Source organism: Lissotriton helveticus, chromosome 12 (assembly GCF_964261635.1).
Source record: "Lissotriton helveticus chromosome 12, aLisHel1.1, whole genome shotgun sequence".
Lineage (NCBI taxonomy): Eukaryota > Metazoa > Chordata > Amphibia > Caudata > Salamandridae > Lissotriton > Lissotriton helveticus.
The window spans coordinates 318,133,157-319,286,589 of NC_136073.1; positions in this window are offsets into that span (position 1 = coordinate 318,133,157).

Consider the following 1,153,433-nt stretch of genomic DNA (forward strand, 5'->3'; position numbering starts at 1 on the left):
TATTTAGCATGGATTGAAAGCAGGTGGTAACCAGGTGCAGGCTATAAAAAAGGCCGCAAAATGCAACAGTTTGACCAGAATGACGGCATTCTACGTCATAGCAAGGCGGCTACGGCTACAGGCAGCAGGAGACAGGGAATGGAGAAGGGAGGAGCAAGTGTACAGGCAGAGGATAACACTCTTCCAACTGACTGACCCGGAGATACTGCAAAGGTACAGGCTACACCCCCAAACCATCCTGGACCTGATCAGGGACCTGCACCCACTCCTGGAGCACCCACCACCAAGGGCGCACGCCATCCCACCCCATGTGCAGGTGCTCTGTAGCAAACACCTGCTTGCATCTGGGAGTTACCAGAGTGTTGTTGCTGCGGTAGGTGGGGTGTCCCAGAGCTGCCTGTCCCGTTTCTTCAGGAAGTTCCTGGATGCCATGATGCAAGGAATGGAGCATTACATCAGCTTCCCAGAAACTGATGCGGAACTGCTCAGGACCAAGCCTGACTTTTACCTAATGGCACATTTCCCACATGTCATTGGCTGTATTGATGGCACCCACATCCTAATATGCCCACCTGCTGCCACAGAGTACATTTACAGGAACAGGAAGTCATCCCACACAATAAATGTACAATTAATCTGTGATGCCAAGTACATTATCACGGACATATTGGCCAGGTACCCAGGAAGCTCCCACGACTCCTACATCTTCCAAAACAGTGGGATCTACACCCGCCTGACAGCGAGGGAATTTGGCGAAGGATACCTGCTAGGTAAATTACTTTGTGACACTCCCTTGATAGATAATGCAGACGTATGTTTATGTGTGCCTGTGAGTAATGGTTTTCTCATTTCACATTAGGGGATAGTGCATATGCCCACCGTTCCTTTGTCCTGACACCCTACCTCAACCCCACACCCCCAGCCAGAGACGATACAATGTGTCCTCACTCCTCTCCCTTTGGGGTGCCCTCTTCTCCCTCTCCTGCATTGTCTTGCGCGAAGTCTCTCCTGTGGACAGATATGGACAGTGGCTTAGTGGTGCTTTCACTGTGTATTTCTATATTAAATGACAAATCATTTGCACTATTTCATGGTCCTCCCCTGTCTCTTATTGCATTGTGTTGCATGCCTGACATTCTTTCATGTTGTCTGCTCTGATGTGAATTCTTATGACTACCACTGGGCAAAAGCATTATCCTTCGTAGAAGACAAAAGGAGATTAGCAAAACGCCGCCATGCTTGGGTTATAATAAATTCATATATAAGCTTAAAACCGCAACCCTATCTAACAGCCCATTTCCGACTGTCACTCAAAAGAAAGTTCATGGCATATAGATTTGATGATTATTGCGCGAAGTACTTAGCCCCTTCCTGGAAAAGTAACCATCAAAAAAAGGCATGTCGTTTATGTGGGTACCATATAGAAACTTTAAGCCACTTACAGTGTGTCTGTGAAACAGTAAAAGCAGAAAGAAGGAATTTGCTAAAAACACCCTTCATTGATTTAAACATTCGCACTTGTAGACATGCGGTGACAAGTTGGATGGGCGCCACATCAAACATTTTAATATGCCGGGGGTAATATTCAAGAAAACTTACTTACGAAAGCTGGAAAAGACTAAAGGTCCGGTGCCGGATAAGAAATTTTAATAGTATTTGTAAATATTTTAATTGAGCGGAAAATGTAACTCTTTTATCCTTTGTATGAAATGAAATGTGTTTTACATGCTTTGTGGTTATGATAAACCAAATAAAGTTAATTTTGACACGCTGACACACACTTATGACTACCACTCCCATAATGCATTGCAGGTGGATACAGAAGCCTGTACTGGAGTTCCTCAACACACAGCCACATTGGGGGAGGGAGACAGGCAAGGGGCGAGGAATGATGGACATGTCCCTTACCTTTCTTTGATGCAGCTCAGGCTGAGCTGTCAGCATCACCGATTCCTAAAACGCTCTCTGGCTCCAGTGTGGACTCCACGACCTCTTCCAGATCCATGAGAGCAGGTGCCCTGTTCTCTCCTCCACCTGTAGCATTGGCCTCTTTCATTCTTGCCGCCAATTTCTTTTTGGTAACGATCCTCAGATCTACCATCTTTTCTTTAGATCGTCCACTTCCCTGGTTGTCACTCCAATGGCGTTCACCTTGGACTGGATCCCCAGCCAGGTTTTCCTCTTCACAGCCTCTGCTACCTGCTGAGACTGCTTTCCGAAAATCTGGGTGTTGTGCTTTACCACCTCCTCCACCAGCACCTTAAGTTCAACTGGGCTGAACTTCATCTTCCTCTTCCTCTCTGGACCTTTCCTCTGGGAGTCTTGGGAATCCATCTTTCAATCCTGCACAGCTCAGCTTCACAACAGCCTGTCAGTGTGTATCTGCTCTCCTGAGTGATCAGTTACTCTGCACCTGCATGGGTGTGGCCACTTCCTGGTTGTTGGGTGGGGTGGATGCACAGGATTGGTTGATTCCTCTGTTGGTTGGCTGAGGGGCGGGGTGGAGGCATGTGATTGGTTGGTAGCTCAACTACTTGCTTTTTTGTATCCCCAATTCGGTATTTACCGAATCGGTAAATCCCATTCATTCCTATGGGCATCCAGGCCCATAGGAATGAATGGGATTTACCGAATCGGTATTTGCCGAATCGGTAAATACAGAATCGGTAAATACTGAATCGGGGATTCCGATTTTTACCGAATCAGTATTTTTTACCGATTTTTTTTCCTACATCCCATTTTCCGTTTCTAAAATACAGAATCGGTAAAATTCTGTATTGTAAAAATGAGTTACCTACATCTGGCCCTTAGTCAGCTGCAGCCGGTAGTAGGTGTAACTGCAGGGCAGTGACGTGGGGAGGGGGAGGGGCAGGGTGGGGGGTAGTAATGTATGGATTACAGACGTTAACAGGTAAGTAAGCATATAAATAAATAAAATGAATTTCGTTGTGTGCACTGCATCACCAAATGCGATGCAGTGTGCGCAACGAAATTCGTTTTATTTATTTATATGTTTACTTACCTGTTAAAGTCCGTAATACATACATTACTACCCCCCACCCTGCCCCTCCCCCTCCCCACGTCACTGCCCTGCAGTTACACCTACTACCGGCCGCGGCTGCATATAGTCCTTGAGCGGAGGGTCTCTAAGGCTTTGGTCATGTCACCCTAGGAGACATTCCCTCCACGTTGATGGTGATGTCACCTAGGCACACACCAGTGAAGAATAAATTTACTTCTGATAGTAATACATATTAAGGTTCTAACTCAGTACCATTGCAAATGCATTAGTCTTCATGCAAATGCATGCATGTGTCTTTGATAGCGACTGGACTGAGCCTGTGGATAGTATTATTCAGCTAATAGTAAGTATTTTGGTCTTTAGACTCAAAGCTACACTTGCAGCGAATTTGTGATTGAAAAACCATGGCAAAACATCAATAGTACCATCACAAGTAATTAAAATTAGCACCCCCTCTAAAAAAAAAGATTCAGCTTCATCACTGGGCCCTGTTGGTGGGGACAGAGCTGCAGCTAGTGTAAGGTGCAGAGGTAAATTGTAATGCAATTTTTTTGTGTGTGATGATGATGCCTGTCAAAGAATGAGATGCCTTCGACCAGCCTGCAAACAACATACTTTCTGCAGCTCTCCCCCAAAATGCAACATAGGGGCAGCCACATGCACATTATCTCAAAATCCAAATGCGGCAAAAGACATATAGTCCTTGAGCGGAGGGTCTCTAAGGCTGTGGTCATGTCACCCTAGGAGACATTCCCTCCACGTTGATGGTGATGTCATCTAGGCACACACCAGTGCAGAATAAATGTACTTCTGATAGTAATACATATTAAGGTTCTAACTCAGTACCATTCCAAATGCATTAGTCTTCATGCAAATGCATGCATGTGTCTTTGATAGCGACTGGACTGAGCCTGTGGATAGTATTATTCAGCTAATAGTAAGTATTGAGGTCTGTAGACTCAAAGCTACACTCCCAGCGAATTTGTGATTGAAAAACCATGGCAAAACATCAAATATAGCGCCTGTTTTTCGATATCTTAAAACCTTCCAACTCACAAATTCATTTCACTGTGTGAGGAGGGGGCTGGGCTTTGGAGGGGGCGGGTACTGTTGATGAGAGCTATCTAAGAGTCACTCTGACCCTCACCAAGCCCCCCACCCCCTCCCAAAAAAAAAAAGGGTCATCGAGGCCATTGCTAGTGTCCTGGGGTGTTACTGTTTTCACACCTTTTAATTGACATCGGATACTTACAGCTTCTGAAAAGGAGCTGGAAATCCACTGTTTACAGTGGTTTTCAGCTAATTTTCCCTTCCAACGTATGATTTTGGCTCCGAAATCGTGTGCCAAACGTTGGCAGGTATGTATCGTTTTTCATAACCTTGGGGCAGGCATGAACAGTCTGCCCCTTCTTCTGTATGAATCAGAAAGTCAGTCATAAAGCGAATGACATCATGGTTGATTTGGTCCAACAGGGAGTCAAAATATTAATTAGCTATTTGGTGCCTAGACTGAAGATGGTCTGCAGGGGAAGTTCTGTTATAAAGAAGTTACAGGCAGAGACAAAACAGCTACTTGGTTGCACTTTTAGATAAGCAAGCAGGCAATGAATTCTCCAGAATTGGCAGCAGTGAGAATCTACCCACATTCCACTACTGGCAGTCTAAAATGCGTGGAGTCCGAGAATTGGAAAAAAAGATTCGCCCTACTGTCAGGCTCGTATGCTAAGTTTTAAAGCTCTTTGGAAATTCATGTGATGTATGCCTGGATATATAATGGAGGCTAAATGCAAAATGGATACTTATGAAAACTGTAGGTCGCCTGGGGAAATGTGCAATATTTGCTTATAATATGTTACCTGGTAATATTCTTTTATCAATATACATATAAGATGTATAGCCTTCTGCTTATCTGTGCAATTTCGATTTATTAGGCACATTGTATATGTGTTATTTCTAAATGTACTCCCCTAAAAAGAAAAAGAAAAAAAATAAGTGTGGCATTTTGTTAGGGCAAGTGCTTGATGATAGTTGGATAAAAATGAAAAAGAGTCAGAAAATGAAGTTTGCATTGGAAGTGGCAAACTTAAAAGGCACACACAATAACATATTACATTGTAAATACCTCTGACAAAGGGACAATATTTATTTTGGATTTCTAAGAAAGCTTATATTCAGTTTTTTACTTTGCCAACAAAAAACTCTGAAAATCTAATCAAACTGTGTTTGAGAAATGTATTTTAGATTGTTGACGTGTTTTAATGTATTTTTTCTAGAATGAAGCAGATAACAGGAGTTACTTTCTTCAGCTTTGTTTCTATAAAATGAAGTAAGGATTTTGACACTAAGGGGTCGATTAGGATGGCGGAAATGTGTACCGTCCGCCGCGGAAGGTGGCAAGATACTCCGGACCTGTCCGTGGAAAATCCGCAACAGCAATTAGGATAAAACATGCAAAAAACGCCGACCGCGGCGTACGGAGCACACCAATCCCCGTCCGCGGCGGTCGGAGTACACCTGAGTCCGCGGCAGGCGGACGGAACAGAAAGAACACCGACCGCCGCGTACGCACATGACGCGTACGCACATGACCGCGAATACATCCACTACCCCCGCGATACCTGCGCAATGTCCGTGTCCGCAATTAGGATAACTCCGCAAGTACCCCGGTAGTCACCGCCATCCACGTCCGCAGCGGTACCAATGCACCGAGAATCCGTGCTCCACAGCGGAACGACAACACAAACAACATCCCTACTGTCAAACCAATGCCATACATTGCCACGGAAGTTATCACCAAACACACGAAAAAAAACGGCCACCCACCGAAAACATCCAAACCAATCACAACACACAATGATCCACCGCCAAGCACCACACAATCCACACCTGGCAACACTCCCACCTAGCACCTGACTGCCAATAACCATTCAGACACGGCCTAGACACACACCATAAAAGAACTCCCACCCACTCCACAACTCCTCTGCATCACTGCATAGCTGCTAGCAGGATACACCACTGAACTGACACCAAAGACATATATCATTCACACAACCCACACCCAAACACACCCACCACACAAAGACCCACCACACCATTCCTACACACCACACACCTGCACCTCCCCATCCACGCAAACCCACACCCCGAGCACCACACACCATGGCACCAAAAAAAAACCCAAAATTCACTGACACCGAGTTAAAGGTTATGGTAGATGAGATTATCCGTGTGGAACCCCACTTATTCGGGGCCCTAGTGCAGCAGACCAGCATAGCCAGGAGAAACAGCATGTGGGACCGGATAGTCACCAGGGTGAATGCCTCCGGGAGCATCCCGAGGACGAAGCAGGACATACAGAGGCGGTGGCATGATCTAAAGACCCGAGTTAAATCCATACGAGCCAAGAACTATCTCCGGGCAAACCACACAGGCGGTGGAACCCCCCCGGAGCCCTTACCCTACACCGAGTGGGAGGACAAGGTGATGACCATCATCCACCCTGAGAGCCTTGATGGACTTCCTGAGGGAGAAGAGGCTGGTAAGTACAAACCAAGCACCACGAGCACAAGTACATGGTGTGCCTCACACAACTGTGAAGACACATCTCCCAGACCCCAACCCATGCATGCAGTCCACATACTCACCAACGTCGAAATGACTCCAACAGGCCCCCATGTCCATAGGGATGGCGGTGGTGGTGGGTGGTGGTGGGTGTGAGGGGATGTAACTACAACTCCCAACATGCCCCCATGTCCATAGGGATGGCGGTGGTGGTGGGTGTGAGGGGATGGAACTACAACTCCCAACAGGCCCCCATGTCCATAGGGATGGCGGTGGTGGTGGTGGGTGGTGGTGGGTGTGAGGGGATGTAACTACAACTCCCAACAGGCCCCCATGTCCATAGGGATGGCGGTGGTGGTGGTGGTGGTGGTGGTGGGTGGTGGTGGGTGTGAGGGGATGTAACTACAACTCCCAACAGGCCCCCATGTCCATAGGGATGGCGGTGGTGGTGGGTGTGAGGGGATGGAACTACAACTCCCAACAGGCCCCCATGTCCATAGGGATGGCGGTGGTGGTGGTGGTGGTGGGTGGTGGTGGGTGTGAGGGGATGTAACTACAACTCCCAACAGGCCCCCATGTCCATAGGGATGGCGGTGGTGGTGGTGGTGGGTGTGAGGGGATGTAACTACAACTCCCAACAGGCCCCCATGTCCATAGGGATGGCGGTGGTGGTGGGTGTGAGGGGATGGAACTACAACTCCCAACAGGCCCCCATGTCCATAGGGATGGCGGTGGTGGTGGTGGTGGTGGGTGGTGGTGGGTGTGAGGGGATGTAACTACAACTCCCAACAGGCCCCCATGTCCATAGGGATGGCGGTGGTGGTGGTGGTGGTGGGTGGTGGTGGGTGTGAGGGGATGTAACTACAACTCCCAACAGGCCCCCATGTCCATAGGGATGGCGGTGGTGGTGGGTGTGAGGGGATGGAACTACAACTCCCAACAGGCCCCCATGTCCATAGGGATGGCGGTGGTGGTGGGTGTGAGGGGATGTAACTACAACTCCCAACAGGCCCCCATGTCCATAGGGATGGCGGTGGTGGTGGTGGTGGTGGGTGGTGGTGGGTGTGAGGGGATGTAACTACAACTCCCAACAGGCCCCCATGTCCATAGGGATGGTGGTGGTGGTGGGTGTGAGGGGATGGATCTACAACTCCCAACAGGCCCCCATGTCCATAGGGATGGCGGTGGTGGTGGTGGGTGGGGTGAGTACCAGTGCAGACAGAATCGGCAACAAAATGAAAACAACCTGTCAAGTCCACATTACTCATCCTCACATTTTGGTTTTGCAGGTCATCCTAATCTGACAGCTGGAAGCAACACCCGCCCTCCAGACTCGCCACTCACAGAAGTCTCAGGGGACGATTGGGCAGCCACCTCCGGGGCAGAGGATGATCCCGGCACAAGCAGGCAGCCAGGGCCATCTGGCTCCCAGGTCACACCTGCACCAACGACTACGGCCTCTGCCATTGTTACAACACCGGCCACTGTGACCTGCACAGCCACCACCAGCACCACCTCCACCACCACCACTACTACCACCACTCCTGCCCCTGCCACTCTGCCCAACCCAACGGCCAACGCCGTGCCAGCGCCATCCCAGCCACGCAGGGAGAGTGTGAGGCAAGGCAGAGATGCAAGGCCAGATCCGGCAGGCAGGAGCATACGCCAAAGACGACACGAGGATACCAACACACCCAATCCTGTGCAACAGTCATTGGAAGCACTGGGCAGGGTGGAGGTGAGCTATCAACGTGGTCAGGCACAGGCAGACCGGGCCCACCAGGACTTTGTAGACAACACTGCAATGTTGGGGGCCATTGAGAGGCGGCTTGGCCAACTAGTGGACATCTTTACCAGGACAACCAACATGCGGATGCCATGTACATCCGCTAACACCAGCCCACAAACAACGCCACCGCCACCGCCACCGCCACCTGCGGCGGATGTGGTACCCGATGCCCCAGCGCAACCAGCTGACTCCGTACCGGCACAAAGACGGAGGGGCCGTCCGAGGCTGGAAGTGGGCGAGAGCAGTGTGGAAGCAGCTGGCACACGCTCCAAGAGGAACCGAAAATGACTGTACCAGTACCTGAGCATGCCATTCACCCTGCCAACTATCCGGTCCCACCTGCCACAGGCCTGCTGTACTAGGCAGACACCACCCTATGTGGTGTCAGCACGGACATTTCATCTGCCATAACCTTCTACTCTCACTCCCCCACCCCTTCACTCATTTGTAAATATGCACCTACACCCATGCACAATTTGTAAATAAAAGCCACTTACTCACTCAATCATGTGTTGCCTCCATGTTTATTCACATGAATGCATCAGAAACAGATGTTACTAGGTACAGGTATCCAACTGGTACAGAATCATGGCGCTGCGGGAGTGACCTAGGGAAAATAGAAACCGCAAAGACACGTCAGGAAACATGATCACACTCATCAGAACACACTGCAGTGCAACATTTAACAACCCACACGCATCACAACAGTAATGGATGAGACGACACACATCATGGAGACGTGCATTGGCCACAATTTAGCACACACACACACATGCATGCATCACATAGCAGAACACAGAGATGAAGCACACCACTATGCCACAACACCAGCACACATTCACAGGGCATACCCAAGCAGCACAAGAGGAGCACACTCACAATCAAGGGAAGTAGCGATCAATGATCTGGCGCCTCTGGTCCACACCTTCCTCCTCACCACTATCCTCATCAGTTGACATGGGTGGGTCGGGAGGGCGAGGAACTTGCAGTTCATCAGGGTCCAAGAGCAGTTCAATGTTATAGCGCACAGCCAGGTTGTGGAGCATGCAGCACGCTATCACGATCTTGCATACTTTGCCTGGTGAGTAAGGCAGGGCCCCTCCAGTCTTATCCAGGCACCGAAACCTAGACTTGAGCAGGCCAAATGTCCGTTCTACCACTCGACGTGTCCTACCATGGGCATCATTGTATCTCATTTCTCCAGCTGTAGTGGGATTGCGTATGGGACTGAGCAGCCAAGGCCTGTTTGGGTAAGCCGAGTCGCCTGTGTTGGTGGAAGAGAGAGAGAGAGAAACATCACAACCTGCATTGTGGGGCACACCATGCCACACAGATATCACTCCTGTCACCACAGCATACTCACCAACAAGCCACGCTTGTGCCGGACGCAGATTAGCCATCAGTTGGGGGACCATGCTGCTCCGCATGATGTGGGCGTCATGTGCAGAGCCAGGGAATCTTGCACACACATGTGAGATGATGTTGTCGGCCTGGCACACCACCTGCACGTTCAGGGAATGGAAGTGTTTCCGATTCCTATACACCTGCTCACGTGCCCGTGGTGCAATGATAGCGATATGCGTGCCATCAATGGAACCCACAACGTGTGGTATACGACCCAGGGCATAGAAGTCAGCTTTGACCGCTGCCAACTCCGCCGCCTGAGGGAAATGTATATAGTCATGCTTGTACAGCATCATGGCTGTCAGTACATCCCGGAGTACCGTGCTGAACATGGCCTGTGACATTCCCCCGGCATCTCCAACTGTGTACTGGAATGTGCCTGTTGCAAAGAAATGGAGTGCCGCCATCACCTTTTGCGTGGGTGTCATGGAACCTGGATAGGTTCTTCGCGGCTGCAGGTGAGGAGACAATAGGGTCACAAGTTCCAACAATCGACGGCGATCCAGCCTGAATTTCCGGATCACCTCCTCGTCCACCATATCCTCCAGCACAGTGTATGGGCGAAGGACATTTGGAGCCCTCCTGTGTGGGAGTAGATGGAATGGAAGTCAATTCACATACAACGCATGTGTGTGCAACTCAATCACATGTCAACGCCCTCTACCAACATGTAGTATCCAGTGTATGCTTGTCATATGTGTGACTCCTCTGATTGTCAGGACAACATGGATTGACGTAGCAACAATGTGCATCCACTAGCAACATGATGTTTAGCAACATGTGCAATGCACAGTGTCTCACCTCAACATCACTGCCAACCAGACATGTGACATGACCCACATGTGTAGGCCCAACATCACATGCACACATGCAAGTACATGCACACATACTAAATTAAACACCCCCCCACCCCCCCATTTCATGATGCACCAATGGCAACACCAGGAATGGTGGGCATACGGACATCACATGCATGGGGACACAATAGGCAACACACATGTACAGTACACAACAGAACCCCCACCATAGTCATCATCTGACACATACCACTCACTGACAACTGATTCACAGGTGCCCATACATACGGGATCTACTGTGTACATGTGAGGTACGACAAACTTGTGTAGGGTACTACCCGATGTGGACATGCACACGTGATGGACACTTGTGGCTCACCGATGGCCATGGTATGGACACACATGGGATGGAGCATGACATGTGTAGCCACGCAATCACGCACACAACCGTGAGCAGGCAGCTGCAGACAATGGTACAAGGTGCATCATCGGCTAAGATGCAAACATTGACCACGCCATGGCGGTGCACTGCATCCGCTGTTTACGTCTGGGCATACGCGGGCCGCCTTCGACATTCACATTGTCTGCACGTGCACAGACCGTCACGCCCACACACCGGCAAGTGCATGTGCAAGGTTCCGGGACGGATGGTCGATTTGCAACAATGTTGTATCACTGGCGCCAACATGGCGGGGCACGTGATCGGCGGGGGACGTGCAGGCCAACACATCCATTAGCTGATGTCAATGCACATGGCAGGTCATGCCCCCCCTTACAGTGCCATTGCATCATCCAGCCTTCACCGGCCGGCCGGCCGGCCGGCCCTGCCCTGCCCAGGACCGCCGTGCCGGCCATGGCAACCACCGCCATTGCACGGCCCTTCCACTACCGCCGTGCCAGGCCCTGCCCAGGACCGCCGTGCCGGCCATGGCAACCACCGCCATTGCACGGCCCTTCCACTACCGCCGTGCCAGGCCCTGCCCAGGACCGCCGTGCCGGCCATGGCAACCACCGCCATTGCACGGCCCTTCCACTACCGGCGTTCCCTGGCGGTCCGTGCAACGGCCGTGGTTTCCATGGCCGGCACGGCGGTTGCTCATGGCCGGGCACGGCGGTTGCTCATGGCCGGCCACGGCGGTTGTTCATGGCCGGGCAAGGCGGTTGTTCATGGCCCGGCCGCTCCGGCCGGTGTACGGTGGATGATGCAAGGTGACTGTAAGGGGGGTCATGAACTGGCATGTCCATTGAGTACATCTACAGGGTGTATAGGCCTCACCTCCCCCGCTGTGTACGTGCACCGCCATGGAGGCGCCAGTGATAGTACATTGTTGCAACTGAAGCATCCGTGCCTGAGGCTTGCACGTGCGGTTGCCGATGTGTGCCCGTGACGGTCCCTGCACATGCAGCCAATGGGAAGAGGGACGCTGGCCGCATACGGCCAATCGCAAGTAGCGGAAGCTGTGCACCGCAACAACAGGGCCAGTCATTGGCCCATTTCACGATCACGCTTCCAGGGCTGACCAATTGCTGGCGACGTATGCCACTGACACGTGCTGAGGGCCCTATATATGTGTGTTGGCCAAAATGAAACTTCCTACCCTGGGGACCAGTGCTGCCTGTGACCATCACCTCGACCTGCTGCTGCTGCTGAGCTGACCACCGACTGCTGCCTGTGACCATCACCTCGACCTGCTGCTGCTGCTGAGCTGACCACCGACTGCTGCCTGTGACCATCACCTCGACCTGCTGCTGCTGCTGAGCTGACCACCGACTGCTGCCTGTGACCATCACCTCGACCTGCTGCTGCTGCTGAGCTGACCACCGACTGCTGCCTGTGACCATCACCTCGACCTGCTGCTGCTGCTGAGCTGACCACCGACTGCTGCCTGTGACCATCACCTCGACCTGCTGCTGCTGCTGAGCTGACCACCGACTGCTGCCTGTGACCATCACCTCGACCTGCTGCTGCTGCTGAGCTGACCACCGACTGCTGCCTGTGACCATCACCTCGACCTGCTGCTGCTGCTGAGCTGACCACCGACTGCTGCTCTAGTGCCATACTCCGTGATCTTGCCATGTCGAGTGGCAAAGAGATCCGGTCTCGACCCTTCACCGCCGCGGAGCTTGATGTCCTCGTGGACGGTGTACTCCGCAACTATGGACCGCTCTACGGCGCACCGGGACGGGTGGTAAGTGCAGTGTGGGACATGTTGGTGTGCATGAGGGGGCCAAATGATCAGGCCTATTTCTATCTCAGCTGTGTAGTGTGGGCTAGACATATGTTCCTGATTGTGCATGGCTGCTGACAGTAACGTCTTGCCCCTATGTGTGTGACAGGCCACCTGTCCACTGACTTAAACCCTTTTGTCTCCCATCATGGTAGGTCAAGCTGCACCTTCGCAAGGACCTGTGGAGGAGCATAGCACGGGAAGTACGGGCATTGGGGGTGTGCAACAGACGACATACACACTGCCACAAACGCTGGGACGACATTTCCAGGCTGAGCAAGAATGTAGCGGAAGTAACACTGGGCCTGATTCCAAGGACGCCCCGTCTGGCCCGACGCTCCATGACCCCTCTCATGCACCGTATCATTGCAGTGACGCATCCTGAACTGGCCGAACGTCTGAGTGCCGATCAACAGCAAACTAGCGGTGAGCATACTGTCTGTGTAGGAAACTTGTGAGTGCTATGCATGTATTGGTGCACAGACACACTATTGAGTTCCGTGTTGCGTATGTATGCCTGTGATGCCATTTTGGTCCCATTGGGTGGTACTCATTTGACATCCAGGTCCGCCATGTTGACACGCCACTTGCTTAGTAGTTGAGTGTTAAAGCACATCCCCTAGTGGTCCATGGCCCCATGGCAGAAAATGTGAGGATGACTGGTAGGGGTGGGCCATGTGCAGGATGAGGGCTCCTAAACCTTTGTCTGCTATGTGATTTGGCTATCCTGTTCCTTCTGTACGTGAGTGTGCCCATGACTCACACATCTTTTCTGTGCATTTCAGCTTTGACAGAGGACACTCAGCCACAGACGGTGGAGAGTAGCCGAGGAAATGAGTCCGGCTCAGACTTCGCACACACGCAGACTGACACGGAGGAGGCCAGCGCCGGAGAGGGGGACAGGACCGTCCCTGAGGACTCGCATGTGGAGACACCATCGTCCTCCTCGTCGGACACTCTTGGTGAGCCTGCACTGTTGTCACAGACTGGGAGTGGGCACTCATCACCTTCTGTCGGAAGACAGCACACAGGGCCCACACTTCCGCCAACTGCACCATGTACTGTTCGTGGCCGGAGGAGTAGGGGGAGCAGAGTGGCGTTCGGTGCAGGCACCGCTGCCCCTGCCACGGTGAGCCAAAATGCACTGTGTGCTGAGGCCGTTGATCTGCTGCGACAGCTGTGTGTGGGGCAGACCAATATGACAAATGCTTTCCAGGACCATGATAGGAAGTTGGGGCAGGTGGTGGCATTCATGGAAGGGATGCATGGCGATCTTGCAGGTCTACACAGGACAGTGCAGTCATTGGCAAGCAGTGTGTCGTCTGCAATAGTACAGTCGAACGAACAGGGTGCTACTTCTGTTTCCCCCATCTACACCGCTGGATGTCTCAGGGGGTAGTGATTATTCTGAGCAGGACTCAAATACAGGTTATTGCACTAGAAGCAGCGTCAGACAGCACGTCAGGGCACGCAGGGCACAGACCCCATCCCCTAGATCAGCTAAATCTGTTCACGTAGACGACGTCAGATGCACTGGAGTACACACACAGGATCCACAAGTGTTGTTGGGGGACATGCCTTCCGGAGCTACACAGGCATTCAACACGAAAGGTACTCCCAAGGCAAGGGATACTCACATGTCCATGGACTGTTCCTTGGACAAGGCCAGTCAGAAGACAAAGGCACCTACTAAGAGCAGGGAGACTCCCAAGAGCAGGCCCACAGCAGAGGTAAGGGACACTCCCAAGGACAGTGAGAAGACTAAGGCACCTACTAAGAGCAGGGAGACTCCCAAGAGCAGGCCCACAGCAGAGGTAAGGGACACTCCCAAGGACAGTGAGAAGACTAAGGCACCTACTAAGAGCAGGGAGACTCCCAAGAGCAGGCCCACAGCAGAGGTAAGGGACACTCCCAAGGACAGTGAGAAGACTAAGGCACCTACTAAGAGCAGGGAGACTCCCAAGAGCAGGCCCACAGCAGAGGTAAGGGACACTCCCAAGGACAGTGAGAAGACTAAGGCACCTACTAGGAGCAGGGAGACTCCCAAGAGCAGGCCCACAGCAGTGGATAGGACCACTCCCAAGGGCAGGGACACACACAGAGAGCAGGTGTCTGCTGGAGACAGGTGCACCACAGACGACAAGCCTGCTGGCAGGAACAGGGCGGCGAGCAGGGCACAGGCTACATCCAGAGACAACACTCCACCTAAGGATAAGGCACATCCTACGGACAAGGCATCTAGCATGGACAATGGCGCTATCAAGGACAGGCATACTTCACCCCTGGCTGCACTGAGGCTGATGTTTTCTACTAAACGCCAAACTGATGTCTCCGCGGCGGAGTCCCCCCATACCTCCACTCCCATCCAGGCCAGTCAGAAGCAGAGGTGGGTGTCCCCTGTTGTTGCATCCCCCATTACACATCATTCCGAGTCCAGGCGGCAGGCACAGAGCAAACGACAAGCAGGCTCCAGCACGTCCCCAGAAACCAGATCCCCGGCAGCAGTTGCTCCACCTATGCTGGGTGGTGATTCTTTGGAGTCCCCACCACTTGGCAGTCCAGTCCTGTCCAGGGTGCACTCACACCTCCCTAAGAAACGCAGACACACACCATTGACACCTGCCAACCCCGATTTGGCTCTAGGTGAGCTATCCCCAGCTCCCAGGCCCACCCTGCCTCCTGGCCCATACAGCCCTGTGGCTCATCATTTCAGTTGTCCCAGTGGCGCTGGTGCAGTTGACTCTCATGTATCAGATGGTGGCACAGTGTCAGTTGTGCCCTCTCCTGTTGCAGATCCTGGCAGGGTATCTGGGTCTATGGCTCACGTGTCAGTTAGGAGATCTGTGGCTGTGTTGCACACTCCTGTTTCTGGTGCTGGCAGTCTGTCTGGGTCAGTGGCTCACGTGTCAGTGACTACATCTGTGGCTGTGTCTCACACTCCTGTTGCTGGTGCTGCCAGTGTGTCTGGGTCCGTGGCCCATGTGTGTGTCACTCGGGCTGTGACTGTGTCTCACACTCCTGTTGCTGGTGCTGCCAGTGTGTCTGGGTCCGTGGCCCATGTGTGTGTCACTCGGGCTGTGGCTGTGTCTCACACTCCTGTTGCTGGTGCTGCCAGTGTGTCTGGGTCCGTGGCCCATGTGTGTGTCACTCGGGCTGTGGCTGTGTCTCACACTCCTGTTGCTGGTGCTGCCAGTGTGTCCGAGGCAGGTAGTTCACGCAGTCCCCCTGATTCTGTGATGTGAGGTGCTGTACACTTCACTCAAATGTTACTTCACATGGTGTGTCCATTGAGAACTGCGTGGCACTCTTGTGGTCCCTGTGACGGGTTGGTAGGGACACGTAGTTGTGCAGCCTCTGATGTACCTGCTCTGTACTGCACAATGCCCTGTTGATGCTCTGATACTGCATACTGCCCTCTCGTTACCTGCTCTGATGTACCTGCTCTGTACTGCACAATGCCCTGTTGATGCTCTGATACTGCATGCTGCCCTCTCGTTACCTGCTCTGATGTACCTGCTCTGTACTGCACAATGCCCTGTTGTTGCTCTGATACTGCATACTGCCCTCTCGTTTACTGCCTATGATGTACCTGCTCTGTACTGCACAATGCCCTGTTGTTGCTCTGATACTGCATACTGCCCCTCTCACGTGCTGCCTCTGATGGGCCTGTTCTGTGCAATGGACTGTTGATGCACTTAGCCCCTCTCACGTGCTGCCTCTGATGGATCTGTTCTGTGCAATGGACTGTTGATGCACTTAGCCCCTCTCACGTGCTGCCTCTGATGGACCTGTTCTGTGCAATGGACTGTTGATGCACTTAGCCCCTCTCACGTGCTGCCTCTGATGGACCTGCTCTGTACTGCACAATGCCCTGTTGATGCTCTGATACTGCATGCTGCCCTCTCGTTACCTGCTCTGATGTACCTGCTCTGTACTGCACAATGCCCTGTTGATGCTCTGATACTGCATGCTGCCCTCTCGTTACCTGCTCTGATGTACCTGCTCTGTACTGCACAATGCCCTGTTGTTGCTCTGATACTGCATACTGCCCCTCTCACGTGCTGCCTCTGATGGATCTGTTCTGTGCAATGGACTGTTGATGCACTTAGCCCCTCTCACGTGCTGCCTCTGATGGATCTGTTCTGTGCAATGGACTGTTGATGCACTTAGCCCCTCTCACGTGCTGCCTCTGATGGGCCTGTTCTGTGCAATGGACTGTTGATGCACTTAGCCCCTCTCACGTGCTGCCTCTGATGGATCTGTTCTGTGCAATGGACTGTTGATGCACTTAGCCCCTCTCACGTGCTGCCTCTGATGGGCCTGTTCTGTGCAATGGACTGTTGATGCACTTAGCCCCTCTCACGTGCTGCCTCTGATGGGCCTGTTCTGTGCAATGGACTGTTGATGCACTTAGCCCCTCTCACGTGCTGCCTCTGATGGGCCTGTTCTGTGCAATGGACTGTTGATGCACTTAGCCCCTCTCACGTGCTGCCTCTGATGGACCTGTTCTGTGCAATGGACTGTTGATGCACTTAGCCCCTCTCACGTGCTGCCTCTGATGGACCTGCTCTGTACTCCACAATGCCCTGTTGATGCTCTGATACTGCATTCTGCCCTCTCGTTTACTGCCTCTGATGTACCTGCTCTGTACTCCACAATGCCCTGTTGATGCTCTGATACTGCATTCTGCCCTCTCGTTTACTGCCTCTGATGTACCTGCTCTGTACTCCACAATGCCCTGTTGATGCTCTGATACTGCATTCTGCCCTCTCGTTTACTGCCTATGATGTACCTGCTCTGTACTGCACAATGCCCTGTTGATGCTCTGATACTGCATTCTGCCCTCTCGTTTACTGCCTATGATGTACCTGCTCTGTACTGCACAATGCCCTGTTGATGCTCTGATACTGCATTCTGCCCTCTCGTTTACTGCCTATGATGTACCTGCTCTGTACTGCACAATGCCCTGTTGATGCTCTGATACTGCATTCTGCCCTCTCGTTTACTGCCTATGATGTACCTGCTCTGTACTGCACAATGCCCTGTTGATGCTCTGATACTGCATTCTGCCCTCTCGTTTACTGCCTATGATGTACCTGCTCTGTACTGCACAATGCCCTGTTGATGCTCTGATACTGCATTCTGCCCTCTCGTTGACTGCCAATGATGTAGCTGCTCTGGTGCCCACTTTGCCCATGCTCACGCATACACTGTGATTATACCCCTATTTTGTACAATAAAGGTAGTCTATCAAGTCTCGTGGTCTGTCGTTGTCATTCCTGCTTGCGTACTACTAATGTGTATTCGTATTTGCTTCTCATCAGTGGTTTCGGTAACATGACACTCCCCCTCCCTACGTCACGTCCCTTACTGGTATTCCCCTGCAGACAGCCAATGGTTTGTGCCTTACCTGCGTCGTCGTCCATGGTGGGCCATGACTAGGACGTGGTGGATCGCGAAGAGCATCGGGAAAGCGTGTAGCGCTGGGTCCATGGTGGTGGTCAGCTTGCGGTGGGTATCTCTGCTATGTCACCTATCTTCGCAGTGGGGATTCCGCCGTGTTCAGACAGGTTGTTTTTCCGCTGCGGTTTTATGTGTATTTTCCGCCATCTTGATTTGGGGGACGGTCTTCGACGTCAGTACGTACGGCGGGGCCTCCGGATGTGTTCCGTCCGCCACGGTCTCGTGTGTAGTTCGGCGGCGGTGCGTGCTTTTCCGTCGCGGACGGAAATTTGACACGTTTTCCTATCCTGATATGGCGGACGGAGTATCCGCGGCAGGCGGACACGGAAAAGGCTTTTTCCGCCTACTCCAGGGCCGCGGTGGCTCTTCCGTCCGCCATCCTAATGAGCCCCTAAGTTAAGAATTACATAAGCACAACAGCTCTGGAACAACATAGACACTCTAAGTGCGAATTTAGGAGGCAGGGCACTTTTCAAATCATTTTTGACTGGGCTATTTTATGTCCTTGGTGGTAAGCTGGGACAGTGCTTGGTGTTTACACCTTTAACCAGCATATTATGAAAGCAGGTTTCTGCAGGTGGTAATGTGTGACAAGAATGTTTGTGCATATTGTGTGCTATTGTGCAGTTGTGGTGTTATGTTCTGTTGTTTTTTTTAACGTCTGTGTTTGTGTACTGTGCTACTGCAGTGTGATGTTATACTGTATTAGGGTTGTTGTGTTGCATTTTATTTTTACTTTTTTGTTTTGTGTCCTGTTATGTTTTAATTGTGATGCTATGTTGCTTAATGCATGTCGTTGTGTTATGTTGCTTTACACATGTCAGCAAATGCAACTACATTTCCAGGTAAAAGGAACAGATGCTTTTTTGTTTCCCTGACAAGCAACAATATACTACTACCCAAGATGTAAAATAGCACTGGTCCAGCTTTTCAACAATTTAAGACAGCAGTCAGCCCAAAACAGTGACAAAGACCATGGGGCTATTTCACATAAAATGAGCACTGCAGTGCTTAACTTGTGACAGTATTTGCTGGAGCTCAGTATCAGCACTTAATTCTTAACACTGGCACTTATTTATGGCAGTCCACCACATTGTGGCTCTGTCTGTGTATTTTTTTTAAAAGACCCCATTAGATTAACAACTAAATACACATTTTAGAAATAACTCCAGTGTGTCCAAGCAATTTTTATAGCTGTAGATGGCCTGAAATTGTGCAAACTGTCACATTTGTAGGAGGGTGTTGCTTAGTAGTTAGCGTTTATACTGGCATTTGGCAGTGATGGTAAGAGCAAGCTGCAGGGGCCTTCTGGGCTGTACCTTGGGCCCTGGCACTTATTGTATCACAAATTAAGCACTGGGGCAGCGAATGTGCTAATTTAGTACATAGAGGCAGATGACAAAACATTTCTGACTGGTACTGTTCATGTCCCTAATGATCACAAATTACCACCACCAGAAACCTGTTTCCATAATACTGTGGCAAACATTGTTTGGAACTAGCACTTCCTTAACTTAGCACCAAGGACATGAAGTTGCACCTGCCAAAGATGTTTGTGATTTGACCCCCGAAGGCAGTGTTATTTTTGGTAACAGCCTAGATATTTGGTAAGAAAACATGATTCTATACTTAAGTTTTCTCACTCCTTCTATTGAACAAGAAATGTAAAATAAATTTAACAGGCATCCACGTAGACAACCGCTTACTCTTTTTCCCCCGACTTCAGTTCGTACACATTACGGCGGGAACACGTTGTTTGAGTCACTGCAATCTTGAGAAATTGTTCACGTTAGTTAATTCTGTGAGTTATTAATACTGTTATACAACATCATTCTATACACATTCTTCGGCAAGTCCTTTACATAATTATCTTTTGTGCACGTAAGAGTATAGGGGGCGGGGTGTACATTTAGGAAGGAGGAACGCATCTCTTCTGAACATCTGTCTTCCATATAATGTTCTGAGCGATGTGAAAAAGAATTTTAAACGTCGTCTCCTGTCACTGGCAGCGGTATAGGCTGCAATAAATCATGCACTCATTAAACATCGGAGTTTAGAAACACAGGAACATGTCCAGAGGTGGTGGCGTCGTCAAAAGCATGAATTAATCCAGATTGTTCTGCAGACTGTAAATAAATGCCTTGCAGCGGGGAACGAGAACAAAGGCGGTAAGCGCACGATATTGTAATTAATGTGCGTTTTGTTGCTTTTAAGATTGCATGTATTGTTTGCTATTTTATTTAATTCGTGGCGTGATGTTGACAGTTGGATGCGGAAGAAATGCACGGAATTCCTGCTCATTGTAAAGGGATAATGTTTAAATGACCGCCTGCTGTTATCTTTTCCCAGGATACAATATAGTTTTTAAAATTGTGATGTAGCATTTCTGCAGAAGCCTTGGATTTTCTGAAAGGGTTGACTATATTTGGTACCAGCAAGCTGACCCTTTTGAAATTGTAATTGTGTGTGTGTATATATATATATATATATTACCTACTGGCGGTCGTAAGTAATGTTTAGATATTTAAATATATGTATTAATGTTTCACTTTGTGTATAAGTGACTGCATGGGTTGGTGAGTAGCTACATGTGTAGGTATATGGGTTATTAGATGTTTTCTTTAATATTAATATGAGTGTCTATATGTTTGGTGGGGGTGTTACTTAGCACATAGATGCATGAATGACTGACTCTCTGTTTGTATGTGTTTTGAATACAGCATATGTGCAGGACTGTATGGGTGGATGAGTGTGTATATGTGTATGTTAGTGAGTGAATGACGGTCTCAGTAGTGTCTTTATCAGTAACTACATATGTTTTAATCTAGTATATGTGAATATTGATGTATATAAGTGAGTATATGTGAGAGTGAGGGATTGTAAGAGTTCCTGTTTAAATTAGTATGTGTTTCTATAAGTGATTGTTTAAGAGAGTAAGTATGTGTAAGTTTCCTTAGAAGTAAAGTGGTAGTGTGTGTATAGCTGTATATGTAAATAAATGGATGTTTAATAGTTTATTTGCATGTGTGAATATGTGTGAGAGTATCTTTTGGATGACTGTCGTTGTGTAACAGGATATATAGGTGTATCACTATATATGATGAGTGAGTATATGTATGAGTGACTACATAGAACTGTTGGTGAATGAGTGGATGTGTATATAGATGGTGGAATTACTGAATTGGTTGTTGTAACTAGTATGGGTATCTCCATTTAAAAAAAAAAAATTGTTTCTATTTTTGAATATGTGTTTCAAAGTTTACATTACAGTGAAAGGAGGTCTGTCACTTTGTCACAAGGATGGTGTCATCAGTGATGTCATGAGTGATGTCACTGACCATGTCATGAGTGATGTAATATGTGACGTCATCAGCAGTGCATTGCACGCGCAAGTTATAGTGAGTCCAAATAACTATAACGTGGGAATTTCAATGGTTTTATGCGAGTAAAATTTCCAGCTAACTATAACTGGTGTGAAACCTATGGTTTTTTCAGTGAATATATATATATATATATATATATATATATATATATATATATATATATATATATATATATATATATTATTTATTTTTTCACTGAAAAAACCATAGGTTTCAGGCCTTATATAGTTAGGAATTAGCTTTTAAAAAACCTTTGAAATTCACTCAAAAAACTATAAGTTTTAGGGGTGTTATAGTTAGCTGGACATTTCACTCATACAAAACCATTGAAATTGCTCCTATATAGTTAGTTGTACTAACTATATTTCGCGCACCCGCAATCCACCGCTGATGATGTCACATATTTCATCATTCATGACATGGTCAGTGACATCACTGATGACATCTCAAATGACATCAATGATGACATCACTGATGACATCATCCAGTGAATGTGGTTTGCTTCGTTATTTAAATTTGCATTATATATATAGCAATTTGCATTGAAGTATGAGTGGATATATAAAAATAAATATTTCGATGGAGGACTTTAACAATGTATAGTGTCTTACTAAATATAGTGGATAGTGACTAAACTGTATAAGGCCTGAAACCTATGGTTTTTTCAGTGAATTTGCAAGATTTTTAAAATGCCAATTCCTAACTATATAAGGCCTGAAACCTATGGTTTTTACAGTGAATATATATATATATATATATATATATATATATATATATATATATATATATTTATATATATATATATTTAGATTTATTACCTAGTGGCGGTCATCAGTAGGTACTAATAGTTAGGACCTAGTTTCCAAACAAAAGTATTTTTTGATTTGCCTACATCTTTGTCGCCGGAGGACAAATCTTCACAAAATTTTCCCAAGAAAAGTGTTCCCGTGGGTCTTATTGTGCATGGAAAGTTTCTGGGTGATCCATCAAGCAGGGGCCGAGAAAAGGAGAGGGACAAAAAAAGTGTGTTTCCCATGTTAATTCTCATAGGGATTTTAAACACAACTACAGCCTGAACCGCAGGATGGAATTACACCAGATTTGGCTAAAGGTATCTTTTTACTCCTTTGAGAGTGGTAATTGGTTGTACGTAGTGGGAACTTTAATGGCACATGATGCTTTTGGATGGAAATATAATAGCATTTGTTGACTTATTTAAAGTAAACAAGCAAACATAACGCCATAAGATAAGCAAAGCAAAATAATAAGAACATAGAACCCTTTTTAGGTCTCGTATAGGGCAGCGCATGCGCTGCCTCTGCGAGGCATGAAGTAATTAGTATTAAGGGTGAAACTCCACCCATTGCGTTTTTTTTGTTGTGTCCCTTGCCATTGGATAAAATCTGGCATTCCTCCTATAAACTCTCTCATTATTGGCTGGTGGGCCGATGCATCACTTCCGTTTTCGAAGGAAGCTGCATCAACCAACTACAATTCCCTGATGCTGCAGGGCAGTGTCTTTCAATTGTAGGGACTACTTTGTTGTTGCCTGGAGCCTCCTCTCACGCCCGGACAGGACCAGGACGCACTTGGGTCGCAGTAGGTCATTTTTTAGCTTTATTGCTCTCTCCACGGACCGTCAGAGCAGCTGGTGTATTAGTGACCGTGAGACAACTTCTGCCGCTTGCGTAGTTCATTATTGCACGGTGCACCTCGAGTCCTGCACCTAGGCTTCGGTGTGGAGAGAATAGCGCCTTCTGGGATCATTAATCAAGGCTAAGTTGCCCGGGTGTCTGCAGTGCTGATTGCCTCAGTCCGAGATGTACACAGCAGCCGTCTCTTCTCCTTTAGATTGGATCAACAGGCCACTTATATTGTCGGGCTGCATTATTTGATAACATTTAACGTTCACCTCTGGCAGCTTCGGAGCTCAGGATCTAGCTTTGATTACAGTGGGGGCTTGCTCAGCGGGCCGAGGTGTTTCACGGGAGCCGCTCTCCCGATCAATAACTCATCGATTCTGCACTGTAATAACATTAATGTTTGATTCCTCGCACAGGGTTGGTTCATCCTAAATCACGAGCCGACATAACATCATATTGAAAAGTCTGCCAGTCACCGGCCGTACGCGGAAACCTGCGCCGCATGAACTTCAACCAGTGACAGAAATACGTCACTACCCTGTGGTGATGATTTCAAGGAATCCTTCAGATAAAAGTGTGGGACGGTTAAGATCACAGTAACAGCATAGCTCTGTTAAATGATGCCAGCACGTTTGAATGCTTTCTATGATTGTGATTGTATTAACAAAGAACCTTTCTAGCTCTCATACAATAATAGAGCACTGAAGTGTGAGTTGTTGTATTTTAATAGCTGATTAAGTGCTTTTCATTAAACAATTAAATACAAATAATGAAGAACGGCTCAAAGGACATGAATCACAAAGCTATTTTTAGTCAGAAATGTACGTTTAGGCTAATGAAAGTCTGTATTTGATGATGCTAGGCGATGGCGGTTCCTACCTATGGACGTTGACCCACTGATATTTTGGCCCCCTTACCCCTCCCCCTATTTTATGTGCATATACATTCAAATTAAAAAACACTGACTAATGGCATTTTATTTCATGTACCTGCAGCCTTTAGCCGGGGCGTTAGCGGTGTGTTTTTAAGTGTGTGAGTTTCGGGCCGGCACGGTGCATACACATTTGAATTTATTTGGTGTACAGGTTTCTGTGGATGCAGGATTGTAAGTATAAGTTGAATTTGGTATACGAGTTTGAGTTTCTAGAAGTACACACGCCATAACTAGTAGAAATGGCCACACATTCTGATATTTGCTCCAAATCCGATTTCTTTTAAATGGCAACAGAAGGAGCAAGCTAGTTTTACACTGCATTTGCATAATTAGAATGGAGAAAATATAAAACAAACGCTATACACTGTTCATATGTGAATGATAGGATTGCTTGTCGCACAATACAAATATGAAAAATCCAATCTGTTTTTATATTGCCGTTCTCTTATTAATTAAAAAATACAGTGTACATTAGACTTCGGCATCTCTGCCGTAAATTAAAATCAACGTCATTGCTATTGGTTGTTATGCCTATTTGAAAGCACGTTCAAAACAAAGGGGCTCATTAGGATGGCGGACGGAAGAGCCACCGCTGCCCTGGAGTAGGCGGAAAAAGCCTTTTCCCGGTCCGCCTGCCGCGGATACTCCGTCCGCCATATCAGGATAGGAAAACGTGTCAAATTTCCGTCCGCGACGGAAAAGCACGCACCGCCGCCGAACTACACACGACCACGTGGCGGACGGAACACATCCGGAGGCCCCGCCGTACGTACTGACGTCTAAGACCGTCCCCCAAATCAAGATGGCGGAAAATACACATAAAACCGCAGCGGAAAAACAACCTGTCTGAACACGGCGGAATCCCCACAGCGAACATAGGTGACATAGCAGAGATACCCACCGCAAGCTGACCACCACCATGGACCCAGCGCTACACGCTTTCCCGATGCTCTTCGCGATCCACCACGTCCTAGTCATGGCCCACTATCGACGACGACGCAGGTAAGGCACAAACCATTGGCTGTCTGGAGGGGAATACCAGCAAGGGACGTGACGTAGGGAGGGGGAGTGTCATGTTACCGAAACCACTGATGAGAAGCAAATACGAATACACATTTGTAGTACGCAAGCAGGAATGACAACGACAGACCACGAGACTTGATAGACTACCTTTATTGTACATAATAGGTGTATAATCACAGTGTATGCGTGAGCATGGGCAAAGTGGGCACCAGAGCAGCTACATCATTGGCAGTTAACGAGAGGGCAGAATGCAGTATCAGAGCATCAACAGGGCATTGTGGAGTACAGAGCAGGTACATCAGAGGCAGTAAACGAGAGGGCAGAATGCAGTATCAGAGCATCAACAGGGCATTGTGGAGTACAGAGCAGGTACATCAGAGGCAGTAAACGAGAGGGCAGAATGCAGTATCAGAGCATCAACAGGGCATTGTGGAGTACAGAGCAGGTACATCATAGGCAGTTAACGAGAGGGCAGAATGCAGTATCAGAGCATCAACAGGGCATTGTGCAGTACAGAGCAGGTCCATCAGAGGCAGCACGTGAGAGGGGCTAAGTGCATCAACAGTCCATTGCAAAGAACATGTCCATCAGAGGCAGCACGTGAGAGGGGCTAAGTGCATCAACAGTCCATTGCACTGAACAGGTTGATCAAAGGCAGCACATGAGAGTGCAGAATGCAGTATCAGAGCATCAACAGGGCATTGTGCAGTACAGAGCAGGTACATCATAGGCAGTAAACGAGAGGGCAGAATGCAGTATCAGAGCATCAACAGGGCATTGTGCAGTACAGAGCAGGTACATCATAGGCAGTAAACGAGAGGGCAGAATGCAGTATCAGAGCATCAACAGGGCATTGTGCAGTACAGAGCAGGTACATCATAGGCAGTAAACGAGAGGGCAGAATGCAGTATCAGAGCATCAACAGGGCATTGTGGAGTACAGAGCAGGTACATCATAGGCAGTAAACGAGAGGGCAGAATGCAGTATCAGAGCATCAACAGGGCATTGTGCAGTACAGAGCAGGTACATCATAGGCAGTAAACGAGAGGGCAGAATGCAGTATCAGAGCATCAACAGGGCATTGTGCAGTACAGAGCAGGTACATCATAGGCAGTTAACGAGAGGGCAGAATGCAGTATCAGAGCATCAACAGGGCATTGTGCAGTACAGAGCAGGTACATCATAGGCGGCACAAGTACGTGTCCCTACCAATCCGTCACAGGAACCACAAGAGTGCCACGCAGTTCTCAATGGACACACCATGTGAAATAACATTTGAGTGAAGTGTTCAGCACCTCACATCACAGAATCAGGGGGACTGCGTGAACTACCTGCCTCGGACACACTGGCAGCACCAGCAACAGGAGTGTGAGACACAGCCACAGCCCGAGTGACACACACATGGGCCACGGACCCAGACACACTGGCAGCACCAGCAACAGGAGTGTGAGACACAGCCACAGCCCGAGTGACACACACATGGGCCACGGACCCAGACACACTGGCAGCACCAGCAACAGGAGTGTGAGACACAGCCACAGCCCGAGTGACACACACATGAGCCACGGACCCAGACACACTGTCAGCACCAGAAACAGGAGTGTGCAACACAGCCACAAATGTAGTCACTGACACGTGACCCACTGACCCAGACAGACTGCCAGCACCAGAAACAGGAGTGTGCAACACAGCCACAGATCTTCTAACTGACACGTGAGCCATAGACCCAGATACACTGCCAGGACCTGCAACAGGAGAGGGCACAACTGAGGCTGTGCCACTACATGATGCATGTCAGCCAACAACAGACACAGTGCCACCATCTGATACATGAGAGTCAACTGCACCAGCGCCACTTGGACAACTGAAATGATGAGCCACAGGACTGTATGGGCCAGGAGGCAGGGTGGGCCTGGGAGCTGGGGATAGCTGACCTTGAGCCAAATCGGGGTTGGCAGGTGTCAATGGTGTGTGTCTGCGTTTCTTAGGGATGTGTGAGTGCACCCTGGACAGGACAGGACTGCCAAGTGGTGGGGACTCTAAAGAATCACCACCCACCATAGGTGGAGCATCTGCAGCCGGGGATCTGGTTTCTGGGGACGTGCTGGAGCCTGCTTGTCGTTTGCTCTGTGCCTGCCGCCTGGACTCGGAATCATGTGTAATGGGGGATGCAACAACAGGGGACACCCTCCTCTGCTTCTGACTGGCCTGTTTGGCGTTCAGTAGAAAACATCAGCCTCAGTGCAGCCAGGGGTGAAGTATGCCTGTCCTTGATTGCGCCATTGTCCATGCTAGATGCCTTGTCCGTAGGATGTGCCTTATCCTTAGGTGGAGTGTTGTCTCTGGATGTAGCCTGGGCCCTGGTCACCGCCCTGTTCCTGCCAGCAGACTTGTCGTCTGTGGTGTACCTGTCTCCAGTAGACACCTACATGGGCCACGGACCCAGACACACTGGGTCCGTGGCGGGCGATCTTGAGAAGGACTTGGAAGCGCTGCAGGGCTGGCTATTGGACAGACTTAACGATCTTGCCCCAGTGATGGCCCCCCGTTCTACTTTGAAACGTGTTTCGGCCCCGTGGTTCACGGCGACACTGGCGACTGCCCGGCAGTCTTGCAGGGCGGCGGAAAGAGCTTGGCGTGCCCAATATGATCCTGAGGCAAAACTGCTTTATAAGTCTGCGGTGAAAGCTTATCAACGGGACATTCGTTCTGGGAAAAGGGTTTACCTTGCTGGGAGAATAGAGGCTGCCTCTAACTCCTGCAAGGAAATCTTTTCCATTGTGAAGGAATTTACAGCTCCCCGCTCGAATGTCGCCCACGATATGCCCTTAAAGTCCTGGGCCGCGGACCTTGCCAAGTTTTTTACTGACAAGATAAAGCTTATCCAGGACTCTCTCCATCTGGTGGTGCCTGCGGGTGTAACCTGTATAAGGGAGGACCTCCACCTGGCTGTTACATCAGGCCCGTCGCTGGCAGTCTTCCCTCTCCTGTCGGCCGCTGAGTCGTTAGGACTTATGGGCGCACTCAAGTCCGGCTCGCCTCTGGACCCCTGCCCGGCAAAGTTTCTTTCTAGAATGGCGGACGTTTTAAATCCCTTGGTCAACCCTCTACTTAATTCATCACTGAGCCAGGGCTTGGTCCCATTAGCGTGGAAACAGGCTATGGTGATCCCCCTGTTGAAAAAGCCTGGCCTTGACCCGGAGGCGTTGGTCAATTATAGACCAATCTCTCTCTTGCCTGCCCTGATGAAAATTTTGGAGAAGCACATTCAAATGGTGCTCTCCAACTTTTTGGAAGTGCATGAGCTTTTGCATGCCTCCCAATCAGGCTTTCGCCCTAATCTCAGTACTGAGACAGTACTCCTGGAGGTGTCGGAAGACATCAAAGGAGTTCTGGACTCCGGAGGCAGGGCCATGCTGGTCATGTTGGACTTGTCGGCGGCGTTCGACACCGTCCCCCATGATGGCCTTCTCTCGAGACTTTTCGAGATAGGCCTCAGGGGGACGGTGCTCAGCTGGTTTTCATCATTTCTAGCCGACCGCCGACAAACGGTCTGGACCCCGCCGGACTCTGCTGTGATGCCGCCACTGGGTGTTGGGGTCCCTCAGGGCTCGATTTTGAGCCCGACCCTCTTTAACATCTTCATGACCCCTTTGGCGGCACTGGCGGAGTCTTTCGGAGCCCGGATCGTGTCCTATGCAGACGACACTCAGCTCCTCTTCTCCTGTGAGAGGGGAGGAGATTTTAACGGGGAGAGCATCCGGGATTGCCTTGGGGCTGTTTTCAGATGGTTTCATTTGAGTGGCCTCAAGTGCAATCCCGAGAAGTCTGAGGTGCTCTTCTTTGGGTGTGCGTCTGACAATGACTGGCATGGCTGGTGGCCTATCAATATGTTTCCACCTTCCTCCCCATCTTTAGTTGCCAAGAATCTGGGGGTTAAGATGGATAAGGGCTTGTCGATGAGAGCCCAGATTCTGGGAGTGACGGGCACCTGCTTCGGTCTCCTGAAGGTACTAAGAAAGTTTCTACCCCTGTTGTCGGAAGAACATCGGAAACTGACTGTGCAGGCTCTGATCGGGTCCAGGTTGGACTATGCCAACGTCCTCTACCTGGGCCTGCCGGAGTATCTGCTTCAGCGCCTCCAGGTGACGCAGAACGCGGCGGCAAGAGCCATTTATGGCTTAAATAGGCGAGCTAGGGTGGCGGGCCTCTTGCAGGCCCTACACTGGCTGCCTATCCGCAAGCATATTATTTTCAAGACGCTGACTCTGGCCTATAAGGCCCTGCACTCTGGAGGCGCAAAGTACCTCCAAAGGAGACTGTCTTTTTACCATCCGGCCCGGGCGCTTAGATCGGAGTCACAGTTTTTGGCTGTGGTGCCGCGCGTTCAAAGAGCCCGCATCGGGGGTCGCTCCTTTGGGTTGCGTGCCCCCCAGCTGTGGAACTCCTTGCCGCTGACACTTCGGGGCGCCACTAGCCTGCTGGCTTTTAGGAAAGGTCTCAAGACTTGGTTGTTTACTCTATAGGCCTTTCTCTCCCCTTTCTATTTTTATTCCCTCTCTGTTTTTATTGTCGTGTTATGTTATTCTCCTGTAGGTCTCGCTGTGAAAGCGCCGGGATACTCTTTTTGAGTCGCCGCGCGCTATACAAAAGAAACATAACATAAACATAAACATAAACACCTGCTCTCTGTGTGTGTCCCTGCCCTTGGGAGATGGACCTTGCTCTGCTGTGGGCCTGCCCTTGGGAGTCTCCCTGCTCCTAGGAGGTGCCTTTGTCTTTTCACTGTCCTTGGGAGATGGACCTTGCTCTGCTGTGGGCCTGCCCTTGGGAGTCTCCCTGCTCCTAGGAGGTGCCTTTGTCTTTTCACTGTCCTTGGGAGTGTCCCTTTCCTCTGCTGTGGGCCTGCCCTTGGGAGTCTCCCTGCTCCTAGGAGGTGCCTTTGTCTTTTCACTGTCCTTGGGAGTGTCCTTTTCATCTGCTGTGGGCCTGCCCTTGGGAGTCTCCCTGCTCCTAGGAGGTGCCTTTGTCTTTTCACTGTCCTTGGGAGTGTCCCTTTCCTCTGCTGTGGGCCTGCCCTTGGGAGTCTCCCTGCTCCTAGGAGGTGCCTTTGTCTTTTCACTGTCCTTGGGAGTGTCCCTTTCCTCTGCTGTGGGCCTGCCCTTGGGAGTCTCCCTGCTCCTAGGAGGTGCCTTTGTCTTTTCACTGTCCTTGGGAGTGTCCCTTTCCTCTGGTGTGGGCCTGCCCTTGGGAGTCTCCCTGCTCCTAGGAGGTGCCTTTGTCTTTTCACTGTCCTTGGGAGTGTCCCTTTCCTCTGCTGTGGGCCTGCCCTTGGGAGTCTCCCTGCTCCTAGGAGGTGCCTTTGTCTTGTCACTGTCCTTGGGAGTGTCCCTTTCCTCTGCTGTGGGCCTGCCCTTGGGAGTCTCCCTGCTCCTAGGAGGTGCCTTTGTCTTTTCCCTGTCCTTGGGAGTGTCCCTTTCCTCTGCTGTGGGCCTGCCCTTGGGAGTCTCCCTGCTCTTAGGAGGTGCCTTTGTCTTCTGACTGGCCTTGTCCAAGGTACAGTCCATGGACATGTGAGTATCCCTTGCCTTGGGAGTACCTTTTGTGTTGAATGCCTGTGTAGCTCCTGAAGGCATGTCCCCCAACAACACTTGTGGATCCTGTGTGTGTACTCCAGTGTATCTGACGTTGTCTACGTGAACAGATTTAGCTGATCTAGGGGATGGGGTCTGTGCCCTGCGTGCCCTGACGTGCTGTCTGACGCTGCTTCTAGTGCAATAACCTGTATTTGAGTCCTGCTCAGAATAATCACTACACCCTGAGACATCCAGTGGTGTAGATGGGGAAACAGAAGTAGCACCCTGTTCATGCGACTGTACTATTGCAGACGACACACTGCTTGCCAATGACTGCACTGTCCTGTGTAGACCTGCAAGATCGCCATGCATCCCTTCCATGAATGCCACCACCTGCCCCAACTTCCTATCATGGTCCTGGAAAGCATTTGTCATATTGGTCTGCCCCACACACAGCTGTCGCAGCAGATCAACGGCCTCAGCACACAGTGCATTTTGGCTCACCGTGGCAGGGGCAGCGGTGCCTGCACCGAACGCCACTCTGCTCCCCCTACTCCTCCGGCCACGAACAGTACATGGTGCAGTTGGCGGAAGTGTGGGCCCTGTGTGCTGTCTTCCGACAGAAGGTGATGAGTGCCCACTCCCAGTCTGTGACAACAGTGCAGGCTCACCAAGAGTGTCCGACGAGGAGGACGATGGTGTCTCCACATGCGAGTCCTCAGGGACGGTCCTGTCCCCCTCTCCGGTGCTGGCCTCCTCTGTGTCAGTCTGCGTGTGTGCGAAGTCTGAGCCGGACTCATTTCCTCGACTACTCTCCACCGTCTGTGGCTGAGTGTCCTCTGTCATAGATGAAATGCACATAAAAGATGTGTGAGTCATGGGCAGACTGACGTACAGAAGGACCAGGATTGCCAAATTACATAGCTGACAAAGATTTTGTAGCCCTCATCCTGCACACGGCCCACCTCTACCAGTCATCCTCACATTTCCTGCCATGGGGCCATGGACCACTAGGGGATGTGCTTCAACACTCAACTACTAAGCAAGTGGCGTGTCAACATGGCGGACCTGGATGTCAAATGAGAACCACCCAATGGGACCAAAATGGCATCACAGAGATACATACGCAACACGGAACTCAATACTGTGTCTGTGCACCAATACATGCATAGCACTCACAGGTTTCCTACACAGACAGTATGCTTACCGCTAGTTTGCTGTTGATCGGCACTCAGACGTTCGGCCAGTTCAGGATGCGTCACTGCAATGATACGGTGCATGAGAGGGGTCATGGAGCGTCGGGCCAGACGGGGCGTCCTTGGAATCATGCCCAGTGTTACTTCCGCTACATTCTTGCTCAGCCTGGAAATGTCGTCCCAGCGTTTGTGGCAGTGTGTATGTCGTCTGTTGCACACCCCCAATGCCCGTACTTCCCGTGCTATGCTCCTCCACAGGTCCTTGCGAAGGTGCAGCTTGACCTACCATGGTGGGAGACAAAAGGGTTTAAGTCAGTGGACAGTTGGCCTGTCACACACATAGGGGCAAGACGTAACTGTCAGCAGCCATGCACAATCAGGAACATATGTCTAGCCCACACTACACAGCTAAGATAGAAATAGGCCTGATTATTTGGCCCCCTCATGCACACCAACATGTCCCACACTGCACTTACCACCCGTCCTGGTGCGCCGTAGAGGCGTCCATAGTTGCGGAGTACACCGTCCACGAGGACATCAAGCTCCGCGGCGGTGAAGGGTCGAGACCGGATCTCTTTGCCTCTCGACATGGCAAGATCACGGAGTATGGCACTAGAGCAGCAGTCGGTGGTCAGCTCAGCAGCAGCAGCAGGTCGAGGTGATGGTCACAGGCAGCAGTCGGTGGTCAGCTCAGCAGCAGCAGCAGGTCGAGGTGATGGTCACAGGCAGCAGTCGGTGGTCAGCTCAGCAGCAGCAGCAGGTCGAGGTGAACAGGCAGCACTGGTCCCCAGGGTAGGAAGTGTCATTTTGGCCAACACACATATATAGGGCCCTCAGCACGTGTCAGTGGCATACGTCGCCAGCAATTGGTCAGCCCTGGAAGCGTGTTCGTGAAATGGGCCAATGACTGGCCCTGTTGTTGCGGTGCACTGCTTCCCCTACTTGCGAATGGCCATATGCGGCCAGCGTCCCTCTTCCCATTGGCTGCATGTGCAGGGACCGTCACGGGCACACATCGGCAACCGCACGTGCAAGCTTCAGGCATGGATGCTTCAGTTGCAACAATGTTCTATCACTGGCGCCTCCATGGCGGTGCACGTACTCAGCGGGGGAGGTGCAGGCCTATACACCCTGTAGATGTACTCAATGGACATGCCAGTTCATGACCCCCCTTACAGTCACATTGCATCATCCACCGTACACCGGCCGGAGCGGCCGGGCCTAGGACGGCCGTGCCCGGCCATGTACACAACCGCCGTGGCCGGCCATGTACACAACCGCCGTGCCCGGCCATGTACACAACCGCCGTGCCCGGCCATGTACACAACCGCCGTGCCCGGCCATGTACACAACCGCCGTGCCCGGCCATGTACACAACCGCCGTGCCCGGCCATGTACACAACCGCCGTGCCCAGCCCTGTACACAACCACCGTGGCCGGCCATGTACACAACCGCCGTGCCCGGCCATGTACACAACCGCCGTGCCCGGCCATGTACACAACCGCCGTGGCCGGCCATGTACACAACCGCCGTGCCCGGCCATGTACACAACCGCCGTGGCCGGCCATGTCCACAACCACCGTGCCAGGCCCGGCGGTTGTGGACATGGCCGGGCACGGCGGTTGTGTACATGGCCGGGCACGGCGGTTGTGTACATGGCCGGCCACGGCGGTTGTGTACATGGCCGGGCACGGCCGTCCTAGGCCCGGCCGCTCCGGCCGGTGTACGGTGGATGATGCAATGTGACTGTAAGGGGGGTCATGAACTGGCATGTCCATTGAGTACATCTACAGGGTGTATAGGCCTGCACCTCCCCCGCTGAGTACGTGCACCGCCATGGAGGCGCCAGTGATAGAACATTGTTGCAACTGAAGCATCCGTGCCTGAAGCTTGCACGTGCGGTTGCCGATGTGTGCCCGTGACGGTCCCTGCACATGCAGCCAATGGGAAGAGGGACGCTGGCCGCGTATGGCCTTTGGGAAGTAGCGGAAGTTGTGCACCGCCATGGCGGCGCCAATTATGTTATCTTGTCAGACGCTGCACCGTGATGTGTTGTGTGCAGTTGCGTCATGAGGGATGTGAGCGTGATAGGGAAAGGTCATATGTCATACAATATAGCATGTGTGTCCATACTATGCCCATCGGTCGGCACACAATGGGCAACAGATGTGCATTTGTACGTGTTGACGTCGGGTGTGACCCTACAGACGCTCTTACATCTTCACAACTACACAGTACATCACGGCTGTATGGCCAAATTATGCATCTGTTGTCAGTGTCTTGTTCTGGCGAGGTGACTACAGTGGTGGTGGTACACATGCATTCCGTGTATGTGTTTTGGACGTTGTGTCACCATGCATGTAATTACCGTATGCACAACATTATTGGTGTTGGCATTTGTGCTTGATGACATGGCGTGTGTATAATTATCGTTTGTGTGCATGCAGTTGCATGTGTGTCTGTGATGTGGCTACTAAACATTAGGGTGAAGACTGAAGTTTTGTCAGTAAGGTTCACATGTGATGGAGTTGTACACGTATGCGTCGTTTGTAAGTTGACCTAAGTTACATCTCTCTCCCACACAGGAGGGCTCCAAATGTGCATCGCCCATACACTGTGCTGGAGGATATGGTTGACGAGGAGGTGATTCGGAAATTCCGGCTGGATCGACGTCGGTTGCTGGAGCTTGTGGCTCAATTGTCTCCTCATCTGCAGCCACGTACGACGTATCCTGGGTCGATTACACCCACTGCAAAGGTCATGGCGGTACTACATTTCTTTGCTACTGGCACATTTCAGTACACAGTTGGACATGCCGGGGGGATGTCACAGGCCATGTTCAGCACAGTTCTTCGGGATGTCTTAACAGCTATGATGCTGTACAAGAATGACTACATACATTTCCTTTCGGCCGGAAGAGTTGGCAGCAGTCAAAGCTGACTTCTATGCACTGGGCCACATACCTCACGTTGTGGGTTCAATTGATGGCACACACATCGCTATCATTCCACCACGGGCACGGGAGCAAGTTTTCAGGAATCGCAAACACTTCCATTCGCTGAACGTGCAGGTGGTGTGCCTGGCAAACAACATCATCTCCCATGTGTGTGCAAGATTTCCTGGCTCCGCACATGACGCCCACATCATGCGGAGCAGCATTGTCCCACGACTCATGGCAAATCTGCGACCCGGTCAAGCGTGGCTTGTTGGTGAGTGTGCAGTGGGGACTCTTGTGATCTCTGTGTTGCATGGGGTACCCACCATATCTTGTTGTGATGTTTGTGTCTGTCATCCCCCTACATAGGCGACTCGGCGTACCCAAACCGGCCCTGGCTCCTCAGTCCCCTACGTAATCCTACAACAGCGGGTGAAATGCGGTACAATGATGCACAACGAAGGACACGGAGAGTCATCGAACGTACCTTTGGACTGCTAAAGTCTAGGTTTCGGTGCCTCGATAAGACCGGAGGGGCCCTGCCTTACTCACCAGGAAAAGTATGCAGGATCGTGATTGCCTGCTGCATGCTCCACAACCTGGCAGTACGCAATGACATTGAACTGCTGTTGGACCCGGAAGACGAAGAAGTTCCTCGGCCTCCCATCCCACCCATGTCGACTGATGAGGATAGTGGTGAGGAGGAAGGTGTGGACCAGAGGCACCAGCTCATAGATCGCTACTTCCCTTGAATGTGAGTAACTACCTCTAGTGGCGGTTGACAATGCCTCATGTATGTTTGCTGGTGTTGTGTGGATGTGGGGTTCATCAGCTGGGTGTTGTTTGTGATGGTTGCATATGTGTGTCTTCATGTCTTTGGACATACAAGTCTCCATGATGTGTGTGCTCTCATCCCATGCTTTTGTGATGGTTGTCGTTTGTGTAATGTTGCTGTGCATTGTGTTGTGATGTGTGTGAATCTGTTTCCTGACGTGTGTTTGCTGTCTCTGATTTTCCCTAGGTCACTCCCGCAGCGCCATGATCATGTACGACTATGATCCCTGAACCTGTTTACGTCTGTTTCTGAAGGCAATCATGTGAATAAACATGGAGGCAAAACATCATTGTGTGTGTAAGTGCAATTTATTTACAGGTTGTGCTTTTGTGCTGGTGAATATTTACAAGTAAGTGGGGTGGAGGGAGTTGGAGTTGAAGGTAATGGCAGATGAAATGTCCGTGCTGACACCACATTGGGGGGTGTCAGGGTAGTCCAGCAGACCAGTGGGAATGATTGTCTGTGGGACAGGATACTTAGCAGGGTGAATGTCTGGCACAGGCAGTGACATTGTCATTGGCGTCCCCTCTTGGAGCGTGTGGATGGCGCTCCAACACTGCTCTCAGCCACTTCCTGCCTCGGCCGGCCCCTCTGTCTCTGAGGTGGAACAGAGTCAGCTGGGAGGGCATGTTGTTGATGGGCCACATCCGTCGCCAGGGGCACAGGTGGTGGTGGCGGCGGTGGAGGCGGAGGTGACGGTGGCGGTGGAGGCGGAGGTGACGGTGGCGGTGGAGGCGGAGGTGACGGTGGCGGTGGCGCTACGACAATTGGTGGAGGGGGGGATTTGTTCCGGCCAACCCATTCCCTCCACATCGTTGCCTGCTGGCCCATGATGTGCACCATCTGGCCAAGGAAGCCAGAGATTTCGCGCAGGATGTTGGTGTTGTCCACTGAGTCCTGGTGTGCACGATCAGCGTTTGCCTGGGACCGGTCGTATGACGCCTGACACCTGGCAAGGGCTTGTAGGGACTCTGCCACTGGATGGGGTAGCTGTCCTTCCTCTGCACGGCGGTGTGTGGCTCGCCTGATTGGCTGATGTCCCGTTGCCTGTGTTTGTGGCCCACTCACCCTGCTTGTGTGTGAGGCCGATGGACCAGCGTCGTGCGCTGGGTTATGCTGGGTGGCACAGGCAGGAGTCGTGGCACTGGTGTTACTGGTGGTACTGGTGGTACTGGTGGTACTGGTGGTGGTGGGGACTGTGCAGATCACAGAGACAGGTTTCGCTGGAGTCACACATGCGACGTTGGTCGGTCCCGGGAGTCCCTGTGAGCCAGATGGCCCTGGCTGCGTGCCTGGTCCCGCTCCATCCTCCGCACCGGAGCTGCCTGTGTCCTCGTCACCAGAGAGTCCTGTATGTGTGGGAGGCGAGGCTGGCGGCCGGGTACTGGTTTCCCCAGTCAGTTGACGATCACCTGAGGGACAAGATAGAGCTGGTCAGTAATGTGGACATTACATGGTCATATAGATTTGTAGACATTTCTGTTTCCTGTCGCACACACCCCACCCTCCACCACCACCACCCTCCCCGTGAACATGTGGGCCTGTTGGGAGTTGTAGTTTGGACCTCTCACACACCCCACCCTCCACCACCACCACCCTCCCCGTGAACATGGGGGCCTGTTGGGAGTTGTAGTTTGGGCCTCTCACACACCCCACCCTCCACCACCACCACCCTCCCCGTGTACATGGGGGCCTGTTGGGAGTTGTAGTTTGGGCCTCTCACACACCCCCACCCTCCACCACCACCACCCTCCCCGTGTACATGGGGGCCTGTTGGGAGTTGTAGTTTGGGCCTCTCACACACCCCACCCTCCACCACCACCACCCTCCCCGTGTACATGGGGGCCTGTTGGGAGTTGTAGCTTGGGCCTCTCACACACCCCACCCTCCACCACCACCACCCTCCCCGTGAACATGGGGGCCTGTTGGGAGTTGTAGTTTGGGCCTCTCACACACCCCACCCTCCACCACCACCACCCTCCCCGTGTACATGGGGGCCTGTTGGGAGTTGTAGTTTGGGCCTCTCACACACCCCACCCTCCACCACCACCACCCTCCCCGTGTACATGGGGGCCTGTTGGGAGTTGTAGTTTGGGCCTCTCACACACCCCACCCTCCACCACCACCACCCTCCCCTTGAACATGGGGGCCTGTTGGGAGCCATGTACATGTTTGTGAGTTGGTGTCCAACGTGCATGGGTTGGGGCGTAGGAGATGTTTCTTCTCAGTTGTGTGAGCCTGACCATGTCGTGCTGATCGTGGTGCTTGGTTTGTACTCACCAGTCTCTTCTCCTTCGTCAAGTCCGTCTAGGCTCTCTGGGTGTAGTATCACCAGCACCTTCTCCTCCCAATCGGTGTAGGGTATGGGCTCCGGGGGTGTGCCACCGCCAGTATGATTGGCTCTAGCAAAGTTTTTAGCTCGGATGCCCTTCACCCTGGTCTTCAGGTCATGCCACCGCCTCTGAATGTCATGCTTCGTCCTCGGCACAGTCCCCGACGCATTCACCCGAGTGACAATCCTGTCCCACATGTGGTTCTTTTGCGCCACAGACGTCTGCTGGACTTGGGCCCCGAAGATGTGGGGCTCAACACGGATTATTTCATCTACCATTACCCTCAACTCTGTCTCCGTGAATTTAGGTTTTTTTTTGGGTGCCATGGTGTGTGGTGCTCAGTGTGTGAGTTGAGTGAGTTGGGGGGTGCAGGTGTGTGGTGTGTGATGTGTAGGATTTGTGTGGTGGGTGTTTGTGTGGTGGGTGTGGTAGGGTGGTGGTTGTGTGTCTTCTATGTGAGTTAGCAGTATCTCGAATAGGGCCTCTTGCTAGCAGCAATGCTGTGATGCAAAGGATTGTGGTAGTGTGTGGGTGTCATTTTATAGTCGTGTCTCAATGGTTGTTGGCAGTCAGGTGGTAGGTGGGCGTGTTGACTAGTGTGCATTATTGGATACTTGGGACGTGTCATGGTGGCTTGTGCTTGGTGTTGGTGTATGGGGGGGCGCTGTCAATGTTCGTATGTTTGCTTTGGACTTGCGGTACACTTTCTAACATTTGTTTGCCGCTAGGGATGTTGCGCGTGTTGGCCTTCCGCAGTGATGCTGTGGTTATCGTTGCATTCTTTCCGCCGCGGACGTGGATGGCTGTGCGTTCCATGGTACGGGCGGATTTATCTTAATTGCGGCCACGGAGTATTCACAGGTATGGCGGTACATGTGTTATTTTCCTCGGTCATTTCCGTCCGCGGCAGTGGTTGTTCATTGGACTCCGTCCGCCGCGGACGGAGTTGGATGTGTTCTGTCCACCGCCATGTGAACCAGAGAGGTGAACCATCTGCTGAAATTCCACAGTATTTCCTTATTGGTCAAAAGGCTTCAGAGGCTCTTTGTTTCCTGTAGGATTGTCATTGCAGCAGGTGGCCCCGAACCTTTTGAGGGTGATTCTTGTCACTCTTGTGAAACACTTTCAAGACACCGCAATGCTCAGAGTTCTAAGAGATGTGCTTTCAAACTCTATGCAGTGTGTGCGTGGACTGCAAGTACGTGAACCTTATGAGCGCATTTGATTGCTCTGTCTACACAGAGCTGTATGCTTGTGTGCATCTGCTTCAGTGTGCCGTGCGTGCCTCGTGCCTTGCACACAGGGATCTGCATCTCTCTTGTTGTCACGTTGTGTGACCCATTGGTTGAATTGGGGTGGGGAATGTGAAAGGCACGACTGTCCCAGTTAAAACACTTCAGCTGAAGTGCAAGGCACGAGTCTCCCGGTGCTGTGAAACCAAGGGAGGGGCAGACAGCATCCCATCCTGCACTCTACCCTCTACCTGATATCAGCCCCACTTCCCCCACACTGTCCTCATTGTTTTCCCTCGACTCTTCCCTAGCCTTGCTCTGTGCTCCTACTCATTCACTCTGTCCCATCATTCACCACTTTGCAGTCTCAGTCTGCCCACAGTGCTGCCCCAGCCCTGCCCTCCGAAGTCAGCCCTTTACTCTGTCCCCAACTAGCCCCTACCGATTCCCCTTTATTCACCCGTGTGAATCCCGTGTGAATTTCCCCTGCCCACAGTCCTGCCGCACCCGTTACTTGGCGACGGTCTGGTTCGGCCCCTGTCCTGCTCAAGAATATTTATTGCATTTTGGGGTGATGCAGATGTTACCAAAGTTCCCCAGAATTTGAAGGTTGAAATTTCTAAATGCAGACCTAACCAGGGGTGCTTTTTTCACACTTCAGTTATCACTATTACCACTAAATATCACGGCCTGGGTCAACGCTCGGTGAAACGTGTGCTGAGTTTTTGGGTGGAATTTAACAATTGGGTTTTGCAATAAGTAGGATATGCATCTTTCGCCAGCTGAGCATTTCCTGGAAGTGCTCCCAGGGTGACCGCCCACTGACCCCTGTGTCCCCTTCACCCACAAACAAGTTGCCGTTTTCCCAATAAAAGACTTCGCTCAAGTCTTTAGACCTGAGTTTATTTTTTGACAGACACTTGAATCTGCTCAGTTTTGATTTTAAAGCAGTTGGCCGATTTTGTGGTTGTTTGGCATACACAGATGACTGGTGGCAGGAATAGTCCAAGCTTTTGGTTTGCAGGCGCAATGAGCAGTGCCGGGCCTAATTTTGGGGCCTTCTGTTGAACTCGAAGTGTGCAGCCAAGCAGATTTAGAGACCTTTTCTCATGGGCAGGCCGCGTGGCCCTAGCCGCCCGCTCTACGCCTGGCTCCTAGTCTTCTGGTGGGACGCTGCTGCTGGAAGCTTCTGGAAGAACCACATCTACTCGAGCTTCATCCAGCAGCCAGAGCGATGCGAGATGCAGCAAGAGATACTCTCCATATTGTGCCTGCCTGGGAGGCCTCGACCCGGGGCCGGGTCCAAGCTTCCTTCCTCCGCCCCCTCTTCATGCTGGACCTCTACCATGCCACAGCCAGCGCTGACCAGCCTCGGCACCCATTCCCCCGTCATCAGTTAGGCGGACACCGTCATGAGTTTTGTGATCATAGGTGAGTAGTACCTGGGTACACTTGGTTGTTTGGGGGGGCTCTATGGGTCTGGGGAAAAAGCTGTGTATGAGGGTGGGTTTGTAAACCACTATGTGTTAGGGCAGTTTGCTTCAAACTGGGGCACCTGAGGGGATATCCAGAGTAATGTGACAAAAATGCCTGGTGTTAGTTTAACCTCTCCACCAGTATTTCTGAAACATTTATCGGAGCCGCTTTTAATCGTTGAAAGTTTGAAATGTTAAATGGTTTCTCATCAAATAAAAAATAACAAGTGACGTCATTTTTTTTTCGAGTCCCTTCCTTCACTTACAATGTATGCCCTGGCCCCTGGCCTTAAAACCCATCACACTGGCACAGTACAAATTTCTATATACATAATACTTAAATATCGAACCAAACCACATTCACTGGATGATGTCATCAGTGATGTCATTTGAGATGTCATCAGTGATGTCATCAGTTATGTCATCCGTGATGTCACTGACGATGTCATGAATGATGTAATATGTGACATCATCAGCAGTGGATTGCGGGCGCGCGAGTTATAGTTAGTACAACTAACTATAACGGAGGAATTTCAATGGTTTTGTACGAGTGAAATGTCCAGCTAACTATAACACCCCTAAAACCTATGTTTTTTTCAGTGAATATATATATATATTCACTGAAAAAACCATAGGTTTCACACCAGTTATAGATAGCTGGAAATTTTACTCGCATAAAACCATTGAAATTCCCACGTTATAGTTAGTTGGACTCACTATAACTTGCGCGTGCAATGCACTGCTGATGACGTCACATATTACATCACTCATGACATGGTCAGTGACATCACTCATGACATCACTGATGACACCATCCAGTGAATGTGTGTCTTTCTGAAAAATAAATATGTGTTATATATGTATATGTAAAAGTTGATGGAAGAATACATGTTTAAATAAGTGTTTACATGGATTTAAAAAAAAAAATTTGATTGGTTAACTGGCTTATTAAGTGTATCTTAGTGAATACATATATTAGTGAGTAATGTTTAAATATTTAAATATATGTATTAGTGTTTCACTTTGTGTATAAGTGGCTGCATGGGTTGGTGAGTAGCTACATGTGTATGTATATGGGTTATTAGATGTTTTTCTTAGTATCAATATGAGTGTTTGTATGGGTTGGTGGGGGTATTACCTAGCACATAGATGCATGAATGACTGACTCTCTCTTTGTATGTGTTTTAAAGACAGCATATGTGCAGGACTGTATGGGTGGATGAGTGTGTATATGTGTGTGTTAGTGTGTGAATGACTGTCTTAATCAGTAACTACATATGTTTTAATCTAGTATATGTAAATATTGATGTATATAAGTGAGTATATGTGAGAGTAAGAGATTGTAAGAGTTCCTGTTTAAATTAGTATGTGTTTCTATAAGAGAGTAAGTATGTGTAAGTTTCTTTAGAAGTAAAGTGGTAGTGTGTGTATAGCTGTATATGCAAATAAATGGATGTTTAATAGTTTATTTGCATGTGTGAGTGTGTGTCAGAGTATGTTTTAGATGACTGTCGGTGTGTAACAGGATATATAGGTGTATCACTACATATGATGAGTATATGTATGAGTGACTATATAGAACTGTTGGTGAATGAGTGGATGTGTATATAGATGGTGGAATTATTGAATTGGTTGTTGTAACTGGTATGGGATACTCCATTTTTTTGAAAATTTTAGTTTCTATTATTGAATATGTGTTTCAAGGGTTACATTACAGTGAAAGGAGGTCTGTCACTCTGTCACAAGGGTGGTGTCATCAGTGATGTCATGAGTGATGTCACTGACCATGTCATGAGTGATGTCATATGTGACGTCATCAGCAGTGCATTGCACGCCCAAGTTATAGTGAGTCCAACTAACTATAACGTGGGAATTTCAATGGTTTTATGCGAGTAAAATTTCCAGTTAACTATAACTGGTGTGAAACCTATGTTTTTTTCAGTGAATTTAATAGGTTTTTTAAATGCTAATTCCTAACTATAACTGGTGTGAAACCTATGGTTTTTTCAGTGAATTTCATAGGTCTTTTAATAGCAAATCTCTATAGGTATGAAATGTAATATTTTTTATAATGAATTTTATATTGTATAATTATGTAATACTATTTTTTTTATGTTTATTTTTTTATTTTTTTGCCCCGGAGCGCTCTCGGGGCACGTACCGATGCGCTCACCGGTGAGCGCAGTGTTACGGCGCGCCCCGGTACGCGTACCGGTGAGCGTCTTGTTAGCGCTATTGCCGCGAACGAAAACGTCATTGTGACGTATCGCGTAGCCGCGTGATGCGTCTTATGACGCACGGCGTAAACGCACCCGGAAGCGCCCGAACGTATACGATCACGCAACGTCCTGATGCGCTTACGCTACGCGCCCCCGGGCGCGCCCCGGGGCGCGTAGCGTAAGCGCGTCGGGTCATGTGACCTGAAAATAACACTTATCATTGGTTCAGATCAGTTTTGGTTTCCAAATGATGAAGGCCCGAGTCATGTGATCTGAAAGTAACACTTTTCATGGTTCAGGACAGTTTTGTTTTCCAAATGATGAAAGCCCCCACCTATTTTCCTCATTCTCACTTTGTACTTTGAGTGAGGAAGACCTGTTGAAAGACCTCTCTGTACCTATTTGTCTGAAAAATGGCTACAGTAGCAGCAGCTGCAGGAGCATCTGCACCACCACCACCACCACCACAAGGACCACCACAACACCACAGTGGTGGAGAACAAGAAGAGGAGGAGGAGGAAGAGGAGGGGAGGTTCCTACCAGAAGATACTACCCCATATAAGCCAAAGGAGCACTTTATCTGGCAGTTTTTTTCCATCCCAAAGGACAAGAAGAAAGTTAATGCACCAAAGGCGACTTGTTTAATCTGTGGCTTTCAACTTTCAAGGGGGAACCCTAACAAAAAATACTCTTTTGGCAACAACACCATGATTCGGCACATGCAACGCCGGCACCCTAATAACTATGCTAGGGCAGAGGTCAGGGAACTGGCCAGAAACCCTGCCCAATCTTCTGCCAGCACCTCCCAAAGTAAAGAACCCACCCCATCGGGTCCAGAGGCAAGGGAGATGATCCCAAACATTCAATCCAAGTTTTCCAATTTTAAAATGGTTTGCATATTTTGTGGAGGGACAATATGCTATGGTGAGCAAAGCATTACACTTATCACCCGTGCTTGGGATCACCACAAGTGCCCGAAGAAACATTAATTTTTTCCTTTTTTTTTTTTTGCTCCAGTTGAGCCATTTACAATTCCCTGTTTTTTGTTTCTCCCCATAAAAAATAAAAAAATATATAAAACTGTTCACAAAAGCCAAAAAAAGTAAAAAAAATTTCCAAAAAACCAATAAAAAAATATAAAACAACAAAAAGAATAAAAAAACAGTTCTTTTTAGAACTACCTCTAATTTATAAAAAAAAATGCTACATTTTTTGGAAACTCTGTCATTCTTTTTTCTCCATGGTACGCTCCCTGGTACGCTCCCCGGTGCGCGTACCGGGCGCTCCCCCCGCGAAAATCGAAAAAAAAAAAATGTTTAACCCGCAAAGCACTTTTATGGCCCCCACATCAAACCTATGGGGTCAGGGCGGGTCTACCCTGCCCCCTTTTAGTCATTTCCCCCTTTGTTTTTGCCACCTCTTGTGTCTCGATCCTACCGACACACAAGATGGCGGCCGCTCCGGACTGTTTAGAATGTTGACAAACACCCGAGAGCCAATCAGCTTTCCGCTCGCGAACTTACGTTACACGCCGGGTGCGCTCCCCGGTGCGCGTACCGGGGCGCGCTCATAGATATATATATTTTTTTAACATAAATTACTCAAAATCCACTGAAGCACATATCTTGAGACATAGCAAAGGCACATCGGGCTACCAGTCCCTACAATTTTGCCAAGTTTGGTGGAAATCCATTCAGTAATTCGGGCTAAAAGTGAGTCCAACCGCCCTATGGAAATTAACATGGGGAAAACACATTTTGGGACCCCACTTTTATACGGCCCCCACTTCACGAATCCCCCCCAAATTTTCAGGGAAGGAGCGGAGTGGAGCGGGCCATCTTCTTTGAGAAATTCGCGAAAATTCGTCCCCGGCGCCAAAGTTATTCCCAATAGAATGTTGCGGATTTCCTATGGAAAACAATCCTAACTATAACTACCTACTGGCGATCGCCAGTAGGTTTTATATATATATATATATATATATATATATATATATATATATATATATATTCACCAAAAAAAACATAGGTTTTACACCAGTTATAGTTAGCTGGAAATTTTGCTGGCATAAAACCATTGAAATTCCCACGTTATAGTTAGTTGGACTCACTATAACTTGCGCGTGCAATGCACTGCTGATGACGTCACATAATACATCACTCATGACATGGTCAGTGACATCACTCATGACATCACTGATGACACCATCCAGTGAATGTGTGTCTTTCCGAGAAATAAATGTGTTATGTATGTATATGTAAAAGTTGATGGAAGAATAAATGTTTAAATAAGTGTTTAGATTTTTTTTTTTTTAATTGATTGGTTAACTGGCTTATTAAGTGTATCTTAGGCAATACATATATTAGTGAGTAATGTTTAAATATTTAAATATAAGGATTAGTGTTTCACTTTCTGTATAAGTGGCTGCATGGGTTGGTGAGTAGCTACATGTGTATGTATATGGCTTATTAGATGTTTGTTTTAGTATCAGTATGAGTGTTTGTATGGTTTGGTGGGGGTATTACTTAGCACATAGATGCATGAATAACTGACTCTCTGTATGTGTTTTGAAGACAGCATATGTGCAGGACTGTATGGGTGGATGAGTGTGTATATGTGTGTGTTAGTGAGTGAATGACTGTCTCACTAGTGTCTTTATCAGTAACTACATATGTTTTAATCTAGTATATGTTCCTGTTTAAATAAGTATGTGTTTCTATAAGTGATTGTTTAAGAGACTAAGTATGTGTAAGTTTCCTTAGAAGTAAGGTGGCTGTGTGTGTATAGCTGTATATGCAAATAAATGGATGTTCAATAGTTTATTTGCATGTGTGAGTATGTGTGTGAGTAACTTTTGGATGACTGTCGGTGTGTAACAGGATGTATAGGTGTATCACTACATTTGATGAGTGAGTATATGAATGAGTGACTATATAGAACTGTTTGTGAATAGTGAATAAGTGGATGTGTATATAGATGGTGGAATTACTGAATTGGTTTTTGTAACTGATATGGGTATCTCCATTTTTTTGAAAATTTTAGTTTCTATTTTTGAATATGTGTTTCAAGGGTTACATTACAGTGAAAGGAGGTCTGTCACTCTGTCACAAGGATGGTGTCATCAGTGATGTCATGAGTGATGTCACTGACCATGTCATGAGTGATGTAATATGTGACGTCATCAGCAGTGCATTGCACGCGCAAGTTATAGTGAGTCCAACTAACTATAACGTGGGAATTTCAATGGTTTTATGCCAGTAAAATTTCCAGCTAACTATAACTGGTGTAAAACCTATGTTTTTTTCAGTGAATTTAATAGTTTTTTTAAATGCTAATTCCTAACTATAACTGGTGTGAAACCTATGGTTTTTTCAGTGAATTTCAATGGTTTTTTAATAGCTCATCTCTATAGGTATGAAAAGTAATATTTTTATAACGAATTTTATATTGTATAATTATGTAATAGTATTTTTTTTTAAAATATTTTTGCCCCGGAGCGCTCCCGGGGCGCGTACCGATGCGCTCACCGGTAAGCGCAGTGCTTCGGCGTGCCCCGGGGCGCGTAACGGTGAGCGTCCCGTTAGCGCTATTCCCACAAACGAAAACAACATCGTGATGTATCGCGTAGCCGCGTGATGCGTCATATGACGCACTGCGTAAGCGCACCCGGAAGCTCCAGAGCGCATACGATCGCACAACGTAAGCGCCGCCGGCCGCGCCCCGGGCGCGTAGCGTAAGCGGGTCGGGTCATGTGACCTGAAAATAACACTTTTGATTGATTCAGAACACTTTTGGTTTCCAAATGATGAGAAAGCCCAGGTCATGAGACCTGAAAATAACACTTTTGATTGGTTCACAACAGTTTTGTCTTCCAAATGATGAAAGACCCCACCTTTTTTCCTCATTCTCACTTTGTTGTTTGAGTGAAGAAGACCTGCATTCATTCTGTGAGAAATGGCTTCACTAGTAGCAGCTGCAGGTGCATCTGCACCACCACCACCTCCACCACCACCACAAGGACCACCACAAGACTACATTGGTGGTCAAGAAAAAGAGGAGGACCAAGAGGAGGAGGAGGAGAGGCACTTTCTGCCTGAGGACATTCCCCCATACAGACCCAAGGAACATTTTATTTGGGACTTTTACAAGATACCTAGGGTGCAAAAAAAGTGAATGCAGCTAAGGTGACTTGCCTCATCTGTGGCGTACAACTGTCAAGAGGGAACCCAAAGAAGAAGTACTCTTTTGGGAACCACACTATGATTCGACATATGCAGAGAAAGCACCCGAACAAATATTCGGCAGCAGAGGTCAGGGAACTGACCAGGAACCCTCCTCATCCTTCTTCTTCAAGCGCCTCCAATCAACCCACTCCATCGGGTGCAGAGGCTAGGGAGATGGTCCCTAATGTACAAACCAGGTTTGCAAAATTTTAATTTGTTTGCATATATTGCAACAGAACAATTTCATATGGTGAGCAAAGCATCACTTTACTCAATTGAGCTGCAGACAACCATCACTGCAGCAAGCAACTTTAATTTGTTTCTATTTTTTTTGCTCCAGTTGAGCTGTTTGCAATTTCCTGTATTTTGTTTGACCCCAGAAAAACTACAAAAAAATATAAAATTGTTCAGAAAAGCCAAAAAAAGTAAAAAATGTTCAAAAAAACAATACAAAAATATAAAACAACAAAAAGAATAAAAAAACAGTTCTTTTCAGAACTACCTTCAATTTATATAAAAATGCTACATTTTTAAAAAACTCTGTCTTTCTTTTTTCTCTCCACGGTACGCGTACCGGTACGTGTACCGGTACGTGTACCGGGCGCGCACCCCCCCCAAAAAAAATAAAAAAAATAATGAGTGTGTGTGTGTGTGGTATGTGTGTGGGGGGGGTGGGTGTGGGGTGTGTGTGTGTGGGGGGTATGTGTGTGGGGTGTGCGTGTGTGTGTAGGATGTGTGGGTGTGTGGGTGTGTGTGTGTGTGTGGGATGTGTGGGTGTGTGTGTGAGGAGTGTGTGTGTGGGTGTGTGTGTGTGTGTGTGTGTGTGAGAGGTGTGTGTGTGGTGTGTGTGTGTGTGTGTGTGTGGGGGGGGTGTTTGGGTGTGTGGGGGTGTGGGGTGTTTGTGTGGGTGTGTGTGTGTGTGTGTGAGAGGTGTGTGTGTGGTGTGTGTGTGGGGGGGGGTGTCAGAGGTGTGTGTGTGTGCGGGGGGGTGTGGTGTGTGTGGGGGATGTGTGGGGTGTGTCTGTAAGGTGTGTGTGTGTGTGGGGGGGTGAGGTGTGTGTGGGGGCATGTGTGGGGGCGTGTGTGGGGTGTGTGGGTATTGGTGGGGGTGTGGGTGTGTAAGTGTGTGTGTGGATGTGGGTGTGTGGGGTGTTTGGGTGTGGGTGGAAGTGTGGGTGTGTAAGGTGTGTGTGGGGGTGTGTGGGTGTGGGGGGTATGTGTGTGGGGTGTGTGTGTGTGTGGGATGTGTGTGTGTGTGTGTGTGTGTGAGGAGTGTGTGTGTTTGGGATGTGTGGGTGTGTGTGTGTGTGGGGGGGTGTGTCTGTGGGGTGTGTTTGTGTGTGTAGGATATGTGGGTGTGTGTGGGGTGTGTATATGGGGTGTGTGGGTGTTTGGGGTGTGTGTGAGAGTGTGTTTGGCGGTGTGGGGGTTTTCAACTATCTGATTTCCAAAATTTTCAGTTTTCAACTATCTGAATCCACCAATCATTGCTTGTGATTCAAGAGCACTGAAACTCCACAGTTTTTTTTGCAAACTTCTACTGTTCCAACTGCCATTTCAATCCTACTCTTCATCTGACTGCACCAGAACCTCCTCTCACCATGTACTCTTTCTGGATAATTGGACATAGCTAGTTTCACTGGGCTCAAAGGTATGCAGCTATCAGAAATTTTCACAACCTTGATTTACCAAATGTGCACATCAAGTGGATTGGCCAAAGAGGATTGAGACCTCATCAATTGATACCATTGGTGAAAACCTTTTACCATCTGCCACACCCTGACCTCATAATTTTGCACTGTGGTGGAAATGACCTAGGCACTTTGACTGGGGTAGGTCTGGAGATGCTTTTAAAGGACACCTTTGGGCAATTGATGACACTTTTTCCACAAACTAACTTGGTATATTCCAATATATGCCAAAGACAGAAATGGAAGTGGTCCAACCAATTTTGTCCACAATTTGAGAAAGCACGGAAACATTTCAATAAATCTGTTTCTGCTTACATGAGAGACTATGGAATGGGTTCAATATACAACAATAACTTGCGTTACAACATGCAAGATATCTACAGAGGAGATGATGTGCACTTCTCAGATGAGGGGAATAGAATATTCCTCCTGAATTTAAGACTGTGCATTGGAACCTACTTGTAGTTACCTAAATCAGCCACAGAACCCAAACGCTCTTTTCAGGGCTATCCTACATCTGATCACTCCAAAAGATTATTTTACTCTAACTTTTTTCAATAATTTTCACCAAAGTACGCTCCCCGGTATGCTCCCCGGTACGCGTACCGGGCGCTTCCCCCGCGTACAATTAATAAAACATTTTTTTTTTTGCCTATATGGGCCTCCTATGCCCCCCTCAGAAAACCTAAGGGGTCAGGGGGTGTCTACCGTGTCCCCTTTTACCCATTCCCAACGTTGTTTGTCCTCCATCTTGTGTCTCAAATCTACCGAAACACAAGATGGAGGACTCCCGTTGCGCTTCCGGTACGCGTACCGGGGCGCTCACCGGTACGCGCTCCCAAAAATGTTTAAAAGTTAATTTACATAAAAACCACTGGGGAGACTTTCACCAAATATAGAATAGGCCCTACTACATACCAGTCCCTACCATTTTCCCAAATTTGGTAGAATTCCATTGAGCCGTTTGGGCTGTAGCCCTGTCTAAATATCCTGAGGTAAATTACATGACAAAAACACATTTGAAGTGTTAGGATTTACAACCAATTAAAATGTTACTTTAATTTTCTACTTTTTTTTCCTGACATTTGATTGGTTATGTACATGAATATATATGAAAAATGAGAGGGAAACACGGCCATTTTGACTACAACTACCTGAGGCACATCTTGGAAGAATTTTCTCCATTTATCTTCATCACCTTTTAATAAGGTAAGTTGTTAATTTGTAAGGGGCACTTTAAGTTAATTTGTAAAAACGTTTTCTGATAGTAATTTACTGTCCCTCTGTTATAGTTATAGATTGAGATAGGCTTCTCTGTTATAGTTATGGATTGATTTAGGCTTCTCTGGTATAATTATGAATTTACTTAAGCTTCTTCACATACACTTTTTTATATTTCTACTTCCTACCTCATACCATACACTGCCCATAGATAACTTCACTGTTAAAAACTCAGAAGTACCTCTCTAAACTCAAACCCAACAGTGCCCTAACTCTACTGATATAGTTATTTTTTATGCAATTTACAGCAAGAAAATGGAAGATACACCACAGACCAACAATATTTCTTTCGAAATAACTGATGAGCAGATTCATTTCGAAATAACTGATGAAGAAATTCTTCAAGAAGATTTATTTGACTTCCTAGATGACTCTCTTGACCAAGAATTCATAGACTGTGTAGATAATATAGAATCACAGAGCGATATTCCCTCACAACCTACTAATTTCTACAAATCATAACTTTTACACTTTCAATAAAGGTTTTGAACACAAGGTGGCTGCATTTACTTTTTCATTTAAGATTATTTTATTTTTTTGTTATTTCTTTGTATTATTCCTTTAAATTCATAACATCATTTTACAAAAGAAGACATATGATTCAGCATTTAGGCAATAAAAATACAGATACCATACAGAGAAAACAGAAACCTAATACACGTTTACCAATATATCATACACACACTTTCATACACGCTACATTCATTCTTAATTCTGTGTCGGAGGGGTCACAAGTTGTTATGTGATCTATTACGCAAGGTTGACGCGTTTTGGTGGGATAAGACCACCTTCCTCAGGACCTCTAGCAGAACAGACGATCTTCCCAAAGAAAATTATATACTCTGTATGGATATCCAGGATACAGAGTTGAAGCAGATCATCACGTCATTTTAGACTTCGTTTTTATCAGTTTGTATATTGAGAGCTGTACCTATAACAATCCAAGTAATCTAATCCGATGGCAGTAACTTCAATAGCATTGGGGAAGCGGAAAGCTGCAACCTTCGCTGTATTAGTATTAGGCTAGCCTACGGGATTACGAACCGAGGTTCTCTGGCATCCACGTCGCTTGAAAATCGAGTCATAAAAATCAGAATGTAGTGGGATGTCCCAGATATATCGAGAAAACGTAGAAGTCATCTGAAGCATATAAATGGATTGTATATGAGCGGCTCTTGTTACTTACAAGAAATTCTTACTCGTCATACTAATACAGCGAAGGTTGCAGCTTTCCCTTACGATGATCCCTCTTTCGGATCCAAATTAGGCGCACCCAAGGGATATTCTTCTTTCTTTTAGTTTATTACCGCAAACAAAAAAAATAATATATATATATATATATATATATATACGTATATATATATATATATATATATATATATATATATATATATATATTATTATGCAATGTTCCTGGTCGCCAGTACACGGCGAGGAAAGTCAGGTGTAGACCTCAAAGTCGCCTCCACACACTCGCAGCAATCGGGACATGGTAAACATTTTTCAAATGAAGAGCAGAGTGAAAATGTATTCAATCCATGACGTGTTTTGCTCCACGAAGGAGCTTGGTCACATGATGCGCCCCAGAGTGCATTGCAAATTTATAGTAAACACAAAAGTAAGCGAGAAAATAAACACACACCTAGAGTGATAAAAATGATAAACAGACTTTTCAAAAACACAGCTTAAATATATATATATATATATACTAGCTTACCAGTCGCGTGTTGCTGCGATCTCCGAAGAATGGAAATTCAAGGAAACTCGTCATGATAACATTCAATTTACATTGTGTCATTTTTATTGAAACTTATTCATTTTAATATGGAAAACATTTCAAAGTGTCGCTTTAATTCTATTTATTTATTCCAGTGCTGGTGGATCCGCGATTTTTTGTTTTTCCGTCTGGTGCGTACATCAGTATTCGAAAGATTATGAGGGCCCTGGGGGGCGATATTTAAAAAAAAATTATGCCAGAAACCTTTGCGGGAGTGTACTCAACAACTTCCCAAAGTTTCCTGGCGATCGGATGAATGGTGTTTTAATTCTATTTATTTATTTGAGTGCTTGTGGATACACGATTTTTTGTTTTTCCGTCTTGTGCATACATCAGTATTCGAAAGATTATGAGGTCCCTGGGGGGCCGATATTTGAATTTTTTTATGGCATAAACTTTCACGGGAGTATACTCAACAACTCCCCAAAGTTTCATGGCGATCGGATGAATGGTGTTTTAATTCTATTTATTTATTCGAGTGCTTGTGGATACACGATTTGTTGTTTTTCCGTCTGGTGCGTACATCAGTATTCGAAAGATTATGAGGGCCTGGGGGGCCGATATTTAAAAAAAATGTATGCCAGAAACCTTCGCGGGAGTGTACTCCACAACTTCCCAAAGTTTCATGGCGATCGGATGAATGGTGTAGTAAAGCATATGCCAGAAACCTTCGCAGGAGTGTACTCGACATCTTCCCAAAGTTTCATGGCGATCGGATGAATGGTGTAGTAATGCATATGCCACAAACCTTCGTGGGAGTGTACTCAACAACTTCCCAAAGTTTCATGGCGATCGGATGAATGGTGTAGTAATGCATAAAGGACAAACAGACAGACAGACAGACATACATTCGTTTTTATATATATAGATATATATGGCATTTACTACCTCTGATGAGGCGTTGAAGCACTTTTTGGAGGGTAGCACGCTATTCTGGAAGCCAAAGGTGGATTAGTAGGGGGTAAATATAAATTGCTATTGGGAGTGGTAGGCATATGAGTCTTGTATTTGGTTGAATAGGATGGAAGATGGTTAGAGGAGGGAAGAGTTTAGAAAGGATTATTTGGGAGTTCATAGTAGTAAAAGACGTTTAGGTTGAAGGAGAGAATGATCGTTGGATGAATAGGATAAAAAATGGCTAGAAGGGATGGTTTGGAAAGAGTTGTTTGGGAGTTCGTGATAGTAGAGGGATTTTTGATGAGAGTGGGGTAGAGGAAATTATGGAAGAGGAAACAATGTTGATTTAAGTCTGGGTACGCGCACTTGGTTGTTGCCTACTGCCGTGAGGGGAACTGCTTTTCTACTTACCCTCCTTCATTTGCTGGTCATCCTCCTGGCTGCTTGGGGCAGGGGCTGAGTGCAAGCCCCCTCTGGATCGGGACCGCCGTGAGGGAAACTGCCATAGTTGAAACCAAGCCGGGGACTACAGATCCCAACAGCCCCTCGGAGGCGCGCGCTGATAGTGTCATCAACAGGCGCCTGCAGCCCTCTTTAGGGCTCCACGCCTACGCAGCGCGGGACGCGCGCGGCCTGCGCCGGGCGAGGCCCGGGCCAAGGGCGGGCCCGTCTGAGCCCGTCAAGGTCAGAAAGGGGCAGGGCCACCCGCCTTGGCCTTTCTTCTCGAGGACTAACTCTAGAGCAGCTGTAAGACCACTGATGACTTTTTGATGACTTTGACTTTTTTACGTGGTCTGCGCCAGCACTTTTCCTATCCTTTTAGAGCTACCTCGCCCTTTATTTTTATTCCCTTGCAGAAACTGACATTTAGCTTGTTTGGACTTAAGTTTGCCCAATTACCTTACATTTAACTGTGATTTTTGTAATTTGGAAATAAGTATGATGGAAAAACGAAAGAGCACTGTGGGCACTTTAGATGCCTTCCTGTGAAGAGCGGAATCCCTTCTCACTCATGAGATCCAACTAACCGAGCGCAGGCTCTCACTAGATCACTCCCAGTTCCCACTAACTAGAGAGGAAGAAACAATTAGAACAACAACCCTAAAGACCAACACTATACAAAACAACTCTAACTCCCCCCTGGTCACTCAGTCCCAATCCCACATGAGTCAGGACAGGGATATTGACAATATTACATCTGTAGGGACAGGGCCCCAAACTCGGAAACAAACTAAATTAATGAAAGGGCCCAGAATAAGCACGAAACAGAAGCGAGATAAGGGGGGTAAGGATGGAATGAAAAAAGACCATCAAGGGACTAGCTCTTTAGGAACTGCCTCAGTAGCAACCCAAACAGAGGCAATTCCCAATCACCTTGAATAACAGTTAATAGCACCCATCTCAAACTTCAAAGAGGGTTCACAAGGCTCTAAGACTCCTATCGAAGATCTTGTTGTAGGACTTTCAGAAACACACACTAGGGCTATGATGACCCAGATGAGTGCACTCATCGATGACAGCTTTGGCCGTATAGAGAGGAAGATTGAGCAGCTGAAAGAGACTGTAGACTCAATCAGTGTTCAACTAGTAAAAACTACCTACACTAATAAGGAATCTACTATTACCGAAAAGGACGGTCATAGGCAATCTACTCAAGAGGCTATGTTTGATTCCTTAAGGGATCCTCAACCAGAAACTGCACCAAGACATGCAGCAGAGAATCCCATACTAAAGGTGTCTGCCAGGGTGGAGCACAAGAGAACTCAAGGGGAGGTTAAAAGGGACAATTTTAGCGAGCTTCTGGTCCAACCCAGTACACATAATTTACATTTATCACCTGCATCCTGTCCTTACGTACTAATTTTAATGGGTGTCCCAGCACTAAAACAGTCGCAGACCGTATCTGGGCCCACCCTTTGCAATAAAGTTGTGGATTGGCTGATGAAATATAAACATTTTAACCCTCAGCACACTAATGACATTTTGATGGCTCGCAGAGTGGGGTGGGTAGGCTCCTCATCAAAGTCTTTCCAGGGAGATTGCATAGTCATACATTTTAGGACGCCCTGACTGGTCCGCTTTCTGTTAAACCAAAAAGAGGTACCTCCTGCTTTACACACCAGTATTACGGCCCTCCCCCTGGGCTTCTTTTCTAAACCTGTCTAAGGGTCCAGAGGAGAAGGTAACGGTTCGGTTATAAACTCTAATAGGTTTGAGCTGCTATCACTCCTAGAGGATGTGGATTGACAACCAACTCCTGTATTTGCGACCACTTCCTGTTCTAATGAAGGAAACACAGTGGGTCAGCCAATAAGTCTCCTTTTTACACCTTCTTTTGCAGTAGATCAGGCAGAAAACGCTGCACCTCCTATCCTCAACTCCACTCTGACTCCTTTGGAACAGGAGCAAGAACCCATGATAGCAAATTCTCGTAATGGATCTAACCAACAGAGCACGCCCATAATAATTGGCCTGGACTCAGGCATGGGTACTTTAAATGATAGAACCTGTTCAAAGGAACAAGGACATCCGACAACACCCTTTCTCCTTGCCGCAAGTCCCACGAGAGGGGTCCCACTTAGTATAATGTTTTGGAACATTGCGGGTCTCCGCTCTAAGATCGATCAACGTGAGTGGCTTCCCTTCGTGAGGACTTATGGTATTCTGTGTTTACAAGAGATGTGGGCTGTTTTACCCATTGACCTAAATGGTTATAAAACCTTTTTTTCTCCTGCAACGCCATCTCCATCAGGGCGTGCAAAAGGTGGCTTAGTGGTTTATATTTCTAACCTAATAAATGTGAGGGAAATTACCACCTTAAAAATGGAGGAAAACTACCAGATAATCGCTTTAGAAATTAACAAACAGGATTTTTTAGTGTTAGTTAATTTCTATAATAATTTACAGCAGCCCCAGTTAATTGCCATCTTGAAGGAAATCCGTTATTTACTCTTAGATTTTAATAATAACCATCAAGGGAAAAATTCTATCATTATCTGGGGTGGTGACTTTAATATACCCCTTTGTGAACGTAATGATAACATCACATGCGGCCTCCTAGATGAGCAAGATAACAACATGACTCACTTTATCCATTCTCAGGCTGGGGTCTGCTTGAACGAGACGCTTTTGATACTATAATTAGTCAGTGCAAACAAATTGATATCGCCCACTGTCCCTTTAACTCCAACATTTAATGGTAGAGGTGCCTCACGCTGCATTGATTTAATTTTTTTGGTAAGCAGGGCCTCATTCCTTTTAGCGGATTTTAAAACTCATGGCTGCGAATTTAGTGCCCATTTCCCTATCTCAATTACCCTTTCTCTTCCGCTGGCACGAGGAGAGGACAAACGGTTGAGTATTTATGAGGATGAATGTTTGGCCATGAACAGATTAAATGGTTACAACCTTAAGTGGGTCAGGGTCGACCCGGAAAAGATTACCGAAAAGGTTGTAAAGAACTCCATGACGGCAATAAGTGTCTGTCTGGCCAATTCATCTTCTCCGCAGGAGATTCTTGACAACTTTATGGTGATAATCAAATCAGTTAATGAAGCCCTAAATGTTAAACCCAAAGGGGAAAGAAAAATCAAAGCTGGATGGTTTAATTCCACCAGTACCAAAGCATACTCAAACATCATAAATGCTCCTAATAAAACCCCAAGAGATAGGGGACAGATAACACAACTTAGGAAGACCTATCACAAGGCCCTAAGACTAAGGAAATCAGATCTGAAAGAGGAACTTTGGGCAGAATTGCATAAAAGCTGTGCAACAAATGATAGCGCTGCTTTCTGGGAGGTCATAAACACTCCATTTTTGTCTGGTCCTAGGGTTAACAGTAAAATTGAAGCCGCAATTGATTAAGCGAGTTGGATAGCTAATTTTTCTCTAATATTTGGAGCACCTCCAAGCTCTTCCGCAGCTCAGGGTTACCCAGGAATGAGCAGCAATGGCAATAGGTCCCCTACTATCTCACTCAACCTAGACTTCGCCTTAGCGGAAGTCGAGCGAGCCTTAAATGCCAGCAAAGTGGGCAATGCTCCAGGCCCTGATGGTGTCCCTGTTGACCTATACAAATTTAAAACGGATCTCTGGGCCCCAATTCTTCTCAGGGTTTTGGAAGCAACCGGTAAACTTGGACTATTAGACTCTTGGTCAGAATCCATTCTGTTTCCAATTTTCAAAAAGGGCGATCGTCTGAGTCCAACTTGTTACTGTCCTATTTCATTGCTCGACTCCCTAGGGAAAGTTGTGGGACGCATCATTTTAGAACGCCTACAGATGTGGACGGAAGACACTAAGATCATATCTGAAATACAGTTTGGATTTAGGGAGAGTCTGGGGACCATAGAGCAGGTTTTATATTTGACCCTAATTAGGGGCAAATATGTGGAAGCTAAGGGTGGGACACTTCACATGGCCTATGTAGATTTCACAGCAGCGTTTGACTGTGTAAGTCACTTGAGGCTCTGGGACATTTTAACAAGAATGGGTCTTGATCCTCTCCTCGTCAACTTCCTTCGTGAAATCTACTCTAATGCCACAGCTAGAGCTAGATTTGGCCTGGGGGCGAATTAACAGCACCATTTAGGGTTGAGCGGGGAGTCAGAGAGGGCTGTGTCCTGGCCCCCTTCCTTTTTACTTTATACACAAATGGCCTGGAAGTTGCCATGTTGGAGGGGTCCCAGGACCTACCGTTAATTAAAAATCACCCAATCCCTGCTCTCTTTACGCGGATGACGCGGTGATTATAGCTCGTACTCCCCTTGAACTTCAACGCTCAGTAAACCGATACAACTCATTCATGTCAAATTTAGACCTAAAAATTTATATCAAGAAAACCTTTCTCATGAATTCAGGTCGAAAACTAAGTAAAAGGAGAGACATTTAAATAAATAACACTAGGGTGGAGAACACCCCTACTTATCCCTATCTTGGAGTTGTAATTGATGAAAAAGGTACCTGGAGAAGAGCTATAGAGGCTCGAAAACTGCTGTGTTTTAATATCAACAATGGCACTAGTAAATTTTACCCAGAGACTAGGCAACCGACCACCTGAGGAAATGATCCGTATACATTAGGCCAACTGCATTAGTACTGCCATCTATGGGGTGGGGGTGTGGGGATACGTACACGCGGAATCCCTCCAAAAGGTGGAGAATAGCTTTTTAAGGTTTCTCCTAGCTGTCCCACAGAGCACCTCTACATTCAGTTGCCATTTAGAACTAGGCCTCCCCTACATCACCGACATTATAAAGCTACAGCCAATTCTTCTATGGCATCGTCTTTGGTCGTCAAATGAGTTAGTCCTTACGAAAACTGTCGTAATGGACTGTCTCTTACTGGAAAATGTTACCAAGATTGGCTGGCTTGAATATGTCAGGAAGTTTCTTTACGATCTCGGGCATGGAGAAATATTTTCATAGCCCAGCAGAATTAGTACAGATTCCAAGAAAATTGCTAAAAAAACAATGCTTAAACCACCTGGCTGATCTCAGTTTAGCGTCTGAAGCCAACAAAATCTCGGCTCAGCACTCTTTGTCAATTCAAATCTCATTGGAGATTCAGCCATATTTAACCTGGAAAGTAAGCACTTATGATAGATACTTGCTGACCCGATTCAGACTTAATATTTTCCATCGAATTGTTACATTCCCAACTGTCAACGATTGGTCAAAGCTGCTATCTCCATGTCCCTGCGATGGTATTTCCCCCCAGTCCCTTCTATATCTGAATCTTTTTTGTAAATTTTATATCGAGCCTAGAAGGCGTTGGCTAGTGCCAATTCAAAAAAGCTTGAGGCTACGCCAATGCTGCCCAGCCTTCATGGTTCTCCAATTCCTGGAGTCTGATTTTCTAGCTTTAAATATAGCTAGGTTTTTTTAATTTTGTATTTGTCACAGAACCAACATATAACTGAAGATTGATACATTTTATATTCTGCAGTATTCTTTTTAAATCCAAATCTTCAAATGCTATTCCTATGTTGTACCTAGTCTACTGTGTTTTTAAGAAATAATCTCATGTTTTTATGGAAAAATGTATTAATTTTGATATGTAAATACTTTTATGGTGTTCTAACAAGTGAAACCGAATAAAGTAAACAAATTGACTGACTGAAGCTTGGGTACGTGTACCCATGTCTCAAACCACATTAACTGCAAGGGATAATGTTTCCCAGGACATTCACTTTTAGTCACCAAATTGACAGGTGTAGGGAATATAACATCACTTCCCTATTTAGTGCGCCAACTGACACCCCAACATGACCCTTTGACTCACCTATGAGTCACAGGACTTGGTATTCCATGACATTTGACCCTGAAACCATTACAGAAGTGACAACACTGAAGTGAAAATGAGAATATAAATGTGGCAAAATTAATAAAATAGTGGGCATATGTCCATCATAATTACCGCCTATAGATAAACTTGAAAGCTGCCGGGATATCCTAGGGTACGGCATTGACATGCCAGGAATACTGCCGTGACATGCCAGGAACGCAGCGATCACATAGATGTGGCTTCGTTAGATTCATGGCTGGAACCTCATATGCCCAACTACGGACTCAAATGATCAATCACAGCAACAGATGCAAAGGCATGGCTTTAAATGTTCAGACACAGTCCTAAATGCCAGAACAAAGACTCCAATGCAATTGCACAATAATGTATCCAGTCCCAGCATCATATGGTCATGCTTGACTAGCATATGCTCATGCCTAAATTCATAATACATTTTCAGATTTTAAGGCACATCCATCATATCCCCAGGCAGCACAGAACCTAATGACCTTCCCCAACTTCAAATAGACATAGCTTTCAATTTCAGGCTTAGCTTAAAATAGCCAGAAACAGAATCCATTTCTGAAGTTCCGCCTCTAGACACACTTATTGGCCCAGGTACAGCCTCAATGGATCAGGCACAGTTTTTTACCTTTCCAGACACAGCCTCTCTTTAACTTTAAGGGGCACTAACCTTAACACAGGATATGTATGGTGGGTTTTCGAGTACAACATCACCCTGACATCATCGCCATGCAAGAGTCCTTGGCCTCGCCCAGCATCAAGAGTCTATTAGCTCATTTTCATTGGTGCCGCGAACTATATGAACAAGAACTACATACGCATGGTCTGGAGAGGTAATGAGGGAGCAATGAGTCAAACTGGTACCAGTCTGAGGAGAAATATCAATGCAATATGAATCCCCTGTCCATGTCTTCTTCCTGCCAACACCAAAACATGACATGTTACAGTTGGGTACAGGACTTGCTATCCCGTTCTTCACCAGACTTAACGATAATATGAGGGAGCTTATGAGGCCACCAGGTACAAGAAGAAGGAACTACTAAAAACCTAAACCTACCTCTTAAATAGTCTAGGATTTGCTATGCTTGAGAATATTTTCAGATGAGGATTCAGTTTCAGAAGCGGCAAAAAGAGGTTACAGTAGAGGGAACGCAAGTGCAGGGGAGGGTGAAATGTTGAGATTGTGGTGGAATAGGTCAGAAGACCATTATATGTTATTTTAGTACATGTGCGCATCCTTGCTGGCTTTGTTTATTGAATCATTGTCACAGGGAGCAGATACAGTCTAGTGAATAAGTTACAGATTTCTGAACCACGTCAAGTGGATTCAAACCCCATCTTTCCCTTTTGACTGAATAGCGTGATCCTGGGTAATTTACTGTCCCCATGAGCCTCACTTACCATATTTAAAAAATGAGGAGCACCTAGAGTCTGTTGAGATTGCAGTGTTTGTTATATGAGATTGTGTATTGACTAGGGGTGGGCGTAACTTGTGCAGTTCAGTGTATCGTAACGACATGGAATCACCAGTGACATTTGTGAGATTACGCTTAATTATGCGAGAAGAGCAATTCTGCATTTAGTGATATTTTTTATCACAAAAATACCTCCCCTTTTCCAAATTGTGTCCAAATTGTCAGCAAGAATGCATTTTGCGCTAAAAAATAGCTGTAAATGCAGCAGAACACAAATAGCTGGTGCAAGCAACCACTCGCACTCAGTAAATGTGCTCTCTCTGTAGGATCCCCGGCAAATTACACATAATTACACGAGCAGGAGTAATTGTGTAATTATCTGTAATTCCTCATCGAAGAGTAATGTGGAATTATCAAAAGTACTCTGATAATTCCACCGTTATTGAAATTAAGTATTCACCCCATGCCCCACTGTGGTAGGAGAGGGAATGTTTGGCCTAAAAGTAATTCTAGACCATGGGTACTCACAAACTTTCTGTCGGGGGGCCAAAATTACAGTGTGGTTGGTGGCCGAGGGCCGCACCGGTGGGGGCGGAGTCAGTGGGTGGGCGGGGTTAGAGTAAACAAAAATCAAACCCGTTTCAAAATCTGTGCTTAGCATAGTTTGCCACCCTACTGGTATAATGCGGTTTGTCATTGTATCCAGATATATGAGATACAACCAGTGACATTATACCTGCAACAAGTCCGGACTATTGGCTTTGCCAATGATTGTTAGTTGCATAAGATAAATAAGCAACCACTACGGCTTTGTTGTAAATATATTATAATATTGAAAATGCTTCACTTATGAGACTATGAAAGAACTAAAACCAGTCTATTTGAATTACATCAAAATCTTTGAGCAGTGATGCTGGTATTGAGATGAGATATTGTTGGTTGACCCGGAGGGCGAAAATGGAGACCCCAATAGTTGTTAGTTGCATAAGATAAATAAGCAACAACTATGGCTTTGTTGTATATAAAATTGAAAATGCTTCAGTTCTGAAATGACAAAACTGTGAAAGAACTAACACAGGCCTATTTGGAATTGCATCAAAGGCTTTGTGCAGCTGTTGAGTTGATATTTATTTAAGGGCGAAAATGGAGACCCCAGTAGTTGTTAGTTGCATAAGATAAATAAGCAAAAACTATGGCTTTGTTGTATATAATAATGAGAATGCTTTAGGTCTGAAATGATGAGACTGAAAGAATGAAAACAGTCGATTTGAAATGACAAAGGCTTTTTGAGCAGTAGTGCTGCTGCCGAGTTGATGTCTATTTTTTTTTCTTCACCCTGAAGGCAAAAATGGAGCCCCAATAGTTACACGTCTCAGCAGCCCGGCTTGCTAACTTGGGGATAACAAACTCGCATAAAAGAGTACATGTCAGCCAAAGATTAACTCACAATTGGTCACAGAATACGCAACAGCGCCATCTACTGTCCAGTGCACTTAAATTAATATGCAAAACCACTCGAAATAAATCGAAAAGAAAAACATACATAACTCTTCTGCCCAAGATTTTAAGCGCCTGGAAAACCCCAAACGATATCTTGACCTTATGTGTGGTGCATGAACAAGGTCTAGAAACAGAAATCCACAAAGTATGGGGGCCCAGGCATAACAATTATGGTATTGTCATATACTTACTGCTTTCGCAGCAATTGGTGCCAGGGGCCAGTGAATCTCGGCTCGGTTTCAACACACTGCTTCCGTCGGCGTCCGAAGTAGGTCCTGCTGCTACGCAAGCCTGAGGTCACGAGGGCAGATGAGGGGGGTGCGCAGGTGAGCATGAATACACTAATTGTCTGCGCATGCCTTTGAACTTTTCTCGCAAATGCGGCCCCAAGGAGACACCACAACAGCAGTAATGGTGCTGAGTCCATGACTGCTGTGGGGGCCGCAAGGAAAGGTCTGGCGGGCCGCAAATGGCCCGCGGGCCGTACTTTGAGTACCGCCGTTCTAGACTGTAGTTAAACCCATTACAACTCTTTGTCCATCAGTTATTAAGAGCTCACTGACAAGAAAATTTTGATCCACTTTTAAATAATTATTCATTGAAGAGCATTGGGCTCGATTAATATTGAGGGAAGGCAGGAAAATAGTTTTTCTAACTAATACTCAATGCTTACAGAGGCTCAATAATGCTGGAATATTTTTTCCCTCCTGCCTCCTTTAAATGTTACCAATTCACCTGCATAGTGCCTTCTGCTCATCAAACACCCAGTCTTTTCATGTCAGTGTTAGATGTCTTTTCAGATGGCAGAATGGTTCCAATTATAATTGTTCTTTGGGTTTCATGATAAATAAAATCAAAACCATCAAAACACCCACTGTTGTAAAGTAGGTAATACATGCTAGCAACCTAAAAGGTAAACATTTTCTGTTGTTCATACAAATAATAACTGTGGTGTTCTGCTTGTCAAGCATCCATCTGTGCCTCCTGAGGGCTTTTCTGACCTGTGTATCAATACTGACAGTTCCTCACACTGTGCTCAGCTGTGGCCCGCCTCCTTGTTACAGTGACAATGGAAGGGAGGTTCCAACAATGAAGAGCACAAGACCGAAGGAAAAACTTAAATTACTGTGGTCTTGCTGCTTAAAGGACCATCTACTCTGCATGCACTCACCACCTGGTTTTCCCCTATCTGCCTGACTCCTCAGCTGTCAGAATGGTGATGTGGTATTTATATATTTCATTTAAAAGTAAAATGAGATTTAGCTGTGCTTTGATGGCTCTGGTGCTCTGTAGAAATGTATCTCTTGCCTTACATATGTATAGACTGTACTAGAAGGCAGTGTAAGGTGTAGCAGAGGCTAGGTGAAATAGAGCGAGAAGATAGTCAGCAGTAGCAGTTTGCTACCAGTGGTAATCACTAAACAACTTCCCTGGCCATTGGTCCTAATTGCGGGAATCTTCCCCAAACATCGTCAAGATTAAGCCACTCTGAGTCATCTTGCTTTTGGAGAAGGTTTAAATTAAAGACTCCTATTATTAGCCAACATTTTCCATGGTTCTTACTTGCTTATGTCAGCTCGGTGTAATCAACTTTGCTTTACATAATGAGGCCAATTTACAGCTACAACAGTCCTACTTATGTACTACAAAATGCGTATTATTAACCTACAAGCGAAGGTCTCTGCCTCCTCCTCTCCTATCTTCTGTGTGGAGAGCTCTACCCCAGCTGTGGAAATCTCTACAATGTATTCCTACATTTTAGTAGTAAAGCAAGATCAGTGCTGCGTTGCTTCCTTCATCAAAGATAGCTATAAGTTCATCAGTAGCTTTGATGAGCACAGTCTCTGTATGGTGATCTGATCTGAAACTGAACTGGGTTGGATCTAACAGATCATGCTCTTTGATAAATTGTGTAAGATCAGTCTTCATAATTTTTTCAACGATCCTGGCAGGAAAATGAAGTCTGGAGATGGGTCAGTAGCTAGACGGGATGTCAGGGTCAAGATTGTTTTTTTAAGGAGAGGAATTTCCATTGATTTCTTACTCTTTACAGACATTTTAAGGAAACTGCATACAGTATACCAAAAATCAGGACTTCTTAACCGCTGAAGATACATTAAGGCATCTCTCCATTTCTCTAAGTCAAGTGGTTTCAGAATATGTTTGAGACAGCCTCAAAACAATTATCTAGAAAATAAAAAATGAAAAAATGCAACTAAGATTGCTCAGCCGACCCATTACAAGGACAGGCCGATATAGTACTGCCCCAGAACTTTTCCCCATAAGAAAAAGGCAAAAGGTGCCAAACAATGCCTGCCCTAAATCTAAAAAGAAGAGTCCTTTTCCACCATTAAAAGTCCAGAGATAAATAAAATGCTGTCTCTCCTGATGCTAAACAAAATAAGATCATTAGGAATAGAGTGCTTACTAAGAAGCTCCTACATTCTTTGGGAGAGACAACAGTCTTCTTGATGGGACTTCACCAGCCTCTTATCAGATTTTCTGGGGCAGTAAACATTGCGGAGAGACCAATATCAGTAAAGAACTTGCAAACATATTTCACCCACGTATTAAAAGACCCTTGTCTAAGCTAAGACAATCTAAAATAACCTTTCTATTAAAACTTGCCTCAGCCTTTGACTACTCACTAACCCAGAGCAGGACTGGGGCCACCTTTACTAAATTGGGAACATATAAAAAATCAAATTCCGAGTGCAAGGTGAAATGTAAGCTAGTCTGAGGAAAATTCAAGAGCCACCCACAAATCCTATTTTCTTCCACCTCTATGGAGGAAGCATTATGAAACTCCTACACTTCAGCTCCATATGACGCTGTAGGAACACACTGCAGGTTATAGATCTTGATATAGGGGGAAATAAAACACTACTTACTCTCTGCAAAAGAGTAAGTAAAGACCGAGCCACCCTGCCTAGTTTCATATAAGTTGCATTACCCGCTTAACCACAACGCGAATTCCGCCGCATTGCGGCTGTTTAATTAGGTGAGAGGGGCAACGTCGGCCAACGGACGTGCGCAGCACTAGGGAGGTAGTGCTTGTGATGGCCGTTAGCCGACAGAAGCAGTGAAGGGGTTAACCTGGGGTTGCCAAGAGCCTGTTGAATCAAAGGTAACACCAAGATAACTAAAATTCTGAAGAGAGGTCAGAGACTGTTTTTTAATCCTTAGGGACGACACATTTCTCCTGACTGGACAACACACCATTAAGTGCAATTTCCCATCATTTGTGGACATGTCTAAGCTACCCAGCAATGAGACAAAGGACTTTACCAAAATATGTAAAGCACTGGGCGTCCTTGCCATTGAACAGTATCATCAGCGTATAGTATCTTCAGGACTAGAAAATTTGAAATTTTCGGTACCTCACTGGTGTTTGCAGACAAGTGGCCACCTAATTCGTTAATATGACACTGCCATGTTGTTTCTCACTCTGTTTTTGTCATGTCAAATAGCTTTATTTCGATAACAAGTTTCAAAAAAGCATCAATCATTCTTACAAACCATCAATAAAAACACAAGTTATCTTTAACACAGTAGTAATAAAAATATGCAAAGCCGTCAGAGCATAACAGGTTGTCACATTGCCATATCAATAACAGTGACAAACTATATCAGACAGGTCCTCAATTCAAAAATAACATTGCTTTGGTTCCTTCCTTAGATACTAAAATAGGACATTTACATTTAAAATAGTTATTTAAAACGAGGGTGCATTATATTTTAGACAAGCTATTTGTGCTCAAATGAAAGATGGGATAAAACCATGATGTTTCGTCAAACCGCCCTGCATAGGGATTTACATCTGATTATCCAGACACAGTTCAGATACTTAGCCACGCCACATGCAAAGAGAGTTCTTGGATCTGACTTCAAACTACGCAAAGCAGCACAATGGTCAGAAGTGCCCAGTTGTCTGCAGATGGGTTTTAGCCATCTGGATCTTGCTGATTTATATGCTGGGCATGCAAACAAGAGATGGCCACACTCTCTTTCGATGCCTCACAACAGGGACAGCCCGCAATTGTCTGGTAGGGGGGGCTCCAGTTTGCAGTTAATTCATGGACCAAAAATGAGCCTACCCTGAACTGTATGTAAAGCGCCCTATCTCGTGGTATTCGGATGAAATCCAGATATCGTTCCAAGGATATGTGCTGCTTAGGTGAGTAAAAATGTTCTGCAAGCCTTCCTGCTTTGTGATTGCTGAGCTCCTGCATGTCAACCCAGGCCCAATAGAGTGTTCTAAGCTCAACCTTGCTGGGAGGGTTTCGACTTTCCCACGATTCCTTAAGGCCAAAGGCGATAAGTGATTTTTCGACATTATTTATCCTGCTGACTCTTTGATTACCATCTAGGTTCCTTACCTCTGAGAGGGCAGCGGCATAGGTAGAAAATTCAGCAGTCCGCCGCAGGGGTTGAGGTTGTTGAGTTCCGTGAGTAGCTAATTATTAATATTATTATTACTTGTGTGTTCTATGTTATTGTAGGCGGACTCAGCAGAGCCAAGGGCGCAGCCTAGCAATGTCTCTAAATGAGCTTCTGCCCATGTCACTCATCAGGGTTTCAGTGGTACATTGCGGGGAAGCATCACTAGGTCTCTCAAAAACTTATGTTCAGATCTGCAGATTTCTTCTACATTGTCGAAACCCCATAGTTCAGCACCGTAAAGGGCAGAGCTAACTGCCTTTGTAGCATAAATCGTGAGAGACGGGGCCACTGGTCTGCTCTGCGAAGAGCGATGTTCTCTGCCTAGTGCCCTGACCGCACGTTTATGGTTCAAAAGCATTTTATCAATGTGAGGTCTCCAATGCATTTTTCCAGAGAGTCGAATACCAAGGTAATCGAACATGCTAACTCTCTCCAGGTGGAGAGGTTATCTCTAAGGTGAGGTTATCTCTGAATGATCTATAGGGGTTAAAACCTGGCTTTTTGATCAATGATACCACCTTCCATTCTGGTTGAATTCAGCAGATACCTAGCGCCGAGATGCCCACGGGCCTTCGTTCGCGCTCTAAAAGTGTTTAAAATAAATAAATAAATAAATAAAATGTCATAAGCTTGGTCTTGGAAGTATTAATGACCAGCCTCCTCGATTTACAATAAAGATGAAATCTATCCAGGAGTCTTTGTAACCCTGCCGCGGTCTTAGAGAGATCAGCAGGGTATCATCTGCAAACAGGAGAGTGGGTACCCTATCTGCTGCCAGGGCCGGGGCATCAGCTGGAACCTCCTGGAGCTAGCTGACCACCCCATTCACGTATAGAGAGAACAGGGTGGGTGCCATAACACAGCCCTGGCGTACCCCCATGTTTACTGGGATCCTGTCTGTTTTCTGTTCTTGGGACCCCCACCTCAATTGTGGATAATTGCTATCGTGTAATCGAATCAACAGGTTGAGGATCAGCGGGGGGATCCCCATCTCACCCAGTATTTGCCACAGCCGTTCACGGGGGACCAGATCAAAGGCAGTCCTTAGGTCAATAAAGGTGAGATGAAGACTGCCCTTGCCAATCACAACTACCTTCCAATAAAGGAGAAGCAGCCTGAATGCCTGGTCGACCGTCCCTGGGTTCCCTCTGTTTATGGTGCTGGGGCCTACTTTTTGATTCGTTTTCAATCTTTTCAATCCTTGTGTTCTAAAACTTTTTTTCCCATCTTTTCTTTTTATTATCTTACCCTTGGCTTTCAAAGTTTGTATTTTCCATTTTTTCCAGTTTTTTGGGGTGTTTTTGGTGAGTTTTGGTGAGTTTTGTACTCTAATTTTTCTCTTGACTTCCTTCTTAATTTTTTTTGCTTCGGTCCCTCTTATTCCTGTTTCTATACTTTCTACATTTTCTCTCTTTCACCCCCCGCAGGATTATGGCAGATAGGGGTGCCTCAAAAAAGACTGCAACAAGGAGCCGCTTTCCTTGCAGAAGTTGGCGTCAGAAAGGGGTGCAGTCCCAGGCCTTGTTTTGGGTGGTTGAAGTGGCAGCGCTAGATTTTTATATTCAAAGAGGACTTCTTCCTACAAATAAAGGGATCTGCGATGGGATGTCCCTTTGCTCCAGAAATGGCAGTGCTATTGATGGCCACGTATGAAAATAAATACATTTACAACAACAACCCATTCATTGACCATATAGCACAATGGTATTGCTACATAGATGATGTCTGGTGCATTTGGAAGGGGAAGGAGGACGTTTTAATTGAATTTCATGAGCCCAGACATCAAATTCAGTTTGTCGCACAACACCAAAAATCTTGCATTTCTGGTTGTAGGGGTCATAGCGTCCCGACCGGATTAATTACCGCTTTGCACACTAAAGTAACAGATAAGATCAATGCTCTATATTATAGCAGTTCCCACCACAGGAATCTGAAAGATAACCTGCCGCACGACCAATTCTGTGGGTCAGGCGAAACTGTACGCAAAGGGAAGACTATGAGCTACATGCGTACAGACTGATGAGGGATAGAGGATAGAGGAAATCCACATAAACTATTGAAACATTCTATAAAGAGAGCATTGTTCACACCCAGAGAACACCTACTAACAAAAAAGAACATCCCATCTCCACATCCCCCAAAAAATCATCCAGATCCAGTGCCCTTACTCTGGTAGTGGTGTAGAGCATTTCATAATGCTTCCTAAAGGCAGTGAGTATGCTCGGTGTCTCCCGGCAGACCCCTCCATCTGGGTCCTCCACTTCCATTACATAAGTGTTACATCTAGGTTTTCCCACATTTTGCGCCAACACCTTACCAGGTCTATCTCCTTCCCCATATTGTCGGGCAGTCCAATGTTACCCTCGGAATTGCACCTCCCTCTGAGCCTCCTCCATATATTCTGTGAGCTTCTCCCTGAATGCTGCCTGCGTGGCACTCTTCGGACTAGCCGCGAGTTCCAACTCCAGTGCTTTCAGTTCCGTTTCCAGGGACCGCAATGTGCGAAGGATGTCCCTAAGAACTCCAGCCCCCTTAGCTATGCAAAAGCCCCTGAGCATTACCTTAAAGGCCTCCCATACAGTCTTCACACTATCAACCGAGCCCTTGTTGTGTACAAAAAAGTCACTGATTTCCGTCCTGAGCTCCTCTTGGAAAACTGAGTCAAGCAAAATGGGGGCATGCAGCCGCCAAGGTCTGCGCGGTGTGTTAAAGTTGGGTGTGGAAAGTCCCAAGTGCATCATCCGAGTAGGTCCTGGCCAGGTGGTACACCCATACTACTGCAGGAGCTGTACCCCTGGACACTAAGAAGTAGTCCAACCTGGCCCAGGATTGTGCCTGTACAGTAAAATGTGTACCTTCCCTCCCAGTAGGGAACTTATGTCTTCAGGCATCTGTCAGCTGATATGCAGTAATTATCTCTTTTAACACTCCCAGTGCTTTAGTGTAATGATGGGGGGGCGGGGTGTGATCTATCCAATCGAGGATTGCAAGTCACATTGAAATCTCCACCCCATATAATATGGGTGGAATTTATCTCAAAAATCTTTGCCCAAAGAGTGTTGAAATACCCAGGGTCATCCGTATTTGGTCCGTAGCAACATGCAAGCGTGATTGATGTTGTACCCAGTCAGCCCCATACTAGGCAATACCTGCCCCCCGGGTCCTCTGCCACACCCTCTATCCTGAAGGGAACTTGCTTTTTAATCAATATCGCCGTTCCCTGTGCATACGTAGAGTAAGAGGAAAATATTCTATGCTCCGCCCATCTAATGGCAAAGGTATGCTGTTTTTTACTAGCCAAATGGGTTTCCTGCAACATAGCTATATGCACATTATGTCTGTCCAGATATGACAGTATCTGCCTTTTCTTCCTAGGGTCGCCTAACCCCCGCACGTTCCATGTAACAGTGTTTAAGGTATCTATGATCGGATTAGCCATAACATCCGCCTTCTGCCAGATTAATATGTATCATGCATGCAACCTGCCCCAAAGCCTGTACCTGCAGACAACATCCTGAAAGACACTCGTCTCCGGTGCCACACTCTGCCTGTCCCTGCTAACCATCCTCCCCTATGGAAAATAACCTCACACATTCCTCCTCTGATAACCTGAACAACCTAACGTGTGCCCCTACCCTTTCCCTCCCACTGAAGCAACCCAACTTTGCCAGCATCCAAATGTCACCCCCCTCTCCCTTCCTTCGGCCGCATCAAACACAGCAGCACATCCCTCCCCAACAGTATGTCATTATCTTTCGTGGGGGAACATCCATGGGGGGTCATATCTAGAGAGCTACGCAGTCTCTCCGCTCCTTTTAAAACTCCCCCCAGCAGCTCGCCGTATATTACGGGGGGGGTTGGAGGCAGAGCCTGGAACATTGTTATCTGCTTAGCAAATGAGCCAGTGTAGGATATCTCACCGCCTTTCATTCTTCAGCTCACCAGTGTTTCTCAGGTATGCACTCAGTTCCAATCAGCACATGTCAGCAATTCTGGGGAATGGTCATTCCATTCTGTCGTCTCCATCATGACGTTCAGGATTCTGGGAGGCCGCTTGTCCCCCTCCACTCCGATTCGCATGCTTCACATAACGGAGAAATTCTTCCGCCTGCTGCGGGTTCGTGAAGAACCTCTGCTTCCCTTGATGACTCACTCTGAGTTTCGCTGGGTACAGCGGTGCGTAGTCAATTTGCACCGCCCGCAGTTTCTTCTTAACATCCACGAACTTCCATCTGTCTTCCTGCACAATAGGAGTGAAATCCGGGTATATCGAAAAAGTGACGCCATCATATGTCAACGTCTGTTTTTGACGCGCCGCTCGGAGAGCCACATATCGATCCCGGTAGTTTAAGAGCCTGGCAATGATGGGGTGAAGGGGGCTGCCCGGCGCTGGGCGTGGACCAAGTGATCTGTGCGCCCGTTCCACTATAAATTGGGAGGAGAACGCCTCTTGTCCAATAGCCGCCAGCAACAACTTCTCTATATAGTCCTCCATTCTGCCGGTATTGGTCAACTCTGGCACGCCTACAAAGCGTATGTTGTTGCGCCTACTGCGGGCTTCCAAATCCTCGTTTTTTGCCGCCACTGACCGCAGTAGTTTTTCCATTCTCGTCAGTTGGGTGGAGTGGCTCACCGTGATGTAGTCCAAATCAGAGATTCTGCGTTCCGCCTCCTTGATACGGTCTTCATGTCTGTCTAGCTTTTGGGCTATAGCGTCCATTCTAGAGGACATCCAGTCTACTTTGTCCACTACTGTTGTGAATCCTTGCCGTATCTCTTGCATGATATTATTCATGTCCGATGCTTGTGACTCGGTCCCTCCACCAGTTTGTTCCTGAAGCTCCATACTTTGGGCATCTTGCGAGGGCCTGGTCACCTTCTTCGCCACGTCAAAGTTCAATTTCGGTTGTCTAGTTTCAGGTTTTCCCATGGTCGCCCTGGTGTGGCAGCTCCGATAGCTGCTACACTCAGTTCACAGCAGTTTTGCGTTCTCCTTACTCCAGTAGCCGTGACAGATCCTGGCCCGCAAGGGCTCTATGGTATCCTAGCCACCCTCTCCACGTAGTGTCCACACGTGCTCTGTAGCGCGCTCGCCCCTCTCCACCACTGCTACTATGTGTGCCTTCGAGCACAATGGCTCTGCAAAATGGACGGCTCCGCCCCTCTCACCCAGGGCTGCTCTCCCCAGCCTGCAGCCGGCAGCGAAAAGTGCAGACCCCCCAATATTACTCTCTTAGCTCACACCCCTCAGGCAGCGTCTCCACTAGTTGCAGATGTCCTCAGGGCACCCCTGTTGACCCTCCTTCTGTGGGGGTGTTGTCCGTCCAGATGTCCACCGGTCCCCAGCACAGGGAGCAGGGGCAGGGAAGAGCAGTGCTCCCTCAGTTGCTCACACAGTCTGCCATATCCTCCTCAGGACAAAGGGGGAGGGGGGAGGGGGTCCGACCACCTCACGATACTCTCTCACTCTCCAGCTGTGTGTAAATATCCCCAGTATGTCTCCTTACTTGCTGCATCAACACTGTGCACGTGAGGATCGATCTCCCGCTGTCCCACTACTGTCCTCTCACTACGTGGCTCCTTATTGCTGCCTCATATGGGACCCAGGCTCCCTGTGCCCGATGCACCAGTCTCCGTGGCGGCGCTCTCTTTTCCGCTCGCTCTCCTCACCGGGAGGGAGGGGGGCCGCCGCTCCCCTCTCGCACCTCGTTGCTCTCCCTCACGTCTCTGCCCCTCTGGCCCTCCCGATCCTCACAGCCGAGGGCCGGCGGTTCGTCCCGCTGCTAGTAACTCAACGGAGGCCTCGTCCCACCTCCTCTCCGCCCGCACACGTGCATTCTCACTGGCAGGCAGCGGTTCGAGGAAAGATCCACACTCGCCGTTCAGTGCCGCGAGTAGTCGCTGCTTCCACCGCAGCTCTGTTGGTCGAGCCCCCCGCCAGGCCGCGCCAGTCCTCCGCCGATCGCTGACAGCTCTCTGTGCCCCACCTCTGGTGCGTGGCCCAGCAGCCGCGTGTGGAGCGCCGGCTTTTCTTTACAGCGGCAGCCGCCTACCAGTTCCTCGCCAATGCAGCCTGCAGCACGGCGCAATCTCCAGGTGTCCAGATGTCGAGTTTCCCCGCAGCAATCTCTCTAAAACTTTCACCGAATGGTGAGGGGGGTTAGATCTTTACATGCCACCCCTTTTAGGCATAGGATAATTGCAGGATAATGGTACCAGGACGCAGGAGCCTCACAGCAGTTCTCATTCTGCGTGCGCGCTTTCTAGCGCCCCCTTCTATGGGTTTAAATTTCACTCTGCATTGCCATGGTTTGGTTGCACTCCACAAGTTTCACAATTGGGGCTCTGCAAGCTACTTTATTGGACATTACCTTTGATAGTGAATGCTTCTTCAGTTAGACAGCCAATTATTCCTTGCCACAATTCAGAAACATTCATTAAATGGCACACTCAGTGAGTCTTAACATAATAGCCCCATTAGTTAATATCTGATCTAAGCACCCAAGCAGATGCATCACTCCTTTTGGGGCAGGGGTGGATGTAGGGGGTGTGATCATTAGCAACAGTATAAGCTCCAGTTCCTGCCATCTTCTGATAGCTCTGCTTCCTCAGCACCCCACTTTATGCCACCAGCTTATGGTGGGGGTATAATCGATCATTTCTCCCCAAGTTTGGAGATGATCATGACAGGGCGCTGGGAGATCCTACGTATCCACAAGGGCTGTGCCTTACCCTTTTCTTCTTCTCTTCAGAACTGCCCTCCTTCCAATCAGATGTGCTCTCCAGCACACACCTGAATTTTGAGGCAGATGTTCTTGCCCTACTAAATAAAGGTGCCACAGAGGTAATACCCTTTGAGGAAAGGGACACAAGATATTACTCTCTTTACTTAAAAGCTCCCAAGAAGGAGGGAGGCTTGATACCAATCCTGAAGCTCTGCCTCTTGATTCGGTCCATTCAGCAGAACAAGTTCCAAATACTGTCCTACAGCCAGGTGTGGTTGGCCATCAAGGTAGGAAAATGTCTAGTGGAACTGAACCTCTGGGGTTCTAACTTTGGTCTACTAATCCTAGCTGCTCAGAGGTGCTTTCAGTGGTTTACTCTTGGGTCTTAGCTAAATAAGTTACAGTATCTACCATTTGGTCAGCCAGCCTCAATAGGAGTGTCCTCAAATGTGCTGGTGGTGGTTGTGTCGGTATCACTATGGAGGTCAGAAATCCAACTATTTCCATACTCAAATCACTGACTGGTAAACGTGGGATCCTCTGTGCTAGTCAATGAATATCTTTAGTGCACCCTGACTCAAATTCGACTTTACATTGGATACTCACAAGTGCCACCTAGTCCCCATGCCGAAGTTGATCTTCATGGATACAGTGCTAGACACAAACTGTGTGAAGGAGTTTCCTTCTCCTCAGAAAATTACCCATATTCAGGATATTATTTCAATGTTTCTGGCTCAGACTCCAGTTCTGAATGTCCTACTCATGTTATGTCTCATGGTCTCATGCATTTTGTTGGTGCTGCAAGCCAGATGGCGAAAGAGGTCACATCAGTGGTGCTTGAAGAAAGAGTGGCTCCAGAAAAAGGGAAGTCTCGGCTCTAATGCAGATTGTCCTCTTCCAATTTATTGTTGGCCATCCTTTCAGCCATCTGCAGCCATGGACAACTAGAGTTATGGATGCTTCCTCATCCGAGGTTGAGTGGTCATTTGGGCGACATCACATCGAGGGGCCTGTGGTCACTGTCAAAGTGAAGCCTGCACTAAAATGTGCTAGAACCGGTGGTACTACTTGCAGTTAAGGTCTTCCTTTCTTCTATCTCAGGAAGCGCCATTCAAGTTGCTTTGGACAACACAAAAGCAACTCATTAACTCATTAAAAAACAGATAGGGTTGAGTGGGGTCTTGGATCCTGTGTTTGGAGGTGATATGGTAGTGACTCTGGGTTCTGCATTAAGGCATTGTCCCAATTGTAGATTACCAGACACAATAAAAGTGAGGGCAGATGCTTTAAGCATCTCTCCTCAAAGGACCATTTGTGGAGCTTCACCCAAAAAGAGTATTTTTAGCATGAGCCTGAAAAGGAAGTGTCCTCATTTTTTAGCAATCAACTTTCCCCCTGTGCTACCCTAGGGGATAACTTAATTTTTTATTTGTCTCAGGCCTACTTTATGCATTTCTGACATTCCTGTTTCTGTTGATAGTCCTACAGAATGTCCAGGAAGATTGAGCACAATGTATTGTCTTTGCCCCAGATTGGGTGATAGGATTTGGTATGCATTCAGACCCCTTTTCTTCTCCCACATGGACGGGACCTGCTATTCCAGTAGGGTGCTTGTGTCCTTCACCTAAACCCTCGGAGGCTGCAGCAGCATGCATGTAGATTTAAAGGTGCCAACAGTAAACCTGTTTACCTACAAAAGTAAAAGACATTATCTGGCTGATAAGAAATCTGCCCTGATGCTGTAATCAAGAGGCAGTGGTAAAAGGTACAGAGTTCTAAAAGCCAACAAAAACTGGTTCAGAAAACAGGAGGGTGAAGGCAAAATGTTTGGTGATTACCCTGTTAAAAGGCCAAGTCCAAAAGTTATTGTCTCATGTCTCAGGCTCTCAGAGGCAGATACTTTGCCAGTTTTGTGATGCATGACTTTCATGGTTAATCACCACTGCTACTTGTCACCTCCCAGGGATATTGCTTTGGGACTCATTCATAAGGTGAGGGATCTATAAAAAGAAGATTAATGAGAAGAAAAAGTTATTTGCCTTCGGCATTGATATTTCTGGTGGACAATATATCTTCTCACAGATTCCTCATGGGCCTTTGTCCTACTCTTTGAGTTAGTGCCTTTATTAAAAGATACAAAGACGTGCATTGTGTTGTCTACTTTTGTGTTACACCTGGCTTGGGTTTCCCCTATATTGTTTGCCTTTACCTTCTGTGTTTTTCCAGTGTGTTGGACTCCGTTTTTGATGGTCTAGATTCCTTGGGCACTTTGCCACTGCTGTTCAGTGCCAAAGTGCAAGGGCTCCCTTTGTAAATTATTTTTATGGATTTGTGTTTCTATGATTGGCATACTTGATTTACTAGTCAGTCCCTAGTACAGTGCACTGTGTGTGCCCAGGGCCTGTAAATCAAATGTTGCTAGTCGGCTGCAGCACTGATTGTGCCACCCACATAAGCAGGCTGTAAATGTAACTCAGGCCTGCCGTTGCAGAGCCTGTGTGCAGTCTGCTACTGCCATGTTGACCTGGCAAGTGCACCCACTTGCCAGGCCCTAACTTCCCCTTTTCTTTCATGTTAGTCACCCCTAAGGTAGGCCAAGGTACCCCTGTGGGCAGGGTGCAATATATGTAAAAGGTAGGACATGCCCTGATGTGTGTGGCATGTCCTGATAGCGAATAACTGCCAATTTCGTTTTTCACTATTGCATGGCTACCTGTTCCCATTGGATAGAATGGGGAGTTTGCTTATAACTTATAGACATAACTGCCACTGGGAGCAAGGTAGGTAGGAAAATAAAGTTTAGTATGCCTGAATAGAATGTTAAAAGGCATCTTTTAGTGAGGGTGATTTTTACATTCTGTGTTTGAAAATACCACTTTTAGAAAGTCGGTATTTTCATTCTTAGCCATCCAGTGTGCCTCTGCTAGGATGTGGATTGACTGTGTGGGTTTGGAGTGTTAGGGGCTGGGGAAGTGCAGTGACTCCATAGAGTCTGATGGGTCAGGGCTGGGCTGAATGGACTTGGGCTGCATTTAGAGTATGGGGAAGAGATTTCCTTTCACCTGAATGGGCGGTCTGCCTTCCACAATGCTGTCTCAACCTCCTGCCAGGAAGCTGCTCCAGTGAGGACAGACCTGGTTTTGACTAGGCACCAACACTCTCTGCCACCGGAGAATAAAGGTTTTTACTGTATAAAAAGAGGGGACCAGACTTTTAGATCACTTCTGGGAATCAAGAGAAACCTTTGCCAAGCAGAAGCTGAGCAGGAATACTACCCCTGTTCTGTTTGCTGTCTTGGGTTGGCCTCTAGTGGCTACTTGCTGCCAAGGAAAGGAGAAAGGACTTTGCTGTTTGCTGTGTCCCCTGCCTGAGGAAGATCTCCAAGGACTTGAAACTTAGCTTGCCTCCTGTTCAAAGGTCCCACGGACACAAAGACTTCATCACCAGCTACCCTGAGCTTCCTTGCTGGGAGTTCTGACCTGTAAAGAAGTACCTACTGTGTTTTGGACCTCTAGAGACTGTTTTTTCTGGGAGCTGGAAAATCAAGGCAACACCAAGAATCGTGATGCATCCGTACCTGTTTCCGACGCATCGCTGAAGAAACCGTCGCAGTGCCTGCCGCGGCCTGAGATATCGCTGCACGCCGCATCGGGTGCAGTGATCTCCGAAGTCCGATATCACCGCACTGATTCTGACGCAAGCCCTACTGCGTGGCTGCAGGAATCCATGCATCATCCCGAATCATCGCATTGCAGCGCCAAGGCTGTCACATCGTTGGGGAATGCAGTCAGAAACTGATGCATCACCTCTCCACGCAGTAAGAAACTGACGCATCACCTCCTCTCCGATAAGGAACTGATACATCACCTCTCCTGCGCAGCAGTAAGGAAACAACGCATCACCTCCCCCGGAGCAAGGAACTGATGCATCACCTTCCCCGAGTATAAGGAGCCAACACATCAGCTTCCCTGCGGACATTTTTGTTTGTGTGTGCGTGACGCATCCAAGGTACTTTGTTTGAAAAGTGTTGCATCTGCAATTTTCTTTGAGCTGAATTATTTCTACCATCTGAAAGCCATATTTTTATTACTGTATTGTGGATTTCTGTTGTTTGGTCTTGTTTTGGTTTAGATAAAGATTACTTGTTTTTCTAAACTGATGTGGTGTACATTTCTAGTGTTTTCACTGTGTTACTGTATGTGTTCACAACTGCTTTACACACTGCCTCTGAGATAAGACTGTCTGTTCAAGCCAAGCTACCAAGGGGGTGAGCAGGGGTTCTTTAAAAGTGTTCCCTCTTACCCTGACTAGGAAGAAGGGTCCATACTTGGACAAAGGTACCAACCACTGCCAACTATAGACCCCACATTTCTAACATTTTGTTTTTGCAGTCATGTATGCTACCTCCGCATGCCTTGATAGAGTGTGGAAATAGTGACAGGAAATGACACAGTGCCTAAGTTGGAACCTCTTATGTCCTGGTCTCATCACATTCTGGACAGGCAAAGCAGCAGCTTATGTAAATTAATGGCACCTGATGAGAGCTATTGGTGTGGGGGAAATTTCCATATTCTAGTGGTTATTCATAAGATGACGAATCTGCAGGAAGATATAGCACCAGGAATATTGTTACCAAAGTTAAGTAACATTTTCTTCAGTGTTGTTTATGCTTTGTTGTTTATAACATTTCATATTTTTTTTTACCCCAAGTGAATGTTACATTGCTTTTACTAGCTGAAACCTAACTTTATTTTAGCTGTGTATTTTTCAATAAATGTTTACGTTTTTAAAAAAAAAAGGCATTATTAGTTAATTAAGTTTGGGCCACTGCGCATATGCCCACATGCATTTGACCAGGCAAAATGGGATTGGATGCAGAGCTAGAACGCAGTCTAGGCCCTGCGCTCAACAACCCATGTATCGAGCACCCACAGCACATGCCCTTAGGTAATGCCATGTTAGGTCAACAGCCTGGTCTACAACCAGCTCCATCAGCAAATCACTCATACATTATAAGTTGCTTGTAAGGCCTGGCCTGCAGTCAGGATCCGTGCCCACTGACCATGTATTCCAGTGGTTGGATGCAATGCCACGAAGGTGGCGGGACCCAGCAGCCAACCATCAGTGCATCTTATAAGACCCTGAACCAAATGACAGTCCTGAATACTAAATCTTTTCTCTTTAAATGCATTAATGAAATCCTATTGGAAAGCATTTTTACTGTGCCCCATTGATTTACCTGTGCCTTTATTCATCTACCTTAACTCTCTCAGTCCTACAGTCTTCCTCACACTGGTGCATTACATATGTATTTGGTTTTTGTCTTCGCATTCATGACATTCACAAGTTCACTGAAACGCCCAAGTACGAGAAGAGATGGCGACTCTTTTTCCAAACACAATAAGGTGGTCTCTTGCTCTCGATGTTTTATGAACTTGCAGGTGTACCCTGCAATATTCTCAATGTTTTACCAATTATCCATGCCTAAGGGTTCCAGTCTACCCCTTTGTGGCCACAAACTGGTCACTGTGTACGCATATCTCCGTGAAGTATTTACCACAGTGCGAAACTCACACGTTTGCGAGAATTTGTGAATTCTAAACTGGCAGGAAAAATACTAATTCAAGTCATCAGCCAGTCAAACTTCATGAAAACTTCCCCTGTGATTGAAGAACCTGTTAGTTATATGTCCCAGAGTTCAATGGCCAATATACGTCTACATTTTTAACCCTGAAAAAGCCCACCTGACCTATTTTTGGATCTATCTTATAAACGATTGAAATGATTTACATCAAAACTTAAAATGCAGCTACGTTTTCCAAATAAAGTCGAAACCTGCCTGAAATTCCGTAGTTTACTCTGCAACCCATAGAACGCATGCCTGCTATACAACCATTACTGCCACATCAAATGCTACTGACTCTGACCTCAAGCACAACTTTGATGTAACTGATGAGCTCACAAATGACAAAAAGCTCATCAGAATTTACAATCCCACAATGAATGACAGGAGAAAACGCTTCTTCACCCACTAAGATTTATTCAGCTTTTGAATTTGGTTCCACAGACGGTCTGCCAGCACAAGTTCCCAAACAATTCACAAATTAAAAGCCAAGACATCACTATAACTTAATCCTTCAAATGAACTCTCATCACTAACGGCTGCAATGTTTTGTGGAGGGATTTCATATCCAAGCTATTGTGTAACTTAAATATCTCTCTGCAATGTGCACTATTATGACATATGACAACTTCGACAACATTTTAAATGTATTGCACAAATAGCTACGTCCCCGCAAAGTTTGTGGGAGCCGGGGCAAGCAATACTGCACTAAAGTTCGCTGTCTCCCTTTCTTTTCACGTGGTGGGCATTTTACAAAGACACGTCCATGAATCCAGAAGAGACCTGATGGAGATAGGCTTCCAAGCAGGCATGCACCATTTATGCAATCTTGCTGTAGACAGCTGCAGTCGCAGACTTCATTATTTTCAATATTGTAACATATACCTAGAGTGGTATTCATTATCTGTACTTATACTTAGAGTGGTATTCAATATCTTAACATTCGCAGAGGGTTTTTTTGCTCGTGATTGGGTGAGATTCTTTTCTCGTGCAATCGCTTGCTCCTGATACAATGGCTTTCCCTCCTACTCCCGTGGTTCTCCTGTCCCTGCAGCATTTACCATTCACACTGCTTTTTGATTGATTGAATGTTTTCTTTTCCTGCTAATTATGATATCAGGGAACTCTTCTTTGTGTTTGTATATTTCTCTGGCATTTAACAGTTAACATTCAATGAGAGAGCATGCACTTTTCCTTCTCTCTCTCTCCGTACCACACATCCCCAGCCATTATCGCTATCTTTCCACATTTCCACATTGCCTCCATACTGCTCTTGGCACCCCTCTCTCTGCTGACACCAAGTAGTGCTGCTAAAGTCTCTCTCTCTCTCTCTCTCTCTATCTGTCTGTCTGTCTCTCTCTCTCTCTCTCTCTCTCTCTCTCTCTCTCTCCCTCTCTCTCTCCCCCTACCCCTCCCCCCTCTCTTTCTCTCTCTCCCTCTCCCCCTCCCCTGCGGTGTCCACTACTGTGGCTATTTATTGGTTTAATGTAGGCTTACCTGCAGATGGCCAATTTGGATTGTTATTTTGTATGCTACCAAGATGGCCATTCAGTTGCAACTAGAAGCAATTTGTTGTTAACCTTGGCAGGGTATAACAATGTAATTTTGAATATTTATTGTTTTACCGTTCCAAGACGGCCAACACGTTTTGTCTGTGGACATCTAGGGAATATACAAATTAACAATCGAAGATGGCTGCCTGCTGCTATTCCCTATGTCAATGCTCGTGCCTCAGTTCTGCAAGCATTGGCAAAGTCAATACTGGTAGTAAACAAGTATTGACAAAGATAGACCAATTGGCTTTGCCAAAGGCTTGTTTTATGTACTGCGTCCACTGGCTGTGTTAAATGGGTAATCCAGTTTGGAGAAAAAGCTGTTCTCTTTGCCCAGTCCTGCATCTCTATCAATCATCAACAATATGCATTCTAGAATATCTGTTTCTTTAGTGATGGGTTGGGTTTTTAGATGTATTATGTATTATCCTAGCGGCTTCTTAAAAGTTTACTGCTACAGAATACATACCTAAGTAAACCTGTTTTTACTGATTTATACGTTGCAAGCAATTCATAACTATTGCAAATGGCTAAATGAAAACATAGCACGCTACTCTTCCAGCTATCCATTACACTTTAGTTGTGCTTCGTGTTTACTGGATCACAGCCACACAAAACATCCCTTTGTTTTAATCTATGGCAGATAATATGCAAGGCTCTTGAGAGACCCCTTTGGTATCTTGCTGTCTGGGGATTTTAATTCACTGTGTGATAAATGTGTGTGAGAAGATATTAGAATAATGCACGAGGTAACCAACATTACAATATTTTCATGCATTGAATTATATGTGCAACAGTTCCTCTGCAGTGCTTGGGGCCTGCACATCTGCATTCATCACAGCATGCAGACATTCCCCCATTGATTCACGAGCCAATAAATATCAGTTGGGGGTGTTCTTTAAATAGCTAGATTAATGTATACCCTAAAGATTTTTTCAGCGTGTATTTACAAACAATCAAACACGTCAGACACGCATTAGAACTTTGACATGATGCTTTGCTACTGATGCATTTTTATTTTCTGAGATTGGAGGTTTCAGAGGCCATTTTATTGTGTGTTTTATATGTTCCCAGATGCTCTATGGTAGTTTAAGTAGGAAGAGTTTCTCATTATCATAAAATTTGCATGCTCCACAGACTTCACCCTCTTTCTAGGTGATAATAAAAAGTGCAGTAATCTGAAAAGGTATTGCTCAATAGGCATGCAAAGCAAGATAGCGAGAACCATGCCAAGGACATGCTAAATACTCCTAACTTTGGACAGATCAGAGAAACTGCAGCATATCATAATATTTTAGGATCTTGTGATTCCTCATTTAGAGCACAGGAGTAATTCAACATTCCACATAAATACCTCACTGACACAATGCTGTGTACGAGGTGTGCACATTCTTTTGTATCTACAAATGATTGCCTTGTGATGGTAAAATATGCAATAAGATATGTGGTTTAGCAGGTTTAAATATAGCACCTTTCTTTCCTCTTAATGTAATGCATAGTTCAGTACTGTCTTAACGATAATATGTAGTGATAGTAATTACTATGATAAGACAACACACCAATAATGAAAGTGCCCAAGGATTCACCTACATCGTCAATCAACCATTAATTGTTATTCATTTTCCTTTTGTAATATTTGTTTGCTCCTTGACTGTTCTGTCACTTTCCATACAGTTTCTCTTCTCTTTGCTCTGGTTTTCTTTTCTATTGGTCAGGCTTTTTGCAAGTTATTAGATCAGAAGTATGAATATTCCTTCCAACATCCTTATATTGCACGAAGCAAACAGGGATTTGAGAAATTAAAAACATTATGGGTTACGTGCACAAACGTTCCCTATTAACAACATATGCTTTTATGCTCGTAAGAAGATTTACCAAAAATATATTTTGTGTGATTCTAGGGTGGGAAGTAGGCTTTCTGTGATGGGAATGCTTATAAAGTCTGGGAACACCCAGAAGCATACTTAATTGTAGATGTCAGTAATCTTTTTTGTCATCCCATTCCCATCACTGTCAAGGGATCGAGTAAAGGTGTTCACATGGTGGAAATGGGAATAACACTCACCAAGATTGGTGGATTCATAGGGGGAGTGGTCCTCCAGTGAAAAACATATTGGTCCCTACTGTAAAAACAAAGTTTTGAGGTGGAATTACAGGCCAAGCTCAGGCCAGGAAGGTTGTAGCCTACTGTTATGGCATCCTCTGGATGCATCGCAAAGTGCTCCCCCTTCTTCCCTTCCTGGCCAAAAAGCTGATGATCCAGGCACTCATTTTATCTTGGATAGATTACGGTAATGCCTTATATCTAGGTGCGCCGAACTCGGCAATCACGAAACTCCAGATAGTGCAGAACTGCGCAACAAGGATGCTCATGGAGATCTCGAATCGGCACTCTGTGAGGCCCGCCCTGCACTCCCTCCACTGGCTCCCTATTCAGGAGAGAATCAACTTCAAGGGTCTGTGCATTACTCACAAGTCGCTGGTAGGGAATGGTCCACCAATCAATCATTCTATGGTTCAGCCCTTTGGTTTACTAAAACAAGTAATGAAACCAAAGATTTGCTCTATTTGAATTATTGATTAGATAGCGAATGGATGAAGCAAGATAGAGTGATATTTTGATCAATTCATGAATTAGGTTTACTAAACTGAAGACAGTTAATTTGCGGTACCTGTCTTAATGAAGGTTCTTAGAATTGTTACCATAGGCATCATTTTGTTAAAGTTTGGTCTAATGGGCGAACAGGCAGCTGCGCTCAGATGAGCTCCATCTGGCAGTTGTTCCCAGGATCAAAAAGGCTAGAAGTGGCGGCCGGCTCTTTTCTTATAATGTTGCCACATTGTGGAACTCCCTCCCTCTGTACTTATGAAAGGAACCTAACCATCTGGCCTTCCGTAAACAGTTAAAGACGTGGCTCTTCACCTAAGTGTTCTTTTCTGCCTCAGTGAACCGCCTCAGCGCTGGGATGCCACCGGGTAGCTACGCGCTTTAGAAGTGCTGTTTCATTCATTTCACTGATTCATTCATTCATTCAAATACATGTCCTATGTGCATTTTGTAACATTGTGTTTTCTAAAATTACTCTGCATTAATGCATAAGGAAGTTCTCAAATGTTGTCCTGCATACCTTCAACTGTCATAGTCTTCCAAACGCCTACGAGTAGGCTGTGGAGTTTTATTGTATATATGTGATGGTTCATTTCTTGATGTACTAACTTGAAGTAATCCTTTGAAGAATAAGAGACATATCAATAAAGAGACTGAACACGGTTGATGAATAAAGAAGCTTGCATTGGATTATTTATGGACTTCAACATTTAATTGCTTATATTCTTGGTTACTTTTGTGCTCCTCCAGTTTGGTTTTGAGTTTATTGTTAGGGGGTTAATGGTGAGCCGCTCGGAGTAGAGCACAGAAATCTTACACGAATGGTAAAGGTTGAAATAGCTGTAATATTTCACAGTGCACAAAGGGTTTTCCCCTCATCGTGCTGTAGGTTTCTTTTGTAGCCCATTTGACACCTCAGGGCATTTTGGATGGTATGGAGAAGAGTAGTTCTTTAGAAGAACATGACAGGTTCCATGGTCCATCAGTGTTGATTATATTTTAAGCCACTACAATGCATATAGAAGAAATGTCTTAGGGGCCAGAGTGATCATGCACCACTCAAAAGGTGGGTACGGAGGGGTCTGATGTTAGTCCTGAGACCAGCCGGATATGCATGAAGGTCCATTAGAAAGTATGCAGAAAAAGTCCATACCTATGGTATTCTCTTAGTCAATTGCAGAATAGAAGAGGTGTATTTTCTTACATCTCTAACTTGAAGAAATCACGCTTGAGTTTCAAATGTGCAGAGGGTAATGCTGCTCCAGAGTCATGTTTGTGAGTGTCTGGCCCTAAAATAATTGTACCTGATTGGTGGCTTTCATCAGGACTTATGGAAGGTTGGCATAGCTGAAAGGTTTTGAAGAGATATTTAGAGGTTAACCACTTGGGAGCTAGTAAACAAACCTCCCCAGTGCTGCGCTGTCCATTATCCAGTGCTGAACTGGACGTCCAGCGGTCGCACGCAGCACTGGGGAGGTAGTGCCCGTGACGACCGTTGGCCGACGGCAGCACTTAAGGGGTTAAGCCATTCAAAGCCTTGTTGATGTGTAGCAGTATTTTTAAATTTGACCTGCGTGCATCATGAAGCCAGGGTACAGAGTTTCTGTTGGACTGATGTCATTTGGAATACCATCAGTGATGTCATCAAGATATCATTTAACATATGATGAGTGATGTAGTATGTGAGGTCATAAGCAGTGCATGGGGGAGAGCAAGTCACAGTTCAGTAAATTTTGAAATTTCAGATCTTTTTTTGTTTTTAAACATTTGTTTTCACCTTATTTTAACACCTAACTATAACATTACTTTAACCTGAAAAGCATTTTTGACTTGGCCATAACTTTGGCCAATCTGCATGAAATTTTGCCAACAGAAATGTTACAGTGAGTACTATTCACTGGGAAAGTTTTGGGGTGATCTGTGCACTGGGGACCAATAATTTGGGGCATGACATAAGGTTGTGCTTGTAATGTTAATTCCCATGTGAACCTTTACCCACTTCTACAGTCTGAACCACTGAACAGACTTACACCAAATTTGGCAGGGAGCTGTCAGTTCAAGGAAGTGTCATTTGCTTATTTGGTGTAAATTTGTTCAGTAGTTTTTAAGAAATGTAAGTTTAAAATTATAGTGATATCTCTGGCTGCAGATATTTTGCGAAGGTTTCACGATTAATCGCCAATGGGAAAGCTCTGATTGGCTGGATGCAACCTGAATAGAAAGTTGCGGCCACCATTTTATCTGTCGGGAACAGACATAAAGGGTCAGGATGGAGATACTCTGACCCAATGCTTGAGAAATGGAGGTGTTAGTGACAGAAAGTTTATGTCCAAAATTGATTTTTTTTAATCACATGCAATATTCACGACAATGCCACGACGGCCAGTGTGGCCCATGTGTACTATTGCTGGGACATTGCGACTATCAACTTTGTCAGAAATAGTAGTTAAAATATTTAAAAAAGATATCAATTAATCATTAGTATGCATTGTTATAGAGATATTGATAAATGTTTTTATAGAGTTATTCATATAGTGAGTTATCTTCTGTGATAGTTAGAATTAATTATATAGTTATAATTTTTTAATGTGGTGGTGGCTATTGAATTTCTGCTTTTGCTTTCTACTTTCGCGACGTAACGGCAGGGATCGCGATGATCAACGTCATCACGATCTCCGGCCTCACGAAAACGGAAAATAGGATTTAGAGATGGTTGTTCTAGAATTACACTAGAGACACATGAGTTTGAAATGTTCAGTAATAAACCTGTAGCGTGTAGAACACGGTAATTTGTAGGCATATATGTGTTTTCACTTTGTAGGAAAGGTGCTATTGTTGCGGTTAACAACGTTATCGCAACGTCCTGAATAATCGAGAAAACAGGAAATAGGTCTGAAAGACGGTTTTTAAAGAAACTTAATACAAAAATATGAGTTTACAAATGCTTTGAAAGAAGAATATATATAGTAATGTGTGTAGGGCAATGTTCAGAATGGATTTTTGAACATATTATTTTTGGATGTGTTAGTGGCCAGTAAATGTCTGCTTTTGTTTTCCATTTTCGTGAGTTGTCCGCAGGGATCACAACGTTGTTGCGAAGATTCCCCAAAACAGAAAAACTCTTTAGAGTAAACTTCACAATGTTTTGGGGACGAAGGTGCCTCTGGCAAGAACTGTTGTGTTAGTTGTGTGTCTATGGCTGCTACACATATGATCGGATGCAGAGTTTCAGGTTACTTAGAAACATCCTGTTGCCTTCATCCGTAAAGTGCACTCCCTAATGTCTATATATTTCATGCATGTCAAAACACAAATTGTTGTTATAGGTACAGCCCATGCGATGGTGTCTGAGGAATGCAGAAACAGTTTTATTTACAAGTTTCCTGGCTTTGTCAATCTGTGGACAGAATTGTTTGGACCACTTCCATTTCGGTCTTTGGCATTTATTAGAGTCCAACAATATAGTGTGAAGGAAAAGCAACATCAGTTCTGCAAAAGTTATTTTCATTAGGATTTACAGACCTCCACATCCAATGTACCTAGGTCGTTGCCACCACAGTGCACAATCATGAGGTGAGGAGCATGGGAATCCACAATAGATTTAACCAAAGCCAGCAACTGATGAAACTTTAACCCTCTCTGTCCAAACCAAGTAATCTGAACATTTGGCAAATACAAGTCCCTGTCAATACCTCTCTTTATTGCAGCATCTTTAGCCCAATAGATATAGCTGTGGAACGGCAATACAGAAACAGCGGACCACCAGGCAGCATGGAGTCAGCAGGTAGGTGTATTATCCCTCGTTCTCACATTTCAGCATGACGCGTTTCGGGTAACAAATACCCTTGTTCACATAATGAGCCTGCAGTACATGTTGGTTTATATATATATATATTTTTTAAGTTTCAATGCCACGTGACCATAAACAGTTAAAAAATACTACTGTGCAAACAAGCAATTTCATGGAACCTCGTATGACTTGAATCTTGGTTATCTACCCACTAGTCACTTACATTTCTTGACAATAAAGCAATTTTTACGAATTGTAGGAATATAGCAGCTTAAATGCATAATAATCTGTGCAAATCTCGCAATTTATAATGTGCAAAAAATACGCAAAATTATATACATTTTTTAAAACACAAAGCTATTTCTAGAAACCACATGATCATAGGTGATTTGTGCAACATACGCCTTTATTCGATTTTTTGGTCCCTATTAGTGGATCCATGTGAAAATAACTGCATAAATGCAAAAGCGCTGTGCAAACTAAGCAAAGATTTGAATGGACATAACTATATCCACAACAAATCCATTCATCTGTGCAAAATGCGCAAATTTTAACTTGTGATCATATTCACAAATCACAGTGCAAATTTACTGCCTGAATGCAGTAGCCTTTGTGCAAAATAAGCTAAATAAATATATGCATATAGCTGCATAAATTGTCAAATGGAACCATTTAACAATAATACTGCCAAGACTAAAATTCTATTTACAATGTGCTAGATCCAAAATATAGTCAATACTATATCTATTTCTTAATAATACGATTCCATAGAAATCTACCAAAGTGCTTAGTGCTGATCATATGTGCAAAAATAATATTAAATAAAAGGTAGTTAAAACCAATGAACCTAATTTGGAACCGGAGGCTGCATGGTGGGCTAAAAAAATGTAGATGCCCCATACCATGTATAAATATTCATCAAAATATCTATTGTTATTAGGAGGCCTAACCCATTACAAGCCTGTAAGGGTGAACAAAGATAGAAATTTCTAAAAAGGTCTCCTAAAATTCTCAAGTGATGGAATGAAGTCATAAATTTACAGGAAAGTGTGTAAATCTTCTGTGTTATTGAGACCATTTGGATATTTACTGTCCAAATTTAAAATGTATCTAGTTTCTAATTGTCTCAACAACTTTTCCCTATTGCCTCCTCTACGTGGCATGGGAACGAAGTCAATTACATGATAGGACAAACAGTTAATATCCTTAAAATGTCTCGCGACTGGATAAGTCGGATCGCATTTCATGATTGCTCTGATATGTTGCAGTATTCTCACGTGCACCTGGAGATTAGTACTTCCCACATACCTAAGCCCACAGGTGCACGTGAGAACATAAACTGCGAAATCCGTACGGCAGTTGTATTTGCCCTTAATGTCAATCTCTTTGTCTCTGAACTGAGTACTGTATTTAGTAGTATTAACATCGAATTTGCATGCACGGCATGTGATGCATTTGAAGAAGCCTTTTTTAGTTGTTAACCATGTTTTTGCACAAGCTCCTTCAACTTTTTTTCTTGATAATTGTGTTGCAATCGATTGAGATTTTCTGAATGTTATAAGTGGCCTATCGGGTAGCTTTTCATTTAAAATACTATCCGTCAAAACAATTGGCCAATTTTTATTCATGATGGCTCTGATTTTACGTTCCTGCACATTGTAAGTTGTGATCAATCTAGGTGCTTCGTCAACTTCTCTTATTTCATCTTCTGATCCTATATCTCTTGAAAGTAATGATGTTCTCGGTATAATACTGGCTTTTGAGACTGCATCTGCTAATGTCTTTTCTGTGTACCCTCTCATTCTCATTCTATCAAGGGCTTTTCAGACTGACATCTAATAAAATCATCCTGCGTGCTGCAGATGCGTTTTAGTCTAAGGATCTCCCCGTAGGGGATGCTAGCGATTAGATGTTTAGGATGTGTGCTAGTAGCATGCAATGTTGCATTACCTGCAGTGGGTTTTCTAAATGCAGTAGTAGCTAGTCTGTTGTTGTTGACATAGACGCACACATCCAAAAATTCAATTGTGGTGGGACTGAAGTGTGAAGTAAAGTGCAAATTAAAACTATTCACATTGATACTTTTGATAAAATCCTCTGCACTTTCAACATTTTCCTTCCATATTATAAAAACATCATCTCTAAATCGCAACCAGTGCATAACCCTATTGTTAAAAATGTCCTTATATTGTTCCCTGAGGACCTGCTCCTCCCAGAACCCAACGTGTAAACACACGTAGCTCGGGGAAAAGCAGGCCCCCATGGCAACTCCTTGCTTTTGTCTAAATACATCATTACCAAATGAAAATAAGTTATTATATAAGCACCAGGTGATCAATGACAGTAACATTTTGTTGTGCAATATATATTCTGCGGGCCTAGTATTCAAAAAATGTTCAATTGCTTGTAGGCCACACATGTGTTCGATGCTTGTATACAATGACTCTATGTCCAGAGTTATTAGAATCAAATCATCAGTCCATACAATATTTTCAAATTTGCTTAAGAAATCTCCTGTGTCTTTCAAATAAGAGGGCATAGTTTTTACCAGCTCCTGTAAATAAAAGTCTATGTATTGCCCCACTTGTTCTGTCATGCTGTTGATGGCCGATATTATAGGACGGCCTGGAATTGGAAACGTTCCTTTATGTATCTTTGGTAACAGGTATAAGAAGGGCACCTCCGGATGTTGATTAAACATAAAATTATACTCCTCAGTTTAGATTAACCCCTCTCGTTTCCAATTTTGTAGTTCCTTCTTAAGGGCATCTTTAGCCTTGTTATATGCCTTCATTGAGTTTTTTTTTATAACAGTGAGCATTATTTAAATGTAGCATGACTTATATATATATATATATATCTCGAGTATAGGACCGTCCAAATTTCAAGTAGGCAATTATCCGGCACTCCAAGGTAGGGTTTAAAAGCACTCAGTTTATTTTCATTTAGACGGAATTACATCAATGCGTTTCGGAAGTCTCCTGCTTCCTTGTTCACGATATATATATATATTTTTTTTTTATTGGATGCTGTCATCATGAAAGTGAATACAATTAGGTAATGTGTTGGATGCCTTAGCAAGAATAATTAATATTGGAAGTTGTTTAAGAAAATAAATGAAATACAGACATGGATATGTTTTTGAATCTGTGGAGTAAAGCACACCTGCTGTATCTTATTTAGAGCAGCATGTTCCTTATAAAATGTGCTGTGAACCTTTGACCTACTGGTTCCACTGGGTTCCTAGGTACACTTTGCTCAGACTGTATTGGGGGGGAAGGGTGTTAAAGAGACAGAACATTTTTGAGTTGAAAAGTGATGACACATTGTAAGTAATGGGAAGTTTTACATTTCCGGACTATGTAATAAACTGTTGTGTAGTAGTTACGTTAAAGAAAAATTAAGCTAGATATAGATTTGAACTCTCGTTTTGTTTCACGATTTCTCCTCGATCATTTGAAAACATCACAAAAACACGCCGACAGGAACCTCGGTTTGAAAGAGAGGTAAAGGGTTAACAGATACTAACCATTCACAAGTGGAGATGCAGTAGTCTAAAATGAAAGACATGATTTCATTTGCTGCTTTTCTCATGGTAATAGAGTGGAAAGTTGAAGAGCTTCCCATTTTAGAGTTGCTTTGTATGAGAGTGGTATACCATTCTCCTGCTTAGTTTTTACAAACCTTAACAGTGTCAAAACTAGGCAGAAAGAGCTAAAACAACAATATAATCTACAAACTGAATTCAGTAGTATGTATATCACTGTGTAATTATTTTAAAAAGCTACATCAGAAATAAAGATGTATATGGGAGTTTGATTAAAAGGAGTATCACAGTGGTGAGAAAAATATATCAGATGAACTGTATGTATTAGACGGTATGTGTTTAAGAGGTTAGTGGTGAATTTATGGGCATATAGAAAAAATGAGTTAGCGCCTGTTTATTACATTGTGTATTTTATTGAAAAATAACAGTACAGTCTTGTGGAAAGTTGCAATGAGGAACTAAGAATGTTTTAAATGTCTAAACATCTTGTACAGAATAGATACATCTAACATTTGCATTCTGGGAGTTCTAGTGCTTTATAGTAATATTATTGAATGGGAATAGTGTAGTGAGAAATAAAAGACGAAAACTTGTCTGACTGTATATGAATTAGAAATAAGTAATAATTGTTTGGTATGTATTGGGAAGTGTTTGTCAATGTGGTTTTTAACTCATATGACCACTTTGCATATGCTTAGATGGCGAGATATGTTTTTTCTGCTTGCACATAGTTATATATACAGTGGAACTTTAGAGTTTGCATAAGGATGCAGAGAGGCATATATTTTGGGAAAGTTGGCTTGAAGATTTACATCTATTAGGCAATCGCATTTATATGTTTATATGGTGATCTATGTTCGGTAAGGCTGATGAAAATTTCATGTATATGGTGAGGATAGTGTTTTTCTTTAAACATGCTTTGCTTAAAATCGAGAAGGATTAATAGTGGAGAATGCATCTAGAATTCTTGTGCTAGCTTCATTTTCAGTGTAACTCTAGTTTGAAATAAGCTGAATATATGTTTTAGAAGCATGAGAAGGGTTTAAGAATTAATGTAGGTATTTCTTTCGTAAAAGGCTTTCTGCGTTGAAACATTTCAAAATGTTGTTTTCCGTTTTAGAAACTTACTGATGCATGTGCATGCTCAGTAACAAATCAATGCATGTTTTCTAGAGGGGCATGTATGCAATTATATGTCAAGTGTAATACCTAGTGTACACTCACATATAGCTCAATAGGGACTCTGCGCACACTGACCTGGGTGTAGCGGGGGAGAGCCAAGGAGCAGTGCTATTCTCCCGTGGTGACCGCCGCTGCCGTCAGCAGCCTCTCTGCCACCTCACAGCGCCACAAGACCCATCTTGCCAGCCAGCCCCACGAGGATCGGGGACTACATCCCCCAGCGGCCCCTTCACGACCGGAAGTCGCGCACGCCCTGTTCCGCCCCCAGAGGAGCTATTAGTGCAGCGATAGCCCCCGCGTCGCGGGACGCGCGCGGGCAGCGCCGGGCTAAGCCCGGGCAAAGGGCGGGCCGTCTGTGGCTGTCAGGGGCAGGAGGAGGCAGGGCAGGGCCAGCCCTTTAACAACTGACGATGGGTAAGCGCAAGAATATCAACGAGACAGAGGAGGGGGGAAGTAAAGCTAAAGTACCTAAACATTCGAACTCTATTCTGACGTACCTTCCATCTGCTGTTGGGGCACTTACTAAGAAGATCGCGAATGCTGAACACGAGCTAGGCCTGACACCTACGTCTCCATCCACTACCCCCAACACCCAGAATCCTGCTGTAGCTTCCCATATCCCCCTCGAACCGGAGGTGATCATTGCCAACCCCACTCCACCGGTTATTTCCTCTGTTGACTTACCTCCAGTTTGCACAGCCAAGCTACCTGAGTCCCCTAGAGCCCAGCATTGCGAACCATCAACTAAGCGGAGATGGGGAAAACCTAAGAACTCGCCGGTCGTGCCACCTGGGTCACCAGACCTTTAGGGAGACCAGATGGAGGCCCTCTTCACTGCCCGGATCGAGCCCTTACTTATAGGTATTGCCAAGGATAACGTGGACACATTGAATACCTGCTTGGAAGGACTTTTAAAAAAGTGCTCACTCCTGGATAGACTTGTACAGGATCATACTTTACATCTAAATGCACATCATGTGGGGTATAAAGGGAAATGTATCAGTATTAATGAGGGTGTTAAAACAGGGGAACCGGGGCCACTCTATAGCGAGGCGGTGCAAGCCAAAGTTAGTGATAGAACAAGGGATTCCATAACTTCCCATACAGGCTTGGAGGAATCTCCACCATATCCTATTATTCCCGCCCGCACAATTGACCAACATAAGGTCCCCATTAACAAAAGAGCCAGACCTAGCACGGTTAACTTGGATTTACCTCCGGAAGCCGCTCCACTTGTTGCTATCTTTACCGGGGTACCTCCACTTATTGAGGGAGAGCATGAATCTGTCCTAGACCTTATGGCAAGGGCTCGATCTTGGTGTGATGACGTTTGCAGTGGGGCTGTCATCTCTGACAGGATCATCTTTGCAAGGAGGGTGGGCTGGATAGGGAGGCGTGCGAAGACCATCCAGGGGGACTGTGTTCTAATAAATTTTGACAGGGTCCACATGGCTGATACACTGTTCTGGGACGGTTCTCATATCTCAGTTAAAGACCAGTTGAGACCCGTCCCTTTGGTTTTTTTTTTAACCCCCCTAGTAAAGCCTTATGGTGACCTCCGACTATCCACACGGAGGCAGAGGTTAGTTCCAGCATCGGGAGGGATATGCCCAGATGCGCATGATCGCACCAACATCTTAAGGACAGACAATGTAACCCTGGCACCCGTTCCACATCCTGTATCCAGTCCTGCTGTGGGTTGCGGGCCGGTTCTGAGCAATCGGTTTGCCCCCCTGTCGGGCTTAGAAGAAATCGATTGACTGGCTCACACGGGGCCTGCTCCCACGGTTGAGGCCCCCACTTTAGAGGAGGGCTTAGCCTGCAAAATTCTTAGTTGGAATGTGGCTGGGGTTAGAGCAAAAAGAGGAAATTATGCATGGGTCAGCTTTATCACCAGCCACGACATTATAGCACTTCAGGAAACTTGGGATGTCTCGCCGGGTTTTTGGTTGGACGGTTTTGTAAGCTTTGCCGTCCCGGCAGCCCCTAGCACCACCGGTAGAGCCAAGGGAGGCCTTATTCTCCTTTTCTCACTTAAACTTAAGGGGGCCCTAAAAATAATTAATAGCAGCTCACCAAATCTTTTAATTGTGGAAAGGGAGGTTTGCCCTAGCAGGAAAACCTTCTTTATTAATTTTTACAACTCCTGGAACAGGGATAATGATAATGATCATATTACTACCCTGGAATCCTTTTTATTTCTAGTCGGTCAAGATAAAAACTCTAATGTCGAGTGTGTCCTATTGGGCGATTTTAACATCCACCCCTGTCGCAATTTATGTAGCATAGGTGATCCCATGGGCCCTCCCAGTCCCGGAGTCACCCATTTCCAACACACTAAGGCCGGAGAGGCACTGGAAGAGTTGTTGGCTAATCTCAACCTATCTGAACCATTGACCTTGGGTGGTAAGATGAGACTGGACACCTACAAGGGTTCAGATCCCGGATTCCATCATAGACTACATTTTCGTGACTTCTGGGATTTTACATATGGTTGTTTCCTATGCCACAGTCGTTTCATTGTTTAGCGACCACAATCCCGTCGTTCTCGAAGTAAAATGGGGGGATTCTATGGGTTCCATGCCACGCCCCGTTAAGACTAGGTCAGTATTACGTCCCGTGGACCAGGGGAGAAGGATAAAGTGGGCAAATGTGGTCCCTGAAACTTTTTATGTTGACCTCCTCCCAAAAATAGAGGGTTATATGGCTGTCTGTGAGGACACGAGTGCAACAAACTATGAAATCATGGGGGCATTTGAATCCATATGCACACACATCTCCACAGATCTGATGGTAAACTCAAGGCAGGTAGTAACCAATCACCATCGATGGTTCGACACTAAGTGTTCTAAAGCACATAGAGCACTTATGTCAGCTCTAAAACAAACTCCGAGGGATAAGGCGACCATTACATTGCTTAGGAGAGAGTATAAGCAAGCCACTAAACAGCGCAAGGACGATATAAAGGCTGTGGCTTGGGAGAATTTACTCTCAGTAGACGTCCTTCGTAACAGCAGCAAGTTTTGGACAATTATTAACGAGCCTTTCTTCTCGGATTCGGACAACTGTGCTATGGATTGTGTCATTCCTGACGATAAATGGCTGAGCCACTTTAGAGAAGTCTATGGTGATTCGGACTCAGAAGCCCCAGGTTATATATGTATAGTCCCTGAGGCTGGACCAGTAACCTTCAACGCAGAGGTGGAGTTAGCTATCTCAGAGTCTACAAAAAATAAAGCCTCAGGGCCGGACGGGGTGCCAGTCGACTTTTATAAACATTCTCCGAAGCTGTGGGCCAGTATATTGTCTAAAATCTTTAATGCAGCCAATGGTAATATTTTGCCTGCTTCTTGGGCTACCTCAATTATAGTGCCGATCTTTAAAAAAGGCTGTCGCGATGACCCAGGGTGTTATAGACCCATTTCCCTCCTAGATTATGCCATCAAAATCCTAGGCAGAGTTCTTCTGGTTAAGCTAAGGGACAGCATTGAGGGATGCGGTGGGCTTTCAAACATCCAGTATGGGTTCAGGGAGAACAGAGGTACCTTGGAGCAGTGCTCCAACCTACACATGTTGATCGCCAAGTATACGGTAGCCAAGGAGGGGTCGTTGTTCTTGGCCTTCATGGACCTCTCCTCGGCCTTCGACCTGGTGAATAGGGCCAAGCTTTGGGCTATCCTCCTGGAGCTTGGCATAGATGGGGCATTAGTTAGATTCATGGCATCTCTCCACCAAGAGCTGTTCTAACAAATCCGGGTCACAAACGAGGGAAGGTGCACCACCCGCTTTAAATCTATGCGTGGGGTGTGCCAGGGCTGTATCCTGGCCCCCCTCCTTTCATCTATATTAATGGTCTGGGTCAATATCTGGAGGAGGTGGATGGGGACGTCCCGCGTATAGGAGATACAAAGATCCCTGCTCTCCTATACGCGGATGACGCACTCCTTATAACCCAGACTGGTAATGGCCTGCAGCTCTTACTTGATGCATTCGGGGCTTTTATGGACAGGCTGGACCTAAAGGTAAACGTTAATAAATCCCATACCATGGTGGTCGGTCTTCATAGGAACAGGGGTAAATCTAAACTTTTTAAATGTAAGGGCGAGGTGGTTACTAGGGTTGCAGCGTTCCCATACCTGGGGGTGCTCTTTGACGAGAGGGGTTCTTGGGGCCCTCAGGTAAGGGCAAAGTGCCTATCCATGGCTAGGTCAACCATGGCCCTCATGGGTTTTACAAAAAGGTTAGGCGCAAGGCCTATGGAGGCCTTGCTTAAGGTTTACAACGCTAAATGCACCACGATTGCGATGTATGGGTCGGCCCTATGGGGATATGTACATGTAGAGACAATCCAGAGGGTCGAAAACAGGTTTTTGCGTTCCTTGTTGTCCGTGCCTCAGTCGACTGCGACTTTTTCGACTCATGCGGAGCTGGGCCTGAATTATGTCACCGACAGGCTTAACTTGGCACCGTTAACATTCTGGCTCAAGATATGGCTCAACAAGGAACTAACCCTTAATCACGCGATCCTAGCGGATGTAATGTCTTTAGATCATTCCCATAAAGTGCCCTGGTTAGAGTACCTGAGAAAAGCCTTTGAACATCTGGGACGCCCAGACCTTTTTCTGTCACCATCCTGTATCAGGAAGGCTGATGTGAATTTGGTCAAAAAACTTTTTATGGAAAGGGCCAGCCTAGCCAGGGAGGAAAGGGAAATGCTGAAACCCACTGTGCGTTCTCACTACTTGCTTTCAGGCACTTTTGCACTTCCTCATTACTCATTACTGTCACAAAGCCATTACATAGGTTTTTACTGACAAAGTTCAGAATTAATTTGATTCATTTTTATTTGGGCAATTACCCCACCTGGGTCAAACCAGATTTAGCCACCCCTTGTATTTGCGACCATCCTCAACCCAAGACACAATGCACTTTGTAATGTTCTGCGGGCTATTCTCGGACATCAGAAAAAGATATCTGCGGCCTATTTTGAGGGAGGCTGGCTCTGCGCAAGTGAGGCCGGCACTAGTTTTCCTTCAGTCCCTGAGTAGTACACGCATTACATTTTGTGTGGCTAATTTTTTAGTGGCTGCTTCCAGGATTAAATTACATAATGCCCCACGATCTGTGATATATTGAATTTTTAACCATGACATCTATGTGTTTTTACCTTTTGACCCACTGCATTGTATGAAATGATTATGAAAATTTATCGAATTATTTTAAATGTGTATATATAATGTTTTTATGTCTTTTATGATTTTATAAATCGAATAAAGAGTATTTGACTGACTGAGCTCAAAAGAAACGCATGTATACAGTAAAACAGGTAGTTTGATACTGACAGAAGGAGATAACCAATGAGTCAGAGATATAGTGACAACTGTTATGCATCTAACAGCAATGAACATACTTTCTCAGTCAGTCAGGCAGTATTTAGGAACTAATGGAATCACCCAGCCACACTCCGGCTGTCATCACCTCAGTGATCCACTTTCCATGAAGTTATTCAATTATCCAGAAACTATACATATACCCTTGCAATCAGGTAGGAAGAAATTATGTAGTCATTGAAGTGTGCAGGTATTACCTATACATTCATCTAATCACCTAGTTACTAACTGTTGACTTATGCAATTAACAAGGCTGTAACTATGCAATCATTATAATATTTGTGCAGAACCTATACAGCCATCTAAACACCCACTTACAACCCATGCAGTCATTGAAATACTGTGGCACAGGCGTACACTGAGGAAACACTCAGGCTCTTCTCATGTACTCATGTAATTACATAGAGAGTCCAATTGTAGTAAACGTATCACTCATCCAGTACCTATGAATTCATTTAATTACTGAGCCAATAATCTTGTACTAATATAATCACCTCAGCAGTATACTTACTTTCATCCAATCTCTCAAGCTTTAACAATGAAATCATGCAGTCCCTCGGACATTAGTCATGCACTCATCTAACTAGGTAGGCACTACTGATGCACATATTCAATTCTCCAGGCACTACCCATGTAGTTATGTAAGCATACAGGCACTACCTGTTCTGTCAACCAAAAGGAAATGGGCAGTATCCAATCGCTGAAACACTATTCATCCACTCATCCAATAGGCTAGGTGCTATGCATGGGCTTAACAATCATGTATTCACTAGCCATGCACTGTGTAAATCACCTGTAAACTTTTGATGATTTGATTTGATTTGATTTTTAAATTTATAAAGGGCATCGAATGCCCAGGGGCGTCTTGGCGCTGAGGACTCAGACGACGTGTGTAAGAAGGAATTGCTGTGACATGTTTATAGATCGGTTAGAAACAACCATGTTTTTAATGATTTCCTGAAAAGTCTGAGATCTTTAGTGGGAGGAGGTTCCATGTTTTTGCAGTTCCTAGCAAAAAAATCCTACCTCCCCAACGTGCCTGTCTGTACCTGGGGACTTGCAGCAGTTTTAACTGAGAGGATCTCAGGTTCCTGGAAGGCACATAGTATTTCATACGTGACATCAAGTATAAAGGGCCCCTTCCTTGGAGCGCCTTATACGCAATACACAGTGACTTGAAAATTATTCTTTTCCTCACAGGCAGCCAGTGCAGTACTCCTAGTTGTTGAGATACCAATTCATATTTGGGAATATCTAAGATCAATCTGTCTGCTGCATTCTGCAGACGTTGAAGTTTTTTCAGGTGTTGTGTCTGAATCCCCACGTAAAGGGCGTTGCCATAGTCTAGCCTTGAAAGTGCAAGGGTGGTTACTAATGTTTTCAGAGCGTCAAGGGGAATGAAGGAACAAATTTTCCTGATCATTTTTATTATGCCCCAAAAGCTGGCGGTGAGACTGTTGACTTGGCTATCAAAGGTCAGCTGACTGTCAAAAATCACCCCTAGGTTTTTTCCCTTGAAGACTGGTGCTGGACAATCACCCAAGTCCGTCGGCTACCATTTTGATGACCAGACAGGAGGATTAGAGCCCATCAGCAGTACTTCGGATTTTCCACCATTCAGTTTTAAACAATTCAAGTGCATCCAGATGTTAACATTGGACATACAATTGTTAAAACAATCGGCGGTCTCATCCTTGTTGTTGGTGATTGCTACGACCGCCTGTGTGTCGTCTGCATAGGATATTACAGGAAACCCAAACTGTCTGATCAATGTGGCCAAGGGGGCCACATAGACATTAAAAATCCAACGGCTCAGGGATGAGCCCTGAGGCACCCCGCACGGCAGATTGAAGGCTTGCGAGCTGGATCCGCCCATTTCGACTCGAAAAGATCTCTCTGTGAGATATGCCGTCAAAAGGGTGGTAGCGGATTCCTGTAATCCCAACTCAGCCAGTCTGTCAATTAGTATTTTATGGTTGACGGTATCGAAGGCCACCGATAGATCTAATAGTATCAAGGTCGCCTTCCCTCCTTCGTCCAATGATTTCATGAGTTCCTCACTCGCTGTGATTAAAGCAGTTTCTTTTCCATGGCCCTCTCTGAACCCATATTACGAATGGTCAAGGAGATTGTTCAAAGAGATATATTTATTTATTTATACAGGATTTGTAATGCGCATGGCTGCCTCAGCAACGAGGCATCCCAGCGCAACCAGAGACCGGCGGAAAGAGACAGTGAGACTTACAAATGTCAAGAATTAAAAAGTGGGGAACAACCATGTTTTTAGCGATTTCCGAAATGCCAGGAGATTGGGGGTGGCTCGAATGCTTGCCGGGAGGGAATTCCAAAGTTTGGCTACCAAGAAGCCATACGAGCGACCACCAGCCCTTGCTTTCCTCACTCGAGGGACACAGACCAAACCATGGTGTGCGGAACGCAGAGCGCGCCTAGGCACATAGGGCTTTAACAGACCTGATAGCCCAATAGGGGCTTGATGACTCAGGATTTTGTGCGCAATGCACAGCACCTTAAACTGAATATGGGCTTCAATTGGCAGCCAGTGCAATTTCAGAAGCACGCGTGCAACTGATTGAGATCTTGGGAGTGCCACAAGCATGCGCGCTGCCACGTTTTGGACCCTCTGCAGGCGTTTGATACTTTCCTTATTAGCACCTAGATATAAGGCATTGCCATAGTCAAGCCTCGCAAGAATGGAGGCTTGCATGATGGTTTGGCGTACTCTAGGCAGGACGAGACCAAGTAGAGGCCTCAATCTTCTCAGGAGCCCAAAACAAACAGCAGCAACAGCTCTTGTCTGCTTCTCAAAAGTTAATCTGGAATCAAACCAGACACCCAAGTTCTTTACCGACTCCTTCAGTGATGGGGCAGGTTTTAGATGTTCAGGCCACCATTGCACCGACCAGAGCTCCTGGTCCTTCCCATATAATAGAATCTCGGACTTGCTGGCATTTAGTTGAAGGCAATTAGCCTTCATCCAGTCTGAGATACTAGACTGATCCTCTTTGAAAGTCTCCAGGTTGGCGCAACATTTTTAAAAAAAAGCAATTACCAGCTGGGTGTCGTCTGCATACGACACCAGGGACAACCCCCTACCTCTGGCCACCTCTGCTAAGGGTCCCACATACAGGTTGAATAAAAGTGGGCTCAGGATAGAGCCTTAAGGTACCCCCCTACATAGGGCATAATCCTGAGAATGGAAGGGCAGCACAGATACCTGGAACGATCGCCCAGTCAGGAAGGATCGAATCCAGTCCAAGGCCTCATCTCTAACTCCAATTGTCCAAAGACGTTGAAGAAGGATCGCATGGGACACCGTGTCAAAAGCGGCACTTAGATTCAACAGGACCAAGGCCGCGGAGACACCTTCCTCCAACCGACTTCGGATAGTTTCCGTGACAGCGAGGAGAGCTGATTCGGTGCTGTGGCGGGGGTGAAACCCATGTTGGGAAGGGTCAAAGATATTATGCTTGTCGATGTAACCAGACAGGATGGAATTTACATGAGCCTCCACCACCTTCGCCATAAAAGGGAGCTGGGATATGGGGCGGTAATTACCAGGAGCGTCCGCGTCAAGTGAGGGTTTCTTTAGCAGTGGAATGATTTTAGCATGCTTCCACGCCCTTGGAACAGAGGCTGATTTCAATGAAAGATTGACTAGTTCGAGAGCCACGGGGGCAATAAGTGGTTGGAGCTGGTGAAAATAAGTCGCCGCCATTGGATCAGCTGACAAGCCCGATTTAATTTTTGCACTTAAAGTCTCGAACTCCTTGTGTGACAGCAGGGGAGAAAATGTCAAACCCTTATTCATTCTCGTATCTGACCCTGCCAGCACAACCTCCTCAAAAGGTGGTTCCCTGCAGAGAGGCCCTGATAGATTAACTCCACTTTCTTCACAAAGTGGAGTGCTAAAACCTCACAGTGACTATTTGAAGCTACAGGGGAAATGTTAGTCGTGCCTGCACTCTTCATGTTTTTAAGCAGCGAGAAGATAGTCTTGGTCGGGTTGGAGCTAGTTAAGATTTTATCAGCAATGAACTCTGCCCGTGTTTTGCGGATGAGCTTATGGTAATCCTTAACTGCCTCTCGATATACTGCTTTGGCAGACGGCTCATAGGAGCGGTGCCAGGCACGTTCCAACTGCTTGCACCCCTTATTTGCCTGCATTAATAGATCTGTGAACCAAAGGTTAGATGGCCCACGTCTCTTGCCTCCCCGTTTGGCTGGAATGCAACTATCCAAGCCAGCTACTAGCCAGTCATGAAAGCACTCTTGTGCCTCCTCGATATCCACAGGGAGCTGAGGTCTAGACTCTGCCAACTGGGTGGTAAGCAACTCCTGATCTAACTTATGCTAGGGCCGTTTGGCCACAACTACAGGATGAACCACTTTGGCTCTCCCCTGCCACAGCAGAGAGAATAGAATCGCTGAGTGGTCAGTCCAAGTCAGCGGAACGGGGGAAAGAGTTTTTAAGCACTCGAGGTTGGAAAAAAAGGGATCAAGTAGGTTCCCAGCCACATGTGTGCCCTCCAAGACAAAGGTGGTAAGCTGGATATTAAGCAGCTTCTCCAGAACCTTTGAAGGAAATGGAATTCTAGAGATTAGCCGATAGTTATTAGGGTCGTCTGGGCCCAAGTGAGTTTTTTTTTAGTAAAGGTAGCACAGATGCTGACTTCCAGACTTCAAGGAACTGTCCGGAATCTATTATCTCGGAGAACAATGGGCTTAGTTGTTCACTGAGTATTTCGGGAAAAAGATGAAATATTATGGGGGGGGCAGGGATCTGTAGGGGCCCCAGTTTTGGTTTCCTTTACAGTTTATATAATCTATTCCCTCAAAGGGGAGGAGAAGGAGAAACTGGGTAGTGTCGGATAGGAATTTATCCCTAGGTAAGGGAATTTGTTAGGAGGAGGATTTATGTTTAAGAAGGTTTTGTATACTGTCTCCACTTTGAGGACAAAAGCCTGGCCTAACACATTACAGAAATATGGGCTACTTTCAGTTTTGGATTTGGCCAGAAATGTAGCTAATTTTTTGACGGTAGTAAAAAGTTCCTTACTAGAGTTTATGCAATCTTGCAGTTATCCAGGTACTAGAATTGTACTTATTTTATCATCCTAGCAGTGTCTATGCCTGTATTGAAATATTGAAGCATTAGTCACACACTTGTCGAATCATTCAGGCTGTACTCATGCACTCATCCAAACACCCAGATACTAATGGTATACTTATGCAAACACACAGGCAGTAAGAGGTGATGGTACTTAGAAATGTTGAAGAAGGTTTTGCAGGAGAGGTAAAAGGAAGGCGTAGTCAGGGTACTGTATACAAATTGAATTCTAGTAGTGTTTCTAGTATTACAAAATGGATATCCTCTTATTGAGTACTCAGTACGTCATTCTACCTGGTATTTCCATATCAATATATGATTTTAAAGTGATAAATAATCCAGAGTTTGGAAATAGGCTAAATTGGACACCCAGATCACTTGACATCAGGATCTTCCAGGCAGAATGACATACTGAGTACTCAACATTGCAAACCCCTAACACTATGGAGAAGATCCTCTACTTTCTGACTTAGTTATTTTGCTTCTTAGCAAGACGGCGATACACCGATCCAGTGAAATAGAACATACATCTACCATTTTTCCCAAAACATATACAAAGAACCCACAGTTTTTACTTGGAAATTGTACTTTCTCGGCCCTGATGAAGGTGATAACATCTTGCTTTCACCGAAACATGTATAGGCCAGTAATACACATGTGAGAATCCAATCTAAAAATCATGTCAAGGAAATGACCATTCAAAACCAAAATGATGGATTGATGCCTTTTGAATGTACATACATAGGACAAACAGAATTTCTGTAATAGGTCTTTGTCTCAGATGTATTTTCTTTATAGTACGTGTTTCTAGTATTAGACAGCAATCCATTGATATGTTAAACAAATTCCTATGTATCTTTCCAAGACGAAGTTTAAAACACAAAATAAGTTACACCACTCAACAATGTGAACTTTAAGTAGGAGGCTACATTATGTGAAAACTCCTGCTTTATGTTTACTAGAAATAAATAGAGCACTTTTGCATAGTAGTGTGGGAGATGTAGAAAAGGTTTGTGGTGATGTGCAGTTTTGTTTCTTTGGTCCTGAGCATGATTTAATGGAAAATGAAGAGTTGTTAAGAGGAGGAGTTGCAGAACAACACATATATTACAGTTGATAGTTTTAAAAAAGAGATTACAAAATTTAACACAGAGTTCTGAAAAAAACAGAATATGTTTGTGTATGTTGTTGATGTACAGACAAGAAGATTTAAACACAGACTGTTGATTTATATTTAAAAAGTGAAAAGGTAAATTATAATAGCTGACAAAAGTTACCTGTGTATTTATTTGTGGAGGGGCAGTCGGACTTGTCTATGCAGCAAGTTATATGAAACTAGTGTTACAATAAATTAGAAGATAATAAGATGAACAACACGTAGATATTAGATACCCATTTTGTAACATAATAAAATTCCTGTTTATGTAGAAAAACTAGGAAGCGCCAAAAAAAAAGTATTTATTATTCTTTCCGGCATTACGAAGGGCTGTTATGGACTGCTCTTCAGTACTCACTACAACTCCACAAACCATGCAGTATGATGCAATCGAGGAAAACTGTGGAGCCAAATCTTGAAGTTGAGATTGGACTTTCGAATGGACTCTCTTCTTCTGTGTTGTTGTGCTGCTATTGAAGTCGAGGGTCCTTCAGGTTTGCTTTACATTCTTGCTGCTTACTATGAAGTCCTCTTATGAAATGTGAAAAAAATATAAAAAGGAGTAAAATACCATGTAGGATTTTTGGCAGCATTGTGAATAGCTGTAACATACTGCTCACCAGCAGTTATAAAACAGTACAGTCCATGCAATACGTGGCCATTCTCAAAAACTCTGGATCCATATCTATTACTGTAGTCTTTCTTTCTGGTAAACTTTGTTGCTGGTGCCACTGATTTAGATGGTCTGCCAACTTCCTTACTTGATTGCCAGTTAGAGATGATTTCTATGTTAGGTTTTAAGATGATACACCATGGACGTCATCCCCCATAAATATTTTTTATTTGTCTCTCTAGAGTGGATCTTTTCACGGAGTGTGCATTGTATTAGTTTCTGAGCAGTTTTTGATTCTGTTGAGTTAGGGTAAGAATGGGTCCTTTTATGGGCGTTTTGTAGTTTTGTTCTATTCGTGAGTTCAGATGTTGAAAGTTATTTTTTGAAATTGTTGTTTTTGTTAAATATGTTGTTAAAATAAAGTTAAACAATTATGTTACTAAACAGCTGGACTCAGAATTTGGGTAAAATATGTTTAAATATCTGTTTTACATTTTGTCATTTGTACTTGTGACTACTGATGTCATTGCGACCTTCAGTGTTGCTGTAAAGAAGGAACATGCATTTTTGAAATAGTTATTTTGACAAATATATACAAAGGGGAAAGTTAAATCAGTATCATACTAAATAGCTACAGTGAAACTTCATGTAAGATATGTCTATATATGTGTTTTATACTTTGTCAAAAACACCCAGTATTCGCAGTGTGTCCTCGGCAATGGTACTCATAGAATCATACAGGCACTACCTGTGCAATCATCAAGGACGTCCTTTCTCCATCACTCTGCAGACGGGCCTCCTGGCACAGTACTAGTTAGGGGATGAATTCCCCAAGTGTATTGAGGGTCATTGGGGGCAAACTACCCCTCCTGTTACCACCAGTAAGTCCAACACAATCAGTTTGCTAAGAGGCCACGCCCCCTGTTAGACCTGACATCCTTGGCGTGAGTCTCCCTTCCATTTTTGACGGAATGCCTCCTCTGTTTTGATATGTGTTTGCTGGATTTATGCTTTGGGCACTGTGCCACTGCTAATCAGTGCCACGGTGCAAGTGCTCCCTATGTTAAATTGATACTGATTGGATTCCATGATTGGGTTATTTGATTTACCTGTCAGCCCCTAGTACAGTGCACCATGTGTGCCCAGGGCTTGTAAATCAAATGCTGCTGGTGGGCTTGCAGCACTTGTTGTGCCACTCACAGAAGCAGCCTGTAAAGTGTGTCTTAGGCCTGCCATTGCAAGGCCTGTGTGCAGTCTAGCACTGCCATGTCGACTTGGCCAAGTGCACCCACTTGCCAGTCCCTAAACCTTCCCTTTGCTTCATATTAGACACCCCTATGGTAGGCCCAAGGACAGGGTGCATTGTAAGTAAAAGGTAGAACATGCTCTGATGTGTGTAGCATGTTCTAATAGTGAATTAAAGCCATTTTCGTTTTTCACTATTGAAGGCTACCTGTTCTCATAGGCCAGAACGGGCAGAGAAGATTATTACATTCTTACAATCCTAACTGACTCAGGGAACAAGGTAGAAAATCGAATGTATTATGCCTGAACTCAGAATAATAAAATACATCTTTTAGTAAAGTTTATTTTAATATTCTGGGTTTGCAAATACCACTTTTAGAAAGTAGGTATTTGCTTGCCTAACCATTTGAGCCTGCCTCTGCTGGGTTGTGTATTCCTTGTCTGGGTTTGTGTGTGACAAGGCTGGGGAAATTCCAGGAGACAGTCTGGGACAGCCCAGTGGTGAATAAAGAGATTTATATCCAGATGGGAGGGAGGAGTGCACCTGGGACCTGAATAGGGCTGGGCCTTCCCTCTACAATGCTGGCTCCACCCCCTGTGGCTTGCCTGATGTCTCTGCCCTGCACAGTGAAAGGAGAAGATGAATTCTGTCAACAGAGTGCTCCAGAGCTGGATCTTCCCTTCCCTGTGCTGGCTCCAACTCCTGTGGGGCGTCTGATGTCTCTGCCCTGCACAGTGAAAGGAAGAGAAGAGCCATGTCAACAAAGTGCTCAGGAACTGGTTTGAACTAGGCAGAGGCCTCTCTGCCTTCAGAGAACAAAGGATTTTGGGGTATAAATATTGGGACCCTGATCCCAAGAGATTAGATCACTTCTGGAACAAGAAACCTTTCTGCCAAGGAGAAGCACCAAGGAAGCTGCAGGAGTTTGGACTGCCCCTCTGCCAGTGTGCTGTTTGCTGGGTTGGCCTGCAGTGGTTGCTTCATTGCCAAGGGAAAGGAGAAGGAACTTTGTAAGGACTTTCATCTACAGAATATTCTCCAAGGGCTTGAACTGTGCTTGCCTCCTGCTGAAGTCTCAGGGACAAAAGACTTCACCTCCAGCTCCCTCCTGAATTTCCTTGCTGGGAATTCTGACTCCAGTCACTTGCGTGCCACTGGGAGCTGGAAGCGCGACGCATCGAGAAGAAGCGTGTTGCCGCCAGAGAAGCGAGCCTTCGTCACATCTCCCTGGAAGTGTGTGTTCATCGAAGCTGTTTGCTGTTGCATCAAGCCATCGTGAGAGTCGCCATCGCATCACCAAAGAAGCATGTTGCAGGGCCTGTTGCGGCTCCAAAGTACAGAGTCGTCGCAAGGCTGCCAGGGCGTCATTGCATCGTCATCGCATCGCCGCATCAAGGGCGCCATCTTCTCGCATCGCAACTGGATCATCGCATCGCATCAAGGCGCCATCTTGCGCACCGCAACAGGCCCGCAAGCCGAGAATCTACGCATCACCTCCGCCGGTAAGGCTCACGACAAGCACCCTACTCTGCGCAAGCATTGAGGCAGGACGCAAGCGTTCCCCGGATCACGGAACCTACGCATCTCCCCTTTTGAGAGCCTTTTGTTCACTTTGCGTTACGCATCCAAGTACTGTGTATATTCACAAATGCTTAACACACTGCCTCTGAGATAAGCCTGTCTACTCATGCCAAGCTACCAAGGGGGTGAGCAGGGGTTATTAGGGAGTGTAATCCTATTATCCTGACTTAGAAGTAAGGGTCCCTATTTGGACAAAGGTGAATACCATTGCCAACTAGAGACCCCCAGATCTAACACCCCCTTTCTGCATCACTCTGCAAACTAATTTCCTGGCACACTACTGCTTGTGGAATGACATTCTCTTGAATGCAAAGGGACCTTGGAGACCAAGAAGCACGCCTGGTACTTTCTGTAGGATTCCTGAGAGCTGGTCAGAGGCCATGTCCACTTTCCACACCATTCTGCAAGCACCATTTTTTACTTAAAAAAACATAGAAATTCACTGACAAAAACCCAAAGGTTACAAGGATGTTATAGTTCGGAAATAAAAATAATTAAAAAACCTTAGATATTCACCCCAAAAAAAAGAACTCTACAGGGACTTTATATTTAGGTTCACACGCACAAAACCAGAGTAATTTAGCAGTTAGAGTTAGCTGAGCTAAATATAACTCGAACCCCGCAATGCACTGCTTATGACCTCCCATATTACATCCCTCATGACATGGTGGGTCACTTCACTGATGACATCTCAAATGACATAACAGCCTTGTATTCTTTGTTTTTTTCAGTGAATTTCTAAGGTTATTAAATGCTAATTCCTAATGATAGCTTACCTGTAACCATTGTTTTTTTTCAGGTATTATATACATATATATATATATATATATTACCTACTGGAAGTCGCCAGTAGGTAGTTATAGTTAGGACCTATTATCCATAGGAAATTCGTAACATTCTTTTTCCAATAACTTTGGCGCTGGTTGACGAATCTTGGTGCAATTTTAAAAACTCGTGGGGCGCTCCGGTCGGCTCCTATCTTTAAAGTTTCGGAGTGAATCGGCAAGGGGGGGGCTGAGAAAAAAGGGGGGTCCCAAAACATGTTTTCTCCATGTTAATTCCCTTAGGAAACTTTAGACACAGCTACAGCCCGAACTGCTGAACGGAATTACACCAAATTTTGCAAAAACTTAGCCCTTGTTTCAGAAAGAGACCTTTTTTTAAATGGTGTAAATCCAGTCAGGAGTCCCTGAGAAATTAAAGAAAAAGAGGTGAAAAAAATACATTTCCCATAGGAAACTTTAGACACGGCTACAGCTGAAACTGCTTAATGGAATTGCACAAGAAAGGTAGTGCTTGGTTCAGAAAGCCCTCTCTCTTAAATGGTGTAAATCTGTTCAGTAGTTTCTGGGAAAATCCCAAAATAAAAATATCGATATTTAGAGGCACAGAGGATCCGCGCACCCTGCCGACCACAAGCTGCATGCTAATTGGCTATCAACACTTCAAACCAGGAAGTGTTGGCAGCCGTCTTGTGCCTTGGTAGAACCGAGGCAGAAGAAAATAGAAACACTAAGGCACAAAACAAGAAAAGGGGGCAGGGTAGAAACACCCTGACCCAATAGGCCTGCTTAGGGGGTCCCACAAGGACCCCCAGGGCCCCAAAAAATATATTTTTTAAAACAATCGTGGGCGGATCTGGCCGCGAAAATAAAAAAAACGAAGCGTGGGCTCCCGTGCTTCATTATTATCTAGCCCCCAGGTGGGCCAAGTCCCGGGAGCATCCCAGAAAATATTTGCGGGGGCTTAGGGGCATACCTGCAGCCCCGGGGCTGCCACCCCTGGGGCTTTCTATAAATATTTGCGGGGGGAAAACAGCCCCCCCCTGCAGCCCCGGGGACTGCTACCCCCAGGCTTCTTTTTTACATGTATGGGGTGCCTCAAAGACCCCCCAAGCACCTGGGCTTTCATTAATTAGTATGCCGGGGGCACACGGCCCCTGCTGCCCCGGGGACCACCACCCCTGGGGCTTTTTAAAAACAAAACCTTTGTGTGGGGGGGCTTGAGCCCCCCACATGCCCCGGGGACCGCCACCTCCCTGGGGCATTGTTATGTAAATTCTGGGGTCCGTTAAGGCCCCCCTAGCCCCAGGGACCACCAGCTCCGAGGGTTGTGTAGATATTGGAAGGGGGCTGTGTGGCCCCCCTCCTGGAGCCTGTGATGGCACAGGGGACCACTACCCACTAGAGCTGGCTCCTGCAGTGTCCCGTGGTGCCCAGCCCTGGGACATTTCTGTTTGGTAGAGGTGTGGCGCCGCGACCAGGGTGACTGACTCCAGAATCTGGGGATCACGGTTCGATCCCCGGGGCCGGTGGCAGATTAGCGCAGCACCATGTGACTCTGGGCAATAGCTTGCTTATTCTTCCCGATGGCCCCCAGCGCCTAGAGACCCTACCAGGTGATGGTTCGCGCTTTACAAATGTGGATTATTATTTGGTATGACAGGGCAAACACTGGTTTGGATTTTGGAAGAGAAAGCAGGTTTCCTGCTCTCTCTTCCAAAATCCAAACCAGATTGCTTTTCCACATGGGGAGCTGCATCTTAGCATCTCCCCGTGTGGAAAAGCAATGCCGGCTCCCGCAAGTGACGGGGGGCCGGCTGGGACCATGGGGGCATTGGGGCTCCCCCCACAGTCCCCAAAGAGGTGGCCAGGCCCCAGGGGATGGGGTCCCTAGGGCCATGAATGGGGTGAGGAGTGGGGCTATGCAGCCTCCCTTCAAATAGAAAAAAAGGATGGCCAGGCCCCGGGGTAACGGGGTTTCCAGGGCCATATGTGGCCCGGGAGGAGGGGCCAAACAGCCCACCCCCTCAAATGTTTTTTATAAAAGGCAGGCCCCGGGAGATGGGGTCCCTGGGATGAATAGAGGTCTTAGGAGGGGGGCCATGCAGCCCACTTCCTATAAAAAATATTATGTTTGGCCATGCCCTGGGGGATGGGGTCCCCGAGGCAGAATTGGCCACGGGAGGGGGGCCCACGCAGCCCCTTCCTGTTTATTTTTTCCTTTTATTTAAAAAAGGGATCAGGCCCTAGGCTATGTGGTCCCCAGGGCCCATAAAAAGGGGAAGGAAGGGGGGCCACACAGCCCCCTTCTAATAAAAAACCCAAATAAGTCTGATCGTGCCAGAGGCCCCGCACCCTGCCAAAAACACTCTGCAAACGCACCCTGTGGCACGTTTTAAATTGGGGAATTAATTCTCCTTCTGTACTGGGGGTCCCTGGGGGCCAACTAGCCCACCAGGTACCTCCAGTAAGCGCCACATGGCTGCGTTGCAGAGAGGTGGTACAGGCCATGCCCCTTTTTACACCTCACTGCAACACAGCTCTATGGTGCTTACCGGAGGTACCTGTTGGGCTATTTGGACCCCAGGGACCCTCAGGATTCGAGGGGACTTAATCCCCCAACTTAAAACGCACCACAGGGCGTGTTTGCACAATGGTGAAGGGAGGGGGTGTGGCCTGAGGTGACATGTGTGCAAACACACCCTGTGGCATGTTTTAAGTTGGGGAATTAATTCCTCTTCAATCCTGAGGGTTTTATACACACAAGAGGCATGTGAACTCGCATGGAAGCCCCGCCCACACACTAGCGGTGTGCACCGTCTTCCCGCCATTTACCCACTAATGTGGACAGCTAACTCAAGGGACCCCTGCGCCCTTCGGCGCGATGGCATAGTAACACACATGGTCACTGGAGCTTCATTCTCCCCATCTGCTGCTCTGATCGGTCTCTGACCATTTATACACACAAGAGGCATGTGAGCTCGCATGGAAGCTCGCCCATACACTAGCGGTGTGCACCGTCTTCCCGCCATTTACCCACTAATGTGGACAGCTCACTCAAGGGACCCCTGCGCCCTTCAGCGCGATGGCATAGTAACACACATGGTCACTGGAGCTTCATTCTCCCAATCTGCTGCTCTGATCGGTCTCTGACCATTTATACACACAAGAGGCATGTGAACTCGCATGGAAGCCCCGCCCACACACTAGCGGTGTGCACCGTCTTCCCGCCATTTACCCACTAATGTGGACAGCTCACTCAAGGGACCCCTGCGCCTTTCGCCGCGATGGCATAGTAACACACATGGTCACTGGAGCTTCATTCTCCCCATCTGCTGCTCTGATCGGTCTCTGACCATTTATACACACAAGAGGCATGTGAACTTGCATGGAAGCTCGCCCATACACTAGCGGTGTGCACCGTCTTCCCGCCATTTACCCACTAATGTGGACAGCTCACTCAAGGGACCCCTGCGCCCTTCGGCACGATGGCATAGTAACACACATGGTCACTGGAGCTTCATTCTCCCCATCTGCTGCTCTGATCGGTCTCTGACCATTTATACACACAAGAGGCATGTGAACTCGCATGGAAGCCCCGCCCACACACTAGCGGTAGACACACCTGATCCTCTAGGTCTGCTCAGGTGGTTCCACAAGGACCCCCTTGGCTCCAATTCTTTTTTTTTTTTGGTAAAATCGCGGGATGTATGATTCGCCCATTCTAGCGATATTAAATAAAAAAAAGAGATACGTGGGCGTCCGTGCGTCTTTGGTAATTTGCATTCTTTCAACTGTTTAGAGTTGATGCAGCAGTGCTGGATTCAGGATCCACCCCTGAGTAAGAAAAAGTAATAATGACACTATTTACCTGCTAAGTGAATTTCCTTTCATAGGCTGACACTGACTGGTTTCAGTTGTAAATTCTACTAAGTGTGCAGTTGTCGAACTTTAAAATATTCACCTAAAGCCATCCGAAGAACGAATTCCGATTTATTCATTTGTTATCAGGAGAGAAACCAGTGCTGCATCTTTTAGCCCAGCACTGACCCTGAAAAGTAGTTCCAAGCATCCTTACAAGTAAGTTGTATATCCTTCCGTAGGAATCCCATTCCTATAAAAAAAATTGAATACATTTAGATTTGCGGATCAGGCTCCAGGGGATGGGGTCCAGGGCCCAAAAAAAATAAAAAGAAGGGGGCCACACAATGTAATGTAATTTAAAAAATAACATTTCTAAAAATAAATAGTTTAAAAAAATGAGTAAATCAGTATAAAAAAATACATATAAGAATAAATATATTTAGAAATTGTCATTTATAAAACCTTTAGAATTTACTGAAAAAAACATAGGCTTCAGACATGTTATAGTTAGGAATTAGCATTTAAAAAACCTTAGAAATTCACTGAAAAAAACACAGGTTTCAGGGGTGTTATAGTTAGTTGGACATTTCAGTCTTACAAAACCATTGAAATTCCCCCGTTATAGTTAGTTGTACTAACTATAACTAACGCGCCCGCAATCCACTGCTGATGATGTCAAATATTACATCATTCATGACATGGTCAGTGACATCAACGATTACATCACTGATGACATCTCAAATGACATCACTGATGACATCAATGATGGCATCATCCATGTGACAAACTGATACACCTCATCATACAGTAGCATAACCTTTCAATACTCTTGATAAAATAGGAAGTACCATATTTGAAACCATTGACACACCAGTACAAGTTTATAAAAACCCACTTAGTGATTCCTAGATCTACACACACATCTAAACACTTACCTATAGATTCTCTCATACATGCTAACAAAGATCAATAGAACACTATTAAATATACTTATACACCTACATCAACATTACACACCAGCACATACCCTATTCACTTATGCAGACATCCTACTCACTTATGCAAATAATTGATCATACTTATATTTACTAAGCTACACACTTACATAAATACCACTTTATTTATTCATATACATAGTAACTCATACTTAGGGGTCAATTCCGATTCGGGAAAAAATCGTCCATACGATTCGTATCCGGAGTCTTCTCCGTCGAATCATGAACATGCCAAACGAACCGCCGAGTATGATCCGGACCGGGGGATGAGGACGTGATTCGTACAGTCCACATCAGATAAGGGCGATTCGTACGGAAACGCACACATTCACACACACACCGAAAGGCGCGTACACCCCATGATCGCAGGTTTATGGTGCCTATCCCTACGATCATGGGGTGTACGCACCATACCCCGCGATCACAGGGTGTACGCACCATATACCCAGCAAACATGGGATACGGTGCGTACACCCTGCGATTGCGGAGTACGGTGCATAAACCCCATGATCGCAGGGGTACGCACCGTACCCCTGCAATCATGGGGTGTACGCACCGTACCTGGGGGGGGCCGTTCTGTACCTGTTTCGAGGCGAACTCTGCTTCTCCGGATGTTTTAGGCTCCCGTAAAAAAAGCGTTGTACGGTGCGTACCCGACACGATTCGTACTTGCTGGGTCAGAAAAACCAGTTGCGAACCGTACGGGTGTGGCGTACAGCGGGTTCCGAGGGAGATTCGTAAGGGATTTGATTCATACGGACTCTGTACAATTCGTACGGAGTCCTGCTCCTGGTATGAATCGTACTTTGTCGTACGTACGGGGGACGTTGCAGGGTAGGATTCGTACGGGAAAAACACTCCATACGGCTATTCGGAGTGGTTTTTCCCGAATCGGAATCAACCCCTTAGTGTGTTATAAAATCCCTATTACAACTATACAGTTATCAATTTCTCACACATACAATCACTGAGTCTTATGTATACTTATGTAAATACAACAATTGTCACATACACTGCCTTTCATATTTTTAGTTTGTTGGCCATATATCATTGAGAAGTATATTTACTCAACACCACACCCATAAAGAGATTCAATCACCCAAGCAACTGTTTCCACATACAGTCTTAACCTCATATAACTACTAAATCAAATATTTACACATCTTTTGACAGTCACACACGTCCCACCCAACCACACACACATTCATTCACTATCCCATACAAATACTCACTTAACTAATTATTAACTAATGTAGACTTTTACATACCTAGTAACCAACTTATGTAGTAGTTTACACAACAAGAGATAGAGTGATACAGGTATTCACAAAGTTTAATCACTATCCCATATATTTAGTGAGACACTTTTAAATCGCCAGTTATTCAGTCAATCACATTGCTACTAAATCCTCCATTCAGACACTTATACATCCACTCAGTGTTCAAGGCAGATTCCTATTTATATATAATACTTATTTAACCCCTTTCATGCTGATGACGGCCCCCATCCGTCATGCATCACGGTGGGCGTGTGCTGATGACGGCTGGGGGCCGTCATGATCCCGCTCACTCTTTAAAACGGCTGCACAGCGCGAAAATTTGGAGCGCATGCAAGGGGTTAAATATCAAAGCAAACCACATTCACTGGATGATGTCATCAGTGATGTCATCAGTGATGTCATTTGAGATGTCATCAGTGATGTCATCAGTGATGTCACTGACCATGTCATGCATGATGTAATATGTGATATCATCAACAGTGGATTGCGGGCGTTTGAGTTATAGTTAGTACAACTAACTATAACGGGGGAATTTCAATAGTCTTGAGTGAAATGGCCAACTAACTGTAACACACCTGAAACCTGTGGTTTTGTCAGTGAATTTTTATATATGTAAAATCACCTCCCGTATTTCTTTCAGGGCTTCTTATCATTTACAAACAGGAGACGGCACCAGTCAGGTTGTTCAACGAAATTTAGATTTCATTTTCCTTTACATTCTAAAGTGCTCTGTGCTCATATTGTTCAGCTGACTCGTTTCGGGAAAAAGCCTTCTAATGGGCCAACGAGTTGACATTGTGCAGAGTTTCCATTTAAAGGAATACTTCCCTCCATTACCTTATCTTTCACCCAAATAAAATCAAACTTAGACCACCCTCCAATCTTAACATTCTGGAGAAGTGCCTTATGTTCAAAACTAATTTTTCAAAACCATTAGAGCATAATTACCAAGGGTAAACCTTACAATTGGCAATATTTACTTCTATTGCCCATTTGTTTTTACACATTCCGATTATTTTCTACTATTTCATTCAATCTATGTTTGATTTAAGCCCCATTATTAATTTTAACCAACTCTTTTTACTTTTCATCTCTTCACTTTTCTCATCAATAATAGAATCCATTTAGGTTTTCACATAGAGAGCAATGAGGAACCCTTAGTGTTCAACAGAATAATCCTAGAAAAATCTATTCTTTCTATCTACTCTCATATTCAGAGATCTTAGACACAGCTTAATCTCTAAAGAAGGCGTGAAAAAATACTTCACAAAAGTCTAATTGTTTCTTACATGACACCTACACAGAAAGGATATCCGTGCCAATCCCTATTTTACACGTTTCTTTTCCTTCCTTGAAGCATTTTCTGGTATGTTATTTTATCCGTAATAAAAATCATATAAAGTGCATGTATCATCTACATCTAAAGCACTGCATAAAGTGCAGAAAGTGGCTCACATTCTCACTAATCTGTTACAAAGTGTGTTGAAATAAGCAGCAGAATGTTCCTAAACAAAATATGTGTAGAGTACTCAGTGAAGTGCATTAAGTGCCTCACAGTATCCTGATCTGTTCTAAAGTGCATCAGAGATAACGTTAATTTAGCAGCAGGATATTCTTCAAATGTATTGTTATATCAGCATAATGATTTATATAGTCGCCAGTAGGTAGTTATAGTTAGGACCTAGTTTCCATAGGAAATCTACAACATTCTATTTGGAATAACTTTGACGCCGGTCGACGAATCTTCGTGAATTTCTCCAAGAAAATGGCCTGCTCAGTTCCGCTCCTTCCCTGGAAGTTTGGGAGTGATTCGTCAAGTGGGGGCCGAGAAAAAAGCGGGGTCCCCAAACGTGTTTTCCCCTTGCAATTTTCCATAGGGACCTTTAGCCAGGGCTACAGTCCGAACGGCTGAACGGAATTACACCAAATTTGGCAGAGAGGTAGTCAGTCAGTCAAATTACTTTATTCAATAACTTAATATCATACAATACATGGTACAATCAAAGAAATAAGAAGCCAATTGATTACACAATAAAAATCTTAAAATGAGAAAATTCATGGTGTACATATTTTTACACATACATAAATTTAGTCTTAAAAACATTATAAAAACTACAATAAATTTATACTCTACAATAAGACCACAATGTAAAAATACATCCTAATCGGGGTCACTTAAGATCAGTAATGGCATAATGCTCTTGTTCTGGATTCGGATAGCAGCAACTAAGAAACTAGCGACATAAAACATTATTCGGGGTGAGTTAAGTTGTTGTAAGTACAGAAGGGCTGGCCTAACCCGTGTGAATCCCGCCTCCCTCAAAATTGGGAGCAAAAACTTCTTTCTACAATCATGGTAGCGATCACAAAACATAATGAAATGTAGAGTGTCCTGGGTCGAAAAGTTGTCACATTTACAGGGATCGGCTTGCTCAGGAGTACACCAGGTTCGAAAAGAGCCCAGAGAGAAATGAATCTGATTGAACCGGAATCTAACTAGGAGATGCCGATGGTATGGGATATTCACTATAGTCAGGTAAGGTTTAAGGCCTGGACAGCTGACTAGGGCATAGTTAGCTCTTCTAATGGTTTCCTCAGTTCTGTTTCCTCTCGCTCTAATGATAACATATTCAACAAAGCATTTTTTGTCAGAGCGATATCCTTTTTTGTTATAGTGTCGGGTGAGAAAAAAAGGTCCGGGCGCCCCATTTTTTGGAGACCTGTTTTTATATAAGCCAGCCCATGGGATTTTGCTAGCATTGTCCAATGCCATACAATTTTTCAATATAGTGTGATTTAGGGAGATTTCTTGATTTAACCAGATCTTCAGCCAGTATATCAGTGGTGCTATTTTAATTTGATCAGTTACATATCCTTCCCCCATTTCGGTGTGGATGGAAAAGGTTGGAGTAGACTGTGGGACAGTTAGAACTCCTCTCAAGAATTTATTCTCTATTAACTGAATTTTATCATTAGAAGTATAGCCCCATATCTGGCAGCCGTACATAGCGGCCGCCAGACATTTGGCTTTATATACCTTTATCAGAGCTTCAACTGGTCTAGCCCCTAACTTTTTTGCGAACCCCATGAGTGCTGAAACGGTTCTCGCAAATGCCATGCTGCGGCTATTGTTTTGTGGGCCCCAACTACCCTTTTCATCGAAAACAACTCCCAGATAGGGGAATGTAGGTACCCTGCAAACTACTTCCCCACTACAGAAAAAGGTTTTAACTTTGGTTTTCCGGTTAACCTTCCCAACAATCAGAACCTGGGACTTTTTTGCATTTGTCTTTAGATCCAAGTTCTCCATAAAGCTTCCAAAGGCATCTAGCAGCCTTTGCAGGCCTACCCCGGTGCAGGCCAAGAGGACAGTATCATCCGCGTAAAGGAGAACTGGTATGACCAGTTCCCCTATACGTGGTATGTCCCGCGATACCTCCCCTAGTTGAGACTCCAATGCATTAATATATAAAGTAAACAAAAGGGGGGCCAGAATACACCCCTGTCTGACCCCCCTTTCTGACCTAAAGTGTCTCGTGCATCGCCCCTCAGTGTTGACTCTGATCGATGCTGAAAGGCCCAAGTGCAGGTCTGCTAAAAAGTGCACTAGGGTGGGATCAACTCCCATATTTAATAGTATGTGCCATAGCTTTGACCTATTTACGAGGTTAAAAGCAGAGGAGAGGTCCATGAACCCCATATATAGTGTCCCCTCCTTGGCTACAGTGCACTTGCTTATTAGCAGTTGGAGATTAAGACACTGATCAATGGTACTCCGTTTCGATCTGAAGCCATATTGAGCATTTGACAGTACCCCTCTCTCTTCCAACCACTCACGTAATCTATGCAGAACCACTCGGCCCAATATTTTTACAGATGAATCGATCAGTGAAATAGGCCTATAACAAGAAGGGTCCTGTCTAACCCCCTTTTTGAAAACCGGAATAATAATCGAAGTGGCCCATGGGGCTGGAAGACTATTTGGCCCTACCGAATTAAACACATTAGTTAAAATTTTTGACCAAAAGTTTGGGGCGACTTTAAACAAATCAGCGGGGACCCCATCCGGTCCAGGGGCCTTATTCCTTGACATTTCCCCTATTGCCCTCTCCACTTCAGAAACCTCAAAAGTCATCAGGGGGAAAACGTTTTCGGGCAAGTTGGAATCGAGTCTTTGCCCATTTACAGGAAGTCTATATATATTTTCAAAGTGGGATATCCAGACCTCATCCACAATGTTACAGTCCAAGGATCATTTGTCATAATTTGCAAACAGTGGTTGATTAACTGTTGCCCAAAATTTTCCACTGTCTTTCAAGACTTCAGGTGATAGAAGCCCCCTATCCCTGGGGGTAACCTTCAAGGCTTTAAGGAGGGCAGCATGTGCATTTGAACAACTTCTATTAAACCATCTTTTGCAAGTCTTGGGTTTCTGTTTTCCATCAATCAGTAATCTTTGGATTATTTGTGTGCAGATGTTATTAAATGCATTAATGATGTCTGGGCCTTGAGACTCATTGTTCAGACAAGTATTAACCTCTACTTTGACTTTAGATAGAACCTCAGGTAAAAGGGTCTCTGGAACCACTTTGGACCATTTCAGTCTTCTCCCCTGATCCTTTAGGGACACGTCCCCAGCACCCTTTTTGGATGTGGGCCTAAAGGATAGGAGATCCCCTGTTGACAGCTACATTTTCACAGGATTGTGGTCACTATAAACAGAAACCTCAGTTGAATATCTTAAAACATTAGATAACATAAACGATGTCAAAAATATAAAGTCTATGATTGTGCCTTTGTCTTTCCCCTTAAACGTTGGGATCCTTATTCCGGCCTCCACACAGCCCGACTCATAGAGGTACCAGCTGGCTAAAAAAGTTCCAGATCCTCTCCCTGCTTAGAATGTTCAAAATGAAACAGGGCAGAAAACGGTGGGCCTTCATAAACCTTACTCCCGCAAAGATTGTCACAAGGGTGAGTATTAAGGTCCCCCATCAATAGGATCTCAAAAGAATTTGACTTTAAACTATAAGTTAAAAGAAACTGTTGTAACAAGTCTAAATTACTACCAGTTTCCATAGAGTTATAAAAATTAATAAATAATGTTTTCCTAGTGTCGGAAACTGACAGTTCCACTACTAGACAATTATGACATCCTGAGTCAAGTTGAGTGAGCGAGCCCTTTAGATCTAGGGAGAACAAACTGATCAACCCCCCCTTGGCTCGCCCTGCATTACTCCGTCTTGCTGGAATACAGAAATGGCAGTAACCAGCCAGGATAAAACAATTTAGGGGGTCCCAGGTCTCTTGGAGGGATATTATATCGAATGTTTTTAAAAACCCCTCCCAGTGTTCATCCCCCATTTTGGCCCTTACGCCGGCTACATTCCAGCTCACGATTCTACCGGATGAGGCTTGAATCCTTTCTGGGGGTACCTGTACCTGGATATTACTCAGTCAATCGTTCTCGTCCATTCCTGAGAGTGGGGAGAAACGGTTGGCCAAAGTAAACCCCAAGTCATTGGGAGTCTCGGTGTTTGTATTAACAACCCGAGATGGGTTCCCAACTTCTAGCGTGGACTGTGAGAGACTGTGAACATTATTATGGGGTACAGATGATCTGGCCACTGGAACAGCAGGCTGCCATATTCTATTGCGAGGTGGTAGATAGAAGTAGCCCAAGGGGAGGGGCCTAATGCCCGAGTTTAACAAGTCAGAACCATCCCAAAAAAGGCGGTCTGCCATGTATCGGGTTTTAAAATGTATTACAACACAATCCCCTTCTAGCCACTTCCTTTGTGAGCCAACCCATCCTACTCTTCTTACTATGTTTATACTGACAGCTATATCTGTGTCACCGCTAGAATAGTTATTGCACCAGTTCTTGGTTCTTTCTATTAAGTCCTGAGTACTTTCACCCTTGTTCTTCCTCAACGGGGGAACCCCTGTTAACACTGCCACTAAGGGGGCCGCTTGGGGTGGAAGATGTAATTTAAATTGACAGGGCAGCTCAGTTGAATCTTTAGCATGGTGCTGTAAACTGGCCAGAGTAGGCCTATGATACTTTTCTACAATACTACCGCTAGGAGGAGGAGACCTAGCGATTCCATCAGGGACCGACACAACAGGGGCGTCATTAACAGTAGATACATTTACTGTTGGATGATGTTTACTTAGTATAACATTTATTCTGCTCTCACTATGCCCCATATTTACTGAGTGCAGGTTCTGTGGGGATGGTATTCTGGTTAAAAGCCCGCGATACTCTTGGACAAAGGCATCCAAAGCATTGCATCTCTTTAATAGTCCAGCTACACAAGTATCTAGTACATCCACAATGTCCTTAGTGATACTCGTCAAAGCCGGCTCTAGATGTAGATTAATTAGCCCTTCAATTTTAGTACTAAGTCTATTAACCAGTTCATCCTCCATATCTGACAGTAAATTGCTGATATGCTTAGTTTTTCTGTTGCACTTCTTTGTTTGCCTGCCCCCCTTGCCCGTTTGGGCCGGTGAAGTCTGTATATCCTCCTGGGTTGGCAGAGGTGCCTGACTACCTTCACTTGATTCGGCTGTTACAGGCAATGCAGGACTTGGGCCCGCCTGGGAAACAGATTGTATGGATGCCGGGTCTTGTGTACCCCCTCCTGGCCGAGACCAGCCTCTCCACTCACTGATGATGTTATTCCCAGCTCTTTTTCCGCATTCGCGATTTCTTTTGTAATCACTCCCACAGCTGAAGTCAGATATGATATTATGGTGTCGGCTTTTCTTGGTATTTTTGCTTTCTTGTTCCCTTGACCCCCATTACACAGTTGTTTGCGCTTACCCATTGATGTTTCTTAAGGGGGTGGCCCAGCCCTGCCTCCTCCTGCCCCGGACGGCCACAGACGGCCCGCCCTTTGCCCGGGCTTCGCCCGACGCCGCCCCCACGCATCCGCGAGGCTGAGGGAGCTGCTGTGCTTTAAGCGCCTCCGGGCGCGCTGGTGCGGAAGTGGGCAGTGTGAAGGCGCAGGGCAGGCTGGGAGCTGTAGTCTCCCCCCTCTGCGGCCACACAAGCAGGCAGCGGCGGCAGGGGAGACAAACAGCGTCAGGATCCCAGGAGCGTCTGGTGCAGCAGATGTCAGGTAGGGTATGCCTCTGACCCCCTTGCAGCTTCTCTGACCCCCGCTCGACCGAGGGAGCTGCTGTGCTTTAAGCGCCTCTGGGCGTGGATGCGGAAGTGGGCGGTGTGAAGGCGCAGGGCAGGCTGGGAGCTGTAGTTTCCCCCCTCTGCGGCCGCGCGAGCAGGCAGCAGCGGCAGAGGAGACAAACAGCGTCAGGATATCAGGAGCGTTCGGTGCAGCAGATGTCAGGTAGGGTATGCCTCTGACCCCCTTGCAGCTTATCTGACCCCCGCTCGACCGAGGGAGCTGCTGTGCTTTAAGCGCCTCCGGGCGCGCTGATGTGGAAGTGGGTGGTGTGAAGGCGCAGGGCAGGCTGGGAGCTGTAGTCTCCCCCCTCTGCGGCCGTGCGAGCAGGCAGCGGCGGCGGCAGGGGAGACAAACAGCGTCAGGATCCCAGGAGCGTCCGGTGCAGCAGATGTCAGGTAGGGTATGCCTCTGACCCCCTTGCAGCTTCTCTGACCCCCGCTCGACCGATGGAGCTGCTGTGCTTTAAGCGCCTCTGGACGCGCTGATGCGGAAGTGGGCGGTGTGAAGGCGCAGGGAAGGCTGGGAGCTGTAGTCTCCCCCCTCTGCGGCCGCGCAGACAAACAGCGTCAGGATCCCAGGAGCGTCCGGTGCAGCAGATGTCAGGTAGGGTATGCCTCTGACCCCCTTGCAGCTTCTCTGACCCCGGAGAGGTAGAGTTTGGTTCGCAGATTGTGGTTTGTGTAAAATGGTGTAAATCCGTTCAGTAGTTTCCGAGAAAATTACCAGTAAAATCATAGCGATATCTAGAGACGGAGTTCTACACGCGGACGGATATCCATTCAATTACGAGCGCGAGCTGCATGCTGATTGGCTGTGAACTGTCTGTCAACACTCGAAACCAGGAAGTGTTGGCGGCCATCTTGTGCCTCGCTAGAACCGAGTCACATGAAAACAGTAAAACAAAGTTGAGAAATAAGGGAAGGGGCAGGCTAGAAACATTCTGACCCTCTAGGCTTGCTCAGGGTGTCGTACATAGATGTTTATGCTCTACTTATTTATTTATTTTTAAAAAGACAAATCGCGGGGTACGCGTACAGAAATCCGTACAAATACAAGCATGAGCTGCATGATGATTGGCTGTCAACACTCCAAACGAGGAAGTGTTGGCAGCCATCTTGTTTGTCGCGAGAACCGAGCCAAAAGAAAACAGCAAAACAAACTTGAGAAATAAGGAAAGGGGGCAGGGTAAAAACAATCTGACTCTATAGTCTTGCTCAGGGGGTGGTACATGGATCTTTAGGCTCAATAAAAAAAAAAAATTAAAATAAAAAATCACGGGGTACTCGTGCAGTACTCCCCGTACACGTCGCGGGGAACGCCACCTTTCTGCGGCAGTCATATGTAAAGATGACCTTCCAGCTCTGGGTACCTGCACTGTCGTTTTTTTAATGAATGTTGGGAGGGTGGGCTTGATAATACGTCCTTATTAATTCCCATAGAAGCGCATGTTCTGGTGTTAACATGGGCTTCTATGGGAAATAACAAGGCCGTATTATCAAGCTCATTATCGCCGTTTTATCGGCAGTTTCCTGCCGATAAAACGGCGATAATTTTAACACCAGTCCTTGATAATATGCCCCTAAGTTTACTGGTCAAAAAAAGAGCTATATTTCTATGATAGTATGTCAAACTTTCAGGTGTTTTTTGTGCAGCAGTTGTACTCTCTACGCATGGGCAGCCTCGTTTCGAAGCCCACTTTTTTTTCTTTTTCTTCAAGTTCAACAAGCAAACCTTTCTTTATTTCAGGTATTAAATGTGCCGCTTTCTTTTCCTGGGTCGTGTGTGTCATCCGCTGCTGTACTTTTGTAATATATTGTAATCATATTTTATCTATATTTATTTGAAACATAGTGCCGAGGCGTCAAACGTTGATTACGTACTCCGTCCACCGCCATTTTAGTAGTTTTTCACCGTTATTTTTATTATATCTGTTACTTTCATTTTACCCTCCGCTTATCTTCTCTGTGATCGATGAGATTTCCAGCCACAGACACCACGGTGTTTGTCCTTGGACTCTGATGTTATCAGAGTTGGTCACATGTATACCTAAACACTCATTTGAAGGAGGTAACCCACAGCCATTACATCGCGTGTTCATTAACACAAAGACATTATTAAGATTATGTGTTTAGCATGCGAGATAAATTCATATTAGTTGTAAAATCATGCGTGGTAAAGGCATGCGTGGTAAAGCAGGCGGGGGAGGGGCAGGGTGGGGGGTGATAAACAACGGAATCTGGATGATTGCAGGTAAGTAAACAATTAAATTAATAAAAGGAATTTTGTTCCGTGCCCTGCATCGCATCTTAACATCTTACTATATTATTTCAACATTATTTTTATTGTGGATCGTCATACCCCCCCAACAAAATAAAAGAAGTATGTAGTATTTTTATTAACTTTTATTAAAATAATAACTGTAAATGAAACTTAATTATAACTATATTAGAAGCAACTAGAAAAATAACTTTAACAAAAAACAATATTATAAACAAATTGTTAAATGGACTCCAGAAGATGTCCGCTTGGTAATCTGCAAAACAAAAAAGAAAATTAGAGTTTAGAATTATGTAGATGTGAGTAAATGAGCTGAAGCATTACAAGTCAAGGTAACTCTACGGTTTTACGTGTGCAGTGTGTCTGGTATATTTCACTTGTTATACTGCCACGTTCAAGTGGAGTCTATATGGAAGTGCCTACTGCGTTACTGATGCAAAAGTGGTATAACGGGATTGTAAATATGCCGACTTATTTCTAATGCATTGCTATGAAGGCTTTGTAAATCTAGGCCTCTGTGCTTACCGTTGTATAAACACTGCGGCCAAACACTTCAGCCAGTGGAATTCACAACTTGTTTTGAGCAATTCTTCTACACGTCCAAGCAGACAGCAGTGTCTATAAGTTTAAGAGAGAAAGAGAAATGATTTCACAGAGAGTGAGAGAGAGAAAGAGAAAGAAAAGAACATTAAAACTGTCTCGCAGAGTCTGGAGTTGAGATTTTTTCTTGAAAAGTTCGACGTAGATTTAGAAAGCTCCTTGCGTCACTTTACCCATGTTAAAAGTGACTCAAAAGTGGCGTAAAAGGCTTGTAGATTTGTTTGTCAGAATGTTGTAACCTATCTGTTGTTACTTGTCGGAGGTAATTTTACTTTTCTACACAGTGAAGCTGCTGCAGAGTACCTTGTCTTTCCTTTCACAAATAATTTGTTGTTGTTTCGGAAACAAAGGGCCATTTTATCAAGCAAGGGCGATACATTATCACCGCTTTTATCGGCAGGAAACTGCTGATAAAGCAGCGATAATGGGCTTGGTAGTATGCCCTTGTGAATTCCCATAGCAGCCCAGATTAACACAAGAACCTGGGGTGCTATGGTAATTCACAGGGGCATATTATCAAGCCCATTATCGCAGCTTTATCGGCAGTTTCCTGCCGATAAAAGCGGCGATAATGTATCGCCCTTGCTTGATAATATGGCCGTCAATTCTTTGTCACCTAGTGCCATCGGGGTGATTGAAGATGGTGCTCTACGTGTGGAAGAAGTATTCACTGTAATCAAGACAGTTAACTACTTCAATTCAGATAAGGTTGTATACAGCAGAGTGGAGATAGTAGCGTCCAAAACTTTAAAAAAGAAAGAGAAACGATGTGAGAGAGTAAGAAAGAAAGAGAAAGAGAAAAAAGGACATTAAAACGTGGGAGACACACACGCCAGGGAGGGTGTATGTGAAGCCAGAGGCGCAACCACAGTCAAAATATTCGGGGGGGGGCTTAAGTTCAAGCAAAAAGAAGAGTGGAGCTGCAGGGGCTGTAAGCGGGGGGACATCAAAGCCTCATTAACAAGCAAAATCTCTTTAAAAGACCTGTGACGTACTCAGATGTAACTGTGTGTGGGCGCAGGAAGGTATGTCATCCTAGCTGAAGCCTCATTAGTCCAATGTGTGTTTTGCGTGCCTGCTGCATACTATAGATTCTCTCCTTTTACAGATAACTTGTTTCAGAAACAAGCTTCTTTGCTCACCTTGTGCTATTGCCGTTGTCCTTGTTACATAATCCATCGTGAAGTTGTACATACAATTAAAAGAAAGATGTTATGATTGGTAATTGTTGCTACATTAATTTGGAGTTAGATAACATCGCGCTTCGGAGTGTTCCGTGACACCGAAATAAATATTACGATCATGAACAGAAGATGAATATGAATAGAGGCATGGGAGGGGCTCGTGACGCAGAAAAACATACTATCATGCACGCACAATTAATAATAATAGAGGCCTAAGCAAGTGGCGTACTACAGAAATACGAAAAAGAAATTCATGCATTCTCAATATATAAAAAAGAGTCCTGGAGGACTTTGTGACGTAGAAAAAAAAATTCCATTATGTATGCACAATTTAAAACCATTGAGGGATGGGAGGGCCACGTCATGCAGAAAAAAATACCATCATGCACGTTTAATTTATAACAGTGCCGAAAGCACGTGACACACTTCAAAAATACAGTACAAATTCATGCAGGCTCAATTTATAAAAAAAGAGGCTTCAGAGTGTTCCGCGACACCGAAGTAAATATTACGATCATGAATGGAAGATGTATATGAATAGAGGCATGGGAGGGGCTCGTGATGCAGAAAAACATGCTATCATGGACGCACAATTAATAGTAATAGAGGCCTAAGCACGTGACGTAGTACAGAAATACGACACAGAAATTTATGCACGCACAATTTTTAAAATTAGAGGTCTATAGGACCTCGTGACGTATAAAGAAACATTTCAATTATGTAAGCACAATTTAAAACCATTGAGGGGTAGGAGGGTCACGTGATGCAGAAAAGGATACAATCATGTACATACAAAAGAACAGATTCCAAAGCACATGACAATCTTCAAAAATACGACACAGAAATTCATGCACGCTCAAGTTATAAAAAAAGAGGCCTGCGAGTGCTCCGTGACACAGAAGGAAATATTAGGATCAACAAAGGAATATCAATAAGAATACAGGCCTGGGACGGCCTCGTGACGCAGAAAAAAAAATACCATCATGCACGCACAATTAATAATAGAGGCCTAAGCACTTGGCGTACTACAGAAATACTACACAGAAATTCATGCACTCACTATTTATAAAAATAGAGGTCTGGAGGAATTTGTGACGTAGAAAGACACTTTTATACTATGTGCATATAATTGAAAACCATTCAGGGGTAGGAAAGCATACGGTGTAGAAAAAAATAGCATCATGCATATACAATTTACAGCGGAGGCTGATGTTGTGACGGCTTCTCTTACCTTTGCTTCTGTCGTGTTTTGTCGTGTCTTCTAAGGCTGCGGTTTTGCTGGTTTTGGGGTGTTTTGGGTGCGGCGCCGCCGCCTCCGCGCCTATGGTATTGTGGCTGGGCGGCAGCAGCTGTGACACCACATCGAGTGTCAGGAGTCCTCTTCCGCTCGAGCAATCAGTTCGTAGTAAAATCGATGACGACACTCTAACTGTCACCGCAGCACAGGCAGGCAAAAGAGAGCGTGCTCACGTCAATACCCGCATTATATGGGAACCATGGGGGCTGACTAAACCAAGCCCAGGGCCATCATTGGTAGAGTTTTCGCAGTGTATAAGAATAATGGTCTTGGGGGACATCCCATAGGCTAATGTATTGGTTTCCAGGCTTAGTAATAGCAAGCATGCTAGGTGGTGACATGTGGGGAGTGTGGGCGGGTGTGCAGCGCGCATGTGCAAGTGTGAGTGTGTGCACTAACAATTAATGACAGAGAGAGATGGGGGCGGTATTATAAAGTGCGCAGAGGCAAGCCCAGGATTGGATCTCCAATGAGTGACCACTTCTAATCATTCTCCTCAGCACACCCTGAGCTCTGATTTGTCACTGAGACGGTGATCGCACCATACTTTGTACTGCTAATCATACTCACTGTGTACCCGCGCATACAGTACGAATATGCTTTGACGTTACGCGTCGCAATAAAAGCTTCCGGGTGACGTCATGTACGGCGTTCTGCACGTGAAAGGCGCCAATGTTTCTACTTGGTTTAAAACAATCATTTATGTATTTAATGTACATACTAAGGGCAGAAATTATTTGGGATAACTATGAATTTTTTTTAATACTTTTAACAATCATATATTGCTTTTAAAAACAATTACACAAATCGCGGTAGAACATCATGCGTACTCGCATCCTAAGAGCACCGTAAGCTCAGCGTAAGCGTACGGAAAGCCATGTGACTTTAAAAGTAGAGATTTGATTGGTTCATAACTTTTCCTATTGCGACGGTTGAAAGTTCCGTCCCATTATAATCATTCGACTTTGACTTTCTAAGAAGAAGCATTTCTTCTGAGAATCTTCTCAAATAGAAGGAAGATCACCATAGTAAGAGCAATGGACTCATCTTCCAGCTGTTCTTCAGAGGGAGATTTCATTCCTGAAGAACCTCCAAAGAAGAGGGAAGAAGCTCTAATTTGGAAGTTTTTTACTTTTCCAGAAGGGCAAAAAAAGGTTAATGCTCCAAAAGTAACCTGTAAAATTTGCCAAACAACTCTTTCAAGGGGTGATCCATGTAAAAAATACTCATTTGGCAAAGCAAATATGGTGCAACACGTGAAGAACTTGCACCCCAAAAACTTTGCTCGAGCTGCAAGGCGCAGGTTGCATGAGAACGCAACTGCTGCTACACCAAGCACATCAACTGCTGCAGCAGCATTTTCAGCAAGCAGTCCACACCCACAAATTGATTTCTGTCTTTGCTAAAGTTAAAATTCTATGCATTTATTGCGATAAACTTTTGTGTTATGGGGAACAGTCTATGGACCCGATAAAACGCAGGATTCAGGATCATTGGTGTCCTCGACATTAATTAGTTTTTTTTTCATTCTTTTGTTCCGCTTGGAATTTGTTGAGAAAACACAAAAGAAATACAAAACTAAAAAGACAAAACAAAGTTATTTTTAGAACTACCTTCACTGGTCAAAGAAAGAACTATATTTCTATGTTAGTGTGTAAAAGTTTGTTAGAATGATTGTGTAGTTCATAAATGAATGAATTAATATATTACTAGTATATGGAGAATGGGAAAGTGCAGAACTATAAGGAAGTGCTAAAGCATAAATCTATAAGGTGTTTACCTATAGTATACAGTAGTATGTCCAAAGCACTTGAATTTAACATATGTACATAAATATGTTACAAGTCTATGCTTCAATTTGCGCTGCTGGTGAAACTGCCTGGGTGAATTTGTATGTGTTAGGGGCGGATTTACAATCCCCTTGAGCCACTTTTACACAGCCGTTGCGTCACTTTTGTGACACAGCAGTGGTGCAAAAGATGTGCCATGGTGTGTGCTATTAAGAATGTGACCCATCTGGAGGGTGCATTACATTGTAAAGCGCTGCGCCAGAAGGAGGCTTTTCTGTGCAGGAGGGGGTGCAGCAACGCCTCCTAAAAATGACTGAGTGAAATGTATGACATTTCATTCAGTCACTTTTGAGCTTATGCTGCGTCAAAACCTTGCACATGCTGGAAGCAGGTGTAAGGATTGATACAGCATTGTGAGCGTAGGGCCCCAAGAGCATTGCTGGAGCTGTGTTATGCTTGCAACCGAAGTCAAGCAATAATTAATACCAAAAATATTTTGCAATTTAGTTTTGTTATTATTTTATAATAAGAATATGGAATATAATCTAAAAAATAAAATAAATATAAATATTTATATTAAAAATATAAGAAATACGAATAAAAAGAAAGACATATTAATTAAGACATTTATAAATTATTATTTACAAAACCTTTGATATTTACTGAAAAAACCATAGGTTTCAAACACGTTATAGTTAGGAATTAGCATTTAAAAAACCTTGCAAATTCATTGAAAAAAACCATAGGTTTCACACATGTTATAGTTAGTTGAACATTTCTCTCATACAAAACCTCTGAAATTCCCCCGTTATAGTTAGTTCAGCTAACTATAACTCACGTGCCCGCAATGCACTGCTGATGACGTCACATATTACATCACTCATGACATGGTCAGTGACATCACTGATGACATCACTGATGACATCTCAAATGACATCACTGATGACATCATCCTTGTGAAAGAGTGGCAGACCTCCTCTCAGCGTAATATACCTTTGATACACACATTCAAAAATAGAAACTAACATTTTCAAAAAATGGTGATACCAATACCACTTACAACAACCTATACAGTAATTCCTCCATCTACATACACATCGACTCATTCACCAACAGTTGTATATAGTCACTCATACATGTACTCACTCATCATATGTACTCATAGACCTATACATCCTGTTACACAGAGACACTCATGCATAGTGTTACTCACACACATACTCACACATGCAAATAAAGGAGGCTTTTACTTGCATATACAGCTATACACACACCACTACACTTACTTCTACAGAAACATAAACATACTTACTCTCTTAAACAATCACTTATAGAAACACATACTTATTTATACAGGAACTCTTCCAAACTCTCACTCTCACATATACTCACTTATATACATCAATACGCACATATACTAGTTCAAAACATATGTAGATACTCATAAAGACACTATTGAGACAGTCATTCACTCACTAACACACCCATCTACACACTCATCCACCCATACAGTTCTGCACACATGCTGTCTTCAAAACACATGCAAACAGTGAGTCACTCATTTATGCATCTATACGCTAAGTAATATCCCCACCGAACTATACAGACACGCATACTGATACTAAAAAAAAACAACTAATAACCCATATACACACTCATGTAGCTACTCACCAACCCATGCAGCCACTTATACTCAAAGTGAGAAACTGATACAGATATTTAAATATTAAAACATTACTCGCTAATACATCTAATCACTAACATACACTTAATAAGTCAGTTATACAATCAATTTTACCAAAAATCCATTTACACTTATTTACCCATTTATTCTTCCAACGACCTTTAGATATACATATATAAAAACTATTTATTTTTCAGAAAGACACACATTCACTGGATGATGTCATCAGTGATGTCATTTGAGATGTCATGAGTGATGTCATGAGTGATGTCACTGACCATGTCATGAGTGATGTAATATGTGATGTCATCAGCAGTGCATTGCGGGCGCGCGAGTTATAGTTAGCTGAACTAACTATAACGATGGAATTTGAAAGATTTTGTATGAGAGAAATGTTCAGCTAATTATAACATGTGTGAAATCCATGGTTTTTCAATGAATTTGCAAGTTTTTATACATGCTAACTCCTAACTATAACGTGTGTGAAACCTATGTTTTTTTCAATTAATATATATATATATATATATTCACTGAATAAATGCATATTTAAATGACGAAGCAAATCACATTCACTGGATTAGGTCATCAGTGATGTCATCAGTGATGTCATTTGAGATGTCATCTGTGATGTCACTGACCATGTCATGAATGATGTAATATGTGACATCATCAGCAGTGGATTGCGGGTGCGCGAAATATAGTTAGTACAACTAACTATATAGGAGCAATTTCAATGGTTTTGTATGAGTGAAATGTCCAGCTAACTATAACACCCCTAAAACTTATAGTTTTTTGAGTGAATTTTAAAGGTTTTTAAAATGCTAATTCCTAACTATATAAGGCCTGAAACCTATGGTTTTTTCAGTGAATTTCAAAGGTTTTTTAAATGCTAATTCCTATCTATATAAGGCCTGAAACCTATGTTTTTTTCAGTGAATTTGCAAGGTTTTTTAAATGCTAATTCCTAACTATATAAGGCCTGAAACCTATGTTTTTTTCAGTGAATTTCAAAGTTTTTTTTTAATGCTAATTCCTAACTATATAAGAACTGAAAGCCCACCAGGAATCTCCAGTATGCGCCAGGGGACTGCATTGCAGAGAAGTTTAATGAAGCCACGCCCCTTTTTACACCTCTCTGCAACGCAGACCCCGTGCATGTTTTAAGAGGGGAACTAATTCCCCTTACATACTGGGGCCCCTGGGGGCCAAGTAGCCCACCTTGAACCTCCAGTATGCACCAGGGGGCTGCATTGCAGAGGTGTAATGAGGCTATGCCCCTTGTTACACCTCTCTGCAACGCAGCCCCCGTGCATGTTTGAAGAGGGGGAACTAATTCCCCTTGCATACTGGGGGTCCCTGGGTGCCAACTAGCCCATCTGGAACCTCCAGTATGCGCCAGGGGGCTGGATTGCACAGAGGTGTAATGAGGCTATGCCTCTTTTTACACATCTCTGCAACGCAGGCCACTGGCGCGTTTGCAGAGGGGGGACTAATTCCCCTTGCATACTGGGGGTCCCTGGGTCATATCTGCCCAAACGCCGAAATTCCGAACGATTGAAAATTACTTTTCTTGAGAAACATTTGGATTTGGATTATCATGTCCTATTCTTTGGAATTTTTGAAAGACTGACTTTGAGGATGCTATAAATTACTCGAATTGTGTGGGTAAAATTGATACCTAGTCACTTTGAATAAGAATGTACTTACGTCTCGTCTAACATTTGGAAGAAATATCTAGTTATATGACAAGAGGATACCGACATAACTTGAAGGAAATAAGAACGCCCTGAAGAAGTTCTGTTGTACAAAACGAAACGCGTCAGCTGGCTGTGGTACATAAACTTAAGGAAAATAAAAGCATTTGAATATACACCAATATTCAGCGCTTCAATAAGGACTCTAAGTGATATGATTTGATTGGACTTATTGTGCAAGTGGTGCTGTGCCAAACTTTGGAATATTCTCCACTACTCTCTACTACTTACTCTCTACTACTCCACTACTCTCTAATACTCACTCTCTACTACTCATTCTCTACTACTCTACTACTCTCTACTACTCTCTCTCTACTACTCACTCCCTACTACTCACTATCTACTACTCTCTACTACTCACTCTCTACTACTCTCTACTCTCTACTACTATCTCTCTGCTGCTCTCGCTCTACTACTCACTCTTTACTACTCACTATCTACTACTCACTATCTACTACTCTCTACTACTCACTATCTACTTCTCACTCTCTACTACTCTCTACTACTCACTCTCTACTACTCTCTCTACTACTCACTCTCTACTACTCACTCTCTACTACTCTCTACTACTCACTCTCTACTACTCTCTCTCTACTACTCTCTACTACTCACTCTACTACTCACTCTCTACTACTCTCTACTATTCTCTCTTTCTGCTAATCACTCTCTACTACTCTCTACTACTCACTCTTTACTATTCTCTGCTACTCACTCTCTACTGCTCTCTACTACTCACTCTACTACTTACTCTCTACTACTCACTCTCTACTACTCACTCTCTACTACTCTCTACTACTCACTCTACTATTCACTCTACTACTCTCTAGTTCGCGCCAGGATACTCATGAGTAGTTGTGCGCGCTATAAATACCAATATAACATAACATAACATACTACTCACTCTCTGCTACTCTCTCTACTGCTCTCTACTACTCTCTACTACTCACTCTCTACTCTCTATTACTCACTCTCTTCTCTCTACCTCTCTACCTCTCTCTACTTCTCTACCTCTCTACCTCTACCTCTCTACCTCTACACCTCTACCTCTCTACCTCTCTCTACACGCACACATATAACCATATATATGCATATATATGCATATGCATTTATGTATGTGTATATATATATATATATACATACATATATAAACATATAAAATCTGCATATCTATATAAATACAAATATAAATGCATGCATACATATACATATATGCATACATATGCATGTTATTTACATGAAAGTTTTAAAAACACTACTAAAAGCAAAGCTAAAAAGCCACCTCGTTACAAACAGAATGGCTTTAACTTAAATAAGGGTGGGATCTATTGCATTTTCAATGCTTGTTTACTTTGGTTCCATCAAGAAGGCATTCAGATGTGTCACACATTTGCCATAAATTCTGAATGTTAGCACTCTAGTTGCTCATTAGATCACTGTAGTAAAGCTACTGCTCACCAGGGAAGTCTGCTGCTAATCATACTTTCTATGGCAAAATGAACCCCCTCATTTTGTTCCTTTTTAAATTAAATGTTTTCAGACTTACCACTTCATTCCAATCAAGATGGCTCCTGGTGTGCCATACTTTTGTCATAAGTAAGACTGTTAGCGCTCTAGTTGTTCTTTAGAACACTCTGGGACATTCTGTCATTGGGCTATACTTGGGCTACATCTGGGTGATATTTGGGCTACATTTGGGCTCTTTTGTCTCTGGTGGCCATCTTGGGAGACTGCATGTCAGAATGTTTTAATGAAACAGAAGAGGATTTGGGAAGTCACTCAAAATGTGCCCTAATTTTCCTTTCTGCAGCACTAATCATACTTTCTATGGCAAAATATACCCCCTCATTTTGTTCCTTTTTTCAAATTAAATGTTTTAAGAGTTACCACTTTATTCCAATCAAGATGGCTTCAGGTGTGCCATACCTTTGTAATAAGTAGGACTGTTAGCGCTCTAGTTGTTCTTTAGAACACTCTAGGAGGCTGCAGTAGAACACAAAGGAATCAACTGACAGTCTCTGTCCTTGTTGGATGTACATGTTTTACTGAGAATGTCAGACTTCATTCTCACATGACTGAGAAAGATAATGTGAATTTACAGAAAATATGCTTTCAGTTTAGCTTATAGATCCCCTTCCAAACCACTGTGGGAAAAGCATGAGATAATAGTTTTCTTTCAAACATGATTCATGATATCCCAGCAGAAGGCTTTTTCACATGGTAAAATGACCTTAGTACACACCACAATTCCTAAAATGAGTATGGTACCATCAACAAATGATTTATAATGTAACTAAAGTCCTAAAACCCTCTTTTAACTACAATGCTTTTTAATGAGGTGCTATCATGTATATTGGTCCCACGATGGCTCCCAACACTTCTTGGATGAAGTGCTGACAGCCAATCAGATCTCACGATGAGATGTGTGGTTAGGCTCCGCCCAGATATATATGTGTTTTTGAAGTTAATTTTCATAAAAACCACTGGAGCAATTTTCACCAAATATAGCAAAGGCACTTCTGCGTACCAGTCCCTACAATTTTGCCAAGTTTGGTGTAATTCCGTTCAGCGGTTCGGGCTGTAGCCTTGTCAGAACGTCCTATGGAAATTAACATGGGGAAAACACGTTTTGGGACCTCCCTTTTTTCTCAGCCCCCACTTCGCGAATCCCCCCGAAACTTTCAGGGAAGGAGCACAGCGGAGCTGGCCAAAATTTTGGAAAATTACATGCAAATTCCTCAACCGGCACCAAAGTTATTCCCAATAGAATGTTGCGGATTTCCTATGGTAGCTAGGTCCTAACTATATATACCTACTGGCTATCGCCAGTAGGTAATATATATATATATATTACCTACTGGAGGTCCCCGGTAGGTAGTTATAGTTAGGACCTATTTTCCATTGGAACTCCGCAACATTCTATTTCGAATAACTTTGGCGCCGGTTGAATAATCTTCTCGCAATTTTCGAAACAAGTGGGGCGCTCCAGTCCGCTCCTATCCTGAAAGTCTCGAGGCGATTCGAGAAGCTGGGGCTGAGAAAAAATTCATTTTTCCATAGGAACCTTTCATCGCGGCTACAGCCCGAACTGCTGAATGAAATTGCACCAAATTTGGCAAACAGGTAGTCCTTGGTTTAGACTCATGCCTTTTGCTTAAATGGTTTAAATCTGTTTAGTAGTTCCTGAGAAAATCACAATTAAGTACATATATATCTATGGCCGCGGTGGATCCGCGCATCCTGAGCGCACCCTAAGCACACCGTCCCGATCGCGCACTGAATACTAATTAGCTGTCAAGTGGTTGTCAACAGTCTAAACCAGGAAGTGTTGGCAGCCATTTTGTGCCTCGGTAGAAGCAAGGGTCTAGAAATCAGTGGAATAAGTGTTCAAAATGTATAAAGGGGGCAGGTTAGAAATATTTTGACCCTGTAGACCTGCTTAGGTGGTCCCACAAGGACCCCTAAGGCCCCCCCAATTTTTTTTTCTTCGACAAAACAGAGAAATGTGCGCTTGGTGCATGGATCCGCCGTAAAAAGAAAAAGGAAGCACGGGCTCCTGTGCTTGTTTAAAAATTAGCTACCTGAGGGGGGGCCAAATCCCAAAGTCTAAAATATTAAATTTGATGGGGGTCCAGAGAGGCTGTAGCCCGGGGACCGCCATCCCTCGGTGCTACAAAATAAATTGGTGGGGTGGCTCAAAGGTACTCCCTCAGTAAAATACTTGGGTAGGGGTGCTTAAAGGCCCTCTCTAGCCCCGGGGACCGCTACTCTTTGGGGCTTTGAAAAAATGGGTCGGAGGGCTCAGAGGTCACTGTAAGCCCCAGTGATCACCACCCTCCGGGGCTTTTTATATTGTGGGAAAGGGGCCGCGTGGCCCCCATTCTGGAGCAGTCAAGGGCCCTGGGGAACACCACTCCCCAGGGCCGGCTTCTGCTGTGTCTCAGGGTGCGCACCCCCAGGACACTGCTGTTTGGTATGGCAGGGCGGGAGTCGAGGTTCCCGCTCTGTCACAGCAAACTTGAGAGCATATTAACAAGGGCTATTTTGTTGTATTTTTTTAAAAAAAGGCAAAAATTTGATGAACATTGTATTGGCCTGTTTATTGTTTAGGCGTATAAACATGGTTGGCGACCGGGGGTGGAGCCCCAATGTCTCTATGGTCCTAGCCAGCTTCCCGCATCCTACTTAAGCCACCATTACTTTTCCACACGGGGACCTGCTAATATGCAGCTCCCCATGGGGAAAAGCAATCTGCTTTGCATTTTGAAACAGTGAGCAGGTTTCCCTGTTCTCTCTTCCAAAATCAAAACCAAGGGGCATATTAGCAACAACCTCGTTAAAATTATCGCAGTTTTAGCGGCAGGAAACTGCCGCTAAAACGGCGATAATGGGCTTGCTAATATGCGTTATAGAATTCCAATAGAAGCCCAGGTTAGATGTAACCCTGGGCGAAGAACTACGCTCCGTTCGCGGAGCTTGCGGAGTTTCGGCAGCTCCGCGTTCCGCGGAGAACGCGTAGCTGTCGATTACTCCGCGATCCGGTGCGTAGCGTAGTTCTCGCGCGCTGAATAACATTATCGCGTGCGCAGCAATGGCATACCTTCGTTCTGCGTTCGTTTTTTCCTGGTCGCTTGTGCCACCATGTTTGGAAACACTCTCGCACAGTCCCGTGCGACTGTGCGAACGCGATAACGTCATTTGGATGCGCGATAGCGTCATAAGGATGCGCGAGGATGCTTTTTGGTAAGATCGAGTTGCCGAACACGCAGAAACTGCATTCTTGCACAGAATAACTCGCGAGCATGTTAAAACCATAATAAATTACCATTTTGGTTAGGAAAAAAAAGCAAAAAACCTTAAAGTTGTACCTTTGGCTTTATTTTTAGGGGGGAAGGACCCCTCTTTTTGTTTCTACTCTTGTTTTGAAGAGTAAGGAGGAAGGGCTCTTGAGTTTACAACTTCCTGTTCCTGTCCACCAGGCTCCTCCCAGTGCTTTGTCCATGTGGTGCTCACTTTCCTTTGGATTTTGAGCTGGAAGGATCACTTTCTGTCTGTGTTGGCTGCATTACTGATTTACCTTGGATTTAATGAGGACTTTTTGAATTGGAATTCTCTTTTTCAAGTAAGTTTGTGTAATGTATGAGTGATGTAGACTTGTGCTTGTTTGATTTGATTTTTTTTTTAACTACAGTATTCAATCCTGGAATTAAATTATTGATGGAGGCCTGTACTTTCATGAGGTCCCAAATTGTATTTTTTTTTTTACTTGCATCCAGGCTTCATATAGAGGTACCCATGGGTCCAATCATGTTTCTGTAGTCTGTGTTTAAATGTTTATTCCAGTTTGTAAACAAACATCATGGATGGCATTGGATTATGTTCATTATGCACTAGCAATGTCTGTTGTGGAATTTCTGTTTGTGGAATTTAAAATGTTTCTAAATTTTAAGGCAATATCTGACCCTAGTACCCCATGTAGTTAGTGTGTAGGCATGCTTGAGTTCATTGTATTAACTTTCTGTGGTTGGCCTGGCCATGTGTTGGTGGCCATTTTATGTTTCCAGCCACTTTGCTCTTGCCATAGGCCTCCAACCTTGTGGCCTACTCTGGCAGTAGGCCATAGGTACTACTCATAGGGTCATGAAAGTTAATCAACTGTTTTTGTGGTGTACCCTTAATGTGAAAATCATGGATGGCTTGGATTGATATAGAAAATCTTATTTTTATGTGTGGGGTATTTCTGGTTTTGGGTGTGTTTTTTAAACTTTAAATACTCTGTCAATTTCTGCCATTAGGTAACCCTAGGAATACAGCTTGGGTAGTTTTGGTAACTTCGCACAGTGTGAGAACGTGAACTTACATTTTTTGTCTTGTTCGCGCACTCAATGTACTTGCTCGGGAACGCGAACACGACTTTTTATTCCATTCGCGCTGCCGAACATGCCGATTTAGCATTCTCGCGGACAATATGTCCCGAGTTGCATAAAAGTTTCTCGAAAATGTTGCAGGTGTTTCTTGTGCACCCAAAAAGTCCTCATTTATGTTATGTTGTCATTTGGTTGTAGTTTTCTCTTTTTGGAGCATGGACCACTTCCATTTTCTGTCCTCTATGTAATTTTTTTTTTTTTTTTTGGGTGGGGTGACCAATTTGGGCAGTGGTGTGGTGTGTCCATTTTGTGAAGCAAAGCATTGTCCCTTTGCCATAGGCATTATTGTCTGTCTTCTCTTTCTTGTCATGTTGTTGTTGGTGGCCAGGCCATGTGGTGGCGGCCATTTTGTGTATGCTTCCTTTGTGATTCATTTTGCCATGTTGTTGTTGGTGGCCAGGCCATGTGGTGGAGGCCATTTTGTAAAGTTGTCCATGTTGTTGTTGGTGGCCAGGCCCTATGGTGGTGGTCATTTTGTGTATGCTTCCTTTGTGATTTATTTTGCCATGTTGTTGTTGGTGGCCAGGCCATGTGGTGGAGGCCATTTTGTGTATACATCCTTTGTGATTTTGCCATGTTGTTGTTGGTGGCCAGGCCCTATGTTGGCGGCCATTTTGTGTGTCCTTCCTTTGTGCTTTTGCCATAGGCATCCAAGGTTTTTGACTATTGTATTGTGGCAGTAGGGCAGAGTTACTACTACTCATAGCCATAGGTGCATTAAAGTTAATCAACTCTTGACTCGACATTACATTTTTTGTCTTGTTCGCGCGCTCAATGTACTTGCTCGGGAACGCGAAAACGACGTTTTCTTCTTTTCGCGCTGCCGAACCCGCCGATTTTGCATTCTCGCGGACAATATGTCCCGAGTTGCATAAAAGTTTCTCGAAAATGTTGCAGGTCTTTCTTGTGCACCCAAAAAAACAGAATTTGTCATTTGGTTGTAGTTTTTGGAGCCTGGAACAATTACTGTGTCTGTCTTCTTGTTTGTGGGTGGGCTGACCACGTGGGCAGCGTTGCGGCTACTTTGTGAAACCAAACAAAGCATTGTCCCTTTCCCAGAGGCATTTATTGTCTGTCTTCTTTTTTCTTTTACTTTTCATGTTGCTGGTGGTGGCTAGGCCATGTGGTGGCGGCCATTTTGAAGGTACTTCCTTTGTGCATTTATCATTGGACTCCCAGCTTTCTGTCTGATCTCACAGTAGGCCAGAGTCCCAGAGGTAGTAGTTAGCGGGGGTGCTGCCTTTATGTAGCTGTTTCAGTTCGGTGTATGCAATTAACATCATTAGGGCATGTGTGTGTATGGCATTGCATTCAACAATGTGTTGTCTGGGCAGGGGTTTGTTTGTATGTGTTTTTGCGGTGTTAGGTTTACAACCTCTGTCTTAGCCATGGGCTACTTATTCCTTGCACATTAACCTGTCATGTGCAGCAGGCATCCTCCTTTTTCTGTCCATATTGGTATCTATAGGCCTGCTTGACTTTATTGGTTCTTTCTGGACTTCATGTGGCCTTTGAGCTGTGGTGCTGCTGGACTGGTATTATTAGTCTTCTGTTTTGTCTTTTATACATTGGCCTGTGTGTCTTTCAATTGTTCATGTTGCCTTACTGCTTGTTTGACTGATGTTGTTCTGCCTTCTTTACTTGTAGGTGCACAAAAAAGACTGAGGAGGTGCTGGTTGTTTTTTCATCCATCGCTCGTTCTACTGCCAGACGGACGTCCTTCAGTTGTACGCCACGTGTGGTGTGTGACTCATCTGACCAGACATCTCTGCAATTTGTGCTGCTGTGAGCTGACTGACATCAGAAGAAGATGGGCCCTAAGAAAGCTACCAGGTCCTCCACCACAAAGAAAGTTGCTGCGAAGAAGGAACAGCAGAAGGAAGTGTCACTTAAGTCTGGTATGGACCCCAAAACCTTTTTTGGCACCCCAAAAGGTACGCCTGCAGCAGCGGGGTCTGGGGTGCAAGCTGGGACCAGCACATCTGCATTAGTGGGGGCAAGCCAGCATCCCAGGGCCAAGCACATGATGAGGGTCGAAGAGGTAGCCAGCCTTCTGCTTGCGAGCAGTGATACTGAGCCAGAACTAAACTTATCGCTGTCTCAAAGTAGTACACAATCCACGCAAGATGGAAGTGCTCAACAACCACCGCCAGCAGTAGATGTTCAACAACCACAACCACCGCCCGCAATAGGAGTTGTTCACCCACAACCACTTCCCGCAACAGTTGTTGAACAACCACAACCACCGCCCGCAACAGTTGTTGTTGAAAAACCCCAGCCCGCAATAGTACTTCCTCAAGAACAACAACCACCATCTCCGCACCAAATAGTAGTAGTTGTTCCTCCCGAAGTCGGGGCAGTTCAGGAAGTAGAGCCTCCTTCCGAGCAAGAAGAAGAGGAAGCCACTTCTGTAGGTGATCTATTTCCTTTGAATTCACCAAGGGAAAGGAGGGTTAGTGCATCGAGTTCTTCGCAAAGCATCCCTTCCGATGACCTTGATACGGATTGGCAGCCACAACTATCTGCGCATTCAAAGGAGAGACATCCCAAGAAGACCATGCTAGGAAAAAGGAAGTTTCCAGGCAGGCTTGAACTTATGGAGGTCGATGTAGGTGAGCAGGATACTGCTGGTGATAAAGACGGGTCTGACACTGTCATCATCACAAGCGTTATTCCTGGTGCAGAGGATGTAGAGACCAACATTTTCACCCTATCCAGAAATGCTGCAATGACTGATGAGCAGGTACCACGCATAACTCCTACACACTCAACACCCAAAGTAACACCAGCTCCAATTTTTTCATGAGCGAAGGCCCGGCAGCATCCGACATCCAGCAGAAGCGCCACTTCAACAGAAGGAGGTAGTGGCAGTACTAGGACTGAGCTGTCCCATAGTGAAATTCCACAATCCTCCAGTCCATCCGGCATTGGCAGTGGGTCCTCCTCTTCCTATGGCAGGAGACAAAAGTTTACCTCCCCAGTGTGGGACTTCTTTACGGTTCACCCAGTTCAGGAGAACATTGCTGTATGCACCATTTGTCATGTCAATGTTAGTCGTGGTAAGCTTGGTACAAACTATGGGACTGGAGGCCAAACGACCCATTTGAAAAAAACACACTTGATCAGGTGGGAGAACCACCTTGCAAGCTTAAAAAATGTTAGCACTCGTGTTGGTGGGGATACAGTGGTACAAGGTCCACTCATGGTTGACCAGGAGGTAGAAGAAGAGGGAGACGATGACCTTCTATCTAGGAGTGGTACACAATGGACCCCTGTCGCCAGCACTGGCGTGGTAAAGTCCACATCCGCCGTATCAGCAACTTCTCAGTGGCACCAGAGTCAGCTGGAGACACCAAGGAGTGCAAAGTCTGCGATGCAAGGTGGTCCGTCTAGCATAACTCAAAGACATGCAAAGCAGCTTACCATTCCTAGCATGTTAAGGCAGGAGGGAAAGTACGAGCGGAACCACCCAGTAGCACGTTTGTACAATGCCAAACTTGCGAAAATGTTAGCACTGGACCTTCTCCCATTTTCATTTGTTGAGGCTGTTGGATTTCTGGAATTAGTGGCAACCCTCTGCCCAAAATGGAACGTTCCCAGTCGCTACTATTTTGCCCGAGTGGCTGTTCCAGCACTACACCACGACGTGCTGGAATTGATTGGGAAAGCCTTACAACAGAGTGTTGTCCATTGTATCCACCTGACAACAGACATGTGGAGCAGTTGCGATGCTACAGATTTCATGTGCATCACCGCACACTGGATCTCTTTTGCAGGTGTTAAAGACAAGTTAACTTCAGGCCTCCGTGACGTTGCTGGAATTTTCAATGATACGCGCAGACATGCAACTATAGCCATGTTTGGTGTGGACAAAAGTCATACTGCTGAAAACATTTTGTCTGACTTTAACGACAAGGTCTTTGAATGGCTGAAACCAAGAGGCCTTAAGATTGGTTTTGTTTCCACCGACAATGGCAGTAATGTAGTGAAGGCAATGAGAGAAGGACATTATTTCAGGGTACCCTGTTTGGCACACTGCATAAACTTAGTCGTGCAAGACTTTCTGAAAAATGAAGCCAAAGTCAGCAACATAATGGCCATCTGCAGAAGAATATGCACGCACTTTAACCATTCTTTCAAAGGACGGAAGCTGCTACGGGTCATTCAGCATGAGCATAAGTTGCCAGTCAAAGCACTCATCCAGGAGGTCCCAACACGTTGGAACTCAACTTATTTCATGCTTGAGCGTCTCTTTGAGCAGTACATCCCACTGAATGCTTATGTCATGTCAAGAAGATTAGGGGATCCTACTGTTAATCTTAAAGCCCTGACCATTGAGATGTGGCAGTGGGACCTCATTAAATGCATCACAGAGATGCTACAACCCTTTGAGGTCTTCACACGTGCAGTTAGCAGGGAGGACTGTACTATGGGCCAAGCCATCCCATTGTTGTACATGCTTGAGCAACAGGTGAAGGAGGTCTGTCAAACATACGAAGGTGACGAACAAAAAGTTGATGCATATACCTTAGCCAAGGGCTTAGGCAACCGCTTGTGTGCAAATGTAAGGCTCAACAATTTTGTGTCAGGTGAACATTACATAACTGCAACAATCTTGGATCCACGGTACAAATTATTTGTCAGCAGTAACGCAGTAATTCCATTTTCAGATGAGGATGTTGACAAGTACAAAACTTCCATAGCTGCGGAAGCTAATGAGTTAGAAACTGAACGGCTGTTACTTAAAGGCCTGCCACTGCCAGCCCAGGCCAGTCCAAGTACTCCTGACGCAAGTTCTTCACAGCATGAGAGCAGTGCGTCTGCTTTCCAGCAGGCACCAACAGTACCAAAAGCAGCACCTACACGATCTGATTCAGCAGACCCAACCAAAAGCATAACTGCTTTTTTTCTACAGAAAGGGATGGGTAAGTCCGTTGCTGTTGCAAAGGGAAAAGAGGACCAGCAAAGCCGAGCACCAATGAACATTGAGCGGATGGTTCAGGCCTATCTGGATGACACAACAGAGGTGTTCATGGAGCAAAGCCCATTGGTCTATTGGTATGAAAGAAGGAGACAGTGGCCAGTGCTGAGCAGGCTGGCGATAAAGTATCTGGCTTGTCCTGTAGCCAGTGTCTCTTCTGAGCGGGTTTTCAGTGCTGCTGGTGCCATTGTCACATCGAAAAGGACTAGTCTCTCCCCCAAAAGCGTGGAGCGGCTGACAATGATAAAAATGAATCAACGCTTCATACCACCAGACTATCAAGTACGTGAATCACCGCCGGATGAAGAAAGCGAGTGCGAAGACGTCCTCACTACTGGGTTACATGACCTACTTCTGTCTGAACGCACAGAGTTTGAGGACGAGCTCCTCTTCCCTGACAACTAGGACAGGTATGTTAAAGGAATGATGCAATGCATTGCATAGGATTGTTTAGCGGACTCTGAGCAAATGTGCATGGAATTAAAGTATACTAGTAACTTCAGACTCACGTGATGGGCAATTTTCCCATGTTATTTAATAATATAAATTATTTATGCACTTGTGACCCTACTACTACAGGTGCAGTCAGTACTTAATTTATCGTTCGTAGTTCATGTTCATGTTGCACAACGTACATTATTTGGTGAAACAGTCCCCCCTCCACCCCCCAACAAACACAAATGAACTTCAAATGTTTTCTTGTGAAAATATCTTTGTTTTATTTTTATATTTTCATAATGATAATAGAAAAATAAAATATATAACAAATGTAACCCCCTGACCCAGAGCTGTCCCTACCCTCCCCTAACCCCAACCAAATTTCAACCCAAATGTACACCCCAACTCCCACATCCCACCCACCAACAAAAGGATTAAAAAAGGGGCAAAAAACAGGGTCCATTTCAAAGCCGGCGGGCTTTCAGGTGTTTGTCCACCATTATCTTCACACGCTCCTCTAGACCGTCCTCCAGCTTCTTCCGCTCCTCCTCCAACTTACTCGCTACCCGGCGGAGAATCTTCGCTTGGAAATCACGGCACCTACACTTGCATGCATGTTGTTGTTGTTGTGGGGGGGCCGCCGAAGATGTAACAACGCGGCGGCGGGCGGCTGCCTGACCACGGCGACGTAGTCCTGCAGGCTTGGGGCCCGGGGCATTGGAAGAGGCAGCAGCTGCTGCCGCCGCCTCCTCCTCCTCCTCCTCGGCCTGATCCACTAGCCGGCGGTAGGCCTCTACAATTGCCTGCAGTTTCCGCTGCCGGGCCCGGACTGCCAACTCCTTCCTTGTTGGTTTTTGGGAAGGAGTAACTATAAAGAAAGAAACAGAATTGTTGTAATCCAAACTCCCCGCAAATCAAGAACACAACATTGATTCAACACATAGTGGGCGGCACAGTAGCACTAGCAAGCAAGCTGAGTACCAAAAATTGTGTTGCGTCTATCTTGAACATTCTACAGCCTCTATTAATTTTTTGGACTTTTTGTCACGGCATTATGCCTGCCCTATTAGCATGGGTGTACTTCAACGGTCACACACATTAGAACGAACACCTGTCTTTTTCATATCTCCTTTTGTATTATATACTCTGATTCCGGGAAGGCGGGAACACTCTCAAAGTAACATTAATTAACAGGGGGCAGCTAGTAGTACATGTCTAGTAAAGACTATAATACTTTGTACCGCGCAACAAACCTTATTTGGTTTGTGTTTCACCAGCAACGACCCATGCACCCAGTCGTCCCCTCCTTCCCTTGCCTTTGGGTTTGCCCAAAACACCGCTGCTGCTGAGACTATCCACTAACCACCGGTATTGGGTGTGTCTCCCAACCACGCTGGCAGCTGTGTTTTCCCCTTTACATGCTTTAACAACAACCCATGCATCTGACTGCTATCAGCCACTTGCATTACTGTAGTGGTAATGCTTAGCATGCTAATGACAAGTAAAGGTAACATCATATATTTTCCAGTAGAGTACAGTGAGAAAGTTTTCCCCTCCCACCAAGTAATGCAGATCACTATTGAATGTAACTTACCATCGCCCGCCGCTGTTGGCTCCCCCCCACTGCTGCTGGTGTAGGTGCCTCTGTTCCTCCTGTCCCCGCCGGGATCGCTGAAGCTGCGCCGCTGTCCCCGTCGGCACTGGTCGATGGTAAGGGTTCTGCACCTATAAAAATAAGTACACCTTTTTAGATGGATGCACAGGCCCCTTTGTACTTGTTCACCAAGAATGGAGTTCTTCAAAACAGTTAAGTACAACGTACGTAATCAGTATGAGTCCACATTGCATAGTACAGCAGAGTCACTACACATATTACTAGCATTCATTGTTATGGTATGGTACCCAAGCTCATCTCATCTGTCCTGCTACTCTAGTCCTTGGGAATTGGAAGTGAACTATGTAACCTTTGTACATCAATGTATCCAGTTTTGCGCATGTTAACTCGCAGCTTGTTGCGCAGTACGAGAAGACGCTCTGAGGCAACACATCATTGTTCAATGCATACACCTGAAGAGGTGGGAAAGTAAAAGGGCCCGTATTTAAGTTTTCTATGTGGATTGTGGAATAGAGTTTGCTTACAGGTTACAACTTCTTTTTAGCATGGCTGCATAAAACTGGCATAAATGTATTTCATACTGTCTAACGTGCACCACTTTTGTCATTATTTTTCGGCAGATGAGAAGATTGCCTTCTACGAAGCGGACATTTCCATAGCTTACAAAAAAAGAGGAATATCTGACCAGTATACGTTGGTGAGAGGTCTCCGATAGTTGCCACATTTCCCTATTGTGCACTAATAGCTGTAAAAATGTTGATTACTTTATTATGCCTTTTTTAACTCTGGATTTTTTCTGGTGGGCCCTTCAACGTATTTGACGGAACAACTTAAAAACATTGATGTTACTTACTTACTTCTAACAAAATAAAGCTTTTGAATGACCACTTTGACTCTGAATTTTATTTTCAGTGTCTGTTGTCTTGGAGACTCACACGAGTGAGTGAGCAAAAGGGGGTTTCTTAGGTAACGGTTTGTGTACTAAAAGCATTCGGCATCTTGGTATTGGGGTTCAGGAGTGTGAATTGAATAATTGACCAATGACTCAGGCCATATAGGCTGTCGTTCAGTGAATTGTGCGTTCCTCAGAGTTCTGTGACTGAGGTGTAAGTAAGGTCCAACCTGCCTATCAGTACCAACATCCAATTTTCGTGTGCATAGTTACATAGTTGTGTAATATGTATATAACTCCATAGGAGATAGAATACCCACAAGACTAGTAGTGGTATACTAACGTTTACAAAAATACTAGACAAACATCATTCTGGATGCATACTTGGTTGCTGTCAATTGGCAAAGCAGACACATTACAGAGGAAAAAACAAGCACTGTTGGACTTACTGGGGACAGCAGCAGGATCCTCAGTAGAGGAGCTCTGTGTAAGTGGTGGTTCACCCGCCGACTCGGTCCCTGTATTCTGCTTGCCCCTGGGTTCTGTGGTTCATGTAAAAAATAATAAACAAAGAGAAAAACATTGAGTGCTGTGAAACATAGACATCATTGCAAAAAACACTGCTACAGTGGAACAGAGCCGGAGGCAACAAATCCATGCCAGGGGCCGCAACGCAAATATGTATCCATCCTTAGAGTATTATTAAATTAAGGATATCTATTGGTGCAGTGGCCCCTGAAGTTTGGTGCCCCTGTGCAGTTGCACAGCTTGCACATGCCGCCTAGAGCCGGCCCTGGCTGAGGTAAGAAGAACAAAGTAACGTTAGCATTCTTTGCAAGAAAAGGATTCGATTCATGCAGAAGAGAAGGACAAGACTCTATTAATAGCATTAACTAACTTCAGTTCTCAACAATAAAGAAAATCTCACATCAATAAACAGCAACAGCTAGCGCCAAGTTGAAACAACACGCAAGAGCCAGTGAAGAAGAAGAACACTGTCATACAATGACAGTAGATATACCGGAATACATCGGAAATGTAACTAGGAGCAACAGTCATCGCGTTACTTATTCAGCCAATATTTACAAAGATACAATAACAATATTTATACAACTATATATATATATATATATATATTTATAACTATATATTATATATATATATATATATATATATATATATATGTATATATATATATTACCTACTGGCGGTCGCCAGTAGGTATATATAGTTAGGATTTTTTCTCTATGGGTTTTTTGAAAATTCTATGTCTAATAACTTTGGCGTTTGTGGACGGAATTGGCTGAAATTTTCAGGAAAATGGCACATTTTGTTTCTGAGCAGCCCTTGAAAATTTGGGGGGGGTTCGTCAAGGGGGGGCCGAGAAAAAAGGGGGGTCCCAAAACGTGTTTTTAACATTGAGTTTTCCATAGGGCGGTTGGCCTCACTTTTAGCCCGAACGGCTGAATGGATTTGCACGAAACTTGGCAAAATTGTAGGGACTGGTAGCCCGATGTGCCTTTTGTAGGTCTCAATATATGTGCTCCAGTGGATTTTGAGAAATTAACGTTTAAAAAAAGATATATATCTGTAACAGCGGACCGGGCAGCGTCCTAGGACGCGTACTTTTCGCGCAACGGAGCTTTGTGAAGCGAAGCTGATTGGTTCTCCGGCGTCTGTCAACATTCCAAACAGTCCGTAGCGGCCGCCATCTTGTCTCTCGGTAGGATCGAGAGACAAGAGGAGGCCAAAGCGAAGGGGCAAATGACCATAAGGGGGAATAGTAGATCCTCGCTGACCCCCTAGGTTTGATGTGGAGGTTTTAAAAGGGCCCCGCGGGGCAAAAAAAAATAATAATAATAATAATCGAACACCTGAATGGATTTGCACGAAACTTGGCAAAATATTAGGGACTGGTAGCCCGATGTGCCTTTGCTAGGTCTCAATATATGTGCTCCAGTGGATTTTGAGAAATTAACGTTCAAAAAAAGATATATATCTGTAACAGCGCTCCGCTTCGCGTACTTTTCGCGTTACGGAGCTTTGCGAAGCTGATTGGTTCTCCGGCGTCTGTCAACATTCCAAACAGTCCGTAGCGGCCGCCATCTTGTCTCTCGGTAGGATTGAGAGACAAGAGGAGGCCAAAGCGAAGGGGGAAATGACCATAAGGGGGCATAGTAGATCCTTCCTGACCTCTTAGGTTTGATGTACCATTTTGCCAAGTTTGGTGTAATTCCGTTCAGCCATTCAGGCTGTAGACGTATGTAAATGTCCTATGGAAAATTGCATGGGGAAAACACATTTGAAAGTGTTGAAATTTAGAACCAATTAAAATGTTACTTTGGTTTTGTATTTGTGTGTGATGAAAGTTAATTGGTTATGTATATATGTCAAATGAGAGGAAACCACAGCCATTTTGTGATACTACTGTCTGAGGTACATTTGTGAGGAATTTTTGGTGGTGAATTTCTGGTGTTTGATTTACACAGTACTAACACTTCTGCTACTTTTAAAAAGGTGAGTTGTTAATTTGTAAGGGGAACTATGTTGTACACTTGAAGATAATTTGAAAAATGTTTTCTGTTATTTATTTGCAGTCCTTCTGTTATACTAAATACTTGATGAAGTTAGTTTTATATTATGTATTACTAAAAACGATAAATGAAAGTGATTATTTTTTTCTGCAATTTACAGCAAGCAATTTCAAAATAAAATGGCTCACAATGAAGAGACCGTGGCAATTTCTTTTGAATTGTCCACTACATTGATTGAAATTGAGAGCACCAATAATGAAATATTGTCACAAGGAGGACATGACTTGTATGATTCCATTAGATTGATTGAAATGGACAGCACCAAGAATGAAATATTGTCACAAGGAGATGACTTGAATGATTCCACTACATTGATTGAAATTGAGAGCACCAATAATGAAATATTGTCACAAGGAGGAGATGGCTTGTATGATTCCATTAGATTGATTGAAATGGACAGGACCAATAATGAAATATTGTCACAAGGAGGAGATGACTTGAATGATTCCACTACATTGATTGAAATTGAGAGCACCAATAATGAAATATTGTCACGAGGAGATGACTTGAATGATTCCACTACATTGATTGAAATGGACAGCACCAATAATGAAATATTGTCAGAAGGAGGAGATGACTTGAATGATTTTTTTGATCAATCTCTTGATGGCGAATTTATCGAGTGTTTGGAGACCATAGAGTTACAAGAATCATCATTGCAGACTTTTAATGAGGAGATTCCAGATGAGATGATTGAAGAGGAAATTACTGATGAGGACATGTTACTAGTTGTTTCAAATTTAGAAAATTTTGAAGAATAAATTTATATTTAGAAATCAAAAATTGTTTGAGACATTATTTATTTTTATTTTTAATTTATGAGGTTGTAGCGAAGTGATTGTAGTATAAAATGAGACTTATAGTATAGAGTGCAACATTTTTATGTTACATGGTAAGTTTACTCATATTTACTTCCCTTCTGCCACTATATTATCTCCAATGTGTATTTGACATGTCTTCTTCATCTCCGGCCTCCTTTCTCTCACTGTGTGTCTCCGATGCATCTTATCGCTGGTATTTTGTGTAATTACAGAAGAGAGTAAAATAAAATAGTTCGGAACGTGAAAAGGGGGCAAAGTAGAGTACTCCTCACCCCCTAGGCCTTTTTAGGCGGTCCCAAAAGGATCAGTTTCTGCTTTCCTGAGAGATTATGGTATGAGTTCCATATACCACAATAACTTGCATTACAACATGCAAGATATCTATCTCCTATTACCAACTTTTGGAGATATTCGCGCTAAGCGCGAATATCTCCAAAAAGTAACACCTGCCCTGAGCAGTTCTTAGCCATGTTATCCAATGGGAGGTGGATAACATGGCTAAGAGTATTAGCTCGGTAATGCATGAATATCGCTGAGTTTTTAGCGATATTCATGCATTGCGGCCGTTTATTATCGCATTTGCGATAAACCTTGATAATAGTAAGGTTTATCTTCGATAATTTCTGACGATGCTTAGTGGTAAAAAATTGGTTGGTAAGCATCGTTAGCGATAAATATCGCTTAACTTTGGTAATATGCCCCAACGTCTGTTAACGTTCGATTCGAAGGAAATGAGGAAGTGTTGAAAAACATTGTCTGCGCCATCTTGCCTTTTTTGAAATGCCACACTTTTGTCGTGCACGGCAGCCATTTTAGATGTCTTGACCAGACCCACTCTCTGCACGCTGTCGATTCGTAGCATGGCTCCTCACCCTCGCAAGCATCTTCCCCAGGCACTGGTCACCCCCGCTCTCTGTCTTATGCATGGGCAATAAACCTCCCCCCATCTGCGCTGCTCTTCCCTGAGAATCACACTGTGCCCGCCCGACACCTCCCTTTCGCCCTATTCACTACCGCACCCTGTGACACTCCTCTTCCTCTGTGTCCGATTGTCCAGGCTATCAGCTAGCCCTGCAGATGTAGTTTATGGCCCCAGCTGTAAAGAATCACCCCTCTTCAAAGGAGTTATAGTAGATCAAGGCCCACACCCGATGAGATCCGTCACACCACACGTGTTCCTACTATCTGAAAACTATCCTGTATTGTGATTGGGGAGGGGACCGAGCCTGAAGCGGAAGATTCCAGGAATGACTCTTTGTACATCAAAGTTTTTACAATTATGTGTCACATAAAAAATATATAGCACTCCAACAAAGTAGTAGGAATATAAAACTTTAATAACATATAAATATATACAACAAAACAAAAACAGTAAAAACATTTAAACAACGAAGAGACCGTGGCAATTTATTTTGAATTATCGAATAGATTTATTGAAATTGACAGCACCAATAATGAAATATTCTTGTCAGTAGCGGTCTGTTGTGCGAATAGTTCCAAGGCAGCAGAACGCGCTGAAATCTGGATGTCACGAAGGTGATGTCTAGCAAGTTGCCGCCCAGCAAATAACGGCGTGGGGCGCCGCGGGGGTGAGTGAGTCCAGTAGGCACTACAGCTATTCTTACCGGCATTGCAGAATTACTGCTGGGGACAATGCCTGTGCTGGAGCAGGGTCACAGCAGAAACAAAAAGGATTCTGTTGAAGATGTTGTTGGTTTTCAATTTGAAAACAGTTCTGGTGTCAACTGCTATGCTAATGTAGTGGTTAATGTTTTGTTTTCTCTAGAAAATGTAAAAGAGGGGGAGGCAGTCCAAAGTTCCGTTAAAAGGGCAAAGGAAAGGATCGGTGGTTTGAACTATCAGTCAAAAAGGGGAGGGGGTGCAACAATTTTTCCTACCGGGTCACACTGTGCTTTCACCGGAAGTGAGGTCTGCAGGATTCTAGTAATTCAAAGTGAGGCTGGCGCCGACGTCCCGCGGATACAGTTTCGTCACTCCACGGGTGATCATGGCAGTCATTCCCCATCGGGGGTGGGAGACTCCCGCGGCTCCTCTAGAATCTTCAAGGTCGTGGAGGACTACGGTGGTGGAGTCAACCAGTGACCGGGCCATTTCTTTATGCTGGGCCCGCTCTTGCCAGGTCGACCGCCATTTTGAGAGTTCGGTAGCTACTGGCGATCGCGGGGTCAAATGAACGGACGGGCTCCACCCTGCCGGGCGAGACGTTGCAGCATGGCCACAGTGGAAGAACTCTTTTCCGGGCGCCTGGACCGCTGAGGGTGCAGCTGGGAAGCCTACACTGGGGAGGCGGGAGAGGCCTGTTCGCACCGTCTCTCCCTCCCAGTGCACCCCACGGCGTCTCGCTTGAGATTTGTTATGGCCGGACCAGGCGATGAGGACGAGGGGGGGGTCGGAGGCATGTGCAAGACATCCCCCCCCAGTGTTGTCGCAGCCATTATAAAAGAAAGAAGTGTCCCGTCCGTCTTCGGGCCGGGCTTCCGGTGGATGTCGGCCGGACGCCCCTGGCTCTGGCCCCATGAACGGGTTTCTTGGTTTATCGGCTGCAGCCGGATTCCGTCGGCCTCGGCCCCCCGACCGTTGGTGGCCGGACCGGAAGAGCATGTGGCGGGACTACCTGCAACTCTCAAGGGCCACCGCGGCCGGACTGGGAGAGAGAGGGGAGGGTCGAGGAGACATTCCCCCCCCCCTGCAACTGTTCAGCGTTGTAAAGGCAATCCCCTGGCCGGGTCCCGTTGGTCTCGGCCTCTCCTCCGGCTACACCCTACGTTAGGATCTCCTGGCCGAGGCGTGGCAGCAGGACCTGCCTTATATGGGCTGCTCCCGGCTGGGCGTAGCCGGAACCCTGCCCCACCTTGGAAGTTTCCAGAGTGGGGGCGGATGTTCTACTGACTTGCATTTTCCCTAGTCTATCGATTTTTTTGGCGTGGCAGGCGGTGGGACAGCGAGGGGTGATTTGGTTTCTCTTACTGTTTTTCTGGTCTCTCACCACTGGCATATTTTAACGTTTTCTTGTTTCTAGGACATTAATAGGTTTTATCATTACGTTATGTTATCGTTTCTTTGTTCGTTGTTTAATAAAAGTTCATGTTCATCAGTGGCCTACTGATTTTCGTTTTCCTATTCTTTTCTTTCCAGGTTGTTTCATGCTAAAGTTTCTGTTAACAGGATACAGTGATCACTTCGTTATTATTGCATATGTCCTTTTCACTAGGGGTGCTCTCTGGTCGGGCCAGATGACGTATGTCTAGTAAATGGTCCGGGTGAAACAGGTGCATCAATCAGTGGGGATAGGCATGATAGATTACAACGGGGGAGAAAGGTCCGCATTACGTACCCTTTCACTACTTGCAAAGATTTTCCTACGTTTATTTGCAAACAGGGAATACCTCCAAAAAGAACTAATTCCCAAACAGTCAATGTTCGGACAATCAATCAATCAATGAGGAATGAAATAGGTACGACGTGTTAAAGGCTTGCGTTACCTACCCTTCACTATCTGCAAAGGGAGAGAGAATATTCCTATTCTTCCTCGTTTGCAGGTAGAGAAGATCCTTAAGAGAATTAACATCGAACAATTCAATGCTCGATTGAAACAATCAACAAGGGGTACTGTGAACACAAATGAACGCCGCTTATGTACATACGCATTGCTATTTTCAACAGGTTGTTCCTAATGTTTCTATTTTAGCGAGGTCAAAAAGAGATCCCATTAGTGGCCTACTGATTTTGCTCGATTCCTTTTGTTTTTTTACACGATTTTTCGCTATCTGCAAAGACTAAACAGAGTATTGCGACTCTGTGCTTGTTTGTAAATAGAGAATGAACCAAAGAGAACAATCAATCAAATGGAGAGAGAAGCAGGCACGACGGATTACAAAGGGGGAAAGGGCTGCGTTAACTACCCTTCACTATCTGCAAAGAGAGAGTACTCCTAATAGAAATGAGGGGTGGGGGGCAGCAATCAAAGCAGATCAGTGTGCATAAACACGAAAAAAAAAATTCTTACCACGTACTTGACATTCGACAGCTTATGATATTTGCTATTAAAAAACCATTGAAATTCACTGAAAAAACCATAGGTTATAGACCATATATAGTTAGGAATTAGCATTTACAAAACCTTGAAAATTCACTGAAAAAACCATAGGTTATAGACCATATATAGTTAGGAATTAGCATTTAAAAAACCTTATTTTACTCACACAAAACCATTGAAATTCCATATATAGTTAGTTGCACTAACTATATATTGCGCACCCGCAATCCACTGCTGATGATGTCACATATTACATCATTCATGACATGGTCAGTGACATCACTGATGACATCACTGATGACATCTCAAATGACATCACTGATGACATCTCATTTGACATCAATGACCACATCACTGATGATATCATTCATGTGACAATACAATGCATCTCCTCACATTTTAATATAACCTCTGTTTCACCCAGTGTTAAAAACAGAGTATAATTTTTGAAACCATTGACACACCAATACTAGTTACTACATACGTACTCACTGATTCCTACGTCTACACACACATTCACTCATTCACCCATACAATCATTCATACATACAATCACTCATGTTTACAACACAATCATATGCACTCATACACCTATACAGACACTCACACTCTGCCACTCATCCATGGAGTTACTCACACACCTAGTCAGTCCTGTAAAGAATCAATCACACTTCCATTTTCTACTCTATACAGTTAAACATAGAGCACCTTACGTTTTCAACCATATACTAACACATACTTACTCTCTTATACAATCATTGATACAAGTACACATTGATCTGTACAGAGTCACACACCTCCCATCCAGCCACACACACACTCAGTCTCCCATGCAAATACTTGGGCAATCAATCAATAACCCATATAGTTACTCATATAGCTACTGATCAACACATGCAGCAGTTTACAGAACAACAGACATAATGATGCACAAATTAAGACAGTTTAGTCACTAACCCATGCACTCAGTGAGACACATTTAATCACTCACTCATACATTCAGTCATGCACCTACTAAATCCTTCGTCCAGACACTTATACATCCACTCATTCTTCAATATGTAAGACATATTTTAACTTTACAGAAACATAGTCACTGGATGTTGTCATCAGTGATGTCACTGACCATGTCATGAATGATGTAATATGTGACATCATCAGCAGTGGATTGCGGGTGCGCAATATATAGTTAGTGCAACTAACTATATATGGAATTTCAATGGTTTTGTGTGAGTAAAATAAGGTTTTTTAAATGCTAATTCCTAACTATATATGGTCTATAACCTATGGTTTTTTCAGTGAATTTTCAAGGTTTTGTAAATGCTAATTCCTAACTATATATGGTCTATAACCTATGGTTTTTTCAGTGAATATATATATATATATATATATATATATATATATATATATATATATATATATATATATATATATACACACTTTATTTTTGGGGTAGCCACTCACCAAGACCCACAACCTCCACACCAAGCAGGTCCAACAGGTCCTGCTCCCGGTCCAAAATGTCGGCCCAGCGGTGGGACAGCTGATGGTGGGTACGCCGGATACCGGAGCAGCGGAAGACTGCACGGCGCACCTTCGCCCACCGCCGGAGACGCTCTTCAATGCGCTGGTAGCCGGAGCCGGGCCTGCCGCCTGCTGCCAAAGTCAAGGGGAGGTGACGCTGGATAAAAAAGACCAGGGCGGCCACCTCTTCCTCCCCAAAAAGTTGGCGGGGCGTCACTCCTGCCGGGCGCATTCTGCCGCAAGGCAGCCGGGTTTTTTTCGGCACAGCCGCCTTGCCCTTTGAGCCGCCGATGCTGCTGGCACCCTTCACCATGGTTCTGGGTGGAGGGGAGAAGGAAATTTGAAGACTAAAAGGTTAGGGGAAGAAAGAAGAAAGATAAAAGAAGGAAGTAATATAAAACAAGAGAAAAGTTGCAAAAAAAGTTGTAAAAGTAAAAATAAAATGAGAAATATAAACCTAGGCACAGACAGAAATAGGTAATAAGTAAAGAAAGTTAGAAAAACTGAGGGAAAAGACCAGGATGGAAGAGATAGGAGTGAGATGCTAAAGTAGGCCCAAAACCATAGCCAGAGTGTGAAATCGAAGATGGCTCTGCCCGTCGCGACCGCCGCGGTAAGTTCGCGCGATATTTGACGCGATCACGCACTTTGGCAGTGCGAACGAGAAGATGAGTTCCCGAACATGTCTAACACAACGCGAACACGTTACTTGTGACCCGGAACCGGAAATAAGGGAACGCAAGCGGGCGGGACAAACTTCATTGAGTAACTTAGCGCGCCAGCTATCTCGAGCATGCAGGCAGCGCCCGAACACGCGCACCGCGCTCCCGAAGACGAAAAACGGTGCGCGAACGGGTCTAGCAAGCTACTACGCATGTCCGCGGAGCTACGTGTAGCTCGCGGAGTGCAAGTGCGTCTTCGCGTAGCGTCGCGGAGTGCGGCTACGCGAACTACGCCCAGGGTTAGTTAGATGTCCTGCACATCTAACTGGGGCTTCTATTGGAATTCTATAACGCATATTAGCAAGCCCATTATCGTCATTTTAGAGACAGTTTTTGCCGCTAAAGCAGCGATAATTTTAACGCTGTCCTTGTAAATATGCCCCTAAGTTTTGGAATGTCGACAATCCCGTCTTCCATTTAAGTAGCCACAAAGTATTTAGTGAAGTGCACACTGTGAAACATGAAGCAGCAGTTTGTGATTGGGATCGATAAATAACTGCGCATTGTTGAGAACAGAGTAGGCAAATTGTACATGGGGTTTTGTAACGCCAGTGGCTATTGCTCGCGCCGTAGCTTGAGGTTAATTCGAAGAGTTGTGTACTTCTTTTGATCCTAATTTACACAGTGTTCTGTCATCTCTGTTTGCTTTCTCCTCTGTCACGTAGAGTACTTTGGGTAAATATGATGGTTTCTGTACAGCCAACACATTTGAACCCTACCCTCAAACTGCTTACTGCCTGTTACCATAGTAACAGTTCATCGAATACTTAATTGAGCACACAGGTCACATGTTCAGTACACAATGGTGCTAATTGAAACAGCAAGTGTGCTTGACTTTTGAAATTTTTCCATAGGAACCGTTAATCGCAGCTATAGCCTCTGGTAAAGAGCTGGTAAAGAGTTAGCCCCGGTATTATACTTCTAGTTATAAACATCATTATTTTCTTAGTAAAACTTTGAGCCCCGTCAGTAATTCTTTTACAAATTATGGGGTATGATCTTAACAGCTTCCTTGTAAATATGCCCCCAAAGTATTGTGTTAAAGTCACATGTGAATTGGGCGTGGAAGGGTACAGAGACGTTTTGTAGTCCAGGAGATGGCCACCTTCCCGAGAATTATTTACTAATTGTTCGAGAAGTTCGAGGCAACTTAAGTCTGGGAATTGTTATACTCAGGATCTTTATTTTAATATGCAGGGTGTGCCTCTGCAGTCTCTGAAGCCTCGGTGGTGCTAGGCAGTGCCTTATTTGTTTTGTAATCACACAGACAGTACTTATGGTGTTATAAAGTGATAAGCTCATAGAACACTTGTAGTTGTATAATTACTCAGCATTTATGTGCCTAGATGTTAGGGGTTCATTTGCCACAATCACCCCCACAATCACCTGAACATAAGCCCTCTTTAAGATGGTATAGTTTTTTATTAGACTTCAATATTTATTGTTTGATTTCATGATACTTACAATACAGAACATTTGTGGTTAGCAATGCTTGATGCTTGTTGCCTTATTGCCTGTTGTCTTCCCTGAGTTCAGTTATTTGCCTCATGTTAGAAACCGCCTAACGGCTTACTTTATGCCACGTGAGGTGCATGCAAATGCCCCAGGACACGCCTTAGAGCAGGTATAAAAGACGCGCCCTTGACTAAGACGGCGCTTCGCTTTCCTTGGATACGCTTCTTCACGAGCGTCCCGGACTCATTTTAGAAAACCAGCTGACAGCCGGCGTGCGAACTTGAATAGAGAAACCTACCTCCTCCAACCACAGAGAAACCAGCAAGTATCTCTGCTCCCTCCTCCCTTCTCCAGCTCCCCTGTACCTGCTTCCCGAAGGTTCGAGATGTTGGCCCTTGAGTCTGGGTGAATCGGAGCCTCCTTCCGGTTCTTCTTCTTCGGGGGTTTTCCGGTCACGAACAGCACTTTCTGTAAAGACAATAGAAAGAAAAAACAATTCAGGTTTCAGATAATTGGATGCAGAAATGCTGCGAAGTGAAACCGGTAAGACTTTTGAACATTGATTTTGCAGTTAAGCAACAAACAGAAGAAACTTGAACTTTGAGACGATAATACGCAGAGACTTGATGTTATTGGGACTATAAGTTGCTAAGGACAATTTGGCAGCTTAAAAGTATATTGTATTGGTAATAATAGCCATAGTTATGGCTGCACAGAATAATGTTTTGGTGATTACTACATCTGAGGTTGGTTTATAATTGCAGCAGCTCAAAAGCTGGGAGTATATTACTAGAGGAACTGTCAATTGAGAGTTGGATATTGGGTAAAAGCAGAATTTGCCTAATTACATCCGTTTTGGAATGTTTTTTTTTTTTATTCTCTATTCATTCTTTTCTTTACAGACCCCCGCTTTAGAGGACTCTACATACAGTTTGAAAGGTATTAATGTTTGCATGTGCATTTAACCATTTCTCACTAATCCTTATTAACCTGTTCAGCACGTGAGTGTGTTCGCAAAAAAAATGAAGTTGTTTTGTGTCATTTAAGGTGGTACAGTCCAAGAATCACCAGAAAAAACTGTAGCAGTGTCTTCCATGGGCCTTCAGATATAAGGTATGTTATAGAGAAATGGGGAATGACCAAAGAATGTTGTCTGCAACCGAAAACTATATGTATACTGATTGCAATTGGGTATTGTTCTTATATAGATCAAGATTTGCTTGACTGACAGACAGATCAAGGAAGGTCCAGAGCACTTCATTAAGAGAAACCATTGGATACCCAGAGACAAAGATCCAGTGTTTGTTTGTTTCTCTCTCCACTTCCCCTTTCCCTTGCGGAACAGTCGGTTCATCAAGAGTTCACTTCCTTGTTGAGCTGGTTGGTTCATGGGGGAATTGGGACCTTACAACTTCAAGAAGGAAACAACCGGAAAGCCGTGACTGATTGCGCAACACCTAAGAGTTACTTACATTATTTTTTGTAGGTGCACTGTAAGGTTAAATAGTTTTTATTTTAAAATCTTCTCTAAGCAAATGATTATAACACTAAATATTAGTCAAATGTTGTCAGAAGAACAAGACGTATACCAACAGTTATTTATTTTTTATTATCCTTTATTAAAACAGAAATAAATAAATAGAAAGGTAACTTTAATAGAACAATATAAACAAAAAGTGAGATGGACTCTAGTGGAAATATAAGTGTGTGTGCTATGTCGAAGAGGTAAAAAAAGCTAGTTCGAACTAAAGGATCATAGTGAAAATGGAAGGGAGGGTAGTGGGTGGAAATGAGAAGGGGAGAGAGAGTTAAAAGTAGAGTGGCAGGAGGAGATAGAGCGTTGGCTTATTGTACTCAGTCTTTAGTGTTTACTGTTCGTCATTCGTTTGTCTAGGACACAGGGATCTGCGAGATAGAGTGTGGTTTAAGAAGTCCTTAAAATTAAATACATGAAGCCAGAGATCAACGTTGTTTGATAATATGCTTCTATATTATTACTTACTGGAAAATCGCATGTATGCACCTGTGCACCCAGAGTGCTACACCCCAGTCCCTTCCCTGCAATGTGCTCAATTGTAGGTCTTGCACACTGAAGCTTCACAGCTCACCTGCTACCACTGGTGTGTCCCACGACGTGTTGCTGCAAGCTCCGAGTCCTGGATGCATTTTTATGGGAGAGCTGGTCTCTACAATGGAACAGTGTCTTGATACTGCCATGGAAGGTGCTAGAATGCTCAGGGCATCATTGCAGGTGAGAGTTCCCGCTCAGCCCCTCTCAGCCATCAATTAATCCCTGTAAAGAGAGTAGTAATTTAATGGTGGAAACGTTTGCAGATAAATGAATGTTTATTTTATACTTGGTAGAAAATAGGAGTTGAGTGCATCCTTCATTTTTGAAGTACGATTAATCGTTAGTGATAATCATGGTTCAAAGAGGAGTTGGAATGCACGAGAAAACACAGGGTTAAATTATAATATATCATGTTAATGATAATATACATAGGAATAGAGCATATGCTAGAAGCTTAATGTTCGCATGTAATGCAGTGGCGGGAGCCTGTGTACTTGTACACTCAGTAAGGAAATAACTAAAGTGTCCTAAAAGCTAATATCATGTGTCTGTAGAGCAGCGGTTGTTGCTGGCTGATGTCTATAGTAGGGTCCAGTAGGTCCTTAAAATTACATCAATGTGATTGAATGAGGTGAGAGATTAAATCATTACGAAAGGCAAGATTGCTTTTTCTCACATGCACACTCAGGGTAGTGCACCCCACCCCTCCCAAAGAATCACCCTCAACAGGAGTCTGTAAGGCAGGCTGTTCGTAGGCTTAGGCCTATCTTAGGGTATAGATGGTATTTAAAATGAGACAGAGATGTGACTGAATGAGGTCAAAGATCACAAGTTTACATAACACATGGAAATATTGCTTATTCGTGCTAGTGCAGTGTGCCTGATGCATCCCACCCCTCTTGTAGGTATGCGTTGAAGAGTTGTCTGTAGGGAAGTGCGCGCTGCCTCAGATCTATAGTATGGTCCAGCAGGTCTTTAAAATTATTCAGAGATGAGACAGAATGAGGTGAGAGATCACGTCATTTTGCAAGACAATATCATTTGTTTGCAGCTCGTTTAATTGGAGGCCTTGTGCACCTAGGCCGCTCTGCTTACCTTTTGCAAACATTGCATCTAGGAGAGGTTACTCCTTGATTTCTGCTTTGGATCTATACTGCAGACAGTGTTAAATTCAGCCTTGATTTATTTATCTGCAGTTTGGACAGCAGGGTTCATAACTTGAAAAGAGAAAGAGAAACAGTGTGAGAGAGAGGAAGAGAGAGATAGAAAGACATTGAAAGTGTGAGTGAGAGAAAGTAATAGATGGTACAGGAGAAGTACTGTTGATACTTGAGAAAATCTTCACAGCTCACCTTTTTGCCATCGGTGTGTGTCCAACCGCATGCTGGGTTATTGTGGACCCTCAAGTTTAGTCATCTGAAAGATAGTATACAATTAGTAATTGCAGAGTACATACAACTGCACACGTATATTTCTGTGTTACGCCTTTGCACACCCAGGCTACTGTATTATATCAACTCCCACTGCAAGGAGGTGTCTGTGCGCTCTTTTCCTCCTAGGGTGCTATACCCCCTGCATTCCCACTGCATAGCAGTGAGTTGTAATTACTGCACGCCCAGACTGCTGCAGCCCATCCACTCCCGGGGTCCGGAGGTGATTGCCCGTTCCTGCTTACCCAGACTGTTGCAACCTATCCACTCCCACTGCCCGGAGGTGATTGTACATTCGTACGCACTCAGGTTGCTGCACAGTATCCACTCTCCTCCCCCACAGGTGATTTCTCGTTGCTTCGAAAACAAAGGTCTCTGCTCACCTTGTGCAACCGGGGGGGTTTCAAAGAGGGTCCACCATGTGTCGAAGCAACCTTCTTACGCGTTGTTACGATGGCCACACATCATCGCAGATTCCTCAAATGTTGAGCTTTGGAGATGTTGGGAGGGATGCCAATTTGTGAAACAAAGTCTGTTGGTTAAAAAAGAAAATAAGAATGTGCGTCATTTGTTCATCAAAGGAGAAAGGAGATGAGAGAGTGACTGAAAAGAATATTTGCAGCTCACCTTTCTGTCTCATGTGTGTCTTCCACCACGTGCCGGGACATAGTGCACCCTTAAGCTCCACATCTAAAAGATAGTAAAAGAAAGATGTTATGATTGGTAATTGCCACTATCCTAATGTTGAGTAGAATAACATCGCCCTTTAACACATCTTCCCTCCCCCATTAAAAATACAACCATTTGTATAGTACCAACTTGTTTAATGGGCTTCGATTTATGAACAATTAGTAGCGTATTAATGTTTTCCATCTGGTGACAGAAAACAAGTGGTGTGCAGTCATACACGTGGTTTAAATCATCACGCCTGTGTCTGAGCATGATAATTGAAACCTCGTGTCCTATTGGAGTCTATTACGCGCTTGCTGCACGTAATAGATACCAATAGGCCATGGACAGATCAATGTGCCTATCTCTGGCCAAGTGCTTGCAGTCTTTTAGAATAAGTCGCACGCAAAGGCAAATGGTTTAGCATGGAAGGAAACAGACACACACAAGCGTGTGCGATTCGTTGGTTAGGTTCATATCCCTGTTTTTTCATATAGAAAATGTCTCGCGCTGTGTGAGCAGTGCTGTGCACTCCAACGAAGGCACGAGCTGTACTGTGCACAGCAACGGAGGTGCGAGTGCTAAATGAATTGAGAAAGGAAAGGTTGTCAAAATAAGATGATAGATTTCATTGTACATAGTATAAAAAAATACTCATCTACTTCGCTACGCATGTGGGAGCAATGGACATTTGACCGACTATAAAAACTTTCCTCCTATAGGAAAAAAATATACACATGCAATAAGGCATCACTGCTCACCTTTTTGCGGACAGAGCACCTTCTACATCATGCAGTTCTGCTCTGCTACCAAGAAGTCTCACATTTGTTGATGAGTCTTGATATCGCTATGCCAAAGGACATACTCGTGTACCCATCATCATCGCAAGCTCCTGACCCGCTCAGTACTTGCGGTACCACTAACTCAGTGACCAAAGAGGCCATGCACGTTGTAATGGGCCCTCCTTGTTCGGTAGTTTGGGCCTAGATGAGGCGTCCAAACCACCAGGTCGGGCCATCACAGCGCTTGTGAAAAGAGCAACTCTAAAATGGCATAGAGCACGTGCACCCGGTCTTTTTTATTTGGAGGGTCACGTGTGTTGTGACGCCAGTGCTGGATGGGTGTGGTGTGGGTGTATACCAGCCATGAGGGAGTGTGTGTGTGCCGTTCTTTCAACTAGACCAGGAACTAAGAAATCACTACAATGTAAATCTGGGCCATGTAGCATTGTTGTGTTTTCCTGGAAGCGTAAGCGGAGTGGGCTGATCTGACGTATGCCAGTGCTGTGCAAGGCTGTGAACCATTACTCCGGAGCTATGGGCGTGGCCCCGTCCTGAGCTATATTAGAAATCAACTGATTCGGGTGTCTGTGTTGTAGTGCTGCCGTCATCCGAGTCTCAAACGCAAATGTGTCATTATGTCTGTGAAGTCTCACAACATGGCCAACATGGAAGGTAGGGGGAATCACTGATCCTACATTTATCCATAGTTCCACACATAAATGATGGTGGACATGGCGCATTTCTGTGAATATGAATGTTTGTTGTACATTCCGTGGAGTGCTGTAGCTGTAGTAATACAGGGCTATGAAAGCTTTAGGTTGCAGTTTTTGGCACATGAAGGGCAGACTCTATATATACGTGTGTGATAATTTGGGTATACTGTAGAACTTGGTGCTGGAAATCTGTGTTTGAGCTCCGGAGTTGGGTCCTCATCCTGTTATTGTAGACAAATCACGTAATCTACGCGTGCCTGAAAATGTACTGTAAATACGGTGCTCATGCAAATCGCTGACATAGTTTTGGGTCGAATTCGCGCTATATGAATATGCTACAAAAAAAACCTCAAGCAATAGCATACACTTATAAATTTACTGTGACCCGATTCTTGAACAACTCAACTCAACACGCAAAAAGGAAAGATTTTGAGTGTGCCACACCTCTCTACTGGCCTTAGGCCACCCGTCTCAATAGTATGATTGATGCAGAGCTATTAGCTCTTGTGGTGTGCACTACCACCGCCCCTGTTGCTCCCAAGAGGCAATTTGTTAAAGAAAACAATGAAAATTCCACCCACTGTGGATTGCACCACCAGAGACCAAATAATACAAGTTTCCATAAAGAATGTCCATAAATTGTTAAATCATTTTTTGTTTCTTCTTTATTCAATATTCTTGAGGCAGCCAACGCGTTTCGTTCATTCGAACTTCATCAGGGCGTGCTGGCTGTGTCCAATGTGCACAGACATCACAACTTGTTTCTCTGTATTCTGCGTCCAAATCAAAGTAAACGGCTGCTGTGCCGAGCGAAAAAGTAGCGTCCTCTCCTGAGAAAAAAGTATCCGTTTGGTCACAGTGGTTAGATCTTCGTTAGACAGAATGACGTAAAGTATGGAACCTTTGGCGTGTGATGGGATTGTCTGAGTTCACTGATCTCAAGGAGAGTGGTGAGGAGGGAGATAGTGGGGTGATTGGTATCGTTCCAGTGGAGGTTAAGATCCCCAAGAAAGAGATTTTTTGAGTTTGATAATTCAGATTTCGTCAGGAGCTCAAATAAGTCCTTAATGAAGGGCTGTGGTGGTCCCGGGGGGGCGATAGATTTTGTGTAGGCGGATTGGGACGGAATTTTGAGTTGACAGTTCAGCTTCCAGGTATTCGCAGGAGGAGTAGGCTGGGTTAGTGACAAGGGATAACGGAAAATCATTTTTAAAGATAATGGCGAGACCACCCCTCACTCTGTCTGGTCTATCTTTTCTAAGAATAGAGTATCCAGGAGGGGAGAGTAGGTCAAATATGCTCGTTGAGTGGTCATTTAGCCATGTTTCTGTGAGGAATGTGATATCAATGGATTCACTCAGGATTGTTTCTGAAATTTCTGTGGCGTGTAAAACAGCGGATTGGCAGTTGACAAGCATGCACTTCAGTGGTTTGGGGTTGTATATAAAGGGTGGGCACGAGAGGATCGACGTGAGTTGGGGCGGTGGTTTAGGGGAAGCTGGGGAGGAAGGGGCTCTATTTGTACCTATAACAACAGGGATGGTGGCGGAGGGGAGTGGAGGGTTTTTGAGTTGGGGTGGTCTGAACGAAGCTGGGGAGGAAGGGGTTCTATTAGTACCAATGATAACAAGGATGGGGGTATGGGGGAGTGGAGGGTTTGTGGTTGGTACATTAGGAAGGTAGGAGTTGCATAGGTTGCTGAGGTCAGACGGGGAGAGATGGTTAGAGGTGCGGAGAGGTCTGTGTGTACCACAGCGGAGAGGGAGCGATCTCCATCTGTTGTGTGTGGTGTGGGGGTTTTTTGAGCGAGGGAGGGTGGGAGGGGTTTTATGGAGGGGGCAAGGTTTTGGCGCTGAGGAGGACGAAATCATTCCTGAGTCGGGCCAGTTCCGTAGTTAAGTTAGAAAGGTCAGGTAGAATGTTTTGTAGGCTCTGGGCAATTAAGGTGAGGTGAGGTGTCGAGAGGGTGTGGTCTGTGTTATTTGCAGAGGGTGGACTGGTGTGTGAGGGGGAGATGGGGAGTGAGATGTTGTTCAGGGGCACAGAGTTTCCGGTGAGGTGGGTGCTTGAAGGGAAAGGACGGTGGAGTATGTGAGTGGTTGGGACAGGGGGAGAGAGTTTGGGGGTTAGGTGGAGGTGGGGTCATAGGAGGGGAGTGGTAGGTGGGTGATTGGGAGTGGGGGCTATCATTATTCAAGAAAGAGTCCGAAGAGAGGGGGTTTATGGGGTAGGGGGAGAGAGGGAGATAAGAGGGGATGTGAAGTATGTGATTGGGGATGGGTGATGTCATTAGCTATGGAGAGGTCCAAGGAGGGAGATAGTGAAGTTCATTGTTGGACGACGGAGTTAGTTGGGTTAGTTGGGTGGTTGAGAGAGGAGGTAGAGCAAGGGGGGAGGCAGAGGTATGAGGGGTGCTATTCATTTGCTGAGGTGGAGATTTAGGCGCCGAGTGGTCGAGGAGTAGGCATATAGTGCTGAAGTGGAATTCGAAGATGGAAAGATGGGATGCCGTGGCTTGTATGAGGATGTTACTTGTTTTGAAGAGGGGGATGTCAACATCCCCATGAAAGGGTGGGGAGGGAGAAGTGGATATTTTGAATTCATATGGTATTTCGGCTGATTTAGAGATTGGGAGGTGTTGAAGGAAAATGCTCTTCCGTTTGGAAGGGCGTTTTGAGTAAAAGATGTAGTTGGTGATAATGGGGCAGGCGAGACTGATATAGTTGTCAACAATGAGTGTTTCTGGGTTATGGATGAGGAGCTTATGTTTGAAGTTTTTTGTAGCATGTTTGGAGAGACTGGGGGGTAAAGAATAATCCAGGAGTCAGGGCCATGTTTGGCGAGAGTAGGGTCCTGGGGTTGATGGACGGTGCTGTGAGGAGGCATGTTGGGAGGATGGGGGAGGAGGACAGCGTGGAGACAGGGAAGGTAAGGAGATGGGGGTAAGGGAGGAGAGGAGGATTGGAAATCCAAAAATTGGGGGGGTGCTGGGAGAAAAAGGTAGGACAGGATAAGGAAATAGGGTACGCAAGCCAGGAATTGGAAACCAAAAGTGGCGGGGCGCTGGGAGAGAAAAGATAGGGGCAGGATCGGGAAGTAGTGTAAGCAAGCGAGTAGTTAAAAATCAGGCACAAATTAGAGAGCAAAACAGATTATATTGCTAAAATTGAGCAAATAAAATAGTAAAATAAACACGATAAATATGATGATATTAATAGTGGTAATGTAAGGAGGTATGTTAAACAATGAGGAAAATTGAAGTCAGAGGCAGATTAGACAGCAAAAGACTTGTTAAACATCGGTAGTATGGAGTCAATTAAATAGGTAACACAAACACAATATGTATGATGATTAAAATAGGGGCAAGATAAGAAGGTGCGGTAAGCAAAGGCAGGTGGCAGCGGATAGCAAAGACCCACGACCACTTGGCATTGAGGAGAGGTGCATATTATTGGTAATTTATCATGTGTGCAGCCAGCGATGATAACACTGAGTTAGTGGCACTTGAAGCAAGGTTTTGTGGAGCCTGCGATGATGCGTGGTCCAGGCAGGCAGCACTGGTAGCAATGTTTTTTGCCTTGTGAATTCTGCCTTAATAAGGCCACGTGAAGATGACTTGTGGTGCAATGAGTTAGTGGTACCTGAAGAACTCAGCATGTGCGTACCCTGCGATGATTCATGGTTCCGGCGGGTTGCACTGGTACAATGTCTCTTGCTTACTGGAATGCGTCATGTGCAATCGCCATTCCACCTGAATCGTGAGCCCTCACAATGTAGATCAAAGGCAGTAGTCAGTACAGACATTGAGGAATGTTTTTTGTCGCATCCTTTAACAAAACCTGAGGACATAGAGTACAATTATCTCTGCCTTAAAGAAAGCAAGGCTGAATTTCATATTGTCCGTAGTGTAGATCCAAAGCTGAATTCAAGTTGTGAACTCTGCTGTCTGCAGTGTAGATTGAAGGCAGTAGTCAGCACAGACATTGAGGAAATCTTTTTGTAAGATCATTTAACAAAATCTGAAGACATATAGTACAATTGTCTCTGAATTTAAATACACCGAGGCTGAATTTCATGCTGTCCGTAGTGTAGATGCAAAGCTGAATTCAAGTTGTGAACTCTGCTGTCGGCAGTGTAGATCGAAAGCAGTAGTCAGCACAGACATCGAGGAATGCTTTTTGTCACATACTTTAACAAAATCCGAAGACATATAGTACAATTGTCTCTGCATTAAATACAGCAAGGCTTGATTCAATGTTGTCCGTAGTGTAGATCCAAAGCTGAATTCAAGTTGTGAACCCTGCTCTCCACAGTGTAGATCAAAGGCAGTAGTCAGCACAGACATCGAGGAATGCTTTTTGTATCATCCTTAAACAAAATCTGAAGACATATAGTACAATTGTCTCTGCATTAAATTAAGCAAGGCTTGATTCAATGTTGTCCATAGTGCAGATCCAAAGCGGAATTTAAGTTGCGAACCCAGCTGTCCGCAGTGTAGATCAAAGGCAGTAGTCGATACACACATAAGTCTGCAGTGCTGTGAGTTCGGAATGGGCCTGTGTCGAAGAGGCACGTGGTCATGGCGGCAGCCACGTGGCAGGGTGAGGGCCTTCGCTGTGCCAGAGTCTTTTGTCTTTGCACAAGTGAACCACGCGCAAGGTGTAGCCTAATTATTTATACTCTTACGCTGGAGTTGCGTACAGTGGACCAGCCCACTCCACTTCTGCTTCAAGGGGGGTAACACAGAGCTACATGACCGAGATATTCCCCAGTGTCTGAGATACTATGGTTGCGTCCACTGTGCAGTACACTACATGTTTCAATACTATATCTCCAAATGGAAAAGATTTTTGTTTCTATAGTGAGTTGTGTAAAGCATATCACCGGTACACCTGGGATTCTGTAAATTATTACTGATGTGCAAATTTACTCCCTTATGCATAGTTGGTTGCCACATCTCTGAACATTCAGCTATTGTACGGTTGAGAGGTTATGGTATTGTGGGAAGGTCAGTTGTCCTGTTTTGCGCTGCCTCTGAGGTAGTAGGGTTCCGGGGGGGGGGGGGGGTTGTGGTGGCACTGGGTGTTGTGATTTTGTTGGGTGTCGGAGGTGCATGATTAGTACCTCTATCACATAATTGTCTTTAAATATGGGTGTGAGTTGGGTGTAATTTACGCAGTAGGTAGTCGACCTCCTTACACCAGTTAAATGTTGATGTTAATTTGTTACTGGTAAGTGGAGCTATCGCCTGTTTTTTTAGTGGTTTGTGGCTATTTGTTGGCGGAAGGAATCAATTGAAGAGTGGTGATATTTGCAGTTTTTACTAGGTTGAGATTGGGATGATAATTAAAGAAGATAGAAAAAACAGATATGCTTAATGAACATTATAATTAGAAATTAGCATTTAAAAAACCTTTGAAATTCACTGAAAAAACCATAGGTTTCAGGTATGTTATAGTTAGGAATTATCATTTAAAAAACCTTTCAAATTCACTGAAAAAAACATAGGTTTCAAGTATGTTATAGTTAGGAATTAGCTTCTAAAAAACCTTAGGAATTCACTGAAAAAACATAGGTTTCAGGGGTGTTATAGTTAGCTGGGCATTTCTCATGTAGAAAACCATTGAAATTCCTCCGTTATAGTTGTACTAACTGTAACTCGCGCGCCCGCAATCCACTGCTGATGATGTCACATATTACATAATTTATGACATGGTCAGTGACATCACTGATGACATCACTGATGACATCTCAAATGACATCACTGATGACATCATCCACGTGACAATCTGCTACACCTGATCATACACTAACATAACTTTTTATCACTCACTAAAAAATATACAGTACCATTTTTAAAAGAATGACACACCAACACAACTTTCTAAAAACCCACTCACAGCTTTGTAGCTCTACAGACAGTTCTAAACATTTACGTATACATTTACTCACACATGCTGACAAAGATCAATAGAACACTATTAAATATACTTATAGATTTATATTGACATTACCCACCAGCCCACATTTTATTGATTTAGTCATCCTACTCACTTATGCAAATAATTCATTACACTTACATTTACTCAGCTATACACTCTTACAAACACCACTTTATTTATTTATATAGATAGTAACTCATACTTAGTGTGTTATAAAATCACTATTATATGTATACCGTATTTATGTAGAACAACTGTCACATACAATCAATCAATCATTTGTAAAGCGCACTACATACCCGTGAGGTACTGATCAAACAGCCAAGTCGTGAGTATCCCCCTGAAGGTCAGTCGATCTTGGGCCTGTCGTAGGCTCAGTGGGAGGGTGTTCCATGTCTTGGCAATGAGGTGGGAGGAGGATCTCCCGCCGGTGGTTGTTCTTTGGATGAGCGGGACGGTGACGAGTGAGAGGTCGGCGGAGCATAGCTGGTTGTTGGGGATGTAGAAGGAGAGCCGTCTGTTGAGGTAGGCTGGGCTGGTCTTGTGGAGTGCTTTGTGTGTGTGGATGAGGAGCTTGAAGGCTATCCTCTTGTTGACAGGGAGCCAGTGCAGGTTTCTCAAGTGGGGGGTGATGTGGCCGTGTTGTGGTACATCGAGGATCAGTTGTGCCGAAGCTTTTTGGATTCATTGTAGTCCTTTGATGAGCTTGGTCGGGGCTCCCGCGTAGAGCGCATTTCCATAGTTGATTCTCCTGCTGACGAGGACCTGGGTGACTGTCTTTCTTGTATCTGTTGGGATCCATCTGTAGATCTTGCGGAGCATGTGGAGGGTGTTGAAGCAGGAGGAGGAGACGGCGTTGACTTGCTTGGTCATTGAGAATGTTGAGTCGAGGATGATTCCTAGGTTGCTTACGTGATTGGTGGGTGTTGGGGCTGCCCCCACTGCCGGTGGCCACCAGGAGTCATGCCAGGCTGAAGGGTTGGAGCTGAGGATGACTGATCTTCATCCAGTCGGCAACAGCCTTCATTCCTTCGTGGAGGTTGGCTTTGGCAGTGATGGGGTTCTTGGTGAGGGAGAGGATCAGTTGAGTGTCGTCGGTGTAGGAGATTATGTTGAGGTCGTGTTGTCAGGCGATGTGTGCGAGCGGGCCATGTAAATGTTGAACAGTGTTGGGCTGAGGGAGGATCCCTGGGATACGCCCCAGATGATCTTGGAGGCCTTGGAACGGAATGTGGGAGGCAGATGATCTGGGTTCTGCCGGAGAGGAAGAGGTGGTCCATTCCAGATCCTTGTCTCAGATCCCTGCGGCATGGAGGCGTGCGTGTAGAGTGCGGTGGCAGACGGTGTCGAAGGTGGCAGAGAGGTCTAGGAGGATGAGTGCTGCGGTCTCACTGTTGTCCAGCAGGGTCCTGATGTCGTTCGTCGGTGGCAGCGATGAGGGCAGTCTCGTTGCTGTGGTTGCTTTTGAACCCTGACAGTGAAGGGTCCAGGATTCTGTTTTCTTAGAGGTATCCGGTTAGCTGTCTGTTGACGATTTTCTCGATGACCTGACTGCGTTTTATATTTCTACTTTCTTGAACATGTATCATTGAGAAATATATTTACTCATCAACACACCAATGAAGAGATTCACCCACCCAAACAACTGTTCCCACATGCAGTGTTAACTTCATATACCTACTAAATCAACTATTTACACATCTTTGGACAGTCACACACTTCCCACCCAACTGCACACACATTCACTGTCTCATACAAATAGTCACTTAACTAATTAAAATCGAATATAAAGTTTCACATAGCTAGTAATCCACTTATGCAATAGTTTACACAACATTAGACAGGGTGATACAGATATTCACTCAGTTAAATCACTATTCCATATATTTAGTGAGACACTTTAAATTACTGACTTAGACAATCAATTACAGTGCTACTAAATTCTCCATCCAGACACTTATACATTTACTCAGTCTTCAATGCAGATTCCTATATATATAATAGTTATTTAAATGTGGAAGCAAATCACATTCACTGGATGATGTCATCAGTGATGTCATTTGAGATGTCATCAGTGATGTCACTGACCATGTCATGAATGATGTAATATGTGACATCATCAGCAGTAGACTGCGGGCACGCGAGTTACAGTTAGTGCAACTAACTATAAGGGAGGAATTTCAATGGTTTTGTACGAGTGAAATGTCCAGCTAACTATAACACCCTGAAACCTATGTTTTTTTTCCGTGGATATAGATATATATATGACTCAAACAAACTTTAATTGAGATCCCTTTCCTTTCCAAATGGATGGACTGTTGCATGGCCACTGCACTTTCGAGAGCCTTTTCGATGACATTTGGGGAGAGGAGTTGGCCTAACGGCTAGGGTGGTTGACCTCGAACCTGGGGAACTGGGTTCGAGTCTCAGCAATGACGCTGAACGTCCTGTGATTCTGGGCAAATCACTTAATCTCCCCGTGCCTAACAAAAATGAATGTGTCCTCATGTAATGCAACTGGTGCTATGTAAAGCGCTCTGATACCCGATTCGGGTCAAGTTCGCATTATATAAAACTCTGGAAAAAAAAGCCTAAGAAGTGGTGATGACTTGATAATACTTCGGTATCAGGATTTGCTTCTTTTTTAAGTGTTGGCTTACGATAAAACTCTTGAGGTTGTGGAACTAAGTTCGTTGATAACATTTGTAATGATGGGAGATATGGAAACAGGGTTTTAGGTTGATAAGTGTCATGTTACAGATGGCAGCTACTGTTGAGATTTTTGGGAAGGATGAGAGAATCATTCTGAAACCGATATTTATGAATAGGTGAATCAACAATTTGGTTAAATGCATTGGGGGATCCAAGGTCGAAAGAATATGGCAAAGTGTTTTTTCTTATAATGACATTTCTACTGCTGAAGAAGGACTCTATTCCTTCATTCCTAAAGGACTGAAAATTGTGCAGCCTCCTAACCATAAATTGTACACCCGGTAATTATAGATTGCACAGGGTTTGCAATTAACTTAATTGTTCATTTGCACCCTATTCCCACTTTTGCACCCCAGAGTGTAGAATATCGTGTTATAGGGGAGGTTATTCCTCATTGCGAGTTACACATCTGCATTGGATGCACAGTTAGTTTGCTCCAAGTTTTACTTGGAAAAAATCATGCAGACAAAAAACCACAGTGTGGGCACTTTGGGCTTGGATGGTAATCCCAAATCCAGTCAAGGCGGAAATATCCACACGAATCGAGATTTGCATGCCTTTCATAATGAGCTAATGAGAAGGGATGGGGTAGACAACTCAGATGAGCTCCAACATGAAAATTCCTTGTAAGCACTAATCAGAAAAATGCACACATAATTAAACTTCATGACTTGACAATTTGCACTAGAAAAACTGTAAGCACAATACCCGATTACTACTAAATAATTATGAGAGACAAACCGCAGCTTCATGTCATTTGCTTCTCAGCTTGCAAGCACAGGTTGATCTGCTACATTTATTCATCCCTTCCAGTTCTTAATTACTTTAGAATGACATGCTGTTTTCATGAGGTGCAATAATAAAATAAATCATTTTATTCATTCTGCAGCACTTTAGCTGTAATTTTACGAGCAATGCTCGCTGTATTCTCTAACATTATATTTTACGAAGTGACAGCCAAAACAGGCTTTCCATCAACTTACTGGAATACAAAAGAGGACGTGTGCCGACATGAAGTGAAGAGCTGATTCATTTGTGTCTAAACTAAAATGAGGGGAGATGTTTTCTGCTGTCTCCATGTACACAATATCCTTACTTACTCAGAAATTGAAGTGAGTAAGGAACAATGGAATAGGTGCCCTGTCTCCAACGTGTCCTGCTGTTATTGATATCAAAATAACAAAATATTTTACATGAATCGTTTAGAACTTAGAAACAGTTTTTCCAGTATATGATATATATGAATATAGATGGATTACTGATAATAATGGCATTCTTTGCCATGAATAACATGGCTTCAGCTCCTTTCACCTAAAAGTAGTTTTAAACACTTTAATCTGGTGCCCTGTCACCTACTCACACAACTCTCAAAAGTACCGCCTCCTCCCAGATACAGAGCATATATATTTGTAAAGCACACTTTCTCCCAGAACGGTATCTTGGTACTGAATGACAAATGTGTATTGTTACCCAACGGTACACATTTTATTGATCTCAGAAGGATGAAAGGATGAGTGAGCACACAGGGATTTGAACCTGTGACTATGAGATTGAACACATGTCTCGATAGAGGAAGCATTAGCTCAATAAGCCACCAGACCAGGCTACCTAATGTTCATCCACCTCCCTTGTTGTGGGAGGTGTATGGACCCCAATGCTGTGTTCTCTGCTCTAATAGAGCAGAGGGCGGCACTGTGCCAAAGGGTAGACAGCAGGAGGGATCCTCCTGTCTCTGTGTCAGCAGAGATCTGAGGGAGGCAGTTGAAGATGGATAAGACAAAAGACTATCATCTGCCATTCAGTTGCATTTTTCAGTTCGCTGGATACCAGGACAAGGAAAGGGAACGCAGGAGAAGCAACCAACTTTTCTTTTTCCACTGTTGCTATATCATAGCGGTGTAAATCAGATTTAGAATCTGGTATTAATGCAATTGGATCTGTGCGAGAGATATACATAAAAGCCCTATTATACTTGATAATGATTCCCCAAAATGTATTCTGTAGAGAATTTGGAATTCATTTTCCACATACCACTAGTAAGAAAAGCCACTTAATGAAAGTGAATGTAAAAAAAAACGAATAACAATTGAGTGAGTAGTATTTTCTAATGAACTCTAATAGTTTATTTCCTTATTATGGGTGCATTGTCACGTCAAGTCCAACTACAGTAAAAAGAATGACATTATTACAAGCAATGCTGCGTGGCAAGCGCCTGGATTCAGTTTCCCTGAACTGCAAGCTACCCAAAGAAAAATACAATTCTTCCATTTCCGGAGAAGAAGAGTTATGACTATTCACTAAAGAACCAGCTGTGCTGACAAAATCTGAAGAAAGGCATTAACCCATTTAGTCGAATGCCTCAGGTTGCACACATTAGTTGGCACTGAGAAAGCATCTAAGCACTAGCCAGAACATTTTTAATAAAGGTATGTGGAGAAGGAAGTTGGGTAACTGTGTACTATAATCAAAAGGGAAGTCAAATCAAAAGAAGAGCATGAGCAGAGCCAATTGATCTGACTTTTTGTTAGGGAAAGTGTAATAGTTGGGTGACTTTGTGTGCTGTATCAGCTACACTTGAAAAACAATCTCCATTATGAAGCAACATCTAATGCTACCAAAATACATATGTTAGGAGTAGGAGTCTATTGCTTAACAAAATGCATTAGCAGAGTAATATTGTATCCTCCCGCCACCAGTTAAATCACATGTGGAGGCGTATCTATGGTTTGCGACTGCAATTTTAGGCACATACCATTCAAGAGGTTACTGACTCCTCAAATGAGGAGGTAAACTTTGTTGCAAAGTGGAAGCTTTCCAAAATAAATAGCTTCCAATTTGGGAGTCCTGTTGTGTGGCTTGATGTCTTCTCAAACTTAAAACATTTTTGATCAAACAGCACCCCTTTTTTAAGGGATATGGGCTACTTTAAAAAACGTTTCCTGCTGCGAATGTGAATTCAGGGATAGAATTGTCTGCTGTTCCATGCAGGCCAACATCCCTGTGTTCTAGCCAATAACAGGCTTTCAGAAGTATCAGCCTGCCCAATTATTATTAACAAGGCAGTTCATTCTTTGACTCCCTGTGAATGGGCATTGTGTGATTCAACCTATTGATACATAGTTCACACTGGAAAATAACAGTCAGGTTGCAAAAAGATGTACATTTCCCAAATGTGTTATAACATACAATTTTCTTTTGTTTATTTAATGCATTACTACTTCTGCTAAGCACATTCCCAGACTATGAAAAACATTTAGCCACCAAACCTTGCTTACCTGTTCTATTCTACAAGTACTTTATGGGGGATATCCTTTGACAATTAGTCACATAGACCTTTACATATAGATGACCTATCACCCTGCCACTTCACTCATGTATAACTTAGAAATACAGTGGGAAGAGGTAGGAGATTTGTAATAAAATAAAAATAACACCTACAAAAAAGTAGTACCAAATGAGATAAATAGCAGCTACCATTGTTGAAACCAAAGATACTACCTAATAATCTTCACATTTTTTAAAGATAAGAAAATAAAAACATAACAGTATATTTGAGCCAGTCACATAAACAGTATTACATTAGAATAGCAATATTGATCATGCTTTAATTATTAAATACTTAGAGTTAGATTTCAAGTTAAGAAGAAGCTGTAAATAAGTGTCATGTAGAATCCCAAATAGTTAATGAAGTGAAAAAAGATGATAACGTTTACCCAAAGAAATGTTAGCACCTTTTCTTGTAAAAGTAATCCAAGGCTGCAAAGTATGGAATGATAATATTTTAACATCTTTCAAAATAAAAGAAACTAGATAATTGAACATCTTCCTATGTGTAATATGTAATTAACATATCAATATGTAAGAATTACAAATAACTATCTTATATGAAAAGTCATCAGACAAATTGAGGATTTTGTTAATTATTTTCCAGGCAGCAGCCCGAAATATTAAAATAAATGACATGCAAATAATAAATGTTTCAGTGAAACGCCATCTACTCTACAATGACAACATTTGAATTAAAAAACAAACAGGCTTTAACGAGTTTACTAGGTGAACAAAGACAATTAAGTAAAGCTAATAAGAAATCTATCAACCACCCAGAGATATAACAAGATCATATTTGTTTCTGTTCACCTATAAAAAATATTTATGATAATTCTACATTAACAAATATTTGCTAATATTTAAATTAGATACTTTTTCTATTGTTACATTTTTAAATACATTAAAAGCAAGAATATGATCAGCCATTTTAAATATATTTAAAGACTATTCCAAATCCGAGTTTTTAGCTTTAAATGTGTTCAAATACTCTGTTGATAAGAAAACGATTCATTTGTTTTCCATTTTTTGCAGCTGTTTTAACATGTTTATGATTACTAAAAGGGTCATTTAAAGTTTGTAGAGGGGTTTCCCATGGTGGAGCCAACAGAGGTACCTCTGATAGGAAACCCAGTGTTTCTCGCACTTCCAATTTAGACGGGCAGCTCATTGGTGAGGGCTAAAGTACCACTGTTTTCGACTGTCCTTCCATTCTGTCAAACTATAAATGAGCCCACAGGTTTTAGCTCAATATATAAAAGGCAACTATAAGACTTGTATTATATTTTTACCTACTATTTTATTCTTGTTTATATTGTTTAATATAAACCAATAACAAACTATTAAATACGTGAACTAATCAAAATATAGAGAGATGGAAGGTGACTTTGAATGAGATCTGTTTGTGATGAAAAATTAGTTAGAACACGAGTAACTAATCTATGGCAGCTGCAGATTCCAAGGATCTTTCCATCAAAATAAAGTAAATTATATAAATCCTAAAGGGAAGCAGGTTTAGTCCCAGAAAAACTCAGAAATCATTTCAAAACAAGATCTTGGCCCTAAATCACATTGACTTGAGTGAATAAAAGCAATGATTCTTTCCAAAACTAGGTCCTCCTTTTGAATGACAAAAACAACTAAACATATCATATCAGGATTAACTCTTTATAGCTTCTGAAGAAAATAAGGAGAGAAAAGCAAAGCTAATACAGCACTGTTCTTGCGGAAAAAAGGGTGTGACATAGACTTGGCAGGTTCATTTTGTGGCTCATGTTCCTTAGGATACTATTTCCCAACATTTAATTGCCAACTGTGGAAATATCCTTTCTTTGAGTGCATTTGTGAATTTGTTTTTTATTCTGAGTGAATAATAACCGTATGGCAAGAGCACAGATTATTAATATTAACATTGGATTAGAATGGTCTTTAATTATATCATTCCCTTAGCATCTTTGACTAGGCAGGAACAATGCCTTGATGGGTTTAAAATGCCCACATAAAGCAGCTATCATGGGCAGGTAGTAATTTGCTTTTAGAACAAGCAAGAATATACAGAGTTACACATTAATGAAAGCTTGCCATTCATACCTAATCCTATTGCTGCTTCATATTAAAACATACGTTTTAGTCCAGAAGCATAATGTGGGGTTAGTTACCCAAATCTTGGGAAAATCATCATCTGAGCACTGAAAAGGCTAGTAAGGAAAAAGACTGAAAGTGACATTTCATCAGTCAAGGGAATGAACATGAGCAAAGTCCACATTCAACATAAACTTTGGACTTTTAATAGGTCAGCCAACTATCCCTTAAAATCTTGGATGACCCTCTGGGGGTGATAAGACGGAAGTTATGAATTCCATTTTTATAGGAGCCTATGCAGATGTCACATATTAACAAATTAAAATCCAATTAGTATTTAGGTTCCATCTAATGAGCTTTGAACTATTTAGAGCTATTGAGAACTAAGGGGCACATGCATTGACTTTTGGCAAAAATCGTTACACAAGGGAAAAAACACCGCCCACTCAAAGCAGACTAAGGAAAATGATGGTCTTCAAATATATTTGTGAAGGCAATTTTCTGTTATAATATAGTTTTTCCGTTCAGGGTTTGATTTTCTCCATGTGATGCAACTAGGAGATGGGGTTTAGTTTTGACATTGAAATAAGAATATGATGGGTGGAGTTTGCAGAGGATGAACGTTCACAGGTATGCTTTCTTTAGATCTGGTGGTTCAGATAATCGAATGTTATGTTATGGTATGTTATGTTAAAATGTTTCCAAAGCGCTGGAATACCCATGGGTGTCTTGGAGCTGTTTGAATGGCAGTAAGGTGAGGGTACTGGGTACCTAGAGGTTAAAAAGCCAGGTTTTTGTTAGCTTCCTGAAACTCAGCAGTGTTGGAGCTGCCTTAATGCTCATTGGTAGACTGTTCCACAGGACCAGGGCTTCAGTGGGAAAACAACTACCTCCCCATTTAATTCTCTTAAACCTGGGACAGGACACTGTCAGAGTATTTTTGGATCGAAGATTTCTATTTGGTACGTACCATGAGAGGAGTTTTTTAAGGTAGCTGGGATCTAGATCATGCAAGGCTTTATAGGTACGGCATAATGCCTTGAATTTAATGCGTTTATTTATCCTCAGCCAATGCAGTTCCTTGATGGAAGAAGAAACTGGGTTGAATTTAGTCAGGTCAAAGACGAGCCTGGCTGCCACATTCTGTACACTAGGAAGTTTCTTTATATGTTGTTTTGGAGCTTGGTCAAAAGACCATTACAGTAATACAGTTTTGATAGGATTAATAGAGAGACAACTGTTTTTCTGGTGGTCAAAGGGATAAAAAGAAGAATCTTTCTAATGATTCTCAGAGTGTTAAAACTGTCCGAGATAACAGGGCTAATGTGTTTATTAAAGCTCAGCTTGTTGTCTATTGTTAGGCCTAAGTATTTTGCTTTTTGAACAGAGGGTTCCCATCTCTGTTGGCCAGCATGCCAGGCTCCAGAATAAAGAATTATTACTAAAGAGCATCACCTCGGTTTGCTCTGCACTTAACTTGAGACAATGCTTTCCCATCCAGCCACTAACTGCTCTTATACAGTTGTGAAACTGAGAGATAGTTACTTCAGTGTTGTTAACGGTCGCCACCACGATTTGGGTGTTGTCTGCATAAGAAGTAGGGTAAAAGCCAAAAGATCTGATCAGAGTGGCCAACTCTGAGACATAGACATTAAAGAGAAAATGACTTAAAGAAGATCCCTGTGGGACCCTGCATGGAAGTGAAAAAGAGTTAGATGGGAAATTCTCTAGCATGACTGAGTGACTTTTGTTGGTAAGAAATGATTGGAGTAAAGCCAAGGCTTTGTCGGCAATGTCCAATTTTGAGACGGTTGACAAGAGTGACATGGTCAACCGTATCGAAGGCTGCCGACAAATCCAGGAGTATTAGACCTGAAAATCCTCCTTTATCCAGGATAGTTTTTAATTCATCTGCTGTTTTTATTAGTGTCGTCTCAGTACTATGTTCTGCCCTAAAGCTGAAATGGGATGGATCCAGCAGACAATTGTCCAGAATGAAATTTGACAATTGTGTGTTGATGTGTTGATAAGTTTTTCCCAAGGTTTGGCTGGAAATGGTAACCTTGAGATGTTGTGATAGTTGACTGGGTTGCCAGGGTCTAAATTTGACTGAGGGATAAAATAAGGGCCCTTTAACAAAGATCAGGAAATATACCTGTGCTAAATATCCCATTAAAGATGCTAGCTAAGAGTGGCTTGCCTAACTTTGGTACAGCAAGGATTTTGTATTCAAGTATTTTTTCTAAAGATGCAGTAATACTCAGTATAAGAGTTTTAAGACCACACTAATGTAAAATTCATTTTTGGGATTTCTTAAAAAAACTAAAAGACAGATAGATTTGAGTTGATGCATCAGCTATCAAAAATCCTGCATGTCGTTTAATGTTTTCTGTCACCAACACCTCAATTAAGTTACAAAACGAAGAATGAAAATGGAAGTGAAAATAATTAATGTGAAGTTATGAACAGCAGATTCATCTCTTCTGTCAAAAGTAATATGTTGTTGACCCATTCTAAAAAATGGATGTCAGTTTCTCATACTCTACTATTCAAGCGCCATCCTTTACCATGCAATGTATGTGAAAAGAGAATGACCTATAGGAAAATCTGAATATAATACACACAAGCAATATTTGGGTTCCAAACTAATCTGCATCAGCAGAGTAGGATCGGAGGGGATGAAAGTTGACATACATTGCTATGCCTAACCAAACTGCAAATCGCATTAATCGGAACACAGGAAGGACTAGATCGAAAAGTCGAAATAGCTTACTTTCCTCAAAGTATCCCAAGCTACATACAACGAGAAAAATTGTGTAAATCTGGATTTATTGAGTATAGGTATTGTGGGTGGTACCTGCACCATTTGGCCCCAAATGTTGAAAGTTAACTACAATCATAGTCACATGAATTTGAAAGACAAGATTACCTGCATGCTAAAATCTAAAAGGCTCTTCTAATAATTAGTACACATCTCATTAGAATTGCTTGACTATGATAGATAGCTGAATGGGCACATCTATTGTTGAACTTCTAAGTAAATGTGCAACCTTTGAGACTATTTAACATTATAACATTTATCACAAAGACATGTTTTAAAAAGAAAGTTATGTCCGAAATAATCACATATAGATGGTAACACGTGCATGATCTTGTGCATCTACCCACTTAACTATAACAATTCTAGATATTGTTGCCTGTACAAATCAGAATGTCGGTCTGTGGGAGATCAAGACCATGATTTTGGAGCATGGGATGAATGATACCTTACTAGTCCCAAACAGTATGACCCCCTGAAGATATTGACAACTTGAAAGGCTTCACCAATTTATGCAACATAGTAGCCACTAAGAACAACTAGTAAAATCATCATAGAAAAATGGATAACAATGATCTCAGTGGGACACTGTATAAATATAAAAAACAAAGCAAAATAAAAAATTTGCCACAATCAACCAAGTTATTCTAGAGTGCAAATTTGGTGTGTTGTAGTGGTGTTATATTCATGGTAGCCAGTTTGCAGATGAAGGATGCAGCATTGGCTCGTAGGCACAAGAAGTGGAATGTCCCTTTCCAAGATGTCATGTTGCTTGAAAAAAACAATGAAGGCACAGGCAATCCACTGTTGTTGAGTACCCAACTCGAACAGCATGAATACTTTGACGCTTTGGTGAGGCAATATTGAATGTGAGTTGAACCGGCCAGTCCAAATGATATTGATCACTTGTGCAGGCTGGCCGAAAGTCAGTGGTTTCAGGTGAAGCTGTGTGAAGTCTCCGACCAGGTGCAGATATCCGTTGCAGTCACAACTCAATGTTAGTTCTTCAGGTGAGAAATGGCTTAGACCATAAATTGAATGAACAGATGTTGGCAGCTTGCTGTTTCAGAAAACAGGATAAGAGAACAATAATTCTGTACAGGGTTGGTTTCTTCAGGGTGAAATCTTTTAAACGCAGACCAAGTTAGCTATGTCTCTGGTCAGCTTCCTAGGACATGGGCTCTTATTGCCCCTACAGCAGTCTGGCCTCCTGAACAAATTTTTCCCCGGCAGTGTAGTGACCTCAAGCTGGCAGTCTCTTTTTATTTCCCAAACTTCTTGGAGTAAGCTCTTCCAAACCTAGAAATCTATTTAACAGACAGGTCCAAAATTCTGTGTGCACCAAGGGAGGAAACAAGTGTTCTGGAGAATAGCACTAGAAGGCATATGTTCAAGACAGATCTCTAACTTTTCTCTTGCGTGCTCAGGCTGACAGTCAGAAATTCCATAGTAAATCTAGTGCAAGCTATTTTCCTTAATTTTTCAGTTTAAAATATACTCCATTCCAGTGGATTGAGCAGTGTAGTTTGCAGTTTAAGTGGGACAGGCATTAGTGATGAGGCTAAAGTTAATTCTATAGAAATTCCCCATCTTCCAATGCCCAGATTTGAAGCAAAACGATGCAACTATTTTCTAGAGCCATGATCTGTGGTGACAAATAGGTTACAAATGTAATTCTATGGAAATTCCCCAGCTTCTAATTTCCAGATTTGCACCCAAGTTATGAAATGGCAATGCCATGGTTTAGTGTTATAAATCTCACCCTGTCGTGCCACTTCATCCTTTAGCCTCCAAGTTCAGAAATGCCCTGCCCTGCGGCAGAACAAGAGGCAGATCTCCTGTAGTGCGTAGTTACGCTGAGTCTGGAGGGGGTGTCCTGCTAATTGGCAAAAGTGCAGTACAGGTCTACAAAAAAAACTTCATGTCCTGAACAAAACTAAGCAGGGAAGTCAAAAAAGATGCATTTGCTTACTGTGCCAAATTAGAAAACCCTACTTAGACCCCAGTAATGAGTTGTACAGTACTGGTGGGTGGTAAATCCACACCTATAAAAACTAGTACCATGCACTAACACCCCACCAGTACTGTAAAATTAAAAATGTATCCATATTGTTCGGAACTGTGCTGATCCTGTTTTACCAGGTGGATTTTCACACGATTTTGATTTTTCTGTAGGGATTATCACTCACATACCTACTACTCTGAGCAAATGTGAGCGTTGGGCGCTGCTGTGTAGTGTAAGGGAAGGGAAGTATGGCTGGTGAAGAGGGTAGTAGAGGGTAGTCTAAACTGTAATCTGGCAGGTGTTGCATTGTATGCTCCCCATTTGCCTTAACTGAGGGTTGGGCCCAAAATGGGTCCCCAGAGTGAAAAGCAGTCCATTCCCAAAACAATTTTACCAGCCAGATTTTCCGGCTACTAAAATCGTGCCTGTTGTTTACGCACCCAGAAAATCTGTGAGTTGGAACAGCACGCTCATACAGGAATTTTTCTACCCCAACTCATAAACTAGGCTTTACTGTTTTATTCTTGAAGCTGAAAAAATGATGTTGTCTCTCGTAAAATAAAAAACAATATCAGATTTTGCATGAGATCTGTAAATCCTTCACATAACCTGCCTCATGCTCAGACTGTCAATCAATACATAGGGGGCCAGTGGAATATCTATAGACTCTACAGGGTTTTGTAACTCAAACTATTCTGAGCGGGGAACAGCGTTTACAATGCAACTTTTACCACACACTACCTTTACCATGCAACTTTTACAACGCAAATCGTTACAACGACTTGCGCTGGGGGGCGCTGTAGGATAGGGAATAGTTTAATTTACTATCCAAAACCTTCGGTACTTTCCACGGGGACTGGAGTTGGAATAGTAAATTAAACTATTCACTATCCAGCGCCCCCCAACGCAAGTCGTTGTAACGTCTTGCGTTGTAAAAGTTGCATGGTAAAGGCATGCGTAGTAAGGACATACATCCATTCTGAGCAGAAGAAACAGAAAACTCTCACAATTCAAAAGCAGCTTCCCTCTAAAACAACAATTCATTAAACCCAAACTTCCATCTCAGATGCTCAAAAGTGAAAGCTGGGTTTTTGTGGGTTTTATTTCAGCTCTTACTTCGAATCACAGAAGTTAAGGGGTGAGAGTTTTCATACCCGCAGCTGTAATCAATCTTAGATTTTTGGATTGATATTACTGGACATTGCTGGTGCAGGGCTGTGTATTCTACCTAATTTCTGAATACATGTAGGTATTTTTATTTGAACCAAAATGATGTTTTCGAAAAGTTTATTCACACAAACAGCACCCCATTGGAAACATAATTATTTTTACAATGTAGCTATGTTATAGATTTATAGAAAGACAAACACCTTTCACGGAATATTACAAGGGGCAGATTTTGAGATTCCAGTCAGGCATGCGTTTTAAAGCCATTTTGTGTCAATAAAAAGTGATATGTAAAAATGACAAATGATTCCTTTTCTGTTCAAATTACTATAATCTAGGAGGGTATTATTCGGGAAGTGGCTTAAATGTATCCCCTGTCTCAAATAACAAAATCATAAAAATATAAGGAAGTATCAACTGAGGAATGTATAATAAAATTCAGCCCTATCTGCAAAGCAAACATTCGATTCGCTTTTTAAGTACAGGAATTTATTAGTTCAGGTATTCAAAATACATTCTGGCATTAGCACTATCAAGTGCCCTTTTTTTCTGTCACATGGAATAGATAGGTCTAGTCACTAACCTACTGGGAAGGGAATGAGGCCAAGGGGCTAGAGCGGCAGATTTTAGAACTGGGGATTCACGCTCGAATCCCGGCATCGGCTTCATATCCGGTGATACTGGGCAAATTACTTAGTTGGCGGTTGGGGCACTCAGCCAAAACAGAATGGATATCACATCTGCTGTATTACAAGTGCTGTGGGCTATAATCAGGGCCAGTGGAAGTATGTGGCATTGGAAGGACAAATTATGTGGCAGGGTTAACTAAATTATGTGTCAAGAAAAGGTAAATTATGAAGTGTAATGCAATAGATGTTGTTGCTGTTTTACTCCATTATTTAGTCATTTTTTCAGATGTGAACACTATTGCCCACATGCATCAAGGTAAATTGCATTTGCAAACGGTGCGAATCGCAAAATTCGGCCGTTTGCGAATGCAATTTCCTTTTTTGGGATGCATCATGTTTTTTTATTTTTTCGCAATTTAAGGAATCGCAATTATGTTGAGATTTCTTAAATTGCGATTGCATTTAAGAAATCGCAATTTGTGATTTCTTAAATGCAATGCATGAATATTTTTTTTTGCGAATTCGCAAATAGGAAGAGGTAAATTACCATGAAGTTGAACTTCATGGTAATTTGCTAAAACTTTCAAAAATGCACAAAAGTGCATTTTTGAAAGTTTCATTTTACACACACACATGCCCTTGGGGCATGTGTGTGTGAAAAATGTTCTTAAAGTTAAAGTCCAGGGGTGCAGGGTGGGTCCTTGGGATCCCCCCCCATCACCCTTGAAATATCATTCTCATTTTGCGATTCCTTAATTGCGAATCGCAAAATGAGAATGGCTTCCGATTCATTCCAATGGGCCTCTAGGCCCATAGGACTCAATGGGAAGGGATTCCTTAATTGCGATTCGCAAATTGTGATTTGCAATTAAGGAAAATTAAGGAATCGCAAAAAATATTGCGATTTCTTAATGCATAGCATTTAGCGATTTCTTAATTGCGATTCCATAATTTTCGCAATTAAGAAATCGCAAAATGTAACAATGATGCATGTGGCCGTATATGAGCAGAGGTTGCATTTCTTTAACACCTAAAAGTCATTGTTACAATCTTAACACTTTCTGGGCAGACGTTGTACTTCTTTAATACTTAAATTCTGCTATCGCCAAATGAAAAGTGAACTGTAACTCTGAGATAAAAGGCCTACCACTTTGTGGTAATATGTACAGCTGTGTTTTTAGAAACTTTTGGTCTATTTGAGCTAGAAACGATTTTCAAAAAATTAAAATGTGCAAATTATGCAGAATATGATAGATTACATGGTAAGTGCAGCAAATCCAAAATAGTGCAGAAAATACAGTGGCCGCAAAATTGCATCATTCCAGTGGTCCTGACTATAATGCACTTCTAATACTGGACGTCTGCCATGTATGTGATAGTGTCCTGTCCACAAATTCTCCCTGTGCCTTAAAAAAGTGTAACAATGTGGTTATGTTGTGAAGTGCTCTAATTTACACAGACCAACTTGTGATATAAAAAAACAAAAGAAAGAAGAGTCTTGTGTACTAATCGGGGTTGCCACCCTTAACCAAATTCTGTGATCCTCTGCAGATCACTTTACCGCCTTTTGACCCAATCCCGCAATGCATATCTCACATTAGAATGCCTTGAAAGTCTTCTTCTTTTGGTGGTAATCAATACATTAAAGCCATTGACATCTATATTGGTATAATTCAGATGGTAGGATTGGCCTGATTAGTTACACTGTTGAATTGGCATATTTTTTTATGAGATGATACTTGTTCTAGTTTTTCTAGATTGCATATTTCTTAGGCTTCTGGTTGTCATTTTTCTTTTACCAGTAATGTACTCAGCATGTGAAGAGTTTTTAATTAATTCTTTTAGAGTTGACACACTGCAGAAACATCATATTGACATTGATGATGAGTGAATAACCACGTTGCTTAAATTATTCCTTTTCTGTTGTATTAGACAATGATTTCGTAAAGATTATGTAATGTAAATCGAATGACAATCATGGAAATGTTTTCTCTTCTTATGTCAACAGTTAATTCCCAATGTGTGTGCTCTATTTCTGCATGTCCTCCTTGTCTGTACATGCAGCGTATGTAATACATCCTTCAGTTCTATCTCTTAATGCATGTTGGGATGGAAAAGTACCCCGCATTGGGACAGACGTCCACCTCTATTCTGAATGCCCCATCTGCATAGCTATCCAGACCACTGGTACTGTACTGATTTTTTGTGATGGGTGAACACTCAGATTCTGCTGTCCGGTATGACCAAGGCCTGTCTCATTGTAATTCAGTCTTGTTAAACAAGGGGGGTTGCACCAAGTATTACCCTCATAGTGGTAGAGGGCTCTTGGCAGGTGTTAAGTGGCATAAGCGCATTGATAGCAGCATACCCATTTTGTGTTTTGTAGCAATCAGCAGGGTGAACATGCCTTTATACCTGTATCACTGGAGTGGTGCCTATCGGCCCACTCATGTACATTTTTACTACTGTGTATTTAACTCACCCTTAGCCTAAATGATGATTATATGTAGCACCATGAAGTGCTTGATGTTTTCGTGTGCGTGGTGTGTTGTATGTTTTCCTGTGCTTAGTACATAGCGCAGAGTCCTTTGGTTCCATTTTGGAAGCCCAGGGCCTGAAAAGACTAGTTGGAGATGAGGACTGGAACTCCAGACAGAAGATGTGGATTGCTGACTGTCCTGAGAGTTGGGGTGGATACGCACACAGTGGAAGAGCGCAGCAGAGCATATTCGGTGCTTATCTAACATCTCTTTGATTCAGAAAAACTATTGGTCAGTGGGGCCTAGGTTCATTATCTGGAGAGATGGTGTGTATGATAAGTTTAGTCATGTAGGACCTTGGAATCATAATAGAGGACAGGGTTTAGGCCTTTGAGATTTTGTGAGGCATATTTCGGTAAAGGCTGAGGGCCTAGTGGGATCCCTGGTTACTTCCTTAGCCTGTGTTGTGGATCAGTCAGAATTGATTATACTACAGCTGTGGCAGACTGTCCCTCTGACAAGGGACAAACAGAGGAGAGGGCACTTCAACAGTCAGCACCCACAGTTCAAATTTGAGGGGATAAGTCACTAAATCACATCTGTGTCTGGATGTTGACTATAAAAGTGGGAGCATGAGGCCCACAAGCTGTTCACCAGTGTTGAAAGAAGATACCACGACTTTGAACAACTGTAACCAGGACTGGGGACTCAGAAAGTCAAGGTCACTTGCCCTTAGCATGGAGCACCACCCTTCTGCCTGTCTACCAAGACCAGCTTATTCTTCAAGGAGTGGTAAAGGACCTGGAGGGACTGAGGCCTACTGGAGATCCTTTTGAGTGGATTACAGAGACTGAAGTGTGAGACTGATCTGGTTAGGACTGTTGCGAAAGTGTGGCCACCGAATCTCTCATCATCAAGTCGATGAGCCCCGTATGCCAATTGGAGGCCACCATGAAGGTGGTGCCGTCGCCTTTGCAGTGACATTACCCAAACACCCCTGTATGCCAGGTGAGGGCTAACATGATGATTAAAGCTGTTGACCTTGCTGTGCTTGCCGTATGCTGGGTGGGGGCCACTTAGGAGATTAGGGCCTTTTACCGGGGACATCATTGCTATGAGGATTCCTGCAAAAAGATCTGCAAGGAAGAACCTTTGCTAGAGACTGCTACTTATGTTAACGCTTACCAAAAGCGAAGGAAGCAGTGGAGGAGATGTCTGACACCACCGAGGACCAGCCAGAGACATCGGAGTCCCCCCCCCCTAATACGTCCTTTAGAAGAGATTGTAAGATGCTGCAACCCTGCCGCATAGAGAGACTGGACCATGAGAGGACAAGCATCATCCTCCCTGAAATTGTCCACAGTCCTTGTACAGGATTGACTTTTCTAGGCAACCGGGTCTCCGTGGGACTTGCATGAACTTAGTACTTGGCAGTGCTTAATTGACTCGTAAGGCAGAACAAGACTGTTGCATGTTGACTAGCAAGGCCCACACCTTGAAGGTCACCTCTTGTATTGAATGGGGATTAGCTCACTCTATTAGAAGGGAGGGGGGGCACTGCCCAGGACAACACGATTACACCAACCATAAAAGAATGTGGCTATTAAAGGTGTGCTGTGTGTATAATTTTTGTACTTATATTAAATACTACTTTCATCACAAAAGTGAGTATTTGACAAAACAATCAGTTTATTGGGTTGCTGTTTGCACTTTAAGCTATGTGCCTATCTATGCCTTGCACCGACCTCTCTTCGACTCATGCTACCATTGGGAGTCAAAGTGCTGAAGGAGTAGTACTTGGCCGGGCTGTTCAGGATCCATCGTAGGGGGGCCCCAGGATGGAAGGAATAAAAGGCCACAGCCTCAGTTGGGCCTGTGACCCTTTCCTGCCCCGTGGCCCTTTGAAAGGGTTTCTGCAATGCTCTTCCCAGAAATATATCAACATGCTATCCTAATGTGGTTCCTTGCACATGGCAGGGCCTGAGTTATATTATACTTTTTAGATTTAAGGTATAATCTCAACACCAATGCCATTTTTGTCTATTTAATACCATTAAGGGTAAAATTGCCCTTTTCCTTCTGGTTACAGCTTTTCTGATTCATTCATGAGATTTGCACTAAACTGCTCCCTACAGTGGCTTGTGCCACTGTTTGTGTTCCGCCTCTGCTCCCACTCCTGCTGCCATTCATTCACCCATATTCACCATCTATAGGCAAACAATCCACCCATCCGTCAACACATTTTCCATCTACTGATACATTGTTGCTCATTAATCTTTTATGCCATTCACAACAGACCAACAATACACCATCTATCTATCCTCCGTTCACCATCCAACAGTCCATTTCTGATCCTTTATCCATCCATTCACAATCCTCAATCTATTATTTCAAAATGCTTCCTGCATCTACAATATGATGAGAATCCACTGATATGCCTGCACTATTCACTGACACACAAAATTGATCCACTCACACCCCCACCACATCATCCATCAACGCACACTCCTACCCACAGATAGAGACACAATGGTTCTACACAGACACATAGTACTCTCTCTATACAAACCCTTGTTAAGTAAACTTGCTATCAACCAAATTCACAGATCAAAGGTCACAAAAATAAATTTCAGACACACATCCCACTTAATCCAACTGGACTTTATGTACATCTTCTTCTTAAAGCAGTCATTATGGTTAAACCCTAAGCACTTCGAAGTAACTGAAAAATGATGTATTGCGTCATTGTAACTATCAGAGTAACTAGATAAGTATGTCCACATGCACATAAATGACACAACACCACCTGCATACATTTACTTTCAATCCATATGTTTACACATACTCATCATACGTCTAGTCCACACACTCTCTAACCACCTTTACACATACACCATCATCCACACATACATTGTCCATTCATCCTTCGACCAACACACATCCCTGGCACCCACACATCATCTATCCATTGTTGATCATTTGCCATTAATAAATTGCCCATCTTCAACACACTAGTTATTCACAATTCTTCATCCATCTACTGATTCTCCAGCTAGCTTTTCATTCACAATCTTCATTAATCCATTCGCTATTCTCAAACCATGCAGATAAAATTCACAATTCATTGTCCTCCAACTGCTCACCATATTTTATTAACTAGCCTTTTATTGTCCATCCATCCTTCCATCTGCCCATCTGTTCACAATCCATAAATGTGTCATTCGCCATTTCCATGCATTCAAGAGCTATACATTCAAAATTATTCACCAGTTTTATCTCTACAGTCTTTGTTCTCCATGCGTTCATTCATTCAAAATTCATCCTCCAACCTTAGGGCCTTGTTTAGACCATGGTGGAAGACCCACTGACCTTCAGAGGAGTGGAGGGCTTTGGTTCTGCTCCTCTTGCACAAGGTCACCCACCAAATTTAGATATCCCGGCAAGGCAGGTGGGGATCTCTACGCCTTGAGTGGAGCAGCTGGTGCCTGAGGACTAGCCAAAGGCACTGTACCTTGCCACGTTTAATGCACTCACCCTGCAAGTTAGGTTGTTCTGCAGGAACAAACTCTCAAATCAAGAGTACATTATTGGAGAACAAAATAACAAGGACCTGATGTGCACGCGCCCTTTTATGATTTCCCTACGAGGGACTGGCATATCTTGAATGGCGTCCCAAGTAGGGAAAAATAGTATTGACTGCTCCACACTAAATAGGGGGCGAAGACTTTCACTGTGACCTGACGGTGCTGTAGAAGGGCCATCATGTGAGAGATTTCCAACAGCAGGACCCAGCTGTCTATTCGCTATTACAAACCAAGCAGTTTCCCCTCTCTAAATGGGGCAGAATAAAAGTAGGTTTGGTGAACTGGTGCACCAATCAATTTATGGCAAATGCACACTCCCGCCAAACTCTAAATGGCCTCTTACTCTCCATCATTCATTCAAACTAAAACCTATTCAATCTGTGGGAATACCTTCAGATACATTTGTTCCTGTATCCTTTCCAATATATCCTACCCCAACCGGGCACACCTAGAAACAATGGTTTCTCATTGCTGGACTATGAAAGCTCCTCCGACATGAAACAAAAATTTGTTGGCCTGATGAAAGTAAAAAAATAGGAAGATGTTTATTGTATCATCCATACCGACATGGAAGTCAAGATTTAAAGTTACTGAAATGTTAATTTTGATATGGAATGTATTTGTGATTCTTCACTTTCGTCATGAATGTATATAGTTCTCACATTCGAGAAAACCATTACTAAAATCTTGACCTTTCCTAATCATAAAATCTAATTTCCTATTTAATACAGGATTAAGTGTGTTTAACTGGTGTGTCCTGGAGCAAAAATGAAAATCTTTAAATTTCCTTGACAAATATTTGCCATATAAATATCTTTCCTTGAAGCACGCCTGCTTTTATACAGATTGCAACTGAACCCACAATTGATAGTTCTGAATACAGTTAATTTCAGAGAATACAAATGAGATTCAAATAAACCTGTTCCCACATTAATTAATTATGTGGTGTCCCCGTTGTCATCTTAATTATTTTGTGAGCCCTGGGCATGATCAGATGCTGTTTAGCGAAGAGTTCGGTAAAGCATTCTACCTTCAGACGTAGACTCTTTTCTGGAAGTTGGACTTCCACAGAGAAACAAGGCTGCAAGCTGTACCCAAGAAGGGCTTGACAATATTGGATGCCGGTCGGCGTCAGGCCCACCGAAAGGTATTTACTGCCGCGGAGAAGAACTTAGCGGGAGTGTGAGAAGTTGGCCTGTTATATGATGTCCACTAATTAAAGTGGGCACCTTGCACCAGTCCAAACAACCCTTATGGTGATTGAAGAGGTCAAAGATAACCTTAGAAAGCTATCCAAGTGCTAGCTGTGGAGAGAGGCCTTCAGGCTTAGTCTTGAAGGAATGTTAAGCAGCTTGTTTTACCAGAATGCAACCTTATTGTATTGGTTAGAATAAAGGAGAACCATACAGTAGTTATACAAATATGCATTTATTATTATAACACACCTTAAATACCTAACAATATCTGCTACATGCAGATAAACACACGTAAGTAGCACTGATACACAGTGGGCTCCAGGGGGTGACCCAACCATATACTAAAATAGTGGTAAGAATCACGACTCGAGTCAAGACAGTGTCTAGAGGTTTTAGAATTGCTGGGATGACAAGGAACCATGCAATGTGAGTAAGGAGGGACCCCACGGAGGATGGGTGCAGTGTGAGAACACGACCGCTTGCTATGTACAATTATTTGGGAGAGTCGCAGTTGCAGTTTTAGTGGCCCTTCCTAGTGGAATATGAAGAAACCCTTTACAGCATAGAAGGATGGAGAGCCACCTCACCCATGGATACCGAAGTACCAGAGTTACCTGTCCCAGGGAAGCCGGGTGCATAGGGTCGAAGTGGCATTGGAAACCGCCGTCCTTCTCAATGGGGGACGGCAAAGAAATACCACTGCTGGAAAGAAGAAAAATGTCTGGTGAAACCCACAGGTGGATTCTTGAAGGAAGGAACCTGAAAGCAGAGGGGACAGAGTCTGGGTCACCCAGGAGTGACCAAGGGCTCTGTAGACAAATGCCCACCAATGTCGGGTGCTTCAGGTGTGAAGATGGAGACCATGACTCTTCAGCCATGGGGACCAGGAGATGTTGAGGATGACCAGGAGCTAGAGACGTGCTGTCCCATGAAGGATGTCGAGAGCTGAGGGGTTTGTGTTTGGAGGGAGCATCAACAAGCCTTGGCAATGGCAACCAATGAAAAAGGTCAACGAAGGTCACAGTCTGTTCCTGCAAGGACCAGGAGACTCACCACAGCAAGGGGAGTCAGGGCAGACCTAAGAAAACCAGGGGAGCCCAAATAAATTAGTGTTGTCCCTCAAATGGACCCACAAGCCGAAGGCCCAGGAGTTACAAGGGGACCTCTAGCAGTTTCACAAAGCCAAGGCTTGCAGGGCACAGAGTACGAGGAGTCCAAAGTCCTTTGTAGAAAATGTGCACAGAGGTTGGGGCTATTGATAGTCCAATGCACTTAGTTGGGGCACACCAACAAGCATATGCAATTGTAAAAGTATGCAGTGCACAGCGGTTCAGGTTATGCGGTACCCACAAAAGATATTGGTCTCAAACTCTGTGAGAGGGCAGCTCAACCTCACGAAACATAGGAACCCACCTCCTATGTTGCTGGAGCCTTTGGAGTACATAGGACCTCAGGATCAGCAGATTGGTCAGTTGCATTATGGTGCCTGCGAATATAGGGGAGTGACTTCTTCACCCCAAGGGAGATACTTCAGGTGTCCTTGATGCTCCACATGTCCTGCACGGAGCCTAGATGGTGCATGGGCACAGACCATGCTTTGGTGAGAGAGGGAGATGGAGTCGGGCCCATTCGAAGTTCGGAGTATCCAGACAGTCGAAGTTCAGTGGTTTCTTGATCAGAAACTTGCCCACGTCGAATCTAGGGTCCTACTGCCAGGTAAGCCCTTTTGTACCCATGGGAGAGGGCAGGACAGATTCAGGGAAGCCGGGTGCATACAGTCAAAGTGGCATTGGAAACCGCCGTCGTTCTCAATGGGAGTCGTCAAAGAAATGCCACTGCTGGAAAGAAGAAAAATGTCTGATTCAGGGGATCCTCCCAGGGGAGGGTCCAGACAGTTGGGGGGATACTCTCATGTCCTTTGTCCAGTTTCATGCCAGAGCAGGAGCCAACAGCTCCCTGGACTGGTTTGAGCTGGGCTATACACAGAGACACCAAGTGTGCCCCAGATGCAGAATTTCAGGCTCTTTTGAAGTGCACCCACCCAGCCCTAATACACAAAATCCTGTCTGGGAGGTGGTCACACCTCCCTGTGACAGGATGCCTATTGTCCTGCCTTCCCCAGCTCAAGCTTGGCTCAGCATCAGGAGGGCAGAAATGTGTCTCTGGCCGGCAGCAACAATTTTGAGCTTCCCAGGTCGAGAAGGCTGCAACCAGGAAGACCAGGGACCCCGCGAAGCTCGCTTCAGAAGGGTGAAATCATACCTCCCACACCGGTTACCGGTGTGCAGGTTTGATTCCAAGGTGTTTGATACCAAACACAACATGTTTTGTTGCAGCCGTTTTCGAGATAGCATTTTATGCAAGCATATAATGCACCTCTACCTATATATCTGGCTGCGTCATCGACAACCCGTGAGAATGGTCTTTGAAGGCTGCAGAGGGCCCCTGCTTATGCAGGAGTACCCTCTCACGTATAACCACACATCCTGCCTTCAGGATTGTCAAGGCCTGCTATTGGGGTGACTTAATGGTTTTAAGTGTAGTGCCCTATAGATATAGTAAACTAATTTCTAAGTAAGTGGTGCAAACACCAGCTTACACAGGCTGCATTGGCATGCCTGTTGTTCCATTTTGTATGGCCTCTCATGGGTGGCATAATTCGTGCTTCAGCCCGTGGGAGGCCTCTGGGGTACCCATGCCCTGATTACATGTGTACCATATACTAGGGACTGACAAGGGTACCCCAGTATCCAATCTGGAGTGCACCTAAGTACATGCATAACATTTTAAGGAGAAACCAGATAGACTGGGGTCCTGATTAGCAGGATCCCAGTCAGACAAGACAAAAACAGTGTAACATCAAGCAAAAAATGGGGGGTAACCATAAGAAGCAGATCCTACTTTCCTACAGGGGGCTGTGGCAAAGTCAGGTGAATCGGTTGATATGTTGATCCTGGATCCTGGATCACCGATGGTTCTGCAGGCAAAAAGTTTTTTTTAAGTTTCTAATTCCAAGATTGTGGGTTTAAGCAGAATAAATACGCAATGACCCCATCCAATAGTTCCAGGATCTCAGGAACAATACTTGGGAGTCAGGACTTACTCCAACGGAAGCTGCCACAGGGCCCAGGTCAGGTCCAATTGAAACTGGCAAGCTGGGATCTTTTAGAAGAGTGGGCTTATAGCAGCTTTTGTGTCACTGTAGCTTAACAGGAGGTCAGCCAACTAACCCCTAGAAAAAACTTCTTTGTCTTGGGTACAAGAGATAGCCGGTCCAGCTCTTAGGGTTCTCCTCACAGTTTTCAACAGCAGGTGCAGTGTTTCTTCTGTCTTACACAGGGCCAATAGTATTCTGAAGAAGGTGCAGATGTGTGCCACATTTTTGCCTGTGTGTGGATAGGGGTTGTGTGGTTCCTCCACAGACAATTGGGAAAATATTCCCAGGGGTAACCCTACCCATTTTTACAGCATTTCCTGTGTGGCTTACTGCACACAGTCCCACAGTGCCCTCCTCTACAACATGACAGAGCCTTTGTCCCTCTGTCAGAGCTCCTGTGGCAACTCTAGAGGTGTGGACAGGGAAACAAGTAATCTTCCTCTGTGATCACTCAAAACCGGTTCTGGGATCAGCTTTTCACACACTGGCATTGGTGCCTGACTGGCTAGAGGGACAAACGTTGTAGCATGCCCATATTTTAGCTCAATTTGTCCATGACAGAGTAGGACTATTTGATGTTAATTATGTTCCTGGCACTTCCCTCTCTCTGGATGTTTGTTCCCATCAAGGGGTTAAGGATTCAAAGGGAAGCCAGGCACCTCTTCAAACTTTGTTTGGAACATGCTCTCAATCTCCGCACAAAGCTTTGCAGCTGTTCAGCTGTAATACCCATTAATCAATCAATCAGAGTACTTGTAGAGCGCGCTACTTACCCGTGAGGTCCCCAAGGCGCTGGAGGGAGGGGGGATGTGCTGCTACAGCTCGAAGAGCCAGGTTGAGGAGTCTTCTGAAGGTGAGTAGGTCTTGGGTCTGCCGTATGTGGGTAGGCCGGGTGTTCCCAGTCTTGGCGGCGAGGTAGGAAAAGAGTCTGCTGCCGAAGGTCGTTTGTTGGATGTAGGGGACAGCGGCGAGGGCGAGGCTGGCAGAGCGGAGCTGGCAGGTGGGGTGTGGAAGCTGAGTGTGCTGTTCGTGTAGGCTGGTCCGGTGTTGTGAAGTGCTTTGTGTGCATGGGTGAGGAGCTTGAAGGTGATCCCCTTGTGAACGGGGAGCCAGTGTAGGTTTCTCTGGTGGGGGTGATGTGGCTGCTGCAGGGGATGTTGACAATAAGTCGGGCGGAGGCGTTTTGGATGCATTGTAGTCATTGTAGGTGTTTGGCTGGGATTCCAGCGTAGAGTGCGTTTCCGTAGTCCAGTCTGCTGCTGACGAGGGCTGTGTCACTGTTCTTGTTTCGGTCGGGATCCACTTGTAGATCCTGCGGAGCATGCGGAGGGTGTTGTAGCAGGAGGAGGTGACGGCGTTGACCTGCTTAGACATGGAGAGGGAGGAGTCGAGGATGAATCCTAGATTGCGTGCGTGGTCGGTGGGTGTTGGTGCTGTTCCCAGTGTGGTCGGCCACCAGGAGTCGTCCCAGGCTGAGGGGGTGGATCAAAGAATGAGGACCTCTGTCTTGTCCGAGTTCAGTTTCAGACGGCTGCTCCTCATCCAGTTGGCGATGGCCTTCATTCCTTCGCAGAGGTTGGTTTTGGCAGTGTGTGGGTCTTTGGTGAGGGAGAGGATGAGCTGGGTGTCGTCGGCGTAGGAGATGATGTTGAGGTCGTGATGGCGGGCCACTAGTGCGAGGGGGGCCATGTAGACGTTGAACAGTGTCGGGCTGAAGGATGAGCCCTGGGGATGCCACAGATGATGTCGGTGGTTTCAGATCGGAAGGGTGGGAGTCGGACACTCTGTAATCTGCCGGTGAGGAAGGACGTGGTCCAGTCAAGGGCCTTCTCTTGGATTCCGGCTTAAATGAGGCGTGTCTTTAGAGTGTGATGGCAGACCGCGTCGAACGTGGCTGACAGGTCCAGGAGGCTGGGGGCTGATGTTTCGCCGTTGTCTAGTTGGCGCCTGATGTCGTCTGTGACGGCGATGTGGGTTGTCTCGGTGCTGTGGTTTCATCTGAATCCAGTGTGGGACGGGTCCAAGATGTTGTTGTCTTCCAGGTGGCGGGTCAGTTGCATATTGACGATTTTCTCTATGACTTTAGCCGGGAATGGGAGCAGGGAGATGGGCCGGAAGTTCTTGAGTTCCTAGGAGTCTGCTTTGGGTTTCTTGAGGAGGGCGTTGATTTCAGCGTGCTTCCAGCTTTCCGGGAATGTTGCTGTTTCGAAGGAGATGTTGATGACCTTCCAAAGTTTGGGTGCGATGGCTGGGTCTACTTTGTCAAATACGTGGTGTGGGCATGGGTCAGACGGAGATCCTGAGTGGAAAGAGTTCATGACCTTGTGTGTCTCGTCGTCGTTGTCATTGGACCAGGAGGTCAGGTGGTTGGCGCTGGTGGTGTTCACAGGGGAAGTGGAGTCTGGCGTAGTCGGGCGGTCGTGGTGTTGAAGCTGTCGTGGATGTCAGCAATCTTGCAGTGGAAGAAGATGGCCAGTGAGGCGCACAGTTCTTGTGAGGGCGGGATATGGTTGGCGTTGGCACTGGGGTTGGAGAGGTCCTTTACGATGCTGAAGAGCTCTTTGCTGTTGTGTGCGTTGTTATCCAAGTGGTCTTTGAAGGAGGATCTCTTGGCTAATCTGATGAGGTGGTGATGTCTGTGGGTAGCGTCCTTGTGGGCTGCGTGGTTGTCTGGTGTGTGTTCGTGGAGCCAGGTCTTCTCCAATTTTCAGCATGCGTGTTTGGAGGCCTGGAGTTCATTGGTGAACCATGTGGCTCTCTTGCTGGTGTGGCTGTTGGAGGGTTTCTTGAGCGGGGCGAGGGTGTTGGCGCAGTTGTCGATCCACTGTCTGAGGTTGAGGGCTGCGGCATCAGAGTTGGTTGGGTCGGTGGGTGGGTTCTTGGCAAGGGAAGTGAGTAGCTGGTCGTCGGTGACTTTGCTCCAGCAGCGGCGAGGCAGCTGTTGAGTGCGATGGTGCGTGGTTGGTTTCTTGAAGGTGAAGTGGATGCAGCGGTGGTCGGTTCAGTGGAGTTCGGTGGTGTGATTGAAGGCGACGTGGGAGCCTGTGGAGAAGATGGGGTCAATCTGCCAGTACCCAGAGGTTAAATCTAACATGATGAGATACTTAGCAACTGCTGACTGATCAAAGAGGTCATCAGCTCTGGTGATGGGGTGTGCATCAGTCTTGTTGAAGGTATTCAGTTCTTTGTGAGCATGCAGAGTTCTGGGGTCCCCCTTTTCGGGTTGGCCTTGGGCACCAGCACCACTAGGCTGGGCCAGTGACTATTAGAGGGCTCAATCACCACCAGGGAAAACGTTTTGGAAACTTCTTCCTTGGTGCTGGCACTATCTTTGTCTGACGACCTATATATTTTGTTTTTGACAAGTAAGATATCACCAGTGTCAATATCGTGAACATGTAGAATCTAAAAAAAGAGTCTCAGACACAGTCAATTTCATAGCCAGCTTTATACATTAATTCAAGGCAGCCCAAGCTACAATAGCAAGGTGCCCAAAGTACCGAGTTTTACCAGGTCTTTTATACCTGTAAACCACAAAGGCAAGTTAAACACATATCCAATCAGAATACAGTAACCTTGTGATTTCTTTATAGGCGTGAATAAATACATCATACCTAATTGTCCAGACAGGACAAAATTACACAATCTGTAAGAATATAACCAATCAGTGAAGGAAGATGGTTCATGGCACTGGTGTGGCGGAGTGTGTGATTTCTACATGCCCAGTGATGGGTAAAGTGGGGGATTTTCAAATACGTAACAAGAACACAGCTTGAGCAAATACTCTGTCCAATCAGGAACTGACACCTAGGGACACATGTAGAAGGAAATGTCAGAGATGCGACAAATTTGACAGCACCACACACTAACATTTCCAAAATGCACAGATGCACCTTTTTTAAAACAATACAGCACACCCCTGTGTTTTCCCTAGAAATGGCACTAAAATTAGCTGGCTAGCGCCAACGTAGGTACCCATGCACCATACTGCAAGGCTGCCTGTGTTGCAGGGAATGATTATTTTTGTCCAGGAAGGTGTCCTATAAACAATCAATAATGCTGATTTGTTACTTCTATGTGTGCTGCAGAATGTAGAACATAGAAGTAGCAAATCAAGATTATTTAATGATTGCTTATGTGCAGGAAGGGACACCTTACTGCACATAATCATAGAAAAAGCAAAAACGAGGAGAAATAAAAGTATTTATCCTTGTTTCTCCATTGTAGTGCCTCACATCCTTGCAAATCTGGGGCAGGATCAAAAAGCAATTGGTGTTGTAGTGGAACGCCTACAACAACAGCCCTTGCAAAGGTCCCATATTTACAAAGCAGCATTAAGCCCCAAAAAGTGGCTTAACACCACTTTGTAAATATGGAGCGGGTTATTGCACCACAGGAAAGTTGTTGAAAAGTTACGTTCCTGTGGCACACTGCCCTTGTAAATATGCCCCTTAGTTCTTTCCATATATGGTATGCTAAGGATGGATGTTGCTGGGCCAGTGAGCTAATGCATGTTGCAACTAGTGTCCTTTTGCAAGTCTCGCGTTACAAGCTGTCTAGTTTAGCAGGGTGCATTAGTTTATGCAAGATCATTCTATTTTTACACATATTATTCAGTGAATATCTGGAAACGTGACCAAGACAAGTATCATTCCACATAAAATAAAACATACTTCCACATCCCCATCTCTGATCATCAATGAGGACATGGTGTTCCTAATCCTCCTAGCACTATCAGTTTCTTTAGGTCTTTGCACTGTGTCTGGCATGTATACTGTTGCTACCTTGGGGAGTCATTTCTATTGTGGTGTGACATCATCATGAGTACCCCTTGGTCAATCATTGGTGGATACATTATGTGTCACTATCTGGGGCAGGGTGTGTTGTGCTGGGACATATGGGACGCATAGATGGGCCACTACCTTCTTTACTATTTTTAAACTTGAGAAGGACCCCTCTTAGTAGTATGCCTAACCTCAGAACTCTGTAATACTGTTTTTGGTGACAACTTCTCATTAGACATGCAATGAAACTTTCATGTAGGTGTATCTTCTTCACAGCTATAGTTGGTAAGATGTGATGTTTTCTATTACACTGTAAGTCATTATCAATTAGGCACTGTTGGAGCAGGTGTGCACAAATACTAGATGACTTAATACATGGAACTTTGCATCATATTTCGCTTTCATTTCAACATAGTTAGTTGCCCTCTAAGCAAGTTTGACATTTTAGTCGTATTGTCAATCTAGGAAAAAGTTCAAAGTCTCAGTGTCATTATGTGATCCTCCTATTTTGGAGTAAGTGGTATTTGTGTGAAAACCTCGGGTACCATTAGCAATACAGTAGCACCAGGAAAACAATTGGTACCCACTGTCATTTCTTGGCCGGCCTTGAAGAGGGGTCGGGCATTGTTATCTGTATGTGTTCCCAAAGTAGAATCTGAAGAAAAACAAGAACTTCTAAGAAAATATTTTTTTTCCTGTTGTACCGTCTGTACTATGCCAAACGTAACCAGTGCTCAACGCAATACTTTGTACTTTATAATGGAGGTTATTGGCTAAAATCCTGGACAAGACTCTCCCCCGCGATGTTGTTTGGCCAGAACTGAAGGCAATGACGGTGATGAAGTCGGTGGCCCTGGTCCTTGTTGTTGCTCCAGTAGCGGGGCCCCTTAATGATGTAGGGCAATCAACCCCTCAAACTTCACAGCTATGGGAGTCATAGAGGGGACCTGCTGAAAAGGCAGTGATGTCTGATGTGAGGATTGGCAAGGGCCCAGCTCTAGTCTCCCATTTGGAGATTGTATCCAGCTGGTGTTGTTCAATCAGGAAGGGCCTGCAAGCCTGATGATGGAGTACCAGCTACTGATAGTAGAAATTTCTTTCAAACAAATGGTAGCATACTGCATCAGTCCTTAACAGTTCAATGTATGCACAAATCTTTTTTGCACACCTGTCGGCTCTACTGTGCCCACTGTTGGAGGGTGGTTGGCACAGTGCAGTTTCCCATTTACCCAAGCCCTCCACAAAGACCACTGACCACTTTGGAAACAAAGGCCAGTTCAATAACTCAAAAAGTTGGCCACAGTCATTGGTCGCTGTTCTTTTTGTTTGTTTGGAGTGTCTCTAGTTCATTGTAATCATAGCAAAATATGGACAAAAATATTTGTAATCATTCTCATAGTTTCTTAGTTCATGAGGACTATATAAGGTCTGCAGAGCCTCATAATTGCTTAATTCATGAAGTTGGGGTGCGTAGAAAATGCATAGTGTGACTAATTCTTCATATGTTAGAAAAATGCATAGTTTGACTCATTTATCAAATGTAAACCTCACCCTTCTCATTGCACACACCTGATACACCGTCTATTGTACTGTCGGTAACTCATAGCGAAATAGGTGTAATCCTAATGCATGTAATATTTAGCATCACTTCTAATAGAACAATTTCCTTCCTATTACATGTTGTCAGGGTGATGACAATAATTGCCTAATCTCACACAATTAAAGGCATGGTTAATATCAGTGTAAATAAAATTTGTATGATAATGGGAAACTTTAAATTTCCTTGATGAAGTGAGAGCAGCGCAAGGGGCATGTAAATCTAACCTGTCCCTAAATCAGGGATACCAATACGGTGGTGAAATGGGAGCACGTTCACTACTCTGTTCATAAATGAATCACAATCAAATAACATAACATCTTAAAACATGACATTAATATGTGTACGGAACTAATATTTCTCTGGTAACTGCTTGACTCTACCTTTACAAAATAAATGTCCCTAATCATACTCAAAACGGAAAGGGAACAATAATATTTAAAAAACAAATTGCCATCAATGTGACTAACTCACCATCATTGCATAATATGTATTACTTCATAGTTGCACTGCGCAACATGTTTCTATATAATCCTCAATCATATTCCTTTTATTCAACTTTCCATCCTTTTCCCATCTTACTTGCCAATATCACCTGCTTCACATCCTAATAAATTCTTGTGTTCCCTTCCCAAATGTCCATATTGCACAAGGCTGTTTCCTACTTTGACAAATAATCCCATACTCCACCCACACTATCCTGTCTAAATTACACATGCAAGTATTTTCGTTCTCATTAACACATCTAACACATTATTTGTTCTAGGGAGAAGAAAAATAGGCAATAAGAGAGATAGAAAGAAAATGTACATATAGGTATCATCAATAGGTATCTTCAATACTCAAGGCCAGTATGGACAGTATACAGTTGCAACCTGTTGACATATGGAGTGGAGGGAAATCTATGTCACTATACTCAATATATTAGGAGGTACCCCCAAAACTCCCACAAACCATAACAAATACTATATAAAACAGAACTTTAAATTGAAGAAAAGCCAAATATTCTATTCATGGATTTTTTTTTTTGCATTCATTGTGCATTCTCCACTGCAAACCATAAACCGACTGAACTATCCTACATACACAGCATATCTCTGTTTGCAGTCATAGGATAATATTACAATGTGCTGTTTGCTCTTAGAGGAATGCCCAGAGTTGTATGGGGATCCAGAGGCAACAGTGCAAGAGCAGGCGAAAAAGGGAAGTTGAACTCTGCTGATCTGTCCTACTATGAAAGCAACTGCTCAGTGGGTTCCGCTCCTGTTTTTCTTTCAGTCCAAATCCTTAAATACTTCATCTAACAAACTATCATTTTCCTCCATAATCTTTCTTTTTTCCTCTCTGTCTAGTTCATCACACATGCTCTGCAACAGTTGTAAATTCAGTTCCTCACTCTACCTGTCTAATAATTTATCCAGAGTGGTAGGGTGTGGAGAACGCCCTAAGACCGCTTGTTCACTCTCTGTTTTCCCCAACCCCAGTGTAACCGGAGATAATAATTCTTGTATTTGTAGATTAAATAGTTGGCCATTAAGGTTTTGAATACATTTCCTAAACATTCATATTTGTGCTATGACCTGCTGAAAGTTGGACAGTATTATATCCAAATCCCAAGTGTACACCTCACTGGAAGTAAAATGAAACACATCAGAAGGAGCATTATACTTATCAGGCATGTTATGGTCCATCATGCTATCTTCTAACTACACACCCAACACTCTTGTGCATTGCTTATAGAGGCTGTAGAAAAGACATAAGTCCTCCTCTGCCCAATCACATGCAAGACTCAGCAATTCAATCATCTTGTATGAACCCAAGGATGGGGGCCATTCCAAAATTGCAAATGGTACATCACTAAGTTTATCATCAGCAATAAAATAACTGTACTCGATTTGACATAGCAAATCACAAATGTAGTAGATCACAAAAGTACAGTCAAACAGAACAGAAACATCTTTAAAAACATTTAATAAAAAATGAAAACAATTACATTCAAGAATGAGCATTAAACACCTCTGATAAAAGCCGGGCCAAATAGCAGAACACATTAGGATTCTCTAAAAACTGCAAATACAAAAAAGCTGGCCTTTCTTGTTTAAAGTTCAGAGTCAAATGAAGGGTGCGTATATACTTATATTGTTATCTTGCCCACTTAGGGCGAAAAAATGTAACATTAAGTGCCTTGGGCAGTAGTCCTATCACATTAACAAATCAGGTGATCAGAAGACTTGTGCCATCCTGCTAATATATTTGGAAGGCAATTCAGATGGAAATAGGATAAAAGGCTTCTATTCTGGAACGGCATAGCCAGTGTTAAATATAGTTCCATATTACTCAAGAGTTTCACCAACGCATAATGGGCACATAAGTTTTTAGTCACAGACACTCTAGCCCCTTCCTCTTGCCTGAGAGCCAGAAAGGCCTCATTAGCCTAGGCAATATCTGCTTTAGAGATCAACTCAGGATCACAAAAAAACTGTGGTTTGCCCAGTTCTCCCAAAGTTGTTTTTATGTACTGCAACCAAGGCATAAGTACACAATAATCTAAGTTCAAGCAATCCCTTAAGATCTTTCTGTTCAGCTCGAGATTTTCTTTTATCCACACTGAAAAACACAAAAGTACAGGGCAGATTTAAATAAAAACTGCTATAAAACCCACGCCCAATTCATCATGTGTGATCTCTGAGGAGACACTCTGGGGTAACCATAATATGCTCCTAAAAATGTATTGTGAGCAATTTGTATATGAGAATACAGCTTGAACCCCCAAATCTCTGCCCCATATGTCACTGAAGGACACATTTTACTTTATAAAGTTGTAACATGAACTTCAAATGACTATGACCTAAATGTCTAGCAAAAGCATCAATGCTTTGAGCTAATCTGTTATAAGATTGGACATGAGTTCATATCGGGGTGCCCAAAGCAGTTTATAGTCTATCAGAATGCAGAGGTAACAAAATGCGCAATGAGATGGTCCTTGATACAATGTGCCTTAGATTTTGCAATTTTAAGTCATTAATCATTGAGTACGATTTGGTGCAGTTGATTTTTAAACTCAGAGAGTTAATAAAACCATAAAATCTATCGAATAACTGTAAACCGTTAGCTGTACACACACACAGCAAAGCTGTAAACAGTTTGTAACCTACCTTCGGCACAGGTTTTATTTAATGCCTGTAATGGACATGTGACAATAGGCCTTAATTTGGGCTATTTCTGGAATCTATGCGGGCATTTCAGTTCTATGAGGATGGCACTGCGGCTTGTAATTCTATTGTAAATAGACCAAATTAAGGCCTATTACCACATGTCCATAACAGGCATTAAATACAACCTGTTGCCTTAATAGGGTGAGCAAATCCATATACCTTACATAGCACACACACAGCCCCTCAACATTTGAGAAGGCTGGATCCTCTGGTCCTAAAAAAAGCCATCCGACCCTTTTGGGCGACACACGCTGAAACATGTCGACCGAGCACTTACCCGGAGCTATGGACCTATAATTATCTAATTAAGCACCGCCCACTTTTTTAACCTTATCCCTCCCCTGTGAAAATGAAAACAAACTACACGGGATAGGATGATATCTTTAATCATTTCTATTCTTCCAACACTCTTCCCACTCATGACTGTCGCACACTAGACAGTCTCCCTCCCGGTGGAGGATGATGAACACCTGGAGAACGGGACACTCAGGTGCCAAGGCCCTATGATGATTAATCCCACTTAACCAAATAAGCAGAGAACCAAGGTATACCGCTGCCTTGATAGTGTGGCTGAGTGTCCTTATCAGAAAATTTCCAAGAGACTCTGGAAAACGACCTAAGTGATTCATTCTTTTTGATTAATACAATACTGGCTCAGGAAGCTGAATAAATCTCTACTTCTATCTCTCTCTTCCTGTTTTTTGTAATTCAAATCTTACCCAACACTTTTGTACTTGCACAGCTGTCTCATTATGTGTCTGCAGATTTATCTAGAAGTTACAATTTCTACTAAAACAGAAGAAATTGTAAGATTGTAAAATTGATTTAGGAGGCACTCTTACTACCCTCAGTTGCCTTCATTTGCATTCATTTGTAAGCAGAAAGGGCTCCATTTAGGGCTCATGGGCCACTGCATCATCAATACAATGGGCTTGCTGCCCATGTTTTATTTTCTCTTTCATGCACTTTCCCTAGAGATACCTGCTGCCTTTTTAATCTAGTCAATTTGTCTTGGAGAAGTTTTATACAATGGTGTAAGAAGCCTCAAAGGGTGAGACGCTACTTAGAATTACCCCTATTTTGAGGTGGATCTCTCCCATGTTTAAAGTATTATTGGAAACCTCAAGGTGCCTGCCACTGGGTGGAGGGATCAGGAGGGGGTCACCATAGGTGACCCTAAGGCCACCATTCAGCGGCCTTGCACCCAGAAGCAAACTCCCAAAGTTAGATTTTATTTCTGAAAAGTAAGCAAACTAAGGGTCTGATTCCGATATCTGATTGACCGGAGTCCGTCCAACCCTTGTCCAAACCCTGTTTGGTCGCATGCCTTTACCCTTCAATGAGAGCATGCATTCAGAATGGAATGCATGCTCTAATTGAAAGAGCAGGGATGCAGTTCTTCCCTGGACCCCATGGCAGGAACCTCAAGGTGCCTGCCACTGGGTGGAGGGATCAGGAGGGGGTCACCATAGGTGAACCCAAGGCCACCATTCGGCGGCCTTGCACCCATGGGGGCCCTGTTGGGGGCGCCCATAGACAGGTTCCCACTGCCTTTTTGTGCCGGAAATACTGGCACAAAAAGGGAGTGGGAAACTGCCATCATACTCCCTTGGCCAGAAAGAGCCGGCCGTGGGAGTACTAAAGGGTTTCCAAATGGCAGACGGGCTCTCCGAGCCCATCGTAAGCCATCCGGAAAACCGAGTCATATTCCTTTCCCACCCAGCCCATCAGAATGGCATAGGGAGAAATGAATCGAATGGCACATTCTGATGCAGGTAGGAGGGCTCTGACCAACGGTCAGAGCCCTTCCCTCCTGCATCGGAATCGGCCCCTCAGGATCCACAATCATTCACACACCTTAAGAGTTTCTTCCAAGGTTGTGGGGCACATTATTGATTTTTTTCTGGTACATGCCACAAGGCTTTTCAAAACGGACTGACCTGAAGGGGCAGGTATGACTCCTCTACGTTCTACAGAATCTTCAGGGTAGGGGATGTATGCATCCTGCCTCACATGTTTGTTTAAGAGACAGGTAACTTGATGCACTTGAAAGGGGAATACCAGGATGACCTTGAAAGTGGAAGAACAGGATACCAGCAAATTTCTTCTGTATCACCTGTCTGGGTGCTGTAGGACCCTGCCTTTGTTATTCCAAATTTCTGTCTTCTAGTTTGCTGTGGGTATTGGGCCTGCTTCAAACTGGATTTTAGTGTTAGATGTAGGAGGATACTAGTGATTACCATTGTGCAAGCCCCTACACATCCACAACGCTCAAAGCCCAAGTTTAGTGTGGCCAAAGACTTTCATCATCTTAAAAATGCAGTGACACATGGCATTTTGAGCCCATTTGCAGTAAGGACAACAAGAACTAATGAAAAGTGGGTAGGGTTGCTCTTGGGAACTTTACCTCATCGGTTATGGAGTGCCCAGGGTCAACCCACCCACTTGCTAGTGCCAGGCATAAATGTAGCACCCCAGCACCTAATCAGAACACTTTCTGAAACAGAAGGAGAACAGAAGAGGATGGGAACTTCTGTCTGTGACCAGTATTGAAACATGAAGGACTGGACCTGATTTGCCTGGTACCAAGGACAAAGACATATACTCCAAGGATCAGTTTGCCTAACTCCTGAGTAGCTAAAGGGTCACAAAAACTGCAAGAGGTATTTTCTCCTCAATTCCCAGCTGACCAGTAGTAACTGGCACTTGGACTGAACTTTGCTGATGGCCTCTGCCTGGAACCCTGAGATTACCTAGGTGCTCCTCCACAGGCCCTGAAGGGCTTATATGTCCTAGTGTGGTTGTGTGGGACCTAGGAAAATGTTTGGAAAATTTTGAGAACTTTTGCACCGGAACTCCAGAGCCAAGGGGACTTACTGCGAAAAATCTGATTGGCAGTTACACTGTGTGGTATTGATTTTCAGATTTGCCCCATGAAAGACTCCACCATCTCTGAAAAATTGACAGACCTTTTTGGTTTTGAGACTTAAAAAGTTTTCAAGCAAAAACTCCTCCAAAGCTTCAGAGCCTTAGCGGGACCAACCTGTGGCAAGAATCTGACTGGCAGTTCTTCAGTGGCAGCTATAATTTCAGATTTGTCCCTCAAGCAGTCAACATTTTAAAAAAAATACCAATTCTCTTTTTGAATTTAGACACTGAAACGTCTTCAAACTTTGGCTTCCAGGCTTCCACCAAGACCAATCAATTTGGTGTATCTGATTAGGGCTCTGTATTGGTCTGCCTCAAATGGCACCTAGGCCCCAGTTTACAATGACCTTTGACTACCATCGTTTCCATTCCCTTTTTGGTGCTATTTTAACTCAAATCTTTAACCATTCAATCTCTGTTTCCCCTTATTCGAAGTTTATCATTTTGTTGTCATTTTGTTCATTACATTTTCTCTATTTTTTCATTCTATTTCGGTTTTTTGTACTGCATAAATAATTTTACCATTGCCCTAAATTAGGTCTGTCTGGTCTGTGCAATAGCTACCAACGGTTTGAGCCGTTAAGGGTTGAGCCTTTAAGAGTTCACTCAACAAGAGCTGTGATTATTCCTTGAGATGGGCAGTTGCCTTCCCCCAAATAGTAAGCAATTTCCTACAGAAGGGCACTCTGTTCCATTTTAATTCAGCCCCTTAAGTTGCTGCATTTTGTTGATATTTGTGAAGTGGAGATTTTGGTTCTATCTGCATACCTCAAGAGAAATCATCTAGAGCAAGGCTGGAGCCCCATCCTTGACTCGATGTGAACGCACCAAATTTAACCAGGTTTTGTATGTACATTTTATGGTTATAGACAGAGTTACTGGAATTACGCATCAGAGGAAGACTATATTATTCAGTAGAGGTAACTATATTATGTGGCTAAAAGGCAAATTATGCAGCAGAATGCAGCACATTTTGTGACAGTATTGCTACATTATTTTGTCTTTTTTGCACCTCGTAACAGTATGTGGGAAAATATTTCACTTTATTAGTCACAATTTAACACCCAAATGCATCAATAAGCAATTGAAAGATGAACAGTCAACCTTTGTGAAAAGTGTTCAGGTGGGCAGGAAACCGATTTGCCATATTTTTTGTAACTTTTGATCCGTTTGAGCAAGAAACAGAATTTGTTTTTGTTTTTTAAATCTGCAGATTAAGCAGCAGATGATGGATTATGCCGCAAATCCATAATTATGCAAAAATCGCAGCGGCGGTAGAATCGCATAATTCCGGTGGCCCTGATTATAGATTGATATATCAATGTAATTTAATGAGTTTACATCATTGTGACACGTCAGTGACGAAGTATGAGGTACATTTTTTATAGTGGTTTTACAAATTTGCCTGCGTACTCGATAACGATTATTTTTTATTTTTTATTATCTTGCTTAGAAAATCAAAAATAAACAATTACGTTTTAATCATATCTATCAAACACAAAAATAACCCCCAAAAACAGGTGCAAGTTCGCAAAGAAAATAAAGCTCCACCATGTCTAAAATGTTACAGCAGAATACAATCTATTCCAGTTCATGCACGTGTACACAAGTGTAAAAATAGACATGCACTAAATAATCATCTCGAAGACATAAAATAACAAATGATTAATACAAATGTAAGATATGTACATTCTACGTTGGCTAAACAGTTTAAAGACATGTCATGGACTATGGGTGTGTTGTAGCATGCAAATAAATCTGTGAACAATTGGAGGATTAATATTTCGAATGATTGTGTTTTAAATAATGCAATATCTTTTAAGCAAGTTAATACCTTATACATGAGAATCATTAAACTAAATTGAATTCAGCTACAGTGTTGCACAAGCACTGTCCGCTCATCTTAAATCGCGTTTAATGCCCATTGATTGCTGCCAAACATTCATTGGAAGGATTAATTAATTTATGAACTTGTCATTACAAGCCATTGATTAAGATGTCCTTCCTTAAAGATTTAATTATGCCCAAAGATAAAAGATTTGCTAATTATTGTCTTTTATCTAATTGAAGCTTTGTATTACAAATAAAGTTCAAAGGTTTACGACAGTTGCCCTTTCTTCTTGTTGGGGAAAGATGAGAATTTAATTAGACCTGAGAGTTGATGCTCTCTTCGGGATCTTCAGCTATGTTTCAGCATCCAGTGCTGCCTCTGCAGTTGATGGTGATTCAATAAGACAGTTCAAAAACAAAAGTGAGAATGGAAAACAGAAAGTAGTAAATGTCTTCTATCGATCAAATACAAGGAAACTGCTACAACTCTACAGTACAAGTGTTAATGAGACACACAGCCATGGCCCGTGCAGGTAAGAGCTGTGGGACCGGCTGTGGGGTGTTTTCGATGGACGATTACTAGGGAAAATGATATAAATAATTAATTTTGTCATCATCTGTCAAAATCCCCCCTAGCCAGACCACTGCTCATACCTGCATGAGCCGTGGCTGGAGACACACCTTCAAAAACCTTCAAGACAAACCATAAAAGTGATTGTAAGTTCCACCTAAGGCCCAGCATGTGACCCAGAACACAAAACGTGAAGTGACAATTTTATATTGAATATTAGATAATTTGCAATCATGTGAAATCAGCTACAAGATATTGTGTTAAATCATTCTCTATACATGTAACAGTAATCAAAATATGCGCATTGCAATTAATAAGCGAAAAAGTGATCTGTGAAGGAACCAACAACTATGTAACAAAAGTTTGAAAACCTACTGTTACTGTGTATTTCGTTTTATTTCAAAATAGCCACCATTTTCTGATCAAGAACTTCAGCTGTCTAGTTTTGCATATGTCTGAGGCCTTGATTATGAACTGGGGTCAAATTCTGATTTCTGTACAAATAGGACTTTCCACACAGAGAGGAGTTTTTGAATTTTGTAATTTGGGAATGTAACAGTGACGGTCAGTAAGTACAACTAAGAGAAGGGCAGTGGACCCACACACAAACATGCACACTCACTCACACCCATGCATTCACATGCAGATGGTACACACACCCATTCACAACATTACTCACAAATACACATGCATTCATTCATACATGTACGCTCCAAACAGTCAAGAAAACCACATAATTTACCTGCTGCAGCTCTCGGGGAGGGAAGCCTCGGAGGTGCCAGGAGGGTTGGTACTGCTGTGCTGCTGCCTTCCCTCTTTGGCTGACCTCATGCCAGCCAAAGAGGGGAAGCAGCAGTCAGTAACCTTGTCACAGTGTAGGATAGGGTTAGAGAGACTGCTGATGTCACCCACTCTGTGACAAGCACCTCAGGGCTTAAAACTGAAGCTCACAGGTACGAGGCTCACACCGATACTCCTCTTGTCATGGGGTGGTGGGCTCAAGGACCTTTGCTGAGGTGAGGCGGTCTTGCCCACAGGAGCTGTGACATCCTCAGGCCAGTGAAGTTCAGCTCAGGCAGCCAGGATCCAGCACATTTAGTGTATGTCTAGCTCCTGGCTGCCTGGTCTGAAAATAAAGAAAGTCTGTCAGGTTGACTTTTGCTCAGCCTGACAGACACTCTCTATGTCCAAAAGATGCAGGGGCATGGCTCCTCCGCACTTCAAGACGGGCCGCTGCTCGAATGTAATATGCGTGTAGGGTAAAAATTCTGAAATTTAAAATGCTGCTGCTTAATATGGATGTTTTGCACCTCTGTGAGTGACATATGTTTGAATATCACAAATATCAAATGGGAGACAGAGGAAAAGTACTGGAGCCAGTTCACTTCCCCATATGTGGATGCATTAATCAAAGAGAACTAGCTACAATATAGGTGCTCCTAGTGTATGTTTGTTCATGGGAAAACCAGTGTGTTTTCCTATGAACAAACATACACTAGTAGCAACTATGTGCTGCTACTCTAGCTAGTTCTCTTTTATTGATGCATATGTTTGAATATACCATTCTTTCTACATGTTGGCTGTGATTGTTTAATTGAGTGTGCACAAACATGTTTCAATTAGAGCCACTGTTTGTCAAATAAGATACTCTGAATTGAAGAGACTCTGCAGAAGCCTATAGTGATCTAACAGTCTCTTCTTTCTACCTCGGTGGGAGACTATCATAAGAAAGGATATGTTTTTGAACTGTAGGATATCATATGTCATGGTGACCACCACACAGCAGGATACCTGTGAAGTTACTTCTCACTTAGAGAACCTCAGGATGCATTGAGTGTCTTCTCCCTCCTCACAGGTTGCTATGATAGAACCCCCAGGCAAGTAGGAGGTTGGTGCTAGGTATGTCTACATCCATTCCATTCAGAAAGAGCTTTAACCATTCTAAATTGGGCTTTTAAAGAAGGAGGAGATCTCCACGACCATGAGTCTCTAACTTTCTGGCACTTCAGCCGATATAATCTAAGCTACATAGTAGGTTTGTCAATTGAATTTATATCTCAGTGGGATACATGGTTCAGTGTTTGCCATTTCCCAAGACTGTATGAACCCCAAACTTTCGCACACTGCATTTAAGAGACTTACATGGTATAGCATCATCTAGTGCTTCAGCATAAGCCAAGCCTCTCTAGTTCCACTAAGACATGGTCTGCTCTTGCCATAAATGATTTGGGATGACTGACAGTATATCTAAATTATTCATTTACAAGGGTTACATGAGGAATGTTACAGAAGATATTTCTGTTTCATGGGAGGAGGTCCATCCTCTCTAACTTGGTAGTGTAACTAATGTAAGTAATTATTATTTTGATAGTAAGGCACATATGGTATTGTCAGTTAAGATGAAGGCACTCATTGAATACCATGTCCTCCTAGATCCGTGGGAGCTGAAATCAGGAAGGCAATCGTCAGTACAGATTGGTATTGCTCACAGACAGAATGGTCTTCACGTAAATGAGTTAATAGTCTTGTTTCAAAGGAATATGCTATTAGTTGAAAAACGTAGGAAGCTTTCAACAATATAAATAAACTGGATTGCGTCTTTTCTGATCGCAGGAGGTGAAAAGCAGATACAACCCATAAAAAAACAGCCACACTTAAGATAAAAAGCAACAGTAGAAATAAACGGGGTGAGCATAGCCAAGACAAATCACAGAAAACTAAAAACTGGAAAAGGATTGTGAGTAAAAAATCGAATAAAATTGTTCTCATATTTGGAATAGATACATGCTTGTGAGCTATTGTACCCTTCGACACTGACATGGAAAGCCAATTAATATAATTGCATAATATACATATGAGTCACACATCTGCACATATAAATATACTCCTTGGAACAGGTCTAGATGTACGATGTTGGGGAATTTACAAATTTTACATTAGGAAAGCTGCACCAGTTGTTGCTTAACATTCTCGTGACATCTTTAGACATTGGTTTTCCGACTTTGTGAAATTGTATGCACATTCGGGGAAGCCAGCACCTATCTGAAATTTCACACACATTAATTGTTTCATTTTTTCTCCACATGGATTTTTTTTCGCTGTGGAGAAACCCCTTACCATAAATATTAAAATACATTAGTGGCCAGGGCCCAAACAGCGTATTGTAATCAGTGATTTCATGAATGATGTGATGTAATATGTGAGGTCCTAAGCAGTGCATGGCGGGGGCTCAAGTTATAGCTTGCTCTGCTAGCTATCACTGGTAAATTTCTGTGTTTTTATTTTAGTTCAAAACGTTACTGTCACTGACATCTTCGCTTAACTATAACGTTACTTTAACCTTAGGTTTTTTAAGTGAATTTCTAGTTTTTTTTAAAGAAAAACATATCAATTTATCAGACCTAACTATAATATTACTGTTGGAAATGCCCCTTTCCAGGGTTCTTTCCCTCTACTTTTTGCTTGTCTCTTTCCCGGTTTTCCACTAATCTAGGTGCTAGCCTTAGGACTTTGAGCGTATTTGACACTGCCATTCAGTGCCAAAGCGATGAGCTTATCATATACATACTGGTGATTGGTGTATACATGACTGACTGATTCAAGTTAACTCTAAATCACTTATCTAGTGGTAAGACATATATCCAGGGCATGTATCTTCAATGCTCCCCAGTGGTCCTGCATCACTGGTTGTGCCATCCAACGAGGTAGCTCATCAATCGTGCTACAGGTTTGCCCTGGTGGGTTTGTGTGCACAGGTTGCTGTTACTTGGCTTGGCATTTAAAAAGCTATGAGCCAAGGTTCTACTTGTCTCTTGCTATATACAATGATCTCCCTGGGGACAGGGTGCGGTGTTAGGAGGAGGTAGGGCATGTGCACACTTACGCTATATAATTTCAAAAAGGGGGTGGTGATGGACAGAGTATCTGAGTTAATCAGAACACTCCTACCCAGTCAACAGATCAGGGCTTGATCCATCACCGTTTTTTAGCTCACTGCACCAACCCTGTTCAGAACCTGGCTATATGCAAATTAGTCTGTCCCTGGCCCAGTGCATCATGGGAACAGGGCAGACCAAACTACCAAGCCAATTCTTCACTGGAAAGGAAACAAGCTTCCGGGGACCGGTTTCTGGCATTACAGCCGTCTTCGGCCCGGCTTGCTTGAATCCTGATGGTGCAGTGAGTAAGGGACTCACGTCTGAGCATACCCTTCCACACTTATGGTGGCCAAAATAATTTCAAAAAGGTTTTATCCACACTATGTGTGGGAGGGTATACTCAGACGTGAGTCCCTTGCTCATTGCACCATCAGGATTCAAGCAAGCCGGGCCGAAGAAGGCTGTGATGCCAGAAACCGGTCCCCGGAAGCTTGTTTCCTTCCCAGTATAAAAAACGGTGATGGATTAAAACCATGATCTATTGACTTGGTAAGAGTATTCTGCATCATTCAGAAACTCTGTCCATCACCACCCCCCTTTTCCAAAATCGGTTTTATCCACACTATGTGTGGGAGGGTATACTCAGACGTGAGTCCCTTGCTCATTGCACCATCAGGATTCAAGCAAGCCGGGCCGAAGAAGGCTGTGATGCCAGAAACCGGTCCCCGGAAGCTTGTTTCCTTCCCAGTATAAGAATTGGCTTGGTAGTTTGGTTTGCCCTGTTCCCATCATGCACTGGGACAGGAACAGACTAATCTGCATATAGCCAGGTTCTGAGCTGGGATGGTGCAGTGAGCTAAAAAACGGTGATGGATTAAAACCATGATCTATTGACTTGGTAAGAGTATTCTGCATCATTCAGAAACTCTGTCCATCACCACCCCCCTTTTCCAAAATCGGTTTTATCCACACTATGTGTGGGAGGGTATACTCAGACGTGAGTCCCTTGCTCATTGCACCATCAGGATTCAAGCAAGCCGGGCCGAAGAAGGCTGTGATGCCAGAAACCGGTCCCCGGAAGCTTGTTTCCTTCCCAGTATAAGAATTGGCTTGGTAGTTTGGTTTGCCCTGTTCCCATCATGCACTGGGACAGGAACAGACTAATTTGCATATAGCCAGGTTCTGAGCTGGGATGGTGCAGTGAGCTAAAAAACGGTGATGGATTAAAACCATGATCTATTGACTTGGTAAGAGTATTCTGCATCATTCAGAAACTCTGTCCATCACCACCCCCCTTTTCCAAAATCGGTTTTATCCACACTATGTGTGGGAGGGTATACTCAGACGTGAGTCCCTTGCTCATTGCACCATCAGGATTCAAGCAAGCCGGGCCGAAGAAGGCTGTGATGCCAGAAACCGGTCCCGGAAGCTTGTTTCCTGCCCAGTATAAGAATTGGCTTGGTAGTTTGGTTTGCCCTGTTCCCATCATGCACTGGGACAGGAACAGACTAATTTGCATATAGCCAGGTTCTGAGCTGGGATGGTGCAGTGAGCTAAAAAACGGTGATGGATTAAAACCATGATCTATTGACTTGGTAAGAGTATTCTGCATCATTCAGAAACTCTGTCCATCACCACCCCCCTTTTCCAAAATCGGTTTTATCCACACTATGTGTGGGAGGGTATACTCAGACGTGAGTCCCTTGCTCATTGCACCATCAGGATTCAAGCAAGCCGGGCCGAAGAAGGCTGTGATGCCAGAAACCGGTCCCCGGAAGCTTGTTTCCTTCCCAGTATAAGAATTGGCTTGGTAGTTTGGTTTGCCCTGTTCCCATCATGCACTGGGACAGGAACAGACTAATTTGCATATAGCCAGGTTCTGAGCTGGGATGGTGCAGTGAGCTAAAAAACGGTGATGGATTAAAACCATGATCTATTGACTTGGTAAGAGTATTCTGCATCATTCAGAAACTCTGTCCATCACCACCCCCCTTTTCCAAAATCGGTTTTATCCACACTATGTGTGGGAGGGTATACTCAGACGTGAGTCCCTTGCTCATTGCACCATCAGGATTCAAGCAAGCCGGGCCGAAGAAGGCTGTGATGCTAGAAACCGGTCCCCGGAAGCTTGTTTCCTTCCCAGTATAAGAATTGGCTTGGTAGTTTGGTTTGCCCTGTTCCCATCATGCACTGGGACAGGAACAGACTAATTTGCATATAGCCAGGTTCTGAGCTGGGATGGTGCAGTGAGCTAAAAAACGGTGATGGATTAAAACCATGATCTATTGACTTGGTAAGAGTATTCTGCATCATTCAGAAACTCTGTCCATCACCACCCCCCTTTTCCAAAATCGGTTTTATCCACACTATGTGTGGGAGGGTATACTCAGACGTGAGTCCCTTGCTCATTGCACCATCAGGATTCAAGCAAGCCGGGCCGAAGAAGGCTGTGATGCCAGAAACCGGTCCCCGGAAGCTTGTTTCCTTCCCAGTATAAGAATTGGCTTGGTAGTTTGGTTTGCCCTGTTCCCATCATGCACTGGGACAGGAACAGACTAATTTGCATATAGCCAGGTTCTGAGCTGGGATGGTGCATTGAGCTAAAAAACGGTGATGGATTAAAACCATGATCTATTGACTTGGTAAGAGTATTCTGCATCATTCAGAAACTCTGTCCATCACCACCCCCCTTTTCCAAAATCGGTTTTATCCACACTATGTGTGGGAGGGTATACTCAGACGTGAGTCCCTTGCTCATTGCACCATCAGGATTCAAGCAAGCCGGGCCGAAGAAGGCTGTGATGCCAGAAACCGGTCCCCGGAAGCTTGTTTCCTTCCCAGTATAAGAATTGGCTTGGTAGTTTGGTTTGCCCTGTTCCCATCATGCACTGGGACAGGAACAGACTAATTTGCATATAGCCAGGTTCTGAGCTGGGATGGTGCAGTGAGCTAAAAAACGGTGATGGATTAAAACCATGATCTATTGACTTGGTAAGAGTATTCTGCATCATTCAGAAACTCTGTCCATCACCACCCCCCTTTTCCAAAATCGGTTTTATCCACACTATGTGTGGGAGGGTATACTCAGACGTGAGTCCCTTGCTCATTGCACCATCAGGATTCAAGCAAGCCGGGCCGAAGAAGGCTGTGATGCCAGAAACCCGTCCCCGGAAGCTTGTTTCCTTCCCAGTATAAGAATTGGCTTGGTAGTTTGGTTTGCCCTGTTCCCATCATGCACTGGGACAGGAACAGACTAATTTGCATATAGCCAGGTTCTGAGCTGGGATGGTGCAGTGAGCTAAAAAACGGTGATGGATTAAAACCATGATCTATTGACTTGGTAAGAGTATTCTGCATCATTCAGAAACTCTGTCCATCACCACCCCCCTTTTCCAAAATCGGTTTTATCCACACTATGTGTGGGAGGGTATACTCAGACGTGAGTCCCTTGCTCATTGCACCATCAGGATTCAAGCAAGCCGGGCCGAAGAAGGCTGTGATGCCAGAAACCGGTCCCCGGAAGCTTGTTTTCTTCCCAGTATAAGAATTGGCTTGGTAGTTTGGTTTGCCCTGTTCCCATCATGCACTGGGACAGGAACAGACTAATTTGCATATAGCCAGGTTCTGAGCTGGGATGGTGCAGTGAGCTAAAAAACGGTGATGGATTAAAACCATGATCTATTGACTTGGTAAGAGTATTCTGCATCATTCAGAAACTCTGTCCATCACCATCCCCCTTTTCCAAAATCACTTACGCTATATGCAAGGGTCGTGAATGGCATTGGATGGTGTGTTGGTTACGACGGTGCCTGCTTCTCACATTGGATTAGCATAGGGGAAAGGTAGGGAAAGGCTTTGAGCAGTATTTTCTATGTTTACAACAGTAGCAGTATGCTGTTTGATATTGATGAGTATGCAATGACGAATCCTCTCCGGAAGTGCAAGTGGATTTAACATTGCTAAGGTAGAAACATCACTTTCGAAAGTGGGCATTTTGATGCTCATGGCTCTCTGTGCCTGTCGGCCTGTCTTCACTTCACACTGCATTCTTGACAGAAGGGCATTAACCCGCGCGGCCCGTGGAGGGAGTTCGGTGGGACAGGGAGGCGGTGTGGGGGAGGGGCAAGGTGGACAGGGTAAACACCGGAATATGGACAATTGCAGGTAAGTAAACAATTTAAAAAATAAAACGATATTCGTAGCGCACCATGCCTCGCAAAATGTGATGCAGCGCGCGCTACGAAATTCGTTTTATTTTTTAAATTGTTTACTTACCTGCAATTGTCCATACTCCGGTGTTTACCACTGTCCACCTTGCCCCTCCCCCGCACCACCTCCCTGCCCCACCGAACCTCCTCCACGGGCCGCGGCTGCCATTAACTAGGGGCTGAAGGGAAACTGCAGACCTCTGACTCTGAGGGGCTTCCTGGGACAGTTACGTGGGGATGGAATTGGCACCTGCATTCCAAACAGGCAAAGCCTTGGCCCCACTAAATATAGTGATCGAACCTCCCAGGGTAGAATGGCAGACAGGTCAACATTTAGAGAGGGCCTGTGCATTTCAAGGATGGCCTGATCGCATCTTCAAAGGCCTTTGTGGAAATAACTTCTGAGGCTCTGAACACAGAAGTTGGAGCTGCCTTTTGATTTGGAACTATGAAACCATGGTTTGAAGCTGGAACTTGAAATGAGGAATCCTTAGGGCAGGAGGTACAGCAACTGGATTGTCCACAGACTTCTGGTGGCTTGGAGCTTGTAGTTCTCCATGAAGGGGATTATCACTTGGTGTATTTTGCCTGGACGTTGCTGGCCTGTAGACAAGTGCAAATGGTCGTGCTCCAGGCCCCTCAGTACTCTGCAAGGGCTAGATGAATGGCCCCCTGGCCCCGAGATCCCAGGGGCACAAAGGATCTCCTTGTTTTCAAGAGATCGTAAAGACCGCACAGAGTGCGGTGGAAATGGGTGGAAGTGATTGTGGGTTGGGAAAAGGATTGTCCTGACTTACACAGTCATCACACTATGCAGTGGAGTGTGCTCCTAAAAATCCAGAGCCCTCATGAAGTGCCGGGACATGAGCAGTTTGATGAATGTCACGGAAGCTTGCAGAGTCTGAGGGACCCATGTTTACAACCAGGGGACCCATGCTAGCTTGCACTCCAGAACGTGTGGTGTCCGACTCTGTTGAGGGACCTGAGCTGGGAAATGAGACAGTCTCCATCCTTCAGATAAGGGGACAACATTGCCTGGTTTTGCAGTCTCTGTCCAAGGTCGCTGTCTCCTTCTCCCTGGACCCACACCACAAGGTACTTTGTTGTGGAGAACATCATGAAGGCGCCAATGGTTTTGTTGTACCTTGTGGGCACCTATTGCTGGCTGTTGGAAGCTAAGGTGCCTCACACCTCCGCTTGAGACTTGGAAGCGTGTCAGCTTCCTGGTTCGCAGCCTTTTTTCTATAGCGAGATAGCGATCCTGCACTCCTGCAGTTGCCACTAGGCACCAAGAAGTCTAACCCGGATGGACAAAAGTAAGGGCCTGATTTAGATTTTGGCAGAGAGGTTACTCCATCAACACAGTGACCAATTTCCCCTCTGCTGAAATTTAAATCCAATGATAGCCAATGGGATTTATATTTTGGCAGACAGGAAATTCATCACTGTTGTGATGGAGTAACCCATCCGCTGAAATCTAAATCAAGCACTAAGTTTAATTTCTGTTTTAGGTGGTTTCTGCAATTTCAACAATGTGGCACCAGCAGGGTCTTTTGGGCATGTACATCAGCTGGGGTAGGTCACAGGGCCTGGCCACTGGCCAGGCCATGCAGGAAACTCCCCAAAAGGCAGGCAACTTCACGCTGTCATGCTGTGTCCAACAAGGGGTTGGCTAGTGGCCAACCCACCCAGACTCACTTAACCACCCTGCAGGCAGCTAAACCCACATGCTGTACCTTGCCTTTCTTTGTGTGCAGCTCGGGGTTGGCACAGAGCCTGGCTTGCAGCCAGGTCCTGCTTTCAACTCTCCACAGGCAGTCAACCCGATGCTGCAGAGAGGCTTTGGCTGTCTGCAGTGGGGTATTGACCATAGGGCTCAGCCTGTCGCTAGGTCCTGTGGTCAAACTCCCTGCAGGCTGCTAACCATGCTTAGTCTATGGCGTGAAAAGTGAAGGGTTGAAATTTGGGCCTCAGAGACTGCATCCACTGGGGAAAAGAAGATATATTAAGGAGAGGGGGGTGCAGCACCCTCCCGACCCCTAATTGGCCCCAGGGCCAGTTCTAATAAAAAAGGTGAGGGGGCTATGTGGCCTCCCTCCCCAAGCCTTAAAATTTCCCTAAGGACCAATCCACACAGCCCCACTTCCTGAGCCTAGAGACAGCCCTGGGAACCCTCTACCCTACGGACACTAACTTTCCAAAATGGAAGGGGCCATGAAGCCCCCCTCACTGAGCCATCATTGGCCCTGGCAACCCCATGAACTTGGGCAGCTCAATTGCTGTGTCCCGGGGAGCCCACCCCAGGATACAGTGGTTTCCTTTCCCAAACCTGTGTAGGCAGGGAAACCTGGCAGTAGCATTTTAAAACTCACCTCGAACAGGAACAAACATGATACTGCTCCCAACAAAGCTACCAAAATAACTGTCCCAAGCTGCAGCTATTTTCAGCACTCCTCTGAGAGGCCCACCCCCTCAGGAGCAACAAACTGCAATTGCGCCTCCGTACTTTCTGGTGCATGGGGATGGAATACCCTGATGTCCTGGACATCTAAGGGGGTCAACTGCCCCAAAGCTGCTAAAATAACTGTCCTCTCAAAAAAAATTCAAGCAGGTCCCATGTGTATTCAGCACAACTAAGTGTAACAAACCAAGTAGGTGCTCCAAGGTTTCTCAACATGTATTTGAGTTCTCCATGATGATGATATCAATGCCTATTTGTTCCCCATTGGCATGCCATCTTATTTAGTGATTTAGTAAGATTCGCAGCATAAAAAGTCCATTCAAGTCACTCTCAAACAGAAGATGAAATATGTATGGAATGCACTGATGAAATCTTGGATCTTCTGAATATAATCATGTTGAGCTGTATTCAGCTGCTTGTTTCTGTTCAGGGCGGTCATCATAGCATCCACCTACTCAATTGGTAAACAGTTGCAGGTAACAACATGCCTTTAAGCTTTTTTCCCAGACACTTAAGGAACTTCCTTTTGCTTGCTTCATTTGAAACAATTTAACAGGATCTTCAGATCTAGATCAATCCAATTTTTCAATGAGTCCGCATGATGGTTCGGTATCATCCTTTATGCAAAATTCATTTTCAGCAACATCAACATTTCTATAGTAAATACTATTTTGAAAAAGGTGTAATGTTGCTTTTTTAAATTAATTAGCATCTACTAACTCCTGCTAGATTTTTCTATTCTTTGTTGGAGCCCCATTTACTAAAATGTTATGTGGTTCTTCTATCTCTCTATCTACTCCTACAGATTCACTATTCTTTTTAAAATCTAAAGGTAAATACACAACTCTTCTTTTTAGTCCTCTCTGGAGCTCAGTTGGAGGTAATTTCCAGGTCTTTGACTCCATAAGAACTATTGATTGAAAAGGATGTATGTGTTTTACAATAATTGATTATAAACATTCAATGCTTTATGCTGTTGTGGAATGGATACAAGTTCTGACTTGTTATGTATACCTCTAGCTGGCATTTTTTTTATTCTCTAACTTGTCATATAAGAACCTTAAGATAATGTGTTCTGTGGATAAATCAAATCTTCCCTCAACAAATAAAAATACACCAAATTCCTGCCACTTATCATCATTTTCTTTTTTAATCTTAGAGAGCACAACTGCATTCCAAGTTTGCAGTTTGTAGTTAGTGCGTCAACAACAAATACATACACAGTTTGGTTTTTCTGAGGAAACTATGGTAAACTTTGCAATGTCTTGAGCAGAGTTTCCAGTTGTCATTTCTTAATCCTGTTTTCTACACCTCCAGCAACAAAGTCTTAATTTTCCCTAAACTCTTTTTCTGAACCACACAACCAAAATTGAACATCTTCTCAAACTTTCTCTACCTCTGCTAATGTCCCATACATTAAACTTCTATTAATATCTCCTAAACATAAAGCAGTAGCTTATACATAGTAAAGTCTTTTAACTAAAGTTTGCATTTTGGAGTGGTGAACAGCTAACCTCCTGAAATGATGAGACTTGCTTCTGCAAACTTTCCTTAAAAGATATGCCAGTGAATGGTCCTGCATCTTACTAAATTTCCTAACTTTGCATGGATCTAATCCTTGCAAAATTGATTCCTGACGAATACTGCAATTTCTACTACAATTCCATTTGTATATTGGGGTCTGCCTACGCCTTCCTTGTACCTCTTCAGCCATCACTTCCTCTACATTCCTAAGAACCATCCCCTATTTTGCAACAGAGGTACATCATTTACTTCACAACAATGACCACTTAAATCAGCAGCATGCACTAGTGTATTCTCTTGGAAATAGCTTTCCTCGTAGACTGGACTTATGGTTCCATTCACCTTTAAAACATTTGAAAAATTAGTTCTATTTCTAAAACTTATTTTCTTCATACACAACACTGTTTTGTCTAGTGTCCTCATTCTTTTCAATATTAATTTAAATACCTTTCTCTTCAAAGCAAATGCTTTCTCTACAATATTAGTAATATGATACTTTTGCTTAAATGCATCACTTCTCCTCTTATATTTTTTCATTCCTTTCTGCAGTATTACCATAGTGCGAAACATTTTAGCTATTACCTCCTTAAACTATTTCTGTCTCCATGACAAACTCTCTGATTTCTTAGAACATTTCCTACTTTGTGAAACATGTACTCCTTGCTTTTTTCACTTGATGTGCACATTCCATTGTCAGATAAGACTGCACTCTCATTCTGCATTGTACAACATATTGTTTTGAGAAACTGCTTAGTACTTTTTTCCTTCTGGAATTTTCCACCTTATTTTGTTTTTCTGTCTCACTTTGAAGTTGGTAATACTGTTTCTACTGTTCCTTTCATTTTTGTGTTTTATACAGCATTGTAATTCTTCTTTTTCAAAACTTGAATTGAAATTGAACTGGTATGTGAGAGGGTGTGAGAGTCTGCATGGATATTCGAATGAGGGTCAGATTGTTTGTATGTGTATGTGGATAGGAATAAATGAGGTCTGAATAAGTATGTGACAAGCTGTGACAGTCCACATACAAGTACATAAAAGGGTGTGGTGCTCTCTCTATGGGTATGTGACAGGATGTCAGAGTCTCTGTATCAGTAAGTGAATGGGTATAACATTGTCTGGATATGTGAGTGGGTGTAAGAATCTCTCTATGAGTATGTAAATGGATGTCACACTGTATAAGTATGTACATGGGAATAAAAAATGTCTAAATGGATATGTGAAAGGGTGTGCAAGACTCTCTATGGGTATGTAAATGGGTATAAGAGTACATGTGTGGGTATATAATAGGGTCTGGCAGTCTATTTATTGATATGTGAGAGGGTGTAAGAGTCTGTGTATAGGTATGTGAATGGACATAGTGGCGTCTACAAGGGTATGTGAAAGTGTGTCAGAGTCTCTGAATGGGTATGAGGATAATTATGACACTATCTGTATGGGTATGTGAAAGGGTGTGACAGTCTATGTATGGGTATGTGAGAGGGTGTGACTGTCTATGTATGGGTATGTGAGAGGGTATGAGAGTTTCTCTATGGGTATGTGAGAGGATGTCAGAGTAACTGTATTAATATGTGAATTGGAATTACAGTACCTGTATCGGTATGTGAGAGGGTGTAAGAGTATCTGTATGAGTATGAGAATGGGTGTCACAGTCTGAATAAGTATGTGAAACAGCATAAAGGAAGTCTGTATGAGTATGTGAAAGGGTGTCAGAATCTGTGCATAGCTATGTGAATGTGTATAAGGGTGTATGTATGAAAATGTGAGAGGGTGTGAGTGTCTGTACAGGTATTTGAATGGGTATAAAGGTGCCTGTATAAGTATGTGCTAGAGTGTGACAGTCTATGTATGGGTATGTAAGAAGGTGTGATAGTCTGTGAATGGGTATATGAATGGGTATAGGGGTATTTACATGGGGATGTGAGAAGGTGTCAGAGTCTCTGTATTAGTATGTGAATGTATGTCACACTATATATAAGTGTGTGAATGGCAATAAAGGCGATCTGAATGGGTATGTGAAAGGGTGTGAGAGAGTCTCTATGGGTATGTGAATGGATATAAGGGTATGCACATGGGTATATCGGAGGGTGTGAGAGTATCTGTACAAGTATGTGACATGGTATGGGTATGTGCGAGGCTGTGACAGTCTATGTATTGGTATGTGAGGACTTTTATAAGTTTGTGAGAGGGCATGACATTCTACATATGGCTATGTGAGAGGGTGTGAGAGTCTCTGTAACGGTATGTGAATGTATGAATGGGTGTTTACATGGATATATTACAGGATGTGAACGTCTCTGGGTATGTGAGAGGGTGTGAGAGTCTCTGTATGGGTATGTGAGTGAGAGTCAAACTGAATTGGTATGTGGATGAAAATTAAGAAGATCTGAATGTGTATGTGAGAGGGTGTCAGAGACTCTCTAAGGGTATATAATGAATACAAGGGTATTTGTATGGGTATGTCTAAGGATGTGAGAGTATCTGTACAGGTATGTAAATTGTGACATTGTCTGTATTTTTTTGCTGGGAATCTTTCTAGAAATCCTGTAACCTAGTATATACTAGTTGTCCCTATAGTATCTTCTCAGAGTTTCTCATTACTTATCTATATGTCATACTTATATTACAGCTCCATTACTATGTGCCTGTGGATAAAAGTTTGTTACTTTATATATAATTGTGTACTTTAATTTTCCACTATATCTCTCCCCCACTATCTCCACATGTCCTGCTATATACTTCAATTCTCTGAATACATCAGCTTACATTTCCCTTGGCAAAGAAAAAGGTGGCTGCAATTTTTCTCTGAATGTGCAGCCAGACAATCAGGAGTTCTCTAGTGTGCATGAATCTGTGGATTATCTAGGGGCGGATCTGTGGGTAATTCGTATCCCTATATACACAAATTTGTTTTCCAGTTAATATCTCCTAACCTACTGACCAAATCACAAAAGGACAATTGGCGTACCAAGATCTAGCTTCCTGCTAAATTCGGTGTACTTCCATCCAGTGGTTCGGACTGTAGTCCTGTCTAAATGTCCCATGAGAATTACGATGGGGAAAACGTGTTTTGGGACCCCCTCTTTTTTATGTAGATATATATTCATTAAAAAAAACTAACGTTTCAGGGGTGTTATAGTTAGGTTCAGATTTCACTCATACAAAACCACTAAAATTCAGTGGTTATAGTTACCTGAGCTAACTATAACTTATGCCCATGCAATACACAGCTTTTAACATCACATATTACATCACTCATGACATCCCTCATGACATCATCCAGTAAGTGTAAGTGTTTTTAAGAGTTTATTGGTGTTAAACAAATATACTAGTGTACTACAAAAGTTAGCGTAGTAAACTAGCTCACTACAAATGCGTGATACTGTCTGTAAAATGTGGGATCTGAATGGGAGTGTGACTGTATCAGTGTGTAAGTGAAATGTTTGAGTGGTTGTATGGGTGTGTGAGTGTATGCATGAGTGACTGTATGGTGAATGAGTAGAATTCTGACTAGGTCTGTAGGTGGCTGAATGATTGTCAGTGGTAGACTGGGTGTGTGAGTGGGTATCTGAGTGGCTGTATGGGTGTCTGAGTGAGTGTGCTAGTGGTTTTATGGGTGCATGAATGGCTGTGTGGGTGTGTGAGTGGGTGTGTGAGTGGCTGTTTCAGTTTATAAGTAGGTAGTGAGTAGTTGCGTGGGTTAGTGAATGGGTATATGAGTAGTTGCGTGGGTTAGTGAATGGGTATATGAGTAGCTGTGCAGGTTAGTGAATGGATATGTGAGTCACTATGTTGCCTACTGAGTGGCTGTGAGAGTGACTGTGTGAATGAGTGACTGGCAGTGTAAGTGGCTGTATGAGTGAATCTGTGTCTGGTTTAGTGAGTGTTTGATTAAGTGAGTTGGTGTGTGAATTGTTGTATTGTATTAGAGAGTGAGTGTCTGTGTAAATGACTGTATGGGTGAGTGAGCAAATATGAAAGTGCTTTTATGGATATGCTAATGGGTATGCAAATGGTTGTGTGGATGTGTGAGTGAGTGTGTGAGTGCTTGCATGGGTGAAGAAGGGGCTGTGTTGAGAGGCTGTATGGGTGTATAGGTATGTGAGTGTGTGTGTGGCTGTATAGGTGAATAGGTCTGTGTGAGTAGCTGTATGGATGAGTGTATGGCTGTGTGAGTGGCTGTGAGGATGAGTGACTAGTTGTATGAGTGACTGTATGGGTGAGTGAATGCTTATATGAGTGGCTATATGAGTGAGTGAGTCAGTAGGTGAGTAGATCTATGGAGGATTGAGTGGGAGTGTGAGTACTGTATGGGTCTGTGAATAGTCATGCACGTGTGTGAGTGAACGTACAAGAGGTTGTATGGGGTGTGAGTGGCTCTGTGGATAATGTCATCAATGATGTAATTTGAGATGTCATCAGTGATACCTACAGTGAACTCTTTGAACATGGATACTGCTGGAATCGGGCTCAAATGAGAACCAAGAGACATTACTCATTCTACTGGTGGCAGGCATGCATGACAGGGCCTATAGAAGCGAGGTCTGAATACCAGAGGACCTCAACACTTAAATATGCTTAAAATCACAAGACAAGGACTACTATATATAAAAGAGTGTTGAAAGAACCAAGACATCAAGGAAGAAATTGATTGTGTTATTGATGTGCACAGCAGATCTTGAACCAATGGAGGAATTGCATGAGGTCTGAATGAGTGTACGAAGAGTATTGTGCAGACAATTGGTGTTTAAGGATAAGGCTTCCAAGAACACAGAGCGCCGCCCTGAAGAAGTCCCAGGTGAATGGGGACGAAACGCATAGGCTGTTCATCTTGGATATGTCGTCTTGTTTTTACTTGAAAATTATGATTACAAATTGATGAAAAGTAATCTGGAAGAATAATATGTATTATATGATTTTTTGCTGTCAAGAGTTGTGTTTCAATTTGATTATAGACATGAAGTGTAAGAGATCTTTATGGACTCTTGTAAATATATCCGGCTGTGCTCCTTACTTCGTTTGGTTATTTGTATAGACTTGTGTTTTTGCGGTTGACCCAAAAGAGTGAGCATATCTAAAATTACTAGGGACAAACGGTATGCAGGAAAAAATATACCATAACTGTCTTGCCATTGTGATAGTAAATTCTCTGACCATGTCATGAGTGATGTAATATGTAAGGTCATAAGCAGTGCATTGTGGGGCTGTACATTTTAATTCACTCAGGTAACTATAACTGCTGAATTTCACTGGTTTTGTATGAGTGAACTAGGAGCCTAACTATAACGTCTCTGAAATATTTGTCTTTTTCAGTGAATTTCTATGTTTTTTAAATTGTATTTCCTGACTATAACGTCCCTGTAATCTTTGATTTATTTTTTAAGTGAATTTTTGAGGTATTACATTCCTGGGCCAATTTTGGCACTTGGACACCCATTCCTCAGAGCCAGGCCTTTTTGCACAGCCCCCCCCTCCCTGGCCGATTTCGGCCCTTGAGACTCCATCCTCGGGTCCAGCCTTTTTTGTATGTATTTTTTTATTTAGGGGAGGGCGCTGCACGACCCTCTACCCGGGCCTATTTTGGCCCCGGGAACCCCAACCCATGAGGGGCCAGGCCTACTTGTAATAGGGGAGGGGTGCATGGCCCACTCACTGGGCTGATTTTGGCCCCAGGGACTCCATCCCCCGGGGCTCACCCTTTTAAATAAATTGTACATTTCTACTATGGGAGAGGGGCCACAAGGCAGCTGAACCAAAAAGGGAATGTTTTTTTAAACTTTCGTGCCAAAGTTATTGGCGAAACAAAAACGCTTTTTCTATGGAAACTTTGGTCCTAACTATAACTATCTACTGTCTATATCTGTCTATCTATCTATCTATCTATCTATCTATCTATCTATCTATCTATCTATCTATCTATCTATCTATCTATCTATCTATTCACTGAAAAAAACATAGCTTTTACACTCGTTATAGTTAGGAATTAGCATTTAAAAACCTTGGAAATTCACTGAAAAAACCATAGGTTCCAGGGACTTTATAGTTAATGGACATTTGACTCATATAAAACTAGAGAAATTTGCCTGGTATAGTTAGTTGAGCTAACTATAACTAGCGCGCCCGCAATGCACTGCTGATGATGTCACATATTACATCACTCATGACATGGTCAGTGACATCACTGATGACGTCAATGATGACATCTCAAATGAAATCACTCATGATATCATCCAGTGAATGTGTGTTTCTGTAAAGATTATATATGTTTCATATATATCTATGCCAAGTTGTATTGAAGAATGAATGCATTTACAAGTGCCTGAAGGGATTATTTAGTAGGTGCGTGACTGACTGTATAAATGAGTGATTGAAAATGTCTTACTGAATGCATGGAATAGTGATTGTAATTTCATAACACGCTAAGAATGAGTTACTATCTAAATGAATAAATAAACTTCTATTTGTATAAGTGTGTAGCTGAGTAAATGTAAATATAATACAGTCTTTGCAAGAGTGAGTAGGATGACTGCATAACTGAATAGGATGTATGCTGGTGTGTAATGTCAATATAGGTGTATAAGTATATTTGATAGTGTTCTATAGATCATTGACAACATGTATGAGTGAATCTATAGGTAATTTATCAGATGTGAGTAGGTTTTTAGATACTTGTATTGGTGTGTCAATGGATTCAAATATGATAATTTGTATTTTTCAGTGAGTAATGAAAGGTTATACTAGTGTATGATGAGGCGTATCTGATTATCACGGTGATGATGTCATCAGTGATGTTATCAGTGATGTCATTTGAGATGTCATCAGTGATGTCATCAGTGATGTCACTGACCATGTCATGAATGATGTAATATGTGACATCATCACCAGTGGATTGCAGGCGCGAGAGGTATAGTTAGTACAACTAACTGTAACAGAGGAATTTCAATGGTTTTGTATGAGTGAAATGTCTAGCTAACAATAACACCCCTGAAACCTATTTTTTTTCAGTGAATTTCTAAGGTTTTTTTAAATGATTATTCCTAACAATAACCAACCTGAAACCTATGGTTTTTTTTGTGAATTTTGAAGATTTTTTAAAAGATAATTCCTTAGTATAACCTGCCTGAAACCTATGTTTTTTTCAGTGATTATGAAAGATTTTTTCAATGACAATTTTTAAATGTATTAATTGTTATATTTATTTCTTTGATACTGATTTACTAGTTTTTTAATCTATTTATTGATAGATATCTTATTTTTTAGATTACATTACACATTTTAATATATATATTTTTTTAAAATGAAATATATATTTTTTTATTTAAAAAAATATTTTTATATTTTCTTTTTTATTCAATTTTTTGAGGAGTCGCGCACCCAAAATGCACCTTTCTCAACTACTGCGTGGAACGTAGCCATCATTTTAGAATTGCTCTGTAGGATCCTTGTAGGGTGTGTGAAGGGTATTTTGAGGCGCGACTGCTATGGGACCCGTACACGACTTCAAGCGCATACGCAACATTTTATGCCACACCATGCGCACACGTTTCCGCATGATGTCATCTACGTGTTCAATGCAGTGGGTGCGCAACTACTGCGAATATTACTTTTAAATAACATTTTGCAAAGTCGCGCTAGGTGTGTGCTGCGTGTATGTACCCAACGCGGATCCCATGTGACCAAAAAAAAGAGATTTGATTGGTTTATAACACTTACTGTTATAATTATTGAAGAACCCTACCCATTTCAATTACTCTTCTTAGACCTTCCTTAGGAGAAGACCTGTCCTGAAAATAATGTCACTTTTTCCTCATTTGAAACCTGAAATTCTTAAATGGCTACACCACTGCACAAATCATCTGATTCTGATGACTTTGTTGCTGAACAATTTCTACCAGAACCTCCCCCTCCCGAAAGATAAACATCCATCGTATGGAAATTTTTTACTTTTCCGGAGGGGCAAAAGAAATGTAATGCCACCAAAGTAACATGCAAGATTTGCCAGGCAGTTCTGCCCAGAGGAGATCCAAACAAGAAATACTCCTGTGGCACTGCTAGTATGTGCAAACACCTTGTGGCAGTTGTAACGGGGCTAGGAGGAATAATGAGCTATCAAAGGTGGAACGTTTCAGGTGACTCTTTATTCACAAAGCAATGTCCACCAAAAGGGAGTCTACACCAGTCTCCTAAATGGGTTTTAACAAAGTCCAGTCAGTGTAGTCCGAGTTCTTCCGGGACTCTTCTTTCCGAATGTTGGACTTTCCTCAGGGTTCCGAGTAACTCTCCACACAGACCAAGGCAAGGAAGGAAAGAAAAAGAAACAAAATATCCCAGGATTACTGTCTTGTTTCTGGGCACTATGCACAGATGAGGAGGGCGGGGACATGAGGGGATCACCAAGGACCGCCACCTGTATAGACGAGCTGTCACAGATTGTTACCGCTCAGTAAAGTGCTCGGGAGTGTGTAAGTGAAGCTAACACATACACGCCGCATAGTGACCAACCCTGACCACCCCTACCCCGTCCCACCCCGTGAAAAGACAAATCCCCGTATCCGGCTCCGTACCTTGTCCAGCCACACTTCTCCAGAAGTGCAGCGGGACGACTCATGGTGATGGTGGCCTTCTGGCGTACCAGTTCCGCTGGGCTGGCCGTCTTCCGGGTCCTCGTCTTGCTTCTTCTCGAGGTCCAAAACCGCAATGCTGGTCGTCTTTGGCTCCTCGATTTCCGATACGCCTCCGGCGTTCGCGCTCTCAGACTCGGGCAGAGCGTCCTTATCCGCCTCCTCTACAGCGGATTGGCTCCCGGCGGGTGATGTCAGGGTTATGGGCAGGGTCTCCGGGGAAATCCACGCTGAGTTAAAGGGGCCGTAGGAGTTCTGCGGACGGGGTGGAAAGGAACAGATGTTAAAGTCCACACCCCGCCCGTCAGCATCACTGAGTCCCTAACACTCCTCCAATCCATGCATCCTGTGAACTATGCTCACGAAGAATGTAGAAGACTGCGCCAAAATGCACCTCCACCACCGACAATACGAAGTACCTCTGGGGCATCACCTTCAACATCACCACCAGACATACGTCCCCAATTTGTGAAGGTTAGAATGCACTGCATGAAATGCAATCGATTAATTTGTTATGGGGAGCAATCAGTAGACCTAGTTTGCAGAGCAAATGATAACCATTGATACTAGTTGGTTTTTTTATTCTCTCAAAGTTCATGATTTTATTCGTCCTGTTGACTTTTTTCTTTTTAAAAAAAACAAAAAAAAGAAAAAAAACTTTCCAAAAATAAAACAATATATAAAAGTACAAAAAACAAAAAAAATTTTATTTTCAGAACTAACTACTCTGGTTAAAGAAAGAGCTAAATTTGTATGCTAGTGTGTGAAAGTTGACATAAATGTATACGTACTGCATAATTGACTAATTAATGCATTTGTGGTATATGATGAATGTATAACTGCAGAACTATAAGGAAGTGCTGTAGCATGACACTGTAAGCTCTTTAGCTACAGCGTGCTGAGCTACGTCCGAAGCGCAGGGATGCAACATATGTACATAAATATGTGGGGAGTCTATGCTTCCCTCTGCACTGCTGCTTAAACTGCAGGAATGTTGTGATACAGGCACCCTTGCACCTTGGTGCAAGAATATCTGTGCCATGTGGAGTTTGTTTTTGTGCAGGAAGACACACCTTCCTGCACAAAAACAATTAGTGAAGGCATTTTTCTCCTTCAATGTATGCTGTGCATTGTAGCATATATTGAAAGAAAAAAATGAGGAGAAATGAAAACAATTCTGGGGCAGATTTCCAAGCTCTCTGCGCCACCAGTACGTCACTTTTCATCACGTACTGGTGGCGCAGGTGGCTCCTCCATATTTACAAGGAGAGAAAAAGTTACCCTGCGTGACTTTTCCTTTCCTTGTGAATATGGCCCCTTCATACGCAGCTCTTTGCGTATATATATTACATCATTCATGACATGGTTAGTGAGATCACTGATGACATCACTGATGACATCTCAAATGACATCTCTGCTGACATCTCAAATAACATCACTGATGACATCATCCAGTGAATGTGGTTTAGTTTGAAATGTAAATATGTATTATTATATATATATATATATATATATATATATATATATATATATATATATATATATATATATATATATATATATATACCAATCTGTATTGAAGATTGAGTGGATATATAACTGTCTGGATGGAACATTTAGTAGTTGTCTGACTGTCTGTTTAAGGGAGTAATTAAAAGTCTCTCACTTAATACATGAATTAGTAACTAAACTATGTGAATGTGTGCATCACTGTCTCTGTTGTTGTATAACATGCTGTATCAATTGGTCACTAACTACATGAGTGTCTATATTAGTTGTTGATTAGTATTATTGTATTTTAAAAAAGTTGACACTTAGAAACTTTTTCACATAGAATCACCATTGTTATCCTATGGGAGGAAATTCACTTAGCAGGTAAGTAGTGTTCTGATTACTTTTTCTTACTCAGTGTTAGATCCTGGATCCAGCACTTGTGCATCTCCTGTAAACAGTTGAAAGAATGCGTTTAAGTTATACAGGCGATTTTTAAGGAATATTTGTAGTTTGTGGAGATCGAAAATTAGAAACTTTTCTAGTGAAAACCAGACAATGGATTCCTATAGAAAGAAATACAAGTTACTGGTAAGTACGCTTAGAATTACTTTACAGAGTCAGTGCTGGGCTAAAAGATGCAGCACTGGGTTCTCGCCTGATAACAGGTGAGTAAATCGGAATACGCTGTTCAAATGATTTTAAGTGAATATTTTAAAGTTCAAAAACTCCACACTTACAAAAATTTCCAAGTGAAACCAGTCAATGTTAGCCTATGTAAAGAAATTCAAGTTACTGATAAGTACGGTTAAAATTACTTTTCAGGATCAGTACTGGGCTCAAAAATACAGCACTGAGGTTTCTCCTGATAACAGGTGACTCAATCGGAATTCGTAGTTCGGTTGATTTTAGAGAAATATTTGCAAGTTCCAAACTCCAAATTTAGAAGATTTTCCAAATGAAACCAGTCAATGTGAGCCTGTGGAAGGAAATTCAAGTTACTAGTAAGTACGGTTAGAATTAATTTTCAGGATCAGTACTGGGCTCAAACATGCAGCACTGAGGTCTCTCCTGAAAACAGGTAAGTAAATTGGAATTCGTAGTTCGGCTGATTTTACTTCAGTCCAGTATATATAGAGCCACATTCCTACACCATCCCCTCCCTTCACCACTGTGAAAACACGCCCTGTGGCGCATTTTAAGTTGGGGATTTTTTTTAATGCTCGAAAGAGAAAAAAAATTAAAAGTAAAAGAAAGAGCAAATACGTATGAGGATATAAAATGAAACTAAAACTGTTTAACAAGTTTCACTTTTACAAAAACACGTACGCAAGTTAAACAGAGGAAATGTAAGCATGTGTCAACTGAAAAACATGACAAAAAAATGGGAGGAGCACTAAACTGGTTCCATAGTGACTTAGATACCCAAAGCGTATATAAAACACACACCCGTAGGATGATTACTTTCGTTTTTGTGATTTAATTATGGATGACCCTACTACGAGCAAGATAAAGTTTACGATCATCGGATTCATCTTCAGTTTATCGTCCATTTCCTCAGAGGGAACATAAAGTTAATGTATATATTGTAATATATAAAACATTATGTTTCCTCCAGAGGGGTTGAATTGATGTAGACGGAAGGAGGAAAGAATTTTAAAGAGAGGTAAATTAATAGTATAAGTCTATGCTTTATATATTTTTCTAATGCAAGTATATTATTATGATTTCTAAATGTAGTGTGTAAAAGTATAATTGTACTTTAGAAACGAAATTACGTAACAACAGTACATGTATTATCGTGGTGAATTGAAAATACTACGAAGACGCACAAATAAAAGAAGGCTTGAAATATGTACAATAAAAAAAGTAATTCTCTTTTTCTTATACAGTAAAAATGGGTCTATCAGTATGTATATTGTGTAGCACTGTGACGTATTTTCACTCATGAAGAACTGGAGGTTTATCGTTGCAAGCAGTAAACATGAAAAAAATATTAATGTCAAGTATCAAATAATAAAAAAAGGCTTTTTAACAGTCACAATGTTTTCATAGAAAGTAATTGAAATGAAATGTACAAAAAACAAAAAAGAAAGATGAAGTAGTGAGGGAGTGTTTGTAGTAGCACTTCTATTCTACATTATCTGAAAGTAAATCATGCCCTCTCATAATAATAAGAATTTGGGCAACAGTTTAAAAAAGATTTGAGTAGAAAATAGTGTTTGCAGAGAAAAAAGGGAGTGTGTGCATATTTATATAGCGCATAGTCAACCCAAAACTATATCAGCAATTTACATGAGCACCTTATTTACAGTACATTTTCAGGCACGCAAAGATTATGTCATTTCTCTTTAATAACAGGATGTGGATGCCACTCAGAGGCTCGAACACTGATTTCCAGCATCTAGTTCGACAGTGTACCTGAATGACCCCATACGAATATCTATTAGCTGCCCTTCATGTGCCAAAAAACGGCATCCTAAAGCGTTCATAGCCCTGTATTACTACAGGTACAACACTCCACTGAATGTACAACAAACATTCATATTCTCAGAAATACATCACGTCCACCATCTTTTATGTGTGCAACTATAGATGAATATAGGGTCAGTGACACCCCGTACCTTCCATATTGACCATGCTGTGGTACTTTACAGATATAATGACACATTCGCGTTTAAGAGCCGGGTTACGTCAGCACTACAAGACGGACAACCAAATCACTTGATTTCTTATATACCTCATGACGGAACCACGCCCATTGTTCCGGAATCATGGTTCACAGCTTCGCACAGCACTGGCATACGTCAGGCCAGCCCACTCCGCTTACGCTTCCAGGAAAACACAACAACGCAACATTGCCCAGATTTCCATTGTACTGATTTCTTACTTCCAGGTCAAGTTGTCAGAATGGCACACACACACTCCCTCATGGCTGTTATACACCCACACCACACCCATCCAGCACATGCGTCACTACACACGTGACCCTACCAATAAAAAAGACAGGGCGCACGTGCTCTGCGCCATTTTAGAGTTTCTCCCATCGCAAGCGCTGTGATGGCCTGTCCTAGTGTCAGAAATGTGAGCTGCAAATATTCTTTTCAGTCACTCTCTCACTTCCACTCTCCTTTGATAAAAAAATGACACACAATGTTAATTTTCTTTTTATCTTACAGGTTGTGATTCACAAATTGGCATCCACACCCCCCAAACACCTCCAAATCTCAACGTTCGTGCATTCTGCGATGATGAGTGGCCATCGTAACAATGTCTGAGAAGGCTGCTTTGACACGTGGTGCACCCTCTTTGAATCACACCAATGGCACAAGGTGAGCAAAGAAGCTTGTTTCCGAAGCAACGATAAGTCAACTGTGAGCGGAGAGAGTGGGTAGTGTGCAGCAGCTTGACTGCATAGGAATGTAAAATTACCTCCAGGCAGTGAGAATAGATAGGTTGCAACAATCTGAGGGGCAGTTTTACAAGCCCGTTGCGCCACTTTTGTGTCACTTTTAACATGGGAAAAGTGGCACAAGGAGCTTGTAAATCTGCCCCTGAATGCGCAAGAAAAAGCACTCACCTCCGGACTCTGGGAGTCAATGGGGTGCAACAGTCTGGGTACGCAGTATTGAGAACTCACCGCTATGCAGTGGAAGTGCATGGGATATAGTACTTTGGAAGAAAAACAGCGGGCAGATACCTCCTTACAGTGGAAGTTGATGAAATACAGTATCCTGAACGTACAAAGAAATAAAGCAAAGCTATACTTGTGCAGTTGTATGTACTATGCTATTACTAACTCTATATACTATCTTTCAGATCACTAAACTACAGGGTGCACTATGAACCGGCACGTGCTTGGACACACAAAGGAGGCAAAAAGGTAAGCTACGAAGATTTTCTCCAGTATTAACTGCTCCATCTATAACTTTCTCTCTCTCTCAGTTTTAATGTTGTTTTTTCTCTCTTTCTCTCTCTCGCTCTCTCTCACATTGTTTCTCTTTCTCTTTTAAAGTTATGGACGCAGGTGTCCACACTGCGGAGGCTGAATATAAGACAGTCTGCAGTGTACAACCAAAGCTGAGTTCAAGTTGTGAACCCTGTTGGCCACTGTGTTTACAGAAGGTAAGCAGAGCGGCCTAGATATACAATGCCTCCGATTAAATGCGTGAGAAATAAAGAGGCTTATTTACAATCCCGTTCCGCCACTTTTACGTCACTTTTAACATGGGAAAAGTACCGCAAAAGTGGCGCAAGGGGCTTGTAAATTAGCCCCAAAGAATATTGTCCTGTATAATGACTTGGTCTCTCACCTAATTCTATCTCATCTCGAAATCATTTTAAAGACCTGTTCATCCATACTGTAAATCTGAAACAGTAGGCACTTCCGTACAGACACCTCTTGAACGCGGACCTATAATAGAGGTGGAATGTATCAGGCACACTACAGACGTGCAAATGTACAAATATTGCCAAGTATTACCTTAACGTGTAATGTTTGACCTCCTTCAGTCACATCGATCTGATTTTAAACACTTATTTTCATTTTTGTTTTGCAGATTACCTACCCTACTTCTATTGGAGTCCACATCACATTTTGATTATTATATTGTTATGTTAAAGTTATGTTTCTAGTTATTTATTATATTGTTATATTAAAGTTAAGTTTCTAGTTATTTATTGTTGTTTTAATAAGTTAATTTTAAAAAAGTATATACGTCTTCTTTTCCTGACATTTCACTATTATTTAGTGTGATAATCATATATTTATTAAACATTTAAAAATAGAAATGATATTTATAACTAGAAGTGTAATACTGAGGCTAACTCTTTACCAGCTCTTTACCAGAGTCTATGGCTATGACTAACGGTTCCTATGGAAAACTTTTACAAAGGCAGCACAGTAACTGTTTCGATTAGCAACATTCTGTGGTGAACTTCTAACCTCTGTGCTCACGTAAGTGTTCCATGAACTGTTACAAAGGTAACAGGCAGTAAGCAGTTTGGGGGGTAGGCTTGAAAGGAACCGGCTGTACAGAAACCGTTATATTTACCCAGGATCCTCTACATGACAGAAAAGAAAGCAAAGTAAGACAGAACATTGTGTAGCAGATTTACAAGCCCCTTGCACCACTTTCGAGTCACTTTTCCCATCTCAAAAGTGATGCTTTAGTAACGCAATGAACTTGTAAATCTGACCCTACACTCATTATGAGCAAAAGAAGTACACAACTCTTTCAATTCTTTATCGATCACAATTAGATAGTGTTGCTTCACGATTCACAATGCACTTCAATAAATATTTTGTCCATATTTAAATGGGAGACGGGTTTGTCGACATTACAAAACTTAGGGGGATATTTACAAAGACAATGTTAAAATTGTCGCTGCTTTAACGGCAGCAAACTACAACAAAAACGGCAAAAATGGACTTAAAGAAGAGAATTCCCATAGAAGCCCATGTTCACACCAAAACATGGGCTTCTACGGGAATTCACAAGGGCATATTATCAAGCCCATTATCACCGCTTTAGCAGCAGTTTTCTGCCACTAAAGCGTCGATAATTATAATGCCGTTCCTTGATAGTATGCCCCTGGGTTTGGATTTTGAAAGAGAGACCAGGGAAATCTATTCTCTCTTTCAAAATATAAACTAGATTGCTTTTCCACATCCATGTTAGCAATGCCAGCTCCCGAAGGACGCAAGGAGCTGGTGGACCATGTGGGCATTGAGGCTCCCCCCACGGTCCTCAACGTTTTTTATAATCCCCGGGGGATGGGCTATATTAAAAATTACTGATATGGGCTATTTATTTACGGTAAAATGAGAAGTCGCACACCCATTGCAGCACTCAGTGCGCCCCCCTGGTGTGCACGCGTTCGATGCAAGACTCATAATCTGTAGGGTGCGGGACTCCAGAGCTTTTGGCACACAACTTCTTTGCGTTTGGGAGCCAGCATTGCTTTTCCACATGGGGAGATGCTAACATGCAGCTCCCCATGTGGAAAAGCAATCTGGTTTGGATTTTGAAACAGAGAGCAGGTTTCCCTGCTCTCTCTTTTAAAATGCAAACCAAGTTTGCTATGGGAGGGCGGGAGCCGAGCAAACAGCATTATCCTGAGGGTGAGCACCCCAGGATGCTGCAGGAGCCGGCCCTGGGGGGTGGCAGTCTCTAGGGCCCTTGGGTGCTCCAGTAGGGGGGCCACGCAGCCCCCCTCCCACAATACATAAAGCCCCAGGGGGTGGTGGTCCCCGGGGCTTTGGGGGCGTTGGAGCCACCCCACCATTTTTTTTTGCAGCCCCGGGGGTGACAGTCCTTGGGGTTGGAGGGCCCCTCTGGGCCCCCCATAAAATGAAATAATTTTGCCCCAGGATTTGGACCCCCTAAGGCTAATTATAAAAAAAGCTCTGTTTTATTTATTTATTTTTTTACGGCAGAGTCCGAGAACCGTACACGCACTTGCCGTTTAAAAAATAAAAATAAAATTGTGGACCCTGGGGGTCGCTAAGCAGGTATAGAGGATCAAAGTATTTCTACCCTGCCTCCTTTCTACGTTTTGCACACTTGTTCCACTAAATTCTTCAGCCTCGCTTCTACCGAGTTACAAAATGGCTGCCAACAGTTCCTGGTTTTGAATGTTGACAACCACTTGACAGCCAATTAGCATTCAGCACGTGATCTGAAGGGTGCGCTTATGGTGCGGCCATGGGGCGCTCACAGTCCGCGGACCCACCGCGCCCACAGATATATATATGCTTTTAACTGTAATTTTCACAGGAACTACTGAACACATTGACACCATTTCAGAAAAAGGCACAAGTCTGAACTGAGGACTACATCTCTGCCAAATTTGGCGTAATTCCGTTCAGCAGTTCGGGCTGTAGCTGTGGCTAACGTTCCAATGGGAAATTGCATGGGGAAAACACGTTTTGGGACCCCCTTTTTAATTGCTCCCGCATGACGAAACACCCCCAAACTCTCAGGAAAGGAGCAGAATGAAGCTGGCCATTAGTTTTGAAACTTTCACAAAGATTCATCAAGCAGCACCAAAGTTATTCCAAATAGAATGTTGCGGATTTCCTATGGAAAATAGGTCCTAACTATTACTACCTACTAGCGACCCCCAGTAGGTAATATATATATATATATATATATATATATATATATATATATATATATATATTACCTACTGGCGGTCGCCAGTAGGTATATATAGTTAGGATTTTTTCTCTATGGGATTTTTGAAAATTCTATGTCTAATAACTTTGGCGTTTGTGGACGGAATTGGCTGAAATTTTCTGGAAAATGGAACATATTGTTTCTGAGCAGCCCCTGGAAATTTGGGGGGGGTTTGTCAAGGGGGGGCCGAGAAAAAAGGGGGGTCCCAAAACGTGTTTTTAACATTGAGTTTTCCATAGGGCGGTTGGCCTCACTTTTAGCCCGAACGGCTGAATGGATTTCCACGAAACTTGGCAAAATTGTAGGGACTGGTAGCCCGATGTGCCTTTGCTAGGTCTCAATATATGTGCTTCAGTGAATTTTGAGAAATTAACGTTTAAAAAAAGATATATATCTGTAAGCGCGCTCTGGGCAGCGCTCCGGTTCGCGGACTTTACGCGTAACGGAACTTCGCGAAACGAAGCTGATTGGCTCTCCGGTGTCTGTCAACATTCTAAACAGTCCGGAGCGGCCGCCATCTTGTCTCTCGGTAGGATCGAGAGACAAGAGGAGGCCAAAACAAAGGGGGAAATGACCATAAGGGGGCATAGTAGATCCTCCCTGACCCCCTAGGTTTAATGTGGAGGCTTTAAAAGGGCCCCGCGGGGCAAAAAAAACCAAACTTTTTTTTGTTTTTTTTGCGTGGGTAGCGCCCGGTTCGGGAAGCGTTCTGTGCAGCGTACTATAAGGAAAAAAGAATGATAGACTTTTCAAATACTGTATGTTAATTGATTGTTGGTTTTGTTGATTATTTTTTAATTTTTTTTATTTTTTAAGCAATTATTTATTATTGTGATTGTGTTTGAAAATTTAATAACATTTCTAACATTTAACTAGTTTATGAATTACATATAAAAATGATTAAAGACTCAAACAATTTTTTAATATTACATACAATTTTATTTTTCGGATTGTTTTTCAAAATTTAATAGAACGTCTAGCATTTGACTGTCCGATATGTCCTCTTGTTGAGTGAACATAAGTTCCCACATTTGACCGTCATCATAATGAAGTAAATGATCCACAGATTCTACACATTGAACTAATTCATGGTCCCGTGATTCATCCATGAAATCTGAGTCATCATTGTCCTCAATATCTTTTTCTGTGTTGTTCTCCAGAACAATTTCGAAGGAAACATTCTGCTCACCTTCCATTTTATTGCTGTAATTTGCATAAAAAATAAATATATCAGTAGAGATAGGGCACTGTTGGGTTTAAGTTCAGACAGGTACTTGTGAGTTTATAACAGAGAAGTAATCTATGGGCACTGTATGGTTTCAGGCGTGAAGTAGTACTATTAAAAAGTGCCTGTGAAGAAGCCTAAGTAAATTCATAATTATACCACAGAAACCTAAATCAATCCATAATTATAATAAAGAAGCCTTTCTCAATGTCTAACTCTTACAGAGGGATAGTATATAACTATCTGAAAATGTTTTCAAATTTATAAAATAATATCTCACCTTCTAAAAAGAAGTTTAAGTTGTGAGTGAAAATGATCTTGCAATGTAGTTCAGGAAGTAGTAGTCAAAATGGCTGTGTTTCTCTCTCTTCCTTTATATATATTCAGGTACATAGCCAATCAAATGTCAGGTAAAAAAAGTAGAAAATGAAAGTAACATTTTAATTGGTTGTCAATTCCAACACTTCAGATGTGTTTTGTGAAGTAATTTACCTCAGGGTATTTAGAGAGGTCTACAGGCTAAATGGTTAAATGGAATTTCAATCAAATTTGTGAAAATGGTAGGCATTGGTATGTAGTATGAGCTAATCTATATTTGGTGAAATTGTCTCCAGTCGCTTTTCTGTAAACTACTTTCCCACCTTTTTTGATGGTGCGCTTCCCAGGGAGCGACCCGGTACGCGAACTGGTGAGCGCCCCGGTTCGCGAACCTTAAGCGTTACGGGAGACCACCATTTTGTGTTTCGGTCGAATTAAGATACAAGATGGAGGGCAAATAATGTTCAGAATGGGTAGAAGGGGGCACAGTAGACTTATCTTGACCCCCTAGGTTTTCTGAGGGTGGCTGAGGAGGCCCATATGTGCGAAAAAAACCACATTTTTTAAAAAATTTAGCGAGGTTAGCTCCCGGTTCGCGTACCGGGTAGCGTCCCAGGGAGCATACTTTGTTGAAAATTAGTGAAAAATGTTAGAGTAAAATAATAATTGTGAGTGATCAGATGTAGGGTAGCTCTGAGAAGAGCTTTTGGGTTTATGGTACATTTAGGTAGTTATAAGTAGGTACCAATGCACAGTCTTAAATTCAGAATGAAAATTCTGTTGCCCTCATCTGAGAAGTGAACTCCATCTCCTCTGTAGATATCTTGCATGTAGTAATGCAAGTTATTGTTGTACAGGGAGCCCATTCCATGGTCTCTCATGTAAGCTGAAACAGATTTGTTTACATGCTTCCTCGACTTCTCAATTTGTGGACAAAATTGGTTTGACCACCTCCATTTCTGTCTTTGGCATATATTTGAATATACCAAGGCAGTCTGAGGAAAAAGTGCCATCAATTGCTCAAAGGTGTCCTTTAAAAGCATTTCCAGACCTACCCCAGTCAAAGTGCCCAAATCATTACCTCCACAGTGCACAATTAACAGGTCAGGTTTTGGCAAATGCATAAAGGTTTTCACCAATGGTATCAATTGGTGACATTTTAATCCTCTGTGGCCAAACCACTTAATTTCCACATCTTGTAGATTGAGGTTAGGTAAATTCCTGTTCTCAGCATACCTCTGAGCCCAATAGATGTAACTATGTCCAACAATCCAGACAGAAAACATGGTGAGAGAAGCTTCTCCTGCAGTCAGATGAAGTGTGGCAATGAAATGGCAGTTGAAAAAATAAGAGTTTAAAATGAAAAAAACTGGAGTTTCTGTGTCAATGAAGCAGTAACAGTGATTGGTGGATTTTGATTGCTGAAAACAGAAAGTTAGGGTGCATGGATGAGTTGTTTGAAAGATGTATTTTGAGTGGTCAAGAAAAAATCATTAAATGAAAGAATGCACTGGATATGAGGTGCACTGAGAGTTCAGAGTTCAATTGCAACATTGTTGTGTGAACTTGCAAACACCAGAGGTCTTCCAAGAGGTGGTTGCCATGCAGAAAAGGCATGAAATGGCAGAGGGGGGAAGGGTTTTGATTTGAAAAAAGTGAGGGAAGAGTTTTGATTGGGTGACATGAGAGATATGTGTGAAGAATTACAGCATTTCTGTGCTTTTGATTGCTGCAGACTCTGGAGTGCATACCTTTTGCTCTGCTGAAGACAAATTGGTGTGTTTCTGAGACTGTTTTCAAACTCAAAGTATTTGCTAAGGTGAGAAAAGATTTCTTTAATTTAGATAGAGAATAGTGTGCTTTAAGGAGAAAATTATGAAGAAAGTTGTGTTCTTCAAATGTTGCTTTGTCTCAAGTGTTTTACAAATAGATTTTGTTTCTTTGAGAAAATGTAATTGGAGAAAATGTGAAGTATTAGTACTGACAGGGTGTTATTGTGCATAGGAGCTGTGGAGTCTTTTCAAATTATGATTTGAAAATCGTTTTTGAGGAAAATGAATGGTTATAATATTTATGACAAGGACATAATGGTGTATGCTTCATTATAAGGCAATTGAGTGTCTCTGATGTTATTTTTCCCATTTTAATGTAAGACCTTTCTCTGTGGAGCATATTGCTTGTAAATATGCTCCCACCTGTGCATGGCAAATTTAGATTTTGAATGATTGTGTTACATAGCTATGTTAAAAGTGACCCAACCATGCTGCAAAGGCAATCAAAAAACGCTTTTATGTGTCTTAAGGACATTTTAAGTCATTTCCCTATGTGCAGTGTTTTCAAATTATGATTTGAAAATCGTTTTTGGGGAAAAGGAATGGTTTGTAAATTTATGACAAGGATATAATGGTGTATGCTTCTTTATAAGGCATTTCAGTGTCTCTGATGTCATTTTTCCCATATTACATTAAAAGACCTTTCCCCGTGGGGCACATTCCTTGTAAATATGCTCCCACCTGTGCATGGCAAATTTAGATTTTGAATGTTTGTGTTACATAGCTATGTTAAAAGTGACCCAACCATGCTGGAAAGGCAATCAAAAAACGCTTTCATGTGTCTTAAGGACATTTTAAGTCATTTCCCTATGTGCAGTGTTTTCAAATTATGATTTGAAAATCGTTTTTGGGGAAAAGGAATGGTTTGTAAATTTATGACAAGGATATAATGGTGTATGCTTCTTTATAAGGCATTTCAGTGTCTCTGATGTCATTTTTCCCATATTACATTAAAAGACTTTTCCCCGTGGGGCACATTCCTTGTAAATATGGTCCCACCTGTGCATGGTAAATTTAGATTTTGACTGTTTGAGTTACATAGCCATGTTAAAAGTGACCCAAAAACTTGCAAAGGCTTTAAAAAAACACTTTCATGTGTCTTAAGGACATTTTAAGTCATTTCCCCCCGGGTGCAGTGTTTTCAAATTATGACTTGAAAATCGTTTTTGACGTAAAGGAATGTTGTTAAAATTTATGTGCGCCATATGCCCCCAAATTTCTTTTTCAGGGGTGCAGCAGGGTGTTCTTGAGACACCCCTGCACCTTTGGAAAAATTCCTAATTTGCGATGAGCTAATTGCTAATCGCAAATTGCACCTTCATTCCTATGGGCCTCCTGGCCCATGGAAATGAATGGGTAATTTGCAATTAGCAATTTGCTCATTGCAAATTAGGAATGGTAAAGAATCGCTATTTATTCCTTAAAATTCGCTATTTTGGAAATGCAAAATAGTTTGATGATACATATGGCGGTTCATCTCTAACAAGATAAGAAGCTTAGGGATACATTTATGATGACTGGCGCAATGAAGTGGACATTACTTACTTCATTGGTAGAGCTTTACATGTATTATCTCCTCTGTATTCTTCGTCAAGCGTAACTTTCATCTGCAATCGTGAGTAGGCCTCACCTTAAACAAACCTCTGGATAGGGCACACCTTATCGTCATCCTGAATTAATCATTTAAAATGCTAGGGACAGATTTATGATAGGTGTATGCCTCTTTTGCGCCACTGTGTGTCACTTTTGTGATGCAGCGGCGGTGCAAAAGATTTGCTATGAGGCGACAAAATTACAAATTGATGCATTTAGGCAGATGTGTCATGGTGTAAAAAACACCGTGCCACATGAAACTGATGCAGCAGTGATGCAAAAGATGCACCATGTTGCAAGACAGGCCTCACTTGGGGCCATATGTATGAAGCTAATTAGCATTTGCAAAGGTCGAAGTTCTGTGAATTTTGGCCTTTGCGAATGCTAATTAGACAAATGGTATGTATCAAACAAGTTTGATGCAAAATAAGGAATAGCAAAATTTGCTATTCTTTATTTTGCGATTGCACTGAAGAATTTGCAAATTTTGTGATTTCTTAAATGCAATGTATCAAACAAAAAATATGCAAAAAATGCCATCAAGGATTTGCAAATTACCACCAACTTCTAGTTGGTGGTATTTTGCGAATTTTTTTCAAAAAGCTTTTTTTCCAAAAAACAAAAGGTGCCATATGACGCCCATACATGCCCTTAGGGCATGTATGTGCGCCATATGCCCCCAAATTTCTTTTTCAGGGGGTGCAGCAGGGTGTTCTTGAGACACCCATGCACCCTCGGAAAAATTCCTAATTTGCGATGAGCTAATTGCTAATCGCAAATTGCACCTTCATTCCTATGGGCCTCCTGGCCCATGGAAATGAATGAGTAATTTGCAATTAGCAATTTGCTCATTGCAAATTAGGAATGGTAAAGAATCGCTATTTATTCCTTAAAATTCGCTATTTAGGAAATGCAAATTAGTTTGATGATACATATGGCAGTTCATCTCTAACAAGATAAGAAGCATAGGGATAGATTTATGATGACTGGCACAATGAAGTGGACATTACTTACTTCATTGGTAGGCCTTTACATGTATTATCTCCTCTGTATTGTTCATCAAGTGTAACTTTGATCTGAAATCCTGAGTAGGCTTCACCTTAAACAAACCTCTGGATAGGCCACACCTTATCGTCATCCTGAATTAATCATTTAAAATGCTAGGGACAGATTTATGATAGGTGTATGCCTCTTTTGCGACACTGTGCGTCACTTTTCTGATGCAGCGGCGGTGCAAAAGATTTCCTATGAGGCGACAAAATTACAAATTGATGCATTTAGGCAGATGTGTCATGGTGTAAAAAAACCGTGCCACATGAAACCGATGCAGCAGTGATGCAAAAGATGCACCATGTTGCAAGACAGGCCTCACTTGGGGCTATATGTATCAAGCTAATTAGCATTCGCAAAGGCCTAAATTCTGCGAATTTCAGCCTTTGCGAATGCTAATTAGACAAATGGTATGTATCAAACAAGTTTGATGCAAAATAAGGAATAGCAAAATTTGCTATTCCTTATTTTGCGATTGCACTGAAGGATTTGCAAATTTTGCGATTCTTTAAATGCAATGTATCAAACAAAAAATATGCAAAAAATGCCATTAAGGATTTGCAAATTACCACCAACTTCTAGTTGGTGTTAATTTGCGAATTCTTTTCAAAAAGCTTTTTTTCCAAAAAACAAAAGGTGCCATATGACGCCCATACATGCCCTTAGGGCATGTATGTGCGCCATATGCCCCCAAATTTCTTTTTGAGGGGTGCAGCAGGGTGTTCTTGAGACACCCCTGCACCCTTGGAAAAATTCCTAATTTGCGATGAGCTAATTGCTAATCGCAAATTGCACCTTCATTCCTATGGGCCTCCTGGCCCATGGAAATTAATGGGTAATTTGCAATTAGCAATTTGCTCATTGCAAATTAGGAATGGTAAAGAATCGCTATTTATTCCTTAAAATTCGCTATTTAGGAAATGCAAAATAGTTTGATGATACATATGGCGGTTCATCTGTAACAAGATAAGAAGCTTAGGGATACATTTATGATGACTGGCGCAATGAAGTGGACATTACTTACTTCATTGGTAGGCCTTTACATGTATTATCTCCTCTGTATTCTTCATCAAGCGTAACTTTAATCTGCAATCCTGAGTAGGCCTCACCATAAACAAACCTCTGGATAGGCCACACCTTATCGTCATCCTGAATTAATCATTTAAAATGCTAGGGACAGATTTATGATAGGTGTATGCCTCTTTTGCGCCACTTACAAAACACTGCCCACGGGGAAATGACTTAAAATGTCCTTAAGACACATGAAAGTGTTTTTTTTAAGCCTTTGCAACTTTTTTGGGTCACTTTTAACATGGCTATGTAACTCAAACAGTCAAAATCTAAATTTACCATGCACAGGTGGGAGCATATTTACAAGGAATGTGCTCCACGGGGAAAGGTCTTTTAATGTAATATGGGAAAAATGACATCAGAGACACTGAAATGCCTTATAAAGAAGCATACACCATTATGTCCTTGTCATAAATTTACAAACCATTCCTTTTCCCTAAAAACGATTTTCAAATCATAATTTGAAAACACTGTACATGGGGAAATGACTTAAAATGTCCTTAATTCAAAATGGCTATTCCTTATTTTGCGATTGCATTGAAGGATTTGCAAATTTTGCGATTCCTTAAATGCAATGTATCAAACAAAAAATATGCAAAAAATGCCATTAAGGATTTGCAAATTACCACCAACTTCTAGTTGGTGGTAATTTGCGAATTCTTTTCAAAAAGCTTTTTTTCCAAAAAACAAAAGGTGACATATGACGCCCATACATGCCCTTAGGGCATGTATGTGCGCCATATGCCCCCAAATTTCTTTTTCAGGGGTGCAGCAGGGTGTTCTTGAGACACCCCTGCACCCTTGGAAAAATTCCTAATTTGCGATGAGCTAATTGCTAATCGCAAATTGCACCTTCATTCCTATGGGCCTCCTGGCCCATGCAAATGAATGGGTAATTTGCAATTAGCAATTTGCTCATTGCAAATTAGGAATGGTAAAGAATCGCTATTTATTCCTTAAAATTCGCTATTTAGGAAATGCAAAATAGTTTGATGATACATATGGCGGTTCATCTGTAACAAGATAAGAAGTTAGGGATACATTTATGATGACTGGCGCAATAAAGTGGACATTACTTACTTCATTGGTAGGCCTTTACATGTATTATCTCCTCTGTATTCTTCATCAAGCGTAACTTTAATCTGCAATCCTGAGTAGGCCTCACCTTAAACAAACCTCTGGATAGGCCACACCTTATCGTCATCCTGAATTAATCATTTAAAATGCTAGGGACAGATTTATGATAGGTGTATGCCTCTTTTGCGCCACTGTGCGTCACTTTTGTGATGCAGCGGTGGTGCAAAAGATTTGCTATGAGGCGACAAAATTACAAATTGATGCATTTAGGCAGATGTGTCATGGTGTAAAAAAAACGTGCCACATGAAACCGATGCAGCAGTGATGCAAAAGATGCACCATGTTGCAAGACAGGCCTCACTTGGGGCCATATGTATCAAGCTAATTACCATTCGGAAAGGTCAAAATTCTGCGAATTTCGGCCTTTGCGAATGCTAATTAGACAAATGGTATGTATCAAACAAGTTTGATGCAAAATAAGGAATAGCAAAATTTGCTATTACTTATTTTGCGAATGCACTGAAGGATTTGCAAATTTTGCGATTCCTTAAATGCAATGTATCAAACAAAAAATATGCAAAAAATGCCATTAAGGATTTGCAAACTACCACCAACTTCTAGTTGGTGGTAATTTGCGAATTCTTTTCAAAAAGCTTTTTTTCCAAAAAACAAAAGGTGCCATATGACGCCCATACATGCCCTTAGGGCATGTATGTGCGCCATATGCCCCCAAATTTCTTTTTCAGGGGTGCAGCAGGGTGTTCTTGAGACACCCCTGCACCTTTGGAAAAATTCCTAATTTGTGATGAGCTAATTGCTAATCGCAAATTGCACCTTCATTCCTATGGTCCTCCTGGCCCATGGAAATGAATGGGTAATTTGCAATTAGCAATTTGCTCATCGCAAATTAGGAATGGTAAAGAATCGCTATTTATCCCTTAAAATTCGCTATTTAGGAAATGCAAAATAGTTTGATGATACATATGGCTGTTCATCTGTAACAAGATAAGAAGCTTAGGGATAGATTTATGATGACTGGCGCATCACCAGGGATGTGCCAGTCATCCTGCGCCACTGTTCCGCCACCCATGGTGTGCTGCATTTACAATGCGGCGCAGCATGGGGCAAAAATGGCACAGATGCGTGACGCATCTGTGCCGTAAAGGTGGTGCATTGCTGGAGTTGTATCGCAAGTGCGATGCAGCTCCAGCAAGGCTCAGGGGTGCCCCATCTCCACAATGTTGTGTCAAGACCTATGCCTGCTTAAAGCAGGCGCAGGGTTTTGACGCAGCTTTTTCCTATCTGATTGTAAATGCGGCACACCATGGGTGGCAGAGCAGTGGTGCACGTTAACTGGTGCATGCCTGGGGATGTGCCATTTAACATAAATCTGCCCCTTTACATTTAAGTATGTGCAGGGGACACAGAGTCGTGAGGCTTATCCAAGGTTAAGAAGAGATGAGTCCTGTTCACTGAAAAATTAGACATAGGCTTCACCTGCTCAGCATCGCTGGACATGGCTAAATAATAGCTGCAAAATGTTACTCTTGTTAAACAATTTTACTATTATAATCTCTGAGATTTGTCTCTAACTCTGCAACATCTCATTGTTGTTATCTTTCTTTAAAGATAAAGACAACATCAACATGAGCGACAATCAGCAATCAGTTGATTTCGACCTCATCATTGAACTCGTAATTGAAACATCAGTGGATGTTGATCCCTTGGATGATTTAAATCCTGAGGATGAAGAAGATCGTGATGAGGATGCAGATTTGTCCGAATTATATGACATAGGGTGGGAAGCTGACCTGCTTGAGCCTATGGAACTATAAACATTTATTTTTAAAATTTACAATAAATGAAAAGTAAAAATGTAAACTGTTTAATTTTAAATTAAACACACCTTCAAAAATATGTTATGTGTAGTGTCTTCAATAAAATATTAAAATATGCTCATAAAATTAGATCAGATTCACATATAAAACAGGACAGGTAAATGAAGAAGAATTCCATTTCTTTTCTGCTATTTCTGTATTCTAAATTTGCCAAAGCACTAAAAAATATTATATGTAAAAATGTTAAGTAGTGTGTTAAGTTTTTGTTGACTGTTATTGATTTACTGTTTGGTAATAGTGGTTAATAACATTTTTTATTATATTTTACCACAGATTCAACTGCAGATAATTTCAAATTTTGAGAATGCCAACTAAGGAGAGAATGAGAAAGGCTACAAAACGTCAAAGACAGCAGGTCCATCATTTACAGCAGCAGTCCTCTACAAAAAAAAATCGTCAAGTCACCAAGAAAGCACCGGGTAAGAGTACAAAAACATTCATAAGAAATATTTGTAGTAAAAAAAATATTACTACAGAAAATGTTTCAGTCCAGAAAAAGAGAAGCAATTCAAACGGAAAGGAAAGGCCAATCAAAAATGTTACTGCTAGAGCAAGAGATAACTCTGTGCATGATAGTAGAAGGAAACAACAGTTTAGGGACATTCGTAAACGAATGTTCCGCAACAGGATAATTGGCAATTTGTTAAAAAATATTAAGAAAGGTCAACAGAAAGTGCTTTTTTATAAGAGAAAAAAAAAAGTTGAGAAAGTTATTGATCAGGCATTTGAAATTAAACGTAAGTTATTTATTTTGATAATCAATAGAATTAGGAAGCTAAACAAGGCAATTTATGATTTCAAAAGAAATAGTAGATGGAAGAGAATAGTTAATCGTAGTAATTTTTGTGAAGTTTTTTCTGGAGAATGGATGCATAGTTCAAGCTGTGAGGCATTTTTTAAAGAGGAGAGTTATTTCCAGGATAATGATTTGGTGCATGCAGTTGACACCAGTGGTCGTGCTTATGAAGTGAAAGATGGTTGTCCAGTTGAAAAAGAAAAACTTGTGACAACAGAGGCAGAAGAGGTGTTAGGTAATGAGGTTTTAGGAAGACGTGCTAAGGGTCCTGTGTACACCTGGAAGTGTAGTAGTATTTGCAGTGTGCGACAGGATTCCATCAATTTGCTTTGTGATTTTGTACGGTCAGTTAATAAGAAAAGTTTGAAGCAGAAAATGAGGTTGTTGCAAGAATTAGATCCTTGCAGAGTGAGAGAAGTGACAGGTTTGCATGGTCATTCACTGGCTTGTCTTTCCAGGAGAGTATGCCAGAGTGTTTTTCATCATTTCAGGATGCTAGCAGTGCATCATAATAAAGTGAGGAAATTAGTTAGAATGTTGTATTATGCTAAGAGTCCAGCAATTATGCTTAAACAATTATGCGCTGCTCTTTTGCATGGTTCTGAAATAGATGTGAAGAATATATGTGAAGAAATTGAGTTTTGTTACTTTGGAAGTAAAGAGGAGAATGTTGAAATTGACCAAGAAGAAGCGGGTAATGTGGAAGATAGTGTACAGGTTTCCAGTACAGATAATTTCCAGAGGGAAATTGCGACGTTTCAGGTCAAATCAACTGAGAGGCCAAATTTCACTTGTGTGTGTTGTCGACGCACTTATTATAAGAATCAGACTAAGTTAGTGGATTTATATGCAAAAAGTGAAAGGGAAAATAATAGTGAATGGAAGGATTTCACAACATACTTGATGGTAGAAAATTGTTTTGATTTGGGATTGGATCAACGTGTGTGTACTTATTGTTGTTGCAAATTAAATCAAAACCAGATGCCTGCTAGAGCAGTTCATAATAATCTGGAATTGGTTGAGATTCCTTCTGAATTGAAGGATTTAAATACTTATGAATCTATTTTGATTCAAAGTATCCATCCCTTTCAGGCTATTGTAAGAATGGAGCCAAAGACAGGGAAATTGCCTCCATCAGATTTACAGAGAGGATTAAAGGGAAGAGTTGTTTATTTGCCTCTAGATTTGAAGAAAAATATTAACACAATTGGAGTAGAAAAAGTGGAAGAGGAACCTCTGGTTATCTTAGTTAATGGGGTTCCGACAAAGAATAAGAAAATATGGCAAGATTTAGTGGATGTTAGGAAAGTTAAAAAGGCAACATTGTATTTGAAAAAAAATAATAAATACTATAAGAATGTATATGTTGCAGAAGAGGAAGTAAGTGAGGAAGAGGATAGCGATTTGTGTGCTGGTCAAATTGAGAAAGTAGAACCCTCTACTAGTGAAGAAATATATGAACATTATAGTGTTCATCCTTTGCATTCCAAGGAAGTCATGGGGAATGCTATTGAGTTGTTTCAAATGAAACAAGCCAAAGGGAGTCCCATTAGTGTTTGGGAGGAAAGTTTGGAAGCTCGTGTTTCCCACAGCTTTTTCCAACAGGTCAGGGAGGAAGATATGATGAGCGACCTCATCAAATTCCTGCTTCTGAATACCGGACTTTGCGATTGTATGCAGGAGATGCTAGGTTTCGACAATGCATTCCCTATTTGTTTCATCTCCTGTTTGAAAGCGATCTGTCTGGAATGTCATATGCAGTGAACCACATCTTGAAAAGTGGTATACACATGCAAAACATCTCGGCAAGTGACTTTATGGATAAAGTCAATGTCCAAGACAGTATTTTGGATTCTCACCTGATTAATCTCATGGCGTGTCAGCGTGGTACTAATGAGTACTGGTACCGTCATCATGGTGATTTAAAATGTATGCTGAGGAACTTAGGAACTCCCACATGGTTCCTCACTCTGAGCTGTGCCGAGTATGGCTGGGAAGACTTACTTGAATTTCTACGAGAGGCAAATGCTAACGTAGAAAACATCGAATTCAAGACACCCGGAGAACTGTGCTCTTTGGATCCAGTCAATGTATGTAGGTACTTCAATCATAGATTTGAAGCTATGATGTCTTTCATCATGAATAAGAAGAATCCACCTCTTGGAGAGGTGTTGGATTTCTTCTGGAGAAAGGAGTACCAAGCAAGAGGTGCTCCTCATATACATATGTTGCTGTGGATCAAGGATGCACCTAAATTTGGAACGGATCCAGAAGACTCAGTGATGAGTTTTATACAAGAGTATTCTACGTGTGCTGTTCCAAAAGCAAAGGAGAAGAAAAGCCTAAGAGAAAAAGTTCTGCGTTTCCAAAGCCATCGATGTGGAAAGTACTGTCGTCGTAAATTCCGAAACAAGGACAAGTTCTACACCAAATGTCGTTTAGGCTTTCCATGACCGGTGATTTCTAAAGGAAGAGTAAACAGTTTGATGTCTTCGCTGTGACATAATGTGATGAAGAAATCACCTAAAAACACATACAATTTGAAGAGGAACGAAGAGTCCAAGTACATCAACGACTACAACCCGGTGATTTTGTCCATGTGGAATGCTAACATGGATATACAGTTTGTGGCTGATAACTGTATGGCTGTGGCTCGGTATGTGACGTCTTACATCACCAAAAAAGAGAAGACAGAATTGAAGGATATGTGGGAGGACATTTCCCATGAAAAGAGCCTCAGCAAGAAGTTGTACAGTTTCAGTCTAAAGATGTTGTCGCATCGAGAAATTGGAGCGTACGAATGTTCTGACCGGTTGTCTTCAGCAAGTCTCTATGCCAAGTCCAGGAGTATCATTTGGGCGAGTCTTGGTCTTGCTGCAACGCGTAATCGAGTTCTCAAACCTGTGCGGGAAATTGAGTATTTGGCGGAAAAGGAGCCAAACAGTACCGACATTTTGAAGACCAACATGTTGGATACATATTATCCAAATCGAAGCATTCACCTCGAGAATGTTTGTTTATATGAGGTTCTTCAAAATTACATATTCAAGAGGAACATCAAAGAAGATACTGAGAAAGGAGTGTATGCTGTAATAGGAAGTGAGGGATGTCTGGTCAAGCAAAGAAAATGCCACTTGGTAAACCATCGAAAATTGAGTGGCGAATCTCCTGAAAAAAAGGAGTTTTTCTATTTAGCACTTTTGCAACTTTTCAAGCCTTGGCGTGCAGAAGAGGAACTGCTTGGAGATTTTCTCTGTTACGAAGACTCTTTCAATGCCGCCAAGGAGACCATAGAATGTCCTGCTTTTCCCAAATATGTAGAAATGTTGAATGCGGAAATTGAGCAGGAAGCAATGATTGCAGCCGAGATTGCCAGAGACAGTTCTCAGGACAGTCAGAGTTCTGCTTCATTGAGTCAGGATCCACTAGGAGGACCTGTTATCGAAAATGAAGCTGCCACTGCTATGAATGAAGTGGAAAGAGCCATGGCACATGCTCAGGAGGATGCGGTTAACTTAGAAGAGTTGGAAAGACAACTCAACGTTGAGCAGAGGAAAATATATGACGAAGTTACCATGCAAATTGATCATGGATTAAGTCATGACAAGAAAGAGTGCTCATGTACGTCGTTGAAGCCTGTCCGACTGTACGTGAGTGGAGAAGCGGGAACTGGAAAAAGTTTCCTTATTAAAGTAATTTCATGTTATTTGCAGGAAAGGACAGAGTCATCGCTGTCTTGTGTTGTCACCGCTCCAACTGGACTGGCAGCACATAACATTAAAGGGATTACTTTACATCGTTTACTGATGCTGCCAGTGGAGCATGACAACAAATTACAATATCACAAGCTATCTGGAGATGCTTGTTTTGAAGTTTCAAGAATCTTGAGGAAAATGAAACTTCTTATCATTGACGAAGTAAGCATGGTTTCCAATGTCATGCTTGCCTTTGTGCATTTGAGAATGCAAGAAGTTCTCAAAACAGAGTATGATGTGTTATTTGGTGGCAAACACATCATTGTTTTCGGAGATCTTCTGCAGCTGACACCAGTGAAAGGGCAACCTGTGTTCAAAATGCTCACGCATGAAGATACCAGGAAGTGCCTAGGCAGCATTGGCAACGTCAATATATGGTTAAACTTCAATTATGCTGAACTGCATGAAAATATGCGTCAGGCGAAGGATGAAGTTTACAAGACTATTCTACAAGATGTTAGAATTGGAAAAGTGACCGAGCATGGGAAAGAAGCTTTACATGCACGATTACTGTCAAATTTATATCCAGAACAAGATGTTGTGCCTGAGAATATTTTTCAGAAAATTACTGAGAAGAAATCTGGAATATGTTTGATGCCAACTCTTGCAGAATGTGCCAAATTCAACAACAAAATGTTGCATTTAGAAAAGCAAGAGATTGTGAAACTGGAAGCTATTGACAGAGTAGAGCATATGGGATCAACAATTATTTTGTCTGAGAATCTGAAAACAAAATTGGATTCATTAGAGAAGAGTATATCTAAAACTGCAGGTTTTGAAAAGACTCTGAATGTGTGCTTGAACTGCCGTATAATTTTAAGAAGGAATTTACATGTTGAAAGAGGTCTGGTAAATGGATCAATGGGTAATGTTGTTGATTTTGTGAAATACAGAAATAGAGATGGAATTGAATTTTTAAAAATTAAATTTGATGGCATTGAGGAAGTACAGCTAATTGGTCGTTGTTCTGCTAGATTTTTGCTTGTAAAAGACTTATATGTTCGCCGTAAGCAGTTTCCTGTTTGCTTGGCATATGCGGTGACAATCCATAAATCGCAAGGTTTAAGTGTAGACAGTGCATTGGTGAATATTGGCAGTTCTGTGTTCAAGGAGGGTATGGCATATGTGGCATTGTCACGAGTTAGAACTTTATCGGGATTGTACTTGATTGAGTGTGATGTCACAAACATTTGTGCGGATCTAGATTGTGTTAAGGAATACAATAGGTTAAGAAGAGAGTATGCGCCACATTTGCCTCAATATCCTTTGTTTGAGAAACGTGTGGTAGGCCGGAAACGAAGAAATGTGACCAATACTAGGGAGGTTGTAGCAAAAAGACGAAAAGTCGATGAACCTGAAATTATAAGCAGAAACAAAAAGGATTCTGTTGAAGATGTTGTTGGTTTTCAATTTGAAAACAGTTCTGGTGTCAACTGCTATGCTAATGTAGTGGTTAATGTTTTGTTTTCTCTAGAAAATGTAAAAGAAGAGATTGTGGTCAATTCTGATCAAAGATTTTGCAGTTTGTTAAATTCTGTCTTAGAAAAATGTAGCACTGATAGAACAAACATAGAAAGTGTGTCTGAAATTCGAAATCTGTTAGACAGATGTTCAGGCCAAACACAATTCTCTCAAAATATTCAGCAAGATTGTCAGGAGTTTTTAATGTATATGCTTGATGTATTGCATGCTGAAGGTATAGATGTAGATCAGCTGTTTGGGCTTTCTTATCAATGGCAGCATGACTGCGAGAACTGTATGGTATCAAGTACTACTAGTGTAGACTCAGAAAGATTTATATATTTAACTTTGCCAGACAGTAAATCAGTCTCCTTTAATAAGCTAGTAAAAGCAGCTGATCACAACATGGAGTGTAGCCAATGTAAATCTGAAATGATGTCCACATTATTTATACAAACATATGGCCAGTATGTCATTTTAATGTTCCAACGATGTAGGCCTGATGGAACAAAATTGACAACTTTAATTAAAAATTTTGTGGCTTCGCAGTTGTCAATATCAGGAAGGACTTTTGTAACTGCAGCAATTATATATCATGACGGTCCTTCAATAACATCAGGACATTACACAGCTTATTTAAAGTCTAGAAATGGCTGGTCATTCTGCAATGATTCTGTTTTAATTTTCACAAAAAAATTGCCGTATGACCTTAAAAACTCTTACCTGGTGTTTTTAAAACCAAAATTTTAGGGAAAGAATCTCGGGATGTGCTCTGAGGAATTTCAAGAAGTTCTAATGGCTCCTACACGATTTGGCCTTGAGGATAAGTGTAGTTCAGAGACATAACTTCTAACCATAAGACTGGACGTCATGGAGAAATAAGTGCACTTTGAATGAGTTCAGAAAAACTATTTCTTTTTATAAGCTAATTGAAGCAGCCAATCAAAACATAGAGTAGAGGGAATGTAAGTCTGCAATGCTGTCTACTGTTTTACATTGCTTTGTGATTAAAAGTGATGTAGAGAATTAAATAATTGTAGTAGTCATAGAGGTAGTGTAAGTCTGCTTCATAGTAAGCAGTATCAGTGTCATAGGAAATGTAGAACATGACTGAGGAAGAAGGGGAAGATATTACTAGTCCAGGATTGTGAAAATGATCTTCAACATTTTAATTCTGAAAGTTGCGGAAATGCCAAATAACGGGATTGGCTTACAAGAAATCCAAGAGTTATAAATGGCTCTGACAAGATTTGGCCTTGTGGAAACTTGTGGTAGAGAGCAAGAAGTCATTTATTGTATGTAACATGTTTTTCAAAACGATGGAGGTTTTCTTTCAGAAAGTGGCGGGCTGAAAGTAATAACAGCACAACAGAGTGTAAGCTGTTCATAGGACATCCTTTGACGTCATGGAAAGTAAGTTAACTTTAAGGAGTTCTGAATTCTGATTTGTTATGTTGTATGGGTTTTTTAAACACAATCATTTTGATTGTGTTTTTTTTTCCCCGCTGTTATATGATGAATACCTTCAAGTCACTGTTTTTAGTGAAATTTGATACATTCTGAGAACAGCAAAAATAAACCATTTAACATGTATAATTAATTCTGTACTGTTTCCATTTATGATGTACATTTAGAACTGTGTAGGAGGGATGGAGAAGGAGAGGCTTCTGTAAGTGTCAAAGTTCTTGCATACAGTGCTCATATTCTACGTAGTCTTTCATATGATAGACTACATTTCCACAATGAGATACCTAAGCAAAGGAAACACAGGTCATATGATTGTGGAATGAGCAAAAAAATGTGCATGTTTTTCAATTATATTACCTGTGTTTCCTAACATTACACACCACATTGTGTAGATGAGGTTTAGGCCTGTTCCTGGAGACAGAGGAGGTCTGACATTTGTTCAAGAGTGCAGTGGACATTAATCAATTCGTTGGTAGGCCTCCACATGTATTATGTCCTCTGTTCTCTTCAAACAACTCGAAATTTCATTTGGAACCCTGAGTAGATCTCACCTCAAACAAACCTCTGGATAGGACACATCTTATTGGCATCCTGAAGCAATCATTTAAAATGTTAGTGTCTTGCGACACTTTTCTGAGACAACAGCAGTGCAAAAGATGCACCATGTTTTAAGATAGGCCTCACTTCATCTGCATCAAGATACTGTTAGTTTAAAATGTATATCTTTAGGACTGTGTAGGGGGCCTGGAGAAGCAGAAGCTTCTGTCAGTGTCAAAGTTGTTGAAAAACTGTTTGTCCTTCAATCTTTCCCATTGTCTTTTGTAATTTTTAAATACATGTTTTAATATTTTTCAAATGTCTGTTCTCTCTTTCACAGATTGAAAGTATAAAAACAAAAAGTGAGTAATTTAACGACAATTATAAGGTAAATGTTTTGTATTCTTTTCGTTACATTTCTATCACATTCACCTACTATTAGTTCCACAGCTTTATTTCTTTAACCCTCAGTTTCCTGCCTTTGCTACTTTCCTCATTCCTTTCTCTTTTACCTACTTACTCAACTCCTTCCACTCCTTTTCTCAGTCCCTCTCTTCTCATAGTTCCTCACTCTTGTTCACTCACTCCGTCTCTATTACTCTTAGTGTCTTTGACTGATCACTTTTTCACTACTTGTTCATAATGCTTTCTCTGTGTAGTTGAAGCACACTAAGGGGCATATTATGAACACAGCCAATACAATTATTGCTGTTTTTATTGGCAGAAAACTGGTGCAAAAGTGGTTTTAGCGGCAGTTTTCTGCCGCAAAAGCGGCTTTGGTGACATATTTCTGCCGATAAAAGCTGCAAAACTTTTATTGCCTATGTTGATGATATGGCTCTATGTTATTTACATTTCTTTGCTGTTTCAATTAATCTTTTTCTGTTATTTTTTGTTTTCTGTTTTCTATTTTTTCTCTCTGTTATTCCCCATGTTTTAATCTTATTTTGAACATTCACTCACATTCTCCAAGAAACTCTTCTTTGTTATTGTTCTACTCTCTTTTTTTTCTTTCACTTCCTTATCTATTTTGTTTTCCACAATTATACCCTCTTCCGTCTTTTCTTCGGTAAATATATCTATTAAACAGTATCTCTGGTTTACTCCCTATAGCTGTCTTTCTTTTAACATCACTCTCTGTTTACTTTCCTTATACTTACTCTTCTTTTTTTAATTTTTTTTTGGTTCGCTCCCGGTTCGCGAACCGGGAAGCGAACTGGGACCGAACTAAAAGAAATAGAGCTTGCTAGAGTGCTAAACATTCTAGCAATTTTTTTTGAAAGGGGAGGTAGTTCTGAAAAGAACTTTTTTTTAAATGTTTTTGTTGTTTTATATTTTTTTTTATTTTTTGAACATTTTTTGGTTTTTTTGTATTTTTTGAACAATTTTATATTTTTTTTGGTTTTTTTGGGGGGGGAACAACAAAAAACAGGCATTGAAAAGGGCTCAACAGGAGCAAAAAAAAATTACTGTGTGGGGCGGTTAGGGCAATTATGATTGTTGTAAGCTAGGTTTATTGAATTGATACTCATGTTGCCACATGATATCAATGCACCGCAGTGCAGACAAGTAAACTTCATATGCCCAAAATTATCCTGGATGTTTGGCACGGTTTCCCGTGCCTCTGCTGCTGTCAAAGAAATCAACGAAGTTGACCTGGCCACAGGAGTTGCTGTTGGGTTCTGTTCCATGTCTCGTATTTCCGCCCGGCTGTAATTGAGTGGATGCCACCTGCTCATGTGCCTATGCATGGTATAGTTCCCATAGCTATACTTTTTATCAGTCCCTCTTGATAATTTTTCTTTGCAAATGAGGCTGGTGACATACCTCGCATTCACTTTCTTCTGGCCTGGAGGCATTGAAAAAAACTGCCAAATGAAACTGGCTTTCCTATGGGAAACCCGGGGCACCTCTTCCAAGAACTGTGGTCCTTCTCTCTCCTCTTCCTCTATTTCTTCCTCTTCCTCCTCTGTGTTGGTGATGACCTGGGGAGGTGGTCCTCTCTTCCCATGAGGAGGTGGTGGTGGTGGTGGGGGTCCACCAGCTGAAGCTACCATTGAAGCCATTGCTCTAGTATGAAATAAGGTCTTCCTCTCACAAAGATGAAAGTCAGAGTGAGGAAAGAAGGAGGGGTTTTCATCATTTGGGAAAAACAATAGTTCTAAACCAATGAAAAGTGTTATTTTTAGGTCACCTGACCTAGCCTTACATGATTATGAAACCAAAAGTGAAATGAACCAATGAAAAGTTTTATTAACAAGTCACATGACCTCTCACGCTTATGTTACGCGCTGCGGAACGCGCCCCGGATCGCTTCCGGGTCGCTGCGCTTCGCGCCTCGGTTCGCGTACCGGAGCACTTCCGGGTGCGCTAACGCAGCGCGTCATAAGATGAATTACGCGACAACGTGATACGTCGCGCTTCCGCGACGCGTCACGATGTTGATTTCTAACGCGGCAGTTGCGCTAACGGAACGTTTACCGGTTCGCGGACCGGGTCGCGGCATCAAATTGAGCTAACGGAAAGCTTCCCGGTTCGCGAACCGGGAGCAAAACAAAAAAAATATTTTAAAAAAAATTATTAATAAACATATAAAATATATTTTTGGATTTAAAGAAGAATACATTTTACAGCTATAGATATTAGCTTTTAAAAAACCAATGAAATTCACTGAAAAAACCATAGGTTATAGACCATATATAGTTAGGAATTAGCATTTACAAAACCTTGAAAATTCACTGAAAAAACCATAGGTTATAGACCATATATAGTTAGGAATTAGCATTTACAAAACCTTGAAAATTCACTGAAAAAACCATAGGTTATAGACCATATATAGTTAGGAATTAGCATTTAAAAAACCTTATTTTACTCACACAAAACCATTGAAATTCCATATATAGTTAGTTGTACTAACTATATATCGCGCACCCGCAATCCACTGCTGATCATGTCACATATTACATCATTCATGACATGGTCAGTGACATCACTGATGACATCACTGATGACATCTCAAATGACATCACTGATGACATCACTGATGACATCTCAAATGACATCACTGATGACATCACTGATGACATCTCAAATGACATCACTGATGACATCACTGATGACAACATCCAGTGACTGTATTTTTCTGTAAAGTTAAAATATGTCTTGAGTGGATGTATAAGTGTCTGGATGAAGGATTTAGTAGGGGCATGACTGACTGTATGAGTGACTGATTAAATGTGTCTCACTGAGTGCATGGGTTAGTGACTAAACTGTCTTAATTTGTGCATCATTATGTCTGTTGTTCTGTAAACTGCTGCATGTGTTGATCAGTAGCTATATGATTAACTATATGGGTTATTGATTGGTTGCCCAAGCATTTGTATGGGAGACTGAGTGTGTGTGTGGGTGGCTGGGAGGTGTATGACTCTCTGCATAGATGTGTGAGCAGTTGATTGACTAGATGTATGGGTTCAAAAGTGCATGTGGAAACAGCTGTATGGGCAGTTGACTGTGTGCATGAGTGTATTGGTGAGTGAATGGATATCTCAGTGCTACATGTTAAAGTAAGTACATATGTAAAATACAGTACATGTGAGAGTTGACATATATAAATAACTGTGCATAAGAGCCAGTGAATGTGTGAGTGGCTGTATGGATCATTGGGAACTTGTATCCAGGATTGTATAAGTGAGTAAATATGTTTTAGTATATGTTTGAATAAGTAAGGTGTGTATAACTGTATAGTTGAGGAAATGGAGGTGTGATTGATTCTTTGTATGACTGACTAAGTGTCTGAGTAACTCCATGGATGAGTGACAGTCTATGAGTGTCTGTTTACACTGATTGTATCTAAGGTTATATTAGAGTCTGAAGAGGTTCATCGTATTATCACATGAATGATGTCATCAGTGATGTGATCAGTAATGTCAAATGAGATGTCATCAGTGATGTCATCGGTGATGTCATTTGAGATGTCATCAGTGATGTCATTTGAGATGTCATCAGTGATGTCATCAGTGATGTCATTTGAGATGTCATCAGTGATGTCATCAGTGATGTCATTTGAGATGTCATCAGTGATGTCATCAGTGATGTCACTGACCATGTCATGAATGATGTAATATGTGACATGATCAGCAGTGGATTGCGGGTGCGCGATATATAGTTAGTACAACTAACTATATATGGAATTTCAATGGTTTTGTGTGAGTAAAATAAGGTTTTTTAAATGCTAATTCCTAACTATATATGGTCTATAACCTATGGTTTTTTCAGTGAATTTTCAAGGTTTTGTAAATGCTAATTCCTAACTATATATGGTCTATAACCTATGGTTTTTTCAGTGAAAATATATATATATATATATATATATATATATATATATATATATCAAACACAAATGCAAAAAGTATGTCTCACTCAATAATCCAGTAACTTGCTAATTTATTTTGTCAGAGCATAACCACATCACCTGCGTGTTTCGGCCTCACAGGGCCTTTTTCACGTGAAATGGGAATGGGGTCCCTGCGGCCAAATATGGCTCGGGAGGGTGGCCACGCCCCCCCCGAAAAAGAAACACGCATCATGCCCTGGGCCCTGGCCCACACTGTTTTAAAAAGAAGCGCATAACGCCAAAATTCTTTTTCTTTTTAAGTTTCTGCAGATTTGTAGATCCTCGAATTGACAGGAACATATATATATTTTAACGTTTTGACCCCAGGCAGGGTCCTTTTGGGACCACACCTCCAGGCCTAGGGTGTCAGGGTATCCCTACCCTTTTCCTTTCTTTATTTTTTTTAATTTTTTTAGGGTTTTGGACAGAGTCCTGCGTCCAAAGATGCTCCCACCACTTCCTGGTTGAGGTGGTTGCAGTCAATCAGATCTGAGTTTGAGATCTGTTGGCTCACAGATCCTTTGTGGCGTGACATATACGATTTTTTTTAACATTAATTTCTTAAAATCTACTGAACCGATTCATGCATAAACACAAAAAGCAACCTATCTGGACCAAAATCTAGATTTCTGGAAAATATGGTGTTAATCCAATCAGCAGTTTGGGCTAAAGCTGTGTCTAAAGTTTTTGGGACCCCCCTTCTTCTTCGCCCCCTACTTGACAAGTCACCCCAAAATTTTCAAAAAGTAGCACTTTTACTTCAGTTGTTTCATGAAGATTTGTCAAATGGGGCCACAGTTATTAGCAAGAAAAAAATGTATTTCCTATGGAAACACAATTCTAACTATAACTACCCAGTGGTGACAATGACAGCTACAGCTCAAACAGCTGAAAGGATTTACACAAAATTCACCAGAAAGCTATATCTTGGTACAGAAAGCGTGCTTTTGATACTTTGGTGTAAATCAATCAATATTGTTATAAATAATGTAAAAATAATATAAGGGGGCAGTGTAGGAATATCCTGCCCCCGTAGGCTTGGCTGGGGGTCCTTCTAGTGCGAAAATCTTTTTTTTTACTTATTTGCTGTGAGTTTGTGGGAAATCAATCAATCTGCAGCATTTTTTTAAAAAAGGGAGGACCCAGACAAATTTCAATATTTAGGGAGGGGGAGGCATGTGACCCCCCCTCCCTGAACCTCAAAAGACCTCGGGGACTACAACTCATGGGCCAACAAAATGACATATAATAAATTATAGGGGGTGCAAGGCACCTCTTCTGAGCCTTAAAAGGTCCCATGAATCCCATCCCTCAAGGACGAATACAAATAAAAAGGGAGAGGGAGCACAGCCACCCGCCATGAGCCTCAAAATGAACCAGGGACCCCTTCCCCGATGGCCAACATAAAAAAGGGGAGGGACACATGGCCGCCCTCCGTGATCCTGGAAGGGACTCCGGTACCAGCTCAGTCACTGCGTCCTGGGACACCCACCCTTGGGACACCGTTTCTCTGTCCGCAAGAGCGCTCGCAGAAATAGTTGTCTGCTCCCACCCGCAGGAGCTTTAAAAATGCTCCTTCCAGGTGGGAGCAGACATGTGTTTACCTACCCATGCTCATACTGGCAAGGAAACTCAGATTGGTTCCACCTGGTGGGCTCATTCAAAAATAGCTGCTTCCGCCAGGCAGGTGCAATGTCGTCTCCTGATACTCTCAGGATGGGTGCATGTGGGGAGCCAACATGGCGCAGGGGTTCTGTGGCTCATAGTGTTTTGTGGGTGCCCTGGGTGGGCATCAACAGAAGGCCCCGGGGAGGGCCCAAAGGGCAACTATTGACTTGGAGATATGTGTTGAGCGCCCACTCCTCTTAAAAAAAAGCATTTGAAATGCAATAGGTCTAGCATTTACGCAAGTTGCACTATTGGCATTGTAAATGACAATGCCTTTTATTTATGTTTTGGAGTTTTAAAACATAAATAAAAGACATTGTCATTTACAATGTCAATAGCTTAAACTTGCGCAAATGCGAGACCTACAGCAAAATATATGACCGCAGGATGACGCACGGAACACACAAACAGGAAAACGGAAAGACACATGCATGCAATATTGACAACAAGTATACGCTCAGAAGGGCACAGGCACAGATGAGCACAAAACCTGTCACAGCCATCAATAGTCACAGGCCCGCACACAAACACACATGGAGTCAATAACTAATCAATAATTAGTCAATATTAACAAATACTGAGCGCTGACAAGGACACACACAAACACAGTCATAGTGACCCGTTGTCACAGATGCACCCACAAATACAAGGGACGTCAATAATGACAAATACTGCGGGCCCACAAGTACACACAAACACAGTCACATTGCCATGATAATCATAGACGCACACACAAACACACATGAATTCAATAATGACAAATACTACACGCTGACAAGGACACAAACAAACACAGTCATAGTCAACCATAGTCACAGACGCAGACACTACCCGCTCACAAGGACCAGCACACACAAACACACATGAAGTCTACAATGACAAATCCTACACGCCCACAAGGACACACACAAATATAACACACATGAATCCAATAATGACAAATCCTACGAGCCCACAAGGACACACAAACACAGCCACATAGCCATGGTAATCATAGACGCATACACAAATACAAACCTACACGATGTAATTAATGACAAATACTACGCGCTCATACGGGCACGCACAAACACAAACAAAGTAAATAATGACAAATACTATGCGCTCGCAAGCACACACAAACACAGCCACTTAGTCACCGATAGTCAGAGACGCACACAGAAATACACGTGACGTCAATAATGACAAATGCTGCGGATCCACAAGGGAAGACATAAACAGACATGAAGTCAATAAAGAAAAAATGTGTGTACACCAGGGAACACACAAACGAAGTCAATAACGACAGGTGCTACACGCTCACAAACACAGACACATAGGCATAGCCATCGATAATCATAGACATACACACAAACAGAAACATGCAAGCAGTCAATAATGACAAATACTATGGGCCCACAAGGACACACACAGACACATGCACACAATAATGACAAATTCAATCCGTTCACATGGGCATAAAGGAACAGGAGCACACAAAAAAATTCACAGTCATGGATAATCAGACTCACACACAAACACACACCCAGTAATAGATAAATGCGTGCTCAAAATTACATAAGACACAGAACGCTGCTCTCACAAACACACAAAGTGGCACAGAACCTGAACACATGCCACTATTGCACTCCAACCCGTAGGTTTTCAACATTAGGAATGCTGGCATATGCGGGTGCCAACATATGACTGACTCTGTGGTCCTCGGGCTACAGATAAACTGCTGCGCCCTCCAGGTGGGAGGGAGCGACATGTAAGGGGAAAGAGAGAAAGAAAAGTAATGGAAGGAACTGGGCCAATGGGGGTTGAGGAAGGGCCCTTATCTTTACTTCTGTGTCCGTCAACGTCTTGGTGTATAGTGAGGGGAGTCCGTCCCCAGCTGTGTCCAGAGCAAACTCCTAAATCGGTTCATTGTGTTGGGTCTAACAATGTCTACAACACAGATATTTGGGTTGTCACTCATTTTAGGTTCAATTACAGGGCGTAGAAGCGATTATTTTTAGCTTGAGCTAGTGTGTTTATTTTTACGCAGGATAAAGTTCTATAAATATCTTAATTCGGATGGGACGCTCACTGCGTAAACCGTCAGAGGGTTACACCCTGCAAGCTCGCTTATCTCACCGGAGTTACGCAGATATAAAATCGTCAGAGTAGTGTCAGTTTATTTCTCAGGCGGACCCAGGTCACCGCTCTACACAGCAGCTCTAGACCAGCGATATACGCGATTAGAAACAAGGTTTGTACCCGCAGCAGATGAATAAAAATTAAATTAAATTAAGCAGCAGCCTCCGATTAAAACGATAAAGCTATCCCAGTGCATGTAGCTGTAATTGTAGAGTACGCAATAGCAAGTATTTGCTTAAATATTATTGGCTTGCTTTTTCTACCTTTCGCCAGTCTGCACGCATGACGTCTGTATAGTTTTTGTTGCCTTACTTTGATATTGACATTAATAAAATTCCACCATTGCCTTCGCTCTCACATAACTCAGCCGGGCCCTGCTAGCTCTCTCACCCTCCTGAATGGTTGAGACCTAAAGGGCGGAAATCGAAACTAGTGGTGCACGCACAACACAGAGGAGCGGGGACGAGGGAGCCTGTCCGTGTCAGCGCAACCTAGACACCAGTGGGAATGGGCAGAGCAAAGGTGGGACATGCGCCCGCCTTTGCCCAATTGCGGGCCTTATTTTTTTTTAAAGCATGCTCAAGCCAATGGCGGGCCGTGAAAGCAAAGCCACATGCACGAGCATGTGGTCAGCTTTCTGAAGCCCGTACAAGAGGTCTCGTTCTGCGCGAGCAGCGCTGCGCATTGCTACTCTAGGAGCAAGACATGAAAAAAGGATCCAGAGTGATGGAGTCCTCATGCCTCATAGTGATTCGAGTAAGGGGTACGCACCCCCTCCCCTTAATAGAAAATATTGGCAGCGGGGGCAGGTCCCTGGGGCTCTAAAGGGTAGGGGGGCATGTTTTGGTGATGCCTCATTTGCCCTAGAATGTTTTCCTTCTTCAGAAAATTCTAAAACTCCTGAAGAAGGAGTACATCCCCACTAACATGGAAGAAGGTTTTTTATACATGAAAGGAGGGAAGTCCTACACTTCTCCATGTCATTGGGTAGCTTGAGTAACTTGTTCATGAAGAAATAGCCCTTGTCCAACTTGGCCATATGTTAAAAAGATGAACGCTTTCAATTGTAGGTAAGTTGTAGTTTATTCTTGAGTTCATCAGTAACAGCACCAACGTCCAGTCAGTTAGCTCCCAGCCTCCAACTGACTTTACATGCCATTCTAATGCATCATAGACTCCCCACAATGTTCCATAAAGAAACAGCAACAGTAACATAGATTAGATTATAACACAGACCCTTACAAGAAGGTAGGCCTGGTCCATATCCAATTGAAATTGAAGACCTCCTTTTAGGTAAAAAATAGATCGGTAGAGTGGGAGGAGAACTGTAAACCACTGGTCCTTCCTGTTCCTAAACCAACAGTTCTCCTGTTCCCTTTAGAGGCTACCTTTGATAGCATTTCCTTTGGTTCTGTTGATGGTAACTCCTCATTCAGATGTCTGTCTGCCACAGGATCACTGGATCATAGTGGCAGCCACCCTGCCCTATTAAGGGAGTAGCCACCATCCCGTATTTTCCCTGAAAGTGTCTGCCATGTGATGCACGGTGGACATGGGCAGGGAATGCAGGATAGCCCCAGATGCGCTTGGAGAAACCTCCCAGCAAATCAGGTCATTCACTCTTTGTTTAGAGAGAATAAATTCCTGCCATGGTAGTTTGTTTTCTCTGAGCAAAAGGATTTGCCTAACAGGCACTTTAAACATGGTGCAGGCTGATTAAACCTTTGTTGCTTGGAAGTGAGCCACTGCTGTTATGGCTTTCCTCCCAGCACAGAAGTTCCAACTGGCAGACAGGGATGTCTTAACTCTATGGATGGTCCTCAGCCATTCTGGTTGAGCCGCAGTATCTCCGCCAATATACTAATGACCCTGTGCGTCATTTGTATAAAGCAGTGTTAGAACACTTTAACCATGTCAATCTCGTTTTCATTTAGATTCCCTCTGAAGGATTTCTATGTCAAACAAAAAACAAAAAGCTGGATCAAAGCAAGAGAAATGTTTTGCATAACTGCTCTGGCTCTATGAGTTTATTGTGATGGTTGAGAGGGGTCTCCTGTGGCATTGAAAGTGTTCTCTCTCAACCTGTGGAAGGCACAAAGGCAGGGTGACAAAAGCTTTACTAGTCTTTAAAGCAGTCTAAAAATACATCTGTACAAATGGGTGAGATGCACTGGTATGCTCTTGGGCAGCAGAGAACATTTAAATCTTTTTGTTGGGAATGAGTTCTTTTTATGTGCTGATTTGTTGAGAGGTGATGGAAATGGAAATACTTTGGCACATATAATATTATTAATATCAAAGTATCCTGAGTCTTTCTTGAAGTAAAAGCTTTCACAGGAAAGAATATGAGAGAAATGTGTTTTTCGAGCTGTGGGTGAAAGTTGTCAACAAGGTGAGAATATGGGTCAGCTGGACATGTGCTCAACCTCTTTGGGTTATTAACAATTATTTGCCTGATATAAATATTCAGGAGCAGATCTACAAACCCCTTTCGCCACTTTTGCGTCACTTTTCCCATGTTAAATATGACACAAAATTGGAGCAAGAGCCTTGTAAAGAAGCCCCTCAGTGCCAAAGCACACTACTAAAGAGCTTAGGCACTTTAGTGGCATTGAGCAATGACCGCCTACAGTACTATGATAATATATTACTCAAAGGTCATGGTGACATGGTCCTGATAAAGGCATGTTCAAATTACATTTGAGAGCCAAAACATCCTCACCAGGTTATTATTCAATATTCAATAGCATATACTTTTTTTTATAGAATATTATGTAATGGTGTAAAAAAACAACTTTATTGTTTGATTAATTAAAATCATTACAATCATCCGTTTGTAGCATCACGGAATATTAAAAGTAGCATTCATTTGAGGTTATAAAAAAAACGATATAAAATTAATTCACATGATTTTAACAAATTATTAGTCATGTTAAAAAAGGACACTTGGGAGCCGTTATTGTCGCGTATGAGTTAGCGTCTACTAAAAAATGAACACAAGGCGAAAGCCAGAATTATGAAGATACATAGTTGGCACTGCTAAAAACACCAATCTGTCGAAACAATAAGAACACTACGTATGATGACTTAATGATCCCGAGACGCATAGTGTCTGTAAATTGTCTATATAAAGAAAGAATGCAGCCTCGAGCGGCTACATAGGGGTAGAGCATCCCATTTAATGTTGACCATTGTTTACTTGTTGGCATTTCCGGTTGAAAATCTTATTGCTGCTCTTGTCATGAACTTGGTAAACCGAATGTTAAGCATTGTGTTGTCCGGGTTCATTGATGCGAGTATGGCTTGTCTGCATGTACGTATGCCCAGTTTGTTCCATTCGCTTTTAACATGGACTTCCGGTCGTCGAGAAGTACTGGACAGTGACATGCCACATGTTCGATTGATTCCTTTTCACTACCACACCACCTGCACGCTACCTCAGTATTTGCACGTTTCCAACTCGGCAGATGGTACAAGAATGGCCATTTGCCCATTCTGTGGGCCATGAATCTTTTTTTCCATAACACAGAGTAGGTGCATGACAGGTATGGGGCCATGACCCCTGGCTTAAACCATGGAATGATTGTCCAGGCGTGCTTACGTTTAGCAAGTTGAGCTCTGTCCGAGTGAAAGGACCAGAGGCGAACATTCCTCTTTATATAGATTTTGAGTGCCTGCTGTGATGGGTTCAAATTCCAAATTTCCTCCGAGTCCAGGAGTTTTAATGAATCATGTAAATAGCGCCGGTATGTTCCACCTAGCTGACCAACGGAAATTTCCTGCCACAGGAGGGCCTCCAGGCTTCCTTTTCTTGAAGTACGCAGCTTATTGCACAGCCTAATGAATGCTCCTGCCCCTAGCGCGTGGTGGTCTTGAAGGCCGAACTCAAGGCGTATTTGAGCAGGGGATGAGGATTTCGGCAGGTTCAACGCTTGTTTGAATATTCTTGTTGTTATTTTATTCACGAGACTATTGTCCTTCCCTTGCCTGATCTCCTGGCCGTAGGTAAGAAAGCCAGTGATTTTTGCCTTCATGACAGTTATGAGAGGGGTCACGGATGGCCCAGAGAGTTGTCTGGCGAGTTTCTTGAATGCAACCTGCATAGACAGAGCTTTGGCTTCTACCTCATCTCTATGTTTAGAGAAGGAGCCCCTTCTGTCTATGTGGACCCCCAGGTACTTATAAGTCTTACCATTGTATAACCAACCGCCGCCTCTGTATTTCCTTGACCCAAAAGTAATTGCCCTTGTCTTCGTTAGATTCAGTTCTATTATGTAATGGAATAATGATTGCTGTGTACTAGGGATTGACAGATGGCATTTAGCTTGTACAATATTAATAAGTATTTTTGTTTTATGTTCCTGACTTGTATTACTTATGTTATGCCTGTTTGCAGTCTGAGTATGGAGTGGTAAGACCAGATGAATTTTAAGTATTGTACAATCACAAACAATCTAATCGATTAATAACTGGCGGAAATAATTTATGGGATACATGGAAAGAGGCTTTTAAAGTTAACCCTGAAACAATATTGTTTAGAACATTGAACTCTTGTGTAAATACTTTTGATTCAAGGCTATACATGCACCTGTCATGTTATGTCCATCGCTGCCTTTGCACAGAGTCCACAATGCATCAGGCTACCTCAGTGGTCGAAGTTGGTTGAAAAAGAAGGGAACTGTGGGTGGAAAATCAGACTGCTGGAATAACCTGAGGATTGGGTCAGTGGGCGAAGTCAGAGGTGTGGCCAGAAAGAGCAAAACATCCCAATTTGTAGTATTTGTTTGGCATTTCACTTACCAGATACAGCTTAGTACATTATTTAATTCAACAAATAGATACATGAAGTTATTTAAGGTTTAATATGAGCTATTGACTATAAAATGCATGCACAAAGTGGGATATGTTTCAGATCACAGAATGCCCCAAACAGAAGTGGAATCACAAGCCATTTGTCTCCGAGCCATGCAGTTTCTGTCCTAAGCTCTTTTCCTTCCTTTTTCCACAAGAGCAGTTCAAAGATGAATGGCAAAATATCCTAGTTTGCAAATGTTGTCCACATAATTATGGTTCTGCCATATTTGCCACATATTACATAATCTGCTTCACAATCTGATGACATTTCCAGCAAAAGTGTTTCTTTCTCTTTTTGATCCATTTCACAGGGGATCCAATTAAGGAAAAAATGAGATGAAAGAGAGGGTGAGAGCCCTTTGTTGAAGTCACGGCTTTCATTCAGCAAGTGAGGGGGTGCGAGACAGGGACAGAAAAAGAGGGAATAAGAGGAAGAGGAAGAAATAGAGAGGGGGCAGCTGAAAGCGGCAGAGCAGAAGTGGACAATGTCCTTGTCTTTTCTGGGCAAGAAGGAAGAGACAGATTTTATTACATTGAAAAAGTGGAGGCACGCCATGCCCTGCCGATCCCGCCCACTTCAACCACTGGGCTACCTGCATGAAAACGTGCCAATGTCGAGGGCTATCCAAGGGTCAAACTGAGAACAGTAATATTGTTGGTGATTTATAACATAGGGATATGGAGATTCTCAGCAGTGAGTCTACAAGTTTTTATTCTTACTTTATTCGCCAGACCACGCTGTGGAACATGGGATTCAAAGTGGGGAGAGAGATGAGGCAAGAGTTAAAAAATAGTCTGTGGTCTTATCCTGCCTGTGCTGATAGTGGAATAGAGGTCCATCCTGATTCTGTCAACTTTCTACTCGATATATACTTCCTGTGAACATGCCTGCCTGAGCAGGGGTTAGCTCTGCCACTTATATTGACAATGGGGTCTAAAGCGATATCAGTTTATAAGACAGGTATGTAATACTTCGATAGTAGTTACTATAAGAACAGGGGTTTGTAGAAACATCTCTTTCTATGAATCATTCTGTATCAGACTGGCCGGTTGCACATTGCTGGTGAAAGGGTAGTTAAAATTCTCTGGCATGGCAGGCAACAGGTTCGAGGGAGAAAGACTGTGAAATATTAACAGCTGTAACGTGACCTCTCCGCTAATTAATTCTGGCCAGTGTAAAATTCCATCTTCCAAATACTAAATCTGCTTATGACACTTCGCTATTCACGGCATCCCCTTCCGTGCCTGGGTCTAAGTATGGCATCCAGATGCGGAAGTCGGAGCAAGGCAGTAAAACGAGGCCCTGACATTTAAACTGTGCTGGGGTGGAAGAGGCGAATGTCACGACCGTGACTTTTCTATTCTTTTTTAATTACCACCATATTTTTGGAGTATCGAGATAACGCCGTCTTGACCTTTGTTTTCAGGCCTGAACTTGTGTGTTGCATTTCAGATCGTGCAGTTTGCGTTGTCTGTCATTTTAACTACTCATCAGTTTAGATGTGGACACTGCTGTGTGCGTTCTAAAAAAATCAACATTTGGACTGGCGTGTGTCCATTGTCTGCGTGGCTGCTTTTGTATTTGACACTTCACTTTTCATAACTTCACTTTGTCTGATTTTTTTGTTTTCAGCCACTTTTTAAACAATGCCCAAATGCATGACACAGGTAACTAATGAGTCGATTAATAGGTTATACCGAAGAATTCATTCACTCCTTTTTCCCCCAAAATGTATCATGATGATTTTAAAACCAATATGTATGTATTTCGAATAATGCTCAATGCCACCTTGTTTAAAAGCGTCCCTTCATATTGAAAAATACAGGTTGCAGGTTAAGCACCACATTTTTGGCTTTGATGATAATATTTGTTAGAAATGTTCTGTAAACGTTCGGATAACTTCAGAAGCTCCAAAAAGTACTCTGAAATTGCACGGTAAACTGTTTGTTTAGAAATCTAACTCCAACGTTAGTAGATATGTTTTTACAAGCACGTGGAATGTGTTTGGACTGTCAAATGAAAGAAACAGCTTGATTTTTTTCTGTGGGATTTTACATATCTCATTTGTTGGTTTAGCACAACTCTGTTGGTAGGGATGGAAAAGTGTTTTTACGTGCAGTTCAAATGCTGAATGTGCTAGAGTTCTGCTAGGTAAGGTTGCCTTAACATCATTACAGTATGAGAGTAAGCGCCCTGGGTATATTTAGATATATATATATGAATCTATTCTCTGCCACTCTGCATGATGGTCTCAATTTGACAAACAAGTGCCTTGTAAATATAGTAAATCATCCTCTTACATTTACACGTGTGTTCTGTGTTGTGCCTCATTCCTATGCTGTACCTCAACTTAATGCTGTAGTATTTATGTTACAGTAACAGGGAGATAGATGATTGCCAGACTAAAAATGGAGGACTTGATATGATCAAATGGACTAGTAATAGCCACGTAGAACACATAAATTATTCACCTCCTGTGGGTGTGTGTGTGTGGGCACGCATGGGCGTGGATGTGTGTGGAGTGATGCCTTCTTTTCTTTCACCGCTCATGAAAAGCAGAACTATACATTTCCAAAGTAGACGTGACGTTTGACCAGTTCCTATTGGATATAGCTGACAACATTTGGAAATCCACTGAAGTGCTAAGGAAATAATTCTAGTAGCATAACAAAACTGGTTAATGGTACCTAATGGTGTCTATCATCTCCTTGTCATTTTTATTTTTGTTAAATTTCCCACATTTTGTAAATCAGACATATATAGATAATCCAAAAAATCTTGAATTTACTGAAATAGATTGCAAAGAGACATTATAGTTTGCCATGGTAATAATGACTTCTGTCATATATAACATAAAACTCACTGGAAAAAACAAAGGTTAAAGACACATTATAGTTAGGTATGGAAGTAAGATCTCTTATGCTGTAAACAAAATCATGGAAGAAACAAAGATTAAAGAAACGCTATAGTCAGGTAGGGTAATAAGATCTTAGCTTACATAAAAAAAATCTATAAATTCCCTGATATAAACAAAGAGTAAAGTGACGTTATAGCTAGGTCTTGAAATTAGGTAAAAGGCAAACTTTAAAAAACCAAACAGCTACTGAAATCCACCAGTTATAGTTTACTGAGCTAACTATAATTGCGCCCCTGGAATGCACTGCTTATAACTTTGCATATTAAATTACTAATGACATGTTAAATGACATAATTGATGATATCTCAGACTATGTTATTGAGACCATCACTGATTGACAACATTTTAAAATCATTGTGGAACCATCCTATAGGGCTTGTGAACTTGAAGTAATTCAACATGCTACTCTTGTAGACAATTGTCTATTATCTTTAATGGGATTACCCTATTAAGAAATTTACATGACCCGCAATTTCAAGTCAAGAGTTTTCTAGGTATACATTTTCCACTCTAAAGGTACCTTCTCTGAGTCCCAATGGACAACCCTCCATAGCGTAGTAAAATAAATTTCACCAGTTCCTGATATGAGAACAATTATTTAAAAGCCTAGAGCCCTGTTTACAGCAGTGTGAGATAACGCACGTCTAAGTCGGACACCTCTACAGTATAAAAGATTCTACAGTCAGCAATGCCTCAAAATCTTCAGCAAAGTTCAGGCAATAAACACACACACCTTATAAACCTTCTCGCTACATAGAATTTGTGTATTTCACTTTATTGTTTTTCAATGGCACATAGCCAGATATCCACTGGTGGATAATCCATTGTCAACTGTAGCTACAACCTTTTTCTCAGATGTTTTTGGAACAGACTTTTGTTTTAAGAAACAATCTACTTTCAATCATAACTCTTCAACCCACATCAGGTGTGATCAGCATTTATCCAGTTTAAAGAACACTACTTCAACCCTAATCTATAGTGATTTGTAAAGTGTACGCTATATGAATTTCAACATGCATAATTACTCGTTTCCAAGGCTTATGCTATTTCCATGCAGTGACCCACAAGTATACACTCAAAAAGTCTATGTTGTATATTACTATGGTATTAGAAGTAATGACATCAGTGATGTCAATTAACATGTCATGAGTGACGTAATATGTGAGGCCAAGCAGTGTATGGTGAGAGTGCAAGGTACAGTTAGCCCAGTAACAGTAAGCCCATTTAACAGTTTTTAGTCTTTTAAGCATTACGTCTTACCTCGTTTCAGCACCTAATTATAAAGTCACTTCATCCTTTGCGGTTCTCAGTAATCAGTACATACATATATACAACAGTATGAAAAGCATATGCTGTAACTGGATTGAGTAGGAGCAGTTGCAGCAGGTAGCTATAGGGGCAGATATACTTGTTTTACTAACTGATGTTGTAAGCCTATTGACTGCATATCCCAGTGGAAACGGTGCAATAATATTACTCTGTTGCATCCAGTACTGGAGTATGGAGCTCAGTGTTTCCTTTTTAGATGCATATTGTATGCATGATAGTTGCTTGTGAATCAAATCACATATAGTGAGTCACCTTTATTGACATTAAGGGACACATTTTGTCTATTAGGCAACTATGATCTAGAAAATTGGCCTAGACCCTAGTTAGTTGAGGACATTTGGGTTCCATGGTCAGTTCAGCAAGGTTATTGTTTGTTTTTAGACTGACAATTCAGGGTAGATGTCTTGTCGCGAGTAACCCTCACTTCCTTTTTTTATTTTCTATTATAGGAGCAATTAGTGACTGGTCAACTGAAATTCCCACCACAAAGGTACATTTTGCATGAGAATACTAGCTTTTAAGAATAAAAATGTTCAAGAAAAAGTTTGAGGCTCCTTTAGTTTATTTTCATTGTATACAGAAAGAAGGCTCGTATGTTACAATACTACACAACAAAAGAGGTGGGCTACTCAACATAATTATTCAGATGCCCAGAAAGGATAGTACTGTTATACAAGGTGTTTAATGTACAGCATAAAGAGATGAGTTATCAGAAATAGAAGGCAGATGGCATATGTGAGGATGTTTTACTCTGCTGCATTTATTCATTACGTAAAGGCAGTGAAATGTTAACATTACTTCCACACATATAAGAAACAGTGTTGCTTTTGCATTTTGGATTCTTTCTTCAGAAGGAGAGCTATAAATCCTCTGAATTTTGTTTCTCATGGCCTTTTTGGGATGAGACCATACTCTCAATTAGTCTGAAAAAAAATCATGGAGTGACAGCAATTGCAAGACTTTTTATAAATAAAGGGCCAAACTAATTTTAGGTATAGAAATCATCAGGTTACGAAACAGGCTGTACCCATTATGCACCCAGGATCTGGAACTACATCCCTATACCATTTAGGACCACAACAACCCTTTTTCATTTCAGGAAACAGCCCAAGACATGTTTTCATAAAACACAAAATTTCACAATGAATATCATTGCCATAAAAGGTATGTTTCACCTATCTGAACTCAGCAGCCCCCCACCTTCCACACTGCGGATGTTCCCTATAGTTTATACATTATAACCTTGTACAAAAGTCCCTTTCAGTTGGCTTTAACTACCCACAGACATGTATACGGCTAGACCTGTCAGCTTTAGTGTGGTCTTCCTCCAAACATTTTGCCTTCCTCAATTTTTGCTGTTCTTAGGACTCTGCAGACTTTACCACTGCTAACCAATGCTAACGTGCATGTCCTCACTCCTTAAAACATGGTAACATTGGCTTATCCAAAATTGGCATATTTAATTTACTTTTAATTACCTAGTAAAGCGGTACTACAGACACACAGGGCCTGTAAACTAAATGCTACTAGTCCGCATGCAGCACTAATTTGTCACCCACTTAGGTAGCATTTTAAACATGTCTCATCCCAGCCATTGCAGCTTGTGCGTGCAGTTTTTAAACTGCCATTTTCACATGGCAAAATAAACCTATTTGTGTAAAGCTAGTCCACAGCAGGTGAGCTAGACCCAGAACGCACTACTGATTGCCCAAGGTCTCCAATGCTATGCAATTTGTCAAGGGCATTACACCCAAAATGCATTGGGTCACAACAGCCACATTTGTATTTGCATTGAAAATTTGAAAATGACATGTTTTGAATAAACTGTGTTCAACAGTATGAGGAGGTTTTTGTACATTGTTTAAAACATTTATAAGGTTTGTTTTGTATTCAAGCCCTTGGGCATACAGTAATACATTCTGTGTCTAGCTCATCTAAGGTGGACTAGCTTTACACAATTTAGTAACACAATTATGGGAAGGACTTGTTCTAGTATAGCACACTACTATTGTCAATAGAGTGCATTATAGCAATTGTTTCTAAAATAAACCTTTTGCCAGGACCAAAACTTCCTTTTTTAATACATATAAGTCAACCCTAGGGAAGGCCCTTGACGGACCATTGCACAGAGTCCAGTATATTTAAGAAGTGGGACATGTAATTTTAAGTTTCACATGCCCTGGCAGTGAAAACAATCTTAAAGTCATTTTTCACTACTTCAAGGCCAACCTCTCTCACAGGATAACATTGTAGGTACAATACGACATTTAATAGGCTGTAATTTCCAAATGGGAGCAGGTAATCAGTTCGCGTTTGGTGTCTTTGGAATTGTAGTGAAAAATCATTTCTTATGGTAAAAGCAGATTTTAAATTACAACTTTGTAAACGGCACTTTTAGAAAGTTAGCAGTTTCCTGTCTTAGTCATTTATTGCCTGTAGCTGTCTCTGGGTCACATGACTAGGTGTAGCTGACAGCTAGGTTTTGTGTAATCCTCTTAGACAGCCATACACAATAGAGAGCTCAGGTGTGTCTGGATGGGCTATCACTGTCAGGATGGGAGGGCGGAGCTGGGCATCATCCTATAATCCTACTTACACTTGAATAGGCTGTGTCCTACCTCCACACAAAGGTCTGCCTACCACCTGTAGTTAGTCTGGAGCCAGAACAGGTAAGGCAGGATGCCTGTGGACTTCAACCTCTTCAGTACATTCTGGTTCTGTGGATACTCTGCTAGGAAGAAGGAGTGCTGTGCTGCTGAAAGTGCTGTCACTTTACTGGACTGCTGCCCTGCTAACCTGTTGCATGATCACCCCTTGCCTGGGTGAGAAGGACTGAACATGCATCTGTTGAACCCAGGACCCCAGAGTGACTCCAAAAGCTAGTTGGCTGGACTCCTGCTTAGAGCCCCAGGGGGCAGAAGACTCCAACAACCTTGAACCCTGCACCTGGACTCTAGTATCTGTTACGCAACCCTGCCAAGTGGTGCCACCCCAGTATTGGACCCTTGGAAGTCGGCCTAAAGTGCTGCGCTAGACTCTGTGGATCCAGCAGAACTGACACATCTCCTTTGCTGCATGGTGCACTCCCTAGCAGAACTGACCCATCATATCTGCTGTGTGGATTAGTTCAGTTGCAAGAACCCATGATGTATTGCCACCAGTCACCTGATCATAACCGCGCTGTGTGGGCCCATAGGCCCCCACACCTCTCATTGGCTGCAGCCTCGATGACAATGCCAAACTCCAAACCGCAGCCTTGCTGCTCCTTGGTACCGACACATTGCCGGCTGCTCGATGCATACTCAACACCAGATTTTACATCACATCGCATAGCATTTTTGACATGGACCCACACAATGCTCCACAATCCAGGATTTAAGTTGGTTTGTTCAGAGTGCCGAAGTGGGTTCCTGTAGCCGGCCGAGGCTTCAATGCCATTGGCTTGAATGTGTGACTTTGTCCCACTTTGGCGTGACCAGATATCCACAGTGGATGCTTTGTGCTTTTTGGCGTTATTTTTACTGAAATCTTTAAAGCTGCATATCTCCAGTCCTCTTGACTGGATGTTTTCCGTTTTGGCCTGGTTTTATTTATTTAGAACTAAACAATTTTCCTAAATTGGTATAGGATCCTTTTTGTGGTGTGCTTTCACTGTGGTACTGTTTGAAGTGTTGCACAAATACTTTACACAGTGCTTCTGAGTCACACCTGACTGCTCTGTGCCAAGCTCTGTAGGGTTGGCCACAGGATAATTTAGGGTTTGCTTGTGACTTCAAACTGAGAAGAAATATGGTTGCTGTTTGAGAAGGGGTTCACCCCCCCGACCAAGTAACCCAACTTCTTACACATAAATACATAAATACATTTTAGATGACCGCCTGCGCTGACGACCTCGCACCACTGAAGAACCCTCCCAGCACACCCAGAAGCAAGAAGGCATCCTGGTTCACCGACGAACTCAAGGACTCCAAGAAGACCTGCCGCACTCTCGAGAAAGCCTGGCTCCTCGACCGGACCACCGACAACATGACCGCCCTCAAACACGCCACCCGCAAGCACCACCAGCTTATCCGCACCACCAAGAAGAAATCCCTGAAGGAACGTCTGGACAACAATACCCACAACAGCAAGGAACTCTTCAGCATCGTCAAGGAGTTCTCCAACCCCAGCACCGGCACCAACGACATCATTCCGTCACAAGACCTATGCGACTCCCTTGCCTCGTTCTTCCACCGCAAGATCACCGACATCCACAACAGCTTCAGCGCTCCATCCATGCACCCCACCGTCGAACCAACGCCCCCCACCACCACCACCACCCTCCGCACCTGGACCACGGTGACCACCGAGGACACAGCCCGCACGATGAACACCATCCACTCCGGATCACCGACGGACCCCTGCCCACACCACATCTTCAACAAGGCCGACTCCACCATCGCACCCCAACTCCGGAACATCATCAACACCTCCTTCAACACTGCCACCTTCCCGGAGAGCTGGAAGCACGCCGAGCTCAGCGCCCTCCTGAAGAAACCAACAGCGGACCCCACCGACCTCAAAAACTTCCGCCCCATCTCGCTCCTCCCTTTTCCTGCCAAAGTCATCGAGAAGATCGTCAACAGACAGCTGGCCGCCTTCCTCGAGACGAACGGATCCCTCGACCCCTCACAGTCCGGCTTCAGAGCCAACCACAGCACCGAGACTGCCCTCATCGCAGCCACCGACGACATCCGGACCCTGCTCGACAAGGGGGAAACAGTGGCCCTTATCCTCCTGGACCTCTCCGCTGCATTCGACACTGTCTGCCACCGCACCCTAGTCCAGCGCCTCAGCAACATCGGTATCCAAGAAAAGGCACTGGAGTGGATCATCTCGTTCCTCGCCAGAAGAACACAAAGAGTCCGCCTCCCCCCGTTTCGCTCCGAGGCCACCGAAGTCATCTGCGGCATTCCGCAAAGATCCTCACTCAGCCCCACCCTCTTCAATGTCTACATGAGACCTCTTTCAGCCATCGCACGCCAGCACAACCTCAACATCATCTCTTACGCCGACGACACCCAGCTGATCCTCTCCCTCACCAGAGACCCCGACACCGCCAGAACCTGCCTACACGAAGGGATGAAAGACGCCGCCGAGTGGATGAAGGACAGCCGCCTGAAACTGAACTCGGACAAGACGGAAGTCCTCATCCTGGGATCCTCGCCCTCCGCCTGGGACGACTCCTGGTGGCCCCCGGCCCTGGGCACCGCACCCAAGCCAACCGACCACGCACGCAACCTGGGCTTCATCCTGGACTCCTCCCTCTCGATGACCAGACAAGTCAACGCCGTCTCCTCATCGTGCTTCAACACCCTCCGTATGCTTCGCAAGATCTTCCGCTGGATCTCGACCGAGACCAGGAAGACAGTCACCCAGGCACTCGTCACCAGCCGAATGGACTACGGAAACGCCCTCTACGCCGGAACCACAGCCAAACTACAGAAAAGACTCCAGCGCATCCAGAACGCCTCCGCCCGACTCATCCTGGATGTCCCCCAACGCTACCACATATCCAGCCACCTGAGGAACCTGCACTGGCTCCCCGTCAACAAGAGGATCACGTTCCGGCTCCTCACCCACGCACACAAGTCTCTCCACGACCTGGGCCCCAAGTACCTCAATGACCGCATGACCTTCTACACGCCCACCCGCCAGCTACGGTCCACCAGCCTCGCCCTCGCCGCCGTACCACGCATCCAAAGAGCCACCGCCGGAGGAAGATCCTTCTCTTACCTGGCCGCCAAGACATGGAACTCCCTCCCCATCCACCTTCGGCTGACCCAGGACCATCTAGCCTTCAGGAGACAACTCAAGACCTGGCTGTTCGAGCAGTAGCATACCCCTTCCCCCTAGCGCCTTGAGACCCTCCCGGGTGAGTAGTGTGCTATACAAATGGATTGATTGATTGATTGATTGACATACACATTCATAAGGGGACATCAATCATTTTGGTTGCAGAGTGAAAGTCATATCCCTTACCTGTGATGGCATGAAAGGGGACTAGAGCAACAGCAAGAACAGACCCCTCACTTAAAAATATTTTAGACTAGGTGGTACATCCTAGACCATTTGGCACCCGTATTCCACCGTTGACGGATCATTTTCGCCTTATTCAGCTTTGAAATTTAATGACTCTGGAGCGGACGTATACTAAATGCCTATGACCCTGTGGAGTTCATTCTGTGGGACGCTAGAGCCGTCCCGGTGGACTCTTTCATTGTGTATCGACACGTGTTCTGCCTACGCCTCATTTGGGCAGTATGTTTTTCTGCATCTGGGAGCTCTTTGTTGCTCTTTATATTGAACGTCTGAAATTACAAGACCTGGTGCCCGTGACCCGTGCCCTTTCCCATTTATGTGGATTTGAATTCAGGTTATTCATCTGAATTAGGAGTGTACCCCCGCATAACCATTCACTTGGATTTTTTGACCTGGTATCCTAATATCCAGTATAAGAAACCTTTATATGGAACCTATGATATATTTGCGCCCTGACGAAGGAGTTTAGGACCAATAAGTTCCTTTTCCGAAACGCGCGTCGGCGCTTTTCCCTGTTTTCTCCTTATGTTTTTGTATTATTGATTGAAATGGATTGTTATTTATCATTTACCTTTTGAATATCTTGTGTAGTGAGTTTGTGATTGTGTCATTATTGCTTGTTTAGATGAAGTGTATGTGTGGTTTTGACTGACTGGGTATGTTCGTCTGTGCCTTTGGTTTATGGGGGTTCTTTTGTATGTATATAATATAAATATGTATATATAGAATATTTGTTGTATATTGTGGTCACGTATATGAGTTTATATTGCTATTATGTTTCAAAGTACTAGAAAAATGTGTAAATAAAAAGTGACAATATTTTTTGAATAACTACTGTTTGTGGGACAATGTTTCTTGGCATATGTATCTAGGATGTACCACCTAGTCTAAAATATTTTTAAGTGAGGGGTTTGTTCTTGCTGTTGTTCATTTTTCCCTGCCCCCCCCCCCTCATTTTATCAGTGTTCAGGGACCCTCTGTTGTTACTTTTGATGAAAGGAGACTAGACCTGAGTTATTTGGAAGAACAGGGACAGGACTGACCCTACCTGAGATAACACACAAGTTCAACTTTCACTCATCACGGTCCTAAAAGTGTTTAAAAGATGTAAGCCAATGCCATCAGCCAAGCCCTAAAATGAACATGGCTGTCTGTCACTCAACTTCAAAAGCCTTGAGATGAGCTGTGGATCAGATGATCGGGAAGTTGCAGACTTGCATTCAAACAAAGAAGGTGGATTGCTGCTGAGTCACTGAATGTGATGCAATACTGTTTTGTGAAAATGTGTTTCAATGTATAGACATACACACAAAACGATATGTTTGGATTATGCTTTAAAATATAATTGCCACTCTAACTTCAATTGACGGTCACTCCTTCTCGTAGACGAAGTGTAGGCAAATAAGTTGAATTATGTATTTGAAAATAATGAACTCATAAAAACCCATATGTGTAAACTTTTAGCCCACATTATTGTGACTTAACAATTATGCCTTTTAAAAAGCATATTTTCTGATAAAAACAATGTGTTCGGAAGTGATAGGTACCATATGTTAGAAAAACTTTTGAAAATTCAAACAGGCCGCTATAACCATTTGTATCAACAGTAAATACATAAACCTTGCATTCTTTATTTTCTTTATTGATTGATGCAAAATGTTTTAAATCCGTCAGGGCTGTAAAGTAACTAAGTACTGACAAGATTGCTTACTTAGACATCATTACACATTTACTAAATAGTTAATGGTTGAATATAACAGCTATAACAATTACATACACAAAACATTGTCTCTAGAAAAGAAAGGTACAAGAGCTTTGTTTCTAACGACCATATGCAAACCTGTCAATATTAGAATTTAGCGCAAATGATTTAGCTGAACAGGGTACTTCTCGCTGAAATATGGCGATTCGGTGTAAAATGAAAAATAGTGATCTTCACTTTGACATAAAATACAAAAGGAAAGATTGTAAGTTAAAATGGGGAGATGAGAGCCCTTTCCGACGTATTGCAGTGTAAGTTGCTTGGCTATCCAATTGTGTTGCATTCATTACTAGCCAGGATTGTAGAAGGTGTAATTATAAATGTGCCATTTATGTTGTTAATATGTGTGTGAGATTTCCGACTGGGGCATCATTGGGTGTGCCTCTTAGCTGTATCCTATAAAGCCACCCCTACCCCTCGGATTTAACAATGTAAGCGGCATCAGTATCCCAGGGGTGTGGGTGGAGGAAGCAGTATTATGTGTGGGATTCTGAGGTTCTCCTGGAAATGAGGCATTTAAGAGTAAATCAGTTACTGTGGTCCTGGTTCCCCTGGGTATCTCTCAGTTCCCCTGTATTTCATCAAAAGACTGCCCTTGCTTTTAGCAGCTGGAATCGCCCAATGAAATACACAAAACCTACTTTTGATTTAAGGTTTGCAATTACAGTAATTGTAACCAAGTAGCAGTATACTCACATAACTCAATTTGAACCTGATCCCAATTAAGGAAATTTAAATTATGCAAGCACATGAGTTGCCAGTATGGACGGAAACTGCATACATTTGATACACGTGTGGATGTGGGCCATTATTAGGCCATTTGAACTCTACATGTGTCCTATGCAGTAATTCGCTAACACAGTAGAAATTGCAGGGTTCTTGGGCTGACAGAGACTGGAAATGGCTACTAACAGGCGCGGTGCGTCCATTGGGGCGTAGGGGCGAAGCCCCACTAAGCCCCATGGACCCACCACGTCGTCACTAGAAGCCAAACACAATTATTTAAAAAAATCGCGCTATCTGCCACCCGGGAAGGAGACACCCGACCTTCCCGGAGTGCGCAAGGGGGGGGGAGGGGGGGGGGGGGGGAAGGATCGGGCTGCTGCAGCTGCGCAAGTGTATTTTTGGGCACAAACATGCCCGCGCATGCGCAGATCGTTTTCTTGTGAATTCCCCCTTAGAGAGAGGACCAGGGGGCGGGCCGCAGCCCCCGGGGTTACACAGGGCGACTGGGCGAGGAGTCATGGTGCCCCCCCGGCCAATCCGGGCGCAGGATTGGCTGGTCACTACATAGCCCGGTTACATAACCCCTGACGGATAGCACGGCCGACTTTGGTTCTGGGAAACCAGGTTCGAGCCTCTTATCGAACCATAAAAATGTATACATGACTTACTTTGGTGTTAAATAAATAGATATTTTAAAAAACAAATAAAAATGATGTTCCGACTAAGGTGTGAAATTGGTGTTGAATAAATACATGTTTTTAAAAACAATTAATATTAATCATGTATCATTGGTGCTGGAGTACAAGGTTCGAGACTGGTATTAAACACTGACAAGCTGTGTGCTAAGTTATATGGTCATAAAAATACATGAATGATGGATGCAGGATGGGTGGATGCATGAATGGATGCAGGATGAATGATGGGTGAATGGATGGGTGGATGCATGAATGAATGATGGATGCAGGATGGATGCAGGATGGGTGGATGGGTAGATGCATGAATGATGGATGCAGGATGGATGCAGGGTGGATGGATGGGTGCATGAATGAATGATGGATGCAGGATGGGTGGATGGATGGATGATGGATGCAGGATGGATGCAGGGTGGATGGATGGGTGCATGAATGAATGATGGATGGATGGATGGATGGGTGGATGCAGGAATGGATGCAGGATGGATGATGGATGGGTGGATGGATGGATGCATGAATGAATGAATGATGGATGCTGGATGGGTGGATGGATGGATGGGTGGATGAATGAATGATGGATGCAGGATGGATGGGTGGATGGATGGATGGGTGCATGAATGAATGATGGATGCAGGATGGATGGGTGGATGGATGGATGCATGAATGAATGATGGATGCAGGATGGATGCAGGGTGGATGGATGGGTGCATGAATGAATGATGGATGCAGGATGGGTGGATGGATGGATGATGGATGCAGGATGGATGCAGGGTGGATGGATGGGTGCATGAATGAATGATGGATGGATGGATGGATGGGTGGATGCAGGAATGGATGCAGGATGGATGATGGATGGGTGGGTGGATGGATGGATGCATGAATGAATGAATGATGGATGCTGAATGGGTGGATGCATGGGTGGATGAATGAATGATGGATGCAGGATGGATGGGTGGATGGATGGATGGGTGCATGAATGAATGATGGATGCAGGATGGATGGGTGGATGGATGGGTGCATGAATGAATGATGGATGCAGGATGGGTGGATGGATGGGTGGATGGGTGGACACATGAATGGATGCAGGATGAATGATGGGTGGATGAATGGATGGGTGGATGCATGAATGAATGATGGATGCAGGATGGGTGGCTGAATGAATGATGGATGCAGGATGGATGCAGGGTGAATGGATGGGTGGATGAATGAATGATGGATGCAGGATGGATGGATGGATGGATGGATGGATGGGTGGATGCATGAATGGATGCAGGAATGGATGCAGGAATGGATGATGGATGGATGGGTGGGTGGATGGATGGATGCATGAATGAATGATGGGTGGATGGGTGGATGGATGGGTGGATGAATGAATGATGGATGCAGGGTGGATGGATGGATGGATGGGTGCATGAATGAATGATGGATGCAGGATGGGTGGATGGATGGGTGGACACATGAATGGATGCAGGAATGGATGCAGGATGGATGATGGATGGGTGGATGGATGCATGAATGAATGATGGATGGATGGATGCAGGATGGATGGGTGGATGGATGGATGGGTGGATGCATGAATGAAAGATGGATGCAGGATGGATGGGTGGATGGGTGGATGAATGAATGATGGATGCAGGATGGATGGATGGGTGAATGCATGAATGAATGATGGATGCTGGATGGATGGGTGGATGCATGAATGAATGATGGATGCAGGATGAATGCAGAATTGGTGGATGGGTGGGTGGGTGGATGGATGGATGGGTGGATGCATGAATGATGTATGGATGGATGCAAGGTGGTTCGGGCTCGCTCGCTGCGCTCGCTCGCTACGCTCGCTGCAATATGCAAATTAGTTTACGCCTCACCACTTTCAAATGTCACCAGCCGCCCCTGGCTACTAAGGCTTTTTTTCAAATTGACAACTTGCTTTTGACAGGAGGTTACTGGGACTAGCAAAGACATCTCCATTGGACACACCTCAGTTGTTCAAATTCAAATGGGAAACTGTCAATTTTGGAGCCTAGCTTTAAAGGAAACATTTAATTTCGGTTTGCTGAGTTTTTTCAAAAGTGAAAAATTTACAAATGATTACATAACATTACATTTATCAGAATGTATCAAATAATGTACATATAAATATGGGTCACTCACACTGCAAGAAAATATCATGAATAAAGGTAAATGTAAAAATGATGGTGCTGCAATGCGTAAACATTAACAGCAATGGACTGTAACCAAGAAAGCAGGTTTAGAAGTGGCTAAAACACCCACTCTATAGGGATGAAGACTGGAAATAAGCAGAAACTATCCAATGAGTAAAAGGAGATATAGAGAAATTGAAAGGTAGGGGGCATGGCTAAGAGCCGGCGGAACATGGACGCGCACGGGTGAAGCTCTCTGGTGCGTCTTCGAGTCTCCACCCGAACTGACGGACAGCTGCAATGCTGGGAGGCGGACGAAGACAGATAAAGGTCTGCTGACACTAATGCGACCCTTGAAACCTCATTTTATTCAATATTGACTGGTCATTATGAGCATGTAAGTTTACTCCCGGCATTGAGGCTCGCGGCCGCCATTTTTTTTTTTTTGCCGTCACTGCGTAGCTTTATCAATACGCTAATTAAGCCACCATGAAGATCCTAAAATGCCCTTAATGCGCTGCGAACAGAGAAGACTGCTCTAAACTTATTTTGCAACTTGCTTCTGCAGCTCTGACACCATTTTTTCATATATTGCTGAGGCAACTATATAAATAAGCTCATGGCCGCCATTTTGTTTGCCTCACCGTGACTGCAGAGCCTCTCTCACATGCAAGTACAACCTTCAGTCTTTAATACCTGCCTCAAGTTTTCCTATTGCGCTGCAACTGGGAAAAGGCTTCTCATACTCCACTCTTTAGCATATTTTGAATTCCTAACCTCATATTTGGTCTCTTGTGGAGGCAAATTAGTAAACAAATACACAGCAGCAATTCTGCGACCACCTGTGATTTCTCTCAACAGTGAACATTTTTTCCCACATAAACGGTTATGACCTCTAGTAGGTATATTCTACAATTCAATGTTTTGTATGTTTTTAGCATAAAGACTTTTTCAATCCATCCTTAAGGTCGTTTTTTGTATAGGGAGGCACTGTTTCTCCTCTTCACATTTTTCTTCACTTTGGATGTTTTTCCTTTCAACAAATATAATTATCAAACCACTTACATCAGAAGGCGGTCCCTTCGCTGTAGTCTATGGGCAGGATAAAGATTCATCTTCCTCCGCCTTCCAACTCTAAACAGATTTTTATAAAACATTAAAAAATCTTCACTGAATTTTCTAAGTGGGAAGATTCTTCAACACCCATGTCTCAAACCTTAGAATTAACAATGGATCCTCCACCCTCAGCCTCCGGAAAATCTGTCCCTCCATCACCTCCTAAATTAATTTCTCCTGTATCTATGGAACTTTTGTAGGAAGACATTAGAGTTTTACGACCCTTTCTGGAAGACACTAATGCCAAATTGCAAATCTTAACGGACAATTGGTCCCAACTAGAAACAAGAGTTTCCGATGTTGAAAATAGTGTTTCTTCCTTCACAGAGACTTGCGCTACTGTTTCTCATCTCCATTATCAGGTCTCAATGCTTCAAAGACAGGTTAAGGATCTTGAAAACTGCAACAGACTGTCTGGTGGAAGACGCTCTAACTTTCTTTAAGACATTCCTTCCTAAGCTACTTCACATGCTAGAGGGAACTTTGCTAAATATTCAACAAGCACATAGTTTGGGACGTCTCCCATCTCAAACTTCATCTTCACAAAGGCCAAGAGGAGTCATCCTATACTTCTTACAATACACAAACTTGTTAAAGGTATAGACGGCAGTCAAAGCTTCTCCAAGAATTACGTGGTCGGGCTCATCTTTATTTTTCGCACAGGATTATGCTAAAGCTACTGCTAACAGGCGCAAGGCTTTTCTCAACATGAGGGCAGATCTTCGCTCGATAGAGGCCCGTTTGGGCCTTTTTCATCCTTGCTTATTCAAAGTTACTTACAACAACAAAACAACAACAAACAAGGATCCACTGCGTCTACAGAGCTTTATAAATTCCTGCAAAACAACGGCTATGGACTCCTCAGGGCCCTCTCTGCTAATTCAATATTTGAGTCTGTTTCTCTTCTTTGAATGTTATTTAGGTTATGTTTTATCTTTCAGAATAATTGGCTACCTAAGATATCATTGTGTTTTTATCCAGGAGCCTAAATCGATATTACTATTTTATGCCCTTGTTCGGTTATAATCAATAATATCCCAATAATGGCATAGTAATCATATCCATATTCAGTCGTAGCACATGCTGTCACATTAAGCAAGGCTACTTCCCCAGACTCCTAGAAAGCACAACGAGTTCTCTAAACAAACCAAACCTCCAGCAACCTGGGAAATCCCCCTTGCTTTTGTTTTGATTTCGTCCTAGAACTCCTGTAAAGCACTGTAAGAACGGCCAGTTCTTAGTGACATCTTTATTGACGTCTTATGTCCAACCTTACGTCAAACCCGGCACCTTTCAGGTATAAATATACCAACGTTGCCTTAAGCAAACCCACGGTGGTGGTTTTGGAGCAGAGCAGCTATCTACTTGCCCGAGAGCCCAGCTGATGCGAGAGCCCACGGACGCTGCCCCTCCCCTTTGACGCACTGAGAGAGACGCTGTCTTTTCTCCTGCCGAGAAATCCAGCTCCGGTGTTTCCAGATACCTTCGCGGGTTACTGGGATATCGAGTCCTGAGAGAGAGATACAAGACCTCCTGCTTTCTAATACCCAGGTACGGAGCTGACTAAAACCTTAGAGAGAATTCTTGAGTCAGATTCTTGGCAAAACCAACTTAACTTAAACTGCTACTTACTTACTCCTTCCCACGTATTAGGCTTAGGTCAGGTACACCGGGGTAGGCGTATTTAGAAGCACCAGTTGAGTACGTTAGTCAATGTATATAAGTATGTATATATTTTATCTATTTTAAAGTATCTTATGGCTAAGAAACCATATGAATGCTTTTACAGTATTATTTCTTAATCCTCCTTTTACTGTACGCACTTTACTTTACTATGAGTATTGCAATTGTGGCAATTCATTTCTCTTGTATGAGAAAGAAGACTGCTCAATAAATAACAACCTTTTATTGAAAACGCCCGTCTTTCTTTTCTCTGCACTCTGGTGAAACTAAGTATGCACACTTGACTGAGTGAAATAGCTGTCTATTGTTTTCACACGACTCTAGAGATACACTCTTATTCTGAGGGAGCAAAGTTGTCATGGTATATGGTTGTCAGAAGCTAATCCCTTCTTGTCTATCCAGGGAGGTTAAACTCCTCCTCGTTTATTCGAGAAAGTTTCTAGTGACCTCTGAGCTAGCTGGCAAAAAACTTAAGTCTAATATAGTCAGAAGAGACCTAGTTGACCTCAGTCCTACGTCTACACTACTGAATATATTATTCCAATGCGCAGAGTCTATTGGGAATATAGGAACTACACTACATGGCGCCCAACGTTTGGTAAGGCAATAAATCTAACGCAAGACATTAGAGTAACTCAGTCGTGCTTTTTCACGCAGACCCTTTTTCCCGTAAATACTCCAAAAGACATCTGGAGTGGGTAAACGGTTAAAATCCGCCGGAACTTAGTAGGAAGAGATTCCTATGTATAGTTTTTGGTATAGTCAACGTTGAAGGATACAGTGTTCCAAAATATTGTGCACCTAATCTTTGTTTCCTTGAAACCTGATCTGCAACAAAAACCTTTCTGTCAGTAAAAATGTCAGAAAGTGAAGAAGAAAGGGAGGCAGCTAGAATAGCAGCTCGACTCCTAGCGGATGACACACGTCTCCAAGAAAATTACCCGAGTGTTATACTCATTCCGGTCAACATAAGGAAAACTATAACTCTTAAACTTATTGAAAACGGACTAACACCGAGAGGTGGAATAGTCGTATTCGTAATTGAGGCCCATGAATATCGGCAGACAGAGGTATTCTATTCATGGATAAACTTTCCAGCAGCAAACGCTGTCACACACAACTTCCACTACTACAAAATAGAGGAAACTCCGGATGAGTACACCCCTTTCGAGGAGGTGGAAATCCCACTAAAATACCAAGAGCACCTGCTCTGGTTTAAAGGCGCCCTAAAACATAATAATCACATCACCAGGCTCGGTCCACTAGGTAGACCAGGAGCAACGTGGCGGTTCTAGCCAGCTACACACCACACCCCGACATAGAAATAATGTCAGTACCAGAACTTTTAGCCCAGCTAAAACAACTGATTAAAATACATAGACAATTAGTCCAATATGTAATGCGGACTACAACAGTCCAACCAGCAATTAACATTCCACAGCTGACCCCTCATCAGGGGAACACAAATAAAATAACACCACAGAACATACAATCATGTCTTGGTAAAGTACCCACAAAACGGGAACAAATTTCATTCTGGTTAGCACAAAAAAATCACTCAAATAGAGGCAGTATTTCTGGATACTACCCCTACTGAGAAACACAGAATTCTGACTATCAGTCTTCCAATGGGGATCGCACCACATGTGGAGGACTGTGACACTTGGGGCACAGTCTTTGCTTCCATTTACACAAAAACGCATGGTGTTCCGTCCATGGCGGTAATACCAGATGTACTAAGACAGATTCAAAATGAATACGGTCCAGAACCTGCTTTAACTCTGGGTATGAAATTACTGAAAGACTTCAAGCAGGTCTCGGCTATATTATTAGCCAACATAAAAGGAGAAGCAGCATCTGTGGTGATCCGCCAGAAATTGAAAGAGACAGATATAGCGGAACAACCATTTGAACTTGCCAGAATCATAGACAAATCCTATGAAGAACTAGGAAGAGATAGTTTGGGTGGGAAACCAGGAAAACCCCTACTAACTGAAAATCCTGAAAAGATATTCATTAAAAATAATCTAAACACTCCAAAAAAGAGCTGGGGTGGAAATAAACAAACCACTGCCAAAGAAAAAAGATTCCAGTCCAGAGGAAGGTCTCCTCGGCGGAGAGAAAGATCTCCGGACCAAGGACACAAGTCTCCCCAGAGGGAGCCCTCTGAGAAAAGATACAACCTTAGAAATAGGGATAATTTGAAAAAACCTGATAGATATCAAGATATTGATACACGTCCCTCTCGATCTTTTCAGACTTCCTCGCAGAAATCGGAAAGAAGAGGACGGTCAGAACACAGGGAAGAGCACGTCAAGTCCAAAGACAAGGAACCTGCTCAACAAAGTAAAAAGTTACAATTTCCAAGAAAGAAGGTAGCCAGTATTAAAATAATTAAACATGTCGAGGATACTGAGGACACAACTGAAAAACGGAGAGTGGGCCCAGACAATGCTAGTCAGCGCAGCAGAAGTGACCATAGCTCGCAAGATCCTGATGAATCATCTGGAGACAGTGGACACGAATGAATACATTCAGGGGGAAACTGCGGATACCAGAGTTAGCAAACCTCATAAAATATACGAGATAACATTACGTATAGAGGGAGATAAGACTAGGAAAGTAAGGGGTCTATTTTGGTTTGGGATAACCTTTCCAAAGGCTATGACATCCTTTTAGCTGAGAAAGACTGGCCACCAGAGTTTGTCAGGGAGTGCCGTCAAGGCGAAGAAATGATTATGCCTGCCTTCTCAAATCATATTACAATTAATAAAAAATATACATATGCAAGAAAATGGGCAGTAGCCCAAGCTCCTGCATTATACAAAAATCATGTAGGTTGGGATGAGGACCCTCCTCCTCACAAAATCCAGTTAAAATGTCAACCCACTGCACAAAGGCAGTACCCAATTAAGCAAGAAGCTAAAAAGCAAGTCAGGGAGATCTTAGATCAACTTGAATACCAAGGGGTGATTTAAACATGCACCTCACAAATTAACAATCCTTTGTTTCCTGTCTCCAAGCCAGACGATTCATATCATCTAGTTTTGGACTACAGACACCTTAATTCATGTTGCAAAACTTTTGCAGTACAAAACTCACACAGTGCAGCACTAATGAATAACATTGTACGCAAAAAATACGAAACAACATTAGACATCTCTAATAGATTCTTTTGTCAAAACATTGCACCTGAAAGCAGGTATTTGACCGCTTTCTCAATAATGGGGTCGCAGAAAATTTCTGTCGACTCCCACAGGGATTCAAGAATAGCCCAGGATTATTCTCAGCAAGAGTAATAGAGTTACTACAAATATATGATGATGAGGCATTATCATATGTCAAAGACATCTATCTAACAGATGATGACTTGGATACTCACTTGAAAAGAGTAAACACCATAATACTTGGGTTTGCAGCAGAGGGTTACAAATTCAACTTTAAAAAGTCACGAATTGCCCATCTAACAGTCCTGTTTTTAGGATATGAATTATCAAGTGAAGGCAAAAGCCTAGCGGACAATTTCTTAGAGAAATGCGCTGTACTCCAAGCACAAAAAACGCTGAAGAGCTTACAATCAATACTAGGTTTCCTGAATTTCGGAAGAATTTACATTCTAAATTATGCAGAGAGGGTTAAACCTCTCTATGAATTAATAAAACCTGATTTCAAACCAATCAATTGGACTCAAAAACACACAGAAATTTTGAGATCATTGCAAGCAGACATGTGACATAAAGCAAAATTACAAACTCGTGATAACACACGCAACCTTGTAATCCGAGTCATCCAAGGAAGATGCGGATTCACGTACCTGATCTCTAATGAGGGAGAAAAGGTACCAATAGCTTACAAATCACACTTGTACACACAAGCTGAAAAAACATTCAGTATTACAGAAAACATTGTAAATGCGGTTCAAACTGCTGTAGCAAAAGAAAGAGCCCAAGCACAAGGCAAAAGAATAACTGTTTTACCAGCAGAATCAGCCTTTGAGGCATTAACAAGCCCACGCAATTTGACTAACGTGGCATTAGATCCAAAATGGATTGAATGGGAAAATTCTCTTGCTGCAGAAGACGTAAAATACTACTTTGACCCGGAAATGAAAAAATTAAAAAATCTAAAATATGAATTAGAATATCCTCTGCCAATCGAGATTCTACCTCTACAACTTTACGCCTGTGTAATATATACAGACGGATCAGCACAACCCGCAGTTGGGGGTAAACACAATTACAGTGCTGCGTGCGCAGATGTTAAATGCCGGTGGCACAAAGGAAAATTGAGACCATTGGTAACTATGACTCAATCTGTGAAAGATAGTTCAGATCAACAAACTGAACTACTAGCTTTAAAGATGGCGCTCGATATTGCGGATCGCGAATTCCCCGCACTAGTAGTGTGCGATTCGCATTACTGCGTCAAATCTTACAATAATGACTTGCAGAACTGGGTTCAAAACGGTTTCAAAGATGCAAAAGGTGGCGCAATCAAGCATAAAACGCTCTGGGAACAGATAGGTCCTTTGCAGAAGGAACTACAAAAGACTCACGTGATCCATAAACTGAGTCATCAACGTGATGGCGTTCACGTTGCAGGGAATTCATTGGCTGACACAGCCACAGCGGAAGCAACTAATCCGGCTTCCGTAGCCACAAAAAAGCGTTCAGAAAAATACATAGACGGAGAAACCATGCTGGCAGTAAAAACGTCTTTACAAGGCAACTGTGCAGCATTACCTCTGAACTATCCACTCAGTTATACATACATAATAGATGCAAACTCCGTTCCTTTTGCTCGAATCCCTGGAGTGGGGGATAGAGTGATTCCAAACACGAACAGGAGAATCTTCTTGATACAAGAAGCACATATGGGATTTGGTCTAAGGCACCAAAAGATTAATGAATCTCTGAAAGAATTACAATCAGAATATTGGTGGCCGGGAATGAGTCTGCAACAACACAAATTTGCAATAAACTGTCAAAACTGCAACAGAGATCGCAGTGGCGAACCAGCCGGAGTATTGCCATGGCTCTTCGTATAGATAGACTAAGGCAATCTATATGCAAAATTCCGATAGGAGAAATGAGTCCCATTTATGTTTAAGACTAGAATCACTTAAAATGTAGACCCCAGTGCTCGGCTGACGCCAGAACTGTTATAAAAGATTTGCGAGTCTATATCGGCACATACGCAATTGGCATGCTACATTCTGACCAGCGTCCTGCTTTTAGCTCTCGAGCTTATAAGGAAGCCATGACCAGCATGGGCATTGCATTGCGGTACTCTTGTCCCTTCCATCCTGAGGGAAATGGGATTGTGGAAAGAAAAAACCGGGACATAAAGCAATCTATAACGGCGAGGGTATTGGGTTCGGGTGATGGGTGGGTCCAACATTTAACAAGTGTCCAACGTAGTCTTAATAATCTGCCAAGAAATTCTCTAAAGGGTTTCAGTCCGTACGAACTATTGTTCGGGACTAGAATGCATATTCAGGACTTAGATAGTCAGACTTCAGTGGTAGAAGAAAAATGCTTTGATATCAAAGATCCTTTGGCTATTTTACAGGACTTAAATGAAACAAGAAAAGACTTGAGCAACGTAAAAATAAAACAGCAGCCAACAGCCACTGAAGATAAACCACCTGTCCCAGCAAGGCCTGTCTGGATTCCAAAGATTGGGGATCTGGTCAGAGAGAAGATCGCGGTGAAGAAGGAATTTGAGCCTTCTTACAGAAAAGCAGTACCTGTCTTAGCTATCAACGGAACGAGATCAGTTGTACTACCGCCCCTTGCTGGTAAAAAGGAGAACCGAGTTGTATCCATCGACCTGGTAAAACCACAATCATGTGGCCAATAATAAGTAGTAGGCCCAGTGGACTCCCAAGAAGTAGCAGAACACCAAAACTTGCTACAATAAAAGAGGTTCAAACTGAGGGACTAATCACATTTGATAAACCTGCAGTGAAACAAAAAGGACTATGCAACAACGCCATGGAACTTATGCCTCTTGAATCCCAAATTGCAACAGTTTGTCATGAAACACCAGTCTACAACGATGTAGCCTCAGACTATGCTAATGAAACAAAAGATGCAAAAGCAAATAAAAATCTTGAAGCGATTCCAACAATTGACAGAACTGCATCCGGCTACTTCATCAATTTCGATGACTTTTCTGAGGATCCAAGCGAGCCTGAAGAACAGCCAACAACAAAAACTTTTAAAGACAAAATAACAGAACTCTTTCATCAACTCAAAGAAACTTATTTGATTTCTCCATGGATTGAATTTTGGATTGTGTTAGGTGTACTTTTCCTCCTGCTTTGGCTCATCATGGTTCTTTGTTTAGGAAGATTCATTGAGGGAAAATACAGTACAATGGACACAGCAAGTCAAAACATCAACTTGGTCCTAAAGCCACAAAAGTCATCTCACATCGAGAAAAGATAACTATCATCAGTGAATGTCACAGCCAATCCAATACCCGGTGGGGTAGCTTGGGACAAAACGGATTACGAAATCTATGGCCCGGTCGAGCTCTTGAAATATCCACACCAGTTCAAGGTTTCATTAAGTGACTTTGTAAAAACAAGTACATTCTCTGATGATTGGGACTTTTAAAGTATTAATGATATGATGTCAGATTTAGTTATGTCAGCAAAATTTACAGAACATGATTTCTTACAGGGTTCATCTAATTATGAAGAAATGTACTGCTACAATCACTATGCACACCATTATTTGCACAAATCTGCTCAACCTAGAAATGTTTTTAGTTATAATCAATAGGAACATTGTGCAACTCCACCAAAAGGTAGTTCGAAGACATTTTACGAGAAATTCCCATACTTCTCAGGGTTTAACACAAGTGAAGCGGAAACTTTTTATTTCAAACTGTTAAATAAGACAGGGATGAAAACAATGCTGCAAACACTAAATTGATCTATTCGGAAACATTTTTTGAAAAAATGACTACATTTGTTTTTGATTTTTGGAAATATAACATTGAAACAAAAACCATCTGGGGTACAAAAGAATGGCAGGTCCAAGGTTTAGAAGCATTATTTAGAGCCTGCATGATCCCAGAACAAATTATATTCTTGAATGACACAATTCAACAGACAACCTGTCATGGCCTAGCCAAAATTAAAGACTTAAAAAAACCGTCTATTCCAAAACCAACACCTGACAGTAATAGCACTACAGATGTTGAGATAGACGTATCCCATATTTTTAACCAAAACAGAACACATCCTGATTGGAAAAAATGGTTGATCTGGCCCAAAGACACAAATCACTGTCAAGATAGATTCCTGAACAAAACACAGGGGTTCAAGTTGACCAGGCCAGACCCTAGATACTCCCAGAGACAACATCCAGGGATAGTTACAACATACAGTGTAGGAAAACTCTGCCTCGAATGGTTACAGAAATCCACACTGGCAGAAATTAAGCAACACTTGACTTTACTTAAAAAACGTTTCATAGCGGCCGGTATATACGCTACTTACAACGAAGCTTGGAAAGTGATGCAAATTAAAACAGCAGAAAAAATACGAGAAATTGATCGTATTAATTTGGAAAAATCATTTTCTGTTGTGGACAATGGGTTAATGACTCTGTCCTCCAGAATATATTCACTGGACAGTACTGTATCATCTGCTATTGATATAATAGAGCAAGACTTACTAATGTTACAACACGGTCAGTCCCAATTACGTTCTATTGTACAGCTTGGCTGGACATTGCAAAATCTGCGTTCAGGCTACGTGCCCTGGCGTTTAATCAACACAACGTCATTATTCTCTATCTTTAACCTTACTGATACACAAATCAGTTTAGCACAAAAAGGAGCAGACTATACGATTCTGAGCATTGAAAAACTTGAGAGATTACCATTGACAATGTCAGAAAGACCTGTCATTGAATGGATAATACATGGAATAATCACAATTCCGATACCAACTTTCCAATTTAAATACTGTCAAGAGTATATACCAGCGGGCCAGTATGAAAAGTTGGGTAAAGGTTACATTAAGTCATCATGGAAATTGCCTTACACACACACATGTTATAGTGAAAAGAAACAGAATGTATTTCTTAGTGGGAAAAATTGTAAACAATCACTAAGCGGTATACTTCTGTGTCAAGGTATTGACCTGCATGGGGCCTGTGAGGAGACTTCAAATAACCTTTCATGTCACCAGCACGGCACACCTGCAACACAAATAGAGCCATTCTTTAGACGACTTTCTAACGGGAGTTACATTCTAATAGTGGACCACAGCTGTTGTCGCATGGTGCCAGGAAAAGCCTATCTCGTGAGCGTGAGTTCCATGGTCACTTGCTGTATGCAAGTATTGTATCCAAACAGCACTCCAGATACGGAGACAACAATTTGGCCTTCTTTGAATATCTCTTCTATTCGAATTGATACTTTAAGTAGAATAAAGTCTGTACTTTTACAGACAACGGTGCCCTTGACGTCATCAAAAGAAACTTATGATCTGCAAGTTGCAAGGACAACGGCAGAGATACATACCCTTTTATCAACAAATTGCCCAGTGCATTTTGCAGAAATGCTAAGCCAAATCCTAAATATGTCTGATACCAGTGGTATCCCACATATATTTAAGAAATTTTTTTCGGGACTGTTAACACCCTTCGAAACAGTTCTGGGCATTTTTCCTAATTTTGTCCATTCTGTCTTTGGCGGCCCACCACTTCTGTTGGGACTCGTAGCAGGCATTTTATTTTTGATCATTCTGCTCCGATATGGCAAGCCAAGTCGCAGACAAGACTCCAGCAACGATGGAAGAAACGATCCTAGCTATACGCTATCGGGACCGCATAACTAAAGTCCTTGGATTAGCCCGGCTGAGAGATCTGAATATGACCTGGTTTCTTTCATTCAGACCCATCTGGCAGAATTGCATCTTACCTGTGCTTCGATGTATGCTATGCGGAGAAGAATGCGTGTTGGACGTCTGTCTTACACTACCATCAGCAGTACCAATGGATATAGATACTTTGCTAAGTCCGATAACGGCTCATGCATCGTGTTGTCCCCAGCGGCTACCCATTCTGATGACGGCATTCGTTGAGACTTCACTACTACGATTAGGGGGTAGTGAAGTACGAGATGAGAGCAGCATCACCCAGGTACGACCTTCTGTGAGCACTGCTGATCCTGACATCGACGATAGCAATCATGCTCGAGACTGCTCAGTTGCGGCATTTTCCAACTTAATCGAACTTTCACCTGAAGCCGTAGACAACTTTTTTGCGAGTCTGTCTGAAATGATGTTCTCCCCTGAACAAAAAGAATAACTTTTAAGCAAACGAGCACACAGCGTTCCCTGAACTTTGAATTCGGCCTTCAGCTTTGATAAACAAAAGCTACTGAAAATATTTGGAACTATTTTTCTCCCACTGAAAGCAAAATTATTTTTTCTTCGATTCCAAAATATTTACCTTTTTTCTGGCACATGTACTCTGCTTAAAGTAGAACTATTCTTAAAGAACAGAGCTTCTATTTTTAGGAACTCTAGAGACAATATATTACCTCAGCCTCTACCACATTTACTGCGACTGTATTTATATGTGATGGAATGGTCTCGACCTTCTTTTCTGTATTAAGAGCCATTTCATGTGTAAATTTCGCAAATCGTTCAGCTAATCATATATATGCATCGTTTTAACTGAATGATTACACTGCTTGAAAAACGTACAGTACCAATATCATTTTCGTGTATTTCGCATACACCATTTCACATGCAAATAAAAATGTATTTTGGGGTGGGTTGGAATGCACATGCACCTTTAAATGTTTACTATTGCTTAGTTTAGTAATGATGGACATTAGATCGTGGAGTGGGTATTGTGTTTTTATCCAGGAGCCTAAATCGATATTACTATTTTATGCCCTTGTTCGGTTATAATCAATAATATCCCAATAACGTCATAGTAATCATATCCATATTCAGTCATAGCACATGCTGTCACATTAAGCAAGGCTACTTCCCCAGACTGCTAGAAAGCACAACGAGTTCTCTAAACAAACCAAACCTCCAGCAACCTGGGAAATCCCCCTTGCTTTTGTTTTGATTAGAACTCCTGTAAAGCACTGAAAGAACGGCCAGTTCTTAGTGACATCTTTATTGACGTCTTATGTCCAACCTTAAGTCAAACCCGGCACCTTTCAGGTATAAATATACCAACGTTTCCTTAAGCAAATACACGGTGGTGGTTTTGGAGGAGAGCAGCTATCTACTTGCCCGAGAGCCCAGCTGATGCGAGAGCCCACGGACGCTGCCCCTCCCCTTTGACACACTGAGAGAGACGCTGTCTTTTCTCCTGCCGAGAAATCCAGCTCCGGTGTTTCCAGATACCTTCGCGGGTTACTGGGATATCGAGTCCTGAGAGAGAGATACAAGACCTCCTGCTTTCTAATACCCAGGTACGGAGCTGACTAAAACCTTAGAGAGAATTCTTGAGTCAGATTCTTGGCAAAACCAACTTAACTTAAACTGCTACTAACTTACTCCTTCCCACGTATTAGGCTTAGTTCAGGTACACTGGGGTAGGCGTATATAGACAACATGTATAATGGGACCCCCTCAAATGAATAATTTGTGGCCAAGGAACAGAGGGGAATAGAAATACACAAAATATGAGGGACGTTCCTTCAATGGCCATATACATCAATAATGTGTATGCATCTCTAAATGTCCAGATAGAGTGACAGTAACAAGTTAATGAAGAATACTGATTATTCAAAAATTGTGTTTATTTTTCTTTTTTTATATATATATAAATTCATATAAATACTGTTTTGAATTAGAAAATTACATAGAAAATCCATCAAATAATTACAAAAGATCACAAATCATATGTTACAATCATATAAATAAACGAAAATTAATAATACCCCTAGGTAACAATCAACCAAACAACTCACTTACGTGCTACCAATCATACCACAACCATACCACATACTAAGATGAGCCTTCACTGTAGCAAATGGTTCAGTAGGGAGTGTACCATATAGGATTTCTACCTCCCTCTCTTTAGTGAATTTGACTTCTGACATGCATTGATTTATTAATGATACATGTTATTTACTTGATCCATGAACCCTTTTTCAATCTTTCCCATCTCATCTAGATGGTGGAATTACACCATCTCTTATGATTCCACACTGGTTAGATGGACGCTACTTGGGAGTCTTTTCTCTTTCTTGTATAGTATATTGTCCCTGTCTTTGATGGGAGATTCTTCTAAACTATTACGTATTTTTCATTTCCTTTGAATTATAGATGTTTTGATTCAAACTTCTTTAGTATCTTTATATATTTAATTTTTTTATTTTATTGTTGCTCGTGTTGACCTGATATTCTGGCATGCTTATAATTGTGGCTTGATCGGCCCTTATTGTCAGGCATTAGTGAGATGGACGCTATCTTGCAGTCCTCTTTCTATGCCTATGATGGGAGACTCCCACTATCTGTTACGCGTCTTTGGAAACTTCTCGCGTGATTTTAGGACTTATCGCGGAAGCTTTAAAACATGACGGGCCTCTGTGATCTTCCGCTGAGGGCTTCTTCCGACGTAGAGGGTTCACGTCGCACCGCTGCGAAACACCAAGTAAGCAAGCTAGAGTTTTATATTTTTTTGGATGTAGGAATTTGGAATAGTTATCGCTCTCACATTAGCGATATGGGTTTAGACTTGTCCAAGTTGTTAACATGCCCTGTCGATTTCAAATGAGCCACTCGCTACCGACGTGTTCTTCCTTTTTCTTGTAAACGCGCACGCACCCGGGGGTTGTGTAAGTTGTGTAGATCGAAGTCACCATTCTTCATCGGGGCTCGGACCGCCATATGTTTTAATATGTTTTGGTATGTGTTTTTGGCCGATGTTATTTCTGCAAGTAACAGCGCATACTCCTCCATAGTAGACCCTTGCTGTATGCGGCACGCATTTAACGCCCGTACTTCTTTTTAACTTTCAGGGTCGCTGGTGTTGGAAACTATACCCTACCTACGGATGGCTTACTGACCATACTCAGAAGTAAGCTTATTTATTTGTTGCTAGGGTTTAGAAATCTCCAAACCGTGTACCGGTACCGGCACTAAGAGGATTTCCCTATACATTTTTTTCACCCATATTTAGATCGAGATGCAACAGAAATTATCTCCCTCGCCGTCCTTATTTAACTGAGATACTCGTTTTGATAAATACCAAAGATATTGATACATTGAGAACCATTATCAGCACGGATATCCTGCGACTATTTGGGTATGTCAATCGGTTAACCTGATTATTAACAGCATTAAATGAGGAGTGATCTGTTAGGAGGCATTTACACAAATCTTGGTGTTTTCCATATATGTCTCACACCAAGTATGACCCCCTGGCCTTGTATGCTTTTTCTGCAGCCAGCAACACGGAACAGTCTGTTTATCCAATCCATTATATGAAGCGTTCTAGCTTTTCTGTTCCCTGTTTCCATCGTGTGTGGAACCATTGGTAAGCTTTCCAATTGTGGAATATACATGAGTTTCAGCCAGTCCCTTGAGCAAACTTTATTCTAAAGGCCCTCTTTTAATTTTATGCAGAAGCTGTGCACTGGATTTCATCTTACTCTTGATTTTACTGACTATATATTCCTTTTGAAAAGATACCCGTATATTACAGTGTAAGTATATCATTACGTGCCATGATGTGTCACTATTAGCTTAAATTTCTTCGAACTAGATCAGGTTATGCCTTGTGACCCACTTCTCTCTCTCTTTTTTGTATATATGGTAAATTTTTGGCTGTAATCTTATCCTTGCCTACGTAGGGATTACCAATAGGGTTTAAGAATGATGGGTTACTATTGACCTTTTAAAATAATGTCTTCCTTTTTGCCACAGTTTTGGTGAATCTTTGCCTCGTTTCTTGTGAAGAGTCAGACTTATAGAAATATTTCTTGTGAGATGTAGGACTCTCTCTCTATGGTCACGTTGATGAGCTCCCAGAGTCTTGCCTAAACAGTGAATGCTTAATGTTTTTGTATATATAATCTTTGTGTATTTTGGAGTGACAGACTTGTTTTCTCCCCTTTTCCTTAGGTTATTTTCTCCTTTGTTTGTTCTGATCCCCTGGTATCTGCACTTGATGATGTACAAGGTCCTGAGGAAGGTGGCTTGAACCACCGAAACGCGCGTAGACCTGCAGCAGGGGCCGACTGTTACATCTGGTGGCCCTTGTATAGTATTAGCGTTGTTATCTAGCTAATTGGAATCCAGTTCCTTCTCCTCATCTTAGTATGTGGTATGGTTGTGGTATGATTGGTAGCACGTAAGTGAGTTGTTTGGTTGATTGTTACCTAGGGGTATTATTAATTTTCGTTTATTTATATGATTGTAACATATGATTTGTGATCTTTTGTAATTATTTGATGGATTTTCTATGTAATTTTCTAATTCAAAACAGTATTTATATGAATTTATATATATATAAAAAAAGAAAAATAAACACAATTTTTGAATAATCAGTATTCTTCATTAACTTGTTACTGTCACTCTATCTGGACATTTAGAGATGCATACACATTATTGATGTATATGGCCATTGAAGGAACGTCCCTCATATTTTGTGTATTTCTATTCCCCTCTGTTCCTTGGCCACAAATTATTCATTTGAGGGGGTCCCATTATACATGTTGCCTACATTCGCGGTTTTTCAACCGTGGGATTCTTGCTTAGAGTTTTGTAATAACTATTGTTGCCTTTTTACGAATTATTTCACTGTTTGGTCTGTTCTGGGTTGTTCTCACGTGACTCTAGTTTTTTACTAACACTTTTTCCCCCCCTTTTCTGCCATACAAGGGGTTTATTTGTTTATTTCTTCTGATTTATCTGCTCTCTTGATAGAAACAAGTGTTTGATTACCCTTTTCCACGCATCTATTTTTGTCTCCTTCTAAATATGGATACTTTTCAGACGTTTGGTTTCACGGACGATGACTTCAATACCCTGATGGGGAAACTAGCAGGAGATAGTGGCCCCACCCCTCCTCAACAATTAGGAAACAGTGAGTGGCAGAATCTCTTGAACATGCGCAAAAGGCTTAAACGCATAGAATCTCACGCTTTTTATATGTTCGAATACCTTAAAGCGGGCGTTATCCCCTCAGGCTTGAGAGTACGCAATGCCCCTGCGCTCTTTGTTGACATCAAAAAGTTCCTGGAGCGGTGGTCACTCATTTCTAACCGCTGCTCCAGGGACTGGATGATGTTAATCATTGAAACTGCAAAAGATGTGGCATCTACACTCTTGCAGGAAATAAACGATCTTGAGGAAAAGTTAAGTGCATCAACTGCAGTAGAAGACGGAAAGATCTGTCTTGAAAAAATTAGAACGGAGATGAAGGATTTTGAAACATACCTCACTAATAAAAAAATGGATAAACTAAAAAAAGATGTGAGGTGGTTTAGTAAAGAGAAGATTTATCCTTACCTTACCCCTAGTTATTATCAGGAGGCACCCCAAGGCAATCATAATCCTAACTACAATGGCTATCAAGGGAGAAAATACACCAATTTCTCTGACACAGGGTCCTCGGGCTCAGACGGGGATAACTACCAGGATACGAATTATGGCCAAGCTAATCCTGGCTCCTTTAGGGGTCGGCCAAACCAACGTCCATTTAATGGGAGGGGTTTTTTACCCCGGGGCCAATACAGGGGAAGGAACGTCCGCTGGCAAGATCAAGCGGCCCATGCTCAAATGAACCCTCAACCTCCACAACAATACGTAAGGACTCGCAACCAACAGTATTGGTGGTAGAAGATGTAGAGATCTCTACAGCTACTAATGACTTGCCCGTTTACAACTTGTCCTCTATGAATCTTACGCCTGAAGATACGAAAGTTCTCAGTAGGGGCTTGTCATTTGTTCCAAGCATTCATCTCAATAAATTCAAACTACATGAAGACCTTTTTGCTTTCTTCCGCAAAGTCAGGTTAAACAGATTCTTCACTGATCGTCCACCCGGTGAGGAAGCGATCAACCTGTCGGGCTGTAAACCAGCATCGACTTTTACACCGACTTTGGACATGGTAGGTACAGAGGTACGCATTTTTGAACAGAATGTCCTCCAAGATATTGCGAGGGTTATAAAAAACACCTATACCCCTCAACCCAATCTTTCTCATTCAGAAAGAATTTCTCTGAATGAATTGAAGAACAATCCCTCCATAATTATCAAGCCTTGTGATAAAGGCGGGGGTATTACTGTATTTGATAAAGCAAATTATGATGACAAAATGTTGGAAATGCTAGCTGTAACAGACCACTATAGACCTGCCCAGCGGAAGGAATTGGACCGCCTGACTAGACACATCCAAGAAATAACTCAGGTGGCCTTCTCAGATGGTTATATTTGTGAAGATGAGTATGTTTTTCTCAACAGAACAACTCCCACCACTTCTGTTCTGTATGGTCTCCCTAAGACCCACAAGTCAGAAATCAACCCACCAATGCGACCTATTGTTTCGACTATTGGTTCTTGTACTGAACCACTGTCAAAGTATGTGGATAGATTCTTGTGCCCATTAACTCAGAAATATGCCTCTTATATCCGTGACACCGGAGATATAATTAACAAAATAGAGGGCCTGCCATTCAATCCTGACACAGATATACTGGTGACGCTCGACATTGAGGCGTTATATACTAACATCCCTCAATGTCGGGCGTTACAGTCGGTGTCCAACCTTCTCATGAGACACCCCTCCGATCGGCCTGATGCTTTCATCCTCCAATGTTTGGAGATTGTACTTATGAATAACTTTTTTGAATACAATGGGAAGATCTTTAAGCAAATTCAGGGTACCTCTATGGGGGCTTCCTGTGCCCCGAGTGTGGCCAATACATTCATGGGGGAATGGGAACTAACTAACATTTACAACGAATTGGCTCCATTTTTTGAGAATATTTCTGTTTGGAAGCGTTTTATCGATGATATTTTTTTTATTTGGAAAGGACCAGAAGAACAACTACAAGCTTTTTTCCTTTGGCTCAATGCAAGTGACACCAACTTGAGGTTCACTATGAACCGTAGTAGTCTAAAAGTTGACTTTTTAGACATCAGCATTGCAGGGACCAATGGATACCTCACAGTCAGTCTATTTAGGAAAAACACCGCGAAAAACACCATTTTGGAATTTGGCAGTTACCATCCGACCTGCCAAAGGGAATCGATACCTTTCGGCGAATTCTTACGAATTCGCCGTAATTGTACAGATATTGGCTCATTCCATCAATATGGAGATGCACTCAAAGAAAGACTAATCAAACGGGGCTATCCACATCGCCTTGTGCGTCAAGCCTACAAAAGGGCCAAATATTATGATAGATCTGCACTCCTGCGAGGTAATTCCCGAACCAAACATGATCGAATCACATGTGTGATCAATCATTCCACATTGAACCACAAGGTTCGTAATATCATCAATAAAAATTGGAGAATTCTGAACTCGGATGAGAACGGCTCTCCACTTCCTCTCCCCATGTTAGCTTATAGGAGGAACAGAAACCTGAGGGATATGCTGGTTCATGCCAGACCCCCCTCGAGAAATTCTCAATTGAACAACCAGCTTTCTATTACTGGACTTCCTGCGATAATGGGTAATCACAGATGTGGCTCTTGCCACGCCTGTGATTCAGCGATTACATCTGACACAGTGACTTACAATGATAAAAAGATCAAGCTGCGCTTTCTCACAAACTGTCGCAGTAGCAACATCGTGTATATTCTATTCTGTGACTGTGGTCTGGCTTATGTTGGTGAGACGGGTCGTGAGTTTCGCGTCCGCTTCAGCGAACATAAGTCCGCTATTAGGACCAACAAGTTGTCAGCTCCATTAGTCCAACATTGCATTGAGAAATCTCATGGAGAGAATGAGATCAAATGGTCTATCCTTGAAAAGGTTACAACTAAAATGGGACAATCGAGCGAAATCACGCGTAAAAAACGTGAAACGTTTTGGATTTACCATTTGGATAGCGTCAAGCGAGGGTTAAATGAAGAGTTATCCTGGTATGTGACCAAGTAATGAACCCTTGCCTTAACTCTGCATGTGCCACCTTGGGCATCTGACATGGAACACCTAGAGTATATATTCTGCCCCCTCATTTTGGGAGCCTTCACTGTAGCAAATGGTTCAGTAGGGAGTGTACCATATAGGATTTCTACCTCCCTCTCTTTAGTGAATTTGACTTCTGACATGCATTGATTTATTAATGATACATGTTATTTACTTGATCCATGAACCCTTTTTCAATCTTTCCCATCTCATCTAGATGGTGGAATTACACCATCTCTTATGATTCCACACTGGTTAGATGGACGCTACTTGGGAGTCTTTTCTCTTTCTTGTATAGTATATTGTCCCTGTCTTTGATGGGAGATTCTTCTAAACTATTACGTATTTTTCATTTCCTTTGAATTATAGATGTTTTGATTCAAACTTCTTTAGTATCTTTATATATTTAATTTTTTTATTTTATTGTTGCTCGTGTTGACCTGATATTCTGGCATGCTTATAATTGTGGCTTGATCGGCCCTTATTGTCAGGCATTAGTGAGATGGACGCTATCTTGCAGTCCTCTTTCTATGCCTATGATGGGAGACTCCCACTATCTGTTACGCGTCTTTGGAAACTTCTCGCGTGATTTTAGGACTTATCGCGGAAGCTTTAAAACATGACGGGCCTCTGTGATCTTCCGCTGAGGGCTTCTTCCGACGTAGAGGGTTCACGTCGCACCGCTGCGAAACACCAAGTAAGCAAGCTAGAGTTTTATATTTTTTTGGATGTAGGAATTTGGAATAGTTATCGCTCTCACATTAGCGATATGGGTTTAGACTTGTCCAAGTTGTTAACATGCCCTGTCGATTTCAAATGAGCCACTCGCTACCGACGTGTTCTTCCTTTTTCTTGTAAACGCGCACGCACCCGGGGGTTGTGTAAGTTGTGTAGATCGAAGTCACCATTCTTCATCGGGGCTCGGACCGCCATATGTTTTAATATGTTTTGGTATGTGTTTTTGGCCGATGTTATTTCTGCAAGTAACAGCGCATACTCCTCCATAGTAGACCCTTGCTGTATGCGGCACGCATTTAACGCCCGTACTTCTTTTTAACTTTCAGGGTCGCTGGTGTTGGAAACTATACCCTACCTACGGATGGCTTACTGACCATACTCAGAAGTAAGCTTATTTATTTGTTGCTAGGGTTTAGAAATCTCCAAACCGTGTACCGGTACCGGCACTAAGAGGATTTCCCTATACATTTTTTTCACCCATATTTAGATCGAGATGCAACAGAAATTATCTCCCTCGCCGTCCTTATTTAACTGAGATACTCATTTTGATAAATACCAAAGATATTGATACATTGAGAACCATTATCAGCACGGATATCCTGCGACTATTTGGGTATGTCAATCGGTTAACCTGATTATTAACAGCATTAAATGAGGAGTGATCTGTTAGGAGGCATTTACACAAATCTTGGTGTTTTCCATATATGTCTCACACCAAGTATGACCCCCTGGCCTTGTATGCTTTTTCTGCAGCCAGCAACACGGAACAGTCTGTTTATCCAATCCATTATATGAAGCGTTCTAGCTTTTCTGTTCCCTGTTTCCATCGTGTGTGGAACCATTGGTAAGCTTTCCAATTGTGGAATATACATGAGTTTCAGCCAGTCCCTTGAGCAAACTTTATTCTAAAGGCCCTCTTTTAATTTTATGCAGAAGCTGTGCACTGGATTTCATCTTACTCTTGATTTTACTGACTATATATTCCTTTTGAAAAGATACCCGTATATTACAGTGTAAGTATATCATTACGTGCCATGATGTGTCACTATTAGCTTAAATTTCTTCGAACTAGATCAGGTTATGCCTTGTGACCCACTTCTCTCTCTCTTTTTTGTATATATGGTAAATTTTTGGCTGTAATCTTATCCTTGCCTACGTAGGGATTACCAATAGGGTTTAAGAATGATGGGTTACTATTGACCTTTTAAAATAATGTCTTCCTTTTTGCCACAGTTTTGGTGAATCTTTGCCTCGTTTCTTGTGAAGAGTCAGACTTATAGAAATATTTCTTGTGAGATGTAGGACTCTCTCTCTATGGTCACGTTGATGAGCTCCCAGAGTCTTGCCTAAACAGTGAATGCTTAATGTTTTTGTATATATAATCTTTGTGTATTTTGGAGTGACAGACTTGTTTTCTCCCCTTTTCCTTAGGTTATTTTCTCCTTTGTTTGTTCCTGATCCCCTGGTATCTGCACTTGATGATGTACAAGGTCCTGAGGAAGGTGGCTTGAACCACCGAAACGCGCGTAGACCTGCAGCAGGGGCCGACTGTTACATCTGGTGGCCCTTGTATAGTATTAGCGTTGTTATCTAGCTAATTGGAATCCAGTTCCTTCTCCTCATCTTAGTATGTGGTATGGTTGTGGTATGATTGGTAGCACGTAAGTGAGTTGTTTGGTTGATTGTTACCTAGGGGTATTATTAATTTTCGTTTATTTATATGATTGTAACATATGATTTGTGATCTTTTGTAATTATTTGATGGATTTTCTATGTAATTTTCTAATTCAAAACAGTATTTATATGAATTTATATATATATAAAAAAAGAAAAATAAACACAATTTTTGAATAATCAGTATTCTTCATTAACTTGTTACTGTCACTCTATCTGGACATTTAGAGATGCATACACATTATTGATGTATATGGCCATTGAAGGAACGTCCCTCATATTTTGTGTAGGCGTATATAGAAGCACCAGTTGAGTACGTTAGTCAATGTGTATAAATATGTATATATTTTATCTATTTTAAAGAAACCATATGAATGTTTTTACAGTATTATTTCTTAATCCTCCTTTTACTGTATGCACTTTACTTTACTATGAGTATTGCAATTGTGGCAATTCATTTCTCTTGTATGAGAAAGAAGAATGCTCAATAAATAACAACCTATTATTGAAAACGCCCATCTTTCTTTTCTCTGCACTCTGGTGAAACTAAGTATGCACACTTGACTGAGTGAAATAGCTGTCTATTGTTTTCACACGACTCTAGAGATACACTCTTATTCTGAGGGAGCAAAGTTGTCATGTTATATGGTTGTCAGAAGCTAATCCCTTCTTGTCTATCCAGGGAGGTTAAACTCCTCCTCGTTTATTCGAGAAAGTTTCTAGTGACCTCTGAGCTAGCTGGCAAAAGACTTAAGTCTAATATAGTCAGAAGAGACCTAGTTGACCTCAGTCCTACGTCTACACTACTGAATATATTATTCCAATGCGCAGAGCCTATTGGGAATATAGGAACTACACTACAATATATTTTTTTTCTGAAATCAGATCTGTTATATTGTTCATTTTTAAATTCCATACACGTTGTTCTGTTTGTTGTCACCTTTGTTTAAATTTGTTCTTGATGGTTATGTTTTATGCCCTAATTTTGTTAATTTCCATCCTCACAGGTCCATATTCCTTCAGTGTGGTCTCTCCTGGACTTTCCGTTTAGCTTACCCCGGAAGTGTCGTCTGTTCCATGTGGTTCCTCCATTCTTGTTTCCTTCCTGTAGGTATGTCGCTTGTTTTGTTTTTTGTTTTGTTCTACAGCTTGTTTCTTCTTCTGAACTTGGTGTCTTTTATTGCTCTTTCCTGTTTTATACTCTCTTATATACTTCATCCCTTCTTACCCTCCTAATTAACCTTCTCAACTCTTTACTCCTTTTTCGCCCAATCATCAATTCCTTCCTTCTCTCATTGGTTCATTTATTTTTTCATACATGGATTTTCAGGTCTAACGTTTCTTTTTCTACTCTTTCTGTAATTTTTTCTTTTCTATTTCCTCCTATATTTTCTCTTACCAATGCACAGTATTGTTACAATGTATTAGACTTATGCCTTATAGTTTTGACTAACATCTTCTTTGATTATTATCAATGTCATTAAAACTAGTTTCATGGAATGTTAAGGGTGTCAACTCCCCCATCAAAAGACAGAGAATACTTACTCATTTAGCTAAAATGAATGCTGATATAGTTTTTTTTTACAAGAGACTCATCTAACAGAGATTAAATCATCAAAGTTAAAGAAAGGATGGCTGGGGGACGCTTTCTCCTCTCCAGGTGACGGGAAACGTAATGGAGTAACAATTCTCTGTCGCAGGTCACTCCCAATTTCATTTGTGTCACAAGAATCCGATGAAGACGGTAGATGGTTGTGTGTTAAATTATTGGTAAAGGATGTTCCAGTTTCCCTTCTTAATATCTATGCCCCTACATGTGGCGAACCCTCCTTTTGGCCTATATTGACCAAACAGATTTCAAACTCCATAGAGGATAACTTTGTTTTAGCTGGTGATTGCAATCAGACTTTTGACCCATTTGTAGACAGAAACTCTAAATTTTCTTTTGTTCCCAATAAATCGCATAAATCTTTTGCACACACTCTAACCCAACATAAACTCCTGGATGCATGGTGTTTATGTAATCCAACTACCAGAGTACACTTTGTATTCTCCCACTCTTCATTCCCAGTCAAGGATTGATTATATTTTTGTATCCCATAATATATCCCAATCACTCTCTTATGCGGAAATTGGCCCTATTCTACTTTCCGATCATGTTCCTGTCTCAATTGGCATTAACATTTTACCTAAATCCTTACTCCCTAAAAAATGGCATTTCAATAATACCCTTCTTTTAAATCCAAAGTTTACTGCTTCTTTCACTACTTTTTTTAATGCATTTTTTTAAATTAATCACACTGAACACAGGCCATTTTCCACTATTTGGGATGCTTACAAAGCTTCAGCACACGATTTTATTATTGGTTTTGTTGAATAGAAAAGCAAACTTGCACGAACACATACTAAAAAACTCCTTCATGACATCAAGAAACTGGAGTATTCGTATTATACATTTCATTCGAAGGAATGTCTAGCAGCCCTTAAAAATGCTAAACTGCAATTTAACAAAAAGTCATTCGAAGATGCATCGTTATACTTATTAAAGTCCTGTGCAAAATTTTATGGAGGTAGGAATAAAGTGGGGAAATTATTGGCCAACTATTTTAAAGTTAGGCAGAACAAATCTAATATAGAATCAATCTACAGTGCAGATTCCGCTTTGCAATTTAAAGACAATGACATTTTAAACAAATTCTTTCTCTTTTACAAATCTCTATAATCTTCCAAAACACAGCCTACAGAACATTCCCTGTCACATTTCTTTTCAACCCTATCAAAACCTCCACTTTCTTCTTCAGATCTATCCCCTTTGGAGTTAGACATCACCCAAAAAGAACTCTTAGCTGCACTACAACATACGAAAAAAGATAAAGCTCCGGGTCCAGACGGTTTCACCGTTGAATTCTATCTCCATTTCTCCAAGCTTCTATTGCCTAAACTCTATTCTTTGTTAAATTCCTTTAACTCTTCGGAAAAATCCTCGGGTTCCTTTTCTGAAGCACATATTTGCCTAATCCCTAAAGAAAGAAGATTCTAGATTTTGAAAAAACTACATATCCATTTCTCTAGTCAACATAGACTATAAAAACATTTCTGAGGCATTGGCTCTCTGACTGGATTCCTATCTACCCATTTTTCTGGGAAAGGAACAGTCTGGTTTTGTTAAAGGGAGATTTGATACAGATAATACCGACTTCTTTTTAATGTTTTATCTAAATCCTCCCACCTAAAACAATCTTTAGCTGCAATTGCATTGGATGCGGAGAAAGTGTTCTTATTTGTTTCACACTCTTAATTGGTTTGGCTTTGGTCCTAAACTTACATCCTCAGTTTCCCTTCTCTATTCTAACCCTCGAGCTGCAGTTTGCGCCAATGGTTTGATCTCCTCATTCTTTGATTTGGGTAGAGGAGTTCGCCAAGGCTGTCCCTTATCTCCCTTCTTATTTAATTTGTCACTGGAACCTTTTCTTTCCAAACTACGTCAAAATACAGATATACAAGGTTTCCAAACGTTAAATTGCCATGTTAAACTTGCAGCTTATGCTGATGATATTTTGCTTTTTATATCAAATCCAAATGACTTGATCCCTGCCTTTTTGGCTGAAGTTCAAGCAAACTCCTTTATTTCCGGTTATAAGTTAAATAATGATAATCTACCATATGGCATAATAAACATGTGCTTATTCATAATAAACCCATTTATTGGAAAACTTGGAGACAGAGGGGTTTACTCTGGGTTCACCAACTATTTTCTCACTCAATTTTTTTGTCTCTTCCCATGCTCAGTCAGATGTTTAACCTACCTTCTTCATTTGCTCCTAAGTATAATCTTTTAAAGGAAGCAGTGATGCTTACTTATAGTCATTTATCTAATCTTTCTACTACTTCTAATAATTTGGACCCTACTTCACATTTACATGCTCTATTAAAACATACACCCAAAGCATCCACCATATATTGTTTTTTACAGGGCAATGATGTGTTGAGACAGAAATATAATACAGAAGAGTCGTGGGAGCACGACTTCCAGACATCTTGGCCAATTCCTACATGGAAGAATTTATGTACTACATTACGAAAATCTTCCAGAGCAGCTAATACAATGCAGACTTTATTTTTTGTATACAATAGGCTTTTATTGTCACCTCAGGCTTTAAGCAAGAGCTTCTCAACTGTGTCGGATGCTTGCTGGACATGTTTATCTCCTAATGCTGATTTATTTCATACATTATTTTCTTGTCCATCTGTATGTAATTTTTGGAAGCAAGTATGGGCTCAAATTAACCTAATTTTTGGTACTGATTTTTCTTTTTCTTTTATCAATATTTTCATGGGAAGTCTTTCACCTATTTGGGAAAATGTGAGACTTAATGTCAACAGTATTGATCTGCTATTAGCAGTAGCATTTCAACAAATCACTATCAACTGGAAAGACTTCACAACATTTTTTTATAGAGCCTGGTGTTATGCCGTTTGCCATAATCATAGATTAGATACTGTTTTTGTTTACCCTATAAATTTAGCAACAAGGCGTTTGGATTTATGGTCACCTGTCACAACATTTCTCGATGTTAGTGCCAAAAGCTTTTCTCAGGTACATATATCACAGCAAGAAGTTCTTAAGCCACCCTGATTCCCTTAATGTTACTCTTATTCTTTATAACTCATTGATTAAGGTTTCCTTTATGTATTTTGCTTCTTGAATATTGTTATTCATGAATTTGTCTCTTATGTTCTTATAATGGCATGATTTATATATATTGCTTTGAGGTTATTACTTTGTATTTCTCATTGACACCTTGTTACTTTTAATAAAATGTTCTTGAACTTAACGAAATTGAAAGGTAGAGACAGTAAAGGAGAGCCTGTCGTTGGTGCAACTGAACTGTCCTTGTGTTATTGCTGGTTTTTAAAAATTATGTGAGCCCTTCAAAGTTGCTACGATACTGAAGTATTGTGCTATCAAATGATTAAAAACCAAAATATCAACAGAGTAAGATGTGTAGGTAAGTAGCGATCTACATTGGGTTTATATATATATATTGGCTTGGTTGGTATTTTCCCTATTCAAAGCTGTAATACTATGCCTGGAGTGGTAAAAGGCTTTTGTAATGTTACAGCTCACCATGGACAGCACTGTGCTAGTCCTATGCTTAAAGACTTTGCTGTAGAAATGGCAAAATAATTTTTCCTTTTCTATCTCAGCATGAATGGCACTGTGCTAATCATATGCTTAAGGACTGTTATAGAAAAGCAGACATTTGAGGTGAGTGGATCTAGAGTGTTGCTAGTGTTGAGGGTGCTCTATCCAGGAGCTACTTTGCACCTAAACTTAAGAGCGACCCAGAGTTCTCTGCTTCTTTCTTCTCTTTTTGTTGCACTTATATATATATATATATGTATATGAATATATCCACCCAAGGACGCTCCTTGCAGGAAACGTGACCCAAGGCAGTTGGCACAGTATGTCGGAGGAGCAAAGCCAATGAGTTCAGATGCACTTAAAAAGGAAATAATATCCGTGCACTGAGAAAGGTCCAAGCTTGTGATTTATCACACACACGCTTGTGTAATAAATCACAAGCTTGGACCATTCTGAGTGCACATATATTTGTTCCTTTTTAGGTGTATATATATGTATATATATATATTACCTACTGGCGGTCGCCAGTAGGTAGTTATAGTTAGGATTGTTTTCCATAGGGAAATCGCAACATTCTATTGGAAATAACTTTGGCGCCGGTTGAGGAATCTGCCTGAAATTTTCCTTAACTTTGCCTTGCAGCGCTCCGGTCCTTCCCTAAAAGTTTGGGGGGATCCATCAAGCGGGGGCCGAGATAAAAGGGGGGTCCCAAAACGTGTTTTCCCCATGTTAATTTCCATAGGGCGGTCGGACTCACTTTTAGCTCGAACGGCTGAATGGATTTTCACCAAACTTGGCAACTTGGTAGGGACTGGTAGCCCGATGTGCCTTTGCTATGTCTCAAGATATGTGCTCCAGAGGATTTTGAGTAATTTAGGTTAAAAAAATATATATATATCTATAGCCGTGCCCCGGTACGCGCACCGGGGAGCGCTCCGGGCGCGCCACGCAACTTGGGCATGGAAAGCTGATTGGCTCTCGGGTGTCTGTAAACATTCCAAAAAGTCCGGAGCGGCCGCCATCTTGTGTCTCGTCAGGATCGAGACACAAGAGGTGGCAAAAACAAAGGGGGAAATAACCAAAAGGGGGCAGGGTAGACCCCCCCTGACCCCCTAGGTTTGATGTGGGGGCCATAAAAGGGTCCCGCGGGTGAAACATTTTTTTAAAATTTTTTTCAATTTTTGCAGGGGGAGCGCCCGGTACGCGCACCGGGGAGCGTACCAGGGAGCGTACTTTGGTGAAAAATAGTGAAAATAATAGTGTAAAATAAACATTTTGAGTGATTACACATAGGGTAGCTCTGAAAAGAGCTTTTGGGTTCTGTGGCTGTTTTAGGTACCTACAAGTACGTCCCATACACACCCACACGCACACAACCCCACACCCCCACACCCACACACTCCCCACACACACCTCACACACGCACACCTCCACCCACATCCAAACACCCCACACCCCCACACCGACACCTTACAGATCCACACCCACACATCCCACACACCCACACTCACACAAACACCTCACCCCCCACACACACAAACACACGCACACACAGATACCTCACAGACACACCCCACACATCCCATACACACACCTCCCCCCCCACACACACACACACACTTCACATACACACACACAATCCATACACACACATACATCGCACACATATACACCCCACACCCATACACTCCTCACACATACTTTACACACCCTCACCTCCACCCACACCAAAACACCCCACACAGCCACACCCACAGACACACCTTACACACCCACACCCCGACCTACACCCACTAACTCCCTATAAGTCACACACACTGCATTACTTATCTTTCTTTGCTGTTTCACTCAAACCCATTCAGGTACTGTTTCCTTTACTCTCTTTGTCACTCCCCATGTCTTATCCTAATTCAATTTTTCACCCTCTTTCACCCCTCTTTACTTATACTAACTGGTCTTTTCTTACCCTCCCTCACCGTTCTTCATTTATCCCGGTTACGCCACTACCCTTCATTCTCAATTTTTTTACTGTCCTTTCTATTTCTTTCAACACCCACTCACAGTCTCCCACTATCACAGTCTTCTTCCTCTCTCTTCCCTTCTTTCGCTCCTTTAGTCATTTTACTTTTCTCACTTTCACTCTATTACACCTTCTCTGTTTTTTACTATGTAATAAACAATCCCTCTGTGTTCATCCTGTAGCTCTCTTTCTCTTAACATTACTCTCTTTGTGTTCTTCCCTCATGCTAACTCCTTCATTAATTTTTTTTTTTCAATTTTTTTGGGGGGCGCGCCCCGGTACGCATACCCTAAGAAAAAAAATTGACAGAGATTCATTAAAAATATAGGTTTATTTTTATAAATAAAAGGTAGTTCTAAAAAGAACTGGTTTTTTCTTCTTTTTGTTGTTTTATATTTTTTTAATGTTTTTTTGAACATTTTGTACTTTTTTTGGCTTTTCAAAACAGTTTTATATATATATATTTTTTTTATGGGGAGAAACAAAAAAAAGGGAATTGAAAATGGCTCAACTGGAGCAAAAAACTAAAAATGGAAAAAATTACTTTTCTTTGGGGCAATTGTGATTGTCACCAGCAAGGACGACGAGCTATACGCTCTGTTCACCATAGGCGATGAGCTTGCCACATTCAATACATGTGATTCTAAATTTTGCAAATCGAGGTTGAATACAAGGCATCATCTCCGTTGTTTCTGATCCCGATGGAGTGGGTTGCTTTCTTTTGGAGGAGGTCCTTGATTACTGGGGGAGGTTACTGGCCAGTTCCCTGATCTCTGCAGCAGAGTAGTTGTTAGGATGCTTCCGGGTCATATGTCGAATCATGGTATTATTACCAAAGGAATACTTTTTGTTTGGATTGCCCCTTGAGAGTTCCATGCCACAGATTCAACAAGTTACCTTGGCCGCATTAACTTTTTTCTTGCCCTCTGGGGGTGAAAAAAACTCCCATACAATTTGAGGCCTTGGCTTGTATGGGGTATTTTCTTCAGGCAGCCATGTTCTCCCCTCCTCCTCTTCCTCTTCCTCCTCCTTGTCTTCCTGACCACCAATGTACTGTTGTGGTGGTCCTCTTGGTGGTGGTGGAGGTGGTGGTGGTGCAGATGCTCCAGCTGTTGCAGCTACAGTAGCCATTTGAAAGTACAAAATAATTCTCTCTATTGCTGAAACAGGTCTTCCTCAGTCAAAGGACAAAGTCAGAATAAGGAAAAAAGGTGGGGTCTTTCATCATTTGGAAAAAACAAACTGTCCTGAACCAATGAGAAGTGTTATTTTCAGGTCATATGACCCGGGCTTTACTCATTTGGAAACCAAAACTGTTCTGCACCAATAGAAAGTGTTATTTTCAGGTCACATGACCCGACGCGCTTACTCTACGCGCCCCGGGGCGCGCCCGCGTAGCGTAAGCGCGTCAAGAGGTTGCGCGATCGTATGCGCTCGCGTGCTTCCGGGGGCGCTTACGCTGTGCGTCATATGACGCATCACGCGTCTATGCGATACGTCACGATGTTGTTTTCGTTCGTGGGAATAGCGCTCCTGGGAAGCTCACCGGTACGCGCCCTGGGGCGCGGCGTAATATTGCGCTTACCCGTGCGTTCACCGGTACGCGCCCCGGAAGCGCCCCGGGGTTGAAAAGAAGAAAAAAAAAGAAAAAAAATTAACATAATTGTACAATATAAAATTCGTTTTAAAATTTATTATTTTTTATACCTATAAAGATTTGCTATTAAAAAACCATTGAAATTCACAGAAAAAACCATAGGTTTCACACCAGTTATAGTTAGGAATTAGCATTAAAAAAACCTAATAAATTCACTGAAAAAACCATAGGTTTCACACCAGTTATAGTTAGCTGGAAGTTTTACTCGCATAAAACCATTGAAATTCCCACGTTATAGTTAGTTGGACTCACTATAACCTGCGCGTGCAATGCACTGCTGATGACGTCACATATTACATCACTCATGACATGGTCAGTGACATCACTCATGACATCACTGATGACACCATCCAGTGAATGTCTGTCTTTCCGAGAAATAAATATGTGTTATATATGTATATGTAAAAGTTGATGGAAGAATACATGTTTAAATAAGTGTTTAGATGTTTAAAAAAAATTGATTGGTTAACTGGCTTGGGTGTATCTTAGTGAATACATATATTAGTGAGTAATGTTTAAATATTTAAATATAATGATTAGTGTTTCACTTTCTGTCTTTCACTTTCTGTCTTGCCTTGAAGATATGAACCTGACCCAAGACGCACATGCCAAAACTGACTTTAGAGTCAAATCCACCTTTATGCCCTCTTTCCCCCATGATTGTATAGATACTTTTCATGACTGCATGATTAAGGGGCTGATAGACCTCAAGAAAAAGAACAAAAGCCGGAGAAGGCCATTTGTGAATAACAATCTATCGTTTACCCAAAGAAAGGCGCTGAAGGCCCTACATGATGATACCAGCATAGTGATACGTCCAGCGGATAAAGGTGGAAACATCGTTATCCTGGATCGAGAAAGCTATGTTAATGAGGCACTTAGACAACTCAGTGATACCAAATTCTATATTCCTGTCAATATCGAAACCTATAACATGAGCATCACTAATATTTGGGAGAAATTGGAGACATGGAAAGACAAGGGGCTCCTTGTTTGGGAAGAATATCGCTATTTGAAGAAAGACTTCCCTAAACTTCCAATTTTATACTTATTACCTAAACTTCACAAAAATGCCACTGATCCCCCTGGGCGTCCTATAGTGTCCTCCATCGGTAGCATTAGTGAAAATATCTCAAAGTATGTGGATCATTTTCTTCGAGACTTTGTCACCCTTTTACCCAGCTATATCAGAGACACCAAAGACTTTCTGTGTCAAATTGAAAATATAGTATGGAAACCTGAGTATATGTTTATTGTTTTGGATGTTCAGTCACTCTATACGATAATCAACCACCAACATGGCCTTCAAGCCTGTGAACACTATTTGATCAATAGACCGTTATGTTATCGTGAACATTCCAAAATGGTAATGGAAATGATGTATTTTTGTCTAACTAACAATATTTTTTCTTTTGATGGCGCCCTCTACAGGCAAATCAGTGGTACTGCCATGGGTTCTTGCTTCGCTCCTAGCCTAGCTAATTTGTTTATGGGATATTGGGAGCAGGAGATCCATGGCAGTAGTACACTGGCAGACGATTTTGGGAAGGTCGTCGTGTGGCTTCGCTACATCGACGACCTTTTCATTATCTGGAGAGGTACCAAAACTGAGGCCCAAGACTTCATCACTAAACTGAACTGTAACAGCTACAATATATGCTTATCTGGCAACATCAGCGAAAGCCAAACTGAATTTTTAGATGTCAGACTTGAGATCAGTGATCAAAAAATATGTACTTCTTTGTTTCGAAAAGCTACAGCAGGAAACAGTGTGCTACATGCACAAAGTAGCCACCCTGAAGCTCTAAAATGGAGTATCCCCTATGGGGAGTTGTTAAGGGCTAAAAGAAATTGCAACACCAATGATGCTTACCTAAGAGAGCAATCTACTATCATAACTAGATTCAAAAGCAGAGGCTACCCCAGTTGGGTTCTCAAAAAGGCTAAAGATAGAGCTGACGAGATAGGAAGATCAGAAACCCTTAAAAATAACCGGCCCTCTGACAAAACTGAAAATGATGAGTCTACCAGACTCATTTTGACGTATAGTTCTGAGTCAAAACAAGTTAAAAAACTTTTAACCAAAAACTGGGAGATACTGAAGACAGATTTGATTCTAGGTAAAAATATCTCTGATCGGCCTACCATCACCTACAAAAGAAGCAGAAATATACGTGACTTAGTGGTCAAAAATGATATCACTCAATACCCCAAAAGTAATTCTGAACATGGTCTTGTGGGGTTTTACCCCTGTGGTCACTGCAAAGCCTGTAAGCACAGTAAATACAGAGGATCTGTAGAATACAATGATATCACCAAAAATCTAACCTCTTTCTTTACCTGTAGCACTACGTTTGTTGTATATGTCATCGAATGCTCGTGTAAACTGTGGTACATTGGTAGCACCAGCTGTGCTGCCAAAAAAAGAATTCTTGAGCATCTCAGGGCGATTACCAACAAGGACCCTAAATACCCTGTTGCTCGCCATTTCGAACAGAAACATTACTCCAATATTGCTGACTTAAACTTCTTTATATTGGAACAAGTCCCCAGACATCCCAGAGGGGGAGATAGGGTACTCAATCTGAGAAAACGAGAGTCCAAATTGATAATTGAGTTCCAAACCAGATTCCCGGGAGGTCTCAACATGGATGAAGAATTGGCCATCCATCTGAGGGAATAATGATCACCCATGTTTCAGTATGAGATTTAGTTGACATCCATATTTGACCGCTCGCACCCTCTTCAGACACTTGTGAACCTGTTGATCATTTGCTATGATGCTTTTTCAATGTTCATATTTCTCTATGATGTTTTTAGTCATTAATTTTATTCACAGTATAATTTTTGTGTCTTTATTCCTTAGGAGGAAAGGAGGGGGCCCACCACTGGACTTCACCTACACGGGCGTACCCAACCTTTGCACTCCAGGAATCACTGCTCGAGTTTATATCACAATCTGAGACACCAGCTTCTGAGGTTCGACTTTTCCATATTCCTGACATATTGACTATTGTGAAACCTTCTTTCACGGGGTAGATGCGATTTTCTCTATTGGCAATCAAGTTGGGGCAACAGCAGGGCAGCACGATAAGAATTTTCTCTTTTTCTTTTGTTAACCTGTTGGGGTTGCCACCGGACACATCGTTATGCCATACCCAGTAGGGATCAGTCTAAGCATGTCTCATTGACATTGGCCACTTTGAGAACAGATATTTTCTTTGTTGTACTTTACCCAGTACTCACTGGGGTTCTTAAAACTGCCCTGTGCATATATTGCAACCCACCTCTATCGGTTGGCATGTTAGATATTTGCCTGTCTTCGGATGGCTCTTTACGCTCTGCCCACAATAAATGCTGCTTAAACCCCCCCCTATTAGAAATGCGCTACCACCATGTTTTCTTCACTGTACATATTATATGCTGACTGCTATTGTACCCAGGTTATTTATGTACTTCGGTTATCATATGCTGACTCTTAGTGTATTCATGCAAATCTGAATCATGCACAATATATTTGTATTTGACATTGATCATTGCTCTTATGTATTTTACTTGAATTAACTTTGACAGGACAGCTTTCATATACCGATTACCTCCAAATCAGCATCACATGTAATGCGTCTGTATTTCACAGGAATTTGTGTGTTTTTTCTCAAATTGAAATGTATATATTCTCAGTGAAGAAACTGTGACAACCACATATGTGCAAGAGAGGTATTCTTGTACCTGAGGCACAGTGTCAGAAATTTCCTTTGACCGTTCCAATATGTCTGCCACTATTTTGTTTGCCTAAGTCCTACCTTTGTGTTGATTTGTAGCACGAGTGAAAAAACTTTATTTAAATTTGGTGTTCACCTTGTGACTTTTACACGTGAACAAGGCTTCTTGCTGAAACGCGTTGTGTAATTAAACTACTTGACCGATATTTGGATCTCCTTTGTCTTTTTGCCTGAGAGCGCAAAGATACGTTTATCTTGGACACTTTTGAACATGTGAATACAGCCGGACTGCTTCGCCGGTAACTTGCGCCAACTTCCGCTGGGTTCCAGCACTCCGGAAGAAGCGATTTGTTGTGCTTTCATATATATATATATATATTCATCCTTGCATAATTTGCACATTTTCTCTGCATTTAAGCAGCGATTTGCACTCAAGTTTGCATTTTTTGCACAGGTTGTCCTTGCGTAATTTGCACATAATTATGTTTTAGGTGAGATGTTTTTAGATTGTGTAATTTGCACAGAATAATTGTATATTTTGCACATGTTTACAGCATTTAAGCTGTAATCTCCAATAAGCATCTATAGCACACAATGAAATTACACTAAGAAAATATTAGATAATATTTTGTCAATTTTATAGAAACATCTTGTGTCTTAGAGGGAATAGCCTCACATTACCAGAGTTCCATGAGCACTGTCTCACTGAGTATTTTTTCACTGTCTATTGTCATGTGGTACAGCATATGAAAAAAACAATTACATAAAAAAACAACAACGTACTGCAGGCTCACTATGTGATCAAGGGCACTCGTTGCCCGAAACGCGTCATGCGAGGAGTGAGAAGAAAAGGAAAATAAACGTACCTGCTATTTCAAAGCTGCCTGGTGATCCATTGATTCCGTGTTCGCCGAATGGAGGTACAGGAAGCAGTTGTATATATATATATATATATATATATATATATATATATATATATATATATATTACGTTGTTAGTCTATTTACCCTGCATAACCGGCGCTCTCTTTGCGGTGCGTTTTCCAACGGCGGGACCACGCCGTTAACAATTTGCCACACTTCTGGAATCCCAGAAAAAAGGTTCGCACTCACCAAAAGGAATCATTTAGTCAAAGTTTCTTTTTATTTTCATTTTCATTCCATTTTCATTTGTTAAGCGGCAACTCTCTAAGACAAACAAATCCGACGCGTTTCGCAGCAGCCGCTGCTTGATCATGGCATCTTACAACTGTTTTTTTCATCATTATTTAAACTTGTTTGAGAGGGACAATTACATCATTTCCTGTTACATTTTTAACCTGCCCCTAAGGCTTATGGGACATGTGGTATGTACCTGTTTTTGGTAATACGAATAGTGCAGACTTGCAAAAACCCGATCTGGGATTTTTTCAGTAACCGGTACCATCATCTTCAGACACATTAAAAGCTACACATATTTGTTGGCACTTGAGTACAGTTTACATTTAAATTTTCACCGCTATATGTACAAATTATACTTGATTAATTTCATACCACTTAGTACAATCATAGCCTTGAAGTTCGTTGTTGTATAATACTATTGTTTTTGTACTATAAATGCACGTATAGCTCCTCCGATTGATTCAAACCAAACGGGGTCATTGTCCTGAATTTTAAAATGTGTCGGGATTCCTTTTGACGGAGTATTTATTCCAAATTTCCTCCTCGTTTGCTTTCTGTCACTTGATCAATGCCATAAAATGTTAACAATTTCCAATCCCCCTTGTGGGTCAATTCCATGTGCCTTGCTATAGCATTATTTTTGTCTTTATTTGTGGTGGCGCGCGTGTGTTCCAAGATTCTTTTTTTAAGTTTGCATGTTGTACTCCCTATATATTTTAATTTACAGGGGCATTCAACTACATACACCACGTGTCTGTTTTTGCAAGTGATTAGATTTTGAATTTTCCACATGGTTTTGTTTGCCATTTGGAGTTCCGATGTTGGTTTGGCTATTTGACAGACCTTGCAACTGTAGCATTTGACAAAACCTTTAGTTTGTAACCATTCTTTTCTTTTGCTTTGGGTTTCTTGATGACTATGAACCAAATAGTCTTTCAGATTCTTTGCTCTGCGATATGTTACTATTGGGTGATCTCCCACTATTTTTCCAATGGTGCTATCCAATTTTAGAATTTTCCAGTTCTTTTTTAAAATTTAATTTACCGCTTTGGAATCTTGGGTATAATCCATAATGAATCTTATTTCTGTTGGGTTTGTTGTTATTTTTGTTTTTATTGTCAAACATTCATTTCTTGTTTTTTCATTTGCTCTTTTCCAACAATTTCCTACAATGCCGGCATTGTAATTTCTGTTTTTGAATCTTTTTGTTGTGTAGGTGCTATGCTTTAGCCATTCTTTTTCCTCACTGCAGATTCTGCGTATTCAGAGAACTTCTCCGTATGGGATACTTTCAATTAATGATTTTTGGTGGAAGCTATCAGCTTGTAGGGTGGCATTAGTCGCAGTACTTTTGCGATGGAGAGTGGTTTCAATTTTGTTTTCCTTTATGTAGATCTTCATATCCAGGAAGATGGCATGACTTTTTTCCATTTGATAGGTACATTTTAAGTTTTCAATACTTGTATTCAGTATGTTGAAGTATTCCTGGAATTCTGTTTCTGTACCTTTCCACACAATCAGTAGATCATCGATAAACCGTGACCACTGAACAATTTTTTTTCCACATATTTGTTGTTTTGGATGTTCCAGGCCACTTCCTTTTCCCACCATCCCCTAGTGAGGCAGGCATAACTTGGACTACAGGAAAAACCCATAGACGTTCCGTTGCATTGTTTGTAAATTTCATCTCCAAAGAGAAAAATATTTCCGGTAATTCAAATTTCCAACATTTCCAACAGCGTTCGATTATGATCACTTAGATGTATATTTCTTTCTTGTAGAAAATATTTACAAGCATTCATACCCAAATCATTTGCTATAGTGGTATATAACGAGATAACATCTATTGTAATCAAGTAATGTGAGTCATCCCAAATTATTTGCTCAATTTTTCTAAGGATATCGCTGGTGTCTTTGATATAAGAATCCAGGATTTCCACAAAAGGTTGCAAAGAATAGTCTATATAATTCGCCATTGGCTCCAGTAAAGACCCATTCGCCGAGACTATCGGTCGTCCAGGGGGTTTTAAGGCGTCTTTGTGCACTTTTGGGAGGAAATAAATGGTGGCCATCACTGGATGGTCCACCACTAAATATTTTCTCTCGTCTTCATCAATTAATTTTTGAGCTGCCCATTTCAAGATTTGTTGATCTATTTCTCTTTTCATTTTGACAGTTGGATTGACTTTTAACCTTTCATAATAAGTTGCATCCCCAAGTTGCCGATGGGCTTCAGTTATATATGCATGCTTGTCCCAAATAACGACAATTCCGCCCTTATCGGCGATTTTTATCACTATTTCCTTATCATTTGAAAGGTTGTGGAGGGCTTCCTTTTCTTCTTTTGTTAGATTATCCTTGTACCCTGTCTTTTTCATTTTATACAAGTCGTATGTAACAGCTTCTTGAAAGAGGTCTATTTTATTCCCCGGTTGTAGTTGGGGATAAAATCTTGAGGTCGGGCTTTTTTTGCTTAGGCCTGCTCCAATTTGTTCATAAGCCTCTTGGAGGGTAATTTCTTCATTTTACAAGGCATTTAGATTTAATAATGTTAGATATGCTGTTTCATCTTTTGCTTTTATGGTTGATTCAGGGGTTTCCCTTTTGCTTGGTTCTTTCTTTGAATGTTCTATAAAGAATTTTGAAAGCTTCAATTTTCTTATATATAGATATAAGTCAATTCTTGTTTGTGCAATGTCCATAGTTTTGGTGGGGCAGAAGTTTATATCTTTTTTGAGTAAAGTGACTTCTGTTTCAGACAGTTGACGTTTGGATAAGTTGACTACTTGAAGTTCGCTTGTTTGTGTTTCATTGGATTCATTGTTTTCTGGATTATTGTCTGCTAGCGTTCCTTCCTTTGGGCCATGCTTCTTGCTGTTGCTCCAGTTTTCTCTGTTGAACCGCTTGCTCCGTCTTCCTCTCCGCTGCGGTTTTTTCCTTTTCCCTGCCAAGAGCGTCCTCTGCCCCTTCCTCTTGTTTGGTTCTGCGCTCCGCGGTTCTGCTCCCATTCCCTTTGTCGAAGAACCAGGCGCATGTCCCCTAAATAATTCAGTTTTTCTCCTCCTGTTTAATTGTCAGATTCTTCTCCACCTATTTGTTCAGTGGAGGTTAAGGATGAAACACTGCTGGAAATGCTCGCTGTCTCAAATCCTGGTGCATTTTTCCTAAATGGATCGAACTTGCGTGCGAATGTGAATATTCACCCTTCAGCGTAGTCAACTGTATCCCGTATGAATTTTGAATGTTTCCGTTGTCTGACTACCTCCTCATCTTTCTGTATGTGACCTTCTGGTTCCTCTTTGTATTTGGTCGTATCTGGACTCAATTTTAAAGCTTCCAATTCTTTTTCCATCTCACATAGTTCCTCCTTTATTTTGTTTAGAGCAATGTCTATGCGTTTTACTAGGATTTCAATCAAACCTAGTGAAGATTTCAGCACAAAGTTCCCCCAATCCTCTAACAAATCATTGGTTGCGTCCTGATAATTGGGCATTAACATTATTCGCAGTCCCCTTGGCACCCGTTGCATCTCCAGATATTTCTTTAATGCCAAGACTTCCCAAGATTTATTTCTTTCTTTCTTGCTCAATTTTTCCCAAACCCGAAGTTTGCCTTTTACATCCAATTACCCAGTTATGTTTTGCGTCTGCACATCTTTTTGTATTTGGTCCTTTTCAAACATTGACGTCAAGAATTTTTGTCTGTTTACTTCTCTTTTTTCCATTTTGTCTTAATAGAGTGTTATTTGTGCCGTTTTTTGCCGTTTTTTATTATTCCTTATTTTTGTCTTTGCGAAAAATTTTGCTCGATAATTTGAAGTTGCATAGAATTACCTCTCCTTTCAATGCTTTATTTTACTTCTTAAACAATTTAGCACACATTGGTGGGTTTCATATGCAATATCTCAACAAAATAAACGAACCGATTGGATCTTGCTATTTTTAAGCATATATTTGCTTTTTGCATTCACTCGATGTAAAAATAATGTTGAAATGTTGGCTGTTGTGCCTCTTACCTCCCCCGGGAGATGTAAGTGCAATCTTGCATTATTCAATTTCAAAATAGATCACCCAATCATTCGTGATCACCGAAGCATGTTTGTTTATATTACGTTGTTAGTCCATTTACCCTGCATAACCGGCGCTCTCTTTGCGGAGCGTTTTCCAACGGCGGGACCACGCCGTTAACAATTTGCCACACTTCTGGAATCCCAGAAAAACGGGTTGTACTCACCAAAAGGAATCACTTAGTCAAAGTTTCTTTTTTTTTCATTTTCATTCCATTTTCATTTGTTAAGCGGCAACTCTTTAAGACAAACAAATCCGACGCGTTTCGCAGCAGCCGCTGCTTGATCACGGCATCTTACAACAGTTTTTTTCATCATTATTTAAACTTGTTTGAAAGGGACAATTACATCATTTCCTGTTACATTTTTAACCTGCCCCTAAGGCTTATGTGACATGTAGTATCTACCTGTTTTTGGTAATACAAATAGTGCAGACTTGCAAAAACCCGATCTGGGATTTTTTCAGTAACCGGTACCATCATCTTCAGACACATTAAAAGCTACACATATTTCTTGGCAATTGAGTACAGTTTAAATTTAAATTTTCGCCGCTATATGTACAAATTATGCTTGATTAATTTCATACCACTTAGTACAATCATAGCCTTGAAGTTCGTTGTTGTATAATACTATTGTTTTTGTACTATAAATGCACGTATAGCTATATATATTATATATATATTACCTACTGGCGGTCGCCAGTAGGTATTTTCAGTTAGGACCTAGTTTCCATAGGAAAAGAGTTTTTTGTTTTCCCAATAACTTTAGCGCCGGTTGACGAATCTTCGTGAAATTTTCAAAACTTGTGATCAGCTCAGGCCAGCTCCTGTCTTGAAAGTTTTGAGGTGATTCACCAAATGGGGGCCAAGAAAAAAGAGGGGTCCCAAAACATGTTTTCCTCATGTCATTTGCCATAGGAAACTTTAGACACGGCTACAGCCCAAACTGCAGAATGGAATTACACCAAATTTGGCAATAAGGTAGGCCTTGGTTCAGAAAGAGCCTTTTTTGTTAAATGCTGTAAATCTGTTCAGTAGTTCCTGAGAAATTAAAAAAATAAAAGTTGGAAAATCAATTTCCCATAGGAAACTTTAGCCAAGTCTACAACCCGAACTGCTGAATGGAATTAAACCAACAATTTGGAAAAAAGGTAGTGCTTAGTTCAGAAAGCGACCTGTTTTTTAAATTATGTAAATCAGTTCAATAGTTGCTGGGAAATTAAAAAAATAAAAGTTTCGACATCTAGGGACGAGTTGGGTTCGTGAACCCTCCCGACCAAAAGCTTAACATATTGGCTGCCAACACTCCAAACCAGGAAGTATTGGCAGCTATCTTGTAACTCGGTAGAATCGAGAAGCAAGAAAATAGTAAAACAAAGTTAAAATTGAAGAAAAGGGGGCAAGGTAGAAACACCCTGACTCCCTAGGCCTGCTCAGTGGGTCCCACAAGGACCCCCCAAATTTTTTTTTTTATTTAAAAAACATTCGAAAGCGCGCCCGGTGCACAAATCTGGACGAAAAAAATAAAATATTAAGCGGGGGCTCCCCCACTTCATTTAAATGAGTCCCTAGTTGGGCCAGGTCCCCGGGGCAATCGTGTAATTATACCACCACCTCCTCGGTGCTATGTAAATTAGGTGCGGGAGGGCACATGGCCCTCCTGCAGCCCCGGGGACCACCACCACCTCTGGGCTTTCAAAATAGAGGGATAGAGGGAGGGGGCAGCGTGGCCCCTCTCCTGGAGCGTTTGATGGCCTAGGGACCGCCACCCCACAGGGCCGGCTTCTGCAATGTCCCAGGGTGTCCACCCCCAGGACATTGCTGTTCGCTATGACAGGGCGGGAGCATGGCTTCCACCCTGTGAAAGGAAACCCTGGTTTGCTTCGTTGAAGCGAGAGGAGGAAAACCTCCTCTCGCTTTAATAAAGGAAAGCAGAATTGCTTTTGGGCAAGGGAAGCTGCATATTAGCAGCTCCGTTTGCCCAAAAGCAATGCCGGCTCCCGCAGGAGGCGGTGAGCTGGCGGGACCGTGGGGGCATTGGGGCTCCCCCCATGGTCACCAAGAGAGAGGCCAGGCCCCGGGCGATGGGGTCCCCAGGGTCAAAAGTGATCTGAGAGGGGGGCCACACAGCCCCCCTCTCTTTTGAAAAAAAAAGAAATTGTAGATGTGGGCATGCCTTGGGGGACGAGGTCCCCAAGGCGAATGTAAATTACTGAAAGGTAACGTTTTTTTTTCTTCAAAAAAGTTTGGATTCGTGACCCTAGTGCGGCTTTCAGCCCGGCCCCCTAGTGTGAATATGAATGGTGCGCGGCTGGCAGCGCGGCACTCGAGTACTTCTCAGGTGTTTAAAACACCGAGGGGCATATTCTCAAGGACACATCACCGAATTAACATCACTTTATAAAAATGGTGATAAATTTAACGCACCATTTACAAGCTGGTGCAAACGCCCCATATCACCAGTTTATCAGTGATAGTAGCCTCAAAAAATACTGTCACTAGTGACCTCGGCAAATATCGCTAATGAGATGCAGAGTAGGCGTTCCCATGCAAAAAGTAGCGAACACACCACTTCGCAACATTTTCAATGACCAGCAAGATCGGCGAAGAGAACACTAAACAGACGATAAGGTGCGTTAGCACCAGGAAGTTTACACCTGCTCCGACCTAATGTAATATCGGACTACTACCTGCAACATGAAAGGGAGCCCAGCCCACACCTGAACAACAACAGATGCCATGGAGCCAACGATCATGCAGCTCAGACACCCAAGAGTGTGCTGACACCCCCTGCCACCATCCCATTGTCCGCCATCAATGAAGATGAATGTGAGGTTGGACAAATGAGAATCACAGTCATCTATGGATTTACATGTAAACAATTTTATTTACACAAAACAACAAAATAAAAGTAGGTACAGCCATGGCGTGTCATCCCTCGACAATCTGTGAATCACAGACTGCAAGACAAAAAGCAAGATAAGATTGTGCATCATGCGCCCAAGTGGAGAGAGAGAAAGCGAGAGAGAAAGAGTGAGAGAGAGAGGAAGAGAGAGAGAAAGAGAGAAAGAGTGTGAGAGAGAGGAAGAGAGAGAGAAAGAATGATAGACAGAGGAAGAGAGAGAGAAAGAGAGTGAGAGAGAGAGAAAGGAAGAGATGGAGAGTGGGAATGAGTACTGACACTGTGGACAAAACCCTCACAGTTCACCTTTACGCCACTGGTGTGCCTCCAGCCATGTGCTGGGTCATACTGCAGTCCTCAAGATCACTCATCTGAAACATAGTATAGAATCAGTAATGGCAGAGAACATACAACTGCATACACCTTCATAACTGTGCCGTCCCTGCTCACCCAGGCTGCTGAACCCCATCCACTCCTGCTGCCGAGAGGTGACTGCCCGCCTCTGCATACCTAGGCTGCTGCACCCCATTCACTTGTGCCATCCAGAGGTGTCTGCCCCCCCCTGCGCTCCCAGGCTGCTGCATCCCATCCACTCCTGCCACCCGGAGGTGTCTGCCCACCCCTGCACACCCAGGCTGCTGCACACCATCCACTCCCACTGCCCAGAGGTGTCTGCCTGCCCCTGCACTCCCAAACCTCACTGCTCACCTTTCCGCCATCGGTGTGTCTCCAACCACGTGCCGGAATATACTGCAGCCCTCAAGCGCATTCATCTGAAACATAGTATAGAACCAGTAATGGTAGAGTACATACAACTGCACATGCTTTCATCGCTGTCCAGCCCCTGCGCACCCGGGCTGCTGCACCCCATCCACTCCTGCTGTCCAGATTTGACTGCCCAAGGTTGCGCCAACAAGCCTCTCTGCTCACCTTCCACCACCTGCTTGTGTTCAAGAAGGATCATGATGTGCTGAAGCGACCAGCAGGGCCGGGGCCCGCGTCCTTGGCAGCCAGAAGGTCGCACATTTGATTTTGGGTCTTGATATCGCAATGGCCGAGATCATATCAATGCACTGCACCGAGGAGTCTTCTTTGTGAGGCGTACACGTGGTCAAGCCAAGCTCACAATTCAAATTGGGTCTTGATTGCAAGGATGGTGTATCGAGGCATACGCATCATCTCAGGCTGCATACCAGCTATGGTGGCACTAACTCAGTAAAACTCAAGTAATTGCCAAGCAGTGGGAGGCCCGTATCGGGCAAAGTGCCTTGGCTGCCACCAACTCTGTGCACTTTAAGTCATGGGAGAGAGTGGTTGAGAAGGATGGCGCCCAACAGCTCTCAGCAGCCAATAGGACTTCTTCCCGCAACCAGTAGCATGCCAGTAGGCCCCTATCCTGAGTAATTGAGAAAGGAGGAGTTGCTTCCGATGAGGTCCCAGCAATCTTGCTGTGTGGGCCTAATTGGTGCCAACAGAAGGGGTTCTTGGCCTCCATGACCCTCAGCAGCCAAGGGGACTTCCTTCCCCAGCTAGTAGTGCCCCAGAAGGTGCGCTTGCAGAGTGATTAAGAAAGGAGGCAGGGCCTCCGAAGTGGGGGACTTACTAGTGGCAAGAATAGGAGCTCTTGGCCCCCAATGACTCTCAGCAGTCATTGGGACTTCATTAGGGGTGGCCGACAAATCTCTACTTGCTCACAGAACTCCGTGGAATTCCACAGAGTGAAACTCCACGAGCTTCAGCCAGGCCCACAGAAAATGAGCAGAAAATGAGCAGAACCCAGTTAGGCACTCATGCTCCCACTCACAGAACAACTCAGACACTATCACAGCCACTTACAGGCCCATTTATTCATGCAGCAACTCGCAGACAAACTCAGACATGACACCCACTCACAAATACAGTCAGACATTCATGCACCCACTTACAGAATCACTCGTACTCTCTTGCACCCACTCACAGATTTACTCAGAGACTCATGCACTGACTGATCAGCTGAGGCTCACACACCCACTCACAGATCTACTCAGACACTCATATACCCACTTACAACCCCACTCATGCTCTCTCACACTGACTTACAAACCTACTCAAGCACTCATACATCCACTGATACACTCATGCGCTCACTCACACACTGAGGGGTCAATTCTGATATTGGTTGGAAAGCCTATGATGCTAGTGAAAAGCTTTCTGACCATGGTCTGAGGCTTTCCAATCGACAAGGTCAGTTTACACTCCGAAAGCCAAACTACGATGTCCGCGCTCAGAGTGTTAACCGTCTGGTAATTCCAACACAATTCTGATGGGCTCATGTAGTCCGCCACCCGTTCGGAACTGCACTGTAATCTCCTATGGACGCCGTTTCTGCTGTCGGTATTACAAAGTCAGTTTCCGACAACCTTTCCATGCTGGCCTTTCTGACATGGAAATGATGTCTTCAGTGATGACATTGACCATGCCACGAGTGATGTAATATGTGAGGTTATGAGCAGTGCATTGCAGGGGCGTAAGTTATAGTTAGCTCAGGTAACTATAACTGCTGAATGTAGTAGTTTTGTATGAAAGAAATCTGAGGCTAACTATAACATCCCTATAACCTTTGTTTTTTTCAGTGAATGTTTACGTTTTTTTAATTCTATTTCCTAACTATAACATCCCTGTAACCATCATTTTTTTCAGTGAATATATACTACATCATTTATTACATGTTCTATCACATCATTGATAACATCACTGCAACATTTGCAATGACATCAACAGTGACAAAACTGATAACTATAACTGGTCAAATCCAGTGTTTTTTAGTTTTAAATGTTAAGGTGCCACTGAAATTGTCACCTAACGGTAACGCTCGCATGATAAGCATTCAGGTGGAGAGAATAATTAATATCATTTATATATATATTTATATTAAAATCCGAGGAATTCCTATCTCTCGGAATCTTAATTATAACTTCAAAGCAGCTAATTATTGAATGGATAGAACTGAAGGAACATATAACTTAAGGCAAGTGTGCCGAAAGTTACGTTCATTATCTCAGACTACCTCCTGACATATATAAATTATCTTGAAGTGTTCCATTGTGTTATGAAACTGACATTGTAATACTAAACACAACAACAAAATTTTACACTGTGTTGCTGCACGCTGATTAATTGCTAAAAGTTTTTTTAAACTTGTATGTCTGAGTTATTTCAAGGAAAAAGGAAGCAAAGCCATGAGCAGCACAAGCCCTGCTTAGAAAACACATCTCAAAGAGTAATGTAGAGATTTATTCATAAAGCAATTACGAATCTAGGAAGAATTATTAAAAACACAGAACAAATTGATTTTGCACTGTTTTTGCTACACATGTAAAAAATCAAAAGATACTATAATTGGCCTGAAATGCAGTCCCATTTTACACTTATAAAAATGAAAGGAAACGTATTTCTCCCCCTTCTTAATACAACAAAATAAGGTGAAATGAGATGATGTAACCTTTGGCCAATGAACTGACCTAGTTGTATTCCCTAATTTGGATAGGCAAAACTATGCGACCCACGTCTGAAATTTTACAATATCCCAGAATCAAATACGAGTTTACAGGTTCGATTCCCTATCCTGCCCGTCAGATGGTGGTATTCCATTTGACACCGATTTTACTGAGACGGGAAGCTGTTTGCCAGCAGCTGTAGAAACCTGCCAGAGGAGTACTGCCCCCTTCAGGTGATCAAGTGTATGGCTGCCTATCAAAAACATCCTCCGGAGCTGGATAGGACGGGTTGAAACAATCGAGACCGCGGCCTGCACCTCTTGCAGCAGAAACCCTCCCTGCATAAGACCGAAGGCCGTTGCTTTCCTGCTACTGAACTGTTAAGCTCCTGCAAGGGCAAGCGGTTGTGTCGGCTTGTAAGGGCCGTATCACCTTCAGCGACTACTCAGCTTGAGTTTATTGGCCTGTTATGTTCTGCACACGTGACAAAACATTGTGGGCTCCAACTTCGAAATACTATTAGAAGTCTGTTAATTGCTCTGTTTATTAGCGTTACCCACAGATATTCATTTTCAAAGGATGTCATGTTGTATTAAAATAATTATGAACACCCCAACTGGATTCCCTCGCTCTCTCTTTTTCTCGCTGTGCGCGCGCCTGCTATCCAACAATAACTTCCTTTTGTAATCTGTTATTATAATTGCAATGCACTTGACAAGCTCAAATACAGTTGCTTTCAGTTTATGCGAGCATATGTGAACTCTTGGAAATACTAGTATTACACGGGCAGATGTAGAACTGAATAAAACTGCTGCAGATACAGCATTGTGTGCTAAGTGTGCTTTTAGCTCCTTTCCAAGTAGTGCTACGTAGAAAACGTAAATAAAAACACAACTAAATTCTTACAATGGTAAAAAAATATATCGTTTTTATAAAGGGTTAAAATGATCAGAACAGGTTTTAAAAATGTTCCTAGTAACTGGCACATCTCGACGAGTTTCCTTACGACAAGCAAATAATTGCCTTTGCTGCACATCTAAATCTGCTCAGATAAGCATTTCTAACCTCTCACCCCAAAACGCACACAATAACCTTACATGTAACAAAGATTCTTGTTCTTCGGTTGCACATAGAAAAACTTGCGTGCCACTTATGAAATTAGATATACAGTGTTGTCAGACGGGTATTTAAATACCAGTGTCTTATTTATTGAGATGGGAACTCGGGCTATATATTTCTGTTTGTGCAATACAAAAAGATGATGGGCAGATTGCTGAACATTGTGAAAAATGTACCCCGAGTCACAGATCTGGTGTTAATCCTGTTATTTACTTAGTATGTGGCGTAGAAGACAAACCTTTTTAACTTAACTGCAGTAAATATGATATTTTCTATTCTCCTGTTTTTTATAATTCAAAGTTTGATTCTCTTTTAACGATTTGATGATTATTTATTGTCTTAATATTTCGTGCGTGTATGTATTTTATGTGCACTTTTATGGTCTATGACCGAAATAAAGTTATCAAATGAAATGTTAATCCATCCTTATTTAGCTCGCCTCACCATTCCAGTTTAGATCCAGCCATGTGCAAATCAGCCTTGACTCTGCGCCCAAAGGAAACAGTTCATCCCGAACTTCCAGGCCAGGTCCTCCGTGGACCGGAAAATAAGCGTCCTGGCACCGGTTTTGAGGTATTACCCTTCATCAGCCAGGCTAGATTAAATCTGGTGGCGTAGGGAGCACGGGACCCGTGTCTGGGCCTACCCTTGCCACTTAGGCCAAAAAAACAAACACAAAAAGACGATGGGCGGAATGCTGCACGTTGGCCAAGGGAATGCCCAGATGTGGATCCATTGCTTGCTGTGCCACTGGATTCAAGCTAGCCTGGCTGATGAGGGGTGATACTCCAAAACCGTTCCCAAGATGCTTGTTTCCGGTCCAGGGAAAGCCTGGCCAAGCAGTTCAGTATGGACTGTTCCGATGAGGAGCAGGGTCAAGACTGAATTGCATATGGCTGGATCCAAACTGGGATGGCATAGTGAGCAAAAGAACAATAGATTAATCCCAGATCTCTTGACTGTGGGTGAGTGGTTGAAAAGTTTCAGCACTTCATCCATCATCTTGTTGTGTTTACTATGTTATCCCTAAGTTGCCATTGGTAAACCTAGACATGGGTCCCTTGCTGTTTGTGCCACTGGATTCAAGCTAACTTGGCTAATGAGGGGTGAGACCCTGATACAGGTTCCAGGATGCTTGTTTCGGGTCCAGGGAGGGCCTGGCCAGACAGTTTGGGCTGGACTATTCCCATGAGGAGCAGAGTCAAGACTGATATACATATGGCTGATTCCAAACAGAGGTGGCATATCGATCAAAAGAACAATGAATTAAACCCATATCTCTTGACTGGAGGTGAGTGGTTGAAAAGTTTCAGCACTCCATCCATCATCTTCTTGTGTTTACTGCATATTTCTGTTTATCAAAAGAAGGTTCCAAGTAAACATATAACTGAAGTATTTTTGAAAACTATTATTTGCATTCTGAAAGCATAAGGAGGTTTATTTTTTGTATGTAACAACTAGTCTTGTTGGAAATCTGACCACGTTACAGCCTACTCTAAAAGTTGTTTTGGGGAGCAGACGACTCAGGAGCCTTGTCTCCTGGGATTTTCAGATAGATGGTGCAGCCCAATATCTACTGGGCAAGGATTGGTTGGCTTAGGTTAATGGGGAGGATTTACAGAGTAAGTAGACAGGGAATTAAGGTGAGGTCCTCTTTTGGTGAGTGCACGCTGGCGGCCAGGAGATAGTCAGTATGAGGTGGTGTATTTTTGACCAGGTCAGGTTGAGGCAGGAGGTGTTTAATACATTAAGCATGGCAAATCAGAATGTTTTGGAGGCACTGGCAGTCCTGAAGGACTGGACTGACTCCTGAAACCTGTGCTGTGGGGTCGGGATTGGGTCCCCGGGCCCACAAGGCTGGGCCAAAGAGCTGACAGTGGTTTGACGGCCGCTATATTAGTGGGCTCGCCTACCAAGAGAAAGGTCAGGAAAACTGATACAGATTAGGAAGCTGTTGGAATGGTAGCAAGTAGAAAGGTGGGGGAGCAGATGAGGCAAGGAAGGATAAGTGCAGCGACTTTCATAATCAGAACACCCTCGCAGAGCATGTTGCCAGGATGTGGCCCAGAAACACATTTTTCTGTTGGGGAGGGGATAAAATTACAGAGATGCTGGTGGCAGGGACATTGGCCCCGGCTGATGTGGTGAATGCTCTTGTTCACCAGAGGGCTGTATTGAGCTATGCAGAAGCGGTGGCAGACATGAAAGGGAGATGCATGATGTCAGCATGTGGAAACACCACCCACCTTGTAGACAGTAGTATGACGTGTACTGCGGCCTACCTGGAGTCTCTGCAATGTACAGGAGGAGGACACAGGCAGTGCAACTCTGGGGTAGGCCAGCACAAGTATGCTGCAGTGGGAAAAAAAGGTTTTTGAGGAATTAAAGGTGGATTGAAGGCCGAGACAGGATCAGGTCAGTGAGCTGTGATCACCGCAGGCCTGCTACAGCGGGCGAGAGGAGGCTGTGAAGGAAATTATGTGTGGTCAATGCTTAAGATAATATAAGGGCAGAGGGTTCAGGCTCGGGTGTGTGGATGCTATAAAAGGGGGGCTGTCTGCAACACAGTTTTTGGGAGAGATAGGGTAAGTGGGTAAGTCCAATGAGCATAAAGGGTCATGGAGAGACCAGTGAACCAGGAGAGTCGTAAACGGCTTGCATACCCTGACAAGAAGCAAGGGCACAGGCGGGTGCAGCCGGATTGAAGGAGTAGCATGGCCGTTTTGGAGGTGTGTGGAGAAGATACAGGGCAAGTTGTGTTCAGTTTCAACGTGGAAGTAATTGTTATAAGACCCCTTTCTTTTCGCTAGAGAGGGTCCTGCTTGAATGAGAATGTCCAGTTAGAACAGCAGAGGCATCTGTTTAACTTCTTAATTCCTGTTAGTGAAATAATCAGATTTTGTTGTACCATGTTCTGAGGGAAGATCTGTAGGATTCAAATTCAGACACATCTGCACTACCTTGCACCAGATGTGCTAGTTTATTCAAATCTGCGTTCAGGGCTAGAACAAACATGCTGCCATGCTGCCCAATATGCTTAGTTCTGCACTGAAAGAGTACATTCTGCCCTCAAAAATCAGACAAGGTGAATCCCATGTGAACATGACACTATATCAGCATTCTTCCTCACCATCGATCTGGTCTGTCGTCTAAAGACTCTTAACAATAAATTCACAAAACGGCAAAGAAGGAAACTACTTACAGATTCTGAAAGAAACATTCATTGAGAAATGTGACATTTCCTTTCAGGTACTGAAGACTGGCTCTGGCTATCAATATAAAACCCTGAAATCTGCAGTGCAAGCTTGTTTAGTGCATGAGAGAATCTGAATATTAATTGTGTGCTACAATTTGTGGTCAGTTGATCATTCAGTGTAGTACCTGTCATTTCCATAAATGTAAGCCTACGAACCACATTTTAATAAATTAGATGACAGAGATAAACAAACATCCAGACAGTTATGAGGTAGTTAGGACTGATGTCGGTCAGTAAGATGAAGTACAACTCACTGGATTTCATTTGGTGATTTATAACCTTCATTAAGAACATTCAAAAGGAAAATAATATTATTCTAACCATGCAAGTAAGAGAAAAGGGAAAGATGGTACATTTATATTAATGCTCACATTGTACTTGCAATTTATTATACATGGAGTATTTCTAGAAGAGGTTAGCAGTACACATTTTGGACTGCAATACGTATCTTGTTTACATTTTTGTGTTTTTAGTAAAGCAATGGGAAATTGATGTGTTATATTGAGGCTGAAGTTAATTTCATTTATTCGGACGAGCCGGCTACTGAAGTGAATATCAAGCACTTGTGACGTTCCCTAATAGGATGGGAACACTGATTTTGATAACCCCTGTTTAGCAGCCCCAAATCCCAACCCTTCTGCGTCTGACATAGCCACAATAGTATTAATGTGCTTCGTTATATGTTATTGTTTCTACCACACAGGCCAAAAAGTGAATTGCCTCCTTTCCCAAATGTTCTCTGTGGAGATAGATGGGGAGTTGCAGTGCAGTCTTTTGTAACGGCACTGTACACAACGATCAATGCGTTAGTCAGAGACACATTCAAAAATCATGAAAATGTTTCCAGTCTTGCTGCCTGTTTTCTTAGGATTTTGTTCTGTGTGAGTCCGCATTGATTTGCAATGTTAAGCACTACACGGAGCTCTCAGAAGTGCAGAACGGAATATTCCTCCACACTGTACTTCTGTTATTTTCGTTAGCGCCACTAATGTCATAAATAATCGGTCGATCTCACACACTCTGTTAGCTAACATCACAATTCAAAGTATTAGTTTTCTAGGCTGGAAGCCTTTCTCATACACTCTAAAGAGTTGATGTGTTTTCTGTTTATCATAAAGTTAAGCCTGGTTTGTATGTATAGGTATGTAATCTTAGGAAAATCCTTTCACATACCCCAAGAATTTAACAAACAGGAAATCTTTTTAAAATAAAAATATCTAAAAGAACATAGAAGAAATATCTTCCAAAATCTCAACATATCATAAACAGCCTATTTATGGTTGCTGAACATTCTAGTGACAACCATGGCCTGTAATTAAATAGCCTTGCTGGCAGTAGCTTCAGCAACCTGGTGTTTATAGCTAGAATATGAATTTAACAAAGCAACACTTTCTTATCTGAAGCTCTATTTACTTTACTAAACAATTAATTATGTTTTCTAATGTGTTTTACTGCAGTCAAATTCTACTTTCTGGTATTTCACTTATCATTTCCAATATACCTTTCCCTGTTGGGACTAATTATAGTGTTGATGCTGATAGCACCAAAAGTCCATGTAATAAAAATATATAATATGTTATGTTATGTTAGGGAAACTTCTATACCGCCCAGCTGCCCCAGCAAAAGGGCGTCCCGGCACTTAGGACAGGCAGACGAAACACAACACTACAAAGACATCAGAGAAACCAGAGGAGACAGAAAACTAAGGTGCAGGAGGGAACAGGAAGGATTTAATAGCCCTCCTAAAATCAAACAAGCCATCAAGAGCACGAATATGGAATGGAAGTGAATTCCAGAGTTTAGCAGCTAAAACACGAAAGGATCGCCCACCTGCTCTGCAAAGCTTAAACCGTGGGACAACAACCAGAATTTGGCCAAGAGACCTCAAAGATCGAGAAGGAACGTAAGGGGTAAGAAGATTCTCAAGAATCTTGGGGGAAGACAATTTGAGAATCTTGAAGGAAAGACATAAGGTCTTAAAGTCAATCCTTTGCGCCACCGTGAGCCAATGGAGTGCACGAATGGTTCCTTTTACAGAGCAGAACCTCGGCAAACCTACCAAGGCCCTAGCCGCCGCATTCTGTGTACGCTGTAACCGGGCAATTTCCGCCTGATTGGCCCCTAACAGGAGTGAGCTGGTGTAGTCAAGTCGGGATAAGATGGTTGCCTGAATAATCAGCTGCCTAGTAGGGGCATCAAAGAATTTTAAAACGGGCCTCAACCCACGCAGAATCCCGAAGCAGGTGGCTGCCATTTTTTTTGAATGGCCACAGAAACTAAGGGCAGGGTCTAGCCAGACAACCTACGTTTTTAACCTCAGGAGCCGGGATAGGGGTAACACCTAACTCTGGGGGCCACCAATTATCACCCCAGAGGTTGCTCTGCTTGCCCACGATCAGGACCTCCGTTTTCCTGGCATTGAACTGAAGACAGTTGGCTGTCATCCAGCCAGCCACTGCCAGGAGACCGTTTCGAAACCTGGGGGCATTGAGGTCGGCATTCCCACTAAGAGCAACCGCCAGCTGCGTGTTGTCAGCATAGGAGACAACAGTCATACCCCAAAGCTTGGCGACCACAGCCAGCGGCTGCACATAAACATTAAATAGTGTGGGGCTCAATGCCGATCCCTGAGGCACTCCCAGTTCTAGAGGGTAAGATTTAGACTCAAAGGGTGGAGTGGCAACCCTAAATGAGCGATCTGCCAGAAAAGACCGAAACCATTCGAGTGCTATGCCAGAGACACCTGCATCTCCCAGTCGTTGCAAAAGTATCTTGTGAGAGACCATGTCAAACGCGGCACTGAGGTCGAGTAACACCAGTGCCGCAGTTTGACCGGAATCCATCACAGTGCGCAGATGTTCCATCATCGAGAGTAGAGCTGTCTCGGTGCTGTGGCCAGCACGAAATCCATTCTGAGAAGAATCCAAGATATTGACCCTCTGCAGATGTTCAGATAAAATGCTGTTAACATGGGTCTCAGCGACCTTCGCGGCCCATGGAAGAAGAGAGATAGGTCGATAATTCTCTAGTTTGAGGGGATCCAACATAGGTTTCTTCAGAATAGGGGTGACATAGGCCTGTTTCCATTTAGATAGAACTATGCCTGATGAGAAAGATAAGTTTATAAGGTGGCGCACGTGGGGCATACATAAGATAGAAGATTCTCTAAACTGTGCCGGTCTAAGTGGGTCGGCAGGGGACCCAGATTTGACCTTAGTTGCCAAGCTATCGAATACCTCCCTCGACAGATCAGGGAAGATCGAAAGAGCCACATCCGTAGTACAATTAGGCCTCAAGGTCTCGCTCAGAGAGGTAGAACTAGGGAAGGAGCGATAAATGGTCAGTATCTTTTCACGAAAAAAAGCAGCTAAGTCTTCACAATGAGACACTGAGCAGATTTCGGCTGCTGGGGCTCGCTTGGCCGTCAAGTCTTTGAGAACTTTAAAAATCAGCTTCGAAGGAATAGGGCTATTTTTAAACTCTTGGGAATAGTAGGCTGCACGGGCTCTACAGATGGCTCTATGATAGATTTTGACTTTAGTAAGATAAAGTGCTTTGTTCCCAGCCTCGTAGGTTTTACGCCAGCGCCTTTCCGCTTGTTTACAGGCTTTTTTCAAAGACAATAGGGTACTATCGTACCAATGACTGGGCTCTTGGGCACGACATTTACTCCAGGTAACAGGAATCAGAAGGTCAAGAGCCCGAGTAATCCAATCACAAAAAAGATCATAGCCAAGTTCCACATCAGTATGAGGACCAAGCGGATTCTCATCAAGTTATCGATGAAAGTCTACAAGCTTTAGTTTTTTCCAGGAGCGTTTCAAGACAACTCTCTCTGAGGATTTAAAGAGGGGGTCCTTAATCGTGAGATGTAATTTCACAAGAAAGTGGTCGGACCAGGCTACTGGGCTAGGCCGTGACACAATAGCTCCTGTTAAATTCGTAAATATGGGGTCCAGAATATGTCCACCCACATGCGTAGGGTGGGTCACCAGCTGGCTTAGTTGTAGTGCCTCCAGATCTGCAAGGGTGCTGCTAATAGCTGGAGTATGGCAGAGATCGAAATGGAGATTAAGGTCTCCAAGGACACTGAAATTGGCAGAGCTTATAGCAAGAGAACTCACCAATTCTGGGAAAGCCTTTCTGAAAGCAGTATCGTTTCCAGGGGGTCGATAGATCAGAAGTCCAGAAAAAGAGAAGTGGTGATTAACCGTAATACTAAAATGTGCACACTCACAGCTCTCCACATTCAAAACCTTCCAGGCACAAGGGAAACATGACTTAACTATCACGGCAATGCCCCCGCCCCTAGAATTGCGATTATGGGTGTACATGGAGTATTCCGGAGGAAGGGCAAGATTCACTATAGCCGTTGCTTCATCCTGTAACTAAGTTTGGGTCATGAAGAAAATATCCGGGGCCTCCTCGATAATAAGATCATAAATATCGGAATGATGTTTAGCCAGAGATCTGACATTAAGTTTTCAAATTATAAGATCACGAGGGGCCTTAGACTCTATATGAGAAGATACATCCGAGGAGAGTCCAGCTAAGACTGAAATAGGAGTTGATGTCCTAAGAGAAAAAGTACCACATGCGCATTGGAAGAGACCGCGCAGCGGGTCAACCAATCCCGAAGTACAATATGGGGACAGATGCCGAATGCTCAGGAGCTCATCCCGCGAGTACCTACCTCCAATGAACTGAGGCTGTGCAGAGTTCCTGGCGCTAGGTGATTCCTTAGCGCTGACGGACGCAGACGGGCAGGACTCTGGCACGACTCTGGCGCGATTACGGCGCTCCCGCTGCGCGTCTCCATAACAGGTTTAAGTAGGGGACTCGCCTGCACGCCTGAGCACTGGAGTGCTCACCAAGATGGCGCCACAACACGTCCCTACCTACCCCCAAGATGGCCGCAAAGCGTTTGTACCTGCCAATGACCCGCTCAAGCAGCGGTGGACGTGACGATTATAGTGCAGGTATGCGCTATGACTACAATTAAAAGCAGGGTTTAATAAATGAACTTTAAAAGAAAATTAGACAAAACAGGGATTTTTAAATTCGCGCTCGCTTTCGCGACTACAATCGCCAAAAGCGTGGTGTCTAAATGCGCAGCGTAGCACTCAAATACCTTGTCCAAGGCCGACCTGCCTATAAAGACCGTCTTAAGTAGGGGACTCACCTGCACGCCTGAGCACTGGAGCACTCACCAAAATGGCGCCACAACACGTCCCTACCTACCCCCAAGATGGCCGCAAAGCGTTTGTACCTGCCAATGACTCGCTCAAGCAGCGGTGGATGTGACGATTATAGTGCAGGTATGCGCTATGACTACAATTAAAAGCATGGTTTAATAAATGAACTTTAAAAGAAAATTAGACAAAACAGGGATTTTTTAAAACGCGCTCGCTTTCGCGACTACAATCGCCAAAAGCGTGGTGTCTAAATGCGCAGCGTAACACTCAAATACCTTGTCCAAGGCCGACCTGCCTGTAAAGACCGTCTTAAGTAGGGGACTCGCCTGCACGCCTGAGCACTGGAGCGCTCACCAAAATGGCGCCACAACACGTCCCTACCTACCCCCAAGATGGCCGCAAAACGTTTGTACCTGCCAATGACCCACTTAAGCAGTGGTGGATGTGACGATTATAGTGCAGGTATGCGCTATGACTACAATTAAAAGCAGGGTTTAATAAATGAACTTTAAAAGAAAATTAGACAAAACAGGGATTTTTAAAAACGCGCTTGCTTTCGCGACTACAATCGCCAAAAGGGTGGTGTCTAAATGCGCAGCGTAGCACTCAAATACCTTGTCCAATATATAACTTGCGTAACATGTTACTTCATTGCCATCACAAGTTTGTGGTGACAAGTCTGGAGTCTGACATCGATAACAAATTCTCTCAAGTGTTAATTAAGGAAAAAAAACCACAAAAATGCTGGCTTTTTGCCACTTATGGTTGGGTCCGCAATTCATAGCTTGCAAAATAGTCATGCAAACCATAACTCACACTCCAAATCGGGATGACCTAACCCTTGATGTAACAGATGCAATTATAAATGCCATAAATTATCTTAGAGGTAAGATTGCATATCTCATTATCATTGACACAATCAGGGGGACAACTAGGAATACAGTATCATTTATTGGTTTGAGTATGCTTTGAATGAGTTGGGAATTACATTGTGCTTTTTGGTGTTGTTGCTTTTCTTTTAATTTGAGTGCGGTCATAAGCATTGCATTTTGTGCACGAGTTATAGTTTGCACTGCTTTTTTGTGAGTTATGGATCGTGTAGCAAACCCTAACTAGTGAAATTTAGTGGTTGTCAGTTTTAATACCTATCAATACCTGTACTCGGACTGTCGATTTAAGTGAATATGCCTTAGGGTGCTATAACCAATCCTACCAATAACTTCAACCTAACAATTTTTGTGTGAATTTCAGTTTTTTTGTATTGTATACTGCATCCAAATCCCATTAACTTATTTCCTTCTTGGCTGTGCATAACCTTTAAGCATGTGCTGTGGGGGTTGGTTGAAAGGCGTGGCTAGGTACAGCAACCAACCCACAACAAGCAGTCAACCCCAATGTATATCGCTTATGTTTCACTAGAGCCGTTCTCTGAAGAAACTATAACTCATGCCCAAGGTAACTATAACTCTTGCCTTCGCCATGCACAGTTTTCTCATCAATAATTTAATTGCAAATTTTGCAGTGATGTTAACAACGATGTCATAGAAGATGTCAGGACTGATGTAATATGTCGGGTAGTTTGGAGTGCATGGTCAGGACGCGAGTTATATTTACCTTATGGCATGAGTTATAGTTTCATCAGAGAAGTATAACTATAGCTGCTGAATTTCTATGGTTTTGGGTGTGTAAAATTTTAACCTAACTATAACTTACCTGTAATTTTTGTTCTTTTAGTTAATTTTGAAGGTTTCTTATGTCCATTTCCTAACTATAACATCCCTTAACCTTTGGTTTTTCAGTGACCTTCTAGATTTTTTAACATCAAGGCCCTAATGATGATGCCGGTCGGATGAGCGTCTGACTGACATCGTTGCAGGAATTTGATCACCCGACAAGGAGTTGGAGGTCCCACCTGCCATATTATGATACAACCACCAGGACTGTGATCAGAAACGTACCCTTTTCTATTGCAGCATGTGCTGGTGGTTGGGAAAGAGCTACAGCAGAAGCCGCAATTGTAAAGAGCATGTTAGCAAACATCCATGCACTGTGTGGCAGACACAACTATTTACAGCATGATCATGAGGTTTACGTCTTAAGATTCAGTCGGGGTTTTAGAACCCCTTTGCAAGACCTAAGAGATTTGAAGAGAGAACTCAAAAATAGTCAAGGAATTATAAAACCTGATTGTTTAGTCACTTGTTCTTGTATTGGATAATGTGCATTTGAAAAAGTCTTTATTCAGACACAAGCCATTGATTGTTATTTAAAGGCTTCATTTGCTGCTTTTACCAGTGCTGGTGAGACTGATCACCAAGATCGTTGGAAGAAGCCCTGTTAAGTAAAGCCAACTTTCGTATGTGGTGGGCATTGTTATTTATAACAAAAATCATAAGTGAAAACTTGCCAAAAGCTAAACTTGCTACATTCCATGTTTCATTGTTGTACCCTTCTGATAGTCTTCACATAAGGAGTTCTTTAGTGCTTAAAGTGAGAAAAACATTCATATACATCCACTGTTGATGAGATTCCATGTCAGCTAACTTGGGTGAAGTAAGAGTAGAGTTTTTGATAATAGGGTTAGAAAAGATAATTGCTCTAATCCTTTTCTCTTTCTTTAGGTCTCCCTCACAGCTGTTCCCAACTTTTTTCCCTTTTTCTCGCTTGATAACTCCAAATATTCTGTGCAATATTAGCATACAGAATTGGGTCTGTCGAGAGGTGGACCAAATAGAGCATCAAGCTGATCCTGAGTACTCGTCTGGCTAACACTCTCTGAGCCTATGATGGCCCTGGGGACCCCATCCACCTATGTCGCGGTAGCCAGCGTTGATCTCACAAACCTTCCGAGCTTCGAGACCTCGGCCCAGGAGCTTCCGCCAGCACATGGTGAGCCCTCTTTCACATACGGCGGTGTCGAAAGGTGAACTGTGGGGCATATGTGGGTCGCAGCGGCCATGACGGTTTCTCAGTACCAGCAGGCTGAGAGCATCATTCATGCAGCCTCCTTTGCTCACGGCTTCAGCCTTGTGGCGGTGTAAGCTGTGCAGACCTGGCAGACACGTTCGCCATTCTGGAAGAGAACCACACCCAGAGAAATGTGCCTTTTATTCATGCCCCTACGCTAGCCTTGCATACGCCAAAGCCAGCCCACTATGCTAAAGATTTGGGGGGAGGGGGCATGTATACGCTATGTTTCCGTAATCTTCCCTACTCACTGTACAATCATGGTTGCGTCCACTGTCCACTTCACTCAATAAACCATCAGTGTATGTTGACATGTACATGTCTGTGCTCTGCATACTCAAGTCTGTCTGGCATATCCCCTCAACACTTTGCATTATATACTTTTATAATCGAGAATCACTTGCCACCTTCGCACATACTTTGCTCCCATATCTCCCCGCATTCTGAATTCTGTGGCACAGGTGCCATGCCATGTTTGGTTTGTGAACATGGCTAGCCACGGTTCTCACAGTACGTAGTGTTATTGTGTCTGCTAGGTGTACATGTTGTTTGTCATGATGTATGTGATAATTCCCACCCACACAAAGTAACTCCCAAAGTTCAACTTGGCCTTCAATACCTACTTTGAAAACAGATTTCATTAAACTGAGCAAACTGAAAGCGCTTTTGTTTCAAACAGAAGTGTCCCTCACTTCTGCAAAATAAATGTATCGACTGCAGGTAGCACAAACTTCAAGTAAAATGCAGTCCCTTTTAAATACAAACCTCCCATTACTCTTTGTGAATTGTTAGACAAGGCTACAGGTTGAACGGGTGAATGGAATTACCGCAAATTTGGCAAGGAGAAGGGTTACAGTGCTCTTACCCTCCTCTTTCTTACTTTTTTCGCCCTTTTTTCCCCTTACTCGCTTCAACAGAATTTTTAAATACGAACCTCCCATTACACTTTGTGAGCTGTTAGACAAGGCTACATGTCAAACGGGGGAACAGAATTACCCCAAATTTGGCAAGGAGAAGAGTTACAGTGCTCCTACCCTCCTCTTTCCTACTTTTGTTGCCCTTTTTTCCCCGTAGTCGCTTCAACAGAATCACAAAATAGCTGCCAACACTTCCTAATTTCAACTGCTCACAGCGCTCACAGCCAATAAGCAGCAAGATAGTGCTCATAACACCTCAGCCAATCAGATGGCAGAATTCCCAAATATCGATATCTGTAAATTTTGATATTTCTCCAAAACTACTGAACGGATTTACACAAAATAAACAAAAGCGTGCTTTCTAGACCAAGACCCTTCTCCATGCCAAAGTTGGGGTAATTCCGTTCACTCGTTCGACCTGTAGCCTCGTCTAAAGTTTCCTATGGAAATTAACATGGAATAAACACGTTTTGGGACCCCGCTTTATTTTCGCCCCCCCCCTTGATGCATCACCCCTAAACTTTTAACAAAGAATTAGTTTGGAAAATTTCACGAAGATTCATCAAACAACGCCAAAGTTATAAGCAAAACAAAAAATGCTCTTCCTGTAGAAACTTGGTCCTAACTATAACTAGGCCTGGGCGGTAAATTCCGTTCCGCGGAATTTGCGGAATTTGGGTAATTTCGCGTTCCACGGAGAACGCGAAATTGCCCAAAATTCTGCGTTCCGTGACTTTGTGAAATTTTTTGCTTGTTCACGTTCTCAAAATGCGTGTTCGCAAGATATTTCCCCCCGAGCATGCAAAGAGCAATTGCGAACAGGAAAAAAGCATCGCGAACAAGCAATTCCACGTGTTTGCGGATTTTCTGGGTGTTCGGGGAGATTTTTTACCACTTCGCGGAGATTTGTGTAAAGTGATTACGCAAATTCCACCCATCCCTAACTATAACTATCTACTGGCGACCGCAAGTAGGTAATAGATAGATAGATAGATAGATAGATAGATAGATAGACAGATAGATAGAATGATAGATAGATAGATAGATAGATAGATAGATAGATAGATAGATAGATAGATAGATAGATTGATAGATAGATAGATAGATAGGTAGATAGATAGATAGATAGATAGATAGATAGATAGATAGATAGATAGATAGATAGATAGATAGATAGATAGATAGATAGATAGATAGATAGATAGATAGATAGATAGATAGATAGATAGATAGATAGATAGATAGATAGATAGATAGATAGATAGATACTGAAAGTGGAAAGGAGCACCAGGCTTCCCTCCTCGAGTCTATTATGGGCACTGGGGACTCCATCCCTCAGGGCCATGTATATATTTTAAAGGGGAAGAGGGGCTATGTGGCCTTCCTCCCTGAGCCCATTTAGGCCTTGGAGACCCCGTGGCCTTTTTTTTAAGGGGTGGGGGCTGCGTTCCCTCCTCCCCGGGCATTTATAGGCCCTGGGGAACCCACCCCTGGCCTAAGCGAACAGAAAATAGGAGGGGGTGGCACTGCCCACTCCCCAAGCCTTAAAAGGCATGCGGACCCCATAACCCAGTATTGTGTATTTTTTAAAGGGGAGGGACCGTATTCAGTCCTGGGGACTCCATCCTTGGGACTCACATTAATTAAAGGTGGGTGCCCTGGTGCCCACCCAGAGGACCTACCATACACTTTCTCAGGGCAACGGGGAGAGTCCCAATGCCCCCACAGCCCCAGCCAACTTCACTTATGTTTTCAGAGCCGGCATTGCTCCCACACGCAGGGAGCAGCTATTTATGTTGCTCCTACCAGGTGTAGTAATAATTTACACTCACTGGGAGTAGACTTCATGTTTGCTCCAGTTTGGCTGGAGTTTAACCTGCGCATGCTGGGGCAGACAAGAAACTGCTGTGTCCTGAGTTGGGCCCTCTAGGAGACAGCAAGTGAGTGGGCCCATGGGGATACAGTCCCTAGAGCTATGGAATGCTCAAGAAGGTTGCTGCATGCCCCCTTCCCTTTTAAAAGGTTTAGCGGCCCTAGGGTTGAGGTCCCTGGGGCCTTAAGTAGCTCCGGTAAGAGAGTCAGGCATCCGCGCCTCTTTTATTTTATCAATCAGCCCAGGGGAATGGGCTCTCCAGGCCCCCATCTCATTTTTTGGCATTTAGCCAGTGGGTGGGATTTCCAGGCCTTATAATGGCTCAGGCAGGGGAGCCACACCTGGGAGTAGGTGTCATTTACTAAAATCCTGCAGAAGTACAGCAGGATGTCAGAATACATTTGGGCATGGGATTTCCTCTGGGTCTCCACCATGGGTCCTAGATTGGCAGGTGTTCCTATCCTGAACCCTTTTTTAAAATGTATTTCAGGACAGAGAACTAAAACCCTGAGTCCTGTAATGATTGCCAGCAACATTTTTCTCATGTTGCTGGCAGAAAATCAGAGTGCTCACTTCTTCGGGAGTCTGACTCCCGCTGGAGTGAGTTGGCCCAATGGTTAAAAATCTCCCTGGGCCAATTAGAAAGCTTGAATTTTTTTAATTTGGTTTGAGAGTCCCTCGAATCCAACCATCCAAATATACAAATATTTTTATGTCATCAGTGATGTAATATGTGAGGTGATAAGGAGTGCATTGCTGAGTTGTACGCTATTATTACCTCAGGTAGCTATAACTGCTGAATTTCACTATTTTTTAACAAGTAAAATTTGAGCCTAACTATAACGTCCCTGTAACATTTTTTTTTTCACTGAATTTCTAAAGCTTTTTTATTCTATTTCCTAACTTTAACATCTCTGTAATCTTTGGTTTTTACACTGAATTTCTATGTGTTTTAAATGTGTTATCCTAACTGTAACCTGACATCTTTGAGAGTGGCTGTGCAGGTCTATGAGTAGGTCTGTGAGTGTCTGTGTGAGTGTGTGTGTGGATGTGTGAGTGTCTGTGTGGGTCAGTGAGTGGTCTGTGGGTGCCTGTTTGAGTCTTTGAGTGCCAGCGGCAGTGTCTGAGTGGGTGTGTGAGTGTGTATGTGGGTCTCTGAGTGGGTCTGTGAGTGCCTGTGTGGGTCTGAGAGTCGGTGTGTGAGGGCCTGTATATGTGTGTGCGTTGGTGTGTGAGTGGTGCTATGAATTTGGGGTATTTTCATACTAAGGGTACTTAAAAGGGAGAACCATGGACTTTGCTCTCACCAGGAGAAGACAAAAAAGAAATCACTTTAAGCCTAAGAAGTTCTTATTGTTTGTGCTGTACTGAACTGGAGCTTCAACTGGGGCAAATGCTATATTTATATTTGTAAGTGCTTCCCATTGAGGTTTATTTTCTGAGAAATTAGCCACAGGGCCAGAATCGAACCTCATTGTTTCCAAAAAGTCTCCCCAGTTTGGTGAAATCGTCTACCCAACTGAAGTACTTTCATTTGGTTAATTAGTAAGTGCTACCTCAATGGGTAAATGTCTGTGCATATTCTACACTACAGCTGCCTAAAGGACCCTGAGATGTGCATGGAATTTCTGCAATGTGACTGTTCCTCGAGCGTCTTCATCCACAAAACTGTGGTAGCATGAATCCTTGGCAAGAGAAGATGGACAAGACTACAAAGAGAGGAATCTCCACCAAACAGGGGTACTGCTCCTTAGCCAAATGAAGTAAATGCTCCTTTGTTTGGCGGAGATGTCCTCATAGTCCTCTGCATCAATAACAAGTCACTAAAATCAGCAGTAAATGCACTTGGGGCCTTTTGTTAGGCTGTCCATTAACGTGGGAAAAGGCTGGAAGACCTTTGTATATTCCTTAGAAAAATAGGACATGGCCAACTGGATACAGCTTGTTAATCAATATGTGCATTTGCATACTTAGGGTAATTAAAACTGAAATCCATGGTCTCTGTTTTCATTTTTTTCCGGTCTGACGGCTCCATCCACAAGGGCTTTGCCACAATTCAATGGGGGGGTCCTGTGCCCCCCTCCCCAGGCTGGGCCCCCATCCCTCTGGGGCTCAGCCTTGTCATGCTGGATGCCCTGGTGCCCTCCCAGGGAGCCAGCCTGCATTATTGGGGACTGCAGTGGAAGCCTGAATGCCCTTGTGGTCCCTGCGGCTTCCCACCTCCAGAAGAAGCTGGCATTGCTACCACATGTAGGGAGCTGCTAAATATGCAGCTCCCTGCATATGGGAGCAATCTTACCATCTGTTTCCCTGCCACATGAAAATTCCGCTCCCAGCAAGTGGGAGCTCTTTGAGAGCTCCCACTTGCTGGGTGCAGAGTTAGTGTTTGCTCTTGCTTGGTGGAAGCTGTCAACTCCTGCCAAGTGAAAGCAAACTGCTATGTCCCGGGTGGGCACCCTGGGACATAGTGGAAGTCAGCCTTGGGGGGCGGTACCCAGGGCCGCATGCCCCCTCCTTTCACTTTCATGGGCCAGCCTCAGAGGAGGTGATGGTCCCCGTAGCCTGTGGGATTTGTGTGGCCACACCAGCATATTATTCAATGTTGCCCCTGGGTAGGCGGTGGGGCTTTCATAAGCCCAATAGAGTGGGTCCGTGTGGCCTCCTCCAACATTTAAATAAAGCCTAGGAAGGTGGTGGTCCGCAGGGCTAGTAACAGCCCTAGGAGGGGAGCCCAGTGCTCCCCCTTCTTTTTTTTGTAATAGCCACATGCCCCTGGTACTTGGCCCAAACAGGGGGTTTAAACAAGCATGGGAAACTTCACTTGTTTTTTTCTACATTTTCAGTGAATATTTTTGAAAAATGTTTTTTGCCCAAGGGGTCCCCAGAACCAGAGCTAGAGGGTCAGGGTATTCTTACCCTGCCCTCTTTTTGGTTTTAAAGTGTTTTTTGGGGGACTCGTCTGAAGCCAAGTCCCAAGATGGCTGCCAACACTTACTGGTTGAGGTGTTGGCTGCCAGCTAGATTTCAGCAGAGGGCTGTTGGATCCTCGGATAATCCGCGTCCCTCAAATGTGGTTTTTCAAATATTTCTCAAAAAACACTGAACAGATTTTCATCAAATAACGGAAAAAATGCTTTCTGGACAAAGAGCTAGCTTTCTGCAAAATTTGGTGTTATTCTGAACAGCGGTTAAGGTTGTAGTTGTGTTCAAAATCCAAATGGGAATTAACATGGGAAGCACAACCCCCTCCCCTTTTTCTCAGCCCCCTCTTGTTGGATCACCCTGAAACTTTCAATTCAATACACAACTTAGAAAGACCAGTACACTTTTTTTCTTAAATTTTGTGAAGATTTGTCATTTGGCACCGCAGATATAGGCAAGCCAAAAACATGATTTCCCTATGGAAACATGGTCCTAACTATAACTACCTACTGGCAACATCCAGTAGGTAATATTTATATATATCACCAAGTGCAGCGGTTGCTGGTACACTGCCTGATCGCTGATAGTGCCAAATAAGGGTGTCTTCTGTTACATGCCCACAGAATCTTGCAGCTCCTTATAATTAAATGCAGAAATGGCACTCAAAGTATATATCAGTGCAGTTTATTTCGGCAGCATTAGTCACAGGATGTGTTTCAACAGTAAGCCAGCCTTTGCCTCAATACAAATTACTATTTTGCCAATAGTTAAATAATACAGTGCTCAACAGTGTAAACTAAACATATTCAATATGCTCTGGTGAATATTAAGGTCATTCTCGTGTCAGAAACGGAACAATCATATTATTATTTAGGTAAGGAATGGTGAAACCATTGTGAATGTCCTGTCAATTTAAAAATCATGAATTACAAAAACTTTGGATGGTAATCTCAGAGTTATTCTCATTAAATGCAATCTTGTTAACTCCTTCACTGCAGGTTTTCTGGCCACAATAATGCCCCAGTGGGCTGATATTACCAGAAATTCAGCCCTTCACTGGATTCACAACAACTTAACTAAAATAAGCATAATAAAGTATAACTTATCATGGACTCTGGTGCATTCTATATATAAATGTCAACAGGCATTAGATATCATAGCTGTGTCAGAAATAGAACAAGGTACTTTAGAACAGTGCAGACAAACTACTTGCAAAGTTAACCTAAAAGGTAAATATGCAAATCTGAATTTGTGTTTTGTACAACTGAATACTTTTCTGTTGCGTATATTGATGGCCACATTGACTCCCCAGTGGCTCAAAATTATTAGCATATAAAAATAAAGTACATTTCAGCCTTTGACATTTACCAAATGCCAAGGTGCAATAGATGAAAACAATATCAACAAATCACACAATAAATGTCCTCACCATTCATATAGTGAAAAAATCCCCATATTATTGGTAGTCCTGAGGCATGTGTTCCAATACCTTACTAACAGCTCAATTGGCCCTCAATGAGTATCAAACTCACTTGACGAGGAATTTGATTCACATTGAGGGCCAATAGAGCTGTTAGTGAGGTATAGTAACACATGCCTTAGGACTGCTGATAATATATATTTTTTACTATAAGAATGATAATAACATTGACATGTACTTTGTTTTTATCCATGAATTATTCGGAGACCACTGGTGAGTCAATGTGGCCACCAATGCATACAACACCAATGTATTCAGCTAAACTGAACATGGTGAGAGAAGTATAATAATAGGTGGGGATTTTAATATCCCCTAGAATTTAGGGGTAGATATTAACAGGGGATTAATATCTCACTGTATCCCGAAAATGGTATAGGCAGTGCATAGAATTAAAGAGGAGTATGGGATCATGGATCATTGGGGAGCTCTTTTTCCACAAACAAGATGCTATACTTTATTCTCCCCTCTGTACTGTTCAGCTTTGAGGATAGATATTTTTGTCTTATCTCCAAAGAGATATTTGTTCCTGCTTACACAAGTATACCAAGCCCTCTATCAGATCATGCAGCTATGAGCATTGATTTGGGGCCCAATAATAAGACTCCTTTGGCTAAGAGGTGAATTTTTTACAGGTCACTACTTTTGGACCTATATTTTCTCACGCAAATGAAGGAGCGAGTGTCTTTTTTTTGTACCAAAATCAACATACTTCCACGTTAGATAACATCTGGCAAGTGTTTATAGCTACTATGAGGTTGGAGATTACTGGCTTTCAAATTTTCTATAAGTTAGCAAAGGCACAGGTTAGGGATTTGTCTTGGAATTTTCAATCAGGAGAGAATGAATTGTCTTGGTTCTCTAATGGAATGAATTTCAAAAATAAAGAGCAGGCTAAGAATAAGCTGCAACTGTTTCTTCTGGAGAAGCAACGTATTACTGCTAAAACTTATGGGCAACAGTTGTATGAGGATGGAGAAGTGGAAAAATGCTAGCCTGGCAGGCCCAACCCCGACAAGTTACAATACAGTGGATAAAATTGGAGTTCCTTGGTGAGTTAAGCTTCATCAATTGATAGGGTATTTTGCCTGCATTTTGCAAATATATATACAGCTGATCCATCAACAGATGGTAGAGAGGAGGTTTTTTTTTTGGATGGTGTCACTTTTCCAAATCTTCCTGATGATACAGCATTAAACCTTGTGCATCCACTATCACCATAAGAAGCAGAGGCTGCTTTCCGATCCTGGTCAAGAGGGAAGGCATCAGGAAAGGATGGGTTCCCTGTCGAATGGTATCAGGCAATGATTATAGAAGAGACAGTACCTTTGACTGCCTTATTTAATAATGTTTTGACAGGAGGCTCTGTACCACCCCTTTTCGAAAAGGCCTGATAACCTGCTTTCTTTAAAAGGATAAAGACCCAAAGGAGGTACATTTGTTTCCTGTAATTACACCACTGACTTTAGACTATAACATTTTTATGAAGTTTTTAGCAGCAAGATTGGTGGAAGTGATGCCTCTGTTGATTGAGAAATATCAAACTGGGTTTATTGCTTGCCATCAACTATATTATAATGCACATTGTTTAACACAGTTAATTGCTTATTTTAATCTCACGAAGACTCCTGCAGTGGCTCTGTTTATTGATACAGAGAAGGCTTTTGACCATGTGAAGTGGGGTTAATTGTTTTGGGAAATGGAGCATATGGGGTTTCCACCACCAGTTCACCGAGGTGTTAGTGTCTCTGTATCAGTGAGCTTCTGTGGCTGTATCCCTTAATGGTAAGGTCTTGGAATCCTATTAGATTTTAAAAGGCACTAGGTAGGGTTGCCCCTTGTCCCCGAAACTTTTTGCTCTTTATATTGAGCTTCTTGCTTGCTGCATCCACCAAAATGTAGGAGTTAAGACAACTTTGCCTTGAACTGCGAAATGTAAAGTATATGCAGAGGACTTATTGCTGTATCTAGCACCTGAAGGAGAGGTATTTCAAGAACTATTTAGCATCTTTTCACAAGTTTCACTGCTCTCAGGATACCGAGTAAATTGTTCTAAGATCGAGATTCTGGTTTTTAATGCGGATGTATCTGTTTTGCCTTTAGATCTTCTGCCGATGTATCAACAAAAGCCTGTCAGGTATCTGGTTATTTGGGTCTCTGAAAATTATGAGGATTTTTTTGAATTGAACTACCCAGCCCTATTTTGTAAGACTCAAACTCTGTGGGGAAAGATTCCAATCTCAATCATTGGTAGTATGGTGTTGGTTAAAAAGCATGTTTTACCCAGTTTAATTTTCTTTACATCTATTCTCCACATGCTACTTAATACCTTTTTTCAAAGGCTGAATGGAGTGATTACTGCATTAACATGGAATAAAAGAAGCCCAAGAATAAGTATAGAAAGGCTGTTTTTGCAGAGGTAACATGTTGGCTTAGCATTATCACATTTTATGTAGCAGCACATGTGCTGAACTTTGCTAGGTTTCCTGTTCTGAACAAGTGCAAAATGTTCTATAATTTTTGTCTTCGATGCAAATTTAGATCATGAACAAACATTAGTTTTAGTGTACTAAAAGCTCTTTCGGGTTTGTTGTTGCAGCAAAAAGCCCTTCATATTCTGCTTTATTAGGATTTGAGTAATTATGCAAGTTATCTCTTCTTAATAAATTGATCATAAAAGTTTGGAAATCCCAAACAACTTTGCAGTTGAAGCCCAGTTTATAATATCGGGTACCTTCTTTGGAGCCACAGAAAGGCCAGAACAATTCAATCCAAATCCAAGATGTTCAGCTTCTTCTTTCTCATCGAGGAACTTCCAAGGTTTACAGGACAAATGATGTTGCAGCAACAGACTCACATATTCTTGATGTTCCACGAGTGTCTTTGACAAAAATCAGAGTATCATCCCAAAAGAACAATACCAGAGAATATTGATTAGCTAAAGTGCTGTAAGATGGCAGGAGCATTGCACAACCCAAATGTCATAACTGGTTAATCAAAATGTCCAGAATTGGTGAAGAATGTTATCTTTAGCTTGTCATTTTCTTCAATACGTAGCAGATGATAAGCTCCTCATAAGTCTAGTTTACTAAAAGATGATGCACTATGGACCTACAAATGGAGGTCCTTTATAAGAGGCAAACAATATCTATCTTTGATTGTGATCTTGTTATGGCCTGCATGATGAATACAAGGTTGAAGGTCTTGACTTTTTTTGGCACCAAAAATGAAGGTTCCCTATCAGGAGATTAAGATGGCACAATTTACCCTGTTTGTTTTTCCCCTGTAAATAAGCCTTCAGAATTCCCTTCTCTTCTTCAGTTAGAGAATATACACCCACAATGAACAAAAGCATCAGGTCCATATTATGTGGCACAATTCACGTCCCTTTGAGGAGGAACTCAGCGTACTTTAGGCTTACGAAATAGCAGAGAAATGTCACATTACTGCAATGGCACTGGAGATAGTTTAACCACTACTAAATCTATTGTTATATCTCTCATCTCATCTGTTAGTGACCAATAACGTACAGAGGCTTAACAATGGCCAGCACAAAACTGTGATAACATTGATATAGAGTGAATGCCTTTTTACCTTCGGAATTCCAGAAATTACAGTGTATTGAGAGGCAATGAGGTGAAAGGATAACACCTAATTAGGACTGCCGTAAGACACATGTAATTTAGAAGAAATCTCACACATAGGGTGGAAAGTTAATATTAAGCCACCAACGGTTTTAATTACTTCAGAAGTCTTTGTACGTAATTTTGGAATAATATTGGTTGTGGCCCAATACTGATAAATAAATATTCCACAGGATCCACTAACCAGCAAGGCAGAGATACTAACAACCGTTCTGTCTCATATGACACAATTAAAGACACAAATAACTGTCATCTTAATTCACAGAAGCTCTAATAAAAGGAAGTTATCTCACTCCCATTCAGCATTTCTTGGAATATAAAAGTTTTAGGACATGCCTGCATCATACATCTATCACACAATGTAGACCTAAACTAGCATTAAGCTAGCGTCTCTTTATCACTCTCAATCAAAGGAATCCTCACTGCTCGAAACTGCACAGGCTCTTCTTGGGAAAACAGACCTACAGAATCCTCAGACTGACCAAGCGAAAGAATTCTAGGGAAAGTTTAATAACTTACTCAGAACTTCCTTCTTTCCTTTCATCTCTCTTGTATTCTGCATTTGATCAAAAGTACTGAATCAAAACGTTCAGAAAAAGAAGGGCACTGTGATCGAACCAGTACACCCTTAATTTCCTTCCTTAAATCTCATTAAAAGAATGTCATCTGAGTTCTTTTGACTCCAATAGTTTCAGCTGCCAATTGATAAAAATGAGCCACATAAGTCAATGCATCAAATCCTCCTTGCAGAACATCACCCAAGTCCTATTCATCAGACTATTTCAAATTAGAAAGTTTAAGCATTAGCATACCCCTTCCCCAAGCGCCTTTAGACCCTCCCGGGTGAGTAGTGCGCTATACAAATGGTATGATTGATTGATTGATTGAAGCATCATATTAAAAGTAGAAACAAAGATATCATAAATATGTAAAAAAAAAAAGCACCTAAGTCTGTTACTAAAGGAGCTGCCCAAGCCAATTTTAACTGACAAGGCAACTAATCCGGTACTAACTTTGACTTGATCTTGATTAAACTGTGCAGGGCAAAAGGCAAAATACAAAATGAGAGAATGCAAAACGTTTCTTAACTAAACTGGATCTTCAAAAAACGTGAGGTCTTAAAGCGGTGAAACCCTATGCAGAGCTGGGTTGGCTGCCTGTGACCATTTGGGTACAGAGCCTGGCTGTAGGTCAGGCTGTGCATCCAACCCCCCCCCACACACACACACACACATATTTTGGGCTGAAGGCCTTGTGCAACAGGGTTTGGCCACTTGTGGAACTTTGGGTGCAGAGAACTATTGGACATGATATATAATCAAAAACATCAAAAATAACTGAAAAAGCTAATTATAAAGTATAGCGCTAGTTAGCTATGGTTGTAGCACCACATGTGTTTTTTTTTAAACTCATGCATTTCCTGAAAAAATAATGTTAAAGTGAAGTTATTGTGGCACAACAAAACCTAAAAACCACAGATATTCACCAGTTTTGGTTAGGGAAAGTAACCATAACTCACATCTCGATGTTCACTGCTATTACCTCACAAATGACATCACACATGACATGTTGAATGACATCACTGATAGCATCAATAAAGACATCTCAAATGGTATTGCTGACATCGCTGATGATGTCACTGGGTACATCATCTTTTGGTACTAATGTTCTGCTCATTTTCCTTTAAGAAGATTATTTTAATTAAATTAATATGTTACTACGTTTTTGCTTAAATACTGTCCTCGCTAAAGATACTCTTAAGTGTAACTTTGATAAACAATGATAAAAGGAACAGCATAGACAAAATACCTTAATTAGTGTCTGGCAAACAGGAAACGTTGTGACAAACTGAGCTGAAATATAATTAAAGTGGATATGATTATTTTGTATCAACACTCAGCATAATTGTACGCTGTTTACTAAAGACATCTGCCTTCAATAGCATGTGAAACCATTTTATGGTTTTGATTACACTAGAACTTATTGATTTGAAAACTTTCAGATAAAAAACATTTGCTAAGGTCATGTAATTCACCTGCATTTTCTGCACTCAGATACCTGTTCTAATTATTGCTCTATTACCATTCTTATTCTAATATCAATAATTACTTTTTGCAAGACGTGATTCCGCAGACTCCTCTTTTAGAAACAGTGCAATTAAATACTGAAGTCCTGATCCAAATGGAAAACTCCTTGTGAAAATTAATGAAGTGCAAGAATTGAGTTCATAATCCTAACGGAGGATTCCTTTTGAAAATTAAGTACAAAATATGAGTTTATACTTTTAAGGAATGAATCCTTGAAACAGAAATATGGTCGTGCCTATAGCATTATTATAGATAGGTGCGAGAATACATCTCTGATTCCAAAGATGTCTTCTGTCGACTTCTCACAAGAACAGGTTATAAACATACCAACTTCTACACAGTAGGCCCTGACTACAGTAACTATGGGTATTGTGTAGCAAGGACACTATGGATCACGAAGAACTTATCCCACCATTCTAAGTCTCATGAGTGTCCTGTGCTCCATGGAACAGGTAGTCCTTCTTACTTCAAACTGTTGTTTCTCATAGAGCTTCCCTCTACAAACTGAGGCTTCAATCAGTGTGCCACCTATGTTTCATGTACCTCCAGAGCCTTATCTGCTCCTGAAGATGCGAATGTTCATCATTTGAATTAGTGCATTGCATACGATAAACTCGCCACATGTCTGACACAAACACATGCACTAGCTTACTACCACAGAAGCACCATCACAACATACTATTTTCATAATAATACTCCACTAAAAATGATGTAAAAATTAAAGCACTCATTATCACACTACAACACAACAATCATGATTTTGAAACATGAAATTGTAATGTAAACGTTACCACTATTATGGAACCATACATTGATGTATGCAAACACAAGGAAAATCGTGCATTCGGACTCTGAGTGCATGAGCAGACATACAGTTATACACCCTGTCACCATAAAACATACAGTGACATATACAACTCCATACAAACCCAAAAATAGTATTACATACCCATATCCCACCTCAGTATATATTCACATAGAGTGGAGAATTTACTATACAACGAGTATATAAATATATGGCTATTGTTTCAGAACATGCGACTTACCATTACATTGCAAAATACCATACATAGCCATTACAAATCTAGCCATTACTTTTTTTTAAATACTGTCACAAAAACTGCAGATCTAAAATAACTTTTTGCAGAAACAAGAGTATGCTTATTTTAAATATAATGTAAATATCAGTCTCCATTCTCAATTTATCCTAAAAATAAAAACACATTTTTTCAAAATAAGTGTCGTCATCAGTGATGTCAGCAATGATGTAATTTGAGACATTGTAAATTATGTAATCAATGATGTAATTTAACTTGATATGACAAATGTCAGATATGAGTTCAAGAGCAGTCCATGGCAGAGACACCAGTCATAGATATTTGACCTAATAATAACTGGTGAATCACAGGGATTTTTAGGCTTTGTTTTGTAACAAAGCAGTGATCAACAACTCAAAAGTTGAATACTTCAAAGTTTATCATGTTCTCAAACTGTTCCTTTGCTGCAAGGTAGATCTGATTGCGAATCAACACAGAGAAATCAGCGTAAATGTAATATGGTGATTAGAGAGTTAAAACATGTATTTAGGATTACTTGACCACACTAATACTAATTGTTTTCTTATTATCAAAACACACAATAAAGCCATGAGACATTGCACTCTATTTGTCCATATGAATGCAGAATGCTTTGGCACTGTAATCAGATGTGACCATATCTGCAATTGACTGGAACATTCTCAAAAAGATAAACTCCCAACTATCAACCACAGCCACATAATGATGTTTTGCAATGTAAACACATAACCTGCTGGATCCATTTCTTAACAAAGGTCATATCAACGGGGACTTCTTTCAAGTAGGTCACATTAGATGGGGATACTGCAAGGGCCGTGAGGTTGATTTAGATTTTTTAAATGCCATATCCAACATCCCAGCAGGCTAACATGTAGCAAAATAGAAACATTGTTTGGACTAATTCCAATATCACTGACCAATTTCAGAATTCTCCGAACTGGGCAAAAGTATTTACTACAGGTACCAAGGTAAACAATCAGTATTTTTCCTGTCTTACACACTCACTATGGACACCCTTGGTTTCCCTCGTAGTTGCATGCATTTGTGATTCATGTTATACTTGTTAGAGTATGATTATACAATAACAATATGTCAAAACATCTTGTATATATTAGTTTCAAATAAATATTTATTTTGCAGTGATGACAGCTGACATGTTTCACATTGAAGTGCTTTTTCCAGACGTCCTCCCAGCTGCAGAGTGCCTTTCACAAAGACACAATTGTGTGCGCCGCAGTTTTTTTCAAAATAATCTTCATGCAGAAAACTATTGTGATCTGGAAATAGCTGAGTGGTGCACAATGCAGACAAACTACTGACACGTGTTACTTTTCACTATATAGCGGCTTAATTAATTTTCTTCCTACACTGCATCCCTTTGTTTTACATCAGTGACATCAGTGCCTGCAAAGATTAACAGTTAGTCACACATTTCACTGCAGACCAAACAATGGCAGATTCCTGATATTACCTAGTATACTTTAACCTCCTTTAACTTTGTGTACCAGTCTCTTATTGAAGTCCCCTCTATAAACTTCAAACAGGCTGGGTGAACACTGTACCATACATAAGTTGAAATGTTATGAACTATAAAAAACAAAGTTATTCACCGTCAAGAAAAACAGTCTAACCCCTGTGTCTGTAGCGGAACAGATACTTTCTCCTGTAAAAGAAAGTGTCCTCAAAACCTCAAATGCATATGGAACCAATTATCCATCCCTAATTATTATGGACCTGAATGCACTGAAATAATAAATGCAGAATTTCTTGCACCAAAGGGATATTATAGTGAAGCACATGCCACTGCTCGATTAACCTCTGAATTAGAGGTGTGCAAAGATTTCTTTTGTGAACGTTCTGCATTGCATGCAAGCAATATCATAGTAAAAGTTTGACTCTCATGTCACTTTCAAGCTGGTTCCAAATAAAAAATCTCCACCATCATCCATTCAATTTTAAACCTGCAAGGAAAATTGTTTTAACTCATGGGAACATGACATGTCCATTTTCAGGACAATAAAGCACTTATAAGGAAATGTTGCCTGTTCATGTTTAAAAACTTATGAAAGTGCATAGATGTAGGAATAGCGGATACCTTCATGTACTAAAGGTGAGCCAATCACACAATTTGTAGAAGACTTTGCTGGTATAATTCAAATTTTAGGACACCCTGCTCCGGACTCGTCCTTCCATGAAATTTAGCCCAAGGCACAATCTACTTTTGATCGGTCCGATGACTGAAATGAATAGTGTATCATACAAAGACATAATAACAATTCCAAGCAGCTTGATACCTTGTTAAATGTTCAAAGTGAATTGCATGTCTAAAAACATTGCTATCGTTCATTCTGCTCCTTACCTCTAATTCCTGGAGGAGCTATGCTTCACCTTTGATAAAGACTACACTAACCCTCACAATGTTGGTTGAGAAGTCATGTTTCAATATCACTTTGCAAATCGTGCATGGTTATATCAAGGAAATTAATATTTTTCTTAGTGAAGTTGTAAAGAGTGAATTGATGCACTTCTTATGAAACTTAAAAAATGCAAACTGCAAGATCAGGTTATCTAAAAGTTGTTATTCATAAATAGTGCAGAGAATCTTGAGAATCAGAAACATATGCATTATATATTTTAACTCAGTCAGTCAGTCAAATTACTTTATTTGATACGTGTAATATAATATTATAAAAGTACAGATGAATACAATTGAAGGTGGAGTGGTGTGGCTCACTGGTTAGAGGCGGCAGACCCGGGAGCAGAAGTCGGCCGGGACCAGGGTTCGATTCCCAACGCGGCAGGGTCTCGGACCAGGGTCAGCGGACTCGATAATTCTCGCCTCGGTGCCCACTCTAACCAGGGGTCCTAATCGGCAACTCTGGGCATCAGCTTGCCTAATCTCCACAAAGGCTCCCCCCCAACACTGGGGATGCTTGGCTCCAGCTTGGAGATTCCCAGCAGGGACCATCCCACAGGGAGAGCCAGGACGGGTTCCCCAGCGGTATACAGCGCCGAGATGCCCCCCGGTGATTCGTGCCCTTTACAAAAATACATACATACATACAAGACATCAATCAATCAGTGCAGAATCGAAAATTATGTACATGTCAGTATACAGATAATAAAACAAAGTTATAACAATCGCAATTAAAAAACATTTAATAAGAACTGTTTAAAATTCATTCGCTAGTATTAAACAGATGCCTGACCTTCCATGGATGAGTTAAAAAGGATGCCACTGGGAAGCAAACCATAGGATTAGGCAGGGATTGTAAAAAGAACATTGCTACATGACATTGTTTAAAGTGAAATTTGTGCATTAGGGGCAGAATAAATCTTTTGAGAGGTTCCCTCTAACATTTGCAGAAGAAACAAATATATAGATTTGATTGTGTAGAGGTACCTTAGCAAGGACAATAGGGTAATCCATTCATATAAAATAGATCCCTACAGGGTGTGCCAACATACAAGGGCTAAAATTCAATCAGAATCTGAGTAAAAAGAATCTATGGCATGAGTTTGTCACAGTAAATATGACATTGTCCCTTCCTGAGCCTTAGGACCTTCAAGGCATTATTTTACCAATACCTTTGCACAATTTGTTTGTAGTCTGGCATTTGCCCATTGGTCAAGAAAACGGGATTTAATCTCCTGTTTTGAATTGCTCAAACAGTCATTAGGGGTAACAAATAAGCGCTCTTAACCTAAGGAGGAGAGAGTAGATTTGATAGAAGAGATCCTTGGGATCCTATGGACAATTTCCATGGATAAACAGTCTTCAATTAGTTTTTGGGTAATGTGAATAGACTCCCTTCTCCAGATAGAGTGCCATAAGATAATTGGTGCCAAAGAGATTGTATCAGTCAAATATTTGACCTTCAATTCAGTGTGGATAATAAGGTTGGAGCAACTTACGAGGAGGCCCACTAGTTTATCCAAAAGATGCCCTCTATCACTTGGAGGGCAGACGGGTTGGTTTAACCCCATATGCCTGCACAGTAGGTTGCTACCAACACTGATTTAGCTGCATAGACCTTTTTTTACCATGTCGATAGGTTTTGCCCCCAATTTTTTGATAAATGAGTGGAGAGCAATTATACTTTTCTCAAGTGATAACCCCCTGGTAGCGAGCATATGGGACCATGATAGTTGCCTATCAAATGTTACACCTAGGTAAGAAAAGGTATTTGTATGGGCTATTTTTTTTTCCAGAAATATAAAAGCTCGGAACCTTCCTGTCCTCTGGCCAGGGATTAGGATGAAAGACTTTGCCTCGTTAGTTTTAAGTCCTAATTTTTGCATGTAAGTTGCATAAATGTTTGGTAACTTTTGTAGGGCCAGGCCTGTGCGGGCAATTAGCACTGCATCGTCAGCATACAGGAGAATTGGGGTGCGAACGTTGTTAATTTTAGGGACATCTGGTGTTGAGTCCGACAGGGGTACCTGTACCCCATTAATGTAGATGGAGAAAGAAATGGGACGAAGTACGCAGCCCTGCTGGACTCCTCTATTGATTGGAAACGCCCTAGTGCACTCTTCTTCTCCCCCGTATCTGACGGAGGCCGTGGCTGATGTATAAAGCTGCCGGATAAAAAGTATGATCGCCCAATCTATGCCCATTTCCTCCATTATCCTCCATAGGTGTTCATGTGCCACGCAGTTAAACGCTGTGGACAAGCTCATAAACGCAAGTGCAACCTGCCAGATTTTGCTTGGGAATACTTGGCGAATATTAGGCTTAGGTTGAGGCACTGATTTTGGGTACCCATTCCCTTTTTAAAACCATATTGGATCGGGATTAAAACCTTGTTTTTGTCTGCCCATTCCTCTAAGCGATTTAATAGAACCCTACCCATGAGTTTGGCCCTGCTATCCAACACTGATATTGGCCTATCATTTTTGGCTTCGGATTTGTCTCCCTTCTTATAGATTGCTATTAGAATTAATTCTCCCATGAATCAGGTGGCCCCAATTTTACGACTGCGTTAAAAACATTTGTCAGCACAGGACCCCACAAATCTGGCTGATCAATGAAGAAATCTATAGAGGTACAATCCGGTCCTGGTGATTTGTTGCTGGAGCACTGGGTAAGGGCTCATGGGTACGTTCTGCAATGTCACTTCCTCCGCATTAGGATCAAATATGCAAGAAAAATATACGACCCATGATTCCTCATCCACATGGCAAACCAGTGTAGGTGCTGATGGTGGTTTGAGGAAGGGGGCGCTAATAATACTCCAAAAATTCTTAGAGTTTTTTTAGATTGCCGCTAAGTGGATTTGTTCCTACATTTCTTCCTTTAGGATTTTAATTCTTTTCTTCCTGACCTCATTATATTGGAAGCAAAGTTGCTTCACTAGGGTTATATCTCTAGGGTTTGCCCCCAGGGCCTGCTGCAGAGCTGTTAGGGACATGGTCCATGATTGATCAAACCATCTAGGCCCTGATATTTTGGTAATCGTTTTTTTCCTGTATAAATGGTGCCTAACCTCACTTAATATAGACTCAAATGCCCTGGTTACTCTGGTTGGGTTGGATGCAGATTCTAGGCACATTAAAATGTCCCCCTTAATCTTTGTGATTATTTTTGGAACAAGGCATGATTTTCTGCTAAAGCCCATTTTAGGGTTATCCCATTAATTTTAGTTATTGTAAGTTTGATGTGCCTTTTCTGGTCCGAATGAGTCCCTGCCTAATTCAGTTTACTAGTGACTGCAGCGTGATAGCTAAAAGCCACTGCTTGTTAAAATTTAGATAATTGATCTCAAAACTAGAGATACGTTTTTTGAGAGGTTCCTTTATGATTATATAATCAATTGTGGTGCCCTGAGCGGGTATGCCAAACGTTTTTTGCAACATACTAGAGGAGATGTAAGTCGGATTACAGATCTCTAAGTTGTTGATCACTAGAAGTCTGTTCAGGGCTTCCCCATACTGGTTATGGTTAAAATGATATAAGGGATCCCCTTCATCGTTGTTAAAACCACAAGCTGCTGAATTTGATAGCTGACAGAAATGTGCATTAAAATCACCCAGCCACAATAATTTTGGGGTGACTTTTAAAGTGCTGAAGCAATTGTTAATATCTATATCCAACTGATCTACAACCTTTTTCATGTCTCCTGTAAAATTATTGTTATAAAAATTAACTAAAACAATAATTTCTTCATCTGGACCCGTTACAAATAATAAGTGATAAAAGGGGCAAACATTATAATAGAAAACAACTTACACCCGTAGAGTATTTTGTAATACAGTTAAGATCCCTCCCCTAGCTTTGCCTGATCTTGATAGAAGGGCAGCGGTATGAAATGAACGATAACCATCCAAGGTGGTATGCTCAACCTCCCATGTTTCCTGGAAACAAATCAGGTCATACATGGTTACAATGTTTATCCAACCTGGGTCCAAAATGTTAGTACTCTGACCGGCAATATTCCATAACATGAACGTAATTTGTTTGGACTGATCGTATATTTCAATTACAAGCATATGAGTTTAAGGAACCCGTATAGGGGGATTTGGATCAGGAGCGAAGACACTCCTGTTCGGTTTGTGTCAATCGCAACCCTCTAAGTCTGTTAGTAAATTGAATCTATTATGTGTGAGAAGGAGGGCAGGAAAAGGACCCAGAGAGTGTTGGGGAGGATAAAACAAGGGGAGGGGAGCCGGATCCAATGCAGGGGATTGTTGACCTCACAACCTCGGTGTGTTAGATTTGTAAAATTATCCCAACGGTAAGGCCAGTATTTGTGTGGGCGGTGTTGGACCAGTAGGTAGTAGTTGTAATAAGTGCTGAACCAATTGAGAAGAATTGAAATTAACCACCACACAATCGCCTTCAACTCATTTTTCCGAGTCCCTCAGCGAGTCCCCCACCCAACCCACTCTTCTGGCCATTAACCCCTTCCATACCTTTGTCAGCTAACGGACGTCACGACCACTACCTCCGTAGAGCTGCGCACGTCTGTTGACCGCCGAGGTCCCGCCCACTCCGCTAGGAATTGCCGCCACGGTTAATCGGCTAAGGTATATGGCAACTTCGCCTCCAGACCACCAACAAATTGATTAAACCTTTAACTTGCTTTAGACATCAATTGTTCTGTTGTCTCCATTTGGGTATTATGTAGTCCCGGAACATTTGTTAATATTATGACATAAGGGCAAGCTGCCGGGGAAGTGCCAACTTCGTGTAATTATCATGTGGGCCCCATTTTGTTGTAATTTAGCAGCGATCGGGGTTAGCATCTAGCTGAAGCCATCTTGGATTCAGCAGCCATTTTGTCTACCATCTGCTACCACGTGCTCACCATGTGCTCTGTTGTTTGCTCTTGTATTCTGTCTGTGAACAAACTATATTTAGCCTTTTCTACTCTGCACATGCTCAGTTGAGATTGCAGCTGTCCATGCAGCTGTCATTAGTCTGTAACTGTCAGGATGTGTTTACTAGAATTAGCAACTGCTGCTTCCTCCCACTTGTTGATTGTGCTTTTTCTGTATGACCTTATATGTACATAAAACCTTCTTTCTGTACTTGTACCGCCTTCTTTTGAGCCCCTGTGTGGGTATAAAAGGTCCATGTTCCTTTTGTTCAGTGTGCTACTTCATTCACTACCGAAGGGTGTTGTGTGAATGTAGTTCCACCTCATGAGGTATAATAAACTCTTTGTTTTATATTCCAGTTTCTGTGCCAACTTCTATTCTATTGGTCTGAGGACTTGTGCAGGGAAGGGTGAACCCCTAGCACTGGTAGGCCTTGCTGGGGCCCACCACGACAAATTGGCGCCCAAACAGTGGGGCTCATCGGCGACTCGGATACCCAAAGGAGTGATCGAAACGAAGGATTGGAATCTCGCTACGGACGCGATCATTGCCGAGGAGTCTTGGCAAACCACGGTGTTTTTCCTCTCTTTCTGACCTGACCATCCAGGTGGTGCCTGTCCTCGACTGAGATCTCTTTTGTTGATGCGCCGTACAGTGACCATTTGGTCGATTCAAGAACTTGGCAGTTGGAATCTGGACGCCTGGGATTGGTAAGGTCATTTTGCGACGCTTGCTGTGGCTTTTGGAATTTGTATTGGCCAATTTGGGATTTGTGAGTATTTGATATATGAATTGCAATTTATATAGGCAGGTAATGAGGAGAATTTTGTCTGTTTTGAATTGATTTGAACGGCACAGCGTACAATAGTACTTTAAGTGCTGCTTTGGATATAATATTGCATATTCTGCATTACGCAATTTAAAGCACGGAGGCACTTTGGCTGTTTTACCTTAGTCTGTAGCGGCATTTTCTGGACTTCACATCACAACTCGCCGCACCCGCTCCGCGGGTGCCGCGTCGCCTCACAGACACCGGGGCAATCGTTGTTGGACTGCAAGCAGGGCACCGGGTGAGTGTGGTCAGCGGGGCTGCGAGCGTGCAGGGGACTCCAGTACCCAGGAGTCCCTGCAAGACCATTTGCGAACTTCCGGTCCGCTCTCCCTGCTGCCCGCCCCCCGCCCCTCTGTGGTGTTAAAAGCCTCTTTCATCTCCTCATCTGTGGGACGCAATTTAAAGCACGGAGGCACTTTGGCTGTTTTACCTTAGTCTGTAGCGGCATTTTCTGGACTTCACATCACAACTCGCCGCACCCGCTCCGCGGGTGCCGCGTCGCCTCACAGACACCGGGGCAATCGTTGTTGGACTGCAAGCAGGGCACCGGGTGAGTGTGGTCAGCGGGGCTGCGAGCGTGCAGGGGACTCCAGTACCCAGGAGTCCCTGCAAGACCATTTGCGAACTTCCGGTCCGCTCTCCCTGCTGCCCGCCCCCCACCCCTCTGTGGTGTTAAAAGCCTCTTTCATCTCCTCATCTGTGGGACGCAATTTAAAGCACGGAGGCACTTTGGCTGTTTTACCTTAGTCTGTAGCGGCATTTTCTGGACTTCACATCACAACTCGCCGCACCCGCTCCGCGGGTGCCGCGTCGCCTCACAGACACCGGGGCAATCGTTGTTGGACTGCAAGCAGGGCACCGGGTGAGTGTGGTCAGCGGGGCTGCGAGCGTGCAGGGGACTCCAGTACCCACGAGTCCCTGCAAGACCATTTGCGAACTTCCGGTCCGCTCTCCCTGCTGCCCCGCCCCCCGTATCATACGACCTCCTATTTAGTGTCCCAGCACTCCCGCAGCGCGGGACGCAGCCCGGGGCGAAGACAGGGCAAAGACTGGGCCGTTTGAGGCCGTTCGAGGTCTGAGCGGTCTGGTCTGGGCCCTCCCTCTTCCGCCCTCATCCCGCTACCTGGTATTTGTGACTGCCCATTATTGTTGCCCCGGCTGCTAGCTATTGTTAGCTCACATGTGTACTCGTGTAACTCGCAATAGGGCGGCCAAGGGGGGGTTGGCCCAAAATGGGCCTATGGATGATTTCATCACACGGACGAACATTGCCATTGATCAAGAAATCAACAAATTGCAAACTAGAGTGTCCCTTGACTTGGAAGCCGCCAGGAAGCTGTCACTCGAATTTGCTACCCGTAAGAAATCCTCCCTTGGACATATAGCTTCTGCTATTACCCCTAATCGTGCTTACAATCCCGAGGGAGTTCTAACGTTGGCTGATGTTCACGATATTCCAGCTTCGTTCATCCCCTCCACACCTTTATCTTCACTCGTTCTCCCTGGGGGCCTGCCCATTACTGTAGGTAGCCCTCCCGATCCCCCCATTTCTATTTCACATTCCTTTGATATTTCTCTTGCTTCCACTTCATACGGCGGGCTAGATAGTATTCCGGCAAATCCCAATAAGAGAAAGCGTTCCCCCAGTACAACTTCTACACAGAAAAAGAACACAACCCAGGGGGGTAATTTGTCTATTGTTGCCAGCACAACAGCTGATGGTAGCCTCGAAATGCCCTATACTTCCCCACTGGCTCTTTGCTGCGATAACAATGTGGGGAAAGCCCCTGTGGCAGCTGGAAGCACTCTAACAACTGAGAGAGTAGACCCGGTCTGGAATGACCAGGAAGGGAGGGAAAGGGAATTCATAGGAGTGGTTTGGGACTCTTTAAAAAATCTTCTATCTCCCCTGGATTTAAGGCTCTCTCGAATAGAGAACAACCTCCTAGAGATGGAGAAAAGCATTATTGCCTTGGCCACTCTTGGCCTGAGAGGCCTTGAACGCCAGGGGTTGATAGACAATAACACGGCTCCCCAGGTTCCTACCTCCTCTCCTATAGTCATGCCTGGCTTGCCGCCTAACCCTATTGTGCCTTGTTCTACCCAGCCCATCCCTAAACCTCGTACTAAGAGAGTTATTACTGCAAATCCGGCCCCACAGCCCAGGGCTAATACCACAAGCGCTCCCACCATTCAACCTCATATTCGCACCAAGATGGCTGCCCCGAGAGCACAGAATCCCGTTAGCTCTAGCCTCCGTCCTGCTCAGGTCTCGCAGAATAAATTCCTCACTCGTTCTTCTGGGGGTCCTCGTACTAGGAGTAATTTCCGAGGAGGATATATTGATCTTCCTCCTGAAGCCAATGATTATGTGGTGGTTTTGACGGGTGTCCCGGAAATAGAGAATGGCCATTACGAACACCAGCATTCCCTACACAACAAGGTCATGCATTGGCTCAATACCTACAGACCTATTCCCAATGGTAGGAGGAGCAGAGTTACAATGGTACGTAGAGTTCCGTGGGTGGGAACTACAAGGAAACTGACCCCCGGCGACTGTATAGTTGTAACCTTTGACGATGTTTTCACGGCCAGTCATATCTGTTCCTGGGTGAGTCTAGATGGGGGCTCCTCTATTGCCCCGAGGCCTTTGTCATTTTTCTATCCACCTCGTGCGGCATGCCCACAGGGGGGTAATTGGTCTATGGTCCCCCAACAGTCCAGCTGGGGGTACCCTTTAAAGGAGCATAATCCAACTAGAGGTTGGCTCGGTATCACAACTTCAAATAGGTTTGGCACCCTTGAGGATGTTGATTGACTCCTAACGTCTCCAGCACCAGTATTACCAATTAAATCTAATACCTCTCTGCCGGAAGTTGGGATCTCCCCTTTGTTGACTATCTTGGGCGAGACTAGTATTGCCCCTTCGATCCAGCCTATAACCCAGGTCTCCTCTCCACAGGGCCTGTTGCATCTTCCCACATCTGACTGTACCACCAGCATTCCCACAGTTGCAAGCATGATAGCCCCTGATTTGTCGCCACCGATAGTTCCTCGCCAGCCTTTCCGGCTTGGCGGCATTCATGCTGCTTCCCCAGTTTCTGCCCCCCAGTCCGGCGAAATCTCGGCAGGCATTCCCCAGCTTAAGATCCTAAGCTGGAATGTGGCAGGGCTTGCTCGAAATTTCGGCAAACCAGACTGGAATCTTTTCATGGAGCCTTTTGGGATCTGCCTCCTGCAAGAAACCTGGTGCTTGGAGCCTTTGCACAGGGTGGGTTTCACGACGTACTCTGTGCCAGCCTCCAGGTCCAAAGGCAGTAAAGGCCGCCCTTCTGGTGGCCTTCTTATCTGGGTCAGTATATCTCTGGGGTTTACTGTAAAACACATAAATACCCAATCACCAGATCTTTTGAGACTCACCATCCAGTGTCCGGGGGGCAAGACTCTAGAACTTTTCAACCTGTACCTCAGGGGGGCCAGGGCGGGGAACTCCTCTCCCCTGCCCTCACTTGGAGTTGAATAGGAGCTTAGTGGCTGCAACATTGACTCCCTTATTGTCTTGGCTGGGGACTTTAATTGCTGTTTTGAACCATTGGCCAGTGAAGACATTTTGGACACTTGGGAGGATGATGTCAAGAGAGGCATCCCCTTGCTCGCTCTTGACCCCATCAAAAAATGGACACAGAAAGCCATTGATATAAACTCTCTCTGCTTGGAATATGCCTTCAGAGCCACAAATGGCCGTTCCAAGTCAGACACTAGGGGTGCGCACACCTTTAATAGGGTGGGCCACACCTCCAGAATTGATTATATATTGCTAAATTATAACCTGTGGGAATACCTCCTTGATATGGATGTCCAACAAACCGCGGATAGTGACCATAATCCCTTGGTCCTATCACTTGCCCTCCCGTGGGAGACAGGGGATTCAGTATCACCCCGGCCCATTTGGAAATCATCCCATGAAGTTGTTCCATCTAATTGCGGGAAGCGCTTGAAATGGGCTAAGGTTGCTTCTGACGAATCAAGATTGGCCCAAGCAAGGACAATAATGATGGAAGCTAAGCATCTCGTGGGTGCGCTGGATTCCTATACTGCCATTCTTATGACATTTACGGAGACCATCGCATCGCTTGGCAACCTGTTCTTAGTTCCTCAGGGGAGGGGCAGGGCCAAACGGAGAACTGTGACTACGGGTAGAGACCAATGGTACTCCCCCGCCTGCCGCCTGGCTAAAAGTGATCTTATCCGGGCGGTCAGTATGAAAGACCCGGCTCTGATCTCATTAGCTAGGAAAAAATATAAAAAGACCCAAGCTGTGGCAAGGGACACGCATGAAACCAATTTCTGGAGCGAACTAATGGAGGCTGGCTCCAGAAAGGATTCAAGGGCTTTCTGGGCCCTGCTTAGAGGCAGGGACAGGCCTGTCGATTCATTGCTAACATGTAACATCACAGGGGATGTCTGGTTGGCCCATTTTTCAAAACTTTATTCCAATTCCTTGGGGGCCTTGAGTCCAAGTAGGGGTCCCAGTTATATAGTACCAGACAATAGCCCACACCTAGACCCCACTTTTTCACCGATGGAGGTTGAAACAGCAATCAGGTGTATCGTCCCCAATAAGGCGGCAGGCCCAGATGGAGTCCCCGGTGACTTGCTTCGGAGTAATATAGAGGTGTGGAGTTTATTCATTGCCAAACTCCTGAACGAGGCCTTGGAGGGCGGTGGCTTCCCGGATTCTTGGAGGGGTGCGGAAGTCGTCCCTGTTTTTAAAAAAGGGTGTAGGGACGACCCTGCTAACTACCGACCTATAAGTCTCCTTGATTCCACCCAGAAGGTAGCAGGGAAGGTAGTTCTAGGGAGGATTCTACAGTGGGCTGAGGAAACGCAGGTCTTGTCTGACTTTCAGGCCGGTTTCAGATCAGGAACTGGCACGATCGAGCAGACATTTCGTTTCCTAATGCTTTATTGGAAGGTGGTCAAACTGGGCAAAGGCAGTCTGTATCTCGCTTTTATTGACTTGCGGACTGCCTTTGACCTAGTCCCACGCAACCAATTGTGGGTTGTACTTGAGGATATGGGCATGCCCGCGTATCTGTTGGCATTAACCATCAAATTCCATGAAAGCAATTTCGCCCAAATCAGATGGGGTACGCAGGGCCAAAAAACATCTCGCATTCCTGTAGACAGGGGTGTCCGCCAGGGGTGTGTGCTAGCCCCCACTCTGTTTTCATTATATCTAAACGGAGTGGTGGAGCACCTTCTCCAACTACCAGCAGATGCTCCCTCCCTGGCGGGCAGGAAGATACCAACACTCCTGTTTGCAGATGATACCCTGTTGATTTCGAAATCCCCGATGGGCCTCCAAACCCTGCTAACGAGGTTCCAGGGCTTTTGTGACGCCAGGGGCTTGGCTATCAACATCAGTAAAACCAAGTTCCTGGTGTTGAATCCTCCCAGGAAGACAGTCCACCCACCATCCCTGGACTCAGTGCCATTAGAAAGGGTTAGGGAATTTGATTATCTAGGAATCCGACTCTGTGACTCCATGAGTTGGAAGGCGCACCACCAAAAAATCATCCTGGCTCATAGGAGGGTCACGGGCGCCCTATTAAAAGAACATCGTGCCTCATCCCTTAAACCTATCGGGGTGATATTAGATATCTATAGGGCAAAAGCTGTGAGTGCGGCACTGTATGGGGCTGAGTTGTGGGGTACTCAGAAATTTGACACTCTATTCCACCTTGAGAACAAGTTTCACAAAGATTTAATGAGGCTCCCTCATAGCTCTCCCACTCTCCCCCTCTTACTTGATACTGGTACACGATCCATAGCCGATCAGGCCAAGCTACGTCCCCTTCTTTTGTGGGCCCGCATATGGAATGTCCCTGAACTTTCAAGTTATGCGGATGCATTACGCGAACTTCTCTCAACCCCGGGTTGGTGTAAGATCGGTTGGCTCCTGGAAGTAAAGCGCCTTCTTTGTGAACTAGGTCTGGATGACGCTTGGGCCAATAGATCTTCACCACCCAAACAGTTGTTAAAGAAAATATTCTGGTCGTGGGTGGATAATGAGAGAGCGAACCACTCCAATTTGTGTAGATCTGCTATAGAGTTTTTGGTTACCAAATGCAGTCCTTCCAGAGAACCCTACCCTGACGTAATCTCGAACCCAATAGACAGGGCGTTGTATTTTAAATTCAGGGTTGGGGTTCTGCCTCTTGGCACAAGGACAGCAAATTGGAAACCACCTTGGCAAACTATAGCAACTTGCCCTTTTTGTGCGAGTAGGGATGAATCCATTCCCCATCTTATGTTTGAATGTCCAGCATATGCTGCCCCTCGCCGCAGATGGTTGAAACCGCTCTGTTCGAGGCTGGGCACCCGGTCACACTTGGAGGCCTTACAGTTGTTAAGATCAGACCCTCACCCACTGCTTGCTTGTGGCCTGGCAAAATTCCTGGGGTGGGCTTGGAGGATAAGATCCGCGAGGAGAATGATCCTCCAGTAAGGGTACTAACCTACACTCCATTGGCCCTGCTGTTTATTGTTGTGTCCCTTTTCCTTCCTTAGGGATGATAATTACGTGTTTGTACAAATGTTTTTAGATGGATGCTATTTACCATTGTTGTATATTTTATTGTCTTTTAGAGATTTATCAGTTTTGATGGCCAAATTGTATAACTGTTTTTATTCTGGATTCGTTTTTTATTGTAACGCTTTTATGAAATGAAATATTTCGAAATAAAGCTATACAACAACAACAATATTCTGCATTATTGGCATGCCTGTTTCTAGCACACTTCGTAGGATGTGTTGCTTTTGTAGTGTTACCAGTTTGAGACTTGATGAAGCACAACCGGCTCCCCCCGAAGGGATGCCTAATAGGGATATGTACATTAAATATGGTATTTCTTCTATAATGTACAGCACGTTATGGAATAAATATACTCGTAAGGATCCTGAGTTGCGTTGGCCTATGCATGGGTCATTTGATTTGCGAAAGATTCAGTATGTGGAACAACGTATGTTTAATCGAAAGGCTAGACAAGACATGTTTGACTGTACGAATGTAGGAGAAAGAAGTGCGTGAACGAATGAAGCGTGAGCAAGCCTTGATCAAAAAGGAACAGTGTAAGAGCATTCATGCGAAGGCATTAGAAATAAAAAATAAAGAAATTAAAGAGAGAGAAGATAGAAAGCGTCATTTACAGGTGAATGGCCAATATGCTGTTCGACGACCTCTCTATCCGATTCTTAATAAACCACAAGATGATTTCTTGTGGTTAGATTGTTCTCTGCCTCTGTATACTCTTCCTTCTGCTCCTCATGAGTCAGATGAAGACTCTTCTACAGAGCAGGAGAAAGCACAGGAAACTCGTTCTATGTTGTCCGATGAGCGTGCGTCTGAGCTTAGACCTGCTGCTCATAAAGCCGTTCATAGTGTTGCCCCTGCTTCTGAACATTTAGATTAAATGAAAAGCTGACAAGAAAGGGAACAGATATATTTTACTGAGGTATTTGCTTCCTAGAGGCATGGGAACTAGTGATGATAAGGATTCTACTGATGCAAAGGGTTATTTTGTTTATAATTGGGTTTACACTCCTTGGAATAGAGCGGATGTCATGGCTCTTAAAACTGCATTACCTGATCCTCTGAAGAATCCAGCAGCTTTTTATGAGGAAGTTGAGGGTGCTATTACCTCTTGTACTATGACTCTGCCTGATATTGATCTGTTTTTCAGATTGATATTACCCCCTGATATGTGGAGAACTGTTCTTAAAGTCAATGATCGTACAGCTTTTGGTACTGAATGGAAAGGTATAGAACGAATGGATGAAGAAAGGGAACCTGCACAGAAACCATGTCAGTTAATTTTAGATCTCCCCGCAGATATTATAGTAAAGTTAAATACGATTATTCCTCTTAAAAAGATAGACTGGACAGTATTAGCATTTTGTAGGCAAAAGGTAGATAAATCGGTTTCTGACTTCTTTACAGGCTTTGAGGAGGCATTCCACGATTTTAGTGGCCAGTCATTGACAGATGACACAGGCAGGCATCTGTTTGTTGATAAATATGTCGCCAACCTGTTGCCAGGAATAGCTAGTCACCTAAAGGCCAGTGAAAGTTCATGGACTACCTCTTCTCCGGTTTCCCTTTTAACTATGGCTCAGTATTATGAACGACAGGAGTTAGAAGCGAAGGGCAGTGTGGATAAAAAGACTAAAGAGTTCTAAACAAAGGTTATGTTGGCTCAGGCTTATGGTCCGCCTTCTAGAAGTAATGATAGAGGTGGACGTGGATCTTATGGATCGTCTTTTCCTTAATATACTCATTAGAATTTGTCTGTTGACCAGTGTGCGTACTGCAGGAAATATGGACATTGGGCTTCTGATTGTCCGGCACTACGTGCTCAGGAGTATCCACGTGGACGGGGACAAATGCGAAATCGTTCAGGGTATCCAGGGCCTAGAGGGAGCACGGATGATCGTGCTAGGTTTGATTCTAATATGCGTGAACAGGATGGGTTTAACACTTTTGACAGATGAAATCAGTATCAAATGTCCAATTATGTGCAGTCTGATTTGACAGGTTCCGCTTATGCATAGGATTGCCTAGAATGGGGTAAGAAATCAGTTGAACTTCCAGTTGTTCAGAAGGGTCCCGATGTTACAGCACATGTTTTGGGTTCTACTGGTCAGTTTCTGTTTGATACAGGAGCTACTCGTAGCGCCTTAGATAAACACTTAGTTCCAAGGGCTCCCCTGTCTGGCTTTCCTATTACATCGATTGTTTTCGATGGAACACCTTCACTTAGCCCACTGTCACAACCACTTGCCTTCCATGTTGACAGGTTTACTGCTCCATGTCCATTTTTGCTTTCTCCAAACACATCAGACAATATTGTGGGTCTTGATATGCTTAAATATTTCAGGTCTACGATAGGATGTTCTCCAGAAGGAGTACGTGTTATTTCGAATGACAACTACCCTGTGATTGAGAGATCCTGTATTGTCAAAAAGGACATTGCATTAGCTTCACTCCCTAGTACTTTGTGGGCACTTCAGACACCGATGTAGGGCAAATGGTTACTCCCCAGTACATATTAGTGTCAAGGAGGGCGCTTCACTGCCACGATTGCCTCAATATAAGATTTCTCAAGAAGGCAAAGAAGCACTTATACGCATTGTCCATGATTTGATTAAAGTGGGAGTTATGGAAGAAGTTCCTTATAATGTTTGCAACAGCCCTATTCTGCCTATTTTGAAAAAAGACATTGACACTAGGATTTACAGATTCATTATTGATTTACCAGAAGTCAACAAGATTGTAGTACTGCAATGCCCTGTGGTTTCTGACATAACGACACTGCTTACTTTAGTTCCTCCAACAGCAACTACATTTTCTGTAATAGATCTGAAGAATGCTTTCTTTTCGATTCCTATTCATCCTGATAGCCGATATTTGTTCGGATTCACTTTGAATAATCAATCGTACAGATTTTGTAGAATTCCTCAAGGGTACACTGAGAGTCCTAGCATTTACAGTCAAGCACTGAAACGACAGCTTGATTCTTTCACTTTGCTTGAAGGAGTGGCTCTCATATAATATGTCGATGACATTTGTTGGCAGCCGATACGCCTGAAGTGTGCGAAATGTACTTTGCTTTCCTTTCTTGCTACACACCATCATAAAGTGTGACAGAAGACATTGCAATATTGTAGACCAAAGGTTACCTACTTAGGTCACCTTCTGTCTAAGGAGGGGCGTGCACTTACACCAGATCACATTCAAGCAATTTTAGACACACTAGTGCCTTCTACTCAGAAAGATGTCCGGGGAATTCATTGGTCTGACTTCGTTTTGCAGGCAATGGATATTAGGTTTTTCACACATCCTTAAACCCCTGCTAGCGCTTTTGACTAAAGACACTCCAATGCCCCTTCCATGGACAGATGAATGCCATAATGCTTTTCATCAGCTACGACAAGCTCTTTGTTTTGCACCCGTGTTAGGCACTCCAGATTACACGAAGGCTTTTTCACTCTATGTACATGAGACAGATGGGTGTGCATTGTCAGTTTTAGTACAGACACAAGGTGACCAGCAGCGCCCCTGTGCATATTTTTCAGCGGTTCTTGATGCTGTTGCTCGTGCATTGCCAGGGTGCTTCCGTTCAGTTGCAGCAACAGCTGTGTCCATACGCCAGGGTGAAGGCATAGTTTTGTCACATAAACTGTTGGTGCTAGTACCCCATGCAGTCGATGCCCTTTTGAACCAGACTAAAATACAGCATTTGACTAGTGCTCGCTTGACAGGATATGAATTGACATTGTTGGCCCCTCACATTACACTGAAGAGGTGTGCAACACTGAACCCAGCTACTTTGTTGCAATATCCAGTGACTCAGACTCAGTCCCAGGAGTCTCACAATTGTATATTCCTTACTGAGGAACAGACAAAGGGTCGTGTCGATTTACAAGATACGCCCCTTTCAGATGTAGATGGGGAACTGTGGATTGATGGGTCCTGTTTGAAGTTACCAGATGGCACGACTTCAGCTGCATATGCAATTACGACACTTGAGATAGTATTGTAGACAGCTCATATACCACAGAAGTCGGCTCAAGTAGCTCAGTTAATAGCCTTGACACGAGCGTGTGAACTTAGCACTGCCTGAGTCATGTCTTCTCCTGTCAGATACCTTCTGACAGTGGTGAGATTTTGGATACCGAGGCAGTAGCCTCATTACTCCATATTCATTTAGAATGTTGTAGTCGCTGGTTCGGTTGCCTTATTGGTTTGTGACGCTTTGTCACAGTTGAGGTTGTATCACATGGTCAGCTCAGTGATGGGCCGCTGGTAGCTTAGCACTGACTTGTGTGTGAACATTTATACAGATAGCCGCTATGCTTTTGGAATGGCCCATGATTTTGGCCTACTTTGGAAGGAAAGAGGCTTTCTTATGTCACATGGGATGCAGATAATGCATGGAGAATTAGTGCATAATCTTTTGACTGCATTATGATTATTATTATCATTAGTTAATTTTATACAGCACAGCAGCTACCCGAGGGTTTCCCGGCGCTAAGAACACTAAAGTATGAGAGAAAGAAAAGAAGAAGAGATAACTAGTGGATGTGGTCTATTGGTTGAAAAGCCAGGTTTTTAAGTCCTTGCGGAACTTCTGGTACTGTGATTCAATACGCAGCGGTTAAGGCATTGAGTTCCAAAGTACTGGGGCCAAATAAGAGAAGGAACGTCCCCCCATTCTAGTTCTTTTGATCCTCGGAATTTGAAAGTTGTGTTGATTAGCTGATCGAAGGGATCTCGAGGGACGATATTGATGCACTAACGCCTGAAGATAGTGTGGTGCAACTCCTGCATTGATCCTATGCATGTATCAGAGAGTTTTGAACTTAATACAATTCTCAATCTTCAACCAGTGAAGATCGCGTAGAGCAGCTGAGACAGATGTTCTTGCTGGGAGATTGCAGAGCATTCTGGCGGCAGCATTTTGGACTACCTGTAGCCTGTGTAACTCCTCCTTTCCCACTCCTAAGTACAGAACGTTACTATAATCGAGCCTAGATGTAATGAGGGCTTGGACTACCATTCTTTGAGTGGGCAGAGGAAGCATCCACAGTATTTTTTTCAGCCATTTCAGTATGACAAAGCAAACAGAGGCTACCTTGCCAGCTTGTTGCCTCATGGTTAGTTGGTCATCAACCATGAAACCAAGATTACGGGCAGAATGTACAGGAGTTGGTGGTAGCCCCATCTGGGAGGGCCAATGTTGGGGGCCCCAGATGGTTTAATCTTTGCCAAAGAGCAGAAGCTCAGTTTTATCACTGTTTAGTTTCAGTTTGTTGTTATGCATCCAGTCTGCAATGCTAGTCAACCCAGATCTCAGCGACAAAGTGTTACTGTTTGAGTTAGTTGAGAGAGAGCAAATAAGCTGGGTGTCATCGGCGTAGGAATACACCGTGAGCCCCATTTGTTCTGCAATGGCAGCTAGAGGGCTGACATAAATATTGAAGAGTATGGGGCTCAATATTGAGCCTGAGGAACCCCATAATGAGACCCATGAACCTCAGATTTGGAGGAAGCAGAGAAAACCTTGAAGGTCCTGTTAGTCGAAAAACTGAATAGCCACTTCAGGGCCAGGCCCGTAACGCCACATGATTGAAGAGTTTTCAAGAGGATAGGGTGAGAAACAGTGTCAAATGCGGCACTTAAATCGAGAAGAATAAGTGCCACAGTTTCACCTCTATCTACTTGATGACGGATATTATCCGTAACGCCTAGTAGTGTGGACTCCGTAGAAAATCCTGCACGAAATCCAGACTGAGAGTCATGCAAAAGATTGTGTGTCTCAATGAATTTAACAAGTTGGTCATTAATATGCTTTTCCAAAATTTTTGAGAAGATTGGTAAAAGGGAAATGGGGCGGAAATTAGATGGTATTTCCGGATCCAAGTTCGTTTTTTTCAATAAGGGCATGACCATGGCATGCTTCCAAGCTGCTGGTACTTCGGCTTCCAGTAGAGAGGAGTTTAGAAGTTGCATAATTAAATTATTTGTCGAGATGCTTAGGGCTTGAAGAACTGAGGGAGGAAACAGATCATTTGGAGAGCCAGATTTAATGCTACTCAAGATTTTACAAAAGGAAGTAAAGTCCAATTGGGCCCAGTAATCCAGGACAGCGTTGTTATTTGAGGCAACCACATTACTCGGGGTAAGTTGTTTAGAGGGGGACGATGCTGCCGATACCTGTTTTTCAAAATCAGCATAGATTGTGCCAATTTTTGCAACAAAAAAATCGGCTAAATCATTACAATGTTTGACCTCCAGGCATGGGGGCTTAGGCTGACATGCGGCCCCAGAATGCTCCTTAACTACTTTAAAAAGTGTTTTTGGACAGTTTTGAGCTTCTTGGATAGTATGGTTTGCATATTCTGCCCGAGCATTACAGCAAAGTAGATGATATATATGTAGAGCTAACTTATACCGAGTTTTAATTTTGGGGTCATACAATTTCCGCCATTGCCTCTCTAGATTTTGGCATTTCGTTTTTTCGTTTTGAGGGCCTCGGAAAACCATGGAGCAGGGGTATAATGATTATTAGCTATTCTTTTGGAGAGGGGGAGACATAAGTCGATAGATGAGCTGAGCCAGGACTGCATGGTCGCTTCTTGATTCAGGGTGGTAATTGAATCAATTGGTCTTGTGTTTTCAAGAAGTAGATTGAGTTTCATTATGTCCAAGTTTTTCCAATTCCTGCCCTTTGCCAGCCCTGGTGGTGGATTTTTCCGTTGTTGCTGCTGTTTAATTTGAAATTCGACCAAAAAGTGGTCGGATCAGAGGACCGGAATGGCTGGTTTGCAAAGTACAGTGTCTATATTAGAAAAAATTGGATCGAGCAGATTTCCTGCCTTGTGGGTGGGGCCTGAATTATGAAGGGTGACATTTAAGACTGCTAAGTCCGCTATAAATTGGCATTAATTGATTGGGACATGTCATTCAGATGAAGGTTTAGGTCACCCACCAATATAAAATTGGGGTCTTGAAGCATGAGCGGAACAATCTAATCCGGAAGGGATGCGGCCCATGCACTGGCTGGTCCTGGGGGGCGATATAACAGTATGCCAGAAAGAGTAAAGTTAGATGAGAGACATAATTTTAAGAGACCGGCTTCACATTCAGGGAAATCGAGATTACTCCATCTACATTTATATTTATTCTTGTATATGATTGCGATCCCGCCTCTCTCTTTACCCACCCGGTTTTTCCCCAAGAGGGTGTAGTTAGGTGGGAGGGCACTGGCAATATCGGGACCTGAACTGTCATTTAGCCACGTTTCGGTAAGGAAGATGACATCGGGGGAAAAGCCTGATAGCAGGTCATAGATATCGTTCTTGTGCTTCGGGAGTGATAGACAGTTGAGACTGAAAAAGGTAGGTTCTGGGTGTTTTTTATTACTGGCTGAGTTACTTATACTGCGTTTGCAAGGTATGGAGGGTAAACCACACATATGGAAATAGAATGGCTCAGTATCACAGTTTAAATGATCAGTAGAAGCACAAGTATTATGACGAAGGGATAGAAGTGTCTTACGTGAGTATTGAAGTGGACCGTCAGAGTTTTGAACAGGGGGTATAGCCCCTGGCCCTGTCCGGCCACAGACGGGCGCAGACGGGCTTGCCTTTGTCGCGCCTTTGTCGCGTAATTGGCGCGCCCGCTGCGTGGCCGGGAGGGGGCACACATTATGTACTGGCCGCTGCTGTCGACAGAAAGACTGGTGCGTCAACCCTGGGCTACCCCCAAGGTGGCGGAGAAAAGTTCCCTGGCAAACCCCGTGGCAGCGCCTAATCGGCTGCATGGGTGAAGACAGGCGACGTGAGGGGGAGAGAGTGTGTAAGGGCAAAGAAACGATGTAAATTTAAAAACATACAATTTTAAAAAAGTGTCAGGCAGACGAGTGCTCCCGGCTTTCCGCCTCAAGAGCTTTCAGCGTTCTTTCAGTAATTGCGCGCGGGACAGGAAGCGCGTCTTATGTACTGGCCGCTGCTGTCGACAGAAAGACTTGTGCGTCAACCCTGGGCTACCCCCAAGATGGCGGAGAAAAGTTCCCTGGCAATCCCCGTGGCAGCGCTTAATCGGCTGCATGGGTGAAGACAGGCGACGTGAGGGGGAGAGGGAAGGTAAGTGCAAAGAAACGATTTCAATTTAAACACATACAATTTAAAAAAAGTGTCAGGCAGACGAATGCTCCCGGCTTTCTGCCTCAATAGCTTACAGCGTTCTTTCAGTAATTGACATATCCGAAGAAAATAGCTATTGTTAAGTGTAGCGCGCACAAGTAAGTGATTGATAAGACAGGACAAGGCAACGCCTTTACAGATCGCGTAGCTGGTGAGACTGCGATGCAACGGAGTACTACACCCATGTACATAGTGAAGTCACAAGCTGAGCGTTGGCATGATGCTAGACAAGAAGTGTTAGATATACAGAGATCTTCCTCTGTGGAAGAACTTGAGCAATGGTCTAAAGATGGAATGTTGGACGATGAGGGTTGTTGGCGCAATAAAGAGATGAATACGTAGAAATTGCCTGCTGCTTATTTACAGCCTATGGTTCAAATGGCACATGGGCCGGCACATGTTGGAGCTCTAGCGATAACGAAATTGCTTATACACGTTGGGGAGCATCCAGAGATTGCCAGTACAGCTAAAAGGATAGTACAATCCTGTTTGATCTGTTGGCAGTACAATCCTGGAAAAGGGACACAAACTCCTACAGGAGGATTTGCTACACCAACTGCACCTTTTGAAGTTTTGCAAATGGATTACATCCAACTTGAAGGTTGAAATAACTTGAAGTATGTTCTAGTGGTGGTATGTGCCTTCGGTAAATGGATAGAGGCGTACCCTACAAAGGATAATACAGCTCTTACTACAGCAAAGGTGCTTTTAAAGGAGTTTTTCCCTAGATATGGTGTTTGTAAACTTTTATGGAGTGACAACAAACCTCATTTTATTGGGCAAGTTGTTGACCATGTCCTGAAAGTATTAGGGATCAAACAGAAATTCCATGTAATCTTCCACCCACAATCAGCAGGATTGGTAGAGAGGTATAACGCTACTTTGAAATTGAAATTAGCGAAAATACTTGCTTCCACGTCTTTGACATGGCCTGATGCACTCCTCTTGGCATTGTTATCCATAAGATCGGTGCCACATTCACGATCTGGGCTTACACCATATGAAGTGGTATTTGGAAGAGCGATGAATATTTGGGGAGTTTCTAAGCCACGCCCCGTACATGACGTACCATGTGTTCTGATGAATGATTATTTGGCACAGTTGAGAGATAGTTTGATCTCTATTCATCAACAGGTTCGAGAAGCTCTTCCTGACAGATCTACAGGTGACGCCCACAAACTCCGACCTGGAGACCATGTGATGGTCAAGGTCTTTGAGAGATCAAACAGCTTGGAACCGAGGTGGCGAGGACCGGAGCAGGTACTCCTAGCAAGAGGACAACAGTTTGAGTGACGAACCGAAAGAATTGGGTCATAACACTCACTGTAAGCGAGTGTCGCCTGCTTTGGTGGAACCTGCTGTGTTGGCCGATCATCGAGAGATTCTGGAAATGGAGAAGGGACACGCTATTTCACCTGGCGAATCTGACGGTATCTTCCCGGACCACACAAACCTTGGAGTATCGCGATACAAACTGGGGCGGAGGAAAGAATCTGCCTTGTTGAAAAAGACTGGTTGAGCTGCCGTCCTGGGTTGGTGAAACGGAGTGCCGATGTGGCAAGGGGGGGGATCAATCCTGCATAGTGACACCCGTCTTGACCCTTGGTGAAGAAATCAATGGCTGCCCAGGTCTTTAGAGCTCCAACGATTACCTTCAACGACGAACGAATCATGTCTGCAGAGAGATTAACTGTTAGTGTTGCTAAAATCAATAATAAAATAGGGTTTGTTGTTGCTATGGTGGCTATAGCAGTGAAAACCTGGTTTGTTGAGAAAGTGGCTCCTGCTCGGCAATTGCTAATTGCCACTACTCCAGTACCAGTTGATCATCATTATTTTACGCTTCCCTTCTCTCACAATGGATCTTGCCAAGCCTGGTTTGCACTTTTGTTTGCTTCTGAAAAGGCTAATTTCTCAAGGATGACAGAAGGACGGATTAATTATCACCTCAATAAAGTGTGTTATCCAGATGAGGATGGTAATCCACGAGCTGAAGGAACTAAATGGGAATGGGAAGAGTACCGACCTGTGAACATTTCTATGCCATAAGTTTTCCCAAATAGGAGAACTATTAAGAATACTGGATCATTTGTATTTTCTGTGACCAGAGCTAAGCAGATTTGTGTATAAGTAGTGTTGGGAGAATTCCAGTAGGAAGGAGTGAGTGTACTTTGGTTCTGACTATTGAAGGTGCCAATAACAGCAGTGTCATATCCTCACATAATACTTATGTTGTGTGTTATAATAATAATAATATTAATAATATTAATAATAATAATAATAATACTAATAATAATAATAATAATAATAATAATAATAATATAATATTAATCCACATTTGTAAAGCGCATAATCACCCGTAAGGGTCTCTAGGCGCTGGGGGCCATCGGGAAGATTAAGCAAGCTATTGCCCAGAGTCACATGGTGCTGGGCTAATCTGTCGCTGGTGCCGGGGATCGAACCGTTATCCCCAGATTCCAAAGTCAGTCGCCCTAGCCACGGCGCCACATCTCTTGTTAACAACGAACATTACCAACTCCCAGTTGGATGGTCTGGAATATGTTATGTGTCCTTTCTGTTGCCCCCTGTGTTTCTGGCACCTGCATCGTATCATCGAGATTTTAAGCTGTACAACGATATCTCTAAGAACAGATATAAAAGGAAAACAAGTACTGATGAGGTTGACCAGACTGATACCACTCTGCAACAATATGTCGATTTCAATTTGGGTGAGTTTTTCTTTGTGGGTGCAGCATTAAACAGCAGAAAGATACGACGATTAACTCGTGTTCACGAAGCTGTTACCAATCAGAAAGCTATGGCACTTCGGAACATTACAGAAGAACTGCAAGTTACGAGGAATGTAGCACTCCAAAATTGTATGGTTTTAGATGTGATTTTGGCTGAACGAGGTGGTGCATGTTGCATCATTGGTAGTAGTTGCTGCGTTTACACTCCGGATCACTCTCCTTCAGTGTTTGATGCAATTTCTAAACTGCATAAGATTGCTGCAGAAATTCACCTAGAAACTGGTACCTGGACTTTTTCAAATTGTTTCTGGACATTATTTGTTACCTGGGGCTGGAAGCTACTGAACATCCTATGCGTAATACTAGTGATGTTATTTACATGCTGTGTATGTATACAATGTAGTCGAATGCTTTGCTCTATTTGCATTACTGCTTGTACACCTGTTAAGCGAAATGTTGCAGAAATAAAAGCCCAACAAATGCTGAATAAAGACATTGCTGTAATTATGCAAATTAATGTACAGGATGCATATTTAGATTACCCCAAATGAACGAATGTCTTCAGCTAATGCTAAAAGGGACGTCTGTTGTAATTTAGCAATGATCGGGGTTAGCATCTAGCTGAAGCCATCTTGGATTCAGCAGCCATTTTGTCTGCCATGTGCTACCACATGCTCACCATGTGCTCTGTCCTTCCTTACTGTTGTTTGCTCTTGTATTCTGCCTGTGAACAAACTATATTTAGCCTTTTCTACTCTGCACATGCTCAGTTGAGCTTGCAGCTGTCCATGCAGCTGTCATTAGTCTGTAACTGTTTAATCAATGAGGACTAGCCTCTATGTGAATTATTTTGTTTGACTCAAAACCTTAATAGCAACGTACAAACCATTCTGTTTGTTCATGAAGCCCTCACCCACCAACCTGGTTGGTGGCATGCTTCATCATCGGGCCCACCCAGTGACACCGAATGTGTCCCGGGTGTGCTTCGACGCCTGGATACAGCGGAGCAGGTATGTTACTGAGTGTGCAGTGTGGTGACGTGAAAGTGAAAATTAAAAGCTATACAGGGGTCCCAGTACCTGAGGGTAAATTAAACTTTAATCACTGGGCCTCTGTTAGCATTAAAAAGGCTGCTGGATGTAGTAGGAGTATCAATTAGGGCCTCCTTCATCCAGGTGTGGTCTACATGTTTCAGCCAGGCCTTTGTTGTTAAAACTGGCTTTCCTCAGGACCAATAAATAAGTGATGGTGCAAACTTAATTTAAGTGAGCGTGTAATTGGAAAATATGAAGCACTTGCTAAGGTGCTATATGTGTGCGAGGGGGATTCCCTCTTAAAGCATTAGTTGGCTATTCACCGCATATGCCCCATGGAGTTGTCTGGACCTCCACGAGAGAGCAACAGGTTCACCGCAGGTCTCGATTGACAGTATCGGTCAAAAATCTCTGCCGGACAACTCCATGGGGCATATGTGGCAAATAGCCAACTAATGCTTTAAGAGGGAATCCCCCTCGCACACATCCCACGCTGCTGGAGCCCAAAGAAGCTATATGCGCCTCCTGGTGCGAACACAAGCACGTGGGCGGCTCCTGCCACTATGCCTTCAGGGCAATGGAGTCATCAAATGAAAGTGCTGGCATGCTGTGCAAAGAAGGACAGTAAATCAATCTTTATTATTAGGAAACACAATTAAATTGCTTTAAGTGCTAAAGAAGATGTTGCTTTGGTTTCCGTTAGGTCCGAATGAGAGGTAACCTCGTCTGGAGTCTTCTTAACATCAGAGGCCCTAGGAGGAGACAAAATAGGGAACCGTAATCAATGACCACGTTCAGGGTCGCACACAATATTAGGGAGGGGAGTGAGGGAACTTTGTGCATCTTAAATGAAGAAAACCATTCACCATTGTGAGTGAAAGGGGTTTTGTAGGCAGAGGCATTCACTGCAGGCTTAATGCTACTTTAAGTAGGGTTACCACCCTGCCACCCTCTCAAAGCCCTCAGGCGCGGGAAACATCCTTTACAACGCAACTTTTACAACGCACTACCATTACGACGCAACTTTTACAATGCAAGTCATTACAACGAATTGCGCTGGAGTGCGCTCTAAGATAGGGAATAGTTTAATTACTATCCAACACCTTCCCTACTATCCACGGGGACTGGAGTTGGAATAGTAAATTAAACTATTCACTATCCAGCGCCCCCCAACGCAAGTCGTTGTAACGACTTGCATTGTAAAACGTGTGTCGTAATGACATGCATTGTAAAAGCATGCGTTGTAACGCCATAAATCCTCAGGCACCCTCGTACCTCTGTTAGCCTCGTTCCTCTTGGAGCGTTGCTCGCTTGTACGTGGTTCCTCAGTGACTGTCTTCACCAGCCCGGCGTTGAAGTTCCTGGACAGCACATTGGTCTCAAATGTGCTGCCTGCCAAAGCCTGAATACAACATTTTCCAGCGTGGTGTCCCTCACTGGCTTCTTTCTTAATCACATAAATTCAAACTGCTTAGGGGTATCCTTCTAGCTCACGGTGGCCAGCGGAGTACTAGCAGACGTCATGTTTGCAGTGGACCCTGAGTGGGTCTCCGGGGCAAGGGTTGCAATACGGGCCCTGTTTCAGTCCCTCATGACGGTGCCACCTCCCTCTCACCGTGGCTGTCACTGCCAACCTCAACAGTAGGGAAAGATTGGATAGCGTAGGGGTAAAAATTACTATTCCCACTCCAGAGAGTGCAACAGTAGGGAAAGCATTGGATAGCGTAGGGGTAAAAATTACTATTCCCACTCCAGAGAGTGCAACAGTAGGGAAAGAGTTAGATAGCGTAGGTGTAAAAATTACTATTCTCACTCCAGCGAGTGAAACAGTAGGGAAAGCGTTGGATAGCGTAGGGGTAAAAATTAGTATTCCCACTCCAGAGAGTGCAACAGTATGGACAGCTTTGGATAGCGTAGGGGTAAAAATTACTATTCCCACTCCAGAGAGTGCAACAGTAGGGAAAACGTCGGATAGCGTAGGGGTAAAAATTACTATTCCCACTCCAGAGAGTGCAACAGTAGGGAAAGCGTTGGATAGCGTAGGGGTAAAAATTACTATTCCCACTCCAGAGAGTGCAACAGTAGGGAAAGCATTGGATAGCGTAGGGGTTGAAATTACTATTCCAACAGGAGGGAAAGGGTGTGCAGTCTAAATATCGAGTTTTTTATTTCGAATGGACATAATATCGACTCCAGAATATCGAGCTGGCATTAATATCGAGGTAAGTAATATCGAAGTATTTATTATCGATTTTCATGTATGTTAAAAAATATCGATTAGAAAAATATCGAGTAAGTAATATCGATAGTAAAAAATATCGTATTTTCTAGTATTTTAAAAATATCGAAAGTTGTGTTATCGACAGTCATGATATCGACTGTCATAATATCGACTATTAATATCGATATAAATAATATAGAATAGTTAAATGTACACTGTTTTAATTTTTTATTACTACATTTATTGTTAAAATATATGTTAAATTTGTATTTATTTATATTGAAAATAATTTTTAAAAAATTAATAATTTAAAAAAATAATTCAAATACTATAATAATTTCTAGGAGCGGGTAGTGGGTTTTTAGGGGAATAGGGTGGGAAGTAATTTAAATATAATTAATTAAATATGTAAATGTATTAATTGGTAGTAATATTTAATTAATTGTTAATTAATTTTTTTTTAAATAAATTAAATATAATTGGTAATTAATTTAATTTAATAGATTAATTGCTAATTATGCTAATTTAAATAATTTATGTCATGTAGCGGGTTGTGGGTTTATAGGGGAATAGGGTGGGAAGTAATTTAAATATAAATAATTAAATATGTAAATGTATTAATTGGTAGTAATATTTAAATAATTGTTAATTAAATAATATATTTTAATTATATAAAATGTAATTGGTAATTAATTAAATTTAATTGAATAATTGCTAATTATGCTAATTTAAATAATTTATGTCATGTAGCGGGTTGTGGGTTTATAGGGGAATAGGGTGCGAAGTAATTTAATTATAATTAATTCAATATGTAAATGTATTAATTGGTAGTAATATTTAAATAATTGTTAGTTAAATAATATATTTTAATTATATAAAATTTAATTTGTAATTAATTAAATTTAATTGAATAATTGCTAATTATGTAAATGTACATAATTTATGTCATGTAGCGGGTTGTGGGTTTATAGGGGAATAGGGTGGGAAGTAATGTAATTATAATTAATTAAATATGTAAATTTAATAATTGGTAGTAATATTTGATTAATTGTTAATTAAAAAATAAATGTTGATTATTTAACATTTAATTGGTAATTAATTTAATGTAATTTATTAATTGCTAATTATGTTACATACATTTTTTTATTTCCTGTAGCGGGTTGTGTGTTTATAGGGGAATAGAGTGGGAAGTAATTTAATAATAAATAATGAAATAATATTATTTAGTTAAGGTATACAACGTTTAGCACGCAACTTTTACAACGCACTACCTTTACAACTAAACTTTTACAACGCTAATAGCATAACAACGCATGTATTTACAACACATGTTTTTACTACGCAGGTACTTTTACAACGCATACCATTACAACGTAAGTATTGGTAAGTATGTAATTATATTTAAAATGTTATAGGTTAGGATTTTTGGGTAAAGGGGTATTTTTTGGGTTCAGGGTCAGTTTTCAGTGTTTAGGTAAAGAGGTCTTTTTTAGGGTTCAGGGTCGGTTTTCATTTTGTGGGTAAAGGGGTATTTTTAGGGCTCAGGGTCAGTTTTCAGTTTTTGGGTAAAGGGGTATTTTTAGGGTTCAGGGTCAGTTTTCAGTTTTTGGGTAAAGGGGTATTTTTAGGGTTGAGGGTCAGTTTTCAGTATTTGGGTAAAGGGGTATTTTTAGGGTTCAGGGTCAGTTTTCAGTTTGTGGGTAAAGGGATATTTTTAGGGTTCAGGGTCAGTTTTCAGTTTGTGGGTAAAGGGGTATTTTGAGGGGTCAGGGTCAGTTTTCAGTTTGTGGGTAAAGGGATATTTTTAGGGTTTAGGGTCAGTTTTCAGTTTGTGGGTAAAGGAGTATTTTTAGGATTCAGGGTCAGTTTTCAGTTTTTTGTAAAGGAGTATTTTTAGGGTTCAGGGTCAGTTTTCAGTTTTTGGGTAAAGGGTTATTTTTAGGGTTCAGGGTCAGTTTTCAGTTTGTGGGTAAAAGGGTATTTTTAGGGTTCAGGGTCAGTTTTCAGTTTTGGGGTAAAGGGGTATTTTTAGGGTTCAGGGTCAGTTTTCAGTTTTTGGGTAAAGGGGTATTTTTAGGGTTGAGGGTCACTTTTCAGTTTGTGGGTAAAGGGGTATTTTTAGGGTTCTGGGTCAGTTTGGGGTTTTTGGGTAGAGGGGTACAGGGTAAAAATAACGTAAATTTAAATTTACATTAAATTACTTAAATTAAAATAAATGTAATTAAATTATTTTCAATTAATTTACATTAATTAAAATATTATATAATTACCAATACTTACGTTGTAATGCTATGTGTTGTAAAGGTATTTGCGTTGTAAAAGCATTCGTTCTAAATACATACGGCGTAATGGTATTTGCGTTGTTAAAGTTTTGTTGTAAAGGTATGCGTTGTAAAAGTATGCGTTGAAACCTCATACATCTTTTATTTAATTGTATTTAATAGAAAATAATTGTAAATTAATTTATAATTATCAAAAAAATTATTGGTAATTAGTTGTAAATTAGTATTAATAGGTAAGTAATAGAAATAATTATAGTTAATTAGTAATTTTAATGTATTAATTATTATGTAAAATTAAATAGTTAATCATTTGTAAATAAATGTATATTGATATTTTTTTAATTTATTTATTAATATATGAAGTATTTACTTTCCCTACTGTTGCACTCACTGGAGTGGGAATAGTAATTAGTATGGGTTCAGTGTCCAGCACCTTCCATGAGTTTACAATTGGTGAAGTGGGAATTGTAATTTGTATGGTTTTAATGTGTAGTATGGTTTTGTGAGTTTATAGTTGGTGCAGTGGAAATAAGAAGAAATTTTTTATACAAATAATTATTATTGGTAGGATACTATAATAAAGTTTTAAAATTACATAGAAAAATGTTGTATTAATTATAATTATTGTTATTGTAGTAGTTAAAAGATAAATACATTTTTAAAATTATTAAAATTTAAAATGCATTTTTAAATAGAATTTTTCATATGTAATTAATATTTATATAGAATAATAAAGAAGGAAACATACACAGGGTTAAATGCAATAAATGAAAAACAGTTTATTAACATATAAAAAATAAATTGTAAGTAGAGATGTATGTTTAATTTCTATTGAAAATTGTAAATAAACATTTTTTATTATCCCAAAAAATATATGAAGTGCATATATATGTTTTTAACAAATAAATGATATTAACATAATTTTATGTTTATTCATATTTATTGTAATTTAAATAGTTAAAGAAACAAATTGGTAATATGTACTTTTCATTTAATAATAATTATTTTATTCACATAGACATTGAATATATTGTCATAGATAAATATGTATATTTCTTTTATAACAGTAACATTTTTGTTTCTTACAAAGTAAACATATTTTTTTTAATTAATATTATGAATATTGAACATATTTATAATATTAATTTTTACATAGATAAACACACAAATACATTTTTATATACATACATAATGTTTAAACTAATATTTGCTATTTTTATAAACTAATTATTTGTAACAAGGTTATATATGCACATTTGTTTAACATATAGATTATTTTCAAAATGTATATATAAATCATAAAATATTATTTAAAGTAACAGATAACAGTTGAATAATTATTTGAAAGTAAGGAATATTTAAGAAATAATTTTCTACAATTTAATTAATTATTTACACTTAATATAATACTCAGTGTATTTTTTTAAAGTGTTGGAATATAGAAATTAAAGAGGATTTTGCTGTATACAGGGACTACTTTTTAACCGCGTAATGTTATTTAGGCTTATTTGGTGCTTCAACAGATCGCGGTTGGATGCTGCTTCGCGTTAGAGAGGGTAAGTTTAATTGTATTTTAGAAGTTAATGAAGTTATTGTTAGTGTATGTGTGGTGTGTTTAGGTTTATGTAGATAGGGTTATTAAGAGAAGATTGTGTGTTCGGTGTTAGGTAGAGTGTACGATATTTTATTTTTACCGCGTTTTAGTTGTAGGTGTGTGACGTGAGCTAATATGTTTAAATGTTACTAAGATAATATGTTTGGTGTATGAATATGTGTTTTTATATATGTATGGGTGTTTTTGTGTGGGTGGGTATGTATTTTATTTTTTCCAGGTTATCGTCGCGTTTTACTGTTTTTGTGGAGTTCCTTCTTTTTCGATCAGAGTTGTGTGACAAGTATTATATACTCTTATTTTTGCACACAAATATTTTGGTTTTCAAGTTTTCCAGGAGCGTTTTTTTTTCAACATTACTATTTTCGGGTTTTCTATCGTATATCGTGTCTATTACATTGGAGAGGAGTCGCTATGGATTTGCTTGTATTTTTGCATTTTTTTTGGGGCTTCCATGGATTGTATGGGTTTTTGCAATGGTGTCGTATCGATTGCTTGGAATTGGATTACGTTTGAAGCTGCAACAGAAATGTAAGTATTTACAAAAAATGTTATGGGTGGGGAAACTGTTTTAATTTTTGCTTTACTTACGTTGTATGTAACATTTTGTAAATACATTATCTAAATACATTTTACATCTGTTAATATTATGTATTTGATAATTTAATTGCAAATTGTTACATGTAAAAATCGAGGAATTTAGAAAAAAAAATCTTAATGTAACGTGTATATTTATGTTATGTTTTAAAGAATAGTTTTTGCAATCATTGATAGATATTCTAGTCCTTTGCTAGTTGGATAGAGGGTAACTTGACTTTGGAGTGTGTTATACATTTTTTTCGTTTCTTTGGTGAGTTTAGGTCCGATCAAAGTTACTGATTGCTCCATTCGGAGCTCCTGGTAACTCTGTTCTTTTTGTAAGGATTGTAATAATTTGTGAAGGGTAGGCGTTCCTCGGCCTGTAGTTGCATGGAAGGCATTGTGCCATCCTTCAACTGCATTGTTTGTTTTTGCTTCCTTATTTAGTGTGCTAAGGTAGACATTCCACCAAGCTATTTGGTATTTGGGTTGTCTTCTATGGCCTGATCTGTGTAGCCTTCCTACCCATGTGTCTTCAAAGTAGTCAAGCATAGGCCTCAGTGTTTCTTCGTTTCTTTTATAGTAGGGGCTGTCTATCAATAAGTTATAGTGCTCAGTTACATCTGTCAGTGGAACATAGGCTAGGGCGATGAGTTTTTTTATTTGATAAGCAAATGTGCTATCAGTGGCGTATTGGATACTCAAGGTAGATTTTTGTAGATGTCGCCAGATACATTGGTTAAAATGGTAGTAGCAACCTTGTATTGCTGTGTGTGGGTATGTTTTAAGGATGCTGTTTATCATTGCTTTCTCAAAGTCAATGATAATTTTTTGTGGAAAATAGTTGTTAGTATGTTGATTGACTTCAGTTAGTATTTCTTGATAGGTAGCTTGCTGTTTGTTTGGTAGAAGGGCATAAAGGAATGGAATATTAACATTTTGGAAATGACCATGGATAGTGTATAATTGATAAAAAGGTTTGGGGCATACAGAAAAAGTACCGTCCATCATCCAAGTTTGGCATTGGGTAAGTTTAGTCATGTTGTTTGCTGTGGCAAACAGTATAATTCTTTTATCTTTAGATATGTTGTCATAGAGTATAGATTATCTTTATTGTGAGTTACAGCGAGTTCAGGGGGAATTTGCACTTCTTCAAAAGTTTTTGGTGTGGGAGGAGTAGTGCATGTTGCTCTTTTTTGTCTAGCTACAGTTCTTTTAAGGGAATCCATAGATGGTAATTGGCTAGAAGCATGTTGGGGAAGTACACTTAAATGGTGTTTCAGAATAGCAGTTGTTGGTTGATCAGTTCTAGTACTAGCTTCTTTAAGGGAATCTAGCATTTGTCTAATCTCTATTTCTGTTACATTGGGTGGGTGATTATGTTCCTTAGTATAAGTAACAGTAGTTTCCTGAGTTATAGCTCTACCATAACATTTGTTGGCATAATATTTCGTACACTTCCAAAACACTTTCAAATCTTTTTGTTTCTCTTGAGTGTAGACATATCCCATGTAACAAAGAAGCATTTTCCCTTTTTGTGAATAAATGAATTTAGCTCCTTCAGTCATGATCATATTGTAGTGCTAGGAGGTAATTAAAAGAGAATGTCATTACATTTTTTGAAAAAATAATGTTGTATTCTAATAATACAGTTTAATACATTTCTGATTTACCTGTAAATCTTTTGATGATGTCAAGTAGTTCTTTTCAGGTGTTGATGTTCTTCAAACTGTTATTTTCTATGTATATATTTTGTACCTGTGGAAGTTGAGAAAATGTGTACAAATAATTAATAACTATTTATGATATTTTGGTAGAGGTTTTTAGCTAGTTTCTATTTAGTTACCTATCTATTAAATGTCGAAGTAACATTTCAATTATATACTTACTTATTTATATTTAACTTTTGATGTCCAGGTGTTGTCTAGGTTTTCTGTATTTTCTTTTTGTCTGTAGGATAAATAGTAAAAAAAACACATATATTTTAGGTATTTGGCTTTTAAACATAGGTGTGAGGTTTGAGAGTTACATTTTCGATGGCAAATAATGTAGTAGTACTTTCTTTAGATAGGTGTAGCTGTCTTTATGTTGAAGTCAATAAGTTTTCTTTCAGAAATCCAGCAGAGTTTCGTCTTCCTTTAGTTAGGAGATTTAGGCTGCATTTTTAGTTTGCTGTAAACTTGTTTATATAGTATTAGTCTAATTGTTTCAGAAATAGGATTGGTTGTTTAAATTGATAGTCTGTTTTTATTTATGGATTTGAATTTTTTTACCTGTTATGCTAATTGTTTTCCTTATATGGGTGATGCCAATTAACGTTTATTTAATGTGTAAGGCCTTATTTAGTATAGGTAATGTTATCTTTATATTTTTAAAGTGGAGGAATATATATAATTTCCAGTAAGAAATGTTTAGTTGTTTGAAACATTGTTTATGTATTATAAAATGTATGTTTGTATTTATTTTGTGTTATAAATGTTAGGAAAATATATAGTATGTTTTATAGTTTTATATAAACAATTTGTGATTAATTATGATTAGTATAACTAAATCTTAAGATAATAAAGTGATTTATTCAAGGATGTAGTAATTTCGATATTTTAAAAAAACGATGAATTTGCTATCTATATTTTTGTATTCGATATTTTGACTGTTTTTCATTTAAAGATGTGATAATCGATGTTTTAGAAATCGATAATGTTGTTAGTCGATATTGTTGTAGTCGTTGTTTTTTGTAGTCGATAATGTGGTTTCGATATTTTTGTGTTTTGTTGTTTAAGTATAGGCAATCGATAATTTTGTAGTCGATAATTTGTCATCGATATTTTGTCCAGTCGATATTCGGTCTGTCGAGGTTATGTCAGTGATCCAGGGAAAGAGTCGGATAGCGTAGGGGTAAAAATTACTATTCCCACTCCAGAGATTGCAACAGTAGGGAAAGCGTTGGATAGCGTAGGGGTAAAAATTACTATTCCCACTCCAGAGAGTGCAACAGTAGGGAAAGCGTTGGATAGCGTAGGGGTTAAAATTACTATTCCAACTCCAGAGAGTGCAACAGTAGGGAAAGAGTTGGATAGTGTAGGGGTAAAAATTACTATTCCCACTCCAGAGAGTGCAACAGTAGGGAAAGCGTTGGATAGCGTAGGGGTTAAAGTGACTATTCCCACTTCACAGAGTGCAACAGTAGGAAAAGAGTTGGATAGCGTAGGGGTAAAAATTACTATTCCCACTCCAGAGAGTGCAACAGTAGGGAAGTGTTGGATAGCGTAGGGGTAAATATAGGTACCCCCGTCCACCCTGCCTTCTGGACTGACCTATCCAAATTGGCCTCAGGGATCAAGTTATAGTCTCCACCATTCAGGACACCAGCGTCATTGGTGGCCATAACCCCTCCCACAGCATCAAAGTTGAAAGCTTCCCGATGTTCATTTGGTGCATATATATTAGCTAATGTATAAATGTAGGCCTTCAGGGCAATGCACAGACATAGGAGCCTACCAGATATTTCTGTTTGTGTCTGAACTATTTTTCCTGGAAAGTGCGTGGCCAGTAAGATGGCTAGCGCTGCTCTCTTCCCCGTACAATATGAGAAGTACTAACAATCAAACTACCAGGATCACAAGTGCTTCCAATCTGCCTTAAGGAGATGTGTTTCTTGAACAAGGCAGATATAACACTTGGAATTCCATAACATAGATAGGAGTGCCAGTCACTGCACTGGGGAGTTAAGGCCCCTAACATTATAGCTAATTATTTTAACCATTTGTCAAAGCATGGAGTAGCGTGCATGGAAAGACTCCCAAGGAGTGTAACAGATGCAACACTGGATACTCAAAAAGTGTGTCATAGGCATGTGTAAGCACATCTGTATGAAAGGTGCTGGGCAGAGGGTGGAGAAGAACGAACAACAGCAAACAACATAACTGAACCATTCCCCTTCTGGGAACGCAATAAATGACATAGATGGGGTCCGTGCCATGGCTGCCAGGATCATATGTGCATCAGTCGGGATGTGTGTGGAGTTCCGCCACTGAGAATGGTATAGCACAAGTGTGGAGGAGCAGGATTTCCAGGCCTATTCCATACTAAATCAGGAAAGCATCCAAGCCAGTGCATTGAAGAGTAGGGGGCCATAGGGCAGATGCACCCCAAGGGCTAGTTCTTTAGTTATTTCCCAGTCCAGAAATCCTCTCCTGGTGCTGAAGTTGGTGTATGTGGCTGCTCTCTCCTCAAGGTTTTCCGTTTATGTAGGTTTGTTAGATTGTTTTCTCTTCAGTCATGTGGAGCATCGTGAGCCAGTCGAGGAGTGGGAGGAACATCATGGGGGGGTGAGCGGTATCAGCATCTCGTGGTTTGTCAATGTTTAACGGAGCATTGGCTTCCTCCATAGTGTACACACTCCGTGTCTCGTTGTTCTATACAAACGTTAAATGAAAGGGGTACCCTTACCTAAAACCAATTCCCTGTTCTTGCAGGAATTCTGTGACAGGCCTCGGTAGTCTCTGACATTGCAACATGATTGGGTATAACTCCTGATTTAACCAGACATTGGTACCTACAAAGCCAATGGTATTTTGGTCTCGAACTGTGCCCCTTATAGCTTCCTTTTGCCTATAATATTGGGGACAGGTCAGAATGTCTTGGGACATGCCAGGAGATTTAGCAGAGTGGCTGCCCTGTGTGTGAGGTCCAGTATGAGGCCCTGTTCAGCAAGGTCTGGTGCCACATGATGGAATGGCCTAAGGATGTAGTCCTCTAGTTTTCATGAGTCTGATTGGAGAAGGACTCCTTTGATCCTTATATTGGAGTGCTAAGACTGGTATTTAAGGTCTTCCAGCTGATTTTAGCAGTTCCGTGTTCCTATCCTTGAGCTCCAGAAGCTCATGTTGATGAGTATCAAGTTCAGTGGCATAGCTAGCTGTTGTGCCACCCGTGGCAGTCACTGCATTTGCTTCCTGGCTACCGCATGAAGAGTAGGCGGTGCTGACGAGTCCCGCAATGGCTGCCCGCACTGCCACAGGTAAGAGCAGGGGAAAGACGGGCGCCCCCAAAACTCATGCAGACAAGGGCGGACTGACACCCACCCTACCCTCCCCCTTGCTACGCCACTGATCAAATTCAATATCTTATCTCAGAGTGCCAAAGAGGTTCTCCAAAAAGTCCCAGGTGACTGGGGTGTCCTCACCCATAGGGTCCAAGGTGCACCCTCCGCTGAGGTGGGGAGGTGGGGAGGTGTCCCTGTGTTGATCAGAATTTTTAGTTGGTGGCTTAGTCAGCAAGTCTTTAACAGAGTTATCTTTTTTGTTGCCTCGATGAGCAGCCATGATCACCCCATTTAGATGCATGAAGGCAAGATATGCAACAACTAGGGGCCAAGGTCTCTTACGTTGTAGTGGGAGCAGTGATCTGTCTTGGTTTAAGATATATGTTGCACACCATACAGTGGTACCCCCACAAAGCCTCGCTAACAGTGAAAGAGGGTTGTAGCAGTCAAGAATAGGGCCGGGAGGCTCAACTGGTGTGTTATGTGGTGCTGCTCAGCAGGGCCCAAAAGGCACTGTCTCCCCAGTGCGCAGACCCCTCAGACCCATGTAATGTCTGGTGGTTCATCCCTAAAATGAGCGAGGTTCCACCATTAAGTACAGCCCCAAAGCCAGAAACAGTGAGTGAGGTTGGACTCCCCCGGTACAGGCAAGGGCAAACACGGAGCACCAGATGGTGAGTTTATGGGTGTGAGGCAATCAGGTGGGTGTCTGGATACAGCTCTCCCAGCAAAACATCATGAATTGTGGCCCTCCACCTACCACAGGGTGCAGAGACATAGAGTCTGGTCCCTGAATGTCCCCTCTCACCTCTGATTTAGGGCCTTGCGGCCTTTTGCAGTCCTGCTGGGCCCCAGTCATGCCAACCAACTGCGGTGGACAGTCTGGTGTGCATGAACCACCAGAGCGGGCAAAGTCAGAGCCCGGTGTCATCTCAAAGGGTCAGGCTGATAGGTTATTGGTAAAGTTGGCAGTGCCAGGTGCTCCCTTGTGGCAAGAATACTCCATGACCTGCGCACGTGCTCCACTCCCCTGAATCCCCATAGCAGGGTCTGTTATGCATTCCAGGTCCTGCGGCAGTCGCAGTCCACCATCACCAGAGTTGCAGTGCCGATAATCCCATGTGCCCATTGTCTGTGGGATTGGTGCTCCCCCGAGGGGTTGGAAAGTGGTTAGGGGGCCTGGAGCTCTATGCTGCCACCACTAATAGCGAGGTAGGCAGCTGAGCTCCGTTTAGGCACTACCGAACAGTCGCCATCTTGGACATGCAGCCCCAGATTGAGAATTTAAATATTAATATTTTTTAAGAGCAGGCAGTGATCCCATGGGATGCATTTAAAAAAAAAACAAAGATGGCTTTACTAACAAGCAATCACAGACATAGTGGTCTGTTGACCTCAGCATGTCACCATCCCTTTGAGGCCTGTGATTCCTAATGGGTTGCAAACTGCGACTTACCTCATTAATATTTATGAGGTAGGTGGATTTGCAACCCACACAGAATCTCAAAATGAAACTCAATGAGTTTCATACATTAGGAATACTGATTTCCTAATTGCAATTTGGAGAGAATCGCAAATAGAAAATAGGTATTCCTATTGTTTGTCCACCTAGCCCACATTTCCGACGCTTTAATATGTTTTATGGAAAAATCAAAGTAAAAAACAAACACACAACACCTCATGTACAAATGCAGGGTGTTTAATTAAGAAATGTTCTACACATAAACAAGTAAATTGCTATATATTATGATGTTACTCTGTCCAAGATAATGCTTCAAGAGCTCAGATGCTGTTATAGCTCATTTGGATAGTTTTACCAGGTTCACAATTATTTTAATAGAGAAAAAGTACAGTCCAGCACAATTGATATTGAAGTGGTGATTGAAAGGACATTTAGAAGGGCACACCACCTTTTCTTAATAATCTGATATTGCTCCATACCATTGAAGCTGAATATACCTGCATCCACATATTTTGCAAAAAAAACAATAGTTAGCTAATGCTGATCAATATTTCTACCTAAAGAGGTCAGTATCTGCTTCTTTTAAATGGCAGACCAATTTGTTTGTCAGCAAACTTTGCTCAATTATTGTTAATCGATTTACTCTGAGTCTCTCTTTTTTATCCAAGTGTTTTATTCATTTTAAAGTGTCTATCGTGTTTAGAAAATATAATGAAATGTATCAAGAACATCTGGGAAAAGCAAGAAAGAAGAATAGTGTTTGAAGGAAATCCATAGTGAAAAAGAGAAACAATTTACATAATTGAGAAAAATAATGAATCAGTTATATAAAATGTTAGAGGATGACCAAGTCCAATTTCCAGAATCTCAAAAACTGTCCCCAAATGTGAAGGACAGACTGAAGGTCCTAGTGACATTCAAAAGTGTACAGAAAATTCCCATAGGAAACTGAAGGTCAAAATGTATGTGGTTTCGGTGACTGCCAAAGTCATCAAGGTCCTGAGTTGGTGGACTCAGCAGGAATCTCTTTCCAAAGGCAAGGCATTGCAGCTGGATTCCCATTGGTTCTCACGATGGATGTCAGTTCCTTTGGTCACGTGCCACCCTAAGGGACAGGTCACTGCAGGCCTTATGGTCTCTGTAAAAGGGTTGGCGCTCTTTCATTTAGCGAGAACTGTAGGCTCTTTACAGATCTGTGATGGGGTTCAGACACCTTCTTGGGGTCACAGTTTGATGGTCCGTCAGACAATCAGGTTACGGTGGCCTACTTGAACTATCAGGGGGATCCGATCCAGTTCCCTGAAGGCTCTGGCTACCCTGATTTTTCAGTGGGGAGAGATTAATTTGCAGTCTCTGGTAGCGGTTGACATCAGAGGAGTGGACAGTGATGTGGTGGATTCTCTCAGCCAGTTCTTTCCTTCTTCCCAGGAGATATCTCTGACCAGGGCTGAGTTTTTTTTCACCTGTGCAAGAGGTTTGGTATGCCCTTTCCTAATTTCTTTTTTTCCAGGCTTCATGCGTGAGTTCCCAGGTTTTTCTCATAGCCCCGGGAGTGCGCCTGGGGGGTGGATGTATTGACCCTGCTATGGCCGGATTAGCTGTTGTATGCTTTTCCCTTGATTACACATATTCCCAAGCTGCTGGCAAGGCTGACGGGGGAAGCAAGCGTTTTGGTGGTGGTAGTTCCATTTTAGCCCCGGTGCTCATGGTGTCCCAGGCTCAGATTTCTGCCACTTCAGGGTCTGTGGACGATTCCATGTTCACCCTCTCCTCTCAGGTCATCTGCCTTCCTGTCCCTATGGAGGCAGCGTCTCCTGGTTTGCAAGTTGAGAGGAGGGCATTGCAGAATAAGGGACTACTCAGGCATTGCGCTGTTGCTATCCAGGTGTTTCCCAAGCTGTCTATCTTGAAATCATATGGGAGGCATTGGGGTTGTTATCAGCATCTGTGTAAACCTCTCCAGCTGACCCCTTGACTGTAATCTGAATGAGGTTCTACAGTTTTTGTGGGAAGGATTTGATAAGTGTTTGGCTGTTTCTAATCCTCGTGCCAAGACCTTTAGGTCCCCTTGGGGGAATTTGGCTGATGTGGAGGTTTTGGTGATGTGGTTGTTGTGCAGCTACTCTCTTTCTCGCCCTTTGATTTAGCCTTTGCTTCCTTTATGAGATTTGCCATTGATTTTAAAAACCCTGGTTTCTGATCCCTTTAAACCATTGGAAATAGTTGATATTAAGTTCTTGACTGTCAAGGTGGTACTTCTGGTGGCCATAACCTCTGCTGGCGCAATAATGAATAGGGTGCCTTGATGGCTACAAACCTTATTTACCATTTTCGATTGATTGTGTCATTCTTATATTGGATTCCTCTTTTGTGCCAAAGGTGGCATCCCACTTTCACATCAATCAGGAAGTGATCCTGACAGCTCTATGTGCTGAGTCAGGTTTTTACACGGAGCACCAATTGTCTTTCTTGGATGTAAAGAGAGAGTTGTTGATCTATCTAGAGAAGACAACAACTTTTAGAAAGAGGGACTCTTTGTTTGTTTCTTTTGGTGTTTCCTTCACTTTGATAACTTTATTTCAGTCAGTGACCATAAAAGTGCAATAAAATATATACAAGCAAGATAATAAAACATAAATACTTCAGAATTAAAAAGTTATTAAACGTTAGTTATCAAAGGAGTAGAAAAACATAAAAACAGTAGTCCATTATTCCTTATGGATAAATGCAGTTCTTCTCCGCCACATGCCGAATAGAAACCGGGAAACGGCAAAAACGATGGAAGGGGCAGTGTCATAGGTTAGGACTCTACAGGCATGTACACAATGTCTAAAACCCAGGTTTTTGCATAATGGGGTAATCCAACACTTCCGAATTTTGCTGTACGCTGGGCAAAAAAAGAAGATATGTGTGATGTCTTCCCTGGCGTGATTGCAGGCAGGGCAATTAGCCTTCATCGTTTTTGACCATCTGGATGTGAATGCCCCAACTGGTAAGGAGCCGTGCCTCAATTGAATATATCGTTTTCTTGCCAGTGGCGGCTGCACAGGTCCAAAAATGCCTCCATCCAGTATTCAACTTTTGTGATGAGGAACTCAGTGGACAATCTGCCCAGGGAAGTAGAACAGTGTAGCAGTTTGAGGTTATGAGCTTTTACAGCTGCCACCAGTACAGACCTCTGCATCCTCAAACAACTGTCCTCCGGTGTATCCCAAAGTTGGGGAAGACCAATTTGGTAGAGGAGAGTCTTAACGTGTACCAGCCAAGGTATATTCTTGTTCTTTAACTGCCCCCAGATAGTATTGAATTCTGCTCTAAATGGTTCAAGCTCCCGCACAGACCAGAGTCTTCTCCAATAGAGCAGAGGTCGAGCTGCCACCAGATCAATAATAGGTTCCAGACCCAGGTCCAAGCGTAATGGTAGCAGGGGCGTGCTTTGTGGAAGACCAAACAAGTGTTGCATGAAAGAGTGCTCGACTTTCATTAGATTACGTGCATTAGTGTGTCCCCAGAGTTCAGCAGCATATAAGGCTGCAGACCTGACCTGTGTTTTGTATATCTCTAGGGCAGGGGTAGCCGGTTTAAAATTGAGGCACTATGGAATCTGCCTATGCCACCCATAATCTGTGCAAGTCTCAAGGAGGATTTAGAGACTTGTTGGTCCCATGTAAAATATTCAGTCAGAGTCACCCCCAGATATATAAAGGTCTTAACTCGCTCAAGTGGGTTCCACTCAATGTGGGGTTTGGGCGGGTGAGCCTCGGGGGGTTGAAGATCATAAACTTGGTTTTCTCCAAGTTGATCTCCAAACCCCGCCAGGCGCAGAAGGAAACAAACCCGTCCAAAACCCGCTGGATGCCCGTTGATGTCCGCGACAACAACAAAGTGTCGTCCGCGAACATCAAAGCGGGCACCCTACCAGTGGCCAGGCGTGGAGCATCGTTATCCCTGACACAATTAAGTCTATCAATCAGGCCGTTGACATATAGGCTAAAGAGAGTGGGGGCCAGTACGCAGCCCTGGCGTACTCCCCGAGTAACAGGGAAGCGATCGTATAATTCCCCGTTTTCCCCGCACCTCACCTGGGTGTAATTCCCCGTGTGAAGCCGGATTAAGGCATCAAGTAAATAAGGAGGGAGACCAAGGTCCTCCAACACCGTCCAGAGGCTCTCCCTAGGGACCAGATCGAATGCGGCCCGCAGGTCCACAAAAACAAGGTAGAGGCTGCCACCCTCTACTCTTGCAGTTTTCCAGAATAGGACCTGGAGTCGAAAGATCTGGTCCAAAGTCAAGACCCCTGATCTAAAACCGGCTTGGAGGGTGGTCAAAATTTTATTTTCCTCCATCCAGCCCAATAGTCTCTCCAGCAGGGTTCGGCCCATCAGCTTCTGGATAGTATCGAGTAGACTAATTGGTCTATAGTTTGATGGGGCGAGCGGGCAGCCCTTTTTAAAAATTGGGACGATCTCAGCTCCCAGCCACGTCTCCGGTACTGGGGAGCCCTGTAAGACAGCATTGAACAGAACCATCAAATATGGGGCCCAGATTTTTGGCTGAGAGCGGAAGAGGTCTCCAGGGAGCTTATCTAGACCCGGGGCCCTGTTCAGGAGCAGTTTTTCAATTGCCAGTTCGACTTCCCTAAGTGAAATAATATCTGAACTAAAAATGGGGAACCCAGTGGGGGCATCCCCTCTCGCTATTGCGAGACAGGATCCAGGTCCAGAGCCCAAGACCCCCGGCAGTCTACACTCGTGCAGGGGGTCTGGGGCCATGGGAGGCTCAGGAGCCTGGCTGGAGCCATAGTCTCGACAGGGGGGGATCCCAGTACCCGGGGCCCCCAGCAGTCGACACTCGTGCGGGAGGCCCCGGGCCGCGCCAGAGCAGGAAATCGAAATCCCAGAGCCCAAGGCCCCCAGCAGTCGGCTCTCGTGCAGGGGGTCTGGGGCAACCGAAATCTCGGAAGCCCGGTCAAAGCCAAGACCATGACATGGAAAAGACCCAGTGCCCGGGGCCCCCAGCAATAGACACTCATGCGGGAGGTCCCGGGTCGTGCGGGCACGTGGAACCGGACCCCCGGACCCTGGGGCCCCCGGCAGTCGGCTCTCGTGCCGGAGGTCCCATGGCGCACAGACCCGGGGCTCCGAGGCCAGCTCCGACAGCCCCACCTGGGGCTGGCACCCCATCTCCTCCAACTCAGGGCTTGTATAAAGTGACTTAAAGTGTGCTTCCCACACTATAGGGGCAATATTCGAGACCCCAGTGTCTTTCTCTCCTGTCACTGAGGAAGTGGCAATTAACCAAAAGGTCTTAGATTCTTTTAGGAGTAGTGCCTGTCTCATCTCTTCCCACCTAGATTCTTACCACTCACTCTTTGCTTTGATGAGCACCTTTTTATACAGCAGTCTAGCTGTTCTAATTTTAGGGGTATCCTTAGATTTAATTGCCTTGAGTAAGTATTTCTTTGAGTCTTTACATGCGTGGTTGTGCCAGGGATGTGTTTTACTCCGGCGCGACTTAGTCCCACTAACAGGATACAATACATCCCCTAGACTCTCAACTAACTTTCTATGGGTCGCTATAGTCTGCCCATGGGAGGTGGAATTTCCCATGTCGCTAATCAATGGAACAGCTATCTGGTACATTTTTGCAAGACGAGTAGGAGAGTGTAGGCAGGAAGGCCATTTGACTCTTCTCCTATTGTTAGATATAATATGAGGGGGAACTATCGGAGTGGAATTAGAGTCAGGGTTAGTTAGTCCAAATGCACCCGCTTTAAGTGTTAGGACCAGTGCATTGTGGTCGCTATCGTGCCTTACAACAACCCCGAAATCTTTAAACTTTCCCCAGTGTTTAGCTTCCAACATGAGGTAGTCAATGGTGGAGGTTCGATTTATCCTGTTATATGTAGGCAGGCCGGAACATTCGTTGTTGCCCCTACCATTGCATGCCCGCAGAGACATTGCAAGGGTCAAGGCCTTGATTTGTAATACTAGTGGGGTCCAGGCCTTAACCGGGGCGATTCTTGGGGCTGGAATTTGCCAGAGCGAGTCAACCTCATCCTCCTCACACAACTCGGGTCCACCCAAAGGCTCGAACTGACAGTTCAGATCACCACCAAGAATGATCGGCTTTGCGGGGTCAAGTGTCTGGAAAAAGTGGTCGAGTGCTTGAATAGTACTCGATTCTTTCCCGTTCACAGTAGGCCTAGAGTAGATATTAATAATAGCCAATGTAGATCCGCCAACAGATGTTAGCAAAACGCATTGGATATCAGGCGAGTTTGTGTCCACCTGTACTGCCTGCATGCCCAAGTGTAAGCCTACCTATATGGCAAGGCCCCCCGAAGGGCGGCCTTTCCCCCTTGAGACTGCAGGGATGTCAAAGGTAGCATAACCGGGAGTGTCACTCGCCCCAAGAGACCAGGTCTCTTGCATCAAGCAGATGTCATGAGTGGACATAAAGGAAGACCAGTCTGGTGCAAGTAGCTTGCTCTTTAGGCCTGCGACATTCCACGAGAGTATTTTTATGCTACCTTGCTTAGCCTTAACTTTATCCTTCTCCCCCCCCTGTACTCTTAGTGTTAGCTGATCCAGGCTCTGTTCAACCCTTGCCTCCTCCCTCTTTGAGGCATGAGGCCAAAGGGTCTCATAACTGTCAGAGGATAGTGACTTTTCCTGTGTTATAGTACCTTCCTCTAGAGTACCCTCATTGTGTTCTCGTGGGGGCGTGCATGGATGAGTCAGTCAGTCCACCTCCTCTAGGACGCTGAACCTATTCCAATGGGGTTGTATCGGGTAAAATGGGGTGTGTGGATGAAAACCCTCCCCAAATGGTTGCCAGTGGTGAGTTCCGTTCGGGTAGGAGAGGGGATTTCTGATAAACTGTGGACTCCTTTTGTGAAACGTTTTGTGGGTTGGGGTGGGGTAGAAATAGGACAAGTGCAAAGGGAATATTTGGGACTCTTTATGGAAAGGAGTTCTACAGATATGATCAACAGCTGAGGAGTCCCTAAAATTAATTGTTACAACATCCCCTGCCACAGTTTTAGGTCCCCTTCCAATCCAGTCTACTCTTCTTACTGCCAATATATGGCCTGGAATATTGGAAGGTAAGGGTCTATTTAGATTCAACCACTGTATGCACTTATTATGTAGGTCTACCTCCTGTTCTCTCTTCCCCTCACTAAGGGGTGGGACACCCACTAAGGCTACTACATATGGTTGTGCTTCTGGAGGGAGATTTATTGTCGGCAATCGTTTAAAGGTTGCCTTTGGTGGGGGGGTCTTGATGAAGATACTACTTTTTTTGGTGCTGTATTCTTACCCTCCTTGGGATATTGACTAGATTTAACAGTTTGGCCCACAGCTGGAGATCTAGGAGGACCTGGTGGTTTGGCTACAGGTGTGGGAGGGGGTACGAGGTTTAAGGATTTAGCTGCAGTACTTGCCGGTCCTGGTTTTCTATTTGGTTCTACTGGGGCGGTGGATTTAGTTAACTCAGGACAGGGTACCTTTGTGGAGTCACCGGCTGGGACAAAGAGTAACGAGTGACCTTGGGAGCTATGTGACTTAGTTGTCACCAGAGTCTTATTGTTTACCATGGAAGATAATCTATCAAGTTTTGAAACCAATGGTTTAATGTGGGAAGCGATTATTTGCTCTAAACTATTCTGGAGATCCGTGACCATATTGGTGACCCAGCAGGGTATCCCTGTAGTTGGATGCCGAGGATGGTCAAATGGGGTTACCAAATTATGATTGGGCTGTTTTTTTTACCTGAATTTTTGGGAAGACTGTCCTTTTTTGTCTTAGAGCCCACCCTAACAGGTTTAGATTTTGCCACAGGGGGAGGGGAGGTCAAGATACAGGATTGATCATCATTACTATTAGAGATCTCGGCTAAAGCCAATGGGAAATCATCAGCTGCTGAAGTTTCGACCGGGATTTGTGCACAGGGCAGCTCGGCAAAGGTGGATGTTAAATAAGAGTCCAGGATTGTAGGATCAATGGCAATCGCCGAGCAATCTTCGCCACAGTCTTTAGAGCTTATTGTGGGTGGGAAGGATAATCTTCTTTCAGTATTTTCGATTGCATTGGCAACCACCCCTATGGTCTGTTGTAGCATTTTGTCAATTGCCGTCAGTGTTGGAAGGGACTTCGGCATTGAAGCCTGAAGTCTGGTATTTGGGCGTGAAGCAGATGGTTTGGTTTTCTTGCCCTGGATACTCATATTTACTGTGGGTAGCCTCGTTAGTAAGCTGCAAAGTATAGCGAAAGGTATAGAAAACACAATGAGACCAGCACATAAATTGGTTGCTGCTCGCACTCTTAAAGGGGACAACTAGCACAGTGGTCTGCAAACAAAAGGGAAAAGCGTATAACAGTACCTTGCGAAAGAGTGCCGGGTGCTTTCAGAATTAGATGCCACAGAAAAAGGGGTGGCCCGTCCCGTCCTCAGTCGTCCACAGACGGCCACAGACGGCCCGCCCTCTGCGCGGGCTCAGCCAGGCGCCGCCCGCGCGCGTCCCGCGATGCGGGAGGTGTGCCTCTCTCTTATGCGCCTCCGGGCGCGGCAGAGTGATGCGGCGGTCGGCGTCCAGGGAGCAAGGGACGCTGGGAGTTGTGGTTTTTTCCCCGAAGGCTCTCCTCTCTCGGCGGCCGCGATGTTCCCAGCGGCGGCGGAGGAGAGCAGACGTGCTGGCGGGACCGGTATGCTGCCTCAGGAGGTGGAAGTGAGTGGCAGTTGGTGTGACCCCCGGCCAGAATAGTTCCCCCTGAGAGGACAAGGCTTCATCTGCGTCCATCAGTAGGTGGATCAAGCAGTTGACTTCTCTTGTTTACTCTTTGTTGGGGTCTCCTCCTCCTGTGGGGAATCAGGGGAGATTCCCCGAGGGGTCGCTGCTAATTGGGAAGAATTGAAAGGGGTGCTGATCACTGAGATGTGAAGAGCAACCGCATGGACGTTCTCCAATAACTTTGTTAACCATTACAGATTGAAGAATGTTTTAGGTGATGGAAACAATTTTGGTGTGGGTGTTTTATACCCTGTTATTTCGAAAATTCCCTGTATGAATAAATCACTTAGGAGTGCTGCAATAGTTGTATTGGTATACTTGTGTTAAAGATTAACAGTAAGTAATAAGACATTCCATTTTACCTAATACAGATGAAAAGTAAAGCATTAACTTCAGTAGTTATCACAAAAAGAAATTCTGCCCAGCAGCATATTGTGTCAAATTGCACACTACAAATATTTTTTGTGCAATAAAGAATGGCTCCCAGCCTGATTTGGCTATTTTAATTTTACTTTAAAATAATTAATTGAAGAGAAAAGCACACAAATCAATAACAGGACAAAGGGCATGAAATTGCGTTTCAGATAAAATAATTTGCGAAGTTCATTAGGCCTATGCATTTAATAAGATACCCAAATTTTTTACTTTTGATATCTCCTCCCCCAAACTTTCCTACCCCACAAAAGTAAAAGGAGTACATGGCACAAATACAAGAACACTATCCTAATTATCTATTTGCCCGTTTTAATGATTTCTGGGCAAAATACACTATGTAGCACTGCCGTATTCTTTCACTAGGTCCACATCACGATGATTTGTGTGGGTATTTTTTTTGTTTCTTTAAATACCAAAGGGGAGCCCTTGAGTCACTTTTGCCTCACTTTTAGCCTGGGAAAATTGACGCAAAAGTGGCGCAAGGGGCTTGTAAATCTGCCCCTAATTGTGTAGACGAATTGGTTGCTTACAAAGTTCCCGTTTAAGAGTCTCCTATGGATTTGTGTAACAGCAGGGCCGGTTCTAGGATCTGCGAGGCCCTGGGCTAAAAGGGGCCCCCTCTAATTTAGATAAGCGGCCCCTTGCAAGGAGACCATTCACAGACACTGTGGGGGGCCCATTGTCCAGCATTTTTGCGGCCCCACAGTTTTACTTTTACTCCACAAGCATTTCTCACACCTTCAGTCAGATAGCTGTGAGAATTGATTATGGTCTAAAAGTTAAAACTATGGGGGCGCCAAAATGCTGGACAATGGGCCCCCCACAGTGTCTGTGAATGGTCTCCTTGCAATTGAGGGAGCGTCTCCGTCTCCCTCCCCTATGCCTCCGGACACCATCCATGAGAGGTCCAATGGACCTTAATTGCAGGCGATACCTTTCTTTGAAATAGATCGCCAGGGAAACAACAGGAGACATGACCAGTGCTGGGCCCCATGCTGGTGGGCTGTGTGCGAGGCCCTGTGCAGCCGCCCACGCTGCCCATGCCTAGCGCCGGCCCTGTGTAACAGGTGCACGAGTGCAGCTATAGAGATCCTCTGAAGTTGGAAATGTCGATCATGAAGGGTTCCTTGAACATTAATGTGGAAATCAATATCTGATATTCCGCAAGTGCGACTGTTGTTTTCCGTCACCCGCCCCGCGACTGACCCTTCTGGCTGCCACCATCCTTGCTGCTGCCAAGAGAACGGCCAGCTGACTATGAACCCGAAGCTCCGGGTATTTATTTATGGGTACGTTCTGCGTCTTCCACGGTGATCCACGTGGGTTCTAATGTGTCAAATATCCCCAAAGACCACATATCATTTTTCTTCTAAATTATGTTTGTCCTGTGTGCAGGCTATGGCCCCGCTTAAATGGCGGGAAATGGTTTCACACTGCGCATTTGACGTAAGCGGCCGATAACTGGCGCACACATTAATGTTTGGAGTAATCTAAGACAGATGGAATACTGTAGGGCACTGAGCTGGCAAATAAACACTGCGAATAAATAATTAGCTTTTAAAGGCTTCAATTTTCCCTATTAAGAGATTTTTTTTGCAACTCGGCCCCTTTTAAACTCCCGTCTCGTGCGTTTTCTCTTCTAATCTGATACCTCAGTGTGCGTATCCAAACATGATCAGTGACAGGTTTAGCTGCGGGGTGAGACTTTCACTGACAAGGGCAGTGAGCTCTGATTTGAGACCAGTCATTGCAAGTGACTTCAGCTGCCTCTTCAAGTGACATCCAGCTACTTGAGGAACGAGGGATGACGAAAGTTCCTTGGACAGAAAACTTCCAGTGACAAGAAGGTGACAGGTCTTTGCACAGCTGGTCTCCGCGATGCTTGGAAGAAGCCCACATAGCTACTAATTTAAGCCTGCTGATGGCAAGGGGCCTGGAGCAAACGCGTTCTTGTAGGTTTGTAACTCATCTGTAGGGCTGACAAGAGAGGGAGCGTCTCTCGCGGAGCCCGCGCTGTTCCTTAACACGCCATCCAGACAGTGTGTATTTAAAGAGACGGGGTAAACTGAAATGCAAAGAACGCCAGAGGATTAGATGGTTTCGTGATGTTTACTTCAGCAGTTCGTATCTGTTCATTTATAATTGTTTGAAATTATCGCTGCCGATTTCAGTGACACGGTTAATTACAGGGCTGGTTTCTATCAACACTTTAATATGAGCGGACCTGGGGCTAGTTCATACGCGCCATTGGACAGCTCTTAGTCTTGTTGGGAGGATAATTTGCGAATGCTTCCTGTAAAATCTTTGTGGGATGTTTCTGTTGCTCTATTTTTTCTCTCCTGTAAAGAAAAATAGGGATTTAGTAATTTAGCAGCCAAATCCATGTTTTGTTTTTTGGGGTAGGGATGTAAACACACAGAAAGCATATAGTCTAAAATTGTAAACAACTGTGCACTAAGGTTTCGAGGTTTTAAAAAAAATAATGATATACATTTTTTTTCTAAAAACAGCTGAGGATGAGTTCAGGGATGAGTAGTTCTATTAAGAGCTCTAATTGAGGGCAGTTTAACACAAATTGTTTGAGCAGGCTCTTAGATGTAAGAAAATGGGTTGTTTATTGACTGGGGTGTGAGCCCTGGTCAAGCAGCAACCGCAATCCGTGTCAGGGTAAGGCACAGGCAGACCCCAAATTAACCTGTGCTTACCCCCTTGGTAGCTTGGCACAGAGCAGTCAGGCTAACTCAGAAGCAACGTGTAAGGTATTTGTGCAACCCTTCAACCAGTAAATATATGAAAACACACCTCAAAGGAGCCCACTACAGATTAAAAAACATAGAGTAATTTTCACTAAATAAAACAAGACCAAAATGACAAAAATTCCATCATTAGGACCGGACTTATGAGTTTTTAAAGCTTCAGTGAAAATAGCGCCAATAAGCACAAAGTGCAGACTGTTGGCATCTGGTCGTGGCAGACTGGGGCAAAGTCACAAGTTCAAGCAGACTGCGGTGGAGTGTGGGTCAGCTATGGTGACCCAGTTAGACCCATTTGAACAAAGTACCTTAAAATCCAGGTTGTGGTTTGTTGTGAGGATCCACATCGAAGATGAGTCGTGCAGCTGAGGCGATGCGTCAGTTCCGAGATGCAAAGTCCTATTCTGTCATGGAGGATTCCATCAACGAGGGATTGCGATGCAAAGTCAAGTGTCGAAGATGCGGTGCATAGTCGGGGAGATGCATCCATTCTGTAGAGCTGCTGGGCTGCAATACAATTGCCAGTGTTGTCACCAAGACTGCCATCGATGTGAGATGCAAGCGCCCATGAAAAGTTACGATGTGCATTCAAGGCAATGCGTCGGTTCCAAGGATTGCGGCGGTGATTCAGGTCTTTGTGACAGGTCCAAACCATGCAACGGGACGATGCGTTGGTTCTACTGGATCCACAGAGGTTGACAAGCATCTTAGGCATACTTCCAAGGGTCCATCCCTGGTGTGAAACCACTTGGCAGGGTAGACTCACAGATGGCAGAGTCCAGGTGCAGGTGCATGGTTGTTGGGAACCTGTTATGTCCCTGAGGCTCCAGATCAGGAGGTCAGCCCACTTGCCCTTGGGGTCACTCTGGGTTCTGAGTTCAAGAAATGCAGTTCCAGTCCTTGTCACCCAGGCAATAGGGCAGCAGCTAGCAGGGCGCAGGCCAGCAGAGCAGGGCAGCAGTTCCTTTAGAGCAGATGTTCAACACAGTGGAGTCCATTCAGCAGCACAGCAGTCCTTCCTGGTAGAGTATCCACAGGTTCAGAAGTGTACTGAAGAGTTGGTATCTGAAGTCCCCTTTTTATACCCTAGTGCTCTGGTTCTGGAAGGTGGGAGAAACTGCTAGAGAGTGTCTTTGACGTGCACCGATAACCTGACTTCCCAGCCCTGGCTCCAGACTAACTGCATGGGGTACGCAGCCTTTTGTGTGAAGACAGGGTCCCATCTATTTAGATGTAAGTGTGGCTGGGCCCAGTTCCTCCTTCCCATCCTTTCAGTGATGGCCCACCCAGTCACACCTAAGCTAACATTGTTTGTGGCTGTCTAGGAGGAATACACAAAGCCCAAGTTCCAACTACACCCAGTCATGTGACCAGAGACAGACTGCATGCACCAAATGGTTAAGGCAAGAAAATGGCAACTTTCTATATCTGTCAATTTCAGAATAGTAATTTAAAATCTAACTTCTCTGTAAGTTAGGGTTTTAAATTAGGATTCCAGAGACACTAGACGTGAACGGGTTATCTTTTACCATTTGGAAATTACACTTATAAAATGTAAGAAGGCAACTCCAATGTTATCCTATGGGAGATATAGCTCTTGCAGTAGTGAAAAATAAATATGAGAGTTTCCCACTAAAGGACATGTAAAACCTAAAAGTGCATGTTCTACTTTCTAAATACATTGCACCTTGCCCTTTGGTCTTTCCATGGCCTACCCTTGGGGTGACTTATGTATATCAAAAAGGAAGGTTTGGGCCTTGCAAAAGCTTTATTTTGCCAGGTCGAAATGGCAGTTCAAACTGCACACACAGGCTCAGCAATAGCCGGCCTGAGACACGTTTAAAGGGTTTCTTAAGTGGGTGGCACAATCAGTGCTATAGGCCTATTAGTACCATTTAATTTACAGGCCCTGGGCTCATATAGCACCACTTTACTAGGGACTTATAAGTAAATTAAATATGCCAGTTGGGTATAAGCCAATATTATCATGTTTAGAAGAGAGAGCACATGCACTTTAGCACTCGTTAGCAGTGGTTAAGTGCACAGAGGCCAATGACAAGCAAAACAAGATCAGCGAAGACTCACAAGCAAAGTATGGTATTACTGAAGAGGCAGCAGCTGTTTGTTCAACTCCTTCTACAATAAGGCTCAATTCTGTCTGGGAATGCATGTGTTCTGTTTCAGATGAGATGCAGCTTAGCAGTTAGGCATGGACTGTTCCAATTTTAACAGGACCAAAATGTACTGGCTTTTCCTTTTATTAATGGCACAGCAAGTGATGTTGAGGCATGCACACAGAGTAATTGACCGTAGTTGAGATTAGTCCAATCATTTTCTCCCATCAAATTTTCCTATCAGTATGTTCAAATCTGGGTCCCTTGCTCAGTGGGCCACAGAGACCTATGCTACATCTTACAGAGAAGGACAAATAAAGCTGAAATCATTCTAGGGTTTCATGTGTATTCATTCAGCAGGGATATGACCTAGCACTTTGGCGTGGACTGTTTTACTGGATCAAGAGCAAGACCACATGCAGTTATTTGAGCTAGGGGCTGCGATTGTTAGGGCTAAGTTTGCTTCTCAGCAAAAGTCTGTTGTTGACCTTGAGAACTGGTATCAATGTATGTATCTATGAATGTGTGTGGTATTTCTATAGCGCAAACTTATCCAAAAGGCAGCTCCAAGCTGTACAAGATCAAAGCAAGCAATGTGTGATTGGAGAGATAAATTGTTTGTGGACGGTTAATGCATTATGATGTAGAGTTCTTTAAAGAGGTGTGCAATCAGCTCCCTCCTAAATTGGAGCAGCGTTGATGTAGTCCGATGGATAAAGGGATGTTGTTACATGACCTGGGTATATAAATGTGGAAGGTCTGCTGCCTTATTTTTTCTTTTTAACATTTCTTAGTCTGATGTGCCCATTGTGCAGGAGTGCCAATAGTCACCGGAGGAACGTTTGAAATGTAAGTGGGGTGCTGGCTGTGATGGCTTTGTAAATTAATATGGTTTGGAAGATGATGGAGATTGGCAAGGAGAGCCAATTGAGTTCCATCAAGATGGGGGTGAAGTGATTATATTTCTTCAGGTTTGAAAAGTGTTTGGGGAAAATGCATGCAGCGAGAGGCAAGTGCAGTTTAGAAGCCCATGTCACATAACTTTATTACTCTAGTAGGTGAGAAACCCAGGCCTAATACTGTACCTACTACATAACCACTTCTGATTGTAGGTGGTCTGCTGGAACTGACTGTGCTGCAGACTTTTTATGTGTCACCGAGTGGGTTTTACCTGCTCCTAGGTTTTTTTAATGGTATTTATTAATCAATAAATATGTTTTTATTTATTTTGCAAATGAAACAAAGTTATATGGGTATTATTTGTTTGCCCAATATATGAGTTGCTATATAACATCTCTAGAGCCTTTGGGTCCTTAAAACAGTGGACGTTTTATGGACAAATGGTACATGTCAACTTCAGAACGTGCTTGTATCACATCATATATGAAAGTCCATCTTTAAATGTGTTTAATCTTTTGCCATGTGTGCAATGTATGTGTGTTTTTCTTCAGCTGGCTGTTTACTTTTTGTACGTCAGGAGTTCAGGAGTGATTGACCAAAGAAGATCCCATGGTCATGCAAAGGTGTTTGTATGCACAGAATTTAGCATTTAACAATTTGTCATTGATGATTGTTAAGTTGCCACCTTTCACCATGTTTGCTCGACGTGATGCTTGCCCTGATTATTAAAGTTATCTGCTTTCTATGTTCTGCTTGTGAGTTGCATAGTCACATTTTGTAGCATTAACACATTTCTTTCAATTTGACAAATTGTTTCTTGTTCACATGTCACTTCAACATTTAAAGGCAATGTTTGAACTAATGGCATGATGAACACTAGCAATTGTGTCAAGGTAATGGAATTAATGCATAAGTGGAATATGAAATGATATTTACATGAAAATAAGGCAAATACAGAGTACTCAACCTTATGCAATGAGCAGAGGTCCCATACAATAACAAACTACAGACATCCTATTTCAAGACATAAAACACGTGACAATCATGCAGTACTGTTACTTAATAACAATACATAACACCATCTCTGAAAACATGTATCCTGGAGGTGAAACATTCCAATAGCTTGTTAAAGATCAATTTAAAACCTAGAAACAAGGAGAGCCTACTCTAAATGATAAGATAATTATTTCAAGAAGTTACCTTACTGATAAAAGACACATTACACATTATAGAAACTGCTTGTAGATCAAAGAATAAATGCCGGGCAGAGACAGCAGCACATGTGCTGCAAAACGAAGACCCTTATGATCAGCAGTACTACTAGGAATCACTCAGATAATCAAATAAGCCATAGACAGAGTGAAAAAAATCCCTCTTTTTGCTGACTGGTATTGCAGGTTTTTTAAATCTGCACACTGTGGCACTGCTTTCCAGTATCCAGTGCATGTGTTCTAACCTCGAAAATATGACACTATTTGCTAATTTCCAGTTGGAATATTTAACTTTCCAGTAAGGTCATCGAATATTGTACGGGAAAATACCACAAAATTGCGTGAAAAGTTAAATGCTACTTGTTGACTACAGCAGCTACAATGCCATTCATTAGGGTGGCAAAACACATGGCTTCAGGCCTACCTGTGTAGTTTGACTGCTGTTACCTTTATGTCTTCAGGAGCGCCTATAAAATTTATATTTTTTGACAGTAAAAAAACATTTTAAATATTAAATGATACAACCTTAAGTGGACCTTGCAGCCTATAAGGTAGGGTGCCTGGTATTTGAAAGTGGTAAATGCAGGAATTTAGTATTGGCAAGAACTTACAGTGGCTAAACCACTTAACATATTTTCACTGTGAAGAGCTGTATCCACTCCTGTAAGGAAAAGTTCAGATAAACAAATAAATCAGCTGCCAGTTGTTTGGGATAAGCTACAAGAATCATCCAACCACTATTTTGAATGTTTATTAAAAACCCAATCCACTGAAGAAGTCAGCTTTTTAAAAACTAATTTTTGACTGTTATACTTTATCTGACTGAACTTTCAGTAGACTAATTACCATTAGCCTGCCAGTAGATGTCCCCTGTCATGGTGTGTGAAAACTGTTCCCAGAGCAGAAATAATGGCTTAAGCATTTTTGTGGGACGACCTATGTGTGAGGTATGTGGAAGGACAGCTGGGAAGGGTTCAGGAACTTCATTAACTTGAAAGGGACCACGACAAGGCCTGCCCATTCATAGTTAAGTGTAAAGTGAGACCTGGGGAAGAGCCAAGGTTGTCCCCTGGACCATTTGTAGCCAATTTGGCACGAGCCCACTGGGAGGGAGAGCTATCCCAGAACCAGTTTGATTTAGTTGAGCAAACAAGGATTGCCTTCTTCTAAACACACCCCTGTCTGGCACACCAGAAACTCCAGAGGGCAGAAGGGTACTGCAATATTTGTTTTTTTCACTGAAAAAGTGTATTGTGGAAGAGGAGGACTTGAAATGCTGTCTGTGGACTGTTTGGGGACCTCAGGGGCTGGATCTGCAACCACTTGTACACAGGACTGAGACCTGGACTCCAGTGGTAAAGTTGCCTACATCCTGGCTACTGGGAGAGAACAAGCTGAAAGAAGCCCTTTTACTGGAGTGACCAGTAGCAACTGGACATGGACTGGTGCGTGCTAGTGGTCTCTGCTGGATTGCGGCCTGGCCCCTAACTGGGAACCTTAGAAGTGACTTAGAGAAGCTGCTCCAGACACTCGGAAAAGTTGGGAACATTTTTGGACATCCAATACTTAAGGGTGCCAGGAGGACTTCACACAAAAGTGTCCAATTTTGAAAGACCTTTGTCAGATACAGCTTCAGGATTACCCAGCTGGAGGATTTCAAGCTCCAAAGAAAAGACTAAGCTCAAAGGTAGAAACCCTGACCATGTGAAGGTACAAAATAGTATCCTACTGATGGGAGGACCTCAGGCATGACATGTGAATGTTTCAGCACTGAGTTTTCCCACTAAAGTCAAAGGCTAAAGAAGGATATCATGCAAAGGCTATCCAACTTCAAGAGGATTTCACTAGATACAACCTGCAGCCTTTCCCTGATGGAAGATTTTCGAATGCCCATACAAAAGACTAATCAAAAAAAGAAAAGTGGTATACCATAGGGATAAATTCATTTAAAAACATTCATGTCACAATGAAATAATTATTTCCACCAGGCATATGACTTAAACAGTCATGAATACATTTATCAAACATTTTTTAGGCCTATCTACGCATCCATATACATTCCATAATGTTTGTTAGATCCCTGGTGAAACAGTAAAAATAACCACAAATTAAATTAAATAAGACAGATTTAAATATTCAACACATTACAAATGCCCACATAAAGGGGGAAAACTCAACACATTCCAACTGCCCGCAAAACCCGGGAAAGCTCATTGTCCATTTCTACCTACTTGCTTCCCTATTATTCAGAACAAACAGGTGGTTGTATAATCAGTCCAACTTAAAATCAGAGGTAGTCATCTAGTCAAGAGAGTCCTGAGCCGTTCTCCACTTTACTTTTCTCCTTATGGCTGTGAAAATTAAGCAAGACTATATCTTGTTTGACTTCTTCTACTGAAAAGTCACCACGTTTCGGCCCATGATCATTGAGGACCTCCTCAGGGCTAGGAAGACAAGAGAACCTGAGCCTATAAGGTGGTAGCATATAAAAAAATAATAATAATTGTCATGCAGATCACCCTTTGCATAAGATGCTACCAGATGAGGAACACGTCCTAGTCATGTCTGTGGGCTTCCCAACTGGAACCGGATGGAGCATCAAGCCTCTGCTCAAAGCCTCTTGCCCGTAAAAGTCAGCCTAAGAATGTTAAAAAATTTACTGGGATGACCCACATGGGGTATCTGGCCTGAACTTCATTGCAGTTGGCATGAAATCTCGCCTAGGTCCCGGTCAATTGCTAACAATCCCTTTTGAATGATGTGTTATTTTGTCGTGGCACTTTTTGCACTAAAATTTAACAATAACGTTTTTCGAATTAACTTTTGTCTGTTATTTGATTGCAGGATTTTTGTTGTGTTGTACTTTAACGTTTCAATTGCTTTGATATTGATAAATGCTTTATACACTTTTCCTTAAGTTAAGCCTGTGTGCTGTGTGTGATAGCTACCATGGGGTTATTTATTTATTTATCGAACTTGCAAGTTGGACATGACTAGAGTTAGGACTTATTACTTGAGAAGGACTCACATCCTCCCCAATTAATTACCTATTTTGTTGCAGACAGAAAACAAACACAAAACGTGAGCATGACATTACAATAAGCAACACACAGACAGGGTGTTGCAGTCAAAATGTATACATGAATGTAGCATGCTTGGTTAATACTAAGTGCACATTAAACACAGTAGAGTGAAGGAAAGCACACTTTGAGATACATAACTTTATCATGACACACTTTTGGGGAATACCTATATACACATCTGTTTTTGTTACAAAATTGTTTAACCAGCAGTGGCAAATCTTCAAGGCACAGAGCTATATCTTAGTACACACATAGATCTTACAGACAGAGAATGTGGAGCCTTCTCTTTTTCAAAAAGGTTCCCGGCTCTTCATGAACCAGCCACAACATTGATCCTAAAAGAGGAAAATGTGACCTCATGAAACACCACATGAACTGAGCAGCATCTAACGTTACATGACACAAGTTCAAGTCCAATTCTATAACATTTTGTACATATGTCATCAGTCACATTGTGAGCAGGCACATATTGCACGATATGTATATTGTTTACCATTGCATAAACCTTCAGTTTGTTTGCATATGGTAGTGCTTTTTGGCAGTGTAGGATGTACCTCCTCCACACCACTGTGGCAAGTGACTCCTTATAATATTTACATTGCTGCTTTTCCAAAATATCTTTATTTAATTGGTGGATTCTCTGCACTGAAGAGTGTATTGTTGTGGATTGTTTGGATATAGATGCTATTTTCCACTTTTTTGTTTATGGAATGTCTTCTGACAAGCAATGGGTGGGATGATTGACATGGTGACTTCCAAGGCTCAATGAGTACAAAAATGTAGTACTGTCAACAGTACCTTCACGGTGGTGGCATTTAGAGAGGAAGAGGGATGTGCTCCTCTTGCCCTGCATCTCTTTCTCGATTTAGGGCCTTTATGGTGCTTTTTCCAGTCAGAGTAGGTATCATGGCCGCTATATCCGGTATCTCCATTAGATGGACCCATTTTACACGCGGTCCTCTGGGCATCCTATGCATCCTCAGTGATCTCCTTTAGACATTCTCAGTTTCTTTGATGCCTGACGTGCGCAATGGTTAGGCGCAGCACATGGTAGACCTATTTAGGTGTGGTAATAAAACATTAATTACTTTACATTAAAAGAAACTAGAAACTTACTTAGGAAACCGATGGTTAAAGTGACAGTATAGTTAGGTATCACTATAATCTCTTACTTTACATTAAAGAAATAACTGAGAAATTCACTGAATAAAATGAAAAGGTGAAAGTGACGCTATGGTTAGGTGAAAATGCCAGTTAAAAATTGTACATTTTAAACAAAAAAAACTACTGAAATTCACCAACTATATTTAACTGAAGTAGCTATAACGCAGGCCTTCACAATGAACTGCTTATTACCTCATATATTACACCCCTCATGATTAGGGCTCCCAGTTTTATTGTATTTTTTTAACAATTATCTCTGTATTTAACTTTATTTATTTTCAGCCCATCTTATTGGTATTTATCCATATTTATTTTGTGTTTTGTGAACAGATGAGGTGATGATTCGTATATAGAGGTAGTGTTAGATATATATAAATATATTCTCAAAATGCACGCCCTACTAAATGACACCAAGCATTATTAACCCATGAAAATGGAACCCACATCCAGAGTGAAAAGGAAGATCTATAACGAAAAAAGCGCTAGAACAAGGACATATCTGTCAGAAAGAATTTGACTTTCTTAATATTGACTGTTCTAGAATGGCTAGCATATATAGAGTTCCAAAGATTCATACAAACAGTCATGACCCTCTATATTGCCCCATTGTCACCACAATAGGTTCTGTGACCGAGGCTATTTTTAAATACATTGACTGCATTCCATGTCCACACATACATAAGACAACATAACACTTCAGAGACACCAAAGCCATGATACAAATAGTGGAGGGTCTCCTCTTTGATGCTTTGAGAGAAATGCTTGTAACAATGAACATCGAGTCCCTCTATAGCAATAAACCACTGGCAGGTGCTTTAAAAGCAGTACTTTGGTTTATAGAACATTTTCAAATAAACTGCTGCCCTGTTTTCATGAATGAGATCCTCCAAGTGGTATTAGAAGAGAAACCCTTCGAATTTAATGGGAACCTTTACAGACAAGTAAAGTGAGTCAGCATGGGAGCTCCCTGTGCTCCCACCGTAGCGAACATATACATGGCACATCTTGAAAAAATCTTCTTATCAAATGAAATAGCCCCTTTCTTTGAATCTATTCATAATTGTTCACGTTATATTGATGATATTTTCTTCATTTAGAGTGGAGAGCTAGACCTGTTGACAGAATGTTTTATCATGGATCAACTTATGTGACCCTAATTTGAAATTTACAGCTAATACCAGTAACAAGAGTATTGAGTTTCTTGATGTAGAACTCAAGGAACAAAATCATAACATGGAAGTTGACCTCTATGTCAAGCCGACAGCTAGAAATACGTTATTGCACTTTAACAGTTACCACCCAAAAAACCAAAAGGAAAGTATTTCATTTGGGCAGTTCCTTCGCCTACAGCGAAACTTCACCAACCTAGTGGATTATGATATCCAAACCACAATGTTGAAATCTAAATTAATATCTAGAGGGTATCCAAGAAGGTTGGTCCGAGAGGCATATAAACGTGAACGTTTCTCTGATAGAGATCATCTACTAGGAAATCCCTCCTCCAAAACTGCACCGAATTTGGTCTGTGTCACGAGCAACTCAACACTCAATGAGAAAGTTTGCCAGATAATATGTGCAAATTGGCACATATTAAATGTCAATACAGATGAGAATGACAAGTTGCCACATCTGATGTTCGCACATAGGCACAACAAAAATCTGAAAGATCAGATAGTCCATTCATGCATGAATAACAAGAAATCTCGGATCCAGACAATCCTAGATGGCGCGCATCCACTAGTAGGGAGCAACAAATGTTCACAATGCAACGCATGTGACAATGCCATCTGAACGAAGACATTCTAGCACAATTCTCAAAAGACAATCAGCAAATCTTTCTCAAACTGTAAGACTAAGAACATTGTTTATTTGTTACCATGGTCATGCAAATTGGGATATGTATGAGAAACATCTAGATCCCTAGCAATACGACTAACGTTGGTCAAGCTCTATTTGGAACTTGGACATGGCCCTGAAGAGATTGATTGGTTGATTTTAGAAAAAATAAATAAAAAAACAGGTTCTGATCCGGAAAGGATTAGGAAAAGCAGAGAAGTATACTGGATTTTTACCCTTGATGCAGTATCACGAGGTCTGAATCAGGAAATTCCGTGGGAACAATGGATACGTTATAACACCAGCTGAACCCCACCAATTTTCAACTTGTCTTATTTGTCTCCTCAGGCTTTTTACTATCCCTTTTAAAAACATATTATCTAGTGACATATATATTGATTATAATCGTATGAGGAGCATCCACACTGCCATAGGGCTCCATGCCAGAGTCGTAATAAGCCTACTCACTCATCTCCATGGGACACATAGAACTTTTATCCGTTTGGACATACAATTTTACAAAGATTTTCCACTTAGAGATATGTCACTATGTTAGTTTCTGCGGATACCTGATCAAATGATCTCTATAGGGCATTTGGAACGTAAAAGCCACCATATGCATATAGTTACGTTGTATACTAATACTATTGCACTGTCCTTCACAAGCAATCTGGCATACGGCTTCAATTTTATAAACCTTTTGTATTTCATTCCTATTCACTGCGAACAATGATACGATATGTAGTGGGTTGCCAGAGAGGGCCATTATTGGTGTTCTCTTTGTATGTTGTCGACCATTTATTGGCTACGACCATCGTATTTCGCGTTACAATGGTCTACTATCTTTTTGCCATTTGGAATGGGATCTGTGGCGCTCCAACAAGATTGAACTGTCACAAAGGGAGAAGTAGAAAAAAACTTTAACAAGTTAACAGCACCGTATTAGTGAACGCAAGGTTTAGATTGTCATTGACAAATGACAAGAAAGTTGAGTGATGCTGAGTTTCGACACACGATAGGATACATTGTATCATGTGACCTCTATGTACCAACACTTTGAAAAACCGCCGGTGAACGCTATTCCAGTCATGCAGAGGTCGTTATTTCAGAAGGAGGCATCCATTTTTAGGCGGCTTCATGCTATATCACAAGTAAGTTGGCTATTCAAATATGCGAGTGCGCATCATGTGCTTAACTATCTATTCCATGAAGGCTTCCTGTTTAGTGCAACTTATAGTGCCACCATTATGTTTTAGGCATACAGACTCATCCCTTAGGTCTGGCATTGACTCTGCCCTTTATGTACAGCATCGTGTGAGTGAGGCCATGTTATACGCCATGATGTTTTCAACTTATATACAAGTTTAATTAATATAACATAGAGACAAGTATCTTCATAACACATCATTGCACTAAATATAAGTCAGCTACAAGACACATGGACCAACTTTAATTGGCCAACATTTAGTGCTTTAACTATGTGCACCGCATTGCCATTTCAGAACGTCGTAGAATTGAATATCATTTTTTAGCTATCCAAGTAATACCTGGATGTAGCTCAATACTAGCCTATAGTGATTGCTTTTTTGCCCATAATGTAATGCCATTACAACAACACTGTCTGAGTGCCCGTAAATCATAAGATCTTTTGAAAAAAGATCTGAACGGTGTAATAGTTTGGGTTTTCTTTCAGTGTCTGACAATCAACAAAGAATTGAAAAGGAGCATATTCTTGTGTTTTGGATGTCACGCTTGCCTTGTTCGAATATTCTGACTAGTGCTTGAATCAAGAGACTTTTTAATCATCTACAGGTTCGTGATCTCAAAGGAAAAGTGTAAGTTATAGCTTATGATAAAAATAGTGCAGTATCTTTATTATGACACTAATGCTTAAGATAATGGGTATGTCTTTCTTTTTGTACTCTAACACGTTGTAGTATCAGTGTTTTTCGCTGCTTTTGCCTGACGATACCTGACCAGTAAAGCTTGTGTGCTGAATCTTCTAACTCACTACCAGATGGTTATTAGGTAAAGGTACATATATCACTTTGTCCTACAATCAGTTGGGCTTAAATAAGCGCTAACATCACCAGTGGGACACTGTAATTAACAGTTGGTATTTCTCCCAAAGTACAGACGTTGTTCGTATTATTCTCCTTGACAAAAGATCGATATCAAGCATTATTCACCTCGTTGCAGAATAGAGGGTAATTGTTCAACCATTTCTTTGGACATTAGCATGGAACTACAAATACCTTGGTAATATTGAAGTTGGTTTCTGCTCTTTTGTGGCCTAGTAGCATGTCATCCACTTTTTAAATAGTATCACTCAACAACAAATATTGTTGATAAGGCAAAACTATGTGTGTCAAACTTTTCTACCTAACAAGAATGTTTACGTGTGTTTACTTGAGCACCATGTTCTTGTTTTCCTGTTTTTAATTGGCACATTGACAGCATGTGACTTTGAGCTTCCTTGTTCTGTCTTCGACTTTTTCGTATTGGAAAGGTGGACCTATTTCTATTATTCACTGCAAAAAAATGTAAGCAAGTAATTAACACCTCGCATCATTAACTTACATATGAAAAAATATCCTGGTTTTTGCGTCTACAGATATCAAGTTGTCAAAGTTGTGGTCGTCCCTGATGAAGGCACGCTTTGTGCCGAAACACACGTAGAAATCATTGGAAGTCAACTGAGTTGTGCCCCACTTTTTGTCCTAATGCAAAAAAAGTTCTTTGGGAATGTTTAACTCCTATGTAAATTTGAAACAAAATATTCAATTATCGTTGGAGCAAAATAGATTAGCTCCTGTTAAAAAATATATCAATTATCTTGTTGTTGCTCCTGTATATTGGGTTTTTAAAAGAATGTTTTGATGTGAGGTATGCATGTGGGCATGAGTAGGTTTGTATGAGTGAGTTTTACAGTGTAATATGTATTGACAAGTGTTCATAAAATCAGATTTTGTATTTTTCGATAAAAAAGTATCCTTTGGTTCTTTCATTACATGTTGCAAATATTGTGCTGCCCAACACGAAGTTAGTTGCCTTAAGTCATCGCACTGGTTTATTGATCCCTGCCTTAAGGAACGTTTATTCTATTAGCAGGGGGCCTCTTGCTCTTTACACTAAATTACTCCTATATTTCCACAATTATATAACAAATTAACGAGCACACATACTTTGAGGCCTGTCAGGCTTTAGCACATTACACACTCAAAAGTATAAAAATAATAAACTCGCATGAAAAAATATAATTATAGCAAAAATACATTTTGAGTTATGCAGCAATGTAAGCCAATGTCATTCTTTTGTGTAACTCTCCATGCTGCCGATATGTAAAGCGCCGGACTGGGAACTGAAAGCAGCCCTGGCAAATTTTCCCAGACCAGCCCCCGTCCGGCACGTAGCGAGCGAGCGCAGCGAGCCCGACCGCTACTAGGAGGGTTTGGGAAAAAGACAGACCAAAATGGTGAATTTTACAGCACATTTTTCATTACATATTCAATTGTATCAACTTTGAAAGCACAGTAAATAGTAGATGATGACCTTAAAGAGCACCTGGTTACCCACCCATTCATATGTACCCATAGACATTCTTTACGAGAGCACCAAAATTAGACACAAGTAGTGAATCGTATCTTATTTTCTGTTTGCATTTTAATAAATACACTGGGGGTGGCATCTAGTGTCTCACTGAGGAGCACCAGGTAGAACAAGACCACTATCTCCCTAAACTGCAACTGCAAGTTTAGCTCAGATATAATAGGATGTTCTGACTGCACTACTTTGGCTATTAAACACATTTCCTATGAGATGTCACTGGCTTCTTCACATTCACTCCTGTTCAAGAACTTTCAGCCACATTCAATAATCTTCATCAAGCTGTTTATTATGCTTTTTTTTAAACTTGTTCTTTCCCAGAAAGAAGGGCATTCTCTCAGTTACCTTTCTTTCCCTTGCTACTCTTTTTCCTAATCCTGCCTTATATGCTTTTTACTCAGATATCAAATTCTCCATTCTTAAACCTTTTTTGCCATTTGATTTTCCTCTTTTTCCTCTGCTCTCTTATCTTTTCAGTTGTTATCCTCATGCTCTCTCCTTTTTTTATAACCCATGTTCTAAATATAATCTCCCCTCTCATTCCATTGTGTTCCTTTCTTTTCCCTTTCACTCTTCACTACCATCTCTCCACGATCACCTAAGATTCTTTACTTAATTTCTATCCTGGTTAACTCTCTCTCATTTCTCCCTCCCTTACCCTTGTTCCTCCTTCCTTTCATCCCATTACTTTATTCCATTCCTTCTCTCACTTCTTCCTCTTGTCTCCTCCGCCTTCGACTCTCTTTCCCATCCTAGCTTTTTTTTCACTTCCTTCTCATTTGTATCCCTTTCTTTTTTCGACATTGGTTTTTTTCTCTTCTTTATTTTCCTTTAAAAGGCACAAGCAAATGACAATAGATATACTGTAGTTGTGTGAAGAAGGATGAAGTTGTTGACCATGAGGAGTATGAGAATAATGAGTCTGAGAGTAATGAAAAGACTGGAAAGGGACTGGGTACACTCAATGACCCACTGTTGTAGGGTAGACTGCGGCTCATGGGTTTGGGATTTGAACCTGCAGCTGGCTGCAGCATGAGTGAAAATGCGTCAGATGAGGAAGCGAGCCTGCTGACTGCGGGTTATGCACGCATATGGACAACAGACGCATTTACTTAGTGTACTATGTACATACCGAGTGCTTCAAGTAGGATAAAAACAGCAAGGGGTCTCTAGAAGGGATGCGGCAAAAGAAGTAGAATTAGAATTATTTCCCAAGAGTCGTGGTCTATGTAAGGAAGGTCATGGCTGAAAACACAGGAACTAACATTCTGTTCTTCAAGTAGTTGCAAAACAGTGTCATCTCTTTCCTCTTCTGCGCCATTCCTTTCACTCTTGCCTTCTGCACTTACCCGTTTTTATCTTCTCTACTCCCCCATCCCTGCCACACTCAACGCACACACCTAGAAGCATTTCATTTCTATTCCTTTGGCACGGTCTAAATTTTGACGGCTGTGTACTTCCTTCACACACTTCCCAACAGTTATCATTGCAACATATGAGACAATCGGTCTGTGCGCTCTGCGGAGAGGCCAAGGATGGGATGGGCATTCAGTCTGAATACCTGTATAACCTACTGACAGGAACTGAAAGAAACTCACTCTTCTTCAGCCTCAGCTGCAGAGTTATCAATCGTGTTCCTTCGTAAACACCTACCCACAACCTGAACTCACTCATACGCCTAGAGTCAGATCAGTTCACAATACTCACTATACAAGAGTCATACCCTGTATAAAAACTACAGAAACACATATGGAGAAAGCAAACACTCATAAGGAATGCAAGAAGTAAAATGTGAAATTTAAGCGGGGCTGCATGGGTGACCTAGATCACCCTGACTGAGGATTTTTACAGTCATTCTTGTGAAACTGATCAGTATTTTTGCTTGTAAAGTTAGGGACCTTAGAATCGGAGGGCCAGATAAGGACTATCCACTTAAAATCTTTGATATATGCCTTGTTAAAGTCTGTTCCCTGCTGGTACTCTGCAGCAGGTGCATTAACCTCTATGCTATTTTACCGGATTGGAACCTGGAGGTTAGTGAGCTTCACAACAGCTATATTAACCCTCTGAAATGTCTTAATCTGTTCCCCAACATAGCGATCTGCTCACCAGCACATGCATTAACCCACTAAGCCGTGTTTACCACAATGTCCCCTGTGCTCAACTGCTCAGATGAAAAGCTGTGCAGTCAGTACTTAAAGGCATCTGCCAGGTTGCAACACGTGCAGGGGCTGAGGGGGAAGGGTTGGAACATGTGTAGAGTTCTGCACAGTACACTGGATTGTACACATACGTGCATTACACAGGTGCACTGATTTGCAATTGTAGGCACAGAGAGGGAAGGAATTATTTGAACTGCATCATACGTTTGGTGTTGATTTCAAAGCTCAGCAACTTATCATCTGACCATTGGTCTTCAAACTTTTTAATTCTGTGCCCCACCCCCGTGTCCAATAATTTATTCGAGCACCATTAGACAAAGTACCAAGTACATTTTCTCACAAGTGTTATTCAAAACATTTTAAATATCGCAAGCAAGTGAAACCACAGTGGCTGGGTTGAGGGCACACCTGACCATGTTGGCTGGCTAAAGACTGAATTCAGGCAGAACGTGCACATGTTCACGGGCTTAACGGGCGGCAGCGCAAACTTAGCCATCACCCCGCCCCAGCCCAGAGTGTGGGGCTGCGTGTCCTCTGCAGACAGGAGTCCAGTGCTAATGTGCACCCTCCTCTCCGCCAAGCCTGTGAGTGACAGGCTCAGCCCTGACTGGGTGAGGTCAGTGAGGGAAAGATAGACAGACAGCCATGGGCACAGACTGCAGCAGCTCGCAGCCACTGAGACCAGGCAGAGGGCATGAGTGGCAAGGGGGCCGTGAGGAAGAATGCCGATGGGCGGGGAGGACAAGACAAGCACTGGCGAAGAAAGGGGAAAGTCAGAGAAAGGAAGGTCGGAGGAGATGAGCAAACACAGCCAGACAGAGAGGATGAGGAGGAAAGGTGAGGGAGGGGGAGAGAGAGGGAAAAAGGGCAGTGGAGAGAGAGTGTGATTAGGCAGGGAAGGGAAAAGGATAGGGGTGATTGAGTTAGAGGGATTGAAACAGGCACAGGAAAATGGAGCGATAGAAGAGAGGGCAGGTGAGGGGTGAGATGGAAACGAGGAAGGAAGCACCTGTGGGAAAATGGAGTGAGGGATAGGACTGGAAAGGGGACAGAGAAAGGGAGTGAGAGAAGGAATGAGGGATGAAGAAAGGAAGGGGGGGTGGAGTGAAAGAGGGGCGTGAGAGAAATAAGACTAGAAAGGAGATGGACGTAAGGGGTGGGACGAAGGAAATGCACTTTTGAGAAAAGAAAGTGTTTACATTGATGGTGGAGCTGAGAAGAGACGCGGCGGAGGAGGGAGAAGGCAATAACGGTGGAGAGAACCAGAGGGGTGGAGGCGGAGGATAGAGGTGGACGGTACAGGGAAGAAGGAAATGAAGAGTGAAAAAGCAAGACAGAAAGGGATGTGGTGAAAGGGAAAGAGAGAATGGAGGAAGAGAAGGAGAGACAGGCAGGGGGAGGAACGATAAGCAACAGTTTACAAGTGGGAGCAAAGGAGAAGCGATGTAGGAAGGAAGGAGAGGGAGGAAAAGTAAAGAAGGAAAAGCAAAAACATAATGAAAATGAAGACATAGAGAGTCGTGTGCGCGAGAGACGAGAAGAGAGTCAATGTAAATTGATGGAGGATGCTGGAGACAAGAGAAGAAGTCCGACACGGAGGCAAAGATGAACTGGATAGGGGTGGGGTCAGGGGTGGTAGATGGAGTAGGCAGCGATGAGGGAAGGCTGTGTGGCTCCTCGGTGACGGATGGAGGGGTCTTTGAGAGTACATAGGTAATCACAGTCATCAACAACCATCACTGGATTTACCACTAACCCTGGGTTCCGGGGTACAGTCAGAGGAGGGAATACATGGAGACGTCGTGTGAGAGCAGTGGCTTCCTCGTCAGAGGAAAGGCATAAATCGTTTCAATAGATTAGAGCGCTTTGAAAATGAAACCTAAAACAAATTGCGGTTTGCTCCCACTGAAGCTCTTTCAGTTTCCCTGCAATTATTTGAATTGTTTTTCAGTCTAAATTGGGCAATGGTATACTTCAGCTGTGTATTGCCCTGGACTTTGTTTTCTACACATGCAAGAGTTTAAAGGTCTGACCAGGGTACGGGCCCCTTGTTTTCTTTGCTTGGGCAGAATTATCCTTTTCGGTAGCGCCTCTGAAAATAGTCATCAGCACTTTCATCCAAGCGCTGGACAGAGCGCTCTCACTCTTTACTGGAACGGGCCTATTTTGAGGAGAGGACAGGGTCAACGACCTGGGGATTTTTTTTCACCCATAGCCCTCCTTCCTTGGGCTGTGGGGATCTGCAAGTAGGTAATTGTGTGAAGTGGGGTTTGGCGGGCCGGGGATGTCTGGAATTAGAGTGTACGTCACTCGGTGTTGGTGGCACTGACTGGGCAGGCGATTCATGCACGTTTTGGAGACTGCCGTTTCATTTCAGAACCTGCCTGGTATCAGGCACACGTTTGGATCAGACAGACGTCCGGGACCGGACCGAGTCCGATTCCGAGGTCCTCCCTGCCCTGGTCTAGTCGTAAATTGACTCACCTGCGGCTGCGGGGGGGGGGGGGGGGGGGGGGGCAGACAGGGGGGATTAAATTATGGGGTCTGTCTGGCCTCTGAGAGTGAGCGATGCATGCCTCGGCCTCCTCCTTGACCTTGCTCAGAGTCACGCGCCCTTTTACTTTTAATTGCGCATGAGCATTACCAGGCAGCAGACCCCACCCTAAGGCTGAACTAAACTAAAACCGCTGTGCGCAGACGCGGAGGGGTGACATCCCATCAGTGAGCAGCTAGGTCACCATGATCACATGGTCAGGTGGGTTTTAAATTATAACGAGTCGGGCTTAATGAAAAGAAATCGGCTGGCGGGTCAGGTCACTGCTCACGTCACAGCACCAGCATTTTATGCAGAGAATCATTGTGTTCAGGGCAGGCGGCAGTGAGCAGGAATGGAACTTAATGATATGTTTGTTTGCAGCGTCGGTCCGACACGGCCAAATCGGACCCCAGCAACAGAACCGGCCCCCCTGTCACAAAACCGGCCCCCACTCCATCCAGCCGACCGGGGGATTGCCCGGTGCCCGAAATTGCCAGTCCGGGCCTGTTGGCCATGCTGCCAATATGCACAGCTATTGGCCTGAAAGCCAGTAATCTCAACATGGAGAGTCACTTAAAAGAAGTCCACTTATCTGTACTTTTTCGCTTTTAAAAATAAATACAGACAGGAAACACAATGTTTTCTGTCTGTATTTATCTGTAAAAATAGAAAGCAGGGCGACCTACTCATGACATGTTTTATCTTTCCTCCCACAGGGTTGCCCCTTTCATGCTCGTGCCGGACTGATTTCATTGTGCTGTTCCCACAAATGTGCCTCTCCCCACCGGGCGGCTCCTTGTCATCTACACGCAAAATATTTCCTGGTTTTCTGACCCCCGACAGCTGTCCCTTGTGCCTGCCACCTTGTAATTTCCCTGTAATCATGTTTCACTGGAGGTGCCATCTCTAATTGTGGGTAGACTTTATTAATTCACTGCATGTGCCATTTAACAGCTATTTCATGCTGTTGTGAGTCAAATCAAGTCTGCAGGCAATGTGAAATTCTGTTTCTGTTTTCTGCAGGCCTTGTGTTATAGTAGCTGGGTGCTGTGTGGCTAGAGCTAACTGCATTCTCATTCACATTCCTTCATAATGCTCTGTTGCCAGGGCTATGGTTGCTTTCTGAAGCAGTATAGGGGCCTCATCGGATATTTCCTGTGATTTTACATAAACAGATGACAGACTTTGCCACTTTTTAATCTTTCAAATTGGACTGGGTCCTAATAGTAATAACTTCGGAGAGTTAAGTAGCACCCAGCTACACAAGAAGCTGAGGGCATTCCAAAAAACACAAAAAGGTGCACATCAAGGAAGGGGTCTTGGTAAGCGAACTAGTCGGCATTGGAAGACCCCACCACTGTGGATGTTGCCAGGCATACACTGGAAGGCACCACCAGTTTAAATACCTCCAGACTCTTTTCAACATGGAGGTGAAAGTCAATGATGGTGTCTTGGATTGGGAAATGAGCCACTAAGAAAACTGGGGTTATAAAAAGGTGGCTGTCATTTTCAATTATGCAATACTCTAACCATGCACAAGGCAGTGAACGCAATGACCAAATTATCTCCATCACTGTCCTTGTGACCATCACTGCCATCCTCCAAAAACTGGCAGGTTGGGACCCCTAATACCCTGCAGTGAAGGAGGGTGCAAGTCTCTGCCAACCCCTTATACGACAGAGGCCCCAGTATGTCTCTAGTAAGTCCTGAAATAAATGCATATTGAATCACCAACATAAATGTATATCCTTGCATATTGCCAAGTGCAAAACAGCATATGAGAACACGATCTAAGTCCATGTTGTGTGCATTACTTGGTTACATAAGTGAAGACCTGATGCAATTGACGTGCATGTGTGCTGAGTTGAAATCTGAAAGCGAATGCTGGCTCCACCCTACAGTAAGAAAGGCAATAAGGAATTATCTGCTGTATGGAGCATTGAACTTTGTATAAGATTTGCTAAATCTGTAGATTGTTTGTCGAAACATGTTAAAGTGGAAACGAGGAAGCAACATTCGTTTATCTTGTATGATTTGTTAAGTGACGGTTCGTTCTGATTAACTGTAATATATTTAGAACAATTTTAGAAGGGTTTCTATTGACCATCATGTTTGCAAAAAGAAAACAAGCAAAGGAGCAATGCCTGTTTGAGAGTAAAGACATTATGTGCCTTGATAATTGTGGTGGTTTTAATTATATATGTGTCATGCTTTCTTTTACAGGAGGAAACTGACGGCAAAACCCCAGCGAACAGCAATTGAAAGCAAAATCCGCATGGGAACAAGTGCGTAAATGGTCACACATCCTTTTCTTTTCCCCCTCTGCTCCCCACTTAGTGCCCCTTCCCAGAACCCACCCTGAGGTACTCTCCCACTACTGATTGTCATTATGAATGCCCTAGAGCATCCCTAGGAGGTGGAAAGGAAAAAAATCAAACAAGAAACAGAAACTTAAACCTTACCACAGGTGTCCCCTCCCTCGCCTCTCCAGAAACATAAATGGAATCATAACTACACACGTTTGTGCAGGTGCGGTCAGTAGTGGGAGTAGCTGCCAGGCGGTGACGTGGGGAGGGGGAGGGGCAGGGTGGTGGGTAAATAAACTATAGATTACGGAGGTTTACAGGTAAGTACAATATATATATAAATAAATAAAACTAATTTCGTTGCACCACTGCATCGCATTTGGGGATGCAGTGCACGCAACACATTTTTTAAATTTATTTATATGTTTACTTACCTGTACACCCACTGGAGAGGAAACAGTAATTTGTACCTCTCCACTATCCAACACTTTCCCTACTGTTGCACCCACTGGAGTGGGAATAGTACATTTTACCCCTCTGCTATCCAACACTTTCCCTACTGGTGAACTCACTGGAGTAGGAATAGTACTTTTTACCTCTCCACTATCCAACACTTTCCCTACTGTTGCACACTGGAGGGGGAAATAGTAACTTTTACCCATCCACTTTCCAACACTTTTTCCCTACTGTTGCACCCACTGGAGTGGGAACAGTAATTTTTACCTCTCCGCTATCCAACACTTTCCCTACTGTTGCACCCACTGGATTGGGAATAGTAATTTCTACCCCTCCGCTATCCAACATTTTTCACTACTGTTGCACTCACTGGAGTGGCAATGTTAAGTTTTACCCCTCCGCTATCCAGCACTTTCCCTACTGTTGCACTCACTGGAGTAGGAATAGTAATGTTTACACCTCTACAATCCAACATTTTCCCTACTGTTGCACCTATTGGAGTGGGAATATTAAGTTTGACCCCTCCGCTATCCAACCCTCACTGGAGTGGGAATAATAATTCGTACCCCTTCGCTATCCAACATTTTCTTTACTATTGTACTTACTGTAGTGGGAATATTAAGTTTTACCCCTCCACTATCCAACACTTTCCCTACTGTTGCACTCACTAGAGTGGGAATAGTAAGTTTTACCCCTCCGCTGTACAACATTTTCCCTGCTGTTGCACCCACTGGAGTATAAATAGTAATTTATACCCCTCCGCTATCCAACACTTTCCCTACTGTTGCACTCAATGGAGTGCAAAATTTAATTTTAAAGACTATTAAATATTTGTTTTAATTTATAATATAATGTTTTTTATTATGTAAATATATATATATGTATTTGTACATTTTTATATATTTATAACATTATAAAATAAAATGAAATTAATAGTTTATTATTTATTTTAAAGGAAATAGATATATATGTATATATATCACATTTTATATATGTATGTTTAAATATTTTTTAAATTACATTAATTTTATTATATTTGTTAAAATGTATATTAAAACTAAATATTTTTTTAAATGTCATTTTATTATTTAATATTTTAACATTAATTTCTATTTAAATAAAAATAAAAGATATTTAGTACTTCTATATTTTTTTACATCGATATTTTTGTTTCAATATTTTTGTACCTACAATTTTAAATATAGGATGTCAATATTTTTTACATCAATTTTTTTGCATCTATATTTGTGTATGGGGATATTTGGGGTATCGATATCCTATCAGTGAACCGCCCAGGATGACCTCTTTCACTGCGTAGGAAAGGAAGCTTACCATTATGAGGCATACTGAGTAAAATCCCCTTTGTTTGAGCTAGGTTCTGTACTAGGTGTATCCATACTCGATAGGCTGATCGCCCCTGTAGGAGCGAGAGGAGACTCCATATTCTGGGTCTGTTTTCTCACATCCCGCTCAAAGTTCCCTTCAATACACTGGTGAAAAGCTGGGGAAGCCACAACTTTAAAATAGGAGTTATGGGATGGTGGTTTTTTAATCAGGGGAGTGGGAGCTTTCTTTCCCCTGCTCCCTACTGAAATATTTGGCAGTTATACTGACTTCACGAGCTTCCTGGTCTTAAAGTTCAGAACTCCAGGGCCTCCTCCCGGAGTACTTCCTTTAGGCTTTACAATAACTGGAGGAGCTGCAGAGGGAAATCCACAAAGGACTTACCTTTGGGATGGCAGGAGTACGATTGAGAAGCATGTACCTTGTGGCTTTGCTCGGGCATTGGCCCAACTATCCAAAGAGGCAGGTTAATAGCACCCCCAAACTGTCTCCTCAATCTCCTGTCTACTCCACTTCTGTCCATCGAATCTTAACACAACTGATCCTAACACCGTTAAGGTCCTGAGCTGGCATTAGAGGGAAGCTCAGGGACAGGAAGTGTACCGACCTTTTATGCCTGCATGATATTATTTGTCTGAAGGAGATATGGTATATGGAGGGTCCACTTGTTTTAGATGGCTATGCCACATTTATCTCTCCTGCTTTGCCCTCCCCCATGGTAGAGTCAAGGGTGGGCTTGCCACCTTCATCAAAGTAAGTCTTATATGTAAATTGGAGATAGTCAACCTGACATTACACTCCATTGTACACTTCTGCCTTTTCCTAAAAACCTGAGTGTCTTAGTGGTTAATTTTTATCATTCACCGTGGGATAGCATACTGTTGTAAGTGAGCTTAGTCAGCTTCTTAGCAGATTTGCTGCCAACTCATCCAGATTTACTGTACTTCTTTTGATGGGTGACTTTAACTTACACCCTTGTGCTGACTGTTTTCTTTATAGGGGCTCATGGCAGGATGATGACCCAGTGACAAGGGATCAGGCCCATCTGAAACACACACCCCTAGATGAAACGTTTAACATTCTATTTGTAGACCACCCTTTGGTGGATCTTTTTAGTTGATGGGATATCCCAGATTCTTTGTAAACTCCAACCTTTAACCTCCTGTGTGCTTCGGACGCCCACTGACTGTCTGACATCATGGTGGACGTGTGCTAAGGACAGCCTCCGACTGTCCGAATCCTGCCCACTTAATAAAACCCCGCACAGCGTGAAAATTCACGCAGCACAGAAGGGATTAAGGGGGCTAGTACTTCTTCACCCATCATCAATTAGATTTTTGTTTCAAACTGTGTTTTTGGTTCTCTAATTGAGTTTAAAGTAGCTTGGAACCTTCTGAGTGACTTCAACCCTCATGGCTTGGTTTAGGTGTTTTTTGTTCATGGTTAGGCCTGTTGCCCTTTTGTAGGAGCCGGTCCTCCCAGTATCACAGGGACACAGATTTAAGTGGGCTAAGGGGGCCTCAGTTGACTTTTCATCATTCCTTACTCTCGGCCTGTTATGTTATCAGGATTTTAGTGTTTGTCTTGATGAGGGGGCATGGGACTCCAACATCTTACACGCTTTTTGATAACATTGTGGGTTTTATTAAGTTTGCCCTTATTCCCCCTCATAGTCCATCTGGTACCATCCATCAAATGGTTTGATAAGGCTTGCTACAAGGCCCATAGAGTACTTATGGCCTCTCTGCACAGGCAGCCACGATAAGGGGATGAAATCAGGAGGGCTACAACCAGTTATCAAAAGGTCACTATGAGAGGAAGAAAGCTCCTAAGAGGGAGCTATGGGATATGTTGCTGGAGGCTTGTGCTCAGCGTAATTATTCCACGCTCTGGAGGGTAGTGAACCATCCCATTCTGTCCACAGATCAAACTACCATCCAGGCTCTGACCATTCCTCCCAGGATTGGTGGGATCACTTCAGGGCTATTTAGATTCTCAACACTGGCCTCATCCCTGGCATCTGAAGAGTGGATGACATGTGGTCTCTGCCTGTATTGGGAGGAAGTCTGCAAAGCCATCATGTCCCTGCCTTCAGGGTATGTTTGATCTTTTTGTTCGCTACATGGTTGGCCTCGATCTCGCCACCAGTTACTTCAAATCGCATGCAATGGTGGTGGGTCCCAGGAACACCAGATCCAAAGGTTGTTTCGTTAAGGCCTGCATATCACCAGGGTTGATAATTCTTTATACTTAGTGATCCTTTTGCATTTCTGACTTTCTAGGCAACCCTTGTTAATTAAAAAGTCTTCAAGGTTTAAATCAGCAATCAATGGGTTTGGCCTCCTAGCAATGGGTCTGGGCCACACCAATGTGGAAGCAAGGTTAAAGTTTTGAAGGCAAAGTGTGTTTCATTAGCTTGTTATATATGTGAAATCTAGGGCTATGTGCCTGCTTCCCAGCTCCAGGTTGTTGAGAATTCCTTCTTGAAAAATCTTCTCAAAGTTACATTGAGTACCTCCTCTGAGATTCTACATGAGGAAGTGGGCCTTAGGTGTATACCCGATCTTACTGGGCCTAGTCCCTTGTTATTTTGGTTGTCCATCTGGGTGAAAGAGGATCTGTCCGTAAATAGGCTCATTTTACTTGACTGTTTGGACATGGATGGCAGGTTGAGTATTTCCTGGCTTGCATATGTCAGGTGAATTTTCAATTCTTTAGGCAGTCCTGAGCTGTTCACCGACCTGGAACGTATAGTAAAGAGAGATATCTTATGGTTAGAATAGGGCGGCTGCAGACTTGAGGCCGAGGCCCACCACAAGTGTAAATGTATTGCGACTTATATAGCGCACGTATCACCCGAAGGCATCAAGGCGCTTGCCTTGGGAACCCGTCCAGGCTTTTCCCTGTGAGATAACCCCTACTGGGTATCCCCAGGGTGAAAGCCAGGCATCCCGCAGCGGGGTGGGCCGCCGTAGTGGAGATTAAGCAACTATTGCCCAGAGTTGCAGCGTGGGACCCCATGATTAGAATAGGCACCGAGGCGAGAATTATCGAGTCTGTGGACATTTTTGGGCTCAGGACCCTGCCGCATCAGGAATTGAACCCTGGTCCCGGGCCAGACCTCTGCATCAGGGTCTGCCGCTCTAATCAGTGAGCCACACTCCTCCACGACGTGCCATTTTATTATAGTGAAATCAGTTCCTGGTCTGGAACTGTATCCTGTTCCATCACCTCCTGCTGCCCTAAGGGTTTTGAAGTAAAATTTCAGACCTTTCGGCATGTACTTGTGATGATACCTTCCTCCCTTACACTCTTCATATCTCCATGCTATGCCCAAGATTGAATCATCTTCACCATAAATTATACATCCACTCCTTTCACCCATGTGTTTTAACCAAGTAAAGTCTGCTTTCCTCTTTCTTCATTTGTTAAAATCTCCTACTATTTGTTTTATCTGACACACTTTTTATCTGGGGTTATGCAGGGGTGATATTTTGTAGCGGATGTTTTCAACTGCATTGGCCCTTTTTAGCTTGTTTTAAGCTGTGATTTTTTAAAATTTCTTTTCACTTTCCGTAGCACCATACTTGTCCTCTCCTATGCATTCATGTATTATTAGTAGAGGAGGTTATTTTATGAATTTTCTTTTTATGTATTCTTATGTGTATACTTTTCGGATTATAATGAAAAATCAAAAAACGTTTTTACTTTACTTTACATACACCTCCGAGATTGACTTCAATCCCTTACGAGGCACTTCTTACCTCCTGCCCACGCTAATCGCTCTCATTCGAGGCTTCAGCAGCCGACTAGGTGCTGCTCCTCCCACTCCCACCGCCATCTTGAGTGAGTCAGAGGGCGAGCAGAACAATTGCTCGGCCCTCCCACCCTGACCAGTACAAATGTTTTCACCTCCCCGGAAGCGCAGCAGACAAGCGCAGCGGGCGCGCCGGATGCGCGCCGAAGGTGCGCCTAAGGTAAGCCCGTTTGCGCCCGTCCGCGCCAGACCGGGCCTAGGGGCTAACCATGTAGAGAAAACTATCTCCGATGCGGACAAACTCCTCAGGGAGCTACAGCTCCCCTATCCCCCACCATCCCCTGCAACCATCAGGCGCATTAATACAGCCGGTCTCACGCAACCAGTCCCATACCCCCCCAGAGGCAGCATACGTCCACCCAAACAAGCCAAGAGCGTCACCCCTGTCACGGTGATGTATTTGAACACTCGCTCCTTGGTCAAACATCAAGATGACATTTTCATCTTGCTATCCTCCAGTAAACCTGATATACTTCTGCTTACAGAAACTTGGCTGAGCGCAGACTCCATCCCTGACATACTGGCGGCCCTCCCCCCCCGATTACTACATTCTTCACGCCGACCGTCCTGGGGATCGGCCGGGGGGAGGGGTAGCGGCCATTATATCAAAGCACCTTGATGTTATCTCCTCGTCTTCCCTTATCCTCCCCGAGGTTGACAACCTGCTCTTTAGTCTAAAAACTGATGCTGGCGCCCTCACGCTCCTACTCCTTTATCGGCCCCCAAACCCTATGCCATCTTTCCTACCATCATGAGTGAACAGTTGTCCAATCTGCTCACACTGCACTCTAGTTTCGCCCTCTTCGGCGATCTTAATTATTGGTTTAATGAGGCCAAGGCCGGCTCACATGCCGCAGAACTTTTTGAAGCTCTTAACAGTCTGAACCTGTCCCAACAAGTCTCCTCACCAACCCACATTAAAGGCCACATTCTCGATCAGATATGGACGTATAATCTAGCTCTATCTCAACCATCTATTTCCCCTTGTCTTTGGTCAGATCATCACCTTGTAGACACCACCATTACCGTCGCTGGCAGGATTTCTGCCCCCTTGATGCCGGTTGGCCTATCACGCAAATGGAGTTCATATGACTCCCAAGGCTTTCTTACCACTTTGGCCAATAGCCGCCCAATCACCACCACCCCTGCAAACATTGACGCAATGGAAGATGACATTAGTTCTTGGCTAGAGGCGGCCAGCGACCAATTTGCTCCCCTCACTAAATTTCCTTGTACCAGACACAACAACTCCCATAGGTGGTTTTCTGACAACCTTAAGCAGCACAAGCTGAAAGTGCGCCAGCAAGAACGGCTTTGGAGACGCGATTACTCCGACCCAGCCAGACTGCTATATATTGCTGCACGCAGAGAATATAAAGCTGCTATCACCTTAGCCAAGTCGGAGCATTTCTCTCATAGACTATCGTCAGCAGACAATAAATCTAAGGAGGTTTTTAAAATTATGAATGAATTAACCACAGACGACAGAACCCTTCCAGCTCAGACTCCCACTCAAGCGACTTGTGATACCCTCACTCTCTTCTTCACTGAAAAAATTATGAAAATCAAGGACTCGATACCTCCTACGCCCAGACTCAACCCCTGGACATCTCCCCCAACAATCCACTATCTTTTACTCAATTTTCCACTCTCAACTCCAACACGCTAGCGGAACTCGCGACCCGGGTTAAATCGGGCTCCCCGAGAGACTGTTGCCCCCCTCGGTCTTGCGGGATATCTGCCTCAATCTACACGATTGTATCCTACCCCTGCTGAATGGTTCCCTCAGCAGCGTTATTGTCCCTAGATCCTTTAAGGAGGCTATCCTATTGCCCCTCCTCAAGAAACCTGGCGCGGACCCCCTGGTACCCTCTAACTATCATCCCATCTCCCTTTTACCCTACTTTTCCAAACTAATAGAAGCCCATGTCACCCGATGTCTTTCAAATTTCATGGAGACATCCGGCCACTTCGAGCCCAATCAGGCCGGTTTTCGGCCGGGTCACTCTACCGAGGCCGTCATCTTAGCTGTTCTAGACACACTGAGAAGGAACGCCGACGCAGGGATCCCTCAAGCCCTCGTACTGCTGGATCTGTCGGCCGCGTTCGACACGGTGGACCATAACATCTTGCTCCACCATGTCGAACAGGCAGGCATCCAGGGCTCTGCCCTCAAATGGACGGAGTCCTTCCTGTCTGGAAGAACACAAGCCATCCACCTTGGCTCATATACTGCTGACAAAACCCCTACGTCCTGCGGAGTCCCCCAAGGTTCTTCCCTCTCGCCACTACCTTTACCTCCGGCCCTTGATCCACTCTCTTCAGCCATGGAACATCACAGTGTACAATTACGCGGACGACCTGCAGATTGTCTTTCCACTCAATTCCCCGAATGCCGTCAGCGACTTTCATGCCGTCATGATTCACATCCAACAGTGGATGAACCACAACCAACTTAAATTAAATCCTGGGAAAACAGAGCTTCTTCTCCCTGGATCTAGCCCTACCCACTGGGGCCCGCAATTTTGGCCTGCGGAGTTAGGTTCTCCCCCGTCCCGGCCAAATCTGTAAAAAGTTTGGGTGTGATCATCGATGGCGAGCTCTCTCTCAAAGCCCAAGTAAGTGCTGTGACTTCCTCCTGTATGTACCAACTCCGAAAAATTTGCAAAGTCAGCCACTTACTGCCTCACGCCGCACTGGCCCAGGTCATCCTTTCGCTGGTAATATCCGGATTGGATTTTTCCATCTCCCTGTACTATGGACTTCCTCAATCCCTGCTTCGCCGCCTCCAGGTAGTACAGAACCAGGCGGCCCGCCTCATTTACAAAATTCCCAAGTGGCAATCGGCCAAACCCATGCTTCACAGACTCCACTGGTTGCCGATGGAACAAAGGGCGGCCTTCAAACTGGGTTGTCTTACGTTCAAAGCCCTCCACTGCACCAGTCCCGTCTTTCTGAACACACTCATCACCCCACACCAACCTACGCGCAACCTTCGATCTGCCCATCTTCATTTGCTAGCCGCCCCTAAAATCAAAACCAAGAAATTCAGCGGCCGTCGTTTTGCTCATCTAGCCCCCGTCTACTGGAACTCTCTTCCTCTCACCATCAAGTCCAGCCTAACTCTGCTTCAATTCAGGAAACTGCTCAAAACTCACCTTTTCCCATCCCTAGGCTAATTCTTCCTCTTCTGGCCTTACACTCATTTACTCTGTCATGCAGCGCCAGGAAACCTCCGGTGTCAGCGCGCTTTATAAGTGTCATTTAACATAACATAACATTGGCAGAGTATTCCTACCCACACCATTAACCACAGCTTGGCTCTCCTACCTAATCCACCCCTTTGGGCTTGTGCTGATGCTGCCTCTGAGGACCCTGATGAAGTCTGCCCTGCCATGCTGGAGTTTGCACGCAGCTGTCCTCCAATGCAGTAATCCTATGCCGGCACCGCATCCAAGAAAGACTTCTCTAGCACCAGGCAGCAGATCCTGGCATAGAACACAGCACCCGTACCAGGAGAATACATGGACTCTTACCCAATATGTGTGTGGCAGGGTGGTGGGGGAATGTGCTCGAACATCCATATGAGAATAATCTCTCTCCAAGGAGTTTGCAGACTTCTAGTGCATGGCAGCCATGTTCCTTCTCCTAATGTGTACTGTAATTCTGGAGATGGTTGGAAACTACATGGGGTAGGCAAAGAGCTATGCTTCCTGACCTGGGACGGCAATGGCCAAAGTTCAAAGGGTAGGTAGAGATTGGTGCTCAGATACCTTGAGGGGAGCAGCGCCCATGTTATAATTCTACAGGAGAGCCATCCAATAGCAAATGAGAGTAGAGCCCTCTTTTCTAAGTCTAGGTGGATAGAGAGCTATGTAGTCTCAGATTAAGATGTATATTGTAATGAGGTTGCAATCCTTTTAAATAGAGGGGTAGGGGTGGTCAAAATCAGACAGCTCCGGAAGATAGGTTTAGGCAGATCTAAGGTGTGTGGGATTTTAATTTACATGTGAGGGCTTTTACGGCCCGACCACTGATGGAATCGGATGGAGTTCACACACCCAGGGGTCTTGGGGGGTGATTTCAATACCTTATTGGACATTAACCTCTATAGATCCACCAAAAGAGAGTGTATCCATACATCTACGACCAGACTGGCTCTAATAAGTATGTTACAAGACTTCAGATGGATTGATACGTGGCACTATCAAATGGGCTTGGTATCCCACAGTAAAAATGATGCCCCTTTACAAGGCTTGATTTTTTCTTCATAGACAGTGTTTTCGCTGATAGAATTAAAAAGGTTAATCACCTCCTAGGTCACATTTCCGACCATTTAGACCTTACTATGCTTCTCCAAAGTCCATGAGGTGTGCAAAATTCAAGGTGTACGGTTATTCATGCCCTCCTCTTGGGCGCGGAAATCGTAGTGGCCCTGAAAAGAACTAGTGATGATTTTTCATCAATAACATGGGATCTGCTTCCCTCGCTATAGTTTGGGACACCTTCAAACATTTATATGGGCGTCTTGATAAGTCAAGCTCACTTTAGGAATAAAGCAGAGGGAATGGGTCTTAGTTCCCTGGAGCAAGAAATTGTGGTCTTGGGGCTAATTTGCAGACACATAAGCTAGATCTGGACGGGGAACAAACATCAAAGTGTTTTTGGGGGTGCAGCTAAATCTTAAAATCAAGCTTGAGAAGAAGTGCAGGAAAAATGGAAGGCCAAGTGTCAGAACGTCTGTCAATATGGGGAACAATCAGGATCGCTCTTCGATGGAAAATGAGGACAGAGAGGTCCAGGAATAACATCAAGGAGCTGGTTATTAATTCCTTGGGGAATATTTATAAAAATGCAGGAGAAATGCAGGATTCTTTGGTCTCCCTCTTCTCAGCGATATATGTGGAGGAGGTTTACTCGGAACTCAATAGGCTCAGAGAGTGGTTGAAGGAAAGGGACCTCTATCAGCTTACAGAGTCAGGAAGGGGGAGTGTTTTGAAGCACAGATTACTGAGGCGGAAGCCTTGGAGCAGTTAAAACATGGTAAGAATTGGAAGGTGGCAGGTCCAGATGCTATTCCATCAGAACTTTATAAGCTTGTGAAGGAAGAGTTTGTGCCTATTTGGGGGAAACTGCTTAATCACATGCGCGCTAGCGGTTTTCCCGCTGCGCGCTGCGTTTTAAAAAAAAACGCGTTACATGACGAGCTCAGCTCGTCATGAGTGTACGAGCGTCGTCACTCATGACGAGCTGAGCTCGTCATGAGCGCGGAAGGGGTTAACTACATTTAGCTCAGAAAAAACGTCCAGATCCCAGACTAATGGAGGGAAGCTAAGTTTGTTTTTATTTTAAAACCTGTCAAGGAACCTAGCAAGGCAGATTCTTATCTGTCAGTCCTTACTGAATGCCGATTATAAGGTCTTTACAAGCATGGCAGATTGGCGAAATTAGATCCTTAGTTAATCCACCCCAATCAAGAGCAGTTTGTCCTGCTGAAGTGCCAGATTTACAAGGTCACTCAACAACTAATAGCATCTACTGACTTAGCCACTGCATCTTCAATCTTTTTGGCTGTTGCTACAATCTATGCTGCGAAGGCTTGTAACCGAGTGTGCTTGGCCTACCTCTAGTGGCACTTGGCTTTAGCTCACATTTCATCTAAACTCTCCCGAGCTTATATATGAACTTGTCTGCCTGAATTCTGTTCAATGGGTCATTGAATAAGAGCTTTGGAATTCGTAGAAGCATGAGACAGGATTGCCCCCTGTCCCCCTTCTGTGTGATGTCTATATGGAGACATTCTCCCAACTACTTAAAAGGGATCAACAAGTAACCCTATTGCCATGCAAAATTACAAAAATAAGATAGTGCTTTACACTGATAATCTCATATTCTTTACATCGGATCCCACTTAGACTATCCATCTGGTACAAAAGTTGGCAGAGGACTTTGAGGCATTTTCGGGATAATCTGTGAACACATCTAAGTCAGAGATTATGTGCTGGAACATCACTAACTGGGATGGGGCAGTCTAGACAGAGATCAAATACTTGGTTTTTTCAATAGTTTACCCCCTGGAGGCTCTCCTGGCATTTAATGTAGGGAGGGTGGCAAAGGAGGCCGATATGCTGCTTTATAGATGGAGGAACCTGCCATTAATAATTTGTTAGCGAGTGAACTTGATTAAAATATCTATACTTTCTAAGTTGAAGTACCTTTTAAACTGTATCCCGCTTACTTTTCCTAGACTGGCTTTAGCTAAATTACAGGGTAAAACCACAAGCTTTATTTGGATTGCTGGTGGGGCCATGCTGTCCTGGAAGAAATTGTGTCAAAGGCTGAAGAAATGTGGCCTGGCACTTCCAGATCTGAATTTGTTCGGTGTGACCTTTCAATATAAAAATCATAGAATGCTTTTTGGGACTCTGGATAGCTCAACTTGAGTGAGGTTCTTGGCAGAAATGCCAGCAGAATGGGTATCTAATGGTGTTCTGTATAGGTTTGGTGCACGAATATTTTTCAGAAGATTTTGATTTAAAGTTTTAAAGGCCACAGTTACCCTCTGGTTTAGAGTCAGGAAGATATTCGGCATTGGCAAATATTCAGATTTTTCACCAATCTGGGGCTCCCCAGGTATCACAGAGTGCCTGCTGGATGGGCTAAGTCATCCCTTAACCAAGGCAGGATTACAGTGGCGGTTCTTCCATGGGGGCGTTTGGGCGCTGCCCCCCCTGCTTTCTCGCCGTGCGAGAAGAAGGCAGAAACAAATGGTAGTTATTTATTTATAACTACCATTTGTTTCTGCCTGCCCTTCTCGCACGGCGAGAAAGCAGTCAGCAGAACTTCCTGGTTACTCGAGCCTCAGGGCAGGGGGGAGTGGCTTGGGGGAGTGGCTTGCCCACTGTTGTTAATACTGACTGTTTGGACAGGCTGAGAGGCGTCCAAACAGACAGTATTAGCAACAGTGGGCAAGCCGCTCCCCCAAGCCACCTCCCACTCTCCGTTCTGCAGGATGCAGACTAGGAGAAATGACGCGGTTAGGGCAGCCGGCCGATCCAATCAGCGCCGGCTGCCATGGAGGGGAGGGAGGCTGCCTGCAGCCTTCAGTGACGAGAGCCCACACCACGTCAGACGCAGCGGCGACATTCAAAATCCAGGACGGCGGGAGCAGTCTCGGGACTCGAGTCGGGAGTCAGCGCGGGAAGCCAAGGTAAGTTTTTTATAAGCTATCTTGGGACGCCTTTTATTTCAGTGCTCGATGTGCTCCCGTGCTGAATCTTATTTATTTTCTGTTCACCAGTCTGACCCCGTTACCCTTTGGTTGTGCGTGCATCTGTTTGTCTCGCATTCATATTTATTTGGTTGCCGGAATGTGTGAGAGTAGTGAAACTGCCTAATAATAGTTACATAATTCTCTACAAGTACAAGATCACAGAAGCAGCAGCACCGCCATATGTTGGCCAGGCCTATTTTGTCGTCTGCTGCTGCCGCCTTGGTTGGTGTTTACTGTTGTGTTGTTCCCGGATATTACTGGCACGAATATCGACTACAGCTCAAAAGAGTCAGAAAAATGAATGCAATCTACCCGTGTAAAATAATAGATACACCGTCACTGTGTATTTTCAAGTTCAAATTTGCCCCGATTTGCACATATTTATCTCGGGCCTCTTTTATTTTGGTGTCCGACATGCTCATGTGGAGCTTATCTATTTTGTGTTTTCCAGACCCTGATGTTGCTTGTGCGTGCCTCTGTTTTGCTCACATTAATGTTTGGTTGCCGGAATGTTGTAAAACTGCCAAATAATGGCCATAACATTCTCTACAAGATCATAGGAGCTGCAGCACTACCAAATGTAGGTCTGATTTGTGTTCTGCTTCTGCCAGCGGCCACCTGGTTTGGTGTTTACTTTTGTGCACTTGTTCCCTGATATTACTACAAACACAGACGACCACAAATAACAAATGCATGCGGTATACCGTTGTAAATTCATAGCTACATCATCACTGCTTATCTCTACTGTTTACAAGCTCAAAATTGCCCCAATTTGCACGTCATTGTCATCAATCATGTGGGCCGGTTTTTAGTTATTCATTTTTTCGGTTTGCCAGTCTGAATAGGTAACCATGATGTTGTACTTGCATCTGGTTTTACACCTCTTTTACCACTGGGCACTCAACCATTGACTTTTACGCCCTACCACTTTCAAATGCCACCAGCCGCCACTGCAGGATTAGCTACCTGGGGGGAACTATTTCCAGGACATAGGTTATTATCTTGGGAAATACTTAAGGCTCGGATACGGAGCTCCCTATTAAGATTTAAATACCCCCAGCTTTCTTCTCGTTATACAGGCGCTAGCATAGATTCAAGCAATACTTAGGAAGATGAGTCCCTTTTGCAGGATGTGAGGCTTATGAACAAAGAAGTTTCCATCTGGTATTAGAAGCTTTCGGATGCAAAGGATAGAAATTTGGCGGCACCACAGAAGGTATGGGTAAAAATAATTCCAAGGCCTGAGCTGCCGCACCTGTGGCATACATCTTAAAACTGTTTTACTTTAGGGTCAAACCTGCTAATCTAAAAATAAACCACCTTTTCACCCTTAACAGATTATATTGGACTCCTCAAAGGGTGTAAAGGACCCGACCCCCAAGTGTAGAAGATGTGGCCATTTGGAAGTGAAAGATGAACACATTTGTCATCTGTCCTATGATCAAAGGATTTGGGGGGAAACCATCAAGATGACCACTTTGTTGGTTGTGTTAGGGATTGATACTGAAACAAGAAGTGTTCTTAGTAGACTTTCGCAGTGCCTGTTGTTTTATCTAATGCTTCTCGCTAGAAGGGAGATTTGTATACATTGGTTAGACCCATGCCCTCCCTCTCCGGAGAGTTGGTTAAAAGCATCGCACCAGACTTGCAGGCTGGATATAGGAAGCACTCCAGGCAGGGCAGATACAGTAAGGGGTGATTTTATAAGATGAAATAGCATGTGGGTTGCAGAAAGCTGAGTTGTCCCATGATTACACCCAAGCACAAAAAGTGGTACGGCTTTCAGGCCAGATTAGTGTGCTGGGGCCAAAGCAAGTGCAAGTGCATCAGGCTAGTATCTGGTCCCCCAAAGCAGTATCACCTGAGTTTGAGTCGCACATTCTGATTTACACTCATTGTTATTTCAATGGGACTAACTGACACATGCCTTGCTTTTGCACACTATGCACGCTGTTTTGCACTGATCTTTTTAATTTACACATTTTCATACTGTATTCTCAGGCAGATTTATGAGGCCCTTGCGCCACGTTTACGCCGCTGTTGCGTCACTCAAGGCGGCGTAAACGTGGCGCATCCCTACGACCGATTTACAACGTGACGCATCTAGGCAGATGCGTCACGTTGTAAAGCTCTGCGCCGCTTGTGGGCGTTCCGGCGCAGGGTGGGCGTTCCGGGGCAGGTGCGCCTCGCAAAAGTGGCTGAGTAAAATCTATAAGATTTCACTCAGTCACTTTCAGGCCAATGCTGCGTCAAAACCCTGCGCCTGCTTGAAGCAGGCGTAGGTCTTGACGCAGCATTGCAAAGATGGGGCACCCCCGAGCCTTGCTGGAGCTGCGTCGCGCTTGCGACGCAACTCCAGCGATGCGCCACCTTAACGGCACAGATGCGTCACGCATCTGTGCCGTTTTTGCCCCATGGTGCGCCGCATTGTAAATGCGGCGCACCATGGGTGGCGGAGCAGCGGCGCAAGATAACTGGCGCATCCCTGGGGATGCGCCAGTTATCATAAATCTGCCCCCAAGTGCTTAAGATGCAATGATTAATTTCCTATCAGAACGTGCAAATCACCCCTTCCCCATTGTCACAGCCAGTTTACATAACTGAACCAGTGTTCATTCACTCCACTGAAAATTATTTTATTCTAATCTAGAGCAGTGTTGATGTTTTCTTTTAACTTGAGGACGGCCTGTCAGCCTTGCACGATTAATTAGACTATGTTTCTTTAATTTGGTCAGTCAATTTTACATGCGTTCACTTTAAATGTCTCTTAAACTGTATTTGGAAGGATATCTTCTTATTGTGTGTTTGTGTGGTTTTGTGCATCCTTATAAGAACGTTGCTGTTAAATTCCTTCTCTGTATCTAGAATACAACGTGACTACTGCCTTAATCTCCAACATGTCTAGGTTTACAAGGTCTTTCTCAGTTTATGCTCAAATTACACGAAAAGTGAAACATGTTTGCATCTGGTGCCAGGAGGGAGAATATTGAGGCTTGAAATGTTTACACGGTTTCGTACAACTGTTATTCAGCCTAAGGATTCATATACCTGAAGACAAAACATTAAAATCACGAGGATAAGCTTTCTAGAGCTATACATATGGTATGGTGTGAAACTATTTGACCTGATAATATATTATGTGAAACAATGTTATGCTATGCAATATAATGCTACGATATGGTAATCTATGATGTGCTGTTAAAATTCATGTCATGCTATTTTTTTGGGAACAAATATGGGTTTGGGATTAACCTGAGAGGATTAATTTTGCGATCAAGAATTTTTGGCTCCAGTCTATAACCTCATTTTTTCCCAAAAACCTTGCATTTAATTTTGATCCTATTATTTCTCCATAACATTTGAGAAAAATCTTATATAAATGCATCACCCTAAGGCAAACCATAACTCTAACCCTATGTTTGGATGGGAATGTCCCCTACATGGTAAACATGTAACCCTGCCCCGAGTGCTTGACCACATTTGAAACTGGTATCCTGACTTTTATGTTGGTCCTGGTGTCACACTGTTATGTGTGTGCAGAAGCCTGGGCCTCTTCTTGGTATTGTGAGGTCCAGAACGTGTTAAGTAAATTAGAGGGGTGCACCAAGCATGCCCTCATAATGGGCACTATCTTTGTTTTCCTGCCCTGCCTACATCACATAAAACAGTGGTGGCAGTAATGTTAGTAAGGGTCTAAAAGGTTTTTGTTTTAGGAATGGGCGCTCTGCCATACAATAACGCTAAGACTCTTGAAGAGTTTGATTTGAGTAGAGTTCGAAGTGCAAAAGGGCGGGGGAATGAACCCTGTAACCCCTCAGTGAAGTGTCAACCTGGGTTAACATTGTATCAGGACAAAGAAACACAGATACCCATGCACACTCTAAAAAAGCAAAAATGGAGTTAGAAATGGCTTAATGGAAATGTGGAGACAAAGGCGTTCCAAATACAATTGTAATTCAAGTATCGGGACCAACCGACACGTGTTTCGTCGTATGTGGCACAATCCGCCAACGACTCTTCAGGGCTGTATACAATTAGGAAATCACCGAAGGTCGCTTAGTCGGTGATAATTCGGGCTCAGGACCGGATAAACACAAATGGCGATGAGGTAATGTTTCCTGCACGGAAGTCTTATTGCGTAAGTAAACAAGTAAGATGGCGGTAAGCCTCAAGTATGGGGTTTCAATGGAAAATTCACGGATAAGTACTAATGGTGCTCTATCAGATCCCCTCGGTCTTCTGGGCGTGGAAGGGATGAAGCACGAGGTAACGTGCAGAAAGACGGGGGCGTCAGTCAAATGTTGAATTCCCGAGTGAAGACTCTTCACTCAGGACTCAACATTTTACTGACGCACCCGTCTTTCTGCACGTTACATGGGCATCTGTGTTTCAGTGGTGGCAGTATGCTGTTTTTTATGAATCTGCAGTGTGGCCAGACCTTTTTCTCTGTGTCAATGAGAGTGCAGTCTACTGAGCTCTCTTGTGTAGAGTTCTGCTGTTATGTTAAACTGAGAACCTTGCTCTGACATCCAGTATGCATGTTGAGTTGCATGCATGTGCAGTCTTAGTGATGGACATAACTCTTTATATTGTGTGAGTCTGACTAGTGGGGCAGATGGGATCCATTTGGATGTCCCCAGTTTTGCACTGTACCAGATGAAGTCTGGAGGATGAAGAGAGCTTTCTCTAGACATTGAAAGAGCCTTTAGGCGCACTCCTGATGTCTCAAGTGCACAAATCCAGGTACATAAGTGAGGGAGGTAGGGGACATAGCATCTTGTAAGAATTTAGTGAAGACCTACTTCAGTAAGGCGGTTGACAGTCAGGTTCAGAGATCTCACTCTTCATTTTGCCCATATTTCAGGCACTCCTGCTTTAAACCAGACCTTTTGCTAACTAACGCGATGCGACTCCTCCCTCCTATTCCCTCACTTTCTGCCTGCTGGCTCTGATGTGCATTTAATCAGAGGGGGTTTCGGCCGGGCAGTGGTGAGAAGTGTGTGTGAGCTTCGTGAGGCAAAGCGTGTTAGCATTACTTTCAAATTGCTTTTAGCCTATTTCCTTTATTTTTTATCTTTGGGAATGTGTTTTTAATTCAAACACTTACTTGCTCTTTGCACTCGCTGTCCCCCAGTCCGTTGTGGCTTGCTGTGCCGATTGAACGGAGGGAACCCGACTCCTCCCCCCTATTCCCTTACTTCCTGCCTGCCGGCTCTGACTTGCATTTAATCAGATAGGGGCTATGCTGTGCAGTGGACGCGCGCAGTGGGCGCGCCGCTGGCATGCCGCCGGCGCACCAAAGGCAAGCCCGTCTACGCCCACCCGCGGCTGGACGGGCCCAGGGGCCAGCCACTATACCCATCTTTCGAGATACTCAGCCATGGAGCTGAAAGAACTACATGGGAAGTACGCATTAGCTGATACTATTTGCCTCAGTCTAAGTGAGCTGGGTATATTCAAGCAGCAATCTGCTCACCCTGAAATATTTTATAACTCGATTCTCGCTTCCCTACAATATTCCATGTCCTCAATACCTCACATAGTAAGGAAATAATGGGTCTCTCAGTTAGTTACCTGAACACACGGTCTCTGGTGAAACATCAACTTGTCTATCAATCTACCAATTCTTAGAGTCCGAGAAGCCTGATTTATTTCTTATCTCTGAAACATGGCTTAATGAAGAGTCCACTCCTGATATTTTAGCGGCAGTACCAGACAACTACTATATCCTACAAGCTAATCGCTCCCCTGGGACAGTGGGGGGGTGGGGTGGCAGCCATTATCCATAAAGACCACCAGTTTCAGATATTAGGGGTCACCGGCCTGCCCTCGGTTGACAGTTTAGTATTTAAACTAGTATCCCCTCAATCATCTTTCACTTGCGCTCTCTTTTATAGACCCCCTTGTTATATGTCTACCTTTCCTCAGGCTTTGGGTGAAATGATCTCCCACTTAGCCATTGCCCACGCCCGACTTCTTATCATTGGTGATTTTAATTAATGGCCCCATGATGAACAGGATAGTGCCAGTTAAATTGAACTGTCAGACCTTCTGTCTGGTATGAATTTCACCCAACATGTGCATGAACCCACCCAAATGAAGGGGCACATATTAGATCAAGTTTGGATAGCTAACCTGATGATTTCGCCCCTTATGGTCTACCCGTGCACTTGGTTGGATCATCATTTTATCTCTTTTACTCTCTCTGACATTCCTCCCACTAAAACTCAACTAATAATGAACTATAAGTCTAGAAACTGGAGAAGAGCTAATGTTGATCATCTCTGCTCTCTTCTAACCATGACGGCCCCAGAGGTATCGAAATCAGTCCAAACACAGGCAACCAACTTCAAGGCCTGGCTTGAGTCCGCTTGCGACTGTGCCGCCGCTCTTAAACTTACTAAGATTCTCAGACCCCACGATGCACAGCGGTGGTTCTCTGATGAACTTAAGATTAAGAAGTTGGCACTGAGACAGGCAGAACGTAGATGGAGACTTCACTATTATGTAGAAGATAAGATCACTTATACCAACTTGATGAAAGAATATAAAAACTCTATTCTTCAAAGCAAAACTGATTATTTCTCCAATAAAGTCCTCAACTCAGTCAACAAGTCAAAAGATATTTTTGCCACAGTAAATGAGCTTTCTAAACCTGATAGAATTATGGCAAAACTGATTCCCTCTCAGATCCTTTGTGATTCTCTCAATTCCTACTTTATTGAGAAAATCACTGCCATTAAGGCGAGCATCCCTACCACCACTACCTTTGCAGACGCCTCTAACCTCTGTGGATCGTTGCCTCAGCTGACTATGATTCCCACTTTTTCTCAGGAGACCTTTCTAGGCCTACTAAAAAAGTCGGCTCTGGCTCTCCAACTGATTGTTGTCCCCCTTACGTTTTTCAGGAAGTTTTTTCTAAATGCTCAGATTCCCCCCTCTCCCTTCTTAATACATCAATTAAGTCAGGCATAGTCCCCAACCTCTTTAAAAGTGCAGAAATTATTCCCATCCTAAAAAAGCCAGGTGCTGACCCAGCCACTCTTGGTAATTACCAGCCAATTTCATTATTAGCTTACCCGGCCAAGGTTCTTGAAGAGCATGTCTCAACCCAACTAAGCACCTTTGTTGAACAGTCCAATATCTTGGACTCCCATCAGGCTTGGTTTCGACCACTTCATTCTACAGAGTCAGTCATCCTGACAGTTATGGATGATCTCAGAGAGGGGGTGGATAGAGGCCTCACCCAGGCCCTGGTTCTCCTGGATTTGTCAGCAGCTTTTGACACGGTCGATTACAATATCTTGAATGACCGTTTCTGTAATGCCAGAATCCAGGGCCTCGCCTTAAAGTGTCTCTCTTCCTATCTTAGTAACCGTTTTCAATCAGTATGCCTTGACAACTTCTCTTCGAAGAAAATGGAACTGACCTGTGCGGTTCCTCAGGGTTCCTCCCTCTCCCCACTCCCTTTAATTTCTTCTTTGCGGGAAAGGAAAGTTGGGATTTGTAATTATGCCGATGACCTTCAACTGGTCTTTGACATTGATCTCCTTCCATCTTCTCTGTCCCATTTTCAAGCCACTATGACCTTTATCAGTGAGTGGATGAATAAAAATCAACTGAAGCTCAATCCTGATAAAACCGAGCTTATCCTCACTGGAGGACTCGCTAATCCTTGGAATTCCAACTTTTGGCCTTCTACCTTGGGCAACCCTCCTCTTCCTGTCAGCTCAGCCAAGAGTTTGGGTATTGTGGTTAGCAATGACTTATTGATGAAGGCTCAGATTAGTGCGGTGGTTTCTGCTGGGTTCTTCCAATTGCGTAGAACCAAGAAGATCTGTAGATTCTTGTCCTGGGATGCTCTGATCTTGGCATTGGTTAGTTCTCGACTGGTCTATGCCAATTCACTTTATGTCTGAACTGGGGTGGCAGAGTGGGCTAAAGAACGGTGATGGATTAAACCCAGATCTTTTGACTGGTTGTGTGTTTGATTGGTTCAGATGCTCCGTCCATCACCACCCCCTTTTGTACCACTTTATGTCGGCATCCAGGTTTATCAACTGAGACGCCTCCAGCTAGTCCAGAATCAGGCCACCAGATTAATCTTCCATCAACCAAAATGGCATCGGGTTAGACCATTGATGAAAAGCCTTCATTTGCTCTCTGTGGCTAAGCGTGGCTTGTTTAAGATGGGTTGCCCGATTTTTAAGGTTCTTCACGGCAACAGCCCAGCTTTTATCTCATCCAAGATTCTTCGCTATGTCCCTACTCGTGATCTACGATCCTCCCACCTGAACCTTTTAGTCACTCCCACTTCTAAACGCAAAAAACATGGTGGCTCTCATTTTGCTGTCTTGGCCCCTCAATTCTGGAACTCCCTTCCTGTAGAGCTGAGGTCGGTCACCTCCTATGCACTTTTTAGGAAAGGGCTGAAGAGATGGCTGTTCTCTCAGACATATAATGACTAGGGTTTCTCTCTGATGCTGCATTACTTCCCACCCTAGCGCCAAGAAACTGTTGGTGAACGTGCGCTTGATAAGAACCTTTTAACATAACTTTTTTAACAACTAATATGAAAGTCATCACCTTGGGCAAAGGCTATGTCTGAGAATAGTGTGAAAATGACATTTGAAAGAGAACAAACCTAAGTCTGCTCTGAAACCTTTAACAGTGGACAACATCCACTGTCTTTAAGTGGGATCTGAGCCATCTTACTTTGTTTCAGTCCCAAAATCTCATTGACCAATGAAGGGAGTGTTCCATTGAATACCTGAGAAGTTGCTGTGCAACTATGCCATGTGTCTGCCTAAGAACTAGTCTCCCATTCGTTAGGTGGAATACCTCAAATCTGCACTTTCTGCTAGAGGAGCTGATGGCCCGCATGAAGTGCCAAAAAGCCTTCTTGCTGACACAGTGAAAGACCGTGCTTGACCCTGCAGGTGGATAGACTGTCCAAGAGAGGAAGCCCACCATGCTCTCGGTATGAGGAGTACTCAAACAAAGCTGACTATTCCAAAGACGGAAGCTAGGAGTGATGCATGCCACAAAGGGGAGCATTTCCTGTGGGAGCACCGTTAAGATTTTTTAGGATCTTGTACCATTGTGTCACATGGCAGTCTACCGTGGACTTAAGAGTCTGGTGCTGCTGGCACCAGAGGTAAAGCACTGTCACCGTCACTGCCAGAAGCCCTGAATGCCAGAGAGACTGCAACCTGCAGAAAACAAAACCCATGGATAACTTAGCTTGTGAAGCCATATCCGTGAAGTCCAGACCATGAACCACATCTTCAGCACAGCTAGAACTTGAAAGAATGATTGGGGGCAGCACTGTTAATGTATTTTAGCAGTAGAAATGTAGTTATAACAGACATCTAGAAATTGTAAGATGTTGAAGCCCTAGACTGAGTGGCATACATCCTTTTCTTAGGGGAATATTATAGTGAACATTGGAGAACGTCCCAAGGTGTAAGGTAGTGTATAACATTGTATGTCCATGCAGCCTCCAATATGTCGATATGACTGCCAGAAAGATTAAATTCAGGATTAGAGAGCACAGAAGCACAAAACAGTGTAAAAGAGCATCCTCAAAACTCACCACACATTTCTTTGAAAAGAATCTCAGTGACAGAGACATGTGGTGGTAGGTGACTGAAAAAATCATACTACAAGTGGAAGGTAAAGAAAAGCTCTTCGAAAAAGAACAGAGATGGGGTTCTCATCTCCAGGTTTAAAAGCGCCGTCTGAACGACAGCATCCAATGGACCCAACTCAGCCTACAATAGTTTATACCATGGCATTTAATAGTATCAGGCTCAGTATGTTCCCCTCATAACAATACTGTTACATATGATCATGTTCTACAATGTTCACCTTAATATTCCCCTAAAAAAAGGGCTTATACCGCTCAATTTAGGGCTGTGACATGTTATAATTTCTAGATATTTGTTATAACTAAATGTTTACTGACCAGCCTCCTTAAAGGCTAATATAAACTAAAAGTGTTGACCCCAATCATCCTTTGTTCATGGTGCATATCTCCATTAAAGGTGGACATCGCTGCAGTCCAGCTCAATCCAACAGAGGAGATGTTAACACTACAGTCCTGTTAAAGGCACCACCATTCAATTTTTATTTGTTACTTCTCATTAGTTTCTTCTTTAAGGTTTTTTTATGTGTAATCTTCCTTTTCTGCCCTTTTTCCAATGTCTCAGACCACCATATGATAGTATTTCTTCTCTGATTTTTGTTTCATTCTTTGGGACTGGTAAATGTACTAAGACTTTGTGCAGTATCCCAAGCTCAACGTTATTTGTCATTTAGTTTGAACTGTAATGTCCACATGGGTGTTTTCAGATGTCCTCTGATACTCATGTGGACCTGAGCACTTAATTTCCCAGATTTCCTGGGGCATCAGCGCCACTCTATTGAGTGTCGATGTGGCCACGCATTGAATGCAGCTGCACACATCCAAATCTTGCCATGTCAGCCATTCCTTTGTTGTTTTCAGCCACACTTGCTCTACACAAGCAGCGCCAGCTGAGTGTAACCAAGGTGCTCACCTCACATGAGTGCAATTACCGCCATATATTGCTTCCAGGTGAGCCGACAATGAGGAATAAAAGCCTCCCTACGGCCCTCCAATTGTACCAAGAGACAGGGTTGAGTGGACCGCAGAGGGTATAAGGATGGTTAAGCAGCCTCAGTAGGTAGGGGGAGTACCTGCCGGGCAGTGACGTGCGGAGAGGGAGGGGCAGGGTGGGGTGTAGTAAACTATGGATTACGGAGGTATACAGGTAAGTAAACATATAAATCAATAAAACACATTTTGTTGCGTGCACTGCATCCCCAAACGCGATGCAGTGCATGCAACATTTTTTTTTTATTTATTTATGTTTACTTACCTGTATGCCTCCGTAATCCATAGTTTACTACCCCCCACCATTCTCACATCACCGCCCGTCATGTACTCCCACTACCGACCGCGGCTGTGGTTAAGGACCCTTGTCGCTATAGCAGCACCTTAACAGGATTTTTCACTGGATACATGTTTTGTTTATCTCTTGTTCCTTTGGTGATACCTTCATCATTTATATTAGACCTGTCACACCTGGCGGCACAGAGTGTGACTACAAGGCCACACTCCTCACGGGGCCTGAAATAGCCTCCATGGGTAAGTCATATTGTATGTCATTTTCAATATCATTGTATGCAGCCCACTGCTCTTCTGTTCTACGCTTGATTGCAAAAGCACATTCCTGGAACACATGCTAATGTGTATGTTTGTGATTTAGAGGGGCCTACAAGACTGTAAGACTAATGTATAATGATACGTTGCATGTGCCCCATTGGAACATGATGTATGTTAAACACCTGCGCTAAATTGACTGCAGGATCTGTTTATATGTAAAAAAATATGTAATACTTGGATCACTGACATAATATAGAATGACAAAATAAAGACTTACCAAAATATAGTCACCAAAATATAGAATGCCAAAATATCGAATTCCTATCTACAAACAGGCAAGTACAAAAATATCGAATCCAAAATATAGTCTGTAAAAAATATAGTCAGTCAAAATATCGAATTTTTTAAAATGTCTTAAAAGTAATTTAAAATAATGAAATAATAAATATAATTAAATAAAACATACTTAAAAATACTCAAATAACCTTAAAATTAAGATATAATTAATTTAAATTATTAATAAAAAATCTACAATATTTTACCGTAGGATAGCAGGATGGTAACATTTAATATTACCACTCCAGTGAGTGCAACAGTAGGGAAAGCGTTGGATAGCGTAGGGGTAAAAAATACTATTCCCACTCCAGTGAGTGCAACAGTAGGGAAAGCGTTGGATAGCGTAGGGGTAAAAAATACTATTCCCACTCCAGAGAGTGCAACAGTAGGGAAAGCTTTGGATAACGTAGGGGTAAAAATTACTATTCCCACTCCAGAGAGTGCAACAGTAGGGAAACCGTTGGATAGCGTAGGGGTAAAAAATACTATTCCCACTCCAGTGAGTGCAACAGTAGGGAAAGCGTTGGATAGCGTAAGGGTAAAAATTACTATTCCCACTCCAGAGAGTGCAACAGTAGGGAAAGCGTTGGATAGCGGGAGGGTAAAAAATACTATTCCCACTCCAGTGAGTGCAACAGTAGGGAAAGCGTTGGATAGCGTAGGGGTAAAAAATACTATTCCCACTCCAGAGAGTGCAACAGTAGGGAAAGCGTTGGATAGCGTAGGGGTAAAAATTACTATTCCCACTCCAGAGAGTGCAACAGTAGGGAAAGCGTTGGATAGCGGGAGGGTAAAAATTACTATTCCAACTCCAGAGCGTGCAACAGTAGGGAAAGCGTTGGATAGCGTAGGGGTAAAAATTACTATTCCCACTCCAGAGAGTGCAACAGTAGGGAAAGCGTTGGATATTGGAAGGGTAAAAATTACTATTTCCACTCCAGAGAGTAGAACAGTAGGGAAAGCATTGGGTAGCGTAGGGGTAAAAATTACTATTCCCACTCCACAGAGTGCAACAGTAGGGAAAGCGTTGGATAGCGTAGGGGTAAAAAATACTATTCCCACTCCAGAGAGTGCAACAGTAGGGAAAGCGTTGGATAGCGGGAGTGTGAAAATTACTATTCCCACTCCAGATAGTGCAACAGTAGGGAAAGCTTTGGATAGCGTAGGGGTAAAAATTACTATTCCCACTCCAGAGAGTGCAACAGTAGGGAAAGCGTTAGATAGCGTAGGGGTAAAAATACTATTCCCACTCCAGAGAGTGCAACAGTAGGGAAAGCGTTGGATAGCGGGAGGGTGAAAATTACTATTCCCACTCCAGTGAGTTTAACAGTAGGGAAAGTAATGATTTAATATATTATTAAAAATAAATTAAATATCAATACCAATAAAACATGAATTGAAATTAATAACCAATTTAATATTATGTAATAATTAATTAGAAATACAACTACATATTAGTTATTAAAAATTAATAACCTATTCATAATTATTTAACAACTAATTAATGTTCAATAACAAAAACTAATTAATAATAAAAATTAATACCAATTAAAAATGAACAGTAAATTAATTATCAATACACTAAAAGTATTTTTAATATGTAATTAATTACAATTACATTACTTCCCACCCTAGTCCCCTATAAACCCACATCCCACTACAGAAAATACATTAATACAATTATCATAATTATCAAATATTTAATTAATACAAAATAATTACCAATTAATGCAAATTAATTTCCAATTAATAGAAAATAATTACCAATTAAAAATTAATTAACAATAAATTTAAAATCAATACCAATAAATGAAAAAAAAAATGTACTTAATTACAATTAAATTACTTCCCACCCTATTTTCCTATAAACCCACAACCCGCTACAGAAAATAAATTTAGAAAATTAACATAATTAACAATTAATCAATTAAGAAAAATTAATTGACAATTAAAAAATAACAATAAATTCAAAATGAATACCAATAAATAAATAAAAATATTTAATTAATTACAATTAAATTACTTCCCACCCTATTCCACCTCCAACACTTACCCCACGTTGGACAAGATTATGGACACCCTCATCCAGATCAAAGAAGACATACACAACATCAAAAAACTACTCGCCACACACCCGATACACCCCTCACCCACCTCCACCTCCCCTCCCATCATGTCCTCCACCCTCCCGGTTGACTTTCTCACTCAACACTCCCCACACCGGACTTCAATCTCTGGTCGCAATCGCAACAACTGCCCTCGTCGCCCCTGCAGCCCCTCACCCACCTTCACCTCCCCTCCCAACATGTCCCCCACCCTTCCGGTTGACTCTCTCACTCAACACTCCCCACACTGGACTTCAACGCCTGCTCGCAATCGCAACAACCGCCCTCGTCGCCCCTGCAACCCTCTTTCGGACCTCGACACACTCACCCTCCTCCGCTCCTACGACCCAGCCCCCCAAAATCACACATCCCCCACACACCTCACCATTCCCATGATACACTCAAATCCCCTTAGACCCCCCACACTAAACAGCAGAATCTCCATCCCTAATAACCTTAGAAAAGTCCCTCTCTCTCTCTAGAACCCTCTACCACCCTCAACACACCCCGTCTCAAATGCACTCTCCTCAACTGCAGATCGGCCTCGAAACATTCCGCCGCCATCGCTGATCTCCTCTTAACACTGGACCTTGACCTAATCATTCTGACTGAAACCTGGCTTACTGAATCGTCGTCACCTATAATGGGCATTCTAGTTCCTCCCAACTACCACATCATTAGACTTGACAGGTCCGGCAAAATAGGTGGTGGAATCGAATGCATCTACAGGAACAGCCTCTCTGTTCTGAAAGTCAACTCCACCTCCCTACCATCCCCAACATCCTGTGAATACATCTGCCTCGACATTATTAGTGAGGGCAAACCGATATGCTCTCTTCACAGCATCTACCACCCACCCAGGGACAACCTCACCTTTTCCCAACAAATCATGGATATGATCTCAACCAATTCCGGACGGCAGCTCACCCAAATATACCTTGGTGACTTCAACCTCCACTGGAACGATCGCAATGACGCGGTGGTAAATAGTCTCAAAAATTTCCTCAATGCCCTTGACCTCACCCAAATATGCAACAGTCCGACCCACGAGAAAGGCTCTATCCTCGACCTTATCATCTCCAAAGAGCACTCTATCCAACTCGAATCTATCCAACCCTGTGATTGGTCAGATCATCATATTGTCACATTCTTCATCAATGAAAAAGTTAAACTTAACCCGGTTCAATCCTCCAAGCCCAAAGTCTGGAAAAGAGACCTGAAAAAACTCGACCCAAGCTCTCTGCCTCCTAACAGCTGCAATCTCCTACTTCCACCTACCGACGCTACGGACGTTCAATCCTTGACTGACCACTATCTCAAGGCTATGACCTCAATAATTAACGAGGCTGCACCTATGCAGCTAAAAAGAGTCTCTACTGAAACCTCCAATCCATGGTACGACGGGAGTCTCAATGAGGATAGACGAGACATGCGAATGGCAGAGCGCACCTGGAAATCAGCTCCCTCTGCACTGCACCTAAAAACTCTGAAGAAAAAGAGAAACGCCTATTTCAGGAAAATAAAACGCTCAAAATCAGATTTCTTCATCCTCCAGCTCGACCAAGCAAAAAACCATCCGAGAAAACTGTTTGAGCTAATCAGAACACAATCCAAGGAACAACCCCAACCACTCAGCACTGTGCGCGAAGCACCCTCCTGTGAAGACTTCTCCGCTTTCTTTATCCAAAAAACTGACAACATAAAGAGCGATCTCCTCATGGACGCAAGCCTCTACTCCAAACCCCACTGCATAGCACCCACTGAACCAAAAAACAATGCTACATGGTCATCCTTTGGCACCTATTCTGAAGAAGAAATTGGCAAACTGCTCAGCACCGCGAAACCATCCAATCACCTCACGGACCCCCTTCCTGCTAACGCTGTAAAAGACTTTACCCCTCTGCTTCTCCCACTCTGGACTAAAATTATCAACAGCTCACTTCAACAAGGAACCATACCTGACTCCCTCAAAGTTGGACAAGTCACACCTTTACTAAAGAAACCTACAGCCGACCCCTCTGATCTGAACAATTACCGTCCCATCACCAATATTCCCACTCTCGCCAAACTGCTGGAAAAATGCGCACAATTACAATTGACTAAACACATTGATCAGTTTGATCTCCTCAAACCTCATCAATCAGGCTTCCGAGCAGGGCACAGTACAGAAACTGCTATGACTCACATAATTGACGACGCACTTCAAATGCTAGACCAAAACGACACCTGCCTCCTCATCCTTCTTGATCTCTCTTCAGCATTCAACACCGTTAAACATGAGAATTTACTCGAACTACTAAACACAAGAATGGGTATATCTGGAACCGTTCTCAAGTGGTTCACTTCCTTTCTGCACAACAGGTCGCAGAAATTCAAGAGCAACAACCTGATGTCCTCGCCAATACCTATATCGCTAGGCGTCCCCCAAGGATCCTCCCTATCCCCGACTCTGTTCAACCTAGTTATGGAACCTCTCACTACCTTGCTACAAGCATTCAATGTACACTTTCACATGTACGCCGATGACACCCAACTTTATCTCAAATTACAATCCCCCAAAGACATTTTGCTCCTGAACTCAACGATCAGAAGCACCCAATCCTGGCTTGCCGATAATCATCTCAAACTCAATGCTCTGAAAACAGAGTTCCTTTTGATCGCACCTCCAGCGAAGATCTCTACCACTCAAATTTGGCGTAAACACCTAACCGCACTCAATGTCCAACCCACCATTGTGGACTCAGCAAAATCTTTAGGCATAACACTCGACACCAATCTCAACATGCAGCAACATATCAGCAAGGCAACTAAGGGAGCGAACTTCCAAATCAATACCCTGAGGAAACTTAAACCCTTCCTCCCAGCCAAAGACTTCCAAACCGCAGTACAAGCACTAGTCATCCCTCGAATAGAATATGGCAGCATCGCCCTCTGCGGACTCCCCCTAACTACTACCGCACCCCGCACCCCTAAGAGCTTCTCTAAACGCTGCAGCGAGACTCATCACTGGGTCAAAAAAGCATTCTCATATCTCCCCTGACTTGAAATCCCTGAACTGGCTGCCTTTTGAAGCCAGAATACATCTGAAAATCGCCTGCTTGACACACAAGGCAGTACACCTGAACTCACCCGGCTACCTCACTCAGAAGCTGACAATCTCTGGCGGCTCTAGAAACACTAGAGGCTCAAACAATCTTCTGCTGAAGCCTCGAAGATTCCGGAAGGAAAAAACCTATAAACGCTCCTTCTCAGGAATGGCACCTAGGATCTGGAACTCACTCCCTCACGAAACCAGGCTCATCTCCTCCACTACACTCTTTAAGAAAGAAGTAAAAGCTATCCTCATGGCTAAATACACCTGAACTATTATTTCGGACTCTTTAAAGACTCTGCACCGATCTGTACTGCTTGTTCGACCCCTTTGCTTATTTGTATGACTTGTATTATTGATTTACATGATTGGCTTTGCCCCCACCTATCTGTACTGCTAGCTTTATTGACCTGTTTGAGTATGCTCCCTCATGTACCCCTTCTTTGTAAAGCGCTCTGATATCTGCAAAGATCTTGTCCGCGCTATGTAAAACTTTCAAAATAAATAAAATAAATAAATAAAATAAACCCACAACCCGCTACAGAACTAGTAAGCAAAATTTAATTAAAAATTAATAATAATTGCTAAAAATTATTATTTAATTAAAAAAAATTAAATTACTTCCCACCCTATTCCCCTATAAACCCACAACCCGCTACAGAATTAAATTATGCAAAAATTAAATAACATAAAATTCATTACTTAAAATACATTAAACATACATTACAAAAATTAATATACACTTTTCACACATATACTAACATACAAAACACTTAAAAAATCGATATATTTAATGCCTATATTGTATACTTCGATATTTTGACTTCTATATTTTGAAAATCGATATTACTTACCTTAAATTCGATATTTTTAACCACTATATTGTGTCCATTCGATAGTTTGTCCATTCTATATTTTTACTTTGATATTATGTCCATTCTATATTTTGGAATCGATATTATGACTGTTTACCGTAATACTTATTAAAGGCTGGACCTGTGTTTAACACACATACTATCTAAAGACTAATAGAAACATTTGTTCTGTTTTCTCATCTGTAGGTACCATTGATTGGGCAAGTATTCATCGTCTGTTTCATACCTATAATAATTTTATAGTGCAAGACTCAAATATAAAAATAACACGTAAACAGGGGAATATTAGTAAAGCAAACCAGCCCGGACGAATGCCTCAGTCCGTATTCAGCAAGTAGAGTAGGCAGAAACATGTTAGCACCATTAGGGTCATAGGACAATCAAAACCTACTTGTCCCTTATACAGTCTATTTTAATCCTTTCCCACCCACCTGCCTAGTAAAGGGTTACCTTGGGAGTGGATGAGGACGTTTTAATTGTAGCACCCCCAAAGAGTTATATACAAACATCTCCCTGGAATGAGGTCGAGCCAACCCTGACCTCTAAGAGTCAGGGTGAAGCAGATGATGAAGCATACCACTAGTAGAGTGGGTATGGCTTGTAAATAAAAAATGATTATTTTTCCTTTTTCAAACTTGTCATTGAAGTGGTGTTATGTATAGTCTTGACACATGCACTCCACCATGTCTTTTCTCATTAGGCAAAAGTGGGGCTTAGCCTGCATGTGGAACACAGGCCTAGCTCACAGACAGGTCAGCCACTTATGCTTGAGAATGTTACTGAAAAGGGTAAAACGACATTGAACTTAGTTGCACATTTAACCAGTAAAAGTATTTGATGTCATTTGAATCAGTGCCTAAACCTGATTAGTAATGGGGACTGTCATCACATATACATACCTGAAAAGCCCATGACTTTGATGAGCTTGTACTTTGCTCAGTAGAGAGAGACATAGTAAGATGGACCACAGGAAACTTGTATCAAACAACCTCATCCATCCCATTTCTGGCCCAATAGGATCTGTCAATCCGATTTCTCCCTGAACAGGGTCTGACAATTGGGGTCAAGCAATGTGCGATCTGCAAATTACCAATTGTTTTGAACAGATCAATAGGTTCAGCTTATACACATCATTACCTGCACAATACAATGGAAGATACAATGTTCATTGGGGAAGAACTTAACACCATATCTTTAGAACAATTGACAGATCTGAGTTTGGAGAGAGAATGGAGGGCTCCCAGAAAAAAGGATGGAGAGATCCATGTAGGATTTGTTAAGGACCAGTTAGAAAACCTCAGAGGTAGAGAAGAAACTGTGATGGACTCTGGGGGGGGGGGGTGCTGTGATGGGAACTCAAGTAGGAGCACTGTGGTTGCAGATTTTCTTAGCCTCTTAGCACACATATTTCCCAATCACATCCCAAATGTGTCCACAGTTTTGCTCTCCATGGTTCCCCTAGACATTCCCTCTTATTTGAAGGGTGCCATTGTTAACAACTCCAATTGTTACTCCTTTAGATGGGTTACATACATCTGACTGAGACCCTGGCCCTTACAATTGGCTCTCTACAAAGTTAAGCCTGGGTAAGAGGAGAAGGCCATGAAGTTTCATAGGGATGATTTGAAACGAGTTTGCAGGAACAAGAGGAAAAAAGAGGCAGGAGAGACAGGAGAACTTGGCCTGTGAAGAAAGATAGAGGTAAAGAGAGGAAGGGGATGTAGAAGAGGTAAGGCAAGAGAAAGAGAGATAATTGGAGAGAGGATAGCCTTAGACAAGTAAAAGCTCTAGGTGATGTAGATAGCTACTTCTAAGATAGCCAATTCCACTGCCAACTTCATAGGAGTAACTGTCCAGGCTCCAATAGAGATTGTGACCATCTATATCGGAGGATGGAAAATGTGTGAGTTTTTAGATTGTTTCTAGAACACAGGCTTTGAATAATGTCTCTAAGGCACGCAAATGAATGAGTCGTCTGCCCATGGAAGGAGCAGCAGTCATTGGGAGATCAGATGAACTATGAATACATTATGCAAGCTATAGTTATGGATTCTGGACTGAAGCTTGCTCAGTACCTTCAGAGAATCAAAGAAAGCAAGAGAGTGGATGTTGCTATATTTGAAACTTGGATTCGTGGTGTGTTGCACTATTGGAATGAAAGGGTGAGATTAATGTCAGGTACTTTCATGTCCTTAACCAGTTAATGATGACATAGTGACTCAAGGAGGAGTACTGTACCATAATCATGCAATGCATATATGAGTTGACAGAAAGGGATCTATTGAAACTTGCAGTGCTGGCTGAAGTAACATGGCTCTAAACCAAAAGGAGAGCTGAGATCTCAACATGTTTTAAACTGGAGGGTATGGTCCAGGGAAATTCCCAAAGGTGCAAGGGAGGACACAGACAAAATGGAAATTGGCTTCCATGTAAGAACACACAAACAGACAGACCAGGATGTTTTTGCAAGCCAAGGTGAATGCTTGTTATAGGTGTCAATAGGAGAGGTATTACAAAAAAGACTGTCAGCTAAATGGCCCTTTATTAGCTGCACCCAATATTGCAAGTGAATTGACTTTGAGTGAAGAGACCAGAGATGGCTGCGTGGTACTCAGCCTAGTAGCAGTGGACATTCGGCAAAGGGAACCAGATTTTCCTAAGCTCATACATCCAAATATTATTAGACTTGTGTTGGAAGCTGCTATCCATGGAAGGGAATTTCTTGCCCTGAAGGATTCAGGTGATTACAGGACTGTGGTTGAGAGGCTCAAACGTGAGGTCTGTGGAAATTCTCACTTGTGTCAATAGCACAGGCTTGGTAACCAGTGAGGATAAAATATATAGTACCCCATTGTGTGAGTTGAGGTAAAAATCAATGAATAGTTGGCCATGGTGTGACCTCCAGTTCACCACAGAATACCACCCGCAAATCCTTGGGTTGGTAGAGAGGTTTAAAAGACCTTTTTGAGCATGATGGGAACTCTACTAAAGAACTTCAAGAAGTGAGACATTCTCCTGCCCCGCCTCTTATTCATCTACAGAAAAAAACACAGAAAGGAGTTTGTTCGGTCCCTTGAAACTTCTCTTGAGTGCCCTGTACATGGCCCACTCACATTGGTCAGAGAAAGTTGAAGGTTAGGAAGGTACTTCAGAGTCACCTCAAAAAGATATTGTGGATGATGTGGTTAGCCTCTGGAAGTTGATGGGTGAGACAGATTAAGAAAAACCTACAGGCAAGCCAAGTGCTAATGAAAGAGTGTTATGACCAGAAAGCAGCATTGACTGGGTCCCTGGAGGGACAAGAGGTGTTTTTGTTGAAGGCCATTAGTCTGCTCTCTTTAGGATATATGTACTGTGGGCTATATAGGGTTGTGAAGAAGGTTCCTGGGGAGACTGCTACGAGGTGGGCACAGATTCCACAAGAAAGCAAAATAGGGTGTTCTATCTGTACTGATGTACTCCAGGCCTCTGGATGGCCTTCACATTGATCATCATGGCAATGATTTTGAGAAGCCTAGTAAGCCCCTTTGTGACCTACTACATGGTAATGTGAAGGATGGATCTGTAGAGAGGGTTTATCTTCCGTCTGAATTAGACCCTCAGCACAGAGGGAGAGAGTGTAGACTAGTGCTGCAAATAATTTTACAGCTTTTGTCACTAACACCCTAGTTGTTACATGTCCTGGTCCATGACATAAATTGCTTGCTAGTGAATAGCAAGACTGTTAGGAGTGCATCAAGCCAGAGATTGCCAAGATGTTAGACTTCAAGGTGATTGAGAATTCCCTTAGTCCTCAAGCCAGTTTAAACGTATTGGTACCCAATCAAGAACCCACAGACTTGTGCTGAGATGACCACAATGGATACAACCAAATTATCTGAGATGATGAGCTAGTGGGCCATCTGGCGCTCATTGCTTGAATGCCTTCGACATGACCAGTTGCTACTGGCAGACAGTATTCTTTGCTGCTGACACTCAATGCATAGCAAGCAAAGATCGCTTACACTGATCCAAAGACAATAAGAGCTCAATCAATCAATCAATCAATCAGTACATTTGTAGAGCGCGCTACATACCCGTGAGGGTCTCAAGGTGCTGGGGGGGGGGGGGGAGGGCTGCTACTAATCGAAGAGCCAGGTCTTGAGAAGTCTTCTGAAGGCCAGCAGGTCTTGGGTCTGTCGTAGATTGGTAGGGAGAGTGTTCCAGGTCTTGGCGGCGAGGTAGGAAAAGGATCTGCTGCCTGCGGTTGTTTTCCGAATGCCGGGAACTGTGGTGAGGGCAAGGCTGGCAGAGCGGAGGCTGTGGGTGGGGGTGTAGAAGCTGAGTCGGTCGTTGAGGTATGCTGGTCCGGTGTTGTGTATGGCTTTGTGTGCATGGATAAGGAGTTTGAAGGAGATCCTCTTGTTGATGGGGAGCCAGTACAGGCCTCTCAGGTGGGGTGTGATGTGGCTGCATCGGGGGACGTCGAGGATCAGTTGTGCCGAGGCGTTCTGGGTGCATTGCAGCCGTCTCAGGAGCTTGGTTGAAGTTCCTGCGTAGAGGGCGTTCCCGTAGTCCAGTCTGCTGGTGACGAGGGCCTGGGTGACGGTTTTGCTTGCGTCGGAGGGGATCCATTTGAAGATCCTGCAGAGCATTTGGAGGGTGTTGAAGCAGGACACGAAGACGGCGTTGACTTGCTTGGTCATGGAGAGGGCGGAGTCGAGGATGATCCCCAGGTTGCGTGCGTGGTCAGTGGGTTCTGGGGCTGTTCCTAGTGCTGTTGGCCACCAGGAGTTGTCCCAGGCTGATGGGGTGGGCCGAGGATGAGGACCTCCGTCTTGTCTGAATTCAGCTTCAACCTGCTGTCCTTGATTCATTCGGCGACGGCCTTCATTCCTCTGTGGAGGTTGGTTTTGGCGGTGTGGGGGTCTTCGGTGAGGGATATGATCAGCTGGGTGTCGTCGGCGTTGGAGATGATGTTGAGGTTGTGTTGTCGTGCGACGTGGGCGAGTGGTGCCATGTAGATATTGAAGAGCGTCGGGCTGAGGGAAGATCCCTGTGGGACGCCGCAGATGATCTCGGTGGTCTTGGAGCGGAAGGGTGGGAGGCGGACGCTCTGGGTTCTGCCAGAGAGGAAGTATGTGGTCCAGGCCAGGGCCTTCTCTTGGATTCCGGCGTCATGGAGGCGTACTATTAGGGTGCGGTGGCAGACCGTGTCGAAGGCTGCTGATGGGTCCAGAAGGATGAGGGCGGCTGTTTCTCAATTGTCCATCAGGATCCTGATGTCGTCGGTGGCGGCAATGAGGGCGGTCTCGGTGCTGTGGTTGCTACGGAAGCCGGACTGGGTTGGGTCCAGGATGTTGTTGTCTTCGAGGTATCGGGTCAGCTGTCTGTTGACAATCTTCTCCGTGACTTTCGCCGGGAAAAGGAGCTGGGAGATGGGCCGGAAGTTCCTGAGGTCCTTTGGGTCCGCCTTGGGTTTCTTCAGTAGGACGCTGATCTCGGCGTGCTTCCAGCTCTCCGGGAAGGTTTCTGTCTCGAAGGAGGTGTTGATTGTTTTCTGGAGATGGGGTGCGATGGCTGTGCTGGCTTTGTTGAAGACGTGGTGGGGGCACGGGTCGGATGAGGCTCCGGAGTGGATGGAGTTCATGGTCTTGATGGTGTCTTCGTCGCTGACGTTGGACCATGTGGTCAGGCGTCCGGAGTGGGTGGAGGTCGCAGGGGTGGTGGTCTCGGCGGTGGGGGTGGGGATGGGGGTGTCGGAGTTGAAGCTGTCGTGGATGTCGGTGATCTTACGGTGAAAGAAGGTGGCCAGTGAGTCGCACAGGTCTTGCGATGGGGGAATGTCGTTGGTGTTGGAGCTGGGGTTGGAGAGTTCTTTTATGATGTTGAAGCGCTCTTTGGTGTTGTGTACGTTGTTGTCTAGGCAGTCCTTGAAGGCGGTCCTCTTGGCGGTCCTTATGAGTTGGTGGTGTCTGCGGGTGGCGTTTCATGTGGGCTGTGTAGCTGTCTGGAGTTCGGTCGTGGAGCCATCTTTTCTCCAGTTTCCGACAGGTGCGCTTGGAGTTCCGGAGGTCTTCGGTGAACCATGCAGCTTTCTTGTTGGTGTGGTTGGTGGTGGAGTTCTTGAGTGGGGCGAGGGTGTCGGCGCAGTCGTTGATCCACTGTTTGAGGTTGATGGCGGCAGTGTCGGGGTCGGTGGGGTGAGCGGGTGGTCTCAGCCCGAGGGTGTTGGTCAGTTGGTCCTTGGTGACCTTGCTCCAGCAACGGCGTGGCAGCAGTTCGGTGCGGTGGTGTGTGGTGGGTTTCTTGAAGGTGAAGCGGATGCATTTGTGGTCGGTCCAGTGGGGTTTGGTGGTGTGGTTGAAGGTGACATGGAGGCTTGCGGAGAAGATGGGGTCCAGTGTGTGTCCAGCGGCATGAGTGGGTGTCGTCATGAGCTGTTTGAGTCCGAGGTTGTCGATCAGGGCAGTGGAGTTGGCGTCGTTGTTGTTCTCAAGGTGGAAGTTCAGGTCCCCGAGGAGGATGTAGTCCGTGGAAGCAAGGGCGTGGGTGCTGATGAGGTCGGTGATGGCTTCGCTGAACTGTGGTCGGGGTCCGGGTGGTCTGTAGACGAGTGTTCCTCTGAGGGTGGTGTTGGGGTCAGTGTGGATCTGGAAGTGCATGTGTTCACCGGCAGTGAGGGTGTCGTCGGTGTTGGTCGAGACTCTGAGGGTGTCCTTGTGGATGATGGCGATTCCCCCTCCCACTCCGTGGGTGCGGTCTCTGCGGGAGATCTTGTATCCCTTTGGGATGGCTATGGCGATGTCCGGTGCCGAGGTGGCGTTCAGCCAGGTCTCCGTCAGGAAGGCGACGTCAGGGGTGGTTGAGTCTAGGGGGTCCCAGAGTTGATGGCGTGCTTGCAGGCGGAGCGGGGAGGATGCACTGGAGGTGGTTGGGTTCTCTGGTTGATGGTTTGGCGGGCCTGATGCTGGTGAAGCTGCAGTTCTGGCAGGTGAAGGGCCCTTGAGTGTGCTTCGGGATGGCCTGGTAGCAGGAGTGATCTTGTCCGGGGTTGAGTGCGTGGAGGGTGCTGGAGTCGTAGTGCAATCTGGTGCTGTGGCGGCTTCGGGGTCCAGGGGTTCCGGCGCTGGGCGCGGTCCAGGTGCGTTCGGTGGGCAATCGGCATGCCCGCTGCGTGCATCCGCTGCACGTGGTTGCCATATTAGCGGAGGGACGGAGCGCGGCTGGGAGGCGGGAGCGGGCGGTGAGGGGGCGTGGCCGCAGGGAAGCTGCGGGAAGCGAGTGTCACAGAAGGGAAGTGGGGAGAGTGGGGGGGCTGTGGCGGTGAAAATAACACCAGAAAAAAAAAATGGCAGAAGGAACAACAGTTGCAGGACAGGAAATAAAACCAATAACCCAGAAGGATAGTGCTGGCTCGAACCCTGCAGGAGGCAGCAGCAGAGCTGAGCGCGATCGGAGGGAGCAGCTGGAGGCAGTGGGAGTGACTCTGCCCTTGGCAGCGTCGAGGTCACCCTCAAATGACCGGGGAAGCCGCTTTTACGAGGCGGGAGCGGGGCGGCGAGGGGGCGTGGCCGCGGGGAAGCGGCGGGAAGCGAGTGTCACAGAAGGCAAGAGGGGGGAGTGGGGGGGTATGGCGGTGGAAAATAACACCAGAAAAAACAAAGGCAGAAGGAACAAAAACAGGAGCAAGAATAGTGGTGGCGAGGCTCAGGGGGCTCGAACCCTGCAGGAGGCAGCAGCAAAGCCGAGCGTGTTCAGAGGGAGCAGCTGGCGGCAGTGGGAGTGACTCGGCCCTTGGCAGGGTCGAGGTCACCCTCAAATGACCGGGGAAGACGCTTTTATGAGGCGGGAGCGGGGCGGCGAGGGGGCATGGCCGCGGGGAAGCGGCGGAAAGCGAGTGTCACAGAAGGCAAGAGGGGGGTGGGTGGGGGTGACGGTGAAAAATAACATCAGAAAAAACAAAGGCAGAAGGAACAAGAATAGGAGCAAGAATAGGAGCAAGACTAGCGCTGGCGGGGCTCAGGGAGCTCGAACCTGCAGGAGGCAGCAGCAGAGCCGAGCGCGATCGGAGGGAGCAGCTGGTGGCAGTGGGAGTGACTTGGCCCTTGGCCGAGTCACTTAATAGAGGTGTCTGAAACATGCCTTGAGAAAAATCCCAACTAGAAGTAGTCCAAGGTGCTGCTTTCTGTCAAAGGTATTTGTTTTTCCTAAACAGCCTGTTTATTTCCAATAACTTGGGCATTCTTGCAATGGGCTGGAAAGAGGCAGGACCAAGGGAAGCCTTTTGAATAGCCGGGTCACTGTTGCCTTTTTGAGAGAGCCTGGTGAAGAGCAAGTAAAGGCATAGCTTGGCCATGACTGGTTCCAGGAAAAACAGAAGAGTTCTTCTTTCAAAAGTTGTCTTCAGAGTTTACAGTGAGTCTACATGCTTTTCTGTACAGATATTTCAGGGAATTTGTATCTGGCATTGGCAGTGTTCATAGTTTATAATTGCACTTATTTTTGGGGACATGGGGTGATTTCTAAATATCCAGAATCATGTTAATAAGGGCTTAATTGAATGCCTCCACAAGCCCCTGAGAATCTCCTGAGTAACATCACAGGAAAAACATTTTGGAACACCTGAAACTTATTGCACAGTAATTCTCTTCATAGAGACGTTTTGACAGGAAACAGATCTGTGCCTCAAAGACAGCTTTCTAAGTGGTAGCGCAGTGACGTAACACTAAATTATAGAGCCTCCCTGCAGAATTTGATAAGGGGCTCCTGAGTCTCCAATATCTCACAGATACTCATTGACATTGGGCTGAGGGCTTTTGGCCTCCCTGTGGCACAGAGATTGCAGTGGCCTGCATTCCACCCCAGAGTAGAGGGCACTTTTCAGGATGCTAAATCTGGTGCGGAGACAGAATATCGAGTAAAAAATATCGATTGCACAGATATCGTGTCAAAAATATCGTGGGTCAGAAATATCAACAGACAAATTCATGTGGTCAAGAATATCGATTTTAGGTAAGTAATATTGATTTAAAAAATATCGAAGTGTTTAAAATTGTTTGCGAAAATATAGTTGTTAAAAATATCCATTTTTTATTGATGTTATGCATTTTAGTATATATCTTATATGTGTGTGTTGTATGTTTTGTTGTATAAGAATTGTTTATATGTTTATTATATGTGTTAAAATGTTATTAGTTATTAATTTTTTTTATTTTATTTTGCGTTTTTATTTCCGTAACGGGTTGTGGGTTTATCGGGGAATAGGGTGTTAAGTAGTTTTAATATTTAAAATGCATTGATTATTTTTAGTAGTTATTTTTTTTTATTCGAATTTTGCGTTTTTACTTCCTTAGCGGGTAGTGGGTTTATAGGGAATAGGTTGGGAAGTAATTTAATTATATGACATTTATTGAATACTTTTTATTTATTAATATTTGTTTAGTTGAGATGTTAAAGTGTTAAATATGTAAATTAATTTGTTATTTATAAATTAGTTGTTAATTATTGTAAAATAAATAATTGCCAATTAATTATGGTAACTGTGTAATTAATTTTGGGTGTTTGTTGTGGTGTGTATAGGTGTAAATGGTGGGAAGGGTGGGAAGTAATGTATTTTTTATTCATGAATTATTAATTAGTAGTTAATTAATTTAAATTAATTAATTAGTAACTAATTATATTAATTGTGTATTTAATTTGAGGTGTGTGTTGTGAATATTATAGTGTTAAAGAATGTGTAATCAATGAATGTTTATTATTATTTCTTTTATAATATTTTTTTATTCATTATTAATTATGTTAATTATGGAAATAAATTTAAAAACAAATGTTGAAGTATTTTTTCATTGGTGTGCTGTTATAGGGCAGGAAATCAAATAAAGATATTTATGTTTTAAATTGTTTGTTTGTTAATATTTGCTACTTTTAAATAAATATTGTTTATACATTTATTCATTAGTTTATTTGACATCATTTTGTAAGTTTCTGTTATATGTAATTAATATATTTAATATGTGTACTTTTTATATGTACAACATATTTAATTGTATATTTCTAAAATATTGTTTATTTATTTTTAAGATAATTTAATTTTTTTCAATTGTTTAAATGTTATTAGTAATTTTTGTTTCTCTGCTATCCAACACTTTCCCTACTGCTGCACTCACTGGAGTGGGAATAGTAATTTCCACCCCTCTGCTATCCAGCACTCTCCCTACTGTTGAACTGAATAGTCATTTTTACCCCTCCCCTATCCTGCACTTACCCTACAGTTGCACTCACTGGAGTGGGAATAGTAATTTTTACCCCACCGCTATCCAATACTTTCACTACTGTTGCACTCACTGGAGGGGGAATAGCAATTTTTACCCCTTCGCTATCCAGCACTTTCCCTACTGTTGCACTCACTGGAGTGGGAATATACATGTTTAGCCCTTTGCTATCCAATACTTTCCCTACTGTTGTAAATGTAAAAATGTAAATGTATTGCGATTTATATAGCACACGTATCACCCGAAGGCATCAAGGCGCTTGCTTTGGGAACCCGTCCTGGCTTTTCCCTGTGAGATAACCCCTACTGGATATCCCCAGGGTGAAAGCCAGGCATCCCGCCGCGGGTGGGCCGCCGTAGTGGAGATTAAGCAACTATTGCCCAGAGTAGCAGCGTAGGACCCCATGATTAGAATAGGCACCGAGGCGAGAATTATCGAGCCCGTGGACATTTTGGGCTCAGTACCCTGCCGCGTCGGGAATTGAACCCTGGTCCCGGGCCAGACCTCTGCATCAGGGTCTGCCGCTCTAATCAGTGAGCCACACTCCTCCACTACTGTTGCACTCACTGTAGTGGGAATAGTAATGTTTACCTCTCTGCTATCTAGAACTATCCGTACAGTTGTACTCACTGGAGTGGGAATAGTAATTATTACCTCTCCGCTATCCAGCACTTTCCCTACAGTAAAACTCACTGGAGTGGGGATAGTAATTTTTACCTCTCTGCTATCCAAAACATTCCCTACTGTTGAACTGAATAGTCATTTTTACCCTTCCGCTATCCAATACTTTCCCTACTGTTGCACTCAATGGAGTGGGAGTAGTAATTTTTACCCCTTCGCTATCCAGCACTATCCCTACTGTTGCACTCACTGGAGTGGGAATAGTAATTTTTACCCCTTTGCTATCTATTACTTTCCCTACTGTTGCACTCACTGTAGTGGGAATAGTAATTTTTACCTCTCTGCTATCCAAAACCTTCCCTACAGTTGCACTCACTAGAGTGGGAATAGTAGTTTTTACCCCTCCGCTATCCAGCACTTTCCCTACTGCTGCACTCATTGTTGTGGGAATAGTAATTTTAACCCCTCCGCTATCCAGCACTTTCCCTACTGCTGCACTCATTGACGTGGGAATAGTAATTTTTACCCCTCCCCTATACAGCACTTTCCCTACAGTTGCACTCACTGAAGTGGGAATAGTAATTTCTACCCCTCAGCTATCCAGCACTTTCCCTACTGTTAAACTCACTAGAGTGGGAAAAGTAATTTTTACCCCTCCACTATCCAGCACTTTTTCTACTGTTGCAATCACTGGAGTGGGAATAGTTTTTACACCTCCCCTATCCAACACTTTCCCTACTGTTGCACTCTTTGAAGTGGGATTAGTAATTTGTACCCCTTTGCTATCCAGTACTTTCCCTACTGCTGCACTCACTGAAGTGGGAATAGTAATTTTTATCCCTCTGCTAGCCAACATTTTCCCTACTGTTGCACTCACTGGAGTGAGAATAGTAATTTTTACCCCTCCGCTATCCAGCACTTTCTCTACTGTTGAACTCACTGGAGTGGGAATAGTCATTTTTACTCCTTTGCTATCCAGCACTTTCCTTAGTGTTGCATACACTGGAGTGGGAATAGTAAGTTTTTACCTCTCCGCTATCCAACAGTTTCCCTACTGTTGCACTTACTGGAGTGAGAATAGTATTGTTTACCGCTCCCCTATCCAATACTTTCCCTACTGTTGCACTCACTGGAGTGGGAATAGTAATTATTACCCCTCCACTATCCAACATTTTCCCTACTGTTGAACTCACTGGAGTTGGAATAGTAAATGTAATTATTCTGGTATCCAACATATACACTACTTTTGCACTCACTGGAGTGGGAATAGTAAATGTTACCCCTCCGCTTTCCAACACTTTCACTACTGTTGCACTTTTTGGAGTGGGAATAGTAATATTTACCCCTCCGCTATCCAACACTTTACCTACTGTTGTATTCACTGGAGTTGGAATAGTAAATATATTTATTCCGCTATCCAACGTGTTCCCTACTGTTGTATTTATTGAATTGCAAAATATACTTTTTTTAAAATAGTTTAATTCTTTAATTAATTATAAAAATAAATAATTATTGATATATATGTATATAATTGATTTTTATATAATGTAATTTTTTTTAAATTAAATAAAGAAAGTTAACAAATTATTTTTAAGTAAATATATGTATATGTATAAATTATTATGTTTGCGTGTTTAGATATTTTTTAATGAAGATTCTTTTTTATATTAAGTTAAAATATATATTACATATAATTAATTGTGTTGAAGATAATATTAAAATTGTATATAATAATATATATTTTATTTTTTTTATATTTTTAATCAATATTTTTTACGTCTATGTTTTTAACTTTGATATTTTTGATCGAATATTTTTGCACTTACCTGTTTAAGCATAGGGAATTGATATTTTTGCTTTCTATATTTTGTCATCAATATTGTTGCTATCGATATTGTGCCAGTGAAACGCTAAATCTATTCCCTCTTGTTTGTCTGAAATATGGAAACACTGGCAGAATCTTTTCCTTTGCATGAATAATGTCTGATGGAACCATGGTGGGTTCTAACTGTAACTAGGAAAACTGAATCTAGGGGTAAGTAAGTCACATAAATCAATTTACTTTATGAGACAGAGGCAGAAGGCTATTCTCAGTCCTAAGAAATCAAGCAAGTCACCAAAAATGTGCCATCAATAAATGTCCTTCAAATATAATCGCTTTGGTTTGTGAAACATGTACATATGACCATGTTTTGGAGAAGATTATAAACAAACTCATTTCAGTACTTTCCAGGATGTAGTTGAAGCTGATTACTGGATGGAGAAGTGACGAAACCATAAATTGACTTGCACCAAGAGTCATTCTTGGTAAGTTATTTTCCTTTGGGTGGTAAATAAATGTCTCTGAGTCAATGGTCTCTTCCTGAGATTTTCATTGTTACAATCACTGTAGTCTGGAAGGTTGCTCCAACTAGTTTATTTGATCTTTTAATACGTGGATTTCATGAAATAGCTAAATGAACAGCTGTATGAAACCGCCAACCCGACCCTCCCCATGCACTATGCCATACTTTAAAGCATTGTATCATGTTGAGCTGCACTATGTGATGTTTTGATATTCGTATGTGTAATTCAAATCTGTGTATGTTTGTATGATCTGCACTCTATCGACTGGGAATATCTTGTGTTTCTGTCATGTGCTTTCTCTCTGCTTCTTCACACCATGATTATTCAATGTATATGAGTAGATTTTAGTCTTTTATTTTAACAAATTGAAAGTGCATGCATGTTCCAGTGTTTGCAAATGTCCACTTTAGCACTCACATTCAAAAGGGATAGATTTCTTGGAGAAGAGCTGCTAATCACCCCCCTGACGTAGGTCCCTATTACGGGTTTCTGGAGAAACTGCTACATACATCTACAAGTGGCCCAGTGTTTCTGGATGTGAAATGACTGCGTCTGTAATTAAAGGACCAAGATATACCAGCAGTGGAATCTCTCTCGGTGAAGCATTGCAGACCCAGCAAACTCCCTCAATCAATCATTGTATTCTCACGTGCTGTTAACCAGCATGCGAGCAGTGCCCTGATTAGTGGGAGTAGCCTCTCTCAGCGCTTCCAACGGCACTGAATGCCTGCACTTGCTCTCAACCTAGCCGTCTTAAGATAGCTGGGTTGAGAGGTTTAAAGTGCGCATGTCTAGCTGGCTCTCACAAGACAGCCAGCCAAAAAGACATGCGCACTTTAAACAAGTACAAAGGCAGCACTTCCCCCACCACCCTCCCTGCTGTCACTCAGCGGGCCCCGTCCTGATCCTTGGTTCAAAATGGGACGATGAAAAATAAAATGATAATGAATTACCATCTTGTTTTTCATCTCTGGGGATTTGGGGGGGCACTTAAATGTGGTGATGTTGCTCCGCTCCAATGGAGGAGCCACCCCTGAACTTGAAATTGCAATTAACATTCTTTAAAGCCCTAAAACGATCAAGGGTCAGAGCTATAGTGACCGGCACAATTTTTCACTATTAGTAAAGCCTGTCTAGCAAATGGTTCCTTGTGCGACAAGGTCGAGGATGTGACCCATATACATCCCCTAATAATGACTAAACAGTCACTGAAACATATGCCACAAAAAATTGACCCGCACCAAGGTTAGTATACAAGTACTTAATTGTCAGATTTCTATATTACACAAGTGTTATTGATGTTCAGAAGAAAACTTCCCACAAATAAGAATCTCAAAAGAAGTTGATTGAAGATTTTCCAATTTTCTTTATTCAATGTCTCAATTAAAATAACAGAATTGCTTGTTGCCAACGCGTTTCGTCACAACGTGACTTCTTCAGGGCTGTAAGCAATTATATAAAAAACATACATATTACAATACAATACAAATATATCTTTTGACAATTAAAACAACTGTTAAAAACAAGGGCATAGCACCTATCATTTCATGTTTACATTGTGTTCTAAGAACAGAGATAATTACAAATATCTTTTGGATATCTTATTTCAATCACTATTCTAGGGAAGTTTATACCACACTTGTTATCATGATGTCTTAACACATAATCCAAGGTAGCCTAAATGACTAAACGGGAGGAGACATACTAAGAAGCGCTCCCCTCGCAGAACTTTCTTCTCCCCGGCTTTCCGCATCCTCTCTCTCACTCTCCATTCTGTTTTGGCCATCGTCATCTTCTTGTAGCGGCTCTGCGCCTATTGGCTCCAGGTCAGGTGACCCCGTGACGTTGGCGCCGACCGCTAGACTGCTTGCTTCGCTTCCGTCTGGCCAGATTAGCTGCGGTGACGTGTGTCCGCGATGCCGGATCACACTGCTCCTCTTCCAGGCATGGACGGTCGGGCCATGTCGACATAGGGTATCGAGACAGAAACTCCACATTCCCTTGTAGCTTTCCTGGTACATGATATGTCTGAATCGAGAAAGGTTGTATAGCCAGAAACCATCTAAGTACCTTAGGGTTCATGTCTTTATGACTAACAAGCCAAGTAAGAGGAGCGTGGTCTGTAAGAAGAATAAAAGACCGTCCCAGTAAATAATATTGAAGGGCTTCTATTGCCCACTTTATTGCTAAACACTCTTTCTCCATGGTGCCATAGTGTGTCTCTCTCTGGAATAGTTTCTGACTGATAAATAGTATGGGTCTCAAATCTCCCTGTGATTCTGGTTGTGAGAGAACAGGACCCAACCCTCTACCAGAGGCATCCGTTTGGAGAACGAACACTTTGGAAAAATCGGGACACATCAGTACAGGGGCATTGGTAAGTCATTATTTCAATTGATGGAAGCTGTTCTCTTGGGTCGTTGTCCAAGGAATGTCCTTACTGGGGTGTTGTTGTGATAAAAGGTCTGTAAGGGGGCTGGCTATGTCCGAAAATTGTGGGATAAAACAACGGTAGTACACATAGGAAGGCACGTACTTCTTTTTTTGTTGAGGGACGAGGAATGTTTTCTATCGCTTCTAATTTATTCATTTGTGGGCTAATGGTACCTGCCTTGATCGTATATCCTAGATATTCTATATGGTTGGTTGCAATGGTCGTTTTTTTGGGATTTAATGTGAGTCCTACCTGATGTAAAGTAGAAAAGACTTGGTGGAGATGGTGTAGGTGCGTCTCCCAATCTGGACTGTACACGGCTATGTCATTTAAGTATGCAACAGCATACCTTTGATGAGCCCTAAGTAGTATATCCATTAGCCTTTGATAAGTAGCTGGGGCCCCGTGTAGTCCGAAGGGCATCACTTTAAATTGACATAGGCCTGATGGAGTGGAGAAAGCTGTTTTTTCTCTTGCTGCTTGTGATCGGGGTATCTACCAATATCCCTTTGTCAGGTCAATACTGGTCATTACCATGGCCCCGCCCAGACTCTCAATAAGTTCATCTACCCGGGGCATAGGGTATGTATCAAATTGAGAGTGGGCATTCAGTTGTCGGACATCAATACGAAAGCGGATGCTGCCGTCTGGTTTTGGGACGAGTACTACAGGTACTCGGGAGGGCTCAATAATGTCTGCTTGTAACATGGACTCTATTTCTTGTTCGACTGCCTGCCGTTGTGCGGCTGGGATCCTATATGGCCTTAATTTGATCATTCACCCTGCTTATTTCTTTTTTTGCAGAGTTTTATATAGCGCAAACTTGACCCGAACTGAATCAGGTATCAGAGCGCTTTACATAGCACCAGTTATGTTACATGAGGACACACATTCATTTTTGTTAGGCATGGGGAGATTAAGTGATTTGCCCAGAATCACAGGATGTTTGGCGTCGTTACCAAGACTCAAACCCAGATCCCCAGGTCCGAGGTCGAGTGCCTTAGCCGTTAGTCATGCTCTATTAAGGAGGTTCGTCCTGGGTGTTGTGATGCTAACCCAGGGAATTGGTTTAATAACTGAAGGATTGCTTGTTTTGTTCGCTGGTGGTTTGCGTACCTAGGTTGGGTATGTCTCCGGGGATGGAAGGGTCAGGTTGGTGTATAATATCTAAAGGCTGGTGAAGATTGATGTGCTTTATGGATGTCTTGTTCTGATCTGAGTGTTCCTCCCATTTCTTTAATAAGTTAATATGAAAAACCTGTCCCATTCCCTTTTTTCGGGGAACGTCAACTTTGTACGTTACGGGGGTCACTTTCTCTATGATCCTATATGGACCAGACCAGGTGGCTAAGAATTTTTTCTCGGATGTGGGTAAAAGAATGAGGACTTTGTCCCCAATAGTCAATTCCCTTAGTCTGCTTCCTTTATCGTAGCAGCGTTTTTGATACTTCTGGGCTTTCTCGAGATTATCATGTACTTCCTCCCAGAGCGATGCTAAAGTATTTCTTAAGGACTCGCTATAGACCAACAAGGGTTTTCCTTCCTCTTCTTCCTCGGTCCACTGTTCAACTGCCATATCTAAAAGGGTTCTGGGCTTTCGGCCGAACAGTATTTCGAAAGGGGTGAAGCCAGTGGATTTTTGTTCATGTGTTCGTATTGTAAATAATACAAGGGGTAACTTCCTATCCCAATCCCTTCCACCCTCAGTGACTATTTTCTTTATCATGATTTTAATAGTTTTATTGTATCGTTCCACTAGTCCGTCTGTTTGTGGGTGATAGATGGAGGTTCGAATATGACGTATCCCCAGGATCCTGCCTACTTCTTTCATGAGGCGGGACAGGAAGGGTGTGCCCTGGTCTGTTAGTATCTCTCGGGGGAATCCAACTCGAGAAAAAAAAGAAACCATAGCTTGTGCCACTGAGGAGGTTGTTGCGCTGGAAAGGGGTATGGCCTCTGGGTATCGGTTGGCATAGTCAACGAGTACTAATATGTATTGGTGACCTCGGCCGGACCGCGTTAAAGGGCCAACCAGGTCCATTCCTACTCTTTGGAAGGGTATTTCAATGATTGGGAGGGGATATAAGGGGGCCTTTCTTACACCAGAGGGATTAGTGAGCTGGCAGCGTGGACAGGCGGCACAAAACCGGGCAACCTCATGGTATACACCCGGCCAGAAAAATCTTTCAAGGAGGTAACCTAGAGTGTGTTCTTGTCCATAGTGTCCCCCCCTGCTTGATTATGGGCTAAGAGTAACACCTGAGGGCGAAAGGCTAGGGGAACCAGGAATTGTTCCGTCTATGCGGAGAAGATCCTATGATGCAAAAGAGGAGCCCTTGCTTAACAAAAAAAAGGGCTTACCTTAGTGGGGTCATTTTGTTGAGCCTGTTCCCACACATGACATAGGGTGCTGTCTTATCTTTGTGATGTCTGGAAACTCCTGGTTACAGTGTGATCATCTGATGAAGAAAAAACAGAGTATAGAGTTTTTCAAGAGACACAGATATGCCTCCTTCTCCCTGCATTTTTCCGCCTTAGTTTTATATTGCTTTTCTGGAGAGGTAGGAATAGAGGATTGGGACAAGGGGGCTTCCCTTAACCAGTCTACTACACCATGGTCCTTGGTTACCTCTGCTAAGTATTTGTTAAAGTGGGGAAGATCTGTTCCTAACAATACTTTTTCGTCTAGATGGGGAACTACCCCTACTGTGCGAACCCTAGGGTCTCCATTAATATCCTGAAGTACCTCAGCAAGGGTATAATCTCGGGTGTCCCTGTGTACACAAGATACCCTTACAGTTTCTCCCTCTTTTATTGGGCTTGAGGAATTAGCTCCCGAGTAATTACTGTATGATGACACCCGGTATCAAGAAGGGCATCTAGTGGTCTGCCATTAAGGTAGATTCTTTTGCGATACCGTTCCCTATTTGTTCCAGTAACGAGAACCCTGATCTTGGACAGACATATTTCCATGGGCTCAGCCTCTGTTCTCTGAGGGCACTGTCGAGCTATGTGTCCCCACTCGGCACACCTAAAACACTGGGGGCCAAGTGAAGGAACAGAATAGAGAAGGGGGCTTTTCACTTGGGTTCGGAGAGGGGTTGTTGTGCGGGTTTCACTTGCGGGGTTTAAGGATCGTTGACCGGGCTTTCCCAGTTGGGCTATGTGTTTTTGGCAATGAAGCTTAAATCAGGCGAGCGGTGAAAGGCGCAGGCTAACTCAATGGCTAGGGTTGATGTAAGATTAGATTGCTGTTTTATCCAATTGCGGGTGAAAGGGGGCAAAGCTTCCAGATTCTGTTGTAGTAAAACTAGTTCAGTAAATTCTTCCATGCTACTAGTGGTTGGTTGTAACCAACGGTTCCCAAGGTCTCTTATACGGTAGTATAAGGCACGGGGATTGTCTCCTGGGGTCCATTTCTCCTTCCGGAAGCGCATTCGATAATACTAGAATCACACCCAAGCCTCTCTAGAATGGCTTTCTTAATTTCCATATAGGGGGTTAGTCGAGTTGAATTTGCCGCATGGTATGCTGCTTGGAGTTCTCCAGACAAAAGGGGCGCTATATATTGACCCCATCGTTCGGATGGCCAGGAGGCGGTAGAAGCCACCCTTTCAAAGTTAGTGAAAAAATAATCGGGGTCGTCACCGTCTTGACATTTTTTGCAGTACAGTCCCTGGGACAGTTGGATGAACTCGGGTGTTGGCTATAGTATCTATTAGTTTAATGATGGTGCTCTCTTGTGCTTGTTGGTTTGCCACAAGGATGGCTGCTTGCTCCTTTATGACTGTTTGAAAGGCCTCTCTTTCTATTTGGGCTTGCTGGTTCTGTTGTTCTAAGACCAGTTGAAGGTGTCTCTGGCCCTCAGCCAGCTGCGTGAGCATGGCTTCCATGGTTATGGGTTGGGTCATGGTATCAGAACCCTCTTTATCCCACTTCTGACACCACTGTAGTCAGGAAGCGAAGAGACACAGCCTATTCAGGGGCTAGTAAAAACTTTCACCACTCTAATTGCAGAAAGGCCTATTCTGCCTGGCTATGAGTCACCCGGGAAAGGCAGGACATACCTCAGTTGTGACTGTCTAGGGTAAATGCACATCCCCAACTCCTGTCACTCCAAAACCAGACAGTAAATAGACAAACAGACCGAGGTACACAGGATGGTTGAAGTAAATGTCCCCTTTCTAAAAGTGGTGTTTTCAAACACAGAATTTAAGAACCACTTTGTAGTCAGGCAGCGAAGAGACACAACCACTAAGAGGCCTTTTTTACGGGTATGGGATAGAGAATTATTTTAATGTAGATAATTCTTTGTGTTAACAGTACAGTGTCACAAATAAGGGGGGGGCAAATAGAACACAACAAAAAAAATTAATGTTCTCTCCGGTATCAACTCGGATAATAGTCACAGAGTCTCTTCCTCTTGCTTTGGCGTTTTCCTTTCTTTCTCTATCTCTCTCTGGAAGTCCTTTCCAGCTCTGTAGTTATGGCGTGGAAGTCCTAAATAAATATATATATATATATATACAAGTATAAACTTGTTAATAGGTAGGTTTCTCTGGTGGATTCCTTCACCACACCAAAGTGCTTAAGGGTGCTGTGGGGAAAGAGGGGGGTGAAGACGAGTTTTGGGTATCGGGTGGAGGATTCAGGTGGTTTCTGGTGGTGTAACGGGGACGTGCTCAGTGCCCTGGGATTCAGAACAGCTGTTGGCGTTGTGAGGTCCTCCCTCCCACCATTGAAAGAGAAAACGCAAGAATGGGACTTGCTTGGAACCACGACCCTCCAGGATCGTGGCGTTGGCCGTCTTCGCTTTTTCCGCCTCACCCGGGCTTTCCAGCGATGGTTCTTCCCCTCGATGGCGTTCTTCTGGACCGGACCTCCGCAGTGCACCCCTCGCAGAACTTTCTTCTCCCTGGCTTTCCGCGTCCTCTCTCTCACTCTCCGTTCTGTTTTGGCCATTGTCGTCTTCTTGCAGCGACTCTGTGCCTATTGGCTCCAGGTCAGGTGACCCCGTGACGTAGGCGCAGACCGCTAGACTGCTTGCTTCGCTTCCGTCTGGCGAAGACTGATTAGCTGCGGTCACGTGTGTCCGCGATGCCGGATCACACTCCTTTACTCAAAGGTATGTTATTAAATGCTGAGTTCAGTGAGCCTAAACTCCAAATCGCTAGTTGTTACAAATTGAAAGTTTCACATGTAAAATGTTACAATGCAGCTCCAATGATAGCCTATGAAAGATCTAGTCCTTGCAATAGTGAAAAACAAAATACACAGTATTTCACAATCAGGACATGTAAAACACACCAGTACATGTCCTACCTTTAACAAACACTGCACCCTGCCCATGGGGTACCTTAGTCCAACCTTAGGGGTGAATTACATGTACGAAAATGCAAGGTTATGGTCTGGCAAGTGGGTGCATTTGACAGGTCAGCATGAAAGTTAAAACTGTGTGTGCAGACACTGCAGGGGCCGGGTTAAGACACATTTGAAAGGCTACCGGTGTGGGTGACACATTCAGTTCTGAAGGCCCAGGAGTAGCATTTGATTTACAGGACCTGTTACTAGGGACCTACCAGTAAATCAAATATGCCAATCATGAATAACCAATCATAATTGCAATTTACACAGGGATCACTTGCATTTTGACACTATTCAGCAGTGGCAAAGTGCCCAAAGCATCTAAGCCAGCAAAAACAAAATCCAGCACACAATCTTGCAGGAGGTAGAGGCAAAAAATCAGGGGAAACCACGCCAGGGATGCCAAGTGTAACACAACCATGCTGCACTGCACAAGCTACACTATTGTGTTCACCCTATCCTCTAAATCTAGGTGTAGTTTTTGCCTCTCAATTGTGGTAAACCAACAAACCCTGGGTTAATCCAAAATCAAGAAAAAAAATCTGTTCCAAAAAAATACACAATTTATGAAGAAATAACTACAAACAAAAAGTCACATATCCACGTCCATCTAAAAAAAGATTACGATACGAGGACATGTGCGGCCCTCCCTGTAAAACTGAATAAAAATAGAATGCCCAATGCAAAACTGTGTATGCGCTTGTTCATTTTTTGTAAAAGGCTTTGGGAAACAATTTTCTGCAAGTGCAAGACAGTGGCTGCAGACTATGCAGAACATTTATATGCAGTTCTGCTCTCGGGCCAATCCATTGTTTTTCTTGTTTTATCCTAAGTGAATGCTGTGCCGCAGGCACGATGCACGCAGAGCGTCCGTCAATCAATATTTAGAAAGTATCAGACTTGTGGAAGCTAAGACAAGAATATTGGACTAGACGACTGCAAATCAAAAACAGGTGAAACGATCAGGGTGCCGGGGTCAAGAGAGGTCGTAGTTGTATTGAGCAGTAAGGCTATCGACAAGCTCGCCCAGTTGTGGGTCAGCGCAACATTATTGAGTGATGTGCTGTTTTATCAGGCACGTATAGATCAGATGTTTCCGCCGAATTTAAGCAATTGTTTACCAATGGAATCTTTATCGCAATTGAATAGCTTTGCCCAAAGCAATATGCCGATGGGGGAGGTGATTGACACATTTTCCTTGCTATTACGGGCATGCTTCTTTTACATCACAGAGACTCAACGTGTCCCTTCCGAAACTCTAATGGCTCTTGTGCCATTACGTACTAATCTATCTTAATCTCCCACATCCCACATGGACATGTTCAGTGAACATAATGTGTAATGTTATATGTTACCTAGTATTGTCTTTCAGTGTCTGAACTGCTCTTACGAAAGCCAACTTTTATTTACACCCTGACCTAGAAGCAAAAAGGACACATCGTATTACTGTAATATTTCACAGTACACAGTGTCACTTTAATATACACAGAATGAGAAGTCCCAAGGCGCCTTCCTAGAATTTTATTTGGGACTGTAACCCAAGGTATCATACACCATCATACCTTTTTCTCCTACTTGAATTAAAGGCATCATTAACATAGGTCATGTTACTCATGCGACTATTACTGCTACTACTAATAGTAAGTGTGATCAAATACTGAGAATTTCGTTGGTCGCACAGAGGCACAAGGCCTCACGTCATGGGCCTTTAAAATGTGCTGGAACTTTGAGGTGACTTGCCATATCCTTATTTTTGTAAGCGAGGAGAAGTTTAAATATGTGGGCCTTTCCCTTTTTGAAAAGATAATTTTTTACAGTCTTTCATCAAAATGTCTGCATTCTTTAGCATTCTTTAGGGAGTGTGTGCTCAGTATAAAAGTGCTGGGTTTGTGTGTCTGCTTTTCAATCCCCCCCCATGTTTCTCACTGCAGCTTGTGTGCTGTTTTCAGGGAGACCTGGTAATGCAATAAATGGTGACGCATTTGGATGTCTTTATGTCTCCCACCCTTTCTTCTCCGCCCTACTCTTAAACCTTGTTTGTTCTTCAGAGTCAAATGCTACTTTGTTGCTTTTTGATTGCCTGAGCACCTAGGAAAGGAATGGCTATGCTTGGCCACCTACCTGCCTCCACACTCAATGGAGATCATTCCACTGCTTTGTTGTCCTGGGCAGTCATTGTTTACCCGGTAACTAGCTGTAATGCCTCGTGAGATATTTTCCAAATGTGAAATTACTGCACCAGACCATGTTTCGGTCCTTGAAATTAAGGACTCAGCGACACCTCCACGTTTAACCCACACTAAGTGCAGAGAAGCAGAATGTGCAGTGTTTGCCCACACAATCTGCTCCGTATTTTACCTATCACAACTCAAGGAGGCACAAGTCTGGGGGTGAATTATTAGCTCAACATATGAAATAATAATTAAGGTACAAACTCTTGTTAGCGCCGAATTGTGAATCGAGCTGAAGTTAGAATGACCCCCTATGAAGAAAGAAGGAGCATAGGCTGCTGCTGGGCACTCTACCAGGAATAGGTATGGTGTGTTTAACAATCTTCTGCCACACTTTCTGAGTGAATGATACTAGCTTAATAGGGAGGAAATTACAATCACTACTTATCTTTAATAAATATTTGCAAACTAGTATGTGCATGATGTTCTTATTACAGGTGTGTTCAATGTCAAATTGCACCTGTAATACGAAACTAAAAAAAGGGACCTTCTAGGGAGTCTCGATTATAATATTCACCATATATATAGTGCACACCAAAAGCTAAAGTGACTCTTGGATTTTCCTTTCAAGACGTTTTTATTACCCTTCTCAATACTACACATTTTATTGATTGTGGAAGGATGAAAAGGTAAGTTATCTCTGCAGAAATTTAAAACGCTGCCTTGCATTTCTCTTTGCAGGTGCTTCTTTATAATATTTTTACAATGTCTTTAGAGGATTGTTTATACACATACCATGAAAAGAAATGAATTTGTACTTGTAAAGCGCACTGCTGCCCCAGCAACGGGGCGTCCTGGCGCTGTACTCATACCGCTGTGGAACCCTTCCTGGCTTTTCCCTTTGAAATGTCCACTCCTGGGCACCCCCAAGGTGAAGCCAGGCATCCCAGCACTGTTGGGGCCGTTGTGGAGACTAAGCAAGCTATTGCCCAGAGTTGGACACAGGATTAGAATAGGCACAGAGGCGAGAATGATCAGGTCCGGGGAAATTGAGCCCAAGACCCGCCAAGGCGGGAATTGAACCCTGGTCCCGGGCCAGACCTCTGCATCAGGGTCTGCCGCTCTAACCATTGAGCCACACTTCTCCACCATCCATACATCTTTTAAGAGATGATGAAGGACCTCCTGCCATTCATTACAAGTATATTGCCCACACTGCTCTCATCATCACACAATTTGGAAAGGCCGAGTTCCTTTGGAAGATGTCAGTGCTCAGAGGTGACTTGCTATATACATTTAAACTGTTAGGGGCTAGTGCCATCACTCATCATCAACACTCTCTAAAGTCCTAGGGGGCTTATTTATGGGAGCCCTGCGTCACTTTGCACCTTGTAAAGTGGTACATGCGTGGCGCAAGGCTCTCAGTCCAACTTATGAAGCCACTCAAAGCCATCCTGCAGCTTTGAGTGGCCTAATAAATCATGAATAAGGTAACGCAGCACACATCGCTGCATTATCTTACTGTGCACCCGAGAGGTCAATCATTGGCATTGCAGTTAGTTTTCCCACGCAACACCTATCTAGTTTGATGCTGCCACAAACTTACCAAAACATGTAAACCTGGGGAAGCACCAAATCAGTACGCCTCCTGAGGTGAGGTGTTACGAGGAGAAATATGTTTATTTCTCCTTGTTGTTTCCTCTTTGTGAGAAGTTGGCCTGGTATATGCTGTCCACTACTTAAAGTGGGCACCTTGTACCAGTCCAAACCACCCTTATGGGGATTTAAGAGGTCTAAGATAACCTTTGAAAGCTATCCAAGTGGTAACTGTGGAGAGCAGCCTCCATGCTTAGTCTTGAAGGTATGTTAAGCAGCTTTTTTCCAGAATGCAACCTTATAGTATTGGTTAGAGGAAAGGCGAACCGGGGGGTGTGGCTTGGCGCCCGATGGTGATGGCGGCGCCCGTGTGAGGCTCGGCTGACGCCTCGGGAGATATATCTCTCTCAACTCGTCTTTCCCTGCTAAACGGCCTCTCCTTAGCGGCGGAACACTTCCGGATGAAGCAGTGACTACTCTTGTCTGCTGAGATGCCCTGAAACCGGAGAACGACAAGGTAGTCGGCAGCTTCGCTTGAGGTATCTGCGCGGCCGCCATTTTATGACGCTACGCGCTTTCAACTGACGCCGTTTCTGCGAGGGTCTTTCTACATAGCACCATCGCTTGCTTTTTTTTTTTTCTTCAATTTTCGTCAGCATGCATTTACTTGCTCTCTTCATTGCTTGTAAACTCCTCCAATTCTGACAGGAGAGGCTGCTGCGTCATTTCTATCAAATGAATACTTCATCTACTTTACCTCACCTCCGTGCTGATATCTATGGAAACGCGTAAGTCCTTAAATGTTAGCCTTCATTTTTCAAGCTGTTGCTGGACACTAACTCCATGCTGTTTCCTACAGGGTGATTAATACTCTGGGGGAACTACGCCAAAAGTCAATTTATTTTGTTGCAATCCTTTTTTGATTCGGCGAGCTCTTTCCTGCTGCCCTTAGCTGACATGGACCCTGCTGTTTTGCCTCATTACGCTTGTGTGGGCTTTTACCTGCTACCTTGAGCTGACTCGGACACGAACCCTGCTGTTTGACTCGCCAGTCCGCCTCCCGCCGTCGTACATTACCAACACCTTTCTGCAACCGCAGTGTGGAGGGGGGCCCGGAGGCACTAACAGATACTCCGGTTGACAGTGAAGTCATCATTGTTTGTTTGTTTTTGTCTCGTCGCATTTATTGGCAATGGGAGCTACCAAGATACGCACTCTGGCTTATTACTGCGCTAACGAACCGGAATGATGCAACTCTGTTGTTCTTTTTTCACTCACTAATTCACGCCTTCAATGATGCTTGCTTATCCTGTTCTGATGGTGGATGATTGTCCTTTCTTCTACAGTTTTCTAGTTTGAGCCTTGTCATCTCCATCAGTGCCTTCTTGGACTATTTATCTTTTCTCAACTTCAAGCTCTTGCGCGCTCTTGTTAGTTGTCATAGGTCCCTCTATTTTATATGGGACGGCTCAAACTTATGTCGCGCACACACTCCAAGTCTACGACGAAGGTGGCCTTCGTGAAAAATTCTAAAGTGTTCTCTGCTCTCTCTAAAGTAGAGGACTCTCTCACTTCGTCTGGCTCTGACGTTGCCATGGAACCTTCCCAGTCAGCATCGGGGAAAACCAACACCGAGAGACTTAAGCAACACCCTTCCTCACCTCTTAAATCATCTCCACCTGTTTCAATGGAACTCTTTCTAGAAGAGATAAGATCCTTTGGACCTTTTTTAGAAGAAATCGGGACCTTGCGTCCTTTTATGGAGGAAACCAATGTCAAGCTTCAAGCTCTCACAGACAATTGGTCGCAAATTGAAACTAGAGTTTCTTCAGTCGAACAGTCTTGCTTCATTTCAGGAAACTCATACCGCGGTTTCCCATATAACTTCTCAAGTGGGCGCCCTCCAGAAACAGGTGGAGGAGTTGAAAAACAGGAACAGGTGGAACAACCTACGCATTTACTGCCTGGTGGAGGGTCTGGAGGGTTCGGATTCAATCGCTTTCTTTAGGTCCTTCCTTCCCAAGTTGCTCCACTTGCCAGAAGGTACAACTCTTAACATACAACGTGCACACCGACTTGGTCGTCTACCTACATCTCCTTCAGTTTCGCAACGACCAAGAGGTGGTATTCTCTATTTTCTGGAATATACTGATCTTCTGAAGGTTCTTATGGCCGCCAAGGCTTCACCTAAATTATCATGGTCTGGTTCTCCCTTGTTCTTCGCTCAGGACTATGCAAAGGCGACTGCCAATCGTCAGAAGGCCGTCCTAGGCATGAGAGATGTCCTTCGTTCTATGGGCGCTTGATATGGATTGTATCATCCCTGCTTGTTTAAGGTCACCTACAACAACAGGACGACCACCTTTGAAGATCCGGAGCGCCTTCAGAGTTTTATTAATGCACACAAGACTACCGCCATGGACTCTTCTGGGTCTTCCTCCTCGCACCCTGGCTGAATAGTTGCCGTGCTGGTCCTTGTTCTTCTGATGTTCTCATTTTGGTCATATCTTTGCCTTCCTATTTTGTTCTGTTTCCTTGCTTGTTACTCCCCTTTGCTTATATTGTTGACGATTGCTTCTTGTTCTTCCTTGTTTGCCTTTGATACATGTTTGTAATCAGTTCTGTATTCTCCCATTTTGTTTCTGCAGGATTCTTCCCCGTTTGAAGATGTCTCCCTGGCTTACTGCCCGGCTGAACGCATTTGTGTCGCCTTCCCTACTGGCCCCTTCCACCCCAGCTCCATTTTGTCTTCTCTTTTTGAAGGTATGTTCTTCCCTTACTTCTCCTTGTCATTTTGTTCCCTTTTTTCCCTACCTTTCCTTCTGTATTTCAGCTTCCTTCTTACTCCACTGGTTATAATTTCTTTCTTTTCAGGTTATAGTTCTTTCCTTCTTTTTTCCTATCTTTCATCAATTTTCTTGAGCTCCTCTCTAATTTTTCCCTTGTTTTTTCTCCTTGCACGTTTTTTCACCTTTACAAATCCCTTTTTTCTCTTTTCCTTCTCAATCTATATTGCATTCCTGTCCCCTTTTTTTCATTCTTATTCATGGGTCCTTCTCCTTTTCTTACGTATGCTTTTTATGCACGCTGGTTTCTTCTTATTCCTCTTACTATTCTCTTCCTTCTTGTATTTGTCTTTATTTCTTTCTTTTCTCTTGATTTGCTCGTATTCATGCATTTTTACATTGGATTCATTTGTAACAAATTTGTTGCATTATTATACAAGTTATGTCTTTGAATATAATTTCCTGGAATGTCAAGGGTATCAATTCTCCAATTAAGCGCCAACGCATTTTAACTCATCTAGCCAAGTTGAATGTTGATATTACTTTCCTTCAGGAAACTCACCTTTCTGATACAGAATCTGCTAAGCTTAAAAGAGGATGGGTGGGAGAAGTTTTTTATTCACAAGGTGATGGCAAACGTAATGGTGTTGCAATTCTTTGTCGCAGCTCTCTCCCTTTCACAGTCATTTCCCAAGAATCTGATACTAATGGCAGATGGACACATCTCAGACTATCGCTTAGAGGTGTTCCAATCTCTCTTCTTAATGTCTATGGTCCCACCAATGTTGAACCCCTTTTTTGGGCTGAGTTTTCTCCACGCATCACCCAATTCATGGATGATAATTTCATCCTTTGCGGGAGATTGTAATCAACCTCTTGATCCGTTTTTAGATAGGAAATCTGATGCTACCTATGTCCCCACTAAATCACATAAACTTTTTACTCAAGCTATATCCCAGCATAAGCTTGTTGACTCCTGGCGATTATGCAACCCTACTGTGCAGGAGTTTACTTTTTATTCACCTTGCCATCGTTCCCAATCACGGATTGATTATATTTTTGTTTCCCATGATCTTGCTCAAACGCTTACTGCAGCGGAAATCGGTCCAATTTTGCTCTCGGATCATGCCCCTGTAGTGGTTAGCCTTGAGGTGATCCCCAAAGTTGATGGGCCTAGGAGATGGCGTTTTAATAATGCCCTCCTCTTGGATCCAAAGTTTTCCTCTTCCTTCACTGTTTTTTTAATGAATTTTTTCTATTCAATGATGTCCCGCCCATTTTGAAACATACTGTTTGGGATGCTTTTAAAGCAGCAGCGCGCGACTTTATACATAATTATGTCGCAAAAAAACGCAAGACTGCTCGCCAATTCACCAAAACCCTTCTTCTTGACATTAAATGATTGGAACATGCCTAATTCACTTCACATTCGACAGATAGTCTGACAGCTTTGGTCGCTGCTGAGCTTAAATTTAATGAAAAATCTACTGTAGATGCCTCCCTATATTTACTTAAGTCTAGTGCCAAGTTTTATGGTGGTAGGAATAAGGCTGGGAATATTCTTGCTAATTACTTGAAGGTCAAGCACAACAAGATGACAATTGAATCTGTTTATGACATCAATGCACACTTACAACATAAAGATGCCGACATCCTTGCTGCTTTTTCTCGCTTCTATGAGACCCTATATACTTCTGACACCTAACCCTCCTCTCACTCTCTTACACACTTTTTCTCGACTCTTCAAACACCTGCACATTTCCCCCTTGATCTTTCCTCCTTGGAGATTGACATTTCACAGAAAGAATTGCTTACTGCACTTCAACAGCTTAAACTTAATAAAGCCCCCGGTCCAGACAGTTTTACAGTTGAGTTCTACCTTCATTTCTCCAAGTTATTGCTTCCAAAGCTGCATTCTCTTCACCATTCTTTTGCTGAATTAGGTGCCTCTTCAGGGACCTTTTTAGATGCACACATTTGTTTAATACCCAAACCCGGAAAAGATATGCAATATTGCAAAAACTACAGACCCATCTCCCTTGTTAACATTGATTATAAAATCTTAGCCAAATCATTAGCGATAAGACTGGATCATTTGCTTCCTGACCTCTTAGGAGAAGAACAATCTGGCTTTGTTAAAGGTCACTACATTACTGACAACACTAGGCTTTTATTTAACATATTATCAAAATCATCCCATCTCCAACATTCCCTCGCCGGGATAGCCCTGGACGCTGAGAAAGCGTTTGACAGGGTTGAATGGCCTTATCTTTTCCATACTCTCGGATGGTTCGAGTTTGGCCCTACATTTATTTCTCTAATCTCATTGTTATATTCTCACCCACGAGCTGCAGTCTATGCTAATGGTCAAATCTCCCCTTACTTTGACCTTGGTAGAGGTGTCCGCCAAGGTTGCCCTCTCTCCCCTATTCTTTTTAACCTTGCTTTAGAACCTTTCTTATCCAGATTACGCCAACACCCCGATATTCACGGCTTCCAGACCACGGAATCCTCCATCAAACTAGCTGCTTACGCAGATGATAATTTACTCTTCATCTCGAATCCCACGGTCTCATCCCTGCTTTCTTGGAAGCAGTACGGAATTATTCCTCAATTTCTGGTTATAGACTAAACAATGATAAATGCGAGATCCTTCCCCTGACGAAATTCACCTTTAAACCTGACTTCGGCGCCTCCAATTTTACCTGGAGCCTTTCCCACATTAAGTATTTAGGATTGCACATCACCCCTTCCATCCCTGATACTATTTCCCTCTGCCCTACTAAATGCATTCAGAAAATATCCAACCTCACTGCCAAGTGGCATCCTCTTTACCTGTCTTGGTGGGGTCGCTTAGACAATATTAAGATGATGTTATCCCCCATTCTTCTATATACCCTCTCCAATCTTCCAATTTCTATCCCAGCCAAATTTTTAAAGAAAATTAATTCAGTCTTGTCCTCCTTTCTATGGCATAACAAAAAACCCAGAATGTCCCTTACTAGACTCATTCACCCTGTTTCCGAAGGAGGAGTCAATTTTCCGGACTTCTCGGCTTACCACAAGGCTTTCTTGTTGCGTCAAGCTTCCTTTTGGTTACAGGACCCTGGTTCTCCTTGCCCTTTGTGGACCAAAGTTGAACGCCTCTTCCTGTCCCCTTTCTCGTTTGCTGAATATCTTTCTTTTTTCCGCAAACCCTCCTCAATTCCTACTCCCATCCATAAATTCACTGTCAAACTCCTCTTATCCTCTAATCCTCCCCCCCTGCGAATGTTGCCGACTTCCTTTCATCCACTATTTGGCATAATAAACACCTACTAATTCGAGGTAAACCCTTTTACTGGAAATCTTGGATATCCAAGGGTTTGCTTTGGATATCGCTGTTATTCTCGCGCTCTACCTTTTTGCCTTTTCACACCCTTTGTTCCACCTTTGATTTGCCCCTCTCCTTCGCTCCCAAATATCTCCTCCTTAAAGCAACAGTCATGGAAACCTACACAAGACTTTCTAGGGCGACCCCCTCTCACATTTCACCTAATCTTACTCTTCAACTACATTCTGTCCTACGAACCCTTCCTAAAGCTTCTGTTGTTTACAAGCACCTTCATGCACATGCCCTCCCCAGACCCAAGTCCAGGGTGGAGGAGCAACGGGAAAATGATCTTTCCACATCATGGCCAATCTCTTTCTGGGACAAGATTTGGACAAAGGTTCGTAAAACTTCTAGGGCGGCGTCCTTGACACTATCTATATTTTTTATATATAATCGATTACTTCACACTCCCTCTACACTCCACAAGCGATTCCCTGCCACCCCAGATTTGTGCTGGTCTTGCTCCCTACCTAATGCCACTTTGTTTCATATGCTGTTCCTCTGCAAGAATGTGCATGCATTTTGGTTACAAGTTTGGGCACAAATTAATGTTATTTTTTGCACTTGTATTCCCTTCCCTCCCACCCATATCTTTTTGGGCAGTCTTTCTCCTTGCTGGGATGAGACCGATCTTTATGTTCGTATTGTTGATTTACTATTGGCTGTTGCATTTCAACAAATTACTATTAATTGGAAATCTTCCTCTACCATTACTTTCAAAGCATGGTGGTATAATGTTTGACATAATCATAGACTTGACAAATGCTTTTGGTTTTCCTGCCCAGTTGGCAGCTAAACGTGTAGATTTATGGCTTCCTGTTACGATGTATTTAGATAAATGCACAACTTGTTCCTTTTGCCCACGACCTGCTCAGCAGGAGGTTTCCAAACCTCCTTGATGCCCTGTTTTCATTCCCTTTCTTTGTTATAGTATTTCACTGCATAACCTCAATTGCATTTACCTTTATCGTATAATTATTATACCCTTTCTTTTTACTTTTTTAATACCCATGATGTGTTTCTTATTGTTTCTTTAATTCTACAATGTACTCTGATTATTCTTCCTGAGCTCTTCCTTTCCCCCTCCCATTTTCCCCCTTAATTCTTTTGCTGCATTATGTATTCTTATTTTATACCATGATTAATAAACTTTTATTGAACTAAAGGAAAGGAGAACCACATATTAGTTATATAAAGTATGTATTTATTACTATAACACACTTTAAGTATGACACAGTATCTTCAAGAGGATGTAGAATCCCTGGGACCCCAAGGAACCACCCAAGGTGAATAAGTAGGGACCCCAAGGAGGACCGGTGCAGTATGGGAACATGACCATGTGCACCGTACAATTAATTCTATGGGAGAGTCACGGTTGCAATTTTAAAGTTTAAAGACCCTTCTAAGTGGACTTCGAAGAAACCCCATGGAACATAGAACGTTGTAGGGCCAGCCCACCAGTTAATACCGTAGTACCAGCGTTACCTATCCTAGGGAAGCCAGGTGTATAGGTCTGAAGTGGTGTGGGAAACCGCAGCCGGTCTCTATCGAGGACTTCGAAGAAGAGCCACTGCTGGGAAGAAGGAAAGTGTCCGTTGTAATCCAAAGGTGGATTCTTGATGAAAAGTACCTGAAAGCAGAGGGGACAGAGTCTGGGTCACTCAGCAGTGACCAGGAGCTCAGTAGACGAATGGTCACCAATATCAGGTGCTTCAGGTGAGTTGAGGGGGTTCTCTGCAGCCACAAGGACCAGGGGGCATCGAGGATGATCAGGAGCTGGATGCGAGATGTTCCACAAAGGGTGTTGAGTGCTGAGGGTTCGGTGTCCGGCGAGAGCACCTACAAGCCTTGACAGCGGCAAACCACAAGGAAGGTCAAGAAAGGTTACGGTTCGGACCAGCAAGGTCCAGGAGACTCACAAAATACAGGGAACTCAGGGCAAGTCTGGAGCAACCAGATGAACCCGCGAAAAGCAGTGTTGACCCTTGAGAGTATTCACAGGCCGGAGGCACTGAAGTCGCAATGGGACCTCCAGCAGTTTCACAAAGCAGCAGCCCACGTAGCACTCAGTATGAGGAGGTCAGAGTTTTTTGCAGGAAATAGTGCCAGAGGTTGGGGCTACTTGAAACTCAGTGCACTTGTTTTGGAAGTGCCAACAAGCATATGCACCTGCAAAAGGACAGGATGCACAGGGGTACGGGTATTGCAGCCCCCATTAGGCATTCTGACCTCAACCTTGGTAAGAAGGCAGCTCGGACTTTGAGGGGCGTGGAAACTCACCTCCTGTATTACTGGAGCCTTCGGTGTCTGTAGAAACTCAGGAGCAGCAGACCGGTCAATTGAGATATGGTGCCTGCGGTTGTAGGGGAGTGACCCCTTCACTCCAAGGGAGATATCTTTAGTTGTCCTTGATGCTTCACAGGTCCAGCACAGAGCCTTTATGGTGCACAGACACAGACGATGCTTGGACTGAGAGGGAGACGAAGTCGGGCCCAATCAAAGTCCAGCGAAGTCCAGAGTGTCCAAACGGTCGATGTTCAGTGGTTTCTGGCTCAGAATTTTGTCCACGTCAAATTTAGGATCCTATAGCCAGGTAAGCCCTTTTGTACCCATGGGAGAGGGTTGGGCAGATTCAGGGGACCATTCCAGGGGAGGGTCAGGACAGTCGGGAGGTTACTCCCATGTCCTTTGTCCAGGTTCGTGCCAGGCCATTAAAGATAATGGGGTGACCCTGTATCCCTCAGAAACTGGGTAAGTATACAAAATAAGGAAAAACGGTTCTGTCGGGTAGGACAAATGATTTGTACACGGTATTCAATACCTGAAAAGCATTTCTAAAAAACACACCAAGAAAACACTACTTGGATAATCAGTAAATGGTATTGTTTAGTTTTCAAAATATATTGAAATGGCTGTTGTGTGATACAATGCACAAAAACAAAACTAAACAAGACTCAAGTATACAGCAAGTGACTTGTCGTGATGGGTGACAGTTGTGCTGTACAAAAGTGAGTCCGAATGAGGTCGCACACTGCTCGTCCCATCAGCGTGTGACCCCGGAGCATGATGGTCGATGTGGTCGGTATCAGCGGGTGCGCTTCAACCCGAGTTTAAAGTCTTGAGGGCGTTTACTGGTGTGCTTGCCATCCCTGGACACGTGTTTCGCGTTCATTAACGCTCATCAGCAGGGATTAGGCGTGTGCACGGGGTTGCTGCATGGGCTACTGAAAATATTCTTAGGTCCAGATACCTCTTAAGGCACGCAGGTGCGTTGTCTCGAGGTCGTCACCTCCACCGGCTCAAGGGAGCCTGTATAAATAGTAAGTCCGAATGAGGTCGCACACTGCTAGTCCCATCCGCGTGTGACCCCGGAGCATGATGGTCGATGTGGTCGGCATCAGCAGGTGCGCTTCTACCCGAGTTTAAAGTCTTGAAGGTGTTTACTGGTGTGCTTGCCATCCCTGGACACGTGTTTCGCATTCATTAACGCTCATCAGAAGGGATTAGCCGTGTGCACGGGGTTGCTGCGTGGGCTACCGAAAATATTCTTAGGTCCAGATACCTCTTAAGGCGCGCAGGTGCGTTGTCTTGGATTGAGTGGACTGATAATGACGGTAACGTTGATGTTTCAACCCTAGAAATTGGTTCAGATTAATGGGCATCCAGAGCGGGTCTTCATTAGGACGGGGGTGGGGAGGGATGACAGCCGCTATCAGTAGATCCTAGTAAATCAGAATCCTACTGGAACCAAAGTGCATTGAGGTGTCAGCCGACACCTCAATGCACTTTGAGTACGACGGACAAGGACGTCTCCCTCTTTTAAAGCACAGGATCACCTTGGCGGCCAACCCTTAATCTACTTCAACTGTCTGGTGAAGTTTGCGTAAATATTTAAGGCCACAACCTACAGGTGTGAGTGTGAGGTGTCGGCTGACACCTCAATGCACTTTGGTTCCAGTATGATTCAGATTTACTAGGATCCACTGATAGCGGCTGTCATCCCTCTCCCACCCCCAGCATTCTCTTTGATGTGAGGTAATTCAAGGGAGTCACGATGATCCCATATCCTTTAACAAATCTCCTATAATACCCAGTCAGGCCCAAGAAGGTTCTGACCTGAGTCTGGTTAGTTGGAGCAACCCATTCCACGATGGTCTGGATTATGTTCTGTAATGGTTGAACATAGGCCCCACCCACAAGGTGGCCCAGGTATACAATGTTTCTCTGCCCTATCTGGCACTTAGTAGCCTTGATAGTGAGGCCTGATTTCTGCAGAGCCTCCAAAATATTCTTCAGGTGGACCAGGTGATCCTCCCAGGTGGAGCTAAATACAGCTATATGATCAAGTTATGCTGAACTATAGACTGCCAGTCCTGTAAGGACTTTGTTCACCAGCCTTTGGAATATGGAAGGTGCATTCTTCAAAGCAAAGGTCATTGCAATAAATTGACAATGGCCACTAGGGGTTGAAATGCTGTTTTTTGTTTGGCAACCTCAGCTATTCTGAGTTACATATAGCCAGCAGTGAAGTCAAATGTGCTCAAAAACTTAGCTGAGGCCAAAGTATCAATAAGCTCATCTGCCCTTGGAATTATATGAGCATCAGTCCTAGTGACTGCATTAAGTCCCCTGTAGTCAACACAAAACCTCATCTCTTTTTACCACCCTGGGTGTGAGGGTTTGATACGAGACCACTGGACTAGCCCAAGGGCTATCTGAGGGCTCAATTACTCCCAATTCCAGCATCTTTTAGACATCAGTCCTGATGCAGTCTCTGACATAGTCAGGCTGCCTGTTAATCTTATTTTTGACAGGTAGACTCTCATCTATGTCCACCTCATAGGTACAGCATGTGGTCTGACTAGGAGTCAGAGAGAACATGTGTCTGTATTGATTGAGAACCGTCCTACAATCAATCTGTTGCTGGTCTGTGAGGTTGCCTCCCAAATCTACACCATCAACTAACCCATCATTAGGGTTCTGAGAGCGGAGATCAGGGAGAGGGTCACTCTCTTCCTCCTGTCCCTCATCAGCTGCTATGAGTAAGCCTATGTCAGCCCTGTAAATGTATGGCTTGAGCCTGTTTACATCAAGCACCATGTGGGGGCTCCTGGGAGTACCAAGGTCCACCAGGTAAGTGACTTCTCCCTTCTGCTCAAGTATGTAATGGGGTCCACTCCATTTGTCTTGGAGAGCTGCTGGGGCCACTGGCTCCAACACCTAAACATTTTGTCCTGGCTGGTAAACAGTTAAGACAGCCTTTTGGTCATGCCAAACATTTTGTAATTCTTGACTTGCCTCAAGGTTTTTACTGGCCTTCTTCATGTACTCAGCCATCCTGGAGCAGAAACCAAGTACATAGTCCACTAAGACTTGTTTAGGAGGTTTGAGAGGTAACTCTCATCCCCCCTTCACCAAACAGAAGGGACCTCTAACTGGATACCCAAACAGAAGTTCAAAAGGGCTGTAGCCAACCCCCTTCTGTGGGGCCTCTCTGTAGGCAAAGAGAAGGCTGGGCAACATGACATCCCGTTTTCGCCTAAGCTCTTCTGGGAGGACCATGATCATGCCTAGAGTGTTTTGTTGAACCTTTCAACTAACCCATTGCATTGTGGGTGATAGGGAGTGGTGAACTTGTAGTTCACTCCACACTCCTTCCACATTGCAGTAATATAACTTGACATGAAGTTGGAACCGCTGTCAATTAAGACCTCCTTAAGGACCTCCTTAAGGAAACTTCTCTAACAGTGAGGAGCTTATCTCCACCTTTGTCAGAAAAAAATCCCAGAAAGGCCCTGGCCACCCCAGGAGCTGTGGTAGTTCTAATGGGTATTGCTTCTGGATACCTAGTGGCATGGTCTACCATCCCTAGAATATAACTGTGTCCAGATGCAATAGGAAGGTTAATGGGACCAATGATATCAATCCCAACCCTCACAAAGGTAACCCCTCCTACAGGTAGTGTTATGGGGGCCTTTTTGGTACCACCCGACTTACCACTGGCTTGACAAGTGGTACAGGAGCGACAAGCCTACTTTGTGTCCTTTGACATGTGAGGTCAGTGAAAGTGAGGGACGCACCTGTCCCAAGTCATACATTGGCCTTGGTGTCCTGCTAAGAGAATGCCATGTGGCTAAGTGAATTGGAAGCCACTAAACTTCAGAGGTATGACCAACCTCCTGGTCGCACCAGGCTTGGGGTCTCTACCCTCTGAGTACAGGAGTCCCTCATCCCAATAGATCCTGTGGGATCCACAAACACTCCCAGCAGCCTCAGCAACGGCTTGCTGTCTGAGGGGTCCAAGAGAGGGGAAGGTTTGCTGCTCCAAATTCAAGTCTGCCCTAGAAGGGCCTCTTGTTCCCAAGAACTCAACCTGATCAGGTTCCAGTTCATCTGAGACAGTTCCTTCACAGGGACTAAGATCATCTCCCTCAAGAGACTGATCCTCACACTGAGTCTGGGGAGAAAAAACAGCCTTACCCCTCCTGATCTTTCTCTTGGAAGGTCCTTGGTCCATTGTTCCAGGATCCAAGGCCTGTTCAGTGTTAGCCAACTTGGGCTCTGACATGGTCACAGGAAACACATCTGCAGTCATGTCTAGCATTACTGCATGAGTCTCTAATTCCATTTCAGCCCAAGCTGAAATTTCCAAATCATTGCCCAACAAACACTCCACTGGAAGGTCTGAGCTAACCACAACTTTCTTAGGGCCAGTTACCCCTCCCCAGCTGAAATTAACAACTGTTAAGGAATGTCCAGTCCTGATATTGTTACCATTGGTCACTTGGTACATTTTTCCAAGTATGATTTGGTCAGGGCCTACAAGATTCTCTGTCACCATAGTGACACTTGCACATGTGTCCCTGTATGCCATGGCCTCGTTACCATTGATAAAGGGCTGTTGCCTGTATTTGCCCTGGTTACTAGGACTCACACATAAGGTGGCAAGATCAATGGCACCATCACAGACAAGCACAGCCTGAACTGGAGTTCTGACTAGGCCAGAACTCATTTCAGAGCCCAGGGTTAACCCTACTAATCCCTTGTTCCCTGTACCACAACCTGTACTAGTGCTAGGGGGCACAGTTGCCTTAGGGGTAGTGGTGGTAGGAGGATTATCCTTGGTGTTTGGACAGAAAGCATCTCTTGTCCAATGTATCTTCTGTTTACAGAGATAACACCAAGGTTTCTTTTTGCCTTTACCTTTGTTGGATTGTGACTCCCCCCGATGCACGTTTTTGGGGCCAGGCAGAAGATTTCTATTCTTTAACCTTGTCCCCACCCTTATCTGGAGTTTTAGCATCTTGCTTCTTTTGGTCACCACCATTGTTCTGATTTTTCTGCTTCTCCCTGGTTCTGACCCACTTATCTGCCTTCTTATCCAATTCTTGGGGAGAAGTCAGATCAGAGTCAACCAGGTACTGATGCAACAACTGATTTGGCAATTATTAAGGATCTGCTCCCTCATAATCTAATTGTACAGTCTCTTAAAATCGTTCACTTTGCTGCCAAGCAACCAGCCTTCCAGAGCCTTAATGGCACTATCCACAAAGTCTACCCAATCCTGATTCTGTGTCTTCTGAGTGTCTCTGAACTTAATCCTGTACTGTTCAGTTTTTAATCCAAACTCATCAATGAGAGCCCTCTTCGAGATTGAATAGTTGTCAGCATTCTCTTCACTTACAGTGAGGAGCTTATCTCTACCTTTGTCAGCAAAGGAGAGCCACAAGATAGCTGCCCACTGCTCTTGAGGGACCCTCTGAACTTTACTGGCCCTCTCTAAAGCAGTTATCCATTTATGGATGTTATCCACAACATGGTAGGAAGGGGCAATCATGATCAGGATCCTATAATCAAAGAAATGTTTCCTAATTCTAGGGACACTGTTGCTGCCACCATGGGACTCTAGTCCCAACTTTGTTCTAGCTCTGTGGACTTTTAGGGACTCTTTATCAAGGGCCAATTGCTCTTGCCTGAGCCTAAGCCTAGCGTTCTCTAGTTCAAGAAATCGGTATTCCCTATCATAAGAGTGCCCCCTCTTGCTAGATACAGAGGTCCCTAAAGACTGTCCTGAGTGATGTCTGCACTCTGCCAGGAGGGATGAAGAGGGGGCCATCATGACCTTCTCCACTGCCTTCTGGAAGACCTGCGTTATCCAGGTGGGACCCATCTTGGTCTCCCTGGTTAGGGTTAGATTCCAGGTCATAGAAGGTGTCACCTCCTGACCTGTCCTCATTCCCTGTCCCACCCACTCTGTTCTGTTCATCTGACCCACGGGTCTTCCTTAGGTCATCTAACAGTAACATTTCTATTAGAAGTTGAGTGTTGGCACTTCTCCCTGTCTTCAGCTTTCTAGAGGCACACAGGGCTTTCAATTCTTGGAATGAAAGCTCACTGTATCTAGAGGGCAGAGACCCACTGCCATCTCCTTTAGTAGATATACTAAGTGGGGTGAGGTGTTGCACCTACCTAACCTAGTGGGAACTAAACTCTCTGAGGTTGGAGAAAGGGTGTTCTAACCCTTGACTTACCCAACCCTAAGTTCAGTAGAACTTAGGTATTCTAAGCTAGTATTATATGTACCTAATACTTAGTGGTTTTCAGTTAATCAATACAAAGATTTGCCTAGTAAAACAATGCAGGATTGAATCCCAACCACTCCACATCAATGTGAGAAGTTGGCCTGGTATATGCTGTCCACTAATTAAAGTGGGCACCTTGTACCAGTCTAGACAACCCTTATGGCGTTTAAGAGGTCAAAGATAACCTTAGAAAGCTATCCAAGTGGTAGCTGTGGATAACAGCCTTCAGGCTTAGTCTTGAAGGAATGTTAAGCAGCTTGTTTTACCAGAATGCAACCTTATAGTATTGGATAAATGAAAGGAGAACCACAAAGTAGTTAAAAAAATATGTATTTATTACTATAACACACTCTAAGTATGACACAGTATCTTCTACATGAAGACACTCACAAAGCACATAATACTGTAGCACAAAAACAATATTAAATAGCACTAATACACAGTGGGCTCCCGGGGGAGACCAAACCATATACTAAAATAGTGGTATAAGAACCACAACTTGAGTCAAGACAGTGTCTTGAGGATGTAGAATCACTGGGACCCCAAGGAACCACCCAAGGGAAGTAAGTAGGGACCCCACGGAGGACGGGTGCAGTGTGAGAACACGACTGTGTGTGCCATAAAATTCTATGGGTGAGTCACGCTTGCAGTTTTAAAGTTTAAGGACCCTTCTAAGTAGACTTCGAAGAAACCCAGTGGGACGTAGGAGGTTGGAGAGCCACCCCACCCATGGATACTATAGGACCAGAGTTACCTATCCCAGGGAAGCCTGGTGAAAAGGTCTAAAGTGGCATCAGAAACCGCCGTTGATCTCGATGGAGGACTTCGAAGAAGAGCCACTGCTGGAAAGAAGAAAAGTGTCAGTTGGAATCCAAAGGTAGATTCTTGATGAAGAGTACCTGAAAGCAGAGGGGACAGAGTCTGGGTCACTCAGGAGTGACAAGGGCCTCGATAGAAGAATGCCCACGAAGTCGGGTGCTTCAGGTGCGATGAAGGGGTTCTTAACTCTGCATGCACAAGGACCAGGAGATGTCGAGGACAACCAGGAGCCAGATGTGAGCTGTACCACAAAGGATGTCAAGTGCTGAAGGGTCGGGGTCTGGCAGGAGCAGCAACAAGCCTTGGCAGTGGCAAACCACAAGGAAGGTCAAGAAAGACCAGCAAGGTTCAGGAGACTCACCAAATGCAGGGGAGTCAGGGCAAGCCTGGAGCAACAAGAGGAGTCCAAGAAAAGAAGTGTCGACCCTCAAGAGGACCGGCAGGCCAGAGGCACTGGAGTCACGAGGGGACCTCCAGCAGTTTCATAAAGCAGCTGCCCACGGAGCACGCGTTGTGAGGAGGTTTGAGATCTTTGTAGGAAATGGTGCTAGATGTTGGAGCTACTCAGAGCCCAGTGCACTTGTTTTGGAAATGCCAACAAGCATATACACTTGCAAAAGTATCCGTTGCACAGTGGTAGAGGTATTGCAGCCCCCACAAGTGTTTCTGACCTCAAACTTGGTAAGAGGGCAACTTAGACCGCGATGGATTTGGAACCCACCTCCTGCATTGCTGGAGCTTTCGGAGTCCATAGGAGCTCAGGAGTTGCAGACTGGTCAGTTGAGATATGGTGCCTGTGGTTTGCGGGGGAGTGACTCCTTTACTCCAAGGGAGATATCTTCAGTTGTCCTTGATGCTCCACAGGTCCTGCATGCAGCCTGTATGGTGCACGGGCATAGACAAAACTTTGGACTGAGAGGAAGACGAAATCAGGCCAAAATGAAGTCCAGAGTGTCCAGACAGTCGAAGTTCAAGGGGTTTTTGTTTCAGAATCTTCTCCACGTCGAATCTAGGGTCCTTCAACCAGGTACGCTCTTTTGAACCAACGGGAGAGGGTTGGACAGATTCAGGGGGCCAATAGCTCCCAGGACTGGTTTGGACTTGACTATGCACAGGGACACCAAATGTGCCCCTCATGCAGCCTTTCGGTCACTGGAAAGTGCACCTACACAGGCATAATACACTAAACCCTGTCTGGGAGGTGGTCACAGGTGTGACAGGATTCCTATTGTTCTGCCTTCCCCTGCTCGAGCTTGGATTAGCAGCAGGAGGGCAGAAATGTGTCTCTGGTTGGCAGCAACCATTTTGGGCTGCCCTGGACTTGAAGGTTGGTACCGGGAACACTGGGGACCTCACAAAGCTCGTTTCTGAGGAGTAGAATCATACCTCCCACATCTCTTACTGATGTGGGGGTACGATTCCATACTGTTTGACACCAAACACAATAGGGCTACTTTCAGCCGTTTTATAGTTGTCGTTACGCAGTCGCATAACGCCACTCTATATGTCATAAATGGCTGCAGCTCTAACAACGGGAGAATGGACTCCATAGGCTGCAGGGGTGCCCTGCTCATGCAGTGGTACCCTCTACTTAGAACCAAGCTTCCTGCCTTTAGAATTTTCAAGGCCTGCTATAGAGGTGACTTTTAGGTTTTAAGTGTGGTGACCCTTTGGTAGGGTAAACCTATATCTCAAGTAAGAGGTGCATGCACCAACTTACACAGACTGCAATGGCAGGCCTGTAGGTTCCATTTTGCATGGCCTTTCATGGGTGGCATAATATATGCTTCAGGCAGGCCTCTGGGTTTCCTATGCCCTGGGTACATGGGTACCATATCATACCAGTATCCAATCTGGAGTGTACCTCGGTACATAACATAACAGGTTAAGGAGAAAGCATATAGACTGGGGTCCCCGTTAAACTAGTCAAACACAGTATTACATGAAACAAAAAATGGGGGTAACCATAAGAAGCAGAACCTACTTTCCTACACCCTTTTTATGTGTGCTGCATTGTACAGAACACTTAGAAAGAGTGTTAGAGATGGGATTTCTGGTAGGTTAGGGCATGCGCCGAATCCAGGCAGAAACCACCACTCTAATCAGGGTAAGGGACTAACACTCCTAAAATAACCCCTGCTCACCCCCTTGGTAGTTTGGCACAAGCAGTCAGACTTATCTTAGAGGCAGTGTGTAAAGCATTTATACATAACCGACAGTAATACAGTGCAAGCACTACAAAAGGACACCATACCAGTTTAGAAAAATATCCAATATTTTTAAATACTTAAGACAAGACCAAAAATGATAAAAATCCAGAATACAGTACTTACAAATCTTCAGTTATCAAAATATGCTTGAAAAACAGTTCCTTGATGTCAATAGCTCCATCTGGGGCTATCATGGCGTAGAGAGCAAACAAATGCAAACTGTTCTGGCTGACCGCGGTGTAGCGGGCCAGCTACTGTGTCTGGAAGACCCGCAAACAGTAACTTTTAGAAATGCAGAGTGCCGCGCAATCTCGGTAGGGCTTCCAAAAGCATGGTGTCTGCAGGCCTTGGTTCCGTAGGTTGGTGCAGGAGTCGTCGGGACCCTCAAAGTCACATGCATTGCAGATTGAACTCCTCTCTGCTGAAGTCAGGAGCGATGGAGTTAGCAGGTGTCGGTTGCTGCGGTGCTAAGTGCCAAAAAGAAAGGGGGGTTGTACTAATACTCCACAAGCACCTGGACATGCCAGTCTATGCTCTAGGTCATGTTCATATCATGTATTTCAAGCACCAATTATTTAAGTAAACAGACAATACCATCCTACACACAAAGTGTTTTTAGTTATACAGATATACATGTGGCTTACATAAAACACATATTAACAAATGGAAAGATTCCTTGATGCCCTATTGTCTACAATGGATTGCAAAGAAACACTTTATTTTTCTCAATTATGGTTTGTAACCAATAGTGAAGAGATAGCCCTAAATCCAGCACCAAAAAGCGTTACGTTAATCGGATGCCCTATACAATCTTATAAGGTTTTGAGTTTTTTCTTTACTGCAGTGTCTTATTTTATGAGATCTTCTCTTTTGTGTCAAGTCGACGCGTTTCAGCCCTTTTCATCCGGGCCTCATTAGGACTCGGGCACAAAGGGACCTACAACATAATACAGTGCAAGTCTTCATATTTACATACATACACACATATGAATCAGTCTATATGTAGTTTATCTCACAAAAGATAGACCTCTTGAAAAATACCAAGAGGCAAACCCGTAGGAATTGTATGTTACTCAGAATTTCCTGTGAGCAACATAGAGCAGGAAGAGGTGCAAAGCGTGTCCAAGACCAGTCCAATAAAGTGAACACTCCAGCAACCTCCATGCCAAAGTTCCTACTGTGAAACACCTAACCCATCCGAAGTAGCGAAGGTGAAAATATAGGCCCAACAACCAAAAGGTAGAAATAATAAGTAAAGCATAATCTAGTCTACCACAATATGACACCACCTTGTGATTCTAAAAAAATCACCTTAAGCCTGAATGTGCATAATTAAAAGTGGTGCATATGCCAGGCAATTGAAAAAATGCCGAACAACACTGTCTGCAGCGGTGCGATGTGCATCTGTGCCAGGTGCTGTGCCCACAGGTCGTGGTGCAAGCAGCAGCTCGGTGGCAGCGTCATATGGTGTCATTGGTGAGACCAGGGTCACTGTGCGAAGTGAATTCAGTGCTTGTCGCAGTGCTGGAAGGTTGCAGTGCAAGCAGCGGCGTTGCTGCTGAAGCGCTGTCGTCGGCTGACAAACTGGAGTCAATGGCGCCACAGGCCAAGGCTACGGTGCGGGATGAGAGCGGTGTGTCGTGTAACTTAACGAGCGGTGCCCTTGAACCACAGTGCAAGCAGGGGCATCAATTTCAGCGTGGAGCGGCTTCGTCGGGGATACCTAGGCATCGTCATGAAGCGAGGTGGTGCGGAGTGTGGGGCTCACAGGTCACGGTGCGAGCAGTGGCGCGGTGTTGGCATCAGCAGGCATCGTCGTTGAGACCGGGGTCGCGGTGCAGCATTGTGGCGGTGCCCTCTGCGGTGCCTTCAGAACATGGAGTCGGCAGCGTCGTCGTCAACGTCATCGAGTTGCTTTTTCTTCTGTTGCAGCACAAAACACACAGTCCCCAGTGCTGAGGGCAGAAGCTGTTCCAGAGACTTCTTGAACGGGGGCAAGCTCTTCCTTAAAGCCCTTGGAGAAACTCACAAAAGTAGATTGTAGAAAGTTCAGTCTAGTCCTTTCACTGCCCAAGACAGAAGCAGCCATTGCGGGCCAACACAGCAAAGCATACAGCAAAGTGGTTGTTCCTCCTCACTGCTTCTCCAGCTCTTCTTCTTGGCAGTCTTCTTGGCCCAAATGAGTTCTAGAGTTCAGGGGTCTGGGTCCCAATACTTATACCCTGAAATCCTTTGATCTCTTAGTCAGAGAGTGGCTGTGCCCAGCCAAAACCAGTTCTGCCTTCTTTTGCTTCCTGGCAGGAGGTGGAGACGGCAATGTCAGAGGCAGACCAGGCCCATTCAGGTGCAAGGAAATCTCCTCCCCCTACTCCCCTAAATGCACCCCAGGTCTATTCAGCCCTTTCTTGACCCACCTAAACTATGCAGAGCCACTCCTCCTCCCCAGCCCTTTGTCATCCAAAACCCAGACAGAATATCCACATTCTAACAGAGGCACACTGGATGACTGAGCAAGAAAAAACCTACTTTCTAAAAGTGGCATTTTTAAACACAGAATGTACAAATCACCTTCACTAAAAGATGCATCTTTAGATTCTGAGTTAAGGCATACTAAACTTTATTTTCCAACCTAATTCCCCGAGCCAGTTATGTTTATAAGATGTTTTAAACAAGCTCCCCATTCTGTCTTATGGGGAACAGGTAACCTTGCAATAGTGAAAAACGAAATTGGCAGTAATGCACTATCAGGACATGCTACAGACATCAGAGCATGTCCTACCTTTCACATACAATGCACCCTGCCCACAGGGGTCCGTTGGGCCTACCTTAGGGGAGTGACTGACATGTAAGAAAAGGGAAGGTTAGGGCCTGGCAAGTGGGTGCACTTGTCAGGTTGACATGGCAGTACCAGACTGTGCGCACATTCTGCAGTGGCAGGTCTGAGTTACCTTTTCAGGGCTACCTATGTGGGTGGCACAATCAGTGCTGCAGGCGCACTGGTAGCATTTGATTTACAGGCCCTGGCACACTCAGTGCACTTTACTAGGGACTGACAAGTAAATCAAATATGCTAATCATGGAAACACCAATCCATAACACAATTTACATGGAAAGCATATGCACTTTAGCACTGATTAGCAGTGGTAAAGTGCCCAGAGTCCTAAAACTAACACAAACAGGCCAGGAAAAAATAGGAGGAAGAAGCAAAAAGTTTGGGGATAACCCTGCAAAAAGGGCCATTTCCAACAAAGAGTAAAATACATCTTAAGATTGTTTTGCGCAGGAACGTGTCCCTTTCTACACAAAAACAATTCCACATGCATTGAAGGCCCCCTTGCACCTTGGTGCAAGGGTGCCTACATTGCCGCTAGGTTGCCAAATTGGGGCCAGCACAGGAAGAAAGACAGGAATGTTCTGTATTTCTTAAATACGTGCATTGCTGCCTTTTCATGATGGCATAAGCAGCGCAGCAAGGTGCCTTGCTGCTCTGGCCTATGCCAAAATGCCATTAATAAACCCTTTTTGCTTCTTCTGATGAAATAAGTCTTTTTATTACAAGTGATTGAATTTGAGGTACTAATTTGGAAGAAGGGGCCCTCTACCAGCCTATTAAACACATTCTGGTTAGGTAAACACACAGTTCTGTGAGAATCTCTGAAAAGCCCCTGGAAGCTACAGCAGAAGCAGAAAGGAATCCCGAGAGAAGTAAGTCAAGTTCAAGCAGTACCAACAACTTTTAATTAACAAACACAACAAACAAAATTCCAAACCAGAGAATTGACAAAAATCGAATGCACAAAATTGTTGACAGCTATAGGGCTCCAAGATCATTGAGAAAGGCAGGAACTCTCAAGGAGAGATGAGCTCAAACGACTCTACTGGGAATGGGTGGACCAACGGGAAAGCCGTAAACCTAATGTGGGCAGACTAATAATGGAATTTTATTCACACAAACAAACTAGATGTCTTGTGCCCTTTCTAGACATAATCCAGGTCCCCATGGACATGATGTTGTATATACGTTTTAGGTTTGGAACTCTCCCTGTCAGCGAGACGACTGCGAAATGGCACTCATGCAATGAGACATCAAAAGATTGTCCATGCTGCAGAGCCCCGATAGAAAGCATTGGTCATTCAATGTTCGCCTGTCCGGCATGTAACACCTCGCGGGCCAAATGGCTAAAATTGATTTGTCAGCGATTGGGCAGACCAGATTACCATACAGCCCTGCACATTCTTAGGTCTGATCCCATACCTCTCTTTGCTTGTTGCCTAGCAAAGCTTCTTGGCCAGGCATGGCTTATCAGGTGGAAAGCTCTTTCAAGAGTTAACCAGCTTTAACTTGAACAAGGTTGTGACGAAATGTTGCCACAACTCTAAATCTGTTAAGCCAAATTACAAAATCAGATCCCATACACAAGCACTTTATTTGTTTATTTCCGCTGCTATTTCATGAAAATTCTAAATTCTTCAACAAATTAACAATTAACTACAAAACTGTAAAGATTTTTTTATTAAGATGAAATGCTACCTACTCTTATCCTGCTTTTATTGTACATAATATACATTTTTATCTGGTTTATCACTTTTTAACTAATCGAATATGACATATGTATATTTGTGCCAAGGGCTTAATAGCCGATTATGTTGTATTGTCTGCTCATACAAGTTTTATGATGTTGTATGTTACACTTGTTTTGTTTGTACCTCTCTTTTAAAAATGGATTTCTACAACTTTTATGACATTTTCTGTCGAATAAAGCTTATACAACAAACAAACAAAATGTACAAAATACCAAAATGTTAATCAAATAAGATAAGAGGAACGGGAGAAATTTATTTTTTCTTCATTTTAAGTCATTTAGTGGTTTAAAAATTACAGTGATATTGAAAATGGCAGTTAACGGTTCATTGGGACCCAGGCGAGATTTCAGAAATGAATCAGAGGTTAGCCTACCAAGCAAACTGTCTCAAACAAAGTTGTTACCTTCAAAATTAGGGATAGATTTACTGACATCACATGAAAGGCAGCGCTGCAACCATTGCTATACTGTTTTAGGTGAAAGAGAGAGGGCAGAGTTGCTATGCTGTATTACGTGAAAGCAAGAGAGCAGAACAGCACCATATCTACTAGGATGTGGGGTTCATTCTCTCTACCCTTGCACTGGCGCTCTCTGAGAATGCCTTGGCTATGCACATACATTTGTACGATGATGCAAGGGAGTGTGAGTCATAGCTAGTATATGTTGTGTACTGAATGGGTACCATACAATACTTAGGCATAATTTAAAACTTTTACCACATTTGGATTTAGGTGTACAGTACAGCACACATGCAATATTGGAATACTTATGAGAAATGAAAATGTTTCTCCTTTTTAAAGTATACCTAGAAGAGGTGATATTTCGGGGAGCAAGCACTATCTACTATTTTTTACTATGTAGGGCTTTGTGTCAAAAGCCATGGGTGGATGGTTGGGAATGACCATGTACCACTCCTGACTTGCCCCCTTGATGCAAAGCAACACAAAGCAACACTTGCACAACTTTGTGTTACTTTAGGCATGCTTTCCAGTGCAAATAGAGGTTTGTACAGGAAGAAAATCCAAAATCAACAATTTTCACCAGGTTGTGCCACTTTTGTGATGCTAATCAGGTGCAAATTGTTAATAATTGTGCCCTTAAGACTCTGAAATGGAAGTCAAAACCTTCCAGTGCAGCATGGTCCACGGCAGTGGCCATAAAGGGTCATGTATGTAATTTTCAAGCTCCTGTTTAAACCATAGGTTTTGGTGCCAAAAGCTCCAAGAGTGACAAAGACGGATTTAATAGCCACCATAGGTGATTCATTGGTTGAGTTGATTTGCTGCCTTGCTCCAGTCCATGGTTTTACCTTTGGACGTAGTCACTTTTTTCAGTGAATATCTTAAAGCAGGGCAAGGCTGGAAGTGGTGTCCAGGCAGGGCTTCATGAGGCTGGATACACTTTCCATGAGGTCCAAATGTGCCTGTTGTAACTGCTGTAAAAAGATCTAAGCAGTAAGAACCTGGTTTTTCTTGTCTAGTTAGAGGTCGGCAACCCTGAGCAAGCCTCCGCACTTTGTGCCAGTCATCCAGAGTTGGAAAAATAACACTAAGTCCTACTTGTCTTCAACTGCTGGAAAAGTTTCTTCTGTTCGGTGCTGCAGCACCTAGCTCATCTGGGCAGGTTTCTCGGTCTCATTTCTCTTTCCAGTCAGAACTCCTGTAGGACTTAGAGGTCAGCTGGCTCCTCTTTGAGTCAGGAGTCCTCCTGTTTTTTGTCTTCTTAAGGCAGACAAGGGAAGGCCAACTTCTTGTCCCTTGAGGAGTAGTTCAAGTCCCAGGATGCCAGCACGATGCAGGAGTCCTTGAGGAATTAGGTAAGTCCTCCTCTTGCAGCTGGAGTCAGCTTCTAGCAGGGCATTCTTCTGTGGGTGGAATTTTCTCATGCCTAGGAATGCTGTCAGAATGTGGGGATTGAGGTGCCAGATGTATCCTGTGTACTATCCGGTGATTGGAGAAAGTCTGCCACTCACCCTAACTATTTTCTGCCAGGGCACTACTTCTTTTTCAGCACCTACTTTTTGTCATGCTATAAAATTGCCGAGGAGCCCCTGTTGCAATATGGTAGAACTATTCTCCCACTTGGCAAGGTCCAAATTGGCTCTTGCTCTCAAAGTGACTAGAGCCTGACTGTCTAACTGGGGGATTGGAGTTATAAGAATACATAAGAGAGGCATTCCTGGCATTTCCAAGGCAAAAGAAGATAGTGATAAGGCTATCATTTATTCTGCCAATTATTTTTGTCCCCTTTCTCTGATAGCTATTCCCTGCTATATAGGCAGCTGGTAACAACACCCTATTCTCCCCGGGCTCAGAGGCAGGCAATTGTCTTTTGAGTGAGGGTCTTTAAATCTCCCAATAATTGATGTGTATTCCAGCTCTGGAACTGGAACTGAGATGAGTGATAGAAATGGTTGTAATTCCTTTCTGGGGCAGGCAGCTTAAACTCACATTTTTATAACATTACTTTTCCTCTTAAGTTATCAAAAGTCTGATTTCGCCATTAAATCAGACATTGGAAATTAAGTAAGAAATAACTTTCAAGAAATTTGATCACATTTTCTGATGGGGAGTTATACAAATAAATATGGGTGTCTAGGTCTGTCCAATGCAAAATGTAGTAGGAACTAGACAGTGCAATGGCTTGTAGGTCTTCAGTCACTGTGAGGACATACATTATAAATATGTAGTGTGCCACTCCTTTACTCGTTTGGTACCCTATGTTGTGGGCTTACTATGCACACTTTAGGGGTGACATTGATTTATAACATAGCTTTTCCAACATATCAAAGGCACTATTCCTTGTCATGCCTTACTGCTGCACTTTTACACTGCTGACCAGTCAGAGCACAGAAGTGCTCCTGATAACTATATATTTTTTGTCATATATGTGTGGTCAGCCTAAATGTGCAATAAACGCCTCATATTGCATGTAACTTGTATGCCATTGGTGCATTTCTGTGCCAACTTCTGCGACGTTACAGGAAAGTTAAATAAACCAATATTAGTTGCGCGCTCTGTGACCCAAGATGACCGCCTGAACTCGGAGCTCTGGGCCGCACCACACATTGTGGCTGCCATTACAGCAGTCATTTTGCCGTTTTTAACATAATAAAGGCATTCTCTTGAACTGGATCATCCTCTCCACACAAGGGTACCTTTTTTATTCGCCATGCTTCAGAAATAAGCCTTATTTTATTCAGGTGACTCTTTTTGATTCTTGAACATAGAAAGGTGCCCCACCACTTACTTTTTATCCCACACTTAGGGAAAGTTGAAAACGCTGTTTGTCGTACTCAACTAGGTATTTTTATTTATACCAATCAATTTTTTGATTTCAAATTCTATTTTGTCAAAAAACCTTATTATGAACAGACAAACACATATATACAATGTACATTCAACATGTAGTGTGGCTTATATACACAACAACGTGTTATCAAAACAGATATTATTCACTATTGACAAGAAATTAAATGCAAGAACATTTTACAACAGACAGTAATATTTACAGTGTAATAAATGAAACACATTATCAAATGAAAAAAGACTTAGTGCAAAACACAAGAAAATTGGTGATAAAGTAGGAAAATTAGGAAAGGAGCGTGAAGACAAATTCGAAATTAATTATCAGCCAGCAAGTGCTGGTTTCCAAATTGTCCTTTTCTAATTGGCCGACGCGTTTCGAATCCAGAAGATTATGTACCGGATTCTCATCAGGGCACAATTACTCTGTCTGTGAAATTTAAAAGAAGAGAAGAAATAACGTTTTTGGGTATTTGGGATGGAAAGACAGGGCTCCCTAAGAAGTGACATACAGCAAAGGGACCTACCGGGTCTTCAGCAGAAACAAATTCGAGGGAAAGTTGTGAATGCAGGCTGGAACGGCTCCAAAAGGAGTCACGGGGGCAGAACTACCTGCAAGGAGGTGGATTAACATTAGCGCTGCTAGAACATGTAAAATGCAGAGTTCGGTTGGAAAGGGGACTCAAAAATGCACATACCGTCAGCTACTTCTCTGCTTGACGGGGGCAATCGCCTTCGAATATCAAATTGGATTCTTCTGTGGAATCTCACTGAAGGATAAGTCAGGGCGCTGTATATAAACAGTGCAAAATTAATATGTGTGGCTGCAGTTTGCTCGAACAACAAGCACTGGACTCGGTGGCGAAAAACATACCTTTGAGTTTCAATCACTAGGCGCGAGGGGTCTGGTTCTGCGGGCAAACTTTACTTCGATGGCCGGCGCATGCAATTTTGGCCGGGCTCCGATTCACTGTAAGCAAACGGAACCGGGTTAATTTGTTTGCGCGGTGGGCGAGAGTAAACAAAGGGTTTCGGCGTGGCTCCGCAGGAGCGTTGCTTACCTCCGTATTACTCGGTGAACATTTCCAGCAGTCTGCATAGATCCAAAGATGGGCGCCACCGATGTTGCCATGGAAAAGAGCACACCGCTGTGTGCTGGGGTTTATGGGATTTGTAGTTCTAGCTGCGCAACGTTTACAGGAAAAATTCCATGTGATGTGGTAATTGAAGAAGAAATGAGACGAGACTCGTCCGGGCAACAGGACTGGAGGCACAACTGGTTCATAGTCTCGCAATTTCGGACAGACTATTCAAGCCCTTACGTACACTGTTAAATTTCAAAATTAGATATGCTTCCTTTTTGAGGAGCATTCTGTCCAGATCCGCGTTATTCTGTGATGGACGTAATGTGTGCAGTACCGTCCACCTAAGCTCATTGGCATCGTGTTTGGCAGTCAAAAAATGCTCAACCATGGGGGCAGTCGTGATTTTGTTTTTAATTCGGGACCGGTGTTGGCAGATGCGTGTATTCACTTGTTGTCTAGTTTTGCCAATATAAATTTGGTCACAAGGACACTGCACCAAGTACACGACATTCTTGGTTTTACAATTAGAGAATTCTTGATGTTTCCATTTCGTTGCCCCATGCTGGAACTCATCACCTTCAATAGTGTTTGGACACACAACACAGGTGCCACACTTGTGGTGTCCTGTGATTGGCTTAAGGTTCCACTGGGTTAGTAGATCAATTTTCTTTTTTGGTAATGACACGTCTGCCCTCATAATGTGTTTTCCCACATTTTGATTCCTCTTGTAAGAGAACAACGGTCGCGGAAGTGGACAATCTAGATTCGCCATTAGGTGCCAATTGTTCAAAACAGTTTTTCTTATTGTGTGTGTGTCAGGTCCGAAAGTGGTAACGCAGACCAATCTTTCCAGTGTAGGTTTGGGCCGTACTTGCAAAAGTGTTTCTCGGGGGGTGAAGCGAGCTCTTTTGAAAGAGTGCTTCAAAAGTTTCTTGGGATACCCCCTTGCTTGCATTTCCTGACAGAACGTCGCTGCGTGGGACGTGAAGTCATCCAAGTCATACAAATCATAGAGAGCCCTAGCACTGTGGTGAATTTGTCTAACAGACAACTAACACCTGAGGAACATTCGGTCGTAGCGCTTGGTCTCAAATTTGTACCTGGTCGCAAAACGGATTACACAAGACTCAAATTAGAGGCGATTGAGTTTTGCCGTAAAATTTGTTTAAAAATATTTTTTGGGAAATATCCTTCACCGCCTTCCACAGAGGTCACTGGCCTACGTAATAAGTCCACCTTTGTCCCCAACCAAAATATCCCTAAAGAAGTCCTCGCATTTGAGCAGGTCCGGCTGTCATCGATCGACAAACTTGAAAAGGGTCGACATTTTGTACATCAAAACATAGGCCAAAAACAACAGGCAGCGATCAAAGCCCTCAAGGAAGACCATTCCATTATCATCAAACAGGCCGATAAGGGCGGGGCAGTGGTGGTGTGGTCTCGTGATCAATATCTAGCAGAAGGCAACAAACAGGTGAATAATCAAACCTGGTATAGACGTCTTTCTGAGAACCCTGTCAAAGAGATCCAACGACTCATTGTTGATTCATTACAGGTGGGGTTGGATGGTGGGTTCCTGGGCAAAAAAGAATATGAATACCTCTTAAAAAAAATTCCCAGAACCCCAGTACTCTACCTCCTGCCAAAGATCCACAAGAGCCTTCAAGACCCCCCAGGACGTCCAATTGTGTCTGGATGCGACTCTTGTCTTGAACCGCTTTCGCAGTATGTGGATTTCTTTTTGAAACCATTTTTACAGACAGTCAAATCATACTTACGTGACACAACGGATTTTTTGCAGAAGGTAGAAGACACTGAGTTCGACCAAGACACCCAATTGATGGTCACACTGGACGTAACCTCCCTCTATACGCAAATTCCACAAGAAGAAGCGCTAGAGGTGATGGAGATCTATTTGAACCTTAGAGTGAGGCCACACCAAGTACCCACTTCCTTCATTTTGAGACTGGCAGAAATTGCCCTAAAAAAGAACTATTTTTCGTTCAATGGGGACTTCTTTATGCAGGTCAAGGGCACGGCGATGGGGTGTCCTTATGCCCCTGAAATGGCGGTACTGTTCATGGCCCAGTACGAGCAAAAATTCGTGGACAATAATAACCCCTTTGAACAGCACATTCTGCAGTGGTTCCGCTACATAGATGACGTCTGGCTCCTGTGGCAGGGGAGCCAGACCCAGCTGGTAGCGTTCCATGATTGGCTCAATAATAGGCATGGTGACATCAAATTTTCAATGATGCAGAGCAATGAAAGGATGACCTTCCTTGATGTAGAAATATCAAACATCAATGGGGTGTTAAAATCATCCCTCTTTAAGAAAGACACTGACAGGAACACAATCCTGCACCACAGGAGTGCCCATCCGAGGAATTTAAAATCCAACCTTCCGTATGGGCAACTGTTGCGCATAAGGAGGAACTGCTCTCACTTGGATGACTTCACGTCCCACGCAGCGACGTTCTGTCAGGAAATGCAAGCAAGGGGGTATCCCAAGAAACGTTTGAAGCACTCTTTCAAAAGAGCTCGCTTCACCCCCCGAGAAACACTTTTGCAAGTACGGCCCAAACCTACACTGGAAAGATTGGTCTGCGTTACCACTTTCGGACCTGACACACACACAATAAGAAAAACTGTTTTGAACAATTGGCACCTAATGGCGAATCTAGATTGTCCACTTCCGCGACCGTTGTTCGCTTACAAGAGGAATCAAAATGTGGGACAACACATTATGAGGGCAGACGTGTCATTACCAAAAAAGAAAATTGATCTACTAACCCAGTGGAACCTTAAGCCAATCACAGTACACCACAAGTGTGGCACCTGTGTTGTGTGTCCAAACACTATTGAAGGTGATGAGTTCCAGCATGGGGCAACGAAATGGAAACATCAAGAATTCTCTAATTGTAAAACCAAGAATGTCGTGTACTTGGTGCAGTGTCCTTGTGACCAAATTTATATTGGCAAAACTAGACAACAAGTGAATACACGCATCTGCCAACACCGGTCCCGAATTAAAAACAAAATCACGACTGCCCCCATGGTTGAGCATTTTTTGACTGCCAAACACGATGCCAATGAGCTTAGGTGGACGGTACTGCACACATTACGTCCATCACAGAATAACGCGGATCTGGACAGAATGCTCCTCAAAAAGGAAGCATATCTAATTTTGAAATTTAACAGTGTACGTAAGGGCTTGAATAGTCTGTCCGAAATTGCGAGACTATGAACCAGTTGTGCCTCCAGTCCTGTTGCCCGGACGAGTCTCGTCTCATTTCTTCTTCAATTAACACATCACATGGAATTTTTCCTGTAAACGTTGCGCAGCTAGAACTACAAATCCCATAAACCCCAGCACACAGCGGTGTGCTCTTTTCCATGGCAACATCGGTGGCGCCCATCTTTGGATCTATGCAGACTGCTGGAAATGTTCACCGAGTAATACGGAGGTAAGCAACGCTCCTGCTGAGCCACGCCGAAACCCTTTGTTTACTCTCGCCCACCGCGCAAACAAATTAACCTGGTTCCGTTTGCTTACAGTGAATCGGAGCCCGGCCAAAATTGCATGCGCCGGCCATCGAAGTAAAGTTTGCCCGCAGAACCAGACCCCTCGCGCCTAGTGATTGAAACTCAAAGGTATGTTTTTCGCCACCGAGTCCAGTGCTTGTTGTTCGAGCAAACTGCAGCCACATATATTAATTTTGCACTGTTTATATACAGCGCCCTGACTTATCCTTCAGTGAGATTCCACAGAAGAATCCAATTTGATATTCGAAGGCGATTGCCCCCGTCAAGCAGAGAAGTAGCTGACGGTATGTGCATTTTTGAGTCCCCTTTCCAACCGAACTCTGCATTTTACATGTTCTAGCAGCGCTAATGTTAATCCACCTCCTTGCAGGTAGTTCTGCCCCCCAGACTCCTTTTGGAGCCGTTCCAGCCTGCATTCACAACTTTCCCTCGAATTTGTTTCTGCTGAAGACCCGGTAGGTCCCTTTGCTGTATGTCACTTCTTAGGGAGCCCTGTCTTTCCATCCCAAATACCCAAAAACGTTATTTCTTCTCTTCTTTTAAATTTCACAGACAGAGTAATTGTGCCCTGATGAGAATCCGGTACATAATCTTCTGGATTCGAAACGCGTCGGCCAATTAGAAAAGGACAATTTGGAAACCAGCACTTGCTGGCTGATAATTAATTTCGAATTTGTCTTCACGCTCCTTTCCTAATTTTCCTACTTTATCACCAATTTTCTTGTGTTTTGCACTAAGTCTTTTTTCATTTGATAATGTGTGTTTCATTTATTACACTGTAAATATTACTGTCTGTTGTAAAATGTTCTTGCATTTAATTTCTTGTCAATAGTGAATAATATCTGTTTTGATAACACGTTGTTGTGTATATAAGCCACACTACATGTTGAATGTACATTGTATATATGTGTTTGTCTGTTCATAATAAGGTTTTTTGACAAAATAGAATTTGAAATCCAAAAATTGATTGGTATAAATAAAAATACCTAGTTGAGTACGACAAACAGCGTTTTCAACTTTCCCTAAGTGTGGGATAAAAAGTAAGTGGTGGGGCACCTTTGTATGTTCGTTTATCCAATTAGGCCCAGCCTCCCCATTTGTCCATCAGGGCCAAGCTCCTCTTTTGTTTCTTTTTGATTCTTAGCAACTGCCATTTTGTACTTTGTCCTTCACTATTCTTCTCACATTTTTACTATAATGCCCCTGGAAATGTTAATTTCTGCCCTTTTTTGCTTATTACGTCACCATATCTTTGCTTAATGCTCATTTATATGCTGGGAGGTCCAGATACGCACTACAAACATTGTTCTTCTGTGGAGTATTTATATTAAATCATTGCTGCGCTATTGGAAAAGCCTGTTTTCTTGATTACTGGATATTCATCTCATGGGTAGGAGCAAGAAGTTATTACAAGCTTCCAAAAAGTCCTAAAACCACCAAACATAGGGTCCAGAAAAAAGGAGAACAGTAAGGTGACCATGCAGAAAAGTAGAATTTGCTATAACAAGTATGTAGTTAGATGTGGAAATCCTTACTGTAAACATCACCACACCAACATGCTATTTTAATTTGTTGCAAACAAAGCTGACTTTCTAGTTTAGAATATGAAGTTTCGGTGATAAATGTTTAAATATCAGCCAATGATTTAAATATTTGTGGAAGGAAAAAAAAGCTATGCTCATGGTTTATGTGACCTGATATTCTGCACAGAAAACCGATTTCACACTATCTGCTAATGTAAAACAGTTCTAATGTAAGGTGTCATATTCTATTTAAAACATGGCCACGGTATCACCCTCACCGCAGTCCTCTTTTAATTCCTCTAGGATCTCAGTATCCTGCTGGATGATACAGTATTACTGCTGCTGATTTTTACACTTGATGTGGAATATGTACTGTGGAAATAAATACAATTATCAGCTGGTATTTGGGTGCAAGATATGTTTCACATATTACAGTGTGTCGCCTTCGAAAGAAGCTGTGGCCAAGAATGTGTAGTAACGTTCAAAACTGTGAATTCTTTATATTAATAAACTTTAGTTGTGAAATAAACGTAGTGCCAATAAGGCCATCTCATTAACTATTGATTGCGGAATGCATCCAAAAAAACTCTGTAGAAAGCTGAAAAACTACTTGCCTCTTTAATTCTTTGATCACAGGTTCTAACTCGGGTCGTTGACCTGCCTTCTCTCCGGGGCAGTAGGCATTGAATTGTCACAACTACACAGTAGAAACTTATTACAGTGGAGCAGTAATGTAATTGTCTTATTACAGCTAACTAGTGAATGCCACAACTAGAGAGTGATAAATGAATTAGATATATTATTCTACATATATAACAGCTTACCTTCTCTTACAGGCTCTCTTGCATTATAAAATAGCCGCTTTTTTAGCTGCCATTTCATTCTTAGGTCGAGCATTCGAAACCTCTTGTATATACTTTAGTATATACTTATATGTTTATGTACTTTGTGGGCTCTGGAGATCAGCCTTAGGAATTGTCTGCTTCCACATATGGACATTTTTTCTGTTTAACTGCTTCTATTTAACTGTCTTGATAGAAAACAACCAGTAGAGTTTAGTAAAATACCAGAATTGCTTTCTGCTAAGGGACTTACTTTTTAAAAAATTTCTGGCAACTGCCTTTAACTTTCTTGATAGAAAAGGACCAATAGAGGTCAGTAAAATACCAGAATCACTTTAGCATTTTCTAGATTGCAGTCCATATAAATTTTCTTCCACGAGCACCTGTAGACAATAATATTATTTTCAAATCTTGTATTTTCAGTGAAATGACCACCGGAGGCCCTGATTTTATATTAAAAACAGAGCTTTGGACTATACCATTTCCAGCTGAAAGGCAATATTTCTCTCCATGTAATCCCATGACTGTCATGTCACGCAGTTTGGTGCTTACATTCCCTCCATGTTAAAGAACAGTAGATGTTTCAGCACCCAGGCTAATGTGCTGTGTAGATAAATATATATAAGGTCCCAAAGGCGAGACCAATTGCACTGCAAATGCTTGTTTTTTGCACTATCGCAGAACACACCTTTCCCGCTTCTGCTTTGAGTATGCTGCATATGCCTCCCAGTTTCCTGTTAGCATCGGTGTTCTCCATAGCGTGTATGTATAATTTCTTGTCAATGAACTTTACATTTACCTATGTCACTTTTCAGGTACCAGCGGCCAGCCCTGAGTGCTCACCCGGTCTAATTCATGTAGTTAATCCCTTTACTCTGCTGTGCCCGCGTTAAAGTCATTAATCACGAACACGGGGCAACCTTCCTTTGGCATAGAAATACCTAGTCATGAAACTCACTTGCCCCCTGTGCTTTCCAATTTAGTGCTATCAGCAAATTGTGTGAGCCTTCCTAGTCGGCATTCTTCAAGGGCACTGGTAGAACAACAGCGAACAAAGCACTTAACCTTGAGGGAGAGGGAAATCACACCGGAAGGACGCAGGTAAAAGTGTTGTGTGACAAAAATATCAAGGCACTAATACATTAACAGTGTGCGCTACCACGGTATCGCTATGGACGAGTTTCTTTTTATATCACAGTTTAATAGACCGTGATTATTTTATATTTCAAAGGTAATAGACTGGCGCGTGTGATCTAAAACCAAAGTATTATGAATATGTAGCAAAAATATTAAAATGACCATGCCGATATATTCGTCTGAGAAATTCTTGTTGGAGTTCTTCACTCGTTTTTTACGAAAAACCGAATGCTACAGAACCCATTCGAGGCATTCACAGAATTAAGTGTTTCAATTTCTAAAGACTAACACGCAGCTTAATCCATTACATTCTCGACCACGCCAAGAGGAAATGTATTTTGTAGTGCGAAGGTCACCTCTCAGGGCCTCACCAAAAAGCCTAGCAAAAAAGGTCTTTTCGCACTATTTGAGCTGTATTAACTTGTATTAAATTGACCTCCCATATCATATAATATTGCCTAATTTGAATTTCCATTTCAGATATTGTTCCTACACATCGAACTTGTTTTCCGAATACTTTTTTCAGGGCACAACCAGATCAGCACGTGTCCACAGAAAGTTCTTTAAAAGTTCTAGCATCTTTATGTCAATTTGTTTAATTCCTGCTACCTGCTAGTAACTTTTGGGTGTTTTAGCGCATGCTCACATTAAAATGATATCTGTTTCAACAAGCATAAGTCTTTTTACTCCCCAACTGTTCAAAAACTGTTCCCTGTCTTGGATGGAATTGTTCCCTATCGTAGGTGGCCACTTCAAAACCATCAATGTCATTTTGTGGATGCTCCTGACCAATACAGAGTTCTGTCTGCCCTAAATAGGCTTCTTACTTGAATCATACTCCTGAAGGTCAGGTGTGGTAAAAGGCACGTGGAGCAATATTTACAAAGCCTTCGGTCATGCAACTTTACTTGCATCTGTGTTTAGCCACTGACTTCCTTTGGTATGAAGGGTGAACTGTCACTTGTTTGATCATTTCTGTAGAAAACACCGTACAGGTGAAAAGTCAGCACCTGTGCACTGCAAAGTGGGAATCCTCTCATTTCCTGGAGGCTTGTTACTATGCACATGACAAAGCTCCTTTGTTCATTCACTCATATTATATTTAAGATGCAGGTCCATTGGCAAAGAGGCCCTCAAGGGAAGAGGTAACTGTCTCTCACGTAAGAAAGGGATCACAGTTAGTGCACCCACACTTGGAGGCGGGTACTGAGGGTCTAAGGAGCCCCTGGAGGACCCTCACCAGGTGATGTAGTCACAGACTGGTCTCATCCAAAAGAAAGTGGTGTGGTGGGCCACATAGTAGTGGGTGCACTGGCAAAATCACACTTGAGGCCGCACTCAGGGGCACCCAATGAGAGTGGTACTAGCCCAAATTGATGCCATGAACCTCCTCATATAATATGCTTGCCACACACTATATTAAATCTTCCTGGAATCTGAAAGCATAGAGCACAAAGTTTACAGATTTTCGGTTTACATGCACATTTTTTTATGTAAGGTTTATTTATACTTTTTCTACAATGTTGACGCACCAATCACTAGTCAATTGTGTGATTTACAAGAAACATTAAAAATTATATTGTAAAGTTTGAGAACTGGGTAATTAAACAGATTACAAAAAAACATTTCTGCAACTGGGAGAAAGAGGTGGCCATGACAGATTCAAGAACAGATACAGTGGAAATGTATCCTTGCTTGTTCAGATGGAGATAAAGAGGTGTACACTTACGGTAAGAAGTTTGCATAGGTAAGGTGAGTTTCCTAGATGTAAGGCCGTGTTTGAGATACAGCCACATTTAAACTTAAATATGTGGAGAATTCGCAAAAAATGATCCAGTATTCTTTTGTCTGATATGAGGCAGGCTACAGCATGGAGAAATGCATTAACAATGTTTGCTGACTGTGGTATACTAGCTAGAATGGCATTACAAATCAAGTCACAAAATGACCAGTGATTTTTCAGCTGTTTTCAGCTGTTGGATAGTTAGGAGCTGCTCGAGTTTTTTTATTGAGTGAAGAAAGAAATTGGCACATTGAGGTATCTTGGAAAGGTGAAGTGCTACTGACAAAGCCAATGGATTTCGTCCATTCAATTGATAAACTTCTGAAAATATTTTAAAATCTAAGTCGGCTAATTGAAAACTATCAGGCATTTGATCAGGGTTACCAGAAATTCAACAATCATCTCTTCAAAAAGGCAAGTTGAGATCATCTGTAGCTGATAGAGATGAATTTCTTTCAATCAAAAATAACCTGTCTGTCAGAGACGGTTTATTAGATGTTTTTAATGCTTGGGAGTTAGAGGGTTCGGATGAAAGTTTCTCTCTTGTTTGTCTAGCACTATACATGAGCACGTCCAATGTATTAAGTACAGTTTTAGATGTCACCTTGACCTATATGTCTGATTTCCTCCTTTGTACTGACACATATTAGAAACAGATTGCAAGTACCCACCAATCCCAAATAGGTGCAATTAATGTGGCTTTAGCTATCCATATGTTTGACAGTTATTTGTTAAAGGTGCTAGTCAGTATCATAGATGACCTAAGTACCCAGGTAAACCTTTATAGGAGTGTTCATGTTTTAGGGCTGTAGGCGAGGTGCTGGGTGTGGCAAAGACCTGTCAAGTGTGTCTTTGTGGGTTACGTTTTTGACAAAGCAGGTGCCTGGGAAACTAGGTAACAATGAGGGTGTTCCTGTACAAATCTAAACTCCCAGATGCCCGGCTACCACGCTCATTATTAACATTTCTGGTTGATTTGAATCTTTGGTACCTAATGCCGGAAACGTTTGATGCACTTTTGGGTGCTGAGAATAACTGCAGGTTGTGGTTTAAGGTTTCAACATTTTAATGGTAACTTTTTACTAGATTGTCCATACTTTTATAGGACGCGTTATCTGATTTGAAAACCACTTTTGATCAAATATAATTTAAAAATTTAGGAGCGAAATACTTGCACTTATACTGAATATGGAATTTTTAGATGTAGTATGTACCTAAACAAAACATTTTAAAATAAGTTTGGGCCAACATTGCGATGATTGCAGTTTTCAGACATTGTAGGAGTCCCAATGTCACATTTTTGAGCTGAGCACATGTATGTATATATAGTGATACAAGTGCACTTTAGTCCAGCTTTTCATTGTGGACCTTGTGGGGATCATCATTAGTTTGTGCTGAAATTGGATTAATGGGGGGAGGGTTTGGTGTTATTTTTAATGAATTGTTTCTGTGTATTATTGTTTTAAAGACAAGTGTCAAATAAATACATTTTATTTTACTTATCTTGACTAAGCAACAATGGGCCAGATGTAGGTAGCCCAATACTGGTCGGTAACGGCCGAAATTACCGAATTTCGGCCGTTACCGACCGGTATTAGGCATTTGAGATGTTGGGGCCTAATTTAAGGATGCGGTAATTTACCGAATCGGTAATTTAAGGAATCGGTAAATTACTGAATTCTTAAGTACCGATTCAGTAAATTACCGAATCCTTAATGTAGGGAGCACTCAAGTGAGTGCATTTGTCATTTAAGGATTCGTTATTTACCACCAACTACAAGTTGGTGGTAAATATCAAAAACATGTGAAAAAGCAAATTTGTGATTTTACAAAACTGCCATGTGGCATGTGTGCCACATGTATAACCAGAGGGAAAAGGAGGTACTAAAGAACAGGTCGTCCTCCTAAGGAGACATATGAAAAAAATGAGCCCAGGATCTGGGTTCGGAGACCTGTCTCGTGTGGTGGCTAACTACAAAATAAAGTCTAAGTGTAGCCAGAAAAGAAAGAAACATGTCTTTCTTTAGTCCCCTCACTCACCGGAGTTTCCCCACGGTGACATGCTTCATCATCGGGGTCCTCCCAGTTCTTTATGAAAAGGGGCGTGCTGCGACTTGCGAATTACGTAGGAGCACTGTAGTTGTGAAGGACTATGTGTGGTGCAGAAAAAAGTGGTTCAGTACCACATACTGAACCTACCTACATTATTGGTCGGTGTACAGTACAACCCCATTTTTAACATACCAATCTAGGAGCAAAATAAAACATTGAGGCCCACTAGCACGGTATTTTTAACTCACACATTCACCCACTCCACTTTTTTCTGCACCACACATAGTCCTTCACAACTACAGTGCTCCTACGTAATTCGCAAGTCGCAGCACGCCCCTTTTCGTAGAGAACTGGGAGGACCCCGATGATGAAGCATGTCACCGTGAGGAAACTCCGGTGAGTGAGGGGACTAAAGAAAGAAATTTTTCTTTCTTTTCTGGCTACACTTAGACTTTATTTTGTAGTTAGCCACCACACGAGACAGGTCTCCGAACCCAGATCCTGGGCTCATTTTTTTCATATGTGTGCCACATGTGCACCCAAGCACTATTCAGGGGTGCAACAAGGTGTCAATGTGACACCCTGCCACCCATCTATGTCTTTCCCTATTACCGATTCGGTATTTACCCAATTGGTAATTCCCACTTATTCCTATGGGCCTCCAGGCCCATAGGAATGAATGGGGAATACCGAATCGGTAAATACCGAATCGGTATTTACCAATTCGGTAAAAATTACCGAATCAATACCTACATACCTGTTACTGATTCTAAAATACCGAATCGGTAAAATTTGGTATTTTAGAATCGGTAAATAGTATTTATCTACATATGGCCCAATGTCTCTAAACAAGGTATGTATTTTGATGAAGTCTGCGTGCACCAGGCCCTAAGGGAATATCAACTGATCTCTTTAATAAAGCACCAGCTTTTTGGCCTTAGAATGAACTCCTTTATTTAACAACATTTGTAATCATGGCCTAACATCTTCATCATAGAAAGACTTCTTTTCAAACTGACTTCTAAGCTGGCTCCATGGGAAAGCATGGTAGCTGCTTCTGAAACCATTCTAAAATCCTGAAAAAAAGGTGTTTGTGAAATCTCTATTGGGGAAACGTAAGGCATGGGCACATTATATGTATCTTTTAGACTTTCCAAAAAAGGCTACACCATTGAGAATATTATGAGCTTTATGCTACTCATCGTCAATACACAGCATAACTGCGGCATTTAGCATTCTTCATTACATCTAATCTTCCAACTTCATCAGTTCATATGGGCAAATAAAATGAAAGAAGGAAGCCTGATTATCAACCAGGACTCACACGGAAAAACAGCATTAAAAAAGGATTACCTCTATTATTCTGCCTGTGTGTGACCTATCTCCAATAGCCATCAATAAGTCTGGCACTGTCTATCTATAGCTTGGCCTATGCAAATGTCAAAGTATTACTAGCCGCTACACTGTTGGGTCCTCAGGGGCAGATTAATGCTCTATCACTTACCGGTAATCTTTATTACTCTGGGTCCAGTTGTCCTCGTCCCATTCACAACAAAGTGGAGATAACCCATCTCCCGGCAGAAAAAAAGACAGAAGAGTGCTTGGACCCTAACACTGCCCCCTCACCGGGAGTACATAAGCAGTACTTACCCAGCATTCTGCCTGAACAACCAAGCCCTCAACAGGAAGGCCTGTTGTCATGCATATGAATGGGACAACAGGACCCGGAGTAATGAAGATTACCGGTAAGTAATAGAGCATTACCCCCAGTTCCCTCCTGTTCTCGTCCCATTCACAACAAAGTGGGGAATACCAAAGCAGAAAAGCCGGCCTTCCAAAAAACAGAAGCCAACACCGAAAACCACACCAAAGGCAGCAACCGAAGGAATGCAAAAGGCTGAACCGCCAAAAACCCCAGGCAGAGCACTCAGACAGGAGGGCGCCCCGCCAAAGCAGGGACGCACCCAACAAAACAACGTGAGACCAGAATGAGGACGAGGCAGACAACCAACTGAAGCCATCCAGTACACAGCAAGAGCACCCTCCAGCAAACAAGAGAAGGGGAGAGCACGGACCAAAAACCAACCGAGGCAGCCGAGAACAAAAACAGCAAGGAGGCCACCCAAAAAACACACCCAACGGCCCCCCAGGCCAGCCAGCCAGAACCGGACAACAGGAACAAAACCAAGGACCAGAACGAAGGAAAACATAAAGCGACAGCAAGGAGGCAGCCAGCCATAACACAGAGAACCCATGCCACCCAAAAAGGAGGCACCTGAAAGAGAACCCAAAGGAAAAGCCGCAGAAAGAAAACAGGCCGCAAAGCAACCAACACCCTGACCCAAAGCAGGCTGGAGAAAATCTAAGCCCCAACAAGAGAAGACCAAGGGCGCCCACCGGACTAAAACCCAGAGAAGCCCACCAAGGGCAGGACCATCCAGACCAAACCAGAAGAGGAGGAAAGCAATAGCCAGGCTCAAGCAACCACCCATCAACCAGAACGAACCAGCCCCAGAGAGCCCAGAGGACAAAGCCCCCAGAACCGCACAGAAAAGCACCAGGTTTCAGAAAAAAATGGCCAGCACCAGCCACCAGAGCTAACAGCCGACCAGCATGCATCCCAGAAGACGAGACAGAGCCCAGGGCCGAGCCAAGAGGGAAAGCCAAAGCACTGGAGAAAACACAAGCAAAAACCCGGACAGCCATCCCACGTGGCCCCAGGAGCCAGAAGGGAGCAGGCGCGGCGGAGACCAGAACCCAGCAGGCCCAAACACAGATCATGAAACAAGACCGCCAACAGAACCAGGACCCGCCAGGAAGCCAGAGCAGCAAGAACTGACAAGGGCAATCCCCAAGGACAATGAGACCAGCGGAACGAAAGAAGAAAGGGGAACAAGAGGGAGCCCATGTCCCAAAGAACACAGCTCCCGCTGACCATCCCAGGGTGACCAGAGCAGGAAGCCCAGCCCGGAGGAGGCACACACCGAGCACCAGAGAAAAGAGGCGCAACTGGCCCCAATGAAACAGGCAGCTGACATAATGACCCAGAGAACCCAAGACCAGAGCAAGGGAACCCCACGGGAGCCAACACCAGCTGCAGACAAACCAAACCAGAGACCGCCGAAAGAACAGGCCAGCCAGAGACACCACTAAAAATACCAGGCAGAAGGCATGACCAACAACAAACAGGCTAGCAAAGACCGGGGGCCAACAACCCGGAGCCCACAGGGGCCCGAAAGGAGCGGGACAGGCCCAAGCACCACAGCCCGGAAGCCCCAACCCATGAAGGGAAAAGAATCCCCAAAACCAGCCCAGCCACAGAGGCAACAGAAGCCAGGCCAGAAGCCAAGTAGACCACACAGGCAAACCAAACTCCACAGCCCAGCATGCACCAAGGGAGGACAGGAGCATGGGAGAAACCCCCAGGGCAGAAAGCAAGCAACAGAGGACAAAGCAGCCAGGAAGCCAGAGCCAAAGAAAGGCAACCCACCAGGACAGTTGGACCCGATGGCCCAACCCACACCCGGGGACGGCCAAAGAGGGGAATGCCCCAGCAGAGCACAGGCAAAGCAAAGGCGGGGAGGGTGCAGAGACCCCCGGCATCGAAACGTCAGACAGTGGAAGACCGTAACCAAAACAAGGCAGCAGCCCAAAGGCCCGGACCAGCAAGGGCCCAGAACATTGAGTATACATGGCCCCCACCACCCCACATGAGAACAGAGACCCGTAGAGGCCACAGAAGAGAAAGAGCTGCCAGCAGCCAAATGGACAAAACCAGAAGTCAGAGTGTAAGCAGCCCCAGGTACAGTACAACAGGTGAAGCAGACAAAAGGTCAATCAACCAGAGGAAGCCCACAGCACCCAGAAGTCCTGGGCGGATTCCCAACCAGGCACGAACCAGGCCCAACCCAGCCGAACCACAAAGAACAGAGGAGAGTAGGGGCAGGCAGGGAAGTAACGTAGCGGCCACAAGACTCCCCCCAAAACACAGCCGCAGACCCCCGGGGAACCAGCAGCTAGGCCCAGAATCAACTGCACACGCAAGAAGAATAGCTCCATGGGACACCCCTGCGGTGGAGGGGGGCACACCGCCCAACCGACAGCCCCAGGCAGGCCTGCAGGGAAGACAGGAGGAGGCGACAGGCCAAGACAGGCCCACCCGGAGCCAAAAGGGCACAACACGAGGAACACGCCACATCCACAAGGATCAGAACCCGCAGCAGAGGGACCAGTCACCCCACAGGTGGAGAATACACCAGAAAAAATTCAGGGGGGAACGCCAGGGGAAACCACACCCAGGAGCCAGCAGAAAAACCATTGCACAGCCAGTTCCAACACAGCCCCACCAGGAAGCCCTGGAGCGCCGAAAGCGAGCAACGAGGCAACCCCGAGCAGACAGCACCAGAAGACCCAGGCAGACACCCCACCAGGCCACAACCAGGGACAAAAAGCCAACAGCAACAGGCAGAACCAGCCAAGCACCCAAAAAGGCACAAACCAGGCCGAAATCCGAGGAACCCAGGAGACCAGACAAGAACAAGCGTACACAGGGAGGAAGGGCCGAAGGCTCCAGGCGACCACAAGGGGGCACCACCGGAGGCCAAGCAGAAGCAACCGCAAGCCTGCAAATCAGGAGTGACCGGAGCACAGCGCTCGGACCGCTACACAAACAAGGAGAAAGAAGAACACCCCTAGCGGAGCAGTACCGGGGACCCAACATACGGCAAGGGAAGTGCCTGGGACCTAACAGGTGCAGAACAGTGACAGTGTGAAAAGGCTGCAGGCCACAAGAAGGGCCCGGACAACAGGACCACGGGGGAAAGCAGAGGCACAACCCCGGCCAAAGAGAACCACCAGCACCAGGCAGGGACAAACACCCCCCCTCCACCAGCGAACCAAGCCAGAGAAGAACACTCCAGGCCAACATAGGCTAAGCGGAGGCCAACAGCACCGGAGAAACCCATCCACGAGCCAAACAGGCCTCACCTAGCAGCACCACTGAGACCAGATGAGAGCAGAGGAATCAGGGAGGAATGGCCCAAAGGAAAGAAGCACAGCCCCCAGCCAAGAGGCCAAACACAGGACACCCCAGGGCTAGCAAGAAGCCACCAAGGCACCAGAGTAGGCGAGATGCACAGAAACGCCACACAGCAGTGGGGACCAGAGAAGGCCAGCCAGGATACACCAAAAGCCCCCTGGCAAGGGAGGCAGACCCAGAATGGAGACCGGACCAGCACTACAGCACCCACCAAGAGCCTGCAGCCTGAGGAAGCTGAGGAAGAGGAAACTAAAAGCACCCGGAAACCCAAGGCGGGTAGCCAAACCAGGAACCAACCAGGTCCAACCCTAAAAACATTAGGAGAGAAGCCATTCCCAGGAAGGAATAGCCACAGGCAAAACCCAGGCGGCCTGGACCAGCAACTCTCAGACACATGATGCAGCCAAGGAGCCCCAGCACCCTGCCTATTGCAAGAGCAAGCAGAAAAACCAAGGTCAAGAAGCAGCAAGCGCACCAGGAAGAGCCAAGCAGAAGCACTTTCAAGGGCGACATGGAACGTGGAACCACCAGAGCCAGAAATTGCAGCAGGAGGACAGAGGAGAGAGACAAACAACACAGCTCTGTGTCACAGGTATGCCCTCTAGGTCAATCAAAGTGCAGAGACACATATAAGCCACCATGAGGCACCGATGCCCTGAGCACAACCCTGGAGTTCCACAGGAACAAATTCCAGGGTAATGCCATGTCCATGCTAGGGCTGAGAACTCTCCAAAATAATAATAACCCCCCAGAGGATAGAACTCAGGACACATGGTCCAAGAAAAGCCACTCTGCCCACTTATCGAAGACGGCTTGCCAACAAACGGACATCCGCCAAAAGGAATCGGGCCTTAGCTGGAGCAAGGACCGCGGCACACAGGAGAGGAACCAGCCAGAAACAAGCACTCCCTACCTTGCAACACTGAAAGAAGCAGAGCACACACTGGCCAAGAAAAAGAGATAAAAATACTGCTATGCAGAACTCACCCAGAGTGGGGGCCGGAACACCACCAGGACTAAGGCTCCCACCTCAAGAGCCAGCCAAAGGCAGCCAACAAGTCCACGCCAGAGCCAGGAAGGCAGGAGACAGCAAGTGTGGCACGTCTTCCACCCGGCCAGGCCTCAGGAAGACAAGCCTAGCAACCCGGAAGTAACTGGGAGGCAACACACCAGACACAAAGGGCCGGCCAGCATGACAGAGACGGTCGTGAACATCCCTGCCACCCAGCAAGCCCAGCAGACCAGGCAGACGGGCGGGGAAAGGAGAATAGAAACGCCACCCCAGTCCAGCAGGAGCAGCACCAGCACCACGTCCATTTTGTCGACAGACAGAAAAAAATAACAGGCGGAATGCTAGGAAAGTGCTGCTTTTGTACTCCGAGTGGTAGTGACAGGTTTAGAGTCCCAGCATTCCTCTGTCTTTTTTTCTGTCTGAAGATGGGTTACCTACACTTTATTGTGAATGGGACGAGGACAGAAGAGACCTGGGGTAATGTGCTCCCTATATCTATACTAATATAATAAAGAGAGAGCCCAAACCTTTGAGGCGGGTAATCTCAGGAACCACAGCACCAATCACAACACCCAATACAGTGTTGGAAAGGGCAGTTGCAGCAGAAGGACATAGGCTATTCAGATGCCCACCATATACATTTAAAAGGTAAAAGAACCGTGCCAGCAAAGTAGTCTCTTGTGGGTGTGTCTGCATTGTGCTGTGGGCGTGTGCTGGGGGCGTGACAAACGCTCGGGCGTGTGGTACATTCCGCCCTTCATGCCATGTCTCACATTGTGTGCTAATCCCAACCCTGCTCCCTTTAAATACCCCTGCACCCCATAATCATAACCCACCCTTACTCCTTAAAATACCCCAACACCCTTAAACACTAACCAATCTTAACCCTATAAATATACCCTGTAACCCAAAACCCAAACCTATCCCTAAACCCTAAAAATACCCCTGCACCCCAAAACCCAAACCTAGCCCTGAACCCTATAAATACCCCTGTACCTCAAAACCCAAACCTAGCCCTGAACCCTAAAAATACCACTGTACCCCAAAACCAACCCTGAACCCTAAAATACCACTGTACCCCAAACTCAAACCTACCCCTGAGCCCTAAAAATACCCCTGTACCCAAAAACCCAAACCTAGCCCTGAACCCTAAAAATAACCCTGTACCCCAAAACCCAAACCTACCCCTGAACCCTAAAACACCCCTGTACCCTAAAACCCAAACCTAGCCCTGAACCCTAAAAATACCCCTGTACCCCAAAACCCAAACCTAGCCCTGAACCATTAAAATACCCCTGTACCCCAAAAACCCAAACCTACCCCTCAACCCTGAACATACCCCTATACCCCAAAACCCAAACCCAAACCTAGCCCTGAACCCTAAAAATACCCCTGTACCCCAAAACCCATACCTATCCCTAAACCTACCCCTGTACCCCATAACCCAAAACTATATCTGAACCCTTAAAATACCCAAACACCCCAAAACATATACCTCAGTACCCCAACACATATACCCCTATACCCATACTTAGCTTATCCAAACATTAAAAAAAACATGCTTTTACCATTCATTCATTTACAACGAATTTCGTTCTAAATGTATGCGTGGTAAAAGCATATAAAATGTAATGCCATGCGTTATAATGGCATTGTGGAGTCATGGTACTTTCGTAATGAAAGTATGCGGAGTGATGGTATGCGGAAAGAAAGTTGCGGAATAATGGGTGTTTACCCTCCCCCGGTAAGTACATTGGTGGCACGGCGGCTCACATCTCCAGCAACATACTCATATTTTTTCACCACCCATTTGAAAAATGCACAGGTCTCTCTCATTGATGGCCAGCACCGCCATACACTTTTAGGCACACCTCCGCCACAAGTTCTAGAATTGCGAACTTTAGAGCTGAGGAGCTACGTTCGAATCTCGGCATCAGCTCAACATCCTGTGATTCCAGGAAAATCGCTTTGTCTCCCCGTGCCTACCACAAATGAATGTGTTCTTCTGTAATTTAAATTGTGCTCATGCCATGTTGTTGAGTTTGCGCTATATAATATTGCAAGGAAAAATAAAGTAGGGAAACTCGAGTTCACACACTACTGAACGCACACTCTTAAGTGCATCAGCAGTGCACTGTGAATCGGAGCGTTTCACAGACCTGTCACAGATAAGAAATGCTATCAAAACGAAATCCTACAAAACAATATACTACTGGCCGGCAGCAATTCATACCCGGACAACGTCGGGACGGGCTGTTAGTATATAATAAAGAGACTTTTTCTGACATTCAATATAGCACTGAAGTTGTGAACTTTAAGCAATCCACTTTGACTTTTATCTGTTTAATAAATGGTACTCAATTACATCATTGGAAATAATATTGCTATTTGCACCCTTCTCTAGGGTCCTCGTGGAATTAACATTTTCCCATCTCAAGCAGGGCTGTAGGACTGTAATAGCTGGCCTCATACGATTGATGACATATTATGGAAGATGATGGAATAATGAAGCAGTGATTGAAAATTGTACAAGAACTTGGGCTCATTATTTATTAAATGAATCTCTAAACAAATGCACTTATTTAATGATGCCCCACATTTCCAAATTCAATGTTCATGGGGATCGTCTGACTCTCAGCACTTACAGATAAACAAATTGTGCAGAATGTATGATTAAATGCGAAACCACTGATGTCTCACAAAGGAGTCATAAGATACACCGTGTATACATATACATATAGAATGTTTCATCTCTGATTCCTTGCTTTTTTTAGCAATACATTTTACCACACTGCCACCATGATAAGGGTATTTTCCTCTGGAAACATTTTATTTGTGAAATTGTATGTAATTAATATTTGAAAGTCTTGTGGAGGTTTAGGAGGCATGGCCAGTGGGAAAGATCCTTAAGGACAATTGTGTGTCACATACACAATTTTGTATGATGACGCCAGAATCCAGTTTTAGGATGAACAACGTTAAAGCCAGAATGGAGTCTTGATGGATACCCCAGCTCATTATTCAGCTGCTTGAGTCGTTGCTCCCAGTATGAAAGGAAAGTGTAAAACAACTTTAGGGCTTGATCACAGAAGACCATTCTTTGTTTTTGTATGTTCAGATGTGTTGTAAGTGGACAAATGATTGAAGAGAATTGATAGGATACAATGCATATCATTAATCACATTTAGGTGTCTGTTCTTCAGCACAACCTGACTGGCATTCAGCAAGCAAGTGCTTTTGATTGATGTATTTAGTTAGTTGATTAGAGTTGTACATCTTTGCGGCTTTGCAAGCAAGGACAAATTGGAGCACGGTCTACTGTCAATTTTTCAGGCTAGGGCTAACCTGGCTCATTTCTAGTGCATTTTAAACATAGAACAAAAACATTTCCAAATTATGGAATATAGACTTCTTCGATGTTAAATTGTAAGATTTCTTGGTGGGAATATGTGGCCTTGATTAGAGATGTCGTCTCTGGAGATAAGTGGTCAGTAGTTTTGTGGGCAGGTTGGTCAGGATGGGAGACATCAGACACAACTTTATTTTTGATTAAATTCATTTTGATAGTGAAAACGTTAGGAATATAGCATATCATTCACCATTGACTCGACAGGGTGCAGGTGAGGTGTTGGCACCTCGAGGTTAGAAGAAGTGGGGATCTGCTCCAAATGAAGTTGGCTTAACAAGGCTACATGGCATACTTGAATTTTTCCACATGGTTTTTAGCCTCTGGCAAAGAACAGATGATTCTGAGCCATGCCATATCTTTTTAGATTTCACAACGTTCTCCTTAGTTTGAAAAGAGAGTTATTGGACCAGTGATGTCTCTGGTTGTTTCAGCTGTAGTTTAGTGTCAGAAGAGCGATAACATTGATGGCACCCTGGATAATTCTATTTTAGTCTTTTACAGTGATGTCATTGTCCTGGAAGTGAGTCAAGGTAATTAGATTATGGGCTTATATGTCTCGGTAGACAGATTCCATAAATATGACCATTAGATGAGACTCTGTTTTTGGATCAATAATGCATTGTGGTTGATAGTCCGTCAGGATAAGAAAGGAAACGAGAAAATGTTAGGATTCGGTAAATTCCACAGGGGGAAGACCCTTTATGAACTGGCACCCACAATGATGAGGTCAATAGAGCATGCTGCTGCTTGAGATGAACTGAGTAAAAGGCTCAGTGAATGTGTTTGTGAGTTTTGTAGGGTGATAGATAATACAGGATAAAGGTCAATATATGACGGAGATTTTGATCCAGGACATGCCAAAACCAATCCTCAAAATGATTGCATGGTTTGCAAATGTCACTGTATTATGAATTATTTTTTTAAAAGATGTAGTTCTAATGTTCATTACGTAGACACAATGATCTAGTGGTCAATCTTGGAACTCTTTAAAGCGTTAATAATCACATTTTGGAGGAGCAGATACAATCTAGACTGAATCCAAACACAAAATATGCACTGTACAGCAGGAAAGAATAAAGCACCTGTTGAAATGCATAATTTAACACAAATGTGGAAGGATTAACCTTTCTAAATTGCAAAACAGGTTTTGCGATTCATTTTGAGTCACATGTAGGAAGGGGTGTCACGTACTAACTGTGAAGCACAATGAGATATATCAACAGTTTGCAACTGCCTTTTGAGTCGCAAACCACTGACATATTATGTCTCCTCATAGGAGATAGTAACAAAGGGCAAGCTGAAAACATTAGACAACTGCTCTTTTGGGGTAGTGTCAAGCACCCTCGGGAGGACCAGGGGACAACTGCTTCCTTCACCCAATGTCTTCCCAAATTGAAAATATCCTTTTTAAATCAGTATCAGTTTTCTTAAGGAACATGGGCTGCTTTTAAAAAAACAAGCCGTAAAGTTTGCAGGCAACCACAGCCAGCCATAAATAACGACCTGCCAAATCAATATTCATTCAGCAAGATGGGCAACACCCTGCAACTGGAGCAGGTGCGGCCCGGGCAGGTAAGAGCCATGGGACCGGTGGGGATTTCGAAAGGCGACGAAGAGGGAAAATTGATTATTTATTTAATTTTTCTCGTTGTCATCTGTCGAATCCTACCCCCTTCCAACCAGGTCCCACCGTTCTTACCTGCAAGGTCGGCACCTGAACTGGAAATTTTGTAACACTGCCTCTTAGTATATGGGCTGGTTTGCAAAAGCAGAGACGGCTGCAAATAGTCGCTGTGCTATTTGTAATAACTATTTTCATCCTGACTCTTTTTTAATCTGGCCTTGCTGGTTGCAATCGTTCACAATATATGTGTGATGCAGTGTTGTATGTTCAGGTTTCTGAAAATCTACAGGAATGTTTGTAATGCTCGATAATGTTTTAACTTTAGCTAGGAATGTCTTTAGCATAAACCTTCTCAGTGTCATGGCACTGCATAGCTAAATGGTACCTCTGAACATGAGTCCATAAAATACTTAGAAACTATTTTAAATGTATGTAAATGATTTCTTGAAAGATTGCCTTTGAAAAGCAGAAGCCTGAATTTATTAAGGATACTGCTCCAGTTTTTCCCACTATATTTTTCTTTGACAACCACTGCTTCAAACAAAATGTTAAAATTAATATGATAATATGAGGGTAATAATTGCAACCGATATACATTGAAATGGAAAAAAGAATCACAATTCATGTTGAAATATGCACTGTTTATTTAAAACCAAAGCAATCTAATGAATACGTGAAGCTTCTTTATAGCTCGATAAGTGCTGTCATACATCTGGCCCTATGTTTCAGCTGCACATAGTTGAGTTATACACTACCTTCAATTTTGATAATATGGAAACGGGGTATTTTAAAGTTTATGGGGTGAATTTCTGGAGATGTAACATCTTTAATGTGTTTTACTTGATAGAAATATGGCAAGATTTGGATAGTGAATTCTAAATTGCTTAATATATTATTCAAATCCCATTTGTAGATTATCTCTCTATGTAAACCTTTCTGGTGTCAATGGAGCACATGAGGACGATTTAAATGGTCTTCTTTAAAACAGCTGTATTAACGAAACAACCCCACCAAAATGTTTTGTAAGCAGCTCAGTTCTGATGGAGAAAGGTTTCCTACGTAAAGAGACCTGCACAGATTCAATCCTCTCGAAATAACATTTAATGTAGTAATCAACATGTTTGTTTAACTAATAATTGCATTACACAACATTTCTAGTATCTAGGGGAAGCTCGCCTATGTGCTTTTATTACCAGTAACTCGGGTGCATTAAAATGGTCGTCGAAAACGCAGGAAACTTTCTGCGCATGCGTCTGCCACACTCACGTGGTGTGATGTATATTTTCTTGAGGGGAATTTCTTGCAGCTGCGCATTAGAATTAAGATGGCCGCTTCATTTTTACATACTAAAGCACCTGCTGCTGCTCTAACTAAAGTTTGTTCGTTCTGCTTAACTACTAATGCTATAGTTAAAATAAAGTAATGGAAATAGTGTAGAGATAAGGGGTATATAGTGCATTCATTTCTTTCTTTATTCTAAATTGTTTCTCTTTGACTTTGCTGTTAGCTCGTATTTTGGGTCTGATGAGAGTTTCTGAACCCCATCTTGAAAAGCTGCGTCTGCGCAGATGAACTCTAAAACTCTGAAGCATCGGCATTGAAAAGCAGCCAAGTTCTGACTTACTTGTAATATTCCTGGGAAGATGACCGCCTAACCCCTCAAGAGGAACTGATTGAATACATTTTGTATACATTTGAAACATTATTTGCTGGGTGGAATAAAAGTGCAGGGAAAGTAAAATTATGGGCGGGATCATTGATTTAAATTCTGAATGAAGATGATCTCATAACTGGTATGGTGTGATGACCTCTCCTCGTCTTTTGACCAATCAAACCAAGGGAATACACAAATTAGCAACACTGAGGGGTGGTACATAGCCCTGGAAAATGGTATAACTAAGTTAGGCTTAGCTAGTTTTATTGTCCGACTTGTCCAAGTAGCTGACCTGTCACTGACCCAACGCATGCTATAGGAGACCGAGAGCAGAGGTGCTGGCGGAGCACTCTGTTAAAAGAATCGGGAATTGCTGAGGGAGAAGAATCGATAACCCAATCAGGGTCCGACTGTTAGCCGCAGAGGGGGGTGTGAAGCTGGCATTGCACTTGGCTGAGGGTACCTGTCCTGACCTGCATCTGTCCTGTCCTGATCCACATTGGTCCGCACTTTTCTTGCCCTGATTTGCACCTGTCCTGTCCTGTTGGCACCTGAACTATCCAGAGTCCTGTTCTTTATCCCAGCCCGTGGCCAGGGTTGGTCTTCACACCATTCTAGGTAAATATAAATCTGTGTGGGTATGTCATTGAATTGTTTCCCTCTCTTGCCCTTCCCAGGTATCAATGTCTAATAGAAATCTTGCAATATATCCACAGTTCCTCATTTTGATTATTATATTCTTGCTTGAAAATTCTCTCATTAAGATTACATGGACTCTTGCAAATAAAAATTTACAAAGATAAAGTGTTTAAAACATTTTCGAGTCTGTTGTTATTTTATGAAGCTAAATGTTATTTTTCTACCTATTATGCTAACACCCTTGATCCCTTAGGACTTTAGGTAGAGGTGACAAGGATTGGTAAGTCAAATGTGTATAGGTATAAGTCCTAAAGTAAAATGAAATCCTGATTGGCAAATTGGTAAAAGGCCAGATTACCTGTTCAAAGTGTGTATGTTTGTGGGCCCAGGTGAGTATGGTAATTGAGCAGGTAACTCTACGTGCCATTAGTATTTCTTTGGTAGCAGAGTAGTGGTTAAAGTTTAGTTAAGATAGGTAGTTAGTTGTGTATTGATGATTGATTTTTTATTTGTTTTATGTGTTTAACAAAAAAAAATGTTCGTATTGTTAAGTGTTGTCTGGAAGCCCCGGGGATATGGAATAGCGGGTGGTAAATGGAAGCCTCACTGCAGTGAGGTCACTTGCTTAGATGAATATGTGCATAACGTTAGGTAGAACTTGAAGCACTAATTAGGAATTTCTGTATAATGTGTGAATAATTGATAGCAGAGAAGTTCACTGGTGAAACTTTGGCCTTATCTCACCTAAAAAGGGTAAGCCTGAAGGAGTAACAGGTTCTTTAATGCTTGTGTGAAGAGTGAGCGGAAGAGATTTACTCGTAGTGAGTGAAGGGTAAATGGAAGGGATTTACTCGTAGTAAAAGAAAATGATCTTTCCTTTCAATTTAGTCAATCAAGCACAGTGGCGAATGTTTTTACGTTGTTAATTAATACATTTGCATTCAAAAGTGAAAAGAAAAAGTTTTCGTATAACCTTGCAAAGGAGGAAGTCAGTCGCGGGGCTGCGCTGACGTCACAGAAAGCCGCGCTGGTATTGGTTGAGACAGCGGGTGTGTAGCTGAGGTAATATTGTAAAGGAGGGGTGAGTGCAGGAGCGTGAGAACTTGTCTCATGAGAAAAGCCGCACAACTATTGGTTGAAATTATTTTGAAATCCTAATTGTCGATTTGTTCTTGAATTTAAGAAACGCACTGGTATTGGTAATACAATTAAGTAAATAATTGAGCATAGCTGCAAATAAAATTGTTGGTTTATATTATATGTGGCATCTAGATCCAGCAGTTATAGTGAATCGTCCTCATAGAAAATATTTAGGATTTGCCAGAGAACAACAGATTAGAGGAACACCTTATATCATTTACGGAGAAAAGAAAATGTTTTCAATTTTTAAGAAAATAAAGAATTATTTCAAAAAGGATAAAAACAATAAGACAAGAGAAGGGATTATTATTCCACCACCGAATACGCCTGCATCATACATGATGGTAGAAAGAGGCTACCATACTTGTGTGTGGTTAGAGAACTGGATGGAGTATACTAAGGAAGACAGTATTTTGTGCATTTCCAGAAAAGGGTACCTTTAATGGTAGAATTTTGTACAATTTGAGAACAAGCATGAATGAGTTAGATCCGAGACCTAGATTAACGCAATATGAAGCAATAGAAGAATGGGAAACATAAGCTTTCGAGCAAGTTAGGCCCAGAAGTGACAGAAATTGGAGTAAATTCTATCCCTGATTTCCTAGAGAAACACGCAGCCGCGGCCGGTAAAGGGAGTACCTGCAGGGCGGTGATGTGGGGAGGGGGTGGGGCAGGGTGGGGGGTAGTAATGTATGGATTACAGAGCTTCTAAGGTAAGTACACATTTAAATAAATAAAACAAATTTCATGAGTGCACTGCATTCCCAAATGCGATGCAGTGCGCGCAACGAAATTCGTTTTATTTATTTAAATGTTTACTTACCTGTAAAACTCCGTAATCCATACATTACTACCCCCCACCCTGCCCCTCCCCCTCCCCCTCCTCACGCCACCGCCCTGCAGGTACTCCATTACCGGCCGCGGCTGGAAAAAAGAGATAAACAAATGAAGAAATGGAGACAATCTATGTTAGTGGAGGGATTGTATCCTGTATTAAATTTAGAAGAGCCATCAGGAAGTAAAAGCACAGAAAAGACGAGACATTTAATGACTAGTGGTGATTCAGAAGATGATTATCTTGAGGATTTGTTAATGAAAAATCTACCACCTTACCATGAAGAGACAGCTAGAGTTAATCCTAGTGCCCCGTTCCTAAAACCACCTTTAATTCCGCAAGTTGTACATGAAACCTCACTGGAAAAGTATTACAGGAAAGGGAAAGAAAAGCAAAAAATAAAAAAAGAATGGAGTTAATTCAGAAAATTACCCAGTTGAATACTAGTCCTGAAGCTCTAATGATACCTGTAACTATAGGTCCTGTTGTTCCCTTGTATGGAGAAAAACAACCCTGTCCTAAAACTCCTGTTTTGACTACACCTGTAGTGCAACCTAGAAAGGAAACATTGATAGTTGATGACCAAGCAAGTGAGTGCGAATCAGTAATTTCACTGATGGATTTGCCTATAAGGGAACCTGTGGGTGGTACGAGCAGGAAAAGCACTTCTGGAAATTCTAGGGAAATACAAATGGAAACATCTACAGGAACGAGAAGTGCCACTGTAGTGACTCCAGAAGAAATAGAGAGGTGGTCCCGAGACATAGAAAAACCAAAATAACAGCCAAAAGTAATAGAAATGTTTGCTGGAAATGTGAAATTGGAAAGGTTAAATAAAGTCAGTGAAGAAGAATTGTTATTTATATGCAGAAGCATTACTCGAAATACAAAAACATTTCATGAGAAATTAATGAGTTTGACCTCAGACATGGGAATTGATGTAGGTAAATCTAAAGTATTACAGAAACATTGCAGAGCTGAATTTTCTGACAAAGATTTAGAAAACATGAATGTGTCAGGACGAAAATTGCAAATAAAAGAATTATTGTCATTGTTACAAAAATGGGGTGATTTAGACAGATGGAAAGCTAGATGGACAAAGAAAAAGGCGGAAGCTCAGGGAAATCGCACTACATCCGAATATTTACTAAAAGAACCAGAAAAGATTATGTCCCATGAGGGAAGTGCCAGGAGGATATGTACATGTCCCATGGTCCTGACAGGATATTTTCCAATTCACAAATGATTTCCCAAAACATCCAGAAAAACCTGTAGAATGGTACAGGCAAGTCGAAAGGTTTGTAAAAGTCTCGAAAGTCTTGTTAAAAGATTTGGATGGTTTATTCGACATTGTTGTTCCTGCAGATTTGTGGACAGAATGTAAAATGACAGTAGATTGGCCCAATGATGAGAACCCTAGAGACCCAAAGGCAGGTGCTCCCTCAGATGATGTCATGAAAAAGTACCATCAAGTAATAACGTATTTGAAAGGAAAGGTACCTTCAAAAGAGACTGATTGGACAAGAATAGACAGAACTACTCAAAATAAAGATGAATCAGTACATGCATACTATGAGCGCCTTTTACAGGTATTCAAGCAGCACAGTGGGTTAAAAAACATTGATACCAAAGATATGACGCATTTTATTTATCGGTTTGTATCAGGGTTAAGGCCAGAAAATTCGCAAATGATTAAAGATCATCAAATATGCTGGCAGGAAAAACCTGTCGATGAAATTCTCAAATATGCAAAATATTGTAGGGATGAAATTGACAATAGACGAAAGAATTTAGAAGAAAAGGTAATGTGGGCACAAGTAAAATTAGCAGAGCAACAGGCACTCCAATTGAATCAATTGAAAAATAACCAAGGTCAAGGAGAAGGAAGTGGGGGCAAATCAAGGGGAAGAATGAACAGAGAAGAGGCAAAGATAAAGTTTCCCCGTCACAGGTGTGAAAAATTGGGGCATTGGAACAACGAGTGTAAGGCTGTACAAAGTAATAATGTTCAAAATGAAAATTTAAATCCACAGACGCAGAATGAGGTGTCAAGGAAGCAGCAACAACAGGTAATACAAAACCAGTTACCCCTTGCGCCTATGCCAGAATCTGGGAGTCAAGCAAAGTACAGTGTGGATACCACAAACTGGGGGGGAAGTGGTAGGCAAAACGTAGGGACACCACAGTTTCACTTGCAGGACACATTTTTTGAAGAAAATAGTTTCTGACGGTGCCTGGGAGGGGAGGAAGAGGAATGCGTACTTGGTGCATCCTTGCCGGTAGATCAGCCAAGTCCATACATTGAGGGAAAAGTTGAGGGAAATGATGCTACCTTTTTGTTGGACACTGGTTCTACCCGTTCTACTGTATGAAGAGCAGACGTTCCAAACCTACCCCTCTCGGGAGCAGTGATCCAAGTAGTGGGCATTTCCAATGAACAAATTAGGACCCCTGTTACAGAACCCATGGAAGTGAGAATTAGCAACTTTAAAGAAAGGCATACGTTTGTCGTTTGCAAGTCCAGTCCAGTAAACCTGTTAGGTAGGGACTTACTGTGCAAAATGAATTGCACGATCATTTGTGCCCCAAGTTGTGTTGAAATTCAGACCCCAGGTGAAGACGGAATCTATCAATTAATGTTAGCCAAGCAAGAAGTTGAAATTAAAAAGATTACCATAAAAGATTTACCAGAAGAGCTGCAGAATACCGTACATCCTGATGTGTGGGATTTTACCGGAAAAGCAGTCGGATTAATGGCAAATGTCGATCCAATAAAGGTAACAGTGAAAGAAGGTGCAGTTTACCCAAATATTTGACAGTGCAAAATGAGCCCAGAAATAAAAGCAGGTGTTGCAAAAGAAATAGAGCGTTTGGTTGAGCAAGGCATTTTAAAAGAAATAATGAGCAGTCCCTGTAATTCACCTATAATTGGTATAAAGAAACAGAGTGGAAAATATAGGGTTGTGGTGCAAGACCTTAAAAAAATTATTAACATTGTCATCCCATGTTGTCCGAATCCTGCGGTGATATTGTATCAGATACCATGTGAAGCCGGATGGTTCACTGTAATTGATATATGTCATGCATTTTTCTCCATTCCATTGCATCCAGACAGTACATTTTTATTTTCGTTTAAGTTTGACAATCATGTTCCTCACGGGTACACTGAGAGTCCATCAATTTTGAATCAGATTTTGAAAACATTTCTTTAATCTCCGGTGCTGCCCGGGCAATTTGCTCTGGTGCAGTATATAGACGACCTGTTGGTGGCATCTAAGACTCGAAATGACTGTGTGGTTGTCACAATTGCATTACTGAATCATTTGGCGGAAGGTGGACGGAAAGTGTCACCTGAGAAACTACAATTTTGTATAACTTCAGTAAAATATCTGGGGCATCAGATAGAAAGAGGGCTAAGAAGAGTAACATCAGAAAGAATCAAAATAATTAGAAATATGAATTTGCCTCAAACACAGAAGGACATCAGAATGTTTCTTGGAGTGGTAGGTTACTGCAGACAGTGGATTGTGGGATTTGCAGCCCTAGTTCAACCATTGATACAGATAACAAAGAAACAAGCAAAGGACCCAGTAGAATGGGTTGAAGAGCATAACTGCTTTCTTTAAATTGCAAAACTGTCTGTGTTCGATGAACTGCAGCTGGGGGCACTAGCCACTGCGGGGAGAGAAGATCGCGGCAGCTCAGACTGGAAGTGGGAGGTCATACTGGTACTGTCGTCCGCTGATGCCCTGAACCCTGTGGCGGACTATCCATTGCTGCCGGCGCTGTGGGAAGCGACACCCCCCAAGAACCTTGTTTGGCGGCAGCTTTCCCCCCCCGGTCCGGAGGTAAACTTTGCCCTTGTGACATGGAGCCGCTGGAGCCCGGTGCGGCGGTGCGACCAGGGCTCGGTGTGTCCAGGGGTGGAGCGGGGCGAGTGGCTCTCACCAGGGCCCCCCTCCTCTGAGAGAAACTGCAACGCTGCGTGGCAGAGGCCACATGTATAGGCCTTCACTTGCCCGCAACATTATTTCTGGCGCAAGACGGCCATCCTGCCGGTTTCTGTGGCAGTGGAGTGGAGTGGAGCTGGTGCCGGTGGGGGACTAAGGCTGCGTGAAACAGGGAGGCGACGCAGTCGCTGCGGGTGCTGGAGTGAACAGCATCAAGCGAGAGGCACAGCAGCGGTCAGCGGTCTCCCTAAAGATAAGTACCTTACCAGTGTGAAGATCTGGAGCCCCCCCTCTCATAGACAATTCATTGCTCTTCACAAACAGTCCTCCTGAGCTGGGAGTGGGTCGGCAGAGGCTGGGGTTGGGGTTGTGCGGCCCGAAGTGATTTGGGGCTACTCCATTCAATTCAGTGGCCAGACTCTAGTTGTGGCATAAGTGGACTTTGAACTCGCCGCTGCCCTGGACTGCCCCCCGTGTGGAGCCCTCTCTGAAACTCACCGGCTGTGGCATTGGGGAACGCTTTCTTCGTGCTGCCTGACCCTGCGGGACCCTTGGCCCGGACTTCCAGCGGAGCCACGAACTTCTAGGTGGGCAAAAGGTGCCTGAGACTCGCCGTTGTTGTCCGTCTGCCTGCAACGCCTGCCCAAGAAACCACATCCCCCAGCATTATGTGCGGCACCGGGCCACCTTATTCTCGCTTTTGCTTTAAGCCTCACACCTAATCCTGTAAAGTATTTGCAGAATGTTTTGTTTTTACAGGTTTCTGCAGGTGGTTAGTAACCATTGTTTGGTGTACTTGATAAAAATAGTGGGACCAGCTGATTCTCTGAGGTTTTGGTTAATATTATACTATATCACAATATAGAGTAATTATCATGGGGAGGAGAAAGACCCACTTGAATCAAGAGGGGCCCTTGAAGCAACAGTAACCACCATGGATGCCTTTTTGTCAAGGGCTGCTTCAGTCATTGAAAAAGAGATCGAATTGGTCAATAGGCGTCTATCTAGATCACCCTCTAGTTGCATTCACCCCCTCTTAGGTGGCCCAAATAACTGTTCTAAGGATTTTATTGATGGGCTAGAGAGTTCTCTTGTGTCACTGGGATCGGGTGGTGACACACAAATTTTGGATGCGCTTCCTCCCATCTCAGAAGTATTGGGGCAGGTTCCCCCAGGCCCTTGTCTCCAGAAGTGACAATTGTAAACAGGAAGGGTGCTGCTCCTGCTATTGCAGCAGGGAAGGGTGGGATCTCTGGGAAGAATCAGGACTCCGCTCTAGAGGCACCTCGTGGACCCATTTTAGTCCATCAAACGGGGGAGGTTAATCGATCTGCCGGAGGCTTGAAAAGAAAATGCACTGCATAGGGTAGCCAAGCCAAAAAGATAAAATCTAATGCACTGCCAATTCTCCCACCAGAAACAGGGACAGACCGGTAAAAATGCCCTCCCTGGTTGATCACTCCATGCTGGAAGCTTTTAGATCTGTACTGAGTTCCATGTTGGAGGAAAAGTTATCCCCCGTTATGATCAAGCTAAATAACATAGAGCAAATCATGGTAGATCAAGCAAAACATATACAATCTTTGCGCTTGCCAGACACTATCACCTCCGGGCTTATTCAAACTAAAATCTTACCAGGTGTTTCTCTTCCCTTGGGGGTAACCAGGGACCCATGTCCCCCTAGTACCAGTGCGATTTGAGGTTCTACTCTGACCGTAACAGCTCAGGGGGGGCGGGCCGATGATATAATCGATGGTTTTGCAGTGAACCGGGTTTGTTCAGTGAGACATCAAGGTCAACCCAGGGAGAAACATGGAAAAGTCACAGGGTCATCCTTCCAATGCTCTTTCGAATCCCACAGTTATTAATTTACCATCCCAATCTACCCCGCCGGTGGTTATCCTTGAGAATGTCCTGCCACTTTCAAGGGGTACCACCGAGGATTTTTCGCAACTTAAGAACAAGGTTATCCACTGGCTGGCTACTAATACTTCTGTGGGTCCAGCAGTGGAACGGAACATCAACATGGTGCGCCTTGTGGACTGGTTGGGTAACTTGAAGAAAACAGGGGAGGGTGATTGTATAATTGTTAATTTTAATAATTCATTGATAGTGGAGAGAATTTTTAGGGAGGTCTTTTCTTGTCCAGCTAATAGGGTCTCTGACATTCAGATATTGCCTTTGGGCTTTTTCTACAAGCCAGAGCCATCAATGGGAAACAACCCACATTTACTATGAAGCTCACAGTTCCAGGGATCTGACAAAGCTATGGGGTTAAGACAACACATTCCTTCTGTACCGTGGCATGATACCTTAGGGAGCCGATACTCTCCATTCATCCCGCAGGAGTCGAATAGATTCGCAGTACTCTCGAGGCTGGATGACTGCGATTGACTGAACATAAGCCCTGAACTTGCTACGTCACCAGTTCAACACCAGGAGACCTCCTATCCCCCTTTGCACAGTGCTGTGTCCCCCAAGCTCCCGCCATTGGGGAATCCCATTCCGGAATCAAGAGAGGTCTTAACGACTGGTCTATTGGGGGACTCTATTGCGCAAACTGATTATAATGTTATCTCTTGGAATATCACAGGGCTAGTGGGAAAGTTCCAGGATCCAGCATGGGTGCAGTTCATCAGACAATTCCCTGTGATCTGTTTACAGGAGACTTGGCTGGTGAACTGCAACCTATTTGTGGAGGGATATAAAGCCTTTTTTGTGCCGGCCTCCCCGTCAGTCAGCGGCAGAGCAAGGGGTGGCTTGGTTATTTTTGTAGCATAGGTTCTGAACTCTAAGATTAAGGAACTTGCCTCTGCATGCAAGGATTTTCAACCTGTCATTTTAAAGCGTGGCAAAGTGAGTCTTTGTATTGTTAATTTTTATAAAGCAGTAACCAATACAAAGATTAGCAAGATTGTACAACTGAGGGACTTTATTAGACAGTAGTGTGTTCACGTAGCACACAGTCTTATAATAGCTGGGGACTTTAATGTTCACCCATGTGGTGACCCCACGACTACTAGCATGGGTGAAATGGGCTGTGCTAGGATGCACCGACTCCACTTTGAACACTCTGTTCAGAGGGCTGTACTCAATGAATTACTTAATGAATTTGACCTAATCCCGACTATGTCTCTTGCTGCTGAACATAGTAAACAGCCTGTTTCATCTTTTAAAGGGCATAACGGGGGGACCTTTATAGACCATATTTTGATCTTGATGGGTTGTCAGTCTATAATTCGGGGCTTCTTGATCATAGAAAGCATCTTTAGTGACCATAACCCGGTGTGTGTACGCCTGGAGGGTGATTTGCTGGAAAAGCAGGCAAGAGTGTTGGGGCCGGGTACGCTGAGAACCACCGATGGAAGGCGACGCCTCAAGTGGTCCCAGGTGAACCTGGAATCGTTTTATGATAAAGTATATGAATCCTGCGCTCCAGAATTAGAATTATGTGTGTCCCATGATTTACCCGCCGGGGGCGCCCTTAAGGCCTTAGAGGGGATTGTTCTCATGGTGGGGGTCTTACTGACTGTTCCCGGACATAGTACACAGCCTAGGGATCCTAAATGGTTTGACCAACTTTGCTCTAAAGCTGCCAGAGAGTTAAAAGCAGCCCTGAAAGAAAGTCCGAGAAACCATCCTCTGATCAGGACTCTCCGTTTAAGCTATAAAAAATCACTGGCAAAACGTAAAACCGAACTAAAGGATGCAACATGGAGAGAACTCCTAGACCCAAGTACGCTAGGCAGTAGCACGAGATTTTGGGGATTAATTAATAGACCCTGGTTTAAAAGAGAGGGGGCAGAGGATATAGGTAGCAACATAACTGAAGACGAATGGGTGTCCCATTTCGGGTCCATATTCAAGAGTGCCACAACCTAAAAATCTCCCCCAGCTGAAGCCCAAAACAAAACACTGACCCCTTTTTCACAGCCTGAGGTGGAGAAAGGTATTTCTGGGCTAATGTCCAACAAGACCCCAGGTCCGGACGGTTTTCCGCCGGACCTTTTTAAAGCAAACCCACCTTTGTAGGCCCCTGTTCTCACGGCCGTGCTTAATGCTGCGGTAAGGGAAGGCTGCCAGGAGTCATGGGGCACCTCAACAATTGTTCCGGTATTCAAGAAGGGTGATCGTAACTGTACTTCCTATTACAGATCAATCTAACTCATTGATTCTGTGGTTAAGGTTGTGGGCGGAGTTGTTTTGAATAGACTGACAGCATGGGCAGAAGATAACAGGGTTATCTCTGACATTCAATATGGGTTCCGCCCTGGGCACTCCACTTTGGCACAATGCCTTAACCTGTATATGATCCTTGGGAAGTACACAATGGCCCGACAGGGCATGATCTACATGGCCTTCATGGACCTTTCCTCCGATTTTGATTGTGTTAATAGGGAGAAGTTGTGGTGGTCCATGAGGGCCATGGGGGTGGAGGCTAGCCTGGTTGACTTCCTGAGAGACCTGCACAGGGATACTAAGGCAAACATAAGATTTGCCCAGTATCATAGGGTATCTAGGAATTTTAATTGCGAAAGGGGAGTATGGCAGGGGTGTATTAAGGCCCCGTTTCTTTTTAATTTGTACATTAATGATCTTGATAAAATGTTGGTAGAAACTGGGGCCGACTTCCCATATGTGGGGCATGGGGGTCTGCCCGTCTTGCTTTATGCGGATGATTCGGTCCTCCTTGCCAGAACCCCAAAAGGCTTGCAGTCTTTACTCAATACCTTTCGTAGCCTCATGGCTGAACGCGACCTAGCCATAAATAATTCCAAATCTTATATAGTGCAGGTCGGGTCACATTCAAAGAAGCAGTATTCTTTTATTGTGAATGATGAGAAAGTGCCCATAACGTCAACTTTTTCGTACCTGGGCGTCCTTTTTGATGATCGTCTAAATTGGGGTGCTTCGGCTCAGAGAAAAAGGGGGAAGTTCATGAGAATGAACACAGGTATTTTCAACCCTGCCGCAAAGATGGGCAAGCGCCCAGTTGCGGCAACGTTGAAAATATACCAGGAAAAAAGTGTGGCAATTGCCAGCTACGGCAGTGAGCTATGGGGGTATACAGCACTGGGGGGTATTCAGGTGGCAGAGAACAACTTTTTAAAACAGCTTCTGGGGGTAACTAAAGGAACCTCAAATTTAGTAGTTTGTGAAGAAATGGGGCTACCATTTATCTGTGACACGCTGGCACTGCGCCTGTTGCTCTTCTGGCTTAACTGCTGGTTGAGTAAAGAATTAGTTTTAAACCACCAGTTATTGAAAGAAACCTTGGCCCCATTAGCCGCCCGCCACCCTTGCGGAAAATGGGACCGCCCGCCTTAAGGGCGGTGGTCCCGATGTTTGCATTAGGATGTGCCTGCCACAGTGGCGGGCGCATCCCCCATTTTTAACATTGTGGTGGGCGGTGCTCACTGCACCGCCCGCCACAATGTTAAAAATGTATGCGTGCATTTGCATAAACAAAGCGGCCGGCACCGCGCGGTGCCTGACGCTTTGTTTATGCAAATGCTGGGGGGTACCACAGGTACCCCCGTGTGCACCCCCCATCCCTCCTTCACTCTGGGGGCCCGCAGGGAGCCCCCAGAGTGAAGACCGCATGCCTTTCCGTGGCGGCATCGCCACAACGGAAAGGCATCCGATTTATCCCATCATAATATGGCTGGCAGTGCCTATTAGACACCGCCACAATATTAATAATTTTCCGCCCCGGCCGCAAGGCGACCGGGGCGGAAAAGCGGCGGACGGTCTTTCCGCCCGCCACGGTCCCCCCCGCAATACTAATATGGCGGGGGGGCATTTGGGAGTGGATGTCGGTGGATTGCCCCCGGCAGAACTGCACGGTGTCACGGAAAGCGGGCATTTTCGGAAGGGCGTCCCCCACGGAACAGTTGTGTTCTCGGGGTACCCTCCTGCCGGACACCAGTTCGGGTTCGTAATTTACCTGAACTCATGAATGTGTTCCCGTATCCTTGGGATCAGCCTTAACACGTAACGAGAGGGGCACGGATCTAAACTAACCGGCTCATATCTTGGGGCCCATTAAACCGAATTACGGTAGGGCCAGTAGTGAAATAAAAGGCGACAGTCCTGACGAAGACCGGGGTGACTATATAGGCACAATCAATCGGTCGAAACATGTTGACCACAGCAGTATCTGGAGGGAAGTCTTGAGAGATCTTTAATTCTCAAACAAGACATCTCCCATCCTGTTCTCTTACCTTTTAATCCTGATGTGGGTACCAAGTAATGTTAAATAAAGTATATTTTCTTGTTGGCACCCTAAATCAGTTTTAAGCACTTCCCATTAACTGCACTTTTGTCGCACTATTTGTTTCAGACACTGGGTGATCTGCACAGTCCTCATCACATTGTATGTTACGTGTTCGTTTGTGTTTTATGGTCATACGTTGTGGTGTGCGGAATTTATTATTATTTTTCCCCTCCCTTATGCTCCGCCCTGAGTGTAGCTACACCAGGGCGTATTGTAAGCAGGCCCTATGATGAAGCATGTCACATACTTCGGTATGTGAGTGAGGGCAGTTTTTTTTCCAATTGATGGATTTGCCTGAGTTCGTCTTGTGGTTTTTGTTTTGTACTCTACACCCCTTTTTGTGTGTGCAGAGGTGGCTACCGCCACCCTGGCGGGGGCAATCCGCCCGATATCCTAATAGGCCCCCTTGTGTCTGGACCATTTGCTAAATATTCCATGGCTAAAATATATAAAAGGTTGCTTTGCGGAGCTGGGGCGTCCAGACCTTTTTTTAAGACCTGATTTTATTACCGCTGCGGATGTGGAGTTTGTAAAGAAGTCTTTTATTCTACTGGAAAAATGTAACAGAGATGGGGTAGATCTGTGCAAATTACAAAAACAAAAGAGGAGTATCCCCTCGTGGGCAGAGAGATTATTCTCTGGACATAGGCTTAAGTGCTCTAGTCAGCACAATATGCCCCAACCTATTAGCGGATAATGCATATCCTTATAGAAGACCCCTCACTCACCAACCTAGTTGGTGACATGCTTCATCATCGGGGTCCCACCCCATAGGCCGAGTGCCTACAGGGTGTGCTGCGACACCTGACTACAGTGGAGCTGGTTAGTATTTTCTTTTATGTGTGCATAACGATCAAAAAAGTGAGTTTAAAAAGGGCCAAAACTACTCACTGCAAGTATTTATTCTTGAGTGCTTGAACCCTTGTTAAAAATGTGTGGCACCTGTGCCTAATTAGGTAGGCTTTGGTGTCAAAAGTAGTGTTTAAAAATAGCAAAGTGTGCTATGTGAGAAGTGATGTTTACAACGCTATTAGTTAAAAGGTCTACATGTTTCAACCATTGTATATATTCATTGGTTTTCGTCAGGACCGTGTTATATTGAACTGGGTGGTCCGCACACGCTAAGGTGCGTCCTGCCCTAGTCCCAGTTAGAGTTCACAAATTGCAAACTCGTGTAAAATAGTGCGTTTTTCTTTTTAAGAAAAAAACCTGAAAAGGAACAGGAAAACAAAAGACAGGAAGGGGTCACATACCGGGGTAGACAATACACATGTACTACATTTAACACATATATTACTAGTCTTTACCCCATTCAAATCAATAGATGGGGTCATGCCAGCGTTTAGAATCAAACAATAGGATCCTTCTATTGCGGTCACGCAACAGTGATTCAGTGTTTTACCGGACTGTGCCTTTCAATAGAGAACCAGCGCCAAAAGATGAGGTGTCGGACTGGTATTGGCGTCTGGGAACATAATGTGAAAAAAGGGGGCGTACTATGGGAGAGTGATCTTAGTGGTGCTGCGATGTGGATGGCTGCAAAGGTTGTGAGCAGTCGTGGCGTTGCTATCGTGAATCGCGACTTGTTTTTAGCTTTTAGCTTACGCTTTGTTGCGGCACTACCGCTTCATGGGCACCAGCGTTTCCAAGACGGCAAGAGTCCGTCTCCTGAAAAATTATAGTGAACAGATGCCATGTGTGAGCTTACTGGCTGATCGGGTCGGGCGATTAGGTATAGCCTGCGGGATTGTGTAGTAAATCGTTCCCGCATTCAGGTCAGCCCAATGGTACTTACTTGCAGCTTCTGATCATCAGGCGGAAAACCTACTTGGTTCCGGCTGGAGGTGCCCGAGTAAGCATGGGCGTAAAATCCGCTCCGATCGCGGATTTTTCGGATTTTCGGCAAATTCGCAATCCGCGAACTCTCGCGAATTTGTCGAAAATCCGTGAATCCGCTCGCGGCGGATTTTTTGCTTGGTTGCGGCGCGCGGCGTGGTGCACGGCGTTCACTTTCCATCACTTAGCGTTTGCCGAGTTGTTTTTCTTTGCGAGTGCCGCTCAATTTTGGATCTTGCTGCGTGATCCCGCGGGAGTTTGGCGCCCGCAAATACGTAATCGCGGCTTGCCACCTTGCACAGCACACCTCGCGAGAGTTCGCAATTGCGAACACGTAGTTGCGGCGGAAAGGAACAATCTCGCACTCGCGAAATAGAGATTTTGCAATTCTGCACAAGAAAATCACCAGCAAACAGGATAAACCTTCAGAAAATTATGATTTTTATCAGAATCACTGCTCAGGTTGACATTTGCATGGCCTTTTTTTTTTTCAAGGAGTCCATTTTTGGGGGGGGGGAAGGAAGTGCCCCACAGTCTCCAACTTCCTGTTCCTGTCCAGCAGGCTCCTCCCAGTGCTTTGTCCATCTCCTGGTCACTTTCATTTGGATCTGGAGCTGGAAGGATTACTTTTTGTGGGTGCTGCTGGATATTTGGATTTGAGGCCTTTTTGACTGTCTTTGGATCACTTTTGGATTAGAAATCAACTTTCACAAGTAAGTTTGTTTGGGGCATTACAGTTGCTGCAAGTACAATTTTGGAACTTTTTCAGAACATTAAATAAATTATATTGTGGGTAGCCACAGTATCCAGTAGGACCAGGGTTGGTTAGGGGTGCATGATACAACTGTTTTGTTGAATTTAAACACCATTGAGGCCATGGATGGGCTGGGATTGTGCTGATTTTATTGTTTTTTGTCGTTTTTTGGGGGCTGCTGGTGTGGCCTTTTGCCCAGGGGTGGTGGTGCATGGACTGAGTGTGCCTGTGGTGTGGTCTCACTCTCTTTAATGTAAACATCATGGATGGCATTGGATTGTGGTGATTTCTGGCTGTTTTTCTGTTTTCTGGGGGTGTACTGTTGATGTGGACTGGCCATGTGGGTGGTGGTGGTGGCCATCTTGAGTGCTGCTGGCTGGTACAGGCAACATGTGCTTGGGGTGTAAGGGGCCATTTTGAGGAGAGGCAGTGTCTGAGGCCTGCACTTATTTTGCCTACTTTTCATCCATTATGCCCAGGGGTAGTGAGTGTTGCATGGGCCTAGTGTTTCTGAGGGGTGTCTTCTTGAATTTAAACACCATTGAGGCCATGGATGGGCTGGGATTGTGCTCATTTTATTGTTTTTTGTCGTTTTTTTGGGGCTGCTGGTGGGGCCCTTTGCCCAGGGGTAGTGGTGCATGGACTGAGTGTGCCTGTAGTGTGGTCTCACTCTCTTTAATGTAAACATCCTGGATGGCATTGGATTGTGGTGATTTTTGGCTGTTTTTCTGTGTTTTTTGGGGTGTACTGTTGATGTGGACTGGCCATGTGGGTGGTGGTGGTGGCCATCTTGAGTGCTGGCTGGTACAGGCAACATGTGCTTGGGGTGTAAGGGGCCATTTTGAGGAGAGGCAGTATCTGAGGCCTGCACTTATTTTGCCTACTTTTCATCCATTATGCCCAGGGGTAGTGAGTGTTGCATGGGCCTAGTGTTTCTGAGGGGTGTCTTCTTGAATTTAAACACCATTGAGGCCATGGATGGGCTGGGATTGTGCTGATTTTATTGTTTTTTTGTCGTTTTTTTGGGGCTGCTGGTGGGGCCTTTTGCCAAGGGGTAGTAGTGGTGCATGGACTGAGTGTGCCTGTAGTGTGGTCTCACTCTCTTTAATGTAAACATCATGGATGGCATTGGATTGTGGTGATTTCTGGCTGTTTTCCTGTGTTTTTTGGGGTGTACTGTTGATGTGGACTGGCCATGTGGGTGGTGGTGGGTGGCCATCTTGAGTGCTGCTGGCTGGTACAGGCAACATGTGCTTGGGGTGTAAGGGGCCATTTTGAGGAGAGGCAGTGTCTGAGGCCTGCACTTATTTTGCCTACTTTTCATCCATTATGCTCAGGGGTAGTGAGTGTTGCATACTTGCATGTCCCTAGTCTTTCTGTGGGGTGTCTTCAATGTAAACATCATGGATGGCATGGGATTGTGCTCATTTTTCTGTGTTTTGTCGATTTTTTGGGGTGTATAACTGAACTGATGTTCCTCTGTCTTCCATTGCTTTTAGGTGCACAAGACTCAAGAGAACCACCAGTGCCAGGAAGAAGTCCTGCAGCGGTGTGTGTGTGCAGCATAACGTCACGCGACGTCACGTCTGGACACAGACAACTCTGCAACTCGTGCAACTGCTGCCTGCTGTTCTGACCTGCTCTGAAGAAGATGGCCCCAAAAAAAGTAACCCGTAGCTCCTCTAGCAAGAAAGGTGCCAGTAAGGAGCAGAAGAAGCAAGTTACCAAAGAGACTGGTGTGCCGCCCGCCCCTTTTTTTGGTGGTAAAAAAAAAAGTATGCCTGCAGCAGCAGCGGGATCTGCTGGGGACCAAGCTGGCAGCAGCACCCCCGCTCCATTGGGCTCAGTGCCACCACCACCACCACGCCAACTTAAGTCCAAGCCCTTGAGTGCTGCAGAGGCAGCCAGTATAGTTGTTCAATCACCATCGACCAGTGATGTTGGCTCATCGCAAGAAAGCAGCAGCAATGTCCCTCAATCAACACTGGTTGTTGTAGCTCATCTGACGAGTGTTGAACAACCACAGCCGCAACAACAATCACATGTGCAAGTACAAGCCCAAGTACATGTGGAAGGAGAGGCAGCGCAAGGAGATGCGCAAGCAGAGGTGCATGGAGGGTCACAAGTGCCCACAATAGTTGTCCCTCCCGAAGTAGGGGCACATCAGGAAATCGACAATCAAGGCGAGGTATCATTTGAGGAAGCCACTCCTCCTGATGATCCTTCATTGTCTTCCACACCCCTAGCAAGGAAGAGATCAAGGGTGGTGTCTACATCTTCTTCAAGCACACCTCCTTCTGATGATACGGATCAAACTTGGGAACCAGCACCACTGCCGTCTGAGAGTGAGGCACACCATGATCCGACAAAGGTAGTTAAGCGTAAAAGGAAGCTCGTCCAAAGTCTCAGAGTTATGGAGTGTGATGAGGCTCAACAAGAAGTGGCGGATACTGCTGCTGATGAAGACTCTGCCAACGACGACCCAGTCATCATAAAGGTCACTGCAGCCCCAGCGGGCATGCAGCAAACAGACATTTTGACCCTAGCCCGAAGAGCTGCTGAGCGTGATGATGATGATGTTGTCGATGAGGAGGCAGTGGAAACACCACAATCATTGGAGTTAAGTAGTACACCAACTCGTCCCGCTTCCATATTTCTTTCTGGCAAGAAGAGACCTCCATCCACCTCGACCTTAATTAGTGGCGGTGAAAGTGCACAACGTACAAAAGTTGGGCAATCCAGATCCTCCACTTCATCTGGCATTAGCTTCATGACCACCACCACCAGTATCGCCGCCTCCTCCAGGTCCCACAGACACTTCAAGTCCCCAGTTTGGGACTTCTTTACTGTTTGTCAAAAAAATCCAAAGTTTGCCATTTGTACCCTTTGTAAGCTTGCAGTTAGTCGTGGTAAGCCAGGTACCAACTATGGTACCGGAGGCCAGAGAGGTCATCTTAGGAGACAGCACACTGTCCAATGGTTTGCGCACCTAGATGCGATCAAGAAAGGCCGAATTCAAGGAAACGTTGATGTTGTATCTGATGATGACGAGGAGGAAGAAGACGTGTCAAACACTTCCCTTACACCCAGTACCCCTGTCAGCAGCACACCCAATGTGAGGCACACTAAGAGTGTTGGAGCGAGTGAGACACCAACGCACAAAAGTTCACCAGCGAGCAAAATTGGGTCAACGAAGTCATTATCAGCCCGTAAATGCTTGGTCCAGGGCAACATTAGAACAATGCTTACTTCAGACGTGCCATATGAACGCAACCACCCACTGACGCGTCTGTATAACACTAAGCTGGCTAAAATGCTAGCTGTGGACCTTCTCCCTTTTTCTTTTGTAGAAGCGGTAGGTTTTCTAGAATTAGTGGCAACGCTCTGCCCTAAATGGAAGGTTCCTAGCCGGTTCTATTTTGCCAGAGTTGCGGTCCCAGCACTACATGAAGATGTGCTGGAGGCGATTGGGGCAGCTTTGCAGAAGAGTGCTGTTCACACAATACATCTGACAACAGACATGTGGACCAGTGGCGCAGGCGCTGATTACATGTGCATCACTGCACACTGGGTCTCTTTTTCAGGTGTTAAAGCAAAGCTAAACGCAGGTGTTGACCCGGACAAAGTTTTCAAAGCTGCTCGGAAACATGCAACACTAGCCATGTTTGGCTTGGAGAAAAGTCACACATCCCAAAACATTTTGGACGAGTTTGACAAAAAGGTCTTGAAAATGCTATCTCCAATAAAACGCAAGATTGGTTATGTTTCCACGGATAATGGCGCCAATATAGTTAAAGCCATGTCGCTGGGTGACTATGTTAGAGTGCCGTGTTTGGCGCACTGTATCAACCTGGTAGTTCAAAAATTCTTGAGTGATAGAGACAGTGCAGCGTTCGCGGTAATGGCCACCTGCCGCAAAATGTGCAACCATTTCAGCCATTCTTTTAAGGCCCGGAAGCATCTGAGGAGGCTGCTACTTCAAAGTCGAATACCAATGAAAGCACTCATCCAGGAGGTGGCAACACGTTGGAACTCAACCTTCTACATGCTTGAGCGTCTGTATGAGCAGTATACGGTACTCGATCACTATTTCTTAACAGAGGGTACAACTCAGAAGGAGGACCTGCGGATGGCTGCGGCGCAATGGGACATAGTTAAAAGCCTGACAGACATGCTTCGTCCTTTTGAGTTCTTCACGCATGCAGTCAGCCAGGAGGACTGTAATTTGGGAAAAGCTATCCCATTGTTGTGCATGCTGGAGCACCAACTGATGGCGGTGTCTTCTGAGTTTCAAAAAGATGTACAAAAAAAAGACCATTTTATTTTGTCTGAGAAATTATTAGAGCGCCTACGTGGTGATGAACGTCTTCAAAAGATCAAGTCAGATCAGCATTACATTTGTGCTACTATTCTGGATCCACGCTACAAAAAGGCGCTGGCAGGCGAAGCATTCTTTCCTTTTGCTGATGCAGATGTTCAAAAGTACAAACATTGGTTAGCCTGGTCAGCCAAGAGGTTTGAAAAAGAACGGCAGGTTATTGAAGGAGAAGACAGTACATCAGCATCAGCAGGCCATCCCCAGTCACAAGAATCCACTTTTGCACCTGTGGCTGGGGCACAAGTGACCTCTCAGCCGTTAAAGACACCGGCAACTGGATCATCTGCACCACACACAACACTAACAGTGGCTGCTGAGGAGGATTGGCTAAGTTTGCTTGGGTATGGTTCTCGAAAAAATGTCAAAGGCACAGCAAAAAGTAAGCAAAGTGGAGGGACCGTTGATGACCTTGAGTCGATGGTGCAGGACTATATGAATGACTCAACAGATGTCTTTCTTAATGATGAGCCATTGCAGTATTGGCATGGCAAAAAACAATTGTGGCCACAGCTCTCCAACCTGGCTATAAACTATTTGTCTTGCCCACTCGCAAGTGTGTCTTCTGAACGCGTTTTCAGTGCTGCTGATGGCATTGTAACTCCCAAACGGAGCCGCCTCTCGCCCAAAAATGTGGAGCGGCTGACAATGATCAAGATGAATCAGCACCTCATACCACCAGATTACAAAGTACGAGAAAGCACGCCGCATGAAGACGAGGAGGACGGCAACGTAGATGAGGGGATTTGTTCTCTGTTCGGTGGCACTGACCTCATCCTGCCTGAATTCGCAGAGTATGATGACGAAATCTTCTTCTTATTCCCTGACACCGAGCCCTGAAAATGAGACAATGAATAAAGAACTTTCTTTTTCGTCCTTATTCACTTTTATTCCTGTGTGTCTCTCTTTCTTTGTTTTACACAGTTAATTTAATTCAAACTTTAATCACCGAATCCCAAAAACAAGACCATCAGCAGAACTGTCTTCACTTGTTTGCTTATTGATTTGAAGGTGCCGCAGTCTACATTCCTCAGGTTCACAAGTTCTGAAGAACATGCTCCTCTATCCTCCTCCTCCAGACTGCGATTTCCCTCAAAGCAGAGTGCTGGATTACGCCCAATGAAGAAAGACTCAGCACTTGTGGGGGTGTTGTACTTCTTTGCGGGTGAGTTGACGGATTTGGGCCCATTGCTGTGAAGCTCTAATAATGGACAAAAGTGTTTTGGACCAAATATGAGGTGGAAATTTCTTGCCGTTTTTGCTGACTTGCTTGCATTTGAGGTGCTCTTTGGCGGGGTTCCGGGTGTTTGTGGGTGATTTTTGGTGTCTGGGAGCACTGCTGCGACAGTCTAATCTTGATTGCATTTTCTTTTCAGGAAATCCGTGGTGGAAAACAGGAGTTATGATGATTGATGATGAGGACCTAGCTGCACAGCGCCGCGTTTGGACCGAAGGCCGAGAGATATTGTAAGTATGAGATTTAGCATTTTCGCTGTTTGGGGGTGTGGTCGGGTGGTTTTTTGCAGGTGGGTTGGCGGGTCTTGCCTGGGGCATTCCTGGGAAGGTCTAATACCGGATAGAAGTGTTCTGGACAAAATCCTTAAGGAACAGCCTTTTTTTGCTATTTCTTCTGACATCTTGCTCAATGTAGCGTTTTGGGGGGCTTCCTGCTGTTCGTGGGTGGGTTGCGGCCGGGGTCTCTGTCGAAGCACTGCTGCGACAGTCTAATCTTGATTGCATTTGCTTTTCAGGAAATCCGTGGTGGAAAACAGGAGTTATGATGATTGATGATGACCTAGCTGCACAGCGCCGCGTTTGGACCGAAGGCCGAGAGATATTGTAAGTATGAGATTTAGATTTTTCGCTGTTTGGGGGTGTTGTCGGGTGGTTTTTTGCAGGTGGGTTGGCGGGTCTTGCCTGGGGCATTCCTGGGAAGGTCTAATACCGGATAGAAGTGTTTTGGACAAAATCCTTAAGGAACAGCCTTTTTTTGCTATTTCTTCTGACATCTTGCTCAATGTAGCGTTTTGGGGGGCTTCCTGCTGTTCGTGGGTGGGTTGCGGCCGGGGTCTCTGTCGAAGCACTGCTGCGACAGTCTAATCTTGATTGCATTTGCTTTTCAGGAAATCCGTGGTGGAAAACAGGAGTTATGATGATTGATGATGACCTAGCTGCACAGCGCCGCGTTTGGACCGAAGGCCGAGAGATATTGCAAGTATGAGATTTAGCTTTTTCGCTGTTTGGGGGTGTTGTCGGGTGATTTTTTGCAGGTGGGTTGGCGGGTCTTGCCTGGGGCATTCCTGGGAAGGCCTAATACCGGATAGAAGTGTTTTGGACAAAATCCTTAAGGAACAGCCTTTTTTTTGCTATTTCTTCTGACATCTTGCTCAATGTAGCGCTTTGGGGGGCTTCCTGCTGTTCGTGGGTGGGTTGCGGCCGGGGTCTCTGTCGAAGCACTGCTGCGACAGTCTAATCTTGATTGCATTTGCTTTTCAGGAAATCCGTGGTGGAAAACAGGAGTTATGATGATTGATGATGACCTAGCTGCACAGCGCCGCGTTTGGACCGAAGGCCGAGAGATATTGTAAGTATGAGATTTAGCTTTTTCGCTGTTTGGGGGTGTTGTCGGGTGGTTTTTTGCAGGTGGGTTGGCGGGTCTTGCCTGGGGCATTCCTGGGAAGGTCTAATACCGGATAGAAGTGTTTTGGACAAAATCCTTAAGGAACAGCCTTTTTTTGCTATTTCTTCTGACATCTTGCTCAATGTAGCGTTTTGGGGGGCTTCCTGCTGTTCGTGGGTGGGTTGCGGCCGGGGTCTCTGTCGAAGCACTGCTGCGACAGTCTAATCTTGATTGCATTTGCTTTTCAGGAAATCCGTGGTGGAAAACAGGAGTTATGATGATTGATGATGACCTAGCTGCACAGCGCCGCGTTTGGACCGAAGGCCGAGAGATATTGCAAGTATGAGATTTAGCTTTTTCGCTGTTTGGGGGTGTTGTCGGGTGGTTTTTTGCAGGTGGGTTGGCGGGTCTTGCCTGGGGCATTCCTGGGAAGGCCTAATACCGGATAGAAGTGTTTTGGACAAAATCCTTAAGGAACAGCCTTTTTTTTGCTATTTCTTCTGACATCTTGCTCAATGTAGCGCTTTGGGGGGCTTCCTGCTGTTCGTGGGTGGGTTGCGGCCGGGGTCTCTGTCGAAGCACTGCTGCGACAGTCTAATCTTGATTGCATTTGCTTTTCAGGAAATCCGTGGTGGAAAACAGGAGTTATGATGATTGATGATGACCTAGCTGCACAGCGCCGCGTTTGGACCGAAGGCCGAGAGATATTGTAAGTATGAGATTTAGCTTTTTCGCTGTTTGGGGGTGTTGTCGGGTGGTTTTTTGCAGGTGGGTTGGCGGGTCTTGCCTGGGGCATTCCTGGGAAGGCCTAATACCGGATAGAAGTGTTTTGGACAAAATCCATAAGGAAACACCAGTTTTGGCACTTTTTGTAAGTTAGGGTTCGTTAGGGTTCGCCCTAGCAGTAGGATTGCATGTGTTTCGGGGGGTTCTATTGCAACGCAGTTCTGGGGTTTTAGAGCACTGTTGGAGCGATGCTGGCTATGGATACTTTTGCTTGCTTGCAAGTGGTTTGTATTTGGGCCTACTGTTACTTTCAAAGTACGTTTTGTCACCATTTTTCTGCTAGGCATCGTTTTTGGAGATCTGATTGGGGGTCTTCTACATTTTTGCGACTGGCTTTAGTAAGGGTCTTGGTGGGAGCATTGCTGGGAAGGTCAAGTTTTGTTCTAAAACACAGTTTACAGTACACCTACCTTGAGGGGAAAGATCCGCTATAATATTTTGGCCATACTTATTTATCCTTAAAAAGGTGACTCAGACAGAGCACGCAATTTCAAAAATATTGTACTGTCTATTAGGGAAATCAAAGTGTCACTTTTTGCACCACACAGCGTACATACCTTTCATTTATTTATCAGTGGTATTGTAATAGCACTTCCTGTTTTCCGTTCAATAATTACAGGCCGGGTTTCAGTCAACATCCGCCAGGCAGGCAGTGGACAGGGTGTCTTCTGTCAGTGGTCACCAACATTGATGGACGAAACGTCAGCTGGAATGGAGGAGTGCCGCCAATAAGAGGAATTGTTTGCTGCATGCAACTTACTTACCAAATTCAACAGGACAACTCCAACAACATACGCAATACAGATACAGTATCCATTGTTTTATTCTATGAGTGTGACTGCATGTGCTTAGCTTTAGTTTGTACCCAAAGATTCTCTTTATCTTCAATTATTGTTTGTCCATGCTGTGCTTTTTTTTTCTTCTCTCAACAAAACCTACCCAAAAAGAAACCCCCATTCCCATCCATTTTCCAAACCCTAACCCTCTTCCCCCGGGCTGTGTTGTTTTGCTTGATGTCTGACTAAAATGACATCAATAATTCCACACACTTGCTGGGGAGGATAAGGTCATAGCAACAGGCTGGTGAAGGAATACGAGGATATCTTCTAGACTTACTCAGCTTCAGTACTATATCTTCTAGTAGTAGGAGCCAATGTCAAATAAATTCAACGCAAGTACTAGTTATACTTGCAAGCAAATACTTTACCATTTGTTAGGCTACATTATGGCACTGTTCTAGTGTACTGTCACCTGCTATATTCTCGATGGTACCGTAACCGTTGTAATGCTACAGTAAGGACAAACCAGGTTTCGTTTTCTTTTTTTCCATAGGCATGCAACTGCCACTGTGTCACACCACTAGTACCACCGCAATGAGGAAATTTCACCCGCCCAGGATTGCCAACGTTAATCCCCATTTCACGTGGAGCCAGCCCTGGGCCTAGCCCTAATTTCTAACACAAATTACAGGTAAGATAAGCGTTTGGTGGGAGGTAGTATAATGGAGTATTATTTAGGACTAGACGAGAGATTGACGTTAGTACTACTAAAGTCCTACGACTGTTCAGGAAAACAAACTTACTGTTACACCCCCGTCCCCCACCCACCAGACTGAAAAGCAGTAAAAAACAGGTATGGTCAGATGAAGTTTAAAAATGTATATTTATGTAGCCCTAACAAAATAATCTCCCTCAAGACCCACCCTAACCCCAACGATTGTCTTTGAAAAGTCCCAAAACGATCCCAACTCCCAAATCCCACCCCCCAAAAGTCTATAAAAAAAGGGCAAGGGACACTCCACTACTGGAGGGTGCTGGACCTGGTGCATTTTGCGGCATGGGCATCATACTCCTTGCGGAGGGTGGCAAGCTCGAAGCGGAGGCCCTCTACCAAGTTCTTATAGTTCTGGACCTCCTGCTCCAGGTAGGACATTCGGACTCCTAGGCGGCGTTGACGTGCCTTGCAGCTCCTGTGGGGGGCAGCTGGTCTTTCTGTTGCTTGGCGGTGGCGGTTGTCTTTGTTAGCCCGGCTCGGTCCCGCTGGAGCACTGCGCATGCTGGCGTCCCGTGGGGTCACGGAGGAGGATGCAGCGGTCCCAGTCGAGGATGTTGTTGTTGCACCGGTCGACTGCGTGTCCTCCTCCTCCTCCAGGGCCACCAGCCGCCGATATTCGGCGACAGTGGCATCCAGCCTCCGTTGCCGGGCCATTCGCGCCTGCTCCCTCCGTGATGTTGATTTGGAAGGAGCAACTATATGAAGAAAGAAAGACATAGTCTGTAACCAATGCTCCTTAGCATTAATAACACAAAGTGATTGAGCCGAAAGTTGGGTCACAGTACAAGTAGCAAATTGAAAGCACAGTACATAACTATTGAGGACAGTATCTATGTAACCTCCCACTTCTGCATCCTTGCTCTAACATTAGTGGTAGTTTAATGAACAAATTCTACGACCACTATGGACTTCCATTACAGTTGACTATGACAGTACACCAGTCTTATTCTTCTTCTTCTCTCTTGTTTAGGAAAATTGGTACGTTATCTTATGCAAGCCGGCAGAATGGCAGCACAGTGAACTTGCACCCGAGAAAAACAGTTGCACACCATGATGAGTGAGACAGACTTGCGTTACTGTACCCGTCCAGTACATGCGGGTGGTGAAGCTATTACTTTTCTATTACGGGTGGCACTGAGAATACTCTGTTACAAGGGCTACTGCTTAATTAATTTACCTTTCACCCTACAGTGCAAATGAGTACTAGAAAAGGAAATGAAGAAGCTAAATATTTTGATTATCTATCACTTCACATGGGACGTATTTGATGACATATGGGATGACTTTAGGTGCTTTGCTTAATATTGAGTGAACAGTGATACACCCACACATGAATGACGCACTACAACTAAACTAAAGTTATTAAGAGAGGTACGGAGTGTCCACCGTAATAACCAGATATATGCTGTGCTTGCAGTTGCAATACAAAGTACTGCTACTATTCATGGTAGTATTGGACACATTTACAATTTCTTTTCCTTGCCTTCCCTACACTGGAACGGACGTGCGGGTGCGGTGGTACATGCTCTTCAAGGTAACACTTAGTTCATCCAGCGACCATCTACTCTCTATAGATACACATGTGCTATCTAAGAGTCAGAGAATACCATGCTCCAGGCATCCATTCATTCAAAGTATACGCACACATACAGTTTCTGTTTCACCCACCCAGGCTGATGTCCTTCCACCCATCCTTGCTTCATCATTGACCCAGCCATGCACCATACCATATTCTTTCCTTCCCAGCCACCTCGGGGGCCAAGCAAACACATATCGTTCTTCTTTGCCAGCCATCATACAATTTCGCGTCCCACTTACTTACACCCTTCTTTCGCTTTTCGTTCATCCCATCCATCACGTTCGTCTAAGAACTTATTGGGATTCTTCTCACCAAAAACTTCACAGCTAAGTCGAAGTACATTTCGAGGAGGCTGCTACCTGGTTGATTTGTAATACACCCGTGCAGAAAGCACACTATGCAGTCTTCAATCTCAATAAGTAAGGAATATATAGCTTACCTGTTCCCGCCACCACCGTGCGAACCCCCACAGGACCGTCCGCCGGCTCTTGCACCGCCTCCTCCCCAGAGTCCTCCGAGTCCTCGCCCAACACCGCCACCTCCGCGCTGGCCCCGTCACCAGATGTTACACCTACAAAGTACATTTAAGAATGTTAGAATACACCACTCACTACTATATAATATTTGGTCTAGGAGAAATGTTAAAAAAACAGAATACAATGTAATAATTTGTGACTGTCTACTCTAAAGTAAAAATGTCCCTTTTTCCAGGGAAGGCTGTTGTCTTGCTGCACTTTTATGCACAACTGATGAATGCTTGCTTTTTATTTTTAACACGCACCACTTTTTCTCCTAACAGACAGAAGCTTGACTCCTAAGAACACGACCAGGATCAAGTTCAAACCAGGTGAGAGCTCGGCTCGACCACAAGAAATGTGTCCAATTAATCGTCAGCACTAAGCACTTTTCCGTTTTCAGTTAAATAGTTTTATGACAAAGTAGATTTTAATAAATGTGTTTACTTTTAATAAAGCTTTTAAACTTAAATAGACTCTGTGGTTTTTGGTCCTCCAGACTAGAGTGGATGAGCTAAAGGTTTTGGAATTTTTGCAAGCATGAGTGCCTCTGACACTTCTTGACTGTGCTGTAACTCCGTACTCTCTTGTCCTGCGTACGATAATCTAGAGATCATTGGGGATCAATCATCGGTGACTTCGGGAGCTGAATGACTCTGCCACACTATCTAGTCAGTAAGGAGACAGTGCATAGAGCTATTGTTGAATAGAATGGGAGTCCAATGGAATTGCCAAATGTCCCATCTTAGTTAGCTACACAGACAGACTAATAAGAATAATCTACTAATACCACAGGGAGTCATATTCGAGCCAGGATAAGAATTTATATCCAGTCTACAAGAAGATCAAAGACGATTTAGAAAAAATCGAATGAGGAACGCTAGGAAAAAATAGGTACTCTTTATTACAATTAAAACTTACTGGGGCCAGCAAAGGAGCCCTCGCCTGCCCGATCCTGGCCTGCATCCTGAACAGCACCCTCCTCCTCCTGTGTCCTCTTGCCCTTGGGGGGAGCTGATGTACAACATGAAAGAAAGAAAGACCAGAAAACATGGATGAGATTTGTCAACCAAATCAACCATTTCAAAAGAACAATAACAACATTTTTTGGAGAAATAGCAAATAGATAGACAACTATTCCACGGGATCTATCTCATGTGGTATACTACGTTATTCGTATTGCCTGATTTGCGGACCGTTGACTTAGAAAGTTCCTATGTAACTCAATAAACAGACTACTAAAGAGGTTTGCCTAGGCCTGGCACTGCAGGCAGCAGTCCGCAGCACGCGAAGTGACAGACAAAGTCCATCCTGCTTGCAGATCAGTGAATACTCAAACTATCAATCCACCCACCACCACCACTATTTCTTCTTATAGCCATGTGTCTAAAGGAAGGACTGGACTTCAGTCTGTTGGGGCTGATTTAGAAGTCCCTTGCGGCTCATTTTCCTCCATTGTTGCGTGACTTTTGTGACGCAGCGGCAGAACAAAAGACTCGCCATGGTGTTGGTGCGGCGTATATATTAAAAAAAAAATTATGGGCGATGCATCACGTTGTAAAGCCCTGCGCCATCAGGGGGCGTTCCGGCACAAGGGAGGGCGTACCTGCGCAGGGACGAATCCTAAAAGTGGCTGAGGGAAATCTACAAGATGTCAATCAGTCACTTTTAAGACAATGATGCATGAGTCAAACCCTGCGCGCTTGAAGCCGACGTACGGCTTGATGCAGCATTGGGGAGATAGGGTACCCCAGAGCATTGCTGGAGCTGCGCCATCGTTGGCACGCAACTCCAGCAATGCGCCGCCTTTACGGCACAGATGCGTAAGGCTTCTGTGACGTTTTGGGCCAATGGGTGGTGGTGGCATGGCACACAATTACTGCCGCATCCCTGCTACTTTGCAGGGATGCGCCGGTAATTGAAAATATGACCCTTAGTGTCTAGCATTACGCAGTTCTTATCTTTACACTACACTCATACATAATTTCTCAGGCCAATGAAATGAACACAATTTACAAAACAAATAAGCATAGTAGCAAGCAAGGCTACTGAGAAGGAGAGCAGTGCACCTGAAATGCATAGAAGATTTTGAAATATAATTTACCTACAATGTAATCGGCAGCATTATTGCTCTTGGTAAAGAACAAAGATTTGCAAATAACAGAGCCGGATAAAACAGAGTAGTGATGAATAGCTACTACTACTCACCAAGCCCGGGGACCTCTACGCCGAGCGCGTCCAGCAAGTCCCGTTCCCGGTCCATGACATCGGTCCAGCGGTGGGTGGCCTGGTTATATGTGCGCCGGACCCCAGAGAGCTTATACATGGCCCGGCACACCTTCTCCCACCGCTTCCGGCGCTCCCGGATGCCATAGCCAGTTGCGATCTTGCCGCCTCCCAGGATCGTCTTGGGGTGGCGGCGCTGGACGTGGAAGATGAGCGCGGCCACCTCCTCCGCGCTGAAGATCTCCCGTGGCACCACTTGCTCCCCCCTCAAACGCCCGCACGGGAGCCGGGCACGGGGTGCGGGACCCTTCCTCTTCTCAGGGTGCTTCCCGGCTCCCTTTACCATGGTCTGGGCAGAAATAAACTTAAATGATAAAGAAGAAATAGAATAGTGAAGAAGAAAAGAAAAGAGTTTAAAAAAGTAGTTTAAAAGTAACTAAAAGTAGCAGAAAACACAAAAATATACAGCTAATAAGTAAAATAGATTAAATAAACTTCAAACAAGCAAAGGATGGCAGAGATTCAGAGAGGATACAGAAAGCATGCCCAGAACCATAGCAATGAATGAGAAACAAGATGGCCGCGCCCGTTCACGACTGCGTGGGTAAGTTCGCGCGAGATTTTCCTCACGAGCACGCGCGAAATTGTACTAGCGAGCAGCACAGTTTGCGAGATTACACATAGCGGCCGGAAACGGAATTACGTCACGCAAACAAGATGGCCGCGCCCGTGTACGACCGCTAGGGTAACTTGGCAAACGTATAGCTACAAGCGCCTCGCGAACACGCACAAAAGCACGCGAACATACACGTCGCAAAAAAAAAAATTGTGTATTCGCAAGCATTCGCGGCTTCCGAAATCGATCTCGCACGGATTCGCGCCCCAAAAAACGCGCGAAATTGCAGAAAAACTATTTTTGCTAAACTGAAAGCAATGAGCAGGTGCAAAAGTTCAAACTTAACATTTGTAACATTCACTGTAGTGCTTCCTGAGGGGCCCCTCCAGAGTTTGCAACTATTCTATGACCCTGCTATGACCCAAACAGCAGGCTCATAGAATAGCTACAAGTAGACCATAAAGGTCCTGTGAAAAAAAATTTCACTGCAACAGAAAGCAATTTACAGATAAGGAAGGAAGCAGGTGCCAGCCAGACTGGAACTTTCTAAATAACTGACACATTAATCAACCCCAAATTAATTCATGGCAGTTGAAGTAGGGGAGGTGTGCTTGCTTTTTTCACCCCCCATAAACTACAGTGATAAACAAACCTAATGGGTGGCAGTGAGGATGTACCAGAGGGTGGCATGGGTGTCCCAGAGGGTGGCAGTGGTGAAACAGAGGGTGCTGTGAACCTGTGAGATAAACCAGACGTAGAAACAACATAGTCGCAGCCGTTGCGTGCCGAAAAGTAAGTTAGCAATTGCGAAATTGTCCCAAAATCGGCGCGAATGCTCGCCAACACAAAAAACGGGAAAATCCGCAAGAGTTCGCGTATCTTCGCGGATTGCGAATCCGTAAATCCGCAATTTCGCGTACGCGAGATCCGCTAGATCCGCCCATGCTTAGCCCCGAGGAATGCCCGGGTTATCCGTGGTTGCCGGTAAAGTAAACCCGTAGCGTTTCCTGGTTGGGCGTGGCCTCTTCACGTGGTCTCAGCACGTGAGTTGTTACAGGCCAATCAAATCATTTGGAAGTGAAAGGTAGGCGGTGTACTCCGTCCCCGGAAGCCGGTTCGAGGATTGTTTACATTGCCATGGAGATTGCGCTGGTTGTTTAAAATGGTATCGAAGCCTACCATGCGAGTTCTCAATATTGGTGGGAATTTACTAGGACAGAGGACAGAATCAGGATTGACAACTACAGGGATTAGTTGCACAATATTTGTTGAGTAATCAATGGATAGTGCAATTGGTAGTTGAGGATAGCTGCTTAGTTTTACTGTACATATGGCTGATGGAGACAGGTCTTAAGTCATTACACTGTTCCACGGGATATTATCATTCAAGCCTGACTTGTGGGTGGAGAGTCTATAAACCCACCTCTGTTCTTTTTCGAATAATCGTTGAGTCAGGTTGGCTCCTGGTTTGACTTGTTCAATAATTGTCCATTGAAGGTCATCTGGTGTGTGACCTGCGGACAAAAAATGCTCGGTGAGTCTGGTATTAGCCTTTTTGCATCTGATAGTGCTTCTATGCTCTCCAATCCGTAACTTGATCTTCCTACTCGTCATTCCTACGTAATGTAGGTCACACGGGCATGTGAGTCTGTAGATGACATTTTCACTATTGCAGTTTGTCTGCCCTCTGATTGTCCAGATCTTATTTGGTTCCAACTGTAATGTTTTGTTATTCTTGGTGTACGGGCAAACGCTGCAACTACCACATTTATAGTGGCCTGTCACCTTTGGTAAACCCCATAGGTTGGTTTGTGTTTCTTTTTCTGGGGCCACCTTTATTGGTCTTGTATTGACTACTGCGTCTTTTATGCTCCGTGCTTTTTTAAATGAGAATAGGGGTTTCTCCCATCTCAGATTGCCTGTATTTAGAATATTCCAGTGTTTTTTTTATTATTCTGGAGACATCATTGGATATGGTGTTGTAAGTAGTAACACATGTCAAGGGGATTTCTTCCACTGTTTTGTTTGTATGTTCCAATAAAGCTGCACGCGGTTGATTCCGCGCTCGCTTTTGGCTTTTATGAAGAATTCTGTTCGGATATCCCCGGTTACGCAATTTTTGAGTGAGATCCTGGGCTTGTTTCTTATAGTCTCCCAACTCACTGCAATTTCTGCGGATCCTTAGGTATTGCCCATAGGGTAAATTCTCACGTAAGGGTCTGGGGTGGAAGCTTTCAAATCGCAGTAGATTGTTTTTGGAGGTTGGCTTGTAGTGGGTGACAGTTGTCAGTTTTCCTTCCTTTTTTGTGATCGTTACATCTAAAAAAAACAATGTATCTGGGGTTTTTTCATAGGTGAACCTTAGGTGGTCATCACAGGTGTTGATCCAGTTGAAGAAAGAGGTTAGGGAATCCTCGGTGCCTTTCCATATGGTCAGCACATCATCGATGTACCTACGCCATAATAGGATATTGGAGCTGTAGGGGTTGGTATCACTGAGGATATATTTTTCCTCAAAATCATATACGTATAATCCCGCTATGCTCGGCGCAAAAGAGCTGCCCATGGATGTGCCCCCCGTCTGTAGAAATATCTGGTCTTCGAACTCAAAATAATTCCTTTTGAGTGCCAGTCTGGCACATTCCAAGATGAATTGTCTGGGGGTTCTGGATGTCCACTCTTCCTTTTCTAGCGCTCGTCCTAATACATCCAATGTGGCATCCTGGGGGATGCTGGTGTACAGGCTCTCAATGTCAAAACTCACCAGGATTGTGTCATTGTTATTTAAGATTTAGGCAGCGCACAGCTGCGAGAGTAAAAACTCTTTTGTTATTTTAGATCTGTGCAAACCCAGCGTCCGCAAATTCGTGATGCTTAAAACCACGCCATTTGTTGAGCCATATCTTCTGTGACCCTTGTCGGCTCACAAACGGTTTATTTTAACTAGGTTTCAAATGGATTATTTCCATCTTTTACTTGCGGTACTGAATGGAAGCCACAGAGGCCAGGTGTTACCATTCTGTGGCTGCAACCGTGTGTCTCTTCAGGATTTGGTGCACTTTATGTTTTTTTGCCGCCTCTATGATGCTCCCTGGGAGTTCTTTTTAAAGCCACTTTTACAAAAGTTGAATATTATTCAGGTCCGTCCTGCCCTTCGCTTCTTACAAATGCTGAGCCCAGAATGCACCTTATTTGTAGTTGTTTTTTTTAAATCCTTCTTGGAAATCAGAAACCGTCGGGAGTATTAACATGCCCTTACACTGTAGCTGTCATCCCAGTAGCTATCCCCAGAGAGCCTTGAGGCACCCTATGGATGATTGTTTTTTATTATATATATCCCCCCACTTCCATATAAATGTTTATTTGTGTACTCTGCTTAGGAAATATGTATAAGTGCTCCCATGAGTTTTAATAATTGTATTGGATGCAATGTAACTTTTATGGTTTTATGATTTATAAAACCGAATAAAGTATTTTGAAATTGAAGTCTGTGTTCAGCTCCAGCATTAGGGATGCCTGATTATTTGAAAGAATTTGCACTGTTTTGTGATAAGCGAGATTCTTGAGCTTTGTCTGTTTTGACCCAGATACATGGCCTGATGCGACACCCTGTGGAATATTTTTCTGCTACACTGGATCCTGTGGCACCTGCATTGCCGGGATGTCTAAAAGCGGTAGACGCAACCTGCATGAGTTTAGAACAAAGTGAGTCCATCATTATGGGACATCCTGTAACTGTATATGTTCCACATGCAGCTGTGATTCTATTGACAAGAAGACGCACTCTGTATCTGACTCTTAGTCGGCTGACTAAGTATGAACAAATCTTTCTAGGTGCAGAAAATTTGACAATTGCCAGATGTACTGTCCTAAACCCAGCAACCTTGTTACTTGATTCACATTTTGAAGAGGTGAAGGAAGAAGTCGAACATATTGTGTCGACCTCACAGAATACTGTACTAAACCACGCCCCGATATACAGGAAGAACCACTGTTAAATTCAGAATATGAGCTATTTGTAGATGGCTCATGCATGAGACATGAGGAAGGAGGATTGAGTGCTGCTTATGCTGTGTGCACATTGAGTGGTATAGTCGAAGCTTCCTATTTACTTGGAGTCAAGTCTGCACAAGTAGCTGAATTGATTGCTTTAATAAAAGCTTGCAAAATTGGGAAGAACTGGAAAGTAATCATATACACTGATGGCCAGTATGGTTACGGGGTTGTGCATGACTTTGGCCAACTTTAGATGCAAAGGGAGTTCATGACTTCTTCAGGTACTCCTATTAAAAATGGACATTATGGGAAATAATTACTTGAAGCGATTCAATTGCCAAAAGCAGTGGATGTGGTCAAGTGTGCTGCTCACCAATCTGGAAACTACAAAGTGACAGCAGGTAACCATTATGCTGACCGAGTAGCCCAACATTGTGCCAAGCACAGAATGGCTATAAACAAGAAAATAGATGCATGTGGAAACAGCTGCCAACTTATGTTGCTTGAAGGTGTGAGAACGTGGGAAGAAGTGAGGGATTTACAAAATGAAGCAGAACCAAAAGAAAAGGAAGAATGGTAAAGGATGGGGTGTCATAGGAGGGTTGGAGATGGTGTTATTGTTTACTTGGATGGTAGACCTGTGTTACCAGACTGTATGCTTGCTCTTACTGCTACGATGTACAACAGAGACACCCACATAGGTAGAGATGCGATGATAAGATTGTTCAGACAAACTTGGTTTAATGCGAAGTTCAGGAATATAGCAGAGAGTCTTTGCCAGAGATGCTTAATTTGTCAACAAATGAATCCTGGTAGAAAAACTGTAGTTTGCCCAGGGAAAATTGGAAAGGCAGAAGGCCCATTTATAAGATTGCAACTCGATTTTATTCAACTACCCCTTGTCGAGGATTGAAATATGTCCTTGTTATTGTCTGCTTATTTTCAAAATGGGTGGAAGCTTACCCAACCCGGAGGAATGATAGCTTGACTGTAGCCAAACTCCTGTTGAGAGAGCTCATTCCTCGTTTCGGTTTTTCAGTAATGATTAATTCAGACCAAGGGTCTCATTTTAATAATGAAATAATTTGTCTAATCTGTGAAGCATTCAAAATTGAGCAAAAGCTGCACTGTGCATATCCCCCAGTAGCTTCTGGAGTGGTAGAACACCTGAATGGCACAATCAAGACAAGATTGAGAAAGATGTATGAATCTACCCGATTGGAGTGGCCTGATGCTTTACTTCTTGGTCTGATGGGACTCAGAAGCATTCCATACAAAAACATAGGTTTGAGACCCCATGAGATACTCCTGGGAAGAGCAATGAGGCAGGCATGGGTACCAGGACACAAGCTGATAAATATAACTTATGATTTAGTGCTGAAGTACTGCAAAGAACTGGCTGATCAAGTGCGTTTTATCTCTCACCATGTTGGGGAAGATTTTGTTGTCAGACAATCAACTCCAGCACATGATCTGAATCCAGGTGACTGGGTAGTGAGAAAGGAACACACCCGAAAATCTTGCCTAGCACCAAAGTGGGGAAAGTCATATCAAGTGATATCGGTTACCACCACAGCTGTAAAGTGTAAGGGAGATCCAAACTGGATCCATGCCAGTCATACTAAGCGAGAAACAGAACTTGATGAAGTAGGACCTGAAGGTTATACAACTGAAGGGTCCCAAGAAGTCGATCCTGAAGTAGCTGATGAGGAACAACGAGCACCAGTCAGGATGATTGGATTCCAGTAGTCAACATACCTGAAGAAATTATAAGGACAATAAGTCAAACCTATCTAGATAGACAGAGTGATAGTGAGGATGAGACAGGAATAGAAGAACACACTCAGATTACAGAAATCAAAGCCAGTAGTAATTCTGAGGAGGCTCAGATAAGGAAAGATCAATATACTCAGACCTCCGACAAACCAACCAGAACTCCTGAGTCTGAGGAGGGACAGACAGGTATTAGGGCGAAAGCTCATGCAGAAGACAATCAAGAAATCAAAAGACCTGAGCAGGACCAGATAGGTGTAGAAAAGCTTGTTCAGGAAAAAGAAGGCGAACAAAGTAAAAGTGATTATGGGTGAAATTTGCGAATTCACGGTCCGCAAAATCCGCAAATTTGTACGAATTTGCAGTTTTTTTAATTTTTGCGTGTTCGTGGGGCGCTTTGCTTGTTCGCGGGTTTTTTTTTCAGTGCGGCGACCGAGAAGTTACCAATGCAGTCATACATGGGAGTGGCCATCTTGTTTTCAGTGTTCGCTCTGCGTATTTCTGTTTCTGGGCACCAGTTGCATGCTCGCGTTGTGTATGGGCCACAATTACGTGTTCGCGTCCGTTTTTGCGTGCTCACGGGGGAAATATCGTGCGAGCTTACCCACGCGGCCGTAATGGACACGGCCATCTTGTTTTTCATTCATTGCTATGGTTCTGGGCATGCTTTTTAATCCTCCCTTAATCTTTGCAATCCTTTGTTTCTTTGAACTTTTTTTTACTCATTACCTATCTCTTTATTTTTGTACATCTATATTTTGTATTGTTTTCTAATTTAAAACTACTTTTTTTAACTCTTTTCTTTTCTTTACTTTTTCCCGTATTCTTTCTTTCCTATTTTATTTTCCTTTCCTGCCCAGGACCATGGCAAAGGGAGCCGGGAAGAACATGAAGGGGAAGGGTCCTGCACCCCATACCCCGCTCCCTTGCGGGCGCTTAAGGGGGGAGGCAGTAGTAACCCGGGAGATCTTCAGCATAGTGGAGGTGGCCACACTGGTTTTCTTCGTCCAGCGCCACCTCCCCAAGACCGTCGTGGCAGGCGGCAGACCCGGTGCCGGGTACAGGTTCGGGGAGCATCGCCAGCTATGGGGGAAGGTGTGCCGGGCCATGTATCGGGAGTCTGGGGTCCGGCGCACCTACACCAGGTGACGCACCGGTGGTCTGACATCCTGGACTGGGAGCAAGAGCTGCTCGACCTGCTTGGAGTCGAGATTCCGGGCCTTGGTGAGTAGTAGTAGCTAGTATTTAAACACTACTTTGTTTTCTCCTGCTCTGTGTTATGATATTGCAATTTGTTTTTTCCAAAGAGCAAGAATGCTGCTGATTACATTGCAGGTAAATTATGTTTCAAAAGCTTCTGTGATTGCAGGTGCTCGCCTGCTCACTTGCGGTGCTACTATGCTTACTTGTTTTTAATTTTGTGCTCATTTGGCCTGAGTGATTATGTATGAGTGAGTACTTTACAGAACTGCGTAATGCTAGACACCAGAAACTCAAGTCCAGTCCTTCCTTTGTGCTCCTGCCAAGAGATAGTGGTGGTGGATTGATAGATTGAGTATATTATGACTGGTTATTTAGTAGGAAACTTTTTAGTGGTCTGCAATCATGACAGACTGTGTCTGTCACTTCGCGTGCTGCGGAGTGCTGCCTGCCAGTCCTAGTAGAACCTTTTTGTAGTTGGTTTAGTGAGTTACATAACTTTCCAAGTAGACAGTCCGCGAATCCAGCAATTCTAATATCCTAGTAGACAACATCAGATAGGTCAATAAATGTAGTGCAATTGTTTTCCATTTCCCCAAAATAATTTGTTATTGTTTTTTTGAAATGTTTGATTTGGTTGACAACAATCATCCATGTTTGTGTCTTTCTTTAATGTTGTACATTAGCTTCCCCCAGGGGCAAGAGGACAGAGGAGGAGGTAGCAGCGCCGGTGGAGCAGGAACAGCAACAGGAAGGCCAGGATAGGTCCGCCGAGGGCTACTCTGCTGGCCCCAGTAAGTTTTCCTGTTAATGTTATTAATTATACTTCCCTATCTTTTACAGCACCTATTTATTCCAAACGTTCCACATAATTCTATTTTTTCCGAAATCGTCTTTAATCTTCTTGTACACTGTTTCTAAATTCTTAGCCTGACTCTACTATGACTCTCTGTGCTACTACTAGATCATTATTAGTCTGTCTGTGTAGCTAGCTAAGCTTGCACAGCTGGCAAAAGGTGTACTGGTAAACAAAACTCCTATTCAGCAATAGCTCTAGGCACTGAGTGCAGTTGTCTGGGTTGTCCATAATGTCTATTGAAGTCTTCTAAATGTTTATGCTTTGACAATTCCCAGCAATATAATGTCAATGGCCACCAAGAATAAGATACTAGTTTACTTTTTGATTGGATAGGAGGACATACTACTACTGTTGCAGGGACTATTCTGCACATACAGAACTATGGACAAGAAATAGGGCATTGGTTATAAATTATAATAGGCGCAGTTAGACTTTCCACATACCTCAGTCATACCAGAAGTTGAACCCCCATTCTCCTTAGTGACTAGCTAGTGTGTCAAAGAGTAATTATTTTGCTCCCGAATGCAGCGATGATCCCCAATGATTATACAACCCAGAGAACATAAGACTATGGAGTCAGAGTCCCGACCCCTCAGAGTCACGGATTCATGCTTGCAAATTGCAAACCCTTTTTCTCACTCACTCATGACCAAAAACCACAGAGTCTATGTAAGTTTTAAAGCTTTATTAAAAGTGAAACAAGTAGCTCTGTGTGTACTCTGTAAAAATTTTAATTGTGCATTATATAAAAATATTTATTAAAATCAATGTCATATAACAAACGGAGAATGACTGAAAAGTGGCTGATTTCACACATTGATTGTGGGAGAGCCCTCACCTGGTTGGAACTTAAAGTCTTGGTGGGGATGAATCGTTGACGACTCCGACTAAGAAATGATGATGACTTTGCTCTTGTTCGTAGAAGGGAAGCTTCTGTCTATTATGAGAAAAATGGTGCGTGTTAAAAAGCAAGCATTCATCAGTTGTGTCAAAAAGTGTAGCATCACATGTTATGGCTAAGCATAAATAAAAAACACCCTTCCCTGAAGAAAGTGAAATGTTTAGTTTAGACTAGAGAGTCCCATATTATTAAATTTGTTTATGTAGTACTAGGCACTTTTTTTCATTCCTAGACAAAATCGGGAGTGGTGTATATGGCATCTAAAAATATTAAATGTTTTTTCTAGGCGTAACACCATCGGCACAGCCAACCACCAGTGCCGGGGCCAACGCGGAGGTGGGCACTCCAGGGTTGAATGCGGTGCCACAGCCAGCCGGAACTGCTGTGGGGGATGCCACGGTAGTGGCAGGCATTGGTAAGCTATTATATTGCTTACTTATTGAGATTGCAGAAGGGGCTCTCTGCAGGGGTGTATATGTTGTACAGTACAAGTACATTTTACTGTTAAGAAGACTTACAAATTTAGAACTAAGTTTTTGTCAACCAGGTAAAAGACAGTCACCCTTGACTTCTCATTAGCAATAGCGGCGGGAGTTGACGAGTAACCAATGGTCTCCTCTAAATTTGACTTCAACTCAGCTGTGAAAGTTTTATCGAGAAGCCAAGTTAGATCAGAGATGACCTTGATGGATGGGATGAACGAAAAGGTAAAGAAGGGTGTAAGGAAGGACGAGCGAGTGAAAATTAATGACTGGCAAAGAATGATACTTGTTTTTGAATGCTGCCCGAGGTGGGTGGGAATCGGATGCATGGTCTGATGCTTGGCCGGTTAAAGGCTGAAGCAAGTATGGGTGGAAGGACAAAGAAAAGAGGACTGCCTGGGTGGGTGATACAGAAACTGTATGTGTGCGCAATATATCCTTTGGTTCAAATTCAAATGCAAGTCAAGCATGGATGCATGGCTGGCGTTTTACAAAAAAAAAGCAAAAGGTTGTTTTTCGGTGAGAAAAAGTAAGGTTTGTCCAGTTGAGAGTCAGACATTAAGAAGAATGATTGACATTTACTTTGAATGGATGTATGCCTGCCTGCCTGGATGGTATCTCCCTCATAGTTAGCATAGGTGTATGTAGTAGACAGGGTAGACAGTCACTGGATGAAGCGTGTTACTTTGAAGAGCATGTAACACCGCACGTCCGTGCCAGAGTAGCAAAGCCAAGGAAAGTAGAAGTTGTAATTTTTCAGAATACTACCATGACTAGTAACAGTAGTTTGCAAGCACAGCATATCACCGGCGATTACTGTGACCACTCACTCACTAACTCTGTTAATAATTCCTGTCATTCATGTGTGGCCTATCGGTGTTCACTCAATCAAAAACACAAAGCACCTAAATGTCATCCCATATGTAAGCAAATATCCTGTCAAGGGATAGATGATCATATTATCTTCTTCATTTTCCTTTTGTAGTAATCAGGGGCAGGGCAGTGTGAAAGTTACATTAATTAAGCAGTAGCCCTTGTAACAGAGTATGGCCAGTGCCACCCGTAATAGTAAAGTAAGAGCTTCACCACCTGCATGTACTGGACTGGTAACAGGAACGCAAGTCTATGTCATCATGGCTTGCGTCTGTTTTTTTCGGGTGCAAGTTGACTGCGCTGGCATTATGCCGGCTTCCACAAGTTTACGTACCAATTTCGCTAAACAAGAGAGAAGAAGAAGACTAGTGTACTGTCTAAGTCTAATGTAGTGAGTCCATATAGTGCTAGTAGAATTCCTGAAACTCCCACTAATGTTAGAGCAGAGGGCGACGAAGTGGGAGGTTAGATAGATACGTGCCACAAATGTTATGTACTGTGCTTGGAAGTTGCTAGTGCAACTGTGACACAACTTTCTGCTGAATTATTTTGTGTTAATCTTAAAGAGCATTGGTTACAGTATGTTTTTCTTTCTTCATATAGATGCTCCTTCCAAACAAGCACAGAAGGATTGGCTAGATGGGCCCGGCAACGGAAACTGGAGGCAATTGTCGCCGAATAAGGGCACCTGGTGGCCCAGGAGGAGGAGGACACGCAGTCGCAGTCGACATCAACATCTACGACAGCTGCATCCTCCTCTACACACCCTGGGTCATCCAGTCAGCGCAAGCCTTCAGCGGTACAGAACCGTGGTTTCACAGCCACCCGCCATCGCCAAGCAGCAAAAAAATCAGCTGCCCCCCACAGCAGGTGCAAGGCTCGTCTGCACCGCTTGACCCTCAGAGTGTCCAACCTTGAGCAGGAGGTGGCGAGGCTGAAAACCCTGCTCTAGGACCTCCGCAGAGAGCATCATGACCACCTGGCCAAAGGACACCACCGGCGGAAGTAGAGGAGAGACTGTCCCTTTCCCCTGTTTAAAGACTTTTGGGGTGGTGGGAATTGGGCGTTGGGGTTTTGGAACTATTCTTCGCGACATTTCATGGACAATTGACAATGATTGGGGTTAGGGAGGGGGGTGGGTCGGGTCTTGTGGGATAGTTTATTTTTGTTAGGGTGTAAATAATTATTTATTTTCAACTTAAACATAGCATACGCGTTTTTACTGTTTTGTGGAGGAGGCAGGGGGGGTTAACTCAACTGTACGTTTGTTTTCCTGAAACTTAACTGGCTGGTTGATTCAAATTGTCTAATCGGCCAAATTTGTAGAAAAGTGCCACTGACAGAGTTAGTGAATTCAATTGTCCTACTACTTTACTAGTACTACCGTCAGTCTCTCCTCTCCTCCTATTCCATTATTCTTCCTCCCCCAAAATGCTTATCTTACCTGTGATTCGTGTTTGAGAATAGGGCTAAGCACTGGGCTGGGTGCATGGCAAATGGAGATTAAGGTTGGCTCTAGAATCCTGGACAGATGAAATGTCATTGTTGTGGTGGTGGTAGTAGTAGTGGTACACACTGGCAATAGCAGCATATGAAAAAAAAAGGAAATGAAATATTGAGTGGCCTGAGCGCAGCATTATAATAATACGATAGATAGTACAGTACACATTAAGAATATATCCTTGGATTCCTTCACCATCCTTGAAATTGATTTTCTGTTGCTTTGACCTTATCCTCCCCAGCAAGTGTGTGGAATTATTGTTGTCATTTAGTCACACCTCAATGAAAACCACACAGCCTGGGGGAAGAGGGTTAGGGTTTGAAAATTGGATGGGAATGGGGGTTTTTGGGAACGTTTTGTGGAGAGAGGAAAAAAAACACAGCATGGGCAAATAAGGAATGAAGAAAAACAAATCTTTGGATACAAAGATATCCATAAATCTTTTAAGGGACATAAAGGAAGTGCACTACTGCATGCATGAAGTTGTTTGCTAAATGGATGGTTAGGTTACTGAAAAGTAGTACTTACTACAACTTACTAACTATGAAGAAACATTATTTGACAGTACAGGGCTGCAGTAATTACGCAATTTCACTTGCCTATCTGCCCTCAAAGAGAATAAACACTTGTTAGTACATTAAATTAGTTTTGGAAATAGCAAAGAAGCTTATCAAATAGCTGGAGGGATGAATTTGAAGCAGAGAGCAAACAAACACACAGAGTCACACTCATAGAAGTTCACAACACTATCATTATTTAAAAGATAAGGAGAAGTGAAGAGGATACTGTAACTGTATGTTGTAGTTGTCCTGTTCAATTTGGAAAGTTGCATGCATCCAGCCATTCCTCTTATTCGCGTTACTCCTCCATTCCATCTGACGCTCCGTTGATCAATCTTGGCGACCAGACACACCGTCCACTGCCTGCCTGGCGGATCGGGAATTGCGGATTGCTAATGGTAAGTCTGAGTTATGGATTGTTTTTCCCATCGCAACAGGGTAAAAGCCAGCCTGTAATTGTTGAGGGAAAAACAGGAAGTTATTTTAAAAAAACACCACAGAGAAAAAGTATAAGGTACGGTGTGTAGTGCAAAAATAACACTTTCAGTTTCAGAGGCAACAGTAGGACATACAACAAGCATCATTTCGAAAGTGCGTACTCTCAGTCTCCTTTTCAAGGATAGTAATATAATTAGCACACAGCAAGCCAGGGCCATGCAGACGGTCAAGGCAGGCACTACTGGGTGAACCAACCTGATGTAGCATACCTCTTTGACACTGACAGACAAAGCATATCTAATTGTATGCAGCAAGCCACATACTCGCAATTTTACATGAACTGCTGTTTAGACTCTGGCATAACAACACTACACTGGCTCGACCACTCTATACCACGACTAGACAGACATGTAGTTCTGCTGTGTTGTTGTTGATTTGTTTACCTGTTTGCCACTCACGAAATGGACATAGTTCTTCTGTAAACCGACGATGATGATCCAGCATCCATCCCAGTGAGTGACTGTAAAGAATAGAGACATTATGTAACTTTGATCATCAAGACTCATCATCATCATGGTATATTGGCAAACTCAATGTTGTTCATGCAGTCACAGTCTACACACAGTGAGTCCAAGGACATTTTAGTGGCCCCTGCAGTCCAAGAACAATTTGAATTAAACAAGGTAAAACAGAGTAGACTTGAGTTAGATTTAGTGTGTAAAAGTAAAAGATTAAATAATAACAGAACACATATGATTCATTTCATGCACAACAAACACGCAGCAATTGCTTTCAACAGAGCCAGACAGCCAGTGTTGTCCACTGCAGTGCATGCCATCTCATCATTACTATTAATTACCTGTTCCACTTTTTGTTCGCATCTTCTTCTTAAAGTTAAGCCCCACAGGGCAGCCTCTCATGTCAATTTCCGAAGTAACAGTCAGCATCAGCAATCAGCATATAGTCAGTAATTCCATTCCCACTTCTTTTCAGGGGACTCATCTACGAAGCAACAGTTTCTTGATTCTGCGTAATCCAGCCATCTGCCTTGAGGGAAATGAATAGGGGGAGTCTGGAGGAGGAGGATAGAGGAGCATGACTGGGTTATGAAATTGTGAATTTCAGGAATGCAGACAGCGGCACCTTCAATAAGGAAATAAGACGAAGACAGTGCTGATGATGGATTTGTTGTGAGTTTTCTTGTGGTAATAGTTGCAAAAACAAAGAAAGACACACAGGAATAAAACGTGAATAAAGACGAAAAAAAAGGAAGTCAGTATTTCAGACTTAGGTGTCAGGGAAATAGAGCTCGTCCTCAAACTCTGCGACTTGCAATGGGAGTAGGTCAGCTAACAGAAAAGAACTTCCGCCACCTAAGTCGGTGTCCTCCTCTGCTTCCTGCGTGGATTCAAGTATTTTGTAATCTGGTGGTATGAAGTGCTGATTCATCTTAATCATTGTTAACCTCTCCACATTTTTGGGTGAGAGGCGGGTCCTTTTTGAAGTTACAATGGCACCAGCAGCACTGAAAACATGTTCAGAAGACACGCTTGCGAGTGGGCAAGACAAATCATTTAGAGCCAGCTTGGTGATCAGTGGCCTTTGACCCCTTTTCCCAAAACAATACATCAATGGGCTGTGATCAATGTAGACCTCTGTTGGGTCATCCAGATAGGCCTGCACCATCCACTCAAGGCCATCCAGGGATTCCAGGGGTGCTCCACTTTGCGTACCATCTGTGGCCTTTGCATCAGCACTGGAACGAGCAAACCCTTGATGAGTTATCCAATCCGCTTCCGACAATAATATGGCTGGGCCTGGTGAAGGTGAGGAGGATGATGATGATACGGTTTCTGCTGTTGGTAACAGCTCTGAGGGAAAGTGACTGCCTTCGGCCACAGAAGTGGACCTTGACGCCAGATGGCCTGCTGATTCACTAGTACTTGTGGTATTTTGTTCAATTTCCTGCCACTCTTTTTCGAACCGAGTGGCTGACAGAGCTAGCCATTGTTTGTATTTTGAAACATCTGCTTCTTTAAAAGGAATTAATCTATTGCTGGCCACTGCCTTTTTGTAGCGTGGATCCAGAATAGTGGCATAAATGTAATGTTGTTCTGAATGTATTGCTTTAAGCCTTGCATTGTCAAGTAGGCGGGTTAATAAGCTCTCCGCCAACTGATATGCGTCCTGCCTGTCAGTATCCTCTTGAACGTTGAAGACACCGCCTTCAGTTGGTGCTCTAGCATGCGCAACAATGGGATAGCTTTGCCTAAAGCACAGTCCTGCATGCTGACTTCACGCGTGAAGACCTCAAAAGGACGAAGCATGTCTGTCAGGCTTTTAACTAGGTCCCATTCCTCTACCTCTAGCCTCATGTCTTTCATTGAAGAACCCAGTACAAAGACATACTCATTGATTACCAAGCACTGCTCAAACAGACGCTCACGCATGTAGAAGGTTGAGTTCCAACGTGTTGCCACCTCCTGGATGAGTTCTTTGACTGGCACTCTATGGTCACGTTGAATGATCCTCAGCTGCTTCCGTGCCTTAAAAGAATGGTTGGAATGTGTGCAGATTCTTCAGCAGGTGGTCAGTAACTTGCTGACTGTGTTTTCTTTTTTCAAGAAATCTTGAACAACAATGTGAATACTGTGCGCCAAACACGGCACTCTGAAATAGCCACCATCATTCATGGCCTTAACTATATTACTGCCATTATCTTTGGAAACATAACCAATCATGCGCTTTCTTGGCACCAGCCACCATTCAAAGACCTTACTGTTAAACTCCTCCAAAATGTTTACTGCAGTATGAGATTTCTCCATGGCAAACATGGCAAACATGGCTGCTGTTGCATGTTTCCGAGTTGCTTGAAAAATTGTGTCACAGTCAACACCTGCAGATATCTTCTCTCTAACCCCTGCACAAGAGATCCAGTGTACAGTGATAAACATGTAATCAAGGGCTTGGCAACTGGTCCACATGTCTATTGTCAGGTGGATAGTGTGAACAGCACTCTTTTGCAAAGCTGCCCCAATCACCTCCAGCACATCTTGATGTAGTGCTGGAACCGCAACTCTGGCAAAATAGGACCGGCTAGGAACCTTCCATTTAGGGCAGACTGTTGCCACAAATTCTCAAAAACCCACCCCTTCCACGAAAGAAAAAGGGAGAAGGTCCAGCGCTAACATTTTAGCCAGCATTGCCTTATAAAGAGGTGCCGTTGGGTGGTTGCGTTCAAATGGCGCCTCCGACCAAAACATGCTTTTAATGGTGGTCTGGACCGTTTTCATATGTGATGAGGAGGATCCAGACCTCTTCAACCCAGTTAGGCTCATTGATGTACTTTTTCGCATTGGTGTCTCTCCCAGACTCTTAGTGTGCCTCATAGATGGTGCTGGGGTAGAGGGTGTGGGCGCTACCACTGCAGTGCTGCTGCCAGGGGTAGTGTGTGTCCAGAAAAAATGTCTGTCACTTCTTCACCTCCCCCTGCACGATCAGCCCCTCGTCATCATCAGATGCAATATCAATGGATACATTTGGATTTGTTGTACTTTTGGATGCCCGGATCTTACTTAGGTGCGCCTCCCACTGGATAGTGTGGTGTTTTTGGAGATGAACTCTCTGGCCTCTGGTACCATATTTGGTACCAAGCTTACCCTGACTAACTACAGTTTTACAAATCGAACAAATAACTAGGTTTTCTGCCTTTTTGCTAATACTTAAGAAGTCCCAAACTGGGGAGTCGAGATTTCTGGTGGTGGTGGTGGAGGTGCTACTTTCAATGCCAGATGAAGTGGAGGATGGGCGTGGCCGAATTTGACTCTGTTGGGCACTTACAGTTACAGCACCACTACTTGAGGAAATGGAGGTCGAGCTGGATGGAGGTCCCTGCCGGCCCTTCTGAAGAGAAAATATGGCAGCTGTAGGTCGTGTTGGTGTAGTAGTTATCTGTGTTGACTGACCACATCCCTACATTCAATGGCTGGCTTCACCGCCTATGGCATGTGCTTGGGATGGAGAAGCTTGCACTGACCCTGGTGGGGGAGGGTTCCAAGTATGGGGAGCTTTGGCAACCCTTCTTGTCGCTACTGGCCTCGGAATTCCATGAGGTTACTTGTCCTCTTTACCTCTGGCTGCTATGCCTTTCTAATTCTGAGCATCAGAGGAAGGAATGAAAGTTGCAATAGTGTGCATGATATGGGTGGTGGACTTGGAACACGGGTGGGATAGGGGTAGGGTAGGGTAGGGGGTGGTTTTTGCGTCATTTTTTCCTTTTGTTCTTTGTTCTGTCAAGGTTATGATGTTACTCACTGACACGGTTGGCTTTGTGGAGCTTTTTTCCTTCTTGTGATTATGCTATGGAATTGATGTAATGGCGGCAATTGATGCTACTGACTCATGTATGTGCTACTTTCTTTCAATAAAAAGATTTAATACTAAAATGAATTATTGTATAAAAACATTTAATTTTTGATGTTTACATGATTTAAACATGCTTTCACACATTTTTCATTTAATACTTACATACATGCTGTTGCTTTAATTTGAACGTCATGTGCTTCTATTTCTGTGTTTGATGTATTCAATATTTGGGTCAGGTGGACTTTCTTTTGGACTTTCTTTTCTGTGGTGAAAAAAATGTTTACTTTAGTTACATTTTAAAAATAAAGGTTTGTTAGTTTTTGGGGTAATGGAGTTTTAGTTTTAAGTTCAACTTATAGGAGTTGTTTTATTTTTATACCTGTGTTTATGTTACTTGCTTTGAAAGTGCCTTTGTCCAGGTTTGCAAGTGTGAAGTTGGATTATTTGGTGTGGAGAGCTTTCTTTTTGCTGAAGTACTTCTTTAGTATCTAAGGATTCACGTATAAAATCTTAAAAGATTAGTACTATATGTTTACATTTGTGGTTTAAAATTACTTCAGATTACATTATAGTTCATTTAATTTTTTAATGTATTTGTGAATATGTCTTGTTATTTTCTTGTGGACTATTCCTGTGAAGAATAGTAATGCTCTGTGCTCTTTTTATACTGTTTTAATTATGATGTTTATATTTCTGTTGGTTAGTAGTTTTACTGTAAATGTTCCTGGCTACTGTGTGTGTAGTTTATTTTTTTTCAGTAATCGTTTTGGTGATGATAATTAGTGTTTCTAATTTACTTTTAAATTTGTTCATTTGTAGGATTGTTAAATTAATAATATATTATAAATGTTACATGTATTCTTAAACTGTAATATTTATTTTATTGTAATACAGTTTGTTTTATAAAATATGTTTATTTTTAATGGTAAATTTACAGTTAATATACATAGTAATAAATGTGAATATTTTATGTTTGTGGTTTTACTGTATTTTTACAGTTTTTGTAGGTTGCTTGGCTGTTGTTATTTTTATATTTAATGTTTCAAAAAGGAGTTTATTCTGTTCATTACTTTTTTCCTTATTTTTCATGATATTATTGTAGGCGATATTGTGTATTTTGACATTTTTGGTATTGTGTATATATTGAAATAGGAAACTAAATTCTGTGTTTTGATATTTTTGTGTTCGATATTGTTACATTTAGAAATTTTTTATGGTGATATTTATTTTGATTGATATTTGAGTTATTTTTGGGAAGGTTCAGGATGGTGATATTTTAATAATCGATGTTATTTTTGTGATTTTCCGTCATAGAGCTGTTAGTTTACATGAATTCAATTCATGATGATTGAAATACAATACATTTTTCTTCATGAGCCCATAGCAGGTCACAATTGCAACTTGACATGCACCATTCAGTTCTACTGTTTGCTGGTTATTTCTTTCATATTTACAACAAGGGGTGGTGAGGGACAGAGTCTCTGAATTAAGCAGAATACTCTCACCCAGTCAAGAGATCAGGGCTAGATCCAACACCGTTTTTTAGCTCAATGCACCATCCCAGTTTCAGAACCTGGCTGTATGCAAATTAGTCTGTTCCTGTCCCAGTGCTTGATGGGAACAGGGCAAACCAAACTACAAAAGCCAATTCTTACACTGGGAAGGAAACAAGCTTCCGGGGACCGGTTTCTGGCATTACACCCGTCTTCGGCCCGGCTTGCTTGAATCCTGATGGTGCAATGAGCAAGGGACTCATGTCTGAGTATACCCTTCCACGCTTAGGGTGGACAAAAATATTTACAACAAGGGGTGGTGAGGGACAGAGTCTCTGAATTAAGCAGAATACTCTCACCCAGTCAAGAGATCAGGGCTAGATCCAACACCGTTTTTTAGCTCAATGCACCATCCCAGTTTCAGAACCTGGCTGTATGCAAATTAGTCTGTTCCTGTCCCAGTGCATGATGGGAACAGGGCAAACCAAACTACAAAAGCCAATTCTTACACTGGGAAGGAAACAAGCTTCCGGGGACCGGTTTCTGGCATTACAGCCTTCTTCGGCCCGGCTTGCTTGAATCCTGATGGTGCAATGAGCAAGGGACTCATGTCTGAGTATACCCTTCCACGCTTAGGGTGGACAAAAATATTCACAACAAGGGGTGGTGAGGGACAGAGTCTCTGAATTAAGCAGAATACTCTCACCCAGTCAAGAGATCAGGGCTAGATCCAACACCGTTTTTTAGCTCAATGCACCATCCCAGTTTCAGAACCTGGCTGTATGCAAATTAGTCTGTTCCTGTCCCAGTGCATGATGGGAACAGGGCAAACCAAACTACAAAAGCCAATTCTTACACTGGGAAGGAAACAAGCTTCCGGGGACCGGTTTCTGGCATTACAGCCGTCTTCGGCCCGGCTTGCTTGAATCCTGATGGTGCAATGAGCAAGGGACTCATGTCTGAGTATACCCTTCCACGCTTAGGGTGGACAAAAATATTTACAACAAGAGGTGGTGAGGGACAGAGTCTCTGAATTAAGCAGAATACTCTCACCCAGTCAAGAGATCAGGGCTAGATCCAACACCGTTTTTTAGCTCAATGCACCATCCCAGTTTCAGAACCTGGCTGTATGCAAATTAGTCTGTTCCTGTCCCAGTGCATGATGGGAACAGGGCAAACCAAACTACAAAAGCCAATTCTTACACTGGGAAGGAAACAAGCTTCCGGGGACCGGTTTCTGGCATTACAGCCGTCTTCGGCCCGGCTTGCTTGAATCCTGATGGTGCAATGAGCAAGGGACTCATGTCTGAGTATACCCTTCCACGCTTAGGGTGGACAAAAATATTTACAACAAGAGGTGGTGAGGGACAGAGTCTCTGAATTAAGCAGAATACTCTCACCCAGTCAAGAGATCAGGGCTAGATCCAACACCGTTTTTTAGCTCAATGCACCATCCCAGTTTCAGAACCTGGCTGTATGCAAATTAGTCTGTTCCTGTCCCAGTGCATGATGGGAACAGGGCAAACCAAACTACAAAAGCTGGGATGGTGCAATGAGCTAAAAAACGGTGTTGGATCTAGCCCTGATCTCTTGACTGGGTGAGAGTATTCTGCTTAATTCGTAGACTCTGTCCATCACCACCCCTTGTTGTAAATATCCCAGTGTAAGAATTGGCTTTTGTAGTCTGGTCTGCCCTGTTCCCATGATGCACTGGGCCAGGGACAGACTAATTTGCATACAGCCAGGTTCTGAAACCGGGATGGTGCAATGAGCTAAAAAAACGGTGTTGGATCTAGCCCTGATCTCTTGACTGGGTGAGAGTATTCTGCTTAATTCAGAGACTCTGTCCATCACCACCCCTTGTTGTAAATTCCCAGTGTAAGAATTGGCTTTTGTAGTCTGGTCTGCCCTGTTCCCATGATGCACTGGGCCAGGGACAGACTAATTTGCATACAGCCAGGTTCTGAAACTGGGATGGTGCAATGAGCTAAAAAACGGTGTTGGATCTAGCCCTGATCTCTTGACTGGGTGAGAGTATTCTGCTTAATTCAGAGACTCTGTCCATCACCACCCCTTGTTGTAAATGGTTATTTCTTTCAGTCACACCCGATTGTACTGACTTTGGTCATCCAGATATCAATAGACGCCCAGCACTGAAGATTGAGAGGAATTAATTTTTTAACAGGATTAAACAGAGGCTAAATCCTGTTCAGCAGGCCTCTAGCAAAAGTCAAAAACAGAGTAAATGCAAACAATATTTTGATTCTTAGCAGATCTAATGAAATCTTTTTACAATAGAAACATAGGCAAGTAATTGTAGGATGATAAGTTTGCCAGCATATTTTATGTCACATTCACTTTGGAAGGTAAGATTAAGGACTCATTCAAGTTTGTCGTCTGTGGCTAAGAAGGCGCTTATTTTATTGCATCCTAAATATATTTATATAGCATTAGAACCTTGATGAGGCGCTGAAGTGCTTTAGGCCGACAACAACATGCTGCTCCACCACCCAAAGTTATTGTTGATTATTGATGTTGATGTTAATTGGACACTCTTAAGGAAGCCATTCAATGTATTTACTCCAGTTTCTTTTAAGTAGATTCAATTAATAAGAGTTCATAAAAAACTTTATTCGATCTTTCTACAGAAGATCATAAAAGTACATACAAATGCATAAAAAACACTAAGTAAAATCACATAAAAACAGACTTCAGATCGTGCCAAGACAGCCCTTATTAAATTCATGGATACAGGCCCCCATTACTACGCGCTCAAATTCATACAAAGTGAATTCGGTTAAAAGTTAATAAAAAGATTTGGAAACCATAAACAATAAAAGGGAACCCAAACTTCAATCTTTTTTTTTTTTTTTTAAGATTTTTATTGAGTTCTTGGCAAAGATTCAACAACATAATGATTACAAAATATCCAAAAGATTCACAATCCCACAACTGCGTCTGGGCATGATCAACACCGATGCATTTTTATCCCCCAAATAAATACATAAAGCATAAAGGATTATATTGCAACATAAACATAATATTCCAAAAATCCAGCTCCCACCAATATCTAAGTCAAATAATTTTTCCAGATTTTAGTAAATTTACGCAAAGCTCCCATCCTTTTTGCATACAAATATTCACTCCTGCTAACTCTCTTATTTTTTGAAAGCACTCATCTGCCGTTGGTATTATTTCTGTTTTCCAGTATTTAAGAATCAGAGATCTGGCAATTGCAACAATAATATACAAGAGCTTCACTTAGGAATCATCCAAATTAAGCTCCGGATCAACCCCAAGTATAATTAAATTGTTACAACTAACTATCGTAAAATGTAAATATTGAGACAATATGGAAAACATATTTTCCCAAAATACCTTAATTTTGGGGCAAAAGGCAATGATATGCGACCAATTAGCCAAGTCCGGTTGAGTGCATCTAAAGCAAGTAGGCGACGTATTACTATACATTTTTTAAATGACTGCAGGCGTGTAATACGAAAGCCATTTGCTAAAATAAAGAATACGTCTCCAATTGGCGCCTCTAAGAACCATGAAATTGAATTTATTTAGGGTTTTCCAGGATGTATCCTTTAAGTTAAAGCTTTCATGCTTTTGCCACTTTTTAATCGCTTTGGCACTTATATCCTCCTCCCTACTTTGCGCCAAACTTTTCCTCCATACTCCCGCCCTCTTAAATACTGGGGACCAAAAAAGATAATTTGTTAAATTAGAAATTTGACTTAACTGTGTTATGTCTATATAGCACAATAACCTGTATAGTGCCACATATGAGCCCATAAGAAGAAAAATTCCACGTATTAGCATAGACATCTCATCAAGAGTCAACCAGACTCCATTTTTAGTAAAATTAGATAAATTATTGAACCCAAATCTGGCTAAATTAAATATAGTATCTGGATCTAGTCTGGTCCCCATTCCAAAGGCAGCCTCTCTTAATGGAGTTACTAAGGTCAGGAGAGATAGTGAGTACCTTTTCAACATAACATCTCGCTTTTTAAGAAGCCAGCTCAAAGTCTTATATCTGACTAATTTGGGTGATTTAAAGATCGAGAGTGGAGAAGGAATCTTTGTTTCTTTACAAATTAAATCAAAGAAGAAATTAATAAATAATACATCTCTAGATGCTGGATATTTAAATCTGGAGAGATACTGTGCAAAATATGCAAAATAATAATCTTTCAAATTTGGTAAGCCCAGTCCGCCTTGTTCCTTGTCTACATACAGGGTTTCTATAGCTATTCGTGGGGTCTTTTTAGCCCAAACGAAGGCTGAAAAAAGGGATTAATCAGATTAGCTGCGGCTTGTTCCTTTACTTGCCATGCCAAAAGTTTACCAGTAAAATTGCTTTGTTCATATGTTTTTTGGGCTTACCTGCAAAAGATTTCCTGACTTCTTAAAAAGTAGTGTGCACTCAATTCACGTTTTGCGGCGCTTAATAGATTCTGTATCTCGACAGATGAATTGTGATATTTTTGATAGACTAAAGCCTGTGTTTTTTGCTGTAGTTGATTTTTTGTATCTCAAAATATAGCTGCCTCCCTAGCATCCCTACTTATGGCGAGGCCCCGGATAAATGCTTTTAGAGAGTCCCATATAATATGGACGGGGGCTGTCCCCATATTTCGTTCTAAAAACTCCTTGATCTCAGCCTGGACAGACATAACCCAAGGTTCATCAGACAAATAAGACTTGTTAAAAACCCAACGTTTCACAACATTTATCTTTTCATCCAGCACAACTTCAAAGACAATCATCGCATGATCGGAGAAGCCATTATATGAAAACCGATGGTCCCGACTTTTAAGTATTGAGGAAATAAGAAAAAAATTCATACGAGAAAATGACTTGTGCCTCCCCAACCAACACATGTATTCCCTTTTGTGAGGGTTTATTAAACGCCAACACTCAAAAGTCCGAATATTGTTCAATATTGTCTGAAAAGATTTGGGTTTAAACTGCTTTTTCCCACCCAGTGTTGAATCAAGGTGTGGCTTCATCAAGATATTAAAGTCCCCTCCAATAACCAAATCTCCGTCAATCATGAGAAGAGACTGAAACATTTCTTCATAGATTACAGGGCTATCATTAATAGGAGCATAAAAACTCACAAAGGTAATAGGTGAAAGTCTGTTCTTAATTTTGCATTTAGCCCAGCACCAACGACCCTGAATATCTGCTTCAGTTTGAATTATTTCCGCCTCTAGTTTCTTATTGAAAAAGAGTGCAACCCCCCGCTGTGACTCTGAAAAAAGGAAAACCCTCGATAGGCAGCCCATCCTTTAAACATAGAAAATGTATCCGCTTTAGAGATTGCGATATGAGTTTCTTGTATCATAATAATTGCAGGGTTCTCCGTCAAAAGCCATACCTCTATTGCCCGCATTTTGTTCCTGTTATTAAGGCCATTGACATTAAAAGAAATAATTTTCAGACCAAACTTGGACATAATTCAAACATATAATTGGAACCAATGGCATAATTGTTCTTCCCTTATTTCCCCAAACTTCTTAGAACCATCTGCTCCCTGATCGAAAAGCATATTAATCATCAGCCAGAAACAAAATAACAAAGAGGTATTTGCCAAGAACAAATTTTTAATTTTACGCCCCCCCTTCCCCCCTGCCTGTGACACCCTACTGTCTCTATCCTCCTCCCCCACGCTTGCCACAGCAACCCTTCCCTTAACCTTAACCTTGGGATGTAGTGGTTGAACACCCCCCTAGCCCCCAGACCCGTGCTCCTCCCTCCCCTCCCAAAACCACAAACAATATCAGTGATGGCGCTAAGAAAAGCTTGTATGTGAATACCACGAATTATTGCATCAAAAGATAATCCAGTCTATCACTATTTATACATTTTGTATTTCTTGAAGCAGTTCCTGTGCTTCCTCAATGTCGGATAACAAATAGAATTTGCCTTTAATTAAGACTCTAAGTTTAGATTGTTGTGCTATTGTCGCCTGAGCACCTTGGGCCTTAAATAGCTGAAGCATCTTTACAAACTCTTTCCTACATCTGGCCGCAGTAGTAGACATATCTGAGAATATTCGACATTTCACCGTTGCATTTACAGGGAATTGTCTTTTTTGGATTGCCCTAGACAATATTTGTTCTTTTACCCTTACGTCCTCAAAATTTCGCACAATAGTTCGCGGAAGAGTAGAGTTCGCAAATGGTCGGGCAGGAACCCGATGGGCTCTTGTGATAGTGAGGTCTCCTTTATGTTCCGGTATCACCCCCTGTTGGAGAAAAGAGGTCACACATGCCAACATATCTGATCCCTCGATTCCCTCAGGGACTCCTACGATACGTAAATTGGACTTCCTATTATAGTTCTCCAACTCATCTAATTTTAACTCAAGAGCCTTTGTAGTTTTTGTACTAACTTTGGAGTCTTTTTTAACTTCGACCATTTGGTCCTCCAAGGTTGATATCCGCTCTTCTGCTTCCACTAAGCGAGCTGGAAAGGTAGACACTAATTCCTCAATTTTGTCCATTTGATCCAATCTCTGGTGGATTGCCATAAGTTCCGCATTTTGCGACCTCTTTACTTCTCTGACCTCATCTAGAATCAAGTTGAGCATGTCTTTCACCGACATCCGCATCTCTCCCTCTGTTTCCGTGCTCATCTCTAACAAAGGCCCAGGGGGGTCTGCCACTCCCCCACCTGACCCCTTGTCAGTGACTTGAGGTGGTACCACTACTGCATTTACTAAATCTTTCTTTTTGGCATCCAGAGTATCCAATGTCTGCTTTAAGCCACATGCGGAACTAGTAAGTGGTGCCAAACTCGAAAGAGTAATAACAACTGTGGTCGAATCATTTGTACCAATTGTGCCATTCAATTGATTCTGTACCGATCCCAGATTCAGAGAGTTCTTCGAGGGAACAAAATTAGGTGTAAGAGGCAATGCTTTTTTTGCAAACAGGGGGAACTGCTTGGCCGATGAAGAAAGAGGCGGGGGCGGCAAAGTTGGATGAGATGACTCGAGAGTATGAGATAAATCATCGAGGCGTGGTTCATTCAAATTATCTCCCATTTGCGACTGAACCAGATTATCTGTCAGCAAGTCCTCAGCCTCAGAACTTTCAGATGAGTGTACAGAGTCATCATCCTTCAGCGAACCTTCCTCTGTTAATTTAGCTGCAGCCTCCTTTGCCTACTGTCGCTGTTGTTTGGCTTTAAGACGGGCATTAAGTAGTTTCCCCATTATGCCCAGACTAGTGGCTTTCTATGATAATCTGCAACCGAGTCTTTAATTAGTTAGATAAATTGTTCATAAACAGATGAGAATGATAGGATGCAAAAAAAAATAAAAAAAATCCACTCTGCTTCCCCAATCTGCTCAAAACAGCGCTGCAAGTTTGTATCCCTCACAGCCAGTAGCAACACTGTAGCGAAAAAAGAGAGAAGTGAGAACCCAAGCTGACTATTTTATGTGTCCGAACTCGGCTGAATCGTGAAGCAAGGGAGGCTCAAATCTTACCACCTCCAAGCATACGGGTTCGTTTTCCTCCTAAAACGGCGAATGCATTGGTCTCCTCTTACTTGCTTACTGGAAAAAAACATGGACCCAGTCAGAGGGTAAGTCAAAGTCCAGCTATCAGTTAGTAGCAGAGAACAGCAGCCGACCACGTTTTCTTCAGCACACCGGACTCCCAGAACGGTTCCAGCAATCTTGGCAAGAGTGAACTTTCAGCAGAACGGAAAGGATGTTTTCAAACACTTAAGGCAGAAAGTTACACCAGTAGCTGCGCTCCGCCATTCTTGCTGATCATTTCCAGCCGATTTTCAAACCGTAGAAGTAAAGAAAAGCTTCAATGCAGGGAATGCAAACGCCGGTCAGAAAGAAACTCAGAGCAGCAAACTCCTTGCGTCCGCCGCCATCGTCAGCCTCGTGTGGGGGAGGGGCAACAGCACGGCTCTCAGGTGCTACGTGGAGGCGTGGAACTCCACCGTAGCGCAGCCCCCAAAATTCATTCTTGAGCTACATAGTTGCTCTTGCTCATGCATGCCCACAGGAAAGATGCCACAGTGAAACAAGCCATAGGGTTTGGTAATGATTTCAGATAATAAAGTGCTACCCCACATGAACGAAAGTGGTTCCTCTTTAAGATAGGAATGATGAATTTCTTTCTTTCCCAGGCATACAAACTACAAAAGAGTACCAAATGTAGGTCGTTTTTAGGTGACTTAGAGTCACATGGGCACCAAGACAGATCTGAATGTTTAAAACTTCTGCCTCGATACCCCAGCATCAGAGGAATCAGGTTCAGACAAAATCTCATCAAAATGACCTAATGGGCTGAGAAAGAGACCTCAGCTAAATAGGAGAACTTGTTATCTGCCAGTGGTGGGGTCAGTTAATACATCCGAACCATCTGTGCTTGATAGTTCCTCTCTCTACAATCATATTGGGCCCTCACCTTTAAAGTCTGGACCAATCCACGCCTGGAAAATATCTTACATGAGTCGTGATCATTGAAGAGATATGACAAAACTAAAGCATTAAATTCCCTCTCAACATAATTTAACCATCTACTCTTGCTGTGGTTTTCTAAATTTAGCAAATCGCTGATAATCCTTTTGTTCAAGGGGACTGAATCCCTACGCTAAATTGAGAGCCACTGCAGAAGTGGGGCCATACAAATTGAGTCCGTAATATATGGGAGACCCAATTCCAAATGGGTAACATGATTTGAGTAAGATTGCGGCAGAGAGGTCAATGATTTAAAAAATGTGTTTTTGATTGACTAGAGAGTGTCTACGGGGGGGCATCCCCCATACCCCTGCCCCATAGGTCACAGCTGATATTATCTTAGCGTGATAGATCTTTTTTATAGGGTCAAGAGGTTGGGAGCCTACCCTCCCATAAAATGATTTATGACAGCCAAACTCCTATCCATGACCAAACCCCTGCCAACCACCAAATATGTCCAAGAAAGATTGTTGTTGAACAGAACTCCCAGGTAGGGGAACGTGTTCACCACCTCAATTTTTGAAGAGTCCAAGCAGAAGTAAGGGGTTTTTGTTTTTACCCTGCCCCAGCAATTGAAGGACTTGGCCTGATTGACTTTCAGGTCTAGGGTGTTTATGAAGGCTGCATACGATGTGATAAGGTGTTGGAGGCCCAAACCCGTTCTGGAGAGCAGTACGGCATCATCAGCGCAAGCCAACATAGGAATGCATTGGGAGTCAAAGATGGGGATGTCCACATTTTCACCCATCAGCGCTTCCTCCACACCGTTTATATAGATTGAAAAAAGAAACGGTGCTATGATGCAGCCTTGCCTTACCCTTCTTAAGATGTTAAAGGGGCAGGATCGTGCACCATTCCTCCCAAACCGAACAGTTGCAGAGGAGTAAGTATACAGCTGCCGGATGAAATCAATTAGGGGCTGTTCTACTCCCATCTCCGCCATAATATTCCAGAGCTTTGGGTGGGACATGCAGTCAAAGGCTTCTGATAAGTCCATAAAGGCAAGATATATCTTCCCACACTTGGCCCTTGTATATTTGTCTAAACTAAGGGAGAGGTTCAGGCACTGATCAACAGTGCCTTTCCATTGTTGGAATCCGTATAGGGTCTGCATTAAAAGATTCCTATCTCGGGCCCATAGTTCCAATCTAGACGGAAGGAAGCGACCCATTAATTTGGCTGTTGTGTCTATCAAAGATATTGGTCTATAGCTTTTGGGATTTCCCTTGTCTCCCTTTTTGTGAATGGGGACTATAACGCTGATCCTCCATGAAGGTAAAGGGCCTAATTGTGCAATCTTATTAAAAACATTTGTCAGCACCGGGACCCGGAACTCCTGATCCTCCTTTAAGAATTCTATAGGAACCCCATCTGGGCCCGGCACTTTTCCCACGCTGCATGCATCTAAGACACACTTTACCTCTGGATGGGAGAACATTAATTTTTCCGGAGTTTTGGTGTCTGGTGAATTGTGGAGGGAGGGCAGAGACTCAGTGGGGGAGAAAATATTTGAATAATGTGCCACCCAATCCTCTTCGCCTACATGAGACTCTAATGAGAGATCTATTTGCGTCTTAAAGTGAGGGGAATTCATTTTATCCCAAAACTCTTTAGTGTTGCCAGATTGTGACGTCTCCTTTAATCTAACCCACATCTCCTCCCTTATAGACCTTTCCCTGAGCTTTCTTGCCTTTTTGAACTCCCTATGGAGCGATGCAATTAATATGGTGTTTCAGCGTTGAGTCTTAAGGGCTATTGCCAGGGCCTTTCTTAGTTTTGAGCACGCAGTGTCGAACCAGCCCTTGGAGTTTTTTTTAGAGTTGTAGCATGTTAATGCACTAATTATATTTTCTAAGATGCTAGTAAACCCAAACAGCATTTCGCAGGGGGAGATATTCGAATTCAGGCAGATTTCAATACTGCCAATAGATTTGCTCACCACTTCACGGAGGAGTTTAGAACTCTCAATCTGAGCCCACTTCAGCTGGTAACCATTCCTTCTGGCTAAGAGTGGTGGATCAGCAACCTGTTCGATGGGCCCATCTCCCAGAACAGATCGAAACCCGAAAATTAAAATGGCATGATCGCTAAAGGGAGTAAATTGGGTATCAGCAAGGGAGCAGGTTTCATTATAAGGATTTGATATCAGAATAAAATCGATTGTGGTCTCCTGGTGGGACCGTCGGAAGGTTTTCGGAATGGTGTCCCTAGGGGAAGATTGTGTGTTCACAATCGCCAGATTGCTGGCTGACACTATTTGATTAAGTCCATTACCATAAGGACAGTGAGAAAAATGAAAAATCTGGTTGCCCATCAGGTCCACCATGCCACATACTTTCTCTAAGTTATAATTACAGGGGTGAACATTAAAATGTCCCTCCTATATAACTCGTGCAGGTTCCTTTAACCTCTGTAATATGTCTTCCAGTTCCCTATTTACTTAATCTGAAGCCAGGAGCATATTAGGGCCAAAATTGTTATTGTCAAAATTTATCAAAAGCCATGTGCCATGAATAGGCTTCTCCAGGATGAGGATGTGAAAGAGATGGGACTTATCGATAAACTTCTTTACATTCAGGGGCAACGTATCTGGAATCAGGGTTAGAAGGCCCCCCTTTGCCCTCCCTGACAATGATGGTGCAGCCCTAGTTTGAAATGAGCGATAACCATTAACAAATAATGCATCTATTGCCCATGTTTCCTGAAAGGAATTTTGTTTGCATTTTTGCCCGGTTTTAGCCCATTGATTGTCCCCCATCTTGCTGGTTATGCCCGTGACATTCCAAGCAACTAAGCGGAAGGTCCAAGTTGCCTTTAAATTCTGCTCGGGTGGGCTATAGTGCTCAAAGCTGGCTATTCGTATGGGTTGTAGGGGGGAACGCCCCTCAGATGATCTTGGGGGCAGTCAATCATATAGATCCATTCCTGAGAGTGGAGCGAATCTATTCAAGGTGGTTATGCCCAGGTTAGCCAGGAAGTTAGGATTTAAATAACCCTCTCTAAGGTCCCATGCTGGTTCCAGAGCTAAGAGAGGAGGGGGGAATAGAAGTGACTTAAAGTGAGGGCTACAATCTGGAAGGCCCTAGATGGTGCTGTCCGTGGCTGCGACAAAAGTGATCTCTGCGTAAATGGATTGTTAAAATTCAGTACCATACAGTCTCCTTTCAAGTTTTTTTAGGTCGGACCCACCCACCCTACCCTTCTGGCCATGATAATGTGGTTGGCGAGACGTGATCCCCCCTCAACCGGTCTGATGTATGGATAGATAGTCAGTGGAGAGATTTGTCAATGAGCTGGGTTGTGGAATTTAGCTGACCTCTCAGAGTGGGTACATTTCCTAAAACCAGTACGAGGGGGTTTGTAGAAGGTGGTAAATGGAGTGGTTCAGGCCTAATATAGAAGTGGGCATCCATAATTTCCCCCTGATTTAAAATAACAACATCATCCCACACATGCTTATGGGAGGTTGAGCGGCCAAAGGCCTATCCAAAAGATTATTCGAAGTAGGATGGGGCGATTTGCAAAAGACCCCGAATTAAAGGAGTTGCCAGATCTATGAACCGTACTAATTATCCCCTGGGAAGCTAAGGATGGAATAAGGGGTGGGTCAAGAGTATTTGGGTTTGTATTCCGCTGAGGTCCTTGGTCCATTTCTTTATGTGTCCCTTGGCCTCCTTCCAATTCCACAGTGGAGTGCGATAGGTGGATGCGACCCTGGGAGTCCAGAGTCTCTAGTTTGACCAGCCTCTCCTCAATTTCGAGTAACTTCGTCTTCAGAGGGCTTAATAAAACCGTGATTAGGGTCTCCACTCATTTCCAAAATTCTTCACCATCCGCTTGGGGGAGCAGGGAAGCCTGGTATGAGACAAATGGTGAAGAAATGAGCTCCTGTGTGGAATCACTGGGACCCTTAGATATTATGGGTTTCGCTGGTTGAGCCCCTTTTGTAGATTTTGGTTTAGGTTTTTGTCCCCGCACCCCTTCTGCGCTTTATTGGGGGTTAGTTCGTCAGCTCCCCATTATGTAGACTGGGAGCCCTGTCTGGTTCTTCTGTAATGAGCCCATTTGGAATATCAGAAGGGAGAAGGGCGGGGACAACCGCTACAGATAGGTAGTGAGGTGACGGGGGCTACTCGCCGAGGTGGTAGGTAAATGTAGGGCAATGGGAGAATTATTGATGCCTGGTGATAAGTGCCTTTGAGACGTGAGCGGGTCAAGTGAAAGACGCCACTCAGTTAGCTGGATCTCATGAGTTTACATATATTCGGCAAGCGTGATGAAAGCGTCCAATGTACCCGCTACTCCAGTACGGGCACCAGTACAGTCAGGGCGGCCCATCCATTTACTCATTTGAGACTTTTGGGTGCAGTTAATGAGTTTAGGTTAACAGGAATAGCTATATGTTAAAAAAGGGAGTAAATGACAGTACCTGAAGTGAGGATCACTATCTTGCGAGCCAGAAGTTAGATGAGGGGCCCAGCCTCTTCCGGGAACCATTGGGCATGGATGGGCCAGCCCTTCCAGCTCCGTGGGCCGGTGTCGGTGTTTTCAAGGGCCTCCAGGATCTTGGGAAAGTGTGAGTTGTACATGTCTGTATCTCCAGACATCGGGGACTTCGATAGGCAGCACATTTGCTCCGAGCTTAGCAAATGTATATGTCCATCTGTTTGAAACCCAGCATGTACTTAACCACAACAATCCGTATTACCACCAAACGGTGTTGTGGAAAAGATACATTGATGACGTCCTTGTAGTGTGGCGTGGGGATACCCAGTCTGTACTTGCTTTTCAAAATTGGTTAAACACTCAAAACCAATACCTCCACTTCACGGTGGAATACAGCGACACACAACTTCCATTCTTGGATCTATTGATCATTCCCATGATGGTCATTTGGCAAGTGATCTATACCGCAAACCGATGTCTAGAAACTCATTGCTACGGTTCGACAGTCACCACCCACGCTCCCTCAGAGAGAATTTGCCTTTCGGACAATTTATGAGGATTCGAAGAAATTGCTGCGAGAGATCTGAATTTCAAGAACAAGCCCTTGATTTATCCACTAAGTTAAAACAACGACTATATCCTAATGCGTTGATCAAAAAATCATGTAAAAGGGCCTCTAATAATCATCGAGAGGCTTTATTAACTATTCCTGTGGAAAAACCGCCTCTTGAGAGATTTAAATTATTCGACAAAACTGGCGAATATTGAACACCGCGGGGGACAATATTCCACCACCACTCTTTTCTTTTAAGAGAAGTTCGAATTTGAAAGATGAACTAGTGCATACCAGACCACGGTCTATCCCAAATGAATCCACAGTGACGTTGTGGAATCTTCCCCCTGTCCAAGGCCACCATCCATGTGGTAATTGCTCAGTATGCCCCCAAACCAGAAAAACGTTAACAGTGGATATCTGCACATCACGTCCTTGGGTGCTGAAACGGCATACGAATTGCAATAGTGAGAAGGTCATCTACCAAATCACCTGCCCTTGCGCCCTTCGATATATAGGCATGACGACCAGGAAGGTCAAATTACGAATACAAGAACACAAGAGCACTATTAGGCGAAACAAGCAGGCCACTCGTATGACCAATCACTTCCTTACGATGAAACAGTCTGCTGATGACATGGAATGGATAGTGCTTGAACAGCCGCTTATCCCTCTACATGTCAGCGACGTCTCTCACTATCTGTTCGTCAAAGAACAGAAATGGATCTTCAAGTTGAAGTGCGACACTGTGGGGCTGAACGACGATATATCATGGATTCAGCTCTGATACTATTCCATCTACTTGCACTAGTTATCTGTTGGACACCGACATGTAGATCTATGAATACTAACACACACTTCACAGTCGGTGTCTAATCGATTTTTCAACGTACCTGCCGTGGCATCCACTGCTCAAGAGTACAGAAGTTACGTAACTCTCTATGAATCCAGCACCTAGTTCAATTAGGTCTACATTTAACATAGGTCCTTGACCTGAGGGAGCTTGACATCTTAACAGTGGCTATGGCGGTGCCGCCCTACACTGGTGCTATAACTTGGCCCCCCATTAGAATAACACAGCTTCCATTGTTAGATAAACTCCACACGTTCTGCTCCACTGATCGATCAGAGCAGACCTGTGTGTGTATTCATTTTTGTGAACCTGCATGTTTTATTTTTTAAAGTATCCCATTTTCCTTTAGGGAAAACAGGTTTGGTAAAAAAAATGAATAGCTTTATTTAAAGGAAATCACGGACATGGTGATCTGATGACCCCAGCAGGCCGCCATCACTGTGATGGCTGTCACTCCTAATGGGTTGTGAATTAAGAACTAGCTCATTAAAACTCATGAGATTGGTAAACTTGCAATCCACTTGGAACCGTTAATTTAAAAATAAAAGTTTCATACATTAGGGAAAGCGATTTCCTAATCGTGATTCTGCGAAAATTGCAATTTGGTAATCACAATTATCAAATTGAATAGCTTTATTTAAAGGAAATCATGGACATGGTGGCCTGATGACCCCAGAAGGCCGCCATCACTGTGATGGCTGTCACTCCTAATGGGTTGTGAATTAGGAACTAGCTCATTAAAATTCATGAGATTGGTAAACTTGCAATCCACTTGGAACCGTTAATTTAAAAATAAAAGTTTCATACATTAGGGAAAGCGATTTCCTAATCGTGATTCTGCGAAAATTGCAATTTGGTAATCACAATTATCATTATTAGTACATCTGGGCCCTTGACCTTTCTTCCCATAATTCTGCTGTTTGCAGCAGGGCTTTGAATGAAGTCAATGAAATGCTATGAAGTTCTATATAGGCAGCATTTCCAAATTTAGTTGGAGAATATTCCTAAAAATTGCAACATTAAAGTAGAAATCCATGGCCTTTAGTAATGTGTTTTTTTTTAGACTGAAGTGTGGATCTGACATTTCTTAGTGGTGATCAATATGCTCACCCATGGAAAGATGTTGACTAATCCAAATCTTTAATCATTTTACCTTGAGGAAAAGATGTGTCGTTTGTCATGGTAGACTACCTCAGTTAATGGCCTTACTACAGATAAATTAGATTTGAAACTATTTACCAAAAGCTGGTGTTTGGTCTTAATATGTCCTTGTCTAGGTAATTCTTCTGTCGGATTATTGTGTGATAATTTTGTAGAGATTATCAGTCCTGAAGAGGGTTGAATGTTGGCGCTACGTGTTACTATCCCATACCAGCATAAACAAAGCGGAGTGAACTAAGAAATTAAAAACTAAATTTGTTAGAAAAAAGTAATCCACAATAAAAAAAAAGTTCACTGTGACTTGTTTGAATTGTTCCACTTTTTATCAAGTTATCCCAGATATATTTCTCATGGAAATTCTGTGAAAAATGTTAACTTTTCTGGGCCTTTATCCGAATGCAACATTTAATTCTTAGGATAATATTGAGAAATCCAATAACACTCAGATCTGCCGCCTCTGTCAGAAACAAAATATGGTCGAGTAATTAAACTCCATCATGCTGTTTAATATTTCAAAGGTGAACATGTCTTGCCTCTTATTCCAGAAGTAAGGGACCTCATAGGTAAATTATTAGATGAAGTCCGAAAGCTGTAATTAGAAAAATAAACATAAAATTCAATGTCACGAGACGGTGTTACAATTTATGAGTGTTTCTGTGAAAGTTTAGCAGATCAACCAGCTAAATCATTTGCCCTCAAGGGAAGCTTGAATGTATTCTTTAATTCATTCTGCAGTTTGGGAATGCTTGTTCTCTGCATGACAGAACCAGATCAGCAAAAACAATGTGTATAGATTGATGGAGACAATGTGGTTCTCTTGTTGTACGCACATTTTCCAGCTGAATTAAGTGAGAAGAAGTAAGCTATTTTAATTTTATTATTATCTACTTGTAATGCGCACAGCTACCCCAAAGGGTTTTCCGGCGCAGGACGGTGTACAGATAAGTGGTCCGATGTAGTGGGCTAGATTAGCCAAGTCTTCAGATCATTCGGAGGCTCAGGAGTGAAGTACAATTCCTTAAAGCTACGGGAAGAGAGTTCCACAATTTAGGGCCGAGGTATGCAAAAGAATGGCTTTTCATACCAGTTAGGCAAAACCTCGGTACCGAGTACAGGGTTTCTTATGAGGATCTCAGGGTGCAAGTTGGTTGGTAAGGAACCACCAGTTCCTGAATGCAGCGAAGTCCTAAACACAGTTTAGCTTTAAAATAAAGCACAGTGCTTTAAACTCAATGCGTTCGGTGATTCAAGCAAAGGCACATCCCGAAGCAAATGGGAAACTGAGGTAGATTTTGGTAGATACAAAAGCAGTTTAGCAGCAGCGTTTTGCACAATCTGAGGAGGCTGAACCGGGGCCTTATCAGCACCTAGGTACAGCACATTCCCATAATCCAGTCTAAATATTATTAAACCCTGACTGACCATTTTGTGAGCCCCTAAGGGGATCAGCAACAGAATCTTTTTCAGCCATCTGAGAACTGCAAAACACGTAGCAATGACTCTGGCCACTTGTGATTTAATGGAACGTTTATCATCCATGAACACATCAAAGTTTTTCACCAAAGGGGCGGGGTGGGCAGGGCCCAATAGGAATCTGGCCAGTGTGTAGAACCTCATAGAAAGACGTTCTTGCCCACAATCATGACCTCCATCATATCACCATTAAGCTTGAGGTACTTCTTTTTCACCCATGGCAAAATTGTGTTCAAACCCAGGTTCATAATCGAAGAGTCATGATTCTGTGCCAATGATAAAGATAAAATAATCTGAGTAATAACAGCCTTTGAAAGAAAGGGTGAGTCCACAACTCTCAACTATGTCTGCCAAAGAGTGGGCATAGATGTTAAATAACTGGAGGCTCAAAGCAGAACCCTGTGGAACTCCTGAGGTCAGGGCTTGAGGCTTAGAGCGCTCATTGGTTGAAAAGACCAGAAACAGACAGTCTTTTAAGAAGGAAGCAAACTTTCCAAAGCTGATCAGCCAGACTGAATGCCTCATGCCTTAACAACATAATGCAGTAGTAAAGTGTGAAAGTTTTATATATATAAATGCATAATGTGTGTGTATATATATATATATATATATATATATATATATATATATATATATATATATATATATATATATATATATATATATATATATATATATATATATATATAGATATATATACTTTCACTGAAAACAAAACACAGATTTCCGACACGTTATAGTTAGTCTGACATTTCACTCTTACAAAAGCAGAGAAGTTTAGCCGTTTGGTTAGTTAGATGTGCTAACTATAACTCATGCCCCGGCAATGCACTGCTGATGAGGTCACATATTATATTACTCATGACATGGTCAGCGACATCACTGATGACATCTCAAATGACATCACTGATGACATCACTGATGACATTATCCACTTAATCTATGATGCTCCTACTCACATCCTAATATAACCATTCATACACCCACTCTAAAATTCAGACTACCAGTCTCTAAACCATAGACACACCAATACCAGTTAGTACATACCCACTCACTGATTCCTAGGTCTACACACACATCCACTCACTCGCCCATACAGTCACTCATACATGCAGTCACTTATCAATACGATACCAAAGGGGATGATGGACAGAGCGTTTGAGCAAATCAAACACTCACCCCCAGTCAACTGATCTGGGTTTAATCAATCATCATTCTTTAGCTCACTCCACCACCCAAGTTCAGACATGGCCATTTGCAAATCCGTCTGACCCTGTGCCTCATAGGAACAGTCCAGCCCGAACTGCCAAGCCATGTTATGTTATGTTTTGTTATATTTAGATTTGTATCGCACACTGTTAGTCAAGACTGTCCTGGCGCGTAGGTGAACAACATGCGTGTAAAACAGACAAGGTAGCTAGGCCGCTTGTTGGAAAAGATGCGTTTTGAGTAATTTTTTGAAACTATTCAAGTTCGTAGTGTATCTGAGTAGGTCAGGTAAATCATTCCACATGGTGGCCACTCTAACCGCCAGGGAATGACCCTCGAGGCGCACCCTCTTGAATCTGGGGACCACTAGATGTCGGAGCGTAGCTGAACGAAGCTCACGAGTTGGCTGGTAGAATGTGAATATGGCCCTCAGGTAGGATGAGCAGGGGCCATGTAAGGCTTTGTGAGTCAGAACCAGAGCCTTAAAACGCACTCTTTGGGCCACGGGGAGCCAGTGAAGCTCACGCAGCTGTTTACGAACACTTAACCTCCTAGGTATATCAAAGAGGAGTCTCACTGCTGCGTTCTGAACTACTTGCAGTTTGCGTATCAGAAAGTCAGGGGCGCCAATGCATAGGGAATTTGAATAGTCCAGGCGTGAGAGAATAAGTGCCCTGGCTACTGCTTCCTTAGCAACTTGGGGAAGAAGGGGAAAAAACTTCCTGAGGGTCGCCAGTGTGCCAAAGCATGTTCCCGCCAACCTCATGATTTGGTCGCGAAAGCACAGATCCGCACCAAACCAGATCCCCCGGTTTTTTGCTATCCCGCAATCTCCCTTAGGACAAGGTGTTTCTTTAGGCCAGAGTGAATCCTTAAAGTCCACCGGGAATTGTTCGTACAAGAGAATCTCGGACTTATCCTCGTTGCACTTAAGGCTGGCCTGGGCCAGCCAGGCAAAGACAGCGGACAGGCACTGTTGGGCTTGACCGTACCAAAGTCGCTGCCTTCCCAGGTGAAGAGAAGTTGGGTGTCATCGGCATAGGCCATTATTTTGGCACCCAAACTTTCTGCCAGATAGATTAGGGGGGCATGTAAACATTAAAAAGCAGAGGGCTCAAAGTCGACCCCTGCGGGACACCTGTTTCCACTAAAACGTTTGAAGAGTGGTGAGGAGGCAACCATACTTGCTGGAAGCGGTCCGTAAGAAATGACTTAACCCAGCATAAAGCCGTGCCTGAGATGCCAATATCAGACAGCCTGGAGAGTAGCTGGATGTGGGGTACCGTGTCAAACGCGGCAGAGAGGTCCAATAAAATTATAGCCGCCCTGCCGCCCCCATCCAGACATACCCTTATGGCCTCGCTTACTTCCACAAGTGCAGTCTCCGTGCTAAACGAAGTTCGGAAGCCAGATTGGACGGGATGTAACACCCATGAAGACTCCACGTACTTCTCCAGCTGTCATGAACCGGAAACAAGCATCCTGGGACCGGTTTCGGGTTCATAACCCTCATCAGCTAGGCTAACTTGAATCCAGTGGCAAAGTGAGCAAGGAACCCACGTCTGGGCATACCCTGTCAACTTAGGGGAAACAAAGCGATACCAAAGGGGATGATTGACGGAGCGTTTGAGCAAATCAAACACTCAACCCAGTCAAACACGCAACAATTAGCGGTAGGAATCAACAATTGCACTACCCTGATATATACACAGGAGTCAAAGCAAAACCTTATTTGCCACAGTTGCCCACCCCTTAGGTCCCCTGCTATAGAACCTTAGTTAAACAGACAAAAATAGAGAACAGAGAGGCAACAATATACAGTACAGTACATATATCAAGTGATTTTCAGAAGAGTGTTCATATAAGTTCACAAAAAAGAGTGATGGTCCTTCAAGTTATTCTTCAAGAGGTTTTTATTTCAATCTTCAAACACAATCTTGACAAAGATGACAGCCAACGCGTTTTGCCCAAATCGGGCTTCCTCAGGGCTGTGAATATAACCGTACAATAATCAAGATATGGAACAACTAAGTATTTATAACAAACATATCGTTGATTCACCATTGTGAGACTAATAACATTTTCTAATACAAAAATGTACTATAAATATATGTATACATATATAAGTGCCCTAATAATATACATGTCCAGTATATTGAAGGACCAAAAAAAGAAAGAAAAATATCCAAGAACCTTACATAAACAAAAAAGTGGGAAGGAGATATATTACATAGCATAGAACCGGTGGTATCACCATGAGTGTCCTAGGGGCGCGCACGATTGTACAGGATATTAATCGCTTTGCCTTTCTCCTCAGAATCTTGTTATTTGTGACTGTACTATCGTACTGGGTGCTATAGTGTTGGTTTTTAACTTTAGAGACAACAGTGTTGTTTTGTCTCTTTATGTTATTTTACGGTTCCTTTTGGACAAATCTTCTAGTGTTTTTTCATTTAACTTTAAAATTATACAGGTATTAACATCTAGCAGCTTTTAGTGATACTTCAGCCCCATTTATCCAATAAACTTATTTTGCGTGTTTTTCTTTACAGTGTTACATCCAGTGACACCTACTACAGTGTCCACCCGGAAATTTACGTATCACCCGCTCAGACCTGACCACTATATGTACTAGAGGTATTTGGTAGCGCATTGACGTGAAATTTAGTATAATTTATATGTTTGTGCTTAATCAGACAGTTTATCTGATGATAACCCTTATATGGTGGACTAAAACTTGCTTTTTATTAAATGTTTTCAAAATAGAAAAATCGATATGAAAGCAATATTGTTTGCACCAGTACCGTGTTCGTGCACAAAACTTACTGGCATCCATCGTTAAATAGAAAACGCGCGGACTGTTTCACTTTTAGACAGGTAGAAGAATCCATTTTTCTTAAAGTATAGTGTTGGCCGGCACTTTATAATTTGACTTGTGGATGCACAATTAATGTGCTGTATTTTATATTTACAGCTTTAATTCAACTTCTAAGAATTAGGCTCGCCCTCATGGTGACATCATATTGAAGTTCCTTTGACACTCAAAATATCATCTTGGTGAGTCTGCTTGTTTTGGTCATGTCTTTTCTTACCATCTGTGAGATATTGGATCCACAACTTAGGTTTCTGGCAAGTTACCGGTCAGGCGCAATAACCAACTACAGACAATTTCTGGGTGGTCCCATTTTTTCTTCTTTGTGGTGTTTTTTATATGGACACAATATTACATTATTCTCTTTCGTGGTTGTAGCTGATGGTTATTTTGGCTTTTATGCTTTTTTTGGCTGTTATGTTTTCTTGTTGCTTGTGTTTCTCTCATCATTCTTCACTTCAACTGTTTATTCTGGCTTATCCACTTCGATTGGACATTCTTCGGTCCTGCTATTTCCATTTTTCTCTTCTGTCTAGTTTAATTTCACTCCATGCTAGATATGTTAATATGTGGCATTATAGATTAATGCATACGAATGTACTAGCTTGATTGACTGAACATGATGTATTCATGATACTCACCCCCAGTCAACTGATCTGGGTTTAATCAATCATCATTCTTTAGCTCACTACACCACCCCAGTTCAGACATGGCCATATGCAAATCAGTCTGACCCTGTGCCTCATTGGAACAGTTCAGCCTGAACTACCAAGCCATGTCTTCCCTGGACCGGAAAGAAGCATCCTGGGACTGGTTTCGGGTTCATAATCCTCATCAGCCAGGCTATCTTGAATCCAAACTGGAATGGCATGGTGAGCAAAAAAATGATGTATTTAGGCCCAGATCTCTGTACTGGGGTGAATGTATGACATTGTTCTGCATTCTGGCCATCAACTTTTGTTTTTGCATTTGTCACCCCGAGTGGGACGGGTATGCTCAGACGTGAGTCCCGTACTCTCCATGCCACTGGAGTCAAGCTAGCCTGGCTGATGATGACTGAAAGCCCGAAACCGGTCCTAGTATGCTTGTTTCTAGTCCAGGGAGGACCTGGCTTGGCAGTTCGGGCTGGACTGTTCCCATGGGGCACAGGGTCAAGACTGATTTGCATATGGCTGGGTTCAAACTGGAATGACATGGTGGGAAAAAAATGATGGATTTAGGCCCAGATCTCCGTACTGGGGTGAATGCATGACATTGTTCTGCATTCTGTCCATCAACTGTTGTTTTTGCATCTTATATCCAGTGGCAAAGTGAGCAAGGGACCCATGTCTGGGCATACCCTGCCAACTTAGGGCGAACAAAGCGATACCCAAAGAGTCAATCATAATGCCATTTACTCACAAATACAGTTATACACACACCACCTCACTTATTCATACAGATACTAGCACATACTTACTCTCTTATACAATCAATGACACATTGCACACACATCCATACATCTATACATTCACAATCACTCACTCTCACATACAGTCACTTATATACACCAACACTCACATATACTGCCATTCACATATGCAGTTATTCACACATATACCACTGAGACATCCATTCACTCACCAACACAGCCATGTGCACGCTCACTCTTCCATACAGCCCCTCACAGACACACTCATGAATCCATACACCCAGTGAATCACCCACTCACACATCCATACAGGTAGTCACACAACACATAGACACTCAGGCACCCATACAGGTACTCAGGCAACCAATTATTAACCCATATAGGCACTCATGTACCTATTCACCAACCCACGCACACACTTACACACCAACTGACAGACCGATACAGACTTTCACACAGATTAGTCACTCACCCATACATTCACCCAGACACGTATAATCACTCACTTATTCAGGCACACATTGACTGAATCATCATATATATAGATATCACATTCTTAAACCTTTTAGAAAAACTCACAGTCACTGGATAATGTCATCAGCGATGTCATTTGAGATGTCACCAGTGAGGTCATCGGTGATGTCACTGACCATGTCATGAGTGATGTAATATGTGATGTCATCAGCAGTGTATTGCGGGGGAGTGAGTTATAGTTAGCTCAGATAACCATAACGGCTGAATTTCTCTGGTTTTGTACGAGTGAAATGTCAGACTAACTATAACGTCCCTGAAACCTGTGGTTTTTTCAGTGCATATGCTAATTCCTAACTATAATGTCCCTAAAGCCTGTTTTTTTAGTGAGTTTTATATATATATGTATTCATTCTCCTCTCACTCTTACAAGGAAGGAATTAGCACTCAGGTTGTAGTTTGGAAGTATTCAATCTGCAAATGATGAGATCCACGAGTTTCAGCTCGAACGGACCTTGATAACAATACAAGACGTCATTGTAGCTTCCTTATTTAAATGTACAAATGCCTCCAGATGCCAAAATTAACAAAGGACTACATATTACATTAATTCAAAAAAGCTGGTGGCCATATTGGCCTGGTCACGAAATGAAAATTCAGGAATTCATACAATAAAGAAAAGAAAACAAGTGTTAATATGCACACAATGTAATTTCTTTTTGTAAAGAAACGGAGTTTGGTCCTGGGACAAAGGGTCAGCTGGACCTAATATTACTGGAAAACAACAAGAGTGCTGGCCCTCCAAGTGATTTTGCCTCATAAATTGTGAGAATACAAACAAAGGAAAAAACCTTTTTGTTTGTATGGGTATTTTATTTAAACCCTTTTTCTTATCAATTTTTAATCATTTTCAAAAACATTTCATGGGTAAGAAAAACACTAATTACAAACATTTACAATATTTACAAACTATCATACATACTCAATATCATACAATAACAAAATAACATATAAGCAAATCCACAATTATACAAGCTTCTCAGACAAGAGAAAAGACTATAATTCGAACATCACAAATAGTTAATCTTTGCGAAGATTCAAATAATTAGAATGCCCAACCAGGGTTTGTGAAACCTAATATCACTAAGGGACAACGGATAGCCTTAAAAAATCTCAAGGAAGATCCCTCATTGGTAATTAAACAGGCCGATAAGGGCGGCGCTGTCGTTATTTGGCCAAGAGACAAATATCTAGCCGAAGGAGGTTCTCATGTGAATAATCAGGAATGGTACCGCAAATTGCAGGAAGACCCTACACAACAAATTCAATCCCTGATTGCTGAAGTTGTTCTGAATGGCAGAGAAAGTGGTTTCTTGGGCCCCAAAGAAACGGATTTTCTAATTAAAAAATTCCCCAGAACTCCAGTGGCATATTTTTTGCCCAAAATACATAAAAACTTGTCCGATCCCCCAGGACGACCGATCGTTTCGGGGTGCGATTCGTGCCTTGAACCTTTGTCCAAATTTGTGGACTTCTTCTTAAAGCCGTTTGTGACTAAAGTGAAGGCCTATCTACGTGATACGACGGATTTTCTCTTAAAAGTAGAAGGCACGTTGTTTGATGACACATCACAACTAATGGTGACAATGGATGTGACGTCCCTCTATACCCAAATTCCGCAGGAAGAAGCGTTAGAGGTGATCGAACTCTACCTTGACTCTAGGGAAAGACCTCATAAAGTCCCCACATCCTTTATACTAAGACTGGCTGAAATAACTCTGAAAAAGAATTACTTCCGCTTCAATGACGATTTTTTCATGCAGGTTAAGGGCACCGCGATGGGGTGCCCTTATGCTCCTGAGATGGCCGTACTTTTTATGGCGGAATATGAAAAAAAGTTCATAGAAACGAATAACCCCCATTCACGAAACATACTGCATTGGTATCGTTACATCGACGACGTGTGGCTCCTGTGGCAGGGGAGCCATGCCGACTTGAGTAACTTTCACCAATGGCTTAATTCAAGACATCATGACATACAGTTTTCACTTGATTCAAGTAATGTCAAAATGATTTTTTTGGATGTTGAGATAAGCAATGTGGGAGGCATTTTGAAATCATCATTATTCAAGAAGAAAACGGATAAAAACACAATCCTTCATTATGGCAGTTCGCATCCGAGAAACCTGAGGGCCAACTTGCCATATGGGCAACTCCTCCGTATTCGGAGAAATTGCTCTGAAGTTGAACAGTTTGAGCTATATGGCCAAAAGTTCTGTGATGAATTGGGGCAACGGGGTTACCCCAAGAAATTATTGAAACATTCGTTCAAGAGGGCACGGTACACGCCTAGAGAATGTCTCCTTGAGACAAAAAACAAACGCGAGCTTGAGAGTTTGGTTTGTGTCACCACATTTTGTGCGGAAGCACATAAAATAAGACAGATGGTTTTAAAAAACTGGCATTTACTTGATGACATAGAGATATCATTCCCTCGCCCAATATTCGCTTTTAAAAAGAATCAGAATATTGGTCAACAACTAGTGCGTGCAGATATTCGAACGCCAAAACCGAGAAGTGACCTTTTATCTCAATGGGGTCTCAAACCAATTGAGGGACACCACAGATGTGGAACTTGTGTCGCATGTGACACAACCATTGAGGGTAAAATTCTCCGCCATTCTGCCACAGTGTGGACGCATTCAAATTTCACTAATTGCCGAACCAAAAATGTGGTTTATGCCATTATCTGCCCTTGTCCTAAAATTTATATAGGCAAGACAAATCAACAGGTCAACATACGTATGACGCAACATCGGTCACGTATTAAGAACAAAGTGATCACAGCGCCTCTTGTTCAACATTTTATTGATCACAGTCATGGGGAAAACGAGTTCAAGTGGACTGTGCTGTTTAATTTGATTTCATCTACTGTGGGTGCAAACAACGAGCAAATGCTACTAAAGAAAGAAGCATATTTGATACTTAAATTCAATAGCATGCAAACGGGACTCAACTCTTTGTCAGAGATTTCTCGTTTATAATAATCTTTGTATGCCTGTGAAACTACAGATACCACAATGCCGAGCGGCGGGCTAGCCATGATGAAGGCACTTCACATGGCGGTTCCCAACCAATGAGTTGGCACTTCCTGATTCATCGGTTGGAAGGCGAGGTGGGTGGGCGCGTGTCCTTTGGTGGTGGCGAAGCAAATGCGGCGTTTTTTGCGCTAAGTAATGGTAGACAACCCTTTCCCCCCCCTCTTTTTTAGAAACCAGCGCGATTGAAGCACGCCCTGTGATACGCCGCGGAGCCAACTCCAATCTGTCCTCCAGCCTGTCCTCCGTTTGACGACCCAGGCTTGCTGGGACCGGCTCAACATCCTGCCATTGATTTGTAGTACCAGGTATGTTCGTCTGAAAGTCACTCCGATTCCGCACACGTTTGTTGCAGTAACGCGATCAGTGTAAAGCACAGCCTTTGTCTGTCCTTTCCAGGCGGCAGCGCCCCTGATTTGCGAGAGGAGGATTCAGAGCACGAAATGAAATAGTAGCGTCCCCGTGCCCCACAGCTTTAAGGTATGACTTGTGAGCTTTATAGTAGTGTAACAACGCTATTGGTCCGTCTCTGAATGGCTTGGTGATTTATTTCCATTCGCATATTCTTTTAACAGAATCTTTGTCTAAACCGAAAGCCCTCATCTGAATAATTGGATCGCGGGACCGCGTTTCCAAATGAAAAGGTAAAAACTTTGTGACCTTATGCCCTGAAGGGGGTTCAATTTTTTAAAATGGTGGTTAAAGCAAGCTTCCTTTCTTTTTGTAGAATACCACATTGACAGAGCCCTGAGGAGAATCTGAGATTGTATCCAGATTCGAAACGCGTCGGCAAAACGGCAAATAGGCAATTTTTGATATAGAAGAAATTTGTTTGATTTGTTTCTCAAAATCCAATCGATTGAAGAGTTCTAATTCAAATTTTTGTTGCCTGTTTCTGTTTTTTGACCCTGGTTGGGCATTCTAATTATTTGAATCTTCGCAAAGATTAACTATTTGTGATGTTCGAATTATAGTCTTTTCTCTTGTCTGAGAAGCTTGTATAATTGTGGATTTGCTTATATGTTATTTTGTTATTGTATGATATTGAGTATGTATGATAGTTTGTAAATATTGTAAATGTTTGTAATTAGTGTTTTTCTTACCCATGAAATGTTTTTGAAAATGATTAAAAATTGATAAGAAAAAGGGTTTAAATAAAATACCCATACAAACAAAAAGGTTTTTTCCTTTGTTTGTATTCTCACAATTTATGAGGCAAAATCACTTGGAGGGCCAGCACTCTTGTTGTTTCCCACAATGTAATTTCAGCATATCTTGCCCTGTGACTGTTGTTCCTGTATGTTCGTCAACGTGACTTGTTCATAATAAGCATACTTATGATTGCAAACATTAACAAAAATAATAGAGTTCACACATACTTTAAAGTGAAAGGCTATCGGCCATATTAATCTGGGCACTTTGCATATTATTATAATGGTTCTTACACACACACTATCCCTAAATAAACTTCTAGCATTTATAGTTCAATTCCATTTACAGCTAATTTCAGATGCCATGAGTGATGTCATGAGTGATGTCACTGACCATGTCATGAGTGATGTAATATGTGATGTCATCAGCAGTGTATTGCGGGGCGTGAGTTACAGTTAGCTCAGAGAACTGTAACAGCTGAATTCAGCGGAATCCCATTTGTATGAGTGAAATCTGAGTCTAACTATAACGCCCCTGTAATCAGTGTTTTTTTCAACAAATGTCTAGTTTTTTAAATGTTAAGTAAGATGCCTATCACAAAGGATGGTGGGGTGTTAGAAGCAGGGCCTGGCCTGACATTGTGCTGCCCTTACCCAAGCTTACTGCTACTGCCTCCCCTCTTCCTTGCCATCCATTGTCCAAGTCCAAGTCTATGCCCCTGCTCCATCATTACAGCCCTGTGTGGCCGTTGTTCTGCCACTGGCCTTCCCACCTTCCCTGAACTGTTAACTTTGTGCCCCACCCATTTCCTGATTATCCTCTGTTGTTTGAATCCATGCACTAACCTCCTCCCTCCAGCCATGCATGGTCTGATGGGCTGCCACTACCCTCCATTTAGCATGATGTCCCAGTCCACCCCTCCTACCCACCACTGGCCAATTCTATGCCCCTGCTCCATCCTTTTTTGCCCACCATGTTCCATGGACCTGCCCCTCCCAGCTACCCTGAGTGTACTGTTGAGCTACCACTCCCCTCCCACCTACCTCACATTGGCAGATGACTGTAACCTGTCCCTGCCACCTCCACCCTTTCATGTCCACGCTCCATGTCCCTATCCCCTTCCTTCTGTCCCTCATGGTCCATTTTACTGCCACACCATTCTGCCCTCCCTGGTGTGCGCTGTGACTGCTCATCCTGCCTGCCCCACATGGTCTGTTGTGAGGCCCCTTCCCCTGAACTCTCCTGTCTGTGCCCAGCTCCTACCCCTCCCTTGTATCTTCCATGGTCCTTTGTGCATGCCCCTGCCCCTCCTTCTTGCCCATCATGACATTTGTGCTGCCTCTAACCCTCCCGCTTGCCATGCATGGCCTTCTGTGCTGCCACTGCCCCTCCCACCTTCCTTGTGTGGTCAGCTAGCTGCCACTGACCCCCTCCCACCTTCCCTCCATGGTCTGTGTGTATACCATTATAGTCTCACTGTTGCTCTCCATGGTGAGTTGTGCTTCTAGTGACCATCCTACCAGATCTCCATGGTCAGCTTGCTGCTCCTGTCCTGCCCCCATCCCCATGCCCTCTGTTTTCCATGTGCAGGCCCCTATTCCCTCCCCCCTGGCTTGTCGGTTCCATTGTAATGCCCCTGATCCCTTCCTCCTGACGTTTATGGTCCATTATGCTGTAACTGTATCTCCTTTTTGTCCATTATGGTCAGCTTGCTGCCATTGGCTCTTTTTCCTCTGTTCTCTGCTGTCCATATGCAAGGTCCTGTCCCCTCCCTATTGCTTTCCATGGATTGTTGTGCTGCACTGCCGTCTCGCATGCCCTGTGTGGTGTATTATGCTGCTGCAAACCCTGATGCCTGCTGTGTAAGGTCAGTTTGGTGCACCTGTCCATGTCCCTTCTGTCCTCTGTTATCCGAGTTCATGTCCCTACCCCAATTCCTCATGCCTTCCATGATCCAATGTACCATACTTGCTAACATTTTGAACTTGGTAAGAGGATGATTTGAAAAAACTGGGGAATTGATTTTCCTCATTGACTTACATTGAAAAAGAGAAGATTGTAGACAGGAGACAGATAAAATAAAGCCCATTTGGACTTAAAAACTTTGGGTGTTTCCTTGCTGAATCAGGTTTGTTGGTATGTATGGTTGTACTACCACTGCCTCTTCCTTCTGCCCACAATGGTCTATTATATTGCCACAGCCTCTCTTGCCTTCCCTGCGTTGTTGGTTTGTTGCTCCTGCCCCCTTTTCCACTGCCCTCCATAGGCTGTTGTGCCGCCACTGGCATTTCTGCCTGCCCAGTGTGATCAAATTGTTGTCTTTGCACTCTCCTACCTGCCTTCAATTTTCAAAGTCTGTGTCTCTGACCTCTGCCTCTCAACAGTATCTTAATGAACAACTAGATTGCTAACATTCTATATTTATTACAAAAGTGTGGCACGCCTGATGTCATCTTGATGTAATCAAAACTGTAATACCTAAATCATTTCCTTTAGAAATTATAGAAATGTGAGGGTCTTATTTGCATCGAAATTATGGTTAGTGCTCTAAAACATTAAAATGAGGACACATTTATTGAGTTCTCAAATAGCGACAAAGCACTTTTAAATTATTTGCTATCTTTATGTTTTTTTATCCAATTGACCACTTGATTTAATGTTGCACTTAGGGGAGAAGATGTGATGTTACTTCCAGAGCTGCAGACTTTGCAATTGGTGAATCAGATTGGAGTTTCTGCTTCAGCTCAACATTCTGTGATTCTGGTCAAATCACTTAATCTCCACATGCCTAAAAACAAATTGATTTTGTCCTTGTGTGATGAAACCAATGCTCATGTAAAGCACTCTAATACCTGACCAGTCTGCACTATATCCAACTGCAAAAAACAAAATATTAAAGTGTTTTCAACACTTCTGTCATTGGGTTATACATGGGCTACATCTGGGTGATATTTGTGCTACATTTGGGCTCCTTTTTCTCTGGTGGCCATCTTGGGAGACTTATTTGGTATGAAGTTTCCTAATTTTCTCATTTAATGCAGTATCATCAGTACAAAATGCTTTCAGTTTTTTACTTTGATTCCATCAAGAAGACTTTCGGATGTGTCACATATTTGCCATAAATTTAGAATGTTAGCACTCTAGTTGCTCATTAGATCACTGTAGTAAAGCTACTGCTCACCAGGGAGTTAACTGGAAGTCTGTTGCTGGTATTGAAAGTGCATGTTTCAGTCTGCATGCAAGAACTTATCAATGAAATAGAAGAGGATTTGAGAAGTCACTCAAAATGTGCCCTCATTTTTCTTTCTGCAGCACTAATCATAATTTCTATGGCAAAATGAACCCCCCTGTTTTGTTCCTTTTTAAATTAAATGTTTTAAGTGTTACCAGTTATTCCAATCAAGATGGCTTCAGGTGTGCCATCCCATCCTCCAGGTCAAAGCATACATTTAGAGGGGAGGAGGATTGCTTTACCCCCCCCACAAGACTACTATGGGCCTCGGGATTCCATTCCCTTTGACTTGCCTTTTATATTAAAGGGAGTGGGCGTGCAACCTACCTCCACAAGACACTTTGAGCCCAAGGGACCTCTTCCCCTGGGACTTCCTTTGTTAAAAAGTGGGACGGGTGTGATGCTCTGTGCCTGAGCATGAGGGGCCACACTGCCCCCTCTCCAAGCCTATAGTAGCCATAGGGTCCCTGATTCCATTGGGAAATATGTGCTCATGAATGCGTGCTCTGATACCCACCCAGAACACCCACTAAACAGTACATTGAGGGATGCAAGGGGAACCCCAGACCCACTCTGGTCCTCCCAGCATCCCGTATGCACCCTTCCTGGATGCTGCAGGAGCCAGCATTGCTCCCACCTGGCAGGAGCAGCTGATTTCGCTTGATCCTGCTGGGTGGGAGCAATCCAAGTTTCCCTGCCAGCAACAGTGTAGGCAGGGAAACAAACATCTGCTCCCACCACAAGGGTGGGCATGGTTACCACTTTGTCCCGGGGACTCCCCAGAACACAGTGTATGAGCCAAACCCAGAGGTTAGGGTCCCCGGGGCATTTAAATGCTTGGGATGGTGCCCTGCTCCCCCTGTCATATCCTTAAATATTGGTCCCAGGGGATGGGGTCCCCCTGGAGAGTGAACAACATTGGGAACGGAGCCACGTGAGCTGAGAAATAGGGTCCATAGGGCCTTAGTGAGACTCAGGGAGAAAAGGCATGTGCCCTCCTCCCCTTGCATTTTTCACGGCAGCCCCTGACATCTGGTTCATTATTTTAAAGCCCATGCTCCCTCAGGATTACCGCTATATATATATCTATGTTACCTACTGGCGGTCACCAGTAGGTAGTTATAGTTAGGACTTGGTTTCCATCGGAATAGCGTTTTTAGATTTGCCAATATCTTTGGCTCTGTTTGACGAACCTTCGCGAAATTTTCAAAACGAATGGGGTGCTCTGGTCAGCTCCTGTCTTGAAAGTTTTGGGGTGATTTGTCAAGCAGGGGCCGAGAAAAAAGCTGGGTCCCAAAACACATGTTCTCCATGTTAATTTCCGTAGGATATTTTGTCGCGGCTACCGCCCAAACTGCTGAATTGAATTAGACCAAATTTGGCAGAGAGGTAGCTCTTGGTCCAGAGTGTACTCTTTGCTTTAAATTGTGCAATTTCGTTCAGTAGTTCCTAAGAAATGTAAAAAAAAAAAAAATGATATCTGGTGACCGTGGTGGATTCGGGAACCCTCCCGAGCATGAGCTTCATTTTTAATGGCTGCAAACACTTCAAACCAGGAAGTGTTGGCAGCCATCTTGTAACTCGGTAACTGAGTCACTAGAAAACAGTAGAAAAAGGATAAATTACAAGAAAGGTGTGCAGGGTAGAAACACACTGACCCCCTAGGCCTGCTCAGGGCCAAAAAAAGCATTTTGTTTTAAACGGCCAAAATTAAGCTGGGTGCAAAAATCCGGCCGAAGCTACCTCCAGTATGCCCCAGATAGTGGGATAGCTGGCAGGTGGCCACAGGCCATGCCCCTTTCTCCACCACTCTGCAAATGCGCCTCCTGGTGTGTTCTGGATTGGGGAATGAAGTCCCCTTGAATCCTGAGGGTCACGGGGGGCCAACTAGCCCACCAGGTACCTCCAGTAAGCCCCACACAGTGGGATTTCTGAGAGGTGGTCCCAGGCCACGCCCCTTTTTACACCAGTCTGCAAATGCCCTCTTCGTGCACTGTTTGTGCTGAGGTCCTCTTGTGTCCTGAGGACCTCAGGACTAAAGTGGACTTCATCCCCGAGCAGCAGTGTACCAGGAGGCACATTTGCAGAGTGGTGTAAAAAGGGGGCATAGCCTCGGACCACTCTCAGCAATCCAGCTGTGTGGGGTTTACTGGAGGTACCTTTTGGGCTAGTTGGCCCCCAGTGACCGTCAGGATTCAAGGGGACTTAATTCCCCAGCCCAGAACAAGCCAGGAGGCATGTTTTGAGGATAGGTGGAGAAAGGGTGCATGGCCTGTAGCCACCTGCCAGCTATCCCACTATCTGGGGCATACTGGAGATATCAGGTAGGGTAGTTGGCCTCTAAGGAGCTGCAGCAGTGAAGGGGACTTTAATCCCCATCAAAGACGTGCCAGGAAGTGCATTTGCAGAGTGGTGGGAAAGGGTCATGGCCTGCTATGAGAACTTAGCAATCCTGCTGGGTGGGACTTACTGGAGATAATAGGAGGGGTTCTTGGCCCCCAAGGTTGACCTTAGGGTCTAATTACCCCTCCTGTTACCTCCAGTAAATCCCACACTGTGGGATTGCTAAGAGGTCTTAGGAGGCCAAACTCGCCTTTCTCCGCCACTCTGCAAATGCGCCTTCTGGCGCAGTACTGTTTATGTTTATGTTTATTTTGTTAGGAAAGCGCTTGAATGCCGAAGCGTCTTGGCGCTGGAGTGTGAGAGTAGAATAGGAGTGATGGCCAAGCCTATGTGGCTGTGAAAAAGCAGGTTTTCAAACGTTTTCTGAATAGCTGGAGATTTGGTTGGTGTCTCAGGGACAGAAGCAGTTTTTTCCACAGCTTAGCCACACAGTGTGTTATGGTTCGGCCCCCTATGGTTAGGGGATGAAGTCCACTTTACTCCTGAGGGACTTTGGCAGCCAAGTAGCCTTCCTGGTACCTCCTGTAAATCCTCCGCAGTGGAATTCCTGTGTGCTGGTTGGAGGCCCAGCCCCCTTTCTCCACCACTCTGCAAACGCGACTACCAATTAAAGAAGCATTTGCAATGTAATAGGTCTCGCATTTGCAAGACTTAGAGCTATTAGCGTTGTAAATCTAAATGTATTGTATTACTGTTTTGTCATGTAGCTACTGAATATCTTTATACCGTGTTAAGTTAGCATAGGCTCATTAGAGGTTTAAACGCCATTTTTTCCTTTTTGCAACTTCTGCACACGACACCTAATTGTTGATTTAGATTTCACCCTAGTAGTTTGTTGTGGTTTACATGAGAATAATATGTTATTACTCTGATATCAGCTTTGCTTAATAAACTATGTCTGTACAGAGAGTGCTGAAGTTTCAGGAACAACACGATACAGATTTGTTATGAGGTCTGATCTTCACGGCTTCATAGACATAACATAAGTGCAGCTTCTGCCAACTTTGGGCTTGAGGCTGGTTTTATATTGCTTTGCTTGAGGCACAAAAACACACTTGATGCGGTTCACATGAAGAGAGAGCTGGTGTATGCTGATGTGATTCCTTCATGCTAGGACACTAAGGTATGGGCCCGCCCTAATACAACCCAAAGAGACCTTCTTAGCTAATAATATAATATGTGTGTTAGGGAGGGTGAGATATAAGTGTTGTTAACTCTTATTCATTTACAGCATGTTATCATGCTGTCACCGTTCACTGTTTATGTACTAGTAACTATGCTGGTAACTTTGCTATTGATAATATGTTTACTTGTATTATCTAAGATACTGCGCCTGAGAAGACGGCATTAGTAAATAAACATTTCAAATGCACATGTGTTCTTCTTTACTCCATGTTCTGGTTTGTAATGATAGTATAACGAAAGAGTGTTCATGAGTTCCACGTATCCTGAGGTACTGTAAGTTCATGTTCTGGTTTGTCTAAACATTGGGAGTTTGTTATGACCAATGAGACACTGTAGCTAGCTCGGTAAGGGGTTTGTTGGGTACTTAGGTGAGTTTTGGGTCACCCTAATTCTCCGAGGTTCCAATCCTTTGTGCACAGTTCTGTGTGAGAACAGAAACCCTGCGACATGGCGCCCAACGTTTTCGGTGGTCTTATATCATGACACTCGAGTAGTATATCATTCAAACCTTAACCCCTTCACATCCGTTTCCGGAAAACGGGGTGTCGGTGAAACCTACCTATTTATGGTGATAGGTCTTTTTCAAGCTTGATTCTTTCTAAAACGGTTTCTTTGAATTACTACCCAGTTGTGCTACAAAGTATTCTTTGTATTCCCGTATTTCCAGTGTTATCATGGCGGCGGTGGCAATTGCGCAACATAGTCGCGTAGCGGTGCGCACACATCTTCAGACGTACCAAGTCCCGGTGGATGGGATTGCTGTGATTTTGGTGGTGTGTGCTGATCCGGCGTTCCCTTTTGAATTGTTTTACTCTTGGGTTACGTTTCCGGCTGTGGACGCAAATTCTGGTTTGTTCCACTCCTACACGGCCTCCCCTGTACCGGCTGAGTATACACCGTACAGGGCACTGGAAATACCTATTGATCATTGGCAGCATCGAGTTTGGTTTGATGGCGCCCTCCCCCACTCTTTGTCCGCTGCGAGGTTAGGTCCACTCTCAATTCCAGGTACAAACTGGCCTGCGTTGGGTGGTTTTACCCCGCACCCGAATCACGGGGCTTGTCCCCTTGCAGAAATTCGAAGGCTACATGTAGTCTCAATTTCCGTGATTCGAGCTTTAGTGCAAGGTGCGCGAGGGGGGTGCGGTCGTTCCAACGGATCGAGGCAGTTTACGTCTTAATCCGGTGATGGTAAATTCGGTTTTTGGTGCACGTCCGGTTGATAACGATGACTTCCCTTTTTGGCTAGCTGAGAAGTTTGACCAACTGGAGGCGGTGTTTCCGAATTCTACTCCTGCTCATAAACATAGAATGTTGACGATAACTTTACCGAAGGATTTAACTCCTGAGCTGGTTGACTGTGAGAGCTGGGGAAAAACATTTGCGGCCGTTTATATGAGGTGCTTTGGCACCCCGTCTATGACCGCACTGCCTGAGATCGTTAAACGTGTTCAGGATGATCACGGACCGGAGGCAGCGGTTGAATTGGGTATGCGCCTGTGTGGTTCGTTTGAGATAGTAAGTGATCTCATACTCTCCAATATTAAAGGAGATGCGGTGAACTTTCAGGTGTCGAATGCTTTGGCTGCTCTGCCCGATGCCGATAAACCCCGACAGTTAGCGAAGATAGTTGTGGCCGCTTATAAGACAATTAGCCGCACAAGTAGAGGTCTGAAATATTTTTCAGTAAAGGAGAAAAAACAACCACAGGGACAATCTGCTGTGTCAGATGTCCAGCCCAAGTCCAAAAAACAAAATTGGCTTAAAAAACAGACACAGGGGAAGCAAAATAAGCAGACTCAGGATTCTTTTCCTGCAAAACAAGCTCCTGCGCCGACAGAAAAAGTTTATGATTTGCGCGATCGCGCGATGATTAAATCACCTGATCGATTTCAGGGTTCTGATCAACGCTCTCCTCGTTCCTTTCAGGACACATCGGCCCCGAAGACCGGTGGAGGAGGAGGCGGACGGGGACGTGGTGGCCAGCAAGGACGTGGCCAACCCCGCCAGACTGACGGCGCGGCGAAGCAGGAGGATTCCACGCCACAGCGACCGCAGTTTGCGAAAAAGAAAGTCGCAGCCTTAACAGCGCATAGATATGCCACAGATAGTGAGAACGCGGCTTCGGAATCTGACGTGGGCTCTGACCTTGCTGGACAGCGCGGCGGAGATTACCATAGTCAGAGAGGCGCTGCGTCCACTACTGAGGGTGACAGCGACTGATGTGTACGTTGTGATAGAAACAGCCGATACGAGACTTGCTCCCCCTGAAAGACTTTATGAAATTGTCCTGTTAATTGAAGGTGACATACAGCGCTCCGTTAAAGGGGTATTTTGGGAAAATCTGTCTTCTACGTATGATATTTTGCTTTCGGAGGCTGACTGGCCCCCACCTTTTGTGCTCGCGGCGCCACGAGGGGAGGAGGTAATCCTCCCCAGTTTCGCGAACACTATCTCGAAAGAGCATGCGCAGCTTTTTGCAGAAGAGTGGGCTCGGGCTCTCGCACCGGCTCTGTACCGTAACCAATGTGGTTGGGATAAATTGTCGCCTTGCCACGAAATTCCGTTGCGGTCTCAGCCGCAGCCTCAACCTCAATATCCCATTCGGCGTGAAGCAAAATCTTCCGTCGCGGAAATCCTTGAACAATTGGAATATCAGGGAGTTATTGAAACGTGTGTGTCACCGATGAATAATCCCCTTTTTACTGTGAACAAACCTGACGGATCATATCGTTTGGTTTTGGATTACCGGCATTTGAACTCGCATTGCCGTAACTGTGCAGTACAGAATACTCACGGCTCTGCCCTTGTGGATAGTCTCGTGCGAAAGCGTTTCAAGACAACGCTTGACATATCCAACGGTTTTTATGCCCACAGATTGGACAGCTTTAGCTCCCAATGGACCAGTTTTACGTGCGCTGGGGTCCAAAAACAATTCCGGCGTCTCCCAATGGGCTATAAGAATAGTCCTGGTATATTTACCGCTCGCATTGTCTCTATTCTGGAGGCGCTCGCCCCAGATGCTTGTTCGTATGTGGATGATATATATCTCACAGACGACGATATTTGGGAGCATCTGTGTCGTGTAAATTCTGTTATTTGTAACTTCGCTGACATGGGTTACAAATTTAACTTTGCAAAATCGCACATTGCTGAACATACAGTGTTGTTTTTGGGCTATGAGCTCAACAATGAAGGTAGAGGTTTGGCTCCTCACTTCTTAGAGAAGTGCGCACAGTTGCGTGCTCCTACTACACTGAAAAAATTACAGTCCTTGCTGGGTTTCTTAAATTTCGGGAGAACATACATTCCGGAATATGCCCAGCGTATCAAGCCATTGTATGCTTTGATACAACCAACTTTTTCGAAATCATGCTGGCTGCCTGAGCATTCAGCCATTTTGCAATCCTTGCAGGCTGATTTGCTCGCTTCTAAGTTCTTACTGACTCGTGACAACCATACCAACCTGGTGATAAGAATAATACCAGGGACAGTGGGTTTCACGTACCTCACTTTTAATGAAGGAGACACAGTACCTATTGCTTACAAGTCACACTTGTACACTTCGGCTGAGATGCGGTTTCCCACTGTGGTAAAGGTTTTAACAGCTGTACAGATGGCTATTCTTAAGGAACGGGCTCTGTCACAAGGGAAACGCATGTTGGTTGTAACACCCTGTCCTCACTTGGAGGCAGTCACGAAAGCCAGTGTACCTAATTCAAAAGCTTTGCACCCTCGGTGGATTCAGTGGGCTGCGTCCTTGACGTCCACGGATGTCACGTTTATTTTTGACGCCTCGTTGCGGTCGCAGGAGTACTTGCAGTATGAGTTTGTTCACCCTGCTCCTCTAGCTATGCGACCTTTGGAGGACTTCCATTGCATCATTTACACTGATGGTTCGGCGCAGGTTGCGCATGGCTCTAAACATGCCTACGTTTCCGCTTGCGCCATTGTGGTCGGTGCTATGTTGAACGATGAGTTCATATCCAGGGAAGTGCACACGTTGCCGCTTGGAGATTGCACCGCACAATTAGCAGAGCTTCGTGCTCTTTTACTTGCGTTGGAGTACGCAGATCCTAGTGTTACTACTCTTATTGTAAGTGATTCTTTCTACTGTGTCCAGTCTTACAATGAAAACTTGTTCTTTTGGATTCAGAATGACTTTCGTGATTCCAAGGGTAGCACAATAAAACATAAATTGATCTGGGTTCGAGTGGCTGAACTTAAGGATAAGTTACCACTCGTTTATGTAATTCATACTCTTGGCCATCAGCGTCTTGGGGTTCACTCTGTCGGTAACTCGCTTGCAGATGAAGCGGCGAAATCAGCAGTATCTACATACTTAGTTGCAGCAATTACTAGGTCTAAAACTAAGATTGATAGCGACATCTTGGCAGCAGTTGCTGCCTGTGAGAAGGGAGGTAAACATCCTTTGGGATTCCCTTCGAAGTACAAATACCACTTAAGTCCCGAAAAGGTTCCTTTTGTGACAATTCCTGGAGTTGGGGAACGTCTGATTCCCAACTCGGATCGCAGGGCTGACTGGATTACAGTGGCGCATGAAGGTGTGGCGTCTGCGGGCGTCTCGGCCACTGTAACTCAATTACAACAACGTTTCTGGTGGCGGGGACTGTACAAACAGACGCGTGATTATGTCCTTCTTTGTGACATATGCCAGCAGATTAAACCTTCAACTGCTACGCGTCCGCCACAGACACAGTTGTACATTTCTAATAAACCACTGGGTTGTGTTTATTTAGATCACTGCGGTCCTTTTTCATCTGATACTGCGTATAAGTACATCTTAGTAGCAGTTGACTCATGCACACGCTTTGTGTGGGTATGGCCCCATCGCAGCGCTGATTCACGGACTGTCATTAGAGATTTGCGTGTCTTTATAGGGATTTTTGCCTGTGGTACCTTCCATTCGGATCAGGGTCCGGCTTTCGCCTCTAAGGCGTATAAGGATGCCATGACTTCGTTGGGGGTCCAAGTCAAGTTTTCGTCTCCCTACAGACCTGAGAGTAACAGTGTGGTGGAACGAATGAACCGTGATTTAAAGCAATCATTGACAGTTCGAGTTATAGGCACTGGCAGAAACTGGCTTACCCACCTCAATGGCATGCAGCGTGCTCCTAATAATCTCCCTAGAAGGTCTCTGGGTGGGCGGACCCCATACGAAATGCTCTTTGGCATCAAGATGTACGTCCCTGACCTTGACGGTCTAGACTGTGTGGTTCGCGCCACTTCCTTTGACGCAGATGAACATTGCAATGTTTTACAGAATCTACAAAAGACCAGAGACAGTCTTGCAAAGGAACATTTGCCCTCCACATCGGATGATGCGTTGCAGATCCCGGTAGTCGGCTGGCTACCCCAAGTTGGAGAACTGGTTCGAGAGAAGATCGATAACAAGAAAGAATTTGGTCCTTCCTATCGAGCTCCGGTTCCAGTCCTTGGAGTGAAGGGCACCAGAACAGTCATTTTACCACCACTTCCTGGTCGTAAGGAAAACAGGTTTATTTCAATTGACAATGTCAAGATACACAGAGTGGCCGATTCTTCTTAGCATGACACCGGCTGTTTCTTGTCCTTCCATTGTGAGAAATTCAGTTATGCCCACTGCTTCTATTATTGAGCCTGAAGTGGCCATCGAGTTAACTGCTGTTTCCAGTCCTTTGTTAAATACTTTACCCGGAACTAACAATGATGAGATAGACTATACCTACCCCACTGATTTGTCCATGCCTGACCTGCAAGCACGTTTAGCCACGGAATCCAGATTTTCATTTGACTCTGTTTCCCTTGCCTCGAAGAAACCCTCTCGTATTGCAGTTTATGCCAGCCTGTTTAAGAAACATTTTTTGATTCCCCCTTGGACATACATTTGGCTGGTCCTTTTTTCAGTTTACCTCTTTATGTCAATTGGTTTTGTGTTTTATTTTTTTCGACTCATCAATGGACACTATGTCGAGGAAAGAACGTGCATTACACATCTAAATGGAACTTTGGCCCCACTTTCCTCGTCTCATTCTACACACAGATTGAAAAGAGACTTAACTTTGGTTAACATCACAGCATGGCCCGTCCTTGATGGAATTGTGTGGGATGCGGTTCGATTTCAAATTCATGGCCCAACGGAAGTCGTTAAAGTTCCTAATGTACTTAGAGTAAATATGGGGGAGTAGTGAAACAAAACATTCGTTCTGATGACTGGGATGTTAATACAGTTGAAAGTTTGTTTTCTGATTTGCAATATTATGCTGCCTTTGATGCTGAGGATTTATATTTAGAATCTGCTAATTATGGTGATTTATTTTGCTACCAACATTATGGCAACCACTTCTTACATAAAACATCATCCCGAAGGGATACTGTTAATTTTACACAGTGGGAACATTGCCCAGCGCCTGCACTAGGCAGTTCAGGAACTTTTCTGAAAAAGTATACATATTTCACTGACTTTAACCAGTCCAATCCCGAGTCCTTTTATTTTAAATTTGTAAAAATGCCAATGTCCAAGGTTAGACTTACCGATACTAAATTGTTGTATTCGAAGGCCTTCCTTGATCAATTAGTTATTGGAGGCTACGATGTATGGAAGGAAACAATAGACCTTAAATCAGTCTGGGGTTCAAGAGCCTGGCAGGTACAAGGCATAGAGGCTTTGCACCGTGCATGTCTCATCCCGAATCATATGTTGTTTTTGAATGAAACTATTTCCCAGACCACATGCTTTGGATTGGCTACTTCTAAAAAATTAAACACCCCTACTGTCCCGGATTTGGAGGAATATGATGGTTGGAGTAATTTTACTCAGTTGTCCATTAGAGAATTACAGGCCCTACTCCTTAATTCTTCCTTTAACATTTCCAGTTTGGATCCAAAAGGTTGGCTGCTTTGGCACCGTGGTGCTGATTCTTGTCAGCATCGATTCTTAGGTTTATCTGACGGTTTTAAAACTGTTAGGTCTGATCCCCGTTTTGACTTAGTCCACACTGTCACAACTTATTCTGTAGGCAAATTGTGTCAAAATTGGCTGAAACATTCTACTTGACCTGCAGTTAAAAGTCACCTTTCTAAACTGAATGCAGACGTGGATTTAAATGATTTCATTAAAGGTCCGGCTAGTGGCAGGTCAAAAAGGTGGATATATGCAGTTTACAATGAAATTTGGAAAACATCACAGATTGAGGCTGCTACACGCCTTAGGGCCATTGATCAGGCGAATTTGGAGAAAGTGCTTGCAGTTGTTGACAATAGTGTTAACGTGCTTTCCTCCCGTATTTACACTTTAGATAATATTGTGTCGTCCGTTGTGGATATTGTGCATGATGAAGTGTCAGTATTGTACCATGGTCAAAATCAATTACGGTCAATAATGCAATTTGCATGGACCCTTCAGACTCTGAAAAATAATAAGGTTCCCTGGACGTACATGAACGTTTCTTCACTCTTTGCCCCGTTTAATTTGACTGACAAACAACGCTTGCTTTCAATGCGTGATGCTACCTTTAGTATGTTACATATTGAGAGGTTAGAATCTTTGCCTTTTTCCGTGGCAGAGGCCACTGCTGCAACGTGGCTTATCCACGGTTTAATAACGCTGCCTTTTGCTTTATATAAATTTTCAAATTGTATGAGATATGTACCAATTGGTCCTTATGAACCATTGGGTAGTGGCTTTCTTCATGAAGTCTGGTCCCTTCCATATACATACAGGTGTTTCAGAGATGGTCAAGAAGTTTATCTAAATGGGGAGGAGTGTACTGAGACACCAGATCATTCATTGATGTGTAGACACATACAATTACACGTTTCATGCAACCTATACCGCCCAAATTTAGCTTGTGTTTTGCAAGGCACACCGGTTCCTGCTATCATCCCCACATTTACCTTGTTAGGAAATGGTAGTTATTTACTTTTAAATAATGAAGACTGTTGCGGGTTGATAAAGGGTGTACCTTTTATTGTAACAGTAAGTGAACGTGTTATTTGCTGTAGGAATGTTCTGTATCCACCCACACATGAACATAGGGAGTCCTCCATCTGGCCACAGATACCAACCTTGAGAGCAGATTTCAGCGGCATGGCAAGAATAAGGGCTCTTTTGTCCCAGAAGGAGGTGGCCTTGAGTTCGGCTCGTGAAACTTTCGTTCTTCACGTAGCGAACACCCGTACAGAGGTTCAGGCCCTTTTAAATACTGATTTGCCTTTACATTTCGGCAAGATGATTCGTACTATCTTTAACGCGTCCTCCACAAAGGGCCTGGCACATTTTTTTAAAACTGTTAGCAGTGGTCTCGTGACTTCCTTTGAAACGATTTTTGGAGTCATCCCTGCTTTCTTTCATTCTATTTTTTCATCTTTGTTTGGTGGATTCCCAGTTTTACTTGCATTAGCAGCGGGCGCTCTAGTGGTTTTCTGTATCTTTAAATATGGATGTCCTTCCTGTACAAGGCACCGCCCGGCAGCTGCTGACGCTGTTCCGCAATCGCATGCTTGAATATTATGGCACGCTGCCGTTAGCAATATTGAGCACGGCATATGGATTATCTTTTCGATTCTCCTACTTCACATGTGTCCAGCCTGTATTTCACTGCCTGACCTGTGATTTCGATTGGGCCATTGATTTGTGTCTCTGCGGACCGGTTTCTCCTGACGTCGACTTTAATCAGCTGATGAGTCCTATCATTACTCACGAGTTGGTTTGTCCTGGCGAAAGGATTATGGCCTTAGCAGTTATGCATGGACTAATTGGTCCCTGGAATATACTGGCAGCAGCACAGGATTTCTTGGAACTGAGCTTTCTTGAAAACCCACCGAGCTGTCCTCTGATGGTGATAGAGGATCCGGTGCTGGGAGAACACGTATGTTCTTTTCCACTTTTAAATTGGATGGCTGAACTGTTTTCGGATGAAGACGGTGATTTCCTGTTGGAGGCTGTTGCTGCTTATTTTGCATACACAGTTATGTCCTAGACACTTCCGTGTATTGACGTGCTGAAGTACTAGCATGTCATTGAAACTAATTGACTTATCTGTCAAGTTTTTTATTATTCCCTTGCCTATTGGCTTGAGCCACTATTGTCTTTTTGGCTATTTTTTAGCATTACATTTTATTACAAATTTTGCAATTTTTTTAATGTTTAGTTTGAGAACCATGCTCATATAATGTTGCACTCTGCTCTCATGAGATGGCACTTCTGTTATCTTATTTAGTCCGTTCCCGGATCATGGGGGGGTGTCATGTAGCTACTGAATATCTTTATACCGTGTTAAGTTAGCATAGGCTCATTAGAGGTTTAAACGCCATTTTTTCCTTTTTGCAACTTCTGCACACGACACCTAATTGTTGATTTAGCTTTCACCCTAGTAGTTCGTTGTGGTTTACATGAGAATAATATGTTATTACTCTGATATCAGCTTTGCTTAATAAACTATGTCTGTACAGAGAGTGCTGAAGTTTCAGGAACAACACGATACAGATTTGTTATGAGGTCTGATCTTCACGGCTTCATAGACATAACATAAGTGCAGCTTCTGCCAACTTTGGGCTTGAGGCTGTTTTTATTTTGCTTTGCTTGAGGCACAAAAACACACTTGATGCGGTTCACATGAAGAGAGAGCTGGTGTATGCTGATGTGATTCCTTCATGCTAGGACACTAAGGTATGGGCCCGCCCTAATACAACCCAAAGAGACCTTCTTAGCTAATAATATAATATGTGTGTTAGGGAGGGTGAGATATAAGTGTTGTTAACTCTTATTCATTTACAGCATGTTATCATGCTGTCACCGTTCGCTGTTTATGTACTAGTAACTATGCTGGTAACTTTGCTATTGATAATATGTTTACTTGTATTATCTAAGATACTGCGCCTGAGAAGACGGCATTAGTAAATAAACATTTCAAATGCACATGTGTTCTTCTTTACTCCATGTTCTGGTTTGTAATGATAGTATAACGAAAGAGTGTTCATGAGTTCCACGTATCCTGAGGTACTGTAAGTTCATGTTCTGGTTTGTCTAAACATTGGGAGTTTGTTATGACCAATGAGACACTGTAGCTAGCTCGGTAAGGGGTTTGTTGGGTACTTAGGTGAGTTTTGGGTCACCCTAATTCTCCGAGGTTCCAATCCTTTGTGCACAGTTCTGTGTGAGAACAGAAACCCTGCGACATGGCGCCCAACGTTTTCGGTGGTCTTATATCATGACACTCGAGTAGTATATCATTCAAACCTTAACCCCTTCACATCCGTTTCCGGAAAACGGGGTGTCGGTGAAACCTACCTATTTATGGTGATAGGTCTTTTTCAAGCTTGATTCTTTCTAAAACGGTTTCTTTGAATTACTACCCAGTTGTGCTACAAAGTATTCTTTGTATTCCCGTATTTCCAGTGTTATCATGGCGGCGGTGGCAATTGCGCAACATAGTCGCGTAGCGGTGCGCACACATCTTCAGACGTACCAAGTCCCGGTGGATGGGATTGCTGTGATTTTGGTGGTGTGTGCTGATCCGGCGTTCCCTTTTGAATTGTTTTACTCTTGGGTTACGTTTCTGGCTGTGGACGCAAATTCTGGTTTGTTCCACTCCTACACGGCCTCCCCTGTACCGGCTGAGTATACACCGTACAGGGCACTGGAAATACCTATTGATCATTGGCAGCATCGAGTTTGGTTTGATGGCGCCCTCCCCCACTCTTTGTCCGCTGCGAGGTTAGGTCCACTCTCAATTCCAGGTACAAACTGGCCTGCGTTGGGTGGTTTTACCCCGCACCCGAATCATGGGGCTTGTCCCCTTGCAGAAATTCGAAGGCTACATGTAGTCTCAATTTCCGTGATTCGAGCTTTAGTGCAAGGTGCGCGAGGGGGGTGCGGTCGTTCCAACGGATCGAGGCGGTTTACGTCTTAATCCGGTGATGGTAAATTCGGTTTTTGGTGCACGTCCGGTTGATAACGATGACTTCCCTTTTTGGCTAGCTGAGAAGTTTGACCAACTGGAGGCGGTGTTTCCGAATTCTACTCCTGCTGATAAACATAGAATGTTGACGATAACTTTACCGAAGGATTTAACTCCTGAGCTGGTTGACTGTGAGAGCTGGGGAAAAACATTTGCGGCCGTTTATACGAGGTGCTTTGGCACCCCGTCTATGACCGCACTGCCTGAGATCGTTAAACGTGTTCAGGATGATCACGGACCGGAGGCAGCGGTTGAATTGGGTATGCGCCTGTGTGGTTCGTTTGAGATAGTAAGTGATCTCATACTCTCCAATATTAAAGGAGATGCAGTGAACTTTCAGGTGTCGAATGCTTTGGCTGCTCTGCCCGATGCCGATAAACCCCGACAGTTAGCGAAGATAGTTGTGGCCGCTTATAAGACAATTGGCCGCACAAGTAGAGGTCTGAAATATTTTTCAGTAAAGGAGAAAAAACAACCACAGGGACAATCTGCTGTGTCAGATGTCCAGCCCAAGTCCAAAAAACAAAATTGGCTTAAAAAACAGACACAGGGGAAGCAAAATAAGCAGACTCAGGATTCTTTTCCTGCAAAACAAGCTCCTGTGCCGACAGAAAAAGTTTATGATTTGCGCGATCGCGCGATGATTAAATCACCTGATCGATTTCAGGGTTCTGATCAACGCTCTCCTCGTTCCTTTCAGGACACATCGGCCCCGAAGACCGGTGGAGGAGGAGGCGGACGGGGACGTGGTGGCCAGCAAGGACGTGGCCAACCCCGCCAGACTGACGGCGCGGCGAAGCAGGAGGATTCCACGCCACAGCGACCGCAGTTTGCGAAAAAGAAAGTCGCAGCCTTAACAGCGCATAGATATGCCACAGATAGTGAGAACGCGGCTTCGGAATCTGACGTGGGCTCTGACCTTGCTGGACAGCGCGGCGGAGATTACCTGTCTTGCTTCTTTCTGCACCCTTCTTGCTTCTTTCTGTACCCCTCGTGCCTCTTTCACACCCCTCTTCCCTCTTTCTGCACCCCTCTTGCCTCTTTCTGCACCCCTCTTCCTTCTTTCTGCACTCCTTCTACCTCTTTCTGCTCCTCTGTTCCTTCTTTCTACACTTCTTTTGTTTCTTTCTACACCTCTCTTGCTTCTTTCTGCACCCCTGTGGCCTCTTTCTCTATCCCTCTTCCCCCTTTCTGCAAGACTGGTGCTTCCTTCTGCACTTGTCTTGTCTCTTTCTCCACCCCTCTTCCCTATTTTCGTGTCTCTGTTGCTTCTTTCTGCACTTATCTCGTATCCTTCTGTACCTCTCTTGCTTCTTTCTGCACCTTATGTGCCTCTTTCTTCACCCCTCTTCTCTTTCTACACTAGTCTTGCCTCTTGCTGCAACTCTGTTCCTTCTTTTTGCACATATCGTGCTTCTTTCTGCACCCCTCTTGCATCTTTTTCCATCCCTCTTCCCTCTTTCGACACCTCTGTTGCTTCTTTCTACACCTCTCTTATCTCTTTCTCTACCCCTTCCGTCTTTCTGTACCTCTGCTGTGATTGTTTCTGCAGCCCTCTCACCACTTTCTCCACCCCTCTTCCCCATTTTCGCATCTCTGTTGCTTCTTTCTGCACTTCTCTTGCCTCTTTTCCCCCTCATCCCTCTTTATGCTCCCCTGTTGCTTCTTTCTGCACTTCTTGTACTTCTTTCTGCGCCTCTGCCCCTTCTTTCTGCAAACTTTGTGCCTCTTTCTGCACCCCTCTTCCATCTTTCTGCTCTGCTCTTGCCACTGTCTGCAAATCTGTTCCTTCTTTCAGCATTTCTTTTGTTTCTTTCTGCAACTCTCTTGCTTCTTTCTGTACCCCACTTTCCTCTTTCTGCATCTCTGTTGTTTCTCAATGCACTTCTCTTGCTTCTTTCTGCACCTCTCTTGCTACTTTCAGTACCCATTGTGCCTCTTTCTCCACCCCTCTTTCCTCTTTCTGCACTCCTCTTGCCTCTTTCTGCACCTCTGTTGCTTCTTTTGTGCACTACCTTTATTTCTTTCTGCATCCGTCTTCCCTCTTTTTCCACCCCTCCTCCCACTTTCTGCATCTGTTGCTTCTTTCTGCACTTCTCTTGCTTCTTTCTGCAACTCTGTCTCTCCTTTATGCACCCGTGTTCCTCTTTCTGCACTCCTCTTCCCTGTTTCTGCTCCCCTCTCGTCTCTTTCTGTACCTCTGTTGCTTCTTTCTGCACTTCTTTTGTTTATTTCTGTACCTTTCTTGCTTCTTTCTGCATCACTTGTGCCTCTTTCTGCACCTTTCCTCCCTCTTTCGGCACACCTCTTGCCTCTTTCTGCATCATGTTCCTTCTTTCTGCTCTTCTTGTGTTTCTTTCAGCACTCATCTCACTACTTTCTCCACCCCTGTTCCCCATTTTTGCATCTCTGTTGCTCTTTTCCGCATTTCTTTTGCCTCTTTTTCCACTCTTCATCCCTCTTCCTGCACCTCTGTTGCTTCTTTCTGTATTTCTCTTGCTTCTTTCTGCACCTCTGTCCCTTCTTTCTGCAACCCTTGTGCCTCTTTCTGCACCCCTCTTCCCTCTTTCTGCTCCCCTCATGCCTCTTTCTGCACCTCTGTTCCTTCTTTCTGTATTTATTTTGTTTCTTTCTGTAACTCTCTTGCTTCTTTCTGTATCCTTCTTGCCTCTTTCTCCTCCCCTCTTCCCCTTTCTGCATTCTGTTGCTTTTTATGCACTTCTCTTGCTTCTTTAGGCACCTTTCTTGCTTCCACATGTACACCTTGTGCCTCTTTCTGCACTCCTCTTTCCTCTTTCTCATCCCCACTTCCCCCTTTCTGCATCTCTGTTGCTTCTTCATGCACTTTTCTTGCTTCTTTCTGCACCTCTCTTGCTTCTTTCTGTACTCCTCTTGCCTCTTTCTTCACCCGTCGTCCCCCTTTCTGCATCTCTGCTGCGTCTTACTGCACTTCTATTGCCTCTTTTTGGATCTCTGTCCCTCCTTTCTGCAACCCTTGTGCCTCTTTCTGCACCTATATTCCTTCTTTGTGTACTTCTTTTGTTTCTTTCAGCACCTCTCTTCCTTCTTTCTGCACTCCTCTTGCCTCTTTCTGCACTTCTGTTCCTTCTTTCTGCACTTCTTTTGTTTCTTTCTGTATACCTCTTGCCTCTTTCTCCACCCCACTTCCCCATGTCTTCATCTCTGTTGCTTCTTTATGCACTCCTCTTGCTTGTAGCTGTACTCCTCTTGCTTTTGTTTGCTGCCCTTGTGCCTCTTTCTGCACCCCTTCCCTCTTTCTGTACTCCTCTTGTCTCTTTCTGCACCTCTGTTGCTTCTTTCTGTACCTCTCTTTCCTATTTCTGCACCTCTTTTGCTTCTTTCTATACTTCCCTTACTTCTTTCTGCTCTACTGTTGCTTCTTCCTGCAGTCCTCTTGGCTCTTTCTACACCCTCTTCCTGCTTTCTGCACCTCTCGTGCCTCTTTCTACAGCCCTGTTCCCCTTTTCTGCATGCCTTTTGCCTGTTTCTGCAACTCTCTTGCCTCTTTCTGCAGTTCCCTTACCTCCTTCTGCACCTCTGTTGCTTCTTTCTGCACTTCTCTTCCTTTTTTCTGCACCCCTTATGCCTCTTTCTGTACCTCTCTTGCCTCTTTGTGCACCTCTCCTACCTCCTTCTGCATCCCTGTTGTCTCTTTCTGCACTCGTCTTCCCTCTCTCTGCACCTCTCTTGCCTCTTTCTGCACTTTTCTTGCCTCTTTCTACATCTTTGTTGCTTCTTTCACCAATTCTCTTGCCTCTTTCTTCATTTCTCTTGCCTCTTGCTGCACCTTTCTTGCCTCTTTCTGTACCTCTCCTGCCTCTTTCTGTACCTTTCTTGCTTCTTTCTGTACCTCACTTGCTTCTTTTTGCACCCCTCTTGTCTCTTTCTGCACCCCTCTTCCCCCTTTGTGCAACTCTCTTGCCTCTTTCTACACCTCTCGTCCCACTTTCTGCACCACTCTTGCCTCTTTTAGCACTTCTATTGGTTCATTCTTCACTGCTCTTGCTTCTATCTGCTACTCTCTTGCACATTTATGTACCCCTCTTGCCCCTTTCTGTGTCTCTCTTGTCTCTTTCTGCACCTCACTTGCCTCTTTCTGCACTTCTCTTGCTTCTTTCCACACCTCTGTTGCTTCTTTCAGCCATTCTCTTGCCTCTTTCTGTACTTCTCTTGCTTGTTTTTGCACATCTCTTGCATCTTTCTGTACCTCTGTTGCCTCTTTCTGCACCTTACTTGATTCTTTCTGTACCCCTCCTGCCTCTTTCTGCATCCCTCTTTCTCTTTCTGCACCTCTCTGTCTCTTTCTGCACCCCTGTTCCCTCTTTCTGTACCTTTGTTGTCTGTTGCTGTACCCCTCTTGCTTCTTTATGTACCTCTGTTGCTTCTTTCTATACTTTTCTTCCTTCTTTGTGCTCCCCTCCTGCCTCTTTCTGTACCTCTCTTGCCTCTATGTGCACCACTCCTACCTTTTTCTGTACCTCACTTGCCTCTTTTTGCACTTTTCCTGCTTCTTTCTATACCTCTCTTGCTGCTTTGAGCAACTCTATTGCCAGTTTCTGCAACCCTCTTGCCTCTTTAGGCACTCTATTGCCTTTTCTGACATTGTCTTGCTTCTTTCTGCACCCCGCTTGGCTCTTTCTGTATCCCTTCCGCCTCTTTGTGTAAATCTCCTGCCTCTTTCTACACCTCTCTTGGCTTTTTCTACAGTTCTCTTGCCTCTTCCTGCACCTCTTTTGCTTCTTCCTGTACTTTTCGTGCCTCTTTCTGAGCCTCTCTCGCCTCTTTCTGGACATCTGTTGGTTCTTTCTGCATTGCCCTTGCTTCTTTTTGCATCTTGGTTACAAATGTCAGCATCCCTCTTACCTCTTTCTGAATTCCTCTTCCCTATTTCTGCACCTCTTTTGCCTCTCACTGCACACCTGTTCCCTCTTTCTACACCCCTTTTGCCTGTTTCTGCTACTCCCTTGACTCTTTCTGCAGTTCCCTTGCCTTGTTCTACACCTCACTTGCCTCTGTCTGCACTTCTCTTGCTTCTTTCTGTACCCGCCTTCCCTTTTTCTGCAAATCTATTGCCTCTTTCTGCACCTCTCTTGCCTCATTCTGCATATCATTTGGTTCTTTCTGCACTGATTCTTCCTCTTTCTGTACCCATCTTGCCTCTTTGAGCACCTCTTTTGCCTCTTTCTGCACATATCTTACTTCTTTCTTCACTCTTGTTGTCTCTTTCTGCACCACTGTTGTCTCTTTCTGCACTTGTCTTTCTTTCTTCTGCATCCCTCTTTCTTCTTTCTGTACTTCTCTTGCTTCTTTCTGTACCTCTCTTGCTTCTTTCTGCACCCCTCTTTCCTCTTTCTGAATCCCTTTTGCCTCTTTGTGTACCTCCCCTGCCTCTTTCTACACATCTCTTGCCTTTTCCTGCAGTTCCCTTGTCCTTTCCTGCACCTCTTTTGCTTTAGTCTGCACTTTTCGTGCCTCTGTCTGCACTTCTCTTGCTTCTTTCTGCACCCTCCTTCCCTTTTTCTGCACATCTATTGCCTCTTTCTGCACCTCTCTTGCCTCATTCTGCATATCGTTTGTTTCTTTCTGCACTGCTCTTTCCTTTTTCTGTACCCATCTTGCGTCTTTGAGCAACTCTTTTGCTTCTGTCTGTACTTCTCTCTCCTCTTTCTGCACCCATCTTGCCTTTTATGCACCTCTGTTGCCTCTTTCTGCACCTATCTTACTTCTTTCTGCACTCCAGTTGTCTCTTTCTGCACCACTGTTGTCTCTTTCTGCACTTGTCTTTCTTTCTTCTGCATCCCTCTTTCTTCTTTCTGTACTTCTCTTGCTTCTACCTGCACCCCTCTTGCCTCTTTCTGAATCCCCTTCGCCTCTTTGTGTACCTCCCCAGCCTATTTCTACACCTCTCTTGCCATTTTCTGCAGTTCTCATGCCCTTTCCTGCACCTCTTTTGCGTCTTTCTACACTTTTTGTGCCTCTTTCTGTACCCTTCTTGCCTCTTTCTGGACATCTGTTTGATCTTTCCGCACTACTCATGCTTCTTTTTGCATCTCTGTTACAAATGTCTGCACCCCTCTTGCCTCTCTCCGCACAGCTGTTCCCTCTTTCTGCACCCCTTTTGGCTGTTTCTTCTACTCCCTTGACTCTTTCTGCAGTTCTTTTGCTTCCTTCTGCACCTCACTTGCCTCTTTATGCACTTCTCTTGCTTCTTTCTGCACCCTCCTTCCCTTTTTATGCACATCTATAGCCTCTTTCTGTACCTCTCTTGCCTCATTCTGCACATCTCTTGGTTCTTTCTGTACTTCTCTCTCTTCTTTCTGCACCCCCTTGCCTCATTCTGCACCTCTGTTGCCTCTTTCTGCACCTCTCTCGCTACTTTCTGCACCCCTGTTGTCTCTTTCTGTACCACGGTTGTCTCTTTCTGCACTTGTCTTTCTTTTTTCTGCATCACTCTTTCTTCTTTCTGCACTTCTCTTGCTTCTTTTTGCATCCCTCTTACCTCTTTCTGCTGGTCTCCTGCTGTTTTCTGTACTTCAAGTGCCTCTCTCTGTACCTCACTTGCCTCTTTCTGTACTTCTCTTGCTTTTTTCCACATCTCTCTTGCGTCTTTCAGCAAATTTCTTGCCTCTTTCTGTACTTCTCTTACTTGTTTCTGCACCTCTCTTGTATCTTTCTGCACCTCTGTTGCCTCTTTCTGCAAATTACTTGCTTCTTTCTGCCCCCTTCCTGCCTCTTTCTGCATCCCTCTTTTTTCTTTCTGAACCTCTCTTTTGCATCTTTCTGTACCCTGTTCCCTCTTTCTGCACATTTCCTACTTGGTTCTGTATCTCTCTTGCCTCTTTTTGTACCTCTGTTTCTTCCTTCTGTACTTCTCTTGCTCTTTCTGCACCCTTAGCGCCTCTTTCAGCACCTCTGTAGCTTCTTTCTGCATTGCTCTCCCTTCTTTTTGCACCCCTCTTACCTCTTTCTATACCTCTCTTGCCTCTTTGTGCACCTCTCATACCTTTTTCTGCACCCCTCTTTCCTCTTGTACCTCTGTTGGTTCTTTCTGCACTGCTCTTGCTTCTTTCTATACCTCTGTTGCTTCTTTCAGCAATTCTCCTGCCTCTTTCTGCACTTCTCTTCCTTCTTTTTGCACCCCTCCTCTCTTTCTGTACCTCTCTTGCCTCTTTATGTACCTCTCTTGCTTCTTTCTATGCCTCTGTTGCTTCTTTCAGCAATTCTCCTACCTCTTTCTGCACTTCTCTTGCTTTTCTGTACCCTTGACACCTCTTTCAGCACCTCTTTTGCTTGTTGTATACTTCTCTTCCTTCTTTGTGCACCCCTCCTGCCTCTTTCTGTACCTCTCTTGCCTCTATGTGCACCTCTCCTACCTTTTTCTGTATCCCTCTTGCCTCTTTTTGCACCTCTGTTGGTTCTTTCTGCACTGTGATTGCTTCTTTCTGTCCCTCACTAGCCTCTTGTTGCACTTCTGCTTCTTTCCACACCTCTGTTGCTTCGTTTAGCAATTCTATTGCCTCTTTCTGCAACCCTCTTGCCTCTTTAAGCACGCTATTGCTTCTTTCTGCCATTGTCTTGCTTATTTCTGCACCCCTCTTGCCTCTTTCTGTGTCCCTTTTGCCTCTTTGTGTACTTCTCCTGCCTCTTTCTACTACACCACTCTTGCCTTTTTCTGCAGTTCTCTTGCGTATCCCTGCACCTCTTTTGCTTCTTTCTGTACTTTTCTTGCCTCTTTCTGTACCCCTCCTGCCTCTTTCTTGACATCTGTTGGTTCTTTCTGCACTGATTTTGCTTCTTTTTGCATCTGTTACAAATGTCTGCATCCCTCTTGCCTCTTTCTGTTCTCCTCTTCCCTATTTCTGTACCTCTCTTGCCTCTCTCTGCACACCTATTCCCTCTTTCTGCACCCCTTTTGCCTGTTTCTGCTACTCCCTTGACTCTTTCTGCAATTCCTTTGCCTCATTCTGCACCTCACTTGCTTCTTTCTGCACTTCTCTTGCTTCTTTCTGCGATCTTCTTCTCTTTTTCTGCACATCTCTTGCCTCTTTCTGCACCTCTCTTGCCTCATTCTGCACATCTCTTGGTTCTTTCTGCACTGCTCTTGCATCTTTCTGTACCCCTCTTGCCTCTTTGAGCATCTCTTTTGCTTTTTTCTATGCTTCTCTTTCCTCGTTTTGCACCCCTCTTGCCTCTTTCTGCACCACTCCTACTTTTTTTGTACCCCTCTTGCCGCTTTTGCACCTCTGTTGGTTCTTTCTGCACTGCTCTTGCGTCTTTCTATACCTCACTTGCCTCTTTCAGCAATTCTCTTGCCTCTTTTTGTACTTCTCTTGCTTCTTTCTGTACCCTTCTTCCCTTTTTCTGCATAATACTTGCCTCATTCTTAATATCTCTTGGTTCTTCCTGCACTGCTATTAACTCTTTCTGTACCCCTCTTGCCTCTTTGAGCACCTCTTTTGCTTCTTTCTGTACTTCCCTCTTCTTTTTCTGCACCCCTCTTGCCTCTTTCTGCACCTCTGTTACCTCGTTCCGCACTTCTATTGCATCTTTCTGTACCCATCTTGTTTCTTTCAGCACCCCTGTTGTCTCTTTCTGCACTTGTCTTTCTTCTTTCTACATCCCTCTTCCTTTTTTCGGTACTTCACTTGCTTATTTCTGTATCTCTCTTGCTTCTCTCTGAACCCTTCTTCCCTTTTTTGCATCCCTCTTGCCTCTTTCTGCTGTTCTTTTTTGCACATCACTTGCCTCTCTCTGCACCTCACTTGCCTCCTTCTGTATTTCACTTGCTTCTTTCTACATCTCTGTTGCTTCTTTCAGCAATTTTCCTGCCTCTTTCTCCCTCTTGGTTGTATCTGTACCTCTCTTGTGTCTTTCTGCATCTCTGTTGCCTCTTTCTGTACCTCACTTGCTTCTTGACGCTCCCCTCCTGCCTCTTTCTGCACCCTTCTTTTCTCTTTCTGCACCTCTTGCATCTTTCTATACCCTGTTCCCTCTTTCTGCACCTTTACTGCCTGTTGCTGCACCTCTTTTGTCTCTTTCTGTACCTCTGGTGCTTCTTTCTGTACTTCTATTGCTCTTTCTGCCCCCTTTGTGCCTCTTTCAGCACCTCTATAGCTTCTTTCTGCACATATCTTCCTTCTTTCTGCCCCCTTCCTGCCTCTTTGTGTACCTCTTTGCCTCTTTGTGTACCTCTCCTACTTTTTTATGCACCCTTCTTGCCTCTTGTTGCACCTCTGTCGGCTCTTTCTACACTGCTCTTGCTTCTTTCTGCACCTCACTTGCCTCATTCTATACTTCTCTTGCTTCTTTCTCACCTCTGTTGCTTCTTCCAGCAATTCCCCTGCCTCTTTCTGCACTTCTCTTGCTTCTTTCCACATCTCTGTTGCTTCTTTCAGCAATTTTCTTACCTCTTTCTGTACTTCTCTTGCTTGTTTCTGTACGTCACTTGCATCTATCTGCTCCTCCCTTGTGTCTTTCTGCACCTCTGTTGCCTCTTTCTGCACTTTACTTGCTTATTTCTGCACCTCTCCTGTCTCTTTCTGTACCCCTCTTTCCTCTTTCTACACCTCACTTGCATCTTTCTGCACCCTGTTCCCTCTTTCTGCACCTTTCCTGCCGGTTTCTGCACATCTCTTGCCTTTTTTCTGTACCTATGTTGCTTCCTTCTGTACTTCTCTTGCTCTTTCTGCACCCTTAGCGCCTCTTTCAGCACCTCTGTAGCTTCTTTCTGTATTGCTGTCCCTTCTTTCTGCACCCCTCTTGCCTCTTTCTATACCTCTCTTGCCTCTTTGTGCACCTCTCATACCTTTTTCTGCACCCCTCTTGCCTCTTGTTGCACCTCTGTTGGTTCTTTCTGCACTGCTCTTGCTTCTTTCTATACCTCTGTTGCTTCTTTCAGCAATTATCCTGCCTCTTTCTGTACTTCTCTTCCTTCTTTTTGCACCCCTCCTCTCTTTCTGTACCTCTCTTGCCTCTTTGTGCACCTCTCTTGCTTCTTTCTATGCCTCTGTTGCTTCTTTCAGCAATTCTCCTGCCTCTTTCTGCACTTCTCTTCCTTCTTTTTGCACCCCTCCTCTCTTTCTGTACCTCTCTTGCCTCTTTATGTACCTCTCTTGCTTCTTTCTATGCCTCTGTTGCTTCTTTCAGCAATTCTCCTACCTCTTTCTGCACTTCTCTTGCTTTTCTGTACCCTTGACACCTCTTTCAGCACCTCTTTTGCTTGTTGTATACTTCTCTTCCTTCTTTGTGCACCCCTCCTGCCTCTTTCTGTACCTCTCTTGCCTCTATGTGCACCTCTCCTACCTTTTTCTGTATCCCTCTTGCCTCTTTTTGCACCTCTGTTGGTTCTTTCTGCACTGTGATTGCTTCTTTCTGTACCTCACTAGCCTCTTGTTGCACTTCTGCTTCTTTCCTCACCTCTGTTGCTTCGTTTAGCAATTCTATTGCCTCTTTCTGCAACCCTCTTGCCTCTTTAAGCACGCTATTGCTTCTTTCTGCCATTGTCTTGCTTATTTCTGCACCCCTCTTGCCTCTTTCTGTGTCCCTTTTGCCTCTTTGTGTACTTCTCCTGCCTCTTTCTACTACACCACTCTTGCCTTTTTCTGCAGTTCTCTTGCGTATCCCTGTACCTCTTTTGCTTCTTTCTGTACTTTTCTTGCCTCTTTCTGTACCCCTCCTGCCTCTTTCTTGACATCTGTTGGTTCTTTCTGCACTGATTTTGCTTCTTTTTGCATCTGTTACAGATGTCTGCATCCCTCTTGCCTCTTTCTGTTCTCCTCTTCCCTATTTCTGTACCTCTCTTGCCTCTCTCTGCACACCTATTCCCTCTTTCTGCACCCCTTTTGCCTGTTTCTGCTACTCCCTTGACTCTTTCTGCAATTCCTTTGCCTCATTCTGCACCTCACTTGCTTCTTTCTGCACTTCTCTTGCTTCTTTCTGCGATCTTCTTCTCTTTTTCTGCACATCTCTTGCCTCTTTCTGCACCTCTCTTGCCTCATTCTGCACATCTCTTGGTTCTTTCTGCACTGCTCTTGCATCTTTCTGTACCCCTCTTGCCTCTTTGAGCATCTCTTTTGCTTTTTTCTATGCTTCTCTTTCCTCGTTTTGCACCCCTCTTGCCTCTTTCTGCACCACTCCTACTTTTTTGTACCCCTCTTGCCGCTTTTGCACCTCTGTTGGTTCTTTCTGCACTGCTCTTGCGTCTTTCTATACCTCACTTGCCTCTTTCAGCAATTCTCTTGCCTCTTTTTGTACTTCTCTTGCTTCTTTCTGTACCCTTCTTCCCTTTTTCTGCATAATACTTGCCTCATTCTTAATATCTCTTGGTTCTTCCTGCACTGCTATTAACTCTTTCTGTACCCCTCTTGCCTCTTTGAGCACCTCTTTTGCTTCTTTCTGTACTTCCCTCTTCTTTTTCTGCACCCCTCTTGCCTCTTTCTGCACCTCTGTTACCTCGTTCCGCACTTCTATTGCATCTTTCTGTACCCATCTTGCTTCTTTCTGCACCCCTGTTGTCTCTTTCTGCACTTGTCTTTCTTCTTTCTACATCCCTCTTCCTTTTTTCGGTACTTCACTTGCTTATTTCTGTATCTCTCTTGCTTCTCTCTGAACCCTTCTTCCCTTTTTTGCATCCCTCTTGCCTCTTTCTGCTGTTCTTTTTTGCACATCACTTGCCTCTCTCTGCACCTCACTTGCCTCCTTCTGTATTTCACTTGCTTCTTTCTACATCTCTGTTGCTTCTTTCAGCAATTTTCCTGCCTCTTTCTCCCTCTTGGTTGTATCTGTACCTCTCTTGTGTCTTTCTGCATCTCTGTTGCCTCTTTCTGTACCTCACTTGCTTCTTGCCGCTCCCCTCCTGCCTCTTTCTGCACCCTTCTTTTCTCTTTCTGCACCTCTTGCATCTTTCTATACCCTGTTCCCTCTTTCTGCACCTTTACTGCCTGTTTCTGCACCTCTTTTGTCTCTTTCTGTACCTCTGGTGCTTCTTTCTGTACTTCTATTGCTCTTTCTGCCCCCTGTGTGCCTCTTTCAGCACCTCTGTAGCTTCTTTCTGCACATATCTTCCTTCTTTCTGCCCCCTTCCTGCCTCTTTGTGTACCTCTTTGCCTCTTTGTGTACCTCTCCTACTTTTTTATGCACCCTTCTTGCCTCTTGTTGCACCTCTGTCGGCTCTTTCTGCACCTCACTTGCCTCATTCTATACTTCTCTTGCTTCTTTCTCACCTCTGTTGCTTCTTCCAGCAATTCCCCTGCCTCTTTCTGCACTTCTCTTGCTTCTTTCCACATCTCTGTTGCTTCTTTCAGCAATTTTCTTACCTCTTTCTGTACTTCTCTTGCTTGTTTCTGTACGTCACTTGCATCTATCTGCTCCTCCCTTGTGTCTTTCTGCACCTCTGTTGCCTCTTTCTGCACTTTACTTGCTTATTTCTGCACCTCTCCTGTCTCTTTCTGTGCCCCTCTTTCCTCTTTCTACACCTCACTTGCATCTTTCTGCACCCTGTTCCCTCTTTCTGCACCTTTCCTGCCGGTTTCTGCACATCTCTTGCCTTTTTTCTGTACCTATGTTGCTTCCTTCTGTACTTCTCTTGCTTTTTCTGCACCCTTAGCGCCTCTTTCAGCACCTCTGTAGCTTCTTTCTGTATTGCTGTCCCTTCTTTCTGCACCCCTCTTGCCTCTTTCTATACCTCTCTTGCCTCTTTGTGCACCTCTCATACCTTTTTCTGCACCCCTCTTGCCTCTTGTTGCACCTCTGTTGGTTCTCTCTGCACTGCTCTTGCTTCTTTCTATACCTCTGTTGCTTCTTTCAGCAATTCTCCTGCCTCTTTCTGTACTTTTCTTCCTTCTTTTTGCACCCCTCCTCTCTTTCTGTACCTCTCTTGCCTCTTTCTGCACCTCTCTTGCTTCTTTCTATGCCTCTGTTGCTTCTTTCAGCAATTCTCCTGCCTCTTTCTGCACTTCTCTTCCTTCTTTCTGCACCCCTCCTCCCTCTTTCTGTACCTCTCTTGCCTCTTTGTGCACCTCTCCTACCTCTTGCCGGAGGCATCTTGCCTCTTTTTTCACCTCTGTTGGTTTATTCTGCAATGCTCTTGCTTTTTGCTGCACCTCACTTGCCTCTTTCTGCACTTCTCTAGCTTCTTTCTACACATCTGTGGCTTATTTCAGCAATTCTATTGCCTCTTTCTGCATTTCTCTTGCTTGTTTCTTCACCACTCTTGTGTCTTTCTGCCCCTCTGTTGCCAATTTCTGCATCTCACTTGCTTTCTTTTTGTGCCCCTCTTTCATCTTTCTGCACCACTCTTGCCTCTTTCCGCACCCCTGTTCCCTCTTGCTATACCTTTCTTGCCTGTTTCTGTTCCTCTCTTGCCTCTTTCTGTACCTCTTTTTCCTCTTTGTGCACTGCTCTTGGTTCTCTCCGCACCTCTCTTGCCTCTTTCTGTATCCCTCTTGCCTCTTTCTGCATCCCTCTTCCCTATTTCTCCACCTCTCTCTTGCTTCTTTCTGCACTTCTCTTGCTTCTTTCAATACTGCTCTTGCTTCTTTCTGTAACTCTCTTGCAAATTTATGTATCCATCTTACCTCTTTCTGCACCCCTTTTCCCTCTTTCTGCACATTTCTTGCCTGTTTCTGCACCTCTCTTACCTCTTTCATTTCCTCTGTTACTTCTTTCTGTACTTCTCTTGCTTCTATTTGCACCTCTGACTTAGAGGTAGTTGTAATCCCCCTGCCCCCTTATGTACTAGGGCCTTACATGGGAGGTCATGCCAATCACAGGGGTATCCCAACCCATAGTGTACCCTAGTTTATGTAGGTGTTTTCACTGTATCCTAAGTGTCTTTCAGCTTAGCACTTGGTCTGGGCCTGGTTAGTCAGAGTCAGTTACCACTAGGCCTGGGCGGTAAATTTCGTACTGCTCGCAAAATTTTCGATAATTTGACATTTTCACGTTCAGCGGAAAGCGCGAAAATGTAAAAACTTTCACAATCTGCTGCAAAACGGAAATCTTTTCTTGCTCGCGCTTTCAAAATGCATTCTCGCGTGCACGCTAGCGTCCCTGCGTTCGCTGATGAGTTTTCCTATGTTGGATTGTTGAAAACCGGTCGCGCTATCCCGCGTGAGTTTGCGATCGCGAACACGTCATTCGAGACCCCGAACAGGAAATAAGCATTGCGAGCGGGCGGGACAAGTGAAAACAAGATGGCAACAGCATGGGCAAGTTGGCGCGACATTTTTCAACGCGATCACGCAGAAAATATCACGAACAGGCGGGGTAAAAAAACTTCCGCATCTTCACGAAATGTCCTCGTGTTTGCGGAGATTTTTGACATTTTCGCAATAATTTGCGAAAGTAAATTTCGCAAAATCCGCCCACCCCTAGTTACCACCAGTAACAGTCAGCAGAAAGTTGGGGGCACAAGGTGACTTTGCAACAAGGCCTCTTTCGGCAGCTCTGTTGGTTCTTTCTACATATCTCTTGCTTCTTTCTGCACCTTTCTTCCTCTTTCTGGACTTCTGTTGCTTCTTTCTGCATTTCTCTTGCTTCTTTATGTGCCTTTCTTCCTCTTTTTGCACATGTCCTATCTCTGTAGGCATAGTTAGAAATTAGCATTTAGAAAACCTTAAAAATTCACTGAAAAAAACCATAGGCTCAGGGACATTATAGATTGAAATTAGCATTTAAAAAACCTTTGAAATTCACTATTAAAACCAAAGGTTTCAGGGACGGTATAGTTAGAAATTAGAACCTGCTCTTGACGCTATTCAGCCCCCACAGCTAAAAAAAGTTATTTGCAATTTAGGCATGGTGTACTACCACTCCATGCCTTTACAAATAACTGGGGTGGTGCATGGTCCAAGGGGTGTCAGGTTTGGGATAACACTTCAGAACGGGAACAACATGTACTGTTTGTTTGTCCGGTATACTAGAAGATTAGGCACGGATGGCTTCAACAGGTCTGTCAGAATCTCAGGCCAACTCATTGTGTGGAGGCTTATAGGATATTAAAATAGGATATCAGCCTCCCTATTGTGTATTCAGTTTCCCAATACTTATTCTCTATGTGGTGTGTCCGTCTAACTGTATTAAAATCTAGCCTGGTTTAATCCGATTTTTTTAACATTTTAAACAATGTTAACTCTTTTTACTGTATAAAAATTGAGTCGTTTTATATATACTAATGCTTTTTCTGAGACCTTTTAAATATTGCATTGTAAAGCACTTCATTTCATTTTGCATAACTAAACTGTATGAAATGTGTTGTATTTTAAATGTACTTTTATGGCCAGAAAGGCCGAAATAAAGATATTTTGAACTTTGAGTTAGAAATTAGCATTTAAAAAAACCTTAGAAATTCACTAATAAAAACACTGGTTTCAGGGACGTTATAGTTAGATGGATATTTCACTCGTACAAAACCAGAGACATTCATCCGTTAGAGTTAGTTGAGCTAACTATAACTCACGCCCCCGCAATGCACTGCTGATGACGTCACATATTACATCATTTATGACATGGTCAGTGACATCACTGATGACATCACTGAAAACATCTCAAATGACATCACTGATGACATCATCCACGTGATAATCTGATGCACCTCCTCATACCCTAATATAACCTTTGATACACCCACTCTAAAATACAGACTAACATTTTAACCATAGACACACCAATTCCAATTACTATATACCCTCTCACTGTTTCCTAGGCCTACACAAACATCCACTAATTCACCCATACAGTCACTCATACATGCAGTCACTCATCAATACAGCGCTATCATATGCACTCATGCATCTGTACAGACACTCACACACTGCCACTCATCCATAGAGTTACTCACACATCAGTCAGTCATGCAAAGATTCAATCACACTCCGATGTACTCACCTATACACCTGTACAGTTATACACACACACCACCTCACTTATTCATACATATACTTACACATACTTACTCTCTTCTACAATCACTGACACAAGCACACACTCATCCATAAAGCAACTCTCACAATCACTCACTCTCACATATAGTCATTTATCTACTCCAATAATCACATATACTCCCTTTCACATATGTAGTTACTTACACATGTACCACTGAGACACCCATTGACTCACCAACATACCCATACAAACACTCACCCATCTAGACAGCCCTTCATATATGCACTCGTGAACCCATACACCCAGTGAATCACCTACTCACATATCTATTCACAGTCACACCCCCCTCCCAACCTCACAGACACTCAGGCACCCATACAGATACTTTGACAACCAATCAATAAACCATATAGACACTTATGTAGCTACTCACCGCCGCTTACATACCAACTGACAGACAGATACAGACATTCACACAGTTTAGTCACTAACCCATGCATTCAGTAAGACATGTTTAATCACTCACTTATACAGTCAGTCAAACACCTACAAAATCATCCATTCAGACAATTATACACCCACTCATTCTTCAATACACCTTGGCATATATATATATATAAAACATATTTAAACTTTACAGAAACTCACTGGATGATGTCATCAGTGATGTCATCAGTGATATCATTTCAGATGTCATCAGCGATTTCATCAGTGATATCACTGACCATGTCATGGATGATGTAATATGTGATGTCATCAGCAGTGCATTGTAGGGGCTCAAGTTACAGTTAGTTCAACTAACTATAACATCCGAATTTCTTTGGATTTGTACGAGTAAAATGTCCAACTAACTATAACGTCCATGAAACCTGTGGTTAAACAGGTGTTGCAGCCTCACACTCACGTGTGAAAGATAGAGAATCACAGAGTACAGCTTGCCAGGGCCGCCTGTAGAGATCTCACCGGAGATAGCTACAGCACCTCCTTCGCCCGTGCAGGGAGTAAACTCAGAAAATCTGGTTGATCTGATCCTGGTGGTCCAGGTAAGACTGATATAGGCCCAGTCAGCTCGAGAGGACTTGCTTGCCAGATAGCGCTTTGGCGCTGGAAGTCTTTTGATTTGAAATACAGATTTGGGGTGGGACTCCCAAGACTCATACTACTAGTAAGGTTCAACCTGAATGTCGTCTAAAGTGACTTGAGAATAACCACTATTGCTAGAGGAAGGAGGGAGTGGTAACTGCATAAAGAAACACTAGCACCCTGATATTAGGGGACTGTGGAAATCGTTTGTGAATGTCATATTTTGTTTTGTGTTAGTAGCTGTAAAATAAAATACTTATTTTTTCACTAAAGCCACTTTTTGGCTGTATAATCATTTTTTGCTGCTGCACATATTTTGAGTAATGAGCCTGTGTTCACTCCCCGTATTCACCGCCCCTCAAGAATCATTGGACTGCTCAACCCATGCTATTACTGAGATTCAGGTGCGGAAGGTGTACTTTGCCTAGTTGCTCAGGATCCATAGTAGGTTGGCCCAGAAGCATCTGGGATACAAAAAAGTAAATACAATTGTGCATGGGCACAAATTAAGGAGGTACGTAGCCATGCAGAAATTTGCAGCTGACTGGTACTCATAACCAAATACATGAATTAATAAATAAATACATAAATAAATCAATAAATATAAAGTGGTACATGGAGTGGGGGAAGGGGAGAAAAAATAGAACACGTGAGCAACAGAAACTTGAGGATGAAAGCAAGGAAACGCATGCACTCCTATGGAATGCTAAATGCAAACTAAAAACATTCCCATCAATTAAGCAGTGGAAGGATAACACTGTGTGAAAGTAAAATGTTTTAGTGCAGATAAAACACAAGAATAAGGCAGAAAACCATCAAATCAAATGCAGAGAACTGAGATGCACAACAAGGCCATCCATTCATAAAAACGGGGGACCTAATGTCCAGTCTAAGTATGTGTTCCATATTGAGAAAAACAGTAAGTAAGTAATAATTTATTGTTTATGAATAATTACAACCATTACAAAAATACACTCTGATAAAACATTTTCGATTGATTACCCTTTTCAGTCAATGCTCTTATAAAATTCTTATCTATTATAAAAAGTGCGGGAATGTTTGAGTAGGGCAGAGTTCCCGGTGCGGCAATTTTCCTCTAAACTATCAGAGGCTGTACACAGATTACATTTTGAAAAGGTTTAAGTTTTTGTTGTTATTAGTTCACACAGGATTATACCGGGTATTGCTCAGATGCCTTTAATTTCAAGAACGTGACTAACTTCCCATTTAGCTGTGGAGCGCTTGGGTTGAAGCAAGCAAGCACTGCTTGTCTCCTGGTCCGTATGCCTCATTTGTTAAGGTGACTCTTTAGAAGGACTGTCCTTTCCTCTTTTAGATTAATGCAGTAACATATTAAGTGTTGGATGTCTTCATTTCCATCTCCACATAGCCTGCAGAATTTCCTGCAGTTCTCTCTCAGCCACGGTGGAAGGTGTGGAATAACAGGAAGGATTCCTAACCTGTATTTTGAAAAAGGATTATTTTGACTTCCTGGAGTACCCCAGGTCAAAGTACGCCTGTTGCCCAAATAGTTTGTAACTGCTCAGAGTCATCCATGCATGGCTCCTATGTGATAGGGTGGATTTATCCACTATAAAGGAAAGTTTCTTGATAACCTTGTTTTCAATAACCTTAAAATGTGAGTGCGTTGTTGGGACTGCCCATAGTTCGGTTAAAGCTGTGATGGCCAGTAATTCCTCCAAATAGGCTTTGGGCACTGAGATAGATGCATCGCTCAGTTCCTGCCAGAGCTGGTCGTTTAGTGTGTTCCTGGGTGAATTCTTGATTTTATGCTAGCACTTAATGTACGAGTCTCGCCTTCCGAGGAGTTGTTTTGTTAGTACAAACTCAAGACAGATCTGTGCAGCCGAGGTGTATGATGGAAGGTTCAGCAGAACTCTGTATGCCTTTGCCAAAGTGGTATCCAGCAGTGAGGCATCCCTGCCTCTCAGCACTTCACTGCCATAGGTGATTGATGGTGACATTTTTGCTATCGCAACACGTAGCAGCTGTGAAAAAGTTGATCCAGTTAATCTTGTTTTAAGTTGTCTTAGCATTGTCATGATCATCATCCCTTTCCTTTTTATGGCCTCAAGCTGTTTCAGAAACTGGCTACCCTTGTCAATTTTAACACCTAGATACTTGTACTCGGTGGTATTCACAATCTGAGTTTTACCCAAGAACCAGGCATGAGAACGTTTTTTTCTGTTAATTGTCAGGGTGTTTTTTTTAGTGATGTGGACTTCCAAACAGTTTGCAGCTGCGTAGTCAAGCAGTGCGTTAAGTAGCTGGTGCAGTCCAACTTGAGTGTAGCTTGCTAAGACAACGTCATCCGCATATGACATACTGGAAGTGGCTTCTCCCCCTAATTGAGGGGCATGCACATTGCAGTCATTTAGTATCGATGTCATATTCTGATGCCCATTCTTGAAGCTCTGATAGTAAAATTCCCGCAAAATATTTTGCCTCAACGTCTAACAGTGCGATCAGGTGATAGTTCTCTGGTTGGGTTTGGTCTCCAGCTTTAACAATTGGTGTAATAATGGAGCCTTTCCATGATGCAAGTAGGTACCCAAGCTGTCTGACAGAGTTAAAGAGAGGAGTAAAGATCTCTGACCAGTATTCTGGATCTTGTTTAAAAAGAGCAGGTGGAATCCGGTTTGGGCTGGGTGCTCCGTCTCTCCTCCCTTTGGAGATTTGTCCCCTGACTTTTGCGGCATCGATTTATTTTGCTGCGGCAGTCGTCACCGATTGGGTTAAAGATGCTGGTTGGTTCTCCTTGGAGGCCGAAACTACAGATATCTGTTGGTGAAAGTGAGATTCTAAGTACAATGTCCAAGTATTTTCTGTGATGTGCGAGGTCAAGCCACCATGTGCTGATTTTAAGATTTTATTTATCGTTAGCCAGAATCTGCACTGTTATTTCCTTTAGAATCGTGGTATAGTTTGGCCCAGAATTCATTTTCATTTTGTCTATTCATGTCCCATTTAAATTTCCTGAGCTCAGCTGTGCTGTTTCGGAGCTGTTGTAGCTGCCCATGTTGCCCTGGCCTTATCCTTAGTACTCTCATTAGTTTATTCACAGATTTTTTAAGTAGTTTGAAAGTGGTCCTCTGTGCACTTGTGACCTTCCCTTCGGCCGTGGGGTTATTAAACAGAAGGTATTGGACTACAGATGAGTTGGCGTTCGCAAACATGGTCGTGAAGGTTTCCCAGATTCAGGTGGGGTTTCCTGTTGGGTAGTCGAGATCGATCAGCTGTTCTTTTGCTGCCAGAAGCACCTCCCCAGAGTTAACTACGGATTACTTTATTCTTTTCAAATTGATGGTATGGCATGTGCATACCTACTGGGTGTGGAATAGACTTGTGTGGAGGTGCTTGGATTAGGACTTCCTGGGGCCGATGGTCACTATCCTCTTTGTCTCCTAGGTGGTAGCCTGATATGTGTTGAAAAAATGAAAGAGACACTAGGATATAGTCAATTGTGGAGGTCGAGTGTCCCATGTGAAAGGATGCAGCCGGCAGAGAGTCATCGAGAACTCCTCCATTTAGCACCCTTAGGCCAATCGGCTCAAGGTCATCTAGCAGCTCTAAATTACACTTGGAGGATTTACTTTGGTCACTGTAGGTTTGCGTTGGAATATTCCAGAGAAAATACTGGACCTGAGTATCTTCATTTAGAATGGTGGCTAGGAGATGTTGATTGAAACCTCCAGACAGAATGAGGTTTGATGTGGTGTATGAGCTCATTTGTTAAAGCAGATGTTCGAGTAAGCTTTTTGATTCAGGTTTTTTCTGTTTCGAGTTTAAATATATTTTAAACAGCAGCATAGGTAACATACAGCATAAACTTTCAGTGGCTGAGGCCTAAAAAGAAACGGTTTTGTAATACCTGGAAGTGGAAGCCACTTCTGTGTGATTAATAGTTTTCTTCTTTTTTTAAGGAATCTCTACTGATCCCTCTAAGGCCTTCATCCATCTGACATTATACCACAGAACTGGGAACCATTTGACCAGATTGATCCTTAGTAAACCGACAGCATGTATGATCATCATATATTAGATTTAATTAATTTGTGTCATTGAGAATAAAATACCTCAGTGCGCAGGGGACATGCCCTAGGAAGATACCTGGTATGTATGCATATTACACAAAAGGCATTGCTGCTACTAATGCCAATCTTCCCATAACATCTTAAGAGGAACACTATCTTTCTTTCATAATAATAAGTTAGGGTTTTCAATTGGAGATTTTGTTTTGCTGGATCTTACCTTTAAATGGGATATATGTTTTTTTCTTTAATGGTGTTCTCTCTAGAATTTAGTTCCAGATTTGTCAAAGTGTTGCATTGCCCTTGCATCACACAAGGTAACGAAAGGTCAACACAGGACTAAAATCAGATTTATAAAGCCTCACAAGGCCACCTTGCGTGGCCTTGCAGTGCTTGGTAAATCTGGAGTAGCGCAAGGCAGTGCAAGTCATTGCCTTACGTTACTCTGCCCCAGGGAGGCGTTCCATGGTTGGAGCGTGGGAGTTGCCACACATCCACCAATGGATTTTGGGGCATTCTCAGATTTCAACAAACCAAAAAGTATCCCCTCTGAAACCACGATGGTTCCCAAAGAAGAGCTAAAGTGCAAAAAAAGGGGGGTTGGACAGTACGCCAGTTGATAGCCGACCCACTGTTGGGGGTGGGAAGGGAAAGAGACTCTTTTCTTAATATAACCCTCTTTCCCTCTAATAGTGACATGCTTCATCATTGGGTTCACCCCAATTCCTAAAGGTCAGGGTGGGCTCAACCATCTTTCAGGGTGCACTTATGAAGACTGTGTGTATGGGGGCATAACTTTATAGATAAAATTCCTCTCTCACTCCTAAGGTTTCCTTTAATACCTGTGTGGGAGGGAAGGTTAAAAACAAATATAGGGCTAGAGGATGTGTTGGTCCTATGCCCCTAGAACACCAACATGTTTCAGCCCTTCCTAGTGGCCTATATGAGGTCCTGGGCTTTCAATAGGATGGGTAGAGATGAAGTCACTTCCCCCGAAGACATGAATGATGTGAGCATGCAACTTGCATGTGAAAGAAATTAATTACATTAATTAGAACAAGGAAAGTACTTGCAACTGTTTCCAAGAGGAATTACCTGTGGAAAGAAAGTACAAATACAGAGGAAAAAGTTGTAACTTTTGTGCTGTAAAGCCAGTGAAAAAGGCATGCTGTTGCCGTGGAACTTCACAGTGCTGTCCTCCAAAGAGAAACATACATGTGTAGGTGCTCGGTAGTGGCATTCAGGATAGATTCAACAGAAAACATGTGGTGTAATGGTCTAGTTCATTTCATTCCAGTGGCACTCAAATAGAGATCTTATTTTATGTCAAATGAAGCATAATTTGCATTGCTCACACTCTCATTAACATTCACAACTTCCTTGTGTTGTCAGAACTCGAATATTCCTATTATAGTCGTCCTTAGTATAAGGGTATACTCGTGTGTGGGAAGATTTCTTCAGATCTTTTTGGAGGTTGGTAATTCTGCTTTGGAGTAGAAAGTCTTTATGTTTAGAGATCCCTTTGTTGATCTCATCCAGCTTTGTCTTGTAAGCTGAGATCTTAATCTGGGTACTGAAAGCTTCTTCACTTGTTTTTATCTTGAACAGCATAGCATCTCTGAAGCTACTACAATTCTAAATGACCAAACTCCAAAAAGATTTTAAGAAAATTTCCCATGAATGAGTATACCCTTATACTAAGGATGACTATACTAAGAAGGACAAATCCGATGCGGAATCATCTGCAAGAAGTGAAGACGGGTCAGCTTCTTCAGAGACTGATGACTGGTCAAGTGAGAACTCCCCATCCAACAGGTCAAGAAGGGGATGTCGCAGACAACAGAGAGGAAATTTCTCAAACCCTGGGTTCCCACATCGAAAAATGATGTATTGGCCAGGCGGATGCGCCCCACCACCCTACCAGGGTTATATTAAGAAAGTGTCTCTTTCCCTTACCACCCGCAATAGTGGGTCGGCTATCAACTGGCATACTGACCAACTCACCTTGTTTTACCTCTTTTTTAGGAACCATCTTGGTTCCAGAGGGTATACTTTCTGGTTTGTTGATTATATGTTACGGAGGACATATCCCTTCAATGCTCTTTAGTGAGGACCTCTCTACCCTCTTAGGGCCTTACCCAAGATCCCGGATTCTGTTGAATAAGCATTCTCAGATTTACCATGAGTGGGAGATATGGGAATTCATCAAAATGCTGCACTATATTTATGGTATCTTTATTCCTCCTTGTTTTTCCCTCTTTCTGCATTTTCCGCATTCTGCAGCACATGTAAAAAGAGAAAAAAAGCCTCATAGGATTGTTTTTTTTTCCGGAAAGTACTCCTTTCTGCACAAAAAGAATCATACCTGCAAAGCAGGCACCCTTGCACCACGATTCAAAAGTGCACCAGTGGAATGAGTGCACAATATAATGTCAAATATGGTGCATTCCAGCCTTCTCCATTTCACGCAGCGCAGGAATGTGTCTTGCTGGCAATGTGTCTTGCTGCGTTGCATGAAATATTGATAAACGCGCCCCTCAATGTTTACTACTAAGCATGTATTCTCTTTAGACTTGCTTTTTCTACACCCTGGGCCACATTTGTCAAAGTTTATCATTATCCTTGCATCAAGGAAGGTAACGCAAGGGAAATGCAAAACTAAAGTCAGAATTGCCAAGCCATGCAAGGCCACCTTGATAGCCCAGCGGTCCTTGGTAAATCTGAGGTAATACAAGGCAGCGCAAGTCAATGCCTTGTGTTACTCTGCCCAGGAAGGCGTTCCATGGTTGGAATGTGGGTGTTCCCATGCATCCATCCATGGATTTTCACACATTCCAAGATTTACCATAAGTGGTAGAACTGGGAATGTGTCAAAATGCTAAAGCATTTCTAGGGGAGGCATAACGAGGAGAAATATGTTTATTTCTCCTCATTTTTTCCTCTTTCAACACGTGCTGCATTCTGTATGCATTGGTGTCCCTTCCTACACAAAAACAATTTTGCCTGCAATACAGACACTCTTGCACCTTGACACAAGGGTGCCAGCGTTGGCTCTAGGCATCCAAAAGTGCCAGTACAAGGAGATGAAAAGAATGCAAATATTGATAAATTTGCCCCTGTGTCTACGGAATACAGATACTATTGGACTATATCACTATTATTGTGCTTAGAGACTTGTTTAAATTTCTGAAAATAAGGGATTGTAATAATTGCAATGAGTGCAAGATTTGCATTTTTAAAATGAACACAGTATTTGAAAATCTCTCCAATATAGATTAAAGAAGTTAACAGTAGCCAACAAAAGCATTTCCTTCAGGGCCAGACTCACAGTGCTTTCCTGGTGCTGTAAGAAGCCTTCATATATCAGTGTCCTGCTTGGTCTAATTTAATTAATGCGAGCTTGTGTCCATCTTGTGGCAGTTTCATGGTCATTATTTGTGGCCTGTATCAAGTGGAGCACTAGCCATAAATCCCACCGTACGTAAACGAACACATAAATGTCAGTTAACGTTACAGGGTAATATCTATTATTTTAATTAAATACATTCAGATCACAAGTGTACTTGTTAATGGCAACAAATGGAATAAAATGAGTTATTTACCCTGCATAATTTATGCAGTATTTGCTCATAATTAATAGTTTATGTTTCCAGTGTGTGTCCTGTGGTTCAAAGTTGTGTTCTCTTTGATAAAGAATGTCTGTGGAAAGAGACAGTGAATGGTATGGTATAAGTCTTTTAATTGTGCAAGTATACATCTGTCATCTCTTGGCTTTTTGGGGTTTATTTTGTAAAGATCATACTCAAATACCCACTGACCCCAATAGGCTTACATCATATCAAGTAGGTGCTCTGTAAATATTGTTAGAGAGACCTACCACCGACTCTGATGTGGTTCTGCTTTCTTTTTTTAACATGTTTTCTACTTGAAATAAATAAAACAAGAAATTAAAATATTGTGACTGCCAATGTGTTTCACTTGCAGTCTTAAATAATGTATCCAACGTCATAGCGTTTCAACAGTTCGACTGTGGCAGCTGTTTCGTCCACCCCCATGCAGTCCTCTATTACACAGTCTACTACTTAACATGCACACTGACAAGTATGCAGTACAAATATTGAGATCAGTGCCTGGCATGGGTGTTGAAATCCAACTTTCAGGAATTGACAAAGCTATGCCGAAGTCCCGCTGGAAAGCTGCGACAGTGGCATGTGGTTCTTCAGGAGAGCGTCTTTTTGATCCCAGTTTTCGACAATGCAAAGGCATTTCGGCACACAATTTTGTACATGCTTCCCACACTTAACATACATTTTCCAATGTATTCTGTCTGGTGCATGATAAAAAGAGGAAGGGACAAGTGGGTCAGTGACAGAAAGAAAAAACGTACTACGGAAATGGAGGAAAGGCTTTTCCTGTATTCCCAGGATTGTCAATTCCTTTCCACCTCATACAGGTTTTCTTGTCTAGAAAACCTGGGGCCTCTACGTAGAGTAAGAACTATGACAAGGAAAACCGGCAAAGAAACCCTGTTGAAGTGTGTACTTGACGTGCACTCAATGCATACATAGACTTCTGCAGGAGGTAAGTGGATATTGTTTTAAATGCTGTGATAATGCAGCAGACTGACAGTTTCCAGCTCTCACCATCGGGTCTGTTTCTGCCTGGCTCTGGGCCAATTTGGGCATGTCCTGCTGCTGCGGGAATCAGGGAAACGAATGTGCATGTGAACTTTACACCTGTGAGCTGTTGTGTCGGGTGGGGCACACTCGACAGGATGGGTGACCTGGTGGGGACACTGGGGGGTGACACTTGGGAGCTACTTAATAAAGACTCGGACACGGGATTAGGCTGTGTATCGTCTTCCACGCCGTCGCCTCTCTGGCGTACGTGCGTGCGTAGACGCTATTTATTCAAACCATGTCACGTGGGTGTGACGTGTTCCGTTGGTTGCGCCACCAACTAGAACACTACATTCCTCCCCACCAAACAAAAACACAATCAAAAATTGAGCTTCAGTCTTTTCAAACACTGTAGATCACCGCCCCTCCAGAACGTGGGCCGCTGGGCACTAGAATCATAAATGGCAGCAGTAATCACAAACAGGAACCAAGAAAAATAAAGAACAGTCTTACATCATGTAGTCTTTCAGACAGCAGGAGGGAACCGGATTTTTCCTGAGCTGGTACTGGGACAGTCCTCGGCCCTGGCTTTCACTGCCTCCAGGCTCACCATCACCTCCAGTTGCGGCAGCCGCTTAGTCAGAATCCTCAGCACTGCTAGGACCACTTTCCTCTTCCAGTCCGGCCCCCTTTCGAGGCGTCTCATCACGTGCTGGTGGATAGTCAGTGGGAAGAGCCACGTCCATCGGGGCCCCTGGGTTGTCGGGGCCATCACTTGGAGACTGTGATCTGGCCGGGGACGGCATGCTTTTGGGCTCCCCTGAGGATGTTGGGCAAACTCCACTCTGTTGATATTTTTTGAAGTGGGATACATTGCGGGTCACTCTTTCACGGCCTTTGATCACAGTGACTCTGGTGCCTTTGACGCTGACTACTGTCCAGGGGTCAGGTTCATAGGGGAGCTGGAACTTGCCACTGGATGCTCGGTTCTTCAGTAACACCAAATCCCCTTGGGCAATCTGGGGCCTTTTTGCCCTTCGCCGGCGGCTGACTTGTGCATGTGCTCGCTGCCGGCGGGATTCAACTTGACACTCATCCGGAGATGCCGGCTGCCACTCTGGATGATGGGGTATTGAGTCCAAGACTACCCTTCCCATGAGCAAGTGTCCCGGGGCAACGCCTGTTGTGGTGTGAGGCGTCTGCCTGTAGTTTCGTAGGAATGTGAAGATGACCAATTTGATGGAGTGACCTTTGTCATGGGCAATTCTGATTACTTTATTAAGAGTCCTCATAAATTTTTCAGCTTCCCCATTGGCCTGCGGCCACCTTGGGGTGATTCGTCGGTGTCGAATGCCTAGGGCACTCAGGTAGTTCGCTAGTTCCTGTCCTTGAAATGGTGGACCATTGTCCGTTCTGAGTTCTCTTATGAGTCCATGGGCTGCCATGATTTTCTCAAGCTTTGGGATTAGTTCGGCAGCGCTGGTGGTGGATACAATCTCCACCTCGGGATATTTGGAGTAATCATCAATCGCTACCATCGTGTGAGGTCCATCTGGAAGGCTGCCAAAATCGAGGCTGACACATTTCCACGGAGCCTTGCGTCGTGGTTCCACCAAGATTGGGGCCGGCCTCGGGAGATCTCCAGTTGTCTGACATGCAGCACAGGTACGAACGGTGGCCTCAACTAGGTCATCCATCAGAGGAAACCATACCTTGGTCCGAAGGCGAGATTTTTTTGACCATGCCTTGGTGGCCTACATGAGCTAGCTGAACGACTTGGTCTGTTAATGAGGACGGTATTACCAGCCGATGTCCCCGCAGTAAACATCCGGTGTGGTCCTCGTTTAGCTCCTCTCTCACATGGTACAATCTGTCCAGGATTCTCTGTGCTCCCGGAGTCAGGATCTTCCATTCCTCTTTTGCCTTGTGCCAGTTCCCACTTTGGACCGCGCCAATGGCTCTTTGAAGGCATTCATCCCTCCTGGTAGCTTCCGCAATGTGTTCAATGGATATTAGCAACGTACATGATCGGGCAGTGACGCACCTTACATATTCTTCGGTGTCAGCGGCATCTTCCATTTCCTCTTGGGTGGCTGCTCGCGGGTGCCGTGATAGATAGTCCGCAGGGTTGCGGGATCCAGGCTGGTACTCCACCCGGCAGTTGTAGTTTTGGAGCTGTAACATCCACTTTTCAAATTATGGCGGAGGCTTTGTGGATGTTCCTGAAAACAACGCCACCAGTGGTTTGTGATCCGTGGCCACAACGAATGGTTTCCCATAAACATAGAGATGGAAGTGTCGACATCCCCAATGTATTGCTATCGCCTCCTTTTCAATTTGCGAGTATCTCTGTTCCGTTGCTGTGAGGGATCTACTAGCAAAAGCCACTGGAGACCAGTCCTCTTCAGCTCGCTGGCACTGCATCAGTACTGCTCCCAGTCCAACTGGACCTGCATCCACCGCCACCAGGGTCAGTTTACGAGGGTCGAAGAATGCTAGGGTGGTGGCTACCGACAATGCCTCTTTAATGTCCCGGAACGCTTTATCTTGCTCTGGGCCCCACTTCCATGGGGTAGCTTCTTTGGTTAATTCTCGCAGAGGTAAGGTTAGGTTGGCCAGGTCTCTCATGAATCTACCGCAGTAATTTACCATTCCAAGGAAGCTTCGGACTTCTGTGACGGTTGTGGGTGGTGCGGCCTCCTTGATGTCTCTGACTTTCTCCGGGTCAGGGTTCACTCCCTCAGTCGAAAACGTGTAGCCAAAAAATTGTTTCTTCCGCTTTAGGAATTCACATTTTTCCCTGTGCAGCGTCAGCCCCATTTCTCGTAACCTCCGCAGGACTTGGGTGAGGCGGCTGTTGTGCTCCTGTATGGTTCTCGCGTGTATCATGATGTCATCACTGACATTTATCACACCTGGAATGTCCGCTATGAGTTCCTGGATCACATTTTGAAAAACCTCCGCCGCACTCGAGATCCCAAAACTCAGGTGTGTGTATCTCCTGAGCCCCAGGTGCGTCGAGAAGGTGGTGATGTTGCGGGAGGACTCGTCCAATACTAGCTGATGGTATCCTGATCGCAGGTCTAATTTGGAGAACCAGCACGCGCCTGCCATTTCGCCTATGAGGTCATCAATGGTGGGAGTTATGTGGCGTTCTCGTTTAATGGCGGCGTTGGGGAGCCGCATATCCACGCAAATCCTGACCGCCCCAGTTTGCTTGGGTTTCCTCGTGACCACGATTGGTGACACCCAGGGGTTCGGGCCTGTTACTTTCTCTATTATTCCAGCCTGCTCAAGTTTCTTGAGTTCATCTTCGACTAAGGGTCGCAGGTGGAACGCTATTCGGCGGTGCCTCAGGGCTACGGGTTGCACAGTCTGGTCAATGTGTAGATGGACCTCCTTTCCTCGGAATCTTCCGATGCCTTTGAATACTTCAGCAAATTCCGTCAGTAGTTGTTGAATGGACTCTTGGTGCACTCCGAACGCGAAGGATACTACTCCGAGGTCTTCGGCTGCCCTGCACCCCAATAGCATGCCTTGTCCATCTTCTGACACGAACACGTTGGCGGTGACGGACTGATCCCCGTGTGAAATTACTGTTTTGAATTTTCCTTTTATCTTCAATGGAGTGTCCTGTCCGTATGCGAACACAGTGATGGCTGACGGTATTAAGCGCGGAGGCGGATCTAAGGTTTGGTGCAGGGCCGAGGCCATCAGGTTGATGGTGGCCCCTGTGTCAACGACCGCCAGAACGTCTTGTGTGCCTACCCGGATGCCACATTGAGGTAGGCTCCTGGCCCTGAGCGTGGCAGCGCCAATCATGTGCACCTTGTGCACCGTCCGTTCCTCGTCTTTATCATCATCCATGTCGCTCTGACTCGAGTCTCCTTCCGGTATTGTGTTCACGACCTGGCAGGGTTTCCTGTACTTCTTCGCTCTACATACTTTTTCGAAGTGATATAACCGGCCGCAGCCCAAACATCTTTTCCCTTTCGCAGGACACTCTGTCGCTGGGTGTGGGGGACCTCCACAGTAGCCACATGACTTGGGTAGGGCCATCGCTGATGCTCCAGAACCCTTCTTGGTCCATTTTGTCGGAGACTTGACGGTTACTTTGTTGACTGGTTCTGCCTTCACAGGCGCCAGAAGGGCAGCTTCCATGTGCGCAGCCCGGGCCTTCGACAGCTCTTTGGTGCGCCCTAGTGTCAGAATGTCGGCCAGGGACTTACCAGACTCCTCTAGGATTCTCTCCCGCAGTTTGGCAGATGAGCACCCTTGAATGATTTGGCCCCGAACCTCCTCATTGACGTCTGCAAACCCACACGTGGACGCAAAATTCTTCAGGCGCGCGTGGTAGGTGTCTAGCGATTCTTTTGGCAGTTGTCTCGCCTGCCGGAAGATGAACCTCTCGTAGTCCTGGTTGGCCATGGGCTCAAAGTGCGCATTCAATGCGTTAATCAACGTGTGATGGTTCTTGGGGGTGGCTTCCACCAGTGTCTTTGCTATGTGGTGAACATCCTTGCCTCCTAGATGTAAGACCATGGCTCTCTTTTGCTCCTTGTGAACCTTGGTGGCTTCAAAGAATACCAGTCTTTCCATTTAGGGGCTAGCGAAGATGGGGATCCCTCAACCACAAAGGGTTCAATAGGAGGTATAGTGGCCATGATGAGCCTCTGGACACCGTAACGCCCGTGTGGGGCGTGGCACTGTTCTCCTGACCTGGCTCACTGTGCTGCCCAGACTAGAACGCTCCCCTTTTATTTTACTTTTTTTTTGTTGTAGACTTATTGGTGTTGCCACTGCTTGTTGTGCTGTTTCGGCCGTGCTGCTTAAAGTGCTGTATGCCCCCGGCTGAGTGGGCGTGTGAAGTAATGCCTGCTGCACCCCTGACTGTGTCCACAAGCGTCTTGGTGGCCAGTAAAGTATATGTGATGCAGTAAATCACCCCGTTGTGACTCAGGGCCCCGTAGGGTCTGGAAGTGTCCTGATGCGTGTTCTGGATGTGCCCTGTGACTTGACTGTAATTGTCCAAGGGATTGTCCTTTTCTGCAGAGGACACACGCACCTCCGTGCGCCGCTCCGCGCCGGAGCAGGGATCGCCCCTCCCCCTTCCTTGCCGGGAACCACGTGGCGCTAGGCTTGTGACCGGCCGCTGCGGGGACAGAATAGCAGGGGGCACCGCTCCTCACCTTTCGTCCGCGTGTGCTGCGGGTGCAGCCGTGCTGCGTACACCACCCCTCCAACACTCGGAGATACAGCCATGCTGTGGGGGTGGGGGGGGCCCGCCGGGCACAGGCACCGGGAGCCGAATGCAAGGCTCTCGGCCGCCACGCGCCAGGCACGGCGACACAGCAGCGAGGGTACGCCCACCCTCTTCGCCAGCTGTTGTGTCGGGTGGGGCACACTCGACAGGATGGGTGACCTGATGGGGGCACTGGGGGGTGACACGTGGGCCCTACTTAATAAAGACTCGGACACAGGATTAGGCTGTGTTTCGTCTTCCACGCCGTCGCCTCTCTGGCGTACGTGCGTGCGTAGACGCTATTTATTCAAACCATGTCACGTGGGTGTGACGTGTTCCGTTGGTTGCGCCACCAACTAGAACACTACATGAGCCTCCAACAAAGTGCAGAATATTTGATGTACTTTGAGTGGGGCGAGTTTCCCCTTTATGGCCATAGGGGATGACGATGGGTTGAAGTGTGGATGAATCTGCCTAGGGTGCAGGCTGATCTAGTGCTAAATGTTGGTGAGTAGTGAGTGGCATGTGGTTACAACCTCTGCCTCCGGCATTCGTCCTTCAGTACCATCACCAATTCCAGTGCTTTTCTGCACTTGTTTTGCTGGTGCTCTACCTAATTTTCCTATATGGCTACTCACCTGTGCACACCTACATTCCTTTTCAATCCTTGATAGAGTAATTCCACGTACAGCTGATTAAGGTGATACCTCTCTACTTCCCATACTTATACAGAGGCAAGCTCACCTACACTCACCGTAAGTGAAGCATCGAAGAATTGTAACACATCTCAGACCGCTATGCATCATATAATCATACAGGAGTCCATCCTGCAGTATTTTACTCTGTTAGGGAAATGTCAATGGACATAATAAACAGTGTTGGTCCAGGAATGAGATCCTACCCTCCAGAGATTCACTTGATACTCCACCCATGTGTTCCAACACTTGGTGCCTATAGAAGCCTATACTGGTTAACAATCAAGGTCTCACCATAACATCTCAGAAATGCTAGTTGGCAGAAATATCTCTCTGTTACATTTTTAGCATATGTTTCAAAATTATCTGAGAGTGTTCAAAATGTTCAAGTGCGTCTTTAGCCAAGAAACTTCCACTTATAAGCTGACCAAGAGCTCAGAAGCAAGCAAACCACCTACCTTCTACAGAACACAATCCATAGCCTCAAAGATTCAGCTAGGAAAATACTAGTGACCTGAAACCATAAACCCATACTGAGAGAAGAGACCAACAGGGACTCCCCACATTTTTGCTTCTATTTTGAAAAAAAAAAATAATAATATTTGAATCCTTTTTAGGCGGATTGGGAAAATGGATAAATAAATGAAGCTTCTCAGGAAGATAGGTAACAGCTCTACAATCTTTAAATTTATATTCATTCATGGAAAACAAAGCTGTCCTATTTAACTGTCCACATCAACGTCTACTAAAATTGGGCACACAGCAGCAGTGGACAAAATGGAGGGCAAAGGCTCACATTTTGAGAATGTAAGAAATTCTTCTAATGTCCACAAGCTCTTGCCCATTCCTTGCTGTCAAAAACGTGGAAGGTTTGTGGCTTCTCAAAAGAAATAAATCAATGAAAGCTGTCTTCCAAATCTTAAGAAAAAAGAACATTAAAATCACCCTACACAATCTGTATTAACATATTTCATTATCAATAAAAGATAAAAGATAGGATTCAAACTTGAATGCAATGATGACTGCAGCGTGGACGCATTTCTGGCATGCCAAAGACGTACAAGAGGCAAGCCTGTCTGTCACGTCTGTGCCTGGACCATGCACAGCGCTAGGAAACCTGCTTCTCTCCTTACCCAACACTAACTTGCTGCACTCCTCTGTGTTCCCAAATCTGGCCATCACTCACTGCACTGCTGCCACACCGCGCAACATGGAAGGAGCATTCCTGTTAGATTTGGGGGTCTCTAGTTGGCAGCAAGTAGGGACCCTTGCGTCCAGTCAGGGTAAGAATGGTACACTCCTAAAATAACCCCTGCTGACCCTCTTGGTAGCTTGGCACAATTAGACAGGCTTATCTCAGAGGCAGTGTGTAAAGCATGTGTGAACACATGCATTACCCAGTGACAACTCTACAGATGGACACCACACAAGTTGTAGTATAAAAATAAGTATTTGTGTATATAGACTTAGGCAGTGCTTTATATGGAGCAGAGCTCTGGGGCTTCAATAATGTAGATCCCCTCGTGACATCAGAGAACAAGTTCTTTCGAGAGCTTGTCTCTCTCCCTAGAGGATCACCTAGTAAACCTCTCTTGAGCGAGTTGGGCCGACGCTCAATCAAGGATTTGGTCGGCTTACGCCCCCTTTTATACTGGGGTCGCCTTTGGCGTACCCCAGAGCTACTTAGCTACGCCCAGATTGGGATCTCTATGAGCTTGGTTGTCAACCCATGCCCAATATAGTCTCTTGATTGTCAGCTTTGACACCGGGGCCCCTAGCTCCCATGCAGGAGCTACGGCGATGGCCTAAAGGAAGTAATGAATCTCCAGGGCTCTTATAAGATCGCCTAGTTAGTTAACATCAAAAAACTACTTTTGGCCATCGGCCTAGCTCCTGCATGGGAGCTAGGGGCCCCGGTGTCCAAGTTGACAATCAAGAGACTATATTGGGCATGGGTTGACAACCAAGCTCATAGAGATCCCAATCAGGGCAGGTTGACTGTTGAGTTTTGTCAGCATAAGACAGTCCCCCGCCTTGAGCCTTACCTGGATTTTATCCAGAAACCCAGGGACAGGGCCCTCTTCATTCAGTTTAGAATGGGAACTCTTCCGGTCCACGAGCGTACTCATAAGTGGAAACCTCCTAACCAAACCCCTGCCACTTGCCCATTTTGCACTGGGATAGTTGAAACCATACCACACTTGTTCTTTGTATGTAAAGCCTATTCCAGACCGAGAGAAAAATGGTTAAGACCTGTCTGTCGATTGCTAGGTACAAGGAACCATTCAACTGCCCTTAGAATCCTTCAAACGGAGCCAAACACTATGTTAGCTTGTGGGGTGGCTAAATACCTAAGCTGGGCCTGGCTGATAAGAACGAAAGCCATATGATGATTCTGTTTTGATATTCCACGGCAAAGATGTTACTGGTTTTAGAATTTTTTTTATCTTTTTAACCAATGTATTTTAATGATATCTGTTTTACAAAAAAACTCTTCAAAGCTAATTCATGGTTTATTATCCCTTTTAATTATTGCACTGTATAATTTATTGTTAGCTCTAAACTCTTCTCATTGTTGAAAGGACATGTATTTTTATATGTGATGCGCTTTTTAAGATATTTTATATCGGAATAAAGCTTTGTTCAAGTCAAGTTAAATAGAGACTTAACACACCGACCACCTCAACAATCACCAGCTCCTCAATACCACACAGTCCAGTTTTAGGCCCAACCACAGTACAGAAACAGCACTCATCACTGCCATAGATTACATCTGCATGATCCTTGATAGAGGAGACTGACAACCCTCATTCTCCTGGACCTCTCTACATCATTTGACAAGGTTTCACACCAAATCCTCATAAGGCGGCTGCATGAGATTGGCATCCAAGTACCCTCTCTCTGCTAGATCTGCTCCTTTATAATGTATAGAACACATGCTGTCAGCCTGGCACCTTACTCTTTGGAAGCCCGCAAACTCATCTACAGAGTGCCTCAAGGTTCATTGCTCAGCCCCACCCTCTTCAATGCATACATGATCCCTCCGGCCAACATTATCTACGCACATGGCATTAGCACTCTCTCCTATGCTGACAACACAGAACTCATACTTTCCTTGTAGAACAAGACTCCAAACACAAGAAACAAGTTCACTGGCTGCATGACCGAAGTCACTAACTGGATGAAAACCAACCTTCTCAAGCTCAACACATACAAGACAGATGTAGTGATCCCTGGCAAGAACACCTCACCATGGGCCTCTAACTTGTGGCTGGTTGAAGTCGTACTCACACCCAGCACCTAGCACTCACACCAGGAACCTCAGCATAATCATCAACAGCAAATTGGACTTGCCAACATTGTCACTGTATTCTGCTTCTAAACCCTGAAGATGCTGAGGAAGATCTTTAAATGGGTCCCACGCCACACCAGAAAAACTGTCACTCGTGCCCTTATAATCAGCACATTGGACTTCGGGACCACATGCTGGGATCACCAAGCAACTCACTAGAAGACTACAGGCCATCCAGAACTCATTAGCCAAACTCATCATCAACCTCCCACTAAGAACACACATCACATCACACCACACTACACCTCAGAGAGTACCACTGTCTCCCGATGCCCAAACATGTTTGTTTCAAACTCTTCAAACACACATTCAAGGCACTACACAACTTAGGCCACCCTACCTGAACAGGTGCTGCTCTTTCAACCAACCACCAAGACACTTCCCCTCTGCAGGCCTCTTACTAGCACTCATCCCACACTTACACAGAAGCAGATCAGGACAGGTACATCTCTGACATTATTCCTAAGGAGTGGAATAGGCTCCCACTCTAAGTCTGAGGCTCCTCCTCTCTTCTTTAACTCTGCAAGAAGCTGAAGACCTGGCTTTTCCAATTAAACCAACCTACCATAGCAGGGAAAGGCACACACACCTGCTCAGTGTCAAAATATCCTTGCTGGTGATACAAATGCACATAATCTAACATAACGCCTTGATTCCTGAAAGAAGTCTTGTCCCTCCATCAGCATAGGTAACCATCACATATGTGTTCCCAGCTTCAATCACCACAGGTGTCACCTGCAAGCTATCCATTTCACACAGCATTCCGGCAAAGAGAAACACACAGAAGCAAGACAGGCCTTTAGGTTCTTGGGGTGCCAGATTCATCCACCTCCTAGAAACTCTTGTGGCAATTGCATACACTGAAATAATTTAATACCAGCATTCAGTGATATTCAGATAATTTTCCTCTATTAGCGTTGGTGAAAATAAAACAATAGGTAACAGAACTTGTTGGAAACATATATTAAACAACTTAATGAATGTAGACATGGGAAAACAACTTAAGAGACATAAAGTGAGGGGATGAGGTGATGTACAAAATGAGACAGGAAACAAAATCATTTGCTTTTTTAATTGCCACTGATTGCCTCAGAGTGCAAGGATTACAAATGGGCATCCTTGGTATGCAAATAAACTTCTGTAAAGCCTGCATACCCAGTTGTCAAATTACAAGATCATATGTTTTTATGCTCAATCTTACTAATTTATTGAACTGAAAAATATTCGTGTGTTTTTATGCACACTGTTACTATATCATTTCTGCAGCATTTGTGACTACCCTGGCCACTTTAGCAGGGCAGGGGTTTCGAAGGTGGGTCCTTGGGCACTGCCTAGTTTAGTTTGCCCATTCCCAAGAACAGCACTGAAGCAGATGCAGCAAATCTTTACAATAGTTTACATGCAAAAACAAATAAACTATTGCTACATGAAAAGATATTCAGGGAAGTAACTAAATATGTTTTAATATTCAGTAAGGCTTGCATCTAGTGTTATTTTCGTTTATGTTAAAGAATGAATTGTAACAGTGCAGAGCTTGCCCTGCTTGCAAATGGTCACACTTGGAGGCTTTGGCCCCATTGGCCCACTTCAACCTGCAGTGGATACTGACGTAAGAGTGAGCCGAGGTCCAAGATCAGAGATGGGTTCCCTGTGGAAGACGCAGCGGAGTAACCTGTCTGAGTTCTGGTTTAGAGGTGCGTGGCCTGCAGCACCTGCATTGTTGACTAAGCAGGGAGAGTGTTGGGGCACTGACAACGATCTGCAGATGTGGCGGGCAGGGTGTGTGTGCTTGGTGGTTGGTCCCTCCAATTGAAGTGGATCTGCTTAGGTGAGGACGTGGCGCTCACCCTGGGTCTGCCGTGCGGTGGAAGCTGCTAAGGCACGAAAGAGGCTGTTGTCTGCTCGTGGCAACTGGCCAGCACGCATTTTTGCACATTCCCAGTGGCGTTTGGGTGAAAACCCTACGTGCAGCTGTTGGCCTGTCTAATCCCATCTGAATGCACATAATAAGCTTCTTGGGACATTAATTGTCACTGGCCAGCAGAGAGTGGTGGTAGCCTGGCCCAGCGGCACCTGAGAGTGCCACAAATGTCTGAGGGGCCCTGAAAGTCTTAGTGGACCGTAAGCAGCCCCCCAGCAGAGGAGTGAGCGGCATATCGTGGTACATATTACAGGTTCAAAATCATTTACATTTGAGTGTGCTCTGTTGCTCCCTAGGGGTTCTTGCTCCTAGTGCGATCCTGCTGTGAACTAACTGTTTGGCCCTTGGTGGGGGCTCTGAGAGTGGCAACTATTGCTGGGCATCATTTTAAAATCAGATCTGTGGAGCAAAAGATACTGCTGTGTGCGATTTGCGAAGTGACAACTCCAGCCTTTTGGGATAGACCATGCTCTCTTGGCGGTAGACACCCGGACGAGGGGGTGGCTCACCCCACACTATATGGCTATGGATCTCTATGCACTAGACTGTGCTGGCGGCACCTTCCCTGAGGTGGAGAGTCGGAGCGGTGCGGAGGCCTGCAGACCTAGGGAATGCATTGCTCTTTGGTTTGTTACAAGCTCAGCCACACCTGTTACATTTGAAGCAGCGACAAGAAGGGGGCAAGCAGACATGGGCACACATCCACAGAAATTGGTAGGACAGACAAAACATAATCAAAATACAGCTTGATCCCAGGAAGACACAGAGAGCTCGGGATGGGGAGACTGCCTAGTCTGGTGATTGGGATGCGGGCCCAGGTGCAGAAGTTGGTGCACATCAGAAGCAGATTCTTATAGCGATGCAGCAAAGCCTCATAAAGATTCATGGTAAGATCGATGCCTTAACATTTCAAATGGACCGTATCATGGAAAGATTGGATCAGCATACATAGCGCTTGGATATTGCACAGCGGAAAATTTTGGAAGTTGAGGACTAGGAGGTCAAGTCAGCAGCATCCCACAAGAAGGTGGGCAAACTCCTCCTTATGTACAAGAAAAAGCTGAAGATTTCGAAGTGCGTTCTAGGAGGAGTAACTGAAGAATAGTGGGCATAGCAGAGAGCTCCAACATACACAATATGGAGTGACACAGAGAGCTCGGGATGGGGAGACTGCCTAGTCTGGTAATTGGGATGTGGGCCCAGGTGCAGAAGTTGATGCACATCAGAAGCAGATTCTTATAGCGATGCAGCAAAGCCTCATAAAGATTCATGGTAAGATCGATGCCTTAACATTTCAAATGGATCGTATCATGGAAAGATTGGATCAGCATACATAGCGCCTGGATATTGCACAGCGGAAAATCTTGGAAGTTGAGGACTAGGAGGTCCAGTCAGCAGCATCCCACAAGAAGGTGGGCAAACTCCTCCTTATGTACAAGAAAAAGCTGAAGATTTCGAAGTGCGTTCTAGGATGAGTAACTGAAGAATAGTGGGCATAGCAGAGATCTCCAACAAGGCAACTATATTTACTGATCCAAAAGAATAGCAGCAGTTCGTTATGTGTGGGGAACCCAAGAACTCACTCCACATGTTTCCCAGGCCAGATACTTATACAGAAGGCACCAGGCAAGATTTGGAGGTGTGAGACTTTGTTCCCCCCAATGCCACTGGATATAACCTCTGAACTTAGGGTTCATGCTGCAGGGGGGAATGATAGGTCTGCCTCTTACAAATGAGACTGATATTAATTCTGCTATATACTCAACTCATCAGTCCCCTTTATGTTCTCCACAGAGTGTCTTACTTAATTTGTTTATTGCTGGTATGCACTGGTTAATGTCTGGAAAGGTCTTGGGGATGGAGGGAAATCCAGGTTGCAGGAGGGTGCTGGCTATTGGATGTAGTAACTAATCTGAGATCCTTGCATCTTCTGCACAGTAGTGTGATTGTTTGCAAACTTGGCCAGGAGCTTGACTTGTTCACAATTTTGCTGTGTTGGTTTTCTGCTTTTAACCCCTTGACTGCGGCGCTAATTCCGCCGCGGCGCTAATTCCGCCACAGCACTGAGGGGAGGGGGGTGAGCACGGCACCACCATGCTTGTGATGGAACCACACCATCATGAACCACGGGCAAGCTGTGCTCATGACGGCGTGGTTCCATCACGACTCCTTTCACTCACTAATTCGCCCGCACAGGTGGGGAATCAGTGTCGCGTGGGCGGAGCGGCCGCAGCATGACGGAACCACGCCGTCATAAGCACACGCCGTCCCGTGGCTCATGACGACGTGGTTCCGTCATGAGCAGGGAAGGGGTTAATTGTGCATAATACCACTAACCTACTGTTTGGCCAGCTATGTGGGTACCCAGTAGCTATGATTGGCAGTCACAAAGCCCCCCATGTGTTTGCCACATGTTTCACATGAAAGGGAAATGGTTGGGGCATGGTTGGGTCTTGGGAGGGTATCAGTTTATTGTGTCAGTTGGGGCAAGGCGCAATGTGGATGGGGAGAGGGGGACTCTTCAAGCAGTAAAGGTGCACAACAGGGGTTGAGTGTCTGGATAGAGCACAAGGGTCGGCCAGGGCCATGGGATGGTTGGAGATCACACACAAGGACCCACCTTGGTCTCCGGCGGCCCATTGCTGGTCTGCTTCATCGCCTGGAATGTAAGAGATTTAAATGACTTTGGGAAATGCTGCAAAATGGTAGCCTATCTTAAGTAGCACAGTATAGATGTTTCCATACTTCAATAAATGCATCTGGCACCAGGGAGCAGACTGTTAACATCAAGAAGAATCCAAGGCCAATGTTGTGCTGAAGGATTCTCCACACATGCCATGGATGTACTGGCCAGCCAGGGCTCACAGAGGCTCAGGTGTCAATCTACAGGAGGTATGTGTGGATCCAGGTGGGAGATAAGTGTTGGTACAATGCAGTAAAGGTGACCCGATGGTCCTACTGGTCAGTGTCTATTGACCTAATTATGAGGATCCCCAATTCTATTACGCTTTAAATTGACACCTGACTCAGAGGGCAGGTATTCGTCTTGTATGGGGCGATGATTTCAATTGAGTTCTTTGCACAGAGCTTGACTGTTCTAGGGGTCTGCTGTGAAGCCCAGTGGCGTGGTTCGCACTATAATAGAGATACTAACATAGAATGGGCTTCTGGACGTGTGGCATCACCAGTCCCCAGATTAACCTGGGTACACTCACTACTCTACAGTTCATGATATCCACATATGTATTGACTTCTGGTTGCTGTCTCATGAGCTGACCCCGAGGGTCCGGCGATGTGAGTAACCCTGGGCGAAGGACTACGCTACGCTTGCGTAGTTTGCGAAGTTTGCGCTACTTCACACTATGTGAATTGCATGTAGCACAGTGCAAACACGCATCACGGTCATTTTTGCTTGCTCGCGGTCCATAACATCAAGTTGGCGACTGCGAGCGAGCAAAATGACATCCCGGCAAAACATTTTCTCGTTCATGATCAGCAACATCAAGTTAGCCGATCGCGAGCGTGGAAAATAAATCTCCCAGTGAGATTCTCAACGCAGGGAGGCCAGGTTTCTCATTGCGAGTGGTCGCGTGTGCTCGCGACTGCTCACGATGAGAAACTACCAGGCCGCGTTGAGAAAGCTGATGCTCGAGTAGAAATGTACTCGAGCGGCAGGAAATGACTGCTTGCACTGTGCAAGATGCGGTTTGCACTGATTGCACAGTGCGGACAAGCATCCGGCACTGTGCAATCAGTGCGAACATCATTTTTCACAGTGCGCTACGCAGTTCGCGTAGCTACGCGTAGATCGCGAAGTGCACTTCAAGTAGCTACATGTACCGCTACTACCCGAACTGCACCCAGGGTTAGATGCGAGCCTCTCCCCTGCACATATTCAGACCACTCCCTGGTAGTATTGGAAATGGAGCTGCGGCCCCTGTGGTGAGCCTCATTTACATGGCGCTTTCCTCCATACTCACTATTTGATACAGTTTTAAGGGAAGAACTGTCACAAGCCGTAGACACATTTTTCCGCATGAATGTTGGATCATTGGACAAGCTTGCCACACTATGGGACTTGTTTAAAGTTTATATTAGAGGAGTTACCTTGTCCAAACACGCTAGGGTCCTTTGCTTCCTCCTTAGGTGACTGGCACAACTCAAACTAGAGCTTGTGAAATTGACAAGAAAGCCAGGGGTGTACTGATCTGGGCTCACAGAGGCTCGGGTGTCAATCTACAGGAGGTATGTGTTGATTCAGGTGGGAGATATGTGTTGATACGATGCAGTAAAGATGACCTGATGATCTTACTGGTCAGTGCATATGGACCTACTTATGATGATCCCCAATTCTATTACGTGTTAAATGCACAGCTGACTCAGTGGGCAGGTATACCTCTTGTACGGCACACTATAGATTTTTCCATACTTCAATAAATGCATTTGGCATCAGGGAGCAGACCGTTAACATCAAGCAAAATCCAGGGCCAATGTTGTGCTGATGGATTCCCAACATGCAATGGATGTACTGGTCTGGGCTCAAAGAGGTTGGGTTGTCAATCTACAGGAGGTATGTGTGGATCCAGGTGGGAGATATGTGTTGGTACAATGCAGTAAAGATGACCTGATGGTCTTACTGGTCAGTGTCTTTGGACCTAATTACGATGATCCCCAATTCTATTATGCTTTAAATGAACAGCAGACTCACAGGGCAGGTATTCGTCTTGTAAGGGGCGGCGATTTCAATTGAGTTCTTTTCACTGAGCTTGACTGTTCTGGGGGTCTGCCATGATGCACAGCGGCAGTGGTTCAAGCTATAATAGCTATAACACAGAATGGGCTTCTGGACTTGTGGCATCACCACTCCCCAGAAGACCCTGGGTACACTCACTACTCTACTGCTCATTATATCCCCACACATATTGACTTCTGGTTGCTGTCTTGTGAGCTGACCCCGCAGATCCGGCGATGTGAGACTCTCCCCCGCACATATTCAGGCCACTCCTTGGTAGTATTGGAGATAGAGCTGGGGCTCCTGCAGAGAGCCTAATTAGCCTAATTTATCACAAGCCATAGACACATTTTTCCGCATGAATGTTGGATCAGTGGAGACGTTTGCCACATTATGGGATGTTTTTAAAGTTTATATTAGAGGATTTACCTTGTCCAAACATGCTGGGGTCCTTTGTTCCCTCTGTATTCAACTGGCACAACTCAAACTAGAGCTTACGGAATTGACAAGACAGCACAGGGAGACTGAGGAGAGATCTCTTTTACCTAGCATTAAGACTAAGTATCACGATGTGGCACAAAGTGAGGTACATCATCTGGGGAGCTATGCAATGGTTTGTGTGTACAGGGAGGGCGAGCACCCCGATGCCATTCTAGCTGCGTTGATGCAACCCATTGGGATGACCATGCGATACTGGAGGTGTTGGTTGAACAGGTGCCACTGGTGCTCATTACCGAGTATGTAGCCGACAGTTTTCAGGGGGAACTATACTGATCTATATATGGCATGGCCAACTGGGGATGAGGGTTCAACTGCAGACTATCTTTCATATATAGTGATGAAGTTGCTCCTAAACGAACAAAGGGAGAGGTTGATGGCTCTGCCATAGCCTTGGGAGATTCGGCTGCTCTAAAGGGGATGCCATCTGGAAAGGCGCCTGGCACAGATGGGCTCACTGTAGCTTTTTACAAGTCCTTTCAGAAATTTATGATCCCCCACCTGGCAACTCATTTTGAGGAAATGACTGCAGAAGGGCAGATGCTCCTAATATGAAAGAGGCTCTCCTGGTCACCCTCCTGAAGCCGGGTAAGCCAGTGAATGCTTTTTCGTCATGTTGACCGCTATCTCTATTGAATGTAGATACAAAACTATATGCTAAAACACTCATGAATAATTTGGCTTCAATTCTCCCAAGGGTGGTAGGGGCCCAATCAGTTTGATTTTGTTCCGGTACGCACCCTAGCTTCTCATCTTAGAACATTTTTGGGAGTGGTCCAACAGCTAGACCTAGAGGCACTAGCTATTGCACTCTTCATGGATGCTGAAAAGGCATTCGCTTCCGCAGACTGGAGCTTTATGAGGGCTGTGTTGAGGCCGATTGGGGTGGGAGACATAGTTCTATAAACCATCAGTGTACTATACATGGGGTCAACTTCCAGAATCTGATTAACTGCACAATTTCTGCACCTATTGACATTGGCAGGTGAACTCGGAAGGGTTGTCCCCTATCCTGACTGCTGTATGCATTAGTAGCAGAACCATTGGCCTGTGCACTATGGGAATATCATATGTGCTGCTATCTTCAGTTGCCCAATTATAGTTTAATTACTTCAGCATAAGTAGATGACACGTTGCTGTATATACGGGACCCAGAGCACAACCTAATGTCAGTAATGAGTGAGGTGGTCATTTTTGGAGGGCACTCAGGGCTACATATAAATAGGGAGAAATACATTATCCTTTCATTCACACCAGTCACGACCCCAGTGCAAACAGACTATCCGCTGTAATGGACAACAAAACCAATGCGCTATCTGGGGTCCCGAGTGCATAAGAACCCGGTGGTGGTACTCCTAGAGAATTAATAGGGCAGTGCAGAAATTAACAGAAGCATTAGACCATTGGATTGAATTGCCATTGTTGTGTGCGGATCAAATGGACATCATGAAAATGATTCAAACAAAATGGTTGTAACAATTATCCCAAACTCCAAAGAAAATCAGTATATGAATGCAATTATTTTCACACTGTGTGTATCAATTCGCCATAGATCAATATCCTCTTTTTTGTACAAGTCCATAAAGAGTCTTGAATCAAGTCCTTTTGTTTATTTAATTTCATTTCTTTAAGCACGGAGAACAGTAACAGCCGACGAACGTTTCGCCCACCTGGGCTTTCTCAAGGCTCGATGTAGAGATTGGATTGATATCCATAAAGTTATATGCATGGGGTCGATTGACTACCCTCACTGCTGAATTATCCCCGAGCTAATGTAATCGGTAAAATGTCAACCGACACTGACGGTGGTGTTCACTTCTTAGCAGGTATTTTAAGTCTCCTCTCAAAGATATTTCTCCCCAAAAAAGTTTGGCTCTATATTTCGGACCTTGATAAGTCCTCTCTTGGTCCATCTGTATTTCCTACTCCTCGTGACCGACAGCAACGCGGTTCTAACTCGCGGGCGCCATCCTGAACCGCGTTGCTGCCGCTCACGAAGAGCGGTAAATACAGAGAGACCAAGAGAGGACTTATCAAGGTCCGAAATACAGAGCCAAACTTTTTCGCTCTGGGATAATTCAGCAGTGAGGGTAGTCAATCGGCTTTTTATTGTACAAGTATTCTTTTTAATAGGCTCAGCTTATCCTTGGAGATTGTCCCAAGCCATATACAAAGCTTAAAATAACATGAATAGAAAAAGCTGATAAATATAGACAAAGACAATCCAATTCTGGGATAAGGACAAGGGTCTGCTTACATGGGTGGATGGGCAAAAGTGATTTTCAGCCATTCCAGCCCAAAAAAGTAACCCTGGGGAAGTGGTACTCATTGCTTTCGTAGGTACATACTTGGTTTGTTGCCACAGAAGAAAAAGGCTCTTCTGATCTCCGAAGAATATTTCATGAGTTTCTTTTCTGAGCACCCTGAAAACTATGGGGCGTATTTTCATAGAGTTCATGCAAAGCAACTCATCAAGTTAGGTTGCAGCACTGCGTTGTGAACGGAAGAGAGCAGAACTGCATCATATCCTCAATGAAATGACAAAGTTCTGGTCACTCCATGCACTGGTGCACTTGTTGTTGCCTAGCATCTACTCATGCACCATTACACCATAGTGCTAGAGTGTCTGCATTAAGGCCAGGATAATTTTTGTGCAGGAAGGGGTATCTTCCTGCACAAAAGCTATCCTTTGAGGCTATTTCCTCTTCGTACGTGGGCTGCAGAATGCAGCACACTTGCAAAGAGGAAATATGAGGAGAAATATATTTCTCCTCATTAACACTGCCCTCAGGCAGTTACATCATTTTAGGGCAATCCCATGTCTACAAGACATGTAGATATGAGTTTGTGGCAAACTCAATGGCTGTAAGCACAGGAACGCTCATGCACCACCCATGGAACACCTACTTAAAGCAAAGTACTCAAAGCAGTGCAATGCACTTCATTGCATTACGTTTTAATTTAATAAACTATGTTAATAACAATTTGTAATGGTTCATCAATACCACAAAGGATTTTGTGTTGGGTCTGTGACCCAAAAATGATCCAAACTCCACAACATATCTTTGATAAGTGGGGCCTATTGGTTTTTATGTATTATATTGGGAAAATTTCCCTTTGAAAATGAATTGCTGTGCCACCTTAAATTTAAAAAAAAGAAGAGATCCCCATAATACTTTTCATTCTTGAGATTGGTCAGGTCACTGGTCATGTGCACTTATTCGCCTCACCTGCTCTGCTCAATATTCAGCAGCTATTAGAAAATGTCCAGGCATGCTTTTAACTCTTAAACAACCCCTGGCTATGCAAACATTCTTAGTGGTTATTTTTCCTCCAAACATTTTATACTGAAGGAGCTGGGATTCTTATCTAGATTTTTACCTTATCACTTCTCCAGAATCCCCGGACAGGTCAACTGGACCTTTTTGTCTGCTAAGAAGTGTAGAGGGGAGGTTCCCAAATTCATAATTAAACAGTTTTGTAAATCAGCAATCAAATTCAATTTAAAGAACCACTGACTACGAACTGAAGTTTAACCCTTTGGGCGCGACCGCAATTCTGTGCCTATGCGGCAGAATCGGGAGTGGGCGGGTTTATGACGGACCAAGCCGTCATCAGCACACGAGCCCCGTGATGCATGACGGAAACATACAAACACCTCAGCAAGAGGTTCAAAAGGTAAACTGGCACTAATACAAACATAATCCTACGAAGGAGCCTCAGACGACTCAGATTAAAAAGCAACGTTAGTTCAAGAAACATCAGGCATCCAATTACCGTCCCTACTTGAAGTCTGGACTGCATATACAAAAAGAAAAGGAAAAGGTTAATCTGTCCCTACACTAACTCTAAGGTGACATCCCTACTTAATAATTCCCTTCAGGCAAGAGTAAATGTGTCAGCAGTGAAGAATTCCTAAGAAGTACATTCACGTTTCTTAAGTATGTATTCTAAACTACTGAGCTCGTTGTAAGATGCTCCTTCCTATACCCCCCTCTGCCCTAAGTTCCCTCAAAAGCTATCTAGGATTGCCTACATCCTGCTCTTTCAACCTCCTAACAAAATCTGCTCTCCACCCTCGGGTACTGTCCCTAATACAAAACTTCCAAAATCGTAGGTACGCCCCAAGGCACATCCCTCTGGGCAGGTATCGGTTTTCGAATTTTTCCAGTATGGCATCCTTCCATCCAGCATCTGTTGAGGTGTCCTTGGATCCCTGGCACCTTCTCTGCCAAATGTTGCAGATGGACATCCTTCTGGCAATTACTCGTCCGCACTCCTACCGGCCTAACTTCTAAACAATGGCTCATTCTACCTAACGAGGTCCGTCGCCTTGTACCTGCAACTGAAATACGTGAGAAGCAATCTTGAGAACATTCAAAGTTACAATTCAATATTCTCTGAGAACAGCACCCTTCCCAGCAAGAAATTATTTAACAAGAATAACCAAGCTAAGTAAAGAAATCACAGCTAGGCCTCTACTGGCTTCTCTATGTCCCAAGCCTTTACATGTTTAAATGTTTAAATGCATTGTTTATAAAGAATGCATTCTATCAATTGCAAAAGCAATGTTACATTTCAATTCTAAACGTAAGCTCTTTTCCATGTTAAAGCATCACATTCTGTCTCCTACACGTGTAACTCTTAATATGGCACGTTTACTAATTTAGCAATACACACGTTTAATAACATTTCGACATTAAATAAAGCATCACACTCCTGTTAAGGCTCTACATTAATCGAAAAACACTATGAATGTACCCTTCACACATTGCACTAATTTCTGACCTAATGTTACATTTCTAAAACACATATTAGTATTTCCTCTAAGCATACGGGTGCTGACTACGGGCAATTATAATGCACCCCTACAAATTTTCAAAATAACATGGCGCTCTCTCAGTTCCCCCCTTTGATGACCTGTGTCATCACACAATACACCACCCTTAAGGAAAGAACCAAGTTAAACAGAGCTTGTTGCCACTTTCCCTCTCTTGAGCAACTCCATATTCTTAAGATTCCGATATGGACTGTCCTGCAGTCTCTCCATTCGTCTCTCTTGCACTCTCAACGATCTCTACAGTCTGCCTGATATGTACCATTTGCAGGCTCTAATCAAACCCCATAATCCAATCACACATGCCACAACTATAATAAGGGGTTTCAACACAAAACCAAGAAAACCCATTCCATGTGTTGCAAACCAACTCCCTACCTTGCCAAATCCTTTGCCAACCTTTTCCCACACAGTTTCTTCCGTCAAATCCTCAATCTCACTATGAATCGCAGTAATGTTACTTATTTATTTCTCCATCTCTTTACTGTTGTCTGGTATACAAGTACAACATTCTTGGACCTTCAAAAGTTTACAGACTCCTCCCTCTTTTGCTAGAAGGACGTCTAAAGCAAGACGATTTTGTCAAACCATAGTTCTAATCGATAACATCTCACCTTCAACCAACACCAATGACAGCTTTATTCATTGATAATTCATCCACAACAGTTGCCAGCCTTCTAATTTTCACATCATTCAAGATCACTCCCAAAGTCGGTATCATTGCTCCAAAAATGTCTCTAACTATGGCTCCTGCACTTTCACTTCGCTTCACTCTCACATGTTGTCCTCCTTCTAAAAGCTCAAAATCTTCCGTATGATAGATCTTGGGAAAAATGATTGCTAAATAACACGTACCATACCATTTCTCAGGCAGTCGCACATATGCATTCCTCACACACACTCTGCAAAAAGTCTTTTGCATAATACTCCAGAGTGAAAGTATGCTCACACGTGGTATGACCTACGTACACATTCTCATAGTATGTCTGTGGTCTATGAATGCACAACTTCCCTTTCTGCACTTCATCTAGAGCTATTGGACCATAACTTCCCATTGACTTGTGCAGCTTTTCTTCATCCGTCCAATCCACTTTACCCTGTCCTGAATCTCGTAACTGCTTTTGTTTCTGGTATCTATCTTCTACTTGTTCTATGAATTTCTTCACTGTATCTGACAACAAACATGTCAGATTATGGCGATGAGCATAAAACGCATCCAACTCTTGAGTCGGAATAAAATACGTCTCAAGTTGGTCTTCTGATTTGTAATAATCATACTTATTCAAATGCTTGTAGGAAGTACAGCATCATAATTCGAAAAGAAATATTCAAAATGATTACATCCATAGAAAATGCTAAGCAGCAAACCACATGAAGTTCCATAAGTCAATGGAAGGTGATGGTATCTAATACCCTCATCTACAGAAGCAGGCAATTGCATACACACATGACAATCCTTCGCATCCATGGACTCAATGTACTCATACAACAACTTCGCATATGCATTAAGCTTGAAATTGCCTTTAGACAGATCTGCATGTAACCTATGACTCTCCGCTAGTAGCAAAGCACTTTTGTCTCCTATTTTGACCTCTTTCTTGCTAGGAGTAGTAGGTGTAGGTTTTCCCTCTACCTCCACTGCCTGCTCATGTGGTACTAAATACGAAACTACAACTACTAGAATAATAAAGAGTATCACTCCAACTACGAGTGTGCCTACAATGCACCTAGCTCTACGATTCGGGTTTCCAGCCTCCTTTGTCTCAGGACAATTTACAGCTTTTCTTGTTCAGCAACAATATTCACAATCTCTTCTCTCCGACTTTAGTTGCTCAAACCAATTCGAACCACATTTTAGAAAGCTGGAAGTCCCTTTCGAATTTCAGTTCCTTATTTACAGTTTTCAAAGATAACCCGAATCCTTCTCCATCCTCTATGGGAAGCCCCTAAATTTCTTCTTCTTTCACTCGGACCTAGGTTGTCAAACTCAATTTATTTCCAGAAAAGTCTCATTCATCCACAATAAGATTTATTCCAACCACCTCTAGCATATATTCCAAAAGTTCAACACGAAGAACAATAGATTCATGAGATGGTATTTCAGGACCAAACGTAGGAAAGATCAGTCTACTCAAAATCAGATTGCGAATTCCACTCAGAATCGGTGGATTCAGACTGTGATGGTCAGTACACCTTCAATTTCAAGTCCTATTACCAACAACAGCACATCCAACTTGATGATAGGACTGGTACTGATCACTGTCACTGCCCTCACCCTCCCCAATCTCAGAACTCCTGGCATCAGTCACAAGGTAAGTCCACTCAGGAGTCCCGTACCTCTGGCAAGGCACCCTCATTTGTCTTGATCTCCTTAGACCTCCACGGGTTTGCCCTTCTTCGCCTTCATCCTATTCAGATTCCTCAGACGCAGGAGCAAGATCTCTTTCAGAAACTAGTCTCAAGTTCAGTCGCCTTTGTCTCTCCGGCCACTGTTCTTCTGCTCTGCTGGCTCTCGCACCTTCTGCTTGCTCGCCCTGCTCATTACTTTTTTCAGCTGAGTTTGACTCTGGACCACTTTCACAGCAACTTCCTTTTGGATTCAGTTTTGGAGTCACTGCTGTTGTGACCCTCCTCAGCTTGGTCTAGTGAGCAACCAGCTGCATCAGACACCCTCACAGCTTGGCTTGTCCCCTCCTGTGGCCCTGCCACCTCAGCTGGATTTCCATTCAGGAGAGGAGCTGTTTCTTCCAAGGGTGCTGAAACTCGACTGGTATGGGAAGCATATATCCATTTTGGCAGCCCCCCACACTTCACAGCAGTGTTCATGACTAGGATGACCTGGTAAGGGCCTCTCCACTGAACATCCAAGCAGCTCCTTTGCAGCTGCTTCCGAAACAATACCCAGTCCCCCAGACTCAGGTGGTGCCAGAGATCACTGGATGCCGGGACCACAGCAGCCTGCACCTGATGAAACACAGAACGGACGACATCAGCGAGTCCTTTGCAATAATCGAGGATCAGATCATCTGTGATATTTTATCAATCAATCAAACAAGCTTTATTTCGATATAAATATAAAAAAAAGCAATAACAAATGCAATGTAGACCCAAAGATACATACATAGATCAAAGGGTATAACAAGAATCTCTCTTCTTCAGTTAAATTTGGAGCTTGTTAAAACAAAAATGTCAAATAGATAAAAACATGCGACATAATTCTCACTGAATCAATAAAATGTAAAGCTTGAGACGGCTATATAAATAAGCAGTATAATTAAAAGAGACAATTTAAAACTGGGTGGTCAATATAAAATGGAGAAATTCATTATCTAAATCAAAAGGCAGCATGTCAACTTCAATCTTACAATGCGCGTGCATTTTGGCGCCAAGTCAGTTTTTGGGAGCCCTTCGTGTAGCCCTGTGCCTAATTGACCAGGCTCGTCCCCGAAACGTAGCAACAGCACAAACATACAAGGTTCTAGGATCTGTTCTCAGTATATGGAGAGTGTCACAATGACTAGAAGTGCCTAGCTGCTTGCAAATCGGCACTAGCCAACTCGATCTAATACGGAAGTAAGCAGGGCAGGCAAACATGAGGTGTGCGATGCTCTCACTGGTATTCCCACAGGACGGGCATTCTTTAGTGGTCTGGTTGCCGGAACGCCACTTCATAGTGAATTCGGCAACTGGAATAGTGCGTAATCTAAATTGAATGTATAAGTCCTTTCTCTGGGGGTCTGGATCACATCTAGGTAGGGTTCAAATGCTCTAGATGGTTTATGATGAAAAAACTCTTCTGTGAGCCTACCTAGGTTTGGATTACTGTGATCTCTAGCATCAACCCAAGCCCAATATGCACGTTTGAGATCAGCTTTTGTCCGGGAGTTTTGGGAGGCGCATGACTCTTTAAACCCCAGGGCTACCAGTGAATCCTTAACATTAGAAATCCATTTTATATTTTTGCTAGTGTCCAGTGCCATTACCTCAGTGATTCTTTAGCAAAATTTGAAAGTTCTTCAGTGCGCCTGAGGCATGCCCAGTACAATAAAGGGCGAAGTTTGGCCAGGTCTTTAATGTGTCGCCTACCCAAGTCATATAACAAGGGGGTTAGAGGTGTCCCCTGGGGCAACATAAGGAGATCTCTAAAGAACTTGTTTTCCAAGCTACAAAGGTTGTCAATATTATTAAAACTATAAACACATAAAGGGGTGGGGAGAAAAAGCAATGTAAGACACAACAAGGGTCTAAAGAAAAATCTAAATAGTTTGAAAAAACTGCCCTCACTCACACACTATGTGTGTGACATGCTTCATCATCGGGTCTGCTTACAATACGCACCCACGTAGCCACGCAGGGGTCAGAGCATAGGGAGGGGAACACAAAAAGACACACTGAAGACAAACACAGATCAAAACAAACGTGACAAACAGTGATCACACCAAATTGTGTTGTCCGTAAGGACTGGGTAAGTGGTAGACAAAAAGTGCAGTTAGGATGTGCTCGTTAAAACTGGCTCCTAGACACCCTTTATATTTTATTTGTGGGTGCTAGGGTCAGGATTAAAAATAGTGAAGGATGGTAAAGTGTTTAGGCAGGAGGTCAAGATCCTAAAACACTCCTCCTTATACTGTGGTAGTCAACATGTTTCAACCATTAGAAAAGTGCCCTTGACTATGTGAGTCACGTCAGTCTTCTTCAGGACAGTCTATCTGTCCCAGTCCTTAGTCACCTCTTACCTATAATTTGGTAATTTATCAGAGGGATACCACGTGGGGAGTACTTCCACACCTGTGGAACATTTGTTACTACAAGAAACATAACAAAAACAATAATGATTATACTAAGTATAAAATATGGTTTATTTTATTTATTTATTTTTATTTTGAAAGTTTTATTGAGCGCGAACAAGATCCTTGCGGATATCAGAGCGCTTTACACACAAATGGGATAAAAACAGATAAAGAGCTAAACAAGATATAATACAAAGTTGAACAAAAACAAATTGATCAAATGTAAACAAGGAACAATGAATTGGCAAGTTGTATTTTTTTTAATTTACTTCTGATAACCTTTTTCCAACATTTTAAAATTTTGACATGGCTCATCGTTCTTGAACTCTGCTTTCATGATATGCCCCTTGCCTTATCTTATCTTATCTTATCCGTGCTCGGATCATGGGGGGATATCATATAGTTACTGCTTACCTATATACCGTTTTAAGTTAGCATGAGCTTATTAAATGTTTAAACGCCATTTTACCTTTTGCTGCTTCTGCACACAACACATAATTGTTGTTTTAGCTTTCAGCCTAGAAGAGTGTTTTGATTTACATGAGAATAATATGTTATTGCTCTGATATCAGCTTTGCTTGGTAAACTATGTCTGTACAGTGAGTGCTGAAGCCTCAAGGATAACTCAACACAGTATTGTTGTGAGGTCTGATCTTCGCACCTTCATAGACATAACATAAATGCAGCTGCTGCCAAAATCTGGCTTTAGACGTGTTTTATATTTCTTTGCTTAGAGTACACAAGACACACTTGATGCGGTTCGCATGCAGAGAGCTGGTGGAAGATGATGTGATCCCTTCACACTAGGATCTTGAGGTATGGGGCCGCCCTGCTAAAACCCAAAGAGACCTTCTTAGATAATAATATAATATGCTAGTTAGGGAGGGTGAGAATTAGGTGTTGTTAAACCCTATTCATTTCAGCATTTTAGCATGTTGTCACTGTTCGCCTTTTATGGACTAGTAGCTATGCTGATAACTTTGCTTCTGATAATATGTTTTCTTGTATTATCTAAGATACTGCGTTTGAGAAAACTGCGTTAGTAAATAAATATTTCAAATGTGCACGTGTCCTCATTTACTCCACGTTCTGGTTTGAAATGATTGTATAACAAAAGAGTGTTCATGTGTTCCACGTGACCTGAGGTATTCTAAGTTCATGTTCTGGTTTGTCTAAACATTGGGAGCTTGTTATGACCAATGAGACACTGTAGCTAGCTTGGTAAGGGGATTTTGGGTACTGAGATGAGTTTTGGGTCATCCTAATTCACTGAGGTTCCAAATCTCTATGCACAGTTCTGTAGGAGAACGGAATTCCCACTACATGGCGCCCAGCGTAGGGCGGTCCTATATCTTGACACTCGAGTAGTATATCATTCAATCCTTAACCCCCTCACTGTTGTTTCCGGAAAACTGTGGCGTCGGACAAAACCTACCTATTTTTGAAATAGGTCTTTTCAAGCTTGAATCTTTCTGAACGGTTTCCTTGAATTACTACCCAAGTTTACTTTGTCTTACTACATTCCTGTGCAGTCATGGCTCAACCTGTGGACATTCCGCAGCATAGTAGCATTGCGGTGCGCAATCATTTGCAGACATACAATGTACCCGTTGAGGGCTGGGCTGTGATATTGGTGGTGAGTGCGGAAGCAGCTTATCCATACAAACTCTTTTATTCGTGGGTGACGTTTCCGGCTGTGGACGCTAATTCTGGTGTGTTCCACACTTACACTCCCTCACCTGTACCGAATGAGTATACTCCGTACAGGGCACAGGAAGTACCTATTGATACTTGGCAGCATTGTGTTTGGTTTGGTGGCGCCCTCCCCCATTCTTGGGTCCTTTGTCCATTCCAGGCACTAATTGGCCTGTTGTGGCTGGATTTACTCCTCATCCTCTACACGGCAATTGTACCCTTGCTGAAATTCGCAGACTACATGTAGTCTCTATTGCCGTGATTCGAGCTTTAGTGCAATACATAGCCCGTAATCTTCCGGGTGGGCCCCCGGGGGGTGCGGCGCTTCCGGCTGGACAGGGCGGTTTGAAGCTCAGTCCCGTGATGGTCAATGCTGTGATGGGCAAGCGTCCCCAGGATAAGGATGAATTTCCTTTCAGGCTTGCCAAAAAATTTGACCAGCTGGAAGCTGTATTTCCTAATACGACTCCTGGTGAGAAACACAGGATTCTGACACTTAGTTTGCCAAAGGATTTGGCCCCTGAACTCGGTGACTGTGAGACCTGGGGTAGAACTTTTGCGGCGGTCTATGCGAGGTGTTATGGCACTCCGTCTATGGCTGTCCTGCCTACGGTCCTTAAACGTGTTCAGGATGATCACGGACCAGAGGCTGCGGTTGATCTGGGTATGCTCCTGTGTGGCACCTTTGATGTGGTTTGCGATCTCATTCTTGCTAATGCCAAGGGGGATGCGGTAAATTTCAGGTAGCTAATGCTTTGGCGGCGATTCCCGATGCCGAGAAACCCCGACAGTTAGCGAGGATTATAGTGGTGGCTTATAAAACCGTGGGTCATAATAGTAGGGGTCTCAAACCTTTTTCTGTTAAAGAGAACAAACAGCCCCAGTGGCAGATTTTGGAAACAGAAGTTCAGCCCAAGTCCAAAAAACAAAATTGGCCTAAAAAACAAAAACAGGGAAAGCAACAGCAACAACAACAGAAACAGTAGTCTTGTCCTGCGTCTCCATTGCCTGCGCAAACAGAACGTGTTTATGACTTGCGCGCACGAAGATTAAATCACCTGATCGATTTCAGGATTCTGATCAACGCTCTCCTCGTTCCTTTCAGGACTCATCGGCCTCGACGACCGGTGGCGGGGGAGGTGGAAGAGGTCGGGGTGGTCAAGGACGTGACCAGCCCCGCCCGAAAGACGGTGCAGGAAAGCAGGGCGGCTTAACGCCGAAGAGACCGCAGTTTGCTAAGAAGAAAGTCGCGGCTTTAACAGCGCATCGATATGCCACAGATAGTGAGAACGCGGCTTCGGAATCTGACATGGGCTCTGACCTTGCTGGACAGCACGGCGGAGATTACCATTGTGAGAGAGGCCCTGCGTCCACTACTGTAGGTGACAGCGACTGATATTTATGTTGTAATTGAAACAGCTGATACAAGAGTTGCTACCCCTGATAGACTTTATGAAATTGTCCTGTTAATCGAAGGTGACATACAACGTACCATAAAAGGGGTATTTTGGGAAAATCTTTTGTCTACGTATGACATTTTGCTTTAGGAGGCTGACTGGCCCCCACTTTTTGTTCTCGCAGCTCCGCGAGGGGAGGAGGTGATCCTCCCCAGTTTCACGAACACAGTCTCAAGAGAGCATGCGCTGCATTTTGCAGAAGAGTGGGCTAAGGCTCTAGCGCCGGCTCTGTACCGCAACCAATGTGGTTGGGATAAATTGTCTCCAAACCACGAGATTCCTTTACGGTCTCAGCCGCAGCCTCAACCACAATATCCCATTCGACGGGAAGCAAAGGCTTCCATCGCGGCAATCCTTGAACAATTAGAGTATCAGGGAGTAATTGAAACATGTGTGTCACCAATGAATAACCCTCTTTTTACTGTAACCAAGCCTGACGGCTCATATCGTTTGGTATTGGATTACCGGCATTTAAACTCGCATTGCCGTAACTGTGCAGTACAGAATACTCACGGCTCTGCCCTAGTGGATAGTATTGTGCGTAAGCGTTTTAAGACCACACTTGACATTTCCAACGGTTTTTATGCCCATCGATTGGATGGTCTGAGTTCCCAATGGACCTCATTTACTTGCGGCGGTGTGCAAAAACAATTTAGGCGTTTGCCTATGGGCTACAAGAATAGTCCTGGGATTTTTACTGCCCACATAGTCTCTTTTTTGGAGAGAATCGACCCAGATGCATGCTCGTATGTGGATGACATATATCTCACAGACGACGAACTTTGGGAGCATCTGTGTCGTGTAAACAGCATAATTTGTAACTTTGCGGACATGGGTTACAAATTTAACTTTGCAAAATCGCACATTGCAGAGTACACAGTGTTGTTCCGGGGCTATGAGCTCAACAACGAAGGTAGAGGCTTGGCTCCTCACTTCCTGGAGAAATGCGCACAGCTGCGCGCTCCGACGACACTGAAAAAATTACAGTCTTTACTGGGTTTCCTAAATTTCGTAAGAACTTACATTCCGGAATATGCCCAGCGTATCAAGCCATTGTATGCTTTGATACAACCTACTTTTTCCAAATCATGTTGGCTGCCTGAGCACTCAGCCATTCTGCAATCCTTGCAGGCTGATCTACTCGCTTCTAAATTTTTACTGACTCGTGACAACCACACCAACCTGGTGATAAGGATCATTCATGGGACGGTGGGTTTCACGTACCTGACTTTTAATGAAGGACACACAGTACCTAGTGCTTACAAGTCACACTTGTACACTTCGGCTGAAATGTGGTTTTCCACTGTGGAGAAAGTTTTAACGGCTGTACAGATGGCGATTCTTAAGGAACGTGCTCTGTCACAGGGAAAACGCATGTTGGTTGTTACCCCCTGTCCTCACTTAGAGGCTGTTACAAAAGCCAGTGTACCAAATTCTAAATCTTTGCACCCTCGGTGGATTCAATGGGCTGCTTCCTTGACATCCACGGATGTCACGTTTATTTTTGACGCCACATTACGGTCGCAAGAGTACCTGCAGTATGAATTTGTTCATCCCGCTCCTCTAGCTATGCGACCTTTGGAGGATTTCCATTGCATCATTTACACTGATGGTTCGGCGCAGGTTGCGCATGGCTCTAAACATGCCTACGTTTCCGCATGCGCCATTGTGGTCCGTGCCATTGTGAACGATGAGTTCAAGTCCAGAGTCGTGCACACGCAGACTCTAGGGGACTGCACCACACAATTGGCAGACCTTCGGGCTCTGTTGCTTGCATTGGAGTACGCAGATCCGAGTGTGACTACACTTATTGTGAGTGATTCTTATTACTGTGTCCAGTCTTACAATGAGAATTTGTTCTTTTGGATTCAGAATGACTATCGTGATTCCAAGGGTAGCACGATAAAACATAAAATGATCTGGGTTCGAGTGGCTGAGCTTAAAGAGCAGTTGCCACTTGTGTTTGTAATTCATACTCTCAGCCATCAGCGTGTAGGAGTTCAAGCTGTCGGTAACTTGCTTGCTGATGAAGCGGCAAAATCAGCGGTATCTACATATTTAGTTGCAGCAGTTACACGGTCCAAAAGTAAGATTGATGATGATATCTTGGCAGCTGTTGCTGCCACTGAGAAGGGAAGTAAACATCCTACGGGGTTCCCTTCAAAGTACACATACCACTTAAGTCCCAATAAGGTTCCTTATGTGACAATTCCTGATGTTGGGGAGCGGTTGATTCCCAACTCGGATCGCAGGGCTACATTGATTACAGCAGCGCATGAAGGTGTGGCGTCTGCGCATGCAGACGTCTCGGCCACTGTAACTCAATTACAACAGCGTTTCTGGTGGCGGGGACTGTACAAACAGACGCGCGATTATGTCCTTCAATGTGACATTTGCCAGCAGATTAAGCCTTCGACTGCTGCGCGTCCGCCACAGACACAGTTGTACATATCCAATAAACGACTAGGATGCGTTTATTTGGATCACTGCGGTCCTTTTTCTTCTGATACTGCGTATAAGTACATCTTAGTAGCAGTTGATTCATGCACACGCTTTGTGTGGGTATGGCCCCATCGAAGCGCTGATTCACGGACTGTCATAGGAGATTTGCGTGTCTTTGTAGGGATTTTTGCCTGTGGTACCTTCCATTCAGATCAGGGTCCGGCTTTCGCCTCTAAGGCGTGCAAGGATGCCATGTTAATGTTAAAAAGTATTTATTGAGCGCGCTGCCACCGGTTGGTTTCCTGGCGCTAGAGTAGACAGAAAACAGATCCTGAGGAAAGTGGGAGGGGGGAGACGATCAGTGATACACTTGCTTAAAAAGCCATGTTTTTAAGGCTTTCCTAAAAGACAAGAGGTCTGGGCATGATCTGATCTCAAAGGGGAAGGTGTTCCAAAGGCGAGATGCAAGAACCCCAAATCTGCAGCCACCAGTGCGTTTGCGTTTGGAGGCAGGTGTCTGGAGGAGAGCTTGGTGCGCAGAGCGCAGATTGCGGGAGGGGGTATGCCTGGTGAGGAGATTGTCTATAAATTTAGGGCTTTTGCAATGGAGCGATTTAAAGATCATGCAGCCAGTTTTAAAAGAGCAACATTGGGCCAGGGGGAGCCAGTGGAGGTCCCTAAGCAGCGGAGAGGCTGAGTGCCATCTTGGTTGCGCAGTGATTAACCTGGCTGCATAATTCTGGACCATCTGGAGGCGCTTTAAAAGATAGAGGGGTAGGCCTAGGTATATGGAGTTTGCATAATCCAGGTGGGACAAAACCGTGGTAATCACCACCTGGGTCATGGCTGCAGGAGTGAAGAAACGTCGAACCTTCCGGATTTTCCTGAGCTGGAAGAAACACTTGGAGACCACTTGGCCCACTTGAGTTTTTAAGGAGAGGTCACTGTTCAGGGTCACTCCAAGTGTCTTTGCGGCAGGGGTAGGGGTAGGGGGTTTGCCCATATTGGATGGCCAGTAGTGAAGGCCCCAGAATTTGGCACTGTCCCCTGTAAGTACCAGCTCAGTTTTTCCAGGGTTTAATTTTAAGTGATTTTGGTTCATCCAAGTTTGGATGAACCGCAAGGTGGACTGGAAGTGAGAAATGGAGGTTGTGGAGTTGTCGATCGTAAAGAGCAGTTGCAGGTCGTCTGCGTAGTTAAATACAGACACCTGCATGTCTCTTAAGGCCTGGATTAACGGAAGAATGTAGATGTTAAACAGGTGGGGTGACAGTGAAGAGCCCTGAGGAACTCCACAGGTGATGGACCGTTTAGGGCCAATCAGGGTACCAAGGCGGACCGACTGGAACGATTCTCCAAAAAGGACTTCAGCCAGTCTGCCGCTAGGCCCCTGATGCCAGCCTGGTTGACACGGTCGATCAGTATGTCATGGTCGACCGTGTCAAAGGCGGCCGATAGATCGAGGAGCACCAGGGCCTGAGGAGAGTGTCTATCAGCGCAGTCACGGAGCGAGTCAAGGACCGCGACTACCACTGCCTCTGTTGAGTGGGCAGGGCGAAAACCTGCCTGATAGGAATCTAGACAATTAGAGCTCTCCAAAAAGTTGGACAGATGTTTCGCAACATGGGCTTCTAAAACTTTAGCCAAAAAAGGAAGCAAAGAAATTGGCCGGTAGTTAGCCATGCAGGAAGGGTCCGCCCCAGATTTCTTCAGAAGTGGGATGACTGTTGCCTCCTTAAATGCACGGGGTACTAGGCCGGAAGTAAGAGAGATGTTCAGTAAGGTAAGGGCCGGCGTAGGGACGGAGGACAGACAGTCTTTGAGAATGTAGGGGGGGGCATTTATCCGAGGGTGCCCCGGACTTGACTCTTGTCAATAACGCTAGGAATTGTTCAGAGGTCATGGTAAGAAACCTGTCTAGTGTAACCTTGAAGGTGGGGGAATGGTGAACAGAGGGGGTAACAGTAGAGGAACTGGGGATGCTCGCTTTGAGGTCTACAATTTTATCAATGAAGTATGTATTGAGGGCATCACAGAAGGTCTGGGTTGGAGCCACCTTAGGGCGTACGCTGTCTAAATCAGTCAGCTCGTTTAAGATTGAAAAGGTATCCTTGGGTTTGTCGGTAGAGTTTAGGATACGGGAGGAAAAATAGGCAGATTTGGCTATCAAAATAGCCTTCATGTATACCTTCCTGGCCGTGATGAACTCAGATTTTAGATCAGGGGAATAGCAGCGGCGACACTTTCGCTCCAGTTGGCGCAGAGATAGTTTTTTTTCTTTTAGGTCTTGGGAGAAGCAACGCTGGGCGTCAGCACGTCGGGCCAGTTTGATATCTTTGAAGGGTGCGTGGATGTCGCTAGCATTTTGGAGCCAGCCCGCTAGGTTGGACTCAGCAGAATTAATATCAGGGTGTGGGAGAGGAATCGTATTGTTTAGTGTATTAATAAATGATGGTTTGTCAAGAGTTTTCCATTTCCTTGCCCTGCAGCAAGTTAGCGCGGAGGGTGATTTGAATGTAGACCAAGTAAGTTTAAATTTGAGGAAAAAATGGTCTGACCAGAGGCAGGGAATGGTGAGTGGGGAAGTATTGAGTGGAAAATTGGACCAGATATGATCTAGAATGTGACCTTTACAATGGGTAGGCAGAAGAACTTGTTGGGAGAGGTTCAAGTTTGTGAGGAGCTCAGTGAGCTCGCAGGAATGAGGACCTTCCGAAGGGTCATTGAACCAATAATTAAAATCACCTGCCAAAAGGATCTGAGAGTGTTCCATGGCTAAGTTGGCGATTTGTTCGCTAAACAAGAAAGGAAAGGATGGCATTGATTTGGGAGGTCTGTACAGAAGTACGCACAACATTGTAGTGTTAGAGGTTTCAAACTTTAAGACAAGATTGTCAATGTCTGGTAAGTTGATGGGGGTAAGGGTGGTAGTTTTTAAGGAAGAGTGAATGATTGCTGCCACCCCTCCACCAGACCTGCCATCGCCACGGTCTGCATGGATGATGTAATAGTTTAGGGGAAGTGCAGCTAAGATGTCTGGAGCAGAGTCTGGGGTCAGCCAGGTTTCCGTTAATAAAAGGACATCAGGGTGCTCTGTGATCAGAAAGAGAAAGATATCCTGTTGATGTTTGACAAGAGAACGGGTGTTTAGGTAGAAGAATGTCAGGGAGTGAGGTTGGATGGTAGGCTTGGGCCGAAAGAGACGCGCATTGTACGGTGTGGAAAGCAATTCACCATGGCATGTGCAGTCCACCAGGAACCCTAAATTGTTCGCTTTAGTGTGGGTGACTCTCGATATGTGACCATGACCGTTGTTGTAGGATAATAGGGCAGTGCGAGAGTAAGGGCAGAACCGGGCAGCAAGCCTCGCCCCGGGGCCCGGTTGGACGCGGACGGGCAGAGACGAGCTTGCCCCAGGCGCGCCTTCGGCGCGCAAACCGCACGCCAGCTGCGCGACCGGAAGATACACATTTATATACTGGGAGGGAGATCCAGAGCAGGGTACAGGAGATGGGTGCAGGAGGATTAAAACAGGTAATATTAAGTGACACTCAAATCATTAAGATCGTGCTAACCTACTCCCGGCTTCCGCCTCAGGAGAAATTTCTGTCTAAGTGACGCTTGTATTCAGCATCCTTAATAGTGATGGCCAGCGGGGGGCGTGGCCTCTCGAAAAAGGGGTGTGGCCAGTGTCCGCGGCGGGAATGGCGTCCCTGGGTTTTGCGGTTTCAACTGCAACCAGCGCTTAGATCCGCTGTGCGGTTTAGATCCAGAGCGTGTGAGCCCAGAGCAGGGTACAGGAGATGGGTGCAGGAGGATTAAAACAGGTAATAATAAGTGACACTCAAATCATTAAAATCGTGCTAACCTACTCCCGGCTTCCGCCTTAGGAGAAATTTCTGTCTAAGTGACGCTTGTATTCAGCGTCCTTAATAGTGACGGCCAGCGGGGGGCGTGGCCTCTCGAAAAAGGGGCGTGGCCAGTGTCCACGGCGGGAATGGCGTCCCTGGGTTTTGCGGTTTCAACTGCAACCAGCGCTTAGATCCGCTGTGCGGTTTAGATCCAGAGCGTGTGAGCCCAGAGCAGGGTACAGGATATGGGTGCAGGAGGATTAAAACAGGTAATAATAAGTGACACTCAAATCATTAAAATCGTGCTAACCTACTCCCGGCTTCCGCCTCAGGAGAAATTTCTGCCATGATTTCGATGGGGGTCCAAGTCAAGTTTTCGTCTCCATACAGACCTGAGGGTAATAGTGTAGTGGAACGAATGAACATAAATGCAGCTGCTGCCAAAATCTGGCTTTAGGTGCGTTTTATATTGCTTTGCTTAGAGTACACAAGACACACTTGATGAGGTTCGCATGCAGAGAGCTGGTGGACGATGATGTGATCCCTTCACATCAGGATCTTGAGGTATGGGGCCGCCCTGCTAATACCCAAAGAGACCTTCTTAGATAATAATATAATATGCTAGTTAGGGAGGGTGAGAATTAGGTGTTGTTAAGCCCTATTCATTTCAGCATTTTAGCATGTTGTCACCGTTCGCCTTTTATGGACTAGTAACTATGCTGATAACTTTGCTTCTGATAATATGTTTTCTTGTATTATCTAAGATACTGCGTTTGAGAAAACGGCATTAGTAAATAAATATTTCAAATGTGCACGTGTCCTTATTTACTCCACGTTCTGGTTTGAAATGATTGTATAACGAAAGAGTGTTCATGTGTTCCACGTGACCTGAGGTATTCTAAGTTCATGTTCTGGTTTGTCTAAACATTGGGAGTTTGTTATGACCAATGAGACACTGTAGCTAGCTTGGTAAGGGGATTTTGGGTACGCAGATGAGTTTAGGGTCATCCTAATTCACCGAGGTTCCAAATCTCTATGCACAGTTCTGTAGGAGAATGGAATTCCCGCTACAGGGTAGCATCAGTGTTTAGGAGGGCCACTGTACAGAAATAAAGGAATGAAAGCTAAACAAATATATCAAGCAAATATGAGCAAACAAACTAGGCAAATGTAAAACAAGGTGCGGTAGCAGCGGTGTAAAGGTGGGCCAACGTTTAGCTAATATGTCCAGCATAGATGAGCAAACAAATTAAGCAGATGAAACAAGGTGAAGGTTGCAGGGGTGTATGGGTGATCAACTCTACAAAGTTTTTGGAGGAGACATAATGAGAACGAAGGTATATTAGACTGAATTCATGTGAATTTAGGTAAGAGTAGAGATTTTACTTCTTTCTTGAAGGAAGTCGTGGATGGGATAAGTCTGATTTCTGGTGGAAGGGAATTCCATATCCTGGGGCCATCCCAGAGAAGGAGTGTTTATATGTCTTCATCTTGTGGAAGCTTTGGGGTTTCAGAAGGTTATTTGCCCTTCTTGTATCTCTTGTGCCACCCGTGATTGTCGGTTTCTGAGCGCGATAACTGGGCGAGTTGTGGTATATGGCCTTGTGTGTCATGCATGCTATTTTCAGGTGTATTCTAGCTTCGTATGGTAGCCAGTTTAGGGATCTGAGGTCGGGAGAGATGTGTGACCATTTTCTTGAGCCTGTGATAAGTCTGGCTGCAGCATTAATAGAGGCTTTTAATGGTGCGGTAGTCGAAAGGGGGAGGACACAGAGGGCAATGCTTCCATAGTCCACTCGAGGGATTACTAGGGATTGGACTGCAGTTCTGAAGTCATTTGCGGGGAGGAAAGGTTTCAGCTTTCTTAATGTGTTGATTTGGAAATTAGCACCTTTCGTAGCATTGCTGATGTGGTGATGCATATTGAGATTGCAGTCGAGGTTTATGCCTAAGGATTTTGCTGAATCCATGATAGTAGGTTGGACGTTAAGTGCAGTGAGATGATTAAGCCAGGACTTAGTCATGGGGACTTTGGAAGGAGGAGCTATTAAGAGGAATTCTGTTTTTAGGGCGTTAAGTTTGAGATGATTCTCTGCTAGCCAAGTCTGTGTGTTCCTGAGCGTTGTGTTGAGAAGTTTGATGTCTTCAAGTGTGTGAATTTTAAGGTAGATCTGGGTACTGTCTGCGTACATGTGAAATTATACATTAGATGCTTGAAGCAGTGTGGTGAGTGGTTCCAAGACTAGATTGAACAAGGTAGGGGAAAGGGAGGATCCTTGAGGGACACCTAGAGTTACAGGAACTGGATTAGATATATTGTTGTTAATCTTGAATTTCTGAGTCCGGTTATGTAGAAAAGAGGTGAACCATTTGAGTACTATCCCTGAGATACCCATTCTGAGATTTAGCAAGTCGAGTAAGTTCTCATGTTTGACAGTATCGAAGGCTGATGAAAGGTCGAGAAGGATGAGGAGGCAGGTGCCATTCCGATCAAGAATTTGCAGTGCATCATCAATTATGTGTGTCACAGCTGATTCCCTGCTGTGACCTGCTCGGAAGCCTGATTGGTGTGAATTGAGGAGTTGAAAGTGCTCGATGTGTTTTGTCAGTTGGAGATGTACACATTTTTCTAGGAGTTTGGCCAAAGTAGGAATATTGGTGATAGGACGATAGTTAGACAGCTCGGAGGGGTTCGCTGAAGGTTTCTTCAGTATGGGCGAAACCTGTCCTATTTTGAGGGAGTCCGGGATGCATCCTTGTTGCAGAGAGCTGTTAATGATTTTGGTCCAAAGCGGGAGAAGCAATGGGATAAAGTTATGTACCGCGTTAGCGGGTAGACGGTCAGATAGGTGATTGGAGGGCTTCAGAGTACTTAGAATCTTGCCGATAGAGTCTTCAGTGTAAATTTCGAAGGATGCCCAGGAAGCATTGTTTTTTAGAACAAGGGGCATTTTGCTGTGGGGGTTAGAATAAAGTCTTAGATCAGAGAGGAGATCTTTCCTGATAGTGTCTTTCTTTAGATTAAAGAAAGAAGAGAATTCTTCACAGGACGGTAGTGTACTTGAGGTGTTTTGAGGTCTTTGAGGTCCATCTCTGGATTGAGTTTTGGTTAACTCAAATAAATTCTTAGGTCCGTTTCTGGCCTGGTCAAGTCAGCGACTGAAGAAGGAAGCTTTCGTATGTTTGATTTTTCCAAAGTAAGCGTTTCTTTTTTTCTTTAGTGTTTTGAGGTGCAGAGCTGAGGGGACTGATCGCCAGTTGCGTTCCGCCAGTCTCATGGCTCGCCTATCTTCGTTAAGCAGTCCGTCATACCATGGTTTTGAATTCTTAGATGAAGCTCTCTTTAACTGAAGGGGGGCAACTTCATTGATAATAGAGGACATCGAGTTGAGGTAGTGGTAGGTTAGAACCAGTACATCGGTAGCGCCAGTAGGGGGTAGGAGAAGATTGTAGCTGGGGGAGGGTAGAGAGTTAGGATTGAGTTTCCTCAAGGCTCTCTTCCAGACCTTAGATCTAGTGGATTGAACCGGGTTAGATTTCACTTTTTCGTTGATGTAGAACGTGATGATCTGGTGATCAGACCAGTCACAGGGTAAGATTGAATCAAGTTGGATGGAGTTGCCTTTGGAGATGATAAGATCCAGGATAGAGCCTTTGTCATGTGTCGGGCTGTTGCAGAATTGGGAGAGGTCAAGGTCGCTGAGGAAGTTTTGAGACTGTTGACCACAGCGTCGTTGAGATCATTCCAATGCAGGTTGAGGTCACCAATGAATATTTGTGTGTGTTGTCTTTCGGAATTCGTTGTGACCAGGTCCATGAGGTGTTCTGAAAAGGTGAGGTTGTCTCCTGGTGGATGGTAGATAATGTGTAGGGAGCATACAGGATTACCTTCGCTATTGCTGTCAAGGCAAAAGTACTCACAGGAGGAGAAAATAGGGGACATAGCTCTCATAACTGAGAGTTTGCTCCGGAAAATACATGCGATTCCACCTCCAATCATGCCAATCCTATTCAATCTGATGATGTGATAGTTAGGGGGAACTAGAATGTCGAAGAGTGGTGAGGAAGATTCTGTTAACCAGGTTTCGGTGAGTACAGTCAGGTCTAGGTCGCGTGCGATAATGAGGTCGGCAATGTCTGATGCGTGTCTAGGGGCCGATCTACAGTTCAAAAGTGAGCATTTAAGCTGGGGAGTGATAAGGGAGGAGGAGGGGTCAGGGGTGAGTGTGACTTTTTTAAGATTACTAGTAATTATGCCTATATCATTTTGCGTAGAAGACCTATGGGGGTTGGGGGGTATAGTGGGGATGGGAAGGTGTTTGGGGGCTATGTGGGCCGAGAGTGTAAGATCATAGGAGTGAAGAAGGGAGCGTATGTAAAACGCAGAAAGAGGGTTGGGGCTACGCCGAGGATAAGTGGGAGAATTACGGGAGGAATGGAGGTCCAGTAAGAAGAGTTATGATTGTATGAGAGTGGAGGTTAGGTGCTGGGCATGTTGTGAAAAGGATCTGGGGGTGTGGGGTGCCTGGGTTGTTTCGAGATGAACTCTTTGAGGGTGTGAAGTTCATCTTTAATTTGAAAGAGGGTGTACATAATCTTGTCAAGATGGTGTTTGGGATGGTAGTGGACGTAGAATGGAGAGTGAGAAGGGGAGGTTTGGTTTGGTAAGGTGTAAGGTGGGTAGAAGGCAGGGGGCGCAAGGGGGTGGAGGGGGGGTGAGTAATGTTTTGGGCACTTCGATGAGAAGGTGGCTGTGGGGGTGGGAATGGATACAGGTGGGAGGAGAGGTGTTGTAGGTGTGTGTAGGAGTGTGGTGGGTTCTGGGGTAGTAGATGGTGGGCATGCATGAGAGGGTGAAGCATGTGACATAAGAGGTGGTGATATAGTAGCTAAAAGGGTGGAGGGTGACACGGGTCGGAGAAGGCAGGGGGAGTAGTAGGGGTAGTGGAATGTGGAAAAGGCGAGTTAGAGAGTGGTGGAACAATCAGTGAGTGTTCGATGGGGGAGGAGGGAAAAACGATGGGGGGGCTGTGTGCGTTGCGGGGATCCCTAAGGAGTGGTTACGAGGTGAGTTGGTTGCTATGGTCAAGCCAGTTGGGAGAATGATGGGGATAGATGAAGAGGGTAGAAGTGTGCTGGCAGGTGAGGAAGGAGGGTTGTGAGGGGTGTAGGGCTCAGAGCTCCTAGAAGGCCTGGGGGTGGGGGGTGGGAGGGTGTTTAAAAGGGTAGGAGTTGTGAATTCTGGAGTGCTGGGTGTAATGGGCATAAAGGGGGAAGTGGATGGGTTAGATAAATGTTTTTTAAAATAGGGAAGATGTAGTCAAATAGGTTAAGGCCGTGGTCTGTGGACTGAATGAGAATAGTTCCGTTGTTGTAGATTGTAATGGTAGCTGTCGAGTGGAAGAGTTGTGATGGTGAGATCATCAGCCCATATGCAGATTTCCTAGTGGAGGAAATCACGAGTAGGGAAAGGAAGGCTTTCCTCCATTGAGCTCTACGTTTTGTGAAGAAAATTATGTCAGTGGTCGTGATACCTTTATGTAGTGAGAAATATGGGTCAGAAAAAGGTGTTTCAGGGTGAGGTTTTAAAACGTTATGTTTAAAGCGTTTGGCAGATTTTTTAGTGAGTTGCGGTGGGTAGATGATTTTGAAGGTGTGAGTGCCTGAAGGTTCCAAGCTGTGAGTTGTGATGTAGATCAGAGAGAACGGGAGAGTGGGATATACCACTATGATAGAGTCAGCTTGAGGTAATCTAAGACAGTCTAAGATAGTCTAAGATGGCCGACTCATTAGACGAGGTAGTGCTGAATAGATCTGAAGTCCTTTAACTATGTTCATCGGATATGGGAGAGTCCTGTTTCACTGTTAGTTGAGTTGAGGGGGAAACAGTGTGCAGCCTAAAGTAGTCCTATTTCACTGTTTAAAAGACTGTGGGGCAGGGAAAGTCCTGATTAGTTGTAAGATGATAAAAACAGAGGAGGGGCTAGTGAATAACTTCGGGGATGACCAGTGGAGTAGTGTGGCTCACTGGTTAGAGGCGGCAGGCCTGAGAGCAGAAGTCAGCCTGGGACCAGGGTTCAATTCCCGACGCGGCAGGGTCGTGGACCTTTGTCAGCGGACTCGATAATTCTCGCTTCGGTGCTTACTCTAATCAGGGGTTCCACTCGGCAACTCTGGGCATTAGCTTGCCTAATCTCCACAACAGCCCCACCAATTCCGGGGATGCCTGGCTCCACCTTGGGGACCCCCAGCAAGGGACCATCCCACAGGGAAAGCCAGGACGGGTTCCCCAGAGTTATACAGCGCCGGGACGCCCCGTTGCTGGGGCAGGTGTGCGCTTTACAAGTATACTACATTTACATTGGATGAGGGAGGTCCCTTGATTTTATTATTTGTGACCTCTGCCATTTTAAAATGCAGGAAATCAGAGCCAGTGAATAAATAAAGTCAAATTCACCATAGGTAAGATTACCTTAAAATAATGTCGCTGCTGAGGTCGTTTCAACAACGAAACAGTGATCTGCAGAGTTCAGCCGAGCCCCATGTGATGCATGAGGGCTATTATGCCATGAGTTAAGGATGCAATGAGAACAGTTACATCAGGGATAGCCACCATCGAAGATGCTACAACTAGTGAGGCGGAAAGAGCAGCTCAAGATGGGGGAGGGGAAGTTGAGCGTGGTAGTAGGCTTATTTGAAGTCTTTCGAGGTGTCTGCCTGGAGTCCACTACTGGCATTGAACCGTGTGAACCACCGCCGTTGTCGTAGTGCTCTCTCACTGTAGCCACATACGACGGAGAACGCTCCAGCGGGTCCGAGGCTGCAGCGAGTCAGCTATAATTGCCCCCGACCAGCTGCATCGTTGTTGGTGCTGGGGAACTGAAAGAGAGAGAAGAACACAGCCGCCTCTCCAAGCAGGCTTCGGGGTTCCGGGGGTCCAGGGGTCAGAGGTCAGGGAGCCGCACAAACGGGACATCCACCGCTGCTTCCAATCCCCATGTAGGATGCCTTGACAACGCGTCAGTCGGGGACCAGTAGCTTCCGCGCAGTTCCCTGGACGGCAAAGCTGTGCGTGTTGCTAAAGCCGGCAGGGTTCTCAAAGGCTGGCCTCTCCGGAGGCAGGAAAACACAAGACTCGTCCTGTGTTCATGGGGGCACCTTCGCCGAGACACATGGGGGCACCTTCGCCGAGACACCGGGAACTAGCAGCTTCAGACGCCCGAGCGATCGGGCATTCACCTCAGTCAACCGGGATCATGTGGGCTGGCCGCTCGATAAGCGGGGGACCCTGGGTCTCTTTCAACAATCGGGTGATGATCTCCGATACTCGACCTGCACAAGCCAAGCCCAGGCCTGTGTGGACAGCAGGGAGTCTCCTATGCGTGGTCGGCCATCTCCTCAGCAAATGGACGGGAAGAAGAGCTGCCTCCTAATGGCACGAACAGCGAGGGGAGCAACGGAGTCCGTGTGAAGGTAGGAGCATTCAGATTGTTCAAAAATGTTAGGGAAGGAAAACCAGTTACTCTTGTGAAAGTGGTTCCCAGCTGTGACTGCCGCTAAGAGGGATAAACACCAGAAAGGGATCCCAAGCGTCAGGAGCTCTTTCAGGAAGGTCCTACCAGTCGGCCATTTTGATTTCGATTGGTTCTTATACAATAACTGGTGTTGAGAGGCGTGTCCCCCAGAGACAACAGTGAATGTATATATAAAGATGGTCCCTTGGACCCTTAATTACCAATAGGACCCATCTATCAGGGGAGGTATTCCAATATGGATTATTTCTAATGGCCTCCCAACAATATGTCACTGTAATAGGTTAAAAAATTCACAGGCGTTGTAAAAACAAGCAAAGAGGTATGCAGGTAAGGCAGAAAGGCCACCCCATACAGGATGGGTAAATCAAGAAGGCAAATTGCATATTTATAAGCCGTTGCATCAGACTTGCTGTACCCTCTTGAGATCCTAGTATGACAGTATCTTACTGAGTCTATTAATTCATGAGGCTCGAAATGGCGTAGGGCGGGTGGAGTCCCAATGAAATGTAAATATGCAATGTGCCCCTTGTTGTGTCTTACATTGCTTATTCTCCCCACCACTTTATGTGTTTATAGTATTGTTTAGGGGGTTCGGGGTGGTGGAGAACACTAATTGTCCCTTTCCCCTCCTCTGTGTTTAAAAAGATTATTAAAACCCCATAGTTCAGCACCATAGAGGGCTGAACTGACTGCCTTGGCCTCTTACACAACGAGGGCTGGGGCAATAGGCCTGCTGTATGACAGGCGATGTTCTTTACTTATCGCTCCAGCCGCCCGCTTGTGAGACAGAAGCATTTTAGCTAGATGGAATTTCTATTGGGCTTTGTCAGAGAGGCGTATCCCAAGATAGTCAAAGGTTTTGACTCTCTCAAGACAGAGCCCATCGAGAGTGATGTTACTCTTAAAAAATGTATGGGGATTAAGGGTCATAAACTTGGTTTTAGATGTATTTATGATAAGACCCCAAGTACTACAAAAAAGGTGGAACCTGTTAAAAAGCTTCTGAAGACCTGCATGTGTCTTTGAGATCAGTAGCATATCATTAGCAACCAGAAGGGTTGGCACCTTGTTTCCTGCCAGGGTCGGGTCATCTACGGGTATTTCTTGCAGGAATTTGACCACCCCATTCACATATAATGAGAACAGGGTGGGTGCCATCACACAACCCTGGCGAACTCCCCTGTGTACTGGAATCCTACCGGTAAGCTGTCCCTGCATTCCCCTCCTAATCTGTGCATAATTTCCCTAATGTAGCCTTATGAGTAGATTGAGAATCAATGAAGGGATACCCATGCCTTTCAATCCAAGCCACTACTTGTCTCTAGGCACCATATCGAAGGCAGTCTTCAGATCGATAAAAGCAACATAAAGACTGCCCCGACCAAGTACCCCCACTTTCCAGTAAATCATGAGAAATCTAAAGACCTGGTCCACTGTCCCTATCTTGGACCGAAAGCCAGCCTGAAATTGTGAAAGGATGTCTTCTTCTTCTGCCTACAATTGAATTCGCTGCAATATTACTAGCTTCTGCATTGCATCTATAAGGCTGATTGGCCTATAGTTGGAAGGGTTTTCTCTGGCCCCCTTTTTAAAAATTGGGACTACCTCAGCTCCCTTCCATGAATCTGGGACCGGGCAGCCTCCAGCGATAGAGTTAATGAGGAGGAGAATATACCTATCTCAATTGGCCTGGTCAGCTAGGAATAAGTCCCCTGGTAGACCATCAGGTCCTGTGGCTATGGCAGGTAATATCTTGCTAATGGCTGACTCTACTTCTGTTAGTGTAAATAGGTCGCAGATATCCTCTGGGGGGAATGAAGGATGAACAAGATGGTGGTCCAAGAAAAGGTTAATAGGCTAGGAGTATAAGTTAGAAAAGTGGTCATACCAGGCCTGCGATGTTATATGATTGGGGATTTGTTCTGTGTCCCCCACATTTACCTGTCTAACCAATGACCAAAAGCGAGTGGTGTCTTTTGCTATACTCGCACTTTTAAGTTCAACCCATCAGTTTTCATCCCAATCTATCTTTGCTTTATGCTGCGCCTTTCTATAATCCTACCTTGCGACTTTGATTACTTAGCTCTTCTTGTCTCTAATCGCAATTATCAGGGCCATACGTTTGAGTCTACACTCCTTTGTGAACCATTTTCTATCTTTTGCAATTTGGGTGGCAGGTATAATGGGCCTATTAGGGGCTTGGAAGTGAATACAAACTTGCTCTACAGTACTGGCATGTATACTAGAAGCATTAGCCAGTCCTTGGACTAATCCCTCTCTTAGCTCATTCGTGCCTTCGCAAAGAGCTCGCTTGATGGCTACCATCTTAGCTTCATCGAGGGCAACCTTAGGCCATTTCAGAGCTCTTCTAGAATTAGAGGGTATCACCTCTTTAGTCAAGGAATAGGTATGATTAGATAATGTATGACAAGGATGTGTCCAAGGGGACTTCAGCAACATGCAGAGAGGGTTATGATCACTTCCGGTTGTATTGCCCACCATCATGGCTAGGACACAGCCCCAAAGCCTAACATCCACTAGTATATAATCAATTCTAGATGGACTAGTTGCCCTGTTGAAAGTAGGTGCCTCTAGGGCGTCAAAATGAGTCCTACCATTTACTGCCCTTAACCCATATTCCAAAGTCAGTGCATACAATTGAATAACCACCTACGACCATTGCTTTACAGGGGGTATGGACAAGGGTGGTACACCCCAACCTCTATCTTCCTCCTCCATCCAACTATTTCCTCTTCGCTAATGTAGCGTTAAAATCACCAGCTACTAAATATCTTGAATTCGGCGAAGAATCTGAAAGGCCCTGTTCCAATATCGTAAGAGCAGGTGAAGTGTTGCTCCCTCATACCCCCCTTAGGTAGACATTAAAAAAGTCCAACTGAACCCCCCCTTGCACTTGATGGTAAGTTTCATAATGATCGGGGCTCAAGTGATTGCATTTAAGTGTGGTGCAAATGAGGGCAATACTAACCCAAATAATCAACCCTCCTGAGAGACGACCCCTCCCTTTGGTAGTAACAGGAATACAGAAACAAGTATAGCCCGATTTGCACAAGGGAGTCATGCTCCGTGTTTCTTGGAAGGCACAAATATCAAAACTCCATACCAGATCATTCCAATGAGGTAAAGATAGCTTATTACTAAGGCCAGTGATATTCCATGACATCATTTTTAGCTGGAAGTTAGTATGCATATCATAAGTTTGGACTGTGGTAGGTGCCTGCAGCATTTCTGGGTCGTTTGGATGAGCTAAAAACATTGGTGGCAGGAGTGTCTGTAGTTGCTGTCCTGGCAGAGTCTCAAGCAGTAGTCAATCATTGGCATCCAGAGACGAGGATACACTTGGTAAGTCCAGCGGGTATTCATCGGTAGCTTTTCCTGGGGGGAAGGTCAGTGGGAGCCTCCTGAGCAGAATCAATGATGGGTCGGGGGCAGGTGTTAAAATCGGTTCTTTCTTCTGCCCTAAAACATGGTTCTCAGTAAAGAGATAACCTTGCTCGGCACAGAATCGTGCAACTTCATCTACATAACGGTTTCCAAGTGACACAAAATCTGTCCCTTTTCCATTAGCCGTTCACTTTACAACAGCAATTTTTGGGGGATGTTGTAAGGTCTCTAGAAGCAACCTCACAAACTCCCCATTGCGGATGGGTGATCCTGATGATGTCATGTAACCTCTCTGGGACCATAACTGTCCGAAGTCATGAACCACACCAAACCCATACTGACTGTCAGTGTAGATGGTAATCCGAATCTGATCTGCTGCTATGCAGGCACGCGTCAAAGCAATGATCTCAGTCACCTGAGCAGAGTATACTCCTTCCAGGCACGTAGCTTCAATTACTCCGGTAATGGTACATACAGCAAATGCTGCTCTCAATTGACCAACACTGTCCCTTAAACATGAACCACCAACAAAGAAAATGTCATCAGGGTCAACCAATGGTTCATCAACAGTATCAGGTCACGGTTTGGTGCAAACTTCAGTCACATCAAGACAATTGTGGTCCGCACAATCTTCATCAAGTGTGTTTGGCAACGGCATCAAGGTAGCAGGATTCAAAACAGAACACCTCTTAAGGGTCACGTTCTCCATAGCAAGTATGACCTGTTCGTAGCGGGTGAGCCTATTGTTTGTCACATGCTGTGTCGTGGTCCTGGTCATCAAAAGTTCAACAGAATGCGGTACATAAACAGAAATCTGATGACCCATGACAATGCTTTCACAAGTTTCAATGCTGACACCAGTTGCAGCAACGGATTTGAGACATCCGGGCAACGCTGAAGCTACTGGATCTAAAGTAGCTGAGAAGTAAGCAACTGGTCTACGGACACCTCCATGATCCTGCATTAGGACTGCTAAAGCACAACCTTCTCGTTCACAACAGAAATAGGAAAAAGGCTTATTGTAATCAGGCATTCCCAGTGCCGGAGCACGATAGAGATCCTCTCGCAACTCAAGGAAAGCCTTCATACATTTGTTGTACCATGGTACCGGATCACTCACATCCTTGTGCATCAGTCTCTGCAAAGGCTTTGCCTTCAAGGAGAAGTTGGCAATCCACTGGCGACAGTAGCCAACCTTCCCTAGGAACATCCTAAACTCTCTCTGAGTAGAAGGAACCATCAAACCCATTATCGCCTCTATCCTGTCAGGTGACACCTTCCTCTTGCCTTTTTCTATTCGGTGACCCAAGTACAGCACCTCATTCAAACAGTACTGTAACTTGTTTGGCGACAGCTTGTGTCCATTCTCTGCCAAATGATTCAGTATGGCAATGGTATCAATCCTGCATGCATCCTCAGTCTCTGACGCTACAAGAAGGTCGTCAATGTATTGTACGAGAACAGAGTTCTGCGGCAGTACAAGACTCTCAAGATTCTTCTTCAAGATCTGATTAAAGATCGATGGACTCTCTGTGTAACCCTGAGGGATACAGCACCATGTTTAGACACGGTTTTCCAGCTTAAAAGCAAAAATAAATTTGCTCTCTTCATGCAGAGGTATCGAGAAGAAAGCCTGACACAGATCAATCACGGTAAACCACTCAGCTTGACATAGAATATGAAACAGTATCATAGATCGATTCGGTACCACTGGACAACAGGAAACAACTATATTGTTGATCCGGCACACATCCTGTACAATCCTGAACTTCCCACTCGGTTTCTGCAATCCCATAACAGGCAAATTACATGGACTGCCCATTACTTCTTTCGGAATTCCTTGCTTAATCATGGACTCAATCACAGGCTTTATCCCTGCAATTGTTTTTGGAGTCAAATTGTATTGAGGCGTTCTTGGGAATTCAGCATTCTGCTTAACCTGAATCTTAACTGGTTCAACTCCTTTGATCAATCCTATGTCCTCTCCAGTAAAGTCCCACACTTTCTGCGAGACTGAATCTCTCAAGTCAAGTGGAAGCTCTTCCACTGTCAAAATAGGATACATCTCTATACACACATGCTGATTTGCGACCTCAAAGGTAGCATCATCATCATTTGTTTGCAGTTACACTGCTTTGGGGGTACAATAGATGGTACAGTTAAGCTTACACAGGAGATCCCTCCCTAGTAAACAAACAGGACTCAAATCGCACACTACAAACTGATGTCAGTCACGAAATGATCCTATTTGCACAGGAATCGGTTCTGTCAAAGGATTCATCATCTTCCTATTCGCAACACCTATAACTTGGATTGTCTGTCCCGAGAGGGGTTGGTTGGGGACTACTGCAGATCTCACAGTAGAACGGGTAGCACAAGTATCAACCAGAAAGGTGGTGGGGTGACCATCAACATCCGCTTCCTCAAATGGTCCCCTCTGGTCTACTTCCAAGACTGCCCAAAGAGTGTAGTCTTCCTCCCCTCTCAGGCACCGTCATGCCAACGGGTCTAAGTAACAATCATCACTCTCATCAAAAAGAGGCATCTGCTGGCATGTCTGAGTCCCTTATGGGATCCTCAGTGGCTGGGGAACCTGTACTCGCGGAACCAAAGTCCCCCCTTTGACAGGCTTTGACACAGTTGTTGTCACCTGAGGCACCTGTACCTGCTCTACCTCTTCCTCCTGCTGGGCCTGATTTGCAGGATTCAAAGGACACTCGTGTCTCCAGTGTCCAATCTGATGACACTGGTGGCAGGCAGTAGTCCTTTTCAACGTGGCTAGGTCTACTCTTGGCTTGGAATCCTCTACATTTCCCTTTGTCTTGTTCTGACCATTCTGTTTCCTTCCCAGCGTACCTCCTCCCGACTGCCCCTGACCTCCTTTGTCAGCCGCCTGCATCTGGACCAGCACCAACTTGTCCTTAAGTTTTTTGTTTCTCAAGTCTATTTCATCATTACAGTATCTAGCATACCTCAAGATTTCGTCCAGCGGCTTGTTCTGCCAACAAATCAAATGCTGCTGGATCTTAAGGCAGATATCAGGCCTCAATCCCAAAACAAACTTCGAAACAAACTGTCCCATGTCCTTAGGGTCCATCACATCCAACCCACTGTGCTGCTTAAAGACTTGCAACAGTCTTCCATAACATTCATGCACTGTCTCCTTTGGTTCCTGAACCATCCGATCTATCTTCACCCAGTCAACGTCCTGTGGGGGTACCTTAGATTTTAGCCATGTGATCACATGTTCATACTTTTTCTTAACCAAAGGCGATGGCCCGTTTATGACAATGTCTCGGTCTGGTTCAGCAGTGGGCCATTCAATCGCAACCTTACATGCAACCCACAAATCTCCCGGAACCACAATGTCGAACAAGGTGTTCAAATCAATCTACAACACCTTAGAGATCTTGACAAACCCCTCAACCTGCTTGTACCACTCAACTGGGTTCTCTCTCAACTTTGGAAAATCATTCATGAATGCTGCCAAATCTCCTCGACTCCCAATACACATGCTCGTATCCTCCATTGGCCACTTCCCGTAAAGGGTATACCCCAACTCCTGCCATTCTCCCTCCTGGATTGGGTGTCTCTACCACACTCCTTCTGACACTCTTTTTCTTTGACCACTGTTCTTCCCATTTATCGAGTCGGCTCCAGGCTCGTATTCCTATAATCAGCTCTTTAATGTGGGTTTTTAAGCCAATTACCCTCTTCTCTTCTATGTCTTGATTACTGTATTGCAACCTTTGATTTCCCTGCAACATTTTTGTCCTGGACAGGTCCACATCATATTTATTTGCCAATTCAGCCGGTCACATCCTTCGCTACAAACAGCAACTCATCTGGCTCATAGAGTTCCACTCTCTCTAAAGGTACATTTCCCTCAACTATCTCATCCACTTCTGCTTTTAGTCCCATTACGTCCAACCTTTTTGCTTTCACTGCTGCTTACAGGGTACCTCTACTAGATACACTACTTGATTCCATGCAAGCACTGTCCTGTTCTCGGCACCTATTCGCTTCGGGTGTTTCTCTAAAATCCGTCCTGTTCTCCGCACTCCCATGGTCCCAATCCTCTCTTGGCCCCTCGCTTTGAGCCCCTTCGACAGTCTCCCATGTTCTTAAATCTGGCCTCAATTCGCCAAGAGATTTTGTTCTTGGCTCCCTCAGATCCATCAGTCCTTTGGACGAATCTGCAGTAGCCGGCAACTGAGTACTTGATTCCACAGGCCTTGGCATTTGGCTCAACCCAACCACTACACTGTTACTTACAAAGCTGATGCTACCTTCCATTCCCATCTGTGATGGAGTTCCATTTCTCACCGGCTCTGGATTGTACACTGACACTATGGGACCAATGGTAACTGGTACCTTAAGGCCATCCAACAACCTCTGAGGACTAATGCCTCCTACATTCTGCATCTCGCCTGCTGAGAGCTTTCCCACTACTTTTGTATTAGGTGGAACTTGTTGTTCTCCAACTCCTTCTCTTGGGGCTGACTTCTCCACTTCTGACTCTGGATTGTATGGCGGTGGTGTCTCTGATAACATCCTTTCTATCAAGCTATCATCTGTGTCACTGTCGTCTTCTTCAGCATTCCTTTTCTGGCCGTCCCCTGTCTTTACCAACAGCGGATACAACCTGTCCCCCTCAATAGTCTGTACTCTCCATCTCTTCGCCAATGCATCCCACCTCGCATCCTGAAATGCTCTGACTGACTGTTTTACTCTTTCCTGCCTCCTGTCCATGTTTCGCTCATGTGCCGTAATAATCCACGCATGTAATGCCTTGAACTGTGTTGGTCTAGGCAAAGGACGCAAAGAAGCCATAATCGATTTCAACTGATATAACACGTCCAATCTAAAGGTTCCGTATCTGGGAAAAGTCCATTCTTCATTTCCATCAGTCATCTTAGCCCAATTTTCAAGCCAAAATATAGTATGGAACCCTACATTCGTAGCCATATAATGAGCTGGAGTATCCTCGGGGGAGCCTCTACTAATTTCTTTTCTCTTTTAAACATTTCTCGCAACACTTTAAAACACTTCATGATGGAACCAACCTTTCACTTTTCGCAGCGCTCCTCTACTTCCTGATGACAATCCACCAATCCCAAGGTGGCTTTACACCAACCACCCTATCACAGCGCGGCACCTTCTGACGTCACTCGCCTCCGCTTCGAAGCAGTTCCCCTCCTTTACAACTCAGCTCTCACTCACGCATACGACCCATTCACACACTGAAATGATCACTTACGACCAAGCAATCACTTCGCTGACTGTACGTCCACAGTCTTGTAATTGTCACGGAACTGGCAACTGTCTGTCCACGAAATGACCAGACAATCACCTCAACTGATAGGTTACAAACACTCAGCAACCCACATCCAGCGTCAGTTACTCACGCACTCACACACTCGTTCCCCCTATCTCGGTCCAGCGGGCGATCAATGGTACCTCATGATCCCCTTAACAATGGTCGACAATTACTCTGGGTGTACGGTACACCCGACCCACTTAAGCTACTCCTTGAGCCTAAGATTTTCCCGGGCTCTGCGCACTCACAGCCTGATCCAGTTTCATACAACAGGCATTCCAACTCCGCAAGACATAACAACACAACACAAACACCGCAATCTAACAAAATAAAACCCTATACATGCTCACTCTCCCACGAACTGCTGCTTTTGCCGTACCGTCAGTCTCCGTCGCTTTCCATGAAACGCCGTCTTCCGCCGACAATCCAATGGGCAATCATCACCTAATTTCTATGGGCCTTGGGAAACTCTTATCCTCATCTGGATCTCCCTTCATTCCAGAGACAACCATCCCACTCTGCTACCAACTGAAGGAGCTGGGATTCTTATCTAGATTTTTACCTTTACAATTCTCCAGAATCCCAGGACAGGTCGACTGGACCTTTTTGTCTGCTAAGAAGTGTAGAGGGGAGGTTTCCAAATTCATAATTAAACAGCTTTGTAAATCAGCAATCAAATCAAATTTATAGAACCACTGACTATGAACTGAAGTTCAAGAATGTATTACAAAGCCAAAAACAATTGAACATACAAACACCTCAGCAAGAGGTTCAAAAGGTAAACTGGCACTAATGCAAACATAATCCAACGAAGGAGTCTCAGCTGACTCAGAATAAAAAGCAACGTTAGTTCAAGAAACATCAGGCATCCAATTACCGTTCCTACTTGAAGTCTGGACTGCATTTACAAAAAGAAAAAGAAAAGGTTAATCTGTCCCTACACTAACTCTAAGGTGACATCCCTACTTAACAATTTCCTTCAGGCAAGAGTAAAGATGTCAGCAGTGAAGACTTCCTAAGAAGTAAATTCATGTTTCTTAAGTAAGTAGCCTAACTACTAAGCTCGTTGTAAGATGCTCCTTCCTACACCCCACTCTGCCCTAAGTTCCCTCAAAAGCTATCTAGGATTGCCTATATCCTGCTCTGGCAACCTCCTAACAAAATCTGCTCTCCACCCTCGGATACTGTCCCTAATACAAAACTTCCAAAATCGTAGGTACGCCCCAAGGCACATCCCTCTGGGCAGGTATCGGTTTTCGGATTTTTCCAGCATGGCATCCTTCCATCCAGCGTCTGTTGAGGTGTCCTTGGATCCCAGGCACCTTCTCCGCCAAATGTTACAGATGGACATTCCTCTGGCAATTACTCGTCTGCACTCCTACCGGCCTAACTTCTAAACAATGGATCATTCTACCTAACGAGGTCTGTGGCCTTGCACCTGCAACTGAAATACGTGAGAAGCAATCTTGAGCACATTCAAAGTTACAGTTCAATATTCTCTGAGAACAGCACCCTTCCCAGCAAGAAATTATTTCACAAGAATAACCAAGCTAATTAAAGAAATCACAGTTAGGCATCTACTGGTTTCTCTATGTCCCAGGCCTTTACACGTTTAAATGCACTTCTAAATAATTCTACATTATAAAAATTGCTGCTAATGACCACAGCCGATGCTCGGTGAGTCCCGCGAGCAGCATGGGGGAATCCGCTGGGGCAGCTCCACTATTTACTGGGAGCTGTACACCTCAATTGATGATCATCAGGGCATTCACTACGGCAGTGATTCTTGTGGCTTCCAAGGGACTCTCAGCTCTAAAAGACCCCGCGCCTGACCCTAAGAAGGCGCCCCACACTCGAGTCCGCAGCAGAATGAAAGAGGGCGATAACGGCTTAGGGGGCTCCCTGCACCAACTGGCTTTGTGCCCCTCCCCCATGCAATGCTGGGGCCCTGGAAGTTTGGAGACCGTGAACAGTGAAGGCGTGCGGTCTGGGAGATGCCGCTGGTGCTAGGGCACACAAACTGAGAGGCCGACTGCTCGGACCCACGAGCAACTAGCGGATGGCGTGTGCATTGGAAGGCTCAAAGAGACATGCAGTCAGGTGCAAAACAAAACGGTAGGCTGAGGTGCTGCAAGACTGGGGGGATTGCACCTGGAAGCTGCCGACTGGAAGAGGGGTTCTTGATGGGACACTGGCATCATTGTAAGAGCATGGAGGTGGGGTGATGAGCAGTCTGCAAGGCGCGCTGTACTGCGTGACTCGCTCCCTTCCCCCGATGGTGTATGAGTGCAGACTGGAGCTCTGCTGCTGGACTTGGGGCATATGAATTGAGGGGCCACCTGCATACTTTTTTATGATGCCTGGTGGAGCTACCTCGCTAGCTATGGGGGAGATTGACTTTGGGCTCCCTCCTTTGACTATCAACTACCCAGCTGGACTTCGGGCTAATGCGCCCGCATCTCTCCTAACCTTACCTTCCCCCTTCCCCAACCCTCCCCCTCTCCGCTCATACTCTTTCCAGTTTATGTCCTCTGCCCTCACATGCCCTTACCCTTTGTCCCCACCATGTTTTTCTGTGAACCTCTTCCCTCGCCACATGAGACTGATTTATTTTGTCTGATGCCCGATGGAGCTACCTGGTTTAGCTATAGGGTAGATGGGCCGAGGATTCCCTCCTTGGTCGTCACCTACCCAGTCGGTCTTTAGACAGACTTCCTTTCGTCTCTACGGTTGTCTCTACCCTTACCCTCACTTTCCCTCCTCCCCTACGCCCCACTACTTTCTCTCTCCTTGCTCTCCTCCCCTAATTGTGTTGCTGATTGTTTGATCTTTTTCTGGTATATTGTTGAACCACATTGTTGCACTCCTGTCGTCTCCCACCGCATCCTCCCTCTATTTATATCTCTCCTTCCCTCCTCTCTCAATGTATTGAGACTGTACTATTTTGTCTGATGCCCGATGGAGCTACTTAGTTTAGCTTTAGGGGAGATGGACTGTGGATTCCCTCCTTGGTTGTCACCTACCCAGTCGGTCTTTAGGCAGACTTCTTTTCGTCTCTCCTTATCGTCTCTTCCCTAGCTCCTATCCTCTCTCCCCTGAATCTCTCCCCTTGCCTGCTACTCTGCCCACCCCCTGTCCTTTGTGCCCATTGACTAAGCACTCCTTCTTACCTTGTTGGGGAAAGATCCAATATTTATACTCTGGAGTCTCAGTGAACCCGCTGAGTGAAGCCACTGCGCCAAGGGAACCACTCACACTTGAGGTATGGTATGGCACCCCTTGCCAAAGCACTCCCCTTTTTGGGGAAGGATCCAGTATGTAGGCCTTGGAGTCTCAGAGACCCCTCTGAGAGAGTCCACTGCGTAAAGGGAGCCTCTCGCAATAGAGATAGGGAAGGGATACCACTTCCCCTTGGATCACAGCTTACTGTACTTTGGACGTTGCCTTGACTCGTCTACCGGTGTGTGTCCCCGTCACCCTTCCCCTCCTCTACCCATGCTGTGTCTCTCACCCTCCCCTCCTCTTTCCCGCCTTCATTATCTGTCTACTTCCCCTACTCCAACCCCCATTCCCCTGAATCTCTCACCTTGCCTGCTTTTCCCCTTACGTATTTGTGCTTATTGTTTATCTTGATCTTACAAGTAACTATGGGCCCGATGTAGGTAATTCCGATTTACCGACTCTTAAATACCGAATCATACTGATTCGGTATTTAAGAGTTGGTAAATTGGAAGTAGGCAGATGTAGCTAATTTTTATTTTAAAATTACAGAATCTGTACGATTCGGTATTTACAGAATCGGTAAATACCGAATCGGTATTTCCCATTGATTCCTATGGGCCTTGAAGCCCATAGGAATCAAGGGGAAATAACAAATCGGTATTATTATTATTATTATTATTATTAACTCTTAATATGGCACGTTTACTAATTTAGCAATACACACGTTTAACAATATTTCTACATTATATAAAGCATCACATTCCTGTTAAGGCTCTACATTAATCGACAAACGCTATGAATGTACCCTTCACACATTGCACTAATTCCTGACATAATGTTACATTTCTAAAACACATATTAGTATTCCCTCCAAACATGCGGGTGCTGACTGCAGACGATTATAATGCACCCCTACAAATTTTCAAAATAACATGGCGCTCTCTCAATACCCTTTCAACTCACTCCAATATAAGACATTTTGGGCTAAAAGCCAAAATGCAGTCATTGCCTTGGGCCGTTAGCGGCAAAGAATATCTCTGACTAAAAATGGAAAGGTAATTATAAGCACAGCAGATTAAAAAGCCACACTGTTAGCAACCTAGTTATAATCTTTTATGACTAATAGTAATACATGAAAAACAAGTCTGCACACGCATAGTAGCATCGAGCCAGGGGCCTTGTTGTCATTACCTGGTGTTTAGTTTTTTCACACACCGTGTGTTCACATTTTCAGTCATTGAAATCATATCCTGACAAGCAGGGCCTCTTCTCGTTTTCTTAGTGCATTCGCAGTTTTACATGTGGCTGTTACAAATGGAAGCAGGCCCCTCTCGCTTGAACTTTTTATTTCACCAGCTTGACAGTTTTTCAAACATATTCACTGTCAGCCCTTAACAACCTGTCAACAGCTGCCATTATGCGGAGCTCGCAAATGCCTGCTTGAGCGCTGTGAATACTGACAGACATGCCACAAGGATAACTCCCGCAGAAACAAAGAGCTAAAAGTTGTGAAAGGTGCTCGAGCCCTTCCAAGTCAAAATGAACAGTCAGAGAGCTGAAAAAAGCATACACTTGTCACATCTGTTATCGATTACTTTCCCCTTCAAATTGAGATGTATTTGAGAGAATAAAATATAGGCAAGGCCCAAAACTGAAAAGACTATGCCTGCTTTTTGTGTCAGTTTGTATACAGCTGTCCTACGACTAATAAACGCACACCTTCTGTCATTAATTATTTCTAATTCATTTTTTCGATAGTTACATCCGCAGTTTTTTTTGTTAAAGGTGTATTATATTTTACTGTAGTTGATACTGTGGCACATTTACTGAAAATATTATTTGTTGAACGATACGTAATATGCTTTCAGACAAAAATGTTTGATTCAAATATGTATTCGTCCACAGAGTTTCCCATTGTATATTAGAAAAGACAAGCCTCCTGCGTGAGGAAGTTGAAAGACACTGACTTGCATCACTTTTGATTCGCACTGACCTTTTGCTGTCGGTACCATAATATCGAGAGAAACTATTCGACCAGCCCTCTAGTGACAGTAATCAACAGTTATCTATCTACAGCGCAAACAGGGTTGTCCGTGGGCACTTTAAAAATACAGCGGTGGTCCTACCCAATTGCATTTATTTTTTGAACGTTGTCATGATGAATGAGTGAATCGGTTCATAAACTCAGTTAAAAAATAAAATGTGACTTTGAAGTTGTGCTCCCAGGTCTGAGCATCTAAACAGTATAATTATGAACACTCAAATGAGCGTAATATTGTTGCATATTCAATTATTCATGTTTAAAAAGATAAAGAGTTTTAAAAGTAAGGTTGCTCCCTGGAATGTTGCTGAACTCGCACGCCTGTGTTGATTTCTAAAGCTGTTTAAACATGCAACTACTAGCCAGTGTGTGCTATTGTTTAACAAGCATTTGCAATGCAATAGGCCTTGCATTAGGAAAGTTTGAGCTATTGGTCTTGTAAATGACAATTTTTTTATTTATGTGTTGGTTTTGAAAATAGCTAAATTAATAGCTTTGTCATTTACAATGCCAATCGTTATAACTTTCGCAAATGTGACACCTATAGCATTTGTAATGCAACATGTTTTGTATTTACGTGACTTAGATGTATTGATATTACAAATAACATTGGCTTTTAATTTTTTTACATAATTAATACTTAAATAAAAGTGATTGTAATTTATAATGGCAATAGCTTAAACTTTTGTAAATAACTTGTGTGAAGATTATGTTCAGTGTATTTTATTGTGACGAAAATCCAAGAACAGAAGTGAAATATTAACATCTTTTTGTGACATTTGTAATAAAGCTTGAAACATTCAGAGAACATATTAGAACCAGTTGTTGTTGAATTGTTGCACAGAGTGATGCAGTGGTGGCGCATAATGATGCTCTGATGGCCCTGAGTGATGCTGTGGTGGTGCTGAGTGATGCTGTGGTGGTGCTGAGTGATGCTGTGGTGGCGCTGAGTGATGCTGGGGTGGAGCTGAGTGATGCTGGGGTGGCGCTGAGTGATGTTGTGGGGGTGCTGAGTGGTGCTGTGGTGGCGCTGAGTGATGCTGTGGTGGCGCTGAGTGATGATGTGGTGGCGCTGAGTGGTGCTGTGGTGGCGCTGAGTGGTGCTGTGGTGGTGCTGAGTGGTGCTGTGGTAGTGCTGAGTGATGCTGGGGTAGCGCTGAGTGATGCTGGGGTAGCGCTGAGTGATGCTGGGGTGGCGCTGAGTGATGCTGCGGTGGTGCTGAGTGAACCTGTGGTGGTGCTGAGTGGTGTTGTGGTGGTGCTGAGTGGTGCTGTGGTGGTGCTGAGTGGTGCTGAGTGATGCTGTGGCGGTGCTGAGTGATGCTGTGGTGGTGCTGAGTGGTGCTGTGTGATGCTGTGGTGGTGCTGTGGTGGTGCTGAGTGATGCTGTGGTGGTGCTGAAAGGTGCTGTGTGATGCTGTGGTAGTGGTGCTGGGGTGGTGCTGAGTGATAATGTGGTGGTGCTGAGTGGTGCTGTGGTGGTGCTGAGTGATAATGTGGTGATGCTGAGAGATGCTGGGGTGGCGCTGAGTTATGCTGTGGTGGCGCTGAGTGATGCTGTGGTGGTGCTGAGTGGTGCTGTGGTGGTGCTGGGTGGTGCAGAGTGATGTTGTGATGGTGCTGTGGTGATGCTAAGTGATGCTGGGGTGGCACTGAGTGATGCTGTGGTGCTGCGGAGTGATGCTGGGGTAGCGCTGAGTGATGCTGGGGTGGCGCTGAGTGATGTTGTGGTGGCGCTGAGTGATGATGTGGTGGCGCTGAGTGGTGCTGTGGTCGCGCTGAGTGGTGCTGTGGTGGTGCTGAGTGATGCTGGGGTAGCGCTGAGTGATGCTGGGGTGGCGCTGAGTGATGATGTGGTGGTGCTGAGTGATGCTGTGGTGGTGCTGAGTGGTGCTGTGGTGGTGCTGAGTGGTGCTGTGGTGGTGCTGAGTGATGCTGTGGCGGTGCTGAGTGATGCTGTGGTGGTGCTGAGTGGTGCTGAGTGGTGCTGTGTGATGCTGTGGTGGTGGTGCTGAGTGATGCTGGGGTGGCACTGAGTGATGCTGTGGTAGCGCTGAGTGATGCTGTGGTGGTGCTGAGTGGTGCTGTGGTGGTGCTGGGTGGTGCAGAGTGATGCTGTGATGGTGCTGTGGTGATGCTGAGTGATGTTGTGGTGGTGCTGAGTGGTGCTGTGGTGGTGCTGAGTGATGCTGTGGTGGTGCTGAGTTATGCTGTGGTGGTGCTGAGTGGTGCTGTGGTGGTACTGAGTGATGCTGTGGTGGTGCTGAGTGGTGCTGTGGTGGTGCTGAGTGGTGCTGTTGTGGCGCTGAGTGGTGCTGTTGTGGTGCTGAGTGATGCTGTGGTGGTGCTGAGTGATGCTGTGGTGGTGCTGAGTGATGATGTGGTGGTGCTGAGTGGTGTTGTGGTGGTGCTGAGTGGTGCTGGGATGGCGCTGATTGATGCTGTGGTGATGCTGTGGTGGTGCTGAGTGATGCTGTGGTGGTGCTGAGTGATGCTAGGGTGGCGCTGAGTGATGCTGTGGTGGTGCTGAGTGGCGCTGTGGTGGTGCTGTGGTGGGGCTGAGTGATGCTGTGGTGGTGCTGAGTGGTGCTGTGGTGATGCTGAGTGGTGCTGTGGTGGTGCTGAGTGGTGCTGTGGTGGTGCTGAGTGATGCTGTGGTGGTGCTGAGTGATGCTAGGGTGGCGCTGAGTGATGCTGTGGTGGTGCTGAGTGGTGCTGTGGTGGTACTGAGTGGTGCTGGGGTGGCGCTGAGTGATGCTGTGGTGGTGCTGAGTGGTGGTGCTGGGTGATGCTGAGTGATGCTGTGGTGGTGCTGAGTGATGCTGTGGTGGTGCTGAGTGATGCTGTGGCGGTGCTAAGTTATGCTGTGGTGGTGCTGAGTGGCGCTCTGGTGGTGCTGTGGTGGTGCTGAGTGATGCTGTAGTGGTGCTGAGTGGTGCTGTAGTGATGCTGAGTGATGCTGTGGTGGTGCTGAGTGATGCTGTGGTGGTGCTGAGTGATGCTGTGGTGGTGCTGAGTGGTGCTGGGGTGGTGCTGAGTAATGATGTGGTGGTGCTAAGTGATGCTGTGGTGGTGCTGAGTGGCGCTGTGGTGGTGCTGTGGTGGTGCTGAGTGATGCTGTGGTGGTGCTGGGTGGTGCAGAGTGATGCTGTGATGGTGCTGTTGTGATGCTGAGGGATGCTGTGGTGGTGCTGAGTGGTGCTGTGGTGGTGCTGAGTGATGCTGTGGTGGTGCTGAGTAATGCTGTGGTGGTGCTGAGTGGTGCTGTGGTGGTACTGAGTGATGCTGTGGTGGTGCTGAGTGGTGCTGTGGTGGCGCTGAGTGATGCTGTGGTGGCGCTGAGTGATGATGTGGTGGCGCTGAGTGGTGCTGTGGTGGCACTGAGTGGTGCTGTGGTGGTGATGAGTGGTGCTGTGGTGGTGCTGAGTGATGCTGGGGTAGCGCTGAGTGATGCTGGGGTAGCGCTGAGTGATGCTGGGGTGGCGCTGAGTGATGCGGCGGTGGTGCTGAGTGGTGCTGTGGTGGTGCTGAGTGATGCTGTGGCGGTGCTGAGTGATGCTGTGATGGTGCTGAGTGGTGCTGTGTGATGCTGTGGTGGTGCTGAGTGATGCTGTGGTGGTGCTGAAAGGTGCTGTTTGATGCTGTGGTAGTGGTGCTGGGGTGGTGCTGAGTGATAATGTGGTGGTGCTGAGTGGTGCTGTGGTGGTGCTGAGTGATAATGTGGTGATGCTGGGGTGGCGCTGAGTTATGCTGTGGTGGCGCTGAGTGATGCTGTGGTTGTGCTGAGTGGTGCTGTGGTGGTGCTGGGTGGTGCAGAGTGATGTTGTGATGGTGCTGTGGTGATGCTGAGTGATGCTGGGGTGGCGCTGAGTGATGCTGTGGTGGTGCTGAGTGATGCTGGGGTGGCGCTGAGTGATGCTGGGGTGGCCTGAGTGATGTTGTGGGGGTGCTGAGTGATGCTGTGGTGGCGCTGAGTGATGCTGTGGTGGCGCTGAGTGATGATGTGGTGGCGCTGAGTGGTGCTGTGGTGGCGCTAAGTGGTGCTGTGGTGGTGCTGAGTGATGCTGGGGTAGCGCTGAGTGATGCTGGGGTGGCGCTGAGTGATGCTGTGGTGGTGCTGAGTGATACTGTGGTGGTGCTGAGTGGTGCTGTGGTGGTGCTGAGTGGTGCTGTGGTGGTGCTGAGTGGTGCTGTGGTGGTGCTGAGTGATGCTGTGGCGGTGCTGAGTGATGCTGTGGTGGTGCTGAGTGGTGCTGTGTGATGCTGTGGTGGTGTTGTGGTGGTGCTGAGTGATGCTGGGGTGGCGCTGAAAGATGCTGTGGTGGCGCTGAGTGATGCTGTGGTGGTTCTGAGTGGTGCTGTGGTGGTGCTGGGTGGTGCAGAGTGATGCTGTGATGGTGCTGTGGTGATGCTGAGTGATGTTGTGGTGGTGCTGAGTGGTGCTGTGGTGGTGCTGAGTGATGCTGTGGTGGTGCTGAGTAATGCTGTGGTGGTGCTGAGTGGTGCTGTGGTGGTACTGAGTGATGCTGTGGTGGTGCTGAGTGGTGCTGTGGTGGTGCTGAGTGGTGCTGTTGTGGTGCTGAGTGGTGCTGTTTTGGTGCTGAGTGATGCTGTGGAAGTGCTGAGTGATGCTGTGGTGGTGCTGAGTGATGCTGTGGTGGTGCTGAGTGGTGTTGTGGTGGTGCTGAGTGGTGCTGGGATGGCGCTGATTGATGCTGTGGTGATGCTGTGGTGCTGCTGAGTGATGCTGTGGTGGTGTTGAGTGATGCTAGGGTGGCGCTGAGTGATGCTGTGGTGGTGCTGAGTGGTGCTGTGGTGGTGCTGAGTGGTGCTGGGGTGGCGCTGAGTGATGCTGTGGTGGTGCTGAGTGGTGGTGCTGGGTTATGCTGAGTGATGATGTGGTGGTGCTGAGTGATGCTGTGGTGGTGCTGAGTGATGCTGTGGTGGTGCTGAGTGATGCTGTGGCGGTGCTGAGTGATGCTGTGGTGGTGCTGAGGGGTGCTGTGGTGATGCTGAGTGGTGCTGTGGTGGTGCTGAGTGGTGCTGTGGTGGTGCTGAGTGATGCTGTGGTGGTGCTGAGTGATGTTAGGGTGGCGCTGAGTGATGCTGTGGTGGTGCTGAGTGGTGCTGTGGTGGTGCTGAGTAGTGCTGGGGTGGCGTTGAGTGATGCTGTGGTGGTGCTGAGTGGTGGTGCTGGGTGATGCTGAGTGATGCTGTGGTGGTGCTGAGTGATGCTGTGGTGGTGCTGAGTGATGCTGTGGTGGTGCTGAGTGATGCTGTGGCGGTGCTAAGTGATGCTGTGGTGAGGCTGAGTGGCGCTGTGGTGGTGCTGTGGTGGTGCTGAGTGATGCTGTGGTGGTGCTGAGTAATGCTGTGGCGGTGCTAAGTGATGCTGTGGTGGTGCTGAGTGGCGCTGTGGTGATGCTGTGGTGGTGCTGAGTGGTGCTGTGGTGGTGCTGAGTGATGCTGGGGTGGTGCTGAGTAATGCTGTGGTGGTGCTGAGTGGTGCTGTGGTGGTACTGAGTGATGCTGTGGTGGTGCTGAGTGATGCTGTGGTGGTGCTGAGTGATGCTGTGGTGGTGCTGAGTGATGCTGTGGCGGTGCTGAGTGATGCTGTGGTGGTGCTGAGTGGCGCTGTGGTGGTGCTTTGGTGGTGCTGAGTAATGCTGTGGTGGTGCTGAGTGGTGCTGTGGTGGTACTGAGTGATGCTGTGGTGGTGCTGAGTGGTGCTGTGGTGGCGCTGAGTGATGCTGTGGTGGCGCTGAGTGATGATGTGGTGGCGCTGAGTGGTGCTGTGGTGGCGCTGAGTGGTGCTGTGGTGGTGATGAGTGGTGCTGTGGTGGTGCTGAGTGATGCTGGGGTAGCGCTGAGTGATGCTGTGGTGGCGCTGAGTGATGCTGTGGTGGCGCTGAGTGATGATGTGGTGGTGCTGAGTGGTGCTGTGGTGGCGCTGAGTGGTGCTGTGGTGGTACTGAGTGGTGCTGTGGTGGTGCTGAGTGATAATGTGGTGATGCTGAGTGATGCTGGGGTGGCGCTGAGTTATGCTGTGGTGGCGCTGAGTGATGCTGTGGTGGTGCTGAGTGGTGCTGTGGTGGTGCTGGGTGGTGCAGAGTGATGTTGTGATGGTGCTGCGGTGATGCTGAGTGATGCTGGGGTGGCGCTGAGTGATGCTGTGGTGGTGCTGAGTGATGCTGGGGTGGCGCTGAGTGATGCTGGGGTGGCGCTGAGTGATGTTGTGGGGGTGCTGAGTGATGCTGTGGTGGCGCTGAGTGATGCTGTGGTGGCGCTGAGTGATGATGTGGTGGCGCTGAGTGGTGCTGTGGTGGCGCTAAGTGGTGCTGTGGTGGTGCTGAGTGATGCTGGGGTAGCGCTGAGTGATGCTGGGGTGGCGCTGAGTGATGCTGTGGTGGTGCTGAGTGATGCTGTGGTGGTGCTGAGTGGTGCTGTGGTGGTGCTGGGTGGTGCAGAGTGATGTTGTGATGGTGCTGTGGTGATGCTGAGTGATGCTGGGGTGGCGCTGAGTGATGCTGTGGTGGTGCTGAGTGATGCTGGGGTGGCGCTGAGTGATGCTGGGGTGGCACTGAGTGATGTTGTGGGGGTGCTGAGTGATGCTGTGGTGGCGCTGAGTGATGCTGTGGTGGCGCTGAGTGATGATGTGGTGGCGCTGAGTGGTGCTGTGGTGGCGCTAAGTGGTGCTGTGGTGGTGCTGAGTGATGTTGGGGTAGCGCTGAGTGATGCTGGGGTGGCGCTGAGTGATGCTGTGGTGGTGCTGAGTGATACTGTGGTGGTGCTGAGTGGTGCTGTGGTGGTGCTGAGTGGTGCTGTGGTGGTGCTGAGTGGTGCTGTGGTGGTGCTGAGTGATGCTGTGGCGGTGCTGAGTGATGCTGTGGTGGTGCTGAGTGGTGCTGTGTGATGCTGTGGTGGTGTTGTGGTGGTGCTGAGTGATGCTGGGGTGGCGCTGAAAGATGCTGTGGTGGCGCTGAGTGATGCTGTGGTGGTTCTGAGTGGTGCTGTGGTGGTGCTGGGTGGTGCAGAGTGATGCTGTGATGGTGCTGTGGTGATGCTGAGTGATGTTGTGGTGGTGCTGAGTGGTGCTGTGGTGGTGCTGAGTGATGCTGTGGTGGTGCTGAGTAATGCTGTGGTGGTGCTGAGTGGTGCTGTGGTGGTACTGAGTGATGCTGTGGTGGTGCTGAGTGGTGCTGTGGTGGTGCTGAGTGGTGCTGTTGTGGTGCTGAGTGGTGCTGTTGTGGTGCTGAGTGATGCTGTGGAAGTGCTGAGTGATGTTGTGGTGGTGCTGAGTGATGCTGTGGTGGTGCTGAGTGGTGTTGTGGTGGTGCTGAGTGGTGCTGGGATGGCGCTGATTGATGCTGGGGTGATGCTGTGGTGCTGCTGAGTGATGCTGTGGTGGTGCTGAGTGATGCTAGGGTGGCACTGAGTGATGCTGTGGTGGTGCTGAGTGGTGCTGTGGTGGTGCTGAGTGGTGCTGGGGTGGCGCTGAGTGATGCTGTGGTGGTGCTGAGTGGTGGTGCTGGGTTATGCTGAGTGATGCTGTGGTGGTGCTGAGTGATGCTGTGGTGGTGCTGAGTGATGCTGTGGTAGTGCTGAGTGATGCTGTGGCGGTGCTGAGTGATGCTGTTGTGGTGCTGAGTGGTGCTGTTGTGGTGCTGAGTGATGCTGTGGAAGTGCTGAGTGATGTTGTGGTGGTGCTGAGTGATGCTGTGGTGGTGCTGAGTGGTGTTGTGGTGGTGCTGAGTGGTGCTGGGATGGCGCTGATTGATGCTGGGGTGATGCTGTGGTGCTGCTGAGTGATGCTGTGGTGGTGCTGAGTGATGCTAGGGTGGCGCTGAGTGATGCTGTGGTGGTGCTGAGTGGTGCTGTGGTGGTGCTGAGTGGTGCTGGGGTGGCGCTGAGTGATGCTGTGGTGGTGCTGAGTGATGCTGTGGTGGTGCTGAGTGATGCTGTGGTAGTGCTGAGTGATGCTGTGGCGGTGCTGAGTGATGCTGTGGTGGTGCTGAGGGGTGCTGTGGTGATTCTGAGTGGTGCTGTGGTGGTGCTGAGTGGTGCTGTGGTGGTGCTGAGTGATGCTGTGGTGGTGCTGAGTGATGCTAGGGTGGCGCTGAGTGATGCTGTGGTGGTGCTGAGTGGTGCTGTGGTGGTGCTGAGTGATGCTAGGGTGGCGCTGAGTGATGCTGTGGTGGTGCTGAGTGGTGCTGTGGTGGTGCTGAGTGGTGCTGGGGTGGCGCTGAGTGATGCAGTGGTGGTGCTGGGTGATGCTGTGGTGGTGCTTAGTGATGCTGTGGTGGTGCTGAGTGATGCTGTGGCGGTGCTAAGTGATGCTGTGGTGAGGCTGAGTGGCGCTGTGGTGGTGCTGTGGTGGTGCTGAGTGATGCTGTGGTGGTGCTGAGTAATGCTGTGGCGGTGCTAAGTGATGCTGTGGTGGAGCTGATTGGCGCTGTGGTGATGCTGTGGTGGTGCTGAGTGGTGCTGTGGTGGTGCTGAGTGATGTTGTGGGGGTGCTGAGTGATGCTGTGGTGGCGCTGAGTGATGCTGTGGTGGCGCTGAGTGATGCTGTGGTGGCGCTGAGTGGTGCTGTGGTGGCGCTAAGTGGTGCTGTGGTGGTGCTGAGTGATGCTGGGGTAGCGCTGAGTGATGCTGTGGTGGCGCTGAGTGATGCTGTGGTGGTGCTGAGTGATACTGTGGTGGTGCTGAGTGGTGCTGTGGTGGTGCTGAGTGGTGCTGTGGTGGTGCTGAGTGGTGCTGTGGTGGTGCTGAGTGATGCTGTGGCGGTGCTGAGTGATGCTGTGGTGGTGCTGAGTGGTGCTGTGTGATGCTGTGGTGGTGTTGTGGTGGTGCTGAGTGATGCTGGGGTGGCACTGAAAGATGCTGTGGTGGCGCTGAGTGATGCTGTGGTGGTTCTGAGTGGTGCTGTGGTGGTGCTGGGTGGTGCAGAATGATGCTGTGATGGTGCTGTGGTGATGCTGAGTGATGTTGTGGTGGTGCTGAGTGGTGCTGTGGTGGTGCTGAGTGATGCTGTGGTGGTGCTGAGTAATGCTGTGGTGGTGCTGAGTGGTGCTGTGGTGGTACTGAGTGATGCTGTGGTGGTGCTGAGTGGTGCTGTGGTGGTGCTGAGTGGTGCTGTTGTGGTGCTGAGTGGTGCTGTGGTGGTGCTGAGTGATGCTGTGGAAGTGCTGAGTGATGCTGTGGTGGTGCTGAGTGATGCTGTGGTGGTGCTGAGTGGTGTTGTGGTGGTGCTGAGTGGTGCTGGGATGGCGCTGATTGATGCTGTGGTGATGCTGTGGTGCTGCTGAGTGATGCTGTGGTGGTGCTGAGTGATGCTAGGGTGGCGCTGAGTGATGCTGTGGTGGTGCTGAGTGGTGCTGTGGTGGTGCTGAGTGGTGCTGGGGTGGCGCTGAGTGATGCTGTGGTGGTGCTGAGTGGTGGTGCTGGGTTATGCTGAGTGATGCTGTGGTGGTGCTGAGTGATGCTGTGGTGGTGCTGAGTGATGCTGTGGCGGTGCTGAGTGATGCTGTGGTGGTGCTGAGGGGTGCTGTGGTGATGCTGAGTGGTGCTGTGGTGGTGCTGAGTGGTGCTGTGGTGGTGCTGAGTGATGCTGTGGTGGTGCTGAGTGATGCTAGGGTGGCGCTGAGTGATGCTGTGGTGGTGCTGAGTGGTGCTGTGGTGGTGCTGAGTAGTGCTGGGGTGGCGTTGAGTGATGCTGTGGTGGTGCTGAGTGGTGGTGCTGGGTGATGCTGAGTGATGCTGTGGTGGTGCTGAGTGATGCTGTGGTAGTGCTGAGTGATGCTGTGGTGGTGCTGAGTGATGCTGTGGCGGTGCTAAGTGATGCTGTGGTGAGGCTGAGTGGCGCTGTGGTGGTGCTGTGGTGGTGCTGAGTGATGCTGTGGTGGTGCTGAGTAATGCTGTGGCGGTGCTAAGTGATGCTGTGGTGGTGCTGAGTGGCGCTGTGGTGATGCTGTGGTGGTGCTGAGTGGTGCTGTGGTGGTGCTGAGTGATGCTGGGGTGGTGCTGAGTAATGCTGTGGTGGTGCTGAGTGGTGCTGTGGTGGTACTGAGTGATGCTGTGGTGGTGCTGAGTGATGCTGTGGTGGTGCTGAGTGATGCTGTGGTGGTGCTGAGTGATGCTGTGGCGGTGCTGAGTGATGCTGTGGTGGTGCTGAGTGGCGCTGTGGTGGTGCTTTGGTGGTGCTGAGTAATGCTGTGGTGGTGCTGAGTGGTGCTGTGGTGGTACTGAGTGATGCTGTGGTGGTGCTGAGTGGTGCTGTGGTGGCGCTGAGTGATGCTGTGGTGGCGCTGAGTGATGATGTGGTGGCGCTGAGTGGTGCTGTGGTGGCGCTGAGTGGTGCTGTGGTGGTGATGAGTGGTGCTGTGGTGGTGCTGAGTGATGCTGGGGTAGCGCTGAGTGATGCTGTGGTAGCGCTGAGTGATGCTGGGGTGGCGCTGAGTGATGCTGCGGTGGTGCTGAGTGGTGCTGTGGTGGTGCTGAGTGATGCTGTGGCGGTGCTGAGTGATGCTGTGATGGTGCTGAGTGGTGCTGTGTGATGCTGTGGTGGTGCTGTGGTGGTGCTGAGTGATGCTGTGGTGGTGCTGAAAGGTGCTGTGTGATGCTGTGGTAGTGGTGCTGGGGTGGTGCTGAGTGATAATGTGGTGGTGCTGAGTGGTGCTGTGGTGGTGCTGAGTGATAATGTGGTGATGCTGAGTGATGCTGGGGTGGCGCTGAGTTATGCTGTGGTGGCGCTGAGTGATGCTGTGGTGGTGCTGAGTGGTGCTGTGGTGGTGCTGGGTGGTGCAGAGCGATGTTGTGATGGTGCTGTGGTGATGCTGAGTGATGCAGGGGTGGCGCTGAGTGATGCTGTGGTGGTGCTGAGTGATGCTGGGGTGGCGCTGAGTGATGCTGGGGTGGCGCTGAGTGATGTTGTGGGGGTGCTGAGTGATGCTGTGGTGGCGCTGAGTGATGCTGTGGTGGCGCTGAGTGATGATGTGGTGGCGCTGAGTGGTGCTGTGGTGGCGCTAAGTGGTGCTGTGGTGGTGCTGAGTGATGCTGGGGTAGCGCTGAGTGATGCTGGGGTGGCGCTGAGTGATGCTGTGGTGGTGGTGAGTGATGCTGTGGTGGTGCTGAGTGGTGCTGTGGTGGTGCTGAGTGGTGCTGTGGTGGTGCTGAGTGGTGCTGTGGTGGTGCTGAGTGATGCTGTGGCGGTGCTGAGTGATGCGTGGTGGTGCTGAGTGGTGCTGTGTGATGCTGTGGTGGTGTTGTGGTGGTGCTGAGTGATGCTGGGGTGGCGCTGAAAGATGCTGTGGTGGCGCTGAGTGATGCTGTGGTGGTTCTGAGTGGTGCTGTGGTGGTGCTGGGTGGTGCAGAGTGATGCTGTGATGGTGCTGTGGTGATGCTGAGTGATGTTGTGGTGGTGCTGAGTGGTGCTGTGGTGGTGCTGAGTGATGCTGTGGTGGTGCTGAGTATTGCTGTGGTGGTGCTGAGTGGTGCTGTGGTGGTACTGAGTGATGCTGTGGTGGTGCTGAGTGGTGCTGTGGTGGTGCTGAGTGGTGCTGTTGTGGTGCTGAGTGGTGCTGTTGTGGTGCTGAGTGATGCTGTGGAAGTGCTGAGTGATGCTGTGGTGGTGCTGAGTGATGCTGTGGTGGTGCTGAGTGGTGTTGTGGTGGTGCTGAGTGGTGCTGGGATGGCGCTGATTGATGCTGTGGTGATGCTGTGGTGGTGCTGAGTGATGCTGTGGTGGTGCTGAGTGATGCTACGGTGGCGCTGAGTGATGCTGTGGTGGTGCTGAGTAGTGCTGTGGTGGTGCTGAGTGGTGCTGGGGTGGCGCTGAGTGATGCTGTGGTGGTGCTGAGTGGTGGTGCTGGGTTATGCTGAGTGATGCTGTGGTGGTGCTGAGTGATGCTGCTGAGTGATGCTGTGGTGGTGCTGAGTGATGCTGTGGCGGTGCTGAGTGATGCTGTGGTGGTGCTGAGTGGTGCTGTGGTGGTGCTTTGGTGGGGCTGAGTGATGCTGTGGTGGTGCTGAGGGTTGCTGTGGTGATGCTGAGTGGTGCTGTGGTGGTGCTGAGTGGTGCTGTGGTGGTGCTGAGTGATGCTGTGGTGGTGCTGAGTGATGCTAGGGTGGCGCTGAGTGATGCTGTGGTGGTGCTGAGTGGTGCTGTGGTGGTGCTGAGTGGTGCTGGGGTGGCGCTGAGTGATGCAGTGGTGGTGCTGGGTGGTGGTGCTGGGTGATGCTGAGTGATGCTGTGGTGGTGCTGAGTGATGCTGTGGTGGTGCTGAGTGATGCTGTGGTGGTGCTGAGTGATGCTGTGGCGGTGCTAAGTGATGCTGTGGTGGTGCTGAGTGGTGCTGTGGTGGTGCTGTGGTGGTGCTGAGTGATGCTGTGGTGGTGCTGAGTAATGCTGTGGCGGTGCTAAGTGATGCTGTGGTGGTGCTGAGTGGCGCTGTGGTGATGCTGTGGTGTGCTGAGTGGTGCTGTGGTGGTCCTGAGTGATGCTGTGGTGGTGCTGAGTAATGCTATGGTGGTGCTGAGTGGTGCTGTGGTGGTACTGAGTGATGCTGTGGTGGTGCTGAGTGGTGCTGTGGTGGTGCTGAGTGGTGCTGTTGTGGTGCTGAGTGGTGCTGTTGTGGTGCTGAGTAATGCTGTGGCGGTGCTGAGTGATGCTGTGGTGGTGCTGAGTGATGCTGTGGTGGTGCTGAGTGATGCTGTGGCGGTGCTGAGTGATGCTGTGGTGGTGCTGAGTGGTGCTGTGGTGGTGCTTTGGTGGGGCTGAGTGATGCTGTGGTGGTGCTGAGGGGTGCTGTGGTGATGCTGAGTGGTGCTGTTGTGGTGCTGAGTGGTGCTGTTGTGGTGCTGAGTGATGCTGTGGTGGTGCTGAGTGATGCTGTGGTGGTGCTGAGTGGCGCTGTGGTGATGCTGTGGTGGTGCTGAGTGGTGCTGTGGTGGTGCTGAGTGATGCTGTGGTGGTGCTGAGTGATGCTGTGGTGGTGCTGAGTGATGCTGTGGTGGTGCTGAGTGATGCTGTGGCGGTGCTGAGTAATGCTGTGGTGGTGCTGAGTTGCGCTGTGGTGGTGCTTTGCTGGGGCTGAGTGATGCTGTGGTGGTGCTGAGGGGTGCTGTGGTGATGCTGAGTGGTGCTGTTGTGGTGCTGAGTGGTGCTGTTGTGGTGCTGAGTGATGCTGTGGTGGTGCTGAGTGATGCTGTGGTGGTGCTGAGTGATGCTGTGGCGGTGCTGAGTGATGCTGTGGTGGTGCTGAGTGGCGCTGTGGTGGTGCTTTGGTGGTGCTGAGTAATGCTGTGGTGGTGCTGAGTGGTGCTGTGGTGGTACTGAGTGATGCTGGGGTGGCGCTGAGTGATGTTGTGGGGGTGCTGAGTGATGCTGTGGTGGCGCTGAGTGATGCTGTGGTGGCGCTGAGTGATGATGTGTTGGCGCTAAGTGGTGCTGTGGTGGCGCTAAGTGGTGCTGTGGTAGTGCTGAGTGATGCTGGGGTAGCGCTGAGTGATGCTGGGGTGGCGCTGAGTGATGCTGTGGTGGTGCTGAGTGATGCTGTGGTGGTGCTGAGTGGTGCTGTGGTGGTGCTGAGTGGTGCTGTGGTGGTGCTGAGTGGTGCTGTGGTGGTGCTGAGTGATGCTGTGGCGGTGCTGAGTGATGCTGTGGTGGTGCTGAGTGGTGCTGTGTGATGCTGTGGTGGTGTTGTGGTGGTGCTGAGTGATGCTGGGGTGGCGCTGAAAGATGCTGTGGTGGCGCTGAGTGATGCTGTGGTGGTTCTGAGTTGTGCTGTGGTGGTGCTGGGTGGTGCAGAGTGATGCTGTGATGGTGCTGTGGTGATGCTGAGTGATGTTGTGGTGGTGCTGAGTGGTGCTGTGGTGGTGCTGAGTGATGCTGTGGTGGTGCTGAGTATTGCTGTGGTGGTGCTGAGTGGTGCTGTGGTGGTACTGAGTGATGCTGTGGTGGTGCTGAGTGGTGCTGTGGTGGTGCTGAGTGGTGCTGTTGTGGTGCTGAGTGGTGCTGTTGTGGTGCTGAGTGATGCTGTGGAAGTGCTGAGTGATGCTGTGGTGGTGCTGAGTGATGCTGTGGTGGTGCTGAGTGGTGTTGTGGTGGTGCTGAGTGGTGCTGGGATGGCGCTGATTGATGCTGTGGTGATGCTGTGGTGGTGCTGAGTGATGCTGTGGTGGTGCTGAGTGATGCTAGGGTGGCGCTGAGTGATGCTGTGGTGGTGCTGAGTAGTGCTGTGGTGGTGCTGAGTGGTGCTGGGGTGGCGCTGAGTGATGCTGTGGTGGTGCTGAGTGGTGGTGCTGGGTTATGCTGAGTGATGCTGTGGTGGTGCTGAGTGATGCTGAGTGATGCTGTGGTGGTGCTGAGTGATGCTGTGGTGGTGCTGAGTGATGCTGTGGTGGTGCTGAGTGGCGCTGTGGTGGTGCTTTGGTGGCGCTGAGTGATGCTGTGGTGGTGCTGAGGGGTGCTGTGGTGATGCTGAGTGGTGCTGTGGTGGTGCTGAGTGGTGCTGTGGTGGTGCTGAGTGATGCTGTGGTGGTGCTGAGTGATGCTAGGGTGGCGCTGAGTGATGCTGTGGTGGTGCTGAGTGGTGCTGTGGTGGTGCTGAGTGGTGCTGGGGTGGCGCTGAGTGATGCTGTGGTGGTGCTGGGTGTTGGTGCTGGGTGATGCTGAGTGATGCTGTGGTGGTGCTGAGTGATGCTGTGGTGGTGCTGAGTGATGCTGTGGTGGTGCTAAGTGATGCTGTGGTGGTGCTGAGTGGTGCTGTGGTGGTGCTGTGGTGGTGCTGAGTGATGCTGTGGTGGTGCTGAGTGATGCTGTGGTGGTGCTGAGTGATGCTGTGGCGGTGCTAAGTGATGCTGTGGTGGTGCTGAGTGGTGCTGTGGTGGTGCTGTGGTGGTGCTGAGTGATGCTGTGGTGGTGCTGAGTAATGCTGTGGCGGTGCTAAGTGATGCTGTGGTGGTGCTGAGTGGCGCTGTGGTGATGCTGTGGTGTGCTGAGTGGTGCTGTGGTGGTCCTGAGTGATGCTGTGGTGATGCTGAGTAATGCTGTGGTGGTGCTGAGTGGTGCTGTGGTGGTACTGAGTGATGCTGTGGTGGTGCTGAGTGGTGCTGTGGTGGTGCTGAGTGGTGCTGTTGTGGTGCTGAGTGGTGCTGTTGTGGTGCTGAGTAATGCTGTGGCGGTGCTAAGTGATGCTGTGGTGGTGCTGAGTGGCGCTGCGGTGATGCTGTGGTGGTGCTGAGTGGTGCTGTGGTGGTGCTGAGTGATGCTGTGGTGGTGCTGAGTGATGCTGTGGTGGTGCTGAGTGATGCTGTGGCGGTGCTGTGTGATGCTGTGGTGGTGCTGAGTGGCTCTGTGGTGGTGCTTTGGTGGGGCTGAGTGATGCTGTGGTGGTGCTGAGGGGTGCTGTGGTGATGCTGAGTGGTGCTGTTGTGGTGCTGAGTGGTGCTGTTGTGGTGCTGAGTGATGCTGTGGTGGTGCTGAGTGATGCTGTGGTGGTGCTGAGTGATGCTGTGGCGGTGCTGAGTGATGCTGTGGTGGTGCTGAGTGGCACTGTGGTGGTGCTTTGGTGGTGCTGAGTAATGCTGTGGTGGTGCTGAGTGGTGCTGTGGTGGTACTGAGTGATGCTGTGGTGGTGCTGAGTGGTGCTGTGGTGGCGCTGAGTGATGCTGTGGTGGCGCTGAGTGATGATGTGGTGGCACTGAGTGGTGCTGTGGTGGCGCTGAGTGGTGCTGTGGTGGTGATGAGTGGTGCTGTGGTGGTGCTGAGTGATGCTGGGGTAGCGCTGAGTGATGCTGTGGTAGCGCTGAGTGATGCTGGGGTGGCGCTGAGTGATGCTGCGGTGGTGCTGAGTGGTGCTGTGGTGGTGCTGAGTGATGCTGTGGCGGTGCTGAGTGATGCTGTGATGGTGCTGAGTGGTGCTGTGTGATGCTGTGGTGGTGCTGTGGTGGTGCTGAGTGATGCTGTGGTGGTGCTGAAAGGTGCTGTGTGATGCTGTGGTAGTGGTGCTGGGGTGGTGCTGAGTGATAATGTGGTGGTGCTGAGTGGTGCTGTGGTGGTGCTGAGTGATAATGTGGTGATGCTGAGTGATGCTGGGGTGGCGCTGAGTTATACTGTGGTGGCGCTGAGTGATGCTGTGGTGGTGCTGAGTGGTGCTGTGGTGGTGCTGGGTGGTGCAGAGTGATGTTGTGATGGTGCTGTGGTGATGCTGAGTGATGCTGGGGTGGCGCTGAGTGATGCTGTGGTGGTGCTGAGTGATGCTGGGGTGGCGCTGAGTGATGCTGGGGTGGTGCTGAGTGATGTTGTGGGGGTGCTGAGTGATGCTGTGGTGGCGCTGAGTGATGCTGTGGTGGCGCTGAGTGATGATGTGGTGGCACTGAGTGGTGCTGTGGTGGCGCTAAGTGGTGCTGTGGTGGTGCTGAGTGATGCTGGGGTAGCGCTGAGTGATGCTGGGGTGGCGCTGAGTGATGCTGTGGTGGTGCTGAGTGGTGCTGTGGTGGTGCTGAGTAGTGCTGTGGTGGTGCTGAGTGATGCTGTGGCGGTGCTGAGTGATGCTGTGGTGGTGCTGAGTGGTGCTGTGTGATGCTGTGGTGGTGTTGTGGTGGTGCTGAGTGATGCTGGGGTGGCGCTGAAAGATGCTGTGGTGGCGCTGAGTGATGCTGTGGTGGTTCTGAGTGGTGCTGTGGTGGTGCTGGGTGGTGCAGAGTGATGCTGTGATGGTGCTGTGGTGATGCTGAGTGATGTTGTGGTGGTGCTGAGTGGTGCTGGGGTGGTGCTGAGTGATGCTGTGGTAGTGCTGAGTATTGCTGTGGTGGTGCTGAGTGGTGCTGTGGTGGTACTGAGTGATGCTGTGGTGGTGCTGAGTGGTGCTGTGGTGGTGCTGAGTGGTGCTGTTGTGGTGCTGAGTGGTGCTGTTGTGGTGCTGAGTGATGCTGTGGAAGTGCTGAGTGATGCTGTGGTGGTGCTGAGTGATGCTGTGGTGGTGCTGAGTGGTGTTGTGGTGGTGCTGAGTGGTGCTGGGATGGCGCTGATTGATGCTGTGGTGATGCTGTGGTGGTGCTGAGTGATGCTATGGTGGTGCTGAGTGATGCTGTGGTGGTGCTGAGTAGTGCTGTGGTGGTGCTGAGTGGTGCTGGGGTGGCGCTGAGTGATGCTGTGGTGGTGCTGAGTGGTGGTGCTGGGTTATGCTGAGTGATGCTGTGGTGGTGCTGAGTGATGCTGTGGTGGTGCTGAGTGATGCTGTGGTGGTGCTGAGTGATGCTGTGGCGGTGCTGAGTGATGCTGTGGTGGTGCTGAGTGGCGCTGTGGTGGTGCTTTGGTGGGGCTGAGTGATGCTGTGGTGGTGCTGAGGGGTGCTGTGGTGATGCTGAGTGGTGCTGTGGTGGTGCTGAGTGGTGCTGTGGTGGTGCTGAGTGATGCTGTGGTGGTGCTGAGTGATGCTAGGGTGGCGCTGAGTGATGCTGTGTTGGTGCTGAGTGGTGCTGTGGTGGTGCTGAGTGGTGCCGGGGTGGCGCTGAGTGATGCTGTGGTGGTGCTGGGTGGTGGTGCTGGGTGATGCTGAGTGATGCTGTGGTGGTGCTGAGTGATGCTGTGGTGGTGCTGAGTGATGCTGTGGTGGTGCTGAGTGATGCTGTGGCGGTGCTAAGTGATGCTGTGGTGGTGCTGAGTGGTGCTGTGGTGGTGCTGTGGTGGTGCTGAGTGATGCTGTGGTGGTGCTGAGTAATGCTGTGGCGGTGCTAAGTGATGCTGTGGTGGTGCTGAGTGGCGCTGTGGTGATGCTCTGGTGTGCTGAGTGGTGCTGTGGTGGTCCTGAGTGATGCTGTGGTGGTGCTGAGTAATGCTGTGGTGGTGCTGAGTGGTGCTGTGGTGGTACTGAGTGATGCTGTGGTGGTGCTGAGTGGTGCTGTGGTGGTGCTGAGTGGTGCTGTTGTGGTGCTGAGTGGTGCTGTTGTGGTGCTGAGTAATGCTGTGGCGGTGCTAAGTGATGCTGTGGTGGTGCTGAGTGGCGCTGTGGTGATGCTGTGGTGGTGCTGAGTGGTGCTGTGGTGGTGCTGAGTGATGCTGTGGTGGTGCTGAGTGATGCTGTGGTGGTGCTGAGTGATGCTGTGGTGGTGCTGAGTGATGCTGTGGCAGTGCTGAGTGATGCTGTGGTGGTGCTGAGTGGGGCTGTGGTGGTGCTTTGGTGGGGCTGAGTGATGCTGTGGTAGTGCTGAGGGGTGCTGTGGTGATGCTGAGTGGTGCTGTTGTGGTGCTGAGTGGTGCTGTTGTGGTGCTGAGTGATGCTGTGGTGGTGCTGAGTGGTGCTGTGGTGGTGCTGAGTGGTGCTGTTGTGGTGCTGAGTGGTGCTGTTGTGGTGCTGAGTGATGCTGTGGTGGTACTGAGTGATGCTGTGGTGGTGCTGAGTGATGCTGTGGTGGTGCTGAGTGGTGTTGTGGTGGTGCTGAGTGGTGCTGGGATGGCGCTGATTGATGCTGTGGTGATGCTGTGGTGGTGCTGAGTGATGCTGTGGTGGTGCTGAGCGATGCTAGGGTGGCGCTGAGTGATGCTGTTGTGGTGCTGAGTGGTGCTGTGGTGGTGCTGAGTGGTGCTGGGGTGGCGCTGAGTGATGCTGTGGTGGTGCTGAGTGGTGGTGCTGGGGTATGCTGAGTGATGCTGTGGTGGTGCTGAGTGATGCTGTGGTGGTGCTGAGTGATGGTGTGGTGGTGCTGAGTGGCGCTGTGGTGGTGCTGTGGTGGGGCTGAGTGATGCTGTGGTGGTGCTGAGTGGTGCTGTGGTGATGCTGAGTGGTGCTTTGGTGGTGCTGAGTGGTGCTGTGGTGGTGCTGAGTGATGCTGTGGTGGTGCTGAGTGATGCTCGGGTGGCGCTGAGTGATGCTGTGGTGGTGCTGAGTGGTGCTGTGGTGGTGCTGAGTGGTGCTGGGGTGGCGCTGAGTGATGCTGTGGTGGTGCTGAGTGGTGGTGCTGGGTGATGCTGAGTGATGCTGTTGTGGTGCTGAGTGATGCTGTGGTGGTGCTGAGTGATGCTGTGGTGGTGCTGAGTGATGCTGTGGCAGTGCAAAGTGATGCTGTGGTTGTGCTGAGTGGCGCTGTGGTGGTGCTGTGGTGGTGCTGAGTGATGCTGAGGTGGTGCTGAGTGGTGCTGTAGTGATGCTGAGTGATGCTGTGGTGGTGCTGAGTGATGCTGTGGTGGTGCTGAGTGATGCTGTGGTGGTGCTGAGTGTTGCTGTGGTGGTGCTGAGTGATAATGTAGAAGAAATAAACAGTATGCGACCTGATGCAAAATAGCAAGGTCTGAGTGGCGTATCAACACAAAAGGAAAGATATAGAAATACATATTTTGAGGGTCAGCTTCGTTAGAGATAACCGCTTTGATTGAGTACTTTCCTTCTGAGTTCCGTACAATGTGCATTGCATGTGAATTTTCACAATCAAAAGTGCATATTAAAGGTAAATGCAAACAGAGCAATGGCTAAAAGTTAAACTCCCGCTGCTGCCATCAGAGCCTAACCTTTTTGACATCGAAACTGGGCCAACTCAGCTGTTCGTCCTTCCGAGGTCAATTAACTGACCAACATCCTCTTTTACAGCTCACGCAAAAACGGCGGAATCAGGCTTCATAGAAAAAAAAAGTTATTAATTTTTGAAAGCCTGGCCAATCAGTAACGAAATAATGTTTGCAATAGGGACATCTGTACATAAAGCATCTATATTACACACAATCGATGCCTCTTTAGTATTGGATAATACACAGACGCTGATTTCGCCAGTTGCAGTATGGATTTTTCCATGAATTATTTTTTTCTTCTCATGTTTTTTACAAATTACTACATCCGATCACAAGCGCATAATTATGAACGCTGCACTTTCTAGACAGTTTCTTGCGGATATTTAGTGCTGCTCCCTGAAGCACACGGCTGCCGCACTGGTGAATTGTAGTGATTTAAAATGGGACCTGGAAATTAAATCACCTTCCTCCACATGAAAAAAGCCGACGTTCCGATTCCGGCCTTAAATATGAAACGGATGAAAATAACTTCGGAGGCTCAAGTTTTGAATCTGTGTATTCTGAGGGGGCGTACATTTTAAGTGTGACGTGCCTGGTCCTTTTTCAACGTACAGAGGGGATTTAGGGCCCGATGTAGGTCGGTCGGTAACGGCCGAAAATCGGTATTTTCGGCCGTTTCCGACCGGTATTCAGTAATCGGTATGTAGGGACACATTATTTTACAGATTCGGTAAATTTACCGATCGGTAAATTTACCGAATCTGTAAAATACCGATTCGGTATTTATACCTATTCGGTATTATTGTTATGTAGGTGGGACTCTTCTGAGTCCCACAAGCCTTACAGAATCGGTATTTTACCATGAAATCCAACTTCATGGTAAAAAACCGATTCCGGTGTGCATGCACATGTGTGCATGCACACCTGTGCCATATGACAGGCAGACCTGCCCTTAGGGCAGGTATGCCTGCCACATGGCCCCTGAATCTTTTTTGGGGGTGCTAGAGGGTGTCAAAGTGACACCCCCTGCACCCTTGTCAAAATCGGTATTTACCGATTCGGTAAATACTGACCGGTAATGCCCCATTCATTCCTATGGGCTTCAAAGCCCATAGGAATGAATGGGCCATTACCGGTCGGTATTTACCGAATCGGTAAATACCGATTTTTACCGATTCGGTAGCAGGAACATCTGGATGTTCCTACATCTCAACCCCTTAGATTTACCGATTTTTAATTACCGAATCGGTATGATTCGGTAATTTAAAATCGGTAAATCTATTTTACCTACATCTGGGCCTTAATCTCCCCGTGCCTGAATGTGTAATGTAAATAATATGGTGCTCACGTAAAGGTAAAGCGCTCCAATGCCTTCGGGTCGAGTTCGCGCTATATAAAATATGCAACAAAAAAGAAAGGTGAGGCGGGGCACCTGATGTACGAGGAGGGCGTGAATCGAGCTTTAATGTCACTTTGAGAAGGTGGGGAGACAATGAAGCCACGCACAGTGGTCGTGTCGAAAAGTTTGGGTGGCGCAGCCTAAAGAAAAGGAGGTGTGCCCGAAAGTTGGGGGCGTGTTGGACAGCGGAGAAGCAGGAGTAGTTTGGAAGTGTTGCATGCAGTCCGCGCGCATGCGCCTGAGGTGCTCAGATCGCTGCGGTTGCTGAAAGGCTGCGCACCATGGCACCTTTGCTGAAGCTTGGCACCCTGGTCCTCCTCGGTTTATGGTGTTCACGCAGCAGGGTGTCCCAGGCGGCAGCTGCGAGCCCCCGCAAGGGCGCAGCGGAGCAGTGGGGGCCGAAGGTAAGCCGGGTGCGCTGGCACCTGATGGCATGTCTGTCCTGCACCAGCTGGGGTAGTCCGCTGGCCCGGGCATGCCTTCCTTGGATCACCTGGGGAAGTCCACAGGTCGCGGCTGTGCATAGCACTTTGTTAGAAGGGGTTTTTGGGAGCTCTGTACCCCGGCTGTGCAGAGGACACCCGGACTGTGGGACACGCAGAAAGAGCCCGGTAAGTGGAAGGAGGGGTGTACGTGCATGTGTCTGTGTGTGTTCGAGTGTGTCTGTGCGTGTGTCTGTCTGTGTCTGTTTAAGGGGGGTGCGTGTGTGTATGCAGTGTGTGCCTGTGTATGCGTGTGGCTGTGTATGTGCGCATGTGTGAGTGTGGCTGTGTGAGTGTGTTTGCACATGGGAATGAGGCACGAGAGGGGCACGGCGCCGTGCGCGCCCATGAGGTGAAATCTGCGCCCGTGCCCCTCTCGTGTCTACATTCCCAAATACGGCTGACAATAGGTCTTTCACTGACGCTCGACCTAAAAAGCGCTATTCTCGCTTTGCATCAGCCTCGATGAGTATTTCTTCTTCACCAGCCTGTTTCACGTGTGCATTAGGCGTGCGAATCCACCTGTGGCGAGAGCTTCTATTCGAATGCACACTTTTTTATAGCTCTATTTTATTGCACAAATGCCAAGCTTTTCTTGCTTTATAGTTTGTCACTAGGTGTATATCATGCACCTGTGCCACTATTGCATTTTCCATTGCAGGCACCGCAAATAAAAGCATATTTTTTTATTTATTTTTTGCTCTTGTGGAGAGTGTGAACATCTCCATCTACTTGGGCCAACCCTCACCCCACTCAGTGGCTCACTCCTATTAGAGGACAGCAAGAGTGTTCGTGTTGTGCTTTGCCACCATCTTTGTGAGGGAAAAAGTGTCTCAGCAAAGGAGAATTACTTATTACTGCAGTGCTGGGGAAACCACTGACTAATTTCTACACAACTGAAGTATGAAACCAGTGAGGCTGGTCGACAGCTACTGCATAACTTCTCTGATTGACAATGAATGGTGGAGGCACTTTTAAGTAGCGACCAAATGCTAAAAATAAAATGAAGCGATACAAAAGGGGATGATGGACGGAGCGTTTGAACAAATCAAACACTCACCCCCAGTCAACTGATCTGGGTTTAATCCATCACCATTCTTTAGTACACTCAGCCACCCCAGTTTAGACATGGCTATATGCAAATCAGTCTGACCCTGTGCCTTATGGGAACAGTCCAGCCCGAACTGCCAAGCCATGTCTTCCCTGGACCGGAAACAAGCATCCTGGGACCGGTTTCGGATTCATAATCCTCATCAGCCAGGCTATCTTGAATCCAGTGGCCAAGTGAACAAGGGACTCATGTCTGAGTATACCCTGCCACACTTAGGGCGAACAAAGCGATACAAAAAATAAAATGAAGGCAAAGTGGATTGCATTAATCAGAGACATAAAATATAAAACTGTAATCATGTTTCGAATTAATCCAATGGGTGATGACTGATACTACCAAGGCGGGCCCCAAGTACTTGATCACAGAGTGGATTGAGTTGGCCCTCACTTCTAGACCTCTATAGTCATGTTGTGTGAAAATGTACAATGCTGATGAGCTCTATTGGATGGAGTTAAATTGTGGTCACTCCCATCAGTGGCAATGGTTCACCATAGCATACTACATATTGGTGCTGAGTTGTGGAACCTGGCTCACCTTTCTGGACACCAAGCTTTGGAGCTTGCTAACAGCTCTTGGTCCATCTGTGTCGAAGTGTCTGAAGGTGGTAATGCTTCACATGTCGGTGCAAAAGGAGCGTTGGGATGAAGGTTGACTTATGCTGTGCTCCGTTTGAGGAGTCAGTGATTAGGGACCTGTATGTTTTTGGGAGTTTTTCAAATCCACACATTGCTTTTAGCTTCTGCACCATCAAACACCCCTGGTGTTTTTTCATCCAACGCCAATGCCACACGAGGTGGGTTTCTGAGAGTATGGATCTTTGGCGGGGTGAGGGCCATTGTTTCCCAGCCCAAGCTTGATTTCACTAGCCCCTTCCAAATCTTTTGTGTGCCACACCCACCAGTGTCTTATCACTGCCATATGCACCATATGTACATGCTTTATGATGCCACAGGATGGTGTTTGGTGGAGGGTGGTGGGAGATCACAAGCATTCATTTAGAAAATGACAAATTATGATCTAAAGTGTACAAGAAATAGTTCCCTAGTCTGAGAGCTCCCCACCAGGATCTCCCTCACTTCTCCATCTACTGTGATGGCATTTCATGATTCCATCCATTACTGTGATATAAATATGTCCTCCCACAGCATACCTTCATACACACCTTTGGTTTGCCCCTCACTTGTTACTATAAGGGCGTTGTCCAGAGCAAGTGCAACAGTGCTTACAAGGATGTGCTGATGACTCTTGGAGGGGAAGTAAGGGGGAAAAAGGTTTCGCAGTTCGGCCTTTCTTTAACCAGCTGATGCATCAAAAAATAAGAAAGCACATATGCTGCATGCACTGAAAGCAAATTAAAGTCAGAACTATTGACTTAGCCAATGCTTTATTAAAATGTGTTACATATATATATATGTGTTTCTCTTGATTCTGCTCTGATGGGGGGAGAGTTGTTTTGGATTTACAGGGCATTGCCAGTGACACGCACAAGTGACCCTTTCGTCAAGTGATTACAGCATACACTGTCAAGCAGTGGACGTTTTATCTGAGGTATCGGTTTGCCGTGACCCGCCACCCGACCCCAGGAAGCGGAGATACTGCCAGCATATGTGGGTCCATGACTACATGGAAAGACGTTGTCAGTGAACTGGTGTCTTCAGTCTTTTGCTCCAGTGGTAACAGTGAGCTGAAGGTAGGGAACAAGAGACTTTTGTTTTTTAAGTGCTTGCCAAGTTTTCTCCCAGGCCGCAGATGAAATTCAACATTTACCAGGGCACCCTGCTATTAACATGCTGCATTGTGGGACCAGTAGTGTTCAAATTCAAACTGCCGTAATCAGTTGCAGGTAACGCAGTCCTGGTGCAAGCTTCACCATTAGGGAAGAAGGCACTTATATATATGTATATATGTGCAAAGATGGTGGCATCTGAGGAAGGCAGTTCGCTGAAATGCGTTATGCCCAAGTCTCAAAATAAACTGGAAAGCAATGCAATACTATGATCGAAATTAAGCCACTCACACAAAGTCATTTTGAAAATGTTTAGAAAATGTTTACATTGTTTAAACTGCATAAAGTTTTGTTTTCAAATTCACTAGAATCACTACAAGTCCCATAATGCCTCATTGTGGCAGACATGGGTACAAATAGTGAAAGTAAAAAGGGACTCACTGACCGTGAAAAAAGCCAGTCAGGCTGAAATGCGTTGGTTGAGTTGGTGTTTGGTATGAATAAATAATACCATAAGCAACCTTATCTGGAGTGCCGCGTATTTTGTGGATTAATTAAAATTGATGGCCAGGATCCGACCACAACGCGGAGCACCCGCTGTGGAGCGCTAAGCTGGCGAACAAAGGATCACTTTGGGTGTAATATATATATATATATATATATATATATATATATATATTGCAAAACAAACTCTCCCCTGTTCGAAGAGCACACCCAAACAGACGAATCCACAGAATTCCTTTAAGAGCAGCCAACATTTTAATCAGAGTCAGTTCAAGCCTTACGCGTTTCGGAGAAGAAACCTCCTTGTTCACAGGCATTCTGTGTGTTTGCGCAGTTTCGAAAATGGTATTGTCCCAGCATGTCTTTATCACAGGTGAGTCAATTGCTTGGCATGCTGGGATGTGTAGTACAAGTTGATTAAATACCTTTTCCCGAAATTATTTCCTTGGTAGGTTCTGCGCCGTCACACAGAATATTATTTCCATTGCCCTCAGTGGGCCTCTGAAAAATAAAATGTGGCGGGAGGTGTGTCTGTCAGTGCTGGCCATCAATGAGAGAGACCTGTGCATTTTTCAAATGGGTGGTGAAAAAATATGAGTATGTTGCTGGAGATGTGGGCCGCCGTGCCACCAATGTACTTACCGGGGGAGGGTAAACACCCATTATTCCGCAACTTTCTTTCCGCATACCATCACTCCGCATACTTTCATTACGAAAGTACCATGACTCCGCAATGCCATTATAACGCATGGCATTACATTTTATATGCTTTTACCACGCATACATTTACAACGAAATTTGTTGTAAATGCATGAATGGTAAAAGCATGTTTTTTTTAAATGTTTGGATAAGGTAAGTATGGGTATAGGGGTATATGTTTTGGGGTACTGAGGTATATGTTTTGGGGTGTTTGGCTATTTTAAGGGTTCAGATATAGTTTTGGGTTATGGGGTACAGGGGTATTTTTAGGGTTCAGGGCTAGGTTTGGGTTTTGGGGTACAGGGTTATTTTTAGGGTTCAGGGCTTGGTTTGGGTTTTGGCATACAGGGGTATTTTTAGGGTTCAGGGGTAGGTTTGGGTTTTGGGGTACAGGGGTATTTTAAGGGTTCAGGGGTGGATTTTGGGGTACAGTAGTATTTTAGGGTTCAGGGCTAGGTTTGGGTTTTGGGGTACAGTGGTATTTTTAGGGTTCAGGAGTAGGTTTGGGCTTTGAGGTACAGGGGTATTTATAGGGTTCAGGGCTAGGTTTGAGTTTTGGGGTACAGGGTATTTTTAGGGTTTAGGGATAGGTTTGGGTTTTGGGGTACAGGGTATATTTATAGGATTAAGATGGGTTAGTGTTTAAGGGTGTTGGGGTATTTTAAGGAGTAAGGGTGGATTATGATTATGGGGTGCAGGGATATTTAAAGGGAGCAGGGTGGGATTAGCACACGATATGAGACATGGCATGAAGGGCGGAACGTACCACAAGCCCCCAGCGTTTGTCACGCCCCCAGCACACGCCCACAGCACAACGCAGACACGCCCACAAGGGACTACTTTGCTGGCACGGTTCTTTTACCTTTTAAATGTATTTGGTGGGCGTCTGCATAGCCTATGTCCTTCTGCTGCAACTGCCCTTTCCAACACTGTATTGGGTGTTGTGATTGGTGCTGTGGTTCCTGAGATTACCCGCCTCAAAGGTTTGGGCTCTCTCTTTATTATATTAGTATATATATATATATATATATATACATATATATATATATATATATATATATATATATATATATATATATATATATATATATATATTACCTACTGGCGGTCGCCAGTAGGTATTTATAGTTAAAACCTAGTTTCCATAGGAAATCCGCAACATTCTATTTGGAATAACTTTGGCGCCGGTGGATGAATCTTCGCATATTTCTCCAAGAAGATGGCCTGCTCCGCTCCGCTCCTTCCCTGAAAGTTTGGGGGTGATTCGTGAACCGGGGGCCGAGAAAAAAGGGGGTCCCAAACCGTGTTTTCCCCATGCAATTTCCCATAGGACCTTTAGCCGGGGCTACAGCCGGAACGGCTGAAAGGAATTACACCAAACTTGGCAAAAAGGTAGAGTTCTGTTCGCAGATGGGCCTTTTTGTTAAATGGTGTAAATCCGTTCAGTAGTTCCTGAGAAAGTCAAAAGTAAAATCCTTAGTATATCTAGAGGTGCATACGGTAAGCTTACTGTAAGCTTACTGTACTTTGTACCTTCCTGAGCACGAGCTGAATGCTAATTGGCTGTCAACTGTCTCTCAACACTCTAAACCAGAAAGTGTTGGCAGCCATCTTGTGCCTCGGCAGACTGAGGCACAAGAAAGCAGAAAAGCAAACGTGTAGAACGCAAAAAGGGGGCAGGGTAGAAACACCCTGACCCCCTAGGCCTGCTCAGGGGATCCCACAAGGACCCCCAAGGCCCCCCCCAATTTGTTTTTGACAAACATTCGTGGGGTACGAGTCCCGTACGAGTACGGTAAGCTTACTGTAAGCTTACTGTACTCTGTACCTTCCCGAGCACGAGCTGAATGCTAATTGGCTGTCAACTGTCTGTCAACACTCAAAACCAGAAAGTGTTGGCAGCCATCTTGTGCCTCGGTAGACTGAGGCACAAGAAAGTAGAAAAACAAATGTGTAGAATGCAAAAAGGGGGCAGGGTAGAAACACCCTGACCCCCTAGGCCTGCTCAGGGGGTCCCACAAGGACCCCCAAGGCCCCCCCCCAAATTATTTTTTAGACAAAAATCACAGGGTACGAGTACCGTACGAGTACCGTACGCATACATTTCTAAGTATGAGCTGCATGCTCACTGGCTGTGAACACTCCAAACCAGGAAGTGTTGGCAGCCATCTTTTGCTCGTTAGACCGAGGCACAAGAAAGCAGAAAAACAAATGTGTAGAACGCTAAAAAGGGGCAGGGTAGAAACAGCTTGACCCCCTAGGCCTGCTCAGGTGGTCCCACAAGGACCCCCAAGGCCCCAATTTTTTTTTTTTAAACCCGGTCTGCTTTTTTTTAAATTGCCCCCCAGGGGGACCAAATCCCAGGGGCATAGTGAAAAAGAAGTGTGGGGGGGCCTAATCCCCCCCACACTGCCCCGGGGACCACCACCCCCCAGGGCAAAGCAACGCAGCCCCCTGGTTCATACTGTAGGTTCCAGGTGGGCTAGTTGTCCCTTATGGACCCACAGTATGCAAGGGGAATTGGTTCCCCCTCTGCAAATGTGCCAGGGGGGGGGGGGCTGCATTGCAGAGAGGTGTAAAAAGCAGGGTGGCCTCATTACACCTCTCTGCAATGCAGCCCCCTGGCACATACTGGAGGTTCCTGGAGGGCTAATTGGCCCCCATGGACCCCCAGTATGCAAGGGGAATTAGTTCCCCCTCTGCAAACGCGCCCGGGGGCTGCATTGCAGAGAGGTGTAAAAAGGGGCGTGGCCTCATTACACCTCTCTGCAATGCAGCCCCCTGGCGCATACTGGAAATTCCTGGTGGGCTAGTTGGCCCCCAGGGACCCCCAGTATGAAAGGGGAATTAGTTCCCCCTCTGCAAATGCACCCAGGGGCTGCGTTGAAGAGAGGTGTAAAAAGGGGCGTGGCCTCATTACATGTCTCTGCAACGCAGCCTCCTGGTGCATACTGGAGGTTCCCGGTGGGCTAGTTGGCCCCCAGGGACCCCCAGTATGCAAGAGGACTTAATCCACCAACTTAAAACACTCTACAGGGCGCGTTAGCACAGTGGTGAAGGTAGGGGGCGGGGCTTGAGGTGATGTGAGTGCAAACATGCCCTGAGGCGCGTTTTAAGTTGGGGAATTAATTCCTGTTCAATCCAGAGGTCCCCTAGGGTGCAACTAGTCCAACAGGTATCTCCAGTAAGCGCCACAGAGCTGTGTTGCAGAGTGTTGTAAAATGGGGGCATGCCCCTTGAACCACTCTATGCAACACAGCTGCCTGGTGCATACTGGCGGTACCTGGTGGGCTAGTTGGCTCACAGGGGACCTCAGGATTGAAGAGGAATTAATTCCCCAATCTAGCTCACTACTATTCCTGAAAAGTAAATTTTACTGTACTTACCAGTAACTTGAATTTCCTTCCATAGTATATCATTGCCTGCTATAAAAAATATATATAAATTAAAAAAATATTAAATAAAAAAAATTACAATTTCAATATTTTTAAAAACTTTTTTTAATTTATATAAAAAATGTGTACTGTAATTTAGAAAATAACATATCTAAAAATAAATAGTCTAAAAAAGTAGTAAATCAGTATGAAAAAATATAACAATTAATACATTTAAAAATTATCATTTACAAAACCTTTGAAATTCACTGAAAACAACCATAGGTTTCAGCCACATTATAATTAAAAATTAGCACCTAAAAAACCTTAGAAATTCACTGAAAAAAACATAGGTTTCAGCCATATTATAGTTAAAAAATAACATTTAAAAATCCTTAGAAATTCACTGAAAAAACCATAGGTTTCACACACGTTATAGTTAGGAATTAGCATTTAAAAAACCTTAGAAATTCATTGAAAAAACCATATGTTTCACACATGTTATAGTTAGCTGGACATTTCACTCATACAAAACCATTGAAATTCCCCCGTTATAGTTAATTCAGCTATCTATAACTCGCGCGGCTGCAATGCACTGCTGATGACGTTACATATCGGAGGTCGGATCCGCCTCTGGCGATGGGCTCTCCTCGACATTATTCATGCCTGTATTCGAAGCAAGAGACTGCTGGCAAGGTGCCGAGGTTTAATAAATGAACTTTTATTCTACTCCTGTGGTCTCTCCTTAAAGCTGGTGTTTCCTGAAGTTTTGGATTTTTTGACGGCTGGGCACGGTCGTCGAGGAGAGCCCATCGCCAGTGGCGGATCCGACCTGGGTCTTACTACAGAGCCAGGAACGTCGGAAGGAGCACAGCACAAGCTGCAGGTCAGGACTGCAACTTGTACCAAGTTCACCTCGGTGCCAACAAAGCGGGGCAACCACAGCAATGAACATTGAGCATCCACCCACTGGGGTTTAATTTTGGAACAATTTGAAAAGAAACAGCGCACCCACTGTGGTATGATGGAAACAGACTACATGCACCAGAAGGCAGTGGGAGGGCTGCGCCCACAAGGGCAGGTGTGTGTGATTAAGAGCGGCTGTTTCTGAAGCGAGTTTCATTTCCTGCATTTGCCACTGACGAAAGGAGTTGACACTCCTGAAACGCGGTTGGCTGGACATTATTCATGCCTGTATTCGAAGCAAGAGACTGATGGCAAGGTGCCGAGGTTTAATAAATGAACTTTTATTCTGCTCCTATGGTCTCTCCTTAAAGCTGGTGTTTCCTGAAGTTTTGGATTTTTTGACGGCCGGGCACGGTCGTCGAGGAGAGCCCATCGGCAGTGGCGGATCCGACCTGGGTCTTACTACAGAGGGAACGTCGGAAGGAGCGCAGTACAAGCTGCAGGTCAGGACTGCAACTTGTACCAAGTTCACCTCGGTGCCAACAAAGCGGGGCAGCCACGGCAACGAACATTGAGCATCCACCCACTGGGGTTTAATTTTGCAACATTTTGAAAAGATACAGCGCACCCACTGTGGTATGATTCAAATGGACTACACGCACCAGAAGGCAGTGGAAGGGCCGTGCCCACAAGGGCAGGTGTGTGTGATTAAGAGCGGTCTGTTTCTGAAGCGAGTTTCATTTTCTGCATTTGCCACTGACGAAAGGAGCTGAAACTCCTGAAACGCGTTTGGCTGGACATTATTCATGCCTGTATTCGAAGCAAGAGACTGCTGGCAAGGTGCCGAGGTTTAATAAATGAACTTTTATTCTGCTCCTGTGGTCTCTCCTTAAAGCTGGTGTTTCCTGAAGTTTTGGATTTTTTGACGGCTGGGCACGGTCGTCGAGGAGAGCCCATCGCCAGTGGCAGATCCGACCTGGGTCTTACTACAGAGCCGGGAACGTCAGAAGGAGCCCAGCACAAGCTGCAGGTCAGGACTGCAACTTGTACCAAGTTCACCTCGGTGCCAACAAAGCGGAGCAGCCACGGCAACCAACATTGAGCATCCACCCACTGGGGTTTAATTTTGCAACATTTTGAAAAGAAACAGCGCACCCACTGTGGTATGATTCAAATGGACTACACGCACCAGAAGGCAGTGGGAGGGCCGCGCCCACAAGGGCAGGTGTGTGTGAATAAGAGCGGTCTGCTTCTGAAGCGAGTTTCATTTCCTGCATTTGCCACTGACGAAAGGAGCTGAGACTCCTGAAACGCGTGTGGCCGGACATTATTCATGCCTGTCTTCGAAGCAAGAGACTGCTGGCAAGGTGCCGAGGTTTAATAAATGAACTTTTATTCTGCTCCTGTGGTCTCTCCTTAAAGCTGGTGTTTCCTGAAGTTTGGGATTTTTTGACGGCCGGGCACGGTCGTCGAGGAGAGCCATCGCCTATGGCAGATCCGACCTGGGTCTTACTACAGAGCCGGGAACGTCAGAAGGAGCGCAGCACAAGCTGCAGGTCAGGACTGCAACTTGTACCAAGTTCACCTCGGTGCCAACAAAGCGGGGCAGCCACGGTAACGAACATTGAGCATCCAACCACTGGGGTTTAATTTTGCAACATTTTGAAAAGAAACAGCGCACCCACTGTGGTATGATTGAAATGTACTACACGCCGCAGAAGGCAGTGGGAGGGCCGCGCCCACAAGGGCAGGTGTGTGTGATTAAGAGTGGTCTGTTTCTGAAGTGAGTTTAATTTCCTGCATTTGCCACTGATGAAAGGAGCTGAGACTCCTGAAACGCGTTTGGTTGGACATTATTCATGCCTGTATTTGAAGCAAGAGACTGCTGGCTAGGTGCCGAGGTTTAATAAATGAACTTTTATTCTGCTCCTGTGGTCTCTCCTTAAAGCTGGTGTTTCCTGAAGTTTTGGATTTTTTGATGGCCGGGCACGGTCGTCGAGGAGAGCCCATCGCCAGTGGCGGATCCGACCTGGGTCTTACTACAGAGCCAGGAACGTCGGAAGGAGCACAGCACAAGCTGCAGGTCAGGACTGCAACTTGTACCAAGTTCACCTCGGTGCCAACAAAGCGGGGCAACCACAGCAATGAACATTGAGCATCCACCCACTGGGGTTTAATTTTGGAACAATTTGAAAAGAAACAGCGCACCCACTGTGGTATGATTGAAACAGACTACATGCACCAGAAGGCAGTGGGAGGGCTGCGCCCACAAGGGCAGGTGTGTGTGATTAAGAGCGGCTGTTTCTGAAGCGAGTTTCATTTCCTGCATTTGCCACTGACAAAAGGAGTTGACACTCCTGAAACGCGGTTGGCTGGACATTATTCATGCCTGTATTCGAAGCAAGAGACTGATGGCAAGGTGCCGAGGTTTAATAAATGAACTTTTATTCTGCTCCTATGGTCTCTCCTTAAAGCTGGTGTTTCCTGAAGTTTTGGATTTTTTGACGGCCGGGCACGGTCGTCGAGGAGAGCCCATCGGCAGTGGCGGATCCGACCTGGGTCTTACTACAGAGGGAACGTCGGAAGGAGCGCAGTACAAGCTGCAGGTCAGGACTGCAACTTGTACCAAGTTCACCTCAGTGCCAACAAAGCGGGGCAGCCACGGCAACGAACATTGAGCATCCACCCACTGGGGTTTAATTTTGCAACATTTTGAAAAGATACAGCGCACCGACTGTGGTATGATTCAAATGGACTACACGCACCAGAAGGCAGTGGGAGGGCCGTGCCCACAAGGGCAGGTGTGTGTGATTAAGAGCGGTCTGTTTCTGAAGCGAGTTTCATTTTCTGCATTTGCCACTGACGAAAGGAGCTGAAACTCCTGAAACGCGTTTGGCTGGACATTATTCATGCCTGTATTCGAAGCAAGAGACTGCTGGCAAGGTGCCGAGGTTTAATAAATAAACTTTTATTCTGCTCCTGAGGTCTCTCCTTAAAGCTGGTGTTTCCTGAAGTTTTGGATTTTTTGACGGCCGGGCACGGTCGTCGAGGAGAGCCCATCGCCAGTGGCGGATCCGACCTGGGTCTTACTACAGAGCCGGGAACGTCGAAAGGAGCGCAGCACAAGCTGCAGGTCAGGACTGCAACTTGTACCAAGTTCACCTCGGTGCCAACGAAGCGGGGCAGCCACGGCAATGAACATTGAGCATCCACCGACTGGGGTTTAATTTTGCAACATTTTGAAAAGAAACAGCGCACCCACTGTGGTATGATTGAAACGGACTACACGCACCAGAAGGCAGTGGGAGGGCCGCGCCCACAAGGGCAGGTGTGTGTGATTAAGAGCGGTCTGTTTCTGAAGCGAGTTTCATTTCCTGCATTTGCCAGTGACGAAAGGAGCTGAGACTCCTGAAACGCGTTTGGCTGGACATTATTCATGCCTGTTTTCGAAGCAAGAGACTGCTGGCAAGGTGCCGAGGTTTAATAAATGAACTTTTATTCTGCTCCTGTGGTCTCTCCTTAAAGCTGGTGTTTCCTGAAGTTTTGGTTTTTTTGACGGCCGGGTACGGTCGTCGAGAAGAGCCCATCGCCAGTGGCGGATCCGACCTGGGTCTTACTACAGAGCCGGGAACGTCGGAAGGAGCGCAGCACAAGCTGCAGGTCAGGACTGCAACTTGTACCAAGTTCACCTCGGTGCCAACGAAGCGGGGCAGCCACGGCAATGAACATTGTGCATCCACCCACTGGGGTTTAATTTTGCAACATTTTGAAAAGAAACAGCGCACCCACTGTGGTATGATTGAAACGGACTACACGCACCAGAAGGCAGTGGGAGGGCTGTGCCCACAAGGGCAGGTGTGTGTGATTAAGAGCGGTCTGTTTCTGAAGCGAGTTTCATTTCCTGCATTTGCCAGTGACGAAAGGAGCTGAGACTCCTGAAACGCGTTTGGCTGGACATTATTCATGCCTGTTTTCAAAGCAAGAGACTGCTGGCAAGGTGCCGAGGTTTAATAAATGAACTTTTATTCTGCTCCTGTGATCTCTCCTTAAAGCTGGTGTTTCCTGAAGTTTTGGATTTTTTGACGGCCGGGCACGGTCGTCGAGGAGAGCCCATCGCCAGTGGCGGATCCGACCTGGGTCTTACTACAGAGCGTCGGAAGGAGCGCAGCACAAGCTGCAGGTCAGGACTGCAACTTGTACCAAGTTCACCTCGGTGCCAACAAAGTGGGGCAGCCACGGCAACGAACATTGAGCATCCACCCACTGGGGTTTAATTTTGCAACATTTTGAAAAGAAACAGCACACCCACTGTGGTATGATTGAAATGGACTACACGCACCAGAAGGCAGTGGGAGGGCTGCGCCCACAAGGGCAGGTGTGTGTGATAAAGAGCGGTCTGTTTCTGAAGCGAGTTTCATTTCCTGCATTTGCCACTGACGAAAGGAGCTGAGACTCCTGAAACGCATTTGGCTGGACATTATTCATGCCTGTATTCGAAGCAAGAGACTGCTGGCAAGGTGCAGAGGTTTAATAAATGAACTTTTATTCTGCTCCTGTGGTCTCTCCTTAAAGCTGGTGTTTCCTGAAGTTTTGTATATATATATGTATATATATATATATATATATATATATATATATATATATATATATATATATATATATATATATATATATATATATATATATATATATATATTCCTCTCAAATGCCCTGAGCTTTACAAAGGTCACACAAAGCAGCTCTTTACCATCCGGTTTAGAAGCCTCGAGGCTGCTTGCAGTTTTTTGGATCCATTTCTTTTCTTGGTTCCTTGCTTGATTCCCCGACGCGTTTCGAGGCAGAACGCCTCTTCCTCTTGGGGGCTGCACAGAAAAAAATTAATGCCTCACCAGTTTTGTCTCACTGATTATTTTATTGAGAACATCGCCTCCATGGGCGTGGCACACAGTTGCCCAATAGCATGATGGTCCGTGTAGTTCTTGGGGTGAGTATTATATAAAAGTTCATTTGAAAGTTCATTGTCTCTGTGTTTTTGTTGAAGCTTATTATATCCTTAAGTAGGCTGGATTTCAAAAGCTGCAGGCTTCGTTTTGCCTAGAGCTACATGCTTTCACGGAAAGAAAGGGTTTCCTTCCTAGCCTTTCCATATAGTTATCGGAAATGGTGCTCCTCTGCCACGGCCAGGACTGCCGTGTGCTTAATCTTCCTCTCAAATGCCCTGAGCTTTACAAAGGTCACACAAAGCAGCTCTTTACCATCCGGTTTAGAAGCCTCGAGGCTGCTTGCAGTTTTTTGGATCCATTTCTTTTCTTGGTTCCTTGCTTGATTCCCCGACGCGTTTCGAGGCAGAACGCCTCTTCCTCTTGGGGGCTGCACAGAAAAAATGAATGCCTCACCAGTTTTGTCTCACTGATTATTTTATTGAGAACATCGCCTCCATGGGCGTGGCACACAGTTGCTCAATAGCATGATGGTCCGTGTAGTTCTTGGGGTGAGTATTATATAAAAGTTCATTTGAAAGTTCATTGTCTCTGTGTTTTTGTTGAAGCTTATTATATCCTTAAGTAGGCTGGATTTCAAAAGCTGCAGGCTTCGTTTTGCCTAGAGCTACATGCTTTCACGGAAAGAAAGGGTTTCCTTCCTAGCCTTTCCATATAGTTATTGGAAATGGTGCTCCTCTGCCACGGCCAGGACTGCCGTGTGCTTAATCTTCCTCTCAAATGCCCTGAGCTTTACAAAGGTCACACAAAGCAGCTCTTTACCATCCGGTTTAGAAGCATCGAGGCTGCTTGCAGTTTTTTGGATCCATTTCTTTTCTTGGTTCCTCAAGCACGGAACCAAGAAAAGAAATGGATCCAAAAAACTGCAAGCAGCCTCGAGGCTTCTAAACCGGATGGTAAAGAGCTGCTTTGTGTGACCTTTGTAAAGCTCAGGGCATTTGAGAGGAAGATTAAGCACACGGCAGTCCTGGCCGTGGCAGAGGAGCACCATTTCCGATAACTATATGGAAAGGCTAGGAAGGAAACCCTTTCTTTCCGTGAAAGCATGTAGCTCTAGGCAAAACGAAGCCTGCAGCTTTTGAAATCCAGCCTACTTAAGGATATAATAAGCTTCAACAAAAACACAGAGACAATGAACTTTCAAATGAACTTTTATATAATACTCACCCCAAGAACTACACGGACCATCATGCTATTGGGCAACTGTGTGCCATGCCCATGGAGGCGATGTTCTCAATAAAATAATCAGTGAGACAAAACTGGTGAGGCATTCATTTTTTCTGTGTAGCCCCCAAGAGGAAGAGGCGTTCTGCCTCGAAACGCGTCGGGGAATCAAGCAAGGAACCAAGAAAAGAAATGGATCCAAAAAACTGCAAGCAGCCTCGAGGCTTCTAAACCGGATGGTAAAGAGCTGCTTTGTGTGACCTTTGTACAGCTCAGGGCATTTGAGAGGAAGATTAGGCACACGGCAGTCCTGGCCGTGGCAGAGGAGCACCATTTCCGATAACTATATGGAAAGGCTAGGAAGGAAACCCTTTCTTTCCGTGAAGGCATGTAGCTCTAGGCAAAACGAAGCCTGCAGCTTTTGAAATCCAGCCTACTTAAGGATATAATAAGCTTCAACAAAAACACAGAGACAATGAACTTTCAAATGAACTTTTATATAATACTCACCCCAAGAACTACACGGACCATCATGCTATTGGGCAACTGTGTGCCACGCCCATGGAGGCGATGTTCTCAATAAAATAATCAGTGAGACAAAACTGGTGAGGCATTCATTTTTTCTGTGCAGCCCCCAAGAGGAAGAGGCGTTCTGCCTCAAAACGCGTCGGGGAATCAAGCAAGGAACCAAGAAAAGAAATGGATCCAAAAAACTGCAAGCAACCTCGAGGCTTTTAAACCGGATGGTAAAGAGCTGCTTTGTGTGACCTTTGTAAAGCTCAGGGCATTTGAGAGGAAGATTAAGCACACTGCAGTCCTGGCCGTGGCAGAGGAGCACCATTTCCGATAACTATATGGAAAGACTAGGAAGGAAACCCTTTCTTTCCGTGAAAGCATGTAGCTCTAGGCAAAACGAAGCCTGCAGCTTTTGAAATCCAGCCTACTTAAGGATATAATAAGCTTCAACAAAAACACAGAGACAATGAACTTTCAAATGAACTTTTATATAATAATCACCACAAGAACTACACGGACCATCATGCTATTGGGCAACTGTGTGCCACGCCCATGGAGGCGATGTTCTCAATAAAATAATCAGTGAGACAAAACTGGTGAGGCATTCATTTTTTCTGTGCAGCCCCCAAGAGGAAGAGGCGTTCTGCCTCGAAACGCGTCGGGGAATCAAGCAAGGACCAAGAAAAGAAATGGATCCAAAAAACTGCAAGCAGTCTCGAGGCTTCTAAACCGGATGGTAAAGAGCTGCTTTGTGTGACCTTTGTAAAGCTCAGGGCATTTGAGAGGAAGATTAAGCACACGGCAGTCCTGGCCGTGGCAGAGGAGCACCATTTCCGATAACTATATGTAAAGGCAAGGAAGGAAACCCTTTCTTTCCGTGAAAGCATGTAGCTCTAGGCAAAACGAAGCCTGCAGCTTTTGAAATCCAGCCTACTTAAGGATATAATAAGCTTCAACAAAAACACAGAGACAATGAACTTTCAAATGAACTTTTATATAATACTCACCCCAAGAACTACACGGACCATCATGCTATTGGGCAACTGTGTGCCACGCCCATGGAGGCGATGTTCTCAATAAAATAATCAGTGAGACAAAACTGGTGAGGCATTCATTTTTTCTGTGCAGCCCCCAAGAGGAAGAGGCGTTCTGCCTCGAAACGCGTCGGGGAATCAAGCAAGGAACCAAGAAAAGAAATGGATCCAAAAAACTGCAAGCAGCCTGGAGGCTTCTAAACCGGATGGTAAAGAGCTGCTTTGTGTGACATTTGTAAAGCTCAGGGCATTTGAGAGGAAAAATATATATATATATATATATATGTATGTATGTATGTGTATATATATATATATATATATATATATTCACTGAAAAAACCATAGGTTTTACACACGTTATAGTTAGGAAATAGCATTTACAAAACCTATGAAATTCACTGAAAAAACCATAGGTTTGACACCAGTTATAGTTAGCTGGAAATTTTACTCGCATAAAACCAATGAAATTCCCACGTTATAGTTAGTTGGACTCACTATAACTTGCGCGTGCAATGCACTGCTGATGACGTCACATATTACATCACTCATGACATGGTCAGTGACATCAGTCATGACATCACTGATGACACCATCCTTGTGATAGAGTGACAGACCTCTTTTCACTGTAATGTAACCCTTGAAACACATATTCAAAAATAGAAACTAAAGTTTCCATAGGAAATCCGCAACATTCTGGCGCCGGTGGACGAATCTTTGCGAATTTCTCAAAGAAGATGGCCTCACTCAAAATGTGCCCTAAATTTTCTTTCTTCAGCACTAATCATAATTTCTATGGCAAAATGAACCCCCTCATTTTGTTCCTTTGCAAATTAAATGTTTTAAGTGTTAACACTTTATTCCAATCAAGATGACTTCAGGTGTGCCATACTTGTGTCATAAGTAAGACTGTTAGCGCTCTAGTTGTTCTTTAGAACACTCTGGGACATTCTGTCATTGGGTTATAGTTGGGCTACATCTGGCTGATATTTGGGCTACATTTGTTTTTTTTTTGTCTCTGGTGGCCATCTTTGGGCTACATTGGGCTACATTGGGCTACATTGGGCTATATTTGGGCTCTAACATATATATAGCCCAATGTAGCCCAATATATATTTTTTCAAAGTTAATTTTCTCAGCAACTACTGAACAGATTTACACCATTCAAAGAAAAGAGTAATCTGCGAGCCGGACTCTACCTTTCTACCAAATTTCTTATAAATCCATTCAGCCGTTCGAGCTGTAGCCGTGTCTAAACGTCGTATGGAAAATAACATGGGGAAAACATGTTTTGGGACCCCCCTTTTATCTCAGCCCCCACTTGACGAATCCCCCCCTAACTTCCAGGGAAGGAGCGGAGCGGAGCAGGCCATCTTCTTTGAGAAATTCGCAAAGATTCGTCCACCGGCGCCAAAGTTATTCTCAATAGAATGTTGCGGATTTCCTATGGAAACTAGGTCCTAACTACTGTCATTGGGCTATAGTTGGGCTACATCTGGCTGATATTTGGGCTACATTTGGGCTCTTTTGTCTCTGGTGGCCATCTTGGGAGACTGCATATCAGAATTTTTTTAATGAAATATAAGAGGATTTGAGAAGTCACTCAAAATGTGCCCTAAATTTTCTTTCTTCAGCACTAATCATAATTTCTATGGCAAAATGAACCCCCTCATTTTGTTCCTTTGCAAATTAAATGTTTTAAGTGTTAACACTTTATTCCAATCAAGATGACTTCAGGTGTGCCATACTTTTGTCATAAGTAAGACTGTTAGCGCTCTAGTTGTTCTTTAGAACACTCTGGGACATTCTGTCATTGGGTTATAGTTGGGCTACATCTGGCTGATATTTGGGCTACATTTGTTTATTTTTTGTCTCTGGTGGCCATCTTTGGGCTACATTGGGCTACATTGGGCTATATTTGGGCTCTAACATATATATAGCCCAATGTAGCCCAATATATATTTTTTCAAAGTTAATTTTCTCAGCAACTACTGAACAGATATACACCATTCAAAGAAAAGAGTAATCTGCGAGCCGGACTCTACCTTTCTACCAAATTTCTTATAAATCCATTCAGCCGTTCGAGCTGTAGCCGTGTCTAAACATCCTATGGAAAATAACATGGGGAAAACACGTTTTGGGACCCCCCTTTTATCTCAGCCCCCACTTGACGAATCCCCCCTAACTTTCAGGGAAGGAGCGGAGCGGAGCAGGCCATCTTCTTTGAGAAATTCGCAAAGATTCATCCACCAGCGCCAAAGTTATTCTCAATAGAATGTTGCGGATTTCCTATGGAAACTCGGTCCTAACTACTGTCATTGGGCTATAGTTGGGCTACATCTGGCTGATATTTGGGCTACATTTGGGCTCTTTTGTCTCTGGTGGCCATCTTGGGAGACTGCATATCAGAATTTTTTTAATGAAATATAAGAGGATTTGAGAAGTCACTCAAAATGTGCCCTAATTTTTCTTTCTTGAGCACTAATCATAATTTCTATGGCAAAATGAACCCCCTCATTTTGTTCCTTTGCAAATTAAATGTTTTAAGTGTTAACACTTTATTCCAATCAAGATGACTTCAGGTGTGCCATACTTTTGTCATAAGTAAGACTGTTAGCGCTCTAGTTGTTCTTTAGAACACTCTGGGACATTCTGTCATTGGGTTATAGTTGGGCTACATCTGGCTGATATTTGGGCTACATTTGTTTTTTTTTGTCTCTGGTGGCCATCTTTGGGCTACATTGGGCTACATTGGGCTATATTTGGGCTCTAACATATATATAGCCCAATGTAGCCCAATATATATTTTTTCAAAGTTAATTTTCTCAGCAACTACTGAACAGATTTACACCATTCAAAGAAAAGAGTAATCTGCGAGCCGGACTCTACCTTTCTACCAAATTTCCTATAAATCCATTCAGCCGTTCGAGCTGTAGCCGTGTCTAAACGTCCTATGGAAAATAAAATGGGGAAAACACGTTTTGGGACCCCCCTTTTATCTCAGCCCCCACTTGACGAATCCCCCCTAACTTTCAGGGAAGGAGCGGAGCGGAGCAGGCCATCTTCTTTGAGAAATTCGCAAAGATTCATCCACCAGCGCCAAAGTTATTCTCAATAGAATGTTGCGGATTTCCTATGGAAACTCGGTCCTAACTACTGTCATTGGGCTATAGTTGGGCTACATCTGGCTGATATTTGGGCTACATTTGGGCTCTTTTGTCTCTGGTGGCCATCTTGGGAGACTGCATATCAGAATTTTTTTAATGAAATATAAGAGGCTTTGAGAAGTCACTCAAAATGTGCCCTAATTTTTCTTTCTTGAGCACTAATCATAATTTCTATGGCAAAATGAACCCCCTCATTTTGTTCCTTTGCAAATTAAATGTTTTAAGTGTTAACACTTTATTCCAATCAAGATGACTTCAGGTGTGCCATACTTTTGTCATAAGTGAGACTGTTAGCGCTCTAGTTGTTCTTTAGAACACTCTGGGACATTCTGTCATTGGGCTATAGTTGGGCTACATCTGGCTGATATTTGGGCTACATTTGTTTTTTTTGCCTCTGGTGGCCATCTTTGGGCTACATTGGGCTACATTGGGCTACATTGGGCTACATTTGGGCTCTAACATATATATAGCCCAATGTAGCCCAATATATATTTTTTCAAAGTTAATTTTCTCAGCAACTACTGAACAGATTTACACCATTCAAAGAAAAGCGTAATCTGCGAGCCGGACTCTACCTTTCTACCAAATTTCTTATAAATCCATTCAGCCGTTCGAGCTGTAGCCGTGTCTAAACGTCCCTATCGAAAATAACATGGGGAAAACACGTTTTGGGACCCCCATTTTATCTCAGCCCCCACTTGACGAATCCCCCCCAAACTTTCAGAGAAGGAGCAGAGAAGAGCAGGCCATCTTCTTTGAGAAATTCGCAAAGATTCGTCCACCGGCGCCAAAGTTATTCTCAATAGAATGTTGCAGATTTCCTATGGAAACTAGGTCCTAACTATAACTACCTACTGGCGACCGCCAGTAGGTAATATATATATATATATATATATATATATATATATATATATATATATATATAAAATCATGAGTGGAAATATTGCCAACTTGTAAACAAATTGATCATCAAATCATAATATACAACTCAGATAAAGGAGGTAATTTGGTATTATGGCCCTTAAAGGACTATTTGGAGGAGGCATACAGCCAATTTAACAACATTGAGTGCTATAGAAAGGTTTCTCCATCAAAATATAAAGATACTCAGGAGCTATTGTTCGCACAATTACTTGCCTGGAAAAGCACTCGATTGCTAAGTTGGGAGGAGTTCAAATACCTCAAAAAAGAGCATGCTACCGTCCCGGTGATTTCCTTAATACCTAAAGTACATAAAGATATGGAAAAACCACTGGGGCAGCCCATAATTGCTGCATGTGATGGCCTTTTGGAAAACCTTTCAAGATATATTGTTTTTTTCTTGCAAGACTTCTCCCCCAGCTACGCCTGTTTATTCATGGGGTGGTGGGAGGAGCTGGTCCTCATGCAACAACATGAGCAGATTTTTAACAAGAGTGTGGTTACATGGCTGCGCTATATTGATGATATGTTTATAGTGTAGGATGGGGATGTTGAAAGTGCAACTGCTTTTATCAATATATTGAATGATAACAGAGTTAACCTACATTATACAGCTGAGATAAGTAAGGCAATGGTTACATTCCTGGATGTAAGAGTCCAGGTTTTTAACAATAGGTTATCACTACCCTATATAGAAAACCTACAGCAGGTAATACACTCCTTCACGCCTCTAGTGCGCATCCACCTCACCTTATCAGGAGTATCAGGTACGGGGAGATGCTCCGTATCAGAGGGATATGTAGTGAGGAAGAAGATTGCAATAACAAACAGAAGGAAAATCAAAGCAGGTTTCTTGACAGGGGATATAGTTCAGATGTGATTGAGTCAGCAATAGTTAAATCCAAATCTTTGGCCAGACAGGATTTGTTGAAATATAAAGAAAAAATGAATAGTCAAGACTTAAGAGACGAACCCACAAGGTTAATTCTTGGTTTTTCACGACCGGAAAAACAAATTAGGGCAATAGTTAGAAAGAACTGGCCCATAGTGAAGGATGACCCAGTGATTGGGGGGTTACTGCCTAACAAACCATCAGTAACCTTCAGAAAAGTTAACAGCTTAGGTTCATCACTGGTTAGAAGCAACCTTGAAGTAAGAGGAAAGGGTTCTTGGATGACGGCAAGAAAGGGGTTCTATAAATGCTCTGTATGTAAGGCGTGCCAATACGGTATAAACACTACAACTTATACTAGGGTGTTTGGTCCCAAAGAGTGTACAATCAATCAACACCTTACATGCAAATCTGTAGCTGTAATTTGAAATATGTTGGGAACACAAAATTACCAGCGCATAAAAGGATCCTTCATCATATTTGCGCTATCTGCAACAATGATGACAATTATCCAATTGCAAGGCATTTAAGACCAGCCACAATAATGATCCGAAACATCTGAAGTATTATGTAATTGAGGCCATAACTCCCCAGAAAAGAGGAGGGGACAGGGAGTCAAAATTGAGGAGGCTGGAGACAACATATATCCTCCAATTTGATTCCAAGTACCCCAGGGGGTTAAATACGAGTGAAGATTTGTACACTTTCTTATGATGCTGATGGTTAACTTACTTATGATGACATTTCTATTGAGTCTTTGAGGCTAAGAAATGATATAGATGGGTTACAGGTCTCTTCCTGATGAAATAACTAATATTTATTGCTTCCACCAGAAATGAAATTTATTTTGTAAAATTTTAGGATAGTATTTATTGATATATTTATGATATTTAAGGATTGGTTTTACAAATTGTTGAGTGGAAAGTATATTTTTATACTTCTGTTTATTTATAGTGATTTTCTGATGGATCGACCTATAATATTGAATATATTTATTACTGTCCAGAAGCTATTTGCACTTTAAATTTCGATGTAATTTGCACAATGGACATAGTCAATTTACTGGAATCCAGGAACTACTTGGTGTTTTTAAGTCTTTTATTTTATTCAGTGGGTAAATATTGCACTGATTTGGTTAAGCACTTTGATAGGTTTCACTGTTGAACATAGTTAGGAACTGAAATAATTCATGCATTTATGCTGTTATATTACATGAAATATTGAAATGTATATTTATGTCCCTTTTTGCATTTTTTAAAGGGATTTTAGTCGTTTCATGGTCATATTTACAAATGTATGTATTACATTGATGACCTATGACGTTTTGTATATGTGTTTCTTCTATGTCAATTAAATTGCTGCACTGCACTTGCACTTTAATTGCCAATGGGTTGTCATGTGATCAAGGGCGGGATCGCCCAGAAACGCGTAGTGGCGGCATTAGCTGAATAAAGAATACCTGCACTAAATTACTGGGTCCACGATCGTCTGTCCATGTGGCAGAGAGAAGTAAAGGCGAGTTTGAAGCGATATATATATATATATGTACTTAACAACTTTCGAGTGGGTGATCGCATTTCTCAAACGGACTGTGGCATTTGAGAAAGGCAATCCACCAAAACTGGTCATGCCTATGTTCCCAATAAAAAACTGCTGAAGTCTCGCTGTGTCCCTTGTGTTCTACTCGTAACGGAGGAGAAAGTGACTTGGTGTTTAGCGCGTTCCCTGTGGCGCGCACGAGGGACCCTTTCGCTAAGAGGTCATGGAAACATGGGAAGTTTTGTGAGGTTACCGAGGAGTCGGATATTCCATGACCCGCCACTGCATCCCCTGAGGTACAATCATGCAGCTGATCACAACAGGCAGAGTTTGTGCAGAGAAACGCTGCTAACGTACCTGCGCCTTCAGATTTGCTGCTTCAGAGGCTTGTGGCAGAAAGTATGGGACTTCAGCTGCAACTTTTAAAAACAATTTGTGATACCCCACTACACTGCACTGAACTTCCAGCACGCTGTATTATGTGACTGGTAGTCCCTGGGATCGATGCGAGCAGAGAGTAGTCCAGCGCAGGTGAGCCCACTTGCCACTTGGAAGGAGGAGCCTGTACTTAACAACTTTCGAGTGGGTGATCGCATTTCTCAAACGGATTGTGGCATTTGAGAAAGGCAATCCGCCGAAACCGGTCTTGCCTATGTTCCCAATAAACAACTGCTAAAGTCTCGCTGTGTCCCTTGTGTTCTACTCGTAACGGAGGAGAAAGTGACTTGGTGTTTAGCGCGTTCCCTGTGGCGTGCACGAGGGTCCCTTTCGCTAAGAGGTCATGGAAACATGGGAAGTTTTGTGAGGTTACCGAGGAGTTGGATATTCCATGACCCGCCACTGCATCCCCTGAGGTACAATCAAGCAGCTGATCACAACAGGTGGAGATCGTGCAGAGAAACTCTGCTAATGTACCTGCACCTTCAGATTCGCTGCTTCAGAGGCTTGTGGCAGAAAGTATGGGACTTCAGCTGCAACTTTTAAAAACAATTTGTGATACCCCACTACACTGCACTGAACTTCCAGCACGCTGTATTATGGGACTGGTAGTCCCTGGGATCGATGTGAGCAGAGAGTAGTCCAGCGCAGGTGAGCCCACTTGCCACTTGGAAGGAGGAGCCTATACTTAACAACTTTCGAGTGGGTGATCGCATTTCTCAAACGGACTGTGGCATTTGAGAAAGGCAATCCGACGAAACCGGTCATGCCTATGTTCCCAATAAACAACTGCTGAAGTCTCGCTGTGTCCCTTGTGTTCTACTCGTAACGGAGGAGAAAGTGACTTGGTGTTTAGCGCGTTCCCTGTGGCGCGCACGAGGGACCCTTTCGCTAAGAGGTCATGGAAACATGGGAAGTTTTGTGAGGTTACCGAGGAGTCGGATATTCCATGACCCGCCACTGCATCCCCTGAGGTACAATCAAGCAGCTGAACACAACAGGCGGAGATCGTGCAGAGAAACGCTGCTAACATACCTGCACCTTCAGATTTGCTGCTTCAGAGGCTTGTGGCAGAAAGTATGGGACTTCAGCTGCAACTTTTAAAAACAATTTGTGATACCCCACTACACTGCACTAAACTTCCAGCACGCTGTATTATGGAACTGGTAGTCCCTGGGATCGATGCGAGCAGAGAGAAGTCCAGCGCAGGTGAGCCCACTTGCCACTTGGAAGGAGGAGCCTGTACTTAACAACTTTCGAGTGGGTGATCGCATTTCTCAAACGGACTTTGGCATTTGAGAAAGGCAATCCGCCGAAACCGGTCATGCCTATGTTCCCAATAAACAACTGCTGAAGTCTCGCTGTGTCCCTTGTGTTCTACTCGTAACGGAGGAGAAAGTGACTTGATATATTTAGGGCACTCAGCCCTAGTAACATCCGAATCCAAGGATAATATATCCCAGTAATCGTATCACATAAAAAAGTGTGAACGATATAGAAATGTAATTATATCATTATACGTAATAAAGATCCTACTAAAGGAACAATACGTATAAACTGGGACTGAATCCTTGGATCTTTCCCCACATATCTGCCCTATGCATTTCAACTGAAAATAAAGTTGTAAAAAAAGAAAAAAAGTTACTAAACAGTAAATAAAACTACATAGCCCAGAATGCATCACCATTATGTAACACATGGTGCAAGTATAAATTGCGAAATGAAAGAAGGACTAATTGTAGAACACTGCCGTGACCAAGAACGTTTGTTCGAAACGCGTAGGAGTTTTGCTGTAGACCTGAGCGATTAAAACTGAGATTTATCTGCCAAGAAGTGTGCCGCGTGCCTTTTTGTTTTTGAAATAAAATTGAGACACGCTCCCGGTCTCAAACGCGGGCACCAACAACAGCGTTCCCTCTGTGACGGGGACATTTGCGAGGATATATATATATATATATAACTTTTTTTCACAAAAAAACATAGGTTTCAGGCACGTTATAGTTAGGAATAGGCATTTAAAAAACCTTAGAAATTCACTGAAAAAACCATAGGTTTCAGGGGCGTTATAGTTAACTGGACATTTGAGATGTCATCCGTGATGTCATGAGTGATGTCACTGACCATGTCATGAGTGCATTGCGGGCGCGCAAGTTATAGTTTGTGACCTAACTATAACGGGGGAATTTCAATGGTTTTGTGTGAGAGAAATTACGTTATAGTTAAGAATTAGCATTTAAAAAACCTTAGAAATTCACTGAAAAAAACCATAGGTTTCAGGGGCATTATAGTTAACTGGACATTTGAGATGTCATCCGTGATGTCATGAGTGATGTCACTGACCATGTCATGAGTGATGTAATATGTGACGTCATCAGCAGTGCATTGCGGGCGCGCGAGTTATAGTTAGCTGACCTATAACGGGGGAATTTCAATGCTTTTGTATGAGAGAAATGTCCAGCTAACTATAACGCCCCTGAAACCTATGGTTTTTTGAGTAAATTTCTAAAGTTTTTTAAATGCTAATTCCTAACTATAACATGCCTGAAACCTATGTTTTTTTTCAGTGAATTTCAAAGGTTTTTTTAAAAGATAATTCCTTAGTATAACCTGTTTGAAACCTATGTTTTTTCCAGTGAGTTTGTAAGGTTTTTTAAATGATAATTCCTATTTATAATGGTTAATAAGCATATCTGTTTTTCTATCTTTTTAAATTATCATCCCATTATCAACGTAGTAAAAACTGCAAATATTACCACTCTTCAATTTTTTCCTTCCTCCAAGAAAATCGCTACAAACCAGAACCACAACTAATGTTAATATTATACAAACTAGGTGTTCTCGTAGAAAAAAACACCACTTCCCAAACTTTCAAAAATAAATCAAATCTACAATGCTATCCAAAAAAAAGGCGATAGTTCCATTTACCACTAACAAATTAATATCAACATTTAACTAGTGTAAGGACATCGACTATTAAGTGTGTAAATTACATCCAACTCACACCCATATTTAAAGACAAATATGTAATAGAGGTACTAACTATACACTTCCAACACCCATCAAAATAACAACACTTAGCGCCACCACCAAAAGAACCACCCCTCCTGACCGCTCCCTCTCTAGTACCTCAGATGCAGCGCAAGACAGGTCAACGGACCTTCCCAAAATAATATATCCCATCAAAAGCACACTTGCTCAATGTTCAGAGATGTGGCAATCAACTATGTGTGAGGGAAGATCTCACACATCAACAATAATGTACGCACTGCTAATACAACCGATGATATGCTATACACAACACACTATAGAAACCAAAAACATTTCCGTGTGTAGATATGCTATTGATACGTGTAGTGTACTGCACAGTGGATGCAACCATATTATCTCAGACACTGGGGAATATTTCGTTCATGTAGCTGTGTTGTCTCCCCCCTCCCTTGAAGCAGAAGCGGAGTGGCTGATCCAACGAACGCAACGTCGGCGTAAGACTATAAATAATTAGCCTACGCCTTGGGCGTGGCTCACTTCTGCAAGGAGAAGTGACTCCACCACAGCGAAGGTCCGCACCCTGCCTCATGGCTGCTGCCATGACCACATGCCTCCTCGATACAGGCCCATTCCGAACTCAACGCCACAGCACCGCAGACTTATGTCTGTATCGACTAATGCCTTCAATCTCCACTGCAGACAGCAGAGTTCACAACTTCAATTCAGCTTTGCATCTGCACTACAGACAGCATTGAATCCAGCCTTGCTTTATTTAAGGTAGAGACAATTGTACTCTATGTCTTCCGATTTTGTAAAAGTATTTGACAAAAAGCATTTGTCTATAACTGTGCTGACTGCAACCTTCGATCCTCGCTGCGGACACCAGGGTTCACAACTTGAATTCAGTTTTGCATCAACACTACAGACAGCATTGAAATTAGCCTTGATTTATGTAAGACAGAAACAATTTTGTTAAAAGCTGCAACAAAAAACATGCCTCAATGTCTGTACTGAGTACTGCCTTTAAATATACACTGCGATCAACAGAGTTCACCAATTGATACTAGAAGCGCAGAAGCACTACAGACAATATTGAATTCAGTCTCGATTTATTTAAGGAAGAGACAATTGTACTATGTCCTCAGATTTTGTTGAAATAAGTGACAAAAAGCATTCCTCGATGTCTGTGTCAACTACTGCCTTCGATCTTCACTGCGGACAGCAAGGTTCACAACTTGAATTTAGCTGTGCATCAACACTACGGAAAGCATTGAAATTAGCCTTGATTTATGTAAGAAGAGACAATTTTGTAAAATGATGCAACAAAAAACATGCCTCAATGTCTGTACTGAGTACTGCCTTGAAATGTACACTGCGATCAACAGAGTTCACCACTTGGTAACAGAAGCGCAACAGCACTACAGACAACATTAAATTCAGTCTAGATTTATTTAAGGCAGAGATGATTGTACTGTATCCTCACATTTTGTTAACATATGTGACAAAAAAGCTTTCCTCGATGTTTGTGTCACTACTGCCTTCTATCTACACTGTGTACAACAGGGTTCACAACTTTAATTCAGCTTTCCATCTACATTACCAACAGCATTCAAGTTAGCCTTGATTTATGTAAGGCAGAGACAATTTTCTTAAATGATGTGACAAAAAACATTCCTCAAGGTCTGTACTGAGTACTGCCTTCAAATGTACACTGCGATCAACAGAGTTCACTACTTGATACCAGAAGCGCATCAGCACTACAGACAATATTTAACTCAGTCTCAATTTATTTAAGGCAGAGCCAATTGTACTGTGTCCTCAGATTCTGTTAACTGTGACAAAATAGCATTCATCGATGTTTGTGTTAGCTGCTGCCTTCAATCTACACTACGGACAGCAGGGTTCACAACTTCAATTCAGCTTTCCATCTACACTACGGACAGCATTCAAGTTATCCTTGATTTATGTAAGGCAGAGACTATTTTGTTAAAGGATGCCACACTAAATATTCCTCAATGACTGTACTGAGTTCTGTTTTCAAATGTACAATGCAATCAAAAGAGTTTACCACTTGATACCAGTGGCGCATAAGTACTATAGACAACATAAAATTCAGTCTTCAGTCTCGACTTATATAAGGCAGAAAAATAGTACTGTGTCATCAGATTTTGTTAAAGTATGTGCCAAAAAAAGTATTCCTCGATGTCTATGTCAACTACTGCCTTCGATGTACTCTGCGGACAGCAGGGTTCACAACTTGAAGTCAGCTTTGCATGTATACTACGGACAGTAAGGAATTCAACCTTGATTAATTTAATGCAGAAACAATTGTACTGGATGTGTTCTGATTTTGTTAAAATAAGTGACAAAAATTATTTGTCAATATCTCTGCTGACTACTGCCATTGATTTACAGTGCGGACAGCAGGGTTCACATCTTGAATTCAGCTTTGAATCTATACTACGAACAGCATTAAATTTAGCCTTGTTTTATTTTTTAAGGTAGAGTTAATTGTATTTTATGTCCTCAGATTTTGTTAAAAGATACGGCAAAAAAGAAGTTCTTGATGTCAGTGATGACTACTGCCTTCAATATACATTGTGAGGGCTCTCATTCAGATAGAATGATGATTGTACATGGTGCATTCCAGTAGACAAGATACATTATACCACTGCAACCCCCCAAATCACGAATCATCACAGGGTACGCACAGGCTGAGTTCTTTCGGTACCACTAACTCACTGCACCACAAGTCATTTCCCCATAGCCTTATTAAAGCAGAATTCACTAAGCAAAAATCCTTGTTCCCAGTACAGCCAACCCCTGCATTACGCATTATCGCAGGATACGTACAAGCTCAGCGCCAAAGATAGTACTAACTCAGTGCACCATAAATCATCGGAAAGAAGAGTGAACAGTTTTATGTCAGCAATGAGGTATACTATCACTTTTAAGTGAAATTCTTGCAGAATTCAATCGACAAAAGACATTACTCCAATTACTGTGCCCTCCTCCCCCCAGACCATGCATCATTGCAGGATATGTACACACTAAGCACCAAAGGTACTAGTAACTCAGTGCACCAAATATGTTTATCACGTGACCTTACTAAGGCAGCATTCACAACACAAAAAAAATTACTATCAATACGGCCTGCCCAGACCACGTATCATCGCAGGCTCCACAGAACCTTGTTGTTTTAGATACCACTAATTCAGTGCAAACCAAACTAAGTATAACACCTATCAAACCCTACACAATATCCCTTTATTAAGCTTCCTTGAAAAACGTATTTTATATCACTTATAGATTTAGTTGAATAATAAAATTTACGCTGCATATATGTTCTATCTTCTACTTCAATCATGATTGCAGATGATCTAGTACACCCTAAGATCTACACTGAGGACAACAGGGTTTACAACTTCAATTCAACTTTGTATGTACACTACAGACAGTAGAATATTTAGCCTTGATGTATTTAAGGCACACACAAAAAATACTCCTGTGGCACTGCTAGTATGCACAAGCACCTTTAATCCCTACATCCTGTGAACTATGTTTACAATGAAAGTACAACACAGCACTAAAATGTACCTCCACCACCAGTAATACTAAGTACCTCTGGGGTATCATCTTTAACATCACAACCAGACAAACGTCCCTACTTTGAGAAAGTTAGAATGCACTGCGTGAAATGCAATCGTTTAATTTCTTATGGAGAGCAATCATTAGACATAGTTTGCAGAGCAATTGATAAGCATAGATGATAGGTTTTTTTAACCTCAAAATTCATGCAGACCAGTATGCAACACAAATATTTTGAGTACAGACCGCTCGAACCATGCATCATCGCAGGGTGAGCACACGCTGAGCACCACACGTACCACTAACTCAGTACACCATAAATAATCACCACATGCCCTTATTAAGGCACAATTCAGTTGCCAAAAGACATTCTTACCAGTTTGTTCTGCTTGAACCATGCATCATCACAGGCTCTACATAAACTGCCCCTACCTCAGTGCACCACAACTCATGAACCCTTAACGATATAATCTTCTGTGTATTATTTCACATGTAGTGCTCCTACCTGTGTACAGCAGAAGTCATAAACCATTTACGATTGAATATCTGTGTATGATATCATGATTGCTATTCTACTTGTTACCAACAGCAACGTAATAAAATGGAGTCGAGTGCATGTGCCCGTACCCACTTCAACTATCTATCTGTGTCTGCGTATTTATTATGTTTCTACACTGCTGCTCCTGCGCCCTACCACATTATATTGTGCTCTAAATAGCGTATGCAACCATCTTACCTCTGACACTAAGTGTGGACTATTCCTCCTTTTTTTTAGCATATTTATACAGCGCAACATGAACCCAAAACTATATCAGCAATTTACATGAGCACCGTATTTACAGTACATTTTCAGGCACGCATAGATAACGTAATTACGCTACAATATCAGGATGTGGACGCAATTCCAAGCTTCGAACACTGATTTCCAGCACCAAGTTCGACAGTGTACCTGAATGACCACAAACGTATATATATTAGCTGCCCTTCATGTGCCAAAAACTGCAATTAAACCTTTCAAAGCCCTGTATTACTACAGCTACAACACTCCACTGAATGTACAACAAACATTCATAATCACAGAAATGCGTCATGTCCATCATCTTTTATGTGTGCAACTATGAATGAAATTAGAGTAATTGATACCCCGTACACATTTATACCATGGTGACTCATAGTGACGTGGATGTCGCAGTACAGAAAGGAAAGAAATATAACAGTGCTTATACAACAATTAGGCAATAAGGTAAAAGATATGGGAGAGTAATATAATGGAAAATACAACACAGTGATACCCTGTACCTTTCATATTGGCCATGTTGTGGAAATTTACAGACATAATGATACATTTGCGTTTAAGACCCGGGTGACGTCAGCACTACAAAACGGACACCCGATTCACATGATTTTTCATATGACTCACAACGGAACCACGCCCATAGCTCCAGAATCACGGTTCAGATTCTCACGCAGCACTGGCATAAGTCACACCAGCCCACTCCGCTTACGCTTCTAGGAAAAGCCAAAAACGCAACATTGCCCAGATTTCCATGTACTGATTTCTCAGTTCCAGGTCCATTTATCTAAACCGCACCCACACACTCCCTCATGGCTGGTATACACCCACACCACACCCATCTAGCACATATATCACTACACATGTCACCCTACCAATAAAAAAGATGGAGCGCACATGCTCTATGCCATTTTAGAGTTGCTCCCATCGTAAGCGCTGCGATGGTCCGTCCTGGTGGTTCAGACGCCTCATGTAGGCCCGAACCACTGAGTACAAGGGCCCACCACTACGTGCCTGGCCTCTTTGGTCACTGAGTTAGTGGTACCACAAGGACTGAGCGGATGAGGAACCTGTGATGATGATGGGAGCACGAGTATGTCGTTAGCCATACCGATATCAAGACTCTGCACCATATATCAGATTTCTTGGTGCACAGAGCGGGACTGCATGATGTAGAAGGTGTCCTGTCCATGAAAAGGTGAACAGTGAGGCCTCATTGCGCATCGGAGAGAGTTGATGGGGTGCAGCAGACGAGATACAAAAAAGCGACGCAGCGATGTAGGCGTACGCAGTCCTATATACCATATCTTTTTCCATTAAAACTAAGGGTGGGCGCAAAATCCGTTCCGCTTGTGAATTTTGCGGATTTTTAGCAATTTTGTGATCCGCGAATCGCGCGTAATTGCCGAAAAATCCGCAAATCTACTCGCGGGCCGATATTTATTTTTTTTGCAGCATCTTCGTGGATAATGCAGGCAGGATTCATTCTGGCACGATGCTCCTGTCACAAAAATTAAACCTCAACAGGAAGCACTTACAGATATAAATAAAGTAGGTGCCCGAGTGGAAGCTCAAATTCAGTCACGCATTATAATCAGCCCAAACAACTAGTGAGCACGGTCGAGGCTAAGCAGGTGTGCTTCCTCCCCATATCTACCGCCTACAATTAGATGTAATCCTTGATGGAGGTCTTTGCATACATGAGTTTCTCTAGCGCAATCCCCGTGTACTTCCTGTGACCAGGAGGCTGCTTCCTTCTCATATCTGCTCTGATCGGTCTCTGACCCTTAAAGAGGCAAGTGAACTCGCATGGAAGCCCCGCCCGTTAGGCCCCACCACAGACACACTAGGGTATGCAACGTCTTCACGCCCTTTCCTCACAATGATGGACAGCTCACTCGAGGGACCTCAGGGCCCAAACAACTAGTGAGCACGTTCGAGGCTAGGCAGGTGTGCTTCCTCCCCATATCTACCGCCTGCAATTAGATGTAATCCTTGATGGAGGTCTTTGCATCCACGAGTTTCTCTAGCGCAATCCCCGTGTACTTCCTGTGACCAGGAGGCTGCTTCCTTCTCATCTCTGCTCTGATCAGTCTCTGATCCTTAAAGAGGCATGTGAACTCGCATGGAAGCCCCGCCCGTTTGGCCCCGCCACAGACACACTAGGGTATGCAATGTCTTCGCGCCCTTTCCTCACAATGATGGACAGCTCACTCGAGGGACCTTGGCGTCTTTCGGCGTGGTGGCAAAGTTATAGACACACGTGTCACAAATAGCAAAAAAATCTGCGAATTTGCGGAAAAAAATCTTCAAACTCGTGTTTTTTTTGCCATTTCGCGTGAATACGCAGACCACGAATTTTTTTAATTCGCCCATACTTAATTAAATAATATTTTTTCCAATTGCAGGATCGTTTTTATAATCAGTCAAATGTCTGGAATATAAACTATACAAATTGTTGTTTTTAAATGCAAGAGGGAAGGTGTGTGAAAGGGCGATGTAATTCTACTCCACATTAAGATACTAACAAATACCAATCATAACATCTTTCTTTTACTATCTTTTAGATGTAGAACTTCAGGGTGCATTATGTCCCGACACGTGGTGAAAAACACACTGATGACAGAAAGGTGAGCTACAAATATTCTTTGCAGTCACTCTCACTTCCTCTCTTCTTTGATAAACAAATGACACACAATGTTAACTTTCTTTTTAACTTACAGGTTGTGTTTCACAAATTGGTGTTATCCCCCCCAAACACCTCCAATACTCTACGTTCGTGCATTCTGGGATGATGCATGGCCATCGTAACAATGTCTGAGAAGGCTGCTTCGACACGTGGTGCACCCTCTTTAAATCACGGCAATGGCACAAGGTGAGCAGAGAAGTTTGTTTCCGAAACAATGACAAGTCATCTGTGGACGGAGAGAGTGGATAGTGTGCAGCAGCTTCACTGCATAGGAATGTACAATTACCTCCGAGCTGTGAGAATAGATAGGTTACAACAGTCTGAGGGGCAGATTTACAAGCCCCTTGCGCCACTTTTGTTTCACTTTTAACATGGGAAAAGTATCACAAGGAGCTTGTAAATCTGCCTCTGAGTCTGCAAGAAAAAGCACTCACCTCCGGACTCTGCGAGTCAATGGGGTGCAACAGTCTAGGTATGCAATATTGAGGACTCACCGCTATGCAGTAGGAGTGCATGGGATATAGTACTTTGGAAGAAAAACAGCACACAGACACCTCCTTAAAGTGGAAGTTGATGAAATACATTATCCTGAGAGTACAAATAAATAAACAAAAAATATACTTGTGCAGTTGTATGTACTATGCTATTACTAACTCTATATACTATCTTTCAGATCACTAAACTGGAGGGTGCACTATGAACCGGCACGTGCTTAGACACACATCGAAAGCAAAAGGTGAGCTACAAAGATTTTCTCTAGTATTAACTGCTCCATCTATAACTTTCTCTCACATTTTAGTGTTGTTTTTTCTCTCTTTCTCTCTCTCACTCTCTCTCACATTGTTTCTCTTTCTTTTTTTAAAGTTATGGACGCTGCTGTCCACTCTGCCGTGTGCAACCAAAGCTGAGTTCAAGTTGTGAACTCTGTTGGTCACAGTGTTTACACAGGGTAAGCAGAGGGGCCTAAATATACAATGCCTCCGATTAAATTGGTTAGAAATAAAAGGGCTTATTTACAAGCTCCTTGCGCCACTTTTACATCACTATTAACATGGGAAAAGTAACGCAAAAGTGGCGCAAGGGACTTGTAAATAAGCCCCAAAGAATATTGTCCTGCATATTGACTTGATCTCTCACCTAATTCTGTCTCATCTCTAAATCATTTTAAAGACCTGTCGATCCAAACTGTAAATCTGACACAGTAGACACTTCCATACAGACACCGCTTGAACACGAGCCTATAAGAGAGGTGGAATGTATCAGGCACACTGCAGACGTGCAAATTAAAAAATATTGCCAAGTATTACATTCACTTGTAATCTTTAACCTCATTTAGTCACACAATCTAATTTTGAACACTTATTTTTATTTTGCAGATTACCTACCCTTCTTCCATTGGAGTCCATATCACATTTTGTTTACTATATTGTTATGTTAAAGTTATGTTTCTAGTTATTTATTATATTTTTATCTTAAAGTTACGTTTCTAGTTATTTATTTTCGTTTTCATAAAAGTTAATTTTAAAAAAGTATATACGTCTTCTTTTTTCTGACAACATTTACTATTATTTAGTGTGATAATCATATAGTTATAAAACATTTAAAAATAGAAATTATATTTATAACTAGAAGTATAATACTGAGGCTTACTCTTTACCAGCTCTTTACCAGAGTCTATAGCTACGACTAACGGTTCCTATGGAAAACATTTAAAACTCCAGCACAGTAACTGTTTCGATTAGCAACATTGTGTGGTGAACTTCTAACCTCTGTGCTCAATTAAGTGTTCCATGAACTGTAACTATGGTAACAGGCAGTAAGCAGTTTGGGGGTAGGGTTGAAAGGTACTGGCTGGTCAGAAACTGTTATATTTACCTAGGATCCTCTACATGACAGAAAGGAAAGCAAAGTAAAACAGAACACGGTGTACCAGATATACAACCCCCTTGCGCCACTTTCGGGTCCAAGGCCCCCCTGCAAAATTATAAACATGTGGGTCCCAATGACCCCCCTCGAGCCCCGGAAACCACTACGCCAAGGGATTTGTGTACTATGGGAGGCAGTCTACGTGGTTTTCTGGCAGGAGTCCTGGAGGGCCCTGAGCACCGCCACGCACCAGGGCCGGCTCCTGCAGTGTCCCGGGGTGTCTACACTCAGAGGTCGAAGCAGTGAGGGGGTGAGTATGACCCGCTCTTTATCCTCCGCAGGCTCCCACACGGCGGCGGTGAACCTTGTCAGCAGCAAAGGCTTAAAGGGACGCCCCCCGGTGGGGTATTTCCATCTACGGGAAGTCTGTCCTTGTTCTCGGCAGAGGGAAGGTTCACCCGTGAGCCCGCGGCTCTTGCGCTCCTTGAAGGCCAGAAGCTGCTCTCCTTACAGAGCTGCGCTGATGTAGAGGGTTTCTTTCACGCCGGGCTGTCAATGCAACTTCCCAAGTGTAACAGATGTCATTCTCAGGCGGCCCAGGCCGCGGCTTCCCTTTATGCAGCCTTGCATACTTCTCCCTGGGAGCCGGGTTTCCCTGCTGGCCTGTGCAGAAGAAAGGACCCCATTTAATGGCCGTCCCCGCCTGGACATGGGAAAAAAGTGCGCCAGAGCACAACGACTCCGGAAGTTCCTCCGCTGAGCGAAGGTTCCTAGATGACCTGCCTGCTAAGGGACCACAGTAAGGTATTTTAAACCCTTCTTTAAAACCCCCAAAAAGTAGTTCCCTCTCCTCATCCTTTGGGTAATCATTCAAAAGTGTTGCTAGCAATTCAAAGTTTATTGGGGATGGGCCTTTTGTTACCCGGCCCAGACTATGCCTGGCCCATGAACGTGACGCCAGGTGCAATTCTAGCAAGGGCTTTGCATGCCAAAGCGGGATGGTCTTCGTTACACTGGGAGCACCCATGCCGAAATCTGCATTTCACCCCCCAGGTGCAATTGCCTGCATTGAACAGTCAACAGGTATTATCCCTCGGTTTACGCTGCAGCAGCTGCTTGAATCCGTCTGCCACCTTTGGTGCTCAAAATGCCTGCGGCTGCTCCTGGAGCGACTGCTGGTGCCTCCCCATGATCTGTCCCTGGCCTAGCACTGATCCTGGGGAATTTTGTGTTGTCACCATGCCAACCTGACTTTGTTCCCCTTGCTGCCCTGCTGTTATCTGTCCCACGCGAGCTGGGCACCCCACCGCCGTCAAGGGCTGGTGACCCCGTCCCCCATTGAATTGCCCATTTGATAGCCCATTGTTGCCCTGTGTTAGCTGCACCCCAAACTGCCTGGTGGAAATTGGAAAACCCGTGCCTGCCCGCTTGCTAGGCCCCACCTGTGTAACTGTGGTCCTACTGATCCCAATTGATGTTGCAGCGTTTGTCCTCTACTTGCCTGTTGCTGCATGGGACCTATCCACGTATGTTGCTGCCCCCCGCCACCCAGAGGGGACAGCTGACACTGCCCAACTCCGGCACCTTGATGCTGGGACCCCTCCATTGTTCCATTCCCTGTATAGGTGATCCCATGTTGCAATGGTACCTGTCCCACTTGCTGCTGTGGGAAGCTTGTCACTAGTTGTTGAACCAAACCGGATTGAACATTCACTAAAGAATGTGCCTGTGTGCTGTTTGCCTGCCAACCCTGTCCTGATGGTGGTGCTATCCACTGCTTTAGCCCACCCCCAGCCCCCACTAAACCTAACCCGTAACCTGCTTTGGACCCCATCAGTTCCATCCATTTATTCGCCTCTCTTTGATCACACGATGTGTTGGCGGAAGTTCAGATCATATTGCAGCCACCCCATGCCTCCATGGCGCCTGAACCTGTCCAGGATAGCTTGGTTGTATCTACTCAATGCTGGACCTTGCTCCGGGAACTTCTCTAACATTATGGCTGCCAATAATGCAAAAGCGTCCAACCAGTTGTTAATATTCTTCTCGGGCCTGATACTCTTCCTATCCTTGCTCTCTGTGCTGGGCCCAGATAACCATAACGTGTCTACCCCCCTGCACACATGCTCCAATAGAGTGAAAATATCAATGAATTCCCTCTTCCAAACTCTCTCTTTAACCACCAGTGGGATATGCCATGCTTCTGACCGTGTCCCGTTTAGCCCAGCTAACCCTACCTTACTCGACTGTGTGGTGTTTTTGTCACTATCTTGGGATGTATTTGACAAGGGAGCTTTCCCAATGAAATGGTGATACTTTTAACAGCCTGAGCCGACACTTTCCTTCCCGCCCCCACTTCGCCCCCATGTTCCCTACTCCCCCCTCCCAGACTTGTATTGTGAACCCATTCCGTGCTCCGCCTGCCGTGATCCCTTCATCAACCACAACCTCCTCCCCATTTTTTTTGCCTATGTGCTTCGAGAGGTATCTCTCTAAAAAACCATGTGCATTTAAACATTCTTAAAAGCGCTAGCACGTGCAGTGGTACCCGACTGGGTATCTGCGGTGTTCTAGGTCGGATTCAGCATATTGGATAACGGCAGCTATTGAGCCATTCTAAGATCTTGTTATACTGTGTTGTTGCCCAAATGGGTGTGATTTCTGCCATTTATATATTTTTTTTTAGAAAATGTTACCCACAGTTGTTGAATGTCACTCCTAATTACAGCAAAGTTATGAAAATGTCACACCAGAGCAATCTGAACCTTGGCAGCTATGCGTCTGTCCCCCCAGACTGCGTGTTAATTATTTTCTGCTGAGCCGCAGTCTTTCCTTTCCACCGCAAATGCTGCCCCGCACACCCCAAAACCCCAAACTGTTCACCCACCCGCAGGCCATCAACTCTCTGTGTCTGACAACCAGCAGCTCCCTGACTCCCTTAGAGCCCCCCACTGCCTCGTTCCCTCTCCTCACTGCCTGAACCCCTGCCTGCCAGACAGCGGCACTCACGACACCCACACCTCAATTGCCACCCCCCTGGTGGAGCTGTGTCCACCCAGCCTTGCCGGACAGCCCAACTGGTCATTCCTCCGCCCACCCTGATATCCTTATCCGAGCCATTCCTTCCCCTGGACGGCCTCCTCCCCCAACCCAGCCTCTCCCTCCTTTTCCCTGCCATCCGCCCAGTTGCTGCCTCTTTCATAGCTATCTAATTGGTGCCCCTGGCATGCTTTTGGCGCCTTCTCACCCTAGTCAGTGTGTCTGTGTTTGTGCTAGGAATATCCAGCCCTGCCCCCAAGGCTCGTTCCCCCCTGAGGAACCGCCCACCGTAAACCCCTTCCCTCACTACGCGCTCCCGACTCCCCCAGCCTTCCTTCACTTCCATTGAACCCCCCGTGGCCCAGGATACAATCCCCCTCACTTTTGCCTCCTGCAACTTTTTCCTCCTGAAATGCACCATTTGCCACCTCTTGTATTTTGTTGCTCACCATTGTCACCTTTGCCTCCTGTAACTTAACGTTTTGCTTTTGTAATTTGCTCACTTGTAATTGTCTCCTGTGTATCATTACTGTTCCTATTGCGAAGCGCCATGACACCTTCGGGTAAAGTCCGCGCTACACAAACACGAATAAATAAATAAACAAAATAAATCTTACCACTCACACAACCAGCCCACGCACCCACTCTGGCATATTGCTGAGCATCTAGTAGTGTACTGTGCAACAGAGAACAGGCAATGCCACGCAATGAAGCTGGGAGCCCGTGGCATCCACCAGTTGACCCTCTGATCGGCCATGCCTAATAGTCGTCCTAGAACCAGACATACTGCGCAACTGCCGCCCATCGCTTTCAGTCCCAGCCTGTCTCACCCAAAGGAGGCTATCCACAAGCCTGTTGTGCACTGCCAAACTGGTTTCCCAAGCAGCCTCTATTGCCATAAATGACAATCACCACCCTCCACTCCAAGTTCCCTGGCCATCCTCCCTCCGCGCCTCCCCCGAGGGCACTTCTCCGTGCGGCACCCCTGGACCCATCCAAAGCATCCTCCACTGCAATCCCCCTTCCAAACAGTGTCCGACCCCCCGCCATGTCTCCCCAGCGCCCGCAGAACTAAAACCCCATCCCGACCGGCCCCAGAAGGATGAAAGGCCCCTGCATGCCACCCACCCAAATCCTGCACAGGTCCCCTTCCGCAACCACTGCTCCTGCATACTGCCACCTCCCAACCTCTTCAGCAGCCACCCGCATTAGCCCACCCCCCACTGACCTGCCAGGCCACATCCTGTGTTCCCGAGCCCCCCATCCGTAACCCTCAACTGGCATACCAACCTCTCAAAACCGCCCCCCTTCCCGAGCACCCTTCCTGGCGTCCAAGCCTTCCCGTGTACCCACCCATCCAAAACTTCGCACCCACCCTCCCTATTATCGCTCTCATCTCCTCCGCAATTATTTATGCTGAGCTAAGCACCCTAGCAGCCCTGACCCATCCCGCAAGACGCCGCCTGCACCAGTCACTCTTTTACGAAAACCTTTGTCACCATCCACTCTGAGGTAGCCGGGGGAAGAGCACCATTGCGCATGTCACGATGCCAGGCAGCTCAGATCCCTGGTCCCCGTTCCTTGCCCGTGTGCGGCCGAGAACCCCTGCGCCTCCGACTGACCTGCGACCCGAGGTGTGTCCTCCCCGTGCGCCCGGACCAACCATGAGCCCTGCAGCTGCCCGCACATCTCCCACCCCCCATCACCTCGACCACCCCCATTAATGCCATGGCTGACCCCCACGTCCGGCTCAAGCCCAGGCACTCCAAGCCCTCTGCCACACCTCAATCAATCACGCGCAAATAGGCAGCACCCGCAACCACCTCCATCATTATTAAAAGGCGACTAAGATGCCATCTCCTAGCACACCTGCTTGGCACACACGACCAGCCTAGAGAATCCCCAACACACCCAACTCTGTCCACCGACCTCCTGCAGGCACCACACCCGACCATGCACTGCCCCTGATCCCCCTGGCCTCAGATGGACGAAAGGCCGAGGGCACAAAACTGGGCCTCCAACCGCAACCTAGTACCCCAGCGGCTCCCCCATCTTACAAAGCCCCCTTCTGCCATCCATAGTCAGCTAATATTGTGGTGAGTGACATATAACAAACTTTCCTTTCCCTTCCGCCGTAGCCCTGCTTAGTACTTTTCTATGCCCTCCTGCTCTTGTGGTGACTGCCCCCTCCCCCCCACCCCTTGACCATTTGCTGTGGCATCATTCAGTCTGCTAATTCAGTAATTTATACTCCAGGGCAGCCGCAGCCTCAAGGCGACCTCGGCGGCTGCTGCAAACTTTCTTCGCGTTCAATGGCTTTGGGCGGGAACGTAACCTGGGGTTTGCTTTTTTACCGTGAAGTTAGAGATACACCGGGTCTACTCACCCTTTCTCACACCGGATGGGAGCAGCATGGGCTCTATTGCCGGAATTATTTTCCCCACCCACGCCACAGCTAGTAGCAAGCCAGGGCCCCGCTTTGCCGGTCCAAACCCATCCACCCCCCACTGAGGGGGGGGAGGGCTCTAACACTAGCTGCAAGCCCCCATCGTCCCACGCCACACTCCCAAATCCACTAAACACTAGGCAAGCGCCCCTCCATCTTTTCCGACCCGCAGCAGCCCTAGGAGCAATGCCAATCCTCTATCCGTAGCGGCCAAACCCACCATCTCCCAGCACTCGCTCTTTGCCATGCCCGACCCGCACAGACCCCCCAATGCGCCCTATTCTGTCCACCCCTAGCGGCCACAGACACCGCGTCCAACACCGCACTGCCCCTGATCTACCGGCCTCAGTCGGACACAAGGCCAAGAGCAGGAAGACTGGGCCTGTCCCCTGCACACTGGTCGCCTTCAACATGTTGCACCCAGACAGCCCAGCCCCATCCAGCACTTTTTGCAATGGACTCCGTCCACGCTTTTGTCCACATTGTTGCATGCCAAGTCCGTACCAAGGTCACACCGATCACCTTCACACCACGTGCCCACCCAGCACCCTGCCCCAGGTTCACACCCATTGCAGTACACAGAGGCCACCTCCACCCGTTTTGCGTGAAGCCTCCTTGCACCCTTTGTAGTGCGGAGTCTGGCACTTTCAACCCACGCGCCCCCTGCCCTCTCTGTTGCTGCGCCCTTGGAGTGCTCCCATGCCTGACATTGTCTGCTGGGTGCTGCGCAGGGAGGGGAGTTTCCTTACGGTATTCTGCCTTGGTATGCTGTCCTGCGCTTGTGGTGAATACCCCCCCATACCCATTTTTCTGTGTCCCTGCCCCCAGCTTCTCTACTCTGCACGCCTCCCATCCATCTACTTATTCCGAGCAATCACTTAATTTCAAGCAAGACAACCCCCCCCTCCTTGCACCGCACCTTTCGAACTCCTGGCCCCAGCATATCCCCCGCCCGCCGGCTGCCCCGCGCATCCCCTCCCACCTGCTCTCTCCTTTGTTGACTGCACTGCAACCCACCCATGAACCCCCATCCACCCCCACCTCTCCTTACACTCTGGTGCCGCCACACCTCTTCTCCTGACAAAATTCCCCGGAGAAAGAGGGCCTTGTGCTCGGTGCCCACCTTTAAATACCTCTACCCCCTACCACATTCCTCATCCTAGATTTACGGCTGAGCTGGCCCCAGCCCTACTATCTGGTGGGCCCGCTCTTTCTCCTTCCTTGTCTCCCTTCCCTTATCTCCAGCCAATCCTGTCTATTGGTGCTTGGGCCCTGCTTCCCGTGGGCGGCCTCCACTGAGACCCCCGGTCCAGCCACTGTCCCCCTCACCCTGGGGAGAGGGGGGCCGAACCAAGGGGCAGAGCACAGCTACTGTTGCAAGCAGCACCGCTCTGTAGCAGTCCCCCAGAGCGTCGCTGGTGCTTCTTCCTGACACATGGAGATGGGTCCGTCCGGCTCGGGCACAACTGGATGCGAAGTGTAGTGTCATAAAAAATATTGAATTGATATCCTGAACTATACAGCCACCGAAAAAGCCGAGAGGGTCCTGCGGGGCTATATAATACCATCTAAAAAATAAATATAACATTTTAATGAATAGGAAATAAAAATAGTCTGAAGAGCATTGCCGCTTCTTTGAAGTTTACATCGTTTTTCAGGCTTCCACAGCTAGGACCAAATCAACTTCGAAGTCACATCGCTTCAAAAATGTGAATGTTATATTTTTTTCATTTTTATGACTCAAAAACATGGACGGCAACAAGTGGTGTGAGATCCATACAATGTTGTAATCATGTTTTATTGTTAGGAGTGTGTTTTTGTTGTTCATTAATGACGCTAGGACATAACAAGAATATCATAATATTCAGAATACTTATGCTTTCTTTTCCTTGGATCATATTATTAAGAATTATTATTATTATTATAATAACAAAAAACTAAACACACCGAATATTTCAGAAGATAGAAAAAAAGAACGATAACATGAACAACAGGAATTTTAACTTTGAGGATCAGAAAGAAAAATACTACTGGCCATTTCTTTTTGCTGGATCAGAAATTTCCAACCCTGAAATTCAACGAGTGTCAGATTCAAATGTATACAGTAATGCCTCCGTTAGGGTACCCTGGTATTGTGAGTACCTGCGCTTCTCGGCCTGCCAAGGGAGAGTGCTGTACCTTCGGGGGCATGCACCGCACATCTGTGAAACAAGGCAGGCACTTCTGGGCAGGTCTGCAGTGCCTTCTCCCCACTTCCTCCTTCCAGTTGTATTGTACTGTCCAGATTGAGGAGGACGGGCACAGAGTACTGCGGGTACTGGTCTGCTAGTGGACGAGCAGTCCTGCTCCGGATTGTTCGCGGAGCTGTAGTATTTTGAACGGCGGGTACCGGTACCCCAGGGATGTCTGTAAAGGACAGACGATCCAGATAGCGACAGCACTTCTAATTAGGTCGGACATATTTTAAACAGGGTGACACTGCCACTTCAGGGCACTTTGTAGAGGTCAACCTGGTTAACTGTAGAAGTCCTGGGTTCCTTAGAGCAGGTCACAGTGGCTGCCCGTCGGGGCAGGAATGGTATAACAAATATAGTATTAGCGCTTTGTGGCTGGCCTGTCACACTTTAAGCAGGCCAATACTGACACTTGCAGACATGTCTGCTCTGCTTTTTAGGTTTTGCCTAGCCAATGCGTACGAAGTACGCATGCGCTAGCAAAATCTAATGTTTTTCTCTGTGGGGTCGGGTATCCGCCCCCTCCTCCCATTGGCTAGCTCCATAAATGGAGGCTAGCCATTGGGAGAAGGCTCTGTCCGTCAATCTCGGACCAGATTTGGGGGCGTTCCCGAGAATTTTTCCCTTTTGGCTACGTCAGCCGAAAGCCTGTTCATGGGAACGCCCCCGAATCTGGTCCGGCATTGAGCCGGCACCCGCCTTCCTGCTCAAGATCGCCGACAAAGAATTTGTTTATATTGTGACGAACAGACAAGTGATGACTCGCTGACAAAGTCACTTTCGTAAAGGTCCGAGCTATCAAAAAGAAACTTTTTTTCAAACAAGAAGCACGCTGATTTTGAAGGCACACATAATCATGAATAACGGGAGTGACACTCGGTCGCCAGTGAAATGGAAAACGGACAGCGCGATTCATGTAGCGTATGAGCGCGACCACCTTTAAGTGGTGCATACAGTCGCACATCGGAACGGGTGAAGTACATAGCAAAGAATAAGTCAGTATAAAGGAATCCAGATGCCCAAGAATGCAAAGAAAGCGCTGTTGGGTGAAAATCGGGACTGGCTGAAGGTGTCACGCACATGACATGAGGTCACCTGGCAGCTGTCAGTAGGTAGACGGATCTACCTGAAGCCCTTCTGCGCCACTGCTTTCCAGGAATAGCAGGAAGAGGGTGCGAACACCAGGGGCCATATTACACACAGTGTGTGTGGGGGGGCGTGCGCGCGTGCCCCCGGGACACTGCTGTATCGCACAAGACATCCCCCGGGGGCAGCGCGTGGACGGATATAGCCTGGGTGCCTTGTTCCTGTGTGTAATCCGGCCCCGGTGAGATCCCACGCTCCCTCGCACCTGCCCAGGGGGTGCTGCCGGCCCTGGGGCTGGTCCAGCCCCATCTGCACTGTTGAGATCTTCCAAGACATGCAGCCACGAGGCACCGCTCCCCGCTGCACCCGCGTGGAAGCGCCGCAGTAATGAAGGCGCCTCTCACGCCCCCTCATTACTCCCGGCGCTCTCAGCCCAAACAGCAAATTAGTGCGAGGGCCTGGAGCCGCCCACCGCGAGAAGAGCGAAAACAGAGGGGGGCTGTGCAAGAGGAACGGGGAGGTGGACATGCCCGAGCTTGGACTCTTCCCACAGGCAGGCAGCGGAAGGATGGAGGGATGGACACGTTTGCTAGGTGGGTTCTTAAAGGGAATTTAGGTGGATTCTCTGCATTCAATGTGGTTTTATGACGATGGCTTGGCTGAGTTCTAGAATTTGACCTTATGATTACTTTGCAGGATATGGTACATGTCCTTAACATGATTTATTAACTAAGTGTCCTGATTTGCAATGATTTCACTGATGGGTCTGGTGTTGTCCTCTGCTTTGTGTCCATCTCATTGTGTGTCCTTCTAAGGTATTCTGGAATGTGAAGTGTGGTGTCAGGTGTGTCTGTGCCGTTCTGCCCTCCGTTACAATTACCCCCCCCCCTCGATTTTGTGTCCTTCTGCCCTCCATCTGCCTAGTGTTTTGTGCCGTTCTGCCAACCCTTAGAATCACCCCCCCTTGTTTTTGTGTCTGTCTGCCTCGTGATTTGTGCCGTTCTGCCCTCCGTTAGAATCACCCCCCCCTCGTTTTTGTGTCCCTTCTTCCCTCTGTCTGCCTGGTGTTTTGTGCCGTTCTGCCCTCTGTTACAATCACCCCCCCTCTTTTTTGTGTCCTTCTGCCCTCTGTCTGCCTCGTGATATGTGCCGTTCTGCCCTCCGTTACAATCACCCCCCTCGTTTTTGTGTCCTTCTTCCCTCTGTCTGCCTGGTGTTTTGTGCCGTTCTGCCCTCTGTTACAATCACCCCCCCACCTCGTTTTTGTGTCCTTCTTCCCTCTGTCTGCCTGGTGTTTTGTGCCGTTCCTCCACCTGAACTGAGCCCTTTAAAATAAGGCCATGCTCCAAAAAGTACTGCAGCCCCCTGCCCTGAACCATAAAAAACTGCCCCCTACCTCCGTGAAGTACTCTGACTCTGCTCCCTACCCTCCCTTGGCGCCTAAAACTGTCCCCTGCCATGCACCCTACAAAGCCTCGACTTAGTAAACAGTCCCTTCTCTGTGTGCTTCTAGGCCGTAAAATGTAAGCCTAGGCACAAATGGATGGTTGGATTTGTAGGGTAAAGTTTTATTTAATGTGATTTTATGTAGGGCGAACTTTACCCGAAGGTGTCGGAGCGCTTTACATAAGAACCAGTTGCCAAACCTAAGGACTTTGATTTACATGCGTTAAGTAAAAGATACAAACAGGAAAACAATTGAAATATACAAGATGTAGTCACACAAAGAAGAGACTGTTGATTCTCGTTATATTTCTATATACGTATAGAAGGGATATGAATAGATGTACTGCAAGAGTCACATAAGAATGTTAGAGTAGAAAGGTCTACTGCATATACTAGTGAATACAGTCATCTCTATAAAAAAAAAGAGTTATATTTAGAGGGGTCAGAGTGGGACGCAGTGGATAGATGGATGCATGATGGATGGATGGATGCATGATGGATGGATGGATGCATCATGGATGGATGTATGCATGATGCATGGATGTATGGGTGGATGCATGGATGGGTTGTTGGTTGGATGGGTTGGTGGATTGCATAAATTGTTGAGGGATTGGCTGTATATATGCATCTATCCATCCACCCATCCATGCATCTATCCATACACCCATCCATGCATGCACCCATCCATGCATCCACCAACTCATCCATGCAAGCATTACAACAAGAGCCCGCAGCTCTCCTTCGTCTCTCCTCGCCCCCCCTTCCCTGAGCCCGCAGCTCTCCTTCATCTCTCCTCGCCCCCCCTTCCCTGAGCCCGCAGCTCTTCTTCGTCTCTCCTCGCCCCCCCTTCCCTGTGCACTGCCCTGCTATTGTAAATGACAATGCCATTTATTTGTTAAAAAAAACATAAATAAAAATAATGTCAAGAACAATGCCAATAGCTCTAACTTTAACAAAGGCAAAACCATTGCATTGTACATGCTTGTTACTGGGATTTCACTTAGGACAGAAGTGCTAAGGCAGACACTGAAGCAAGCACCTGAATTTGTCCAAACCATACATCAAGTGACTTAAAAAAGATCTCAAACATGTACCCTAAGTTATCCAAATCACATGTAAACAGGCACAGCGCACTAATCCAAACAAATCAAAGGCAAATTTGTAAACAAGAGGCATGGTGGCACCACAATGTGTCCGAATCTGGTGTAAATACGCCGCACGCATTCACACAAACTCACACGAACCATGTGAACAGATACACATAGTGAATCCACGTGTAAACAAGTACATCTGTATGATTCGGATTCACCCGAACCAGAGGCGGCGATGCGTTCATAGTTATTCGATGACACATGCTCCCTAATGTATGCGAAACAGATTAAAAAAGCCTCGCACTCATACGGTTGCATCTGAACCACGTGTAAATAGGCGCAAAGCTTGCGCACTTCCATCTGCAAAACACCGGAAGAGGCGTCAGATATTCCGATTTTTGGGGTTCATATGTAAAGATGTGAACAAGCTCCCAAGCTGATACGAGTCATGTACAAAAAGGTCTCAAGAATGCAGAAAATTTCACCCGAACAGGGCTTAAACGGGCGGGCATTCTTGTGCTCTAATTTGTCTGAACAAAACATGAACATGAGGGGAGAATTTATCAGAATCTTTGCAACCGCTACAGGGGACGCTGACACGGCCCCGAAGAGAATAGGGGCTGCCACAGAGGCAACTGCTAAAGGGTGCACAACAGCAGTGTGAAAAGAATTGGGAAATGGTCGTCTAATTGTTACAAACCTTATGTGCGGCTGCACATGTTGTGAGGGTGGCAGAATAATTGGACTAATGCCTGTCTTGTTTATTTGCTTATATTTCAGTTTCTCGAACCTGTCACGCAGGTCGGAAACTGCCGTCAGCACTTCACCAGCAAGTCTCTTCACCACGGCGGACGCAGGCACAGGACACGTGCGCACATGTTGTATGGGTTATTGGTCATTTTTATGTAAGGCGTGTCAAATCGATTTTTCTTGCAGGTAATCACAGACAGAGAGCTGAGCAGGGAGGTTTCAGGGTTTCCTTTCATGAAAGAGGGGGTCTCTGCCCCAGTCAGTTTAGGGGGTTTGTTACAGAGCTGTTGAACAGACAATCTCCCCCGCCCACAGTTGTTATCTTGCACTTGGGCGGAAATGATCTGGTAAATTTGGGGAGAAGGGTCCTGATGGAGGAGATAATTTCTGAGGTAGGCTGGTTAGCTAGGACATGCCAGGGCTGCACCATAGTGTGGTCCCAGATGATACCCAGACTCAGATGGAGGGGGGGGATTCTGTCAAAGCGTTGAATCACTCGGTAAAGAGGGTCAACAACAAAATAGAAAATTATTTCGGTCACCTCAATTGCAAAACATAGCACATGGGTGAGTCAGGGGGGAACCGTGCTTCTCAAAAGACGGAGTTGGTGAACACACATAATATCGAAGGAAAAATATAGAATGGACATAATTACGAGTTAAAAATATAGAATGGGCATAATATCGAATGGACAGAATATAGTGGTTAAAAATATCGAATTGAAGGTAAGTAATATCGAATTTTTAAATATAGAAAGTCATAATATCGAAGTAAGTAATATCGATTTTTAAAATACAGAAACTCAAAATATCGAAGTAAGTAATAAAGATTTTTAAAATATAGAAACTCAAAATATCGAAGTATATAATATAGGTATTTAAATATAGGGAATTTTTAATAATATCTAATATTTGTAAGTGTTTTTTTATGTTATTTAATTGTTGCGTAATCTAATTCTGTAGCGGGTTGTGGTTTTATAGGGGACTAGGGTGGCAAGTAATTTAATTGCAATCAATTAAAAATGTTAATTTATTTATTGGTATTTATTTTGAATTATTTGCTAATTCATTTTTAATTGGTGATTAATTAATTTTTAATTGGTAATTAGTTTTTAATTGTTAATGTATTTTTATTAATTATTTAATAGATAATTATGTTTTTTTTAATTAATTTATTTTCCGTAGCGGGTTGTGGGTTTATAGGGGAATAGGGTGGGAAGTAATTTAATTGTAAATAATTAAGTATGTTAATTTTTTTATTGGTATTTATTTTGAATTAATTGTTAATTATGTTTTAATTGGCAATTCATTAGTTTTTAATTGGTAATTAATGTTTATTAATTGATTAATTGATAATTATGTTAATTTAATTAATTTATTTATTTTTTGTAGCGGGCTGTGGGTTTATAGGGGAGTAGGGTGGGAAGTAATTTAATTGCAATTAATTAAATATGTTAATTTATTTATTGGTATTTAGTTTGAATTGTTAATTAATGATGAATTAATTAAATTTGAATTGGTAATGTATTTTTATTAATTGATTATTTGATAATTAAGTTAATTTTATTAATTTATTTTCTGTAGTGGGTTGTGGGTTTATAGGGGAATAGGGGGGGAAGTAATTTAATTGTAATTAAGTAAATCATTTTTATTTGTTAATTGGTATTTATTTTTCATATATTAATTCATGGGTGATTAATTTGTATTAATAGGTAATTATTTTATATGTTAATATTAATTTGTATTTGTAATTGATTAATTAATAAATAATATTAAATTGGTAATGTATTTTATTTAATATTTTCTTGGTATTAATATTTAATTAATTTGTATTAATATATTAAATCTTTACTTTCCCTACTGTTGCACTCATTGGAGTTGGAATAGTAATTTTTACCCCTACGCTATCCAACGCTTTCCCCACTGTTGCACTCTCTGGAGTGGGAATAGTAATTTTTACCCCTACGCTATCCAACACTTTCCCTACTGTTGCACTCTCTAGAGTGGGAATAGTAATTTTTACCCCTACGCTATCCAACGCTTTCCCTACTGTTGAACTCTCTGAAGTGGGAATAGTAATTTTTACCCTCCCGCTATCCAACGCTTTCCCTACTGTTGCACTCTCTAGAGTGGGAATAGTAATTTTTACCCCTATGCTATCCAACGCTTTCCCTACTGTTGCACTCTCTGGAGTGGGAATAGTAATTTTTAACCCTACGCTTTCCAACACTTTCCCTACTGTTGCACTCTCTGGAGTTGGAATAGTAATTTTTACCCCTATGCTATCCAACGCTTTCCCTACTGTTGCACTCTCTGGAATGGGAATAGTAATTTTTACCCTCCCGCTATCCAACGCTTTCCCTACTGTTGCACTCCTCGAATTTGGAATAGTAATTTTTACCCCTACGCTATCCAACTCTTTCCCTACTGTTGCACTCTCTGGAGTGGGAATAGTAATTTTTAGCCCTACGCTATCCAACACTTTCCCTACTACTGCACTCTCTGGAATGGGAATAGTAATTTTTACCCCTATGCTACCCAATGATTTCCCTACTGTTGCACTCTCTAGAGTGGGAATAGTAATTTTTACCCCTACGCTATCCAACTCTTTCCCTACTGTTGCACTCTCTGAAGTGGGAATAGTAATTTTTACCCTCCCGCTATCCAATGCTTTCCCTACTGTTGCACTCTCTAGAGCGGGAATAGTAATTTTTACCCCTACGCTATCCAACGCTTTCCCTACTGTTGCACTCTCTGGAGTGGGAATAGTAATTTTTAACCCTACGCTATCCAACACTTTCCCTACTGTTGCACTCTCTGGAGTTGGAATAGTAATTTTTACCCCTATGCTATCCAACGCTTTCCCTACTGTTGCACTCTCTGGAATGGGAATAGTAATTTTTACCCTCCCGCTATCCAACGCTTTCCCTACTGTTGCACTCTCTGAAGTTGGAATAATAATTTTTACCCCTACGCTATCCAACGCTTTCCCTACTGTTGCACTCTCTGGAGTGGGAATAGTAATTTTTAGCCCTACGCTATCCAACGCTTTCCCTACTGTTGCACTCTCTGGAGTGGGAATAGTAATTTTTACCCTCCCGCTATCCAACGCTTTCCCTACTGTTGCACTCTCCGGAGTTGGAATAGTAATTTTTACCCCTATGCTATCCAACGCTTTCCCTACTATTGCACTCTCTGGAGTGGGAATAGTAATTTTTACCCCTACGCTATACAACGCTTTCCCTACTGTTGCACTCTCTGGAGTGGGAATAGTAATTTTTACCCTCCCGCTATCCAACGCTTTCCCTACTGTTGCACTCTCTGGAGTTGGAATAATAATTTTTACCCTCCCGCTATCCAACACTTTTCCGTACTGTTGCACTCTCTGGAGTTGGAATAGTACTTTTACCCCTACGCTATCCAATGCTTTCCCTACTGTTGCACTGTCTGGAGTGAGAATAGTATTTTTTACCACTACGCTATCCAACGCTTTCCTTATTGTTGCACTCTCTGGAGTGAGAATAGTAATTTTTTACCCCTACGCTATCCAACGCTTTCCCTACTGTTGCACTTTCTGGAGTGGGAATAGACATTTTTACCATTCCGCTATCCAACGCGTTCCCTACTGTTGCACTCTCTGGAGTGGGAATAGTAATTTTTACCCCTACGCTATCCAACGCTTTCCCTACTGTTGCACTCACAGGAGTGGTAATAGTAAATTTTACCCTTTCCGCTATCCTACGGTAAAAATATTGTAAATTTGTTATTAATATTACGTTTATATATATATATATATGCATTAACAAATCAATTTGTATGTTTTTTTTAACTTACATTAATTATTTATTAATGTTAAGGTTATTTAAGTATTTTAAGTATGTTTAAGTTAATTACATTTATTATTTCATACATTTTTAATTAATTTAAAGCATTTTAAAAAATTTGATATTTTGACTAACTATATTTTTTACATCGATATTTTTGATTCAATATTTTCGTACTTATCTGTTTGGAGATAGGAGGTTGATATTTTTGTATTCTATATTTTTACCTCGATATTCTTGTAGTTCTATATTTTTGACATCAATATTGTTTCAGTGATCCACGGGGTTCACCTGAATAGTGTCGGTAACGACATATTCTTGGAAAACATCATGGCTTGGCTAGGGGTTTTTAGGGCAGGGCATGACCTTTCAGTATAGGAGGATAGGAGGGGGGTCAGATAGTCGGGCAACTATGCTGGCCTGTGGTGGTAAGGTCATGATTGGTGAGCAGTCAATTTAAGGTCCTTAGGGGGCGGCGCCATTCTTGAGTGGTGCCGCGCAGGGGAAGGGACAAGTGATCGCTCCTAGAACTCCAGGGGCAGTACATCCTGTTGGATGGATGGGTGCAGGGGAGGGGGGAGTCACGCTTTCTTTAGGCTGTTTGGCCACCCCGCACAGGCACTATGATGTCATTAAACGGGACAGATTGCAAGGGCCCCCCTTTGTTAATGGAGTGCATGGAGCGTACAGGGGTTACCGGGGGGGTAAAGTACTCTCTCGGTAAACGGGCCCTCTGCGCATGCGCACTCTTATGTGAGGGCCTGGCTGATTGATAAGGATCTGACAGTAGTTAGCGACCTTGCCGTAGGCTCAAATAGGATATGCAGAAAAGTTTATAATGTGTGAATATGATTAAAAAATTAGTTTCGGATAGGAAATACTTTGTATTAGAAGTATGTTAAGGTTAGCCATTGGATACCTGTCTACATGAATTGTAATCTCATGTCAAGTACGTTTTCTGCATAAATAATTGTGTAAATATTGTTTATTTCAAATTTTTATTTGCTTTTATGTTTTAATAAGTACGGCCGAGGGGTTGTAAGACCACCCGCCGTCCAAAAAGAAAATCCTCCTCATGTCCATTTTTAATAACTGTTGGTGAAACACAAGGCAGGGGAGGGGGATGGTCCATAGTCCCTGACCATAGAGAAAGGCGGGGTCCGCATCGCTCCCCCGCAGGTATGGCGGGGCACCGTCCTCCCTCAACTTGTCGGCAACCCATGGTGGGGCGTGCCCCGATGCGTCATCATGACGTGGTAAACGTGCCTCATCATCGATTGGTGAGAGCCCCCAGTTGAACCTGAAGTGATAGGATCGCTACCGGGTCAAAGGGGGGAGCTGAGGTCAGGCCAGTTAGAACTGGTCTGATGGGTAGGGGGTTTAAAAGGCCGGGGAGCGCGGGAGAAGTTCTCTTGCTCCTGCGCTCCTCAGGCCTGCCCTTTGCCCCCAGCCTTCTAGGAGGCTGTGATCTTTTTCCCCACCCACCATCCCCTGAAGCAGATATTGATTCTTCTGTGATAATGTTGTTTATATGGTTTTGTTTTTCTGTTTCCAAAGTACCTGTGTTTTGGTGTGAATTTTATCCTAAGGAGTTTTTTCCCGTTGACAGGTCAGCAATCGCCGTATTTATTGTTATTCCTTGGTCAGGCAGTAAGGTCATGATTATTGAGCAGTCAATTTTAGGTCCTTAGTGGGCGGTGTAATTCTTGAATGGGGTCGCCCAGAGGGAGGGCCAAGTCGTCTCTCCTAGAACTCCAGGGGCGGTACATCCGGTTGGATAGATGGGTGCGAGGGAGGGGGGAGTCACGCTTTCTTTAGGCTGTTTGGCCATGCTGCATGGGCACTATGACGTCATTAAACGATGCAGAGTGCAAGGGCCCCCCTTTGTTAATGGCGTTCATGGAGCGTACGGGGGTAACCGGGGGCTAAAGTACCCTCTCAGTAAATAGGCCCTCTGCGCATGCACACTCATACGTGAGGGCGTGGCTGATTCATAAGGCTCTGACACTGGTTAGCGACCTTGCCGTAGGCCCAAATAGGATATGCAGAAAAGGTAATAATGTGTGATTATGATTCAAAAATTAGTTTCGGATAGGAAATACTTTGTATTAGAAGTATGTTAAGGTTAGCCATTGGATACCTGTCTACATGAATTGTAATCTAAAGTCAAGTAGGTTTTCTGCATAAATAATTGTGTAAATATTGTTTATTTCACATTTTTATTTGCTTTTATGTTTTAATAAATACGGCCGGGGGGGTTGTAAGACCTCCGCCTTCCAAAGAGAAAATCCTCCTCATGTCCATTTTTAATAACTGTTGGTGAAACAAAAGGCAGGGGAGGGGGATGGTCGGTAGTCCCTGACCATATTTACAGGAAAGACGGGTTCACACACAAACGTCTCTCTTTGTGACGCGCTGCCGCTCATCCTCTCTGGCGGGACCACCAGTATCTTTGACAGGGACCCCAGTCACAACACCTCCCCCTGACCCTGCCTGAGGTCGATGGACTTGCCCTGCCAGACTCTCGCTCTCATTAACCGCTCCCTGGGAAAGGTTTAAGTTTGTGGGTGAACGGGTCTCCTCCGTCCCTGCGTTGTTTGCGTTACCGTCTCCTCCGCCCCTGTGTTGTTTGCGTTACCTGTGGATCTGTTGAGTTCAGACCTCCCTTTATCGAGTTGAGAATCTCTGAATATTGTTCATTTAAGCACCACTGTAGAACTGGTAGCTGGTGTTATCGCCACTCATAGTACCAACCTTAACTTGCGCCGCTGTGAGTCAGCATCCGAGTTCTGCCTTGATTGGAGGCGGAACTTGGATGCTGAAGGATACTAGTTATCCTGCCAATCGAGGCGGAACTCCGATGCTGACGCACAGCGGCGCAAGCCTTGCAATTTATTTCCGTACTTGTTGACGGTTGTCTGAGCTATGCAGACCGTCTTCTATTAATCATTGGACCTTGACTGGTTTAAGCTGACTAAAGCTTCCAGCAACTGTGAGCAACTGTAACTGTAATTCTATGGCCCACGCGGCCATATAATTATTTAGACTGCCACCCCCTAAACTTGACTATGACACCCATCCCGCAAGTCACAGTGGGTATGTGACAAGGCCCAATACCTACCTAGGTTACCCCACCCTGTCCTGAGGAAAACCTGCAAGGCCAAGGTTCAAACCACCCTCATGGCCACAAGACGGGTCGAAACGTTGACGCCATTTTAACTGGCCTGGACCCCGCATTCACCCCCAATGTGCCAAATGAGAATATATCCATATGTAAATTCAAACTGTGAACAAAATTAAGTTGTGCATTCAAACAGGGCCAGGCCCGATAGGACGGTGATGTACAACCGGTCCAACTGTTTTAATGTGTAAAGTTTTCCCCTAGGTCACCACTTTGAATATTTTCCCTCACCACTTCACCTTTGAGCACCTTTCCTTCACGCACATTCCCTTTGGAGCAACCTCCCCTGTTCATTGATAAACGTACAAACGTATCTGATTGTTTCACCAATTGACATGAGAATAAAATGCATGGTGCATTGGACTATGGTTTGCTGCACTTTTTCTGTCTGTATTTTTGAATAATGTATTAAGTATTATGAGCTGATAAACCATCGTTTGTATGCTCATGAAAATTAATTGCTGAATATACCAAACAGGTCAACTGATTGATTTCTTTTCACAAGTAAGGTCCAGGACGATTGTTTTTTGTATCACCACTTCCGCAGAAGCCTGCCGACATTCGCATGTTAACTTGTGGTGTGTGTGTGCCTCTTTGCTGTGAGGGGCACTGGCAGCCTGACTTGAGGTGTTGGTAATGTTAACCCGTGTGAGCACCACATCCTCTCTGCGTAGGGTGGTGGCACTTTCAGGTGCAGGAATATGGCGTTTGTGTGTTCACCTGAGGGAGCCCACATCATTCTCTGTTTAGGGTGGCGGCCCTCTCGGGTGCAGGCATTTGGCTGTCATGTGTTCACCCTTTGGAGCACCCCTTCATTTTCTCTGTATGGTGGTGGCACTCTGAGGTGCTCACTGTGCACGCAAAGATTCCCCCTGCGAGGTCTACTTGGTACTCACCGGCCTGCAGTCTGTTGTAGTTTGTTTATCTCACTCTCAGCCAGCTCCCCTGGGCACGCACGTGCAGCCCACCAGCCAGTGTTTGCGCCCACCGCACTCCACTGGCACCTGTTTGTAGTCTGCCACAGTGGCGGCTAGTGATATTTAAAGGTAGTGAGGCGTAAAATTCTACTGCACTGTAGCGGGGGGGGGGGGAGGGTTCGGGGGGATTGTCGCCCCGAGAAACGTTTGAAAAAAAGAGTGCACAAATGGTGCATTTTCATACTTTAAATCAGAGTACTAACACTTCTTACCAGGCTGCTCTTCCTTAAATAAGACAGTACCCACCATTCTCAACAGGGTTGCTATACTTTAAATCAGAGAGTGCTAACACTTCTCTGTGGGGGGCTGCACTTTACATCAGAGAGTAGCAGTACATCACAGCGAGGTTGCTATAATTCAGGAGAACTATACTTTAAATCAGAGAGTATCAACAGTTCGGCGTGACCTGGGGAAAGGTACTTTTTTTTCATTGTAATTGCCTGTTTCATTCCTACACTATGGGAGAGTCCACAGACACAACCTTTCTGCAACAAGATGAGGAGATGAGGGACCACATTTCAGGATGATCGGGACTCCATACAAAATGTCGGCATTACTGAAAGTCCCGTGGAGTGGCACACAAGCCTCCCCAAGAGCAATACACTCTTCTGTAACATTGCAATATTGGTGGTCGGTGGAGACATATTTCTGCAGTGGAGCTGCCATACATTGCTATCCGTACATAAGAGGAGAAGGAACGTATTTGGTGTCCAGTAGCAGAAGTAGTGGGCTATGCAGGACATGGATGTCTCATGAAGTGCAAGATAATATGGGGACCGTGGCTGGATTTCTGAAGCTTTATTTACAAGAGACAGGAGTTGATGTCCGGAAGAAGTGCAGGAATGCTTCATAGCCTATGGAAGAAATACAGGTCAAGGGACAGTCTCCTTGGGTAGACATTACTTAGAAGGCAATGAGGTTTATAAAATGTTGATGGTGAATAGTTGTTGTGACAAGATGAGAGATTCTGAATGTTCATGTGATACCTAACAATGCGTTGAGGAACAATAAAATGTTTTGTGGAAAAATAAAGATGGCTGATCAAAAAGAGAGCTTTGTTTTAGCACTCCTAAAAAGTGGCCTCTTTAAAAGCACTGGAAACCGAACTCTAAAACAAAGCCAGACGTCAAGCTAGTTCAATAGTTGGGAGTCTCTGCTGTTATGTGTGAAAAAGGAAGACGATTTGTATCGATGTTGATTTTACTTTTGAGTGAAACGCCTATTAAAGTCGATTTCTAGACATTTTTTTGAGTGCTTAGTGGAATGATCAAAGCACAAATACCAAACAATCTGATGTTATGGTCGATTTTCTACTAGTATATATGTTAAGGGCTAGAAGCAGGAAAGTGTGTGATGTTGGGGTGATAAACCAACAAACTGCAGTAAAGAGCCACGAACATTTGCCAGATTTCACAAACATTTTGCAGGTAATTTTTCAACATGGAAAAGCATGTAACACAACGCCTATCAATGTTAGGAGTTAGTTGTCCTTCCTTTTCCCTTGGTGGAAAGTGGAGTGAACACCTCCACATTGAATGATAGTGTGGGGGAAGAGATTTCATCATAGTGAAAAATAATTTCTTCGTGGAGGAGGTAGGAAAAGAGTGATCTAAACATGTCCACATCACGGCATTACTTACTCAGGAGTACATTTTGAGAAGTGGGAAACTACAACTGTTATTAGCTTTCAAGGTTATTCCTGGGATTGTCGGTGATTCCCCAAAATGTCTCCAAACAAAGAAAGATATTTACCGGAGTGCATTTTCGATTTTGAGAGGTGGGTGTGTGAATCAGGCCGAAAGTGATTTCCGCACAAGGGAAGCCCAGATGTTTCATACAACAATACATTTCTTATTACATAGAGCTTCATTCATTGTTTTGAAGTGCAGTAACTATCAGGTGAATTATTATTACTTAGTTCAATTTTAGTCCATTTTCCAACCTCAGAAGAATGGGTGGTGGAATGAGTCCCTGCCAGGATACGAACCCCTGACGTGTAGATCACCACCTCTCAGAGACGCGCTTTTAACTCACCGAGTCATCCCAGGCAGTATGTAAATTAACAGTCAATAATATGCTCTTTGGACCATAGTGCTATCAATGTTCTCACACACACACCTGCCGGCAAGGAAGATGCAAGTACAGGTTGGGAAGTGCAAGGCACAGGCACTAGCCCAGCGTTTAGAGAACGGCTTCAGGGAGCTGCAGCGGCCAGCATGTGACCCCTGTAATGGCCCACTGAGCTGCTGAGAGGGCAGAACAGCGATTCTGCAGTACTTCTGATCACTCTGGAAAGAACCCCTTAGCAACATTTTACAGCCAGCTTCCTGTTGATAAAATGGAATTACCCATTTCGGCCTGAGACTTCCTTCAGCGAAGGGAAGGAATCGAAGGAAGTATTCTTCTCTCAGAAAGGAAGGAGTTCACCTCGTTTACAATACCAAGCACAGTGCCGACCAAGTACGCCAAAAGCTGCAGGCAGTCACAGTAGTTCATGTTTGACTTTGAACAACATTAGCGATGGTTGATTATTTATTCTCACTTTAAAATTATAACTGTATAGGTATTTACATGGCGGGAAAGGAAAACGGAAAAAACACTCGCCCAGAATCATACAATACCACCAAGCAGGGAAGACGGGAGCTGTCGGGCATGATCGAGTCAGAATCTTAAACTCCAGATTACATCTCCAATCTTCTCAGCAAAATCACAAAATTCCAGTTTAAGGACCACTGTACAAACGTATTAATTATATGATCCATAAAACCGTCACAATTTTACAACGGTTTCAAGTCGAGCACCCATGAGGTTGCCTATTTTCATCCCTTCACCCGCAGTCGCGGCTCGCATGCATGCAATGCTGGGTGTGGGGGGCGTTGTCACGTGGGGGTGGGGGCCGGGGAAATTCAGAATTAAATATAAAACCAAAACTTACCTCACACACAGCCCTCCACCTCTGCTCCCCTGGGCGCCTTCATTAACGGGGCTGGCAGCCCCTCTCAGCCAATCCTGGCGCTGCCAGAAGTGCCAGGATTGGCTTAGGGCACGGCTACTACTCGCCCGCAGCACGCCCATTAAAAGACTGAGGTGCTCCTAATGGGCATGCGCAAACCAGTTCAAACACAGGTGCGCATGAGTGGGCACGGGCTAAAAATTTGCCCTCCATCCCCACTCATGCACACTTGTGTTGTGCTGCTGCCTGTTACCCCCCACTGGTCTGACAATCATGTCAGTCAACATGACGCCAGACCGCCCACCCCCTTCAGTCTCTGAAGGGGAGGGCTGTCCGACGTCATGCTAACTGACATGATTGTCAGTTCTCCCTCGGCGTCTGTGAACTTAAGTAAACTGAGTCAGTTTAATTAAGTTCAGAAACGCCGAGGAAGCTGCAGGCAGCTGCGGGCCCTCCGAGCTTGATGCAGAACAAAGCACTGGGATGCACTTATTTCAGACTCGCGCCAGATCACCAACCAACGGCGAGCATCGAAAACGAAGAACCCCAGAGGGAAAGAAGCTTTGAAGTGTGAGAGTGCCCCAAACCACCCACAGTAGGAAGAAGTGTCCAAACACCCACAGGACGCCTGTATCAGAAGAAACAGGTGGTAGGTAAAGAGGGGACTCTCTCAGGGCTGGGCCTCAGAACTCAGATTCCTTGACAAGAAGGAGAGACCTGTACCCCTCAGTGCTCGCACATGTCTTTAAAGTGTTAGTCAAGGGGAGTGGCCAACATGGCGGCGTGAGCAGACATGTTGCTTTAACGCTCCCGCCGACGGCCCAGTAACAGGCCGTTTATGGGTCCGCTGACCCCAGCACCGGAGCTGTCCTGATCGCTGGAGTGGACTGGCGAGACCTGGCTGGCAAGAAAAGGTCCTGGTGAGAAAAATACGGGCAAAGTCAGACAAGTGGCCGAGAGCGCGCCCCTCCCCCGGAGCCACGAGGAGAGGCCCTGCGATCCCTGGCGAGGGGAGGCTCTGCCCAAGCAGTGAGAGGGCAGACCTGGGACACCTGCCCAGAACAGCAGAAAGCGCCGGAGGCCCTGCGACATTGCTGGAGTAACAGCTGTCAGCCGAACCCGAAAAGAGCACCGGTAGGGGTCCTGCGACTGAAGAAGGAGAGTGAAGTGCCGCCATCTTTCGAGGTTTCCACACAGCTTACCGACACACGCACACAGTTGAGGGCCCGATAGAGGTGCCCGGGCTCTCCCATGGCAGCGCTGTCAAGAAAAAGGCTCGGAAATGTTGCATGCAACACCCGATAAGACTCGAGTGTGGTGGAAGCCTGGGTGAGTGCAGATCTCTGGAGCTGAGATGCCGGGGTCTAGATGCAAGCGGGAGGCCCCGGTAGGAGCGCAGGCACTGAAGCCCAGTCCATGCTACATACACCCTTGAAAGGACACCCACAGGGCCAAGCTAGAGCGGCGACACGTCAGTAGTGAGTACTGCCCAGCTAAGCGGGACAGCCACAGCTAGGGGCTTATAGTGAAAGTGCTCCCTGCCAGGATCCATCTACGTGGGGGTGCAGGGCGGCATGACTCGGCGTTCACCACCTGGTTGTGGAGGTTAGAGACCCAGCCAGGGACTCGAGGAGAGCGCCACACACCAACCACCGGGCCACTGGCTGGAGAGGCAGAGACCGGCCTAAAGCTGGCAAGGGGCCCTGAGAACCTGGAGAAGCCCCACATGACGGTGAATGCGACTGGTGGGTCCTAGCAGAGGAAGAATCTGCCCCAAGGAGCTCCACATAGATTGACAATGACCGCAGACATCTTCAGGCAAGTGACATCTACAGAGCGCAGCTTTGTGGCGGGTAAGAGCGGCGAAAGAGACTACCTCGGCTAGCAGCGAGCCATCAGCGAACTTGGGTGTAAGACAGCATAGGGGCAAGGGCTGCAGACTGCCTGGCGCCACCGGAAGAGTGGTGGCAGCTGGCGAGCCTGAGGTGAGAGGTGGCTTGCCTCGTGGCACGGCCTAGTGGGCCCTATCAGAGACACTTGCGGGGGCTGGCTGGCGGATGGTGCACGGAAAGACTGGCTAAGGACACAGCACTTAGTAGAGTGTCTGATGGGAAGCTAGAGGACACATAGCTTAGCGCCGGAAAGCGAACTGATGGACTGGCACGCTAATTGGTGGAGGCTCCTCCTGTTGGGCCTTGATCCCGGAGATTGAGGCTGCGGCATTGCGATGCTATAAGGGGTCTCCAAGGAGCAATGACAACACCACCTCAGTGTCCCCGTAGCAGCTTGAAGGTCAGCTGGGCGCCACGGGGAAAGAGAAACGTAGCTTGCGGCCCATGGGGCCTGAGTAACGGCGGAAGGAGCACGCTGCACCGGTGCATGGGCCCGGGAGGTGCTGGACCTTGAAGTGGCAGGGCTAGCTGGAACGTGGTACATCGGTCGGCACAGCGGAGGATGGGAGGACCGACACTCGAGTAGTGGGGGAGGTGAGCGGAGATTAGGGGACCACGCAGTGACCTACTTCTGGTGGGAAGGGAGCCCCTTTTGAGTTTTGTCTCTACAGGCCTCTGCTGAGAGACACCAACAAAGCTCTGCGGACCCCTCTTCATGGTGGGAGATTGCCCTGCACAGCAAGGAGGGGTCGTGGTGTGACATAGGGTAGTGGGAGCAGCGAACTCACGGACGGACGATATAAGACCGCCGGGGCACGGCAGAGCACGGCTTGGCCTACAGGTGTTGGTGTGAGTACTGTGCCACATGGAGTGGCGCATCAGCATTGCACGAGAGGAGAGAGTTGTGAGCCCGACCTGGGGTGATTGGACGGTGTCGAGGTTGCTTTGCTGCGGGGCAGAGCGGCAGGATACACCAGGGAGCGAGTGGGGCATACAGGTGCCTTGAATAGCACCCATGCTACGACCAACATCAGTGGACCCCCCTCAGGGTGGACTGGCCACTGGTGGTTGTGAGCGGTCAAGACTATTGAACTTTTTGAGCGACGCTGGGTGGTGGGTGCGTTAGGTTTGTGAATCCTGTGGTGCCTGGAACGCGCAATGTCCACCTCCAGAGTGCGTAAGGATAAGACTTTGAAAGATTGGTTTGCCAAGTCCCAGGCGAGTCAACAACTCACCAACATGGCTTCGAATTCTGCCAAGCCCGTCTCAAAGCGGGAGGACGGATTGGAGCCTATTACCAAAGCCTTCTTGGAGTCACTGTTTACTACATTGAGGGAAGACATCCACACACTGAAGAAGGAGTTCACGGAGGAAATTAAGGAGGTTCGCAGGGACATGGACAGAATAGGCGAGCAAGTTGCCGAGCTAGAAGACAAGAGCAATGGGGAAGGACACGGAAATAGCAGCGTAGCAACAGGAAATCCTTTGGATCCACGACCAACAGGTCAATCTCCAGACCCACCTTGAGGACCTGGAGAATCGCTCCCGGCGCTATAATGTAAGAATCCGTGGAGTGAAACTGGCCGACGATACAAAGGACCTGTGTAGATTCACAAGGGAGCTCTTCAATCACATTTTTGGCACCCATTGGAGTCGGAACTCCGTCTAGACAGGGCTCATAGGGTGGGTCTACCGTGTGCTGCTTTGGCTCCACCGTCAGACATCCTGGTATGTGTGCAGGATTATTGCACCAAGGAAGAGATCCTCCAAAAAGCCCGGCAGCTGCATCCCCTGTCCTTCCGAGACCAGTCGCTGGTTCTGTAGCAGTATTTTTCAGCCCTCACCCTGCAAAAACGCAGAACCTTCAAACCACTCACGGCCCACCTACAACAACGTAACATCTCCAACAGCTGGGGCCATCCGTTTCGCCTAGTGTTCAAACTGGACAATGAAGTCTATCAGCTACGATCCTTGTTGGAGGCCTGCCGCTTGCTGGGCATCGACCCGCCTGCCGAGGAAACAGATGACTCCAAGCCCCGATGGCACCAACAGGGCAGACGGCGACGTTTAAAGAAACCCCCTACAGCTGAGATCATGGAAGGCCAATGGGCAGCAGTGGAGGCGGTCTCGTCAGAACTGACCTAGTCCCACCTAACTGACTCTCATGATTTTACACAGCCAATTGTTTGTTTGTTCTTTTCCCCAGGCCGTTGGCGGGAGGGGGGCTGTTGAGATATAAATGAACTATCCCGATTTATTACATTTCCAATCACCTACGGATGATGGAAAATATGTTTCTGCTCACTTTGTTTCATATTAAGGGTTTTCTTTGGGGCAAGGTGGTTTTGGGGGGTTCCAGTGTTCCTTGTCCACCGTACGCCTGGGGCTGAAGTAGATACACACTACTTGGGCTTTCTAGAGTGGGGCGACACCCTGGGCCTTAGTTATTTCAATGTTAGCGTGCTACTTCTGCTTTTCATAACCCTCACAGAGTAGATGCCGGCTACGGAGCTTAAAGTACTCACTTTAAATTTGAGAGGGTTGAATAATCCAGTAAAGCACAAGGCTGTCCTTTAATTTCCAGAGCACTCCCATGCAGACATGTGTCTCCTGCAGGAGACGCACCTTTTACAGAAAGATTGTCACCGCCTCCGGTCCCAAAAGTTCCCACTTCAGTTCTTCTCTTCAGGCAATACCAAAACAGCGAGAGTCGCATTCTGGTAGCTCAGCGGTTTAAGGGAAGGCAGAGATAAAAAGATGGCTGTTGACTTACAGGTTTTCTTTAGGTGATTCCACGCTCACTATTGGTTCAGTCTATGCCCCCAATGAAGGCTAGGAAAGGTTCTTTCACTCATCCCTCACAGAAGCCTCCGCCACACCAGATCGCCACATTCTGTTGGGTTTTTGACAATACCCTAGATAGGTCATATCAGCATACCTCCCAAACTGGTACTCTTTCCGCTGATGGACTATCCCGTCTCCATGATTTCGGTTTTAAAGATCTATGGTGCAGCTTCTACCCCCAGGGACGTGAATATTCATAATATTCTAATGCACACAAAACATACTCCCGCCTAGACTATCTGCTGGCATCGACCTCCATACATGCGCGGGCGACTGAGGTAGAGATCGGGGTTGCCTCTCTCTCTGATCACGCCCCTATGACAGTTGTACTTTCCCTACCACCAACCCAGCGCGCGCTGCGGACATTGCGCCTCCGGGAGACACTTCTGCACCGCAAAGAGGTGGTTACACGGGTACAGCGCGTCATCACTGACTACCTCTCTCACAACAGCAATACCGAAACCACACTTGCTATGCAGTGGGCAGCTCTGAAGGCAGTCATAAGGGGAGAGTTCACAGAAATCTCTGCTGCGGACAATGTCGATCGTAGGCTTAAGCGGGAAGAACTCACTCAACAGACTAAGGAGCTGGAGCAAATGCACCAGAGAACGGGGACCCCTTGAGTGTAGAGGCAACTTAAAGCTGTTCAGCAACAACTGACAGCCATCGACCAGGACATGGCGGAACTTGTGGCTTTGTGGCTACTGCACGCCCATTACACTGGAGGCGATAGGTGTGGGCGTCTGCTCACAAACAAGCTGCGTGAAACATGACAACAGACAGTGCAGGAAATTCTTTGGAAGGACGGCAGGTGCGTCTTGAAAGATAATGATATCGCTAGTGCCTTTTGCGAATTTTACGCTGGCCTCTACGCCAGCTCCCCTTTGGAGGACTTGGTTGGAGAGGATTTTCTTGACTCCATTCCCCTTCTAGTCCTTACGAAGGAACAGGCTAAACATATGGTACACGTCATTCGGCCGGAGGAGGTTATCACTGCCATCTCACGCCTCAAGTTGGCGAAAACGCCTGGGCCAGACTGCTTTCCCGCGGTCTTTTATAAGACATTCTGTGCCCAGGTGGCCCCCCTTCTCACGCGTCTTTTTAAAACCTTCTCAGAACCCGGGGCCATACCAGGGGATCTCCTGGAGGCCTCCATTGTGGTCATCCCTAAGCCGGGGAAAGATAAGCTGCAATGCGGGGCATACCGCCCTATCTCGCTCCTTATCGTTGATCTTAAATTATGCACAGGGATATTAGCTGCCCGTCTTGCATCCCACATGGGAGGCCTAGTCGACCCAGACCAGGCGAGTTTCATCCCAGAATGCCAAACCTCTGATAATACTAAGCGGGCCTTGCACCTTATCGAAAAAGCAACACGTTCGCAGGGGGAATTTATGATGCTGGCCCGCTAGGGTCCATTGGCCTTATTTAGGGAAAGACCTGGAGAAGGATCTACCTGTGTGGGAGAAAAAGACATTCAATTAGGACAGGAGACCCCCAGAATAAAAGTTGTAAATTCCAGGTACTCCCAGCCCTATTTTAAATCACCACTAAGCATCTACACTTCCTCGCCCCCACACCCGCACTCATCACATGGCAGTTGGATAGAAGATCTCCGACAAAGAGCCCCTTTTTAGGGAGCCCGTTGGGGATTGCACCGCCGCCCCAACGAGGAGCAGCCCAGATGATGAAGCATGACACCTGAAAGGGTGTGTGAGGGCATTATGATCCAACAAAAGGATCCACACTCCTACCCTCTATAGGGAAGAGTGAGATCCTACCACCACACTTCTCGCAAACAGCTACTCCGTTAAAGAGAGGAACAACATAGAACCCAGGTTGTATATTACCCTCTCTACTAACCCTCACTACTAGCTACTGCCTCACTGGCACCCTTTCCACTCATCCTTGCTGGGCCCATGTCCTCACTGGCACCCTTTCCACTCATCCTTGCTTGGCCATGTCCTCACTGGCACTCTCTCTGCTTACCCTCACTACTGGCTAAGTCCTCACTGGCACCCTTTACGCTCTTCCTTGCTGCTAGGTGGGCCCATGCCCTCGCTTGCACCCTCTCCGCTAACCCTCATTACTGGCTAGGTCCTTGTCGGCACCCTTTATACTTACTAGGCACTTCCAGGCACCCTCTCCTTGTGTGCCCTCCCTGCTGGCACTCTTTTCCCTTACTGGCACCCTCGCTCCTCCTCTCCCTGCTGGTTGGGCACTCTCTGGGCACGCTTCCTTCTGTTTGGCCCCTCCCGGTACCCTTTCTGCTCACTCTCCTGTCGCATTGTTGCTGCTTTAGTTTGGTATCTGAATGGCTCCTGGCGCGGCCAGGGTCTCAGATTCCTCGGTCTCCATGAGCTCTGGTTTGTGTTTGTACACTTGCTCACCTGGTCCCTGACATCACCAGCAGGAATGGCATCTTTGGCGGGTGAACAGATCACCTGAGATGACAGGAATCTGAGTTTTACCCTGCAGGAGTCCTCGCCCGCGAAGACCCCAGGGAACGCTGACAGGCCTGACCTGGTCTTGGTTGTGACTTTTGACTGCTCATCAGTGCTGACCACCTGCCTCAGGCTTGCTTTAGTTTGCTTGGATTGAAACATGTCAACTCCTCACACCATTGACACTACTTCATTCGCCAGGACAGGCTGGTGAAAGGACCAGCGCATGTCCAGCACCGGAAGCGAACTGCACCACTCCAAAGCCCCTGGAAGGTTGGTTCCCTAAATGTCTGTTTGCCCCCATGGCCTGAGAAGTATTGGCATCTGCAGAAGAGGGAGGGTAGGGCCGGGTTTTCAGTCATCTGAAGATCTGAATCTCCTCAGGTGAGGGTAAACGTGATCAAACGCTATGGGGCTGTCAAGCTATCCCGTGCACTACACCCCACCCCATGCCTTCCTCATACTTAAGCTGCTGGATAATTCCCCTCCCCCACAGGGTTAGGGACTGCCTTGTACTAATAAGTTAATAACACAATTATCTTGCAGCCAGCTCTTGATGCGACGGAGACAACTGGATGGGTGATTAAAAGTAACAACCCAGCGCTCAGACTTCCCTGGGAGGCAGGGTTGTTGTTGTGGCACTGTTTCAGGGTTGGCGCTATGCTCAGTGGTTTGGAATAACAACTCTCCTGGATGCTTGGGTTTTGTTTGTACACATGTGTCCCTCTGGTTGTCTTCAGTGTCACCTGAGTTAAGGAGGGCTGAGGCCTGGGGGGCTCAGCAGTGTCTCCAATCTGTGTTTGGACCCCCTCGAGCCAAGGGGAGGCTGCCTTGCAGCTTGGAGGGTCACTGAAGCTGTCACATAGTGTACCTGCCTTTTGTTTGTGTTCAGGCAGGCAGGCTGCAGTTCTTTGCATCCCATGCCTTTTTGGGGAACCCTTCTCGTAGGCTTCCCCTACACGGCTTCACACAGCCTTCCCCTACTTGCCTCAGTAGGTCTTCCGAAGCTCTCATTGAGACTTTAGCAGCCCCTTCTCACAGCCTTTCTCCTACATGCCTTCTCACAGCCTTCCCCTACATGTCGGCTCACAGACTTCCCCTACACGCATTCTCACAGCCTTCCCCTCCATGCCTGCTCACAGCCTTCCCCTACACGTATTCTCACAGCCTTCCCCTATATGCCTTCTCACAGGCTTCCCCTACAGCCCTCTCACAGCCTTCCCCCTACACGCCTCAGCATGTCTTCAGAAGCATCCTCATTGGGACTTCAGCCGCCTCCTCTCACAGTCCTCCCCTACACACCTTCTCACAGCCTTACCCCTACATGCCTTCTCACAGCCTTCCCCTCCACGCCTTCTCACAGCCTTCCCCTACACGCCCTCTCATAGGCTTCTCCTACACACCATCTCATAGCCTTCCCCTACATGCCTGCTCACAACCTTCCCCTACACGCCTGCTCACAACCTTCCCCTACACGCCTGCTCACAGCCTTCCCCTACATGCCTGCTCACAGCCTTCCCCTACATGCCTGCTCACAACCTTTCCCTACACGCCTTCTCACAGTGTTCCCCCTACTCGCCTTCTCACAGCCTTCCCCAAAACGCAATGTCACAGCCATCCCCCTACACACCTTCTCACAGCCTTTTCCTACACGCCTTCTCACAGCCTTCCCCCGATAAGCCTTCTCACAGCCTTCCCCCACATGCCTTCTCACAGCCTTACCACCACACGACATCTCACAACCTTTCCCTTACACACCGTCTAACAGCCTTCCCCAAAACGCCTTCTCACAGCCTTCCCCCTACATGCATTCTCACATCCTTCCCCGAAAACGCAATCTCACAGCCTTCCCCCTTCACACTATCTCACAGCCTTCCCCTACACGCCTTCTTACAGCCTTCACCTAAATGCCTGAGCAGGTCTTCGGAAGCATCCTCATTGGAACATCAGCAGCCTCCTCCTCTCACTGGGACTTCAGCAGCCTCCTCCTTTCACTGGAACATCAGCAGCCTCCTCTTCTCACTGGGTCATCAGCAGCCTCCTACTCTCACTGCGACATCAGTAACCTCCTACTCTCACTGGGACATCAGTTGCCTCCTCCTCTCACTGGAACAACAGCAGCCCCCTCTTCTCATTGCTACAACACCCGTCCCACTACACATGCAATCTTCTAACCACCTATACACTTGTCTTTCACACCTTCAATTACCCAGGCAGTACACATACACTCCAGCAATCACCCTGTCACTCCCCATGTACTCCTCAACTTAGCCATCCAGCACCATGTACTACTCCATTCACTGCACCAAAACCCAAACACTTCTAAATTCACCCAGGCACTCTTCTTGCAGTACTCTAATCATTCAGTCACTACCCAAGTACTCATGAAATGACCCAGACCTTAACACATGCACTGCTACAAACCACTGTCCACTACGCATGCAGTCCTCTAACCACCTATACACTTCTCTTTCACACCTTCAGTTACTCAGGTAGTACCCATACACTCCAGCAAACACCCTGTCACTCCCCATGCACTCCTCAACTCAGCCATCCAGCACCATGTACTAATCCAAACACTGCGCCAAAACCTAAACACTTATAAATTCACCCAGGCACTCTCCTGGCAGTACTCTAATCATTCAGTCAGTACCCAACTACTCATGCAGTGAACCAGACCTTAACACATTCACTGCTACAAACCCTTGTCCACTACACATGCAGTCCTCTAACCACCTACACACTTGTCTTTCACACCTTCAATTACCCATGTAGTACCTATACACTCCAGCAATCACTCTGTCACTCCCCATGCACTCCTCCAGTCAGCCATCCAGCAGCATGTACTAATCCAAACACTGCGCCAAAACCCAAACACTTATAAATTTACCCAGGCACTCTCCTTGCAGTACTCTAATCATTCTTTCAGTACCCAAGTACTCATGCAGTGACCCAGGCCTTAACACATGCACTGCTACAAACCCCTCTCCAATACGCATGCAGTCCTCTCACCACCTACACACTTGTGTTTCACACCTTCAATTCCTCAGGAAGTATCCATACAATCCAGCAAACACCCTGTCACCCCCCATGCATTCCTCCAGTCAGCCACACAGCATCATGTACTAATCCTGATTGGAGGAGTGCATGGGGAGTGACATGGTGATTGCTGGAGTGTATAGGTACTGCCTGGGTAATTGAAGGTGCGAAAGGGGCATGGCCTCAGACCACCTCTCTGCATTGCAGCCCTGTGGCCCTAACAGGAGGTACCTGATGGGCTAGTTAAACCCCAGGGACCCTCAGGATTGAAGGGGACTTTATCCCCCAACTTAAAAACGACACGGGGCGCGTTTACACAGTGGTGAAGGGAAGGGGCTGGGCCTGAGGTGACATGTGTGCAAACACGCCCTGTGGCACATTTTAAGTTGGGTTATTAATTCCCCTTCAATCCTGAGAGCCCCTGGGGGCCAACTAGCCCACCAGGTGTTTCCTGTAAGCGTTACTGCGCTGCGCTGCAGAGAGGTGGTCCAGGCCATGCACCTTTTTACACCTTTCTGCAATGCAGCTCTGTGGCGCTTGCTGGAGGTGCAAAAACAACAATTGATGGACAGAATGCAGAACAATGTCATACATTCACCCCAGTACAGAGATCTGGGCATAAATCCATTGTTTTTTTTGCACTCCACACCACTCCAGGTCAGACATGGCTATATGCAAATCAGCTCTGACCCTGTGCCTCATGGGAACAGTCCAGCCCGAACTGCCAAGCCATGTCTTTCCTGGACCGGACTCAAGCATCCAAGGGCCGGTTTCTGGCTATCAGACTTCATCAGCCTGGATAGCTTGACTCCAGTGGTGTAGAGAGCATGGGACTCACGTCTGAGCATACCCATCCCACTCGGGGTGACAAATGCAAAAACAACAATTGATGGACAGAATGCAGAACATGCCACGAGTGGTACCGGACCTGAGGATATTTTTTGGCAACCTACGCAGCACCCCTACATATATGCCTATTCCCTGCTGACGAGAGGTAACAACCTCGAAACACGTGTCCAGGGATGGCCAAAGCGACAGTGATTTTTTGCTCAAGACCCTGGCAGAGGCGCACCCGCTGATGCTTACTTCAAGGACCACAATGCTTTGGGGAAACACGCTGATAGGACAAGCAGTGTGCGACCAATTGGACTTTCTTTTGAATTCAAGCTCCCTTGAGCTGGTGGGGCTGATGAGCCCGGGTTACGCACCTGCGTGCCACGAGTGGTTCTGGACTTGAGGATTTTTTTTGGCAGCCTACGCAGCACCCCTACATATATGCCTGTTCCGTGCTGACGAGAGGTAACAACCTCGAAACACGTGTCCAGGGATGGCCAACGCGACAGTGATTTTTTGCTCAAGACCCTGGCAGAGGCGCACCCGCTGATGCTTACTTCATGGACCACAATGCTTTGGGGCAACACGCTGATAGGACAAGCAGTGTGCGACCAATTGGACTTTCTTTTGAATTCAAGCTCCCTTGAGCTGGTGGGGCTGACGAGCCCGGGTTACGCACCTGCGTGCCACGAGTGGTACCAGACCTGAGGATATTTTTTGGCAGCCTACGCAGCACCCCTACATATCTGCCTATTCCGTGCTGACGAGAGGTAACAACCTCGAAACACGTGTCCAGGGATGGCCAACGCGACAGTGATTTTTTGCTCAAGACCCTGGCAGAGGCGCACCCGCTGATGCTTACTTCATGGACCACAATGCTTTGGGGAAACACGCTGATAGGACAAGCAGTGTGCGACCAATTGGACTTTCTTTTGAATTCAAGCTCCCTTGAGCTGGTGGGGCTGATGAGCCCGGGTTACGCACCTGCGTGCCACGAGTGGTTCCGGACTTGAGGATTTTTTTTGGCAGCCTACGCAGCACCCCTACATATATGCCTGTTCCGTGCTGACGAGAGGTAACAACCTCGAAACACGTGTCCAGGGATGGCCAACGCGACAGTGATTTTTTGCTCAAGACCCTGGCAGAGGCGCACCCGCTGATGCTTACTTCATGGACCACAATGCTTTGGGGCAACACGCTGATAGGACAAGCAGTGTGCGACCAATTGGACTTTCTTTTGAATTCAAGCTCCCTTGAGCTGGTGGGGCTGACGAGCCCGGGTTACGCACCTGCGTGCCACGAGTGGTACCGGACCTGAGGATATTTTTTGGCAGCCTACGCAGCACCCCTACATATCTGCCTATTCCGTGCTGACGAGAGGTAACAACCTCGAAACACGTGTCCAGGGATGGCCAACGAGACAGTGATTTTTTGCTCAAGACCCTGGCAGAGGCGCACCCGCTGATGCTTACTTCATGGACCACAATGCTTTGGGGAAACACGCTGATAGGACAAGCAGTGTGCGACCAATTGGACTTTCTTTTGAATTCAAGCTCCCTTGAGCTGGTGGGGCTGATGAGCCCGGGTTACGCACCTGCGTGCCACGAGTGGTTCCGGACTTGAGGATTTTTTTGGCAGCCTACGCAGCACCCCTACATATATGCCTGTTCCGTGCTGACGAGAGGTAACAACCTCGAAACACGTGTCCAGGGATGGCCAACGCGACAGTGATTTTTTGCTCAAGACCCTGGCAGAGGCGCACCCGCTGATGCTTACTTCATGGACCACAATGCTTTGGGGCAACACGCTGATAGGACAAGCAGTGTGCGACCAATTGGACTTTCTTTTGAATTCAAGCTCCCTTGAGCTGGTGGGGCTGACGAGCCCAGGTTACGCACCTCCGTGCCAAGAGTGGTACCGGACCTGAGGATATTTTTTGGCAGCCTACGCAGCACCCCTACATATATGCCTATTCCCTGCTGACGAGAGGTAACAACCTCGAAACACGTGTCCAGGGATGGCCAACGCGACATAAATTTTTGGCTCAAGACCCTGGCAGAGGCGCACCCGCTGATGCTTACTTCATGGACCACCATGCTTTGGGGCAACACGCTGATAGGACAAGCAGTGTGCGACCAATTGGACTTTCTTTTGAATTCAAGCTCCCTTGAGCTGGTGGGGCTGACGAGCCCGGGTTACGCACCTGCGTGCCACGAGTGGTACCGGACCTGAGGATATTTTTTGGCAGCCTACGCAGCACCCCTACATATATGCCTATTCCCTGCTGACGAGCCGTAACAACCTCGAAACACGTGTCCAGGGATGGCCAACGCGACAGTGATTTTTTGCTCAAGACCCTGGCAGAGGTGCACCCGCTGATGCTTACTTCATGGACCACAATGCTTTGGGGCAACACGCTGATAGGACAAGCAGTGTGCGACCAATTGGACTTTCTTTTGAATTCAAGCTTCCTTGAGCTGGTGGGGCTGATGAGCCCGGGTTACGCACCTGCGTGCCACGAGTGGTACCGGACCTGAGGATATTTTTTGGCAGCCTACGTAGCACCCCTACATATATGCCTATTCCCTGCTGACGAGAGGTAACAACCTCGAAACACGTGTCCAGGGATGGCCAATGCGACAGTGATTTTTTGCTCAAGACCCTGGCAGAGGCGCACCCGCTGATGATTACTTCATGGACCACAATGCTTTGGGGCAACACGCTGATAGGACAAGCAGTGTGCGACTAATTGGACTTTCTTTTGAATTCAAGCTCCCTTGAGCTGGTGGGGCTGACGAGCCCAGGTTACGCACCTGCGTGCCACGAGTGGTACCGGACCTGAGGATATTTTTTGGCAGCCTACGCAGCACCCCTACATATATGCCTATTCCCTGCTGATGAGAGGTAACAACCTCGAAACACGTGTCCAGGGATGGCCAACGCGACAGTGATTTTTTGCTCAGGACCCTGGCAGAGGCGCACCCGCTGATGCTTACTTCATGGACCACAATGCTTTGGGGCAACACGCTGATAGGACAAGCAGTGTGCGACCAATTGGACTTTCTTTTGAATTCAAGCTCCCTTAAGCTGGTGGGGCTGACGAGCCCAGGTTACGCACCTGCGTGCCACGAGTGGTACCGGACCTGAGGATATTTTTTGGCAGCCTACGCAGCACCCCTACATATATGCCTATTCCCTGCTGACGAGAGGTAACAACCTCGAAACACGTGTCCTGGGATGGCCAACGCGACAGTTATTTTTTGCTCAAGACCCTGGCAGAGGCGCACCCGCTGATGCTAACTTCATGGACCACAATGCTTTGGGGCAACACACTTATAGGACAAGCAGTGTGCGACCAATTGGACTTACTTTGATTTGCATATAGCCAGTGTCTAACCCAGGGTGGTGTGGAGTGCAAAAAAAGATGGATTTAGGCCCAGATCCTTGTACTCAGGTGAATGTATGACATTGTTCTAAATTCTGTCCATCAACTGTGTTTTTTGCAATTTTCACCCCGAGTGGGCTGGGTATGCTCAGACGTGAGTCCCAGGCTCTCCACACCACTGGAGTCAAGCTATCCAGGCTGATGAAGGCTGATAGCTAGAAACCGGTCCTTGGATGCTTGATTCCGGTCTGGGAAAGACATGGCTTGGTAGTTCGGACTGGACTGTTCCCATGAGGCACAGGGTCAGAGCTGATTTGCATCTAGCCAGTGTCTAACCCAGGGTGGTGTGGAGTGCAAGAAAACGATGGATTTAGGCCCAGATCCTTGTACTGGGGTGAATGTATGACATTGTTCTACATTCTGTCCATCAACTGTGTTTTTTGCGCTTGCGGGAGGTACCAAGTGGGCCAGTTGGACCCCATGGACCCTTAGGATTCAAGGGGACCTAATCCACCAACTTAAAACATTCCTCGGGGTGTGTTTGCACAGTGGGGAAGGGAGGGGGCAGGGCCTGAGGTGACATGTGTGCAAACACGCCCTGTGGCCGTTTAAAGTTGGGGAATTCATTCCCTTTCAATCCTGAGAGCCCCTGGGGGCCAACTAGCCCACCAGGTGCTTCCAGTAAGCATTACTGCGCTGCGCTGCAGAGAGGTGGTCCAGGCCATGCCCCTTTTGACACCTTTCTGCAACGCAGCTCTGTGGCACATTCTGGAGGTACCTGGTGGGCTAGTTGGACCCCAGGTATCCTCAGGATTCAATGGGACTTAATCCCCCAACTTACAACATGCCAGGGGGCGGGTTTGCAGAGTGGTGGAGAAAGGGGGCATGGCCTTTGTCTACCCCTCACCAAGCCCACTGCATGGGGCTTACTGGAGGTAAAAGGTAGGCTAGTTGGTCCCTAAAAGACCCCGAGCAGTGATGGGGATTTCAATCCCCATCCAATAGCGTGCAAGGGAGCGTGTTTGTAGAGCGGTGGGCAAAGTGGGCGTGGGCTTGTACGAGTACTTAACAATGCTGCTGGGTGGGACTGACTGGAGGTTATAGTTTGGGAGGTTGGCCCCCATGGATGTCCTTTGGGGGCCCACTACCCCTCTTGTTACCTACAGTAAGTCCAACACAGTGGGTTTGATAAGATGTCTTCGGAGGCCATGTCCCCCTTTCTCGACCACTCTGCAAACGTACCTTTGTGACAGACAACGGGATGCGGAAGGAAGTCCAATTTAGTCTTAAGGGACTTTGGGGGCCAAGAATCCCTCCTGTAAGTCCTACGCAGCAGAATTCCTGAGCGTTGATTGGACGCCCAGCACCCTTTTTTCACCACTCTGCAAACGTGACTACTAGTTAAAGTACCATATTTCTGCTCCTCCGACTTAGAGGTAATTTTAATCCCCCTGCCCTATTATGTACTAGTGGCTTACAGAGGAGGTCATGCTAATCACAGGGGTACGCCAACGCATACTGTTCCCTAGTATATGTAGGTGTTTTCACTGTATTCTAAGTGTCTTTTAGCATAGCACTGGCTCTAGGCCTGGTTAGTCAGAGTCAGTTACCACCAGTACCCGTCAGATAAAGTTGTGAGCACAGTATGATTTTACAACAAGCCCTCTTTCTGCTACTCTGTTGGTTCTTTCTGCACATGTCGTGCTTCTTCCTGCATTTTTCTTCGTCTTTGTGGACTACTGTTGCTTCTTTCTGTATTTCTTTTGCTTTTTTCTGTGCGTTTTTTCTTCTTTCTTCACATGTCCTACCTCTGTAGGCATAGGTGGAAACTAGCATTTAAAAAACCTTTGAAATTCACTGAAAAAAACATAGGTTTCAGGCATGTTATAGTTAGAAATTACCATTTAAAAAACCTTGGAAATTCACCGAAAAACCATAGGTTTCAGGGGTGTTATAGTTAGTTGGACATTTCACTCGTACAAAACCAGTGAAATTCCCCCGTTATAGTTAGTTCAGCTAACTATAACTTGCACGCCCGCAAAGCACTGCAGTTGACGTCACAAATTACATCACTCATGACATGGTAAGTGACATCACTCATGACATCACTGCTAATAATTGATCTAAAAAATCGAATCTTATTTTACATTTTATACTGACTAAAACCAAGAAAAACAGAGGCAGGCTTCTAATATTAAAACCATATAATGAAATGCCCATGATGGTAATGCCTATTTCCATACCACTTTAGTTATGTCCTTATATCCTATAAAAAGATTAAAACAGACAAGCACTCAAAAAGTGGGATCTAAAGGCATGTATAAAGATCCTCACTGGCATTCAGCCCTTTAGGATTTTTGCTATCTAGTTCCAGTATATAACGGGTTTCAAGGAGGTGTAATTTGGCTTGACGATCCCCTCCTCGCTTTAAAGGCAACGGCAACACCGTATCGATAACAAAATACTGGAGATGGGCTGGATTTGCTTCATGTTTTATTTCAAAGTGCCTGGCAACTGGATATGCCTAATCCTTGTTAGTAATTGCTCTAATGTGCTGGAGTATTCGTTTGTGGGCTGTTAACCTGGTACTTCCAACATGCCTCAACCCACAAGGACACTCCACCATATAGACTGCGTGATCAGTTCTGCAAGTTAATCTTTTATTGATTTCAATCTGTTCTTGTTTGAACGGGCTACTGTAACAAGTCTTATTGCATCCATAGCGACAGGCTTTACATTGAGGACACTTCTTGAAACCTTACTAAGAGACATCCATGTACCTGAAATAGGAGGTTCTAAGCTGTTGTTCACTAGGGCCCTAGCCATTGAAGGAGACCTTCTAAAAGTGAGCGCTGGTTTATTTGCTACACTTTGACCAATTACGGGATCCCCCTTAATCAGATTCCAATTTCTATAGAAGGTTTTCCTTAATTCAGAGTGTTGTCTGTTGTAAGCTAGAATAACACGTGACTGAATACTAGGTACATTGGATATATGGATCTGTCTTTGACATTGGGAATTAGTGCTTCCTGCCTCGTTATAGTCTGAGTGCGCTTAATTGCAACCTCAAGAATTTGGTAGGAGTAACCCCTGGCTCGGAAACGTACCCTACTGGCCTCCTGTGCTAATGCACATTCATTTGTACCGCTTTGGCCGCCATAAGTGTGGCAGGGTATGCTCAGACGTGAGTCCCTTGCTCACTTTGCCACTGGATTCAAGCAAGCCGAGCTGAAGACGGCTGTAATGCCAGAAACCTGTCCTCGGAAGCTTGTTTCCGGTCCAGGGAAGGCATGGCTTGGCAGTTCGGGCTGGACTGTTCCCATGAGGCACAGGGTCAGACTGATTTGCATATAGCCATGTCTGAACTGGGGTGGCAGAGTGGGCTAAAGAACGGTGATGGATCAAACCCAGATCTTTTAACTGGGTGTGAGTGTTTCATTGGTTTGGATGCTCCGTCCATCACCACCCCCTTTTGTACCGCTAATGCACATTCAGTGTCAGAACTGCATATCTTCCTGATGCACAGCATCTCCCCATAAGGGATACTGCGGATAAGGTGGTGCGGATGATGACTCGTCGCAGGCAGGACACTGTTCCCGGCAGTGGGTTTCCTATACAATTTTGTAGCCAAGGTGTTGTTTTCTACATATATATCCACATCAAGGAAGCATATGGAAGTGGCACGGATGTTAGACGTGAAATTTAGATTCAGGCTGTTGTTGTTAAGCTCATTCACAAATGCCCTGGCACTGTCTTCCGAACCCCTCCAAACAAAGAACAAATCATCTATATAACTAAGATACAGGATTATATTGCGTTCTGCAGTTTCTCTGAATTGCCCCCTGAGGACCTATTCCTCCCAGAGCCCCATGTGTAAACATGCGTAACTGGGGGAGAAACAGGCCCCCATAGCAACTCCCCTAATCTGTTGGTATATCTGGTTATTGAAGAGAAAAACATTCTGCTCTAAACACATCTGTACCATGGTGAGCAACATTCTATTGTGCGGTGAGAAGTTCATCGGACGTTTATTGAGGAAGTGTTCAATTGCTTTCAATCCATTGCAGTGCCTTATCGCTGTATATAGGGCAGATACATCCAAAGTCATTAAAAACCTGTCAGGGCCCCAAGTCGCACGATCTATCTGGCGTACAAAATCAGAAGTCTCCTGCATATATGAAATTAATCCTTTGACCCAGTCCTGTAAAAAATAGTCAATGTATCTAGATGTATTTTCCATTGAACTATTTATGGCCGAGATAATCGGTCAACCGGGGGGGGGGTTCTCTGTATTTTGATGTATTTTTAGGATCAAATAAAAGATGGGGATAACTGGATGTTCTTTTCTCAAGAAGCGAAATTCCTCCTCGGAAATCAAACCCCCACTTCTCCAAGTCTGGAGTTTCGAATATTGATCCATCCACGTAGCCTTAACTGTCTGGATGTTGCTCTTGCTGTAGCAAGATGTATCCTCCAATTGTAACTCAGCCTCCTCCAGGTACAGTTGGCGGGGCTACAGGACAATGTTCCCACCTTTTTCAGCTTGTCTGACTATGATGTTACAGTCAGACTCCAGCTTTCAAATTAGCTGGGTGTAGCATCGATTTTGTTTGCTGATGGCAAATCGTTTTTAATTGGTGGCAATGTATAGTTTTTTGAAGTCCTGAATGACCATATCCTGATAAACATCCAAATTGTCATGTACCATGACGGGCTGAAAAACTGACTTTGGTTTGAAAGGGGTCATACATTTATTCATATCATCAGCAAGCAAGTGATAATTCCGCCACGTTGGTAGTCTCCCCCTGTTCATTTTGTAAAGACCATATATTCTGTTATGTTGTTGTATCTTTAAGAGTGTCATGGATAATTACATCATAAATGGAATGATTACATTCCAATTGTTGGAGATTCAGTTTGCTGTAACTTCTACCTGTTGATGGTTGTATATTAAAGCTCCTTCTACAACCTAGCAGATTTCTGAGCTTCTATCACTGGCGACGAGGACCAAGGCTTGATTGGGGACAAGCACTCACAACCATCAACTCCCCTACCATTGAAATTTCATTATGGACTTGGAATTGCTTGAATTATTGTTTTTTTTTTAGCATTGGATTGGATTTTACACCTTGGATATTAATCTGAACCCTGTTTAATTACTTGGTTTCAGTCTACCTGAAATTCATTCATGAATCTACTTTTATTTTATTTTTTATCTGCACCTTGTTGGATTAACCTGCACCTTTTTTGGATTGACTGATTAATCTTTCTTCCGTTTATCGAAGAACTTCGAAAATCTTGATGTGTTCAAACAATTCTACCCTGGACAGCATTGAGTTTATTTTTGACATCGTGCTCATGTACTGAAAATCATCGAAAGTGAAGAGACAGGTATCGTTTTCACCTTTCTGGCGCTTACCGTTATACTGCTGTTTGTTTTCAAATCTGTCTACGAACCATCGCGTGTGGCTTGAGCTGCGGATGCCATTGCGCGTGTCTTACTGCATTTCTGTGCTCGCTCTTCACTCACTACAGAACTTTGACCTCACGGACACCACGCAAATCGCGTGGAGCGTCATCACGCAAATCACGTGGAGCGTCATCACGCAAGCAGCGGCCATCTTGGTTTAACCTGGTTACCATAACAACGCCGATACGCACGGCAGCGCAAGTTACCTAACTTTTTACACGGATATTTACAGCAACGCGGATACACAAGGTACAGCAACATAAGTTATTTGAACTATCGACATGAAGAGTATTCACTGCAACGCGGATACACAAGGTGCAGCAACATAGATTATTTGGATTATCGACATTATAATACTTATAACTGTCCCTATAACGCCGATGTGCACGGCTGCACATCAATTACTCTCTTATACACCGATGCACACGGTTGTGCATCGATAGCAGTTATATTCTTAATTCCACGCTGATGCACACAGCTATACATCAATCCTTTTGGAATGATCATTTTCACACTATTGTTACACTTTCATTCTTAAAGTTTAGACTACACTGATGTACATCTTTATATATTACTTATTTTCTATATTATATTTCACACATCAGTAAATTGTCCTCTTCTTCAGAATTACTCTTTGGAAATCCAGGCATTTTGTAGCAACTTTTTGTTTTTAAGTTTATGTGAGCTTGATCTTACTGTTGTTACAAGAACATCATTAGTGTAGTGTATTATTTCCCCACCATGGCTACTACATCTAGCATGTCACAGCCACCACCATTTCTTTCGGAAGAAGGTGAACCCATTCTTCCTTGGAAGAGGTGGAGAAACTTGTTTGATTCTTACTTAGTTGCCATTGGTGGAGAAAAGTTTTCGGCTGTTAGAAAACAAGCCATTTTGTTACACAATTTAGGAGTTGAAGGCAGACATACTTATTACAGTATGGACACTATACCTGTGGGTGGAGCTGATGGGGTACCTGCAGATATTTTCGAGATGTCTATGACTATGTTAGAACAATATTTTGGTCCAAGAATTAATATTGTCTTAGAACGACATAGATTCTTTACTCGTGTCCAAGGTTCTCGTGAACGTGTTGGGACATATGTTGCAGCTCTGAAAACCCTTTCACGTACATGTGATTTTGGTGATTTATCCGAATCTCTTGTTAGAGATCAACTTGTTCGATGTACGAACAGTTCTAGGGTTCAAGAGAAGTTATTATCCAAAAATCCCACATTGAAAGAAGCTTTAGATATTGTAGAAGGTATGGAGAACACCTCTACATGGGTCAAAGAGATAAGAAAAAATAAAGAAGATGATAGTCACACTGTTAGTGATAATAAAAAGAAAGTTCCTGACTCTGTACATATGTTAGAAGAAGATGAACTGTTTGGTGAGTGTCATGAAGAAGTTGCTACAATCAGTGTGAGTTCCAAGAACAAACCTATCCAAAAGACATTTTCCCAGAAAAACACTCTTGAAAATCGCTCTTCTTTTTCCAAAGAATCTAACTTCTCTAAAGAACGTGATTCTCGCCAACAACGTCCTATAAATAACCAAAAAATGCGTTGTTTCAGATGTGGGAGTTTCTTTCACACTTCAAATTTTCCTCATTGTTTCGCAAAGGACAGCATTTGTAATAACTGTGGTATCAGAGGACACTATGCGCGCGTATGTAGGTCTGGTAAAAAGAGAGAAATCAATGAACCTACCTCTGATATTGTACGAACACTTGTGGTTTCCAATGTTAATGGTGCAATGGTTGACACAGAACGTATTTTTATGCCATTCTGTGAAGTAGGAATTGACAAATTTGTATTTAAACTTATGGCAGACTCCGGGTCTCCTTGTGGTTTCCAATGTTAATGGTGCAATGGTTGACACAGAACGTATTTTTATGCCATTCTGTGAAGTAGGAATTGACAAATTTGTATTTAAACTTATGGCAGACTCCGGGTCTCCTTTTACGTTAATTGGAAACAAGATTTGGGATGAAGTGGTTGGTTTAGAAAATGTTCAACTATTACCTCCTGATATCTCTCCTCTTAGTTATAATAAGTCAAAAATAGAGATTCTGGGATACACTGTAGCCAAAATTTCCTTCAGTGGTAAGAGTATATCTGGAAAAGTTTATGTAGCAGTCAGAGGTGACAATCTTCTTGGATGGCGACATCAGCATGATTTAGGGATTATTCTTAATCCGGGAGCAGAAGATCCAAAAGATCAAGTCATGCTGATGGAGGATTTTCTATCTAGTTCTCTTCCTTCTCAAGTAGATTTTGTGTGTGGGTCAGACAAATATTTTGATGATTATCCAAATGTCTTTTCTGAGAAATTGGGGCGCTTAAAAGGATTTGAACACAAAATCATCCTTAAAAAATCTGCCAAACCATGTGTACACAAAGTCAGGAAGGTACCTAACATGATGCTGGAGCCACTCAAACTTGAGATTAAAAAATTGTTAAGCTTAGGAATAATCGAAGAGATTGAATCATCTGAGTGGTTAAGTCCAGTAGTTCTAGCACCCAAGGATGGTGGGAAATCAATTAGGATGTGTGTAGAGCTTCGCGGATTGAATGAGTGGATCTGGGTAGATCGACAGCCATTGCCCAACATAGCTGAGAGTATTAGTATGTTGAAAGGTGCAAAAGTATTCAGTGTTCTTGATCTCTCCTCAGCTTACCACCAAATTGTTCTACATAAAGATTGCAGACATTTGACATCGTTTGTTACACCTTTGGGTGCTTATCGATTTCTAAGAATGCCATTTGGCTTAGCTTCAGCAGCCGCGTGTTTTCAAAGAGTGATGAAAATGGTTTTGGGCAGTCTCTCCAATGTAATGTTCTTTCAGGACGATATTTTAATTTATGGTGTAGATATGTGTGAACATGACAAAATGTTAAGATCTGTCTTAGATAAGATAAATGAGAGTGGACTTACAGTGAAGAAAGAAAAATGTCGTATTGGTTTAGAATCAGTCACATATTTGGGACATGTTATTTCTGGGAGTGGAATTCAACCCACATTAGAATTAGCTGAGAGTATTGTTAAGGCACCAACCCCAGTTGATAAAGATCAGGTCAAGTCATTTTTAGGAACAGCAGAATTTTATTCCAAGTTTGATAAGGGTTTTGCCAGTCTTGTTGAGCCCATTAGATCTCTTCTAAAAAAGGGTGTACATTTTTCTTGGTCTGGTGATTGCGAGAAAGCCTTCGAACTGGTTAAGAAAGAGATAGGTGAGATGACAACTCTAGGTCATTTTGACTCCAAACTCAAAACCATTTTGACAACTGATGCCAGCCTTAAAGGGTTAGGCGCTGTGCTTTCCCAAGTTGTTAATGGTGAAGAAGTTGTGTTGCCTTCGCTTCAAGAGCTTTAAAAGAAGCTGAGCATAATTATTCTTGTATCGAAAGAGAAGCGTTAGCAGTATTTTGGTCTATATATCACTTCAAATTTTACTTATGGGGAATTCCATTTGTAGTTAAATCTGATCATCGTCCCCTAGTTCAAATTTTTTCATGTCATCAAAGTGATCATATGACACCAAGATTGAAAAGGTGGAGCGAAGGTTTGCAAGAGTTCAACTTTATTGTACAATATATTCCAGGATCGAACAATAAACCTGCTGATTGCTTATCACGTCTTCCTATTGATAGAGATTGTGAAACAGATGTCACTACCTATATAAATTGGGTTTTAGAGTCCAGCATTTCCGAAGAAGAATGGTCACGGAATATTGATAATGATGTCGTTTTTCAATTGCTGAGGAATGTTATTAGGAATGGTTGGCCAGATTATGATACTCTTGAAAGTGTGTTGAAGCCTTTTTGGTCCGTGAGAGATGACTTAACCTTCTTCCAAGACAATCTAATGAGAGGTGATAGAGTTGTGCCTCCAAGTGATTTAAGAGAGAGGGTTGTTAATCTCGCTCATGAAGGGCATTTAGGTAGAAATCTCACGAAAGCTCGCATCAGAGAAAGATACTGGTGGCCCGGAATGGATAGCATGGTGGAAACTGTGGTCAAAGATTGTCATTTGTGTGCAGTCATTGACAAATCACGTACCACCAGTCAATCTCCATTGTCACCTGTTGAAGTCCCTGTTGCTGTTTGGACAAAGTTAGGCTTAGACATTGCAGGTCCAATTGAGCTCATGCCCTCACATGAGAGATATGTTGTATTATTGGTTGATTACACTTCCAAATGGGTGGTGTCCAAATGCATGAGTGTAGTTAACTCCAGAACTGTAATTGAATTCTTGAAAGATGTGTTTGGGTCGGAAGGTGTTCCCAACATTTTACTCACTGATAATGGGGTACAATTCACTTCCAGTGAGATGGACAGTTTCTTGAAAAGTCTGGGTATTATTCATCAGAAAACAGCTCTTTATTCTCCCCAAGCAAATGGTCTCACAGAGAGGATGAATAGGGTTGTGAAAAGTTGCGCACAGAGAGCTTTAGAGTCCAAGACTTCATTTAACTATGTTTTAAGAGAGACGTGGTGGGCACACCGCACGACTCCCAGTGCTGTCATGCAAAGGTCTCCTTTTGAAGCTTTGAGGGGTAGATTAGCTTGTTCAAAGCTCAATCCTACTTGGCTTCCAGAGAGGATTGTTGAGGACAGCATTGAGAAAGAAGTGAGAAGGAGGGATTTGTTGACAAATTATCAGCAGAAATATAAACAACGTTATGATGCTAAAATAGTTGTCAAACATAAGAAATGGAACGTGTGTGACAATGTCCTCGTTAAAAAACCGAAATTTGGTCACAAGGGTGTTTCGAACTTCACTGGTCCTTTCACCATTGTTTCCATTAAGAAAAATGTTGTCACTTTAGGCAATGGTTGCACTTGGAATATGTCTAAACTGGCCAAATGCAATGATATTAGAAATCATTACAATGATAGTTCCAAACTCTCCAGTAATCCCAATGTGTCTCCTTCTTCTAGTCACCAGAGAAATACTCCTAGGAGGTCTTTGCAGTTTCCCAGGAAATTCAATGATTATGTGATGTATTAATGCTTTCTGTTAATTTATGAACTTCCTCTTTTTGATGTTATTTTTACTTTCTCACCAAAACTCATTTTATTCTATTATTGTGTATAGGGGATGTGTTATGTTGTTGTATCTTTAAGAGTGTCATGGACAATTACATCATAAATGGAATGATTACATTCCAATTGTTGGAGATTCAGTTTGCTGTTACTTCTACCTGTTGATGGTTGTATATTAAAGCTCCTTCTACAACCTACCAGATTTCTGAGCTTTTATCATATTCTCAAATATCTCTCGGTCCCCAGCAGTAAGCAGAGAAGGACTCCAGAGTGTGACTTCAGAGTGTGCCTTCTTTTTTGGTTGTAGACGATGGAATTCGCTTAGTTTGAGTAGTTTCCTTATAAATCTGTAAGTGTCTATTATATATATATATATATATATATATATATATATATATATATATATATATATATATATATATATATATATATATATATATATATATATATATATATATATATATATATATATTTCTCTTTTGTGTGTTTCGGGCAGAAATACCTTAGCTTTGACACCAAAAATCTGATTTCTGTATCTTTTCCTGGTCTTCCCAATTTTACATTTTTTAGAGTCTGTGATGCAACGCCACTGCTTCATCCTTTGTTAATTGAACAAAAGTAGAGCATGTGTATGCTCCAAAGATGGACTTTGTCAGGGTAATCATCTCCTACTACTCAGGACTGGACAGAACCTTCCCATTTAAAGCACTTCTTCTTCTGAATCATAGACGCCCTGTTCACATTTGAAAAGACACTGACAGTTTATTTTCCTATACACTGCTCTTTGAAACTGTTCACCTAGTTAGTTATGCATGCACAAGTTCATAAGACCCTCTGTGTCAGAGGTGCTGTGTTTGTGGGCGTGATTTGTGTTCGCCACTGGACACTGATGCAAAACCAGCAACCGTGGCTCTATGCACAACATAACTACAAAAAACGATAGCTTCCTATGCAAATGCATTAACTCACTGATAAGTAATAACATAAAATACAGTATTGTGTCTATTTAAAAGGTAATGCAAATAAGGCAGGATCACATTTCCTACCAATCTAAATCTGCTTACATATTGTCAAATACAGATGTAACAAACATTGTAGACAAAATCAATTACACTTGACTAGTGGGTGCTGTTGCTATTGGTATTTAAACGTTTTTGAAAATTAGCTGGCTTAAAATCACCACGAATCTATCTCTCACGAAAGCAAATAGCTGTTGAAAATTTGCAAACAGAAACATTATTTTGCATTGTGTTTACATCTTTTTCCAAGTTTACCGTAATATATCACAACATCTCTCCAGGATTTTCGTTTGCATTTAGCAATTTGTTTAAGCAGCATACAATTAGGAGTGCTCAGCGTGCCATGCGAAGATAATTATCTCTAACTAACAACTATCTAGCAATTAAATTGAGATATGACAGTCTGTGTATATTGATTTGTAGAGTGAAATGATTAAACAGTAAGATCAAAATATTCCTTTATACACATGTGACATAAGCCATCCAGGTTTTCTAAACAAAAAAATGTCAACACAACAATTTTGTCTTTTCAGTAAGTTTTCCTAGACTGTGTCATCTATGGTTTAATGAGGCACTAACTTCAAAGTACATTTTCAAATTGAAAACCTCAGAAAACAGGTCTTGGTTGTTAGAGTGTGGGGTTCTGAATCATGCTGGACAAGTGGCCACATTATTGTTTTTAATGGGGGCTTTTAATTGTGAGTTTGGCTGCTATCACTGCTTGGTTTTAAATAGCTGGTGGAAGATTCATGTTTTAAACTCCTGAAAAAGAGAATATATAAAAGAGAGAGGGGGTTGTGACCAGATTACCCAATGTGCTCTGACATCATTTGTCTCCTATTTTTTTTTGTCTCTTTTTTTCCATCCTGTAGGAATTGGTTCCCTCACAGAAATTCTGGAGAGTACCAAGAGTATGAGATATTACCTACAGACAAAAAAAACCAAGATAATAAACACCCAATTAGGGTAAGGATTGAAAAGTGGGGACCAACACCCTGATGAAAGCCAGCGCCACCCGCATGGGGGCTTAATATAGGCAGAAACATGTTGGTAATTGCAGTGGGGCTATAGGGATCGTCACTTTCCCTATATACCCCGATACATATATTTTTAATCCTTCCAGGGGTCCACAGACAGAATAAAAGTACCTATGCTGACCCCTAGGTTGTTTTAAATTCTAAGTACTGCACAGTTTGGTCCCGTTATAGAGGGGATCAGACCTCCCTTCTTTCTTTTTTCTTCGTTTGTTGTCCCGCGTAGTTCTACGTATTGTATGTGCACTATCACATTTTCTTTCTTCCTCTATCCTCACCACTTTTCTTCGTCAAACAAATTGCGCCCCATCCAGTGTGTTGGTCTGCACCTGGATGTATGATGCGGCCCAATGATGAAGCATGACACTGTAAAGTGTGTGAGGGCAGTATTAAGCCATGTGTTGTCTCCCCTTGTTCTGTCTCAGGTTCAAGTTGATATGTTATTTACTGTTCCTATGTGGATCATTACATGATCTATAGTCTCAGCCGGTCTTTGACATTGTACAGCTGGGAGCTCATTTTTTAGTACTTCTCTGTTGAGTGAGTTTACAGAGAGGGAGTAATCACCTGTTCATTCTCACTACACTGTGGCACTCTGAACGCACATTGTCTAAATGCCGAACTTATTAGCAGTGTTAGACAAGAAGAGCGAAATAGCCTTTGAAAATGTGTTCTTACCAACTGGATGACACACCAGGAAAGCGCAACAGGCAGGCAAACCCCCCTCGCAAGGAGATTGGAGGCTTTTTGGGGAGGGGCCTAAAGTTTCTTTTTTTGATGAAATCAAATGATTTATTTTATAGCATAGCACAATATTCCAAATGATTTTGCTAAAATGCAATTGGGGTTTAGCAATGCAGTCTCTCTAAGTAAATTTTAAAGGGGGCACATGGTTAGGCCACATACAAAGGTTTTTTAAAATATATATTTAGCTGCTGAATGTCACTGGTTTTGTACGAGTGAGATGTGAGCCTAACTATAATGTTCCAATAACTTTTTTTTTCAGTGAATTTCTGAGGTTTTTAAATTCTATTTCCTAACTATAACATCCCTGCAACCTTTGTTTTGTCTGTGAATTTCTAAGGTTTTATAAAATTCAGTTTCCCTAACTATAACTTATCTGTAAATTTGTTTTTTTCTCGGCCTGGGCGAAAAATTCCACTAAATTCACTGTGTTAGCAGGATTTAGCAACTCTGTGTTCAGTGGAGAACACGGAGTTACCGATAAACTCCACATGCTGCAATGGAGCAGATTTCTTTTTCCATTGGCGTGCTCGTCATTTTATTTCACACGTGCGGGGAGTGAGACGCGAGATGCGAGCAGCCAGGCAACCCTCAGCAGCCTCGGGGACTTGCTCCCCCAGCCAGTAGTGTGTCAGTAGGTCCCTTTGCAGAGTGGCTGAGAGAGGGGGGCGGGGCCTCTGATGAAGTCTCAGCAATCCAGCTGTGGGGGCTTACTTGTCACAACATTAGTGGTGTTCGGCCCCCAAGAACCCACGCAAAAAGAACAACTGATGGACAGAATGTAGAAAAATGTCATATATTCTCTCCACTACAGAGATCTGGGCCTAAATCCATCGTTTTATTGCTCGAAATTCCGGTTTGAACCCAGCCATATGCAAATCAGTCTTGACCCTGTGCCTCATGTGAACAGTCCAGCCCGAACTGCCGGCCAGGTCCTCCATTGACTGGAAACAAGCATCATAGGACGGGTTTCGGGGTTTCACCCCTCATCAGCCAGGATAGCTTGACTCCAGTGGCATGGAGAGCATGCAACCCAAGTCTGGCAATACCTGTCCCACTCGGGGTGACAAATGCAAAAAGAACAATTGATGAACAGAATGCAGAACAATGTCAGACATTCACCCCCGTAGAGAGATCTGGGCCTAAATCCATTGTTTTTTTGATCACCATGCCATTCTAGTTTAAACCCAGCCATATGCAAATCCGTCTTGACCCTGTGCCTTATGGGAACAGTCCAACCCAAACTGCCAGGCCAGGTCCTCCCTGGCCTGGAAACAAGCATCCTAGGACCGGTTTCAGGACTGTACTCCTCATCACCCAGGATAGCTTGACTCCAGTGGCATGGAGAGCACGGGACCCACGTTTGGGCATACCCGTCTGACTCAGGGTGACAAATGCAAAAAGAAAAATTGATGGACAGAATACATTCACCCCAGTACAGAGATCTGGGCCTAAACCCATTGTCCCTTCCTCACTTTGCTACTGGATTCAAACTAGCCTGGGTGATGAGGGCTGTCAGCCCGAAACCGGTCCCAGGATGCTTGTTTCTGGTCCAGGGAAGACATGGCTTGGGAGTTCAGGCTGAACTGTTCCCATGAGGCACAGGGTCAAGACTGATTTGCATATAGCTGTGTCTGAAATGTGAGTTAAAGAACGATGATGGATTTAATCCAGATGTGTGACTAGGGGTGAGTGTCTGAAAAGTTTCAGCGCTCTGTTCATTATCTGCTTGTGTTTGCTTTGTTCGCCCAGCAACCCACAGCAGCCAAGGGGAGTTCATTCCCCAACCAGTAGTGCACCAGGACGCCCCTTTGCCGAGTGGTCGATAAAGGAGGCGGGCCTCCACAACCATCTCAACAATACATCTGTGGGGGACTTACTTTTAGCAACAATAGTTCTTAGCCCCCAATGACCCTCAGCAGCCAAGGGGAGTTCATCCCCCAATCAGTAGTTCCCCAGGAAGCCCCTCTGCAGATTGGTTGAGAAAGAGGCAGGGCCTTTGACATCTCAGCATTACAGCTGTGAGGGAATTACTTGTCACAACAACAGGGGTTCATGACCCCCAACGACCCTCAGCAGCCAAGGGGAGTTCATCCCCCCAGTAGTATGCCAGACGGCCCCTGTGCAGAGCAGTTCGCAAAGAGGGCGGGTCCTCCAATGGCATTTCAGCAATCCAACTGTAGGGGACTTACCTGTCGAACAATAGGGATTATTGGCCCCCAATGACTCCCAGCAGCCAAGGGGAGTTCATTTCCCAACCAAGTAGTACACCAGGAGGTCCCTTTGCAGAGTGGTTGAGAAAGGGGACGAGTCCTCCTACGACTACTCAGCAATCGAGCTTGTGGGGCGGAACCATTACAGATGGGGTGGGTGTGGGGGTCCATATGGCACCCTCCCCGGCCAATTTTGGCCCTATGGACGCTATCATCTGAGTTCTGACCATTACCAAATGGGCAAGAAGGACTGTGCGGGCCCACTCCCCAAGCCATTTTCGGCCCGGGGACCACATCTTCCGGGGCCTGAACTTTAATTTATTTTAAATTTCAATAGAGTAGGGGGTGGCACAGACCCCCTCCCCAGCCTATTTTGGCTCCCGGGATCCCATCCCCCATTACCAAATGGTGGAGAGGTGTTGCGTTGCCCCAATCCCTGGGTCTATTTCGTACAAAATCCCCCAGGGCTGTACTATGGTTTCCTGGGTGTCCCCAGGCCACCCAGTCTGCACTGGAACTGCAGGGGAGCCTGAATGCCTCCATGGTCCCTGCCGGCTCCCCGTCTCCTGCGGGATTGGGCATTGCTTTCACACACAGGGAGCTGCTCAACATGCAGCCCCCTGAGTGTTAAAGCGAATCGTCTGTTTCCCTCCTCATTTGACCTTGCACTGGAAAGCAGACAAATGCTCCGCTTCCAGCAAGCAACAGCATTTCTCCACTCTTGCTTGCTGAAAGCAGAGTGTTTGCTGTGGCTTGCCAGTAGTGGTTAAAGCTCCCGACAGGCCACACCAGACCGCTATGTCCCAGGAGTGAGCACCTTGAGACACAGCCGGAGCTTGCCCTGGGGGTTGGCAGTCCCCATGCCATTTTTTGGCTCCAGGAGAGGGGCCATGCGGCCTCCCTCCTTTGATTTAGTAGGGACTTCCCCAGGAAGGTGGTAGTCCCCAGGGCTGAGAATGGCCCAGGAGGGGAGCTATCTGACCTCCCTCCCATATTCAAAATAGAATTTGGTCCAACGGAGGAGGTGGTTCCAAGGGCCCTGGGGGGTCTGTTAGATCCCTCATTGCATAGAAAACAGCACTGGGGAGGTGTTGGACCTGGGGCATAGGTGTCCGCGAGTCCCCCCGATTTATTTTCCATCAATTTCCATCATTTTCTTTTAAATTAGTCCTGGTGAGGTGGTAGTCCCCAGGGCCTGGATGTGTCTGCACGCCCCAGCCGCAACACAATATAAGTCATTGAGGTGGTGGTCCTTGGGGCATAAGGGGCGGGGCCCATGCTCCCCCCTCCTATAAATTTGATTTAGGCATGCATGGCCCCGGGACCTAGCCCACTTGAGGGCTAAATAATAGGGACACATGGGAGCCCATGCTTCTTTTTTTTAAGCTTTCAGCAGAAACTGCGGCTCCAGCATGGCACCCTCTGTTATAAAAAAAAAAATCATGCCCCCTTGTCACTTCCTAATGTTTGTTGTGGGACTCAGCTTCAGCAGAGTCCAAAGATGACTGCAAAAATTTCCAGGTTTGAAGTGTAGGGAGCCAATCAGATTTCAGCAGCATGGGGACTGTCATATCCTCGGAGGAACCACATCTCTTTGTATACAAATCTGAATTTCTTTCAATAACTCTGCAACTGCTAAACGGATCTACAACAAATCAGAAAAGGCACTTCCCTCGATCAACAGCTATCCTTTTACTAAATTTGGTGTGCTTTCGTTGAGTGGTTCGGGCTGTAGCTGTGTCTAAAGTCTCCATGGAAAATTACATGGGGAAAACGTGTTTTGGGAACCCCCCCTTTTTTGTCAGCCCCTGTTTAACTGATCACCCAAAAACTTTCAAGACAACAGCTCAAGTGTACGTCATACTAGTTTACTGAAATTTTGCGGGGATTTGTCAGATGGCACTAAAGTTCTGGGCAAAAAAATAAATCTCTTTCTATGGAAACTAGGTCCTAACTATAACGACCTACTGGCAACTGCCAGTAGGTGTATATATATATATATATATATATACATATATATATATATATATATATATATATATATGTATATATATATATATATATATATTACCTACTGGCGGTCGCCAGTAGGAAGTTATAGTTAGGACCTAGCTTCCATAGGAAATCCGCAACGTTCTATTGGGAATAACTCTGGCGCCGGTTGAGGAATTTGCGTGAAAGTTTCCAAAAGTTTGGCCAGCTTTGCTCCGCGCCTCCCCTGAAAGTTTTGGGGGGCTTCGTGAAGTGGGGGCTGAGAAAAAAGGGGGGTCCCAAAACGTGTTTTCCCCATGTTAATTTCCATAGGACGTTCTGACAGGTCTACAGCCCGAACCGCTGAATGGAATTACGCCAAACTTTGCAAAATTGTAGGGACTGGTACGCAGATGTGCCTTTGCTATATTTGGTGAAAATTGCTCTAGTGTTTTTTTTTAAATTAACTTCAAAAACACATATATATCTATAGGCGTGCTCCGAGCGCTCACCGGTACGCGTACCGGGGAGCGCACCCTGATTGGCTGTCGGATGTCTGTCAACTTTCTAAACAGTCCGGAGAGTCCGCCATCTTGTGTCTCGGTAGAATCGAGACACAAGAGGTGAAAATAAAAGGGGGAAATGATTAAAAGGAGGCAGGGTAGACACCCCCTGACCCCCTAGGTTTTTTGAGGGGGGCCTAGAAGGACTCTGAAGGGCAAAAAAACTATTAATTTTTTTTGAAATTTTCGCGGGGTAAGCGCTGAGTGCGTTCCCAGGTGCGCTTTCCGGTACGCGCATCCTGAGCGCACCACGGTGAAAAAAAGAGCATGAAAATAGAGTAAAAAAATAATTTAGAGTGCTTAGAGGTAGGGTAGCTCTGAAAAGAGCTGTTGTGTTATGTGGGTGTGTTTTGTACCTTCAAGTAGGTACCAATGCACAGTCTCAAATTCAAGAGGAAGACTCTATTCCCCTCATCTGTAAAGTGTACACCATCTCTCCTATAGATGCCTTGCATGTTGTAACACAAGTTGTTGTGGTAAATGGAACCCATACCATAGTCTCTGAGGAAAGCAGAAACAGTTTTATTTACATGTTTCCTTGCTTTCTCAATCTGTGGACAAAATTGGTTGGACCAGTTCCATTTTTGCCTTTGGGATATATTAGAAAATACCAAGGCAGTTTTTGGAAAAAGTGACATCAATTGCCCAAAGATGTCCTTTAAAAGCATTTCCAGACCTACCCCAGTCAAAGTGCCTAGGTCATGTCCACCACAGTGCACAATTATAAGGTCAGGGTGTGGAAGATGCATAAAGAATTTTATCAATGGTATCAGTTGGTGACTTCTTAATCCTCTCTGTCCAATCCACGCAATGTCCACATTTGGTAAATCAAGGTTGTAAATACCTCTGTTGCTTGCAAATTTTTCACTCCAGAAGACATAGCTATGACCCACAAACCAGACTTTTGGCATCTTGAAGGTAGATGTGCTTGTATTCAGATGAGTTGTGGAAATGAAATGTCAGTTTCATTGTGAAAAAAAGTGGTTGAGATTCAGTGCAGTTGAAAAACCAGAAATGATTGGTGCTTTCTTAAAATTCACCACTGAAAATTAGGGTGCATGCTTTTTTTTTAAAGAAGTCATTTCAATGGTTGAGAAAAAGTCATTTAAAGAAACATTGCACTTGATTAGCTAGTACATTGAGAGGTCAAACACCCTTGCTGGATTCTTTTGCAACATAGTATGATGAACTTCTGAACAGTGTGCTGGGTTAGGAGGGAGTTACCATGGTAACAGGGTGAATGAGCACTGGGGGGATGGGTAAATGTTATGTGAGTTTCAAAGCTTTCAAATGTACAACCAATTAAAATTAGCAGTTTGGTTTTGAATTTGTGTGGAAAGAATTTTGATAGGTTATGTACAAGAATATGGGTCTGAAATAAGAAAGAATCTGTGCAATTATTCTGAGGCTCCAGTGAAAGAAGCATTATTCAGAGATTCTGCTAAAGAAAATCTGTTGTGTGTGACTGACACTGTTCTACATCTTTCAAAGCATTTTTAAAGGTGAGTAATGATTCTTTTAATAAAGATAGAGTGCTGTATGCACTATGGGGAAGATTAAGAAGCATATTGTGCTACTTTATTCTTGCATTTTGTGTCATTTTTTGTGTAATGTTGTTTAAAAATAGAATGGTGCATATTGGAAATGTATTTTGAAAATTAGTTAGGTTTATGCTTTGTTTCTGTAGTGGTCATTTAAATGAGCTGTGCTTTGTGTCAAAAACGATTTAGTATGCAAAAAAAATTCTCGAAAAAAGTCTGCTTTTTAAAGTTTGGTGAAGCATCACACTGACTTTCTGTTTGAAATAAGAGAAAACATTTTCATATTTTTCAATAATGTCACCTGTGCCATGTAACAGTTTGCCTCAATTAGCTTAAAGAGTATTCTTTGCTTGTGTCTCACTTTACTCTGTGCCTGTGTGTAATCTGATATATGATTCATTTAATGAAGATACAGTGATGTATGCAGTATAGAAAAGATTAAGAAGCATATTTATAAACTACCTAAGATGGAATGATTAAATTGGAATAATATGCTTAGTTGATGTCTTTAAAAATATGGAAGTATATGTTTTTTAAAGACATGGTAGATTACATGTAACATCCTGGTCATGTGCCTAAGATCACCCTGATGGATGAATCAAGCTTCAGTCACAGAGTGATCTTAGGCACATGACCAGGATGTTACATGTAATGAGAAATTAATGTTATGTTTTGCTTATATATAGGTGGCCTGTTTTTGGCCTGTGGAGACAGTGAAATAATATGAGCAGAAACACACATACTGCTTGCAAAACAGACATGGTAGATTACATGTAACATCCTGGCCATGTGCCTAAGATTACACTGTGAGTCAAGCTTGATTTTTAATGGATCTGGGTGAATAATATGCTCAGTTGATGTCTTTAAAAATATGAAAGTACATGTTTTTTAAAGACATGGTAGATTACATGTAACATCCTGGTCATGTGCCTAAGATCACACTGATGGGTGAATCAAGCTTCACTCACAGTGTGATCTTAGGCATATGACCAGGATGTTACATGTAATGAGAAATTAATGTTATGTCTTGCTTATATATAGGTGGCATGTTGTTGCCCTGTAGAGACAGTGAAATAATATGAGCAGAAACACACATACTGCTTGCAAAACAGACATGGTAGATTACATGTAACATCCTGGCCATGTGCCTAAGATTACACTGTGAGTCAAGCTTGATTTTAAATGGATCTGGGTGAATAACATGCTTAGTTGATGTCTTTAAAAATATGGAAGTACATGATTTTTAAAGACATGGCAGATTACATGTAACATCCTGGTCATGTGTCTAAGATCACACTGATGGGTGAATCAAGCTTCACTCACAGTGTGATCTTAGGCACATGACCAGGATGTTACATGTAATGAGAAATTAGTGTTATGCCTTGCTTATATATAGGTGGCCTGTTTCTGGCCAATAGAGACAGTGAAATATTATGAGCAGAAACACACATACTGCTTGCAGAGACAGACATGGTAGATTATATGTAACATTCTGGTCATGTGCCTAAGATCACACTGTGAGTCAAGCTTGATTTTAAATGGATCTGGGTGAATAATATGCTTAGTTGATGTATTTAAAAATATGGAAGTACATGTTTTTTAAAGACATGGTAGATTACATGTTACATCCTGGTCATGTGCCTAAGATCACACTGATGGGTGAATCAAGCTTCACTCACAGTGTTATCTTATTATCTTAGGCACATGACCAGGATGTTACATGTAATGAGAAATTAATGTTATGTCTTGCTTATATATAGGTGGCCTGTTTTTGGCCTGTAGAGACAGTGAAATATTATGAGCAGAAACACACATACTGAATGTAGAGACAGACACGGTAGATTATATGTAACATCCTGGTTATGTGCCTAAGATCACACTGTGATTCAAGCTTGATTTTAAACAGATCTGGGTGAATAATGTGATTAATTGATGTCTTTAAAAATATGAAAGTACATGTTTTTTAAAAACATGGTAGATTACATGTTACATCCTGGTCATGTGCCTAAGATCACACTGATGGGTGAATCAAGCTTCACTCACAGTGTGATCTTAGGCACATGACCAGGATGTTACATGTAATGAGAAATTAATGTTATGTCTTGCTTATATATAGGTGGCCAGTATGTGTGTTTCTGCTCATATTATTTCACTGTCTGTCTCTACAGGCCAAGAACAGGCCACCTATACATAAGAAAAACATAACATTAATTTCTCATTACACGTAACATCCTGGTCATGTGCCTAAGATCACACTGTGAGTAAAGCTTGATTCACCCACCAGTGTGATCTTAGGCACATGACCAGGATGTTACATGTAATCTACCATATCTTTAAAAAACATGCACTTCCATATTTTTAAAGACATCAACTAAGCATATTATTCACCCAGATCCATGTAAAATCAAGCTTGACTCACAGTGTGATCATAGGCATATGACCAGGATGTTACATATAATCTACCATGTCTGTCTCTGCAAGCAGTATGTGTGTCTCTGCTCATATTATTTCACTGTCTCTACAGGCCAAAAACAGGCCACCTATATATAAGCAAGACATAACATTAATTTCTCAATACATATCCTGGTCATGTGCATAAGATCACACTGTGAGTAAAGCTTGATTCACCCATCAGTGTGATCTTAGGCACATGACCAGGATGTTACATGTAATCTACCATGTCTTTAAAAAACATGTATTTCCATATTTTTAAAGACATCAACTGAGCATATTATTCACCCAGATCCATTTAAAATCAAGCTTGACTCACAGTGTGATGTTAAGCACATGACCAGAATGTTACATATAATCTACCATGTCTGTCTCTGCAAGCAGTATGTGTGTCTCTGCTCATATTATTTCACTGTCTCTACAGGCCAAAAACAGGCCACCTACATAAAAGCAAGACATAACATTAATTAGTAAATCGTTTTTGACACAAAGCAAAGCACATGTAATGTAAATCAGCCTTTTGTTGTATACTAGTGTTTATATTGTTTACTTATTGTAATTGCAATGTAATATGTTTGTAGTGGTCTATAATATGTTATTTTTTCTTTACCACAGATTATAATCATCTATACAAAGAAAAAACAATATGCCATCCAAACAAAGACGTGAAAAACAATATAAAAATAAATTAAGGTCTAAGAAAAAAAATACAAGACTCAACCAAAACAAAATCTTCAGTGAAGAAAAATAATGCTCCTGGTAAGCAAACTAAAAATGTTCTCAGGAACTTATTGAAATGTCACGTGTGATTTCAAAGAAGAATAAGACACCAATAATTAGAAAGAAGAAAGTGTGTCCCTCCAAAAATGTTAGACCTGTAGAAGGAGATGATATTGTCTATAGCAATAGAAGGAGAAATCAATTTATTGAAATTCGTAGACGAATGTTTTATAACAGAATTATATCCAATTTATTAAAAAATTTAAAGAGGTATAAAAAAAGACCGCTTTTTAAAAGAAAAAAAAAACATAGTTAAGATTGTGGATGAAGCATTTAAAGTGAAAAATAAATTGTTTAATTTAGTAATGAATAGAATTTGTACACTCGATAAGGTAATCAATGTGTTCAAATCAAAATGTAAGTGGAGGAGAGTAAATAATCGGACTAATTTATGTGGTGTTCTTTCTGGAGAATGGAAGCATAGTTCAAGTTGTGAGCCATTTTTTAATGAAGAAAGTTACTTTCAGGATAATGATTTGGTGCATGCAGTTGACACCAGTGGTCGAGCATATGAGGTGAAGCAAGGTTGTCCGGTTGAAAAAGAAGAGATTGTGCCTAGAAATACAGAAGAGGTGTTAGCTGATGAAGTTTTAGGGAGATGTCCTAAGGCTCCAGTGTATACTTGGAATTGTAGTAGTATTTGTAGTGTGCAACAGGATTCAATTGATCTGTTTCACAGTTTCTTACGGACATATACTAAGAAAAGAGTAAAACAAAAAATGAAAATTTTACAAGAGTTAGATCCTTGTAGAGTGAGAGAAAAAACAGGTTTACAAGGGCATTCACTGGCTTGTCTTTCGAAAAAAGTATGTCAGAGTGTTTTTCACCATTTTAGGATGTTAGCAGTGCATCATAATAAAGTGAGGAAATTAGTGAGAAGGTTATATTATGCAAAAAGACCAGCACTTAAACTAAAACAGTTAAACAGTGCTCTTTTGCATGGAACTGAATTAGATGTGAAAAACATTTGTGATGAAATTGAGTTTTGTTACTTTGGTGAAAAAGAGGACAGTGCAGAAATTGATACAGTAATAGAAGGTAATGTAGAAGAGAATGTAGAGATTTCAAGTACAGAAAAATTTGAAAATGAAATTACAAAGTTTAGGGTCAATTCAAGTGAAAGCCCTAATTTTACTTGTGTGTGTTGTCGACGAACTCATTATAAGCATCAGACTAGATTAGTTGATTTATATGTAAAAAGCGAAAAGATAAATAATAATGAGTGGAAGGATTTTGCAACGTATTTGTTGGTAGAAAATTGTTTTGATTTGGGTTCTGATCAATGTATTTGTAAATATTGTTATAATAAATTAAATGAAAACAGAATGCCTGCTAGAGCTGTTCATAATAATCTGGAGTTGGTAGACATTCCTTCTCAATTGATGAATTTAAATACATATGAGTCTATTCTGATTCAATGTGTGCATCCTTTTCAGGCTATTGTTCGCATGGAGCCTAAGACAGGGAAATTGCCTCCTTCAGATTTACAGAGAGGATTAAAGGGAAGAGTTGTTTATTTGCCTCTAGATTTTAAGAAAAATATTGATACAATTGGTGTTGAAAAAGTAGAAGAGGAACCTCTGGTTATTCTAGGTAATGGTGTTCCGACAAAGAGTAAGAAAATCTTGCAAGAATTAGTGGATGTTAGGAAAGTCACAAAGGCAACGTTGTATCTGGTAAAAAATAATCAGTACTATAAAAATGTGTATGTGGGAGAAGAGGAAACAACTGTACAAGACGACACTGATTTCTCAGCTGGGCAAATTGAAAAAGTTGATTTCGCTAGAAGTCAAGAAATTTATGAACATTGTAGTGTTCATCCATTGCATTCCAAAGAAGTAAAGGGGAATGCTATTGACTTGTTTCAAATGAAAAAAGCCAAAGGAAGTCCCATTAGTGTATGGGAAGAAAGTTTGGAAGCTCGTTGTTTTCCACAGTTATTTCCAACAGGTGAAAGTGGACGATATGACGACTGACCTGTTCAAATTCCTGCATCTGAATACCGGACTTCAAGATTATATGCAGAAGATCCAAGGTTTCGTCAATGCATTCCATATTTGTTCCATCTACTGTTTGAGAGTGACTTGTTAATGTTAATGTTAATGTTATGGGTTTCTTATTTATCGCTCGGCTACTCCGAGGAGTGTCCCGGCGCTTTCTAACCCACCACAGACTACAGAGGGCAGGCTGAAAGAAGAGAAGAACCAAGCAGGTTATTGTCCATAGAGCCACGTCTTCAGACCCTTTCTAAAGGCCAGCAAGTTCAAGGTACAGCGGAGCGACAGAGGGAGGGTGTTCCATAGCTGGGGAGCCCAGTGTCTAAAAGAGCGTCCCCCCACCCTTGCTTTCCTAACAGCAGGGACAATGGCAAGACCAAGAGATTCCGATCTAAGGGATCTAGTTGGTTTGTAGAAAGCAAGACGTTTCTGAATATATTCAGCTCCCACAGCATGGAGTGCCTATGCGCCAGCGTAAGTGTTTTAAAAACAATCCGCTTATGAATAGGGAGCCAGTGTAGGGAATGTAAAAGGTCCGAGGCTCTCGCGCGACGAGGTAGGCCAAAAAACGCCCGTGCCGCCGAGTTTTGGACCACCTGAAGTTTTTGTAATAGATAGTCCAGAAGACCCAAATATAAAACATTTGAGTAGTCCAGCCTAGAACAAATAAGAGCCTGGACAGTAGTCTTCCTATGCACCAGCGGGAGCAGGGGAAGGAACTTGCGTAACATTTTGAGGAGACCATAGCAAGTGGCAGTCAGTCCAAGGATCTGGGACTTAAGTGATAAGCTGTTGTCAATTTTGACCCCCAAGTTCTTAGCAACCAGAGAGGAGGACGTGGGGGGGAACATGTTCACAGGCCACCAATCCTGCCAATTCGGGTCAGCCTGACACCCGAAGAAAAGCACCTCTGATTTTTCAGGGTTGCATTTGAGGCTGTTTCGTTGAAACCATTCGAAAACAGCCCCAAGACACCCACGGATGCTCTCTCCGTTGAACTCAGCCCCCTTCCCACAAGTGAAAAGAAGCTGAGTATCATCGGCGTATGACACGATCTGATCCCCAAAGGACTCCGCCAGCACTGCCAAAGGGGTCATAAAGATGTTAAAAAGAGTCGGGCTAAGCACCGACCCCTGAGGGACTCCGACCTCCAAAGGCGGCACTTCGGCTGAGTATGGGGGGGCCCAGACCACCTGTCGGCGCCCAGCTAAATAAGATCTAAACCAGTTCAACACCGTTCCTCTCAGACCGATCTCATGAAGTCTGCTGAGGACACCCTCATGAGGGACAGTGTCGAAAGCCGCCGACAGGTCTAACATTACCAACATGGCTCTTCCTCCCGCGTCCAACACTTCCTTAATGGCCTCATTAACCTCCAAAAGTGCCGTCTCGGTGCTTAGATTGGATGGGAAGCCCGACTGGGTGGAGTGCAGCAAGCTATGAGTCTCAAGAAAAGTGGAGAGCACAGTATGAACATGCTTTTCCACTGTCTTAGCGAGAGCAGGCAGGAGGGAAATCGGCCTATAGTTGGCAAGGATCTCGGGGTCAAGATCAGACTTTTTAAGAAGTGGAACAACCATCGCTTGTTTCCAAACCATAGGGACCACATCACTTGTCAGGGACAAATTAAGAATGGGGTTAATTAACGGGTTCAGAACCTCTGCAGCCCTAGCTAGAAAACTGGCAGGGCAGGGGTCATGCGGTGAGCCTGACTTGAGTTTAGAGAGGAGGTCCTGGGAGACAGAATCAGAGATAGAAGGAAACTCCAAGAGAAAGGGTCCAGGTTCAGTTGTCAAATTCAGCTGGTCCCTCGGGATGGTAACAACACTAGGGTCTAAGAAGGGGAAGGAGTCTTGAATCTGCTTAATTTTAGTACTGAAAAAACTAGCTATCGATATCACCCATGGCTCAGAAAACTCATGATGCGATGCACTAGCCTTCGGGATTACAAACTCCTTAACAATAGTAAAAATTTCCGTGCAGGAACTTGAAGCAGTCTCAATTCTCGCAGAAAAATAAATCTTTTTTTCGGCCAAAATGTCCGCATGATAGACCTTAATGGTAGCCCTATAAGCAGCCTTGGCCCCAGGATCATACTGCTGGCGCCAGAGACTCTCTGCTACCTTCCAATTACGCCTGGACAATGCAAGAGATTCCGTGAACCAAGGCGCAGAAATCCGCCTTGCGGTAGTCCGGGGCGCAATGGGCGGAGCAAGTTCATCTAACCGCTCCACTAGCCACTTCTGTAGCAAGTCGAGATCCCTCTCAAGGTCACCTGATAGAGGGCAGAGATGCTCCAAACAGGCCTGAGCCAGATTCTCAGGGGTCACCCGATGGAATGCCCGACTAGTATGCCTACAATGATTAGAAATTGCACAGAGGGGTTTACTGGTACCCTGAATCTGGAAGCTAATCAGAAAATGGTCCGACCAGAGAACAGGGACGGGACTTGCCATGACAAGAGGAATGGTAGAAAACACCTGATCAAGCGTGTGGCCCTTATTATGAGTCGGAACAGACAAATAGGGGATAAGGCCCAGGGGGGCGGTGACATCTTTGATTTTAATCGTATCACCGTCCAGCCCAGCCTCCATGTGTATGTTAAAATCCCCGAGCACAATACAATGTTCTGTCTTTAAGCAAAGTGCTGTGGTAAGTGTCTGCAGCTCCTCATAAAAGGACCATCGCTGACCTGGTGGTCTGTAGACCAGGAGCCCGGAAAAGGATTGATGAGAAGATAAGGCAATAGAGAAAGCCAAGGACTCGCAACCAGAGATGGGCACCATAGGATTAACCACACATGTGGCAGATCTCCGGACCACAATCGCCACTCCTCCACCCCTCCCGATAGGTCTATCATGTCTAAAAATTACATAATCCGGAGGGATAGCAGTCACAATATCAGGGTTGGAGGACTCACTCAACCATGTTTCAGTGAGCATTAAACAGACAGGTTTTTCAACAGTTAGCAGCTCAAAGATATCAAGAGCATGTCTGCCCAAGGAGCGCGTATTGAGTAAAAGGCACTTATAATTAGCAATAGGCTTGGGGCTAGAAGCCCCGAGCGCCGAGGAATTGCCTGGGAGCCATCCACACCCAGGACACCTGCGTTTGCCTCTGCACCGCCCCGGAAAGACCACCTGACATGAGGCCATACCTTTCCTAAGTGTCAGAAGATCAGACGCCGAATAGGAGAGCCTAGATCCAACAGCACCCGTCCCGCCGTCCGCCTCCGTGACGCGGACGGGCGCAGACGGGCAGGACTCTGGCACGACTCCGGCGCAGGTCCGGCGCGTCCGCTGTACGCGTCCGCTGCGTGGAGTCATAGCCGTCCTTTTTGAGCGCAGCTAGAGCGCGTCACCCGCCCAGCCCAAACCCAATATGGCCGCCAAAATCCGGGAAACCAGCCCTCGGCGTCGGTACTCGGCCGAGAGCGGTCCGGAGGCAAAGGGAGGGGGGAAAAGGTACACAGAGCGCAAGGGGGCACAAAGGAAGTCTCTACAAGCTTATTAAATTAAGCATAAAAAACACGAAGTTAAAAGAGCATAAAAATGCTAAGTGGCACAAAGTAAAGAGGAGAGACCTCCCGGCTTCCGCCTCAGGAGGGGAGAGTAGCTGCTGTCAATTATCACTCGCACGGGCTCTCAGTTCCCTTTTTGAGCGCTGCTAGAGCGCGTCACCCGCCCAGCCCACACCCAATATGGCCGCCAAAATCCCGTAAAACCAGCCCTTGGCGTCGGTACTCGGCCGAGAGCGGTCCGGAGGCAAAGGGAGGGGGAAAAGGTACACAGAGCGCAAGGGGGCACAAAGGAAGTCTCTGCAAGCTTATTAAATCAAGCATAAAAAACACGAAGTTAAAAGAGCATAAAAATGCTAAGTGGCACTTGTCTGGACTTTCTTATGCAGTAAACCATATACTGAAAAGTGGAACACATCTACAGAATGTTTTGGCAAGGGATTTTATGGATAAACTGAAACTGCAAGACAGTGTTTTGGAATCTCAGCTAATTAATCTCATGGCATGTCAGCGTGGTACTAACGAGTATTGGTACCGTCGTCATGGGGAATTGAAATGTATGCTAAGAAACTTAGGAACTCCTACATGGTTCCTCACTCTTAGCTGTGCTGAGTATGCTTGGGAAGACTTACTTGAATTTCTACGAGAAGCAAATAAAAACATTGAAAATATTGAATACAAGACACCTGGAGAACTATGCTCTTTGGATCCAGTTAATGTATGCAGATATTTCAATCATAGGTTTGAAGCTATGATGTCTTTTATTACAAACAAAAGAAATACTCCGCTTGGAGAGGTGTTGGATTTCTTTTGGAGAAATGAGTATCAAGCAAGAGGTGCTCCTCACATACATATGCTGCTATGGATTAAAAATGCACCAAAATTTGGAGCAGATTCAGATGAGAAAGTGATGAGTTTCATTGAGAAGTATTCTACATGTGCTGTTCCGAAAAGTACAGAAGAAAACAATTTAAGACATCAAGTTTTACGCTTTCAAACCCATCGTTGTGGGAAATACTGTCATCGAAAATACAAATCCAAGGACAAGTTCTACATGAAATGTCGTTTTGCATTTCCACGTCCAGTAACATCGAAAGGAAGAGTGAACAATTTTATGTCTTCTCTGCGACATACTGTGACAAGAAAATCACCCAAAAATACATACAACCTAAGAAGAAATGAGGAGTCCAAATACATAAATGACTACAACCCAGTAATTTTGTCCATGTGGAATGCTAACATGGATATTCAATATGTGGCTGACAACTCTATTGCTGTGGCTCAATATGTGACGTCTTACATCACAAAATCAGAAAAGACGGAACTGAAGGAAATGTGGGAGGAAATTTCACATGAAAAGAGTCTAAGCAAGAAATTATACAGTTACAGTCTGAAGATGTTGTCGCATCGAGAAATTGGAGCATATGAATGTTCTGATCGGTTATCATCAGCAAGTCTATATGCCAAATATAGAACCATCATTTGGGTGAGTCTAGGTCTTGCTGCAACGCGAAACCGAGTTTTGAAATTTATACAAGAAATAGAGTATTTGGCGGAGAAAGAACCAGACAGTACAGATATTTTGAAGACAAACATGTTGGATACATACTATCCTAATAGAAGTACTCATCTTGAGAATGTTTGTCTCTATGAAGTTCTGCAAACCTATACTTTTAAAAAGAACGCCACAGAAGACATCAATAAAGGTGTATATGCAGTAATTGGATGTGAAGGCTGTCTAGTGAAACAAAGAAAAGGCCATTTGATTAATCATCGAAAATTGAGTTGTGAATCTCCAGACAAAAGGGAATGCTATTACTTAGCTCTTTTGCAACTCTTTAAGCCTTGGCGTACAGAAGAGGAACTACTTGGAGATTTTCTTACTTATGAAGATTCGTTCAATGCAACCAAGGATACCATAGAATGTCCCGTTTTTCCAAATTATCTGCAAATGTTGAACGAGGAAATACAGCAAGAAGCTACAATTGCAGCAGAGATTGCTAGAAACAGTTCTCAAGACAGTCAGAGTTCTGCTTCATTGAGTCAGGATCCACTAGGAGGACCAATTATACAAAATGAAGCTGCCACTGCCATGGATGAAGTTGAAAGAGCCATGGAACAAGCTCCTGAGGATGGAGTTAACTTAGAAGATTTGGAAAAAGAACTAAACGTTGAGCAGAGACAAATATATGACAAAGTCACAGAACACATTGAGCATGGTTTATCTCATGAGAAAAAAGAGTGCTCATGTACATCATTTATACCTGTCCGACTGTACGTGAGTGGAGAAGCAGGAACTGGAAAAAGTTTCCTGATTAAAGCAATTGCAACATATCTGCAGAAAAGAACAGAGTCATCTCTCTCTTGTGTTGTTACTGCTCCAACTGGGTTGGCAGCACACAACATTAAAGGGATTACTTTACATCGCTTATTGATGCTGCCAGTAGAGCATGATAACAAATTACAATACCACAAGCTATCTGGAGAAGCTTGTTGTGAAGTTTCAAGAGTCCTAAAGAAAATTAAACGTCTTATCATTGATGAAGTAAGCATGGTATAAAATGTAATGCTTACTTTTGTGCATTTAAGAATGCAAGAAATTCTTAAAACAGACTATGATGTGTTATTTGGAGGCAAACACATCATTGTTTTTGGAGATCTACTGCAACTAACTCCAGTGAAAGGACAGCCAGTGTTTAAAATGCTTACGCATGAAGATACCAGGAAGTGCTTAGGAAGCATTGGAAATGTTAACATATTGTTACATTTCAAATATGCAGAACTGCTACAAAATATGCAACAGGCAAAGGATGAAGATTATAAAAATATCTTACAAGATGTAAGAATTGGAAAACTAACTGAGCATGGCAAAGAAGCTTTACATGGACGATTAATTTCAAATTTGTTTCCAAATGAAAATATTCTCCCAGAGAATATTTTTAAGAAAATTCCTGAAAACAAATCTGTCATATGCTTGATGCCAACTCTGCAAGAATGTTCAATCTTCAACAACAAAATGTTAAAGTTGGAAAATCAAGAGATTGTGAAACTGGAAGCTATTGATAAAATCGAACATGAAGGAGCAACTATTATTTTGTCAGAAAAGTTGAAATCAAAATTGGATTCTTTAGAGAAGACAATATCTAAAACTGCTGGTATGGAAAAGACTCTATATGCATCTTTAAATTGTCGTATAATTTTACGACGTAATTTACATGTGGAAAGAGGTTTAGTAAATGGAGCAATGGGTCATGTGGATTTTGTGAATTACCGAAATAGAGATGGAATTGAATTTATAAAAAATTAATTTGATTGAAGAAGTACAACAGTCAATCAGTCATTGTTCTGCCCGATTTTTGCTTGTGAAAAACTGTATATGTCCGCAGAAAACAGTTTCCTGTTTCTTTGGCATATGCAGTGACTAATTATAAATCTCAAGGTTTAAGTGTAGATAGTGGTTTGGTGAATATTGGAAGTTCTGTGTTCAAGGAGGGTATGGCATATGTTGCTTTATTTCGAGTCAGAACTTTATCAGGGTTGTACTTGATTGATTTTGATGAGACAAAGATTAATGCAGATCTAAATTGTGTAAAAGAATATAATAGGTTAAGAAGAGAGTATGCTCCAAATTTACCTCAATATCCTCTATTTGAAAAAGCGTGTGGAAGGCCGAAAAAGAAGAAATGAGAAAAATTGTAGTGAAGTTGTAGCAAAAAGAAGAAAGGTAGATGAACAAGTTATTGTAAGCAGAAACGAAATGGATTCAGTTAAAGATGTTGTTGGATTTCAGTTTGAAAATAGTTCTGGTGTCAACTGCTATGCTAATGTAGTGGTTAATGTTGTTTTTTTTCTCCAAACTTTACAAGAACAGATTGCTGAAAATCGTGATCAAACATTTTGTTGTTTATTAAATTCTGTGTTAGAGAAATGTAGCAGTGATAGAACAAAAATGCAAAGTGTTTCTGAAATTCGAAATGTTTTCGACATATGTTCTGGTCTAAATCAATTTTCACAGAATATTCAGCAAGATTGTCAGGAATTTCTAATGTATATGCTTGTTGTTTTGCAAGATGAAGGTGTAGATGTAGAAAATCTTTTTTGGCCTTTCTTATAAATGGCAGCATGACTACGACAATTGCTCCTTTTCAAGTAGTACTACAATAGACACTGAAAGATTTATATATTTGACTTTACCAGACTGCAAATCAGTGTCATTTAATAATCTAGTTAGACAAGCAAATCAAAGCATGGTCTGTACTCAATGTAAATCAGCAATGCTATCAACATTATTTATACAAAGATATGGACAGTATGTAATTGTAATGTTCCAACGATGTAGACCTGATGGAACTAAATTGACAACATTAAATAAAAATGTTGTGGCTTCTCAATTATCAATTTCAGGAAGAACCTTTACAACTGCAGCAATTATTTACCATGATGGTCCTTCAACAACATAAGGACATTACACAGCTTATATAAAATGTCAAAAAGGATTGAAACACTGTAATGATACTCAATTGACTTTCAAACAACTTTTGCCTTCTGACTTACAAAATTCTTACCTAGTGTTCTTACAACCGAAATTTTAGGGAAGGTAATTGGCCTATGAAGATTGCAGCAGTTAATATAACTTAGTTTGCTATTCAAAATTACTTTCTGAGTGAGAGTGATGAAGATAATAAAAAACATGTAGTTCTCTTAGAGATAGTATATGTATATCACATAGTGTGTGCTGTGAGTATTATAGAACATATTTATAAAAAGTAAGCTAGAGGTGGAAATAAAACTATTGTTTCATAATGTAAAAGATGTTGGAGCTTTTCTTTCAGAAACTCGGGTAAATGAGAGATTAAGAATACTCTGGACTAATTTCCAAAGAAAAGGACTTTCCATATACTATTTGGCCTTGTGGAAAAGTAGATGGATCAAAAGTGAGTTTAGATATGTTTTTTTCAAATTTTACATTATTTATTAAAACATTGTATGGGTTTTTTAAACACAATCATTTTGATTGTGTTTTTTTTGCCCGCTGTTATATGATGACTAGTATTGAAGTCACTGTTTTAAGTGAAATTCAATATATTCTGAGAACAGCAAAAATAAACCATATAACATGTTGTACAAATTATTTTGTATTTTCTATTATTAAATATATATTATTCTCCCCTTCTCTTATGTTCACTCACCTAATTCCACCCTCTATCACTCCTCTTAACTCACCCTCACTGGCCTTTTTTCACTCTCCCTCACCTCCCTTCCCTTATTACACTTTTCTCAGTTATCCTCATTCTCCACTCCTTCACGGCCCTTTCCCTCTCTCCCATCCACCACTTTCCAGCTGTCAGTCACTCTACTTCACTCCCCTTCCCCTTGTTTCCTTTCTTTGTTCCCTCAATAATTCCCCATTCTCTCACTCACCTTATTACACTTCACTCACTCCTTCTCTCACTTCCTCTGTCCTCTCACATCCTCACTCCCCTTCCCTCACTCCCTCTCTCTTAGCCTCACTCTCTCGATCCTCTCACTCTCTCCCTCCTCTTCCGTCACGCTTACCCCCTAAAACTCACCCACACTCCCTTAATTACCTTTCTTTGCTCTCTCACTCAGTCCCTTTCTGCCACTCTTTCCTTCACTACCTCTATGTTCTCACTCCTTCACTTCCCTTGTCTCAAGCTCACTTGCTTTTATCCTCTCTTTATTTTCCCTTTTTCATCAACCTCACTGCCCTTCACTCACCCTCCCTCACCCTTGTTCCGTTACTCCAGTTCCTTCAGTTATCCTCATTCATCAACTTTAACTACCCTTCCTCGTTCTCTCCTCACGCACTCACCTTTTCCCGGTCCCTTTTTTTCACTTTTCTTCCCTTTCTTCCCTTATTTGCTCCCTCAGTCATTCTCCTTCCTTTACTCACCTTACTGCCCTTTACTCACTCTTTCTCTCACTCCCTCTGTTCTCGCATATTCTCACTTGTCTTCCCTCACTCCCTCTCTGTTACCTACACTCCCATTGTCTCCTCACTGTCTTACAACCCTACATTCACCCATACTCACCTTCCATGCCTCATTGTCATTAATCCACTGTTATTCACTCCTGCTTCTCTGTCACTTACTCCCCTTTCTTCCTTTAGTTTTCCTAATGCACATTCCTTTAGTATCTTACTCACCTTCAGTTAATTTCTCTCTCCTGCTCTTGCTCACTGTCACTGAATGTATCCATGTCATTATCCTTTTAGTAATTTGCTCTCTCTCTATTTCTTTTTAACTCTCTCTGACCTTCACCATTCCTTTGTTTTTCTTTCTGAGTCCTTCACTTCTACTTTATCTCTTACTAACCTTTTATGACTTTTAATCTCCTACTTTGTCTCTTGTATTGTAAAACATATATTATATATATTCTAACTTTTTTTATTTCTGTTTCACAGATATTAAATTTAATGAAAATATGTAATTAAGTTTACATTACTTATAAGGTAAGTTTGATGTACAAAATGTACTTTCCCTATACTCTTTTCTTTAACCTCACTACTCTTCTCTGATGCAACCACACCCCTGTTCCCTTATTGCGCTTGCCTTACTTATTCTGAATCCCCACGTTTACTCCCCTTTTCCTCACTCCTCTCTCACACTCACCTTCTTTCAGACCTTCTCCTTTACTTTCCTTCCTCTCTCTTCCCTTTCTTCACTCCTTTACTCTTTTCCCTTCCTCTCCTTACTCCACTTCACTAACTCCTTCTCTTACTCCCTCTGTCCTCTTACTTCTACACTCCCCTTCCCTCATTCTCTCTCTGTTAACCTCATTATCTCCGTCCTCTTAGTCTCTCACTCCTCTTCTGTCACACTAACTCCCTATAACTCAGCGATACTCCCACAATCACCTTCATTCAGACCTTCTCCTTTACTTTCCTTCCTCTCTCTTCCCTTGTTTCGCTCTTTCATTCTTTTCCCTTTCCTTACTCTCCTTACTCCACTTTACTAACTCCTTCTCTTTCTTCCTCTGTGCTCTTAGTTCTACACTCCCCTTCCCTCATTCTCTCTCTGTTAGCCTCATTCTCTCTGTCCCCTTAGTCTCTCACTCCTCTTCTGTCACACTCACTCCGTATAACTCAGCCATACTCCCACACTCACCTTCTTTCAGACCTTCTCCTTTACTTTCCTTCCTCTCTCTTCCCTTGTTTCGCTCTTTCACTTTTTTCCCTTTCCTTACTCTCCTTTCTCCACTAAACTAACTCTTTCTCTTACTCCCTCTGTCCTCTTAGTTCCACACTCCCCTTCCCTCATTCTCTCTCTGTTAGCCTTATTCTCTCCGTCCCCTTAGTCTCTCACTCCTCTTTTGTCACGCTCACACCCTATAACTCAGCCGTACTCCCACACTCACCTTCTTTCAGACCTTATCCTTTACTTTTCTTCCTCTCTCTTCTTTTACTTCATTCCTTTACTCTTTTCCCTTCCCTTACTCTCCTTACTCCACTTCACTAACTCCTTCTCTTACTCCCTCTGTCCTCTTACTTCTATATTCCTCTTCCCTCATTCTCTCTCTGTTAGCCTCATTCTCTCCATTCCCTTAGTCTCTCACACCTCTTCTGTCACGCTCACTCCCTATGACTCAGCTACACTCCCACACTCACCTTCTTTCAAACCTTCTCCTTTACTTTCCTTCCTGTCTCTTCCCTCCTTTCGCTCCTTCACACTTTTCCCTTACTCTCCTTACTCCACTTCACTAACTCCTCTTACTCCCTCTGTCCTGTTAGTTCTACACTTTCCTTCCCTCATTCTCTCTCTGTTAGCCTCATTCTCTCCATCCCTTTAGTTTCTCACTCCTCTTTTATCACGCTCACTCTCTATAACTCAGCCATACTCCCACACTCACCTTCTTTCAAACCTTCTCCTTTACTTTCCTTCCTGTCTCTTCCCTTCTTTCGCTCCTTCACTCTGTTCCCTTACCCTACTCTCCTTAGTCCACTTCACTAACTCCTTCTCTTACTCCCTTTGTCCTCTTACTTCTATACTCCTCTTCCCTCATCCTCTCTCTGTTAGCCTCATTTTCTCCATTCCCTTAGTCTGTCACTCCTCTTCTATCACGCTCACTCCCTATAACTCAGCCATACTCCCACACTCACCTTCTTTCAAACCTTCTCCTTTACTTTCCTTCCTCTCTCTTCCCTTCTTTCGCTCCTTCACTCTTTTCCCTTACCCTACTCTCCTTACTCCACTTTACTAACTCCTTCTCTTACTCCCTCTGTCCTCTTAGTTCTACACTCCCCTTCCCTCATTCTCTCCCTGTTAGCCTTATTCTCTCTGTCCCCTTACTGTCTCACTCTTCTTTTGTCACTCTAACACCCTATAACTCAGCAATACTCCTACACTCACCTTCTTTCAGACCTTCTCCTTTACTTTCCTTCCTCTCTCTTCCCTTACTTCATTCCTTTACTCTTTTCCCTTCACTTACTCTCCTTACTCCACTTCACTAACTCCTTCTCTTACTCCCTCTGTCCTCTTAGTTCTACACTCCCCTTCCCTCATTCTCTCTCTGTTAGCCTCATTCTCTCCGTCCCCTTAGTCTCTCACACCTCTTCTGTCATGCTCACTCCATATAACTCAGCTACACTCCCACACTCACCTTCTTTCAAACCTTCTCCTTTACTTTTCTTCCTCTCTCTTCCCTTCTTATGCTCCTTCACTCTTTTTCCTTCCCCTACTCTCCTTACTCCACTTTACTAACTCCTTCTCTTACTCCCTCTGTCCTCTTAGTTCTACACTCCCCTTCCCTCATTCTCTCCCTGTTAGCCTTATTCTCTCCGTCCCCTTAGTGTCTCACTCTTCTTTTGTCACGCTAACACCCTATAACTCAGCAATACTCCTACACTCACCTTCTTTCAGACCTTCTCCTTTACTTTCCTTCCTCTCTCTTCCCTTACTTCATTCCTTTTCTCTTTTCCCTTCACTTACTCTCCTTACTCCACTTCACTAACTCCTTCTCTTACTCCCTCTGTCCTCTTAGTTCTACACTCCCCTTCCCTCATTCTCTCTCTGTTAGCCTCATTCTCTCCATCCCCTTAGTCTCTCACACCTCTTCTGTCACGCTCACTCCATATAACTCAGCTGCACTCCCACACTCACCTTCTTTCAAACCTTCTCCTTTACTTTCCTTCCTCTCTCTTCCCTTCTTTCGCTCCTTCACTCTTTTCCCTTCCCCTACTCTCCTTACTCCACTTTACTAACTCCTTCTCTTACTCCCTCTGTCCTCTTAGATCTACACTCCCCTTCCCTCATTCTCTCCCTGTTAGCCTTATTCTCTCCGTCCCCTTAGTGTCTCACTCTTCTTTTGTCACGCTAACACCCTATAACTCAGCAATACTCCTACACTCACCTTCTTTCAGACCTTCTCCTTTACTTTCCTTCCTCTCTCTTCCCTTACTTCATTCCTTTTCTCTTTTCCCTTCATTTACTCTCCTTACTCCACTTCACTAACTCCTTTTTTTACTCCCTCTGTCCTCTTAGTTCTACACTCCCCTTCCCTCATTCTCTCTCTGTTAGCCTTATTCTCTCTGTCCCCTTAGTGTGTCACTCCTTTTTTGTCACGCTCACACCCTATAACTCAGCCATACTCCCACACTCACCTTCTTTCAGACCTTCTCCTTTACTTTCCATCCTCTCTCTTCCCTTACTTCATTCCTTTACTCTTTTCCCTTCACTTACTCTCCTTACTCCACTTCACTAACTCCTTCTCTTACTCCCTCTGTCCTCTTAGTTCTACACTCCCCTTCCCTCATTCTCTCTCTGTTAGCCTCATTCTCTCCGTCCCCTTAGTCTCTCACACCTCTTCTGTCACGCTCACTCCATATAACTCAGCTACACTCCCACACTCACCTTCTTTCAAACCTTCTCCTTTACTTTTTTTTGGTCTCTTCCCTTCTTTCGCTCCTTCACACTTTTCCCTTCCCTTACTCTCCATGAGGAAAATTGAATTGTGCCCTGTCATGTGTCCCTACGTGTTCCCCATTATATGCTATTTGTGCATGATCGACATGCATATGTTCCCCCTCTCCAGATTAAAGACGCAATTATAGTTGTGTCCAACGTTAGTATGCCAGTTATCCAGTCCTCGTGACAGCAACGAGTTTTAGGCCTATGTTGCCAACGTTTTACATTGTGCACGTTAATTCATCGAGTTGTCCCCGTTTCTAGGCCTCATAGGGCCCGGACACCAGATTCAAGCTTCACGTCTCCTGAAACCACTCCGAGGAGCGATGCAGCCCCTCCCGCATCCCTGACCCTTCACTTATTTTCTGCCAAGCAGCGCGGTGCCCGGCCTGGCCTGCCTGCCTGTCTGCCAAGAATATGTTATGCCTCTAGTTATCAGTTCAGCTCCCCGGCTTCACATTCCTAAGCTAACGAACCGCATAAACATCTTCATCTATAGTCTAGTCTTTTTGTCTCCATGCAAGAGAATTACTGAATTATTATCCATAGAAGATTCATAGCACACGCAATACACTAAGAAATATATGCATGCACCAGCCTTAGTGTCAAGTAGCCTTTGCCCTGATGACTTTTAGATTCTATCAACATGTACTCCAAACACAAGATATCAGATATGCTATAGGTACATGTCGTCCTGACATCCCAGACTTTAGTCTCCTCTTCTGGCGCAGAAGTCAGAGCCCCCAGCTCTCTCTAGTTACACGTCATGGCCCGTTTGAGCGCACCAGTAGGTTAAAGGTTCCAGCTGCCCAGGTAGCCCCCTTCATGTACCCACCCATTTATGACACTTCTGTGACGTTTACATCACATGTCTTCATGCACACTCTGTGCACGCCTTCTTTGTACGCCCATATGTTCTTATCTTACGTTTGTCACTTGTTACGCCTACTGTATGCAATACAATTGTACTGTTTTACTATATATACTATGTAATGTTAATGAGACGTTGCAGCTGCCATTCCATTCCATTGCATGCCACATCATGGTCTTTAGGCTCGAGCCATCTGATTAAAGCCTATTCGACTCAGATACCACGGATCCTGCCTCTTATTTTATTGAGCTATCTGTTTCAGTTAATGCATAGAAAAATAGTACCGGTAATTAATTATTTATTTACCACATAATGGCGCCCGAATAGGGATGAGCCCCTTCCCCACGCGCCGGCGATGTAACGCAGGCCCCCTGACCCTTCTACAGCCGTGACGGAACCCTACTGTGCACGTGCAGATATTTCTGCTTCAAGTCTCCCTCAGGCCCACGGAGGAGACGGAGACTGCGGTCCGGCATCCAGACGAGGCGGTGAGAAAGGCGGATCGTCCCGACCAGAGCCCAAGCCGAGAGAGCAAGGTCCGAGGTATCCGGAGGCCCACCTGTTTCCGAAGCCCGAAGCCCGAGGCGCATGCGTAGTGCGTAGCAGTAACCAGACGTCGTAGCAGTCCAGTCCAGTCCGAGGCCTTCAGTTTGCTTCCCGGTGAGTACCGTTGCTGGGGGTATCTAGACGGGTTCATTAATTTGTGCCCGGTCCGACGGGTTTGGGTACACGGATCCGGTCCGACGTGTTCACCTAGGTGGATACGGTATGACGTGTCTCTTTAGGAGACCGGTATGTTCTGTACTGTTTTAGCAGTGCATCCAGTAATTCTAGTAAGTCTGTTCTCGAGAAATTCAAGTATTATGTTTTCAATGTATTAGGTAGTATCTGTTGTAACTGTTATTAATGTGTTTTTTGATGTTGTGGTATGAATGATTGTTTTGCTATTTCATTACTGTGTTCATTGTGTATTGTGTTCAAGTCCAAGTACGGTTCAAATATGCCTTTGTTTTCGAAGTTACGTCAGATAAAAACCAGAAAAGGGTTACTCGAAGAATCAGTTCCTGTCCCTCCCAGGGACAGTCCTGGACATTTCATGTATCATAAGCATGGCTTAGATGCCATACTGTATCTAGATTTATGGGTGGATTACACCAAACATCTTGAAGAGAAATATAGATGGCCTGTTTCAGGAACATGGGATGCCGAGTGCATCATGAGAGTAGAAGAAGCATTATGGAAAAAGAAAGCCAGACAATCCCAGAAAGATGCCATAGAATTGTGGCGTAAAGAATCGCATAAAAGAACAGAGAAAGAATTCAGAAAAGCAGAATTAAGTAGGGAATCTTCCGAAAAAGCCCAAGAAAGGGAATTACTAGAAGAAGGTGAACGAGTTAGAGCAGAACAATCAGACAGACAGAGAAATGCCCTTATTAAAGGTATGTATCCTCTTCTCGCCGAGGGTTTGCCTAAAGCAACCCCGGAAACATTCTGTAATTTACCGCCACCATTGGTCCCGACTAAGCTACGTCATAAACCGACTGCAGCTGAAATTTTCCTTTCTTCCTATTTAGATGACACTGTCCCAGAATATGCTAATACGAATCCTACTCCGCCAGGTATTCCGCCAGTTCAAGTCCAGCACCCTGTTAATAATGTAATTACTGTGCCTCCAGTCGTTGGTCCTGTTAATGTGCCAGTACCCCAGGACCAACCCACTTTACGTACGCCTACTTTGCCAGTCACGTTACCAGTAGCCGCACACTCAGTATTAATTGACGATTCCAGTTCAGGAGGAGCAGGGGGAGGTATTCCTATCACCCCGCCTCAAACAAAACGCCTGACGCTGAGAGATGCAGCGTTACAACGTACCCCGAAAGTGACTACGTACGAAGCTCTCAGAAAGTATTTCAATGAGTGCGGATCTGATTGTAGATATGATCCAGTACCAGGCGAAGATAGTATGATAATATATTCCATACGTTTACGACGAGTTGCAAGCTTCTTGGTTACCATATCAAATATGAAAGAACATCTAGACAGAATATATCATTTCATCCGAACAGGGGAGAAACCAGAAAGTATTCACGAAGCTATGGTACACAGAAAAGTCGAGATTCAAGGCATGATTTTGCAATTTTTAATAAATTGTTTAATAAGAGAACAGGATCATCCTGATAAAAATCCAGAAGAGATGAGAGTCCTGACCAGATGGAGTGACAATATAGCAGAAGGAAAACACAAGACACAAAATAGTATAGAAACCATGTACAGGAAGATTCGTAAAGAAATTATAAGTATACACCAAAAGGAGGAAGCAATGAGAGTAGCCGAGAAAGAGAATGACTCTTCAGACGAAGAGGTAGACAACGAGAATCCCACTAGAATAGCGTATGTAGGTAGGACGAGACCTTCTGATAGACACACACGCCTAGACTACAAGAAAGTTTTTCCTCCTCCCGTACCAGAACAATGTTCTCTTGAACAATTATTCCAGGCTACCGATAAAGTTCTGAAATTACGGATAGGTTACAGTAAACTTAGTACCATGCATGAACAAGAACTAGCCCGATCAGCAGTCCGATGGGTTAGTGATTCTACCACGTATTCAGACGAAGTAGTGGCTCAAATGTTTCTGAAACTACCGCCAGCCGAGCAGCGACTGGTGGGTATGTACATGATCCAGCACCTCATTACACTGTACGAGAGTCAGCATTCTGATCCAGGTCCCTTATATAATGTACTGAACGAGTTACTACTAAACAGATGGAAAGGTCTAGGTACCGATTTAATTAACGTCATTCTAGAACAGCGCCACAAATACAGAACGTTCCTGACTCCGCATTTTGTTTCTGTTTCACCCCCATTCTACATAGATAGACAGAATCCGTTGCGAGAAGTGCATCCTGTTAAAGGAACGGGGGGTGAGCTCGAACGAGTATTTGTTTACACCCCTATAACGAAAATAGAGCTACTAGAAATGAAAAAGTTAGTGCCCTGTCACGATAAAGATCCAGCAAGGTTCCACCGAGAATTAAAAGACATGCTCCGTATGGGAGAATACACGTATCCCGATATCATCAAAATGTTAAAGGTCCTGCTGCCTGCGGGCATATATGAAAAACTTAAAGAAAAAGAATGGGAGGTGGGAGAGAAAAAGATAGATTGGACCGCGTTAGAGAACGAAGATAACACACGAGTCCCAGGTACTGGTCTTGGGGATAAAGCCAAAGAATTGCCCGAACTGTTAATACAAGTCTTGCCAAGATTACTAGCCACGAAAAAGGAAGACTGGGACGCCATCTCAGCCTGTAAACAGAAACAGGACGAAGACACTAGTGATTTTTATTCCAGATTTGAGAAATGTTTCATTATTAATAGCGGTCTGAAAACAAGTAGTGAGTCGTATCCACATCTTTTTGTTACTAAACTAGTTGAGAATTCTTTACCGCAAGTTAAAAATAGAGTATTGAAAGTCGAGAGTACATGGCAAGCTAATACCCCATCCCAAATGCTCCAGATGTTACAGTATCACCAGAAAAGAATCAGGGAAGAGCAAGAACACGAAAGAAGACGTATGAAAGACACGAAAATGAAAGTACTAGTTGCACAGTCTGTTCAACCCGATAGTCAGAAGAAGGGTCCGAATCAGACTAGTCATTCTGCAGCTCCTGTTAAAGGGACATGCAATTACTGTAAACAGCCAGGTCATTATATAAACGAATGTACCGTTCTGAAACATAACATAGCTACAGGTAAGACGAAAGAGAGACCACGTCCTCCTAGACAAGAACATGTTCCGCAAAATACGCAACCACCGCAGAACGCACAACAGACAGTTACCGTACCGCAGCCTATAGCTGCCACACAACACGTTACACAACAGATGTACCAGTACGCACAGTCAGATTATCCAGAATATCAGCAGTATTCATGAAATAGCCTAGAGAGGGAAGTTGGCTTGCCTCTCATCGAGGTTCCTGTAGATCAAGAGGGTCCCTATGTACACAGTCAAGTATTAGGGAAAGACAGAAAGTTTCTGATTGATACAGGGGCAAGTAGGACTACCATCAGTCATGACGAGGTTCCGGGGGCTCCACTCTCAGGCTCAAGAAATGTTTCCCTGGGATTTTCAGGAAAGCCTATTGTTAATGAAATATCGAAACCAGTTTCCCTAGAAGTTGGTCCATTGTCCCGAACTACAGACTTGTTACTTACGAAATCCTGTCCCGAAAATTTACTCGGTATTAAAACATTGAAAGAATTAGGAGCAGTTATATGCTGTTCTCCGGAAGGAGTGAGATTGTTTTTACGTGATTTTAAAGGTCATTATGTGTTACATGATTTTGATCCAAGATTACTGAATGTACCACAGCATTTATGGGCGCAAGGTCCAACTGATGTAGGTTGTATGCACATTACACCATATCGTGTCACTCTGAAACAAGGTGTTGTATTACCACGAATCCGACAGTACAAATTACCACCTGAGGCTGTAGCAGCCTTATCGAAAATAATTGACGAGCTTATTGCTCAAGGAGTAGTTGTAGAAACTGACTCCAATGTATGTAATTCTCCTATCATTCCGATTCTTAAACGTACTGATCCAAATGCACCTCCAGTTTATCGATTAGTGATTGACCTTCGAGAACTTAATAAATGTATCATACCCCAGTACCCAGTGGTTCCAGATATCTCTTCCCTATTGACTGCCATCGATTCTGAAGCTACGTTCTTTACTGTTATTGATCTCAAGAACGCATTCTTTAGTGTCCCCATTCATCCAGACAGCCAGTTCCTTTTCGGATTCTGTTTAAATGGACGTAGCTATAAATTCACACGAGCACCTCAAGGTTTCACAGAAAGTCCTAGTATTTACAGTCAAGCACTTAAAAGACAACTAGACAGTATTCACATGCCAACTGACACTGCCCTGCTTCAGTATGTCGATGATCTATTGATCACAGCCCGTACAGAACGTGACTGCGAACGTGCGTCACTGACAGTCTTGTATTTCCTGGCAGACATGGGGCACAAGGTGTCCCCTTCCAAACTGCAATTCTGTGTCCAGCAAGTGGTATACCTTGGACACTTACTGTCCAAGAGGGGTAGACAGTTGACACCTGACCGTATCCAGTTAATAGCACATCTTCCACAGCCCAAGACACAGAAGGAGGTACGAGCTTTTATCGGCCTCACTTCTTACTGCAGACAATGGATTCCTCAGTACGCATATCTAGCCAAACCACTGATACAGTTAACAACACAGGAGGCAGCCATATCGACTGTCCTCCCTTGGACCCAGGAACATACACTTGTTTTTAACGAGTTAAAGAAAGCTTTATGTAATGCACCTGTGTTAGCGACACCAAACTACAGTAAGCCTTTTACACTTTTTGTTACCGAACGTGATGGGACAGCATTATCTGTTCTCACGCAAGATCAAGCAGGACAACACAAGCCTTGTGCTTATTTCTCTAGCACATTAGATCCAGTAGCCCAGGCTCTACCTGCGTGCCTCAAGTCAGTTGCAGCCACAGCTCTAGCTATCAGACAAAGTGATTCCATAGTGTTAGGACATTCCCTGACAGTACAAGTTCCGCACTCTGTGGAAGTTCTTTTAAACCGAACACAGACTCAGCACTTGACAATTGCACGATTAACAGGTTATGAACTGACATTGTTTCAGCCACACATAGAAATCAGACGCTGCAACGTATTAAATCCTGCTACACTGTTACCCTCGATTACATCGAATCCTGCCACACATGACTGCGTGGAAGTTATTAACATCATGACCAAGCCAAGACAAGACCTGACTGACATTGCATTACCTGATCCTGACCTGACACTTTATGTGGATGGTTCATGTATGAGAACAAGTACAGGAGAACTAGTCGCCGCATATGCAGTGACTACTGAGACTGAAGTTATAGAAACACATCGTATCGACACCCTGTCTGCTCAAGCAGCAGAGCTCATCGCTCTGACCCAAGCTTGCATACGAGCTAAGAACCTGAAAGTAAACATACATACAGATTCACGTTATGCATTCAGAGTCGTTCACGACTTTGGAGTACTCTGGCAAGAAAGAGGTTTCATGACCTCTCATGGAGCCAAGATTCAGCATGGCCCCCTCATTCAAGCTCTGTTAGAAGCAATACATTTACCGAAAGCCATTGCCATCATGAAGTGCAAAGCACATACGAAAGCCACTGACACCATTTCCCAAGGTAACGATCTAGCAGATCGAACCGCCAAGCTTACAGCTCAGACTCCAAACATTCCAGTTAACAAGACAAAGACAGACGTTCCAGTCCAGACGACTTGCATGACAGTAAAGGACCCTACACAAGACGTACTAGACATACAGACACATGCTACCCCAGACGAAATCAAGAAATGGTCTGAACAAGGAGGGGTCCAGACAGATCAGGGATGGTTGACGAAGGGAAAAGCCACATGGTTTCTCCCCGACTCTATGGTTCAAGTCATTATTAATACCGCACATAGTCCAGCACATTTAGGAGAGAAAGCCATGTTAGACAGCATCCAGAATATTTGGTTTAACAAACATTTACGAGCAGCAGCCAAGCAGAAAGTGCGTACCTGCATGATCTGTTGTCAGTTCAATCCAGGTAAAGGTGTTCCGGTGGAACAAGGTGGATTCCATCCTCCTGACCACCCTTTTGAAGTCCTCCAGATGGATTATATTCAGATGGATCGATGTCGAGGTTTCAAGTATGTCCTCGTAGTTGTATGCGCTTTGTCCAGATGGACAGAAGCATATCCAGTCCCAGATTATACTGCCGTGACCACTGCCAGGCAGTTGGTTCGTGAGTTTTTCCCCCGCTATGGTTTGCCCAGGGTCGTGTATTCAGACAACGGCCAGCCATTCTCATCCGAACTCATGAAACAAGTATCTCTTCTGTTAGGGTACCAGTGGAAGTTCCATTGTGTACGACACCCCGAGGCAGCCGGCCTCGTCGAGAGACATAATCAAACTCTGAAAATCCGCATTGCAAAGGTTTGCGCAGAAAAAGGCGTAAATTGGATGGTAGCTCTGCCAGTCGCCCTTTTTTATATGAGAATGGTCGCTCACTCCCGTTCAGGTCTGTCACCTTTCGAGGTTGTATTCGGTCGTCCCCCGAACATGTGGGGTACACCTATGCCACGTAAAATTACTGATGTTGACAGTAATATGCTGACAGATTACCTAGCTTCCTTGATGTCTGCACTACTCTCTTGTCGTTCACAGGTTGCGGCTGCCTTTCCAGACAACACCCAGGTGAAACCGCACAAGGTCGTTCCAGGTGATCTGGTTTTGATCCGAAACTTTGATCGTTCAAGTCCGCTGGAGCCCCGCTGGAAAGAGCCGAAACTCGTACTGATGACCACAAGGACCGCCGTCAAAGTGGAGGGCCGCAAGGGATGGCTCCACTCCAATCACGTTAAACGTTTTCATGGACTCCGTCCACAGACTTTTTTCAAGGACTGCCCCGATACTGACTCTAAACTTCCCCTGTTAGAGAAAACTCCGCAGCAGGAGTATAAAATGAAATTGAGGTCTAGCAAGTCAGACAGTTTAGTTGTTTAAGTCCCTCTCGGGTGAAGCGGTTAGACAGGTTCCTGACATGTATGAGATAGACCCCCCTAGTGAGAGAGTTAGACGAAACTCTAAGAAAATACGTTATTGTAAAAATTTGCGCAGCAGATGCGTAATCACTTTATTGTTTATGTTATTTCTGAGTCTTACGATTACATGCATAAGTTATGTTTTACATGTATATTTTCCTCCTATTGATTCACATGTACATTTTTCTTCTAATGATACAGTAGAGCACACTTTTAGTGAACTACCCCCTTACGAGTTATCCTACCGACTTGCAATGCGCAACAATACTTTTATTCGAATGTTACACTATTCACACCAGACCAGCAATGCCACTAATTGTTGGGTGTGTGGTCGACTTCCCCATTTCCAGACACCGAAGGGAGTTCTGCCACTCTTTCCCTATCCGTTTTCACACAATGGTTCGTGTGGAGCATGGTTTACGTTAACATCATCCTTAGACGATAAGTCCCTTCTGAATAGAACATGTTTCCCAGACAAGGAAGGTATTTCCCATAGAACAGGGTTAGATCTAGAAAATGAAGTATATGATCTAGGTAATTATTCCTCGAATTTCATGGTTTTGAATGTTCAGTCCGAGACTACTCCAGATTTGCCTGCTATTACAGTTCTAACAGTGAAAGGCGAATTATGTATCCGAAAGAATGGTTCAGTACATCTAGGACATAGTGATTGTACTACTGTGGTCAAGTATAGTGACAGTGGGAAATCTAATTTCAAAGCCTCACGTCATTCGTATTTTGTATGTGGTCTGACCGCATATGTACGTCTGCCCCTAGATTGGGATGGAACATATTACATTGCCTTCCTACTGCCACCAGTTTTTCTAGCCCCATCCGATTATCACAGAAATACACATCTAGTACACGTCAGACATAGAAGGGAGATCGAGTCCCCAATTGTAGATCAAACTGAAACTGCATTAGAACAATATACAGACTTCAATAAAGGTTTCTTTTTCTTCATAGGACCTATCCAGAATAGTAAGCTAATACGTAGGTTAACCAGAACCCTTGAAGCAGTAGTGAATGAGACTACTTCCGCTCTAGGTAACTTAACTGAAGAGCAATCTGCTATGAGATTTGTCGTTCTTCAGAACCGCCTTGTTCTTGACGTCATACTGGCCGACAGGGGCGGAGCTTGTAGAGTCATCGGATCTAGTTGTTGCATTTTCATTCCTAATAACGCACCGTCTGTTTATTCAGCTATCACCAGACTTCATAAAATAGCCCATCAGTTGCACCAGAATCCAGGCACCTGGACATGGTCCGGTTGGCTCTGGAGTATAATATCTGCCTGGGGATGGAAAGTATTGTCATTCCTAGGAATAGTAGTAATGATCATATTCAGTTGTTGCCTATGTTTACAATGTGGCCCTGCGATTTGCGGCTTGTGCGCTACCTCTTGTATTCCAAGTCCTACGTCCCATTCCAAGAAGATTCGAGACGAGCAAATGATGCCAGTCATAATCTTTATTCGGCAAATTAATCACCATAAAAGAAATACAAATACATATACATTTACCAATTCTCCATAAAATTATTAAAACAAATAAAAGAGGATGCACAACAGACTCTAATTTACTACCAACGCATACAGCATTAGACCATTAAATCCCCCGAACGTAGTTTCAATAATCTGGAGCGCGTCAACCACACGCTACCCAAGAATTTTGCTACCCCACAAATCATGAAGGAAGATGAACTGTCCGTAGAGAGAACACGAAGTGCCTGATTGTGGCACCTCAACCCCAGTTCCCTGCAGACTGGTTTCAACCAAAGATTCCGAGCTCCTTTGTAAGCTGGGCAGGCAAAAAACAAATGGGCCACAGACTCCTTTGGTGCCACACAACCTGGGCATGCACGCAGGGGGGCACCAGAGTTTAACCACCTCGCCGCGAACTCATGCACTGGAAGCGTCCCATATCGCAGTTTTAGGTATAACGCACGATCTAGGGGTTTAGTTATCAGGTCGAGGAAGGGCTCCAATTTCCTCACACACTTAAATAACAAGAATTGATCCGTGAGTCGGCCCCCATCCGCAGCCCTCAGCGCATTATTCTGGACCCAGTCCCAATATAGCTTTTTAATCACTTCCTTGGGCGGTGGCAATTGTGACTCCCATGCATCCCTTAACCCCAGGTTAAGAACCAGGTCTTTCAGTTTATTCAGCCATACTATTTTTTTGCCCGTGTCCAGTAGCAGAAGATCATCAAGCCCTTCAGCGTATTTTGTAAGCTCGGCAGTTCTTCTCAAGCGAGTCCAAAAGAGCAACGGGCGAAGCCTTACCAAGTCCTTTAATGCTCTTCTACCCAGATCTAGTCTCAGGGGGATCAATGGGGTGGAAGTGGGGAGAGCCACCACCTTCCTTAGGAAGTTATTTTCCGCTGTCGATAGATCAGACACATTTTCGAACCCCCAGAGTTCAGAGCAAATGATGCTATATGAACAGATAGATGGTATCATGAATATTGATGTTTCCTGAAGGAAACGTAGGGAACAAGGAGGGAATGAGGAAAATTGAATTTTGCCCTGTCATGTGTCCCTACGTGTTCCCCATTATATGCTATTTGTGCATGATCGACATGCATATGTTCCCCCTCTCCAGATTAAAGACGCAATTATAGTTGTGTCCAACGTTAGTATGCCAGTTATCCAGTCCTCGTGACAGCAACGAGTTTTAGGCCTATGTTGCCAACGTTTTACATTGTGCACGTTAATTCATCGAGTTGTCCCCGTTTCTAGGCCTCATAGGGCCCGGACACCAAATTCAAGCTTCACGTCTCCTGAAACCACTCCGAGGAGCGATGCAGCCCCTCCCGCATCCCTGACCCTTCACTTATTTTCTGCCAAGCAGCGCGGTGCCCGGCCTGGCCTGCCTGCCTGTCTGCCAAGAATATGTTATGCCTCTAGTTATCAGTTCAGCTCCCCGGCTTCACATTCCTAAGCTAACGAACCGCATAAACATCTTCATCTATAGTCTAGTCTTTCTGTCTCCATGCAAGAGAATTACTGAATTAGTATCCATAGAAGATTCATAGCACACGCAATACACTAAGAAATATATGCATGCACCAGCCTTAGTGTCAAGTAGCCTTTGCCCTGATGACTTTTAGATTCTATCAACATGTACTCCAAACACAAGATATCAGATATGCTATAGGTACATGTCGTCCTGACATCCCAGACTTTAGTCTCCTCTTCTGGCGCAGAAGTCAGAGCCCCCAGCTCTCTCTAGTTACACGTCATGGCCCGTTTGCGCGCACCAGTAGGTTAAAGGTTCCAGCTGCCCAGGTAGCCCCCTCCATGTACCCACCCATTTATGACTCTTCTGTGACGTTTACATCACATGTCTTCGTGCACACTCTGTGCACGCCTTCTTTGTACGCCCATATGTTCTTATCTTACGTTTGTCACTTGTTACGCCTACTGTATGCAATACAATTGTACTGTTTTACTATATATACTATGTAATGTTAATGAGACGTTGCAGCTGCCATTCCATTCCATTGCATGCCACATCATGGTCTTTAGGCTCGAGCCATCTGATTAAAGCCTATTCGACTCAGATACCACGGATCCTGCCTCTTATTTTATTGAGCTATCTGTTTCAGTTAATGCATAGAAAAATAGTACCGGTAATTAATTATTTATTTACCACATCCACTCTCCACTTCTCTAACTCCTTCTCTTACTCCCTCTGTCCTGTTAGTTCTACACTTTCCTTCCCTCGTTATCTCTCTGTTAGCCTCATTCTCTCCATCCCTTTAGTCTCTCACTCCTCTTCTATCACGCTCACTCCCTATAACTCAGCCATACTCCCACATTCACCTTCTTTCAAACCTTCTCCTTTACTTTTTTTCATGTCTCTTCCCTTCTTTCGCTCCTTCACTCTTTTCCCTTACCTTACTCTCCTTACTCCACTTCACTAACTCCTTCTCTTACTCCCTCTGTCCTCTTACTTCTACACTCCCCTTCCCTCATTCTCTCTCTGTTAGCCTCATTCTCTCCATCCCCTTAGTCTCTCACACCTCTTCTGTCACGCTCACTCCGTATAACTCAGCCATACTCCCACACTCACCTTCTTTCAAACCTTCTCCTTTACTTTCCTTCCTGTCTCGTCCCTTCTTTCGCTCCTTCACTCTTTTCCCTTCCCCTACTCTCCTTACTCCACTTCACTAACTCCTTCTCTTACTCCCTCTGTCCTCTTACTTCTACACTCCTCTTTCCTCATTCTCTCTCTGTTAGCCTCATTCTCTCCATTCCCTTAGTCTCTCACTCCTCTTCTATCACGCTCACTCCCTATAACTCATCCATACTCCCACACTCACCTTCTTTCAAACCTTCTCCTTTACTTTCGTTCCTGTGTTTTCCCTTCTTTCGCTCTGTCACTCTTTTCCCTTCCCTTACTCTCCTTACTCCACTTCACTAACTCCTTCTCTTACTCCCTCTGTCCTCTTACTTCTACACTCCCCTTCCCTCATTCTCTCTCTGTTAGCCTCATTCTCTACGTTTCCTTAGTCTCTCACACCTCTTCTGTCACGCTCACTCCCTATAACTCAGCCATACTCCCACACTCAGCTTCTTTCAAACCTTCTCCTTTACTTTCCTTTCTATCTCTTCCCTTCTTTCGCTCCTTCACTCTTTTCCCTTCCCTTACTCTCCTTACTTCACTTCACTAACTCCTTCTCTTACTCCCTCTGTCCTCTTAGATCTACACTCCCCTTCCCTCATTCTCTCCCTGTTAGCCTTATTCTCTCCGTCCCCTTAGTGTCTCACTCTTCTTTTGTCACGCTAACACCCTATAACTCAGCAATACTCCTACACTCACCTTCTTTCAGACCTTCTCCTTTACTTTCCTTCCTCTCTCTTCCCTTACTTCATTCCTTTTCTCTTTTCCCTTCACTTACTCTCCTTACTCCACTTCACTAACTCCTTTTCTTACTCCCTCTGTCCTCTTAGTTCTACACTCCCCTTCCCTCATTCTCTCTCTGTTAGCCTTATTCTCTCTGTCCCCTTAGTGTGTCACTCCTTTTTTGTCACGCTCACACCCTATAACTCAGCCATACTTCCACACTCACCTTCTTTCAGACCTTCTCCTTTACTTTCCATCCTCTCTCTTCCCTTACTTCATTCCTTTACTCTTTTCCCTTCACTTACTCTCCTTACTCCACTTCACTAACTCCTTCTCTTACTCCCTCTGTCCTCTTAGTTCTACACTCCCCTTCCCTCATTCTCTCTCTGTTAGCCTCATTCTCTCCGTCCCCTTAGTCTCTCACACCTCTTCTGTCACGCTCACTCCATATAACTCAGCTACACTCCCACACTCACCTTCTTTCAAACCTTCTCCTTTACTTTTCTTTGGTCCCTTCCCTTCTTTCGCTCCTTCACACGTTTCCCTTCCCTTACTCTCCACTCTCCACTTCTCTAACTCCTTCTCTTACTCCCTCTGTCCTGTTAGTTCTACACTTTCCTTCCCTCGTTATCTCTCTGTTAGCCTCATTCTCTCCATCCCTTTAGTCTCTCACTCCTCTTCTATCACGCTCACTCCCTATAACTCAGCCATACTCCCACATTCACCTTCTTTCAAACCTTCTCCTTTACTTTTTTTCATGTCTCTTCCCTTCTTTCGCTCCTTCACTCTTTTCCCTTACCTTACTCTCCTTACTCCACTTCACTAACTCCTTCTCTTACTCCCTCTGTCCTCTTACTTCTACACTCCCCTTCCCTCATTCTCTCTCTGTTAACCTCATTCTCTCCATCCCCTTAGTCTCTCACACCTCTTCTGTCACGCTCACTCCGTATAACTCAGCCATACTCCCACACTCACCTTCTTTCAAACCTTCTCCTTTACTTTCCTTCCTGTCTCGTCCCTTCTTTCGCTCCTTCACTCTTTTCCCTTCCCCTACTCTCCTTACTCCACTTCACTAACTCCTTCTCTTACTCCCTCTGTCCTCTTACTTCTACACTCCTCTTTCCTCATTCTCTCTCTGTTAGCCTCATTCTCTCCATCCCCTTAGTCTCTCACTCCTCTTCTGTCACGCTCTCTCCCTATAACTCAGCCATACTCCCACACTCACCTTCTTTCAAACCTCATCCTTTACTTTACTTCCTGTCTCTTCCTTCTTACGCTCCTTCACTCTTTTCCCTTCCCTTACTCTCCTTACTCCACTTCACTAACTCCTTCTCTTACTCCCTCTGTCCTCTTACTTCTACACTCCCCTTCCCTCATTCTTTCTCTGTTAGCCTCATTCTCTCTGTCCCCTTAGTCTCTCATTCCTCTTCTGTCACGCCCTATAACTCAGCCATACTCCCACACTCACCTTCTTTCAGACCTTCTCCTTTATTTTCCTTCCTCTCTTTTCCCATCCTTCGCTCCTTCACTCTTTTCCCTTCCCTTACACTTCTTACTCCACTTCAGTAACTTCTTCTCTCAATCCCTCTGTCCTCTAACTTACTCACTCCCCTTCCCTCACTCTCTCTCTGTTACCCCCATTCTCTCCGTCCTCTTAGTCTCTCACTCGTCTTCTATTACGCTTACTCCCTATAACTCAGCCACACTCCCTCACTTATCTTTCTTTCCTCCCTCACTCAGTCCTCTACTCTCACTTTTTCCTTCACTTTCCCTGTCTCCTCACTCCCTTACTCCCCTTGTCTCACGCTCACTTGCCTTTATCCAGTCTCTATCACCACTCTTTCCTCAACATCACTGCTCTTTTCTTACCCTTCCACACCCCCGTTCCTTTACTCCATTTTCTTCACTTATCCTCATTCCCCTTGTTCACTCCCCTTCTCCTCACTCACCTCCCACACTCACCTTCTTTCAGTCCCCCTACTTCACTTCCCTTCCCCTCTCGTCCCTTTCTTTGCTTCCTCACTCTCTCACTGCACTCCACTTCACTTACTCCTTTTGAATTTGTAAAGAATACAGCTTTTTGGAGAATTGGAGGTAGTTCTAAAAAGAACTGTTTTTTCTTCTTCTTTTTTAGGTTTTTTTCTGAACAAAAACAAAAACAGGGAATGCAAAACTTCTCAACAGGAGGAAAAAAAAGGGGGAAATTAGGGCTGGGGAGGGCAGCGGTGTTCTTCCCTTCTGCGTGCAATGAGCTTGATACTCTGCTCACCGTAGCAAAGCAGTTCATCGTATTGCTTACACTTGATAGTGATGTCACTGAAAACAGGCTGACTGTTGGGGATCAGCTCCACTTCTCTTCCTCTCCCCGATGTTGTTGCTTCTCCAGTGGATGTTGAGGCACCATCCCTTGGGGGATTACGTGCCGGGTCTCTGACACTCTCCCGGGCATAGTTCTGGGGTGCCTCTGTTGAACATGGTGAATCATTGTAGAGTTACCAAAACTGTACTTTCTTCTAGTGTCCCCCCGTGAAAGCACAGTTTTGCAAATTTTGCACTCCACATTTGGAGCATTAACCTTTTTCAATCCTGCTTGTATGGAAAAGAATTTCCATATAAAGTGCTCCTTCACCTTGGGCTGAGGAGGCTCTTCCTGGATGAAGTCATCTGAGTCCTCACTGCTGCTGGGTGGTCTGGCAGCCATTCTTTTCACTAAATGGAAGAACAGAAAGGAACAGGTCTTGCTGTCTCCAAAGTGAAAGAAGAAGTGAAGGAAATGGGTGGGGTTTTCATTAGTTGTAAAAAAAACTGTAAACAACCAATGAAAAGAGTTACTTTAAGGTCACATGACTTGACGCGCTTACGCTGCACGCACCGGAGCGCTTCCGGGGGCGCTTACGCAGCACGAACGTAGGCGCTTCCGGGGGCGCTTACGCGGCGCGCCTAAATGACGTTTTGCTAGCTTTTCGGAAATGCATTTAAAGTTAAAATACGGTTATTTAAAATCAAAAATACTTCTTTTATAAGTATGGTACTGAATGTCTTGCATAATTATTTAGTTTAAATACATACTTTTTTATTACGCACGCGGAAATAGCACTCTCGCTGCACTCTCGGGTGAGCTTACCGATGCGCGCATCCTGAGCGCTCCAAGACAAAATGATAAAAAAAAACATGAAAAATACATTGAAAAAATATTTTTGAAAAAAAAAATAATAATAATTATTAGTTATAAAAAACAGCTATTAAAAAAAAACAGTTTAAAAATTGTAGGTTACAAACTCGATATACAAAGGAATTAGCTTTTTAAAAATCCTTTGAAATTCACTAAAAAAGCATAGGTTTCACAATCGTTATAGTTAGGGATTAGCATTTAAAAAACCTTTGAAATTCACTGAAAAAACAATAGGTTTCACATTTGTTATAGTTAGGAATTAGCATTTAAAAAACCTTTGAAATTCACTGAAAAAACCATAGGTTTCACACCAGTTATAGTTAGCTAAACATTTTACTCATACAAAACCATTGAAATTCCCACGTTATAGTTAGTTGGACTCACTATAACTCGCGCGCCCGCAATCCACTGTTGATGATGTCACAAATTACATCCTTTATGACATGGTCAGTGACATCACTGATGACATCACTGATGACATCTCAAATGACATCACTGATGACATCTCAAATGACATCACTGATGACATCACTGATGACATCATCCATGTGATAATACAATACACCTCCTCACACTCTATTCTAACCTTTGATACACCCAGTGTTAAATACAAACTACCATTCCTGAAACCATTAACACAGCAATACCAATTACCACATAGGCACTCACTGATTTCTGGGTCTACACACACATCCACTCATTCACCTATAGCAACACTAGTGACACTGTGTGGTATTTTGTGGTATGCGCACAACATTGCTCTAAAAAAATCTTCATTGCATGAACCGGAATAATATCATACAGAATGTTGACACAGGTTTTGTCACAGAAACTTTTTCTTGACCATCAGAGCATGTCCCCCTTCTTCAACTCTTCGACTCCAGTCTATTCCATGCTAAATGTTGATATTGAATGACACGTCAAATAATTAAGGAGTCCACAATGCTACCTATCTTGAAATCTCCTTTGTTGGATTCTGTTGAGTTCCCTAAAATAAGCCTGAAAACAGCCAACATGTTTAGTTCAAAAGTATTGAACTTCCTCAGGGCTGAGTCAATGCCTACTGCTGTTGGTCCAGTGTCCCGTCTCATGAAAGGCTTTTGGAAAATGAGTCTGTATTGGATATTACGTTTGAGAAAAGGTATGTGAAAAAACTGTACAAAGAATAAATTACATAAAAATACAACTCTAACTTTGATGAACTACTTTACTGAGTAAATTTTTATGACTTTGGATTTCTTTGTGTCGTTTGGTATTTCTTTAAATAAACTTGTCAACCTCTCAATGTGTTCGTTCTCATTTTCCGCATAAATCAGAACATCGCCTTGAAACAATGAAAAATGTGATCTATCAATCTCTGGTAATCCTCCACCACCGAGGCTAGACCAAACGTCTTTCTACAAAACTGGAACAACACATTGGGGGAACAAAAGCAGTCAGGTGCCGTGATTCTTCGGTGAGCACCACCTGATAATATGCTGATCGCAAATCAAGTTTATAAAAAACTTTGGCTCTAATACAAGTAATAACCATATCATCAATTATAGGCAGGGGTTAGCCATCAACACAAATCGCCTTATTTAGGCAACATGACTCTATGCAAATCCTCAACCCTTTGTTTTTCTAGCACACCACCACAATGGGCAAAATCCACAAAGAAGACTCAACAGGTTCTATCACACCTTATGTGCACATTTTCTGCAAAAGGTCCCTTAACTCACCTTGTGAACTTAAAGGCACAGAATGTAGTGTGTGTTTCATTGGTTCATATCCTTTCTGCACATTAATAACATGTTCAAAATCTTTTATTACTCCAACTCTTTCTTGAAAACCGCAGAAAATGAGAACAAAAGTTTGGATAATCCGTCCACATGAGGAAAATTCTCAATCTCCCCCAACCACAAAACTTGTTAGGAACAACCAGGTTTCAATATAAACCCTAGACATCCTTGGTGGTGACACCCCAGGATGTCAGGTCCCTCAACAGATACAATCACTTTCCCATGTACTATCCTGTTTCTGAGCCAAATATAAGTTTTAAAGAACCCTTTAAGATCAATCTTGGATCCATTGTTGTACCCCCCTGTATTTATATCAGGAGGAATTATATCACGTCGTAAATACTTTTTATCAATGGTGGCCTGTGAAATAATGGTAATCTACGACCCAGAATCTGTATACGTGATATTTTTACCTTACACGTATGATATGCTAACCCTGTTACAGTATTATTCTTTGTATTGCTCTTCTTGAAAATCAATTAAGTACTTTGAAATTAAAAAAAAGTATCCATAACACCCCCAACACAGAACTCCCCAATAGGATAAATGGGCATGGGCACATCTGTCTCATATACACTCACACACAATACAACATTATTCATTCTGTAACTTAACCTTTGGTCTTCTTGCATCTCAGCTACTGTATTAACTTTAACAGAGGCCATAGAGGAACAAAAACCTCTTGCAAAATGTCCAACAGTACCACATTTCATAACTTTTTTCCTTTTTGCTGAACAGAATTTAAAAGATGCAACGTGTCTTTTTGAACCGCATCTGAAACACATGCTCTCCAAACTGCTGTTCTTCCTTATACACATGGTATCTATTTCAGGATTTGATTTCATATTCTTAATTGTGCAAACTATTTCTCCTGAAGAGTTATTCAAAACCTTACCAAATTCTTTAGAATTTTAAATGCAGTTAGCAATATCAATTGCTTCATCCAAAGAAGAATACTTGCACATCAGAAGTCTTTCTTGTATTTTCCTGTTAAAGCACCTGGTACCTAATTGGTCTCTAGTTAGCTGCTCTGTGAAATTTAAAAATTAATCATTTAGATGTCAGTGCTCTCATAAATGCCAAGTATATGTCTATAGTTTCATTGTCATGTTGCTCTCAAGGGAAAACTGTATGTCTCTTGAACACTGAGGGGCTGATTACGAGTTTTGCTGGCCATGGATGCCAGACTTGTGGTGGCGTGGGTGTGGTGCTCTCCCCACCTCCCTGATACGATAGGAATGATGGGTCTGCCACAGCCCCTGCTGCAGCCCCCTGGGAACAGGTGTTCCCTGGCAGTGTTGCAGCGATGTAGATGCATCCATATGCTTGGATGGACCACTGTGGTCCATTCCAAGCATATTAGGAGTTTCCTCTCTGCCAGGGTTTTCATGGTGGTTCCTCCTCCATGTTAACAAAGGAAACCATAAAGGCCCCCCTGGTGCCTCTGCACCCTGTTGATGAACACGGGGGACAACATGTGCCCCCCTGTGTAAATGCACACTAGGTCCTGCACGGCATGGACTTTTCAGTCCATGCTGTGCCAGAACTGTTTTTGGCGTTCCCATTGTGGTGCCCATTTTTAGAGGAACCGCTGTGGACATGCCAAAAAAAGCCCACCAGAGACTGCTAATTTGGTGAGCAGCCTCACCATGGGTTTGTCGGAACGGCGGTGGGGAGAACCCTGCGCTGCACCAACAAACTCGTAAACGGGTCCTAAGGTGGGTAATTAAAAAAAACTTTTTCAAATCTTTTCATTGCTTCTTTACATTCATTCAATTCATCTTTGATGTTGCCTGAAAAAAAGTATAGGTAAGTGTTCAAAAACTTCCCAAGAGAGTAGTCTAGAAACCATCTTTCCCAGTCAGGTTTAAATTTAAAGCAATCTATCACTCCCAGATATGTATTAAAAGCTCTGAACAATACTTTCCATCTGATGGGAGATTCTACTAGGAACTGAAGGAATGGTGGTGGTAGATTTACTGATTGCATAATGAACTGCCCAAAAAATATGGAACGTAAAAAAAAAGTGCTTAATACCACTTAGTAAGGTATGTATTACAAACAAACCCTCACTAATCAAGAATGAATGGTAAACTGTCCCAAACTAAAATGTCGGCCAATTCTGTTCTCAAAAGAAAAATGAAGGCTGCCCAAACTAAAATGGCTTCTAAAAATCAATGAAAACTTTAGTGGGCGGATGTGCTATGCAAAATGGGCTTCACATGTCCAAAATAATGTGATGATGAACATAGACCAATGTCCAGTCCCAAATCTCTGCCAATGTGACACACACTGACCTGAAAACTTTCTAGGTGTTAATGGGCCGATGCCTAATTAAAGAAGGCCGCCAAACATCAAAGAATGACTTGGTGACGCCGATCACAGCGCACTTGATCAAACATACTGGCAGGAAAAAGTTTTGGTGCAAAGCACCACCACTGAACCCACAAAAGAAGACTGCTGAGGGTGCTCACTGCACCCTCAGGATTCAAGCAAGCCGGGCCGAAGACGACTGTAATGCCAGAAACCGGTCCCCGGAAGCTTGTTTCCTTTCCAGTGAAGAATTGGCTTGGTAGTTTGGTCTGCCCTGTTCCCATGAAGCACTGGGCCAGGGACAGACTAATTTGCATATAGCCAGGTTCCGAACTGGGATGGTGCAGTGAGCTAAAAACGGTGATGGATCAAGCCCTGATCTATTGACTGGGTAGGAGTGTTCTGATTAACTCAGATACTCTGTCCATCACCACCCCCTTTTTGAAATTATTTTGGCCACCATGAGTGTGGAAGGGTATGCTCAGACATGAGTCCCTTGCTCACTGCACCCTCAGGATTCAAGCAAGCCGGGCCGAAGACGGCTGTAATGCCAGAAACCGGTCCCCGGAAGCTTGTTTCCTTTCCAGTGAAGAATTGGCTTGGTAGTTTGGTCTTCCCTGTTCCCATGAATCACTGGGCCAGGGACAGACTAATTTGCATATAGCCAGGTTCCGAACTGGGATGGTGCAGTGAGCTAAAAAACGGTGATGGATCAAGCCCTGATCTATTGACTGGGTAGGAGTGTTCTGATTAACTCAGATACTCTGTCCATCACCACCCCCTTTTTGAAACTATGCAGTCAATAGCACAAGTAAGACCATTTTTGGTGAGTATAAAGGCTATGCGATACTAAACTGTTATCCTAGCTTGGTGTTTGGGATTGGTGTCCATTCCCTAGCAAATATATGTATGCGGTAGGTAACTGAATGTGGAAATGGCTTTTGGGTAACAAAAAAGCATATTCAGGCTGTGCCAAGTGTATATTTGTATCATATTTTATTGTGTTTACAAGAGCTACAGTGTTAGTACCTGAGAAGCAGTGATTAAAGCTAGATGTTTCTGCGCCAACAAATTAACCATGAATTAACTGAAAACATGCACGGTCTACTCTCCTCCCCCTATGCTTCATCTCTGACCAGGGGTCAAGTAGTAATCTTTCTGCAGTCCCTTCATGTGAGTCTACTATCTGCCCCCCCTAGTGACCTTGACAAGCACTCCTCCATGTCCCAGCTGTTCCATATTTCCCCAAATTAGAGGGCATATCCTGCCCTTGTACACAAAAGTTTCCTGTGCTCCATACCTCTGAATTTCCTACACCCAGTGAGGTTCCGTGATTTTCGACTTCGCTTCGTAGTCAGCCGCCATTTTGTGACAGCCGCCCTTTAGTGTTACCCTCACTCAGGCGACACGGCGAACATATTGTTTTTGCCTTTTCAGCTGCTCGCCTCTCCTGTTAAAGAGTAACCCTTTGTCCTTGTTTAAGAAACCGATGTCAGGAACCGGCCGAGTTAGTTAATCCATGTCTAGACTGATTGATCCTTGTCTTAGTTGGCTGTGTGGGTCTCACCATTCTTCCTTTATCTTATCCTATTTAACTGGCCTTCACTATTCTTTCTGTGTACTCTCTTGTTACACAACTGTCCTTTGAGACTCGCTAATACGTCCTGCCACCTGCAAATTGAATTACATGCACTAGCATTGATTAACTGGAGGGGAGGGGAGAACACCGGGTCTGAAAGAAGGGTGTATACAAGATACCCGATAGCTTGTTTTAGAACTTTTCCTATTTGTCAGTTCTGTATGTTTTGGGAGTGAATATTGTAAATGTATACAGTATAAAAGACTGTACGCCACGGAATGAAGTGGCAGTCTCCTGAGAACTTACCACTGGTGTACTTCTAGGACCACTGTGCTTAGCTGCAGCTAATAAACCTGATTTTCTATGCCTAACAGAGTGTCTCGTGTCTCTGTCTGATAAGGCAGGTGAACCCGGAGATATCAGGCGTGTCCTGCGCCGCTAGGCCCATAAGGCCCGGTTCTCCAATTGGTGTCCCAACGTGGGGCGACTTCAGCGGTAGCGGTTCAGCCCGAAGATCTTGAAGAGCTTCGCAAGAAAATTCTGGAGGATTCACGAATCACGAGAGCGACCCCTGTATGTCGAAAGTGGACCGAAGGTCTTTTTTAGCGCGGCTACTCCTTACTGACTGCTGCTGACAACTGCTGCCCTGACTGTCGCCCTGCCTTGGCCCTATGGTGATGATTGGTATCGCGAGAGACGTTAGACGAACACCTGTTGGCGTGAGAAAACACTTAGTTAAGTATACGTGGGAAGCTCCCACTCTTTTTTTGTTTTGGGTTTTTATTCGACAAATGCATTAGTCGAAGCCGAGGGGTAAGTACGTTTGTGCTGTAATAATTATCTTAAACCCCTTGAAGTTTGAGATTAGTCCAGTTCGTTACGAAATGCCTGGACTTAGTAAGTTTAGGAAAATGTGTTGTTTTAGTTGTAACAGGGATTCAAAGCTCGAGGACTCTTGTCCAATTCCTCCGGTTGGAACTCCCACCAATGAGCTCTATTCTAAGCATGGTCTTGGTCCTATTATTTTTAATGAAACATGGATTCGATATACGAAGAAAGATGGTGTTCTGCAGTGGCCACAAAATGGTAGCTTTGAGCCTGACATATTAGACAATTTGGAAGTGATTCTGTTTAAAAGAAAAGCCCGTCCGGCAATGTTTGACTCTTTTCGCCTCTGGCGTAAGGAAGCTAAACAGAAAGAAATTAAACAAGCGAAAAAAGATAAGAAAGCACAGGATATGACGATTTTACAAGCTACCCAACAGTTTAAAAATAATGAAACTGATCAGGTGATTGAAATCTCAGAACGACAGCATCGTATGGCGATAGATAGATGTTATCCAGTGTTGCCTCCTCCCACAAAAAGTAAAGATCTTGATGAAGATCCTTTAATGTCTCATTTGTTGCGATTACCTCCACCTTATGTATTAGGTGCTAATGCACCCCCATTACCACCTGTTGTTCAGCACCCTGTTGTTCAACCAGTTGTTCCAGTTCCTCCGCAATTGCCTCTTCCGGTAATTCCGTCCCCGTTTCCTTTGCCACCGACTTCCGTACCTCAATCTCCTTCACCGTCAGTTTCTTTTACTACTGATAGTTCTTCCCCTGCTGTGCTTAACACAATGTCTCCAGTCTTACTGTCTGCTTCTCCTACAGCTCGTTAACGATTGGTTGAGACCGTTTCGGGTCTTTTGTTACCTTTCTTTGGGTCTCTTAATTTGACTCCTGCTTCGTCCCGAAGACAATCCCGTAGTCAAATTCCGGATACTGACGAACGAATTAGGTTAGATTGTCTCGCTCGTAATTGGATCATGAGTGATCCACAGTATAGTGTGCGTGATATTTTAGACACTTTTCTTCAATGGAATGGGCCTACGCAGAGGTATGTCTATAATGTAATGTGGAATATTCTTATCAAAGCATGGGGAGATATGGATTTGGATTTACCTCCTCAGGGTTTGTTCGAGATACAGGACCAATTTGATAAGGGACTTATTGTGGGTTCTGATGTAGAGCATGCTGTCCAAAAACTTGTTACTTTCCGGTCTTCCTTTTTCTCTCAAGCTCCTCTTGAACCTGATCCTGCGGTTCGGCGTAAAATGAAACAGTATCCTATGCGAGATGTACCTCCAGTAGGAGGGAAGCGGATCCGAATGCTGTTCTGCCTGTCCCTGTTCATTTTCAGCGTATATTGGTACATATCCCTTGGAAAAGATCTGAAGATTTAGCGCTTAAACAGTCTCTACCGGACCCTCATAAGAATCCTGCTGGGTATTATAAAGAGTTGTCCCAGACTGTTGATGCGTGTGTTATGAATTTGGCGGATATTGATTTACTGATGGGTAATGCATTCCTCAAGCATTATGGGCTCGGATTCGTAAGGAAGATCACAATCAAGCTTTGGGTGGTGATTGAGCTGCTTTAACTGCCGCAGATGCGCTACAAGTAGGTGGTGCTAAACCCGATGCTTTGATTACTGAATTGCCTGGTAGAATAATAGCTCTAATGAAAACGATGACGCCTGCCCTCCAAGTTAATTGGGATAAGTTAGCTGCTTGTAAATAGAAGAAAGATGAGAGTGTCTCTCATTTCTTTACTCGTTTCGAGGAAACATTCATCGAACATAGTGGTCAAGATATGAGTACGGAGGGTGGACAGCGATTATTTGTGGATAAATTTGTGTTTAATTTACTTCCTGAATTATCACATGAATTGAAAGATTCCGAGAGTTTGTGGGCCGTTTCTTCATCTGCCCAGATATTAGCTACTGCTCAGTATTACAAGAACAGGGATAAGGAAGAAAAGGATAAAGCAGAGAAAAAGACTAAAGAGTTGAAAACGAAGGTTCTTTTGCAACAAGCTTATCCCCCTCGTTCTGCTCAGAATCAATCGCAACAGCCTCCACAGTTTCAGAGATTGTTACAGAAACCTACATCATTTGTTCCACGAGCCTTGTTGGGTCCTAATCAATGTGCCTATTGTAAAGAGAACGGTCATTTCAAGAATAGTTGTCCGGTTTTATTGCAACGTAATGGTGGACTCTCAGGGCCACAAGGTCGTGGTGGTTTTCAGTCAGCACCCAGGGGTAGAGGACGAGGTGTGCTGTCTCAAGGACAGCCTTCCTTGCCTTCACAGAACACTATGAATTATTTTTATCAGCAGAATTCTCAGTCTGCACAGTATTACAATGACGATTATTGTATTGAGAACGATAATTCTGACTTCTCCACTAGCTAGTACAGCCGTGGACAAAGCAAGGGAGTGGTATCAGTTCCAGTGGATCAGGATGGGCCTTATGTTAACGTTGTTACATTGGGTATTTCAGAGCCTTTTTTTTTGGATACTGGTGCAATGTGAAGTTCTATTATTCACTCCAAACTCCCTGGGGCACCTTTGTCTGGCTTAACGAATGTTTCTGTAGGATTCTCTGGCGCCCCAGTTAGGAACCCAGTTTCATGTCCCTTACCCATTTCTATTGGTCCTTACGATTTGGAAGCCCCGCTCATTTTAACGACTGGTTCCGGTGAGAATTTGTTGGGCTTGGATTTGTTGAAACGTCTACATGCAACGTTGTATTGTTCCCCCTCTGGTGTACATCTTACGTTGGGTGATAAATTGATTTCTCCTATGTATCTGTCTAAAGATCAACTTCCACTTGAATTACGTTCACTTCCTGTTACGCTTTGGTTTGCTCAGAATACCACCTTACGTGATTACTGCCAAGCCAGATGTTCAGTTGCCACGTATTCCTCAATACAAGATTTCTAGCGATGGTGAAAGAGCTTTGTTGGCTATTGTGCATGAATTAGTTCAGAAGGATGTCATTGAAGAAATGAGAGGAAACGTTTGCAATAGTCCTGTTTTGCCTGTTCTTAAACGTACCGATCCTTCTAAGCCACCTGTGTATCATTTTGTAATTGATCTTCGAGAGGTCAACAAAATTGTTGTCCCTCAGTTTCCTGTTGTTCCAGATATTACTGCTTTGCTCACAATGGTACCTGCTTCGGCTGCTTGGTTCTCGGTTATCGATCTTAAGAATGCTTTCTTTAGTATTCCTATTGCTGAGGAAAGTAGAGATCTCTTTAGTTTCTCTCTCGGAGGCCGAAGCTTTAGATTTAAACGTGCACCTCAAGGCTATTGTGAGAGTCCTTCCATTTATAGCCAAGCTTTGAAATCCCAATTGGATTTCTTCTCTTTGCCTTCCGGTGCTACTCTAATCCAGTATGTGGATGATTTGTTGGTGGCTGCCGATTCGGAAGATGTCTGTAAAGATGCGACTATTTTGCTTTTGCACCACTTCTCTGATTTACATCATAAGGTGTCACCTTCTAAGTTACAATATTGCCGACAAGAGGTTACCTATTTACGTCATCTCTTGTCGAAGGAGGGAAGGCGATTGACTCCAGAACGTATTCATGCAATTTCACGAATGTCTGTACCATCCACGCAAAAGGAAGTGCGTGCCTTTTTGGGTATTACCTCCTATTGCAGACAGTGCATCCCAAATTTTTCCCTACTAGCTAAACCTTTGTTGGCACTTACTCTGAAAGACACACCGCAACCTCTTCCTTGGACTGACGAATGTCAGAAGAGTTTTTCTGACTTACTTACTGCTTTGTGTTCTGCTCCAGTGTTGGGTACTCCAGACAATAGTAAGCCTTTTACACTCTATGTGCATGAACGAGAAGGTTGTGCATTGTCTGTTTTAACACAACAATTTGGAAACAAACAAAGGCCATGTGCCTATTTTACGGCTACTTTGGATCCAGTAGGCAAGGCGTTACCTAGCTGTCTCAGAGCAACAGCAGCAGCGGCGATCTCTATTCGTCAATCTGCTGGATAGGTTTTAGGTCATACTCTTGTTGTTCTGGTCCCACATGCAGTAGATACTCTTTTGAACAGAACGAAAACGCAACATCTCACGAGTGCTCGTTTTTCTGGGTATGAGTTGACGCTTTTAGCAAGTCATATACACATCAAACGAATGCAATGTTTTGAATCCAGCAACATTGTTACCTACTCCAGAAGAGGAGGATACACAAAATCAGCATGATTGTCTTCTCCGAACGGAGGAGGAAACTAAAGGCAGAATAGATCTAAAAGATACACCACTCGTGGATCCAGATGGGATCCTATGGGTAGATGGCTCGTGTTTTAAGCTTCCTAATGGTGATACGACTGCAGCCTATGCTGTTACCACTTTGCATACAATAGTAGAAACTGCACGTATTACACACAATTCAGCACAAGCAGCTGAGTTGATTGCGCTGATGAGAGCATGCATGTTAGCGAAAGGAAAGATAGTGACTGTTTACACCGATAGCCAATACGCCTTTGGCGTGGCTCATAGTTTTGGTCGCTTGTGGAAGGAAAGAGGATTATTTACTTCCCATGGGACTAAAATACAGCATGGTCAGTTGGTTACTGACCTTCTTGAATCACTTTCTTTGCCTACCCAAATAGCGATTGTAAAGTGCAGTGCGCATAAGAGGATCACTGATGATGTAGGTCGAGGGAATGCATTCGAAGATGAAGTAGCAAAGGAAACAGCGAGGAATGTTAAGAGCCATATGTATGTTGCAGGCCCTGCAAATTGGGTTAGAGAAGGAGGTATGTGTGAGGACACAGTGGAAAGTGTGAAAATGATTCAAGCAGAAGCGACTGAGAAGGAATTGAGCAAGTGGAGAGAAAGTACGGGAATGTTGGATGAGACAGGATGTTGGACGGAATTGTTGGAGCATCAGCGATGGTTGTTACCAGATGCCTATGTACTACCTGTAGTTACTATGGCGCATGGTCCAGCTCATATCAGTGTGAAAGGAATATGCAAGCTTTTGGCTCCAGTATGGCAGAATGAAGGTATTCCTAAATGTGCGGAAAATGTGGTGAAGCATTGTATTGTTTGTATAATGCATAATCCAGGAAAGGGAACCCCAACTCCGGCAGGTCATTTTTCTCCCCCTACGTATCCTTTTGAGGTTTTACAAATAGATTACATCCATATGGAACGTTCCAACAACCTCAAGTATGTCCTTGTGGTGGTCTGTGCCTTTTCCAGATGGATAGAGGCTTACCCCCTAAAGGATAATACTGCCTTGTCCACTGCCAAAGTCCTTTTGAAAGAATTATTCCAGAGGTTTGGTTTGCCGCGCATTGTCTGGAGTGACAATGGAAGTGAATTTGTGGGTCAAATTATGCAGAAGGTGTGTACGGGTCTTGGCATTAGACAGAAATTCCATGCAGCAAACCATCCTCAGTCAGCGGGTTTGGTAGAATGCTATAATGGCACTCTCAAGCTCAAATTAGCGAAGATTCAGGCCAGCACAGGCCTCGCTTGGCCTGACGCTTTACCTTTGGCACTTCTTTCTACGAGAACAACTGTGCATTCTCGTTTAGGACTTAGTCCTTATGAGGTCGTTTTTGGACGCCCAGCCAATGTTTGGGGAGTCCCTCGACCTAAAAAATACTCGGATATTCCATATCCATTGTTGGTTGACTACTTGCATGACCTCACCACTAAACTACGTGTTATTCATCAACAGGTCCAAAACGCTTTACCGGAGGCCTCCACAGATCCAGGTCATTCCATCCAACCTGGAGATTATGTCTGTCTGAAGAATTTTCAGAGGAAGAAGAATTTGGAACCTCTCTGGGGGCCGCCGAGACAAGTACTCCTAACAACACGTACAGCTGTGAAATTCGCAGGAAAGAAAAATTGGATCCACGGCGTGCACTGTAAGAGGGTACCCCTGCCTTTACCTTATGATCAGTGGGTTCAAGAAGGCATTGGCGATAACGAATGCGAGAAGGTACCCCGATTTGTACCTTTTAGTAGTGCATGCCAGGATTGGACAAACTCTGAAAAAGAAGATGATGATGTGCTAAAAGAAGCTGTACCACCCCATCTAAGACGGGATACGACGAACCCAGAGACTCTGTTTAAGGACCAAACGGTACCTGGCAAGACCCGGTACAACCTAAGACCCAGGTTGTCAAAAGACAATTGAACTGTGTTTTCTTTTTCTGTGGTTACTTTTTTCCTGGAAAAGATATTTCCTTTCCACTATCCATCAAGTTGCAGGGTCACGGTAGGAGTCTTGAGCTGTGACCTGAATAGTGACTAGGTCAACAGGACTTGCAGTGTCATAGGACGGCTAATAATCACAGCCAAGTGATCTAGGAAGATTATCGTGAGCAACGCCTTTAGAGTAGTGGATACTAAGATGGAAGGGAATGATGTTATGATTGTGAAAAGAAACAAATACAAGAAATTGCTATTTAGTCGATGTTGCGTAGCACTATGTATTCTAGTGTGTTTATGTATTTTATTAGCTTTTGTGGGTTGGATTGTCCACACTATGCAGCAAGCACCTGTTCCGACTTCTGTTCCTTTGCTCTTTTCTTCTACTGACTCCCCGCATAAATTCTACACACTCCCAGACCATGAACAAGCTAGGAGACCAGAATATTTTAACAATTCTTTCGCTCAGTTGTTACATCAGCATCAACTGGTAGTTAACACTACTGATTGTTGGGTCTGTGGGCTTTTGCCCCATAACGCTGAGAAAGGGATGCCATATTTAGTTCTCCCGTTTTCATATGAAGGTTCCGCTTGGGCTTATTTGGCTATGTTTTCCAATGCATATCAGAACCAACTCCGATATCCTCCTTGTGATATCTATACTGGTGGATCAGACTATAGTCATAGTCCTTTGATAAAAGGAATAGTGACTATGGCTAAAATTGCCGACATTAGTAGGATTCCCGTGGATGAGAAACAAGCATATGATGGTTGGAATGTGACTCGCTACATTACTCGCCTTACTGACAGGGCTAAAGAAAGAAGATCCCTACCAATTTGGACTGTACCTCATAAAGGCACCCTGTGTTTGCAAATAACTGGTCAGAATAATAAGAATAAACAGGAAAAGAGTGTTTGTTCTCATACCTACGTCTATTCCCCCTTGATTTCTTCTCCGCTAGTCCCATCTCAAGGTACATATTTTGTCTGTCATGATAGGGCTTACACATGGCTTCCTGCCTATTTTTCAGGAACATGTTATATAGCTTTCCTTCTTCCCCCTACATATACTGCTCCTTCAGGACACCACAGGAAAATATATGGTAGAGGAGTTATTGATTCTGGAGACACAGCTGGACAAGAGGGAGGAGACTTCAATAAAGAGTTCCTCCCCTTTTGGGGCCCAATGGTCAATAGCAGAAACATTAGACAGTTGGTTCTTGTTGTCGAGGCTACGATAAATGTAACTTCCGGAGCCTTGAGTAATTTAACGGCTGAACTTCCGGCGGATCGTCTTATGACTTTACAAAACAGAATGGTGCTAGACATTGTCCTTGCTGATAGAGGAGTAGTTTGTAAATTGATTGGGTCTAGTTGCTGCATTTACATTCCGGATAATGCTCCTACATTATACCAAGCCATTTCTAAGCTACATGTCATTTCCGAGTCTATTCATCAGGACTCAGGAGATTGGTCTGCGATGGGATGGTTTTGGGGACTACTGTCCACATGGGGATGGAAAGTGTTAACTTTCCTTGGAATGATTTTAGCCATCATTTTCTCCTGTTGTCTCTGTTTGCAATGTGGCCCGCTCTCTGCGGTCTTTGTGCCACCTTGTGTGTTCGGAAGCCTGTGTCACAGCAAACAGAAAACATTAAGATGATGTTGCAGCAACAGCTCAATGACCTCATGACCAATGACATTGACTCAGACTAGCGTGAGTCCTTTGTGTTTTGCCTGAGTAATGGCAAAAGGAGGGTCTGAGGTTCCGTGATTTTCGACTTCGCTTCGTAGTCAGCAGCCATTTTGTGACAGCCGCCATTTTGTGTTGCCCTCACTCAGGTGACATGGCGAATATAATGTTTTTGCCTTTTCAGCTGCTTGCCTCTCCTGTTAAAGAGTAACCCTTTGTCCTTGTTTAAGAAACCGATGTCAGGAACCGACCGAGTTAGTTAATCCATGTCTAGACTGATTGATTGATCCTTGTCTTAGTTGGCTGTGTGGGTCTCACGATTCTTCCTTTATCTTATCCTATTTAACTGGCCTTCACTATTCTTTCTGTGTACTCTCTTGTTACACAACTGTCCTTTGAGGCTCGCAAATACGTCCTGCCACCTCCAAATTGAATTACATGCACTAGCATTGATTAACTTGAGGGGAGGGGAGAACACGGGGTCTGAAAGAAGGGCGTATACAAGATACACGATAGCTTGTTTTCGAACTTTTCCTATTTGTCAGTTCTGTATGTTTTGGGAGTGAATATTGTAAATGTATACTGTATAAAAGACTGTACGCCACAGAATGAAGTGGCAGTCTCCTGAGAACTTACCACTGGTGTACTTCTAGGACCACAGTGCTTAGCTGCAGCTAATAAACCTGATTTTCTACGCCTAACAGAGTGTCTCGTGTCTCTGTCTGATAAGGCAGGTGAACCCGGAGATATCAGGCGTGCCCTGCACCGCTAGGCCCATAAGGCCCGATTCTCCACCAGTCCTACACCTGTGGCCAGTCTTCAGTCTCCCTTTCCTCCCTTTCCTCATGATTTCTCTTTTGGCCAGTAGGAATCCCAGATTGACCAAGATCGTCTGGTATGAGATCACATCCGAGTCCCTCCACATGCCCAGCAGCACCAGTGTCATTTGCCCCAGTATCAGTGTGCCCACTGCGGCTTAAAGCCTTATCCGCACCATGTCCAGAATGGCTTTAGTATTGGGCAGTCCATACCATGTGGAAGAAAGACCCTTGTTGGCCATAGGCTCGTATGCACCTATTGTCCACTGCCCTTCCTAGTCACCAGCATATGTCTCTTGTATATCTGTATGGCATTGTGCCCTTAGGTTGCTCAAGTCTCCCTGTGTGTTGATCATAAGCATGCCGTATGTTAGGGACTGGGCCTTGGTGGTCATTTGCCTCTTCAGAAATCATTTTTCTAGGGGGGATTCTTCTAAAGCCTCCTCCCCCGTGGAATCTGGGCCTGCAGTTAATGTCGTAGCTGCAGGTAGTTGAACTTCTGTTTGGGTGAGATGTTATATTCCTTTGTCAGGTTGTCGAAGGGCACTATGCTATTCACATCCCATAAATCCTCTAGAGTAGAGAGGACGATTCGTTAATTTCCTGTACCCCTGTATTGTATTGACCAGGCCCAGTTTAGTCCTCAGCCATAGAGGAGTCCTTGATGTCAGTCTCTTTTCCCACTCCATTTCTCTCAGATAGTGACCACTGTGACGGTCACCTATGGTTCATCGGTCACCATTCTGCCACCATTGTGCCAAGTGTACATTGAGAGTTCTGCCTTAATGTGTGTTGATGTAAGAGAACTGAGAGTGTTATTGTGGCTATCACTGACAATTGATTGAACTAAAAGTGCTCAAAATGATTTTAGGGACAATGTATGATTATTTCATCTTGATTAAGGGATTTCATTGTACCTGTAATGCATATGATATACTATTTTTTTCCTTTTTTTATGTCCTCATACATGCCTTAAGGGACGCTCTTGATGGGATACCTCCAACCATTCCATGCTGGCCAATTCTATTTCGAGCCTTGTGTAAAGGCTATGGAACGAGAAAATGAGTTCTCCCTCAAGATAATACTGTTTCCTTATCCCACTCCTGTTCACAGCACCTGGAAGACCGTATGTTACTGGGGAGAAGAGGACCCTGGCATAATCATAGGACCGGCTTCACTTCTCCCTCCATGCCACTAGAGCCACCCATATCTTGTGTATACTAGTATTGTCTCAGGCCATGTCAGATTCGCTGGTAAAGATAGTAATCTTCAGACATTCCGCAAAGGACAAAGGGATTTTGGATTTCCAAGCCCTACAAATTTCCCTCCTTGCAAGGATTATTACATAAAACACAAATTTAGAAGCCGGAGCATTCATACGATAATCCGTCAAAAGACCAAAAAAGATTGCCCTCGGACAGACTTCAACCTGCTGATGCAACACATCTTCTAAGAAGCCACGTACCTCGGTCCAGAAAAGTTTGATTCTCTGGCAGTCCGCAAACATGTGAAAATCGTCTGCTGCTGGATACTTACACATGGGACAGTTGTACACCCTCCCAGTCACTTTAGATAGTTTCCTTGGAGTCCAATAAACTCTGTAGGCAGTATAAAGTTGATTCCTCCTAAGTGCAGCTGGTTTAACTACTGCCTGCAAAATAGAAAAAGAATCACACCAGAGGTACACATTTCCTCATCATTGCCTCCAAAATCACTACCCCAGAGTTTTCTGACTTCCGATTCCACTACTTCACCCACTTCCAAGAGGGCCCAGTACCAAAACGAGACTTCCCGTTTCCAACTGCCCGTTCTAGAGACTGAATCAAATTTCAGACTTGCATCCTCATTGCCCCAGGACTGCGTTGCCCACCACGCAGATAGCTGATAAAACTTGAATCTAGTAAGTGTCCCACAAGTTAAACTGGAGAGTGACGCCCAACCTATCAACTGAGAGTCCTCCTGGAGGTATCCCCAAAAATCTAATTCCAGCCGACTTAAGTGGTTGACAGAGTTGATCCTGGAGGCATTCAGGAGTACCAGGAGAGTCCCAGATTGGAGCCTGTGCCATATAATATGGAATTTTCAAACCCCTTCTGATATAGATCCAGTTCTTTAATGCTGCTCCCAGGATCTTAAGTCTAACTTTTTTGTAGAACTTGGGATCTCCAAACTTGTGGAGAAAACACTCCTGCCCCTGCAGAACATCCTGTAACATTGCCTGAAATAGTAAACCTAATGAGGAAGAATCAGTTTTGTTGGCTAGAATTCTAAAATTTTTAAAAGGTATCTCATTTGACACTTTGCCTCCTGTTTTCCATTGTCCCGGTTCCATTCCATTATTTTGGTCTTGTCCTTGTTGATTTTATATCCAGAAACTTCACCAAATTTTTCAGCCTTCTCAAACAACCTAGATATAGCTTCTGCTGGATTGAATGTGTACATAATGAGATGGTCTGCATACAGAGCAAATTTTAACTCTAATTCGACAATTTTAAAGGGTTTAATGAGAGGATCAGCCCTGAGCCAGCAAACTAGGGGTTCAATATATAAATTAAATACTAATGGTGACAAAGGACACCCCTGCCTAGTGCCTTTTGAGATGCTAAACCATTCCGTCAGAGCACCATTAACTAAAATGTTTGCTTGGGGGTTAGAATAGAGGGATTTAACATTTAACAGCCTACACAGAGATATAACCAATTCACCTGATCAAAAGCCTTAGCGGCATCTATTGCAACTATCGTAAGTGGAAGCTTCTTATCTGCCGCAACATCTATTGCCCCTATAACTTCAAAGGTGAGCTCATTCAGCTGCCTACCAGGTATGAACCTCCTCTGATCTAGGTGCACTATGGCCTTAATATTTGTAGCCACCCTTGCAGCCAATATCCATGCAAAGACCTTGTGATCAGAATTTAACATAGGTATAGGTCTGTAAGACTCAATTTTCTGCAGATCTTTATTCGATTTCAAAATTAGGGTCACTGTTGCTTCAGACCATGAATTTGGAGTGCATTCTCCCTGTATGTATATTTTATTAAACACATTTTTTAAAACCGGCACCACCTTGTCCAGTATCCCAAGATAGACCTCTATTGTAAGCCCGTCAGGGCTGGCTGCTTTGCCCCTAGCAATTTTCTTAAGTTGTGCTCTGACCTCGCCCTCAGTTATACTTGTATGCAAAAACAGCCTATCTTCTTCGGACAGCTGAGAGAGATCTATTGAATTTAACCAATCCTTAGCTGTCTCTGGTTCTGATTCAATGTCTTCCTCATGCAGGTTATATATGAATGATCTAGCCTCTTCCCGAATCTTGTCGTAATCATATTTTGTTTATTTATATATTTATTTTTATTTAATTCAATGTATAATGCGTGCAGCTACCCAAATAGGGTTTCCGGGCTCCAAGGGACATCCTAAATGGGGGAACAGAGAGACAAACTGAGTTTACTGCGTGAAAAGCCATGTCTTAAGGTTCTTCCGGAAGCTAGTGTAAGTAGAGGCATTTTTCGGGAAAATAGGTAGCGAGTTCCACATCTTAGGACCTAAATGGGAGAAGGAACCACCACCCATTCTCACTAGTTTGAATCAAGGGATCACAAAGTCACCTTGAGAGGAAGAATGGAGAGTACGAGCTGGGATGTAAGGATGAACAAGTTCTTGAAGATATGATGGCACAGAGCCTTGTTTTATTTTAGAAATATAACAGAGAGCTTTAAACTTAATTCTACTGGTTATCTTGAGCCAGTGAAGGTCAAGGAGAGACTGAGAAATGGAGGCACTTCTCGATAAATGGCAGAGGATGCGAGCCGTGGAATTCTGCACAACCTGAAGCTTTCTTAAAACCTCCTGGCATGCACCCAAAGAAAGAACATTGCCATAGTCCAGGCGAGAGCTGATCAAAGCCTGGACCACAGTTCTTTGGGAGGTGGCAGGAAGCATCAAAATGATATTGCGAAGCCATTTCAGGATGGTAAAACATGTTGCGGCCACTCTCACCACTTGCGGCCGCATTGAGAGGTTTTCGTCGGTTATAAAGCCCAGGTTGTGAACCTGCGTGACAGGCAGAGGAAAAGGGCCCATTTCCTGAGGCCAGTGATTAACACATTTTGGAAACAGCCTTTGAGGGAAAAACCTGGAAGGTGCGATCACTAAGGAAGGAGGTAAGCCAAGATAGAGCAAGGCCTTTGATACCTATGGACCGGAGGGAGGCAAGCAAGATGGAATGAGAAACAGTATCGAAAGCGGCACTCAAATCAAGCAGAATGAGTGCCATTGTCTCCCCTCGGTCCAGACCGTGACGCAACCTTTCCGTCACTCCAAGGAGAGAAGTCTAAGTGGAGAAATTGGCCCTGAACCCTGACTGAGAGGGGTGCAAGATACCAAAACTCTCCACAAAGTGTGGCAGCTGGTTATTTACATGTTTCTCTAGAATCTTCGAGAAGACTGGAAGCAGAGAAATAGGCCTGAAGTTTGACAAATTAGAAGGGTCAGCACCGGCCTTCTTCAGTAGGGGAATAATGATGGCGCGTTTCCACTCTGGAGGAATCCAAGCCTCTCTTAATGATTGATTGAGAAGTTCCCTGATGATTTCTAATGATTTAGGGAGGAGTTGGCGTAAAATGTTTATGGGTAGCGGGTCACGCGGGAACAGGATTTGATACTGGCTAAGCATTCCAGAAAGGAGTCCGCATCAAGAGGAAGCCAGAGGCAAAGCTTTGCCAAAGAATTGGGCTCTCCTCTACAAGTGAAATCAGGACGTAGATTGAGTCGACCAGCGGAGGGAGTAGTTTCTAATGTGCTATAAATAAGTTCAACTTTATCAATGAAAAAGGCGGCGATGCTGTTACATTGAGTCACATCAAGTATAGGAGGAACAGGAGCAGTGTCCGAGCCTGCCAGTTTCTTCACTACAGAAAATAAAGTGCGAGGACAGTTTTGAGCATGTACATGGTATTCGCAACGTAGATGGCACTAGCTGTCTTGCATAGAGCATGATAATTATTGAGGGCTTTCTTGTAGTCAGATTTACAGGTTGGCGAATAAGATTTTAGCCATCTCCTCTCAAGGGTTTTGCATTTAGATTTTACAACTTTAAGATCCTCCGTGAACCACGGGGCCAGAGGGCAGTGAGGGAGCTTATATTTAGTGTTAAGAGGCAGACTAGAATTAACAGTATTAGTAAGCCAATCTGACACAGCAGCATCAAACTGCGAAAGGGGCAGGGTAGAATCCGGCAGATTCTTTTATAGTAAGGTATTAAAGGATTCCATATTCAGCTTGCCCCAACGTCTAAAGCTACCAAGGTCCTCAGGGGGAACAGTAGCCTTATCGGAGATTTCTAAATTAAATTGAGCTGCAAAGTGATCAGACCATTCAAAAGGAAGAACGGAAACACAGCAGTCAAAGGGAGGTCAGATAAAATAGGGTCGAGTAAATGGCCTGCCACATGGGTGGGGCCAGCATTACATAAGGACAGACTCAGAGCCTCAAGGTAAGACAGAAAGGAACTACTGGTGTTACATTGAGGATCTTCTAAATGTATATTAAGGTCGCCAAGAAGAGTACAATTGGCAACTTTTAATGAAAGGGGGGCAATTGTATCAGAAAAAGAAGACACCCATGGGCCAGGATTTCCAGGAGGCCGGTATATCAAAAGGCCAGACAAAGTCAGCTGCGGTGTAACCGCAAGTTTAAATAATGCGGCTTCACAGCCCGAGAAAGGCATAGGTTCGAATTTACAGGAGTAGGAGGATTTAAATATCACTGCAATGCTGCCGCCATTCCCTGCCTCTCTATCCTTCCTGACAATAATATAGCCCGGTGGAAGAGCAGCTGCGACATCAGGACCGGAGATGGCATGCAACCAGGTCTCTGTGAGAAATAGGGCATCGGGTTGCTCACAACTTATAAAATCAAAGATGTTGTCCTTATGTCTGGGGAGGGACCGACAATTAATGTTCCAAAAGCGAAGGCAGTTCACAGCATTGTAAGAAGTTGGCGTTGATGCAAATAGGGAGGTAGGCCAATCCAAAGAACCATCTTTACAAACAATCTTACTGCAGCTCGGAGTACCCAGTGAAAAAGCACAGTGAGGGCATTTGAAGCCATTCATTGGAAGAATACAAGTGGAACATTTAAAAGAGTGAGTATGTCGCCATTGCTTTAAGTGGGCAGCAGTATAACTCAAAGTATAGTCGTTACTCACACAATTTTGTGTAGGGTGTCCGGCCGCTGGGTGCATCAGGGGGCGGACGGGCGCACTTCTATTCACCTTGCTTAAATAGGGAATGCTCAAGCACGACTAGAGCGCTAACCTCAAGGAGGTACGCCCCGGTGTCACCCAAGAAAGTGAGGAGGGACAGCCAAGCTCGGAGCACGCAATACAGACAGTGCAGGTAATGGCATGAAAACAGTAAGAGCGAAACCACACATTAAAAACAAATTAGGAGCAGGTGACAGAATGTAAAAGGGATAAAAAGAATCCTCTGTTTCAATTTTAAGGTGCGAGGGAGAGGGCAGATAAAAAAGTGTCCTACGGAAGTCTTAAAAACAGTATAGCAGCAGAACTCCTAACTCTCTTTGGATTAAGCTCTTTATCTGGTTTCTAGCCCTGTCCGCCCTAGTTTTCCAGGCCAGGAGAGAACTGCATTTCTGGCCGTAAGCAAAATTTTGGAGCTTACTGGTGTCCCATCTATCCTTCAAAATCCTATCTAGATTGGCCTGGAAATCTGCCTGGAGACCCTCTAGCTCTCTTTCCAACTGTGGCACTAAATTCTGGAAAGCCAGAGAGGCCTGCTGTAATTCTTCCTCTTTTTCCTTGATCTTGTTAAGCCTATCGGCTTCAGCCTTTTTCATAGATTTCCTCTTGCTGATCATTATAGAAATTAAAAGCCCTCTCAGATATGTTTAAAGGCCTCCCATACTATCTGGTCCTTGGCAGAGCCTGTATTAAACCTAAAATATTAATCCATTTTTACTTCTAACTCTGACCTCACCCCCTCAATCAATAGCAATGTCCTATCGAGAGTCCAGCTCCTCTGACACTCCTTTTGTTTAAAGGTGAATATCAACTCCACAGCTGAATTATCTGATATGGTAGCTGGAATATGCACTACAGACTTAACTTCCGAAAACATGGTCTGATCCACCAAGAAATGTTCAATTCTAGAGTGGTGTTTATATTTCTTACTATAAAAAGAAAAATTCCTCGATCTACCATTCTTAACTCTCCAAATGTCCAATGAATTAAATTCTTTAATAACATTTTTGAGCGCAGAAAACATTCTAGGTGGGGTAGTGTATTTCGCTTTGGAAGTCCGGTCAAACTGCTTATCCAGTACCAGATTAAAATCACCCCCAATTTTAATGTGGTATTTAGCAGGCTAGCCTCTAAGTTTAAAAGGGCCACCGAATTATCTTCATTCGGCCAATAATTCGCTGTACATACTAAAGGTAACCCGGAACTGTCAAGGTAACCACCAGCCATCTCCCTGACTGATCTGTGTCAAAATGTTCTACCTTTATCCCCGCGTTACCTCTAACAATTAGTTCAACTCCCCTTGTACTACCCTTTTGTTCAGAGTTGAGCACATCCTCAACCCAACTAAGCTTACCAAACCCCTGCTTACATTCATGGGCCTCTAGATGGGTTTCCTCTAATAAGCAGATATGGGCCTCCCTATTATTTAAAAATTCACAAACCCGGGACAGCTTCCTCCTGTTTCTCAATCCATTCACATTCCAGGTAATAAACTTAATTTTATTTGACCTATTCATTTTCAAGGCTCCCACATTGACCTAATGTTTTTTCCTTTGACTTGTATAAGGACCAATTTTTTTATTTTTTCCCTCTTGCTCCCGACACGCTGTGCACCCCCCCTCCGTCCTCCCATGAGAAACCCTCCTTCCATCCTTTGGCGATAAAAAAAACCCGCCTATTTGCCCCCCCCACACCCCCCAGGGCAGCAGAGACACTGAACCTAAAATAAATAAATAAATAAATAAAGTATTTTATATGAGTTTTTTTTTCCCTTTTACTCCTTAATTCCATAGCGGAATAAGAGCATATCAAAAATCCCTATTTACCTCTCATTACCCCTTCATTTGAGCCAACAAGTGATCCTATTCTTCTGGGGAGCTAAAATGATGCATCTTGTTCCTCCACATCACTTTTAGTAATGCAGGAAATTTCATTTGGACATGTGCTCCCAGACTCCTTAGTTCAGGCATTCGGGAGCCAAGCTCCCATTGCCTTTGCGCAGTTCTGTTTCCAAGATGTGAACAGATTTGGTAATTCACAGAGTCAAAATGCAGTGCCGTATCAGTTAAAGCTCTCCCCAGAACCAAATCCTTGATAGCATAAGTTTGAGAGTTAATTAATATTTTTATGGGAGCTTTTCTGTCAAGATGTAGCTTAAAGGGATCTCTGTGGACCCGCTGAATTTCTTTCTCCAGATCGATATTGTGTCTGTCTTTCAACACTCCCTCCCTAGGGAGTTTACAGACAAATGCCTTAATGTCTCCATTCACTGATCCCTCTGGTATTTTAAGGATTCTCAGGTTGTTTCTTCTTGCTTGCATCTCAAGCCTCTCCATATCCGCCTGCAAGGATCTATTTAGAGCTTTTAAGGTTTGCAAGTCCTTTGCATTTCCCTGCACAGCTTCTGAAAGGGACTTAACTTCCGATTAAAGAATCCCAGTTTGTGTGCCGATGTCATCCATTTTGGCCTCCAAGGCCTCACATTTCTCATGAATCCCTCTCTGGTTGGCCTCAGAGATCTCAAATTTGGAGAGTAGATCACCCCTTAAAGACTGAAGCAAAGTCTCTATCTGCGACTGCCCACCGCCAACCCCCTCCACTCTCTGTACCTCCGTTAATTAATCTTCATTTACTCAATTTCCTCCTTCTGAGGCACAGCTACTGGCTACAGTAAGCATAGGTGTTGATAAAACTGGTGGGGGAGGGGTGACGATAGCAGTGACAGTGGTAGGAGCAGTGGCTGATCTGGCATTAAGGGGGTATCTGCGGTAGAAGGTTTAGATGGTCTAACCATTGTAGCAGCACCAGCCCCTTTCTCAAGTTCTGAAACCAGCATTAGAAGAGAAAAACTATTTTCGACCGAGAACGAAGGAAAACTCTGCAGAGGGGCAAGTATTTGTTCCTTAGAAATAACTGCCTGCTCCATTATCCTAAAATAAGATTTAAGTGAGGGAGTAGTTTTGAGAGACGGACAAATTGCTTTGGTCACCCTTAAGTTTTTTCGTATCGCCAGATTTAGTGCTTTTCCTTTTTCGTGGAGTGGTTGGAACCACTCCTCCCACACTCCCCTCTACATCAACTTGTTTTTCTCTGTTTTTAGGCTCCAAGTGGAAGCGCAGCTGGTATCTGTTTTTAGCCTGGAGAGCCGCTCCCCTCTGATTTCTAGGCTTGGGCACACCCCCCTACCAAGTAGTTTTTCAGAAGAATCTGGCTTACTGTGGACAACCCGCTCAGCCACTGCTCTGCCGTCAGGGGGACCACAAGAAAGTACCACACAGGGGTCAGAAGGATCGCTATCCATGTGCTGGCACTCACTCCCACCAGACTCCCATCTTACTGAGTCACAGTGGAAGCCGGGAAAATACTGCACCGTGGAACCGCTCAATACGGAGACCACCCGCCAAATTGCCACGTAGCCTCTCCCTTCAGAGACTTGGAAATTAATTCTCAAAGCTGCGGCCTGAATCCGCAACTACAACTTGGTGCAGTGAGCTCCGTAGCCGCTGCAAGCCTCCGGATCCACCTCCAACCCATGCGCGCTTCCGCTGCAGCGAGGAAAAGAGAAACCAGCTCCCGGCTCCAGGAGAAAACAACCAACCGGTAAGGAAAGAAAGGAAAGGGATAATCAGAAACCGGGTATTACCACCATTTTTTCACCAAGCGCCATATTCTTACCGTGAATACATCTTCAACGCGCTTCCTCTCCCCCGGTATAGCCCACTGTTGGCTTAGCATAAAACACTCCATATGATATACTAAAGACAGGTTCCTTTCTTCCTAGGATGTAACTCTAGCCAGCGCAGTATTAGGGAGCACCACCTTGCCTAGGCTTCTGTCTACGCTACACCCTTTCCACTACCCCTTGAGGTTGCTCTGCCTGCAGGCATCTCCTGAGGTCCAGCCCAGTCATCAAGCTGAAATGTAATTGATTAAAGATGTGTTCCCTACTTGGGCCTGGTAGAGGAAGTTAGAGGCTAGGGATATTGTTAAAGTGAGGGTCACTACCTGTGCATGCTTTTCTGTCCTTCCTTGACCTGACTCCATCACTTGTTTTATTGACCTGAGTAAATGTTTTCCACAGTACACCTCTCTTTGGTCACACCAATGGGTATTCTGTTTGGACCTCATTTATCTTGATTGCTCTTCCCCAGTTCTATCTGGATTCCTCAATGATTCACTTTGGCTAATTATACAATGGTTGATTCCATACTGTCTAAGATAAAACCCCTCACAATTTGGTCTGGTAGATTCACTATGCCTCTCTTCTTGGGTTTGTGTTGCTCCCATGGGGAATCATGCTAGTTACTGGTAGTTTACCAGATCCACCTGCTTCTGTCGCTCCTTAGTAGAATCCAAATGGTAATTACTGTTGGCTCAAAAGTGCTTCCAGGAGTCAGGCTTAATTTGCTTCTGGAGGAGGTCTCCACAGAATGCTATGACAGTGCCTTCAGGAGTTTTGTTTCTCTTGACCCTGTATGGACTCTATATAATATTTACACGTGGCCTGACAGTGCCTTCATGTGTTGGACTTCAGTAGGTCTTATGGGGACAACATCAAAAACTGGTATTAGTGCAAGCTCTGAAGCACACTCCCAAAGAGAATAATAATGTTCGCCATTTGAGTTTAGTGCACCCTGTATTCATTCACTTGATCTTCAAGCATCCACCATTCCATCACCGAATCGGAAAGTGTTTAACATGCATCAATCTTACTAAATTTGAGCCGCAGTTTCACAAGATCACTTTGAGGCACAGCTTTAGGAAATAATATCATACAGTAAGAGCTTCATCCGGCAGCCACTCCCTCTTCTCAGACTCCTCAAATCAGGCTCATTTTGGTTAAGTGCCATACACACTGACATTACATTATAAATCAACCAGATTAAGTGACCAAGGAGAGACTTGACCCACCCATAAAGACATCGTATTGTACTTTGTCCTTAAAGGCACGTTCCTCTACTTTATTTTGAAAACTTCTGCACTTCTGTTTGATGAATGTTTGACCCACCCACATATGGACTCAGCATTTTCTCCACTGACATGGCCCTCAGGTTTGAAATACAAGGAATGACTTGAATTGAGATATCTTCTGAGTCAGAAGGTAAAGTCTTACACCAACCATAACTCCTTATCCAAGCAGATCATTGACCTATATGAGTCACCTGTTCATGCTTCACTTTCTAATTTGGGAGGTTTTCTGACCTGCCCACTGATTAACATTGCACTCTTTTGCAACCATTTTTATCGTAAGGAATATTTGCTCTTTTTTTTTTATTGAGCAGTATCATCAAGAAACATCAAATATTAACACATTATAAGAAAAACAAAGAAAAACAGAATGTTTACATTAAAAGCACCTCCCGTCTTAGTTAAAAACTTAAGGTAGACAAAAAATTAATTGATCAAAAAAAAAAAGATCCCAGACCCTTGCAAATTTCTTTATAGAGCCCACCCACTTGGCATAAGCCTCTTCAAAACACTTTGTGTGTTGCATTTTATTCATCCATTTCCCAAATGTAGGTATTTTCATTGATCTCCAGTTTTGTTATATCAGTGAACGAGCAACTAACATCATAATGGCCAGAAAGCGCCCTTGTGATTCAGAAAGTATCACTTCCTTGCAACCCACGTCAAACATAACTGCTTCTGGAGAAGGTTTATAAGTTTTCCCTATTGCGGTACTAAAATACACAAATATTTGCTCCCAGAAAACTTGAAGCTTAGGACAAGAAAAAAAAATATGTCGCCATCCTCCAGCTCGAAAACAGCTATTTTGCACTTCTGGATACATTTTATTTAGCACTTCTGGAGTATAGTATACCATCCAATTAGCAAAAAAAGCCCTCCTTTTATAGTTAGCTGCTCTCAGAACTTTATTTCCTAAAAAAGAAATCTTTTGCCAATCTTGATACAAAAAAACACATTGTGTATGTCCCTCAACTTTTTCCAACATCTTCCGTACCAAAGGAGATTCATCCTGCTGGTTTAGTAAACTGTACCAGTTCCTGATACCAGTAAATCTTGCAACGTATAATGCTGAAGCTATTTTACCAGGAGGAATGCAAGAAATAAAATTATACTTCTTTAAAAAGTTGATCATTTAAAGAAATTCAAAAAAGAAAATGTTGTTCGACCCCATGCATCTGGCTTGAGCTTCCTGCCAAGTAATCACCCTGCCATGGATGGCTAGTTGACTCAGAACCCCTAAACTGGAGTCGTTCCATTTTTTCAATAGAGCAGAATGGATATATAATCCTAAGCCACAACACTTTTCGTTAAAAAGTGTGAAAAACACAAAAGTTGTGTTCTGGTTCATGAAGGACCTGGATTGGTAGTTCGGGCTGGACTGTGTCCATAAGGAGCAGGGTCAATACTGATTTGAAAATGGCTGGGTCCAAACTGAAGTGACATGGTGAGCAAATAACAATGGGTTGGAGTGTTCCCTCGAGGTATTCAGACAAAATATTGGATTTAAAATATCATCAGACATAAATATTATGTTTTAAATATTGTCATGCAGAACTATCATGTGTAAAAATATCGTTGTCAAGTCTATCAATTTTAAGGAAAGTAACATTGATTTTAACAATATCAAAATAATTAATATTGTTTACAAAAATATAGTTGTTAACAATATTGTTTTTTTAATTATTTTTAGTTCTTTTAGTATATATTTTAATTGTATGTGTTATAACTTGCATATATAATTGTTGTTTATGTTTTGTATATAGTTTTTACATTTTTTGCAGTTTTGAAATGTAATATTTTATGTGACTTTAGGTACTGTAGCAGGTTTTGGGGTGTATAGGGGTATAGGATGGGAAGTAAATTAATTATAAATGATTATTTATTATTTTTTAATTAACATTATTTATTTAATTAATAAGTATTTTTCTTAATTGTATATATTTCTTAAGTTACTTATCATGTGCAGGTTGTGAGGTTTGTGGGGTATAGGGTGGGAATTAAATACATCATAATTAATTACTAATTTATTTTTAATCAATACTCATATTTATTTGAGAATTATTTATGTTAATTGTATAATACATTTTTTAAAGTTACGTTTCAAGTGCGAGTTGTGGGTTTTGTAAGGGTATAGAGTTGGAAGTGCATTATATATAATGAATTACTGCTTAATTAATAATAATACCATAATGGATAGTTAACTGTGTAAATTGTGTAGTACATTATTTTATTTGGTTTGGTGTGTGTTATTGTTTTTGTATGGGAAATGCTTTATAGGAATGTAATTATAATTATTACAAAATAATGTTATTTTACAATAATTATTTGAATGATTATTAATTATGTTTAATATGTAAATAAGATATTATGGAAGGTATATTTTAGGTGTGAGGGGTTGCATTTGTAGTGGTAAAGGATGGGAAGTTAATTGAATCCACTTTAGTTATTATTAGTTAATTAGTAATATTAATTATTTAATTGATAATCGATTATGTAAATTACACAATTAAGATGTTTTTAATTTATATTTTAAGCGTGGGTTGTTCGTTTTGTATGGATAAAGGGTGGGAAGGTACTTAGTTATAATGATTTTATTATTAGTTTATTAATAATAATATTTTAATAGATATTTATTCTTGTAAAAGCTATAAATATTGCAAATATAATAATATATTTGAGATGTGTGTTGTGTAGTTTCTAGATGTATAGTGTAGAAAGTAATTTAAGTAATAACACATTTGAATATAGTTATTAATTTTGTTATATTATGTAATTTATTATTGTATGTGTTAATTGTGTTATGCTTTTTACCGGCTGGATTTCGTCGGGCAGTCAGAGGCCCCAACGTAATCCCTGAGGTTGGAGTTATTGACGTTGAGATTACGATGTTGTTTCCGACAGGCTTTCCATGTCGTGCTTTCCTACATGGGAAGCCTGTCAGAAAGCAAATTCCTTCATGGCCTCCGGATAGGGGCCGAGGGGACACCTATGGTCCCCCCAAGTTAATTCCTGCAATGTGTGGGAGGCACCATGAGATGTTTATCAAGCGGTGCAAGGATTAAAAGAATCTCCTATTTTTCCGTGGAAGCTTGAGCTACGGCCGATTTACACCACAGCACAAGCTCCCATAGAGAAATATGAGTAATCGCTACATCATGTGTAGTCGCATTTTAATGGCGGTGTCGAGACCGCAGACTGGAGGTCAGTCGGTCCTGAGAGCGTGGCATCACGTCCACTCGACACCGTAATCAGGCCGTTAGTATAGTTTTGACATTATTTTATTTAATTTTTATGTGAATTAGTCTGTTTCTAAAGTTGCACAGAGCGCAGTGGGAGTAATACACCTCTGCAATCCAACACTTTCTCTACTGTTGCTCTGACTGGGGAGGGAAAAGCACATTTTGCCCTTCCACAATTCAACACTTTTCAGATTGTTGCACTGACTGGAATAGGAAAAGTAAATTTCACCTCTCTTCAATCCAACACGGTCCCTCCTATTGCACTGACTGGAGTGGGAATTGTAAATTTTACCCCTCCGCAATTAAACACTTTCCCTACTGTTTCACAGACTGGAGTGGGAATGGTAAATTATGCACCTCTGCAATCCAACACTTACCCTACTGTTACACTGACTGGAGTGGGAATAGTAACATTCTCATCCTCTCCCTCACGTAGAACCCCCGAAGACACCAGGCTCTGCTTCCAGGAAGGAATGAAGGACGTCACTGCCTGGATAAAAAATAGCTGCCTGAAGCTCAACTTGGAGAAGACTGACGTCCTCATCCTCTGACCCTCCACCTCCACCTGGGACAATACATGGTGGCCCTCCATCCCTTGGAGTCCACCTACCGCTACAGACCATGCACGGGACCTCAGCATCATCCTTGACTCCTCCCTCACCATGACCCGCCATATAAACTCTGTTGTTTACACTAGTTCCAACTGCCTCTGCATTCTCTGCAAGACCTTCAAATGGATACCACCCAAGTGCAGAAAGATCCTCACCCATGCACTCATAACCAGCAGACTGGACTAAAGCAGTGCCCTCTATGTCTGAATCAACAGAACTCTCCTACACACGCTCCAAACCATCCAGAACACCGCAGAAAGACTCATCCTCGGGACCCCACGGCACAAACACATGACCCAACACCTATGTGACCTCTACTGGCTCCCCGTCAAGAAGAGAGTAACTTTCAAACTGCTCACCCACGCCTACAAATCCCTCCACAACATCAAACCCAAATACCTCAATGAGGGAGTCTCCTTCCACGCACCCAAAAGAAACTCCTGCTCCACTGACCTCACCCTGGCAGAGACCCTCCACATCCCCAGAAACAGAGCAGGCCAAAGAGTCTTCTCCTACGTCACAGCCAAGGCCTGGAACGAGCTCCCAGTTAACATCAGACGCTCCCCTACCCTGCACACCTTCAGGAAGAACCTCAAGACCTTGCTCTTCGACAGATCCGGAGCTGCACTCCCCCCCTCCTCCCAGTGCCTGGAGACCCTCACGGGTGAGTAGCACACTTTATGAAACCCATGATTGATTGATTGATTGAGTAAATTGTATCCCACCGCATTCCAACACTTTCCCTACTATTGCACTGATTTGAGGGGGAATAGTAAATTTTACCCCTTAGCAATCCAACACTTTCCCTACTGTTGCACCACATGGAGTGGGAATAGTGAATTTTACTCCTCCGCAATGCAACACTTTCCCTACTGTTGTATACATTGGAGTGGGAAGAGCTTATGTATTATTTGTTGAATTTTATAGTTCAGTTTATATTATTTAAATGTATATGATTATGTTTTTGTGTATTTAAAATGATAAGAATTCTTATGAATAATGTTTTTAATATGTGTGATATTGTTAGTAAATTGTAATTTTTTATGTTTTTTATCATTTGTAATTAAATTAGCATGTTTTATAATGTTTTTAGATGTGTGTGATCAAGAAAGTCATTCTTTCGAAACGCGTAACATTGAGAAAATAAACTTCTTTCACATAACTTCTGTGAGATTGCGATTTACTTTGTGGATCTTTGGAACATATATATATATATATATACATACCAATTATAGGATTATCCTTCATTCCTGAAATAACCATCGGGCACTCCATGGTAGATTTTCGACACTCGGTCTATTTTATACTTGACAAAGTTTTAAACATCAACGCGTTTCAGCAGTCTCATGCTGCCTTGTTCACGATGTCATAGCGCCATTTTTTCCACAGTAAAATCCACAGCCAGTATTGATTAACACTGACAAAGTTTTTAAAATTCACGGTAATTCACCAATGTAGATTACATATATTTTGCGGGCATATCAATTCCTCTCTTTTTGTACTGTACAACATTAGTGAAATAAAACACATTTTAATTTTAATCAGTGCACGTCACGGATTTAAAGTGCAAGTGCAATATATATATATATATATATATTACCTACTGGCGGTCGCCAGTAGGTATATATAGTTAGGATTTTTTCTCTATGGGTTTTTTGAAAATTCTATGTCTAATAACTTTGGCGTTTGTGGACGGAATTGGCTGAAATTTTCAGGAAAATTGCACATTTTGTTTCTGAGCAGCCCTTGAAAATTTGGGGGGGGTTCGTCCAGTGGGGGCCGAGAAAAAAGGGGGGTCCCAAAACGTGTTTTTAACATTGAGTTTTCCATAGGGCGGTTGGCCTCACTTTTAGCCCGAACGGCTGAATGGATTTGCACGAAACTTGGCAAAATTGTAGGGACTGGTAGCCCGATGTGCCTTTTGTAGGTCTCAATATATGTGCTCCAGTGGATTTTGAGAAATTAACGTTTAAAAAAAGATATATATCTGTAACAGCGGACCGGTTAGCGCTCTGGTTCGCGGACTTTTCGCGCAACGGAGCTTTGTGAAGCGAAGCTGATTGGTTCTCCGGCGTCTGTCAACATTCCAAACAGTCCGTAGCGGCTGCCATCTTGTCTCTCGGTAGGATCGAGAGACAAGAGGAGGTCAAAACAAAGGGGGAAATAACTATAAGGGGGCATAGTAGATCCTCGCTGACCCCCTAGGTTTGATGTGGAGGTTTTAAAAGGGCCCCGCGGGGCAAAAATAAAAAATAAAAATAATAATTGAACGGCTGAATGGATTTGCACGAAACTTGGCAAAATATTAGGGACTGGTAGCCCGATGTGCCTTTGCTAGGTCTCAATATATGTGCTCCAGTGGATTTTGAGAAATTAACGTTCAAAAAAAGATATATATCTGTAACAGCGCTCCGCTTCGCGTAACGGAGGTTTGCGAAGCTGATTGGTCATTCTGTCACTGGGCTATAGTTGGGCTACATCTGGCTGATATTTGGGCTACATTTGTTTTTTTGTGTGTCTGGCGGCCATCTTTGGGCTACATTGGGCTACATTGGGCTTCATTGGGCTACATTCGGCTAATTAGCAAATAGCTCATCGCAAACTAGGAATGGTAAAGAATCGCTATTTATTCCTTAAAGTTCGCTATTTAGGAAATGCAAATAACTTTGATGATACATATGGCGGTTCATCTCTAACAAGATAAGAAGCATAGGGATAGATTTATGATGACTGGCGCATCACCAGGGATGTGTTAGTCATTCTGTGCCGCTGTTCCGTCACCTATGGTGTGCTGCATTTACAATGCGGCGCATCATGGGGCAAAAACAGCACAGATGCGTGATGTATCTGTGCCGTAAAGGTGGCGCATTGCTGGAGTTGTATCGCAAGTGTGATGAAGGTCCAGCAAGGGTCGGGGGTGCCCCTGTCGCAGGGTTTCTGTTCTCACACAGAACTGTGGACAGAGGATTGGAACCTCGGCGAATTAGGGTGTCCCAAAACTCACGTTAGTAATCAAAAACTATTTAGCAAGCTAGGTACAGTGTCACATTGGATATAACAAACTCTCAATGTTTAGACAATCCAGAATATGAACTTATAGTACCTCAGGATACGTGGAACTCATGAACAGTCGGTCGTTATATATTTCTTAGAAACCAGAACATGGAGTTAAGAAGAACACATGTGTATTTGAAATGTTTATTTACTAATGCCGTCTTCTCAGGCGTAGTACCTTAGATAATAAAAGTACACATATTATCAGTAGCAAAATTACCAGCATAGTTACTAGTACATAAAAAGTGAATGGTGATAGTATGTTAACATGCTGTAAATGAATAAGAGTTAGCAACACTTATAAGCAGCCGCGGGCCGTGGAGGGAGTTACGGTGAGGCAGGGAGGCGGGGAGGGGGAGAAGCAGGGTGGAGAATACAAGTACACATATTATCAGTAGCAAAATTACCAGCATAGTTACTAGTACATAAAAAGCGAATGGTGACAGTATGTTAACATGCTGTAAATGAATAAGAGTTAGCAACACTTATAAGCAGCCGCGGGCCGTGGAGGGAGTTACGGTGGGGCAGGGAGGCGGGGAGGGGGAGGGGCAAGGTAGAGAGGGCTCCACCCTGCTTCTCCCCCTCCCCGCCTCCCTGCCTCACCGTAACTCCCTCCACGGCCCGCGGCTGCTTATATCTCACCCTCCCTAATACACATATTATATTATTTGCTAAGAAGGTCTCTTTGTGTTGGTTTAGGGCGTGCCCATACTTTAGTGTCTTAGATTTGAAGGAATCACATCAGCATACACCAGCTCTCTCTTCATGTGAACCGCATCAACTGTTGTGTATGTGTGTTCGGCAAAGCAATATAAAACCCGCCTCATGCCCAGAATTGGCAGAAGTTGCACTTATGTTATGAGTATGAAGTCGTGGAGATCAGACCTCATAACAATTCTGTATCGTGTTGTTCTTGAAACTTTAGCACTCGCTGTACAGATATAGTTTAACAAGTAAAGCAGATAGTAGACCAATAACATATTATTCTCATGTAAACCACGATGAACTACTAGGTGGAAAGCTAAAGCAACAACTAAGTGTCGTGTGCAGAAGTTGCAAAAAAGGAAAAATGGCGTTTAAACCGGTAATGAGCCCATGCTAACTTAACACGGTGTAAAGATATCCAGGACCTAGATGACACCTCCTCATGATCCGGAAACGAACTGAATAAGATAATAGAAGTGCCATCTCATGAGAGCAGATTGCAAGTTTATATGTGGACGGTCCGCAAGGTAAAGCATTAAAAACTAGGAAAATTCAATGCTAAAGAAAAATAAAACAGCCAAGTACTTTATCGAGTCTTAAGCCAATAGGCAAGGTAAATAATAAAAACTTGACAAATAAGTCAATGAATTGTCAATGAAATGCTAGTACTCAGCATATGAAACATGAAAAAGGTCTATGACATAACTGTGTATGCAAAATAAGCTGCAACAGCCTCCAATAGGAAGTCACCGTCTTCATCCGAAAACAGTTCAGCCATCCAATTTAAAAGCGGAAAAGAACATACGTGCTCTCCCAGCACCGGATCCTCTATCACCATCAGAGGACAGCTCGGTGGGTTTTCAAGAAAGCTGTGTTCCAAGAAAGACTGTTCTGCCGCCAGTAAATTCCAGGGACCAAGTAGTCCATGCATCAATGCCACAGCCATAATCCTTTCGCCAGGACAAATCAACTCGTGAGTAATGATAGGAGTCATCAGCTGATTAAAGTCGACGTCAGGAGAAACCGGTCCGCAGAGACACAAATCAATGGCCCAATCGAAATCACAGGTCAGGCAGTGAAATACAGGCTGGACACAGGTGAAGTAGGAGAACCGAAAAGATAATCCATATGCCGTGCTTAATATCGCCAACGGCATTGTGCCATAATATTCTAGCATGCGATTGCGGAACAGTGTCAGCAGCTGCAGGGTCGGAGGTTGCATAGGAGGGACATCCATATTTAAAAATGTAAAAAAGCACAAGAGCGTCCGCTGGTAATGCAAGTAAAAATGCAATCCACGAACCAGAGTGGAGAAAATGGAATGAAAGGGAGCAGGGATGACTCCAAAGATTTTCTCAAATGAAGTCACGAGACCACTGGTAACAACTTTAAAAAAGTGTGCCAGGGATTTTGTGGAGGATGCGTTAAAGATAGTCGGAAACATGTTGCTGAAATTGAAAGGCAAACCTGTGTACGGGTGTTCGCTATGTGAAGTACGAAAGTTTCACGGGCCGAACTCAAGGCCACCTCTCTCTGAGACAAAAGAGCTCTTATTCTTGTCATGCCGTTGAAACGTGTCCCAAGGTTGGTATTTGTGGCCAGATTGAAAACTCCCTATGTTCATGTGTGGGAGGAAATAGAACATTTCTGCAGCAAATAACCCGTTCACTTACTGTTACGATAAAAGGAATACTTTTAATTAACTCAGAACAATCTTCATTATTGAGCATCAAATAACTACCATTTTCCAACAACTTGAACGTGGGGATGATAGCAGGAACTGGCGTGCCTTGCAACACGCAAGCCATATTTGGTCGGTGTTTGTTGCATGAATCGTGTAACTGTATGTGCCTACACATTAGTGAATGATCTGGCGTCTCAGTGCATTCCTCTCCATTCAGATAAACTTCTTGATCATCTTTGAAACATCTGTATGTGTATGGAAGCGACCAGACCTCATGAACAAAAGCACTACCTAAAGGTTCATAAAGACCTATTGGTATATATTTCATACAATTTGAAAACTTATATAAAGCAAAAGGCAGCGTTATTAAACCGTGGATAAGGCATGTTGCCAAAAAACCCGCAATCCTCTGCTGATGATGTCACTGAGCATGTCATGAATGATGTAATATGTGACATCATCAGTAGTGGATTATGGGTAATAGTATCTCTAGTTTACTCCCCTATAGCTGTCTTTCTTTTAACATAAGTGTGTGTTTCCTTCCCTTATACTTACTGTTTTTGGTTCGCTTCCAGTTCGCGTACCAGCGAGCGAACTAGGAAGCGAACTAAGAGAAATAGAGGTTGGCACAGTTCCAAATATTGTACCAATTTTTTAATAACGGGGAGGTAGTTCTGAAAAGAACTTTTTTTTTTATTTTTCTGAACATTTTTTTACTGTTTTTGAATTTTTCGGAACAGTTTTATATTTTTTGGGGTTTTTCTTGGAGGGGGCAATGAAAACGATTCATTGTAAAGGGCTCAACAGGAGCAACAAAACAAAAAAAAGAAGTATTTATTATTTTGGGCGTTTCGGACAAACTTGCATATGATAGTCAATAGCTCTGTTGATCAGAGTGATGCTTCTTTCTCCGTAGGAAATGAATCCATCGCAAAATACGCAGGTGTGTTTTACTTCACCAAATCTCATTTGTATATTTGGCACCATCTCCCTGCCCTCTGGTCCCGTTACTTCCGGTACAACAGATCTTCTGGCCATAATAGGGAGATTATCTAGGTCGTTCCGAAACTGTGCAGCACTGTAGTTGTTAGGATGCCACCTAGTCATATGGCGATGCATTGTGTAGTTTCCGAAACTGTATTTTTTGTCGGTCCCTCTGGACAGTCTATCTTGACATATAAGGCAAGTTATGTATCTTGCATTTACTTTTTTCTGACCTTTGGGAATTTTAAAAAATTGCCAAATGAAGTTTTCTTTCCGGTGAGACGTCTTGGGCTGCTCAGGCAAAAACTGCCTCTCTTCGTGCTCGTCCTCCTGTTCCTCTTCTTCTTCTTCTTGTTGAATTACAACTTGAGCAGGTGGTCCACTCTTCCTTGGATGTGGTGGAGGTGGTGGGGAAGCACCAGCTGAAGCTACTAAAGAAGCCATTGCTCAGTGATCACAAAGGGTCTTTCTCTCACAATGATGAAAGTCAGAGTGAGGAAAGAAGGAGGGATTTTCATCATTTGGGAAAAACAAGAGTTCTCAACCAATCAAAAGTGTTCATTTTAGATTATATGACCTAGTCTTACATCATTAGGAAACCAAAAGTGAAATGAACCAATGAAAAGTGTTATTACCAAGTCACATGACTTGCTGTGTTTACGTTAAGCGCTTTGCAGGGCCTCCCTGTTTGCTTCCAGAAACCTGCGCTTTGGCACTCGCTTCACGTACCAGTTCGCTAACGTAGCACGTCATATGACGTATCAAGCGACAACGTGGAACGTCATGCGGACGGGAGGCGTCACGATGTTGTTTTCTAACGCGGCACTTGCGGTAAAGAAACGTTTACCGGCTCGCGGTCTATTTCGCGGCATCAAGGTCAGCTAACGGGAAGCTTCCTGATTCGCGAAGCGGGAACGAAGAAAAAAAAATATTTAAAAAAAAAAATATTCATAAACATATAAAATATATTTTTGGATTTAAAGAAGAATACATTTTACAGCTACAGATATTAGCTGTTAAAAAACCAATGAAATTCACAGAAAAAACCATAGGTTATAGACCATATATAGTTAGGAATTAGCATTTACAAAACCTTGAAAATTCACTGAAAAAACCATAGGTTATAGACCATATATAGTTAGGAAATAGCATTTAGAAAACCTTATTTTACTCACACTAAACCATTGAAATTCCATATATAGTTAGTTGCACTATCTATATATCGCGCACCTGCAATCCACTGCTGATGATGTCACATATTACATCATTCATGACATGGTCAGTGACATCACTGATGACATCACTGATGACATCTCAAATGACATCACTGATGACATCACTGATGACAACATCCAGTGACTGTATGCTTCTGTAAAGTTAAAATATGTCTTACATATTGAAGAATGAGTGGATGTATAAGTGTCTGGATGAAGGATTTAGTAGGTGCATGACTGACTGTATAAGTGAGTGATTAAATGTGTCTCACTGAGTGCATGGGTTAGTGACTAAACTGTTTTAAATTGTGCATCATTGTGTCTGTTGTTTTGTAATCTGATGCATGTGTTGATCATTAGCTATATGACTAACTATATGGGTTATTGATTAGTTGCCCAAGTATTTGTATGGGAGACTGAGTGTGTGTGTGGGTGTCTGGGAGGTGTATGACTCTGTGCATAGATGTGTGAGCAGTTGATTCACTAGATGTATGGGTTCAAAAGTGCATGTGGAAACATCTGTATGGGCGGTTGACTGTGTGCATGAGTGTATTGGTGAGTGAATGGATATCTCAGTGCTACATGTCAAAGTAAGTACATATGTAAAACACAGTACATGTGATAGTTGACATATATAAATAACTGTGCATAAGAGCCAGTGAATGTGTGAGTGGCTGTATGGATTATTGTGAACTTGTATCAGGGATTGTATAACAGAGTAAATATGTGTTATTATATGTTCCAATAAGTAAGGTGTGTATAACTATATAGTTGAGGAAATCGAGGTGTGATTGATTCTTTGCAAGACTGACTAGGTGTGTGAGTAACTCCATGGATGAGTGACAGTCTGTGAGTGTCTGTTTACACTGAGTGTATCTAAGGTTATATTAGAGTCTGAAGAGGTTCATTGTATCATCACATGAATGATGTCATCAGTGATGTGATCAGTAATGTCAAATGAGATGTCATCAGTGATGTCATCAGTGATGTAATTTGAGATGTCATCAGTGATGTCATCAGTGATGTCACTGACCATGTCATGAATGATGTAATATGTGACATCATCAGCAGTGGATTGCAGGTGCGCGATATATAGTTAGTGCAACTAACTATATATGGAATTTCAATGGTTTTGTGTGAGTAAAATAAGGTTTTCTAAATGCTATTTCCTAACTATATATGGTCTATAACCTATGGTTTTTTCAGTGAATTTTCAAGGTTTTGTAAATGCTAATTCCTAACTATATATGGTCTATAACCTATGGTTTTTTCTGTGAATATATATATATATATATAAATGAAGGTGACAGAAATCTACTCTGTTTGTGCAGCCATTAAAGCGCTTCCGAAATTCTCCCCAGTTGTGGCCTTTTCTCTTTCTTTGAAGGAGCTACCTTTGGATACAATTCAGCGCGTATTCCAGTGTCGCGCTTGCAAGGCCCCCGTTTTTCCAAGAGGCCATGTCTACGCTGGAATACTGCTTCTGTGGTTTTCGTTTCTCCGGGGTACCGGAATCGACAGGGCCCACCACCCAGCAGAGGAAGAAGTATGACGGTATTGATGCCATTGTGCACCACGTCGGGCAGGTAGGATTTCCATGCCTTGCCCCCGCCAGAAAGGATTCCTATGCAGAGGAGGTTTAAGCGGTTGGGGACCGGAGGAAACGGCGCTGCTCAAGTGTGCTCTAGGACATTAGGGCTATTCACAGACTTTGGAGCATAATTCTTCTTCCCTCACCTTACTCCTGCAATACCTACCAGAGTTTGCTATTGCATGCTGGAACTTGTAGGCGCTGACCACCAAGCGGACTACAGGAGGCATATATGTTGGGAGGATATCAGTGTGGGAGGAGCTGCGGTCTGTGAATGAGGAAAAGGCAGGATATTTAAACCTTGACTCACGCCCTTTTCCACAATCACTTGCACCTGGCAGACCACGCCGAAATGCATCCGCCATAGAAGGTGACAGAAATCTACTCTGTTTGTGCAGCCATTAAAGCGCTTCCAAAATTCTCCCCAGTTGTGGCCTTTTCTCTTTCTTTGAAGGAGCTACGTTTGGATATATATATATAAATATATATATAAATATATATATATATATATATATATATATATATATATGTTCGCTCCAAAGTGCCCACCTGGCAAGTAGCACTCCGACAACAGCTATGAAGGTAAGCCTTTTTATTGGGTATGGGCAGGGTCACGCTAGCTGCATCCTTGCAGCCCTGAATTGTCATCCGCCTGACGCGTTTCGAAGCAAAGGCTTCTTCCTCAGAGGCGTGGCACAGGAAGTGCGTGTGGTCCACTAACAGTTCTTTAAATTATCCATGCCTCAAAGCTTTCTGGGAACTGTAGTGTCCATTTCAAACCCGGAATGGGTGCACAAATCACACTGCTGGATTGTAGAGAACTTGAATAGATCTCCGCCGGCGGGACCCGCCCTCAATCCCAAACTGCTGTCCCATATCGCGACCCGGTTGGATACCGAGCTGCATGGCCCCCAGGAGTATCAGGATGGTGCTTGCTTCACGGCTGGGCGGCCGTGTGAAAATGTTCGCTCCAAAGTGCCCACCTGGCAAGTAGCACTCCGACAACAGCTATGAAGGTAAGCCTTTTTATTGGGTATGGGCAGGGTCACGCTAGCTGCATCCTTGCAGCCCTGAATTGTCATCCGCCTGACGCGTTTCGAAGCAAAGGCTTCTTCCTCAGAGGCGTGGCACAGGAAGTGCGTGTGGTCCACTAACAGTTCTTTAAATTATCCATGCCTCAAAGCTTTCTGGGAACTGTAGTGTCCATTTCAAACCCGGAATGGGTGCACAAATCACACTGCTGGATTGTAGAGAACTTGAATAGATCTCCGCCGGCGGGACCCGCCCTCAATCCCAAACTGCTGTCCCATATCGCGACCCGGTTGGATACCGAGCTGCATGGCCCCCAGGAGTATCAGGATGGTGCTTGCTTCACGGCTGGGCGGCCGTGTGAAAATGTTCGCTCCAAAGTGCCCACCTGGCAAGTAGCACTCCGACAACAGCTATGAAGGTAAGCCTTTTTATTGGGTATGGGCAGGGTCACGCTAGCTGCATCCTTGCAGCCCTGAATTGTCATCCGCCTGACGCGTTTCGAAGCAAAGGCTTCTTCCTCAGAGGCGTGGCACAGGAAGTGCGTGTGGTCCACTAACAGGTGGGCACTTTGGAGCGAACATTTTCACACGGCCGCCCAGCCGTGAAGCAAGCACCATCCTGATACTCCTGGGGGCCATGCAGCTCGGTATCCAACCGGGTCGCGATATGGGACAGCAGTTTGGGATTGAGGGCGGGTCCCGCCGGCGGAGATCTATTCAAGTTCTCTACAATCCAGCAGTGTGATTTGTGCACCCATTCCGGGTTTGAAATGGACACTACAGTTCCCAGAAAGCTTTGAGGCATGGATAATTTAAAGAACTGTTAGTGGACCACACGCACTTCCTGTGCCACGCCTCTGAGGAAGAAGCCTTTGCTTCGAAACGCGTCAGGCGGATGACAATTCAGGGCTGCAAGGATGCAGCTAGCGTGACCCTGCCCATACCCAATAAAAAGGCTTACCTTCATAGCTGTTGTCGGAGTGCTACTTGCCAGGTGGGCACTTTGGAGCGAACATTTTCACACGGCCGCCCAGCCGTGAAGCAAGCACCATCCTGATACTCCTGGGGGCCATGCAGCTCGGTATCCAACCGGGTCGCGATATGGGACAGCAGTTTGGGATTGAGGGCGGGTCCCGCCGGCGGAGATCTATTCAAGTTCTCTACAATCCAGCAGTGTGATTTGTGCACCCATTCCGGGTTTGAAATGGACACTACAGTTCCCAGAAAGCTTTGAGGCATGGATAATTTAAAGAACTGTTAGTGGACCACACGCACTTCCTGTGCCACGCCTCTGAGGAAGAAGCCTTTGCTTCGAAACGCGTCAGGCGGATGACAATTCAGGGCTGCAAGGATGCAGCTAGCGTGACCCTGCCCATACCCAATAAAAAGGCTTACCTTCATAGCTGTTGTCGGAGTGCTACTTGCCAGGTGGGCACTTTGGAGCGAACATTTTCACACGGCCGCCCAGCCGTGAAGCAAGCACCATCCTGATACTCCTGGGGGCCATGCAGCTCGGTATCCAACCGGGTCGCGATATGGGACAGCAGTTTGGGATTGAGGGCGGGTCCCGCCGGCGAAGATCTATTCAAGTTCTCTACAATCCAGCAGTGTGATTTGTGCACCCATTCCGGGTTTGAAATGGACACTACAGTTCCCAGAAAGCTTTGAGGCATGGATAATTTAAAGAACTGTTAGTGGACCACACGCACTTCCTGTGCCACGCCTCTGAGGAAGAAGCCTTTGCTTCGAAACGCGTCAGGCGGATGACAATTCAGGGCTGCAAGGATGCAGCTAGCGTGACCCTGCCCATACCCAATAAAAAGGCTTACCTTCATAGCTGTTGTCGGAGTGCTACTTGCCAGGTGGGCACTTTGGAGCGAACATTTTCACACGGCCGCCCAGCCGTGAAGCAAGCACCATCCTGATACTCCTGGGGGCCATGCAGCTCGGTATCCAACCGGGTCGCGATATGGGACAGCAGTTTGGGATTGAGGGCGGGTCCCGCCGGCGGAGATCTATTCAAGTTCTCTACAATCCAGCAGTGTGATTTGTGCACCCATTCCGGGTTTGAAATGGACACTACAGTTCCCAGAAAGCTTTGAGGCATGGATAATTTAAAGAACTGTTAGTGGACCACACGCACTTCCTGTGCCACGCCTCTGAGGAAGAAGCCTTTGCTTCGAAACGCGTCAGGCGGATGACAATTCAGGGCTGCAAGGATGCAGCTAGCGTGACCCTGCCCATACCCAATAAAAAGGCTTACCTTCATAGCTGTTGTCGGAGTGCTACTTGCCAGGTGGGCACTTTGGAGCGAACATTTTCACACGGCCGCCCAGCCGTGAAGCAAGCACCATCCTGATACTCCTGGGGGCCATGCAGCTCGGTATCCAACCGGGTCGCGATATGGGACAGCAGTTTGGGATTGAGGGCGGGTCCCGCCGGCGGAGATCTATTCAAGTTCTCTACAATCCAGCAGTGTGATTTGTGCACCCATTCCGGGTTTGAAATGGACACTACAGTTCCCAGAAAGCTTTGAGGCATGGATAATTTAAAGAACTGTTAGTGGACCACACGCACTTCCTGTGCCACGCCTCTGAGGAAGAAGCCTTTGCTTCGAAACGCGTCAGGCGGATGACAATTCAGGGCTGCAAGGATGCAGCTAGCGTGACCCTGCCCATACCCAATAAAGAGGCTTACCTTCATAGCTGTTGTCGGAGTGCTACTTGCCAGGTGGGCACTTTGGAGCGAACATTTTCACACGGCCGCCCAGCCGTGAAGCAAGCACCATCCTGATACTCCTGGGGGCCATGCAGCTCGGTATCCAACCGGGTCGCGATATGGGACAGCAGTTTGGGATTGAGGGCGGGTCCCGCCGGCGGAGATCTATTCAAGTTCTCTACAATCCAGCAGTGTGATTTGTGCACCCATTCCGGGTTTGAAATGGACACTACAGTTCCCAGAAAGCTTTGAGGCATGGATAATTTAAAGAACTGTTAGTGGACCACACGCACTTCCTGTGCCACGCCTCTGAGGAAGAAGCCTTTGCTTCGAAACGCGTCAGGCGGATGACAATTCAGGGCTGCAAGGATGCAGCTAGCGTGACCCTGCCCATACCCAATAAAAAGGCTTACCTTCATAGCTGTTGTCGGAGTGCTACTTGCCAGGTGGGCACTTTGGAGCGAACATATATATATATATATATATATATCGCTCTAGCAAACTTTCTTCATTCAAGAAGACGCCGCACACCACTTCAATTTAAATTTCGTTTTTTATTCTCCTGTAGGTTTTTCCCACCTACGCGTTTCGGACTTTACAAGTCCCTGGTCACGGTTAACCTTTGTAAACCGTGACCAGGGACTCGTAAAGTCCGAAACGCGTAGGTGGGAAAAACCTACAGGAGAATAAAAAACGAAATTTTAATTAAAGTGGTGTGCGGCGTCTTCTTGAATGAAGAAACTTTGCTAGAGAGATTTTTAGCGAGCCTGTCCCGATCCTCGCCGCCAGCGCCAGCTAAGAGACGCTCCCCCCATTTGGGACACTTGCTCGTGTTATATATATATATATATATATATATATACATATATATATATATATATATATATATATATATATATATATATATATATATATATTTATATATATATATATATATATTTTCTTTTTTTTTTATTTATTATTTTATTACATTTAAAATAGGTTATTAAATTATAATATAAATTGAAAATATTAGTTTACTATTTTTTTAAATATTATATATATATAAATAAATATACATAGTAATATGTGCATGTGTTTTATTTTGTACATAAGTATAATAGTTATATATTATTTAAATTAATCAAATATATTTAATTTGTATTATGTTACTGTTACTTTTCAATAAATGTAATAATTTATATTTATATATGTTTAAAATAATAATATGCTAGACAACGATATTTTGAATCTTGAAAGAGAGGTCATTATCAAATTTGAACCCCAAATTTTGGGCCAAATCCACCGGGTTAGAAGGTGAGTTCGACTGTGCGGGCCACCACAGACTATAGGGTGGTAATGTCTGACTAAAGAACAAGACCTCAGTTTTCTCAGCATTAAGCTTTAAGCATTCCTCATTCATCCAGGCCGAGATGTTTTTGAGGCATTGCTTGAAGTTAAGAAAGGCCGCCTCAGAGTGTTCTTTGAAAGAGTAAACCAGCAGAGTATCGTCCGCATAGGAGACTACCCTCACATCCCATGTCTTAACCAGGGTCGCCACAGGGGCAAGAGATACATTGAATAGTAGCGGGCTCAGCGCTGATCCCTGGCGTACCCTGCAACCAAGGCGTTTCTGGTAGGAGATGTAAGGACATAGAAACACCTGTTGTGAACGATTCTCCAGGAACGATTGCAGCCAGGATAGAGCTGTACCCCACAGTCCCACCTGTCTCAATCTCTCCAGCAGATTTGGTTGGGCCACAGTGTCGAAACCTGTAGACAGGTCATGCAACACCAGCATAGCTGAGGCGTCTTGGTCCATAGATTCACAAACAGTTTCAGAGATTCCAAGGAGTTTGGTCTTCGTGCTGTACCCAGCTCTGAAGCCCGATTGTGAGTCATTTAAGTGATTGTTCGACACAAGAAATTCAGACAGTTGCTTCTAAACTTCCTTCTCCAGAATTTTCACCGGAGCTGACAGTAGGGAAATGGGTCTAAAAATCTTGTGCTCCGCTGGATCCGCATCTGATTTCTTTAGTAATGCTTGTTTCCAGGCAGCTAGGTAGATACCTGTTTTCAGGGAGGAGTTCCAAATCAGGTGCAGGAGCAGATTAAGCCAAGAGGCCAATAGTCTGAAGAACCAAGCTGGGCAAGGATATCCTAGAGGTCCCGGCTTCCACTTGTACAACTCCCTGAGTGACTATTCAGAAGGCAGTGGGCGGAATTCAGACCAGGTCCTGGGAGAGCCTGGTGTTAGACTTTGCAAGTGAGTGGAGGCATGCGTCATTAGAGGAAAGGCGGAGTAGATAATTTGGATCTTTTTCTAAAAGTAGTCTGACAGGCCAGCGCAGGGGGTAGGAGAGGGCACAAATATACAGCCCAAAGCAGTGGGATTTGTAAAGCTTTGAACAATTTTAAACATTTCTTTGACCAAGTTGTCACCTTGTTTGATTTGGTTAGAGAAGTATTCCCTCATTGTACTGCGCTTAAGCCTATGGATTTTTTTCTGAGACTTTTTATAGAGGCATTTAGCCACCAGATCACAGGACTTTCTCCAGTAACATTATATTTTCTTACAAAAACGTTTCTCTGTTTGTAGTTCCGTGGAGAACCTAATTCTGTACCCATATTTTGTAGGATGATATTTTCAGTTTTGATAGTCACTGAACCCTACCCTGAGCTATTGCCTATGGCCAGACTTATTACATGCAACCTACCATCACCTTTTGTGTGTTCCATGTACTGCCTTAGGTGGCATGGCTATGCTCAAATGTGGGTCCCAAGCTCGCTGTGTCACTAGAACCCAGCTGTACCTGGCTGATGATCCCATAACTATGGCGAAACCGGTCCTCGATTGCTTGTGTTCCAGTTCACTGGCTGGGCAGGTCGGGCTGGACTATTCCCAATAGGAACAGGGTCCAGACTGAGATGGCATGTGTGAAAAGGAAGAATGGGTTGGAGTGCTACCCCAAGCTATTGCGATTGCCAGTAACCCACCATCACCTTTTGTGTCTTTCACGAAGAAAAAAGCGTGGACTTCCATACAAATAATACCCGTAGATTCAACTACAATTATGCATGTTTATTGCATCTGGTGACCAGAAACAGTATACTTTTTGGTGCTAATGATCTAAATCTGTTAAAATCTGTTTCTACAGTCATAATTTTAAGTAAACCTTTTTGCCATACCCAAGAGTGTGAAATTTCCTCTGCAGCCAATATCATATTATTTGCATAGATACTGGAAACAGCCTTAAGCAAGCAGTGTAAACTATGCAGGAGAAAACCATGCAGGCAGTACCATGCAGATCTAAACCACGAATATTACGTGGTAACGAATATGCGTGTACCATTTGCTGATGCTGCCTGGTGAAAGAGGAAGGATCAGGATGAGGCAGAGAGGTAAGTCCGCTTGTGAGGCAATGGGGTAGTTTGTAGGTGTTGTCGGGTAGTTTTGAGGGCTGGGAGGTGGCAAGGGTAGTTTACAGGGACGACGGGGGACAGGAGCTTTAGGGCTCTGGGCAGCGGACAAGAAAGGGGCAGTTTTAAGCCCAAGGGGACAGCTGGGCTGGGGCGGGGGTAGGTGGGGTTAGGTTTTAGGGGGTGGGGACTCGTTTTAGGGCTCAACAAGGGGGCTGGGTTTAATGTAGTTTTAGGGGGCTGAGTTGTAGGGCTAAGGGCAGGGGACAGGATAGGGACAGATTTCAGGTGGAGGAGTCAGTTGGGAGTATTAGGTCACAGGGCAAGAGATGGAGGTGGGGTAGAATATTTGGGTTGGGGTATTTTTTGTGGTGGGGTCAGGGTAGTTTTCAGGGCTGGGGGTCCATAGTTTTGGAGCTCAGGGCAGGGGACAGGAAAGGGGCAGGTTTAGGGCTGAGGTGGAAGTGGGGCTGGGGCTGGGGCAAAGGTAGGTGGGTTCAGGTTTTAGGGGTGGTGGCTTGTTTTTTGGGCAGGAAGGGGGCTGGGGTCAGAGTCATTTTTGGGTGGGTTGAGTTGCAGGGCTCAGGGGAGGGGACAGGATAGGGGCAGTTTTCAGGTGGAGGGTGCAGTTTAGAGTTTTAGGACTTAAGACAGGGGGTGGAGGTGGGGTAGATTATTTGGGTTGGGGTCGTTTTTGTGGGTGGGGTAGTTTTCATTAATGGGGGCCTGGAGTTTTAGGGCAGGAAAGAGGCTGTTTTCAGGCCAAGGGGGCAGTTGGGCAGGGGGTTAAGTAGTGTTAGGTTTTGGGGGTAGGGTCTTGTTTTAGGGGTCAGGGAGGGGCAGAGGTTGGAGTAGTTATAAGGGGGCTGAGCTGTAGGGCTCACGGTAGGGGACAGGATAGGGGCAGTTTTCATGTCGAGGGTACAGTTTTAGCTGGTGTAGGGCGGATGTGGTGATTTTAGGTTTAGGGTGTTTTTAGGGTTTAGGGCAGAGGGGCAGGAGTGTGATTTTTACCACCCATGCCCATTTACCAAACATGGTTAGAAGCTGCACTCACATAGTGGGGCATAGCCTCAATGGTGTATTTTCTTATGACCCCAGGATAAGGGTGGGGCAGCCAATCCCCCAACCTGGTCCGACCATCTCGCTGTCCCGTTTGACTTACACTTGTCACCTGCTTCTCGCTACAGGAAAGTGGAGGAACAAATGAAATATAGCTTGATAAATAAGGAGGTTCTCTCAGACTTCTTTAACAATCTGTAGCCCCTAAGAATCTAGATGCTAATTCTGCTGCCGTGGAGCTATCTCTTCTACTGACAGCAGCAAAAGACTCCCTTACTCCGGTTAAAAAGCATTATTCAACTAGATTAAAGCCTTCGGTTCCCTGGTTTACTGAGAGACTCAGACAGCTTAGACAGTGCTGCCGTAAACAGGAGAGGTTGTGGCTTGCTCACTTATAACCTTTCTGTAGGGAACGGCATAAACAATGTCTGAAATATTAAAGATTGGCAATTATGGAGGAAAAGAGATTATACTTCTCCAGGGTTACTACATCTATGAAATTTTCAAGGGATCTCTTTAAGATCATTAATTCTCTTATGTCTCCACATGTCACTGATCCCTCAGATGTCTCACAGGAACTCTGTGATAAAATATCGGATTTCTTCAAGCCAAAATTTCCGATATCCATGCCCTGTTGGAAATAGCTAATTCCAGTATTAGGCCAGGAGCTCAAACTTCTATTCCCCCCTGTGGGACTATGCTCACAGGGGAGACTCCCAGGGTCCTCACCTTCCCTCTTATGTACCTGGAGGTGTCGGATAGGCTCCTGGACCATGTTAATTCGGGCTCCCCTTTAGATCCCTGTCCCCTTAAGGTATTAAAAACCTGCTGGGAGATCCTGGTTCCCCCCCACCCTTATTGAAGTTATGAACACCACCATCTCGGAGGGATTGTATACCTCGTTGTGGAAGACGGCGCTAGTGAAACCTCTTTTAAAGAAACGCTCCTTGGACCCTGGGGAATTGAAAAATTTCCGACCAATCTCTTTGCTTCCCGTCCCTGCTAACATTTTGGAGGAATATTTAAATCTCCATCTCAGCACATTTCTAAAACACCGCCACCTCCTTGATGGTTCTCAACATGGTTTTAGGAGCCACCACAGTACGGAGACAGCCTTGACGGCTGTCTTTAACAACATTCGGACTCAGGTTAATGCAGGCCATAAAACTCTTCTTGTGCTATTGGACCTCATCACAGCCTTTGATACTCTATCTCCTCACAGGCTGGTGGCTCGCCTTAGAGAGATAGGTGTTGGGGGCACTGCTCTGGGTCTCCTAGCCTCCTTTCTTAGTGAGCGAGCGCAGATGGTGAAGATGGGCCAGTTCTATTCAGACCCTAAACCTTTGCAGAGTGGTGTGCCTTCGGGCTCTTCCTTGAGCCCAACACTTTTCAATATCTATGTGGCTCCGCTTGCAAAAGTGGTGAGATCTTTTGGGCTCGAGGTGTTTTCCTATGCTGAAAACACCCAAATAATGGCTTCTATATCACATAGTGTAATAGATTCTGCCCTCAATTTTAGGAGCTATAGGGAGGCAGTCTCATCTTGGATGGTGGAGAGTATTCTGAAACTGAATGGCGAGAAAACCAAGGTCCTGATTTTTGGGAGTAATCGGGAAATCTGGTCCAGTGACTGGTGGCCGGACACGCTTGGTGTCTGTCCCTGTCTAGTATCTCATGGGAAGAACTTAGGGGTGATTGTGGACAATGCTGTCTCTCTTGACCTTCAGGTCAACAGGACTGTGTCCACCTGTTTCGGGATCATCAGGATCCTCAGAAAAATCTCTCATTACCTATCTTTCGTAGCACGCAAGCAGGCCATCATTGCCTTAGTAATGTCCAGATTGGACTATTGCAATGCACTCTATCTGGGCATTAATAAAGGCCTTGTTCGTCGCCTGCAGTTGGTGCAAAATGCTGCGGCCAGTCACTGCCTCGATCAAGTTACTGCACTGGCTGGTGTTGGACCATAGGATTCTTTTTAAGACTTTATGCCTGACTCATGAAGCCTATTATGACTCTGGCTCAGAGGGCATCAAGCCGATTGTCCATCATTATGCTCCTATCAGATCGTTCCGGTCCTCGGATAAAAACGTATTTATAGTTCCCAGGTTTAAGAAGGCCAAATGGGGGGGCACAGCTTTCTCTAGGGCCGTGCCCAAACTGTGGAATTCTCTCCCAGAACAACTTTCTAGTCAAGTGTACCTTCCCCTTTTTCGAAAAGCCTTAAACATCTGGCTTTTTCTAGATACTTCAGTATGAGCATGTTCCTTCTCTCACCACTTATTGATGCTTTGCATTTAGTGCTTTGACACCCTTGGGCTAAGTTCGTGCTGTACAAAACCAATATTCATTCATTCATTTACCATGAACTTACGTGGAAAAGGCATGCGTTGTTAAGACGCAGTCGGGTTTAGACCGCCTGGTGAAGGCATGCGTTGTTGAAGCATGCTTTTTTTCATCACACAATCCATAGGTACACATTCATTATAGTGTAAAATAGCACATAGGAATCATATTTATTGAATGTTTCCTCTTAGGCTTCAAGGATAATGCAAATGGCATTACCTCAATACATGTTTATTATAATAATTTCAGCATTTCAACAAATCAAAATTGGTTCTACACTGACATGGTACAATAACATGGGACACATAGGTCTACAGAAATAGTTAAAAAATGACTCCTGACCTTTTGGCTAGAAATACAATTAAAAAAGAACAAAACAAATGCCATTTTGTCATTGGAACTAGGTAGTTTCTGAAAGTTTTCCATACATTGAATAGAAGTAAACAGTACTCATTTTGGAGAGCACAACTCAGCCTCTCACACCTCTTTGCTACTGGAATACTCATGCCTCACCTTCCTCAAAGCAAGACAAACCCTCAAAACTACTCTCTTGCTTACAAATTCCAAGACAAAAACGTATTGGAACCCAAGTCCTTTATCATTCTAGCCCATATCTTGGGTTCTTCCTTCTAGAGTCAAATTGAGTTGATTTTAACAATGGTGGTTCCAACTTCACTAACACCTAAAGTCTCCCTAGACAAATATTTACTTGATTGAGAAATAATTTCATATTAATTTCAATTTAAAAATAAACTGCATCCCAAAGCTCATACACCATAGAGAAGTATCCCATAACAGAGAATATTCGGAACATTTTAGAATGCCTACTACTAAGAGACCTCCTTTCAGTTTTTCAGCAAGTCTCTTACAATTTAATACCTTAAATTCCAGAAGTTAGTAAGATTGAAAATATCTGGAATCAAAATCCAGTAATTAATGCAGCATAATTAAACTCTGATCTGTTAAAGCACATTCTGCAATGAACTGTCTCTGATTTAGGGATGCATCCATTGTGTCATGTTGCAAAATCTCCAACCATAGCGGTCACAGAATGACCTATCTCATAAATATTACTTAGGTGGGTCAGTATTTATGACTCCATGCGATAGGCTAGAAATACAGCGATAGTGGCCTGCAAGGAACAGTAGACCACAATCTCTGAATTTGTATTACCAAATGCTGAGACTTTCTTTTTAAAGCTGCCCGTATTCCTTGAACAGGTAGTGTCTTAAAGAAAAACAGTCCAGATCAACTTTTTCTTGTGACAACCTAATACGTTGTCGTCTGATTGGTATGAGCAAGAAGTGTTCCCTTTAACCACTACCTGCTCCCTATGGGGAGACCCAACATCACTTTCAAAGGGGAAGGTGTCAGTACCTCTTCCCCTCTTCAAATAAATTGCTTCCACCTTTGAGATTTTGGTAAATGATCAACGGCTTGTCACCACCATTGTGGTTGCAAAACCTTGATTCATACCATATTGAATATCAATTAGGAAGGAACACCACCTGAAATATAGATCCCATTGGATATAATGGGTTTCATGTTTCAGAGGGTGGATTATCCATCACTGTTGTGATGAAGTAGATTGTCTAACAAGATCTAACTCAGCCCCTAAACCAGAATGTAAAATCTAAGACCAGGACAACCCACTTGGTGTACCTGACCTCTACTCCAATGCTGCCAGCCTGAAATTAGGGTTAGGTCCTGGCCCACAGCGAACATTTTTTTTCATAGTGCTTGAATTTTTCTAGGTGCTCTTTGCCTTAAAAATGAAAAAAAATCTTGATTCTCCATTACCTATATTATGATCTTGGTGTGTTAGTGATCATTATATTGTACTCTATCGTCCAAATCTAGTTGGAAATGTATTGCATCGGACCCCATTCCTGTAGGCTCTGCTTGGACCTAGTACACACTTCTCTAGGGATTGCCAGCTGCTGGAGCCATAAATACCAGGGGTTGAGCAGAGATTCTTTCAGAACTGTATTGTGACCTAATCAGAGTTTTTTTGAGTTGATGGAAGTGCCCCGCTCCAAAATTATTAACCTGTTTCTGACAACTCATTTTTCCAACATCAGTTTATTTTTAAGTAGATTTGTATTCCTTGGGTTAAGTTTAATAAATTATCTTTTCAATACGGGTTAAAGATATCATTTCATATTGCCAAACTTTTAGCCAACTCGACATTGAGCTTACAATGATCCTAACTTTTAGAGTTGATTTCAAATCATGAATGTGTGAAATTGCAGCAGAGACACTTTTAGTATAAAAAGTTGTTTTGCTGTCTGTTTTTTCATGTAATGGCACATTTTGCCTAAAAAGTAATGGAAGATAATTCCAGGTGACTAGTTCAAATAAAAAATGTCCCTTGGAAAGACATTTTCTGCAAAGAACAATTTCATGTGGGAAAAAATTACCCAAAATTGCACTATGTGAAATGTTAAGAAACTTTGCACACCACAAAATGTGTAATTGTGCCAACATAATTCAAATGCTGCCAGTCCTTGTTCAAATGTTATTGAATCGTTCTTAGGAATCATTCTCTCAGTTTAATACATCCGGCCAAGAGATATTTCTGACAATAAGTACCACTAACTTTGACTTTCTCAAATAATCTTTTTTTAATAAGAAAAAAAAGATAGTTTCTAGAGAACTTAACATGCTTTTCTGAATAGTACAATTCTTCTTTCTCGAATCTTTGTGCATAATCTTCCATAGCTCTTTCCGCTGTGCATCCTCAATCAAACATGCAACCCTGCCATAATTAAGGGTGTGCCTGTTTTATCAAGGGAATGTCGAAGATTGATATTTGCAGCAATTAACAGTTTAACTGGTAATAACGCATTTTAGGAAAGGTCAACATATTATCAGAAACTGGCTAAATGAGGTTGCAACAATCTAACATCTACTTTTAGGAAGGCACCACTGCCAAATTCTAGGGTTTCCAAAATCTAACGCTTTCCACCTCTTCCACCTCATGCCTCTGTCTCTTCCTCCCACCACTGCACACTTTATCTCTCATTATCTAAGTCTATCACATTGTTTTGCCTGCATTTGTGCTCATGGATCAAACACTGATGATGAATAATGATTCCTAGTCTTCAAAAAGAAGTACCAGTGTCACCACATGCAACGAACTGCAGCAATTAAGCACACCAGTGCAACCAAGAAAAGACAGACTGTTGTGACAAAATTCAATCAACTCACCATAGCATGACACTTAACATTTTCCAAACCCTTACAAATTGCAGTTTCTCCTGTTCAGTTAACAAACATCAAACATAAAGCAGGTTTTCAGACAAGTCTTACTAAATGGTACCTAAAACAAATTTTCATGCTCACATTCAAAACATTTGCCAATAATATGCAAGTTGCATTCTCATGAAGATGCTCTGGTTCTGAACAGAGCCACAGACTATAGTTATCATTCAGTTATTTGGGAAATGAAAGAAAAAGAAATTTAGTACACTGTTCATGATTTGTATCCAGGCCGCTTGACTTTGTAACTGTCTAATATTGTATGCCATTTTGCTACTGTAAGGAAAAACGTTAATGTTAATCTGATGTGGAAGAGTTAATATGAGTAAATTCATTCATTTAAGGAAAGTGGACAATTGGAAAAGGCATTTCCCAACCCGTAGGGTTAGTCATTACTATTTACTAATAGGATGCTAGGACAGCTGCAATTAGCAAAAAGATGTTTGCTAGAAAACAATTCACATTCAAAATATTCAGAAACTTCAGTGACCTTCTATTTGGTAGAATTTCTTTGTACATCATGCACAATTGTGTCAACATGAAATGTATGTGAGGTTGATAGAAATCAGTTCTACACAGGACGTGGCAAAGTATAACAAAGCATAATTGCAGACTGGCTCCATGCCATCGGCATACCATGTTTACACATATAGTTGTTCATGTGACAACCTGGAACCATGTTACACATAGTGCCCCAGGGATGCAACAGGTGTGAGTGCCCTGCTTTGCATGCCCCTGGGGCCTTATAGTATTACAGAAGGGGCCACAGATACTAGGGCGGCCCCTTCTGTAAGATTGATAGTGCTGGTGCACATGTAGTGCCAGTACTATCCTGACAGGGTCATCCCTTATTTGCATGGGGGCATGGCCCAAGGCAACTGAGGGAATCATTTTGCCTCTCCGCCCATGTTGTATTTCTGATGCTTAAATAGAGGCAAACATGTCCTTAGGAAACACACTGATATTACACCACAAAAAGATGGCACAATGTCAGTGCACTAAATGAGGACACCCTCTTGAGGGTGTCAAATGAAGTTCTGTGAACCTTCCATACGTCCCCTTGCTGGCAGGTGCAGTCAGTCCCTGTCCCCAAAGGTATTTTTCCCACTTTTAAACTGCATGCAGATTGCCCTCTTCACATAGAAACACAGAGCTGGTTTGAAGATACAGCTCCAAAATTCACTGAATGCGCTGCCCCTCAGGGCACTTAAGGTTTACCGCTGCCATGGGGTCAGCAAATTCATTGTAATAGGGTGTACAGTCCCTGTTTGCACCTTGGCGCACCAGCTTAAAGGTGCACTGTGGTGCAAACAAGCATGATTCGCTCTATATATAACATGGATGCTACTGTGTTGTAGCCATGTGTTCCCTTCTTTAAAATTACATCCTTGGGGGCGTGGCTAGGCGCCCAACGACTATGGTGGCATCTCCGTGAGGCTCCTCTCACCGGTGTGGCGGAATCCCGCTCAAAGAAAATGTAGAGTAGAGCTGCCCGTAGGAATGCCTCTATAAAGTTTTGAACGCCGGCAGGAGGCAACGCCTGGAGCAGTTTATAACAATAGAAGGACGCATTTAGAGGTAAAGCGTCTCTCAGTGTAATCGCAGGATCGAGGTCACCATTTTGAATATCTGAGACGCGCTATGAGCATTTATTTTCCACATACCTGAATGAAAATGTTTTTTTTTTACAAGTGTCCTAGCATCCCTGGCAAATGATATTTTCAGTACTCCCTTCCAGTGGGTTTTTATTGCAGTACAACTGCCTAACCTAATTCTAATTAATCTACAAATACTACAAATACTGAAATAATGAGACTGTGACCGCCATTTTGAGGAAGAGCATATATATATATATTTTTTTCATTTTGTTATTTTCCTTGCAAACTACATTTGGTGATTGCTTCACTATACAATTGGACTGTACATGGTCTCTATATGTTTTCTCTTCCTGCATCGCCTTCTGAATAAGAGATTACCTCTACAACTGTACTTCCTTCTTCACGCATTAGCTTTAGTGGAGCACACCAAGTGGAGGGGCAAAAGTCTCACCAGGGTAATATAAATGTTTTCTGTGCAACAGGAGTCATACTGAGCCTCGAAGTTTCAAGTCTGCAATTGATTTACGCTACATAGTATGTCATACTTTTCACCAAGGTTGCGTAGTTAATTGCAGGTGAAGTCTGTTCCAGACTAAATTTATCTTTTTATTTCTCAACTCTGACAATAATATTCCTTGTCTTAAACTCCAAGTTTTTTTTGCACCGCAAAAGAATGAAAGGATCCCTTCATAACGCTCAAAAAACACAGCGCTCCTTCATTAAAAATTCTAGACTCTTCTCAGAATTTTCCAAACTGGAGGACATAGGACTACTTGCAACAGAGTGCACTGACCCAACAATGGATCCCTCACAAGCGATACCAGGAAAATCCAACATAAAATGCCTGAAAAAAGTCCCCCCTCACCTCCTAAACCACCTTCTCCAGTCTCAATGGAGTTACTACTACAAGAAATAAGGGCCCTCAGACCCTTTGTGGAGGAAAACAACTCTAAATTACAAGCTCTGTCAGATAATTGTTTTCAGCTGATACAAGACTTATAGCAGTCGAACAAAATGTCCTCCTTTCATGATACCACCAAAAGTGTTACTTTTCTACATTCTAAAGTCTCAACAGTGTAAAAGAAAGTCGAGGACCTTGAAAACCGCAATAGGAGAAACAACATGCGTATTTATGGTTTTGCGGAAGGGGCCGAGGGACAGATTCTCTTGCATTTTTCAAATAGTTTCTTCCTAAGATCCTTCACATGCCAGAGGATACTACACTAAACATACAACGTGCCCATAGACTGGGCCGAATTTCAACTAACACTCCACCTTCACAATGACCAAGAGGAGTCATCCTTTACTTTCTAGAGTATACAGACTTGATGAAAGTGATGGCAGCTGCTACAGCTCTTCAACAGATTTCTTGGTCTGGTTCCACATTGTTCTTTGCGCAAGATTATTCCAAGGTTACAGCAGCCAGATGTAAAGCTTTTCTCAACATGAGACCTGATATTCGTTCCATGGGAACTAGATATGGTCTATTCCACCCAAGTCTTTTTAAAGAAGCCTACAACAAAACAACAACATATGAAGATCCAGTACGTTTGCAAAGCTTCATCAATGCACATAAAACGGTTCATATGGATTCTTCAGGATCCTCCTCTTCACACGTTACATACCTTTCCTGAACTATATATCTCCTTTTTGTGGAATAATAAGAAGTCCCGAATGTCTTTATTAAAATTGACTCGACCTAAGGCAGAAGGAGGTGTTAATTTTCCTGATTTCCCGTCATATCAAAAAGCTTTCCTCTTGCATCAAACCTCTTTTTGGTTGCTGGACTCCATGAAAGATAGCCCTCTTTGGACCTCTCTTGAGAGTCTCTTTTTATCCCCCCTTCTCCTTTTGTGAATATCTCTCCTTTTCAAGCAAACCTCAATCCCTATCTACTCCCATAATTAAACTCACCTCCAAACTCCTCAAAGCAGCTCCCTTTGCACCTCATAATACTCTAGACTCCTTCCTTAACTCACCAATTTGGCATAACAAGAACTTGCTCATCCAGAATAAACCCTTTTATTGGAAGACCTGGAGACAAAGAGGACTAATTTGGGCTCATCAACTGTTCTAAGGATCGGATTTTTTATCCTTTTATACACTCAGCACATCATTTAAACTGCCTACCTCATTTAATCATGAATATAATCTTCTTAAGAAAGCTGTGATGGATACATATATCCAACTCTCTACGGCACCTGCTCCTCCTACAATTCCATACTTCCCCCGAGAAGTAATACCTTATTACAAACCTCCCCTAGGGCTTCCACTATTTATAACTACTTACGAGATACTGACAGTATCGGGCTGAAGTCTTAAACTGAAAAGGCGTGGGAACGTGATTTTATGACATCAAGGCTGTTATCACTTTGGAAGAACATATGGATCAAGATTTGTAGATCCTCCAGGGCAGCCAACACAACGCAAACATTGTTTTTTATTTATAATAGGCTCTTACTAACACCGACCACTTTAAGTAAAAGTTTTTTGACTGTTCCGGATACTTGTTGGACATGTTCATCCTCAAATGCTGATTTATTCCATTTGTTAATCTATTGTCCATCTGTCTATACTTTTTGGAAACAAGTATGGGCTCAAATTATTTTAAGTTTTGGCACTAAGTTTCCTTTTGCCTTCTCTCATATTGTATTAGGAAGCCTCTCCTCTATTTTGGAAAACATCACACTAAATGTCAAAACTATCGATTTGTTATTAGCAGTTGCTTTTCAGCAAATTACCATAAATTGGAAAGACTTTACAAACATCTCTTATAAAGCTTGGTGGTTTGCGGTTTGCCATAATCATAGACTGGACACTTCTTTTGTTTATCCTCTACACATGGCAACGAAGCGTTTAACCTTTGGGTTACGTGTCACAATATACATTGACGCAAGTGCCCAACGATGTTCCCTGTTTTAACCATCTCAGCAGGAAGTCCTTAAACCTCCTTGACTCCACTCTTAGTTCCTACAAATTATTTGTATTCAAAATGTATTCATGCTTCACTTATATTGTTTTGCTTTTTCTTTTCTTTCTTATTAAAAGTCAGTTTCATGTAATTGTATGGTAACAGATTTGCAATGTAATGACATGAGTTCAATATTTTGTATTGTATGTAGACAGATGTATTCGTTTTAATAAAACGTTCTTGAACTAAAAGGTTTCTGTATAAAACCATAGAATTTTGCACTGATAGTTATGTGTCCAGTACACACTCTATTCTAGACATCACACTTACACCTTTGCACCATTGTGAGAAGGGTTTCTATGGTGCTAGTTAGCCTGTGTGTGTACCAGCACAGGGAAAAAGCAGCTGGCCAGTTTCAGTAAAAATGCATCTGTGCTGCTTTCTTCCCTTTGCACAATGCAGCAAAGGCCCTGTTTTCTGGCAGCATGGTGTAAGAAGGAACACCTGTGCCTCTCTAACTTTTTAATTTGTCACAATTTAAATCAGCCTGTCCTTATATTCAAGGATAATTGATAGTTAGCAATATATAAAATTAACCTTAAAAAACGGTTTGTGCCCAATGCCCACCTGAAAACACTCCTCATCACTGGTCATCCAAACTCCAAAAGTTGTTAAGGAAGTAATAGTAAACATTCCCAACGGGAGCATGCATAAGTCATGCATGAGAGGAACATTGCCTTTTAGAGTGTACTATTGTTTCCAATTTGTTCCTTCTGGCTCTACTTCTGTAACTTTGTGTTGAACATTGTTTTTTCAGCTGCATCCTATCATATCTCCTACAACAAAAGTAGAATCAGGGGCATTGAAGTTTAGGTAACTTTAAAGGGGCTGGAAAAATAAAATATTCTTCAACTCCCCTCAAAAAGATCAATAGTTGACTGTAAGTATAAAAGACAGATTATTAATGAGAACTAAACAAGTCTTTGTTTGAATGTTTTAATCATATGCTTAGTGACAGCTTTGTATGTATTCATGTTTTGAGAAGACAGGCAATGTGCCAGTTAACATGTTGTTCTTTTACTGAATTAAAGTTGTGTAGAAAAGCAATACACTAAAACAAGAAATAACATCACACCAGTGTCTACACTATCCACATTTTAAACATGTGTAGAATCAAGTTTAATTAGTGAGCAAGTTGTATTTAGAAGTGCACTCTACAATGTTATAAAGGCATCTTTGCTTCTTCTCCGTCACCAGTTTTCTGCATCTGGATTTACTGCCTATGGAAGAATGTGTGCCAGTTTTTCCAGCTGGAAAAAGAACATGCGGAAGCAGCCAAGTCTCACGCTGCTTTTTTCTTCTAAAAGGGGAGAGCATTCAATGCTTTCCCGCCCTTCCCCAAATGATTATTGTGTGCAGTAAAATTGCCCCAGTACTGTGCAACTCCCAATTAGGGCCAAAGAGGCATATGTATGAAGCCCATTTCCTATTCACAAATGGCAGATTCTCAGAATCGGCCCGTTTGCGAACGGGTAAAAGCCTTTTGGGATGTATCATCCAAAAGACCCTAGCAAAATAGGGAATCGCAAAATTTTCGATTCCCTATTTTGCGAACACATTTAAGGAATCTCAAATTGTGATTCCTTAAATGGGATTTAGAAAGCACCCAAGTTGTGCTATTTCTGCTTAAGAAATCACAAATTACCACCAACTTCAAGTTGGTGGTAATTTGCGATTTCTTTGAAAAATGCACTTTTTGGCATTTTTCAAAGTGCCAAGTTGCGTGCATACATGCCCTTAGGGCATGTATGTGCGCGACATGTGCACACATGCTCCTTTCAGGGGTGCAACATGGTGTCCTTATGACACCCTTGCACCCTTGAAATTGCATTCGCAATTTGCGAGTACCGAATGGGTACTCGCAAATTGTGAATGTCTTTCCATTAATTCCTATGGGCCTCTAGACCCAAAGGAATGAATGGGAAGGTAATCCTTAATTGCGATTCGCAATTTGCAAATCGCAATAATAGAATGGCAAGGAATCGCACAATATTTGCGAATTTTTTATTAGATCCCATTTTGCGATTCTCAAAGAGTGATTCTCTTTAAATCATTATTTGAGAATCGCAAGAACGGTAATTGATGCATATGCCCCAAGTCATTTATTTACAAGGTATTTACTTTGTTAACCAATTGTAGGCACAATACCAAATATACATCAAACTATAGGCAATTGATCGAGGTTGACATCAAATCATAGGCTGCCTCATAGAAAGCTGGAAAAAGAAGCTATCAAAATGACTCAATCGCAGCCGCTCAGATACAGAAATAGTACTTCCCTGTCCTGTGAATGGTTCACTCATTCTATTCAACTTGCTACTGTGTTTGGGCATTCTCCTAATGCATACAAAGAAGGTGCACATGTGGAAATTATCTTTGACGCTGACCTCTTGGTTGAGCCTTCAGTCAAGTAAAGAAGGTTTTCTTTCATCAAGTCCTGAGGGTTTGTCTCCTTTTCCTACTCCTGCTCCAATGATCAACATAGTTATAGGCAGTGATAATATCCTCCCACATTCACTCATGCAATAGCATGTATCTTGGTCCCTCAACAAAATTCTTTCAAAACTTCCAGGAGCCTAATATATTCTTGTTGCCTAGAGCGATGTTGGTAATATCAGCTATCAACTTTATAGGTTCATTTTTTCTAGTAACTGTGAGAGGGACTGAAGAAGTGGTTGGAAATATTTACTAATACATTGTTGGGGTTGATGGATTTTTCATGAATAGTTTTGGGAGCCACCTGCAAATACTAAAACTAACCCACAAAAAGAGTAACACAATTGCTGTTCAAAAAAGTTACACCTATATCTACTACAGTAGAATCTCTGACAAAATAGGGTCAAATTTCATTCAGCCTTGCTTTGGACTAAGTGAAGCAACACATATAACATTTTACAGGTACCATCACACACTCTCAATAGAATTCACTGGAGGCAATAAATAACACTCACATCACATAGGAAAAAGTAGGAGAATCAATGGAAACATATGTCTGAATATTTTCAAAAAAATGTATTACCTTATATTTTTCTTATTTATAAAATTGCATTTAAAAACAAAAAACAACATTAATTTTAGCTTCAAGTTATAGAAAAACATATTCAATAAAGGCTTTAAACATGTGTGGCATACTTTCTATTGAAGTAGATGAGGGAGTGAACAGTTTGGACGCTATCAGACTCATTAACTAGTGACACTCATGCCACCATCAACCAATCAGATACAACCTACCAACATAATAATGGAGGACACAGACAAAAAACATTAGTTTCACTATGTCACAATTTTAAATACAGGTTGGACTATATTACCTTGCCACTGTTTATTTGCAGGTCAGTGGCATGTCAGCAATGACACAGTGGCCATCTTTCGTGAAAACCTATCATAGTGCTTGTGAAAGATACTGAGCCACATCATCAGCCAAGGTTCAATCTTAGGTTTATTAAGACAAAGCTGTCCATAAGACAGTACTACAACTATCCATTATATGATTATGTACATATCATTTTAAAACCAATTAAAAAGTGCCCTAAACCTAAAACAGTTAATCAGCATTTTATATTTTAGAAACAATGGCTTTACGACTCTTCTACGTATATAAGAAATAATGGGAAGTCCGTTAATAAGTGCATATATGAACATGCCGCTTTAAGCAAGCATAAACAATAATCATCAAGTGATTTCACCCTTCAGCAAAAATATTATTTTGTTACCAATAGATTACAGCATGCCTGAAGTTTTTGTAAATCGGTTCTAAAACATTTGTCATTAAGTCTGTCTAGATAAGGGGATATAACATTAGTGCCCAAAAGATTCAATATGGGAGCAATCTTTAGCTTGCAAGACACATACTTTGTTTCAGCTTTTTTTTATTTTTTTTTATTTTGACATTACAAATAATCTTAACATCAGAAGGCCTTTCATTTTGAATATCAACCCCCCCCCCCCACCCACCCCTGGGAGCCCGGTATTCCTTCGGTGCTAATTGTTCCCCAATTAATGACAATCAAAATAAAAAGAACAATAAAAAAACAACAAACATCGTCTTGTGCATGTACAAGATAATGTGTGAAAGTAGTTATTGATAGCAAAAAAGAGGTGAAGGATTAAAGAATTAAGGGAAGGATAAGAGCCATACGAGTTTCAAACATATTTTACATGTAACATTCTCCTATAGATTTACTGAGCCTGATTGCCCCCGTTGCTTTGTCCAGGAGGAGAATCTCTCCCATACTTCCAGCCCTATCTTCTTTTTCCTTCTTCCTTTCCTGGCATAGACTGCTTTTTCTAAATGGAAAGTGGCAGCCAGCCTAGCCAACCATTGCGCGTGGGAGGGTGAGTCTGTATCTAGCCAGCTTGAGGAGATACATAGTCTCCAAATTGCCATAGCGATAAATACCAGCCCTTCTTCCTTTATTCTTGGTGACTCAGATTGTGTGCCAAGGAGAATAATTGTGGGGTTTAAGGAGACTGGATGTTTCACTATTTCGCTAAGTGTGTTCTGTATTTTAAGTAGAGTCGGAGCTATAGTTAAACATGTCGCAAAGATGTGTACAGAGTCAGCCCCAATTTCAGAGCAGCGTGGGCATAGTGTTCCTTTACCGGTCCCCCATTTGATGATCCTACTGGGTGTCATGTATAAAAAGAAGATAGTTTTGAAGTGTTGTGCTTGCAGCTTGGCTGATATTAAAATCTGTTGTGATAATGCGAGGGAGTTGTAAAAGGTACTTTCTGGTGAATTAAGTTTGAGGTGCCATTTTACAGCAATGGCCTCTAGGTCGTCGGGGGTTTGTCTAATGAGTATGTTATACAGAGAGCCGATGCGGGGGGTGATAGTGTTTCGAAGTGTCTTTAAAAATTCAACTTCTGAGAAGCCCGAGGCTCCTCCGACTTTATTGGAAAGAAAGGCGTGAATAGACAGGTATTTGAAGGAGTCTTGGTTTCTCAGGTTGAATTTGGCTTGTAGGTTTGCAAAAGGTTTCATTCCCTCGGTGGTAATCAGGTCCCCAAGTTTAACTATTCCGGCCCGATACCACTCTGCAAAGTATGATGTATCAAAGATAGCTGGTAAATTATTATTGTTGAGTATGGGTGAGTAGAAATTAAATCTGCCTATCCCATAGATTCTTCGGATGTTACGGAATACTTTGAAGGAGTTCAATAAGGTCTTAAATTTGACCCGATTGTAGTAGCCGTAGGTTGTTTCTCGAAGTAAGCATCCCCTGTATTGGTCCCCCAGTAGGATCTGGAAGGGAGAGGGCAGCCCAACTGTAGAGACAGTAGGTTCCATAACCAGCTCTGAGCTATACTGCGCGACTGATGCCCAGTAATAGAGGATGATGTTAGGAAGGGCCCAGCCACCTCTTTCTTTTGACAAAGTAAGATGTTTAAGGGCGCGTCTGGGTTGAGCGTATGCCCAGATGAATTGAGTGAAAATTTGTTGGAATTTAAGTAGGTGATTTTTGGTGAATTCTAGGGGTATGCTGCGGAAGAAGTACAGTAGTTTAGGGAAATACGTCATTTTAATAACGTTGCATCTTCCCACTAGCGTTAAGTGCAAGTTGTTTATTTGTTGTAAAGCTTTCCTTGTTTGGGCTGCGAGGGGTGTTAGATTCTCTGTTACGATATTCTTCTAATTTGGGTGAGATTTGGACCCCTAAGTATTTAGCATTGGGCACCACCCGTTCGTCAGTCCATGTGATTTTCACGTTTACCAAGATCTGTGTTTTGCTTTTGTTGAGGGCATATCCTGCCAGTTTGCCAAATTTCTGGGCCTCAAATTCTAAAGCCTGGATAGAGCTGGCGGGGTCTTTGGAGGTGATGGCAAGATCGTCGGCATATGCCAGGATTTTGCAGCAATTTTGGTGATAGCATACCGGAGATATGCTCTCGTTCTTTTCTATCTGTTTGATAAAGGGGTCCAGGTATTGAGCGAACAGCAAGGGGGAGCAGGGACAGCCCTGTCTCGTCCCTCGAGATATGGTAAAAGGGTCTGTAAGTAGTCCGTTTATGGTAACGCTAGCCCTTGGTTTGTTATTGAGTGCCTGTATTGCCCGAATAATTTTATTTCCGAACCCCATCTTGCTCATGACTTTCCACAGATATCGCCAGGACACTCGGTCGAAAGCCTTTTCGGCGTCGAGTAAAATGAGTGACATTGGGTCTCCGGCGACCTGTGCTGCGTCGAATAAAGTGATCACTCTCCTAACGTGTTCGGTAGTTCCTTTTATGGGAATGAACCCATGTTGCCAATCAGATACTAGAGGTTCCACTATTTTAGAGATCCTAGAGTCTATCACTTTGAAAAAAAATTTGGACTCGCTATTGATGAGGGTAATGGGCCTATAAGAACTCATGTCCAAAGGGGATTTATCTTTCTTTAGAAAGATAGAGATCCTAGCGTTTGCCCATGAGTCCGGTGGCGGAGCCCCATTGAAGATCGATGATATTACATCTGTAAAAATTGTTTTAATTTGTGGAGTAAAGATTTAAAAAAATTCCGTGGGGATGCCGTCTGGACCAGGGGCTTTCCCATCTGGTAGCCTTGTGAGAGCTTCCTGAATTTCCTCCCAGGTAGGAGTTCGGTCTAAGGACTCGCTATCCATGGGGTTGAGTTGCCCCAATTCGCACTCACTAAGGTAACTAGAGATTTCGCGGTCTAGGGTATCTCCCCCAGAGCAGATTTCCTCAGTATACAGTTTAGAATAATATTCCTGAATTCCCTTCCGGATAAGAGAAGGATCTGTGGTTTCAACGCCAGAGGGGAGTTTAATTGCGTGTATTTCGCTGTTAGATACCTGCTGTCTTGTCCTAACAGCAAGGTGGTGCCCAATACTATCACTGCACTCGTAGCTTTTTGCCCTAGTGGCAGCCCACTTGGCTGCAATTTTTTCCATATAAACAGTGCCTATTTCTGCTTTGGCAAGTACTGCTTCCTCTTGAATAGGTTAGCAGTCCAATCCTGCATGTATTGATTGCGTTAATTTAATCTCAACGTTCCTTAGTTAATCCTGTAGCTCGCTGATACGTTTTCTTTCCATAAAGTTTTTATGAAAAGAATATCTCAGGGTCTCGCCTCTAATCCCCGCCTTTAGAGTGTCCCACACTATCATTTGAGAGGCAGTGCCGTTGTTGATTTCAAGGAATTCCTGGATCCAGCCCTGCATATGAACTACATAGTTATTATCATGTAGTAGTGCTTTCTCAAAGCTCCACTTTGTGGGTTCCCTCTGTGGCAATACCCCTTTTAGAGTGACTATGAGTGGATTGTGGTCGGATAAAAAGCGGGGTGCTATGTCAATTGTGAAGTTGTTCATTAGTGAAGCGGAGATAAGAAAGTAGTCTAGTCTGGCTAGGGTTTTGTGTGGGGCTGAATAAAACGTGTATCCAGGTTGGGTGGGATTTTTGTAAGCCCACCCATCAATTAGGCCGTGGGTCTGCATAGGTTGTTCAGGGCTTGAAAGACTTTAGGTTTCCTGCCTTTATATTTTTGTGTTGAGTCTGAAGCCCAATTGCTGGGTAGGTGGACATTAAGATCCCCACAGAGAACTATAGGGGTGGGCCAGTGTGCTAACTCCCCGGATACAAGATTAATAACCCCAGGTTCGTCGAGGTTGCTTCCGTATACCGAGCAGAGAGTGATAGAGGAATTATTGAAAAGTACAATCTCTGAGATAACCCACCTCCCTAGAGGGTCGGATTTGCTGCGGGGGCTGTTAATGGCGAGTTTTCTATCTAGTATGATTCCTACCCCCTTGGTTTTAGCCCCTTGTGAAGTTGCGCCCACCAGTTTGTACCCTAGGGTATCTAGTAACTGTTTTTGAGAGTGTTCTATATGCGTTTCTTGCATACATATGATGTTCCCCCCAGTGTCTGTAGACCTAGCGCCACTTTTTGTCTTCTAGTCGGATCATTTAGTCCACATACATTGATAGATATTATTCGTAAAGAATCTACACTAGCCATCTTACAATATAAGGTTGAGGAGCTGCGGGACATACCTTATTTGCTTTAAAAGTTTTATGAGTTTGACTTTTCTTTTGGAAAGAGATATCTAAATTCAGAGATATGGTTGTGACGTTGTGAGCGTATTGTCTAAAAAAAAGTAAAAAATTTTATTTTTTATTTTTTTCCCTTTCTGCACCTAAGTGTCCTTGCCGAGCCCCCTCCCACCCCCCCCCCCCCCCCAACCTCCCGTCCCCCCCACCCTCCCCCTTTTGTGAGCAATCAGGCGGAGCCTGAATGATGGTTATCAGTCATAAGCCTCGGCTGCTGGAGCCGCCAGTCAGTCCTGTATAGGAGGAAATCTAGGTCTGTGACCGGCAAAAGGTGCTGCTGCGTGAGGTTGCAATACAGTGAGTGGGTGTATATGTGACTTGCAGACATGTGTCAACCCATTTAATCAATATAAGTAACCAGGGTGTAAAGAAGAGGAGACAGAGAGGAGTGAAGACATATCCAAGTACGGGATAGATTTATAGGCTTGTGAGCGTTATCTAGTCTTTGTGTCCCTTTTTGGCTTTAATTTCGTCAAGGTACTCTTTAGCCTTGATTTCTGATAGAAAGACTCTATTAGACCCTTTATGAATAACTTTCAGTCTGGCTGGGTTCATAAGATATACTTCCGCGCCTTGTTGCTGCAAAGGGGAAATAAGTTGCCTCAGGTGCCATCTCCGCTCCACAGTTTGATGACAAAAGTCTGGTTTAGCGAAGAACAAGATCCCGTTAGCCCCTTTTTTGCAGTTTGGTCGTGCTTGGTCGTAGATCAATTGCCTTAAGAGAAAGTTACCAAAGTACACCAGAAATGCTCTGGGTTGGCCTCCAGTCGAATTGCTGCCAATCTGTTGTCGCTTTTGAAAGAAGGGGAAGCGGTGTGCTCGCTGTACCTCTCGGTTCCAATCCCACCCAGGGTGGTCAGGGAAGGATTCACGTAGCAGATTAACTATGAATTGCCGGGGGTCTTCCCCTTCTTTCCCTTCTGGAATGCCTAGTAAGCGGAGGTTGTTTCTTCGTTGCCGATTTTCTTGTTCCTCCATCTTTACCATTATGTCTGTATGGCAGGCGGAATGGGATTCACTCAGTTGTTTGGTAGCCACCGCTTCAGTTTCTAAATGTTCTGTCCGTGCTTCCACCATGCTTACCCTATCACAGATGTCAATACAGGTCTTGTTCAGCCTTCTTAGGCTTCCCTGGAGTTTTTTGGCCGCGCTCTTGGCAGACCGGCTATCAGCCCTCACCTCTTCTTGGAAGTCCTTGATGGAAGCTAGTATGGCTGCCAGTGATGGCTCCCCTGATTCTGTTGCCTTAAATTGCTGATTCCCCAGGCTGTCCCACTGCGGTTGGGTTGAGGTGTCCTCCTCCAGAGGGTACGACATCCTTGTATCGGAATAGTCCCATCTAAGTTGACTTCGTCGTTTGTTCCTATTCTTAATTTTCTTGGGCCGCACGATTGTATCAGGATTAACATGTAAGTCCTCGCTCTCCTCTTCGCTGAAGCTGGGGGTGCCCGCCTCTTCGTCGTCATCATCCGTCTCCTCTTCAACCTCACCAGATATACTAGGAGTACTATCAGAAACAGTGTAAAAGTCCTCCTGCCCAACCTCTGGGGTCCAGGGGTTGTGTGTGCCAACTGGAGTCTCCAGGTTTTGAAAAGTAAACTCAGCCCCAGTAGGGTTAAAGCCGGCGTGAAAGGTGACTAAAGGAGTATCAGCCCCTTGCTGGTTAGTTCCTTCGCTTAATGGCTGCTGCTCTTGGGCGGAAGATGAAGCAGGCAGTGGGACACCCAATGGAGCGTGAGAGTTAATGGAGCAGGGGGCCTCAGTGGGTTGAGACAGGCTGGGTTCAGAGCTTCCAATGGGCATATGGTTGCTGGCAAGAGGTGCTGATGCAGGTGCAGAAATATTGCTTGGGAAGGTGGCCAGTTTTTCTATTATACTTAAGTTATTAAGACAGGGTTTTTTGGAGCCCCCGTTGTCAGTAGTGCCCTCAGACTGTGGTAAGATCTTAGGCGGTGAAGCGGGTTGTTTGCTCTTTAATCCGGCCTGAGATTTGGTTACAGTAAATATTTTGGCGGGGGGGGGAGGATCAGACCGCTGGTTAGACATAGGATTTTTATGATCTTTGGTGTCTTTGGTGTCTTTGTTAACCTTAGAGTCTTTGTTAAAAGCCCCCCCCACTTTTAGCCAGAGCATAAACAATAATCATCAAGTGATTTCACCCTTCAGCAAAAATATTATTTTGTTACCAATAGATTACAGCATGCCTGAAGTTTTTGTAAATCGGTTCTAAAACATTTGTCATTAAGTCTGTCTAGATAAAAGGATATAACATTAGTGCCCAAAAGATTCAATATGGGAGCAATCATTGGCTTGCAAGACACATTCTTTGTTTCAGCTTTTACAGAAAGAGTCACAGCTGAATAGTTCAGAAGATCTTCTAGTAGAAATGGGTCCCAAGTGCATATTTCCTCCTATATCATGTGCTCGTCATTGGTATTTTTAATAGTTTTAATTCATTTTCTCACTCAAAATCTTTTCCTCTGCACATGCCTCTTTCTAACAAAACAGGAAATTTTGCTCAGGTTCCCAATCTGTGATAAACTATTAAAAACCGCAGTAGATGAGAAAGAAAGTATCTAAATGTCTTGACCACCCTTCTGCAAAAATGCAAGCCAAAGGAGGGATTAATAGTATACAAACATTCACTAACTTTTAGGATTTTTTCTGCTCAATGGTTTGATTTCTTATCATCCACTTTCTGGTAAAATAACGTATATTTTTCTCTATAATCATTTCATATTTTCCTCCTTACTGATGTCATTTATTATATATTCATTCTATAGCCTCCATCACATTTAGATAACTTTCTTAATTTTCATATTTTCCTTTTAAGACATTGTCAGTAATTATCAAACCTTTTTTTGTGATCTTTTGTACTGGTGTTTCACTCTTATTAATATTGACAATGCAGCATTTCATTTGTAACCGGAAAGCAACATTACTTATTATATTTTCATGCCAATTAATAGAAATAAATATTAGTTATTTTGAGCAACTCAAAAAACTGAGAGTTCTTTCTTTTAAGATGTAGTAATCCTTACTGAGATAATCTACACCAGTTTATAGAACACGCTTAAATAATATACCAGTTTCAGTACGTAAAATAATCTGGATAGGCCTGTGATTGCTGCCTTCTTTGAAAAGAGTTGAAAAATTAGAAAAGACCCAAAAATTAGACCCTTGTACAATAATTTAATGAATTGGGCAGAACTGGGATACCTTACAGAATTTTGATGTGCAGGGAGATCCTGCCCCCATTAATATGAGCGAAACCAAATCTAGCCACTGAGCTACACACGCTTATCTTTCATAATAAATGGAGTAAATCATGCCACAGGTACACAGCAAGGTTTCAATAAATCACTTAGGCTCCGATTACGATGTCGGGCAGACACTGTTGCAGAATGAAAACCGAATGACCTCAGGTTGGCGGTTCCGACCACATCATTTGGATGGGACCGCACATAGTGCTGTCTGAAATATTAATTTTTTATTAGGAGCTTGCACAGTAGGCGGAAAACGTCTTCTGCATAAGCTCCCTGTAGGCGGCTCAGTGGTCCCTTGGGGGAGGAGGAAACATCTATGAAATTTTCAAGGGATCTCTTTAAAATCATTAATTCTCTTATGTCTCCACATGTCACTGATCCCTCAGATGTCTCACAGGAACTCTGTGATAAAATATCGGATTTCTTCAAGCCAAAATTTCCGATATCCATGCCCTGTTGGAAACAGCTAATTCCAGTATTAGGCCAGGAGCTCAAACTTCTATTCCCCCCTGTGGGACTATGCTCACAGGGGAGACTCCCAGGGTCCTCACCTTCCCTCTTATGTACCTGGAGGTGATGGATAGCCTCCTGGACCATGTTAATTCGGGCTCCCCTTTAGATTCCTGTCCCCTTAAGGTGTTAAAAACCTGCCGGGAGATCCTGGTTCCCCCCCTTATTGAAGTTATGAACGCCACCATCTGGGAGGGATTATATACCTCGTTGTGGAAGACGGCGGTAGTGAAACCTCTTTTAAAAAAAACCTCCTTGGACCCTGGGGAATTGAAAAATTTCCGACCAATCTCTTTGCTTCCCGTCCCTGCTAACATTTTGGAGGCCTATTTAAATCTCCATCTCAGCACATTTCTAAAGCACCGCCACCTCGTTGATGGTTCTCAACATGGTTTTAGGAGCCACCACAGTACGGAGACAGCCTTGACGGCTGTCTTTAACAACATTCGGACTCAGGTTGATGCAGGCCATAAAACTCTTCTTGTGCTATTGGACCTCACCACAGCCTTTGATACTCTATCTCCTCACAGGCTGGTGGCTCGCCTTAGAGAGATAGGTGTTGGGGGCACTGCTCTGGGTCTCCTAGCCTCCTTTCTTAGTGAGCGAGCGCAGATGGTGAAGATGGTGAAGATGGGCCAGTTCTATTCAGACCCTAAACCTTTGCAGTGTGGTGTTCCTTCGGGCTCTTCCTTGAGCCCAACACTTTTCAATATCTATGTGGCTCCGCTTACAAAAGTGGTGAGATCTTTTGGGCTCGAGGTGTTTTTCTATGCTGAAAAACACCCAAATAATGGCTTCTATATCACATAGTGTAATAGATTCTGCGCTCAATTTTAGGAGCTGTATGGAGGCAGTCTCATCTTGGATGGTGGAGAGTATTCTGAAACTGAATGGCGAGAAAACCAAGGTCCTGATTTTTGGGAGTAATCGGGAAATCTGGTCCAGTGACTGGTGGCCAGACACGCTTGGTGTCTGTCCCTGTCCAGTATCTCATGGGAAGAACTTAGGGGTGATTGTGGACAATGCTGTCTCTCTTGACCTTCAGGTCAACAGGACTGTGTCCACCTGTTTCGGGATCATCAGGATCCTCAGAAAAATCTCTCATTACCTATCTTTCGAAGCACGCAAGCAGGCCGTCATTGCCTTAGTAACGTCCAGATTGGACTATTGCAATGCACTCTATCTGGGCATTAATAAGGGCCTTGTTCGTCGCCTGCAGTTGGTGCAAAATGCTGCGGCCAGTCACTGCCTCGATCAAGTTACTGCACTGGCTGGTGTTGGACCATAGGATTCTTTTTAAGACTTTATGCCTGACTCATGAAGCCTATTATGACTCTGGCTCAGAGGGCATCAAGTCGATTGTCCATCATTATGCTCCTATCAGATCGTTCCGGTCCTCGGATAAAAACGAATTTATAGTTCCCAGGTTTAAGAATGCCAAATGGGGGGGCAGAGCTTTCTCTACGGCCGTGCCCAAACTGTGGAATTCTCTCCCAGAACAACTTTCTAGTCAAGTGTCCCTTCCCCTTTTTCAAAAAGCCTTAAACACCTGGCTTTTTCTAGATACTTCAGTCTGAGCATGTTCCTTCTCTCACTACTTCTTGATCCTTTGCATTTAGTGCTTTGACACCCTTGAGCTAAGTTTGTGCTGTAGAAAACCAATATTCATTCATTCATTTACCATGAACTTACGTGGTAAAGGCATGCGTTGTTAAGACGCAGTCGGGTTTAGACCGCCTGGTGAAGGCATGCGTTGTTGAAGCAGCTTTTTTTCATCACACAATCCATAGGTATACATTCATTATAATGTAAAATAGCAAAAAGGAATCATATGTATTAAATGTTTCCTCTTAGGCTTCAAGGATAATGCAAATGGCATTACCTCAATACATGTTTATTATAAAAATTTCAGCATTTCAACATCAACAAATCAAAATTGGTTCTACACTGACATTGTACCATAACATGGGACACATAGGTCTACAGAGACTGAAATAGTTAAAAAATGACTCCTGACCTTTTGGCTAGAAATACCATTAAAAAAGCCATTTTGTCATTGCAACTAGGTAGTTTCAGAACGTTTTGAATACATTGAATAGAAGTAAACAGTACTCATTTTGGAGAGCACAACACAGCCTCTCACACCTCTTTGCTACTGGAATACTCATGCCTCACCTTCCTCAAAGCAAGACAAACCCTCAAAACTACTCTCTTGCTTATAAATTCCAAGACAAAAACGTATTGGAACCCAAGTCCTTTATCATTCTAGCCCATATCTTGGGTTCTTCCATCTAGAGTCAAATTGAGTTGATTTTAACAATTCCAACTTCACTAACACCTAAAGTCTCCCTAGACAAATATTTACTTGATTGAGAAATAATTTCATATTAATTTCAATTTAAAAATAAACTGCATCCCAAAGCTCATACACCATGGAGAAGTATCCCATAACAGAGAATATTCTGAACATTTTAGAATGCCTACTACTAAGAGACCTCCTTTCAGTTTTTCAGCAAGTCTCTTACAATTTTATACCTTAAATTCCAGAAGTTAGTAAGATTGAAATTATCTGTAATCAAAACCCAGTAATTAATGCAGCATAATTAAACTCTGATCTGTTAAAGCACATTCTGCAATGAACTGTCTCTGATTTTGGGATGCATCCATTGTGTCATGTTGCAAAATCTCCAACCATAGCGGTCACATGACCTATCTCATAAATATTACTTAGGTGGGTCAGTATTTATGACTCCATGCGATAGGCTAGAAATACAGCGATAGTGGCCTGCAAGGAACAGTAGACCACAATCTCTGAATTTGTATTACCAAATGCTGAGACTTTCTTTTTAAAGCTGCCCATATTCCTTGAACAGGTAGTGTCTGAAAGAAAAACAGTCCAGATCAACTTTTTCTTGTGACAACCTAATACGTTGTCGTCTGATTGGTATGAGCAAGAAGTGCTCCCTTTAACCACTGCCTGCTCCCTATGGGGTCACCCAATATCACTTTCAAAGTGGAAGGTGTCAGTACCTCTTCCCCTTTTCAAATAAATTGCTTCCACCTTTGAGATTTTGGTAAATGATCAACGGCTTGTCACCACCATTGTGGTTGCAAAACCTTGATTCATACCATATTGAATATCAATTAGGAAGGAACACCACCTGAAATATAGATCCCATTGGATATAATGGGATTCATGTTTCAGAGGATGGATTATCCATCACTGTTGTGATGAAGTAGATTGTCTAACAAGATCTAACTCAGCCCCTAAACCAGAATGTAAAATCTAAGACCAGGACAACCCACCTGGTGTACCTGACCTCTACTCCAATGCTGCCAGCCTGAAATTAGGGTTAGGTCCTGGCCCACAGCGAACGTTTTTTTTCATAGTGCTTGAATTTTTCTAGGTGCTCTTTGCCTTAAAAATGAAAAAATATCTTGATTCTCCATTACCTATATGATGATCTTGGTGTGTTAGTGATCATTATATTGTACTCTATCGTCCAAATCTAGTTGGAAATGTATTGCATCGGACCCCATTCCAGTAGGCTCTGCTTGGACCTAGTACACACTTCTCTAGGGATTGCCAGCTGCTGGAGCCATAAATACCAGGGGTTGAGCAGAGATTCTTTCAGAACCTTATTGTGACCTAATCAGAGTTTTTTTGAGTTAATGGAAGTGCCCCGATCCAAAATTATTAACCTGTTTCTGACAACTCATTTTTCCAACATCAGTTTAGTTTTAAGTAGATTTGTATTCCTTGGGTTAAGTTTGATAAATTATCTTTTCAATACGGGTTAAAGATATCATTTCATATTGCCAAAGTTTTAGCCAACTCGACATTGAGCTTACAATGATTCTAACTTTTAGAGTTGATTTCAAATCATGAATGTGTGAAATTGCAGCAGAGACACTTTTAGTATAAAAAGTTGTTTTGCTGTCTGTTTTTTCATGTAATGGCACATTTTGCCTAAAAAGTAATGGAAGATAATTCCAGGTGACTAGTTCAAATAAAAAATGTCCCTTGGAAAGACATTTTCTGCAAAAAACAATTTCACGTGGGAAAAAATTACCCAAAATTGCACTATGTGAAATGTTAAGAAACTTTGCACACCAAAAAATGTGTAATTGTGCCAACATAATTCAAATGCTGCCAGTCCTTGTTCAAATGTTATTGAATCGTTCTTAAGAATCATTCTCTCCGTTTAATACATCCGGCCAAGAGACATTTCTGACAATAAGTACCACTAACTTAGACTTTCTCAAATAATCTTTTTTTAATAAGAAAAATAAGATAGTTTCTAGAGAACTTAACATGCTTTTCTGAATAGTACAATTCTTCTTTCTCGAATCTTTGTGCATAATTCTCCATAGCTCTTTCCGCTGTGCATCCTCAATCAAACATGCAACCCTGCCATAATTAAGGGTGTGCCTGTTTTATCAAGGGAATGTCGAAGATTGATATTTGCAGCAATTAACAGTTTGACTGGTAATAACGCATTTTAGGAAAGGTCAACATATTATCAGAAACTGGCTAAATGAGGTTGCAACAATCTAACATCTACTTTTAGGAAGGCACCACTGCCAAATTCTAGGGTTTCCAAAATCTAACGCTTTCCACCTCTTCCACCTCATGCCTCTGTCTCTTCCTCCCACCACTGCACACTTTATCTCTCATTGTCTAAGTCTATCACATTGTTTTGCCTGCATTTGTGCTCATGGATCAAACACTGATGATGAATAATGATTCCTAGTCTTCAAAAAGAAGTACCAGTATCACCACATGCAATGAACTGCAGCAATTAAGCACACCAGTGCCACCAAGAACAGACAGACTGTTGTGACAAAATTCAATCAACTCACCATAGCATGACACTTAACATTTTCCAAACCCTTACAAATTGCAGTTTCTCCTGTTCAGTTAACAAACATCAAACATAAAGCAGGTTTTCAGACAAGTCTTACTAAATGGTACCTAAAACATATTTTCATGCTCACATTCAAAACATTTGACAATAATATGCAAGGTGCATTCTTATGAAGATGCTCTGGTTCTGAACAGAGCCACAGACAATAGTTATCATTCAGTTTTTTGGGAAATATTGTATGCCATTTTGCTACTGTAAGGAATAACGTTAATGTTAATCTGCTGTGGAAGAGTTAATATGAGTAAATTCATTCATTTAAGGAAAGTGGACAATCGGAAAAGGCATTTCCCAACCCGTAGGGTTAGTCATTACTATTTACTAATAGGATGCTAGGACAGCTGCAATTAGCAAAAAGATGTTTGCTAGAAAACAATTCACATTCAAAATATTCAGAAACTTCAGTGACCTTCTATTTGGTAGAATTTCTTTGTATTCTTTGTACATCATGCACAATTGTGTCAACATGAAATGTATGTGAGGATGATAGAAATCAGTTCTACATAGGACGTGGCAAAGTATAACGAAGCATAATTGCAGACTGGCTCCATGCCATCGGCATACCATGTTTACACATATAGTTGTTCATGTGACAACCTGGAACCATGTTACACATAGTGCCCCAGGGATGCAACAGGTGTGAGTGCCCTGCTTTGCATGCCCCTGGGGCCTTATAGTATTACAGAAGGGGCCACAGATACTAGGGCGGCCCCTTCTGTAAGATTGATAGTGCTGGTGCACATGTAGTGCCAGTGCTATCCTGACAGGGTCATCCATTATTTGCATGGGGGCATGGCCCAAGGCACCTGAGGGAATCATTTTGCCCTTCCACCCATGTTGTATTTCTGATGCTTAAATAGAGGCAAACATGTCCTTAGGAAACACACTGATATTACACCACAAAAAGATGGCACAATATCAGTGCACTAAATGAGGACACCCTCTTGAGGGCGTCAAATGAAGTTCTGTGAACCTTCCATACGTCCCCTTGCTGGCAGGTGCAGTCAGTCCCTGTCCCCAAAGGTATTTTTCCCACTTTTAAACTGCATGCAGATTGCCCTCTGCACATAGAAACACAGAGCTGGTTTGAAGATACCGCTCCAAAATTCACTGAATGCGCTGCCCCTCAGGGCACTTAAGGTTTACCGCTGCCATGGGGTCAGCAAATTCATTGTAATAGGGTGTACAGCCCCTGTTTGCACCTTGGCGCACCAGCTTAAAGGTGCACTGTGGTGCAAACAAGCATGATTCGCTCTATATATAACATGGATGCTACTGTGTTGTAGCCATGTGTTCCCTTCTTTAAAATTACATTCTTGGGGGGCGTGGCAAGGCGCCCAACGACTATGGTGGCGTCTCCGTGAGGCTCCTCTCACCGGTGTGGCGGAATCCCGCTCAAAGAACAAGTAGCGCAGAGCTGCCCGCAGGAATGCCTCTATAAAGTCTTGAACGCTGGCAGGAGACAACGCCTGGAACAGTTTATAACAATAGAAGGACGCATTTAGAGGTAAAGCGTCTCTCAGTGTAATCGCGGGATCGAGGTTTATCATTTTGAATATCTGAGACGCGCTATGAGCATTTATTTTCCACATACCTGAATGAAAATGTTTTTTTTTTACAAGTGTCCTAGCATCCCTGGCAAATGATATTTTCAGTACTCCCTTCCAGTGGGTTTTTATTGCGGTACAACTGCCTAACCTAATTCTAATTAATCTACAAATACTACAAATACTGAAATAATGAGACTGTGACTGCCATTTTGAGGAAGAGCATATATATATATATATTTTTCATGTTGTTATTTTCCTTGCAAACTACATTTGGTGATTGCTTCACTATACAATTGGACTGTACATGGTCTCTATATGTTTTCTCTTCCTGCATAGCCTTCTGAATAAGAGATTACCTCTACAACTGTACTTTCTTCTTCACGCATTAGCTTTAGTGGAGCACACCAAGTGGAGGGGCAAGGCTCACCAAGTAATATAAATGTTTTCAGTGAAACAGGAGTCATACTGAGCCTCGAAGTTTCAAGTCTGCAATTGATTTACGCTACATAGTATGTCATACTTTTCACCAAGGTTGCGTAGTTAATTGCAGGTGAAGTCTGTTCCAGACTAAATTTATCTATTTACTTCTCAACTCTGACAATAATATTCCTTGTCTTAAACTCCAAGTTTTTTTTGCACCGCAAAAGAATGAAAGGATCCCTTCATAACGCTAAAAAAACACAGCGCTCCTTCATTAAAAATTCTACACTCTTCTCAGAATTTTCCAAACTGGAGGACATAAGACTACTTGCAACAGAGTGCACTGACCCAACAATGGATCCCTCACAAGCGATACCAGGAAAATCCAACATAAAATGCCTGAAAAAAGACCCCCCTCACCTCCTAAACCTCCTTCTCCAGTCTCAATGGAGTTACTACTACAAGAAATAAGGGCCCTAAGACCCTTTGTGGAGGAAACCAACTCTAAATTACAAGCTCTGTCAGATAATTGTTTTCAGCTTGATACAAGACTTATAGCAGTAGAACAAAATGTCCTCCTTTCATGATACCACCAAAAGCGTTACTTTTCTACATTCTAAAGTCTCAACAGTGCAAAAGCAAGTCAAGGACCTTGAAAACCGCAATAGGAGAAACAACATGCGTATTTATGGATTGGCGGAAGGGGCCGAGTGACAGATTCTCTTGCATTTTTCAAATAGTTTCTTCCTAAGATCCTTCACATGCCAGAGGATACTGCACTAAACATACAACGTGCCCATAGGCTGGGCCGAATTTCAACTAACACTCCACCTTCACAATGACCAAGAGGAGTCATCCTTTACTTTCTAGAGTATGCAGACTTGCTGAAAGTGATGGCAGCTGCTACAGCTCTTCAACAGATTTCTTGGTCTGGTTCCACATTGTTCTTTGCGCAAGATTATTCCAAGGTTACAGCAGCCAGATGTAAAGCTTTTCTCAACATGAGACCTGATCTTCGTTCCATGGGAGCTAGATATGGTCTATTCCACCCAAGTCTTTTTAAAGAAGCCTACAACAAAACAACAACATATGAAGATCCAGTACGTTTGCAAAGCTTCATCAATGCGCATAAAACGGTTCATATGGATTCTTCAGGATCCTCCTCTTCACATGTTACATACCTTTCCTGAACTATATATCTCCTTTTTGTGGAATAATAAGAAGTCCCGAATGTCTTTATTAAAATTGACTCGACCTAAGGCAGAAGGAGGTGTTAATTTTCCATATTTCCCGTCATATCAAAAAGCTTTCTTCTTGCATCAAACCTCTTTTTGGTTGCTGGACTCCATGAAAGATAGCCCTCTTTGGACCTCACTTGAGAGTCTCTTTTTATCCCCCCTTCTCCTTTTGTGAATATCTTTCCTTTTCAAGCAAACCTCAATCCCTATATACTCCCATAATTAAACTCACCTCCAAACTCCTCAAAGCAGCTCCCTTTGCACCTCATAATACTCTAGACTCCTTTCTTAACTCACCAATTTGGCATAACAAGAACTTGCTCATCCAGAATAAACCCTTTTATTGGAAGACCTGGAGACAAAGAGGACTAATTTGGGCTCATCAACTGTTCTTAGGATTGGATTTTTTATCCTTTTGTACACTCAGCACATCATTTAAACTGCCTACCTCATTTAATCATGAATATAATCTTCTTAAGAAAGCTGTGATGGATAAGTATATCCAACTCTCTACGGCACCTGCTCCTCCTACAATTCCATACTTCCCCCGAGAAGTAATACCTTATTACAAACCTCCCCTAGGGCTTCCACTATTTATAACTACTTACGAGATACTGACAGTATCGGGCTGAAGTCTTAAACTGAAAAGGCGTGGGAACGTGATTCTATCACATCATGGCTGTTATCACTTTGGAAGAACATATGGATCAAGATTCGTAGATCCTCCAGGGCAGCCAACACAACGCAAACATTGTTTTTTATTTATAATAGGCTCCTACTAACACCGACCACTTTAAGTAAAAGTTTTTTGACTGCTCCGGATACTTGTTGGACATGTTCATCCTCAAATGCTGATTTATTCCATTTGTTAATCTATTGTCCATCTGTCTATACTTTTTGGAAACAAGTATGGGCTCAAATTATTTTAAGTTTTGGCACTAAGTTTCCTTTTGCCTTCTCTCATATTGTATTAGGAAGCCTCTCCTCTATTTGGGAAAACATCACACTAAATGTCAAAACTATCGATTTGTTATTAGCAGTTGCTTTTAAGAAAATTACCATTAATTGGAAAGACTTTACAAACATCTCTTATAAAGCTTGGTGGTTTGCGGTTTGCCATAATCATAGACTGGACACTTCTTTTGTTTATCCTCTACACATGGCAACGAAGCGTTTAACCTTTGGGTTACGTGTCACAATATACATTGACGCAAGTGCCCAACGATGTTCCCTGTTTTAACCATCTCAGCAGGAAATCCTTAAACCTCCTTGACTCCACTCTTAGTTCCTACAAATTATTTGTATTCAAAATGTATTCATGCTTCACTTATATTGTTTTTCTTTTTCTTTTCTTTCTTATTAAAAGTCAGTTTCATGTAATTGTATGGTAACAGATTTGCAATGTAATTACATGAGTTCAATATTTTGTATTGTATGTAGACAAATGAATTCGTTTTAATAAAACGTTCTTTAACTAAAAGGTTCCTGTATAAAACCATAGGTTTTTGCACTGATAGTTATGTGTCCAGTACGCACTCTATTCTAGACATCACACTTACACCTTTGCACCATTGTGAGAAGGGTTTCTATGGTGCTAGTTAGCCTGTGTGTGCACCAGCACAGGGAAAAAGCAGCTGGCTAGTTTCAGTAAAAATGCATCTGTGCTGCTTTTTTCCCTTTGCACAATGCAGCAAAGGCCCTGTTTTCTGGCAGCATGGTGTAAGAAGGAACACCTGTGCCTCTCTAACTTTTTCATTTGTCACAATTTAAATCAGCCTGTCCTTATATTCAAGGATAAATGATAGTTAGCAATATATAAAATTAACCTTAAAAAAACGGTTTGTGCCAAATGCCCACCTGAAAACACTTCTCATCACTGGTCATCCAAACTCCAAAAGTTGTTAAGGAAGTAATAGTAAAGATTCCCAACGGGAGCATGCAAAAGTCATGCATGAGAGGAACTTTGCCTTTTAGAGTGTACTATTGTTTCCAATTTGTTCCTTCTGGCTCTACTTCTGTACCTTTGTGTTGAACATTGTTTTTTCAGCTGCACCCTATCATATCTCCTACAAAAAAAGTAGAATCAGGGACATTGAAGTTTAGGTAACTTTAAAGGGGCTGGAAAAATAAAATATTCTTCAGCTCCCCTCACAAAGATCAATAGTTGACTGTAAGTATAAAAGACAAATTATTAATGAGAACTAAACAAGTCTTTGTTTGAATGAACTAGACAAGTCTTTGTTTGAATGTTTTAATCATATGCGTAGTGACAGCTTTGTATGTATTCATGTTTTGACAAGACAGGCAATGTGCCAGTTAACATGTTGTTCTTTTACTGAATTAAAGTTGTGTAGAAAAGCAATACACTAAAACAAGAAATAACATCACACCAGTATCTACACTATCCACATTTTAAACATGTGTGGAATCAAGTTTAATTAGTGAGCAAGTTGTATTTAGAAGTGCACTCTACAATGTTATAAAGGCATCTTTGCTTCTTCTCAGTCACCAGTTTTCTGCATCTGGATTTACTGCCTATGGAAGAATGTGTGCCAGTTTTTCCAGCTGGAAAAAGAACATGCGGAAGCAGCCTAGTCTCACGCTGCTTTTTTCTTCAAAAAGGGGAGAGCATTCAATGTTTGCCCGCCCTTTCCCAAATCATTATTGTGTGCAGTAAAATTGCCCCAGTACTGTGCAACTCCCAATTAGGGCCAAAGAGGCATATGTATGAAGCCAATTTCCTATTCACAAATGGGCAGATTCTCAGAATCGGCCCGTTTGCGAACGGGTAAAAGCCTTTTGGGATGTATCATCCAAAAGGCCCTAGCAAAATAGGGAATCGCAAAGTTTTCGATTCCCTATTTTGCGAACACATTTAAGGAATCTCAAATTGTGATTCCTTAAATGGGATTTAGAAAGCACCCAAGTTGTGCTATTTCTGCTTAAGAAATCACAAATTACCACCAACTTCAAGTTGGTGGTAATTTGCGATTTCTTTGAAAAATGCACTTTTTGGCATTTTTCAAAGTGCCATGTGGCGTGCATACATGCCCTTAGGGCATGTATGTGCGCGACATGTGCACACATGCTCATTTTAGGGGTGCAACAGGGTGTCCTTATGACACCCTTGCACCCTTGAAATTGTATTCGCAATTTGCGAGTACCGAATGGGTAGTCGCAAATTGCGAATGTCTTACCATTCATTCCTATGGGCCTCTAGACCCCAAGGAATGAATGGGAAGGTAATCCTTAATTGCGATTCGCAATTTGCTAATCGCAATAAAAGAATGGCAAGGAATCGCACAATATTTGCAAATTTTTCATTAGATCCCATTTTGCGATTCTCAAAGAGTGATTCTCTTAAAATCATTATTTGAGAATCGCAATAACGGTAATTGATACATATGCCCCAAGTCATTTATTTACAAGGTATTTACTTTGTTAACCAATTGTAGGCACAATACCAAATATACATCAAACTATAGGCAATTGATCGAGGTTGACATCAAATCATAGGCTGCCTCATAGAAAGCTGGAAAAAGAAGCTATTAAAATGACTCAATCGCAGCCGCTCAGAGACAGAAATAGTACTTCCCTGTCCTGTGAATGGTTCACTCATTCTATTCAACTTGCTACTGTGTTTGGGCATTCTCCTAATGCATACAAAGAAGGTGCACATGTGGAAATTATCTTTGACGCTGACCTCTTGGTTGAGCCTTCAGTCAAGTAAAGAAGGTTTTCTTTCATCAAGTCCTGAGGGTTTGTCTCCTTTTCCTACTCCTGCTCCAATGATCAACATAGTTATAGGCAGTGATAATATCCTCCCACATTCACTCATGCAATAGCATGTATCTTGGTCCCTCAACAAAATTCTTTCAAAACTTCCAGGAGCCTAATATATTCTTGTTACCTAGAGCGATGTTGGTAATATCAGCTATCAACTTTATAGGTTCATTTTTTCGAGTAAATATGAGAGGGACTAAAGAAGTGGTTGGAAATATTTACTAATACATTGTTGGGGTTGATGGATTTTTCATGAATGGTTTTGGGAGCCACCTGCAAATACTAAAACTAACCCACAAAAAGAGTAACACAATTGCTGTTCAAAAAAGTTACACCTAAATCTACTACAGTAGAATCTCTGACAAAATAGGGTCAAATCTCATTCAGCCTTGCTTTGGACTAAGTGAAGCAACACATATAACCTTGTACAGGTACCATCACACACTCTCAATAGAATTCACTGGAGGCAATGAATAACACTCACATCACATAGGAAAAAGTAGGAGAATCAATGGAAACATATGTCTGAATATTTTCAAAAAAATGTATTAACTTATATTTTTCTTATTTATAAAATTGCATTTAAAAACAAAAAACAACATTAATTTTAGCTTCAAGTTATAGAAAAACATATTCAATAAAGGCTTCAAACACGTGTGGCATACTTTCTATTGAAGTAGATGAGGGAGTGAACAGTTTGGACACCATCAGACTCATTAACTAGTGACACTCATGCCACCATCAACCAATCAGATACAACCTACAAACATAATAATGGAGGACACAGACAAAAACATTAGTTTCACTATGTCACAATTTTAAATACAGGTTGGACTATATTACCTTGCCACTGTTTATTTGCAGGTCAGTGGCATGTCAGCAATGACACAGTGGCCATCTTTCGGGAAAACCAATCATAGTGCTTGTGAAAGATACAGAGCCACATCATCAGCCAAGGTTCAATCTTAGGTTTATTAAGACAAAGCTGTCCATAAAACAGTACTACAACTATCCATTATATGATTAGGTACATATCATTTTAAAACCAATTAAAAAGTGACCTAAACCTAAAACAGTTAATCAGCATTTTATATTTTAGAAACAATGGCTTACGACTCTTCTACGTATATAGGAAATATTGGGAAGTCCGTTAATAAGTGCATATATGAACATTCCGCTTTAAGCAAGCATAAACAATAATCATCAAGTGATTTCACCCTTCAGCAAAAATATTATTTTGTTACCAATAGATTACAGCATGCCTGAAGTTTTTGTAAATCGGTTCTAAAACATTTGTCATTAAGTCTGTCTAGATAAAAGGATATAACATTAGTGCCCAAAAGATTCAATATGGGAGCAATCATTGGCTTGCAAGACACATACTTTGTTTCAGCTTTTACAGAAAGAGTCACAGCTGAATAGTTCAGAAGTTCTTCTGGTAGAAATGGGTCCCAAGTGCATATTTCCTCCTATATCATGTGCTCGTCATTGGTATTTTTAATATTTTTAAGTCATTTTCTCAATTAAAATCTTTTCCTCTGCACATGCCTCTTTCTAACAAAACAGGAAATTTTGCTCAGGTTCCCAATCTGTGATAAACTTTTAAAAACCGCAGTAGATGAGAAAGAAAGTATCTAAATGTCTTGACCACCCTTCTTCTGCAAAAATGCAAGCCAAAGGAGGGATTAATAGTATACAAACATTCACTAACTTTTAGGATTTTTTCTGCTCAACGGTTTGATTTCTTATCATCCACTTTCTGGTAAAATAACGTATATTTTTCTCTATAATCATTTCATATTTCTGATGTCATTTATTATATATTCATTCTATAGCCTCCATCACATTTAGATAACTTTCTTAATTTTCATATTTTCCTTTTAAGACATTGTCAGTAATTATCAAACCTTTTTTTGTGATCTTTTGTACTGGTGTTGCACTCTTATTAATATTGACAATGCAGCATTTCATTTGTAACCGGAAAGCAACATTACTTATTATATTTTCATGCCAATTAATAGAAATAAATAATAGTAATTTTGAGCAACTCAAAAAACTGAGAGTTCTTTCTTTTAAGATGTAGTAATCCTTACTGAGATAATCTACACCAGCTTATAGAACACTCTTAAACAATATAACAGTTTCAGTACGTAAAATGATCTGGATAGGCCTGTGATTGCTGCCTTCTTTGAAAAGAGTTGAACAATTAGAAAAGACCAAAAAATTAGACCCTTGTACAATAATTTAATGAATTGGGCAGAACTGGGATACCTTACAGAATTTTGATGTGCAGGGAGATCCTGCCCCCATTAATATGAGCGAAACCAAATCTAGCCACTGAGCTACACACGCTATCTTTCATAATAAATGGAGTAAATCATGCCACAGGTACACAGCAAGGTTTCAATAAATCACTTAGGCTCCGATTACGATGTCGGGCAGACACTGTTGCAGAATGAAAACCGACTGACCTCAGGTTGGCGTTTCCGACCACATCATTTGGATGGGACCGCACATAGTGCTGTCTGAAATATAAATTTTTTATTAGGAGCTTGCACAGTGGGCGGAAAACGTCTTCTGCATAAGCTCCCTGTAGGCGGCTCAGTGGCCCTTGGGGCAGGAGGAAACACCGTACATGCACAATAAAGGTTTCTAAAGGCTTATTCTCATTCATGACAACCGTTTTCGGATTTATAGTTTATTAGTCCCATCAATCAATCAATCAATCAACACATTTGTATAGCGCGCTACTCACCCGTTAGGGTCTCAAGGCGCTGGGATGAGGGGGAGTCCCTACTGCTCGAACAGCCAGGTCTTGAGTTGTTTCATGAAGGAGAGATGGTCCTGGGTCAGCCGTAGGTGTGTGGGGAGGGAGTGCCATGTCTTGGCCGCCCGGTAGGTGAAGGATCTTCTTCCGGTGGTGGCTTTGCGGATTCGTAGGACGGTGGCGAGGGCGAGGCTGGCGGATCTGAGCTGGCGGGTGGGTGTGTAGAATGTGAGGAGGCTGTTGAGGTATTTGGGGCCCATGTGGTGGAGAGCCTTGTGTGCGTGGGTGAGGAGTCTGAACGTGATCCTCTTGCTGATGGGGAGCCAGTGCAGGTCTTTCAGATGGGCAGAGATGTGGCTGTGACGGGGGATGTTCAGGATGAGTCGTACCGCGGCGTTCTGTATGCGTTGGAGTCTTTTCTGTAGTTTGGCTGTGGTTCCAGCATAGAGGGTGCTCTCGTAGTCTAGTCGGCTGGTGACGAGGGCCTGGGTGACCGTCTTCCTGGTTTCGGTGGGGATCCACCGGAAGATCTTTCAGAGCACGCGCAGGGTGTTGAAACAGGTTGACGAGACGGCGTTGACTTGCTTGGTCATCGTGAGGGAGGAGTCCAGGATGAAGCCCAGGTTGCGTGCATGGTCCGTTGGCTTGGGGGCGGTGCCCAGGGCAGGGGGCCACCAGGAGTCATCCCAGACAGAGGGGGATGGTCTTAGGATGAGGACTTCCGTCTTGTCTGAGTTCAGTTTCAGACGGCTGAGCTTCAGCCATTCCGCGACGTCTTTCATTCCTTCCTGGAGGCTGGCTCTGGCGGTGGCGGGGTCGTTGGTGAGGGTCCCATAAGACCCTGATACCACAATCAAAGGAAATACCAGATTCCAAAAAGAAACAAAAAAAACTACAGGAAACACACCCAAGTTTTCTCCTCTCTCCCGGCTGTCCTCCTTGGTCTCTCAAAGTCCGGAAGCAACGTGATCTGTAGGGTGTCACGTCCTCTCTCAATCAGGGCACTCAAATAAGAAGAGGGAAACAACAGACCAGGATTAGTCTCAACGACTTATACTTTCCAATGAAGTGCTACCACCACCAGGTATTGTGCAAGGAAAAGGAACCAAAGTGAGGGTCTCTCGGTGTGGACTCAATAGCAAAACCACACATGCCTTAGTTCCCCGTGCCACCCCACCACCCCCACCAAAACAAACCCCTCAATGGCACTCGTCTTGTGCCACGACCCGAGGGCTGGGCCGTGGCATTGGGACCCGGGGTGTCCTTTCCCTTTTTTTTTTTTGCAGAGTTTTATATAGCGCGAACTAGAACCGAACCGAATCAGTTATCAGAGCGCTTTACATAGCACCAGTTACGTTACATGAGGACACACTTTCATTTTAGGCACGGGGAGATTAAGTGATTTGCCCAGAATCACAGGGGGTTTTTGTCGTCGTTATCGAGACTCGAACCCAGATCCCCAGGTCCGAGGTCGAGCGCCTTAGCCGTTAGGCCAACCCCTCTACCCTTCTCTGGGCTGCCGGGTTTCGCCGCAGTGCACAATACTCCAGGGGACTCAACTCCTCCGTCTCTCTCTCCCCGCATTCCTCCTCAGATCCAAATCGCTCTCCACTCTTCTCCGCCTCCTCCTCAGATTCAATTCATTCTCCACTCTTCTTCGCTGCCTCCACCTCTCTGCTCTTTTCTCCGCTCCTTTTGCCACCCCCCACACTGTTCTGTTCCGTGTCTTCCCTTGATGACGTCAGCCGTATGTCTCGGATTCTCCCCACTGCCACTAGACTGCTGGGTTCTTCCGGTGTTGGTTGTGCGTCTCGACCCGCTCCGCTCCACTTCCAGTCCACCGGACCATCGTAATTATCACACTCCCATAGACAATTGATGTTTCAAAACATCCCTGCACTGTGTGGCAGGCACCTCACAGTGCCTACCACACAGCGCAGGGATGTTGGGGGCCCTGGTAGGGGCCTCCAAAGTCAGTGTCCGACAACAAATCCATGTCAGAAAGGCCAACATGGATTGGCTGCCAGAAACTGACTTCATAATCCTGATGGCAGAAACACCATCCTTAAGGGATTATGAGGACTTTCTGACTGGCTGACAGACTCCTTGAGCCTGTCTGAACCGATTCAGATTCCCCAGCCAGTTTAAACTCTGACCAGTCATCATAATAGGACAGATGGACTTTAAACCTACAATGTTGGCCAGAAAGCTTCCGACTAGCGATTGGAGGCTTTCCAACTGACATGGTAATTATACCCAAAGTGTTCATCAATTTGTACAGGGACTAACTTCAAGGTGATATCACCAGCTAATATTGTAGGTGCACACAGATTTTGTAATTTTAGTTTGTTTAAAACTTCATACATTTCTGACATGAAAGCTTCAAAATCTGATAAAGACTTTTTATGTATATATATTTCATTAATACTAGTATAGATATAATTAAAACATTGCGTGTATCAGAAATCATGGACACATTAAATGATCTCACATTTTCTGAAACCCTAATTAATATCAGAATAATAAGACCACTCTAAATACGCACATTTTTTGTTTGAAGGTCTTTTTTACACAATGAGGTAAATCCTTGTATCTTGGAAGTTGCTCGCAACCATGTTTCTTGAAGAAAAATAATTTCATAGTGTTTAAAAACTTCATCTATAAATCTGATTTTTTTCTGATGTTTAAGACCCTGAGTGTTCCAACTTATTCATTTTAGGTTGTGAGAGATTCCTTTACTATGTGTATCATTACTAAGACAGGAAGATTCAAAGTCATCTTGGTGCATATTTGAAAAAGTATCATAACGGTTCTCACAAGTTATTGAAAAATCACCTCTAAAAAATGTCTCATTTGTCAAAATTATGCAAATATTAGCCTCTCTGTTGGATTATAAATAGCATACCTGTAACACATCACCTGTAACAGTGAGGCTATGACATCTCTGTAGATCTAGCTGGAAAGGTGTTAGACCTGCATGCCGTTGAAGTATATGGGGGCTATTTTCAGACTTTAAGGACATGGAACTTGTGACTATACTAGAATAGGACCGATGGTTGTACTGATTGCATGTATATTATGGCAGGTTCGACTTCATTCAATTGTTCTTCAGCCCTTCGCACAATATTTTTTTATAAATTGTAATTGTAATTGTAATTGTAAAAATTATTTGTAGAGCGCTCGGTCACCACTGGTTTCATGGCGCTATAGGACATATGAACTCAGAGGGGGACGGAGAGCAGGAGCAGGTGATCAGTCCTCATATGCTTGTCGGAACAGGTGAGTTTTTAATAGTTTCCTGAAGGACATGTAACAGATGGTTGATCGAAGATCGTGGGGAAGAGAATTCCAGGTTTTGGGAGCCAGAAGGGAGAACCCAACGCCGCCATGTTTCTTCCGCCTAAAGGAAGGGACTGAAAGAAGGTTGTGGTGCAAGGAGCGCAAGTTACGGGAGGGGACGTAGCGATGAATCCTAGAAGTTACAAAGGCAGGGCCCAGGCCGGTCAAGGACTTGAAAACGATGCAGCCAAGTTTAAAAAGACCACGTTTCGTCTCTGGTAGCCAATGACGTTTTTTCAATATGGGGGAGACATGTTGATGTCTAGGTTGACGAAATACAAGTCTAGCCGCTTGATTCTGCACCAGTTTTAATTGGCGGAGTTGGTAAGCTGGGATGCCAACGTAGAGAACGTTGGCATAATCAAGACGGGAGATGACCAATGCCAAAATAACCAATACGAGGGCCTCAGTGGTCAGAAACCTGGAGATTTTTCGAATTCGTCGTAGTTGGAAAAAGCATGATGAAGTAACTGCCTTGATCTGGGATGCCAATGAGAGATCGTTGCTGATGATAACCCCTAAGCTCTTTACAGAATCAGAGGGGGAGGGAGCGGGACCCCACGATGGTGGCCAAAAATTGGGGTTCCAAGGATTAAGGGGGCCTCCTGTTAAAACCAGCTCCGTTTTGTTGGGGTTCAATTTCAATTGGCTTTGGGACATCCATTCTCCAATAAAGGTAAATAAATGGGGAGAAGAAGGTTATTTTCATAACTTCTCTGTCATTTTCAGACAATAAGAAGCCAAATGATTTTAAATCCTGAGAATTGATATCAGTTAACTGGCGAATCAGTTTGAAGAGATGTAACATTTTTTACCAATTCAAAGAGTGAATAATTTTTGCTCATTTCCCTTTTTGACGAATGTCAAAGTATAAGAGTGTTTCATCTTTCATACTTTGTTTTATATCAGGTTCTGGAGAGTAGACATCTTTCCCTTCTTTATTTCTGTTTTTTAGGACTTGAAATACTTATAGAAGATTTAACTGACAAATCTTCATTAATGTGTGATATCGACTAGATTTCTTCTCTGAATACTGTGGTACAGGCATGAGCTCCAATATTTGAATTCAGTCAAATTTTGTTTAGGTAGCTGAGAAGATGTTTTTATTTTTATGTTTTTACTTTGCTAGACAGAATAAAGATGATGAAGTATTTTTCTTATTGATCATTTGGACACTTGTATTTGAATAATGGGATCGATATGAAGGCTCATACCCAGAAGCAAAAATATGTTTTTTAATTAACATTAGGCAGCATGATATATATATCAAAGGTTCTGATGTAATAAGTTCTTTTTGCCTAGTTCTCAAGTCAGCTGACACTTGATCAAAGTTCTTGTCCTCTTTATTATACTTATCTCTAAAGTCTACATCTGATTCAAATGTTGCTGGTCTTATTAGTGTTGGACAAATTCTATTGACTTTTTGAAGTTCAGGAGGGATGCCCTTTAAATGGTCAGTTTGAACAGCCTTATTTTATTTTACTGCAACAAATATTTCTAAAATTCTTTGCACTGTTCCCTCCATTAATAAGAAAACATCCAGCATTGTTGAGGCTGGAGAAGGGCCCAAGTTCAACTTTGCTTTTAAAATTATTGAGCCACTTTGATTTCTCTGCCAACCTTCCTTCATCATTGTGCTCTGGGAAAAGAGGTCCCTGCTCTAATACTATTTCCACTAAATCCATTTTTGAACAGTTAACCTCAGTGATGATGAAAGTCAGAAAGTAGTATTGCTACCGGCCAGGATGGGCGAGGAAACAACCCTAATATATTTTCATTTTGGTTGCTTTTATTCCCACTACCCAATACACTGTGAATTTGCTGAGGGTATTCAATTCCAGTATGAATTTGACTCTGTCTCATAGCTAAGATATGAACCTGAGATTCATCATTCTTGTTTGTTCCAGACTTAATTAATTCAGATATATCATAATATCTTAAAATGTTTGTTGCATTCCAACAGGCATGCTGCATGAAGCGAAATTAAATGTGTCATTAAACAACACAGAGTGCATGCGCATTAAATAATTACAAATGATTCTAAAGCGTGTCACGCATGACGTGCACTGAGTGCGCCAACCTTCAGTGCCTGGCGTGTATTAAACAAAAACCAAATTATCACACTGAACACATCTCTGCAGGTTTGTATCATGGGAATTCAAGCCAATAGGCTTAAATCTTTTAAACAGGAACAAAGAGTGGGGGTTAAGTCCTACCCAACTGCAATCTTCCATTCTCCCCAAGAGGAGTCTAATGACCCAACATGAGCTGTGTCCTGCCTGCCTTCAGGCCTTCGACAGAGATCACAGATTGGGGTTTATTTACAAGCTCCTTGCGTTGCATTGTCAATTTAAATAAATGTGGCAAAAATAAATGTGGATAAATGCAGAAAAAATGCCCGAAAAATAAATATGGATAAATACAGACGGAAATGTCCAAAAAATAAATACCATAAAACCGGGAGCCCTAATTATAATGTTTATTCAAATAGGGTCCACAGGGTATTTATTCCATCGATTTTTCAATATTGTTGCTGGAGAGTTCGAGTTCTTCCAAAGGAAAACCAGCAGGTTTATCCCAATATGTAGGGATGCAGTATAAAGTGTACTAAGACACAAGGGGCCATACAACACAACAAAACCAGAAATCCAAATTCCGAATGCCAATGGATGTCGACTCACCAAAGGGCATCACAGGAAGTTCCATCATATGACCCCTGACCCTGATTTTTTCCAGGAAGGCATGTTACATGACCCAAATGCCACACTTACACTTTCTTACACTCATTCTGTTTCATTCTCACTCACTCATTGCATTCACACTTAATCTCATGCACACGCACTCACTCATACACTTACTCACACTCATACTTACTGAAACTCAAGCCCAGGTTTACTAATACTTTGCACCGTGTTTGCCTCACTTTTGTGACTCAAATCCAGTGCAAAGTGTTAGGGTGGGGTTAACTATCCAATACAAATCCTGAATTCCATTGTATAGTCTGCCAAAGTAATAGAAAATTATTCAGAGTGCGGGTTTGTGTTACTTTGCGTTGAGGGCCATTCCATGGGTGTACTCATTGAGGCAGGTATTATGAGAAAAGAATGATTTCATTTATCCTCGTTTCTCTGACTTTGCATGCATGCTGCTTTGCTTTGTACAGCACACATACAAAGTGGGGAAAGTATGAAAGCATAGCTTTTATACTTGAATGGTCTTCTTCCAATACAAAACCTATGCATCAGAGAATGCACACACCCTTGCTCCGTGGTGCAAAGGTATATGCTTGCCTGCTAAAAGTACACCAGTAGACAGGCAGAGAAAAATGGACCATATCTTAGTAGATATGGTGCATGTTTTCTCGCCCCCTTTGATGGAAGGCAGCGCAGCAACTTTGATGCAGGTGTGCTGTGCATCAAAGAATAGTAAATCTGGGCCTCAATCTGACACAATCTCACTTACTACCTGTCAATGATTCTCATTCACTTTGACTCAGTCACATGCTTACACATTCAGACACATGTGTACACGCTTGTTCTCATATGAACCCTCTCCCACCCGCAAGCATGCGTACAATATACATTTTTAAATCATTTGTACTTACCACAGCTGCCACCAAATTTCTGTTCCAGGTGATAGCTTCAATTTTATTATTACACTAAAGTGTATAACTATTATTCACTATTAGTATAATGAAAAACAAACAGTAAATAAGGAATGTGGACTCCCCTGTGCTCTTGGCACTTATTTTGTGATCTCTGAGGTCAGGGGTCACAGAGACAGTGCCAGGGGTCTCAAGGACTAGCCAGGGGTCACAGTTCATACCCCTAATAGACGTACATGAGAATGCTAAAGTGATATAAGTATATTTAAAATGATTTAAAAGAACATACAAATGGCCAAATATAGTTCAGAAAGGTTTAAATGTATTTAAAATTATATAACAGAAGGCAATTAAATGACCAAATATGTTTCAAAAGTTCAAAATTCAAGGTTTCAGTTTTACTACTAAGAGTCGAAAATTGTACTCACCTGCTTCTTCTCTATACTCAGCCAATAACCCAATAGACACATTTCAGAACCCAGGTGAGTGGTTGCTGTGCTTGCCACCTTCCAAATGGTGGGATTCTGAAGGCGATGGTAGTCAGTCCATGGACACAGGATTTTTCAGGTCATTTCAAGTCTTAATATGCCCACTATTCACCCCATTTCCTTACAACAGGCTACCAACGTGAGAGCAATGGTTTCGCTCCAGGCCCGTGATATGTCTCATTTGGCAATGACAGCACCCAGACCATTCTGGACTCTATTTATACTGGTATTAGTATTCTCTGCATTGTGGGACTGCTATTCAGTGTCACAGTGCATGTCACCTGGACCTAAATGGGTGTTGGCAAAATTGGTTTACTGAATTGGTGTATTTATCTGTCTTGTAAGGCCATTTAAGATAGCACAAAAGTGTACGAATAGCTTGGGAATTAAATGCTATATATGTTCTGCAATGTCCGTTTACACCACGGACATATATGGCAAAAATATGTGTCGTTCAGAAGCACCGCTGAGCTGCAGTGTAGTGTACTGCAGTGATACATGACAAGCATAATAGGCTTTGCCATTTAGAAAAACTCACTTTAATATATTCATAGTTCTTCCCTAAAGTATGCCTTGTAAGTCAAAAAGGCAGGGTTTTAAAACATAAAAAGTGGTTCATTGCATGTTTAAAAGTCTACCCTCAACAATGACTGTTGGTCTAAAAGCTATGTCTCTGTGTAAGTTCACGTCCATTCACCATGAGACAGGCCTAGGTGTGATTACAATAGTTAATTAAATATCTCTGCCTGGGAAATGCTAGCAGAGCCCTTCAACATTAGTTGCCACTTAAATTCAAAATATGATTTAATTGCGAAACAGATGGTTGATAACCTGAGTGGAAAGGACATCTAGAAAGATGTACTTTAAGCCGCATGACATGAGCTGGGATAAAAGGAGTTCTGACTCCCATCACACCTCCAGACCAGGAATACAAATCTTTGCCTCACTGAGTTAACAACCCTCCTGGTAAGACAACAGCCTGCCTCTGCATCCAGGTAGGACAGTGTGGTGTTAAATCGCAATCCCTTAGCCGAGGTTAGTTATCTGAATAGAAATAGCTGGAAGAACAAATCATAGCTTTGGCACTACCACTTTTGACTAGAAGATGCTACAAAGGGCTTCTCTTTATCATTCCTAAGACCCTTCTTGATAGTCAGGCTCTAGTCACAGTGGAGGGGGGGGGGGTCGGCAGAATTTCTCCAGGCAGTGACTACTGCACATGATAAATCTGGCACCTCAACAACTAACTATGCAGCCAACACAGGTGGTCGCAAATAGTGATTTGGCAAATGAATCATAATTCAGCATGTTAACTGATCTATTTACACATAGGTCAATTTGCAAAATACAACAGAGGTCACAAAAAGGTGATACACATTTTTCAACCACTTTTTGGAACTACGATTATTATATATTTGGGCCTTAATTGCTACTTGGTGCATTTTTACATAGAAAACCAATATAGTTACTGCGTTTATTTTGGTGGATTTGGAAGTAGGATCTGCAAGGACAGCAAGGGGAGCCTTTACATGAAATACATCTTCCAGTGAGAGTAATTGGATGTACGTAAAATTTTATAAAAATACTTCTAAAATGCAGAGCTTAAACAGTCAGGGCTAACATGTGTAAGTGTATAAAAATATTTTTTAAAAAATGGAAAAGAGTAAATTTCTTTTTTAACCACTGTATATCTAAATTGCACATCAATGATGACAACTACTGACATTTGTTATTCCAAATGCCAGTAATTCCCTTTTTGAGCATATGCTTAGTCCATCATTGTTTTGTGCCTGACCATTTTAGAGTCTCTACTTCTATGCTATTTTATGTAGGAGTGGGTGTAACTCGCATAACTTGCTGCAGCATAATTATCCAAATTTACTCAAGATTACGAGGAATTATCCAAGGAGTATAATCTCGCACTTATTGCTATTTTCTCAGTGCAAAATGCTCCGTTGTCTCCAAAATGGACCAGAGAATGCATTTTGCTCTAATAAAATAGCGCTAAATGCAACAGAACACGAACAGCTACAGCCAGTAGGTGCTCACTGAATTATTTTGTCCTGTATTTCTCCAGTAATAATCAAATAATGTTTGATACTTTTACCTCAAAAGAGTAAAGCAAATTACAAAAATTATTCTGATTACTCTGGGTAATTTAAATTTCACCCAAGCCTACTTTTATGGAATCTCATGCATATCAAAAGTGCTGCAGCCTTTGAAGCTCCCCGCCTTAATATACCACATAACTAGCCTGCTTGGGAAAAGGGACGTGTGACCTCTTTCCTTTCCAAGCCTTTGTTCCTGACTCCTGGGAGTGATCACACTGCCTGGTGGAGGTCTGCCCTGTTTTGGTTGCAGCAGGCACGGGAAAGTGCAGGCTGGTCACCCAGAGCACAGTGAAGCTGGGGCAACAAGGTGGGTACCCTCTAAGTTTGCCACTTGGGTGCGTTCCAAGTCACCTAGAGCATGTGAATCATGTCAGGGGTGAGAAGGCATGTTGCTTGATACCAAACATTACATATTTTAGTGGTACCATAATGTAGCTGCCAATCTCGAATATCCAGTTGGCAGCCCATGTTATCCTATGGCCCGCTAACACTTATAGTAGTTTCCAATGAGGACCGCCACTGTAGTGACCTATAGGCTTGCACTTATATGCCCACACCTTCAATATATTGCACCCTGCCTCCTGAGCTGATTAGGCCTACCTTAGGTGTGTCTGACATATATTATAGGAATTGCCTTGGACTGTGCCGCGCATAGTGAGGGCACAGTCCACTTTGAGCAGTTCACTTTGCTCCTGCAATCTGCAGTGGCAGGCCTGCTGTCAGTCGTAGGCCTGGGCGTAGAAATTGACTCGACTCACAGAGTTTGCATATTTCGGGAACTCCGTGTTCTGTGTGCAATGCTTGGCAGACACTAGAATGGATTCTAACGCTTTTATCATAACATTGGTGAGCACGAGCCGTCACAGCTGTACTGCGAGCAGATTCACTACTTCAAAAGCAGCTAAATCTACTCAAAAATGTGTTTTTCAATGCAAGTAGTTTTTTTATTTTACTTTTTTTTAACTAGAAAGAAGTGCCCCAGAGACTCCAACTTCATGTGCCTGTTCAGCAGGCTCCTCCCAGTGCTTTATTCAGCTCCTGTTCATTATTCATTTGGATTTAAAGCTGGAAGGCTCATTCACTTTGTCTGCTGCATATATACTATTGGATTTAAGGACTGTGTTTTTGAGATATCAGAAGTAAGTATAAATGTGTTGTTTGATAGAGGGCATGCACCAGAATGTATTTATACTTTCACTCAATTTTTAAAATGTATTATGGTGGGTGGCCTGCAGTATCAGTTGGGGCCTGATTACATTTTTGCATTTCATATCTCTTCTTTTGTAAAGGAACAATGTTGCACAGTTCAGTGATTTTTCTCAATGTTTCTTACATTTGCAATATTTATTTTACTATGTGGCCTAGTCTGCCAATCGGTCATCCAGTGAGTGGGCCCAGGCCAGTACTAGTTCTGTGTGCACAAAGAACTGTTTCTTTGGTATATGCTGTTTTAAAACATCATTTAGGGCTGGGATGGCATTGGATTAAATGAAAAATGTGGCGCTTTTCACGTTTTATTGTGTGCAAAAAGTGTATATGTGTGATAAAAGTTGATGTCTTGGGAGACTTGTTGTAACATTTTTATAGCTCAGTAAATTTTTGTTTTTGGCATTACAGAATTAATGTGTTTTCTTCACTGTTACCAATGCTTCCTTTGTCTAGCCAGTGTGTGTGTGTGTTTGCCATGGGCCATCATTTGTCTTTGTTCCATGCAGTGTGGCCAGGGGTCATTTTGTGTAGTCAGTGGCGATAGGCTTGTGTGTGCTCTTTGTTTATCATGGCTCCTTGCTTGTTGTTGTTTGACATGTGGCTGGTGACCATTTTTTGTAGCCAAACAGTGTACTTTTGCCTTAGGCCTGCATGTGTTCATTGTTATGGTCAAGCCTCCTTGCTTGCTGTTGTTTGACCATGTCATTGGTGGCCGTTTTGTGTAGTCAATCAGTGTGCTTTTGCCTTAGGCCTGAATGTGTTCTTTGTTGTGCCATTACTCTTTGCTTGCTGTTGATTCGCCATCTGGCCGATACCCATTTTGTGTAGCCAGCCAGTGTGCTTTTGCCATATGCCTACAAGTGTTCTTTACTGTGACCATGCCTCTTTTCTTGCTGTTGTTTGAGCATCTGGTCAGTTGCCCTTTTGTGTAGCCAGCCAGAGTGCTTTTGACATAGGCCTGCATGTGTTCCTTGTTGGGGCCATGCCACCTTGCTTGCTGTTTTTTGGCCATGTGGTCGGTGACCATTTTTTGTAGCCAACCAGTGTGATTTTGCCATAGGCTTGTATGTGTTTTTTATGGCTATGCCTCCTTGTTTGCTGGTGTTGGACCATGTGGTCAGTAGCCATTTTGTGTGGCCAGCCAGTGAGCTATTGCCATAGGCACCTGCATGTGTTCTTTGTTGTGGCCATGCCTCCTTGCATGCTTTTGTTTGGCCAGGTGGTCAGTGGCCATTTTGTATAGCCTGCCAGTGTGCTTTTGCTATAGGCCTGCATGTACTTTTGGTTGTGGCCATGCTTCCTTACCTGTTGTTGTTTGACCATGTGCCCGGCGACAATTTTGTGTAGCCAGTCAGTGTGCTTTTGCCATAGGCCTGCATGTGTTCTTTGTTGTGGCCATGCCTCCTTGGTTGCTGCTGATGGTTGACTATGTGGCCAGTGGCTATTTTGTGCAGCCATCCTTTTTTTTCAGTTTTCAAAGAGAGTTGGGTAGGAGAGGGCTATGCCTTTTTGTATTTGTTCATTTGTGTACTTTACCCTGCTATAAATGTAGTATATGTAAATTAACAGTTTTATATTATATGCATTTTTTTGTATTTTTCGCCTGCACCTCTTGCCTCCTGATGGGTTTCTCATTCTCCTCTAGTATCTCCAAATACACCAGCAATAATTTTTGTTGATTTTTATATGTTTTCTTTACATTTTTTTTGTCACGTTTTTCTTTTAAATTTTCCATTGACCACCTGCCTGCCATAGGCACACAACCACACAACAGCATTAATTTTATAAATATTATTTAATTTTCCCCTGACCCCCATCCTGCCTTACGCACACAACACACAAGCATTCACTTTGTAAGGATTATTTAATTTCCCCCTGGACCCCTTGCTGCCATAGGGGCACACCAGTAATCATTTTTTAAGAATTATTCGATTTCCCACTGCACCTCGCAGACTGCCTCGGGTGTCTACCTTAGATGCACATAAATGAAATGCACTATTGTTGTTAAATATTTAGGATAATAATATTAACTTAAGTATCCACACTAAATTAAATGTCTGTATTAATTGAAACTGCAACAATGCCAAATTTCACTAAATGGTTTTCTTGCTTGTTTGCTTTTAGGTGCACAAGAGACATCACCCACAGTACTGCCAGGCAGACACGTTTCCCTTCAATCTGTTCTGCTTGGGCAGCTGAGAGCCACTGCCAACTGGCAGCTTCAAGATGGCCTGAAAGGAAGGTGCTGCCAAGAAAGAGGACAGTGGGGAAGAAGGCAAGAAGCAGATTTCCACCACTGGTGTGCTGGACAGAACCTTTTTCTGCAAACCTATGCCTGCCACACTGGCCTCCAGGGAGCAAGCTGGAAGCAGCACTCCTGCATCATTATCATTAAACTTTATTTGATTTTTTATAAAATCATAAAAGTGTGCATCTCATTCAGTAGCCGCAGAATATCAAACTAGGCATACATCAGTTAAAATGCATCAATTGGAAATGTGGTAAAAACAATGTACAACAATATCTAAAAACTGATAATTAAAAATATAAAAATACTAACCTTAACATCATTTACCTAGGAGAATTAGTTCCTGAAAATCCAATGCTTAATAGCTTACAGATAGAACACCAGAAAGAATCATGATATAAAAAAACACAATTTAATTGTTGCTAGCAACTGTGAGAAGAGATATGCAGGTTACATTTTTTCTGATGTGTTAGATATTATAAGAGACCTGATATACTTATTTCAAATATTAGAAAATGTATAGCAAACAAATAATACATGCATGATGTCACAAATAGAGGTGTTGTCACAGTTGCAAACAGGCAATTTAGATGCTTGACATAAGACCCATTCGGAAATTAAAGCTGGTGAAAAATGTCCAGCTTTAATTTCAAGCATCTAATATGCCTAAAAAAATTCAGATGGCGACGCTGCTTTTTGGGCAAGCTTAGAAGGACGTAGGACTCCATCCCATTAACAAACTTGACCTGGACATCCTTGCTTTGTTAAATCAAAATTCTCCCATTCAGCAGCTGACCTTTGTGAGAAAGCCTATTTTACCCACGCAAAATCACTTTTCTCTATATCCCTCGGGTTGGTAAGCAGACCTGGTCACCCTAAATCATAAAAAGATTTTTTAACATATTGTAGCTATGGAATTTGGTCTACATTATTTACAAGCAAACAATACTGGAATATAAACGTATTAAAATTGAAATCCTCCTAATGCCATACAGAACACCACAGTAAAAGCGAAAAAACTGAAATAAAAACTGCATTAAAGGACATGCCCAATTTTTTGGTATAATTTCAGGGGGTATTCCTTGACCAACGGCCAGTAAGTTTCTCAAAAACTTGTTTTCTATCACTTGAACATGGTCAATATTAGCATTACCCCAGATTCCAGAGCCAAAGGAGGCCATCAAGACACATTTAGCCTTGTATACATCTAATAGAAGTTTGCGGGGACTCATGGCCAATGCGTCTGGCAAAATCATATAGCCCTGAGATAGCTCTTTGTAAAATCCCTCCATTTTTTGTGAGTAGGGGTTTCCACCTGAGACTCAAATTGAGTAACAGACCCACATAAGAAAGAATTTCCACCCTGGTTAAAACCTGACCCTAAGCTGAGAGATTACAGGATTTTGTGTTCTTAGGGCCTGTAATCATAAAATGCAATTTCTTAAAATGTGCGGCTAAGTCCAACTATTCATAAAATTGGTGAATGTCGCTGGAGGCTCCTATATGTGCGAGCAATTAAAACTGCATTGTTGGCGTATAAAAGTACTGGAATAGATATTCCACCAACATTTGGGATATCTGAACCAATATCAATGAGCACCTTCTCTAGAAAATTGATGTACATGATAAATAAAAAAAGGAGCTAGAATGTAGCCCTGTCAGATGTCTTTTTTAAGTTTAGAGGGATGGGAGCATTCCCCATCAGATCCATATCTAACCACCACTGTTAAGCCACTATGTAGGTCTCTCATAAAAGAAACAAGCGCCTGGTCCACCCCCAAGGACCCCAGCTCAGTCCAGAGTTTATCTCTGTTAACACAGTCAAAGGCTGAGCTTAGGTCCATAAAGGCCTGAGGTCAGCCTCACTGCACAGAACCCCCTTTTTCCCTGGTGTATTTGGATATTAAGAGGTGCAGATTTAAGATTTGCTCAACTGTTCCTCGTCCTGGTCTGAACCTGTATTGCAGGTCGGAGAGGATTCCTTTCTCATTAGCCCAGGTAGTGAATCTCTTCAAAATCACTTTACCTATAATCTTCAATACAACATCTATCAGGGAAATTGGTCTATAGCATGCACGGTCCCCTCTTTCTCCTTTTTTTACATATAGGGACTATAATGGACTGTTTACAGGCAATCTGGATGCGGGCCTCTAAAGGCCGCATTTATAGGAAGAGGTAAAACAGGAGCCCAGAGATCCACTAGCGCTTTTAACAAGTTGCCCAGGACCCCGTTGGCACTGGGGGCCTTGCCCTGAGGTAAGGGTGAGATTGCCCCTTTGACTTCAGACCAGTAGATAGTGAGTTTGTCAGTGTTGTTGATAGGGTGGAGCAGAGGCTCGGATCCCTCACAGTTATAATGGGCTGAAAAATAATTTACCCAAGCCTGGGCCGGGACAGAGACTGCCTCATCTGACAGCCGCTCCTCCTTAAAGAAAGGGTGACTCAAAAACCCCAAAACTTGGTGATCTCCTTTGATGTGCTGGCCGCTACCAGCTCTTACCACAGCTCACTCTTAAGCTGCAGCTTTCTATTAGCAATAGCTGCTTTATATGCTGTTCTACACCTTTTTACCTTGTACCTATTTTGTCGGACACTTTTGAGTGAAATCACTCAGATGCAGTTTCACCTCCCGCATCAATTGCACCACCCCAACCTGCTCTCAGTGAGGCAGCCACTGCAATCATGTCTATGCTGATGAGCAGTGTCATTGAATTGGATTTGTCTCTTTCGCAAAGTAGTACCCAACTGTTGCAAGAAAGTGGGCAACAGCTGCAGCCACCAATGGATCTTACTGAAGTAAAAGCAGAACAGGAGGGTGAGCTTGCTTCTAAGTTAGAACCTCCTCTTTGAAAACCATCGGCTTCGACATCTCTAGCAAGAAAAAAGAGGGATACTCCACCTTCTTCTCCAGGCCCCCTTAAGATTCTTTGGACACAGATTGGACCCCTGCTGGGTTGATACATGCCAGGAGAGGCTCAGGAAAAAGAAAATTCCTGAAAGCTTCCTAATTATGGAGGGGATGAGGATGATGAGCCAGTCAATGTGGAAGCTGTCCCAGAGGAGACCGACATTACCCCTCCTAGTATTCAACCTGCTCCGAGGGATGTGGCACCACCGCCAGTGCCAGCTTCCTTATTTGCTATCCAGAAGAGACCTGCATCCACCACTAGCTCAGTAGAAGTATGAACTGCAGAGAGCCAATTGTCGACACACCCGCCTGCCTCCAGTGCTTCAGTCATTGACAGTGGCACAGCTGGCCCACTGAAAAAGTACACCGCCACAGTTTGGGACTTCTTTACGGTTAACAAGCAGATGGACAACACTGCAATAGGCTCCATTTGCAAAGCTAATATTCGTCGAGGTAACGGTACACAAGCCCAATCAACCCTTTTGAAAAAAACTCAGACACTCTGCAGGGAGGGGCACCTTAATCAACTTTCTGCATGTGGTGGTGGTCAAGGTGATGTGAGAGGGAATTAGCTCATAAGCCTCCAATCAGAGTGGGAGGTGTAGCTGATGATGAATAGCAAGGTGACAACTTAATGCACAGCAGCCCTGCCTGCAGTAGTGCGACTGTACCAATCACCTCAGCAACCTCACAACGGCACAAGCATCAGATGGAGACACCACAGCAACAGGATACAGTGACTGCCCCATGAAGCACATTAAGTTTACCACCTTCTGCTTCTCTCCGGATGTTGCCTGTCTCAGTGGCACTACAAAAGAAAAAGATCTAGACTACGATTATGGCCAGGTTTGGACAGGAGGCGCCCACAAACACAATCACCCAACTGCACTTTTGTTCAATGGGAAGCTGGCAGAAATGTTAGTGCTGGACCTCCTCCCTTTTTCTTTTGTGGAAGGAGTATTTTTTTTAGAGTTGGTCCAGCTATCTGCCCAAAATGGAAGGTTCCCGGCAAGACCTACTTTGCCAGATTAGCTGTTCCAGTGCTCCATTACAATGTGCTGGTTGGAAAAGCTTTGCAGCAAAGTGCTGTTCAGACTATCCACTTGACAACAGATATGTGGACCATTTGTTCAAACCACTGATTACATGTGTATAATTGTACACTGGATCTCTTTTGCGGGGGTTGAGACACATATATTGTCCGGTTTCAGCACTGAAGATACGTTTAAGGGTGTACAGCTTCATGCAACAGTAGCCATGTTTGCCATGGAGAAATCCCATATAGATGCAAACAAATTGGAAGACTTTAACAGCAAGGTGTTTGCAGGGCTGCGACCCAGAGGTCTCAGAATTGGCTATGTTGCCATGGACAATGGCAGTAATATAATTAAGGCCATGGCAAGTGGTGGCTATTCCAGGTTACTGTGTTTAGCGCATTGCATCAACATCATTGTATAGGACTTTATTAAAAAAGAAGACCTACTCAGCATCTTACTGATCATCTGCAGAAGAACCTGCACTCATTTCAGGCATTCTTATAAAGCCTGGAAGTAGTTGAGGAACATTCAGAGTGCTAATAGAGTACTAGTTAAAGACCTCATACAGGAGGTGCCAACACATTGGAACTCAACCTATTACATGTTGCAAAGCCTGTTTGAGCAGTGCAAACCAATCAATGAGTATGTCACACAAAGAAGAGGAGGTGTAACTAAAAGCATGACCATTGGGATGGATAAATGGAAACTAGTCAAATGCCTAGCAGAGATGCTACTTCCCTTTGAGGTTTTCACATGGGAAGTCAGCAAAGAGGACAGTATTATGTGCCACGCTATACCATTGTTGTATCTGCTAAAGGCCAGTTAAAAAGCATGTCTGACAGGTTTGGAGCTGTAGCAATAAAAATAAAGATGTGTATACCTTTGTTCAGAGCTTATTCCTTCGCTTGGCTGGGAATACAAGGCTGTAAAGAGACATTGTGTCATCCAAAGAGTACTATTGAGCGAAAATACGGAATCAGCATTACAAGAAAATACTGGCCACTTTCATTCCTTTTCAGAAGAGGATTGTTCAGAATACAAGATGTGGATTGTTGAGGTTGCCAGAGGGCCTGATAACGAGTTTGGTGGATTGGATACTCCTTAACAAATGTGATGGATATCCTGTTCTTTGTACTACAAATTTCATAGGATTAAATGGAATTGTAATTTGGCAGACAGGATATCTGTCATGTTTGTGACAGAGTAACTCTATCTGCCAAACTTGTAATCAAGTCCAGAGTCCTGGAAGAAGAATGGCTGTAACATAGAGAACCACCCAGAGAAAGACGTTCTAGGGTGCTGCCTTCAACTTCAAGAGAGGGAAGTCCTATTCTCTCACAGCAGCCAACACCAGCAACAAGAACACTGGCAGCAACAACACAAGATTTACCCACAACCTCTGCATAGACTTGGTATCAAAAGGTAGGGCTTAAGTTCAGTGCAGAGTTGAAGGCAAAAGTGGTCGAGCCAGTGGCAGCACCAATGGCCATTGGAGGATGTTCTAATGTGGGTGACCCAAGAGAGGTCTATGTGTCAAAACACATTGGTGTATTGGTATGCAAAGATGAACCAAAGGCCACAGCTCAGCAGGCTGGCAATGAAGAATCTGGACTGTCCTGTAGCCAGAGCACTTGCTGAGCATGTGTTCAGTGTAGCTGAGACAATAAATAGAGGTCCGCTGCACTCCAAAGTGTATTCAGTATACTATAAAGGTAAACGATGGTTCCAAATGTTTAGGGTGCTCAAGGTAATCCCCTTCTGTCTGGGAGGGGCATGAATGTCAACAAAATGGAAAAAAAACCTTACAGGTGTAAGGTGGAGCTCCTGAGCACTCCTATGTGCTGAAGAATGCTAGTAATTAAACACGAGTATTCAAATCATTCAAATTTTAATTCACTTTGTTTTCTGAATCTTCAAAATAAAGTTTATCAGGAACTGAAAGTTAATCAGAAAAGATCAATTATGAAATGTTCCGAACATAGATTCCAAACAGCATAACTGAATGTTTAGAATGTCAAATCAAAATCTCCCCGATGCATTTCGAGATGCATGGCTCTTCCTCAGGGGGTCCATGTAATCCAAAAAAATGGACGAAAAATGCTGTTTTAACGAGGTACAGGGCCCGAGATAAAAGAATATTAGTACCGGCTCAAACGTTGTAACATGCTACACGGTGGTAACTAGTGAGCAGGTGCTGGTTAATGGAGTACACCAAACGGAAAGTGCTGGTTAATGATATACACCAAATGGGAAGTGCTAGATAAATAAGGAGCAAAGCGGGTGACATAGCGAAGAGAGGTATTCTGGAAGAAGAGCCCCGGTGGGTAAAGCATAGAAGCGGTTAACCACATAAAACGCCATGAGCAGAGTAAAGTGCGTGAAAAGTTGTCTGGGGCACTGCAGGTCGATAAATGCAACGCCGTCACCATCAGAAATACCTTCGCGAAACAAACACTTACCGCAGTGTGGAATCGTGATGTACTTATGAAAGAAAGCGCGGTGCTCCAGAGTGACGGGACGCCGACTCTGAAACGCGGAAGTGTGAACTAGTGCGCACATGCGTGTTAAACAGTGTGAATGGGCGATAGAAAGGGGACTTGTTTGGTGCCTCGTACAGACCCAATGTGAAGGAAAACCTTAATAAATGCCAAACAATTACACGGTATAAAAAGTGACACGGTTTAAGAAAACCTTATACATGAAATAAGGAAAAAGATAGATTCGTAATTGCAACTATATATAACAATATGCAAATGGCCAAGAGTGTGTTGCAGTAAACGCTGTACTTTGAAGTGTGAAACAAAGATACACCAGGTTTCAGACTGAAAGTAAAGGACTGCATCTTATCGTTCCTGTAGCGCATTGCTGGGTCGCGCTCACCTCACCTTCCCTGGACACTGCGTGGACACTGCGTGGACGCACTTTGTCCACACCTCGCCGCACCCGCTCCGCGGGTGCCGCTTCATCTGACCATCACGAGGAGGAGCAGTTTGGAGTCATTGGAGAGACCTGCACAGCGTCGGCGGAGGGCTGCAGGGCTGCGAGCGTGACAGGGACTCCAATTCCCAGGAGTCCCTGACAGACCGTCGACAACTTCCGGTCCGCTCTCCCTGCCGGCCCGCCCCCGTCCACCGGAGTGCCTTTTTAAACCCCTCACTGCCCAGCCCTCGTTGGGACTGCATCTTATCGTTCCTGTAGCGCATTGCTGGGTCGCGCTCATCTCACCTTCCCTGGACACTGCGTGGACACTGCGTGGACGCACTTCGTCCACACCTCGCCGCACCCGCTCCGCGGGTGCCGCTTCATCTGACCATCACGAGGAGGAGCAGTTTGGAGTCATTGGAGAGACCTGCACAGCGTCGGCGGAGGGCTGCAGGGCTGCGAGCGTGACAGGGACTCCAATTCCCAGGAGTCCCTGACAGACCGTCGACAACTTCCGGTCCGCTCTCCCTGCCGGCCCGCCCCCGTCCACCGGAGTGCCTTTTTAAACCCCTCACTGCCCAGCCCTCGTTGGGACTGCATCTTATCGTTCCTGTAGCGCATTGCTGGGTCGCGCTCACCTCACCTTCCCTGGACACTGCGTGGACGCACTTCGTCCACACCTCGCCGCACCCGCTCCGCGGGTGCCGCTTCATCTGACCATCACGAGGAGGAGCAGTTTGGAGTCATTGGAGAGACCTGCACAGCGTCGGCGGAGGGCTGCAGGGCTGCGAGCGTGACAGGGACTCCAATTCCCAGGAGTCCCTGACAGACCGTCGACAACTTCCGGTCCGCTCTCCCTGCCGGCCCGCCCACCGCCCTCTAACCCTACTATAATTGGGGGCACTTCTCCCGCAGCGCGGGACGCAGCCCGGAGCAAAGACCGGGCTAAGACCGGGCTAAGACCGGGCTAAGACCGGGCTAAGACCGGGCTAAGAGCGGGCTAAGAGCGGGCCGTTTGAGGCCGTTAGAGGACGGCAGAGGACTGGACTGGCCCCCTCCATTTACATCAGGTAGGGATTTTACTCAACTACTCAAAGTAGTATTTTTATCATACCTTCTTCATAGTTTTAACTCCAATTATGACCCACATGGAGACCAGGAGTAAAGTCAACCATGCAGCTACTGCCAACACCCCAGGCGCCCCAACTCAGGGCACAATTGATAACTACTTCCTAAAAGCTGGCTCCCTCCTAATTGACGATATCCACTTACTAGAAAGACGTATCTCTCAAGAGATAGAGTGGGTCAAGCGCTCTTCGATGGGTACTATAGCTATGGCCAAAACCCCTGAAGACAGACGCCTCGGAAATTTCCAACAAGAGGTATCCCGGGGTGGGGCACAGCCATACGATGGCTTGGACCTAACTGAGGACACACTAGGGGACCCAGACGATATGAGTCTCCTGCAACTGCCCTCAAAAGGAACTGCCCAATTGCCCAAAGACACAAATCTGGGGGAGGCTATTGCCGCACCGAATAGGGAGGAATCGAATGCAATAAGTATCAATCCAACTTTGCCAGGGCCACCCAGCACTAATCGAGGTTTACGGGAAGGAGCTATCCAAAAAAGGGCACAGGGGAATCACTCAAATAGGGGTAAAAAGTGCAAAAATCCCACAAAACAAATAGGGAATACTCCCACTTTACCAACCCCTATCCTCAACACTCAGGAGAAAGTTTCACCAGAGATAGTAACTGACCATTCACAACAGCTACAGTCTAATATCCCGACTGTTCACACACCAATCACTGTAGATCACAATCAGGAATTACCTGAAGATGATATAACTTTAGCAGACATAGGTCACCTCCTTAAGACAATTATAGGCCCCTTAGAAGCACGCTTAATAAAAATGGAGGCAAGAATAATAAAAATAGAGAAAATTGCTATGCAGATTATGGATTCTTGGAAACCTGGGGCCCTAGGTCTTATTCCAACTGTTATTGACACACAACATAATAGTAGTCCAGCTATCCAAAACTCTGCAAGATCAAATCTATCAGTGATCACACCCACACCAGGCGAAAACACCACAAATACATGTGCCAACCAACAGCCACCAACTGACTCCAATCCAGCCATAAAACCGACCTTAAGTTTACCCAAGCCGCCTCATCCAACGACAAGTCAGCAACCAAATGCAGACAAGCCCAAAATGCTACCTATCCCACAAACAATGAATTCCCTAACACCTTCCTCTAAAGTCATATTGAACAGGGACGATCACAAAAAGCTAAAGGCGCCCAGAACGGTCACTGTAAATTTACCACCAGAGGTTGCCCCGTACACAGTCATCTTAGTCGGGGCACCAGAACTAAAAGCAGATTCGTATGAAACTGAAGAATCTCTAAAAAACAAGGTCATCAATTGGCTTTCGACGCATAGACCACTCCCACGAGGCATGACCAGCGACATTCGCATGGTCAGAAGGGTCTCCTGGGTAGGCAAGAGTCCTAAAACAATCAGCGGCGATTGCCTATTGGTGAGCTTCGGTGACCCGGGAACAGCTGCCTTCGTCTGTAATCCTTCATTGGAAGACGAAGGTAGCAACATCCAGCCTGTCCCCTTATCCTTCTTTTATCCATCCAATGACCACAAGACCAAGCCCTCTAGTAGAGGATATAAACAGAACTTTGGGGGAAACTGGCAGGGCAACCAAGAAAGAATGAGGACACCCTTCACTCAACCACAGTTACCCCCTTTCCGCCCAAACATATTTAATGACTCTCATGGATGGGAAACTGTCCCGAGAAGAAGGATGGGAGGCGGCGGATTTGTAAGAGTTGATCCTTGGCCCCAAAGAGTCTATCATCCACCACCTCTACCGCTGTATAATCATTATGAGTGTCTTGAGATGGTCGATTGACAGCTGGCCTCTGCATCTCGGAAGAATGCAGAAGCCAATAACCCCCAGATTCAGTTTACCTCAGTCTGTTCCCAGGAGATGGGCACTTTTGGGATCATAGAACCTTGTGATGCTCCTCATAAATCGGACACCATTAGAGAACCCCTGAAGGCAGATGAGAGGGAAACAACTAGACCTCACTCCCTCGGAAATATAATCATTATGCCAACGTACTCAGACACCCAAAAACCCACACAATCTTTAAACATCCTTTCATGGAACGTTGCTGGTCTGACAAACAAAGTGGACAGTGACGAATGGGTGGAACTAATTCAAGCAAAAAGTGTCTGCCTTTTCCAAGAAACTTGGTCAAGGGAAGAGTCTCAACGTCAGGGCTTTCATATATTCTCAATCCCGGCAGTATGGGGTGGGAAGGGCAGACCGTCTGGTGGTTTGGAAACCTGGGTGGCCTCGGATATAGGATGCCGAGCCTCTAGATATCCAATAGATTCGCCAGATATATTGGCCATTGTCCTTGAATGGCCAGGCAAACTGAAGCTGATGGTCATCAATATCTATTCAAGGCCAGTTAAAAACGGGTCTACCTCTAAAGCTATAGAGCTCCTTTCGAGTACTTTGGAAACTATCCCTGAGAACTTGACCTATCTAATTGGAGGTGACTTCAATTCTCATTTCGAGCCCTTACCTGGTCTTCTCGATGGACCCTCCCTTGAGGAGGATTCGAGTTGGCAGGTTCCTCGGACGGAAGCACCTCCACCCAGAGCATGGACAACCTTGGCGGTGCAGATTAACACTCTCAATCTGACACATGGGCTGAGGGCCTGCAACGGTCGTACTCGGTCCGACATCCCCTCCCAATGTACCTTTAATAGACAAGGGAGGGAATCTAGAACTGACTACTTCCTTGTACAGCTAAGGTCATGGAAGTGGGTGGTTGATTTTAAAATAACAACAAGACAGGATAGTGACCATAACACCTTGGAGCTTGAATACTTGATTCCCTGCGAGAAAGTGCTTGGCGAGGAGAAACAGTTAGGAGGACTCCTCCTAGAGAACAACAGGAGGCGGATAAAATGGGATACTCTCGCCTCCAGTGAAGAAAGGCTTACCTCTCTTTATGCTGGGATCATCCCCCTTCTTGAGGAGGCCTTTGAACTAGGGGGTACACCGTCTAACAGGGAAAGAAATGAGGCTTTAGTACAGAATCATACCCATCTGACCCTGAAGCTTGAATCAGCTTTTTTTACCAAGGCACGCCCGAAAACACAAGGGCAGTCCAACAACTCCTGGTACAATCGCTCATGCCGCCTGGCAAAACAGGATCTTATCAATACCATAAAAGCGGGAGGTGGTGCATTGCAGATCCAATTCAAAAGGCGCGCCTATAAGTTACTCTTGGACAACGCAAGACTTGAGTGGGATATACACCATTGGGAGAATCTGGCCGAGTCTTTAGCTAGTAGGGATTCTCGTAGATTCTGGAGAATCATTAACCATGGCTGCGCAGATCTTCCATCTGCATTTGAACCAAACATTGCAGCCAATGCCTGGCAAGATCATTTTCAGGGGCTATACTCAGAGGCAGAGGAGTTACAACTACCTGAAGCCAGTTTCGCTAACATATGTAATTCACTCCCCTTCACATTGAAAGACGTTGAAGTAGCTATAGCGGGCTTGTCATCCGGAAAAGCCCCAGGATTAGATGGGATTCCTGGTGACCTTTTTAGGCAGGAACCCGGGATCTGGGCCCCATATCTGTTGGTCTTGTTTAATGCAGTCTTAGAGGGAATGAGGCTGCCAGATACTTGGCAGGGAGCAGAGGTGGTACCGATATATAAAAAGGGCTCGCCTCTGCTCCCCGCCAATTATCGCCCGATCACCCTCATCGATGTCAGCCAAAAGCTGTTCGGAAGGCTGATCCTCGATAGACTCCAGTGTTGGATGGAGCAGACTGAGATTTTGAACCCTCTACAAGCAGGTTTTAGGAAGGGTGTCTCCACAGTGGACCAAATACTGAGATTAAACATTCTATTTTGGAAAACCGCATACGTAGAAGGGGGGTCACTGTATGCAGTTTTTGTGGATCTCCGTGCCGCCTTCGACCTGGTCCCTCGGGCCAGGCTGTGGGCGGTACTGGAGGACATGGGAGTCCCTGAAGAGATCCTACAAGTTCTCGTTAGGCTACACACTAACAATTACGCGCGGGTAAGATATGGAAAGGGAGGGATGCTTACAGATAGGTTCCCTGTCCAACGCGGTGTAAGGCAGGGGTGCGTACTAGCGCCAACCCTGTTTTGCCTGTTTACAAATGGGGTGATAGAGCATCTCTGCAAAATCGCTAATATTGACGCACCACTATTAAACAACAACAGGGTGCCTGCGATTATGTTTGCAGATGACACCCTGTTGCTGTCAAAAACGCCAATGGGCTTGCAAAGGATCTTGGATGGTTTCTTGGACTTTTGTATCAAAAGCGGCCTAGAAATAAATCCAACAAAAACAAAATTTATGATTCTGAGTCGCAAACACAAAAATTGCCCAAACCCACGTCTAGGGGACACATCTCTGGAGAGAGTTAATGTGATTGAATATCTGGGCATAACACTCAATCACAATTTAACTTGGCTCCCGCACAAAACAAAAGCAACCACCAAACTAATCCAGAGGGCGGGTGCAATCACTAGAATCGCGAAAAAATCCACCTTTCGCCCACTGGCCCCTGCAATACAAATTTACAAGGCCCAAGCGCGGGGTGGCATTACTTATGGGGCTGAACTATGGGGCCACACACCACTTCATTCAATCCAGGTTGCTGAGAACAATTTCATTAGGCAGCTAACGGCTCTTCCCTTAAGTACACCACTACTTCCGCTGAGAATGGACTTGGCACTGTGTCCAATCACCGAAGAAGTCAGCCTCAAACCATTGACCTATTGGAGGCGCCTGTGGAGTAGTCAAGATCTGAGCCACTATAGAAGCGAACTGCAAGAGCTTCTAAGATTGATACCTGTATCTAAAATTCAATGGCTCAAGTACATTAGAGACATGTGTCTGACCCTTGGAGTCCCAGAGCTATGGAATGATCCACAAACAACATCGCTAAGACTTCCCAGGAAAGCACTTTCGAAAATCTTCTATGGCTTCATGCTCCAGAGATCTATTTCCTCAATCCGAGAGGGTTCGTTAACTGACATATTCACCAAAACAAAAGACATCTACAACTTTGAATATGTCCTCGATGCAATGTCCCCTGTACATGTTAGGAAAATGTATTTGCAATGGAGATACGGCTCTCTTCCCTTGAGGTCGCTTACCAAAAATTGGGACGGAAAGCAGGACTCACCAAACTGCCCCGCGTGCAACTATAAACTAGAAAACGATGTTCATGTGGTTTTATTTTGCAATGCCTATCGCAACATTAGAAGATCTTGGCTCAAGCCACATTTAAGGAACATGGGCTTTCGAACTTATGCCCCGGCCTATAGAGTCCTTAAAACTGATCTTTCACCTTCGACGGTATTTGCAATGGCCAAGTTTTTGGCAGTAATGTGGAGAGTACGTGCAAGAATCATAAGGGACTCCTCTGCGTTTGGATTAATTTCACCCTAATCAATTTTATGGATTAAACTGTAATAATTTGAAATGAATGTATTTTAAAATAAGAAAAAAATGTACTTTTTTCACGCTATGGATCTTAAACTGATTAATTGCCTCAACAGTTTTAATCACGTAATGTTGTATGTTTGTATATCTTTTATGATCGCACAGATCGAAATAAAGATTGTTGATGATGATGAAAGTAAAGCTATGGAAACATGCAGATACGGACCCGAAGGAACAGTAGAAGATAAGGAATGAATGAGGTGTCATAGGAGAATAAATATATGGAGTTAACGAAGGTAGTGAGCGGTGAACAGAATTAGAAGAATATAAGTGTTAATGACTCATGTGGAAATGAAGACTAAGAAGTAGACAGACAGAGGAAAAGAAAAGAACAAAAAAAAGAAAACAAACAAAAAAAGCAAACAAGTGAAGAATGAATGAAATGGAAATCAATGAAAAAGGAAATGAATCATGAAGAGAAAGATAAAGAGAAAAATGAAAAGAAAAAGAGAGAATGCAGTCAAGAGAGAGCCAACGTGTTCACAGTAAACATTGTAGGGGAACGGGTTACAGAAAACTACTATACTAAAGTCTTTCATTGAGTCCTTTTGGGTGGGTGGAACCCAATTTATGGATCCAGTACAGTTCTCTTTGAAGAAGAAATTTTCTGGGGTCAGAGCCTTCTGGTTTGTTAACGACCTCCAGTATTTGGAAGCGAATTTGGCAGATGTTATGGTTTTGTTGTACAAAATGAGCTGCATGGCAGGATTTCAGATTTTTGTTTTTTATGTTGCTACGATGTTTGATGAGTCTGGCTTTAATCTTGCATACAGTTTTGCCAACATAGGGAAGCCCGCAATGGCACTTCAGTAGATGTACTACATTAGAAGTATCACATGTAGCATTGACTCGTAACGGGATGGAAGTGCCTTTTTGCAGGATGCGTAACTATGTTCCCAGGAATTATGCTGTGGCAATTAGTACAGTTATGACAAGGGATAGTTCCTTTGAATATGGTGAGTTCAATAGTGCGAGGTTTCAACATGGTTTGTAGGTTACTTGAACGTTGATATGCAAAAATCTGGTTGAAGTCAGGTTCAAGCTGAAGAACTTGCCAATGTTTGATGATACATTTTTTGATTAAGCGACTTTTTGTGGAAAATTTGGAAACAAACACATTCCGTTGTTCGGGTGAACTTGTCATACCTTTGGGTTTTAGTAAAGAGGATCGATTAATGGTTGCTACTCTGTTACTAGCGGTTTTTACCACTTGCTCCGGGTAACCTCTTTTCAGAAATTTGTTGGTTATGATAGCACTGTCATGTGTGTAAGCTTCAACCGTTGATGCAATTCTCTTCGCTCGAAGCAATTGTGAATAGGGTAGGTGTTTTTTTAAACTAGGCTGTTGAAAACTGGAATAATGGAGAAAGTTATTGCGGTTGGTTTGCTTCGTGTAAATGGATGTTTCAAGCTTGGTGCTGTTGATTTTGATGTCGACATCCAAAAAGGAGATTCTTGAAGAGTTGATATTGTAGGTAAATTGAATTCTGTCATTGATGGTATTGAGATGGTTGATAGCTGTAACCAGTTGCTGTTCTGTACCTGTCCATATTAGGAATATGTCATCGATATAACAATGGTAAGTTGTGAGGTGATCTTGCCAGTATGGAACTATGAGTATGTGCTGGGTTTCATATTCTTGCATGAACAGATTAGCATATGACGGTGCTGCACAATTACCCATCGCTACGCCAGATAATTGGATGTAGAATTTGTCCTGATATTTGAAATAACTGTGTAACAGGGTGAATTGAACTAATTCCATGAGAAATAATTGTAGGTCAGGTGGTTTCAGAGTTTTCAGTAATGCTGCTTCGATGGCTTGTAAACCTAAGTCATGTGGAATGGATGTGTACAAAGAATTCACATCAATGGTACATAGTAATGCCGGAACTTCTGGATCGATTGTGATGTTTATGATTTTAGATAGGAAGTCTGTGATGTCTTGAAGATAACTTGACATTTGTTTGACTGATAGTTTGAGGTGTCGATCGATGTAGGTACCAATGCGTTCATGAATGGAGTTGCATGTACTGACGATGGGTCTGAATGAGGGTTTGACTGGATCTTTATGAATTTTTTGAATCATGTAAAGATATGGAATTTGGGGATGTGTTTTAAACAAATATTGTCGATCTCTGTCCGTGATAGTTCCAAAGGGGACTGCTTTATCGATGCGAGACTGGAGGGTTAGCTGAGTACTCATTGGTGGGATCTGTATTTATTTCCATGTAAGTATTGGTATCAAGAAGGTGGTTATTAACACCAATGATTGTGCGAACACGTGTGAGGGACAGCGGAGAATCAAGATACACCGCTAATACATCGAAATCTTCCAACACGTGTATGAGGGTTTTTTATTGGGACTAGTAAGAACCTTCCCGCATACCCCATGTTATGCAGGACAAGTGATCCTTTCTCTTTGATTAGAAGCATTATTAACACTATCCAGATAAAATTGAGTGTCCATGATTACCAGAGCGCCTCCCTTGTCAGCGGGGCAGATTTTAATGTTACTGTTGGTGGCCAGTTGGGTTATTGCTGTTTTCTCATTTCTGCAAATATTTTGTTTCATGTGAAACGTGGTCTGATTGATGGTGTCAAGATCTTTATGCACTAGTGCTTCAAATAAGTCAAGAGTTTTGTGACTGACCGGGGCCAGGAATGAACTTTTTGGTCGTAAATCCATGAGAGTGTGCTCATCATCCGATGGTGGGGGTACACACACGTTGGAAAAAAAGTGTTTGAGTCGGAGTGTCCACATAAATTTATAAAAACACACTTGTGTTTCTAAATCGTTGGTGGTATAAGTTGGGACAAAGGTGATGCCTTTTTGTAGTACTTTCATCTGTGTGGTTGAGATGGTGGTTTGAGAGATATTTATAATTAAGTTCTGCGACTCCGTGTCGATTGAGCTATGGGGCGCTGTGATTCTGTTAAACCGGGTCCGCCTGGATCGCCGGTTTTGTCGGTGACGAATCCTAAAAAAGGCACCGGTCCATAGCTTGAAACAGAAGGTTGGCTCGTGGAGTTGCTACTCTGTTGTGTCTGTTCTTGGCGTGGCGGTTGACGTGGATCTTGTCTGGGGAATCTTGCGCATGAAGAGTCATCGGAAGATGACGTCTCTCCCTCAGTAGATTTGTTGAAATGCGATCTTTGTTGTCTTATTGCTGCGTAGATCTCTGTCCAGTTATAAACCTCCCCGAGTTTATAATCCACCGTATCCCTTTTTTTTCTTAAAGTGTGTCACTTTTTATACCGTGTCATTGTTTGGCATTTATTAAGGTTCTCGTTCACATTGGGTCTGTACGAGGCACCAAACAAGTCCCCTTTCTATCGCCCATTCACACTGTTTAACACGCATGCGCGCACTAGTTCACACTTCCGCGTTTCAGTCGGCGTCCCGTCACTCTGGAGCATCGCGCTTTCTTTCATATGCACATCACGATTCCATACTGCGGTAAGTGTTTGTTTCGCGAAGGCATTTCTGATGGTGACGGCGTTGCATTTATCGACCTGCAGTGCCCCAGACAACTATTCACGCACTTTACTCTGCTCACGGCGTTTTCTGTGGTTAACCGCTTCTATGCTTTACCCACCGGGGCTCTTCTTCCAGCATACCTCTCTTCGCTATGTCACCCGCTTTGCTCCTTATTTACTTAGCACTTCCCATTTGGTGTATATCATTAACCAGCACTTTCCGTTTGGCGTACCCTATTAACCAGCACCTGCTCACTAGTTACCACCGTGTAGCATGTTGCAACGTTTGAGCCGGTACTAATATTCTTTTGCCTCGGGCCCTGTACTTCGTTAAAACAGCATTTTTCATCCATTTTTTTAGATTACATGGACCCCCTGAGGAAGAGCCATGCAGCTCGAATTGCATCGGGGAGATTTTGATTTGGCATTCTAAACATTCAGTTATGCTGTTTGGAATCTATGTTCGGAACATTTCATAATTGATGCATCTGATTAACTTTCATTTCCTGAAAAACGTTATTTTGAAGATTCAGAAAACAAAGTGAATTAAACTTTGAATGATTTGAATACCCATGTTTAATTACTAGCATTCTTTAGCACATAGGAGTGCTCAGGAGCTCCACCTTACACCTGTAAGGTTTTTTCTATTCAGTGTAGCTGACACAAATGTCACTTTGAGAAGGACCAGTCTCTCACCTAAAAAATGTGGAGAGATTGAACATAATCAAAAAGAACCAATACTTTATCTCACCAAATTACACCATTCATGAAATGCCACAAGAGAAGGATGACAGTGATTGGTCAGACTCAGGTCAGAGTGTATTAGCTGGCCAACTTCTGGGCTAACCACCTGAGTTTGAGGACAAACTTAACTTCCCTGACTGAGCAGGCCACAATATAACTTTTTATCACTAGCCTGCTTTGCCAAAATAAAATGGATATAACTAGGGGAACAATATATATTTTGCTTGTTTTTGTCTGACTGACTTATGCAGCCCCACATGTATGACCGGATTAGAGTTGGACCAGTGTGCAGTGAAGAAGCCTCCCTCTCATTCCCTTCAAGGACATTAGAGAGACAATGCCTGTCTCTGTCCCGTGTCTTTTTTTCAGCTCCATAGCAGGACTGACCCAGAAGATTTTACTTACTAGACTGCTTAATGTGTGTATTGACAATTGTGTATCAACGTGCTTGGATTGTAATAGGTACAAATATTGCACCAATGAATGATATATTATTGAGGGATTGTAAGTGATGATTCATGTGGTGGCAGACAGTTAGGTAGGGTGTTCAACTATAATTTGTAAACTTGATTGTGATGATTTGCAATGTTTGTGGCCTGATGTTGGGGACCCCTTGCCTTGTCTCCATCTTGTTCTGTATGTCACCAACTGCCTCGGAGGTCTTGGGTTAATCATGTGTAAGTTGCTTTCTAGGATTGTTGACCAATGCTTGTTTCTCACCTACACTGGACCAATGATTATTTGTCACCTGTACTGGTTGATTACCTATGCTTGTTTATAACCCATATGTGGTCACAATTGCAATGCTTATTTGATTGTTGAGAGTGCTTAATTACAATTGCCAATGCTTGTTTAACAGCAACCCGTGCATTTGCACTTTTCCTGCTGGTTGATGCTACTTCTCACTAGGCAACCGCACTTGTTTTTCCTGTTGTTCCTGCTTTCCTAACAGCCTCCCTGATAGGCTATAAAAAGCCTTGTATGCACACAGCAGTGCTTGGCTTTTGTTCCAGTTAACTTCAGGGATTTCCCCGACACGACGGAGTCATGAGCCTAGGCAACGCATAGCAGGGAACTTCTTCAGCTGTATCTAAAGATTGAAGCTATGCAGCAAGGAGGACGTCGGCAAGGAAATTCCTGACTTCATGGATTGGGCAGCTAACTGTAGCATGCTACCAGAGAGAGGATGTGCGATTGAGTCTTTCACTCAAAATCTTGTGTGTGTATTGAGATGTGTGTATTGAGATGTGTGGAGCAGTGCATTTGAAAACCATGCTTCGAGACACATCATTTGTTTGCAGTGCACTCTATTAACACTGTGTGAAGTGGAATGTTAGACAATAGCAGTGCACTCTATTAACACTGTGTGGAGTGGTGTATCAGACAATAGCAGAGACATATGGACCTTCATTTCTGAGAACACTAGTTGCACTCACATGTTGTGAGCACTTCTGTCATATTCTTTCATTGCCCTCAATTTTGTTAGACCTCATGCAGGTTTATCAGTTACCCAAAGTGGGTGGTGAGCCGCTTGGTGCTTTTTTATGCTTATCATTCTTATCTCTCAGTGTGCAAGGAATCGTTAGAGCACTATCTTGGAGGCACAAGGATAGTGAAGCCTAACCTTAGAAAGAGCCCATAGCACCATCTTCAAGATACAAGAATAGTGAATCCCTAAAAGCTACCATAGCTGAAACTAAGATACATTCCTTTCCTGTGTAGAGAGTGTCTGAACAGACTTGTTGGGTGCCAGGTGATCATCACTTGCATGCATGATATATGTTGGTCACTGGTTTAGTGCCTATTTATCACTAATAACTGTTATCTCCCTTTATTTAAAGCTGACCTTTCTCAATGGCATCACACACAGGGACCACCTGAACTCCCGAAGCATTGGGTGCCCGGCTGGACCAGGTGATGGCGGCAGTGTCTTCTCCCTCTCTCTCGCTTCCGATCCCCCTTCCCTTTTGGGACACCTGCCAGGACTCCTGTGTAAATCCAGCAGTGCTGAGAGGTGTCCTATGAGGATGGTGGGACATACATCACCCCTGCAGATTACCTACTTTTCAGGTAATTGGCCGATTTATTTCACCTGATTGGTGGTCATTTTTCCAGAAGGGGATTAGCCGTTCTCCTTTGGCACATAGCGAGGTTTGCTTTACGAGTTGATTCTTTTTTTTCTGGTTCACAATCTTCAAAGACCGTAACAGTGTGTTTAGTTAACAAAGACAAATCAGCACAAAAAAAATACTCATCATTTCTCTTCTTGTTCACCATCAACAATAGTGCACTACAGGTCGAGCTCTCTTGTTTCAGTCGGGTGTCGATAAAGGAGTTGGACATATTCATTACTCAGAGTCAGGAAGATGATGGAAGGACTCAGGGCAGTACTACCTAAACAACAGCCAGAAGAAGGAAGTTATGAACTTCAGGGAAACCAACATGATGATGTCTCCAAGAGGCCTACTCAGCTCTGTGGAGTGGTGAGAGGTGGTTTGGGAAATACAATGCTGCTTAGTGTGTGTGCTGGCTCAAATTTCAATCTTATTGTAAGTAGTTGAAGACAGACGTGATTTCACATCATCACATTTTGCACGTGCTTGGCTAAATGTTATGATGACAGTTGTGAGATTAAGCAGCCCGAAGGTATATGCAGCCTCTTGTCTGTGATTGGTTGTAATTTGTTCTCACTTCTCAGTTAATCAATCACACATGAGTCATAAAATAAAGCCTTGGAGCAGACTATGCTTTTGCTATGCCTCTGAGTCTTCTTGGTACACTACTCATGAAGCTTACCTTCTGTCCTTCTCATTGACTCTACAATATCACTTCTGTTTTCAAATCTGTAGGCCTTCCCTTCTCCTGCACAAAAGGTGAAAGCTCCATAACCCACCTGCTTACCATACCAGACTGCTTCGGCCAGGCACCTAGGATGACGGACAATCCGAGAAGAATGCAGATGCACCTCAATTTGGCAATACAGTATATTTTTTATTAGGAATCAATTTTTTAGAATTATGCAGGTTCACTTTACTCCTCCATAATTGGTATGTTTCGAACATAGATGACAGAACATTGAGTGTCTGGGGCTGAAAGACTGTTTGCAATGCATTTAACTGTACTGTGTCATACTCATTCCTTCATCACAAAAGATTGATGGTAATGTGCTGCTCATCTCCCAGATTCATATTGTTGTTGTGTATTGTTTGTCTTTGTCACACCTTTCCCCAAATCCCCTTTCCCATCCATTAATCAATCCCTTAACTCTCTTCCACCTGCCCGTGTGATTTATTGAGGTGTGACTTAATTTGCACCACAAATGGATCATACATTTGTTGAAGTGGATGTGGTGAAAAAAACATCAACTCACTGTAGGATCTTCTATTACCTGAGCAATAGCCCACACTGGCCCTATTTACCACCCACAGGTAACAGTGATCCATATTTTAGATATAGAAGAACATCATTTGTCAACATTATCAATCAGGCCTTATGCTGTCTTCCGTAAATGCTTAACCTTGTCCACTCCTAACTCTGACTCCACTCCTGACTTGAAGATGTCATGAGTTTAGTTTTAATTAAATGCTAGCTCTCCATTGCTCAGAAGAATTTACTACTTCTAGTTTTTATTATCATATCAGGTCTTCTTTGTTGTGTCATGGTAATAGTCTGGTCTCAGTCTTTCTAAAGTTATGATATGAATAATATAACCCACTAACAGTGTTTTCTTTCATTCTAGTTTCCTGTGATGGATATTAATTTGATTAATCCTACAGTTGGATTTCACCTAGGTGGGAGTGGGTCCTCACTTATTGTTACTTCCCTCTAAGCACGCTAGCCTGCTCCTACCACCAGCATAATATGGCACTTGGGAAACCTTTCAGAAAGAAGATTAAGAAAGATAGCAGCCCTCGCTTCATCTATTCAGGTAAGAGAACTACAGAGCGTTGTTGTAGGCAAAATAGGCAATGGCAATCCCCCTAGTGGTCAATATACTTACAGAGGGTAGAAGAACATGGGTACAACTTACTAGTTTGCACTTTTTAAGCAGATTTAAAAAACAGGCTTCACTAGAAGGCAGGAGTGCAAAGAACCCCCCACCCCCCCCCCAAAAAAAGATTTGAGGCATACATAAAGTAAAATAATTGTTTATTACCCTTTAATATTTTGAAAAATAAAAACATCCCTTCCACCCACAACAGGCCCACCCCTCTCCCCAAACAAATCACCCCATCCCCAACCGACGTCTAAATAAAAATAAAATATACAAACCCTAGTCCCAACTCCCTTTCTTACCATCTCCACCCACAACAAAAGTCCCTCCCGCCAAAACAAAAATTAAAATAAAAGCTCAGAAGAGGTTGTCGCCTACATAGGTCCGATTCTGCTCTATCCAGGCCATCCTGTGTTCTGTTTGCCCCATATGCTGCAGGAGGTGACGCAGCAACTGGCCATCTGAGTGGAAAGGAGGGCTGCAGTGGTGGTTAATAGGATCCATGTCTGATGGCAGCAGCACAGGCGGTGATGTTGCTGGGAAGCTGGGGGCTATGACTGCCTGGCAGAACTGGAGGCTGAGGCAGCGGCAGTTGGTTACACTTCCTCCTCCTCCTCCTCCTCCTCCAGGGTCACCAGCTAGCAATATTCTTGCTGGATCACCTCCAGCCTCAGCCACCACAGCCAGGCCGCTGTCTCCTGCTGTGTCAAAGATGGGGATGGAAGACCAGCAGGAGTAGCTATATCAAAACAAAATTTTAAAACGACACATTGTAAACATTGCTCTGTGCAAACACGTGTTTAAAGTGAATTCATTGTACATTGTTGGTGCTCAAGGGTCATTGGAACTTGATGTGATTAGGAGAGTCAAAGTACCAACACATGCCTCATATAAAAATCACTGACTGGCTGAAAGAATTAAGGCAGAATAACGGCAAATAAAAAAAGAAACAAAGGGATTTTCTTTGTCTTCTTTTAAAGACGTTCTGAGTAAAAAACTAAACAGACACTTTGTGTGGAAAAAAAAAATTCAGATCAGTGAGTGGGGCCACAATGGTCCTATAACCCTTTACAAACCTCCTCTAGTACCCAGTCAAGCCATGGAACGCCCTGACTTGAGTCTGGGTTTTGGGGGCCTCCGCATCCAGAATCGTCTGGATCTTGGGCTGAAGAGATTGGACTTGACCTCCACCTACAAAATGGCCCAAGTACTACATTGAGCTCTGCTCTATCTGGCACTTAGTGGCCTTGATGGTTAGGCCTGCCTGATATAGGGACTGTAACACTTCCTTGAGATGGACTAGGTGACCCTCAGAGATGGAGATAAAGACAGCTATATCATCTAGATGTGCTGCACTGAAGTCATCCATGCCTGAAAGGACTCTATTCACCAACCTCTGGAAGGTGGCAAGTGTATTTTTTAATCCAAAGGGCCTCACTCTGAATTGACGGTGACCTTCTGGGTTTAAAAGTGCTGCCCTCTTCTTTGCTCACTGGGGGAGTCCAATCTGACAGTACCCTGATGTTAATCAAAGGTACTTAAGAATTTTGCTGCATCCAGCTTGTCAATCAATTCATCTGCTCTTAGATTGGGGTGAGCATCACTTTTGATACCTGCATTGAGACCGCTGCAATCCACACAGAACCTCATCTCAGATTTCCCACCTTTGGAATGAGATTTGGGGCTCAGCAATACTAGGCTAGCCATGGGGCCGTGGGGGGAGTCAATAACCACAAGCTCTAACATCTTGCTGACCTCATTCTTAATGCAAGCATTAACTCCTTCTGACAACCTGTAAATCTTAATTTTGACAAGGAGGTTGTCAACAGTGTTCCTGTCATGGGTACACCATGTTGTCTGACCAGGGGTCAAGGAGAAGAGCTAAGCAAACTGACCTAGGACTTGCTTGCAGTCAGATTGCCATTTTGCAGTGAAGGTGTCAGCCAAGATAACACCTTAGACTGAGCTATCCTGTGGGTTGTTTAACAGCAGGTCAGAGAGGGGTTCACTTTTCTCCCTCTGGCCTTCATCTGTCACCATGAACATGGTCATCTCAGCTCTGTCCTGGTGGGGTTTTAGGCAATTTACATGGAGAACTCTATGAGGACTCCTTGGGTTGCTTAAGTCAACCAAGTAGGTGACATCCCCCTTCTTCTCCAAGATTGGATAGGGCCCAGTTTACATATCCTTGAGAGCCATGGGAGCCACAAGGCGCCAACACCCTCACTAGCTGACCTATTTGGGACTCCACTAGTGCTGGCTTCTTATCATACCAGTGCTTAAAAGCCCCTGGCTGGTTTATAGGTTACTGTTTGCACTCTTTATGCACTCTGCCATACATGAACGCAGGCCTAGTACATAGTCCACTATTTCCTGCTTGGGCTCTTTGAAAAGATTCTCCCATTTTTACTTATTTTATTTATTCAGTGTTTTGTATACCGCGAACAAGACCCAGTGGAGTATTAGAGCGCTTTACAATACATGACATGATAACATTTTCAGTGCAATAATCTGTATAGCAATTGACTTATTGAAGTACAATTCAAAACTGTCATGTCCGCTTCTCATGCTAAATACTATAACACATTCACAGTACGTAAGACTATAGGAACCATGTCGTCCTGGAAAACAATACTCTGAATAGTGATTAACATATTACAGTACCATTCAAAGCTGGCACAGGCCCGATTCTTGATTAATATTATTAGCATATTTACAGAGTGTGAGACTAGAGGAATCCTATCATACCATCAGTGGAAACAAGAGCCTGTTATGAACAAATGAAAAGAGTTCTGCTCAAAAAGCGCTAGTGACTTTAAGCTAGCGAATTTGGGCGAGTCTTATGTCGTAGTTCTGTCATGGTTACGGTAGGTATTTGCTCATTAGAAAGATCTTGGCTTCTTTCTTGAATCTTGCATGGTTTGGTAACCTTCGGATGTCTGGAGGTAGTGAATTCCGTATTCTCGGTGCAGCACCCAAGAACACTCTGTCATATGTTTTTTTGGGGGAAAATCTGTGGCTTCAGCACTAGGTCTCTGGCATCCTGGATTGTCTGCTTCCGCCCGAAATCTCCAGTTTCTGAGCTAGATATCTTGGTGACTGGAAGTGTAGATCTTTGTGTGTTATACACGCAGATTGAGTTGAATTCTGGCTTCATAAGGTAGCCAATTTAGAGCTTTCAAGTGAGGAAATAAATTGTCGCATTTTTTTTAACCTGTTATGAGCCTTGTTGCTGCTTTGAGGCATGCTTTTATAGGTGCTGTAGAAATTTTGGGGAGCCCAGAAAGTTTTGGGCATCCATATTCGATCCTCGGGATTACTAATGCCTGAACTACCATTTTGAGGTCTGCCGCTTCGATGAACGGTTTACAGTTCTTAATATTGCTCAGATGAAATCTAGCATTTTTAGCCAACGTGTTGATGTGTGATTGCATGTTCAGACTTTGGTCTAGAGTGATTCCTAGAGATTTAGTTGAATCTACGATGATAGGGGTGCAGTTCAGTGCGGTGAACAAATTGTTCCATTCTTTTATAATGGGCAGACTGTTTGCGGGGGAAATTAGGGGTAATTCAGTTTTTTTGCATTTAGTTTAAGCTGATTGCTTGTTAACCATTGCATTGTCGCCCTTAAAATCTTGTTCATCATTCTGATCTGCTCCAAAGAGGAAATCTTAATGTACATCTGAGTGTCATCAGTGTACATGTGGAAGAGGATGTTGGCACTGTGAAGTACATCCGTTAGTGGTTCCACATATAAGTTGAAAAGTGAAGGGGAGAGAGTTGATCCTTGTGGGATCTGAATAGGGGAGGATGTTGACAGGTTGTTTTTCATCAGAAATCTTTGTGATCTGTTCCTCAATACTTGAACCATTCAAGAACATTCCCCAAAAGACCCATCATGTTCTCCAAATGTTCTAGCAACATTTCATGGTTAACTGTCTTGAACGCAGATGATAAGTCAAGAAGGATTAAAAGACATGCTTTGTTCTGGTCCAGAGTGAGTAGTGCATCATCAACTACGTGCAGAATTGCCGTTTCCATAGTATGATTTGGTCTAAATCTTGATTGGCAATCGTCTAATAGTTGGAATTTAGATATGTGCTGGCTTAGTTGTTGCTGAACACCTTTTTCTATCACTTTGGCTAATAGGGAAATGTTGTATACTGGCCAAAAATTGCTAGGTTCAGCAGGATTCTCTGTCGGTTTTTTATGATGGGAATGACCTGTCCCATTTTTAGACAGTCAGGGAAAGTTCCTTGAGACAGAGAGGCATTGACTATCGATGTCCAGATGGGGATTATTTCCTGGTCAGTGAACGGCACAAGTTGTGCCGACAGTGGATTGTTGTAATGATTGTTAGGCTTATTGGCCGATAGGGTTTTAGGATGTCGGTTTGGTCATACAGAATAAAAGTGGACCATTGAGCTTCCTTTTTGGGCATAGAATGATTGGGCATTGATCAAACACTTGGTTGAGAAGCCTCACCAGAAGATGCTGCTGTCTTAAGCTCCCATTCCAAAGATGTGGCCTTGAATGTAAAGTAGTCTGCGAATTCTTCACAGCTAATTTGAGATTTTGTTCATTCCAGTGCTGACTTGGAAGTTTTGTTAGACTGTTGTTTAACCAATTCAAGGAGTTTCCGAGGTCTGTTTATCGCGTTCTCCAATTCCGTTCTGAAGAATTCTTTTTGGGATTTCAGAATATTTTTATTGTAAGCATTTCTGATTTTTCTTAGCAGTTTTAGATGTGGGGATGATGGTAGTTGTCTCCATTTCCGTTCTGCTAGTCTCAATTTACCTCTTTCTTCATTCAGTGTTCCGCTGAACCAGGGATTTTTATCTTTGTTCGACATTCGTTTTAGTTTTAACGATGCTATATTGTCCATTATCTTTGACATCTTCGCATTGTAGTGCTCTGTGAGTTTGCTAGCGTTTGTCAAATTTCTGGGACAGGGAAGATCCCTCCTGCACAGTGAGGCAAACTTCTCACTGTCCATGTTCTTTGTCGTCCTTACCCAATGTTTGGGTTTGATTGGCTGAGACAGGGTTTCTGCGATAATACTCCAGGAATTTGGAAGGCTATTATGTGATGATTTGACCAGTCACAAGGCATGATTGAGGTTAAGATCGCAGCTTTATCTTTGGATATGATCCAGTCTAGTGTGGAGCTTTTCACGTGTGTTGAAAGCGTGCAGGCTTGTACTGGGTTTTTATCAACTAGGAAGTCTTTGATGATGTTTACCTGGCTGTCATTAGGATTGTTCCAGTGTAAGTTGAAGTCTCCTAGGAATATATCATTGGAGTGTGTGGAGGCGTTTGCTGTGATGATCTCCATTAAGTGGTTGATAAAAGGTTCATTCTTGCCTGGTGGGTGATAGAATGCATGGATCTTGTAAAACTGTTTCTCGGTTTTAACTATGGAGAGTGCGAGGTATTCACATAAGCTAAGTGGGTTGACCGGCAATGGAGTAACCAAGAGCTCAGAACGATGAATGACTGCAATACCCCTCCTATTCTTTTTAGCCTGTCTTGCCTCACAATGAAATAGTTGGGGGGCACCAACAGATCCAAACATGGCTAGGAAGATTCATTAAGCTATGTTTCAGTTAGGATCGCAACGTCAATCTCCTGACTCAGGATAAGATCAGCGATGTCTGATGCGTGTTTCACTCCTGAGCGGCAGTTGATTAGTAGTCCCGTGATCTGTTTCTAAAAATCCCGGGTGGTGTCTTGATTCGAGGTGGTTAGCGTTATACGCTTCAGGTTATTCGTATTAAATTTTCTGTCACTGGACCTGACTTCTCTGAAGGAGGTGATTGGGACTGAGCTGATTGCATTTTGTATGATCTTGTTACATGGGTTAGGTGTGTTCAGAGACAGCTAATAGGATTGCAGTAATTCTTGCGTTTCCACGTCCGTTAGATAACTAGGGAGTTTGCTAGGTCGATGATGTCTGTTTAATAGAGTCACTGGTGTCGTTTTTGTGTTATGTTGTGAGAGTTCTACCTCATGAATGTACTTGAATTTGGAGTGTGCGTTTTCTGTGAGGCGCGCAATATTCTTCATATCCAGTAAAGCTTTGGAAATGTTTGGTAGAAGGGTCTTGGAATTAGATTCTGAGTATCTGGGTTCCTTACGGTCACAGGGGGGATGAAGGATGAGCTCAGGAGAGCTGACGATTGAATGTTTAATAATTCATCAACTAATGAGTCATTGACCTTTACCTTAGGTACTGCATTGACTTTACTTCTAGATTTTCTTTTAATCCGGTGGGAGTAACGCTGGCTTTTTATTAGATTAGTAGGTGGGCTCCTACAGTCCAGAGAGGTGAATGTTCGAGGAGCATTAAGTGATGGATGGGTGGTTGTAGTAGAAAAGTCCCCTTTGTTTGGTGGCATAGCAGGCTTCTTCAACTTTCTTCCAACTATTTCTTGGTGACTCTGGCAATTAGCTCCTAGCATAGCAGATACGTGTTTATTCAAGAAGAAATTTGAATTTCGTTGTGGGCTGGTGTTGGAGGATTAGTAGTGACTGTAGGTGAGATGACAGTTATTTGTGGAGAGCCTCTGTTCATCTCTGTTGCGTTTGTTAGGGAAGGATTTGACTTCTGTGTACCACTTTTCTTCTCTTGTTCCGCTCTCGGTGTTCCTTTTTTGTGGTGTATAATAGAACTTGCGCAGGGGCTTTATTGGTTACTCAGACTAGTGGAATCCAGAACTTTTTTTCTTTATGCATGGAGAAGTATTCATCCCATCTGTTTAGATCCTTGTCCTTTGCTTGAATGAGTACTGTATCATTTTTATAGATTGTTATATTCAGTGCAGCTCCTAGTCTATGCAAGGGAGGGATCAAGATCTTAACGCCGTATGGTATGTTTTTGGTTTCTTGTGTGCTCAATAGATTCGTTATGGTCATGCACCATTTTGGCGGCTTTCTTGTGAAGAATATAAGGACGTTTACCAAGATGCCCTTTCTTATGCTGAAGTATGGGTCTGAGATCAGTGTCTCTGTGTTTTTTTTCATCAAGTTGTGCTTGAACACCTTCGCTGCATTCCTGGAGATGTTGAGGGGGGGGTAAATTATATTGTAAGAATTTTTCTCGCTGCTTTTACGTCCCCTGCCATATTTTTTTATTCTTTTTTTTCTTGTTGATCTTAATCTCTTTCTTCCTCTCTCCTATATTTCTCTCATATTACACTTCCTTCTTAGTGTTCTTATTCTGCTTCTTCCTCTATCACTTTTGGTGAACTGGTCGAGTACCTGATGAGTTGACTCTGCAGGATTGAGTGGTCAGTCCTGCTAACCCGTTCAAATATGACAACTTATTTTGCTTACTGTGGATATCTAACTATGGTAGTACTATTTATGTTTGTATGCACCAATGTAGTAGGTCTTCTTTCCTTTTCTATGTATTATCAGCCATTTGGACGAAATGTATCTCTATCCAGTCTTCAAGGGGCCAAAGATTGTCCCCTTTCCCATTTTTGTTATTCTTTTAAACCTTCGTTTCCGATTGTTTAGCAATTAGGTTCTCTAAAATGTAATTATTCTTTTTCTCTGTGATTATTTCTTATCTTCATATGCCTTTATTCTTGGTAACCCTTGAGTGTTGGGGTGGGTAGGAGGCATGTACTAATTTTAGCGCTCACCTACTGCCTCGGACCCGCTCCCCGGCTCCACGTATCGCCACCTGTTAAACTTCTTCCATCCGTGGCTCGCTCGGCTTCCACTCCTCCTCTGCTTCTTATCACTTGCATGGAGAGGAGCCCAGAATTTCCCCACAGCTGCTAGTGTCCGGCGATCTACCCGGAGCCTCCCTCTCTGCTCCTGCTGAGCTGTTCAGCTTCCTCTCGGAGCCTCCCTCTGTGCTCCCGCCGTGCAGCTCAGCTTCCTCTGACTCCGTGTCTCACCATGACATATGGAGCAATGCACAGTGGCTGCTGGGAGCTTCAGGGACTGGTTGCAGAACCGGAGAAACTCTCTGTCCTCTTCGTGTCTGATGATTGATCTCCTTCTCACAGTTGCGTGCCAATCAGCTACCATTCGCCCCCTGTGTTTGCCAAGATCTCCAACTGCCGGTAAGCATTTCTTGTCTGATTTGTTTCCCTCTAATTTCCTCCCTTTCACATGCCTAATTAGGGATTAATGCAATACATTGCTATCCCTAGCCCTGGACCTCCGGGATAGCGCCCAAAACCAGTCGGCCATTTTCCAGTACTTCCCTTCTCTTACTCAATGAAACCCTTACAGGATGGGCAAAAAAAGTTCAAATTAACTGAATCCAACCTCCTTTTTTGGAATCTCTCTGTATGTAAACAGTAGGCAAGGTAACAGGACACCCCATCTCCTTCTGGGTTTTTTCAGGGAGACCCCTTATCATGCCTTTCATGGATTTGGTGAACCTTTCAACTAAAACATTGGTCTGAGGGTGATAGGGGGCAATGAACTTATAGCTCACACCAAACTCATTCTACATTGATTGTAGGTATGTAGATATGATGTTAGTCCCTCTATCAAAGACCACTTCTTTAGAAAACCCAACCCTGTTGAAGAGTCCAGTGAGGGCCTTTGCTACTGCAGGAACAGATTCATGCCTGAAGGGAATTGTCTCTGGGTATCTAGTGTTGTAGTCTACTACCAATAGGACACATCTATTCTCAGAATACGTTTTAGAGTCAAGGCAGACAGTAGCTATCTCTACCCTCTCAAAGTGGGTTCCAGCCACTGGTAGGGGAATTAAGGGAGCCTTTGGTTGTGAACCTGTCTTGCCACTGGTCTGACAGTTCAAACAGGAAAGACAAAACTCCTTCACTTTATCAGACTTTTGGGGTCAATATAAATGGGCAACCGACCTGTCCCAGGTTTTGATTTGTCCCAGATGTCCAGCTAGAGGGTTGTCATAGTAAGGATGAACTCTTTGTCCATTTTCGGAGTCACTGCTCTCCTGGCAACTCCTGGTTTTGGGTCCCTGGTCTCAGTGTACAGAGGAACATTCTCCCAGTGGAACCTGTGGGTGCCACTGACATCATCTTCTTCTTGCCTTGCAGCTTGCTACCTTAGGCATTCAAGAAGAGGACACTGCCTTTGCCCTTGGAATAGGTCCTCTCTAGAAGGTTCCCCTGCACTTTAGAGTTCTGACAGGTCTGGCCAGACTCCATCAGCTGTTATTTCCTCCTCAGGCACCGAGGCATCTCCCTCAGAAGAACTCTAGCACTTGTCCTGTGATCTCTTAGAATGTGCCTTAGAATACTTCTTGCCCTTTCTAGTGTTTGGGGTCACTTGGTGTACTGTTTCAAGATCCAAGTCCCCAAGATATCCCTGTTGTGCTGCTTGTACTCTGGTAGTAGCACACACCCACTCAGGGAGACCCAGCATGAGCCTTCCTCTCCACCTCAGCCCATGCAGAAGTCTCAAGATCATTTCCCAACAAACAATCCACTGGGATTGCAGGGGACACAAACGCCTTCTTTGAGCCAGTTACCCCTCCCCATACTAAGCTTACCAAGGCCATAGCGACACTGGCACCTGTATCCCTCAGAGCCCCTACCTCAGTACCATTGATCTTTGGCCTTTGTCTACACTTCTCCAAGCTTGGAGCCAAGACAGCAAAGGCTTCATTTTCCACCCCATCCAGGGAAATTAGATGAACCACTGTGCAACCTCCGGCTTTTGCAGAGAACACCTCTACTTCCACTCCTAAGTTAACCAATCCCTTGCACTGTCCACCATTGTGGGACTTTTTGGAGCATGCTGCTTCCCCTTTCCAATGACCTGCCTGATGATAGTCATGACATAATCCAGAAGACTTTGCTGGATCACAGTTTCTACCCTGGTACTCATTGCCTTCCTAGAGGTCTTGTGAGCCCACCATCCTGAGAAGTATTTTGGGGGCTTTTTGAGAACTCCTTTTTTTCTTGTTTATTGCCTACCTCCTTCCCCTACTGGGAAGTCTGTTACTTTTCTTCTGGTCACTCCCACCATGAGTCTTTATGGGAACCCTGGTTCTGACCCATTTGCCAGCCATCTTAGCCAGATCTGTGGGAGACGACAACAAAAAATCCACCAAATGCTGATGCAATTTTTCCTGTGGAACAATTAGTTCAAAATGTGCTCTTTCATAACTAAACAAACAGCCCATCATAATTGCCCACCTCATTGCCTTTTATCCTGCCATCTAGTGCTTTTACTGAAGAGTCCACAAAGTCCATCCATGTCTGGTATAGATCGCTTTGGGCGCTTCTCAACTTTACACTGTACTCTTCTGTAGTGAGTTCAAATCCTTCTATCAAGGTCACTTTCATATGCTGATAAGACTCAGCTACCTCCCCATTAAGAGTCAGAAGTCTATCTCTACCCTTCACTGAGAATAACTCCCAGCAGCCTACAAAATTTTAGGTGCCCCCTCCGGAGTCAGTCACGAGCTCTTAAGGCAGGGTACTGTGCTGAGGGGGCTCCTGGAGCTCTCCCCATACCAAAGGGGCTGAGGGGGCCTTTGTTGCACCACTGATAGCTCCTCAAGTAGAGAGTCCCAGTGTTAGTGTGCTATTTTCCTCATTCTACAGGCCTTCTCAAAGGCTGCAAACCACTTGTCAATATCATCACCATCAATACCCTAGGGACACTCTTTTGGGAACCTAGAGTCAAATCATTCCTCCTTCTCTCTGGTACTATTATTGCTCCCACCGTCTTTGGGCCTCAGGCCCAACTTAACCCTTCTGATTTTCAAGGGCTAGTCTCTTCTCCTCAAGTTCACATTTGTTCTTCTCCAGGGAGAGTTGGTCAAGCTCATCCTCAAGGTTTCCTACCACCTTTCCATTGGGGGGGGGGCTACAAAGTAACTCCTGTCACTTTCCACTGAGGAAGGGAGTCTGAGGAAGAATGCAGAGCTATGGCCCTCAACAGCCTCCTCATCATCATCAATTTTGGCTAGGACATCCTCCTTATCCACTTCAGGATCATCTTCTGAGGCATGGCCCTCCCTCTCTAATCTCTATTTATCATAGGAGCTGAGGAGCTTCTCTCATCCTCGTTTTGAGCTATCACCTTGTAGCTAATTTCCCTTGCTTTGTACAACACCCTCAGATCCATGATCCTTAGTGCTAGTATGACTGCCAGGTCAAGATTCTGACCAGGCTCTATTGGGCCTAACTTTTACTTAGCATTTGGGAACTTATTAACATTTAGAAAACCTTTTATAACTTTTTATAACTTACTGAGGGCCATATGTAGGTAGCCCAATACCGGTTGGTAATGGCAGAAATTACCGAATTTCGGACGTTAACGACCGGTATTAGGCATTTGAGATGTAGGGGCCAAATTTAAGGATTCGGTACTTTACCGAATCCGTAATTTAAGCAATCGGTAAATTGCTGAATCCTTAAAATACCGATTCGGTAAATTACCAAATCCGTAATGTAGGGAGCATTCAAGTGAGTGCATTTCTGAGTTAAGGATTCTGTATTTACCACCAACTAAAAGTTGGTGGTAAATATCGAAAACCTTAGAAAAAGCAAATTTGTGCTTTTCCAAGAGTGCCATGTGGCAGACATACTTAGGGCATGTATGAGTGCCACATGTGCACACATGCACGATTCAGGGGTTCAACAGGGTGTCAATGTGACACCCTGCCACCCTTGAAAATGCACCCCATATTACCGATTTCGTATTACCGAATCGGTAATAGTGAATGGCATCCCATTCATTCCTATGGGCCTCCAGGCCCATAGGAATGAATGGGAATTACCGAATCGGTAAATACCGATTAGGTAAAATTTACCGAATCAATACCTACATACCAGTTCCCAATCCTGAAATACCGAATCGGTACAATTCCGTATTTTAGAATCGGTACATTTGGATTACCTACATATGGCCCTAAGTCTTTTGAAAAGTACTTATGGAATGTGGGTCCACTGAGTGCACTAACAATCCAATTATAAAAAAGTCAAAAACATTATGCTAAAGTCAATTAAGTAGATTTCTCATGCAAAATCACTTTTGATCAAATGGTACTGCGAAACACAGGTTCTGGATGCCCACGGCTTAAATGGCAAAGTAGGAAAGTGGAATATTGTGTGATATGGCTGGGAGGACTTACCATGTGATATTATCAGACTACCCCAAAGATGGTCCTTGGATTATCACTAATTAATCCTTAGCTCAGTCCTGGTAGAGTGACAAAGAGCAGTCAGGCTTTTCTAGAGGAACGTGTGAAGCATTTCAAAGTCACAAGATGGATGATAAGCAAATGATAGGCCTGGGCCAAGTTTGCTGAGTTCTGCTATGTGGAACTCCTCGAAGTGCACAAAAAACTCTGCTGAACACCTCGGAGTTCCGCAAGTGGCAGACTGCCATAAGTCGCCCTGCTCACACTGATTTTTACCACTGGGAGCTTGTCCCATTCTGTAAAATGTGCGCCTACAGCACCGAGCATAGCGCAAGAGAGCACTGCTTCTTTCTGGCACTCAAGTTGATGTTTGTACTTGCTTAATACGAGCAGCAGGTTTTATAACGTGAGCGGTAGCGACCTGCCACGACCACCCGCATTGAGAAATCTCACCTGGAGGTAGTCTAGCATAGATTTTACTCTTGGTGAGCCATGCAAGAGGAAAAACTCAGTTCTGCGCCACTTCACAGATTTTTTCAGAACTCTGCGCTGTACGCAGAGCACAGAGTGAGCAAAACTCCACGAATACACAAGCAGAGCGAAATTTGTCACCCACCCCTAGTAATTGACACGATTTGAGAGAAACCTGACATCAATTTATAAAAACAGACTGTATTTCTATCTTAAGTTAGGCATTAAAATGAAAGGGATAGCATTCATATAACTGGAGATATAGATTTTTGAGGCAATATTAAATCAGTGCACTTAGACAAAATAACATTGCGGTCAATGGCAAAAGCCACTAGTAATGATCGGTCACAGTTTAAGTGACTAGGAACCCTTATAGAGTTATGGTCATGCGGGCTCCAGGACCAGGCCTCAACAGTCAGATCAATTTTACCTAGCCCATGGGATCCAGCTGCAGAATTGTTCTGGCTATCTTTGGGATGGGATATGGAAGCCCTAGGTGGTGCTGATTTTACTGCTTAAACAGTACTGCAAGACACAGAATGTAAAATCACAACAGCTGTTGACATCATTTAATGGTTGCACAGTGTTTCCTGTGGATGCAGTATGTGGGGGTTTGTTGCTGGATTGATGACCAACAATGTTTGACAGAGGTAAGGACAGCCAAAGTGTCTGTAACTTCTCTGGTTTCAGGAGAGTGATGTAGTGGCTGGAGACGTCAGGCATGGGAGACTACAACTTCCACAATGCACTGGACTGTCATATTGATACGCATTGCCTATATGCTGTGTTAAGTTAGCATGAGCTTATTAGAAGATTAAACGCCATTTTTTCCTGTCTGCTGCTTTTGCACACGACACATAAACTGTTGTTATAGCTTTGAGCCTAGTAGAGTGCTTTGGATTCACACGAGAATAATATGTTATTACTCTGATATCAGCTTTGCTTAGTGAACTGTGTCTGTACACTGAGTGCTGAAGCCTTCAAGGATAACATGACACAGTGGTTGTTGTGAGGTCTGATCTTTGCACCTTCCTAGACATAACATACATACAGCGGAAGCCAAATTCTGGCTTTAGGCACGTTTTATATTGCTTCACGCAGCGCACCCACACACACTTGATGGTGCTTCGCATGCAGAGAGCTGGTGGAAGATGATGTGATCCCTTAACACTAGGATCTTGAGGTATGGGGCCGCCCTGATAAAACCCAATGAGACCTTCTTAGATATAATATAATATGCTAGTTAGGGAGGGTGAGAATCAGGTGTTGTTAAACCCGATTCATTTCAGTATTTTATCATTTTGTCACCTTGTGTATTCTATGGACTAGTAACTATGCTGATTATTTTGCTTCTTATAATATGTTTGCTGGTATTATCTAAGATACTGCGTTTGAGAACCCTGCATTAGTGAATAAACATTTCAAATATGCTTGCGTCCTCATTTACTCCTTGTTTTGAATTTAAATGATTGTATAACGAAAGAGTGTTCATGTGTTCCACGTTACCCGAGGTAATTTAAGTCCATGTTCTGGTTTGTCTAAGCATTGGGAGTTTGTAATGACCAATGAGACACTGTAGCTAGTCAGGTAAGGGGATTTTGGGTACTAAGGTGAGTTTTGGCACACCCTAACTTACTGAGGTTCCAGGTCTCTATGCACAGTTCCGTAGGAGAACAGGATCCCTGCTACATGGCGCCCAACGTTTCGTTGGTCTTATTACATGACACTTGAGTAGTACATCTTTCGATTCTTAACCCCTTCACTGTCGTTTCCGGAAAACGGTGGTGTCGGAAAAACCTACCTATTTTTGTAAATAGGTCTTCTCAAGCTTGAATCTTTCTAAACTGTTTCCTTGAATTACAACCCAGTTGTGCTACAAAGTTTACTTTGTTCTTTTACCTCCCTGTGTCATTATGGCTGCGGTGGACATTCCGCAGCATAGTCGCATTGCGGTGCGCAACCATTTGCTGCAGTATAATGTTTCCGTGGATGGCATGGCGGTGATAATGGTGGTGAGTGCAGAGGTGGCTTACCCTTACGAGATATTTTACTCGTGGGTGACCTTCCCGGCTGTGGACGGAACTTCAGGTGTGTTCCACACGTACCCTCCCACTGCTGTGCAGAATGAATATACTCTGTATAGAACACAGGAAGTACCTATAGATACTTGGCAGCATCGCGTTTGGTTTGGTGGCGCCCTCCCCCACACTTTAGCAGCTCCGCGATTAGGTCTTTTGTCCATTCGGGGCGTAAATTGGCCTGTTTTGGCTGGATTTACTCCTCATCCTCAACATGGCAATTGTACCGTTGTTGAGCTAAGACGACTACATGTAGTCTCGATTAGCGTTACTCGGTCGTTGGTACAATACATTACCCGTAATCTCCCGGGCGGGACCCCGGGTGGTGCGGCGCTTCCTGCAGGACAGGGCGGCATGAAGCTCAGTCCTGTGATGGTCAATGCAGTGATAGGCAAGCGTCCCCAAGATAAGGATGATTTTCCTTTCTGGCTTGCCGAGAAATTTGACCAGCTGGAAGCAGTATTTCCTAACACGACTCCTGGTGAAAAACACAGGATTCTTACGATAAGCTTACCTAAAGACTTGGCCCCTGAAATTGGTGACTGTGAGTCCAGGGGTAGAACATTTGCGGCGGTCTATGCGAGGTGTTACGGCACTCCGTCTATGACTGTCCTGCCTACGGTCCTTAAACGTGTTCAGGATGAGCACGAACCCGAGGCTGCGGTTCAATTGGGTATGCGCCTATGTGGCACCTTTGGTGTGGTTTGCGATCTCATACTTGCTAATGTCAAGGGAGATGCAGTGAACTTTCAGGTAGCCAATGCTTTGCAGGCGCTCCCCGATGCCGAAAAATCCCGTCAGTTAGGGAGGATCATTGTGGCGGCTTATAAAACCGTGGGCCGCAATAGTAGGGATCTTAATCCATTTTCTATTAAAGAGAAAAACCAACCCCAAGGACAGAAGTCAGAGATTGATGTCCAGCCCAAGTCCAAAAAACAAAATTGGCCTAAAAAACAAAAACAGGGAAAGCATAAGCAACAGAAACAGGAGTCCCGCCCTGCGTCTCCATTGCCTGCCCCCCCAGAACGTGTTTATGACTTGCGCGATTGCGCGAAGATTAAATCACCTGATCGATTTCAGGTTTCGGATCAACGCTCTCCTCGTTCTTTTCAGGATTGATCTGCCTCGGCGACCGGTGGTGGAGGAGGCGGCAGGGGTCGGGGTGGCCAGCAAGGACGCGACCAGCCCAGCCCGAAAGACAGTGCAGGGAAGCAGGACGGCTCTACACCGAAGAGACCCCAGTTTCAAAAGAAGAAAGTCACCGCTTTAACAGCGAGATTTGCCACAGATAGTGAGAACACGGCTTTGGAATCTGACATGGGCTCTGACCTTGCTTGACAGCGCGGTGGAGATTACCATAGTGCGAGAGGCCCTGCGTTCACTACTGAAGGTGACAGCGACTGACCGTTATGTTGTAGTAGAAACAGCTGACACTAGAATTGCTCCCCCTGACAGACTTTATGAAATAGTTCTGTTAATAGAGGGTGACATACAGCGTACCATAAAAGGGATATTTTGGGAAAATCTTATGACTACTTATGACATTTTGTTAGCGGAGGCTGACTGGCCCCCACCTTTTGTTCTCGCAGCTCCGCGAGGGGAGGAGGTAATCCTCCCCAGTTTCGCGCACACAGTCTTGAAGGAGCATGCGCTGAATTTTGCAGAAGAGTGGGCTAAGGCTCTTGTGCCAGCTCTGTACCGTACACACTGTGGATGGGATACATTTTCCCCACACCACGAGATTCCTTTACGGTCTCAGCCACAGCCTCAACCTCAATATCCCATTAGACGTGAAGCTAAGGCTTCCATTGCGGAAATCCTTGAACAATTAGAATATCAGGGAGTGATTGAAACATGTGTGTCACCAATGAATAACCCTCTTTTTACTGTGACCAAGCCTGACGGTTCGTACCGTTTGGAATTGGATTACCGGCATTTAAACTCGCATTGCCGTACCTGTGCAGTACAGAATACTCACAGCTCTGCATCGGTGGATAGTCTTGTGCGTAAGCGGTTTAAGACCACACTTGACATTTCCAACGGTTTTTATGCCCAGCATTTGGATGGTCTGAGTTCCCAATGGACCTCCTTTACTTGCGGCGGTGTCCAAAAACAATTTTGACGGTTACCTATGAGCTATAAGAATAGTCCTGGGATTTTTACTGCCCGCATTGTCTCTCTCTTGGAGAGAGTTGACCCTGATGCATGCTCGTATGTGGATGACATTTATCTCACGATGACGAACTTTGGGAGCATCTGTGTCGAGTTGACCGCTTAATTTGTAGCTTTGCAGATATGGGTTACAAATTCAACTTTGCAAAATCGCACATTGCACAGTTTACAGTGTTGTTCTTGGGCTACGAGCTCAACAATGAAGGTAGAGGATTGGCTCCTCACTACTTGGAGAAATGTGCACAGCTGCGCGTTCCGACAACTCTGAAAAAGTTACAGTCTTTGCTGTGATTTTTGAATTTCGAGAGAACATACATTCCTGGATATGCCCAGCGTATCAAGCCTTTGTATGCCTTGATACAACCAACTTTTACCAAGGCAAACTGGCTGCCTGAGCACTCAGCTATCCTGCAATCTTTGCAGGCACATCTGCTCGCTTCTAAATCCTTGCTGACCTGTGACAACCACACCAACCTGGTGATAAGAATCATCCCTGGGACGGTGGGTTTCACTTACCTGACTTTTAACGAAGAGACACACTACCTATTGCTTACAAGTCACACTTGTACACTTCGGCTGAAATGCGATTTTCCACTGTAGAGAAAGTTTTGACGGCTGTACAGATGGCAATTCTTAAGGAACGTGCTCTGTCACAGGAAAAACGCATGTTGGTTGTTACACCTTGTCCTGCATTAGAGGCAGTTACGAAAGCCAGTGTACCTAATTCAAAAGCTTTGCACCCTCGGTGGATACAATGGGCTGCTTCATTGACGTCCCCGGATGTCACGTTTATTTTTGATGCCTCCTTACGGTCTCAGGAGTGTTTACAGTATGAATTCATTCATCCAGCTCCTTTAGCAATGAGGTCTTTGGAGGATTTCCATTGCACCATTTACACTGATGGTTAGGCGCAGGTTGCGCATGGCTCCAAACACGCATGCCTACCTTTCCGCATGCGCCATTGTGGTCGGTGCCATGGTGAACGATGAGTTCAAGTCCAGTGCCGTGCACACGCAGACACTAGGGGACTGCACCGCACAATTGGCAGAGCTTCGTGCTCTGATGCTTGCATTAGAGTACGCTGATCCTGGGTGACGACTCTTATTGTGAGTGATTCTTACTACTGTGTCCAGTCTTACAATGAGAACTTGTTCTTTTGTATTCAGAATGACTTTCGTGATTCCAAGGGTAGCACAATAAAACATAAAATGATCTGGGTCCGAGTGGCTGAGCTTAAAGAGAAGTTACCACTCGTGTTTGTAATTCATACTCTGGGTCATCAGCGCATTGGAGTACACGCTGTTGGCAACTCGCTTGCTGATGAGGCAGCGAAATCTGCAGTATCGACATATTTAGTTGCAGCGATTACACGGTCCAAAAGTAAGATTGATGATGAGTTCTTGGCGGCTATTGCTGCCACTGAGAAGGGAGGTAAATATCCTGCGGGGTTCCCTTCGAAGTACACATACCACTTAAGTCCCGATAAGGTTCCTTATGTGGAAAATTCCTGATGTTGGGGATAGGTTGATTCCCAACTCAGACCGCAGGAATACATTGGTCACAGCGGCACATGAAGGTGTTGCGTCTGCGCATGCGGGCGTTTCGGCCACTGTATCATAGTTACAACAGCGTTTCTGGTGGTGGGGACTGTACAAACAGACGCGCGATTATGTCCTTCAATGTGACATTTGCCAGCAGATTAAGCCTTCAACTGCTGCGCGTCCGCCACAGACTCAGTTGTACATATCTAATAAGCCTCTAGGATGCGTTTATTTAGATCACTACGGTCCTTTTCCTTCTGATACTGCATATAAGTATATCTTAGTAGCAGTTAATTCATGCACACGCTTTGTCTGGGTCTGGCCCCACCGCAGCACTGATTCACGGACTGTCATCAGAGATTTGCGCGTCTTTGTAGGGATTTTTGCCTGTGGTACCTTCCATTCGGATCAGGGTCCGGCTTTCGCCTCTAAGGCGTATAAGGATGCCATGATTTCGATGGGGGTCCAAGTCAAGTTTTCGTCTCCGTACAGACCTGAGGGTAATAGTGTAGTGAAACGAATGAACCGTGACTTAAAGCAATCTTTGACAGCCCGAGTTACAGGCACTGGCAGGAACTGGCTGGCCCATCTCAATGGCGTGCAGCGTGCTCTTAATAATCTCCCTAGAAGGTCTCTGGGTGGGTGGACCCCATACGAAATGCTCTTTGGTATCAAGATGTAGGTACCGGACCTTGACGGTCTAGACTTGGTGGCTAGCGCTATCTCCTTTGACGTAGATGAACATTGCAATGTTTTACAGACTCTACAAAAGACAAGAGACAGTCTTGCAAAGGAACATTTGACCTCCACTTCGGATGATGCGTTGCAGATCCCGGTAGTTGGCTGGCTACCCCAAGTTGGAGAACTGGTTCGGGAGAAGATCGAGCACAAGAAATAATTTGGTCCCTCCTACCGAGCTCCGGTTCCTGTGCTTGGTATGAAGGGCACAAGAACAGTCATTTTACCACCACTTCCAGGTCGCAAGGAAAACAGGTTTATCTCTATTGACAATGTCAAGATACACAGAGTGGCCAATTCTTAGTATGACACCGGCAGTCTCCTGTCCTACAATTGTGAGAAATTCGGTTTTGGCCACTGCTTCTAATCCTGAGCCGGAGGTGGCCATCGAGATGCCTACAATTTCCAGTCCTTTATTAAGTACATTGCTAACCTTGATGAAATTGACTACACTTACCCAACGGACTTATCGATGCCTGATTTGCAAACACGTTTGGCCACAGAATCCAGATTTTCATTTGACACTGTCTCGCACACATCAGGAAAGCCCTCTCGGATTGCCGTATATACAAGTTTATTTTAAAAAAAACATTTGATTCCTCCTTGGACAAACATTTGGCTGGTGCTTTTTTCGATTTACCTTTTTATGTCGATTGGTTTTGTGTTTTATTTTTTCTGGTTAGTCAACGAACACTATGTTGAAGAGAGAACATGCATACGTCATCTAAATGGAACATTGGCATCCCTTTCCTCCTCACATTCTGCCCACAGACTGAAGAGAGACTTAACATTTGTTAACATCACTGCTTGGCCTGTCCTAGATGGGATTGTATGGGATCCTGTTAAATTTCAAATCCATGGCCCTACTGAAGTCATTAATGTCCCTAAAGTGCTTAGAGTTAACATGGGGGATGTAGTGAAACAAAACATACATTCTGATGATTGGGATGTTCAGGCCGTTAAGGCATTATTTTCTGATTTGAAATATTATGCTTCCTTTGATGCTGAAGATTTATATTTAGATTCTGCTAATTATGATGATTTATATTGCTTCCAACATTTTGGCAACCACTTTTTACACAAAACTAGTTCCAGAAGAAATACTGTAAATTATACACAGTGGGAGCATTGCCCGGCTCCTTTACAAGGCAGTTTGAGTACATTTTTGAAAAAGTACACTTATTTTACCGACTTTAATCAGTCCAATCCCACTTCATTTTATTTTAAAATGACAGGAAAATCCGAGTCCAAGGTTAGACTTACCGATACTAAGTTATTGTATTCAAAGTCCTTCCTAGACCAGTTAGCTGTTGGAGGCTACAAATTGTGGAAGGAGACGATTGACCTTAAATCAATTTGGGGTTCTAAAAGTTGGCAGGTGCAAGGCCCTGAGGCTTTGCACCGAATCATATGTTATTTTTAAACTCTACCATTTCTCAAACAACATGTTTTCGATTGGCTTCTACTAAAAAATTGAATACTCCTTCCATACCTGATCTAGAAGATTATTCAAGTTGGGGTAATTCTACAAAATTTTCCATTAGGGAATTGCAAACTCTGCTGCATAACTCGTCCTTTAAAATATCAAGTTTGAATCCCAACGGTTGGCTGTTGTGGCACAGATTCGTCCCAACATCATTTTCTGGGTTTAGCTGATGGCTTCAAACAAATAAGGGCCGATCCCCATTTTGAGACTGACCATTCTGTCACCACTTATTCAATAGGCAAATTATGTCAGAATTGGCTCCAACATTCTACCTTGGCATCAGTTAAACTGCATCTATCTAAGCTAACGGGTGATGCGGATTTAAATTATTTTATAAAAGGCCCGGCTAGTGGTAGATCAAAAAGATGGATATATGCTGTTTATAATGAAATTTGGAAAACATCACAGATTGAAGCGGCTACCCGCCTTAGGGCTATTGATCATGCTAACTTGGAGAAAGTGCTTGCAGTTGTAGATAATAGCATTAACACGCTTTCTTCCCGCATTTAGACAATGGATAATATTGTATTGTCTGTAGTTGATGTTGTGCAAGATGAGTTGTCTGTGTTATACCATGGTCAAAATCAATTGCGTTCCATTATGCAGTTTGCATGGACAATGCAGACGCTTAAGGCCGGAAAAGTGCGTTGGACTTACATGAATGACTCCTCTCTTTTTGCCCCTTTTAATTTGACAGAAAAACAACGTTTGTTTTTAATGAGAGATGCATCTTTTCTCATGTTACACATTGAAAAGTTGGAGTCGTTACCAGTCTCTGTGGCAGAGAACACGGCTGCGACGTGGCTTATCCACGGTTTAATTACGTTACCGTTTGCTTTATTTAAATTTACAAACTGTTTGAAATATTTAGCCATTGGTAGATGCGAGCCACTGGGTAGTTCATACCTCCATGAAGCCTGGTCACTTCCTTTTACTTACAGATGCCTTAGAGAAGGGAGGGAAGTTTATCTCAAGGGTGAAGAGTGCACAGAAACGCCTGATCACTCATTAATGTGTAGACATATCCAATTGCACGGTTCTTGCAACCAAGAACAGCCTAATTTAGCCAGTGTTTTGAAAGGTACTCCCGTTCCCGCAATAGTCTCGACTTTCATTTTACTGGCAAACGGCAGCTATTTACTTTTAAATAATGAAGATTGTTGTGGGCTATTAAAAGGTGTTGCTTATGTGGTTACAGTATCTGAACGTGTGGTGTGCTGTAAAAATGTTTTGTATCCTCCTCCACATGGGAACTCGGATGTTTCCATCTGGCCGCGAATTCCAACCTTGAGAGCAGAGTTCAATGGAATGAGTAGAATAAGAGCCCTATTGTCACAAAAAGAGGTTGCTCTGATTTCGGCTCGTGAAACATTTGTCCTTCACATTGCCAACACCCGCACAGAGGTGCAAGCCTTATTAAATACTGACCTACTGTTGCATTTCAGTGAACTGATTCATACAATCTTTAACGCATCCACCACTTCAGGCCTTGCACATTTTAAAAAAAATAGTTAGCAGCGGTCTTGTGACTTCATTTGAAAAGATATTTGGAGTCATTCCTGCTTTCCTTCATTCAATCTTTTCAAGCCTGTTTGGTGGGTTTCCTGTGTTACTCGCGTTGGCTGCTGGCATTCTGGTGATATTTTGTTTTGTGAAAAATGGATGCCCGTCCTGCGTTTCAAGACACTCAGTCCTGCCTGGCACTGTTTCGCAACAGAATGCTTGAATACTATGGCACGCTGCCGCTTGCCACTTTAAGTGCAGCGTATGGATTATCGTTTCAATGTTCCTATTTTACGTGTGTCCAGCCTGTCTTTCATTGCCTGAGCTGCGATTTCGATTGGGCCCAGGATTTGTGTCTCTGCAAGATGGTTTCTCCTGACGTGGATTTTAATCATCTCATGAGTCCCTTAGTTGCTCACAAGTTGTTTTGTTCCGACGAAAGGATTATGGCCTTGGCAGCGATGCATGGAGTACTGGGTCGTTGGAATGTATTTGCAGCGGCGCAAGATTTCTTGGCACATAGCTTCATTGAGAACCCACCAAGTTGTCCTCTGATGGTGCTAGAGGCTCCGGTAATTGAAGAGCATGAATGTTCTTTCCCGCTATTGAATTGGATGGCTGATTTGTTTTCTGATGATAACAGTGACTTCCTTTTGGAAGCTGTTGCTGCTTATTTTGCATATTCAGTCCTTGGCTGAGACCAATCGAAGCGTTTGTTAACATTGAACTTTTTTCAAAATTTTTGGGGGGGAATTATGACTCAATTTACATGTCCCAGAACTATTGACTTTGACTACATTGAATTTTTTCAATTATTTTTGACAATTATGTCCAATTTGCTCTTTTCCCAGAACTATTGACTTTGCTCAAATTGTCAAGAGGATACTATTTTTGTTTTTTTTTAAGTGAAGAAAATATTTTTTCTCACTTACTCATATTTGAACTGACTATCGTTCTTGAACTCTGCACTTCAAAGTTGTGCCCCTTATGTTATTTTGTCTTATCCGGTCTCGGATCATGGGGGATGTCATATTGATACGCATTGCCTATATGCTGTGTTAAGTTAGCATGAGCTTATTAGAAGATTAAACGCCATTTTTTTCTGTCTGCTGCTTTTGCATACGACACATAAACTGTTGTTATAGCTTTGAGCCTAGTAGAGCACTTTGGATTCACACGAGAATAATATGTTATTACTCTGATATCAGCTTTGCTTAGTGAACTGTGTCTGTACACTGAGTGCTGAAGCCTTCAAGGATAACACGACACAGTGGTTGTTGTGAGGTCTGATTTTCGCACCTTCCTAGACATAACATACATACAGCGGCAGCCAAATTCTGCTTTAGGCACGTTTTATATTGCTTCACGCAGCGCACCCACACACACTTGATGGTGCTTCGCATGCAGAGAGCTGGTGGAAGATGATGTGATCCCTTACCACTAGGATCTTGAGGTATGGGGCCGCCCTGCTAAAACCCAATGAGACCTTCTTAGATATAATATAATATGCTAGTTAGGGAGGGTGAGAATCAGGTGTTGTTAAACCCGATTCATTTCAGCATTTTATCATGTTGTCACCTTGTGTATTCTATGGACTAGTAACTATGCTGATTATTTTGCTTCTTATAATATGTTTGCTGGTATTATCTAAAATACTACGTTTGAGAACCCTGCATTAGTGAATAAACATTTCAAATATGCTTGCGTCTTCATTTACTCCTTGTTTTGAATTGAAATGATTGTATAACGAAAGATTGATCATGTGTTCCACGTTACCGAGGTAATTTAAGTCCATGTTCTGGTTTGTCTAAGCATTGGGAGTTTGTAATGACCAATGAGACACTGTAGATAGTCAGGTAAGGGGATTTTGGGTACTAAGGAGAGTTTTGGCACACCCTAACTTACTGAGGTTTCAGGTCACTATGCACAGTTCTGTAGGAGAACAGGATCCCTGCTACAGGACCACCTGGATTTGGGTGGTCCCACGGAGGGCATGATGGCCAGTGATTCTTTGGATCAGGCAAGTGTTTTTATTTGCAGTTTTCAAGGTACTAGTGCCACCAGTCCAGGGGAGACTGAGGGTGCTACTGGCTTTCACAGGGATCCATCTTTTTAGGAGTGCTGAGCTTTGGACAAGGACGAGGGACATTCACAGAGTTCCAAGTCTGTTGACACAGAGTCAAAGTATCCCTCTTTTGCTTGGAGCTGTGGGTAAAGTCATGTTGTCAGTGACACAGGTCCTTCCTTAAAGTAAGCTATTCAGATCAATGGTTCTGATGTCAGTGGGGGGGCCTTAATCCTACATTTAGGGGAGTTAGATGTAAGAGAGCTAGTAACCATTGGGTCGCTAGTCCCTGCAGCTAATCTACCTGTGGGGTGACCTTATTCGGAGGTGAAGAATTCTAGTTTAGGAGTACAGATCAGGCTGCCTAAAGTAGAGGCCACCATCCTTCCCTTGGGGATCTACACCTCCTGCATATCTAGTTTCCTGCCTTGCCCAGGTGCAAGAGAGCCTGGGGCAAAGGAAAGGATGTGTCCTCTGATGTAATCCAGGAAACATAGGAGGTAGAAGATAAGAGGTTTATTCAAGGATAACAGCTTATACATCCACAAACTACAGGAGACAGACTGGCTCTGCCAAACTCCCACATATAGAATGTGGAACCACAAAAGAGTCATAACAATTCTAGAAGTGCATAGAAGAGCAGGAGGAAGGAATACAACATCCTCCTTCGGTGGACAGCCCCAACGCAAATAAGAGGCATTGCCGCTTTTGAAGCCCACCGCCTTGATGTGCCAATTTACTTTCTTCTTTGGGAGAAGAGAGGTGTGACCTCTTTCCTGCCCGATCCGTGGTTCCTGACACCAGGGAGTTATCACTCTGCCTGGCAGGAGGCTAGAACCCTGTCTTGGTGGCAGCAGGCAAGGGAAAGCATGGGCCGGTTACCCAGAGCACAGTGAAGCTGGGGCAACCAGATGGGCATTCTCTAAGGTCACCATCTGGGTGCATGCTATGTCACCCAGGGCACAAGAATCATGTCAGGGTGAGAAGGCACATTCTTTGATACCAAACATGACATATTTTAGTGGTACCATAATGGAGCTACCAATCATGAGAGTTTCCGGTTGCCAGCCCATGTTTTCCTATGAACTGCTAACACTTCTAGTAGGTCCCAATGGGAAATGCCACAATGGGGACATATAGGCTTGCACTTATATGTCCACATCTTTATTATAATGCACCCTGGCTCCTGGGCTGATGAGGCCTACCTTAGGGGTGTCTGACATATATTATAGGCATTGCCTTGGGCTGTACCACACATGGTGAGGCCAAATTCAAATTCAAGCAGTTTGCACTGATCCTGCAATCTGCAATGGCCGGCCTGCTGTCAGTAGTTTGCTTGGGTCACCCACGGTAGCACAAAACTGAGCTGCGGCCCTGGGGAATCTTTTACCACCGATGACCTGGGTATCCCTGGCACCATCTACTAGGCACTTATAAGTGGGTAAAGTCTTGGTCAATTTGGGATTACCAAGGTGAACATAACAGTTTTGGGAAAGAGCACTGGCACTGGGGTCTGGGCAGCAGACTCCAGGGTACTATCAGAGTCATACCCATCAGCACATGGAGCAAAAAGAGGGTGGTGACCATACCCAAAGGGGCACTTTCCTACATTCCACTTTTAAATCCTTGTCACCTGCAAGAACTCCATAACCAGACGAGTTATTTGCTGTATGATGACTGAGGAATTAATCAAGATTAGGGATATGTGTGATGTCTAGTGTCAATGCCTAAAGGTCTGTCTTTTGAAAATACATTTGTCTGGTTATCTAATTCATAATTGCCACTTGTGTCAGCATGTCCTACAGTATCTGTGCATCAACACACAGCCATTACACGAAAGACCAAACAACTTCAGACCTATTGACTTTGATAAAAATCATAACACATTATGGATGTCTCTCAGGCACTATAAAGGTAGTCTGTCTTCAGTTGTTTGTGTCCGGGTCAGCAGTAACTCGATTCTGATCAAAAATCTTTTAGAAATATATATGTATCGGTGCAAGGTAATCAAATCTACAAACACTTATCTACTCTTATACATTATAACAAATCAGTAGATTACATGTAATATCCATGTTATTGCTTTTGTTATTTGAAGTCCATTAATTGACAATGTCGGATTAACATGCCAATACCCAGAGTAGAAGTGTGGTACAAAGGCCCAGTTTCCAAAGTCATATACTGCATTAAGCCTACGTTTAGGATCATAGATGGCTTTAATTATGCCTAGCATTCATCAACAAAAGGATGCTTGTGTCTGTTGTAAATGGTTTTACTTGTGTATAAATCTAAGTCACAACTGCATGGAATTAGGTAGTAATAAACCTCATGCAGGGATGGGGTGTGGGAGGAAGAAAGCATTATTTGCTGTGTAAGTTTGCGAATGCCCACAAACATGTGTTTGTGACCTCCGCTACTACCTTGGAAACGGTTGGAGTTTTACTTCAGCAAAGGACTGGTGTAAGTACCTTCCAGATTTGAAGGGAAATTTGTTCAACCACAAACCTGGCTGGGGTGTAAGGGGAAACAGTTGGTGAAATGGAAAATTGTTTTCCCTCTGTAGAAAAAAAAACAGTGCATTTGTTCATTGGGCTCTATTTTCAACAGGGCAGAATTTTATATCATGTATAGTTTTACATTTGAGAAAAAGCAGCTTTGAAACAATCACATCTCTTATTTCCAAATATGCCTGTAAAGCCATACTTTTTTCCACTTTCCTCCAATTGTACTACAGATGAGATTTGTGAATAAGGGAGAACTGTATGTTGCAAAGCCAACCCCTACCCCTGGGAACCCCCATTTTTTTTGCTGACTTGTACTGGTGGTATCCTACTCTGACAGTCTGGGGCTCTGCCTAACTAGGCCCAGGGTCAGTGCTATGATGAAAGCACACTTAGAATACAGTGAAAGCACCTACACACACTAGGGAATGCTAATTGTTAGAGTACCACTATGATTGCCATGACATCCCCTAGAAGCACTAGTACATAATAGGGAAGGAGATTACAACTACCCTTAAGTCCCTAGTATATAATAGGGCATCACAGTTGACAGGCCAGCAGCCCTTTCTGAACTTGAATGTGTGCACTGCTGAGAGCCTGAGGTCATTTTAAAAGCAGCCCTGTGCTGCTGAACTGCATGTAACTGAAAATTGTACCAAAACTCGGCTTTGGTGTGAACGGGACTTATGGGTAAACTACAATATTGTGGCATATTGGGGACACCCAGGGTCTCCCCTAGGTGTCCTAGGGGTGGGGGTGGGGGTCAGGTATGTATAAGGAGGAAGCTTATCAAAGAGATTTTATATGCCTTGGCAATGGAGAAATTGAATATTTCCAATCCAATCCAAAAATTCTTTATTTCGGCCATTGGAGACCATAAAAGATGCAGTAAAAACATATAAAACACATGCAAACATACAATATAAAAACAATGCAAGAAAGCGAAGGGCTAATTAATTCAGTGCATAAGAATCTGAGAAACTAAAAACTCAGTTAACTACAGTTCGTTACAGTTCATTACACATTTAGGAGTTAAAAATTACCCTTTCAGTATTTTTCCCCTTATCTGCCACATAGCTATTAGATACTTGGCTACAGCAAAGACAATATAGTGCAGGGTACTTGTCTTCAGGATTCTATATGATTGGTGATAGTTTCTGAATATTTCACTTCCCGCTTTGTAATAAAGTGTTTCCCAAAATCGACTTTTGTGATATGAGCACTGTGGAGGGTGGATCTACATAATTCTTATATATTCAAAACCGTTAAAGTCTCTACTAAGTGTCCCAGGGGTGGGGTGTCAGGTATTTATAAGCAAGGTCCTTATAATTATAGTTTTATAGAAATTGAACATCTAATTTTACCCATTGTAGATCCTCATGCTACATAGGTTAACATTGCAATAATTTTTGAATTCATAACTACGACAAAAAAATTAATTCAAGGATTTAGGAGAATGAGATTGATAAATCCAAAAATATACTGGTGGATTTATCCTAAAATGTACAGAATATAAGTTATACGATTTTCTTGTCTGTAAGCCACAATTCAGCCTTTCAGTGGTTTGCCATGATTGGTCAGAGTTAAGGGGATTAGCCCTGCTGCTTTCATGAATTGATAAGTGGTGCCCAGGGTGAGGAGCCATCTGGGAGGAGAGAGTTCTGCTAGACAGGAGTGCCAGAGCAAGGGGGAAGGGTTGTAAACCATCGGTTTCAGAGGAAATAGGGGACAGGCAGAAGAAGCCAGGTCCATCCACACCCATATCCTCTACTGCCAATGGCAGACTTAAGAAAGAAATGTGCAGATGCCAGGGAGAGGGAAACTATGGAGATGTTCCATCTTGGAGGATGGTATAGCTAGCTCTTGCCTCTCTGCTGAGACTTCAGCCATACTGAATTTTGGAAGAAAAATGCTTTCTGGGAGACCATTGTGTCACACTTTTGAGGAAACGGTCATGCTCTGGGGGGTTGTCCTGCACCTCATTGGACAGGAGTGCCCTCCTGCTTGACCCCACAGAACACATAATAAGTATCTGAGAGGGTGTGGAAAAGTAAATTTTGCCATGTTCTGTGTCCCTACGCCTCATCCATCATATGTTATGTGTGCATGACCAATATGCATATGTTATTCCCCATGTCCGATTAATGACGCAATTACAGTTGTGTCCACCTCTAATATGCCAAGTTTCCAGTCCTCGTGAATAATACGAATATCAGGCCTATGTAAAGCTACGCTGCCACGTTTCTCAGTGTGCACGTTATTCCATTATAAAGTCCCCGTTTCCAGGCCTCAACAGGGCCCGGACATCAGATTCAGCTCCTGTCTCCTGAAAGCCTCGCTGAGGAGCGATACAGCCCCCACCTGTATCCTCGACCCTTCACTTACTCCCTGCCTCGCAGTGCCCGGTGCAGCTTGGTTCTGCCTCTGAGTCTGCCAAAAGTATGTTATAGTTCCAGCTATCAGTTCAGTCCTCCTTCTCTGCATTCCTAAGCTACTGAACTGCATCAATAGTTTCCGTCATTGTCTAGCCTATTCGGCTCCACGTTAGAGAAATACTGTATTAATGGTCATTTAATATTCTTCATCACGCACTACATGTAGAATAATGCATGGTCCAGTCTTAGAATCAAGTTAGCTTTTCCCCTCATGACTTCTAGTTTATATCAACATGTTCCCTAAACATCAGATACCAGATAGGGTTTAGGTACATGTCGCTCCGACCCTCCAGACTCTAGTCTCTGCTCCTAGCACAGAGTTCGTAGCCCCCAGCTTCTCCTAGTGATACGTCATTGCCAGTTTACGCGCACCATTAGGTTAGAGGTCCCGGCTCCTTAGGTAGCCCCCTCCAAAGTTTCCGCCCATTCATGACATATTCTGTTACGTTTGCACCACATGTCTATGTACACGCCCAGTTACACCTACCTTTACTGTTATCTCTCGCGACTGCTACGCGTCACGCCTTCTGCTCCACCCACTGCTACGCCTACTGCAATGTAATACTATGTGTTTGCGCTATGTATATAAGTCAATGTATTGTTATTAAAAGTTAGCGCGCTCATCCCAGATCAAGCCCCGGCAGCTGCTGGGCCCCAGTTGTCCTGCTGGGCCCTGTCACCTCTGTTCCTATGCAGGTTGTCCTGATCCTGTCCTTATGCTGTAATAAACCTGCAGAAACTCCTACTACCTCGAATCTTGACTCTTATTTTATTGAGCTATCTGTTATTCATTCATTCATTCAAAAATAGATCCGGTATTATTTATTTATATACCACATAATGGCGCCCGAATAGGGACTTGCCCTTTCCCCACGCGTCGGTGAAGCCACGCCGACCCCCTGACCCTCTGCCGTCGTGACGGAACTCTTCTGCGCAGTGGCAGATATTTCTGCTCAAGTATCCCTCAGGCCCACGGAGGAGACGGAGGAGGCGGTCCAGCATCCAAACGAGACGGTGGAGGAACGCGGCGAGTCCCGACCAGAGCCCAAGCCGAGAGTCCAAGGTCCGAGGTATCCGGAGGCCCACCCGTAACTGAAGTCCGAAGTCCGAAGTTCGTCGTCGTAGCAGTCCAGTCCCGTCCGAGGCCTTCCGTTCCGTGCTGCCCGGTGAGTACCATTGCTGGGGTAGTATCTAGACAGGACCAATCTAAATTGACTCCTGGTCCGTGGGTTGGTGGTGCCCAGACTCACAAACGAAGTGTTCACCTAGGTGGATACGGGTCTTGATGCGTCCCTTTATGGGACCGGTATGTTCCGTACTGTTACAGCAGTGCATCCAGTAACTCTAGTCTGTTCCCTTCTCGAGAAAATCTATTCTGTTTCTGTTTTCAGTATTTTCAGGTAGTATTCTGTCCGAACTGTTATGTTATGATGTTGTTCAATGTATTTCCAATATCGTGGTATGCCTGAATTGTTTTCCCAATTGTTATTGTTCTTTGTGTATTGTATTGTGTTCCGATTCAAGTTTACAATGCCGCTCTTTTCCAAGTTACGACAGTTAAAAACTAGAAAGGGTTTATTAGAAGAAGCAGTTCCTGTTCCGCCTAGGGACAGTCCAGGTCACTTTATGTATCAGAAACATGGCATAAGCGCCATATTGTATCTAGATTTATGGGTAGAGTATACCAAACAGTTAGAAGAAAAGTATAGATGGCCCGTATCGGGTACATGGGATGCCGAATGTATCATGCGAGTAGAAGAAGCATTATGGAAAAAGAAAGCCAGACAGTCACAGAAAGATGCCATCGAGTTATGGCGTAAAGAAGCGCATAGAAGAACCGAAAAGGAAGTCAGAAAGTCGGAGTTAAGTAGAGAATCCCAGGAACGAGCCCAAGAAAGAGAATTAATCGAGATAGGTGAACAAGTCAAAGCCGAACAGTCAGACAGACAGAGGCATGCCCTTATTAGGGGTATGTATCCTCTTCTTGCCGAAGGTTTGCCAAAAGCGACCCCAGAGGCATCCAGTAATTTCCCGCCACCATTAGTTCCGACTAAGCTACGTCACAAACAGACCGCAGCTGATATTTTTATTTCGTCCTATTTGGACGACACAGTCCCAGAATATGCGAATCCTGTTCGCGCTCCGCCAGTCCCTGCAAATCAGGCACTTCCCGCTCCTCCAGACACCGGAGTACCTGTTACGGTACCCCCGGTCCAGCCTACAGTTCCATTTCCCACTCTGCCAGGACGTAGAGCCTCAGTAGACGACTCCAGTCTAGGGGCCGCAGGAGGAGCTACTCCTCAAACCCCGCCGCCACACAAGCGTTTATCAGCACTCGAATTACATGCTCAAGCATCACAGCGTACTCCTAAAAGTAATAAGTCTGTCACAGAAATCAGACAAGCCCTTGGCGAATGTGTCTATGACGCAGTCCCAGGCGAGTATAATATGGTTTTATATTCCGTACGCGTAAGGAGGGTGACCGAGTATCTAGTCACCTTACCGAATATGAAAGAAGATCTAGACAGAATATATCGTTTCATCCGTACAGGGGATGATCCAGAAAGTATTGGCGAGATTATGTCTCAAAGGAAAGCCGAGATCCAGCTCATGATATTAAAGTTCCTGATCAATTGTCTAATAAGAGAACAAGATTATCCGTCTAAAGATCCCGCCGAAATGAGAATCCTGACAAGGTGGAGTGATAATATAGCCGAGGGTAAGCACAAGACCATTAGTGCTATGGAGAGTATGTACAAGAAAATCCGTAAAGAAATAATAAAGATACACGAACAGCGTAAAGCAGCACAAGTAAGCGAGAAAGAAAGTATCTCTGATCCTGAAGAGGAAGAGAACGAGAATCCCGCCAGAATAGCGTATGTAGGAAAATCTAGATTTCCAGATCGCCATTTACGCCTAGAACACAAGTCTATTTTTCATCATCCAGCACCAGAACAAGGTTCTCTAGAACAAGTATTTCAAGCTACCGATCACATTCTGAAATCACGAATCGGTTATAGTGAATTAAGTACCATGCATGAACAAGAACTAGCCCGATCAGCAGTCCGATGGATTACTGATTCTACCACTTTTCCAGACGAAATAGTGGCACAAATGTTTCTGAAACTGCCCCCAGCCGAGCAACGACTGGTGGGTATGTATATGATCCAGTACCTCATTACTCTGTATGAGGGTCAACATTCTGATCCAGGCCCGTTACACGATATCCTGAACGAGTTACTCCAGTATAAATGGAAAGGTCTAGGTACCAATTTAATTAGTGTCATTCTAGAACAGCGCCACAAATATAGAACGTTTTTGAACCCGCATTTTGTTCATGTCTCACCCCCAGAAAGTAAATCATTTTACATAGACAGACAGAATCCGTTACGAGAAGTCCACCCAGTCAGAGGGACGGGTGGCGAAATGCAACGAGTGTTTGTATACACTCCGATTTCAAAGATGGAACTTCTTGAAATGAAAAAATTAATTCCCTGTCATGACAAAGATCCAGCAGGGTTCCATAGAGAATTAAAAGACATGCTCCGTATGGGAGAATACACTTACCCAGATATCATTAAAATGTTAAAAGTCCTGCTGCCCGCAGGGGTATATGAAAAGTTAAAAGAAAAAGAATGGGAGGTGGGAGAGAAAAAGATCGATTGGGCAGTCCTAGAAGCAGAAGACAAGGCACGAGTACCAGGTACCGGTCTTGGAGATAAATGTAAAGAATTACCAGAATTACTGATTCAAGTTTTACCCAGATTATTGACAACCAGGAAGGAAGACTGGGATGCAATCTCAGCCTGTAAACAGAAACAAGATGAAGATATTAGTGATTTTTATTCTAGATTTGAAAAATGTTTCAGTATCAACAGTGGTCTCAAGACAAGTAGTGAGTCATACCCTCACCTTTTCGTTACCAAATTAGTCGAGAATTCAAGTCCACAAATTAAAAATCGAGTTTTGAAAGTCGAAAGCACCTGGCAAGCAAATACTCCGTCCCAGATGCTCCAGATGCTCCAGTATCACCAGAATAGAATCAGGGAAGAGCAAGAACACGAGAGAAAACGTATGGAAGACACGAAAATGAAAGTGCTAGTTGCACAATCTGTTCCTCAAGACAGTCAGAAGAGGGGTCCGAATCAAGCCAGTCATCCTGCAGCTCCCGTTAAAGGGAACTGCAATTATTGTAAACAGCCAGGTCATTTTATAAACGAGTGTGCAGTTCTGAAACATAACATAGCTACTGGTAAGACTAAAGAAAGACCACGTCCACCGAGACAAGAACAAGTTTCACAGATTCCTCAGTCACAGAATGCACAACAGACAGTTCCCGCACCGCAGCCTATCGCTGCAACACAGCATGTCACATCACAGATGTACCAGTATGCACAGTCCGAGTATCCAGAGTATCAGCCATATTCATGAAACAGCCTAGAGAGGGAGGTAGGCTTGCCTCTCATCGAGATACCTGTAGATCAAGAAGGTCCCTATGTTCACAGTCAAGTATTAGGGAAAGACAGAAAGTTTTTGATCGATACAGGGGCAAGTAGGACCACAATTAGTCATGCCGAAGTTCCAGGGGCTCCGCTCTCAGGCTCAAGAAATGTTTCCCTTGGATTTTCAGGAAAGCCAATAGTTAATGAGATATCTAAGCCAGTTACTCTAGAAGTAGGTCCATTGTCCCACACTACTGATCTGTTACTTACTAAGTCATGTCCAGAAAACCTATTAGGCATTAAGACACTGAAAGAGTTAGGTGCAGTTATTTGCTGTTCCCCAGAGGGAATACGTCTGTTCCTACGTGACTTTAAGGGTCACTATGTATTACGAGATTTTGATTCCAGATTGTCTAATGTTCCGCAGCATTTATGGGCGCAAGGTCCAACTGATGTAGGTTACATGCAAATCACACCCCATCGTGTGACTCTCAAACCAGGTGTAGTGTTACCACGAATCAGACAGTACAGATTGCCACCTGAGGCTGTAGCAGCCTTATCCAAAATTATAGACGAGCTCATGGCTCAAGGAGTAGTTGTAGAAACTGACTCCAATGTATGTAATTCTCCGATCATTCCAGTCATGAAACGTACTGATCCAAATGCACCCCCAGTATATCGATTAGTGATTGATTTACGAGAGCTTAACAAATGTATTATTCCTCAGTATCCAGTTGTCCCAGACATCTCTTCCCTATTAACAGCCATTGATTCTGAAGCCACGTTCTTCACTGTCATAGACCTCAAGAATGCATTTTTTAGTGTTCCTATTCATCCAGACAGCCAGTTTCTTTTTGGATTTTGTTTAAATGGAAGGAGCTATATGTTTACACGCGCTCCTCAAGGTTTCACAGAAAGCCCTAGTATTTACAGTCAAGCACTTAAGAGACAACTAGACAACATTCACATGCCAACTGACACTGCCCTGCTCCAGTATGTCGATGATCTACTGATCACAGCCCGTTCTGAACGTGACTGCGAGCGAGCGTCACTGACAGTTTTGTATTTCCTTGCCGAGATGGGACACAAGGTGTCACCTTCGAAGCTTCAATTCTGTGTCCAGCAAGTGGTATACTTAGGACACTTGCTGTCCAAGAGGGGTAGGCAGTTGACACCAGACCGTATCCAGTTAATAGCGAGTCTTCCCCAGCCCAGAACCCAGAAGGAGGTACGTGCCTTTATCGGCCTTACTTCTTATTGTAGACAATGGATTCCTCAGTATGCATTTCTAGCCAAGCCACTGATACAGTTAACGACACAGGAGGCAGCCGTATCGACTGTCCTCCCTTGGACATCTGAACATACACTTAGTTTCAATGAGTTAAAGAAAGCCCTATGTCAAGCTCCAGTTCTAGCCACACCGAACTACAGTAAGCCTTTTACACTTTTCGTTACTGAACGCGAAGGTACAGCATTATCTGTTCTCACACAAGATCAAGCAGGACAATACAAGCCCTGTGCTTATTTTTCGAGCACATTAGATCCAGTCGCCCAGGCGTTGCCTGCGTGCCTCAAGTCAGTTGCAGCCACAGCACTAGCTATCAGACAAAGTGATTCCATAGTTTTAGGACACTCCCTGACAGTACAAGTTCCACACTCCGTAGAAGTTCTTTTAAACAGAACACAAACACAGCACTTGACAATTGCACGTTTAACAGGTTATGAATTGACACTGTTCCAGCCACACATAGAAATTAGACGCTGCAACGTCCTGAATCCTGCTACACTGTTACCATCAGTTAATTCAAATCCAGACACACATGACTGTGTGGAAGTAGTTAACATTACGACAAAGCCAAGACAAGACCTGACAGACATTCCGTTACCAGATCCTGACCTGACACTTTATGTGGATGTTCATGTATGAGAACTAGTACAGGAGAACTAGTCGCCGCGTATGCAGTGACTACTGACACCGACGTTATTGAAACACACCGTATTGATACCCTGTCCGCTCAAGCAGCAGAGCTAGTCGCTCTGACACAAGCCTGTATACACGCCAAGAACCTGAAAGTTAATGTTTACACAGATTCACGTTACGCATTCGGAGTTGTACACGACTTCGGAGTGCTCTGGCAGGAGAGAGGTTTCATGACTTCTCATGGAACCAAGATTCAGCATGGTCTCCTTATTCAAGCCCTGTTAGATGCCATACATTTACCGACATCTATTGCTATCATGAAGTGCAAAGCACATACGAAAGTTACTGACATTATTTCCCAAGGTAATGATCTAGCAGATCGCACAGCCAAGCTTACAGCACAGACTCCAGACATTCCAGTTAACATGACACATACTCCAGATCCAACTACATGCATGACAGTTAAGGACCCTACACAAGATGTCATAGATATCCAGTTACATGCTACTCCCGATGAAATCAAGAAATGGTCTGAACAAGGAGGGGTCCAGACAGATCAAGGATGGTTAACGAAGGGTAGAGCCACGTGGTTTCTCCCCGACTCTATGGTTCAAGTTATTATCAATACCGCACATAGTCCCGCACATTTAGGAGAAAAAGCTATGTTAGACAGTATCCAGAACATTTGGTTCAACAAGCATTTACGAGCTGCAGCCAAGCAGAAAGTCCGTACCTGTATGATATGTTGTCAGTTTAATCCAGGTAAAAGTGTCCCGGTGGAACAAGGTGGTTTCCAGCCCCCTGACCACCCTTTTGAGGTCCTCCAGATGGATTATATTCAGATGGAGCGATGTCGAGGTTTCAAGTATGTCCTTGTAGTTGTATGCGCTTTGTCCAGATGGACAGAAGCATATCCAGTCCCAGATTACACAGCCGCGACCACTGCCAAGCAGTTGGTTCGTGAATTCTTCCCTAGATACGGACTCCCTAGAGTCGTATATTCTGATAACGGTCAGCCATTCTCCTCAGAGTTAATGAAGCACGTTTCCCTTTTGTTAGGGTACCAGTGGAAGTTTCATTGTGTACGCCATCCTGAAGCAGCCGGTCTAGTCGAGAGACATAATCAGACCCTGAAAATCCGTATTGCCAAAGTTTGTAAAGAAAAAGGTGTGGACTGGCTAGTAGCTCTGCCAGTCGCTTTGTTTTATATGCGCATGGTCGCACATTCCAGATCAGGTCTGTCCCCGTATGAGGTCGTATTCGGCCGCCCCCCTAACATGTGGGGTACTCCTAGACCCCGAAGTATTACCGATGTTTCATGTAATATGCTGACAGATTACCTAGCTTCCTTGATGTCTGCCCTCAACTCATGTCGTTCACAGGTTGCCGCCGCATTTCCAGACAATACCGAGGTGGCACCGCACGAGATCGTTCCAGGCTCCTTGGTGATGATCAGAAATTTTGACAGATCAAGTCCGCTGGAACCACGTTGGAAGGAGCCACGTCAGGTCCTCTTGACCACCCGTACTGCCGTCAAGTTGGAAGGCAGGAAGGGGTGGGTCCATCTTTCTCATGTAAAACTTTTCAATGGATTGAAACCCGTCTCCAAGAACATTTCCCAGGATTCCCAGGATTTTAAAAACTGTCAAGACATTGTTTTAAAGGACTGTCCCGCAAAAGACATTACTACAACCCCTCCCTGGTTAGAGAAAATTCCGCAGCAGGAGTATAAGTTAAAGCTCAGGTCTAGTAAAATAAGTCAGTCAGTTTGATTGTATAAGTCCTCCCCTAGGTGAAACGGTTAGATTGTTTCTGACATGAATAAAATAGACCCCCATAGTGAGAGAGTCAGTCAAAGTTCAATCAGATGTATCGTTTTTCTAAGTTTCATATTATTCATCAGCATTATGATTTCCTGCACCAGCTATGCGTTCTATCTGTATTTTCCAGTTCCTCATGCTAATATGTCTGCTAATGCTACAGTAGAGCACACGTTTAGTGATCTGCCTCCTCACGAATATTCATACCGCCTCGCTATGCGCAACAACTCATTTATCCGTATGTTACATTATTCACACCAGACCAGCAATGCCACTAATTGTTGGGTGTGTGGTCGACTCCCCCCTTTTCAGACACCGAAGGGAGTTCTGCCACTCTTTCCTTATCCATTCTCACATAATGGTTCGTGTGGAGCATGGTCCACGTTAACGTCATCCTCAACAGATATGTCTTTTCTTAACAGTACATGTTTCCCAGACAAGCAAGGTCTCCCCCACAGAACAGGTTTAGATCTAGAAAATGAAGTATATAATTTAGGTAATTATTCGTCGAATTTTATGGTCCTGAATGTTCAGTCTGATACTACTCCAGACTTACCTGCTATTTCAGTACTACCTGTCAAAGGCGAATTATGTGTCCGTAGTTATGGTTCCATACATGTAGGTCATAGTGAATGTACTACTGTTATCCAGTATAGTGACAGTGGAAAATCTGTTTTCAAAACTTCACGTCATTCTTATTTTATTTGTGGTCAAACCGCATATGTCCGTCTGCCCCTCGATTGGGAGGGAACCTGTTACATTGCTTTCCTACTACCACCTGTTTTCCTAGCCCCATCTGATTATCACAGAAACACACATCTAGTACACCTTAGACATAGAAGGGAGTCCCCAATTGTCGATTATACTGAAACTACTCTAGAACAGTATACAGATTTCAATAAAGGTTTCTTCTTCTTTGTAGGACCTGTCCAGAATAGTAAACTGATCCGTAGGTTAACAAGAACCCTTGAAGCTGTAGTAAATGAGACTGCCTCTGCTCTAGGTAACCTAACCGAAGAACAATCTGCTATGAGATTTGTCGTTTTGCAAAATCGTCTCGTCCTTGACGTCATACTGGCCGATAGGGGCGGGGCCTGTAGAGTCATCGGATCTAGTTGCTGTATTTTCATTCCAAATAACGCGCCGTCTGTTTATTCAGCTATAACCAGACTCCATAAAATTGCCCATCTGTTACACCAAGATCCAGGCTCCTGGACATGGTCCGGTTGGTTCTGGAATATAATTTCCGCCTGGGAATGGAAAGTCCTGTCTTTTCTAGGTATTGCAGTAGCGATCATATTTAGCTGCTGCCTCTGTATACAATGTGGCCCTGCGATTTGCAGCATGTGTGCTACCTCTTGTATTCCTAGTCCCAAGCCCCGTTCTAAATCCCGTTCCAAGACAATTCGAGACGAGCAAATGGTACTGTATGAAATGATAGATGGTATCATGAAAATTGATGTTTCCTGATGGAAACGTAGTGACAAGGAGGGAATGTGGAAAAGTAAATTTTGCCATGTTCTGTGTCCCTACGCCTCATCCATCATATGTTATGTGTGCATGACCAATATGCATATGTTATTCCCCATGTCCGATTAATGACGCAATTACAGTTGTGTCCACCTCTAATATGCCAAGTTTCCAGTCCTCGTGAATAATACGAATATCAGGCCTATGTAAAGCTACGCTGCCACGTTTCTCAGTGTGCACGTTATTCCATTATAAAGTCCCCGTTTCCAGGCCTCAACAGGGCCCGGACATCAGATTCAGCTCCTGTCTCCTGAAAGCCTCGCTGAGGAGCGATACAGCCCCCACCTGTATCCTCGACCCTTCACTTACTCCCTGCCTCGCAGTGCCCGGTGCAGCTTGGTTCTGCCTCTGAGTCTGCCAAAAGTATGTTATAGTTCCAGCTATCAGTTCAGTCCTCCTTCTCTGCATTCCTAAGCTACTGAACTGCATCAATAGTTTCCGTCATTGTCTAGCCTATTCGGCTCCACGTTAGAGAAATACTGTATTAATGGTCATTTAATATTCTTCATCACGCACTACATGTAGAATAATGCATGGTCCAGTCTTAGAATCAAGTTAGCTTTTCCCCTCATGACTTCTAGTTTATATCAACATGTTCCCTAAACATCAGATACCAGATAGGGTTTAGGTACATGTCGCTCCGACCCTCCAGACTCTAGTCTCTGCTCCTAGCACAGAGTTCGTAGCCCCCAGCTTCTCCTAGTGATACGTCATTGCCAGTTTACGCGCACCATTAGGTTAGAGGTCCCGGCTCCTTAGGTAGCCCCCTCCAAAGTTTCCGCCCATTCATGACATATTCTGTTACGTTTGCACCACATGTCTATGTACACGCCCAGTTACACCTACCTTTACTGTTATCTCTCGCGACTGCTACGCGTCACGCCTTCTGCTCCACCCACTGCTACGCCTACTGCAATGTAATACTATGTGTTTGCGCTATGTATATAAGTCAATGTATTGTTATTAAAAGTTAGCGCGCTCATCCCAGATCAAGCCCCGGCAGCTGCTGGGCCCCAGTTGTCCTGCTGGGCCCTGTCACCTCTGTTCCTATGCAGGTTGTCCTGATCCTGTCCTTATGCTGTAATAAACCTGCAGAAACTCCTACTACCTCGAATCTTGACTCTTATTTTATTGAGCTATCTGTTATTCATTCATTCATTCAAAAATAGATCCGGTATTATTTATTTATATACCACAAGGGTCAGCCTGAAACTTTAACTTTGTCTCGGTCTAGTGCGACCAGCTGTCCCAATAGGCACTATAGGTTTCTATGTGCTATATAATTCAAATCTTTAAAAATTCATATCTCTGGTTCCCTACATGGGATTTTGTTTTGTCTTGGTGTCATTCTAAAGATAACATTATTTCCTGTTTTTGTAAATTGCTGTTAGATTTTTATTGTGTGTTGTGCCTTAGTTATTTAATGAAACAGTGTTTTTAAATGCCTTACATACCTGTCTATGAAGTTAAGCCTGCCTGCACGCAGCAAAGTTTTGAGCATGGGAATACTTTTCTGAGACCTATTCTGAGCCCTAGACTGTTAGTGGCCTCATTACCAGTGGTAAATCTATATTTACCACTACTTATAATACACTTTACAACACTTTAAATCTTCACCCATGAAGAATAATATCTCCACAAGTACAGATTTATGATTCCCGTTGTCAGTTGGGCACCATGAAGTTATAGATGTCTTTTTTAACCGAAGGGACATTTTTTACGTGAAAGCCTGGACGAAAGAAAGTGGAAGGGTATGCCTGGATGTAAAAAATTAACTGTTAGTCAACATTTTACTGGGAGGTTAAACAATTTACAACTACTTTGTAGAAGGGGTTTCTTCCTCGGTGTTATGTTCACTTCCCTTAGCTCTCTTTTCGTTTTCCAATAACAAATAAAAAACAATTAACTGCAAATATTTTAAGTACATCACCAGTCGACATTTGCCATATGCACTAACAGGAACCACATCTGTTATAGAAATTGCTTAATTATATGGTAGTTCTTACACGAACTATTTCTTTAAAAAAAAGTATTTTTCATTTTTTCTTATTTTTACCTTTGTTTTTTACATGGCTACATCAACAGGAGCAGGGTAGGCCGCAGCCTGGGCTTCAGTGTCTTATTGCAATGCATCCTTTTTAGTATAAAAGTTAGACTTAATAGACACATATTTTATGAGTTAATGTTCATTTACCACCCGAGGGTATACAACTTAACCTCGGCACGTCACTTTCCGTCATTGTCAGTTCCATTTTTGAGCAAAACCTAAATTACCCATTTCATTACAAAACGAATAATTTATCTGTAATGACAGTCAGATTGTTACTATTATGCGTCGAAAATTCCATTTTCAGTTATATAAACCGCGAACTTATAACTATGGAATAGTTTCACAGTCCAATAAAGCTTTAATATTGCTCGTAGAAGAAATTGAAATAATTTGGTGAAGGAACAGTTTTTTAGAAGACATCTACAAACGGGAACTCTGTCAGTGTTTCGTGCAACAACTAGCAAAATAAACAAATTCTCTAATTTCATTATTATCATTATTTGCAGATATTTCATTGCATTAGTAAACATTCTGCAGCAAGATCAGAACGTTTGGTCTAAACATCTTTTTACTTGCAAAATAAAATATGTTGTTTATTCTGAAAGATAAGCCTTGCACATGCTGATTTCAAACAACTGAAAATGTTTGGTAACCGTTCACTATTTCTCGTCTTATTTTCGGGGTTAGAGATGTTTTCACGATCCCTTGGCTGAGTCATGTTCGTGAGATCTGCCCGCCGATGTATTTTTTTTTTTTTAGCCCATGTTATTGGGTTTATTCCTTGAACGAAAATAATTAACGTTGGCATGCGTTTTATTGTGTTTATTAACTCTGGCGTCCCAAATGATAGAGCCATAGCGGCAACGCTGTCCATATGTCGCAGACTGGCTTAACAAAGATGAAGCTTTTAATAAAGTAAGTCTACAGTATGAAAAACAAAATGCACGATTAACCTTATTACAGTTGAACTCTGCTTTCCATTGGGGCAGACCCATTTAATTAAATATGCTATAATTTAATTAAGTTGCACATCAAAAATATGAGTAAAGGCTTTAAGAAATCAGTGTGTGTAGCATCTGCTTCATACTGTGTGATTAAATTACGTCAAACAACTTTAGTGCTGGGCAACTTTTACATTAATTGCTGGTATATTATAAGTTTTCATAGAAACCAATAGGAATGGGTTAATCCGCCTGGCTAGAATTGTGTTTTTCGGGTGTTCGCCATGATGGGTGTGCGGCTGGTATTACAGAAGGGGTGCAAGTAAGCATGAGCGCAAAATCCGCTCCGATCGCGGATTTTGCGGATTTTCGGTAAATTCGCGGTCCGCGAACTCTCGCGAATTTACCGAAAATCCGCAATCCGCGAGCGGCGGATTCCGCGGTCAAAAGTTCAAAGCCTAATTTACGATGGCGCCGGCAAGCTGCCAGCGCCATCCTCAAATAGTTACTTAATTAGCTTCAACAGGAAGCTCTAATAGATAAGATAAAGCAGGGGCTCGAGCGCCTGCTTTATTTTATCAGTTGGAGCTTCCTGTTGAAGCTAATTAAGTAACTTTTTCAGGATGGCGCTGGCAGCTTGCCGGCGCCATCGTAAATTAGGCTTTGAACTTTTGTTGGGGAAAAACGGTGGTGTCAAACGGTGGTGTCCTCTTGAATAAATATGAAGGGCAGGGTTCATTCTGGCACGACAGTCCTGGCACAAAAAATAAACCTCAACAGGAAACACTTGCAGATATCAATAAAGCATGTGCCCTACTTGAAGCTTAAATTCAGTGACTCATTCATCAGCCCAAAAACAATCGTGAGCGTTGTGGAGGCTGGGCAGGTGTGCCTTCTTCCCAAATATACCATCGAAAATCCGCTGTGATGCAGGCCAGAGGCATTTGCATCTTTGACTTTCACGAGCGCTATCCCCGTGCTGTTCCTGTGACCAGGAGCTTCTGTCTCTTAATCTGCTGCTCTGATCGGTCTCTGACCTTTTATACACACAAGAGGCATGTGCGCTCGCATGGAAGCCCCGTCCCTTTGGCCCCGCCCACACACTCGAGGAAGCCCCGCCCCCAAATCCGCCGATCCGCAAAATCCGCGGATTTTGCGGATCCACGATCCCTGAATCCGCAAATTCGTGAATCGTGGATCCGCAAAATCCGCCCATGCTTAGGTGCAAGGCTACTCTATTGCGGATTTTAAAGTTCTCTACTGCAGAAGGGTGACGTCAATCAAAAATTCAAAAACAACAATTGATGGACGGAATGCAGAACATGTCATACATTCACCCCAGTACAGAGATCTGGGCCTAAATCCATCGTTTTTTTGCACTCCACTCCACCCCAGTTCAGACATGGCGATATGCAAATCAGCCTTGACCCTGTGCCTCATGGGAACAGTCCAGCCCGAACTGCCAAGCCATGTCTTTCCTGGACCGAAATCAAGCATCCTAGGACCGGTTTCTGGCTATCAGCCGTCTTCAGCCAGGATAGCTTGACTCCAGTGGTGTGGAGAGCATGGGACTCACGTCTGAGCATACCCATCCCACACGGGGTGACAAATGCAAAAACAACAATTGATGGACAGAATGCAGAACAATGTCATACATTCACCCCAGTACAGAGATCTGGGCCTAAATCCATCGTTTTTTTGGACTCCACTCCACCCCAGTTCAGACATGGCCATATGCAAATCAGCCTTGACCCTGTGCCTCATGGGAACAGTCCAGCCCGAACTGCCAAGCCATGTCTTTCCTGGACCGAAATCAAGCATCCTAGGACCGGTTTCTGGCTATCAGCCGTCTTCAGCCAGGATAGCTTGACTCCAGTGGTGTGGAGAACATGGGACTCACGTCTGAGCATACCCATCCCACACGGGGTGACAAATGCAAAAACAACAATTGATGCACAGAATGCAGAACAATGTCATACATTCACCCCAGTACAGAGATCTGGGCCTAAATCCATCGTTTTTTTGCACTCCACTCCACCCCAGTTCAGACATGGCCATATGTAAATCAGCCTTGACCCTGTGCCTCATGGGAACAGTCCAGCCCGAACTGCCAAGCCATGTCTTTCCTGGACCGGAATCAAGCATCCTAGGACCGGTTTCTGGCTATCAGCTGTCTTCAGCCAGGATAGCTTGACTCCAGTGGTGTGGAGAACATGGGACTCACGTCTGAGCATACCCATCCCACTCAGGGTGACAAATGCAAAAACAACAATTGATGGACAGAATGCAGAATAATGTCATACATTCACCCCAGTACAGAGATCTGGGCCTAAATTCATCGTTTTTTTGCACTCCACTCCCCCCATTTCAGACATGGCCATATGCAAATCAGCCTTGACCCTATGCCTCATGGGAACAGTCCAGCCCGAACTGCCAAGCCATGTCTTTCCTGGACCGGTATCAAGCATCCTAGGACCGGTTTCTGGCTATCAGCCGTCTTCAGCCAGGATAGCTTAATTCCAGTGGTGTGGAGAGCATGGGACTCACGTCTGAGCATAACCATCCCACTCGGGGTGACAAATGCAAAAAACAACAATTGATGGACAGAATGCAGAACAATGTCATACATTCACCACTGTACAGAGATCTGGGCCTAAATCCATCTTTTTTTTGCACTCCACTCCACCCCAGTTCAGACATGGCCATATGCAAATCAGCCTTGACCCTGTGCCTCATGGGAACAGTCCAGCCCGAACTGCCAAGCCATGTCTTTCCTGGAACAGAATCAAGCATCCTAGGACCGGTTTCTGGCTATCAGCCGTCTTCAGCCAGGATAGCTTGACTTCAGTGGTGTGGAGAGCATGGGACTCACGTCTGAGCATACCCATCCCACTCAGGGTGATAAATGCAAAAACAACAATTGATGGACAGAATGCAGAATAATGTCATACATTCACCCCAGTACAGAGATCTGGGCCTAAATCCATCGTTTTTTTGCACTCCACTCCACCCCAGTTCAGACATGGCCATATGCAAATCAGCCTTGACCCTGTGCCTCATGGGAACAGTCCAGCCCGAACTGCCAAGCCATGTCTTTCCTGGACCGGAATCAAGCATCCTAGGACCGGTTTCTGGCTATCAGCCGTCTTCAGCCAGGATCGCTTGACTCCAGTGGTGTGGAGAGCATGGGACTCACGTCTGAGCATAACCATCCCACTCGGGGTGACAAATGCAAAAAACAACAATTGATGAACAGAATGCAGAACAATGTCATACATTCACCACAGTACAGAGATCTGGGCCTAAATCCATCGTTTTTTTGCACTCCACTCCACCCCAGTTCAGACATGGCCATATGCAAATCAGCCTTGACCCTGTGCCTCATGGGAACAGTCCAGCCCGAACTGCCAAGCCATGTCTTTCCTGGAACGGAATCAAGCATCCTAGGACCGGTTTCTGGCTATCAGCCGTCTTCAGCCAGGATAGCTTGACTTCAGTGGTGTGGAGAGCATGGGACTCACATCTGAGCATACCCATCCCACTCAGGGTGATAAATGCAAAAACAACAATTGATGGACAGAATGTAGAATAATGTCATACATTCACCCCAGTACAGAGATCTGGGCCTAAATCCATCACTTTTTTGCACTCCACTCCACCCCAGTTCAGACATGGCCATATGCAAATCAGCCTTGACCCTGTGCCTCATGGGAACAGTCCAGCCCGAACTGCCAAGCCATGTCTTTCCTGGACCGGAATCAAGCATCCTAGGACCGGTTTCTGGCTATCAGCTGTCTTCAGCCAGGATAGCTTGACTCCAGTGGTGTGGAGAACATGGGACTCACGTCTGAGCATACCCATCCCACTCAGGGTGACAAATGCAAAAACAACAATTGATGGACAGAATGCAGAATAATGTCATACATTCACCCCAGTACAGAGATCTGGGCCTAAATTCATCGTTTTTTTGCACTCCACTCCACCCCAGTTCAGACATGGCCATATGCAAATCAGCCTTGACCCTATGCCTCATGGGAACAGTCCAGCCCGAACTGCCAAGCCATGTCTTTCCTGGACCGGTATCAAGCATCCTAGGACCGGTTTCTGGCTATCAGCCGTCTTCAGCCAGGATAGCTTGACTTCAGTGGTGTGGAGAGCATGGGACTCACGTCTGAGCATACCCATCCCACTCAGGGTGATGAATGCAAAAACAACAATTGATGGACAGAATGCAGAATAATGTCATACATTCACCCCAGTACAGAGATCTGGGCCTAAATCCATCGTTTTTTTGCACTCCACTCCACCCCAGTTCAGACATGGCCATATGCAAATCAGCCTTGACCCTGTGACTCATGGGAACAGTGCAGCCCGAACTGCAAAGCCATGTCTTTCCTGGACCGGAATCAAGCATCCTAGGACCCGTTTCTGGCTATCAGCCGTCTTCAGCCAGGATAGCTTGACTCCAGTGGTGTGGAGAGCATGGGACTCACGTCTGAGCATACCCATCCCACTCGGGGTGACAAATGCAAAAACAACAATTGATGGACAGAATGCAGAACAATGTCATACATTCACCCCAGTACAGAGATCAGGGCCTAAACCCATCGTTTTTTTGCACTCCACTCCACCCCAGTTCAGACATGGCCATATGCAAATCAGCCTTGACCCTGTGCCTCATGGGAACAGTCCAGCCCGAACTGCCAAGCCATGTCTTTCCTGGACCGGAATCAAGCTTCCTAGGACCGGTTTCTGGCTATCAGCCGTCTTCAGCCAGGATAGCTTGACTCCAGTGGTGTGGAGAGCATGGGACTCACGTCTGCGCATGCCCATCCCACTCGGGGTGACAAATGCAAAAACAACAATTGATGGACAGAATGCAGAACAATGTCATACACTCACCCCAGTACAGAGATCTGGGCCTAAATCCGTCGTTTTTTTGCACTCCACTCCACCCCAGTTCAGACATGGCCATATGCAAATCAGCCTTGACCCTGTACCTCATGGGAACAGTCCAGCCCGAACTGCCAAGCCATGTCTTTCCCGGAACGAAATCAAGCATCCTAGGACCGGTTTCTGGCTATCAGCCGTCTTCAGCCAGGATAGCTTGACTCCAGTGGTGTGGAGAGCATGGGACTCACGTCTGCGCATGCCCATCCCACTCGGGGTGACAAATGCAAAAACAACAATTGATGGACAGAATGCAGAACAATGTCATACACTCACCCCAGTACAGAGATCTGGGCCTAAATCCATCGTTTTTTTGCACTCCACTCCACCCCAGTTCAGACATGGCCATATGCAAATCAACCTTGACCCTGTACCTCATGGGAACAGTCCAGCCCGAACTGCCAAGCCATGTCTTTCCTGGACCGGAATCAAGCATCCTAGGACAGGTTTCTGGCTATCAGCCGTCTTCAGCCAGGATAGCTTGACTCCAGTGGTGTGGAGAGCATGGGACTCACGTCTGAGCATACCCATCCCACTCGGGGTGACAAATGCAAAAACAACAATTGATGGACAGAATGCAGAACAATGTCATACATTCACCCCAGTACAGAGATCAGGGCCTAAACCCATCGTTTTTTTGCACTCCACTCCACCCCAGTTCAGACATGGCCATATGCAAATCAGCCTTGACCCTGTGCCTCATGGGAACAGTCCAGCCCGAACTGCCAAGCCATGTCTTTCCTGGACCGGAATCAAGCATCCTAGGACCGGTTTCTGGCTATCAGCCGTCTTCAGCCAGGATAGCTTGACTCCAGTGGTGTGGAGAGCATGGGACTCACGTCTGAGCATAACCATCCCACTCTGGGTGACAAATGCAAAAAACAACAATTGATGGACAGAATGCAGAACAATGTCATACATTCACCACAGTACAGAGATCTGGGCCTAAATCCATCGTTTTTTTGCACTCCACTCCACCCCAGTTCAGACATGGCCATATGCAAATCAGCCTTGACCCGGTGCCTCATGGGAACAGTCCAGCCCGAACTGCCAAGCCATGTCTTTCCTGGACCGGAATCAAGCTTCCTAGGACCGGTTTCTGGCTATCAACCGTCTTCAGCCAGGATAGCTTGACTCCAGTGGTGTGGAGAGCATGGGACTCACGTCTGCGCATGCCCATCCCACTCGGGGTGACAAATGCAAAAACAACAATTGATGGACAGAATGCAGAACAATGTCATACATTCACCCCAGTACAGAGATCAGGGCCTAAATCCATCGTTTTTTTGCACTCCACTCCACCCCAGTTCAGACATGGCGATATGCAAATCAGCCTTGACCCTGTGCCTCATGGGAACAGTCCAGCCCGAACTGCCAAGCCATGTCTTTCCTGGACCGAAATCAAGCATCCTAGGACCGGTTTCTGGCTATCAGCCGTCTTCAGCCAGGATAGCTTGACTCCAGTGGTGTGGAGAGCATGGGACTCACGTCTGAGCATACCCATCCCACACGGGGTGACAAATGCAAAAACAACAATTGATGGACAGAATGCAGAACAATGTCATACATTCACCCCAGTACAGAGATCTGGGCCTCAATCCATCGTTTTTTTGCACTCCACTCCACCCCAGTTCAGACATGGCCATATGCAAATCAGCCTTGACCCTGTGCCTCATGGGAACAGTCCAGCCCGAACTGCCAAGCCATGTCTTTCCTGGACCGGAATCAAGCATCCTAGGACCGGTTTCTGGCTATCAGCTGTCTTCAGCCAGGATAGCTAGACTCCAGTGGTGTGGAGAACATGGGACTCACGTCTGAGCATACCCATCCCACTCAGGGTGACAAATGCAAAAACAACAATTGATGGACAGAATGCAGAATAATGTCATACATTCACCCCAGTACAGAGATCTGGGCCTAAATTCATCGTTTTTTTGCACTCCACTCCACCCCAGTTCAGACATGGCCATATGCAAATCAGCCTTGACCCTATGCCTCATGGGAACAGTCCAGCCCGAACTGCCAAGCCATGTCTTTCCTGGACCGGTATCAAGCATCCTAGGACCGGTTTCTGGCTATCAGCCGTCTTCAGCCAGGATAGCTTGATTCCAGTGGTGTGGAGAGCATGGGACTCACGTCTGAGCATAACCATCCCACTCGGGGTGACAAATGCAAAAAACAACAATTGATGGACAGAATGCAGAACAATGTCATACATTCACCACTGTACAGAGATCTGGGCCTAAATCCATCGTTTTTTTGCACTCCACTCCACCCCAGTTCAGACATTGCCATATGCAAATCAGCCTTGACCCTGTGCCTCATGGGAACAGTCCAGCCCGAACTGCCAAGCCATGTCTTTCCTGGAACGGAATCAAGCATCCTAGGACCGGTTTCTGGCTATCAGCCGTCTTCAGCCAGGATAGCTTGACTTCAGTGGTGTGGAGAGCATGGGACTCACGTCTGAGCATACCCATCCCACTCAGGGTGATAAATGCAAAAACAACAATTGATGGACAGAATGCAGAATAATGTCATACATTCACCCCAGTACAGAGATCTGGGCCTAAATCCATCGTTTTTTTGCACTCCACTCCACCCCAGTTCAGACATGGCCATATGCAAATCAGCCTTGACCCTGTGACTCATGGGAACAGTGCAGCCCGAACTGCAAAGCCATGTCTTTCCTGGACCGGTCTCAAGCATCCTAGGACCGGTTTCTGGCTATCAGCCGTCTTCAGCCAGGATAGCTTGACTCCAGTGGTGTGGAGAGCATGGGACTCACGTCTGAGCATACCCATCCCACTCGGGGTGACAAATGCAAAAACAACAATTGATGGACAGAATGCAGAACAATGTCATACATTCACCCCAGTACAGAGATCAGGGCCTAAACCCATCGTTTTTTTGCACTCCACTCCACCCCAGTTCAGACATGGCCATATGCAAATCAGCCTTGACCCTGTGCCTCATGGGAACAGTCCAGCCCGAACTGCCAAGCCATGTCTTTCCTGGACCGGAATCAAGCATCCTAGGACCGGTTTCTGGCTATCAGCCGTCTTCAGCCAGGATAGCTTGACTCCAGTGGTGTGGAGAGCATGGGACTCACGTCTGAGCATAACCATCCCACTCGGGGTGACAAATGCAAAAAACAACAATTGATGGACAGAATGCAGAACAATGTCATACATTCACCACAGTACAGAGATCTGGGCCTAAATCCATCGTTTTTTTGCACTCCACTCCACCCCAGTTCAGACATGGCCATATGCAAATCAGCCTTGACCCTGTGCCTCATGGGAACAGTCCAGCCCGAACTGCCAAGCCATGTCTTTCCTGGAACAGAATCAAGCATCCTAGGACCGGTTTCTGGCTATCAGCCGTCTTCAGCCAGGATAGCTTGACTTCAGTGGTGTGGAGAGCATGGGACTCACATCTGAGCATACCCATCCCACTCAGGGTGATAAATGCAAAAACAACAATTGATGGACAGAATGTAGAATAATGTCATGCATTCACCCCAGTACAGAGATCTGGGCCTAAATCCATCGTTTTTTTGCACTCCACTCCACCCCAGTTCAGACATGGCCATATGCAAATCAGCCTTGACCCTGTGCCTCATGGGAACAGTGCAGCCCGAACTGCCAAGCCATGTCTTTCCTGGACTGGAATCAAGCATCCTAGGACCAGTTTCTGGCTATCAGCCGTCTTCAGCCAGGATAGCTTGACTCCAGTGGTGTGGAGAGCATGGGACTCACGTCTGAGCATAACCATCCCACTCGGGGTGACAAATGCAAAAAACAACAATTGATGGACAGAATGCAGAACAATGTCATACATTCACCACAGTACAGAGATCTGGGCCTAAATCCATCGTTTTTTTGCACTCCACTCCACCCCAGTTCAGACATGGCCATATGCAAATCAGCCTTGACCCTGTGCCTCATGGGAACAGTCCAGCCCGAACTGCCAAGCCATGTCTTTCCTGGAACAGAATCAAGCATCCTAGGACCGGTTTCTGGCTATCAGCCGTCTTCAGCCAGGATAGCTTGACTTCAGTGGTGTGGAGAGCATGGGACTCACATCTGAGCATACCCATCCCACTCAGGGTGATAAATGCAAAAACAACAATTGATGGACAGAATGTAGAATAATGTCATGCATTCACCCCAGTACAGAGATCTGGGCCTAAATCCATCGTTTTTTTGCACTCCACTCCACCCCAGTTCAGACATGGCCATATGCAAATCAGCCTTGACCCTGTGCCTCATGGAAACAGTGCAGCCCGAACTGCCAAGCCGTGTCTTTCCTGGACTGGAATCAAGCATCCTAGGACCGGTTTCTGGCTATCAGCCGTCTTCAGCCAGGATAGCTTGACTCCAGTGGTGTGGAGAGCATGGGACTCTCGTCTGAGCATACCCATCCCACTCGGGGTGACAAATGCAAAAACAACAATTGATGGACAGAATGCAGAACAATGTCATACATCCACCCCAGTACAGAGATCAGGGCCTAAACCCATAGTTTTTTTGCACTCCACTCCACCCCAGTTCAGACATGGCCATATGCAAATCAGCCTTGACCCTGTGCCTCATGGGAACAGTCCAGCCCGAACTGCCAAGCCATGTCTTTCCTGGACCGGAATCAAGCTTCCTAGGACCGGTTTCTGGCTATCAGCCGTCTTCAGCCAGGATAGCTTGACTCCAGTGGTGTGGAGAGCATGGGACTCACGTCTGCGCATGCCCATCCCACTCGGGGTGACAAATGCAAAAACAACAATTGATGGACAGAATGCAGAACAATGTCATACACTCACCCCAGTACAGAGATCTGGGCCTAAATCCATCGTTTTTTTGCACTCCACTCCACCCCAGTTCAGACATGGCCATATGCAAATCAGCCTTGACCCTGTACCTCATGGGAACAGTCCAGCCCGAACTGCCAAGCCATGTCTTTCCCGGAACGAAATCAAGCATCCTAGGACCGGTTTCTGGCTATCAGCCGTCTTCAGCCAGGATAGCTTGACTCCAGTGGTGTGGAGAGCATGGGACTCACGTCTGCGCATGCCCATCCCACTCGGGGTAACAAATGCAAAAACAACAATTGATCGACAGAATGCAGAACAATGTCATACACTCACCCCAGTACAGAGATCTGGGCCTAAATCCATCGTTTTTTTGCACTCCACTCCACCCCAGTTCAGACATGGGCATATGCAAATCAACCTTGACCCTGTACCTCATGGGAACAGTCCAGCCCGAACTGCCAAGCCATGTCTTTCCTGGACCGGAATCAAGCATCCTAGGACAGGTTTCTGGCTATCAGCCGTCTTCAGCCAGGATAGCTTGACTCCAGTGGTGTGGAGAGCATGGGACTCACGTCTGCGCATACCCATCCCACTCTGGGTGACAAATGCAAATACAACAATTGATGGACAGAATGCAGAACAATGTCATAGACTCACCCCAGTACAGAGATCTGGGCCTAAATCCATCGTTTTTTTGCACTCCACTCCACCCCAGTTCAGACATGGCCATATGCAAATCAACCTTGACCCTGTACCTCATGGGAAAAGTCCAGCCCGAACTGCCAAGCTATGTCTTTCCTGGACCGGAATCAAGCATCCTAGGACCGGTTTATGGCTATCAGCCGTCTTCAGCCAGGATATCTTGACTCCAGTGGTGTGGAGAGCATGGGACTCACGTCTGAGCGTCAATCAAAAGTTCGGCCTTGCAAAAAAAGACAATTAATTTTGGAATATACCTGATCCATCTAACTGGTGTATGCACACAGGCAAAGCGACCTTATAGCAGGCAAATTGAATATGAGAAGAGCGACCCATTTGGTATGGCCCGGAAAAGGGCACTCTTTGTGAGAGGGCACAGAGGGTTAATGGCCATCTGCAGACCATACCATTAGGAGGGTGAAGTTGAGATAACAAATCCATGTGGGGTGTGTTCTATTGGTCCCCTTCCAAAGAGAATCCAAATGTGCAATGTGCAGAAAAGGCAGTGCATCATGGGCAGTGGTGTCAGAGTCAGTGCATGACCACCCTATTCTCTTTCCCTTGACTCCGGTACTGCAGACATTAAATAGGATGGGGACAGTGCTTTAAATGGGCTGGTACTCACCGGTACTAAGTACTGGCACTTCTAAATGTTCTGTTCTTGAGTACTGCAACTTCTCTTTGTCTAAAGAGAGTACTGGTACCCTTGGGGCAGCAAGTCACACTCAGGGAAATCGGCATGCACAAAAAGAAGGGCACCGCAGCTGACAAAGAGTCGAGCCGCTTTCCTAAAGCCCTCTGTCGATCTAGTGCTAATCTCCCCCCACAATGTGCTAATTGAGCGGCAGCCCGTCTGCATTCATTCAGAGCTGGCAGGAAGTTTTGGAGGGGCCTGACTCACACTGTGATTAGGGCACAGTGTCCACTCCGGTTCTGTGGCGTCCATAGCGCTCTAGGTGTGTGATCAGGGCCTGCTAACGGGCATCTCCTCGTCCTGACTCTAAGGAAATCTGAGATGGCTTCTTGCTGGCATAGCAGATTAGGGCCGCACTTGATTGGAGCCAGACTGAGGAGGAAGTAGTGAATGTGATGCTGTGCAGAGCCGGTGGGAATCAAAGTGTAGTAATGTGGGCAGTGGTGAAAGTAAGCGTTTCTAAAGCACATGCAGTCCTGGCAAGTACCACACATCAGGCATTAGACATTTCAGTACAGTGGTCCGCATCACCGCACTGAACTGCAAAGTCACGAATGATAGCGCGTCCTCAACTGTCAAGCTGGAGCACTGCTATAATGCACAATGCTGACTAAAAGCTGCATTGGCAGCGCACTGCTCCCGTTAGGCTTGGGGGGGGGGTTGGCTGAGCTGCTCACAGGTCTGGCTTCTACTCCACTACAATATAACTACAATATAATATTAGGACACCTTACACCACGTGGCATTACATTCACTGACATCAGAGTCAGACACAGAGCCCCCAGAGTACGAGCAGCGTCAGTTGGTGAGAGTGAATAAAGTGTTCGCTGTAACAGGAAATGATCCCAGGAAGGAGAGCTATCAGCAACCTGTGAGTACAGCCACAGGCAAGAAGGAAAGGTGTCAGTACCCTGTGAGCACAGTCATAGTGACAGGGGTGGTGCGCTGTCATCAGCCTGTGAGCACAGTGACAGGGAGAGGTGCTCTGGCAGCCTGTGAGTACAGCCACAGACTAGAAGGAAAATTAGAAATGTAGAGGTTGCAAGGGGCAATGGCAGCTACTGTTCTACTATAGAGGTACTAAGCAGAGCGGTCTGAAAAGTAATGGTGTGATTTTAAAACGTTATTTGTGTATACGTTTGTTTTAATAAGTATGTACAGTGTTGTATTTTATAAGATCTCGGTGTTTAAAGACTACAGTCTAAATAAACAGAGTTTCTCTCTCTCTCACAGGCAAGAAGGAAAGGTGTCAGCAGCCTGTGAGCACAGTCACATTGACAGGGGGAGGTGCGCTGTCAGCAGCCTGTGAGCACAGTCACATTGACAGGGGGAGGTGCGCTGTCAGCAGCCTGTGATCACAGTCACATTGACAGGGGGAGGTGCGCTGTCAGCAGCCTGTGAGTACAGTCACAGACAAGAAAGAAAGGTGTTAGCAGCCTGTGAGCACAGTTACAGACAGGAGGAGGTGCGCTGTCAGCAGCCTGTGAGCAGTCACAGACAGGGGGAGGTGTGCTGCCAGCAGCCTGTGAGCACAGACACAGGCGAGAAGGAAAGGTATCAGCAGCCTGTGAGCACAGTCACAGACAGGGAGAGGTGCGCTGTCAGCAGCCTGTGAGTACAGCCACAGACGAAAAGGAAATGTGTCAGCAGCCTGTGAGCACAGTCATAGTGACAGGGGTGGTGCGCTGTCAGCAACCTGTGAGCTCAGTGACAGGGTGAGGTGCTCTGTCAGCAGCCTGTGAGTACAGCCACAGACTATAAGGAAAGGTGTCAGCAGCCGATGAGCAGTCACAGACAGGGAGAGATGCGCTGTCAGCAGCCTGTGAGCACAGTCACAGACAGGGAGAGCTGCGCTGTCAGCAGCCTGTGAGCACAGTCACAGACAGGGAGAGCTGCGCTGTCAGCAGCCTGTAAGCACACTCACAGACAGGGGAAGGTGTGCTGTCAGCATCCTGTGAGCAGTCACAGACAGGGGGAGGTGCACTGTCAGTAGCCTGTGAGCAGAGTAACAGACAGGGGGAGGTGCACTATCAGCAGCTTGTGAGTATAGGCAGGGGAAGGATAGCATTTAGTGGAGAGCCTAGGGCACAGCCTGGCATGTCCTGGGGGCAGATGACTCTAGTGCCCGGCATGCACAGGATGCGAGCCATGCGGGTACGTAAACTGCACACAAGACACTCACTCGTACCTGGCACCGAGCTTCTATCCTTGCACACACAATAGTAACTTTCTGTACCTGTAGTCTGCACAGCTTGTGCTGTTTTGTGTTATTTTATGTTATGTGTATTTTATATGACACGTTCTTTCATTGGTATGTAGGCCTGCTGTGACTTTGCGACATGTTCTTAGCTTCCTGTCACAGACTGGTGAAGGCGCGCTATCAGTAGGGTGAATGGGTCTGTGCCACTATCTGTTTTAGGTGAATGTGTTGGCTTCAGTGAGCTATGAGTGAATATTCTTGGTGTCTTTGGGTGAGCTCGGACTGGACTGCTGTAGACGTTTATGTAGATTATGTGCTCACACTGTCTTTCTGCGCCTGGTGGTTGCACTCCTAGCTTCATTATGTGTTTGCCTGTTTCTGTGGCCACTGGTTCCACCAGGCCTCTTGTGTGAATACTCACTCTATGCCCTGCCTGCTCTTGTGCACAGTCATTCTGCGCCTCCTTTTTTACTCCTGGCTTGCTGGGGTGTCTGCCTGTTTCTGTACACACAGCTTGCATGCCGGACCTCTTGTGTAAATACACTTTGCTCTGCCTGCTCTTGTGCATATAGCTTGCAGGACGGGCGCCTCTTTTGTAGATACCCTTTGCTCTGCCTGCTCTTCTGCACACAGCTTGCAGGACGGGCCTCTTTTTCACATACACTTTGCTCTGCCTGCGTTTCTGCACACAGCTTGCATGACGGGCGCCTCTTGTTCACATACACTTTGCTCTGCCTGCGTTCCTGCACACAGCTTGCATGACGGGCGCCTCTTGTTCACATACACTTTGCTCTGCCTGCGTTCCTGCACACAGCTTGCATGACGGGCGCCTCTTGTTCACATACACTTTGCTCTGCCTGCGTTCCTGCACACAGCTTGCATGACGGGCGCCTCTTGTTCACATACACTTTGCTCTGCCTGCTCTTGTGCACAAAGCTTGCACAACGGGCGCCTCTTGTGTAGATACCCTTTGCTCTGCCTGCTCTTCTGCACACAGCTTGCAGGACGGGCCTCTTTTTCACATACACTTTGCTCTGCCTGCGTTTCTGCACACAGCTTGCATGTCGGGTCTCTTGTGTACATACACTTTGCTCTACCTGCACTTGTGCACACAGCTTGCACGTCGGGATCGCAAAATAATAATATAATAGTAATCAAGACTTACATGTAAAAAGTTTGTAAACGCAGAATAAAATCTTTTGTTTGTCATATTCCCAAGGTTTGTAACATGTTTTAAGCGTTTTTTTTTTTAAATTAAAAGAATATACAGCCGTCTACAGTAGATGATGACTGAATATGTATTCTATGTAAAAAACAACAAAGTAATATTCAAGATTTAAAGTTCAAAAATAATACAAAAGTATTGAGTTTTTTCGACAAAGTGTTATTAAATCATCTTATAAAATAGCTTTCTCAATGGTACTTCGTTGACCTGCAGTTCATGAGCCTGAATCCTTGTAAAGCCCACTTGTCCTTACATCTTTCCAATGTTGGTAAACTGAGACTCATAACATTGCATAATGCTCTCATCCTAAATTTACAGCGCGTAGAAACACCCGAAGTGAGGCATTTAGAACTGTATTGTCATACTGTTTGATAATGTAACTCTGGTCAAATTGGAACTTTTGATTAAGATGCTTTGGTCAGGCTGGATGAAAATACAGGAATATAGCAAGCCCTAAATTGAGGTTCACTAGAGAGAGGTGAGCGAAGAGTGTTTCAGTAAGGCCTCTCCTGCATGGTACATGAAGCATAGTTCACAGGTCACTAAGTCAGCAGAGTGTAGTGTAGCTCTGTGACAGGCTACCACTGGTGTGATATGGTGCCACCAGTGGGGCTGGGCAGGGAGGGCGCTCAGACGATGATATTTAGAGGTATGAGCAAGCTGAAGTCTCTTTGAAATAATATAGCCTGGCTGTGACCTATGTTTGCCTCATCCTCACTCTTCTGAGGGCTTATGTTTCCCTCATCTTCATTGCTTGATTTTGCTGGCGAGAAAATTTCACTCATAGTCATTGAATGTCACTCATAATTACACACAAAATATGAACGTCTCACAAAAGCAATCTGAAACCTCGGCAGCTATGCACATGTACTAAATGCTTTGTCTGCGTGTGTCTGCGTGCATGAATGCTTCTGTGACTCTGTGCATGTTCTTGAATGAAAGAGTGTCTGCACTGTCCAGCATAGCAGATATATAGTTGCAAGCCTGACAACCCCTGCATTACCACACTCTGCCCATGAAGCACACGTGAAAGTGTTTGCTTGTAGCACATGCTAGGCCACACTCCCTCCAGTGCAGGTCTGCTTTCTCCTCAGTGTTTCAACACCATTGCGTTTTGTTTTTTAGAGGCCATTGTCTCTTGGGTTAATGGAGGGGCTCTGGGAAGGGTAGAGGTGGGTGAACCAACAAAGACCCTTTAGGGCCAAACCACGAAGTCTGACTTGGCCATGGCAGCTCATACATAAGTCGAGCCCTAAAAACATTACAATTGAAGTAAAAGTGTTTTTTTTTCATTTGTAAGCATTTCAACTTGATGTACAAGCTTATATTACAGCATTGAGAGGGGTTTGTGCTCCCATCATGACGACAATGCCATTAGTGATCTAGTAAGCAAGTCACTTTTCAGGTGTGATTATATTTTGTTTTCATGAATGAAGCACCATCATAGTGTATTAAATCTAACACAAGATGTGATTGTACAGCATATATCCTGAACTCGTGCATTTGAATATACTATCATATGTGCTAATGAAGAAAAAAGAGGTTGGTAACATAAAATATTTGTCTACGATCCCAGATCACAAAATTTGGTCATGTGGGAAAGCTGGGATTGATTACAGAATTACTTTTTTAAATTGTGCAATTCAGCCTCTAGATGGTTGTATCTTTCTTTCTCTCCTGTATTACAATAAAGGGCACTCATTGTCTTTATTCTTTGCGCATGAGATTAGAGTTTGGTTGGCAGGCAGTTGCACAATCAAAGTTCACTTCATTTTGGGTTGAGGGTTCAAGAGGACCTGGAACTGAGCAAGAGTCAGGCATCATGGCTCAAGCTTTCAGCAGCTTGCCCACCTCCAGAAAGAGGCAATCAGACTTTACAGCAGGTAAGGACCTTTGAGGCAAAGTTGTGCCACCTAGGAGGGGCTGGGTGATGTCTGCTAAGCGGCAAAGAGATAACAGGGTTAACCAAAGTTAAACCTGTCCAAAAAATGTTAAGGAAAATATCTTGTACTAGTCATATGTGATCTCGATGTTGCACCATCAGAAACCCACTTTAATAATAAATGTACCCTTTTGTAAGTATAAGGGAAATAGAATACTCAAAATATACCAGAAATGCTTTAGTATCTTTATGCACATCTGCACACCAATTCAATCTCAATCACATTAAATGCGTGCCCTGGCTGGGTCCCTTAGCACTAAAAATAGCTCAGCCCCCATAGCCCAGCCCCGCCCCCTAGTCCATATCTGAATTTGGTGAGTGCCTGCACTTATTTTTTCCCATTTAAAGCACTGGATCAATAAATCAAAACATTTGTAGAGCGTGCTACTTACCCGTGGGGGTCTCAAGGTGCTGGAGGGGAAGTGTGATCACGCAGCTAGTGATCGAACAGTCCGGTTTTCCGAAGTCTCCTGAAGGTCAGCAGGTCCTGGGTCTGTCACAGGTGGATGGGGAGGGTGTTCCATGTCTTGGCTGTGAGGTGGGAGAATGACCTGCCGCCGATGGTCGTTTGGCAGATGCGTGGGACGGTGGCGAGGATGAGGTCAGCGGAGCAAAGCTGGCGGTTCGGGGTGTAGAAGGTGAGTCGTATATTGAGGTAGGTTGGCCCTGTGTTGTGGAGTGCTTTGTGAGCGTGGGTGAGGAGATTGAATGTGATCCTCTTGTTGACCGGGAGCCAGTGCAGGTGTCTCAGGTGGGCGGAGATGTGGCTGTAGCGAGGGAGGATGATGCGTGGGGAGGTGGTTTGTATGCGTTGGAGTCATTTCTGGAGTTTGGCTGTGGTTCCCGCATAGAGGGCGTTGCCGTAGTCCAGCCTGCTGCTGACGAGGGCTTTGGTGACTGTCCTTCTGGTTTTGGTGTGGATCCATCTGTAGATCTTGCGGAGCATGCAGAGGGTGTTGAAGCAGGAGGATGAAACAGGTTTGACTTGTTGGGCATTGAGAGCGTTGAGTCCAGGATGAACCCCATGTGGCGTGCATGGTTGGGGACATTCTGGCACTGCACCGTTAGATTTGGAGGTCTCTAGTTGGCACAGGTAGGTACTTGTGACAAATAGGGACCCTTGCCTCTAGTCAGGATAAGGGGGTACACTCCCAAAATAACCCCTGCTCACCCCCTTGGTAGCTTGGCACGAGCAGACAGGCTTATCTTAGAGGCAGTAAAGCATTTGTGACCACATACAGTAACCAAGTGACAACACTACAGATGGACACCACACAGTTGTATATTAAAAATAAGTATTCTTTATATAGACTTAACACAAGACCACAAACGACAAAAATCCACAATACTTTACTTAAGATGGTAGTTTTAGCTTAGTTCTGTTCAGTTCTTAAGATGCAACACTTTGCGTCAATGTACCTTACGATGCATTGCGCTTCTATAACAGAAATGTTGCAGCTATCGAAACGCAGCAAAAGTTCAGGTGCAAAGAAATAAAGATGTCGTTTTCCCGTGATGCTACGGTGTCTGCTGCGATGCCGGTCCTCGTGTCCGGCGATGCGAGATACGTTACATGGTGCGAGCCGCGACAGGCCTTGCGACAAGCTTCCCAGTGATGCGGCGGCGTCTGCGGTGACGTCGATATTCTCTGCTGGCGATGCGAGTTGCTTCCACAATGATGCGAGCCGCAACAGGCCCTTCAACACTCTTCCCGGTGATGCGGCGGTGTCTGCTGCAATGTCGATCCTCTTCTCCAGCGATGAGCCGCGACAGGCCCTGTGACACGCTTCTCAGAGATGCGGCGGCGTCTGCTGCAAGGTCGATCCTTCTCTCCTGCGACACACTTCCCGGTGATGCGTCGGCGTCTGCTGTGACATCGATTCCCTTCTCCGGTGATGTGGGGTGCTTCATGTTGTGAAGCAGCAGCGGCAGTTCGGCGACACGCTTCTTGATCTTGAGTCGCGCTTCCAGCTCCTTGTGACACGAAAATCCCCCACAAAGTCCAGCACAGCTGCAGGCACTTCAGGAAGACTTTTGGGGAGTTGGTGGGTGAAGTCAGTTGTCCCTGAGACTTCAGCAGGAGGCAAGCTCTGTTCCAAACCCTTGAAAATAAGCACACACAGTTCTTTCTCCTTTCTTTGCCAGTCAGGCAACCACTGCAGGCTAATCCCCCAAGCAGCACTTCAGCTTAGGGATAGTCTCTCCTCAGTTTCTTCAGATTCCTCTCCTCAGCAAAGGTTTCATCTTGTAGTACAAAAGTGATCAGGGTCCCAATATTGATACCCCTAAATCCTTTATTCTCTGAGGGGAGAGGGGCCTTTGCCCAGTCCAAGCCAGTTCTGGAGCACTCTGTTTACAAGACTCCTTCTTTCCTTTCACAGTGCAGGGCAGAAATATCAGATGCCCCACAGGAGGTGGAGCTAGCATTGTGGAGGGAAAGCACAGCCCTGGAGCACTTTGTTGACAGCATTCCTTCTCTTCTTTCACAGTGCAGGGCATAGACATCAGCCGCACCCCAGGAGGTGAAGACAGCATTGTGGAAGGCAGGCACAGCCCTATTCAAGGTCCAGGTGCAACTCCTCCCTCAGATCTCTCTATTCACCACTGGACTGACTCATCCTGTCTCTTGGAACCCCTTAGCCCTGTCACTCACAAACTCCAGACAAAGGAATGCACAACCGAGCAGAGGCAGGCTTGAAAGGTTAGGCAGGAAAATACCTACTTTCTAAAAGTGGTATTTTCAAACACAGAATATTAAAACCAACTTCACTAAAAGATGTATTTTATCATTCTGAGTCCAGGCATGCTAAACTCAAGTTTCCACCATGTTCTCTGAGCCAATTAGGATTATAAGAATGTAATAATCTACCTGCCCATTCTGGCCTATGGAGAACAGGTAGCCTTGCAATAGTGAAAAACGAAAATGACTGTAATTCACTATTAGGACATGCCACACACAACAGGGCATGTCCTACCTTATACTTACAATGCACCCTGCCCTTGGGCCTACCATAGGGGTGTCTAATATGAAGAAAAGGAAGGTTTAGGGACCGGAAAATGGGTGCACTTGCCCAGTCAGCATGACAGTACCAGACTGCATGCAGGCTCTGCATGGCAGACCTTAGACACATTTGACAAGGCTGCTTCTGTGGGTGGCACAACCAGTGCTGCAAGCCCACCAGCAGCATTTAGATTTACAAGCCCCGTTCACACTCATTGCACTGTACTAGGGTCTGACAAGTAAACCAAACAAGCCAATCATGGAATCACTAATCCATACATCAATTTACAGTAGGGAGCACTTGCACTGTGGCACTGGACAGCAGTGACACAGTGCCCAAAGCATCTAACACCAGCAAAAACACATGAGGCAACAGTAAAAATGGAAGCATGACCCACTCCAATGGTGCCAGGTCTAACAGCACCCATCCTCATTGGAATGTTTATTGTCACCATCACAGGTCTTGAAGGAGATTGGCACAAGGCATTGTTGCAACTGCCCATTCCCTGTTTTCCCTGAGAGGCAAGTCGCTGGTTCTCTTTCAAGGTGAACCTAGGGCAGCGTGTGCAGAAGCTGACAGTGCACCTTGGGCAATGGGGTCAATGTCTAAACAAGAATACCCAAACTCATTGACCGTAACTGGGCCACTAAAGGCACCGGTGTGGCTTCTGAGATTACACCCATCCAAGGTGAAACATATATCATCCCCATCAAGGGTGATGCAGGGGGTCGGTACGTGGGATGTTAAACTAGCCGCTCCCTGGTTTCTACTGCACACTCATTTCCAGGCTATTAATATGTGTTAGCACATAAATAATCCTTAACCGTTCTGTTTAGGGATCCCCTTCTGTATTGTGGTGCCTGCTTCAGGCGCTCTCTATGATATCATGGCATTCATTTTAATAAGTCTTTGTCACATTACTTAATTATTTTAAAGTCAAAGGCAGCCTGTCAAAATGTTGTGTTTGCATTACAATCCCATAAAACAGTCATTGTGAGACAATAATTGTGATGAATAGCCGAAAAGGAATTGTTTTCAACACACATTCGTGCAACAAGTGCACTAAGAATATCGTAAGTACATTTTTCGACTTGAGAAAACCACTACTTTGGAGATTCTGTCCTCCATTGTAAGGAAATGACTAGGTCATGAACCGTCTCATACAATTATAGTGTCTTGAGTACCATCCATAGTGAAGGAGAAGCAACTGGCATTAGTTGCACCATCGGCCGCCTCAGTGACAGAAAACAACTGTAACCTAAAATATTTAAAAATATGTCACAGCTTTTGATGTTTAACAGTATTTGCACACCATAAGAAAAACTCCAAGCTAACTATGCACTGAGATTTGTGGAAAAGAGCTATTTTCTGTGAATTTCGTACATGTACGGAACTATTACTACTGTAAAGCACAGGGAGTTAAGGTCAGTGTCCCCAGTCATTGCTAAATAATACTGCTACTATTAAATAGTTTCTGTTGTATAATTAACCTCACTTATTGCAAAGCGCTCTGATATCCTCAAGGGTCTTGTTCGCGCTCTATAAAACGTTCAAAATAAAATAAATAAATAAATATGATTAGCATTTTAATTCTTTCATTCCTTCCTGATTAGGAAAGGGCTCTATTTAGAGCTCTGCAGGCGTGGTAAATCCTCCAATGTCCTGTCCATCCAATTCAGAGTCAATAGACATCAATGCACTGTAAAAAAAAGTGGACAGGACTCCACTATTTTGACGGATGTTCTTCATCCACCAAACTCCACATCTACTTCGTAGACCTTTATTTGGAAACATCTAATCAGTTAGGATGCTTACTAAATTTGCCTGTTAACTGAGGACAACCCATTCTTAAGTTGATTGTATAATTGATTATACCTATCTTCCTGCTGGTCAGATAAACAAGCTCAGTCCAAGCTGGAGACTCATTTTACTAGCTACAGTTATGGGTAACTGTGGCTTTTATTGCCCACTTCATTTAATTATGTTTGGATCACAATTAGACATGGACAATATCTGACCTTTAAATTAAGAACTAATGGCTAAGATATTTCAGTTTTCAAAAACATTCATCAAATCTTGGAACTAAATCCTGAATTTGAGGAATAGTTCTTGGATTTTGGCCATCCGATATTTTAGGGTGGAACAAAGAGATGTTTTTAACTTGTTACTATTTTTTCGCTGTTATTGGCTGTTTTTTACACAGTTATCTGTGATTCAGATTAATGCAATACTTATTGCTCTCACTGTGAGTTTAAATGCTGTTGCCTGGTCTTTTAATCAAACTATTAACAATTTCCATTCCTGCCTGACTTTTTTATAAGGCAAAAAAAGATAACATGGGAGGAAATATTCGTTCAACATGAGCAAGAGAGTCATTTGTTATTGTGCAGTTTCATGCAGATATCAGGCTTCTTAAAGTCAAATTACCAAGGAATTTGTGAAGAGGCACAAACGCTAATCCATCACTAAGTAAAGATCAAATTGACAGGAGTGGGCAATTGGTATTGGATGTTACCATAGTACTCTAATCTCACTTCAGATCCTGTTTTGTTGGATAAAATTAATAAAACGACAAATTGCAAGATAACAATATATTTTAGGGATGGGTTTTAAATACCTGAGGGCTGCCAATTTTAAAATAATGTATCTTTCCTCAAAATGGTTAGCACAATACATCCCTCATACTCTGCATAGGTTGTTTCAGTCAATCCCTGATCAATATTTTCGATACTGGGTATTGGTTGCACATTCTTTTTACATGTCCCACATCATGTCAATTTTGGAACAAGTTCTTTCAAGAGTTAAGTAAATGTGCTCATTGGGAAGTAGTTCCCGCAGCTACTTTAATAGTCAGGCCAATAAGCAACTACAATATTTTATTTTTATTATTATTTCGGTTTCACTCTTCTTAATATTGCAATATTGGAGAATGAACACTATCCCAACTCTTAAACTTTGGTATGCAAAAACTGAAGAGGACTAAAGTCTTCAAGTAGGCATGATGAGTTGGGAGCTTGCCGAAGTGTTTAGCAATTTGGAAAGTATTTTCATCTAGTGAGCACAATTCATCTTTATGAATTGGTTATTAAATCAATAATTTAAGAGTCCCCCTATGATTTCCAGGATTCAGATATCACATTTCAAAACATGTTGACACTTTGGGTATTTAATTTCAGTCTACGAGCCCTAGTCTTGATCACTTTTATGTTTGCAATCAGTAATAAAACAACTTGAAATAGTCACTAATGCACTTTATTATTGAGCCTATACTCTATATGTTTGTGCCCAGTTTTACAGCCTGTTTGCACTTTATTATATATTTTTTTTAGTGATGATAGGAAAAGGCTTAGAGCTAGTTCTACTAGGGAATGGAGATGACTCTTTAATGGCTTAGAATTCATGTTGGAAGAAGATGGGTTATCTCATGATTGCAACCATTTAGGGTTTTCAGTCAGTGGTAAAATGCCTTGAATTAGTCACTTATGCACTTTTTCAAAGATTTTTAGCTCTATGTGTTTCTTTCTGTTCGAACTGGGGGTCTCTAGATGACAATGGCTTGAACCTTTGTCCAAATAGGGACCCTTACTTCAAGTCAGAGTAAGGGGGCTACACTCCTAAATAACCTCTGCTCAAACCTGTGGTAGCTTGGCACGAGCAGGAAGGCTTATCTCAGAGGCAGTGTGTAAAGCATTTGTGAACACATACAGTAATACAGTGAAAATACTACGAGTTGACACAACACAGGTTTTATAAAAATAAGTATTCTTTATATAGATTTAACACAAGACCCAAACGACAAAAATCCATAATACAGTATTAAGAAAATGATTTTAAGATGGTAGAAATAACACAGTTCACTTTAAATGGTAAATGCGACACGTTTCTCACAAAGTACCTTTGGATGCGTCACGCAAGATAAACAAAAGGTTCAAAGGGAGAACGATGCGTCGATTCCTTGCTTTGGGGGAGGCGATGCGTCTGTTGCTTAGTGCTTGCGCAAAGTTGACAATGTGTCTGTTCCTTACCGGAGAGGAGGTGATGCGACGATCTCGTGGTGCGTCCTGGTGGTGTTGAGACAAGATGGTGTTGTGAAGCGATGCGACGATCCGGTGCGATGTGAGAAGATGGCGCCCTTGATGAGATGCGACGGAGTGAAGACGATGCATGCATGCACTTTCACTTTGGAGCCACTACAGGCCCTGCAACACGCTTCTCCAGTGATGCGACGGCGACCCTTGCTAGGTGACACGCTTCTCCGGTGATGCGAAGACACACAGCTGTGACGGAGACACGCTTCTCCGGTGATGCGACGGCGACAGCTGTGGATGCTACATGCTTCTTTTCGTTGAGTCGCGCTTCCAGCTCCCAACAATATGCAGGTTTCTGCAGAAAGAATTCCTAGCGAGGAAATTCAGGGGGGAGCTGGTGGTGAAGTCTTGTATCCCTGAGACATCAGCAGAAGGCAAGCACAGTTCAAGCCCTTGGGATTTCTACTACAAAACACTGCAGGCCAACCCCAGAAAGCAACACACTGGCACCGGTGGAGTGAAAAACTTCTGCAGATTCTCTGGTTCTTCTCCTTGGCAAAAGGTCTGTCTTGATGTCTAGAAGTGATCAAAAGTTCTGAGGTCTGAGTCCCCTTTTTTATACACACAAATCATTTGTCTCTGAAGGCAGAGAGTCTCTGTACCTAGTCGAAACCAGTTCTGGGTGCATTCTGCCAGTGCACAACTTCTTACTTTGTCAGTGTGGGCTAGGGTCATCAGAAGCACCACAGGAGATGGAGCCAGCATTGTGGCATGCAGACACAGCCCTCTTCAGGCCCAGGTGCTCCTCCTCCCACCACTCCTAATGCAGATAGGTCTATTCAGCCTAGTGCTGACTCACCCTGCCTCCTGGAGTCACCCCAGCCCCTGTCACTCACAAACCAGACATGAAATACACAAACTTAGCAGAGGCAGGCTGGATGGTTAGGCAAGAAAGTACCTACTTTCTAAAAGTGGTATTTTCAAACACAGAATGTAAAAACCACCTTCACTAAAAGATGCATGTTAACATTCTGAGTTCAGGTATACTAAATTTGAATTTCTACCTAGTTCCCTGGGTCAGTTAGGATTATAAGTTGTTATAATCAAACTGCCCATTCTGGCCTATGGAAACAGGTAGCCTTGCAATAGTGAAGAACGAAATTGGATGTAATCCACTATCAGGACATGACACACACATCAGGGCATGTCCTACCTTTTACATACAATGTACCCTGCCCATGAGGGTACCTTGGGCCTACCTTAGGGGTGACTAATATTTAGAAAAGGGAAGGTTTAGGGACTGGTAAGGTGCACTTGCCAAGTCGACATGGAAGCCCCAGGTTGCACACAGGCTCTGCAATGGCAGGCCTGAGTCACATTTTACAAGCTGCTTCTGTGGGTGGCACAACCAGTGCTGCAAGCCCACCAGCAGCATTTGATTTACAGGCCCTTGGCACACATGGTGCACTGCACTAGGGTCTGACAGGTAAATCAAACAAGCCAATCATGGAGTAACTAATGCATTACAACAATTTACAATAGGGAACACTTGCACATTGGCACTGAATAGCAGTGGCGACGTGCCCAAAACATCTAGACCACAGCAAAAACAAAGCAAAACATAGGAGGCAACAGTGAAAAAAATGGAAGGCAGACCCACGCCAATGGTGCCAGGTCTAACAGTTTCTATTAGATAGCACCATTTGATAGCACCTTTGCATTGTAATATTTATTGTTCAATGTCTAATAGGGAAATTTCTAGAGTTAGTTTTTATAGGTGATAGCAATGCCTTTCTAATGGTGTAGAATCAAAGTCTATAGGGGACGGGTCATTTCACAGTTAAACCTTGTTGAAGGTTTCTGTCGTCAGTCCTACATATTCATGTTGTGTTCAATGGCATAGCATGATAGCACTATGACACTTTAATATCTTGTACAATTTTAGGCATGAGGAAGGTGGTATCAACGATTTTCTGCTAATATTATTTGCATTTGATAGAAATTTTTGTTAAGTATTGTGATGAAATTGTATTGTCGATGACTGTCTTTTTCCTTTTTCTTTTTTCTTTGCAACTTCTGCTCAATAAAAAAAGGAAAAAAAAGTTTAATCTTTTCAGAATTTGGGTTTAATTCTATAGGACAAAGCTATATGCTGTGCTGCACCATATCGCTTTATATTTTTGCCTTTTAACGCATTATTCTTTTTTTTTTTTAGAGCATGCTAGTACTTTAATTGAGGCCCCTAATTGTCCATACAATGGTTTGACATATTTCCCACATATCAAGGCAAGGATATTAACTACATTTTTAGCTTCCAGTTTCAAATTCCTTCACATTTACAGACCATTTTGAAATGTTCAATTTGGCATTGTTTTGTGTATATACTTGTATCTATCCAGGGTCGGCTTCAGCGCTAATGGTGCGCGGTGCTGCAATCTTTGTTGGCACCCCAACAAGCACCATCTTTAGGACCCCCTCCCTCTGCCAACTTTGGCCTTGGGTACCCTATCCCATGGTCACAGTATAGGGCTGTGGCAGTGACACTATCCCGATTTGGTGTCCCAGTTTACCACAAAACTTTAAATAAGGCAGTCAAGTGTTTCACTTTGTTACCCACATCTTTTCTTACTGCGCCTGTGCAGGTGCATAATTCAGAGCACATTGCATCGATGCCTAGCTCATTCTTTTTGGGTACATTTCTTAGTGTCATCGTGTGCCGGAGGCCTGGCGCAATGATGGTGCAGTGTCTCGCCATGGCAAGTGATAACACAGACACATATACATGCAGAAATACAGTTTTCATTGAGGAAGACTTTTTCAAGAGCAATTCCTGCCCGACACAAATCAAAATAACCCAGTTTTACAGCTAAGAATATCAGGTTTAACATTTAATTGGTGACTGATTGTTTCCACCTTATTTTCATATTGCTGCAATGAGACTGCCTTACAGGACCTATTAAACTAAACTGTGATATCTTTGTGCAGTCTACTTAAAACCCACCTTCAGGGCAAAAATGTTTTTGGCATGCGTTAAATAAAACATATTATGTTTTTTATACTAACATATGTATTATTATCCCTCTAGCTGCAGCTGAAATTATTTCCCACACTGCGCTGCGTCTCATGTAAAATTCATACCTTTCCATTATGTAAAAAATGTGGTCTTTTAAAATATTTTTGCTCTAACATAGACTTCCCACATTTTACGGTAAGACTCGATATTCGAAGTTTGTTCATGCGAAACAACGGTCTCAGTTTCTATAAACAACGCATGGGTAATGAGCAGAAACGGCAGTCTGCCTTTTACAACAAAAAATAACGTGGGAAATATTTTTATACAAAAGATTACATTTTACAAATTAACTTTCATGGCAAGTTCATGCCGAAGAATATGTATTTTTTTTTTCATTTGCAATCGACTTGGGTCGCTTTTCAGTATGCAATGCAAAGAGCAAACATGACTTAATTTTATGTGCCCTTTTCAAAACGTTTTTCTGCAAAGCCCCTTAATGAGAACGTGTGTAATATTTTGTCCTGTCTGCCTTATTGGGCTTCTGGTTTTTGGATTTACTCCATTACCAATTAGTTACTTAAAAAGAGAAGGAAAATGGTTCGTCCTTTTGGGCAGGGCAGCATTCGACCAAGAATTGTTTTATTGTTATTATTGAGTCATCTTTGCCCCCCACAGTTGGTGGCGTCAGCTTAAAGTCAGTGCCTTGAGTAAGGATGATGGAGGCTGCGAATAGGAAGCTCTGTCTAGTCGTTGGTTCACCGTGTGCGAGTTTTCTTAACGTGTGTCATGGGAGGTCATACCAGAAGGGAGGCTTTGGCTCTGCAACCTTCTTTCAAACTTACATTGACATCTATGGGTCATGTCGTGCGTCAGTCATAGTTTTCCCATTTATACTACTTTTGGCGGGAGTTTTTTATAGCCCGAACTCGACCCGAAGGTATCAGAGCGCTTTACATGAGCACCACCTGCGTTACACAAGGACACATTCATTTTTGGTAGGCACGGGGAGATTAAGGGATTTGCCCAGAATCATAGGATGTTGAGCTTCCCTGCCGAGACTCGAAGCTTTGAGGTCAACCGCTCTAGCCCTTATGCCACATCCTCATTCTGTGCAGCGACAATTTTTTTCAAGGGAAATACCACTGTACACCCCGACTTGACACCCAGCTTCCTTTCTTCTGTGAAATGTTCAGTATTCTTCCCCAAAGACAGTACCTGTGCCCTAACTTTTATCCCCTATTTATGCTCAATGGTCTTCTCTCCCTGAATACTCCTGTGACTGTCGTCTCCTCTCCCAGTACATCTCCAGAGTACTCATCTAGCTTCACAGACATGTTTATTTGTGCTTTCTGTGAAAAGCATACCTGACAAAACTTGGTGTGACAAATTATTTTCGTTGTATCCTTTTTGACAATATTTTCTTCAAGAACGGCTGTTGACAAAAGCAAAAGCAACCAGTTAAAGTCCTTCATATAGAAAAGTTGTTTCTTGTGATTTAGTTTTCCGTTTTGTTTAATAGGGTAGGTTTCTTCAGGGAGTGTCCAATGGCATATATCCAAGAAGAGTGTGGTGAAAGCACATCTCTTGTTGCTAGCTATTTTCTTTAACTTTATGTTGTGCAAAGTCAACTCCTATTATCGCCAATTCAGTCTGATAAAATAATAAAACATAGTATGTTTGTTAGCAAGTGAAATGGACAGTGGCTGAGTTGTGCATTGTGGCAATGCCTGTTCATTAGCCACAATCCAACACTCAGGAGTAAGCCATTTACTTTGGACGCTGAGGCGAGATGCAGGTCTCTTGGTGTGGGTGGGAAAGGCAGCTTAGACCCAAGCTTGGCTTGAGCCAATGTTCTGGGGTTAGCTCTGATTGCATTCAAATAACAGGCTATCCTGAGCCAGGGCACCCCCTCTTAGGCCCCAGTTTTACGAAGAAAAAGCAGCAAGCATCATCTCACTAAGGCAAGGAGAGCAGTACAGCCATATATCATCTGCAAAAAGTGTGTTTTTTCCATCACTGATGCTGCAGTTTGAAATAAATCAAGACAAGAAAGTGAACATGTTTTGGGATGGCAGCCGCCATGCGGAATTTCATATGCCTGACCCACTGAATGTGGAGTAGGTTTGAAGTGCGCTCTTGTACAGTTTGTCATGGAGTCACTCCTATCATATTTCTAGAAATATTTCGTTTACAGTAGTGGGCTGATTTATCACGTACATGTTTTTTACAACCCAGCATTAGTGCCTATAGTCTTCTATTTAGATGATAACAACTATGCTCATATTGCTTTTATTCCCTATAACAGCTACAGGCGGGCGATTATTTCATCACTAAACATGATTTTAAATCCAATTTTCCCAATCTGGACACACTATTGGAGACTGGGCTCCCCATTTTCCCCACCTCTTTTTCCATAAGTTCAACATTCGGTCTAGAAGATGTTTAGTTCATTTGCTGCTTTATATATATATTTGTTTCTATTTGTATGGAGCACAAACTTATAATTGGCTTTTATCTGTTTAATGGCAGCAATGTTTCTTCAATCTTTTTAAGGTACTATGTAGAAGCTAAAGGGCGTATTCACAAATACATTTTGGTGTACATTAAGTAGCACTCCTTTTAAATACTCTTACATGCCTTAGTGAAATGACCACAAAAAAGGAATAAAAGTTGAATATTCAGGGATTATTCATAAACAATTTGTACAACCAGAAGGGACTGTGAGCTTGTTGAACTTTTACTAATAGAGAGTCGAATGCTTTGGGGTTGATTCCCAAAGACATGTAAGAGTACGTACAAGAGTACTACTGTATTGATGCATGTGAAGTGGAGTAACGAAAACTGAGAAACCATTTTGGAGGAAACCAAATCATGGAAAACCAATTTTAAGGGAAGGTAATTTTAAGGAAAGACAAATAAATCGAATATTAAAAGAAACGTTTGAAAAGGAAGATCATTTTAAGAAAAATATCAAAATTACATTAAATTTGGGTGGAGTTTAGGACTAGTGGCGGATTTTTGGGTTCAGAGATGGCTGATGTTTAGGGGTGGCCAGTGATTTTTAGGTGTCAAGAATGGGTGTTCAGGTACAGAAAGGGGTTTTAAGGGTTCAGCAATGGGTGAAGTTTATAGGTGGTGAGGTTTTTTGGTGTCAGTATTGGGTGGAGTTTAGGGCTGGTAATGGGGTTTTAGGGTTTTCACAAGAGTGGAGTTAGGGATGTGGGGTATCTTTAGGGCTCAGAAATGGGCAGAGTGTAGGAGTGTTCAGAAGTTTTAGGGTTCATGGATGGGTAGAGTTTAGGCCTGGCGAGGATTTTAGGGTTCAGTGGAGGTTAGAGGTGGCAAAACGTTTTTAAGGTAGGATTGGGTGCAGTGTAGGGTGATTAAGGGGTTTAAGGATTCAGGAATGGATGATTTTAGATGTATAAAGTGTTTTTTACAGTTCAGGATGGGTAGAGTTAAGGAATGGTAAGGGGTTTTAGGGGTCGTAGATGGATGGTGGTCAACGGTGGTGAGTGTTTTTAGGGCCCAAGAATGAGTGGAACTTGGGTATAGTAAGGGATTTTAAGCAGTCAAAGATAGATGGGGATTAGCTACACAATGGGGGTTTTAGGGTTCACGAATGGGTGGAGTTTAGAGTTAGAAAGGGGTTTTACGGTTCGGGGATGGGTGGAGTGATGGGGAGAAAGGACTTTAAGGGTTTAGGGATAGGTGCAACCATTGTATTTACACTGTAAAAAATAAGCATGCAAATCAAATTTAAAACAAAACACATTCTATGAATTGGTTTCTATGAAATGGTGAATGTCATCCATCCCGAGAATTTCCATTAAACAGTTTAGGTGAAATGCATTCTCCATAATGGTATACCATGAATATACCATGAAATCACTTTTCTATGAAATCACATACAGCCTTCCTGTAGTGCAACTTCCATACTCGTAAAGACTTTTGTTTATCATCCTCCATTAACTGTAATGTATTTTAATCACTGGAGTAATGTAATCTAAATTATTAAAGTAATATGTTTACAGATATCACAAAATAAGGAGCAGCTTTTGAAGTTTAAAGTGATTTGGCGTATTTTTGCATTTGTTTTGTGGCCCTCATTGTGGGCCTATTGATGCATTGGCTCTTAAATTAGTACTTATTGCTAAGCCTCACTGTCAGCTCAGCTCCTTCTCAAATCCCACTATGAATTTTGTGGCATGCCCACCTCCATCTCCCAGAGTGCATATATTGTCCGTGGAGAGCACTGAATATTCAATTGGATTGTTCACGGGTACATCATCATAGTATAAAAATAATGTCATTGGAATATAATTTTGCTGCCAATAGGTTCATACACAAAAATAGAATAGTGTTAGAGTTTATATGAATGCACCATTATTGACATTGGATGTGGTTAGCATAGCTACATATTTGTCTTAACCACCTCATGGGGCCACTCCATGGGATGCCTTTAATGAGGATAAAGGAAAATAGTGTGCATTATTGACTGCAAAGCTACCCATCCATTAGTTTCCTATATTCCTTACAATAATAGTTTCCCAGATTATTCCTGACAGTCATTGAAAGTACTGTATGGTTTCCAACAAGGCCTATGCCACTAGGTGCATATGCCATTTATAACCTTTTGCTTAGGTCTCTGGCATTTCTATGAAAGTGAAATGGCAACACTATATTTTACCATATATATGGGTCATATTAGTTACTGGTCAATGTGACCTTAGGACTTGAGCAGAAATAAGGGCGCATAAGGAGGGTAATGGGCAATAACGAGTGTGTTACCTGCTCTCCGATCAATAACGCTATCCGTAGATTAATGTGTCGGGACTGTCACTCCTCCCTCAATTCCATTCATTTTACTTCATTCCCCCCCACTACCTCATTCCAGCAGTTTCTTCTTTGCCCATCATTATTGTAACAAAGTTCATTCTGGCGAAATTAATTGGCTGACCCACTCTCAGCATTACAGGACAGAATGGAAGCCTCCCTTGCCTAATGCATGGTGGTATTGTCCGAGGGAGATTAATTACGGGGCAAAAGGACAATAGGCTGAGCGCATAGCTCTGAGAGCCTGCAGGGAATGAGCGAGGGAGTGAGCTAGGGACAATAGGGGCACCTTAATTTGTGCCGGGGTGTGCAGGAACGCTTGCTCTAGAAATACAGAAAACAGATATGTGAGCCATGGAAACTGAGGCTGAAAGTTTAACAGTTTTATTAAGAAGATGCAACAAGAAACTTCAATATGAAGGCATAAAAATCACATAGGTCTGAATCCAGAGCTCCACATTCTCAGATAGCCACATGGATCAGATTTTATTTACTAAATTGCATTCACTGAATAGTTGCTTTTAAACAGTTAGCGAGAGTGTATAAACCTCAAGACACATTTATCATTTGAGGCAAAATACATTCAAAAAGCAAAGCACATTTTAACTGGGAATACTCACATCTGGCTATAAGTGAGAAATCCTGAAAATACAATATGAACACTTTTAAATGTAATAAAGGGAAAAAAGCAAGGTTACAGAGAACATAGCAAATATAACATTTCACATAGCAGAATATAAAATAGAGCAGCACATTTAAAGTACAAGTAGCAAGGGCTCTCGATTAACCCTTGGGAAAAACTCACTGCCTGTCACTTATTGTACAGACGAGGAGTAGTTCAAAGATGTCTTTGCGTATCCCTTTTTATATTCTTTAGGGCGGTGAGAAGTCTATGGAAACGTCATCTCACGCTACCCCATGCCACTTCTCCTACCTGCGTCACTTATGGGATTGTGCCTCTTACTTCTTTCTCCATACATCTGTGCAGCCCTTCCTGTAAATCTAAATTTTTGCGCAACAACCAATTCGCGCTCCTCATGGGCAAAATACTTTTATACAATCTTTTCTTATAATATGCATGAAAGGATGTGCAGAGATATAAACTTCATATGCAACAAACCAAATTTATTTACATAAATGGATTTTAATCACTATACATTTGGTGGTTGCTCCAGAGGAGGAACGTGCAAGGAAAGTGGTGCTCGAAAGTAAGTAAGTGGGGGAACTAATTCCCAAGGTGAAGAATAGAAAAAGGTTGAAGTTGTGTGAGATTGATCATACGTATCAATCTAGCTGCCCTGTTCCAATTGCTATTTTACAGGGTCTATTTACAATGGTTAGTACAATCACAAATTGTAATCATAATAATAATAATCCACATTTGTATAGCGCACAATCACCCGTTAGGGTCTCTAGGCGCTGGGGGCCGTCGGGAAGATTAAGCAAGCTATTGCCCAGAGTCACATGGTGCTGGACTAACCTGCCGCCGGAGCCGGGGATCGAACCCTGATCCCCAGATTCCAGCGTCAGTCGCCCTGGCCGCGGCGCCACACCTCCTCCATCATCTGTGGCACGTGGCAGTGGTAAGAGAATGGGTCCAGGTACATGAATGGTTGTCGACGTTTCGATTCGACTTGTGGCATGTAGGATGTTTAAGCCTTGCCTGCGAGTTTTCCTCAGGACGAGATGTGTGGGGAAGGCGGTGGAAGGGGGTCCCGTCCCTGGAATTAGGATGCACCCGCCACAGTGGCAGGTGCATCCCGCATTTTTAACATTGCGGCAGGCGGTGCTGAAAGCACCGCTCGCCGCAATGCTAAAAAAGCATGTTGTGGGTTTCAAAGCACAACATGACAGGCACCTCGCGGTGCCTGCCATGTTGCACTTTGAAATGCGGGGGGGTACCATAGGTACACCCCATGTCCACCCCCCATGCCCCCGGAGTCCCAGGGGGCCCGCAACGGGCCCCCACAGGGAGTCTCGGCATGCCTTTGCCGCCACGGAACGGCATTCCCCAAAGCCCATCCTAATATGGCTGGCAGTGTCTGATAGACACCGCCACCATATTGAACCTTTTCCATGGTTCCATGTTCAAATATCGATAACAAAAATATAGTTAACAAAAATATAGATGTAAAAATATTGATTACAAAAATATCGACTCCCTATACTTAAACAGGTAAGTACAATAATATCAACTCAAAAATATAGATGTAAAAAATATAGATGTAAAAAATATCGACTTTAAAAAATAATATAACTTAAATTAAATAATTAAATAATATTAATATTATTGACAAAATAAATTAAATTAAATTTATATTTTAACAAATTATAACAAATAAACTTAATTTAATAAATATAAACACAATAAATGTGCACATATACATATATTTACTTAAATAAATTGTATTAACTATTATCTTTATTTAATTTATAAACTTTAATATTTATATAAAAATAAAATAAACACATATATAAAACATTTTGAATAAAATAAAATATGCTATATTTAATTAACACATTCAAGTATCAAAAAAAATAATACATACATTTAATAACAAAATAAAAACATTAGTATTTAAAACATTGGGTAACAAAGGGGTAAAAATGACTATTCCCACTCCAGTGAGTGCAACAGTAGGGAAAGCGCTGGATAGCGTAAGGGGTAAAAATTACTATGCCCACTCCAGTGAGTGCAACAGTAGGGAAAGCGTTGGATAGCGGGAGGGTAAAAATTACTATTTCCACTCCAGTGAGTGCAACAGTAGGGAAAGCGTTGGATAGCGTAGGGGTAAAAATTACTATTCCCACTCCAGAGTGCAACAGTAGGGAAAGCGTTGGATAACGTAGGGGTAAAAATTACTATTCCCACTCCAGAGAGTGCAACAGTAGGGAAAGCGTTGGATAGCGTAGGGGTAAAAATTACTATTCCCACTCCAGAGAGTGCAACAGTAGGGAAAGCGTTGGATAGCGTAGGGGTAAAAATTACGATTCCCACTCCGGTGAGTGCAATAATAGGGAAAGCGCTGGAACCCAAAACAATAAAAAACAAAACTATCAACATTTTCATTAAATTTGATTTGCAATATAAACATAATTAATATATCAATTAAAATATATTATTATTAACAAAGATAATAACAAATAATTAATTTCACAATATTTAACACTATAATGTCCACAACACACACCTAGAATTAATTACACAATTACATTTAATATTTACTAATTAATTAATGAAAATGAATGTATTATTATATTTTAATTAATCAATAAACAATTACGGTAGTGGCAGCACGATCTTGGAACGCTCTCCCCTTTCACCTCCGGTCCATTCAGTGTGTTGCCCTTTTTAAAAAAAGTTTGAAAACCTATCTTTTTAGAAGTGTGTCTTAAGCTGATTCTTGCTGCTTCTCCTCTGCTCTTTCCCTCGCGCCAGGATACTCTCAAGTAACGGAGCACGTTATAAAATGATTTATACTTATACTTATACTTATACTTACCAGCTTTCACACCATATACACATATAAACACCACAACACACACCTAAAATTAATTACACAATTACAATTAATAATTACTAATTAATTAATGGTAATTAATTTGAAAAGTATTTAATAATTAATCAATACAAAATTAATTACTTACCACGGTTCACACCATTTACACATATAAACTCCACAACACACACCTAAAATTAATTAAACAATTAACATAATTAATTATTAATTGACTAGTTGAAATTAATTAACAACTAATTATTAAACTATCATTAATAAATTAACACATTAATTAATCAATTAATTTTATATAATTAAATGGCTTCCCACCCTTTTCCCCTATAAATCCACAACTCGCTACGGAACTAATAACGCAAAATTAAACATAAAATACATTAATAACTAGTACAATTCCAAAACATATAATAAAATGACAAACAATTCTCATTAAAAACACTAAAATACATAACATTGTTAATAAATCGATATTTTTGTAAACTATATTTTTGTAAACGATATTTATTACAACTATATTTTTGTAATCGATATTACTTACCTGTCAGTCGATATTCATGTCAAACTATATTTTTGTTGTCGATATTTCTTCCAAACGATATTTCTGCGGAGATATTAATGTCCCATGATATTTCTCCGTCGATATTCCTGCTCTGCACCCTTTTCCACCCCGGTCGCAAGGCGACCGCGGCAGAAAAGCGGCGGACGGTCTTTCCATCCGCCGCGGACCCCCCAGCCATCCTAATGTGGTGGGGGTCATTTCTGTCCGGATGGCAGGTGCATTGCCCCCGCCAGGCCGGCGGTGGCTACCGCCAGCCTGGCGGGGGCAATCCGCCCGCCATCCTAATGGACCCCTTAGTTAAGCTCAAACATCACCTTCAATACAACTGATGTGAGTGAGAAGTGATTTGATTTACAAGGTCAAAAGTATTATGCAGGTATTGAGAATTATAGGTAAGATCACAAAAAATATCCTTTTCTATTTATTCAATTTTTTTTATCATTTATGTAAAAAGTGTTCAGAAATTCAAAAATGTAAATGCAACATGTAAGAAACATGAGTAAAGCTGGCAGTGGTATAATAATTTCTGGAAATTCACAAAAATCTGCATGAATTCTGTTTGGAATCGCCACAACCAATAGATTTCAGTGGGTACTCCTCTTTCATTATCATTATACACACTTTTTTTAATACTGTGCGTGCGTGTGCAATTAAGCATAGGATTTGTACTGGCAGCATACACTTTCAGTACAAATTCCAATGTCTAAACAAACATAGAATTATACTACGCCCAGGATGTGTGCTCTGAACATGAATACTGTTTGAAGTCACCACAAATGATAGACTTCAGTGAGTACTCCTCCTCCATAATGCACACTTTTCTGGATAGTGCGCCCTAAGGTAAGTACTCAGGAAATTTGCATTTCCAAATGTCACTTTGTTGTTAGAAATGGTATTCATGGTTTATTACATTCTAAACCAAACAAGATCAAAATGACCAAAATCCAATGTATAGAAGTTGCAATATTGAATTTTAAAAGAATAAATTCAATAAAGCGCTTAAAAGCAAAAAGCACTAATAAGGTTACTTTAAGTGAAGCTGGACTGGGACAAAGTCAAAGTTCAAGCCAACTACGATGGAGCACCAGCGGTCTACAGGAACCACACAGGCCCTGGTGAACAAAGAACCTTCCCTGGTCGCAAACAGGAGATGCATTGATGTCGAGACCCGCAGATACAGGATGCATTAACCCCTCCCATGCTGGTGACGGAACCACTCCGTCACCAGCCACGGACGCGCTGTGCTGATGACGGAGCGGTTCTGTCACGGCCCGCTCGGCGCGCCTGCGCGGCGCGGATTCCGCGCCTGCGCTGGACGTTCTGTTGAGCGGGCGGGGCCGTGACAGAACCGCTCCGTCATCAGCACAGCGCACCCGAGGCTTGTGATGGAGTGGTTCCGTCATGAGCATGGGAGCGCCGCTCGCTCCCCACGCCCCTAGCGCTGCGGCGGAATTGCCGCCGCAGCGATGGGGTTAATCTTCTCCATGCAGTCAAGGTGATGTGTCAGTTCCGACGATGAGTGCTGGAGTCGAGAGGCGTCAAGCAATGCGCCGGATTCTGCCACATAGTTGAGGGGATGCCTTGATCTCCCCATGTTGCAGCCATAGTGATGCTCTGTCCGATGAATAGATCTCTCGAGGTAAATTGCAGGTTCCGAGGTGATGCGCCGATTTTACTCCCGCAACAGGGTCAATGCACTGGTTCTGCTACAGGCAGACAGGAGTTGCTTCGGAATCAAGTTGCAAGTATCTGGGCCACTTCCAGTGAACCAGGCACAGGAGCAGGGATAGATATTTTGAGATCCCTGAGTCTCAGGCAATAAGAGGTAAGCCAATAAGCCCTTGGAAATAACTTGGAGGGAAGGCAGAATCTAGCTCTCATTCAGTCAGAGAGCAGTAGGCAGCAGAGCAACACATCAAAAGCAGCACTTCCAAATCAACAGCCCAGTTGAGTCCTTTAATCAGCACAGCAGTTCTTCAGGCAGAGCTTCAGGTACAAGTCCAGTAGTTTGTGATTTGATGGGGTCAGAGACCAAGTACTAATACCCAAAAGTGCCTTTGGTGTGGGGTGACTTCAAAGCAGCTCCCTGAAGTGCACAAGTATCCCTTTCAACCCATTTCTGTCTGCCAAGCTATCTGTGGTGGTAATCAGTCCTTTGTGTGGGAACAGGACAGGGCCTATTCAAGTGAAGTGTTATCCCCTCCGTTCCATCCTGCCCAGGCAAGGCAATCAGAATGCAGCTGTTTGTAGATGGGTACTCAGACACACTGATCTTTTTTGTGTTGTGGCTGCAAGAGGGAATGCCCACATTGTAGCTATCACACACACCAGACGTGAATTGGAAACGGGTATTGCCTGAAACTTTGCTGGGAACAATTTCTTTCCCATTGCCCTGTCAGGTGCAGATACTGCTGTGTATTTGATCAGTTTCTACTGTGACTGTATACTAATGCTAGTTGGAGAGATGAGACTTGTCTGAGTTTCAAGAACTACTCTTTATTGGGAGTTCAACTTATTTTGGGCTTTGATTTTGAGGCTCCTTTAATCTTGCTCTTTTGCAAGAGCCCTTTATGGATTCTGTTAGGTTAGGCCCCTTTTATATATAATAGGGCTGGATTTATTTATGAAACACAGTATTATTTGCTATGTTGATGTCTTTTACCATATTTTCATTATTTCTGTAACCAGAATATTTGATTTACTAATTGAATAAAAAGATGAATAATATAATTTACTAATCTCTTAATGAGAAATAAAGTTTTGAAAACGTTCACCTAACTCTCAACATTGACTACACTTAAATGTAATTTATGCCAATAACTGACCTGATCTGAGCTGTCGCCTTGAAGAATAAGAAATTATAGCGTAGAGTTTGAGTCCATTCTTGTAAGTAAAAAAGCCGAAATTGTACTGAAGTTTAAATTTGGACTCTTTCCACACTATCACCTACGAGAGGGGTAGGCCTCACATTAGTGAAAAATGAATTTGGAGGTTTGTCACTACCAGGGCATGGAAAGATTAAACATACATGCCCTACATTTTACTTACGTGTCACCCTGCCCTTAGGATTACTTAGGGCCTACCTTAGGGGTGGTTGATGTGCAATAAAAGGTGAGTTTGAGGCTTGGCAAGTAGCTTTAAATGCCAAGTCGAAGTGGCAGTACACTGCCCACAAGGCATGAGACAGGGTTGAAAGGCTGTTTCCGTGTGTGGCACAATCAGTGCTAAAGCCCACTGGTAGCATTTAACTTACAGGCCCTTGGTACATGGTATACCACTTTACAAGGGACTTACAAGTAAATTAAATATGGCAATTAGGTATACACCAATGTCACCATGTTTAGGGGAGACGCACATGCACAATAGCACTAGTTAGCAGTGGTAAAGTGCTCAGAGTTCTAAGGCCAACAAAAAATCACCAAAATCAAGAGGTAAGAGGCAAAAGGTCTGGGGAAACACCACCCTAAGGATGATCTAACATTTGTAATCATTTTTTTATCTCTCTAAGAAGAAAGTGTTATTTCTGGTGTATCCATGCAATATGTGTGTTTTTGTGAGAAGTTAAACCATTTCTACTTGTGTATGCCTGCTTCAAGAATGTGTTAGTTTTTGATGGAATGCCAAGTCTGACTATTTTAGTAGATCAGGCTTTGCATCAAAACTTACAAATATTTGCGCTGACCCACCCAAGTAATATCCCAGTAATGCCTCGTTGATGCAAATTGATGCAACGCAGTGTAAAAATCACGTTTGCGCTGGTAAGTAAATACCCGTTGTTGGAAATGGCCCTTTTTGGAGGGTTATTCCCAAACTTTTTGCTTCTTCCTCCCTTGTTTTTCCTGACCTGTGGTTGTTGGCAATAGGACTCTGGGCACTTTACCACAGCTGATCAGTGCTAAAGTGCATATGCTCTCTGTGTAAATTGTTATTGTAATTGGTTATCCACGATTGGCATATTTGTATCACCAAGAAGTCCCTAGTAAAGTGCACTGAGTGTGCCAGGGCTGGTGATACAAATGCTACTAGTGGGCCTACAGCACTGATTGTGCCACCCGCATGAGTAGCCCTAAAATGGTGTCTCAGGCCTGCCACCACAGTGCCTGTGTGCAGTCTGTGAACTGCCATCTCCTCCTGGTCAGTGTCCCCACTAACTGGCCTAACCCTTCCCTTTCTGTGCACATTGGTCACCCCTATGGAATGCTCAAGGTACCCCACTGGGCAGGTTGCAGTGTATGTGAAAGGTAGAGCATGTACTAGTGCAGGTGGCATGCTCTGGTAGTGAATTACAGCCATTTTCGTGTTTCACTATTGTAAGGCTATCTTGCCCGTAGGCTATCATGGGGAATGCGGTGTACAGTGGTTACCTGCATATCTTCCCATAGGAGCAAGATTGGACAAAAAAGTCTGGTATCCCTGAACTCGGAATTTAATAACACATCTTTTAGGAAAGGTGTTTTTTAAATCCTGTGTTTGAGAACAGCACTTTTAGAAAGTGGCTGTTCTCTTGTCTGACCTTTCTGTATGCCTTTGGCTGTTTGTGAATTGACTATCTGGTTTGTGAGTGACAGGGCTGGGGGATTCCAGGAGACGGAATGAGTCCGCCCAGTGGTGAATAGAGAGATCTGCATCTAAATGGGAGGGAGGAGTTGCACCTGGGATCTGAATAGGACTATGCCAACCCCCCCCCACAGTGCTGGCTCCACCCCCTGTGGTGCGTCTGATGTCTCAGCCCTGCACTGTGAAAAGAGAGAAGGAATCATGTCAACAAAGTGCTCCAGGGCTGTGCTTTCTCTCCACAATGCTGGCTCCAGATCCGGCTGGGTGGCTGACGACCCTGCCCTACTCTCTGAAAGGAAAGGAGAGGCCAGGAAAACAAAGTGCTCAAGGAACACCGAGAACTGGTTCAGACCGGGCTCAGAGCCCAACTGCACAAAGAGAACAAAGACTTTTAGAGGTATGATTACAGAACCCCTGACTACAGACAATTAGATCATCCTAGAATCAAGAAGGAACCTCTGCCAAGGAGAAAGCTGAAACTGAAGAAGGAAGACTGTCCTGCTGTTGCTCTGCTGGACTGACCTGCTGTTGCTTTGCTGCCAAGGAGAGGGAAAGGACTTTGCTTTGTGCTTTGTCCCCTTGCTTGAAGGAATCTCCAAGGGCCTGAAGAAGAGTTGGCTCCCTGTTAAGAAGTCCCAGGAACAAAAGGACTTCACCCCCAGCTTCCCTGAACTCTGATGAGAGAGTTCTGTCCTTCCTAGAATGCTTGGGCCAGTTGTGGTGCCTCTGGAAGTTGTACCTGTTTTGGGAAGCTGGAAACCAAGATTTTAAAGACTTTCTGCAAGTGTTCACGCATCGCTAGCTTGCGGAGCGCATCCCCGTCAGTGCAAGGAAATTCCTGCCACCGCGAGGGTCGAGATCGTCGCAGCGCCTGTTGCCGCTGCCAGAGTCATCGCATCCTTCGTTTGCGGGACGCACTAGTCCGGTGCGGGAAGATACCATTGCTGCTAGTATCATTGCAGATCCTGTCGTCACTGGGTGAGATCCTCGCACCGCTTGCTTGCGGACCACATCACGTCGCTGCAAGAGTCGTCGCAGAGCCATTGCATCAAGGGGCCGCGAGAGTAGATGATCGCCGCTGAGCCGCGCATCGTCGCCACCCTGGAGATCGTCGCATCGTACCTTTTGTGAGCTGCTTCCACGAAACCTGTGCACCGGATTCCACGCAAGGTATCGCATCCCTCCCCATACAGACCGGAGTAATCGCAACATGCCCGCTATGTCCAGCGGGGTTGTCGCATCGCCTCCCCAGGGTCTCAGGAGTGACGCATCGCTTGCTTTCCAACGCTACAGCTTTCACTTGGAACTTTTGTCGCTTCTAAAGGTACTGTTGGCTAAAACGTCACGCAACTGTGGATTATTTTGACGCAACCTTAAAAACTCATTTGAAACCATATTCTTGAACTGTGTATGTTGGATTTTTGCCGTTTTGGTCTTGTGTAGTTTAGATTAAATACCTTTATTTTTCTAAACTGTTGTGGAGTCAGTTTGTGGTATTTTCCCTTTGTTACTGTGAGTGTTGGTACAAATACTTTACACATTGCCTTTGATAAGCCTGACTGCTCGTGCCAAGCTACCATGGGGGTGAGCAGGGGTTATCTAAAGAGTGTATCCTCCTTACCCTGACTAGAAGCAAGGGTCCCTATTTGGACAGTGGTACCTACCTCTGCCAACTAGATACCCCCAGTTCTAACACCAGTCCATCGCTTTGCGTCACTTTGTGATATTGCAAAGCATTAGTTAATCTGGATCTGTGTTTGCATGACAGCAGTGTGGGGGGGGTTGCGATTCAATAAGATGTGCAGGGAAGAATCACCCTCTAAATGAGCGTGACTGACTCTGTTTTGATACCACAAGTGACGTCATCAGCGGTGGCCTGCACAGGTGAGTACGATGAGGCGGGGTAGGGAGCGACAGGGGGGAAAGCCGACAGACGACGGAATAGGTATTGTTTATTTATTTAATTATACCTATTCTGTAGTCTGTTGATTTCCCCCACCTCCCATCTCGCCCTCCCCACCGCACCATGTTCACCTGTGCTGTCCGGTGCTGGACGTCAAATACTGCAGTTTCATGAATCAATTCTCACAATGATTTTGTGTTTGAATTTTATTATCAATGTGGTAAGATGTGGAAGCATGAAGTTATTGTGGTGCTGGGAAAATGAATCTCGCCTGTGTAAAGTCTCATATTTCTGATGCGATTATCCAGTTGAGAATGCGCCACAAATCTGACAAACCCAGCAGTCTTTTTCTAACGCTGTACACATTAATGTAATGAAGAGTATTTCACAATACAAATACGTCAACTTTATGAGTGTAACTGGCCTTTTGATTTGTGTCTTATATTACGTTGTTTAGACAGACGGATTTAGACAGTTAAAATTCCACTTAGAGTTGATACATCGTAGCTGCCTGACACGCTGTAATATTGATATATATGCGAGATGAATCTCTAATTAGATTTTGGCAGGACTGTCATAGCTGTGAAACTCCTCATATCTGGGGTACCTTGGGAAGGTTTTTTATCATACAACCTCACGTAATGAAGGCCTCTTTTTAATTAAGCGGGTTCCTCTGAAATACATTAAACTTAATGCCCTTTTCACCGCCCCTGACTGATGCGGTGATAGTATTTTGAATTATTTCCCTGAAAAGCGCGATTTGAGCTGCGTATATTAATAGCAGTCCATAAAACATATGCTTTGGAAGGAATGCAGCTTTTTCACCCAACGAATGTTATTTTAAACCTTTTTATGAACAACCATTTGAGGAGGGCGAGATTCAACCAGTGAAAAGGCAATTTTAGGATACTTATTTGAACTGACCGGCTATTGCAAAGACAGCATTTACATTAAACGATTAGTGCAATAGGGCATTTTGCACTGGTCTCATGGTGCAAATGTAATTTTTAGGTCTTCTCCTGAGATGGCTATGGGTTGTGTCTGTGACTTCATGTTACCAATACACATACACATTTAAACATGCATACATTTAGTACAAAAGAGTGGGGTTTTGGGCCCTTCCCTTCAGACATTGGCTGTAGGCATTTTCACCATTGACATTGCCATTTGCTCAGTGGGCTGTCCTTAAAGCTACAGCATTTCGATGGGCTTTCCACAGTGCTACCACACCCCTCTTCCACCCATGCTGTCTCTTTTCACAAAATGCATGATTTACATACTGTACATCTTGGTAACTTTTTACTTTGCATAATGATCCATAATAATAGTATACATTTTTTAAAGCAGAATCCTAAATATTATACAATATAAATATGCCTCATCCCATCCTCAGTTAGGCACAATCACACTAATGAGGTTACACAATTCAATTCAATTCAATTATCTTTATTTCGGTTAATAATATATCCAGAAAAGAGGCAAGCGCATACATAATTATAAGAGAAGCAAACACATACAATAAATACATTTATAAATAGTCATAAACCTATTAAAATCGCATAGTTCTTCAGTGCATTACAGACAAAAAAATGCAGTTAGACAGAATTCAATGAAATACGAGCTCTAACCGCAATTTTCAGAAATGTGCCCACATGGATTATCGATGCATCCTCACCCAATTGGAGGAGAGTTTTGTAGGCTTCTCTCCAATCAACATAAGATCTTTTCTTAAAGAAGGGGAGCAAGAATGTTTTAGTATATTGCTCATAAAATCTAAAAAAAAATAACAAGTGTAAAACAGTTTGGCCAGACTGCCTATTACATGGACAAGGAATACGTTCAACATTTGCTTGAAAGCCCAAAGGAAAGCACAGTAGATACTTGACAGTGCCAGCTCTTAGGTGAAACAGGAGGCCACACTCCCATAGACCAATTGCTTTAGTGAAATAGCTGGGTACATATTGATTGTTCTCAATATTCAAGAACACAATTACGCTAGATTTGAGGGACTGTGTGGCCAGTCTTTCCTTATTGTAACACCCATGCATGGCCACCCACAGCTCCTTTTTATTTACAGTATCTAAGTTGGAATAGGTAATACAATTGCCATTTTATCTGAACGCCCCCACCGCGTTGAACTGTAATCAACATACCTACACCAATTGTATTTTAAATGAAAAGTGTTTTAAAATGCATCTTTTATGGTTGAAATGAACCGAAATAAAGATTTTGAAATTAAATGAAATGAAATTTACAGTATCTAAATTATTCGGATTATCAAAAACATTTCCATAGCTGATCCTGCATAAGCTGGACCTTATCTCCGCTAGCCACGGGATTTTCATCCCTTTGTCGCATTTAAGACAGTCAGCTATAATATCTCTGGTGAGGGACGCTGCTTTGTTTTCCCATATGCTTAACCAAAATAGGGCAGGGTGTGCTCTTATAAAACCTTCAATATAGTGTAGCTTAAGTTCACTATGGTGCACAAATTGAGAGGATTAGATTCGGGCACCCAGAAGCTTGCGAAAAAACCTGTTCTCCTCGAGCTGAATATTATGATATTTGGCAATTCCCCAAATCTCAGCACCAAATGTTGTTGTTGGAGTGCACTGGCTTTTGACATTTTTTAAAATGGGTAAAATAGCTCCCCCCCCTCTCCTGGCTTATCGCAAGCTGAGTACAGTGTTAACTGACTTAGAAAACATAGACCTGCAGTAGGCAATATGGTCTGTCCACAGACCATTGGCAGCAAAAAACAAACACAGACAAGAAAAAGTGCTAGTGCTGGATAAACTGATCGCCAATATGAAGATTGGTCAGCGCATACTTCCTGGGAGCGCAGGCCATTATCATTTTTTTTTTATTTGTACACAAATCTAAAGACGCCATGAAATCAAGAAAGCCTTGCACTAGAAGACGCTGGGCATTAGGGGTGGAGCTCATTAGGATCACATCATGAGCTAATAATATGGATGGGAGAATTGACCCATTCATTCTCGCAACATCATTAGTGAGTGTGGTTAAAAACTTGTGTAAATTATTAATATATAAAATAAAGACAAGTGGGGCCAAAATGCAGCTCTGCCTTAGCCTTTCTAAAAACACCAATATCATTGGAAACTTCACCTTGCTAGTTAATTTTAATTGTAGCTTTCATATTTCGATGTAGATAGGCTAAAACATTCACTATTGTCTCATCCATTCCAGTTTCCAACAGGACAGACCATACCCGCGAACGTTTAACAAAATCAAATGCAGAGGTCATGTCCATGAATGCCAAATAAATAGGTGAGCGCTTAGCGATTGAGTATTTCCCAATTATCAAATTTAAATTGAGGCACTGCTCAATTGTGCCCACCTTATTTCTAAAACCAAATTGACAGTGATGTAAAATAGTGTTGTCCTCTGCCCAATCTTTGATCTTAATATATTGTACCCTACCCAGTGTTTTCAATGTTGTGTCGATCAGAGAAATAGGCCTATGGTAACTTGGTTACAAACCATTGCCCTTTTTAAAGATTGGTACAATAATGGAGGTGAACTGTTAGAAATGGGGTCTCTAGTGGGCAAGGGCTTGCACCTTTGTCCAAGTAGGGACCCTTCTTCCTAGTCAGGATAAGGGAGTTACACTGCAAACTTAATCAATCAATCAATCATGCCATTTGTATAGCGCACTACTCACCCGGGAGGGTCTCAAGGCGCTTGGGGGGAGGGGTATGCTACTGCTCGAACAGCCAGGTCTTGAGTTGTTTCCTGAAGGCGAGATGGTCCTGGGTCAGCCGAAGGTCAAACTTAACCCCTGCTCACCCCCTTGGTAGCTCGGCACGAGCAGTCAGGCTTATCTTAGAGGCACTGTGTAAAGCATTTGCACATAACCACCAGTAATACAGAGTAAGCACTACTAAAGGACACCCCACCAGTTTAGAAAAATAGCTGATATTTTTATATACAACACCAAAAACGATAAGAATCCACAATACAGTACTTAAAACCTTACAGTTATCAAAACACGCTTTAAAAACAGTTCCTTGGTGTCGATAGCTCTGTCCGGGGCTATCACGGTGTCGTGAGCAAACAAATCCAGACAGTTCAGGTTGGTCGTGGCGTCGCGGACCCGCTACGGTGTCAGGACGACCCGCAAACAGTACCTGTTAGTGATGCAGAGTGCCGCGGCCCTTGAAGTCACTCGTGTCGCAGGACGCTTTCTGTTGGGATCAGGCGCTCTGGCTCGGCAGGCATTGGGTGCTGCGGTACAAAGTGTAGCGGTGCGGTGTGCGGTGCCCTCAGGTCATAGTGCGGGTAGCGGCTCGGTGGCGGCGTCAGATGGTGTTGTGGTGCGAGGTGAAGGCGGTGCTCGTCATGGTGCTGGCATGTCACGGTGCAAGCTGCGGCATCGTCATTGCTGAATCGGTAGGCCAAAACTGCGGTGCGGGAGGAGGGCAGTGCGTTGAGTAACTTTACGAGCGGTGCCCTCGAACCACGGTGCACGCAGCTTCATCGATTTCGGCGTGGAGCGGCGGCATCAGGGAGGCCAAGGCGTCATAGCGAGGTGGTGCGGAGTGCCATGCCAACAGGTCGCGATGCGAGCAACGGCTCAGTGGCGGCATCAGCAGGCGTTGTCAGTCAGACCAGGGTCGTGGTGCGGCATTGCGGCAGTGCTCTCTGCGGTGCCCAGGCTTTGGCGTGAAGCGGGGCAGTGCAGTGCCCACCAGTCATGGTGCGAGCAGCGGCTCAGTGGCGGCATCAGCACGCGGCATAGGTGAGACAAGGGTCACAGTCTGGTGTTGCGGCGGTGCCCTCTGCGGTACCTTTAGGACACGGACTCGGCAGCGGCGACGTAGATTTTGTCTAGTTGCTTTTCTTCTGTCAGAGCATCACCTACACAGTCCCCAGTGCTGAGGGTAGAAGATCCTGAAGTCTTTGCTATTCCAGAGACTTCTTGAACAGAGGGCAAGCTCTACCTCAAGCCGTTGAAGAAACTCACAAATGTAGATTGCAGAAAGTTCAGTCCAGTCCTTTCACTGCCCAAGACAGAAGCAGCCACTGTAGACCAACACAGCAAAGCACACAGCAAAGTGGTAGTCCCTCCTGACAGCTTCTCCAGCTTTTCTTCTTGGCAGTCTTCTTGATCAAAAAGAGTTCTAAAGTTCAGGGGTCTGGTCCCCAGTATTTGTATTAAAAAATCCTTTGATCCTCTAGGCAGAGGATATCTGTGCCCAACCAGAACCAATTCTGCCTTCTCTGGTATGATTTCCCGGAAGGTGGTGGAGACGGCATTGTCAGAGGCAGACAAGGCCCTTTGAGGTGCAAGGAAATCTTCTCCCTCTTTCTCCATCGCAGCCCAGGTCTACTCAGCCCTGTCCTGGCCTACCTAGACTATTGGGAGCCACCCTTGCTACCGAGCCATCTGTCATCCAAAATCCAGACAGGCAATCCACATTCCAGAAGAGGCACACAGGATGACTGAGCAAGAAAATACCTACTTCCTAAAAGTGGTATTTTCAGACACTGAATGTAAAAATCATCTTCACTAAAAGATGCATCGTTAGATTCTGAGTTCAGGCATACCCACCTAGTTCCCAGGGCCAGTTATGTTTATAAGATGTTATAAACAAACTTCCCATTCAGTCCTATGGGGAACAGGTAGCCTTGCAATAGTGAAAAACGAAATGGGCTGTAATTCACTATCAGGACATGCCACACACACCAGGGCATGTCCTACCTTTCACATACACTGCACCCTGCCCACATGGGTACTTTGGGCCTACCTTGGGGGTGCCTGACATCTGACATGTAAGAAAAAGGGAAGGTTAGGGCCTGGCCAGTGTGTGCATGGGCCAAGTCAACATGACAGTTACAAACTGTGCATAGACTCTGCAATGGCAGGTCTGAGGTACCTTTTCTGGGCTACTCACGTTTGTGGCACAATCCGTGCTGTAGGCACACGCATAGCATTTGGTTCCCAGGCCCTGGCACACTCAGTGCACTTTACTAGGGGCTGATAAGAAAACCAAACAGCCAATCATGGAAACATAAATCCATAACATACTTTACCACAGGAGCACTTGCACTTTACTACTGATCAGCAGTGCGAAAAGTGCGCAGAAACACTACGCCAGCAAAACAGAGTCAAAACTGGTAGGGCAAAAAGGAAAAACTCAGGGAAAACACGCCAAAAGATGCCAAGTCTAACATCGACCATGTGCTTGGCAGTGGGGAGTTGGGTAAACCTCTACTTCTGGGAGAGAAATTGCAACTCCCTTAGGGTTTGGCAGCTCTCGTGTATCTTTATCATTTTGTGGAGCTGTATTTATTTCTGAGAAATGCGCCTCCCAGGCCTCGCTGGTAATATTACAGCATATCGGTGAAAGAACTTGGCTCACAGCTCGCATTTCTTTTATGGCGGTCCAGAAGAGTTTGCCATTCTTTTGGCACACAGTGTTGGCAAGCCAGTCCATGTGGGAGATCAGTATCTCCTCCCTTTTTGATGAAGTTACTAGCTTATGTTTTTTCCTGAATATTTGTACTGTCTGTGGGCATCTCGGGATCACCATCAAAGCCCTGTCCATCTGTTGATTTGCTACTGAGCATTCTTGATTAAACCATCTAGGATTACAATTTGAGAGGTGAATAGGTTTCATAAGCTCAGTCCTGATGGTCAGACAAAGGTTAGAAAATGTTGTGACCACATCAGGATTAGAATAAGCCGGTGTCAGACAAACCTCTAACAGTGCAAATTTCTCCCCTACTACTTTGTTAAATAACTGCTCAGAGTCAATCCCTCGCCACACCAATCGGAGGTTATCTGTGGAAGATATCAAATTCCGTGCGCCACACTCTATCTTTTAACACCTTCGCTGCGGCGGCTATTCCGCCGCAGCGCTAAGGGGGGGGGGGGGGGTGCGGCGCGCCCATGCTGGTGACGGAACCGCTCCGTCACCAGCCTCGGTTGAGCTGTGCTGATGACGGAGCGGTTCCATCATGGCCCCACCCGCTCAATAGAAGGCGCCGCGCAGGCGCGTCGGGTGGGCCATGACGGAACCGCTCCGTCATCAGCACAGCTCAACCGAGGCTGGTGACGGAGCGGTTCCGACATCAGCACGGAAAAGGTTAAGCAGGATTAGGCATCAATTTAAAAGCAGCTTCTATTGGATTATGATCACTATATAGTGTCTCCACGACTTAACCCGTTTACCTCTGCGAACATTCCGCTGCAGGGCGGGCAATCAATGGAGTGGGTGGGGCTGCATCAGCCAACGGTTGTGCGCAGCACCCAGCAGGTAGTGCTCCAGTCGGCCGTTGGCCGACACGAACACGGAAGGGGTTAATCATACAATGGAAAGTCCTCTAAATTAGGGGCGATAAAGATATAATCAATTGTTGTGGCACAGACCCTTGGCAGCGATGTCCATGACATTGCTCAAATTTTGGGTTGGTAGGTGCTCCATTAGCTCTATGCCCCTATTACAAGTTGGGGTTTTACTGGAGTTGTTAAAACTAGAATCCTTGCCTGTCAGTTTAGCATTGAAGTCACCGCCCAGACAGATGCCTGCTGTATTATCAACATTTGTAGAGTTTCTTAGGGCAGTAATATAATCAAAGCGATCGATAAAATTAGTATTAGGTTTATTATGGAAGTCATTATTATAGAAATTTACCAGATCAATTGTCATGCCTATTTTATATCTTAAAGCTTGAAAGTTAACATTGCGAGTGGGCATGACCTTGGTGCAACCCCCTGCAATGTTGTTTACCCATATTGCTAGACCACCAGAAGGTCGACCCTCTGTGGATAGTGAGGCAAGAATGTTGTAACAGTCAAACCCTTCAATATAAATGTTATTGGTGGCCCAAGATTCCTGAAACAGTAAGATGTCATATTGACTGATTAACTGAAGCCAATCGTCAGAGCGTATCTTTGATTGTAAACCAGCCATGTTTCAGCTTATTATTTTCAAAACCTGGCTGTCATGTACCGGGACCCCAGTTTGACCTTTGAGGGGTACACCAACGTCGAATATGATGGACATGCGGATGGTAAATCCCCCTCCTGAACAGCAAATGGACCCAGTCAATCCTGTGCTTTAAGGTCATTCAATGCTGCAAACCTGTTCTGATTGGATAGGGGAGGTGTAACAGACAAGGTACGTCTAGCAGATGGTTTGTAGAAATATCCCAGTGGGAGCGACCACATTTGGCTATGCCTTCCAGCAGGATATTCCTGGCGATATAATAACACCCTAGCCATAGTAGGTGTACGAAAATTGATTACAACACAGTCACCGTCGATGTTTTTGGGTGAGTCATCCACCCATCCAACTCTCTGCACCATAATTATTTATATAATTGGTTTTAGGCGGGTGTAGGTGGGTGTATGTGCATTTTTAAAACTAATAGCCGACCTAAGAGGGTCTCGGGGGCTCTGCTCAGAGGGCCCATATCCACCTCCATTTAAGGTATGGTGGTTGGTACTAAGACAGTAATTATCCAAAGCAGTAGCATTTGGGGGCACTCGGACATCTCGCTGTATACAATTATTCAGTGAAAGGGCAATAAACGGGTCTCCTAGAGGAAGATGTTTTGAAGTGGCAGCACAGTCTTTAGGTGCAATGCTAATCAAATGCCCTTTCCCCTCCATAACATCAGAGGTGGGCTTATTGATAGTTGCTACATGGTCACAAAATCTATTCACCATAGATTCTAAATTAGTCAGGCAGTCCAGCAAGGGGCCAAGTTTTTTATCTAGTAAATCACCAACATAAGAACATAATTTACTGTTAAGAGACTGGTCTGCATCGGATAATACAGGAGCTGCTTCTGTTTGTGTCCCGCAAGTTTGGGTAATAATATTACTCAATGATTTAGGCACTGGGGCAGGGTTCGATACAGGGTGTATCCAGGAGGCTAGATGGCTTTGAGATGTGCCTGTGTGTGAAGGTTGCTTCCTCTTGGTGCTGGTGTTCTTTCCTAATGTACTTTTACACTTTCGAATGAGGATCCAACTGGATCATGCATAAAGGCACTCCCACAGCAAAGATAAATTTCAAGCAGAATACAAAGTGCACGCGTTAATTCTATTTTGTTGTCAGTGTAACAATTAAACGCAGATGGGGTTTCAAAGTAATTACAGACAAATGCCTGAATCCCACATATGTGAGTTAATAGCTACAAATGCCTCTCTCATCCTAGAGACACAATTTAGAATGTTTGATAGTGCTTCATTCACTGCTCATGTGTTAAAAAGCAAAATAAAATGACTATACTTTTTCCTATTGGCAGTTCACACTTTTCTTAGGATGGGAATTAACCATCACCTTCCATTTGAACCCAATGTGGTAAATATAGAAAAAATCTTCCGCCGTTCCGGATGAAAAGCTGTGTTGTCACTACTACAGATACATGTGGTACTTCCCACCTCTTGTAAGATTTGTTGGTAGGATATGGAAAAACATCTTGCAATCTTATCAACAGCCTTTTTTCAACATTCTAGGGCTGTCATTTCTGCACTTCTAGCTTCCTTCCATGTACCACATGAATTCCAATTTGGGCACAAACCAGAGTTAACACTAGGTTCAGAATCCAAGTTGTACTAGAAGTACTGCACTCTGAGCGCTGCTCCTCTACACGATTTTCACTGGGTCAACGCTGATCGTGTTATAGCAGGTAAGAAAGCAATATTTGAGCGTTTTTGCCAGCACCTCTAGTCATTAATGTCTGTTATTTATCCTCTCCGTAATTATGGGCCTGAGTCACATACAAGGGAGAATAATGAAGGAAGGTATTTAAAATCTTTTATTACCCCTCAGGGAAGGCCTAAAAGGGGATTAGCACCACTACTCCTCCTTCTCCACAGGTGAATTCAGCTTACTGTTGGAGAGTGAGATACATGGATCCTCCATACTATTGCAAAAGCACAGCGTGTGCACTGATTCTTCTCTTTCTGTCATGCTCTGATGTCCTTTCCTTTTCCTTCGTTAAGGGGGAATTTAACCATAATGTCCAACAAAAAGAAAACAAACAAGTCTGTTTAGTAGTCGACTTTTCAATGGTTGGAAGTGCTTGCGTTCTCTCTATGTGAAGGAAAGGGAGGGGCCAGTATAGTGTGACAGAGATAGTATATTCAGACAAGAGGCCTGGAGCTGCACTGTCAATGAACTAGAGTAACCGTATATCCTCGCTCGCACAAAGACCTACATTTATCATGGGTGTAGGGGCAGAAGAAGAAGACAAACCGTGGCAGAGGCCTATTGGAAGTGCTCCGTTTGTGGGCCTGTAACACATTGCACCTGGTGCCGAGGCTAATCAGAGTTGGGGAACTTGGAATAATAGTGTAGTACCTCAGCTGGTAAACAATGCACCCCACATTAATGGCATTTACCTGGTGAGGTATTACTATGGTAAATTATGAGGCCTGCTTTATGAGGCCTTAGGCAGGGAAAGAATTAACATCTTAAATTATGGAGAGATGTAAAGCCATTCTCTTAAGGATGAATCCTAAACTTGCTGACCTGTCCTCCAAAGACGATATGGGCAATGCGAAGGGTCTTCTTTTCAGTGACGACTTTGTAAAATCACTAGGCATTTACAGCCTTTAGCAAGGATCAATCTAATATGAGATGGGTGTTTAGCTCACCCCCACTTTTTGGCCAGGCTGGCGGGAGAAGACCAACCGCCAGCAGTAGAAATTACAGGCCCAATCTCTACTGGCAAGAACAGAGGGGTGCCTCTGCTTTCTCGAGAGGCTTTTGCCCAAGCTCAAACTTCTTCCCTCAAAGGTTAAGAGCTTCAAGATCTCGTGGAGGAAGATCGAGACCTTGTAACCAAGCAGACCAAGGTAAGCAAAACTACTTTTCACAAACCCCTAAAGGTAAGGTGGGAGACTAAGATTTCTGGGCTACCCCAATCCAGATAAAACACCCAGAAAAATGTGTGTGCATGCAGATCAGACAATGTTGATAGAATTCAAAGTTTCTCAAATGTTACAGAAAAGAGCTTTGGAGATGGTTAATCAGATAGATGCATCAGAAAAAGTTTTCATAAGCACAATATTTTAGTAGAAAAGAAAGACATGGGCTGGCGGCCAGTAATAAACCTCAAAGAGTTAAACAGTTTTTTGGTTTACAGACAATTCAAAATGGAAGGCATCCATCTTTTTTTAAGAGACATCCTACAAACTCAAGATTGTCTGGTAAAGTTGGATCTCAAGGATGCCTACTTTACAACACCTATGGACAGGGATTGCCGAACGTTTCTCTGCTTTCTGTGGAAGGGAACTCTTTATCAATTCCTTTGTCTCTCATTTGGCATTTTGTCTGCTCCATAGTGTTTCACCGAAGTTCTTCGTCCAGTGGTAAGCTTTCTGAGGGAAAGAGATGTTTGACTCATTATCTACCTAGATGATATTTTCATTATGTCGCAGAGTAAATCAGAAGTCCTGACTCACTTATCCTGGGCTACAAATCTCTTGGAAAATTTGGGGTTATTGTAAACACAGAGAAGTCTGTCATGTCTCCCTCTAAGGAACTATAATTCCTTGGTTTCCAGGTAAATACCATCCTGTCGCAGTTAGTTTTAGCTTGCAAAAAAGTTTTAAGGATAAAGAAAGAACTGAAGTCAGTCTTATCCAAAAATTCCATCCTTCTGAGGAACCTAGCACGAGTTCTGGGCCTCCTCTCCTCATCAATTCAGGCAATATCTCCTGGTCCCCTCCACTACAGAGCCCTCCAGAGATTGAAGGCGTGGGGCTTAAGGAAAGGTCTTTAGTACGGGCACATACTTCCGCTTTCCATGGACACACAACAAGATCTCCTATGGTGGCAGATGAACCTAGAAGCTTGGAATGACAAGGAGGGAACCTACTGGATATCGTCCTGGAGTCTGATGCTTGCAACCGCGGTTGGGGAGCACGATTAGGAGAAATGCAAATTGGTGGAAAATGGTCCCTGGAGTAACAATCTCTTCACATAAACTGTTTGGAGATGATAGCGGGTATGAATGCCCTAATGAGCTTCAGGGAGCAGTGAGCGAATTCCAACAACCAGTTTCCCCTAGGCAGCTTCTCAGCTGTCTCCTATGTAAACAGGTTTGGGGGAGTGAAAACCAAAACCTTATCAGATATAGCAGCTCGAATCTGGTATTTCTGATGGCAACACAAAATTACTCTCAGGGCAGAATTTATCCCAGGGGTATCAAATGTAAGGGCAGACTGGAACTCAAGATATTTCAAAGACTTCAGCGACTGGATGCTACATCCAGAGGTGTTTTCTTTGATAGACCATCTTTAGTGCCCAATATGGTTGGACCTCTTTGCCAGTAGACTAACTTTTGAGGTTCAGCCTTACTTCAGCTGGAGACCAGATGTGTATGCCCTGGCAGTGGACACCTTCCTACAAGATTGGGGGAAGATGGGGGCTTATGCCATTACCCCCTTCTCCATGATACAGAGAGTGCTATGGAAGGTGAGACAAGAATTCTCCAATATCATCCTAAAAACTCCCTTTTGGAAGTCCCAGGTGTGGTTTGCCTGGGTATTGGAACTCTCAATAGACATTCCACGCTTTATCCCAGCATCCTTGAGTCTGCTTCTGGGCAGAGTTGGAAAAGAGCATCCTCTTATTCTAGAAGGGAAGATTAACCTTCTTTCTTGGAGGATCAGGAGAGACTAAAAGCTTAGTAGATGAGTCCTGGGCACCAGGCACCGCAAAAGAGATACCTGGGCATCTGGAAAAAGTGGTGTAGTTGGTGCAGGGAGAGGAAGTGGGATCCCGTGGAAGCCCCTGTTCAACTGATAGCTAAGTAATTAGCACATCTCTTTGATCCTGGTCTTTCCTACAGAACTATAAACTGGTATAGATCCGCAATCTCCTCAGGTCACGCTCTGACAAATAATCTAGTGATTGGTAGTTATGCCTTAATTAAAAGAGTCATGAAAGGGGTTAGATTAAGAAAACCCCCTTAATCTCGTTATAACTCTCTTTGGGATGTCAATTTGATTTTCAAGCTTTTCTGTAATTGGCAAGACAACACTCTACTTTCTCCCAAGCAAATCTCAATGAAAATTACTACTTTACTTTGTTTAATCTTCTTTAGAAGGTTTTCTGACATTAATGCTCTTGACATTTCTTAACAGGTTTTATTCTTCTGAAGGTGTTCATTATGACATTTGAAGGAGAACTAAGACTATGTCAGAGTCCATATTCTAGCCCTTTATCCATGATTGTGAAAAACTGTGTGTGGTTAATTGCATGAAAGTGCATGACTTAAAAATTCAAAGCCATAGGGTGAATGCCGTTGATCAATTGCTCCTGTCTTATTTTAGACCACATAAACCAGTTTCTAATGCTACTTTGGCAAGATGGATCAGTTCAATTATGAATGAAGCAGGCGTAGATCTCGCTAGATTTAGTGCTCACTCTTCAAGATGAGCTATGGCTAGTAAGGTTTTCTTGACAGGTTTTTATCTCCCAGAAATTCTTAAAGTGCCTGACTGGTGTAATGCTGGTACGTTTGCTAAGTTCTATTTAAGACCAGTAGAGCATGTTAGTAATGTAGCCTTGAGTGGCTTTAAACATGCATAATGGTAACCTCCGGTCTTGTAATGAAATGACGATTCTCCAATTACTATGCTGAGAGAATCTTGATTTCATTAAAGACAATGGAGGCTAACATTATCCCACCCTCCTCTCCCGAAGAATTTCGGTTTCATTGAAATTGACTGTGTTTTTTGTCTATAATTATTAGTGATTTAACTCTTTGCGCATAATGCAATGGTTTTCTACACATGTTCTGTTACTTATTTCCAGTACTTTTTCACTGTGAGGATTTATTTCTTTTTAGATCATAATACATAAAAGTTTCTCTTACCGAGGAAGATGCGTTCTACAACTTGGATTGTGCAGCTAAAAGAGGAAGATGATGCTGTGCACAGGATACTTCTACTGCTTGTCTGAACATTCTTGGTTGGGGCAGCAAATAAAAGTATATCCATAGTCTTAGCCTCCGTGGTCTTAAATGAAATCAAGATTGTCTCTGCATAATAATTGGAGAATCATCATTTCCTGTAACAATTGTAGCATAAAATTCCCAAAAATATGCGAGAGTACTACACAGTAACTGAAATTTCACCTGTACCTAATTAATATGAGCTTAATCTGCACAATAGAAGATTGTTGCTAAAAGAGGGAATATGATTCATTTAGAACCAACATAGTCAGCCACCATGTAACAGTGAATCCTCCTCCTCTGCAGCCAGAGGCCACTGGCCCACCAGATTTAAACTTCGCCCTGACTCTGGTGGGGAACTTTCAGCACATGCCCTCCAGCAAACAATATAATGTGTTTTTTATATATCTGATGCAAGGCTTCCAAGTCACAGAAGACCATTTAGAATATTTTAGTTTTTCAGAAACAAATTCCAGAATTCTGTGTTAGTTTCTGAAAAAGGTTGTCTGTTCTGGGCATTACTGCTTTTTCTGATTATGACCTTTATGCATTACAGGCTGGTTGTGAACAAGGAAAAACAGCATTGTCAGGCCTGGCCTAAAATGGAGAACTTTCTGATGCTGAGACATTGTGAGACATGTGACAGATGGCTGTTGGCCAAAGGTTTCCTATGGCAAAGCCAGGTATTGCTCCACTGTCAGAATCCCAGTAATTTACCCAAGTGCAATGCTTAATTTAAGCCAGTGGTTGCCAGTGGGGCCCACCAGCACTCTTTCTTTGGGAACCAGCACTTATTGTTCCTCATCATACTTTAACGCAGCAGAAGAGACTGAAAAACACAAAAGTGGGAAAGAAGGAGGAAGAGAACGACAGGAAAAACAGTGACAAAAGAAGACAGCAGCGATGTAAAAGAACCTGAAAGATTGACATATTTGGACAGTCGTTGAAGAAAGAGACTGGTGGGTGGAATTCAGATAGAGCTGGCTTCTGCTCTAAACTTTGGGCCCTGGCACGTATTATTTTACAAATAGAGCACTGCCCAAGTGTACATGAGTGGGGGGTGGCACTAGAGGTATAGAAATGGGGCATCTGTAGATTTATAAAGGATGTCCCATTTCCGACCACTTCTAAATAAAGCTCTTGGTCTATTTAGGACAATCTGAGAATTCATTGCTTAACTGAGGATAAAGGCCTATTGCCTCTAAACCATTAGAGGTTACATTTTATTTGAAAACCTGAAGAAGTGACTTCCTCAACTTAAATATTAGCCTGATATAGTTGAAAAGAAGTACAGTTTGTATCACGGGATAGAGCTTGACATAGGGATTCAACTTAGGTACTTCGCCACTTGCTAAAATCATTAGTTTCGCTCCTTGTTATATTGCATTTCAGAACCATCACATTGTTCAAAAGAGCACATTTTTTCGTGTTTTCTTAATTAACGTATTGCATAGCAATCTGTATAATTTCTTAAAATACAAATCCGACCTAAGAAATGAAAATACTATAACTAGGAAACCCATCTGTTCCAATTGCCTAATAGAAAAAACATATTAATATTATTTAGCAATATGGCATACATCATTGTTAGAGAGAAATACACTGCTGACATATCTAACATGAATTAATTGAGTACGTGTAACGTAAAAACAGATTGTTTCAGAAGTAGAATGTAATTCAGTCGAGCTTACCTCTGGTTCGTTTTTTAAGCATTTTGTACACTTCAGTTAACATCACAACACAAGTAATTCCAGTATTCAGCACACACATTCACTTTATAGTTTCGCTTGAGAATTCTTTCGCCAGAATACAATTTCGATTTTTCTGGATATCATAGAGGAAAAACCTAGATTATTTTAATGAGACAGACTTATGATTGACTTTTTACTGTAAACTGACACCAACAAAGTTCAAGCTATCGAGAAATAGTGACTCCGAAAATCATGCACAAAATAGCAGAATAAAAATTCCAATAACTGCAAAACCCGGAGCATTTTTCTCTCACTGCCATCTCTTTATTTGTAGATGATGCAGAACAAAACCTTCAACTTGTACGGTAACACAATAACTATATTTCTCCTCTAAGCCCTCTTCAACTTAAGCCTGCTTAGTTTCCTCACCTGTCACAAAAATAAAATGTAAGGCTAGTGGATGATTTAGATTATGTTAATCCGTATAGCACTTCAGAAAACATTCCTGAACTACAAACATTACTTCAGACTATGAATGTCATTTGGAAAAATCACACAGCCTCTTTGTCCTTCATGAAATCCTGACTTTTCTGCTCCAAGTGATAGGGAAATCTCTGTTCATGTCAGTACCTGAAGTGAGCATTACGTCAGTTCACATCTTTACTTACCTCCAACAAGGCGACATAGTTGTTTGCTTTCAAATAGAACTTTCTTAAATATGGCCTCTGTAGAACACTGCCCTCGAATTGGGTCCCTACTATGGGAGTCTTAGCTCTACTAAAAGTGAGCACCAATAACTCATAAATCTATCCTTGCCACCTGCATTACTTAACTTATATCACTGACCCTTCTATTACCTACTGGCAGTCGCCAGTAGGTAGTTATAGTTAGGACCTATTTTCCATATGAAATCCGCAACATTCTATTTGGAATAACCTTGGCGCCGGTTGACGAATCTTTGGAAATTTTAAAAACGTACGGTCAGCTGCCGTCGCTCCTATCCTGAAAGTTTCACGGTGATTCGTCAAGCGGGAGCCGAGAAAAAAGGGGGGGCCCAAAATGCGTTTTCCCCATGCATTTTTGCATAGGACATTTAGCCACAGCTACAGCCCGAACTTCTGAACGGAATTACGCCAAATGTGGCAGAGATGTAGTCCTCGGTTCAGACTTGTGCCTTCACCCAAATGGTGTCAATCTGTTCAGTAGTTCCTGAGAAAATTACAGTTAAAAGCATTTATATATCTATGGGCGCGGGGGATCCGTGGACTATCAGCGGACCGTGAGTGTATTGTAAGCGCACTCTTCCGATCACGCGCTGAATGCTAATTGGCTATCAAGTGGTTGTCAACCAGGAACTGTTGGCAGCCATTTTGTGCCTCAGAAGAAACGAGGCTGAGGAAGTCAGTGTAATATGTGTGCAAAACGTAAAAAGGGGGCAGGTTAGAAATACCTTTACCCTCTAGACCTGCTTAGGGGGTCCCAGAAAATGTTATTCTTTTTTTAAAAAAAGACCCGGCGGGTGCGTGTAGGGTGCGCGGACTTTGCCGTAAAAAAAAACAATAAAATAAATTGGAGCTTTTTTACAATTAGCCCCGGGGGGGCTAAATACCGGGGGCAAAATTATTAAATTTTATGGGGGGCCCAGATCATCACCCCCCTGGGCTAAAAAAGAAAATCATGGCGGAGGGGTCCAAGGTCCCCAAAGCCACGGGAACCACCACCCCCTGGGGCTTTATGTATTGTGGGTGGGCCGGCTCCTGCAGTGTCCCTGGGTGTCCATCCTGCCCTCCCATAGCAAGGAAACATGTTCTTTCTTTCAAAATCTAAATCAGGTTGCTTTTTCACATGGGGAGCTGCATGTTAGTAGCTCCCCATGTGGAAAAGCAATGCCGGCTCCCAAACGCATAGAAGTTGTGCACCAAAGGCGCTGGAGTCATGCACCCTACTGATTATGAGTCGTGCATCCAGTGCGTGCACACCAGGGGGCCTCACTGAGAGCCGCGCTGGGTGCGCAACTTCTAATTTTACTGTAAAAAAATAGCCCCTACCAGTAATTTCTAATATCCCCAGGGACCCCATCCCCCGGAGCTTACATAAAATGCTGGGGACCGTGGGGGGAGCCAAAATGCCCCCACGGTCCCAGCCAGCTCCCTGCGTCCTTCGGGACCCGGAATTGCTTTTCCACATGGGGAGATGCTAACTTGCATGTGTAAAAGTTATCTGGTTTGGATTTTGAAAGTGAGAACAGATTTCACTGCTCTGTCTTTCAAAATGCAAACCATGTTTGCTATGGGAGGACGGGAGCTGCGACACTCCCGCCCTCTTATAGCAAACAGTAGTGTCCCGGGGGTAGGCATCCCGGGACACTGCGGGAGCCGGCCCTGGGGAGTGGAGGTCCCCAGGGCCCTCGAGGGCTCCAGGTGGAGGGCCACGCAGCCTCAATCCCACATTACACAAAGCCCCGGGGGGTGGTGGTTCCCGGGGCTTGAGGGTGGTTGTTGAGGCCCTTCCACTTCTAATTTTGCAGGGACCTGCCTTGGAGCCCACTCCAACCATGTATTTGATAGCTCTGGTGTTGGCTCTCACTGTTGCATAGCAAACAGCAATGTTGAGAAAATATTCCGGTAAGAAAACAAAGGATTTTGAAGTCCATTTTCGGTGTTTTTGTTGTAGGTTTCAGCCGTTAAAGCGGCGACAATTTTAACTCCGTCTTTGTAAATATGCCACTAAGTTTTGTAATGTCGACAATCTCGTCTCTCATTTAAATGGGCACAAAGTATTTATTGAAGTGCATTGTGAATCGTGAAGCAACACTGTCTAATTGTGATCGATAAAGAATTAATAGAGTTGTAAACTTCTTTTCCTCGAAATGTGCTTAGGGGCAGATTTACAAGTTCATTGCGTTACTGTTGCATCTTTTTTAAGATGGGAAAAGTGACGCGAAAGTGGCTCAAGAGGCTTGTAAATCTGCTACACAGTGTTCTGTCTTACTTTGCTTTCCTTTCTGTCATGTAGAGGATCCTGGGTAAATATAACGGTTTCTGTACAGCCAGTACCTTTGAACCCTACCCCCAAACTGCTTAATGCCTGTTACCATAGTAACAGTTCATGGAACACTTAAGTGAGCACAGAGGTTAGAAGTTCACCACACTAAGGGGTCGATTAGGATGGCGGACGGACTTGCGTCCGTCCGCCACCCCTGAGTAGGAGGGACCGTCCGCATGGGCAGCGGCGGTCCCTCCATGGCAATTAGGATGTGACCGCCACCCTGGCGGTCACATCCTGTATGTTTTACATTGCGGCGGGTGCTGCTTGAAGCAGCACCCGCCGCAATGTAAAAAACGAAAGCTGTGCATTTGCATGCACAAAGCAGCAGGCACCGCGTGGTGCCTGCCGCTTCGTGCACGCAAAGGCAGGGGGGTACCATAGGTACCCCCCATGTGCACCCCCCACGCAACCTTCACCCAGGGGGCCCGCAACGGGCCCCCAAAGTGATTGTCCGTATGCTCTTCCACGGCGGAAAAGCCTCCGCGGAAAAGCATGACTTTCCCTACATCCTAATATGGCTGGCGGTGTCTGATAGACACCGCCTGCCATGTTAGTGCTTTTCCGCGTGGTCGCCTTCCGACCGCGGCGGAAAAGCGGCGGACAGATTGTGAGACCCACCAGCCATCCTGATTTGGCGGTGGGTCTTTCAGGCCTACTCGGCGGATTTCCCGCATACTCCGGGCCGGCGGTGGCTTCCGCCGGCCCGGAGTAAGCAGAAAATCCGCCATCATAATGACCCCCTAGGTTGCTAATCGAAACAGTTACTTTGCTGGAGTTTTAAAAGTTTTCCATAGGAACCGTTAGTCGTAAAAGAAGTCAGTGGAAAATATAATAAAAATAATAGCGGGGGTTCGCTGGGGCCCCCACAGTCCCGGGGCTTCACTCATGTTGGGAGGGGGTACAGTAGGCTGTGTAAATTATATCCGGAAAACAATAATGCGGCTTTTGCGGCTTTTCTTTAATATAATGTGGAATAATGTTTATTTATTAGACAGTGTTCACTTTTGTTACAGATAGAGTCACTTTGTTATAGGAAATTTATTAATATGTAGGACAGCGTGTTCTGCATGTGTGCGTGGAACAAATTTAATGTTTAATTGGCTAAGGTGTTCCAACAACAAGCTTAATGTTCATTGGGTGCAAACAATTGAAAGTAGAAGTGTTTTCTGCAATTCACTTCATCTCCGGAGAGTAGCAAGGACATCTAATTGGCTTACATGGTTTAAGGAGAACTTGCCTGAGCTTTATGTTGGTTGGTTGTGAACTATTGAAAGTAGAAGTGTTGCCAGGCATTCACTTCCGCTCTACGGAGTAGGAGGGACATCTGATTTGCTGACATGCTCCAAGGAGGACTTTCCCAAGCTTAATGTTGATTGGCTGTAAACTGTTGAACGTAAAAGTGTTGTCAGCGATTTCTTCCCTCTTCGCGGAGTACTAGGGACAGTTCATTGGGTAACGTGTTCCAAGCGGGACCTTACGAAGCTTAAAGTTCATTGGCTATGAAGCATTAAAAGTAGAAGTTTTGGCAGTCATTCCCGCCTCCTCTGCGGAACAACATGGACATTTTATTGGCTAAAGTGTTTCGAGCACAAGTTTTCTCCTTATTGGGTGGGAACGGTTCACTGATTTTGTGACACACTTCCGAAGGAGTATGGGAAAATAAAGTAGTACAGGGGAAGTTAGGAACACTATTAACTCTGTACAGTGGTCACAAGGTGATGGACAGGGATTATGAAGGTAAAAATTGTTTTTACATGTTTTAAGGGCCATTTATATAATTGCCGTGTGGTGTACAAATCACGGCGAAAAAATTGACAGTGTGTTGCGGTGTTGTTTTTTTATCAAGTTTGCGGGTGGGATACTTCCCAGGAGCACTATTTACTTATAATGTGGTGTTTACTTTTCTGATGGGGATGTGTGGTTGCACAGCAAAAATTTCGAGCTATGTTTGAAACAGTTTTTATTTAGCAAATACAAATAAACTTTCTTCAGAAGCTGATGCTGTATATATGAAAGTGGTGACAATTAAAAAGGCAATTACATAAAATATCAGTTAAGCGTGGCCATACCCTTCTTTTTTCTAGGGGTGGGCGAAAGTTGTGTAAGGGACTTAGGCGGAGAGGCACAGCGATTGAAGCAATCTTCGTGCCTCTCCGCATATTTCCGTTACGCGACGCTCGCACGCCCCGGCCTCCCGCCCGCAATAATAAATTAGATTAAAAAGCCTAAAATAAGATTTAAATAAAACTAACCTTATCGCGGGGTCATCCTTGTCCATCTAGCCTTCTTCTTGGAACTGCACATGCGTGGGAGCCTGCACAGTTCCAAGAAGAAGGCTAGATGGACAAGGATGACCCGGCAATAAGGTAAGTTTTATTTAAATCTTATTTTAGGCTTTTTAATCTAATTTGTTATTGCGGGCGGGAGGCGGGAGGCGGGAGGCGGGTGGCCAACTTCTATTACGCCCCTGAGTGTGTGGAGATTTGCCTCGTTTCCACGCCTTCATTGTGAAAGGCTGAAGGGGCATATCTCCACACATTCCGTCGCCGGAACTGAGATGTCCGCCCACCCCTACTTTTTTCTGTTATAGTTTGGAAAAGTGTTGCCCATATTCCTGATAATGTAAGAGGGCATCAGTTACGTTTAGATAAAGTAGAATAGAAATGCTACAACAAACACTCCCGTGCTACATTATCTGAGGTCAGGAGAGTGAAAAACAGTTAAATACAAGTGACTTCATATTACATAGAAATGTATGCATTATTATTTTTCAAATTTGTATTCTGTAGAATTCAGGAACGTTCTGTTGTAGTGCTTAGAGGTCCCACACTGTTCCGCTAACAAATCACATACTCACTTAAGAATATATAGGACAGTACTATTATTAATGTACATAACTGGTCCTATATATTCTTTAGGGAGAAAGTGAAGAGGAATAGCAAATGAGAAGAATAGAAATTAGAAAATAACATTCAGAAATGTAGGGTTTTTAAAATATTTAAAGTAACAAGGTATGTATGAAAGCTATATTTTCTATTCTGCAATTTCATAAAATAAGCTCCCTGAAAAAAATATCTGATCAAGTATGTTCTAATGTTTCCTAAGCTGTATTACAGATGGCGCCGAAAAATCTCCTATTCCTCTTCTGTAACAACAGGACAATCTATTACAATATAATGATTGATACATACCATTGTTACAGTAAAAAGAAAAGGCAAATAAAGTTATATATTTAACAGAACATCCATAACGAAATACTTTTGAGCGGTAATTATTTTCTGAGCTTCTTTTCTCCAAGAGGTCAAAAAGTTTGATCTTCGTGGCGATGGGTCATAAACTCCTCTGAGATCATGACTGTGAAAATTATAATATATATATTCACAGTATATGATCAAAAGGGGGGAACAGACTAAAAACCAGAAGATGGTGATGTTACTTATATATCTTTACTCTTTGTGACGACGGGTCATGAACTCCACTGAGATTAGCATAACTGTTAATATTATAATATACATATTAACAGTATATATTCCCTAGGGGAAAACACACTAACAACTAGAAGATGGTGATGTTGATTATAAATGTTTAGGGTTTGCGCCAACGGGTCTCCAACGACTCTGAAGTGAAGTACAATGTCAATATTATAATATAGAAAGTCACAATAAATAAGCTGAAAGGAGCCAGAAAAGGAGCAATATATGTTGTAATCTATTTGTTTCTGAAAACATGCTGCTGACATTACAGAGAAAAAGGGAAAAACATGCAATAACACTTTTTTCTAGATATAAATGTTTAAATATTGACAAATAGCCACAAATTATAACTATCCACTATGCCATAATGAAACAACTTACAACTTGTTTGGTGATGCGAAACAAGAATCCGATGCTAGAAAAGGGATCCTGCATCACAGATTGGTGTAGCAGAAATAACTTGTGAAAACTAAACTAATCGCACAATGGGTGTGGTTTATACAGGTTTTTGGTTGTTTAGTAGACTATGGAAGGAAGATTCGGCTCCGCCTATGTAGTTGTCACGTTTTACAGTTTACACGTGCTCACGTTTTACCTATTTTACTTGTGCACGTGTTGGGAAAAGTTACAAACTGTGAAGCTGTAAAGGTTTCGATATCCATAGTAACACGTATAAGGTCCTTTTTATCCACATACGTTAGAGAGTTTAAAAAGTATTACCTGGTAAACTGCGTTCTTTGCATTCTCATGATTAAAAACATCCAAATAGAAAGTCCCAAAAAAATATTGTTTACAATAGAAGAAAAAAAACGTTTTAATATTTGTTATCACTATGCTTTTTAATTAAAAAAATGCCAGCATTTGTAAAGCGTTAAGCTTCCCCCGGAAAGGTGTGCCGGCGCTTGGGGCATTGGGAAGATTAAGCAAGGTGTTATCTACAGTGAGATAGTGGTGGGCTAAGATGCAGATGGACTTTGGAATCGAACTGTGAACGCTGTTCTTGAAAGTCCGGTATTATAGGTGCTGCGTTATACTTTTGCTACATTGATATGTTAATTACTGCTAATTAAGTAGATAATATACTTAAATTATAAGTAGGGCTCCTTGATTTATGTTTTTACTGATTTTTACAGATAAATACAGACAGAAAAGTCTTTATTTTCCTCTCTGTATTTATTTTAAAGTGTGGATAAATACAGAAATTGGGTTCTTTTTTGAGCGTTTGTAAATGCTGTTAATGATGAGTAGTAGGCCAATAGGTCTGTCTATCTAAAAGTAAAAGGGTAAAAACAATAAAAGACTTTTAGTAAAGAGCCTTAAAGAGCAATATATATCCTTGTATAAGAAAACTTGCACATTTTAATATGAAGGTTGTGTATAGTTTATCATCTAAGAGTGTTTACATGAGTGAAAACGGTCAGTCTTTCAGCCATGAGTGCATATTTATCAGTAAAATAAATATGGAAATATACTAATTTCTGATTCATTGTTTTACAAAACCCGAAATATATATGGGTAAATACACATACAATTATTTAAAAAAAATATGGATAAATACAGATGGAAATGTCCCAAAAATAAATACCATAAAATCCGGAGGTATAATTCTAAGTTATAAAACACTACTGTTAAGTTTGTTTTTACTATAAAAAGTATACACGTGTTTAAATTTTACAAACACTATAGGTTATAGGGATATTGTAGGTAGAAATTAGCATTTAAAAAACCTTTGAAATTCACTGAAAAATCCACAGGTTTCAGGTAGGTTATAGTCTGGAATTATCATTTAAAAAACCTTAGAAATTCACTGAAAAAACCATAGGTTTCAGGGGTGTTATAGTTAACTCGACATTCCACTCGTACAAAACCATTGAAATTCCTCCGTTGTAGTTCGTTGTACTAAGTATAACTCGCGCGCCCACAATCCAGTGCTGATGATGTCACATATTACATAATTCATGACATGGTCAGTGACATCACTGATGACATCACTGATGACATCTCAAATGACATCACTGTACGAATGAAATGTCCAGCTAACTATAACACCCCTGAAACCTATGTTTTTTTCAGTGAATACATATATGAAGCACTTGGGCATGTGGCTTCCTGTTCTAGGCTACCAGTGGCCCACGGAAGACTGTCAGAGTTCTCTAGATACCTCCTGTTTGGATTCACACACCATCAAGAGAACGACCCAGCAACAACTTGCACAACACATTACAAAGGTATACAAAGATACCTAACAAGGAGGAGAGAATGGAGGCTATGGAAGACTGGACAGTGGGGACTCTCGATCCAGCTAAGATTAGGCCACATAACAGATTTGTATTTACATTTCCAGGTTGGGGGGGTACACTTCTGTGGTAAGGTATGCTGAATATCAACAAAGAAGGGAACCAGTGGGGGGTATTTTATACGGGGTCCAGTGTACAAGCCCAAGAGAACTGTAATACAAAAGAAGGTACAAAGTTCCCCAGCAATAGGAAGGGAGGGAGAAGTGAACCTAGCGTGTGCTCTAATAGGATGGACTAACAAAAGGGGGAATCCCCTTTTCGGAACTAAAACCCTCACACCCAGCAAGCTAGGTGTCATGCTTCATCATATGGGTTCTGCTCCTCATCAGACTGGCGCTGCAATGACTGACGGGCACCTGTGAAGGGGCTCTTTATCGGAGATCTTCTGTTCCTGCCATATTTTGCATGTGGGTATGGGGGTTCAAGTAAAAAAGTGTGTGGTTGTGTAGTCGTGAATAGTGAGTGAAAGTTAAAAAGGTTAGGAAATCCACGGGGAACATTAATGTTGTGGTTTACTACCTTGGTTAAAAATGGAGGGAGAGATAAGCACTGTTACTAAGATACAGTGGTACATCTACTACCTACTAAAATACCAAAAGATATCTGTATAAAGCAAGTTGCCATGGCCCTTATCAACGCACGATCCCTTGGCAAACACTGCCAAGAGATAGCAGACCTCATCACGGATCACAATTTGGATGTCCTCTACATTACTGAAACATGGACGGATGAGGCATCCGCCCCTGACTTTGTTACGGCAGTCCCACCTGGCTACAACGCCTATCGGCAGGACAGGGCTAGGAAGAGAGGCGGAGGATTGGCCATCATAGCCAGAGACCAATTCGAGGTCCGCATATCACCTATCCCTGATACATCATGCGAAGCGACCCTTTTTAACATAAAACTTACACCTCTCTTCAGTTTTAAGGGAGTGCTGCTTTATCGACCTCCAGGGACTAGAGCAGCGTTCCTCGCGCAACTTTAGTACCATAACAGAATCCATAGCTACTGAAGAGTCCACCACAATTATGGGCGATTTTAATTTTCACTTGGAACAAACTAATGACAAAGACACAATCGCCCTTATATCAGACCTAGAAATTGTTGGCCTTAGGCAATTGGTTAAAGCTCCCACCCACCAGGCAGGACATACGCTGGATGGTATATTTACCAACGTTAAAGACATAAATATAACTGAAATTCTCCCCATGACCTGGACAGATCATGCGGCTATACTTTGTAGCCTTACTATCAAAGGATCATCAAGAAAGGTGCCCTCCTACCCGAAACCAGGCACGTTTAAAGCGTGGAAGGACATAAACTATAAAGAGCTTAACACACTTCTGATCAACACCAGTCCTGACCTTTCTAATAATTCTAGTATCGTGACTCACCAATACCATGAATGGTTGGGCAATGCCATGACCCAGTTGGTACCTACTAAATCTCACTCAAAAAATAGGAGCATGCCTACAGCTCAGTGGTATACAGAAGAACTAAAAATTCAAAAACAATTAACTAGGAATAGGGAAAGGCACTGGCGTCGAACTTATGATAGTGAAAACAAGATTAAATTCAAAGAAGCTCTCGCCACCTACAAAACTATGATAATTGCAGCAAAAAATAATTTTTTCTCGCTACACATAGAAAATGCAAAAAATTCTAGCAAGCAATTGTACAATATTGCCAAAACCCTATCCGGCAATGCACCGGACCTAAATCCACTCCATCGCAATTATTTTGCGATGCCTTGTCTGAGTTCTTCTTCTCGAAGGTTAACAACATATACCAAGCTTTTTCCTCAGATTCTAATATTAGTAGTATTGCTACACCCCCGACCATCTCGGAAGATACCATGACAAGTTTTAAACACTTAACGATTGATCAAACAAAGATCATAGTGAGATCTATCATATCAGGGTCGGCTCTGGACCCCTGTCCTACTTCGGTGCTAGGCACGTTATCAGACACCATTATCCCAGTCATCACCCAGGTCTGTAACACGATATTGAGTTCAGGGGTTTACCCGGACCCATTGAAAAACACACTGATCAAACCCCTGCTCAAAAAACCAAATCTCGATAAACAGGAATTGAAAAACTACAGGCCTATAGCAAGTCTCCCATTTCTGGCTAAAGTGATAGAAAAGGCCATGAACCAGCAGCTAGCGGAGCACATTGAAAGAAATAACCAGCTTGATGACACTCAGTTTGGTTTCCGTAAAAACCATGGTACAGAAACTGCGCTAATCAAAGCAGCGGATGATATCAGACTCATCCGTGACCAAGGAGGAACAGCACTGCTGGTACTCCTGGATCTCTCGGCCGCCTTCGACACGGTCGACCATAAGACTTTGGTCGACCGTGTCGGAAAGATGGGCATTCAGTCTACTGCGAGAGACTTGCTGGCTTCCTTCCTGGCCAATAGAACTCAGGCGGTTACATTAGAACCATTTCAATCAGCCAATTTGTCGCTACCGTGTGGGGTTCCTCAAGGCTCATCCCTAAGTCCGACACTATTTAATATATATGTGTCGGACCTTGCTAGTGTCATCAAAGCACACGGGATGAGCCTAACCTCATACGCAGACGACACGCAATTGGTGTTGGCCATTAGGGACGATGGGCAGGAGGTGGCAGAACGGTTCCAAAAGGGAATGACTGCTATTGGTGAGTGGATGGCGGAAAACTGCCTGAAGCTCAATTCCGATAAAACAGAGGTGGTCGTCTTTGGTACTCTCTCGCCAGCCTGGTCTGCAACCTGGTGGCCATCGACCTTTGGCACTCCACCTTGCCCTACCGCCAAGGTTAGAAATCTGGGAGTTATTTTCGACGATAAGCTCAACTTCATGGCACATGCCAATAAGGTGGCGTCCACGGCCCATTTTAAACTCAGGATGATAAGAAAAATCATTCCTTTTCTGCCAGACACGGCCGCCAAAACCCTGGTCACCTCATTGGTTTTAACATCCCTAGATTATTGCAACGGACTCTTCCTCAATGCACAAACTAGAGTCACCAAAAAGTTGCAGACAGTACAAAACGCGGCCGCACGTCTGCTATCCAAAAAGCCTAAATTTGCACCCATTTCAGATACCTTGAGGACCTACCATTGGCTGACTATCCAAAACAGGATAAAATTTAAATCACTGTGTACAGTCTATAAAGTGATGCAGGGTCAAGGGCCTCGCTTCCTTAAAAACCAATTAATACCTTACAACCCGGTCAGAAAGCTCCGATCCACATCACTCAACCAATTGGTGGTCCCACGCAGCAAAACAGTCTCCTGGGGCGATCGCCGCTTTCTAGTTGCGGCTCCCAATATCTGGAATACTCTGCCACACCACATAAAAACTAGCCCCTCTCTTTTACAGTTTCGGAAAAAGTTGAAGACGTGGCTATTCAACCAATAACATAGCACACCTGCCAGCATGAACTTCACTTTAGGGTGGGACATTACTGTAGTCTAGCGCCGAGACGCCTACGGGTATTCGTTCGCGCTCTATAAATGTCAGTAAATAAATAAACATGTTTCATGCATATGTTGCAATTCGTCAGGACCTCGAAAGTGAAAGAACTGTACTACACACAGTGGAAATTAATATACAACCTTAATTGAAGGGGTCAGTATGTACACAGGCCAAAGGTCCTGCTCTCTATGATGCGACCCTAATGTGTCCTACAGGGTGCTTCAACTGTCAACTCCCGTGGATCAGGCACCTAAACTTAGGTACCTTGCCGATGTGCGGACGATGCCTGCTACACCTACCCCCACGGTGTCAGGAAATGCCTGGAAATGATCGGTAAAAAATATAATTTCCACTGTGTGTAGTACAGTTCTTTCACTTTCGAGGTCCTGACGAATTGCAACATATGCATGAAACATGTTGACCTTAGGGTAGTAGATGTACCACTGTATCTTAGTAAGAGTGCTTATCTCTCCCTCCATTTTTAACCAAGGTAGTAAACCACAACATTAAAGTTCCCAGTGGATTTCCTAACCTTTTTAACTTTCACTCACTATTCACGACTACACAACCACACACATTTTTACTTGAACCCTCATACCCACATGCAAAATATGGCAGGAACAGAAGATCTCCGATAAAGAGCCCCTTCACGGGTGCCCGTCAGTCACTGCAGCGCCAGTCTGACGAGGAGCAGAACCCATATGATGAAGCATGACACCTAGCTTGCTGGGTGTGTGAGGGTTTTAGTTCCGAAAAGGGGATTCCCCCTTTTGTTAGTCCATCCTATTAGAGCACACGCTAGGTTCACTTCTCACTCCCTTACTATTGCTGGGGAACTTTGTACCTTCTTTTGTATTAAGGTATGCTGAATAGCATTTGAAGAGCAACACAGCATCAAGCAGACACCTTGCAACTTGATGAGAATTGTTTTAGCTTATCACCATGCTATAGTTCACACTTTGGTGATCTCCCACTTCTGATATTATTTTCCTTGTTGCCCCTGCAGTTAGGTTTCAAATGAGTGTATACACTTCTATTATGTTTTTTTTATTCATCATGCTCTGCTCTCTCTGTGGAGGTTTGGTTACCATACCTGCAGCTGCTGCTCCAAATTCTCTTCTTCGTATATGAGGCTTTGGAATTCTTGGTCATCCTGGTACTCACAAAAGCAACCCTCCTCAAAGAGATTAGCAAGCCAAGTGCTGGTAGATTGTTCTGCCTAGAAATAGCTAATCCTGTTACTCATAATGTAATTTTGCCTTTTATTATAATATTAATTGCAGCTTACAGAGCACCGAAGCATGGCTGGGTACCAATTTATAGCAGAGGAATACTTCACGGCACTAAGTATTTCAGTATGGTGTTTCACTCATACCTTTTCAAATTTACCATTTCCCTGTTGTCCCCTGATTCACACTGTGAGTTTGTCACATACTTGGTTCCCTAAAAGAAGAGGTTTAGTGCAAAGTAGCATGAAACACTTAAGTTGCATGAACAGACATTGGTGTGGTCCTTATTTTCACTCCATTTCTTAATGTATGCCAACAAAGGTAGAGTGCTCAGTCTAAACATGACAAACATTCTTATCTTGGCTTCTAGTGGTATTACAACTTGGTGGGAAATTGACATCCTAAGAATGCTTAAATTTGGGTAGGAGGATATCAAACACTGTTCCCTACCTAAGATTGTATTTGAGTCAAGTTCACTCTCCAATAATTTTGCTTAATAGCTTAATGCTTGATTTAGATATTGAAGAGGGGTGCATCCAAAATTCTGCACAGCCTATAGTTTTAACTATTGAACTCCTTCACAGCCATTGCTATTTAGGATTCTCAAGGTCCAATTTAGATGGGGAGTCTTTATACGAGAAACTGGCATGGCATGGCATGGCATGGATTTAACCCAGATCTAGGACTGTGGGTGAATGTTTGATTGGTTCAGCATTCCATCTCATCATCTGTTCTCTTTGCATCTCTACAATATTTGCTAAAGTCTCACTGAAAAAGAATGGGCCTAACGCAAATCATTGACTCAATAGCAGGCTGTCCTCTCTGCTTTCCCCTCTTTAACTTCCTAGGAGAAAAAGAGAGTGTCATCAATTGAAAAGGAATCAAGGTCATCTCTAGACCCCACCAAGGGGTCTACCTTGATTTGGTTTTCTTTTAATTTATTAGGCCAACTTGTGTCTGGGTGCTGACAAGAGGCCACAATGGATCTAAAAAGTGCTAGGTTTTCAAGTTCTTACTAAAAGTAAGATGGTCTGCTCTCAATCAAAACGAAAGTACTAGACATATTCCCTGGTCAGCGAGAAAACGTGCTTTCCATTTGAGTGCAAGAATTTCCAGTTGAGCTGTGGAGTCACATTTCAAAGTCTTTTGTGCAATATAGCATGAGAATATGTGGTGCAGAAACAAAGCACCTTGAATATTCACAACATAATAGGGCCATCTAAAGGATTTAAACATAAACCAACTCGACATGGAGCCAAGGAAAGCCCACAAGAATTTCAGAAACTGAGGAATCCTAGGACGATATTATTATCTCTTCTAGAGTCCGTTCGTAATGGAGTATGTGCAGCAGATATTTGAGCAACCCTACATAAAGAGAGTGCCTGTAATGCAGTCTGAAAGATATAATAGTTTGTAACACCATGCTCAAAAGGGAGGATAAGTATGATATAAATTTACCCCACTTAAAGGATTATTATTGCGGTGGAGGAGGGACGATTATAGCTTTTTCAAAAGTCATCAGTGACCTCAGCTTAATCAAAAAAGGGCAATGGGCCACTACAACATTATCAGCTATTTTCACATGGATTTAAGGACAAGAGTCCAAAGGAGAGTCAGAGGGTACCACTATCAGACTTTTATCGTAGCATTCTCTTGGTTTGGATCCATGGTTGGTGGCCTGGCTTCTCTTCTTGTCTTTCTCTGAGATGGGTTTTTTACGGACCTTTCGCCCTCTGACTTGTCTGCTCGTTGGGCTGTGGTTCAGGCATTGTCGGGGTCTCTGGGCCTCTTTGGAGGTTGTTACTCCTTTGGTGTGTCGGATTCTGTGTTGTTTTCGGCTTCCACATCCGATCTCTCTTGTGATTGTACCTCCTAGGGTTTGCCTTCTGTTTTGCGGGGTCTGCAGTTGCACCCTTTTGTGCCTTTTTTTGGAAGCTGTTTATTGTGGTTGTCCGCAACTGTGTTTTTTTTTTGTTGTCTGTCTTCTCGGCACGGTGGTTAGGTGAGTTGGGTGCTTTGCTTCTCTCCTTTCCTTATTTGCAGTTTCTGCTGGATGGGGTTGTTTTGCGGCGGACCCGTTTTTTTCCCAGGGATTCCTCCGGTTTTGATTTGCTGCAGGAGCTGATTCCTTCCAATTTTGCCTGTGGTTGGGGATTCCTTTGTTCCTTCATCCTTGGTTGTTCGCACCCTTCGTTTTTTCTTTCTCAGTTGTTTGTGGTTTTGTCTTTCACCTGCCCTGTTTTTCTCATATATAGGTGTGGCTCAAGGATGTTTGGTTTCTCCTTCCACCTTCACTCGCTTTGTGCGTTTGGCGGTCTGCCTCTTCTAGGGGTCTGCCTCCTCCATCTCCGGCGCTGGGTTGTTTGGTATGTTCTGTGTCCGCTTCCTGGGCTGCGGGGGTCCCTGCCCAGGTGTTTTGTGGAGCGGCCACTTGGCTGTCCCTTCCCACATTTGTTTAGCATTGTCGCTTTGCTGTTTTCCTTGCCTCTGTGGCCCGTTTTGCACGCCGCTCTTCCTTAATCCTTTGTTTGATTACGTTTTGTACTTCCACAAGGTCCCCTGGTGTTATTATTGAAAATATATTTCATCTTAGTTATTCAGGACAATGTCCAACTTTGATCAAATGACAATAAAAACTATATTTTGGGTTTGTCTGGTTACATGTCTGGTTACATGAAAGTCATATAGTTAATGTAGTTTATCATTCTGATACCCCTCTTCTGCAGCGTGGCCACTACAGCTTTAAGCAGCATGGTAAATAACCACGGAGCATAGAAAGCCCAAACAGCAGCCTGAAGGACCACAGAAATTGGAGATCAGCATCACCTTCATTTTTTTCCACAACCAACACCGAGACGCATGTGGGCATTTGTTCATGCTCAATAAATCCATTATTTAATTCATGAAGCATCCTTGATAAGCAGGCTGACCAGTCATTCACTTCATAAATTAAATGTCAAAGAAGGTGGGACATTCCATCATAAAATGATGGAAACAAAAAAGGTATTGAACTTTAAAATGTATTATAGTCCTTTTCTTCTTTTTATATTAAAACTAGCAGCCCGTCCCGACGTTATCCGGGTATGAATTGCTGCCGGCCAGTAGTATATTGTTTTGTAGGATTTAGTTTTGATAGCATTTCTTATCTGTGACAGGCCTGTGAAACGCTCCGATTCACAGTGCACTGCTGATGCACTTAAGAGTGCGCGTTCAGTAGTGTGTGAACTCGAGTTTCCCTACTTTATTTTTCCTTGCAATATTATATAGCGCAAACTCGACAACATGGCATGAGCACAATTTACATTACAGAAGAACACATTCATTTGTGGTAGGCACGGGGAGACAAAGCGATTTGCCTGGAATCACAGGATTTTGAGCTGATGCAGAGATTCGAACGTAGCTCCCCAGCTCTAAAGTTCGCAATTCTAGAACTTGTGGCAGGAGGTGTGTCTAAAAGTGTATGTCGGTGCTGGCCATCAATGAGAGAGACCTGTGCATTTTTCAAATGGGTGGTGAAAAAATATGAGTATGTTGCTGGAGATGTGGGCCGCCGTGCAACCAATGTACTTACCGGGGAAGGGTAAACAACCATTATTCCGCAACTTTCTTTCCGCATACCATCACTCCGCATACTTTCATTACGAAAGTACCATGACTCCGCAATGCCATTATAACGCATGGCATTACATTTTATATGCTTTTACCACGCATACATTTACAACGAAATTTGTTGTAAATGTTTGAATGGTAAAAGCATGTTTTTTTTAATGTTTGGATAAGGTAATTATGGGTATAGGGCTATATGTTTTGGGGTACTGAGGTATATGTTTTGGGGTGTTTGGGTATTTTAAGGGTTCAGATATAGTTTTGTGTTATGGGGTAGTTTTAGGGTTTAGAGATAGGTATGGGTTTTGGGGTACCAGGGTATTTTTAGGGTTCAGGGCTAGGTTTGGGTTTTGGGGTATAGGGGTATTTTTAGGGTTCAGGGGTAGGTTTGGGTTTTGGGGTACAGGGGTATTTTAAGAGTTCAGGGCTAGGTTTGGGTTTTGGGGTACAGGGGTATTTTTAGGGTTCAGGGCTAGGTTTGGGTTTTGGGGTACAGGGGTATTTTTGGGTTCAGGGGTGATTTGGGGGTACAGTGGTATTTTTAGGGTTCAGGGCTAGGTTTGGGTTTTGGGGTACAGGGGTATTTTTAGGGTTCATGGGTAGGTTTGGGTTTTGAGGTAAAGGGGTATTTATAGGGTTCAGGGCTAGGTTTGGGTTTTGGGGTACAGAGGTATTTTTAGGGTTTAGGGATAGGTTTGGGTTTTGGGGTACAGGGTATATTTATAGGGTTAAGATGGGTTAGTGTTTAAGGGTGTTGGGGTATTTTAAGGAGTAAGGGTAGGCTATGATCATGGGGTGCAGGGGTATTTAAAGGGAGCAGGGTGGGATTAGCACACGATATGAGACATGGCATGAAGGGCGGAACGTACCACACGCCCCCAGCACACGCCTACAGCACAACGCAGACACGCCCACAAGGGACTACTTTGTTGGCACGGTTCTTTTACCTTTTAAATGTATATGGTGGGTGTTTGCATAGCCTATGTCCTGTTGCAACTGCCCTTTCCAACGCTGTATTGAGTGTTGTGATCGGTGCTGTGGTTCCTGAGATTACCCGCCTCAAAGGTTTGGGCTCTCTCTTTATTATATTAGTATAAACAGGTAATTGATGAAGCTGGCTAGGGCCAATGTTGCCAGACAGTTGTCCCTTTAGCAATGTTGTTGGCTAACTCCTTGTCCACTAACCTGCTCTCCTCTTGAAGGAAGTCAATGGGCCTTAGGAGAGTGTCTTGCTATGGGATTCCATGGTACTTCACGTGAAATACTCATTCTTGTCCCTTAGGTTAAGTGACTACCACTATCTAAGTAGTACATTAAGTAACCTCAAGTAGGAGGTACGGGCTGGCACAGGCCTCACTGGCTGTATAGGGACCATGGCTTAGGTCACACAGCAGTATCAGGTCATGCAGTGATTTAGGTCATGCCTCAGTTTCACAATAGTGGCTCATATCGCACTGTAGCTTCACAATTTGAGCACAGCTCCAAGGTCATGCTGTAACTTCACGATTCAGGCCCAGCAGCTCAGATCCCCTTCAGTTTTACAATTTCCACTCCCAAACATTTTGGAGAGAGGTGGGGCCCACCAACTGTAAATTATTTTCTTCTTCTCCAGGCCCGTTGTACCAAGGTCATGTTACACATTGTTCCTCCTGGACATTCACTCTTCCTGTAGGGTAGGCAGGCTTTATCTCTCTCTTAGCAGGTAGGCTGGCTTTTAGGTGGTTGACAATATGTGACCAACTCTTTCGCAAGGGGAGACTCAGATGAGGTTGTCTCACCTCTGGAAAGCTAGTTGTCAGAGAGTGTCGTGGCACAGATAATTACGCAGGAACCACATGTCACCCTAGCCTTAGAGTGGTAGTCATCAGTCCTAACTGAAACAACATACCACTGCAAGACTATAGGGTAAGGGGTTGGGGTAGGGATGCCAGTTAGTAGGCCCTGTAGAAAGATGGATTTTCATCACTCTAGTTTCCTCTTCCTGATTTGTAAACAGATAACAGGTATGCTAAATCTCTCTTACCTTTTTCTTTTGTTAGAAGAGAACTCCAGATTAGTGAATGGATTTTAGTGCTAATCCTGATTTGAATTAGGGATAAGGAATTGGGGAACGTTAGTCAAGGTGAGACTCTGTAAAGACAAAACAGAATCATCATCATCAAGGAAACTTTATTAGGCCTGTAGTCCATTAAACTGCATATGCATTACAATAACATTTCATGAAAACATTAAAATGATCCTTTGGAGCACAGGGTCGAGCCCCCACATTCAAATGTATTAATACCGTCATTTGGAGCCAGCGCCCCATACAATAAATGGCAATAAATACAAATTTAATATATTAATAACAAATATGTGACGTAATACAAACACTAAGAGAACACTTAGAAACCTCAGATGAAGGAGATGAATAAAGTGGAACAAATCCAGTTAAAATGTAGTTATATTAGCATCTATGTGGTATGTAACGTTTACAACTAAATTTTTACAACGCACTACCATTACAACGCAGGCATTACCACGCATACCATTACAACGCATTGCGCTGGGGGGCGCTATAGGATAGGGAATACGTTTAATTTTCTATCCAACACCTTCCCTAGTGTCCACGGGGACTGGAGTTGGAATAGAAAATTATACTTACCACTATCCAGCACCTCTAAGCGCTATGCGTTGTAATGGTATGCGTGGTAAAAACCGCGTTGTAAAGGTATGCGTGGTAAAAGTATGCGTTGTAACGTCATACATCCATCTATGTCCTACACAGTGACATTCAGAAACATTTTGCACAAACACCACATAGAAAATTTAAAACGCGACACCGCAAATACAATAGGCAACAGTGTCTTGTATTTCAGCACTCTAAATGCCTCTAAGCAATTCTGTGTGCTAGGTTTCTGCATAGCTGAAGCAACCTGCTGTGCCTAGCCTTACTATATCCAGAACAAAAAAAGAGTACATGTAGTTCTGTCCCCTCTGAATTGCTGCATGCCGGGCAGCACAAGGGCATTGTGCCAGGCCTTTTATTTGTAAAGGAGTGCAACTGGAGAAACCTGTGCCTAAATTGCAAGTATAACTTCCTGGCTAGGGCAGGTTGAATATCATCCAAAACAAGCTCTAAACTATATTGATCTGTAATGCTCAGGAACACTGCAGTTAGTGAGCCTGTGGATGAGCTCCCCTGTAGCTCAGCAAGTTTGCTCTCCCTACAATTCCAGACCAGTTTGTTCCTAGAGGTAGTGGGGCAGACTGCCTCTGCATTATACCATAGGCTTGCTCTGCCCATCGCCAAGAGTGTGTCCCTAAAGCAGTACAAAAGGGGGTGGTGATGGACGGAGCATCAGAACCAATCAAACACTCACACCCAGTCAAAAGATCTGGGTTTGATCCATCACCGTTCTTTAGCCCACTCTGCCACCCCAGTTCAGACATGGCTATATGCAAATCAGTCTGACCCTGTGCCCCATGGGAACAGTCCAGCCCGAACTGCCAAGCCATGTCTTCCCTGGCCCGTAAACAAGCTTCCGAGGACCGGTGCAAATCAGTCTGACCCTGTGCCTCATGGGAACAGTCCAGCCCGAACTGCCAAGCCATGCCTTCCCTGGACCGGAAACAAGCTTCCGAGGACCGGTTTCTGGCACTCCAGCCGTCTTCTGCCCGGCTTGCTTGAATCCAGTGGCAAAGTGAGCAAGGGACTCACGTCTGAGCATACCCTGCCACACTTATGGCGGCCAAAAGCGGTACAAAAGGGGGTGGTGATGGACGGAGCATCAGATCCAATCAAACACTCACACCCAGTCAAAAGATCTGGGTTTGATACATCACCGTTCTTTAGCCCACTCTGCCAACTGCCAGTCCCTTGCTCACTTTGCCACTGGATTCAAGCAAGCCGGGCTGAAGACGGCTGGAATGCCAGAAACCGGTCCTCGGAAGCTTGTTTCCGGTCCAGGGAAGGCATGGCTTGGCAGTTCGGGCTGGACTGTTCCCATGAGGCACAGGGTCAGACTGATTTGCATATAGCCATGTCTGAACTGGGTTGGCAGAGTGGGCTAAAGAACGGTGATGGATCAAACCCAGATCAACAGCCAGATTAACTTGAGATCGCTATTAAAATACGTAGTGTAACAGACTATCCTTGTTGTCGTATATTTAATATATGTCATTGACAGCAACATTAACTTATCTGCAGGAATACGTACGCTGAACTGATTTAGATGCAGACTGGAATCCGCTTTTGGATATTAAGATATCTAGAGGTGAGAATTATATGGTACAAACACAAGTGCCTATTTTGGTTATTTATACCATTCTACAATTTAGTGATCGTGTTTATTTATAGACTTAAATAATTTGAAGACACCAATATTTTCCGTATTGTAGAGTTATATATACATATATATTTTTGTCATGACTTGTTAGAATTGAATCTCACTGTGCGTGATCCGAGCATCTGTGGTATTACCGGTATCCATTGCCATAACTTATGACTAATATAGAACTACAGTTCTTTAATTTCTATTTATGAATGTTTACTTGTTACATTTCGATATGAGCACGAACCTGGTGCACATGTACCTTCTTTCTACATTCACTATATGAGATCTATATACTATTGTATTGATTATGGTTTGAGGGTGTATCCCTCTATTCTTGCTCTCTTATGAGATGTATTTGTAGAGCATATACTGTTTTTTGAGACTATTATTTTCTAGAACTATGACTTATTGTAAACATTTTGGGTTGCAGCCCTGAAGAAGTCATATGTCTTACTGACTTGACGAAACACGTGTTGGCTGCGTATTATCCATTGTTGGATCTTTTATTTGAATTCGATTGAAGAATTGGACATTAAATGAATCAGTGAAAACTACACAAAGACTCTGTTCTATTGAATGAGTGCTCGGAGGAACACCTTAATGTTTCTGAACCATTTGGTTTATCTTTGGGGGTTGCGGTAACCAACCCTCCTTCTCTTCCTGAGCACCATATATACTCATGCTAAATTACATGTACCTTGATTGTGCAGTGCGCTCCTATTAACTGTTACCATTATCTGCTCCAAAATATGAGAGGTCTGAGGGCGATTTCATCTGCAATTGGCCTTATCCCAATGTCCAAATGGAGCGGTGTGAGGGGGAACTGAGGGGGAGGCCAAATAGCTGCCTAACAAAAGTATTCTTGATCTTGATAATACTTCGTACAAAATACAAGAAGAGGTGGGTTTGCTATAACGATCTGCACATCAATATATGTTCTCTTAGTCAAATTCACTTTCACCAATCTCATGGTCAACACATTCAATGTTGAGTGCAGCTTTGGTGTTGATGCACATCCACCTGGAGCCTCCACAAAGACCTCCTGCCCAACATGAGTTGAGGCAGTAAGGCACAATACAAAAAGTACTACACCAGTGCACATCATATATAGTCACTTGTATCCCTTGTGCAATTTAGCACTTTTAGTCCATCAATGTTCTTTATCTGAATCTCAGATTGCCGCCGGAGTACGGAGATGGCATGCTGAACGGACCTTTGAAAACTTTATGAATAGATGGAACTTATCATGGCTCCCTAAATCACTATATGGTGGAGGATCAACATACAGACGTCTCATATTTGTGTTACTATTGGAACTGCATAGTAGCTGAATGACACTTTGGGAAACATTGGATCTTATAAAACAAGCGGCATTTACTAAAAGAATTGTGTTCAATACGCCAGCCAAAAGTCTTGAGGAAGCCCGAATGGGGCGAAACCCGCGTCGGCTGTGGATCATTGTCGTTTAAGAAATAAAATTTGAATTACCAACATCATATGGCTATTGGAAGTCGATTCAGATAAAGAACATTGATGGAGTAAAAGTGCTAAATTGCACAAGGGATAAAAGTGACTATATATGATGTGCACTGGTGTAGTATTTTTTGATAATACTTCTTGGTGGACTGTGCCCCCAGATTTCAGCCCCATACAATGAGGAAGCCCTTGCTTGCACTTTGTGAATTTTAACTAGGGGACCAATGGGTTTATGACTAGAATTCCCAAATACCTTGGTCAGGCCTCCCCTCGTCTGTGCTAGCTTTAAGCTAACTTTATTGATTTGGGGTCCCCATTCCATTGTTTCAGTGAAAGTAACCCCAAGTTACTCAAATACCGACACCCTCTCCAGCGGTATACCTTGTAGGCAGGGATGTGGTCGAGTTGAGCTGCTTGAATTAAAGATCATGAATTTAGTCTTCTGGGTATTAATTTCGAGCCCCCTGGATTTACAAAAAGTATTGAAGCTGTCCAGGATCCTCTGTACACCCATTGGTGATTTGGAAACCAAAAGGGTATCGTCAGCGAACATCATTCATGGCAATTTCATGTTCAGTAACTTAGGTGCAGCATTATACTTCCCCACATTAAGTGTCTCGACAAGTGCCTTGATAAATAAACAAAAAAGGATGGGGGTGAGAACACAACCTTGCCGGACACCACTCTATATGGGTATGGTGACAGTTAGTTCTCCATGCTTGCCAATTCTAATTTGGGCATAATTGCCTCCTTGTAACCTCTTTGAGAGGTGACATAGATAGCTTGGAACCCTCAAATCACTTAAGACCACCCAAAATTTATCTCTGGGAACCAAATCAAACTCGGATTTTAAATCCACAAAGAATAAATAGAGACCACCGCCCTCTAAGATCACTGTTTTCCAATACAGACTTTGGAGCCTAAAGATTTAATCCATAGTGGACAACTTTTCCCTAAAGCCTGCTTGAAAGGGGGATCAATATCTTAATTTCTACCATCCACATCTGTAGAGGGTCCAGCAACACGCGAACAAAGATTTTCCGGCTGACATCTATTTGACTAATTAGTCTATAGTTTGTGAGAAGAGGTTGTGAGCCCTTTTCATACCTTGGCAGAATTTCTGCACCAGCCTAGGTTGGGGGATGGTCACTCCCTGCAGTATAGCATTATACAATGTCCACAGATAAGGTCCCCAGATGAAGGTTCGCTACGGAATAGGTCCCCTGGCATCTTGTCCAGCCCCGGGCCTTTGGACGGGGCTACTTTGTTATAGCGTTTCTGATTTCTTTGAGCGTTGACGCAGGGGCCTCCACATTGGATATCTGCAAAGAGAAGTTCTCATTAGCTATGGAAACACCCTCAGCCTCCCACTTTGTATAAAGGGCCTCAAAATGGGTCAGCCTCAATGTTGGGTTCTATAGGCTGTTTCCTATCATTACAACCCATGTTTACTATGTTACAAAAGCACTTCATGTCATGGTCAGATAGAGCCCTTTTCAAGGAGTCCCATTTTTCAATTTCCCACAGTTTCTTTGCTTCGGCAACAATGTTTTTATATGACGTCCTCTTTTCTCTGATTACAACTCTATCCTTGGATTTAATTGCATCAATGAGAGCTAACTTGCCCATTCGGCAGTTATTACTAAACCAGGAATATTGGACCTTCTTGGGTTTACTTTTGCTACTTGACAGAAAAAAAGAAGTCAGCCAGGACAGAGGTCAGAGCTTTAAATGTCTCTGCAACTTGTGTGAGGGAGATGGATGTGCAATCATTTGCAATAGAATGTTCTGTGGCCTCTAAAAACGGAATTATAGATTCATATAGGGTAGCTTACCTATTGGTTGATTGATATATAGTTTTTGTTGTTGTTTTTTTACAGAGTTTTATATAGTGCAAACCTGACCCGATTCGGGTATCAGAGCGCTCTACATAGCACATAGCACCAGTTGCATTACATGAGAACACAGTCATTTTTTGTAGGCACAGGGAAATTAAGTGATTTGCCACGAATCACAGAATGTTCAGCGTCTTTGCTGAGACTTGAACCCAGTTCCCCAGATTCGAGGTCCACCGCCCTACCCGTTAGGCCAAATCCACCGAACTCTTCTCCTGCAATTGGTGAGTGTTAATCTTGCATCTGACACGGATTTTGAAGTGAGGGTAGCCTCAGAGGACAGAATGGCCACCTCCAAGATCAGGGCATTGTGATCACTATTGTGTCAGGGCACAACCACAAAATCGACTACCCTATGCCACAGCCTCACCTCCACCAAGATGTAATCTATAATGGAAGAGTGCCCTGTTCTATTAAAGGTGTGATTCCCAGGTGAGTCCAATTTTGTATGGCCATTACAAGCCCTTAAAGAATGTTTCAAGGTAAAAGATTTGATATGGAGCACCAACAGACTCCAGGCCCTAGTTGGGGGGATATTTGACTCTGGGATTGTCCAGTGAAGATCAGCTTCACTGGGGGTTCCTCAATTGAGGCCATTCAAGGGCTTGTACTGGCAGTTAAGATCTCCACCAATAATCACTGAATAGTTATTAGGAATGGTGGATATAAAAATGGTCAATTCATCGATGGTAGGAGACTCTTGACAATAGCTTACAGGTCTAGAATAGACATTGACCAAAGCAATTTTAACCCTTGCTGTGAAAGTAAGCAGAATACACAGAATATAATTTAAGGAAGTTTCTAACATCTTAGCTGTACAACCCAGGTGTGTACCAACCCAGGTACAAAGCCCCCCAGAGGGTCTACTCTTTCCCCTGGTGGTAGCATCTATTCTAAATGACGCATATTCCAGCCAATGTTGTTTCTCTCTGCACCAGGTTTCCTGAAACATGCATACATCATATTGATCGACAATTATCCCCCAGTCAGGAATGACCAGTTTGGGAATACATCTTCCATGACAAAACCTGCATCCTATATGAGGCTGGGTAACCTATGTTTGGGGAGTGGGGAATCTACTACAAGTGGTCTAGCTTGCCCCTGAGAGCTGCTTGCCCTCCTAATGCTGAAATGGCTTTTTTCAGCTACAAGGGTTGGGGGCTGAGAAACCAGTAGAGTGTCCTACTCTACCCTTCGTTATGATCTCAATGGTGGGGATTTTATCGCAGCATCAGACATTTGGCCCCTATTAAATTTTCTCTGTATTGCAAAAGGGTCAGCCATCCCTCCCTCAGCCCCCACCCCAGAAGTGACACCAGGATCATCAGGCACTCTGGTGGAAATAACCCTCCCACAGGGTAGCGGCTTAAGTCAATCAACTGCTTCAAGGCCCCCAAATGTATTTGTTGTCAGAATGTTATGTAGGAAATATCTGAGGGGTTCCTGTCGCAAAGGGGTTGCCTTGCCATTCTGGTTCAACAACCCTGTCTCCTAGATTATTTGTTCTGTGGTTGCTGGGGCTTGGCCTGGGATAGAAAAGTAGCCCAGCGGTATAGACCTGATTCCCACATCCTGCCTATAGTGATTCAAACTTAAATGGCTGAAGACAGTCATTGGATTTTTTAAATTTATCACAATGCAATCCCCTTGTACATATTTCTGTCTGTTGCCCGCACAGCTGATCCTACGTTTCAAGAGGATCTCACCCGCGTCTTTATAGGCAAATTACCTCTGTCTGTCTAACCAAAATATATACTTGTTCCTAACATCAAGGTGGGTTTCTCTTTACCCTTTTTAAGCTCGTGGTACACCTGCTAGGACAATTACTTACGGGAAAGAGGCAGTTGGTAGATTGATGGTAGGTAATACTGGCCTTGTTTCCTTTGCCTCTATGCTGGGTGCAAGGTTGGCTCCCTCGGCGGACCTAGCCCCCTGTTTATACATACACCCTCTCTCAGGTAGCATGTTGTGATGTAGTGTACCTCTGCTCTTTACCTCATGATTGGACGAATTGATGTCAGTAGTGTGAATAAAATTTTGAGTACAGGAGGCTTGGACCTAAGAGGGGTTACGGGTGCCATGTTGACCTGGCAACTTACATCCTGCCCCCACCCAAAACTTTTGCTGGCCTGCCAACTCTTGCTTCTAACAGCTCTGCCAGTTTGTCAATCCATGCTACCAAGAAGCTGAGCTCATCCTTGATGATGTTCCGAAACTTGATCTGGAGGACCACTACCAGATTCTTCACCCAGACTGGATGATCCACAGCAGCGAGAGCACAGTCCGCAGAACCCCTGTTCATAGCCAGGCCCTCCGTGGAGTCTTCAGAGTCTGATGTCCCGTTGTTGTGGTTCTTACGTTTGGCCCCAACTTAGCTACTTGCTTGCCTTTCCCATTTTTAACAGGGCCGGTGACTGCATACCCCTTATCCATAATTGTATTGGACGCTACACATAAAAGTACACTATCCATAAGCTGAATTGTAGGAGAGTTAGGGTCAGGTGTGATGGAGGTGCAAGGGGATTCAGAGATCGCCGTAAGAGAATATAGGTTAGGAGTCAAAGACAGCTGCCTTTCGGTTAGTTCTATTTCGGTTGCCAACATACCAATAACCCTCTGCAGCATCCAATTGATGGAGTTTGGGGGCAATGATGATGTAGGTTGCGGAAGCAGCGCTTGCTTATTGTTAGTACGATTCGCTTCACCATAGTTATTGCTTTACTCAGATTTGGCTAGAAACGACTATATCAGGGCTGTGCTGTCCCCAAAAAAGAAAGAAAAGATGGTAGCCTGCACTGGTGCCTGCACCCGGTTTTAAAGCCAGGCGCAGCTCTAGTACTCACACTTGTAAAACCTGGCAATAATCCCTAGCAAAGTGCTGTACCTTTTTAATCCTTGGCCTGGTGCAAAACCAACTGCTTTGGTGCCAATCACCGGTTTTCCAGCAACATATGTCAAGGGAGTGGCCCAGCCCAGCCTCTTTCGGGGCCCAAGCTGCTTTTGAAGTGCCTCCTGGTGTGCTGGCGGTTTGTGGCAATGTTGGCGGTCTAAGAGCCACAAGGCAGGCTGGGAATGTGGTTGCTGGCTACCCCGAGTGGCAAAGACAGGCTCACAATTGTGCCTGCAAATGTAGAAGCTAGCAACATTAACAATTAGGCCATGATTTTAGAGTACAGTAGGACAGATTACTCAATCAAAAACATGAAAGAGTACCCTAACCACCAAACCTTTGGACTAAATGCCTCATTGAGAAATGGGTGAATATAAGTATTCCGTCAACAGAATATTTCCTCCAATAGTCCAATATAGAAGGGGCCATTGGAGGAAGGACAATACATTAGCCACCCTATTTAAGTTAGATGATGTAATGTATTTTTCCTGTCCATCGCTGCACAGAGGAGCAGAAAAAAATAATTACCCCCCCACAACCTAGGAGAAACCTTCCAGGGTTCTATTCTATTCCATACAGCACGTGTATAACGCATAGCTATCCTTAGACATCCCAGCGCTGATAGAGTGGCACAGAACCATTTGAGGAATTTAAGAGGATCTGTTCTGTCTTTAATAGCTTTTGAGAAGGAAGTTCTTTTTGGCTGATCTCAGGGGGAATGGGAGGTGTGATAGTCATTAGTTCTTTGCTTCACAAAAACAAACTCCTGCTTTGTCTGTTTCTGAGAATCCCAAAAATTGAAAAGGGGCACTGAACTGTGATGACAGTTCTTTTAAATGTCGAGGAGTGTAGGCTAAGCCACTGGTCATCTTAAATCTGGTAGAGTGTAGTCAAATTAGGCCCTAAGAACTCGAAGCATCACAATATAGAAACCCTCACGCACCCGAATATTTCAATCATGTCTTTTTACTCTCTTATTCTTCAGAGATATGCACACTATCGACTAGAAAAATGATCGTTCTTGATTGAGATCTTACTTAAAACCTCACCCTGTTAGTCTCTTTCTAGTCTCTTCCTTCAAAAAATTAATGCTCAGGTCATTACTAAATCAATTCAAAAACTCAAAAGGAGGCTCACACAGAGCAGATTACGCTTGTAATTCTCCTTTTAAAACAAGAAGCATGGCCTTACTTGGGCTTGGAAATCCTGATGTTCTTTCCTGGATTTCACTCTCAACTGTTTCCTCCAGTATTCTTGCATGTATCACTAGAGTGTCTCAAAGTGCTCCAGTTTACTACTATCACCGCTTCCAGGAAACAAAATTAAATTGTGGTTGGTGGCGGGTGGAACAACCTTTTATAGCCTGTCTCTGTCTAAAAAGACTGCCTAATCTCACAGCATTTCAATCACTAGGAGATTCTGACCAAAACTTGACACTCCGAGGCAGCCTCTCTAGAAAGATTCCACTGCACACCTTAATGCTGCTATTGCACAAATTTCAGCTACTATCCCACTGGGTGTAGCCCCAGCAATGTGTCCCTCTGTGGACTGTTTTATTGGTCATATGTGTGAGCGTATCTTTGTAGAGCTCAACTCTGACTGCTTTTGTCCTTGACAATGTTCTTGATTCAGAGCAATCCTGACAGACAGACACCAGCTCTGGATGCACATCATTTCGCTGAGTAATCTGAGGAGTGTTCACTTCATTGGTTATAGAGAGCTTGGGACTGGAAAAAGTGGGTCAGTGGGTCTCACTTTTTTTACACTAAGAGCAGCCAGATGATTATCCATCTTCTGCATTTTCTGAACTGGTTTGAGGTAGTTCTCTTTTCAACTGCTCTAGCCAGGCTGCTCTCTACACAAATCGTGTGTGTATAGTTAATTGTCTCACACCAGGATAGTTTCCAGCCTGGTGTACCAACAAGCGAGTCGCAAATGGGTGTGATATCTATGCATTAGCCTCTCAAACCTAAACTAATGAGTGTTCACGAAAAGACACAAGGCTGCCACTGTTCACTTCTGCCATCTACCAAATAGCAGTACTTCAGGAAGGTTAATCAGCAACTCCTTTCTCAGCAAAAGGATATTCAGCTTTGTAAAGGAACCTTGGGACACATTTACAAGCCCCTTGCGCTTCCATTGCATTACTTTTTGTGATGCAATGGCGGCAAAAACGACTCAATAATATTTAAGAGGCCATGCAAAGCCACTTTGCGTGGCTTTGAATGGCCTCATAGATATTGAGTAAGGCAAGGCAGCGCCAATCGTGGCATTGCCTAACTCGCTAGGGAGATGTTCCACGGGCGTTGCAGTGGGTGTTCCCACGCAACACCCATGGATTTTGACACATCCCTAAATTTACAAGACCATGTAAACCTGAGGATGCTCCAAAACCCGAGGCGCACAGAGGAGAAATATGTTTATTTCTCCTCATTTCTTCTCTTTCTGTGTGTGCTGCAGAGCATTATTTCTGTGTAAGAAGATGCCCCTGAAAAAAAACAATCCTGCTCTCAACACAGGCACCCTAGCACCATGGTACAAGTGTGCCTGCATTGGTGTTGAGTTGACCTTATGGCATCAGCTCAGGGGAAAAAGGACCGGATGCACCATATGCCTTAGATACGGTCAATTCCTGCCCTTTCACCTTGATGCAGGGCAGTGCAGCAAGGTGACCTGCTGTGCTGCCCTACGTCAAATCTCCATAAATATGCCCCCTTGTCTCCTCTCCCTTCACTTCTGTCTGTAGGTCCCCTATTTCCTGCTTCAGGAGTGTCACCTTCATTTTTGTGCAAATTCCCACTCCTGGGCCATCCAAAATGGATCCCACAGACATTTGTGGCTTTGCTTAACTCACACAATATGCATGTACTAAACATGCTACACACACAAAACCCACAGCATACAATTGGGTTGTTAGCACTAGAATGTGGTAGATGGAAGTGGAGTTTTACATGAGTGGGCCTGAAAGCCTCCACTCCAGCGACAATGATGAAAAGGTCTGGTGACAACCATGGGCTCACAAAACATAGTACACTGTCACCACCACTCTATTTACTAAAACCATGACGGGGACAGTAGTCCACTGTTTTTACAATGATGGTCCACTTAGAGCATCCTTCCAGGTCCCAGCCACATCCCAAATCTTAATCATCAAGGGGCAGTCTTAGGCCTCTGCATAAGCACTAGAATAGTTTGAGGCGACGACTCAAATCAAAGCTAGGGTACCAAGGGCAGGGGACATGACTATAAATCATGCATAGGACATTCCCGATCCAATAACTTGATGTTGGCATTATAATTTGCACTACAATGTTTAAATAGCTCACAAAAGGTTCTGTTTATTCTCAACCCTCAAAACCAGCTCATAAGAGGCAGAATTTGTAATTTGGAACCTGAAGCTAATAAGCTGTACAATAGATAACGCCCTTCATAATGCATAAAACACTCTGTACCAGATGTACATAGGAATTCATCTGTTACAAGGCCTGCAATTCACTAAATCACGGCCAAATGGCATTTACACATTTTCTAAACCGATTTTGTAATTCTGTAACTGGTTCTGATTTGCAAAATGGGATTAGAAATGCATTATGGAATATGATATGGAAGGGTCCTGTTTAAGGCGTCCCTTCCAAATCTGATTAGCAAAGCTACATAAATGGTTTGAGACCGCGATTTTGGTGGGAAACCATTGATAGATTACTGAATACTTAAACTTAAAGGAGGTGGTAACCCATTCACAAAGAGGAAGGGGTGGGATCCATTTCCTTTTGTGAATGGATGCAATAGGTTTGTTTAGGAATGGGCAGTGGTGCATAGGATCACTGGCAACTCTTAAACACATTTCTTGAAATATATTTTTTTCTTAAATGCGGCCCCATTTCCGTTAAGGACAAGGGGCTGCATTACAAAAATGTACTTTATTTAAATGGAATCACAGGCATCGAGGGCTGCTAACCCCAGCAGGCCACCTGCCCTGTGATGGCATCTAATTGGAGTCATCCATAATTTGCATTCCGCCTCGTTAATATACTCGAGCCAAGTCAGATTGCAACCCACTCTGACTGGCGATTTTGCATACTCATTTATTAGTACATAGGTCAGTTTTCAAAATTGTATTTGATTTGCCAAAAGTCGATGTACAGTTTTCGACCACTCTTTGTAAATGAAATGTTGGTACATTTTTTTTGTAAAAACATTTTTTATTGGCAGTCCAATTCGAAATCAGTGCAATACAAAGGAGAAAACAATGCGGCAATAGCCGGCAATTCAGGATCACAACGCAGTTCCGACAATTCGCCTTTTATATAGAACAATCCCCTAAACCATTCCCTCCCTGTGTCCCCCCCCCTAGTCAGTGTGCCATTGACTTCTCTCTCATCTCAGACAGCAGTGCGCTAACAAAGTCACCTCCCTGATAGGAACAGTGGTAAAAGGTAAGTAGTGCATATCAATGTGAGATCCGATCTCACAGACCTCTACCGTTACTTGTTATTAGTGTGTGTCTTGCTGCATGTGGGGCACCCCTCCAATCTATATCCCTACAGTGTCGCCACTCCCTCGTCCTCGCTCAATTTGCTCTCAGGCAGCTGGAGCGCCGTCACCAGGGCCTCCCACGCCCTAGCCACCTCCAAAGCCTTGTCATTATCTAGGCGCCTGGCCTGTTGCAGCCGCAACGTGCTCTCCGCCTTCGCCCACCGCACCAAAGCTGTCCTCCAATGCAAGTAGCTGGGTCCCTGGCTAGATTTCCAGTGCATGGTGATCTCCAGTTTGGCTAGTATCAGGCCCAAGTCGTAAAATTTACTGGTAACACGAGTACGGGGGGTGTGGGGGAACCATAACAATAAGCAAGTGCCCATATCCGCGTCAATCTGCCGGTCCGTGACAGCATTCAAGCAGGTCATCACCGCCTCCCAGTAACCAGCTAGTTCACCACAGGACCAAAACATGTGCGCGAAGTCCGCTTCCGCCGTCCTACATCTAGGGCAGAGCGAAGACGCACTGTTGAAATATTGCGAGATCTTGACTGGCGTTAGGTATGCTCGGTGTAGGGTGAAAAACTGGATCAACTGGAACCTGGCGTTCCTAGTGCCCTTCCACGCCCGCCGCAATAGCTGCGGCCATGTCGACTCAGGGATCGGTCGCCCGATATCCCCTTCCCACTTGGCTCTCAGCCCATCCAGGGGCTGCAGGGTTTCAGTCGACAGCCTCCGATAAAGGCAGGTGATGGCCTTGTGAGTGCCAGCCGCCATGACCACATACTGACAGCACCCTGATGTCGGTGGCTCAGTGAGCCTACTCTTCCATTGTCTCCGAATACTGGCCACCAGCGAGGCGTGCAACAGAAAGTCACCCCTCGGGAGGTCGTAAGCGTCCCGCAGCTCTTGAAACGTGAGCAGCGACCCCTCTTTGTAAAGGTCACCGAGCATTTGCAAGCCAAGCTCCTCCCATGTCGCCAGCGCATACCAGTCACCGTTGTGCGGCAAGGCCGTGCACATCCCTAGCGGGATCTCAGGGGCATATGGGCGAGTGGTACCGGAGCGCCTATGGCAACGAAGTCAACAGCTACGAATCGTGCGTTCCTCCAGTGTGAGCTGGGTGAGGTCCAATTTCTGACCTAGGATTATAAAAGAGATGACATGTCTCGGAAATAATCTGCCCACTGCTCCCTCTGGACCTCGGAATTCTAAAGCCACTGCCTGGGTAAGCCACTGCAGCTGTGCCGCCAAGTAGTACCACTCGAAGTCCGGGACCGCAAGTCCCCCATCTGCCCTGGGGCGCATCAACGTAGCCAGCGCCACTCGCCGTCTGCCCGACCCCCAGATGAACCCTGAGATTAGGGAACGTAGTCTGGTAAAAACCGACGCAGGGATCCAGATCGGCAGAGTGCGAAACAGATATAATAATCGGGGAAGTGCAACCATTTTCAGCAACGCCACTCGTCCCGCGACTGAAAGCGGCAGCGTCTGCCAGAACCCCATGCAGCCTTGCAAACTCCGAATCGCTCTGTTAATGTTACCCTCAAGGAGAGCCACCGGCGAATGGTAGATGTGCGTACCTAGATAAGGGAGGCAATGGTATTCCCAACGCAGTTCGCCCTCCGGTTGGGAGTCATCTTTCCTCGGCGTCAGCTGGAAGAGGCAAGATTTCCCCCAGTTGACTCTCAGTCCTGAAAGGTGGCCAAAATCCGAGAGCAAGCATTTGGCCCCACGCAGGGAGTCGTCAGTGTCCGCTAAAAATAGCAAACAGTCGTCTGCATAGAGAGAGATGTAATGGGTGTCGTCTCTTAGTGGAAGGCCTGCATACGCTCGACCCACACGGGCGTGAGCTGCCAGGGGCTCAATAGCGAGCGCAAATAACAGGGGGGACAAGGAGCATCCCTGTCGAGTCCTCCGACCTACCTTGTATGTGGCAGAGATGGCAGCCCCGCCCTGACTCGGGCAGTGGCCGCGGCATAAAGCAAGGCAGTCCACTTCACAAAACGTTCGCCCAGTCCAACGGCCTCCCGTACCCGGAACAGGTACAGTCATTCAATGCTGTCAAATGCTTTCTCGATGTCAATCGAAAGGACAGCGGCACCCGGGTGGCCAGCGGCATCGCCCCCCATGACCCGAAGCAGCCGACGCACACAAGTGGTGGTGGTGCGCTGGAGAATAAAGCTCGCCTGGTCGCAATGTACCAAGGCGCGCATGTGGACCAGAAGTCGTGTCGCGAGAACCTTGCTCAGGATCTTATAATCTGTTGTGAGCATGGAGAGTGGACGGTAGCCAGCATCTCCGTCACGCTTCAGTAAGGGTATCACTAAAGCCTCACGAGTAGTCGCAGGCAAGACCCCGGTGTCCCAGGCCACCCGGTAAACCGCCTGCAATCGTGGAATCAGCACATCCGCGTAGGCCGCGTAAAATTCAATCGGTAGCCCATCCGTACCAGGGGTCTTGTGGTGAGCCATGTGTTTGATGGCCACTCGGATCTCTCCTTCAGTGATATCCCCGCCCAGGCGGTCCGCATGTTCCGGGTCGAGCCGGGGCAGCTGCGCCGTTAACAGGAATTCCTCCAGCGCCACCGGTGCACATGGCATCCTGCTCCTATAAAGGTGCGCATAGTATGTGAAGAATTGATCGTTGATCTCCGATTGAGTATAAACCATGTGTCCCTCTGGGGCGGCCAGAGCTACAATCGGAGTACCACGGGCCCCAGGACTGGCCAACCAGGCCAGCAGCGAGCCCACCTTGTCACGCTCAGCATGAGCTCGAACAAGAAACTCCTTATAGTCAAAGCAGCGCAGTTTCTCCATTGCTGTCGCCACTTCCTCCCGCGCGGCCGAAACCGCTCCGTGAGCCTCAAGAGTCACGTGGCCGCGTCGTTCCTCCTCGCGCAAGTGATCCTCGCTTCGCACAACATCCTGCAGGAGGGTCTTACGGACTCCTGCGGTAGCCGAAATACAGACGCCCCGAATTACCGCCTTAAAGGCGTCCCACTCTAGTGCCCTACTTGAAGCTGTTCCCACGTTAGCATCGAAATAGCCTTCCACCCCAGTGCGCACATCAGCCTTAAATGCCGCGTCCTCCAACGCCAACGGGTTTAACCACCACGTCGGGATAGCTTGACGTCGCCGCATCCATTGGACCACTACCAAGCAAGGGTTATGGTCGGATATCGTTTTAGCCAGGTATTCGCTGTGCCGGACTAAGCACTGAACATCCGGTGAGCAGAGAATGCTGTCAAGGCGAACATGCAGAGCGTGTGGGGGGGAGTAAAAGGAAAAATCCCTCTCTGTAGGGTGCTGAGTTCGCCATGCATCAACCAGGTCCCAGCTACTTTGCCATTCTCCCCTACTCTTCGCTGGTCTGTGAGCTGCCGCCTGCGCCAGTGGTGGGTGAGACCTATCTAATTCCACATCCAATACAGAGTTAAAATCCCCCCTTAGCAGGACCGTATTGGCTAGGACTGTCGCCAACTTCCCGGACAATCGCGCAAAAAATGCAGGCTGTTCCACATTTGGGGCATAGACGCTGCAAAGCGTCACGTCCCTCCCATCTAGGCGGCCCTGTACTGCTACAAACCTCCCCTCAGGGTCGATCACTGTCACCAAGGGTTGGAAGGGAACCCCCGCCCGCACCCAAATCAAAACTCCCCTCGCAAAGGCCGAGTATATTGTGTAAAACATTTGTCCCCGCCACCTGCGCTGCAGAGCCCACCCCTCTGTGTGATCAATATGGGTTTCCTGCAGGAAGGCAACCTGAATCCCCCTACGAACAAGATAGGCATGCACCTTGTGACGTTTCAGCATGGAATTCAGTCCCCTCACATTCCAGGTCACACACTTCAGCTCAGGTAAGGTCCCCATTCACAATAGCAAGTACAGTTCCGAATAAAGAAACAATCTGAGGCACACTGACTACACCCCAAAACCAGAACTCTGAGACCACCCAACAGTCCCGCATCCCACCCATCCCCAGAATAGGCCCCAAACAGTAGAAACCCATCCAAAAGTCAAAACCCCAAGAAGAACAGTCTCTGGTAACTACCAGAGTCCCACAATAGGTGTGAGACAGGGAGGGTGTCTGGTCGCTATTTCCAACGGACCGCAAGCCACCCATACCTCCCGACAGGCCCTCCCCAGCGTGCCCTGGGTGTCTAACATCCCCATCCCGTCTATGGCAGGAGCCCCTAAATGCACCAGGCAGCCGCCCAGCAACAGTACCCTGCCCGCCCGGGTTACATGTCTCCACCCCAAACACAAATCAGGAACACAGCAGCCTATACAATACCACTTCAGGGGGGACATTAGGATTATTCGTCCAACAAATCATCTGCAGTTCCTGGCGTGACATGGGGCGGCCCAGGGCCACCAGCACCCGACTCCTCCGAAGCCGCCTCCTCTGAATCCCCACGGGAGCCCGATTCCACTGCAGCCGTCGATCCCACTGTCTTGGAAATGGTAGAGACCGCCCGGAGGGCTTCCCTACGTTCCAGCTCAGTCTGTGAGACAGAGGGCGTCCGAGCGTTCGGCGGTCGTCTCCTGGGTCTCCTGTTCCGCCTAGGTCTCGGTGCTGCCCTCCGCGGCTCCCCAGTGGTCAGGTGAGCATCCGCGCCGGTCCTGTACAACTCCAGCCAATCCCACACTTCGTCGGGAGAGTTGTGGAAGGAGGATTTACCGTCCACCATGATCCGCATGCGGGCTGGGAACAGAAGAGAGTAGCGGATACCCTCCTCCCGAAGAGCCTTCTTGACTGCCAGAAAGGTTGAACGCTGCCTCTGAACCTCAAGGGAATAGTCCGGGTAGATGGAAACCTGGGCATTATCTACCTTATAGGGGCCCAGTGCTCGCGCCTTTTGCAGGATAAGATCACGGTCCCTGTAGTGCAGCAAGCGCGCCACCACCGGCCGAGGAGGCCGACCCTCAGCTGGGGGCCGAGCCGGCACCCGGTGGGCGCGCTCCAGAGTGTAGAACGGCGTCAGACCCTCCGGGACCACTACGTCACGCAGCCAGGACTCCAGATAGCCCAACAAGTCTGCCCCTTCAATCTTTTCCGGCAGGCCCACCACGCGTACATTATTGCGGCGGTTGCGTCCCTCCGAGTCCTCCGCCCTCTGTTCCAGCAGGTGCACCCGGCTTTGCAGCTCCCCCAGCGAAGCCTCCGTCGCCTTGGCCGTAGGTTCCAGAGCGTCCATCCGAATCTCAGCCTGCTTGACCCGGTCCGCCAGTTTGCCGTGGTCCGCACGCAGGAGCCCCAGACTCGTGGATACCTGACCGATGTCATGGTGCAAGGCCACTCTGGTGTCGGCGATAGCCTTTAAAATCTGCTCCAGTTGGCCCTGTGGCAGGCCCGTCGCCGATCCATTGTCCATTGCGGAGTCCTGACGGCTCGCCGCTCCCCCCACAGCCTTCGGAGGGGGTTTTAGGCGCTTCCCCATGAGGGCAGCTGGGCTCAGTTCACCCCGACAGCAGGTGTCACGCACTTTTCAGCGCCGAGGGCCTCCAAGTCCAGCGGCCCGTCACCAGCGCCCGGCCAACGTGCCCCGAAGCCCAGGGCAGAAGCCACGAGGAGACCCCAAGGGCGAGCCGCTCCTCCGGTCCCAGGAGTAATGCGCCCAGCAGGCAACAGTCAGTGCGTCCTCTGCAGTATGGCGGCGTCAGTGGTGGGCAGCCCCGGTCCCAGCCACAGAGGGGTCAAGTATAAGCACTCCAGGCGAGAGCTGCCCCCGGCGGGGCCCGGGGTGTGGGCCCCACCATAAACGTAGGCCCCAGGCTGGGCCCCCAGCTCCCCACGCCAGCAGCAGTTGGTGGGGCACCAGAGGATCGGGCCGCCCCAGGGGCCCGCAGCGCCAGCCCCTCAGACCTCCCGCCGCTGACAGGGCACTCCGGCTCCACGGGGCAAGTGTCCAGTGCCTACAAAGCACTCGCTGCAAGGCAGTGCGGGATCGGACCCTCCCCGGTACCGGGTCCCGCGTCTAGCACCCAACAGGCCCCCGGAGCCACAGGATAAGTTCCGCCCCTTCACCTGTTGGCGCTACCAGTCAGGCCCCTCCGGTGCACCACTTCGGGGCCGCCCAAGCTCCGCCGCCGCTGATCGCCCACGAAACCGGGGCTCCGACCTCCTTGTTGGCTAGTGGCCGGCCCGCCCCCACCGCAGGTTGGCCTCCTGTGCAATCGACGCCGGTGAAGCGGCCGATCACACAGGCCGCAAAAAATGGCCGGCGCTGCCTGCGAGACCTCGGGCGCAGCGCGGCTCCACACCGCTACAGGGCCGACCCCTCCGCCACCGATCCGGCCACACTGTCCGCGGGAGGGGATGCGGCAAACTCCAGGGCATCAGGCTCACCAGGATAAAGGAAATCAGGATTAACGGGGAGAGCCGTCTCGGAGCTCAGAGCTCACCCGTCCATTTTCTTCGGCGGCCAAGCCACGCCCCATGAAATGTTGGTACATCTGGGCCTTAGCCCTGTGTGTTATATTTCTGGCAGCCGCAGTTCCTGAAACTAAAGAATGAATTTTGGCAAAGAAATAAAAGAAAGAGCAGTAAAGTTTCCATGGACACAAGTACAGGTGACTGAACACTGCGAGGGGCAGTAGTAAAGTTGCTACCTGTTAAATATTCAGGGCATGTATGACTGAGTATAACAGGATTCTCTGCTAGAATGAGACCCACTGTAAATTGCATTGCCATTCTACCTGCCATCTGGACGCTTCACTGGAATGAAAAATGTTGTACCACAAATTGACTTTCCATTCTCATTTAACAAATTCCTTAATTTCTAGACAGTGAATGTGAGAACAAATGTGTGCGATCCATACTTGCAGTCTTGGGTGGATTATATGAAGAAAAATGTCGTGCTCTAGCCCTTTTCCAAAATATAATAGGTGCCACAGACTCCCTAATTGTGCAGATTGTTAGCAATGTGAAGCAACTCTCCTCAGTTATCAGTTCTTAGCACCCAGATAAGACCCATGATTCATCTGGGTTTAGGCACAGGGGAGTTAATGCTTGCTTCTGTGGTAGGAGGGTGGTTAAGGAGGGCTTTTAGGCAAAGGATTAGGTGTCGCCCTATGATACACTGCTGCACTGCAAACACTCACACACGATCACAAACGCAAACAGACCCCTGTAAGAGAGCACAGGTACAGCAATGCACTTCAGTGCTAAGAAGTTCCAAATCTCCATCGACCATGCTGGATTCAGAAACAAAATACACATTCTGGAGGCAGGGCCTGCAGGTGACTCGCATGGATTTGTTCATGTGACGTGTTATAATAAGGAGAGCAAATCAACTGTGCTGGGGTTTTTGGGTCGGTTTCAAAGCAAAAGTCACATATATCAGTCCTTCAATTGTAAAACAAATCCCAGAGTCCTCTTCAGGAAGCCACTGTAGTTTGCACCATCCACTGCCAGGACCAGTGCTACCAATGACAGTACCTTTGTGTACGTGTGACAATTCATACTATTTGAGGACCCCAATACTGTAAGACGGGCTTGGGTGGCAGGTATTAGTTGTTTTTAATGTTTATTGAATTAATACATAACTGCTGTTCTGTTAATCTCTAAATGACACAAACAGCGCCACCATGTGGCAGCTGTCATAAGTGCTAGTGTTGACAAATATGTGCCGGTGCCACACTGGAAACCATGGTTCAAATTAAGCACTGCCCTTTACCCACCTAGAACACCTTTTTGAAAATTCTATTCAGTTCAGATCATGAAGGAATGAATGATCTGAGGTAATGGACTGATTGAGAGATGCTATTTTGCCAGTCATCCTTGTAGGGTACGAACGAGGCTACAACTTCAAGGATAGAAAGACGTTCAAATATAGTGATTAGCTGCATTTTGAAATTGCTTATCTTGATGTTCGCTGAGCTACAGGTAGGTTATAGTTTAAATAAGAGTGATTGTATTAATGTGAACAATATGTGCTATCCCTAGCTGCAGTGCTGAATTCCCAGGTAGTGTTTGCCTTATTTAACCGAATAAAATATCTTTAAAATGATCACTTTTTATAAAGTCAAGTATCACTGCTGGAATCTCTGCTAGTTATCTTAGCAAGGAGGGCAATCAATAATTTAACAGAAACAAAATCCGAAGCAGCCTCTCAAATCACACAGCACCTGTCTGTAGAGTGCAGCCACATTCCTGAATGACAGCCTCGGGAAGAATGCTGTTGCCCAGATCTGTACGTGTTATTTGTAGTGCAGAAAAATAGGTTGCACTAGTTTTGTACAGTTCTGTACAATAAACTCCTTCACTGAGAAATACAGTGAGAGAAAAGAATAAAAAACGACTATAATTAATGAATGCATGTGCCCTCTTTGATGTAGCATGCCAACGTCATCCCATAGTTTGTCATCACATTTTTAATGTTGCATATTATGATCTACGTTGTATCTATTAATTTGGCCAGGGTTGTCTTTTAAAAAGTTCTCCTGCTCTGCTGTGATTTCCGAGCTTTCCCAGAAGATCAGCATTATTTCTACATATGATACCTGAACTTTAATACCAGGATAAAATGAGACGCATAAAAGTCATAAAGATGGTAATGAACATGATTAACCTGAATGCTCGTCTCTGGGGTGTAAAGATTTAAAAGACAGGGATATTTCATTTTGAGCGAGGGGAAGATTTCTCTGTTTTCCATGTTTCTCTGATCTCTGCAGGTCTCGCCTCCCAAGAGCCCAATCAAAAAGCGCGGTATTGATTAGATGTTATGGGCAGCGTGGGTGGGGGCTACGTATATAAACAGGAAGGCGCAGGCATGGGGCATTTATTTGCATGTGGAAACTGCAGTTGAATGCATTCCAATTTGTGTATATTGTGTTTTTTTCTGAAGGTTGATCATTGTTAAAATAAAAGTTAGCATACGTTTTGAGCAAAAAACCTGTTCTCCTAATTAAAGACGTATTCAAAGGGAACCAGGCATCCTACATTCAGAAAAACACATCAGCTCAGCACATATGCAGAATTCCTTTTTTAGCACGTTTAGAGCCATAATACAGGCATGGCACGAAGACTGTGTCAATTTCTTGAAAGAAGGGAAGGCTCGGCCAAGGTAGATGTAGTTGTGTCATTTGTAAAAAGGTTGCAATGACTATAATACTGTTGCTGCTTTCATCCCCCTCATGTACGGCTGGGGCGTCACCAAGAAAATGGTGGACAGCCATCCAGCGAACCGCAATCTACGGGTTGGCAAAATGTCCCAAGAAACATTGAAAATGCCTTGAATGCCAGGACTGTAGTTGTACCTGTAGGTCGGTAGATCAAAAGATCTCCGCTAAACAACCCCCTCTTAGGGATCCATTGCGCATTGCAACGCTGGCCCGAGGAGGAGCAGCCCAATGATGAAGCCTGATACCCCTTTGGGTGTATGAGGGCATTCAGATCTGATCACTTGGACCCCCCTGGATCCTTCTGGTCAGATTGCCAGATCTCCCTGACAGTCTTCCCCCTTCCTCTCCCTTGCCATGGGGAACCACACCCTTCTTTGAGCTAGGAGTCAGACAACGTGTGTTAATGCTGGAGCAATTTTTCAGCATCCAACTGATTCAAGACAACTGCATGACTAGTAGGTGCAAATTACAAATTCAACCTGTTCATTGGTGATGATGATGGTGCACAATTACACTGGCAAAAATAACAAAAATCTTGTTAAGAGTCGCAACTGTAATCTGATCACTGCTCTGCAAAGTTACAATTTCACTCCTTTATCTAAATTCTTAAGCAGATGCCTCCCATGCTCTTGTATTTTCTTTTTCAAACAACAGTGGTCCCTTACAAGAGAAAAAATTCAATTCAATAAATATAGCCACAATCGTTTCTATATTCGGTGTGACATGTGTAGCCGGATAGAGGTCCAATCTTTACTATTGAAAGGTATGGGAGAGGAATTCTCCACAGTTCAACAAAGTGGGGCACAAGCCTGTACCCTACTCAAACATACACAGAAAATACAATGGACAACGTGAAACAAAGAAGGGCTTTTTAGGCAAAAGCGGGCGGTTCTTCAACTTTCAGAATTCAATTAAAAGAACAGAAATTACATCATGCACTTTTACATGTTGAATGACACATGGTACATAAATGTATAAAGTGCGTAATTAGAGTCGACGGCGTTTCGATCCCCCTATCTAATCATGGGGATCATCATCAGGACATTTGAATAATGCCTAATCAAATCAAGCCTCATCTGCCTAAGGAGAAAGAGGGGAGAAGGAAACAAAAGATAGGGGGATGGGGGTAGAAAGGATTACAGAATAGTTCCAACAAATTAGCCTAGAGCATTAATACCAACCGATTATGAGTGGTACGCCACCAAGCAGTCATGTGGTGGTCCATACAGGGGAGTGTCAAGTGCGGTGAGAAGATGGGCTGTCTAACGTAAGATACGGGCGAACCAGGACATTCATTACGTAAAAAGGTGTTCTACATGGAGCAGTGGCTAATGTGACGAAACAGTGGTTCCGTTTACCGTGAGGAATTGGTTACGATGGAAGTGGGGCAAGGAAGAAGCCCGTGCGGTGTGGCAGCGATCAGCTGCATGCTAACAACAGGAGAGGAGGGTGCCGCAGTGATAACGGAGGCCCGACCGATACAGGGAAGCATTTAGACAAAAGTAGTGTTCCTACCGTAAGAGACACCAAGGGCGCTCTAAAAACGGAGTAGATTGTAATGAAAGTACAGTAGCTGGTACCTATAAAGAAAAGACTATCAGTGATCGTAGTGATATAAGTTTACACAAGTGGCAGCAAGGTGCAGCGGGCGCTTACCAGAGTCAGGTACCGAATGAGCGTCAACGAAGTAAGTGATCGCTTCAAATTAAGCAAGGATTGCCTAGAAGGGGAATAAGGCAACAGTCAGAAACGAACTAAGCCTCCTGTGGGGTATCCATAAGGGTTACCGTGTGTGTAGACTCACCGGGGGTACAGGAGCAGTGTCCGTCCGTCACGATGGAGTGGTGTGCGGGCCGAGAGTATGCAGCCATATTTGTGAGTGAGACGGCGATTCTGATTGGGCGTGAAAATCAAGGGGTAATGAGAATAGAAAAAGGACAAAGAATATAGAAGAATCGGCGGCCATCTTAAGATAGAAAAAGGACACAGAATTTAGGAGAATGGGCGGCCATCTTAAAATGGTGGTGAAACAGGTACATTAGAGGCATTGAGAGAGCAATAAACCAGAATAGAAATAAACAGTTCTAAACAATATTGTAGTGGATTGTATGCTTAGGACTGTGGGACAAGGAGCAGTCCCGAATAGTAACCAAAGTTCGAATTAGTTCATATGAGGGCGGTCCAATCCTCCAGGAGGTTCAGGCCAGAATTCAGGCTATCCGTTTTTAGGATCCATCTAAGTTCCTCTATGTTGAGTATCCGTGAGAGGTCTCCACCTCTTGGGGGTAGAACCACCTGGCTGATCACAGTCCATCGAATGTCACTGTCATTGTGGCCTTTGGCAAGAAAATGTTCGACCAGAGGGGCATTGGCTGTTTTACAACGGATTCTGCTTCGGTGTTGTGAAATCCGTAATTTGATCTTTTGCTTTGTTTGCCCCACGTAGATCATATCGCATGGGCACAGAATGGCATACACAAGATTACAGCTGTTGCAATTGGTAAATGTTTTAAGCATGTTTTTCACATCTTTAAAAACAAATTCTTTGCATTCAATGACATAATCGCAGACAACACAGTTACCACATTTGGAGTGGCCCCTCAAGTGGGGGAGAGACCAAACATGTCACACCGAATATAGAAACGATTGTGGCTATATTTATTGAATTGAATTTTTTCTCTTGTAAGGGACCACTGTTGTTTGAAAAATAATTGATTCCCAAGGTCCCTTGCTGACTTTATTGGGTGCCCTTGTTGTCTTTAGATATATCTTGTATTTTCTTTGGCTGAAGAACTGTTCTGTTAAGGTTAGGTGCACAGATACATTCTACACTGATCTCTCATTGGTGTCATTCTGACCCTTCTTCTTGTAATTCATTTACCTTTTGAAAATGTCCAACTGATAGTGACTGCACTTTTTTAAATAGTTTTTTTCCTCAAGTCACTCTTTCAGCATATCCACCAGTTGCTGTGGTCACATTGAACAATCGTCGGACCAGACCTACAACTGTTTTTACCCATCGCAAATGGAGAATTGGGCCATTTTCGACTGCTAAAACGTCTGTCAGCATGTATCAACGCTATTTTATGAGTCGGTAACCTATTACTGACTAACAAAATAGAGTTTGCGAGTCGGTATTAGGGGGGGCGTGGCAACGGCATCCCTTCCTAATAGCGAGTCGCAGGGGCAAAAAATTGCTTTATTTACAAAGCCATCACAGGCATGGAGGTCTGCTTACCCCAGCAGGCCACCATCCCTGTGATTACAGGCCATTCCAATTGGGTCACAAATTGCGACCTACCTAATGACTATTAATGTGGTAGGTAATTTGCAACCCCATTGGGAATCCCTAAATGTGTCTGAGACACATTAGTACATTTCATGTTGTCATTCGCTAATTCCAACATGCTAACAATCACAATTTGCAAGTTGCAAAATGAAATGGTGGTACATCTGGCTTTGTGTCCCGAGGAAGACCCCGCTAGAAGGGATTTAATCATCAACACTTCTAGCCCACAGAATGTTATTTGTAATTGATATACTAGTATATTAAACTTCATATCACAGCTGTTAGCTTTACTTTTTCTAAATTGTGAATTAATTTGTTGCAGTATTTTAGCTTTAAATATCAGCACCCTTTACTATGAGACTTCATTTTGATATTTTGTGCATACGTTATGCCTTTTGTATACAATTTGCTGAAATAAACTGTTTTTCTACAAGTGTACCATTTTTTGTTATTTCATTCGCTGGGTTGATTCATCAAGTGTATGTATATGATTATGTGCCAGTGCCAGTGTCCTTTTAGAGTTCAGGGCAGCACATAAAGTAAATGTGCTAAATGGCAGCACGTCTTAGTGAATGTACACTGATACTCCCCACCCCGTACCCTGTTCAAAATGTGCCTATAAAGATAAGTGCATCCTCATAAATCCATGTGAAAATTCCTCTTGCACATACAACCATTTGTGGATTTGCCAAATACCAAATTTGGGCCACATATTGACCAGGTGTAACTACCAATGCTCAAGTAAATAAATGCACATAAAGAAGTACTTCCCGCTCCGGCAAATATTTAATTTTTTTTTCAATAAATGTCGAAATGATATGGAAACATCGCACCCTTTCCAGAAAGGCTCCGTTCAACCCATGTACCCACCTGTCTTTTTCAGTGAGTAACACTTTCAATCAGTTTCTTGCCCATCTGTAAAATTTGCATTACTCGAATACTTTTATTAATGGGAACTATATACTTTGTGTAGTCATATCTGAACTTTTTCAATTTCCTAAATATGATGTAAATATTTAATAAAAAATTCAAGCTATAGTGCTTCAGTTATGGGGTATTTACATGCAGGGGCGGCTGGTGACATTTGAAAGTGGTGGGCCGTTAACTAATTTGCATATTGCACCGCAGCGAGCGAGCCCGAACCACCTTGCATCCATCCATACATCATTCATGCATCCACCCATCCATCCATCCACCAATTCTGCATCCATCCTGCATCCATCATTCATTCATGCATCCACCCATCCATCCAGCATCCATCATTCATTCATGCATTCACCCATCCATCCATCCTGCATCCATCATTCATTCATGCATCCACCCATCCATCCCATCCATCATTCATTCATGCATTCATCCATCCTGCATCCATCATTCATTCATGCATCCACCCATCCATCCATCCACCCATCCATCCACCCATCCATCCTGCATCCATTAATTCATGCATCCACCCATCCATCCTGCATCCATCCATCCATCATCCATCATTCATTCATGCATCCATCCATCCACCCATCCATCCACCCATCCATCCACCCATCCATCCACCCATCCACCCACCCATCCACCCATCCATCCACCCACCCATCCATCATCCATCCTGCATCCATCCTGCATCCATTCCTGCATCCATTCATGTGTCCACCCATCCATCCACCCTGCATCCATCATTCATTCATGCACCCATCCATCCACCCACCCATCCATCCTGCATCCATCATTCATTCATCCACCCATCCATCCACCCATCCACCCATCCAGCATCCATCCATCATTCATGCATCCATCCATCCATCCATCCACCCATCCATCCATCCTGCATCCATCATTCATTCATGCACCCATCCATCCACCCTGCATCCATCCTGCATCCATCATTCATTCATCCACCCATCCTGCATCCATCATTCATTCATGCATCCACCCATCCATTCATCCACCCATCATTCATCCTGCATCCATTCATGTGTCCACCCATCCACCCATCCTGCATCCATCATTCATTCATGCATCCACCCATCCATCCATCCACCCATCCATCCATCCACCCATCCATCCTGCATCCATCATTCATGCATCCACCCATCCATCCTGCATCCATCCATCCATCATTCATTCATGCATGCATCCATCCATCCATCCATCCATCCACCCATCCATCCACCCATCCAGCCTCCATCATTCATTCATTCATGCATCCATCCATCCATCCACCCATCCATCCACCCATCCATCATCCATCCTGCATCCATTCCTGCATCCACCCATCCATCCATCATTCATTCATGCACCCATCCATCCACCCTGCATCCATCCTGCATCCATCATTCATTCATCCACCCACCCTGCATCCATCATTCATTCATGCATCCACCCATCCATTCATCCACCCATCATTCATCCATCATCCATCCATCCACCCATCCTGCATCCATCATTCATCCATGCACCCATCCATCCACCCTGCATCCATCCTGCATCCATCATTCATTCATCTACCCATCCACCCATCCTGCATCCATCATTCATTCATGCATCCACCCATCCATTCATCCACCCATCATTCATCCTGCATCCATTCATGCATCCACCCATCCTGCATCCATCATTCATGTATTTTTATGACCATATAACTTGCACAGCTTGTCAGTGTTTAATACCAGTCTCGAACCTTGTACTCCAGCACCAATGATACATGATTAATATTCATTGTTTTTAAAAACATGTATTTATTCGACACCAATTTCACACCTTAGTCGGAATATCATTTTTATTTGTTTTTTAAAATATCTATTAATTTAACACCAAAGTAAGTCATGTATAAATTTTTATGGTTCGATAAGAGGCTCGAACCTGGTTTCCCAGCACCAAAGTCGGCTGTGCTATCCGTCAGGGGTTATGTAACCGGGCTATGTAGTGACCAGCCAATCCTGCACCAGGATTGGCTGGGGGGGCACCATGACTCCTCGCCCAGTCGCCCTGTGTAACCCAGGGGGCTGCGGCCCGCCCCCTGGTCCTCCCTCTAAGGGGGAATTCACAAGAAAACGATCTGCGCATGCGCGGGCATGTTTGTGCCCAAAAATACACTTGCGCAGCTGCAGCAGCCCGATCCTTCCCCCCCCCCCCCCTTGCGCACTCCGGGAAGGTCGGGTGTCTCCCTGTTTCCCGGCCGGCAGATAGCGCGATTTTTTACAATAATTGTGTTTGGCTTCTAATGACGACGTGGTTGGTCCATGGGGCTTAGTGGGGCTTCGCCCCTACGCCCCAATGGACGCACCGCGCCTGTTTACATGCCGGCCTGCATATTCATTGTTCTAAAGCCAGGTACCTCTGTTTGGCCATACTATTGCCAATCATGCTTCAGAAGCGTTAGTGAAATTCTCAGTGTCACAGAAGTGACTGATTCTTTAGGTTAATTTGCAACTGTGAGCTGCAAAGCCTAGATTCAATCAAGAAAATATTGCTGAATTATATAATAACTGCCAGTAAAATCCTCTGCAAACTTTGCTCTCAACGAAAGATATTCCTGTGGGAAATGTCTAAGAGATGATTTGTTCTTCCAAACAACTGTTTATTTAAAGTAGACAGCTATGCTAATTTCATGTCACATCACTGTGGCATATTTTTATGACCTTAAGAGACTGCCTTGGCCCAAGCTGCAATGCTGTTGCTACATTTTTCATTAAGGGATTTCTACTTCCCATACCTGATTGACTTCGCTCTGCTGTCAAGAGTCTAAATCATAATTATGTGCTTAATTTTATAAAGCATAAGGCTGAGCTTGTTGTAGAGAAAACAAAAGAAGTAATTTTATCAGTGACAGAGTCCTTTATTCTCACTCCTCATTTGGACATCATGGCTGGGCCGGGCCATTATTAGACTTGAATTTAAGGAGCATTTTAAGTTCATTTCTAGGGCTCTGAAAGCAGATGGAGGAATACATTCCCAAACCTTTGCAGACATATTTTTTTCTGGGATTTGAATTTCAAGGTTTGCATTTAACTTTGTCCCCCTGCAATCACCCATGAAAAATTTCGGCAAATCAAACCTGTCAATATTTATTACGAGGGGCAATTTCTCATACTTGTGTAAATTGGTTTTTAAAAAAACAGATAATGCTTGTAATTACTCCTTTTCTAGAGGAGAACTTGATAAAGTTGGTATTTGCTGCATCCCATAGTATTAATATTTACCAGGTGAAGTAAATTCCCCACCATTTTCTCCAGGACATGTAATCACGGTCATTTGCATTCCCTTTTCCAGATTTGTGAGGGAAACTAGCCTACAACATAAATAACTGTGAATGGTTCATCAAAAGCATTAGGCTATTTTCCACCAAGTTGTTCTGAGAGCGTCATGGGCTGTGAAAGAGGAATATAAGTGGCTGCTAACATGATCAGAAACGTGAGGTGAAAAAAACGGGATTCTTATTTTTTCCATTCCGCCTCCCTCCTTTTTTTCCTTCCACTTTCACTGTCCCTATGGTCCCGCATTGTAAAGGAGAGTCATAGCAAACAAAGACTAACATAAAATATATATGCTGCCTTGCATTCTTTCCCTGGATTTATCCCAGACATAAAAACAACAATTATCTTACCACTCAACAAACAAAATCTCTTTAATGTTACCCCCAGAGAAGCAGTAACACCTGGGACAATAATGAACATGAAAAACACCTGTGGTAAATTACCACTATGCAGGTGTTATCACTGTGCCAGGATACAATATTTGGGTTATTTGAATTATACAACACAGAATATAAAAATAATTTGTCCCTCTCAAGACTAAATCTATGTATATGTTTAGAATATTGTACATGCTGATTCTTTTGAAATGCATCAATGCAGTGATGCGAATAATATATTCACCGTGGAAAATCAGTGCGTCACAATAACAGTAATCTCAACAGTCACTGTTGCACAATGCACACATTTTCCTTGAGAAGGACACATTTTGTCTTGAGTGGGAGGAATTATTTAATGGCGTGTAATTGATAAAATGCTGAAATAAAAACATTTGTGATAATTATTTTCATGTGAAATATTTGTTTTAGTTTGTATGCTATTCTGTCATTCTGTGTGTTTATGGTGCACTGTTTTTCTCTAGTTATTTGTAATAGATGTCCTGTTTGTGCACGTTGCTGTGTTTGTTTTGCATTTTTACCCCATTACCCTTGTTTGAGAGGGTAGCTCTTTTTCTATGCATTATTGCTTACGGTGATACATACTAGCAAGTGAAACGGTCCAAGAAAATGCCATTTGTGATAGGCAAGAATAAGTAGAGGAGAGCCTACAAGGGATTTTGTTCACAGTCGTAGTTCAATAATTGTTTATAATATAATCAATTTTTGTTCGTCCTGGTCAGTAATGAACCTTTGATTTAAACACAGAAAAAGGATAGTTGCTTTTGCGATTTGACTCCTCCAGAGGCTGCACAGGACCACGTTGCTGGCAGTGTACTCTTTCAACTTTAGCCCTAAAATACTTGTCTATAGACTTTTTTTAACAACCTGGAAAAATTCCCTTGTCGCCTTGACTCCATTGAGCCCACTTTCTTCAAAGAAATTTTGGAAGGATACATTTTGGCTTCATAATCAACTTCACGTCCTGAAGATGATCTGACGGTCTCATTGCCAACACAGACCGAAACTTCGACAGTGCATCTATTTCCTCTACCATTTTTTGATTTTGAGGGACTTTTTTCTGGTTTGTCAATCTGTTTACCTCTTTGAACCCCTGGAATAGATGTTTACATATGTGTTCTGTAAGTTAATTTGTAATACCTTTAACATTATGCTTGGTTGATTCCCGATATAATTCCCTTGTTTTCATTTTTGTACATAATAAATATTTGTTTTATCTGATGAAAAGATTGCCCTGTTGTCATACAATTGATATTTATATCAACATTGGTTTATTTGTAAGAAAAGCAACTATCCCTTTTCTGTGTTTAAATCTACTTAGTCTTGATTTCATTGCCCAAGCCTCCAAGGGTGTATTGGGTTTGCCCATTCTTTTACTATATTTGTGATAGACATCATTGCATGCCGATCCACCACTAACAAAATGCCATTCGATCTGAAAATGTACAGATAGCAGGAAAAATAAACTGCCAGCCACCGCAAAAACGCCTTTGGGCTGTAATCTAATCAAGAGTAAGACCTAGACAAACTGCATCATAGCAGTCCATTCTAGATGAAAGAAGGATGTTAGCTTTGGAGACTGTGTAGCACCTGATGGCGCTTTCCTTGAAATATAATTTATGAGATATATCCTTTATGGTAGAAGTCTATGTTTAGATCAAAGTCTCAACAGATTTTTCACTGTTAATAGATGAGGAAGAAGGGCTTAGCTCAAATGGCCAGAGACCATTAGAACACAGTGGAGTCTCATTCAATGGAACCAATATTTCCGTTCTGCTCCCATTTACATTTAGTCTGTTCAGAGACACGTATGAGTTTACTGTATGAGTCTACTGCTAGGAGGTAGGATGGAAAATTGTTAATGCTGGCACCTACATCACTACTGGTTATAAGAAACATCAGAGTGTCAGCCCGATACATGCAAAATAAAAATCCAAAGACAGCATAGGCTGAGTACCTGGAGGAAAAGGGAGGGATGAGGGGGTGATTCTAGCTCTACTGAACACGTGTAGGCGGTGCTTGACAACTCGCTGTTAGAAATTGCTACCTGTCGCTAATGGTCCATGAAGACACAGGCTAGCCAATTTAAGACTTTTGCCCACATGCCAAGTTCACGAAACTAGCAAAGAGCGTTGTTAGACTTGGCATCTTTTAACGTGTTTCTCCTGACTTTTTGCTTTCTGACCTCCCGGGTTTTGACTCTATTTTTGCTGGTGTAATGATTCTGTGCACTTTCCTCATTGCTGTCCAGTTGTAAAGTGCAAGTGCTCCTGTATAAAATGTGTTATGGATTGGTGTTTCCATGATTGGCATATTTGATTTATGTGTCAGTCCCTAGTAAAGTGCACTGCGAGTGCCAGGGGCTATAAATCAAATGCTGTTGGTGGGCTTCAGCACCGGATTGTGCCACCCACGTGAACAGCCCGTAAAGTGTAACTCTGGCCTGACATTGCATAGCCTGTAAGCAGCCTGGGGCTGCCATGTCGACTTGGCAAGTGCACACACTTTCAAGTCCCTAAACCTTCCCTTTTCTACATGTGAGTCTCCCCTAAGGTAGGCCCAAGGTACCCCCACGGACAGGGTGCATTGTATGTAAAAGGTGGGACATGTTGTGGTTTATGTGTCATGTCCTGATAGTGAATTACAGCCTACTTCATTTTTCACTGTTGCAAGGCTACTTGTTCCCCGTAGGCCAGACTGGGCAGTTGGATCATTACATCCTATGATCCTAACTGACTCAGAGAACATGGTAGAAATTCGAATTTAGTATGCCTGAACTCAGAATGATACAATACATCTTTTAGTGAAGTTGGTTTTAACATTCTGTGTTTGAAAATACCACTTTTAGAAAGTAGGAGTTTTCTGACGTAACCATCCAGCCCGCCTCTGCTAGCGAGTATATTAGCTGTCTGGTTTGTGAGTGACAGGGGCTGGGGGAGACTCCAGGGGACAGGGTAAGTCAGCCTGGCTGAATAGGCACATCTACACATAGATGGGTGGGTGGAGTAGCACCTAGGTCTGAATAGGGCTGGGCTCACCTTCCACAATGCTGGATCCACCTCCTGTGGTGCGTCTGAGGACCCTGGCCCACAACGACAAAGGAAGAAAGTGCATCCTGGCAGAATGGATCACAAACTGGTTTGAACTAGGTCCAGGCCCCTCTGCCTTCAGAGGACAAAGGAATTGCTGGTATAAATATTGGGGCCCAGACCCCAAGATTTTAGAATTCACTTGACTCAAGGAACCTGCCAAGAAGAAGAGCTGGAAGAGCTGCCAGGAGGAGTACTGCCCCTTTGCTGTGTTGTTGCTTTGTTGGATTGGCCTGCAGCTGCTGCTTCTGCCTTGGGCAGTGAAAGGACTGGACCGAACTTTCTCTGCTTGTGCTGAGTATTTTCATGGCTTGAGGTAGAGCTTGCCCCTTGTTCAAGAAGTCTCAGGAACAGAAAAGACTTCATGCCCAACGCCATCTATGATGCTGCTTCCGACACCGTGTCCTGAATGCATCGCAGAGAGACCTACCGCAACGCTGCAATGCCGCAACTCAACCCTGGTCTCATTGACGACGCCTGCTGATGCCGCCACTGCGCCACTGCTTGCACCGCGACCTGTCGGCACTGCACTCCACACCGCGTCACTTCACGACGATGCAGTTGTATCCCCGACGGCGCCGCTCCACTCCATACTCGACGCCGCTGCTTGCACCGTGCTTCTTGGGCACCGCTCGTAAAGTTACACAATGCCCTCATCCCGTACTGCAGCCTTGGCCTACCGACGCCGGTACCATCGACTCCAGTTGTCATCTGACGACAGCGCTTCAGCGACAGTGACGCTGCTGCTGCTGCACCGTAACCTGCCAGCACCGTGACGAGCATCGCCATCATCTCAAACCGCGACCCTGGTCTCACCAAAGACACCATCAGACGTCACCACTGAGCCTCTGCTCGCACCGTGACCTGAGGGCACCGCATGCTGCACCACTGCACTTTGCACTGTAGCACCAGACGCCAACGCTCCTGATTCCATCATAGAGGAGATCGACCTGCGACAGGTGTGACAACGAGAGGTCATCGTCGACCTGCATCTCTGAAAGGTACTGTTGGCGGGTCTTCCCGACGCCTCAGCTGAGCCGCGACGCTGCGGTCAGCCGGAACTGTTTGGATTGGTTTGTTCACGATGCCGTGATAGCCCGGACAGAGCTATCAACATCAAGGAACTGGGTTTTCAACGCCTCTTACAATTTAAAGACATCTTGCAACGCAACTCATTTTAAAGTACTGTACTGTGGATGTTTATCGTATTTGGTCTTGTATGTAAAAATATTGGATATTTTTCTAAACTGGTGTGGTGTCCGTTTGTAGTGCGTACACTGTACTACTGTTAGTTATGTGCAAATGCTTTACACATTGCCTCTAAAATAAGCCTGACTGCTCGTGCCAAGCTACCAAGGGGTGAGTAGGGGTTATTTTAGGAGTGTAACTCCCTTATCCTGACTAGAGTGGTAGTTTCTGCCTGGCTTCATTGCAAACCTTAGCCAACCAGAAATCCCATTTCTAACAAGCATCAAGTGGTTGATTGCAGGAAGGGTGGCTGTCAACTCTACCAGTCAAAGCACAGTTGAACCACAACTTTCTTATTGAACTCATGCAGCTTACCCACAAATGCATTTTCCAGGAGTTTTGACATGTAAGGCTTCTGAGAGACACATCTGTGGTTTGCTGAAATAAAGACGTCTATGGAAGGTTGCATTAAGTGAGGTACGAATGAATGTTTTAATGTGCATGGAATCACTCTGGCGTTGAATATGGTATCAACTATATTAAATAGGACATCACCAATAAACGTAACAATAGAGTTAAGATATTTCAGAGGGATGGATCTTGAAAAAATGTTAAAGGAGACTCGTGGTAATATGGAGTGTCACTCTATGTAAGGAGCAGCAAAATTTATTAATTTTGACGCATGGAATCTATTAGTAAAGTGGCCATAGAATGAAATATAAGGCCAAAGACTCACAATGCCTGGTGATTGGGGACAGAGTAGTATACATGATTTAAGGAGATTTAAACAGGGACAGTGTTATAAATGTGTCCTCATTCATACTAAGCAGGGTTGGCTTTAGATCTGCTGATGCCAGATCCGACAAACGTTTTGGCACCCCCCAAAGACCTCCCCAATGGGTTCCCTCACTACCACCCTCCAACAGGGTCCCTTTTGTCTGCATAACTCTTTTCGCACATAGATTTCAGTTTTTAAACTATTGGTTGGGGTTGGCTTTACTAATTGGAATGTATAGTCAGTATGTGGACAAAATATTGAGTTGTAAAATATTGGGAGACAGAAATATCCTTAAAAAAATATCATGATACAAATAAAATTGTGGTGCAGTAATATCGGTGTTAAGATTGTCATTTTTTACAGATAAGTAATATTATTGGTAAGAATATTGCTGGTGTTAATATCGTTTTCTGTATTATAGTGGTAAAAAACTGTTGTCATCAATTTCGAATCTTGTACTAATTTTCGCACATCAAGGAAGTCTAAACGTGATTGGCTCATTTGGCTTATGAATGTCAGATTTAAGTTATTGGTATTAATCTTGTTCAAAAAACATCTAGCTATGACCTCATCTTTACACGGTACGAAAAGGTCATCAATATACCTGAACCATAATAGAATGTTTGTAGACCATTCAAGGGAGGGTTCTGATTTGTGTATTGTTAGATATTATTATTATAAGCAAAATCGGTTTTGAAATGAATTTTTTGCCCACTTGGGCTTTATAGAGTGAAGTTACAGACAGATATTAACTGATAAGTTATTTCGTGCAACCGAATAATTTGAATAAGAGTTGTGGTAAAATGAAAAACATGATGAGATGGGTTTGATCCATGCATTTGCACAGGTATTATTATCATAACCCATGCCTTTTTTTAAATTACTTTGCACACTTTAAGATGGTACTGAATAAGTACAAACCAGGGCTAGTCTGATGTTAATTGTGTTTACCTGTTGTATATATTGTGAATGAACATGGGGGTCTGCATCATGATAAAGGAGATCTTTCTGAAATGCTTTGACGCACAGGTTTCCCTGTACCTCTGCTAAAATAAAGAAAATATTTATTGGAAAACCACACCAAGTCCCTAGGAACAGCGAGAGTAGTTAATCGATTAGTTCACACGATGTAGGGAATGCTAGCATTGGTTCAAATTTTATGGAAATTGCGGGTGCTGGAGAAGCATCGGTCATGACAATGCTCTGGTTACGGCTTAACACTTCCTGGGGTACTGGCTGAGAGAGTGGTGCCCCCCTTCCCTAAGCTGCTGCCAGGTAGAGGGGAGGTAACTAACCCCCACGAAACGGGTACGCTCACTGTGTTCTGAATTGAAAACCCCCATACAATGGATTTTGTATTTTAGCATAATTTTTTCCAAAACTACTTCACTATCCACTTGTTTGTTCGCAGCAGCATCTAATTAGGTCCTGTCGAAAGCCCTGACACCTAGGGGATCATCACGGCTGAAACGTGTTGACCTTTTGTTTCATCTGACACATGCAGTTCAAATCCATACTGCAGGTGCACTGTTTTCAATCCCGGCAGGGAGAACATACTAATAAAATACGTAATTTGTTCTCACTAGTTAGTGGAGTGGAGTGTGCCCCTTGCCATCTCAATCCGCCCGAAATCTGGGGGTGCTGAGAGACACTACGCTTTCTTTGGACCATCAGGTCAATAGGACAGTCTCCACCTGCTGTGGTGTCATCAGGATTCTGAGAAGGATAGCACAATATCTATCTTTAGAAGCTCGAAAGCAGATCGTGGTGGCCCTTGTCTCTTCGAGACTTGATTATTGCAACGTGTTATACTCAGGCCTAAACAAAAAGCTCATCCATCGCCTGCAGTGACCTCTGATCCTCTTGGCCGGTCACCCCACCCACCCCGCTCATTCCTCCGTGTGTGAGCCCAGGCTGCCCCCGAGTGCCGTCGCTGCCTGCAGCTGTGCTCCTGGCTCCCGACCGCTGCTGCTTGCGCTGCCTTGTATTGTAATTTTTCCTGTTTCTCGTTCCGCTTTGTGTGCTGATCCTGCTTTGTATTTCTTTTGTTTTTTCTGTGATTGTACCCCCTCCCTGTGGTATTTAGTATTTCTTAGTTCATTACCTTTGTCCCCGGTTGCCCCTTCTTGCGCTCAGCCCCTGCCGCGTTTTCCCGCCACCTCCCCGTCGCTGCCCCCCTGCGGCCCCGCCCCCTTCCCTCGGCCGCCCTTCCCATTCGCCGCCCCGCTCCCGACTCCCATCTGCTCCTCCCTCCCACTGGACCATATAGGACAGAGGGGGCGTGGTGGTGAGTAGTGACCTCTGACCCTCTGGGCCGGTCACCCCACGCACCGTGCTCACTCCTCCGTGTGTGAGCCCAGGCTGCCCCCGAGTGCCGCCGCTGCCCGCAGCTGTGCCCCTGGTTCCCGCCGAGGGCCGCCGCTGCCTGCAGCTGTGCTCCTGGCCCCCGACCGCTGCTGCTTGCGCTGCCTTGTATTGTAATTTTTCCTGTTTCTCGTTCCGCTTTGTGTGCTGATCCTGCTTTGTATTTCTTTTGTTTTTTCTGTGATTGTACCCCCTCCCTGTGGTATTTAGTATTTCTTAGTTCATTACCTTTGTCCCCTGTTGCCCCTTCTTGCACTCAGCCCCTGCTGCGTTTTCCCGCCACCTCCCCGCTCCCCGCCGCTGCCCCCCTGCGGCCCCACCCCCTTCCCTCGGCCGCCCTTCCCATTCGCCGCCCCGCTCCCGCCTCCTGGACCTCTCCACGGCATTCGACACCGTCTGCCACCGCACCCTAGTGCAGCGACTAAGCAACGTCGGAATCCACGAGAAGGCACTAGAATGGATCATCTCCTTCCTCGCCGGAAGGACACAGAGAGTCCGCCTCCCTCCATTCAGATCCGAGGCCACCGAAGTCATCTGCGGCGTACCACAAGGATCATCACTCAGCCCCACCCTCTTCAACGTCTACATGAGCCCCCTTGCGGCCATCGCACGCCAACACAACCTCAACATCATCTCTTACGCCGACGACACCCAGCTGATCCTCTCCCTCACCAACGACCCTGCCACCGCCAGAGCCAACCTACACGAAGGGATAACAGACGTAGCCGAGTGGATGATGAACAGCCGCCTGAAACTTAACTCAGACAAGACGGAAGTCCTCATCCTGGGCCCCTCACCCTCCGCCTGGGACAACTCCTGGTGGCCCCCCGCCCTGGGCAGCGCACCCAAACCAACAGACCACGCACGTAACCTGGGCTTCATTCTGGACTCCTCCCTCTCCATGAACAGACAAGTCAACACCGTCTCCTCGTCGTGCTTCAACATCCTGCGCATGCTACGTAAGATCTTCCGGTGGATCCCCACGAGACCAGGAAGACTGTCACCCAGGCCCTCGTCACCAGCCGACTGGACTACGGCAACTCCCTCTACGCCGGAACCACTGCCAAACTCCAGAAGAGACTCCAGCGGATCCAGAACACCTCAGCAAGACTCATCCTCGACATCCCCCAACACAGCCACATCTCCGGTCACCTGAGAGACCTGCACTGGCTCCCGGTCAACAAGAGAATCACCTTCCGTCTCCTCACCCACGCACACAAAGCCTTACACAACCAAGGCCCAAGATACCTCAACAGCCGCCTCAACTTCTACACTCCCACATGCCAGCTTCGTTCGACCAGCCACGCCCTCGCCACCGTCCCCCGCATCCGAAGAGCCACCACAGGAGGAAGGTCCTTCTCCTATCTGGCCGCCAAGACTTGGAACTCCCTCCCGACCCACCTCCGCCTGACCCAAGACCACCTCGCCTTCAGGAAGCAGCTCAAGACCTGGCTGTTCGAGCAGTAGCGGACCCCCTCCAAGCGCCTTGAGACCCTCCGGGTGAGTAGTGCGCTTTATAAATGCATTGATTGATTGATTGATTGATTGATTGATTGTACAGAAGGCGGCGGCCAGATTTGTTTTGGATGGACCCGGACTTTCCTCTGCCACGTTAGCCAGGAAGAGCCTGCACTGGCTTCTCATTCAGGCCAGGATCTCTTTTAAGATCCTTTGCCTTGTTCATGGGGCCCTGTATGGAGCAAGCTCTGAAGGCATAAGATCTCTGCTAGTCCCCTATTCTACTAGCAGAGTCCTTCGCTCCTCCAACAAAAATCTTTTATCTGTCCCCCGGGTCTCTAGAGCCAGGTGGGGAGGGAGGGCCTTCTCCTTCCTCGCTCCGAAACTGTGGAATACTCTTCCTCCGGAATTAAAAGGACAACCATCTGCTTTGCTCGTCCGGAAATCTTTAAAAACATGGCTCTTTGCAGAGGCTTATCTGTAATCTGGCATCGGCTCACACCACACACTATACCATCTTTTGGGCGCCTTGATGCCCTTTGGGGTTAAGTTGCGTGTTTATAAAACTGTATTCATTCATTCATTCATAGTTAATTTTAACATCACGTTCACACTGTATTTTCTTTTGCGCTGCCCCTCCCCCAGCTCATATCGCTCTCATTTGGTGGATTTAGTAAATCCTTTGCAGAGTAGATCTAAAAAATCCCCGAGCTCCTACCTTGTAGAGAGGGGGTTGTAGCCCTTGATGGGACCAGGCCTTACCACCAAGAGGAGAATCCTATATGATGAAGAATGCCACCTATGGTGGGCGAGGGTCTATGTCCTTAAAGGGATCACCCCATAGTTCTTCCTTCTATCTCTTCCTTCTATCTCTCTCAGTACCTGTGCACATCTTGATCACACTCTATACCCATGTATTTCTTTGTGTTATATTGAACTATGTAATTGGGGATACAATCCTGTGCAGGTCTTTAAACTGTTCCTTGGACCCTCTTTCTATAATTTTTTGTGTGCTAATAATTTGGATCTCCACAGCATTACATATTCTAAGTTACTATCATAAGATAATCAACAATAACATTCAATGTTAAGCTAAAGAGCAGCTTCAATGTCATTGACCTCATTAATGTTTACCTCCCATCTGCACGCAGAATCACTAGGGGGCTTATTTATAAGCCCCTTGTGCCACCGGAGTGTTACTTTTAATATGGGGGAAATTGATGCACCGGTGGGGCAAGGGTCATGTAAATGAGCCCATAGGCTTACTCAGCTTAAAATGTTAGAGTAAAATATTAGAGGGCTTATTAACAAGCCCATTGTGTCGCCGCTGCATCACTTTTCAGTACGCACCGGCGACACTGTGTGCCTGGCTGTTTTTACAAGGCCAAGTAAAACCACACAGAAAGGCTTTTCATGGCCTTGTAAATATTGCCACCGCTCAAGCATTACTCTGTTTGAAAGGGGCGTTCCATGGGTGTTGCTGTGGGTGTTCCCATGCACCATCCTTGGAACCTGACGCATTCCCAGATTTACAAGGCTTTGTAAACCTGGGAATGCATCAGATTCCTAAGCCTCCCTAGGGGAGGCGTAAGGGAAATGTCACTTCTGCACAAATAAAAAGAGGAAACACACCTCTCATGATTGTTTTTGTGCAGGAAGGTGTTCCCTACTGCACAAAAGCAATTACCTCTACAATGCAGACATCCTTACACTATGGCACAAGGGGGCCTGTGTTGATGCATGGCAGCCCATTGTGTGCCAGTGCAGGGAAAAGGACAGCAATGCACCATATCTAGTAGATACGGCACATTCTTGACTTATTCCTTTGACGCAAAGCAATCCAGCGGGAAGGCTTTCTATGCTGCCATGCATCAAAATATTGTAAATGAGGCCCTAGAATTGCAAGGCAAGCATTCAATCCAGGCAGAAGAGAAAACATACACTCAAAACTAATACCAGAAACAAAGTTACTATAGATCTGCAGGAACCTAAAATCCATACACTTACGAATTTTCGAACACCACAACTAAGAGAGGAAGAATTGTCATGGAATGTGCCCGGCACTGTCATGGACCATTACATAAATAAAAACCTGTAGGAGAGCTTGCCTAACTTAATGGCAGCTCACGGCCTCAGCACATTAAATGTTTGCACATCATACGACACACCAGCTCGAATGACCTACACTTCTAGCAAGTACTCTTGCCGAATCGATTACATAATCAATATAAAATCTTCATACACAGTGACCAAAATAGAAAGTGATCATGGCCCACATATAGCCGATTTTCACTTCCCCGATGATGACATCTACAAGTTGTTGAATATATGGTCCTCAAATTGAGGTAACATTACTCTTGAGCTGAATAGGAAAAACCTAAAATGGAGAAATACCACAAATTGGAATACCACATCCAGAACAGCAAGGAAATCAAAGTGCACTAAACAGCTCTAGCTGGGGAAGCAACAGGATGAAAGAACTGTAAAGTGGTTCAAGAGCCTCCTGACAGTGAGTACAAGAATCAAGAACACACCACTTTTAGGGATGCTTTGGAGAAAGGACACTGGTATCGTTTGATCTAGACTGTCTGCATCAGGAGAAAGTATTGTCTATTGCCTTCAAACAAAAGCACAAGGTTCACATTAATTCTCCCGGAGTCTTCCTTTCCCCTGGCCAATAGCTTCTAATAAACTGGATTACCTTATGCAACTCACAGTCCTTCTCCTCTTTCCACCTAGTTTCCTGAACAAAAGGATGTTCTAGACTCAAGAAATGAATGTCTGCAACAGGAATGCCACTTCACTTTCTTCCATATTTGCATCACCACAAGCATAACTAGCTAAAGGTAACCTGGATATGCAATCTGCATGCACATTATCCTTTCCACAAATGTACTCCAAATGATATTGAAAGTTTTACAATCTAGAAGGTAGTCTGGCAAACATTGCTGTCATATCACGGCCACCACCAGGTGCCATCATATGAAGCAATGGTTTGTGGTCTGTTTTTATTATTAATCTGGTACACAAGAAAAAGGCCTTAAAATGTCCTGCAACAACACAAAGGTCAACAAGTCCCATTTCTGGGCCAGATGTACAACCATACCAAATTGCGACTTACAATTTGGGCTCAATTGCGAGTCTCAAATTGCAAGTCGCAATTTGGAAGGTACAACAGTGTCAGAGACACTGATTGCGATTCCCAATGGGGTCACGAAATGCAAGGTTTATGAATATTAATGAGCCACTCGCAATTTGTGACCCCATTGGTAATGGCTGGCCCTCCCAGGAATGGTGGACTGCTGGGCTCAGAAGACCTCCATGTCTAGAACTGCTTGTCAATAAAGCAGCTTTTTTTTTTAATGCAGCCCATTTTCCTTACAAGGAAAATGGGATGCATTTTTAAAAAAAAGAGCGAAACGTTTTTGTTTCATTTTTTAAGGGCAGGTAGTGGTCCCTTGGACCACTGCCTGCCCTTAAAAATATTTTTGGAGCCAGTCACAAAGGGGAAGGGGTCCCCTAGGGACCCCTTCCCATTTGCGACTCCATTACCACCCTCTTAAAGAGGGCAGTAAATTGCGAGTGTTTTGTGACTGCAGTAGCGGTTGCAAAACATTCATACATGGCTAGAAAATCGATATTAGGAGGGGAGCGCCCCTTCCTAATAGCGAGACGCAAAAGACTATTTTGCGACTCCCAAAATAGTGTTTTGACAAGGCCAAGTAGGTTTTTGTGTGCGCAAACGGGTCATAAACCCAATTGCACACACAAAAACGGGTCGTACATCTGGCCCTCTATCACCAAGTAATTTTTCTCAGGATCCCTCAAAGCTTTTGATGCATATGATACAATGCATTGCCTTCGGTGATTCCTTTGGATCAAAGCAGCTCCTAATCCACAATTAATGGCAACAATCATTATAACACACTCCTCCCATATTAGAAAGGGTTTAATGTAAGATGCCTTTACAATCAGCACTTTCAATGCATTAAACGCAACAGTCATAAGTTCAGTCCACTTGAACCTTGCATTTATCTTTAACAGACACACATATCACACAACATGTCCTTGAGTTTTTCTCTGTAAGTCAGCGATACATTCCTCACTCTGTGATCTTTTGGAATAACATTGGCACATAACCTAATGCAATGCCAAAATCCCTGTCATTCTCCCAACTTGTCAACACTTCAGGAAACTGCATTTTTAACTCTTGGATAAATGTGTTCAATTATACACTCATTTTCCCTCTGCTTCAGAAGCATTCCGAATAATGTACACCAGAGGATCAGCCCTTGGGTCCAATTTCATACCCATTTTCTCTTGATGTAGCCAACCTAGCAGGGATTGTCCACTCCTTGCCACATACACCCTCCCATCAGTGTAGCACACAGATAACTCAAAATCAGGCCAAAATTACCCAGCTAGGTCAATTTGGTGATCAGTTTACCCACCAGGAGCTACATCTGGAGGCAATAAAATATTGTTAGGCCATGTAATATAATAGTATACCACACACAAGAATCAACCAGAACAGGCATCTTAACCCCATCAATAGTGATTTCACAAGAAAGACATTTTGTTATGCTCTTTCCACCGCTTATGTTTAGTATAGTAGTATGATCTTGTTCAAAACTATCCTATTCACATTTAAGGTAATCACTACATTGAACCAAGTTTACTCTACTAAATGCTGATCTGTAAACTCTACTAAAATGCCCCATTGTGTTGCACAGATTTTGTCTACAGTAGGACTAACCTTAGCATTCCCTATATTTGACCGACTACCACATCTGTAACACAAGGCTATGCCTTTCTTCCCATCAGTTCTATGCCAAATAGGTTTCACATCATTCTTTTGCTCCATGTTTTTCTTTAATTTATAACCACTGTTATTTAATTGTACATGAACAACTTTTTCCACATTTCCCCTTATTTCCTATATAAACATCTCAGAGTGCTCAATGGTCTCAGCAATTTCAATAGCGGCATTAAGAGACATATCAGTTGTAGTCCATAGTCTTTCTTCTATTTTCTTATTAGTTCTCTTTAAAATGTGATCTCTCAATACTTGCTTGTAAGTAATATGTCAAAATCACAAGTCACAGCCAGAGATCTAAGCACTGATACATATTCATCTAAGGACTTATCTGAATGTCTTTTCCTAGTGTAAAATGTGAACCTCTCCATTACTAACTTTAGTTTTCCTTCCATACCTTACACATAACTGTTTAGATGCCTACTGATTAACTTTAGTATTTCCTGGGTTCATTAATGCCACGAAGTTTTGAATTCCTTCAATCCTATAACCCTTAAACAATGTTTTAAAAGGGCTAATTGTCTCTCTGGCCCACAATGATCTCCCTCTAGAACTTCAACATATTCCAGAAAAACCACCTCCCATGTCTCACAATCCACTGGTAGTTCACCTGATGCTGTGGGAAAGAAAGGAGGTGGGACAATTCCATACATTTCTACTTCAGTAAAATACAGTAAACATTACAACACCAAGAACAATAAACAGTTTGTACATTAAAATAATATAAGTAGTCACCGTCGTCCTGCTTCACGCAAAAATAATAAAAGTAGGCACCATTGTCATGTTACACAGAAGGTGCGCACATCACCGTGTGATGACGAGGTGATAATTATCCAGAAATTGGACCCAATTGGCAGATACTGAAAACAACGATTGTCCAATTGACGGTTGCAGCCAGTAGACAAGGCTCCACCAGGAACAGCCGCAACCGTCAAGTCAAAACATTTCTTCCATAGTCAAATCCTGATGTCCACTGCACTGTGTGTTCGACCCAGTAAGACTGGAAAGACCAAACCCCTTAGACTTGATAACAACAAATGGGGTGGCTGAACCAGTGCTGCCACATCAATAGCGCTGATGAGATGCTCTAATAGCTATAGCATAAGAAACCTAAATATATCCTAGAATTACATAACATAACATAACCAATAAGAATGCCTTTGAGATGCTTTGTGCACCAATTACCAAGAAGATGCCATGAAGACACTAATCAAGCTGATAATTGGGGGGGTGGGGGGGGATCTACATTAATTTGCGCCTTATCGTCGCCAGTTTAGGAAACAATCCAAATAGGCACACTTGCAATAATGATCCAGAAGCGTAAATGATCTTCACCACCAGCAAAGTTTATTCACTGCCAATACATGGTAAGTAAAGGAAAACAACTGATACCACCCAACCACCAGCCTCTAGTATATATCCATGCAGCTCGTTCCAACCCACACTCCTGCTGCATTGAATGCACACATCTTTCCGATCATGCACAAGACAGCTCACAGCAAGACATGTATTATATGAAATAGGCATGAGCGTAACATCACCAATGCCATGCTCTTGTCCATATCATTACAGAGGCAGCCACACATGAAATATACACGAGCACACACTCATGAGCACATAGTAGCCAAAAGGCATAATATGAAATAGACACAAGCATAATGTAACACGTGTATATTACCCATATGTAGCACTAGGTCTACCATTGACATGCAAATATCCATTTAAATGCATCATTCTTCAATTACTATGAGGAACAGAGTGGGAAATGGACTGAAAGATTTAAAAAGTAAAAACAAAAATGAGCGGGAAAGTGGACATCTCATATTCAGCAAGGCTGGGGAAACACTAACGCTTCATGGAGAAGGGCTAGGGGGAATTCAATTGAGAATTACAGAGGTATGAATAAGAGGTCCTCAGCCAATGTACAGGATAGCTGAGTCTGTCCCAGATTTTCAGGATACGCAAAATAACTTTAAATGGGGCTTCACATGCATAGTATGTGTGATTTTTAATTAGAGACTATCTGGCCCTCTTGCATCAATGTTGGGCATCTCTGGTATGGAGGACACTAACGCCCTAATTCCGAGTTGGTTGGAGGAGTAGGTGCTATTTATCGCACCCAATAAAATCTGACTCCCCTGGTTCAGAATTTATTGGGAACAATTATTCGGAATGATTCCAAAGTCTAGGGGAATAACATGAAGATTTTAACTCGTAAAGCAGGACTTCTTACTGCATGACCTGCTGAGGATTAATTATGGGTGAGGTATTTAATGCATCTGGTAGCTGTAATGTGCTGTAAATACCACCCAGCTTGGAAATCAACACCAGCGCAAACAGGGGCTTACACAGGAGTCAGAAAACTCTGGCCAACTTGGAAATAGGGCCTTAGAGTTAAAGTCATCAAATTATAATAACGTTCTTATTTTTTGGTTTGATAAACCGTTGTCTGTCTCCATTCAGTTACTTTTTAAAAAAAAAATTTAATTTCTTTTTTTTTATTTCAAGTGTTTTTATTAAAATATAAAATGTGCATGTCAGCAGGGGAGCGGACAATATCACCAGCAAATTCTCCATTCAGTTACTTTTGAGTGCTTTACAGTAGTTTGTAAAAGTACAGAAGAAAGCCAGGAGATTTGGGGAAAATTTGTCAAACTTTCATACAGCACCAGCAATGTACCTTGCTGCATGTGTGAAAGGGAAATGGCAGGAATGGGCCGTATTTAACAATATGCGGTGCATTCCTGCAATTTCCTTGTGCTGGTGCATAAAGTGCTGCCTAGTGCCAACGGAGGTACCCTTGTGCCTCAGTGCAAATACGCCTGTGTTGCAGATAGGATTGTTTTGTTTTTGTGCAGGAATGGACACCTTCCTGCACAAAAACAATCCTCTGATGCATTTGCTGCTTTGGAGAAATAATGATATTTTTCCTTGTTACGCCTCTCTTGGGATGTTACCAGTAATTTAAAATTTGGGAATGTGCTCAAATCCATGGGTAGTGCGTGCGATCACCCACGCTCTATCCATTGAACACCTCCCCGGGTCAGAGTAACACAACGCGGCGATTTGTGCTGCATTGCGTTACTCTAGATTTATCAAGCTTCACAGTGCTTGCGTGGTTTTATCATTCTAATTTAAGAGTTCAGTTGCTTTTGCGCCTCGTGTGGTGCAAGGGCGATGCAACCCTTACTAATAACCATAAAAGTAACCCTTTGATGAATTTGCCCCTAGATTTCTAAAGAACAAGTGTTTGACCATGTCTGAAAAGCTTCTCTCACTAACCCTGCTCTAAATTTAGTCCAGTTCAAAGCAAGTCTGAATAGTTCAATTTTCAGCTGGGTTCGGTTCTCAGTTCCAAAGACCCTTCCAAGTCCTGAAACCAACCCGTTTCTTTCTTTTCTTGGTGATTCTCAGTGCTCAGACTTATCATGCAATTAGCCCAGGCGATTGTGGATCAAAAATCAATAATGTGTATATATTTTATTTTTTTCTTTAGATACAGGATTTAAAGAATTCCCTAAATCCTCTGCTCCTATTGAGTAATTCGTGCAGTTTTCAAACATGTATTGTTATTGCATTAATAATAATGTTAACATATACAGTTTCCTATCTACTTTGAATGAGTTTACAGGCTGAACGTGCAGATTTTGTTTTCATCCTATGGTGCTGAACTGCTGCTAGGGCCCAAGTGAAAGTACTATACGTTTACAAGACATTCTGTAGTTCAATAGATGCCTAGAGCAGAATATGTATTTGATTTCAAAAGCCCCAAACAGTTTGTGTTGCCAGCCAGCCGCATGCTAAACCATGATATAGAATTCCCATGCCACAAATATTGTGATATTAATGACTCTATACATCATGTCCGATTTTCATTTTTAGCATCTGCCATGTCGTGTGAGTCTCCTTCCTTAAACGAGAGGGGGATCGAGTTGTGTAACATTGTTGCAGTATGACTTAAACATGGCTCCCTTTTTACAACGTGACGGGCCTCCGAGTGGTATGAGGTGTAAGTATTAGAGCTGCATTCCCTTGGACTTTTAAGATGACAACTGTTGCAAGTGAAACAAATATTGGATGAAGAAGGACGCGCTGTCTTGCCCTTCCCTAAACATGGGCTCGATTCACAAAGTAGGAGAATACATTCAGAAATGTACCCGTGGATTTTGTCCTGCATTTTGAATATATTGGTTTGCTGAATTTATGTGGCCTGACAAAGAATCACTGCAGTGCTTAATTTGTAAAAGAATAAGTGCCAGGGCCAAAAGATTTGATCAACAGCCAGTGAATGTCGGAAGTGCAAAATACTACTAGTCTTAACCATCTCATGCATCTGTCATACACCACTAGAACATGCCTGGCCTTTGTCACGTTCTTTTAGGTTCTTTTTCAGCATTGCTTTCTTTCTTTGTAACTATCTTTCCATCTTTCTTGTCCTCCTTTTTTCCCCTTTTGTATTTTTTCTCTCTCATGCTCTAGATCATAGTATGATTAGGAAAAATAGTTGCTGCCCCCCTAAAATGTGTACCAGTGGGCCCCACCTGCAATCACCCGCTCAAACTAAGCACTGAATCTCTGTAGTACTTCTGGTAATATGCAACATTCGTAGTTGTTTAGGAGTTCCCCTGCTGGGCAATATGTATTTATGCACATTTTTAACAAGGAGGAAAATCTGAATGAGTAAACATGGTGCACAGGTGCATTAGTACACTGAAATTCCCCCACATGGAATCCTTAGGAAATATAGCTGTGTTGTTTGAATTAGTCATTCTTGAGAAAGCACTATTCTAGCCTTGAACACACTTAGGGTCTCATTTGCAATAGTTTGCGGTAGTATAGCACCACAAGCCTTTCTGCTGTGCTGGCCTACATCAAAAGTACAAGGCAAGGATGCACCGCATCTATCAGTTACGGCACATTCCTGTTCTCTTTTTCTGCGCTATTGCTCAACTGGCTGCCATGCGCCAAAGCAGGCCCCCGTGAACCATGGTGCAAGGGTGTCTATGTTCTGGGGATGACACCCTCCTGCACAAAAACAATCAATGCAGCACACATAGAAAGAGGAAAAAAATGAGAAACAATGTTATTTCTACTCGTTGCGCTTCCTCTTGGAATGCGTAGGCTTTTGCCGCTTTTTCCAGGTTGACAAAAAACAAGAGTATGGAAGGGTCTGAGGGGAAATAATTTAAAGACCTCCAAAGTATCCTATCCCCCAATCAAACTATAACAAACACACAAGGGATACTAGAGGTCTACCAAAAGCTCAATATTGTGTGTCAAATTCAAAAAGTAACGCATGTATGAACCCGTGTCTGATCACAAAAGAGAGGTAAGGTGTGAGAACAAGACATAGAATTCTCCCATCAGCCCACCATTTGGCGGAATATCGTCATCTGGGATTTTTTGTACAAGGACTGGTATCTGTTAGGTCTCTCACCTGATGATATTGTGAGGAGACCTATAAACAGATCCTCCAGTGACGAAAAGAATGTATGTGTAACATGGCTGAATGGGAGAGGTTGCAGTGAAACAGAAGTGAAAAAAGAAAAAGTGAGTTAAAATTACCTAGTGTGATGCCAAGGCAAAGTACTTTATTAGGGGGGTCATCACAGAAGTAATGTTAAAAGCAACAGTATGTGGATAGTATTAAAACAAATATTACTATCAATCAGATGGATTTGGTCGACATGTTTCAGCCTATAAAGCCTTTCTTCAGGACCTATGATATGGAATACTACTGCAACAATTGCTATACAAGTTGACAATCACTTGATAGAAAAACCACCCTGTGGGTGCCTACCGTATCTCATCTGGTAGGTCAATGAATTCTCACCTGTATTCAAATAAAAGGGACAGACACGGGACATACATACAACAATATTGAAAAGGCAGCTTTGTATATACTGTACAATGCATATATTGGCCTTACATCCCATGTGGGGCAAATATAGTGAAAGAAAAAACTCACCCAAAAAGTTTATGGGGAAAGGCCTCGCCTCGCCTGGCACTCGCTCAGGACAATAAGAGGCCCCGCTCTGAGGAAATAGAAAGGTAACAACATTTCCATTTTCAACTGTCGTTCCATATTCATACTAAGAATTCCTCAAACTACCTATTTTAGAATATAAAGCAGTGGATAAAAGGATGTAGTGTAGAGGCCAGTCCAGGCTGGCCAATGACACTTAACAAGCATTCTGAAAAGTATGTGTTGGTAGAACAAAGAGTAAAACCAACAGAAATTAATCAAAGAAAATGAGGTCAGCAAAGTACCCCAAAGTCAGCATTCAAATGGAGTCACTGTGGCGGACTCAAGCTTCTCCTGGAAGGGAAAGGTTAAACCCACCTGTCCGTCGGTACCGCGGGCTTCGACTGAGCCGAGGGGGAGGTACCGAAGTTAAGGTAGACTGTGCTTTTAAAACCCTCCGGCTGACCAGAGTGGAAACAGCCAGCCGTGGCCCGTGATTGGTCAGGAAATGGTGATTACTGTCCAAGCTGTAATCATAATGTGCATTGACTGTAATTATTTTCATATTTTATAGGATGGTTAATGCTGCCCAACTCGAGAAATTGGCAAAAAGCGGTTAAATTAATTCCGAGATAGCAGAACTTCAAAGTTCGGTTGACATAACCTGTCTTTTGGGCCCATTGGCTGATATGGCAATTTAGATGATACGATTGGCCCGCACATAGACCAATCAGATACCGCCATTATCGGCAAAGAGACGCCGTAATCACCGGTATACCTGCAGTCTGTGTTCAGAAAGCAAGGAGGAAAGAATCGCCCTCTGTCCGGTACCTGTAAGCCATGGACCATACGGCTATGAGATCGAAATCACTGGTGCCGTCGTGCACAATGATTGAAACTGGCTGAGATAAAAACATCTGAAAGAAACATCCCCATTGGTGGAGCTGTTAAAAGCAGGCAGCTGATTGGTCCCGGCGTTCTCAAGTAGCCGCGAACCGTTGTAAAAAAATGGTATAAATGGTATAAATGTTACAGTGCCAGTATTAAGCCCCACAAATGTATCGCTGACCGAAACACTCGAGGACTATAATACCCGTACGAGCAGTCCCAGGAGTCCCGGCAAACCCGTGCCTGAACAACCTGGGCTGCTCTCCCTCATCGCCCCGCCCCTCTCCTTCAATATAATTAACCCTGTCACTAGTTTTATCGTGGGATGTGGATTACCGCCTTGTTACTGCCCTAACGGACCGTTTGACAGACATCAGTCTCCAGGCTCCATGCTCCAGGCTCCATACCTCGCGGTACCCGCTCCGCGGGTCACGCATCATCAGCGGACTGCACCGGGACACCTGGAAGCTGCTGCGGGCGTGGGCTTGATTGAAGGGCTGCGAGCATCGGGACCGGGACTCGGTCTCCCAGGAGTCCCGGCAAACCCGTGCCCGAACCACCTGGGCTGCTCTACCTCATCGCCCCGCCCCTCTCCTTCAACAACGCTTCGCCCTACATAAGTGATCAGCGAATCCCGCTGCGCGGGAGCGCCCGGGGCGAAGCCCGGGCAAAGGGCGGGCCCTCTGAGGCCCTCCGAGGCCAGAGGAGGACAGGGCAAGCCGGGCCTCGCTCGCTTGACTGCCTCTGCCGTATATTATTAATTGGAACTTTTTGAGGCGGTTTCTCTGCAGTCTACTGCCTTTCCAATAGTTTTAAGCTTGTTTGTTCCTATTGCACCTCAGTTGTATTCAGGTAGACATCATACTCCATAGCCTGTATTTTAAAGTTATATTTTGTTTTGTGTTGGAGGATGCCTTCACCCACCATTGTACTACCTGCCGAAGGAAGTGTTAAACAAGGGACGCTGGATGGTTTCGTCATCAGGTCAGCATCTATGGCGGATAGGGATCTAACCCTATCCGAACGACGAGCAAACAGACGCCGCTCGATTGAGCACATTAAGAACAAAAGGTCTTCACTGGGTCCTACTCTATCTGGCTTGCCTGTGCCACTAGATTTAGTTACTGACCCACCGAGTTCTGAGCATCTGCTCGACTCTAGCATTCCTTTTTTACTACAGGATAGGGATAGCCCCCCAGAATCCCAGGTTGTTTCTAACCCGTCACTGATCTCTCAGCCTCGTTGGTTAGTATATCAGACGAGGTTGCATCTATGACGGATTCCTTGCTGACAATAATTGAGCCTCCCCCTAAACCCGATACGCCCGCTGTAGCTGTAGCTACGGAAGATAATCGGTGTTACGGTCCTCCACCTAAGAAAAGGAGAAGGAAGGGGCAGGGTATAGCTCGTAAGTTAGCCGCATCTTCCCCCTGTACTAAGCAGAGCTATCTCTCTTCTCCAGCCATAAACCTACAGAGTACTACTTCTATTCTCTCCACAGATCAGCAAGTTCCCGATCTACTGGGGAGCATGGAAAAAATGATTAGATCAATTACCATGCCCCTGGTGGAGAGACTTAAGGGGATTGCTGTACAGTTGAGAGATTTAGAGAAGGCTTTTGAGGCTTTACATCTGAGTAACAAGGGTCCAGGTGGGGAAGTCCCTACCCCCCCTGTTACTACTGCCTCTCGGGGTTCTGCACCACGGACCAAAGAAAAACCTTCCAAGCAGCCCAACGGCGCGGCGTCGTTGGTTACTGTAGTTCCCAGGCGCGACAATGATGGTGCAGTTAAGGATCCTTCGGGGAGCACGACATCTACTTGCTCACAATCCAAACCCGTGGTTGCAGATGCTACTGCCAGATCACAAATCCCTAAAAGACAACGAGTTAATTTACCCCCTGAAGCAGTACCTTTTGTGGTGATCTTAACCGGCGTTCCGGTCTTGGAGCCGGGTAAGAGGGAGGACCAAGTCCAACTTAAAAACAAGGCCATTTATTGGCTTAAACAGAATCGGCCCTTACCTCCTTACCTTAACGGAGAAATACTAATGGTACGACGGCTTGTATGGCTAGGGTCCACCCAAAAAAGCATAACAGGGGATATTGTCATAATTAGTTTTAAAGATAATAGGGCGGTTAGTCACATTCTAAACTGGTCCTCGTCTAATAGCAGCAGCTCGATTACCCCTCGAGAACTGCCTTACTTTTATCCTAGAAACCTGATAACTCCAGTGGCTAATCCTAGACACCGGGCTTTTAATGCGACAAATACAACCAGGCCTCTTACGTATCTGCAGGATAAACAAACGAGGGGACAATGTTCCCATCCTATGGGGCAATATCGTGCACCTAGACCTCTACTTGACACACACTTAGTTGATCCTGTTTTTCCGGCTCACCCGTTTCACCACGATTCGTGGCCTCAGTATTTTAATCATCCCCCCACAACACCTATCCCTTGGACTCTTAACACGTTCCAAATCCCCCTTTATAACCGTTATGAAAGCCTTCGAGAATTGGAGGGTGTAGATTGACTGAGTTGCTGTTCGCATGTATTAGCTTGTCCTGCAGCCTCTACCTTTCAAGTAACTTGTCACAGTAGTCCACCTATTGAACCAGTGTCGCTTAATGTTGCTGGTCCCACATTTACTCCTGGGCAATGTGATGATTTAGGTCCAGTTTCAATTTGCAGCCCAGGTCTTGTTAATCTTGATGTCTTAAAAGTTAGTACAGTAGTCACCTCACGTAGCCTTAGCCCTGATATCCCTGATGTCCCTGAACCTAGTAGCTCCAGCCAGATCCCTGAGATTTCTGTGGACCGCAGTAATAGGGGTCAAGTGGTTAAATACAGTGCTCAAGGGAACTTTGAGTTCTTATTTTGGAATGTTTCAGGGATCAAGGATAAGGCATCGGACACTTCTTGGGTTGAGTTTGTCGAACCTTTTTGAATACTGTGTATTCAAGAAACTTGGACAGTCGAGCCCGTTCATCTAAACGGGTTTAGAACCTTTCATGTTGCAGCTGTACCCTCCAATCGTGGGAGGAATAAGGGTGGGATATGTATTTACATTTCGAACCTGCTGGGTATTGCGAACATTAAAGTAGTCAAGTCAGGACTATGCTTTCAAATGTTATCAATCAGGTTGGCTTCTAAGGTCGATATTATCCTGGTTAATAGCTATAACAACTTGCATGAGCGTTTAGTCCCTGAATTGGTATCCTCTGTGACTAAAGGTATAAATGGTATTGTTACCCCGAATGGGAGGGGCTGTATTATTGTTTGCGGGGGAGATTTCAATTATAATTTGTGTGTTCATGAGAGGGGGGGTTGTGGATTTACGGGGGAAGACGAGGATGATATTTCCCCACACTTTTCCCACCAGGAAGGCGGTGACTCATTGAATGATATGTTGGCATCTTTTAATCTTGACTTTGTTAACAGGCTGTGCACCCCTAGTGTTGAATTTGGAGCAACCTTTGTGGGCAGAGGGCTTGGCACCACTATAGATTTTATCTTCGCCTCGGAAAGCCATGCTACTTGGTATGCAGATTATTCCACCCATCCTGTAGGATTTAGCGACCCTCTCCCTCTTTCCTTTGTTATTAACATACCCCAGGCTAAGTCTAGTTCACTTTTAGAGAGATTGTCGTGGCTGAAATCCTGTTATATGCCCAGGCAAAATGGCTATGCCATCAAATGGAGCCAGATTGATCCGGAGGTTATGTCTGTAAAGATAGTCAGGGGATCCTTGGAATCTATTGACAGGTGTCTAGATGTAGTTTCTTCTCACAAGGAGACACTGGCAGCCTTTGATGATATTACACGGACCATTCGAGATAGTCTGTCCCGTAAGGGGAAAGGCCCCACCACTAGGATGACGACCAATTCATGGTTCGATGCCCCATGCTCTAGGGCGCATTCACATCTTATGGATGCGCTACATAAAAAGATCAGGGACCCGTGTGAGGTGGCCAATTGCAGGAAAGACTATCGTCTTTCCCGGAAGATCTGTAAGAACAATATAAAGCAGGAGGCATGGAACAATTTGGTTACTGCCGCACAATCAAAGGATAGCGCCCTATTTTGGCGAGCAGTCAATGCACCCTTTTTTAAAGCACCAAATAATGCCAGGGTTGAGGTGGCAATCAATAAAGCCTCCTGGATTGACTTCTTTTCGGAAGTTTATAATCCGGAGGGGTTTCCTAAACTTGTGGATATGGGGGATCCGGATTGGGACATGGGCAGGAATTTTCAACCGGTTAATTTAGACATCTCAATTGGCGAAATGTCCGCCGCCATCGAGCAGAGTAGGGGAGGCAAAGCCCCAGGAATAGATGGGGTTCCTATTGATTTATTTAAATACCTAGTTGACTTATGGTCTCCCATACTGAAGAGAGTCTTGGACGCTAGTTGTGAGCTGGGGTTTCCTGGGACCTGGTCCGATTCCATTATTATACCCATCTTCAAGAAGGGAGATAGGGAGAGCCCTTCTTGTTATCGCCCTATCTCCCTTCTTGATTCCTTTATGAAAATCGCGGGAAGGGCCGTCCTGAACCGGTTATCTTCCTGGGTGGAGGAGGAAGCAGTACTATCTCCGGTCCAGTACGGATTCCGCAAGGGGATGGGAACTGTGGAACAGGTCTTAAATTTCACACTCCTTCGTGGAAAATACGTCCAGGCTAAGGCAGGTAAACTCTATGTGGCATTTGTCGACCTGAGTGCCACATTCGACTGCGTGAAGCATGATCGACTGTGGAAGGTGTTAGAGGATCTTAAAGTAGAACAGGCCATTATCTCTTTTTTAAGACAACTCTATGTGGGGGCAAGGGCAAGGGTGAGATATGGAACCAGTGGAGAATGCACCAAGCCATTTCATGTAAAGCGCGGAGTAAGGCAAGGGTGCGTACTCGCGCCCCTCCTTTTTAATCTGTATACAAATGATTTAGAGGATGTCCTGGTGTCCAAAGTTATTGACTCGCCCAGAATCAATTCCAAGCAAGCGGTGTCATTATTATATGCTGATGACGCCGTCATTATGGCGAGGACAGAGAGAGGTCTGCA